This window comes from Symphalangus syndactylus, chromosome 21 (genome assembly GCF_028878055.3).
Source record: "Symphalangus syndactylus isolate Jambi chromosome 21, NHGRI_mSymSyn1-v2.1_pri, whole genome shotgun sequence".
Lineage (NCBI taxonomy): Eukaryota > Metazoa > Chordata > Mammalia > Primates > Hylobatidae > Symphalangus > Symphalangus syndactylus.
In genome coordinates, this window is record NC_072443.2 from 56,604,169 (window position 1) to 57,705,277 (window position 1,101,109).

General features: G+C 45.2%; 7 protein-coding genes and 1 pseudogene across 52 annotated transcripts in view; 3 read left to right on the forward strand and 5 right to left on the reverse strand.

Annotated features, from left to right (window-relative positions):
* The window catches only part of LOC134735441 (uncharacterized), an 8,191-nt gene extending 1,427 nt beyond the window's left edge, over positions 1 to 6,764 (reverse strand). The window contains exons 1-7 of the mRNA XM_063630491.1: positions 6,698 to 6,764; positions 5,403 to 5,636; positions 4,312 to 4,443; positions 4,007 to 4,201; positions 979 to 1,058; positions 769 to 842; positions 489 to 710 (exon numbers count right to left, since the gene is read on the reverse strand). Of these exons, the coding sequence (XP_063486561.1) occupies positions 489 to 710; positions 769 to 842; positions 979 to 1,058; positions 4,007 to 4,201; positions 4,312 to 4,443; positions 5,403 to 5,636; positions 6,698 to 6,764 (1,004 nt within the window). The remainder of the gene's footprint in view (positions 1 to 488; positions 711 to 768; positions 843 to 978; positions 1,059 to 4,006; positions 4,202 to 4,311; positions 4,444 to 5,402; positions 5,637 to 6,697) is intronic.
* Positions 6,765 to 29,088: 22,324 nt separating this feature from the next.
* TAMM41 (TAM41 mitochondrial translocator assembly and maintenance homolog) lies at positions 29,089 to 88,807 on the forward strand. Of its 4 annotated transcripts, XM_055259863.2 has the most exons (8): positions 29,089 to 29,496; positions 31,784 to 31,966; positions 36,978 to 37,070; positions 46,875 to 47,025; positions 59,163 to 59,308; positions 66,968 to 67,133; positions 68,753 to 68,815; positions 88,668 to 88,807. In XM_055259863.2, exons 1-8 carry the CDS (start codon positions 29,362 to 29,364, stop codon positions 88,742 to 88,744), a joined length of 1,014 nt encoding a protein of 337 aa, XP_055115838.1. In that variant the 5' UTR covers positions 29,089 to 29,361; the 3' UTR covers positions 88,745 to 88,807. The 4 variants fall into 4 exon arrangements, with proteins under 4 accessions (XP_055115838.1, XP_055115837.1, XP_055115839.1 ...); XM_055259862.2 differs by having other exon boundaries at positions 29,093 to 29,496; positions 68,753 to 88,807; XM_055259864.2 differs by lacking the exon at positions 68,753 to 68,815 and having other exon boundaries at positions 29,093 to 29,496.
* A 67,475-nt stretch (positions 88,808 to 156,282) lies between these two features.
* On the forward strand, positions 156,283 to 327,334 carry VGLL4 (vestigial like family member 4). 4 transcript variants are annotated; one of them, XM_055259870.2, is made up of 6 exons: positions 156,283 to 156,438; positions 174,010 to 174,086; positions 281,116 to 281,305; positions 318,449 to 318,671; positions 323,978 to 324,101; positions 324,578 to 327,334. In XM_055259870.2, exons 2-6 carry the CDS (start codon positions 174,023 to 174,025, stop codon positions 324,847 to 324,849), a joined length of 873 nt encoding a protein of 290 aa, XP_055115845.1. In that variant the 5' UTR covers positions 156,283 to 156,438; positions 174,010 to 174,022; the 3' UTR covers positions 324,850 to 327,334. The 4 variants fall into 4 exon arrangements, with proteins under 4 accessions (XP_055115845.1, XP_055115846.1, XP_055115847.1 ...); XM_055259871.2 differs by lacking the exon at positions 156,283 to 156,438 and adding an exon at positions 157,332 to 157,419; XM_055259872.2 differs by lacking the exons at positions 156,283 to 156,438; positions 174,010 to 174,086 and adding an exon at positions 204,395 to 206,019.
* A 988-nt stretch (positions 327,335 to 328,322) lies between these two features.
* ATG7 (autophagy related 7) lies at positions 328,323 to 608,216 on the reverse strand. Of its 34 annotated transcripts, none has more exons than XM_063630311.1 (21): positions 608,111 to 608,166; positions 598,200 to 598,444; positions 595,488 to 595,581; positions 581,304 to 581,476; positions 580,748 to 580,802; positions 573,108 to 573,225; positions 570,455 to 570,532; positions 567,178 to 567,294; positions 565,093 to 565,242; positions 548,889 to 548,977; positions 547,227 to 547,348; positions 540,045 to 540,135; positions 538,528 to 538,672; positions 532,447 to 532,605; positions 521,356 to 521,550; positions 519,181 to 519,384; positions 517,972 to 518,087; positions 516,167 to 516,242; positions 500,039 to 500,119; positions 448,448 to 448,570; positions 328,323 to 328,594 (listed from the first exon to the last, which is right to left on the reverse strand). In XM_063630311.1, exons 4-21 carry the CDS (start codon positions 581,461 to 581,463, stop codon positions 328,562 to 328,564), a joined length of 2,112 nt encoding a protein of 703 aa, XP_063486381.1. In that variant the 5' UTR covers positions 581,464 to 581,476; positions 595,488 to 595,581; positions 598,200 to 598,444; positions 608,111 to 608,166; the 3' UTR covers positions 328,323 to 328,561. The 34 variants fall into 34 exon arrangements, with proteins under 34 accessions (XP_063486381.1, XP_063486382.1, XP_063486376.1 ...); XM_063630312.1 differs by having other exon boundaries at positions 607,833 to 608,118; XM_063630306.1 differs by lacking the exon at positions 598,200 to 598,444 and having other exon boundaries at positions 581,304 to 581,473; positions 595,488 to 595,578; positions 608,111 to 608,198.
* Positions 608,217 to 614,390: 6,174 nt separating this feature from the next.
* On the reverse strand, positions 614,391 to 721,090 carry HRH1 (histamine receptor H1). Of its 3 annotated transcripts, none has more exons than XM_055259935.2 (2): positions 721,041 to 721,090; positions 614,391 to 618,211 (listed from the first exon to the last, which is right to left on the reverse strand). In XM_055259935.2, the coding sequence occupies exon 2, from the start codon at positions 618,174 to 618,176 to the stop codon at positions 616,713 to 616,715; it is 1,464 nt and encodes a 487-aa protein (XP_055115910.1). In that variant the 5' UTR covers positions 618,177 to 618,211; positions 721,041 to 721,090; the 3' UTR covers positions 614,391 to 616,712. The 3 variants fall into 3 exon arrangements, with proteins under 3 accessions (XP_055115910.1, XP_063486403.1, XP_063486402.1); XM_063630333.1 differs by lacking the exon at positions 721,041 to 721,090 and adding an exon at positions 720,463 to 720,624; XM_063630332.1 differs by lacking the exon at positions 721,041 to 721,090 and adding an exon at positions 719,705 to 719,994.
* Positions 643,018 to 644,107, forward strand: LOC129471409 (mitochondrial intermembrane space import and assembly protein 40-like; annotated as a pseudogene).
* A 113,113-nt stretch (positions 721,091 to 834,203) lies between the features above and the next one.
* Positions 834,204 to 881,085, reverse strand: SLC6A1 (solute carrier family 6 member 1). 4 transcript variants are annotated; one of them, XM_055259451.2, is made up of 16 exons: positions 880,692 to 881,085; positions 857,796 to 857,857; positions 856,081 to 856,410; positions 855,555 to 855,686; positions 854,831 to 854,931; positions 853,215 to 853,324; positions 851,078 to 851,210; positions 847,970 to 848,104; positions 847,677 to 847,780; positions 847,194 to 847,318; positions 844,690 to 844,802; positions 844,187 to 844,318; positions 842,225 to 842,327; positions 839,713 to 839,813; positions 838,755 to 838,922; positions 834,204 to 836,594 (listed from the first exon to the last, which is right to left on the reverse strand). In XM_055259451.2, the coding sequence occupies exons 3-16, from the start codon at positions 856,316 to 856,318 to the stop codon at positions 836,490 to 836,492; spliced, it is 1,800 nt and encodes a 599-aa protein (XP_055115426.1). In that variant the 5' UTR covers positions 856,319 to 856,410; positions 857,796 to 857,857; positions 880,692 to 881,085; the 3' UTR covers positions 834,204 to 836,489. The 4 variants fall into 4 exon arrangements, with proteins under 4 accessions (XP_055115426.1, XP_055115424.1, XP_055115427.1 ...); XM_055259449.2 differs by having other exon boundaries at positions 856,081 to 856,471; XM_055259452.2 differs by lacking the exon at positions 880,692 to 881,085 and adding an exon at positions 859,350 to 867,820 and having other exon boundaries at positions 836,034 to 836,594.
* A 52,185-nt stretch (positions 881,086 to 933,270) lies between these two features.
* Positions 933,271 to 1,056,285, reverse strand: SLC6A11 (solute carrier family 6 member 11). 2 transcript variants are annotated; one of them, XM_055259805.2, is made up of 14 exons: positions 1,055,976 to 1,056,285; positions 1,052,897 to 1,053,031; positions 1,052,644 to 1,052,784; positions 1,049,176 to 1,049,266; positions 1,028,015 to 1,028,147; positions 997,874 to 998,008; positions 962,165 to 962,268; positions 955,923 to 956,047; positions 947,894 to 948,006; positions 944,662 to 944,799; positions 940,750 to 940,852; positions 939,845 to 939,945; positions 938,812 to 938,982; positions 933,271 to 935,772 (listed from the first exon to the last, which is right to left on the reverse strand). In XM_055259805.2, exons 1-14 carry the CDS (start codon positions 1,056,229 to 1,056,231, stop codon positions 935,620 to 935,622), a joined length of 1,899 nt encoding a protein of 632 aa, XP_055115780.1. In that variant the 5' UTR covers positions 1,056,232 to 1,056,285; the 3' UTR covers positions 933,271 to 935,619. The 2 variants fall into 2 exon arrangements, with proteins under 2 accessions (XP_055115780.1, XP_055115781.1); XM_055259806.2 differs by lacking the exons at positions 1,052,644 to 1,052,784; positions 1,052,897 to 1,053,031.
* Positions 1,056,286 to 1,101,109: the final 44,824 nt, after the last annotated feature.

The following is a 1,101,109-nucleotide window of genomic DNA, read 5'->3' on the forward strand; positions in this document are numbered from 1 at the left end:
ATAAATAACTCATGATGGAGGTGTCAATCAGTTGATATAATTGTACGATATTGAAGTGGCAGAGAGACTTCAAAATACTTCTCTCTCTCTAGAAAGTGATGCTGGGAGAGCCAGCCTTGGGTATGATTTCAATGGCCACCTGGGTCCCAGTCAGCACGTGATGAGCCAGTTTGACCTCACTGAACGTGCCACAGCCGATGGTGTCCAGGATTTTACAATTCTGGAGCTCCTGGTCAGGTGGAGTGGAGGCTGATCCCTGCTCCCTGGTACCACCACTCTACACTGACAATAGAACTACTCTCAGTGTAGTGACTATGCTAACAATACTGACCCCACCTGCTTGATTTTTGTCTTCAGCCATGCAACCATGTTGTGGTAATCTAATTCCTCCTTTTCTGTGTGGACACAGGCAAAAACATTTTAAAAGAATGGAAATGCATGTCCTGGCAGCCCTGTGGCAGTGCCAGCCTCTTGTTGGCGAGGCTGACATCACAGCCTTAGGCTGCCCAGCTTGAATGACGCTGGCATCCTGGGGTGGTTGTTGCTGTATCAGGGACATTTCTGGGTCTCCGCCACTGCTACTGGTGCTCTTGGTGGAGAAGAAAGCCACAGGCTGATACTGGAAGGCTTGTTGAGCCAGGGACATTTCTGGGTCTCCGCCACTGCTGCTGTTGCTCTGGGTGGAGGAGGAGGCCACAGAAGTTTTCTGGCTCTCCACCACTGCTGCTGGTGCACTGGATAGAGAAGGAGGCCAGAGTGTCATACTACAAGGATTGGAGAGCCAGGGAGGTTTTTGATTCTGAACCACTGCTGCTGGTGCTCTGGGTGTTAGGCAATTCAACCTAGCAAACATTTACCCAATGCCAGCTGGGTCCAAAGTCCAGTGTCAGACACAGAAGGGTCCAAAAGAATTTACTGATCCTAGTTCTGTCCTCCTAGTGCTGACCTTGACAAGCCACAGTAGAAAATGCCCTGTACCCCAGGGTAGGGGCCACTGAAGAGCTGAGGGACATCGAAGGGAAGAACAAGTCCCAACTTGGGCAGCCAAGGAGGGCTCCCTGGAGGAGGGGACACCTGAGAGGCAATGCCAGAGGAAGCATGGCTTCTGAAAGCAGAGTTCAGGAGGGGAAGGTGCTCCAGGCAGAAGAGACGGGATAAGGAAAGATGAGGAAGGGGCATCTTTAGAGACCCTGAGCTAGTTCAGTTCTGCTGATGCAAGAGCCATGGGTGGGCTAGGAAATAGCTATGACAACACTGACTGGAGGCAGGCACTCTGCAGGTGGATTCTGTCCAAAAAGGCAGATCCCAGCCATGTGGGGAGGGCCCCCAATGCCCAGGAAAATGCAGCAGCAGGAGACAGGCAGTGCGTCCAGCGGGAAAGAGCTCAGGCGACAGAGTCAGACATCCTGGATCCCAGCTCCTGCTCAGCCACCCATGAGCTGTGTGACAATGGGCAAGTTACTGAAGCTTTCTGGGCTTCAGCTTCCTCATCTATACAGTGGGCATCAGACCATTTATAAGCACAATAAGACACTGTACTTACTAAGGGAATATCACATTTCCTGACACCCAGGGGCAGCCACCTACCACAGTTTGTTGAGCAATTATCTTTCTTGACACTTATCAGTCTAGATAAGGCACATCCTTTCTGGGACTGCCAGACTCTAAAAGCTTCCAAGGGTCAAGTTCATCTTCACAATGGAGACACTGACCAGAAAAGAGGTTGCAGGCTCAGAAAAAAAAGGCAAAAGGGATGATGAAAATACTCATCAAAGTATTTCGGGGCAAAGAGGACCAAGTAGAAAGCATGACACCCTCATAGTGGGCAAGGAAGGGAGTTAACCATTTCCTTGCTGCAAAGGTGGGGCCTTGAGATAGGCTGCTGGTAAATGACCCAGTCAGTGGAGACCAGATGACGTCCTACTCTGGAACTGGATGCAGGTGCCATCAACCCTTCAGGAGTGGGGGGAGTGTAAGAGAAAACCATCCAGGGTTGCTGGGACATCCTGGCATGATGGTGGCCAGGGAAGGCCCAGAGCAGGCACCTCCCCAGTCCCAACATCCCCACCACCTGCCTGGGGAGAACAGACCTGTTGGATAAATCAAAGACGCCATCTTAGGCATCGGTTCCAGGTTCTTCCCCCTCCACTTGGCACCCCCTAAACCCGCCAAGCACAGCCCGCCAAATAAGCACCCAATCAAAAGGAAACACCTCCTGCTAGCCCCGAGGTCCCGCCCTCCGACCAATCACCAATCACCACATCACTCTAAAGGACATAAATACTCAGCCCCAGCAGCTCTCTCTCTCTCTCCCCTTCTCTTCGTCTTCTCGAACGCTGAGCCTCAAATAAAGATCTCTTGGCTGCCACTGGTGTTGTCTCTGACTAGCCTGTCGCCCTTCAAGACCCACACTCAGGAAAGAAGTGACTTTAAAGGGACTTAACTAGAACCACAAGGATGAGCCATAGCAAGTGCTGGCCAGGACATGGAGATGGTGGCACCTTCACACACTGCCCCTGGAAATTTGAAAAGGGGCAGCCACTTGGGAAACCACCTGGCAGTTCCCAAACAGTTAAACACAGAGTTATCCTATGCCCCAGCAATTCCACTCCTCCATGTCTACCCAAGAGACTGGAAAACACACAACCACATGTGAATGCTCACAGCACCATTATTCATAACCACCAAAATGTGAAAACAACCCGAGTCCATCAAAGGATGAACAGAGAAGAAAAACGCAGTTGATCACTGCAATGGAAAGTTATTTAGCAACACAAAGGAACAAAGTGTGGACACACGCAACAACACAGATGAACTTTGAAAACGTGCTCAGTGAGAGAAACTAGTCACAAAACACTGTATGCATGGATGTATATGGCTGCATGCACTGTGCGATTCTATTCCCATGAAACGTCCAGAACAGGCAAATGCAAACAGACGGAAAGCAGATTCGTGGTTATCAGGGGCTAGAGAGAGGAGAGAAGAGGGAGTGACTGCAATGAGTATGGAGCTTCCTTTTGGGGCGATGAAAATGTTCTGAAATTGGATATTAGTGATGGTTGCACAGCTGTATGAATCTACCAAAAAATGCTGAATTGTATCCTTAAAATGGGTGAATTTCATGTGATATAAATGTTGATAAAAATAAACACCTATTTTTTAAAAAGTGACTTAAGGCAGGAAATAGAACAGAGTAGTCATGAACAGGGAGTGCAAACTACAGCCCCTGGGGCAAATCTAGCCCCCTATTTCTATAAATAAAGTTTTATTAGAACATAGCCATGCCCGTTCGTTTCCGCATCATCTAAGGCTGCTGTAGTGGGACAACGGCAGAGCTGAATGGTTGCCACAGACACCATATGGCCAGGAAAGCCCACAATATTTACATCCAGCCCTCCACAGAAGCTTGCCACCCCCTGCCCGGGAGGGTAAACTCTGGGGCCAGGCTTGGCTGCATATCAGCTCCACATCTGTTCTCTGTGTGTGCACACTTGGGTGAGCGTGTGGGTTCTCTGTGTGTGCACACTCGGGTGAGCATGTGGGTGTGTTCGTTCTCTGTGCATCATCCAGTTGCCATACGGGAAATGAGCTAGGGTGTGTGAAGTGCCCCTAGGAATGCCTGGCCACAAGGTGGACTCAAACTTTGCTCATTCTGCTCCCAAGAACATCTTATACTCCCCACAAACCCTGCAGACAGGATCCCATCACCTCCTGCACCCACTCTTTCCTCAGCTTCCCTCTGCTTTGAGAAAAAAGGTGAATCCCACGCTGATAGGCAGGACCCTGTACACCCTGCATCTCACCCCACTCCATGCTTCAGTCTCCTCCAGAATAAAAGGACCTTCCCCACCTGGCACACTGGCTCTAAGATCTGGACCAGGAAGCAAAACCCACCCCGAGAGTCGGAGCAGGAGGCATGGCCCCAGCCAACCTCTCCCAGCCTCCCATCATGGCTGAGAATGTTGGCTTCCCCAAGATGCGCTGCACCAAGGCCCAGCGCTGTGACCAGCAGGGTCTGGCTCCAGGGTCCACCACAGCTCTGAGCACACAGGCCCTGCTACAGGGGCCCCTGAGCACCGGCAGTGACCATGGCTCGATTCTACCGAGGGCTTGGGGCCCACCTCGCAGATGGGTTCTGCCTCTTCAGCACCTCCGCCAGCAGCAACTTCACCTCCCTGACTGAAGCTGCCCTCCAGGGGACCTGCAGGGTTGGATGCCAGAGGAGTGGGGAATACAGAGAGGCCAGGTTCATAGTAGAGGGACAATCCAGCATGAGCTGCAGAGGACAAACAGGCAGGGGGACGTCCTCACCCTCGGAGTCCAGGGCCTGGATCTTCAGCTCCAGGGGGGAGTCCTCCAGGTTGAGCTTGTGGGTGGTGGAGACGATCTGGATGTCATGGATGAGGTCCACGGTGGCGTCACAGTGCAGGACCTGGCCTGTGGCTGGAGGAACCCCAGGGAGGGGTCAGCACTGAAGACAGCACCTGCCTCTGGCTCCGCCTCCAAGCCTTGCAGGCTTACACTCTGGCAAAGACCCCAGCGACCACCAGCTTCACCCTCAGAAGCCAAGCAGCTGCCTCGCACATGGCCCTGCTGACAGTTAACAGGGACTACCAGAAAGGAAGCGCTGTGGGGGCCTGGTCACCACCCATTCTGGCTTTTCCAGCGGGGCAACAGCATGTAAAGCTGTGGGCAAAGGAAACTCCAGGAAAACTTCATTTTGTTCAGGGTGTAAGCATTCCGTGAAGTGATGAGGGCTACAATATGGATGAGTTCCCAACCCAAAGATGAGAGCCCTGTCCTTCCACTGAGATTAGGGATTACACTAGTGATTTTGTTTATTTTTGTTTCTTTTGAGACAGGGTCTCAATTTATTGCCCAGACTGGAGTGCAGTGGCTCCCGGGATCAAGTGATTCTCCTCCCTTGGCCTCCCTAGTATCTGGGACCACAGGCATGCATACACCACCATGCCTGGCTAATTTTTAAAAACTTTTTATAGAGTCAAGGTCTTACTTTGTTGCCTAGGCTGGTCTTCTACTCCTGGGCTCAAGTAATCCTCCTGCCTTGGCCTCCCAAAGTGCTAGGATTGCAGGTGTGAGCCATTGCACCCGGCCTATGATGGTGTATTTATATGATTATCAAGTATATTGTAGAAGGGGCACATGGACACTCATACAGATGTTTTTTACTTGCTCCATAAAAAAGGTACGTAAATGGCATTACCTGGGGAATTCTCAAATATATGGATAGCAGCAGGATACGGCATTTTTCTGACTCTTCTCCAGGTACTTGTGCATTGTTAACATTGTTTTGTTGGAAAGCAATACAGTCCCATGTATCAAAAGCCTTACAAATAGGCTGAGCGAGGTGGCTTATGCACGTAAGGGCACCCAGCCCTTACTGATGTCCTCTGCGAAGATGATGCTGGTGGGGGGGGCAGGCTGGGTCAGGCAGGCCTGCACCACTGCCTTCTGGGAGCACTGCTGCTCGTCCAGGCCCAGAGGCTCGATGCTGGCCACCTCCGGCCGGGTGGACAACCTGCAGTGGAAGAAGACAGCATTTACTCTCTGGAGGTGAGCTGCAAGGCACAGCAGGGTCCACACACCAGGCTGTAGCTCCTGTCTAGGGCGCAGTCCTGGACCCAAAGACAATAGAGGTGGGCCACCTAAAACCAGCTTCAAACCCAGAGGAGACGTGGGGCCCTGCCGAGGCCTCTCCAGTTAAGACCTCCACAAGCTGAGGGCTCCGGGCCTGTGCACACAGTCCCCGTGGAGTAAATCAAACAGGAGACCTCCCACCTGGAAATGACCTCAAGGTTCAACAGATGGCCACTGTCCAAGACTCCTGCAGAAGTGGGAGTCGTTAAGTACCAGCAGGAAAGCTGCTCAAGGGATCCCGTGAGGGGACATATGGCACAGGGAGGGGGCACAGGCATCGTGGCCGACCTCTAACCCAGGCCGAGCACACAGCAAGCTCCAGATGTCAGCTTCCAACCTCGACGGGTTCTACCAATCCTGGAAATCACTGCCTGTAATGATAATCATGATCACGAGCTCCCAGCACCTGTGGAGCAGACATTATAGCTGTGGTGGGGGCACAGGCAAATAAACACATCCACAAATGAGCCTGGACAGTCTGTGAGCCAATTTCCCTAGGGGGGATAACAGGAGGAAGCGAAGTGTGTGCATGTGTGTGTGTGTGTGTGGGGGGGTAGCTATCTGGTGTCAGTGCCTTGATTTCTTAGGCATGGGCTGGGATAACAGCCCCAGGCCCAGGTGAGAGGGGGACGAGTGGCAGAGGACAGCAGACTCCACACTGAGCTTGCCCAGCTAGCACGTGCTGTCTGCAGATGGGCACTCAGGCCTGGTGCACAGGTGGAGTATGCAGCCTCCCAGGGAATGCAGGGCCTGGGGTGAGGCAGGGCCATGGGAAGCGGCGGGCCGTGCTGCACTCAGAGAGCTTACAGTGTGACCAAGGCCCCAGGAGGGGCCACTGAGCAGTGCCTGGTGCTTGTCTCTTGGGCCACACCCAGCACAGCACCCAACCCAGAGCAGACACTCCAGGGTTTCCTCATCCTCCTCAACTTTGCCTAAATTCACTGGCACATCCAGCCTGGGGTATTCTGAAGGAGACTTTTCAGAAACTGCCTGGAGTCAAAAAGCAATGGTGTGGAACACATCCAGGCAGACGTTCCACCTTCTGGCTGGATGCCGAGTGAGGCCAGGCTGGCACAGGGGGCTGGCCCTCCAACACACCTGAGCATGCCGACCACTCCAACACTGCCTGGCCATGCGTGGCCTGCAGACGGACCTTATAGCCTGGACCACCTCTACTGGAAGTTCATGGAAAATGAGCCGCACCCATCAGTGAAGGAAAGCAATCTATGCCCCAAGAAGTGCGTCTGTGGCCCCTCGTGGATTTCTTCTGAGAAAATAGCATGGCACAGACTCCCAGAAGACAGCAAAGCAGGCACAAGCGCACACAGGAGACCGGAAGCAGGTGCCTGTGAACACGGCCCATACCCGCTGGAAACAGTGTGTCCAACTGTTGGCAGCACCAGAGCCTTATGGTGTTTTTTGAAGGGCATTAAACTTCCCACACACAAGCACACAAAACAGAATGTGGAAACGAGGACAAATTAGAAAAGTCACATAGGGCAGAGGAGACTAACAAGGCTCGACAAATCCATAAAATGCAGGGTCCTGGATTCCATCTGGGGACAGAAAGAGGACCTTCGTGGAAAAAACAGTGAAGCTGAAATTGTCTAGAGTTTAGTGCGTAGTCAGGTACCAATGGTAACCTCTCACTGTGACAAATATACCTGGTTACCTATGATGTCGGTATTAGGGGAGGCTGCCTGATGGTTCACAGGAACCCTTCCATATTAGCTCTGAAATTGTCCTATAAATCTTTTTTTTTTTTTTTTTTTTTTGAGACGGAGTCTCGCTCTGTTGCCCAGGCTGGAGTGCAGTGGCGCAATCTCGGCTCACTGTAAGCTCCGCCTCCCGGGTTCACACCATTCTCCTGCCTCAGCCTCTCCGAGTAGCTGAGACTACAGGCGCCCGCCACCACGCCCAGCTAATTTTTTGTATTTTTAGTAGAGACGGGGTTTCACCATGGTCTCGATCTCCTGACCTCGTGATCGGCCCGCCTCGGCCTCCCAAAGTGCTGGGATTACAAGCGTGAGCCACCGCGCCCGGCCAAATTGTCCTATAAATCTAAAATTATTCCAAAATTTACAATTAAAAAAAGAAAGACTGGGGGAGAGAGGGCTGAATAGGCAGAGCACAGAGGACTTTTAGGGCAGTGATGCTATTCTGTGTGATGCTGTAATGGTGGCTAAGGGTCGTTATGAATCTGTCTAAACCCACAGACTGTGCAACAGCAAGAGTGAGCCCGTGTGGAAACTGGGGACTCTGGGTGATACTGAGGTGTCCTGCAGGCTCCCAGAGTGTAACAGATGCACACTCTGGTGGGGCGGTTCATGATGTGGGGGGCGCAAATATGCATTTCTTTAATGCAAAAAATTACATTTTCATTATAACCACAACTTCCTCTAGCCAAAGTCTCTAAATATTCCCAAGACAGAGCACCGAATTTAAGATGGGGATACAATTCGGCTGTGAATCCATCTGGTCCTGGACTTTTTTTGGTTGGTAGGCTATTAATTATTGCCTCAATTTCAGAGCCTGTTATTGTTCTATTCAGGGATTCAACTTCTTCCTGGTTTAATCTTGGGAGGGTGTATGTGTCCAGGAATTTATCCATTTCTTCTAGATTTTCTGGTTTGTATAGAGGTGTTTATAGTATTCTCTGATAGTAGTTTGTATTTCTGTGGGATCGGTGGTGATATCCCCTTTATCATTTTTTATTGCATCTATTTGATTCTTCTCTCTTTTCTTCTTTATTAATCTTGCTAACGGTCTATCAATTTTGTTGATCTTTTCAAAAAACCAGCACCTGGATTCACTGATTTTTGAAGGGTTTTTTGTGTCTCTATCTCCTTCAGTTCCTCCCTGATCTTAGTTATTTCTTGCCTTCTGCTAGCTTTTGAATGTGTTTGCTCTTGCTTCTCTAGTTCTTTTAATTGTGATGTTAGGGTGTCAATTTTAGACCTTTCCTGCTTTCTCTTGTGGGCATTTAGTGCTATAAATGTCCCTCTACACACTGCTTTAAATGTGTCCCAGAGATTCTGGTACACTGTGTCTTTGTTCTCATTGGTTTCAAAGAACATCTTTATTTCTGCCTTCATTTCGTTATGTACTCAGTAGTCATTCAGGAGCAGGTTGTTCAGTTTCCATGTAGTTGTGTGGTTTTGAGTGAGTTTCTTAATCCTGAGTTCTAATTTGATTGCACTGTAGTCTGAGAGACAGTTTGTTATGATTTCTGTTCTTTTATATTTGCTGAGGAGGGCTTTACTTCCAATTTTGTGGTCAATTTTGGAATAAGTGTGATGTGGTGCTAAGAGGAATGTATATTCTGTTGATTTGGGGTGGAGAGTTCTGTAGATGTCTATTAGGTCCGCTTGGTGCAGAGCTGAATTCAAGTCCTGGATATCCTTGTTAACTTCCTGTCTCATTGATCTGTCTAATGTTGACAGTGGGGTGTTAAAATCTCTCATTATTATTGTATGGGAGTCTACATCTCTTTGTAGGTCTCTAAGGACTTGCTTTTATGAATCTGGGTGCTCCTGTATTGGGTGCATATATATTTAGGATAGTTAGCTCTTCTTGCTGAATTGATCCCTTTACCATTATGCAATGGCCTTCTGTGTCTCTTTTGATCTTTGTTGGTTTAAAGTCTATTTTATCAGAGACTAGGATTGCAACCCCTGCTTTTTTTTGTTTTCCATTTGCCCGGTAGATCTTCCTCCATCCCTTTATTTTGAGCCTATGTGTGTCTCTGCATGTGAGATGGGTTTCCTGAATACAGCACAGTGATGGGTCTTGACTCTTTATCCAATTTGCCAGTCTGTGTCTTTTAATTGGGGCATTTAGCCCATTTACAATTAAGGTTAATATGGTTATGTGTGAATTTGATCCTGTCATTATGATGTTAGCTGGTTATTTTGCCGATTAATTGATGCAGTTTCTTCATAGCATGGATGGTCTTTACAATTCGGCATGTTTTTGCGGTGGCTGATACCAATTGTTCCTTTCCATGTTTAGTGCTTCCTTCAGGAGCTCTTGTAAGGCAGGCCTGGTGGTGACAAAATCTCTCAGCATTTGCTTGTCTGTAAAGTATTTTATTTCTCTTTCACTTATGAAGCTTAGTTTGGCTGGATATGAAATTCTGGGTAGAAAATTATCTTCTTTAAGAATGTTAAAAAAAAAAAAAGAATGTTGAATATTGGCCTCCACTCTCTTCTGGTTTGTAGAGTTTCTGCTGAGAGATCCCACTCTCTTCTGGCTTGTAGAGTTTCTGCTGTTAGTCTGATGGGCTTCCCTTTGTGGGAACCTGACCTTTCTCTCTGGCTGCCCTTAACATTTTTTCCTTCATTTCAACCTTGGTGAATCTGACAATTATGTGTCTTGGGGTTGCTCTTCTCAAGGAATATCTTTGTGGTGTTCTCTGTATTTCCTGAATTTGAATGTTGGCCCGCCTTGCTAGGTTGGGGAAGTTCTCCTGGATAATATCCTGAAGAGTGTTTTCCAGCTTGGTTCCATTCTCCCTGTCACTTTCAGGTACACCAGTGAAATGTAGATTTAGTCTTTTCACATAGTCCCATATTTCTTGGAGGCTTTGTTTGTTTCTTTTTACTCTTTTTTCTCTAAACTTCTCTTCTTGCTTCATTTCATTCATTTGATCTTCAATCACTGATACCCTTTCTTCCACTTGATCAAATCAGCTACTGAAGCTTGTGCATGTGTCACGTAGTTCTCGTGACATGGTTTTCAGCTCCATCAGGTCATTTAAGGCCTTCTCTATGCTGTTTATCCTAGTTAGCCATTCTTCTAGTCTTTTTTCCAGGTTTTTAGCTTCCTTGCAATGGGTTCAAACATCCTCCTTTAGCTCGGAGAAGTTTGTTATTACCGACCTTCTGAAGCCTACTTCTGTCAACTCGTCGAAGTCATTCTCTGTCCAGCTTTGTTCTGTTGCTGGTGAGGAGCTGCGATCCTTTGGAGGAGAAGAGGCACTCTGGTTTTTAGAATTTTCAGCTTTTCTGTTCTGATTTCTCCCTATCTTTGTGGTTTTATCTACCTTTGGTCTTTGATGATGGTGACCTACAGATGGGGTTTTGGTGTAGATGTCCTTTTTGTTGATGTTGATGCTATTCTTTTCTGTTTTTTAGTTTTCCTTCTAACAGTCAGGACCCTCAGCTGCGGGTCTGTTGGAGTATGCTGGAGGTCCACTCCAGACCTTGTTTGCCTGGGTATCACCAGCGGAGGCTGCAGAACAGCAAATATTGCAGAACAGCAAATGTTGCTGCCTGATTCTTCCTCTGGAAGCTGCGTCTCTCAGGGGCACCCAGGTTTATGGGTGTCAGTTGGCCCCTACTGGGAGTCACAGCCGAATTCTACCAGAGGTACAAAGAAGAGCTGGTACAATTCCTTCTGAAACTATTCCAATAATAGAAAAAGAGGGAATCCTCCCTAACTCATTTTATGAGGCCAACATCATCCTGATACCAAAGCCTGGCAGAAACACAACAACAACAAAAAGAGAATTTTAGACCAATACCCCTGTTGAACATCAATGCAAAAATCTTCAATAAAATACTGGCAAACTGAATCCAGCAGCACATCAAAAAGCCTATCCACCACGATCAAGTTGGCTTCATCCTTGGGATGCAAGGCTGGTTCAACATACGCAAATCAATAAACGTAATCCATCATATAAACAGAACCAAAGACAAAAACCACATGATTATCTCAATAGATGCAGAAAAGGCCTTCGACAAAATTCAACAACCCTTCATGCTAAAAACTCTCAATAAACTAGGTATTGATGGGACATATCTCAAAATAATAAGAGCTATCTATGACAAACCCACAGCCAATACATACTGAATGGGCAAAAACCGGAAGCATTCCCTTTGAAAACTGGCACAAGACAGGGATGCCCTCTCTCACCACTCCTATTCAACATAGTATTGGAAGTTCTGGCCAGGGAAATCAGGCAGGAGAAAGAAATAAAGGGTATTCAATTAGGAATTCCTAATTCAATAGGAAAAGAGGAAGTCAAATTGCCCCCCTTTGCAGATGACATGATTGTATATTTAGAAAACCCCATCATCTCAGCCCAAAATCTCCTTAAGTTTATAAGCAACTTCTGCAAAGTCTCAGGATACGAAATCAATGTGCAAAAATCACAAGCATTCCTATAGACCAATAACAGGCAAACAGAGCCAAATCATGAGTGAACTCCCATTCACAATTGCTACAAAGAGAATAAAATACCTAGGAATCCAACTTACAAGGGATGTGAAGGACCTCTTCAAGGAGAACTACAAACCAGTGCTCAGTGAAATAAAAGATGACACAAACAAATGGAAGAATACTCCATGCTCATGGATAGGAAGAATCAATATCGTGAAAATGGCCATACTGCCCAAGGTAATTTTTTTTTTTTTTTTATACTTTAGGGTTTTAGGGTACATGTGCACAATGTGCAGGTTTGTTACATATGTATCCATGTGCCATGTTGATTTCCTGCACCCATTAACTCGTCATTTAGCATTAGGTGTATCTCCTAATGCTGTCCCTCCCCCCTCCCCCCACCCCACAACAGTCCCCGGAGCGTGATGTTCCCCTTCCTGTGTCCATGAGTTCTCATTGTTCAATTCCCACCTATGAGTGAGAACATGCGGTGTTTGGTTTTTTGTCCTTGCGATAGTTTACTGAGAATGATGTTTTCCAGTTTCATCCATGTCCCTACAAAGGACATGAACTCATCATTTTTTATGGCTGCATAGTATTCCATGGTGTATATGTGCCACATTTTCTTAATCCAGTCTATCGTTGTTGGACATTTGGGTTGGTTCCAAGTCTTTGCTATTGTGAATAGTGCCGCAATAAACATACATGTGCGTGTGTCTTTATAGCAGCATGATTTATAGTCCTTTGGGTATATACCCAGTAATGGGATGGCTGGGTCAAATGGTATTTCTAGTTCGAGATCCCTGAGGAATCGCCACACTGACTTCCACAATGGTTGAACTAGTTTACAGTCCCACCAACAGTGTAAAAGTGTTCCTATTTCTCCACATCCTCTCCAGCACCTGTTGTTTCCTGATTTTTTAATGATGGCCATTCTAACTGGTGTGAGATGGTATCTCACTGTGGTTTTGATTTGCATTTCTCTGATGGCCAGTGATGAGGAGCATTTCTTCATGTGTTTTTTGGCTGCATAAATGTCTTCTTTTGAGAAGTGTCTGTTCATGTCCTCTGCCCACTTTTTGATGGGGTTGTTTGTTTTTTTCTTGTAAATTTGTTTGAGTTCATTGTAGATTCTGGATATTAGCCCTTTGTCAGATGAGTAGGTTGCAAAAATTTTCTCCCATTTTGTAGGTTGCCTGTTCACTCTGATGATAGTTTCTTTTGCTGTGCAGAAGCTCTTTAGTTTAATGAGATCCCATTTGTCGATTTTGGCTTTTGTTGCCATTGCTTTTGGTGTTTTAGACATGAAGTCCTTGCCCACGCCTATGTCCTGAAAGGTATTGCCTAGGTTTTCTTGTATGATTTTAATGGTTTTAGGTCTAACATATAAGTCTTTAATCCATCTTGAATTAATTTTTGTATAAGGCGTAAGGAAGGGATCCAGTTGCAGCTTTCTACATACGGCTAGCCAGTTTTCCCAGCACCATTTATTAAATAGGGAATCCTTTCCCCATTTCTTGTTTTTGTCAGGTTTGTCAAAGATCAGATGGTTGTAGCTGTGCGGCATCATTTCTGAGGGCTCTGTTCTGTTCCATTGATCTATGTCTCTGTTGTGGTACCAGTACCATGCTGTTTTGGTTACTGTAGCCTTGTAGTATAGTTTGAAGTCAGGTAGCGTGATGCCTCCAGCTTTGTTCTTTTGGCTTAGGATTGACTTGGCGATGCGGGCTCTTTTTTGGTTCCATATGAACTTTAAAGTAGTTTTTTCCAATTCTGTGAAGAAAGTCACTGGTAGCTTGACGGGGATGGCATTGAATCTATAAATTACCGTCATTTATAGACTCAATGCCATCCCCATCAAGCTACCAGTGACTTTCTTCACAGAATTGGAAAAAACTACTTTAAAGTTCATATGGAACCAAAAAAGAGCCCGCATCGCCAAGACAATCCTAAGCCAAAAGAACAAAGCTGGAGGCATCACGCTACCTGACTTCAAACTATACTACAAGGCTACAGTAACCAAAACAGCATGGTACTGGTACCACAACAGAGACATAGACCAATGGAACTGAACAGAGACCTCAGAAATGATGCCGCACATCTACAACCATCTGATCTTTGACAAACCTGACAAAAACAAGAAATGGGGAAAGGATTCCCTATTTAATAAATGGTGCTGGGAAAACTGGCTAGCCGTATGTAGAAAGCTGAAACTGGATCCCTTCCTTACGCCTTATACAAAAATTAATTCAAGATGCATTAAAGACTTAAATGTCAGACCTAAAACCATAAAAACCCTAGAAGAAAACCTAGGCAACACCATTCAGGACATAGGCGTGGGCAAGGACTTCATGACTAAAATACCAAAAGCAATGACAACAAAAGCCAAAATAGACAAATGGGATCTAATTAAACCAAAGAGCTTCTGCACAGAAAAATAAACTACCATCAGAGTGAACAGGCAACCTACAGAATGGGAGAAAATTTTTGCAATCTACCCATCTGACAAAGGGCTAATATCCAGAATCTACAAAGAACTCAAACAAATTTACAAGAAAAACACAAACAACCCTATCAAAAAGTGGGCAAAGGATATGAACAGACAGTTCTCAAAAGAAGACATTTATGCAGCCAACAGACACATGAAAAAATGCTCATCATCACTGGCCATCAGAGAAATGCAAATCAAAACCACAATGAGATACCATCTCACACCAGTTAGAATGGCAATCATTAAAAAGTCAGGAAACAACAGATGCTGGAGAGGATGTGGAGAAATAGGAACACTTTTACACTGTTGGTGGGACTGTAAACTAGTTCAGCCATTGTGGAAGACAGTGTGGCGATTCCTTAAGGATCTAGAACTAGAAATACCATTTGACCCAGAGATCCCATTACTGGGTATATACCCAAAAGATTATAAATCATGCTACTATAAAGACAAATGCATGTGTATGTTTATTGCGAAACTATTCACAATAGCAAAGACTTGGAACCAACCCAAATGTCTATTAGTGATAGACTGGATTAAGAAAATGTGGCACATATACACCATGGAATACTATGCAGCCATAAAAAAGGATGAGTTAATGTCCTTTGTAGGGACATGGATGAAGCTGGAAACCATCATTCTCAGCAAACTATTGCAAGGGCAGAAAACCAAACACCGCATGTTCTCACTCATAGGTGGGAATTCAACAATGAGAACACTTGGACATAGGGTGGGGAACATCACACACCAGGGCCTGTCGTGGAGTGGGGAGAGGGGGGAGGGATAGCATTAGGAGAAATACCTAATGTAAATAACGAGTTAACAGGTGCAGCACACCAACATGTCACATGTGTACATATGTAACGAACCTGCACGTTGTGCACATGTACCCTAGAACTTAAAGTATATAAAAAAAAAGATGGGGATACAAGTCACACATCAAGACCCTTAGCTGGTTTCTATTTAGGGATGATCTATTAGACAAATCAAGGCATTAAGGTCTAGTATAGAAAACTATGAGCTTAGGGGCCAGAATGATCTGGCTTCAAACCCTAGCTCCAGCGTTTATTAACTGTGTGACTTTGGGCAAGTCCCTTGCCCTCCCTGGGTCTTAGTTTCCTCCTTTATTAAATGTGGTATTAATATGCAACTATACCTAATAAATATACAATAAATGGTGGCTGATCAACAGAAATAATTGGGATCTATGTGGTCCAGGCAATTTCGAACACATGAAACTCATTCTGCGAACAGTACAAATGTAAAGTAAAAGGGAACTACTGATAATCGAGTAGCTCAAGAGAGAATTCACTGTACTGCTGGGGTACAAAAAAGGGAGTAAAACAGTCAAGAAAATAATTAGAAAAAACAGTCAACAATGTGTGGCAGGAATAAGGACCTAAAGTCTAATCTGAACTTTGCTACTAAGGAGATTACTCCAAGGCCTAAGAGAGTTTTGGCTCGCTGTTTCCTAATTTTTTTTCTTTGTAAAATGCAGAGAATAAAGCTTGGTTTCTGTTAATCTCACTGGGATGTCACAAACCTTCATGGATACCCATCATTCCAGTACCTTGTTCATCTGGCCTCTAGGAGATGGCGTAGGGTCACATTCTGAATTTTTCTCTTCTGAAAGTGTGTCAGAGGAGGATGTCTTGCTGCCATCTGCTTTTTGTTTCCTTTCTTTTATATTAAAAAGAGAAAAGTGACTCAAGTAATTAATAATCATGTTTGCCAAATATCATTGCCCTCAGAAAACAACCTGTTGGAAAGTGCTTAGAGGTAGAAGAGGTAATTTTATAACCCTAAATTACAGTGTATTTATAAATCTAATAAAGAAAGGGTTCAGTTATACAATTGCTCCAATTACTGATGCCATGATACACATAACTTTTCGGTTAATTCAGTGCAGTTCATTTGGAGACAGAAGACAAGAGGAAAATAACATACTTGCTAGTTTTTCCTCTCTTTCTGATTTTTGCTGAAATAGCAGTAACAGTATGAGGTGTTATATCTAAAGTTTCCACGTCAAAGTTTCCAAGAGGAGGGACATAGTCTGGGGCGACTGAAACAAACAGCAGGCTGAAGCTCAATGTGTACCAATTACACACCACCATTAGACTTGAAATTCAGTCGCTCCGTTGGCTAAAAACTAGTTTCCAAAATTACCAAGCATGGCTGAATGCTTATAAGACATATTTGATTTGCCGGGCGCGGTGGCCCACGCCTGTAATCCCAGCACTTTGGGAGGCCGAGGCGGGTGGATCACGAGGTCAGGAGATCAAGACCATCCTGGCTAACACAGTGAAACCCCGTCTCTACTAAAAATACAAAAAAAAAAAGAGAGAGAGAGATTAGCTGGGCATGGTGGCAGGCGTCTGTAGTCCCAGCTACCCGAGAAGCTGAGGCAGGAGAATAGTGTGAACCCGGGAGGCAGAGCTTGCAGTGAGCCGAGATCGCACCACTGCACTCCAGCCTGGGCGACAGAGTGAGACTCCGTCTCAAAAGAGAGAGAGAGAGAGAGAGAAAAAGACATATTTGAGTCATCTGACATTGTTTTGCCATAGCAACATGGCCAGAGATAACATAGAAATATCATATTAAGTATGATCAATTATCATAAAACCACTCTAAATAATGATATATAACTAACACACAGATAAGGACTAAAACAAACATTTAAAATCTAAATTGTTTCTAGGTGGGTTGGCTCACACCTGTAATCCCAAGCACTTTGGGAGGTTGAAGCACGTGGATCACCTGAGGTCAGGAGTTCGAGACCAGCCTAGACAACATGGTGAAACCCTGTCTCTACCAGAAATACAAAAATTAGCCAGGTGCGGTGGCGGGCACCTGTAATGCCAGCTACTCGGTAGGCTGAGGCAGGAGAATTGCTTGAACCCGGGAGGCAGAGGTTGTAGTGAGCAGAGATTGCACCACCGCACTCCAGCATGGGCAACAAAGCAAGACCCTGTCTTGAAAAAAAAAAAAAAAAAGGAAAGGTGTATATATTTATGGAGTACATGAGATATTTTGATACAGGCACACAATGTATAATAATCACATCAGTAAAGGGATCCATCACCTCAAGCATTTACCCTTTGTTTGTGTTACAAACAATACAATTATGCTATTTTAGTTATTTTAAAATGTACAGTAAGTTATTGTTGACTGTAGTCACCCTGTTGTGCTATCAAAAACTAGGTCTTGGCTGGGCTCTCTGGCTCATGCCTGTAATCCCAGCACTTTGGGAGGTCGAGGCAGGTGGATCACTTGAGGTCAGGAGTTTGAGACCAGCCTGGCCAACATGGTGAAACCCCATCTCTACTAAAAAAAAAAAAAAAAAAAAAAAAGTACAAAAATTAGCAGGGTGTGGTGGCACACACCTGTAGTCCCAGGTACTCTACTTGGGAGGCTGAGGCAGGAGAATTGCTTGAATCCAGGAGGCAGAGGTTGCAGTGAGCCAAACTGCACTCCAGCCTGGGCAACAGGGCAAGAAAGACTCTATCTCAAAAAACAAAAAACAAAACAAACAAAATCCACGAATGTTTATAGCAACCCTATTCATAACCACCAAAAATTGGAAACAACCCAAATGTCCTTCAGCAAGTGAACAGATAGACAAACTGGTACAGCAATACAATGGAATACTATGCAGCAATGAAAAGGTATAAACTATTGATGCATGCAGCAACTTAAATGAATCTCAAAAGCATTATGTTGAACAACAAAAGCCAGACTCAAAAGGTTACATATTCTATGACATTCCACAAAGGACAAAACTATAGTGACAAGATCAATGGTTGCCTGGAGTTGGGGCATGGGAGGGAGGATAGGACTACAAAAGGATAACACAGGGAGGTTTTGGGGAAGGGGGGGGTGAAGGAATTGTTTTATACCCTTCCTTTTGCAGTGGTATTCACATGAATCTACATGTATTAAAATTCACAGAACTATATACATCAAGAGAAAGTCTATTTTGCTACAGAATTTAAAAGCAAAAATAATATTATAATAACAGTACTTCTCTCATAGGACTTTGGTGTTTCATAAATAGAAGCTACTAACAGAGAGGTGTCTAGGGTGTTTTCCAATGCCAACCAACAATTCTCCAATTCTCCAGACACCAGCTGAATATTCTACAATTTATTTCAGTTCTGATGCTTACTACTTGGAGTTAGCACAGACCCCTCAGGTTAAGGGCTCAGTCTCACAAAACTGCACCTCCCCAACTTCAGATGCCAATTGCAAACAGTGGGTCTCCAGGTTATCCACTCTTCTGTCTAATTTGGCTACAAATCAAGGGTTCCCATGACCCTCTCCTCCGGCTTAATATTTTGCAATAACAGCTCACAGAACTCAAGGAAACAACACTTACCAGCAAGATGAAGAGGTACACAGTGCAAAGTATGAGAAAGGAAGGTGAGGCTTACACGCCCTCTCCTGGCACACCACCCTTCCAGCACCTTGATGTGTTTGCCAACCTAGAAGCTCATCAAATCTGTTCAAGAGTTTTTATACAGCATAATTTCCAGCCCCACCTCCCTTGCAGCAGTGAATTCTAAATTCGGTCTTTTTGACTTCAAACTAACTTTTAGGATATTAGGCTCCCTGGAAGTCCAAGAGAGACATATTAAGCTTATTTGGTATGTTAAAATCATACAAAAAAAAATATCAAATAAGAAATGCTGGCCAGGCACAGTGGCTCATGCCTGTAATGCCAGCATTTTGGGAGGCCGAGGTGGATGGATCACTTGGGGTCAGGAGTTTGAGACCAGCCTGACGAACATGCCGAAACCCCATCTCTACTAAAAATACAAAAATTAGCCAGGCGTGGTAGTGCACGTCTGTAACCCAAACTACAGGGGAGGCTGAGGCAGGAGAATTGCTTGCACCTGGGAGGTGGAGGTTGCAGTGAGCCAAGATCACGCCACTGCACTCTAGCCTGGGTGACAGAGCAAGACTCTGCCTCAAAAAAAACAAAACAAAACAAAACAAAAAACTGCTGTTTAACTTTCTCTGGGTTATATTTACATATGTGTACTATTAATATATGTTCCAAAATTGTGTATGATTCCTAAAATTCTAATATGTCTTAGTATTTTTCATCAGGAATAATTCTGATTATTATGCTTCATTGCAGTATGCCACAAAAACAATCAAATTTCCTTGACAATTGTGTCTTTAACCATGAATGTCGTCTTTCCTATCCACAGACAATTACTGTTTTACTTTGGTTATTCTCAGAAAGTGGTTTATGATCAGCTACAGTCCAAAATCTGCTTCTTTTAAAAAAATCATAGAAAAGGCTCTGCCACGGACTTTTAAATACAGGTTTCTGATAACTTTAGCTATCATACCCTTAGACTAGGAAAGAACTTCCAGGACTCTAACTAAAAGGCTGATGTGTTTATAAAGGTAGCTAACTCAACATCAAGCAGAACAAGGTTAATTACATTGAACTAAACTAATAAAAGACTAAACTGATTTTTTCACAGCCTTTTTTAAAAAAAAACATTGCCAGTCCTTTTCATGTTTTGTTTTCAGAGTCAAAAAACTTTTTGTTTTAGCTATTCGTAGCTTATAACAAATTGGGTAAAGTATACTTTTGTCAGCAAAATTTAAAACAGGTATCTTTCTCTTTATCTGGTTTATTTGGAATTTAGAAACTATTTGTGAATATTCTTATTTTATGACAATATAGTTATGTATATAAGTTCAGTAAGAATCTGTTTTGTTTTGTAACATGACACAATTAGAGACACAGGTTATGGTACCAAGGCTTTGACTGGAATGACCTATTTTCAGATACGACCAGACTATGTTGAGGAATTGACATTGACTTTACAGTGCTAATAAAAAGCCCCTTGAAAAGACTGGCCTAGGCCAGGCATGGCGGCTCACACCTGTAATCCCAGCACTTTGAAAGGCCGCAGCGGTAGGATCACTTGAGACCAGGTGTTCAAGACCAGCCTGGGCAACATGGCAAGACCTTGTCTCTACAAAAAAAAAAAAAAGCCAGGAGTGGTGGCATACATGTTTAGTCCCACCTAACTGAGGGATTGAGGCAGAGGAATGCTTGAGCCTAGGAGTTCAAGGCTGCAGTGAGCTGTGATTACCACTGCACTCAGCCTGTGTAACAGAGGGAGGCCCTGTCTCAAAGCAAACAAACGAACAAAAGATTGGCCTGGTACCTTGTCTACATAGTTTCTTTACAAGGTTCCTGACCTGTGGTAAGTAAAGAATGTCACTTCCTAACAGGCCCAGGAAGCTCAAGATATTTTGGGACCCCAAAAAGAGAGGAATTCACCCAGGTAAAAGATGTCATGGGTAAGTGGCAACTATCTGAGCTGGTGGCGTGGGGGTAAGAAAACTTTACCAAGATAGTTGTAGGTAAAGAAAGGCAGATTTAGTAGAGAAAGTATGAAAGTACATTGCAAGGGAGCAACAGGCAGAATCAGCAAGAGAGAAGCTGACTGCAAGGAAACAAAGGCTTGCTGGAGATTTTATAGGACGGTTCTTTGCTGTGTACTGAAAAGAGCTTTGTGCAGTATTGATAACACCAAGGTTACAGCGAGCTAACTTGCAGGTGTCTGGTGGTAAGTTGGGCACAGGAGGGCTACATGTCCTGGACCACAAAGAAAGGCAGACTCATAGCTTATCTGCTTTCTCTCTTTGCTTTCCCATCCTCCCACGAGCCTGACTCCTTTTCTCTAATTAGGACTTCACAAAAGGGTTACATATTCAGACTCTGGAGGTTTGGAAAGTGTCATTCTAAATGCTTTGTAGGAAGTAAGTCTAGGAAGATTGTACCTAGAGTTTTGTCAGTGCTGGGTCTGAACAAAGACATCCTCAGAGTCCAAAGCATAGAAATTCTTGGCTTTTTACACCCACAAGTTATAACCGTAACTCTTGTGTTGAGAAATTTCTCAATCTCTCTCTTAGGCTATAGGATCCCCTGGTGCTTCAGGCAAAAGAGGTCTGTGAAAATTAGTCTTGATTGGTTTGGGACACTGAGATGATTCTGGGACAGCAAGGGAGTGCTTGGCACCAGCGCTTCCTAAATTTATGCCACAGAATATGAATCCCAGAAGACACTGAGAGAGAAGGTGGAGGGAGCAGGGGATGGAGGAAAACCTAGTCTGGGAGATTGGAAAATGCTACATGTTCTGCTTCTCTCTTGGAGATTCACAATGCATATTAATATATTAATGCTCTGAGTAATCCCACATCAAAGATCTCGATTTGCCTCTATTTAATCCAGAATTTCCCAAACTTAGCTGATAGAATTTTTTAATCAAATAACCCTCCTTGGGACAAGCTGCTTTACACCAAACCCAGATCGCAGGCATTCATGCCGGAGACAGACTTGGTATATGGTAACTAATCCTTTCTCTTCTAACTCGGTTCTTTGCCAATTCAGTTTCTCCCAAAATTCAGGACCAGTTCTACAGAGAGATAAAGTGGGCAGCTGCTGACCAGCTTGAATTTCAGGGATAGTAGAGAATCACAAGCACAAACACATACGTAGTACTCACTACATGTCAGGGATTGATCTAACCAGCTTAGTTGTCATGACAACTCTGGGAGGTAGATGCTATTATTATCCCCATTTTATACTTGTGGAAACTGAGACACAGAGCCAACTTGTGCCAGGTCACACAGATCATCAGTGGCTGAGAATTGAAACCAAGCAATCTGAATCCAGATTCCACATTCTGCCTCTCAGATGAGATACCTGCTCTATTCTTTGGAATTCCACCATTATTTATTCATTTCTTTGGTACTGTAAGAGTCCATGGTCTTCCTGAACTCCATTGGAAAACACAGTGTCCTCCTAGAATGAGGATTCTAAGACCCAGTATGGAGGCCATTCTTTCTCCTTAGAATTTTTTCACGGTGTACTCTCTGGTGAACTGCTGGTCATCTTCCAAGGTGTAACCCAAATGTCATCCCTCTAAGAAGCTTTCCCAGAAACCCTGAAGACAAAGTAACCCCTGCTGTCTTACCATAGTGGTGGTATAGATCTGGTTTATACTCTCCATAGTGTATTTTTTTTTTTTTTGCATGCTTGTGATATTTTTGCCACCAGACTATAATATTTGCAAATGCAGAAATTTTGTTTCAGGCACTGTACTAGGCACTAAAGGATAGAAAGATTAATAAGATATGGTTCCTGACCTCAAAGGGCCCCTAAGCATTTTATAACTGTACTTGATGGACATATCTGATATTTAAGACAAGAGCTAGAGAGCTAAAAGCAAAGGGTTAGGAAGGCACAGAGAACAGAACACTTTGATAGCTGAGCTGGGACTAAAGGACGAGGAAGGTTTCAACAGGAGAATGAATCAATGAATGAATGGGTCCCTTGGTGAAATTGTGTGCGGAATTGGTGGGTTCTTGGTCTCACTGACTTCAAGAATGAAGCCGCGGACCCTCACAGTGAGTGTTACAGTTCTTAAAAGCGGTGTGTCCGGAGTTTGTTCCTTCTGATGTTCAGATGTGTTCAGAGTTTCTCCCTTCTGGTGGGTTCGTGGTCTCGCTGGTTCAGGAGTGAAGCTGCAGACCTTCGCGGCGAGTGTTACAGCTCATAAATGCAGTGTGGACCCAAAGAGTGAGCAGTAGCAAGATTTATTGCAAAAAGCGAAAGAACAAAGCTTCCACAGTGTGGAAGGGGACCCGAGCGGGTTGCCACTGCTGGCTCGGGCAGCCTGCTTTTATTCTCTTATCTGGCCTCACCCATGTCCTGCTGATTGGTAGAGCCGAGTGGTCTGTTTTGACAGGGTACTGATTGGTGCGTTTACAATCCCTGAGCTAGACATAAAAGTTCTCCACGTCCCCATCAGATCAGTTAGATACAGAGTATGGACACAAAGGTTCTCCAAGGCCCCACCCCAGCAGCTAGATACAGAGTGTCAATTGGTGCATCCACAGACCCTGAGCTAGACACAGGGTGCCGACTGGTGTGTTTACAAACCTTGAGCTAGATACAGAGTGCCGATTGGTGTATTTATAATCCTTGAGCTAGACATAAAGGTTCTCCAAGGCCCCACCAGAGTAGCTAGATGCAGAGTGTCGATCGGTGCATTCACAGACCCTGAGCTAGACACAGTGTGCTGATTGGTGTATTTACAATCCCCGAGCTAGACATAAAGGTTCTCCACATCTCCACCAGACTCAGGAGCCCAGCTGGCTTCACCCAGTGGATCCTGCACCGGGGCTGCAGGTGGAGCTGCCTGCCAGTCCCATGCCGTGTGCTCGCACTCCTCAGCCCTTGGGTGGTCAATGGGACTGGGCGCTGTGGAGCAGGGAGTGGCGCTCGTCCGGGAGGCTCGGGCCGCACAGGAGCCCATGGAGGGGGTGGGAGGCTCGGGCATGGCGGGCTGCAGGTCCCGAGCCCTGCCCCGTGGGAAGGCAGCTAAGGCCCGGTGAGAAATCGAGTGCAGCGCCGTTGGGCTGGCACTGCTGGGGGACCCAGTACACCCTCCGCAGCCACTGGCCCGGGTGCCAAGCCCCTCATTGCCCGGGGCCAGCAGGGCCGACTGGCTGTTCCGAGTGCGGGGCCTGCCAAGCCCACGCCCACCCGGAACTCCAGCTGGCCCGCAAGGCAGCCCCGGTTCCCGCCGGCCTTCTCCCTCCACACCTCCCTGCAAGCTGAGGGAGCCAGCTCCCGCCTTGGCCAGCCCAGAAAGGGGCTCCCACAGTGCAGCGGTGGGCTGAAGGGCTCCTCAAGTGCCGCCAAAGTGAGAGCCCACGCAGAAGAGGCGCCGAGAGCAAGTGAGGGCTGTGAGGACTGCCAGCACGCTGTCACCTCTCAAAATGAACACCCCGTGTTATTTTTCTCGTGCAAGAAGAGAGGGATTGGACTTGGAGGCTATATTAGCAGCTGCCATTAGCCCTGTGACTTCAGGCACATCACTTCTTTTTTCTAAGCTTCAGTTTATCCATCTGTAAAACTGAAATAATAGCCACTAATTTCCCAGGATTTGTTTTAAGAGCTAAATAAAATCATGTCTGGAAAGTGCTTTGTGTAAAATGCTAAATGCTGTAAAGATGTAGGTATAATTATGCTTCTTAATTCCTTTTGTACATTGTCTCTTAAGAATTCAGGAAGATGTTCTCCATTTATTGAAAGCTTCCTCCAGGCACTATTCTATGTACTTTCTAGATACTGTTATATTTACTGTCACAACAACCCTGTGAGTGAGGTGTCATTACTCTCCCCAGGCTGCAGATGAGGAAAGGAAAGCACAGAGAGGCTAAGTCTTCTTGTCCAAGGTCACACAGCTATTAAATCCTGCGGCCTGGATTCCAACCCAGGTGGTACCTCAGAGCCCCTCATCAGACACTAAAGATTTATTAAGATGCTTTCAGGTGGCTGAGCATAATTCCAGCACTTTGGGAGGCCTAGGTGGGTGGATTGTTCGAGCTCAGGGGTTCAAGACCAGCCTGGGCAACATGGTGAAACCCCATTCTCTACAAAAATACAAAAATTAGCCAGGCGTGGTGGTACATGCCTGTAATCCCAGCTACTCAGAAGGCTGAGGTGTGAGGACCACATAAGCCTGGGAGGCAGAGGTTACAGTGAGCCGAGATCGTGCCACTGCACTCCAGCCTGGGTGACAAAGTGAAACCCTGTCTAAAAAAAGAAAGAAAGAAAGGAAGGAAGGAAGAAAGGAAGGAAGGAAAGAAAGAAGGAAGGAACGGAAAAGAAAAGAAAAAACGAAAAAATGCTCCCAGTCTGTTCCAGTTCTAATGATGAATCAGCTGAGAATGGACAAATGGGACAGGGTGACCCACCTCTGACAAGATGGAGATCAAGACCCCTCTCCTTCCCCTCCATCAGCAGACCAATTGAACATGTGGCTAATTGTAAGAACCACTGAGCCTGGATTTTTATTCTTCCCCAAACATTTTTCTCTCCTGTACTTAAACACTGATTAGACAAAAAAAAAAAAAAAAAAAAAAAAAAAGCATTAAAGCCATAGACATTTTTTTACAGGGCTTTTTAAAAAAATGGATTAGATGGATTAGATGAACCTTCTCCTAGTGAAAGTTAGCCTGACAAGGTCATTATTAAGGAATACAAAGACAACTGCTAGATAAATCAGAAGAACGAGGCCCAATATTCACTCGAGTCACCAGGCATTTATCTATATTTGTAAGTGGCTCTCTAACATGTTTATTTCATTGGTATAAGCTTTCCAACAGAACCCTAAAGCGATTATATAGAACACTGGGGCTTCCTAATAGCCTCTAATTTCGCAAGCCATGGTAATTTAAAAGAGAGTGGGTGGATGAAGGGCCAGGAGCAGGGAGATATCCGCTGAAGAATATAAATGTGTTCGTGGCTACATTGTTTCTGCCTCTTTCTGGGGAAAGGCAAAATGCACACAGGAATGTGATGGAACCTTCCAGCTGGTGGTTTTGCGTTGCAGGAAGAAAAGTGTTTGTGAACATGAAAATTGCTGATAATTGGGTGTGAACGCCTGTAAGGGAGACAAATGGAGAAACATTGCAGAATCTTTATTTCTATCAAGGGCTGAACTCTGCTGGTGGGTGTGTGAATTGGCACCATCTTTTGGAGGAGAATTTAGCAGTGTGCTGACACTCTGACCCAGCAATTCCCTTCTAGGAATCTATCTTATAGCAATACTTGTTCATATACAAAAAATGTACAAGGATGCTCACGATAGCATTGTTTGCAGGTGGGAAAACTAGAAATACCCTACATCCATCAACAATAAAATGTTTAAACAGGCCGGGAGCAGTGGCTCATGCCTGTAACCCCAGCACTTTGGGAGGCCGAGGCGGGCGGATCACTTGAGGTCAGGAGTTCGAGACCAGCCTGGCCAACATAGTGAAACCCCTGTCTTTACGAAAAATACAAAACTTAGCCGGTTGTGGTGGCAGGCACCTGTAATCCCAGCTACTCGGGAGGCTGAGGCAGGAGAATCACTGGAACCCAGATGGTGGAGGTTGCAGGGAGCCTACATTGTGCCACTGCTCTCCAGCCTGGGTGACAGAGCAAGACTCAGTCTCAAAAAAAAAGAAGGAAAGAAAAGAAAAGAAAGAAAGAAAATGTTTAAACACTTTATTTTAAACAAAAAATTTTAAACAAAATTATGGCATATCCATGTTTTAGAATAATTTGCTACTAATACATGAAATGAGGGAAATCTATATATTCTGACACAGAACATTGTCCCTGATATGCTAAATGCAAAAAAAGCAAATTGCAAAATAGTATCTATCCTAGGAATCCACTTAAAATTGTTTTTAATGTTAATATATTCGTAGAAAAATATCGGAAGGAATATGTGCCAAAGATTACCAGTGGCTATTTCTGGGGCATGATGTATGTATTTAATAGTGTTTACATTTTTACGATCATGGATTACTTTTGCAAACAGGAAAAATCCAATGAAGTTCAATTATTTCCCCAAGGGAAGGAAGGAAATCAAAAAGGCACCAGCTGGTAATGGGATTTATTCACTGTCTTTGGGTGAGGGGCTTCAGTGTAATTCCACAGTGAGTGCACTGTGATTCCGGCACCCTGGGCAAGGGCGATATGTAGTAAAAATGATCGGAAGTGACCATGCCCACACCAGGGGCCACAGACAAATGGCCTCTCTCCGCTCCCTTGCCCTGGTCTCCTGCTTGTTGCTGTGGCTACTGCTGCCGCTCCTGACCCTTGGCTGATGCCTGAGTGCCAGCTTTCTTCCCATTTCCTTCTCTCACCCTGCAAGCCCCTGCAGAGGACACTTAAACATGGCGGTAAAGACCTTGGCCTTTAGAGGTAGGTAGCCCTAGGTTCAAACCCCGACTTCGCCACTTTCCTGTGTGACTTTGGGACATTTACTGCTCCTTTTAGGACCTCTGTTTCCTCATATGAAAAATATCATCATCTTAGAGAATCTGCCTCATAGGATCTTTGGAGTGATGAAAAGAAACAAGTATAAAAAGCCTGGGCACGGTGGCTCACGCCTGTAATTCCAGCACTTTGGGAGGCTGAGGTGGGCAAATCACTAGATGTCAGGAGTTCGAGACCAGCCTGGCCAACATAGTGAAACCCCATCTCTAAAAATACAACAATTAGCCAGGCATGCTCACTTGAACTCAGGAGGCAGAGGTCACAGTGAGCTGAGATCGTGCCACTGCACTCCAGCCTGGGCAACAGAGCAAGACTCGGTCTCAAAAAGAACAAAAACAAACCCAAAGAAGTATAAAAAGTACCTGGGTATACTAAGTGCTTAATAATGACACGTATTATTAGTATTATTATTGTCACCGAGTCCTTTCAATTCTTTCTTGGTAGAATTTTCCCATTTATCTTCTGCCTGATAAACTCCTACCCAACTTCCAGGCCTGGCTCAAAAGGCCATCATTGTGAAACCTCTTCTGGTCCCTTTCCCAAACACCCAGAACTGATTGACGTTCCCATTACATTCCTGCACTGCGCTGGGTACATGGCTGCATTACCCAAATTCTATTCTGATTTGCAGGTCTGTCTCCTCTCCTCTATAGACCCCTAGCTCCTGCAGGGCCGCAGGCAGCTCAGATCTCTTCATCTCAGGCAGGCCCAGAGTGTGAGCGCAAGTAATCATTTTTCCAATTGATTTAATCCCATCCCTGCTTCTAAGACCTTGGCCTAGCCATTTCCAGTTCACGGGGGAACTATGATAACAACTGTCTAATTAGTCCCCCTAATTCAGGCTAACATGTGAATTACATAAATCCTTGCTCAAAACCCTTCAAGGACAGAGCAGAATTTTCGAAAAAATCCCAGAGGGTGGAGCCAGACCTGGGTTTAGCTCTAGTTTTGCCACAGGCTGATGTGATCCCAAGCACCTGGCTTTACCTCTCTAAGCCTTAGCTTGGCCATCGGTAAAACCAAGGCCCTCCTGCCACAGGGCACTAGAGGGGACTCAGTGAGAAGTGCATGTGAAAATGTATCAACATTACCTGAATGTTAGCTATTACTATTTCTGTTATTTTTGAGAGGTAGTGTATTTTGGGGAGGAAGGAGAGGGTAGCTGAAAAAGCTTCTGTCCTGGAAGTCAAACCACCTCCTGAATGGTAATCTTCAGCAAGTTTCTCTAGTTATACAAAAAAAAAAGAGGAGAGCGCTAAGATTTTTCTACTCCTAGGGTCCTGTTTCCTCCAGAAACTGCATTTGAAGCACCCTTTGTGAGACCAATCCCCAAGGCAAGGGGGCAAAAACTATTATCCACCCTTGAAATTAAATGCAAGTATCAGAGAACGTCTGTGCAGCCCTTCACCACGCACTCCCATATCCACCCTTGTATTTGAAAAGGGCTTTAAAGTGAAGAAGTCTCGGTCAAATCTTGACGGTGGTATTCGCTACATGGTGGGATTGGGCATCATTTTAATTTCGTGTTTTTCTAAATCTTCGAAATCTGCAATTTTGGAACTAGAGAGATGATGGGTGCACAATATTGTGAAGGTACTAAATACTACTACGCTGTCCATTTCAGAACGGCTAGTTTCATATTATGTGAGTGTCGCCTCATTTAGAAACCTTCAATATGCTCACGATTTTATAGTAATTCTTTAAACCGTTGTCTGAAGAGAGAAGTACATAAGATATCAAGGCTCAGGGTCCGCGGAGTCGGGTGACGCTCGGCTCCGCCGATTTGTCCTAGTCGCAACCGAGCCGCCAGCCTGTAGGGCGCTCCTCCGACCACGAGGGGACAATGCAAAGCCTCGCGTTCCCCACACTAAGGCGAGCACCGCCTCTTGCGTCTTGGAAGCGCCTGTGCGTGCGTGGGGCGTAGCAAGGGACGGAAGCTCTGCCGGCACGACCGCCGCCCACCCGAGCCTATCTGGGCTGCGTCTCGCCGCCGCTGCTCTTCGTGGCCCAACGCCCCAATCCTTGCCCGTCCTTGCAGTCCCACCCCACACTCAGCCTTGTGTCCCTCGATCTGGTCTCCGACTTCCATTTCCCACCCTAAACCGCCTACCCGTTGTCTGTTCCCCGCCCGGTCGTCCTAGCCCTGCTGCGCTGAGGGTCGCCTGTCAGCCTCGACCCCATGGCGCTGCAGACGCTGCAGAGCTCGTGGGTGACCTTCCGCAAGATCCTGTCTCACTTCCCCGAGGAGCTGAGTCTGGCTTTCGTCTACGGCTCCGGGGTGTACCGCCAGGCAGGGCCCAGTTCAGACCAGAAGGTGAGCCCGGGCAGCCCCACGACGGGGAACTGTCTGTTCTCACGAGTCCCGTTTTGCCCTGGATTCCTTCAGAGCCGGAGAGCTGCCTGTCCGCTCTGCACACTTCACGTGTCCACTAGCAGAGTGAACCATAGGCCTGGGTTCCTAGTATAACGACAGCGCGATAAGCGACGGTGTTGAAGGATACTTAGGAATCCACGTGAGTCTAGAGCAGGAGAAGCAGTTAGGCAGAAGGAAAAACTGCTGCAGGGGCAAGTGGAAGAAAGGAAAAGAAATCGTTATCAGGTTCTTTCAGTGTTTTCAGTCGGCTGGACATCGGAATTTTCTGGGGAACTTTTAAGAAAATCCTAATGCTCGGGTTCCACCGATGGAGATTCTGATTTAATTGGTTTGGGATGAGGCCTGGGCTTCAGGAATTTAAGAAACGTCCCAGGTGATTCTAATGCGCAGCCAAGTTTGTTGAGAGTCACCTCTATAAATGTAGGAGAAGATGCAAAATGATCTTCTGACTTCAGGAAGTTGGCGGACTGGTTGTAGGGCCAGGGCAGGTGCAGTCAAAGTAACATCAAAAGTTAGTGCCTGACCAGTATATTTACCCTCGTTCAGCACTTTTAACAAGGGTCTGTTTGAGACTAGGCATTGTTACTTTTCAGAGTTGGCTCAGCGCAGCCTCAGTAAGGGTACAGTTTTCCTTGTAATTTGCAGAATTCAGTGTTCAAGTTTTAATTGGGCCCCCTGCGTCTGGATACCTGGCTGTAGTCTGTCTTCTGATTAACATCCTGCCTGTTCACTTCCTGGTGAGGCCATCTATGCTGTTGCTTGGATTTCCTCTGTTTCCCACTTATACTACTATTTAATATTTTTCTTTAAATTGGCAGCGTATGAGAAATTATAGGTTATTATAGGCTAGTTATTTTTCCAGAATATACCTTAACATAATTGCACATTTTTAAAAAAACATGTGTATTCCATACCTGCCTCGCCACCAAATCTTAAGTGTCCCCAGTGGTCTGTAGAATCACACTGTGGGAAACAGAGCAGGCGTTACCCTCCTGATGGCCACCTCTTCATTCTTCCATGGAGGTTTTCCTTTGAGTAGACCTGGAATTCCCTGCAGGAAAAAGTCCTTCCTTCCCATTCCCTCACTTTTGATTCCTTACATTCAAGTGAACAAGTTGTAGATTCCAACACCTACATCTTTCTCACATCAGTCCCCATCCTTAGTGCCTTAGCTAATGTAATTTCATTTCTCACCTGGAATCTTGCCATGGCTTCAGATCTAATTCCCCCCACCCCCTTAGTCCCTCTTCTCTCCAGTCAGCTCTTCTGCAGGAAAATTTTCTAGCATGGCAAACAGCCTCCCTTTCTGATCTCATCTCCCACCGCATAAATATGTTCTATTTCAGTCATATCTGACGGCAGCTTCCAGAACATGCTGGCTCCCATATCCACAGAGCACTTTCCTCCAACATGGCTCCCTACCCTTCCCTGTGCTTCCCCCCAGTGCTTCCAGCAAATCTGTTTAACTCACGTGTCCTTCAAGACTCAGATTTGTCATCTCTAGGAGAATTTCTCCCTCCTGTGCCCCTGATCTGATCGCTATTCTGAGTGCAGTTAGTACATTTTGCATTCCTCTATCAAGTCAATATAGTGATAATTTGTTTATTCTCTCCAGTAGACTCTGAGCTCTATACTTCTACCTTAGGGCCTGTCAGAGCTCATTATAAGTACTCAATGAGTGGTTGGTGAATGGGTAAGAGATAAAATAACTGACTTCCCTTTATATAGTATTTCGTAGAGTTTATCCAAATGGTGCTAATTTGATCCGGAAGGAAAGTGGAGCACATTTAGCTACATTTGTGAAAGGCAGTGTAGTGCAGTGGTTCAGCACACACAATTTGGAGCCAGACCATTTAGGTCTGCCACTCACAAGCTCTGTGTCCTTGGTCAAAGAGCATCCCCTGTGCCTTGGTTTCTTATAAAATTGAGATAATAGCAGTAGCTACCTTGTAGAGTTGTGTTGAGGATAAATGGAGTGACTGCATATGTTACCCATAAAGTGTTTAAAGAATGCTGACACAACAATACATGTTAAAGAAGTGTTTGCTATTATTACATTGATGAAAACAGCTCACATTGGTCCTAGAGACTCGCTCACGTTTTCTGATGGCAGCACCAGGCCTTCTGACTTGATCATAATTGCGTAGTATGTTAGAGCTTTTCCGTCCTCTGTTGCTGCCTTTCTAGGAATTAATACTGAAATTATTCTCTTTTCTTCACTCCACAGAATGCTGTGCTGGACTTTGTGTTCACAGTAGATGACCCTGTCGCATGGCATTCAAAGAACCTGAAGAAAAATTGGAGCCACTATTCTTTCCTAAAAGTTTTAGGGCCCAAGACTATCACATCCATCCAGAATAACTATGGCGCTGGAGTTTACTACAATTCATTGATCATGTGTAATGGTAGGGTAAGTGACTGCTGGTCTTTGTCTTAACTTGGCTGGTTATTGACCTGGATTATTAGAGTGCCAGCTAAATATGTATGTTCTTGTAGTCAGGAAACATTCACACTCCTGCTGGACGTTGTTACAGTCAGGAAATATGTATGTTTTTATAGTATATATGTTCTTATAGTCAGGAAACATTCACACTCCTGCCAGGTGTCTTGACCTTGGGGACAGAGCAGGGACTGGAGTCCTTCCTCATCTCCCATTAACTGTCATTGCAGTGTGAGGAGGTGGTTGGGTGTGACTGACTTTTTAAATTTTTTTTATTTTTTTGAGACGGAGTTTTGCTCTTGTTGCCCAGGCTGGAGTGCAGTGGTGTGATCTCGGCTCACTGCAACCTCCGCCTCGCGGGTTCAAGTGATTCTCCTGCCTCAGCCTCCCAGTTAGCTGGGATTACAGGCGTGTGCCACCTTTTAGTAGAGACAGGGTTTCACCACGTTGGCCAGGCTGGTCTCGAACTCCTGACCTCAGGTGATCTGCCCGCCTCAGCCTCCCAAAGTGCTGAGATTACAGGTGTGAGCCACTGAGCCCGGCCAGACTGACTTTATTTTTTTGTCTTTGGCCAAGTGGTTCTCAAGTTTTAGTGTGCATTAGAATCCCCTAGGCTGTGTGTCTGTTGGACACACAGATTGCTGGGCCCCACCCCCAGAGTTCTGATCACTAGGTCTGGGGTAGGGATTGAAGATTTGCATGTCTTAACACACTTCCAAACAGTGCTGAAGCTGCTGGTATAGAACCATTGGTCTGGTCAGTGGGAGGAATAGGCAGGCCAATTTAGGGTCAGGTTGGAGATTGATTTATTTTATCTAGAAGGAGGGGCAGACACCCCCAGGAAGAAGTTGGAAGTGAAGAGGATATCACAGGTGATTGAGAGCATGTGTGTCAGGTGATAGGAATCTCTTGGTGCCAGGAGATGGGTGGAATTTGACAGTGGGATATTGGAGAACAGGTAAGTTGCATGGATTCCTGCTGGTGGGTCATCTGACAGCAGGAACTTTGCTGAACTGTCTTTCAGCTGAAGCATCCCAGTCTCCAAGAGACCTGTCAAGAGCTAGGCAGAACCCCAACCTGCAAGGACCAGTAGGGGTCTAAATCAGATGCTTCCTAGAGCTTCCCTGGGCCGGGGATGACATATGGGTTTCACTTGCTCTGCCAACTCTGTCACTCATTGCTCGAAGCAGTCAAACTTTGACAGGCATCGACCCACCTGGAGATCACATTTAAATGCAGATCGTGACTCAGTTGGTCTGAGATGGAACCTGAGATTCTGCTTTTTTTTTTTCTTTTTCTTTTTTTGAAACAGGGTCTGGCTCTGTCACCCAGGCTGGAATGCAGTGGCGCCATCTCAGCTCACTGCAACCTCTGCCTCCCGGGCTCAAGCCATCTACGCGCCTCAGCCTCCCAAGTAGCTGGGACTACAGGCACATACCACCATACCTGGCTAATTGTTGTATTTTTTGTAGAGATAGGGTTCTGCCGTGTTGCCCAGGCTGGTGTCAAACTCCTGACCCCAAACAATCCGACTGTCTTGGCCTCCCAAAGTATTGGGATTGCAGGTGTGAGCCACCATGCCCCGCCAAGATTCTGCTTTTTTTTTTTTTTTTTTTTTTTTTTTTTTTGAGATGGAGTTTTGCTCTTGTTGCCCAGGCTGGAATGCAATGGCGCAATCTCTGCTCACTGCAACCTCCGCCTCCTGGGTTCAAGCGATTCTCCTGCCTCAGCCTCCCGAGTAGCTGGGATTACAGAGCCCGCTACTGTAATCATGCCCGGCTAATTTTTTGTGTTTTTAGGATAGAGTGGGGTTTCACCATGTTGGCCAGGCTGGTCACGAACTCCTGACCTCAGGTGATCCACCCGTCTCGGCCTCCCAAAGTGCTAGGATTACAGGCGTGATTCTGCATTTGTTGTAAGCTCCCAAGTGATGCCGATGCCACTGGTCAAAGGCCCATGCTTTAAAGGGCAGGAGGTTGGAGTACTAACTTGAGAAGGATTTGAAGATCTGTCTGAACTTGGCTAAGGAGTGAGTGTTGTGATTGACCAGTGATGTCTGCATACCCCTTGGGCCATATATTTGCTTTTCCAGTTGAGATCCAACCCTGCTTCGCCTGTATTTTGCAGTTGAGGAAACTGAAGTTCAAAGAGAGGAAATGACTTACATAAGGTCGTGCAGCTAGTTTGCAACAGGTCCCCTGACTTCTAGGCCTGTGGTGTTTCCGTTACTTCCCGGTGGTTACTTGCCTGCAGCTAGAAGGGCTTTCTGCAGTGCTGCTGCTGGTGTTGGGGGAAAAAGGCTGACACTCAGCACAGCCTTCTAGATCCACTTGAGTCACGCAGAACACTTAGCTTTGTTCTTTCTCCACAGTTAATATTATGCCAAACCTATCTCTCATTAGTAATATTCAAGCAATATTATAAGTTCCAGTAACCAAATGTTTGGGCATAATTATATGCCAAAAGACTACTTTTTAATTGACAATTTTTAGCTACTTTTTATATATTTGCAGCCTGAGAAGGCTGTTTGGATACTGAAGTTCAGCAAAGTGGGTCTGAAGATACTTGTTTATGCAAATGGGACTTTGTAACCTGGGAAATCTACAGGATTTATACAAATTATTATTGAAATAGGCTTAACTGTCCAGGCATGGCAGCTCATGCCTGTAATCCCAGCACTTTGGGAGGCCAGGGTGGGTGGATTGCTTGAGCCCAGGAGTTCAAGACCAGCCTGGGCAACATGGTAAAACCCTGTCTCTATAAAAAATACAAAAATTAGTCAGGCATGATGGTGCATGCCTGTGGTTCCAGCTACTCTGGAGACTGAGGTGGGAGGATCACTGCAGTGAGCCAAAATCATGCCACTGCACTCCAGCATGGGCAACAGAATAAGACTCTTGTCTCAAAAAAAAAGAAAAAAAAAGAAATGGGCTGAACTATAATTTCTTTTTTTAGCATGAATAAAGAAGTTTTATTTTTGGATGTTGCTTTGTAATTACAAAAGTGTTTGAAATAGTCAATAGCAAAAGAGAAATTCACTATGTAAAGGATGTCAGTGAAAACTTTTAATTAAAGGAAAATTTCTTGTTCTTTGTAATGAAAAGAGCATTGGAGACCAGACTGAAATTCTGGGACCTAGTTTTGACCCTGCTACTACTGGTGCCACCTTGAGCATGTCATTTGTTCTCTCTGAGCTTTAGGTTTTTTATTTCTCAAATGAGAAACATGAACTAAATTATCACTTCTCAAACTGTCTTTGGGGAAGGACCAGTTTTTTTTACTCCCAATCCACTGAGGACCAATACTAGATAGCATCTAAGAGCCATTCCACCTTTAACATCACATGGACCTAAGTTGAAATAGTGGTCACCTTGTAATTACCTGATGGGTTCTTCCTACCTGTCGCATGGACAAAGTCGGTTCATTCTGACTGTGGTATTGCTGTAAAGAGTTTAATTAGGCTGGGTGCAGTGGCTCATGGCTGTAATCCCAACACTTTGGGAGGCCGAGGTGAGTGGATCACCTGAGGCAGGAGTTCAAGACCAGCCTGGCCAACATGATGAAATCCTGTCTCTACTAAAAATACAAAAAATTAGCCAGATGTAGGCCGGGCGTGGTAGCTCACGCTTATAATCCCAGCACTTTGGGAGGCCGAGGTGGGCGGATCACGAGGTCAGGAGATCGAGACCATGGTGAAATCCCGTCTCTACTAAAAATACAAAAAAGTAGCCGGGTGTGGTGGCGGGCGCCTGTAGTCCCAGTTACTTGGAGAGGCTGAGGCAGGAGAATAGCATGAACCCGGGAGGCAGAGCTTGCAGTGAGCCGAGATCGCGCCACTGCACTCCAGCCTGGGTGACAGAGCGAGACTCTGTCTCAAAAAAAAAAAAAAAATTAGTCAGATGTGGTACCGTGTGCCTGTAATCCCAGCTACTCAGGAGGCTGAGGTGCAAGAATGGCTTGAACCCGGGAGGCGGAGGTTGTGGTGAGCTGAGATTGCACCACTGCACTCCAGCCTGGGTGACAGAGTGAGACTCCGTCTCAAAAAAAAAAAAAGAGTTTAATTAACATTAATGTGAGGGTGGGCACACAGGAGAACTGGCGTTGTCACTCAAATCACTCTCCCTGAAAGCTCGGAAGTTAGGGTTTTTGAAGGATAGTTTGTTGAGCAGGGGACTAGGGAATGGGTGCTGCTGATTGGTTGGGAATGCAATCATACAGGTGTGGAAAACAACCTTCATTGACTGAGTGGGCCTTTTGGTGACGGAGGGGCAACAGGACCAATTCAGTGTTGAGTCATGGTTCTTCTGGGTGGGGTCAGTCAGTTGCCAGAATGCAAAAGTCTGAAAACATCTCAAAAGACCAATCTTAGGTTCTACAGTAGTGATGTTATCTATAGGATTAATTGGAGAACTCACAAGTCTTGTGACCTCTGGACACATGTCTCCTGAGCAGTTAGATATCATAGAAACTATGCCAACATTTTAGCAGAATTCAGGCCCTTCCCATAATCCTAATCTTGTGGACTTTCTTTAGTTTTACAAAGGTGATTTCAGCTCTGGACTGGAGAGGGGAACAGTTTTAGGGAGGGACTATTATCATCCTTGCTTCAAAATTAAACTATAAACTATATTCCTCCCCCTTGGTTGGCTTGACCTATGCCCAGGCATGAGCTTGGATAGCCAGCCTGTGAGGCTGGTAGCAAGATGGAGTCAGCCATGCTAGACTTCTCTCACCATTATAATCTTATGAAGACAGTTTGAACCTCGCCTCACATACCCTAGGGGTTAAATCAGTTTTGGACACTAAACCTCTCAAAGGTTTTGGTAGAGATGTGTGTTTTCACAGGGCAGGTGTTTTGAGTGGCTTTGGAATCAAGGTACTGCTCTGGTCAAGAATTTTATCTATTTCCTTATATTTTGTACTTGTATAAGCAATAACATGGTATTTTACTCCTTTTTGTGCCATTTCTTTTTTCCTTCAGCTTATCAAATATGGAGTTATTAGCACTAATATTCTGATTGAAGATCTCCTCAACTGGAATAACTTATACATTGCTGGACGACTCCAAAAACCGGTGAGTGTTTTATAGGCTGCACAGTTAGGGATGCCTTTCCTCTCTGAGCCTAACCTTACTTTGATCATTGTGATTGCAATGAGATGGAACTCTGGAAACAGAAATGAGTTTCTGACTAGAAATGAGTTTCTGACTCTTCCTATTCCCTATAAAATTTATTGCCAAATAATATCCACATATTCTCTTGTGATATTGTGATATAAGAAGAAATATGTATTTGGTTTTTCTCCTTGGGCTCCTGGTTCAGAGGTCCTAAAACCCTTGGAATATCTGAGTGATAGGGATGAGAGTCTTTTATTATTCATAACAAGTTCCTTTCAGTCGTACCTGAGTTTATACTAATAAAGTGACTCTTGATGGGCCCCTAGATAGATTCAGGATAGGGCTGGTTGCCAGGGAGCCAGCCGTGTGATGAGAGGCTGGACCTTTCAGGCCCCCAACTCCCACCTTCACAGAGGGGAAAAGGGCTGGAGTTTGGGCCGGTCACCATTGGCCAATGATTTAATCAGTTGTGCATAGGCAGTGGAACCTCCATAAAAAAACAAAAGCGTTCTGAGAACTTCTGGGCTGGTAAGCACATTAAGGTGCTGGGAGGGTGGCGTGCCCGGAGAAGTCGTGGAGCTCCACACCCTTCTGCTACCCCATATCTTGCCAAGCATTTCTTCCATTTGGCAGTTCCTGAGTTGTGTCCTTTATAATAACAGTACATGCAAGAAAAGTGCCTTCCTGGCTGGGTGCGGTGGCTCACACCTGTAATCCCAGGACTTTGGTAGGCCAAAGTGGATGGATCATTTGAGGTCAGGAGTTCAAGACCAGCCTAGTCCAAGTGGTGAAACTCCATCTCTACTAAAAATACAAAAAAGGTAGCTGGGCGTGGTGGCACATGCCTGCAATCCCAGCTACTTGGGGAGGCTGAGGCAGGAGAATCGCTTGAACCTGGGAGATGGAAATTGCAATGAGCCAAGATCACACCACTGCACCCCAGCCTGGGCAACAGTGAGACTCCGTCTTAAAAAAAAAAAAAAAAAAAAAAAAGTGCCTTCCTGAGCTCTGTGAGCCATTCTAGCAAATTATGAAACCAGAGGAAAGGGGAAGTAGCCCCCATCCCTTTCTAGTGAACGATCAGAGTACAGGCAGCCTGGACTTGTGATTGGTGTCTGAAGTGGGGGAGGCTTGTGGAACTGAGCCCGTAACCTGTGGGATCTGACTCTGACTCCAGGTAGCTAGGGTCAGAATCGAATTCAGTTGTAGGACACTCAGTTGGTGTCTGGAGGGCTGGAGAATTGGTTGATGTGACACCCACATTTGGTGTCAGAAGTGCTGGGAGTAGAAGCTGGGTAGTAGTCCACTCTCCCTCCTGCTGCCCTCCCCGTCAAGATTATCCAATGACTGGATCGGGCTCCAAGTTGACCCATTTGGGCTGGGGGAGGGTGGCAGAGGAGGTGCCTAGTGCCTCAGTGGAGCCTCCCTTAGCACCACCCAGTCACCTTGTCTCCTAGGACATGTACCACGGAGGCACTGTTTGTCCACTGATGCATCGCAAGGGCAGTGCCTGGGTCGTGGGATCCTTCAGTAACCGTTGAATAAATGAATGCACCAAGTAGTCATTCCAAGGGACAGGTGTTCCCATCCCTTTTATTCTCTTTCTCAGGCTAGTGGTGATGCTTTCTCTATTGTCTTAGCTCTTTTGGGACACAGCTAGAGGAGGCTGTGGGGAGTAGGCTTCTCCCTGGGCTTTAGTAGAAACAGGAAACAAACACAAAACAGGAAAAAAAAAAAAAGTAGGAGAGAATTTAAACTTTTAAAAAGTATTTGCAGTATCACTTTTCTTCTTTTTTTTTTTTTTTTTTTTTTTTTTTCAGATAATCAGTCGGTGTTCTGAGAAAGGGTCTTTCCATAGTTTGAGAACTGTGTTAAATAGTTACAGTTGCTAATCTCACACTTCCTACTGTAAGGAAGATTTTCATTGTGCGTGAGAGGGTCCCAGGCTCCACAAGAGGCCGATGGATTGTTCTCTAGTGTCTCCCCCGACAGTGATGTGCTGCTTCTATAGCTACCTACGGGAAAAATGACAGATTTCCATCGCCTTAGCTCACTGGTTTGTGTCATAAACATCTCTTTATTGATGTGCATGGGCTGTCTGGATTCTCCTGCTTTGCACCTGGGCTTACAATTTCATAGTGTAGCTCCTTAAAATGTCCAGAAACACTCGATCCGGGCAGGGGTTACACAGGTATACACATGGACAAATTTATCAAACTGTACCCTTAAGATGTGTGCACTTCACTGTAACTTTTACTTTAATTAAAAACATTTTTGAAGTCCAGAAATGATAGGCTTACTGAAATTTCATGTCTATACAGACACATTTCTCATTTCTAAGTTGGATGACTAGTAAAGCTCATAACTGAGCAATTGGAAATTTGTAAATATTTCCGGGTTTTTTTGTTTTGTTTGTTTGTTTTAAATATACAAAAGATGGGCCAGGCACGGTGGCTCATGCCTGTAATCTCGGCATTTTGGGAGGCTGAGGCGGGTGGATCACTTGAGGTCAGGAGTTTGAGACCAGCCTGGCCATCATAGTGAAACCCCATCTCTTCTGAAAATACAAAAATTAGCCAGGCATGGTGGCACACGCCAGTAATCCCAGCCATTCGGGAGGCTGAGGCAGGAGAACCACTTGAACCCGGAAAGTGGAGGTTGCAGTGAGCTGAGATTGCGCTACTGCACCCCAGCCTGGGTAACAAAGCGAGACTCTGTCTCAAAACAAACAAACAAAAACATAATATATAGCTTGATGGGAAGAATAATGGACATGAAATTAGAAGCCTTGAGTCATATTCAGTCCTGCCACCTATTAGCTGTTACATAAACTTGGGCATCTTGTTTTATCTTTCTGAACTTCAGTTATCTGTAGAATAAAGGTCCACAAAGGTATTGAAAATTGGAAGCAGGGCTGGGTGCAGTGACTCATGCCTGTAATCCCAGCACTTTGGGAGGCTGAGGCAGACAGATCACTTGAGGCCAGGAGTTCAAGAACAGCCTGGACAACATGGCAAAACCCCATCTCTACTAAAAATTCAATAATTAACTGGGCATTGCGGCATGCACCTGTAATCCCAACTACCTGGGAGGCTGAGGCAGGAGAATCGCTGGCACCTGGGAGGCAGAGGTGAGCCGAGATCGTGCCATTGCACTCTGCACTCCAGCCTAGGTGACACAGCGAGACCCAGTCTTGAAAAAAGAAAAAAAAAAAAAAAGGAAAAGGAATATTGGAAGCAGAGTAGTACTGCTGGGAAGAACGCAGTGTTTCAGAATCCAACAGATGTAGGGTTAGGATCCCAGCTCTGATGCTTCCTAATGTTGTGACCCTGCACCACTGACAGTCTCCCTAAGCCTTGGGGTGTTTTCATCTGTAGATGAGTCTGATGGCGCTGACCTCAGAGGATTCTGAAATGCCTGATACTTAGTAGACACTCAGAAAATGGTCTTTCCCTTCTCTCTCTGCCTTTGCTTATCTCAGTTATTTTGAGATAGAAATGAAATTGAATGTTAAATTGTTGTATTATTCTTTGTATTATACTTTATGCTTAGAATATTTCAAAATTTTAAAAAAGGCTTTAGAAACCTGAAATGCCATGAAATCTCAGAATGTAAGCACTGGAAATGACCTCAGGTTTTATCTAACTGTTATATCCTTATAAAACAAAAACAGCAATTCAAGACAAGTAGTAGCAGCCATGCTCATTTCATGCAAAACTCTGCATTTCTCAGCTGACGTGGAGAAGAAAATGTTACTGATAGCAATGATTATTTTCTAAGGCTTTTTATGCTTCTAGCACAAGAAAATTAGGGTATCATAAAATCATTTGAAAGTGTTGAACATGTTTTTTTAATTGAGAATGATAAATGGGCAAATTAACTCTCTCTTTACCTTGCTCCCAATTTTCAACATGTGGAAATCACTGTTAACCAGAATGATGATTTTTAAACAAACTATACCTCTAGGTGGCAGCAAATATTAATCAAACTTGAACAAATCTAATGATAGTATCTTGGACAAGAAAGTTGGGTAAATAAGAAAGAATTATGAGAATATGAGTATGAATTCTTTATTTTTTGTGTTTTAAAAGGAGTCACATTAAATTATGTTGTCTAAAGCCCCAGAATTGTCTTGCATCTTACAAATTGAAATAGAATTTCTCAATCACTAGTAATTTAAGTCTTTAAAAGGGATATAGGCCAAGTGCGGTGGCTCATGCCTATAATCCTAGCACTTTGGGAGGCCGAGGTAAGGGGATCACCTGAGGTCAGGAGTTCGAGACCAGCCTGGCCAACATGGTGAAACCCCATCTCTACTAAAAAATGCAAAAATTAGCCGGGCATGGTGGCGCACACCTGTAATCCCAGCTACTAGGGAGGCTGAGGCAGGAGAAACACTTGAACCCAGGAGGTGGAGGTTGCAGTGAGTCAAGATCATACCACTGCACTCCAACCTGGGTGACAGAGCAAGACCCTGTCTCATAGATATATATGAGTATCTTGCTTAAAAAGATGGACTTTCTGGGAAAAGTTGAATGTAAATTAAATTTTTATCACACTTTACCATTAACTTATCTCATAATTGATGGAATACCCTATTTTTATTTCCAGTACAACCTTAAGTTTCTGAGTTTACTAATATTTTCCCAAGTAAAAAACCGTGGAATTTAAAGTGTTTAATATAGCACTGTGACCAAACTTTTTTTAAGCCAAGAAACCTCTAAAGTAGTAATTAATAGTTATTTTCATGCGCGTCCGTGTAAAGAGACCATCAAACAGGCTTTGTGTGAGCAACATGGCTGTTGATTTCACCTGGGTGCAGGCGGGCTGAGTCCGAAAAGAGAGTCAGCGAAGGGAGATAAGGGTGGGGCCGTTTTATAGGATTTGGGTAGGTAAAGGAAAATTACAGTCAAAGGGGGTTTGTTCTCTGGCGGGCAGGAGGTGGGGGTCACAGGGTGCTCAGTGGGGGAGCTTTTTGAGCCAGGATGAGCCAGGAAAAGGACTTTCACAAGGTAGTGTCATCACTTAAGGCAAGGGCCGGCCATTTACACTTCTTTTGTGGTGGAATGTCATCAGTTAAGGCAGGGCAGGGCCTTTTCACTTCTTTTGTGATTCTTCAGTTACTTCAGGCCATCTGGGCGTATACGTGCAAGTCACAGGGGATGCGATGGCTTGGCTTGGGCTCAGAGGCTTGACCGTTATTTCCCTAGTTAACATAATTTTGGATTTTTGTATTTTACATTGTTTTTAGTGTATAGATAATTGTGCTTGAGTTTTTAAGGCATTTATATTGACATGCAGTGGTTTTTTTGCCACCTTGTTAAGAGGATTTTGATTTAATGTATTCATCGCAATATATTTTGCCTTTTAGTAATGTAGCTTTATTTTATTTTAATTTTATTTTTGAGACAGAGTGTTGCTTTGTCACCCAGGCTGAAGTGGAGTGGCATGAACACAATTTACTCCACCTCCCGGGCTCAACCAATCCTCCCATCTCAGCCTCCTGAGTAGCTGGAACTATAGGCACGTGCCACCATGCCCAGCTAATTTTTGTATTTTTTTGTGAAGATGGGGTTTTGCCATGTTGCCCAGACTGGTCTTGAACTCCTGGGCTGAAGGGATCCACCTGCCTCAACATCTCAAAGTGCTAGGATTACAGGAATGAGCCCCCATGTCTGGCCTATTTTTTAATAACAGCTTTATTGAGATAAAATTCACATACCACACAGCTCAACCGTTTAAAGAGTACAATTCAATGATTTTTACTATATTCACAGAGTTCAACTATCACCATATTGTAGCTTTGTTGATTAATTTTTTATTTGGATAGAAAAACCCCCAGTGGTATAAAAGATCTCTAAACTGGGAGTTGGAAAACCTGGCTTACTAGTTTTGGCTCTGCCCTACTATAAGCAAATGTTTGGGCCGCTAGCGTTTGAAATGCACAGATTGAGTCATTCATTTCTTTATTCAAAAGACAACTGTTTCTTCTCTGTGTATGCCAAAGGATTTTTTAAAATGATACCATGTTGCTTGTCCTCGAAGAGCCCAGAGTCCAGCAGGTAGATATTGAGTAAGGTTTCATCCAGCTGTAATGTTCAGCGTTTCTTCTTCATCCTTAAGCAGTGACTCTTTAGAAGAGTTAAACCTCCTGGTCGTTTGGAATGGAAAAGTTCTGGTGGGCGGTTGAGTATTTGAACAGTAGGTAGGGCTATGGTCTTTGTGATTAAAATTTCACTCTGCAATTCAAGTAGTCTGCTTGTGACAATTTTAGAGGAGCCCACATGTGACTTTCTCTTTTTTCCTGTCTTGAAAGGTACTCAGAAATCTCTCTTTTGAAAGTCCCTTTAAGCAATGCCCCTTTCTCTCCAGTAAAGATTTTCCTCCCTGGCAGTCGTGCTAATGTTATCTATGCAGTTCAGGTCGGGGCATTCCCAGTAAGATACAAGCAGCTATTCACAAATCTGAGCACTTTCTTTTTTTCCCAGGCCTCTCTGGCAGTGTCCCAAGAGTTCACTGGCTTTTCACTCTGAACAACAAATAACAGTGCTGCTGAGACAAGTTCCTAGTTCACCTTTCATTGAAGAACCAGATCAGCACAGTAGCAGAATCTTCCGAACTGACATTTTTCCTTTGAGTAAGGATGCTTTTATTTTCACCCTCTTAACCTTAAACAGCAAACAGACTGCTTTCTTACAGCCTATGTAGAATAACTTCCTTGGAGAACAACTGGTATTTTGTTAACTAGGAAAATTTCCCAAAACTTAGTCTTTTCTTTGCATCTTTGAATTGTTAGCATCTCAAAATAGCTTCTGATTTCACTGGGCTTCTATAAAAGCCATCAAAAACAGAGAGTTGAAGAATTATTGAGAAGGATGTGTGATGAATGGGGGTGAAGAACGGGAATGTGGAAGTAGAGAGATATCACAGAGTTGTGGAAAGAGCACTGGGTGAATCCTGGGACTGGAGCCCGGTCCAGTTTGCCACTACTTCTCTTGGAGAAATCTTTTAACCCCTCCGGGCCTACGTTTTCTGTCAGTAAGATGAAGCAGTTGCCCTCCTAGATTAATCATTCAGTATGGAATACTGTTATCCCTTGGTGTCCATTGGGATTGGTTTTAGGACCTGCACCCACCCTCAGAATTCACGTCTCTGATATAAAATGGCCTAGTATTAGCATATAACCTATGCACATCCTCCTGTATATTTTAGATCACCTCTAGATGACTGGTAATACCTAATACCGTGCTTACACATCACATCATTCGCCTGCCTTCAACGTAGTAATTGGCATGTGGCAGCAAATTCAACATTTGCTTTTTGGAACTTTGTGGATTTTTTTTTTTTTCTGAATGTTTCCCATCTGTGATTGGTTGAATCCCACGGGTGCAGAACCCACAGATACGAAGAGCCAACTCTATAAGGTTTAGGAAAGTTATTCAAGGAATAAGCATAGGTGTTTTTATAGGACTTTAAAATTTGTTTTAATCATCTTTCAAGATAAGTTAACCAGAATATAACTGTAAATGAATGCATGAGAATAATTCAGAATATTCAGAGCTGAATTTGCTAAGTAAAAGGATGTGATCCTGATTTTTGTTGTCAACTCATTATGCAACTGTAGGCAAGTCATGTTCCTGGCTGGTCATGGGTTACTCTCTGCAGATGATTCAGTAATACTAAACTCACCTTAGTGCAGAAAGGCTTAATTAAGGTCCATTAAGTCCTCAGAATTGTAAGGGAGGAGGGGGTGTTATTGAATCAAGTGGCTTACCTGCCATATATGATGTTTGTATGTTATAAATATTCCCTTAGAAAAAAGTAGGGAAAAAAGGTAAAAGAATTTGGATTCTAAAGCCTGATTTATAAAATAGTAGTTATGTGTTTTATAATACTGTTTTTTACAATCAGAAGAGAAGAAGCTATACCTTGTGATACTGCAGCATTCTCTTCTTTCCTTGCTTTCTAATATTTATTTTGGAGTTTCTCATAGTGTGTCTTTTATGTGCTATCTTAATGTTGTCAGAAATTATCTTTATTTGACAAATAAAAGGCAACTTATGCCCTGTTTTCTAGAATAGGTAGAAAATGTGTCGATAGTACCAAATGATTTAGAGATGGTAGATACATTTTAGACATATGGGAGTCCTTATTAGGGACTTCTAGACCCTTTCCTTTGTGTAGAAAGTCAATCAGAAACAGTACGATGTTTTTAAAAGATCATGGTAGGAGTGTAAATTGGTATAACCACTGCGAAGAGCAATTTGACAGTGCTAAGTATGTGCCTTAGAGCAGTAATTCTCAAAATGTGGTCCCTGGGCATTGCTTAAGAACTTGTTAGAAATGTACATTTTTCAGCCCTCATCCAGTCCTCCTGAAACAGAACTCTGGGAGTTGCATCCGATAATACACGTTTTAACGAGTTCTCCAGGTGATGCTAATGCTAGCTAAAGATGAGAACCCCTGGCCCAGAGAAGCTCTTGCCTTGTGCACTGAGAAGCACACACAAGGAAGCTCATTTCACTAAGGGTTTGTGTGCAGTAACTCACTTGGTCTTTCTAGCAGCCTTATGAGCTTGATTCTGTTATTTACTCCATTTTACTGTTAAGGAATTATGCCCATAGTCACAGAGCTAGTAAGAGATGGAGTTGGGATTTGAACACATCTCTTAACTACAGTGCAGTCTTTAAAAGTAAGAATCTCAGAAGAGACTGGAGCTCTTAGTATTTTTTTTTTTTTTTTTTTTTTGGGACAGGGTCTCACTGTGTCTTTCAGGCTGGAGTGTAGTGTCATGATCATGGCTCACTGCAACCCACTGCAGCCTCAACCACCTAGACTGAAGCTGTCTTCCTACCTCAACCTCCTGACTATCTGGGACCACACATGTGCATCACTATGCCTGGCTAGGTGTTTGTTTTTTTTGTTTTTGTTTTATAGAGATGGGGTCTCACTATGTTGCCCAGGCTGGTCTCATGATCCCCCTGCTTTGGACTCCCAAAGTGCTGAGATTACAGGTGTGAGCCACCACACCCAGTCACTCTTTGTATTTTAATGGATTTGCGGAAAGTCTCAGATGGAAGCTTCTACTCTGTATTGAGGAGAAAAATTCTTTCTGAGCGAAGCAGTTGCTAGTATTCTAGGCACTTTACATTTATTATTATAGTCAATCTTTGTGACGGTTCTTTGATGCAAATCATTTGCCCAAACTCACATAGCTAGTAAGTACCTGGACTTGAGCCCATACCTATCTCTAAAACCCATTGTTTTTCTACTGTAGCTAGTTTTCTTTCATTTTTCCTTAGCCAAGTTCAAAATTGATGTATCTAGAAATTGCGAAATACAGCATGAACTTCCTATGTTAGATATGGTCCAAGATTACAGACGAAGTCTAAATAAAGAGGTAAAATGCCTCTGTCGACTAAAAAATTAAGTGATGACAGTGAGATTATAAAATTTAAAAATATTAAAGTTTCCAAAGGACTTTTGCTCTTTTTCTAAACCTATGATGCACTTCCTCATTTAAGAAGAATATTTGTTTCCTTTGGCATTTTGATCCTTTCCTATGTCATGATTTCTTTGACCTTGGCATAAAACAAGGAGATTCTGGGATTACTTATTAGAGGAACAATTTTGTGTCACCTGAACCAATATTCCAAGATCTTCAGTGGGAAGAGTTTGAGATAGTTCCAGTGCATGTGTAACCCATGCTTGAGCAATACTCCACTTCTGGAATTTTTCTTCCCAATGTTCTGCTTCTTTTAGGTGAAAATTATCTCAATGAACGAGGATGTCACTCTTAGATCAGCCCTCGATAGAAATCTGAAGAGTGCTGTGACCGCTGCTTTCCTCATGCTTCCCGAAAGCTTTTCTGAAGAAGACCTCTTCATAGAGATTGCTGGTCTCTCCTATTCAGGTTAGTATGGTTGCTGCCCAGATGTTCTACAAGGAAGAGATTTATATTTGAAGACTTCAGATATCCTGTTACCACTCAGCACTGGCGCTGCTACAGTCTTAGTTGTAAATCACATTACCTCTTGAGTGGTTCCTGCACTAACCTCGTGATTTGCCTCCCTACCTCCCAGGTCCCCTCTCCACATCTCCATGCTTATTGTCCCAGGGTAATTTTGTTGTTGTTGTTAATTTTCATTTTGAAGTAATTTCAAACTTATAGAAAAGTTTCAAGAATAATACAGAAAACTCCCTATGCCCTTTTCCCAGATTCTCCAATTTTAACATTTCACCATTATCTGTTTTCTCCATATTTCTGTATCAGTGGTTTTCAAACTTTAGCCTGTGTCTGAACAACTAGGAAGTCTCAGGTTAAAACACAGACTCCTGGGCCTTACCCCAGACAGTTGATTTAATAGGTTTGAGGTAGGGCCCAATAATTTTTATTTTTAGAAACAAGTTCCCAAGTGATGCTGATGCCCCTCCAGGGGTCCCACTTTGAGAACCACTGTTCTCCATATGTGTAAACATACTATATATATATTTATTTTCTAAACTGTTTGAGAGTAGGTCGCACATATTATGTCCCAAACTGAGACAACTGAGAGGGTAGAGCCCCTGGCTCCTCACCCTCGCTGCAACCAGAGGAGCCCCCATCTATCTGTTTACTATAGTAAGGTTCCATTTAAGATTTCATTTACTAAACAAGTGCTCTGCCACTTTTTAAAAAGTTTGAAAACCACCATCTTAAAAAATATCAGCTTTCCCGATTTTTAAGTGTGAGTCAAAGAAGTTTATGCTCAGAACATTGGAAAAGCAGTTTACTTAGTCTCCGAATCCCAGTACAGACAGGTAAGATTTCATGGAAATTTAATGCTGTAAGAGACCTTAGAGGTTTTGTTCTTCCATCTTCCCAAAATTCATCTACGGTGACTACAGCTGTATTTGCAACACTATAGAGAAAGGCATTGAAGCAACCTTGGTCTCGGTGCTTCCAGCTTCACCTGGCAGCCTCCCTGCCTTCCAACAAAAGACATAGGGGCGAAGAGTGGCGTGGCCCTGTGCTGGAATGAGAAGGCCACATGCACACTGTGTGAGCAAAGGAAGTCACTTTATTAGAGTGATTACTTTCCCATACTCCCCTGTGAAAAATGATGGAACGGAAGCCTTTTATGAAAGCTGACTTGGTGGGAGAAGATGCAGGACTGTTCTCTACTCTGCCCCTACCACTACCAGTCCTCCATTTCTTCCCTTCTAGTCAACATCTTCGTAGCATTGGATGGATTCTGGGAGTTCCTTCTAAATTCTGAATATTACTAAGGAAATTTACCAAATGACATAGCCGCCTTCACCTCTTTGAAGACTTTAAGTTGGCCTTCAAGCTGCTACCAATTTTAGCTGATTTTTGCTGGAACTAGAAGAGAGTAATGAGGGTAGAAAATGACATAGGCTCTGTAGGTAGATCTCTTTCATAGGTGTGAGACCTACCCCAGGCAAAGTGTTGAAAGGCACATTTTCCTCCTGACTTTTGTAGGCTTCTGAGAACCCAGTGTCCTAGAATTGATTGGTTTCTATCCCTTGGCAAACCACCCAAATCTCCCAAGCCCTGAGAATATGCCAAAATTCATATTGTCTACTAATCTCATTTTTATTTATAACTTTGCATTGTCTATCTTTTTCCATTTGTGAGATTATATATGGTCCCTAATCTGTGAAGTTCAGTATTTTTCCTGGGAGTGGTCAGGAGAAGGAACAGAAAAACCATGTCTGTCCATGTTGTTGGACAAGTTCCTGGCAGTAATTACTTAGGCAGAGGCGAGATTGGTATTATTTGTAGCAAGAACAATCCTTTACATTTTATATAGTATTTTAGGACTACTTTGACTGCCCTGAGGTCAGTATTATCATAAATGATGGGCAAGAAGAGAGTAGGTGGAGGATGAGAGGCTGCAAACTGGGAAGGAGAAAGCTTTATCTTTTTTTATTTTTCATTTTTATTATTTTTCCTCCACCCCCTCCTTTTTTTTTTTTTTTTTTTTCTCTTTTCTGTTTTAAGACAGCTTTCTAACCCAGCCAGGTGTGGTGGCCCTGTAATCCCAGCAATTTGAGAGGCCAAGGCAGGCAGATCACTTGAGGTCAGGAGTTCAAGACCAGCCTGGCCAACATGGCGAAACTCCATCAATACTAAAAATACAAAAATTAGTCAGGCGTGGTGGTGCATGCCTGTAATCCCAGCTACTTGCGAGGTTGAGGCAGGAGAATCACTTGAACCGGCGAGGTGGAGGTTGCAGTGAGCCGAGATCATGCCAGTGCACTCCAGCCTGGGTGACACAGTGAGACTGTGTCTTGTGTCTCAAAAAAAAAAAAAAAAAAGAAAAGAAAAGAAAGAAAGCAAGCTTTCTAACCCTTTAGTTTTTCTTAGAAGTCAGCATTTAAATGAACAGGAAAGGAGCACCAAATGCATTTTAAAGAGTCACCTTGACCTTTGTTATGTCAGTACAACTATTAAAATGACTAATTTTAGGCAATGGTCCTTGGTTTTAATATTTATCAAGCAAATCAGCATTCTGCTCTAAGGAGCTTCACATTAATAACATGCAGTCACAGTGAGTCAGTGGTAGACTTGAAAAACAACACGTGTGAAAAAGGCAAGAAGAGTGTGAAAGAACATGATGTGTTTAGAAGGAAAGCAGTAGATTGATGTGACTGAAGTCTATGGCTTAATGGCAGGGAAAATAGCCTTTATTATTGGGTGCCAAGGACTACTCTCAGTACTTTAAATTTGATAGCTAGTTTAATCCTCACAATAACCTTTTGATTTGGGTGCTGTATCATTGCCCCATTTTACAGATGAGAAAACTGAGGCCCAGAGTGGTTCCCTATCTAAGGTCACTCATCTGGTGCACGATGGACTAGTTTGAATACCAGCTTTCTAAAGGTATTTGAACCTTTCTTTTTTTTGTTGTTTTATTTGTTTTTCATTATTTTATTTCCTGAAACACAAGCTTGAACCTTTCTGAGCCCCTCGTTTTCTTATTTGTAAAACAGAAATAACTATCTCACAAAGAAATTTTCAATGAGATAATACATATAATAGCTTCCAACATCTTCTTTTTTTTTTTTTTTTTTTGAGCGACAAGGTCTCACTCTGTCGCCCAAGCTAGAGTGCAGTGGTGAGATCATAGCTCACTGCAGCCTCGACCTCCCGGGCACAAGCAACCCTCCCACCTCAGACTCCCAAGTAGCTGGGACCACAGGTGCATGCCACCACGGCTGGCTAATTTCATTTGTGTAGCGACAGGGGCTCGCTGTGTGCCTCTGCTGGTCTCAAATTCCTGAGCTCAAATGATCCTTCTGCCTCAACCTCCCCGAGTGCTGGGATTATAGGTGTGGGCCACTGTGCCTGGCTGCCTCCAGCATCTTATCTCATTAATAGTCAGTGTTCAGAAAATGGTTGCTGTTATTATTATTTTTATGTATTATTGTTGGTCACATGGGTTTTCCTCAGGTTGAGAAACTGTTATTTGCTCAGTCATCCAGTGATTGATGGACACTTATGTTAGCTCCGTTTATCACTGTTTTATTAGCAACACTGCTGTGACATCACTTTGTACAGATTACTTTCGTTGGGAAAGGGGCAAAGGAGGCACTGACTTCCTTGGATGTGTTCTCCAAAGTGGAATTATGTTGTCAGCTATAAAAATTATAAAACTTGTTACACATTGATAAATAATGCCTGTCAAAATTTGCAGGGTGCTGTGGCTCACACCTGTAATTCCAACTTCCAGGCTGCAGTGAACTATGATCACACCACTGCACTCCAGCCTGGGCAACAGAGCCAGACCCTGTTTCTTAAATTAAAAAAAAAAAAAATTAGCTGAGTACTTAGATCAGATGGATTGAAACATGACAGCCCCATTTCATCTGACTGGTTAAGGTCCTCATGGAATGAAAAACACCTTCGGGCACTCTCCTATGAGAGAGAGAATGGGTTTCTTTAATTGCCAGATTGTCTGAACACAGCCTCAGCTACTTCTAGGAATAAGACGAAGCAGTGAGGAAGTTGCCAGTTGAGTGATTCTTGGGGAAAAAAATTAGCATTCAGTGCCAGCTCTCTAAAGTGTGGATTCTGGATTCTGGTAGAAGCCAGTAAAGAAACGTTTTCTCTGGAGTGGAAGCTAGTTAAGATTTATTCTGTGGTGGTGAAGCCATCTGAAACCTTACAAGCGGTGTGGTTGGATCGGCATACGGGAGCTGACTGCCTCAGGACTTTGGAAGCCTGCCTCTCTGTGCCTCAGCCGGAACTCAGGGTACTCAGTAGTCACTTGCTAATTTCTGAGAACACAGCACTCCTGAAGGGATAGAAAGCATGAATAATACCCAACGTTTTTAGACTAGTACTGTGTGTCAGGTATTGTAACATTCATTCAGTCCCTGAAATTTACAAACTAGTTATTGCTGCCCTTTTTCATTTGAGGATACTGATGCCCACATAAGTTAAGTGGCTTGCCCTGGGTCACATAGCTTGTAAATGCTCAGCTAGCATTTGAACCCAGGCAGTCTTCTTCCTGGAATGCTTGCTCTTAACACTTTACTGTTCTATGAAAGGTCTTTGGTGGTGGGCGCCACTCCTGGTTCACACTTGGGTCACTCCTTCCCCAGGACCTACTGGGTCACACCTCCCCTCCCCCCACCCACCCCAGTGGGCCTCAGTTCTGGCTTATCATGGAGGCCTTCCCTGACGGCTCCTGCAACTCCACCACTCCCTATGTCTTTCCGTTTTTGTTTTCCCCAATAGCACTTTCCACAGTTGGCTACACTGTATCTTATTGTTTGTTGGTTGGCTGGTTGATCTTTGGTCTTTGTTCCACCACTGAGGATGTGGAGGGAAGGAATTTTGTCTTGTTTTGCTCCTTCTGTTTGGATGCTTCCAATAGTATGTGACATGTACTAGGTGCTCAGTAAATATTTGATGAGTGGATTATACTGCTTCCTTCCTGAACCAATATAGTGAACCTGAGTCCTCCCTATTGCTCCCTACTTTTGTATTTTCTAATGTATAGAAAAGGAAGGCTGGGCATGGTGGCTTACGCCTGTAATCCCAGCACTTTGGGAAGTAGAGGCAGACGGATCACTCGAGGTCAGGAGTTCAAGACCAACCTGGCCAACATGATGAAACCCCATCTCTACTAAAAATACAGAAATTAGCTGGGCGGGGCGAAGGTTGCAGTGAGCCAAGATGGTGCCACTGCACTCCAGCCTGGCAACAGAGCAAGACTCTGTCTCAAAAAAGAAAAAAAAATTAGCCGGGCATGGTGGCACACACCTGTAGTCCCAGCTACTAGGGAGGCTGAGGCAGGAGAATTGCTTGAACCCAGGAAGCAGAGGTTGCAGTGAGCTGAGATCATGCCGCTGCACTCTAGCCTGGGTGACAGAGTGAGACTCTGTCTGAAAAAGAAAGTAAAAAGGCAGCTAACAAAATGGAAGAAAATACTTACAAATCATGTATCTGATAAGGGACTAGTATCCAGAATATATAAAGAATTTTTAAAATACAATGGAAAGTCCGGGCTCAGTGGCTCACACCTGTAATTCCAACACTTTGGGAGGCCGAGGCTGATGGATCACTTGAGGTCAGGAGTTCAAGACCAGTCTGGCCAACGTGGTGAAACCCTGTCTCTACTAAAAATACAAAAAATTAGTTGGGCGTGGTGGTGTGCACCTGTAATCCCAGTTACTTGGGAGGCTGAGGCAGGAGAATAGCTTGAACCCGGGAAACAGAGGTTGCAGTGAGCTGAGATCATGCCACTGCACTCTAACCTGGGTGACAGAGTGAGACTCTGTCTAAAAAAAAAAAAAAAAAGTAAAAAGGCAGCTAACAAAACGGAAGAAAATATTTACAAATCATGTATCTGATAAGGGACTGGTATCCAGAATATATAAAGAATTTTTAAAATACAATGGAAAGTCCGGGCGCAGTGGCTCACACCTATAATCCCAACACTTTGGGAGGCCAAGGCTGGTGGATCACTTGAGGTCAGGGGTTCAAGACCAGTCTGGCCAACATGGTGAAACCCTGTCTCTACTGAAAATACAAAAAATTAGTTGGGCGTGGTGGTGTGCACCTGTAATCCCAGTTACTTGGAAAGCTGAGGCAGGAGAATAGCTTGACCCCAGGAGGCGGAGGTTGCAGTGAGCCAAGATCATGCCACTGCACTCCAGCCTGGGCAACAGAGCAGGACTCTGTCTCAAAATAAAACAACAACAACAAAACAATGAAAAGACAACCCAGTTTAAAAACAAGAGAAGGATTTGAATAGTCATTTCTTCAGAAAAGATATTCAAATGGCCAGTAAGCACATGAAAAGTTGTTAAACATCATAGGTATTAGGGAAATGGAAATACCAGTACAAATCACAGAGATGCCATTCTATACCTGCTACAATGGCTGTGATAAAAAAAAGAAAGGCAAGAACAAGTGTTGAGAATGTGGAGAAATTGGGACCCTCATACATTGCTGATTAGATTGTAAAGTGGTACAGCTGCTTTGGAAAAAAGCTTGGCAGTTCCTCCAAATGTTAAACATAGCTACCACATGACCCAGCAGTTCTACTCCTATATATCTACCTATAAGAAATGAAACATATGTCCACACAAAAACTCATACGTAGCAGCATTATTCATAATGAATCACCCAAAAGTGGAAACAGCACAAATGTTCATCAACTGAGAAATGGATAAATAAAATTGGTGCATCTGTACTATGGAATATTATCTAACCATAAGCAGGAGTGAAGTACTGATAAATGCTACAGTGTGATGACCCTTGAAAACATTTTGCTAAGGTCGTAAAAATAACTCCAGATAGTGTATAATTCAATGTGTATAAAATGTCCAGAATAGGCAAATCTGTGGCAAGAAAGTAGGTTAGATCCAACCTGGATCTCCATTGTCTAGCACAGCTCCTGGTACTTTGTAGCCAGCCAAATATTCACTGAACCAAAATGACAGCCATGTTTCAATTCAGGCTGGGGATGGGGAGTGAAGGGAGATGGGGAGTGATCACTTAGGAGTATGGGGTTTCTTGTGGGGAGGCTGGAATATTCTAGTGTTAGATTGGAGAGATGATTGTACAACTCTGTAAACAGAATTAAAAATACTGAATTATTTACTTTAAATGGATGAATTACATGGTATGTGAATTATATCTGAAAAACAGTCATGAAAATGAATATTATTTTGCCATATCAATATCCAGTTTGGGCTGCAGTCCTTAAACACTACCGCATAAAAACCTGCACTGAAATGGTCTTTTTTTCATACTGTTTGCTGCCTGAGGTACAGCCTGTATCTGGACAGGCTGAGTATCCCTTATCTGAAATACTTGGTGCCAGAAGTGTTTTAGATTTTGGAATTTTTCAGATTTTGGAGTGTTTGCACATATATAATGAGATCTCTTGGGGACGGCCCAAGTCTAAACACGAAGTTCATTTATGTTTCATATACGCCTCATACACATCGCCTGAAAGTGATTTTATATGATATTTTTGGAATTTTCCACTTGTGGTGTCATGCCAGTGCTCAAAAGTTTTCAGGTTTGGAGGTATTTTGCATTTTTGGTGTTCAGATTAGGGTTGTCCAACCTGGATCTCCATTGCCTAGCACTGTAGCCACTCAGATATTCACTGAACTGAAATGACAGCAGTCTTGCAATTCGTTTAAAGGGAGAAAAGTTAGCCGGTAATTATTATCTCCAAGACCCAGCGCTTCCTCTACCCTCCATCCTTCGACTAGGCTATATACATATCATAAGTAGTGTCTGCTTTACTACTTACAGAGTATTTTCTAATACCTTAACTCTGGGTTCCCCAACCCTTGGGAACCCCGTTAGGAACCAGGACGCACAGCGGGAGGTGAGTGGTGGGCGAGCTTCATTTGTGTTGACAGCCAATCTCCATCACTTGCATTACTGCCTGAGCTCTGCCTCCTGTCAGATCAGCAGCTGTGCTGGATTCTTATAGGAGCGCAATACCTATTTGAACTGCATATGTGAGGAACCTCGGTTGCAGGCTTTTTATGAGAATCAAATGCCTGATCTGTCACTGTCTCCCATCACCCCCAGAGGGACTGTCTAGTTGCAGGAAAATAATCTCAGGGCTCCCACTGATTCTACATTATGGTGAGTTGTATAATTCTTTCATTACATATTACAATGTAATAATAACAAATAAAGTGCACAATAAATGTAATGTGCTTGAGTCATCCTGAAACCACTGTCCCCTGGACCCACATCCATGGAAAAATTGTCTTCCCCAAAACCTCTTCCTGGTACCAAAAAGTTTGGAGACTGCTGCCCTAACTCATTAAATCTGAAAGCAACTTCGTAAAGTTAGTGTGATTAAGCCATTTTACAGAGAAGGAAGCTGACTCAGAAAGTTTAAGTAAGTTGACCTCAGTCACCCTGGGACATTGCCAGACTTGAAAGCCAGGGCCTTGCTGCTGTACTATGCAGCCCTTCACATCTGCATACTTGTAATGAGGTCCCTGACTGCTGGCTGCATGCCTGAATCACAGGAAGGCCACCTACAGGTGGCTTACAGGCCTTGGAGTTTGTATCATTTCAAGGTCAAGGAGAAATTATCCTTTTGGATGCCTATTTTACTGGCAGTTCTAGAGGCATAAAATAAAGTCAGCAGTCAGTTTTAATCCATTGCTGTTGTTTTGTTGCAAACAAATCTCTGAAGGTAAGAAAAATTGATTGTTATGATCAGATGCTGGTTCATGCTGTGCCCATGATGTTATTCATTTTGTTCTGAAGAAATGAGTCATAAGCCCATTTGCTTCCTATCCCCTGTGGCTGAGCTAGTTCAGCTGCACAGCAGTGAGAGAAATTCAGTTCTGCACACATTTATTGATGTGTGTGTTCCCTGTGCCAGGCAGTGCACAAGGAGCTAAGGATGCAGACATAAATAAGCCCCAGTCCTTGTTCTCCGAGAGCCTGGAGTGTTTTCTAGGTCCTTTAATCATGGCATGCAATTGTTCTTTTAGGGGGAAGATTTAGATTGTAAAACATAATCCTTGATATTTTAAAATGGTAAATCCTTCTCTCAGAAAGTGACTCTCTAAAATTGCGGAACTTTTTGTTTGTGGAATGTACAGAAAGAAGGAATGACACAAATATTTAGAATTCAACAGTTTTAGAAACTGATCTTTCACTTCAGGGCCAGCCTTGTTAGAGTCAGAATTTGATGACATTTCATCTCTTCAAAGATTAATGGAATCCATTTTTATACATGTAAGGATTTACACAGTTGAAAGTTAACTCAGCCACCACTCCATTCACATTTGTCAAGTCATCATCTGTGTATCCCATAAATTTGTTTTAAAATGCTAGAAGGTAATATGCCAACATTATAGAAGTGAGGGAAATGGAGGGAAATTATAGAGTAAAATCATCACCTAAAATTTCACTACCCTAATACCGAGAGGCTGGACCTGGGGCGTGTTATCTTCGCACCTCCATCTCCTCATCTGTAAAATTAAGAATAATAGTACCTATTTTATGGAGCTTTGCCATGACCAAATGAGATCGCAAATTAAAGCACACATGCAAAAACCCACAATAAATGTATTTTATTAGAGCAAAAATAAGCATTTTTATATAGTCTCTTTGTCTTGTTTTTCTCATTTTCTATGAAGTTTGTTTTGGTATGCTTAAAAAAAGAAATTATATAGAGACAGAGTCTCGCTATGTTACCCAGGCTGGTCTCAAACTCCTGAGCTCAAACATTCCCCTGGCCTTGGCCTCACAAAGCGCTAGGACTATAGATGTGAGCCACTATGCCCAGCCTGTTAGACTTTTGTATCTTTGTTTCTTACTGCATATTAAATGATCACTTTCCATCTTGTGTGTGATTACTGTCTGTGATAGTAACAGTATGCCATCATAGTGCATCCTTTCCCCTGTCATTGGACGTTTGGGATGCTTTCAATATTATAAGTAGTGCTTCAGTGAGCAATTTTATATATGTAGTATATTTTTACTTCCTAGAAACCTTACGCAAGTTTCTTAATCACTGTCTTTGTTCCCTTGTGTATGAATGGGGATAGAATCCTATCTACCTGAGAGGAGAGCTGTGTGTATTAAATGAAGCAATACCACAACACACGTGGCACAGTGGCTGGTATTTACCAGATGCTCAGTAAACATTACCTCTTACTCTGTGTTTCTGGCTTATTTCTTTAAGCTTGCTCCAGAGATGGGGTTTCTTGCTTCAGTGCTTTCCAGAAGAATTTTATGCAGTTAACAGCAATATGTGAAAGGACTGATTTCTCAACCTCCTTATTAGCAGTGATCCCAGGTTTTAACTATCTAACTCTCTTCCCCTTCAAAATAATAGTGAAAAAAACAAGTTCATCCATACTTGAGCAGATTTTTAGGACTGGGACTTGCTTCTGCTCACTCACCTGAACAGTCAGACCCCCTGTACACCAAGGTCAGGTTCCAGAGGCTCTTTAGAAGTCTTTTTTTTTTTTTTTTTTTTTTGAGACGGAGTCTCGCTTTGTCACCCAGGCTGGAGTGCAGTGGCGCAATCTCGGCTCACTGCAAGCTCTGCCTCCTGGGTTCACGCCATTCTCCTGCCTCAGCCTCCCAAGTAGCTGGGACTACAGGCACCTGCCACCACGTCTGGCTAATTTTTTTGTATTTTTTAGTAGAGACGGGGTTTCACTGTGTTAGCCAGGATGGTTTGGATCTCCTGACCTTGTGATCTGCCTGCCTCTGCTTCCCAAAGTGCTGGAATTACAGGCATGAGCCACCGCGCCCAGCCTGGAAGTCTGTTTTTCAAAGCCTGCAGTCCCCAGTTGCATTCCACCAAATTGTAGTGTAAGTTGGTACTTTGGAGCTTAAAACCTAGCATATTTTATTCCTTACTCAATGAAGTACATATTGTTGGTCTTCCTTGTATTTTTACTTTTTCTAAAACAAGCCAACAGTTTGCACTAGGAAAATCCATTGTGGCAAATAATGACCTCTACGATCCCTTCCCCTCTCCAGAAAAAAGCAATTGGCAAGAGTAACCATAAGTCCTGGTTTGCTCAGTTTATACTTGTCCTAGTGTAATTATTTATAGCGATCCCTTCACCCTCAGAAGTGACCTAGTTTGGATGATAAATTATATCGTCATCCTAGCCCCAGGGGATTCCTCAGCAGCTGGGTTATCTGCCTACACTTGCCACCTCCCTACTCCCCCTGACAACTTGCTGTCTCTCCAACAAAGGATTCAGCCACATTGCTTTCACCACGCTTGACTCAGAAGGTTCTGCGTGTGTCCAGCCTCTTCTGATTTCACATTAGCCCAGTAGGCATGCACTTAAGTGTGTCCACTTTCCCATTCCTTTCTCCATCTTGCCGATGGTTGTCAGTGGCATTGGCAGGGCACTTTTCATTTGATTCAGAAATGCTTTTGTCTTTCAGAATTATGTGTTTTTCAGCTCAATTCATCCCATAGGCAAATGTAACATTCCTCATTTCTCATCACTTGCAATTTAAGAAGTTATATCTGTTTTCAATTTCATCTTAAATGCAAACCTCCTCTTACAGAACTTTTAAGCCTTATTTTGCCCTTGTAAAATATGATAAGATTATCTTCATAAAGTGCCTCAAAAGCCGTCATAAACAGACAGGTCAACGATGAGGAAGCAATGGCAAGGACAAGTCTACAGTGATACTGTACAGCTCCTGTCTCCCTCATTGGCCACAGGCAGAGTTTGTCCCATAAGACAAGACTTTGTAGGTACAGAAGCTTCCACATTGGAAAAGCTAAAACAAGTTAGCTACTCGCTTGTGATTACCTTGTGTACCTAGGTAACTATAATTTAACTGGCATAAAGGGCTTTGTGATTTGAGAGACCCTCTTTTCCTCCAAACAAGTGCTCACATTTCTTGGGGTAAAGTGTCCACGTTTTGAGGAGGAAAAGCAAGTGTTTTGATGAGGGATCCTGCCAGAGTGAACCCTTGCAGTGTTAGTGTGGGGAGTGTCGTTCATAGGTAAGAGTGTGGATTCTTAATGGAAGACAAGTTTATCTCTTTGTTTTAACTAGGTGACTTTCGGATGGTGGTTGGAGAAGATAAAACAAAAGTGTTGAATATTGTGAAGCCCAATATAGCCCACTTTCGAGAGCTCTATGGCAGCATACTACAGGAAAATCCTCAAGTGGTGTATAAAAGCCAACAAGGCTGGCTGGAGGTAAACTGGACGTGGAAAATAGCTTGTATTATTTCTAAGAGAAGGGCTATTTGCAGGAAGAAAGTCAGGGGTGGAACAGCATGACTGGTGTGAGAACATGTATAATTAAAAAAGTAAGTACTGTATGTAAACATAGGCTTCTGTGTATCTGGAATAATGCTAAAAGGTAACAGACTAGTAATAAGAGGCTGTCTTTGGAGAAGGGAACTAGGGGCAGAAGTGGGAGAGGGACTTGTTTTGACCATGTATATCTTTTTTGCCGTTGGAAATTCTTACCATGTCTATCAATTACCAATCAAAACAAGTGAAAAGAAACTTTTAGATCACTCTCATTCCATCCCCAGACCCATTGAGCTCCCCAGAGGTAACTGTACTGACAGTTTGATGTCCGGTTGTTGTTTTTTTTTTTTTTCCTTTTTTTGGGACAGAGTCTGACTCTGTTGCCCAGGCTGGAGTGCAGTGGCATGATCTCGGCTTATTGCAGCCTCAAACCCCCCAGCCTGGGATCAAGCCATCCTCCCACCTCAGCCTCCTGAGTAGCTGGGACTACAGGTGCATGCCACCATGCCTGGCCAATTTTTGTATTTTTTTTGTAGAGACAGGGTTTTGCCATGTTGCACAGGCTGGTCTCAAACTCCTGAGCTCAAGCAGTCTGCCTGCCCCAGCGTCCAAAAGTACTGGGATTATAGGGATGAGCCACGCACCCAGCCTGCTGTCTGTTCTTCCAGATCTTTTCACGTGTACTTTTGTATATGTTTGTGTGCATATATGAAGAGGTTTGGTTTTGTTATACATTAATGGGCTCATACATATTCAAAATTCTCTTCTTTCCCCACTTGTTATGTTTATTACGTCTGGGAATTTTTCTTTTTGATATATCAAATAAAACTTTCTTATCAAGGTGTTGTTTAAATTAATATTAAGTGTTTGTTTGAAAATAAAAACCAGGCAGGGCCACAGGTTTTTTTTTTTTCCTTTAATGTAAAGAACACTGTATTTTTCTTCATTTATGCTCTTCTCCATCCACATAATAGGGGCAACTAACATTGTAATGAGTAATAGATTAACGGAATTTCTAGAGCTAAAAAGGGAATTTAAAAAAATAAGAATTATTTTAAAATAAGAATAGAGAGTGACATATGAAATGCAAGAATACCCACCACTCAGTTTAACAGATTTTGCCACATTTGGTTCAGGTTGAGGTTTTTCATTTTATGCATGTACATGATTTAAAAGCCAAATGATACCTCAAGTTTATGACCAAAAGAGCAGTTCCGTGCTGCGTACCTTCCCACATTCTCAGCCCTGCTTACCAGAGGCAGCTGCTTTCGTCTCTACAGCTGATTCTTCTGATATTCACCTCCATGTTCTAAATAATATGCTTTGACTATTATTTCTTGATTTTTTTTCAATCTTACACTTTATTTTTGCCATCCTGGAAGAAGGGGATTTTTTTAACCGTCTTACACTACCCCATCAATTCATATACCAGTACACACACTCACACACACGCACTTAGCACACACATTCTCTTCCCCTTCTACCTCACACCCTCATGCTTCACGTAAAGTTACTTCATAATTTTCGGTTAGGTTAATATTCAATATTTATTTTATTGTGACAGCCTTTTCTTTATTGATGAGCTGTGGCATTATGAAGTTCCTTTTCCTATACAACTTTGTTTCTCCTGGAGTTAATAGTTGTCTTATTTTTTCAGTTGCTTAGGTCGGTCATCCTCAAACTCTTGACAGATCCGTGAAACTCTTCCCATTATAGACAGATTTATTGGGTATTTTCTGTTTCTTGTTTTTCATAGGCATGTTTTTCCTGGAGCCCCCTGCCCTGTTCCTTTCTCGACTGGTTGTTTTCTAGCTCACTGCACAGCCGCACTCCTCCACCTTCCCTTCATTATCACCCCGACAATTCCCTTTGCCTCCCTTGCGCTAGTTTTTGGTTTTGTGGGTCTTGCATTTTTCCTCTTCCATGGTTTACACTCTGATATTAGTGAAGTTTCTCTTTTATTACCTTCTTAAAGGGTGTGAGGGAGGTAAGTTTTTTGAGACTATATATCTCTGAAAATTCTACCCTCCCTTCGATAGATAGTATTGGCTAGATATCAAATTCTAGGGTGGAAATAATTTTCCCTCTTTATTTATATCTGTTTTGCATTCATTATTCAGTCACTTGGTGGACTCTTTCTTTGTTTCTTTTCTTTCTTTCTCTTGACAGGGCCTTGCTCAGTTGCCCTGGCTAGAGTGCAGTGGCATAATCCTGGCTCACTGCGGCCTCAAACTCCCAAGCTCAAGTGACTGTCCCACCTCAAACTCCTGAGTAACTGGGACTACAGGCACGCGCCACCACGCCCAACTGGTTTTTGCATTTTTAGCAGAAACGGTTTCACCGTATTGCCCAGGCTGGTCTCGAACTCCTGGGCTCAAGCCATCCTCCCACCTTGATCTTCCAAAGTATTGGGTTAACTGGTGTGAGCCACACGCCCAGCCTCAGTGAGCCTTTTCTATCTGGAATTTTATAAGCTTCAATTCTAAGGAATTTTTTTTATTATTTCTGTAATTATTTCTTCAAACCCATTTTCTTAGTTTGTTCTTCCTGGGATTCCTGTTAGGTGGTTGCTAGACCTCCTGGTTTAAGCTTTTTTCCTTTCTCTCTCTCTCTCTCTCTGTCTCTCGTCTCTTTGTTTATTAAATTTAGCTTTATGGGAGAATATTTCTGATTGGTTTTTTAACACTTCTACTGAATTTTTAATTTTCCCAAAACGTTCTTTCTTATAGCTTCCTATTCTTGTATTATGGATGCATTATTTTCTCCTAATCTCTTTAATGATCTTTATTATAACTTTTGAAGATTTTGTCTTGTTCTCTCACATTGTTTTTTTCTCTTAGTTCCTCTTGTCTGTTTTTACTCTAGTCTGTTATGTTAGAAGCTTTTTTCAAATGTCTGAGTTTCCTTCCTGGCCTGATTTTTTAAATTAATTAATGAATTAATCAATTTGAGAGGGGATTTCACTCTGTCATCTAGGCTACAGTGTAGTGGCATGATCATAGCTCACTGCAGCCTTGAACTCTTGCATTCAAGTGATCCTCTCACCTCAGCCCCTTGAGGAGCTGGGACTACAGGCCCATGCCACTATGCCCAGCTGATTTTTTTATATATGTGTGTGTGTATATACATACATACAGGTATATATATGTGTATATACACATATATATATATATATATATACCTGTATGTATATATATACACATACACACACATATATATTTGTACCCATATGATCTGAGACATTAAATTTTTTTTTGTCGAGACAGGGTCTCACTTTGTTGCCCTGGCTGGTCTTGAACTCCTAGGCTCATGCGATCCTCCCACCTTGTAAAGTACTGGGATTACAGGCAAGAGCCACCATGCCTGGCTCTGGCCTGTTTTTAAAGAATGAGGCACTAAAATACAGGCTGGAAATTCTTTGTGATATATCAGGCTTGTCAACTGGTGGGCTTGACTATAGGATTATGAGGCAAAGACCTAGCTATTTTGTTTTGTTTTGTTTTGTTTTGAGATGGAGTCTCTCTCTGTCACCCAGGCTGGAGTACAGTGGCACAATCTCGGCTCACTGCAACCTCTGCCTCCCAAGTTCAAGCAATTCGTGTGCCTCAGCCTCCCAAACAGCTGGAACTACAGGCATGCGCCATCACACCCAGCTAATTTTTGTATTTTTAGTAGAGACGGGGTTTCACCATGTTGGCCAAGCTAGTATTGAACTCCTGACCTCAAGTGATCTGCCCGCTTCGGCCTCCCAAAGTGCTGGGATTACTGGTGTCAGCCACTGCACCTGGCCAAGGACCTAGGTGTTTTATTGGAGGATCTCAAATATCAGTGTCTGTAGAATTTCTCCAGAGATCTTCTATTGTGTAGCTAGAGGACAGGGAAGTATAATGTATCTGTCTACCAACTTTCTAGAAACTGATCAAGGGAAAAGGACTAGGAATTTTCTCTAACTACGAAGATAAAGGTATCCAGAATCCTCCCTATGGCCTATAAAAGCCCGCATGGTCTAGTTTCGCATCGGTTTCTTTTCTCGGGAAACTTACAAGAATAAGATTGGGGGACTGAGCTTACAGCTCCCAGTGCTGTATCTGGCCTTGAGGCTGCAACTGAGACTCATCTTCTCCCACCTCTGCTACTCATCCAGATTCCCTTCACCCTCATCTATCACTTCTGCTTATCTAGACAGGGTGGCCCAGACCCTCATCTCGGAGGAGTCCAGAGGACCCTGGCCACCACACTTGTCCACTTACCATCAAAATTGGGCAAGGGGTACTCTAAGAGATGTGTATCAGCTCCTGATGACCAGGGCCGATTGCTCCTGCCAGTGTAGTGACTCGTTGCCTTGTCTGCTGGACTTACGGCATGGAATTCTAAATTGATTGGGTGGCAGTCGTAACTTAAAGTTAATGGGATGCTTACTATGTCCTCTGGTAGAAGCATCCCTTCTCTGGGAACTGGGACCTCTAGATCCATAGATCTAGAGCTGTGGTGATAGGAAGCAAAGTGTTGCCAAGTGGGTCCCTGGGAATGATGGTAAGCAAGGTCACTTCTCCTTCTACCCTTGTCCCCAGGCCCATGCCTTCTGCCAGTTGGGAATATAGTACTGTGTAATGGTGATTGATTCAGGATGTGTAGCACAGCTCATCCTCGCAGGACAGTGTCTTCAAGCTGTGCCACTGCTCTGAGTTGACACATAAAATTATCTGCTTACACTTGCAAGTTTTAGGTCTACAGGTGGTGCTCATCTCTGCCATTCCTCTTGGGATATGGTTTTATTTTTTTCTTTACTCTTTTGGCCAGGGGGAAAGAATGGCAGCTTCACGCCTTTAATCCCAGCACTTTGGGAGGCTGAGGTGGGTGGATCACTTGAGGCTAGGAGTTCAAAACTAGCCTGGCCAACGTGGTGAAACCCCATCTCTACTAAAAATACAAAAATTAGTCAGGCATGGTGGCGTGCGCCTGTAATCACAGCTTCTCGGGAGGCTGAGGCCTGAGAATCACTTGAGCCTAGGAGATGGAGGTTGCAGCAAGCTGAGATCGCGCCACTGCACTCCAGCCTGGGCAACAGAGCGAGACTCTGTCTCAAAAATAATAATAATAATAATAACAGAATATTAGCTTTATTGATGAATACCTCATACACCATAAAAGCTAGTGTTTATAGTATAGTCACAGAACTGCACAGCCATCACCACAATGTAATTTTAGAATATTTCTGTCACTCCATACCCATTAGCAGTTCCCAGCTCTCCCCTCCCCCAGGCAACCACTAATCCACTTCTGTCTCTGTAGATTTGTCTGTTCTGGACAGTTCATATGAATGGAATCATATAAAGTTTTTTCCGTATCTGCTTTTTTCTTAAGTTGACATATAATAATTGTATCCATGTCTGCTTTTAAAATGCAATTTGACTTTCACAATTTAGCTGAATGCTTTCACTTTTGTTATTTTAATAAGAGTTAGTGTAAGGAAAATGAGAATTTACCAAATTTTTAAATCATGTCACCTGGTATTTTATCTTTACACACATGCTTTCAAGTGAAAATTCCAGTATATTATTTTCCTCAAGAGAAAGCAGTGGCAAATACTACTTTCTAATTTTTTATATGTCATTCAAGCCATTGGAAGCTTCATAGGTAAAGCATAACTTAAATATAAGTTTATTCTAACTAATCCCAATATTGGCCTCAAAACATCAGTCCGTAAATGTCATTTCTAAGATTATTTTACATAAATACTCAAATTTGTTGTCATTTTTATAGCCAAAGCTAAGTAGAGGATGGGGCCTGTGAATTTAGAACCATCCTAGTGATAAATGTCAAATATTTAGATAAAAACCTAAATATTTACCCCTCTAACTTTACAGAGCCATTAAATAATAACATTTTTCTCCTTCTCTGCATAGATTTTATAGACAAAACTAGAAAATTCAGGTATTTGGTATATACTTTTTTTTTTTTTTTTTGAGACTGTCTTGGTCTTGTCACCCAGGCTGTAGTGCAGTGGCACAATCACCGCTCATCGTAGCCTCAACTTCCCAGGCTCAAATGATTCTCCCACCTCGGCCTCCCAAGTAGACAGAACTATAGGCTTGCATCACCATGTCTGGCTATTTTTATTTATTTTTTTTTCGTAGAACTGGATATCTCGCTCTTTTGCTAGGGCTGATGTTGAATTTTTGAGCTTAAACAATTCTCCTGCCTCAGCCTCCCAAACTGTTGGGATTACAGGTGTGAACCTGTGCGCCTGGCCCATTTGGTATATACTTAATAAATATTTATTCAATTTAAAAAATGGGGCTGGGCGCGGTGGCTTACGCTTGTAATCCCAGCACTTTGGGAGGCCGAGGCGGGAGGATCACGAGGTCAGGAGATCGAGACCACGGTGAAACCCCGTCTCTACTAAAAATACAAAAAAATTAGCCGGGCATAGTGGCGGGCGCCTGTAGTCCCAGCTACTCGGAGAGGCTGAGGCAGAAGAATGGCGTGAACCCGGGAGGCGGAGCTTGCAGTGAGCCGAGATTGCGCCACTGCACTCCAGCCTGGGCGACAAAGCAAGACTCCGTCTCAAAAAAAAAAAAAAAAAAAAAAAAAATGGTAGAATGAGTGGATTCTAATTATTAAGAAAGTTGGTCATATCTGTAAACTCTAAGCCTAAAATGTAATACATTCATCTGATTTTTTCTTACTGTTCTCTTAGTTGAAGTTAAAACCTAAATATTTGTTAAAAGGATACAAGACAGATTCTTCCTTGGGAAATAATGTGATGAGCTGTGTACACAGGGCAGTGTTACTGGTTCTGCACTTGGCAGGAAATCAATGTTTACAAGGTTTTTAAAAATTCACTCCATGAGGCACAGTGTATGAAACTGGGAGTTAGGAAAGCTAGGTCTGGCCTCAGCTCTGTGGCTAACTTTTGATTCAAGGGTTTCTGAGTAAAGTCTGACACACAGTTTTACATGTTTTATTTATACATTTATCTTCAGCATCTTAATATGTTTTATAATACTTTGGGAACTGAAGCCACTGGCATAGTAGCTTTAGGACAACTAAGTTGTATTGATTCAGTTACTCATTTCCTTATTGTTTTTTGAGTACCTACTGTGTGCTGGCGATTAAAAGTGAGTAAGATTAGTTTCTGTCATCAGTGTATTCCTACAGTTTGTGAAATACAGCATACTAAAAGGCCCTACGGGCAGGAGACACAATTCAGATCCCACTCACTCTCATTGATTTGAAATGGGAGGGGTCATCTCAGTGCCTGGATTTGACACAGCCTCCGTGAGTGTCAACTGCAGCACCACTTCCTTTGACTGCTGGATTTCAGACAAATATAAATTTTAAAACCAAAAGTCAGAAACTGATCCTTGAGAGTGGCTTCTTTTCTCAGGTAGAAATGGAATATTATAGGACAAGATTTAGACTCCTGAACACTTACCCATTCAGTTTCAGAAAAAGAGAGTCTCCTTAGCTTGCTGCCTCCCCAGGGGTGTGAGTGCATATATGTTTGTGTGATTTTTAAAGAGAAGCCCTGTGTCTTTGAGTATTTGTAGAATTTAAAGCACTTCCATAGACATCGTCTTTTTTTCCCCCCTTCAGATAGATAAAAGCCCAGAAGGACAGTTCACTCAGCTGATGACATTGCCCAAAAGCTTACAGCAACAGATAAATCATATTATGGACCCTCCTGGAAAAAACAGAGATGTGGAAGAAACTTTATTCCAAGTGGCTCATGATCCTGACTGTGGAGATGTGGTGCGACTAGGTACGTTTATGAATTTGATGTTGAGGAAACGCCAGCCATGAGGAAAAGCAGACTTTGTTTGTGATTGGAATGTAGTATTTCTTCCTTTTTGTTTAGTGAGATAGAGCGATTGCCTCTCAGAAGAAGAAAGCACGAAAAATGTGAGGGTTTTCTAAATCTGAATTTTTACTTGTTTGAAGTAAGATGGTGAAAATACTTCTATTTTTAAATTCCTGGATCCTAAATCACTGTCAAAGGGAGAAACAATGTTTCTTTTGGTTCCTAGAGCACAACTTCTAGAATTTATTTAAAAGATGTGTCTGTGTTCTTTGTGGTGGTCTGAGAAAAGAGATTGGTGGCATTTTTTTATGCTTTTATAACATGGAGAACACAGCTTTCCTCAATCAACTCCATTTGATGTGTCTCTTACAGTGTTCAGTACATTCCCTCAGACATGGCCCACGTTCCACAGCATGTTCCCCAGAACTGCCCTGATGTTTATCCAAAACTCTGAACCCAGGCCAGGTGCAGTGGCTCATGCCTGTAATCGCAACACTTTAGGAAGTCCAGGAGGGAGAATCACTTGAGGCCAGGAGTTTGAGACCAGCTTGGGCAACAGAGCAAGACCCTGTCTCTGCAAAAATTGAAAAAGTAGCTGGGCATGGTGGCACGTGCCTATAATCTCAGCTAACTTGGGAGTCTGAGGTGGGAGGATCGCTTGAGTAGTTGGAGGCCGCAGTGAGCTAGGATCGCACCACTACACTCCAGGCTGAGTGATAGAGCAGCCCGTATCTCTTAAAAAACAACAACAACAAAAAGCCTGAACCTTATCTTCAGAGACTAACTTCCCTTTAAGGTGCTAAAGGTAATTTATGAGATCAGTCAATCAAGAAATATTTATGAAATTGAGAATGAGTCCCTCTGTCAATTGAGTGCATTCTTCTGTTTTCTTTGAGTAAATATTTACTGAGCTCCTCCAGGTGCCAGATAGAATTTCCAGTAATGCTTTGCAAAGACCATCACACTGCAGTGGAACATGAGCTGCAGCAGGCGCTCCACTCCCACTCTCCTGCTGGGCCTGCACTAGGTTTGCAGAGTGTGTTTAGGTCACCAGCTCCCCTTCCTGAAGATAGCTCTGTACGAGGCACACCGTTGTTTGAGCATGATCGTGGCAACAGTGTGATCTGGGCTGTCTCTTTGAGGGGAGTGAAACTTGTTCCTCACTGTGGAATCCATATGTGTGTTTTCAGAATGAAAGTTTTTCTCATAGATGTAATCATTTGGTTTTTATCTTTTCATGTTATGGAATTGAAAACCGGAAATCTCAAGCAGATTTGAGTCATAAAATGCCCTTTGAGGGTCAGCTAACCCATCCCCTCGTTTTAAGGGGAAGAGGCACAGAGCTGTTCGGTCATCGGCTTGGATTCACACAGCCGGGTGGTGCCACTGCTGGCTGCTCTGGTCTCCTGGCCCTCAATCCCAATGCCCTTTTCATTGTCACTGTGACAGCAGGACAGAGATAGATTTGGTGGTTTGATTGGCTGACTAGAAAGAATAGTTAGTTTCAAGTTTTAAAACTGTTAAGATGACTAACAACTGTTTTGGGTTTTTTTGGTCTCCTTTTTGGTTTTTTCTCACAGGGCTTTCAGCAATCGTGAGACCGTCTAGTATAAGACAGAGCACAAAAGGCATTTTTACTGCTGGTAAGAGCTTTGGAAATCCATGTATAACATACCTGCTGACTGAGTGGCTTCCACACTCTTGGTTACAGTGTAAAGCTTTGTATCTTTTAAGTGCTTGTGAAATGCTGAGCTTTGATGCCCATAAACTGGGATATTGCAGTAAGGTACAAACAGGCATAACAGCAGCAGAATCTGGTGGTCTAACAATGTCAGACCATTGGCAGTGCTGTTGGAAGCTTTATTGCCCTTCTGAATTTTCTGAGAAACTTCCTGTGTGCAGGGTTTTACCCTCATGTTGTTTTATTTATCGAAGTTACAGATGCATAGGATTGCAAAAACAGCAGCACCTGTGCTCCCTCTCCTCTTCCCCTTCTCTGAGACAACTGCTTCCATCTGTCTTAGTGGATTATTTTTGTTTTTACTGCCAATTCTCTAAATGGTAAGTTTTCGTTGCTCCTTCTCTGCGTTTCAACTTTAGGTATCATCTATTGACTTCTCTCTATGGGAGGTTAGAATTCAACTCTGGCACCTACCCTCATCAAATGTACGCACCCTCCCATCCCTCTGTCCTCCCAATATAGTTGTCTTGTGGTTTTGGCTAATTAGTTTTCAGTTTGATGGTATGGTGAGCCACAGAGTACACCTTTCCTTCCCTGCATAATGTTCTTCTCTCATGGAGAGTGTCTCCACTGTCCCCTCTAGGGGGTCCCCCATTTCTTGTATCTCATGTCTTTCACTTGCTTGGTGCACACTCTCATTTTGGTGAAGCACATTTTCCAGTAATTTCCTGAGAAAGGGAACATGGAAGGCACATTTGGAGACCATGTATGTCTGAAAGTCTTTTTTGTCTGCCTTCACCAATAATTAATACTTAGGCTGGATATAGATTAGAAATCACTTTCCTTTAAAATTTTGAGATCATTGCTGCATTTGTCTTTTACTTCTAGGATTGTTGTCTATGTCTGAAGCCAATCTGATTCTTCATCCTTTGTGTATGTTATTTCTGGAAGCATGTTAGGTCTTTATTTTTCCCCAGTGCTCTGAATTCTCTCAGTGATGTGCTTTGATGTGAGTCTGTTTTTATCTGTTTTATCTGTTTTACCGGGAACTCATTGCCCTTTCTGTTCGGAGACTCAGAATATAAGCATATAAGAAAAATGTTTTAAATTTTTTCTTTAATTTTGTCCCATCTGTTTTCTCTGTTCTCTTTCTGGAACTCCTTTTATTCAGATATTGCACCTCCTAGATTAGTCTTTGGTTTTCTTTCTTTTGTCTTCTATTTTTTGTCTGTTTGTTCTTTTGCTCTGCTTTGGAAGATTTTCTCGAATTTCTCAACTTTAGCTTCCAACCCTTCTGTTGAGTGTTAATAATTTCCAGGAACTCTCTCTTTTCTTGCTGTTCTCTGAATGCTCCTGTTTTTTGCATGCTATTCTTGTTTTATGGCCTAAATATTTGAAATCTCTTTGGAGGACAAAGTGGCTGTATCAGTTCGTCGTCCCACAGGCAAAGTAGGAGAATACTCTTTTCTTCCCATTTTTTCCAACATTTGGCATCATTAAGTGATTGACTTTTCTAGTTCAGGCTTTCTTCATGTAAGCACCCATTGAGCATCTCTCATGTGCCAGCTGCTCGGGATACAAAAGTGAACACAACGCTGCATTAGTCTGTTCTCACGCTGCTAATAAAGACATACCTCAGACTGGGTAATTTATAAAGGAAAGAGGTTTAATTGATTAGCAGTTCCACATGGCTGGGGAGGTCTCAGAATCATGGCAGAAGGTGAATGAGGAGCAAAATCATGTCTTACATGGAGGCAGGCAAGAGAGCATGTGCAGGGGAGCTCCCTTTTATAGAACCATCAGATCTCGCAACACTTATTCACTGTTATGAAAACAGCACAGGAAAGACCTGCCTCCGTGATTCAATTACCTCCCACCAGGTCCCTCCCATGACGTGGGGATTATTACAATTCAGGGTGAGATTTGGGTGGAAACACAGAGCCAAACCATATTAAATGCTATACTGACTTCCAGAAGCTTATAATTTAGAAGGGAAAAGAGATGTGCTAACAGAAATTTGCAAGAGTGGGAGAAATAGCACAGAGGTACCCCTAAAAAGGGAGTGATCTTTCAACCTAATTCTAATCCCTGGGTTTGAGATTGCTGGGGAGCTGGTGTGGTCACACCTCTCAGTGTCTCATAGCCCAGCTGCTTGGATACTCCTCTGAGCATTTGGCCCTCAAGGACCGTGTTGCCCTCCTGAATCACTGGAAAGATTCAACAAGGCCAGGCGTGGTGGCTCACACTTATAATCCCAGCACTTTGGGAGGCCAGGGCGGGAGAATTGCTTGGGCTCAAGAGTTCAGGACCAGCCTGGGCAACACAGCAAGACCCTGTCTCTTTAAAAATAACAAAAATAGGCCAGATGCGATGGCTCACACCTATAATCCCAGCACTTTGGGAGGCCAAGGTAGGATCACTTGAGTCCTGGAGTTCGAGATCAGCCTGGGCAACATGGTGGAACCCCGTCTCTACAAAAAATACAAAAAATAGGCTGGGTACGGTGACTCATACCTGTAATCCTAGTACTTTGGGAGGCCGAGACAGGCAGATTGCCTGAGCTCAGGGGTTTGAGACCAGCCTGGGCAACATGGTGAAACCCCGTCTCTACTAAAATACAAAAAATTAGCTGGGCGTGGTGACGCATGCCTGTAGTCCCACCTTTGAGAGGCTGAGGCAGGAGAATTGCTTGAACCTGAGAGGCGGAAGTTGCAGTGAGCCAAGATTGTGCCACTGCACTCCGGCCCGGGCGACAGAGTGAGACTTTGTCTCAAAAGAAAAAAAAAAAAAAAAAAAAAAGTGCTGGGCGTGATGGTGCGCACCCATAGTCCTGAGCCCAGGAAGTTGAGGCGGCGTTGAGCTGAGAATGCACCGCTGCACTTCAGTCTGGGTGACAGAGTGAGACCCTGTCTCAAAAAAAAATTAATAAAAATATTGTATAAATTAAAATTTCAACAGACTTAGTAGCACTTGTGTCACATCTGCTGAACTAAAGATTTTCCTACCATTTGGGTGCATGGCTTTGCATTTCCAGTTAAGATATTCATTTAATCTATGTTCCTGCTAGTTTACTCTGGCAAGACTGAAGATGAGGTACTTTTGTTTGTTTGGGTGATTCATGCTGTCAATCTGAATTTTGCGTAATTGCCTTTCCCTTGCCGTGATCCTCCTTGGGTGAGGCTTAATGATTTGTTTTGTTGTTGGTGTCCCATGCTATAAGGAATTATTGGAATTACTAGAATTATTGTTAATTATTTTTCAGTTGTAACAATGGTGGTGTTAATGGAGCTTTTTAAAAAATTCCCTTTCTTTTAGAGATGCATACTAAAATAATTCCAGATGCAATGATATGTTGTCTGGGGTTTGCTTCAAAATAAAACATGGCAGAGGGCAGTGGGTAATGGGTAGATGACACAAGATTGGCCATGAGCTGATATATTGTCAAAGCTAGGTAAATATACATGGGGCTGTTTTATACTATTCTGTCTGTTATTTAAGTTTGAATTTTTCTCTAATAAAAGGCTGAAAAAGATCTTGACACCTTCAACCTGAAATGAGCCTTTGGTCCTCTTCCCACTCATTACTTCCACTCACCAGCAGAGGGCAGTTGATCACAGAACCCACAGCTCAGCTGTCCTTGTGGCCCTGGAGTGCTGATGCTGCTTCCCGAGTGCTTACTGCTTGCTTCCCCTTCACTTTTTTTTTTCTTTTTAATTTTTAAAATGTTTAAGGAATACAAGTGCGTTTTTCTTACATGGTGAAGTCTGGGCTTTTAATGTACCCATCATCACCCAAATAGTGAACATTGTACCTGGTAGGTAATTTTCCAACCCTCACCTCCTCCCACCCTCACACTTTTTATAGTCACCAGTGTCATTCTATTCTGTATGCTCATGCATACACATTGTTTAGCTCCCACTTAAAGTGAGAACGTGTGATACTTGAATTTCTGTTTCTGAGTTATTTCACTTAGAGACGTGGCCTCCGGTTCTGTCCATCTTGCTGCAAAAGACATGATTTCATTCTTTGTTATGGCTAAGTAGTATTCAAGGTGAGATATAGATGTAGATATACACACACTTTTGTTATCCAGTCCTCCATTGATGGACACTTTGCTTAATTCCATATGATTGCTATTGTGACTAGTGCTGCCATAAACATACAAGTGGTTTTTTTTGTTTTTGTTTTTGATATAATGATTTCTTTCCCTTTGGATGTATACACAGTAATGGGATTGCTAGATCAAAGGTTAATTCTATTTTTAGTTCTTTAAGAAATCTCCATACTGTTTCCCATAAAGGCTGTACTAATTTAGATTCCCTTCAACAGTGTATAAGCATTCCCTTTTCTCCACATCTGCACCAACATCTGTTTTTTGTTTTTTTTGCGAGACAGCAACAGCCTTGCTCTGTTGCTCAGGCTGGAGTACAGTGGTGCGATCTCACCTCACTGCAACCTCCACCTCCTGGGTTCAACTGATTCTCTGCCCTCAGCCTCCTGAGTAGCTGCGATTACAGGTGTGTGTCACCACACTTGGGTAATTTTTGTGTTTTTAGTAGAGATGGGGTTTCACCATATTGGCCAGGCTAGCCTCAAACTCCTGGCCTCAAGTGATCCACCCAGCTCAGCCTCCAAAGTACTGGGATTATAGACATGAGCCACAATGCCCAGCCTCAACATCTGTTTTTTGATTTTTTAGTAATAGCCATTCTGACTGGTATAAGATGGTATTTCATTGTGGTTTTAATTTGCATTTCTCTCGTGATAAGTGATGTTGAGCATTTTTTTCATGTTTGTTGGTAGTTTGCATGTCTTCTTTTGAAAAAATGTCTGTTCATGTCCTTTCCCCACTTTTTAATGAAGTTCTTTTTTTCCTTGTTGAGTTGTTTGAGTTCCTTATAGATTCTGGATATTAGCCTTTGTTGGATGCCTTCTTCTGCAAATATTTTTTTCCTCGTTTTGTAGGTTGTCTTTTGGTGCTCTGTTGATTGTTTCTTTTGCTATGCAAAAGCTTTTTAGTTTAAGTCCCATTTATCTATTTTGTTGTGTTCGCTTTTGAGGACTTGATCATAAATTCTGTGTCTCGGCCAGTGTCCAGAAGACATAGGTTTTCTTCTAGGATTTTTATAGTTTCAGGTCATACATTTGGGTCTTTAATCCATTTTAAGTTAATTTTTTTATATGGTGAGAAGTTTGTGTCCAGTTTCATTCTTCTGCATATGGCTATGCAGTTTCCCCAGCACCATTTATTGAATAGAGTATCTTTTCCCCATGTATATTTTTGTTGACTTTGTCAACGATCAGTTAGTTGTAGGTATGTGGCTTTATTTTTGGGTTGCCTGTTCTAATCTGTGTGTCTGTTTTTATTTATTTATGTTTAGTTTTTTGAGATGGAGTTCCACTCTTATTGCCCAGGCTGGAGTGTAGTGGCGCGATCTCAGCTCTCTGCAACCCCCACCTCCCGGGTTCAAGTGATTCTCCAGCCTCAGCCTCCCGAGTAGCTGGGATTACAGGCACCCACCACCAAGCCCGGCTAATTTTTGTATTTTTAGTAGAGACGGAGTTTCACCATGTTGGCCAGGCTGGTCTCAGAACTCCTGACCCCAGGTGATCTGCCTGCCTCGGCCTCCCAAAGTGCTGAGATTACAGATGTGAGCCACTGGACGCCCAGCCGTGTGTTTGTTTTTATATCAGTACTGTGCTATTTTGGTTACTACAGCCTTGTAGTATAATTTTAAGTCAGATAATGTGATGCCCTTGTTCTTTTTGCTTAGGATTGCTTTGGCTATTTGGACTTTTTTTTTGGTTCCCTATGAATTGTAGAATTATTTCTTTCTGATGCTATGCATAATGATATTGGTAATTTGATAGGGATTGTGTTGAATCTGTAGATTGCTTTGTACAGTATGGTCATTTTAACAATATTCTTCCAATCCATGAGTATGGGATATTTTTCCTTTTTTGTGTATCACCTACAGTTTCTTTTCTTTTTTTTTTTTTTTTTTTTGAGACAGAGTCTCGCTCTGTCGCCCAGGCTGGAGTGCAGTGGCGCAATCTCGGCTCACTGCAAGCTCCGCCTCCCGGGTTCGCGCCATTCTCCTGCCTCAGCCTCTCCGAGTAGCTGGGACTATAGGTGCCCGCCACCACGCCCGGCTAATTTTTTTTGTATTTTTAGTAGAGACGGGGTTTCACCATGGTCTCGATCTCCTGACCTCATGATCTGCCTGCCTCGGCCTCCCAAAGTGCTGGGATTACAAGCGTGAGCCACCGCGCCCGGCTACAATTTCTTTCATCAGCATTTCGCAGTTCTCCTTATAGAGATCTTTCACCTCCTTGTTTAACTATATTCCTGGGTTGTCTTTCTTCTTTATTTGTGGCTACTATAAATGGGATTGCCTTCTAGATTTGGTCTTCAGCTAGATTGTTATTGATGTATAGATTTCTGTACATTAATTTTATATTCTGAAACTCTACTGAATTCATTTATCAAATCTAAGAGTTTTCTGGTGGAGTCTTTAGGGTTTTCTAGATATAAGATAATATCATCAGTGATAGGAATAATTTGACTTCCTCTTTTCGCATATGGATACTCTTTTTTGTTTTTGGAGACGGAGTCTCGCTCTGTTGCCCAGGCTGGAGTGCAGGTGCAGTGGCGTGATCTTAACTCACCATAACCTCCATTTCCAGGGTTTAAGTGATTCTCCTCCCTCAGCCTCTCGACTAGCTGGGACTACAGGTGCATGCCACCATGCCTGGCTAATTTTTGTATTTTTAGTAGAGATGGAGTTTCACTGTGTTGGCCAGGCTGGTCTCGAACTCCTGACCTCGTGATCCACCCACCTCTGCCTCCCAAAGTGCTGGGATTACAAGCGTGAGCCACCGCATATGACTTCCATATGGATCCTTTTTACTTTTTCTCTTGCCCAATTGTTCTTGTGAGAACTTCCAGTATTACATTGTATAACAGTGGTAAAAGGGGGCACGTTTGTCTTGTTCCAGTTCTTAGAAGGCGTGCTTTCAACTTTTCCCTGTCAAGTATGATGTTAGGTGTGGATTTGTCATATATGACCTTTATTATGTTGAGGTATGTTCCTTCTGTGCCCAATTTGTTGAGGATTTTTATCAGGAAAGGATGCTGAACTTTATTGACTGCTTTTTTTTTTTTTTTTTTTTTTTTTGAGACAGAGTCTTGCTCTGTCACCCAGGCTAGAGTGCAGTGGTGCAATCTCAGCTCACAGCAACCTCTGCCTCCTGGTTGAAGCAATTCTACTGCCTCAGCCTCCCAAGTAGCTGGGACTATAGGCACGCATCACCACGCCTGGCTAATTTTTGTATTTTTAGTAAAATCGGAGTTTCACCATGTTGGCCAGGCTGGCCTTGAACTCCTGATCTCAAGTGATCTGCCCGCCTTGGCCTCTCAAAGTGCTGGGATTACAGGTATGAGTCACTGTGCCCAGCCTATTGAATGCTTTTTCTGCATCTATTTAGACGATCATGTGGTTTTTGTCCTTAATTCTGTTAATGTGATGTATCACATTTATTGATTTGTGTATATTGAACCATCCTTGCATTCCTGGGATAAATCCCACCTGATCATAATGTATTCTCTTTTTGATGTGCTGTTGGATTTAATTTGCTAGTATTTTGTTGAGGATTTTTATGCCTGTGTTCATCAGGGATATTGGTCTGTAATTTTCTTTTTTGGTGGTGTTGTGTCCTTGTCTGTTTGGTACCAAGGTGATAGCAGCCTCATAGAATGAGTTAGGGAGAATTCCCTCCTTTATCTTTTTAGAATAGTTTCAGAAGGATTGGTATTCATTCTTTCTGTGTTTAGTAGAGTTCAGCTGTGAATCCATCAGGTCCTGGGCTTCTTTTTGTTGTTGGGAGATTTTTATTAGTGATTCAATCTTGCTACTACATTACTGATCTTTTCAGATACTCTGTTTCTTCCTGGTTCAATCTTGAAGATTATGTTTCCATGAATGTATCAATTTCCACTGGGTTTTCTAGTTTGTGGGCATCTAGTTGTTTATAATAGTCTCTGATGATCTTCTGTATGTCTGTGGTATCAGTTGTAATGTCTCCTTTTTCATTTCTGATTGTGTTTATTTGTATCTCTTCTTGTCTTGTATCTTGTTTATTTGTATCTCTCCTGTCTTCTTACCCTTAGCTAGTGGTTTATCAATTTTGTGTCTCTTTCAAAGAACCAACTTTTCTTTTCTTTTTTTTTGAGTCAGGGTCTGGCTCTATCGCTCAGGCTACAGTGCAGTGGCACAATCATGGCTTACTAAAATATTTGCCTCCCAGGCTTAAGCAATCCTCCAACCTCAGTCTCTCGAGTAGGTGGGACTACAGTGCACACTACCATGCCTGGCTAACTTTTGTATTTTTTGTCAAGATGAGATTTTGCCACATTGCCCTGGCTGGTCTTGAACTCCTGGAATCTCGATCTGCCAGCCTCAGCCTCCCAAAGTGCAGGGATTACAGGCATGAGCCACTGCACCTGGTCCCAACTTTTCATTTTGTTGATACTTTGTATGGTTTTTTGGTCTCTATTTTATTTAGTTCTGCTCTGATCTTTGTTATTTCTTTTCTTCTGCTAAGTTTTTGAGTTTAGTTCTTTTTTTTCTTGTTCCTTGAGGTATGGCATTAGGTTGTTAATTTGTGATCTTCCTACTTTTTTATGTAGACATGTAATGCTGTAAACATTAGTAGTGCCCTCTTAGCACTGCTTTTGCTGCATCCCACAGGCTTTGGTATGTTGTGTTTTCATTTTTATTTGTTTCCAAAAATTTTTAAGGTCAGGCATGGTGGCTCATGCCTGTAATCCCAGCACTTTGGGAGTCTAAGGTGGGTGGATTGCTTGAGCCTAGGAGTTTGAAACCAGCCTGGGCAACATGGAAAAACCCCATTTCTACAAAAAGTTAGTTGTGCAGCTGTGCATGGTGGTATGTGCCTGTAGTCCCAGCTACTCAGGAGGCTGAGGCAGGAGGATCACTCGAGCCAAAGGAGTTTGAGGCTACAGTGAGCCATGATTGTACCACAGCCTGAGTGACACAGTAAGACCCAGTCTCAGGGGAAAAAAATCTTCATTGACCCAGTGATTAAGTGATTATTTAGGGGCATGCTGTTTAATTTCCATGTATTTGTATCATTTCTGAAGTTCCTCTTATGTTGATTTCTAGCGTTATTCTACTATTGTCTGAGAAGATACTTGGTTTTTAAAAATTTATTAAGACTTGTTTTGTAGCCTAATGTGTGATGTGTGATCTATCTTTAAGAATGTTTCTTCTCCCTTTTTTTTTCTTTGTTGAGACAGGGTCTTGCTCTGTTGCCCAGGGTGAAGTGCAGTGGTGTGATCATGGCTTACTGTAGCCTTGACCTCCTAGGGTTAAGCAGTCCTCCCACCTCAGCCTCCTGAGTAGCTGGGACCACAGGCACATACCACCATGCCTGGCTACATTTATTTTTAATCTTCTTTTTTGTAGAGACAAAGTCTCCCTATGTAGCCCATGCTTGAAGAATGTTTTATGTGCTGATGAAGAGAACATATATTCTGTAGATGTTGGGAAGAATGTTCTGTAAATGTCTGTTAAGTCTATTTGGTCTAAAGTCCAGTGTTTCTTTGTTAATTTTTTGCCTCGATGGTCTGTATAGTGCTGTGAGTGGAATGTTGAAGTCCCCCACTGTTATTGTATTGCTATCTATCTCTTTCTTTAGAGCTAGTAATATTTGTTTTGTGAATTTGGGTGGTCCTATGTTGGGTGCATATATATTTAGGATTTGCTATACCCTCTTGGTGAACTGATCCCTTTATCATTATATAATGACCTTCTTAGTCTTTTTTTTTTTTTTAACTGTTTTTGATTTAGAGTCTGTTTTATTTGACATATATATAGTTCTCCTTTTGATTTCCTTTTGGATGGAATATCTTTTTCCACCCCTTTACTTTCAGTCTATTTGTGTCTTCACAGGTAAGGTGAGTTTCTTGCAGGTAGCATATAGGTGGATTATGTTTTTTTAATCCGTTCTGCCAGTCTGTATCTTTTAAGTGAAGCATTTAATCCATTTACGTTTAAAGTTAATATTGATATGTGAGGTTTTGTTTCTGTCATATGGTTATTTTCAAGTTATTTTATAAATTCTTTGTTTTCTTTTTCTCTTTTTGTCCTTGTGTTTTGATGAAATTCTGTCATTTGATTTCTTTCTTTTCCTCTTTTGTGAGATTGTTTTATAAGAACTGTGAGTTTTATATTTCTGTGCATTTTTGTGATGGTGAATATCAACGTTTTATTTCCAGGTTTAAGACTCCTTTGAGCATTTCCTATAGGGCTGGTCTAGTGGTGACAGATTCCCTAGTATTTGTCTAGGAAAGACTAGTCTCTTTCATTTATGAAGCTTATTCTAGCTAGGATGTAAAATTCTTGGCTGACAGGGTTTTTTTCCTTCAGCACTTTGAAAATGCTGTCCCATTCTCTTCTGGCCTTTAAGGTTTCTGCTGAAAAGCCCACTGTTAGTCTGATGAGGTTTCCTTTATGGGTGACTAGATGCTTTTCTCTTGCTTATTTTAAAATTGTTTCTTTTACTTTCACTTTAGACCTTCTGATTATAATATGCTATGTTGAAGTCCTTTTTGTAGTGTATTCACCTGGGGGTCATTGGGTCTCTTGTATCTGGATATCTGACACACTTGCTAGACTTGGGAAGCTTTCATTGATTATTTCCTTAAATAAATTTTTCTAAACATTTTAACCTCTCTTCCTGCTCAGCTTTTTCTTCACTTGATGAAAAATGATGATCAAATGATGCCACATTGCATTGTGGAAGTCCAGAATGACAGAATGTATGTTACCTCACACTGAGGTGACATAAAGCATGGAAAGTGATGAGAACCCCTTCAGATTCTGTGGGTTAAATGGCCTTATGCTCTGGCTTCTCTGTTTATTATGGCCAAGGGCTGTGACAAAGGTTTCCTAGCATAGTGCTGAGGGCAGAGGTTTGTGAGCTGCAGAGACTAGACCTCAAATTACAACCTAACCAGTGTGACTTGGGCAAGTTACCTAATTTTTCTGAGTTTTAACTTCATAGGAATAATTATGCCTGCCTCACCAGGTTGTGAAGATTATGTTTGTTTTTTTGTTTGTTTTGGGTTTTGTTTTTTTGGAGACAGGTTCTAGCTCAGGCCAGAGTGCAATGGTGTATTTTATGGTTTTTTGTTTTTGTTTTTGTTTTGTTTTTTTGGAGACAGGTTCTAGCCCAGGCTAGAGTACAATGGTGTGATCCTCCCACTTTAGCCTCCCAAGTAGCTGGGTCTAAAGGATGCAGTACCACACCTGGCTGTTTTTTTGTTTTGCTTTTGTTTTTTGTAGAGATGGAGTCCCACTATGTTGCCCAGGCTTGTCTCAAACTCCTGGGCTCAAGTGATCCTCCCACCTCAGCCTCCCAAAGTGCTGGAATTATAGGGTTGAGCCACTGCACCTGGCTGGGAGATTATATTTTAAGATATATTAAGGCATCTAGCATTGTGTCTGGTTTTTCTTCTTTTGGTATCATTACCTAAAAGTTTCCTGACCTCTCTTTAAAACAAGCCTCTTTACAATGTCATATTCAAATAGTGTTAGCCCCTGGCCCAGGTCTCCAGCTGGGGTAAACTAACAGTGACAGGCACCGATTGGCTGGTTTGCCTGTTTCTCTTTCCTCATCCTCACAGTAAGTTTCAGAACCTCTATCCTTCTCCACCTTGTTCTTTTTTTTTAACTTTTATTTTAAGTTTGGGGTACATGTGCAAGTTTGTTATGTAGGTAAACTTGTGCCATAGAGGTTTGTTATACAGATTATTTTGTCACCTATTTATTAAGCCTAGTTAGAACCCATTAGTTATTTTTCCTGATCCTCTCACCCCTCCCATCCTCCACACATCAGTAGGCCCCAGTGTCTATTGTTCCCTTCTATGTGTCTATGTGTTCTCATCATTTAACTCCCACTTGTAACTGAGAATATGCAGCATTTAGTTTTCTGTTCCTGTGTTAGTTTGCTGAGGATAATGGCCTCCAGCTCCATCTATATCCCTGCAAAGGACATGATCTCTTTTTTAATTATGGCTGCATAGTATTCCGTGGTGTATATGTACCACGTTTTCTTTATGCAGTCTACGATTGATGGGCATTTAGGTTGATTCCATGTCTTTGCTATTGTGAATAATGCTGCAATGAGTATACACATGCATGTGTCTTTGTGATATAATGATTTATATTCCTTTGGGTATGTACTCCAGTAATGGACTTGCTGGGTCAAATGGCAGTTCTCTTTTTAGGTTTTTGAGGAATCGGCACATTGTCTTCCACAATGATTGAACTAATTTACACCCCTGCCAGCAGTGTATAAATGTTCCTTTTTCTCCACAACCTCACCAGCTTCTGTTGTTTCTTGTCTTAATAACAACCATTCTGACTGCTGTGAGATGGAATCTCATTGTGATTTTGATTTGCATTCCTCTAATTATCAGTCAGTCATGTTGAGCTTTTTTTCCTATGATTGTTGGCTGCATGTATGTCTTCCTTTGAAAAGTGTCTGTTCATGTCCTTTGCCCACTTTTTAATGGGGCTGTTTGTTTTTTTCTTGTAAATTTGTTTAGGTTCCTTATAGATGCTGGACATATGTCAGATGCATAGTTTGCAAAATTTTCTCCCATTTCGTAGGTTGTCTGTTCACTCTGTTCTTCACTGTCTTGTTCTTTTGCTGTGCAGAAGCTCTTTAGTTTAATTAGATCCCATTAAAAATTTTTGCTTTTGTTGTAATTGCTTTTGGCATCTTTGTCATGAAATCTTTGCCCATTCTTATGTCCAGAATGGTATTGTCTAAGTTGTCTTCCAGGGTTTTTATAGCTTTGCATTTAAGTCTTTATAATCCATCTTGATGTAATTTTTGTATATGGTATGAGGAAGGGTCCAGTTTCAATCTTCGGCATATGGCTAACCAGTTATCCCAGCACCATTTTTTGAATAGGGAGTTCTTTCCCCATTGCTTGTTTTTACCTGCTTTGTCAAAGATCAGATGGTTGTAGGTGTGCAGCCTTATTTCCGGGTTCTCTGTTCTGTTCCATTGGTCTGTCTGTTTTTGTACCAGTACCGTGCTGTTTTGGTTACTGTAGCCCTGTAGTTATAGTTTGAAGTCGGATAGCATGAGGCCTCCAGCTTTGTTCTTTTTGCTTAGTGTTGCCTTGGCTATTCGGGCTCTTTTGGTTCCATATGAATTTTAAAATAGTTATTTTCTAGTTCTGTGAAGAATGTCATTGGTAGTTTAATAGGAATAGCATTGAATATATAAATTGCTTTAGACAGTATGACCATTTTAACAGTATTGATTCTTTCTATCTATGAACATGGAATAGTTTTCCATTTGTTTGTGTCATCTCTGGTTTCTTTGAGCAGTGTTTTGTAGTTCTCCTTGTAGAGAGCTTTCACCCCCCTGGTTAGATGTATTCCTTTTTGTGGCAGTTGTGAGTGGGGTTGCGTTCTTAATTTGGCTCTTGGCTTGACTGTTGTTGGTGTATTGGAATGCTGGTGATTTTTGCACATTGATTTTTGTATCCTGAGACTTTACTGAAGTTGTTTATCAGCTGAAGGAGCTTTTGGGCTGAGATCCACCTTGCTCTTTATGAGTCCTTTTGTTGTCATCATAGCTGTTGTTGTTCTGCCTTGCTTTTTCTAGGTCCTTCTCCCCAAAATTTCTCAAGTTCTGCCTCTGTTCAGTTTTTCAGCCAGCTTGTATGTCATCTGTAGGATGAGAAAACCCTAGCATATTTGGTTTACTTTTTATTCTTTTGTAGCCATTACCTCTCCTCCCCTGTGCAACCTCCTACTCATAAATGGGATAAAAAGGAAGATTTGGTCTTCCCCTTAGCCAGCCAATACAAAGGTCAAATTCAGTTAAATTCCGGGAATCCGCTTAGTGAAGGAGCTAAGCTTGGGGTCAGAGGATAGGGTTTTGGGGTTCTGAATTATTCATTTCTTCACTCTATGACTATAGTATGTTATTGTCTCTTCTGTGAGGTGGTGGGAATACTAATACCCAACTCACGAGGTGTTCCAAGGCTTACATGAGAGCGTCCAGGGTGTTATCCAGAGGTGCTTTATAAATTTAGATGAATGTAGATCTAAATTTCACTCTAATCCTACAAAAGATGGAAGCCAGGCATCTATTACTAGCTCGGAGGACTGCCCTTCCTAGTAAACACTGTTGGATAACATGGCAGTATGTCCTCAATGCAGTCTCACTGATGCTTTGTCTTTATTAGTTCCCTTGAAATTCCCTGACCATCACATACACTCATGTTCAAATGTGACTAGAGAATTGCTTCCAAAACCAAACACTGTTTTCCTTTTCCTTTAGCCTGGGAGTTGATTATTTAGCAAATCATTTTAATTTCCCTTAGACTGTGCTGCTAGTAGAATAACATCATTCTCATCAGATCAGTAACTGAAGCCAGCTGGCTTAGGAGTACCAAAAGACTATTTAGCCTCCTAAAACTTGCCTGCTCCTCCTTTCACGGTAGCAGCAGATGACCTCACATCTCAAACTGGCAACAAAAGACCAGCTAAGCAAACTGCATATTCGAGCAGCAGCCTTTTATAAAGTTTCTAACCGCGAGTGGAGAGAAGGGGAACTGTCTGAGTACTCTGATGTGGGAACAGGTAGTTGAGAAATGGGGGAGTTTAGTGATCAGATGGAGAGATAAGCAGGGGCCAAACAAAGACTTTAAAAGCCATGTTAAGGAGTTCAAGGTTTCTTTTGAGGGCAGAAGGAAGTCACCATAGGACTGCAGAAAGACTACTTTAGTTAGAGTATAGAGATCAAATGGAAGGACAGTAAAACCATTGCGAAGGAGACCGAATAGATATGGCTACAGCCAGTCAGTTGAGGAGTTACAGCAGCCTGAACTCAGGTCATTGCAGTTCAGACAGGAAAGATTCACCGTGTTTAGAAGGGAACGACTGGGTCTTGGTGACTAAAGGGATATGGGACATGAAGGAGGAGTCAGAACTAACTCCCAGGTTTTTGGCCTGGGAATCAGTAGAGCCATTCATTCCCTGAGCAGAGGGGGAGGTTGGGCGAGGATGATGAGTTTAATTTTTAAATCTTATTTTTTTCCCACCTGACTTTGTGGTCAATCAGAATTAACTCTGGGGACAAATACCTGTTTACCTCTCTAGCTTCAAAAGATTCAACTAAACTAAATTAACAAGACAGGTTCAGTCTTGCTCCTAAAAGGCATGCCTCAGTTGATCCTTACCAGCCTTTTCCGGGAACACAGTAGAACGGATTAGTCATTATCCTCTGCTTCTGATTTCTTAAAACTGAAGCATTTCTTCCATTTGTCGGTACCTATATATTTAAATTAGAAGAACACTGGTGCTCTGATGCTGATTTGCTTATCACTTAAGCCTGTGAGTTCTTAAAATAAGTTGTACTTTTGCCTCAGAAGAGATTTTCTTTGTAGGTGTATCTGCTTATGGTTGGAAATGAACTGGAAGGATATTTGGGGGATACTAATTTTATCAAAGGTCTGAAATGTAAGATTATGGAAAGGTAGAGATCTTTCACAGCCTAGCCATATTTCTACCTCACATTGTTTCCTGGAGAGTTTCTCTGTCAGTAGACCCATCTGTTTTAAGATCACACGGGGAGTTCATAGTCTTACGTGTTTATTAACTTTGCTGTAGGTCATGTGAAACAAGCTGGAAATCAGAAGAGAAACCTTAGGAGCCATATAGTGACATAGCTTTCTGCATGCTTCTAAAACAAAATCCTGACTTTAGATTCTAACCAGAATTCATAATGACTAGCTTTAGGTAAATAAGGATCTCTCTACAGGGGATGCATCTAAAGAGATGTTGCATTTTTATCCATCGAGGAAGGAGTGAGCAGAATTCCTAAATCATCATCCTTTCCTGTAGAAAGAGTAAGCTTAATGTAATCTGGGCACAGTGGCTCACACCTGTAATCCTAGCACTTTGGGAGGCTAAGGTGGGAGGATGGCGTGAGGCCAAGGGTTCAAGACCAGCCTGGGCAACAAAGCAAGACCCCATCTCTACAAAAATAAAATAAAATTAGCCAGGCGTGGTGGCACGTACCTGTAGCCCCAGCTACTCAGGAAGATGAGGAGAGAGGATCTCTTGAGCCCAGAAGATGGAGGCTCCAGTGAGCTTTGATGATGCCACTGCACTCCAACCTGGGCGACAGAGTAAAAAAATAAAAAATAAAAAAAGTGAGCTTAATGTAGACCAAGTAGAAGTCTATGGATTGTGGACTCTGTGAGGGCAGAGACCATAGCTGTTGTCTATACCAGTATCCCTAGCAACTAGTTCAGTGTCTTGCTTTTACAGGTGCTCAATAAATATTTGTTCTATGTGTGACCAAATAAATGAAAGATTCTAAATTTTCTAGTAGTAGGAAATATCTCCATATAGATAGAAAAATGGAAAAATCATAAATCTGATGAATTTTCACAAAGGGAACACCTTATAGACCTAGTGCCCAGGTGAAGAAATACAGTCATGCCAGTTCCCAGTACCCCTCATGCCCGTCACAGGCATTGCTTCTCCGAGAGTAAGCACCAGCCTGACTCCCAGTGCCACGGTTCTGTTTTACCCATTTTTTAACCATGTATAAGCATGTCCTCTTTTGTGTCTTTCCCTGTTCATTTATAACATAGAGAGATTCATCGTGTTGGGAGTAGCAGTGGTTCATTTCTGCCCAGTGCAGTATTCTGCTGTGTGAATATACCGCAATTTATCCATTCTACTATTGATGGATACTTGGGTTGTTCCCGCTTGGGACTATTACAAGTTGTGCTGCTGTGAATATTTTTGTACCTGTCTTTTGGTGGGTGGGTGTATGCATTCCTGTCAGGTTATGTACTGAGGGGTAGAATTCCTGGATGATAAAGCATGTGACTGTTCAGCTTTAGTAGAAACTGCTAAACAGTTGTCCACATTCATACTTGCACTTAGCAGAGCTTCTGTTGCAGCACCTCCCTGAATACTTGTATAGGTCTTTTTCATTTTAGGCACTTTAGTGGGTGACTAGTGGTACCATATTGGGCTTTTAATTTACATTTTCCTCATGACTGAGGAAGTCGAGCAGTTTTCTTTTGTTTATTTGGATATCCTCTTTTGTGAAGCATCTATTCTAGTCTTTTGCTCATTTTCCTACTGAGTTGTCTGTTTTGCTTACTGAATTCTCTCTGCAGTCGGGGCACACCTCCATTGTTGGATACATGTGATGCCAAAATCCCCTACTCTGTGGCTTGTCATTTCACTCTCTTTTTTTTTTTTTTTTTGAGATGGAGCCTTGCTCTGTTGCCAGGCTGGAGTGCAGTGGCATGATCTCGGCTCACTGCAAACTCCACTTCCCGGGCTCAAGTGATTCCCCTGTCCCAGCCTCCCAAGTAGCTGGGACTACAGGCACATGCCACCGCGCCCGGCTAATTTTTTGTATTTTAGTAGAGACGGGGTTTCACCATGTTGGCCAGGTTGGTCTTGATCTCCTGACCTCGTGGTCCGCCTGCCTCGGCCTCCCTAAGTATTGGGATTATAGCTGTAAGCCATGTCATTTCACTCTCTTAATGGTGTCTTTTGGTGAAAAGAAGTTCATAATTTCACGTAGTCCAATTTATCCATTTCGTCTTCTATATGTTTAGCAGTTTTTTGTGTCCTGTTTAGAAAATTTTTGCCTATTCCAAAATCGTGAAATTTAAATTCTCCACCTCTGTTGAAATTATAATATTAAGGCAGAAAAGACTCTTCATTCTGACCTGTTGGTTCTTAGCCTTTTGCAAGTCCAGGATTCCGGTGAAAATCTGGCTAGAACTCTGGACGCCCTGTACAGAAGTGCACATACACACACACACAGTAGATTTTCCTGCACTGTTAGGGAGTTCACAAGACACTTAGACTTATCTGTGGACCCCTTGTTAGAGAACCCCTCATCTATTCCAACCTAGTCATTTTACAGATAAGGAAATTGAGGCCCAGGGAAAGGCCACTGTTAGTTTGTGGCCCACCTGGGACTGGAATCCAGGTCTCTTGACTCCGATTCTAGTGCTCTTTCTAACAGATTTCCCTGCTGCAGTCTTTCTAAAAATGTCTCACTGGCAAAGGGAGAATGTTTTAGTCAAGGGAGATTTCTGTCCACTAGCAGCAAAAAAAAAATGGCTACATGGTGACACTCTTCTACTTTATGTATTTACCTTAAATGTTTAAGCTCCAAGGAACTGCTTTTTGAAGTTGAGCTGGGAATTATCATGGCCCATGCATCCTCCTCTAGCTGTGACTCAGTGCCCTGGGGTTGCTATATGAACCTTTCCATGTACAACTACCTGTATTCAGCTTGGTCTTTTGGTTGGTTCTGGCTGGAATTTTAAAAAGCACCTTATGGAATAAGCTTCTAGTCTCAATGCTGAAGTGGGTGGGGTTTACCAGAGTGGTTGCTCCAGGGAGAAAATTAAAAGGGGTGGAGGCACGGAAAGGAACTCTGAGTTTCACAGTTGACTAGGTTATGTGGGTTTGCCAATAGTCAGCTGGTAGACAAACGAAGCCAGAGTGTCTAGAAGTATTCATGAATGATTTTACTGCTCCCCTGCCACTGTCTGCAGTGGTCTTTTCCAAGGCTGTAAGTGGACTAAGCAGTTTACAGGTAACAGGGCCAGATATTTTCAAGCCATCACTCAAACCCCAGTGCTAGGCATGTCCAGAGCGAAACCTGTTACCTTGTCAGCATGCTCACTAAAGTGCACTGCCGGCGTGTGCACTTCACACTCATAGCACAGATCACAGTTTGTGTCTCACAGTGAAAAAGACTGTTCATATCTTTGGGCCACACCCTCAAACACAAACTGAATGATCTCACCCTCAACACAAAGGAAGTTGAGTCCATAATAGCATCCACAAATAGGATACTCTTAGATCTGACAAATAACACCCGTTTATTTTATTCCATTTTTCTTCTTTCCCCTATGCCCCTGGAGAGCCTTTTTCCAGTTTCATCACACACTCGTGACTAAGTAGATGGGGGTGCTAGGGGAAAAGCTGTCCGAATGAGGCACAGTTGTCCTGTCATTTCAAAAGCTTTTACAGAGCACCTGCTGTGTTCTGGGTCCTGTACTAGGTGACGGGGCCACCTAGGTGAATAGGACAAGGTCCCTATCCTCAGGAAGCTCCCAGTCCAGGCAGAGGCATGGGTGAATCAGGCCACACGTACTGCGCAGTGTGTTGAGTGAGCACAGATGCTGTGGGGCCACCCTGTGGGTCCAGGGAAGCACTTCCTAGAGAAGAAATCTAAACAGAGATTCCAAGTCAACGAGGCAGAAAGTGATGGGAACAGCATTTGTCATAGGCAGACAGGTGGCTTTCACAGTGACATAGAGACAGTGAGGTGGGGTTGGAATTTAGGCCTGAGAGAGAGAACAGGGACCCAGTGGCATACAGAGTCTTATCCTTGTCCTACCTTTTTGAAAGAGCTAAATTCAGAGGCTGCCAATATGTTCATAACTCAAAAGGATCAGTTATCCCAATAACTTAGGAACCGTTGGCATCCATATCCCTAAATCGGAAAATGCCAAAATCAGAATCATTTCCCCCTACATTGATCACAGTGACCTGTAATCACCTTCAGCTCCCTGGTCTCCTAGAGCCACTGGTCAGCCCCTCGCTACCCTCCTCCAAAGACAAGTCTCTGCTCAGACTGTCACTGAAACTCTGAGCATCCACTCAACAAGCCTCCATTTTCTTACTTTCTCATCTCTTCTCTTTTAGGCCTGAAGAAGTCAGTGATTTATAGTTCACTAAAACTGCACAAAATGTGGAAAGGGTGGCTGAGGAAAACATCTTGATTTTGCTTGCTTTTATATATGTTATGTATAGATGAATAAAGTGTTTGATCCTTTTTGACAGAACAGTGTTTGTTACTTTGACCCATTGCTTAAATTCGAAGATACTCTGGTTTATATAATACTTGGTTTTTTAAATGTATGCATCAGACATTTACCCAGTTGGGATCCAAATATATTAGAGGGCTTAGCATCAGAAGAAAAGAACCCTCTCCATGTACAAAGCCATGTGGGTCCTGCAGAATAGCTTTGCCTGTGGCCTGCATTCTGTAGGTACGTGAGAGTCAGACATGACAAATTGCATGTATGCTGTGAACACACAGCCCAGGAAACTTACAGGGTGGGGAAGCTTGGCTTTCTCTGCCTGGCTTGTAATGTCTCTAGTCTCCATCCTGTTCACTTGTTTTTTTTTCCGACAGGAGCTCGCAAGTGTCGCATCAACATTTCCCTGGATCTAGGCTTTTTGTGTTTTTCTTTGTTCTCCACTAAAGTGTATGGCAGTGACTTTTGGGTTAGGAGCCTGGAACAGACACCTTGCAGAGCCTGCCTTATTGTAACAGTTAGGATGTGTTTGGGCAACAGGAAACCCGCTGCAGAGTACCTTGAACAGCAAAGGACAGAATCATGCACCCCAGTTTCTCTCCATCTCTCTGCCCTCTGCCCTCTGCCGTGTTAGCATCATGCTGAGGCTGGCTTTGCTCTGTCGTGAGACTGCTGGCAGCAGCTTCAAGGGCTGTGTGCTTCCAAATCACAACTGGGAGCCACAGAGAAGACTCCTTTCAGATGGCCTCTTAGAAAAGCAAGAAACCTTCCCAACAGCCCCTAGCAAGCCTCTGTTTGGTTTCACGATGCTGATTGGGTTACATGCCCATCCCAGAGCCAGTAAATGGACAAAGGATGGAACTAAGCTGATAGGCTCAGGCCTGAGCCACCAGCCCCAGCCCAAGAGGTAACTTCCCTCCCCTCTGAAGCTCACAGGCTCCGAAGCTCACAGCCCTCCCTCCCCTCTGAAGCTCACAGGCTTCAGAGAAGGAGTAGACACTTAAATGGGAGTTGAGGAGGAAGGGCTGTTGGGAAGCAACCACCTCCTCCCACCTCATCCACCTCACAAGCCATGCGAATCTATTTGATTGAACCTCAACTTGTCTTTTTTTCCTGCAAATCGTCTTTGTCCCACCTCACACTCTGTATTTCCGTTGCCAAGTATTGTAATGCAGACCCGTAGGCTCTCTTGTACATTTGAACGATCCCTTGTCTACTTATTTTTTGTTTACTATTGGGTTCAGCTCATTCTAACCCATAGCATAGTGAAGAGTGCAGACTTCAGATTCAGCCAAACTGAGTTACATCTCATCCCCACTACTAACCAGCTATGTGATTTTCGGCAAGTTATCAAGCCTCTGAATAGTTTCACCATCTGTGAGATGGAAATAACATTACAGACCCCTTGAGTTGTGCTGGTCTGTGCACTCACCCCTGTAGAACACCTAGGGTAGTGCCTTGTGCCTAGCATTGAGCAAATGGTTGTTGCTGCTGTGGTACCTTTGTATTATTGGTTTTGTTATTATTTTCTTTTTCTTTTTCTTCCTTTTTATTTCTTTTCTTTTTTTTTTTTTTTTTTCGAGATGGAGTTTTGCTCTTATTACCCAGGCTGGAGTGCAGTGGCATGATCTTGGCTCACTGTAACCTCCGCCTCCTGGGTTCAAGCAATTCTCCTGCTTCAGCCTCCCGAGTAGCTGGGATTACAGGTGCCTACCACCACGCCCAGCTAATTTTTTCTATTTTTAGTAGAAACAGGGTTTCATCATATTGGCCAGGCTGGTCTTGAACTCCTGACCTCAGGTGATCCACCCGCCTTGGCCTCCCAAAGTGCTGGGATTACAGGCGTGAGCCACCACGCTTGGCCTATTATTTTCTTCTATAAGCCTTTTTGTTTATTTGTGTAAGTTTTTTCCTTAAGAACCCAAAATAGACGGCATGGTGGCTCATGCTTGGAATCCCAGCACTTTGGAAGGCTAAGGCTGGAGAGTTGCTTGAGCCCAGGAATTCAAGAGCAGCCTGGGCAACATAGCGAGAGCACATCACTACAAAAAGTTTTTTTAAAATTAGCTAGATGTGGTGGCACATGCCTATGGTCCCAGCCACTTGGGAGGGAGGACCACTTGAGCCCAGAAGGTCAAGGCTGCAGTGATCTGTGATTGTGCCGCTGTATTCCAGCCTGGGTGACAAAATGGATTCTCCACTGCCTATGCGATACGAATTTTTCCTCATCCTATTCAAGACTCACTATAATCTGGCTTTATTTTAACTTCTGTCCTCTGTATCTGATAGAGCTTTTTATATTCCCAAAGTAGATACTTTACCAACTAGATACTCATTGGATCACAGAACACCAGGGTCACTCTCCAGCTATGGCATCTGAGGCCTCTGGAGAGGAAGTGACTGCCTGGGGTCATAACATATGTGAGTAACATTGCTGGGGCTTCAATCCTGGCCTCCAGACTCCGGTGTAGTGCCTTTTCTCACACAGCCTGCAGCTTTCACAAATGATGAATACTTGTGTCTTTGTGTTCCACTGCCCCTAGATGTATTCTTCCTTTTCCTCAATCTAAGGTGATTCGTCAAAAAGGCATATAAGGAGGAGAGGTAAGACTTTCTCTGAGGAAAGTGGAACTCTTCGGGAGTAAGTAGCTCTTCTCATTCCAGAAGGCTCAAGAAATAAATGTATTTTGGTGTCACACCTAGAGTTGGTTCTCAACTCTTTCTAGCTGCGTCCTTGGTCAAGTTGCTAAACCCTTCTGAACCTCAGTTTCTGTATCCATGATGTAGGTATTCTTATACCCATCTGTCAGGTTTGGTGTTAGAATTAAATGACATAACATGTAAATTACCTAACGTGGTTCTTGGCACATCATGATAGTATCTCTGCTATCCAGTTCAGATGGTGAGTTTAGATGGCATGGGATAGTCCCTCATATATTAGTCAGTCTAGTCAAGAAAATGGAAACAACCCTAAGTATATCAAATAGAAGGAATTTAATATAGGGAATTTGTTAGATGTTGGGAGGTGGGAAACAAAAAAGAAAGGGTACCCTGGAGGAGGAAGAAGGGATGACGTGCAGAGAATCTGCACATCAGGATGGTGCTAGCATCCCTGGACTGGAACTTACAAGCCCACACCTGCTGCTGTGTTGCTGGAGATGCTCCCTGTAGTGGTTTCAAAATATGTTCACAAATTCTTTGGCCCTCCTCCTAGCAGTAGCATTCATTTTCCCTCCTTGAATATCGGCGGGCCTTAGTGATTTGCTTCTAACACGTAGAATATAACAGATGAGATGCTCTATGACTTCCAAGGCTAGATCCTAAAAGGTAACACAACTTCCACCCGACTCTCTCTCAGGACACTTGGCTTGGAACCCAGCTGCCATGTTGTGAGGGCGCCAGGCCACTGAGAGAGGCCACATGTAGTTGTTTTGGCTGACGTCCAACATCAGTTGCCGGACAAGTGAGTGAGCAAGCCTGTAACTCCAGCCCCAGCCACTGTGACTATGACAGAACAAGAGATCCCAGGCAGGACCTGCCTAGCCAAGCCCAGTCAGCTTTTGGAAGTCTGAGGGAGAATAAGAAAATGATCATTGTCGTTTAAAGTCATTGAGTTGTCCAGGCGTGGTGGCTCACACGTGTAATCCCAGCACTTTGGGAGGCTGAGGAGTTCGAGACCAGCCCAGGCAACATAGTGAGACTTCCGCATCTCTACAAAAACTTTAAAATGAGGTAGCACACACCTGTAGCCCCAGCTACTCAGGAGGTTGAGGTGGGAGGATTGCTTGAGCCTAGAAGGTTGAGGCTGCAGTGAGCTGTGATTGTGCCACTGCACAATCTAGTCAAGAAAAATGGAAACAACCCTAAGTATAATACATAGAAGGGGCTGGCCGCAGTGGCTCACGCCTGTAATCCCAGCACTTTGGGAGGCTGAGGCGGGTGGATCACGAGGTCAGGAGTTCGAAACCAGCCTGGCCAACATGGTGAAACCCCGTCTCTACTAAAAATACAAAAATTAGCCAGGCATGGTGGCTTATCCCTGTAATACCAGCTACTCAGGAGGCTGAGGCAGGAGAATTGCTTGAATCTGGGAGGTGGAGGTTGCAATGAGCCAAGATCGTGCCACTGCACTCCGGCCTAAGTGACAGAGCAAGATTCCATCTCACAAAATAATAATAATAATAAAATTAAATAAATAAATAAATGGAACTTAATATAGGGATTTTGTTACAAAGATGTTGGGAGGGCTGGCAAACAGAAAAGAAGGGGTACCCTGGAGGAGGAAGAAGGGATGACATGCAGAGAAGCTGCACATCAGGAAGCTGCTAACAGCCCTGTACTGGAACCTACAAGCCCACACCAGCCTGGGCACCAGAGCGAGACTCTGTCTCTCAAAAAGATTAAAAAGTCATTAAGTTTTCAGAAGACTTGTACACAGTTCAGAAGACTTATACACAGCATTAGATACTGTGTACAAATCCTCTGAAAACTAATGCCCTTGCCACTGCTAGAGCTGCCAGAGTCACCACCACTGCCCAGATGCCACTTGGGCCAGGCACGGTGGCTCACGCCTGTAATCCCAGCACTTTGGGAGGCCAAGGTGGGTGGATTGCTTGAGCTCAGGAGTTTGAGGCCCGCCTGGGCAACATAGTGAGACCTCATCTCTACAAAAAGTAAACAAAAAATTAGCTGGGTGCAGTGGTGCGCACCCACGGTCCCAGCTACTTGGGAGGCAGAGATGGCAGAATCACCTGAACCCCGGGAGGTCAAGGCTGCAGTGAGCAGAGATCATACCACTGCACTCCAGCCTGGGCGAGAGAGCGAGACTCTGACTGAAAAAACAAAAACAGGCTGGGCACGGTGGCTCACGCCTGTAATCCCAGCATTTTGGGAGGCCGAGGTAGGTGGATGACGAGGTCAAGAGATCGAGACCATCCTGGCTAACACGGTGAAACCCCATCTCTACTAAAAATACAAAACTTAGCTGGGCATGGTAGGGGGTGCCTGTAGTCCCATCTACTCAGGAGGCTGAGGCAGGAGAATCACTTGAACCCGGGAGGTGCAGGTTGCAGTGAGCCAAGATTGCGCCACTGCACTCCAGCCTGGTAACAGAGCAAGACTCCATCTCAAAACAAAACAAAACAAAAACAAAAACCAGATGCCACTTGACAACCACCAGTAACTGCTGCTGCAGTTGGAGTCAAACCCAGGAACTTCTCTTCCTCCTATCTTCTGATCTGGCATCATGGTCTCCAATCAGCAAAACCTAATAGAAAGCCAGCTGGTAAGAAAGCCTGGGCAACATAGTTTGCAGGCTCCTACCCAAGCAGTAGAGAGTGGAGTACAGAGGAATGGCTGAGGTCAGCAGAGAAGCACCTGCCTGTGATGACTGAGCATCCGGATCCACCCTTCAATCATATCTAAATTTCCATACACCAGCAGCAGCTTCCTGTTTCCACCCGACGTGATGCAGCTATCCTTTGTACAAAAGAAAATGCTCCCAAATTAGCCAGGGGTGGTGGTGGGCACCTGTAGTCCCAGCTGCTTGGGAGGCTGAGGTGGGAGAATCACTTGAACCTGGGAGGCGGAAGTTGCAGTGAGCCATGATTGCGCCACTGCACTCCACCCTGGGGGACAGAGCGAGACTCCTTCTCAAAAAAAAAAAAAAAGAAAAGAAATGTTCTCACTTTTCTGGCAGGAAAGAGTAAACAAAGTCCCTACAGTTACTGTATTCATCTCTGGGTGATGTTAATGCCTCTTTAATTAGAATCCCAACTGGATATTGTATAATTTAGAAACTAGCCTATAACGTTAACCACTACCCACTCTCCTTACGTAAAATAGTTGAAGAGAAGGGGTTAAAAATACCCGTGTGCCTGTCTGTGGGTGTGTATATACACATTACCACTCAAGGAAGGAAATAGGCCTACCTTTTTTGGTTTGGGTTTGGTTTTGGTTTCTTTTGTTTTTTGAGGCAGAGTCTTGCACTGTTGCCCAGGCTGGAGTGCAGTGGCGCGATCTTTGCTCACTGCAACCTCCGCCTCCTAGGTTCAAGCGATTCTGCCACCTCAGCCTCCTGAGTAGCTGGGATTACAGGCTCACACCACTACACCTGGCTAATTTTTTGTATTGTTAGTAGAGACGGGGTTTCACCATGTCGACCAGGCTAGTCTCGAATTCCTGAACTCAAGTGATCTGCCCTCCTTGGCCTCCCAAAGTGCCAGAATTACAGGCGTGAGTCACCGCATCATTTTTTAAAAAGGTTATGATATCACAATAGATACGGCATCTTTCTCCCTTTACCCATTCTGTGTTCCTATTGCCCTCAGCCTGTACTTCATTTGGGCAGAGTTCCTTACCTGGTTGGGGCCCAAATCTCCACTACTGAAGAGCTGTCCCTCTGGGTCCTGTCTATATAGGGTTGTTGTAGTCTTTAACTTTTATTGAACATGGTTCCACGTTTTACATTTTGAGTCGTGAGAATTTAATAGTGCTTACTATTCAGAGCAATGTTTCTTGTATTAACTCACTCATCCTTACGCAACCCAATAAGGCAAGTACTATTATTCTAACCTTACAAATCAGGAAACAGGCTCAAAGAGGTTAAGGACCTTGCCTAAAGTCACACGGCTAGTTAAGTGGTAGGACCAGGATTCGAGCCCACGTCTGAATGGTCTGAATCTGGTCTCAGCGCCCTTAACCACTGCTCAGCCACCATGGGCAGGCGTTTTTCTATTCCGTACCACAGCTGAGCACACAATAGGTGCTCATTAAATGGTAGCTGTTATTGTTGATATTACTGCCATTTGATAACCGTCTCTTGGAGTTATGCATCTTATACCCACTTATAAAAACAACCGGTTATTTAAACAATGCCTGGCAAATGACATCGTCCTGATTTGTGGCTAGAAATCCTTAAAACACTGTTTCAGAATTTACAACTATCTCATGAAAAGTCTGATTCCTAAAAGAGAGCTTGTCTCCAGGTTGCTTGCTCTGGCTTCTAATCATAACATTTCCCTTTATTAGCCATGGGAAAAGCTTTGGATTTGGTGACCAAAGGCGTCTGGTCAAACCCCCCAGGTCAGCTCTGACACAGATCAGCCAGGTGATGTTTGGAGCTGATGGTTGAGTTTCCTCACTGTGCTCCAAGATCATCAGTCCCTGGGAGACTGGAGAAAAAGTGGTTTGGCAAAACCATAAATGCAAGAGAGCCCAGCACCGATGAGCTGCCTCTGCCCACAAGTGTAATAATATCAGCCCAAGTGACCCCTAAATGAGAGTCAAAATAGCCATGTGCTCAGTGAGATTCTTTTATACTCTGGCACATAAGCAGGACTTTAGAAAGGAGAAGCTCTTCTCCAGCACCCTGGGGGTTACTGAGGGTCTCCATGGCCAGAGGTCTCTTCTGCAGCTCCAGCTGAATCATGGATCCCTACTCCTTTGAGGCTCTCCATGGCAGTGAGTCTTCAAGCCCCAAGTACTACGTGAGCCCTCTCCCTCCAAACCACCCTCAGTGAGCTAGAGGACACACAGGACTGAATCTCATCAGACACACTGCATTAGACTAAGGGAAGATGCTCATCGACCCAGGCACTCTGTCCCACCAAAAAATCACTGAGCTGCTTGAACCCACAGAAAGGTCCATGCCCCAAACTCCAACCGTGTGGTGAGGAGTAAGGGAGTAAACTAAAGTTTCACAGGCACAGGCCAGCATCTGTGAAAGTACTTTGAACTAGTAGATGGTATAAAAATGGAGAAAACCTAAGATTTATGGAAGGCCTATGGTTTATGGAAGGTGTGATACATAAACAGCCTCACTTAATCCTTATCCTACTTCTACAACATAGATACAATCCCACTTGTGTGTGTGTGTGTGTGACAGGGTCTCATTCTGTCACCCAGGCAGGAGTGCAGTAGCACGATCTCAGCTTACTGCAGCCTTGACTTCCTGGGCTCAGACCGTCCTCCCACCTTAGCCTCCCAAGTAACTGAGACTATGGGCACGCACCACCACCCCTGGCTAGTTTTTTGTGTTTTTAGTAGAGATAGGGTTTTACCATGTTGCCTAGGCTGGTCTTGAACTGCTGGGCTCAAGTGATCCATCCATCTTGGCCTCTTAAAGTGCTGGGACTACAGGTGTGAGCCACCACACCCAGCCCAACTTTTTAAAAAAAATTTTTACAACCAAGAAAACAGGATTACAGAGGTTAATCTAGCCCCATAGCAGGATTTGAATTCAGTTCTGTATGACTCAAAAATCCATTCACTTTCCAGTATCACACCCCATCTTTGGGCCATGCCTGCAGGATGTGGGTTGTTCTCTCCATGTGTATCCGGGTGATCTGACCCATGATTATTTTCAGCCATCACTGGCCATGCAGCTAAAGACAGCTGGTGTCATTTCTTTTTTCTGTTTCTTCTGAGATGAAGTGGGACCATAGAAAATTCCTTCCTAGAATGAGCTACATCGGAAGAGATGATACATACATGATATGTCAGAATTAATAGGAAACTTTAAAACCGTCTAAACTCCTTCACCTTACCGGTGGGATGAGTGAACCCAGGCAGGCTGTGACTTCCAAGGTCACATCAATTTGTTGACGGCCGGGACAAAAACCTGGGTCTCTTATTTATTATTATTATTATTATTATTATTATTATTATTTTGAGATGGAGTCCCACTTTGTCACCCAGGCTGGAGTGCAGTGGCATGATCTTGGCTCACTGCAACCTCCACCTCCCAGGTTCAAGCAATTCTCCTGCCTCAGCCTCCTGAGTAGCTGGGATTCCAGATGTGCACCACCATGCCCGGCTAATTTTTGTATTTTTAGTAGAGATGGAGTTTTGCCATGTTGGCCAGGCTGGTCTCGAACTCCTGACCTCAGGTGATCCGCCAGCCTTGGCCTCCCAAAGTGCTGGGATTACAGGCATGAGCCACCGCGCCTGACCGGGTCTCTTACTTTTTACTTAATTACCCCTTCGCTTCAGCATGCTGTTCTACCCACCCCACATATGGGTAAATTATAACAGGGCTAAGAGCTTCAGTAGCATTTCTGAGATCAAGAAGAACAAAACGTCTGAGCCCATCATTCTTTCCAAACACTACAGGACATCTGCCTAGATTTAGCTCCCAACTAACTTGAATTTCATTGTCCCCAACTCCTTGTATAACTATCCTACGGTGACAACTGAGCTACAGATACGAGAAAGTCCTTAAAATTCCAGGTTGCAGTGGGTTACATAGAAGAGGATGACAGGATGTGGCAGATGAAAAGCAGAAGTCTAAAGGCTATTCCCAGACAGGAGGCTTTAGTTCAACTGGTATTAGTTGAATTACAGGAATAAAATGTTCCCAGACAGTGTTGGTTGGAGGAGATGGGATATGCCAAGATGATGGTGCTGTGGTGCTGCCTCAGTAACCTTACAGTAAATCAAATAGAGAAGATAAAATCCACCCTCATAACACAAGGTGAGAAGCGATCAATGCTGTGAACAGAAGTTCATTCATTCACTGATTTAGTCAAGTATTTAACAAAAATTTAATAAATGCCCTCTGCATACCAAGAGCTGGAGCCCTGGAGAGTTGTCCCAATTGTAAGGATCTTACAATACAGAAAAGTAAAGTAAATTGTGAATTAGATTTCTCTGATAAGTACTTAATCATAGGGGTAACTGTAGGGTGCTATAGAGATACCTCAAAGTGACAGGAAACTGGTTGAGCCATTACAGTGTGCCAGGCACTCTTCTAAGCACTTTCTATATATTTATTCATTTGATCCTCACCACAGCCTTATGTAACAGGGACTCTTATTATTCCCTATTACATGCATGAGGAAACGGAGGCACAGAAAACTAACAGGACAGCCTGGATCCCAAACCGGGCCATCAGGTTCCAAAGCCCTCCCTCTTGACCTCTTGACTAAATTGTCTTTCAGTCACTTGGTGTTCTCCCAATCTGGAGGGAAGCAGCAAGTGATGTCCAGCCTGTTACTTTAAGAACAAGTAGGGGTTAGCCAGAGGAGAAGGAAGAGTATTCCAGACATAGGACTATGGATATTCAAAAGCCCTAAATGAAGAGATCACAGTGTGTTGAGGGAACTAAAGTTAGTTCAAGATGAATAAAGTGCCAGACATATACGGTGCAGGAGTGAGGCTGGAGAAATGACTGAGGCCAGATCATGAAAGGTCTTAACGATTCTTGTTAGTCTGTTCATTGTTATCCCCAGAGCAATGGAGAGCCAGCCAGGGATTTTTGAGCTAGAGAGTGACAAAAGTGGATTTGCATTTCATAAACATCAGTGTGGCTGCACTATGGAGAATGGACTAGAAAGGGGAAGACTGTAGTCATCTAGTTGAGAGATGATGGTGGCCCAGGGCAGGGTCACTGAGAATGGACCAAAAGGGACAGATTGAAGTGATGTCTAGGAAGTGGACTCAGTACAACTTGATGACTGACTATGGAGAAGGGCTTGCCAAGGCTCCCGCTGGCACAAATGGGAGAATGGTGTGCCTGTTTCCTCAGCTGAGGATCCAGGAGGAGGGGCATATTTGGGGACAGCAGGAGGATGGTGATGAATTCAGGTCTGCACATGCTGGGTTTGGAATGTCTGTGGGAGATGTTGAGTAAACAGTTGGTTCCCCAGGTCTGGAGCTGGAAATGGAAATGTGAGAATTGGCAGCTAATAGATGGCGATTAAAGCCACCATGGGAGTGAATGAGGTTCTCTCAGGAAGTCTGTGGAGTACAAAGAGAAGAGAGCCAAGGGCACACCAGCAACAAGCACCAGCATGAAGGGAACAAACAAACCCGAGAGGTAATCAGGAAAACACAGAGAGCAGGGGTCAGGTCGCAGGAGATGGATGGTGACTGTGTAGTTCGGACATTTGTCCCCTCCAAATCTCATGTTGAACTTGGATCCTTGGTGTTGGAGGTAGGGCCTGGTGAGAGGTATGTTGGTCATGGGGCTGGCTCCCTCATGAAGAGCTTTACCATTCTCACTAGAGCGAGTGAGTTCTCACTCTTAGTTCCTGCATGACCTGGCAGTTAAAAGGAGCCTGGCACCTTCCTCCTCCTCTCTTTGCTCTCCCTTTAATTTGTAAAGAGTAAAGGTTTATTTGGCTCATGATTCTGATGGCTGGAAAGCTCAAGATTGAGCATCTGCACCTGGTGAGGGCCTCACGCTGCCCCCACTCATGGCAGACGGGGAAGGGGAACCAGTGTGCAGAGGTCACATGGCCCGAGAGAGAGCCGGCAAAGGCGGGTGCCAGGCTCTTTTTAACAACCTGCTCTCGCAGAAACTAACAGAGTGAGAACTCACCACTGAGGGAGGGCATTAATCTATTCATTAGGGATCTGCCCTCGTGACCCAAACACCTCCTATTAGGCCCCATTTCCGATGGTGGGCATCAAATTTCAATATTAGCTTTGGAGGGGACAGACATCCAAACCATAGCATAGCAGATGCCCTCAAAAAAGTGAAAGGCTAACCTAAAGAACGGGAAAAAATATTTGTAAATCATGTATCTGATAAGGTACTTATAACTAGGATATAAAGACAACCATAGTAAAAATAGGCAAAGGATCTGAACACACACTTCTCCAAAAAAGATATACGAATGGCCAATAAACACATGAGAAGGTGCTCAACATCACTCATCATCAGGGAATGCAAATCAAATCACAATGAGATACCACCTCACACCCACTAGGAAGGCTAAATAAAAAAGACACAGTCATTTTCTGATGTTTTTTCCAAAAAAGAGATTAAAGGAGAAGAAAAAAGGACAAAAAGCAAGTGTTATTTTACAAAGATGTGAAGACAGTGGAGCCCTCGTGTGCTGCTAATGGGAATGTGAAGTGGGGCAGTTGCTAAGGAAAACAGTTAGTTCCTCAAGTGGTTAAATACAGAGTTCCTGGGACACAGAGGCGGGCCATTGCTTGAGCCCAGGAGTTTGAGACTGGGCAACATAGCAAGACCCTGTGTCTACAAAAAATTTAAAAATTATCTGGATTTGGTGTGTGTGCCTGTAGCCCCAGCTACTTGAGAGGCTGAAGCGGGAGGATCACTTGACAAGCCTAGGAGTTGGAGGTTGCAGTGAGCTGTGATCGCACCACTGCACTCCAGCCTGGGTGACAGAACGAGACCCTGTCTCTAAAAAAGAAAAAAAAACCATAGAGTTCTCATATGACCCAGAAATTCTATTCCCAGGTATATATACCCAAGAGAAATGAAAATATCTGTCCACACAAAAACTGGACAATGGACTGTTAACCGACAATAAAAAAGAGTGAAATACTGATGCAGACTATGACACGGATGAGCCTTGAAAACATGATGCCAAGTGGAAGAAGCCTCACACAAGAGACCACATACTATACGATTTCACATACATGAAATGCCAGAATAGCCAGATATACAGAGACAGGATGTAGAACTGTGGCTGCTGAAGGGCTGGAAGTGGGTAATGGGGGCTTAGGAGTGAAGCTAAGAATTGGGAAGTTTTCTTTTTAGGTTAATGGGAATGTTCTAAAACTGTATGATGGCAGTACAACTCTATAAATAAAAACACTGAATTTACACTTTTTTTTGAGATGGAGTCTCGTTCCCTCACCCAGGCTGGAGTGCAGTGGCAGGATCTTGGCTCACTGCAGCCTCCACCTCCCGGGTTCAAGCAATTCTCCTGCCTCAGCCTCCCGAGTAGCTGGGATTATAGGTGCACACTGCCACACCCGGCTAATTTTTGTATTTTTAGTAGAGACAGAGTTTCACCATGTTGGCCAGGCTGGTCTCGAAGTCTGGATAGCAAGTGATCCACCTGCCTAGGCCTCCCAAAGTGTTGGGATTACAGGTGTGAGCCACCGCACCCGGCCTGCTGAACTGTACACTTTAAATGGCTGAATTCTATGGTATGTAAATTATATCTCAGTGAAGCTGTTAAAAAGTTTTTCAGTGCTGCTTCTTGGTTGGTTAAAACATTAATCCTGACATCATTTAGTAGTACCTCAACTCCTTTTTGGAAATGCCCAAAGCCTTTTTATGCTAGATTAGCTCTAATTGAAGAAGTAAAAGCTCAAATAGTTACCTTTTTTTCCTCTCCCAGCTTTAATGAAGTATAACTGACAAAAAAAATTATATGTATTTAAGGTATATGATCTCATGATTTGATGTATGTATACATTGTGAAGATCACCACAATCAAGTTAATTAGCATACCCATATCCTCACATAGTTAGCATTTTTGTCTGTGTGGTGAGAACACTTAGGAGCTACTCTCTTAGCAAATTTCAAGTAGACAATACATTATTTTTAAATGTAGTCACCATGCTGTACATTAGATCCCCAGAACTGAATGTTTGTACCTTTTCACCAAAATCTTCCCATTCCACCTACCGCTGGGAACTACGATTCTACTGTTTATGAGTTTGATACTTTCAGATTCCACACAGAAGTGAGATCACACAGTCTTTGTCTTTCCATATGTGGTTTATTTTACTAAGCATAATGTCTCCAATGTTTCATCCAGGTTGTCGCAAATGGCAAGATTTCTTTCTTTTTTATGGTGGAATAATGTTTGCAAGCTCCTTGACTTACAGTGGGGCTACGTCCCCATAAATTCATTGTAAAGTCGAAAGAGCATTAAGTCCTGGATGGTCTGTCTGTGCAGTCATGTGTCACTTAATGACAGGGATACCCTCTGAGAAATGCGTTGTCCGGCAATTTTCTTCTTATGTGAGCGTCACAGAGTGCACTTACAGAAACCCAGATGGCTGGCCGGGCGCGGTGGCTCACTCTTGTAATCCCAGCACTTTGGGAGGCTGAGGCGGGTGGATCACGAGGTCAGGAGTTCAAGACCAGCCTGGCCAAGATGGTGAAACCCCATCTCTACTAAAAATACAAAAATTAGCCGGGCGCGGTGGCAGGCGCCTGTAGTCCCAGCTACTTGGGAGGCTGAGGGCAGGAGAATCACTTGAACCTGGGTAGCGGAAATCGCAGTAAGCCGAGATCGCACCACTGCACTCCAACCTGGGTAACAAAGCAAGAATCTGTCTCAAAAAAAAAAAAAAAAAAAAAAAAAAAAATGCTTTCAATGTGATGGTATTAGGAGATGAGGATTTGGGAGTTTATTGGGTCATGAGGGCAGATTAGGACACTATCAACAAGACCCAGGGAGATCCTTTCTTCCTTCTTCTATGTGAAGTTGCAATGAGAAGTGGCCATCTATGAACCAGAAAGCCCTCACTAGACACTGAATCTGCCAATGCCTTGATCTCAGACTTCCCAGCCTCCAGGCAGAGAAATACATTTCTGTTGTTTATAAGGCACCCAGTCTATGGCATTTTGTTATAGCAACCCAACAGACCAAGACGAACCTCCCAGGGAGAGCAGTAGGGCCCTGGGCAGTCTCGGGAGCCAGAGGATTGCAGGCGGCAGCTGGGGCCTGTGACATGTGGCTGTTTCACGGAAAGTGCTCCCTCTTCTGTCCATCTTGGGCTAGCCTGGCCATCTAGATAACAGTCCCTCTGGCACTCAGTTACTGCTCTTGTTGGCAGGGTGGAGAGCCTGCCTGTCAGCTTGGTTTGATGGAGAACTTTCCAGGTGCACGTAGAAAGGGGCAGAGCACCTTTCTGATTCCCAAGGAAGCAAAGAAAGCAGCTTTCATTCTAACGTGGTGAGAGAGCTCTCCCTGGCTCTGTTTTGTCCAGGAAGTTTTCCTGTGCACAAAGTGTGCGTTCATAGAGTCAGAAAGCAAGAGTGCTCAAACCAGTTTTAGGTGGCAGAACACCTGGAAATTTTAGCTTCCTTTGCATAAGATGATGAAACACTGACTTTTCTTTTTTGTTGTTTGTTTTGGTTTGGTTTTTTTGAGATGGAGTCTTGCTCTGTCTCCCAGGCTGGAGTGCAGTGGCATGATCTTGGCTTACTGCAACCTCCGCTTCCCAGGTTCAAGTGATTCTCCTGCCTCAGCCTCCCAAGTAACTGGGATTACAGGCACCTGCCACCATGCCCTGCTAATTTTTGTATTTTTAGTAGAGACAAGGTTTTGCCATGTTGGCCAGGCTGGTCTCGAACTCCTGACCTCAGGTGATCCACCCACCTCAGCTTCCCAAAGTGCTGGGATTACAGGTGTGAGCCACTGCACCTGGCCCCCAACACTGACTTTTCTATTTCTCATTGTATGAACCACAATTTAGCTCGGAACACATTGATGGATTTAGCATCTAGGTTGGGCAATAAACGTTCTGCTTAATTAAATGTGCATACTGTTATAAATTAATGAAATCGGCTGGGCGCGGTGGCTCACGCTTGTAATCCCAGCACTTTGGGAGGCCGAGGCGGGCGGATCACGAGGTCAGGAGATCGAGACCACGGTGAAACCCCGTCTCTACTAAAAATACAAAAAAAATTAGCCGGGCGTGGTGGCGGGCGCCTGTAGTCCCAGCTACTCGGAGAGGCTGAGGCAGGAGAATGGTGTGAACCCGGGAGGCGGAGCTTGCATTGAGCCGAGATCGCGCCACTGCACTCCAGCCTGGGTGACGGAGCGATACTCCGTCTCAAAAAAAAAAAAAAAAGAAAATAAATAAATAAATTAATTAATTAATTAATGAAATCACAGCTAGAAGCCTACTGGCTCATGGAGAAAACAAGCTGTTGAGCTACTCAGGGTCAAGTTTCCAAGTGTCTCCATTACTGCTTGTTTGCCAACAGGTCTGGATGTTCTGCTAGTACTTGGTGGTAGTCATCAAAGAAAATGTTGGGGTGGGGCTGGGCACGGTGGCTCACGCCTGTAATCCTAGCACTTTTGGAAGCCAAGGCAGGAGGGCTGTTTGAGGCCAGGAGTTCAAGACCAACCTGGCCAAAATAGCGAGACCCCACCTCTAGTTTTTAAATTTTATAAAAAATTAAAAATGTTGGGAGAAAAATAGTTCACAACGTGCTAGTCATTAACTAGCTTTTTTTTTTTTTAAGCAAATCAAAAATAAAATAAATCATACTTGGAGACTTTGGAATCAGAAAGACCTGGGTTTGGCCAGGGGCGGTGGCTCACACCTGTAATCCCAGCACTTTGGGAGGCTGAGGCAGGTAGATCACTTGAGGTTAGGAGTTTGAGACCAGCCTGGCCCATATGGTGAAACCCCGACTCTACTAAAAATATAAAAATTAGCTGGACGTGGTGGTGTGTGCCTGTAATCCCAGCTACTCAGGAGGATGAGGCAGGAGAATTGCTTGAACCCAGGAGGCGGAGGTTGCAGTGAGCTGAGATCGCACCACTGCACTCCAACCTGGGCAACAGAGCTAGACTCCATCTCAAAAAAAAAAAAAAAGAGAGAGAAAGAAAGGCCTGAGTTTGAATCAAGAGTATATACTGTGTGACAGCAAGCAAGTTACTTAATCTCTTGGAACCTGCCTCCTGGTCTTTAAGACGGAGACGATAAAGACCCTACTTGGCAGAATGATTCTCAAGATTAGCATCAATGTATGTAAAGCCCCTGGCACGGTGCCTCGCCTTGAATAGGAGGCTTAATAAAGGGCAGGATAACTCTTTCAAAAACATTATGGGGATTCTCAAAGAACTAAAAATAGAACTACCATTAGACTCCAATCCCATTACTGGGTATCTACTGAAAGGGAAAAGACACGTGCACTCATGTGTTTATGACAGCACTGTTCACAATCACACAGATACACTGTCCATCAACCAAGGATCGGATAAAGAAAATGTAATACACACACACACCATGGATATACTCAGCCATTAAAAAAAAAGAATGAAATCACGTCTTTTGCAGCAACATGGAACTGGAGGTCATCATCCTAAGTGAAATAACTCAGAAACAGCCAGATACAGCTTGTTCTCACTTGTGACAGCCAAACAATGGGTACACATGAACATACAGAGTAGAAAAATAGACACTGGGCCGGGCCCAGTGGCTCACGCCTGTAATCCCAGCGCTTTGGGAGGCCAAGGAGGGCGGATCACGAGGTCAAGAGATCAAGACCATCCTGGCTAACACGGTGAAAGCCCGTCTCTACTAAAACTACCAAAAAAAAAAAATTAGCCAGTTGTGGTGGCGGGCACCTGTAGTCCCAGCTAGTCGGGAGGCTGAGGCAGGAGAATGGCGTGAACCCGGGAGGTGGAGCTTACAGTGAGCTGAGATTGCGCCACTGCACTCCAGCCTGGGTGACAGAGCGAGACTCCGTTTCCAAAAAAAAAAAAAAAAAAAAAGGAAAAAAAGAAAAAGAAAAACAGACACTGGAGACTAAAAAGTGGGAGGGGGTGAGGGTTGGAAAATCACCTGTTGGGTACAGTGTTCACTATTTGGGTGATGATGGGTGCACCACTGCGCAATATACACGTAAGAAAAATGCACCTGTACCCCCTAAATATATACACTTTTTTAAAATTAAAAATAAATAAACAGGCCAGGCGTGGTGGCTCCACGCCTGTAATCCCAGCACCTTGGGAGGCCAAGGTGGGTCGATCACCTGAGGGTCAGGAGTTTGATACCAGCCTGGCAAACATGGTGAAACCCCATCTGTACTAAAAGTACAAAAATTAGCCGGGCATGGTGGCGGGCGCCTGTAATCCCAGCTACTCGGGAGGCTGAGACAGGAGAATCGCTTGAACCTGGGAGGCAGAGGTTGCAGTGAGCGGAGATCGCACCATTACACTCCAGCCTGGGCAACAAGAGCGAAACTCCATCTCAAAAATAAATAAATAATCCATCTCAAAAATAAACAAATCGCGCCATTGCACTCCAGCCTGGGCAACAAAGAGCAAAACTCCATCTTAAAAATAAATAAATAATCCGTCTCAAAAATAAACAAACAAGCAAACAAACAAATGAGGCAACAGAGACTCTGAAAAGAGCCCAAAGTCATCCAGCAGGTTTGCCGTGAGCCAGGCATAGAATCCCAACCTCCAGCAGCCTCCCCACCATGCTGTGCTGTTCTCTTCTGCAAACCCAGGGACTTTCTAAAATGCCCAGCCCATCCCTGGAGGCCACAGGTTATTGCCTGTGTTCTCTTCTCTTTTGATAGCCAGCCAAGAAGAGGGAACCCAGGGTGACTCACCAGGTGAGCCAGTCCCCCATCCCTAGTGACTCTTCCTGTTCAACGAAGCACCTTTTGTGTTTCTTGTTATTTTTATTCCTCCCACTGTGGCTGTGCTCTGCTCAGATAATTCATAAAGGGGGTACCTGTTGCTGCCTGAGGCCGCAGCTTGAGATGCTGACATTGAGACCACCTAGAGCAGGGAAGGACCTGGGTCCTTAGCCTAGAGAGAGCTGCAGGGGAGAAGGGTGGACCAGCTGCCCGCCTCAGGGCTGTGGAGAGCAGGTCTGGGCAGAGAGGAGGGAACTGGGTGTGAAGGCGGTACATGTACCCACTTGTCTGCGAGCCTGGCCTGGCCCTCCAGCCCTCTGGGGAGAGACACCTGGGACTAGGGGGAGACAGGAGCTACACAAAAGAGGACCTTAGAGATGATGCATAGTTTTCACTATCTTGAAGACTGTTATTTAACACATGCCTCCCCTGCCCCCATGCTTGAGGATGTTAGTAGGCTGTCGCTGGTACTTCTGTTCCTGCTCTAAGGGTGCTCTGTTCACATCCAACACACCTTCCTGGTATGTGGCTTAGCCAGTCTCAGCTGCCAGCCAATCGTTCCTGACCTTCCTCTTATGTCACCAGCAGCCAATCAGAGCTTCGGATCAGCACGCGCTTAGCAGTGTTACTACCCCGAGCTGACAGAATCGTAGCTGAGAGCAAAGAAACCACAGCTTTCATCGGCAAGCAGAGCATTTTAAATGGCTTTTTGAAAGCCAAAAATGCTTGCAAGTCGACCTCATTACTACTTTGGGAGAAATCTCAGTTGAGAACCAGTGATCGAACCTGCCCCCTTTATTTTGCCCAGCGAGGGGAAGGAGCTTGGCCAGAGAGGTGCGGGAGCTGTTAGAGAGGCTGTACCAGACCCCCCCAGTCAGCTGCCCTCCAGTGTAGTGGTAGGGTGCGTGTTTTTATGGGGCCACTCATGTACTCCTGAACTTTCTCTGTGTCTCCACCCCACACTGACTGATGAGCAGTCCACACATGGATGCCAATTCTGCAGGAGAGATGGAGAAAGAGTCTGTGCAGCCCCAGAGAGGCCAGAAGAGGCACCTGCTTCTCGCTCTCCAGCTCCTAGAGTGCGGGACCAATCACACATCTCCCCTGTGGATTCTATGAGATTGAACCAATTCTTCTTTACTTCAATTAACTGGAATCAAGTTTTCTTATATCGCAGACCAAATGAGGCTTTTCCAAGACTTTCTACCTTGTTTTCTAGGCTTCTCCTTGCCTGGGCCTGTGAGTTCCTTGGCAGGCTTGTCACAGATAGAAGCTCCACACCTCCCAGGTGGCTGCAGTGGCCGTGAGTGATACCCTTTGCATTACTAGGTGCTCTGCCTGCTTTGTAGGAAATGCGAGCTGGGCCGTGAGGAGTGTAGTCACACTTTCCAGCACAGCCGAGGTAGAGGACCTGACTCCTCTTGAGGCTGAAAGATACCCTCTGCCTCGGTCACACTTCCCTCACCCCATTCTGATTTTCTTCAGTCATGAGAGAACTTCCACGTAGTCAGTGGTCTCCTTGCCTTCACTCCCACCTTAGTCTAATATAGGAGTTGGTAAATGATGGTCCTCAGGACAGATCCATACCTCCTGGCTTTGTAAATACATGTGCATTAGAACACAGCCAGGTTCTTTCTTAAATGAAATACTTAAATGTATTGTCTGATGGCTGCTTTCACATTACAGCAGCAGAGTTGAGAAGTTGTGACAAAGACTGTGTGGTCCACGAGGCCACAAATATTTACCCTTTGGCCTGCTGATCCCTTAATCCATCCACCTGGCTGCCTCTGAGTGACCTCTTAAACCTCAGATCGAACTACACCACTCTTCTGCTTACAAAAAAAAAAATCTCTTGGGAGGCCAAGGCAGACGGATCACTTGAGGTTAGGAGTTCAAGACAAGTCTGGCCAACATGGTGAAACCCCATCTTTATAAAAATACAAAAATTAGCTGTGCGTGGTGGCACACACCTGTAATCCCAACTACTCAGGAGGCTGAGGCAGGAGAATCGCTTGAACCCGGCAGGTAGAGGTTGCAGTGAGCCCAGAGCACGCCACAGCACTCCAGCCTGGGTGCAGAGTGAGACTGTCTGTAGATGGATGCTCCTTAGTGAGGCTCTTCATGACCTGGTCCACTCCTTTCCACTCCTCCCCTCCACCCTCTGTCTCTGCTCACCCTCAGCTCTCACATCCTCAGCCTTGCCCTTGACCAGGCTGTGCCTGATGGCTAGAATGTCCTCCTTTCACCATCTGTCAAATGTCTGAATATCTCAAGACCAAATTCAAATGTCACCTCCTCCTGCACCCCTCCTAGGTGCCTAGCAGAATTACCTGCTCCCTCCTCTGTGCTCCTAAGCTCTATGGGTAGATAACCATCTGTGACTGCAATGACATGTTTATGTGTTTCTCTCTGCCACTAGATAGTGAGCTACTGGAAATCAGGAACCTTGTCTCATTGCCTTTTCTGCCCTGCCAGGAATGGAGCTGAACCATTTGGATAAGTCAGAAGCAGACTGTCACAAAAGTGCCAGGAGGACTATAACATCTTGTCTATGCCATTTCTGATAATCAACTAACTGGTTTCTCCTTCTTCTCTAAATTTCCTGGTGTCTCGAATAGCATAGGTAGTTGGAAAATGAATGAGTGAGTATGTAATTGCATAAAACATATGTTTTTCTTCTATTCTAACATAAAATTGTGGGAAATACCTTGTCACATTCACTTTATCATCAAGTACATTCAAGACTTTAAAAAGGATTTGGCTGGGTGCAGTGGCTCACGCCTGTAATCCAAACACTTTGGGAGGCTAAGGCAGGAGGATTACTTGAACCCAGGAGTTCAAGACCAGCCTGGGCAATATAGGGAGACCCCATCTCTATAAATAATTTTTAAAATTAGCCTAGTATGCTGGCACATGCATGTAGTCCCAGCTACTCAGGAGACAGAGGTGAGAGGATTGCTTGAGCCCTGGAGGCAGAGGTTGCAGTGATCTGAGATCGTGCCACTACACTCCAGCCAGGCTACAGAATGAAACCCCATCTCAAAAACAAAAACAAAAAAGTTTTCCACCTCTATCCAAAGAAGATATGCAAATGGCCAATAAGCACATAAAAAGATGCTCAATATCATTAGCCATCAGGACAGTGCAAATAAAAGCCACAGTAAGATGCCACTTCACACCTATTCACTCCCACAGGTGTGAAGTGGTGTCTTACTGTGGCTTTGATTTGCACCCATTTTGCTCTATAATCAAAATCTATAATCAAAAGGACAGATGGCCAGGCATGGTGGCTCACGTCTGTAATCCCAGCACTTTGGGAGGCCGAGGCGGGCGGATCACAAGGTCAGGAGTTCGAGGCCAGCCTGACCAACATGCTGAAACCCCATCTCTACTAAAAGTTCAAAAATTAGCCAGGCGTGGTGGCACACGCCTGTAATCCCAGGCACTGAGGTGGCTGAGGCAGAAGAATTGCTTGAACCTGGGAGGCGGAGGTTGCAGTGAGCTTAGATTGCACCACTGCACTCCAGCCTGGGCAACAGAGCAAGACTCTGTCTCAAAAAAAAAAAAAAAAAAAAAAAAAAGGGCAGACAACATGTTGACAAGGATGGGGAGTAAGTGGAACCCTTGTACATTGCTGGTGGGAATGTAACATAGTAAAGCTATTACAGAAAACAGTTTGATAGTTCTGTGTAGTCATCATATGACCCAGCAATTCTGCCTCTAGGTATATACCCAAGAGAAATGAAAACATGCATCCACACAAAAACTCATGCAGCAATATCCATAGCAACATCACAACATCATTCATAATAGCAAGATAGTAGAAACAAGGTAAGTACCCTGGCTGGACATGGTGGCTCACGCCTGTAATCCCAGCACTTTGGGAGGCTGAGGCGGGCAGATCATTTGAAGTCAGGAGTTCGAGACCAGCCTGGCCAATATGGTGAAACCCTGTCTCTACTAAAAATACAAAAATTAGCTGGGCGTGGTGGCGCACGCCTGTAGTCCCAGCTACTCGGGTGGCTGAGGCATGAGAATTGCTTGAACCCGGGAGGCGGAGGTTGCAGTGAGCCGAGATCACGCCACTGCATTCCAGCCTGGGCGACAGAGTGAGACTCTGTCTGAAAAAAAAGATACTCTACATCAAATAAGAGCTAAAATCAGTGAATCTATCAATATCCTGGTTGGGAAATTGTATTAATATTACAGCTTTGCAAGATGTTACCAGCAGGGGGGAACTGGGCAAAGGTTACATGGGACCACTGTCTATCATTTATTACAACTGCATATGAATCTACAATGATCTCAAAATAAAAAACTTAATTTAAAAACATACTCTAGGTTGGATGCAGTGGCTCACACCTGTAATCCCACACTTTAGGAGGTTGAGGCAGAAAGGTCCCCTCAGGCCAGGAGTTTGAGACCAGCCTGGGCAACAAAGTGAGACCCTCATCTCTACAAAAAAGTAAAAAAGTTCGCCAGATGTGGTAGCGCACACACCTGGTCCCAGCTACAAGGGAGGCTGAGGCAGGAGAATTTCTTGAACCCAGGAGGTCAAGGCTGCAGTGAGCCATTTGTACCCACGGCACTCCAGCCTGAGTGACAGAGTGAAACTCTGTCTCAAAAAATAAAAATAAAAACATCTAGCCTGAAGAAAATAATAAAATAAAATAAATAAATAAAAAAAAACATACTCTACCTCTTTTCTGTACTTCTCCTTCCAAAATAACAATTTCCCAGCTAGGCATGGTGGCTCACACCTGTATTCCCAGCACTTTGGGAGGCCAAGATGGGCTGATTGATTGAATCAAGAAGTTCAAGACCAGCCTGGGCAATATAGCAAGACCCCCGTCTCTACAAAAAAACACAAAAAATTCACCAAGCGTGGTGATGCACGCCTGTAGCCCCAGCTACCTGGGAGTCTGAGGTGGGAGGATCACCTGAGCCTGGGAGGTTGAGGCTGTAGTGAGCTGTGGTCCTCACTCTGCACTCCAGCCTGGGTGACATAGTGAGACCCTGTCTCAAAAAAAACCAACAACAAATAAAGAATTTCCCAGGAGTAGCACATCTGTATTCTTTAAATGATGTTGCTGTTTGATGGCATTGTTTTATTTGTCAGGAATCCTAGGCCTACCCTGTGGACTCTATGAGTCTTTCAAGAGCTGACCAAAGTTTTGGATGGAGCAAAAATCTTTATTGACTCCAGGCCGGGTGTGGTTGCTCACGCCTGTAATCCCAGCACTTCAAAGGCTGAGGTGGGTGGATCACATGAGGCCAGGGGTTCGAGACCAGCCTGGCTAACATGGAGAAACCCAGTCTCTACTAAAAATAGAAAAATTAGCCGGGTGTGGCGGTACACATCTGTAATCCCACCTACTAGGGAGGCTGAAGCAGGAGAGTCACTTGAACCTGGGAGGCGGAGCTTGCAGTGAGCTGAGATCACACCACTGCACTCCAGCCTGGGCGACAGAATGAGACTCCATCTCAAAAAAAAAATTTGACTCCAGAAGGTGAAAAGATAACCATAATAACATCATTAACAAATGTTTAAATTTCTCTAAAATACGATCTTATATCAAATAGCTGCAACTCAATTCTCATATGTCTGTATGTGTGTGTTATATGTACAGACTGCATATTTAATATGGGGGTATCCTGAGGATTTGAAACTGGAAATGACCCGGTGTTGAATCCCGTCTTTACCACTTGTAGCTCTGTGGCTTTGGAGAAGTTTTCTTAACTTATTTGAGTCTCAATTTCATTATATATTAAAAGAACATTGTATTTACTCCATAGTGGTGTTGTGGCAGTTAAAATTACATGAATTCCTGATTCGTGTGAAAGCTCAGTAAGTACCTGCCTCATAGTAAGGGCTCAGCTAGTGGTGGCTATTGTGATGATGAAATACCGAGGATGGCGGTGACGGGTATTTGTGGTTGACTGTCAGGGTGGTGGTAGTAAGAGCCTGGAACCCAGCAAGTCCCTGGGTCCACTTGATCATGGGTTTGTACTTAACCAGAGCCAGAGAAAAGGCTTATATTGTCAGTTCTTCAGGAGGAAAAACAGGAGGAAGAGAACAAAGGCTTGGTTTCATTGGAGGCTCAACTGAATATTATTTTAAATGAAAGCTACAAAAACAGTGTGGGAAAACCACAGAAAAGGTGAGGCCAACTAAGGTTTGTATCGTGAGGTCAGCTGGTGGTTGACTGAGTCACAAAGCATTTTATACAAATCGTGATCTGACAATAACTGTTTTCCTGGCTAAAACTCAGGAAAACTGAGTTTCAAAAATAATTGTAAAAATATGTGTGACTTGTGGTATTTTATATATGAAAAGGTTTGTATATAACTTACATCAAATTTGGTTATACATTTACCTAGCTGTCTTCATTGAAAAAGAGTAAGATTATGTGACATTGGGAACTTGCTGGTTAGCCTGAGCCTTCAGGTTGTGTGGCCTTCGGGATAAAGGTCTGGGAGCTCTGCAAACATGTGTCAGGGTCTGGCTCTTCACAAGGCACTGGGAACGCAAAGCAGTCCCTGACCCCAGGCACACACAGCATTGCACCTATAAAATTGAATAGAACGGGGCTGGGCGCCATGGCTCACACTTGTAATCCCAGCACTTTGGGAGGCTGAAGCAGGAGGATCATTTGAGCCCAGGACTTCAAGACCAGCCTAGGCAACATAGTGAGACCCTGTCTCTACAAAAAATTAGCTGGACACGGTGGCGTGCACCTGTAGTCCAAGCTGCTTGGGAGGCTGAGGTGGGAGGATCGCTTGAGCCTGGAAGGTAGAGCCTTCAGTGAGCTGAGATCACGCCACTTCACCCCAGCCTGGGCGACAGAGTTAGACCCTGTCTCAACAACAACCAAAAAAGTAAGAAAACAAAAAGAAAGAGAGACACGTAATAAATAAAAGTCAGTGACCTGCGAATGCTTTATATATTATTCAAAGATAATATTGAAACAAAAATGACTATGAAGGTCATCTTCATGTTTCTGGCACTTGAAAATTAGTGTATAGCAGTGATGTATTAGGCAACAGAAGGCTTAGAAATGGAAAGAAAGATCTGGGTTTGGGTACGGGCTCTGCCCTTTATCCATTGTGTGACTTTCGCCAGGACACTTAACCTCTCTGCTTCGGTTTCATCATATGTTAAAACATGAACGATAACACCCACGTAATTGGTTTGGTATGAAATTGAGATGAGTGTTATTGAAATATAAAGTAATATTATGGGAAATTACCATGAATTTTCTTAGTTGGAGGCTGCTTATGGATAACCCAGGATCACAGAATTGCATTACGTCGAGATGTGTTTGTTTTTCACATTTTAGGCCAAAATTAAAGAGAGAAGTAAAATTCCAGATCACTCCTTCAGACCACTGCATGAGCTTAGTTTATCAATTTTCCCATCTTTTTTCTTTCAAAAGCTTTAAGGGACTGGGTATGGTGGCTCACACTTGTAATCCCAGCACTTTGGGAGGCCAAGGTGGGAGGATCACTTGAGCCCAGAAGTTCAAGACCAGCCTGGGCAAAATAGTAAGATCTCCTCTCTACAAATAAATTTTTAAAAATTAATCGGGCATGGTGGCACATGCCTGTAGTACCAGCCACACAGTAGGCTGAGGCAAGAGGATCACTGAGCCCAAGGGGTCAAGGCTGCAGTGAGCCATGATCAGGCCACTGCACCCCAGCATGGATGACAGGTAGACCCTGTCTCAAAAAAAAAAAAAAAAGGTGGAGGATGGCTTTAGGATTTCCAATTGGCAAAAGATAAATCTGTGTCTACACTGAGAGGGCAAATGATTATCAAAATCTATTTCTTTTATTTATTTATTTATTTTTTTTTTTGAGACGGAGTTTCGCTCTTGTTGCCCCGGCTAGAGTGCAGTGGTGCGATCTTGGCTTACTGCAACCTCTGCCTTCCGGGTTCAAGTGATTCCCCTGCATCCCCAGGCATCTGCCACTGCCCAGATAATTTTTTGTATTTTTAGTAGAGACGGGTTTTCACCATGTTGGCCAGGCTGGTCTCGAACTCCTGACCTCAGGTGATCCACCTGCCTTGGCCTCCCAAAGTGCTAGGATTACAGGAGTGAGCCAACGTACCCAGCCTCAAAATCGATTTCTTAAAAGGTTTTACAGAAAGGGTCAGACCCATGAGAGAGAGAGTTCTTTGGCCATGAAGTTTGTTATGGGCACAGGAAGGCCAGGATAGGGAGAGAGTCAGGAGTTCACTTACCTTGCATGTCTAAATAGAGGGATACTGTGCTAGATTTAGGGGGAATAAAAGGACAAGGGAATTATGATAAATCTAGAAGACAGTAGTGGGAGTCTAAGTTTAGCTTACTCAACAAATAATAACTGAGCACATATTTTGTGCCAGAGCTTGTGCAAGGCACTAGGGATGGGAAGATGTAAATGGTTGTATTCATCCATCGGTGTTCTAGGTAAGAGGACTTGGTGTCAGTAGACTGAGGTTCAAATCCTGGCTCTGCCACTTGACCCATGGCTTTGGAGAACTGGTGGTGTCAGCAACGTAGACAGTTATTACTCCATGTAATAAGTGCACTAGCAAAGGTCTGTGCAGGCAGTGTGGGAAGCTCAGATCAAGATAGTTTCTAAAGATTGTGCTTCGAGGGTTTCCCTTTTCCAAATATATGAAATGACAGATAAACGATAAAAAGAGACAGAAAAAACCCCACTGTACTGAAACATGTAATACATATCTCTGTTGAGTAGTAACAAAGATACATGAGTGACAAATGGGCCTGCAGGGCTCTGGGTGGAGAAGCAGGAATTGGGTTTTTACGCAGTGACAGTCATGGCAAGGGCACCAAGCAAAGTGCAAGAACAACTCAGACCTCCTGCTTCAAATTGGGCCTAGGGAAGGGTCTCTTTTTTCTTTTTCTTTTTCTTTTTTTTTTGAGACAGAGTCTTGCCCTGTTGCCCAGGCTGGAGTGCGATGGCATGATCTCGGCTCACTGCAACCTCCGCCTTCCGGGTTCAAGTGATTCCCCTGCCTCAGCCTCCCGAGCAACTGGGATTACAGGTGCTCGCCACCACGCCCGGGTAATTTTTGTATTTTTAGTAGAGACGGGGTTTCACCATGTTGGTCAGGCTGGTCTTGAACTCCTGACCTTGGGTGATCCACCCGCCTTGGCCTCCCAAAGTGCTGGGATTACAGGTGTAAGCCACTGCGCCTGGAAGGGGAATGGTCTCTTTATTCAAATACGCACATGCACATGCACAGATACCTTGCATCTGTGAAAGGAAGCTAAGCAATCTGCAGTTGGCAGCTATTTGGAACTATGGCTTATAAACTTATGTTTCTCAGGAGACAGAGAAACCAAGACTTGGGCCAGTCTTTGCAGTGACTTGGGGCCTGGAACTGCATTTCCCTTCTATGAGTGGAGAGCCCAGGCACCAACAGAGACTCAATTCTGGACTAGGAGCCAGAGGGGCTGGATAGAGGCAACTAGAAAGGCGGAGTGCAGCAGAGAGACTGGGGTGATCAAGAGGGGAAAGGTGCCCTCAAGAAGACTGAGCAAACCAAAATCCCGAAGTCTATTAGCAAAATCAATGATAATAAGATACAGAACCAAACAAAATCAACAATCAAGAAGAGATGAATTCATTTCAGATAAAATGAAAATAAAACAACAACCTGAAGATGATTTTTTTTTTTTTTTTTTTTTTTTTTGAGACAGAGTCTCGCTCTGTCGCCCAGGCTGGAGTGCAGTGGCCCGATCTCGGCTCACTGCAAGCTCTGCCTCCCAGGTTCACGCCATTCTCCTGCCTCGGCCTCCCGAGTAGCTGGGACTACAGGTGCCTGCCACCATGCCCGGGTAACTTTTTGTATTTTTTTAGTAGAGACGGGGTTTCACTGTGTTAGCCAGGATGGTCTCGATCTCCTGACCTAATGATCTGCCCACCTTGGCCTCCCAAAGTGCTAGGATTACAGGCGTGAGCCACCGCGCCTGGCCCTGAAGATGATTTTAAGATGACTTGGTCGAGCGTGGTGGTTCATACCTGTAATCCCAGCACTTTGGGAGGCCAAGGCGGGTGGATCACTTGAGGCCAGGAGTTCGAGACCAGCCTGGCCAACATGGTGAAACCCCATCCCTACTAAAAATTCAAAAATTAGCCGGGTGTGATGGCGGGCCCCTGTAGTCCCAGCTACTCAGGAGGCTGAGGCACGAGAATCGCTTAAGCCCAGGAGGTGGAGGTTGCAGTGAGCCAAGATTGCACCACTGCACTCCAGCCTGGGCAACAGAGCAAGACCCTATCTCAAAATAACAAAACAAAACAAAACAAAAAATTTTATTCTTTTAAGGGATAGAAGAAGGAATAGCATCATCATCCATTTCTTTTATAAAAGGTCAAGACATTAGAAAATTAAAACTGGAAGAAATTAGAAAAACAAGCAAATGCTAAAAATGAAAAATAAAATTATTAACAACTAAGTTTATGAAGAAGTGAAAACGAAGCAACTGATTCGGCTTGAAGAGAGCTCAAGAGGAAATGTTGAGTTAGCGCTTTAAGGATTCTAGGAGGCCTCCAGGGAGAGAGCACCTTGGCAAGTCCTGGAATATTAGTCTAACTGGCCATTGGGTCAGTGTCAGCAGTGGCGGTAGATTGGCCTCCAGGCTTTGGGAAGCCTAGGCAATTGCTTGCATTATAGGGAAGAAACAAGTTTGACAGGTAAGCTAATATATTTCCTTAGGGGAAAAAAGCTTCCTGAGAGGGCAGCTACTTGCCCATGCAGAATGATGACAATAGATGTGTTCTGGAAATATTATTATTAGGTCTGTCCACTTTGTGAGGGTTTTCTACTCAGGAATGTTTTCTTTTTTTTTTTTTTTTTTTTTTTTGAGATGGAGTTTAATTCTTGTCCCCCAGGCTGGAATGCAATGGCGCAATCTCGGCTCACTGCAACCTCTGCCTCCCCAGTTCAAGCGATTCTCCTGCCTCAGCCTCCCAAATAGCTGGGATTACAGGCATGAGCCACCACACCCAGCTAATTTTCATATTTTTAGTAGAGACAGAGTTTCACATGTTGGCCAGGCTAGTCTCGGACTCCTGACCTCAAGTGATCCGCCCACCTCAGCCTCCCAAAGTGCTAGAATTACAGGCGTGAGCCACCATGCCCAGCCAGGAATGTTTTCTTAAACCTGATTTATAGAATTTGGTTTTCATCTAGATGCTAAAACCTGGAAGGTGGAGGAACTGGGGTAGGGTGGGAGGAATTCGTATGTATTGAGCAATTGCTTTCTGTATGCATTCCCATTCATCCATACATGGGCTGTGGAAGCCAGGTGTCTATTCCAGTATTACACGTGAGGACATCAGGGTCCTAAAAGGTCAAAGGAGTTCTCTCAGGAGGTGCTTGGGTAGGAGCTTGAGCCCATGTCTGCCTGGCCCAATGCCCTTTCCACTGTACCAATTCCAAGCAGAGTTGGCATCTCATTTACAGGGCCTTGTGCAGTGCCTGGCACATGAGAGATGCTTACTATTAAGCATCTAGGTGTTTCCTGAAAGAATGGATGTGCCGTTGATCACCCCCTAAGCTCCTAGATGGCGATCACTCCTTCCATGTGAGCAGTACGGAGTGGGGCTGAGTAGTGCCGAGCACATGCAGGTGGGTCTCTGACAAATTTTTTTTTTAATGAGAAAGATGAAAAATAATTGATTTTTTACCATTATATTCTTTAATCTCCCCAAATCCCATTAATTGTTGCTCTTAAAAATTATTGCTCTTAAATAATTAATGGGATTTGGGGAGATTAAAGAATATAATGGTAAATTATATTTCTCAGGCTGGGCAAGGTGGCTCACGCCTATAATCCCAGCACTTTGGGAGGCTGAGGTGGGTGGATCACGAGGTCAGGAGTTCAAAACCAGTCTGGCCAACATGGTGAAACTCCGTCTCTACTAAAAATACAAAAATTAGCCGGGCGTGGTGGTGCATGGCTGTAATCCGAGTTACTCAGGAGGCTGAGGCAGGAGAATCACTTCAACCTGGGAGGCGGGGGTTGCAGTGAGCTGAGATAGTACCACTGCACTCCAACCTGGGCGACACAGCAAGATTCCATCTCAAAAACAAAAACAGAATTAAAAACTAAAAATACACAGATTTGACCGGGTGCGGTGGCTCACGCCTATAATCCCAGCACTTTGGGAGGCCGAGGTGGGTGGATCACCTGAGGTCAGGAATTTGAGACAGCCTGACCAACATGGTGAAACCCTGTCTCTACTAAAAATACAAAAATTAGCTGGGCATGGTGGCACGTGCCTGTAATCCCAGCTACTCAGGAGACTGAGGCAGGCGGAGGTTGCAGTGAGCCAAGATCGTGCCACTGCACTCCAACCTGGGCAACAGAGCGAGACTCTGTCTCAAAAATAAAACAAAAACCCCACGGATCCGATCATGTTGCTCCCAACTTAAAATCCTGGAATGTCTCCATTGCCCTTCAAAAGCAAAATGTCCCCGAACCCTTAACAGCTCAGCTTGGCCTCCAGCATTGTGTCCTAGCAGCTCCCGCTCACCTTGAGATGCAGGCTCTCTAACCTCCAGACAACTGGGATCGTCTCCATTCCTGGGGCTTTGCTGTCTGCTGCCACCACTTGTGCTGTTCTTTCCTTCTTTCACCCAACTGACTCCTACTTAACCTGCTGGCTCAGCTTAGACATCAGTTCCTCTGGGAACCATCCTCTGCCCTCCCAAGACTGAATGGGGGCCCCAGACTTACACATCCATGGCTCTCTGTAACTCTCCTTTATAAAAACTCCCAGTACAACGTGGTTTCTCCGGTGTCCCCCTACCCTGCTGGACTCAGTTCCTAAACAACGAGGACCCTGCTATTCTCATTCACCAACGCCTCCTGAGCAGCTGCTCGGGGAGCAGGATTAGAAAGAGGCTCTCAGCGACTACATGTTTTCTGTATGAATGATTGTCACCCTGCACTGCTATGGTGACATGGCCAGTGATTGAGGGGAAGTGACACAGAATTGCTTCTAAATCGCAGAATCAGAGCAAAGATTAAAGCACCAGGATAAGTTACAAAGTGTTGTCATTTTGCTGTCTGTGGCCGGCAGTTCATCAGGCCCACTGGGGCCTGATATCCACGCGAGGAATAAACAAGGTGACATCATGGTGACGCACTCCCAGGGGATTGTGCAAGAGTGCCAACTCTGTTTGCTGGTTGGAAGAGCTGTCTGTGGTCTCGTGGGCTGCTAATCATCTTTGTAAGGCTTATGGTTCTGCAGCTCTCCAGGGACAGGTGACAAATGTCATCTCTGAGTTCCTCTGACTGCTGCATGATTCTCGGAATCTACCCTGCTTTCCTGGGGGGACGGCTGCCCCTGGACTCTCAGAGTTCCAGGAGAACAGTGCTCTCGTTCCCTGGTTTTCAAACTCTGAGTCCACTCAGAATTTCCCCTCACTCAACTTTCAACATAACAGCGAACATCTCTGAAGCACTTTACAGTTTGTAAAATGTTTCCACTTATTCTCTCTCATGTGAACATGGATCTTACCATGCTCACTGAAAGAAGAAATAGAATGAAGACTGTAATTTCTATGCACACAGATTCAGCTCAGTGACCTGGGCAGGTTATTTAACCCCTTTGTGCCTCAGTTATCTGTACAATGGGATAATAATAGGAATGATGGCATGGGATGTTTGCAAAGGTTAATTAAATTAACACAGGTACTCAGCTAGAATAGTTCCCAGTCCATATGTAATCACTAAGTGTTAACTATTTTTATTACTGTTACTAGTATATAGTATCCTTTGTGACAGGAAATGGAGTCCATTTGAAAGAACCTGGGCTTTGGAATCTGGAAGACTGGATTTCTTTTTTCGTTTTTTTTTTTTTTTTGAGACGGAATTTCTCTCTTGTTGCCCAGGGTGGAGTGCAGTGGTGCAATCTCAGCTCACCACAACCTCTGTCTCCCGGGTTCAAGCAATTCTCCTGCCTCAGCCTCCCAAGTAACTGGGATTACAGGCATGCGCCACCACACCCAGCTAATTTCGTATGTTTAGTAGAGACGGGATTTCTCCATGTTGGTCAGGCTGGTCTCGAACTCCCTACCTCATGTGATCTGCCCGCCTCGGCCTCCCAAAGTGCTGGGATTACAGGCGTGAGCCACCACACCTGGCCCCGGAAGACCGGATTTCTATCTTGGCTCTGTCAGTCCTGGCTGTTTAATCTCAGCAAGGTTATTTAACTTCCCAGAGTCTCAATTTGCTCATATATAAGATAGTGATTAATACAACAAACCTCAAAGAGTCATTGTGAATGTTAACTGAGAGACTATCTGGAAAACACCTCGTGAAGGTCAGGCACAGAGTGGACCCCCAGTACATGACAGGTCCTGCCTATTCCTCTGCATGGCCAGCTCATCAGTTCCAATGCATGAGAAAAGAGAATCACGCTCAGGATAAGAGTGGTCATGGAAAAGGAGAAAAGACAGTGCCACCAGACACTTGGTAGCTTCCAACAAATGGTAGCTGTTCAGTGACTCTAGAATTGAAAACCATTAATCGAGTGCCTCAAGGGCAGAGAAGGGGCGCTAACATTTATTGAGCACCTACTATGTGCAGAGCACTTTATATAAGTCATGTGAGCCTCAAATAGTCCTGGAAGAAACTCCATTTCACTCATAGTAAGATGGACACAGTGATCGCTAAGGTCTTAAAGGGAGTGCAAAGGAAAGCTGGAATTCTAATCCAGGGAGTGCAGAGGAAAGCTGGAATTCTAATCCAAGACTGTGTGATGCCCAAACATGTTTTGCCCCCCATTATATAATACTCGTCCGTGCTAACATCAGTCAGGGGACGAACAGACAGCAGGCAGGAGAAAGCTCAGGGAGGAAGTGCTTCATCGGATGAAATTATTGCAGACAGTGAGAACAGCATGGCATGTGTGGACCCTAAGGAGTGTAAAAGCTGGTTCTGGGAGTGGTGAGAGGGTGAGGCTGGAGAGGTGTGTGGGAGGAGAGCAGAGCCTGACAGGGCCTTTGTGGCACTGTGAGCTTGCAGGGAGGGATACGTTGCCAGGCAGCCTTAGTGCTGGCCATCCGGTGCACGTGGGTCACGACCAAGGGCACGTGAAATGCGCTTCTTTTTAGGTTCAAGCTGGACATCCCCGCCTGACAGTACACAGAATGTTGAGGGTGTTCGGCAGCGGTTCTCCCCATGTGAATTCCTTTCCCCAGCTCCTTAACAGGAATGTGTTCTCTGACACCAGTGCTTGGAGCACCGTACCATCCTCCCGCAGTCCCTCAGAAACAAAGCCTCTGGTCTTGATCACCTCTTCTTTCTCTCCTGCAACAGGCCTTCCTCAATCCCTTTAGTCCTTCCACATTCCTTCCCCACAAGCCGACTCTTCTTAGTTTCTTCCTGGATCCCTTGTGAGAGGGTCCCATGCCAGTGCCTGCGGGGCTGGGAGAGACATCTACACGTCACAGACTTTTCTCAAAGCCCGATAGTGGCCTTGGATGCAGAAAGCCCGTGTGTGTTAGGCCGAGTCTCCTCTCTGCTTCTACCCTGAGTCCACCCTTTGTTATCCAGGCTTTGGTGTCTGCCAGAGTCAGGAAGAGAAGGATGGGAGAAGGAGGGGAGGCCTGTATTTGAGGGCAGGGGCTCTGATTAGGGGTTACTGCAGCTCCCTAGGGAAGAGCTGTGGTCATCAGTTCAGAATTCTAGAAGGAAGGACAGTGAGGAAAAGAGAGATCTGAGGCCAGGTGCAGTGGCTCACGCCTGTAATCCCAGCACTTTGGGAGGCTGAGGCGGGTGGATCACCTGAGGTCAGGAGTTCAAAACCAGCCTGGCCAACATGGTGAAACCCTGTCTCTACTAAAAATACAGAAAATTAGCCGGGCATGGTGGCTCATACCTGTGATCCCAGTTACTCGGCAGGCTGAGGCAGGAGAATCACTTGAGCCAGGGAGGCAGAAGATCATGCCACTGCGCTCCAGCCTGGGCGACAGAGCAAGACTCTGTCTCAAAAAAAAAAAAAAAAAAAGAGAGATCTGAGAAATGTTTCAGAGGTTAAAAAGAATTGGTGGTTGGATGCAGTGGCTCATGTTGTAATCCCAGCATTTTTGGGAGTTCAAGGCAAGAGGATCACTTAAGCCTAGGAGTTCAAAACCAACCTGGGCAACATAAAGAGACCCCTTCTCTACAAAAAATTTTTTTAAAAATCAGCCAGGCATGATGGCCTGCACCAGCTACTCAAGAAGCTGAGGTGGGATGATCACTTTAATCCAGGAGATCGAGGCTGCAGTAAGCCATGATTGCACCACTGCACTCCAGCCTGGGTTATAGAGCGAGACCCTGCCTAAAAAGATAATAAGAAGAAAAAAATTTAAAAAAGAATTGGTAATGCATTGGCAGTAATTGGTGAGGAGTGGGGGAAATCATAGTGACACTTGGGCTCTAGATTAGATGCCTGGGTAGTGGGTCATGTTGGTAGCTGAGCTGGAGACACAGGGAGTGGAGGAGATTGACAGATGATGCTGGGTGGCTTTGCACAAGTTTTGAGGAACCCACAGGATATACAGACAGAGGGTCCTGCCAGTGTTTGATACCTGAGTCCCTAGCCGAGGAGCAGGGGGTCTCGGATACCACGTGAAAGTAACCAAGATTCCTGCAGGTAGAATGAGAGGAGCTGGGAAAACAGCAGCACTTAGGAGCAGGTGGAGAAACAGCAGCTGGCAAAAAACAGAGATGGACAAGGATGTGAGGAGAACACGAGGCCACCCCTTGCACTGAGAATGAATCTGGTCTCCTTGCTGCATCCTGAAGCACTCAGTGGGATCTGGCCATGCCCCCTTTATCTCGTCATTGGCTTCCTCGCCCCTTGCCCTTCCTTCTTCACATCAGACATACAACCTCCTTCTTTATTGGGGTGCACCAAGCACACTCCTGTTTTAGGTCTGCTCCTCCTGGAGTTCATCACCTCCCAAGACAGCCAGTTTATTTTATTTTATTTATTTATTTTTTGAGACGGAGTCTTGCTCTGTTGCCCAGGCTGGAGTGCAGTGGCGCAATCTCAGCTCACTGCAAGCTCCGCCTCCTGCCTCCACGCCATTCTCCTGTCTCAGCCTCCCGAGTAGCTGGGACTACAGGCGCCCGCCACCACACCTACTTTTTTTTTTTTTTTTTGTATTTTCAGTAGAGATGGGTTTTCATGGTGTTAGCCAGGATGGTCTCAATCTCTTGACCTTGTGATCCACATGCCTCGGCCTCCCAAAGTGCTGGGATTACAGGCGTGAGCCACTGCGCCTAGCCTATATTTTTTGGATACAGTCTTGCTCTGTCACTCAGGCTGGGGTGCAGTAGTGCATTCTTGGCTCACTGCATCCTTTGCCTCCCAGGCTCAAATGATCTTCCCACCTCAGCCTCCCAAGTAGCTGGGACTACAAGGCCACACCACCATGCCCCACTATGTTTTTTTTTTTGTATTTTTAGTAGAGATGGGGGTCTCACCATGTTGCCCAGGCTGGTCTTGAACTCCTGGGCTCAAGTGATCCTCCCGCCTCAGCCTCCCAAAGTGCTGGGATTGCAGGTATGAGCCACTGTGCTGGCCAGGGCAGCCAGTGTTGAGCATCCTATCTAAGACAGCTCTCCATTCCCCCTATCACTTCATCCTGATTGACTTCCTCCATTCCTCCTATCAGCTTCATCCTGATAGTTGACAGCACTATCTGAAGCCCTTTGAACATGTACTTATTTAGTTGTCTCTCTCAACATCCCTCACTGTGATATAAGCTTCATAAGGGCCAGACGTGGTGGTGCACACCATAATTTCAGCAGTTTGGGAGGCTAAGGCAGGACGATCACTAGAGCCCAGGAGTTCAAGACCAGCCTGGGCAACACAGCAAGACCCTATCTCTACAAAAAATTAAAAAATAAAAATTAACCAGCCATGGTGGCATGCGCCTATAGCACCTGTAGTCCCAGTTACTCTGAAGGGTCAGGCAGGAGGATCACTCCAGCCCATCAATTGGAGGCTGCAGTGAGCTATGATTGTGCAGCTGCACCCAAGCCTGGGTGACAGAGAGCAAGACCCTGTCTCAAAAAAAAAAAAAAAAAAAAAAAAAAAAAAAGCTTTGTAAGAACAATTGAGAGGTGAAGCCAGCTGGACTTCCTGGGTCGAGTGGGGACTTGGAGAACTTTTCTGCCTAACAAGAGGATTGTAAAATGCCCCAATCAGCACTCTGTAGCTAGGATGGTAAAACGCACCAATCAGCACTCTGTGGCTAGCTAGAGGTTTGTAAAATGGACCAATCAGTGCTCTGTAAAATGGACCAATCAGCACTCTCTAAAATGGACCAACCAGCAGGATGTGGGCAGGGACAAATAAGGGAATAAAAGCTGGCCACCCCCCGCCAGCAGCGGAGCCCACTCGGGTACCCTTCCATGCTGTGGAAACTTTGTTCTTTCGCTCTTCACAATAAATCTTGCTGCTGCTCACTCTGGGTCCGTGTCACCTTTGGGAGCTGTAACACTCACTGCAAAGGTCCATGGCTTCATTCTTGAAGTCAGCAAGACCATGAACCCACTGGAAGGAAGAAACTCCGGACACACCACCTTTAAGAGCTGTAACACTCAACACAAAGGTCCGCAGCTTCATTCTTGAAGTCAGCAAGACCACAAACCCACCGGAAGGAACAAACTCCGGACACACAATAACCTTGTTTTGTTCATCTCTGATGCTCAGCACCCGCCTGAGTGTCCCTCACATACTCAGTAAATACCTGCACAGTGGACCAGGAGAGGGTGATGCCACAGAAGCCTAGTGGTTCCCAGTTGGAGCTATTGGCATCAAAGTTACCCAGGACTCTCTGTAAGCGAACAGACACCTGAACCCTACCCCAATCTCATACCCATCATATCTGAACCCCCTGGCTATCGATAAGTGCAAAATTCTCCACATTAACGTAGTCAGAAGACAGACAGGGTCAAGAACCATTAAAGCAGAGAATTTCAGGAAGGATCAGCAGTGGCAAATGCGGCAGGGAGTTTCACAATCTAAGGCCTGAACAATGTCCAGACTTGACACACTTCAGGGATAAGCCGGTCAGTTCAAGGTAAGGAGGATGCAGCTCTGGAGGAAATACGCTGGTGGCCCTCCAGGGTTGGCCCCATCTTCTGCCAACAATGCCCTGGTTGTCCTCAGAGAGATTCATTCTCTATCATTCTCAACCATGAGGTTCGGTAGGCTTGGCCCCAGCAGGGCAGGCTCTGACTGGCCACGAAAATGGGGTTACCTCCCAAGGCATTTTGCTCAGTGCTATTCGTGTGGCCAAATCAGAGCTCAGGATGTCCACGAAGATGCTGCTTGGGCTCATAAGGAAAAGTCTTGACTGGACATGGTGGCTCATGCCTGTAATCCCAGCTCTTTGGGAGGCCGAGGCGGGCAGATCACTTGAGGTCAGGAGTTTGAGACCAGTCTGGCCAACATGGTGAAACCCCGTCTCTACTGAAAATACAAAAATTAGCCAGGTGTGGTGGCACACACCTGTAATCCCAGCTACTCGGGAGGCTGAGGCAGGAGAATTGCTTGAACCTGGGAGGTGGAGGTTGCAGTGATCTGAGATCAGGCCACTGTGTTCCAGCCTGGGCAATAGAGTGAGACTCTGTCTCAAAAAAAAAAAAAAAAATCTTCTGTAAGCTCCTGGAAAGGACTCTTCCTCTTCCTCCGGGCGTTGTGGGATGAGAGTGTGCACTCTGGACCTGTAGTTGACATTGTGCTCCCTGGACGATGTCTTATTGTCCAGGCTAGACATTATCTAGCCTGGCACTGCCAGATAAACAAAGCCCTCCAGAAGGGAGAGAGAGGGAGAGAGGGACGGAGGCCTGGAGACAGGAGGGAGCCCCATCTAGAGCAAGTTCCCTCTGAACACGCCAGTTCCATACATCAATAAAGTCTATGAATGATAAAGAGTCCTGACCAATAAAACTGTTGCCAACCTGTGCACCTGGTGAGTTGAGGATGGACTGGACTTTAGTTTGTGGATACCCAGGCTCTCAAACAGATTTTATTGAGCTAGGATGTGAATCCAAGCCACAAGACTTCAGCCACCAGAATGACGTCAGTATTCTCCAGATCTGTCAGTAGCAGTCAGTATTTCAGAGGAAGCTGGGCGCAGTGGCTCACACCTGTAATCCCAGAGTTTGGGGAGGCTGAGGCAGGAGAATTGCTTAATCCCAGGAGTTTAAGACCATCCTAGGCAACATAGTGAGGCCCTATCTCCACAAAAAAATTTAAAAATTAGCCGCACATGGTGGTATGCGCCTGTAGTCCCTGCTACTCAAGAAGCTTAGGTAGGAGGATCCCTTGAGCCCAGGAGTTCGAGGCTACAGTCAGTAAGCCATGATCACACTATTGCACTTCAGCCTGGGCAACAGAGTAAGGCCCTGTCCCTCAATGGTTAGAACCTGAGGGTTACTGTAGAGGGTTAGTCCTGAGCCTAAAGTAGGCTCAATTCTGTAAAGTTAATCTTTCACAAGGGCCCCAGTCCAGAGAAACCTTCTTAGAAATAGACACTTCAGGCTGGGTGCGGTGGCTCATGCCTGTAATCCCAGCACTTTGGGAGGCAGAGGTGGGCGGATCACGAGGTCAGGAGATCGAGACCATCCTGGCTAACACAGTGAAACCCCGTCTCTACTAAAAAATACAAAAAATTAGCCGGGCGTGGTGGCAGGCGCCTGTAGTACCAGCTACTCGGGAGGCTGAGGCAGGAGAATAGCGTGACCCGGGAGGCAGAGCTTGCAGTGAGCGCAGATCGTGCCACTGCACTCCAGCCTGGGCAACAGAGCAAGACTCCATCAAAAAAAAAAAAAGAAAGAAATAGACACTCCATGAAGCCTTTGGTTCACATGAGTACACATGTATGCAGAGATGTTCCAGTATCCAAATGGCCACAGTGTGTCTCACTAACCAAAGCCAGCTCTGCCATCCCTAGAAGCCAACATGCGAACAAGCAGACCCAGCGGATCTCGAGTCACTGTGGGTGTGAATGAGCCCTCCCTTCCGCTTCATAGCTGGGTGTCCTGCATCTGTTTCCCATTGCCTGTTGCGTTTGTGTGTTTATGCTCTGATTCATAGTAACTTCATGGTATGGAATTGATTTGTGTTGAACACAACTAAATAAAAACAAATAATGAAAGAAAGAGAAAAAAAAGTCAGTCAACAGAGCCTGAGCAACTCTAGTACTAAACAATGGACTGGCTTCCCCATGTCTTACTCGTGTAGTTTGGCGTTGCACAGAATTCAGGGGCTCTCCTGGGGACCCTGATCACTGTAAAGCACAGAAACAGGCTTTGGTGGCCAGGACCCAAGGATTATGAATACAAGATTCCAGTGGCCAGTTTTGTAGCCAAATGATTATGGACTCTAGAGACACCTTCAGGTTCAAGTCCTGGTTCCACCACTTACTGGCTGTGTGACAAGGAAGTAATTTAACAAATCTGAGCCTCTTTGCTCAACTGTAAACATGAGTGCAATAAAAATCCATTTCTAGCAGGATGCAGTGGCTCACACCTGTAATCCCAGCACTTTGGGAGGCTGAGGAGGGGCAGATCACCTGAAGTCAGGAGTTTGAGAGACCAGCCTAGGCAACACGGTGAAACCCCCCTCTCTACTAAAAATAAAACAGTTAGCCAGCCGTGGTGGTGCACGCCTGTGGTCCCAGCTACTTGGGAGGGTGAGGTAGGAGGGATTACACCACTACACTGTACTAAAAATATAAAAACAAACAAACAAACAAACAAAAACAAAAAAGCCAGACGTGGTGGCAGCCGCCTGTAGTTCTAGCTACTCGGAGGCTGAAGCATGAGAATTGCTTGAGCCTGGGAGGCAGAGGTTGCAGTGAGCTGAGATCATGCCACTGCACTCCAGCCTGGGTGATAGAGCGAGACTCCATCTCAAAAAAAAATAGATAAATAAAAGAGTACAGAAAATATTAATAACATTAATATGAGACATGTGAATTACTTTGAGGCTGAAGAGGGAGATACTCGTGTTTGATTCATAAATACTGAATAGAGGCTGGGCGTGGTGGCTCCCGCCTGCAATCCCAACACTTAGGGAGGCCAAGGCAGGCGGATTGCTTGAGTCCAGGAGTTTGAGACCAGCCTGCACAACATGGAGAAACCTTACCTCTACAAAAAATACAAAAATTAGCCAGACATAGTGGTGTGCACCTGTAGTCCCAGCTACTCGGGAGGCTGAGGTGGGAGGATCTCTTGAGGCCAGGAGGCAGAGGTTGCAGTGAGCTGAGATTGAACCACTGCACCCCAGCCTGGGGCAAAGAGCAAGACCCTGTCTCAAAAAATAAATAAATAAATAGTAAATATTGAATAGACTTGAATAGACTCTTCTCATCTGCGTCCCCCTACTATTTTTTCAGCTTTATTGAAGTATAACTTATTTTTTATTTTTTAATTTTTTTGAGACAGGGTCTCATTCTGTCACCCAGGCTGGAGTACAGTGGCACAATAATAGCACACTGCAGCCTCAACCTCATGGGCTCAGGCAGTCCTCCCACAGCCTCCTGAGTAGCTGGGACTACAGGTGCACACCACCATACCCAGCTAGTTTTTTGGAATTTTATGTAGGTATGGAGTCTCGCTCTATTGCCCAGGGATCCTGAACTCCTGGGCTCAAGCGATCATCCCACCTCGGCCTCCCAAAGTTCTGGGATTACAGATGTGAGTCACCGTACCCAATCTTTGAAGTATAATTTAGATATATTTTAAATGTGCAGTTCAAAGACTTTTGACAATCACATATACCTATGTAACCACCCATCAATATATAAATTATTTCTACCACTCTAGAAAGTTCCATCACACTGGCCGGGCATGGTGGCTCTTGCCTGTAATCCTAGCACTTTGGGAGGCTGAGGCGGGTGGATCATCTGAGTTCAGGAGTTGGAGACCAGCTGGCCAACATGGCGAAACCCCGTCTCTACTAAAAATACAAAAATTAGCCAGGCATGGTGGCGTGCGCCTGTAGTCCCAGCTACTCGGGAGGCTGAGGCAGGAAAATTGCTGGGACCTGGGAGGCAGAGGCTACAGTGAGCCGAGATTACATCACTGCACTCCAGCCTGGGCGACAGAGCAAGGCTCTATCCCATAAATAAATAAAGTTCTACCACACGTCTTTGTAGTCCTATTCCAGGTAACCACTGATCTAATATCTATCACCACAGATTAGATTTGTCTTTTCTAGAATTTCTAGATATAGATGGAATCATACAGCATGGGCCTGGCACAGTGGCTCATGCCTGTAATCCCAGTGCATTGGGAGGTCGAGGCAGGAGGATCACTTGAGCCCAGGGGTTTGAGAACAGCCTAGGCAACATAGTGAGACCCTGTCTCTACAAAAAATACAAAAAATTAGCTGGGCATGGTGGTGTGCACCTGTAGTCCCAGCTACTTGGGAGGCTGAGGCGGGAGGATCATTTGAGGCTGCAGTGAGCTGTGATTGTACCACTGCACTCCAACATGGGCAACAGAGACTCTGCCTTAAAAATAAATAAATAAATAAATAGCAATCCTAGAATATATAGCCTCTGATATACGTTTTTTTTCCCCAGCATAGTGTTTCTGAGATTCACCCATATTGTGTGTATCAGTAGTTTTTTTATTGCTCAGTAGTATTTCATTGTAGGAATATTCCCCAGTTTGTTTATCTCTTTACCTGTTGATGGACGTTTAACTTATTTTCAGCTTTTGGCTCTTATTGGTAAAGCTGCTCTGACATTCGTGCACAAGTCTTCTAGTAACATTACATTTCTCTTGGGTAAATATCTACAGACTTGTGGCGTCATATGGTAAGTGCATGTTTAAATTTTTTTTTTTTTTTTTTTTTTTTTTTTTTTTTTTTTGAGGGAGTCTCACTCTGTCGCCCAGGCTGGAGTGCAGTGGTGCGATCTCGGCTCACTGCAAGCTCCTCCTCCTGGGTTCACGCCATTCTCCTGCCTCAGCCTCCGGAGTAGCTGGGACTACAGGCGCCCACCACCACGCCCGGCTAATTTTTTTGTATTTTTAGTAGAGACGGGGTTTCACTGTGTTAGCCAGGATGGTCTTAATCTCCTGACCTCGTGATTAGCCTGCCTCAGCCTCCCAAAGTGCTGGGATTACAGGCATGAGCCACCGCACCCGGCCTAAATTTTTAAATGTTTATAAAAAGTGCCAAACGGTATATGAGAGTTCCAATTTCTTCAGACCTTTGTCAACACTTGGTATGGTCAGGCTTTTTTACTTTTAGCCATTTCAGTGAATAGGAAGTGGTAATTAACTGTAATTTACCACTAATGTTTAAAAAATTCTGGTAAAATAGGTATAACTTCAAATTTAGTATCTTGATCATTTTTCAGTGTACAGTTCAGTGGCATTAAATACATTCACACAGCTATGCCCGCATCACCACCATGTATCCACAGATCTTTCTTCATCTTGCAAATCTAAAACTCTGTACCCATTAAATGATAACTTCCCATTTCCTCTTCCCACAGCTCCTGGCAACCACTATTCTACTTTCTGTCTCTATGAATGTGACTACTCTAGGTACCTCATAGATGTGGAAATATACAGTATTTGGTTTTTTTGTGACTAGTTTATTTCACTTAGCATAATGTCCTCAAGGTTCATCCATGTTGTAGCATGTGTCAGAATTCGCTTCCTTTTTAAGATAGAATAATATTCCGTGGAATGCATAGACCAATTTTTTTTTTATCCATTCATTTATCAATGGGCATTTGCTTTGCTTCCACCTTTTGGCTATTGTGAATAATGCTTCTATGAGCATGGATATAAGATACTAATATCTCTTTGAGTTCCCCTTTTATTTATTTATTTTTTGAGACAGGGTCTCACTCTGTTGTCCAAGTTGGAGTGCAGTGGCATGATCACGGCTTACTGCACCCTAGACCTCCTGTGCTCAAGTGATCCTCCAGCCTCAGCCTCCCGAGTAGCTGGGACTACAGGTGTGCACCACCACACCTGGCTAATTTTTAAAAATTATTTGTAGGCCGGGTGTGGTGGCTTACGCCTGTAATCCCAGCACTTTGGGTGGCCGAGGCGGGCAGATCACCTGAGTTCAGGAGTTGGAGACAAGCCTGGCCAACATGGTGCAACCCCATCTCTACTAAAAATATAAAATTAACCGAGCGTGGTGGTGGGCACCTGTAATCCCAGCTACTCAGGCAGCTGAGGCAGGAGAATCGCTTGAACCTGGGAGGTGGAGGTTGCAGTGAGTCGAGATCGCACCACTATACTCCAGCCTGGGCAACAGAGCAAGACTCCATCTCAAAAAAAAAAAATTACCTGTAGAGATGAGGTCTTGCAGTGTTGCTCAGTCTGGTCTTGAACTTCTGGGCTCAAGGACTCCTCTTGCCTTGGTCTCCTGAAGTGTTGGGATTACAGGCGTAAGCCACCATGCCCAACCTATTTTCTGTTTCCCTTTTATTTCTTTTTCTTTTCATTTCTTTTCTTTTCTTTTCATTTCTTTTCTTTTCTTTTTTTTTTCTGAGACAAAGTCTTGTTGCTCTGTCGCCTAGGCTGGAGTGCAGTGGCAGGATCTCAGCTCACTGCAACCTCCACCTCCTGGGTTTAAGTGGATCTCATACCTTAACCTCCTGAGTAGCTGGGGTTACAGGTGCGTGCCACCACACCTGGCTAATTTTTTTTTTTAGGAGAAATGGGGTTCCACCATGTTGGCCAGGCTGGTCTCAAACTCCTGACATCCTGTGATCCACCAGCCTTGGCCCCGCAAAGTGCAGGGATTACAGGTGTGAGCCACTGTGCCCAGCCACCGCTAACTTTTAAACCGTGCTTCTCTTAGAAGTGTTATTCTTGGCCGGGCATGGTGGCTCACACCTGTAATCCTAGCTCTTTGGGAGGCTGAGATGGGTGGATCACCTGAGGTCAAGAGTTTGAGACCAGCTTGGCCAACATGGGGAAATCCCATCTCTACTAAAAATACAAAAATTAGCTGGGAATGGTGGCGGGCACCTATAATCCCAGTTACTTGAGAGGCTGAAGCAGGAGAATCACTTGAACCCAGGAGGCAGAGGTTGCAGTGAGCCGAGATCGCAACATTGCACTCCAGCCTGGGCAACAGAGCAAAAACTCCATCTCAAAAAATAAAAAATAAAAAATTGTAAGTGTTATTCCATTTATAGATGAGGGGACTGTAGTGCAGAGTGAGAAGGCAACCATAATAGCACTGGCTATGGTTGTACTGGCTTGTTCTTATCTCATCAGTGATAAAGACGAGCAATTGGTTCATTTGGGCATGAATTGAGCGTATACTGAGGGCAATGGAAGGGTGACAGAGGCTGGGGATACTAGGTCTGCAGTTCCATGAGGGAGGCAGGTAAGTGAAGAGGCTCCAGTGTGCCACGGGAAGCACCTGATGCCCTAAGGTACCTCCGGGAAACTGAAAGCAGTGCTGTATAGTGGGAGCACTGGGTGTAAGAGTGGCCAGAAGTGAGGCGATGGAGGGAGGCTGGGTAGAGCTCTCAGTTGTGAACAACAGAATCCACTCCAGCTTATATAGGCAGAAAATAAATTTATAGAAGATTATTAGGGGCCAGGCAGGGTGGCTCACACCTGTAATCCCAGTACTTTGAGAGGTGGAGGCGGGTGGATCACTTGATGTCAGGAGTTCGAGACCAGCCTGGCTAACATGGTGAAACCCCATCTCTGCTAAAAATACAAAAATTGACCAGGCATGGTGGTGGGCACCTATAATCCCAGCTACTTGGGAGGCTGAGGCACGAGAATCATTTGAACCCTGGAGACAGAGGTTGTAGTGAGCCAAGATTGTGCAACTGTACTCCAGCCTGGGCAACAGAGCGAGACTGCCTCTACAAAAAAAAAAAAAAAGATTATTAGGTAGTTTACATCTCTGAAAGGGCCAGAGAATGGGGTTTGGAGGACCATGGGACAAGAAACAATGCCCAAACCACCCCACAGGACTTTCAGCAAAGACTCCACTGCCACCCCTCTGCTGGTATAGACCCCGAAGCTCACTGGCTTCAGCGACATGGACACGCAAGCCTCCATTATTGCTGATCCCCAAAATCTGGTGGCCTCTGCTCTCATCTTTGTCTTCAGATGGATTCTTTGGAGTGCCTGCTTCCTCACACTGCTCACTTCTGCGTAAAATCTTGCGTGGCTGTGTCTGGTTGGGGGGGGCCTACACTCCCCAGATGTAAGGGAAGTTGGGAAAATGAGTTTTTCTGGCTTTAGTCTTTAGTAGGCAGCATTTATAAGGGAGAGAGCTCCCCAGTCATAGGAAGGGGTTCAAAAAGCACTGGGTCGCTGGGCACAGTGGCTCATGCCTGCAATCCCAGCACTTTGGGAGGCAAAGGCAGGAAGAAAACTTGAGTCCTGGAGTTCGAGACCAGCCTGGACAACATGGCGAGACCCCTGTCTCTACCAAAAAAAAAATTGTTTTAATTAGCCAGGTGTGGTGGTGCACACTTGTAGTCCCCGCTACTCAGGAGGTTGAGGTAGGATGATTGCTTGAGTGCAGGAGTTAAAGGCTGCAGTGAACTATGATCATGCCACTGCACTCCAGTGCAACAGGGCAAGACCCTGTCTCAGGAAAAAAAAAAAAAAAAAAAAAGGCAAGCAATGGGCATGTTCACATAGAAACTTATACACAAATGTTCATAGCAGCTTGATTTGCAACAGCCAGCAAGTGGAAATGGTGCCGGTGTCTGTGAGCACGTGAGTGGTTAAACAAACTGTGGTCCTTCCATCCCATGGAGGATTCCTCCACGATAAAAGGCAAGGCCTACTGATGCATGTAACAACTGGGATGAATCTTCAAGGAATTAGGCCAAGCTAAAGAAGCCCGTCCTATAAGGTTGCATACTGTATGATTCCATTCATATAACATTTTGAAATGGCAACAATTTAGGAATGGAAAACAGATTGGTGGTCATCAGGGGTCTGGGATGAGGAGAGAGGGCACAGTGGGAGGGGAGGGGAGTGGGGTTACAAAGGAACACCCCAAGGGATTTTTGTGGTGATGGAAACATTCTGAGTCTTGACTGGAATTGGATATATGGGCCTACACACATGAACTAAATACACACATGCACTCTTATGGTCTAAATGTGTGTGTTCCTCTAAAATTCATACAGTAGACCCCCTTATTTACTTGCCAAGGTCAATATTAAATGGAAAATCCCATACGCTTTAAACTGATTGCTGTTCTGAGCAGCATGATGGAATTTTGTGCCGTTCTGCTCAGGACGTGAATAATCCCTTTGTCCAGCATATCCATGCTACAGACGCTCCCTGCCCATTAGTCATCTAGTAGCCATCTGGGTTATCAGATTGACTGTCAGGTATCTCAGTGCTTGTGTTCAAGTAACCCTTATTTTACTTAATAACGACCTTAAGCACCAGAGTGGCGATGCTGGCAATTCGAATATTCCAAAGAGAAGCCACTTAAGTGACAAGGTGAAAGTTCCCAACATAATAAAGAAAGAACAAAAAAATCTTATGCTGAAGTTGCCAAGATCTATGGTAAAAACAAATTTTCTCCCCATGAAATTGGGGACAAGGAAAAAGAAATTCGTGCTAGTTTTGCTGTTGCACCTCAAACCGCAGAAGTTATGGCCGCAGTGAATGATAAGTGCTTAGTTAGTGGGTGGAAGACATGAAGAGAAATGTGTTCTGTTTGCCATGGTTTCAGGCATCCTCTGGGGGTCTTGGGATGTATCCTCTGAGGATAAGGGGATAACTTAGTCCCCAAGGTGATGGTATTAAGAGGTGGGGAGTTTAGGAGGTGACTGAGTCATGAGGAGTCCACTTTCACAAATGGGATTCAGTGCACTTGCAGTAGTGCTTAAAGGAGTGAATTCAGCTCTCTTGTCCTTCCACCTTCTGCTGTGTGGGGATGCAGTGGGGCACCATCTTGGAAACAGTAGCCCACACCAGACACCAGTGCCAGAGCCCTGATTTTTTTTTTTTTTTTTTTTTTGAGACTGAGTCTTGTTCTGTCCCTGGCTGGAATGCAATGGTGTGATCTCGGCTCACTGCAACTTCTGCCTCCCAGGTTCAAGCTATTCTCTTGCCTCAGCCTCCCGAGTAGCTGAGATTACAGGCATGCGCCATCACGCCTGGCTAATTTTTGTATTTTTAGTAGAGACGGGGTTTCACCATGTTGGCCAGGCTGGTCTCGAACTCCTGACCTCATGATCCATCCACCTCGGCCTCCCAAGGTGCTAGGATTACAGGCGTGAGCCACCACGCCCGGCCTGGAGCCCTGATATTTGACTTCAGCCTCCAGAACTGTAAGAAATGAATTTCTGTTCCTTAGAAATTACCGGTCAGACCAGGCACAGTGGCTCATGCCTGTAATCCCAGCACTTTGGGAGGCCAAGGTGGGCGGATCACCTGAGGTCAGGAGTTCGAGACCAGCCTGGCCAACATGGTGCAACCCCGTCTCTACTAAAAATACAAAAATTAGCCGGGCGCGGTGGCGAGTGCCCCAATCCCAGCTACTCGGGAGGCTTGAACCCAGGAGGCAGAGGTTGCGGTGAGCCAAGATCACACCATTGCACTCTAGCCTGGGCAACAAGAGCAAAACTCCGTTTCAAAAAAAAAAGAAGAAGAAAAAGAAATTACCAGTCTAAGGTATTTTGTCATAGCAGCACAAAAAGACTAGGACACACACATGCACAAACATGCATATACACATACATGAATTCAAGTAAAACTGGGGAAAACCAAGATTGGTGGATTGTGACAATGGCAATATCCTGCTCGTGATGTTGTACCAGAGTTGTGCAAGATGTTTCCATTGGGGCAAATGATACAGAGGATACATGGGACCCCCCTGTGTCATCTGTTATAACCACCTATGAATCTGCAATTATATCCACTTAAAGAAAGAAAAAGCAGTGAGAAGCCAGAAAACACTAGGGATTTTGGACTGTGAGCAACTATTGAGGGATTTTCAGCAATAATGACACACGTCTTCATTTAACACCTATTTTCTGTCCAATGGTGGGATAATATTATTCTGGTCTAAGTTAAAACTATGACATTTTAATTTAAAATAAAATGTAAAAGATCTGGGTTTTTTGTTTTTTTTTTTGCCTTATGTGGTTTTCCAGAGTCTCCAAGAAAGCAATTTTAGGCCCGATACATGAGCTCTGATTCCTCTTGTAGCAGAAATAATAAGGAAGGATTCATTCTTTCATTCCTTCCAAAAACATGCGTGAAGCATCTGCTATGAGTCAGGCTCTGTGCCAGGCACTGGATTCTGCAGTGAATAAAACACAGTCTTGCCCCTGAGACTGCGTTGTTAGAAGCTGGGGGAAAAAAACAATGGCTCCAATAAGAAAGGAATTTATTTGAGTCTCTGGGAACCTGTAGTCTGGGGATAAAGGTCCAGAGTTGGTGCAGTGAGCATACAACATCCTGAATGTCCAGTATCCTCATCTTTTTGCTCCATCCTTAACATGTCTCTCTCTCTCTCTCTTTTTTTTTTTTTTTTTTTTTGAGATAGAGTCTTGCTCTGTTGCCCAGGCTGGAGTGCAGTGCTGTTATCTTGGCTCACTGCAACCTCCACCTCCCGGGTTCAAGCAATTCTCCCTCCTCGGCCCCCCGAGTAGCTGGGATTATAGGAGTGAGCCACCGCTCCCGGCCCTTAACACATCTTCTATCCTTAAGTTCACTGCATGGTTGCAAGATGGCCACGGCATGTCCACTCACTGTAAGAAGGCAGGAGGGAAGAGCCAGCCCCTGGGAGCTGGAGCCATCAGCTCCTACTCACATCTCATTGGCCAGAACTTAGTCACTTGACTACTCCTGTCTGCAAGGGAGCTGGGAAATCCAGATTCTCTGGTTAGGGCAAGGGGAGAGTGGATATGGATTGGTCACTAGCTGCTGCAAACACAAGGACCTTATCATCTAGAGGAGGAGGCAAGAATATAACTCTGGTGACAGTACAGCCTGGTAACTGTGGTAGTAATAGAAGGTGACAGAAAAGTTGCAGAGCCACAGATTCAGCCTTAAGCAATCAGGGAAGGGTTCAAAGAGGAGGAGACCTTTTGAAGAAATGCCCAGTAGAGGGAATTGCCCTACATACACCAAAGCATAGAGGCATAAAAGGGCTTGTCATGTTGGAGACATGAGAGAGTAGAGTCTAATGTCGCTGGAGCGGAAGGTGCTTTCAGGAGTGATGGGAGAAGGGGCCAAAAGGTGGGCTGGGCCCAGAATAGGCAGCATTGGATGCTGCGCTAAGAACTTGGACTTGGTCCTAGAATGCAGTAATTCTCAAACTTCAGCCTGCGTCAGGGTCAAGCGGGGGCTTGCCGAAACACAGGCTGCTGGGTGCCACCACCCACTGAGTATGTGTGGGATGAGGCCTGAGAATCTGCATTTGCATTTCTGCCATGTCTCCTGCTGGTCAGGAAACCCCATTGTGAGAACCACACGTATAAGGAATAGGGGATGGACAGAAGTTGTCAAGTAGGGGAAAAGTGGGATTCGTTTTTTGGGGAGGATCATCCACAGAATTACCCAGGAATGGAGTGATTCTCGACAGAGTGTAAACCCCTCAGATACAGCAATTCCCTCTAAGCACAGCCCTAAAAGGTCGGCGGGTACCCCTAAGGGCCAGGGCTTAGAGCTCTGGTTCCAGCGCTGTCTCTGTGGCCAGCTGGCTGTATGAACCAGGCAAAAACATTAGCCAATTTGAAAGTTGAATAGGACAGGAACAATAATGAGCACCATATACTGACCAGTTACACACATCATCTTGTTTAATACAACTTTCTTGAAAGATGGGTATTATTGTTCCATTTCACAGGTAAGAAAATTAAGGCTCAGAGATATTCAATAACTTGTTCAAGATTCTAAGATTAGCAAAGGGGTCGAGTTGGGATTCAAAACCAGGATTTTCTTTTTTTAGCCCCACATCTTATGCTCCTAATTGCTTTCTCATGATTTCTGAAACTGGAGTTTACAAATGTACTCTTAGGAATTTATGGTTTTCTATGAGATGTTTAAAAAAATTAATATTTTTGATGTTCTTTTAAAAATAGACATGTTGAAGTAGTGGCTCATCTGGACGACTGGTTCACCTAATTTCAGGCTCTGCTTTTGCCTTGGTGTTTACAATGGCATTGGGGCCACCTGGAACAATTTTAATTGTCCTAGCTAAATGACAGAAGAGCAGCAGCAGTTTTCATTTGTGAGTAACGTGCAGTGTGAATGAAGTGTGCACAGTGGTTTGAATGGAGAAGAAAAGTGGAAGAGTTATGTTGTCAAATGGCCCATGGTAATAAGAAAACCACAGGAGCCCAGCAATCAGTCAGTTCCATATCTCCATTTGGAACAGCTATTTAGTTTCACAAAACCACATCATCTGTCGTATCAAGTTAGTATTGTTAATTTCAACTTTGCTGACTTTGTGGTATTGCTTGTGTTTTGCCTGCAAATGTGTTTGTGTTTTATAGCTGCTTAAAAGCTACAAGCCTCTAGGGAGTTTATATTTAGTTTGATGATATACATATTTGAGTTACATGATAACAAAAATAATGTAAGCTGGCTAGGTGTGGTGGCTCATGCCTGTAATCCCAGCACTTTGGGAGGCCGAGGCGGGTGGATCACCTGAGGTCAGGAGTTCGAGACCAGCCTGACCAACATGGAGAAACCCCCATCTCTACTAAAAATACAAAATTAGCTGGGCTTGGTGGTGGGTGCCTGTAATCCCAGCTACTCTGGAGGCCGAGGCAGGAGAATCGCTTGAATCCGGGAGGTGGAGGTTTCCGTGAGCCAAGATCGTGCCATTGCACTCCAGCCTGGGCAACGAGAGTGAAACTCTGTCTCAAAATAATAATAATAATCATAATGTTAGCCAACAGGAATTTCTGTTCTTTAATGCGGGGGACAGGTGGGGGTGGGTGTCTGCAAATTACTTAAGATTAAGCCAGGGTTCTGGGTTATAGACAACAGGAGTGGTCTCTGGTTAAGGTAAGCAGAAACGGAGCCCACTGGCTGGGTGTTGGGTGGCTGAAGAACAGATGGGAAGGCTGGAGAACCAGTCTGAGAAAGTGGTCAGGAGCTAGAAAAGGTGGCCAGGGCTGCCCCGGGAGCCATCTGGTGGAGATGGACTCCTGAGTCTCCCTACACTGCAGCCTGGGCACTGCCATTCCCGGACTCTTGATGTTGCCACCACCAACCTTTCCAATCATCCGCCTCAAGAGTTCTGGTCCTGGGCAGGTGCATCCAGTTGGCTGAGCCTGTGTCTTAGCCCCAGGGAGGGATTATCCAGCTCCCTTTGGATACTGTAGACCATGTCTACAGAAGAATTTCCCCTAAATAGGAAGAGTGGCCAGACGCTTGGGAGCCAAACCCACACCAATATTCACTCTACACCCTCTTGTATAAAACAGAAAATGGGACCAGTTCCAGGGATGTCAGCATTAAATGAGATAAACTGGCGAGCAGCCACTCTGAAGTCCTGCCCACACGTTTGTGGTAATGCTGGAGCAGGGTGCTCCAAGGCTCCGCTGTGATCAAGAGCAGTGATAAAAGACCCAGACGCCATCCTTGGTATTTTTGTTTCATGACCCTCACTACAGTGGGCCTATCAGGAGGAACCGCCCAAGGTAACCTAACAGAAACCATGAGAAACTGTGTCTTTCTTGATTTAAACCTGCTGTTTCTGACATGGATCAAAACAAGCTAATAAAAGGCATCTTGCTCAGATTTTAGAGTTGAAATTCAGAAAACAGAGCATTTACCATTATAGCACCGCTACGTTCCCATCCTTCTGAGCTAATCACATGACTGGTTTTGCTCTGAGCATGAGGGATGGGAAGCGCCTGCCCAGGTCTCTGATAGTACTTGCTAAAAATGCTTCCCTGCCGTGCGCACATGTGGCTGCAATTAACTGTGAAGAAAACTGCTGCACGAGGAGAGATCATGTATTCTGTACTCCACATTATGAGACAGTTACCCTTTCTTATTTGGGCTGCAAATCCTCCACTTTAAGGTGTTTCATTTTGGAAACTACACAGGAAGTTCCTGATATTGTACATTGCTCTCTTTGGAGAGATTTCTGCATGAGGAAATAGGTTTTTCTCCCTTCATCTCCAGTGACATGAAGGTGTTGGAGAAAACCCCTTTGCTTTGGCTACTGCATGATCTATTCACCCCCTGCCTGTCTGACCTCAGCCCCTAACCCCATTTGAATCTCTCATTCCCACCCCACTGCAGCCACGCTGGGCCCCTGTGTGGTTCAGAAACATGCTGGGTACTCCCCTGCCTCTGGGCCTGTGCACCTGCTGTGCCCTCGCCTGGCACATCACATTCTTCCCTCATTATATACATGTGCTTTGCTCCCTTAACTTCCTTCACATTCCTGCTCAAATGCTGCCTTATTATAGAAGTCTTTCTGTTTCTGCTAATTCTACCCTTGACTTCCCAGGCACTTTCTCCATTATTCTCTAGGGCACCTGATTCACTACATATTTACTTTCTTTTTTGTTTCCTTCTTGAAATAAGGTATCACCTTGTCACCCAGGCTGGAGTGCAGTGACATGAACACAGCTCACTGCAGTCTCCACCTCCCAGGCTCAAGTGATCCTCCCACCTCAACAACCCCAAGTAGCTGGGACTATAGGTGCCCACCACCACACCTGGCTAATTTTTGTATTTTTTGTAGAGATGGGGTTTTGTCATGTTGCCCAGGCTGGTCTCAAACTCCTGAGCTCAAGTGATCTGCCTGCCTCAGCCCATATTTACTTTTTAAAAGAATTTTAAAAATTTTTTCAGAGACAAGCTCTCACTCTGTCACCCAGGCTGAAATGCAGTGGTGCAATCGTAACTCACTGCAGCCTCAAATTCCTGGGCTCAAGTGATCCTCCTGCTGCAGCCCCCAGAGTAGCTGGGACTACAGGCACACACCACCATGTCTGGCTGATTTTTTTATTTTTTATAGAGACAGGGTCTCACTTTGTTGCCCAGCTGGTCTTGAACTCCTGGCCTCAAGTGATCCTCCCTTCTCAGCCTCCCAAAGTGTTAGGATTACAGGTGTGAACCACCATGCCTGAGTCATATTTGCTTTCTTTTTTTTTTTTTTTTTTTTTGAGACAGAGTCTCACTCTGTCGCCCAGGCTGGAGTGCAGTGGCGTGATCTCGGCTCACTGCAAGCTCCGCCTCCCGGGTTCATGCCATTCTCCTGCCTCAGCCTTCGGAGTAGCTGAGACGACAGGCGCCTGCCACTACGCCCAGCTAATTTGTGTGTGTGTGTGTGTGTGTGTGTGTGTGTTTTAGTAGAGACGGGGTTTCACCATGTTAGCCAGGATGGTCTTGATCTCCTGACCTTGTGATCCGCCCACCTCGGACTCTCAAAGTGCTGGGATTACAGGCGTGAGCCACCGCGCCCGGCCCATATTTGCTTTTTAATTTGTTTATTATCTGTCTTTTCCTACTAGAATGCAGTCTTCATTAGGCAGAGACTAGATCTTCTTCCTGCTTATCATGAGTGCCCAGCACATAGTAGACACTCAATGAACTATGTGTTGAATGAGTGGCTGCATGTAATAGAGCTATACAAACATTCTTTCTAATAGAGGAGTGAATACACCAATGTAATTAGTGCACTCAGGGTCAAAGGCAGTGAAAGGCCCATATGACTGTAAGAGGAGCTGTCAGGATCAGAAGCCACTGGGTGAAGGGGAAAATGCACATTTAAGTCTTTAGTCTGGACCCCACCTCTGTACCCGTCTCATATATCCAGTTTCCCTCCCAATGTCTCCTTTCAGATGTCTCTCAGACAGCTCACACTACGTGCAAAATGGAACTGCCCCAAGGATAATTCTGCTCCTCCCCCAACTTCCCATTTTGGTTAAGGATCACCTTTCATCTCTCCTCAGGCCAAAAGCCAAGTTGTCATCCCAGGTGCCTCGCATTCCTTCCAGAAGGTTTGCTGACAGAGATGACCAGCTGGTCACCAAAGGCCCGTGTTATCTTTCCACAGAGCCAGTGATGGGAAGTGGCTGCCCACCCAGGGACTACATTTCCTAGCCCGCCTTCATTCAGTGAGGCCATGTGACTGGTTCTCACCCATGGAATATAAAGTGTTGTGTGCTCGCCCACATAATGAGGAAGGACGTGTGCCTTCTCCATGCTCTTTCTCCAGCTGTTTGCTGGCTAAAGAGGGTCTTGCAATGAATTCTGGGGCCCTAGAGGCTGGCAGAGGCACAAGATAGGATCTTGGGTCCCTGAGTCACTACTTGGAGAGCCACTTGCTCTTCCAGAATACCTGTTTGGACTTGTAAAGGAAAATTTTAAAATCTCAAGACCCCCCCGGCCAGGCGCGTTGGCTCACACCTGTAATCCTAGCACTTTGGGAGGCCGAGGCGGATGCATCACGAGGTCAAGAGATCGAGACCATCCTGTCTAACACGGTGAAACCCCGTCTCTACTAAAAATACAAAAAAAAAAAAATGAGCTGGGTGTGGTGGCGGGCACCTGTAGTCCCAGCTACTCGGGAGGCTGAGGCAGGAGAATGGCGTGAACCCTGGAGGCAGAGTTTGCAGTGAGCCGAGACGGTGCCACTGCACTCCAGCCTGGGTGACAGAGCGAGACTCCGTCTCAAAAAAAAAATCTCAGGACCCCCCCCCCAAACTCCTTGTAAGGCCTGGATGCTGAGTCATGCAACACCCCCTTCCAGATGAATAGCTGTTACTAGCATTATGCCTCAACCAGGTCCCTGCAGAAGGATAAAAGGCCTCAGGTATCTATCTGTGCCCCACCGACAGTCTATTCTCCACATAGCCATCAGAGAGCTCTTTTAAGAACTCACACAGGCTTGGTGCAGTGGCTCATGCCTGTAATCCCAGCACTTTGGGAGGCCAAGCTGGGTAGAACATTTGAGATCAGGGGTTCAAGACCAACCTGGCCAATATGGTGAAACTCCACCTATACCAAAAATACAAAAATTAGCCTGGCATGGTGGCGGGCGCCTGTAGTCCCAGCTACTCCGGAGGCTGAGGCAGGAGAAATGCCTGAACCCAGGAGGTGGAGGTTGCAGTGAGCCAAGATCGTACCAGTGCACTCCAGCCTGGACGACAGAGCAAGACTCCATCTCAAAACAAAAAAAAACAAAAAAAAAACTCAAATTATGTTACCCTAATTCCTAAACTCCCTCAAGTGGCTTCCCTTGGCATGTAGAATAAAGTCAGAGCTCCTTACCACAGCCGGACCACCTCCCAGATTTTTCTTGAATTTGTCCCCCCAACCCCTATTTCCTATGGTCCAGCTACCCAGGCCTTCCCTCCATCCTTCCATCATGGCGACTGTGTTCCTGTCCCAGAGTCTTTGTGCTTGCTATTCTTTCTGCCTGGAAATCTTTTTCCCCTAGATTGTGGCACTGCTGTCTCTTTGTCATCATTCAGGCCTCAGCTCAAATGTCACCTCCTCAGAGAGGCCCTCCCTGATCACCCTACTGGAGTGATGCTATTCTGCTGCCACAACCCATCACCCTGTATTTCATTGCTCTGTTTTATTTTCTTCATAGCACTTGTCATTATTTTAAATGGTCTTTTTTCACTATTTTGAATGATCTCTTTTATGCTAACTTACATAACTTAAATTATGTTTCCTGGCTAACGGTCTCTCTCCCCACCTCTTCCCCAACACCTCCCTGTTAGAGGAGAAGCTCCGTGAGAGTGAAACCTTGCTTGTCTTACTGACAGTTGTAACATCAACATGTAGAATGTAAATGGCAAACAGATGGTGCTCTAGACAGAAGGAAGGAAGGCAGGGAGGGAGAGAGGGAAAAAGGGAGGGAGGAAAGAAAGAAGAAAGGGAGGAAGGCAGGGAGAGAGGGAGGAAGGAAGGAAGGAAAAAGGGAAAGAAGAGAGCAAAAAATGGGATGAAGGAGGAAAGAGAGGAAGGAAGAAAGGGAGACATTGGGGAAGGAAGAAGAATTGCCCTAATGGGCCAAGTGTGGTGGCTCATGCCTGTAATTCCAGCACCTTGGGAGGCCAAGGCGGGTGGATCACCTGAGGTCAGGAGTTTGAGACCAGCCTGGGCAACATGGTGAAACCCCGTCTCCACTAAAAATACAAAAATTAGCCTGGCATGGTGATGCATGCCTGTAATACCAGCTACTTGGGAGGCTGAGGCATGAGAATTGCTTGAACCCAGGAGGCAGAAGTTGCAGTGAGCCGAGATCGTGCTTCAGCCTGGGCAACAGAGTGAGACTCCATCTCAAAAAAAAAAAAAAATGCCCTAATTAGATTGAGACCCCTCACAGTGCAACCCCAGGATTCACATAAAGTCCCTGGGGAGAGGAGGGGCAGGCAGGGGAGACACGTGGAAGCCGGACTGGGTGTCACTGTGGCTTTTGTAGCAGCCTCAAAGATCTAGAAATGACATTACCCACTGCCATGGGGCATCAGCTTGCTAGTCTTTGGAAAGCCTCTCTCCCACTCTGGAAATAAAAACAGACACATCCTTGCTCTCCTTTTCCCCCGTCTTTACTAAAATCTCATTTATTTGGGATCCAAACCCATTTCCCTTACTGCTCTAAGGAGGAGAGGGTTTCTTTTTGGTCTAAAGTAGCAGGGCACTTCACTTTTTTGAGTCTTTTATTATTATTATTAATTTTTTTAGAGACAGGGTCTCTGTCACCCAGGCTGGAATGCAGGGGCACCATTATGGCTCACTGCAGCCTCGACCTCCTGGGCTCAAATGATCCTCCTGTCTCAGCCTCCCAAGTAGCTGGGACTACAGGCACATGCCACTGTGCCCTGCGGAATTCAAGTTTGTAACGCCTCTGTGTCCTGGAAAGATGATGATGCCTCCTTATATATGTAATTTAGAAGGATATTAAACTGTAAAATAGTCTAAAGAAGATCTGATTTTACCCAAGATGACTAATCCGGTCATTTAGTTATATATATCAAATTATTTCAAAAATCATTTTGTACATTGCGGTGCCCTAAATACAGACATAGCCTGCTTGCTGGGTAATCCAGCAGCACTACATGCAATGGGGGCTCACATGACTTTGACCTGGGACCCACTTTTACTGATTATGTGGCTGTCCTAATGCATACACACACTTTTCTAAGTAGGAGTCATCCCAATCATATAGGTGAGGAAATAGAGGCTTGGGCAGGTAGGACCCAGGTTTGAACTCAGGTCTGTCCAATACCAACGTATCAGCAACTTTCCTGTGCCAGGGGTTTCCCATCCTTTGGTAAACATGGTGCTGACATTCGAACCCCAGCAAATTCCAGCTCCATGTGGTGGTGCAGAGAGGATGGGCCAGGAGGAAACGTTTCCCTTCAGAATGGAAGCAGTTTTGTAAGAAAGTAAATACAATTTTTTTTCTTTTTGTTTTTAATTTTTCTTTTTTTTTTTTTGTTTTTGAGATGGAGTCTCACACTGTCACCCAGGCTGGAGTGCAATGGCGTGATCTCGGCTCACTGCAACCTCCACCTCCCGGGTTCAAGTGATTCTCTTGCCTCAGCCTCCCAAGTAGCTGGGATTACAGGTGCCCACTACCATGCCCGGCTAATTTTTTGTATTTTTAGTACAGATGGGGTTTCACTATGCTGGCCAGGCTGATCTTGAACTCCTGACCTCGTGATCCACCCACCTTGGCCTCCCAAAATGTTGGGATTACAGGCGTGAGCCACTGCGCCCAGCCAGTTTTTTTTTTTGAGATGAAGTATCACTTTGTTGCCCAGGCTGGAGTGCAGTGGTGTGATCTTGGCTCACTGCATCCTGCCTCCCAGGTTCAAGCGATTCTCTGCCTCAGCCGCCAGAGCAGCTGGGACTACAGGTGTGCGCCACCACACCTGGCTAATTTTTGTATTTTTAGTAGAGATGGGGTTTTGCCATGTTGGCCAGGCTGGTCTTGAACTCCTGACCTCAGATGATCCATCCACATCGGCATCTCAAAGTGCTGGGATTACAAGCTTGAGCCATCATGCCTCAAAGTGCTGGGATTATAGGCTTGAGCCACTGCGCCCTGCCAAACGCAATTATTTATTTAGAGATTCTCCAAAGGTCTTTTTCTGGGTGAATTTAGTGGTATTATTGAAAGATTGTTCAATGAGAAGTTGGACCAGCTGGTTTGCATCCCAGTGTTGCACTGCTTATGCCAATGTCCTGCCCTCTCTGAGCCCGTTTTCTCATCTGTATAATGGGACAATCTTCTTCATAGGGTCACACTGCATTAAATGAGAATGTTCAACACTGCACACACTTGGCACCCAATAACCTTTTCCTTCCTTCTCTCCATCCCTCCCTCCCTCCCTCTTTCCTTCCTTCCTTCCTTCCTTGCAATCAGTAGTTCGAGACCAGTTTGGGCAACATGGTGAAACTCTGTCTCTACTAAAAATACAAAAATTAGCCAGGTGTGGTGGCATGCATCTGTAATCCCAGCTACTTTGGAGGCTGAGGCAGGAGAATCGCTTGAACCGGGAGGTGGAGGTTGCAGTGAGCCGAGATCGCACCACTGGACTCCAGCCTGGGCAACAGAGTGAGACTCTGTCTCATAAAAAAAAAAAAAAAGAAAGAAAGAAAGAAAGAAAGTAAAAAAAGAGAGAGAGAGAGAGACAGGGTAACAGGGCAATACCAGTTGGAAGAATTTCACTCTGGGGTGTTGTATTCCACCTACAGAAGAAAACACACGTTCATTCTCGGTAAGTTTCCTCATTCAAACCACTTTCTGTCTGAGAGCAGCTAGTGAGCTGTGGCCAAATTCTGACTGGACTTGAATCCAGCATCTGCGACAATTTTTTAGTGTGTTGAAAAAGTCTTTTATTTCCCATCCCAGCTCAGCGAAGTTTATTTATAGGAAAGACAGCAAGAATATATTGCATGTTGAATTGTTCTTATAGTATTTAAAGGAAAATTCCTTGTGTGAGAACAAAGTCAATCTTCAGAATAGTGTTAGATGCCACTCAGATATCTGGGTCTGAGCAATCCTTCTGGCCATAAATTTGGTCTTGCTTAAGGGAACTTTTTCAGAACCATGCTGTGAAAAGAACTGACATTCAGAGGAACACACACCACCGACTCCCTGGCAAGTTTTGTTTTGTTTTTTGAGATGGAGTCTAGCTTTTGTCTCCCAGGCTGGAGTGCAATGGCGTGATCTCGGCTCACTGCAGCCTTCACCTCCCAGGTTCAAGCGATTCTCCTGCCTCAGCCTCTCCAGTAGCTGGGATCACAGGCACCTGCCACCATACCCGGCTATTTTTGTATTTTTAGTGGTGACAGGGTTTCACCATGTTGGCCAGGCTGGTCTCGAACTCCTGACCTCAGGTGATCCGCCCACCTTGGCCTCCCAAAGCGCTGGGATTTCAGGCATGAGCTACCGTGCCTGGCCTCGCTGTCAGGTTTAAAAGGGTCCATCTCCAGACCTTGGGACATTGCCCTCAATCACAGCTCTTCGACTAATTGCCAAAGGGGCATGAAGCTCAGGTCACAACTACTCACAATGGGCCCATTGTGGACTCCATCCAGTTGGGTCATAGTGGAGATGAGCTTCCTTCCAGGCTCTGAGGCAATTGCAAGAAAGAAAGAGGATTAATTTTTATTGAGTGCTTACTGTGTATCTAGCACTGTTAATGATTTCATATACACTTGTATAGACATTTTGCAAATATTTGAACCTTGTGTAGCTTTATTATTTACTACTCTCTGAGTCCGTGACCATATTTCTGAGCAGTAGAGGACTTGGCACCCAGATGTGGGTTTGAACTCTGAGTACCCACACTAGAATGATAGCTCAACGAGGGCAAGATTTGTTCACTGCTGGAAATTCAGTGCTGAGAGCAGTGTCTTACACACAGCAGGTAGGGCCTCAATACGTAGGTTGAATTACCAAGTGGGCTGCTTATTTAGCCTCTTCAAAGCTTTGTTTCCTCAACAGCAAAAGTAGGAAAAACAAAACCTACATAATATTTTGATTTTTTTCTCTTGAAATAGTTGCAGATTCACATGTGATTGTAAGAAATAGGCCAGGGGCTGGGCACGGTGGCTCACTCCTGTAATCCCAGCGCTTTGGGATCCCAAGGCGGGCGGATCACCTGAGGTTGGGAGTTCGAGACCAGCCTGACCAACATGGAGAAACCTTGTCTCTACTAATAATAGAAAAATTAGCCAGGTGTGGAGGCGCGCACCTGTAATCTCAGCTACACAGGAGGCTGAGGCGGGAGAATCGCTTGAACCCGGGAGGCGGAGGTTGCTGTGAGCTGAGATCGTGCCATTGCACTCCAGCCTAGACAATAGAGCTAGACTCTGTCTCAAAAAAAAAAAAAAAAAAAAGAGAGACAAGCCAGTTACAGTGGCTTATGCCTGTAATCCAGCACTTTGGGAGGCCAAGGTGGGAGGATCCCTTGAGTCCAGGAGTTTGAGACCAGCCTGGGCAACATGGCAAAACTTTGTCTCTAGAAAAAAAATACAAAAATTAGCCTAGTGTGGTGGCACATGCTTGTAGTCTCACCTCCTCAGGAGGCTGAGATGTGAGGATCACTGAAGCCCTGGCGGTAGAGGCTGCAGTGAGCAGAGATTGCACCACTACACCACAGTCTGGGCAACAGAGCAAGACCCTGTCTGAAATAATAATAATAATAGTAACATCCATTAGCAAGCAGTTGCTTCTCAGTGCAGTGTGAATATAAGTCACTTGGGAAGCTTGCTGAAATGCACATCCAATTCAGCAGGTCTGGGCGGGTCCGGCAAGCCTTCATTTCTAGCAGGCTCTCAGGGGCTGCCGGATGCAATTAGTCTGCAGGCAATCCTGAGGAGTGAGGGGCATAAGCAGGTGGACTCCGGAATCGGACCACCAGGGTTTGATTCTAGTTGCACTCTTACTGTCTTTAAGACGTTGGACAAGTAATTTAATGTCTGCATGTTTCAGTTTCTTTGCGTGCATAAGGAGGATGCCCACAGTTCCTACCTTACAGTTGGATGGTCATGAGGCCAAAATTCGATACTTGTTGTAAAGCACTTAGAGTGGTGCCTGAAACACAGTGAGTGCTCCTCAAACATTAGTTATTATTATTATTTTAGATTATTTCTTATTCTTTCCTCTCTCCCTGAAATAAGATCATTTTGTTTTTCCACTGAGTACGTTGGTTCCCAGAAAAGTAGAAATGCACCTGTTCTCACACTATGAGAAAAGAAAGAAGTTGTTGCTAGATGGGATTTTTAGCGCTCCTCCACCAAAAATGGCAAACATCTGGTTCACCCGTTCTTTTCTTTTTTTCTTTTCTTTTTCTTTTTCTTTTCTTTTTTTTTTTTTTTTTTTTTTGAGACAGAGTCGCCCAGGCTGCCAAGCTGGAGTGCAGTGGCACGATCTCAACTCACTGCAAACTCCACCTCCCAGGTTCAAGCAATTCTCCTGTCTCAGCCTCCTAAGTAGCTGGGATTACAGGCACATTCCACCATGCCTGGCTAATTTTTGTACTTTTAGTAGAGATGGGGTTTCACCATGTTGGCCAGGCTGGTCTCAAACTCCTGACCTCAAGTGATCCACCCGCCTCAGCCTCCCAGAGTGCTGGGATTATAGGCATGAGCCACTGCACCCAGCCAGGTTCACTCATTCTTATTCCCTGCCCATAGCAGACATTAATAATCAATCTTGACACTTTGTCACTAAGCCTCAACTGTGCTGCCAGAGCCCTTCTCGAGAGAGGGCTCCAGGCAGAGCAGGTGCTCAAAAGGAAACCTGTTTGCCAAACCTGATCTGGTCTCAGCTCCCCACAGAGGGGGAGACTTGGAAGAGGCAGAGGTATAGAATGACTCACTTTGTCACCTAGGGAGGAGTCTGAACTAGAACCCACATCTTCTGATTCCTCAGTGCTTTATGTGGAACAAGTCAGAGTGAAGAGAAGAAAACAGGAGAGATTCATGAAAGTACATCATAAGCAAAGGGATATGGAGTAGAAAAACACATTTTCCACAGCCAGGTTAGTGCAATGAGGGGAACAGTAGAAGTCTATATGTACTATGAGCAGTTCAGATTGGCAGCTGTTGATATTCCCCTTATTTGCCCCTTAGAAGTATGACATGGGAGGACAAACTGGAATATAAAGTACTTATTGGCAATTGGTGTGGAAGGGAAAACTTTTTTTATAACACTCACCAATTGAAGAGCCTTAAGAAATCGTTAACTGATGAACTGAACTCCTTAGCCCCTTCCACATGTGGCACTGGTTGTGGCCATCTTAGAGCCATTCCACCCTACACCCACATGGACCATGTTTCTCATCACTGGACTGTGCTTGACTTCACTGACCTTCATGGTTGTGTGGCTTCCAGGGAATCAGCCGGCAATCATTTCTATGGATTAGTGGAAAGGGAAGAATCAGGCTGGGCATGGTGGCTTACGCCTGTAGTCCCAGCACTTTAAGAAGCTGAGGTGGGATGATCGCTTGAGCCCAGGAGTTCAAGACCAGCCTGGGCAACTCAGTGAAACCCCATCACTACTAAAAATACAAAAAATTAGCCGGGCATGGTGGTATATGCCTGTAGTCCCAGCTACTCAGGAGGCTGAGGTGGGAGAATCACCTGAGCCTGGGAGGTTGAGGCTGCAGTGAGCTGAGATTGCACCACTTCACTCCAGCCTGGGTGACAGAGTGAGAAGAAGAAGAAGAAGGAGAAGGAAGAGGAGGAGGAGAAGAAGAAAAAAAAGGAGGAGGAGGAGAAGAAGGCGAAGGAAGAGAAGAGGGAGGAAGAAAAGGAGAAGGAGGAGGGGCAGGAGAGGGAGGAGAAGGAGGAGGGAGAAAAAGAGGAGGGAAGAGAAGAAGGAGGGAGGAGAAGAGGAAGGAGGAGAGGAGAGAGGAGAAGAGGAGGGGGAGGAGGGGCAGGAGGAGGAAGTGTAAGAGGAAGAGGAAGAAGAAAAAGAGAAGGAGGAAGAGGAAGAAGAACAGGAAGAAGAAAGAGAAGAATCAGATTCTCTGAGCAATTTGAACTATGAAGATACGGAAGGAGTCAGTTACCTATGGGGGCAAAAGCTAAAAGGGGTAATAGAGATAGTAATAAGGGAGCCAAGGCTGTGAGGAAAGTCCTTGGCAGACAGATGAGAAAGAACTAGATTGGGGAGGACGCACAAAGAAACAGAGCGAAAGGGAAACTGAGAAGCTGTGTAGTCGATGGGTGAGAGCACAACACAGCCACAACGCGTCCTTCCGTACTCTGCACTTTTTTTTCGTTTTCCGTTTTACCATGTTTTACTATGAAACAGGGCTGGGTGCGGTGGCTCATGCCTGTAATCCCAGCACATTGGGAGGCAGAAGTGGAGAATCACCTGAGTCTGGGAGGTGATTGAGGATCACTTGAGGTCAGGAGTTCAAGACCAGCTTGGTCAACATGGCGAAACCCCGTCTCTACTAAAAACACAAAACTTAGCTGGGCGTGGTGGTGGGCACCTGCTATCTTAGCTACTCAAGAGGCTGAGGCAGGAGAATTGCTTGAACCCAGGAGGTGGAGGTTGCAGTGAGCCGAGATTATGCCACTGCACTCCAGCCTGGGTGACAGAGCGAGACTCCATCTCAAAATAAAAATAAAAATAAAAAATAGGCCAGGCGCGGTGGCTCACGCCTGTAATCCCAGCACTTTGGGAGCCCGAGGCGGGTTGATCACCTGAGGTCAGGAGTTTGAGACTAGCCTGGGTAACATGGTAAAACCCCATCTCTACTAAAAATACAAAATTAGCTGGGCATGGTGGCGCATGCCTGTGATCCCAGCTACTCAGGAGACTGAGGCAGGAGGATCACTTGAACCCGGGAGGTGGAGGTTGTAGTGAGCTGAGATCGTGCCACTGAACTCCAGCCTGGACAACAGAGTGAGACTCCATCTCAAACATAAATAAAAAATAAAAAATAAAAATATAAAAATAAAATGTTTTGCTATGAAACAATCCAAACATGTAAGAGCAGATAGAGTAGTGTAATCCCCCCATCCCCCACTGAGAGGCTACCTCAACACCCTCCTCTGCACCCATCACTCAGCTTCAAAAGCGATCAACTCTGGGCCAATCTTGTGTCACCCCCTTGATTATTTTGTTTACAAAATACACTTCTGGTGCATTTATAAAACCCTTGGGTTGAAATATATTCTCATCAGTGGTCTATGTACAGTCTACCTTTATTTATTAGCTACTTAAGTAGTATTGATTTCTTTTTGATTTGCCCAGTTATGTTCCTTATACATTTTTTAAACTTGTGGTAAAATATACATAACATAAAATGTATCACTTTAACCATTTTGAAGTGTTTAGTTCACTATGGCATTAAGTACATTCACACTACTGTACAACAATCACTTAAGTTTTTTTTTTTTTTTTGAGACAGGGTCTCACTCTGTCACCCACGCCGGAATGTAGTGGTATCAACACAGATCACTGTAGCCTCAACTTCCTGGACTCAGGTGATCCTACCATCTCAGCCTCCCAAGTAGCTGGGACTTAACAGGCATGTGCCACCATGCCCAGCTAATTTTTGGATTTTTTTGTAGAGATGGGGTTTCGCCGTGTTGCCCAGGCTGGTCTCAAACTCCTGAGCTAAAGCAATGCACCCGCCTTGGCCTCCCAAAGTGCTGGGAATACAGGCATAAGCCACTGCACCCGGCCTAAGTAGTTATTTTTAATAGAGAACCTGTGAACCTACCAAGCTAGGACCTAGACAACAATGTTTAACCAAATGGTTTTCTCATCCAATCCCATGCCTGCCCCCACCTCCACCCAGGTAATCTTGGCATCATCATCCCCTCAATTTTTATTTTATTTTATTTATTTATTTTTTTTTTGAGACTCAGCTCTGTCGCCTAGGCTGGAGTACAGTGGTGTCATCTCGACTCACTGCAACCTCTGCCTCCTGGGTTCAAGCGATTCTCCTGCTTCAGCCTCCTGAGTAGCTGAGACTACAGGTATGCGCCACCATCCCCAGCTAATTTTTTGTTTTTTGTTTTAAGATGGAGTCTCACTGTGTCGCCCAGGCTGGACTGCAATGGCATGATCTCGGCTCACTGCAGCCTCCTGGGTTCAAACAATTCTCCTGACTCAGCCTCCTGAGTAGCTGGGATTACAGCAGCGTGCCACCACATCTGGCTAATTTTTGTATTTTTAGTAGAGACGGGGTTTCACCATGTTGGCCAGCCTGGACTTGAACTCCTGACCTCGTGATTCGCCCACCTTGGCCTCCCAAAGTGCTGGGATTACAGGTGTGAGCCACCACGCCTGACCATTTTTTTTGTATTTTTAGTAGAGATGGGCTTTGCCATGTTGGCCAGGCTGGCCCTGACTTATTTTTTATATCATTTTATTGCAGATATATGTACCTCTAAAATTATTTTTAATTTTATTTTTAACATTACAAATAGAGTATTATGCTGCATGTAATCTTTTGGGACTTAATTTTTTCAGTTAACATTGTCAAGATGCATCTGTTTTGTTGCAGGTCACTGTAAGTCATTTTAATTTAGGTTACTGTACAATATTCTATGTGTCTACCACGTTCCACTTCCAGTCCCCCTAGACCTTTACGACAACCACCCTTTTTCTTACGGTGGTAACTTGAGTGTGTCTCTCCTTTGCACAACTAAAAGAGCCAGACTAAAACAACCAGCCTTAGATGTTGCCAGAGCTAAGTCACACTAATGCTGATGTAAGGCAAAGAGTGAGATTAATCCTTGCAAAGGTCGAAGACTGGTCACATCCATGAGAAAAGGTCTTCTGTCCCCATGATTTATCTGCAGAGTAAGGTTCGCTCCAAGCAGTGATGGAAATTAAAGAGGCAGCTTTAGGACCTCCGCACTGACCCAAAATGGAAATCATTTAGCAGCAAACAAATGGCAATGTTGTCATAAAGATCAAATGAGATAATAATATGTGGGAACACTTTGTAAACCTTGGGCCATTTTTATAAATATGCAGTTGCACTATTATTGTTATCATTCTTCATTTGCATTGTCTGGGCATTTCCTTTTCCTCTGGACTGGATTTAAGTCAGAAGAGAAGGAAGATGTGAATATTCATTAAACGTCTCTGCGAAGCCTGTCACCCCACACCGGCTCTTCGAAGTAAGAAGCATTATCTGTTTTACAGATGAGAAAACTGAGGTTTGATAACTTGCCCCAAATCCTATAACAAATAGAGGCGGAGTTTGGATTCAAATTCTGTCTGAATCTAAAACCCTTTTTCTGTCTTAGCATATTTCCTGGAATCTGCCCAGGCTGTCCTCATTCCTTCCTCATTCCCTGTCTGAGTTTGGCAGGATGAATCTCCTATTTACAGTCTTTCTCAGGATTTCTCTTTTCCTAGTCTGAGACTACTGATGGACTAAAACAGTCTATGTAAGAATACCTTTGGGAAGACTGGGAACCTTCCGAGCTTTAATCTGTGAATTTTAATCCAGGAATCAGGAAAGCCAGGAGGCGTCTATGCCTAGGTTGACTTGTCAGTTGGGTTGTCCCATCTCCAGGGGCCCTGTATGGACTGGAGAAGAGTACATTTCACAAGGGGCCCCAAGATTCGGGCAACACCTTCACCTGCTTTAGGTAAACCGTTTAATCTTACTGAAACATGGAACTACGCATACCTGTCTTTGCATATCCAACAGGGGCTTAGATCCACTGAGACACCGTGCTGTTCCTTGATATGATCAGATGAGGCAACAGATGGGAAAACAGTTTGAAAACTGCAAAGCATTTTTTTTTTTCCAGCACGAATGTAAGCTGGTATTTGTTTTCATTGTTATCATTCCCTTTCAGCAGAGTCCTCTCCCAGGGAAAGCCCTTACAGTAGGGGCTCCTAATAATGACTGAGGTTTGAGAACAGCCAGAAGGCAAGCAACATGAAGCCTTTTAAAGCAAACCAGAGGAAGTCCAGTCTCTATTTATTTTATGAAGTTAGCGGCTGGATATGTTAAGCAAATGTTTTCTTAATTGTGGCAGTACAAGAAAACAATAGGGCAAGGGTTGCTGGGGATGGCGGGGGGCGGGTATCAGGCCTCTATCCCCCGGCCCCCCACCACCAAATCCCAGAGAAAGACAGGAAAAAATTAAAGACAGGCCTTTTCTTTTCGTGGTCACATGTCTGCCCTGCTGCTGTAATATAAGAACCTGCGCCAGTTAGAAACGTTTTACCTCCTCCTCCCTGCCCCTCCCCGGGCACATTTCAGAGCAGGCCGGGTTGTGGACGCCAGTAGTTTGCCAAACACAGCAAACACTGGTGTGTGAGCGGCTGAAGGGGACTCTTTCCACTGCGATCTCCCTCCCTCCCAGCCTGTTTTGATTTACTAGGACTTCCTCCTCCGGGCGAGGCGGGGGAAGGACGCCGCCGAGCGCCTGGAGTTGTGCGCGTGTGCGTGTGCGAGTGTGAAGTGCAGCGCTGGAGTGCAACATGCTGTAATGGGTGGAAACCGAGCGGCGTCGGAGCGCCCTGGACCGCCGCGGCCGTTCTGAGCGCAGTGGCGCCGAGCAGCCCCTCCCGCAGCCGGTGTGACCTGTCCCTTCAGGTGTGTGGCCGTCTGCCCGTCGGGGAGCGTGGCTCGGGAATGCGGATGCCGAGAGGGGGCGACGGGGCCCAGGAGGCGGGGGACGGAAGGTGCGCCGCGTTCCGGGGGTGAGTGGGTGTGGACGGCGAACCGGCGCGGGCGGGTGGTGCGCCCTTCCCCGGCTTTTCGGCGAGCCGGGGGAAGCGGAGGGCGGCGTGGGTGCCGCAGGTTCGGCTGAACTCCGGGCACTTGGCGGGGTGTGTGTGGCGGGAAGGGCAGCAGGTCCGCGGGACGGGTCTGGTTGGACTGTGAACGTCGGCGTCCCGTGCGCAGTCTCCCGTGAGCGGGGACCTACTGTGCGCGCGTGGGGAGCGCGGCGGGCACCTGGGCGCGCACAAAATGTGCGTTTGTGTTTGTACATTTGCACGGAGCTGTGTCCCCTGGCGGGGCCTCGGGGGCCGGGGGCGTGCGAGATGCCGTTTCCACAGCAGTGTGCGCCATGTCCACGCGCCTTGCCCGCTGGCGCCTCTCGGGAGCGCCCGCCCCGGCAAACCTCACTGCCCCAGCGCGCCGGCATCGGCCCGGGAGGTGCGAGCTGGCACCGGGCGCGCAGCTGGCGGGGTAGGGAAAACGGCCGCTCCCTGCCGCGGGTGGCCCCGCCCCTGTTTCCCTCCCGGCTCACCTGGGCTCAGCCCCCACCTGCTCCGTGAGGGGCGTGACCGAGGGCGTGGCCTGGCTAGCCTGGCGGAGCCCGGCTCAGGGTGGGCGGTGCCTCATTCCAGGGATTCCTTGCGCTCCCGCGCTCGCGTCCGCCGGTCTGGGCCGCGCGTGCGTGTGCGTGTGCGTGTTTGGCGGGGGCCCGTGCGGGGGCTCGGGCGCGAGCGCGCCTGTGCGTCTGCGCGCCCTCGGGGTGTGCCCCGCGTGCCCAGGTCCCGTCCCCGCCCCTGGGTCCCCCGCAGGGCCAGGCCGGCCCGAGGCGGGCGCGCCCAGAGCCGCCCGGCGGTGAGTGCGGTTGACCCGGTCGGCGGGGCGGGACCCGGGCTGGGCGGGGGCCGGCCTCAGGGGAGCCTTGGGGGGGCTGTCGGAGCAGAACCGGGATGCCCTGAGGGAGGGAAGAGGTGGCGGGTCCTCGCCGGGCCGCTCGGGAGGCGCCAGTGGGAGCGGAAGCGCCTAGGCTCCCGGAGGACGTCCTGGGAGTCGGAGGCGCGGGGCGGGCAAGGAGGCCCGCGCCTGGCATCCCCGCGGTCCCCGCGGGCCTCAGGGAGGTCTGTGATGTGGACTGCGGGAAGGGGCACCGTCCTCTTCGTGTGCTTCGTGCCCCGTCCCCAAAACAGGACTGCACACTCTCCCTGCAGCCAGTGCAGGCCTCGCCGAAGAGCACAGGGCTGTTCGCTTTTTGTTTTGCTTGAAGTCTCCTTTGATTCATCACCCTGAGACATTTAACTGTCTTAGGTTACGAAGACAGTGCTTGCTGGGGCTATTAGTATTTATGTACGTTGCTGGCATGTGTTCGTCTGTTTAAGTTAGATGATTAAAAAATCGGTTTCGCTTTGATCGTCGGTGCTGTGTGTCTGCTAGTTGTAGTCCCTTCTCTGTGATTAATAAGAACCAGCAGCCTGGCGCGGGAGGGTAGGGGTGTGGGGGAAGTGGAGGCGGCTCTGCTGGGTTTTATCAACAGCTGGTTGCCCTCTCTTTGAAAGACACTGTCTCCCAGTTTGTGGAGTTTTAATATCTTGTTCTACACCCAAGCCTACCTCGACTCAGAAGGAGTCTGGCAGTTGTTTCCTCTAAATAGTCAAAGACAAAAAAAATTTAATTTGCCTATTAGGATTTGAAGGTCAGTTTTGCATACCATGTTAGCATACCAAACTTTAACTCTTTCTCTACTCGCTGAGTCCACGGACTTGTACTGTTCATTGTTTCCTGCTTGCATCTAATGAAGAGTCTGCGCATGACTGGGAGGGGAGTAGAGTGGGCAGTTTAAGGAGACCTTTGGGGTCGGAGCAGTAAAGCTGTCCCTGTGGTGTGATCTTGGGACAAGTTATTTATTATCTCTAAGTCCCAGTGCTCTCAATTTAAATAAAGGGTTTAGAAATACTTGATTCAGAAGTTTCTTGTCTTACACTCAAGACAGTTTTGAATTTTTTCTTGTATTTCCTGTTACATCTGGCCTGAAAAGTCATCTCCCCCACGATGGAAATGATGTAAACCCTTCAATTCGTTGTTTAACTTTGGCAAAATTTTAATCCCAGGCTAATTTCCCCTGCCACCATTTTTTCACACTTCTGGGCAGCCTGCCTTTGCTTTCCCATTTGGAAGGGAATGCAAACTAATTTTTATGTTGACCAAAACATAATACAATTAAGAAGATAATTCTGCTATAAATAACTATGGACTACATTCCAAAACTGTGAATGTTGTAGTAAAAACAGCTCTGGGTTATTATTTCTGGAGACTTGAGTTCTAGTCCTATCAGTGTCACCGACTAGCTTTATGACCAGAAATAAGTTAGTCGTACTCAAACTTTGTGTTTTATTTTCCTTTGTAAAAGGGCGGTCATATCAGTTCCAATACATCACAGAGTTTCAGGAATTACAGAGAATAATGTGCTTTGAAAGTATTTTGTGTTATTTATAAATTCTTTGAAGCTTTGAAAGAGCTACATAAACACAATTGTTACTGCTATCCCCCAACTGATTTAAAATTATGACTTTATCTGAAGATTTTAACACTTCTTACAGACATGATAATTATGTAAAAACTTTCACTTTTAAATGTCCTGGGCCGGGCGCAGTGTCTCACCTATGTAATCCCAGCACTTTGGGAGGCTGAGGTAAGAGGATCGCTTGAGGCCAGGAGTTCCAGACCAGCCTGGACAACAGAGAGACTCCCGGCTCCCAACTGTACCAAAAAAAAAAAAAAAATTCTGTAGTGGGAAATTCCTTTTAACCCCTTATGGAGGCAGCCCTGTTACCAGTCTCTGGTGGTTGCCAAAACAAATCCAAAGGGAGATTTTATTTCGTGTCTCTTCTAGGTATCTCTCTTGGAGAGCTTTGCTGTACAGCTTTTAATTTGCCGTAGTAAAATAATGAGTAGGTTAACAATAAAAGTTGTTTTGTAACTTTGAACATGACCTAACAAAAGTACTAAAAGTTGTAAGCTCAGGAGGGAAAAATAAAATACACGGGAAAATTTTGACGTCACTGAAATTGTGACAGTGTGGTGATGTTAACATACCAATGTGTCTGCTTATTGCCTGTGTGGGATGAGCTGTTGCAGCTATGAGAACCTGGTGAAAGAGAAAGTTTTTTTGTGTGTGCGTTAAGAAATTTCTTCGAGGTATGTTAACTGAGGCTCATTTGTGTTTCTTTCAGGGAGCTCATCTAAAGTTAATGAAGCTATGGGTGGTTGTTTAATAGAAGAGTAAAGTGAGTGCTGCTAATCTGTAGCATTTAGGATCTGTCCACATTAACCACCCCCCCGCCCCCCAAAAAAACCCAATACCATAAGAACTAGATTGCAAAATCTTGATGCAAGATTTGGCAGATACAAACTGCCAAGGTAGGAAAAGGAGTGTAGGAGGTGCTAAAACCAGAACAATTATACCTTCTTGAAATACAGAATAATAGCACTTTTGCAAAGAGAGAAAACTTTGTAGCATGTACTTTCTGTGTCTCATGCCTCAGGTCTGATAATCAGATATAGTCAATCCTCATTTTTCGTGGGTTCCATGTTTATAAATTTGTCTACTCACTAAAATTTATTTGTAAGCCCCAAATCAATGCCTCTGACACTTTCTTCGACATTTGTGGACATGTGCAGCATGGGGAAAAATTTGAGCCTCCCAATGCACATGATCTCAGTAGAGCTCAGACAAGGCAATATCCTGCCTTCTTGTTTGAGCTCTCATGCTGTAAACAAGTGTGCTTTTTGCAGTTTATTTAGTAACATGTTTTTATATATTTTTGTGCCTTTTTTTTTTTTTTTTTTTTGAGACGGAGTTTCACTCTTGTTGCCCAGGCTGGAGTGCAGTGGCACGATCTCGGCTCACTGCAACTTCCACCTTCTGGTTTCAAGTGATTCTCTTGCCTCAGTCTCCCGAGTAGCTGGGATTACAGGCACCTGCCACCACACCTGGCTAATTTTTGTATTTTTAGTAGATACGGGGTTTCACCATGTTGGCCAGGCTGGTCTTGAACTCCTGACTTTGTGATCCGCCTGCCTCGGCCTCCCAAAGTGCTGGGATTACAGGCCTGAGCCACCGCACCCTGCCCATTTTTGTGCTTTTTGTTGGGGATTTTGCTATTTACAGTGGCCCCCAAGTATGGTGCTAAAATGCTGTCTAATGTTCCTCAGCCAAGAAGGCTGTGATGAGCCTCATGGAGAAAATATACATGTTAGATGAGCTTTGTTCAGGCTTGAGTTACGCTGCTGTTGTCCTTGAGTTCAACATTAATGAATCAACAATAGGTATTAAATAAGGTGTCTTTAAACAGAAACATACGTAAAACAAGGTTGTGTATTGATCAGTTTGCAAAAATGTGACCAGAAGCCGGAAGGAATCTCACTCTCATTTCCCCTAGGAATAGTGGTTCAATATCCACTAATTCAGTGTTCACAGAGATTTTACAGAACACAACTACTATGAATAACAAGAACTAGGCCGGGCATGGTGGCTCACACCTATAATCCCAGCACTTTGGGAAGCCGAGGCAGGCGGATCACCTGAGGTCAGGAGTTTGAGACCAGCCTGGCCAACATGGTGAAACCCCGTCTCTACTAAAAATACAAAAATTAGCTGGGCATGGTGGCGGGCACGTGTGATCCCAATTACTAGGGAGGCTGAGTCAGGAGAATTGCTTGAACCCGGAAAGTGGAGGTTGCAGTGAGCTGAGATCGCACCATTGCACTCCAGCCTGGGCGACAGATCAAGGCTCTGTCTCAAAAAAAAAAAAAAAGAACCAATAATATTTACTGACAGTGATAACTACAGTGCTACCTAATGTTGCGCTGTGTCATGAATTAGATGACTTTATGTAGGCTTTAATAGGCTGAGAGCTGAGATTTGATTTTGGAACAATGGAGAGTTAGACATGGGCTCTTCTGGGAAGCTTGCTAACTTGGGCTGTGATACAAATTCATCTTTTTTTTTTTTTTTTGAGATGGAGTCTCGCTCTGTCACCCAGGCTGGAGTGCAGTGGCGCAATCTTGGCTCACTGCAAGCTCCGCTTCCCAGGTTCATGCCATTCTCCTGCCTCAGCCTCCCGAGTAGCTGGGACTACAGGTGCCTGCCACCGTGCCTGGCTAGTTTTTTGTATTTTTAGTAGAGATAGGGTTTCACTGTGTTAGCCAGGATGGTCTCGATCTCCTGATCCGCCCACCTCGGCCTCCCAAAGTCCTGGGATTACAGGCGTGAGCCACCGCACCCGGCCCAAATTCATCTTTTATGCTTGGGAGTAATAGATCCCTAAGAATATGTGTCGCTTTAGCACTTGTGAATAGGAAATAGTAACTATTCAAATGAGTATTCAAATTTTAAGTCTTCAAATAAATGCAAGAGCAAGCATATCCAGAGTAAACTAAAAATGCCAAAGAGTTTCTGTTATTTCGTGTGCCTTGCTGTATAAGGCTGAGGTCTTGAAAATGAAGAGAGAGAGATTCATAATATCCTAAAATGAGAAAGGAAAACATGGTTCATTTTTTTCTTTTTTTTTGTATTTTTATTTATTTATTTTATTTTATTTTTTGTATTTTTAGTAGAAATGGGATTTCACCATGTAGGCCAGGCTGGTCTTGAATCTCTGGCCTCAAGTGATCCACCTGCCTTGGCCTCCCAAAGTGCTGTGATTACAGGTGTGAGCCACCGTGCCTGGCCTCATTTTTATTTGGGCTGACAACAGTGTTGAAAAATGTTGGGAATTGGTAGTCTGTTCAGAAAGTTCAGACTTGATTTTTATTTGTCCCGCTTACATAACAGTGGTTTCAGTGTGGGCCCACCATATAGTCACTTTCCATAGGACACTTTAGGGAGATGGGTGGACCTCAGCCAGCAGTAAGAATTTTGCACCAGCATCAGGCAGCATTGCATAGGGCCATGAAATGTGTTGTAATGTAAGTTGGGTTTTGCAGCCCAGAGCCTGTATAGCTGTCCCTCACTGGGTACATGATCAGCTTTCATACAGTCTGTGCATTTGCATAGTTTACACTGATACCAAACTGTATTGCAATAACTGAGGATTTTTGTCACTGTGTGGTGGTACTATCTGCTAGCTCCTGTTGCCAGGGTAGTTGTGATGACTAAATATCGTACTCCTGCCCTCCTGCAGGGCTGAGAAGTCCCATAGACTCAAGCCCTGAGCCAGGTTAGCATCAGGAAACCTTGAGTGGTTGAGCAGAGCATTCATTCAGGGTTTCCATCCAGAGTGTTAGTCCATGGTATATTTGAAATTCTTCTAACAGACGTAGGCATGGAGTCACATTAATAGTAACCAAGGCAGGTAAGAATTGTTCTGAGTTAATGGGGGTCTCACTTTCTGTTGAGGTCGTGGGAGGTGGAGGCACCTAAGGTTACCTGTTCCTGCTGTACAGCCTCCAGCCTACATTGGAGGGTAAGAGATTGACGGCTGCCCAGCCTGTAGACCTCCCTCCTGCAGAGGTTTCACAGGAGGGATGCTAAGCCTTATGGAAAGGGTGTGATCTGGGGCTCACACTTGAGGTTGGCAGGTACCTGAAAAAATCCTAATTAGAGATTTTATGCAGATATATATATATATAAAATATACATACATATATATATATATATAAATATATATACACACAGTTCTCAGGAGGTAGACATAGAACATGTAGATATATTGTTCAAATATTAGAACGTTTGGGCCGGGCACGGTGGCTCATGCCTGTAATCCCAGCACTTTGGGAGGCCGAGGCTGGTGGATCACTAGGTCAGGAGATTGAGACCATCCTGGCTAACACAGTGAAACCCCGTCTCTACTAAAAATACAAAAAATTAGCCGGGCGTGGTGGCGGGTGCCTGTAGTCCCAGTACTCGGGAGGCTGAGGCAGGAGAATGGCATGAACCCTGGAGGCGGAGCTTGCAGTTAGCTGAAATTGTGCCACTGCACTCCAGCCTGGGCGACAGAGCGAGACTCCGTCTCAAAAAAAAAAAAAAAAATTAGAACGTTTGGCCTTGTAATGAATTTTCAGGAGTGATCATGTGTAGAAGTAAGGAATTTGATGCAAGCAGAAGCAGCTGAGTTCTTCTGGCATTGATGCTTCAAATTACAGCAGCGTGAGTCAGTTATACCTGCTTGGGACATGCCTCCATGAGGAAAGCTGGAATAGCAAATGATCCGTCTGTTCATGCTCTTTCTTTGATAATATGACTGTTGAGAGAATATTTTGAATAAGGGCTGGCTTCTATTTAGAAAGGTAATGTAGGATTTAAGGTTGTGAACAGTTCAAGCACCAAGGTGAAATTTTAAAAATGTTCTCACTGAACCTTAACAGTTGGCCATTGGAGCTTGACCACAGGTCTTCCTGAGCATGGTGAAGTCGACACCATCCTTCCTACTACTGTACCTGTTCGTTGATACCAAAGTCCTCAGGGTTTTTGCTTGACTCCTCTGTAGCTGTGGCCCCAGAAACCGCCATGTCTTGGTAGTTTGTTGCCAGTGTCGTTGTTGGCCACAGTCTCAGCATCAATTGACCTGGTGTGACAGTCTTCTTTTCTTACCTGCCTTGGTTACTATTAATGTGACTCCATGCCTACGTCTGTTAGAAGAATTTCAAATATACCATGGTTTGCGTGTTCCCGAGAGGTAAGGGCTTGCTTTCCCTTGCTCGCTGTTGAAACAGTCACATTATTGCCTGATAGGTATCTCAAGGTGTAGGGGAAAGAGCACAGGGCTAGAAGTCGTGGTTGCTAACGGAAGGTTTGCTTTGACCTAGGCTAAATAATTGTGCTTGTCACTAAAACCTCTCTAGCGTGATCAACTTAAGAGTAGTAAAAGTAGCACTGGAGGGAAAATCGAGAGACTTGAATTCTAGTCTTAGTTGCTTCAGGAAGTCACTTACATTCTTGGTGCCTCAATTTTTCTTTTTTTTAATCTGTAGAAGAAAAATAATAACATATTTGGCCATTTGGCCTAAGTAATAATTTGATTGTGAGAATCCAATGAGGTCATTTATGTGAATGTATTTTGAAAACATGTATGCTATACACCTGGAAAATGGTGGTGGTAGACTAATAAAATCTGTTTCTCTTTTTAGTTTGTAAGACATTCTCAGTTACATCGTTTAATCTATGTGCTAAGCTTGTGATCATATGAAGTTAGTTAGGCAATGTTTTTTACTGTTTTCTTTAAGGAGGACACTAGGGCCTGGAGAAGGTAAATGACTGGCCCATACAATTAAGTGTTGGACATCTAGGGCAAAGCCTAGAGCAAAATAGGCTTTTAGGGATTGTTGACTGAATGAGTGAAAGATTTAAAGTAGGGCTGAAACTTGGGCTTCCTGATGCTAAAGTCCTGGCTCTGTTGACTTAACAGATGGTGAAGTGCGAGAAGAAAAGAGGATTACTCAAATGAGAGATATTTTTAGCAAGAAGAGCAGAGAGGGATGGTCTGAGAATGGGATGTTAACAGGAAAAATATGTGCTGCACGAAGTTGGTGGGCCATCACCGGACACTGGGGAGGAGAAAGAGCTGAAGGATTTAAAACCATGAAACTGTGCTTGCATGTCGCCACCACAGTCTGGTGACATTTGGTTTGATTCTCATTTCAGTTTTCCTTCTCACTGAGCCTGACAGCCAGCGTATCACCCAGTGTCATCCATATTTGGTGTACAGTGCTCAAGGGCAGGGAGTTAACTTTTCTTTTTTTGTAACGTCTAAATACAGTGTTTTAATAGAGGAGATACCCAATAAATACCTCTAAATTCTTTTTTATTTTTATGTTTTGAGACGGTCTCCCTCTGTCACCCAGGCTGAAGTACAGTGGCGTGATCTCCGCTCATTGCAGCTTCAACTTCCTGGGCTCAAGCCATCCTTCTGCCTCAGCCTCCCAAGTAGCTGGGACTACAGGCGTACGCCACCATACCTGGCTAATTTTTTTTTTTTTTTTTTTTTTTGAGATGGAGCCCAGGCTGGAGTGCAGTGGCACGATCTCAGCTCACTGCAAGCTCTGCCTCCCGGGTTCACGCCATTCTCCTGCCTCCTCAGCCTCCCGAGTAGCTGGGACCACAGGTGCCCGCCACCATGCCTAGCTAATTCTTTGTACTTTTAGCCGAGATGGGGTTTCACCATGTTAGCCGGGTTGGTCTCGATCTCCTTACCTCATGATCTGCACGCCTCAGCCTCCCAAAGTGCTGGGATTACAGGGGTGAACCACTGTGTCCAGCCAATTTTTGTATTTTTTGTTGGGATGAGGTTTTGCCATGTTGCCCAGGCTGGTCTCAAATTCCTGGGCCCAGGTAGTCTGCCCACCTCGGCCTCCCAAAGTGCTGGAATTACAGGCATGAGCCATTGTGCCCGGCCACCTCTAAATTCTTTTTTTTTTTTTTTTTTGAGATGGAGTCTCACTCTGTTGCTCAGGCTGAGTACAATGGTGTGATCTCAGCTTACTGCAAACTCCACCTCCCGGGTTCAAGTGATTCTCCTGCCTCAGCCTCCTGAGTAGCTGGGATTACAGGTGCTCACCACCACGCCCAGCTAATTTTTGTATTTTTAGTAGAGACAGGGTTTCACCATGTTGGCCAGGCTGGTTTCGAACTCCTGACCTCAAGTAATCTGCCTGCCTCAGCCTCCCAAAGTGCTGGGATTATATGCGTGAGCCACGGTGCCTGGCCACATCTTTAAATTCTTGATGGCCAAGAAGTACACCCCATGCCATGGTGTGATAGTTCATACTTTTGGGTTTGTCCTACCATTGCATATTATTAGCTGAAACCAAATTGATTTTAGCTCAGGGAGTGGTCCTGGGGAGGCCAGAGTTTGGACTCATGATGGAACAGGGCCAACGGGTGTTAGGGTATTTTATTGTATGCATCTGGAAGTTGGAGAGGCCATCAGGTGTTTAAGGATAGTGATGTCTGTCTGTTTCTGACTTTTGGCCCCATTACTGTGTGTGGCAGGAACACCTGGCAGTTTGAATGTGATTCCTCCCATGCTCACCCCCCTGGCCTCCACATCTAGGCAAGGTAGTTGCTCCATGTTCTCATACTCTTACCTAAAGTATATCGTATCTAGTCACTGCCATGGGACAGACATGGAGTGAACATGCCTGGTGCTGTAGCTTTTATAGTGCAAATCTTCTTGGAAAACTTCCATAACATATTTTGGAGTTGTGTTCCCTTGCTTGAAAAACATTATAATCTAATATACCCCACAGTGCTGTTCCCAGGTGATTTGGTTTGAATGTTTGTCGCCTCCAAATGTTATGTGGAAATGTGATCCTCAATGTTGGAGGTGGGTCCTGGTGGGAGAGGTTGGATCATGGGAGCGATCCCTCATGAATGGTTTAGTGCCATCCCCTTGGTGATGGGTGAGTTCTCTGGTAGTTCCTGGGAGATCTGGTTGTTGAAAAGAATGTGGCACCTTCTTGCCTCTTTTGCTCCTGCCCTCGCCATGTGATGTGTTGGCTTCTGCTTTGCCTTCCATTATGATTGGAAGCTTCCTGAGGTCTCACCAGAAGCTGAGCAGACGCTGGCACCATGCTTATACAGTCTACTGTGAGCCAGTTAAACCTCTTTTCTTATAAATTACCCAGCCTCAGGTATAACTTTATAGTGACACAAAACAGACTAACACACCAAGATAGGTACTCGTGTCCCCTTGTTGACTAAAAAGGGACAGTTCTTTGTGGAAGGCCAAAAAATGGCTGTCAGATTTATAGCTGAGCTTGCCGTTAGCACTGAATGCCCCTAAGTTTTTGTAGCTTTAAAATTGATACCTCTTGTTTCCTAATTCTCAACCTTTAGTTATTTGGAAGAACATATTAATTGAGGCTAAGGGAGTGTGAGGAAAGGCATGTGGACTGGCAGAGAAAATATATGACCATTACCTGAAAAAAAAAATCCACAACAAAATATATGTCTATCATGATGAATTATGTTCACATTTGACAACCGTGAAAAAGGTGAATGGATAGACCAGAAACTGGTTTGCAGTGCAGTGGAGCACACAATGTACTTTGTATCTGGTTTTTTTTTTTTTTTTAGATAAAGTCTTGCACTGTTCCCCGGGCTGGAGTGCAATGGTGCAATCTCGGCTCACAGCAACCTCCGCCTCTCAGGTTCAAGTGATTCTCCTGCCTCAGCCTCCTGAGTAGCTGGGATTACAGGCGCCCACCACCATGCCTGGCTAATTTCTTGTATTTTTAGAAAAGACAGGGTTTCACTATGTTGGCCAGGCTCGTCTTGAACTCCTGACCTTGTGATCCGCCCACCTTGGCCTCCCAAAGTGCTGGGATTACAGGCATGAGCCACTGCACCTGGCCCTCTGTATCTTTTTCTAGAGCCACACTCCTCTCACTTAAATGTTGTTATGTTCCAGGTGTCAGCATTTCAATGGATTATTATTATTATTATTATTTTTGAGATGGAATCTTACTCTGTTGCCCAGGCTGGAGTGCACTTTCCCAATCTCATCTCACCGCAACCTCCATCTCCCGGGTTCAAGCAGTTCTCCTACCTCAGCCTCCTGAGTAGCTGGGATTACTGGCGCCATCGCCACCATGCCTGGCTAATTTTTGTATTTTTAGTAGAGGCTGTTTCACCATGTTGTCCAGGCTAGTCCCGAACCCCCAACCTCAAGGGATCCGCCTGCCTCGGCCTCCCAAAGTGCTGGGATTACAGGTGTGAGTCACCATGCCTGGTCCTCAGTGGATTATTTTTGGTTATCACTATATCCTAATGCAAAACTACCACAGAAATAAGACATTATTGGGATAGACCTATATTTGTTTTTCAGATGCAGCATAATTTTTTGTGCAAGGTAGAGGATAATTTGTGGCTCATAAAGGAAATAAAATAAACTTGTCACCCCCCTGCTTAAAGCTTTTCGGGCCATTCCAGGACTTTTCACGGTCTTAAAATATCAGCGTTGCAGGCCCTCCAGGCACATGTGACCTGGCCCTGTGCTGCCCACCTCAGGCCTCCCTTTTGCTGACTTCAGGGCAGCCACCCTGGCCGCCCCCCACATCACCTGCCCAGCTTTTGTGTGTTGGTCTCAGCATGTGCTGCTGTCTCCTACCTTCCCCCACCCTCTCTGCTCTTTCTGGGTCTAATTCTTCTCATTCTTCAGGTCTCAACTTCCGTTCATCTCTTCAGCGAACTCTTCCCAGACCACACTAGCTAAAGTAGTGGACAGTGCCCTGTCATTTTCAGTACATTTACTGTCATTTGTGATTTATTTAATATATTTGCATATGTTTTGGCAAATAATTATTTTAATACCTATAAGGCCCATTCACTTCTCAGAAAACCATATGAGGGAGGTAATATTAATATCTCCATTTTCCAGATGAGGAAATAGACACACAGAGGTTGTCATTTCCCAGGGTTACATAGATTGGAAGTGGTTTACCTGGATTCATATTAATTCTGATGCTAATTTGGTGCTGAAATAATCATGATGCTGATTTGCCTCTCAATGTGGTGTGATCCTCTATCTAATACTGTAGCCATGGTTTTTCTTCCCACATTATCAATATGTTTTATTGGGTTTATTCAGTGCTGTGGATAGGATGTATATAAGATATAAAATTCAGAAGACTTTTTGTTTGTTTTTTAGAGATGGGGTCTCACCCTGTCACTCAGGCTGGAGTGCAGTGGTGTGATCATAGCTCACTGCAGCATTGACCTCCTGGCTTCAAGGGAGCCTCCCACCTCAGCCTCCCGAGTAGCTGGGACTATAGGTATACGTCCCTATGCCTGGCTAATTTTTTAATCTTTTGTAGAAATGAGTAAATTTCTAAATTTGTGTTGCTCAGGCTGATCTGGAACTCCTGGACTGAAGCGATCCTCCTGCCCTGGCCTCTCAAAGCACTGGGATTACATGGCTGAGCCACCACACCCGCCTGGAAGACCATTTTTTTTTTTTTTATAACAGTTATCTTCCACCTTTGCTTTGTTCTTCCATGGCTAGATAATGCTTGGTCCCCGTCCCTGATTTCCCAGCTGTATTGTCCTTATCTCGCACCTGCTTCCTACAGAAGCCTCTTAACTCATCCACCTCCAGTAACTTCTGGAGTCACCCTCTCCAGTCAAACCATCCTACACAGAACTTCTTCTTCTTCTTCTTTTTTTTTTTTTTGAGGCAGGGTCTGGCTCTGTTGCCCAGGCTGGAGTGCAGTGGTGCAATTACGGCTCACTGCAGCCTCAACCCTCCATGGTCAAGTGATCCTCCCACCTCAGCTCCCTGAGTAGCTGGGACCGTAGGCCCATGCCACCACTTCCAGCTCATTTTTTATTTTTTAAATTTTTTTTGTAGAAATGGGGTCTCACTATGTTGCCCAGGCTGTTCTCCAACTGCTGAGCTCAAGTAATTATTCTGCTTCAGCCTCCTAAAGTGCTGGGACTATAGGCGTGAGCCACATGCCTAGACACATGGAACTTCTAAACTAAAATAGTGTGAACATTATGTCACGGGCCAGCTCAGGGACAGATGATGACAACTGCCTGTTGCCTATGACATTAAGTATAAACCTGAAGGCCAGCTGTCAGCTCTTTCCTAAGGCCACCCGCATCAGGCTCACCTGAATTTAGCTTCTGCTGCTTCCTAACGTGGATTTTCAGTTCTAGACAGGCAGGTCTGGCCACCTGTCCCAGGTGCTCATTCCTGCCCCTGTGCCTTTTCTCAGACTGTTGACTCAGGATGACTGCACTGGGGATAAGACAGGGTCCTTGCACCCAGGAAGTATACAGAAACAGCGCGATCCAGGAAGGCAAGGGAGGCCAGAGAGGAGAGTGACTGCCTGGGGCAGGGCAGCCGGGGAAGGAAATTTTCAAAGTGGCTTTTTGAAACACACACGCATCCACAAACCACCCCCAAACAAAAAATAGATGTGCACAAGGCAAACACATTAGCTGACATTGATCTCTTTTATCATACAATACCCATTTTAATTTTAAATAATATTTAGTCTTTGATTATCCTTTTTTTAATTTTGCCTGTCATTATTCTATCTTATAAACTTTAGTTTCCGGACAAGAGCATGACTCCTTGAAAGCAGAGATCTATCTTCTGTTTCTCCTTAACCTTTCCTGGGCACTTTGCTGAACTTAGAATAGTTGTGTAATAAACATTGGCTGATTTCATTAATAAGGTTGCAGCAGATGGCAGGTGCCTTGTGGATGAGCCTTTAATACCCATTGTCTTATCTACCTACTTTGAATGTAAGTTGCTTGGGGGTTTAGGATTTCATAGCATCTGTATAAACTTAAATGTCTAATCTTCCTCTATGCTAGAATTCTGGGTCTACCTTATGTCATTTGATGCTTTTATGCTTTGATATTTTGTTTCTGTGCATACTTTATATAACCTAAGGTGTGTATTAATCTATTTAGGTCTAGAATTTTGAAAGCATTGTCCTTTAACTTACTGGGGTAAGATTAATTTAGAGAATTATGAGTCTAAATGCTGTATTATTGCAGAGTAGGATGCTTAGCAGCAGTTACTACCCCAAATCACAAGACCTTTTTTTTTTTTTTTTTTGAGACGGAGTCTCGCTCTGTTGCCCAGGCTGGAGTTCAGTGGCGTGATCTCAGCTCACTGCAAGCTCCGTCTCGTGGGTTCATGCCATTCTCCTGCCTCAGCTTCCCCAGTACCTGGGACTATGGTGCCCACCACTGCGCCCGGCTAATTTTTTGTGTTTTTAGTAGAGACGGGGTTTCACCGTGTTAGCCAGGATGGTCTCAACCAAATCACAAGACTTTAAACCCAGATCTTTCCTGAATAGGAAACTGGCTTGGGTGAAGAGAGTATTACCTAGTTCTTGGGAGTTCAGCAGACTTTTTTCTATTAGTTCCAAGCTCTTGTTGGTTTTCTCCATTGTTGAACAAGTTCACAAATCCTCCCTCTTAGGAGATGGTCTTTTCTGTTTTACAAAGAAGATGAGGAATGTGAGCACTGTTAGGTTTTCCCTCTTAGACCGCTGCTTTTACCCATCCTCCCTTCTCTCTGAAAAAGAAGACGTGCGTGTGTTGGGAGGTCGTTGCCTCCCTGCCACTCTTAGTCTTCCATGGCCCTCCCCTCCCCTCTCTGCCTGCCAAGCTCAGTGAGCTCCGCCTCTGCGTTTTCCTGCATCCCCGCGGCTCCGGTGCCAGTGCCCCTCGCTGCCCTCTGCGTGCCTGCCCACGGCTCTGGCCTTCCCGTTGTCCACTCTGCGCTGAGCTTCCCAAGCTCTTCTCCGTTCCACGTGGTGCGGCCAGGATAACTTGCCCAGAACGTGTGGACGACTAAGCCGCTTTTCTGCTCAGATGGAGTTTTCAGTGGCTCCTTAATGCATGTCAAGCCGCTGTCCCATCAAAGCCCTCAGTCCTTTCACGATGTGGTCCCAGTCTAAATTTCCATCCTTGTCGCTTACTTTCTGTCCACATTTTACTCTTGTAGGCAATTTGGGCAGCGTGTTGTTAAACCGATTCTGCTTCTGTTCTTCCCTTCTGGGGGAGGAACTTTTATATTGGTTCTTCAAAGGCTCCGCTCAAGTTCTGTTTTCTTCACAAAGCCTTTCAGAATTCATCGTATTTCTGTAGGACTTTGTTTCTAGCACTGTTCTGACGCTTTGCACATTTTGTCCTAACCCGATATTTTCCCCAGGTGTTCCCTGAGATGCGTTTCAGGTTAAAAATGGCTCATGACGTCTAGGAGGTTTCGCGTGTACAGGGCTTTCTGCCCCCACAACGGGAGATTAAAGGCACGGGGAGGAAAATACGCTGCTTAGCTTGGTTTACTCCAGGCTTCCTCAAACTTATTTACCATAGAAGAACGTTTTTTTCTTACAAAATATGAACACCCAGTGCAGATGCTTTGGAAGAATGCTGCCTTAAACTAGATGTCTTGGTGGCCTGCCTCCCGTGCAGATTGAAAGCTCGTCGAAGGCAGCTACTGGGCTTTGTTTATTTTTCCCGCCTGGAGCTCCTCCTAGATATTTAACGTTTACTGAATGAAGTCATATTGCATGATCAGGGATCGATGTTTCTTTTTTTCTTTTCTTTTTTTTTTTTTTTTTTGAGACGGAGTTTCCTTTTTGTTGCCCAGGCTGGAGTGCAATGGCTCAATCTCGGCTCACTGCAACCTCTGTCTCCCGGGTACAAGCGATTTTCCTGCCTCTAGCCTCTTGAGTAGCTGGGATTACAAGCATGGGCCACCATGCCCGGCTAATTTTTTTGTATTTTTAGTAGAGACGGGGTTTCTCCATGTTGTTCAGGCTGGTCTCAAACTCCCGACCTCAGGTTACCTGCCCGCCTCAGCCTCCCAAAGTGCTGGGATTACAGGCGTGAGCCACCGCACCCAACCTAATTTTTTGTAATTTTAATAGAGATGGGGTTTCACCATGTTCGCCAGGCTAGTCTTGAACTCCTGACCTCAAGTGATCCGCCCGCCTTGGCCTCCCAAAGTGCTGGGATTACAGGCATGAGCTACCGTGCCTGGCGGATCAATGTTTCTTTGGAGGCCTGAGGTATGAATATTACAAAGAAAAGCTGGTCTGCCACATGTTGTGACCGGTGCATACGTAGTAGGTACTCCATAAATATTGAAGAATGCTGAATAAATTCCAAGTGTCTGTAAAGTGGTACAGTTAAGGAGTTGTTTTTCTCAGCTGGTGAGCTAGTAGGGTGTGTGTGTGCCAGTAACTGCGTGTGTGTGTTTAAATAACCCAGAAAAGGGAAACTGGGCAAAAAGCATTCTGGTTTTCCAGGGCTTTCCTCGAATTTTAAATCTTTTGCTGTTTTAGCTTTTATAGTATGCTGTAATTTAAGGAAACAACAATAAAAATCCAGTCTTATTAAAAAACATGATGCTACATAAATTGATGATAGGTGGTGATTATATAATATACTATTATACAAAACATGACGTTTTAACAGAAAGATTCTTATTGGACTTAAAATATCATTTAACCTACTAGTGGGTTTCTCACACAGCTTTCCATGAGTATGTGGCATGTGTTAAGCTGCACCTCTGTTAAGCTGCATCACCACCTCACTGGTAGTGATGCTGTGTTCATAGAGCAGCTGTTGTTCTGAAAACCTTTCTTTTATTGAGCATGTTTATACAGGCATGTTATGCATGCACATAAACATAAGCACCAAATAACATGGGCATGAATATTCACAATATCCCTTCTTTTAGTTCCTACATCAGCTGCTTCCTGGAGTTGGCAAAGTTTAGCTTAGTAGACTAAATGGAATTTAACCCTTTTTTCTCTCCCTGAACCAAGCCCATTCTGTTTCCTCATGTGGGAAGAATTTCATCCTTAGAAGAATGATTTGCATTTGGTTGAGGACTCATTCTGTTAATGACTAGGATTCTAAGAGTCTTTTGAATTCTGTTTAAATTATTTTTTTCCCCTTTTATTTTTTCCTCTTAGGCTCCAACCAGGAATGGAGACGCCATTGGATGTTTTGTCCAGGGCAGCATCTCTGGTGCATGCTGATGACGAAAAACGTAAGTGAGGAGTCTATTATAAAATAGCTTAAGTGCTTTATTGATCGCTTGTCTCCTGCTCCATAACAAAATTACATGCTTTTCTACATGGTTTTCTGGCTATTTGCTGTTAATTTTGGTGGTTTTCCTTAGCGATAACAGCTTCACATCCTCATTTGTATTGTCAAGAACATGTAAGTCTTTTAACTGGCATTTAACTATGGATACTGGTTTGTTATTGTTGTTGTTGTTTTTTTTTGGGATGGGATCATGCTGTTTGCCCAGGCTGGTGTCAAACTCCTGGACTCAAGCGTAGGTACTGGTATTTAACTGGTATTTTATTTTATTTATTTATTTGAGATGGAGTCTCACTCTGTCACCCAGACTGGATTGCAGTGGTGCATTCTCGGCTCACTGCAACCTCCACCTCCCAGATTCAAGTGATTCTCCTGCCTCAGCCTCCCAAGTAGCTGGAATTACAGGTGCCTGCCACAATGCCCAGCTAATTTTTTTTTTTGTATTTTTAGTAGAGACGGGGTTTTACCATGTTGGCCAGGCTGGTCTCAAACTCCTGACCTCAAATGATCCGTCTACCTCGGCCTCCCAAAGTGCTGGGATTACAGACGTGAGCTGCCACACCTGGCCTTAATCGGTATTTTAACTTTGTATGCCAGAGTTTGAACCGTTAATTGTAGGTCGCTCTTTCCTTCTCAGGTTACTATCAGTGATCTGGAATGAAGATACTCCTTATGTGTCTCAGATGTTGAGATAAATACGTGTTAGTTGATAGACTAATTGACCAGTAGAGAGCTAGAGATGGGAAAAAAAATCATCGAACGTCATTTATGTTGTTGGAAATGTACAGTATGTGTCATAATGGAAAACAGTCATGAAAATTATGTTTGCATTGCTGACAAAGAGCAAATACTGGGAGAAAGAAATGTTCATTAGTGTAGTCTGAGGGATGGGTGAAAGGAACGATATTGGAAGATTATTCTACAACATTTTAAAGTGATTTTCCTGCTCATCCAACAATATATTTATTTTTAAATGTTCTTGTTCAAAGTTAAGGTTACTTGCTAAACAGTATTGTAAGAATTACTGTTTCATGTTGGAACAGTTCTTTTTCTAAGCCCTAAAATACTAATAACAACAAAAAAATTTAGGTTGAGGTTTTATGCATTATAAGTTCTCGAAGATGAGCTCCTTCCAGTTTAGTCCTTCATGGATTGGCAGACAGCAAGTGCATGTTCTTAAAATCTGAGGTCTGCCTCTCTATTGGCTGTTAGACTTTTATTTTTCTAAGCCGCAGTTTTCTCATTGGTAACATGGAGCAACAATACCTACTTACAAAGTGTTCATGAGGATTAATGGGCTGTTGTGTGTACTGAGCTTACTAATTAGCTTTTGACTCCTGGTTGGGACTGCCTTGCCCTCTCTCCTAGCACATTGTTGGCTTCTGATAGGGCTTCTTCCAGTCTTCTGTATTTAACATGTGTGTTAGTCCATTTACATTGCTGTAGAGGAATACCTGAGACTGGGTGATTTATTAAGAAAAGAAGTTTAATTGGCTCACGGTGCTGTAGGCTGTACAAGCATGGCACGAGTGTCTGCTTGGCTTCTGTAGAGGCCTCAGAGAGCTTTCGCTCCTGGCAGAAGGTGACGGAGAGCAGGCATGTTACATGCAAGAGGAGGGGCAAGAAAGAGGAAGAGGTGCCAGGCTCTGTTAAACAACCAGCTCTTGAGTGAATTAATAGGGTGAGAACTCACTCATCACCGTGCCATTCATGAGGGAATCCACCCCCATGACCCAAACACCTCCCACTAGGCCTTGCTTTGAATGTTGGGGATCACATTCTTACATGAGATCTGTAGGAGACAAATATCCGAACGTTATCATCATGCGTCTGTGTCTTCCCACCCTCCTGCCACCACCCCTACAAGATCATCATTCTACCAGTGATTGGATGAGTTATCTAGTAAGGTTTTTTCAACCTCTTTTATAATTCACACTTACTTAGCTTTTGATTGGTGTGAGGATATAACCACCTGATGGTGAGGTATAATTATCCCTTACTAAGGAAATTGAAGTTCAAGGATGTTAAGTGGGAATCTGAGGAATTGGAGCTCGGGAGAGGCAGCTCAGGCCGAAGGCTTTTTATCTAAACAACAACAAAACTCCTTTATTCCTCTAAGATTGCAGTAAATGTGACCTTCTACAATTGGATAGCACCTATCTCCAGCGCTGTCAACCATCCTGTGTCGGGGATGTCTTCTAAGCTCATTGCTGTCTTCACCTACCCAGGCTTGACAGTGCCCCTCCTAAAATGTGGTACCTAAGCAATGATTTTTCTATGTGATCTGATAAAGATTAGGACGACATTGTGTCCACGCCTACAACCAGCTTGGATCTAGCTCAGGAGTTCTTGGGGGTGAAGAAAGAAAAAGGGGTAGGGCGGGCTGGTGCCAGGTCAGGGAGCAGCCACTGTAAGACTGTAGGGAGCAGTGAGGACCCTGGAGAAGTGGCTGACTTGAATAGCTATTTGCAAACTTTGTTGAACGCCAATATAGTTAGTTTAGAAGTTTTTATATAAGGTAGTAGTTTGAATTTCTCTCTTTTACAGTGCCCAACTTTAGTTAGGATCAATAAAACAAAATACTGTTTATACAATGAAAAATAGAAATAATGACCTCAGGGTAACCTTTTGTGTCTTTGAGTGGGGAGAGTAAAGACTTTCTTCTCTCCTCTTTTGATCATTCTGTTCCAGTTGGAGGCCTACCTAGTTTCCAATTTAGTGAGTAATGATTGAACCCTTATGTATAAGGGGCATATAAAGATAAAGAAGGGACAGTCTCTGCCTTCATAGGGGACACATGAATACGTTTGTGTGCAGACTCTTAACGGCTGTAAAATGTATAGAAAGGAGGACAAGCACAGCTGGTAATGTAGATGCAAGACTCCCTTTGGAACCTATGGTTTGGGAGAGCTGTTTTCGGAGAAACAAAATGATACTCCTTAGGGAAAGAGGAACTCTTACTTTCCTTCTGTGTTGAACACAGCCCACTGGTGTTTTTGAAGAATGAGGATAAATTCACTTGTAAGGCTCTAACAATCAGAGAATAGACTGTAGACTTTATCCTAGATCGTTCTCCTTTTTTTTTTTTTTTTTTGAGACAGAACTTGCTCTGTCACCTAGGCTGGAGTGCAATAGCGTGATCTCAGCTCATTGCAGCCTCTGCCTCCCAGGCTCAAGTAATCCTCCTGCTTCAACCTCCTGAGTAGCTGAGATTACAGGCGTGTGCCACCACACCTGGCTAATTTTTCTATTTCTTTTTTTTGTAGAGATGGGGTTTCATCATGTTGCCCAGGCTGGTCTCAAACTCCTGGCCTCCACCAGTCCACCTGCCTTGGCCTCCCAAACTGCTGTGATTACAGGTGTGAGCCACCATGACTAGCCTAACATTCTTTTGACTCTAATGACTCCAGTTGCTTTAGAGATGGGCTGGCATAATTCTAGAATCCCTGTGTCATGGTTTCAGCTTCTTAGGATCATTTTTTTACATTTGAATAAGAGGAAAAAAGTCCAAAGATGTCTTTAATTATTATTAACATTTTGGGGAGACCTTTCTTCCTATTGTGTTCTGTGTACCACTCTCAAGTATGCAGAGCTCGAAAACCAGGCATTGTATTTTCTGTTACCTAATTCATTCATTATGTGTTATTATGTAAGTGTGTGAAAAGTCATACAATTTATAGACAAAGTTGAACATTAGGTTTCAATGTCTTTCAGTTGATTTCTTAGACTTATTTGGGCTGGTTCAGCCTGACTCAGCTTTCTTTGCCCTACATCAATTCTATTTTAGCTTTTGTTGTAAATTGCTCTCAGACTTTAGGGGAGGTTAACATTCTCCTCAACACTTTAAAAAAGCCTTGTGAATGTAATCTGATTTGGGCCTCTTATTACAAACAGAAAAATGTTCTACTACTTGAGATCAGTTTCCCAACTCATCAGGGTGACCTAAATGATTCTCTTTTCCTTTGCTCCTGGAGAACTGAAAACTTGGGCATTTTTGAGGATGTTATTGTTTCAGCATTTTGAAGGGAACACTACCTATTATGACTTGAGTCTATAATACCTGATAGTATTAAGGCTTCAGTATGTCTACTAGTGGAGAATAAAAGAAATATCTCAATAGTACACTGTAGAGCTAAAATAAATAGTAAAATGGTGGTTTTGTAGTAACACAATAGTCACTTATTTGGATGGCCTAGAAGGGATAAATTTACTTAAAATAATCATTCCACTACTCATGAGACATTGATGTAATCAGTGTCTAGGGTAACCCTGGAAGGTACTGAATGGAGGTACAACTTGAGATTGCTGTTCTTCCTTGTGCTTGAGGAACCTCTCCTTTCAGTGATTGGTGATACTGGTGCTGGGAAGTCCCAGCTTTTTTCCAGCTGCTTTTTTCTAGAGACAGAGTCTCGCTCTGTCGCCCAGGCTGGAATGCAGTGGTGCGATCACGGCTCACTGCAATCTCTGCCTCCCGGGTTCAAACGATTCTTGTGCCTCAGCCTCTTGAGTAACTGGGACTATAGGCGTGTGTCACCATGCCCAGCTAATTTTTTGTATTTTAGTAGAGGTGGGGTTTCACCATGTTGCCCAAGCTGGTCTCGAACTCCTGAGCTCAGGCAATCTACCCGCCTTGGCCTCCCAAAGTGCTAGGATTACAGGTGTGAGCCACTCTGCCAGCCTCCAGCTGTTTCTTAATAGGGTAAATTGATGAAAATGGGAGGGCAAGGTGCTTGGTGCTAATGTATAAAACAACACCTTGGCATGTCTTTAACATGATACGCCATTTTATTGCGATGTTTGCAAAATGATTAAGTTTGGTAACCATATCTTCTAATTTTAAGATCTAATTGCATCCACTGACTTCCTCACTTAGATTAAAATAACTTTAAATTAAAACTTTGAGGGTTTTGGTGGAGGGGATAGTGCCTTTGAATGAATATGCAGATGATCAGCAAGGTTGGGTGGGGCTGGTGTGAGTGATGTGTCAAGGACAGAAGCTTTTGCAGGCGTTGCGTTTGCATCTGCCTCAAGAAATTCACTAACTCCTTGTTTGGAGATGATTATTGAAGGTTGACTAATTGATGAAGCATTGGTTACCATAATCCTTTCAGGTAAGCATTCCTAAGAACCCAAGCGTTTATTATTATGGGGACACATGACCCCGTTGTATGGAATATGTTTATATTTCTAGGTTGTCGTCTACTATTTGCCTTAAAAAAAGGAAAGCAAACCAGATCAGATTAATGATAACGTAATGTTTAGTTGCACTCATATACTGTTTTCTCTGATTGATTTCTTTCCTCAAGATCATGATGACTTCTGGTCGGCTTCTGCATCAGCCAAGTGAACCTCTTATGGGGTTTGTTCCTGTGACTAGTTCAGCTGGGCCCACTCCTGATCTTTCTGTCTCTTTCTCTCTCCTTTTCTCTCAGCATCTAATACTGTGGCTTTTGAATATTGTTGACTGTGGCACACAGTAAAAAAAGCATTTTAGGCTGGGCATGGTGGCTCATGCCTGTAATGCCAGCACTTTGGCAGGCTGAGGAGGGAGGATTGCTTGAGCCCAGGAGTTTGAGACTAGCCTGGGAAAAATAGGAAGACCTCATCTCTCCAAAAAAAAAAAAAAAAAAACAATTAGCTGGGCGTGGTGGTGTGTGCCTATAGTCCCATCTACTCCAGAGGCTGAGGCAGGAGGATGGCTTGATCCCAGGAGTTAAAGGCTGCAGAGAGCTATGATTGCACCACTGCCCTCAGGCCTGGGCCACAGAGCAAGACCCCATCTCAAAAAAGCCATTTCATATTGTGATCTTCATATACATATACTGAGATAACCAATCCAAAAGTTTTAAGAGACAGTACTGGCTCAGGTGGTGGCTTACACCTCTAATCCCAGCACTTTGGGAGACCAAGGTGGGATGGTCACTTGAGCCCAGGAGTTTGAGACCAGCGTAGGCAACAAAATGAGACCTCATCTCTACAAAAAATTTAAAAATTAGGTTGGCATGGGTGGCACATACCCGGCGGGGTCCCAGCTACTTGGGAGGCTGAGGTGGGAGGATCACCTGACCCTGGGAGTACTAGGCTGCAGTGAGCTATGATGGTGCCACTGCACTCCAGCCTGGGTGACAGAGTGAGACCCTGTGTCTAAAATATGTTTAAAAAAATAAAAAGAGGAGACAATGGTTACCCTTACTTTGCACAGTGCAGTTTGATGTGTCTTTTCTGGTCTTTGCTCTCCATTTAAATAGAAGTTGAGTCATGGCTCCTTACACTGATTTTAGGATCCACTAATGCACTGGAACCACAGTTTGAGAAAACATGATTTGCTTTACATCTCCTTCGTGGGATAAACTTACTCCTGTCTCCTCCGTTGTATGTACCGGGATGATCTGACTGCTACGTGGGCCATGCAAATAAAAGGAGCCACTAATATTCAGACATGCCGGAATAGATCAGCATCTACAAGGTGGACTCGATTGAGGCGTGGTACAGCAAAGGGGCAGGCATGCCTCAGAGCACAGGAGGGAGACAAATAGGTTTCACCAAAGGGAGTGACCATTTTCTGGAGTACTGACTCTAAAACCCAGGAATAATAAAGGCTTAGAATAGGGAGGAACTGCCTCTAATGGAGTAGCTGTGTTTGCTTGTGATTAGAGTGCCAAGTCCTCTGGTGCCCTGGAAAGAGAACAACGTAGTGATGTCATTCCTGCCCATTCCCCTTGGAGTCTTGGTGAGTCTGGTTTTCCCTTAGTGAGGGAAAGAGCACTGTACTCTTGCTTTCTAGCAACTCTGTATGCAACTGTGGGAGAATTTCATCAGGAAAGCCCAAACGGGAAATGCAGGTGTTGTTTTGTTGTCTATGTCTGTCTGTTTCTCTGTGTATTTCGAGGACTCCTGGTTTTGTAAAGTTGCACTTTAGAAAAGTTAAGTCTAAAAATAATGCTCAATATAACATGGCGTTTGGATCCTTTTTCTGCCAGCTCTTCTGTAGTGTTCATTAAGTACTTCCTTCTGTGATCATTTCGGATGATTTGGAGGCTTATCTGATCACTGCATCAGTGATTTTTACTTTCATATCCTAAAATACCAGAGGGGTGTGCCATGCATTTTCATCCGTAAGAGTGGCTCGCTGCTATCTGCGATCCTCAGAGAGGAGACGGGGTACTTGCTGGCATTCTGACAAAGCCTCTCCTGGTGCATCTGACATCAGGTCCCTTTCCCCACACGAGTCACTGGTCTAATAATGATCCTCCTAGGGAAACTCTGGATCTGAACCTTTAAGTTAAGTCCTTCTAGTTATGAGAAGCTATAGTTCTTTGGCTACCACATGTCCTTTAACCAGATTCACCAGTTGTTTTTATCTCCCCCTATTTCCTTCATCATGCACATATTCTCTCTGTCTTTTGGTACATGTTTTATATATATATGTGTGTGTGTGTGTGTGTGTGTGTATATATACACACACACATAGGTATATATATATATTTGCATATTATTTTTCTATATGAGAGTAAGTGGCCAGTATCATTCTTCCTTACTCCTAAATAATTCAGTGTGCATTTCTTAAGAATGAGAACATTCCCGGGCCAGGCACGGTGGCTCACACCTGTAATCCCAGCACTTTGGGAGGCTGAGGCGGGTGGATCATGAGGTCAGGAGTTTGAGACCAGCCTGGCCAAGATGGTGAAACCCCGTCTCTACTAAAAATACGAAAATTAGCCAGCTGTGGTGGCGGGTGCCTGTGATCCCAGCTACTTGGGAGGCTGAGGCAGAGAATTGCTTGAACCTGGGAGGCAGAGGTTGCAGTGAGCCGAGATTGCACCATTGCACTCCAGCCTGGGCAACAGAGAGAGACTCCATTTCAAAAAAAAAAAAAAAAAAAAGAATGAGAACATTCCCTTACTTAAGTACAATATGATTATCTTTATTATGTTACTTGAATATATAAAGCATAAAAATGGTCCTGGCCCTTATGCTTGTAGTTTTACAACTTCATAACTAGAATACACATTTATAAACTAAATATAGCCAATAAAAGCTAGCTGTGATACAATAGGTGAAGATCTGCTACAACCAAGCCTCTGTTCCACGACTGTGGCATCTGCTGCCAGCCTGCCGGAATTGATTCTGTAATGTTAGCCTACCTATCATGCCGCTTGCCCTTTAATGCAATTTCCCCTCCATTTTCATCTTGCAAACTCTTGTAAAATTTTTCACCATACAGATTGTGGTGACATAATTTGACTATTTCTTAGGTGCAAATGCCTCAGTTTCATAGTGGGTTTGTCTCTGTCCTTTTTTCTTTCTTTTTTTTGAGACAGTGTCTCACTCTTGCCCAGGCTGGAGTACAGTGTCACAATCTTGGCTTACTGCAACCTCTGCCTTACAGATTCAAGCAATTCTCCTGACTCAGCCTCCCCAGTAGCTGGGATTATAGGCACTGGCCACCATGCCCAGCTAATTTTTGTATTTTTTAGTAGAGACAGGGTTTCACCATGTTGGCCAGGGTGGTCTTGAACTCCTAACCTCAAGTGATCTACCCGCCTTGGCCTCCCAAAGTGCGGGGATTACAGGCGTGAGCCACCGTGCCTGACCCCTTTTTTCATTAGACCAGAAAAATACAAACATAGTCACTGAAATCATACAGCAATACTTGGTGACATAGCAGCTAGCCATCTTCTGATTCAGAGGATGCTTATGTCAATTTTTTTTTTTTTTTTTTTTTTTTGTCGCCCAGGCTGGAGTGCAGTGGCGCGATCTCGGCTCACTGCAGGCTCCGCCCCCCGGGGTTCACGCCATTCTCCTGCCTCAGCCTCCCGAGTAGCTGGGACTACAGGCGCCCGCCACCTCGCCCGGCTAATTTTTTGTATTTTTAGTAGAGACGGGGTTTCACTGTGTTAGCCAGGATGGTCTCGATCTCCTGACCTCGTGATCCGCCCGCCTCGGCCTCCCAAAGTGCTAGGATTACAGGCGTGAGCCACCGCGCCCGGCCGCTTATGTCAAATTTTAAAAAAGATTCTCCATGAAATAACGAAAGTAAAAATTTCTCATGAACTCCTGAGCATTTGTCTGGGGACCACAGTTTAAGGATTACAGTATCATCTCATTCAGTTCTCAGAACACCCCTGTTAAGTAGGTACCATAATTAGTCCCATTTTATAGATAAGGAAACTGAGGTTTATAGGGCTTCTGTAGTTTGCCCGGGTACACTTAGCTGGTTGTGGCAGTGCTGAGAATTGAACAGAAGCAGCCTGGCTATGAAACCTAAGCCCGTAATTCTCTGCTATCTGTCTGCCCAGAGGACGGGAAAGACTTTTCTGCTGATTAAAAAAAAAACGAAAAAACAAAATAAAACTCCTCTATACTACCTTCACTAATCTATCAGTAAAGAGATTTTCATTTGGAAAAGGCTTCCTAGCCAGTAAAATAGCATTTCCAAAATATTAACTAGCTGTAACCAGCCGCACGTTCAGGACATGTGGTAGCATGTGCTTGGGGACTGTCCTTCATCCCCCGTTCATGGCTCTGCCCTCTTGTGTGTGTGATGGCTCAGGTGCACGCTGCCACAGGAGTCCCCTTCATATGCAGGGAGTTTTCTTTCCCAGTAAGTACCTCAGCTAACTGAAGGAAAGGAAGCTGGTTCAGGGGAAAAGGGCTGCTTCACCAGGTAACGAGATCCCACTTTGCCAAAGTGTTTAATTAGAGACAAGATAACCCAGAGGCAACGTAGAAGGGAGTGTCATGGGGAGAGTGGCCAGACTTGAAGGATGGTGTGAGTCTATAGCAGATCCTTGCCTGTTGAGGGTGAGAATCCTGCTCCCTTCTGCTTTTGTATTCAAATCATCTACCATTTGGTGCATTCGGTGGGCATTTAGTAAACATTTATTAGTAATGAAGTAGCCCCTGCAGGGAGACTTATCTCTAAGGAATTAATTTATTAAACACTAGCAGAAATGACTCATTTTAATGATCACTGTTACTGCTAATAATGTACAAATTCCAAGGAATACTATTTCTATTTGATAATAGTTTGTAGTTTACAAAACATTTTCATTTACTTTTTTTTTTTTTTTTTTTGAGACAGAGTCTTGCTCTGTTGCCCAGGCTGGAGTGCAGTGGCACAATCTTGGCTCGCTGCAAGCCCCGTCCCCCAGGGCTCAAGTGATCCTCCCACCTCAGCCTCTCAAGTAGCTGGGACCACAGGTGCACACCACCACACCCAGCTAATTTTTTGTATTTTTGGTAGAGACAGGGTCTCGCCACATCACCCAGGTTGGTCTTGAACTCCTGTGCTCAAGCACCTCCGCTGCCTCAGCCTCCCAAAGTGCTGGGATTACAGGCGTGAGACCCTGTGCCTGGCCTATTTTCATTACTTCTTATAGCAAGAGCCTTTGCAGTAGACTGGGTGGGGGAGGTATCAGAGAAAAAAATTAAGAGAATAAAAATTAGGAGAAGTTGGATGTCTAATTCAAGATTAAAGTAAAATAAACATCCCCCCACCCCCGTCAAAAAAACCAACCCAAACAAACTTCTGTCTTCTTTCCTCTTTTGGTGCTGGGGCACTGAATTGTGCATTGCTGCTGGGAACATCAGAACAGTAGTTCCCAGGTGAGTGTCGGCAGCTGTGGACAGTGGAGTGCTTCAGGCACCACAGGGGAGCGCTCCTCCTCTGACTGGATCATGTTCCTATGCTCCCCTTAGTTTTAAAATAAGCACTGATGTTTCTGTCCTTTCTAAAGGTTGGCGCTTTCAGTTACTTCCCTTTTGTGAACAATGACATCAAAAAATACTATCTCCCAGTAGTCTATTCTAATTCAAAAAGCTTCATAAAACATCAGGTGAGTTAGGTGCTTATTTAAGCCGTTCTCTAGATGGGGGCATCCAGGGCTAGACATCTGGCCTTTAATCAGAAGGGCTGCCCTCCAGAGACAGCTACTACCAGTGTCTCTGCTATTTTTATAGTTTTATATCAGATCAAATTAGCATAATAAATGTTAGAAATTGGATATCCACTGGTGAAAATAACATGCCTTGTTAATTAGCATAATGGATGCTGAAAATAGATTCTTCCACTGAATAGCTGTTTAGACACTTGAGGAGGGTGACTGTTTCATTTAAACAAATGTTTCACAATCCTTAGAGATCCATATTTTCTTTAATACACATAAAAGTGTTATGGACAGTTAATGTCATTTGCAATTCAGTTTAACATATCAGAGTCAAGAATTTTTGGATGAAGTAGTTCTTTTTTTTTTTTTTTTTTTCATTTGGTGCACTTCTCCCTCCCCATCATCTCTTCTCTCTGCATCTTGAGAGTCACTGCCCCAGTCAGTATCTGGTGTGAACATCTCCAGCGCTGTCAACCATCCTGTGTTGGAGATGTCTTCTGAGCTCATTGCTGTCTTCACCTACTCAGGCTTGGCAGTGCCCCTCCTAAAATGTGGTACCTAAGCAATGATTTTTCCATGTGATCTGATGAGGATTAGGAGGACATTGTGCCCAGCACTACCACCAGCTTGGATCTGGCTCAGGAGTTCTTGGGGGTGAAGAGAGAGAAAGGGGTGGGGCAGGCTGGTGCCAGGGCAGGTAACAGCCATTGTAAGACTGTAGGTAGCAGTGAGGACAGAAGGCCTGTAACTCCTGTCCAAGGGGCAGCCACCACTCAGCTCCGGCCACTGTTGTCCATGAGCTGATTGTGCTTGTCATTTCCAGGCATCACGTTGGGAGCTTGAAATCAGCCATGATGGGAGTATTTACACCATGGCAAATGCTATACAGGTCAGGGGCTTTTGCTTTTGTTTTTCTTCCATAGAGAGCCAGTTGTTAACATTTACCAGCACACCAGCTGATGATTTCCCATAGGAATGTGGGGCTGGATTTGTCAGCTTTTCTGATTACTCAAGACAAACTGGAAACCTGGATTTTTATGTAAGTCTTCCAGATCTTTAAAATTCCATCTGAGTGAGTCAATAGTCCTCTTGCCAGGATTGGTCAGGTAAGTATCTATCTAGTATGTGCTTTTTGTTCTAGTCTCAATACTTCCATTAGTAAAACCTAAAATAACAGATAAAAACAACAACAACAACAACAACAACACCTGTTTCAGCTACTCTCCCTCCCTCACCATACTTGTGAATTACTGTAGCAATTCTGTAAGAGCTGAAAAGGTGGGATGTAACGTGACACCATCTTCTACATCTATTATTATCTCTGTGTGGAAGTTTAGATACATGTGTAGTTTTTTCCTATTCAGATTTTCTGTTTTTAAAAGACAAAGGCCACATCTTTTCTTTATACTCTTGCTTTCTTAAAGATTTACGTTATACATTTATGAAATACTTGTTGACTTGGCATCTGATGTGCATATAATGTGTAGAAGCAATATATTTGGGGTTTATACTTTTATAGAAATCAAATCAAGCTTGAAAAATCAAACTTACATCCTTAGTGGCTTTAGATTTATTGTAACTGCCTTTTTATTGGATCAAACTTTTGATTCCTCGTAAATGAATAAATCTTTACATTTGAAATCTGGTGAAGTACCATTTGTTCTTCTAGGACTGCCTGTCTTATCAAACCTTACATATATGTGTTTTTTTCTTATCTTTGGAAACTGTTGCTTAAATGTCTTTTCTTTTGTGGACCTTACATTGTTTAACTGGACTGCAGTTACTTTTAAAATGAATTCAAGAGGCCAAAAGTCTGTTCTGTTCACTAGCAAGCAGAGTTAAGAGGAATATTTTTCAGTTTCCTAGCAAAGTACTAGTTTAGGGTGCTTTGAATAAAGCATTTTAAATTAGAAAAAAATATTTAGGCATTCAGGAGGACAATCTGGATTTTTAGAGTAAAATGGCAGACTGAACACATGCATCCAGCTTCCCTCTTGCCAAAAATCTTTTTAAATAACAAAAGGTAAATATTTTAAAACATCTGTAACAGTATTGGAAAATTTGAAAGGATGCCTACCTCTATTAATCTAAAAGTTATAAAGAATTCCTGGAAGACTGAAAACAGATGGGATTATATTGACAAAAGGAAAACAAAAACAAAACAATTGTAACTCAAAACACAGGTGCAAAAGAAAAGGGGGGAATTAAAAGCTGAGTTTACAGTGACTAACAACCACCAACAGGAAGGGGCCCTAGAGTAATATTTAGGAAATCAAAGCATTACATTACAATGGTCTCTGGCTAAAAACTGAGAACTGTGTCTGGGGAGGGATCCTTGAGTGGCTGTTGGGGCCTGAGAGAGAAGCCGAGCAGAGCGTCAGATCCCTGTGGGCTCCTGCAATAACAAGGGTCCTGGGAAGGAAATGTAGGCCCTCTAGCAGGCAGTGTCTGTGAACGTCCTTCACCACTGGAGGAGAGACTGTTTTGGCAGATTTGGTGTTTGTCCCCCACTCTGCCTCCGTGCTTGTTTACTTGTATACCTTAAAGCAAAGCCCATCATTGGACACTTTCTTTCCTCTTACACAGAGCCTGCAGGTAGCTGGCCTTCCCCGGAGAGCGTTAATACGAGACTGGAAGCATGCAGTGGTTTCCGTTGTTCATTGGCCCAGTCTTTCATTCCAAAGTGTGAATGCACATCAAAGGATCACCAGACATTTGAGGAGAATAAATAGTATGAAAGAAAAAGCCCAGAGTAAGCAGACTTTGGGGAGCATAGCAGAAGCTAAAAACATGTTAGTATCTTCAAAGAGATTTGAGCTACTGTATAGTAAATCTAAGTAGCCTGTTGTGAAAAAAGATCATTTAGAACAACAAAGTTCATGGACATTAAAAATGTGGTGATTGAACTTAAAAGGTTAACTAGGTTGGCTTGAGGAGCAAATAGAATTAAAGACAAAATTAGCGATCTGGAAGATAGATAGCAAAACACTGCAGAACGATCAAAAAGTCAGAGGTGGGAAGCAGGACAAGGAAAGGAACAGGCATGGAGATCAACCCCAGAGTCTTAACATGCATCAGATGCATGTTCTGGTGGGCTGAGGCCAAGAAACATTGAGAAGAAGATGCATTTATTAGAAAAATGGGAAGTAAATGAGCCAAAGGAACACCCTCCACTACAACAAGACAAACTCAAAGCAGAAAGAAGAAAACTCTTTTCCTCTGTTTTCGGTTAAGAACATTTTTTCATTGTACATTTCAGTACAATGAAAATTGTGAATATCAAAAGTATTATTTTTAATTGATAAGCTGATTCTTAAGTTTACCTGAAAAATTTTGAAAGAAAAGAGGTGGGGAGGGAAGGGAGTTGCTTGCTTATTTTAATATCGGACATTAAAACACTTTATAAATTTTATTACTACAAAGTAGTTGGAATGGGATAATACTGACATAGGGATAATTATAGCAGTATTTCTTAAACTTTTTGAGCTACAAATCCACAGTAACAAATGTATTTTAAAACTCAGCCAACACTACCTATACATATGTATGTATATAAACAAATTTCATGGGTTAATACTTTACTATGTTAGAAGTATTCTATTTTCTATCCTATTCTACTTCATTAGACGATAACAACAGTAATGGTGGTTATAATCTATTCAACCTATTTTAGGAACCACCAATGGATTGTGCCTTATTGTTTGAAAAATGCTGAGATAGAATAAATGAAACAGAATGGAGCTCAGAAACACGTATACACATGAGATACAGGAATTTATGTCATGGGGACAAAATTTAAAATCCATGGAGGAAGAATGATTAAAAAATTGTTTTTTATTGTGATGAAATACACATAACATGAAATTTACCATCTTAACCATTTTAAGTGTACAGTTCAGTGGTATTAAATACATGTGATGTGCAACCATCACCACCACCCGTCCATAACTCTTTTCATTGTGTAAAACCGAAACTCTACATCCCTTGAACACGTAACTCCCCATTTCCCCATTTACCAGCCCCTGGCAACCACCGCTCCACTCTAGGAATTTGACTGTTCTGGGTACCTCATACATGTGGAATCATACGATATTTGACTTTTTGTGACTAACTTCATTTACCATAATATCCTCTAGGTTCATCCATATTGTAGCATGTATCAGGATTTCCTTCATGTTTAGGACGAAATAATATTCCATTGTATGTATAGGCCACTGTTCATTTATCTGTGGATGGACAGATCAACAGACCCAAGTGAATAACGCTGCTATGAACATGAGTGTGCAAATATTTTTTTTGAGAGCCTGCTTTCACTTCTTTTCGGTATATACCCAAAAGCAGAGCTGCTGGATCATATGGAAATTTTTTTTTTTTAATTTTTGAGGAACTGCCCTACTGTTTTCCATAGAGACTGGACCATTTTACATTCCCATACCCAAGGATTCCAATTTCTCCACATCCTCACCAACATTCGTTATTTTGTTTTTTAAATAGTAGCCGTCCTAGTAAGTGTGAGGTGGTATCTCATTGTTTTGATTTGTATTTGCCTAATGATTAGTGATGTTGAGCATCTTTTCATGTGCCTGTTGGCTATTTGTATATCTGATTTGGAAAAATGACTGTTAAAGTTCTTTGCCCATTTAAAAAAACTTTTTTTTTGAGATGGAGTCTCGCTCTGTCACCCAAGCTAGAGTGCAGCAGTGCGATCATAGCTCACCACAGCCTTGACCTCCTGCTTTGCCCATTTTTGAGTTGAGTTGTTTGTCTTTCTGTTGTTGAGTTGTAACAATTCTTTATCTATTCTGGCTACTAGACTCTCATCAGATGAATGATTTGCAAATATTTTCTCCCATTTTGTAGATTATCTTTTCACATTTCTGGGTATATACCCAAAGGAATATAAATCATTTTACCATAAAGACACATGTGAATGTTGATTGCAGCTCTATTCACAATAACAAAGACTTGGAATCAGCCTAACTGTGCATCAGTGACAGATTGCATAAAGAAAATGTGGCCGGGTGTGGTGGCTCACACCTGTAATCCCAGCATTTTAGGAGGCCGAGGCAGGCAGATCACAAGGTCAGGAGTTCGAGACCAGCCTGACCAACATGATGAAACCCTGTCTCTACTAAAAATACAAAAATTAACCAGCTGTGGGGGCGCACACCTATAATCCCAGCTACTCAGGAGGCTGAGGCACGAGAATCGCTTGAACCTGGGAGGTGGAGGTTGCAGTAAGCTGAGATCGCGCCACTGCACTCTAGCCTGGGCAACAGAGTGAGACTCTGTCTCAAAAAAAAAAAAAAAAAAACAAACAACCCACCATAGAATACTATGCAGCCACAAAAAAGCATGAGATCATGTCTTTTGCAGGAACATAGATGGAGCTGGAGGCTATCATCCTTAGTAAACTAATGCAGGAACAGAAAACCAAACACCTCACATTCTCACTTATAAGTGGGAGCTAAATGATGAGAACTCATGACACAAAGAGGCGAATAACAGATACTGGGGCCTACTTGAGGATGGAAGGTGGGTGGAGGGAGAGGATCAGAAAAAATAACTATTGAGTACTTGGCTTAGTACCTGAGTGACAAAATAATCTGTACTACAAACCCTGTGACACAAGCTTACCTATAGAACAAACCTGCACATTTATTCAAACTTAAAGTTAAAAAAATCACAAAAAAACTCAAAAAGCAAACAAATGGAAAAGAAAACCAAAAGAAATTGCAAATGAAAATAGAAATTTTACTTTTCTGTTTACACACACACACACACACACACAGAAAAAGGTTGAAACAGTTGCCCAGTTATTTGGAAGAAAGTTATGTTAGGGACCAGGCGTGGTGGCTCACACCTGTAATCCCAGCACTTTGAGAGGCCGAGGTGGTCCAATAGCTTGAGCTCAGGAGTTTGAGCCTAGCCTGGGCAATATAGCAAAACCCTGTCTCTACAAAAAATGCAAAAATTAGCTGGGCATGGTGGTGCATGCCTGTGGTCCCCGCTACTTGGGAGGCTGAGTTGGGGGGATTGCTTGAGCCTGGGAGTTCAAGGCTGCAGTGAGCCATGATCATGCCACTGCATTCCAGCCTGGGTGACAAAGTGAGACCCTGTCTTTTTTTTAAAGACAAAAAAGGGAAAGTTTTTTACCTCATGCTAAATTTGTTAGCATAAATTTCCATCCCAAAATCTCTCCAAAATAAGTTTCATATGGATTAAAGAACTTAACCATATATTTAAAAGTTTATATTCTTCATATATATTATAATAACAAACTTGTGGTAGGGAAGTCCTTCTTTTTTTTTTTTGTGACAAGGTCTCACTCTCACCCAGACTGGAGTGCAGTGGTATGATCTCACTTCACTGCAACCTCCACCTCCTAGGTTTAAGCAATTGTCCTATCTCAGCCTCCCGAGTAGCTGGGACTACAGGTACGTGCCATCAGGCCCGGCTAATTTTTGTATTTTTAGTAGAGACAGGGTTTTACCATGTTGGCCAGGCTGGCCTCGAACTCCTGACCTCAAGTGATCCGCCCGCCTTGTCCTCCCAAAGTTCTGGGATTACAGGTGTGATCCATCACACCTGGCTGGGAAGTCCTTAAGTAAGACTAATACCCAGAAGTTAAAAAGTAAAACCTTTAGAATATATAGAATTTAAAATTTTCTATTACAGGATACCATAATCAAAGGTAAGAGTTGAGTTATTTTTACAAGGTTTTTTTTTTTTTTTTTCCTCTGTCACCCAGGCTGGAGTGCAGTGGTGTGATCTCGGCTCACTGCAAACTCTGCCTCCTGGGTTGAAGCAATTCTCCTGTCTCAGCCTCCGGAGTAGCTGGGATTACAGGCATGCACTACCACGCCTGGCTAATTTTTGTACTTTTAGTTGACACACGGTTTCACCATGTTGGCCAGGCTGGTCTCGAACTTCTGACCTCAGGTTATCACATCACATTTTCTTTATCCACTCATCAATTGATGAGCACTGAAGTTTAGTATTTTTGCAATTGTGAATTGTGTTGCGATAAATGTACACATGCAGGTGTCTTTTTAATATAAGGACTTCTTTTCCTTTGGGTAGATACCCAGTAGTGGGATTGCTGGATTGAATGGTAGATCTACTTTTAGTTCTTTGAGAAATCTCTATACTGCTTTCCATAAAGGTTGTACTAATTTATTATCCCACCAGTAGTATTTAAGTGTTTCCTTTTCGCCATGTCTGCGCCAACATCTATTGTTTCCTGACTTTTTAATAAATGGCCATTCTGATTGGGGTAAGGTTGTATCTTATGTGGTTTGTTTTTATTTTTTTGAGACAGAGTCTCACTCTGTTGTGATCTTGGCTCACTGCAACCTCCGCTTCCCAGGTTCAAGCAGTTCTCCTGCCTCAGCCTCCCAAGTAGCTGGGATTACAGGTGCCACTGGTGTTTGTATTTTTAGTAGAGATGGGGTTTCACCATGTTGGCGAGTTGGTCTTGAACTCCTGACCTCAGGTGATCTGCCCACCTTGGTCTCCCAAAGTTCTGGGATTACAAGTGTGAGCCACCACACCCGGCCTCTCATATGGTTCAATTTGCCCCACTTGCAGGAAACCTCTGCTTCCCTTTGAAGACTTCCATGCAGAAGATGCTAATTTAGGCCTGTAGGAATGGATAGGACCTTGATTGTCCTCTTGTTCAATCTTCCTTTTTATGCAGGGGTTCCCTTTGCAAGATTCCTGACATTTCGCTTCTATCCTCTGCTTGGATGAAGAGATGGAGAGTTTATTACTTCACTAAACTGTCCATTGTTAAACAGTTTTAGGAGTTGGACAAGTTCAATTATGTGGAAATCTACACCCTTGTAACTACTCCTGGTACTCTTCCACTTTCCATCCCTACTGAAAGGAGGCATTTCAATAGCATCAGAGAAAGTTATATTCTTCATTGGAGAAAGTCTCACTCGGTCACACAAGCTGGAGTGCAATTGTGAGATCTTGGCTCATTGCAACCTCCACCTCCTGGGCTCGAGTGATTCTTGTGTCACAGCCTCGTGAGTAGCTGGGATTATAGGTGCCCGCCACCACACCTGGCTAATTTTTTTTTTTTTTTTTTTGAGACAGAGTCTTGTACTGTTGCCTGGGCTGGAGTGCAGTGGTGCGATCTCAGCTCACTGCAACCTCCACCTCCCGGGTTCAAGCTATTCTCCTGCCTCAGCCTCCCAAGTAGCTGGGATTACAGGTGCCTGCCACCACGCCCAGCTAATTTTTTGTATTTGTAGTAGAGATGGGGTTTCACCATGTTGGCCAGGCTGGTCTCAAACTCCTGACCTCAAGTGATCCACCTGCCTCAGCCTCCCAAAGTGCTAGGATTACAGGCGTGAGCCACTGCCCCCAGTCACACCTGGCTAATGTTTGTAATTTTAGTAGAGACAGGGTTTTGCCTTGTTGGCCAGACTGGTCTCGAACTCCTGACCTCAAGTGATCTACCCACTTGGCCTCCCAAAGTGCTGAGGTTACAGGTGTGAGCCACTGCACCCGGCCTAAATCCCGTATCATTTTTAACTGTGTCCCATTTTGTCTTTATCCCTTGGAGATGTGGCCATACCCAGTCTTTGTCATGTCGCCCGTTTCCCTCACGCTGTTATGGCCGTCGCCTTGTTTCAGGACCTGTGCAGCAGCTATGCTCTCTGCCTGAAACGCCCTTCTTGAATCTTATGTGCTGGCTCCATTGCATTCCATCCTTAGCATGTGTTTCCCTGGGCTGCATCCGACACTCATGAGCCTGAGGCATCTGTGCCTCTGTGGGCCCCTTCCTTCATTAAAAAGATATTATAAATTATATTTTACAACCATATTGGTATGCAGATGAAATATTAATACTATATAGTAAAACACTTTTTTATCCTAATAGTTCATGTTTTTTCTTCTGAGATTGTGGAAACAAACAATTTTCATGGGCCCCAAAAGTGCTGTGGGCCCGAGGCCCTGTGCCCATGGTGCCCGGTGGAAAGTCACCTCCTCCATGAGCTGCTGGGCTGTATCACAGCAGGCTCCCAATGCCCAGCCTACTTAATGTTGTGTTCGCAGTGTCTGGAGCACAGCCAGGCTCCTGAATGAATGAATGAATGAAGAAAGACACACTGGGCTCTGAGTGAAGCATTCTCTTCTGACCGAAGGACATGGGACAGTGTATTTTCTTATAGTGTTTCAACTTTCATTAAGCTTTTATTATACATATAACACCTGCTCATTGAAGAAAGCCTGATAAATTCAGAAACATGGGAAGAAAAAAACCTCATGAGCCCATCCTTCAGAATATCTCTATTACTGTTTGCCTTGCTTCTTCCCATCATCTTCCCTGCATCCTTTCGTGTTTCGTGTGCTCATTGTGAGATGCTGGGTACATTTTTTTTTGTTTGGCTTTTTTTTTTTTTTTTTTTTTGTTTTTGAGACAGAGTCTCGCTGTCGTCCAGGCTGGAGTGCAGTGGCGTGATCTCGGCTCACTGCAGGCTCCGCCCCCCCGGGGTTCACACCATTCTCCTGCCTCAGCCTCCCGAGTAGCTGGGAATACAGTCGCCCGCTGCCACGCCCGGCTAATTTTTTTGTATTTTTAGTAGAGACGGGGGTTTCACCGTGTTAGCCAGGATGGTCTCGATCTCCTGACCTCGTGATCTGCCCGCCTCGGCCTCCCAAAGTGCTGGGATTACAGGCGTGAGCCACCGTGCCTGGCCGATGCTGGGTACATTTTTAAATATTCTTTCCATTTAACAAAATGTAAGCATTCTGTAATGTTAGGATATCTTCCTAAATACCTTAATGGTTCTATGATGTATGTACCCAGTGCATCGGCCAAAACGGATGCTCTTTTAGGTTTGAGTTTTAGAATTCTTTATAATTTTTCTCTTTTATACCTAATACTGCCATGAACATCTTTTACTCAGAAAGCTGCTACATTCCTATCCCCCCTTTTGGGTTATTTCCTTATAGAGAGTTTCCAGAAGTGAATTACTAGGTCTGCGAATGTGTGCATGCTTGTATTACTACTTCCATCCTGGCTATCTTAAGCCTTTCTTTCTGTCTTTTGAACTATTCTCTAGTTCTTACATTTTTCACATTTAGTTGGATTTTCAGTTATATAATCTTTTGATGAATGGAATTTACGGCTTATCATTTTCTAGGTATTGTTTCCTATGTTGGTTAGTTTATTATGTCCAATGTTATACCCAAATGGGTATAACATTCTTGAGGGTAGAATCACACATTCTCAGTTTTTCCCTAGTGCCCAGCACAGTCTAGAGCTCACAGTAGGTATTGCGTTTTGGTTGGCTGGTTGAGAAAATGAGAATTTTAGAAGGGGAGCTAATTCTGGGAAAGATGGTAAACCTTTATCACTATCAGATCAGGTTGTCATTTCTAGAAATATGATTTGGAATGTATTTAGAAAGAACAATTATGAACCCCATGGGAATAGCACGTTTCTGAGGGAGGGAAGGCAGAGACCCATAGAAAGAGAAGGGAAGGGAGGTGTGGGGGCGGGGGAGTGGGAGGCTCCCATTGAAATAGTGTAGGCAGCTTCACAGCAGGGATTCCACCTCCCACCCACCCACTCACTCAACAGATACTCATCGCGTGCATGTGCCACACCAGGTGCCATGCTAAGTGCTGAGGTGGGAAGTGTCATCTCTGCTTTGCAGGGCTCGCAGCTTGCCTGTGGTCTCACCGCAAGTTGATGGCAGAGATGGGATGGGAAACCAGGCCTGGCTGACTTCCTAGCAGGTGTCCTTTCCACTATGCCACGTGAGTGTGGGTGGACACTAAGTGGACTGTCTGGAGTGAGTCGTGCACATTTTACTCGGAGTGTTAGTCAGGAACTTGGCATCAGTGTGTGGGTGAGAAAAGAGTGGCTGAATGGTGTGCACTGAGATGTTGTGCGATGTCCTCCCGCTGTCTTCCTGGGATTCGTCTTAGTGTTACTGGACCTTGTGTTTTGGCGCTACTGGTCTCCCGCACAGCCCTGTGATCATCTTGATTTCCTCAGGCCAAGGATGATGCAGCTTTTGACCTTCCAGAGTATCTTTGTGTAGTACTTATTTAAAATTTTAAATTGAATGTAATTATTTCTCTGAGTAGATGTAAATTTGGTGGTGTCTGGGGATAGTGATGACCATGCTGCTGTGGAAAATACTCGTGGTTATAATAACAAGGAGTACAGTCAGGCTTCGCATAGCAGGGATACTCCTGAGAATGCGTCCTTACGTGGTTGTAATAAAAGGGAGTACAGTCAGGCTTTGCATAGCAGGGATTCTCCTGAGAATGCGTCCTTAGGCAATTGTGTCATCTGCGAACATCGCAGAGCGTGCTTGACGAACCCAGGCTCACAGCCCACGGCGCTCAGCCCACTGCACACCTAGGCTGTGTGGGATCGCCTGTTGCATCTGGGCTACAAAACCCTGTGGCACGTGACTGCACGGGATACTGTGGGCAGTTTGAACACAGTGATGAGTATTTGTGCATCTAAACATAGAAAAGTTACAGTAAAAATACAGTATAAAAGATAAGCATTGAAATACCCGTATAGGGCACTTACCATGACTGGAAGTTGCACTGGGTGAGTAGTGAGTGGTGAGTGAATGGGAAGGCCAAGGACAGTAGTGTGCCCTACGACTCTGCAAACACTGTACACGAAGGCTACATTAACTTTATTTTAAAAATATATTTCTCTCTTCAACAGTAAATTACTAACCTTAGGTTACTGTGCCTTTAACTTGATAAAGTTTTTTTAAAAAAACTTTTTGACTCATACTTAGCTTAAAACCAAACGCATTGGCCGGGCGCGGTGGCTCAAGCCTGTAATCCCAGCACTTTGGGAGGCCGAGGCGGGCGGATCACGAGGTCAGGAGATCGAGACCATCCTGGTTAACATGGTGAAACCCCGTCTCTACTAAAAATACAAAAAATTAGCCGGGCGTGGTGGCGCACGCCTGTAGTCCCAGCTACTCGGAGAGGCTGAGGCAGGAGAATGGCGTGAACCTGGGAGGCGGAGCTTGCAGTGAGCCGAGATCGCGCCACTGCACTCCAGCCTGGGCAACAGAGCAAGACTCCGTCTCAAAAAAAAAAAAAAAACCAAACGCATTGTACAGCTGAACAAAAATATTTTCTTTATATTCTCATTCTATAAACATTTTTCTTCTTTTTTTTGAGACAGAGTCTCGCTCTGTCACCCAGGCTGAAGTGCAGTGGTGCAATCTGGGCTCACTGCAAGCTCCGCCTCCCAGGTTCAAGCAGTTCTCCTGCCTCAGCCTCCCGAGTAGCAGGGATTACAGGCACACGCTACCATGCCTGGCTAAGTTTTATATTTTTAGTAGAGACGGGGTTTCACCATGCTGGCCAGGCTCGTCTCGATCTCCTGACCTCATGATCCGCCTGCCTTGGCCTCCCAAAGTGCTGGGATTACAGGCGTGAGCTACCTGCGCCCAGCTCTGTAAACACTTTTCTAGTAATTTTTTTTTTAAATTTTTACTTTCAAAACTTTTTTGTTAAAAACTCAGGCACAAACACACACATTATCCTAGACAAGGGTCAGGATTCTTAATATCACTGTCTTGCACCTCCACATTTTGTCCCACTGGAAGGTCTTCAGGGGCAGTAACTGCATGAAGCTGTTACCTCCTGTGATAACAATGCCTTCCTTTGGACACCTCCTGAGGGACCTGCCTGGGGTTGTTTTACAGTTAACTTTAAAAAATACATGTAAGTAGAAGGAGTGTACCCTAAAGGAGTGATAAAATGTACAGTAAATACATAAACCAATAACAGGGTCATTGATTATCATTATTATTATATACTGCACGTAATTGTATCTGCCAGACTTTTATATGACTGGCAGCGCAGGTGTGTTTACGCCAGCATCACCTCAAACACGTAAGGCGTTGCACAACATTATGACGGCTATGATGTCGTAGGCAGTAGGAATTTTTTAGCTCTTTATAGCCTTATGGAACCACTGTGGCATATGCCGTCTGTCATTGACTGAAACGTCATTATGCAGGGCATGACTGTACTTACAAAATGAGATGGCATTTCTTGGGAACATTCCTTTGCTATGAGTTGTTTTTAAAATTAATGTACTTAAATTTTTTTATTATAAAAAATTTCCAACATAAACAAAGAGGGAGAACGTATGTATATTAAGGGTCTCACTCTGTTGCCCAGGCTGTAGTGCCATGGTGCAATCATGGCTCACTGCAGCCTCGACCTCTTGGACTCAAGTGATTGAGGGAGGATATTATAATGAATGACTTTATATTCCTCATCTGGATTAGGATGAAATGCTAAGGTCACAGCTAAGCAAAAGCCACTTTAAAGGAAAGGAATGTTGCTGACACAAGTGAGCGGCATTCCTGCAGAAAGGTCATTAGGTCAGAATTACTACTCTGTGTTCTGGAGGGAAAATACCATGACACTAAGAATCTAGCTGTGGGTCAGAGGCATTTTATGTGGTGTGAATCAAACTAGGGAGTCTTGGGCTGGGTGCGGAAGCTCACGCCTGTAATCCCAGCACTTTGGGAGGCTGAGGTGGATGCATCATTTTAGGTCAGGAGTTTGGGACCAGCCTGGCCAACATAGTGAAACCCCATCTCTACTAAAAATACAAAAAATTAGCCAGATGTGGTGGTGCACGCCTGTAGTCCCAGCTACTTGGGAGGCTGAGGCACCAGAATCACTTGAACCCGGGAGGTGGGAGGTTGCATTGAGCTGAGATGGCACTGCTGCACTCTAGCCTGGGCGACAGAGCGAGACTCTATTGCCTCAAAAGCAAAAAGCAAACTAGGGAGCCCCTATTCTTGAGGACTAAAATCTGAGAATGATGGCGTCCATTGAAGCTAGCCCAGGAGTTATTCATTTAGACTGTAAAGCAAGATGGCTACACATTAACTGATTTTTTTTCTTTTTCTTTTTTTTTTTTTAAGACAAAGTCTTGCTCTGTCACCAGGCTGGATGGAGTACAGTGGCGCAATCTCAGCTCACTGCAACCTCCACCTCCCGGGTTCAAGTGATTCCCCTGCCTCAGCCTCTCAAGTAGCTGGGACTACAGGTGTGTGCCACCATGCCTGGCTAATTTTTTGTATTTTAGTAGAGACTAGGTTTTACCATGATCCACCTGCCTCAGCTTCCCAAAGTGCTGGGATTACAGGCGTGAGCCACCATGCCTGGCCTAACTGAAATTTTAAAACATGGTTACTTGTATATTCTAGTTTTTGTTCATATGCGCTATAGCATTTCTAAAAATTTGCCATCTGGGCTGGGTGCGGTGGCTCATGTCTGTGGTCTCAGCACTTTGGGAGGCCAAGGTGGGTGGATTACTTGAGCCCAGGAGTTTGAGACCACCATGGGCAACATAGTGAGACCTCATGTGTTCCCAAAAAATACAAAAAAAATTAGCTGGGTGTGGTGGCACTTGCCTGTAGTTCCATCTACTCAGGAGGCTGAAGTGGGAGGATCACTTGCCTGGGAGGTTGAGACTGTGGCAAACCATGATCACACCACTGCTCTCCAGCCTGGACGACAGAGTGAGACTCTGTCAAAAAAAAAAAAAAATTGCAGTCTGCTCTTTTAAAAAATATTACAAATTATACCCACACTCACTTATGGGAGTACCAGTTGGCACACTGCTCATACCATTAACTCAGTAGTTCTCCTTTTAGGAGTGTATGCTAAGAAAATCATCTGAGATTTGCACAGTGATATTTATTGTAGTGTTGTAAAATACTGAAAACAACCAAAATATTTAACAATAAAACTACATATATAGTATGATAGTAACTCTGCCATAAATGCATGTGTTGCACAGTAAAAAAGTATAATAATTTTAGCTGTAGTTACCTCTTAGTGGTAGAATTATGCATGACTTTTATATTTAAAATTTTTTTCTATATTAAAAATTTTTAATGAATAGATTAAATACAAAGTTATCAAATGCTTTAAACCATTTTACAGTGCTATTGTGGCAGCATAATATTATGTGGAGTTGATGTAATATAATTTACTTATTAATCCATTACCCTTTTTATTAAGTAGGCTGCTTATAATAATTATTGTAGGGACTATTTTTTAGTATTATTTTTCTTCTTTTCAGTTATTTCCTAATTCTAGGAAGATTACTGAATAAAATAATAACACTTCTTAAATGTTTTTTGTATTTATATGCAAACCTTTTATATTTATATCCAAATATATTCAAACTATTCTAAATGGTTTGTAACAATTTATCATGCCACAAAATAGTTACAGTTGTATTAATTTCACCTGTATTGGATATTGGCCTTTCTTTTCAAGATTTGTGATTCGATAGATAAAATATTATACTTCAGCACCATATTCTTTTATTTCTTTAATTATTAACTCAGATCAATAGCCAATAGGTGTTGTAAAATTATTATTATTATTTTTTTTTTTTTTTTTGAGACGGAGTCTCACTCTGTCGCCGAGGCTGGAATGCTGGAATGCAGTGGCACAATCTCGGCTCACTGCAAGCTCCACCTCCCGAGTTCACGCCATTCTCCTGCCTCAGCCTCCCGAGTAGCTGGGACTACAGGCACCCGCTACCACGCCCGGCTAATTTTTTGTATTTTTAGTAGAGACGGGGTTTCACCGTGTTAGCCAGGATGGTCTCGATCTCCTGACCTTGTGATCCGCCCTCCTTGGCCTCCCAAAGTGCTGGGATTACAGGCATGAGCCACCGCGCCTGGCCAAAAATTATTTTTAATTATACAAATCCATGGGATTTCTGAATTGCTCATAGTCCTTGGCTCTCTGTGGTTTTTGGAGGTCACATATGGTGTGTAACTAAGATAAAGTGAGAGTAAAGAATAAAATATGATAAAGTAAATTAGGTTCTGTTGAAGGCAAAGTATATCTTTATGTAAGGGAAGCAGACATTTTTGTATGAGAGTAAAATGTAAGAAAAACATGCAAATCAAATCAGAACATCTGTTACTGAGCCCACCATTAATCTAGTTAACTGAACAGTTTGTTTTACTGAATTGGATATTTCACCTCTGTTGGGTATAGCTTATATAATGTATTTGCTTTAGTTGAAAATTATTAACTAAATGATGTTTATTGCCTAATCTCTTAAGAAAGGCATCTAAAAAGAATTAAGTTTGTTATCTCTGAGCAGTTTTGCAGATGTTAGGCAAATGAGTTTTCCATATCTAAGTAACAGCATTGTTAAGGTGAGCTTCTGTAAAGGTCTATGGAACGGATAACTTATATATTACACTTTTATATTTTTTCTTTCTCCCTGGGGTTTTACATTTGTGTAAAACATTTTATTTGTTTAAAAGCATCTGAGCAAACACATCTGAGTTGGCTTATGGGTAGAGGAGTCCATGGAGTTGGACAAGCCCCATACTGCCCTAGGACCCCTGAATGTAGTAAGCATAGTTCATGCCTGTTCTGGCCCGTGTTACATTTATTTTTATTTTTTATTTTTATTTTTTGAGACAGTGCCTTGCTCTGTCCCCCAGGCTGGAGTGCAGTGAGTGGTGCAGTCTCGGCTCACTGCGACCTCCGCCCCCAGGTTCAAGCGATTCTCATGCCTCAGCCTCCTGAGTAGCTGGGATTATAGGCGCCTGCCACTACGACTGGCTAATTTTTGTATTTTTAGTAGAGACGGGGTTTCGCCATGTTGGCCAGGCTGGTCTCGAACTCCTGACCTCAGGTGATCCACCCATCTCGGCCTCCCAAACTGCTGGGATTACAGGCGTGAGCCACTGTGCCCAGCCTATGTTGCATTTTGATTAAAACTGAAAAGATGGTTGGAAGGAATTTGGGAATCCCTTGTATTTGAACATTTAGTAATGGATGAGATGTATCACTTCACATCATTGAGGGAGAATATGCTATTTAAGACTACTCTTTCTGAATGCCAAAGAGTGTCATTCCAGTTGTATTCCTTAGTCTCATGTCTTTTTCCTATGTCTTTCCATTTCCCCCCTTATTACTTTCTTCTCCTCCTGTTCACTTATCTTTCTCCCCATCCTTTTTTCAATTTGGAAAAATCATTAAAATAGGAAATAAATACAGAACAGCATAACACCCATCGCTCATCTCTTCCTGGGTGCCCCGTTTCACGCGTCTGTCCTCTTTGCCTTTTTAATCTGTGTTTCCTTTCTTTCCTTCACATTTCCAGGTTTCTGTTTTATCTCACAGAATCCTGCAGTGGACACGTGTATAGGTGTAAAAGGGTGGCAGGCTTGGGTTTGAATTTTCATCTCTGCCATGTAAAGCTGTGTGACAGTGGGGATATTAACCTAGCTGACTCTTTCCCCATCTTTAAAATTCCCATAATAGCAGCTAATAATTGCTGATCTCCAGGGTTATTGTAGAATTTAAATGAGATGCTGTCTGTGCACTGCTTAGCACAGTGACTGCACAGAGTAACTCTCGGGGATTGTGCCTGGGCTCTCTAGCCGCAGTTCTGTGTCTGGGACACACACGGGTGCCATGCTGGGATCCCTCTTCACGTTCGTTCCGGGCATTCCTTCAGTTTTCTCCCATGTGCTGTGTCTCATGTGGTCCTCTTTCCGGAGTCACTCTTCCATGCTAGAAGAGCTTATCCTGACAAAGAATGTGTGGAAGATAAATTTTGAGATATTGCAGAAAACATCTTTATTCTCCATTCTCATTGGATTGATAGGTTGAGTGTAGAATTCCCAGTTGTAGATTTTTCTTCAGGGTTTTGGAGGCGAGCTCCATTGCTTTCTGGCTTTGTGTTACCATTGGGAAATGTGAAACCATTCTGATTTCTTCTTTTTTGAGACAAAGTCTCGCTCTGTCACCCAGGCTGGAGTGCAGTGGCGCGATCTCAGCTCACTGCAACCTCCACCTCCCGGGTTCAAGTGATTCTCCTGCCTCAGCCTCCTGAGTTGCTGGGATTATAGGCGCCACTACCACGCCCAGCTAATTTTGTATTTTTAGTAGAGACAGGGTTTTATCATGTTGCCCAGGCTGGTTTCGAACCCCTGACCTCAAGTGATCCACCTGCCTTGGCCTCCCAAAGTGCTAGGATTACATGTGTGAGCCACCACATCTGGCCATTCTGATTTCGTATCTGCTGGTGTGTGACCAGTTTTTTCTCTCTGGAAACTGTAGGGATCATCTGTTTGTCCCTAGTGTTCTGAAATTTCACAATGCCATGACTTGGGGGTTTAGAAGAAAAAGCAACTATTATATTGGGCACTCAGTAAACCCCTTCAATCTAGAAACTCATTCCTGGGGGATATTTCTTAGATTTCACTGATACATTTTCATATCTCGGCTTGCTTTCTTTTCTTCTTCTGGCAATTGTACTTTTCAGTTTTTGGACCTCCCGGACTAGTCTACTTCCCCCGCTTTCCCCTTTTCTTCCTTCCGGACTCGTTCTGCTTTTTGGAAGATTTTTCTCAACTGTATTTTCTAATCCTTCTATCAGTTACTTTCAAAACTTTTGCTATTGTGTTTTTTGTTTTCTAGAACTATTTAAAAAATCACACCCTGTTTTATGGATACTGTAATTCTGAGGTACTTGGTACATATATATATTTTTTAAATTTTCTTCTTGTATGGTCTCTGTGTCCTCTGATTTGCTTTTCTGGTTTAACTTGGTGTCTGTCTTCCACGTTAGTAGCTTTCCTCAGATATCTGGTTGTCTGCTTGTGATTAAGGGCAGGGAAGACATTCTTGAATTCAAAAAAGGGGGTGTGCAAAACTTATATTCTGAGCCCCAACGTTGGGTGATCTCTGAGGGCTGTTTGTGGAACCCCCAGTTCGGTGGCTGGGTCTTTTGTTGTGGGCTGGTCAGGTTTCTAGAGCTCCCTGAAGTCTGGAAGCTGGATTTGAATTGTGCGATGTCTGCCCCTTCTTTTTCAAATAAGATAGAGTTCAGCATTCTCGTTTTCCTTTTATAGAATTTTTTATTAGTAGCTTCTTAGGTACATGTTTATAAATAGAGAGCTTTTATTTCTCATAATTGGCTGTCTTTGCCTTCTGTAGATTATTAGAAAATGCACAAGTGAAGAAGTCAGGAGAATCTTTTCCATAGCATTATAGATTTGCATTGTAGCATTTTTATAGAAGTAAAGCAAGTTACTGGTTCTCTGTGTCCTCACCTGTACAATGAATGGGCTGGAGAAAGCTGTTTGAAAGTCCTTGCTATGCTAAACTATCACAAGGACAAAAAACCAAGCACCGCATGTTCTCACTCATAGGTGGGAATTGAACAATGAGAACACTTGGACACAGGAAGGGGAACATCACACACTGGGGCCTGTTGTGGGGTGAGGGGAGGGGGGAGGGATAGCATTAGGAGATATACCTAATGTAAATGATGAGTTAATGGGTGCAGCACACCAACATGGCACATGTATACATATGTAACAAACCTGCATGTTGTGCACATGTACCCTAGAACTTAAAGTGTAATAAAAATATATATATTAAAAAATAAAAAAACATGAATTGCAACCAAAAAAAAAAAAAAAAGAAAATCCTTGCTATGCTAAGAATTTTAGCGAAGTCTCTGCAAGGGGAGGTGACAGCTCAGGATGAGTATGTCATTACATTGCAGAAGTTTGACAGATGATGTTTGTACAAGTTTTGACTTGGAAAGCTGCATCTGTGCTGGAAGACTCATGGGGAATTATGAAGAATTTGCCAGGGATATTGCTCCAGGGATAGTAAATGAGAATTAAGATATTTTTAAACATAAGAAAATACTAGGATAGTAGAATTTGCAACAGGATTTAAAAAAAAAAAACACTAAATAGAAGCATATGCGTTCTTCTTGAGCTATTTTAACTCTACGAGTACAGTGTTCAACAGTCAAGTTACTTCTCAGGTGTCTGAAAGATTTTTGCATCCTGAATTCATTTGAAATTGACCTTCCATACTTAAGTTCCAGTTTTGTAGTTAACTAGCATTTTTGCTTTGCAAAGGGACTCATCCTTGTTATCTTTATAGGATGATGATTTGAAGTAACCACAAAATTTCAGGAAGTACAAAATTTCTAGTTGGTTTCCTAATTCCACAACTGTTCTGCAAGATACTGTGTGCCACTGGGAATCTGAGTGAATTCAGAAAAATTATTCCGCTTTGCAGGAGATAAACAAAAGGAGAAAGGAGCCGTATCTACCTGGCAAGCGGCAGAGCGTTGACAGCTTTGTGACTCAGCTTCATGACAGGCGAGGAGGAAGTGACAACTGAATAAGGAAGAAGTTAATCAAAAAATAATAATAGAGTGGTGAATATCAAGAATTTTGGCTAGAATTTTAGGCAAATATGCTATTCTTTTTTAAGAAAATTCAAGGCATTTTGAAAACTTATTTTTAAGAGATGTGTGGCTGGGATCCTGGGCTTTGAGCCCAGGGTCTGGCTTCGTGGAATTTTCCCAGTTGAAGTTATTAAAAAAAAAAAAAGTGAATTTTTAGATCATGTATCTTCAGAATGAGTCCCTTTAGGAAGCATATTGCTGCCTGGCATATACAGTTGACCCTTGAGCAACATGTTTGATCTGCGAGGGTCCACCTACCCATATGGGAATGTTTTTCAAAGCAGATCAAGAATAGAGTATTTGTGGGATGTGAAACCCTTGACTTTTCATACAGGTGGGCTCTGCGGGGCAGACTGCGAAACTTGAGTGTGCACGGATTTTTGTACACCTGGGGGTCCTGGGATAAATCCCTGGCGAATACTGAGGGACAACTGTGTTTTCTACCTCTTTGATACTTACTGCATGGATTTTGGTACACCTGGGGGTCCTAGGACCAATCCCCGGCAAACACTGAGGGACAACTGTGTTTTCTGCCTCTTTGCTACTTACATGTGGCCCACAGCGTCACCTGGAAACTTGTTAGAAATGCAGAATCGTAGTCCTCGCTGCGGAACTGATGACTGAGAATACGCATTTTGACAAAATCCCTGAGTCCTGTGCACTCAAAAATTGGAGACATCCAGGTCTGCACCATGGTAAAAATGTTCTTTTGATTTTCACATTTTCTTAATTGACCTGGCAAAATAGCATTGCAAAGAAAAGTGTGGTATGTGGCCGGGCGCGGTGGCTCACGCTTGTAATCCCAGCACTTTGGGAGGCCGAGGCGGGCGGATCACGAGGTCAGGAGATCGAGACCACGGTGAAACCCCGTCTCTACTAAAAATATGAAAAAAATTAGCCGGGCGTGGTGGCGGGCGCCTGTAGTCCCAGCTACTCGGAGAGGCTGAGGCAGGAGAATGGCGTGAACCCGGGAGGCGGAGCTTGCAGTGAGCTGAGATTGCGCCACTGCACTCCAACCTGGGCAACAGAGCGAGACTCTGTCTCAAAAAAAAAAAAAAAAAAAAAAAAAAAGTGTGGTATGTTTATCTAAAGCCTCATTACTTCATGAAAACACTGTTTATGCTTGAGGCCTGACTACGGTCTTAAGGACAGGGGCAGCTGCTGTCGATTCTCCTTAATCCACCACCTTCTCCTTTTTAAATTCATTTTTGAGACAGAGTCTCTGTCGCCCAGGCTGGAGTGCAATGGCACGATCTCAGCTCACTGCAACCTCTGCCTCCTGGGTTCAAGCAATTCTTCTGCCTCAGCCTCCTGAGTAGCTGCAATTACAGGCATGCGCCAGCACACCTGGCTAATTTTGTATTTTTAGTAGGGGTGGGGTTTCACCATGTTGGCCAGGCTGGTCTCAAACTCCTGACCTCAGGTAATCTGCCTGCCTCAGCCTCCCAAAGTGCTGGGATTGCAGGTGTGAGCCACCGTGCCTGGCTCACCACTCGCTCTTTTATGTGGCAGGTGCCCATTAATATCCAGGCAGGATACTGCTGTCTCAATCATGGGTTCCAAAGACAGTATGGGAAGTCAGTATAGACGTTTATTTATTTTTGTCTTAAAAAAAGAAAGCCTCACTAATGTTTACTGTAGCTATTGGTTATATTACTTACATATAATGCAAAAATGAAGGCATATTTAGGATAGGGATGTTGAAAATGTTTAATGGTAGGTGACTTGATTCAATCAAACCTTAAGTAGAGTTGCGTGCATACCTCCCAAAAGGGCTGCTGGTACGCAGGTGAGTTGGCATGTTCTCTCATCTCTAGAGATGAAGACATTCGAAAGTGGTAGCATTTTAAACTGGAAGGGACCTCAGCTTTCCTTTTAAGAAACTGAGGAGGTGGTGGAGCCAAGATGGCCGAATAGGAACAGCTCCGGTCTCCAGCTCCCAGCCCCAGCGACACAGAAGACGGGTGATTTCTGCATTTCTGCTTGAGGTACCGGTTTCATCTCACTAGGGAGTGCCTAACAGTGGGTGCAGGACAGTCGGTGAAGCGCACTGTGCGCGAGCCGAAGCAGGGCGAGGCATTGCCTCACTCGGGAAGCGCAAGGGGTCAGGGAGTTCCCTTTCCTAGTCAAAGAAAGGGGAAACAGACGGCACCTGGAATATCGGGTCAGTCCCGTCCTAATACTGCGCTTTTCCAACGGGCCTGGAAAACGGCACACTAGGAGATTGTGTTCCGCACCTGGCTCGGAGGGTCCTATGCCCACAGAGTCTTGCTGATTGCTAGCACAGCAGTCTGAGATCAAGCTGCAAGGCGGCAACGAGGCTGGGGGAGGGGCGCCCGCCATTGCCCAGGCTTGCTTAGGTAAACAAAGCAGCCAGGAAGCTCGAACTGGGTGGAGCCCATCACAGCTCAAGGAGGCCGGCCTGCCTCTGTAGGCTCCACCTCTGGGGGCAGGGCACAGACAAACAAAAACTCAGCAAGAACCTCCACAGCCTTAAATGTCCCTGTCTGACTGACAGCTTTGAAGAGAGTAGTGGTTCTCCCAGCACGCAGCTGGAGATCTGAGAACGGACAGACTGCCTCCTAAAGCGGGTCCCTCACCCCTGAGCAGCCTAACTGGGAGGCACCCCCCCAGTAGGGACAGACTGACACCTCATTCAACCGGGTACTCCTCTGAGACAAAACTTTCAGAGGAACTATCAGACAGCTGAATTTGTGGTCTCACGAAAATCCGCTGTTCTGCAGCCACCGGTGCTGACACCCAGCCAAACAGGGTCTGGAGTGGACCTCTAGTAAACTCCAACAGACCTGCAGCTGAGGGTCTTGTCTGGTAGAAGGAAAATTAACAAACAGAAAGGACATCCACACCAAAAACCCATCTGTACATCACCATCATCGAAGACAAAAAGTAGACAAAACCACAAAGATGGGGAAAAAACAGACCAAAAAAACTGGAAACTCTAAAAAACAGAGCACCTCTCCTCCTCCAAAGGAACGCAGTTCCTCACCAGCAACGGAACAAAGCTGGATGGAGGATGACTTTGATGAGTTGAGAGAAGAAGGCTTCAGACGATCAAACTACTCTGAGCTACGAGAGGAAATTCAAAACAATAGCAAAGAAGTTAAAAACTTTGAAAAAAAATTAGAAGAATGGATAACTAGAATAACCAATGGAGAGAAGGGCTTAAAGGAGATGATGGAGCTGAAAGCCAAGTTTCGAGAACTACGCGAAGAATGCAGAAGCCTCAGTAGCAGATGCGATCAACTGGAAGAAAGGGTATCGCTGATAGAAGATGAAATGAATGAAATGAAGAGAGAAGGGAAGTTTAGAGAAAAAAGAATAAAAAGAAATGAACAAAACCTCCAAGAAATTTGGGACTATGTGAAAAGACCAAACCTACGTCTGATTGGTGTACCTGAAAATGATGGGGAGAATGGAACCAAGTTGGAAAACACTCTGCAAGATATTATCCAGGAGAACTTCCCCAATCTAGCAAGGCAGGCCAGCATTCAGATTCAGGAAATACAGAGAACGCCGCAAAGATACTCCTCGAGAAGGGCAACTCCAAGACACATAATTGTCAGATTCACCAAAGTTGAAATGAAGGAAAAAATGTTAAGGGCAGCCAGAGAGAAAGGTCGGGTTACCCACAAAGGGAAGCCCATCAGACTAACAGCTGATCTCTCAGCAGAAACTCTACAAGCCAGAAGAGAGTGGGGGCCGATATTCAACATTCTTAAAGAAAAGAATTTTCAACCCAGAATTTCCTATCCCGCCAAACTAAGCTTCATAAGTGAAGGAGAAATAAAATACTTTACAGACAAGCAAACGCTGAGTGATTTTGTCACCACCAGGCCTGCCCTAAAAGAGCTCCTGAAGGAAGCACTAAACATGGAAAGGAACAACCGGTACCAGCCCCTGCAAAAACATGCCAAATTGTAAAGACCATCGAGGCTAGGAAGAAACTATAGCAACTAACGAGCAAAATAACCAACTAACATCATAATGACAGGATCAGATTCACACATAACAATATTCACGTTAAATGTAAATGGGCTAAATGCTCCAGTCAAAAGACACAGACTGGCAAACTGGATAAGGAGTCAAGACCCATCAGTGTGCTGTATTCAGGAAACCCATCTCACGTGCAGAGACACACATAGACTCAAAATAAAGGGATGGAGGAAGATCTATCAAGCAACTGGAAAACAAAAAAAGGCAGGGGTTGCAATCCTAGTCTCTGATGAAATAGACTTTAAACCAACAAAGATCAAAAGAGACAAAGAAGGCCATTACATAATGGTAAAGGGATCAATTCAACAAGAAGAGCTAACTATCCTAAATATATATGCACCCAACACAGGAGCACCCAGATTCATAAAGCAAGTCCTCAGTGACCTACAAAGGGACTTAAACTCCCACACAATAATAATGGGAGATTTTAACACCCCACTGTCAGCATTAGACAGATCAACGAGACAGAAAGTTAACAAGGATATCCAGGAATTGAACTCAGCTCTACATAAAGTGGACCTAATAGACATCTACAGAACTCTCCACCCCAAATCAACAGAATATACATTTTTTTCAGCACCACACCACACCTATTCCAAAATTGACCACATAGTTGGAAGTAAAGCTCTTCTCAGCAAATGTAAAAGAACAGAGATTATAACAAACTGTCTCTCAGACCACAGTGCAATCAAACTAGAACTCAGGATTAAGAAACTCAGTCAAAACCGCTCAACTACATGGAAACTGAACAACCTGCTCCTGAATGATTATTGGGTACATAATGAAATGAAGGCAGAAATAAAGATGTTCTTTGAAACCAACGAGAACAAAGACACGACATACCAGAATCTCTGGGACACGTTCAAAGCAATGTGTAGAGGGAAATTTATAGCACTAAATGCCCACAAGAGAAAGCAGGAAAGATCCAAAATTGACAGCCTAACATCACAATTAAAAGAACTAGAAAAGCAAGAGCAAACACATTCAAAAGCTAGCAGAAGGCTAGAAATAACTAAAATCAGAGCAGAACTGAAGGAAATAGAGACACAAAAAACCCTTCAAAAAATTAATGAATCCAGGAGCTGGTCTTTTGAAAAGATCAACAAAATTGATGGACCGCTAGCAAGACTAATAAAGAAGAAAAGAGAGAAGAATCAAATAGATGCAATAAAAAACGAAAAAGGGGATATCACCACCAATCCCACAGAAATACAATCTATCATCAGAGAATACTACAAACACCTCTATGCAAATAAACTAGAAAATCTAGAAGAAATGGATAAATTCCTCGACAAATACACCCTCCCAAGACTAAACCAGGAAGAAGTTGAATCTCTGAATAGACCAATAATAGGTTCTGAAATTGTGGCAATAATCAATAGCTTACCAACCAAAAAGAGTCCAGGACCTGATGGATTCACAGCTGAATTCTACCAGAGGTACAAGGAGGAACTGGTACCATTCCTTCTGAAACTATTCCAATTGATAGAAAAAGAGGGAATCCTCCCTAACACATTTTACGAAGCCAGCATCGTCCTGATACCAAAACCTGGCAGAGACATAACCAAAAAAGAGAATTTCAGACCAATATCCTTGATGAACATTGATGCAAAAATCCTCAATAAAATACTGGCAAACCGAATCCAGCAGCACATCAAAAAGCTTATCCACCATGATCAAGTGGGCTTCATCCCTGGGATGCAAGGCTGGTTCAACATACGCAAATCAATAAATGTAATCCAGCATATAAACAGAACCAAAGACAAAAACCACATGATTATCTCAATAGATGCAGAAAAGGCCTTTGACAAAATTCAACAACCCTTCATGCTAAAAACTCTCAATAAATTAGGTATTGATGGGACGTATCTCAAAATAATAAGAGCTATCTACAACAAACCCACAGCCAATATCATACTGAATGGGCAAAAACTGGAAGCATTCCCTCTGAAAACTGGCACAAGACAGGGATGCCCTCTCTCACCGCTCCTATTCAACATAGTGCTGGAAGTTCTGGCCAGAGCAATCAGGCAGGAGAAGGAAATAAAGGGTATTCAATTAGGAAAAGAGGAAGTCAAATTGTCCCTGTTTGCAGATGACATGATTGTATATCTAGAAAACCCCATTGTCTCAGCCCAAAATCTCCTTAAGCTGATTAGCAACTTCAGCAAAGTCTCAGGATACAAAATTAATGTACAAAAATCACAAGCATTCTTGTACACCAATAACAGACAAACAGAGAGCCAAATCATGAGTGAACTCCCATTCACAATTGCTTGAAAGAGAATAAAATACCTAGGAATCCAACTTACAAGGGATGTGAAGGACCTCTTCAAGGAGAACTACAAACCACTGCTCAATGAAATAAAAGAGGATACAAACAAATGGAAGAACATTCCATGCTCATGGGTTGGAAGAATCAATATCGTGAAAATGGCCATACTGCCCAAGGTAATTTATAGATTCAATGCCATCCCCATCAAGCTACTAATGACTTTCTTCACAGAATTGGAAAAAACTACTTTAAAGTTCATATGGAACCAAAAAAGAGCCCGCATCGCCAAGTCAATCCTAAGCCAAAAGAACAAAGCTGGAGGCATCACGCTACCTGACTTTAAACTATACTACAAGGCTACAGTAACCAAAACAGCATGGTACTGGTACCACAACAGAGACATAGATCAATGGAACAGAACAGAGCCCTCAGAAATGATGCCGCATAGCTACAACTATCTGATCTTTGACAAACCTGACAAAAACAAGAAATGGGGAAAGGATTCCCTATTTAATAAATGGTGCTGGGAAAACTGGCTAGCCATATGTAGAAAGCTGCAACTGGATTGCTTCCTTACACCTTATACAAAAATTAATTCAAGATGGATTAAAGACTTATATGTTAGACCTAAAACCATTAAAATCCTACAAGAAAACCTAGGCAATACCATTCAGGACATAGGCGTGGGCAAGGACTTCATGTCTAAAACACCAAAAGCAATGGCAACAAAAGCCAAAATCGACAAATGGGATCTCATTAAACTAAAGAGCTTCTGCACAGCAAAAGAAACTATCATCAGAGTGAACAGGCAACCTACACAATGGGAGAAAATTTTTGCAACCTACTCATCTGACAAAGGGCTAATATCCAGAATCTACAATGAACTCAAACAAATTTACAAGAAAAAAACAAACAACCCCATCAAAAAGTGGGCAGAGGACATGAACAGACACTTCTCAAAAGAAGACATTTATGCAGCCAAAAAACACATGAAGAAATGCTCCTCATCACTGGCCATCAGAGAAATGCAAATCAAAACCACAATGAGATACCATCTCACACCAGTTAGAATGGCCATCATTAAAAAATCAGGAAACAACAGGTGCTGGAGAGGATGTGGAGAAATAGGAACACTTTTACACTGTTGGTGGGACTGTAAACTAGTTCAACCATTGTGGAAGTCAGTGTGGCGATTCCTCAGGGATCTCGAACTAGAAATACCATTTGACCCAGCCATCCCATTACTGGGTATATACCCAAAGGACTATAAATCATGCTGCTATAAAGACACATGCACACGTATGTTTATTGCGGCACTATTCACAATAGCAAAGAGTTGGAACCAACCCAAATGTCCAACAACGATAGACTGGATTAAGAAAATGTGGCACGTATACACCATGGAATACTATGCAGCCATAAAAAATGATGAGTTCGTGTCCTTTGTAGGGACATGGATGAAACTGGAAAACATCATTCTCAGTAAACTATCGCAAGGACAAAAAACCAAACACCACATGTTCTCACTCATAGGTGGGAATTGAACAATGAGAACTCATGGACACAGGAAGGGGAACATCACGCTCCGGGGACTGTTGTGGGGTGGGGGGAGGGGGGAGGGATAGCATTAGGAGATACACCTAATGCTAAATGACGAGTTAGTGGGTGCAGGAAATCAACATGGCACATGGATACATATGTAACAAACCTGCACATTGTGCACATGTACCCTAAAACCCTAAAGTATAATTAAAAAAAAAAATAAATAAATAAATAAATAAATAAAATGGAAAAAAAAAAAAAAGAAACTGAGGTCCACACAGTAGAAGTACTTTCCCGAGGTCATAACATTTGGGATTAGGACAAAAGTTTTCCAACGTAGACTTCAGTTTTCCTTCCATTATTTGTTTTGCTTTTGAATGTCTTCCAGGGAACACTGGAGGTGCCTCAAGTGCCAAGTTGTGGGAAGGGGGTAGAAAAAGGGAGGATGATAGGGAAGACTTATGGTAGCCCATCCGCATCTGAATATTCTTGCTTTTTTTTGTTTTAGAAACAGACATGTTCCCTGCACCCTCCTCCTATACATAATGCATTCTTGAAAACATGTATGATTCTCTTAACAGAAGATTTACCTGCCGGAAGAGGGATTCTGTTTAGTCTTACCGAAGCATGGCAGAGTTGAAACATTGAAAAGAGTGTTACTCTAGCTAGGTGTGGTGGCTCAAGCCTGTAATCCTAGCACTTTGGGAGGCCAAGGCAAGAAGATCACTTGAGGCCAGGAGTCTTACCCTATCTCTATAAAAATTAAAAAATTAGCAGTACATGGTGGTGTATGCCCTGTAGTCCCAGCTATTCAGGAGGCTGAGATGGGAAGATTTCTTGGGACCAAGAGGTTGAGGCTATAACAAGCTGTGATCACACCACTGTTCTCCAGCCAGGGCTACAGAGCGAGACCCTATGTCTATAAAATGAAAAAAAAAAGTTATTCTAATTCCTTACTCTAGAATAAAAATATTAGTGAGGCTGTCACTGTGCAAGACATTTTTGGAGTTGCCTTCAGTCATAAAATGTACCAGAATAATCAGTTCTATTAATATTTAAAATTTGTTTTAGAATAGCAGTTGCATTGCCCATCTTCATCACCCTCTTACACCATTTATTAGACCATTGCCAAAATTCTAATTATACTGTCAAAGGATATTTTCCACTATTTAAATGAATGTCATTAAAAAACAAGGTCTTAGACTTCAGAGGAAAACTTTCTTCTTTTTTTAGAGGCAGGGTCTTACTCTGTCGCACAGGCTGGAGTGCAGTGGCTTCACAGCTTATCACAACCTTGAACTCCTGCGTTCAAGTGATCCTCCTGGCTTTCTCCTGAGCTGGGAGTACAGGCTCTCACCACCACACCGGCTTTAGAGGAAAATTGAAAGATTTCCAAAGGAAGCATTTTGAACAGAGACAGAATTCTATCTCTGAGTTGTATTTTTAAGAATATTTAATTAAACGCTATTTATTCTAAGCCATGTGGCTAGGTGCCACATATACAAGGACGAAGGATCTACGGTTCTGCCCCTGAGGTTCACACTGCCCAGCAGAGGAGAAAAAGACATTTAAATATGAATCACAGTCTAGGGATGCAGCCTTTGCTGTGTTAGAGGACAAGCAGAAGCCCAGAGTAAGGAGGATTATTTCAGCCTGGTTGGTATTGAGTTGGAAACAGCATGAACCCTGGCATGAAGTCTGTAAAATGTGTGGATATACTTGGAGAAGGGTGAAGACAGCAGTGTGAGTAGAACACAGGTAATGGGATGGTTGGTGGGAGATGAATTCTGAAGTCACTTTCCCTCTGAGAAGGTAAGTTCCATGAGAGCTGGGCTGCCAGCCAAGTTCACTGCTGTCTTCTCCAAACCTGCGAGAGAGCCTGGCGTGTGAGCAGGTGGTCAACACATGCTGATTGACTTAATGGGAAGATTGTGGTAATTAAATGATGAAGATCCTTCACTTTCTGCAAAGGCTTGGACTTTATACTGTGGCCTTTGAAGGTTTCTGATGACACGTTGAAATGGGTTTTCAAAAGGTAACTCTGGCCATGGGATAGGCCTGTCCTTCTCAAACGTTTACCTGGAGAGCTTGTTAAATTAAGATTCCTGGGCCCAAAGAGTCTGACTCAGTATGTCTGGGATAAGGCTCGTTAGTTTGCATTTGTGACAAGCTCCCAGCTGCCACTGATGCTGCTGGTAGGTGGCTGCACTTTTCGTAGCAAGGAGAAGAAGGAATTGGATCATTTGAATAAGCAAATTTCCACAAGCAATAGTAAGCATGATGCATTTAGAAACAATGGTTACCCTAGAGGGCATCTCAGAAGATGAGAGCAAAGTTGTTTTGATGTTTGAAATTCTGTCTCCCTCCAAAATACTACTCTTGGGGTTTGTTTGCTCTTTTTTTTTTTTTTTTTTTTTTTTTGATATGTATCTTGAAGAAATGAGTTGTTTCCTGTGGGCTTGAAGATAGGAATTTGAGGCTGGATTTGTGGCTCACATCTGTAATCCCAGCACTTTGGGAGGCCAAGGCAGGCAGATCACTTGAGGCCAGGAGTTCAAGACCAGCCTGGGCAACATGGTGAAACCTGGTCTCTACAAAAAAATACAAAAGTTAGCCAGGTGTGGTGGTGTGTGCCTGTAATCCCACCTACTTGGGAGGCTGAGGCAGGAGAAATGCTTGAACCTGGGAGGTGGAGGTTACAGTGAGCTGAGATTGCGCCACTGCACTCCAGCCTGGGCAATAGGGTGAGACCCCATCTCAAAAAAAAAAAAAAAAGAAGAAGAAGAGAAGAAGATAGGAATTTGAGACCCTCATGAAATGAGTCAGAAAAGTTCTCTATTTGTAAGGAATCTTTGTTAATTGTAGAACAAAGAAAATGTAACCCAAGGGGTAATGATACTGGGGGAGTTTTAAAGGAAGCACCTTTTGAAGAAATTTGTAATGAGATGGCTTTGATGTTTGGTCGCTTTCCATGGTCTTCTACACATGTGTTTTGTATCAAACAAATGTTTATTGAGGCCTTTCTATGGGCAGCACCTGTACACTGGTACCACACAGAAGTTACCTAAAGGTAAATCCAATAGGTCCTAAATGGTGATATAGCCTAATAGGTAAGATAAAACATGCAGATAAATGGTATATATGATAAATGATCATAGCATATGCTATATGTCAATATGTAAATAGTATATGTCACATCTTACCTAATATATAGAAAGTAACATGCTAAAGAGGTTAAACAGATAACGTGTGAACGTTCAGAAGGAAAGATAAGGACAGATCATTGCAAAACTCAGCAATCGTATTTTGCTCCATGTTAACCTACGGAATGAAGCCCACGCTCTGTAACATGTCACTCAGTCATAACCCCCTGGCTTTAGCCAAAGAGATGGGAAGATTGGAGTCTCAGTGTAGGGCTTTGTGAGTCTGAGATGCGGCAGGATATTAAGTAGTAGTGTCAAGGATGTAATTTGAATTCTCAACCTGTGGTGCAAAGAGGCTAGAGATAGAAATTTATGGGGTCTTTGAAGAGATTGTTGCTGGAAGTGATTGAGATTGCTGAGTGAAAGACTGTGGAGATAAAAGAAAAGGCAAATGAGGCTAGATCTTTGGAGAAGATTTGCATCAAGGTGTGTGGAATGAGGAAGTAGAGTCAGGAAGGAGGCTGGAGGTGGGGAACCTGAGAGCAGGCGCCGCAGATAGGACAGCGCATGCACACCGGAGTGGAGGGGAGCACAGAGGACGGTTGTAGCATTCATGTTTTGTAAGTAACAACTTATTACAGTGAATTTCTTTGTAAGGTTGGTGTTTTAAGGAGCCTTAGACGCCTGTAGGTTTTCAGGTCCTTAGAGATGCCCTTTTAGTATTTACAGAATGTCTTTGGTTCTGGATTTCCAAGCCTGTGTGCAATGTGAGTAGTAATTATGCCCAGATATGCATTTGTCTTTTATGGAGCCCACAAAGTTTACAGTCATCCTTGATTCTGTTTCTCTCACATCTCAAACTGTCTGCTAGCAAATTCTGTTTGGTCTACCTTCAGATATATCTCACGTCTGACCACTTTTTGCCATCACTGTGACTAGCACCCTAGTCCACACATAGCTGCTTTCCCGTTTCTAACTCCATCTCCTTTCTCTCTGTTCTCCACGCTGGTGCTGGATTGGGCCTTTAAAATGGGAACTCAGATTCTTGCCCTGCTGTGTTCGGAAGCCCTCCAGGAGCTTCCTGTCTCATGTAGAGATAAGAACTGTGGCTCTTCCATGACCTGTAAGTCACACTGGCCTCCTCCTGCCTCAGGGCCTTTGCATGTGCTTTCCTGCAGCACAGAATGAACTTTCTAATCCTCGGAGATTGTGTCCTCCCTTCCTGTCATCACTCAGAGGCACCTTCTCAGAGCAGCCTTCTTGTCTCTTGCCCCTACCTGTGCCTTGTTTGCACTTTCCTGCTTTATTTTGATTTCTCTCATTTGTCTTTCACATGCAATAGAACGTGCAGCTCACGAAAGGAGGGAGCTTTGTCTCATCTTGTTGACTGTGGAATCTCCAGTGCCTAGGACAGTGCCTGGCACCTGGGAGGTGATCAGTAAATATATGCTGAATGAATGAGTGCTGTCACAGCCTCTCCTGGCCATGGTGTTCTGTGGAGACTTTGTCAGGCGCCTTCAGGCATGGTCAGGACTTGGCTTCCTTTGCAGGGAGCAATGCTGTATGCCCTCTTCCCCCACAGCTGCTCAGCAGGCTCTTTCTGCCACTCCAGAGTCCACTCAGCCTCAGGCTGTGGCTGGCAGCACAGTGTGAAGTGGCTTTGGCGAAGCTGCAGGTGTATTTCAATATGGGGGACTTTTTAGAGTAGATTAAGATGTTCAAATTGCTTTCATTTTGGTGAGCAGCATTTGGAACTTTATTTTAGAATTAATCAAATTGATTTAGAAATTAACTAGAGACATTTAAGACAATCTGTAGTAGTTGCTGCTGCACTCCAGCCTGGGTGATAGAGCCAGACCTTGTCTCAAAAAAAAAAAATAGAAAAAAGAAAATCGGGATACCTGATCACTAGTTACTGGTATGAATTGGCTGAAGATCATGGCATTCTGGATGAATTTTTACTCTTTGTCATATGTATTGAGGCACTAATTACACAATTTTAAAAAAGATCTATAAAACATACTTTATAGTTACTATAGCTCTTATGTGTCCCCATATTCAGGGCAAATAGGGAATTTGGTAGTACCTGTTCCTAAGTGTAGGACTTCTGGAATATTCAGGAATGTAAATGGTGTTACTAGATGGATACACACTCCAGGTTTCATGGGTGACCCCTTACTGCACAGTCCCACGTTATTCAGCCCCGGTTCTCCAGCCCTGGTCCCCAGATTCTTCTCTCAGCTGCCGTCCCTGCCAGCTCCAAGGCTGAAGTAAACTATTCACAGTTTAGAATTGAAAAGGACCATAGCAAATTTTTGGTCCAACTCCCTTATTTTACAGACGAGCATGCTGAGCTTCAGAAAGCAGAAGTGACTGCCCAGAGCCCCATGGGAGCTAGGGGTAGACTTGAAACCAGAGTCCAGGTCTTTGGACTCCCCATAGAGTGCTCTCTTGATTACCTCCGTATCCAAAAGTAGTGCACTAGACTCTGGTTGCCCTCCTTCCAGGGACCAGTCTGTGTCCAGCTTCTGTTCTATTTGCAGCTGCATTTCTTTTTTTCTTTTTGAGATGGACTCTCGATCTGTCGCCCAGGCTGGAGTTCAGTGGCGCGATCTCGGCTCACTGCAACCTCCGCCTCCCGGGTTCAAGCTATTCTCCTGCCTCAGCCTCCTGAGTAGCTGGGATTATAGGTGTGTACCAGCATGCCCGGCTAATTTTTGTGTTTTTAGTAGAGATTTGGCCAGGCTGGTCTGGAACTCCTGACCTCAGGTGATCCGCCTGCCTCGGCCTCCCAAAATGCTGGGGTTACAGCTGTGAGCCATCGTGGCCAGCCTACATTTCTTTTTACATTACATTGTATTAGGTTGGTGCAAAAGTAATTGTGTTTTCTGCCATTACTTTTAATGAAATGTAAAAAGAAATGACAAATGTGTTTTCTTACAGCATAGAGAAATTAAATTCCGTTGTTTTGCTTACTTCAGAAACAAGGATATGTAAAGAAAGTATGTAATAACAGAACCGTCCAAACCCTTCAGTGTGTATAGCAATAGAATTGTTTATTTTATTTATTTATTTTGAGGTGGAGTCTTGCTCTGTCGCCCAGGCTGAGTGCAGTGGCATGATCTTGGCTTACTGCAACCACTGCCTTCCAGGTTCAAGGGATTCTCCCGCCTCAGCCTCCCAAGTAGCTGGGATTACAGGTGCCCACCACCATGCCCAGCTAATTTTTGTATTTTTAGTAGAGACGAGGTTTGCCATGTTGGCCAGGCTGGTCTCGAACTCCTGACGTCAGGTGATCTGCCCGCCTCGGCCTCCCTAAGTGCTGGGATTGCAGGTGTGAGCCACCGCACCTTGCCTAGAATTCTTACAGTTAAATGGTGCTGTTTTAATTTTGAAATCTTGAGAACTGAATTGGATGAATTTGTTCTGGTTCTCAGTTCTGTTTTATTTAGCTTTAAACGCCAACTTATTCTGTATCCTGGACTTCAAACTTTGTTTTTATTGTACCACTTCCCTGGCCCCACTAAAAAGGAACCTCTAGGGACTGTTCAGGAGTGCCCATCACTGTAGAGTCAGATCTGATTTCTGTCTGGCTTATCCTCATCCTCCAGCCCCCTTTATCTTTTCACTCATATATTCTACTGCTTTCTACTTTGAAAAACTCTGCTTCAGTAAACTGGCTCATGTTGTTTTCATAGCCTGATCACCTTTTACTCTGCTGCCTCACTTTCCCAACTTTACCCGTCCCCTCTCTGAAACCTCCTAACTACTCCGAGTAAACCCTACTAATCTTTCCTTTATATTTCCAGAATAATTTTATTTCCTAGTTTATGTTATAAAATGTGTTTTTAAAAAAAGAAGAGTCGGTATGTGAAGTAAGTCCCTCCCATCTCCAGTTCCTAGTTTTTCTGAGGTAATCACTGTTGTTTGTTTTGTAGCCTTCTCCTGCTTTTCATGTCACAGTCACAAAATGGCTGCCTTATCTCCAGGCATCACATTTGCATTCCAGGCAGTAAGACAAGGAGAGAGAAAATGAGATATCGTGAGCCATATCTGGCCTTTTTTAATTAAGAAAAGCAAAAACTTTCCCAGAAGCTCAAAGCAGACTTCTGTTCCTGTCTCATTGGCCAGATCCGTATTACATGGTACTCCCAGTTAGGAGAAATTCTGGAATAGAGAGCGTTCAGCTTTCTCAGTCCCTCTAGTGGAGGCAGTGGGAGAAGGGAATTGGGAGTATATTTTGAGTTGGCCATCGGATTGTGCCTACTGCACATAAAATGTTTTCATATTGGATTTTGATAAATCCATTTTATAATAAGCCACCTTACTATATTCTCCTGTTTTGAATAGTTTTTCAGTTGTTTGCCTTCCCAATGTATTGTTTTAGAATTATGAACATTTTGCTTTTTTCATTTCAGCTGTTCTTAAATGTATCAAGAAGCTTTCAGTTGCCAGTAATAGAAAACTTATTCTAATGAATTTTTTAAAATAAAAGGAATTTAGTGATTCACATAGCTGAAAAGTCTGAAGGTCTGGTGGGCTTCGGGTGCAGTTTGACTCAGAGGATCATGGTGTTCTCAGGTTCTGGCTTCATTTCTCTTGTGGTTTTCTTGTTATGTGGCCTTGTCTTTGGGCTGACTTCCACCGTGGTAGCAGATGGCGACATCATGTTAGCCAGGGAGAATGTCTCTTCTGATAGCTTTCTTGGGCTTTGTTCCAGAAAGTCTGCAGCTAACGTCTGTGAGTCATGTGCTCATTCTTGAGCCAATCACTGGGATTTTCTGGAATCTCTCCTCCGTATATTTGGCTGTGTTTCCATCAGTGTCTCTATTTCCTTTATTGCTGTTAGTGCAGCATGCGTTTCCGGGATTGCTTCACTCTTCTATTTCTTCCCTGAACTTTGCTATCTTTTAATCTCCCCTTGTTGTCCTGTTTCTTATTTGAGTTCCTGTTTCAGGGAGGCTATGCCTATTTTTTAAAGTCTCATAGAGAAATATTGGTTCAGGCTGGTTGCAGTGGCTCACACCTGTAATCTCAGCACTTTGGGAAGCCGAGACAGGTGGATCACCTGAGGTCAGGGGTTGGAGACCAGCATGGCCAACATGGCAAAACCCCATCTCTACTAAACACACAAAAATTAGCTGGGCGTGGTGGCGGACACCTGTAGTCCCAGCTACTCCAGGAGGCTGAGGCAGGAGAATCGCTTGAACCCAGGAGGCAAAGGTTGCAGTGAGCCAGGATCATGCCACTGCACTCCAGCATGGGCAATAGAATAATACTTCCTCTCAAAAATAAATAAATAAATAAATAAAAGGAGAAATGTTGGTTCATAACTTTCCAGTTCTTTCCAGCATAATCTCTCTGGCTCTCTGGTGTGTCTTCATTGACCTTTTCTTGGCAATGTTCCTTTCCTTCCTTTGTCCTGTACCTTATTTGCATCGTCTGTGATGGAGCCTTTCTCACGATGACTCAGTTTTCAATGTGGATGGTTCTTTCTGGGTTACCAGCCTGCTGAGTGGTTGTGACTGGGAGGAGCTGGGGTGGAGTGTGGGGGGCACTGGCAACCTGCATTGCAGTCAGCCGCCTCAGAGATCTTTCTTTCCAGCCCTCCATCCTGAGGGCATTTCTCCTCTCTAGGACAGAAGGAATTTTGACTGCTGCTCACACTTTGTGTTTGAATTGATCAACAAGCAGGGTAGTGTTCGGGTTTGTAAAGAATTTTGGCTATGATAATCCTACAATTCAGCCCCACGTCCACCCTGATGACACTGAAATGCGTCACGGGCTGCTTTTGTTGCTGTTTGGTATTCAGTCTTTTTCTCGATCTATTGGGAACAAGGCCAAAATGAAAGTTCAGTTAACATAAAGTTTAAGAGTATTTCCTTTGGATCCCAAAGTTATTTAATTTTTCAATTTTTAGAGCTAAATTTAAATGATTTTTCCACTCAGGTTCCACATGCTTCCAGTACTTGGAAGCATGAGAAGTGTATATGTTGAGTTTATGCCCAAGTTCCCAAATAGATAATCTTTGAAACCTATAACATTTACAATATTAAAAACCAAACCAAACAAAAACAACAACAACAAAAAACCCCACCATACTGGGATAGAGATATGCTGAAACTTACAAAGTAAAACTAAAATTTTGAAACTGGGTTACTTCATGATTTGAAGAACAGTGTACTTTATAGAACAAAGGAAAGGATTTTCATAGCCAGTGGGAATCCAACAGAAAGGGTAGAAGCTGGCATTGACAATGTGTCTGCTAGCACAGCTAGCACTGGGCTGCGTTTCAGAGTAAATAAGCAAAGGCCTTTGCCCTCAGGAGCTCTTGGTTTGGTCTACAGGGGAGATAAAGCCATGTGTAATTATAGTAGGCCATATTAAATGCCATGAGAAAAGTGGTATGATCAAAGGAGAATGGTCAGGCTGTATCATTATCCATATTTTTCAAAGATGCAGATCAGAGAGATTCTGTAACATGCCTAAACTCACACAGCCAGTCTGTGGCAGAACCAAGATCGGAACCTGCTTCTAGCTAACTGCTGGCTGGCAGGATAGGAAATTTTTTTTTTTTTTTTTTTTTTTTGAGATGGAGTCTCACTCTGTCGCCCAGGCTGGAGTGCAGTGGCGCGATCTCAGCTCACTGCAAGCTCCGCCTCCCAGGTTCACGCCATTATCCTGCCTCAGCCTCCCGAGTAGCTGGGACTACAGGTGCCCGCCACCACACCCGGCTAATTTTTTGTATTTTTTAGTAGAGACAGGGTTTCACCATGTTAGCCAGGATGCTCTCAATCTCCTGACCTCGTGATCCACTCGTCTCGGCCTCCCAAAGTGCTGGGATTATAGGCATGAGCCACCGCGCCTGGCCAAGATGGGAAATTTTAAATAGTTCTACAGTTTACGGAACTCTTGTTCTTAGTAATCAGTTAAAATTCACTTAATCTGCTCATACAATAATCAGTGGGTTATAGCAAATACTTTGTGTCTACTGAAGTATTGTGTTTAGAATGCCTCATTCCTCAACCCTGCTTTGAGATCTTGTTCTTTTAAGGGCCCATGCCAGTGCCACTTTCTTTATGAAATCCATACCTAAGTCCCTTCAAAATAGGATTTGAGGCTGGGCGTGGTGGCTCACCCCTGTAGTCCCAGCACTTTGGGAGGCCAAGCCGGGCGGATCACCCAAGGTCGGGAGTTCAAGACCCAGCCTGACCAACATGGAGAATTTTTGTCTCTACTAAAAATACAAAATTAGCTGGGCGTGGTGGCGCATGCCTGTAATCCCAGCTACTCGGGAGGCTGAGGCAGGAGAATCGCTTGAATCCGGGAGGTAGAGGTTGTGGTGAGCCGAGATTGCACCATTGCACTCCAGCCTGGGCAATAAGAGCAAAACTCTGTCTCAAAAAAAAAAAAAAAAAAGAAGAAGAAAAAAAAAAGAAAATAGAAAAAAAAAAGAAAATAGGATTTGTCCTCCCTCTGCCTTCCATTGTTTGTTTGTAGGTCTTATGTTCTGCCCTCTGTGATGTGCTCTTGAAGGACAGGGACTGTGTCTTACTCATCGTTAGATCCCAATCCCTTCTGGGCCAGTGGAGTGAGATCTTCGTTAATGTGGCACTCTGTTCATGTTGTTTGAATGCCTTGCCTGCCGTATGTCTAGGGTCCCAGACACAAGTAAATAGTTCTTAGAAGCATGGAAATTGTATATATATTGGGTGTAACTTCTAGGTGTTCACCTATATCATGACTCTGGGCAGGATAGTTGTGCCTGAGGCCTGGAGGTGTTGTATGTGTGTGGTGTTAGGTACCTATGTTGGATGTCTCTGCTTCTGGGCTCAGCAACATTCTTCTCTCAATAAAAACAATTCTAGATGCTGTACTTTGTCTAGTGTCTTCTATTAGCAGCTGATAGCACTTTTTGGCTCTTCAAAATATTTTTGCATTCATTGACTCAGTGCATTTTATAAGTGCATATCTGACAAATTATTTGGACTATTTTCTTTTTGTTCAATATTAACTAAATATGCATTTATGAATGAGAATTTAGGGCATGGATTTTCTCACTCGTGAAGAATAGTGTGCCACATGCCAGGTGGATAAAAGGAAAGATCCAGGAATAGTTCATGTATTCTGTTTCCTCTGTGTCCTTCCTAGTTTGTAAAATTGTCAGCTGGCTCTTTAATTAATCATGATATTAAAACAGCAAACATATTGCAGTGATCTGTCAGAAGATGGCTGGAAGGTGTCAGGCCCTGTGTTTGGTTAAATATTAGGAAGAAGGCTTCCGTTTTACAGGTCAGCTTTCCAAGGTACAGTATGTTAGTGTACCTTTCCTTTGTGGTTCCAGACCAAACTAGAAATGTTCTAGCTTGTACTTTGGAAGCAGTTGTGCCCTGAGAGCAGCTATAAATAAAATATGGTAGTTTGATTATTGCTTTGGGGAGTAGACAGTCCTGAATGTGCAGGTGCAATGCTGTATTTGCTCGTTTCTCTCCCTCTTAAAAACTTGTTCTAGCCAGGCGTGGTGGCTCACGTCTGTAATCCCAGCACTTTGGGAGGCCAAGGCAGGTGGGTCACTTGAGTCCAGGAGTTCCAGTCCAGCCTGGGCAACGTGGCCAGACACAATCTCTACAAAAAATACAAAAATCAGCCAGGTGTGGTGGTGCGCGTCTGTAGTCCCAGCTGCTCCAGAGACTGAGAGATTGGAGGATCGCACAGGTGCCGGAGGTTGAGGCTGCAGTGAGCCGGGTTCATACCACTGCACTACAGCCTGGGCAACAGAGCAAGACCCTGTCTCAAGAAGAAAAACAAACTAACAAAAAACTTGTTTTACGGAGAAAATGGAGAAGAGAGAGCTGGAAGAACCATTTATGTAGATACCATGTAAATTGGCATCATTGCATCTAGGATCATAATTTTCTTTATGGCAGCCTGTACCATAGGGCACAGGCATTCTCTAACCTTAATCCTTGAATAATCAGTTTCACAGAACACTGCTAGCCATTCCAAAGTAATAGGATTACACCTGAAACTTTTATGGGTGAAACGGTTAGTCTCCTTAACCCTCTAGTACCCAGACTCACCTAGAACTAGTGACAGCCAGGAGTTTTAGATCTCTTCATTCTGTGGAAGAGAAAGCCAGATTCCTCCTAGTTAGCAGCTGTCTTGCCTCAGTGTTCTCTCCAGAGACACAGAAAGCTTTGGGTTAGTTAAGTCCTCTCACCATTGTTCCCTGTAATTGTTATTGTTAATTCAGACCAGCAGGAAAATGAGCCAAACAGTATTCTTCATGCCCATTGTTATGATTAAAATGTCTCTTTTTTATTTTTTTGTCTTGGGAGGTGAAGCTCTCATTTGCTTGTCAGATTTGTAAGAAAAACAGCATAAACCCAGGAGCCAACCCTCCTAGAAATACCAGTTACCATCATGTATTCTATAAAACATGACATTCTGTCTTGAGATTGCAGTGAGTGGCCGCCTGTGGTTGGGTGGGGAGGAGTGGGGAGGGAAAAGAGGAATGATTGGAGCCCTTGGATTTTAGGGCTCAGGCAGACACCACAGAGGCTGCCGAGAAGGACATCCAAGCTTAGAGAGGTGGAATCTCTTGATGAAGATTGCATGGCTAGCGAAGGTTATGGCCTGGGAACTGGATTTTTCTGACTCTGTATCCAGTGCTCTTTTTGCTAGAAAGCAGTGTGAAGAGTACAGAGGGCTCGGCTTGGGAGGCCCGTCACTGCTGTCAGCTCCAGGCCGGCCTTCCTCTCCTCCCTGCTGCCTACTCCCAGCCTCCCTGCAGACGCTCTTAGGACAGTCCTCTCCTCCTCAGGTCAGTCCTTCCTTCCCAGACCCCCTCTTCTCTTTCCTGGTGTCTGATTCCCTGACCAGGGCCGTGCTTCGTTGTTGCTGGGGTCACAGTCGTCTTGCTTCTCTGAGAGCCTGGATGGTGGCTAGTCCTCAGAGCCTGGCTAGAAACCTAGTTCTTTCTCAAAGCCATCCCTGGTTCTTACATGGTATGGAGCTTTGAAGTGACTCCCAGTGCTTACCTGGCTTGCTATGCGAGTGGCCTGCTTTGCTGTGGTGAGAACTTGGGGTGTGCTCTCCCTCCCTTCGAGAATGCGACCCCACACCCTGTCAGACCCTATAGGAGTTACTGACCTCAGCTACTGCACCCCAGGGGACATCTCAGCTCTAGAGTTTGACAGATAGGTTGAGGGCTTAGCCATGGCAGGCTGGGCTCTGCCAGCCGCTTCTGCAAAGATCCCCAGCTCAGGTGCTCCTAGCCTGTTAGCCTTCCAGCCTAAAGGCCCTGCCAACACCAGCACCCCTGGGAATTCCCCTAGCCTCCGGGGGCCTTATAAGTCGCCGTGGATCCCTCCCTGTGTTGGACACCATCTCTGGAGAGAACCACTCATATAAAAGGCACACCTCAAACTTAATCAGATGTCACTTTCCGCAGAGGCCTGCTTCCATCCTAAGTGAGCAGCTGGACTTTAATATTTGGGAAGCACTCCCTGTGTGGTGAGTGGACCTCGTCTGTTGTGTGTGCTCCCTGCGAGGCCTGTTGTCATTATTCTCCCCTCCTTAGGGATCATGAGCCTTTGTATGGCAATAGACCGTGTGCTTCAGGAAATCATACTTTGATCATCTCTTTATTGTAACCACACAGAGCATCACAAAGCTGTGCACATGCGCTCCCTCCTGACTTCCTTCAGTCTTCAGTTCGCTCCTTCCCTTAGGCTTCTCGCTTTCCTCTGTTCCCAGCTTAGATTCTGGAGCTCTCCTTTCCCATTTGTTCTTTCAAGAAATGTTTAGTGGTCACCCATCAGTGCTAGGCTTAGTGTTAGGTGCTAGGGAAACAATGATAAGGCAAAACTGCATGGCTGTGAATGGGAGGGAGATGGCCGTTCATCAGAGGAGCACACAGGCCTGAAATGACACCTGCCTGCGTCCTCCGAGGGCAGGCTCCTATGCAGTGAGAGGAGTCACTAGAAACCCTCCACCACCAGCCGGAACCAGACACAAACTGGAAACCCCACTGTTTCCTCCGGCAAATGCTGTCTCTTCTTAGGACCCCTTAGTCCCCACACTCCCCACCCTATGTGGGGTAAACAGGAAATCCTGCCTTGTCCATTTCTGGGCTCACTGCAGTCAAGTGTTGGTAGATTTATCCATTTCAAGTCCTATTCCAGCTACTGGGTGTTGATCATTTAAGAAGATAGGCTGAGAATGGGAGTGGTGGGTTTCGTTTGCCCCTTCCGTGTAAAGCAGATGGGAATTGTTTAAATACAAATGACCAGGTGGTACCATCCCGGTGGGAAGGAAGCCAGGCTGTTTGTTAGGTGGGCTCGCGTTGCCCCCTAGTCCTGCCCACAAGCAACTAACTCACTGGTATGTTGAACTCTGGTGGGTATGAAAAGCAGCCAGGTGCCCTCCTCAGTTCAATTCAGAATCTCAAGGGTAGTGGTCCTGATCCCTAAGGGGAGGGGAGCTTGCAAAAATTACGTGGGTAGCTATTTTCAAACGATACTGCTAAGTGTAGTTATTTCCTGGGTGTAAATTCAAAATTCATCTACTGCAGATTTACCAAATTATCCTCCTGGACACCCATGGCTTTCAAAACCTCCTGGGTGATTATGATGCATGGCCACGGTTCAAAACTGCTCTAATAGTGGGTGGATTTCTGTTGGCCCTAATAATGCCAATGGCCTCACAAATAGAAGCCTCAAATAGAAGATCTAAAGGAGGATAAGGTAATGCTGGCAAACTCATCCTTGGAAAAACTGAATTATTTGCATTTCAAAAAGAATTTTGTGGTATTGGCCATTATTTGATTTAATTGAATGTTTTTCAACAAAAACCATTTATTCTAGTTTATGTTACTAAATATAGTTGTGTTGGTGATGAAATAAAATCTAAACCACCTGCTTGTTTTATGAAGCTTCTGTCTTCTCTCACTGGGGTTTCAGGCCAGTAATTAATCCAGGACATGTTAACTGTTGAATGCCTACTCTTACAGGCATTGGGCGTAGACAAAGAAAAATATGGTATGGGTTTTATTTCAAAGAGATCACAGTGTGATGAGGAAGGTGGATTTGTTGAAATATTTTAAGATACTTACAGGTGCAGGTTAATAATCTTAACATTGCAAATGATCTTTTTCTCATACCTCGTTTTATTTGCCTGCCTTTTGCAAAGCTAATAAGGTAAAATTCATGCCTTGCAAGTTAACAGTAATTGTGGACTCTAAAAACTCCCCTTATTTTTAGTTAAAAGTAAGACCCTGGGTGCAGTGGAAAATCACAGCTTCTGGTCCCAGCTCTGCTGCTCTTTGCGTGAGTTTAGAGGAGCCAAGGAGCCTGCTTGGTATGTTTCCTCATCTCCGCATTGTCGCGAGAATTGAGAAAGAAACAGGATCTGCAGAAGATATGCACTGTGCCATGGAGCGTGGCACTTAGTGTTCTTTGTTATCTTTCTATCCCCTCAACTCTAGGAAAAATAACATTTTAAGACAATAGGACATTGACCTCTTGAGTTGTATTAGAGAACGATGATTTGGCTAAGGAGAAAATGCCCAATAATGATTTGCTTGATTTGGGTTTCTTGATTTGTGGCATTATTGTCACTTTTGCCAAATAATGCTTTGTTGCGGTGGTAGTGGGGGTGGGGGGTGTCCTGTGCATTGTAGGATGTTTGGCAGCATCCCTGGCCCCTAACCACTAGATGTTAATAACACCCCTAAATTTGAAATAACCAGACATTGCCAGATGTCTCCTGAGGAGGGCAAAATCTCCTTGGCTGAGAGCCTCTGGCCAGGGCCCTTCCCCCTCTGTTGTCTCGGGTGAATTCTATCCCTCTGCCTGCTAACAAGTGTCACAGAGTTCTTACTGTCCATCAGAGAAGTGCGAAGTAAAGTCATAGTGTGGCTGCTCCAGACCTACCAGAATAACAGGAATGAAAGAGTTGGAAAACTGTTGGCAAGGATGTGGAGCAACTTGAAATCTCGTACCCTGCAGGTGGGAGTATAAATGGGTACAACTGCGGTGGAAAACTATTTGGCAATATTTACTTAAGCTGAACATACACTTTCTACGTATCTGCTCCTGAGTACATGTGCAACAGAAATGCATTCCGAGGCTGACAAGAGACACACACTAGAATATTCATAGCGGCACTATTTATAATAACCCCCACGTAGAAACTACCTAAATGCCCATCAGTGGTAGAATGAAGGATCTGTGATATATTGGAGTAATGGAGTACTAGACAGCAATGCAAATGAATGCTATGCAACTGCACAGGAAAATAATGTTACCACTCATAAAATATGTGGAGTGAAGGAATCCAGCCACCAGAGTAGCTAGCATCATACGATTCTCTTTCTATAAAGTGTTTTACAACTGATCTACGTTCTTAAAGGTTAGGATAGTAAGTTACCCTATGGGGGTAGTTACTGGAAGAGGGAATGGGTAGAGGTGGGGTACATTAAAATTCTCCCTATTAAAATAACAGCCATGATTTCTGTTTCCTGGACGGCACCCTAACTTGTTGGAAGGATGACTCTGGAGGTGCTTAGCGTGCTGCATAATGAATGAAGCACTGTGCAGTCAGACTGACCTGTGAAATGAAGTTGGGTCACACATTGGGGCTAGCAGCAAACTTAGCCCTTCAATTGTTGAATATTTGGGACATTTTCTCCAGCTCTTCTCTTTTTACCATGGAAGTCAGTTCTAGTCAATCTTGCAGGAATACATCTATGGGTAATTATGATTTAGTACAAAGTGAATATCAGAATAGCGTTTTAATTGTGAATGTTCTTTGAATGGGACTTACTGAACCTAAATTGGTTGTAGTAGTGAAAATCACTAAAATAATCATGTATGTTTGCAAGAAAATATTTGTATTGTCAAACATATAAGACAGTAGTTGTAAAACTGACAAGTTAAAGTGTTTTGCAAGAGATTTCTCTTTTCTTGGGGATGCTAATCTAATTAAATTCCCTTCCCTTGCACTGATTTATTCTGATTTCTTTAACACACCATTCCTTAGCCTGTAGTCCCAGCACTTTGGGAGGCTGAGGTGGGCAGATCACTTGAGGTCAGGAGTTCGAGACCAACCTGGCCAACATGGTGAAACCCCGTCTCTAATAAAAATTCAAAAATTACCTGGGTGTGGTGGCACGTGCCTGTTATCCCAACTACTTTGGAGGCTGAGGCAGGAGAATCGCTTGAACCTGGGGGGCAGAAGTTGCGGTGAGCAGACATCACACCACTGCACTCCAGCCTGGGCAACAGAGTTAGACTCCATGTCAAAAAAAACAAAAAAACAAAAAGCACCATTCCCAGTCTGCACTTTTTAGATTATTAATGTTAAATTTATCTTAAAGCACATTTCCTATTTAATCATTTCGAATCAATTTAATTGGTTTTGTATTTTGTTTTAACTTTTGCAGGGTTTAGTAAGAATTAAACTATTTGTTAAAAGATATTTTCTATGACTTTTAATATTAAATAAAATAAGGGTTTTTTAAAATTTGAAATATGCACATCAGGCAAGAATAGCACGAATTCTGCAGTTTGCTTTTTCAAAATGGTCTTCGTAATTTAAAGTTCACCCCTAGAGGGTGCTGTTGTATTGAAAATTTAAATATGATCTGAAGACCCATTTAAAGTTTTTGAAAAGTGCATGGATTTGTGTTAAAATCTTATATTACAGAGAATGATCAGTCGCTACTTAATAGAAGTTGAGTGTGTTTTAACTTACAAATGGTAGTATTTTATAAATAATAAAATCTAAGACATAGTTTAATATTTGCTTTTGTGAAAAATTCCACAAAATACTGTCCTTTTAAAAAATCGTCCTTGAGCAACCCCAAGTTGTATAAATAATCACTATTTTATGATATAGTTAGGAATTCTTAAAGTAACAACAAAGGGAGCCTATTAGATATTTGGTTTATGTCGCTGATTTTTTTTTTTTAAATCAGCTACTCCCTGGTACTGTACGTCATTGATATTTAAGGCATTTGAAGTTTGTTTTGTTTTGGTTTCTTCTTTAATTCAGCAGCTTAGTTGTTGACCTACTGTGTACAAAGCAGTCTTTATAATATGGTAGGGGACAGACACAGAAACTGTCTTATAGTCTGCTTTGTTTTAGAATGAAATATAGAATAAACCTAAAATAATGTAGGATGAAGAGATTAATCCTAGCTAATGGTTCTTGGTGGGGGGGAGGGTAATTCAGCTAGGCCTTTAAGGAATTTGCATTCTAAACAATGTTTAAAAGAAAAGAAAGTTTGGTTTCTTAAGTCTTCCTTTTTTATTACTCAATGCTAGTTTTTTTTTTTTTTTTTTGAGACGGAGTCTCGCTCTGTCCCCTAGGCTGGAGTGCAGTGGCACGATCTCGGCTCACTGCAACCTCCGCCTCCCGGGTTCACGCCATTCTCCTGCCTCAGCCTCTCCGAGTAGCTGGGACCACAGGCGCCCGCCACCACGCCCGGCTAATTTTTTGTATTTTTAGTAGAGACGGGGTTTCACCATGGTCTCGATCTCCTGACCTCGTGATCCGCCCACCTTGGCCCCCCAAAGTGCTGGGATTACAAGCGTGAGCCACTGCGCCCGGCCAATGCTAGTTTTTACCTTAAACTCTTTTTTCTTTTCTTTTCTTTTCTTTTTTTTTTTTTTTGAGTCTTGCTCTATCGCTCAGGCTGGAGTGCAGTGGTGCAATCTTGGCTCAATACAACCTCCGCCTCCTGGGTTCAAGCAGTTCTCCTGCCTCAGCCTCCCAAGTAGTTGGGATTATAGGCACCTGCCACCACACTTGGCTAATTTTTTTGTATTTAGTAGAGATGGGGTTTCAATATGTTAGTCAGGGTGGTCCCGAACTCCTGACCTCAGGTGATCCACCCGCCCTCCCAAAGTGCTGGGATTACAGGTGTAAGCCACCACGCCCGGTCCCTTAAACCCTTTTCTATGCTTTCCTTCTTACAACCTTATCTTAGTAATTAAGATAAGTAGATTACGAAGCAAAAATGTGTTGACCAATGTAGTGTTTTACAAACACCACCATCATCATCATCATTGGTACTGTTCTTAGTATACTGAGGAACGTGCCGGTAAATTGCAATGGACCTAGAGATCTCAAACATGACAGTTTTGCACCTCCAACTTATTGTTTAACTGATACTTTAGCTCAAGGAATAGTCAAACTTATTTTCTTGTTATTAGTAAGGTCTGTTTTGAATATTATTTACATCAGGTTAAAGTGTGTGTGTGTGTGTGTGTGTGTGTGTGTGTGTGTGTGTTTTCTATGTGTAGTAGGAAGAGAAAAAAAGCACTTTAAAATGAAAGCATTAACTAAATATCCAGCTTACTTGAAACCCTGGGAGGAAGAGCACAACGGAACCCAGTGGGGGAACCAAATAGTGCAGTAGGGTTACTCATATTTTCTAATGTGGTATTTGGAGATATTATGTTAGACTTAACATTAAAACTTTCCCCTCTCTTCAAGTGCTCAAATGAAAGCATTTTATTTTAAATAAATGTATGGGGAGTGATTTTGATCATTTGGCTTTTCTTTCCCCAGGCTGATATTAAATAGAAGATTATTTGGCTTTTATTATGCAGCTCACAGTTTTGGTGATCTAAAGTGGTAGTCAAACCTCTAGCAAATTAAACAGATCAGCCTAGTAATTAGCCTGGGCATAATTAACATTTATAAAGCACTTATTGGGCCAGGCGTGGTGGCTCACGCCAGTAATCCCAGCACTTTGGGAGGCCGAGGCGGGTGGATGGCTTGAGGCCAGGAGTTCAAGACAAGCCTGGGTAACATAGTGAGAACCTGTCTCTACAAAAAATGATAAAAAAAAAAAAAAAAAATTAGCCAGACACGGTGGCATGCATCTGTGGTCCCGCTGAGTTGGGAGGATCACTTGAGCCTGGGAAGTCAAGGCTGCAGTGAGCTGTGATTGAGCCACTGCACTCTAGCCTGGGCAACAGAGGGAGACCCTGTTTCAAAAAAAACCAAATCAAACCAAACCAAATAGAGCACTTATTGTATGCTGTGGGGGAGTTTTACTCTAAGGACTGAGGCTTAGCTTTCCTTCCCTCTAGAAGCTTATGGTCTAGTTTGGGGGAATCGGTACTGACATATAACATAATTAGTAAGCAGTAGGAAGATAAAAAGCATGTGCACACATCTATAAGCTCTGCAAGTGTAGAGCTGTCTCTGTCGACTTTGCTCTTTGAGACAGATACCCCATCTTAAACATCTTTGAATGTTCCAAAGTTCTAAAGAAATGTTTGGATTCTTATTATTTTTAAGTTGTTAAACCCAAATCAAAAGGAGATATCATTAGATATGTAAGCTATAATAAGATATACATATCCATTGCTTATGTCTCACCAGGGAATATTATTTCATTGTGTTGCTGCTTTTTAAAAATCAAGAACTTTCCTTATCTGCGTCTTCATTATAGGAAGAATAAACTATTTGTAGGCTAGTTAGAAATTCAGGAAAATGTAAAAAATGCCCACCATTCAAAGATGGGCACTGTTAACCTTTTGGTATACTTTCCAGTCTTTTTAATGTATACTTTTTTCTCTCTCTCTCTATATATATGTATGTTTTCATAAATACATTAGCACAGTTGGTGAATAATGTGTGTATTAGTTTTATATCCGATTTTTATTGTTTTCAGTTAACAAATGTAGTACTGTCACACAGTATATAGCATGGCATTTCCTCATGCCGTTATAGATTATTGAAGGTGTTGTAATGGCTGCATAATATTCTGTCATCGATAAGCCACAGTTTTAATGCATCCTCTTATTTGAACTTTAGGTTTTCATTTTACACATAGCTGTAATGATAAGCATCTTTATGAAGCTCTTCATATCTTATTTTCTTAAGACAGAAGTCTAGAAGTAGAGTCAAATGCAAGGACAAAGGCATGGACGTTTTTCATAAAACAGTCAAGTGTGTGCCAACCTGCTTTATACGCAGGCGTTATCTGTTTATACTGCATTAGCAGTGAGCAAAGATTCCAATGGCATCCTGTTTCACCAGCAAGAAATAAGATTGAAAAAGCCTTTTTGTTAAATTGGTAGCTGGAAAATCACTTAATTTCTTAAAATTTATATTTCTTTATTAGTAAGGTTGAATAGTTTTTCAAAAATGTGTTGGCCATTTGTTTCTCATGCTCTTTACTCAAAAAATATTATTCAGATCAAGTGGTTTTTCAATTTTTTCCTTTGCTCTTTCTATTTTTAAATGTGCTTTGTATACCAAGAACATTTATCCTTCACTGTAATATATGATACAAATATATTCTTCAGTTTTGTGTTTTGCCTCTACTTGGTTTTGGTGTTTTTAGAGGTATAAAAGCATAAAATCTGTATTCTCAATCAAATTCTACATTTTCCTTGGTGGCTTCTGTCTTTGATTAAAAATTTTATTTCTGGCCTAGCACATGTTTTCCTATTCCATATCAGATAGTCTGAACATATCCTTATAGTTTTGTAAGTTTTTGCAGCAAAAACCTTACTTTAAAAGCATCTAAATCATCTTTAAAACATTTGGGATTTATTTTGATGTACAGTATAAGGCAAAGTGCTATTTGGATTCTTTTCTCAATAATGCTTGTTTTGTAATCCACTTCTTCCCCACTGGCCTGGATTTCTGATTCCTATATACACAGTATCTGTCTGGTCCTACCTAGTCTGTACCCAGTAACACTCCAAAAAATGTTCTTTGCTTTATGTTTTAAATATTTGATAGATCAAACTTATTCATTCTTAAAAAGAGAACTAGCTTTTCCCATCTCATTTGTGTGTGTGGATAAAATTTAGACCCATCTTTCCAATTCCCTACAAAACTATCCTATTGGTACTTTAATTATGAATATATTATCCTATGAATGAATCTGAGAAGGATTGATATTTTCTAGTATTTGGGTTGTTTTTTTTTTTTTATGGATGAGCTCATTGTACCCTGAAGTATAATCAGAATCTACATGGTGTTTCTTAAAGGCAAGGACCCGTGGTCTCCAAGGGATGTTGACAGCCACCTAATGACATTGAGTAAGATAATCCAGTGTGTGCTGGAAGTAGGGATGGGGAAATGAAGAATCTGCCGTTCAGATGTTTATTGATTTTATTCAGCTGGTATTTATTGATGGCCTACCATGCGCCAGGCTTCTGCCAGACTAACCTTGAAAAGGTGAGGAAGTCATAGTCCTTGCTCCGAAGGTCTAGGCTAGGAAAGAAGCACATATAAGGTACGGGTTGAGCATCCTAATCCAAAAATCTGAAACGAAAAATGCTCCAAAATCCAAACAGTTTTGAGTGCTGACACAACATTCACGTGAAAACGCTCATATTGGAGCATTTCAGATTTCAGACTTTAAAATTAGAGATGCTCAACTGGTGAGTATAATGCAAATATTCCAAAATCCAAGAAGGTCCGAAATCCAAAACACTTCTGGTCCAAGTATTTTGGATAAGGACTACTTTGTAAAAGGATAGCTTGGAGTAGGGTGTGAGGAGATGGTAGGACGGGGTCGTAGGGAGATTTCACAGAACAAGAGGGGCTTTCTGACAAGTCTCAAGGAAGAGTGGATGTTTGCTGAGTAGACAGGCTGGGAAAGAAGAGACGTCCTGCACACTGAGAAGCGAACTGATGTGATTTGTGGAATAACTCACTGCAGGTCATCCAATGTGCTTGAAACTAAGGTGAAAGTTGTCAGGAGCTGGGATGGAAAGGCCTAGAGCCGGTCCAGGAGGCGCTCCCAGCCTGCAGAGGCTGGCTGTTGTAGCTGGCCCCTCTGGAGCACAAGCTTCTCTGTGAAACCAGGTTTGTTTCATTTTTCCCCAAGTCTTTGTTGCAGACTGTTTATAAAATGTAATGCAGTTCAATAACTAGAAATATGAAAACTATAGCCCTCAAATTTCTTTAATATTGAGATTTGAGAGACATAAAATTAGTCTGTCAAATTGCTAGAAAAGTTTTAAATGTTCATTCTCAGTTTCTGTATCTAGTTTTTGGGGACTAGGAACACCTGGTGCTCGAACCCCTCTGGATCACACTTGGGTAGCACCGTGCTAGCCTCCCGGATCAGCGGGAAAGATGTGGTGGCTGTGGCTGGGAATGTTACAATAGTCAAGGTAGACCTGTGAGACGGTGTCCACGAAAATGGTTGCCACCTGGAGGCTGAGAACTGCTGTTTTAAGTGATGCTGAGTCACTTAAGGGATGTTACCAAATATTTTATTCATTTTCTACAATGGTATTGTTGAATCATGTGCTTAAATTACTATTAAAAAAAACTCTTCATGTCAAAATAAGTGAATAAAATGAAATATCTTAAGGCAGGGTTTTTTTTTGTTTTTTTCCTCTCTAGATGAAAGCAATGGTTCTCAACCTTGACTGCATATTGGAATCACCTGGGACTTTAGAAGCTACTGCTGCTGGTTCCCACCTCAGATGAGTTTGGGATGCAACCTCAGCATCAAGATTTTTAAAAGCTCCCCCCTGGTTCTAATGTGCAGCCACCTCTCTCCCATGTGGGATATTCTAATGATGGATACAGTTTTCTGATTGAGAATTTATGTAAAAATATAGCACAGTAAGAGTACTCCAAAACTATCAGTTGAATTTAAATCTGATACCTGATATTGTTTCAGTGCAATGATCTCATGTATACTGGATGTTACGAGTTTTGAGTTTTCTTCAACCCTCCCCACCAAATACCATTAAGTATTTTAATTACAATTGATAGGATACATATCTTTCACTATGGCTTATTACATGTAATATAGCATCAATAAATATTCTTACAAATGAAAGCTTGTGAAATCTTGATTCCCCTATTACTTACTTCCCCTGATGTCACCCCAGCGATTACTGTTGGAGCAATGACAGCAACAGTATTTAGTATTTAGATGTCATATAGGTTTTTTTTTTTTTTTTTTGAGACGGAGTCTCGTTCTGTCACCCAGGCTGGAGTGCAGTGGCACAATCTTGGCTCACTGCAGCCTCCGCCTCCCATGTTCAAACAATTCTCCTGCCTCAGCCTCCCGAGTAGCTGGGATTACAGACACATACCACTATGCCCGGCTAATTTTTGTATTTTTAGTAGAGACAGGGTTTCACCGTGTTGGCCAAGCTGTTCTCAAACTCCTGACCTCAAGTGATGGGCCTGTCTCAGCCTCTCAAAGTGCTGGGATTACAGGCGTGAGCCACTGCATCCCGACTCCCAAGTAAGATTTCATTAGAACACCTTGCCATGAGTGTGCCTAATAAACCCAATGCAACTGTTGCTGGATTTTTAACATACAACTCCTTCAAATTATTTATTCAAATATTATTTTGGAATATTAAAAATATATTTTTAGAATATTCATTCAAATGCTTAGAGTTTTTTTTTTCTATTTTGTTAACACGTTCTTCATGTGCTGAAAACTGAACATTCAGTGGTTCACTCGTTCAGTAAACAGTTTTTGGGCACCTAAACTTGGTTGTGCTAGGCACTGGGTAATCAAAGTTTAAGCCCCAAGTTCTTCCAATAGCAAATAGTACAGCTGCATGCCACTAGCTTCTTACACACAGGTGGGTGTCATACATGCCAAATGAAAATAATTTTACCCTTTCCCTCTATAATTTCAAGTACACTTTCAATTTTTGATATTATAGCCTTATTTGCTTAAATACGCTTCCATCTCTTCTCCTCTCTTTGTCTCCTTTTTTCTTTTCTTTTCTTTTTTTTTTTTTTTTGAGACAAAGTCTCACTCTGTTGCCCAGGCTGGAGTGCAGTGTCAGGATCCTGGCTCACTGCATCCTCCTCCTCCCAGGTTCAAGCAATTCTCCCACCTCAGCCTCCTGAGTAGCTGGGACTACAGGTGTGCGCTACCACACCAGGCTAATTTCTGTATTTTTAGTAGAGACGGGGTTTCACCATGCTGGCCAGGCTGGTCTCCAACTTCTGACCTCAAGTGATCTGCCTGCTTCGACTGGGATTACAGATGTGAGCCACTATACCCGGCCCCCTCGTTTTTTTAAATAAAGTTATAACATTAGGTGGGAAAAAACACTTTAAAAGTAGTTCTGTCAACTATTTTGGGGGCTGTGGGCCAGTCATTTAGTCCATCTGAACCTCAGTTTCCTCTGCTGTGAAAGGGTGATACCCTCCCTGCCCTGTCTATCTCAGTTGTTATGGGGATTATGGAAGAAGTTATATGTAACATTAACATCAGAAATTTAAATATCCGGTTAAAGTGTAAATGGATATTATAAAACAATCTTTAAAAGAAAGACTATATATATATATATATATATATATATATATATATATATGGCTTATGCATCACTAGCACTTTGGGTTTCCGAAGCTCCAACATGAAGTTTCACGAAAGTTGCATTCCATGGAAGTTTGCTTCCATGATGGATTTTTTACTTTATACTCAGCTCCTGAAAAAGAAACTTCCTGGGTTTTCTTTTTTCCTCCTACGGTTTTGCAGCGGCCGGGCTGCTTCCTGTCAAGAGCCACTCTGCCAAGGCCCCGTCTCTAGAGTCTCTCCCCCTCCCCTTTCTCTTTCTTTCCAACACTTGCTACATTGAGAGGCTGATCCTGTGCAGGAGCCCTCCCTGCCTCGGCAGCGCGGCGCAGTGAGCATGCTCGGCCTCCTGCGGGAAGAGGAAGCGGCCGCATAGGAGTCATGCCAAGCATAGCCCGCATGTCAGCGCTGCCGGCTTGCAGCGGGCTGTGAGCGGGGCCGGCGCCGCTTTGTCCTAGGAAACGGGCTGCGCGTTTCTCTTTTTCACTCTTTTCCATTTCCAGGAAGGACTTGTAAGGACTTCTGAAACGCTGTTTTCATATTCGATTGGGGATACAGTACATACACCGTCTACCAGTAAGCCCTTGAAGGGTTGCGTGTGAGCTCGATTTTTTTGTGCCTGATTTTTTTTTTTTTAACTTTTGCATACTTTGTTTTGATAGTCTGAGGCTGGGCCTCTGCCTTTGTGAAGTTGAAGAGCCGGGAGCTACTCAGCAACAATTGATTTTTGAAACTTAACTCTTTTGGGGCAAAAGCAAAGAGCTGGTTTTCTTTGCTAGCCCAATAAATGCTATTTATGAAGATGGACCTGTTGAACTATCAGTACTTGGACAAGATGAACAACAATATCGGCATTCTGTGCTACGAAGGTAGATGTCCCGTTGTAGAATTACTGCCCGTTGCTCGTCCCGGCCACTCCTCAGTGTGCTGGGTGCCTGCCTTCTAAGCGCCTGCTGTCCTCCTCGGGGCTGTAGGGCACTTGAAAGGCCGGCGTTTCTTAGGTTCGGTTCGGCATCGAGTGTGTTCGGATCTCAGGCTGCGGGGGGGGCGGTGGAGGGGGCTGGACGGGGAGGCGGTGAAGTAGAAACCCTTCAAAGTTTGCTCGTTGCTTGCAACGTACTCGCGCCTTACATTTTTAACTCTTTAAAATGTATGTCTTTTTGATTTCCGTTAATATTGTCTTTAGGGGAAGGACTTGTAGGACGCCGGTAAAAGTTGAGCCTGTTTGGGGGAGGGCCTGGTAAGAATTGCACCGTCTACTGTACCCTGCTGTGGGCCACAGCGCCCTGCAGCTCACGGAGGGGGAGCCAAAGTTACAGCGAGTTTCTGTGCTCGCGAGTGAGTGTCCCAAACAGCGGAGAATGTCCCTCTCCCGCGTGGGGCTGGAAGGGCACCGTGTCAGCGAGCACAGGCCGGCTCTTTGTCTCGCTGGCGCTTCCTGTGCAGCCCAGGGAGCGCTGACATCGGGGGGTGTTCCTCGCGCTCTGCTCCCTGTGGGAGCGATTACACAACACCCCGACCCCCAGCCTGCCCTGAAAAAGAGAGAGCCGCGCTGAACTCTTATTTATTACCTCCTATTGCCCGTGAGGTGCTTCCCCCACTGTCTTGTATTTCAAGCTGTCTCTGGTAGCAGTAAGAGAAAAATCTATTTCTTAAGCTGTTGGAACATCCTCTACGTGCGATTTGAAAAAGTGGCAATGGCCTGGGTCTGCCGCCGAGGGGCATCTCCGGGGGAGTTCGGCCTGGCAGGAAGAGTATTTTTTGTTGTAACCACACACACATCCGGGACTCTTCTCTTTCTCATTCAGCAGGAGCAGTTTCCATTTTTTCTCCAATAATACATGGGACATTTCTCTTGAAAAAGAAAACAGTTACAAAAACTTGGGAAGGTGATTCACTTGTATTTTTTTAATCTAAAAACTTCAGGCCTGTTTCCTAATCAGTTGAAAACTTACCCTTTAAAGAGTATTTTTCCCCTTCAAGGAAAAAAACAACAACCCTCATTCACGTTGTTTTTTAAAGCTCTGGATGAGGATCTCATATTTAACGTTTTTTTAAAAAGGGCATTTGTTTTTCTTTACTCCTACTAGCTCTTGCTATGAGAATTTCGGTGAATTGCTTTCTTTGCATCTGATGTGTTGAGTAACATCTTGCGTCTGAACTCACTTTAAAAAGGCAGCCGACTTTAGAAAGCCATAAGCAGCCATTGCTAGGCTTGTTTCCCGTGACATTCACACATTGCAGTCAGGGTTTTGTTTTTGTTGTTTTTTTTTAACCATCTGCGCTTCCCCCAACAAGAAAGAAAAACTTTTGAGGCAATTTCTGTTGTATTGTCTTTGCCAACAAGTAATATGATATCTTCAAAACATAATGGCCTAAGAGAGAAATATAAGATTGTTAGGAAATTGATACCAGATACCAGATTAATTTTTCCTGTCTCCGATTGCTGATGACCAGCTAGCTTACGGACAGTGAGCCCAGGTCGAGTTGTTGTGTAGCATGCAACACACAGGAAACTAGAGTGCTCTTCTCTTCTCGTCTCGTCTCGTCTCGTCTCTTCTCTCTTGGTATTTGGGAGGAAGAAACTTTGATTTTGAAAGTTGAGTAGCTATATGAGATAATGGGCTAAAGTCTGTTTGGTTTAAACATCTGCTCCTATTTTCCTTATTATGAGAGTTAACATTATTTTAACACCAGAATAAATACAGAGGAAATGAAGGAAAGCACAGCAAAATTTGAGTGGTGTTTATAGTGAATTGTTGATGTCCTGGTGGTTTTCTCAGTGTAAACACTGCACACATCTGGTCTGAACTCCAGAGGGTGTTTTGAAGATGGGCATAAATCATACATGGGATTTTTTTGTAAGAAAAGTTGGAAAGGTTATGGTTCTTTTAAATCCAACACTTGGAGAATATTCGTTTTAAACATATCAGCTCCCCAGCATTCCAGGGAAGTTGTTTGGAAAATGGAATGTACTATTGGTAGGCAACATTTGGTTTCATTTAGGGCACAGTCAAGTTTCATGCCCCTTAAGAATAAGGGACAAATTAATTTTATGACATTTTAGTTTTAAAAATTAAGATGCGGATGGTTAATTATTCTTACCAGCTAAATTATACCATATTCCTTAGTTGTATGAGACATAGCTCTACTCTTAAAAAAAACCATGTGTCTGGTCTTTTTTTTTTTTTTTGGTGATGAAGTCTCGCTCTTGTCCCCCAGGCTGGAGTGCAATGGCGCCATCTTGACTCACTGCAACCTCTGCCTCCCCGGTTCAAGCCATTCTCCTGCCTCAGCCTCCTGAGTAGCTGGGATTACAGGTGCCTGCCACCACGCCCGGCCCATTTTTGTATTTTTAGTAGAGATGGGTTTCACCATGTTGGCCAGGCTGGTTTCAAACTCCTGACCTCAGGTGATCCGCCCACCTCGGCCTCGCAAAGTGCTGGGATTACAGGCATGAGCCACCGCACTCAGCCTGTATGTACCAAAACCTCTCTTGTGACTTAATACGCAAATCGATCTTTTTAGCTGTTTACCTTGTAGCATACAGGGTCTTCCTTCCTGACTGACTCCATATTGCTTAGATGTGGACTCCCTCCTTGGTAACTGCTTCCTGGCTCCTGCCCTCCACGGTAGTTGTCTGCAAGAATAATTAAAAAGAATAAAGGGAAAAAGTTAACCACAATTAGCAGATTTGGGGTGGGAGAAGGAGAAGTTAGGCAGAGGGCCGGAAGAATCGAAGTCTGGCAAACTTCTGGAAGCTAACTAATTACCTTCACTAATGATGAGCAGATTAGCAGAACTGTGCTTGTGCTAATGTGTTCAGAACCTCATGGCTTATTACTACCATACTCAGCAATTAACCACTGCGTCGATCATCACCCCACTGAATGCTCAAATGATACCCACTTGAAACCCAGTTTTGCCTCTGTCTCCATGCAAAGGTCATAGGCCAACCCCAGCCCTCATTTTTTCCCTCCTCTGAACACCTGAGAATACCTTACTAGACTGGTGAAAGCCTCGTGAAGGCAGAGCATTCTGTCTTGGTGACCGCTGCATCTCTGAATCCTAGCACAGGGTCTGAGTGGGCTTTCAGGAAGTGGTTTAGAATGAAGGCCGACTCAAAAAAAATCAGTGCAAGCTCTCAATGGCAGCTGTAGTTGCTACTGTATAATTTAATACTTGATTATATACTGCCTTGTATTCTCTAATTATCTAATTATTGCAGAGCTATCCAGGGCCTCAGACATCATCTAATACCTTTTACCTTGTTTTCACCAAGGAAAGTGAGGCTCAGAGAGGTAAACTCTGTTTTTCAGAGAGTTTATTTAGTTTATTTAGAAAGTTTGTGGCAGGATTGAATTGAGTTTTGACTCTTCTATGAATCTCCTATGCCGTGCTGTGTCTCCAGAATTATTTCATGTCTTTTTTTTTTTTTCTTTTTGAGACGGAGTCTTGCTCTGTCGCCCAGACTGGAGTGCAGAGTGGCGCCATCTCCACTCACTGCAACCTCTGCCTCCTGGGTTCAAGTGATTTTCCTGCCTCAGCCTCCCTAGTAGCTGGGATTACAGGTGCCCTGCACCATGACCAGCTAATTTTTGTGTTTTTGGTAGAGGTAGGGTTTCACCATGTTGGCCAGGCTGGTCTCAAACTCCTGATCTCAGGTAATCCGCCCACCTTGGCCTTCCAAAGTGCTGGGATTACAGGCGTGAGCCACCGCACCCGGCTTATTTCATGTCTTATCTCCTCATTAGCTCCGTGATGTTAGGGTCATGCCCTGTCCTGGGTGCCCTCAGGGCCTAGCACGGGGATAACACCCTGGATTACAGTGCACACAGTCGAGCCTCTCCCACTTCTTGCTCTGAAGCCAGTTGGTGGTCCAAATTCCTAGGCTGATGTGATGTTGGGGAAAGGGTAGGTGAGACGCCTGAGTGACCAGCCTCACTGGAGGGTGCTCTTCGTGCTGCTCTGGCACTGGGCTTGCTTTCCTTTTGTCTGCCTGTGCAGAGGAGGAGGCCTGCGTGGATGCCAGAGCCAGTCCCCAGGGAGCAGGGACGGGGACGGGGACAGGGACAGGTTAGACCACCGGCTTTCCTCAAGATGGCTGTCGCTGCACTGACATCATCCCTGGGGCTGAGACCTGGGCCTGCCAAACGTGCCCTGGCTGGCTGGGGCTTTACGCTGCTGGTAGCGATACTTTAATTATGGGTTAAGAGCCATTAGTGTGTAATTTGGTGGAAGAATTCTCTCCTTTTAATTTAATAGCATGATTTATATTGGGAGAAAGTAGGAATACATTGCATATTGTGATCTTCTCAAAGCTTAAGAGTGAATTACTCTGACTTCAAGTTTTAGAACGGTTCATTGTTTTAGACGCAGTTATCCCTTGTTTCATCACAGGCAACTTTTAAATTAATTTTCTGGAATGGAAGAGAAGACGCACACTGGAGAGTTGCTGAGTTCAGTGAGACCCTGTGATCTTTTGTTTTCCGCCAGTCTAACCACCAGCGGTTGAGTGGAGTCCTGGCTTCATTGTTCTTTGTCTAATGAGCTCAGAGGCATCAGGAAACTTAGGAGGCTTGGGTAGGTGAAAAGGCCACAGCGCAGGGCCATTTCGTACCCTCTCCTGTTCCCCAGCCCTGCATATCAAGTGACGAGCTCTTGATCTGGGATGTATTCCGAGGTAGAACATCTGTAACTGTTTTGCTGTGGAAAGTCATTTTACTTTAGCTTTTTACTTGCAGGAAAGGATAAGGAGTGGGGGTGGGTGGGGGTTAGGGAGGAAGGGGGAGACAGAGAGAGAGAGAAAGAAACTGGGAGGAGCTTGGTTAGTAAAACATGCCCAGGTGAGCCCAGGAGCTCTGCGAGAGAGCTGGCCTGGCTGGTGTCTTTCTCCTGATTACAGTTTGTGAAGGAAGGTGTGACTATACCCGCCTTCCTTCCAGCTCCCACCCTTGTTTCTCAACCCGCTTCTCGAAAGATTATTGTACTTGGCTGTTTATCTCTTGGAGCCTACACTTGGCTCCTTCTGGAGGCCAGGTTTGTCTTCCTCCTTTCTCCCTTCCCTATTGTCTGCGTGGCCTTGTATTCCTAGGGTGCTTGGATTTGTTGCTGTGAAGATTTTTTAAAACATGCGGTAAAGATAGAAAGCAATCCTCCTTGGCACGTGAGGAGATTCCAAACTTCTCAATATAGTTTAGCTCTCCTTGACTGTGAGGATGTTGCAGAAAACTGGATTTTTTCAGGAAGAAATTAGATCCGGATTTAGCACTTACGCGTGTACACAAATATATAAAAACAGTCAGACCAGGGAATGTTTCTGGCGATCTTTGTCATCTCAAAGTATCTGACTTTTATTCAGTGGCGGTTTCTATTTAGTGGTATTTATTATTGCACATTTAAGCTCACGGCAACTATTTTTTAAGACTTGCTCTGCAACACATTCGTGGTCCAAAACAGGTTTCTCTCCATCTTTTATTTTTTAATGAACTCGTGTGTCATTTCCCACCCCCCGACTCCACAACAAAATCCTAACCACGGCTGCTTATTTTTAAAAGCAGGGCCTGAGAATGATTTTGCTTTCTTCATTTGCTGTCTTTTCCTTTCTGAATGTTACATGTTCTGTAAGTTTGAAGGAATTATTTTTGTCACTTTGCTGTCTTGCCTTTTCTGCATTGTTGCTTTTTTAATTCTGTAGATTGCTTTAATTTCAAGGTATTATGTATAGAATGTTTTAATCCTCTCAATGTGAATCATGACTAGTTGAAAGAACGTTTATTTACTCTAAATAAAATAGAAAATCTATTCTTAAAAGTCCTCTTTAATATGTTGCTATGCATAGGCTCATTCCAAACCCTTAACATTTCACTCTTTTGTTTGCAAAGAAGTCTGTAAAAGTGACAAACTGAAATATATCTAGTAAGTGATCAGAGAAAACTTAGTACTAGTACCATTTTGTTATCCCAAATCCATTGTTATTAAACATTTATGAAACGCCTATACTCTACTAAGGAATGTATTAGGGATCGATCTCTCAACATGTTTTATAATGAAATATACATACAGAAAAGTGTATAAAAATGTGTATTTTATGGTTAGAGAAATGAACAACCCGGTGACTATGGCCAGGTCAAGAAATAGTAAATCGCCCCTTCCAGGTATTATCTTTTGATCAGATCCCTCCCAACCCCAAGAGATCACCACAATTGTAACTTGCTTTTCTTTATACCTTTACTACCATGTGTATAATTCTAAACAAATTCTAGCTTTTTTTTTTTTTTTTACCCTGTATAATGAGATTCCTGTATGCCTTCTTTTGTATCTTTTTTGTGAGATCTTTTAAAGTAGTGCACACATCCTGAGAGGTTGTTTTCTCCATGTGAAGCCAGCATCTCTTTGAGTGTGAGAACTCTTGGCTGTGGGATATACAGACATTATATACAGATAATGTATGTCCCAGCCTCCCTTCTCATTCATTTGCAGCTCCACTGTTTATTAAACAGAGTTGGTGATACTTTGCGAAGAACTCTTTTTCAGTTAGTATTTTGTTCACATTCTTCATCACCTGTTGAAGCCCTCCCACCATCCATGGTATAATGGAAAACTAGGAGAAAATTCTGCACAATTTTGGAGAATGCAACATGGGGGACACTTCTGGAGATACATAGCTTACTTAGCAACTTTCCTTCTGCATTAATAAGCAATTTGCTTAAAGGCTGAGATGTGTTACAAGTCAACTTTGTTGCTGTGCCAGGTTTCTTTGGATCTTAATCCAGGGACTTTTGGATACATAGAAAAAGCTTAAATTGCTCCAGTATCCAAACAATACCCTATATTGTACAGAGATGGCTGTTAGAGAGCAGCACGTTTCTAAAACAATACTCTGCATTATGCACCATCTAAAATTGTGAATGAAAAAGAATTACTCATGTATTGCTCTTGATTTTTATTTTATATCTGTTTTGCATGAAAATAGTTGCCTGTTAATTCTTCTTGGCTAATGATTTGATTTTAATAGAGTGAATTCCAGACTCTAATGGTTTGATGCAGATGTGCTCTGCCAAGCAATTTAGCAAAGTTGTTTACACTACCCATAATCCAGCTGGAAGACTCTATACTTCTTCCCTGATAGCAGTTAAGGGAGTGATGAGTGCAAGTTTCTGGACATTTTCCCCTCTGAAAATAAACGCATCTTCCATTATGTGGCAGTACTATTAACATGACAAGAGATTAATTTAAAATTTTATTTTAATGTCAGCTGTTTTTTTCTTTACCCATTTTCTTCCATTCATACTATGCAGTTCCTTTTAAACTATTGTTTTTCTGATGAGCCACTGATAAACTATTGGCTGACCCCAGAAAGAACCTTTGTTTTATTTTCCTGCTAAAGTTATGACCTCTTTGCTAATGCTTAAAATCACCCACAAGAATGATCTGGTTTGCTTTTTAAGGAATATGTAATAGCAGCTGTGCCAGGCTTTAAGTTCTACTGAGTATAGAGGGTAAAGAGAATGGAAAATAGCTGTCATTCTCAGTATAAACCTTATGTGCAGTTTTCTAGCACAGCTCTGCTGAATTCAAAATTCGGAGCAGTTACCACCAGTTTCTGGAGACCAGGCTGGGAGGCTTTTTTCTATTAGAGGCTTCATACCAATAAAAGAGGTCTGATATTGGTAGGGGACAAGGTAAAGTTCCAGAACTCACAGTGGACATCAAGCATTGCGCTCTTGGTGTTTGATACAGTACATACAGTATTTGGTTCTATATTTTGTCCAATAAAGAGAGAGTGGGAGAGGACCTTCTTGTAGAGCTGGAAGAATCTATTCTATATGTCCTTTAAGGAGAAAATAAAAGAACCACATGTTACTTCCCTGCCTGCAAGCTCTTCTGAATTCATCACCATTTGTGTTTCTTCCTTCAGGGGCAATGAAGGCAGATTGTTCTGTTGGTGCTCACAGATCTCTTTCTGTTCTGATACCCTCCTCTTCCTCTCCTGCTTCTTTCTCTTCATCATGTGCTCCTATACAAGTCTCTCCCAACTTTAAAACAACAACAAACCCTTCCCTAAATCTTATGTTTGTTCCAGCCATTAGACTGTATCGTCCTTGCCATCCACGTTATTGGAAGAAGGCCAGCTCACCTCTACTCCCTTTCTGCCCTTTCCCTCTTAATCTGCTGTCCTCTGATTTCTGCTCCTCCAACTCTGTGAATTTGTTCCAGACACGGTCACTAAATGATATCCTAGTGGCAATTTCAATCTTTTTTAGTCTTTACCTTAGTCTCTTTATGCCATGCAATACTGACTTTTTCCAAATTCTTAAAATTCTTGCCTCCCTTTGCTCAAATACTGAGTCCTGGCCAGGGGTGGTTGCTCACGCCTGTAATCCCAGCACTTTGGGAGACTGAGGCAGGCAGATAGCTTGAGCTCAGGAGTTTGAGACCCGCCTGGCCAATGTGGTGAAACCCCGCCTCTACTAAAAATATAAAAATTAGCCGGGCATGCTGGTGCGCAATCCCAGATAATTGGGAGGGTGAGGCAGGAGAATCACTTGAACCTGGGAGGCGGCGGTTGCAGTGAGCCCAGATCATCCCACTGCACTCTGGCCTGGGCAACAGAGTGAGACTCGGTCTCAAAAGCAAAAAAAAAAAAAAGAAAAACCTGAGTCCCCATTCCTTCAGGAATAAGGTGGTGGTGCACATATGGTGAGCAACACAAATGAACAGGTGCTTGATGGAGCTCCCTGGGGTGAGTAGGTGGGCATAAAAGGGTGACGCAGGCTGATGAGCACTAAAAACAAACTTTTGTCGCAGTTTGAGAATGGACTGGAAGGGAATAAGAGATGAAATAGTAATAGGAGAGGATGTGAACCTGTTGCCCTGGCTTAGGCAAGAGATAAGGGTAAAGCCAAATTCTGGCGGTGGCCACAGAGGAGAGCAGTGGATAGATGTATGAGATCCTTAGGGAGGAGCCTGGCAGGGCTTAGTGATCGATTGAACAGTGGATGAGGGGGAGGACGTAGGAGACACTAAGGGTGCCTCCCAAGTTTCCAGCTCCTACAAGCGGATGGGTGGTGCTGCCATCTGCGGAGACAGGAAACACAGGAAGAGGACTAGGTTCTGGGGTGAGATCATAGGCTTAGCTTCAGCTGCATTGAGTTTGAAGGCTCTTTGAGATTTCGAAGAAGAGATAAATAATAGAAAGTTGGGTATATGGTTCTAGAGCTCAGGAGAGGCTGCTGCTGGAGATATTTGGATAGAGAATACTTGAAGCTTTGAGTGAGCGTGGTCACCTAGGGGCAAAGGGTAGAATAGGTTGAAGAGGTCCTAGGAACTCCTCTCTTATCAGGTCTCCTTTAATTTTCCTCTTAATTGCTAAAATAATCTCTAAACTGCTCCCTGCCTCTAATCTCATCTCCTTCTAGGTTTACATCTGTAATATTACCAGAATATCATTCCAGCTTACCTCTTCAGCCTTACTTTCCATGTTCTCTCACACTCTGCAGTCCACATAACGTGAAACTGCTTCCTGTGAGTAAGCCCTTTTGCCCCTATCTGAAATCTCCCTGCTCCTTTCTCGTGGCTCCTATTAGTCCCTCAAGGGCAAGGGCTTCTTCTGGAAAGTGACCCTCCTCTCCTCTGCCTTCTTTTCTTCTTCTTCTTCTTCTTTTTTTTTTTTTTGAGATGATGTCTTGCTCTGTCACCAGGCTGGAGTGCAATGGTGCGATCTCGGCTCACTGCAACCTCCGCCTCCCAGGTTCAAGCAATTCTCCTGCCTCAGCCTCCTGAGTAGCTGGGACCACAGGTGCATGCCACCACACTCAGCTAATTTTTTGTATTTTTAGTAGAGACAGGGTTTCACTGTGTTGGCCAGGATGGTCTCGATCTCTTGACCTTGTAATCTGCCCGCCTTGGCCTCCCAAAGTGCTGGGATTACAGGTGTGAGCCACTGCTCCCAGCCCTCCTCTGCCTTCTTGGAGGGATTAGGTATTTGTATTTTCATGGCATGCTGTGCATACTTCTGCCATGGAATTTATCTCACTGTGTTACATCCCTCCTCTGTCTGGCTTACTCCAATTTCTGGGAGGGCTAGGATTTTGTCTTGCAGCTCCTCGTTCTTCACACCAGGCAAGTGTTGTTTCCTTATGAATGACACTACTCCAGTGTCTTTTGACTAAAGATAAACATTGAAATTGTGTGACTAGCCCAAGGATACTCAGCGAGTTGGTGATACAAGTGAGTTTCTTAATTCTTAGAATACTGTTCTTAGAGGCAGGAAAGATAGCTGGGAAAAGGAGGAATATTAATAAGAGGGGAAGAGAGAAAGAAAAACTCTTTAGGACTTAGCTTCTGTAGGAAAACGTTTGAAGTTGGCTGCTTGATTACAGATAGCTGCCCTTGTTCGTCTTGCTTTCTAGTTACTTGACTTTGGACAGTCAGCTAAACGAACTGTTCACTGATGAGAAAATATTTAATACCCATTATGTGCCAGGAACTGTTTTATGTGCTGGGGATATGGCTGCTAGCAAAACAGACAGCAAGATCCCTGACTTTATGGAGTGTATGTTCTAGCAGGGGAGACAGATGAGCAACAGGTAAATAAAGAAGATAATTACAGGTTATGAAGAGTCTTATGCCAGGTTGATGTCTGTTAGCTGATTTACTGTTCAGAGTGACTATATCCAAACATGAAAAGGAACTGCTTTTATTTTCAAACTTTAGAATATAAATTTGAGAGGATGATTTATTTTTCCCCATGGTCTTCTGAAGGATTTTAAAGTACATTAAGGAAACCTGCAGAAAATTTCTTTGGAATCTTAGGAGTGTGGGATTTTTTTCCTTGGTCTGTTAACTATGGCCAGAGTCAGACTTCCTCACTCCATTATATCTGTCACTATACTGGGAACTAGCATCTACTGAAGTGTTATTAGCCTGTTTTAAAAAGAAAGATGAAATGGTTCATCTTGGGTCTTAATAGGAATGAAATATATGTCGAACTTTTAAATTCAGTGAATTTTATTTTTATTTATTTTTTATTTTTGAGACAGAGTGTTGCTCTGTCACCCAGGCTGGAGTGCAGTGGCATGATCTCAGCTCATTGCAACCTCTCCCTCCTGGGTTCAAGCCATTCTCCTGCCTCAGTCTCCCAAGTAGCTGGGACTACAGGTGCGTGCCACCACACATGGCTAATTTTTGTATTTTTAGTAAGGCAGGGTTTTACTGTGTTGTCTGGGCTGGTCTTGAACTCCTGACCTCAGGCGATCTGCCTGCCCAAAGTGCTGGGATGGCAGGTGTGAGCCACTGTGCCTGGCCAAGTTCAATGAATTTTAAAAGGCTTAAGAAATTGATGGATTAGTTGTATGTTCTGAAAATACTGTGGTCAGACCTAACGCTGCCCTGAATAGGACAGACACTACAGCACTCCAAGGGGGATCTGATTATAAGCTCTGACCTCATGATAGTGGAGTACTTAGTGAGGGCTGGATAAAATGCAAACCTTGGGCTTAATTGGGATAATGGACTGGGATTTTCCACCTGTTCTGTTTTCTTTCTTCCTTTATTTTTATTGAGGCATAATTAATTATGATGAACTCCTAAGGGTATAGCTTCGTGAATTTTTTCCCCCCATGTTTTGTCAAACATAAAATTAGATCAAGTTAGAATTTTAAGTGTTTCTCATACATACAAGAGGAGAGTTCATGGACTGGGAGACCTCAAACCCAAAAATGTCACAGTCTCACTTTATAGCAGTTATGGTGCAGTTTAGAGCATAAAGGAGGAATGATCTGACCTTTTTCATGAATGACTGTCATGTATATATCCTTAAGGCAGACAGCTGTTTAAGCTGATTTGTTGTTAGCTGATGGGTTTGATCCTTATCAAACCTTATTTTTGTCCTTATCTGCTGATAAGGACAAAAAACAGAGATTTGTGTTTCTTTTATATTTAGGTTTAGCGTTTGGGGAAATCAGGATGACTTAAGTTTTGGTTATGAGTGGTTGGCCTTGGGCTGTCTAAACTGTGGCCTCCATTATTCTGTATTTATTGTTAACAGTCTTTTTGATTTGGGCTGACTACCCAGATCAAGAGGGAGAACATTCTCATCGCCCCTGAGCCTTCTAGAGCTTCCTTACCAGTCAGTACGCACATCCCCCGAAGAGAACCACTGTTTTGGCTTCTGTAGTTATAGATGAGGTTGGCCTGGTCTTGAATATCATATAAAGTAATTTGGATCCAGCTTCTTGTGCCTAACATAGTGTTTTTGAGATTCATGCATGCTTCTGGAGTAGTTTGTTCTTTGGCATTGTCGTCTTATGAGTATACCACAATTTGCTCATCTCTTCTAAACTTGATGGATGATGTTTTAAGTTTCCGGTTTTCAACTATAATGAATGAAGTTGCTCAGAATTGTTTATTGTGGTCAAGTATGTATATAACATAAAACGTATTATTTTAACTATTTTAAGATGTACACTTTGTTGTTCAATCTCCGAACATTTTTATGCAAGCTTTTTGTGGACATATGTTGTCATTTCTTTTGGGTAAATACTTAGTAGAATTGCTGGATTATTGGGTATGTTTAACTTTTTAAGCAACTGCACAACTGTTTTCCAAAGTGGTTATAACATCTTACTCTTCTATCAGCAGTATATAAGCATTTCAGGAACTCTACATCTTTATTTATTTATTTATTTTATTTTTGAGATGGAGTTTCACTCTTGTTGCCCAGGCTGGAGTATAGTGGCGTGATCTCGGCTCACTGCAACCTCCGCCTCCTGGGTTCAAGTGATTCTCCTCTCTCACTCTCTCCAATAGCTGGGATTACAGGCACCCGCCACCACGCCCGTCTAATTTTTTGTATTTTTAGTAGAGCGGGGATCACACCATGTTGGACAGGCTGGTTTCGAACTCCTGACCTCAGGTGATCCACCTGCCTCGGCCTCCCAAAGTGCTGGGGTTACAGGTGTGAGCCACTACGCCTGGCCAGGAACTCTACATCTTTACCAATAATTGATATTGCCAGCTTTTAAAATTTCAGTTCTGGTGGGGATTTATGGACAATATTAAGGTGTTGTTCATTGTTAACTTGTAATTCATTACTTATTGGAATGCCTATTATGGCACTGTTGATTGGTACTACGTGAAAAAAAGATATATTCCGTACTTTTGGCAAGTTTATTGTCTAAATTAGAGGCTGGAGTATCTATATTTCTTGCCTAATTTCATGGCAGAGGCAGTGATTTTGGTATTGTCAGGGGAGGGGTTGTTTTTCCAAATGGGTAAGTCTAAGCCATGGAAACCAGCAGGCAGCCAGATTGAAGGATGTGAAAAAACACCAACGTGGCACAGAAGACTCTTTTTTGAGAACACTTTCCTTTAGCTTAGCGTAGCTTCGCTTTATTTCTTATTTGGTAGTGATTCATCCAACCACTGGCCTGTTAAAATAAAGCTCAAGGATTGAGCTCCCGTAGCTCCAATTTGATTTATCTTCTGGTTTGCCAACCATTCCTTGTTTAGATTCTTTTAGTTTTTTCTCCCATTTGGAATGCCCTTCTACTCCTTTCCAGCTATGTGGATTCTTTTTTTTTTTTTTTTTTTGAGACTGGTCTCGCTCTGTAGCCCAGGCTGGAGTGCAGCGATCTAATCTCACTGCAACCTCCGCCTCTGCCTCCCGGGTTCAAGTGATTCTCCTACCTTAGCCTCCCGAGTAGGTGGGATTACAGGCGCTTGCCACCACACCCGGCTAATTTTATATATTTTTAGTTTCACTGTGTTGGCCAGGCTGGTCTTGAACTCTTGACCTCAGGTGATCCACTTGCCTCTGCCTCCCAAAGTGCTGGGATTACAGGCGTGAGCCCCCAGTTCCGGCCCCAGCTATGTGGATTCTACGTATCTTTCAAGGTGTGGCCCAACCTCCTTTTATGAAACTTTACCTGGAAGATTTTATAGGCAGGAATTGGACCTTAACCCTTTTTTTTTTCATCTATGTGTTTTGGGAAGAATATCTCTTCTTATTGTTTGCTTTTATTTTTGAATACCAAAGAAATATAGAGAATTGTAGAATCCTTTAAAAACACAGGCATGTATAAAGAATAGGAAAAGATTGGCCACACCCCAGAAACAACCATATTGCACTATTGATTTCAGTCTTTTCTCCTGAGTATATATAATTTAACACAATGAAAATAATAGTGTGTTTAAAATTTTATATTTTGAATTTTATTTCATTCAGTATTGTGAAAATTGGCTTTGGTTTTGAAATTCTACAAAAAAATCATTAATGTCTGCTTATTATTCCTATAGCTATGGCATCATTTATGCAAACACCTCTCTGTAGTTGGTCATTAAGGGTATTTCCTATATTTGAAAGGTCTTAATGGATTATGGAAGTGCCTATTTTACTGCATGCTAATCAGCATGCTTTCCCCAAAATCTTTGGCAATTGTTTGGTCCAAAGTAGTATCTCATATTTAAATTTAAAGTTATTAGCAGTGAGATTGATTTTTTTGTTTGTTTTTGTTTGAGACAGAGTCTCGCTCTGTCACCCAGGCTGGAGTGCAGTGGTGCGATCTTGGCTCACTGCAAGCTCTGCCTCCCGGGTTCACACCATTCTCCTGCCTCAACCTCCCGAATAGCTGGGATTACAGGCGGCCACCACCACGCCCGGCAAATTTTTTGTATTTTTAGTAGACATGGGGTTTCACCATGTTAGCCAGGCTGGTCTCTCTCTCCTGACCTCGTGATCCGCCCGCCTTGGCCTCCCAAAGTGCCGGGATTACAGGCGTGAGCCACCGAGCCCGGCCGAGATTGATTAATTTTTTAATGCTTATTAACTTTTCATATTTGGGAAAACATTTAAACTTTTTTTGATAAATTTATTTTTTACTCAACACATTGTATCTATTTCTAGGGTACAATTTGATGTTTCTTTTCTTTTTTTCTTTTCCTTTTCTTTTTTTTTTTTTTTGAGATGGAGTTTCACTCGTTACCCAGGCTGGCTTGCAATGGCATGCTCTCAGCTTACCGCAACCTCTGCCTCCTGGGTTCAAGCAATTCTCCTGCCTCAGCCTCCCAAGTAGCTGGGGTCATAGGCATGCCACCATGCCCGGCTAATTTTGTATTTTTAGTAGAGACAGGGTTTCTCCATGTTGGTCAGGTTGGTCTCGAATTCCCAACCTCAGGTGATCTCCCCGCCTTGGCCTCCCAAAGTGCTGGGATTACAGGTGTGAGCCACCGCGCTGGGCCAATTTGATGTTTTAATACATATTTATGTTGTATAATGATCCAATCAGGGTAGTTCTTGTATTCATTACCTTATCATTTATTTGTGGTGAGGGCCTTCAGAAGCCTCTCATGTAGCTATTTTAGAATATGCAATATTTTACTGTTAACCATAGTAATCCTCCTGTGCACTAGAGCAGCAGAATTTATTCCTCCTATCTGAAGTAACTTTTGTACTTTAACCTTTTAAAATGTCAGTGCCTAGCAAGATGCTTTGTCCTCCTTCAATGTGTGATATGTTTATATCATCCTCTTTTGAATTTCTGTTGAGTTTATAGTCTGTAATGTACATTTGGCAGTTATATCACCTTGTATTTCATTGTCTTTAATGTAAATGACTGCTGAAAAGCAAACAAATGTAACAACCTACACATCTAAATAAGTAATAGTTACCTTGGAAAATTACACATTTAACGTAATACTGTGATGATCTTATTCTCAGAACATTTTTTTTTTTTTTTTTTTTTTTTTTTTTTTTTGAGATGAAGTTTCACTCTTGTCACCCAGGCTGGAGTGCAGTGGCACGATCTCGGCTCACTGCAACCTCTGCCTCCTGGGTTCAAGCGATTCATCTCCCTCAGCCTCCTGGGTAGGTGGGATTACAGGCACCTGCCACCACGCCCGGCTAACCCGCGCCCAGTTAATTTTTGTTTTTTTTAGTAGAGACGGGGTTTCACTATGTTGGCCAGGCTGGTCTCAAACTCCTGACCTTAGATGATCCAACCGCCTCGGCCTCCCAAAGTGCTGGGATTACAGGTGTGAGCCACTGCGCCTGGGCACATTGATGGTTTTCTAAACAGTGGCCAGTAATTTAAAAACCGAGAGAGAGAGAGAGAGAGAGTGTGGAACAAACACAGTGCTTACTCCTTGCCACACTTCTACATAAGTATGCCTATAAAGTGAAGAGCTAGTTTTTTCTCTGTCATTCTGAAGCCCGTTCCATAAGTGGAGTTTGCAAATGTCTTTTAATCGGTGGCAATTTTATTTGGAATAGGGTCAAGTCATTCTAGTATGACTACCTTTAAGTGATAACACTCATTTGCATGTTTGCCAAAAAATAATCCAGTTTCACTGCCCCCCCACCCCCACCCCCAGCCACCCTATCTAAAGTACGAATTCCTTGAGGGCAAGACATCTACCATCTCTTGTGCATCCCCTCTACCATTAGCACTTCTCTGTATTGTGCACATGATTTGAGATCCTAGAGCCCTTACTTTAGAGGGTTGAGACACTTGGTTATCATGCTAGGAAGACTGGTTTTGCCTTCCTAGAGCTTGTCTTCCTTTGTTCAGCTTTGCAAACCCATTTATATCACATGGAGTAGCTGGCTGTTTGGGAAGTTTCAGCCAACTGTTCTTTACTTCATTTTATGGATGATGTGATACCCATTTTGTCTGTAAGTGGCTTTCTGTAGAATGAATGCCCCATCTCATTGAAGAGGTAGGATAACCATAGCTCTTAGCCACCACAATGTGTTTAGAGCACTGTTGAGGGAATATTCATGGTACCTTCAAATATTACTGCCTTTAAAGGTAATGAAATCTCCAGCTCTGCCAGATCTTTTGTTTCATGAGAAAAAACCAAAACAACTTAGTTCCTGCCCATCCAGGGCTTATCTTTGAAGTAACAAGAGGAGAATGAAAGACTTGAAGAAAAGAGTGGCACTTGGATACATTTCCACCCACACAGGTACTTGTTTTGTTTTGACTTTGTGTGGTCTGTTTGTGTGCGTGCAGTGTATTTTTTTGGAAAGGTTATGTCTTTGAGTTCAAAAGAATTTCTTTTCTGTATATGATTCAGCTTCCGTATTTGGTTACCACTGCAGTTGTGACAGTTGCTTGACTAATTTTTGCAATGCCCAGGGCTCATTGAGATTCTTGGAAAGGTGAAAAGCCACCATATTTACTCTCTCCAGTGTGGGTTCTCTTTCTGCTATAGCTTTTAAAAGATGATAGTTTCTTTAATATTTTTAACAGCTTTGCTGAGATATAATTCATATACCATGCCATTCATTCATTTAAATTATACAATTTAATGGTATTTAATATATTCACAGAGTTGTACAGTTATTACTGTGATCAAAGTTTAGAACATTTTCATCACTCCCAGAAGAAACCTTGACCAATTTCACTCTCCATTCCCCTGTCCTGGTCCCTGGCAGCCACAGATCTACTTTGTGTGTCTCTATATAGATCTGCTTATTCTGGGCATTTCATATAAATGGAATAATACAATATTTGGTCTTTTGTTACTTCATTCCTTTTTATTGCTGAGTAGTAGTTCCTTGTATGGCTGTACCACATTTTAATTTATGAAAAAAATGTTTCTAAAGAAGCAATACTAGCTCCTGGATAAAGGTTGGGTTGAGCAGTTACACAGACTACAGTGCCTTCTTCACTAATCTTAAGCTATGAAAAAGGAAGAGAAAAACATGCCATTTTGTTTGCTGATTTGCACTTGAACCCCAGCAAAATGTCATGGTCCTAACCCTCTGGTGTAACCTGTCTGGAGCAATAGCATGGTTTATTTTTAGAATCTGAGTGACATTTTCTGTTTGGTAATCTGTCTAATTTCAGATGGAGCCATAGATATGGATATAGATAAAATTTGGCATTTTCAAACTTGTACTTTCAAAGACTTTAGAACCAAATGTCATTCAGCTGAAACCATAATGTATTATAAATTAACGTCTTGTAGAGTTTTGTTGTCATAGAGTCAGATGAGATGCCAAATGCTAGCGATCCTATTTAGGAGGCCTACTATTAGGATTTAAAAGAAGTGGACTGCCAGAGATGAATTATGTGACACAAATGCTAACATCTAGTTATTATGAGTGATCCATTCTGTCATGACGTAGCACTTGAAAAACAATCTGGGACAAAAGAACAAGCCTCTGGCACTACTGAATTTTTGGAGAGAGAAACCTTTAGAAGTTAGCATGTGATTCTTTCTGCACATGTTCATTGCCTTAGTTCTTCTTTTGCAAATATTTTGTAAATATTCATGAAGTGAAATGAGATGTTTGAGAAGGCAGATCTGCAGATCCTCTAAAGATCATTGTCAGTTATGCTGGGCTGTTCCTACCCCATCCCTCTACTTACCTGCGGCGGCCTCTCAGAGCGTGATCGTGGTGGCTTTGTGGTGGTTTTAAATGTAATCGTGAGAAGCTAGCGGAGAGAATGCTAGCAGTATTCCTTGGATCAAGTTGAGACTAGCTGGTACAGTTAAGCCTAGGTTTCTTTTTGTTTCCTTCCTTGCCCCTCTCATTTTTCTCGACTTTGAGAAATTTACAGATTAGTAGTTAAGGACTATCTTTGCAGGCCTAATTCAAAGCTTTTGGGGAATGAGTTGTTCTGTTGTGCAAAAGACAAATAGGAAGTATATGACTGTATGCCTTATAGGAATACAAGGCAGCAGATAGTATAGCTATTTTCCATATGGGGAAACGGAGGCATGGGAGGGTCACTTAATGAAGTCGCTGATCTCTAAAGAGGCAAACATTAAAAAAAAAAATTAGAGAAATACGTCGTTGTTTGAAAATAGAGATGAGCGCTCCTAAAGCTGGTCTTGAGCTGTTTCACGTGTTAGTGTTGGCAGGAGGTTACCAGGACGGCCTAAATCTTGCTTTCTGAAACTCGTTCATCAGGCATTTCCTGAGTGGATGTGAGCACTGAGATACATCATCAGTTCTCCCTTGTGCCACGTCACTGCTGACACGTCCTTAGAAATGTCTGATGTGGTATTGGCTGATCTTGGTATTGATGAGTTGTGAAAGTGGAAGAGGCATGAGAAGAGACACCTCCTTGGGGCATGCTAAAATGACATATCTTGGGGGTCCCTGGACAACTTTTTATTGGGACTGGAGCCAGACCCAGGAATATGCGTTTTAAATAAATCTTTTAGGTGATTCTGACATAGGTCATCCAGGAACTCACTTTGGAAAGCATTGTACTAGACAGTGAAATAGGAGTGGCTGGATGAAAAACAATAAGGAAAATTTGCCCCGGTGCTGTGGCTCATGACTATAGTCCCAGCACTTTGGGAGACAGAGGTGGGAGGATCACTTGAGCCCAGGGGTTCGAGACCAGCCTGGGCAACATGGTAAAACCCCATCTCTACAAAAAATACAAAAAATTAACCAAGTGTGGTAGAGGGCGCTTGTAGTCCCAGCTACTCGGGAGGCTGAGGTGGGATGATCACTTGAGCCCGGGAGGTTGAGGCTGCAATGAATTATGATGGCACCACTGTACTCCAACCTAGGTGACAGAGATCCTGACTCAAAAAAAAAAAAAAAAAAAAGGAAAATTTTCACAGATTGGTGAAATTAAACTGAGAACCACTTTTGCTTTACATAGGAGCTCAGTAGAGCCTTTAAATCATGATCAGACTTAATTTACTATCTCATTTTCAGAAATACATTTGTCACATGCAGACAGTTACACCTAGATAGTTGTAGAAATTTTCAGCATTCCCAACTTACAGAAAACCCTGACAGAAAGAATACACAGCTGACCCTTGAACAATACCATCTGAGCTTCGAGGGTCCACTTCGACTCAGGATTTTTTCCAACCAGTTGCAGACAGAAAATACTGTAGGATGTGAAACCCACGTGTATAGAGGGTCAGCTTCTCCTATAAGTGGGCTCTGCAGAGTGGACTTTGAGACTTGGGTATGTTTGGATTTCGGCATCGGTGGGATTCCTGGAACCAATCCCCCGAGTATATATACCAAAGGATGACTAATTTCTCTTTAGTATACAACACCTAATTTTCACTCTGCTGAAAATAAAATCCTTTGCTGCTTCTATTCCATAGGCTCTTCCTTCTGTTCCTTCCAGCCAGTCGACAGAGCCTTGATGTGATCCCAGTGGATGACCTGTTAACTTAGTGAGGGGCCTTGATTCTGTGTGGGTTCCTGTGGATGCTAGGATTTGGATATGCATGAGGTGACATCACTTTCTCCTCTGTCACCACCATTGGAATCCATAACTAAAAGGTGGATGGTGAGTAGCCATTCACCTTTGGCAAGAAAGGTTGATACCTCAGCTATTTAAGATATTTGCTCAAATACCAAGTGTGTAAGTAAATGGATAATTCCAAGCTGGAACAGCCCAAGGAAGCGTAAGAAAGGAAATACAAGAGCCTTTCCTGGCTTCAGTTCTCAGTCCAACAGATGGAAGCCTCTCGGTTACATGAGCTCACATCTGTCTCTCTGATTTGACAGAGCTCGTGCCATCAAAACTGGAATTGCTAATTCTATAATCCCTCGAAAGCATAATTGAAGTGAGACTGACAAAGAGCTACACCCTAAAGGTTAATGGCACAGAGAGAATAAGGGGCCTGGAGAACTAATCATGAAATATAAATGTCAGTGGCTGCAAACCACTCATCCATTTAATTTGCTAGAAGTTAATATAGTCTTGTAGACCCCAAATTAAAATGTTTCAGTTTTGCTTTATTTCTTCATTACTCTAGTCCCCGTTGACCTTGTGTCAAGACTGAAACAATTGAGTGGCATTCTAGCATGGGAGCAGTTTTAACAATCATCGTCAGCGTGGCTTTAAAGAAAATAGGCTGGCCAAACACACATTAGGTTCTGCCATCTAGTAATCATATGATTTTCTTTTGTAAAAACCATTAAAATAAGGCATTGGGAAGACAGATTGAATTTCTGAAATGCCAGAATGTCAGTGGTAAATATTACTATTATTTATTATCCAGGAGTTTGCTACCCAGCTGTAGGTGGTAGGTATTTATCAATGGCTGGGGCTTCAACATGGGCTGGCCTGTCAAGAAACAGGATGGAAAGATACTGACATTTTGAAGAACATTTGTAATCAAATTCATATGCTTTGTAAAAGATGTAAGATGAAGGTTCAGTTTTTGTAAAGGTTTCTTGTTGGTACCTCTGAAGGCTATAGTTAACTATAATAGATTTGAAGGAAAAGACAACTCACAGAATGGGAAAATATCTTTATAAATCATGTGTCTGAGAAGGGACCTGTATTAAGAATATGTATAGAACTCTTACATCTCAACAATACAAACGCAGATAATCCTATTTAAAAATGGGCAAAGGATTTGAATAGACAATTCTCCAAAGAAGATAAATGGCCAACAATTGCAGAAAAATATGCTCAACATCATTAGGAAAATGAAAATCAAAACCAGAGTGAGGTCCGCCTACTATGGATGGTTGAAATAAAAAAGACAATAACAAGTGTTGGTGAGGATGTGGAGAAATTGGAATGCCTCATACATTGCTGGTGGGAATGTAAAATGGTGTAGCTGTTTGGGAAACAGTTTTGCAGTTGCTCGAAATGTTAAACATAGAGTTACCATTTGAGCGAGCAATTCTACTCCTAGGTACGTACTGGAGAATTGAAAACATCCCTGTAAAAATCTGTCCACAAATGTCCATAGAAGTATTATTTATAATAGCCAAAAAGCAGAAGCAATCCAAATACCCATCAGCTGATGAATGGATAAAATGTGGTCTCTCCATATGATGAAATATTATTTGGCAATATAAAAAAATATTGTACTGACATATGTTACAACATGGATGAACTTTTAAAACATTATGAGTGAAAGAACCAGACGCAAAAGCCACCAAATCATTATATGGTTGAGTTTATATGAGATGTGTGCAATCGGCAAGTCTATAGAGACAAAGTAGGTTAGGGGTTGCCAGGCATTGGAGAGAGGAGAATATGGGGAGTGACTGCTCATGGGTAGCTAGGCATTGGAGAGAGGAGAATATGGGGAGTGACTGCTAATGGGTAGCTAGGCATTGGAGAGAGGAGAATATGGGGAGTGACTGCTCATGGGTTGCCAGGCATTGGAGAGAGGAGAATATGGGGAGTGACTGCTCATGGGTATGGGTTTCTTTGGGGAGTGAAGAAATGTCCTAAAATTAGATCATGGTGATTGTTGCACAACCCCACAATTATAAACACATTGAGTCAGACACTTTAATGAATTATATGGCATGTGAATTGTATGTCAATAAAGCTATTATAAAAGTTGGAGACTCAATGTGGAGAATATTGTTGCTCCATTCATTCCATTCTTTGCAAAGTTCTTTGTGTGTGTGTGTGCCTTTGCTTACATTAAAATACTGTGCAAAGTATTAGCTCAATTATAAACCTTACTAATGGCACCTATCGGTCATTCAGAGAACACCTGAGTGCCAGGCTTTGTGTCTGGTGGTAAGGGGCATTCACTGCTGCTCTCTGGACACCCCACCCAGGGCCCTTCTTGAGGAGCTGACAATCTGGAATTGTTGTTTTCTTTATAATCAGTACTAGCTATCTTACAAGAAGGAAACTGACATCCTACGTGTACATTCAGATGATCTTTACAGAGAATGATATGTGAACACAGTGTGGGACAGTCGGGTCCTGCGGGGGAGAGGGAAGGAGGGGATGGAATTCCAGGTGGAGGCGGTCAGCAAGGGCCCAGGACAGAGATGGCCAAGGGGAGTTGTGAATTTGTTGCTGTCCAGCTTGAATGTTGTCATTGGCTCCCAAATAGTCCGCGAAATAAGTCCCAGCTCTTTATTTAGCGTGGCTCAGTAGAAAAGGTAGCTCTGGAATTTCCATAGAGAAGGAGAGTTTTGGTAGTGGCAGGTCTGATTGGAAGAGGTGCAAGCAAAGGTTTTACGTATGATCAATGTTTACTTTAGGGGCCCTGGGGTGCTAACGCCGTTGGATGACCAAGGCTCACCCTGCCCCCTGGCACCTCTTGCTGCTCTTTCACCCTTGCCCTCACCCTGCTGGCTCAGGGGTGCTGTGCTGTTGCCCCGTCAGGCTGTGCCGACCCTGCAGGATTTTGTTCAGGGGCCCACTCCTGCTGACCCTTCACCATCTGCTCTGTGAAACCTCTCCGAGTGGTATAGGAGTTGGAAACATAGTCCCTGGAGCCAGACCTTTGGGTGTAAATCCAGTCTTTCCTATTTCTAGTTGTGACCTTGGGCAAGTTGCTGAGCCACTTTTGGTGACCATTCCTCCTGAAAATGAAACTAATGATAGTGCCTACTTCACAGGTAAATAGGAGTATGAAATGAATTCACATATATAAAGCTGCTAGAGCATCTCTTCTCAGTACCCAACATCCTGATTACTAATTTGCGGGGGGTGGCACTCTCTCCTCTTCTTTTTCTGCTCTTTGCGGGTGCTGCCGTCACTAACAATAAACTATAGGGAGGAAAAACCAGTCAATTCCCTGAAAAGTCTCCAGTGTGACCAGAAGTATAGATAATATTGTTCCATGTGTTAAAGTCATTCTAGGGAGTCTTAGAAGATTAGATGCATGTTGGTTCCTACAGAGGAAAAAGAAAAGAAAGGAGATTCGAGTTAATGGCTTGAGGCCTCTTACAGTGTAACATCTTTGCTGCCTAGAGGGGCCTCTGTCTGCTGAGGTTCTGTGTATGGGTGGGAGGGCACTGTGCAGGGGTGAATGGGGTGGAATAAGGGGAATATTGTGTAATCATCAATCGGCGTGATTTTTCTGACCTTCCTTCCCCAGCCCTATGGTGGCTCTAGACCAGCTCTAACCCCAAAGTCTTAAGCAAGTTTGACTGCCCTTCCGTGTCAACACACCAAGTGTTCTGCAGTAGCCCACCAGGGAAGTGAGACTGCTGCATCCATAGTCTCTCAAAATTAAGCTTCATTGCATTACACACCCTAGGGCATAAGGAAAAACTGTTAAAATGTAATTCTGCACTGCTTAGAGATGCCAACTTCTTCAACAGTTCTTGGACCTCATTATTTTATATTCTGCAAGTGTAGATGTGATGTGTGTCACTTTATATTTTTGGGTTACCCACTCTTCTTTATATCCAGTAGGAAAGCATTTAAATGCATGTTTGTCATTATGTTTCTATTTTTCATGATTGGTATAAAAACAAATGGCTCTAGGAATGTCATCTAGTCCATTAAGCCAACGCCTGCCTCTCTGATCCCAGAATGCTTGCTGTCAGCTCACCCGAGCTCAGCTGTACCTTTGAAGTGCAGGGCAAGCCTTTCATCTTCCATCATTTTCACTTAATGACAGCCCGGCCTTTGATCAGCTCAGTTTTCCTCTTTCTTTGGCTTCATAATAAGTCACTTGGAGCTAAGGAGAGATCTGAAGTAGGCCCAGAAACGGCCACAACTTTTCTGAGCACAATGGTTGATTGGCCTTTATATCTTAAGTAAATATACCAAAGGGAGTCAGCCCTTCCTGGCTTCTCATTGATAAAATTTGCTCACTGGGTAATGTAAACGTAAAAAGAGAGAGAGGTGGGAGGATAGAAAGAAACAGAAATAAAAAGTAAGCAACATCCCCATCCCCCAATATTTTAGGTTGATTAATTTGGGGAAACCTCCTTCACCTTCACACTCGAGTAGAAAACTTGTTGGCATCATGGGGATGATTTTGTTTAGGAAACACATTAAATTTTACATGTTAATGGAATTATTTGTTTTCAGGTTAAAGTCTATGACTTTTTTACTTTATTATTTAATAGTCTCTTTTCTTGGCGCTTGGTAAGGAAACAAAAAGTCCTTGATTGTGTGTAATTTTTGCATAAGGATCTTACGATTTCCCATTAACATTAAAATCTGCGGAATAAGCCTGCAGTCGTGCCTTTAAAAAGCAGCTTACAGATTTACCTATTCTTTGGTTATGCTGAACACCATTGTTAAGCCATTTTTCTTTTTTTTTTTTTTTTTTTTTTTTTTTTTTTTTTCTGAGACGGAGTCTCGCTCTTTCACCCAGGCTGGAGTGCAGTGGCGCGATCTCGGCTCACTGCAAGCTCCCCGCCTCCCGGGTTCACGCCATTCTCCTGCCTCAGCCTCTCCGAGTAGCTGGGACTACAGGCGCCCGCCACCACGCCCGGCTAATTTTTTTTTTTTGTATTTTTAGTAGAGATGGGGTTTCACCGTGGTCTCGATCTCCTGACCTCGTGATCCGCCCGCCTCGGCCTCCCAAAGTGCTGGGATTACAAGCGTGAGCCACCGCGCCCGGCCGCCATTTTTCTTAAGAAATAAATACATTTTGGTATTTAATTACTTAGCCATGTATGAAATTAGCTGTTTGACTCTCCAGTAACTCTCCAATAAATATTTTAATACTTTCTCAAGCTACTTGAGAAAGTCACATACTTTTAGACTTCAGTTCTAATAGCCTCTTAGTTTTTTTTATTGGATAATACAGGCATCTTTTAATAATAGCTTACATAAACTATAATTATTGTGTAAAATTTATCTGTAAAAGCACTCCAGAATATACCGTATACTGTGAAAAACCCAACACATCTGTATATTAGCTTGACACCAATCTAATGAAGGATGATGATTTTTTAGAATTGGTTTATTTTAATATAGGTAGATTTCATTGGAGTCAGTTTTTAAAAATCAGCATTCAGATTTTTCCTTCTGTAGGTATGCATTATTATTTGATTTGTTTGATGTTCTTCACAACTCAGATTTTAGGAAATGTCTGTTGAATACATGTTGATTAATCATGGATAAATGGAAGCTCTTAGCACAACCCCTGCCATCAAATAGTAGACATCTAAATTGTTTAAAGAAAATGAGTATACTGACAGTTTTCTCCAAGAATAAAAATGGAATCTTATTAGGACATAAAAACGTCACCTGACAGTGATTAAAATGTAAATATGAGAGGTTAATTAGACTTTGTTAGATCAACCTGTGGAACTTAAAATATGGCGTTCTAGCACTAACTCACTCTTTCTTTTCCCTGTTACATATTGATAAGCTAGGGAACAAGTGTAGCTTCCTGTCTTGTTCATCTCATAGTTTCTCAATTTATACGAAGGAAGGATCAACACTGAGAGAGTTATTAGGAAGAAGCTGAGGGTGGCCTGTTACGGAAAGATCAGGTGAATGTATTAATACTAACTGGAATACTAGCTCTCTGATCTTTCATTCAACCTGCCTCTTCTCCATCCTCACTGATAGGAACATTGTTGAAGCTTCCTCACCTAACGCTTGTGTCCCTGCCGTTCCCTGGCTCAGGTGTGTGCACCCATCTGGCATGGTGTGTTAGAGCACCCCTCACGGAAGCTTCCCTGTAGCTGTGTCAATGGTTACAGTGGCTCCCTGTCAGTGGCCTGCCTCGTCAGGTCTCAGCCATTAACCTGTGTTCAGAGCCCTTTATTATCTGACCCACCTCTCTGCATCCAGCCGTAAGTCTAAGGAAACAAACCTGTTGTTCTAGTCCCATTGCTCTCACACAAAGATGGCATCATTCCTGCTCTCTGCCTTGCCTCATACTCTTGTACCTGCCTGGAATGCTCATACCCATCATTTCCAAGTGTCCAAATCCTGCCTGTTTTTCAGATCCCACTCCTATTAGAGTTAGAATTATTGTCTTCCTCATATAAAATGTGTGTGGCATCGCTCTTTTTTTTAAAATAAAAAGTGCATCTCATTTTTTATTTCAAATTAATATTTTAAAACTTTCCCCATTTTAATACCTACTATGATAAATGTTAGTAGATTAACCTACATAACCAGAAGCTCTTTGGGGGTCCTCAGTATTTGATTGGTAACAGCTTTATTGAGATATAACTAATATACCATGCAGTTCACCCATTTCAAGAGCATCTGATTTATTTTGGCATTTATAGTGTTCCATCCTTACAGTTCTTTATCTCCATAACTTATCACTCCCACTAGAACTAAAATTTTTGAGGCAAAGACCAGATCTCAAACATCTGTGTGTTTTCCTTAGTTCCTGGAGTAGTCCTACAAACATCCCAGGCACAGCAATGCCTTTGAATGAACCACATCTTCTGATTTTTTTTCTGCCAGTCCTAAATTGTATACATTCTTTAGACAGGACTGGATTCAACAATTAGCCTTTTAAATAAGGGTTCCATGTCCATGTGTCAGTTTTTGGGGTGACGTGGCAGGGACACAAGTCCCACTTCACTACCATTTTGGGATGAGGACTGTCTCAATAAGAGAGCATGGGTGGCAGCTTTTATGAAAGGACATAGCAAAGGACAAGGACAGGGCTTATCCCTGGAGCCTACTCTAGGAAAGGAAAGGAGGCCCTAGGAAATGAGCTGGGTCTAGGAAGTGGCCTGAAGGCTTCCTAGCCTTGTGAAAATGTTTGTAAATAGTACCACAGTTAGGCGAGAGGATTGAGAGCCATAACGCAGGATGCTTGTAAATGGTTTCAGACACTGAAGACCAAGGAACTTGTTGAGGAAGAGCTTGAAGAAGGTGAGGCTTGCACTGTAGACCACACCTGAAAGTGAGGGACTGTTCCAGGCAGGTGTGAGGGGAGGTGGGAGGCATCCCTTGCGTGTGCAGACCAGACCGCAGGAGCAGTGGAGTCTGAGGGGCGGGGGAGGGAAGAGAAAGAGAGATGGGTAAGGCTGGAGAGAGAGGGTGAGATGGGCTGGTCAGGCTGAGGCAGTTTAGCCTTTACTCCAGCAATCCAATCAATCAGGGACCCTGATTTCTCATGGTGGGAGGCAGGGTGGCCATGTTGGAAGACTTTCAGCCCCAGGGATGAGGTGATGTGAGAAGGAAGAATGGAAAGGATGCAGTTTGGCCTAATAGCTTTTGTTTGCCTGAACCATACAGGTCCCTTATTCAACAAATATTTGCTAAGCACCTGCTTTATTCCAGGCAGAGTATAAGCTACTCCTGATTGTATTGTCTGTTTTTCTTTCAGTGTCTTTTGTATGAAAATGTGTCCCCAGTTGGACTTGTGCTGAATTGTAACTGGGGACCCTGTCTTTAATCCAGCTTAGCTCTGCACTCTCAAACTGCAAATAAAAGGTGTGTAATAAAGAGTATGGGAAATAAAAATAATAGAAAAACAAAACCCAAACAAAAAAAGAGTATGTGATTGAGTGACAATGACAGGATTCACACCCCCAAACTATTACTACAAAAGGGAGGAGCTTACTTGTTTCTGACAGACCAAGGAGCAGTCTATGTGTACCACAGGCTCCGCTTCCCCAGCGACGGGATGGGCTGGCGCCAGGTCCTTCCGGTGTGGTGCAGTGCGGTGGGAGCACAGAGTATCACCTGGGTAGTATTCTTGCCAAAAAGATTTAACTCAGATCTTATCATAAGGAAATGATTAGGCCACCAAAATTTGTAAGGACAGCTCATTGGTCTGCATTATTTAAAAACATCAATGTCACGAAAGAGAAAAGAATTCCTTTAGATGAAAGGAGATTAAAGAAACATGACAACTTCACTGAGCAGCATATGATCCTTAATTAATCAAGTCCTCCTCCAACCCTCCCTGCCACCAAAAAAGAGACAGTTCAGTTGGGGAAGTTGGAATGTGAACTGGATATTAGATAATGACAATATGTCAACTTTAACTTTGTTGGGTGTGATAATGGTATTGTGGCTCTGAAGGAGAATGTCCCTAAGTATTTATGGGTGAAATAAGATGTCTCCCACTTATTAATACTTTCAAAAGTATTAATAGCAAGAAAACATGTATGCATGTAGCTAAAACGAACTGACAAAAATGCTTATGATAGATGAATCAAGGTAAAGAGAATGGGATGTTCTTGTTCTCATTCAACTTTTTGGGTAGCTTTAACATTTTTTGAAATTAAAAGTTGGAAAAATTAAAATGATTTACTTGGGCACTTAGCTGTTTCAGCAGTAAGGTTGACTGAAGCTGACTTTAAGTTACTCGCTTTACCCGTCTTCAGGGTTGTCAGGCCCTCGAGTGGTGTGCGTGCCCAAGTCCCTAATGCTGCTTCCACTGTGTCAGGACTGAGACATCTTTGAACTTCGTGTCCTATTTTAATCCTTGGAAAATTCACTCTGTAGCTTCTGAAACCAGCATATTTAGCAATAGTAAGGAATATAGTGAGTTGATGAATTTCATTGGGAAACCTGAATGGCTGGCTGAGATATCTGACTTGGGAATGTGTCTCGTCCCAGCTACCTGCCCACTGCAGCTCCGTGGGGGGCTTGGAAGTGATAATGAGATTTCACAATCAGAATCAGGGGGCCTGTACACAGCCTTCCTTCAGCACTCTGTATGCCAGTGAAAATTTGAACTGGTTTCCGGGACCACCATCTTACTCCTCAGGGTCGGGACTGGAACCTACTGCAGAGAGCAAGATCGTCTGTTTGGCAGTAGCACACACAATGGTGTCACTGAGAAATGAGTAGTTTTTGAGTTGGAGCCAGCAGCATGTCACATAGGACGCTGCCAGGCAGCTCAGCCCAGGTAGATGGCACCAAAAGGGGTGCTCTTGGGGCTGAGGCCGACAAGAGGCACTCCAGTCGGGTTTTGAAAGTGCAGATGAGTATGCATTGGCAGAGAGGGCTTCTGAACACATTCTAGGGAGGGAGAAAGGTGCATGGAAGAAAGCCTGTAAGTCCAGAGTGTGTGTGGGGAGGAGGCGGCACCGTGCCGAGTATTACTCTGAGCCTGTGTGTGGGTTCACGCTACCATTTTCACACATGTGGAAACAGTCATAGAATGTCAGGCAGCTGCTCCGAGATCACATAGCCGGCTCCTGGTGGAGCAGATTCGGAGCACCCACTGACCCAGGCTCTTGGGCACTGTGTCTCCTGACCCCTTCCATTGGCTGGTGCTGACTGTATTCAAGGCGGAGGCCTCTCATGAGTAGCGAGAAGGACAGTTAGAGGTTTCCTTTGTTCAGCCGTCTTATCCTTCAAATGAGAATTGCACCAACAGATGGAATCCAACAGTGTAATAAATAAATTGCCTGTTCTGGGCTGGGACCTTCCTATGAATTCTCATTGATTCGCATAGAAATCCCTCATGGTAGTTGGATAGAGGCTCAAGAGAGATGAAGAGACTGCTAAGATCATACATTTTTCTGACTCCACAGCCCACTTTCTACTATATTTCTCTGTCACTGGCAGAGTGGTCAGGAATACAGAAATGAATGAGCTGCTCCATGCCTCCCAGAACAGTACCCGGGACCACGTGCGAGGTATCACAGGGAAGAGCAGCACTTGGTGAATTCTTCCATTAGGCAGCCTGTGGGCAGGGCCATTCTAGAGGCTCGGAGTGTTATGGGAGATCAGAAGAGGGAAAGTTTAGTTTTCCGTTCTCTCTCTGCACTTCCAAGACTGTGTCTCTGTTTTCCTCCTCTAGTGGTCAGTGACTGATTCCAGGACTCAACCATCTCAGGGCCTATGGCAAAGTCGTACCCTCTGGAATTCCCTCCAATTAAAGAATGTTTTGAAAATGCAGATAGTAGCATATGACCTTCAGTGCTTAACCTGTCACATGGTACAGGGCTTGCAGACAGAAATTTTTTGAGTATTTTTACCAAAACACTTACATTTTGAAGAGGTTATACCATTACCAGCTTAATCCCTCTGTTTCGTGGCAACCAGGGTCCCTCCGGAGGCTTGGCTCAACTGCTGAAGAGGTTTGAACAAGCCTCTTTTTTTTTTTTTTTTGCTTACCCTCATCCAGCTACTCCTTCTAAACATTTATAAGCTCTACCAGGGAGGAAATTGAGCCCCTAGCAAAGTGCCTGATTCCAATACCATCTGCTAACAATTTATTTTCATAACTCTCCTCCTTCTCATTAACAGTAAAATGTTACAAAAGTAGATTTGCAAGTAAATATAGTGCAGAATTTCTGCCAGGCTTTAAGAGCCTTTTCCATTAAGGAGGACTGTGCACTTGTTGTTAAAGGTTCTGAGCTGACTTTGTCTCCTTGGGGTTCACCAGTGATGTGTCGGGGCCATGTCAGTGCAATACTCAGGCTGATGCCAGTCCTTAGCCTGCACGAGCACAGCCACAGGGGAGCTCGCACTCTAAGCGGGGACTGCACTTTCCTAGTTTACTCAGAGGCCTCTGAGGCTGCCTGAGAGCCACAGTCTAGGGAATGGAGGACCAAGAAGAGAAGGTAGGTGTCGCTACTAAATCTGCATCAGGAAACCAGGGAAGTGGATGAGTGTTCAATCTTTTGTGTTTGATCTTTTTGAATCTTATGATTTACAAAGCTAAAACCCAACCTCAAACCTAGATCTGCTGATCTTCAGGCTGTTTGTGTTGTGTTACACACCTGAGTTTTCTTCAAGCCAAAATGATATGTATAGTAAGACATTAGTTTGACCCCACTTACTCAGTGTTAATTCCACGGAGGTTGCAGTATTACATAGTCTATCAAGATACAGTTCAGATGTAAACTAAATCCAACAGGGTAAATGAGACAGCAGGGACTTTTATTAGCCCTGAAGACAATCAAATGATTTTAAGCAGTATAGAACTTCCTAATTAAATGAATAACAATGTGTGGATGTGATAACAAGTTTTAATTTAAAGTATTTTTAGTGCTTTTTGGTATTCAGAGTAACTTCATTAAAAAACACTTTAGTGTATATTCACAATGGATGTTGAGAATTATAGACATAATTTCTTTGGCATTCTTTTATCTTTTCCCCTTCAGCCCCTGTAAAATTACAGCTATTAATACTTAAAACCAGAGGCGCCAGCAGACACCATCCCTCCTGCACCAGCATCATCAGTACGACATGTCTGGGAGCAGGTCCGATCTCAGACCCACTGCCTCCTCATCCAAAGGAGGCCCCAGCCTGGTTTGTGAACACAAACCTAGTCCTCCTCTCTTACAGGCAAGCAGAAGAATTCCTGGGAGGTCGAGGTTCCTCTGGCTAGTGCAGGGCAGATGATCACTAAGTCAGAGGGGCAGGCCGCAGCTGTACATTTCCCCAGTGCCCAGCCAGGAAACCCATTCTCCTCCCTTGCCAGCCCATATGTTTGTTTCCTCCTGTGCTCAGGTGCTTCTGGTCTGGAAGCGGCATCTGTATGTTCAGTTGCTTTCATCTCAGTCCTACTATGTTAGGTCAGACAGATGGGACAGTTGCAGCCGTTCATCTTTGGTGTCAGAACCAGGTTTCAGTCCTGTCCTCTCTTCTTTCCTCTCTGGATTAGTTTCCTGGGGCTGCCAGAATAAAATTCTGCAGACTGGGTGGTTTAAACAACAGAAATGTATTAACTCATTGGTCCTGGAGGCTGGAAGTCTGAGATCAAAGAGTCAGTGGGCTTATTTCTCTGGCAGGCTCTCTCCTTGGCTTGCAGATGGCCGCCTTCTCTTCTCCCGTGTCCTCGCATGGTGGCCTTTCTGTAATGTGTCTTTGTCCTAATCTCTTGTTATAGGGACAACAGTCAGATTGGATTAATGACCTCATTTCACCTTAATTACCTCTTTAAAGTCTCTGTCTTCAAATACAGCCATGTTCTCTGCAGTACTGGGGTTCAGGACTTTAACGTGTTAATTCCAGGGGTGGGCATGGTTCAGCCAATGAACTCCCCTTCCTCCCGACCCCTCCCCCTCTCTTCTCCGCCTTCCTCCCTCCTCAGTTGTCTTCCTCCCATTTATTTTCCTCAACCAGTGAAGCATCTTGCACACCTAGAAAGATGATGGAAGTTGGGGAGTCTAAATCCCAGGTTTCTACTTGCAGTGCTTCCATCAATCAGCTTTGTGACCTTGAGAAATTCACTTAATTCTTGAAACACTAGTTTCCTCGGCTGCAAGGCGGGAGCTGTTCTTCCCCGCCTCCCTCACAGGGCTGCATTAAGAAAAGTCAGAACAATAGATCATGTTGTAATATGCTTATAAAATAAAATACACTCATAGAAGATACAGGAAGGCTTCTACAAAGTATAGTGTGTATGAAATGATTTAGATTCCTTGAAATTCTAGTGAAGATGGCATATGCTTCACTTCTACCAGTTTTATTGTGCTATTGTTATCCTTAACTATTAGTAGTCCAAGATAGAGGCTGTACTCTCTCAACACAATCTCATCTTTGCTCTTAAAAAAAAGAGTAGAGCTGCTCACACCAAGCCCAGTCCAGGGTGTGGACCCTGCACAGCCCTTCCCAGTCCAGCCGGCTCCCCCGAGGCGAGGTCGGGCTCTGCAGGATTAGAGCTGAGCCTGGGGCCGCCCAGAGCAGAGCATTATAGTATGAGAGGTGCTTTGTGTTGCCACCCAAGGGCTGGGGGAATTGCAGGCGATCCTTGCGCTTGGGCAGACAGCACGTCACGGCTTTTATCTGCCGGCTCGCATTGCAATGGGCGTCCCATAAAAAAAGAAAAAAGTGAGCCAGAATGGGGCTAGCCACAAGTTGAACAATTTGAAGGAGATTGACTTCACGGTGTCTTGTCCCCAGCTGCTCGACCGTGAGACAAAGAAGTATTATTTGAAAGAAAGTGAGTAAGCCCCTGGCTGCCGGGGGCTTCTCCCCTGCACAGTGATGAGAGGGTGAGATCTGAGAGGGGCGTGGAATGTGGGAGCAGGGTCCTCTTAGCAGGGTGCCCTCTCGCCAGGACATGATGTCAGTCGGTTGCCATGGGCTGTGGTCAGCCTGAAGGAGACACATCAGTGCAGCACGGCTGGCTTGGCCGACTGAGCTATGGTTTTGCTTCTTTGATTTAGGTTCAAACATGATAAAGGGGCTGGGAGGGGGGCTGAACATAAAGCCTTAGACACAGTGGAGATTTAAATTGTGGACTTAAACTCTGTTGGGCACAGCATAGAGATCTTTGTCAAAAATCTATCCTTAAAAGTTACAGCAAGATACATTTGACTATATTTTACCCTCTCCTTCTCCATAAAGACATTCTCATTTCACCCTGTGCTGTTGGTCTAATCTCCAGAAAATGCCCACAAATACCATTATTTTGATTAATTGCTCGGAGCCATGCCATCGCCTCCTATGCAGCCTACACCCTAATCTGGCAATGAGCCCGCACAGTTGGTGAGGGGCCATGTGGCTGAGACCCGGGTTCCCATGCTAACGCTGCCTTATCCCTGGGAGAGTCCATTAATCCCCCTGAAACCCAATCACTCGCCCCATCTCTGTGTTGAAGGTCATGGCCTTGATGTTCTGTTCTATGAAAATCGAATCTGCATTTGGTGGACCAGATTCTATTTGTCCAGGTTTCAGCTGGCTATAACTTTCTTTTAGTATTCGAATAAATGAATGTTGCTGGAACTTTGAGAACTAAAAGAGTCCTTGTTTTTTAATGAAATCTCCCTTAATCATGAGATGCTAATAATTAGCTAATTCTCAAAATATTTTGTTAGTTGATTACTTTGTTGAATCTGCTTTTTCTACCACTATGTAAAGTGTGCTGTAAAAGTTTGGAAAGTATTTCTTGATTAGCAGTAAAAGGAAACTTAACTTTAGAAGATACATCTATTATGTAAGATGTAGTCCATTAGAGCCAAAAGTAGGCTGTCAAGATGATCTAATCAAACCACTTAATTTTATGAGTAAAGAAACAGAGGTTAGGCCAGGCTCGGTGGTTCAGGCTTGTAATCCCAGCACTTTGGGAGGCCAAGGCGGGTAGATAACTTGAGATCAGGAGTTCTGGACTACCCTGGCCAACATGGTAAAACTCCATCTCTACTAAAAAATTTTTAAAAAAGTAGCCAGGCATGGTGGCGAGTGCCTGTAGTCCCAGCTACACTCGGGAGGCTGACGGAGGAGAATCACTTGAACCCAGGAGGCAGAGGTTGCAGTGAGCCAAGATCTCGCCACTGCACTCCAGTCTGGGCAACAGAGTGAGACACTGTCTCCAAAAAAAAAAAAAAAAAAAAGAAATGGAGGTTGAAGAGACCAGTGCTGTTTTGAAGCCTGTGGAGTTAGGTTCTGTGTGAATCATTATTTTATGTACCACTGAAAAAGAAGCAATCTTGGCTGTTAATATATGCCAATTATTTGTAAGATAAACTTCAGTCTTAGCAATATTAAAATGTAGGAAATAGTCTTAAGATCTTTGAGATATGGTAATAACAGGATTATATAATGGGGTTACATTTTCCACGGTTCCTCCCTGTCCTCCTCCCCTCTTTCCATTTTGACTTTGAAAGCAGAATTTTCTTGTGATATTTTATCAAAATCATATTATAGCACAGCATAAAGCAAGGTGATTCTCTTTTTTCATTTCTCTCTGTTAAACTTCTCTGCCATCGAAATAAACATGCTGATTCTTGTGAAATCTTAGGCCAAAATCTTTGCTTATCTTCTTTGGGGAAATTTGAAGGAATATTGTTTATCCATATATTAGAATTGCCACCATGCCAAAAAACCACAGGAGTTAATTTTGTGTATATTAGGCATTTTTCTTCATTTTATCTAGGCATTTTTCTAACAGGTGCATAGATAAAATTATCTCCATGTAAAAGGCCAAATACATTTAAAAAATAAAACTTCTTTAGTTGTCATTGGGAATTTGAAAGAAGTAAAACTGACAGTTTTAGTTAAGCCAACTTGTAAAGCTTAAAATACGGGGTTACTCAGCTCAGATCTTCCTTCTGTTTATTCTTGAAAAAGAAAGATAATCTTTTCTCCTTTTTCAATTGCCAGACCATTGTGAAATTTAGGATACATGTTAGGACAAGAGGAAAAAGCCTCTTGCACTCCCAAGATAAGTTCCTTTTGGTGTATGTACTTTTGCCTCCTACCCTTGCAGTCAGGGTCGGTATACATTTCATCATTTATTTTTGTGACTGTACTTTGCACAGCCTTCAACGTGTCACAGGCACTGGACACACTGATTAAAAGCTGAGCTGCAGCTTTATAGGATGTGATGAATCCAAGAGCCCAAGTCACCTCAAGTGGTTCACTGATTTGACTTTTTCTAGCTTAATAAATAATGTTTTAAAAATTATCTGACTTTAATATTGCAGGGAGATGTAACTATAATAACAAAAGGTTTGTTTTTATTTCTGGGGAAATTCATGAATGCCTGTTCTTAATTGTTTTAATAGTTTAGTGTGAAAAGCCTGAGAGAAAAAAGAATCTAATGATATTGGAGCCTTATACTGCTTATATTCTTATTTTGGAGGAGGAAGAGTTAACATTTCTACTGAGACATAATTCACATACTATACAATTCACCCATTTAAAGTCTACAATACACTTCAGTGGTTTTTAGCGTATTTAGAGTTATGCAACTTTTATCACAATCAATTTTAGAAGGTTTTTGTCATTCCCCAAAGAAATCTGCCACCCGTGAACTGTCACCTCTCATTCCCCCTTCTCCCAGCCCCCAGCACCGACTCACCTGCTTTCTGCCTGTGAGCCTCCCTCTTCTGACATTTCATAGAAATGGAATCAGACAGTAGGTGGCCTTTTATGTCTGCTTTCCTTCACTCAGCATACTGTTTTCTAGGTTCATCTGTGCCATGGCATGAATCAGTATCTTACTCCTTTTTATAGCTGCATAATATTTCATCATGGATATTTCATTTTTTACATCTATTAGTTCATGGACATTTTGGTTGTTTCCACTATTTAGCGATTTTAATAATGCTGCTATGAACATGCATGTACAAGCTTTTGTGTGGACATGTTTTCATTTCTCTTGGTTATGTACCCACAACAAGAATTGCTAGGTTATGTGGTAACTCTGTGTTTCATCAGTTGAGGAGCCGTCAGACTGTTTTCCACCGTGGCCATGCTGTGTCCGGAGTTGGTTCCTTCTGGTGGGTTCTTGGTCTCGCTGTCTTCAAGAATGAAGCTGGGGACCTTTGCAGTGAGTGTTACAGCTCTTAAAGGTGGCATGGACCCAAAGAGTGAGCAGCAGCAAGATTTATTGTGAAGAGCAAAGGAACAAAGCTTTCACAGCGTAGAAGAGTACCTGAGTGGGTTGCCGCTGCTGGCTGGGGTGGCCAGCTTTTATTCCCTTATTTGTCCCTGCCCATGTCCTGCTCATTGGTCCATTTTACAAAGTGCTGATTGGTCCATTTTACAAACCTCTAGCTAGCCACAGAGAGCTGATTGATGCGTTTTTACAGAGCACCGATTGGCGCATTTTACAAACTTCTAGCTAGCCACAGAACACTGATTGGTGCGTTTTACAATCCTAGCTACAGAGTGCTGATGGTGCATTTTACAGTCCTCTTGTAAGGCAGAAAAGTTCTGCAAGTCCCCACCCAACCCACAAGTCCAGCTGGCGTCACCTCTCAATGCCACTTTACAATTCTACCAGCAGCGTACACGTGTTCCAACTTCTCCACATCCGTGCTAACACTTTTGTATTGTCTTTTGATCATAGCCATCCTAACAGGTGTTAGTGGTAGCTCTTTGTGGTATTGATTTGCATTTCCTTGATGGCTGATGACATTGGACATCTGATATGGTTTGGCTGTGTTCCCACCCAATCTCATCTTGAATTATAGCTCCCATAATTCCCACGTGTTGTGGGAGGGACCCGGTGGGAGATAACTGAGTCATGGGGGTGGTTTCCACCATACTGTTCCCGTGGTAGTAAGTCTCACAAGATCTGATAGTTTTATAAGGGAACACCCCTTTCTCTCATTCTCATTCTCTCGTCTGCCACCATGTAAGACACGCCTTTCGGCTTCCTCCATGATTGTGAGGCCTCCCCAGGCATGTGGAACTGTGAATCCATTAGGCCTCTTTTTTTTTATAAATTACCCAGTCTTGGGTATGTCTTTATCAGCAACATGAGAACAGACTAATACAACATCTTTCCATGTGCTTATTGGCTATTTTCATATCTTCTCTTGGGAAATGCCTATTTAGATCTGTTTCTATTTTTTGTTATCTTTTTAATTGTTGTAAGAGTTCTTCATATATTTTTAAATAGATCTTTTAACACTCCTTATTCTATAGCATCTTTGATCTTTAACATATCCTCAAGCTCTGTAAACTGCCCGTCCTGTCACCTTGCCTCATTGATTCAGTAGGTCAGTTGTGCTGTGCACTCTCAGGTTTATTAAATGAATTAAATGCTACCTGCTTCCAGGAGCACAAAATAAAGTAGGGAGGGAAGCACCAGAGTGATAAGTTTCTATAGCTGTTCAGAGGAAGAGGAGATGACCTTCAGCTGGAGGAATCAAGGAGGACAGCCTGATGGAGGAGGCATTTTAAGTGGTTTTTGCAGGATGCATGAACTTAAATGAGAAGATTGAGGGAAGAACAAGTTCTCTGTGGAATGGTGATGAGTCTAGTTTAACTTTTTGGGCTGAAATTTTCAGGGCTCATAAAGAGGAATACTAGGAATGAAAATGAGAAAGGCAGTTGGGGTTTCGAATACAGAAGTCTGCAGTCACTGGATATCTGGGGTGAGGATGGGCCAACGTGCTGAGAGTGGCGCTTTGGAAGATGGAATTCACAGAGCTGTGTAGGATTGGGGGTGGGCGGGGGCGCGGGGGGATTGAAAGCAGCCCTGCTGGGTTTCCATCTCAGAGACTGAGGTGCACTAGAAGACAGAAAGGCCTGTAGTTAAACTCCTGTAAAAGTTGTTCAATCTCACGGTTTCCAAATTTATTTGACCCCAGGGTCACCCTTGTTTTTTTCGATGAATAACATCTGAGGTACATACCTTGAGTTTTGCTGTCATAGTTCACAATTAAACAAGTAACAATTTCTTAGTAAATGTTGGTTAGTTGGTTGACCACTTGTTGATCATAGAATTGCATCAGTAATTCTAAGAGCTGGAAAGAACATGACACATTAGTTAGTCCAGCTCCTTGTTGTATGGAGGGAGGCCCAGAGAGGGGAAGCACGTGCCCACATTCACCCCATCCTAAATAAAGGAAGAGTCAAGATTGCAACGCAAGTGTCCTGTCTCCCAGACCAAATGTTTGCTTCAGTTTTACTAAAATAATTTTAACCCCACCAGACATACAGCAGTTACCACTCTTGTCTAAAATACAAGTGTTGGGTTAGGGCCGTCTAGGGAGGGGCCCCAACGATGCATAAAGGCACATAAGTCAACGGACCTGTCCCTGACCTTATGTGCAGATTCTTTTCCTTTGCTCTAAGCCTTGTGTGAGGCTGCACAGTCTTATGATGAGGCGTTGTCTGATTGCAGAGGCCATGGGTTCTTGCCTCCAGCTAACCTGTTAACTGGAGGATCCTGGGTAAGTCACGCTATGTTTTGGGGCACAGCTTCGTCATCCATCAAATGAGGCAAACTGTGCTTCCTGGGCTCCTTCCAGCGCCGGCAAACTGAGATACTGAAGTACTACAGCATGCATTTACCACTGTCTCCAGGGGACCTGGTGGAGGCTTCTGTCACAGTCCCTGGTAAAGGACACCTGGAGTGCCTTCATGGGGCCTGTAGCCCCAGTCCCACCCCCATCTGTGGGTTAGAAATCTCCAGTGTTTTCTGAGGATTCTTGTGGAATTTTTTTCTATGTTAGACATCAGTGATTCAGTCTTAAAGATAAGCACTGCATCCGTTGGATGAACTTAAAAACGCAAACAAGCACGAGAATTTTTACTAGGATGGAAACTGGGGAGGGGAGTGGGAATGTTGTTCTTAACCCAAGGGTTTTGCTTTCCGCGTCACAGCGTATGCTGGTGGAATGAGTGATGGCTCCTTTTTTGGAGTGATTTCAGTCTGTTGCTGTAGTGGTTGTTTTCCATAGCAACTCTTGTTGCTACACAGCTGGCATCTGATGAAATGATGACCATAGTTCGGGGGTCCAAGCCCGAGGACTCCTCATCCCCTCGCATCCTGCCAGGGGTGTTGAGAAACCCTGGGTGGAGAGGAGGGTCAGCTGGTGCCATTTTGATAAGGTTTGATTTGCAGTTGCTGTGTTCCTGGGGGTATCATCAGGGCTTCCCAGAAAGTTAGCTGGGCTTGGGCTTCTGAACACTTTCCCTTGGAAACACCCTCTTCTCTCTTTGTGGAGGAGGAAGTATCACAAAGAAGGGAGATAATTAGAAAGGATATTTTTCTAATTTATGAAGGTATAAAGATGAGCGCTGCTTTTTTTTGTTTTTTAAAATGAAAAATTACTAAATAGGGAGTATAGGCCAACCAAGATCATACTGAATTTCTGAGTGTGGCAGGCCAGCGTGAGGACTGTGTTTTAGGTATCTCATTTAAAATGGAAAGTTCCAGTTTGCTTTGGGGCCAGAATCCTTAAAAGAAATCCTGGCTGGAGGTATATTATGGGTCACTGTATATTTGCTAGTTTATATCTTGCTGAGTAAATTGGCCAAGTTTTTATTTTTCCTGGTAAATATTCAGACGGTTTTTCCTCACTCCTTTCTCCAACAAAATCATATTTGTCATATGTGTATGAAGTAAATGACTGTTAACACTGTCCACACATCTGTGATGATATGAAAATTAGTGGTGGCAAACAAAGATTCCTTTTCTTAGGTACCACAAGGCCTCAGATGAAGTTGACTTTATCCTCGTATTACTCTCAAATTGTGACCAAATGGAAACAAAATTGGTCAGGTCCAAGAGACCAAAATGTACAGCACAACAAAAGGGTTATTATTTGTGAAAAATTTAGGTGCTCCCCCCATGTGACTTAGAAAGTTTGAAGTTTTCTCTTAATCATTCGTCTTTATAAAGTTTAGAAGGTACACAACCTTTATTACTATGAAGGGCTATGCTTATTTTAATTCACAGCGAGGCACAAAGTGATTGCCTAGTACAAAACCTTCTAAAATAGTAATGAAAAACACCAAGATGTCAAATCAAATGGAAATTTGGACCCTAATTTGATTGCCTGACTTCGAAACCTGTTTCAGAACTGCACCTACCTACATATTATGCTTGTGATAAGTTATATGCTGAAGCTTTGTGCTGATAATATTTTAAAGTGCAAGTTTTAGTGTACTATAAGAATTAAACATTTATTTCCCATTAAACAATGTATTTATATTTCTTTTAACTTTAGGGGCAAATGTGTGAACTATTAGCCCATAAACTTTCCTCATTCTTCTAAAAGAAATTAAATACCAAGACTACAATTAAAAAAAAAAAAACAAAAACAGAACAAGCAGGAAAAGTGAGTTGGGCATAGTGGTTTCATGAATGCAGTGAGGTCATTCTCCTGTCCACATCGAGTGGAATACCCACACGTGAAAAGACCTTTGGTGTTTTAAATTAACTTTTGAAATTGTTTACAGCACATGCTTTTTGCCTCCCCCCAGCTATTTTATTGCAACTGTTTATTTTAAACTCTACCCTAAAGAGTGATTGTGCTAGAAAACCACGTTGATGTAAAATGTCTCATGGTTGGCAGCTAACCACACTCAAACCATGTTCAGAGGATGGCAGGCGGCCCCGTCCCATTGCCAAAAACTTTCCACTGGGAGTAGTTTTGTAAGGGGCTGGCTGGGCGGGCGGGGAGCTTGGGGGACTGAGATGGGGGCCTTTCTCCTGCTTCGTGACCACATCATCTCTCTCTGCGTAGGTGAAGCTGCTCTCAGGGGAGAACCCAGAATGCAGACCCTGCCGGTGGCCTCTGCCCTCAGCAGTCACCGCACTGGCCCTCCCCCAATCAGCCCCAGCAAGAGGAAGTTCAGCATGGAGCCAGGTGACGAGGACCTAGACTGTGACAATGACCACGTCTCCAAGATGAGTCGCATCTTCAACCCCCATCTGTGAGTTCCTGTGTTCTTATTTTGGCTTAAGGGTGCTCCGTGCTGGGGCCCTATTTGTTTTGCAACTTTGTGCTAATTCTGATGTTACCATTTGCATACTTTATTTGAAAAGGATATTATTTACAAAAGAAAAATAGTGCTCATCTGCCAGAAAGAAGGTAGTAAACTCATTTTGATAACTCGTGGTGAGATGGAAGTCTGACTTCCCTCCAGCCTACTTGTAGGACTTTCCGCATGTTAAACTCCACAGAAGTTAATGTCCCCTTAGAACTTCTGCGAGTAGTCGAGTAGTCGTCTGCTAAGCTTCGCTTTTTTTTGCCTGTACATATTGATTGTTTTTAGGAGAGTCAACGTTTAGTGAATGTCATTATGCACCAGACAAATAGAAGGGAAGCTCAGCACCTTTTTGACCGAGCAGACGTCTGTAAAGTTCTTACTCAGGAGTCTAGGATTGTACACACGAAGAAGTAAGTGTTCATCCCACCTTATGTGCCCCTGGTACAAACTTGGGACCTTCCCATAAAAGGAAGCCAGCTTCCTATGCTCATGACAAGGTGCCACTCATCACATCCAGCCAGTCCTTGATCTGCCACTGACTGTCTACCTTCTTGACACGAATTGCTTCAACTCTTTGGGCCTCAGTTTTGTTATTTGTGAAACACAGGCTGAAACCACAGGTCTCTGAATCTGTGCAATGTCACCATGTTTCCATTGGAAAAGCCTCCTGCTTCCATGCACCCGGCTTCTCCCCTTTGCACTCTCCTCTCGGCACACACCCTCCTCGCAAAGGGAGAGGCTTCTCCCCAGTTTTCAGGACTTGGAGACGCCCCACCAGCTGCCCAGAGAGTCTACGGTACAGTGGTGAGGGCAGTTGGTGTTCTCGGAGTTATATTGCCAATCCTGGCAAGGTTGCACTGAGTATTGGAGGGAGTAGCTTTGCGTGTGCAGGTACAGAGGTCCTCCTTCCCCCTTCCCAAGCGCTCACTCCAGCATGAGTCATTGTTTCCTCATTAGTAAAGATGCTCCAATTCCTGAGGGCACTGCTGTTTCCCCACAGGAAGGTAGAGCAGGGAGGGCTCCTCCTTGGAGGCAGAGCTTCCGCAGAGAGGTGGCCCAGCTCCCGCCTCTGCTGCCTCAGCTCTAGCGTCCTAGCATTCCGCTCATTCCAGTCAGCTTGGACTGTTGTGTTCAGTCATAAGACACTGACAGAGGTATTTATCCTCAAATAAATCACTGCAGTGTTAGTCAGAGGCTGAGCCTGCAGTCTGGAGTCCTGGAATTTGCTACCATCAGGAATCCAGCAGGAAGGCCCTACAAACAATGCACTCCGCAGGCAGGGCTAGCTTAACTCCTGGGTGCTCAACTCTTGCAGTTCATTCTTTTATTCCTACGAATTTCTTATACTTTCCCATCTGCTTTTCCCAAACCCAAATAAGAGCATTTGGTATTTTTTTTTTTTTTCTTTTCATAAGTAAGAAAGGGGAAGGCAGCCTGCAGACAAACATGCCTTAATTTAAATCCTGATTCTGCCACACAACAGCTGTGAGGCTTTGGACAAGTCACTTAATTTAGCTGGGCCCAGTATCCTTGACAGTTATATCGTTGTCATTGGACAATGACAATGGTAATAGTTAATGTATAGAGCTATTATGAGGACTAGAGTTAAAATATGCAAAGAGCTTGGCACGGTATAGCACTTAGTTGATGGGAGCTGTTATTTTTATTCCATTGTTCAGATAGTGGTTATGATGATAGAGAATAAGAATATATACATATGTATATATGGTGGATTTAATGTTTGATAGTATGTGCCTTTTAATCAAAATGCCTGGGTTCAATTCCCACTTTATCTTTATCTTTCATCACAGATAATGTCAATTCCTTCCTCATAGGATTATTGTAAGGACTTAAGTATGGTGCCTGGCAGATAGTAAGTACTCAGCTTTAGTCAATGTTAATATTATTATTAGAATATTAAAATGTTCAGAAAATAATTTTTGGCTAGGCGCAGTGGCTCACACACCTGTAATCCTAGCACTTTGGGAGGCCAAGGTGGGTGGATCACCTGAGGCCAGGAGTTTGAGACCAGCCTAGGCAACATGGTGAAACCCCGTCTCTACTAAAAATACAAAAAACTAGCTGGGTGTGGTGGTGCATGCCTGTCATCCCAGCTACTTGGGAGGCTGAGGCATGAGAATCGCTTGAACCTTGGAGGCGGAGGTTGCAGTGAGCCAGCTGAGACTCTTGTCTTAAAAAAAAAAAAAAGGGCCGTGCGCGGTGGCTCACACTTGTAATCCCAGCACTTTGGGAGGCCGAGGTGGGCGGATCACGAGGTCAGGAGATCGAGACCACGGTGAAACCCCGACTCTACTAAAAATACAAAAAATTAGCCGGGCGTGGTGGCGGGCGCCTGTAGTCCCAGCTACTCGGAGAGGCTGAGGCAGGAGAATGGCGTGAACCCGGGAGGCGGAGCTTGCAGTGAGCTGAGATTGCGCCACTGCACTCCAGCCTGGGCGACAGAGCGAGACTCCGTCTCAAAAAAAAAAAAAAAAGAAGGCTGGGGGCGGTGGCTCACGCCTGTAATCCCAGCACTTTGGGAGGCTGAGGCAGGTGGATCACGAGGTCAAGAGATCCAGACCATCCTGGCTAACACGGTGAAACCCCGTTTCTGCTAAAAATACAAAAAATTAGCCGGGCATGGTGGCGGGCGCTTGTAGTCCCAGCTACTCGGGAAGCTGAGGCAGGAGAATGGCGTGAACCTGGGAGGCGGAACTTGGAGTGAGCCGAGATCGTGCCACTGCACTCCAGCCTGGGCGACAGAGCGAGACTCCATCTCAAAAAAAAAAAGAAAAAGAAAAAATAATTTTGTAGCTCTCTTGGTGGCTACAGATAAGACCTTGATGTATGGGTCTGTGATGACACTATAAATAATTTTAAGTGTAAATAATAGAATCCTCAAATTTTATGTGCAAATCACAATTGACATTATTATACAAAGTTTTAGGAAAATAGAAACAGGAGTAACCTCCTCTCTCAGACTCCCTTACACCAGCCAGGTGACTCCCCCCCTCATTTTCTTTTATTGTGGTAAAAAATATATATATTATAAACTGTATTTTCTTAACCGTTTTTAAGTGTACAGTGTAAGTGTTAGGTAACAGGGGTATCTTAATGGTGCCGGTTCCGGGTTCTTCTCCCCTCCTTGACCGGGCACTGTCTGAACCCGCCAAAGGAGGGCCAATCAGAAAGAAGCATCTCCCGCCTTCCCTTGTGCCCGCCCCACGTAGGCCCAAGGGATATAAAACCCAGCACACCAGCAGCTCTCTCCTCTCCTCTCCTCTCCTCTCCTCTCCTCTCCTCTCCTCTCCTCTCCTCTCCTCTCCCCTCCTCTCCCCTCCCCTCCCCTCCCCTCCCCTCCCCTCCCCTCCCCTCCCCTTCCCTCCCTTCTCTCTCTTCTCTCTCTTCTCTTCTTTTCTCTCTCTCCCCCGCGCGACCTGACCTCTACCTCTCCAATAAAGATCTCTTGGCTGCCACCGGTGTCGTCTCTGACTAGCCTGTTGCCTTTCAGTAAGGAGGAAAGGCGATCGGTGTGTGGTTAGGTCCTTCTGAGTGTTACTTGTTTACTGTGTGATAGTTATTAATTTTAGTAACATTACCATTGTTTGTACTGTGTTTTCTAAGAGCCTAATGACAGATTTCACAGGCAGATTGGAAAGATACTGCCTGTCTGTCTTCTTCGTGTTGTAGGGTATTTAGTGCTGCTGTTTGATGAAATGTTTCCTATTTGGGCTATAGCATGCTTCCTCCTTTATATTTAATGCCTAAGAAGTTATCTGCAATAAATTACAGATTCATAATTATTTGAAAAGGAATAGCCTAGTGTATCTGTCTCTTTAAGGAGATTACAAAATGGTTTTTGTGTTTTATCTTCTTAGAGTTTGTTAATGACATATAATGAAAATGTGATGTTTTTTATCACTAAAACAATCACAATAATTCTGGGGAAAGGAGTGTTATTGGAAAAGAGTTTTGGCTGGGTGTGCTAGCTCATGCCTGTAATCCCAGCACTTTAGGAGGCTGAGGCAGGCAGATTGCTTGAGCCTAGGAGTTTGAGACCAGCCTGTGCAATATAGCAAGACCCCCATCTCTACAAAAATTTTTTTAAATTAGCTTGGCCTGGTGGAGTGCTCCTTTGCTCCCAGCTACTTGGGAGGCTGAGGTGGGAGGATAGCTTTAGCCCAGGAGTTTAAGACTGCAGTGAGCTGTGATCACACCACTGCACTCCAGCCAGGGTACAAAAGGGAGACCTTGCCTCTAAAAAAGGAAGGAAGGGAGAGAGGGAGGAAGAAAGAAAAATAGTTTCGGTAGCTAGCTAACAAGGCCTGAAAGGTGCATGGTTTGGCTGCATTTTATTATAAGCATCATGTGGAGACATTTTCTAGTAGAAAGATGGAGAGATCAGGTGGCTCTGAGTCAGAGTAAGAAGCGACAGAGGCCGGGCAAGGTGGCGCGTGCCTGTAATCCTAGCACTTTGGGAGGCTGAGGTGGGCAGATCACATGAGGTCAGGAGTTTGAGACCAGACTGATGGATATGGTGAAACCCTGTCTCTACTAAAAATACAAAAAAAATTAGCTGGGCATGGTGGTGTGTGCCTGTAGTCCCAGCTACTCAGGAGGCTGAGACAGGAGAATTGCTTGAATCCAGGTGGCAGAGGTTGCAGTGAGTCGAGATCACGCCATTGCACTAGCCTGGGCAACAGAGTGAGATGATGTCTTAAAAAAAAGAAAAAAGGCAACAGAGAGTAAGACTGAGTTCTATCCAGTTTGATTTAGGGGAAGGGGAAAAAAAGAGAGGTTTCCTTAGTGATTTCTTCAGAATTTTGAAAATTAGAATTCCTGGGATTTTACTCCAGCCTCTTAGGACCTGGCGTATTTGAACTCATTATTAATTTTTTTGTTGATATTGTTACCGAACCACCAGGGGTTTGGTCTAGGTCCTGCTGCTCACCACACAGAAAGCCAATGACTGGGATGAGGAGTATTGCCAAGGAAGAGGGCTTTCATTGGGTGCCACAGTCCAGGAGATGGGGCAAATCCACCTCCCTGATGGACTAAAGCTAGGGGTTTATATAGCAGGGAAGAAATGAAACAAGATTTAACAAATAGGAACTTGGGAGGAGCAAGGACACAATCATGATGAAGGAGGGTCCCGCATCTCTTTGTCTGGATATAGTGACCTGGTGGGCTTCAGTTCTTTGACACTTTTTTTTTTTTTTTTTTTGAGAGGACTGAAGGTCTTTTCCTAAGGACCTCAGATAAAGCAAATGTAAGTTTTAAGTTTTAAGACTAGAAAGGTCAATTTCTGTGTTTATCCATTAACCTATCTATGGGACTGTTGGGTTGGTTCCAATACGGTGACCCTGAGAAATACATTATTTCTGTTTATTTCTTAAGAAAAGTCTTAAGAACGTGAACGTCTGTTTGGAAGTTGAAAAGTACTCTGTGTTTGGAAAGAGTGGATTAAAGGATGGGAAGAGGTAGAGTGGGATTCATTTTGTGGAAAAATCAATAAGTTTTTTTTTTTTAATGGCCCTTGATATTCAAGTGCAATCTGGTAAGAAAGAACTCTTCCCCTTTTTCCTGCCTGCCTGCCTATTTATCTACTTATTATCCATATGGCCTCCAGGGTTTCTGTCTTAATGAACTGTGGCTGTCCCAGAGTTGACAAACAAGAACCCTGTCCACTGGTCCTGTATCCTTGTCATAACCTCTATGATTTTGTTGTGGTTGTTGAGCACTTTCTTATTTTCTGGCCTTCAAGTTGTTCTAGGCTCATCTTGTAGCCTACCTGCTCCAGCCATGGAATTAGCCGTTTTTCCAGGGGACTTCAGATCCTTTTAGTGGGGAATAGGATTTAGAAGCCCAGATCCAGGTGCTAGGTGTGTTATCGTTACTATGGATTACATAGCTTTTCATGGTAACTTATTGTTACTGTGATGACATTGCTTTTAGACTTGATTTGTCTAATAGTACGGCAGACACCAGCTACAGGTGTTGATTTAAAATTAAAATTAAAAATCTGGTTCCTCAGCTGCAGGAGTCACATTTCAAGCTCAGTGGCCACATGTGGCCGGTCGCTACCGTATCGGACAGCACAGATACAGAACATTTCTATCATCACAGGAAGTTCTGTTGAACAGCATTGTTTCGAGATCCTTTCCATGGAAAGAGCTAGGAGATAACGAGTTACTGGCGATGCTCCAGGGCTAACCCAACTCTCCCAAGCTCCTCCTCGCCCTCCCCGTTCCATACTGTATCTCCCTGGTTCACCAGTAAGAACAACATCCACACATGTACTCGTGGTCCACTCCTGCAGTGCACGTCAGGTAGTTTCAGAAGCACGGTGCCAATACCACTTTGAAAAATAAAAAGAATTCAGGATTTGTTGATGGTTTTTCCTTCTCCCATGCTGAGAGTATAATAGTCACAGGATGAATTTGAAGAGTGACTTTCCCTTTTCTCCTCAGTATTGTCGTGTTATTTGAAATATATTGTTAGGTTCATTAATTTCTGTTTGCATTCAGTTTTAGACTTTTTCCATCCTTTCAAATTTTATTTTTTGAATACGTAAGATATGAACATCCTCCCCAAAGTTAAAACTGTACTAAAAAGTATGTTTTTAATGTTACTCCCTACCCTGTCTTGTTCACGCCTTTTACTCCCTTCCCTGGAATCAAAGCATCCTTCTTGTGTTTCTGTTTTGGTAAATCAAGCAAATACATGAATGTTTTATCATTTCCCCTTCTTTCTTACATGTGCGATAACCTACTGTGTATACTTACTTTAGCCTTGGTGTTTTCTTTGTTTCTTTGTTTGTTTGTGATGGAGTTTCACTCTTGTTGCCCAGGCTGGAGTGCAATGAGGCAGTCTCGGCTCACCATAACCTCCGCCTCCTGGGTTCCAGCGATTCTCCTGCCTCAGCCTCCTGAGTAGCTAGGATTATAGGAATGTGCCACCACGCCCGGCTAATTTTATATTTTTGGTAGAGATGGGGTTTCTCCATGTTGGTCAGGCTGGTCTTGAACTCCCGATCTCAAGTGATCTGCCCACCTCGGCCTCTCAAAGTGCTGAGATTACAGGCGTGAGCCACTGTGCCTGGCCGCCTTCATGTTTTTCAATGACACATCGTGGAAATCTTTTCCTACCAGCTCCTCACTCTGGATTTCAGCTGCGTGGCACTCCATTACCTACATGCATCAAAGCTCATCCAACCAGTCTCCTATTTTTGGACATTTTGGCAATTTCAGGTGCTTTACAATACTAACAACGCTGCAGTGGATGACCTTGTGCATTTTAATATCTTGTGTATTTGTAATAGAATTAAAACTCTTGAAGGCAAACAATGGGTGCAGTGTAACAGTATGGTAAATTCATATCGGTTGTGAGAGTCATTCTAGGCTGCTTGGCCGGTAGAACCTTGAGAGGGCTCTGTGCTGAAATGAAGAGGTTGCACCTGTGTGTGTGTAGACTTAGAGTGGGATGTGTCATCTGTGAGGAAGGGAACATTTATTGAGTGCTTACTTTGGACTGGCCCTGTGCTGGACACTTGAAATATATTATGTCATTTAACTCTCACAGTAATCGTGACCCTTTAAACTAGGTAGGCACATTTCTACATCTATCTGTCTATCTCTGTCTTTTTGTCTATATCAGATTGATTTTATAAAAGCAAAAATTGAGGTTGTGAGAGGATGATGTGTCTAAGTTGTTGGCAGCTGGGATTAACCCTGCTGTGTGTGACACCAACACCAGTGATCATTTGATGATGCCATAGCTACATCCCACCTGGGGAATCACATGCAGCTTTAGAGATGCACAGCATGTATTTAAGATGACACTTGACCAGTCCAATGTCTGGCATGTGTTAGGGGAAGCTAAATAATTTTATGTTGACTTGAATTGGACCCTGTCTCGAGGGGAAGTGCTGTTTGAGCCCACGTTCCCGTTGGAGCAGGCATCCTCTCTTTGATCAGCAGTATACATTTACAGCATATTTGCCCCCGGCCACAGAATAGGGCAGAGCCCCTAGGCTCACACTGGGATCAAAGCCATGGTCACTAGCCTTGTGCTCCATCCAGCTGTGTTTGCCACAGACCCACTGAGCAACCCATAATGAATGAGGAAGGGCCCAGTGAAAGAAAACGCAGCCTCCCCTTGCTGATGGGGGGCCTTTGAAACACCGTCCTGGTGTGAGATGGGCCCCTTGTTGTCTTTGCTTCTATGACGCTTCCTTTGAAGTGTTTGCTGGAGTCCGATGTCCCGATTCTGGTGTGCCCTTGAGTGTATATTCCAGGCTTGGGCTCTCCGGTTCCTGTTGCAGCTCCTCTTCCTCTTCTTCCCTCCCTCTTCCTTTGCTTGCATTGTCCTTTCATCCTTCATTGTTCATCTGGTGTTTTGTTTTGTTTTGTTTTTTCCTGGCCCTGTCACTTCACTTTTCTCACCATAGGGGTGAATAGAAAAAGAGGGAAAAACAAACTCAAAACCACGAATTCATTCAGCTTGACAAAAGGTTGGAGGAAATCTTTGAAATCAAGTGCTGGGCATATAATAGGAACTCAGTAAGAAGAAGAAATTGATGATTGGCTAAAATGGGATTGGGGGTTTTCCCTGGATTTTATTTTTTGCAGAAGAGTTGATTATATATATGAGACCTCAAATGTTCTGCAGTATCTAGTTTTTGGTATCTGGACGTAAAATCTTTGGCAACATGATCATACCCTCTTGGGTAGCTGTTGCTTCTATGTCTTTAGAGCCTTTAGTTTGGATGTATATGGACCAGTTACCAAGAGACTATTTCACAGATTCCATGAGAGTGAAGGAAGCAATTCCTCATTTCAGGTTAAAACTGAACCCAGAGGAAATTGAAAAGCTGAGGTTATTTTAGTCCCTTGACCCTGCTAGCAACTGGGACATTGTAAACAGTAATGTGTATTTATAGGCAAAACATGTTATTGTGTTCATGTCTACATAAGCCTTAGAGAGAGGTGAACTCTTCATCATGGAGAATGATGATAGGTCCTGATTCTCAGCATCCAGAGAATTGAGAGGGCTTTTGTTTCAGGGCTTGTTAATAGCAGCAACTCGTGAGCCCTTGTGTGCTGGCACTGTGCTGCGTACTTCGTGGGCACCATCGTTTTATCCTCACAGTTCTATGAGGTGGAGACTGTCGTTATCCCTCCTTTACAGATGGTAACACTGAGAGTTCTGTAACTTGTTCGGGGTCACACACTCTGGTAAGTACCAGAGTCAGGATTCAAAACTCAGGCTGTCTGATCCTAGAGCCAGTGCTCTCAGCCACCATGGGATATTTATGTTAATAGCACACATATCCAACTGCGATGAATCATTCGATACTGGACCCTAATGCCTGATAGTTTGGGACGATGCAGCTTAAGCACTCTCAAACCACACACTACTGAGGATCTTTGGGAGGTGGGGACTGTTCATTTTAGCACACACAAAGGAGGATGGAGGGAAGTAAAGGGGTGGAGGCCCCAGGACGTTAGTAGTTCGGCACACTCCAGGTCCCCACAGCCTCACCAGGGTTCCCTCAGGGACTGTGGAAGGGGGAGTGCTGTCCAGCTGCCCCCAAGAGGCCTGAAATGAGTCTCTGTACAGGTGAGAATCCCACAGGAACAAACAAGGGTTTTCTTTATGCTCGGGAAGCTGCTTTTTAGATTGTTTTAATTCTTGTTTAAAATCTGTGGCCCAATTTTAAGTTAGTGGCCCAAGCTAATAGTAACCTTAGCCTAAAAGATTCAAACTGGAGCATTTTATAATTTGCTTTTTTTTTTTTTTTTTTTTTTTTGAGACGGAGTCTCGCTCTGTCACCCAGGCTGGAGTGCAGTGGCGCGATCTCGGCTCACTGCAAACTCCGCCTCCCGGGTTCACGCTATTCTCCTGCCTCAGCCTCTCTGAGTAGCTGGGACTACAGGCGCCCGCCACCACGCCCGGCTAATTTTTTGTATTTTTAGTAGAGACGGGGTTTCACAGTGGTCTTGATCTCCTGACCTCGTGATCCGCCCGCCTCGGCCTCCCAAAGTGCTGGGATTACAAGCGTGAGCCACCGCGCCCGGCCGTATAATTTGCTTTAAGTATTTGAAGACATGTCTTTTTTTTCCCTCCAGATTTCATAAATCAAAGCCTATGGTATGGAATCCTTCAAACTGTCTGCTCTTTCTTTCTGCCACGCCTCCTTGGCATAGTCCAAACTTGGTAGGGTCAGTGCTGAAATTCTATATTCTTTACTTTCATACGCTATCTTACAAGTATTCCCAAAGGCATTCTGGGGATTTAAGAGGATATTTTATGGTCATAAATGTAGTTGTCCTAAATTACTAATGTAGAAACTGCAATATTGTTGTTACATCGGGATTTTTAATTTTTTTAACAGCCCCCTCTACTTCGCCCCATGTATATCAGTTGTGTGTGTTTCCATTCACATTAGGGAGTATCATCACCTCGGAACTGATTCTCTGTGAGGTTTGCTTTAGAGTTGTAACCGGCCTTGCCTGAGGTGAAAGCAGAGCTGCTCTTCTCTGAGGGCCACTCTTGCATCTGCAGATTCCCTGGAAGTGTTTTGCTAATGGAGTGTGGTACCTTTAAGTAAAGGTCACAGGCCTGACCTGTGTTGTGTGGGTTTCTTGTTTGTCAGGCTAGAGGCATTTTCTCATTTTCACAGTTGAGCTGAAAACAAAGGCCTCCTTATCCGAGCAGGGAGCTGTGCTCTTAAGAGCTGACATCAGCCTTCTCCCAGCAGGCCTCGCTTCTGCCTTAAGAGTCTTCGCAGAGAGCTGGGAAGGCAGTTCCCCATCTTGCTGCTGGCATTATTTTCTGGCCAAACGATGACACAGAATGAAGAAATGCCAAGGGGGGCAGGAGTCAGAGAAGCAGAACAAAGGCTGTTCCAGGCTGCACTGGGGACTTAGGCTTTAGCCTCTGTGGTTCTAATCTGTGCCATGAAGTTTATAAAAGTGGGATGAAAACCTTGAAAGGACTTTTTTCTCAAAGAGGGATGCCTATTAGAGGACGTTTGGGGTATGTGACAGAATGTGCATTGGTCTGTGCAGAGTCACCTTTTAACATGATGCGAGTGTATTCAAAATGTAAGGAAACAAAACAACCCAGGATTCTGCTGTTTTCCTGATCCTCTGAGTGTGCTTTTTGGAATGCTGTCTTCACGAACATGCTTCTGCTCTGGGCACATATGCAGCAGCTGTTTTTATCCGTAGCTAGAGGATTAACCTCGACATTGCCTATGACCTTCATAGAACTCTTACTATGACACAAAACCAGTTTGTCCTGAATGTATATGAAGTGCTGTCCCAAATCTACGTTAATAGATTTGATTGAAGACTGGGAAGAGAAATGCTAAGAAATTTGGCTAGGTGTGGCTATTGATGGTTCTTTTATTTTCCTCTGATTTCTTGCTGATGAAACAATTATTTGCCTGTGTCACATGCAGCTGGAACATAGCAAGGTGGTTTACAAGCTCCACATTCTGTATCTGGTGTAGTTTTTACTTAATAAATGGTAGGTCTTGCTCTCTATCCATTTTGCTGTTTCTGTGGGTTAAAAGACACACACACACACACACACACACACACACACACACATACACAGTCTTCATTTTGAAATTTCTTCACAGATTGTCTCCAAAACATAATTAGAAGGCTTAATGTTGCAGTAATGTTCTGGGTCTGGCAGTAGCTAGAAACTGTGCCAGACAAGGGATCTGCGTTCTGGATCCAAGCCTTCCAGCCCCAGCAGAGGCAACATGTACTGCAGAATAGAAGGAAGCAACTGTTGCTACTGCCCTCTCTTCCAACTTCTTATACTGCCTCTTGCCTTTCTTCTTGAAGAGACCTAAGAATAATGCAGCTAATGAATCTACATAGAAACAAACCCCAGAAACTGGGTCAAGGCCAAGTAGAAAGGACAAACCAACCCCTATTAGGTCAGGTCAAGGTAGAAGCACATCTGAGAGCTGAAATCTCGCTGCATCCCTAAATTTCCATGTCATTGGACCCAACCAGGGATGGTTATGAGTTTTCTAGCTCGTTAGGAGTCATTTCCTCAGCTGCATCTGACAACTGGGGTGACACCCCTCGCCACTGCTCAGATTGTCTCAAAACACTCTTCTCTCAAGATGCTCTAACAGAAACGAAAGTGTTCCCTGGTCAAAGTTTGGCAGGTCCCAAACTCAGTCTCCCGGGTCTGCTCCTGCATGTTAGCACCTTTCAGGCTTTGAGAAGTCTTTTCACAGAAACACTGTTTAGCCAAGTTTCTCAAATGGAATTGGCCGTTGAATCTGTTATGGACTGAGTGGTGTCCCCTCAAAATTCACGTGTTGAAGCCTCAGACCCCAATGTGATGCTCTTTAGAGATGAAGCCTTTGGGAGGTGATGAGGGTTTGATGAGGTCATAAGGGCAGGCTCTGGTCTGTTAGGATTAGTGCCCTTATAAGAAGAAATAGCGATCTCGCTCGCTGTCTCCCCACCACATAAGGACACAGCAAGAAGGCGGCTGTCTCTAAGCCGGGAAAAGCGCCCTCACCAGCCACCAACCATGCTGGCATCCGAATCTCAGGCTGCCAGCCTCCAGGACTGTGAGAAAACAAACGTCTGTTTAAGCCACGAAGTCCACAGTATTTTGTTATGGCAGCTCAAGCTAAGACAGAATCCTTCATCCCCTTTTCATAAGACCTATTTTTAATATTCCTTGGAGCATACTTGCCCCATAAATATTGCCTAACAAAAGGAGCATTTTATTTGGTTTCAAAATTCTCTTATCACAAGCTTTCAGACTTGCAAAGCTCTGGTGCTGTAAAGGTTAAGTATGAACATGAAATGGTGTTTAATTCCTTGACTTGGGGCTGCTGGGTGCCATCTTTAATGCTTGGGGCTTTCAGAGAAATTCACTGAGGCCGGAGAAATTGGGGAAACTTGAGGTTCTGTCCTCCTTTGACCCCGTGCCTGCTTATCTTCCATCCCTACCTCTCCCCGCCTCCCTAGCTATTTCTAGAGAGATCACCTTTTCTTTTATATCCACTCCCTAGTCCAGTGCTGTTATCCATACCAACAATTCTGTTGAATCCTCTGCCTGCATTCAGGAGTGACCTACTGGTTGCCAGGTTCAGGAAAGAATGCAGTCCCTTGTCTTATTTGATTTCCTCTTTCCTGAAGGGCTCTCCTCCCCTGCTTCCTGTGGCCCTTTTCTGGCTTTCTTTGGTCCCCTCCCACCTCTGTGGCCACTCCTCAGGATCTTCCAGAGACTCGTCGTTATTGGTATTCTCCAGGGCTCTGGCATTCTGCCTGCACAGACCCTTCTAACCAAGTCACACGTGAACCCGTGGCTGGACTTGCCATAATAGGTTGAGTCCCAAATCTTTACCTCTAGCCTAGATCAAGCCTTCACACCCCATAGATCTACCCTCTCACTGGGTGTTGTATGTGTGCCCTAAATCTGGCACCACCTCACTGGAATTGGCATCAGCTGCTCCATTGTTCTTCTAGCACTTCACCAAGTCTACTCCTTGTCTTATGTCCCCCTATTCATGACTGATACAAGTCTCTTTCCATTTGTCTGGGACGTTGCCTCCTCCTTCCTCCTGTCATTGCCTGTGGATCAGCCTGCTAACTTCCCAGTAGGCCCTGGCTGGGGCTGTAGTTTAGACCCCTGTTTGCATGGCAGTGCCCTCCTGACTGGTCTTACTGGTGCTCGAGTGTCAGAAGGTGGTTTCTGAAGTATTCATCTCTGCTTGGAATCCTTCCAGGGCTCCCAGTCCGCCACAGGGTGACACTGTGAAGGCCCATCTCCATGGGCGTCTGCCTGTAAGACCCCCTGGGCTGCAGCCCAACTGGGGGCCTTCACACTCACTTCATCCTCCAGTGTGGTTCTGAAAGCCACCTCCTCTGGCAAGTGGCACTTCCTCCTGCTTCAAGGTGAATATCACTTTGTGTAAAACGATGACACTTTGCTACAATTGGGTGTCCAGCTGTCTGTCCCCTTCCCTGGTCTACAAGTTTCACCAGACCAAGGGCTGAATTTGCTCAGGTCTGTAGCACTATATCCTCCCAGTGCCTGACACCAACTAGGTGCTGAGTAAATGTATGAATGAAAAAGGAGTCACGAGGAGAGCTCTGTGAAAACACTCTTCCCTTTGGGACAGATGTTAAGAATCACTTTTAAACCGATATAAACCCTGAGTGGCACCACTTAGTATACTTCCATTTTCTCCCTTGTAGCCTTGATATTTACTTCCACATGTGCCAGAACAGAGCCCTACCGCTCTCCTTTCCCTGCTAAGCTCTTGAAAACAGAAAAGCGAAAATGCACACATGCACGAAGTTCAGTCGGTAGCACCAGCCCTGCCCGTGATGCTTCTTTCACGACACGTGATCTCATCCCGGTGTTGACTCTCAGTAAGAAGCCCTTGGGTTTCTTGTGTGGATGAAATGATTTTTTTTCACTTTCTTGCTTATACATCTGGCTCCAGTCCAAGTGTGAACATAAAGTGAGGTATATGGAAGTGAGGAATTCAGTGCATTTGGGTTGAGTCTCACAGGGCAGAGAGATGACCAGACATTTCTTTTGGGTGGAAATTGACCCAAAGTGCAGATGTGCTCATACTCTGCTAGAAAAGCAAACACATCTCGGCCCAAGTATGTACTAGTTCTGGTATTTTTCAAATTTTTCCCAGAAGTCCTCAAAGCCAAAGTGTTTTTCGGCTGTTTTCTAGTAGAGTTGTTGTTGTGTTTATTTTATTTTTGTGTGACAGCTTTGTACTTGTATCACTAATAGCTGTCATCTCTGTGTGTTGGTTTTGAATGACACCACATCATTTTGTCTTAGGCTGTTGGCTTTTGAGCAAGTGACATCCAGTGATAGAAACACAGATACTCCATGTCACCTAGGAGCTGACTGTCCACCATCCTATGCTTGGTAGGGGACGCATTGCTGAAAGGCGCCTGAGCCATGCAGCTCTTCATTGGCAGGGATTTCTCTAGAACCTCACGGGAGGACTTTGCTGAGTTTATCAGTGGATTGTGGCTCTGGCTCCCTTTGGACTGTGAAATACAGTTTCTTTAGGATGACCGTCAAGGACTTTGATGATCTGCTCCCAAACTCCCTCTCCCAGTATTATTACTCAGAAGATGGCCTCCTTGGCCTTTCCTTGAAAGTCTCCTTGGCCATTAGCCATGGTTTAATTTCAAAATAATTTATTTAAATCTCTGCTATTAATTTCTCGACTTTCGGCAAGCTGCACAGAGTTGTCTGTGTGAGAAGCAGGTCTCATGCAATTCAGGGCAAGCAGTTTGGATTCTCCAACTTCCCTCGTGACTTTCATTTTGAGGCTAATATTTGAAACTAACATATTTGTTGCCAGTGGCATCTTTTCATGCATGTCAGGCCTCTCTCCATCACACAGGCTCCTCCTGGTATCCCCATGCCAACTTTTGCGGAAGACCATTTGAGGGCTCCCGACAAAGCGATTGTCATATACAGCCATCCCTGGATATCCTTGGGAGATTGGTTCCAAGACCCTCGAGGATACAGAAATCTAAGGATGCTCAAGTCCCTCATGTAAAATGGGATAATATTTGCAGATACCCTATGCAAATCCTCTCGTATACTTAAGTCAACTCTAGATTACTTATACCTAATACAATGTAAATGCAATGGAAATAGTTGTTATACTGTATTGTTTAGGGAACGATAGCAAGAAAAAAGTCTGTACCATCAGAGGCCTGACTACATTTTCCATCCATGATCGGTTGAATCTGTGGATGTAGAACTTGAGGATATGGAGGGCCGTGTATACCATACTACCTGTACTTTAAGTCACAACATTCTACATATTCCAGCCAAATTTGATGATAATCTCCTCTTTCTATCCTTCCTGCACCGTTTCCTCACCATAGATACTTTTTATTTTGGAAAAAGTTCAGACCTACAGAAACGCTGAAGGACTAGCACAGTGAACACTCACATACCCTTCCCTGCATTCATCAGTTGTTAACATTTGCCCATATTTGCTTTATCTTTCTTTCATATGTGTGCAGACAATGATATGATCTCACATCATCTTTTCATATTCAGCAATGCCCTTTATACTGTAAGATTTTTTAAAAAATTCTTTTACATTCTTTCTAATTCTTGATTCAGTAATGAATCACATTACATTTAGTCATTGTATTTTCTAGCAATCTTTAATCTAGGAGTTGTCCCACTTTGCAGGGGGCAGGGTTGGGGACTTTCATGGGAAGGGAAGAGGGGACCCCAGAGACTGCTCTGGAGTGTCAGCTCCTCGGGGCCTCTCTTTGAAACACCCAGGGACCAACAGCAGAGGATCTCCTGTCATTACTGGGAGGGGTGATGTTGTATATGATAAAGGAGGGATTTAGGATATGTGTGGTTCCTCTGTGGTGAGAAGTGTGCATTCAGAAAGAGGGGGACAAGGGAAGCAAGAGAGCTGTTGGAGGAGGCAGAAGATTTGGAATGCAAGATGGCAAGATACATGGAATAAATTAAACACCTCATGCCTGCTCTAAGATAAATCACCTTTTCATAAAATTTGATTCCTACCCCAAAAGGCTCATCTCTGTCTAGCCAACAATTCCAGCAGTTTCACTTTTTTAAAAAAATCCAGTATCTTATTCATGGCACAGGTGGAACATTCCCCTGTCCCTTTTTCTCCTTAAGCCTGCAAATCTGAAACAAGACTGTAATAGATTTCTCTCTTGGGAGATCCTTCAATTTTTTACTTATAAATAATTCATTCAAGGCTCCATTGAAGTCTGTCTCCCTCTCTCTGTCTCTCTTTTTTTTTTTTTTTTGAGATGGAATCTCGCTCTGCCAGCCAGGCTGGAGTGCAGTGGCGCAATCTCGGTGCACTGCAACCTCTGCCTCCTAGGTTCAAGCAGTTCTCCTGCCTCAGCCTCCTAAGTAACTGGAACTACAGGCATGCGCCAGCACGTGAGGCTAATTTTTGTATTTTTAATAGAGACTGGGTTTCACCTTGTTGGCCAGGGTGGTGTCGAACTCCTGACCTCAAGTGATCTGCCCGCCTCGGCCTCCCAAAGTGCTAGGATGACAGGCATGAGCCACTGTGTCCAGCCCAGTGAAGTCTCTTGACTGTGAAAACTGGTAGCATTTAAGTGTGTGTTGGGGCATGTTCTAGTTTTTAGCAGCATATTTGATTTATAATAAAAACTGTTCTTGGGATTTTGACTTGATGTTAATAACTCCTTAATGGAACTGTGATTGGAGGATGTTATGTATGTAGGACCTAAGAAGGTGACCAGGTTGTGACACTCGGAGCCAGTGGTGGTGGTGGATCCCTGGGTGCTGGGAGAGGGCAGAAGGCAGGCTCTGGTGAGAGGCTGCACGTGAACCCACCCATGGGTGCCTTCTGCCTCCTAAAGCCCAGATCCCTGGGGCCACCTCATTTTTTTTTTTTTTTCTCTTTTCAAGGATTGGTTGTTTAGCATTTTTTCATTTCCAAGAAATATCACAGTATCTTTCTAGTAAGTTGCCCTTTTTTCCTTAAACTAGATTTGTTTTATGTTGCTTGTAACCAAAAGAACTTTTTAACAAATACAGATATTTGGGTTGTTTACATTGTTCTACTGTCATTTGCAGAACTTCGAATATCTCCATCCTTCCTCCCATCTCATATATTCCCACTTTTATAGAAGTGGAATTTCTGGGTCAGAGGTCTTCCATGTCTGTTTTCGCTGGTGTGTTCTGCCAGCTTTGCTCTATATGGTTTACTGATCTGTTCCCACCAGCAACTGTATGCATTTGTCTCTCTCTCGGCATCGTCCCACAGGTGACTGCTACCATTTATTCATTTATATAATATTTGCAAGTTTCTTGGGGAGAAACATTGTTATTGTGTGTTTTTTTGTTTGTTTGTTTTTTCTGCTACTGGAGAACTTGAATGATCTTTTCATATCCTTATTGGCCATTTGCATTTCTTCTTCTGTGACTGTGATGTTGTTTATACCTTGTCTTTTTTGTAAATTAGAGTATTCGTCTTCTTTCTCTTGATATGTTACGACTCTTCATATTAAGGATGCTCTGTGAAATGTGTTGGGAAAATAAGTAATGTTATTTGCTTTTCAGCATTATTTACTGTGTTTTTGAAACATAGATTTTTAAAATTTGGATGTGGCCAAATCATTAAATCTTTTATTTAATGGAAAAGCCTTGTAAAATGTTCTGGAAGGGACTGAAATGTATTGCGTAACACCTGGCCAGGGTGTGTCTTGATGGTAGAATGATCGTATGTGTTTAATACAGACGTCTGCCGTGGAATGGAGGGAAGCTTATTGTTTGTGTGTCATCACTTCATCAGTCCATCCCCCCAAACCTCTCCTGAGGGCCTCCTGGGTTGGGTGCATTGGGGAGACATGAGTGTGCTTGGGGGAGTCAGCCCTGGGTAGAGAGGAACTTAACTAGGCCGGAGAAGGTTTCTGCCATGGTGATGGGCAGGAATGTGCCCATCCTTGGCGGAGCTGAGGGGGCTATGGCCACTGTCTCCCAGAGGCACGCCTGGAATGGGAGCATCGTCATCGTGACGAGAGTGGGATTGCAGCCCACTCCTTCCCGGGTTGTCTTCTTTTTTTGTCCTCTTTTTCTCACCTGGGCCCCTCCAGGATATTTTTCACTGTCACACTGAGCTTTTAGAGTATTTGATAGTCTCTTGTTGAGTACCATTAGTAAGCTCTGAAACCAGAAAAGTTTAAATTCTGGTTTTATTTAACCATTTTACCAGATGTTTCCTGTGGCTTGACAGATGTACCATTTACTAGAAAGTTACACTCCTGAGATTTGAAATGTTATGGACACTGTTGCTATAGACAGTGATTCTGTCAGGGCAGGATTTGGAAGACAATTTTCACATCATTTTGGGGTTGAAGATGTGTTTTTCACCAGAACAGAAATGCTATTTTCATAATCTGCTTTTATCTTGTCTTTTATAATTCGAACCTCTGGTTTATAAAATACTATATCTGGTTGATCAGAGTTTACGCTGATAAATACCATGGTGCTTCAATTGGTGTTACTTTCTGAAAGCAGCTGGGCTTGGGTATATCAGGGTCTTGTTTGCAAAACTGACCTGGGTGTAAAAGAACTCAGGTAGTGGGCAGGTGGAAATTTAAATTGGGCTGAAAATCTTATGCTTCACTTCTCTGGGCTACTTGATGCTGGCATATGGCTAAGACATCTGCAGACTTGGCAACTTCTTGCACCCACCTATAAGTTCACCAAGACAAACCTAGGATGGCTGCGGCACCTTTGCTTCTCCAGTGCCTGGAGTCACCATCTGTGGCAGCCTGAGTCCTAAGAGAAAAGCCTCTCACCTAGGATTCTGCTGGTGGAAGGGAGGCAGAAGGAAATTGCTTCCTACAGTGCACAAGTGAGACTGTAGTTGCGGCTGCAGCAGAGAATAGGGGATTTCTGGCATTCCTTCTCTGAGGGGCCGGCTGCAGCCCTGCTGTGGAGTTGCATGCATCTTGCCTTTGGAGCGCCTCCACTTCTGCAGCAACCTTCCTCTCCTGTGTTTTCTTCAGCCTTATTTTGAAGTTTTATAAAAGCCTTATGTTATGGAAGATAGAGAAACAAAGAAAGAGGAAATCGCATGCTGTAATTCTGACAGCAAATCTATTTTCTCACCAAACGGAACTGTAATGATGCGTGTAGCGTTTTGGCAAGGCACCCTCTGTAAATAAACCCTCCCAGGAGTTTCTGACCTACCCCAGGACCCATAGGAAACTTTTCTTGCAGTGCAGGGGGCAAGCAGGCCCCTTACCTCGCAACCCTCCTTTCAGGGAGGACTTTTATTCTGACAGGCGTCCGCCCATCCAGTTTTGTGCCTGAGACTGCTTGCCAAGTTTGTGAGGCCCAAGGCTTTCTTGTGGGAGGACGCTGGGCTGTCTTCATGCTCTTTGGCAATGATTAAAGTGAGGTTAGTACCAAGAACCCTTTCATTTTATTCCCTTATCCTTGCTTTTTCAAACCAGATGGCAACCCTGTATTTTCAGCTGTAATTAATTTAAACTGCGAGACAGCAAGTGCTGGGAAGAGGTAGAGTAGTCTTTGCTTAGAAGGGACAGCAGTGATTCTCCTTCTCGTCCCTCCCTTCTCCCCAAACGCCACCTCGTCCCAATCAGATTTGTGCCATGCACAGTTTCTCCTAAGCGGGGACTGGAAGGGGAGAGAGGGCTGCTGAGAGCAGCTGCAGCATGGCTGCCCGCAGGAGCTGGAAGGGTTAAGGCACACTAGTGATTGTTTCCTTCATGGATTGGAAGTAACCAAGTTTCAGGTGATGGCTGTCATGTGACCACCTCTAGACAATGGTGCATAGTTTGGCTGCTGATTCGGGGAGTACAAGGTGCTTTTTCTTCCCACTCAGTCCAGCTGCCAAGATCGCCTCCAAAACGGGGTATGTTTTAGGTTTAACATTTATTCTTAAAGAAAATTACAAGGGAAATAAAAGCACTTGGCCGCAGTTGGAGTCTGCAGGGTTTTACCTCAGCTATTTGACCACTTCCCTCCATGGAAATTGTACTTGAGTCCCTCCTAAGTTGCCTTAGAGTGCAGGACCAATTAGAGATTGAGAGATCTTTCACATTTAATACAAAATGAATGCTTTTGTTTTATCTCTCAGTAACTTGTACAGTCATTCCACAGAGCAGCCTCTCCTCCCACCCTTTTGTCCCCTCCTTGTTCCGAATGAAGCTGGGTTGAAAATGGAGAGTGGAGTAAGTGACTGCTTGAGGGCCGGGTGTCTAGGTGTGCTCACCTGCCTGCACAGTTGAGGACCCTCCAGGTTTTAGTTTCATCATTCGAGAAGTGCACTTTCTGGCCATTAAAGAGAAGTTGCATGGCTGGGCACGGTGGCTCACGTCTGTAATCTCAGAACTTCAGGAGGCCGAGGCAGGCAGATCACCTGAGGTCAGGAGTTTGAGGCCAGCCTGATCAACATGGTGAAACCCCATCTCTACTAAAAATATAAACATTAGATAGGCATGGTGGCGCATGCCTGTAATCCCAACTACTTGGGAGGCTGAGGCAGGAGAATCACTTGAACCCAGGAGGCAGAGGTTGCAGTGAGCTGAGATCGTGCCACTGCATGCCAGCCAGGGCGACAGAGCAAGAGTTTTGTTTTGTTTTTTTTAAAAAGGAGTTGGAGATTGAAGAGGATCTATTAACATAATGTATATGCAAAGCACTTTGTAACACTGTACACCAATGTTATACAAATGGTCAATATGTATTGCTGTTGTTAACATTAGCCATCCTCCGATGACTTGAAACAATTTTTAAAGATTCACAGTGAGAAATGAGAACCACAAATATGTAGCTTATAGGTCTCTGAAATGCTCACTGTTGATTACAACATCTTTGACTGCAGTGGGCTCCTTGTGTGCCCAAGTTTGCTGGATTTAGTGAGCTGGGTGGTGGATATGCTTTGTTGATTTAACTTTTATGTCCAGTGTTTACATTATTCATGAACATTCATTTCTCTCATGAACCACTTGGGCTGTTTTCACAAAGACTTACAGTTTCAGTTATTGTTGTGGACAAGATCCATCCTTTTGGAAACCTTTAATTTTTCTCTAGTAGAGAGGGCCAAACGTTAAATGGAAAATGCATCCTATATTTCCCACCTCCTTTACTACCAATGATGTTTTGAAAATTAAACAGAATTATCATATGATGCAGCAATTCCGCTTATAGGTATACACATGAAATAACTGAAAGCAGAGACTTGAACGAATACTTGCACACCCATGTTCATAGCAGCATTATTCACAATAGCCAAAAGTTGGAAAAAACCCAAGTGCTCATCACCAGACGAATGGAGAAACCAAATGTGGTCTGTACACACAATGGAATATTACTCAGCCTTAAAAAGGAAGGAGATTCGGACCCATGCTACCACACAGATGCACCTTGTGTAAGCCAGTCATGGAAAGACAAATGTTGTATGATTCCACTGACATGAGGTTTCTAAAGTAGTGAAAGTCCTAGAAGGTAGAATGGTGGTTCCAGGGGCTGCAAGAAGGAGGAAATGGGAGGTTGGTGTTTAATGAGCGCAGAGTTTGGGAAGAGGAAAAAGTTCTGGAGACGGATGGTGCGGTTAGCAGCACAACATACTAGTGTACTTATTGTCACTGAAAAGTGGTGAATTTTATGTATGTAGTACTTTACCATAGTAAAAACAATATGAAAAACTGTGAAGATCAACTTCAGGTCAACGGAATAAACATTAATGAGTCAATTGTGTGTGAATCCTTTATATTCCATACTCATCTGGGGTGACTGAGGCTGTGAAGGAGAGTCAGGCAGCTTGGAGGGCAGACCGAGCTCCAGGAATACAGTATTTGGTGCCTGATAATCGACAGATGTGATGCGTGATGACCACTGGGGGTGGTAATTTTAATTTAATTTAAAGAGTAGTTAAGAGTCACAATTACCATCTGGTTTGGAAGCCCTCGTACAAACGAAAGGTGCATGAAACTTGGGGTGCATGAAACTTGGGGGGAGGGTGCTTCTGAATTCTCTGGAGGCATTATTTGAATCATCAACTCAGGAGTTTGGGGGAAGAGATGCTACTTCACTGTTGAATGGAATGATTGAACTCCCCCCACGTTCTTTTCAGGCTTCCACATTGCACACTCCACAGATGAACACTTCTGGGCAAAATATGATTTTATAGCTAGGGGGTTACATCTAGATGTGAGTGATGTTACAGTGAAGCTCCGTAGACAGCTTAGTTCTGAAGTTTTTGCAGAATTTGAAAATGAGACTATTTTAAAAGAAATGCAGTTATATAACTCAGATCGATGAAATAGGCTCTCAGTACTGTTTTTTCCCTTGGGAACTCTGCTTTATTTGTCATTAGAGTATCCATTGTCAGTAAAGCAGTAGCCTTGCTAAGCACCTGGAGGTCCTCAAAATAAGTTTTTATTTAAGTAATTTAAATCTTATTTCTGTAATGCAGTCTTTTTTTTTTTTTAAGAAAATTAGCTTGGCCAACCCTTTCCCCCTAGTTTTAGAAAGACGGAGCGTAGCCCTGACTACCTGGATGCTCAGAGGCAGTTCATGTTGAGAATGAACACACTATATGACTGGCTCTCGGGAGGAAGGTCCTTACGGGTCTATTAGTACTTTAAAGAATATACAGTAGATGCCTCAAAATCTTTTACTAGATGAGCATTTAATCACTTCATGTGCTCAATACTCAAATTTTCAATGGGTGTATAATAATTTAACTCAATAGTTTTGGGGTTTATTTATTTTATTGTTATTATTATTATTCTTTGCAGAGTTTCTGAGTTCAGTCAGGGTAGATTGGTAACTCTAAGAGGAAAATCAGGTTTGATATTTTTATTTAGTGCTGAATAAATTTATTGAACCAGAGGTCTTCCTGTAGTACAGAAAAGCCCACAAAATAATTTCGAACTGGTTCCTACCAACCTTAGGGCTGGACCGTGGAAGGCGGCTGGCATACAGGCAGTTGTGACCATGCCCCGGTGTGTGGGGAGGAGGAGACTGCCACACACCACGTGACGCAGAAAGGAAGTCTGATTATTTGTCTCTGATATGCCTGCACGCACTCATTCATGTCTGGTCTTTAGCCAGTATGGGGTCACAAAGCTGAAATAATGGGAAGAAAAGGATTGGAGACTTTCATGCGACCACACTGTGCAACATGGGTGTGGAAGTGCCTACTGGCATCTTGGGTTGTTTTGATGAAAGGATAGTACTGGTGACTGCAGATCTTGGAATAATCCTAATGCTGAAGGTTAGTTTTTGTTAGACTGTCTACGCTGGTGTTTGGTTCAGAAACGTGCTACGATAAATGGAAGGGAGTGAGTCCTTGCCTGTGTGCCCTGTTTCCTTAGGCTGCTTCTGGAGTGTGACCCTCTTAAATATAAATGTTCACTTGTGGAGTGTGCCCCGTGGGTGACAGGTTGGATAAAGGGTCTTGTGTCAGAGTAATTTGAAGGAGAATTCTGGGCATGGCAAGGTTGACATAGAAGTCCTTTTCAGTAGTTGGAAGAGGAAATAAGATTCATTGAATTTTTCCAAAGGGCAGACCTGGGACCAAAGAATTGTATTTGAAGGCAGAGTTCATTCATTAGGAGGGAGAACCTTTAGGAAGGAGGTAGGCAGCTGTCTGGATAGTGTTTAAGAAGCAGCTGTGTGGCGTTCCTTGAGGGAGGCTGGGATTCCACATCTCTCTCCTGTTAAAACCATTTTAGTGTGAAGTGTTCTCCTGAGTTGGACAAAGCATCCATCTTTTCACTGTACGGTTTTTTTTGGGGGGTGGGGTCTTGCTCTGTTGTCCAGACTAGAGTGCAGTGGCATGATCTTGGCTCACTGCAGCCTCTGCCTCCCAGGTTCCAGCGATTCTCTTGCCTCAGCCTCCCGAGTAGCTGGGATTACAGGCGTGCGCCACCACACTTGGCTAATTTTTGTATTTTTTGTAGAGACGGGGTTTCACCATGCCAGGCTGGTCTTGAACTCCTGGCCCCAAGTGATCCACCTGTCTCAGCCTCCCAAAGTGTTGGGATTACAGGCGTGAGCCACCACACCTGACCACTAAACAGTTTTATAATAATATTTTCCAGCAATTTGCTGCATAATATGGAGTAAAAACTAAGAGTGAGCCTTCAAAAGAATTTGAAGTTATGAAAGATGACAGTGCCAGCCAGAAGAACGAGAGAGGGAACAGCGGAAGGTCTCCTCAGACCACTCGTTTCTAGGGGGTTGGCGCTGGCCGGGGCTGTCCTCCTTGGGTTTCCCCCGGAGCCCCCAGGGCCATGGATGGCCCAGCCCTGGGTCACCCAGCTTCATGAGCTCCTCTGTCTGACTCTAACCTGTTGCTGCTGGTTTCTCCTGAGAATTTGTTTAGTTTTTGGTTGGCTCATTCATAAAATAGTTGTGTGCCAGGCACTGTTCTAGACACTGACGTGCAGACACTGTTCCCATTTCCCTCCAGGCGTGTCTAGAGGGAATGTGTCTTCTCTCCTAGCCTTGAGTTGGCCGATGGGCTCTCTCTCCACCCTCCGCCTTCCTGAGGTGGGCATCGGAGGCAGTGGGTCCTGCCCTCCACTTTTCCAGCACAGGGAAGGTCTTTCCAGTGGAGCTCAGAGTCAGATTGAGGGTGTGGGGCAGAGTGAAGCAGCAGGGAGAACGGGATGTCTGGGTTGACTAGCACCAGGTGGTCTTAGTGGTCAAATGCCTTTTCTTCACCCCTCCCTCTAGTCCTCGCCCCAGCTGTCTCAGGTAGTCCCTGGAGGATGGCAAGGCAGGATGCCGACATGCTGATGCCTCTGCTGCTGTGCAGAGATCACCGTCTCTCCCAGGGTTTTGTCCACCTCAGACACTGCAGCTCAGTGAGGGAGGAAAGAGAGTGTTTTTCATCCCTTCTATGATACAAGGACTCTATTTAATGTCAAAAATATGATAGTGGATTTTTAACATATTCCTTGAGAGATTACATAATGACAAAACAACTACAAATTAGCAGCAGTAGGAATTTTAAATTATTTTCAATTTTATTAATCTCAGCAACCTCTCCATTCATTTGAAAACTCTAATGTGGGACACATCTGTTTTGCCTATAAACAGTGCTTAGCGTGCACATGGATTCCTGCCCCATCTGAATTAAGTTCTGGGGGTCCCGGCCGCAGGTGGGCATCTACTACTGGCTGTGCTCTCACAACTACTTCCCTGGCAACAGTTGCTAACGTGGGGCAGGTGAGATGCTTTACTGGTCACATTCTCAGCCATGACCTGTTTCTCAAACATGAGTTTTTCTTTAAAAACTAAAGCTAATAATGGAAAACACATGTAGACAGTTCTGGTTAAAGAAAACTGGTACCTTATTTACATACAGTTGAGCTATTCAGAAACGTGACCTGAGGATCTGGGCAACCTGGACGGGCTCCGTGCCGCTGGCCAGCATTTCTGTGAGTCCCACCTCTCTAGAGGCAACAGGTCTGGAAAGCTTGCACACATTCCCAAGCGAAGAGGGTCTCTGAATGCTGGAACTGGATATGCGAAAGTTGCAGGGGTTGGCCCCGGACTCACTCAGAACCTGTTTGCTCTGACTTTACGCCTCATTCTAGCCAAACCAGCCGCCTGGCTTTTTGGGCCACCATAGGGAGAATGGAAAGATGGAGACTACCAGCAGCAGCGTTTCCGACAGGTCTCTAACTAAAATCACTTAGAGTTTCTCTCCTAAGGCTGACATTTCGGGTGTCTGAGATCTTTCTTTAAGCGGCTGCTGCTGGGTAAGTGTACACTGTGGTTCCGGATCCGCCAGGTTTCCCAAGTGTCATCTGTCCCTCGCACAGATCTGAGGACCGATTGTGCCCAAGGAAAGGAGGGACCCACTTTGCTCTCAGAGCTCCTTCCAGTCTCAAGGAGAGAGACGGGCAGCCTCACACATGATGCAAATTCCAGCTGAGCTGCTGGAGGGAGTCAGAAGAATCTTGAAGGCTGGAGCATGTGGAGATGCTGCCTATGCTGATTTAATGACTGTCACTCTTGAGAGCACAGTGACTGGAAACCCTTGGCGCAGTTAGAGAGACAGAGTCCACACTAACAGGAGAGCAGCAGAAGTGGACGCCCGTTTGCTCTCACAACACTCAGTGCGGCTGCTTCCCCTCTAGCACCACAGATCTGAGCTGCTTTTGAAACCCTCCGGGCGGCCGGGCGCGGTGGCTCACGCTTGTAATCCCAGCACTTTGGGAGGCCGAGGCGGGCGGATCACGAGGTCAGGAGATCGAGACCACGGTGAAACCCCGTCTCTACTAAAAATACAAAAAAAATTAGCCGGGCGTGGTGGCGGGCGCCTGTAGTCCCAGCTACTCGGAGAGGCTGAGGCAGGAGAATGGCGTGAACCCAGGAGGTGGAGCTTGCAGTGAGCCGAGATTGTGCCACTGCACTCCAGCCTGGGCGACAGAGCGAGATTCTGTCTCAAAAAAAAAAAAAAAAAAAGAAACCCTCCGGGCATTGGCAGCAGGGGAGCAAGGACCTGAGTCCTGCTCCGCCACCTGCCAGCCACATGGCCCCAGGCAGATCCCTCCACCTCTCAATCCACTTTCCCTTGGTGTAAAGTGGGAATGGGGGGTTGGCACGAGCGTTGAAGAAGAGAGAGGAGGAGGTGCAGGAGTAATGAAAAGATCTGCGGCTTTATTCTTTCATCCTCCCCAAACCTTTGGTCGAGCCAAAAGGTTTTGGATGGTAACTCGGCCGACAAGCTTATTCCCTCTTGTATGTAGGCGCATAAGATGGGGCTCTTTTTCCTGGCTTCCCGAACCGTATTTGGGGGCAGCTAGCCCTCCAGCTTTTAAAATACACACACACACACACACACACACACGCACACGCACATATATATATATACACACATATATATGGTTGAATTGACAGTAATTGTACATATTCATGGGGTACATAGTGAAGTTTTGACATGTGTCATGTAGAGTGACGATCTCAGGGTGGTTAGCCTCCGTCATCAAACATTTATCGTTTTTTTTGTGCTGGGAACATCCAATATATAGATGTTGTTTGAAACTATGTAGTGTATTATTGTTAACTGCAGTAACCCTACAGTGAAACTATATAGTGTATTATTGTTAACTGCAGTCACCCTACAGTGGTCTAGGTGACCATAGTGCTGGAACTTACTCTTCCTACCTGGCTGTAATTTTGTATCCTTTAGCAAATCTCTCCAGCCCCTACCTTCTCCCTACCCTTCCCAGCCTCTGGAACCCTCAGCTTCTTACTGGCAGGTCTGGGCTGACCTGGCCTCCCCAGCTCTGGTCTCTGTTTGGACTGTCATTGTGTGGTGCTTTTGCAGTGCCTCAGGATGACAGGCATACAGGACAGGTGACCGAGGCCCAGTGGATCTCAGGACCTCTCTTTCAATGTCCAGAGGAAGCTTTAAAAACGTTTAGGTTGATCATAGATAAAGCAGAAGAAACAGGTGTGGCAAATATCTAAAGCCATGTAAAGCAAGGCAGCGGGTGGGTATGGCCTAGGGAATTGTATTAGTTTGCTAGGGCTGCCATAACACAGGGCCACAAACTGGGTGGCTTAGGGTAACAAAAACGTATTGTCTCACCATTCCTGGTGCCTGAGATCAAGGTGTCAGCAGGGCTGGCTCCTTCTGAGGGAGCGTCTGTGCAGGCCTTCCTCTCAGTTGCTGGTGGCCTCTGGCACTCCATGGCTTGTCGATGATGGTCTTCTCTCTGTCTTCACATCTTCTTCCCTCCGTATGTGTCTGTCACTGTATCCAGATTTCCAATATTTTCTAATAGGACACCAGTCATATTGGATTAGAGCACACCCTCGTAACCACAGCTTACTTGGTCTTCGGTAAAGACCCTATTTCAATAAGCTCACATTCAGAGAACCTAGGGGGTTAGGACTTCAACGTTTTTTCAGGGGGACACAGTTAAACCCATTACAGAAATTAAAGGCAATTCACAGAATAAAGTAGAATGGTCAGTAAGTGTATGAAAAGATGCTCAACTGCGCTGGTAACTGAAGAAATGCAAATTAAAACAACAAGAAGGAGTGATTTCATGCCAGGAGAATGGCAGAAATCCACAGGCTGCCAAGGCCAGATGTCACCGAGGATACACAGCAGCAGCAGCGGTCAGCACAGCCATCAGAGGGACAGCAAAGTGGATGGCCGCCTTGGGAAGGTTTCTGGCCACATGTGTTGAAGTCAAAGGTGGATGACCTGCAAATACTGACCTGAGAGAATGTCAGAAGCCCTGGTCCCCAGCACCAGGAGACATGTCTGAGGACTTCAGCACTGTGGAGCCATTTTCCTTCCTTCCTTCCTTCCTTCCTTCCTTCCTTCCTTCCTTCCTTCCTTCCTTCCTTCCTCCCTCCCTCCCTCCCTCCCTCCCTCCCTCCCTTCTTGATGGAGTCTTGCCCTGTCGCCCAGGTTGGAGTGCTATGGCTCAATCTTCGCTCACTGCAACCTCCGCCTCCCAGGTTCAGGCGATTCTCCTCCCTCAGCCTCTGGAGTAGCTGGGATTATAGGCGCCCACCACCAAGCCCAGCTAATTTTTGTATTTTTAGTAGAGAGGGATTCGCCATATTGGTCAGGCCAGTCTCAAACTCCTGACCTCAGGTGATCCACCTGTCTCTGCCTCCCAAAGTGCTGGGATTACAGGTGTTACTGCACCAGGCCTGCGGGGGCCATTTTCATAAGGAAAAACCAAAGAGTGCCCAGGCGCCGGTCCATAAAGGGATGGGTACATATGCAATGGTGTATTCGTATGGTGGAATACCACAGAGCAGGCAAGTAACATGGATAAGCCAGGTCTCTGTGCTGGAACATGCGTAAAGCTCCAAGACCACATGAGGGAAAGACACGGTTGTACAACAAGACAGACAGTGTGCTGGCATGCTGGAGTGTGAAGCATGCTGCGGATGTGTGCTTCCAGACATCCATGTGTGGCAAGATGACGACAGTCAGGTAGCAGGAGGCACCAAATACAAAGCAGAGGATGCCCCTGGGGATGAAGAGAGGGGAATGGGACTGAGGAGGGCCTGGAGCAGGGACCTCATGCGTCTGCATGTTCTGCTGCTTTCATCATGGCCAGAAAAAAGAAAAGGCCCGAAGCAAATATGAGAGCGCATTTTCATTTGCTAGTTCTGAGTGGTAGGTACGTGGGTCTTTGTATTTTCCTCCCTCCCAGAAAATGGAAAGGCTTTGGAGCCAGTCCAATATACATTGGAATCATTGTACTAGTTTTGTAAACTTAGAAAAGTTACTTAGCCTCTCTGAAGCTCAGTTTACTTATTTGTAAAATGGAGATGATGCTTATTTTGCAGTGGGGCAGTGAATTTACTAACATAAGATCTAGCATATGATTGGGCATGTCCTTCAATAAATGAGAGCTGATGATAATAAAGATAATCAACGTCAATCACTTACTCAGAGATTCCCCAACTTTTTTTTTTGAGACAGGGTCTCACTCTCACTCAGGCTGGAATATAGTGGTGCAGATCTCGGCTCACTGCAACCTCCACCTCCTGGGCTCAGGTGATCCTCCCACCTCAGTCTCCAGAGTAGCTGGGGGTGCAGGTACGTGACACCATGCCCAGATAATTTTTGTATTTTTAGTAGAGACAGGGTTTTGCCATGTTTCCCAGGCTGGTCTTGAATTCCTAGGCTAAAGCCATCTGCCAGCCTCGGCCTCCCAAAGTGGTGGGATTACAGGTGTGAGCCACTGTGCCCGGCCAATACACTTCTCACGCTGGGACCGCAAGCCACAGCTGTCTCGCGATAGATGGAGCAAATGAGTCCTGTGTTGCCTGGTCCATGGAGTTGACTTCTGAAATCTGAACCAGCAAAAAGAGGGACACTACTTTTGTGGAGAGTATTTTATTTTTATTTTCTGAGACAGAAAATAAAACTCACCCTGTTGCCCAGGCTGGAGTGCAGTGGCTCTGTCATGGCTCACTGTAGCCTTAACTTCCCGGGCTCCAGCCATCCTCCTGAGTAGCTAGGATTACAGGCGCTACCACCATGCCCAGCTAATTTTTATATTTTTTGTAGAGACGGGGTTTTGCCATGTTGCCCAGGCTGGTCTCGAGCTTCTGGGCCTAAGCAGTCCACCTACCTTGGCCTCCCAAAGTGCTGGGATTACAGGCGTGAGTCACTGTGCCTGGCACCTTTGTGGAGAGTTAATGGGGGAAACGTTACGTGGGTGGATGGTTGTGGCAGCGATGCTGGCTGTGGCGGCATTCACACTCGGATTTGATTCCCTTGACTTTTGGTGGCTTTTTCTCAATTATTAAGCAATGTTAAGCTATGGCAATAGTTGCTGACGCATAGAAGGCAGAGACAGTCTCTGCCCTGTGTCCCTGCCAGCGAGGATGGGCTCCGCTGTTGAAGTCAGGAGCCTCAGGGTCATCTCTGTCTTTGGGACAGTCCGAATGCTGGTAGTTTCCCAGCTTTTTCCTGCCTACGACACACTTCTTGCCATTTGTACCTAGGAGGGTGTCTCTGCTTCAGCCTCCACCACCTCTGCAAACATCGTCTTCACCCAGGCCTTCCTTTGCAACCACTTCCCTCACTTCCCATCTAAAATTGGCACAGAGGAGTGACGCAACTTGACCAGGATGTCTTGGGGACACACCCAGGCACCTTGTTGCTCACTGGGAAGCAGTGAATTCTCCCACTCACAAGGGGAAGAGAAGCCATGGTGATGAGTTCATTCCTGTGTGTGTGTTGTGGGGTGCTTTGGATGAGCTTGGGGACATTTAGAAGCAGGGAGGAGGTGAGAAGGACAACAAAAGTTGGAGGAAGGAACTAAAGGGAGAAGACATCTCACCACTGTTTACGCCCAACATTTAAATGTTCCTTAAATTCTGCTTTTTCAGAGAAAAGTCTTTTCCACCAGTCATTTTCTCCAAAATCTCCTTAACTCCCTTGTCATTTGCCACAAACACTGTTAACTGGACTCACACATAGTATGTGTACCTTAATGATTCATTTACTCTATGGACAGTTATTAGAACATCTGGTATGTGGTCACCCGTGCGGAGCCAAGGAGATTAGGGCGTGGGGGCTGCAGTGTCAGCCTTCCCAGGAGTGCACGGTCTAGCCAGGGACCGGGGTCCCCTGGGAGCTGTGCCTCAGGAGCTTACTGACTGAGAAAGCCAGCACGGCAGGACTGTCTGGGGACAGGCCTTGGTGGCCGGCATCTCCGCACTGCTCCTTTCCTGTGTCTCTGCAGTTGGGGTGGGAAGGTGGGTGGAAATGGTGGTGGTGGGTCGGAAAGGCCTCCTGGAAGCTTGGGATGGAGCTGGGAGGTGATGGAGAGTCTCTTGTGACAACCCTGAGCGGCTGATGCCACAGGGCCAGTGTCTGTGGTGGGCGGCATGTCCAGGCAAAGCCTTCGTCTTCTCCACCTTGGCCATCTCTTCTGTAAAACTGGGATGGTGCTGACCTGCCCTGTGCACATCAGAAACCCCAGGGGGCAGCAGGTAAAGGTTGGGAGGAAGTTCTTTCTATATTATTCGTGTAAAATTTTATTATTTAAAAAGTTGTAGTAAATTAGCAGAGCATACAGCTGACCACTTTAACCAGGTTTAAGGGCACCATTCAGTGGCATTAAGTCTGTTTTCTGAGGAAGCTTTTTAAGATTAAAGATGTGCTAGCAACCTTATTTATTTAAAGACAGGGTCTTGCTCTGTCGCCCAGGCTAAAGTGCAATGGCGTGACCATGGCTCACTGTAGCCTCCACCTCCTGGGCCCAAGTGATCCTCCCACCTCAGCCTCCATGTAGCTGGGACCACAGGTGCACGCCACCATGCCCAGCCAGCAACCTCATTATGATGTGTTAAGACTGTGTGAACGACTGGCTGTCCTGCCAGTTCTCAGAGGTCGGATTCTCCTGTAACTGCTGTGGTGGGAGAGAGAGGACGAAAAGAGCTGGAGATGGGGCTGTATCCCGGCCCACTCACTGGCCCTGTGCTGGCCCCTCCTCCTTTGAATCTCTGTCTCCACCTGGACTCTGGTGCTTGGGGGATGTCTCTGCACAGCCTTCAGTCTACTCCTGCCAGGCAACGCCTGGCATGGGGACGGGCTGCTTTGCCGCCTCAGGATGTTGTTTTGTGGGAGGCCAGGAACCAAGGCTGCCCTGGGCCTCATCTCTTTCACCGGGTGGGAGCACCTGCCGTGCCATGGTGCTCAGAGGCCTTTGGGGACCCCGGAATATATCCTCAAAATGTCTTGTACCCATACCCCCTCCTCAGGCAGAAGAACTCAGACTCAGATCAGTGTAGCTTGTGGCAGTCCGTGGTGAATGAAGCCCAGCGCAGGCTCAGAACATCAGGTGATGGGGCTGAGGGCTGAGCATCCCAGAGAGTGTTTGTTGGAGGGTGGGAAACTCATTTTAATGAGTATCAAACAGACGCAGTGCACTTCTTTCACGTGATGGATTCTTTCAGTGTCTCTGCTTGGAATCTGGTTTACTTTTCCCCAGACATTATAGACATTCTTGGTTTCTCAGCTTAGAGAGCGTGTAGCCTTCAGTCCTCAGAAAACTCTGTCCTGGATGATAGTGTCGTAGGCCTCTCTTTCCCTCCCTCCTCTTTCCATCTTTCTCTCCGCGGGCAGCTGGCAGTGGAAGTGCCCGCCTAGGATGGGGATGAGGGCCGGGGCAGGGCTGGGTGCCGTGCAGCCTCAGCGGCTCCGATGGGCCTGGCACGGAGCCACTCAGAGTCCTTTAGATGTTCGCGGGGATGCCGTGGGCTCTCTCGGGCCCAGTCCTGACCAGGAGCGGAGGCGACCTCCATCTCCCGGGCAGGATGCGTGCGGTTTTCTGCCGTCCCCAGGAGCACATGACGCCTGGGAAGCAGTGGCCGGGAGGTGATTCACCCGGGCGAGCCGGGCCTGGAAAACAATGTCTGTCTTGAAGCTCCGGGAACCAGGAAAATGAGCTGGAAATGTGAGTAATGTATAATTTTACTAAAATTAACCAGCCAGTTCTCCAGGCCTTTTCTCCAGACTGTATTTTCAGAGTCTTTGTCTGACCCGTAGTGCCCACTGCGCTGTGTTCCACGGACTGTCTTCCCAGTTAGTGCGCCTGGAAGTCCCTACTCCCCGCTGCCTTGCATAGGGTAGGCGCACAGTGGGGCTGTGGGAGCACAGATGGCAGATTTTGGTGCAGGGCTGCCCCGTCCTTACCTCTGCCCTGGCAACTGGCGGCCCTGGCACACCCTCCTCTGTGATGTGGTCTCATAGTCATGCTTGGATTTCCTGAGGCACAGCTGAGTCATCCGCGTGACTGTGCCATGCCCCTAGGACATAAGGTGCGAGGGGTGGGCAATGCCTTATGTATCACGACCTTGGCTTTGGACGTGGGCAGACGCCTGACCTTTAGGCTGCTCCTCCTTGCCACCCGGGGATGTCTTTATCCTTGGACTTCTGCAGCCCTGTGCCAGCTCCCATGGCGGTGGCGCCACCTTGCCTGGAGCCAGAGCCATCACTTGGGAGCTGCAGCCCCTCCCGGGCCTTTCTGTCCCTGCTAGATTGTAAGCCCATGAGAAGGCAGGGCTGTAACCCTGCAGTTCTGTAACCTCCACAGAACAGGGACTTAACTAGCACTGGTTGAGTAAACGGAAGTCTAAATTCGGAGGCAGACTGTGTCTGAGGCACTCCTGAATCTGGGACATGAGCCCCCAGGTCTATGCACTTCATGAAGTGGCCTGTGGAGGCATCAGCTGGGGTGGAGAGAAGCCATTCACTCATGTTGTTAATAATGAAATTGTATCTTTATCTGAATTTAGAAGGGAGCGGGACACTGAAGATGAGGATGTGTGGTGACACTGATGAATTGAGTATTCAGGAACCAAGTCCTGTTTAGGTAGGAGCCAGCAGATCTCAGGCCTGCTTGGCCTGATGTCCGTTCAGTGGAAGGTCTTCTGGTGACGTCGGCGTCTGGGATCGTAACCATGGAGGCATTCATTGCAGAAACCTGTGCTGTCTTCTGAATCGCCACAGACAGATGACATTATGGACAGGCTGGTTTCAGTATAAGGTTTTTAGTATTTTAACGTTTTGAAAATCGCCAGGATGTGTGTGGCGTGGATGGAACCTACTATCTAGACTCTGGCTAGAACATTCTCTTCTGTGGTTGTCTTAATGGGCTGAACATTTAATCCTTAATTGCTTTTAAGACATTCTGTATCATCAGCCAGAGAATAAAGGGGAAGAAAAAAACCCATAAACGAATACTGGGTCCTGCACAGCTAATCACCGTATAATCAATACACTCGGTTTAGGGCTGACAGGGTTCTCTTGGCGCTCACTGAGGGCTGCATTGCGCCACTGTGATTGTTTTGGTGTGCTGTTTGTCCCCCATTTAGAGTCCTCTGGGTGGATCTTACTATGACCACATGGTTACATGGGGACGCCGAGGCTCAGAATGCCTCGGGGCACTAAGCTGAGTGCCTGCTCCTGCTAGAGATGGCGCAGAATGACGTCACAACATCACAGCCGAGGCTGCACTCAGGCCCCCTCTGGTGCTTCTCCTGCTCAGCCCTTAACAGCTCACTGATTGGGCCGCAGAGTCCATCTGAAGGCTTGAACGCACCTCCAGTTGACTCCTCCGCCCTCCAGCTGTCCATGATTCTGCCCATCCACAGTTCCACTCCACGATACCTGCCTTTCTTACCTGGTCACCCATGCGCTGCTTCTCTTCATTCACTCGTTAACTCTCTGTGCACCCATGGTAGCAAGGGTAATGAGACAGGAGGGACTCGGCGCCCTCAGAGGCTCCCGTGTGTGAGGAGGCGTGGGTGCGTAGATGAAGAGATCATTGACGGTGGGTGATGGGTTCTATATTAAAGGTTTGCACGGGGCGCTTTGGGATTTTACACTGCAGCTGTGGTCGGCAGTGCAGGACGGGGAGGAGGGAGGCTAGAGCGGCACCGCATGTACACAGCCACAGAGGCATAGAGTGGCTGTGTCTTACTTGAGGAATGGCAAGTAGATGGTTGGAACTACGGAACACAACATTTGGAGGCGTGAAGCCAGAGATGAGGATAGGAAGGTGGTCAGGCCTAGAGGCTACCAAGGCCTGTGCTGAGCTGCTAAAAACATTCACTAAGGGCTGGATATGGTTGGATTTGCTTTATAAAGAGATTGCCCTGGAATGGATACAAGCAAAATAGGAACTCTGAATAAGGTTGGTAGTTGTCTCATTGTCGATATCCTGGTTGTGTAGTTTTACAAGATGTCACCATCGGGGGAGTCAGGGTAAAGGGTGCATGGGATGGCTCTGTGTTGTTTCTTACAACTGAAGTTAATCTACAGTTTTAGAAAGGTATGCCTATCACATGCATGTGTGTCTGTGGTGCATGCGTGTGTGTGTGTGTAACATTCATTGTGTGTGTAACATTCAGTGTGTGTGTGTAACATATTCAGCCAGTCCGGGACGGGGCCTGTGGCTGCTGCTTCACCAGGGCAGGCCCAGGCTTTTCTGCTAGTTAAGACAGGTGACTACTTGCAGACTCTGAAAATAATTTGTATTTCTTAAAATTCACTCAAATCATAATTCACCACATTTTTCTTTAAAAGATCAGCTCATTAGTTATGGAAAAAGGTTACTCTGTTAGCGGAGAACATGGTGGATTCAAGGGGCAAGACCCAAGGCAGATGGAACGGTGGGACCCCTGGAATAAAGCAGGGAGGGTGGACCAGGGCTGGCCGTGCCTTACCTGTGTGGGGTTGGTGTCTAATAGATGCAACATGTAACGCTGCCTTCAGACTAACACATCAGATGGAGGTGGTGCTGACTGTCTCACCTGGATTCAGCATGGCATCGCCTGGGTACTCAGCCCATGGCCAGGGCTAGTGATGGACCTTCTGGACGCAGCTCACTCTTGCTCATGTGTCCTGGACGAGAGAGCTGCGCGCTGGCTCCCTACCGCACCCCGGGAGCACCAGAGCACATGCCACGCCACCATGTGTCAGCCGGGAGCCTGAGCTGATTATTCCACCACTCTGAGTCTTGGGGTTCTCATCTGGAAAGGGGATGGTGGTGGCATTGCCTGCTTAGTGCTGTTAGGAAGATGGGCTGAGCAGTACCGTGGAGGCTTAAAATAGGGCCCTGCATGTAGGACGCAGCCAGTGACTGGATCGTTGTTGGCGTCCCCGTCCTGTCCAAATGGCAGGTCCTTATCAAACCAGCTTGGCCTCCAGCTCCCCAGGCTCCCAGGGAGTGGAGATTATTATAGAAGTGAACAGAGAGTCAGGCAGGGGACACCACTGAGTCGGGGGCTCCATCTTCTATGGAGCTGACTTTGGACTCCGCTGGCAGCAGCCTCTCCGGCACCCAGAGGCTTTGGTGTCCGGCTGACCCAGGCTGGCAACCGGCTCCTCATCGTGCTGCCCAGCCACACGACCTGAGCTTCAGGGTAAAAGATTAAATAAGCAGCACGGAGTGCCTGGCGCACAGTCACTGTCCCCTTTGCCTTTCAGAAAACGCCCCCTGAACGCTCATTCCTCTTTTTCAGGAACAAGACTGCCAACGGAGACTGCCGCAAAGACCCCCGGGAGCGGAGCCGCAGCCCCATCGAGCGCGCCGCGGCCCCCACCATGAGCCTGCACGGCAGCCACCTGTACACCTCTCTCCCCAGCCTTGGCCTGGAGCAGCCCCTCGCACTGACCAAGAACAGCCTGGACGCCAGCAGGCCAGCCGGCCTCTCGCCCACACTGACCCCGGGGGAGCGGCAGCAGGTGGGCCTCTGTCTGGGAGGGTGGCAGGGGGAGTCCAGGGGCTGGGGGATTGAGCTGGATGGAGAGCCCCGAGCAGAGGACCGCGAGGGCGGTGGTGAGGGAGGGAGGTGGCGAGGGATGCCACCCTTTGCCTCTGTTCTGCACTTGGGACAAGGGACAGCAGAACAGGAGTCCTCTTCTTCTGCTTTTACTTCCTGCCCAGACCTGCCCGGGTCTCGCTCTTAGCACTCATGGCCTTGGGCAAGGTGAATGTCACTGGGGCTTCATCTCTTTCCTCCCCCAGTACAGGGGTGGTGTACTGAGGTGTTTCCTCCAGCAGTCTTCTGTGGCAGGCCTGATTCTTTTAGGATCAATGTAGTCATCCTCGGGGGCGGGGGGGGTCCTATGTTTCGCCTTTAGACGGTCACGTGGATGAAGGGAAATGTCAGGTTGCTTTGCCTTGGGCTGGGGTCCTGCACAGTTGATGGTCACAGGGTTGTGAGCCCATGCTGGTCAGAAGCCTATGATTGGTACATAGGGATTTTTTTTCTATTAAAGGAAAATAGGAAATTAAATGATTGCTTAATAAACACAGTTTGCTTGGTAGAAACAAATCTTTTTAAAAATGGGGTTCTTGGGGAAATATATGGGAGAAGGCAGCAGCATTGAGGAGGCTCAGAATCACTGCTTGAGCTCTCCGAACCTCCAGGTACTGCGACCTAATAGGTCGTTAGTCAGTAGTCAGCATTTGCTAAGACTGACAGAGAGGATGGTGCCATGCCCCGAGGGGGTCCCTCCGGGCTCTGTGCATTCAGCTGTGAGAGCCTTTGTGTCCCTGTGGCCTCACCGGGGCTTCCCTCCAAGTGGCACTGCCTGGTGTCCGTCTCTGATGGGGTCTGTTGGAACTGCGGGTGGGGTAGGCCCTGGGAATTGGGAGAGGTGGTTCTGGTGCTTGAGAATCCCGGCGAAGCTGAGAACAGTTGCCCATCTTGCCTTGGAGCCTGACATTGTAATCCTGTTTGTTTGATTCATTCATTTAACAAAATGGCACAGACCCCTGCTGTATGCCAGAGGGTACTAGAAGCCAGTCAAGCAAGATGCAGTTTTTGTTCTCAGCACGCTCAATTTTAGTCTGGAGGAGAGATCACTGATATGTCTGATGGAACCCGGGGCCAAGTTATCACTGCTGTTCATATCAACGTTTTACTAGTGCTCACCATTTACCCAGCCCTCTGCAGAGCAGAGCTGTGGGCAGCCAGAGATGTGTGTGTTGACACTGTCACGGCCACAGGGAGCTCTCCCAGTCTAGTTGGGGAAACAGACGTGAGAAGAGAGGATTGTGCTCTTGGGCAGCAGCTGGGGCTGGAACAGAGGCGTGTGGGCAGTGCGACCCACAGGGACCCGCTCACTGCCCCCCCCCGGGGTGGGCAGTGGACCTTTCTGCTTTGTGAAGCTCAACAGGCATTGTAATGATGCCATGAGCCATGGCCTGAACCGTGCAGGCAGAACCTGGCTCTCTGGCCATTGCCACTGCTGTTGGGGAGTCCCTGAAGGACATGGGTATGGAGGGGAGGATTCAGCTGTAATCTCAGAGCACCCACATCCAGCCTCTGGCCCTTGATGACCTCGGGGATGTAACTGTGAGCCTCACAAGCTATCTCTGCCCACGGGGTCAGGGTGGGCCCTTGGCAGGCTTAGTGTTTTCTTGGATGATTTATTTCCTTGACTCTTCAAGGCTCTTGAGAATCTCGCAGTTGGTTTTTGGTCACAGTTGCTTTGCGAAAACTGAACTGCTGAACAGAGTGGCCTGACTCTCTTTACCCTGTCTCCCTCTCCCCAACCTGGAATGGGCCTGGCTGCCACGGCACACGTGACAAGGGCCCCTCCTCGTGCCTTGGGGCTTCCTGACCAGCTTTCCTAGGAGGAAGAACCTCGACTCCCCTTATGGGATCCTGTCCTGGACTGAGGACAAAGCCAGGGGCCATGGGGCACCCCAAGCTGCCCATTTTCCTGGGAAGGGCACGGTGGCCCTGACCGGAGCTGTCACTTTAGGCTGGGGTTGGTCAATCCTGCCCTCCTTGCCGTGGCTGCTGTCAGCACATGTCATTCATGTCGTAACCATTTGTGGGGCTCCTTCCTGTGGCAGGGTGGCGGGGCTGAGGCCACGCACTCCAATCCGAGCTGGGCTTGGGCGCCCTGCTGAGGACACCAAGCAGCCACGTTGTTGCCTGTGCTCCAGCAGCTCCAGGCCTCTTCCTGGAAGTCTGTTGGGTGTCATCCTGCAGCTCAGAGCCAGGGAAATGGCAGTGGGGAGGGGGCTTCCTGGGATGACAGCAAAGCTCTGTGTTCACAGGCAGGCAGGACGCATGCTGCAGCCCTGTGGGGTGGACACGGTGGAAGCCTTCCTCTGTGTGGCAGAAAATGTGACAGATCTCTGGGAACTGGGACAGGAAAAGTTCCCAGAGGGGCATGTATGGGGAGGCTACAGAAAGTGTCCCCCCATTTCATGTTTGTGATAGCAGCTCAGGATAGACAAACACCAAGAGGGTGGCATTGGGCAGCAGCCAGTGAGGAGAGGCAGGATGGGGTTAAGCTTCGCACATCGAGGGCTGGGCGCAGTGGCTCACACCTGTAATCCCAGCCCTTTGGGGGGTTGAGGCAGCGGATCATTTGAGGCCAGGATTTTGAGACCAGCCTGGCCAACATGGTGAAACCCTGTCTTTACTAAAAGGACAAAAATTAGCCAGGCCTGGTGGTGGGTGCCTGTAATCCCAGCTACTCGGGAGGCTGACAGGAGAATCGCTTGAACCTGGAAGGCAGAGCTTGCAATGAGCCAAGATCGCGTCACTGCACTCCAGCCTGGACGACAGAGTGAGACTGTCTTAAAAAAAAAAAAAAAAAGTTTGGCGCAGCCAGCCTTGGGGGTTGCTTTCAGATAGGAGAGGTGGTGGGAGCCCTCTCCCCTGGGGCAGCCTCTGTCTGAGGACAGTCACAGCTGGGTGGGGCAGTGAGTGAAGGGGTTAGTGACAGGGCTCATCTTGGCCCTGCCACAAATCCTCAGTGTAACTTCCAGCAGGGTGTTTCTGGCCTTCATTTTCCCCATCTGGAAAATAAGGGTGTGGGGGACGGGAGCCTCAGGATCCCATAAATGCTCACCATCTGGAGGCCTGGGGCCTGTTCTAGGTGGACGAGTCCCAGCCTGCACTCAACCACAGAAGCAGGGGCAAGATGCCTGACTCCAGCTGGGGAGGAGGGGTGGTGGAGCCAGTCCCAGGAGGGCTCATGGGCCACCCTGCAGCCTGGGTTGTGGGGAGGAGGAGAGGATGCCCAGACACTGAACATCTTCACATCTGCAGGTGACCGGTTAAGGCGATTCGCCCCAGCTCAGGTCAGGAGATGCCCTGAAGGTGGTCTGATAGCAGTCAGCCAGCCTGCCCTGCTTGTTCCTTGTTAGAGAGTCTCTTCTGAGGCCTTTCCTGCTTTGGATAGACTGACATAAAGGCTGGACAGTGAGCTCATTTCTTTATCTTCCTTGATTCCCCCTCCCTATGCTCGAAATGTCTCCCCAGTTCCCCACATTTGCGTGGGTCAGGACACGCTCGCTGCACAGAACAAGCCAGCTGAGCACAAAAGGGAGTTTTATTGGGAGGACCCTGGGGGGGGGGGGGGCGTCTCCTGGAGCCCAAGGTCATGGGTACAGCCAGGCTCGGGAAGGGCCTGGCCATCTCACTGAGAGCTGGACAGGGGCAGGGCCCTCCTTCCTCCTGGCTCTGTGCGTGTCCAGGTCTCGGTATCCTGCTCTCTTGCTGCTGCTTGACCCCTGTGGTGAGCCAGTGTGAGATCTGCTCCAGGCCTCATCTGTCGGTCCCTAACCCCCTTTCCGAACCTATCTGCTCAGCACTGTGAAGTCCCTCACCTGAGGCCCTGTCCACAGGCAGAATGTGGACATTCAGCCCAGCTCCACCTGCCCGGGTTCTCTCTGCGCCACCGCCTGTGCACACCATGGAGGCCATACAAACCCGGGCAGCTCTGTCCCACTGCTGAAGTGTCGTGCCACTAAGAAACCCTGAATTCTTGGTTTGTCTGCTGTTGCTAAGCCACATCTCCCCCTACCCTGGCGTGTGTCGTTTCTTGTTGGACCCAAGCACAGGCCCTTATGTTTAATCCCAGTTCATCCTTGTGGATCCACATTTTCATCCTAGAATCCATTTTCGCCATTCCCAATCACTGTCTATCATGAGAAGGTCTGGCATGCGAGCCTTTTGTGTCTCTATACCAGCTACTGCTCTGACCTTAATGGAAAGGGCTGGCTGGGGAGGATAAGGCCCAGCATCCCTCTGGCTGACACTGCTGTCACCATTGGTCCCTGTGGGGTGATTTGAACCAGCTCCTCGCTGGCTGTCCTGGAACTCAGCCCACATACTCCACCACCTTGTCCTCGGGGGTATTGGAAGATACTTTTCCTGGGGGAACCTGAGGAAGTTCTGTTTAGTTCACAAATATTTTCTGTCCCAGGTTCCGCACCAAAGCTGGGGGGCCAGACATACTGCCTGGTGTGTATGGTCTTACCGATGCACTTGCTGAATCTTGGTGGGTTAGGGGAGCAGGAGTGAAAAGCGGTGGGGTGGGGGGGCGGTGGCCAGTGAAAGGCTTCAGAGAGAGATCTGAACAGGGCTTGAAGGAACAAGGGGAGTTTGCCAGGCAGACAGCGTGGGGGTGGCGGGGAAGGACAGAGTGAGGCTGTCTGTGCGCAGGGCAGATCGGGCTGGGTGGGATGTGTGCCGTTCTACACTTAGGCATATTTCCTCCATTTCCTCTGTGTCCCGATTTGTAGGTCACCACTGAGGCCAACTCGAGCTGGCTTTGGCTCAAGCAAAATGCTTCCAGTTAATTGCCGTGTATTGAAGTGTCCTGGATGGCTCCAGGCACACCCGCGGCTCGGTGGACATGATGGGAAGGGCTCTGGGGACATTAATGGGAGAAGCGAGGTCCCTCCTGCAACCCTCTGCCCTCCACAGGATGCCCAGTGTTTGTCTTAACAGATTGGAGAGATGGGGACAGACCAACTCAACAGTTGAGCTTTTGTCCTTTGTACCCTCACTGATCCAAACAGCCACAACCAAGGGCCACTACACACACACTTGGAGCTACGCTCACTCTGTGGATTGGCTGTGTTTAGCAACAGGACTCCAGTGTTGAAGTGGGAGGTGGCAGACTGGGTCAGGAAGGGCACCAGGACAGAGCCGGAAGGGTGCTGGGGAGGGTCCTAGGGGTGGTGCCTGGTACTGAGGCGGGTCTCCACATACTGACACCCCTCCTCCCCGCAGAACCGGCCCTCCGTGATCACCTGTGCCTCAGCTGGCGCCCGCAACTGCAACCTCTCACACTGCCCCATCGCGCACAGCGGCTGTGCTGCACCCGGGCCTGCCAGCTACCGGAGGCCACCGAGTGGTGAGTGTCCCGGGCCTCACCTGTCACAGCTGTGCTAGTGGCAGCCCTTCTCTGTCATGCTGTTGGCCAAAACCTCTTGCCCATCTATTGCTGAGGTTGAAAAAGTATTGAGCACATCCAGTGTGCCTAGCATTGCGCATGACTTGGGTGGGAAGGGCATGAGAAACACACTGCCCCACTCAGTTCCAGGATCTCATACCCTAGTTGAAGGGAGGGCAGCAGCTACTGTTATTTAAATTTAATGCCACATTCTCTTTCTGAACTCGGACTCTGGCCCAGTGCAGTTGGTACATCACCATTTTACAGAAAAGGGACCTGCCCAAGTGCCTGACTTAGCTGGGGGAGGTTGGTTCTCTGTTTGTAGAGCCCACACTGACCGTGGCAGCCAGTCCAGCTCTGGGCTGCCGAAGGGAGGGTGCTGCACCCGTGCCTGTCTGCAGCTACCTGTGTCTGACTGCCTTCCTGCTTGCCTGCAGCTGCCACCACCTGTGACCCTGTGGTGGAGGAGCATTTCCGCAGGAGCCTGGGCAAGAATTACAAGGAGCCCGAGCCAGCACCCAACTCTGTGTCCATCACAGGCTCTGTGGACGACCACTTTGCCAAAGCTCTGGGTGACACATGGCTCCAGATCAAAGCGGCCAAGGACGGAGCATCCAGCAGCCCTGAGTCTGCCTCTCGCAGGGGCCAGCCTGCCAGCCCCTCTGCCCACATGGTCAGCCACAGTCACTCTCCCTCTGTGGTCTCCTGAAGGGAGCGCCTCCTCCGACACCACGTGGATCTGCATGGTTTGCCTGAGCTTTGAACAGTCAGTACTTAAAAAAAAAAAAAAAATCATGGGGGTGGGGTGGGGGGAAGGGAAGGGATGGTTTATTCGCAAAAACCATGTTGTTGGGATTTTTGGTCTGTTTTTGTACTTGCTTGGTATCCGTACAAGGGGGCCCTCAAACATGATAGCAGGAACTATGTGTGAACATCTGTCTAATGTAGCATCCTTATTTCCTGCCTCAGTTACCAAAGAAACCTCTGATGCAGGTCTGCTGCCCCGATGGGGCCAGGACTCCACAGCGCTTTCTCAGTCACAAGCCATGATGAATCGGTGACTCGGACGCTTTGTGCTTTTTCCTTTGCTTCTTGACACCGGGGTGTGTGTGGCTCAGCTTCCACGGCGTGTTTGGTTCGGTCCATGTGTGTGCGTGTGTATACTTGAAGAGAACTGTTGTGTCTGATTTGCACTATTGGAGGACTAAAGTTGCCTGACAACTTTGTGTGTGATGCCAGAACTCTGAGGGCAAACTGCTGAAAAACAAAGGGTTTAAGGATGAGATTTCTGACCATTTGTGTGTTTGTTGTTGTTACTGTTTTTTGTTTTTTTTTTTAATCTAGACAATACAGCTTTGGAAGGGGAAGTCTCATACAGGTTATAGGTCTTTCTCTCTCTAGATTTCAGGTGCTTGCAACTGGACTGCAGACTCTACCAATCACGGGCATTTTACCTTCTCTGAACACTGCAGTTTGTTAGACTAGAGCTGAGGTTGGAGGATTCCATAGTGCTTTAAACCTGATGCATGTTTTAATGGAGAAAAAATAGCTGGTTTCTATTAATTATATAGACAGTGAACAAAAACGTTAATACTTACTATCTTCTTTTCAGAATTAGTTTATTTTTGTCAGTTACAGTCCTAGATATACTTACTGCTGGTACAGTTGTACTCTAAGATTTGTATTTGATATTCACTTTACTCACAAGTAGTGCGGGAGGCCAGCTCCTGGCAGGCCCTCGCGATGAGCAGTGGGTCAGCTGCGGTGTGGGATGCTGGAGTTTGGCTGCAGGCTGACATCATTTATTTTTGCATCCCTGTCTGCTTTGTTACAAGCTCCCAGGGGAGGTGGGGTTTGCGTCTTCCAACTTCCCTACATGCAGAAACTGCTCCCTTTGAACTCTCTTGGCTGAACAGCAGATTACTGACAATCTGTGATATGGTGTTTTATACGCTTCCTCGTACGCTGGGGCCAAGGCAGTATACATTCCTCTGACTTTATACTGTTATTACTGCATTTATTATTTGCTATATTAATAGCTACTAACTAGAAATTAGATGAAGCAAGCATGTCAGACACAGCTGTGGAGGTCACAGCTGCTCCTTTTTGATCAATGAGCGTTTCTATCCCCTCCCCCGGGGTGTGCTGTGTCCCGCCTGGCCCAGCAGAGGCTCACGACGATGGCGCCTGACCAGGTGACGTGGGTGTGGTCACCTTACCTGCAAGGCTTCGTGGACTGTGCACACTGTGCGACCCCTGGTTTTACAGTTTAGCTGTTGAATTTTGGAAATTGGCACTGGGTGAAAAGGTCGGAGGACTGGCTCTTGTAGTCACAGAGTGGCTGCAGGCCTTTGAAAAGTGGAGGAAAGAAAAGCCCTTCTCCTTGCCCCGCACACATTTCACTCCCACTGTACTGGGCTTCCAAGCTTTGGCATTCAGGCCCCTATATTTTCTGTAGGAAAAATCGTGGAGAACACTTTTTTTATATAGGTAATTTTAAGACCATCATTACGCTGTGCGTAAAGAATGTACAGAGAAATTTGTAGGTATTTTTTGAAGAACATTAATTTGTTAATGATATGTAGCTATTTAATTTTTCCCTTTCCTATTGTAATCATTTTTTTGTTGTTTGGAAAAAAAAGTTGATCTTTTTTTGTCGTAGATTTGTCTGTAAAAGTGCAGGAACACAGTTATTCTATGAGAACACTGCATCTGCATTCATAGCCACTAGTTTGTTATTGCTACAGGCTACTGAGCGTCGTAACAGGAAAACAAACAACCCACTGCTGACCGGCTCGGTGGAGGACACTCCTGGGACAGGTCTCTTTGTCAGTGAACAAGGGCGTCACTCTGGGAGGGGTCAGCGGTGCTGGCGGCCGGGTCCCTGGTGCACTGACCTATCTGGGATAGGCAGTACCCTGGAGGGGGGCCTGGGGCAGAGGAGGCAGCAGAAAACCAAACATTTCACTGAGAAAGAGCCCCCTCCCTGCTCTAAGAAGGGGCTCCGTGAAGTTCTTCCCAGAGCCGCGCTGCCTGCAGTGCGCTCTGACCTTCTCTCCATGTGTGTAAATCTGTAATATACCATTCTCTGTGGCCTGTTTTTCCTGGAAGAAGAAAAAAAAAGGTTTGGCAGGCCATCTTTTTTTTGTACTTAAAAGTAGCCTTAAGAACAATAATAAAGTGCTCTTAAACCACATAGTGTACGTGTGGATCTTAAACCCCAGAGTTTCAGCGCCAGGCTGGGTGGGCGGACTCGGGCCCTGCACCTGTGCCGGCTGTGTCCCCATGAAGCTCCCATGAGCTGAATGACAGCCACTGCAACTTGGACTGGCTACTTTGGGAGAAGCCTCATTTGAAATCTACCCTACTAAATCCTACTGTTTAAGGGTCAGCTTGACTCAATTTTCACTTTGATTCTGGGCCTAAGACGAAAGCTGAAAGAAAATAGCAGGAAAGACGATGCCTTCTACACGGGGCAGGGTGGTCAGAGGTACCTAGGCCATGGCCTCTCTTGGGTTGGGGCCTCACAGCTGCACACACCCAGAATAAAGAGGAAAACCAGCTCTTGCCTGAGTTACCCATGGTAGAGCCGCCTGACCCCTCCCTCGGCTGGGGCAGGAAGGCAGCCCAGGCTTGGCCTTTCTGGGCCTGGCGTGCTCATAAGGGCAGGGAGGAGGCTCATCCAGGCAGCTGCCAGGATCTGCCCCTGGGCTCTTCCCCCAGCTCAAGACAGCAGCAGAAACTCCTCTCCCTCAAGCAGGCAGGCAGGCACAGATGCTATGCCCACAGTGGAGGACAGGCTGGGAGGCAGAAAGCCATGTCTGGGCAGCTCACTCTGTCCTCGGTGGAAATCTGGGGTCACTGGGTCGTGTGGACCCTTTAGTCTCGCACCCAGCTCGGCTCTCCTCCTCCTCCTGCTCCACCAGGGCCAGGGTGCAGTGCGCTCACAGGGTCCCACCTTTACCCATGCCCAGGATCCCCACGGGAGGAGCCTGCAGTGCAGTTGGCAGCACATTCCGGGGATGAGGGTGCCACCTCCCACAGTGGCTCTGGGCAGGAGCTGGTTGCTCATTTCCCCATTTGGTCTGTGTTGGGTCACCCCCTGAGGGCCAAGGGGAAAGGATCCTGGGGGATGGCTATCAGTCACTGTGACAAGAAATAAAAACTGCATAGAGGACCAAGTCCCAGGTCAGTAGCAAGGCCAAAGCCAAGGTTATTATTTAGCTCTGAACTGGTGGCATCTTGAATCCCGAGCAACGCCGAACACTGGCCGCTCCTGCAGCAGAGGGGGGGTCCCAGTCCTCAGGGTATGGAGAGGAGGGGCCCAGAATCACCAAGCCTGGGGTCAGCAGTCCTGCTCTGGCGATGGAGAGCTCCTCAGCAGGCAGCCGGGGAGAAGTCAGCCCCACAGCGGGGCCATGTCAGATGGTCTCGTCGTCGCTCATATCCCAGATCTGCGTGGAGAAGGGGAGAGGCTCAGCCGAGATGTCCCACTGCCCGGTGGGGGACACACAGATGCTTTAAAACCGCAGCGGTCATGGCAGCTCCCACCTGCAGAACCACTCCCTCGTCTCTGAGGGACTGTCACCCCATTTCTGTACAAGGAAACCATATCTCAGACTTGCCAAGGCATCACTGTGAACCACCTGGTGGAACCAACAGGGGAGGGCTGGGATTTGCACTGGGGAATGTGCCTCTGCTCACCTCCTGCATGTCCACCTTGGGGGACCGTCCCTGACCCAGCCAGCCTCTGCTCATCCTGGCTTCTGCAGCACTCACCCCCACCCCAAGCCAGCTTGTTCTCCTTGCGGTCCACCTGCCTGCTGGAAGGCAAGCTCCCTGAGGGCAGGGATTCTGGCATGGGCACATGCTGCCTTGGGAGGCTGCACCCTGGGCACCTGCTCCACGTTCCCTCTAACTGTAGTCCAGCTGCCCACACTCCCAACTCACACTAGAGAGCTGGCTCAAGAGCAAGCCCTCCCCACCAGCCAGGGTGGAGGTGGCCTGGAGCAGGACAGTGGAGACAGCCAGATCCTGCCACAGTCCCTCAACGCGTGTCCTCCGAGTCTGAGCCTCGCAGCAAACCTGGGGAGCGGGAGGCCCCAACATGGCTGTGAGGAGAACTGAGGGACCCAGCAAGAGCCACCCTGGCCGACAACCCCACGGGCCCAGGCCCATTCATTCCCTGCAGTCCTTGGCGTGAACCCCCAGGGAGAGAGCCCAAGGCCAGCACAGCAGGTCCCAGGGCCCCTGGCACTCAGGGCTCCCTGGAGGGCCAGTCCCTGAACCTACGTCGTCAGACTTTCAAAATTCCTAGAATTGGTTGCAAAAGGCGACCTCAGTGCTAGCAGAGCTGAGAGAAGGAACAGCGTGTTTACACGAGGCTGGCCCGGGGAGACGGGAGGCCTCGCCAAGGTAAATATCAACACCAGCTTGGCTTTCAAAGTCAAGGACGTCGAAAATAAATAGAAGGAAATTTCCTCTCTCCTGAGGACCCAGCTCCCAGGCTGAGGGGAGGCAGCCTTCTCACTGCCCCTGTCTCCCCTGAGGCCAAACTATCTGAGCTCCGGGAGGAGATTGCCAAGCGAGGTCTAGATGCCAGCCCAGCCAGGCTGTGGATGGGCTTGTCTGGGGTCCAGTGACCAGGTGTCTCTTTCTCTGGGTCAGGTCCCCACCGAGCTCATCCTCAGTGTGGCTGGAAACTCCCTTAGGGTGGGATTGAGCAGTGCAGGGCAGGGTGGCTGTGTTTCTAACAAAGGTTGCATTTAGGAGCTCCTGGATCTGATCTCCGCGTTCTGATGGTCTGAGTGGAGGAAACTGAGCCCCTGGAGGGTTTGCCAGCACAGCCCGTCCATTCTTCCACTCTCCCCTTCAATGAACACACATTCATGTAGCCTGCTCTGTGCCACGCGCTGTGTAGACCTGCTGCAGATACTCCCTCTTTCACTCCTCACATCTCCCTGTGAGGTGAAGATGGAAACAAGCCCAGAGAGGTAAGGCAATTGGCCTGAGATCACACAGCAAGCAAGCTTCAGTGCTGGGAACCAGGGGTGTGTGGAAAAGGGCGGGGCAGGCTGCCTGGAGGAAAGGGTCGAGGTGGAGGGTGATGGGGGCAAGATGGAGAATGAAAAGGGTGAGCCTTGTGGGCTGTGTCCTCCGGGACCTCCTGCTCAGCCTCCTTGGAGGGCTGCCAGCCTGGGCAGGGCAGGGTCAGTGCCAAACAGCAGTGCCCTCTGCAAATGGGTGGTCGGGGTTGTTCTGTTCATAAGAGGACTAGGGCCTGGGCTGGGGCTGGGCTTTATAGGAAAGTAGAAACTTTCAGGGAGGTGTTACCCATTTTATCATCCATTTTACTGGGTTTTTAGCTACAGGGAAGAGGCATAGGTGCTCAGCCACACTGGGACTGGGTGGCCTGGGACTGGCCCTGGAAGGTGCCTGGCTGACCCCTTGCTCCTGGACAGATGCAGCCACTTGAGGGGCTGCGGCTGCTGGCAGTGCCTGAGCTGTGCAGGGGATCCTGCGAGACACCCAGAAGGCTTATCGTGCGGGGATTATTATTTTGTAAAATGCATTTTACAAAACCACTCAGGGATTTTCCAGAGCGAATCTCTGGGGCAGGGACAGGCTCTCCGCTGGCCTTGTCTCATTGGCTGGCCTCAGAGGGCAGCAGCCGTCTTCATTTGAAACCTCAAGAAACAACCAGAACAGGGACTCCTGGGGATAGGGACGGAGACTGGAGTGGGACTGGGGGCTGGGATCTGCAGGCTCCCTACTGTGTCCTTGGCAGGGCAACTGGTGTGGAGAAGGGGCACAGTGAATGTCCTCTTAATGAAGATCAGAGTAAACTGGCAGATTTTAAAAAATATCAATACTCAGTGCCAACAAGGGTATGGCAAAACACTGCCACAAGAGGAGTATAAGTTGGTACCATATTTTTTAAAAGATTTGGCAATATGTAATACAAACCTTTAAAAACGTTCAACCCTAAGGAAAAGACAAATGATCTTTTTGTAGGTAATATCAAAGCACACCTGGAAACCCCAATAAAATAAATGCTAAGATATCCTTAGAATACAAATGAAAAAGTATTTGGTAAGAGCAAGATACAAAATTGACAACAACCAATTATAACCCACCACATGCAGTACAAACAATGTTTAGTTCAAAACAGAATGAAAGAGGCCAGGTGGGGTGGATCACTTGAGGTCAGGAGTTCGAGACCAGCCTGGCCAACATGGTGAAACCCCGTCTCTACTAAAAATATAAAAATTAGCCAGGCATGGTGGTGGGCACCTGTAATCCCAGCTACTTGGGAGGCTGAGGCAGGACAATGGCTTCAACTCAGGAGGTGGAAGTTGCAGTGAGCTGAGATCGTACCACTACACTCCAGCCTGGGCGACAGTGAGACTCTGTCTCGAGAAAAAAAAGAAAAGAACCCATTATATTGGCTGGGCACAGCGGCTCACGCCTGTAATCCCAGCACTTTGGGAGGCTGAGGCGAGTGGACTACTTGAGGCAGCCTGGACAATAGAGCAAGACCCTGTCTCTATAAAAATAAAAATTTTTTTTAAATTATAAAAGCAGTGAAAAAGATAAACACATGGGAATAAACCTAACATCAGATGTACAGAATCCATATGAAACCTCTAAAACAGCTGCGACAGTCCTAGAAGAATCTCAGCTGGAAAGATGTAAACTGGAATAGATAGAGCCACACCCCTTGTTTCTGCATAGGACGATTCAACATCCATAAAGATGTCAGCTTTCTCAAAGTGAATACATTAACAAAGTCTCAATTTTCAAAGTTAACAAATGTCTTCTGGAGCCAGGCGAGCTGGTTCTAGGCTATGTGGAAAAACAGGAAGCAGAGACACCCAGGAAACCCTCTGAACAGAATGGCGGTGAGAAGCCCCACCATGGGCCGAGGGAGACACCATGAAACCCCCAAGGAGGAGAGGGTGCGTCAGCATGGGAACACTCAGATGGCCCGCAGGACACGACGAGTACAGAAACGAGAGAAGACCATGTCCAAGAACATGTGGAAATCAAGGATTTTAATGATAATGGCCTGGGGAGTGCCATCTCAGCTCATTAGGAAAAGATAGACTTTTTAAATAAATGATATGAAGAGAAGTAGAGAGTCACTTGGAAAAAGAAAAAATTGATTCCATGCCTTACCCCGCATGTTAGCATCAACTCTAAATGGGATAAAGATCCAAACATTAGAGAAAATGAAACCATAAGAATACTAGATACAAACGCGGGTAAGCTCATTATAGCCTGGGAGTAGGGAAGGCCTATGATCCCAAATCCATAAGCAATAAAAAAATGGATACACTGGACTCTGCAAAAACACATGCATGCAATATGCACGGGAAAACAGTCAAAAAGGCAAACTGAGAGAAAACATAACATACCATAAAGGGTTCATCTCAGTAACAGACAAAGAGCTCTTAGAAACCAAGAAGAGAGACCAGGCATGCCTATAATCCCAGCACTTTGGGAGGCTGAGGTGGGAGGATCACTTGAGCCCAGGAGTTCAAGACCAGCCTGGGCAACATAAGGAGACCCTTTCTCTACAATAATTTTTTAAAAATTAGCCAGGCATAGTGGCATGTGTCTGTAGTCCCAGCAACTCAGGAGATAGGATGGTGTGAGCTTGGGAGGTATAGAGGCCACAGTGAGCTGTGATTGCACCACTGCACTCCAGCCTGGGCAACAGAGAGTGAGACCTTGTCTCAAAAAAATAAATAAAAATCAAGAGAAAGACCAATAGACCAAATTTTTAAAAAGTGGCCAAAAACATGGCCAGTTCTCAGAAAAAATAAGCAAATGGCCCTTAAACAGAAAAAAAGATGCACAGCCTTACTCATAATAAAGGAAATGCAAAGGTTTCTTAAGACACAAAAAGTACTAACCAGAAAAAAAAAATGGGTTTGCATTTCACAAGCATTAAAATTTCTGATCTTGGAAGGGGATACCACTGAGAAAATGAAAAGGCAAGATGCAGACTAGGAGAATATATCTTTATATTAAAAGAACTTGTATTTAGAAAATAAAGAGAACTCTTAAACTTAATAATAAAGAGACAAAAACTTGATTTTTGGGGAAAAGATTGGAAGAGAAACTTCACCAAAGAGGACATATAATGGCAAATAAGAAAAGATGCGCAGCTTGCAGTCCTCAGGGAAATGCAAATCAAAACCATAGACAGCGCACCCGACCTCCTCCGAGAGCTGAAGCTAAAGGCCAGCGACGCCCGATGTCTGTGAGGATGTGGGGCAGGAAGGGCCCACACACTGCTCCTAGTGGGGATGGAAAGTGGCAAAATCACTTTGGAGAAAGGTCTAGTGACTGTTTAAGTGTGCGCTCAGCATGTGATCCAGCCATTCCACTCCTGTTTACTCCAAAGAAACGAAAACACATGTCCACAGAAAAACTTGAGCCAGAATGTCCACAGCAGTCTTACTCAGAATAGGTACAAACTAGAAACCACACAAATGCTCATCTACGGGAAAGCAGAGAAATTGTGGTATATCCGTACAATGGATACTCCTAAGCCATTAAATTACTGATGCGTGCAACAACACATGAATCTTAGAGTCTTTATCCTGGGTCAAGGAAGCCCAACTGGAAGGGGTGGGGAATGGGGTCGAAGGGTACGAGGTGGCAGTTACGTAATATGAATAGTCTGGAGGTCTGATATATAGCACAGGACTACTGTTAATCATGCTGGGTTGTATACTGGAAATTTGCTAAGTGTAGATTTTAGGTGCTCTCACCACATGCTATGTGAGTTCATAGATGTGTTAATTTCCTTAACTGTAGTAACCATTTCGCTATGTGATATCAAGATATCTTATACACTTGGAATATATACAGTTTTTAAGACAACAACCCTAACACAGAAGACATCATACTTCATATTTCATTTATATGAAATCCTAGAAGGGCAAAAACCCATCTGTGGTGACAGGAAGTAGATAATTTGTCACAACTCAACAAACTGTGGACACTTAAAGTGGGTGTATTTCATTGTATGTAAATCACACAATACAGCTGATTGAAAAAAAAAAGCTGCACTGAGATAACGCTGGCAAGAATCTCACTGCTTCACAATATGTTCTGTTTGTGAGCCTGTGGGGGAACCACTCTCATACCTCCCTGGTGACACACAGAACAGTCCAACCCCTGCAGAGGACAAACTTTTGACCCAGCCATCTCACTTTTAGGAGTCTGTCCTGAAGACACACCTCCAATATACGAAAGGATATTATCCCCTGCTGCATGATCTCTTACAGGAAAAGACTGGGAACAGCCCAAGAGGCCCTCAACGGGGAACCAGCTGACTAAACCATTTGATGCACATCCACACCTGGACTATTGTGGCCCTGAAACACAGTGAGTTCAATCAGCTGATACGGGGGCCCAGTTCTGGGATTTCTTCAGTGAAGGAAAAGAAGAAAGAAATGCAGAGTATCTGTAGCATACTACCTTTAAGAAAAAAAGGTTTTTAATTTTGCAAATATAAACACAGGAATGATAAAAGGAGAAATTAATTTAAATGCCTCCCTACAGAGGGCAGGTGGGGATGAAGGCGAGATTGCTCTGAGCATGCCTTTTAATTTTGAATCATATATGTTACATATTTTAAAGACTAAAAAAGGAAATCAAAAGTACAAACAACAACAAAATAAGTAAACTGGAGTTAGTCAAAATTTAAAATTTTTGTGCTTCCAAGGACACTATTAAGAAAGAGAAAAGACAACCACAGAATGAGAGAAAATAATTGCACATCATGTATCTGATAAGAGACTTGTATCTAGAATATATAAAGACAGGAGTTTGAGACCAGCCTGGGCAACATAGTGAAATCCCATCTTTAATAAATTAAAGAAAAAATATAAAGGCCATTTACAACTCAATAATAAAAAGACAAATAACACAATTTAAAAATGTGGCAAAAGTCTGGGCGTGGTGGCTCATGCCTGTAATTTCAGCACTTTGGGAGGCCAAGGTGGGAAGGTCACTTGAGCCCAGGAGTTCAAGACCAGCCTGGAAAACAGGGAAATCATGTCTCTACCAAAAAATTTAAAAACTAGCTGGGTGTGGTGGTGCCCACCTATAATCCCAGCTACTCTGGAGGCTGAGGCGGGAGGATCCCTTGAGCCCAGGAGGTCAAGGCTACAGTGAGCCATGACCATGCTACTTACACTCCAGCAAGACCCTGTTTCAAAAACAAAACAAAAAAAATGGGCAAAGACATTGAATAGACATTTCTCCAGAAAAAGACAAATTGCTAAGAAGCACATGAAATGATACTCAAACATAATTAGTCATCAGGAAAATGTGAATCAAAACCATAAGCTACCACTTCACACCCACTAGGATGGCTACAATGAAAGCCAGATCATAGTAAGTGTTGACAAGGATGTGGACAAACTAGAACCTTCATACGTTGCTGCTGGAAATGTGAAATGGTTCAGCCACCTCATAAACAGCTGGCAGTTCACCCAAAAATTAAACACAGTTACCATATGGTACAACAATTCCAGTCCTAGGTAATTGCCCAAGAGAAATGAAAACGTGTCCACATAAAAACTTGCACACAAACACAGTAGTATTCATAGGAAAGTATTCATAAAAGTTAAACGTGGAATTCATAATAGGAAACGAGTGGGAACAATCCAGTTTCCACCAACTGATGAATAAATGAAACGTGGTCTGTCCAGACAGGGGAATGTCACTCAAACCCCTGCCTCCACTCTCTTCCCAGCAGCCCTGAGGACAATGGTGTCACATGTTTGCCCCCATTTTACAAAGTAGGGGACTGAAGCACAGAGAAAACGGCAGAACTTGTCAAGGAGACCAAGCTAGCAAGGGCAAAGGAAGAGGCCTTTTCCACTTTCTCTCACTACTTCCTGTTAAGCATAATTCCCTCTAAAGACGATTAAGGACGGTCTCTGATTCTGCCCCCTGGGCCCCAGACACTCTTCCATTCACTGCCTGTCACACGAATGCACAGTAGGTGCCCAAGAGCAACAGCACACACCCACCAGCACCACGAATAAACCTGGGCAGCCGAAAGGCCAGGCCAGCTCCTGACCTGGCTCCTGAGTCCCTGCAATGGAAGAGGGCAGGGCTGGGCCACCACTCTGCATTAGGGGAAGAGGGACCTTTCAACTGGGCCCATCACAAGGAACGAGGGAGAAGGCTCAGCCTGGACCGCACACACCCAAAGGGCCTTGAGGTTTAACTCTCTCCAAAGGAGACAGACGGGTTTGAAAGGAGCCCTCATCATCCAATTTCAAACATGGGTCCCATTTCTGGACCACACTGCCTGAAGCATGCCATGAACTAAGGTTCTTCTTTTTTTTATAAACACTGTAATTACCTTGTGAATGGCACAATTATATTTCTGTGTGTCCGTTAAAAACGTTCATTTGTTAAATGTAAACATTTAAAATAAGGCTGGGCGCAGTGGCTCACGCCTGTAATCCCAACACTTTGGGAAGCCGAGTCAGGCGGATCACCTGAGGTCGGGAGTTCGAGACCAGCTTGGCCAACATGGCAAAACCCCCTCTCTACTAAAAATACAAAAGTTAGCTGGGCATGGTGGCATGTGCCTATAATCCCAGCTACTCGGGAGGCTGAGGCAGGAAAATCGCTTGAACCCGAGAGGAAGAGGTTGCAGTGAACCGAGATTGCACCACTGCACTCCAGCCTGGGTGACAGAGCAGGACTCCATCTCAAAAAAAAAAAAAAAAAATTCAGTTTTGGCATTTCTTTACTTTTTGAGACAGGGCCTCACTGTGTCACCCAGGCTGGAGTGTGGTGCCATCATAGCCCACTGCAGCCTCGACCTCCCAGGCTCAAGCAATCCTCCTACCTCAGCCTCCTTAGTAGTTGGGACTACAGGCATATGCCACCACACCCAGCTAATTTTTTCTATTTTGTGGAGATGGGGTCTCCCTATGTTGCCCAGGCTGGTCTTAAACTCCTAGGCTTAAGCAATCCTCTGGCTTGGCCTCCCAAAATGCCTCCAGGAAACAATGGGGGTGCTAACCCCCACTTCTGCAGGAGGCTGCGTTTACTAGCCCTTACTGAGCACTGCCAGGGGGTGGCTGCAGGGACTAGGGGAGAAAAAGGAGAGGGGACATCCAGAAGATGATTCCAAGAAAGAACCGGCGGAGGGGGCCTGACAACAGAGAGATACATGCTCAGGAGAGCTGGGCCTGGCATGGCTGCTCGGGACACGGAACCCAAGCACAGCCCCGAGGTCCAGAGAGGGGACAGGGCTGGCAGGGCTCCCAAGGCCAGCAGGCTGTGGGCTAGGGCTTGGTTCGCAAAGTCCTAGTTCAGGTTGATGGACAAGAAAAGACAGGGAGGAGGTGGCCTGGCAGGGGCAGGAAAGAGCAGGGAGGAGGCAGTGGCTGCAGGCCGTGGAGACTCCCCAGCCAGGAGCCCAGGATGGGAGGCAGGGCTCGCTCCAGGGTCACTGCACAGGCTCTCTACGCCCACAAGAGAAGGATCTGTTGTCCCCACCGGTATCCGTCACCCTGGCTCTTCTGGGGTCTCCATAAGCCTCTGGCACTGTTCCCACCCACAAGGCATCAGACTGAGTTTCTCAAAAAAACAATCCATCGTGTCTTTCCCAAGTTTTACAGCCTTCAAAATCTTCCCCTTGCACAGAGGGAGAGTTAAGTCCAAACTCCTTTCAGGGCCCTAGGCCCCCAGCCCCGGCCCTGCGCACCCCTCCAAGCTCCCCACCCTGGCACCCTTTCTGGCCCACCAGATTCCAGCGGCTGCCGCCTTCTGGCTCTCCCCTTGCTCAGCCTTTTCACAGGCTTCTTTGGCTGAGAAGGCTCCTCTCCACAGCCCCTCCCACACAGCTGGCTCCGCTGGGTCTGCAGCGACTTCTCTGCTCGCCTACCTTATTCTTAGCCCTCTTGGTTCCTCCTGCGACCCCACCATAATTTGCTGTCACCTTGTAGTTTGTGCATCTTGTCTGACTTCCCCAGGGGGCTGCCTGCTGCGTGAGGGTAGGGCCTGGTCTGTCTGGTCACCACTGTGCCCCCAGCCCCGGCTCAGAGCCTGGCCTAGTAGAGAGGCTTTGCAGGAACAATGAATGATTCAGAACCATCTGTTCTGGATATGATTCCACAGGGCAGAAAAGAAAGGGGGATTTTTGGTGTGACCATAATACCTGAGACACACATAGTCAAAGGCAGGCCCCTCAGCCCAGCTGGCTTCTGAGGACTCCAGCACGTCAGGGCCCTTAGACTCTAGGGCCCAGAAGGATGGGGGTGGGCGGGGGCAAGCACTGTGGGCATCCCTAGGCGGGAGCAGGCAGGGCGACAGGCCAGCTTTCTGAGGGAAGTCTGGGTCCCAGGCCACTGACGCCCTCATTCTCCTTCCTGGCCTCACTGTGGGTTGGGTCTGGGCCAGAGGCCACAGGGACGCACAGCGGTGGGTACTTCTTGCTTCTGGACTCCAAGAGGCCCCAGGCAGGATCGGGGCTGGTCAGAAAAAGGGTGCCCTGCAAGGCAGTAGCTGTGGGGCTCTGCAGATGGGGGGCCTCACGGGTTAACCATTTCCCTTGCTGGACCCAGGTCTGCTTTTGCAGCCATACCCGGGCCCTGGAGAGGGCCACAGGGAAGTGCTGCCGGGTAAAGGCCCAGGGTCAGACTTCCTGGCTCCCAGATTCCTGCCCGGAGCCCCGTCACAGCATGGGGACCTGGGGCAACTCAGAATTAGCCCTGCCTACTCTCACAATGAATCCAGAGGCAAAAGCTCCCAGATCCCTTCACCCCTGGGCCAAGGACGGCCAGCGTGACTGCTTCAGCCTGCTGGTGCAGGCAGAAGAGCAGCCTGAAGGAGTGAACCAAGAGGGAAGGGAGCGGGCAGCCTGCACAAAGCAGGGAAGGCCAGAGCAGATGGTGAGGCCAGCCTGGGGCTGATGGTTCATGCCCTCCAGGGAATTGGGTGCCGTTGATGTCTCCTGCCAGCAGCCCCAGCCCTTGCCCTTGCCTACCCTCCATCCCCAGCCTGTCGCCATCCTTCAGCAGAGATGAAATGGGTCCTCCCCGTCCTGTTCCCAGAGGTGTGTGGTTCAAGCAATTCTCGTGCCTCAGCCTCCTGAGTAGCCGGGATAACAGGCGTGCGCTACCATGCCTAGCTAATTTTTTGGTATTTTTAGTAGAGATGGGCTTTCACCATGTTGGCCAGGCTGGTCTCCAACTCCTGACCTCAGGTGATCCACCCGCCTCAGTCTCCCAAAGTGCTGGGGTACAGGCGTGAGCCACTGCGGCCGGCCTCATGCTCCTCCTAACACACCACCCCCTGCCTCCCTTTGGAAAGACACCCACTTGCCTTCCCACTCTTGTACTCTAAGCACTTACTGCCTCCTTGAGCCTGGGCACCAGACTTGGCAGAGGAATTAAGACCAAACCCCTCTTCTCAGGGAACCCTTGCCCCAAACTCAGCTCTCCAGACAAAGGCAGCTGAGGGCTGAGGAATTAAGACCAAACCCCTCTTCTCAGGGAACCCTTGCCCCAAACTCAGCTCTCCAGACACAGGCAGCTGAGGGCTGAGGCAGGGGGAAAGATGGAAGGAAGAAGGAAACAGAACTGTGGGGGCTACTTCTAGAGTCTTCTGAGGGAGTTGTTCTCCCAGCCTTTCCAACCCCAGCCCCCTGCTGCCAGTCCAGAGAGCATGTGCACTGCCCCATGACACCCACTGCCCCGGGGTTCCAGGAACAAGGTTAAGGTTCTACTACAAAGAAAGTCATGGCCAAGGCAGCTGGTAAGATGTAAAGTGTGACTTACACAAGGAACATCAGGCAGCCAGGGATGAGGAGATTAAAAGGAGAAAACGACAGGCTTCATGTTGGCAGGGTGGGGCTGCTCCTGCACCGTGGGGTAGGTTGGAGGATGCCGCCATCTAACTGTGGCCTGTGCAGCTGATTAAAGGCACATCCAGGGAAGGGGGCAGCAGACCCAGCCTGTGCACACGTGTGGGCTGGCATGCCACCTCCAGAGGCATTCCATCCCCCAAATCCTCCCCACTCCCCCTACAAAGATGCTCAGGGCTGCAATTGACAAGGAGCGAGGAGTCTGAAGGAACAGTCTCATGCCTCAGAACCTAGACCCAGAGGAAGGTCAGCACCTCCGAGCTACACTCGAGGCACAGATTATGCTCAGCCATTCCAAACATCACCTTCACTCCCAAGAACAGAGCCCAGGCTGGAAACACAGAGACCTGACACCCTGGAGGGGGTGCCCGGGAGGATGCCCAGGGGACTGTCATCTTAAAGGAGGCACAAGAGGGAAGCAGAGGGTGGTTGAGAGCAGCTACTAGGCTGGGAAAGAGGAAAGTATGGAAGACCAGATGCGAAAAAAGGGTCAGTGTAGCAGTGGGGATACTGGTGTCTCCAGGGACCCAGGTGAGAGGTACACAGGCCACAGGAAGGGCCATGGCCCATAGCAAGATACATCTGCTGGTGTCTTTTGTTTTTCCCTCCCAGGAAGTGTTAAGAAGCAAATTGAAACCTGCCAAGAGGAAATGCTGACATCTTAGCCTTGCAATTCTTGGTGAGGTTTCCGGCAGAAGACTCTGGAATTCCCAGCCCACAGCGACAGGCTGCTCTAGGTCTCCCCCTCTTATTAGTCTGGAAAATGGACCTCAGGGTCCCGCTATATTTAGCACCCTCCCTCTGGGGATGTCGCTAAATAAGCACCAATAGCTACATGATCTCTCCTGGAGTGTTTACTGCCTAAGTGCAAGGGCTTGTCCAAGCACTGGTTAGAAGCAGACTGGCTTTGGGGCTCTCAGCTCCTAATTTACCAAGTGACATTCAGAGGAGGGAGGTTTCAAGAGCAGTGGCTCCCGCTGCTGACGCGAATGGCTAACAGGGTGTGCTGTTCAGTGCTTCGGCCTCTCCACTGCATCCCTGGCCCTAGGGGAGGAGGGCATGGGCCCCAGGCTTGTTTGCCTTCTCCCAGGCTTCAAAACACATTTTTTAAATTAGATGGTAAGAATACAGGGTGATTTTTGTGGCACCCACATGCTTTCTTTCAAGATATGATTTATATGTTTGGCCCACATTTTAAATGAAATGGTTATTGAGATAAATGGCCATGCTGAAGGTTATGAAATGGTTTCTGTTACTTAGTTCTTATTTCCAGTTCCTTAGAAAAGTTTTTGAAAAGTTTCCCTTTAAAAAGGCGGACACTTTTACATGTTTGTTCTCTACCTCAAAGGGCTTTTTGGGTCAACATCAGAGAGAGGGAGAAGAGAAGGAGGAAAACTGGAGAGCTCAGAGTCCCAGGGTGAAGTGGGGAGGACGCAGGATATAAACACACCAACTTCACTTGGTGAGAGAGAAGGGACATCTTGCAACTTCAAATAATGCAAACGCAGGTGACATGGCTTCTTAGGAGAGGGGCATGATCCAATCCTAGGGAGGCATGTGCTGGCAGGATGACATCCTCTGCCACTGGGCTGGACCATCGGAGACCAAGTAACAAGGCAGACGCTGACCCCCTGACTCTATAAAGCTTCAGGCAGCAGATAGTTTGGTACTGAGATGAGGATAACCAGGAATACAGAGGTAGACACAGACCCACAAACACGGGCAGGTAACTTTCAACAAAGGTGCCACGGTAATTTGACGAGAAAGGACAATCTTTTCAACAAACATTGATGGAACAATTAGATAGCCACATAGAGAAAAATAAACCTTCGCCCTTAACTCATACCCTACATGAAAATTAACTTGAAATCAATCACAAACATATATGTAAAAGCTAAAACCGGCCGGGCATGATGGCTCACGCCTGTAATCCCAGCACTTTGGGAGGCTGAGGCGGGCGGATCACAAGGTCAGGAGATCGAGACCATCCTGGCTAACATGGTGAAGCCCCGTCTCTACTAAAAATACAAAAAATTAGCCAGGTGTGGTGGCGGGCGCCTGTAGTCCCAGCTACTTGGGAGGCTGAGGCAGGAGAATGGCGTGAACCCGGGAGGCGGAGCTTGCAGTGAGCCGAGATCACACCACTGCACTCCAGCCTGGGTGACAGAGCAAGACTCCATCCCCCCCCCCACAAAAAAAAAAACGCTAAAACTATAAATTTTTTAGGAAAAAAAAGAAAAATCAATAAGACTTTGGATATAGAGAAAGATTTCTTAGGACACTAAAAAGAGGAACTGTAAGAGAAAAAAATTATCAACTAAACTTCAGAATTCAAAACTTTTTCTCTCTTAAAGACAACATCAAGAAAATGAACAGGCAAGCCAAAGACATTGAGAAAATATACGCAATACCAATATCTGACCAAAAAACTCATGTCTGGAAAATATAAGAACTTTTTTTTTTTTTTGAGATGGGGTCTCACTGTGTTGCCCTAGCTGGAGGACAGCGGTGAGATCACTGCTCACTGCAGCCTTCACCTCTTGGTCTCAAGGGATCTTCCCACCTCAGCCTCCTGAGCAGCTGGGACCACAGGTGCACACCACCATGCCCAGTGAATTTATTTTTATTTTTTATATTTTGTAGAGACAGGGTCTTGCCATGTTGCTCAGGGTGGAAGAACTCTTACAGTTCAATAAGATATAACAACCCAATGGAAACATGGGCAAAAGATTTGAAAGAAGGGTCACATAAGAAGATCTACAGGTGGCAAATAAATATATGAAAAGATGTTCCCCATCAGAGATGTGGGAAAGATGTTGTCATCAGAGTACAATAAAAGCCACAATGAGATGCCACTTGCATATCTACTCAAATGGCCAGAATGAAAAGGACTACCAGCTTCCAAGTGCTGACAAGCACATGGCACAACCAGAACTCTCACACTCTGCTGGTGGGAACAGCAAAAACGGCACAGTGAATTTGAAAAATAACAGTTTCTTAAAAGTTAAACATATACTTCCACCATAGGACCCAGCAATTCTAGTCCTAAGAAAATCTCCCAAGAGAAGTGAAAACACACTCACTCATCAGAGATTCATTTATAACAGCTCCAAACTAGAAACAACCCAAGAACAGCTCACCAGGTGAGTGAGTAAACAATTCTGATACACTGACACAGCAAGACGCTACTCAGCAACAGAAAGGCACCAAGTGCTGACACACGCAATGATGCAGGTGAACCTCCAGGCGGCTGTGCAGGGCGGAACAGGCCAGACAGACCTGCTTGATGCTGCCGAACTGTGCTGGTTCCACAAGTGAGTACGTTTCTCAAAGCTCAGAAATGTGCACTTTTACATATATTTGATTGTATGTGCATCAATAGATTTGATTTTTTAAATTCATAAGAGAAAACGAATATAGCTTAAGACGGGGGCAGTTTCACAATGTAAAAACATTTATAATAATTACCAAAAATGTCCTAAGAGAAATACTGTGTCTTTTTCAGAACAACCAAAGGTGGAAGGTGGGCGACCCCCTGCCAGCGGGCCCACTTCCCCTAAAGCACCAACACGGTCTCCCACTCATTTAGTTAGAGGTCTTATTTCCCAACCATTTTAAGGAGAACAGAATCCTTCCAGCCCAACCTTCCCTGGCCTCCCCGGCTCAGTGCCATGCGTTCTCTTACCCTGATCTGATTCTGCTATAGCCATTAATCACTATCAGGTGGAGTTAAGAGCTCCGTCTCTGAAGCCAGACTTCCAGGACTGGGTCCTGCTCTGCCACTGACGAGCTGTGTCACCTCGGGCTATTTATTTAATCTCTCCGTGCCTTTGTTTTCTCATCTGAGAAATGAAGACAAAAATGCTATCTCCCTCGTAGGGCTGTTGTGACCATGAAATGAGTTAGTGGGCATAAAGTGCTCAGAACTGCGCCTGATGCAGGGTACACATCATCTGTGTTGTCACTTGCTTACAATGATGGAGAATACAACTTTACAACCTGAAAAAAAAAAAATCTCAGTTGCTATCATTAACATTTTGTGGTAAGTTCTTGGAAGCTGTGGGTAATCAACCTTGTATTACAGCCAAATTAAAGCTTGTCACATTGAAAATAGCAAGAAGCTCAGAGCCCTTCTCCATGCTGTCTTCCAGGAGGACGTCTTAGGTGTCCATTCCTTCCTTCAGTCACTCATTCTCAAGAATTACTAAGGGCTTTTTTTTTTTTTTTTTGAGACGGGAGTCTCACTCTGTTGTCCAGTATGTGTGCAGTAGCACAATCATAGCTCACTGCAGCCTCGACCTTCCCAGGCTCAGGTGATCCTCCCATCTTAGCCTCCTGGGTAGCTGCAGCCAAAGGCCTGCACCACCACATCTGGCTTTTTTTTTTTTTGGCTAATTTTTGTATTTTTTTAAGAGACGGAGTTTCACCACATTGACCAGGGTGGTCTCGAACTCCTGGGCTTCAGCAACCTGCCTGCCTCGGGCTCCCAAAGTGCTGGGATTACAGGTGTGAGCCACTGAGGTTGGCACTAAGGGCCTATTCTGTATCATATTCAAATATGACTCTCTTTCATCTCTACCATACCATGGCATTTTTACAGATAAGGAACTCAGAGCTCAGAGAAGGCAGGTGACTGTCAGGGCCACATAGCTAGCAAATGGTAGAGCTGAGATCAACACGTAGGTCTGTCTCATCCCATGTCCTGGGTTCTCATCTCCACTGCAGCTTCTGGCAATTAGGTCTGGCAAAAGGTGTTTTGCCAAGAGAGCTATCCCCTGAAGGGCCATGGTGTGATAGGGTCTGTGCTGGCCTCAGAAAGGCCTTCCTGAACCAGCTGACAGGTCAGCGTTGAGAGGGCAGTGCCACCCAGCCTGCCCCGAGGCCCTTGGTTATTCCCAGTCCCCACAAAACCCCCATGCTATGACCACACGCCTCTAGAAATGCCACCAACCTTCTGTCAGGTTCCCGTGGCCCTCAAGAACATCTATCAGCCCTGGGGTCCACGTTATCTCCCAGCCAGCTGGACAATAGGGGTCATCTGGAATCCCACACTGGGACCTGCGTCCTCTTCCCTCCACCCTTCCCTGACCTCTTCTACATTCAGGGCCAGATCTCGGCCAGGTCCCACTTTGGCTCCGTGGCATTGGGTATAAAGGAAACAGCACTGGACTTTGGGCAAGACGCTCCCAATTTCAGATCTGGGCTCTACCAGCCACCAGCTCTCTGTGGGCTAGCTCGTTTCTCGGAGACTCAGTTTCCCCGCAGGAAAATACATCTCTCCATTTTACCACCAACCATACAGAGATTATCAAGGACACATAAAACAACTGGAAAGCACAGACCCGGAACCTGGCACCGAGCAGGGCTTCAGGAAATGTTAAGCCTGAGTTTTAATCTGAGGCCACAGGGCAGATGGTGAAGTGTGGAGTGAAAGCCCTCTCGGGATTGACTGAGGAGTTCATGTTGCATGTGTAGTTTGTTTTATAATCACTCTCATTGTGACCCCTGGATCTCAGAGAAAATGGGGCCTGAGACTAAGAAATCAGGAAGGAAAATGGGGCTCTAATGAAGGAAGTCTCCATCCATTCAACCAGCATTCTTTGAACACCTACGGTACCCCACATGCTATGATATGTTAGGCTCTCATTGATCAGCCATGACTGGGACAGGTGCGTCCCTGCCCTGGGAGGTCCCTGTCTAGTGGAGGTGACAAGAGACTAACACAAAACCAGATCCACCCAAGGAAGGAGCTACAAAATGTAGAAAAAAACATGGGGTGAGAGGTGGAATGATGGAGGAACAGTTCTTTTAGAAAGGGACTTGGGGGTAAGGCCTCTCAGTGGAGCCAACACTTGAAGCTGAGCTCTGAAAGATGGGAAGGAAGGAAGGAGCCAGCCCGTCAGGAGTGGAGGGAGGGCAGCTCTCTATGGAGAGAACAGCAGGTACAAAGATCCCAGGGGCTCCAGGGGGCTGACAGCAGAGCATGTGGCTGGGTGGGTGAGGCCCTGTGCAGAGGGATGGAGGTCTGCCATCAGAGGATCCACGGAGAGGGGCCTGGGTTTATTCTAAACTGCAGAACTCGGGCAAGAAGCAACAAGATCATGGAGTACCAGGAGACATGGAGGGGAGTGTACAGGTTCAGCTTATATTTTAGAGGTAGAATCAACAGGCTGATCGTAAATAAGCTCATAGTCCTAAAATTCCAGAGCTGGACATGATCTTGCACATTAAGTTCATCCTGCACAGCTGCTAAAGGGAAGATGGAGGCTCAGAGAGGGGTGTGGCCTAAGCAGGGTCACCAGCTGAGCTGGACCCAGAATCCTAGGTAACCAGACCAGGGTGGTCCTTTGCTGCTCGGCCCCGGTCGGAGCCGCAGGGTCGGGGCAGCAGGCTCGTTCTGCGCCTACGGGTGCAGTGGCAAGAGGGTCCGCTCTCGGGACTCCCCGCCGGAGTGCGCTCACACAAACGTTTACTCTGAAAACAGATGGGTGGCGACCTCCGTGGAACACAAACATCCTCCCTAGGTGTGTGGTGGCGTTTTGCATGGGAAACAGAAGTTTTGGCTTCTTCCCCAGCCTGGAAGGCACAAACTTAACCCAAAATCCAGGCTCTGTCCCAGGACAAAACAAAAGTAGTTAGGAAGGAGCTGGTCCTGCTGTGGGAACAGGGCGCTGGCCAGGTGGGGCCTGTAGCCCAAGGCTGTCTTCCTGTACTGGCAGGCACATTCCCTGAGCCCACATTGATAGCAAGGTTAAGTGGACCAAAGTTTAAGCGGACCAACCTCAGGGCCAATGAGGGGCTGTATTCAGTCACTGCAGTTCTTAAAGATGTTTCTTTGGCTACCTAGTTCACCCCTAATGAGCCTCTCTACTGAAAACCTCTCGGTTCTCCCTCCAATCCCATCCCCCTGGCCCAGGGGCAGTCCTTTCTAATTCCTCCCACCCACAGACCAGCCCTGAGAAATCAGCCTGGCTGGGCTGGGAGGGTGGTCTCCTTGCCCCAACTAGCCAGTTATGAGGCCCCTTTCCTTTAGAACCCATGGAGATGGAGGCCTCAGCAGTTGGGGGGGCTCCTGGGCCTGGGCCCACAGCTGCACTGGATGGCCTGATGGCTGGTTTGGCAGGCAACGCTGCATCATCCCACATGGAATCATCTTTTCTCTGCTAAGGAGCATAAGCTTTGGGGCTCTTGTTTTAGGGGATCTGCAGACAACTCTAAAAAGGACTGATACGCTTCACCATTCAAGCAAGGGTGCGAAGCTGACAGGTCCAGGGGAGTTCTGAAATGCCCCAGAGGGCTCTTGGGAAGGCTGGAATTGAGAATAGCTCTCCTAAGAGTGAGAACACAGGGTTCTCCCCGCAGCGCGTGCCCCCGCTTCCGTACCAAGGAGCCTGGTTGAAAAGAGAGAGGGCTGAGCCCTCCTCAGAGGGACCCTGTGTGCCTCATCTGTCAATCATCTGTCAAGTCCACTGCTGAAGAGCTGAGTCCTCCTGTAGGGCCTGTAGCTGTCCCCTCGGTTCACTGGCCTAGAGTCCCCAGGCAGGGCTCCTGTCCCATTGTCACCACCTCCCCCTAATCCATCAAAGGGAGCCTGCTCTGAGACCTGCCTGGCCCCTATGCTTGCCATACAAACCTGCTCAGGGAGGGCCGATGCAGAATACTTTGAGAAGCACAAAAGCCAGGGTTCCTCCACAGGGACTTGGGCACCATCCTGGGTGCCACTGGGAGACAGAGATGAGTAACATGAGATGGCCCTTCCCTCTGAGAGCCTTCAGTCCAGCCAGGCAGATAAAGGACACCTCAGATGACACCAGGCAGGGTGTCTGATAAAGGAGTGGCCTCAGCAGGGCATGGCCTGGGTCCAGGCCCCAAAAGATGAAACACTCCAGCAGAAATGTCAGCACAGCCTCAAGGGAGGCCCCCAAGCAACACATCTTAGGAAGAAATCCGCTGGGCCTTTACAGATTTCCTGAGGAGGTGACCCACAAGGGCAGGGATAGGACCATACAGCTGGGGCCATTCAGGGAGCAAAGACTTTGGGGTGAGAATGTGCAAGATGAGCACTGAATTGCAGCTGGAGTGGAGGCTCCTGCCAGGAAGTCACAAAGGGAAAGGCAGAGGGGCCTCCGCAGCAGGGCTGTGCTTATGTGGGCCTGAAGCGCCTTGGGCTGAGCCTGGGGAAGAAGAGCTGAGCTGAGCTACTCCTCCCTAGGGTAGAAGGGATGCTGTGCAGTCCCAAAGTGGCAAGGTGTGTCGAGGCACCACAGTGACTCCCCCAGGCGGTCAACAGGCCCACCAGGCTGCGCTGGGAGGGAGCAGCTTCCCACTGTGGGTTGAAGACATCTGCTTTTGACACCACTAGGGCCATTTGGGGCCCAACTCTATGTCCTGCTAACAGACGGCGTGTGGCAGCTCCCCTTAGCACAGCAACTACGAAACCACAGCGTGCAGTCCCTGCCTGGCGGCACGTAGCCACCCGGCATGAAGGACGCACATTCAGGAAGAACCCTGATGCTTTCCAGACCGCCTTGGCTCTGGGGAGCTGTCCTCTCCTCCATGAGCATGTCTAACCCACAGGGCAACACAGGACCTGCCTTTGAGCAGAAGATGTGAGGACAGATGCTGAGGGCCTCTGTTCCAAGACCAACAGCATTCTGAGGCGACGCCCATCATGCCCTTCTTTACCTTGGCAAGCTGGTGTCCCTACCTAAATATAGATGCCTTTGCAGAACGGGCATCTGCCTGCTGCCACAGAGTCGACGCAGTCCAGCTTACGGCAGAAGGGCACAGTGCTAAGACTCTGGGAGCTTTTCACTCCTAGACCTAGGGTGCTGCTGGAATCTCCAGTTCCTTTCTCATTCAGATTGAACATCCTCATCTGCGTGTGCAGGTGACAAGCCCTGGGCAAAGGGGCATGGCTGTGCCAACTGGATAGGCTGGCAGCTTTCCCCTGGGGGGGAGGAGGAGGAGGAGGAGGCTTTCTGCTAGCTAGTACTTTTCCAACTCTGACAGTGGCATGGCTCACAAATGCTGAAATTCTGGACTTTTCCTTTGTGGCTGCACATTTCTGATGGTGGGAAACCTGGGCCTCAAGATGCTCTCCAAGTTTTTTTAATCAGCCATCACTTGAAAGTGCTTAATTTTTAAGAGCAAAATAGGAAAGCATGGTTCATTCTCTTAAGTATTTTTAAAGCCCATTTTATAAACAATTCAGAGTTTTCTGCTTCTAGTTTCTTTTGTTTTTCTCTTTTCTCTTTCTCTGCTGATAAATATGAGGTGCTAAGTTCAGAAGGCTACATTTTGGCTAACAGAAAAGAAATAACAACTGTGGCTTCAAAAAATAACATCTTTAAAGAATCAGCTTCATGTGTTCCCTTGCATCTGTTCTGCCTTCTCAGGAAGCAGTTTTTAATGAGTTTTTCATCATTTCAGAGAAGAGTTTCTGCTTTCAAGTATTTGTGTAATGGCTTTTTTTTTTTTTTTTTTTTTTTTTTTTTTTTTTTAAACAGAATAAGGATTTTTCTCTGTGGTCCCAAACCACCCGGAGAAGACAAATCAAAGTTCATGTTGTGAACATCAAACCCTAACAGAATAACGGCAAGCAAGCTAACGTATGAGCCTGCTCTTTAAAATTACACTTAAAAAGCACTTTATCTTTCTTAAGAAATTATTGCAAGCTGGACTGGAAAAAAAATCACCCCAGAGGTTTACAATATAAATAACCACTAAGAGATCATTTTCTTTGTTTTTGTTGGCATGGGTCTTGCTGAGTTTAAATGAACACTCACGGTGATGATGAAAGGGAGCTGGAGAGGAGGGCTGGGGGTCAGCAGCTCAGCATGACCACCCTGAGAAAGTGCCCAGCCAAAGGGGCCTCCCAAGCCCCGGGCATTATTCAGACCCGGGGTGAAGAGCACTGCCCACTGAACCCTCCACTCTCTGCTCTGTGCACCAGCGCACCTCCAGGCTGCTCTGTCTCTGGCCTTTCCTCCAGTCATTCCTGCTCAGGCTGGGGCTTGCTTCTCCTCCCCACCCTGTCTGTGACACCTTACTAGCTGCATCCTGGGGCACAGTGTTCCTGTGAGGCAGTGCTGACTCTGGGGGCTGGGGTGGTGCAAAGATAACAAGACTCAGGTCCTCCTCCAAAGCACTTTTAACTCTCAACAAAATAATTCATTTTTACCAACTGCTGATTGCATTTCAGGCACCATGCTAAGCACATCTCATGCAGTATCTAGACCCATCCTTGCCACGAGGGGAAATGGTGTTATCGTTAACCTCATTTCTTGGGAGAGAAGCTGGTGTTCTTTGTTTCGTTTTTTACAACAGGGTCTCACTGTCACCCAGACTGGAGTGCAGCGGCACAGTCATGGCTCACTGTAGCCTTGGCCTTGGGGACTCAAGCAGTGTTCCTGCCTCAGCCTCTTGAGTAGCTGAAACCACAGGTGCGCACCACCACACCTGGCTAAGTTTTAAATTTTATGAACAGACAGGACCTTGCCAGGTTGCCCAGGCTGGTCTCTAACTCCTGGGCTCAAGCAATCCTCCTACCTTGGCCTCTCAAAGTGCTGGGATTACAGGCGTGAGGCACTGCACCCAGCCTGAGAAGGCTGTGTTCCTCACCACATCTCCCTCTCTGTGCCTCCACCTCCTCTTTCCAGACTCAGCTCTGTCCTCCTCCGTTTCCTCCTCTGTTTTGGGCCACAGCACACAACACTTCCGGTTTATTCCTTGCAGATGATGTGTGCCGGCTCCTTGAGATCAGCGAGTATGCATTAGTTTTGTGTCTGCAGCATCTCATGTGGTGCATTGCATCAATAAATGCTCAACAAGTCAGAAATAATAATACACGCTTGTTGAATGAGCAAATATTCTTCTTCTTTTGAATCTTAGGAATCTTGGGGGCAAGAACCCCAGCCCTGTAGCACCCATCGTCCCTTAAGGGGTGGTGGGCGGGGCAGGGGGGAGAGGAGGAAGAGTAGGAGGAGGAATAAAATCCAATATTTTAGTTTCTAAGTCAAAACAAGTAATCATTTTCTAAGACATGATTCTGGGAGAAATTTGAAAAAATGATGCCAACAAAGTGTTTAGTGCAGTGCTTGGCACACAGTAAGCACTCAATAAATGTTAGCTGCTCTGTTATTAGACTTTTTTTTTTTTTTTTTTGAGACAGGGTCTTTCTCTTGTCACCCAGGCTGAAGTGCAGTGGTGGGATCTGGGCTCGCTGCAGCCTCAACCTCCTGGGCTCAGGTGATCCTCCCACCACCTCAGCCTCCCGAGTAGCTGGGACTACGGACATGTGCCATCGTGCCTGGCTAATTTTTTGCAAAGACAGGGTTTTGCCATGTTGCCCAGGCTGGTCTGAAACTCCTGGGCTCAGGCAATCCACCTCCCTTGGCATCCCAAAGTGCTGGGATTATAGGCATGAGCCATTGCACCCGGCCTAGACCATTTTTATGGCATGTTGTCAGGGTAGAGTTTAGTGCAAACCAATATGCAGACCTGTGGACCATGTGATTGCCCCTTGGGCTTAAGGAAATCTACAGACAGGTGAGCACCCTAATGCCAGCCAGTAATGGACTGGCACACGGGGTGGTGGGACCTCAGGAAGGTGTTTTCCTTGCCAGGTGGGTTGCACCCCAGTGCGTTCATAAAGAGGCTCAGACCTAAGTGCCAAGCATTAAGTGACCTGTTCCTCTGTATCCCCCACCTCTCAGGCTAATGCACAGTGCTCCCTGTCCCACACTCACATTCATACTCTTCCTTGACTTCCTCTGGACTCTGCCTTGGCTGGGTACCCTGCATAGCCCCTTTCTTCTAGACTGCCAGACCTGGGGCAGGACAACGGGGTTTTAGTCTTGACTCTGTACCTACTGCTGACAGCACCAGGCAGAAGAACTTCTCTGTGCCTCAGCCCTTCCCTGCCAACCAGCCAGAGAGGCAAGAAGCCCGCTCTGCCGACTCCATAGTCCTGTGGTGAGCAGACACTTAGCCAGGACCATAGTGAGGAAGGCAGTCTTCATTTTATTATTATTATTTTCTGAGACAGTATCACTCTGTCACCCAGGCTGGAGTGCAGTGGCGTGACCTCGGCTCACTGCAACCTCTGCCTCCCGGGTTCAAGCAACACCGTTGCCTTAGCCTCCCAAGTAGCTGGGATTACTTGTGTGCACATCACGCCTAATTTTTGTATTTTTAGTAGAGACAAGGTTTCACCATGTTGACCAGGCTGGTCTTGAACTCCTGACCTCAACTGATCTGCCTGACTCAGCCTCCCAAAGTGCTGGGATTACAGGCTCAGTCTTCATTTTAAAGGTAGAACGTGGAAATTATTATTTGTTATTAAGAAGGATTGAAGAGAGAAAGATGCTGGCTCAATGGGGGTCACCGCTGGAGGTGGGGTAAGGAAGGCAACAGCGGTTGGTCTCAGAGGAGGGGATTCATTTCACCATCAAGTCTGGAATGGGCGCTGACTGGAAAGAATTTCTTGCATTTATCTTTGCGTTTCTTGCATTTCTTTAAAGCAAATCATAATTTCCCAATTCAGCATCCAAGTTTCTCAAAACTGATGAAAGACAGTCTGGAAGCTACACTCCTGTACCCAGCTCAGGTCATTCTGGCTGTTTAAATGCAGAAGGTGGCAATGCATAGAGTGCTTCTCGGAGTATGGCCAGGCAGCCTGCTAACAGCACAGGGACTGCACGCGTACTGCACACACACTGCCTTCCTCTGAGAGCATGCCACTGCTTGCAGGGCCTCGCTGTCTCTGGGAGCCGCTTGGACAAATGCTTTAATTGTTCAAAGCAGACAGAGTTTGTTTAGTCATGTCTGCTGAGGTGGGAAGGGTATTATAACACATCTGTGCTGGCTCTTTCTGCGTGGGTCATCCAGTTCTCAGGCCTGCCTGCAACCACCACCCTCCAGCCAAGAGCAAGAGGCATCCTCAAAAAAGCCAACGACACCCACCTCTGATCCAAGTAGAAGGTCCTCCTCTGTTCAAAACACATACATGCACTTTCAAACTGAAAAGGAGTGAGAGGGAAGTCTCTGGGCCCCTCCTGTCTCCTGGGGAGAAGACGGTGGTGCAGATGGGTCATGCCGGGGTGAGTAAGAAAAGGGCAAAGGAGCAAAAGGTGACAGAGCCAACACCCGAGAGACTGACGGCCACAGAGCCATCTCAGCATCCCTGGTACCTTCGTGCAGAGACATAAACTCTCTGGTCCTTTCTGCCCTGTCCCCTCCCACTGCTGCCACGATGATGTGTGGGGTGTCCCCTGCCATGCTAGCCACTGCAGAGACCCAGGACATTGCTAACCAGGTGAAGCCTCATATTATGAGAAAAAAAATTAAGAAGTTCCCTATTTTTAAGGCTGTGGTATTCAAGAGCCAGGTGGTCACAGGGACAAACTTCATGTTGCTGATAACATTGTATACTTCCAAGTATTTACAAGTCTCCCTCATGAAAACAAGCCCTTGACCTCATCTGACTACCAGCCCAAGGCCAACAGGACAAACTGCTGTATTTCTAATTCCTGATTTTGAAGAAGGCCCTCCATCCATATGACTAAGACTTAAAACAATTCTCTGTTGTTTGAAGCCACGTATCTGGGAACATAAAATCAATGTCATCTATAGGCTGTGCTGCTTGTGGTAGAAGGGGCATAGTAAGCAGCTTCTCTTGTGTTGCGGTTCCTAAATGTTATTGGATCTTTCCTCCCAATCAATGATCTTAATTACTTTCAAAGAGGGCTATATATTATCTTTAAATATTTATTTGTTAAGTCTTAAAAAACAAAGCAAACCCCCAACTCCTGACTCTGGCTGGCTTTGGAGGTGCCCCAGGATGTCAGCCTCAGCCTCTTCACTCCCAGGCCTTCCTTGCCCCATCCCCCTCCCACACCCTCCTGTCCCCCTACACGAGTAGTTTCCACTGTCACCTGAATGTACCGCTCCGTTTTCCACAGTGCCTTCCGTATGGTATTTCTTCTACCTGAAATGTTCTCCAGGCCCACCTTTGCAGTTCCCATCCATTCTGCAGAAAGCCTCTCCCCACCTCTCTCCCCCCAGCTGACAGTCTGACTGGATATGCAGTCATGAGTCCAACATCTTATTTGATTTATCTTCTGCTGTGTCCCTGAATTGTGATTTTATTCTCGTAATGTTGTTTTAACTTTTTTTTTTTTTGAGATGGAGTCTGGCTCTGTCGCCTATGCTGGAGTGCAATGGCACCATCTCGGCTCGCTGCAACCTCCGCCTCCCGGGTTCAAGTGATTCCCCCGCCTCAGCCTCCTGAGTAGCTGGGACTACAGGTGCCCGCCACCATACCCAGCTAATTTTTGTATTTTTAGTAGAGATGGGGTTTCACCATATTGGCCAGGCTAGTCTCTGAACTCCTGACCTTGTGGATCTTCCCACCTCAGCCTCCCAAAGTGCTGGGATTACAGGCATGAGCTACTGCCCTTGAACTGTTTTTTAACCTTCTATATGCATTTTGTATTGTGTCCTCTGGTAGGACATAGAGCCCTATGTCAGACTGTGATATCAGAGGTAAGCATTTTTCTCTGTAGGCTTCTCAAGGTCTCTGATGATGGACGACACACAGGAGGTACGTGACCATCTGACTTCCTGGATATTGGTGACTGTAAGTGACTGACTGCGATTCCTCTGAAGGTAGGATAGCTATCTTATGTTTTTTAAGGTATGTGCCATTATGACTTCCATTAACCTGGGCACATAAGCAGGGGCTGCTCCTTGCTGATTTAATAACAGCAGCTCAAGATGTCTTTGTTGAATGAAGTCAATATTGTTGCGGGCTATAAAGAAGATTCAGTACAGAAAACCTTGCCCTGTGAAATGGTTACCTTTCAAACCAGAAGAGTAAACAGAACTTTACTTCATTAAGGTGTTCGTTTACTTCTCATGTTGGTCCCCAACATGAGAAGGCGACAGAAGGCCCACAACTGAAGCAGAAGGGACACACATGGGTGATCTTCAAGTAACAGGCAAAGCAGGGAAGATTTAATGATTCAAGAGGACAGGCAGGACTACAGGATGCATCACAAATCAGCCCACTCCTGCATTTCTGCATGGACACGGGCGATAAATTACTGTGTGTGTAGTCACAAACAAGGAAATGAAAATACCTTCTTTGGAATAAAATCTTACCTATGTTGCCTGTTACAACATCTGAAATAGAAAAGACATCTGAAAGGCCTTATATAACTGTAACTTATGAGTTTTTTAAATTAAAACTAAGAGTATTACTCAGCCTCTTTAAACTATAACCCATTTGTTACAGGCAAATCTTAAAGCAGTTAAAATCCTTTCTAGGATAGAATTTTCTCAAACTTTGATATGTTTGCCTTCTATATGATTGTGGGGCATACATTGTAACTGTCATGCCTATGACCACAGATCTCTGTGTTCCTTCCCATGCAATCCTGATAACACTGATAATTGAGGTGTTTATGTAGCATGAAAAATAGTTCAGTGCCACTGATGATATCCCATGAGTTCCCAAGGAATGCAAATTCTTAACTATGGTATTAAATAGTTACCCAGGGACAGGTAGAAGAGAATGACATTATCTCAGGAAGACAAGGATGTTTCAATATAAGAAAAAAAGGCCAGGCGTGGTGGCTCATGCCTGTAATCCCAGCACTTTGGGAGGCCGAGGTGAGTGGATCACCTGAGGTCAGGAGTTCAACCTGGCCAACATGGCGAAACCCCGTCTCCACTAAAAATAACAAAAATTAGCTGGGTGTGGTGGCATATGCTTGCAATCCCAGCTACTCAGGAGGCTAAGGCAGGAGAACCGCTCAAACCTGGGAAGCAGAGGTTGCAGTGAGCCGAGAGCACGCCACTGTACTCCAGCCTGGACAACAGAGCGAGATTCCACCTCAAAAAAATGTGTATATGTATATATATATATATATATATATATATATATATATATATGGTAATTTAATATACCACATTATTAATTTTTATAAAAGGACAAAAAATTAAACATCTCAAAAGATGCAGAAAAGGTTTTTTACCTTCACTCACAATTTTAATAAAACAGAAAATCAGTAACAAAAGGGAACTTCCTTAATAAAATCTACAGCAAACATGATGGTAAATGGTAAAACTTTAGATTCATTCTTAACAAAGTCAGGAACAATTTAAGGAATCTTCCATAAGCAGTTCCTTTCAACATTATTTTGTAGCCTTAGTGAATGCAGTAAAACAAGAAAAAGAAATGAGGTACACAGACAACAAGAGTATAAACTATTGTTACTTGCAAAAGATATAACTGTCTACGTGGAAAATCTGAAAGAATTTTCAAACTGTTACAACTAACAAGATAGGTCAACAATGCTGGTAGATATATAATCAACATATAAAAATCAACAGTTTTGCTATACACCAATAATAACCACTTTGAAAAAATACAGTAGAATCAGGGACATTGCTAATAATCCTATTGCTTATAAGTTGGCATCTTAAAAAATCATCAAAATTCTATTATGGTAAGAGTTCTTGATGAAGACTATGTTTCTTATTGTCTGGGGTTTTTTTGTTGCTGTTTTTGAGACTTGAGTCTCACTCTGCCACCTAGGCTGGAGTGCAGTGGAGTGATCATGGCTCACTAAAGCCTGGGCCTCCCTGGGCTCAAGCGACTCTCTTGCCTCAGCCACCTGAGTAGCTGGGATTACAGGCATGTGCCACTACGCCCGGCTAATTTTTGTATTTTTTGTAGAGATGGGGTCTCGCCATGTTGCCCAGGCTAGTCTTCAACTCCTGAGCTCAAGCGATCTGACCACCTCAGCTTCCCAAAGTGCTGGGATTACAGGTATGAACCATGGTGCCTAGCCCTTGATGAAGATTATGATTCTAGATTACAGAATCTCATATTCTGCCTGTGAATTTGGGAAACAGAGCAGCAGTTATCACATTTATATCAGCACAGCATTGAACAGTTTACCAAGTCTAGTCAACTATCACAATAACATTTTAAATTCTCAAAATAATCCTGTGAGAGAGGTAGAGTCTCTACACATGAGGAATTAAAGGTGGCAGAACTTTTCAGCAGCTGCTAGTGGTCTTTTGATTTTAAAATGGCTATAACTGGTGAGGTGCAGTGGCTCACGCCTGTAATCCCAGCACTTTGGGAGGCCGAGGCAGGCAGATCACAAGGTCAGGAGATCGAGACCATTCTGGCTAACACAGTGAAATCCTGTCTCTACTAAAAATACAAAAAATTAGCCGGGTGTGGTGGCGGGCACCTGTAGTCCCAGCTACTCAGGAGGCTGAGACAGGAGAATGGCGTGAACTCGGGAGGTGGAGCTTGCAGTGAGCTGAGATCATGCCACCGCACTCCAACCTGGGCAACACAGCGAGACTCCGTTTCAAAAAAAAAAAAAAAAAAAAAGGCTATAACTAGATATTAATGTTGGCTGCATAAAAGGTGTTAATCAACAAACAAATCTGTCACACATAAGGGCAAAGGAGTAAAAAAAAATATAATATCACATGTCTTACTGTGAACCTCTCATGAGTAAAGTTAATCATTCAGGCTAAAGAGGGGACATTTTGTTTCTTCTTTTCAAGGAATAGTTAAATAAATAAATAATTTCTTCTTTCACTAGCTGGGTGCAATGGCTCATACCTATAATCCTAGCACTTTGGGAGGTCAAAGCGGGTAGATCACCTGAGGTCAGGAGTCGGAGACAACCCTGGCCAACATGGCAAAACCACATCTCTACTAAAAATACAAAAATTAGCTGAGTGTGGTAGTGCACGCCTGTAGTCCCAGCTGAGGCTGAGGCAGGAGAATCACTTGAGCCTAGAAGGTGGAGGTTGCAGTGGGCTGAGATCGCACCACTGCGCTCCAGCCTGGGTGACAGAGCCAGTCTCAAAAATAAATAAATAAATAAATAAATAAATACCCTTAAATTTCATAGCAAATTCTGAAGCAGCTAGAAAAAACATAGAATATATGAGGTTTGTTTCTGTGTTATTCTAAACATCTGCTGCTGATTTAGGGTCATGTTCTTAATCTGTAAGACATAGAACCTCACCTGGAGGATGACAGGACAATGGGGATCTGCTATCGACTCAGAATGCCTGTTTGTTTTTTCCAATTTTTTTAAAGTGACAGGGTTTTGCTCTGTTACCCAGGCTAGAGTGCAGTGGCATGATCATAATTCACTGCAGCCTCCAACTGGTGGGCTCAACTGGTCCTCCCACCTCAGCCTCCCGAGTTGCTGGGACTACAGATATGTACTACCATTCTCGACTAATGCACTACCATTCTCGACTAATTATTATTATTTTTATTTTTAGGAGAGATGGGGTTTCGCCATGATGTCCAGGCTGGTCTCGAACTCCCGGACTCAAGTGATCCTCCTGCCTAGGCCTCTCAAGGTGCTGGGATTATAGGTGTGAGTCACTGTGCTTGGTATTTATTAAAGCATAAAAAACAGACTATACATTCTTTATTAGAATTCTGCTTTTCTGAGAAATATGTAGCAGCTGTCACCATTTTGTATAGACTTGTGTATTTCTGTAATATTTCACAGTTGAAGGGAAACCCCAAATCCCACTTCTCAGAACTCTAACCCAGTTTCCCAGTGGGGACAAGAGTGGGAATGGGCTTCTCCTTTGTGGCTGGAAAGCAATGCCTTCCTTCGTCTGTGTTTCAACTTCAGCTTAACTAAGCCACAGCACAGCTAGCTAAGGGGAGCCTGCCAGGTAGACAATCAGAGGAAGGGGGCCCACAGAACAGTGGAGAGATTTGGGGTTCCTTTTGATGGAACAGAGAATATTTCAAGCTGCTTTTGAACTGAGACTTTAAAAAATTGTTTTGCCTGTTTTGGCCTGGAGCTGCATACTTGAAATGATAAAAGCAGTTCTTTCAACTCAACTTTAAATCACAGAGTTCCCACAGCTAGTGTCAACATGCAGAGCGCAATGGCTCTAGAAAAGAAGGGGTGGGGGCTGGGGGCTGGGGGCTGGGGCTGGGGACCATGAAGTGTTGCAGTTATTACCAGACAAGTGGAAACAGAAGATTCTGTGTCCATTCCAGGTCCGCTTTCCCCATCCCTTGCTATGCATTTGGCTGATTTCCCCTCACTTTTTCTAGTTTTTCCATGTTAGCTGGATTTAGCAACTGCTGTTTTGGCCGTAATCAGAGATCAAGTGTGGTATAATTATTCTAACATCACAAGGTACAGTTTTGTTTCCAGGGCCGACATTTTAAAACCTTTGTTGCTTGCTCAGTGCCAACATCACCAGAGCACTTCCTCCAGAGTGTGCAAAGGAAATCAGGCCCAGAGCAACACCGTAAATCAGGTTTTCGTGAAGCCCAGCCCTCCCAAAGGCAAATCAATGTTTAGGACTCCCTGAGGAATGGCAGCACAGACTTCTCCATCACTCTAAATCTAACACTTCAGTGCACATCACCTCTGCCTAAAGGAAGAATGGGTTGTCTGGGAACAAGTCATACATGTGGTAAAAGTTAACAATAATCCCGCCTGTTTCTTCCGTCTGGGTCTAGAGACAGGTCAGATAGATGTACCCCGTATGCGGTGGGTCACCAAGGTGGAGGGCAAGATAATCTTTGGCTAAGAATTTTACGAGGATTACTTAAAACACAATTGAACGTTCCCTACTTCCCTTCCCCTGCACTCCCCCGCTGCCCCGCCCAAGAAAGAGAAGAAATGGAAAGGTACTAATTTTAGTTAATAGGCCAAACATTTATATACAACAGTCGTCATGACTTCTGACTAATCCTTACAACCCGGGGATGTTCTCAGGAATGACTTGGGTTGGGCTATAATACAAGCACCCAAGGAAGCATTTCCTACAGGACGCAAAATTATGTCAGCAACATTTACAACATACTTTATAAAGTACAGGCTATTTCATCAGCACCTCTGAAAAGCCCTAAAAGGTATCACTGTGTCCATTTTACAGATGAGAACACAGGGCTGAGAGAGGAAAAGCAAGTGGCTTGAGGTCACGCGGCTGGTAGGTGGCGGGCTGGGACCTGACCTCAGATACGTTTGGTTCTAGATCCAGAGCTGTCTACTAATTTGTGAAGGGGAGCCTTCAGACACTAAATCAAAATAGCGTGCATGTTCACAGTCTGCACCACAAGCTCAAAGCAGTCTAGGCCTGGGGTGGGCATTTGACAGGCGATTCTGAAGGTTATGGTTTACTTGAATTTATTGTTCACAGTCATATGAAATTGCCCACTGAAAGCTTTGGGTAGACCATTTTGGTATAAATGATCTCTAGAATTTTAGTCTAAATTCTATGAATAATTATGTCTGCTGCCTTGGGGCACGACTCCTTCTGGTTCAAGCCCCTCCCAGCTCTGTCCAGCTTCTTACAGGAGTGTCTCAGTGGCCTTGCCTAAGTCCTGGTGACTAACTCAGCCGACCTGCAGAACTGTGAACAGTATGAGGCTCATTCGCTCATCTCATTAATAAATCATGAGCTTATTCCGGAATTCCCCAGTGTCCCTAGCAAGCCCAGAATTATCTCCAAATTACTGTAAACCCACCTATAGTTAGGAGAAAGAAGTGAAGGCACAAAAGGTGGGAAGTTCTAAAAATACATTACTCTCCCAGCTTCAGGGTGTCAGGGTTCCCTGATACGCCATCAACATGATCTGCCAGCCTCTGCGTGGTGACTTACCTCTTCCACAGGGCTGTTCCCAAGTAGGGCACAGCTAGCTGAAAGGAGGTGAATGCACTTGGAAGGCATATAATTCTCCTCCCAAGAATAACCTTGTAATGCTTGGGTTAAAGGCCTGAGTTCTGGGGACAGACAGATCTGAAACGGAACCCTGGCTTGGTCACTTATTAGCTGATGACCTAGGGGCAAGTCCCTTAACACTCTATGGCCCTTAGTGTCCCTTTCTGCAAAATGCAGATAACAACAGTAGCTACGTCAGGACTGCAGTGCGGACCAACGGCATAAAAAGTTGAGTGCAACACCAGTGGGCTTTCTCTACTTTGTTATTGTTGTCGGCAGCAGCGGCAGTCTAGAGTCATTCCATGTCCGGAAAATTCCCCACAAAACTTCCTGGGCTGGGGCCAGGAGTGGCGGCTCATGCCTGTAATCCCAGCACTTTGGGAGGCTGAGGCAGGAGGATCACAAGGTCGGGAGATCGAGACCATCCTGGCTAACATGGTGAAACCCCGTCTCTACTAAAAATACAAAAAATTAGCCGGGCGTGGTGGCGGGCGCCTGTAGTCCCAGCTACTTGGGAGGCTGAGGCAGGAGAATGGCGTGAACCTAGGAGGCGGAAATTGCAGTGAGCCGGTATCGCGCCACTACACTGCAGCCTAAAACAAAAAAAAACCCTACCTGGGCTGGCCGGGCCATGCTGCTCCCACGGCAGCCCTGGCAGCAGACCAGGGGGAGATCCCTTGCTTGGCTCGCTCCTTCCCCCTGCCCTGCCGTGCGATGCACCTTTTCCCCAACCTAGAACGTCACCTCTTTCTCTCCATCACCACATATCCCTCATCTTTGGGTTTATGAGTCCAGGTGAGGTCACCCTCTGTGACTCTTAGCCACCCTTTCCTGTGCCGGTCCCAGTCACACTCTGCTTTCCCCTGGTCTTTGTCGGCATCTAGCACATATGGCCAGCGTTCTTAGGCCCCTGTGCTCCCGTGGCACTGGCCTTCTCAACTCATGACTGCCTATGGCAACCAGTGTCTGCCTAGGGCTCTACTGATCTGAAATGCTACACACGTATTATCTCATGATCTGTCATCTGTTGGAACTATGTCTCAGCATTGCTACGAGACAGGCATTTTTACCATGATCCCCATGTCATGGAAGGGGAAACTGGGAACTCAACGGTCTACAGCTGTCCACTCTGCTATTCTCCCTCTCAAGCTCCTGCGTGGGGCCTGGAGCAACTGCTACTCCCCTGATGCTAACAGGCAGCCTTAAGTAAAAGGAAATGCTCACTTGTTTGCAGAATGTTGGCCCCATGGAGAAGACTCACAACCAATTGTGCCTACTTCTCAGGGAAGAATGCTAGCGGGTGAGGTGTGGGGTGGCTCCTACTAAATGCTGACTTTTTCTTTATTATTATTAAATGCTGACATAACGAAGGAAAAAATCACTTCCCAAACACATGGCCGGTTACTGACAAGCCAAGGCCCAGACCTACAGAATGAGGACTGTGAGACCAAGCTTGTGAGGTGGCCATAATGGCTGCTGTGAGGTACAGGGCGAGCTCAGAAGTGTAGAATGTGTGTGCTGAGGCCCTGCTTTCACCCACACTTGTTGTTTGCTGTGGGGCCATTTCCTCTGCTGCCTGTGTGTTCCTCCAGGGCCAGCACGGCATCTTCCTCATCCCCATGTCCCCAGCCCATCTGGTATGGTGCCTGGCATGGCAGCCACCATCAGTAGCCATAATAGCTACTGGTTAGCACACACTCACTGCTGAGCTATAAGCGGAATTATAGCTCTTTAATCCTCAAAATATCCCTCAAAATAGGAGGGAAGTAGATGTATCAGCTCCACTTGTTTACTGAGTGAATAAACTAATGGAAGAGAATGGCCTTTCAGACATTTGAGTTCTCTACTTGAACACTGCTGGAGAAGTTTTAATAAACCAGGGCTTGCCCACTCATGGTAGAGGAGCATATCGAGGTGTGGAGCATGAGTTGGGGTCTGCCTAAGTGGGTTCGAATCCTGGCTCTGCCATCTTTTAGCTGTGTGACTCTGGGTAGGTTTACTGACATTCTCTGAGCCTGTTTCCTTGTCTCACAAGACCTTGGTGAAAATTAAACAAATTCATGTGCAAAAGTCTCAAGCACACAGCTGCCATCTGGGGGATGGGACGGGATCTCTCCTTCCCTCACTCCTGCAACATCAGCACAGCCTTGAGCTGTATGAAGGCGGCCCCAAAGCTATTTCCATAAGATGCCAAAAAATCTGTCATTATCTGCAAGTGGGGAGGGGAAGGAGAAAGTGAAGATGATTTGGTTTGAAACAAAAGATGCTTAAGGTAGTATAAAAACTCCTCTCGGCCGGGCATGGTGGCTCACACCTGTAATCCCAGCACTTTGGGAGGCTGAGGCAGGCGGATCACAAGGTCAGGAGATTGAGACCATCCTGGCTAACACTGTGAAACCCCGTCTCTACTAAAAATGCAAAAAAAATTAGCTGGGCATGGTGGCGGGTGCCTGTGGTCCCAGCTACTTGGGAGGCTGAGGCAGGAGAAGTGAGCTGAGATCGTGCCACTGCACTCCAGCCTGGGCAACAGAGACTCCTTCTCAAAAAACAAAACAAACAAACAAAAAAAACCAAAAAAACAAAAAAACTCCTCTCACTGCCTGCCTTTCATGATGACAGCAAATAATATGACGAAAGCAAGACAGCTTGTTCCCAATTTACCCCTCTGCACTGAGAAAGAAAGAGTCAGCCACTGGTGCTTCTCAAGTCAATCCCAAGAATAGCATCAAAACAAAATCTGAGTAAGATTCACCATCCAGAAATACTGCGTCAAGGAAACAGAGTCTGAAATAATTACCTTTGCCTATTTATTTCCTCGTCATTAAAATGGGGATTATAATAGTACCCAAGTTCCTTACATGAAACAATATAATGGTTAGATTTTCTTAGTTTCAGGAAACTCATTGGTATGAACATGGAACTTTCTTTTGCTGGTTAAAAAAAACATTTTTTAAAGATAAAGTAAACTTTAGAGGCCACGATATTTTCAAATAATAACAGCTCACTGGTCAGGGGATTTGCATTCTGGGAAATTTGGCAAGTTGGTGTTTCAGATTTAAAATTTGGGGAAAAAAATGTTTGAAGATCAATGAAAAATAGCACTGGACTTTATATTCACTTATATAAGGTTTTTTAATCTTGATGAAAATTTTTATTACACTAGAATTGCAGAGCTGCAAGAGAATTCTGAGATCAACAGGTCTTTTTCCTTTATTTACCAGCTGAGAAACTTGGGGTCATAAGAGATTAAGATTGTTTATTTTACCAGTTGAATTCAATACTTTCAGAAATAATTGCTAAAATTCAGTGAAAGGTATTCTCTTAAAAGTACACTGCTTTTCAGCTCCTATCAAGTGTTTCCCTATGCTTCCACAATCCTGATTATCAATTTGGGTATGGGCCACTCTGGGAAAGGCTGTCAAACATTTATTCTAGAATCCAACAACTCCCAGATGTCCATCTCTATCTCAGGTTCTGGTCAAAGTCTGATGCAGCAAAGAAACAGAGTAACAAAGAGTGATCTGCACTAAGATTGTTTTGTCCCAGGTTTTTCTTTTTTTTTTTTTTTTTTGAGAGGGAGTCTCGCTCTGTCGACAGGCTGGAGTACAGTAGCACGATCTCAGGTCACTGCAACCTCCATCTCCCATGTTCAAGCGATTCTCCTGCCTCAGCCTCCCAAGTAGCTGGGACTATAGGCGCATGCCACCACGCCCAGCTAATTTTTGTATTTTTAGTAGAGACAGGGTTTCACCATTGTTGGCCAAGCTGGTCTCCATCTCTTGACCTTGTGATCCACCCGCCTTGGCCTCCCAAAGTCCTGGGATTATAGGCGTGAGCCACTGTGCCCAGTCTCGTCTCAGGTTTTTCAATACAGTCTTGACCTTGGCATTCAGTATCCTCACAGCATGGTTCTAATCAACCTTCTAGCTCTATTTCCCTTTTCCTGCTCCCTCTCTCTACAACTAGTCTTTCTCTGACTGCCCCGCCCTCAACCCATCTAAACTAGACCCAAGGGAAGCACCTTGGTCCCCTCCCTCTCTCCCACTCACCATCCAACCAATCACCAGAGCCTGTACATTCTATCTTTTCAACATCCATTCAATTGTCTACTTCTTTCTAGCCTGCCCTCTCTGACCGGGACTCCTTGAGCCAGCCTGATCACCCCTAATCCGTCCTTCACACTGTGCCCATCTTTCTGAAATAGGAATCTGATCACACCACCCTGCTAAAAACACTCTGGTTCTCCCCACGGCATGCAGTACCCTTGTATAGCTGGCAAAGCTTTGCATGGCCCAGCCCTGGCCTGTGCTTCAACTCAATTGCCCGACTCTCTCCAGCTCTGCTGAGCTACCTAAGTCACAGATGGTTTCTCCTCTCATCTCTGCTCTCTTCCACGTGTTATTTCTGTGGCTTAGAATGTTCTTCCCTCATTCTCTTTCTGGCCCTTTCCCGTCACACTTTAGACATGCATCTTCCTCTCGAAAACCTCTAGTGAAGCCTCCCAGGGCCAGGCAGTACCCTCCTCTGGCCTCTTCTGGGTACAGAGGAAGAATCTGGGTGTCGTTCTCCATCTCAGCAGGCCTCTGTGTGTCTGCTGACTCCAACTAGACCAGAGATCCGTAAGGACAGGGATCGAGTTTTCTTTTAATTCACTGCCTCAAAAATCCTCTGTGCATTACCTATTCATCCCCTTCTCTCCCTTAACCTCAACCAGTGATCTTAGTGTCTCCATCATTGTTTTTTTTTTTTTTTTTTTTTTTTTTTTAAGGTGGAGTCTGGCTCTGTCACCCAGGCTGGAGTGCAGTGGTGCAATCTCGAATCACTGCAACCTCCATCTCCTGGATTCAAGCATTTCTCCTGCCTCAGCCTCCCAAGTAGCTGGGACTATAGGCGCATGCCACCACGCCCAGCTAATTTTTGCCTCCATAATTTTGCCTTTTCTAGAATGTCATACAGTTGGAATTACTCAGTATGCTGCCTTTTTCAGATTGGCTTCTTTCACTTAGTAATATGTTTGTTTTTGAGACAGGGTCTTGCTCTGTCACCCAGGCTAGAGTATGGTTAGCTCACTGAAACCTCTACCTCCCAGGTTCAAGTGATTCTCCTGCCTCAGCCTCCCGAGTAGCTGGGACTACAGGCACGTGCCACCATACCCGGCTAATTTGTGGATTTTTAGTATAGACAGGGTTTCGCCATGTTGGCCAGGGTGGTGTCGAATTCCTGACCTCAAGTGATCCACCCGCCTCAGCCTCCCAAAGTGTTATGATTACAGGCGTGAGCCACTGTGCCCAGCCTCAGTTAGTAATATGCATTTAAACTTTTTCCATGTCTTTAATGGCTTGATAGCTTATTTATTTTTATTATGGAATATTTCATTGTCTGGATGGACCACAGTTTATTTCTCCATTCACCTACTGAAGGACATCTTGGTTGCTTCCAAGTTTTGGCAATTATGAATAAAGCTGCTATAGCCATCAAGTGCAGGTTTTTGTGTGGACCTATTATCAGCTAATTTGGGTAAATCTCAAGGAGTGCAATTGCTGGATCATATGGTAAAAGTGTGTTTAGTTTTAAGTGGCTGTGCCATTTTGCATTCCCACCAGCAATGAATGAGAGTTTCTGTTGCTCCACATTCTCACCACCATTTGGTGTTGTCAGTGTTTTGGATTTTGGCCATTCTAGTAGGTGTTTAGTGGTATCTAGTCATTTGAATGGGAATATGATGTGGAACATCTTTTCATGTGTTTATTTGCCATCTGTATATCTTCCCTGATGAGTTGGGGATGCATTCTTTCCATCTCAGTGTCCCCAGAAACTAACATAAAAATTGGTACAGAGTTGGTGCTCAACAAACATCAGCTTAGGAACTATGTCCTATGTTTAAAAAAAAAAAAAAAAGAACAAAAGGAATGTGAGCTGTTCCCAAAACGTATGTCCTCCCCCATGCCTCTACCTGGCCCTTCCACACACTTCCTGATCTTGAGCACACACTACCTAACCATCAAGGCTGAGACTTCCCGTGGTCAGCAGTATCTCATGCTGGCTTCAAGCCCCATGGCACTGCTTTTTTCAACTTCTCTTGTGGTTTAGACTGTCTTTAGCCCAGCAAGAGAATTCATGGTCTTATCCCCCATTAAACTGTACTTATACTCTTTGAGGAAAGGGGCCCATCTTACTTAAAGAAAATATTTTACAAATTCACATTTGATAAAACTGATGTGTATGTGTATCAGAGACAGAGAGAACAGTTCTATAAGGCTTAATGTATACATGTGGCCGTGCAGCCCACTGCCCCATGTCACCATTTTCAATTCTATCATTACCCCTGGGACAATGTCTCGTCAATATACACTTGAGGCTGGCAGCGGTGGTTCCTGCCTGTAATCCCACCTGTAATCAGGAGTTCAAGACCAGCCTGGACAACACGGCAAGACCCCGTCTCTACTAAAAATACAAAAATTTGCTGGGTGTGGTGGCACGGGCCTGTAATCCCAGCTACTCAGGTGGCTGAGGCAGGACAATCGCTTGAACGGGGGAGGTGGAGGTTGCAGTGAGGCAAGATCATGCCACTGCACTCCAGCCTGGGCAACAGAGCGAGACTCCGTCTCAAAAATATATACATACATACACACACACACACACGTGTGCGTGCGTGCAAGAGACACAGTGAGTAGAAACGCCTGCACCACCTCTCAGTTGAGACATGAACACACTGAAAAGTGGCAGGAGTTATAGTGTCCCTTTTCTTGAATTAAAACTAAAATTAAACTTCTATCAGATCTCAGGAACGAAGCATTTTAAAACCTAGGCCAGGCGCTGTGGCTCATACCTGTAATCCCAGCACTTTGGGAGGCTGAGGCGGGCAGATCATGAGGTCAGGAGTTCGAGACTAGCCTGACCAACATGGTGAAACCCTATCTCTACTAAAACCACAAAATCTAGCTGGGTGTGGTGGTGCGCACCTGTAGTCCCAGCTACTCAGGAAGCTGAGGCAGGAGAATCACTTGAACCTGGGAGGTGGAGGTTGCAGTGAGCTGAGATCGTGCCACTGCACTCCAGCCTGGGTGACAGAGCGAGACTCTGTCTCCAAAAACCAAAAAAAAACCTAGACCAGATGCACTTGGCAGTTTCTCCTGCGTGGAACATACTTCTCTTTCTTTTCTCCTTGTGGTTAGCACTGTGCTGTGCCAGGGGATTGATTAATTTGTACCTGCCAGAGGCTCTGAGAAGTGGAGCTATCTAAGTATGCTATGCACATCAGGCCACTGTCAACAACAGAAACAGAAATGCAGCAAGCACTTTCTGAGCTTTGGTCATCTCGACAGCGAGTGGCTTACCCGGCAGAATCACCATAGAGCTGGCTGGCACCATGCACTGACTATGTCTAACATAGTCAGTGCATGGGGTGACTGAGGGTGGGTAAAAAGACTGGGCGGTGTTTCCTGGAACAGGAAGCCACATCTCATGTCTCCCTCTCCCAGTGGGAAAATCACCAGAGTTCCTTCTGCAGAGGGGAATGAGGCCTAAGCACAGGAAACTGCCTGCTGATCTGAAAAGGGAAGGTCAGATGGGTATTCCAAGAAAATGAATTGCAAACGCCTATCTTAAAAGTCAATTATGCTTCTCTTGCAAATCCTGATTATGGGAAGGAAAACAGTTTGCTTAGTAGATGAGAACATGGGTCTAAAAGTCACACTGGCCAGATTCAAATCTTGACTCAACCACTTTACTTGGGTTTGTCATCCTGGGCCATTCACTTCATCTTTTTGAGCCTGACTTTCCTTACCTATAAAAGAGGGGTGTTAATATTTTCATGGGTACTTAATCAGGATTAGATGAGATAGTCATGTGTTGCTAAACACAGTGGCTGAGACCTTGTCTCTACTAAAAAACCAAAAAAAATTAGCTTGGCATGGTGGCACATGAGTAGCTGTAGTTCTTCTAGCTACTTGGGAGGCTGAGGTGGGAGGACTGCTTGAGCATAGGATATCAAGGCTGCACAGTGGTGACACAGCAAGATCCTGCCTCAAACAAAGATAAAATAAACCCAGTGCCTAGTATACAGTAGATCTTCGTAAGACAGCAGCTACGATTTTTATTCTTGCTGTCGTTATGCTCTCTACCTTTCATAAAGCACTCCAAGTGAGGGGTGACAGCGTGCTGGCAGCCCTCGCAGCCCCCGCTCACTCTCGGCGCCTCCTCTGCCTGGGCTCCCACTTTGGCGGCACTTGAGGAGCCCTTCAGCCCACCACTGCACTGTGGGAGCCCCTTTCTGGGCTGGCCAAGGTTGGAGCGGCTCCCTCAGCTTGCAGGGAGGTGTGGAGGGAGAGGTGCGAGCGGGAACTGGGGCTGCGCGGGGGCGCTTGCGGGCCAGCTGGAGTTCCGGGTGGGCGTGGGCTTGGTGGGCCCCGCACTCGGAGCTGCCGGCCAGCCCTGCCGGCCCTGGGCAATGAGGGGCTTAGCACCCGGGCCAGCGGCTGTGGAGGGTGTGCTGGCTCCCCCAGCAGTGCCGGCCTACCAGCGCTGCGCTCGATTTCTCGCCGGGCCTTAGCTGCCTCCCCGCGGGGCAAGGCTCGGGACCTGCAGCCCGCCATGCCTGAGCCTCCCCCTCCCATGGGCTCCTGTGCAGCCCAAGCCTCCCCAACGATCGCCGCCCCCTGCCCCATGGTGCCCAGTCCCATCAACCACCCAAGGGCTGAGGAGTGTGGGCGCACGGCACGGGAGTGGCAGGCAGCTCCACCTGCGGCCCTGGTGCGGGATCCACTGGGTGAAGCCAGCTGGGCTCCTGAGTCTGGTGGGGACTTGGAGAACCTTTATATCTAGCTAGGGGATTGTAAATACACCAATCGGCACTCTGTATCTAGCTCAAGGTTTGTAAACATGCCAATCAGCACCCTGTGTCTAGCTCAGGGTTTATGAATGTACCAATCGACACTCTGTATCTAGCTACTCTGGTGGGGATGTGGAGAACCTTTATGTCTAGCTAAAGGATTGTAAATACACCGATCGGCACTCTGTATCTAGCTCAAGGTTTGAAAACACACCCATCAGCACCCTGTGTGTAGCTCAGGGTTTGTAAATGCACCAATCGACACTCTATCTAGCTACTCTGGTGGGGACTTGGAGAACCTTTGTGTCCACACTCTGTGTCTAGCTAATCTAGTAGGGACTTGGAGAACTTTTGTGTCTAGCTCAGGGATTGTAAACGCACCAATCAGCATCTGTCAAAACGGACCAATCAGCTCTCTGTAAAATGGACCAATCAGCAGGATGTGGGTGGGGCCAGATAAGAGAATAAAAGCAGGCTGCCCGAGCCAGCAGGGGCAACCCACTCGGTCCCCCTCCACACTGTGGAAGCTTTGTTCTTTCGCTCTTTGCAATAAATCTTGCTACTGCTCACTCTTCGGGTCCACACTGCCTTTCTGTGCTGTAACACTCACTGCGAAGGTCTGCAGCTTCACTCCTGAAGCCAGCGAGACCACGAACCCACCAGGAGGAACGAACAACTCCAGGCGTGCCGCTTTAAGAACTAACACTCACCGCGAGGGTCCTCGGCTTCATTCTTGAAGTCAGTGAGACCAAGAACCCACCAATTCCAGACGCACAAGTACTAATACATTACCTCATTTGATTTCAGAGTTAATCTGAGATGGAACGTTAATCCTGTGCAATGTCAGAACGAAAGCTCAGAGTGGATGTACATCACTCCTGACCTGGTTTTCAGGTTCCCTTGGCCAAGCTGCAGCACCAGGCTCTGGAGCCCCTGACCCAGGGGTGGAACTCGGAGACTGACACCAGTTTCTTCTACTTCCAGTACTTGGTTCAGGAAGTGAGAAAGGGCCCGACCCTCAGGGCTGGCTGAAGGAGGGGAGACAGGCGTGGGGGACCTCTGGGAGGTAGGCTAGTTGGAAAGTTAAGGAAACTCAAGGCCACTGGGCGGGTGAAGCCACAGACTGTGGCAAATTATCCACCACCGAGGCGCCAAATGGCACATTGCTGACCAGTGTAAACATTTACCTTTTAAGCTATCGATTCTACCCCAAGCCTGGAAGTCTGACTGCCAAGAACAGTATGGCCAAAAACACTAGGTGAAAAAGAGAACAGAATCCATTTTTGTTTCATGTTGAGAATGTGCTGTTTTGCAGCATGAAGACCTGGGGAGAGGATGTAAAGAAAGGACAGTCCTCCAAGGCGAGCCTCTCCCAGCTGACAGCTTGCTTACTGTGCTGGATGTGGGCGGGGAGTTGCACAAAGAGCGAGGGGACAGCTTTGGAGATGGGGGGTTGAGGGGGTCAGGACATCCTCCCTGAAGGCCTGACCAGACAAGGCAGCATCTGTATCACTGGGATGGAGGAGGGGGTGGGGAGAAAGAAGACCTCAAATGAGGCCCTTTGGTTCAGTAGCAGTAACTCAAATTTTTTTTTTTTTGTAACTGGGGCAGGGACAAACTTACAAAAAGACAAATAAGAGGTAATAACATAAAATATACATTCAAGTATGAATGCAAGGAATTGTTCTGCTTGAGAGTTGGTAGAGATCTATTTCAGGACAGGCAGCCGACTCCTGAGTGCAGGTGGCCTGATGGGCGGGGAAGGTGCCATTCTTGGGCCGGATGAAAGAAAGATGATCCTGAAAGGGGGTAAAGATATACGATTTCAGGCAACTCTGTGTCAGGCACGTACCTTCCTTCTAATTTCTGCAGACACCAGCTGGCTGGGGGAGGGGCAGAAGATGGGCGGGCAGAATAAAGAAAGGATCTCCCCAGTCTTGGAGGAAAACAGGGGAAGCCAGAGGGAGGAAGTTGTTCTGGGTTCAAAGAAATCAACTTAGAAAGCTTCCCTTATAAAAATAGCCATTGGCAAATCCTAGTCTATTTATATCACCCGTCCAAGATCACTATCAGGATCCTGGGCTGAAACACAAGACCCAGTAAATAAGTATGGAGCACTGGCTGCCTAATTTATGGGAAGATATTTAAACGCCACTGGAGCAACTGAGTCAGGGAAAATTTGAGTGCTGGCACCAAACGGTACATTTACAAGTGGCTCTCACTTTACAGAAATAGACAGGTTCCTGAAAAGTTGACTCTAAAATGAATTCAATTAACAGAATCATATTTTCCTAGTGAATCACATTTTAAAATTAGAGATAGATTGGGGGAGGGGTGGCCAAAAAAAACCAACCACACCAAACAACTGTGCCTCTGAGACTAAATAAAAATCACCCTTCATTCAGCAAACTCTAAAACGTCACTTACTTAAAAGGCCATTATAAACGCTCATAAAATACAAACAATTTGTCAGCAAACATGTCTATGCCTGTGACATACAAGGAGTTGCACCAGGCTTTGTGGAGGCTTATAAAGACACAAGTGTCTGGCCATCAGGAGCTCACAATTTGGCACTTAAAAAAAAAAAAAAAAAAAAAAACACTGAAATTCATGTTGCATCAGAAAAAAAAACAACTCCCTGGATATAGACAAATGTGCATGCATGAGGGCCTGCCTGGCCCTTTAAGTGTTATCTGGGCCGGGAACAGCTCTGCTCCCTCCTGCCAGCAGCAGCCAACCAAGTTGGCCTCTAAGTACTGCTTTTCAAACTCTGTTTATAAGCTAAAAGCTGTTGGCCATGTGGCGCAGCGTCATAATTGCTTATTTATTTAACTAACTTGGAAAGAAAAAAAACCAACCCATGACCTGGGTGTTTTAATAAAATAAGAAGAGTTAAGGTACTTAAAGCTCTCTGAAAAGTTAAAGGCCTGCACAACTCAAGGGGGTTGTTATTTTAAACTTTAAAGGGCATTTGCTCAAGGGATCTGTTTGTTTGGAAAAAGTCTGTCTCCTTCTACTTACGCTCTCTTGCACATAGAATATTGGTCACTGGTAACAGGAGCAGAGACCTAATTTGTTATTAATTTGTTATTAGTTTTGTAAGTGCAGATCACGTTGTACCGAGTTTGCTTTAAGCAAGAGACACACTTCAGAAGCCAACACTTGTGAAGTGTTGGCTCTGTCAGCAACTACAGGCACAGAACTGAGGATTATTAGTTCAAAATAGGCTACATAGGGCCGTGCATGGCAGCTGACACCTGTATTCCCAGCGCTTTGGGAAAGCAAGATAGGAGGATCACTTGAGCCCAGGAGTTGGAGACCAGCTTGGGCAAGACGGTGAGACACTGTCTCTGTTACAAGAAAATAATATTAGTAGGCATGGTGGTGCACCAGCTACTTGGGAGGCTGAAGCAGGAGGATCACCTGAGCCCAGGAATTTGTAGTAGGCAGTGACCTATGATCAGGCCACTGCATTCCAGCCTGGGCCACAGAGCAAGACTCTGTCTCTTATTTAAAAAATAAAGCTATATCCCTTAGACCAAGCTTGTCTAACATGCATGTGGCCCAGGATGGCTTTGAATGCAGCCCAACACGAATTTGTAAACTTTCTTACAACAGTATGAGTTTTTCTTTTTCTTTTTTTTTTAAGCTCATCAGCTATCGTTAGTGTTAGTGTATTTTATGTGTGGCCCAAGGTAATTATTCTTCCAATGTGGCTCAGGGAAGCCAAAAGATTGGACACCCCCACCTTAGACACCATGTGCCTCACAAACTGGCACCACCATAGGGGCCTGTCCATAGCTAGTAAGAGTGAAATGCTTCCTGTTGACATCTGCTGTAGACCTGAAGGTATACAAAGTGTCAGAGAGTAAACAGCACATTTTTGAAAAAACACTTTTGTTTTAATTCCATAGAGATGAGCCAAGCTGTGGTAGAGGCTGTTGTTTATCCTAATAGCCATTCTTCCCTTCTTCCTTTCACTGATGGAACTCTCCCAGTTTTGTTTTGTTTTTTTTAATTACCAGCAAGGTTCAGGGTTGCCCAACTACAGACTGTGTTTCCCAGCATGCCTTACACCTCATGTGACTAATGTTGGCCAATGAGATGGGATGTGAGCAACTGCCAGGTCCAGTCCTTTAAGCAGGAAATGGTTGCGCCTTCCATTTCCTCTCTTCCTTCCCACATCTAGAGTGTGGACTTAAAATTGCTGGGCTAGCTTTGATAATTCCCAGCAGGGCTTCTTAACCCTGGGGTCCTCAGACCCTCAAGGAGTCCATGAATAGAATTCACTGGTCTTTAAATTTGGAAGGACAAAAAAAAAAACAACACACACCCATAACTTTAGCATTTCCTTCAGTTATAATGTTACAATGGAGGGAACAAACCACATTATTAGCAGTGTCCGTGACTCTGTCAATAACAGAAATTATAGGTATTTTCATATCACATTATACTTATGGATTGTCTTGAAATATCACAAATACTCATCACTACTTTGGAATTACAATAGCCTTTAGAATCGACACGAGATCATTATTTGATGTATTAATAAAGTACATATTACTATGTCATAAGTTTTGGGTTTTTTAAATACTTTGATAAATGTATTTTAACAATTAATTTCCTTTGTAACTCTGTTTTATTTTACACATTTAAACAAAATTTTTATTTACTTATTTTGAGATGGAGTCTCACTCTGTCTCCCAGGCTGGAGTGCAGTGGTGTGATCTTAGCTCACTGAAACCTCCACCTCCTGGGTTCAAGTGATTCTCCTGCCTCAGCCTCCTGAGTAGCTGGCACTACAGGTGTGTGCCACCTCACCTGGCTAATTTTTGTATTTTTAGTAGAGGTGAGGTTTCACTATTTTGGGCCTGGCTGTTCTCAAACTCCTGACCTCAAGTGATCTGCCTGCCTCAGCCTCCCAAAGTGCTGGGATTACAGGCATGAGCCACTGCGCCCAGCGTGATTTTGCACATTTAAAAGCATTAGTCTGTGAAGTGGTCCCTAGGCTTTGTCACTCTGTAAAGGGATCCACGGCACAAAAAATGCTGTGAATCCTTACCTAGGGAATGGCAGAGCAATAATATTTAGGAAACTCAGGCCTGTGGATGACCTTGTAGAGCAGAGCACCCATCAAGTTCTAGACCACTCCTCTAGACCAGGGCTGCCCAGCAGAACTTTCTGTGATGATGGAAGCATTTTTTTGTTTGTTTTTTTGTTTTCAGACAGAATCTCACTCTGCCACTCGGGCTGGAGTGCAGTGGCACAACCTCAGCTCACCACAACCTCTGCCTCCTGGGTTCAAGTGATTGTCCTGCCTCAGCCTCCGGAGTAGCTGGGATTACAGGCACCTGCCACCACGCCCAGCTAATTTTTGGGTGGTTTTTTTTTTTTTTTTTTTTTAGTAGAGATGGGGTTTCACCATGTTGACCAGGCTGGTCTCAAACTCCTGACCTCAAGTGATCTGCCCACCTTGGTCTCCTCTCCCAAAGTGCTGATAGGCATGAGCACATAGGATGACCACACCTACCAATGATGAAAATGTTTTATCTGTGCTGTCCAATACAGTAGCCTCTAGCCAAGAGGCTACTAAGCACTTGAAACGCGGCCAGTACAACTGAGGCACTTAACTTTTTATTTTGCTCGAATTACATTTAAATAGTCAAATGTGCTTAGTGGCCACTGCACTGGATGGTGCAGCTCTAGACTGTTACATGGAGAAACAAATTTCTATCATGTTTAAACTGTGATATTTTGGGGTCTATTATAGTACCTTAGCCTATACCTTAACTAATACACAAACCTACCTGGACTCAGTAATAATAAATGTACTAGGGAAAGAAGGCACATTTATAGAGAGACCAACTCAAAAAATACACAAACTCACTAACTGAAAGCAAGATTTATACAGAAATGTTCTATTTACAAAGCATTCCCATATATGAATACATGACTTTACGTGATACTCATAATGCCCCTGGGACTGTGACTGCCTCGATCTTGCTCTCAAAGGGGCTTGGTGACTTTACTAATCATGAAGATGGTGGAGCCAGGGTCAATTCCAGATGTTACCACTGCACTGTGTACCTTTCAGCTCTCTGAATGCCTCCAGACAGTCAGAAGTGACAAGACTGCAAAAGACCAATGGTGAGCACTGACTAGCACGTAAGCCACGGAGCCTACTGATACTTTCATCCATCTGCCTCCAGGACACACAAACATCTGCCAAATCCTTTTTTTTGGCCCTAGGGTTTAGGGACCTGCAGACACCCGAATTTCCCTAATTCTTGGCAAGGTTCCCATTTCCTGTGGTGTCACTGACTTGCAAGGACCCTTGACGGCTGAAAGTGGTCTTTAGAAGACTCTTTTGCGGTCTGAGGTAAGGACTTGTAAAGGACGCTACTTTTCAGCAAATTTTACTGTCAGGGTCATTTCAGTGACCTCTCATTTTCCTCTTTTTGAGATCAATTCAAAGAATAATGTTATGTTAAAACAATAACCAAAAATAGTAATAGGTTATAATTTTATCAGTAACAAAAGGTCCATGTCTTCAATTCTAAACACAGACACCGAAGGGAGAAAAGCCCATATACTTAAGTGTGACTATATCCTACATCCCAAGCTTCCTTAGAGCCAGGCTACACCTGGCTTACTGCTAGTCTTCTTTTCTCTACCTGCGCACACACTCCTCCATTCCCTAGGCCTACAGAACTCCTACTCATCCTTTAAAAACCCAGTCTGCCCATTCTCATAGCACCTTTGTTTGTTCTTTTTAAAACGTTTTCACTTGAGTAAAATTATGTATGAACATAGTTTAAAGAGCCAAATAATTCCAAGGCTTGTTATGAAAATTAACAGGCTCCCAGCTTCCATACTATACTCCGTAGAAACTTACCTGATACTTAAGTTACCTCTGTATGTTAAAATAACGTGCTTATATTGTTACCTCTTGACTTCTCAATCTTTTCAGGTTTAGGCATTACATATATTTCCCATTTTGCTCGGTAAATGAGGATTTGGCTCTTTCACTGCTGTGAGCCCCCTTACCCCTGTCATGGCAAACTCTTGCCTCCCTATCTTTCCACCATTTCAACATAATTATACTATAATTTTGGTTAGATCTACATCCAGTGTTGATATTATTTTGACTGTTTAATTGCTGTATCTAGGTAAGCCATGTAATATACTAGGATTACTTATTCTTTCTTGTACAACATTGTTTTCCCTGGAATTAACAACTGTCTTTTCTGTTGTTCTACTTTGTCTCTATGTACTTATCAATAATTTAATCACAAACTCTCTGACAACTGTCTAAACCTCCTAAATAAATGTTCAGACACATTAGGTATTCAAGCCATTTCATCTTAACACAATCTGTCCTCGAGCCCTCTGGCCTGATCCAGTCTGTTCTAGTCGTCCTCAGTGCTTCAGGCCCAGCTGCCACCCCAGGCTTCCCTTCGCTACTGTTTTGAGGATGCCTTTCAATCTCTCCTTTGTGGGATCTCCCATTCCCTGTATTCCACCTCTTTCCCTTTCTGGGTTCCTCTTACTTTTCTGGAGTTCATCCTCCAATGGTTTGCATAGGGTGACTAGGAGGCAAATGTTTTGTTTATCTGATCTTGTGTATCTGAAAGTATCTATTCTATGTTCATATTCAATGAATGGTTTGGCTTGATACAGACTTGTAGATTAGATATAATTTCCCTTTATTGTTTGAAAGTGTTGTTGCATTGATTTCCAGTTTCCAGTGTAGTTATTCAGAAGTCTAAAAACAACTCTGATTTTTTATTCTTTGTATATAACCTTTTTTTCCCCCTCCCCCCAGACTGTCTTTTGTTCCCATTGTTTTCAAATTCACCATGATGAACCTTAGTGTTGGTCTAGTCTCATCTACTATTCTGGGCAGTTGGTAGACTCTCCCAATGGAGACATTTGTTTCTCTCAATTATGGGTAACTGCCTTTAATTTCCTCCTTATTTTTTCCGGCCTGTTTTCTATGTTTTCCTTTCCACAAACTCTATTATTTGGATATTGCTTCTAGCCTGATCCATCTTTTCATCTTTTCTCCCTTATTTTCCATTTCTTTGTCTTTTTGCTTAGTTTCTGGAAGATATTCTAAATTTCACTGTCCAATCCTTCTACTGAATTTTAAACTTATATATTTAATTTCTAAGAGTACTTTTAATCATTTGAATTTTTTTTTTTTTTTTTTATTGAGACGGAGTCTCACTCTGTTGCCCAGGCTGGGGTGCAATGGCGGGATCTTGGCTCACTGCAACCTCCACCTCCTGGGTTCCAGCAATTCTCCTGCCTCAGCCTCCTGAGTAGCTGGGATTACAGGCACGCACCACCATGCCCAGCTGATTTTTGTATTTTTAGTAGAAATAGGGTTTCATCATGTTAGTCAGGCTGGTCTTGACCTCCTGACTTCATGATCTGCCCGCCTCAGCCTCCCAAAGTGCTGGGATTACAGGCGTGAGCCACTGCGCCTGGCCTGAATATCCTTTTTTTTTTAATAGCATTTTTTGTTTCATGAATGTAGTATCTCTTTTACTGAGGGATAAGATATATGTACATATTATATGTTCTTACTGAGAGCATAAATGATAGTGGAATTTTTTTGGGACATGTAACATTTTTATCTCCTTGCATTGTCTTTTTTTTCTTCAAATTTAGTCTAGTCTCTTTTGAGTTAGACATCTGGGAATACTTGGTTTCTGCTCCTACTTAAGGAGAAGGTACTCAAAAGCTGTCTGAAGTCCACTACAGCCTTCAGTATAGGGTCATCTGGCTGACTGTCATTCAAAGAGCCCCCGACAACTGCTCTTTTGAGCTGGTCAGAGTCTCTGGAGAAGGATTACCCACTCTCCTGCCTGGAAGGTGTTTGAGCCTTACCACCTGTGTTGTTGGATCCTAGTGTGGGAAGAAGCTCAGATACCCCTGTATCTGGTATGTAAACATTCATTTAATCCCGTATTTTCAGTGGTATACACACTACTTTCAACTCTGGCTGGTGTATCCTAATCCAAAAGCCTGTTTTACCCTTAACAGAAAGCAAACTTTCAGTTTCCAAAATGGAATAAGAGAGGGCAGTTGTCTGTCCTATTGCGCAAAAGCTAAGGTGGGGGCCTGGGGATCTAATTGCTTCTTAAGAAGTTCAACCAACTCTCCTATTTAAGCCCCATATTTCCCACTTTCAGATGCATCTATGGTCCCAAATCCAAGTCTTTAGGAGGCTCTATGGGAAATACTGGCTTTCTCTACTGGTCGGCTTAGAATTTAACGTTCTTGTCCATCTTTTCAGGCTCCACAAGTTTTGTTGCTCTTGTTTGTACTCTTATTCTCTCAATATCCTTCAGAGTTTTCCATATATCACATAAATGACGTATGTTAGTTATTTTACATGACAGCAAACATATATATAAACATATATGTGTGTGTGTATGTGTGTATATATGTTTACTACCATTTTAGGAAGCTTCAAGAGGGATCAAAAGTAAACCCAGGCTCATGCCTGTAATCCCAGCACTTTGGGAGGCCGAGGCAGGTGGATCAACTGAGGCCAGGAGTTCTAGACCAGCCTGGCCAACATGATGAAACCCTGTCTCTGCTAAAAATACAAAAATTACCCAGATGTGGTGGCACACACCTGTAATTCCAGCTACTCAGGAGGCTGAGGCAGGAGAATTGCTTGAACCCGGGAGGCGGAGGTTGCAGTGAGCCACAATCACACCACTGCACTCCAGCCTGGGCAACAGAGGGAGACTCTGTCTAAAAAATAAAAATAAAAAGTATATTGCAGACATCATGATACTTAACCTCAGAATACATCAGCATATATTCCCTGAGAATAAAGGGAATTTCTTATACAATCATAATACATAATTTCCTATGTAACCATTTTCCTATACAACCATAACATTATCATAACTGTGAAAAATAACATCAATGCAGTATCATCTATTAATAATATAGAGTCCGTATTTAAATTTCCTCAACTGTTTCAAAAATGAACTTTACTTTCTAAATGTAACACTGTAGATTTTTCTGTAACACTCAAAAATACCACTGAAATAGAAACTTCTCAATCCTTCTGACAAATAATAACAGCTAGTATCTACTAACTGCTTTTTATATATTAGGCACTTTTCTCAGGTTTTCTTTCTGGTATCCCTGGGTTAATTTTCTTGTTCCTCTTATAACTCCCTAAGCGTGATACAAAATTTCTATGATTTTCTTTTTTTTTCAGACGGGGTCTCACTCTGTTGCCCAGGCTGAGTGCAGTAGCACAATCATGGCTCACTGCAGCCTCAACCTCCCAGGATCAAGTGATCCTCCCACCTCAGCATCCCAGGTAGCTGGGACTACAGGTATGCACCACCATACCTGGCCAATTTTTATTTTTAGTAGAGATAGGGTTTTGCTATGTTGCCCAGGTTGGTCTTGAACTCCTGGCCTCAAGTGATCCTCCCACGGCCTCCCAAAGTGCTGAAATTACCAGGGTGAGCTACCATGCCCGGCCCTATTATTTTCATTCATTTCTGTTACTTATACAAAAACTTAAATTGGGCGGCACAGTGGCTTACGCCTGTACTCCCAGCACCTTGGGAGGCCAAGATGGGCAGATCACAAGGTCAGGAGATTGAGAACATCTTGGCCAACATGGTGAAACCCCGTCTCTGGTAAAAATACAAAAATTAGCTGGGTGTGGTGGCGCACGCCTGTAGTCTCAGCTACTCTGGAGGCTGAGGCAGGAGAATTGCTTGAACCTGGGAAGTGGAGGTTGCAGTGAGACGAGATTGCGCCACTGCACTCCAGCCTGGGCGACAAAAGCAAAACTCTGTCTCAAACAAACAAACAAAAAAACCTTAAGTTGAAGAGTTTTCCTAAACACTGTATCATCTATACTCAAAAATTTTACGTGTAGAACTTTCACATCATTTTCTACATGGCCTAGAATTTTGGTTTTGATTTCCTTGTTGACCTAAGGGGAGTTTTAAAATTTCCCAATGGTGGAATTTTATTTTCTAGTTTAGACTTTTAATTTGTATTTTTTAGTTGTATTGCATAGTGATCAGATATGTTATTGTTACTTCTACTTTTTTGGCATTTACTGTGGTTTTTTTGGTCCTACTCGATATGATCAATTTTTGTGGCAACTGGAAGAAGATTCATCAATTAATGCATTAATATCGTATTAATTAAACAGCAGTTTTATGCCTCCACCTCCTTACTCCAACCAAATTCTACATGTTAGAATTCAAATTTTTAATATTTTGGCATGGGGGGTTGAGACATTACATCCTCACCACTGCCATACAACTGTGTTCATATTGTTCCTTATGTTGCATGTTGTTGCTGCTGAATAAAAGAGCATTAGCCCTGGAAGGGAATTAAAAGGTCATCTAAGCCAACCTCCACTCAGTACAGATATTTCCTTTACAGCATCCCCAAAAGATGTTAAAATGGATTTTATTTGAATTATTGCTGGACCAGGGAACTCAGAACACTCCTGAACTTGTGGCGTTTGTGGCCCATCAGGAAATAAGGATTAAGATGCTCATAAAATATTTATTGGCCACCTACTATGAGGACTGCATTGCCCAATGCACCTTGGGGGATGCAGAAGACTGGTATGATACTACACCTGTGTAACAGAGCTAGCGCTGTGGCTCCCAAACTGTGTGTGGAGGTGCCCTGGGCACTGCAGTGAATCTGCACCACGGGATATTTTAGATTTTTTTTTTTTTTTTTTTTTTTTGAGACGGAGTTTTGCTCTTGTTGCCCAATCTGGAGTGTAATGGTGCGATCTTGGCTCACTGCAACCTCTGCCTTCCCGGTTCAAGCGATTCTCCTGCCTCAGCCTCCCGAGTAGCTGGGACTACAGGTGCGCACCACCACGCCCGGCTAATTTTTTGTATTTTTAGTAGAAACGGGGTTTCACCATGTTAGCCAGGCTGGTCTCGAACTCCTGACCTCAGGTGGTCCGCCCTCCTCGGCCTCCCAAAGTGCTGGGATTATAGGCATGAGCCACAGCGCCCAGACATATTTTAGATTTTCAAGGAAAGCAACATGATACTAACATCTGTCAGGCACTGCACAAACCACTAGATCAAGGTGGGTCACAGCTTCAACATTAGTTCAATCTGCATTTCTTCTGATGATCTCATATCTTTGGAAAACTGGGTTTTTGGCAGTCGTTTCATAAGAGCAAGTATTGTGTGAAAACCCATGTAGAACAGGAAAGGAATGTGGCAATGTCTCATCTGATTTCAAGGTTTGGGAAGCTGTGTAGTCCCCAAAAGGAGCACACAGCCCATTAGTAAATAACTGTGGTTATTTCAGAATAAAATGATTATATTTTCTTTCAATTTATGTGCAGTTTTTCAAATGGCTACTAAATTGTTAGGACATAATTACCTATGAAATTGTTTGGTCCTAACTACTTAATAAATGGAATTGCTATGGACTGTTTTTTCTTTTTAGGGCTCTGTGGAGTAATTCCTGAGACTCCAGGAGCATCAGGGACCAAGCAGGTTTGAGAACTTGTTCTGCAGGCGCACACAGCTGAACTCAGAGACCAGAAGTCATGGCAGTGATCAATGAGGATGTGAACAGTTAGGCTCATACACTCTCCTAGGATCAGCAGCCATTTCAGGAGTCCAGAGGAGGAGCACAGTTGGCCTGGAGCCCAGCCTAGGACAGAGTCAAACAAGTGGGATGGACCTGGCCCCTGTGTGGTATGAAGGACTGACCCACAGAAAGGAGAAAGAGCACTTAGAAGGGAAAAGAGGAAAAAGAGGATTGGAATTAACACAGCCTCTTCTGGAGTCCGTGAGGACACTGGTGAGGACACCTGGCCTCACCAGTCTAGCCAGCAGGTCTTGGAGGACCAGCTGAGGAGTTTGAAGCTTTAATTTGGTAGCAGTGAGAAGGGGTTTGGTCACAGGAGTGACACGGTAAAAACCAATGTTTTTGGAAGATTAATCCTAGCGGAGGTGCTGGATGGATTGGAGGAATGAGAAGGTAGAGGCAGGTGGCCCATATAGCAAGTGAAGGAAATTATAGCACCTGAAAAAAGCCATTCACCAACACAGCAAAAGCCTATGACAATACGGAGTAGCTGCCTGCCCCCTTCTTCAGCAGCAGTGCCATACAGGGGACTGCACTGCAAAGCTGCCAAAAATATCATCCCAGATAGCAGGAATTGTGTCCCTTGATTGTGCTGGGAAGATTGCTGTTTTGGAATTCTAATAGGGGCACACTGGAATCAAATTTTTGGAAATTCTGCTTGGAGACTACAGCCTCAATTCTAGAGAAAGAGGTGGGTTATGTACATATGTATGTATGTATATGTGTGTATATATACAGGGGTTTCATGGAATAGGAGGAAAAATACTGGATAGAGAGTCAGGAGAGATGGGGTTGAATTCTAATTTGACCACCAAAGAGGGTGCTGGCCCTCAACCTCACTCTTAAAATGACCACGGTGAAACCCCGTCTCTACTAAAAGTACAAAAAATTAGCCGGGCGTGGTGGCGGGCGCCTGTAGTCCCAGCTACTCGGAGAGGCTGAGGCAGGAGAATGGCGTGAACCCGGGAGGCGGAGCTTGCAGTGAGCCGAGATTGCGCCACTGCACTCCAGCCTGGGCGACAGAGCGAGACTCCGTCTCAAAAAAAAAAAAAAAAAAAAAAAAAAAAAAAAAAAAAATGAGGACTCAATGACTTGTGATGCAAAGAAATATTAAGTCTCCAAAGAAGGCTCACGTCTACCCGACGAGTCAGGTCCAGTCTTTTCCATGCAATGATAAGTAGAACCAAAATTGTGGCTTTAATATTTCATTTCAACTTTCGTGAACCATTTATGTCAACAAAGGGCTCTATATTATTAAAATATCATAATTTGGGCTCCTGTAAACTATTATTATTATAATAGCAGTGAATGTATACAGCAGATGGGAATATTGGCAAAGACATGGGAAACTAAAACCAGCCTCATGTACCAAAGTTGTGAGAAGTGACAACATGCTGGCAGTCCTCACAGCCCTCGCTCGCTCTCAGCGCCTCCTCTGCCCGGGCTCCCACTTTGGTGGCACTTGAGGAGCCCTTCAGCCCACCGCTGCACTGTGGGAGCCCCTTTCTGGGCTGGCCAAGGCAGGAGCTGGCTCCCTCAGCTTGCAGGGAGGTGTGGAGGGAGAGGCGCGAGCGGGAACCGGGGCTGTGCGCAGCGCTTGCGGGCCGGCTGGAGTTCGGGTGGGCGTCGGCTTAGCAGGCCCCTCACTCAGAGCAGCCAGCAGGCCCTGCCGGCCCCAGGCAATGAGGGGCTTAGCACCTGGGCCAGCAGCTGTGGAGGGTGTACTGAGTCCCCCAGCAGTGCCAGCCCACTGGTGCTGCACTCAATTTCTCACCGGGCCTTAGCTGCCTTCCCACGGGGCAGGGCTCGGGACCTGCAGCCCGCCATGCCTGAGCCTCCCACCCCCTCCATGGGCTCCTGTGCAGCCACAGCCTCCCCGAAGAGCGCCACCCCCTGCTCCACGGCGCCCAGTCCCATTGACCACCCAAGGGCTGAGGAGTGCGAGCACACGGCACAGGACTGGCAGGCAGCTCCACCTGCAGCCCTGGTGCAGGATCCACTGGGTGAAGCCAGCTGGGCTCCTGAGTCTGGTGGAGATGTGGAGAGCCTTTATGTCTAGCTCAGGGATTGTAAATACACCAATCAGCACCCTGTGTCTAGCTCAGGGTCTGTGAATGCACCAATCGACACTCTGTATCTAGCTGCTCTGGTGGGGCCTTGGAGAACCTTTGTGTCGATACTCTGTATCTAACTGATCTGATGGGGATGTGGAGAACTTCTATGTCTAGCTCAGGGATGGTAAACGCACCAATCAGCACCCTGTCAAAACTGACCACTGGGCTCTACCAATCAGCAGGACGTGGGTGGGGCCAGATAAGAGAATAAAAGCAGGCTGCCCGAGCCAGCAGTGGCAACCTGCTGGGGGTCCCCCTTCCACGCTGCGGAAGCTTTGTTCTTTCGCTCTTTGCAATAAATCTGGCTACTGCTCACTCTTTGGGTCCACACTGCTTTAATGAACTGTAACACTCACCGCGAAGGTCTGCAGCTTCACTCCTGAAGCCAGCGAGACCACCAGCCCACCAGGAGGAATGAATAACTCCAGACGCGCCACCTTAAGAACTGTAACACTCACCGCAAAGGTCTGCAGCTTCACTCCTGAGCCAGCGAGACCACGAACCCACCAGAAGGAAGAAACTCCGAACACATCCGAGCATCAGAAGGAACAAACTCCAGATGCGCCACCTTAAGAGCTGTAACACTCACCGCGAGGGTCCGGGGCTTCATACTTGAAGTCAGTGAGACCAAGAACCCACCAATTCCGGACACAGTTGCCCTTCGACAACGGCTCACAAACAACATTTAAAATGAAACTTAAGTAACTGATCTGCTTTGTATCTTGAGGGACTAGACAAGCACTGTATGAGTTGCATTAAGATAGAATAACATCCAGCCGGGCGCGGTGGCTCACGCTTGTAATCCCAGCACTTTGGGAGGCCGAGGCGGGCGGATCACGAGGTCAGGAGATCGAGACCACGGTGAAACCCCGTCTCTACTGAAAATACAAAAAAAATTAGCCGGGCGTGGTGGCGGGCGCCTGTAGTCCCAGCTACTCGGAGAGGCTGAGGCAGGAGAATGGCGTGAACCCGGGAGGCGGAGCTTGCAGTGAGCCGAGATCGCGCCACTGCACTCCAGCCTGGGCGACAGAGCGAGACTCCGTCTCAAAAAAAAAAAAAAAAAAAAAAAAAAAAAAAAAAAAGATAGAATAACATCCAAGTGAGATAGGGTAAAGACTATGGAAAATCAGGGGAAATAGAGGGACAATTTTTTTTTTTTTTTTTTTTTTTTTTTGGTGGAGTCTTGCTCTGTCACCCAGGCTGGAGTTCAGTGGTGTGATCTTGGCTCACTGCAACCTCCACGTCCCAGGTACAAGCAATTCTCCTGCCCTCCTGAGTAGCTGGTATTACAGGCACCCACCACCATGCCTGGCTAAATATATATATATATATATATATAGTATTTTTAGTACAGACGGGGTTTCACTATGTTGACCAGGCTGGTCTCAAACTCCTGACCTCAAGTGATACACCCACCTTGGCCTCCCAAAACACTGAGATTACAGGCATGAGCCACCATGCCTGGCCAGAATAACATATTTTGAACCTGAAATAATTACAAACATGAGAAATACACAATAAAGTTTTCATCAGAAATGACATTAGGGGCTGGGCGTGGTGGCTCACTCCTGTAATCCCAGCACTTTGGGAGGCCGAGGCAAGCGGATCACTTGAGTTGATGAGTTTGAGACCAGCCTGGCCAACATGGTGAAACCCCGTGTCTTCTAAAATACAAAAATTAGCGGGGTGTGGCGGTGCATGCCTATAATCCCAGCTCCTCGGGAGGCTGAGGCAGGAGAATCACTTGAAGCAGAGGTTGCAGTGAGCCAAGATCACACCACTGCACTCCAGCCTGGGTGACAGAGCGAGACTCCGCCTCAAAAAATAAAATAAAATAAAAAATAATAAAAAGAAATGACATAAGGAAAGGCCTACGGATTTTTGTTTATTTTAGATCCAAGTATTAACAGCTTTATTTTTCTTTTCCAGCTTCAGAAAGTATGATAATACATCCCACAGAATTAGCCCATAAAACATTCTCAATTCTTTACTCAAACAGGGTACAACAAGATCAAATGAGACAGTATTTGGGACCCCCTCCTGTGATGGGATTATTAAATGTCAGGGTTTCATGAAGAGTCATGCAGGCATTCTCTGGTTTCTTTAAACGGCCCTTGGCTATCGTAATCTCTTTGATAGTCCCTAATGCACTGGTCCAGCAAGGACACAAAGTCCCAGCCTCAGCAGCCCTCAGAGAAGAGCAACTTGGTATTACAGCTTGTGCTATGGTAGGTAGGATGGGGTTGTTTCAAGAGTAGGGGAGGACGGAGAGTAGAAAGGAAGGGAGGGAGGGAAAACATTCTCTTATCCTTGGGAAACTTGCAGGATCACTTCCCTCAATGAGTTTATGCAAGCAATCTCCACCTCCCACTGCTCCTTACAGGTCAGCGAACCCATTCAGGGATTAGGAAGTGACCCAAAAGCACTAGTGTGAGGAGAGGCTGTATAGCAGTGGAAACGCTTGGACAGAATGCTGCATCCTGTTTAACTTGGACTTGCCAATGCCAAACCCTTTCTCTGTGGATGTTTTTTTTTTTTAGTTAAAGAGCGATAACGTCCTCCTTTCAATGGCCTTTCCTCTCATGGAATGGGCTATTCTCTGTACTTGTGTACCCACTCTCACTGTGTCACTTAACCTCTCCTGCTTTAGCCTCCTTATCTGTGATGCAGGGAGCATGCCCAAATTTACTTACGTCATAGGGCTACTGTGTGGAAAGTGCCTGGAAATGCAAGCGTGACGCGCTTGTGAAAATGACACAATATAGTTGTGTAAGTCCTTACGGTGCACATGAACTGTGTTAACATCCTTTATATATACTTTGCATCTTGCTGTTGGCCATTCCATTAAGAGAAAATAAAGGGAGAATGTGGGAAGTTAAATAAAACTTGAAAATGTGTGCTAGTGGCTAGAACAAAGCTAGAGTTCTCTAGAACCACATTTATGAAACATGGCAAAATTGAAACTTGGTGATATCCGCGGCTGTTAGAATGATGGCCATCAGCCATGACTGACTTACAGCTTCAGATAGTTTTAAAGACAGCATTAGGAGAAACGTGAAACCTCAAATACGGCCATAGGTGGATCATTAAGCCTAATTCCTCATCTCCTAAACAGGTTGTCTTTTTCCAGTCGTTAGGAAACTGCCTGCACCCTTCTGGAGCACAACTAGCGAGTGGCTTGGTCTGGGCACCCTCTCTCTATCGACCAACAGCGCAGGGAGTTGCTGGCATTATCAAGACGTCTGGGGGTCTCTGCCAGCCTGTCTCCTTGTATGAGACCACTTGAGAGCAAGGGTGTCCATGGATTTCAGTGCCTCATCTCTCCTTAGGATGAGACACTTTATCCCTCACACGGTAAAGCTTTTGCAGTACACTACTACCTGTAGCAGGAAGCCCCAATCTCCATTTCCTACTTTCCAGCTTTTATTCATCATTCATCCTGTGATCCTTAATTCTGTCCATACTTCAAGGTCCATGACAATCCCTGCCTCCTTCCCTGGGGAGTCTAAGCCACGTACTCAACTGAGCCTGCCCTGTCTGCTTTAATTACATGAGCACATAAGCAGTCATAGACTGTCAGGTTTGGATAGGGCCTTAGAGAACATCTGTTCAAGCCTTTTTTTTTTTTTTTGAGACAGAGCCTTGCTCTTGCTCTGTCACCCAGGCTGGAGTGCAGTGGTGTAATCTCGGCTCACTGCAACCTCCACCTCCCGGGTTCAAGTGATTCTCCTGCCTCAGCCTCCAGAGTAGCTGGGATTACAGGTGTGCACCACCACGCCCAGCTAGTTTTTGTATTTTTAGTGGAGACGGGGTTTCACCATGTTGGTCAGGCTGGTCTCAAACTCCTGACCTCGTGATCCACTCGCCTTGGCCTCCTAAAGTGCTGGGATTACTGGCATGAGCCACCACGCCTGGCCTGTTCAAGCCTTTACAGAGTGCATGAGTCCCCTCCTCAACACCTCTGACAAAAGGCTGCCAAAGCCCTATGACTAGTATCTGACACAACCTCCATAAATGTGAGTCCTCCACATCTGTGTTCTGTCAAGAGATGATCTATTCTGCTCTGCTCAACAGCTTAAAGTGATGAAAAAGGACTTTGTCAAATGGAACCAAAGACTATTTCCTATAACTTCTTCCTAATCCTAGCTTTGCCTTCTAGGGCACCTGCCTCACATACAGAACAGCCCATTGAAACCGGCCCAACTGTCCCACAGAACCGATGTTTATGATTTCTTTTGAATTAACACAGAAATGGACTCTCCCAGTTTTCAAACTTAAAGTTACATTTGTCTTATCTGAGTTCCCTTCTCAGAAAACCAACCATCAGGCCTACCCAGATGGTATCAAGGAGCTGATAATTGCAGCTGGACAATGAGACACCAGACCCCTCACCCATCATGATTGCCTAAGTGACCACCTGCTTCCTGTTGTCCAACTCCTCTTCCTTACCCCTCCCTAATTCCTGTTTTCCTGCATGTAGTTTCATTTCTTCCCTGGTATATAAACCCGATTTTAGTCAGGGAGATGGATTTGAGACTGACCTCCCATCTTGTCTGCTGCAGCACCTGATTAAAGCCTTCTTCTCTGGCAACAGTCATTGTCTCAGTGATTGGCTTTCTGTGTGGCGAGCAGCAGGACCTAGACTGAATCCCTGGCATTTTGGTAACACCTTCTTGCATTTGAGGATGGGATATTGGTGTCTCTTTGGTTTTCTCTTTCACCTAACTACTCCTTCTTACATTTGAGAATGCTTCTTATAACATAGTTTCCAATCATGGTTCTCAACCCCTCAGCAGTTTTAAGTGTAGTAATCTGCAGTGAAGTCAGTCCTCTAGGCATGGGTTCTGTCCATTCAACTTCTAGAAATTTAACTTGGTACCGAATCTCTTCGTGATGCCCCAGATTGTGCTTGCAAGCATCAAAAACCTCTTCTTCACAGGACTACTTAGTCATGTTTCCCCCAGGCTATATCACAGAAACTTTTGTTTTTTTTGTATCTAAGTATTTACCTACCTTGTGCCTGCTGTGTTTTATCTGGTTAGGCTTAGCCTCTTATCTGTCCTGATCTCTCTGGATCCTGATTTTACTACTCTTCCCGGTTTAGCATCACCCACTGAGAGAGGCAGAAGGCACAGAAACTCTAGGCAGACAGGGGCAGGTCCCCAGTGGAAACCCCACCTTCAAGCCAGAAGTAGCCTGAAACCCTTGGCCCAGGGTGAGAACTTCTATTCTGTTTGCCTGCTCTCTCCTGAGTCATTCTTTCCGAATAACGTCATTTTACCAACTGAATGTTGCCTTTTGCAAAACTACCTATGGCCAGCCCTGTCCCCCCATCCTGTGCCTATAAAGACTCCAGGCTCAGCTGGTAGAGAGAAGAGGCAGCTGGATGTTGGGGAGGGGCGACCTGCCTTCAGAGATGATGGCTGGATGGCAAAGAGAGGGGCAACTTGACTTTGGAGAAGAGGGGCAGAGAAGCGACTTGACTTCAGGGGAGAGTGACCTGGCCTTCCCGTCCCCTTTCCAGCTCCCCTCTCCACTGAGAGCCACTCTCATCACTCAATAAAATTCTCTGCATTCACCATAACTTCAACTCGTCTATGTTACCTCATTCTTCTTTGGCACTGGACAACAAGTTGGGACCCACCAAGTGTGGGTACCCAAAAATGCTGTCACACTAGCCCTTTGCCCTTGCTGGTGGAGGGCATCTGCCCCATGTGACAAGGCAAAGGGCCCAACGGGCTGATAACACGCTGCTGTCCATGGACGGCGGAGCTAAGAGAGCATTGTAACATGCCCTCTGGGGCCTTGGAGCTTCGGGCATCCCCACCTGGACACTGCCATGGTGCCTGCACGAAGTTTGTTCCTTCCGGCACCAAAGTGGCCAGTCAGTTCCTGCACTCGCTGGCCTATATGCTCTCTCCTGCAAGGGGTGGAGCGCGATGGGCCTGAGGAAACAAGAGTTTGGTCCTGCCAGTGCCAAAGTGACTGGCTGGTTCCTGCACTTGCTCACCTATGCATTCCCTCCAGTGAAGGTGGAGTGAGTGGGCCCAAGTTAACGGAGTCTGCTCCTGCCAGCACCCGAAGCTGGTTCCTGAACTCATTCATTCACGTGCTCCCTCCCGCGAGGAACTGAGCACGACCGACTGAGTAAACAGGGAACCCCTGTTGCGAGTCCCTCAGCAAAGGGTGTCAAGAAAATATCCTGGATCACCGTGAATCTGCTAGATGTGCCAATTTTGTCCCTAAATTATGGATTAAAATGCTGAAAAAGACAGCTTTAAAGACTTAACCCTTTTGGGTTTGTTGTGTTTTTTTTGTTTTTCATTTTTTGAGACGGAGTCTCCTGTCATCCAGGCTAGACTACAGTGGCATGATCTTGGCTCACTGCAGCCTCTGCCTCCTGGGTTCAAGTGATTCTCCTGCCTCAGCCTCCTGAGGAGCTGGGATTACAGGTGCACGCCACCACACCTGGCTGATTTTTGTATTTTTGGTAGAGATGGGGTTCTACTGTATTGGCCAGGCTGGTCTCGAATTCCTGGCCTCAAGTGATTCGCCTGCCTCAGCTTCCCAAATTGCTGGTATTGCAGGTGTGAGCCACGGTGCTCAGCCTGAAGACTTAACCATTTTGGCATATCACCTTCCTCTTAGGCTGCAAACTATCCCTTGTGCAATACTACCCATATAATAAATGCCCATACATAATTGTCAAATTATACCAAATTCTACCCTATATCAAAGAGTGCTATAATTATATTTTTAGGGTAATGATGGAATTTATCCCAATACTTTCTTGCTAGGTTCATTTTCTCTCTCTCCATCTTTCTTGCCCTCAGAATGCTGGGAACACAATGTAGCCTACGAAGCCCAAGGAATAAACATTGTGCCAATAAGATGTTCTTTAAATTCTACCGTAGAGTCCATCCAGATTGGCTGCAGAGTCATTGTCTACAAAACCCACTGCATTAAAGCAGATAACATCTGTGAGTCCTCCGATTTCCTATTTGGCTCCAGTGTCAATATAATAATAGTGTCTTGCAGATATTTTTACTGTAGGATAAACAGATTAAGCTCCACTTCTATATACAAGGATTTGAATATGGCAGAAGAAGCCAAAATGGGGGCTTCTGTGTACCTCTTGTAAAATAACCTGCTCATCACATTCCTTGCCAGTGACAATTCAACACGCTTGACATTCGCACATCGGAAGGGGAGTGCAGTGGTTACTCTTCTTCAAATGTATTCCCTACCCCCAAGAAAACTCAAACATAATCAAGGGAAAGATAATCCTACTTTGACAGAAAAAGGAAAGCAAGATCTGTGTGTGCTGGGAGCTCAGTGGATATCTGACGATTCTAAGCATGTTGGGAGCTCAGTGGATATCTGACGATTCTAAGAACCACAGTCTGATTCTTCTTAGAAAGACTATATGGTGACTTTTGGGCAGCTGGAAAATACGATGAAGTGCCCTGGTGTCTGTTTCTCTTCTCGTCAAGCTTCTGTGATGCCAAGACTGAACAGAGAGGATGGGGATATCACTTTACCTCTCCATGACCTAGGTTAGGGGCAGGGGGACGGGGAGAATGCTTATTAAAATGTGAGGGGCAAGAAGAGCAGAAAAGGGATTTCGAAATTTACCACTACTTTGGTTTCTTTTTGCCACAATAGATGATAATTTTGCATTCTTACATATTAAATAGGAGAGGTAGGACTTAGAGGTGGGTATAGGTGGAAAAACGTTGAGAATCCCAAGTAACTAGGGTGATAGAGGTCAGAATAGTAGTTATCATTAGGGGTACTGACTGTAAGGGGCTCAAGGGGGGCTTCTCAAGTCCTGGAAATGTTCTATCTCCCAATCTGGGTGGTATTTACACAGGTACTATATAATAAAAATTCAGTGAGATGTATACTTAAGATATATGCACTTAATTGTATACAAATGATATAAACCTCAAAAAGAAAGGTACAAAAATGATAATAAAAGGGTTGAAAAGCACTGGATTAGCAGCCTGGCACTAGATATCCCCTATAAATCATAGTGCTAGTATGGAAGAGGTCAGCTCTCTTATCACTCAGATGTTTGTAAGATATACAAGGATACTATAAATTTGGGGAGGCTGATCAATTACACCACCTATCAAAGTACTATAGTCTTTCAACAAATGGAATTCTAGCTTTCAGTAAGGCCCAACTGTACCCTAGACCCAGAAGGAGCAGGGGGACCTACAAGGAAGAAGGGAAGGGTGACAGCCCCCAGATACAACTTTCCATTCTACTGAAGGAGTCAGCAGGCCGAAGTACCCACCAAAAAGATACGGAGTAATAAGCATCGTTCTTTGCTGCTGGCTACAGACTGAGGGACAAGAGGTCAGAAGAAGCCAAGGGAAGAGATTTCAACCTAAGGGAAAGGTGGTGGGTCTGAGGAGATGGTGAGGCCGTGGGGTGTTTCTTGAAAGAGCTCGGAGCCCAAACACCAGGAGATGCTAAGCACTGTTGTGTTTCCACAGCTGCTGTGGTGCTCAGCCAAGGGCTCAGGGAGGGCCATTCCCCTTCTCACACAACATCAATATACTTCTCTCATGAACTTTCCAGTTGGAAGGAAGCGAGACAGAGCCGAGCACAGAAAGCAGTGATGAGAGAAGGGACCAGGGCACCAGGAGAAAGAGGATTTTAGGACCGCTCATGAGCTCCCACACATGGAGAATTAAGGGCTCCTTGAAGCCCCATTTCATTACAGCCCTTTGTCACAGGAGGAGCCTCAAGGGCAAGGGACATGACACTGACTTACTACCTGCTAGGTCCCCAGCATAGCACTAAGTGCTCTCATAAACGTTCCTGTGTTTGGGCCTGACAACTCTTGTCAGGCTGAAGGCCTTTGGCCTTCACTCCCATGTTACAGATAAAGAAACTGCAGTCCACAAAGATTAAATGACTGGCACACAGTCACACCCCTGCTCAAAGGCAGAGGCAGGAACCAGAGCCTAAAGCTCAGGACTTTATCCACTTCACCAAGTCTCAAGATAGGAGCTGAAGCCCTATGCTCCAAGCTCAACAAAGCTCTCGTCATTCTTGGCACTGTGGTGGTGCTGACATTAAGTCCAAGGCCCAACTCAGGAAAGGTTATACAGTTCATTAGAGGAGATCTTGCTCTTATTTCTGATGCAAAGGATAATCATTTGTTAAATAAGATCTTAGGTAATATTCTCATAATAGGAGAAATCTGAGAAATAATGACCTCAGCACCTGCACATAAAATATAAGAAATGTGAAATTCTAGATCTTTGTGGTAAGTCACATACGCTTACATGTTGCTAGGGGAAATAAGTGAAACTTAAAACTTACAGCAAATACATAGTTCATCTTGACTTAAAGTGTAAGAACCCTAAATTTTTTTATCTTCGTAAAATATATCTAACAAAACCTACAATTATAACCATTTTTAACTGTACAGTTCAGTAGTGTTAAGTGCATTCACACTGTTGTGCAACCGTCACCACCATCCATCTCAGAACTTTTTAAAATCTGCCCCCAACTGAAACCTTGTACCGGTTAAACCCTAACTCCTATATTTGTTCTCAACAGTAGTTGCTTACACAGTGCTCCACACAAAGCACATGCTTGGGAAATGCTTGCCGAAGAAAACAAATTTATAGTCGTACAAGAGGATCAACTAATACATAAATAAGACATTAAAGGGAGTACATTTTTTCCACAACTGAAGACTAATAGTATCCCTTGCCGAGAAGAATTAAGAGTAATTTATGACTTGTTTACACTCCTGGCACCAACTCTGATCATCTGCTGTGACCAGGACCTCTTGCTCTCCTCAGATGTATTAGCAGGTGGTAGTGAAGTCTGATGCTGGACTGGGAAGAAGAGAGGCCCAGCCAACCAGGACTGGAGGCTACTTGTCGAGCTGTCACCCAGTGGATAGGCCCTCCTCGCTCTCCCAGGAAAGCCTTCCTTGACAGATTTGTGTGACTTGGCAGTGAACTATTATGAAAATTCACTGAGAAGCCTGGGTTTCAAGTCCTTGTGAGCAAAGCTTTCAAAGAGGTCTTCTGCATACATTCCCAGCCCAGAGGGGAGGCAAAAGCTTCCCAGATACCCTTTAGGTGAAGTCGAGGAAATCAGTGAGCACAGATTGTAAGGTTTTTTTGTCTGTTTCTTGAAACAGGGTCTCATACGTTGTTGCCCAGGCTGGAGTGCAGTCATGTGATCATGGCTCACTACAGCCTCAGCCCCTCGCCGCAAACCATCGCCCCGTCTCCCAACAATGCTCTCAAGCAATCCTCCCACCTCAGCCTCCCAAATAGCTGGGACTACAGGCATGCATAACCATGCCCAGCCAATCTTAAATGTTTTTGTAGAGACAGGGTCTTGCTATGTTGCCCAGCTGGTCTTGAACTCCTTCTGGCCTCAAGCGATCTTCCCACCTCAGCCTCCCAAAGTGCTGGCATTACAGGCATGAGCCACCCGCGCCCAGATAGGTTTTAAAAATTGATTCCAGGCCGGGTGCGGTGGCTCATGCCTGTAATCCCAGCACTTTGGGAGGCCGAGGCAGGCGGATCTTGAGGTCAGGAGATCGAGACCATCCTGGCTAACACAGTGAAACCCCGTCTCTACTAAAAATACAAAAAAAAAAAATTAGCTGGGCATGGTGGTGGGCACCTGTAGCCCCAGCTACTTGGGAGGCTGAGGCAGAAGAATGTCGTGAACCCAGGAGGCGGAGCTTGCAGTGAGCCGAGATTGTGCCACTGCACTCCAGCCTGGGCGACAGAGGGAGACTCCATCTCAAAAAAAAAAAAAAAAAAATTGATTCCAGGGCAGTGCAGAAGCCTGGAAAACCTGAACAAATGACCCCTTCAAATCACTATTTCATATTCTAGTAAGGGCACACAGCCCTAAGTGGAGAAGGAGAGATATAGGCAATTTGGTGGAGGGAGGTTAGCCGGGTTTATTAAAAACCAACCGAGGGACCATGCATACATGCAGCAGTGACCAATGGCCTGTCGCCCTTTTCTTTTGCTAAAGCTCCTCCACTGGGGATGATTTTATTTTATTTTATTTATTTTTTGACTCTTGACAATTGCTATCCAATAGCTTTTCTTTTCCTTTTTAGAAAACATGCCTTACTTTGGGCTTCCAACTTGAAATCTGAGGCTGGGAGGGTGATTCTGGGCTGGTGGACTTGGACTAGTTGGGAGATGCACTGCTCCAAGAGAGCGGATCGGTCAATATCTGGGCTTTAGAAGTAACTTTACGATGTTTGGATTTTGTACTGGCACCAGGCTCTGGGTTTTAAGCACTCTGCTGTCATATGGTCTGTGGCCTTTCCAAGAAAAACTATAAAATGAAAATACTTTATTGCCACGGCCTTTGACTTCTTGAGATTCACACAAATATGGTAATCTCTTGCAACATTTAATTTAAACTCAGTTAACCTAAAGAAAAAATTAGCTCTGAACCTGCCCAATTCACTTTTTGAAAAGTGCCAGTCTTCTCTGTGGAGTCACTGTTTTATTTGCTATGTGCCAAACTGTTATTTCACATATGTGAAAAGAAAATTGGCATCAAGTCCATATGAACTAAACTACTGGCAAAGGCAATGCTGGAGCCTGCCATTGAGAAGATTAGATTCCCAAGAAACTCTTCGAGTGGTGGCCAGTATCCACAAAGTAAAAAACTGTGTGTGTGTGTGTGTGTGTGTGTGTGTGTTGTAAATATACAGGCACATATTCAAAGCTTATTTCTCCCTGTGTGTTCAGGTGGTATTCTACAGCCACTTAAGCTACCCAGAGCTTAAATATCTCAATTATATACATAAATACTTATTAAATAATAAATGCATGTTAATAAGAGAAACAGGAAGTTGAGAATATATTTTAAGTCAAGTTTGAGCTTGCACATTCAATTGTCTTATTTGCTAAGTAGGATGATTCATAACTTCTGCATAAGGAAGACTGATTAGATCATGTTCGGGGGTGGGGGTGTTTTTCTTTTAAATTTTCAATGTTTTCCTTTCCTTTTGGGGCTTTTTTCTATTTAAGTCTGCTGTTTTGCTGACTGTTTTGCCTTTGCACTTGCAGATTCTAATATGGAACCAAACCAAGAGAGAAACAGAGAATTTTATTATCCAAAGCTGTTGTAAGTGATTTAATAGTCAGAGATAGTGGCTAAAAACATGCTCTCTAGAACCCCAGATTCCAAATCCCTCATGATAATGTAGCCACGACAGCCACATCATCATAGCAGGCATCTTTAATATGCGCCAGTCTCATCTCTTCAGGAGCTTGTCCTTACACCACACCATTAATGGGTGTTTGGTTCTCAATAATGATTACAGGTAAGATTAGGCAATCATTTGAAACTCAGATGAATACTTTCATACCTTGGTCTTACAAAATGGGATGTTTCTAAAAGAGAGATGGAGATTCATTCTGGGAAAACATTTAAATAATTTTTTTTTTAAGTTTGGATACTTTAGATTTTCATACTCACTTTTGAAAATAATCACCATGTTTTTCTCAGTCATTAGCTACCACCGACGGGGTCATACTAATGTCCCTAACAAGACTGTTGGTCACAGGACTCCAACTTCCTTGCACTACCCACAGGTATTACATGGGATCCAGGCAGGACAATCATACTGTGCCATTTACTCGGTAACAGGAATTAGTCCAGGAATGGGTATATGAGCCAAGTAGGGCCAATCAGAATCCTTTCCCGAGACTGATTTATGAACGGTAGAAGATAGAGACTGCTTTCCACTGGAATTAAGCTAGGAAGATGGGATTCTGGGGCTACTGATATCAGGCCTGTTTCCTAACACAGGGAGAAAGAAGCTGTGAGCCTATTCTCAGAATGAAGCCAAACACAGGCAAGCTCAGCAGAGACATGGACAGAGAATGCATCTAGGCCATACTGATTCCCAGTTCCTAGCCCTGAGTCCTGGTTCCTGCAGTTCTTCCTGTAATCCTATGAGTAGTTCCAATAACATTCCAACTACATAAGCAAAAAAATTCCCCCTTGTTCAGGCTGGTTAAAATTTGCAACTTACAACCGAAAGAGTTCTGAGTAACTCAGGAGGGCCATCTTAACTTTGGAATCACATTCCTACTAACTTCTATAGTGACTAAAAGCTTTCCAGCTGTGTGCTAACAAATGCCCTTATCTTTTGCGGCAACTTTTTGTTTGTGGCATCCTGTATCAATTTATATATCAAGAAATAAGTGCTGACATTTATAAATTAGAGGGAGAAAACATGCCGATGCTTGTGTTTAAAAGAAACAGAATGATATAAATACACTTCTATCCATTTAGCATTTCACAGCACATGGAGAAACTTACATTCATTACTGAATGTATTTATTGATTCAGGAGTTTGTAGCACAAAAATTCTTATTTACATTTTATTTTATCATCATTGTTCATCTACCTTATGGGAACAAAGAAGCCAAGAATCAGATTGGCGAGAAATAAAAGATTCCATTCACAGAAGTGCTTGATTCTTCCGTCCATTTGTTTATGTTCTGCCTCTCCTGCTTCATCTAGAGCTGAAGATCTCAAAGATGCTGGCAGGTACAAACATGCTCCCTTTTAATTACACCACCAAATTGCTGCAATAACTGATTGCCAGTTAAATAATTATAATCAAGTGCCCATTGTGCATAACAATCATTTAATGACTGCCATCCGAAAACACTGTAATAAAGAGGGCTTTAATAAGGAAAACTGGAAAGGTGCCAGGGTTTTATGGCAGTTTGCTTAAAGGGAAAGAGGGCCATAATCTGTATTTAAGATTAAAAGAAGCCTTTAATCCAGATGCTCAACATTAAACAAGGGAGTGGAGTCATGTTTTGATCAAAAGTTACTACATGCATAAAAGAAAGTTAACATAAATGTTCTTTCAGAAAAAAGCTCCAGTAAATTATATTAAGTAAGTGTTTGTAACCATTTGCTTTGGAAAAAAATGAAAAAGAAGAAAAACATCTGATTTTCATTTTGGACAAGAATACTCGGCTAAAATAAAATAAACGGGAATAGGGTTTTATTTGATTTGTATAACATCATTGAAAATAAAGTGAGTTACCATTCCATCTACCTTGTACCAGTAATCATTCTACTTCTATTTGTCCCTATTTATTTTTTGTCCTCACTTTTCAGGCCAGGACTCTATCTCTGGGAGGAGTAATTATATTCTGATACAAGGTTCTAATTGAAATGATTTTTTTTTTTTTTTTTTTTTGAGACAGAGTCTCGCTCTGTCACCTAGGCTGGAGTGCAGTGGCGTGATCTCGGCTCACTGCAAGCTCTGCCTTCCAGGTTCACGCCATTCTCCTGCCTCAGCCTCCCGAGTAGCTGGGACTACAGGCGCCCGCCACCACGCCTGGCTAATTTTTTTGTATTTTTTTAGTAGAGACAGGGTTTCACCGTGGTCTCGATCTCCTGACCTCGTGATCCGCCCGCCTCGGCCTCCCAAAGTGCTGGGATTACAAGCGTGAGCCACCGCGCCCGGCCTTGAAATGGTTTTATCTCAGCTCTAGCAAACAGTAGTTCTCATCTAAGGGAAAACCAAAAAAAGACAAACAAACAAACAAAAAAAAACACCACGTAAAGCTCAGGTCAACTGGCAGCTACCAGCCATTGTTGATGCATCCGAGGTATTGAGCTAACACATTAGGACAGCGATTCCTAGAATTGGGCCCATTTTCTACAACTGATATGTAGCCAGATTTTGCTAGAGTGAATGAATGCTGGGAGAAAACTAACAGCAACATAGTAAGCCCTCTCAAGGAAGAAGGAAGAGAAAAAGCCAGAACCAAAGCAAAAACTGTTCTTACAGGTGACATCAGTTTTCAGGTCCAGCTTTCTCTACACCTGAGGGGACAAAGGAGCAGGACCTGACCCTTTGCAGTGTGGTTTCTGTGCACACACAAACACCCTAGTCCTTGGGAAGCTGTGATGATGTCTTGCGGCTATGAAAAGACCCCTAGAGCCTGTGGGGAAACAAAATCACAGCAGGGGTTCATTTTTTCCCCAAGGTAAACATTTCAGACAGGACAACTGCCCTGGTACTCTTAGGAAACTCTAGAATGCTCGGACTCTGGGAGGGGTGTGTGTGTGTGTGTGTGTGTGTGTGTGTGTGTGTGTGTGTGTGTGTGTGTGTGTCAGAGACAGACAGATGGACACAGACGAACCAAAGTTAAGAAATAATACCAACTGCCTACTTAGGGTATAGGCTATCAATGGGTCAACAGGTTTTACAAGATCATTTTAGCTTAAAACTGACCTAGCAGGTATAGGAATTCAATTCTGACACTGGGACATTTTTCTGACATTCTAAGTTAAGAGTATCAACAAATTCTCCTTCAGGAGCTTGCCATGTTCTGCTTTGGGTGAGAGGTCTACCTGATCACCTGCTGATCTGCAGACTGCAGAGGGTAGCATCCGCGTCTGTTTTATCTAAGCCTCCCCCGCAGCCCTTTCCCCAGCAGTTTACATGCATGCCGCCCTGGGATGTGTGCTCCCAACAGGGGTCTTCTCTTTTGTACCTCAAAGTCCCTGCCAAACTCCAGGTCCTGCCATGTGCATCCTGACGCATCTCGCCAGCTTCCTGCCCATCATGCAGCTCTGGTTCCCTTTCCTCACTAAAGAATGCTCAGAACCTAGGCTCTGTCCACCTCAGATTCCTCCTTTATAAGAGGCGACATTAATAATAAGCCCAGTGGATAGGGGCTTTGTGGGTGTGTATAAGGACTTGAGGAGGGAATGCACATAAACACGCATGACTGGAACACAGTAGGTGTTCAAGAGATGAGAGCTATTATTGTTACACATCATTAGCTTTAGGAGCAAATCCAAACTCCCTGGTCTGGTCTATGATGTCAATAACAATAACAACATAATCTACCTTGCCCGGCATTCACCCCAAACCTTCTTATTTCTACTCCTCTATAACCGAATCCATTCCCCACACAGTGGCCAGGATTTAAAAAAAAAAAAAAAGTTAAGTCACTCCTGTTACTCTCCTCCTTAAAACACAACATAAGCTAGGTCTCACAGCCTGTAAGAGCCCGTGTCACTTGCTCCCTCTATTGCCAGCCTCACTTCCTACCACTCCCCACTAATTCACTGCACTGCTGCCATACTGGCTCCGCCCCCCAACCCCACCCCATCCTTAGACTGAGCATGCTTATTCCCTGCTTAGGCCTTCACGTGGGATGTTCCCTCTGCCTAGACGAGGGTCATCTCAGCTCCTCACATGTCTAGCTCCTTTCTTTGCATTCCGGGCTCAGCTCAGAAGCCACTTACTCTGAGGGACCTTTACTGACAACCTGCCAGTTTAATTAACTCCTGACATCTATTCTCGACTCCCACCCTCCACACCAATTCATCCAAACACTGTTTTCTTTCTTTCTTTGAGATGGGGAGATAAGGGCTTACTCTGTCACCCAGGATGGAGTACAGTGGTATGATCTTGGCTCACTGCAACCTCCAAGTCCTCTGCTCAGATGAGCCTTCTACTTCAGCCTCCAGAGTAGCTGGGACCACAGGCGCACACCACCATGTCCAGCTAATTTTTGTATTTTTTGTAGAGACAGAGTCTCACCATGTTGCCCAGGCTGGTCTCGAACTCCTGACTTCAAGTGATCCGCCTACCTCGGCCTCTCAAGGTGCTGGGATTACAGGTGTGAAACACCGCACCAGCCTCTGTTTTATTTTAATCACTGTGCTCATCACTAGCCAAAAGTGACTTTTTTCATTTATTTATAGAACTAGAAAAGTAGGCTCCATGAAAAGAGGCCCTGCCTTGTCTGTCTTGCCACTGTCCCCAGCGCTTAGAAGAGTGCTGAGCATTCAGAAGACACTGGATGAATGTGTCGTATCCCCCAGTGAGCCCTGCACATCACCTGCCAGGTGGTGGCACTTAGCTTACTACACACTTGGTAAGTCTGAACTGAACTCAACTAAGTGGCATATATCCTGGGGACAGATTAACATCTTCCCCTGGCCACTGTCTTGCCAAATCAGATGTACAATGAAGAGTTTGTAAATGTGACCTGTGCTTATCAGGGAGTTCACAGGATCTACAAAGCAGGGGACCTGAGGTTTGAACGTATGCAGATATTGAGGGCTCGCTGATGTTCTGGGGTTCAACAGAAGTCTGAGGAGACACAAATGTCTAAATTCACAGCACAGTAACCAAATAGAGAATTGGTATATTATGAGACTGGCACTAGGGTTACATTTAAAAATAAAGTCTTGATTTAATATTAATATATATTCCCAGTCAGGTTCAAAAATAAATAGAATTTGGAGGCAGAACTGTTTTCTGAATTTGAATAGCACTGTAAATTAGATGATATCATGCATAGCACTTAGAAATGACCCTATCTTAAATTCACTCGTTGTTTCAAATGTGTTAGTCTTGATCCTTGCCTTTAGGTCAGAAATGGGGTCTCATATGTTTCCAGTATCTTAAAGCTTCTAGCCTTATTCTTGGAGAATGACCTTTCAGGGTTAGTAGACTCAGAACTGAATCCCAGGTTTTTCCATCCATTCTAAAACATTTAGCAAATTATTTATCCTCCCTTTAGCCTTACTTTCCACATCTTTTTAAGTGGGGACAATGATATCCATCCCACAAAGGGATGCCATGAAAAATAAATGGGATGATTTGCAGGAAAGTCCTGTTGGTATACTTAACAGAAAACAGGTACTCAGTAAGTGACAATTCTCTTCCTGGGTAGGTGATAGCAGTCAGAAAATACTATGTGACTGCTGAACTGAGGGAAAAACATGCTGGGAAATAGCTATGCTGACAGTGGCAGGAAAAAAAGCTATCAACGGGAAGAAATAAAACAAAGCCCAAAGTGCTATAATGTTTTATTATTCCTCACTATATAAGAGGGAGCTGCAAATATTAGTATTTTATGGCTAGATCAGAGGGACAAGTGGCAGTCAGAGCTGAATATCAGAAAGTCACCTAATAGCAGAAGCAAGTAGTCACTGAATGTCAGAAATCATTGATTAGTCACAAAAAAAAAAGTGAAGGGAAAGTATGCTCCTGAAAAATGCATTTGCTTTAAATCTATGTAATATCAGAGAACTCACAATAGGATTCTAGCTCAAAACCACTGGAAATTTTAAGGATTCCATGATCTTATCAAGAAAAATAAGATTTCATGAAAAACGGTGTGCAAATCAGTGCATTTGGCATTCCAAGGCTCCAGCACAAACACTGGAGCTGTCAGACCAATCACAAAAGCTGGGGTAAAAAAGTCAAAGACAGCAGTTGAACCATTTTCAAAAGTCTTAGGAGGCAGGCATTTACAGAAAAAGGACAACACAAGCCACCTGCTTGGGGTCTATAATACCATTCTAGGAAATAACAGAAATATTAGCAACAAAAAAGAAAGGTAAGATAACCACAGTGGACATCTGTTGCTCTGCTTGCTCAGCCCTTTGATAATCTCACTGGTTTTCTAATTTTTCACCAGTTTCTCCCTGGCTCTCAGATCATGTGACTTAGGTGGGGCTATTCCACCCCTAACCCTAGAGATAAGAATATATCCCAGATCCGACCAAAAAGAGTTACAGTTCCCCCTTCCTCTACCACAGTGACTGGGTCACTGGTGGATGAGTCAAGCAGGACGTTAGCTAGTGCCATTGGGAACAGCGCTCTCTTTCCTCAGGAGTCATTAAGCTTGGGGACGTAAGCCTGGAGCTACCAGTTGCCATCTTGCTAGCAGGAGGCAGGAGCCTGCCTAAAAATGAAGCGATACAGGGAAAAGCCAGTCAAGAGGGGGAGATGGAAAGTTTGCTATTGACATTTTTAAACACTTGGATCTAGTGGAGGTTACATTAGGACTCTCCATGAATTTTTCAGGTTCAAGAACAAACACACTCTCATGTTTGCTTAAATCTGTGTGAGAGTCTAACCTTCAAACAAAAGAGACTAATACAATAATTTTGTAGAGTTTAATCTTGAAGAAATTATCTGAACAAGGCTGGGTGTAGTGGCTCATGCCTGTAATCCCAGCACTTTGGGAGGCCAAGTGGGCAGGTCACTTGAAGTCAGGAGTTCAAGACCAGCCTGGCCAGCATGGTGAAACCCCATCTTTACTAAAAATACAAAAACTAGCTGGGCATGGTGACACAGGCCTATAATCCCAGCTACTCAGGAGGCTGAGGCAGGAGAATCACTTGAACCTGAGGCAGAGGTTGCAGTGAGCTGAGACTGTACCACTGCACTCCAGCCTGGGCGACAGAGACTCCATTTCAAAAAAAAAAAAATAAATAAATCTAAAAAGCCAATCTATGAAGTACTTTTCTAAGTTCTTAAAAAAAGACAGAGAGTTGGAATATGTGAGACACCGAGACTAGGGAGCCACCTGCATTTCTTATACCATTTGACCATCACCTGGTTGAATATAAATGAGACAATGCACAGTGAAAGGAGACTTTCTAATTATTATGGCCTTGACCCCAAGAATCAAACATTTATTCATTTAAAGTTTCTTATTTTCATCTGAAAAATGGAGAGAGTAAAAATTTAAAAAATGTTTTTACTAAGTGCTGACTACGTGCCAGGTGTTATGCTAGGTACTGAGGGTACAAAGATGACCAAGTCATATTTTTTCTCAAGGAGCTCACACATAATGACAATTCAGGTGACAGGTGTGGGGCAGAATCCAAGGAGCCTCTAGGAAGAATGAAGGCTTGAAGACCAAGTAGGTGTTTGCCAGGCAGAAGTGTGAGGAGTCCAGAGTGCCAGGGCCAGCTTGAGAGGAAGTTGGGGCCAGCGGTAGGAGCTGTCTGCCGCTGCCATGCTGAAGAGCTGATCTCATTCTGAAGCAAAGGCTAGCCAGCCTTTGGAAGTCCCTGAGTAACATACTCATATGTGTGTTTCCAAAAGGGCAGCCTGGTTGCTATCGTGAAGGGTAGCCTGGAGGGACAGAGACTAAGGGCTGGGCTCGCTAGGGCCTGCTCTAGTCAATGAGAAATGGCTATGCGGAATTTGATGGAGAAAAGCCGGGCTAGGAGGGAAGTGTCTACAGTTCTAATTCAAAAAACACTGAAAACAAATCCATGCAGATGACTGGATAATTCTGGAGAAGGGGACTATCTGCACCTCAAAGGAGAAAGACTGAACAAGAGTAATACGGCAAGAAGGTATTTCTTGCCTTCCTCAGACTTGGGAGTCCCAGCATCTCCCAAGTGTTCTCTCCTCAGCCTAAATCCCATCTCCTCTCCTGGCTCAGCTCAGTTCCCAGGGTCCTTCAGGGAAGGCCTCTACTCCATGTCCTCTGGTGGCCCCTGTGGCCCTCACGTTATGTCAGCCCACACCTTTTCTTAGACCTGTTCACTGACACACCTCTGAGCCTCAACTTCCCCATCTGTAAAACAGGAATGCTGACATTCAGGATAAGGACAGGATGAAACATGATAGATTTTGTAAAGCACCCTGCACATAGCCTGGCATGTTATCAGCACTCAATAAGCAGTGACACGCCACATAATGACGTTTCGGTCAACAATGGACTGCACATATGATGGTGGCCCCATAAGATTACAAAATCCACATTTGTGTGGTACCTTTTCTATGTTTACATACTCAAATCCTTACTATTGTTTTCCAGTTGCCCACAGTGTTCAGTACACTCACATGCCATCCAGGTTTCCACCAAAGGAGCAATAGGCTGGACCATATAGCCTAGGTGTGTAGCAGGCTATGCCACCTAGGGGTGTGTAAGGACATTCTATGACATCTGATGAAATCGCCTAACAATGCATCCCCACTGTTAAGTGATGTGTGACTATAGAGGTGCCACACTCCTGCTGAAGATGAAGTAATCTGCACTGCTAGAAAACAAAGACATACTCACACCAGGCAGCAGCTTTTCACTTGCCAGGGATTTCCAGATCTTACAGTTAACCGAATTTCGTTGTAAGCATAAGGTAGAGGTGCTTTGTTGGGTAGCTGAAGCACGCACAGCCCAGTACACCATCTCTCTTTTTTTTTTTTTTTTTTCCTTTGAGGTGGAGTCTCGTTCCATCACCCAGGCTGGAGAGCAGTGGCACAATCTCACTCACTGCAACCTCCGCCTCCTAGGTTCAAGAGATTCTCCTGCCTCAGCCTTCCAAGTAGCTGGGATTACAGGTACGTGCCACCATGCCTGGCTACTTTTTTTTGGTATTTTTAGTGGAGATGGGATTTCACCATGTTGTTCAGGCTGTTCTCAAACTCCTGAACTCAAATGATCTACCCCGCCTCAGCCTTCCAAAGCGCTAGGATTACAGATGGAAGCCACCATGCCTGGCCCCAGTACACCATCTCTAATAGCCTGTAAGACATTAGCTGGCCTGCAGTGGACAGGGCTAACTGAGAAGAGGAACATCAATACTCCTGAGCAGGGACATGCAGCTCCCATCCTACACTTCCTCAGGTGAAAAGCCAAGTGTATCATCACTCCTTTAAGAGTATGGAGATGAACATTTTGTCACTGAGGAAAGAAAATCAGTGGCCTAATAGGTAGGTTTGTTGGTGGTGTGGTTTTATTTTACCTTTTTTTTTTTTTTTTTTTTTGAGATGGAGTTTCGCTCTTGTTGCCCAGGCTGGAGCGCAATGGCACAATCTTGGCTCACGACAACCTCCACCTCCCGAGTTCAAGCAATTATCCTGCCTCAGCTTCCCAAGTAGCTGGGATCACAGGCATGCGCCACTACACCTGGCTAATTTTGTATTTTTAGTAGAGATGGGGTTTCTCCATGTTGGTCAAGCTGGTCTCGAACTCCTGACCTCAGGTGATCCACCTGCCTCGGCCTCCCAAAGTGCTGGGATTACAGGCATGAGCCACTGCACCCAGCCTTATTTTACTCTTAAAGCCAGATCTATAGCTATATTTTGTTCACAGAATTGCCTGCTATCCTCTTCAACCATCCCCATCTTCTGTTGACAGGTCAGGACTTGATTCACAATGGGCCTAGCTTAATTGCGTTAATAAGCAAACTCAAGAAGAGATGAGAGAGCCATCATGCAACAACCCAACAAGATCGGGCAGCTGTGCACCGCTTCAGCTTTTCCATCCTCAATCTGCCCCTACATAGCCTGGAGGGCCAGAGGGGCAAATGTGCAGTCTACAAACATTACAAAAATACATTAGGTCCACTCAGGGTCATGGTTCCAAATCTATTTTAGACCAAAGATGGTATCTGTTGAGAGTCTGATGAAACCGAGCCTCCCTGGCTGCCCATAATACACACACATGCAACATTTTGCATACAGTCCCTGGGTGTTCAGTAAGCATCCCCATCCCAAGCCCATGCGTGGTCCCACAGGCATTCAGAGGAACAGGTCACAGGGCTTCAAAGAATGAAGTAGTGGGGGATCAAGAGTTCCTCTTTCTAGGGCTGCATTTTCTCCAGGACACAGTTCATAGCATGAATGTCCCCTCTCTGTGGGGATTGAGAGGGCTAATGAATGATGTGAAATCCAGAGCCCAAACACTGACCTGTCAGCTCGTCCTCAGTGGCCCAGTGCCTAAGTCCCAGCAGCTGTGGAAAACTTCAGAATCTTATGACTTCCAAGGTGCTAAGTAAATAAAAGTCAGAGGATGGACTGGGGGCATGGAGTGGGGAGGAGGATAGGGGAGGCATGATCCAGGCCTTGGAAAAAGCCATCAGTTCTTCCAGGGAAGTGGCAGGGTGGCCTGTGCTCTCCCACTGGGCTCCACTTACTCCTTCCATTCTCATTCTTCACTTATGCAGAGACTGCAGATTCCTTGGGTGATTTGTACCAAATCCAAATGGTAAAAATAATTTGCTAAATACCTTCCTAGATAAATTGAAATCCAAGACCTTTCTGAGCTGTGTCCAGCCATACCTCAAAGGGCGAGCAGGGATGAAAGTCACGCTCTTCCATAGCTGAATTTCTGAGTCAGACTTCTGCCTGTCAACCTTCTGATGTCACAAGTCAAACTATGCCATCAAAGGCTGAGTAAGCATCTTTTGGAAATAGAAACTCAACTGTAAGAACACCAGTATTTCCAAACGCAAAACAACTCTGCCCAGTTTCCGAGTCCACTACTGTATATAAATTTAGCCATGACGCTGGGGGAGGAATTCTAATTCTGTATTATTTTGGCAAAAAAAATTCAAAGGTAAAAAGATTAAGTAACAATAATGTACCAGTTACTATCTTAGGCAAGACATATAAAGCAGTAAGTAAGACATATAATGTCTTTGCCTTTATGGGGATTATATTTGAGTGGGGCTGGGGTGGGAGACAGAACACAAATAAATAATAATTCCAAATGGTGATAAGTGCCACATAGGAAATAGGACAAAGGAATAAAAAAACAGGGCTGGGCACACTGGCTCACGCCTGTAATCCCAGCACTCTGGGAGGCCAAGGCAGGTAGGTGGATTATCTGAGGTCAGGAGTTCAAGACCAGCCTGGCGAACATGGTGAAACCCCATCTCTACTAAAAATACAAAAATTAGTCATGCACGATGGTGGGTGCCTGTAATCCCAGCTACTCGGGAGGCTAGGGCAGAAGAATCACTTAAAGCTGGGGGGCGGAGGTTGCAGTAAGCCAAGATTGCGCCATTGCACTGCAGCCTGGGCAACACAGGGAGACTCCATCTCAAAACAAAACAAAACAAAACGAAATACAGTTGAGGTAATATTTTATGTCCATTTTACGGATTAGGAAAATGAGGACAACAGGTTAGGTGAGTTGTTCAAAGGCTTCCCAGCTAATAAGTAGTGAATTTAAACTCAGGTTTGTCTGACTCCAGAGTTGTTCCTAACCACTACCCCATGCTATCTCTTTGGCTTCCTGAGAAACCAAAGAATCTGCAGAAGTGATAGGGTTAAGAAGCCATCAGTTTGTTTTTGTTTTTTGAGATGGAGTTTCGCTCTTGTTGCCCAGGCTGAAGTGCAATGGCATGATCTCAGCCCACTGCAACCTCCGCCTCTCGCGTTCAAGTGATTCTCCTGCCTCAGCCTCCCAAGTAGCTGGGATTACAGGCGCCCGCCACCACACCTAATGTTTTGTATTTGTAGAGATGGGGTTTCACCATGTTAGTCAGGCTGGTCTCAAACTCCTGACCTCAGGTGATCTGTCCGCCTCGGCATCCCAAAGTGCTGGGATTACAGGTGTGTGCCACCATGCCCAGCCCCATCATTATTTTTAAAAGTCCCTCCATTTAGGACATAAAAATTCTGAGATCTGTGAACACAAATGAGTGTACTACAAGCTGTCATTCTGATGCTAATGCATCCAACATTTGAGTTTCTATAGATGATATTGAACATAAAGGTGCTATAATCCTTCATACAACCCTCTGAGAACTGCTTTTTCAGAAAAGAGCAGTAAGAGCACAAAGGCTTAGAGAGTTTAAGAAACCTGTTGGAAAAAATGGAGCTTACAAGCATGGATGCTGTAGTCTAGGCCTCGTGCCTGTGACTACAGTGCTTTTTCCATTACACCATGCTGCCTTCCAGAAGAGTCCCCAAGGAGTTACATTTTTCTCCCACTGGGAGACAAGGCAGTAACTAACTTGGCAGAACAGAAAGAAATGAGTGACTGTTTTGTGTCTCTGCCAAGCAAGTATTCATGCCCTTTGCAACATGACGTGGACACAAAACCAACTGATCTTTAGCAGCTAAGCATTCTAGAATTTGCTGAAGAATTTTCTCACCTTATCTGTATGGGGTCCAAAATTAAGAGGGGAAAAACATATTTATGTCTCATTCAGAATTCAAAAAGCAATAAATCCTTCAAGCCCCTGGCAAGTTTCTTTAATCCACTGTAATCATGTTTCCTTGTATAACAAGTCTTGTGATGTCTGCAGCAGCTTCTCGCTAGAGGAACAGCAGCCTCAATGCTGGAGTTCTTCTCATGCCTAGAGGATTATTCCATTTTCCACATTAGGAATAAGCCGCAGACTTTAGGTTCTAAAACGGAGCCAGAAAATGCTGACTAGAATCCAGATGCCCTAAATATAATTAGAGCTAAATTTTACTGCCCTCTGTGAAAGACACAAATGAAAAGAATGTACCAACTTTCAGAATATTGATCCAGAGAGCAAAGCTATGAATAGAGCCAGCATGGGTTCTGCTGCACTGAGAGGCCTTAAAGCTAACCAGAGGCTTTCCAATTCTCTCCCCTTCTTCCTATCCGTGGGTTTTTAATTTTTACAGAAGCCAAATATATTAGGGAAGGAAGAGGGGCTACAGGCTTTTTTATTTTTTTGAAGCAGGGTCTCGCTGTCGCCCAGGCTGGCGTGCAGTGGTGCAATCACTGCTCACTGCAGCCATGACCTCCTGGGTTCAAGCAATCCTTCCCCCTCAGTTTCCCAAGTAGCTAGGACTACAGGCGTGTGCCACCACGCTCAGCTAATTTTTATTTTTTATTTTTTTTACTAACTTTTTGTAGACATGGGGTTCCACTCATGCCCAGGCTGGTCTCACACTCCTAGCCTCAAGCAATCCTCCCACTTTGGCCTCCCAAAGTGTTGAGATTACAGGTGTGCACCCAGACTTACAGGTTTTTTTTTTTTTTTTTTTTTTTGAGACAGAGTCTCTCTCTGTCACCCAGGCTGGAGTGCAGTGGTGTGATCTTGGCTCACTGCAAGCTTTGCCTCCCGGATTCACGCCATTCTCCTGCCTCAGCCTCTTGAGTAGCTGGGACTACAGGCGCCTGTCACCTCGCCTGGCTAATTTTTAAATTTTTAGTAGAGATAGGGTTTCACCGTGTTAGCCAGGATGGTCTCGATCTCCTGACCTCGTGATCCACCCGCCTTGGCCTCCCAAAGTGCTGGGATTACAGGTGTGAGCCACCGTGCCTGGCCCAGGCTCATTTTAATAAACCAGGTTTTCACTCAGCTCTAGAACTCTCTGGAGGTGTCCTTACACACACACACATACACACACACACACACACACACACACACACACTCTTTAGGTTTTTAGAGATTGATTTGATAAGAAAAAAAAATTTTTCCTTTACGGCCAATGACTTCTCTCTACATCTTTAACAGGCTGTGATTGTTGATGACGATGATGTTAGATGTGGCATCTGTTGAGTGTTTACTATGTGCCCAAGAACTGTGCAAAGTGCTTCAAATACATTATATTACTTAATCCTAACAGTACCCTAACAAGGTTGCTATTTCCATTTTACAGTAAAGGGGCCAAGTCCTAGGATGACTCTGCAACTTGCCCAAGGTGTCACACAGCAAAGAAGCAGTGGAGCTAGAATTTGAAAATAGGGGGGTCAGACTCCAGAACCTATTCGGCAATAAAAGGTAAAAGCCCTCTCCCCTCTGCAAAAAGCCACTGCTTCTAGCTACTCGCAATGATTTTCACAGAAATAACTTTCTGTATTTGTCTTTCGTTTGGGGGATATTTAATTAAATTGTATAATTAAAACAGCAAGTCCATCTGGCATTCCCAGGTTTGGCAAGAAACAAGAACGACTCTTGGAAAGCCCAGGCCTCAGTTGGTGGGAGCAGGAGTGTGCTGGTGTCCTAGAAACCAGGCTGCCAGCTAAGAATGTTCAGCCTCCCCCCATGCTTTACCGACGGGGTGCAGAGTTAATCAACTGGGACATTCCATTAATGGAAAGTCAATTAGAAAAGATTTACTGAATACATTATTTTTTAATCTTTATTTTTGAGACAGGGTCTTGCTCTTTCACCCAGGCTGGAACGCAGTAGTGCAATCATGGCTCACTGCAGTCTCGACCTCTTGGGTTCAAGCAATCCTCCCACCTCAGACTCCCAAGTAGGTGGGACTTCAGGTGCATACCACCATGCCTGGCCAATTTTTGTATCTTTTATAGAGATGGGGTTTCACCATGTTGCCCAGGCTAGTCTCAAACTCCTGGGCTCAAGTGATCCGCCTGCCTTGGCCTCCCAAAGTGCTGGGATTATAGGCGTGAGCCACTATGCCTGGCCAATTTTTTTACAAAAGCATACTACACCTGTTGTTTTTCAACTTGCTCTTGTCACTTAAATGATTTAATCATTCCTTCTCCTGATATGCTCTCAGGTTTGTCACAAACACCTTTGGTTTTGCCACCATCCTGTCTTCCTGGGACCACCACTTTCTTATGGAAACTGCTTTTTCCCCCACACCAACCACGTTCCTTTACAGACTCTGCCTCTCTAGTCTAACTTGACTGGTCCCAAAATGAGCAAGAGAGCCAGCTGGGCCCAGACATGAGAGTTTGGGGTGTGAGAAGTCCAGGGCCAGTGCATGCCAGGTGACCGAAGCTATGGATTATGAGGCTCTAGAGCTGCCAGTAGTCACACTTCCTGTCTAGCGGAAGATGCCAGTCTGCAGGGAGAGAACCTGTTCCTATCAGAACTGTAGAAAAAAGCTAACTTTTCTTTCCATTATGTTCAATGCTCCAACACTCTCCTCCACCTATGATAATTCAAGGTGGGTTTATGTCACTTGAAACTAAGAGTCCTGAATCCTTTAAAAATGATGCCAGGAGTAGACAGTTGAAAGTAACCAAGTCTAAACGCAGAAAGGGCTGACATGAATTGGGATGGGAGGCCATAAGAAATGCCCCATCCAGGGTGGAGAAGTTCCCAAGTTCTGTTACAAAGTATTGAACCAATTGGTTCAACAAGACTGAAGGTTTAGCAGACCATTCTGAGGAAAGTATCTGATTACTGAGGATCACTGTCTACTTTCTGCAACATTCCATACATTTTGAAGGGAGGCCTCTTCTGCTTTTGGTCAGCAACCTGAGTCCTCTCGAGCTTACAAAGGCTGAATTTTCTGCTGCAAGCTGAAGTCAGTAGTAGTTAGGGAAATGGGAGTATGACAATGGATAGAAGTATCTGAGGGGCCGGGCATGGTGGCTCATGCCTGTAATCCCAGCACTTTGGGAGGCGGGTGGATCACCTGAGATCAGGAGTTTGAGACCAGCCTGATCAACATGGCAAAATCCCATCTCTACTAAAAATTCAAAATTAGCCAGGCATGGTAGCACATGCCTGTAATCCCAGGTCCTCGGGAGGCTGAGGTGGGAGAATCGCTTGAACCCAGGAGGCAGAGGTTGCAGTGAGCAGAGATCGCACCATTGCACTCCAGCCTTGGCAACAAGAGCAAAACTCTGTCTCAAAAATAAATAAATAAATATATAAATAAAAATAAAAATATCTAAGAGGAGCCAGGGCCCTTGTGTTACATATGTATGTATGTTACAATGTTTGGACATCTTTTACAAAACCTTTCTAGCTGGGGAGACTGCCCCTGGTGGGGTGGCGAGAAGACAGTTAATTCTTAGAGCCAGCAAAGGGCCCAGCCAGGAGTACACTTCTGACATGCGAACTAACCAATTCAGAGCCACACCTCCTCTATCTGGCCCAACACCCGAAAAGGCAAAATTCTTCTGCTTTCATCATCCTAGGGCCAGGTATGGTCAACTAGGGACCACTTCTATAGCTTAGGGCCCCCTGAGATTATTCAAACCAGCCAACCCTAAAGTGTTCACCCTGCCCTGCCTTGCCTTTCCCAAGGAAACCCCCATCATGGCTTTACCTTAATGCTTTCCCCTTGCTCCTGTCCTTCTGCCTCCTGACTGCCCTGGTGTCTTTCCCCTGTGGCCCTGCATGGTGTGCCACGCCTCCTGCCTCTAGGACTTGTGACCACGATAAACTTTGTCTTCCTGAGCCTCTCCTATGTCTCCTTCTTGTGGCTGCACCTAATGGACCATCTCATGAAAGAACATAAAACAGCCCTTAGCAATGGTGGGAGGGCCCTGAACCTTCCAAGGCTCCAGCAGAAGTCCTTAAACTGAGTTCTAGAAGGGTGGCAGAGGCTTTTAAACAGCCCTCGAAGGCAATGGCTTCCAGTCAGAAATGGAAACCTTGAGGGCCGAGTAGGTTTTAATGACCAGATATCCTCGAGTTATTTGGAGTTGTCCCTTAGATTCAGAGTCCACATCTTTCTTTCTTTTTTTTTTTTTGAGACAGAGTCTCACTCTGTTGCCCAGGCTGGAGTGCAGTGGCGTGATCTCGGCTCACTGCAAGCTCTGCCTCATAGGTTCATACCATTCTCCTGCCTCAGCCTCCTGAGTAGCTGGGACTACGGGCACCCACCACCACACCCAGCTCATTCTTTTTTTGTATTTTTAGTAAAGATACAGTTTCACCGTGTTAGCCAGGATGGTCTCAATCTCCTGACCCCATGATCTGCCCGCTTCGGCCTCCCAAAGTGCTGGGATTACAGGCGTGAGCCACCGTGCCTGTCCCAGAGTCCCCATCTTTAAAATGAGAACACTGGATAAGATGATCGCCAAAGTGTCTTGGTTTTGATGTTCTGTTTCTGGGGGTTAATTATAGTAGAAACATTACCATTTTCTTAAAACCATTGAGAATTCTCAAGACTCCAAAAAGATGACTTACTACTGGTGGCACTGTATATATTCTGAAAAGAAAGGTTGCAAAAACATATTGGGGATGTTGGTCATGCCAGGTGGCTCTCAAAACACACCCCCTGTGGGCTCCATACACATGGATAGAATCAGGGTTGGGGCCAACTGGCACCTTCTCCATGCAGCCTGACCTGTCTGCCCTTCCCAGGCGTAGACAGTGGCTCTTTTGTTTGTGTTCCCTCAGTACTTTATAAGAATAATCATTATCTCACTGTATAGATATTATTTGTCAAAATTTATATGTCCTTGACTGGGATGAAATTTGGTGGGGGGGCAGGGATTTTGACTTATTAATCTTCCCATTGTGTGTCTTGTACAGGGAGGGAATTCATTACTTTTTTTTTTTTTTTTTTTTTTTGAGACGGAGTCTCGCTCTGTCACCCAGGCTGGAGTGCAGTGGCGCAATCTCGGCTCACTGCAAGCTCCGCCTCCTGGGTTCATGCCATTCTCCTGCCTCAGCCTCTCCAAGTAGCTGGGACTACAGGCGCCTGCCACCACGCCCTGCTAATTTTTTTGTATTTTTTAGTAGAGACGGGGTTTCACCGTGGTCTTGATCTCCTGACCTCGTGATCCGCCCGCCTCGGCCTCCCAAAGTGCTGGGATTACAAGCGTGAGCCACCGCGCCCGACCTCATTACATTTTTATGGAATGAATTCTGTGAATTGCTACATTCTGTTCTCTTGAATGGGAAGTACTCTGAGGGAAAATAACCTCAGAAGCCATGCAGCATAGAGGCAAGCCCTCATCTTGAACTAGGCCATGGCTGGCAAAAGCAATGCTCTGGTGCTACCCTCTCCCTTGCCCACATCAGGCATTGTTACTCAGTCATGACCCTTTCTCTCACGACATCTGAGCCAGGCCTGAGAGCCCTTCTCAACAGTTTTCTAGGCAGCCACCCCTGCTGAGTGAGCTGGCACACAAGAGAAGCTGATTTGGCATATTTAGCAGCCCAAAGGTAGGTAAGATACCGAAGGACAAGAGGACACATGGCCTATGTATGCTCCTCATGTCACCAATGAAAGACGCAAAAGGAGGTTCAGATAGGGCCTAGATTGTTCCTTTAACATTCAAGAAGCCACCTTAAAACAACGCCAAAAGAATCAGTGGACTCAATCAGTAAACAGCTGATCCATCTGGTTGGTTGTGTAGCACTGAGGCTGCCTACATTTTAACTGGTTATTATTGCTTTAAATGAGATGTTCTTTCCTGAGACCACCCAGACCTGGGATGCTGAGCTGTGTGACTGCAGTAAGATAAATCTCTGTACGATTTCAGACATTTAAGAGGCAGTATGGTGCAGTGGATAAGAGCACAGACCCCAAAGCACTGTTCCTAACACACAGGGCTCTTCTAAGGATTTAATATGTTAATACGGTTAGAATAGCATCTGGCACATTAAGCATCATCTACTGTTACTATACGTGCCCTGGCTAAAGTCTACCAAACAAATAGTAAAATCCCTACAAACAAATAAGGCTTGGTCTATGTTGCCACTCTTGTTTGTAATTCAGTGGTTTCATTATAAACTAATGGCTATTGCCTCGACAAAAGGCTATCAGAACAGGCCTGAGGTAGAATTGTGACGGTATATTTCCATTTCCCCACAAAGCCCATTACTCTGGCTGTTATCAGACAAGAGCTAGGTAGCCCATTACTTCCCTGTTTGCTCTGGCTGCCAAGAACCATGAAGTTACAATTCACGTTGAATTTTGGAAGCTCTCAGAGTTTAAGTTTCCTAATCACTTAAAAAAAAAAACAATACTTGGCTCTTGTTTTTATTCTCATTCTAAAGACTTCCAGAATTAATTGTTTCTATGATGTTAAGTATAGCTATCTTAAATCTGTTTTTGAAATCAGGCAGAATGTATATAAATATAAAAACATTTGTCAGATTCTTGGTGCTGAACGTCAGCCAAGACATATGTCTGAGATGATACATTATATTTTTATGTATTACACATACCATAGCCATCTATGAATTAGGACAAATCTCATGTAGCATTCTGCAGAGATATTAAAAAAGACTTACTATGTTGACATTTCACCATAATGATTGATGTTTTTGCTGTTTTTTTTTTTTTAAAAAGTGACTCCCCCTCCTCACTTTAGGATTATTGTTCCTGTGTCAGAAAGTGAAGCTGAAATCAGAGAAGTGATCAGCTAGGCCAGCAGTCCGAAACCTTTCTGACACTAGGGACCGGTCTTGAGGAAGACAATTTTTCCATAGATCGGGGGGGTGATGAATGAAACTGTCCTACCTCAGATCATCAGGTGTTAGAATCTCATAAGCAGCAGGCAACCCAGATCCCTCGCATGAGCAGTTCACAATTGTGTTCCTGCCCCTATGAGAATCTAATGCTGCCGCTGATGTGACAAGAGGCAGAGCGCAGGCATTAATGCTCGCTTGCCCCGCTCACCTACAGCTGCGCGGCCGGGTTCCTAACAGGCCTCGGACCAGTACCGGTCCATGGCCTGGGGATTGGGGACCCCTGAGCTAGGCCAAAGACAGAGAATTACCTTATTGAAACAAGTTCTCTTTTTCTATCCTCTGCATTTATTTTCATAGAATTACAGAGCTCATTTGCTTCAGTTCTCCAATTTTTTAGAGGGAACTGAGTTCCAGCATGGAAAAGTAACTAGCTAAGGTCACACAATGTGTTAATAGCTGAGCCGGCTGTAAGTAAAACCCAAATCTAGGCCGGGCGCAGTGGGTCATGCCTGTAATCCCAGCACTTTGGGAGGCCAAGGCGGGCAGATCACGAGGTCAGGAGATTGAGACCAACCTGGCTAACACGGTGAAACCCAGTCTCTACCAAAAATACAAAAAATTAGCCAGGCGTGGTGGCAGGCGCCTGTAGTCCCAGCTACTCGGGAGGCTGAGGCAGGAGAATGGCATGAACCCAGGAGGTGGAGCTTGCAGTGAGCTGAGATTGTGCCACTGCACTCCATCTTGGGCAACAGAGCGAGACCCCATCAAAACAAAACAAAACAAAACAAAAAAACCCAAGTCTGACTTCTAAGGCTGTGTTTCACTTAAAACACCAAGATGCCCCTTCTAGACCACTGAGATAGGAAAAAAATGAGGAAATTTGGCTTTGAGCAGCCAATTTAAATTTGAAACTCTTGAAATTGTTTTGTTGTAGCAAAACAGAGGGCTGTTTTGAAGACAAGACACTAGTTCCATAAAAATCAATGTATTTTAGAAAATATTTCTGCTGCAAAATTTCATTTACTATTAAGGCATCTGAGGTGAGCTCATTCACTTAGAATCATGGGCCAATTCCAAAAACTAGGAAATCAAATCATTCATTCAACCAATATATACTTACTGGTTACTTCCTCCATACTAGGCAATGCACTAGGTCCTGAGGGTATGTTATCTAAGACACAGTCCTTGCCCTTCAAGGAGCTCAAGGTCTAGGGAAAATATTCAACACAAGCACTACCACTGCAGTCTCTTAGGTGTTCATGACAGACATAACCAATGTATTAATTTATTTATTAACTGGCCTCAGCAATCCTTCCCAATACAACCCTCCAAACACCCATAAGCGAGGGGCACACAAATTGAAATTGATCTGTCATCCCTTAACTAGTATAGTCACTTTGTGCCTACTGAATGCTATGCAATTTGAAGTTCTTGATGTATGTTCCGGAAATGTTTCCCCCGATCCGGAGGCAAAGAATGCAAATTCTTTCACACATTTAGTGTTTATTGAACTCCTGGGTACAGAACAATTTTTGTAGGTACTGTAAAAACCCTGGATAATGGCTCATGAAAGATCAATTATGCCCCACGAAGAGACTCCAGTTATCTTTCACTTGAAATTCCCATTTCATATAAGGAAGCACAGCCTCTATCTTATGTGCGTCATTACTCATGGTTGCCATCTGCTGCTGGGGAATCAAAAGCCACAGTTGCCACACCACTCAGTTCACAGCAGCTGCTTCTCCTCCCCAGTGATTTACCGGCTGAGAAAAGCACCATTTACCAGCAGTCCCACCTAGTACAGATCTTCCCGCCACAAGAGTTTGGGAAACAATACTTCTAACCTCATCCCAAGGTAGAACCAAAGACAGCTGCTCGATTCCATTTTATAAACCTGGCATCTTTCCACTCATTTGGGTAAGCTGTTTTCTTAAGAGTCTGATCAAGGGAGAAAAGGCAAGAAGACATAATTTCCTTTTAATGGCTTCTACTGTATCCTGCCCCATTTTCATCCTTGGTGATATGTGAGTAAAGACTCTGCAAAGCCTTGCAGAGGTGATTATTCCACAGCTGACTGTTCAGCAGGAGGACAGTATGTACTGCTGTCTGGAGGAGACATGCTGGAAGCTGATCTCCTCCCTTGGAATGGTCACAACTGAGAGGTGTCGTACACCAACTACTTACACATCAAGTCACCTCCAATACTGGGGCCTCAGAGAGGACAAGCACTTTCAGAAAAGAGTACACATACAGTGTGAACACGAAAAAATGTGACACAGTTTAGGGTTAAAGTAGGAAGAGAGGAAAAAAACTTCTCAAGTGTCTACTTCTTTCCGTTACATTTTTGAGTCCAAACAGTTATTGTGGCTTTTGTTAGACACAGTGGTCGGTAGTGGGGGGAGTAGAAAGAAATAAGGCTTCTTTTCAGCTCTCAAGGGTTTAGATTTCCTAGGGGAGGCAAGGTGTATTAGTGTTAAGTGAAACACCATGGGTTTAAGTATCAGAATATAGCATATTGCCAAAAGAATAGAACAAAAAAATTACGACACAATCCAGCAATTCCACTCCTAGGCATATACCCAAAACAACAAAAACATGTACTTCAAACAACAACTTGTACACGAATGTTCACAGCAGCATAATTCATAACAGCAAAAAAGTGGAAACAATTCAGATGCCTACCAACTGATGAATCCATAAACAAAATGTGGTGGATCCTACAATGCAATACGACTTGGCCCAAAAAGGAATGAAGTTCTGATAATGCTACAACATGCATAAACCGTGAAAACATGTTAAGTGGAAGATGCCAGTCACAAGAGCCCATATATTACAGGATTCCATTTATATGAGATGTCTAGAACACGCAAATCCGAAGAGACAGAAAGATTAGTCATTGCTCAGGGTTAGGGGGCCAGAGGGTGGTGTGAGGGGAACTGAGAGATGACTGCTCTTTAGCAGGGTTTCCTTTGGGGGTGATGAAATGTTCTAAACAGACAATGATGGTTACACAACTCTGAATATTAAAAAAAATTACTGAACTGTATATTTTTGAAGAGTGAGTTGTAGGGCATATGAATTACATCTAAATAAAGCTATTACAACAAAACAAGAATATAGACAATGCTATCTGGGTTCAAAGAAGGGATACAGAATTTCTGGCTTAGATGGTTTGAAAGAACGTAAGACAGGTTAGGTATTTGAGGTAAGTTTTGAGGAGAAGTAATTAACCACCTGTGGGGTTGATGAGTAGGGAAGGGTGTGAGCCCAAGGTCAGAGGTGCTCTGGGACAGTGAGTAAATCAGCTTGATTAAGGTGGGATCCGTAACTGTAGAACTAAAGATATTAGGCCGAAGATGCAGTTGTGGCCAGCTCGGGCTAACTGAGGGGTTAAGATGGCCCCAGTCTGGGCAGAATCCATTCAGCCTTACAAGTGCTCCTGGTTTTCAGGCCAACAAGGAACAATACATGGACAAGCTCATGATCAGTTCTTCTCACATCACTTTTGGGAAAAATGGATGTCACCAGAAGAAGGAATTGTCCACAGGGATGGCTTTTATACAAAATGAGTATGCTGGAGGCCAGAATAGGCTCAGATGCCCTACTCTGAAGGAGGTATGAGTGGACCACCAGATGTGGACCAGAAAAGAGCAGAACAGGTGCACTGGGATGTCCAGGAATCACTTGCAGAAACTGACTATCTAAACCACATTATTCTAGAATTGTTATCATTCTGGGTGGCAAGTGTGAGTCTTACTGGGTAAGAACATGGAATAGGTTCTGTGAGAAATTTTAGGACTTTACTACTGAAGTTAAGTTCTACTTAAAATCAGTAACTTGCTTCACGAAAAGGCTGCAAAAAATCAACACGGTATTCTACGTTGCTTTAGTTTCTAGGCCCAGTAAATTCTAGTTCCTCATATGTAAAAGAATATTTAGGCACACCTTACTTTGTATAATGCATGACTATCTGTGTAATAATTGTTGTTAAACTCATTAGAATTTATATGTAAATAACTGTACTCGAGAGAAATAAAGCTGAACTTTTATAAATCAGTAAGTCAGGTTATCTTTCCATATGTTATGCTATCTAGTTTTGATAATATTTTAAAAACCCTCAAAAATAGAGCTTCTGGGAGGCAGGGTTTGAGTTTGTCCTCTCTATAGCAGTGCTATCCTATAGACCTTTCTGTAGTGATGGAAATGTTCTATATCTGTACCATCCAATATAGTAGCCATTAGCCTCATTGGCGTTTGATGAACATCTGTTTAACTCAATGAGAATCTATTCAGTAAACACACACTGAGCTTCCTCTACCTGCCAGGCACTCTGCTAGATGTTAGGTAGATTGAAACGCTGCCCCTGAACAAGTCAGAACTTGTGGTTGCAAGGGACAGAAAACTCAACCCTTTACTCAAGCTAAAATGAAACGTGGCCTCATATGCCCAGAAAGACCGGGACAATGGTACCTTCAGGGAAGCCTGGTTCTGGGCTTAGAGAACAATACCATGACCATCCTCTTGCTCTCTCAGCCCAGCCAGGCTCAGCTCTCTTCCATGTGTGGTCTCCACACTCAAACTGGCTCTCCGCTCACAATCACTAGAAGGGTGCCCCAGCCCAGACTCATGTCGTCAAATTCCAAATTCTAATCGCAGCCTCTTAGCCAAAGTTTCATCATATCTCATTGGTTAAGATTGGGTCATGTGCCCATTTCTGACCCAAGCATTTTGGCCAGGGAAACATGATGTGCTGATTGCCTGGGGTCCCAACTACCTTGCCCCAACCATGGGCCAAGGGCAGAATCAACTCCACCAGAAAAACATGAGATGAGAGTGAGACTCTGGGCCTCTCTGGGTAAAAATCAAGTTACCCATTAGAAAGAGAGCACATTTTTCTAGGCAGAAAAACCAGCAGATACCCAGTCTAGTTTCTATCTTAAAGAGCTCAGTGTCTCTCTAGGGAAGCCTTAATTAAAATGCTGGTCAGATCTGCTAGCCAGATAGAAAAAAGGACTATCTAAAAAGAAAAGCTCAATTTAGCAAGATTGAGGTTTGAAGCGGCAGTCACATTTGTTTGCACGGAATTTCCTCTGATGTCTGCCTTTTCCTAGATAATTCTCATAAAACTCTTGTGAGGAAAGGTAACAACTATGATATCTAAAAACCTTTAAGATGGAGCAGTCAGCTGACCAGGGCACACTGTTGGTGGCTTTCCATGCCTGCTTCAGGCTCCAGATGTCCCCACCTTGCACTCCCCCATCACTGAAGGTTTGCTCAGGCCTTAGAAGTCCTACATGTGTGGATGCAGGCAGACACAGGATGGCCCACCCAGGGAAGGGACACACAATTGCCAATTCACACAATGCAATGTGAATTGTCTGTTTTCATAAGGGCTACTCCAAGAGAGATTATTTGTGGGAAGGATGACTCATAAGAGAGCTAAATGAAGTCGCCCCACATAGAAGACAAAGAGCTTGGAACATCACCGAAATGAGAAAAATTAGCCAAAACAGCTGTAGCACTTTAGGGTCTTTTAAATAGCTTCCTCCCGCCTACTTCTCCACCCTTTTCTAGCTGTTCTCTCTCACTCGTTACATCCTGACGAAGGGTGTGCTATTGTTGGCTTGCAGGGACAGCCACGGTGGGAAATAATCTTCTTAGCAAGCATATCCTTTTATCCCTCTGAGTTTTCTAGTATTATCTTTCATGAAGATGGCTCTGGATTACCCTGAGAATTACTCTGAAACTACTTGGCTTGCTTCTAGGTGGAAAAAAAGTTACTAAAGCTTGGGGCAGGCCTTTCCACACTTTCAGGACATTCAGTGCTCAGACCACATGGCAAGAAGGCCCATGCTCCCTGTCTGTTCTCCGCCTGGGGAACCCAAAGAACACTCAGCCCCCTCAACATTGAACTGGACATTCCCTCTTTTTACTGCACAGAGAATCTTCCAATTTGGGTGTGCCTCTCTAAAGGCATGGTGGACAGAGCTGTAGATCCTCTAGGCTTGGTAAGAAAGGAAGGACTGTCTGCTTCCAATACCCTTTCCAGGTTTTAACAGATTGCTCAGGTCAGCAGTAATTGGGCCCACTGGACTGCTGCTGTGCTCGCTACAGCCCACGGACTCCTGCACTTCCAGCAGATAGGAACTGGCACACAATAGGGGCTTAGTGAATGAACACTAGTGAAATGTGAAATATTGCTGGTAACATGGAGGTGCTACTTTGTGTTCAAAAAAATACTAAAGAATAAGTCTTAACACTAATATCTGCAATAATTGTCTCCTATCCAGAAAAGTGCCATCCCTTCTACTTCACTCTCTAACCCTCAGTCCCCCAATACTAACCAGTCTTCAACCCTATGGTGACTCAACTTTAAAAATGGCTTTTATTATGGATCTCAGGCCTGGGTGAATAAGCTATGTTAACTGGTTTTCCGTTCCTCCAGGGCTAAGAACTCCTTGGTCTTTTCCCTACCACACTGTTGGCTGAAGTGCCTAAGAGGACCTTTTTATGGGTTTTATTTTCTTGTTCATTTTTAAAGTAACAGCTTTATTGAGATATAATTCATGTAGCATAAATTCACCAATTTAATAATTCAGTGGCTTTTAGTGTATTCACAGCTGTGTAAACCATCAACCATCACTGCTATCTAATTGGAGAACATTTTTTTTTTTTTTTTTGAGACAGGATCTCGCTCTGTTGCCCAGGCTGGGGTGTAGTGGCGTGATCATGGCTCACTGCAACCTCCGCCTCCTGGGTTCAAGTGATTCTGCCTCAGCCTCCCAAGTAGCTGGGATTACGGGCATGTGCCACCATGCCCAGCTAATTTTTGTATTTTTAGTACAGACAGGGTTTCACCGTGTTGGCCAGGCTGGTCTTGAACGCCTGACCTCAGGGTAATCTGCCTGCCTCAGCCTCTCAAAGTACTGGGATTACAGATGTGAGGCACTACGCCTGGCTCCAGAACATTTTCATTATCCCAAAAAGAAACCCAGTACCCATTAGCAGTCTCTCCCTATTTCCCTCCCACGTGCCCCCCAACCCCCCAGGTCCCTGGTAACCATGAATCTGTTTTTATGTTTCTATGGATTTGTCTATTCTGAACACTTCATAAAAATAGAATCTCATTTAAGATATATATATATGTGTATGTATGTGTGTGTATACATATATATGTAAAGGCATATATATATAGAGAGAGAGATAGGACAGAGACAGGGAAGCCTGGGTTTTTTTTTTGAGACTATATATATATATATATGTAGTATTTTCCATGGATGCCAGTTCTTATGCTAGATGTTAGCATCACAAATTCGTATAAAATCTGTGTCCACCTTCATAGTCCAACAATAAACGTTTGCGGAGTGTAGAACTCCCAGGAGTTCTCTCGTGGACACAACAGCCACACTCACACTCACATTAGCTGGCAGAAGCGCTTTATACCAGTGATACGCTTGCGCCAAGGGCCCCTGGGTTGAACATCATTAGGTAGACACCATCTAGTGTCCTGTCTCATGTGCTGAACAGGGCTAGTAATGTCGACTCTCACTTTGGGAGGCCAAGTCGGGTGGATCACTTGAGGCCAGGAGGTCAGGACCAGCTGGCCAACACGGTGAAACCCTGTCTCTACTAAAAATACAAAAATTAGCTGGGCATGGTGGCATATGCCTATAGTGCCAGCTACTCAGGAGGCCGAGGCATGAGAATCACTTGTACCCAGAAGGCGGAGGTTTCAGTGAGCCAAGATCGTGCCACTACACTCCAGCCTGGGTAACAGAGTGATATAGACCTCAAAAAAAGAAAAAAGTGTCAACCTTTACTTCTATTTTATCAAGTTCTTGTACCAGCCTGTCCTTTTCAAAAGACACCCTCCTTGGTAAAGATTCCGAAGTTTTGGGTTGTCTTTAAATGTATGCATCCAATTTGTCTTTTTCATTTCATTAAGGTCAAATAAATATTTGTCCTGGGTTTCCAATAAGGTATTTGAGATTTTCCTGTGCCATAATGACTATATTTGGTACAGGCAAGGAGATATACTAAGGTCTCTCTGCAGATCTTGAAAATCAGATCAGCCTTGGAGGATGAAATTAGCAACAATACACCCTGGAGGACACCAGCCCTTTGGAAGGCATTCATGACTAGAAAAGCAGTTGAGGTTGGGAGTTTCTCATTTCAGGCAAAGTGACAAGGGAGTAGTCTCAGAAAATATGATCTTAACTAAGAAAGCTAGAACCTATACACTCTAGAAGACTGTTCACAAACAGTAGCAGGGCCCATGTGGAGCTTGGAAAGAGGAAGCTTAATGTGCAAAAATTTAATATCCCTGCAACTCTCCAGAAATTGGCAAGATGGTCCCTCAGAAGAGCAGATCTCTGTGGTGAGTGAGATATCACAGCTCCATGAGGTGAACACCAAACCTTCCAATCACCAATTGTCTCCCACGTACTTATGGAGAGTGGTAGACAAAACACACTGAACTGCTTCGTTTATACATTGATCTCTTGTGAGCTTGCTTTGTGGGAGTTAGTCCCAGAGAGTCTTGCATTGGCAAGATTTTCTGACCTGAAGAGGTAGGAACTGTGGAAAATGATGACCTACCGAAGTACAGATCTAGAGAGCTGAGCTTTGGAGAACATGAAAACCATGGTCAAACACATGAAGGCCTGCCACTGGGAAGAGGAATTCAACTAACAATACACAGGCCCAACTAATATGTAAGAAAGACACTATAAAGTAGTAAAGAACACAGGCTCTGGAGCCAAATGACTTGGCTCTAACACTTACTGGCTCCATGACCTTGAACAACTTAGGCTCCATGTGCCTTAATTTCTCCATCTGTTAAATAAAGTGATTGTGAAGATTTAACGAGATAATCCAAATAAATGCTTATTACAATGTATGGAACACAGCAAGTTCTCAAGAGACTAGCCATTACATCATTATTGTCCAAAGAAGAAACAGACCACCCTGTAAGATTTGGAAAGGAGCTCCCCCAGGACTCCTTCCACCCCCTGCCAGGAATACAGAGAGACTAGTTTATTGAGGGCCAAACACAAACTTGATGCTGTTGAATTTACTTCAACTCCAGGGCTTCCATGCCCCTTAAACCCTTATAGACAACTCAAAATGAAAACGTGTTCTCAGCAGTTAATGTGTTTTCCATCTACAACCGCTTTTTTTTGTCCTATCATTCAACTAATATATATTTTTCTGAGTACTATGGCAAAGTGCCCATTAGTGTTTGAGGGCACAAAGGGGGGAAAGGTGTGGCCCTTGCCCTCCAGAAGCTTTGCATCTAACTGAGACAACGGGATTAGAAAACCACACAGTTCTCTGGTGATCCAAATACATGCGTTAGATTTAGGCCAAGCGTTCATCTGATGCTTGATTTAGTGAGCCATAACCAAGGGAAGGGTCGGGAAAATCATTCTCTCTAGAATCACTCCATTGTATGGAACATGAGAAGCTTGTTTGTATACTAACTAAAACCAATCATACTCTCTCTCACCCTCTCAGTATCAATCTCAATCTCTGTCTCCTTTCCATTCCCTTAAAAGTACAGCCACCAAGGGTAGTGAAGACTGGGGCCTTAGAGGCCCCAAATCTCAGGTTTTTTTTGTTTTTGTTTTTTTTGAGATGGGGTCTTGTTCCATCACCCAGGCTGGAGTGCAGTGGCAATCATAGCTCACTGCAGCCTCAAACTTCTGGACTCAGGCAATCCTCCCATCCCAGCCTCCTGAATAGCTGGGACTACAGGCATGAGCCATCATGCCCAGCTAACAGGCTCATATTTTGGCCCACCTAGCTTACTTAATAGATGGTGAAGGCAGAGATGGTGGCCTCTGCATTACAAGCTCACGCTGCATTCCTTCACAGGATGTTTGAAGGCTTGTCTGTTATTCATTTGTAATTACTGCTTTAGCACTCATCTCCCTCCCATTTGTAAGTTCAATGAAGGGAAGGATGGTGTGCTTTGTTCATCATGTCTTACAGTTAACCCCCAATACAGACTTTGTGTGACATTTTTACCCTAATTCCAGGCTTCTTTTAGGTTCCAGAGAGTCTGGTTGCTACAATTTAAGTATATTACTCTGGTGTAAAATGTCAGGTAGGGGAGAGAAGCCCCCAGGGCCTGCCTTGGATTCTGTGGACAAACATCCAAGGACAAAAAACACTAGGAGGCCCCATTCATACTGGAACAGCGACCCCCAAACCCACCCCTCCACCCCATTTACTGATTCGTCTGTTGCCTCAAGAAATTCATAGCACCTTCGGGCAGGGGAACAACAGTGTGGTGTTTATTGAAATCTACATCTGGTAGCAATTTGTTCAACAACAACCAGCTTTTCCTCCCTCATTTTCTTCAGTCAAATAATCCACAGGGGCCCATAATACCCCACAACTGCTCATTTGTGCAAGGCCTGTATTGTGTCGGTTTTTGTTCCTAATTACAGATTGGGGTTTATCAACAAGTTTCAGCATGGCAAGTAAGTTTTTAGACTGTGGAGGAGACTAAAGGCACATATCCTGAAGCAGAGATACTGTCACTGAGCCTGGCCACCTGGGCTGAGAGATGAAGCCTCATGCTGACCTCGGGGGCTCCAGCTCCTGAGTCCACACTGGGTGAGCAGAAGCAGCCAGAGCACTCCCCTTCCCCGCCCCAAGAGGTGTGGCCTCAGGATAGTATGGAGGAGCCTGGAAAGAAGAAAAGCCTAGAATGAGGCTTCTGTGTAGCAAGGAGAAAGGAGGAGGCACTGTGCTCCAATCTCAGAGAAAGTTCTTTCTTTGGAGGTGGTGGTGAGGAAGACTGTACAGCTAGTTTGTTCAAAGCCTCAGTGAATAAAGACTTCTTTTCTGGAATCTGTGGTTAGGTGAGAAGATGGGGGTAAATCCAGAAAGATTGAGTCAAGCTTGGGGACAAATCTGGGAACTGGAATTTCATGACTTTCACTCAACTCCTTACTAATGAATTGCTGATAGAAAAGCAGCATTGTTTGGAAGGGACAGGAACAGATACAGGAATAGAACTAAGAAGAGACTGAACTTAATAATGGACTTCTATCATATATGCCCAACACCCATCCACCTGCATCAGTTTGTTGAGGAGGACCATCCCCCATCACTCCAACCATGTAGTTCTGAGGGAGGCTGCCAATCACTATGACCTGCCCCGGCCCAAGCTGGCCAATCACGGCAGCCCTTCCCTTTCTACTGCCAGCTGTCCAGAGATGGTATGTGACCCAGGCCTGGCCAATCACAGTCCTTATCTGGGATTTTCTTTTTGGAGCCACTAGGAAAGTTTCTTAATGGAAGAATGAGATTTTCGAACTGCCTGAGTCCATGTTTCTTGCTATATGGAGTAGAAAAGAACTTGTTGGTAGTGAGAGAGAATAAAGCCAACAAAGAACAGAGCTGATCAACACTAAGATGAGCTTGACACTAAATCCCTGCATCTAGAGACCTTGAAGCCCAGATTTCATGACCTGGTTTCATTAAGCAATAAATTATTTTTATTTTTATTTTTTTTTTTTTTGAGACGGAGTCTAGCACTGTTGCCCGGCTGGAGTACAATGGTGTGATCTCGGCTCACTGCAACCTCCACCTCCCAGGTTCAAGTGATTCTCCTGTCACAGCCTCCTGAGTAGTTGGGATTACAGGTGCCTGCCACCACCACACCAGGCTATTTTTTTCTATTTTTAGTAGAGATGGGGTTTCACCATGTTGGCCAGGCTGGTCTCGAACTCCTGACCTCATGATCCACCCGCCCCGGCCTCCCAAAGTGCTGGGATTAGAGGCGTGAGCCACTGTGTCGAGCCAATAAATTACTCTTTTAGGCTAAAAAGAGTTCAAGTTTTTGGTTTCTATCACTTGTAACCAGGGTATGGATGGCTGCAGAAGGTTTTTCACTGCAAATGACTGCTATGATGATCAACTGAGTAAATGCAAGTAAATGCCCTCTGAAAAAGACAAGGTGCCACCGAAGTGTCAGATACTGATCACATGTGATATGGTTACATGTGACAGATGGGCACTAAAAAACACCACTGACTTGATGTCAGGCAGTGAATTTCAGAAAACTTTTTATTACAGAGACCTTTGAAGATACACAGAGGTAGATGGACAACATGATGTCTCTCATACCTCCCCAGCCCCAATAACCATCACTCATGGCCCAGTCCAGGAGAGCAGTGGTTTCAACAACCTCCCCCTGGAGCATAGCTGGTTCACCTTGACCGTACCTTGGTTCCAGGCCCAAGTAGCCCCTTGACTGCATTTACAGGTTGGGTCCCTGGCAATGGGGTAGCATCTTACAGGAAGAAGTCAAAAGTCAGGAATTCATGAATTCAGTCTGGTCAGGCTTGCAGTCTGCTCAAGTACCATGACGTATCATGTGCCTCATATTCTTTTAAAGGCTCATTTATGACATTTTAACACTGTCATTGGATGTGTTTTGTCACAGTAGGTATCAATGTAAGAAAATCTTCTTAGGCCAGGCGCGGTGGCTCACACTTGTAATCCCAGCACTTTGGGAGGCCGAGGCAGGCGGATCACGAGGTCAGGAGATCGAGACCATGGTGAAACCCCGTCTCTACTAAAAAAAAATACAAAAAGAATTAGCCGGGCCTGGTGGCAGGAGCCTGTAGTCCCAGCTACTCGGAGAGGCTGAGGCAGAAGAATGGTGTGAACCCGGGAGGCGGAGCTTGCAGTGAGCCGAGATCACGCCACTGCACTCCACTCTGGGTGACAGAGCGAGACTCTGTCTCAAAAAAAAAAAAAAAAAAAAAGAAAGAAAATCTTCTTAGTGCTAAAAGTAAACCAGATACAAAAAAGTATTTTGAATGATGACGCCAAGTTTCCCCTATGGACTAAATTAAGGAGTCTCCTCCTTTTTATAACTCATTTACAAAAGTAGATTATAGTCTTACAAATAAAGAGTCTCTGGCATACTTAATTCAGGGTACAGACAAGGAAGATGATTGAAACCATGAAATCTAGGTGTTAAAGACTTACTCTATCGTTATAGAATGTTGAAAGGGATATAGTAACCTTTAATCCAATTTAATCAGGCTTTCATGGTGCAGGTGTGGTCTAAACATTTTTTTTTTAAAGCATCCTAGATAATTCTGATGGGCAGCCAAGGTTCAGAACCGCTGCTCTAACCCAGCCAATACTTTTATTTAGCAAATGAGGATGCTGAGGGCCAGAGGTGTGGGACTCTGACCAACTCAAACATCTGGGATTAGAACAAAGGTCGCTGGGCTCCATCATACTTTTCAAGTGGATAACTAGGTCATCCTACTGTGCTTTCTTTTCACAGGGGCTACACAAGTGTAACATATGAAAATTTTTGGAGTTAAAGTAGAGAAATAAACTGTCAGAAAAGAAGAATCCAAATAAGTAATATATATAAGATGTTTAACTTCATTGGTGACCAGGAAAATGCAAAGTAAAAGCCTAATGTGATACTGTTATACAGATTGGCAAAAATTTAAAAATATGACAGTACCAAGATTCGGCAAGGATATGGGACCACAGAAACTACCATATACTACTGGTATTCATGTAAGTCAGTGAACTGTTTTGGAAAACAGTCATGATTTAATAAAGTTGAAGATGCGTATTTCCTTTTTTTAAGATTTATAAGTTCAGGGGTATATGTGCAGGCTTATTATATAGGTAAACCCATGACATGGGGACTTGTCGTACAGATCATTTCATCACCCAGGTATTAGGCCTAGTGCCCATTAGTTATTTTTCCTGATCCTCTTCCTCCTCCTACCCTCCATCCTCCACCAGACCCTAGTGTGCGTTGTTCCCCTGTGTGTGTCCACGTGTTCTCATGATTCAGCTCCCACTTATAAGTGACAACATATGGTATTATGTTTTCTGTTCCTCAATGAGTTTATAAGGATAAAGGCCTCCAGCTCCATCTATGATCTCATTCTTTTTTACGGCTGCATAGTATTCCATGGTGTATATGTACTACGTTTTCTTTATGCAGTCTACCACTGATGGGCATTTAAAGTTGATTCTATGTCTTTGCTATTGTGAATGGTGCTGCAGTGAACATCTGTGTGCATGTGTCTTTATGGTAGAATGATTTATATTCCTTTGGGTATATACCCAGTAATGAGATTGCTGGGTCAAATAGTATTTCTGTTTTTAGGTCTTTGAAGAATCTCCACACTGCTTTCTACAATGATTTAACTAATTTACACTTCCACCAATAGTGTATAAGCGTTCCTTTTTCACCACAACCTCGCCAGCATCTATTGTTTGACTTTTTCATAATAGCCGTTCTGACTGGTGTGAGATGTATTTCACTGTGGTTTTGATTTGTATTTCTCTAATGACTAGTGATGATGAGCTTTTTAACATATGCTTTTTGGCCACATGTATGTCTTCTTTTAGAAGTGTGTGTTTATGTCCTTTGCCCACTTTTTAATGAGGTTTTTTCCTTGTAAATTTGTCTAAATTCCTTGTAGATGCTGGATATTAGACCTTTGTCAGACGCATAATTTGAGAAAATTTTCTCCCATTGTGTAGATTATCTATTTACTGATAGTTCCTTTTGCTGTGCAGAAGCTCTTTAGTTTAATTAGATCCCATTTGTCAATTTTTGCTTTTGTTGCAATTGCTTTTGGCATCATCATGAAATTTTTGCCTGTTCCTATGTCCAGAAATTAAGGGCTAGGATGTCTGGATGTCTTCCAGGGTTTTAATAGTTTTGGGTTTTACATTTAAGTCCATGATCCAGAAGAGGCATATTTTCTATGACCAAACAATTTTAGTATGAGGTAAATAACTTATAGTATGCCTTCACAAAGAGGGTGATATCACCCCCAAAGGAGCAAAAATTGGTCTTTGGCAGGCAAATGAAATCTTAGACATGACAGTGTTTAGTGGCTCTCCAAAGCTCAGCCCTATCTGACAAACCCTATTCTTTAGTATTAATTAAATTCTAAACTGTTGGTATTAAATTATCCCCCTAGAAGGAGTGATAATGAAAAGAAGGTTGAGAAACACCCAGAGAAATGCTACACATGAACCCCAGGAGATATATACCAGAATGCTCCAAACAGCACACTTTTTATAATCTGAGACTAGAAATGCTACAGTAGCGGAAAAATTTCAGTATATCCAATTATGAAACACTATATAGCAATGAAAATGAACTTCAGCTGCACACCAAATGGGTAACCTTTACAATATTGAGCAAAACAAGACACGAAAGAATCTACATATTATAGCATAATTCTGTTTGAAAAATTCAAAGTCAGGCAAATAGAATTATATTGTTTAAGGACCCATATACCAGACTAAAGTTGTACAGGAAAAGTTTACTCTTTCTAGTTACTAGTTACTTCTAGGCCTGTGGTCAGAAAGTAAAATATGAGATGGGTGAAGGGCAATAGAGTATTTTTTGACCTGGGTGTTTAAATCATACTTGTTCTCCATATAAAATGTTTTAAGCTTTTTTCTGCATACGTTATAGCTCATTTGGAAATATTAAAATATAAGAGAAAAAAGCAGGGGGGAAATTTTCTTGATCTTTGTCATTTTAACTTTTCTAAAGCTCAAGTTATTCCTCTATTCACAAGTAAGAATACAAACCTCCTCAGCCAGGTGCAGTGACTCAGACCTGTAATCCCACTCAGGCCTGTAATCCCAACACTTTGGGAGGCTGAGGCAGGTGGATCGTTTGAGCCCAGGAGTTCAAGACCAGCCTGGGCAACATGGCAAAACCCTGTCTCTACTAAAATACAAAAAATTAGCCGGACATAGTGACACATGCCTGCGGCCCTAGCTACTCAGGTGGATGAGGTTGGGAGGATCACTTGAGCTTGGAAGGTTGAGGCTGCAGTGAGCCAAGACTGTGCCACTGCACTCCAGCCTGGGTGACAAGGTGAGGCCCTGTCAAAAAACAACGAAGAAAAGGAAACCACCTCAAACGTGCATGGTGCTTTCATTTATATAATCTCCTTTGCCCCTCAGCCTTAGTAGTAAGGAGTGAGCCAGAACTCATTTTTCAAGGGAGATAATGGCTTAAGACTAGTAGGAGTGCCACGTGGATCCCATGGGGAAGTAGACAGGCATTGCCGAACAAAAGATCAGCTGAGCAGGCTGGAGGTGGGAGCACGCCCAACACAGAAGTGTGTACGGTGGCACAGACGGAGTGCATGGCGACACATGGAGAAGAGACCATGTTCAGCTGTCCTTTTGAGGAGTCAATTTCAAAACAGGGAAGAATGTCTTTTCTAAATGTTTTAATCAAGCATTTGCCATTGTTTCACACTATGAAGTTTTTACACAGAATTTTTGGGGATGATAATACATATTCTTATATCCTGACTAAAATCAAATAGTTGTTTTTCCTTTTGTTTTGTTTGTTGTACAGCCAAGGTCTTGCTCTGTGGCCCAGGCTGGAGTGAAGTGGCACAATCTTAGCTCAGTGCAGCCTCAAACTCCTGGGCTCTAGCAATCCTCCCATCTCAGCCTCCCAAGTAGCTGGGACTACAGGCATGTGCCACCAAACCCGGCTAATTTTTTTTTTTTTTTTTTTTTGTAGAGATAGAGTCTCACTGTGTTGCCCAGGCTGGTCTTCAACTTCTAGTCTCACACAATCCTCCCACCTCAGACTCCCGAAGTGCTGAGATTACAGACATGTAATCCCACGCACCTGGCCCTAAAATACTTTAAAATAGGTTATTCTACAATGAAACCACCTATTGCTAATCACTTTGACACTAATAATATCCATTTAATACACATTAAAATGTTAATGGCTAATGATTGTTTAAAGTTCAAGATATTTACGTTCAAAGGCCTATGATATATATCCAGAAACATTTTTATGAAAAAAATCTAGTTTTCCATTTGGTTCATTTGTACTTAGTTTCCAATAACGAATGTTTATATTAAATATTTCAAAGCACATCAACTTTGTGGAGCAGGCATTACAGATGAAACCCAGGCAAGATGAAGTGATGCAACTAGTGACGGGGCCAGGAGTGAATACCTTCTCTTCAAGACCCACATCCTATGCTCCCTTTCATAAGACCACCCTGTTTCTGGGCCCACACTGCCAAGGGCTGAAGAGAGCTTGGCTTACTATTACTTCAGCCTAGCGATCATGGTACTGGATGATAACATTGTATTTCCACAGGTTACTATTGAAAGAAAGAGAAGTGTCTGGGTGTGATGGCCCACACCTGTAATCTCAGAACTTTGTGAGGTTGAAGCAGGTGAATGGCTTGAGGCCAGGAGTTCAAGACCAGCCTGGGCAACATAGTGAAACCCCATCTCTATAAAAAATACAAAAATTGGGCCAGGCGCAGTGGCTCACGCCTGTAATCCCGGCACTTCGGGAGGCCGAGGTGGGTGGATCACCTGAGGTCAAGAGTTCAAGACCAGCCTGGCCAACATGGTGAAACCTGCATCTACTAAAAATATGAAAATTAACCAGGTGTGGCAGCAGGCGCCTGTAGTCCCAGCTTCTCGGGAGGCTGAGGCAGGAGAATCGCTTGAACCCAGGAGGCAGAGGTTGCAGTGAGCTGAGATCACGCCATTGTACTCCAGCCTGGGCAACAGAGCAAGACTGTCTCAAAAAAAAAAATAAATAAATAAATTAAAAGAAAAAAGGAGAAAGGGGAAGGAGGAAACAGAGTACAGATAAACCAATATTTGGGTACAGAAACTTTAACAGTTACCTCTAAAAGACTGGTTCCAAACTGGTGCTTTAAAACATAATGCAGGCTGGTTGCCGTGACTCATGCCTGTAATCCCAGCATTTTGGGAGGCCGACGCGGGTGGATCACGAGGTCACGAGTGCAAGACCAGCCTGGCCAAGATGCTGAAACCTTGTCTCTACTAAAAATACAAAAAAATTAGCTGGGTGTGGTGGCATGCACCTGTAATCCCAGCTATTCGGGAGGCTGAGGTAGAGAATTTCTTAGACCTGGAGGCAGAGGTTTCAGTGAGCCGAGATCATGTCACTGTGCTCCAGCCTGGGCAACACAGTGAGACTCTATCTCAATAAATAAATAAATAATTTAAAAATCCAACTTTCTTTCCTTTTAATAAAGCGTTGGGTAAAATTAAGTATGGCCTCTTTCAAAGAGGATTAAGGTAGGATAAACACAAATGCTTTAAAGTTAGCAGCAAATTAAAACAAAAAAATATCCCACCGCATTTTACATATTTGTTATTAGAACCTCAACAACTTTGTCCTGCAACAGTAAAATATAAATATTTCTAGTTTAACACTGAATTTTTTTCACCAGATAGCTGAATAAAAACAAATGAGGGCCAGGCACAGTGGCTCATGCCTATATCTCAGCACTTTGGGAGGCCGAGGGGCAGGTGGATCACCTGAGGTCAGGAGTTTGAGACCAGCCTAACCAGCATGGCGAAACCCCATCTCTACTAAAAATACAAAAACTAGCCAGGCATGGTGGCGGGTGCCTGTAATCCCAGCTACTTGGGAGGCTGAGGGAGGAGAATAGCTTAAACCCAGGAGGCAAAGGTTGCAGTGAGCCAAGATCGCACCATTGCACTCCAGCCTGGGCGACGAGAGTGAAACTCTGTCTGGAAAAAAAAGCAAATGGGGACCAACTCTTTCCTAAATTGTAAAGGGAAATTAATTAAGAGTAAAGGCCAAAAAGAAAGGACTTATCTGTTACCTGCTCTTTTCCCAATGGTAAGTTGGGATTGGAGTCACAAGTTCATCTACAAGTAAAATCTCATTCCCACAGATTTTATTAGAAGCCAGTTTAAGAGTAAGAAAGTACAGTAATGCTGGCTGACCAGGCCCCAGGATGGTACAGTGAAAGAAACCACGCTGAGAGGCAGTTGTAAGGACACAGACAAAAAACCGCTTTTGGAAATGGCTCAATATGAAAGTAGAGAAACGCTCTATAAAGCAGAATGCCTCTGCATCACCCTATGCACTTCTTCCTCTCTGCTTCCAGCCTTATGAAGTATACTGTAAACCTCAAGATGTAGATAAATCCTGAGCATAGCTAGAGTCTTGACAACTTCATCCATATAATAGCCACCTCATAAGATTGTTATGGGCATCAAAAGGGCAGGTACAAAAGCGCCCTGAAAGTCACAGATAACGCAATTAATATTAGTTGCTATACCTCTCTTGGTACTCCATCAGAGACTTGGATGTGGTCATGCCACAGGCCCTTCTGGAATGCCTTGTTCTCTCCTGCACTTGGAGCTCCAACCTTCAAGACCCAGCTCAAAACCTAACTCTTGCCTGGAGCTCTCAATTGCACCTGATGTTCCTGAAATCCTGCAGAACTTACTGAACTACATGCACACCCACTGCCCTGCAGTCCTAGTGACTTTCCTGTCCTATCTCTCCAACTATACTGCGTCAGCCTCCTAAAAGCCTGGCTTGTACCTCTTTGATTCCCACACCATGAACTCAGCAAAGGGTCAATAAATATCTGGTGACTGATAGAAGCCATGATAAAAGATCAACAATATTTAATTTTAAAAAACACACACCTTAGGATATTTCACATTCCCTTCCCTCCTTGCTCCCATACAGCTGAGAAGCAAGATGGATCAAGACTAAGAGCTCAGGCCCGGTGCGATGGCTCACGCCTGTAATCCCAGCACATTTGGAGGCTGAGACAGGCAGATCATTTGAGGTAAGGAGTTCGAGACCAGCCTGGCCAACATGGCAAAACCCCGTCCCTACTACAAATACAAAAAATAGCCGGGCGTGGTGGTGGGCGCCTATAGTCCCTGCTACTCGGGAGGCTGAGGCAGGAGAATCACTTAAATCTGGGAGGCGCAGGTTGCAGTGAGCCAAGATTGTGCCACTGCACTCCAGCCTGGGCAACAGGGTGAGACTGTCTCAAAAAAAAAAAAAAAAAAAAAACCAGAAAGAAAATAAGACTAAGAGCTCAGAACTAAAAATCAATTTAATTTTACAGTCTCAAAATATGGAAACTCCCCAAATTCAACACATAGCAGCTGTTATGTTTGCAAGTGAGAAGGGTCAGCTGTAAAAATACAGCCCCTAGAATAGTGGTCACAGGGCAAACTGCAAGAACACCTCCCAGGGAAGCCTCCACTGCTGATGTGAAGTCAGGAAGTTAGGCTCAGCAGCACCACAGGCCAGATTCTCCACTTCCTGATCTCCAAGAATTCCTTTAGTTTTCACTTTGTCTCACATATTAGATCTTGAAAAACCCCTCCTATCCAGCAAATGTATTAATTTACCTAATTTTTTAATAATTCAAAGGAATTCATAACTACCAATCAGAGCTTCTGGCCAGGTCAGATAACAGTATGCCATTCCATTCTGAGACAACAGAATTTAGTTTAAAAAGAAAAAAAAAAATCTTTATTTTTGTTCTGTTTTAGTTAAGACAAGGTCTCCCTCTGTCTCCCAGGCTGCAGTACAGTGGTACAATCTTGGCTCACTGCAACCTCCGCCTCCTGGGTTCAAGTGATCCTCCCACCTCAGCCTCCCAATTAGCTGGGACTACAGGTACAAGCCACCATGCCCGGCTAAAATCTTGATAGTTTAGTTGGTCAATGTAATCTTTGCAAGTCCTAAATGTTTTATTCCTGTTTGACTTATCAAAATATTGAAAATAGCCTTCATAGTCCCATTTCTAACTCCTTAAAAGCCTCCACCATTGGGGACTCTGGATGGAGGATGGGTGGGAACCACTGATCAGGGCTGGTTGGCTCTCAGGGCTGCTTCAATCAGACCAGGATGCCCTGGTGACACCCAGAGAAGATGCTCACCTAGAAGCGGCCTGCTGGAGCGGCAGGACCTCAAGGGCATGTTGCCTAATAGGGTAATTGTGTCTCCCCATTTAGAGAGGAGTGTGAGGGTGTCAAGGGAATTAAAAAGATATGCTCAAGTGGATATCAGTTGGTATGTATGACCAGTGCTTAAGTATTACTGGAAAAAACTCTATAACATTACCAACTTGAGGAAAAAGCAAATAGTTTAAAATCCTGTGCATTTCTGGGAAAATTCGGACATGTACTGGATTTTAGATGGTATTATGGAATTATTCTTTGTTGTTCTGTGATGATGGTACTCTGTTTACATCAGAGAATGTCTGTATTCTTAGCAGATTCATGCTAAAATTTAGGGGTGAGGTGTCGCTGTATATACAACTTGCTTTCAAATGGTTTAAAAGAGAAAACGAGCAAGTGTATATGCGAACTGTGATAAGATGTGGGGGAAGTGCATGCACGTATACAGAGAGATAAACCACATGTGGCAAAATGTTAATTGTTGGATCCAGGTAGGAGGTATGTGGGTATCCACTGTACTTTTCATTCAGCTTTCTGGTATATTTGGGAATTTTCAAGCTAAAAAATCTTGGGGGAAAAATCATGTGGTAAACAGGGAAATTTTAAAAATTCAGATCCAAGTTAGAATTTAGATCCTCTAAACATCTACTTAAACTTATACAAATGGGGCCGGGCGCGGTGGCTCACGCTTGTAATCCCAGCACTTTGGGAGGCCGAGGCGGGCGGATCACGAGGTCAGGAGATCAAGACCCACGGTGAAACCCCGTCTCTACTAAAAATACAAAAAAATTAGCCAGGCGTGGTGGCGGGCGCCTGTAGTCCCAGCTACTCGGAGAGGCTGAGGCAGGAGAATGGCGTGAACCCAGGAGGCGGAGCTTGCAGTGAGCCGAGATTGCGTCACTGCACTCCAGCCTGGGCGACAGAGCGAGACTCCGTCTCAAAAAAAAAAAAAAAAAAAAAAAAAAAAAAAAAAAAAAACTTATACAAATGGATAGCAAAGTGCTCTCTTCTTCCCCTAACCCCTTTATCTGCGATGTCTTCTATGGATGGAGCCAACTGTGGCTTTCTCTCTCCCCACAGCAAGCACAGAAGGGAGGCATTTGGTTGCTAGGCCCCTTCCATCTCTTCCCCCAGTGTTTACAGGCTATCCATAGCATAAGAAAAGGCTAAAGGAAGTGCACAGAGACTAAGGCTTTGAAAACTGAGGAACAATAAAAATGGAAGAGATCCTTGTCATAATCTACAGAAAATGCATTACTAAAAACAATGAGCTAACATCCTACGACAGCCTGTCACAGACAGAGAAAATCAACACTGCATGCAGAGAGAATCAGAGAAAGGAGAGAGGGAAGGAGAAACAGAATGCCCCAACTATGGGCATTTTTTGGCTTGCTTTTTAAACATCTGTATTGATAATTCACACACCATATGATTCATCCACTCAGAGTATAGAATTCAATGGTTTTAGTATATTCACCGTTGTGCAACCATCATCACTATCTAAGATTAGAACATTTCATCACCTCGAAAGGAAACACTTATCTTTAAGTAGCCACTGATTTTCCCCTAATCCCCCAGTCCCACCTGCTGACAACCATTAATCTACTTTCTGACTATATAGATTTTAAAACTCTGGACATTTCACATAAATGAGATCCTACAATATGTATCCTTTTGGGACTGGCTTCTTCACTTAGCATAACGTTTTCAACGTTCATCCATACTATAGCATGTATTAGTACTTCCTTATTGCTGAATACTCCATTATTCCAGTGTAATAGCTGACATTTTATTCATCCATTCATCAGCTAATGAACATCTGCACTGTTTCCACTTTTTGACAATTATGAATAAATAATAGTGTTATGAGCATTTGTGTACATTTTTTGTGTGCACATTTTCATTTCTCTGGGCTATATTTATACACACACACATACAATTTTTGGTACTGGTCCTTGTGGAACAGGGCTACCCTATAGGCAGGGTGTCCAGAGTAGCCTTGGCTATATATCTAGGGGTACAATTCCTGGGTCACATGGTAATTCTATATTTAATTTTTCAAGGAACTGCTAAACAGTTTTCCAAAGTGGCTGCAGAATTCGACACTCCCACTGGTAGGTAGGAGGCTTCTAATTTCCCTACATCTTCATAAACACTGGATGTTGTCATTTTGATTATAGCCATCTTACTGGGTATGAATGCCATCTCACAGCAGTTTCAATTTGCATTTTCCCAATGGCTATTGATATTGCGCATCTTATTTGATTATGATATCATGTGATTATCTGTATATCTTCTTTGGAGAAATGTTGTTTTAAATCTAATGCCCATTTTTAATTGAGTTCTATGTCTTTATATTAAGTTGTAAGAGTTCCCTATATATTCTGGGTTTTGTTGTTGTTTTTAGAGATGGACTGTCACTATGCTGCCCAGGCTGGTCTCAGCTCCTGGGCTCAAACAATGCACTCACCCCAGCCTCCCAAGCAGCTGGGACTATAGACACATGCCACCACACCCAGCTTAGAGTTCCCTCTATATTCTAGATACCAGACCCTTATCCGGCATGATTTGCAAAATGCTGTTCTTATACTGTGGCCTACTTTTTCATATTCTCGATTATGTCCTTTGAAGCACAAAGTTTAAAATTTTGATGGAGTCCAATTTATTTTTTCTTTTGTAATGTGCTTTCTTACTTAATATGGTAATTGTGAGGAGTAGGAATTATTAATCACATCCTACAAAATGATGGAAACGAAGGTCAATGAAGTAAATAACCCAAGGTCTCACATGACTGCTGCACACGGTCCTGCCTGACACAGCCCACACAGAAGAACATGGCAGTCTTGGCTATGTGTGGGAGCTGGGGTATGAACTCAGACCTTCCGATCAGGCCAGGATTCGGGTTACTCATGCACTTTATGAGTATTCTAATGTAATATGGCTGATTATTAAAGAAACTCCCCTATTATTACACATTCAGCATTCTAAGGATGCTGCTATTAAAGTAAGAGGGCTTTGGAACTCATCTTCGGAAGCTGTACTGAGGGGTAGTGAGTAGCATGTTTTGTGAACATACCCAGTTACGGTCAGGGTGGGTTTGAGTTTATAAAGAAGTCAAAAGTGGCACTGAGTCTGGTGAAGGAGGTAAGTTATTAGGCTGAATTATACCATTTTAGATTTATACGTACAGTGACACACATCAATACAAAGTATAAGCAATGTTCTATTAAGGCTCAAAGTAGATGTAAATCTCAAAATCTGCAAAAAGTTTCTGGCAATGGTAGCTAGATATAATAGATACCAAAGAATATTTATAAAATGTATAAAAAGTAAGTACTTTGATATATTTTTAAACACTTTTATGTAAAAATTGTCTATCTTTTTCCTTTTTGGTTATACATGGTATATTTGAATCAAAATCACTAAATTAGAGTTGAAAAGCACTTCATTTTTTCTAGAAAGGAGGCTTAAAAAAAAGAATTTCACATGATTCAATCCTCTCATTTTAAGTGGGGAAGCATGCACAGAACACTGAAGGATTCATCCAAGGTCACTCATGAGAACACTGGCGGAACCAGGAGTACAATGTAAGAAGGACTGGATTCCCATGTTCTATTTCCTAATACTAGCTGTCTTTGCTTTGCTTTTAGCATTTATGATTTCCCCCCTTCTTTCTCCCTTAGACTTCTCCAAGCGGATTATACTATCCGAGACTCTTCCGAAGGGTGGGGAACTCTGCCCAGACTTCATTGTCTATTCTCCAATTGCAACTTTTTCCCTAATACCAATTTATCCAAACATCTCAAATTCATGTAGATAACTCTGACAGCAAATAAAAGGTACACATTTTATACAGTAAGTTATAAGTGAGATACTGCCAAGCTTTATTTCAAAAACCAGGCTCTAGTTTCCAATCTAAGAAGTAAATGGCTTTCTGCCTGTTTCTGCCTTTCCTCCCTCACTCAGGAGAGAGGGCCAAGGCTGTGTCTTGAGGGATTGCTTCATAAGGAAAAATCAAGGCAGGGCACAATCCCAGGATGGCCAGCACGGGTTGGAAGTGAGCTAGCAGAAGGCTCTGGGAAAAGGGAACTGGATTCATGAGCAGGCTAGTTCAGTCCCCAGAGCGATTTCTCTCCATTGGAAACAGGTCTGAGTGCTGACACGGGGGTTTCCCACAGCTTCTACTGGCCTCCAAAGGCATATTTGTCATTAGGGGCTCTTGATGAAGCTGTACATAAATATCTGACTGTTGTTAAATGCAAAACAAAACAAAACAAAATATTCCACAGGAACCAAATCAAAACCAGCTGTGTGGAGGAGAGGCCAAAATCTCAGTGTAAGTGCAAAAGGCCCAGCAGAAACACTTGTTAATTGTGTTATTTACTTTGCTGAATAGTAAATTGCTGTGCCAATGAAGTCATATCACATGACCGTAATGTTTTTCATATGACTTTTTGGCTATGAGAGAAATGGGCATTTTCTGGAATTCTGAGTTCTATAGTGAATGAATCACAATCTACATTTTAATTCATAATCAATTAATCAGCTCAGCCCTGTTCATTTCTGCTGGTCTGTTTATGATTTTATAGCCTATGTTATGGTTGTTGCTAAACTTTCTTTTTAGATGATCATTCATTAATCCCCAAATCTGCAGAAAGGAAGTTCTGTTTAGCACAACCTTGACAAAATGCAAATTATATTAATGGTGCACTGTAATTGCAACCCTGAAATCATAACTGCATGGTACAACATCAAATACTGACAATATGGTCAAGGCAAGGAAGTAAAACAGCCTAAAATTAATCCTGGAATCACGGAACGTGCAAACTTGCATGAATAGGAATGAAGTATTTCAGGGAAATTGGGTAAAGGGACTTAAGAATTTGAATTTCTCAGGGATATACCAATATAGCTTGTTCTATTAACTCTCTTATAAATTAGTCTTATCTCTACTTAGATTCAGTTAGAAAATATTTTGGCATTTCTCATGATGTAGAACCCACAGTTCCAACAAATAAATACACGTGAACTGATACTTATTCAAAGGATGAGAAATAACTCTAAAAAGGTAAGTCACAGCAAGTTTTGGTGGAACATGGCTAAGGTGTTCATATGTTTGATTTAGACTGAGCATTTCTTCAACAAACACAGCTTTTTTTTTTTTTTAAATAAGAGACAGGGTCTTGCTCTGTCACCCAGGCTGGAGTACAGTGGCACAATCATAGCTCACTGTCTGCCGCAAACTCCTGGGCTCAAGTGATCCTCCTGCCTCAGCATTATAAGTAGCTGGTGTGCCACCATGCCTGGCTAATTTCTAATTTTCTTAAATAGAGACAGAGGCTCACCATCTTGCCCAGGCTGGCCTTAAACTCCCAGACCCAAGCAATCCTCCCAACTCAGCCTCCCAAAGTGCTGGGATTTCAGGTGTAAGCCACTGCACCCATCCCAAATGCAGCAATTTAAAAGATACTTGGTGAGAACCTCAATAGCTCCATGACTTGGACACCCTGTAGTTCATCAACTTTAAGGCCATTTCCCTGGGTTCCAAATAGGATAAATAAAGATCTAGGAGGGATAGGGAGTCAGGATCAATCTCCAAGTATCCAAACCCATTCTCAGTAAAGGCCTTGGAAGTAAAGGTCAGAGCTTTATGCGAAATTCCCTAATTCACAAGGCAACATTTTAAGAGGGGAGAAAGCTGAGTGGGGCCTTTCTTCCATTGAACCTCCTAATCCCCCATGAGCAGAATGTAACTATAATTTGGCAAAGAATATGGCTATCTGTCCAAGTCTCCTTTTTTTTTTATTTCAATAGTTTCTGGGGTACAGGTGATTTTTGGTTATATAGGTAAGTTCTTTAGTGGTGATTTCTGACATTTTAGTCCACTTGTCACCCAAGCAGTGTACACAGCACCCAATATGTCTTTTATCCTTTACCCCCCTCCCAAGCTTCTCCCTCAAGTCCCCAAAGTCCATTATATCATTCTTAAGCAAGGCTCCTTCTTCATAAAAATATAACATTAGCAAAGGCAAATGGCATTTATGTGGTATTTAAAATTTTTAATCTATAACTTGAGATAAAATTAATCTACCATACACATTTCTCATTAAAATTTTTTTTATTGCATCCTAGCTCTCTAGCCTCTCCTCACTGTGCTAAATGGAATAGGGTAAATCTCCTTTGTCTAGCTAAATCCATTTACTAGTGCTATTCTTTTTCTCCAAGCTCCATCTCCATCCCATCTCCAGTGCCAACCAGTCATTTTCACTCACTTATCCCATTACCTCAAAGTCATCACTACCTAAAACAATTCACCTTTGTCAGCCTGGTCCCCAGTCTCCACTATGCACCCTTGCATCTTGACCTCTCCTCCAATAAAAACTAACTTAGTAATTTGCCTGCTAATCTCAACAGCAGTATGACTATACCAGTAACCTAGTTTAAAATCATTGCAATCATTTTCAGGTATCTGATGGACAGGGGATGAGTGCAAAAAATTGGGTTGCATTAGTCAGTCTCACTAAATCTAGATGATTCTAGCTTGGATATGGCTTCCAATTCATTGCTATGTGTCCCTTTCTATATAAATATAGAATATAAAGGAATTTGTAGTCTCTAGTTGGATCAGCTTTGCATTCCTCCTTCATAAAGCGGCTATATTTAGGGAGACAGACCACAGGTGCAAAGAATATGGAAAATTCTAATAGCATTGAGACTTTTTCTTTAAATGAAAAACAATTACGTACCTTGCTACAACATGAATAAACCTTAAAAACACTGTGCTAAATAGAAGATGCCAGACACAAAGGATCATTTATGTGATGTGTCCAGAATAGAAAAATCCTTACAGACAGAAAGAAGATTAGTGGTTGCCAGGGGCTGGAAGGAGGAGGGAACAGGGAGTGATAGGTTCAGAGTTTGTTTTGGGTGGGGGGGATGAAAATTTTCTAGAGAGTGGTAATGGTTGCACAACTCTGTGAATATACTAAAAACCACTGAACTGCACACTTTAAAAAGGTGTGTGTGTGTGTGTGTGTGTGTTGTGTGTGTGTGGTTTTTTTTTTTCTTTTTTTTCTCCCTGCCCTTGCAGGCTGGAATGCAACAGCACGATCTCAGCTCACTGCAGCCCCTGCCTCCCGGGTTCAAGTGATTCTCCTGCCTCAGCCTCTCAAGTAGCTGGGATTACAGGCACATGCCACCACACCCAGCTAATTTTGTATTTTTAGTAGAGACAAGGTTTCGCCATGTTGGCTAGGCTGGTCTCAAACTCCTGACCTCAAGTGATCCACCCACCTTGGCCTCCCAAAGTGCTGTGATTACAGGCGTGAGCCACTGCACCCAGCCAAAATGGTGTGTTTTATGGTATGTGAATTATAACTCAATAAAGCTATTATTAAAAAACATTATGTTGACTTCAGGTAACTCCGGCTCCAAGTACATCACACTACTCATGATTTTGAGTAATATACTAAAGACTTGGCCTCAGAGACCTTTATTCAGTCTAGAACGCCCTAGGCTTCTTGCCCATCCCTTCTCTACTCTTTCTCTGCCAAAATCCAACTTTTATTTTTAAAAATAGTCCACTCATCCTTTAAAACTAAATGAAATATTTGTTCTCTTCCTGTGAAGCTTTTCTTGACATCCCTATTCCCCTAGGCAGAAGTAACTGCTCTCTCAGCACTTAATATACAAATGAATAAAACATTTTTTATTGCATTAGAGCTCACTATTTACATGTCAGCTTCTCACACTAGACTATGAGCCCTTGAGGGTCAGTGTCTCATTAACTTCTGTATTCAGTTACTAGCACAGTGCTTGGTATCAGATTTTCAAAAGATGCTCAGTATATTTTTTAAACACATATTTTATAAACAAAGTATATAATGGTAATGTCACATATAATTATCTAGTTGAATTGCTTGCAATTCCAATGTTGATAGATGGAAACAGTTAACCCAAAATGAGAATTAATTTAGCATCTTGATTGTGTTGCTAAAATAAATAAGTGGAGACCTTTCTACATAGAATGCAGAATTTTGTGTTTTTATTACTGACCACCTGTAAATGCACTGAGAATCAAGTATGTAAATCGAAACACTACTTTCACACAGATATGTGTAAAGGTATATATATATATATATATATATATATATATATATAAATATTTTAACATATATTTATATATTTTGCTTACACACACACACACATTTCTCAAAGTAATATAAAATGATATAGTTATAACAATAATTTTTGTTGCTATGAGGTCCTCTACTAAGTCCTGTATTTCAAACCTTATCTTAAAACACAGTCCTATTCAGAGTTAAGAAAAATAATGATCCTTTTTGAAGACAGGGGTTATAAGCTCAAATACCTATTAAGGGTCACCTACTAAAGGGCATCATGTAAATAAAGAATATAACCTAAAGAATATCTCTGGGCAGGAAAGTAACAACAGTGTTTGTCTCCAGGAAAGGAACTGAGGAGCTAAGGGACATGTATAGAAAGAAGATTCCCTTTTCACAGAATTTTTTTTTTTTTTTTTCCCTGAGACAGAGTCTCGCTCTGTCACCCAGGCTGGAATTCAGTGGCACCATTTCAGCTCACTGCAACCTCTGCCTCCCTGGTTCAAGCAATTCTCCTACCTCGTCCCTGAGTAGCTGGGACTGAAGGTGCACGCTGCCACGCCAGGCTAGTTTTTTGTATTTTTAGTAGAGATGGGGTTTCACTGTGTTGCCCAGGCTGGTCTCAATCTCCTGAGCTCAGGCACTCCGCCAGCCTTGGCCTCTCAAAGTGCTAGAATTAGAGGCATGAGCCACCATGCCCAGCCCAGAATATTTTGTAATACCTTTAAATTTTATATCAAGTGCATTATCTATAAACTTTGCTTCTTGGCTCTAGCTAACCATCACTATTAAGAGATGCACATCTGGAGTTCCTGGATCTGATTTTTCAAAGTTGGAAATGGGAAAATTCAGACCCTCTTGTGATTTATTTTTTATTTATTTATTTTTTTGAGATGGAGTCTTGCTCTGTCGCCCAGGCTGGAGTGCAGTGGCGCAATCTTGGTTCACTGCAATCTTTGCTTCCCGGGTTCAAGTCACTCTCCTGCCTCAGCCTCCCAAGTAACAGGGATTACAGGCATGCGCCACCATGCCTAATTTTTGCATTTTTAGTAGAGATGGGGTTTCACCATGTTGGCCAGGCTGGTCTCGAACTCCTGACCTCAGGTGATCTGCCCTCCTCAGCCTCCCAAAGTGCTAGGATTACAGCTGTGAGCCACCACGCCCAGCCTAAAACTTGTGATTTTTAAATGATGGCTTTATTCAGAATTTAACATACAGCGCAGGCCAAAAAATACATACCTGCAAGCCATATCTGGCTCATAGGCCAAACAGTTTACCATCTCTAATCTAAAATTTGATGTGATGTATGATTCCAAAACTAAAGATGTAATTTAGCAGAGGAAAATTCAAAAAGAAAACTCAGGCTCGTGGATGAAATCATGCTCCCTTCTGCTCCACCATCTAGTCACCATTGCTTTTAAACTTTCTCTAAGTCTGTGAAAAATCCATTAAGATTTGACCAACTAAAATGCAAGATAAACCAGGTTAAATCTAGAAACCTGCCCACTATTTGAGCATCTGCTCTGTTTTAAAGAGTGAAAAATTGGGTCAATTTCAAGTTGAAATTCTTCTAGCTAACTAAACAAATATGTAAATTACTTCTAGCTGGGTGGCAAAACTTCCTTAGCCATCAGATGACTGCATGTTTACAAACATCTATGTTGCCTCTTCCATACCATCAGGCAGTACAGCACTGCTTAAAAGATAACATGGCAGACAATAAACACAATGTTCTGAACCCTGCCTGGGAACCCAGTCACAATTCAGGGGAAAAATACCTTGAAGTCTCTCAAAGAGCAGCGGAGATGCCATTCATCTCCTGAAACTTGAAATAGACTCTTTGTGGCTCTAACTATTGGCCGTAAGTGGAAGACTGCATCTGTTTAATGCCCAGAGGACACCAGAACAATTTAAAGGACTGCCTTTAGCTGTAAGTCCAGCACTAAAGATATACTATCTTGCCTCCCTGGTGTACCGGAAAATCTCACAATCTGCTCAAAGCTCCAATGGGTCTGACTTTGATATTTCTACATGGTCTTCCCATACTCAGCACTAGCTCCACCTCTCCAAACAGCAGCCCTTTCACCACTGGCTGGTCCAGTACTGGGCCTGGCCATCTATCCATTGACAACTTGGGGTCTCCCTGAATGGCGAGGATGTGCAACCTATGGAGGAATTTATAGATCTTTGCACCCATGCAATCATTTGACAAGATGGCTGGGGGAGTTTTGCCACCTAGCTAGAAATAATTTACACATTTTTCTCTAGTTGGTGGGAAGAACTGCAACTTAAAAGGACTAATGGCAAGTGCACGGGTATACCCCTGCAAGACACAGGAAGTCAAGGTTTTCCTTACGTAGTTTGTGGAAACACAACATAAGCTACATTTCTCCTCATGGCTTCTTTATCCAGGTAACTAAGGGGAAAAGATATTAATTTAATCTCACTCATCAATTCTAAGGAATTGCACATTTTGCCAAGTGATCCAAATAGCTCTATCACCATACACGGCATTCCCTTTTCTAAGAACAGCGAGCATTTGGAAAAACAAAATAATTTCTTTTTTTTTTTTTTTTTTTTTTTTGAGGTGGAGTCTCACACTGTTGCCCGGACTGGAGTGCAGTGGCACAATCTCGGCTCATTGCAACCTCTGCCTCCGGGATTCAAGCAATTCTCCTGCCTCAGCCTCCCAAGTAGCTGGAATTACATGTGCCTGCCACCACGCCCACCTGATTTTTTTATTTCAGTGGAGACAGGGTTTCACTGTGTTGGCCAGGCTGGCCTCAAACTCCTGATCTTGTGACCCACCCACCTTGGCCTCTCAAAGTGCTTGGATTACAGGCGTGAGCCACCTTGCCCAGCCAATAATTTATTTCTTAAACTCAGTCTTAAAAAAAAAAAAAAAAAAAAAAAAAGATGCAATGACCCAGGAAATTAAGATCTGCAAAATATTCTAGCTGAGAAACAAAGCATAACTCTCTCAGGTTGTGTCTGGGGAAGCCATTTCATGGTGGGGTTCAGGGTCTAAGAAGACTGATCAAATCGTGAAAAAGCCAGGCATGTTCTTTCTGAAGAACATGGCCAGAGTCCAACACCTTCTTTCTAAAGAACACAGCTGGAGTCCAGTGTCTTTACCAACTTACATTTTGATATACGGACATTAAAGCCAACTCTCTCCGATGGTCATACACATGCAGATCTTCAGTAAGGACAAGAGGTGCCTGGAAATCTACAACCTATACTTCCTTTATCACAGTGATTTTGTGTATTAGGCACCTACTGGACAGCAACCTACACACATCAGTATCCAGCACTTGCTGAAGGTTATTCGTTCTCTGGTAACTAGCAGACTTATTTAGTGATATTTGTTCCAAGTTACAAAAATTAAAAATTGCTTTCTTCCTTTTCCATATGGTGAATATCAAATAGTTTTAAGCATGTCAGCCTTCAATACAGAAAGCGTGTTTTGTTCTTACCTCGGCAGCTTGGGTTTCTTGATGCAGCAATGTAAGACCAGTCAAGTCTTCTAAGAAGGAATGTGAAGAATTAAACACCTTGGCTAGGAAGTTAAATCCTTCTCGTTCATATTGATCAAGAACCTGTAAAACATTTACATTTTTAAAAAAAGAGGCTCCAGACTTAAAATGCAAATTAAAAGACTTTCACTTCTAACAAGCTCTTGTCAAAAATAAAATTAAAATGAGAATTAAATATGGGGATAATAATGCAATCTAGTGGCCAAAAAACTAGGACGGCTTAGTATTTATCGTCTTTTCTCTTCTTAGAATGACAATAACATTATCTTCCAGTTTGAGTACCAATGTTTTCTCAAATAAAGTAAGTTTCATGCAAATTCACTAAAAATTCTGGAAGAGTTAGGATTAGTTAGTGGCTGTAAAGTTCACTGGTTAGAAAAGAACAGGTGAGAGAAAAGCCAAGAAAATAAATTTAAAAGGAAAATGCGAAGGGAGGGGAAAAAGGATTTTGTCAAAAAAGTATGACATACGAGCTAGCCAAATATATTTTTAAAAATAATTTTAAAATGGAAAAATAAATTTCAATAGGTACTTCACAAAAGAGGATATCCAAAGAGCCAATAAACATGAAAATGGGCTCCATGGCGTGAGTAGTTGATATGAAAACTGAAACCACAATGAAACACTACGTTGCACCTATCAAAAAGACTAAAATGACAAAGAAAATACCAAGTGCTGGCAAGGATGTGGAACAACCAGGACTCTATGCCCTATGATGCAGCAATTCTACTCTATGTGTATATACACCCAACAAAAATGTGTACATATGTGCACACCAGAAGATACAAACAAAACTGTCCATAGCAGCACTATTCATAATAGCCCAAAACTAGAAACCACTGAGGTGAACATCTACAGTAGAATGAACAAATGGATTGTGGTATAGTCATGCAATGGAATACTATATATCAGTGAGAACAAACTGCCTTCAAACATAATGTTACACAAAAGAAAGGAGAAGTAGTATGTACTGTACAATTACATTTATATAAAATTAAAATGAAACAGGCAACATGAATCTGTGGTGTTAGAAGATAGTGGCCACCCATAGAGAGACTGTAAGGGGCACAAGGGACATTCCAAGGCGCTGGTAATTATTTATCTAAGCATTGGTTACATAAGGTGTACTTTTTGAGAATTCATTAAGTTGAACAGAAGATTTGTGTGTTTTTTTTTTGGATATATGTTATCCTTACATAGAAAGTTAAGAAATAAAAGGCCTATACACTAGAGAGGAGAATATGAGAAGAGTAAAGAGTTCTTAGAAACAATGAGTATCACATTTAGGAATTCAGTCATCACAGGGACTGTGAAACGTACAACGCTGAACCAGAATGCCTCAGAAATTCTCTGGGAACTCACAAAAAATAAAGAGATGAATGCTTTAAAAAGATGGCAGACATTGAAGACATATCTAAGAAATAAACAATGCATAAACAGACTGGAACAGTAATAATACAAGAAATAGAATTTTTTTCTTTTCAGAAGATGAAAATGCAGGCACCCTTTAATCCAGCAATTCCACTTTTAAGACTTCATACTGATAAAGCTGTACATGGGCACAAAGACGTATGTTGTAAGGATGCTTACTGAAACGCTGTTTGGGCCAGGCACGATGGCTCACGCCTGTAATCCTAGCACTTTGGGTGGCCAAGGCAGGAGGACTGCTTGAGCTTAGGAGTTCAGGACCAACCTGGGCAACATAGTGAGACCTCGTCTCCACAAAAAAATTTAAAAATTAGCCAGGCGTGGTAGAGTGCACCTGTAATTCCAGCTACTTGGGAAGCTAAAGTGAGAGAATCACCTGAACTCAGGAGGTTGAGGCTGCAATGAGTTATGATCACGCCACTGCACTCCAACTTGGGTTGACAGTCTTCAAAAACAAAAAAAAGGCATATTTTGTATCCATTAAAAGAATGAGGCAGGTCTACAGTACTGACACAAATTGTTTTCCAAAACATAGCAATATATTTAAAAAGCAATATCTAGACTGTGTATAGATAGTATTTGTATTCAAAAAGAGTGGAAGGAGGAGACAGGAAGAAGAAGAAATGCATGGATGTACATACTTGTTTATGCATGTATCATCTATGGAAGAATATCTCTGGCAGAATGCATATACACACAAACTGGCATCAAATAGCCTCTGTAGACTATTTTATACTACTTTAATTTTTAAATCCATGTGCATGTGTTACTTAATAATTATTCAATATTTATTAAAATAAGGTTTTTAAATATTTAATATTAAAAATATTTATTAAAATTAAAATTATTTAATTGCCACCGATAATAAACACACCATAATTTAATCAGCTCTTTGTTAAAGGGTAGGGCTTTCTAACTTTTGTTGCTGCAAACAGTGTTTTTTTTTTTCTTTTTTTCTTGGTGATAGTCTCGCCCTGTCACCGAGGCTGGAGTGCAGTGGCACAATTATAGCTTACTGCAGCCTCAACCTCCTGGGTTCAGGTGATCCTCCCACCTTTATTTAATGTTAATAAACAATATTTATTAACATTAAATATTTAATAATATTTCTTAAAACCAAATGTTATTTAATATTAAAATCAGACAATTTTAAATATTAATATAAAAATATTAAAATCTTTAGTTGGTTTGTGTTTTTGTTTAGTTCTGAGGCAGAACTCTAAAGCACTGATGAAGAGGTTGGCACTGGAAAGGAGGGGCAGCTCTCCCTCAGGGGCAGGAATGAGGAGGGAAGGATGAGCAAAGCTGCAGCAGTGAAAAGTGAAGGGACCAGGGGATGGGGGGCAGGGGAGCTCTAGGGTCTAGATAGCAGGCAGGAAGTCCTCTGTGACCCGAGAAGGGTTAGACTATGGGGCTTGAGAAGAGTGGTGACCCTGAGGCCCAGCTGAGAAGAGAGGCTGACTGGCACATTTAAACAGTGTGGAACAATCTGACACCTCTGGTCAGGACAGAAAAATACAAACTTGGGGAGAAAAGAAATTAAGAACCCATCTAAGCTAAGGGACTGGCAGAATAAGGATCAAAAGGTTAAGGTCAGAGAAACTGTGGGGCTGGTGAACACCACTGAAGGGACTGGGAAAGAGTCCTGGCTAGTAAGAAAAGACCTGCAGGCTGTTGGGATCAGAGAGACGGCAAGTCCTAGAGAGCTGTGGGAGTGGAGGACCATTACGTGCATAGAGTCAAGCCCAGGCTGATTAGCCATGGGAAATTGATTTGACAACCTAACCCCTGGAAAAAAAAAGACATTTAATAAATAACTCAATCCCTCAGTAATAACAAGATTCCTTATAAACCAGAATGTTACATCAGGAAAAAATGTGCACTGAAATTAAGTGATCTTTTTTGAAATGGTAAGTACTATGTGTTTAGTGATTACAAAAAAAAAAAAAATTGAAAGTTGTGGCAACCCGCATTGAGCAAAGGAATCAATACCATTTTTCCAACACCATGTGCTCACTTCGTGTCTCTTTGTCACATTTTGGTAATTCTCACAATATTTCAAACTTTTTCATTATTATTATATCTGTTGTGGTGATCTGTGTTCAGTGGTCTTTGATGTTACTTTTGTAACTGTTTTGGGGCACCGCAAACTGTACCTATATAAGATGGTGACCTTAATAGATAAATGTTGTATGTGTTCTGACCGATTCACCAACTGGCCATTCCTTCATCTCTCTCCCTCTATTTGGGCCTATTTCCTGAGACAAAACAATACTGAAAGTAGGCCAATTACAATGGCCTCAAAGTGTCCAAGTGAAAGGGAAGAGTCACACATTTCTCACTTTAGATCAAGAGCTAGAAATAGGCCAGGCAAGGTGGCTCATGCCTATTTGTAATCCCAGCACTTTGAGAGGCCAAGGTGGGTGGATCACTTGAGGTCAGAAATTCAAGACCAGCCTGGCCAACATGGTGAAATCCCGTCTCTAAAAATACAAAAATTAGCTGGGTGTGGTGGCACACGCCTGTAATCCCAGCTACTTGGGAGGCTGAGGCAAGAGAATCACTTAAACCCAGGAGGCGGAGGTTGCAGTGAGCTGAGATTGCGCCACTGCACTCCAGCCTGGGCAACGGAGTGAGACTGTCTCCAAAAAAAAAAAAAAAAAAAAAAAAAAAAAGTTAGAAATGATTAAGCATAGTGAGGAAGGCATGTCAAAAGCTGAGACATGCTAAAAAAGCTAAATCTCTTGCACCAAACAGCCAAGTTGTTAATGCCAAGGGAAAGTTCTAGAAGGAAATTAGAAGTGCTATTCCAATGAACACACAAAAATCAAGTAAAAGAGCTACAGAGAAAGTTTTAGTGATCTAGAAGATCAAACCAGCCACAATATCCCCTTAAGCCAAAGCCTAATCCAGAGCAAAGCTAAAAGTCCCTTTACTTCTATGAAGGCTGAGAGAGGTACAGAGGCTACAGAAGCACAGCTGGAAGCTAGCAGAGGTTGGCTAATGAGGTTTAAGGAAAGAAGCTGTCTCCATAACGTAAAAGGGAGAGGCGAAGCAGCAAGTACTGATGTAGAAGCTGCAACATGTTATTATGAGATCTAGCTCAGAAAATTGAGAAATGTGGCTGAACAACAGATTTTTAACATAGATGAAACCGCCTTCTAGTGGAAGAAGATGCCACCTAGGACTTTCGTAACTACAGAAGAGAAGTCAATGCCTGGCTTTAAAGCTTCAAAAAATAGGCTGACTCTCTTGGTCAAGGCCAAAGCAGCTGGTGACTTTTAAGTTGAAGCCAATGCTTACTGACCATTCTAAAAATCCTAGGTCCCTTAAAAATTATGCTAAATCTTCTCTGCCTGTGCTCTATAACTGAAACAACAAAACCTGGGTAACAGCACATCTGTTTACAGCATGTAAGTTTACTGAATATCTTAAGCCCACTGTTGAGACCTACTGCTCAGAAAAAAAGGTTCCTTTCAAAATATTACTGCTCACTGACAATGTACCTGGTTACCCAGGAGCTCTGATGGAGATGTACAAAGAGATAAATGTTGTTTTCATGCCTGCTAAGACAATATCCATTCTGCAGCCCTTGTGCCAAGGAGTAATTTTGACTTTCAAGTCTTATTATTTAAAAAATACATTTAATCAGGCCATAGCTGCCATACAGGGTGATTTCTCTGATGGATCTAATCAAAGTAAATTGAAAACCTTCTGGAAAGGATTCACCATTCTAGATACCAGTAAGAATATTCGTGATTCATGGAAAGAGGTCAAAATATCAACATCAAAAGGCGTTTGAAAGAAGTTGTTCCAACCCTCATGGATGACTTTGAGGGGTTCAAGAGGAAGTCACTGCAGATGTGGTGAAAAAAGCAAGGGAACTAGAAGTGGAGCCTGAAGATGTGACTGAACTGCTGCAATCTCAGGATCAAACTTGAACAGATGAGGAGTTGCTTCTTACAGGTAAGCAAAGAGAGTGGTTTCTAGATGGAATCTATTCCTGATGAAGATGCTGTGAACATTGTTGAAATGACAACTAAAGATTTAGAACATCATGTTGATAAAGTGGCAGCAGGGTTTGAGAGGACAACTCCAATTTTTAAAGAAGTTCTGCTGTGAGTAAAATGCTATCAAACAGCACTGCATGCTACAGAGAAATCTCTTCTGAAAGGAAAAGCCAACTGCTGCAACGAACTTGTCTTTTTCTAAGAAAATGCCACAGCCACCCCAACCTTTGGCAACTACCACCCTGATCAAGTGGCCACCATCAATATCAATGCAGGAATCTCCACTAGCAAAAAGATTACAATTTGCTGAAAGCTCAATATTGTTAGCATTTTTTAGCAAAAAATGTATTTTGTATTACTTAAGGTATGCATGTATTTTTAGACATAATGCTATTGCACACTTAATAGACTACAGTATAATAAAAATGTAACTTTTATATGCACTGAGAAACCAAATAAATTGTGAGACTTGATTTACCGTGAGGATTAGCTTTATTGTGGTGGTCTGCCCCATAATCTCTCTAAGATATGCCTGTAAATAGCCACCTTCTGCCAGGTTTCCAGTAAGACAAAAGAACAATTAAGTTTGAAAAACTGACAACATCTTTGAATAAAAATTGGAACAGCCCCAGACATGATACTTTGTTAGACTCCAGTTAAACATTCAGACTGTATGTTTCCACAGATAATTTTATAATGCTACATATCTGACCATGGAAAAACTAACAGCAAGGGCAGAATGAAGAAAAAAAAAAAAGGCCTCCTCCATAATGAGGATGTACAGAAAGTTTAATGTTGGAACATTATTAATAGCAATGGCTTAAAAATATGTGGAAAAACTTAATCCTCGAGGGGCATATTTAAGCATGCAAGGGTTCTCTGGTATTCTTTTTATGTGCTGTGAAGTTAATCTGTGTTATAAGTGGCTTACAAAAAGTACAAGGATTTTTTCCCCCCAAACATCCTAGCCTTCTTAAAAAGGAAAATGTATTTAAAACTACCCAAAAAAGAAAAGAAAATGAAAAGATGTTATCACAAAGAATTTGAACAAGAACCTGTCAGTCTATGTAAAACAGCACAATTCTTCAGTGAACTGCATTAGGCACAGTCCTGAGAAGGGTACACATTACATTTTGGAAGGCTGTAAATATTCTGAAGGTATTGAGAGAGTTTGCAAAATAGAGAAGTAATAACGACTCTTTTAGTAGAAAGATCCTTTCATAATCCATGATTTTCCTTGCTTGTTTTGGGAGGCTAGGTTTTCTCTATGAACACACACACCCCAGACACAGATGGTAGAATCTGTTCTTAAAACATGATTTTTAGAGTATTCCCTTGCTAAGACACTTTGGTGACTCCTTACTCTTTACTATATCAAACCTATCATCTCTGCCTAGGCATTTCAACCCCCGCCCCCCAACCCTTCTAATTTTCGGCAACTCTCTGGAAAATGCCTTTCACAGAGTCTAAGAGCTCCTGACAACACCAAATAATGATTTTCAATTCATGAAAAGCAAAATGGGTTTGTAGTGTCTTTGTTTTTTTGCTTGTTTTGAGACTCTGTTGCCCAGGCTGGAGTACAGTGGAGTGATCTTGGCTCACTGCAGCCTCTGCCTCCTGGGTTCAAGCACTTCTCCTGCCTCAGCCACCCCAGTAGCTGGGATTACAGGCGCACGCCACCATTCCTGGCTAATTTTTGTATTGTTAGTAGAGATGGGGTTTTGCCACAGTGCCCAGGCTGGTCTCAGAACTCCTGGCCTCAAGCGATCCACCCACCTCGGCCTCCCAAAGTGCTGGGATTACAGGTGTTAGCCACCATGCCCAGCTTGTTTGTCTATTATTCTTAAACAATGACTCCAGGAAATGTACACTCTATCTAAAAACAAATGCTAATGTATTTTCAAAGAGGGGAGGAAACATGCAGTTTCTATTAACTTCTTGTTTAGCATTATACTTACTTGCTCTTGATGATTTAAAAAATACACGTGCATGTATTTCTCAAAAACTTCAGTGAGGTCACAGGAGAAACCACTTGATATGCTTTGGCTCTGTGTCCCAACCTAAATCTCATCTAAAATTGTAATCCCGTTGTCAGGGGAGGGACCTGGTGGGCGGTGATTGGATGGGGGTGGGGGGGGGCAGTTTCCCATGCTGTTCTTGTGATAGCGAGTTCTCATGAGATCTGATGATTTGAAAGTGGCACTTCCCCATTTGCTCTCTCTCTCCTGCCACCATGTAAGAAGTGCCTTGCTTCCCCTTCCACCATAATTGTAAGTTTCCTGAGGCCTCCCCAGCAATGTGGAACTGTGAGTCAATTAAACCTCTTTTCTTTATAAATTACCCAGTTTCAGGTAGTTCTTGATAGTAGTGTGAAAATGGACTAATACACCACTGCTCCCAGAACTGGAGAGACAGTCAGGTGGATACAGAGAATCACAACAGGCTGGAGCAGAAACCTCCACAGAAACTGGGAGAGGGGCAGAAAAAACAAACTGTAGCTGACAAATTGCTACCTATGGACAAGTCTCAGTGATAAAAACTCCAGGGGGACCTAGTTATAGGGAAGCCCCCATGCTTTTGTGAGTATTACTTATAGGAGCTAAACCAGGTTCTCTCAGTAAATACTCGAGAAAAATCTCTTTGCTTCCAGCAAAGGGAGACAAAAGAAGCCATATTGAAATATGTTGGCTGGGGACAGTGGCTCACACCTGTAATCCCAGCACTTTGCGGGGCTGAAGTAGGAGGATCACTTGAGTCCAGGAGTTCAAGGCCAGCCTGGGCAACATATAGAGACCTGGTCTCTACAAAATATAAAAAAAAACAAACCCAGGTATGGTGACATATGCCTGTAGTCCCAGCTACTTGGGAGACTACAGTGGGAGGATGGCTTAAACCTGGGAGGTTGAGGCTGCAGTGAGCTGAGATCACACGATTGCACTCCAGCCTGGGCAACAGAGTGAGACCCTACCTTAAAAAATATACAGGCCAGGTGCTGTGGCTCATGCCTATAACCCCAGCACTTTGGGAGGCCGAGGCGGGTGGATAACGAGGTTAGGAGATCGAGACCATCCTGGCTAACACAGTGAAACCCCATCTCTACTAAAAAAATACGAAAAATCAGCCGAGCATGGTGGCAGGCACCTGTAGTCCCAGCTACTCGAGAGACTGAGGCAGAATGGCATGAACCCAGAAGGTGGAGCTTGCAGTGAGCCAAGATGCGCCACTGCACTCCAGCCTGGGTGATAGAGCAAGACTCCATCTCAAAAAAAAAAAAAAAAAATTATATATATACATACACACACAAAAATAAATTTTTAAAAAATGCTCAATTAAACCACAAAAGGCAAGAAAAAGGACTAGAAGACAAATATAGCAACAAAGAACAAAGGTGACAAATGGAAAATAGTTACAAATATGGTAGATATTAATCTAATTATATCAATAATCACACTGATCTGAATGTACCAATTAAAAGGCAGATTATTATAATGGAACAAGAAATAAAACCCAATTATATGATATATAAAGGAAAACCAATTTAAATAAAGACATTTATTCATTAAAAGTAGATGAAAAAAAATACGCCATGCGAACACTAAGCAAAAGTAAGTAGAAGTATCTGAATTAATTTCAGATAGAACAGACTTCAAAGCAAATAATGTTATTCGATAAAGAAGGGCATTACATAATAATAAAGGGCTCAATTCTCCAGTAAGACACAGTTCTTAATGTGTATGTACTTAACAACAATGCATCAAAATACACAAGGTAAAAACTAATAGTATGGCAAGAAGAAACAGACGAATCTACTTTTGTAGCTGCAGACTTCAATACTGCTCTATCAGAAGTAGAAAGATCCAGCAGACAGAAGGTTAAAAAGGACACACTTGAACTCAAAACACTATTTATTAATCAACTGGATAGAATTCACCTCTCTATTTCATCCAACAACCACAGAATACACATTCTTCTCACATTCACATGGAATATTCACCAAGGTAGAACATTCTGGGCCATAAAGCATACTTTAACAAATTTAAAAGAACAGAAATCATATAAAGTCTGCTCTCAGACCACAATAGAACCCAGAAATTCACAACAGAAAGATAATTGGAATATCTCAATATATGTAAGGTTAAACAATAACACATGAATAAAAAATCTCAAGAGAAATTTAAAATATTTGAACTAAATATAAATGAAAACACAATGTATCAAAATTCATGGGATGCAGGGAAAGCAGTGCTTAGAGAGAGAAATCTGTATCACTGAAATAATATATTAGAAAAGAAGAAAGACCTAAAATCAATAATCTGATCTTACCCCTTAGGTAACAAGAGCAGCAAATTAAATCCACAGTAAGCAGAAGAAAAGAGAATAAAAACTAGAGGAGAAATCAGTAACACTGAAAACAGAAAATCAATGGAGAAACAATCAATCAATAAGACCAAAAGCTAGTTCTTTGACAAAGTAAATTGATAAGCCTCCAATTAGACTAAGATAAAAAGAGAGAATCACTTTTTAGTGATAGTATTCCTTTATTATCCTTTTCATGTCTATGAGATCTGTATTGATGAAAAGGATAATAAAAGAATACTATCAACAACCCCGTATCTAGAAATTTGATAAAACTAAATGAATTGAACCAATTATTTAAAGACAGAATCCACCAAAACTCAAATAAAAAAAAAATGGAAATTCTAAACAGGCCTATTTCTATAAAATAAATTGAATCAATAATTAATAACCTTCCCAAATAGAAAGCACCAGGCCCAGATGGGCTCACTGGGGGAATTCTGCCAAACATTTAAGAAAGAGATTATACCAATCATCTACAATCTCTTTCAGAAGACAGAAGCAAAGGGAATACTTCCTAATTCATTCTATAAGGCCAGCATCACCCTAATACCAAAGCCAGATAAAGACATTACTAGAAAACTACAGACCAATATATCTTATGAACATAGATGCAAGAATCTTAAAATATTAGCAAATCAAATCCAATGATACAGTCATGCACCACACAACATTTCAGTCAAGGAGGAACTACATATAAAATGGTGGTCCCACAGATTATAATGGAGCCAAAAAATTCCTAAGCCCTAGTGAAGCCATAGCCATCACAATGTCATAGTGCAACACATTACTTCCATGTCTGTGGTGATGCTGGTGTAAATAAACTACTGTGCTGCCCATAGTATAAAATATACCACGTACAATTATATATAGTACATAATACTTGATAATCAACTATGTTATCAGTTTATGTATTTACTATACTATACATGTTAGCATTATTTTAGCAAAGTGTAATCCTTCTACTTAATAAAAAAAATTAACTGCATTCCAGAAGAAGGCATTGCTATCATAAGAGATGACAGCTCTATGCATGTTATTGCCCCTGAAGACCTTCCAGTGGGTCAAGATGTAGAGGTGGAAGGCAGTGATACTGATGATCCTGACCCTGTGTAGGTGTAGGCTAATGTGTATGTTGTGTCTTAGTTTTTAACAAAAAAGTTTAAATAATAAAATAAAAATTTTTAAAGGAAAAAGCATACAGGATAAGGATATAAAGAAAAAATGTTTTTGTATGGCTGTACAATTTGTTTGTGTTTTAAGCTAGGTGTTATTACAAAAGAGTAAAAAAAGTTTTTAATCAAAACATTTATAAAGTGAAAAAGGTTACAGTAAGCTAAAGGTAATTTATTACTGAAGACCAAAAAATATTTTTTAAGTTTAGTGTTGTTTATCAAGGCTACAGTGGTGTACAAATTGTCCTAGACCTTCACGGTCACTCACTACTGACTCACCCAGAGCAACTTCCAGCCCTACAAACTCCATTTATGGTAAGTATTCTGCACAGGTGTACCATTTTAAAAAAATCTTTTATACCATACTTTTACTGTACTTTTTCTATATCGAGATACATTTAGATACGCAAGTACTTACCGTTGTGTTATAGTCGTCTACAGTGTTCATTACAGTTACATACTGTACAGGCTTGCAGCCTAGGAGCAACAAGCTATACCATATAGCCTAGGTGTGCAGTAGGCTTATGCTGTCATGGTTTGTATAAGGACACTTTACGACGTTCATACAACAATGAAATCACCAAACACATTTCTTAGAATGTATCCCCATCATTAAGCAACACATGACTGTATATAAAAAGAATTATATGCCATGATCATGTAGGATTTATCCCAGGTGCACAAGCCTGGTTCAACATTTGAAAATCAATATAAACCATCACATCCATAGGCAAAAGAAGAAAATCACATTATATCAATAGGCGCAGAAAGAACATTTTACAAAATTGAACAGTCATTTATGACAAAAACTCTCAGTAAACTAGGAATAGAGGGAAACTTCAATTTGATAAAGAACATCCACAAAATCTCTACATCTAAGAATTTAACTAAAGGTGAAAAACCAGAAGTTTCTCCATGAAGGCAAGAAGGCAAGAAAACAGGAACAAGGCAAGAAAATCCCCTCACCGTTCCTTTTCAACATCATAATAGAAGGCCTAGCTAATGAAATAAGAAAAAGAAATAAAGACAGTTTTATTTCTTTTTTATTTCTTTTATTTCTTCCTGATTGGGAAGGAAGAAATAAAACTGTCTGTTCATAGATGACATGACTGCCCACGTAGAAAATCCAAATCAATAAAAACACTGTTGGAACTAACACGCAATCATAGCAACACTGCAGGATACATAGGGTGCAGGATACACAGTCAATATATAAGACTAGGCCGGGCACGGTGGCTCATGCCTGTAATCCCAGTACTTTGGGAGGCCGAGGTGGGTGGATGACCTGAAGTCAGGACTTTGAGACCAGCCTGGCCAACATGACAAAACCCCATCTCTACTAATAATTAAAAAATTAGCTGGGTGTGGTTGTATGCACCTGGAATCCCAGCTACTCAGGAAGCCAAAGCAGGAAAACCACTTGAACCTGGGAGGAGGTGGAGGTTACAGTGAGCCGAGATCGCGCTCCAGCCTGGGCAACAAGAGCAAGACTCCATGTCAAAAAAAAAAAAGAAAAAAAAAAAAAAAAAAAAACACTCAATTATTTTCCAGTATACTAGCAATGAACAAGTGGAATTTGAAATTACAAACATAATACCATAACCTAGATGAAAATAGACAAATTCCTAGAAACACAAAACCCATCAGAATGAAATCACAAAGAAACGGAAAATCTGAATAGATCTATAACCAATAAGGAGACTGAATCAGTAATCAAAAATCTCCCGACAAACAAAAGCCCTGCACCTGATGGTTCCGCTGGTGAGTTCTATCAAACATTTAAAGAACTAGTACCACTGCTTTTCAAATTTTTCTAAAGAATTAAAGATGGAACACTTCCTAAGTCATTCTATGAGGCCAGCAGTGGCCTGACACCAAAGCTAGACAAAGGCACTATGAGAAAACCATGGACTAATACCACTTATAAATTAATGCAAAAATCCTCAATGAAATAACAGTAAACTGTGTTGACTTTGCATTCTGCTACTTTGCTGAATTCATTTATTAAGTCAAAGTTTTTTTTGTGACATCTTTACAGTTTTCTACATATTAGATCATATCTTATATTAAAAGGATTATACAACATGACCAAGTGAGATTTATTCCTGGAATGGAAGGATGAAAAACCAATGTAACACCATATAAACTGAAGAAAGTGAGGAGGAAAAGCCACACAATCATCTCGATTGATGCAGAAAAAGCATTTGACAAAATTCAACCCCTTTCATGATAAAAACACTTAAACTAGGAATAGAAGGAAACTGCCTCAACATAATAAAAGCCATATGCAACAAAACCCACAGCAAATATCATACACAGTGATGAAAGAAGGAACGCTTTCTCTCTAAGATCAGTAAAAAGGCAAGGATGCCTAATTTCACCACTTCTATTCAACACAATACTAGAAGTTCTAGCCAGAGAAATTAGTCAAGGAAAATAAATAAAAGGCATCCAAATTGAAAAGGAAGAAGTAAAACGATTTCTGCTTGCAAATGATATGATTTTACATGTACAAAACCCTACAGTCTACGAAAACTGAATTCAGCAAAGCAGCAGGATACAAAGTTAACATGAAAACCAGTTACATTTCTATGCACTAATAATGAACAATCTAAAAAAGAAACTATAAGTTTATTTACAATAGCATCAAAAAGAATATAATGCTTAGGAATTAACTTGAGGTGAAAGACTTATACAATAAAAGTTATAAAACAATGCTGAAATTAAAGACATCATAAATAAATGGAAATACACCCCATCATAAATAAATGGGAACACAACCCATATTCATGAATTGGAAGAATTAGTATTGTTAAGATCCTACCCAAGGAAATCTACAGATTCATTGTGATCTCTATAGAAATCCAATGGTGTTTTTTGCAGAAATAAAAAGCCATCCTAAAATTCATATGTAATCTTAAGAGACACTTAATTGCCAAAACAATCTTGAAGAAGAGGAGCAAAGCTGGAGACTCACACTTCCTGATTTCCAAACTTACTACAAAGCTACAGTAATCAAATTTACTATAGTACAAAGCTACAAAGTTCAGTGTAGTACTGGCATAGAGACAAGACATATTCATAGACCAATGAAACAGAATAGAGCACGCAGAAACAATCCTCACAGATACAGTCTCAATTTCTGACAAGGGTGCCAAGATCATCCAATGAAAAAAAGTGAAACCAACCCAAGAGTCCCACAGACAGTTGCTTTTGGATAAACACGGAAGTTGACCCTTCTGCTGTTAAAGCTTGAAACTCCTATTTGTTTTATCTGAGTTCCTTCCCTCAGGAAAGGACCTTCAGGCCTATTGAAAAAAAAAGAAAAGAATCAAATAACTGGAACTCATCAGATCACGGCACCAGATGCCTCCTTACCCCTCTCTAGTTTTTATTTTCTTACATATTGTTACATTTCCTCCCTGCTATATAAAGCCCTAGTTTTAGTCAGTCAGGGAGATGGACTTCAGACTGAGCTCCTATCTCCTTGGCTGCAGCACCGGATTAAAGCCTTCTTTCTTGGCCGTACTTGTCTCAGTGATTGGCTTTCTGTGCACCAAGCAGCAGCAGGACCTAGACAGAAACCCTGGTGTTTCAGTAAAAAAAGGAGTCTTTTGAATGAATGATACCGGGAAAACTGGATATCCACAGGCAAAAGAAGGAAATTGGACTCTCACCTAACACCATATTAAAAAATTAACTCGAAATAGATCAAAGACCTAAATGGAAGACCTAAAACTATAAAACTTTTAGAAGAAAAAACAGGGCAAAAGCTGCACAACAATGGATTTAGCAATGATTTCTTAGATATGACATCAAAGGCACAGGAAACAAAAAAAATAGACTGAATTTCATAGACGGACAACATCAACAGAGTAAAAGGGCAACTTCTGGGATGGGACAAAATAATCTGCAAATCATATCTGATAAGAATTTTTTTTTTTTTCTGGAGACAGTCTCACTGTGTTGCCAGGCTGGAGTGCAGTGGCGTGATCTTGGCTCACTGCAACCTCCACCTCCTGGGTTCAAGTGATTCTCCTGCCTCAGGCTCCTGAGTAGCTGAGACTCAGGCACGTCTCACCATGCCTGGCTAATTTTTGTATTTTTAGTAGAGACAGGGTTTCACCATGTTGGCCAGGATGGTCTCCATCTCTTGACCTCATGATCCGCCCACCTTGGGCTCCCAAAGTGCTGGGATTACAGGCATGAGCCACTGTGCCCAGCCCTGATAAGAAATTAATATACAGAATACACAGGTAATACTAAAACTCAACAACAAACAACCCAGTTAAAAAATGGACGGGTGATGTGAACAGACATTTCTCTAAAGATATACAAATGGCCAATAAGCACATGAAGAGATGCTCAACATCACTAATAATTAGAGAACTGCAAGTAAAAGAGTGAGACCCCACCTTACATACATTAGAATGGCTACTATTTTAAAATAAAAAAGAAAAATAACAAGTGTTGACAAGCATGTGACGATAAAAAAAAAACCCTTTTACATTGCTGATTGGAATGTAAAATGCTGCAGCCATCATAAAAAATTGCATGGCAGTTACTTGAAAAAATTAAAAGAGAGCTGGGCACAGTGGCTCACGCTTGTAATCCCAGCACTTTGGGAGGCCGAGGCGGGCGATCACAAGGTCAGGAGATCGAGACCATGGTGAAACCCCGTCTCTACTAAAAATACAAAAAATTAGCCGGGCATGGTGGTGGGTGCCTGTAGTCCTCCCAGCCACTCGGAGAGGCTGAGGCAGGAGAATGGCGTGAACCCAGGAGGCGGAGCTTGCAGTGAGCCGAGATCGCGCCACTGCACTCCAGCCTGGGTGACAGAGCAAGACTCCGTCTCAAAAAAAAAATAAAAAATAAAAAATAAAAAAGAATTATAAGATCCAGCAATTCAATTCTGGATATATACCCAAAAGAATCCAGCAATTCAATTCTGGCTATACACCCAAAAGAATTAAAAGCAGGGAACTGAAGAAATAGTTGTACACTCATGTACATAACAGCATTATTCACAATAGCTAAAATGTGGATGCAATCCAAGTGTCCATCCATGGATGAATGGATAAACAAAATGTAGTATATGCTACATACAATGAAATATTATTCAACCTTTAAGAGTAAGGAAATTCTGACACATGCTACACCATGGAGGAACTTTGAGAACATTATACTAAGTGGAATGAGCCAATCACAAAAAGACAAATAATGTATGATTCTACTTATGAGGGACTTAGAAAAGTGGCTGGCAGGGCTGGAGAGATAAGAAAATGGGGAGTTATTGTTTGATGGTTATAGAGTTTCAGTTCTATAAGAGAAAAGAATTGTGAAGGTAAGTGGTGGTGATAACCACCAATATTATGAAGGAATTTAATACCACTGAGCTGTATGTTTAAAAACAGAATGGCAAATTTTATATGTATTTTATCACATAAAAAATTGAAAGAAAAATCTATGAATAAAGTACATTTGTCAACAAGACAAATTTCTGAATTGATGTTCAAATACTATCAAATTTTAATTTTAAAAAACCATATAATATCATTCACATTAGCAACACCCAAAATACCTAGGTACAAATAACAAAATATGTACAAGATGTACATATGGAGAACTACTGATGAGAGAAGTTGGAGACAATCTAAAAATAAAGTGGTATTTCTTGTTCATGGATAGGAGGACTTAATATGTCGAGATAATCAAGTTTTTCCCAATTTGACCTATAGAGTCAATGCAATCGCATCAAAATCACAGCAATGTATTGTGTAGATATAAAACAAGCTGATTGTAAAGTTTTTGTAGGGAGGCAAAAGACCCAGATTAGCCAACATAATATTAAAGAAGGACAAAGTTGGAGGATTGACACTACCTAACTTCTAGACCAACTGTACAGCTACAGTCAGCAAGACAGTGTGGTTGGTGAAAGAATAAAAAAATATATCACAGAACAGAGAGCCCAGAATTAGACCCACCTTAGTCAACTGATCTTTGACAATGGGGCCAAGGCAACACAATGCAGAAAAGATAATCTGTTCAACTGGACAACCACATGGAAAAAAAAAAAAAAAAAAAAAAAAAAAAAAAAAAAAAGAACCTAGACACACATCTTTCACACCTTATACCCATCACAAAAAATAACTCAAAATGTATCACAGACCTACCTACATATAAAACACAAAACTATAAACCTCCTAAAGGATAACATGGGAGAAAATCTAGATGACTCTGGGTTTGGCAATGTCTTTTTAGATACAACACCAAAGGCATGATCTATGAAAGAAAAACAGATGCTCCTCAACTTAGGATGGGGGTATACACCCACTATAAGTTGAAAACACCCTAAGTATAAAATGCATTTATTACACCTAACTACTGAACATCATAGCTGAGCCTAGCCTCCCTTAAACATGTTCAGAACATATATGTCAGCCTGCAGTTGGGCAAGATCATCTGGCAACACAGTGCAACACAGAGTACTAGTCGATAGTTGTTTACCCTCACGATCGTGTGGTTGAGTGGAGCTGCAGCTTGCTGCCACTGCCCGGCATCTCAAGAGAATATCATACCACATATCACTAGCCTGGGAAAATATCAAAATCCACAATTTGAAATATGTTTCTAATGAATGCCTATTACTCTCACACCATGGTAAACTGAAAAATTGTAAGTCAAAGTATTGTAAGTCAAGGGCCATCTGTAATTGGTAGGCTGGACTTTATTAAAATTAAACATTTCTGCTCTGAAAAAGAAACAAACCATCAGGAGGATGAAAAGACCAGCTGCAGGCCACGAGAAACTATTTACAAAGACACATTTAATAAAGGACTGTTATCCAAAATACATGAAGAACTCTTAGAACACAACAATAAAAATACAAACAACCCAATTAAAAAACGAGCCAAAGATCTTAACAGATACCTCACCAAAGAAGATATACAAGTAAGCATATGAAAGATGCTCTGGCCAGCAAGATGGCTCACACCTGTAATCCCAGCACTTTGGGAGACTAATATGGAGTTGCTCTGTGTCCCCACCCAAATCTCATATTGTAGCTCCCATAATTCCAACATGTTATGGGGGGGACCCAGTGGGAGACTATTGAATCATGGGGGTGGGTCTTTCCCATGCTGTTCTCATGATAGTTAATGGATCACACAAGATATGACGGTTATAAAGAGGCGTTCCCCTGCACAAGCTCTCTCTTTGCCTGCTGCCATCCATGTAAGATGTGACTTGCTCCTCCTTACCTTCTGCCAGGATTGTGAGGCCTCCCCAACCATGTGAACTGTAAGTCCAATAAACCTCTTGATTTTGTAAATTGCCCAGTCTCAGGTATGTCTTTATCAACAGCATAAAAATGGACTAATCCAGTAAACTGGTACCAGGAGTGGGGTGTTGCTGAAAAGATACCCAAAATGTGGAAGCAAATATGGAACTGGGTAACAGGTAGAGGTTGGAACAGTTTGGAAGGCTCAGAAGAAGACAGAAAAATGTGGCAAAGTTTGGAACTTCCTAGAGACTTGCTGAATGGCTTTGACAAAAATGGTGACAGTGATATAAACAATAAGGTCCAGGCTGAGGTGGTCTCAAATGGAGATGAGGAACTTGTTGGGAACTGGAACAAAGGTGGCTTTTGCTATGTTTTAGCAAAGAGATTGGTGTCATTTTGCCCTGCCCTAGAGATTTGTGGAACTTTGAACTTGAGAGATGATTTAGAGTATCTGGTAGAAGAAATTTCTAAGCAGCAAAGCATTCAAGAGGTAACTTGGGTGCTGTCAAAGGCATTCAGTTTCAAAAGGGAAACAGAGCAAAAAAGTTTGGAAAGTTTGCAGCCTGACAATGCAATAGAAAAGAAAATCCCATTTTCTGAGGAGAAATTCAAGCCAGCTGCAGAAGTTTGCTTAAATAACTAGGAGCCGAAATGTTAATCACCAAGACAATGAGGAAAATGCCTCCAGGGCATGTCAGAGAACTTTGTGGCAGCCCCTCCCATTACAGGCCCTGAAGCCTAGAAGGAAAAAGTGGTTTCAAGGGCCGAGCCCAGGGTCCCTGTGCCATGTACAGCCTAAGGACTTGGTGCCCTGCATCCCAGCCACTCCAGCTGTGGCTGAAAGGGGCCAACAGAGTTCATGCTGTGGCTTCAGAGGATGCAAGCCCCAAGATTTGACAGCTTCCACATGGTTTTGAGCCTGCAAGTGCACAGAAGTCAAGAATTGAGGTTTGGGAACCTATGCCTAGATTTCAGAAGATGTATGGAAATGCCTGGACGCCCAGGCTGAAGTTTGCTGTAGGGGTGGGGTCTTCATGGAGAACCTCTGCTAGGGCAGTGTGGAAGGAAAATGTGGGGTGAGAGCCCCCACACAGAGTTCCTACTGGGGCACTGCCTAGTGAAGGTGTGAGAAGAGGGCCACTGTCTCCAGACCTCAGAATGATAGATTCACTGACAACTTGCACTGTGTGCCTAGAAAAGCCAGATACTCAACACCAGTCTGTGAAAGCAGCCAAGAGGGAGGCTGCACCCCTGCAAAGCCACAGGGGCAGAGCTGCCCCAAGACCATGGGAACCAATCATGCCTTCCCACCTCTTGCATCAGCATGACCTGGATGTGAGACACGGAGTCAAAGGAGATCATTTTGGAGCTTTGGAGTCAAAGGAGATCATTTTGGAGCTTTAAGATTTGACTGCCCCCCTTCCTTCCTTCCTTCCTTCCTTCCTTTCTTCTTTTCCCTCTCGGGCCCAGGCTGCAATCTACTCGGCTTGCTGCTTCCCGCACCACAGACTGCCTGGGTCTGCCGGCGCGCGCCACCGCTGCCTGCCTTTTCTCCTTTCACTTCAGGCACGCGTTCGCCATCTTGGCCACGCTGGTCGCCAGCTCCTCACGCCAAGTGCTCTGCCCGCCTCAGCCTCCCGAGCTACCGGAACTACAGACGGAGTCTCGCTCACCCAGTGCTCGGTGTTGCCCGGGCTGGAGTGCGGTGGCGTGGTCTGGCCTCGCAGCAGCCTCCGCCCCCCAGCCGCCTGCCTTGGCCTACCAGGGTGCTGGGATTGCAGCCCCTGCCCGGCCGCCGCCCCATCTGGGAGGTGGGGAGCGCCTCTGCCCGGCCGCCCCGTCTGGGAAGTGAGGAGCGCCTCTGCCCGGCCACCCACCGTCTGGGAAGTGAGGAGCGCCTCTGCCCGGCCACCCACCGTCTGGGAAGTGAGGAGCGCCTCTGCCCGGCCACCCACCGTCTGGGAAGTGAGGAGCGCCTCTGCCCGGCCACCCACCGTCTGGGAAGTGAGGAGCGCCTCTGCCCGGCCACCCACCGTCTGGGAAGTGAGGAGCGCCTCTGCCCGGCCACCCACCGTCTGGGAAGTGAGGAGCGCCTCTGCCCGGCCACCCACCGTCTGGGAAGTGAGGAGCACCTCTGCCCGGCCGCCCCGTCTGGGAAGTGAAGAGCGCCTCTGCCCGGCCACCCATCGTCTGGGAAGTGAGGAGCGCCTCTGCCCGGCCACCCATCGTCTGGGAAGTGAGGAGCGCCTCTGCCCGGCCACCCCGTCTGGGAACTGAGGAGCGCCTCTGCCCAGCCGCCCCGTCTGGGAGGTGAGGAGCGCCTCTGCCCGGCCACCCATCGTCTGGGAAGTGAGGAGCGCCTCTGCCCGGCCTCCCATCGTCTGGGAGGTGAGGAGCGCCTCTGCCCGGCCGCCCCGTCCCAGAGGAAGTGAGGAGCGCCTCTGCCCGGCCGCCCCGTCCGGGAAGAAGTGAGGCGCGCCTCTGCCCGGCCGCCCCGTCCGGGAAGAAGTGAGGCGCGCCTCTGCCCGGCCGCCCCGTCCGGGAAGAAGTGAGGCGCGCCTCTGCCCGGCCGCCCCGTCCGGGAAGAAGTGAGGAGCGCCTCTGCCCGGCCGCCCCGTCTGGGAAGTGAGGAGCGTCTCTGCCCGGCCGCCCCATCCGGGAAGAAGTGAGGAGCGCCTCTGCCCGGCCGCCCCGTCCGGGAAGAAGTGAGGAGCGCCTCTGCCCGGCCGCCCCGTCCGGGAAGAAGTGAGGAGCGCCTCTGCCCGGCCGCCCCGTCCGGGAAGAAGTGAGGAGCGCCTCTGCCCGGCCGCCCCGTCCGGGAAGAAGTGAGGAGCGCCTCTGCCCGGCCGCCCCGTCCGGGAAGAAGTGAGGAGCGCCTCTGCCCGGCCACCCACCGTCTGGGAATTGAGGAGCGCCTCTGCCCGGCCACCCACCATCTGGGAAGTGAGGAGCGCCTCTGCCCGGCCACCCCGTCCGGGAAGAAGTGAGGAGCGCCTCTGCCCGGCCACCCATCGTCTGGGAGGTGAGGAGCGCCTCTGCCCGGCCACCCATCGTCTGGGAGGTGAGGAGCGCCTCTGCCCGGCCACCCATCGTCTGGGAAGTGAGGAGCGCCTCTGCCCGGCTGCCCCATCTGGGAAGTGAGGAGTGCCTCTGCCCGGCCACCCATCGTCTGGGAGGTGAGGAGCGCCTCTGCCCGGCCACCCATCGTCTGGGAAGTGAGGAGCGCCTCTGCCCGGCCACCCATCGTCTGGGAAGTGAGGAGCGCCTCTGCCCGGCCACCTATCGTCTGGGAAGAAGTGAGGAGCGTCTCTGCCTGGCCGCTCCGTCTGGGAAGTGAGGAGCTCCTCTGCCCGGCCGCCCTGTGTCTGGGTAGAAGTGAGGAGCTCCTCTGCCTGGCCGCTCCGTATGGGAGGTCTACCACGGAGGCCAGAAGCAATGTGGGGGCTGGACGTGGTGGCTCACGCCTGTGGTCCCGGCACTCTGGGGGGCGAGGCGGGTTGATCACTTCGGGCTAGGAGTTCGAGACCAGTCTGGCCAACTTGGTGAAACATGAAGAATACAACAGACAAACCAACCAACCAACTCAGTGACAACAAAACAGGTCTACCCTGGAGTCATACTCTAATTTTTTCTATTTTCTTCCCTTTCTGATCCTTTATCCCACTTTCTTTTTCTTCCTCTTCCTTCTCCCTCTTCTTTGTCAAATAGAGGATTGAGTTATTATCACTGATCCATATAAAGTCCCTCTCTCATTTATTTTAACTCCCACCCCCCATTTCTATTCCCCGACTTCCCATGTGCAACCTTCCTAATATGTTTGATACGCATCTTTTTGTTTGTATGTATTTTTAGAAAGTGTTTATTGTTTTTGTATGCAAAAATTAATAAAAAAAAAAAAAAAAAAAAAAAAAGATTTGACTGCCCCACTGGATTTCAGACTTGTTGGGGCCTGAGCTCCTTTGTTTTGGTCAATTTCTCCAATTTGGAATGGCTGTATTTACTCAATGCCTGTACCCCCATTATATCTAGGAAGTAACTAACTTGCTTTTGATTTATACAGGCTCATAGGCAGAAGGGACTTGCCTTGTCTCAGATGAGACTTTGGACTGTGGACTTTTGCATTAATGCTGAAATTAGTTGAGACTTTGGGGGACTGTTGGGAAGACATAATTGGTTTTGAAATGTGAAGATATGAAATTTGAGAGGGACCAGGGGCAGAATGATATGGTTTGGCTCTGTGTCCCCAATCAAATCTCATCTGTGGCTCCCATAATTCCCATGTGTTATGGGAGGGACCCAGTGGGAGATGATTGAATCATGGGGGTGGGTCTTTCCCATGTTGTTCTCCTGATAGTTAATGGGTCTTACAAGATCGGATGGTTTTAAGAATGGGAGTTTCTCTGCACAGCTCTGTTTGCCTGCTGCCATCCATGTAAGATGCAACTTGCTCCTCCTCACCTTCCGCCAGGATTGTGAGGCCTCCCCAGCCATGTGGAACTGTAAGTCTGATAAAACCTCCTTCTTTTGTAAACTGCCCAGTCTCGGGTATATCTTTATCAGCAGCATGAAAATGGACTAATACAGAGGCTGAGGCAAGAGGACTGCTTGGGCCAGGCACGATGGCTCACGCTTGTAATCTCAGCACTTTGGGAGGCCGAGGCAGGCGGATCACGAGGTCAGGAGATCGAGACCACGGTGAAACCCCGTCTCTACTAAAAATACAAAAAAATTAGCTGGGCGTGGTGGCGGGCACCTGTAGTCCCAGCTACCTGGAGAGGCCAAAGCAGGAGAATGGCATGAACCCGGGAGGCGGAGCTTGCAGTGAGCCGAGATTGCGCCACTGCACTCCAGCCTGGGCAACAGAGCAAGACTCCGTCTCAAAAAAAAAAAAAAAAAAAAAAAAAAAAAAAAAAAGAGGACTGCTTGAAGCCATGAGTTCAAGACCAGCCTGGGCCATATAGCAAGATGTCATCTCTACAGAAATTTTTTTTAAATTAACCGGGCACAGTAGCAGATGCTTGTAATCTCAGTAACTGGGTGGGCGGCTGAGGCAGGAGGATCACTTAAGCCAGGAATTTGAGGCTTCAGTGAGCCATGACTGCACCGCTGCCCTCCAGCCTGGGTGATGGGGCAAGAAACTGTCTCAAAAAAACATGGCAATAGAAATGCTACATATGGGCTGGGCACAGTGGCTCACGCCTGTGATCCCAGCACTTTGGGAGGCTGGGGCGGGCAGATCACTTGAGTCCAGGAGTTAGAGACCAGCCTTGGCAATATGATGAAACCCCATTTCTACCAAAAATACAAAAATTAGCCAGGCGTGGGGATGTGCAACTATAGTCCCAGCCACTTGGGAGACTGAGGCGAGAGGATCACTTGAGCCTGGGAGGCAGAGGTTGCAGTGAGCCGGGATCATGCCACTACACTCCAGCCTGGGTAACAGAGTGAGATTCCATCTCAAAAAAAAAAAAAAAAAAAAAAAAAAAAAAAACCCAAAAACAAAAAAAGCAAGGAAGGAAGGAAGAAAAGGAAAGGAGGGAAGGAAGGAAAGAGAAATGCTACACATGGCCAGGTGCAGTGGGATTACAGGCATCATGCCTATAATCCTAGCACTTTGGGAGGCCAAGGTGGTGGATGTCTTAAGCCCAGAAGTTTAGGATCAGCCTGGGAAACACAGTGAAACCCCATCTCTACAAAAAATTATCCAGGCGTGGTGGCATGCATTTGTAGTCCCAGCTACTTGGGAGGCTGAAGTGGGAGGATCACCTGAGCCTGGGAAGTTGAGGCTGCACTGGGCCACGATCACGACACTGCACTCCAGCCTGGATGACAGAGTGAGATCCTGTCTCAAAAATAAAAATAATAAAAAAAGAAATGCTACACACTTACTACTTGTAAAATATAATTATTACCAAATAGGGCTTGATAAACACAGAAAATACATGACAAGATGACACATAGTGATGTCAGCAAAAATAGTGGAGTAAGAACCTCTGAAAATCCTTTCTATAAGGGAAAAGAGAATGCTGACAAAATCTGGGGCTGTGTATTCAAGAAAAACTGAATCTTGGTAAAACAATAAGCTTTTTGGCATTTCAACTTCCCCTGTTCTCATCGCCTCACCCCCTCAAGCTCCACGGTAGCCTTGAACATCAGTAACACATAATCATAGTGAAAACCGGAAGCCCAATAGTCAGTGGGGACAAGGGGGTGGAGGTGGAGTTTGGGGTCAGAGCTTCTATAAATCTCCACTTTTAGAAAATGTCACCTGTATGGTGTCAGGAAGATGTCCTCATTTGACCTGATTCAGAATTCACCCAGCCTTTTTTCCAGGGCCAACTGTTGAAAACTATCAGAGGCAACTGTTTAACATCATGATCTCCTGACTTGGTATGTAACAGCTGAAGTGACAATAAGCCAACAAAAAGCTTTAAAAAAATCTGGAAAATACTAAAGGAGGCTTTAAAAAGCTGAAGCATATTCTTGAGAATCTAGAAAATACGTGATATGATTTGGCTGTGTCCCCACCCAAATCTCATCTTGAATTGTAGCTCCCACAATTCCCATGTGTTGTGGGAGGGACCCAATGGGAGGTAATTGAATCATGGGGGCGGGTCTTTCTCATGCCATTCTCATGATAGTTAAGTCTCATGAGATCTGATGGTTTTATAAAGGGAGTTCCCCTCCACAAGCCCTTGTCTGCTGCCACTTAAGATGTGCCTTTGCTTCCCCTTTTGCTTTCCACCATGATTGTGAGGCCTCCCCAGCCATGTGGAACTGTAAGTCCATTAAACCTCTTTCCCTTATAAATTACCCAGTCTCGAGTATGTCTTTATTAGCAGCATGAGAATAGACTAATACAACATGGCACAGGCACAAGGCTAGGTACATGCCCAAAACCACACACCTGCTCAGGGAAGATCTGAGAAGGCCCTAAACTCAGTCTAGCTGACCTTAAGAATGCAAGCAGGAGATAAAAGGCAAGGTAGAGGTATTAATGGCTTGGCTGAGCATTGAAGGCTGCTGAAAAAAATTTGAGCTGGAGCCGGCCATGGTGGCTCATGCTCATAATCCCAGCACTTTGGGAGGCCAAGGAGGGCAGATCACTTGAAGTCAGGAGTTCGTGACCAGCCTGGCCAATATGATGAAACGCCATCTCTACTAAAAATATAAAAATTAGCCAGGCGTGGTGGCGAGCACCTGTAATCTCAGCTACTTGGGAGGCTGAGGCAGGAGAATCACTTGAACCCAGGAGGTGGAGGTTGCAGTGAGCCGAGAAGATCACACCACTGCACTCTGGTCTGGGCGACAGAGCAAGACTCTATCGCCAAAAAAAAAAAAAAAATTGAGCTCGTTAATAAGCAGGACGTTATAAAAAATCAAAATGTTTAAATGGATGCTCTGACCAATTAATCCAATCTTTTGAGATTATACTACTGTAGGTCAAAAATTTGAGGGGAGATTTCTTTTAAATATTGATATGTCAACAAGGAAGTAAATTGGAAAAATGGAAACAAAAAGACATTCCAAGAGCAGTAACAGCCAAAACTAACTCAGTGCATTCATTCAAAGATTTAAGAGAACCTGCTCTAGTTTATACACTTATTTGGGAAATCCAGTGTGTTTCTGCATAAGGGGTGCCATCTTTTGTCAAGGAGTAACCAATATCCACTGAAATGCCCAATGTGTAGAACTATTTTTGCCCTTGTGATATTCATACTTCGACCTCAGGGTCATTAATATGTTGTTGGTTTTTACTTTCCTTGCCTTTTCATTAGCATTTGTATTAATTTCTAAAGCAATGTGAGGAAAAAGGAACCAGACTGCTTCACCTACTTAATAATTGATTACCAATAACATTTAAAGGAAGATTTTTCTCCCAATGAAATGCAAGTAACTCACCAGAAAAAAAAAAACCTTAAAAACTACATAAAAGTTTACATTTGCTACAGTTTCCATTTCTTAAATGATGTCTTTTCATACTTTATTATCTAAACAGAAGGAATCAGACAAGCTATCCCTCAATATTTTCTCTGAACACAAACAAGATGAAACAATTACCATTTTAGACATAATCCCTCTTAATCTCCTTCTCCTTACTACCTTCCCCCAATACCCTTAAGAGATTAAAAAAAAAAAAAGAAAAAGAAAACCCTTGAAACATCTATATTATTCTCCATTCTCTCTTTAACTTACTCCAATGAGGACTTCCTCTCCGCACTCCAAAAAAGATTCTTGTCAAGACTTCCTCAGATTGATAAGTGCACATCAGTTCACATTTCCTACAAATTATCAGACTCTATTCTTACGATGGGTGGATATTATGGTATGTAAATTATACCTCAATAAAGTTGTTGAATAAGAATCTTTAAGAAACACAAATTTAAATCCATAGCATCAACATATTTATAAATGGTATGTTAGTGTACTATTCAACCTTCTAATCACTACCGCAAAGTGTTTGTTTGATATGTCTTAATGTACTTTAAGCATTTAAGAGAATAGATTCCTGATTTTAATTAAGACTTTAAAAGCACTGAAATTTATATTCAATATTTTTTAAACAGGAGAAATCTAATTTGATTAACTGCTAAATTGATAAGTTAATCTGGTAAGTCTATGTAACCAGATAATTGTTGACGTCGATTGTTAAATAAACTGGGTGTGGTGACTATGAGACCCCGACTCCATTAAAAAAAATTGTTAAAAAATGTGTTGTATTAATATAAAAAGACCACTGAAGACCTGTATCTTGCCATTTATAATCCTCATCTTATTCAGTCTCTCAGCAGCATCTGACAGTTGATTTTCCTTTTATTTTGTGATTTTATATTTTTGGAGATGGGGTCTCACTATGTTGCCCAGGCTGGCCTTTACTTTCACAGGGCTGGTGCATGTGTGATATGTTAATGAATGCATAATGAGGTTCTAGGTGAAACCTAGGTCAAATCCACAGCCATGTTGGGTGCAGTCATTCTTAGCCAGCTTGGCTCACACCCTGGTTTCTCAGGGTCTTATCAGTCCCTAGCTTATCCAGTATTTCTTAACTTATTTTTTGAGACGGAGTCTCACTCTGTTGCCCAGGCTGGAGTGCAATGGCATAATCTTGGCTCACTGCAACCTCTGACTCCTGGATTCAAGCAATCCTCCCACCTCAGCCTTCTGAGTAGCTGGGATTACAGGCGCCTGCCACTACACCCCAGCTAATTTTTTGTATTTTTAGTAGAAACCAGGTTTCACCATGTTGGCCAGGCTGGTTTCGAATTTCTGACCTCAAGTGATCTGCCTGCCTCGGCCTCCCAAAGTGCTGAGATTACAGGCGTGAGCAACCACGCCCAGTCTATGCAGCTATTTCAACAGTTTCTTTTTGCTAGTCATGTGAAACTGCTGCCTGGAATTTTCTATTCTCTTGCGACCACCCTGTTATTGTCTCAGTTGCATGGGTATTTACATGTGAAAAAAAACCCACCCAGTTGTACACTTAACATCTGTGTACTTACTGTTTGTAAGTTATACCTCAACATAAAAATGTTTATTATTTAAGAAAAGGTTCAAGGCTTCCAATCCAATTAAAACATGTATTTCTTACTGTAACAAACTAATAAAAGGATCACCGTAGGTTAAACAGCTATTACTCCTGCTGAGAGTTGAGACCCTAGAGCAAAGAAAAAATATTTGCTGAGCATCCATTACTTAGAGCTTATAGTCTGTGGGCCTGGAGTACACAGGTTGTGGGACCCTCCTGGACTCTGCCAGTTAGTAGGAGGCAGAACCAGAGTCCAGTGTGAAGTCACTGTGGCCTTATGCACAGAATGGCTTATAAAACAGAAGGAGGGGTCAGAGAAGGATTCTATGGCATTCTGTGCATGATACATCCTATGCACACATAAAAAAAAAACCCTAAGTTAAAGGCTAAGCATAAAGTGGACTGACTTCCTTAGTGAGGCTGTGAGTGGGTATCACGAGTAGTGGATAAGAAAGGCAGAAAGAGGATAAAATTGTGTCTGCCGTTACATACGAATCTCACTTTAAAATGAATTTTTAGAAGATACAACTTTCTGTTCTCAGTCATCTTTTTAAACCAACACATACTTTACTGACATAAGACAAACCAAAGATATTTGAAGGATACTTGGAAGATGTCAACATTGAAGAAAATATTCACTTGAAACCTTAAAATAACAAAGTTTAACTTTCTAAAGTCATTCTACAAAAAAAGTCACAAAGCACAAAAGCTATAGCAGTGGTTTCTCAAAACTTGAGCATGCTTCAGAATCCCCAGGAGGGCTTGTTAAAACAAAAGTAGCTGGGCCCAACCCCACAGTTTCTGATTAATTAGGTCTGGGGCGGGGTCTGAGAATTTTTATTTCTAGCAAGTTCCCAGATGGCACTGATGCTGCTGGTGCTCGGACCACTTTGAAAATGCCTGCTACATCTAAACAGGAGCACAACGTCTTGGGATTCAACCCATTAAGCAGCACATTTTTAAAGTCCATGTTTAGCTATTTCTCAAACTGCTTTGCGTGATATCACTATTTAGCAGTTTTACTCAATCCCTTTAATACATTACTTATGGTAAAAAAAAAAAAAATCATTCCTCTGCAGAGAGAGCCAGGTTTCACTAAGAAAATTATTACCCTGAGTGACGTTTGTAATGTATGAATTTTGGCTGAGTTTCTTTTAATTCTGAAGTTGAGAATTATATAAGAACATGCTTGGCAAGCAAGTCCCATCAAGAAGGTTGTAGTACATTATTTTATACATTATTCTCTCTCTCCAATCTGCATGGCTGTTGAGGTTATTCTCATAAACTAACTGGACATATCCCAGGTACACGTTTGGTTTGACTCAAGCAGTATTTCGGGGTGTGGGGTGCGTGCGGTTTGAACCAACACTTAAAAATCAGGTACTTTCACATTAAAATTCAGATTTCCATCTACTCTACAAAGGAAAAAAAAAATCAGAAAATATGGCAACATTATTCCCAATAGTCTTCAAGTAACAATCATCCAGAGTTGGGTTGCAGCTGCTCCACAGAGAGAACTTGAGCTCTAGTTGGCCATAGTCCCTATTTATTTTCTGTTGTCTTCAAGCTAGTCCTCTCTGCTCATTTATTTATTGGCCTACCCCTAAAGGTTTGCATATCTGGGTACTCAGCATAAGAGTGAACAGTTTCAGTTTCAACAAGTTCATATACACTGGCTTAAATTAAGTATGGCGTGGGTGGGTAAATTATTGAAAACTTACATTGGACTCAGTCTCTTACAGCCTAAGGTTGATGAGTTGTATGATCTACCAGCAGGTTACCTCTACTAATTGGAAATTCTTGTGTTAAGAGCCTTCAAGCTGGGATGAGCATTCTCTGAAAGAGAGTATCAGGTTGTGACCCTTCCTGTCTGGCATAAAGAATAGTGTAAATGATGGGCATGCCAGCAGAAGCATACATGCAGAACACCTGTTTATTATCTTAACATTTTTCATTGTGAAATAAAAGTAAAATATAGTCTACAGGCTACATTGTAGTCTATACGTAGTGTAGAACGACCATCTGTGTAACTACAACCCAGTCAAGAACATCAACACATTACATCCGAAGTCCCTACAAAGTCGCTTCCAGGCCAGGCACTGTGGCTCACACCTGTAAATCCCAGCACTCTGGGAGGCTGAGGTGGGCAGATCACCTGAGGTCAGGAGTTCAAGACCAGCCTGACCAACATGGTGAAGCTCTGTCCCTACTAAAAATAAAAAATCAGCTGGGCATGGTGGCTTATGCCTATAATCCCGGCTACTTGGGAGGCTGAGGCAGGAGAATCGTCTGAGCCCAGGAGGTGGAGGTTGCAGTGAGCTGAGATTGTGTTACTACACTCTAGCCTGGGCGATAGAGTGAAACTCTGTCAAAAAAGGAAGGAAGGAAAGGAAGGGAAGGGAGGGAAGGAAGGAGGAAAGGAAGGAAGGAAAGGCAGGCCACTTCTAAATTACAACTCCTTACTTACCTCTTAAAACCAGTGACTTATATAATTTCTCTACTTTCCTTATAATTTTTCACCTAAATCTGCCTGCCTCCTTAACAATATCACTTCATTTTGTCTTTTAACGTTGAACTATAAATTTATTCTTTTGCATCCGATTTATATTTTTCCATTTTTTGAGACAGTATCTCACTCTATTGCCCAGGCTGGAGTAGAGTGGTGCCATCTCAGCTCACTGCAACCTCTGCCTCTGGGGCTCAAGCGATTCTCCTGCCTCAGCCTCCTGAGTAGCTGGGACTATAGGTACAGGCCACCATACCTGACTAATTTTTTTATTTTTAATAGAGATGGAGTTTCACCATGTTGGCCAGTCTGGTCTTGAAGGCCTGGCCTTAAGTGATCCGCCTATCTCAGCCTCCCCAAGTGCTGAGATTACAGGCGTGAGCCACTGTGCCCAGCCTGCATCTGATTTTTAAAAATTCAATGCTAAGATACATGTTAATTTTCCTTTTGCTCAGCCTCACCATAGGTTTAGCATTTTTACAGGTCTTTCTGCTCTTCTGTGTAATAATTTCTACCTTCTACTTGTTTGCATTTATTGTGTTGCTTTTACCAACTTCTTGATACAAATATTTGCTCATTAATTTGGGGCCTGTTTTAAGGCTTTTTTTTGACAAGGGCTCAAACTCACTCTGTCACCTACACTGGAGTGCAGTGGCACGATCAGAGCTCACTATAACCTCAAACTCCCCGGCTTAAGCAACCTTCCTGTCTCAGCCTCCAAGTAGCTAGGACTACAGGCATGTGCCATAACACCTGGCAAATTTTTTAATTTTTTGTAGAGATGGGGTCTTGCTAAGTTGCTCAGGCTGGTCTCAAACTTTTGGCTTCAAGCAATCTTCCTGCCTTGACCCCCCCGCCCCCCGCAAAGTGCTGTGATTACAGGCATGAGCCACATTTTCATTAAGTACTGCTTTCTCCATATCCTACAAATTTTGGTATAATTTTTTTTAATCATTCAGTTAAAATAGTTCTTAATTTCTATTATGTCATCCTTAATTAATGAGTTTTATAAGTATATATCTGAATTTCCAAACATATGGGGATGATTTTCTAGTTATCCTTTTATTACTGGTTTCTTGCATAACTACAGTGGAATCAGCCAGGCGCGGTGGCTCACGCTTGTAATCCCAGCACTTTGGGAGGCCGAGGCGGGCGGATCACGAGGTCAGGAGATCGAGACCACGGTGAAACCCCGTCTCTACTAAAAATACAAAAAATTAGCCGGGCGTGGTGGTGGGTGCCTGTAGTCCCAGCTACTCGGAGAGGCTGAGGCAGGAGAATGGGGTGAACCCAGGAGGCGGAGCTTGCAGTGAGCCGAGATCGCACCACTGCACTCCAGCCTGGGTGACAGAGCGAGACTCCGTCTCAAAAAAAAAAAAAAAAAAAAAAAAAAAAAATTACAGTGGAATCAGTATACATCTATATAATTTCACTCTGAAATTTGTTGAAACTTGTTTAATTATCCCATCTATTCCAGCAAATTCTTGTAAAATATTATGTGTGTGCTTAAAAAGAATATGTACTTCAGTTAGGTGCAGTATTCTATATGTACTCACTAGAATATGCTTATTAATCATGTTAATCAAATTCAATAACCCTTCCCGATTTCTTCTGATATCCTTTTTTCATCAATTACTGAGAATAATTCATTAAAATTTTCTTTTTTTTTTTTTTTTTTTGGAGACAGAGTCTTGCTCTGTCCCCCAGGTTGGAGTGCAGTGGTGTAACCCCGACTCATTTCAACCACTGTCTCCCAGGTTCCAGCAATTCTCCTGCCTTAGCCTCCCAAGTAGCTGGGACTACAGGCATGTGCCACCATGCCCAGCTAATTTTTGTATTTTTTAGTAGAGATGTGGTTTCACTATGTTGGCCAGGCTGATCTGGAACTCCTGACCTCAGGTGATCCGCCCACCTCAGGCTCCCAGAGTGCCGAGAGTACAGGCGTGAGCCACCGCGCCCAGCCGATTCATTAAAATCTTCTACTGTGATTATAAATCATTTATTTTTGGGCTGCGCACGGTGGCTCACGCCTGTAATCTCGGCACTCTGGGAGGCAGAGGTGGGCGGATCACCTGAGGTCAGGAGTTCGAGACCAGCCTGGGCAACACGGTGAAACCCCATGTCTACTAAAAATACAAAAATTAGCCAGGCAAGGTGGCACGTGCCTGTAGTCCCAGTTACTCAGAGGCTGAGGCAGGAGAATCGTTTGAACCTAGGAGATGGTGGTTGCAGTGACCCAAGATCGTACCACTACGCTCCAGCCTGGGTGACAGAGCGAGACTCCATCTTGGGGGAAAAAAATCATTTATTTCTGGTAGTTCTGTGAATTTTTAAATATATTTTAGAGACATGTTATTAAATACACACAAATTTAGAATTCTATCTACCTGGTGAATTAAAACCAATTATTATAAAGTAATTGTATTACAAAGTAATGCTTTTTGCCTTAAAATCTGTTTTGTCTGATATTAATATAGCTACAGCAGCTTTCTTGTGGTTAGTATTTAAGTTTATTTTCACCTGATTTTTGAAAATTCAATACTAAATACTATGTTCTTATATCTTATTTTCAGTCATTCTGTAAGTTTAAGATATATTGCTTGTATAATGCATATAAATTTAAAAATCTGTTTGATAATCTTTCTTTCTACCACCAGCATTTAACCAATTATGTTTAATGTAATTACTGATACATGTGGTACAGTTTACCACCACTTCTTGTGCTTTGTACCTTGTACTTTTGTTTTTTTCTTCCTTTAAATTTTCTTTTTCAATTTTTTCCTTTTTAACCAGAAGTTATACAATTTTTCTATTTGTTTACTGTTTAGTCTATCAATTACAACATATATCCTTGACTTATCTCAGTCAAGCATTAATTTGTATCTTTAACCTCTTCCAAGACAATGCAAGAACCTTAGAACAGACTAATTACCAATCACCTCCTCCAAATTTTTATACTTTTTTTTTTTGGAGACAGAGTCTTGCTCTGTAGCCCAGACTGGAGTGCAGTGGTGCCATCTCGGCTCACTGCAACTTCCACCTCTCAGGTTCAAGTGATTCTCCTACTTCAGCCTCCTGAGTAGCTGGAATTACAGGTGTCTGCCACCATGCCTGGCTAAATTTTTATTTGTATTTTTTGTAGAGGTGGGGTTTCACTATGTTGGCCAGGCTGGTCTCAAACTCCTGACTTCAAGTGATCTGCCCACCTCGGCCTTAAATTTCTATTTAAAAAAAATCCCACTCAACATTGTATTTTCTTATACAGTAAATGTTCAAATGTTCATTTAGAGTTACCCACATTTTTTTTTCTTTTGAGACAGAGTCTCGCTCTGTTGCTCAGGCTGGGGTACAGGGCACAATCATAGCTCACTACAGCCTCAAACTTCTGGGCTTAAGCAATCCTCCCACCTCAACCTCCTAAGTAGGTGGAACTACAGGCAGGCACCTGGCTAATTTTTGTATTTTTAGTAAAGATGGGGTTTCACTGTGTTGGCAAGCCTGGTCTCAAATTCTTGACCTCAAGTGATGTGCCTGCCTCAGCCTCCAAAAGTGCTGGGATTACACGCATGGGCCACTGTGCCTGGCCTAGAGTTACCCCCATCTTTAACCACCTTCTATATTTTTTTTCTATACTTCTGATTTAACATTTTGGATCACTTTCCTCTTACTTGCAGAAGACCCAATAAAAGTCCTTTTTGTGTAAACATGCTAGTGGTGGACTCTGTTCTTGTCATATAAAATACCTTTAATACCTTCACTTTTACTTTTTTTTTTTTTTTTTTTTTTGAGACAGAGTCTCGCTCTGTCGCCCAGGCTGGAATATAGTGGTGCGACCTCCACTCACAGCAAGCTCCGCCTCCTGGGTTCATGCCATTCTCCTGCCTCAGCCTCCTGAGTAGCTGGGAATACAGGTGCCCGCCACCACGCCCGGCTAATTTTTTGTATTTTTAGTAGAGAAGGGGTTCCACCGTGTTAGCCAGGATGGTCTTGATCTCCTGACCTCGTGATCTGCCCGCTTCGGTCACCCAAAGTGCTGGGATTACAGGCATAAGCCACTGCGCCCAGCCCCTTTCATTCTTGAACAGTATTTTCTGCTGGGTTTAAAATTCTAGGATGCATCACCGGCCATCAGAGAAATGCAAATCAAAACCACAGTGAGATACCATCTCACACCAGTTAGAATGGCCATCATTAAAAAGTCAGGAAACAACAGGTGCTGGAGACGATGTGGAGAAATAGGAACACTTTTACACTGTTGGTGGGACTGTAAACTAGTTCAACCATTGTGGAAGTCAGGTGACGATTCCTCAGGGATCTAGAACTAGAAATAACCATTTGACTCAGCCATCCCATTACTGGGTATATACCCAAAGGACTATAAATCGTGCTGCCATAAAGACACACGCACACGTATGTTTATTGCGGCATTATTCACAATAGCAAAGACTTGGAACCAACCCAAATGTCCAACAATGATAGACTGGATTAAGAAAATGTGGCACATATACACCATGGAATACTATGCAGCCATAAAAAATGATGAGTTCATGTCCTTTGTAGGGACATGGATGAAACTGGAAATCATCATTCTCAGTAAACTATCACAAGGACAAAAAACCAAACACCACATGTTCTCACTCATAGGTGGGAATTGAACAATGAGAACTCATGAACACAGGATGGGGAACATCACACTCCAGGGACTGTTGTGGGGTGGTGGGAGCGGGGAGGGACAGCATTAGGAGATACACCTAATGCTAAATGAGGAGTTAATGGGTGCAGCAAACCAACATGGCACATGGATACATATGTAACAAACCTGCACATTGTGCACATGTACCCTAAAACCTAAAGTATAATAATAAAAATAAATAAATAAAATTCTAGGATGCATTTCTTTCCTTCAGCACACTAAAGAAGTTATTTCCATTGTCATCTGGCTCACACTCTGCAAGTCAACCATAAGCCTGACCATCATTCTTCAGAAGTTAATGTCTTTTTCCCCATCCCCTACCACTTTTAAGATGTCTTTATATTCCATTTTCTGAAGTTTGATTATGATGGGTATTGGTGTGGATTTAGTTTTATTGGTACTGTTATAAATTTGTTGGGCCCTTGGATTTGAGGCTTTAGGTTTTTCATTTGTTTCAAAAAAAGTTTATCTGTAATCCCATTCAATATTGCTATAGAACCATTCTTTCTCTTCTTTTTTTCTAGGTTTCCAATTATGACTGTTAGACTTTCTCACTCTATCTTCTACCCTTTTTATATTTTCCATCTTTGTGTATACAGTGCTTCACTTTGAAGTTTTTTTTTTTTGTTTTTTTTTTTTTTTTCTTGAGACAGAGTCTCGCTCTGTCGCCCAGGCTGGAGTGCAGTGGCGCAATCTCGGCTCACTGCAAGCTCCGCCTCCCGGGTTCACGCCATTCTCCTGCCTCAGCCTCTCCGAGTAGCTGGGACTACAGGCGCCCGCCACCACGCCCGGCTAATTTTTTTGTATTTTTAGTAGAGACGGGGTTTCACCGTGGTTCTAACCTATTTTCCATTTCACTAATTTGCTCTTTAGCTGTATATAATTGCCTATACACCTATTCATTGTTTTTGAATTTTCAGTTCTAGATTTCAGTTTTTTAAATCTGAAAAGCCATATTTTAGAGTTTCCAGTCTCCAATACAACTAAAGTTTGGGCTTTTACTTCCTGTAATGCTGTAAGAATGGTATTTCATAGTGTATGTCTAATAAGTACAATATCTAGAATCTCTGTATGTCTGTATTTCTTTCGTCTTTGCTTCTGCCAACTCTCACTTATCATACCTTCTCTTCTTGTGTGCCTGGTTACCTCTGTGGCTGGATATTGTAACAGCAAAATTATCTATATAAATAATTTTAGGACTAGGATATTTCCCTCTAAGATTTCATTGCTTTTACCTGGCACCTATGGGCATTAGCTAAATAGAATTATCTTAATGCAAGTAAGCCTTAAGGTTTCCGGGCCACTTAAATAATGTGAAATTGTTACAGCCAACGTGAGGGATGGTTTACTTCCACTTCACCCTTACTCCTAGGTGTATCTCTTGATAGAGTTCCAACCCAAAGTGAAGAACGATTTATAAGGGTTCTCAGGCTTGAAAGGACCCAGACTACAAGTTTTATCTCCTTCACCTTGAAAGGACACTAAAGGTGTGGCTCACGCTCTCAACTTCCTTTTCCTGATCAGCAAATGGCCATAAAACAAAAAATGGCCCTAATGCTACAGCTTTGCTCCTCTGTGCTTACCTTCTCTCTCAAAGCTCAACTCAGTATCTCCTTGTAATAGTGATTTGATATTTAAGAAGATTTTTAGAAGCAACTGATCCAGTTTTTTTTTTTTGTTTTTTGAGACAGAGTCTCACTCTGTCGCCCAGGCTGGAGTGCAGTGGCGCAATCTCGGCTCACTGCAAGCTCCGCCTCCCGGGTTCACGCCATTCTCCTGCCTCAGCCTCTCCGAGTAGCTGGGACTACAGGCGCCCACCACCACGTCCGGCTAATTTTTTTTGTATTTTTAGTAGAGACGGGATTTCACCATGGTCTCGATCTCCTGACCTCATGATCCACCTGCCTCGGCCTCCCAAAGTGCTGGGATTACAGGCATGAGCCACTGCGCCCAGCCTGATCCAGTTTCTTAAGGTGACTTCAGTAAGAGAGCTGGTTTGAATCACCTGGCCTATCACTAGTTAAGACAGAAATCTCCCAGCATTCTGTTATATAATATATCCTTAGTACATGGTCTTACCTTGGCAATAACTGCCCCAAGGTGAAAAAGTTCTATGGTATTCTTTGAAGAATAGTAATAGCTCTTCTTGGTAGTAACTTGCCCTTATAGTACAGAGGAACTATAAAGGATGAGAGTTCGTTCAAGTTATAGTTCCTGTAATTGACTCATTCTATGACCCTAGACAACGATTTGTGTATAAAATTGAGTGGGGGATACAACATCTCCACACATACCAGAATATCAAATGAAAGAATGTAAAAAAGCTTGAAAAGGCCTACAAAGCTGGCTGGGCATGGTGGCTCATGCCTGTAATCCCAGCACTTTGGGAGGCCAAGGGAGGAGGACTGCTTGAGCTCAGGAGTCTGAGACCAGCCTAGGCAACATGGCGAATCCCTATCTCTACAAAATATACAAAAATTAGCCTGGTGTGGTGGCATGCACCAGTATTCCCAGCTACTTGCAAGGCTGAGGCACGAGAATCCCTTGAACCTGGGAGGTGGAGGTTGCAGTGAGCCGAGATCGCACCTCTGCACTCCAGCCTGGGCAACAGAACGAGACTGTCTCAAAAATCAGATAAAAGAAAAAAAAAAAACCCTACAAAACTAACAAAAATTATCATTCTCTTCTCTCTTCTCTGCCCCATGGTGAGCCATTCATCAATGGCTCTGACTAAAACATCATGGCAGGCCAAAGGTCAGTTGACATTTCAAGTCACTCTTGAATGGCTGGCAACATTATACAAGACATAATATTTCCAGGGTCAAATAAAGAGATACTATTATCTGTAATTTATTTTTAAATATTTCTGAATATACAGTGTGAATGCATGCAAGTATATGGGAAGACACACAAACCCTTCCTCCCTCCCTCCCTCTTATGGGTAGCTAGTTAGTATCTGAGGCACCCTAATCAGGGGGTGCGTACCCCAGGTGTAGCTATTAGAAAAGCATCAGCTACAGCTTTGAAATCTATACTAGAGGATTTCCTCACAAGTATAAAGGATGGTAGAAATATTTTTCTGATGAAAACAATAGAATTCAATATATGTATGTGTTGGCTGGAAATACTGTACAGGGATCTCTAACCTTGCATATATATGTGGGTTATAAGAATCTGGCAAACCAGGCAGCCTAACACTCTCTGCCGTGGCACTCTGGGCCTAGAACTCTGGTCCTGGGTCTGGACACTTAACAGAGGATTCCATCACCTGCGCTAATGAAAAGTTTAGATGTGTCCTGTATTGATAATTTTTCTGCATCTGTTTCTACCTAACCTTTGATGTGAGATACATATCCAAAGGACAGGTTGGGGCTTTTCCCAGTCCACAGGAACATGCTGAATGACTAACTTTTGTGTCTGCTTGCTAATGTTCTTATCTGTGGCAAAATTTAGTCTGAGACTTGACTTTATTGTTACAGATCACCTGGTAGCATAACTTCTAATATAGGACGTTACCAGTTTCTACCAAACAAACAAAAAACTTGCACCATTAGGAGCCACAAAATCAGTTCAGCTCAGTTTGCAACAATTGTAGTGCATCAAATTTCCTAAATGCAGCCTGTTGGGACAAAACCTCAAAGCAGGAATATTATGATTCTGATCAAGCTGATATACATATTTGCCATCCCAGGCCCTCCAAGAGAAAGGCTGTTTCTCTTCAGTGGGAAAACCACAGGAAGCTACAGAGACAGCCCTGGGGTGTGGGTTTTGCTGGGCCTGGGCGCCTGCCAAAAATACCATCTTTCTGTTTCTTGGCCCCTAGAACGCAATGATACCTAAGCTGTTTTTTTTTTGAATGATTTCCCCAAAATCACCTGGATTCTGGATTCTACTCAAAATGATGTCATTTAAAGAATATCTGTATTCAAGGGAATATATGGGAGGCAGCTACCCTACTTCAAGTAAATACAAACCAGAAATATTTGCTTTTCAAAACAGCACTGTCTTGGATTCTTAGCAGCTGCATTTCCCTACCCTCCAAATGTTTTTTTAAAATACTTAAGCTGAAAATTAACCAAAATGGGAGATGAACTATGTTTGTCATAAACAGTTTCTTGAGAAAAAGCTTTTAAACTCTCAACCCCCAGCCTGCATCTGTGCTAAAGGACACCTAGAAGTTGCTCTAGCCCACATGACTTTCAAGATGCTACAGTCTGAAACATGACTATAAGAAATACATTCCTCTGGGTATCAGGATTCCCTTTTCAAGGGACAAGATTTCCAAAGACAGCCTGCAGGAGCCTAACCAATCAGTCCTCAAAGATGATAAAAATTTAAAGTGAAATTATTCCCCCCCGCCCCCCGCAAATAAATACAATGGAATTCTATGCATATGAATTAATCCTACCACATCACTGAGAGATGATTAATATGGTAGAAAAGTGAATAAGAAGTTGGAAATCCTGGACTTTCATGTAATGTCTCTGAGCCTAATGCTCTCTCCATCTGATAGACTGGGAAGCGCTCTTGCTAGCCAATTCATAAGACACTGGAAAGGGATACTGGGAAAGCATCCATAAAATGATGCCAAAGGAACAGAGAAATGCTGTAGCACTTGAAAAGATTAAACCAAGTCCTCCCTGCCCATGCTGCACTGGCTTCCAACCCATTTATAGCTGCGGTAGAAAGAGCAAGATGATTGAGGCTGTAAAAAGGCTTCCAAGAAGCAATGTGGGACAGGGACAAGAACCGCTGTGCTGACAGGCAGCAGGCATGACCCTGAGCCCAGCACTGCCATGCTGGTTCTCTTCTGTCCCTGCCTCTAACAGCACAGAGAAATTCAGAGGGAACACAGACAAGAAACCTCTCCCAAGATTTATGCCAGCTCATCTAAAGTCGTAGGCTTAACATTGGCCACAGATACCTGCACAGATCTTCGGCCTCCAGGAAATGAGAATTCAGCCTTCCCCATCAGTGCATGCTCCAGGGAACATTAAACCTCAGCTTCATTTTGGTTAATAATTAAGCTCCTAGATTTACAGCTGACATGAAAAGGGAAAAGGAAAGAAAAAGACAAAAGAATCTAAAAACCTGCACATTAGTATTTGCTCATGTGTTGAGGCCAGGCCCTTTTTTGTTCCCCTCCCTTTTTGTCAACTTCTAAAGATGGAAAGTTTTTTATGGCTGTAAATGACAAAAATGAGTATATTCAGGAAAGGAAATGGGAATGGCACCTGATCTCTGTTCAGACAAAGGAGCAACGGAAAACACTGACAGTGCCAACTACATGACACCCATCACACGAGCTCTTAATTCCATCTTCATGGCTATGGTACTGCAACTACTTTACACTTGAGGAAACTGAAGCTCAAAGTTTGAGATACTTGCTCAAGGTCACATGGTTAGTGGGTAGCAGATAAAGCCAGTGCTCACTGCTGCTGCACTAGCCATATCAATATGTCCTGCCAGCTCGTAGCTCAAAATATAGGATGCTTTTGAATTCTCTTTTAACGTTCTCACTTGTTCACACCCATGTGCCATTTTAAGCCTTGCAGTACTTTAAACAGTTTTTAAAAATTTTCCTGCAAATTGCTCATTCTCTTTATTCACAACACACAGCTTCTAATTACTTTCTGAAAAAATAAAAAATAAAAAATCAACCCCACCCACAAAGGTCAAAAAGTTACCACTGCTGAGGCTATTATGAGGAAAATACTGTGAGAGTGAAAGCAATTTCCCAAGAAGAACGTATCAAACTAGCACAGCCCAACAGAAACATACAGTCTCCCCCAGGGAGCATTGTGAAAGGGTCCATTTGTTGGGACTGCAGTCCTTCTGCTGAGTGGGATAGGATGACATAGGTCTCATTTTCCAGGTATACTTTCAGCGCCTATTGGAATATTCTCAAAAATAGCAACTAGTGAGTGATTAGGCAAAGACAGCAGATATTGTTAAATGAAACTCTTGCTCCTCCAATAGAGCTGGAAGACACATGTTTTTGTTTTCTTACTCAGACATTAGTCTATTAGCAAGTCATTTTGCACTCATTTTTTTTAAATCTGTGTGCCTTATGATTAAAATCAATCTTCCTTATCAGTCAAGTCAAATTGAAATAATGAAAATATTGTACATAGGCCTATTAGCAATTTTATGGAAGGTTTTACTCAGGCAACAAAATAAATGGTCTTCTTTAAGAGCGATGTTGAGCTCACATCCCACATTTGGGATACGTAGGAGGTTTCAACACAACAATGAGTAATTAACACTTGCCTCAATCCCCACTTTCGTTACCCTCTTCTTTCAAGGTCCTTTGTGGAAGAGCTGACATATAAAGAAAGGAAAATGTAAAGTACAACTGAGAACTAAGAGAAATCCAAATTTTTCCCAGGCCTTCACACATAACACAAAAATATGCTTTTGCATGGATTTCTATCCCAAGTTGGAAGGCCAACTTGGGATATTTCTTTAAAATATCCAAATGCTTCAGTGAATCCAGAGTCAATTACAAAGACACCTTAGCTGCCTAGACTTATGAAAACAGGTGAGTTCAGATCACGATTCAACACATGCTCCACAGTAGTCCTCGTGGGAGGCTGAGCATATATTCCAATGATGATGCTGCCCTTACTCAAGACTCTGCTGAATGCACACTTGTGTCCTGTCAAGAAGGCTCCTCTAATTTGCAAAACTTGCTCATGTGTATTCTCTGACTGTTCACATTTGGCACACTTGCAGTAGCTTAAGGCCCATACAGGTGGTATTTTCCCATTTTAGTCTGATGGCTGTAAATTCAAGATGTCTAACTTTGGTATGTGATTTAACCAGTCATTAGATATTCTAGAGAAGAGAACCATGTAGCTTTTTCTGTGTTAAAAAAAGCACTAACAAAACTTTCATAATGAAAGAATTATATAAAACTAGAGAAGGTCAGACACTCTAGAAAACTATTAAGTTCATATCCATATCACTATCATAAATACAGTATAAGATGTTATATGAACAAGTCATAAGGGTAACTTCAGGAATAAGACATTCTCACAGTTCTTTCACATCTCTTTTTTTTTTTTTTTTTTTTTTTGAGAGACAGGATCTCTCTCCATTCCCCAGGCTGGAGCTCAGTGGCACCATCTCGACTCACTGCAACCTCCACCTCCTGGGTTCAAAGATTCTTCTGCCTCAGCCTCCCAAGTAGCTGGGATTACACATGTGGCTAATTTTTGTATTTTTAGAAGAGACAGGGTTTTGCCACGTTGGCCAGGCTGGTCTCGAACTCCTGACCTCAGGTGATCTGCCCCCCTCAGCCTCCCACATTGCTGGGACTACAGGCGTGAACCACCATGCCTGGCCTATATTTAGGTATTTAAAACAATCTATTTAAGTAGTGATATATATATTGTATAAAGCCTGTGTGTGTAAGAGCATATATGTCCATAAAAGCTTTCCCAGTTCCGGCTGATGGCTCCCTTGTTTCAGCAGCTGGGTAGCAGTTACAAGTCCATGTTCCTCCCTCCTTATCTTACAAAGTTACTGAGGGTATAGGCAACAGGATGAAGATGAATGTACTACATAAATAAAAAAAAGAAAAAGGGGGCCAGGCACGGTGGCTCACACCTGTAATCCCAGCACTTTGGGAGGGCAAGGCAGGCAGATCATGAGGTCAGGAGATCCAGACAATCCCAGCTAACACGGTGAAACCCTGTCTCTACCAAAAATACAAAGAATTCAGCCGGGCATGGTGGCAGGCACCTGCAGTCCCAGCTACTTGGGACGCTGAGGCAGGAGAATGGTGTGAACCCGGGAGGTGGAGCTTGCAGTGAGCCAAGATCACGCCACTGCACTCCAGCCTGAGCGACATAGTAAGACTCCTCCTTTAAAAAAAAAAAAAAGAAGGAACATGAACAGTGGCTAGTTGGGGACCCTTGCCCATCAGAAGTCAAGTCAATGCACCCTACTAGCAGAGGGAGAACTAACCCTTTGAACTCTAAGCAGAGTTAGTACCGTCCTCCATTACCCAGTTGGATACAGCTGGGCCTAAAGCTGATCAAGAGACTACACAATCTCAGAGACACAAAAACTAGTGGTAAATCAGCCCCTGCATCTCCCTTTACTACAGTTAAGGAAAAGGAGTCCCCAGAGATAGACGGTGAGTTCCCAAAGCCATAGGGGCAGCCATGGTGGGACTGGTTGCAACTCTCATATCCTAGTGTCTCATCTAGGAGAGCTTGGGAATGGTACCAAAGAAACACTCATAGAACAATGGTGCTTTAGTAGAATCCACAGGGACATTTCAGGGACTTCATGAAGCCTCTGAAATTGTCCGTAAAACTGTGTGGCTTTGCATTTTATTTTTTTGCTCTGTCGCTCAGGCTGGAGTGCAGTCGCGCGATCTCTGCTCACTGCAAGCTCTGCCTCCCATGTTCACCCCATTCTCCTGCTTCAGCCTCCTAAGTAGCTGGGACTACAGGCACCCGCCACCACGCCTGGCTAATTTTTTGCCTTTTTAGTAGAGACAGGGTTTCACTGTGTTAGCCAGGATGGTCTTGATCTCCTGACCTCGTGATCCACCTGCCTCAGCCTCCTAAAGTGCTGGGATTACAGGTGTGCACCACCATGCCCAGCCGGCTTTGCATTTTTAAGGGGAACAGTGGTGACTGCTTTCATCAGTCTGAACACAATCCATGACTCAAAAAAAATTTAAGAATAGGCTTGGGGATAAGACTAGAAGTGAATGAGATTAATTCCAAACTAAAAGGAACCCAATTTTTCAATACCCTGAAGACTATGCTTGGGCCAGGCTGCCAGTGGAACCATCTAAGGAGAACACAGCCCTCAACTTTCTGGTCTGAGTGGCAAAAGGGATCCTGTAAGAAAAAATTTGTCTGGGAAAACTAGATGTTTGTGACCACAGGTGACAGGGAAAGGAGTAATCATCTCAAGCTCTAACTACTAATTAGGTGGTCTTAAAAACCACAGGTCAAAAGTAACGAGCAAGGCCGTGTTCTCTGGAATCATGGAAAAGGAATGCAAGGTTTCTGCAGCCTTTCAAAGGCAGGGCAGCCTTGGCCTTCAAATCCCTGATTCAATCCCTCCCATTATACCTGTGTGTGGACAGTGAGCCCAGAAAAGACTGCATGTACCTCAGGAGACCTAATGCAATCACAGGGGTCTTTGTTTTCTTATTTCTGATGTCAACACCAGTCCCAGGAGTGGGCAAAGGCCTTGGTACTTGGCCACAGGGAACTGGATACACGTCAGCCACTGCAATTTCCCTGGGAAACAGACAATATTTTCCCTACTCTATGGATGAGGAAATAGAAGCAAAGGGAGAAATGTCCAAGGTTTTTCAAGGCGGTGAAGAGCCAAGAGTTCCGAGGTTAAGGCTTGTAGCTAAATACTCCTCACCAGCTCTGGCTGTATATTCCATCTCCTTTTGGGAACCAAGCAGTTCTGGAGATTGGAGAAAACACTAGTTGCTAAGGACAAGATGTGGGATACATTTTACACCACACAATCATACATATGGAATCCATCATACATTAAAATAAAAGATTGGAGGCCTTGCTGGGTAAATGAGATAGGAAAAGAGAACCTGGGGTTACTCATCATTTTCCAAATCAGAGATTTATATCCCTTTTGGAAAGGGGGAGGAAAATCTGGCTGCAGCCCAGTTTTGAGTAATATTTGCCACTGAGAAGCTGTATGCAAAGATTCCTGGCACAGGCTGCGGAGAGCTCTTCCGATTGGGCTCTGGCCAGTCCTTGTAAATGACTGAGATTTAAAACCCTATCAAATCTGAGAAGCAGGGAGTATCCTCAATACAGCACCATAAATCCCTTATAGTAGGAACGTTCAGAGAAAAATGATGTCTATGTATACCTATATACATATATATATATATATATATATATATATATATATATATATTTTAAGTCAAGAAGTGTCGACATCACCAATTAACAGTGATCTAAATGGCTGGATCGTGGTTATTTTCTTTCTTAAATATATTTTCTGATTTTTCTGCAATTAAAAATCCATTGCTTGTGAAATAAAGGAAATATAAAATATAAAAGTTAATAAAGTGTCAATAGAGAGCCAGAACTTATCTCATTCAATTGACTCATTGAAGAAAATAAATGGAGGCGGGCAGAGTGGGGGAGTACCTTGCTTGTGGTCACTTGGCAGTCCAGCAAGGGATGCAGAGCCAGGACCCTGGAAATCCCCTGACTTCCTGCCCTCCACACTACCCTGCTGCAGCTGTCGGATTCCTTAGGCTAGGAAACCCCCTAAAAAGCTCGGTGCTGCTAGGTAAGCAAGAGTTTTATACAGAATTGTAAAATTCAAAACAGCAGCTTTAAGCATTAGACAATATATACCAGATTCCAACTCCAAGGATGGCCAAAATTAAAACGGCACTCACAAAGACAAGAGGACAATTTGTAGAAAATTGGGTGTCCCAGGCCGGGCGCGGTGGCTTACGCTTGTAATCCCAGCACTTTGGGAGGCCGAGGCGGGTGGATCACGAGGTCAGGAGATCGAGACCACAGTGAAACCCCATCTCTACTAAAAATACAAAAAAATTAGCCGGGCGCGGTGGCGGGCGCCTGTAGTCCCAGCTACTCGGAGAGGCTGAGGCAGGAGAATGGCGTGAACCCGGGAGGCGGAGCTTGCAGTGAGCCGAGATTGCGCCACTGCACTCCAGCCTGGGCGACAGAGCGAGACTCCGTCTCAAAAAAAAAAAAAAAGAAAATTGGGTGTCCCAGGCTCAGCCACAACTGCTCTACTGAACAACTTCATAACTGTGCCATGTTTTGTTGTCTCTGGCTATTATACATGCAATTCTCCACTGCCTGGAATTCCTCGTGTTCTCTCCCCCAGGTGTTTCTAGAAACTCCTACTTGACCCTTTAACATCAACTCAGAAGTCATCCTCTGCAAGGCCTTCCCCGGTCATCCACATTTACAAAATTAATTGGTATTGGGATGCCATAACAAGAAGACAGACCTTGCTGCAGGGCATTTCACAACGGAACAGATCATTATTGGCTTATGAATCTGTCTCACCCTCTAGACAGTGTTCCTTGAGGACGGTGGCCATTTTAATCATCTTTGTATCTCTGGCACACAGCAAGGACTCAAACATCATTTGAATTAAATGAATGTCTGCTAATAGACACATGGTAACAGTTTAAACCTTCCTTTCAAATCTATGATTTGCCTTTCTAAGTGGTGCATTTGCAAAGCCCTTAGGTGACAAGTTGCTTTGGGACAGAGGTTTCTCTTAAACATTTAAGTAGCTGGCTGGGCGCAGTAGCTCACACCTGTAATCCCAGCACTTTGGGAGGTTGAGGTGGGCAGATCACAAGGTCAAGAGATTGAGACCATCCTGGCCAACATGGTGAAACCCCGTCCCTACTGAAAATACAAAAATTAGCTGGGTGTGATGGCGCACGCCTGTAGTCCCAGCTCCCTGGGAGGCTGAGACAGGAGAATCACTTGAACCCAGGAGGCGGAGGCTGCAGTGAGCTGAAATCACGCCACTGCACTCCAGCCTGGCAACAGAGGAAAACTCCGTCAAAACAAAACAAAACAAAACAAAAACTATTTAAGTAGCTAAGTTGACTTTTGGTATTTCATGCTTCTTTTTGGTGGGGGTTTGGGGGCACGGGCATAACAGGGTCTTGCTCTGTCGCCCAGGCTACAGTGCCGTGGCATGATCTCAACCTCCTGGGCTCAAGGATCCTCCCATGTCAACCCCTCAAGTAGCTGGGACTACAGGCATGTGCCATCACTCCTGGCCAATTTTTGTATTCTTTTGTAGAGGCAGGATTTCACCATGTTGCCCAGGCTGGTCTCGAACTCTTAGGCTCAGGTGATCTGCCCACCTCAGCCCCTGCAAAGTGCTGGGATTATAGGTGTGAGCCACCATGCCTAGCCTTTCATGCTTCATAAGTAACAAGAAAATATGATAGATGGTAGGTAGGATTATATATCAAAAAATAAATGGTCAGGCTGGCTATGACAAAGGCCAAAACAAAGTACGATTTACCAGCTGACATTTATTATTCCTACTCATCCCTTACCCTATCACTCTTCAAGACATATGCCCAGATACACACAGAAAGCTAATAGCAAGTCACTTTGAGGAGTTTAATCATAACCCATCAACAGAAGAACCTATTGCGTAGTCAACACCAGAATGAGTGTATTATTAGGGTTGCTAATCACTAAAATCTCAAGATCAGGTTTCTGGGCACATCTTGCTACATCTGCGCAGGTCCCAGATGGTATGCAAAGCAAGTCTGGAGCCTGATTCTTCCTAACAGCCTGTTCCTGCAATATCAAGAAGGTTGGAGTAATAAAATTGTGCAACAAGAGCAACAATACTCTGCACGCAGTCTCCTCCCGCACAGTCCTGCTCCTGACTCTGCAGGTCTGAAAAAAGGTTTTGCTCAACTTCTGGGTCCCAGAAACAAGGTTATTATTGCATAGAACACCTGAAGGTGCCTAGCTTTACACCTTATAGAGAAGGACTAGTCATAATATACAACATACTTCCCCTTCCCCCAGAACTGACTGGGAAAGGGTACCTGGGAACCTTCTGGAGTGATGGAAAAACTCTAATATCTTGATGGGAAGAGTGTGGGTTACATGGGTGTATACATTTGTTAAAACTTACAGAGTTGTTTTAAGATTCATACATTTCACCATATATAAATTTTACCTAGAAAAAAAGAACTATGCACAAATAGGAACTCTAGGTTCTAGGTTTATTTTCTGTAATAGTATGGGCTAGCAATTTTGAAACTACTTCCTGTATATTCTAGACTTCAGCAAGTGAGTAAATATATCCAGGATAGGGCTGGACATGGTGGCTCACGCCTGTAATCCCAGCACTTTGGGAGGCTGAGGCGGGCGGATCACGAGGTCAGCAGTTAGAGACCAGCCTGGCCAACAAAGTGAAACCCTATCTCTACTAAAAATACAAAAAATTAGCCAGGCATGGTAGCGAGTGCCTGTAATCCCAGCTATTTAGGGGGCTGAGGCAGGAGAATTGCTTGAACCTGGGAGGCAGGCGGAGGTTGCAGTGAGCCGAGATTGCAGGTTTCTCACTGTTGGAGAAGGTAGTCAGAAATATGGAAAAGGGAAAAGTAGCACACCAAAAGGAATATAATATATAACTCTTGACATGAGGAGACAGCATCACTTCTTTGGTATTTCCACCAAAAATTCATAACCTGAATCAAATCATAGGGAAACATCAGATAAATCCACATTGAGGGAAATTCTACGAAAATAACTGGCAAAATATCAAAACATCGAAATTAAGAAAGATAAAGAAAGATGAAGTAACTTTTCCAGATTGAAGGGTGCCAGAGACACGACAACTAAATGCAATCTTTGATCCTCAATTGGATCCTGGTCTGGAAGGAGAAAACCTATAATGAACATTAACTAGTATAAACAACAACATTGAATACACAGCCTGTGGATTAGAAAATAGTATTGTGCAAACATTAAACTGCCTGAATTTGATAAGGGTATTGTGTTTAGGTAAGAGAATGTCTTTGTTCTTTGGAATTTACATTGAAGCATTCAGTTGTAAAGGATCACAGTGTCTCCAAATTACTCTCAAAATTTCAAGAAAAAAATGGGGGAGGGGAAGGGAAGAAGGAGGGATTGGAGGATGACAGCACATATACATAGGGCAAAATGTTAACAATGGATGAATGTGGGTAAAGTGTATACCGGAGTTTCTTGTACTATCTTGCAATGTTTCTATTAAGCTTAAAATTATATCAAATAGAAAGTTACCCAAAAATACTCTACTGCCAAAAAATATTTAGGTGAAAGTCTAACAATAACAAAGTAATTTAATGCACTACAGGAAATTCAGGAATATTGATTTTAAAAATTATACTTTTCCCTCTGGTAGTAACGTCACAATACTCTAGTTAGCTTGGAATTTCTTTGTAGAAGTAAAGGGCAACTTATATAAACTTCAAATAAGGTCTTTTGAAATTTCATTGACAAATGCAATCTGTTTAGAAAGTTCTACAAGACAATAAGTAGAAACTGGAATGAAAGTACCTCTTCACCACCCACCTCTCCCCACCATTCTTCAATATTTTTCCCCTAAGATGGAACAATTCACCTCGTTATGTGCCAACCTAAGATCAAATAGGATAAGAAGTGATTTGTGGGTAAATGTTCCAACTTTCCTGCTTTAGAAGCAAAGCACTGTATTCTTCCCCACCTCAGGCTACATAAAAAGCTCTCGCTTGCGTGCATGCTCGCACTCTCTCTCTATATATATATATATGTATGCGTGTGTATATAATGTATCGCTTTGTTTTGTTTTTAATAAATAAGATAATGAACAAGTGCTTTACTATTCAGCAGAACTTATTCTACTTCCCCAATCTGTCTCTATTTGTGGTTAAATCAAGACACAAGCATGGCCTTGATCCTGGTGGGGAGGAGGAAACATACTGAAAACTACCAAAGGAAAAATTACTTCATGAATGCCAAAGGATAAATTTTTAAGTCATTTTTAGCCCGAAAGAATCTTTTGAAACAACAACAACTATGACATGACTCTGTATAACATGTATTATACTAAATATACATTAAGAAAAATTCACATACCCAGAGATGAAAATGTAATTGGATTTGTCATTTTAAAGTATTAATGTTGGGTTTGCAGATAATAGAGAATGACAATGTCCTAAGCGAATAAAGAAGGTAGCCAACTAAGTAAATGCTGCGTTTCTACTGTAAGGAAATATGTGCATAAATGAAGCAACCTTTCCAGCACAAAAGAAATTTAATACCCAGACCACATGAAAAGTGATCGCTATGGGAATAGCACAGCTGTTAAAATCCAAGTCAGTTTGTATTAAATCGTCCAACATGTTTATGTAAAGCAGGACTCTCAGAATGATCACCAAGAGGAAATAATTTTGCTAACAAAAAAGTGATACCTATGTTTAATTTAAAGCTTACAATAAGTGTGAAAGAAAAATGCTAAGCTATTCTCTTTTAAAGTATATACGGAACGCCCAGTTAGTTGGTATGCTTGTGATTCTTTTATAACAGTATCTCAAAGGCTAATTTTATTAGAAATAGAACAAGAATGAATGAGTGTTTGCATTTCACTTGGAGAACCCAATTATCTTTATTTCATTGACTAGCCAGACCAACACAAAGCCATAGAAAACCTGGCACCTGTGCCAAATGATTTCAGTATGAAAATTAATACTGCCAAGTTATTTTGAGACCAGTTAGCTCAACCATTCAAAGAAAAAAAAAAATCTGCTCCACTAAAGATGTAGTATACAATCCTAAAACTTGCATTTCTGAAAATGGGGGTACATGCAGACATCCTTGAGGCCCTGGCTTGAGCAGATATATCTTAAAGGAAACTACAGAAAGAATGGGCTCATGGGTAACTACTGACAAAGTCTAAACTTGAAATCTCAACATAGGCACTTGGGATGCATAATAAAACGGGCTTAGTTTACTTCGGAAGCAAAAAGAAAATAATTAGTCTAAACTTTTGAGCATCTAAATGTAACCAAATTTATCAACATTGCTTGTCAGTTCTACATTCAATTTTAGAGAAACTGGTCAGGATTGTGCTTCCCATAAAATATAGCCCAAGCACAGTTTTCAAAGGAAGCTTGTCAACTCAGAATAGAGAACAACATCCCTAGAATTCTCTTTCTTCCACGGTGGCAGACAGATGAAGGCTACACAGAAAAAGAGTCCCAAATTATAACTGAGAAGCCACAGTTAAGGATTTGTGGTCACCAACATTATTTTGTATAGCACTTCAACATGAAAATCTTTACTTATCAGCAATCATGAGCCTTAAAAGCCCAGGTCAAGTCACTGGGCAGTAGAAGGCTGAACAGGACACTTGAAAGGAAATCAGCTATTACATACAGTGTACATGTAAAAATCACTCAGACGGTATCTGAAAGCCTATTAAAACATGAGATGCCATCACTGTAGTTTTGAGATATATCAGCCGTTTCCCATTACGATGGCTAACATACCAGCTCTATTTTTAGAGCTTCTGGAAAGATCAAAGCTGAAGGGGCCCTTTTAGTGGCTCCCCATACAGGCCCCTAATCTCTGTTTACTTTTTCTTTGTAATTATGTGGATCTGCAGAAGATGCATAGCCAGGGCTGCCTCACCCTCAGAGCAACGCTTTAAAAAATTGCTCTGAGGGTCCCTGCTAAGAGGGAACCCTCTGGGGAGGAACAAAGAGCAGTAAAGTTCAAATTCAAGACAAAATTAGCATGATTCAAGTATTGATACAGAGTTGAAATATTCTAACTCAGTCTCCCTACACATTTTCTCAGGCTGGTTTTAAACCACTGTGAGAATGAATACAGATCCATGAAAACAAAGTCCTTTCTGAGGGTTTAGACCCCACCCTTCCCCCACAAAAAGCCCTTAGTTGGTTTCAATGGCTCCAGCTGGTGAAGCTGTGGTCAAATGCTGTTTGCTCACTTTTAGAAACAAGTCCCTCTAATACAAAATGACTTACTTTGGAAGAACAAGCTGTACATTTGTCAAATGCCAGGCTGACGGGAAGGACATTATCAAACCGTGACAGAAATCCCCGGATCTAAAAACAAACAAAACAATTCACATGAAACACACAATGACCACATCTATGAAATGCATGTCTGGTTTCTGACAAGAAGTAGGAAATGATTAATATGGCGGCCCGGATAGAGATTATGAGCAAAAATAAGTTCGAAATTGGTATTTTCCCTTGTAATGTAATCAGTTTGCAGAAGAACTATATTAGGTCCTTTATTCCATTAGGAGCCAGGGCTTACAAGCTTTTCAAATATTTCTGACCTAAAAACAAACTGACTCTAAAATACAAAAAGCAAGCTGTAGTATCCAAAGTATTTTTTAACAAATGTCTTCCAAAATGTAACAGGTCCACTCAACTCTTAGCTCCCACATGTGTTCTAGTGAATATGGGATAAATACACATTTCTACAACATGATTTTGGGTGGGGTCTCACAAGGAAAGATGGCTTGGGGACTGTGGAAGGCAGAAATGGCCCTAGACATATATCCAGTTATTTGCTTGATTTGCAACAGATAGAGATAAAATGTAAAACATCATCAGATTTATGGGGAAACAGCACCACCTTGAGCATAAACTTCTGGACTACAACTGAGTTACATTTCCAGAGTATCAGCTATAATCAGGTTTTACAAACTATAACTGAAGTAATTTATTCAGAACATTATACCTCTATATACAATACTTACACCAAAGGGGGAGTTTTAAGCTGTTCTCTATATCATAAAAATATGAATGGTAACATCTCTAAAGTCTCCATAGGACTCAACGTTTATAATAAACCAGACAACACAAATCTTATGAATTAATTTATTTGAACTTTCAAATTCCCCATTTTATGTTGAAAAACCTCAGGCTCAGGAAGAATGGCAACTTGGCTCAGGTAAACAGTAAGTAATGGAGTCAAGACTCAAAAATAGGCCTCCTGATGTGAACCTGCCCCAGGCCTGAGCTTCTCTGCTTCCCCCCTCCCCCACCCCAGAGTATCACAGCGTTTGTCTTCAGCACTAGGTCTCCTCACAACTTTAACACTCTCACTTGAATAGAACAAGACCCAATCCACTACCCTTTAGCCATCCTATTAACACCATGCCCTCTCCCTCAAACCCCCACCCCCCGAAAAACAAACACACAACTTGATAAACTCTTTAAAGAAAAAGGCTTCTTCTGAGTTTTGGATAACTCCATCCTGATGCTCACACTGTAACAGTCTTAATTGTTTGTGCATACTTATCTCTGGAAAAAAATAAATCAAACCAGGAAAAAAATGCCTACAGCAATTTTTTTTTTTTTTTTTTTTTTTTTTTTTTTTGAGATGGAGTCTCACTCTGTCACCCAGGCTGGAGTACAGTGGTGTGATCTCAGCTCACTGCAACCTCTGCCTCCCAGGATCAAGTGATTCTCCTGCCTCAGCCTCCCCAGGAGCTGGGATTACAGGTGTGCACCACCACACCCAGCTAATTATTTTGTATTTTTAGTAGAAGCGGGGGTTTTGCCATGTTGTCCAGGCTGGTCTCAAACTCCTGACCTCAGGTGATCCGCCCACCTCAGCCTCCCAAAGTGCTGGGAGTACAGATGTGAGCCACTGTGCCCCGCCCAATTTTTAAGATGTCTTTATCAATGTGCTATGTTTTTTTTTAATGCAATCCAAGATCAAGTGTTTGATAGAAATGATAAATTCGGGCCGGGCGGGGTGGCTCACGCCCATAACCCCAGCACTTTGGGAGGCCGAGGCAGGCAGGTCACCTGAGGCCAGGAGTTCAAGACCAGCCTGGACAACATGGCAAAACCCCATCTCTACTAAAAATACAAAAAAACTTAGCTGGGTGTGGTGGTGGGCGCCTGTAATTCCAGCTACTCGGGAGGCTGAGGCAGAATTGCTGGAACCCAGGAGGCGGAAGTTGCAGTAAGCTGAGATCACGCCATTGCACTCCAGCCTGAGTGACAGAGCGAGACTCCATCTCAAAAAAAAAAAAAAAAAAGATAAATTTGGTAACTGGTGTAAGTTAGATAACCTCATCATAAACATATGAAAATATGACAACCTTTTAGTTCCTAGTATCTCAGGAATGTGGTAACCACTTCGTAATCCATGACCTGAGGCATAATCAGGGTCATAAGTTTGCTATTCAGGACGTCAAAACAAGAGACATCAAAATAGCAGAAAAGAGTTTAATAGCAAGTCACAAATGGAATGCTGAAATCTTCACGAGCTCTGGAAGTTACAGGCTTGAGAATACTCACAGTGAGTCTCCTCTATATCCCAATTACTTTTATATTAAGTTAACTTAGAAAAGAACTTTATCAGTCGGGCACGGTGGCTCACGCCTGTAATCCCAGCACTTTGGGAGGCCGAGGCGGGCGGATCACGAGGTCAGGAGATCGAGACCATCCTGGTTAACGTGGTGAAACCCCGTCTCTACTAAAAATACAAAAAATTAGCCGGGCGCAGTGGCGGGCGCCTATAGTCCCAGCTACTCGGGGGGCTGAGGCAGGAGAATGGCGTGAACCCAGGAGGCGGAGCTTGCAGTGAGCCGAGATTGCGCCACTGCACTCCGGGCTGGGCGAAAGAGCGAGACCCCGTCTCAAAAAAAAAAAAAAAAAAGTAAAGAACTTTATCACATTTAGCATATTTTTCCATTAAAGTTTTTTAACATGGCCTACAAGTCATGTGTCCATCTATATTTCATGGAAAGGTTTCTGCATGCTGTTTTCTCTAATACGGTTTTTATCAAACTTACTTTATGTTGCACAAATAGTGGTAATTTTCTCTGATACTGTCTTACCATTGGAGGTGAGCAGGTAAAGCGGAGGGACAGGGAGAAAGTAGATCCAGTTAGGGTAGAAAGGGAGAGAGGAAACAGAGAGAAAAACAACAACAACGCTGGTGGCGAGGAATAGAAGAAAAAAAGAGATGCCGTGCACGGGATTGGTTGAGTGAGGGTCCACACGCCACTGTTCAGCAGCCTCAGACAGTTCTTTACTAGGAAACAGATTTTCCCAGAAAATGAAGTAGAATAATATGTGTGTGAGGACTTTCAAATTCACCAAGTTTGTATCAGAAGGCCCACAATTTAACCAAAATAATTCCAGTTTTAGATAATTTAAGACAGGAAACCCTTCTTCTCAACCCGACTGCAAGAGATTCCTAAGGGGGTACTTCCACAGGTGGGCTCCCTCCCTTCTAGCTAATGCAAAGGCTCAGCTGTCAATTTTCCTAATACACAACTCTGAGGCCTATCATTTTTTACCTACTCCCGATAGCTGACAAAATAAGGCAGAGAAGGCCGGGCACGGTGGCTCACACCTGTAATCCCAGCACTTTGGGAGGCTAAGGAGGGCGGATCATGAGGTCTGGAGATCGAGACCATCCTGGCTAACACGGTGAAACTCCATCTCTACTAAAAATACAAAAAATTAGCCGGGTGTGGTAGTGGCCACCTGTAGTCCCAGCTACTCGGGAGGCTGAGGCAGGAGAATGGTCTGAACCCGGGGGGCAGAGCTTGCAGTGAGCCGAGATAGCGCCATTGCACTCCAGCCTAGGCAACGGAGGAAGACTCTGTCTCAAAAAACAAAACAAAAATAAAAAATAAATAAGGCAGAGAATTCCTTGCACTCCAAGGTCCCTCTGCTCTGGGCCCAACCCACCTTTCCAATTAAATTTTGGATTGAATTTTTTACAGACTCTGTACAACTGCGAAGCTGAACTACAACTTTCCTCCCAAAGATATTCTTGATTTCCTGAGCTTGCCTCATGCTGAATTCTGTGACTCAAAACTCTTCCTTTTGGTGACAGCTACATATTTTAAGTGTTCACCTTCCTTAAAAACCACTCAGCTCAAACACACCTCGTTCACAAATTCTCAACCTACCACCCAACCCAGAAATAGTATCTCTACCCTCTGAAGTCCTTTTGATCTTTATGCCCAAAATACCTTGAGGAATAGTTTCGGATTTTAAAATTCATAACAGGTTTGAGATATAATTCACATACCATAAAATTCATCTTTTAAACTGTACAGCTCAGTGGTTTCTAGTATATGAACAGTTTTGGCAACCATCATCACTATCTAATTTCAGAACATTTTCATCACCCCCAAAAGAAACCCAGCAATTAGTCCTCATTCTCCCCTCTATCAGACACTGGCAACCACTAATCTACTTTCTGTTTCTATTGTTTTACCTATTCTGCTTATTTACTATAAATGAAATCACACAAGACTGGCTTCACTTAGCATATTTTCATCCACATTGTATCACATGTCAGCATGCCAAATAAATTCAATTGTGTCACTATAACACATTTACTTAGCAATTCATCAGTAGATGAGCATTTCTCTTGGAAATATACCTATGAGTAGAATTACTGGGTCATATGACTGTAACATTTTGAGGAACTGCCAACTTGTTTTCCAAAGTGACCACATCATATTAAAATTTTGGCCGGGCGCAGTGGCTCATGCCTGAATCCCAGCACTTTGGAAAGCTGAGGCGGCTGGATCACAAGGTCGGGAGTTCAAGACCAGCCTGGCAAACATGGTGAAACCCCATCTCTAGTAAAAATATAAAAATTAGCCAGGTGTTGGCCAGGCGCGGTGGTTCAAGCCTGTAATCCCAGCACTTTGGGAGGCCGAGGCGGGCAGATCACAAGGTCAGGAGATTGAGACCATCCTGGCTAACACAGTGAAACCCTGTCTCTAACTAAAAATACAAAAAATTAGCCGGGCATGGTGGCAGGCACCTGTAGTCCCAGCTACTCGGGAGGCTAAGGCAGGAGAATGGCGTGAACCCGGGAGGTGGAGCTTGCAGTGAGCCAACATCGCGCCACTGCACTCCAGCCTGGGGGACAGAGAAAGACTCAGTCTCAAAAAAAAAAAAAAAAAATTAGCCAGGTGTTGCGGTACACGCCTGTAATTCCAGCTACTCGGGAGGCTGAGGCAGGAGAATTGCTTGAAACCGGGAGGCAGAGGTTGCAGTGAGCCAAGATCGTGCCACTGCACTCCAGCCTGGATGACAGAGCAAGACTCCATCTTGGGGGCAGGGGGGGAAATAATCTCACTAGCAAAGTGTGAGGGCTCCAATTTCTTCACGTCCTTGTCAACACCTGTTATTGTCTCTTGTAGATTATAGCCATCCTAGTGAGTATGAAATGATATCTAACTATGGTTTTGACTTGCATTTCTCTAATGACTGGTAATGTCAAGCATCTTTCCATGTGTGCTTCTTGACCACTTGTCTATCTTCTTTGGAGAAATGTCTATTCAAATCATTTGCCAAGGTTTAAACATTTTTTAAATTGCTGAATTGTAAGTTTGTTACATATTCTGGATAAAGGTTTCTTATCAAATATATCATCTGCAAATATATTCTCCCATTCTGGTTTTTTTGTTCATTTGTTTTGATAGAGTGTCTTGCTCTGTTCTCCAAGCTGGAGTGCAGCAGTGTGATCTCGCCTCACTCTAGTCTTTAACTCCTGGGCTCAAGTGATCCTCAGCCTCTCCATTAGCTGGGACTACAGGAACACACCACCACACTCAGCTAATTCTTTTGATTTTTTTTTTAAGAGAGATGAGGTCTTGCTGTGTTGCCCATGCTGGTCTTGGACTCAGGGCTCAAGCGATCCTCCCACCTTGGCCTCCCAAGCATTAGGATTTCAGGCATGAGCCACTGTGCCCAGCCTTTTTTTTCTTTCTGAGACAGAGGCTTGCTCTGTTGCCCAGGCTGGAGTGTAGTGGCGCGATTTCAGCTCACTGCAAGCTCTGCCTCCTGGGTTCACACCCTTCTCCTGCCTCAGCCTCCCGAGTAGCTGGGACTACAGGCACCCGCCACCACGCCCGGCTAATTTTTTGTATTTTTTTTAGTAGAGACAGGGTTTCACCATGTTAACCAGGATGGTCTCCATCTCCTGACCTCGTGATCTGCCTACCTCGGGCTCCCAAAGTGCTGGGATTACAGGCGTGAGCCACCGCACATGGCCTTTTTGCGCTTTCTTGAAGCGCAACAGTTTATCTTAGTGCAATCCTACTTACCATTTTTTCTTACATTGCTTGGTCTTTTGGCATCTTGTGTAAGAAACCATTGTCTAATCCAAGTTCATAAAGATTTATATTTTCTTCTAGGAATTTTTACAGTTTTAGCTCTCACATTTAGGACTATGATCCATTTTGAGTTAATTTTTTAACATGATATGAAATAAAGGTCTAAATTCATTCTTTTGCATGTGGAATCCTGCTGTCTCCATACTATTTGTTGAAAACAGTATTCTTTCCCAATTGAACTGCATTGGTTGGCCATTAAGGATTTATTTTTGGATCCTCAATTCTTTCCATTGATCTATATTTCTATCTCTATGCAAGTACTTAACTATGTCGATTACAGTAGATTTGTATTAAGTTTGAAACTGGAAAGTATGAGTCCTCCAACTTTGTTCTTCACGTCCAGGATCGTTCTGGGTATTCTGGGTCACTTGCATTTCCATATGAATTTTAGGATCAGTCTGAATACTATAATTAAGAAATGTTTTTATCTTTCTTGCTTTCAGAGGACAAGACACAGGCTGAGCTACTTGTATTTACTTGTATTTACTCATAGCACAGTGATTTGCTCATAAGACAATAAAATTATGAAATGAATAAACAAGTAAACAAAAACAACCCAAAGCTTACAAAATTATTCAAATCTGGACTACACAGAGAAAACAGGTCCCACACAAACCATAAGAAAAACTCTGACTTGCCACCATTCATATGCTCTGCATTGCATTCCCTCAATCTTATAAGAACTGCATAAAATTTAAATAGCAGAGGTTGCACCTTACTTACATATGCATAGAAATCCCAGAGCAATCTAAAATCCAAGTACCTTATGCAAAGGTCCTAATAAATACATACATACCTATTGAGAGAGGCCAGGCCGCAACTCCCAAAGAAGTTAAAAAGATTTGTCCTTTGCTTGGGTGGAGAAAAATTCACCGCGACCTTCCTACTTAGAAGTGTGCAAAGTCTATAAAGCAAAGCGTTGCTCAGTGTTTTTCTAAACTTGCCTCATCAGAAGAAGCCCCTGGAACTTGATTCAAAAGGTCTGGGGAAAGGCCTGAGAATCTGCAGGTTTAACAAGAGCTCCAGGTGGTTCCCATCAGGCAAGCAAGGGAAACAGGACGCTTTGTTACTAACTTTAGTTACATCCTCCTGCGGTTTGTGCTGTACCACTCAGCATCACCTGTTATCTGTCAGAAAACGGATGGAAGCACTTCGCAAGCCTCTAATTCTTTGCGCATTTTCTAAAAATAGCACCAACACACCACCTAATTTAGCTCATGTTAAATTAACATTTAAATTAAAAGGCTTTATGAAGTGATATCAAAGGTATTTTTCCATCCACACAGGAAACTAAAGCCTCTTGCTCAAAGTAAATTTTCTACCTTTTGGACTTAGTCATAACGTAGAGTAAGTCTCACACAGCTTACTCTCAACTCTTGTTCTACTCCCATTTGTTGTCAGTTTCGCCTTATAGTAGGGTAAGCATTAAACAGCTTTTCAAAATAAAAAACTTTCTGTAATAAAAACGACAAACACATGACAAAACAAACAAGCAAACAAAACAATAACCCATACTCCCATGACATATTTACTTCTATTTTCCTATTTTTTTTTAAATTATCTAAACATTTAACTTTCTTTCAAACAGCCTCCCCTGAATATTGTTTTCTCATTCTCCCCTCTCCCCACAAGGGGAAAAGACGGCCAATTTCACACACACACACACACACACACACACACACACACACGCCCCTTACTTACTTTGTAGCTAGTAAGAGGGATTCCTCAGAGTGGCCAAACCTTGCCTCCCTCTGCACATTTTAAGATTTCCATTACTTTTCCCTTAGTACAGAAAAATATACAGAAAAAATAAAAATGGTCCATATAGAAATTGGGTTGGTGATTGCCTGGGGCTGAGGGTGGGAAGATGAACTGGGAGAAGGCACAAAGGAACTTTCTGGGGTGACAGAAAAATTCTGTATCTCATTTGTGGAAGTGGTAGTTATGTGAGTGTATACACTTGTCAAATCATATTAAAATGGGTTCATTTTACTATATATCAGTTATGTCTTGAAAAAGGTGATTTTGGGAGGCCGAGGCGGGCGGATCACGAGGTCAGGAGATCGAGACCACCGTGAAACCCCGTCTCTACTAAAAATACAAAAAATTAGCCGGGCGTGGTGGCAGGCGCCTGTAGTCCCAGCTACTCGGAGAGGCTGAGGCAGGAGAATGGCGTGAACCTGGGAGACGGAGCTTGCAGTGAGCCGAGATCGCGCCACTGCACTCCAGCCTGGGCGACAGAGCGAGACTCCATCTCAAAAAAAAAAAAGATGATTTTAAAAAATGGCTTATAATCTTAATTTTTCAAAACAGTGCAGAAAAGTACAAAATGAAAACCCTAAGTCCCTGTTACCTCCATTCCCTCTCCCTGCAAAATAATCGCCAAAATTACTGTTCCGTAGAAACGTCTAGGAAAAAAAAAAAATTGTATGCCTAAACTAGCTCTACAATATTTGTATCTTTGCTACTCCTTGAATATTAAAAAACCCACCTGGGAATCACAGAGCCTAGAAGAATCCCAATTACCTGTGGTTTCTTGGCTCCAGTCCCACTAATCACCCCCAGGCCCAAAAGGGCCAAGCGCTTTGAGTGGAAATCCCTGTTGTCAGATGTGGGGCACCAGGTTGTAGCTGAGCTTGGCTCACAGGGCCTTAGGAGACAGTACACACCGTCCTCACCGTGGGGGATGAAAACACAGCAGACAAGATGCAAAAAGCATCAGAATAGGGCCTTTATATGCTCGTTTGGCCTCGCTCCCGTGCTGTTCCCAGCTGGACAGCGTGTGGTCCAGCAGGAATTCATTAGACACACCTGTGCGTGTCTAATTAGCTTCCAAAGGCTCTCAGGCAGGAACACCTGTTGGGGCTGGAGATGTGCACTAGGGACAAGGTGTCAAGGGTCCTTTTAGAAACACTACTAGTGTTGGTGGAAGCACAAAATTCAAAAAGCAGGATTTGGTCTGCTACCTTAAGGAGTTAAGTACTTTGTCCCAGGTGATGCTATCAAGAAGCCATTTTTTCATGGACAGAAGCAGTGGTTCTCAAATGCCCAATGTCCCTGGAGGTTTTCGCTCAGTGGCTCTGGGATGGGGCTGGGAAATGCGTATTTTGAAATGGCTCCTTAGGTGATTCTGATGGAAAGCCAGGTATGGGAATCCCTGGATTAGGCTGTCTTCTGATTTAAGACCAAATGACTCAAATCCTATTCCCAGAGCCACTCGTATCACCTCCAGTCTATTCTCCATGCAGCAACCAAATCGAATCATATCACACCTCAGCGTTCAATGGCCTCCCAGTGCCCCTGGGTTGAAGGTCCAAGCATTTCCAATGGCCTCTGCATTCCTGCCTTCTCCGCTGTGCCCCTTCTACTCAGTCTCACAGGTAAACTGGCCTTTCCCTTCCTCAAACTCGCTGAGCACCTTTCCCAGCCATTGTTTCTGCCTGTTCTATGTCCCCCTGCTAAAGCACTTACTTCTCTCCCTTTCCCCTTTCAAATAAACAAATGTTCCCTCCTAACCCTAGAAGCCAGGCAGGAAGGCATGTCCTGGAATAATGTGGAAAATGATACCCCAGAGAATGGAGGGAAGAGAGCACTAAAATTTACTGAATTCTATGCCTGTGTTAAGGGCTCCTGGGTGTTTTCATACATTGCATCTCATTTTGGCCTCACTACCATCTTGTGGCTCAGATCTCCAAATAGGAACGTAGGCTCAGGGAAGTGACATGGCTCGCCCAAGCGTCCACAGCTACCAAGTGGCAAAGCCAGGAATCTGAATTTTGTTCTTTCTGGCTCTAAAGCCTGAGGAATAAAGCTGAAAAGCAAAGAGGTAGAAAGGAAGAAAGAGGCTAGAGGAATTAAAAAAAAAACTCCCAAACAAAAACTCAACACCTAGAGGGCTTAACACCTATCAGGTGGATTCAATTATCTTTAGTCAATTATGCCCAGTTGGCCACAAAATAAATAGATCAGGAATAGAAAGTGTCCTCTTTCTTTCTGGGCCACCCAACCCTGGCGGTGTTTTCACCTAAGCTGAGTAAAATTAGCTTCAGACCCAGGCCTCGATGGGAGGCTAAGATCCAATTCCCAGCAACAAACAGCCATTCTGAGAAAGCACAGTTGCAGCCACAACTGGAACCTGCTGCTTTAACTTCACACTAGCTTCCAGCAAGCCTGGCAATATTTCTAAAGCTTGGAGTTAGCATAAATAAAAACTAACTCCAAACTCCAGATCGATCTTGGATGCTGAAAAGAGTCTTAATCAAGTTCAATGCCAAAATGGAGAGTGTAGCAATTGCAAAACCCTAAGCACACCAGAATGGTCTTTGTTTCAGCTAAGAGCTTCAGCTCCCACCACTGACCCACCTCTCACTATTAAGCTAGAGTCACCAAGGGGGCAGAAAAACTAAGCTGGACATGAGCCAGTGTTATCCTTAGAAAAACACTGCAGAATGGGGCAAATCTTCCATTTGCTCCCTCTCTACTCATTGCTTTCAGAGCTTTATGAGAGTCTTTGTAAATTCCTTTTTAGGAGAGTGGGTAAGTTTCCGTTTTAATTAAAAGTGAAAGATGAAACCAATATTTACAAGTGTCTCTTATGTGCCCAGAACTGTGCTAATGCTTAGTACGTATGACTTCATCCATTAATTCCAGGAGCTTATTATATTATCCCCATTTTACAGATATAAAACATGAGGTTCAGAGAAGATACGTAACGTGCCCAAGGTCACACAGGGACAACTGCTAAGAGCTGCCTCAACTGGTTTTGTAAAATGAGATAGTGAATGTGAAATTAAGAGACATAGCTGGGGTTCTAACCAGATCTGTATGATCACAAAGCCTTCAGGCTGCCTTCCTAAACAGGCACCTCCTAAACAGGACAGCCTCATCCAGCAGGTAAAACTCATGGGGCAAAGTGACATCCTTCAACCTATAAAATTAGGCCCAACTCCTCCTGGGACAAGAGATGCAATCTGAGATGCTTCTAAACGCTGACATTATAATTTATCCTCCAGGGAAACAGCAACCTTGACTCTTCTTCTTGGACCTCACAGAGGAAGCCCAGACATTGTTAGACCTATACCCGGATCCTTCTTTGTATTCAGAGGCCTCCCCACTGGAACCAGACTCTACTACATCCAAATGGCTTGGGATACATCCATCACCTTAGATTACCCCAAACACAAATGGAACTCAACACTGGGTGATCTTGTGCCAGTTACTTAACTTCTCTGAACTTCATAGTGCTTGGCACTTGACAGAGTCAGATTACCTGTTGAGGGGATGTATGGAGGGAGGGAAATAAGAGGAATAGGTCACAAACCATAGCACTTGATACAGTGAAACATGAGGCCTGCCCATTTTTTCTGCTATATCCATCATCATCAACCAGACAGGTATAGAACCAGAGGGGTAAAGGAGGCTCCTTTCCTGGGCGGCATCTCAGGAAATACGCTCTTGTTGCCTATCTGCTAAGATTTCCCTCCTCAGCAGTCCATCTGTCCATGTCCCTAGGAGCACATTGAGATAAGTATTTCTGAACACAGTAAAAAGATTTTTTCAAAATCTAAAGGCCTGAGGATTTGGGGGACACAGCCTGTGCAAAAAGGCCAAATATCCCAAGATATGGCTAGAGATCCCAGCTCTACCTCAGCATGTGACTCAATTAGAGTTTTCCCAGGCCAGGTCCCTACCAGGGTCCTGCCCTAGTTTTGGCTTTGTATTACTTTTCTGAAGCTAAAAGAATTCATGAAGCTGAGAAAACCCTGCGGTTGGCAATTCCAAACTCAGAAGAATGGCATATACACATTCAGGGTCTTTTTTTTATCAGTACTTTAGAACCAAGAGTTCATTCACCTAAAGACAAAAGATGTGAACTGCTTGATCCACAAGTGGGATAAAGCAGGAATGCCCCATCAATTACCTTGGTGTTTGGACAACTGTTGTAGCGTCACCTTGATTCCTTTTTTTTTTTTTTTTTTTTTTGAGACAGGGACTCCCTCTGTTACCCAGGCTGGAATGCAGTAGTGTGATCCTAGCTCACTGCAGCCTTAAACTCCCACAGGTGCATGCCACCACATCTGGCTAATTTTTTGTAGAGACGGGGTCTCCCTATGTTACTCAGGCTGGTCTTGAACCCCTGGGCTCAAGCAATTCTCCCATCTCAGCCTCCCAAAGTGCTGGGATTAAAGGGGTGAGCCACTGTGCCTAGCCTCGTCACCTCGTTATAATCCTTTGAGGATGTACAGCCAAAGAATTAGCAGGCCAACAGGCTGTTAATTTCTGTCACATCCAGGATCTCTCGCCAGCCGGCAAACCAACTTCCTGGAGATATCAAGAGTGGCCTGTACATTTTATAAATCCTGAACTGTGCCTCCTACCAAAGAACCAGAAAAATGATCTGGCCTTGCAGAGCTCAGCCACCAGCCAGGAAAAATCAGTCTTTCTTTCTTCCTTCTTCTTCTTTTTTTTTTTTTTTAAAGTAAAAGAACACTGTTGATGGGAAGAAGGAATAACACTACTATGATAAGATTTATAATGAAAAAGTTCCCTCTACAAAAGACAACAGATTCCAAAGAGTATATACTATATGATTTCATTTACAGAAGTTCAAAATCAGACAAACATCTCCCATGGTGTTGATAATCAAGAAGTGCTTACCTCTCTATAGGAAGGATGCAATAATAATTCGAAGAGGCATGAGGGGGGCATTGAAGGTGCTTGATAGTTACTTTGTTCTGATCTGTGTGCTGGGTATAAGACTGTTCGTTTTGTGATCATTCATCACATTACCACTTAATGATGTGTGTGATAATCTACATCTATTCCACACACCAACAAAATGATTTTTTTTAAAATCATTCTTTTTATAGACAGAGATTAGCTTATACTTACTGCTGCCTGCTTGCAGAATCTCATCCACGTACACTGGGCTAGAGACTTAAAAAAAAAAAAAAACCCCAAAACAAACCCATAAGCTCACCTGAAATGGTTTATGGTTTTCAAATTCAGTAAGAGGTTTCTTCAGGCAGAATTTCACTGAATTTCAGGGCCTAATCAGGCCTTTTTTTTGGCACTTGGCCAGTCTTTGGATGGGCCAAATTCTGCCTGTGGACCCAAAGACAGAACTAAGTAATCCTCAGGCCTCCTAGGTTTGACACAGAGGAGAGCAGAGACCCAGAGAGTACAGGAAAAGTTAAGGAACTTTCTCCAAATTACACAATGAGTTGCTGGTGGGGGGCCTTGTGATTCTCAGTCCAAGGGCTATCACTTTTCTACTACATCTCTTCCACAGGGGCCAATTAATAAAACTTCTCCTCTGGGGAACTGAGAAAAATGAGCCCAGTAAACTTCACCGGTCATTCTTTGCATACAAAGTACACAAAGGAGTTTACCAAGTTCCTCTCCAACAGGAAATCATTTGTCTCTAAGAGCCAGGAAGAGGAGGAGGGAAGTGCTGAGTTTGCAACAGGGCATTGCAACACAGCCCAGTGTTTTTGTGGAAACGATGTTCCCCTAATCAAAACACGGTTGCATAAATGGACTCACTCCACTTAGGGAAAAAAAAAAGTTGTTTAAAGCCTATAAATGGGGACCACACAACCCTGATTAATTTTTAAAGTTCTTTCTCCACTTTCTTTTTTAGAAAGTAGCTAAAAATAAAGGCTTGAAGCTTGAAATAATGTAAGCAAGTAATCACACACACACGCGCACACACACACACACACACACACACACACACTGGGCTTTTCCCACATATGGCTGCGTTATTCTTCAGTCTTTGAAAAGGGCAAATGAAGAGATGGCCAACAACCAAAATAATCCTTCAGACATTTGAAAACGAGGAGAAAGAACTAGAAGAGTTGGTGAATGACAAACAATTGTGAGGCTCAATGGGGATAAATAACACCGAGAGGGATTAGTTGCCATAGTACTTTAAAAACATGGGCACATGCATTTTGACACTGGGCCCCTTCTCTGAAGAGACTGTTTTGCCCTCTGGCCTCAGCACTGAGAAAACTACAACTGCAGTAATTTAACATAAAGGACTTAAAGAAGGAAACCAGTGCAGGGGCATGACTGAAAATTTAATTAAGGCCCTTCTCAGTATAAAGTCTGTAAAGGAGATGAGGGCACATCTCAAGGTCAGAAGAAGGGGGGAGACTTGGGAAAGATTCAAATGAGATACGACAGCATAAATAGCAGAGGTTGGCTCTGGAGGTCAGCTTCCTTATGATAGATGGTTATTACCATGTCTTTTGGGTCCTAGGTGAAATGTCTCTGTAGAGAAGATTAACACATGCATGTCAAAAAAAAATGCCACCTTGTGTGTGGGGGACGGAGGGGGGCACATTTTCATAGTGTTTTGTGGTTTTCAAGGCCGTGTCAGATGTAATGCTGGACACAAAGTAAAGCACCTGCTTTTCTTGATGTGGAAACTGAGACTCTGGGAGGCTAGGCTAAGTGAACTCTACAAGTTCTATTTTTTTTTTTTTTTGAGATGGGGTCTCACTCTGTTGCCCAGGCCACAGTGCAATGGTGTGATCTTAGCTCACTGCAACCTCCACCTCCCAGGTTCAAGCAATTCTCCTGCCTCAGCCTCCTGAGTAGCTGGGATTACAGGCACACACTACCACGCTCAGCTAATTTTTGTATTTTTGGTAGAGACAGGGTTTCACCATGTTGGTCAGGCTGGTCTCAAACTCCTCTCCTCGTGATCCACCTGCCTCAGCCTCCCAAAGTGCTGGAATTACAGGCATGAGTCACCGCGCCTGGCCCACAAGTTCTATTATGGGTGGTTTTGTCTAAGGGGGCTGGGGTACCAACAGGAAGCAAAATCTCCCAACATGCAGGCCACGGATCTTTCAACTCACAAGACCTTTGAAAGAACATTTGTCAGACTGCCAAGTTTAGGTATGGATTGTGGCTCATCCACTAAGTCTCTGTGACCATGAAGAAGTCATTTCCCCTCTTCTGATTCTCATCCTAAACTGAATGACAGTGCTGTCCTAGCTGGCAGAAGGTGGGTGGCGAGGAGGAAGAGAGAGACAAGCATGAGCTGAGTCACTCTGCTCTCTGCACTTGTCTGAGTCTGTCCTTGCAAATCTCCAGATAGGACTGGTGGGCACCATCACCATTTCACTGATGGGGACAGCCATCACATTACAGGAGAGGATACATACATGGAATCTAAAAAAATGATTTCCAAATAAGACTGGAAAACCTCTTCAATCTCCTAAAAATATAGTAATGAAAATGACTGAAGAGGCAACATGAATTCTAAATGTTCATCCCACTGCCTTTTTCTTTTTACTCCCTATGGGATGGAACTTCCTCATGATGCTTTGGATTCTTTTTCTGAAAAGACACCCTGCGTTTTGGTGACCCTGCATGCTTCTAATGTTTTTCCCATGCCTGCCTATAAAGGTTTTCTATTTGGGTTCAGAGTCAATAATAATAACAAACAACAGCAAAGAAACAGCAGGCATTGTTTGTTGAGGGCCTATGATATACACTGTTGCTGAGCCCTTTCTAGCAACCATCCATAATCCATACAACTACCAGGTGATGTCAGTTTTACTTTCTCTCTGTTACAGATAAGAAAACTAAGCCTCAGAGAAGTTTAGTGACTTGGCCAAGGAAGGCCATCTTTATAACGGCAGGGCTGGGATTTAAACCATTGTATGGCTGATTCCAAAGCCTGTTTTTTCTGTTCCTATTGCATTATGAGGCCTCTAGTCAGTTTACAAAACGCAACAAAGACTCTGGGCAATGCTTCTCGTTCGTGATTTCCTCCCATCACTATCCCGCAGAATGGAATACTTTCCGGGTGGTCAGAAAGCTCTCCCATTGAAATCCCAGCTGCAGGGTAAGTGGGGTGGATATAAAGTGGGCTGGGCAGATGGAATGGCAAAGAGACCCCACATGCTTTCCCCCTGTACCAAAAGAATTGTGATTTCACTTCCAAATCACTAACCTGGTGAGGCACAAGCCCAAGAGAGGTCGGAGGCTCATTCATCCGATCATCACTGCTGCTGGCAATGGCATAGCCCCTGAGAACAGGAAACAATCAGAGCTGCTCATTTAATCCAAGTTTAACACATGGGAGGATGATCTAGCAGAAGTCTACATAAGATTCATAAGGAAAACTAAAATGCCCTTTCCTGGGCAGTGTAAGTTAGCAAAAAACTAATTTCCCTGGGACAAAGGGCAAGAAGAGTAATTTAAACATGCATGGTTTGGAGTCAGAAAGACCTGAGCTTGTGACCATAGGCAAGTTGCTTAACTTCTCTGTGCTTCAGATCCGTTATTTATAAAGTAGGAATGAGGGAGCTCTGATTAATAAATGAGGAATCTACTACATCAATTGCCGAGTGCAATGTTTGGCATATCAGAGGCCAATAAACATTAACTCACTTACTATGAGATAGTCTTGTCAACTTTCACAGCACATTTCTGTACTGAAAATTTGAAGTGGAAAATTTTCTAACCTTAACTTCTTGAGCTGATATAAGTGCTAATGAAATGGAAGAAATAAAAGTGAAGAATGAATTGGGCAGAACTAATACACTACTCTCTAAACAATGGAGTGATACTTGTGTCACCAAAGAGATGTGACACAGGACCTGGTGTTTAAACTATGACCAGGGCAAATGTGGCAGACAAAGGGTCAGTGTCAAGGAGGCATAAAGTCAGCTCTCAAAGATTTTATCCCAAATACTTCCTGTCAGAGGGTGGCAATAAACTTAAATGACAGATAGCTAAGGTGGATGACAAAGAGGAAGACAAAAAAGCCCTGCTTTTCATTTATCTCAGAGTACTCATACTAGTTACATATACAACCACAATTTTCAACTGCTGAGGAAAGTTTTGAGTCACACAAGAAATAGAATATTCATGTTAATTTGCACATTGACTTTCTGAGAACTGGAAAAATAAATCTTTCAAAAATTCGATTTTCTGCTGCCTGTATTGTAAACGGCATAACAAAGTCATTAAACATAGTTTGGAGCCACACTGGTTGAGCTAAACCCTGGCTTTTCTATTTACTATGTAAATTTGGCCACTTATCCTCACTATGCCTTGATTTCCCCATCAAAACTGTGACTAATAATAATAGTTCTTTCCTAATACGTTTGCTATGAAGATTAAAGGAGGCCGGGTGCAATGGCTCACGCCTGTAATCCCAACACTTTGGGAGGATAAGGTGGGTGAATCACGTCTGATCACTGAGGTCAGAGGTTCAAGACTAGCCTGACCAACATGGCAAAACCCCATCTCTACTAAAAATACAAAAATTAGCTGGGAATAGTGGTGTATGCCTGTAATCCCAGATACTTGGGAGGCTGAGGCAGGAGAATCACTTGAACCCAGAAGGCAGAGGTTGCAGTGAGCCAAAATCGTGCCATTGCACTCTAGCCTGGGCAAAAAGAGCAAAATTCTGTCTCATAAAAAAAAAAAAAAAAAAAGATTAAAGGAGGCGATATTTCTAAGGTGCTTAGAACAGTGCCTAGCACAAAGTCAGCCCTATATAAGTATTGGAAAAATAAAATAAAACATAATGACTTTGTCTGGAAAGATGCAGAAATGTGGCCACAAAGGAAACATGCCAAGTTATCTCAGCCCAAAGAACCAGACCTGCTTTTTCTAGTCTTGTTTTTTTGAGGGTAAAGTAGTGAAATTCTCTGTAAAGTCAGACTGAGAAAAGGCCATGGGAGACACTGATGAACAACTGCCTACAAAAGCTTTGTTTAAATACTCATCTCCTACTAGCAAACTCACCCTTCTGGATGCTGCAAAACAGATACCATCAATTCCACGGCCAGGGCTCCTGCAATCATGGCCAATCCTGGACGACTCACAGTGCACTGCTGGTCCAAGGTCCGGTCTCTGGTTGACTGCAAAGACACAATCATTGGTGTGTGCTAAACGTTCTACTCCATTCAACTCTAGCTGTCTCAAGTATGAAATCCTCTGTGACAAAGCTTTAAATTATAACCAGATGCTCATTGTTGGCAAAGAACATCCAGCCTCAAGTACATCATTTCTTGAGATTATCAAGATAAACAAAATATACAATTTAGGTAACTAAATGAGGTAATATGCTAAAAAGGATCAGTAGCTTAAACAGATTGGGGGATATCAACCAAAAATGAGGGCTTAGCTGCCTCATATAATGGAACTGCATCATGTGTTCCTTTAAGTGACTCAATTCAGTTCTACTGTGCTTGGTAGTTAAGTGACAGAGACACAGAAAGGAACAATGATTTGAAAAGTGCAAATGATTCTGCCCTGCCATTTTAACTGAGCTAACACCTCAAAGTGACTGTGAGATGAGCGCAACATTTTTTTTTTTTTTTTTTTTTTGAGACGGAGTCTCGCTCTGTCGCCCAGGCTAGAGTGCAGTGGCGCAATCTCGGCTCACTGCAAGCTCCGCCTCCCGGGTTCACGCCATTCTCCTGCCTTAGCCTCCCGAGTAGCTGGGACTACAGGTGCCTGCCACCATGCCCGGCTAATTTTTTGTATTTTTAGTTAGAGACAGGGTTTCACTGTGTTAGCCAGGATGGTCTCAATCTCCTGACCTTGTGATCCGCCCGCCTCGGCCTCCCAAAGTGCTGGGACTACAGGCGTGAGCCACCGCGCCCGGCCAGAATCTGGTCTTTAGACTACTAATTTGTAATGTTATCTTGACTAAGAGAAGCACCGGAGACAATACTGAGTGCTATCAGGGACTAGACTGCTGTGGTTTCCTCAGTAAGCTTTCCAAAAATATGGTTTGTAGCCGCGTTTATATTGGTGAACAAGGAACAGCTGTACAGTTGATGACGCCAGTCAAGGTTCATAATGAGATAATGCCATCCTCCCCAAATTGGAGAGTTCTTCTCTGTTAAAAGATATTTAAATAGTCATAAATGAAAGGGCCAAGTCTGTCTGCCTCAGTGCACAAGTTGGTGATGGGAAATATTTGGAACTATAGAGAAATCCACTTACATCTCCTGGGGCCACCACATCATTGCAGAAGTAACAGCCAAGCTTGTAACCAGGGATGTTGGCAAAAAGTGATGAGCCCAGGAGGTCAGCAGATGCCACAGGGTGGTTTGGACACAAGTCCCCAGCTCCTTGCTGCTTTGGTTTCTTCAGGCCATGTCTCATGACAACAAATGTGTCAAATCCCAAAGCAGCATTGATGACCAGCTGCAGGTTTCAAGGAATGAACGAGCAGAGTTAAAAGGCATATATATTTCAAGCTGTGGCTAATTCCATTTGCTCAACTTTTTAAAATTTATTTTTTGCATGTAAGTGTAATTAGATTATAAAAGCTAATGATGATAAAATCTACCCACTACTGAGGGCTTATTAAGTACAAAAGACTTGATAAGTGATGAACATAAATTATCTCATTTAATTTCATTTGAAACTCATAACAGACCAGGTATAGTGGCTCATAACCTCTAATCCCAGCACTTTGGGAGGCCGAGGCAGGCAGACTGTCTGAGGTCAGGAGTTCGAGACCAGCCTGGCAACATGATGAAACCCTGTCTCTACTAAAAATACAAAAAATTAGCCGAGCATGATGGCATGCGCCAGTAGTCCCAGCTACTCAGGAGGGAGAGGCACGAGAAACGCTTGAACCTGGGAGATGGAGGTTGCAGTGAGCCGAGATTCCGCCACTGCACTCCAGCCTGGGTGACAGAGCAAGATTCTATCTCCGAAAAAGAAAAAAGCAAACAAAAAAATTCATAACAAACATTTCTTATTTATAGATGAGGATACTGAAAGTCAGAGAAGTTAGTTCTATAACTTGCCCGAGGTCACTTATCTGGCAAGAGGTAGGTATATAAAACCAAGTCTACATAGTTCTCAAACACATTCTTTCCACCATTATGCTATACTGTCATGTCCACATAGATTTGTTTTTATAACAGCTTTATTGAGATATAACTCACATACCATGTAATTCACCCTTCACATAGAATTTTTTTGGTATCCCAGTAGCTGGAATTACAGGCAGATGCCACCACGCCTGGCTCCGGATAGTTGGTTTTTTTTGTTTTTTTGTTTCTTTGGGTTTTTTTTTTGAGACAAGATCTCACTCCGTTGCCCAGGCTGGAATGCAATGGCGTGATCTCGGTTCCACTGCAGCCTCAACCTCCCAGGCTCAAGTGATCTTCCTGCCTCACGCTCCCGAGTAGCTGGGAGCACTGGTGTGCATCACCACACCTAGCTAATTTTTTGTTTTTCTTCTGGAGAGAGAGTCTCACCATGTTGCCCAGGCTAATCTCAAACTCCTGGGTCAAGCAATCCTCCCAAAGTGCTAGGATACAGATGTGAGCCACCATGTCCAGCCCAACACATAAATTTTTAAGAAACCATTTTTTTCATTACACTATAACAACTTTTCATAGTTCTAATTTAACTTATTATCCCAAATTTCTGATTATATAGAAAGTTTGAAAAATAAGAATAAGCACACTACAAAAGAAAACAAAAATCACTCACAACCCACAGCTCAAAAAATTACCATTAATAGTTTGGGGTATTTTTTTCCTACTATTTTCTCCCTTTCTCTCCCATTCTCTCCCTCTCTTTCTCCCTTCTTCTTGTCCTCTTTCTCTCTCCTCTCTCAATAGACAGATAAGTAGATACATGAGAAAATATATATCAATGTTTATATATAAACAATTGGTATAAAATATATACAATATTGTATCTTCCTTATTTAATATAATGTGGCATTTTCTATCTTATTAAAGTCCTTTGAAAACATAACTGTGAATGGCTGCATACTATTCCATCATAGGTATGCACCATGATTTAGTTCACTATTCAACATTGTTGGCCCTTGAAGTTGTCATTGACCAAGTAGTGGTGAATAAGACCAAGTCTCTGTCCTCTTGGAGCTTATGTTTTAATGTAAGTACAGTATACCTTTCAGTGTAGAGTATCTCAAAAGATTATTATGAAAATTAAGCAGTAAATGGTACTTATTACATTGGGTGATGGTGTGCGAGGCAAAGGCAGAGTCTGAAGCAGAAGCCCTTTAGCACTATGCTACCAGGTCACACAAACCACATCTCTGCCCTGGGGAAGGGAAGGTTAGGGACACTCCTCCCTCTGGAGTGATGGTGCATTAAATCATAAATCATAATTAGAGACAGGGCCTACCTTTCTCTTGCTTGCAGCAATGACGGCAGGAAGCCACCGGCTCTCCCTGGTGTCCATCAACAGGAAGATGACATCATGGCTTTCGATGAGCTGCTCCAGTTGCTCCACATCTCTGCGGGCTTGCTCCAGAGTGACACTGGAGAAGTTCACTGGATGCCCAGGCATAGGTATGCTCATGTTGAATCCTCTGGCATTCTAGGGAAACACCAGGACGTAGTTATGTCTGGAGCAATGGTATAGGCAATATCTCAGAGCCCACACTTCCCACAGCTGCCTGCACTTACTTGTGTTCACTTACATGAGATCTCCCTGTGCACTATTATGCTGCACCCTTCCCATGCCCTCTCTCTTCTTCACCTCTGCATCCTAGAACACTTTGACCTATTACCCCAAGGCCCTGAGGCAGGGCAGGGCAGGGCAGCAAACAGAGACATACGGATCTCAGTTCCAAAGTGGAGGGGGCACATCCTACCTGAGGTAAGGACACTGGAGAAAACTGTGTATCTTTGGCTCTTCCCAGCCATCCAAGGCCAAGAAACTTTATCACAGCACCTTCTGCCTACCCAAGTACCTCTTTTTTCTTTTTTTTTTTTTTTTTTTTTTTTTTTTGAGACAAAGTCTTGCTCTGTCACCCAGGCTAGAGGGCACTGGCACAATCATAGCTCACGGAAACCATGACCTCTTGGACTCAAGGGATCTTCCCACCTCAGCTTCCCAAGTAGCTGGGACTACAGGCACACGTCACCACACCTGGGTGATTTTTTAATTTTTAGTAGAGATAGGTCTCACTATGTTGCCCAGGCTGCTCTCGAACTCCTCGGCTCAAGGAATCCTCCTGATTCGGCCTCCAAAGTGCTGGAATTACAGGCATGAGCCACCGTACCCTGCCTAAGTACCTCTTTCCAACTGGGCTATCTCTTCCTATTTGCTTCCAAATTGCCCTCCCTTCTGTCTCCTCAGTGTTAAACATCTCCATATGGAGTGTTCTAGCAAATATAATTTGATTTAATATATTCACATAAGGTTAGAATGACTGATGATCTTGTCTTAATCCTTTCAGGGGTATATGCATTTTTAAAAACCTCAAATATAAAAAACTCTACTTGCTAACTTAGAGCCAAAAAATCTACTTAGGAGTATGTAGATATTTTTGTCGGGGCAGAAGGAGTTACAGTGGGTGAGGTCAGAGTGTGGGACGAGTAAGGCTTCACTCTCTGTCCAAAAGTAGAAGCTGTCCATCAACCTGAGTTCCCCTGAATTGGGATTTTTTACACAGGCTTTAGAACAGCTTTATAATTTACCATCTGCCCCTTGATGACCACATAATATTTTGGCACATTAACAGTGAGTCACATATGGGTGCTAATGAAGCCAGGGACACTGACTTTCCACAAAAAATGTGTTCTAGAATCATAAACTGTACCTTTAACCCCTGTATACCACTGGCCATAGGGAAGTGTTTGAAAACATCAGCTTTTTCACTCATTTGCCAAAACCCCTCACCTACTGGAAAAATAGCTCAAGGGACAGGGCAAGCAGATCTTTTTACAAAGAAATATCAAATTTGTAGATTGTGGATTTTTTTTATTATCTTCAACTTTAAACCTAATCTCTGGAATTCAAGAAACGAAGAACAACAATTTCAAAAGGAATGTAAAAAAGAGTGGCAAGCAAAGCAGGAAAGGACCTGAGCCAGAAAGGATTTCAGGAAGAAGAAAGGTGCACAAACACGTCTATTGTAACAATGAGACTAGCACAGCTATCAGGATCTCATTAATTAATCCATTAAGTATTGTGCACCTACTATGTACCAAATGCTGTAATAAACAATAATAAAAGCAACAATTACAGTAATAATAACAATACATGCAATACCTTACTGATATACTACAATTGTCAAAGCATGTTAAATGGTGGTAGCTTGATCCAAATAACTATTAAGTATATATTTTCATGAAACCAAGATGGAAGCATAATCATGCAATACCAAGTCTGAACTTTTGAGTAACAAAATAACTTTGCTAACCTAAATAAATCTCTACTTGCTAAAATTTCAGCCAGTAAGCTAACGTAAGAGCCCATCAATTATGTCCACACCCCAGAGGCTGGAATTCAGCAACTTTCAACACAGTGGTTTTCTACTTGGCTGTATATCAGAACCACCTAGAGAGTTTAATGGCCAGGCTTTTCCCCAGACCATTTAAATGGAAATCTCTAAGAATGAGCCCAGCCGGGCGCGGTGGCTCACGCTTGTAATCCCAGCACTTTGGGAGGCCGAAGCGGGCGGATCACAAGGTCAGGAGATCAAGACCACGGTGAAACCCCGTCTCTACTAAAAATACAAAAAATTAGCCGGGCGTGGTGGCAGGCGCCTGTAGTCCCAGCTACTTGGAGAGGCTGAGCCAGAATGGCGTGAACCCGGGAGGCGGAGCTTGCAGTGAGCCGAGATCGCACCACTGCACTCCAGCCTGGGTGACAGAGCAAGACTCTGTCTCAAAAAAAAAAAAAAAAAAAAAAAGAATGACCCCAGGCACCAATATTTTCTAAAACTCCCCTTATGATTCAAAGGTGTAGGCAGGTTGAGGTATAATTTACATAAAGTGAAATACACAGATCTCACATGCACAGTTCAGTGTATTCAGACAAATGATAGATTAACCACTGCATACAGCTATCAAGATATAGAACATTTCCATGACACCAGAACATGGTCTTGTGCTCCCCCTCAGTCGGTCCTCACTTGCCCCCAGATGACAACTGATCTGACTTCATAAGCCATAGATTAGACTATTCTAGAACATATCACATAAATGATATGCTAGGGTATATACTTGTTTGTGTTTGGCTTCTTTTGCTCAGCATAATGCTTTTGAGGTTCATTCATATTGATAAGTATCAATAATACATTCCATTCGTGGTATAATTATTCTACAATTTATTTATCAATTCTCCTGTTGATGGTGATTTGGGCTGTTTTGAATAAAGTTGCTATGGACACTTTTGTATAAGTATTTTCATGTATATATGTTTTCATTTCTCTTAGGTAAAGATCTAAAAGTACAATTTCTGGGTCACAAGGTAGGCATATGTTAAATTTCATGAGAAACAGCCAGATTTCCAAAGTAGTTATTTTACCAGCAATGTATAAGTGTTTTGGTTGCTCTACACCCTGACAACATTTAGCATTGTCAGTCTTCTTAATCTTAGCCATTTTAGTAGGTGTATAGTGATATATCTCTCTGGTTTTAATTTGTATTTCCCGATGACTATTGACGTTGAGCATTTTCAGATGTTCAATGGCCATTCATAGATCTTCACCATAAATTAAGTACCTGTTCAAGCTTTTTTCCCCTTAAAAAAAAGTTGGTTTGTGTGTCTTGAGTGGTAGGAGTTGTTTATCTTGAGTATTCTGGATAAGAGGACTGCACATGTCTTCTCAGTTTGGCTAGTTTTTTCCTTCTTTGAAAGGCATCTTCTGAGAAGCAGAAGTTTTAAATTTTTATAAAGTCAACTAAGTTACCATTTTTTGTTTATAGTATTTACTAAGTCCTAAGAAATCTTTATCACAAGACCACTAAGATGTTTTCCCCTCGAAACTTTATAGGGGCCATTCTGGGTATCACTTAAGGGCTCAGAGTATTCAATGAGGTCTCTCCACTCTGTATACAGAACTCCAGTGTCTCCCAGCTCTTGTGAACTCTGGAATCTCCATTCTGCTCATAGCTCTCTGGTGGTGTGTTTCTGCCTGGTCTGACAGAGTCGTGCTGTTTGAGTACACACAGCTCACTATTCAGTCAAAGACTCAAGGTGCTACCGAGGCACTCCTGTGCGCAGCTCCCTCATTTCTGGTACTATGTCCTGCAAATTCCAGCCACCTCAGCTGCTCTGAACTCTGGCTGTTTCTTCAGCTCACCGAGACCAAGAGTATCTCCCTGGGCTCCGACGGGCTATGGCATGGGCCAGAAAGTGCCTTCATGTAGTAAGCTGGGACAAATCTTTCCTTCCCTCTGTCTGAGACCACAGTCTTTCACTACCTATGACCACAGTCTTTCACTACCTACTGTTCACTGTCTGAAAAGAGTCATTTTACGTATTTTGTCCCAGTGTGTAATTGTTTATGGTGGCAGAGCTAGTCCAGTATCCACTATTCATCAGGGTTGAAGCAGATATCCAAATTTGGGTTTTAAAACCTCAAGTGTGGCTCCATAATCCAACATCTTTTTTGTTTTTTGTTTTTTTTTTTTGGTGAGACGGAGTCTCGCTCTGTCGCCAGGCTGGAGTGCAGTGGCATGATCTCGGCTCACTGCAACCTCTGACTCCCTGGTTCAAGCGATTCTCCTGCCTCAGCCTCCGAAGTAGCTGAGACTACAGGTGTGCGCCACCACGCCCAGCTAATTTTTGTATTTTTAGTAGAGACGGGGTTTCACCATGTTGGCCAGGATGGGTCTCAATCTCTTGACTTTGTGATCCACCCGCCTCAGCCTCCCAAAGCACTGGGATTACAGGCGTGAGCAACTGCACCCGGCCTCATAATCCGACATCTTATTGCCTCAAATAGCTATTTGATTTATAAAAGATCAGTTGTTTTCTTATTCAATTTACTCTTCCCCAGGATCAGGTGTGGTATTTGTAGCAGAGCAGTTCTTTTCACGTAATTTTATCATAGCTTTTTTAAAGGCACCTGGAAAGGGTCAATGTGACACCTATGTCCTGAAGTAGAAGAGAAGGAATTAGTGAAAGAATATCATGCAGATAAAATGCAAGGGTTTCTTATGAGCTGACATTTGACATACTGGAAGGTCTGGGGCCAGAATACGGTTAGTCTGGGATAAATATATTTTAGAGCAAAAAACAAAAGTCAAACTCTCTAGTTCTGAGGGAGTGTTTAAGGTTTTTCAGGCCAGCTATCCAGTGAAACCACCCTGTCCTTGAGGTCTGTCACCCAGGAGAAGCAGGGTAAAGGGTACTCATGACCTCCTGGTACACTTATTTGTATTTCCTGTGTTAGTCCATTTCACACTGCTATAAAGGAATATTTGAGGCAATTAAATGAAAAGAGGTTTATTTGGCTTATGGTTCTCCAGGTTGTATGAGAAGTATAGTGCTGGCATCTGCTTCTGATGAGGGAAGCTTCCACTCATGGTGAAAGGCGAAGGGGGATCAGATGCATCACGTGGCAAGGGAGGGAACAAGAGAGATGCCAGGCTCTTTCAAACAACTAGCTCTCACTCACGTGAACTAAGAGGTCGAGAACTCACTCATTAATGTGGAGAGGGCACCAAGCCATTCATGAGGGATCCACCTCCATGACCCAAACACCTCCCACCAGGCCCCACCTCCAACGGTGAGGATCACAATTCAACATGAGATTTGGATAGGACAAACATCCAAATCAAATCACTTCCTATGAATTTACGATTTCAAAATTTAAACTTTTTCTTTTTTTTTTTTTTTGAGACAGAGTCTCGCTCTGTTGCCAGGCTGGAGTGCAGTGGTGCGATCTCGGCTTACTGCAACCTCCGCCTCCCAGTTCAAATGATTCTCCTGCCTCAGCCTCCTGAGTAGCTAGGACTACAGGTGCATGCCGCCACACCCAGCTAATTTTTGTATTTTTAGTAGAGACAGGGTTTCACCATGTTGGCCAGGATGGTCTCGATCTCTTGACCTCGTGATCCGCCCACCTCAGCCTCCCAAAGTGCTGGGATTACAGGCATCAGCCACTGCGCCCGGCCCAAAATTTAAACATTTTTAAAGGGTCTATCACCCATTATTTTTTTCTTTTCCAAGTCAAATGTCACTCGACTTCAAGCACTGAGATTAGAATCTTGAAATAACTTAACAAGTAAGGAATACCCCAAATTAGATAACAATGCATTAATAAAACCAATCTTTCTAACTTTTCCAGGTAACCAAATATCTAGGAAGTCTGCATTTAACACAGTTCTTACCTTCAAAAGGCCAATTTTCTTCCCTGGAATGCTCCTCCTGGCCCCTGGCCTTTCCCACCACTCTCTGGTCCTTGCCTCCCTCCCCAGGACCCCTTCTGATCAATTCCTTCAGAGCTCGGACCAAATGTTACTTCCTTAAGAAGGCTTTCCCTGGCACATGCCCCACACTTGTCCAGGTCCTGCTCTTCTATATTTCTTGAGCAATGTCTACTTATCCTTTTTAGCATTTCAATTATAATTCAATAAAATATAAGCTCTATGAGGGCAGAACCATGTCTTATTTACTTAGGTCAAGCCTTTTCTCCATGGCCTGGTAGAAGGAAGGTGATGAATAAGTATCTGTTGAATGAAGAAACTATACTAAATCCAATAAGATACCATCTCACACAAGTTAGAATGGTGATCATTAAAAAGTCAGGAAACAACAGGTGCTGGAGAGGATGTGGAGAAATAGGAACACTTTTACACTGTTGGTGGGACTGTAAACTAGTTCAACCATTGTGGAAGACAGTGTGGCGATTCCACAAGGATCTAGAACTAGAAATACTATTTGACCCAACCATTCCATTACTGGGTATATACCCACAGGATTATAAATCATGTTGCTATAAAGACACATGCACATGTATGTTTATTGCGGCACTATTCACAATAGCAAAGATTTGGAACCAACCCAAATGTCCACCAATGATAGACTGGATTAAGAAAATGTGGCACGTATACACCATGGAATACTATGCAGCCACAAAGAAGGATGAGTTCATGTCCTTTGTAGGAACATGGATGAAGCTGGAAACCATCATTCTGAGCAAACTATTGCAAGGACAGAAAACCAAACACGGCATGTTCTCACTCATAGGTGGGAATTAAACAATGAGAACACTTGGACACAGGATGGGGAACATCACACACCAGGGCCTGTCGTGGGGTGGAGGGAGAGGGGAGGGATAGCATTAGGATATATACCTAATGTAAATGACGAGTTAATGGGTGCAGCACACCAACATGGCACATGTATACATATGTAACAAACCTGCACGTTGTGCACATGTACCCTAGAACTTAAAGCATAATAAAAAAAAAAAAAAGAAACTATACTAAATCAGGCATATAAGGAAAGCCCCTTAAGGCTGGCTAACCAATAAGTTAAATAGTTTTGCAAGTATTTTTCATGAATGTGATGAATTACACTAGTACTTTGATGGGTTGTGTATATTATCTACTATCATTTATAAGGCATGAAGGATAAAAGTATAAAAGACTTGGACCATGGCCCAGGGGACTTAATAGTCCAACAGGCAAAACAGAGTAACACAATGTAAGTGTGAAGGAAGAGGCTCGATGCCAGGGGGCTCTTTCCAAGAACAGTTGGACTTGCTTTCTCAGGCCCAGCATGGCGGCCCTTGCTCCCACCTCAGCCTTCTCTTCCTCCTTATCTTCCTTGACCTCTATGTTGCAGCCACCCTGGTTTTCTTTCAGTTCCACAAAAGCACCATGCTCATCCTACTTCAGGCATTTGCACAGACAGCTCTGCTACCCTCAATCTAGCTAACTCTCACTCATCCTTCAGGGTTTGTTTCCTCAAGTCTTCCCAGTCCACCCCTCATCTAGGTCAGGCCTACCTGTTGTATATTCTCATGGCAACTGAGCTCCTGCTTCCTGCATGTATTACAATGATAAGTATTTGTGAAATTATTTGTTAATGACCATCCCCCACTAGATTTTAAGCTCCACATGTCTGTCTAGTTCCCCTGTCCCTGGAACACAGGAGGTCTTAAATACACTACCTGACATGCAAGTAAGTAATAGAGCAACTAAACAAATAAACAGTGGGAAGGGGGAATTGTATTGGGTCACTGACAATGACTAGGATTTGGGTAAACAAAAATTTCAGGCATCTAATAACTGACAGAGCTCAGGTTCAAAGCCAGGTCTGTCTGGGTCCTAAAGGGAGTTCATAATACTCTCCAATGATAGATTGGATTATTCCTTTTTTTTTTTTTCTGTGCTAGGGTCTCACTAGGTTGCCCAGGCTGGTCTCAAACTTCTGGCCTTAAGCGATCTCCTCCCACTTCAGCCTCCCAAAGCACTGGGTTTCCAAGCTTCAGCCACTGTGCGCAGCCTAGACTGGATTATTCTTCCCAACTAGGCACCTCCTCCCTCTAGTAATATTATATATTCTCTCTTTGCAACATGACCTTTGCAAGACCTCCTACCAGGAAGAGTACATTGACTAATGTCATTGACTTTGGGCTTGGTCCTGTGACTTGCTTTGGTAACAGAAATGGAAGACATCGCACTGTACCATTGTTGAGCTAAGACTTTAAGGCATAATAATCACCAACCCTTTTAAGCTTAAACCTTCTACCACAGGAAGAGGAGGACCCAAATGACTGTTCCTCCTTTAGCCCAGATTTTGAAAATAACACATACATACTATGGACTGGAACCTGACTCAAAGTTATGTGGCTTACTGAGTAAGTTCAGCCTAGTGACATAGCTGAACCACAGCCAACCTGCACACCCATGAACATGAAATAAATGTTTGCAATTGTAAGCCACTGAGATTTTGGGATTGCGTGATATGCAATATTGTCATGGCAGAAATCTAACTAATATGCCTCCCTCAATGACAGGGTTGCAACTTATTCTTATTTTTTTCAGCATTTAGCACATAGCTGGCTACATAGTGGGTGGTCAATTAATACTGTTAAACCCAGTAAATGATGTTCCTCAGGGACTCTAGTGAAATGGACGAAAACATTAATAATGCTTCTAAAGCAAAGATTTTTAAAATGGATGAATCTAATACAAAGTGACTAAAGAGAGAAACTTTGAGAAAGTGGGTTTCTTTGTTTGTTTGTTTGTTTTGTTAGGACTGAAAACCTCTTCTGGCACTTTAAGTATAAGCAAATGCTTTGGAGACACCTAATCTAACTCCTGTCAGATAAAATGATTAAGTTTTCAAGAGGCAGGATATCATTTGCTGGTTGACCTTAAAGAAAGAAAACTGTCAAAATTTTAAATGAAAGGAGCTGAATAACTTTTCTCTTGTTATCTGGTATTTCTAATAATTTAACTCAAAAACCAGAAGCAGCTAGAAAAAAAGCTAAACTTTCAGCCCAGTCTTTCTTCTGCATGAAGACTTGCATTCATAAACCTGTACTAAGTAACTACCAAGTATCCTGGTGATGGAGGAAAAATAACACCTTAGATCTGAGCCACTGTAAATCTCTTTGGAACCAGGCAGGATATAAAAATATATATACTCCTAAATTCCTCAACTTAAACTCATAATGCTTTGCAACTTACAAAACATTTATTCATACATTCCTCATTTCGTTTTCACAAGAATGTGTGAGACAGATTATTTATTATTATTATTATTTAGACAGGGTTTTGCTTTGTCACCGAGGCTTGAGTGCAATGACATGATCACAGCTCAAAATCTGCAGCCTTGACCTCCCAGGCTCAAGCAATCCTTTTGTTTCAGCCACTAGTGTAGCTGGGACTACAGATGCACACCACCACCACACCTGGCTAATTTTATTTTAAAGAGATAGGGTCTCACTATGTTGCCCAGGCTGGTCTCAAACTCCTCGGCTCAAGTAAGCCTCCTGCCTTAGCCTCCTAAAGTGCTAGTGAGAGGTGAAACCAGCTGGACTTCCTGGGTCGAGTGGGGACTTGGAGAACTTTTCTGTCTAGCTAGAGGATTGTAAATGCACCAATCAGCACTCTGTAAAAACGCACCAATCAGCGCTCTTTGTCTAGCCAAAGGATTGTAAACGCACCAATCAGCACTCTGTAAAAACACACCAATCAGCACTCTGTGTCTAGCTAGAGGATTGTAAACACACCAATCAGCACTCTGTAAAAACTCACCAGTCAGCGCTGTGTCTAGCTGGAGGATTGTAAACGCACCAATCAGCACTCTGTAAAAACATACCAAGCAGCGCTCTATGTCTAGCTAAAGGATTGTAAATGCACCCATCAGCACTCTGTAAAAAGGCACCAGTCAGCGCTCTGTGTCTACCTAAAGGTTTGTAAATGCACCAATCAGCACTCTGTAAAATGGACCAATCAGCACCCTGTAAAATGGACCAATCAGTAGGATGTGGGCGGGGACAAATAAGGGAATAAAAACTGGCCACCCCAGCCAGTAGTGGCAATCTGCTCGGGTCCCCTTCCACGCTGTGGAAGCTTTGTTCTTTCGCTCTTCACAATAAATCTTGCTGCTGCTCACTCTTTGGGTCCGCACCACCTTTAAGAGCTGTAACACACGAAGGTCTGTGGCTTCATTCTTGAAGTCAGTGAGACTACAAACCCACCAAACTCCACACACATCTGAAGGAACAAACTCCAGACACATCATCTTTAAGAGCTGTAACACTCACTGCGAAGGTCTGCAGCTTCATTCTTGAAGTCAGCAAGACCAAGAACCCACCGGAAGGAACCCCATGAACCCACTGGAAGGAAGAAACTCCAGACACATCTGAAGGAACAAACTCCGGACACACCATCTTTAAGAGCTGTAACACTCACCACGAAGGTCCGCGGCTTCATTCTTGAAGTCAGCAAGACCAAGAACCCACCGAAGGAACCAACTCCGGACACACTGGGATTGCAGGTATGAGCCACCATGCCTGGCCTGGTTATGTTTTTTTTTTGTTTTTGTTTTTGTTTTGAGACGGAGTCTCGCTCTGTCACCCTGGCTGGAGTGCAGTGGCGCGATCTCGGCTCACTGCAAGCTCCGCCTCCCGGGTTCACACCATTCTCCTGCCTCAGCCTCTCCGAGTAGCTGGGACTACAGGCACCTGCCACCACGCCCGGCTAATTTTTTGTATTTTTAGTAGAGGCGGGGTTTCACGGTGGTCTCGATCTCCTGACCTCGTGATCCGCCCGCCTCGGCCTCCCAAAGTGCTGGGATTACAAGCGTGAGCCACCGTGCCTGGCCCTGGTTATGTTTTTTTATCCCTCTCTGAGATGAGGAAACAAAGAGGCTCAGCCACTGTTTCACACAGCGAGTGGCTGGTAGAAAGTGACAGATATCTGACTATCTTTCTTCAATGCCACAGGGCCTCATTTCCCAAGACTTAAACATTTATAGATATAACAGAAAACCTCTGCAAAAGCATCAACATACCACACCAGGGAATATTTTCTGGAGCCGGTCTGCTGCAGCCAGAGCCTTGGGCTTACCACCTCCTAGGCAATCTTCAAACTCATAGAGAGGCTGCCTCACAGGATTGGAGTAGGAGATCTTGGCATTGTCCACAAATGTGATGTGTCTCACGCCCCAACCCTGTGTGGAAACAGGAGATCATGCTGTGTTTCTGATGAACATTTCACAGGGTGCTGTCTCTTGAAATCTCAAAAAGAATATTGGTTTGGAGAAGCTTGAGAACCTCAAAACACAAGAAACTTCAGAAACTGAATTGTGCAAATTCAGGTTACGATAAACAGAATGTTGACTTTCCTTAAAAAACAACATAATTATATACTCAGTGCCTGGTTTCCTGTAATGAGACTAAAAAATGTCAAGTGGGACAGACTAGTAATTCATTATTTTTGACAGTGTCACCAAAGATTTGGAGGTAAATCCCATAAGAATTGTCTGTTGTTTTAAAAAGATTAGCAATAGCCCCTAAATGTCCTTGATTTCCCTTAATGAATAATTAAGTATAAATAACAACTGCTCTTGAAGCTCATTTAAAGCCTGAATGAACTCCTCCAAAAAATGACTCACAAATTATTTCCCACTGTATGATATTTTAGAACATTTTGTACCATTTCTTCAAGAGGCAAAGCCTTATTAATAATCTGGAATTTAGGGAACAAGTCTATATTCTTAGAAATAGTTTTCACTGGGCCGGGCGCGGTGGCTCACGCTTGTAATCCCAGCACTTTGGGAGGCCGAGACGGGTGGATCACGAGGTCAGGAGATCGAGACCACGGTGAAACCCCGTCTCTACTAAAAATACAAAAAAATTAGCCGGGCGTGGTGGCGGGCGCCTGTAGTCCCAGCTACTCGGAGAGGCTGAGGCAGGAGAATGGCGTGAACCCGGGAGGCGGAGTTTGCAGTGAGCCGAGATCGCGCCACTGCACTCCAGCCTGGGTGACAGAGTGAGACTCCGTCTCAAAAAAAAAGAAATAGTTTTCACTGTTTTATAGGCTTCAATTATGTCTCCTATAACAGTTTTATAAAACCATACTATTTTAAAGGTAGATGGGATCTCTAAAATCCTTAGTCCAATTACTTTGTTTTATAGATATGGAAACTGATGCCCAGGAAAGATAAGTGATTTGCCTAAGGGATACATCTGGTTAATGGTAGGAATGAATGAGTTCTCCAGAAGTGCAACCAAATGAAGTTGCCTACTTCTTGGGGTAGGGTACGGTGGGTATATTTTAGTAGATCATAAATAAGCATACTGACCCATACTGACCTAAGAGATGTCCTGCCATGACTGGCTACAAGGCCAAGATTCTGCTCTCTCTTATTTCAGTATCTTTCCATTAGATACTGAGAGACTCAATTAGATTGAAGGTTTCAGAGATCCAGCCAACAAGGACCCAAGATTCGTTTTCCGTGTTGAGAACGACAGGCCAGAATCTGCCTTTCATAAGCATAGGTTAGACTGGCTGTTTTGAAGCCCACTGGTAACCTTCTGGTCTACCCACCCAGTTTTGTAAATTATTTTCATCATCTAAGCAACCTACCATGGAGGGAGAATAAAGTCACTTGTACTTGCTTTGGGAATGTTTATTTCTGAAGTATTTTTGCATTCCTTAAAGCAACTGATGAATGGATAGCAAGGAAGGCAGTCTGGGAACGTGCTGGGTAGTGGGAAGAAAGCCAGATACATTACAAACATGCCATAGGTTAGTCACATGCAGGTGTATTTGCACACACTTAACTTTTGGTTTCCTGGAATGCTACACAGTTTAAATGGCTAATCTGCAAAGATTAAAGAAAATCACAATACTCAATGCTGGTGAGGATGTTGTAGGGAGAAAATCATCCTACTGATTGAGAATGTTAAAGTGGTCTAATCTTTCTGGAAAGCAATTTGGCAGAGTGTTTCTAGAATCTTCAGAATACCCATTTCCTATGACCTATTTCCAGCAATTTATCCTAAGAAATAATCTGACATACTGACCAAAATGCAGTCACAAAGATGTTCTTTGCAGCCCAATTTACAAAAAGTTTTTTTTTGTAAAAAACTGGAAACAATGTAATGCTGAACATTAGGAGAAGGGTTCAGTAAGTTATGTTTCATCATATCAGAAGGCATATTCTACAGTCATAAAGCTTTAGCAGACATTGCAGTGAACTCATGCAGTCCCGACTACTCAGGAGGCCAAGGTGGGAAGATCACAAGATCCAGTCCAGCCTGGGCAACAAAGCCAGATCCTGTCTCAAAAAATAAAAAGAAGGCCTCATAGACAGGCATCATTTTTAATGACATGTTAATTGGTAACAGCAAAGGACATTATTACATATCTAATAAAATGTCAAAATACATATTAAACATGGAAATGTGACAAGTGAAAAAGTGGTAGGAAAATGAGTGTCTTCTTTCCTGCTTTATGACTTTTATATTTTCTATAATGGCTTTATGTTCACTTGCAATTTTGAAAAATGTTTGGAAAATCTAAGCATCTAAAAATTCTAGAACCTAGAAAAAGACAGTAAAATAAAATTCCACAGAAGGAGGAAAAAATTAATAAAGATAAAAGTAGATATTTACGAATCTGAAAGCAAAATGAGACAGAAAACAAAAATTATAGAATAAATAAAGTAATGCTCCAAAAAAACTGATAAATAGACAAGCCTCTCTAGCAAGGCTGAATATGAGAAAAAAAAGAGAAAACACAAATATACAACATTAGGAATATGAAAAGATTTTTTAAAAGATAAAAGGAAGATTTAAAAAATAAGAGAATACCGTATGTATTTTATATCAATTAATTTTTAAAGCTAGAAAAGCAGTACAAAATCTAAAAAGGTGAGTCAACACAGAAACATCTGTAAAAGTTTACAAAGATTCCCACCACCCCTACTGCCCCAACCAACAAAATTCTTTTTTTTTTTTTTTTTTTTTGAGACAGTCTTGCTCTGTCGCCCAGGCTGGAGTGCAGTGGCGCTATCTCTGCTCACTGCAAGCTCCACCTCCTGGGCTCACGCCATTCTCCTGCCTCAGCCTCCTGAGTAGCTGGGACCACAGGCGCCCGCCACCACGCCCAGCTAATTTTTTTGTATTTTTAGTAGAGACGGGGTTTCAACCGTGTTCTCCAGGATGGTCTCCATCTCCTGACTCGTGATCCGCCCTCCTCAGCCTCCCAAAGTGCTGAGATTACAGGCATGAGCCACCGTGCCCAGCCCAACAAAATTCTTAAATGCATCAGGCCCAGACAGATTTATAACTGAATTTTACCTAACCATCAAGAAACAGATAATTCATTTATTTAAACTGTTCTGGAGCTTAGAAAAAGGCAGAACGTCTTAGGTTTATTTTATAAAGCTAGCATAATGTAGCTATAAAATATACAAAGATAGAACAAGGAATAACATGACTATAAACCAATTTGACTTATGAAGTGAGATGTAAAATTTATTGATTAATTGATCAGTTGATTGAGACAGTGTCTTGCTTTGTCACCCAGGCTGGAGAGCAGTGGCACGATCTTGGCTCACTACAGCCTCAACCTCCTGGTCTGAGGCAATCCTCCCACCTCAGCTCCCGAGCAGCTGCAACTACAGGCACGCGCCACCACAGCCTGGCTAATTTTTGTATTTTTTTTTGTAGAGATGGGGTTTCGCCATGTTGTCCAGGCTGGTCTCGAACTCCTGAGCTCAAACGATCCGCCCACCTTGGCCTCCCAAACTGCTGGGATTGTAGGTGTGAGCCACCGTGCCCGGCCGAGATGTAACATTTAAACAAAACCTTACTAATTGAATTCAAGAGTATATGAGAAGAATAAGATACCACGTACAAATAGGGTTTATTCTAGGAATGCTCAACATTAGAATACTTTGTCTTGATAAATGTAGTTGATAAAGCTCGACATTTCTGATATAAACGTGCAGAAACAGAAATCAGCTTCTTTAAATTATAAAGAACACTTACCAGAAACCAACATCAAAATTAAAGGTAAAAACAAGAGGCACTCTCATTAAAGTCAGCAATAAAACAAAGATATCAACTCTCACTGCCATTCTTCTACATTACTGTGGAGTTCTAGCCAATCTTACAAGACAAGGAAAAAAAAGATATAAGTGTTGGTGAGGAATACTATTAAGCTACAAAAGAATCAAAAAACTCTTAGAACTAAGAGAGTTTAGAAAGATGGCTAAAGATAAATATGCAAAATTCACTATTTTTCCTACATCCCACTAATAGTCAACTGGAAAGTTTAATGGGAGAAAATATCTCTAAAGGAAAAAACATCATTAAATATGTAGAAATACCATATTTAAACTCAATTAGATACATGCAAGGCCTATATAAAGAAAATGCTACTGAAAGACAAAATGATCTAACTAAGAGATACACCATGCTCCCAGAACTAAGGATTAATGTCATAAAAATACATCAATCCCTTCTAATTTATCTATAAATTCATTGTAATTTCAACTAAAACAGTGAGTATGAATATAGGAATAAAAAATAGATCAATGAGTCAAAATAGAGAATCCATAAAGAGACTCAGGTATATAAGGGGGTTTAGCATTTGATAAAGACAGAAAAATGATGATTTAGATTACTGAATAAATGCCATTAAAACAACTAACAATCCATTTTGTGCAAAAGTAGCTAGATCTTTACCCCTTACCATGTAACCAAAAAACTTCCACATTCATAAAGCTCTAACATAAAAACAAGAGTTCCATAAGCCACAAAGGAAAAGACTGATACATATAATAACATAAAGCTGAAAAAAACTTTTATATGGCTAAAGACACCTTAGATAAACTGTGAAAAATATTTGCATCATATTATAGAAAAAAGGTTAATTGCCCCAATAAAAAGAACTCTAAATCAATAAAAGACACAACCCAAAGAACATGAATAAAAGAAATAAAACTCACAAAAGAAATAAAATTAAACTCACCCTTGCTAATTAAAGAAACGCAAATTCAAACAATAAATGTTACTTAACTGACTGAGATTTCAAAAGTTGATATATCCAATTTTGGCAAGAGCGTGGAAAAAAGTTCTGTGTCTTATATGTGTAACATTTTTGGAAGGCAATTTCGTTTGAAAAAAATTTTTGGCCAGGCATGGTGGCTCACACCTGTAAACCCAGCACTTTGGGAGGCCAAGGCAGGCAGATCACTTGAGGGCAAGAGTTCAAGACCAGCCTGGACAACATGGCAAAACCCCGTCTCTACTAAAAATACAAAAATTAGCCAAGTGTAATGGTGCACACCTGTAGTCCCAGCTACTCGGGAAGTTGAGGCAGGAGAATCACTGAACTCAGGAGGCGGAGGTTGCAGTGAGCTGAGATCATGCCACTGCACTCCAGCCTGGGTGACGGAGTGAGACTTTGTCTCAAAAAAAAAAAAAATTAATGACAAACAAATATATAAAATATTGACATTCAAATTCTATACTCTAACATAGCAATTCTATGTCTAGGGCTTTTTTTCCTAAAAAAATAATCCTATGGATATATAAACATACAAGTATAAGAATATTCTCTAATAGAGAACAGTATCTAATGGAAAAAAATAGAAAGTAATCTGAAATTGATTAAATAAAGAACACAGTCATACAACAAAATACCACATATACATACTATGGAAACACAGAAAGGTAGCCACAGTCATTTTTCTATCTAGTTAAAAATAAAAACCTGTTATAGATAGTATGCTATGATCTAATCTTTATAAATATAAATAAATATCGGCAAAGATAAAGATTTCTCTATATTTAGATATGTCTACAATAACATCTGGGAAAAAGACTGCATACTAATCTACAAAGTCTGCTTAATAGGAAATGGGACTTGCGATGGGTGTGGAGGACTTTCTGTTTCTATCTGATAATAAAAGCTTGTATTTCTTTTACACTTCAAAAGATAAGAAAAGGAAAAAAGGAAGGGAGGGAGAGATGGAGGGGATGGGGAGCTGGGAGATGGAAGGCAATCACGAAGAGTAAAACAAGAACAGAAGCTACAACTTCAAAGGTGCCATTTGCACCCCCCACCTCCGACTTACCATCAACGTCCTAGCTACATTGCAACCCAAGGTGCCGGCTCCAAGCAGCAGACATTTGACAGACACAACCCTGTCCAAGTCTAAAGTAGGAACCAATCTCCAACACATCAGTTTGAGATTTAGATCCACTGATGACTCAGCTAACCTAGAAAAGGAGAGATTTACTTATTCAGTCACTCCTTTGTGCAATAATCTTGTTCTGAAAGATTTCAAGTGGCTATGCGAGAAAATAAGAAATAATAAGGAAATTGGGATCAAAGGAAAAAGAAAATGAAGCTGGAGGGTAAGCAGGGAGGAGAAAGCTTCCCACCCAGCAGCATGCTGTTGGAGTCCTCTGCAACAAGGGGGCCACAAATTTGATACTGAGTTCCAGCAGCCAAGGTGAAAAGGAAAGAGCATGACCAGTTATAGAAATCATGGTGTCCATGAATAAAAACATACCATCTGATTAAAAGGGAAGTTTTTCCTAGTACTGAAAACAGAAATTTCTCCCATATCTCCTTAATAAAGAGTGTGCTCAGGCCAGGCACAGTGGCTCACACCTGTAATCCCAGCACTTTGGGAGGCCAAAGCAAGCAGATCACCTGAGGTCCGGAGTTCGAGACCAGCCTAGCCAACATGGTAAAACCCTGTCTCTACTAAAATTACAAAAATTAGCTGGGTGTGGTGGTAGGCGCCTGTAATCCCAGCTACTCAGGAGGCTGAGGCAGGAGATTCGCTTGAACCCGGGAGGCAGAGGTTGCAGTGAGCCGAGATCATGCCACTGCACTCCAGCCTGGGCAACAGGAGCGAAACTCTGTCTCAAAAAAAAAAAGGGTGCACTCAGATTCGCCCTTAAACACAATACTGGTTTCCATGAAATAATTCTTCTAATATCCTTCCAGGTGGGCCAATAAGCGCTGAGCGTGGTGGCTCATGCCTGTAATCCCAGCACTTTGGGAGGCCAAGGCAGGTGGATCACGAGGTCAGGAGTTCGAGACCAGCCCGGGCAACACAGTGAAACCCTGTCTCTATAAAATACAAAAAATTAGCAGGGCATGGTGGTGTGTGCCTGTAATCCCAGCTACTCGGGAGGCTGAGGCAGGAGAATCACTTGAACCCAGGAGGCAGAGGTTGCAGTGAGCAGAGATTGCGCCATTGTATTCCAGCCTGCACGGAGCAAGACTCCGTCTGGGGCGGAGCGGGGGTTGGGGGGGAGTGGACCAATAGGACCAAGCTAGAGGACAATGCATAAAGGACTGAAAGACAGTACAGGTACGCTGGAGGTCTGAGAGCATGAGCTTGAAACAAAAACAAAATTTAGAATGTCTAGAACAGATGAACAGTGTGCCCTTCAGGATATGCATTGTTAATATTAATTCTCACAACCAAACTTCAATTAAAGAGCAGAATAACACGTGGCAGCATGACTGGCACCCCCTGGGCTGAATTACACAATGTTGTGTTGGCCTGACAGAATTTGGTTTGTGTCTTGATTACAAAAAGCCCGACTGGAGAAAACAGCTTCCCAAATATACCTTTTAGGGTCCATACATTCACTGAGGTTCACCATCCTTGGTCCCATGCCTCCTTTCTGGTTCTTTTCCCATCCAACTGCTTTAGGACAATCTTAAGGCAAATAAAACACAAAGTTGAATGAAGGAGAGAAGAATAAAAACAAGCAGATCAAGCAGCGACCTTACATAAAAAAGATCGACATTCATAATGGCCCATGCATTGACAAGCTTTTGGTTTGCTTCTTTCTGAAAGAGACTTGAGGGCCTGAATTTCCATGGACTTGCCACAGTTGCCTCCCCATCTTTCTCAACTACTGGGAATCTTGTTTAGGGACCATCAAGCCCAAGCAATCTTCCTGTACAGGAGCTTCTGAAATAGCCCTCAACTCTGGCCCAAGGTGCCTCAACTTTCACTGTTATTGGAAGTTGCTGAAAAAAAAGACAATCTTATCTGGGGTAGGTATAACCCCGTTGAGGCTTCTCTATCTAAGCAAGCCAAGCCAATGTAACTGCAGCACCCCTTCACTGAGGTTCCTATTGGGATTTGAACCTTTAAATTAAGTATGTCCCTTCTGTTGCCCATCCTTACCGTGTCCCTCTGCTCAGCCTTTCTGTCACTGCACCTGTGAGCAGATCACAGTCCAAGGTGACTATCATTTGATTAAGCTGCCCTTTCCTTTAAGCTCATCTTTATCCATTCAGAACTTTCCCTTCCCTGACTTCTCCCTTCCCGGCTGCCCTCTTTTAATCCCTGCTATGGGAGCCTCTGTAACTCCAATTAACTCCAATTCTAGCAGTTCCCAAAGTGTGTCCTATTCAATAATCTCAGAGGATAAGGACCCTGTAGCTAAACAGACTTGAGAAATGCTTCTATACTTATATCTATCTTCTATATCCAGCCCCCACTACCACTCAAACCTGGCCATTCGCATTGCACATGAGGGAGATAAAAGCTCTGAGAAACCTGCAGTACAGAACCCACGTGATTTGATTTAGCTTTGTGTTTCCCAAACTTACATGGCTCTCCTTATCTCCCTTCATTTCCCTGTATACCAATTACAATCTCAAGGGACACATTCAGGGAAACATTGCTCTATTCTACTGTTGCAAAATTCTCTAAAACATCTCAATTGCTTTGCAGAACACACCTGCTACCTTCTCATGTTAATGAAAGCTTTGCTTGCCTTGGTGGAACCACAGCCTTGTAAATCTTACTAGTGGATCCCACTCTCTTGCGCTCCCTACATCTCAGGACCTCTGCTACTCCCCCTTTCTCACTGAATTCCCACTGCTCACAATAAAGCCTGAACGCCTAAGCAAGAAATTCACCCCACCACAGCCTACACTTCCAGCATCACCTCCACTGTCTGCCTTAAGCAACAGACTCTGCAGCAACAGAAACTCCTTGACTTGAAGTTAAGATGTACGGGACTGGGGGAATTTTAATTTTGTTTCTAATTATACGCTGGTTTTTTTTTTCCTTTTTTTTTTTTTGAGACAGAGTCTCGCTCTGTCGCCCAGGCTGGAGTGCAGTGGCGTGATTTTGGCTCACTGCAAGCTCCGCCTCCTGGGTTCATGCCATTCTCCTGCCTCAGCCTCCCAAGTAGCTGGGAGTACAGGCGCCCACCAGCATGCCCGGCTAATTTTTTGTATTTTTAGTAGAGATAGTGCTTTACCGTGTTAGCCAGGATGGTCTTGATCTCCTGACCTCGTGATCCACCCGCCTCGGCCTCCCAAAGTGGTGGGATTACAGGCATGAGTTACCACGCCCGGTCTGTACACTGGTTTTGTCCATTCTCCTACTTTTGAATTTCTATCAAGATCGCAATTTTCCTTTCCTTGGGAAACTTTTCAGCTTTTGACATTTAAAAAAATAGTATTGCCCAATATAATTATTGGACCTAGAAGGTATTGATTTCCTTTACACGATCTTTTGTTTCTGGGATAGGATAGCCAATGAGAAACTATAGGGCCAATTATCCTTGAAAGCTAGTTGGGCCCCAGTTTGGCTGAGGGTATCATTCACAGCAAGAAGCCAGAAAACAAACGTCCTTCCCCCTTTTAAGTCGGGCACTCTGATGTGGTATTTTTTAATGCCATGAAAAATTGAAACTGAAATAATAGAGTTTTCTTGTTTGAGACAGGGTCTTGCTAAGTTGCTGAAGCTGGTCTTGAACTCCTGGGCTCAAGTGATCCTCCAGCTTCAGCCTCTGGAGCAGCTAGGATTACAGGCATGAGCCACCATACCCAGTCAGATTTGAGTTTCATAAAGAGGTTAAGACTTCAGAATTGTTTTTCTGTGGGGAAAAAAAAGAGTTCCCACCTGCCATTAATCGATATTTTGTTTGATTTTATTACTACTCTTAGATTGAATTAAAAATGTGTCTCTTAACAGCAAAGACATGGAATCTGCTTAAATGCCCATCAATGACAGACTGGATAAAGAAAATGTGGTACACGTATACCATGAAATACTATGCAGCCATAAAAAAGAACGAGATCACGTCTTTTGCAGGAACATGGATGGAGCTGGAGGCCATTATCCTTAGCAAACTAGTGCAGGAACAGAAAACCAAATACTGCATGTTCTCAGTTATAAGTAGGAGCTAAATGATGAGAACTCACGGACACAAAGGGGACCAACAGACACTGGGGCCTGCTTGAGGGTGAAGCGTGGGAGGAGGGAGAGGATCAGAAAAAATACTAGGTACTAGGTATTAGTACCTGGGTGATCAAATAATCTGTACAACAAACCCCTGGGAAACAAGTTTACCTATATAACAAACCACATATACCCCTGAACTGAAAATAAAAGTTTTTTTCTTTTTTAATGTGTCTCTGATACATAGCACAGGAACTTGACAAGAACTACAGAATCACGGCCTAGTATTGTAATCCATAACTCCGGCCTAGGTTTTCTCTTGATACAGGTAAGAAATTATTAAACAAAAATAAGACATAATTTCAAATTAAAAGCTCTCTATACTCAAAAGGTTACAGATGCTGGGCTCATGTCTGTAGTCCCAGCTACTTGGGAGGCTAAGGCAGGAGGAAAGATTGCAGGAGGAAGGATTTAGCCCAGGAGTTCAAGGCCAGCCTGGGCAACATAAGAAGACCTCATCTCTCAAAAAATAATAATAATAATAAAGGCTATAGCCATTTCTAAGAAAATTAGATGCCCTTTAAACTTAATAATGAAAAAAATACCACATATGGCAATAGTATTTAATTTACCATACCTGCCTCCATATAATCTATACCTATATGACATACACCAAATTAAATGATAAATATATATATATATATATATATATATAGAGAGAGAGAGAGAGAGAGAGAGAGAGAGAGACGGAGTCTTGCTGTTTCCCCAGGCTGGAGTGCAGTGGCACTTATCTTGGCTCACTGCAACCTCCGCCTCCCGGGTTCAAGCAATTCTCCTGCCTCAGCCTCCTGAGTAGCTGCGACTACAGGTGTGCACCACCAGGCCCAGCTAATTTTTGTATTTTTAGTAGAGATGGGGTTTCACCATGTTGGCCAGGACGGTCTCAATCTCTTGACCTCATGATCCACCCGCCTTGGCCTCCCAAAATGCTGGGATTACAGGCGTGAGCAACCACACCTGGCCAAGAAAATATTTTTTAGGGAAAAATTAGGTGCTGTCTCCCATAGTGGGCAAGCAGGAGGAGCACAGGAAAAAACAGTTAAGATGATGGGATCTCTACCCGCAGCAGTGTCTGCCATCTTCCTCCACCAGGTGCCAGAGCTGTAACACACCATGAGGAAGCAAAAGAAGACATAGGATATTTAAAATAATACTCCTCGACTGTGCAAGGTAGCTCACACCTGTAGTCCCAGCACTTTGGGTGGCTGAGGCTAGAGGATTGCTTGAGCCCAGGAGTTCAAGACCAGCCTGGGCAACATAGTGAAACCCTGTCTCTGCAAAAAATACAAAAATTAGTCGGGTGTGGTGGCATACGCCTGTAGTCCCAGCTACTCGGGAAGCTAAGCTGGGGGTATGGTTTGAGCCTGGGAGGTAAAGGCTGCAGTGAGCTATGATTTTGCCACTGCACTCCAGCCTGGGTGACAGGTCGAGACCCTGTCTCAAAAAATAAAATAAAATAATTTAAAATAATACTCCTTATACCATTACCATGGCAACTATGGGATATCTTAGAAGTATTGAAAAGTACAACCATACTTATATTTTCAGTTTACATTATGATATAGAAAAATTCTTTATAAAGTTGTATTTACCATAAAGTTTTACTTACAACTACGAGGGAACATATTAATTTACATGAAAAACAGGAAATGCATTTGCCTTTCCTAAGCTAAATAATCTACATTTAATATCAGGCATAAAGAAGATGTGTTAAAGGCATTAGTCGACGACAGAAAACCTTTTTCAAATGGAAATGTATGGTGTGGTTCCTGGGTTTAAATGTCAGCATACCTGTAATGTGGCTCATACCTGTAATCCTAGCACCCTGGGAGGCTGAGGCAGGCAGATTGCCCGAGCTCAGGAGTTCAAGACCAGCCTGGGTACACGGTAAAACCCCATCTCTACTAAAATACAAAAAAGTAGCCGGGTGTAGCGGCGTGCACCTGTAGTCCCAGCTACTCAGGAGGCTGAGGCAGGAGAATTGCTTGAACCCAGGATTGCAGCAAGCTGAGATCCTGCCACTGCACTCCAGTCTGGGCAACAGAGCAAGACTCTGTCTCAAAAAAAAAAAAAAAAAAAAAAAAATGACCAGGCACAGTGGCTCATGCCAGTAATCCCAGCACTTTGGGAGGCCGAGGCGGGCGGATCTGTAATCCCAGCACTTCGGGAGGCCCAGGCGGGCGGATCATAACATCAGGAGTTCGAGACCAGCCTGGCCAACACGGTGAAACCCCGTCTCTACTAAAGATACAGAAACTTAGCCAGGCGTGGTGGCATGCGACTGTAATCCCAGCCACTCGGGAGGCTGAGTCTGGAGAATTGCTTGAACCCAGGAGGAGAGGTTGCAGTGAGCCGAGATCGTGCCATTGCACTCAAGCCTCAAGCGACAGGGCGAGAAACCATATCAAAAAAAGCAAAAAAAATGTCAGCATCATCAAGCATGAGCCTTATCATAGAGAGTAGGATGTAAGAATAACTCAGTGACTTTGTCATAAAAGTGCAAAGAAAACTGCCTCTCTGCAGAGTCGTTGGCAGAATTAAGTGATTACCTCATGGAAGGTGCCTGGCAGCTTGTCAGACACACAGACCAGACCCACATTACTTTTTAGCTAACTCTCCCCTCATTCCCTAAGACCACATTTGTCCAACCCACAGCCCAGGATGGCTTTGAATGTGGCCCAACACAAATTCATAAACTTTCTTAAAACATTATGAGATGTTTTTGCATTTTTTTTTAGCTCATCAGCTATCATTAGTGTATTTTATGTGTGGTCCAAGACAATTCTTCTTCCAGTGTGGCCCAAGGAAGCCAAAAGATTGGACACCCCTGTGACTATCTTTAAGTGTGGTTTAATAAAACAAAGGTGTAGCATGTAAGTTAACATTACACAGGAGCTATTTTAGAATTTGCCAGGAGAGGGTGCTACATCCAATGCAAATATCTAAAAACAGCAGAAAAGCAAAGGCTCTAAACTGAAAAGCAGCATCGTCCTTTGATCAAGCAGAAGTACTCTGTCAATCTTTCAGAGAAGTGTGTAAAGACATCTGTGTTAGAGCATAGAATCGCTGAAAAAATGTCATGTGGGCCAATCCTGAATCCTTCTGACTGTAGCACTCTAGAAAAGATATCTCAGAAGAGATTTTTTTTTTTTTGAGACAGAGTCTTGCTCTGTCACCCAGCCTGGAGTGCAGCAGCGCAGTTGCCTCACTACACCTCCACCTCCCAGGTTCAAGCGATTCTCCTGCCTCAGCCTCCTGAGAGCTGAGATTACAGATGCCCGTCACCACACCTAGCTCATTTTTGTATTTTTAGTAGAGACGGGGTTTTGCCACGTTGGCCAATCTCGAACTCCTGACCTCAGGTGATCCACCCGCCTCGGCCTCCCAAAGTGCTGGGATTACAGGCATGACCCACGGCGCCTGGCCTTGGAAGAGATTTTGACACCACCTCCCCCATCACACACACACATTTTAAGACATATCTATGGTATAAGGAAAGAAATGTGCCTTGGAACCATGAGGATGATGTAAGGAACAACAAGTTAAATAATGTATGTGAGGCCAGGCTCGGTGACTCATGCCTGTAATCCCAGCACTTTGGGAGGCCAAGGTGGGTGGATCACTTGAGGTCAAGACTTCAAGACTGGCCTGACCAACATGGTGAAACCTGTCTCTACTAAAAATACAAATATTAGCTGGGCGTGGTGGCGGGCTCCTGTAATCCCAGCTTCTTGGGAGGCCGAGGCGGAAGATCACTTGAACCTGGGAGGCGGAGCTTGCAGTGAGCTAAGATCGCGCCACTGCACTCCAGCCTGGGCGACAGAGCGAGACTCTGTCTCAAAAAAAAAAAAAAAAAAGAAATATTCCTGGAGCTGGGCATTATATCCTTATTTTACTCAAACTTGAATATGTATTCCATCTCTGTGACATATGTAAATATATATGTGTGTGTGTGTATATGTGTGTATATATATATATATATACACATATATACACACACACATACATATATCTCTCTCTATAGATAAAATGTCTCTCTGTCTAAGTTTCTCAATCTATAAAATGGGGGTAAAAGCTGATAACTGTCACATAAGGATCAAATGAAGATATTAAATGTGGAAGGAGAAATGGCATTTTTCCTGACTGCTTTACTATATGGAGAATAGGATCACATACAACTTTAAGTATATAACAAACAAATATTTAAGTGCATTAATACTTCATCCTTCCTTTAAGAATGGACAGGAATAAAGATTTTGTGTTAAAGAAAAGTAAAATTGAAAACGGGGGGAGCAGAGGGGAACAAATCCTGAAGACTGAAAAAACTGCCTAAAGAAAATCTCCTGGTCACAATCTTTGCCTTTGTTCCGGTCTGAATAGCAGAGCATGCCCTCTGTTCGAAGTAGGTATCTGCATTGGCAAAGAGGTACAAGTTGTACTTTTCCTTTCTTCTGCCATTGTGAAGAGATGAAAAGAAAGTAAACCTGGTTCCGTTTCTGATAAATGATAATTATATGCATTTTCAAAGACCGGCAAATTACCTGGGCTAAATGCCATTTCTGGAAGCTTCACTTCGAAGATGATGCTGTGGGCAACGTCTCTCGCCCCCTGCATGGTACGGTCACGGAAGCAAAGAACTTCAACAGACTGGAAACTGCTACTCCTGTTGTCATGCCCGGATTTTTATTTATTTATTATTTTTTTTTAAAGGAAGGAAAAGAAAAAGCTCACATAAGAGCTTCAGCAAACCAGTTGGAGAGAATTCAATGCATTGTAATTATGCCTCTCTGATACCCACAGGAGATGGCCTTAACTCTTTTGAACATATTCATATATGGTTCCTCTGTCCAAGTGTTTAGAGGCTGAACAATTAATTGGCTGTGATTTCTTTCTAGGTGAATTTCTTTCTACAATCATATTGCACATAAATAATTCTGACAAGTAAATCTTTTAAATGCAAGGAAAAAATGCTCACAAGACATTTAGAAAAAAACCTCTAGGACGTGGGTTCTTTTGGTTCCCTCTGCTCTCCCCATCTGAACTTCCATATTAAGCAGTAGTACCTCAGTCAGTAGTTAGGAAGCCCATTTGCACTGTGTAGACTTACCACCTGGATAATTGTGGATTGTCTCCCTCAGAGAATCTATAATTTATCTATCTTCATATTTTTAAATAAACATTTTAAGTAAAGCAGACACATTACACAAATCCCAAGTATAAAGAAGGCTGTCTTATGCCTTCTCTCAGTCATTAACCACTGCCTTCAAAAGTAACAACTACTCTAAGTCCATACATTGGTTTTGCCTATTTTAACTTTACATAAATGGAATCATGGAGTATATATTAATTTAGGTCAAACTTATTTCACTTAATATTATGTTTTTAAAATTCATCCATGTTGATTTCTGTATTAATAGTTCACTCAGATTCATTGTTATATGGCATTTCATCATAAGGGATATACTAAAATTTATTATACATTTCATTATTGAAGAATGTGTGAGCTATTCCCAGCTTTTGGTTATTGAGAATAATGCTTCTGTAAACATTCTTGTATATGTGTTTTGCTTCTATCTATGTAGGTATTTCAATGAGTAATATACTTGAGAGTAACACTGCTGAGCCCTAGACATTTTTAATTTTGGTAGATACTGCCCAACATTTTTCCAGCAGTATTTGCTCCACATCTTCGACAACACTTGGTACGGACATTTTTGTTAAATACTTTTGGTGGATAGGTAGTAGCATCTCATTATGGTTTTAATTTTTATTTCCTTAATGACATGATGTTGGGCATCTTTTCAAATGTATATTGGCTTTTAAGATATCCTCTGTTTTAATTATTTTAGGGTTAAGAAAAATGGAGAATGACAGCAGTAGGAAAATCCTATCTGAAAGAAACCCAGACAGCTAGAAGGGAGGGCTACAGAATTTGTGTCAGGACCTCTGGCTACCAACTCTACCATACACTAAAACATCTTTAGCATGGAATGATCAGAGTATGCAGGTCCCTAACAGACCTGCTTAAGGTTCACTAGTATGGAAATTGGGTTATGACTGATTTATTGATTACCTGGTTTCCATGCCCAAAATGAAAAAAAAAATGCATTTAGGAAAACAGAGATACAAATAGAAACAGACACATTGTAAAACACATACTGGCAAAGGCAGACAGACAGACAAACACACACTCTTGTAAATACCATCTGTGGGCTGCTAGGACCAAAAAATTCCTCAAAGGCCATCCAGGGTACTGGGCTAAGTTACAGGGATCATATACACCAATTGTTATCTGTGAACAAAAAAGACTTTCTGAGTAAGTCGAGTATCATGTCAGCTTCACAATACAGACATTGCTCATACTTCCTCTTTGCTTTTTTATGCTTTCTGCAAAGCCTTAAAAATTAGACATCTGGTAAAGGGCTAAGGGGAGGAGAAGAAAGCCACAGGATCTCATACTGTACTACAGAACTTCTTGATAGCAGGGGCTATCAAATTCTTGTCTGCACCCCCTGTGCCTTGCATTGTGCCTGGCAGAAAGTAGGAGCTAAATACATGTAGAAGGAAAAAAGACTGGAAGGAAGATGGGGAATGAAGGAGGACAGTCAAGAGAGCTTGTAGAGAAAATCCTCTTGTAAACAAAGAAATATAATCTGTGAAAATGGCTCATTTTTATGCAATGAGAAAATCAAAGAAGGGCCACTACCAATGTAAGTCTACAGTCAGAACAAGTTAAACAGCCAGTTACTCTTGATTTTGCTAACATATATGTCCTCCCTCCCCTTTCCCATCCCACTCCAATCCCGATCTTCATCTGGAAAACTCTACTCAATTTAAAATACCATTTCTTCAGTGAAGACTTCTGCTGGCAGAAGTAGTAGGCCTGTCCTTGCTGCTTTCATAGCTCTTTGAACCTTGTATATAACATTTTTCATTTTCTGTCTCCTTCCTTTCAAAGACAATGAGCACCCAGCACTCAGATACTGACTTCTAAATACCATTCTCCAAGAAAATAAATCGGGGCTCCTTGGACACATGGTTAATTCTAGGGCTCAGGCAGGGAAAATACAAGAGAAGTTTGGAGCATCTTATAATACCAAGAAATAAGGAGGTACTCAAAAAACAAATGAATTGGGGCATGCCAAGGGGATACAGGCACCAACTGTAAGAGTTCTCAATGGCCAGGGCTGGAACAATTTGTGCAACAATATAAATAATATTGGGTTGAATTATAACCCAAAGTATAAAATAAGCATCTATGAGTCCACATTAATATAAATAAAGAATGGAATAAATGTGAAGGGACAAGTGTTCCTTAAAGTAAATTTTCAAACAATATATGCAAATACTGCCCTCTTCAGAAGCAAAATTTAACCCTTCCCCTCCTTAAAGGTAGCTGGAATTAGTGATTTACTTCCAAAGAAAAAATAGTAACATTACAGTGGAGAAACCTGGCAAATATTACCTTAACCAAGCAATCAATTTAACATTACCAAGGATGTCATGTGGATATCAGGTGATAAGGGTACTTCACTCAGTGGTATTTCTTCCAAAAACCCATAACCCCAGTCTAATCATAAGAAAACATCAGACAAATGCAAATTAAGGGACATTCTATAAAAATAACTAACCAGTACTCCTCAAAAATGTCAAGGTCATCAAAAAAATCAAAGAAAGCCTGAGAAACAATTACAGATCAGAGGAAACTAAGGAGGAGACATGACAACGAATTGCAATGTAGTATCCTGAACTGGATCCTGAACAGAAAGAGAGTATTACAGGAAAAAACTGGTGAAATCGGAAATGTCTAGAGCTGAGTTAATAGTAATGTAAGAATTCTGGCTTCTTAGACAAATGAACCGTGGTGATATAATGTGACATTAGAAAAAACTGAAACTGGGTGAAGGTACATGGGAATTCTCTGTACTGCCTTTGCCACTATCTTCTGTAAATCTAAAATTATCCCAAAATGAAAAGTTTATTTTAATAAAAGGAAGACAAAGAGCATCTGGAGAGCAGAAAGTATATTTTTTATCTCTTCATGATCAGTTCATAAATACAGAGCAGACACTCGGTGAATGTTTTTTGTATGATAAAAAAGTAGATGGATGGGTAAATGGGTGGAAGAAAGAAAGGAAGGATGTAGAGTGAGTAGGGGTGAGGAAGAGAAATTGCTGGCAGAGAACCATAAATTGACCCATAGGTTTCCTTCATAAGCATAGCATGGGTTAAATGAAAACACGGCTGATAAATTTTTGTTAAATCTAGATCCAGTTAGTTCTGTAAGGATGGAATCACCCTAAACACTCCCTTTTGTTTCCCACAATGCTTGGTATAGTATCAGCCACAAAGTAGGAGCTTAACCAATACTCAGAAGAATACCCATAACCCCACCATCCTGAGAGAACTATTAACATCTTTGTGTATAACTGCCCATAAACTTATACTTTGCATAAATATATTTTAATTACTAGGACTTTGAAACAAACATGGGATCATGCTATAAATACTGTCTTTTGTTGCTGTTTTGAGACAGAGTCTCACGCTATTACCCAGGCTGGAGTGCAGTAGCACGATCTTGGTTCACTGCAACCTCCACCTCAAGGGATTCAAGCAATTCTAGTGCCCCAGCCTCTCCAGTTCCTGGGACTACAGACAGGTGTCCGCTACCATGCCCCGCTAATTTTTTTTTTTTTTTTTTCAGTAGAGATAAGGTTACGCCATGTTGGCCAGGTTGGTCTCGAACTCCTGGCCTCAAGCGATCCACTGGTCTTACCTTCCCAAAGTGCTGAGATTACAGGCATGAGCCATTGTGCCCAGCCTAAATATTGTTTTATATCTCTTATTGTACTGTGAACTGTCTTCCATGCCAGTAAATGTTCTACAACCATTGTGAGTAATGGCTGAATGGCATTCCATTGCATTGATGTACCAAACTTTTTTCTATTTCTTTTTCCTTTTGAAGGGACAATTAAGTAGTCTTCATCTGCTCAATCTTTGAAAATGAATTTTACTACGGTCTTATCAGATAATTACTGTATTATTTCAAAGACACTTTAAAATATTTGCTGCCTTTTCCGTTACATACAATTTTCTTATTCCTAAAATTGAAGCATTTTTTTGTCTAAATGCATGTTTGCTTATTAAATGCAAATACAGATTCATATTTAATTTAATACAAACAGGTTCATAGCTATGGTCATCCTTTCAGGAAATACTTTTGAGATTTCCTTTCCCACAGAGATAAGGTTTCAGCATCTAGGGCACTTTTAAAAATAGAGCTTACTACACTGAGTAGTCTCTTACTAAAAATGAGGCCTAGGGAAAAGTACTCAACCCTCTAAGCCACAGTTTAATCATGGAGGAAATAATATATCACTTATTTCCTAGAGCTTTAGTGAGGATTAAGTGAGCTGATAGTAAACATGAAAAGCCTAGCACATACATAGTGCTACTAATATCATTATTGGTGATAGACTCAGAATCTCCAGTGGTGAGCCCAGCAATCTTTATCTTTCTCTGTACCAGGCTCCTGAATAATTCTGATGCAGCTGATCCACTCCATGGACTTGAATTTGGGGCGTGTTAGAGAGGTGCTACAGACAAAAGAAAACATCTCTGAACTGTCATTATCTTGAAAACTCTAGATTGGCCCTACATCTTCCCACGCTCCTCAAAATGTGGTCCATGCCCCAGCAGCATGCATGGATGCATCAGCCTTCCCTGGGAGGCTTCAGAAATGCAGAATCCCAGGCCTCCTCCCCAGACCTGCTGAATCAGAGTTTGCATTTTAATAAGAACCCAGGTGATTCATACACCCATGGAAGTTTCAGAACCACTGCTTCTCCTCAACCTTCTAATAGCCGTGGATCTCAAACTTGAAGATGCTTGGGTATCACCTGGGGAGCTATCAAAAATACTGCTGCCTGGGTCCCACCTCCAGAGGTTCTGGTTTAATCGATCTGGAGTTTGGCTTGAGTACTGGTTATTTTAAAAGATCCTCAGGTGATTCTAATGTGCAGGTTACAAACTTCTTGATTGTCTGCAGCAGTTTCTCAAAGTATGGTCCGGCACAGACCACCTGCATCAGAATTGCCCAGAAGCTTGATGAACTTGCACAACACCCTACCCACACACATACATACACTCAATCTGATCCCAGATCTCTCTAGGTACCACCAATACCTGCATGTGCAGTGAATACTGCATGTGATTCTTATGTACACTATCATCTTAGCACTAGCTGTCTAGAGTCAAAAGAAGAAAATATTTGCTTAAAAGAGGGTTCACTGCATAAATATACACAATTGTAAGAAATTTCTGACTTTAGAAAAATTAAAATATGGAGAAACAAGCATTTTAGAATAAAGAAAACACAGGATGCATTTTATATTTGATGTCTTGCTGGATTAGAACTCTCTGTGAAGGCAGGAGCAGTGTATTCATCTTTCCATCTCTAGTTACCTAAGCACAGTGCCTGATAGTCAGCAAGTATCTACTGAATAGATAACAGACTAGTAAATTTCTCCAGGCTTGAATACATGGACTCCCCCTCTGCAAAGATCTTGAGCAGGGATCCTGGGAGGCAGCTAGACGGGGAAAAGTGATGCCTGACCAACACAGACCTGAAGCTTCCATACAAAACTGTGATGCAGCATCTCAGTTAAGTTCCTTCCTTTTTCTTCCTTCTTTCCTCTCTCAACATTACAGCGTCTCATGGCATTTTACAGGGTCTCATGGCATTTTAACCCTGGAATTCTCCTAGGTGAGAATGTGAAAGTAAGATTTAAAAAAAGAGGGCTTCCGATGAGAAGCAAGAGAACTCTGAGAACAAGATTTCCAGTCTAGGGCTTCCACTGAATTAAGAAGTTGTCTTCCAGAGCTCTTCTGGTCCATGTGGCCACTCCACCTGCTACTCAGTCTATCAGGGACATCTTTTTATTTTGTTCCCTTCTGCCAATCAGGACAGATAGCGTCTGCCAGACAAACTACATTTATTAAGCAATCGTCACTTCAACTTCAAATTGCTTTTATTCATAAAAAGCATTTACATCACGCCTGTAATCCCAGCACTTTGGGAGGCCGATGGGGGGCGGATCACAAGGTCAGGAGATCGAGACCATCCTGGCTAACACAGTGAAACCCTGTCTCTACTAAAAAAATACAAAAAAATTAGCTGGGCGTGGTGGTGCACGCCTGTAGTTCCAGCTACTCGGGAGGCTGAGGCAGGAGAATGGCATGAACGCGGGAGGCGGAGGTTGCAGTGAGCCGAGATCGCGCCACTGCACTCCAGCCTGGGCGACAGAGCGAGACTCTGCCTCAAAAAAAAAAAAAAAAAAAAAAAAAAAAAAAGCGTTTACAACTCCATCCAGTGTAAAAAGGGGGAGAAGAGAGAAACTAGCATTTCTACTTCCAAAACATTGAAACAGCTTAGAATTAGAAAATGGCCTGATGTAGTGAAAAATACACTTGCTGAACAGTCAGCAGGTATGTGTTTTAATTCTGCAGTTAACTGATTCTAGGACATTGGGGGAAGTTCCTTCCTCTCCTGCAAGATGAAGGGGTTGAACCTTTCATCTCAAAGGATTTCTTCGGGCTCCAGAATCATAGAACTTTAGAGAATGTTTAAGAAGAAAATACCCTATAGGTCACAAAACAACACAGACTATATCAAAGCTCAGCCTTTGAATAGTATCTAAAGTCTATTCAAACCAGCAACGGAAAAAAAACAACAAAAAACACATAAAGGCTATTAAATGGGTTACTTAGGAAGAACCTAGGCAGTATCAATCTAAAAAATGCCATTCCTACAGAGACACTGAGTTGCAATTTCCAAATGACTTCATAAACCTGGGCCCTTAATCAAACATTCTGGATCACTTGCTCTTGTGTAACCTTTAGCAATTTACTGAACTTCTCTATGCCTTAATTTTCTCATCCATAGGATTTTTTTTTTTTTTTTTTTGAGATGAAGTTTTGCTTCTTTGCCCAGGCTGGAATGCAATGGCGCCATCTCAGCTCACCGTAACCTCCGCCTCCCGGGTTCAAGCAATTCTCCTGCCTCAGCCTCCCAAGTAGCTGGGATTACAGGCATGTGCCACCACACCCAGCTAATTTTGTATTTTTAGTAGAGATGGGATTTCACCATGTTGGTCAGGCTGGTCATGAACTCCAGACCTCAGGTGATCTGCCCACCTCGGCCTCCCAAAGTGCTGTGATTATAGGCGTGAGCCACCACACCTGGCCTATGGGATAATTTTTAACTGCACTTAGCACAGAAACTGAGAATGAGGCCAGCACTCACAAATGGTAACTACAAAAACAACATAAATACATTCTCTTGCAGTAGCTTCATTAACCTCTTTGTTCAGTCCAATCCATCACCATGACAGTCATGCTTAACGACAGGGATGCACTCTGAGAAATGCATCGTTAGGCAATTTCACTGTCATACCAACATCACAGAGTGTTCTTACACAAACCTAGATTGTATAGCCTACTACATCACACCTGGGCTACCTGGTTAGCTTGTTGTTCCTAGGCTAGAAACCTGGAGAGCATGCGACCATACTAAATACTGTAGGTAACTGTAACACAATGGTATTTGTGTATCTGAACAAATCTAAACACATAGAAGGTAGAGTAAAAATACAGTATGTTATGGAACCACTGACATATATGTGGTCCATTGTTGACAAAACATCATGTGGCATGTGACTGTACATAGTTAGCTATCTTCAGTTTCAAGGTTATCTTTTCTTAACTGGCAAAGAAAAGAAAGGGATAAGTTCTAGTCTATCAAATATTCTTGGGGTCTAGGTTTTATCATGTGCAAATGCAGAGTTGGAACTAAATGATATCTACATTATATAAGTTAGAATATTATGTTAGATGCTACAAGTGGATGCCTAATTTCAAAGAATAAGCATATTTCTTACCCTAAGGACAAAGGCAATGGGGTAGAATAGTGAAAAAAATCTTTTTTTGAGCAGAAAAGACTAGGAATAAGTTTCTTAGAGCAACCTGACCTAACATGGGCTATAGAGAGCAGGAATGATCTGCTAAGGAGGAAAATCTACCACTTACCCATAAAAGCAGGTCAGCTTGAAAACGCTTTAAGGTAACTTTCCTACCCATATGAGGCATAAGTGCAGAAGGCAGGCATCGAATAGGAAAATGACAAAATCCATTTAACACTAAGCTGAACATCATTTAATCTTTCTTTGATGATTCAAAAGTGACCCCAAAATCTTTAAGTGCTTTAGGAATCAACTCAAAATCTATCTTAATCATTGGAGGAATGATTAGTTGGCACAATGCTAGGTAAGCCAGCTTATACTACGGTTAAACAGAATTTTTTAAAAAATGTTTTTCCTAAATAATCACTGACTAGGAGTTCTGGTTTTGGAACTGGCTTTGCCACAAATTAATTGAACGAACTTGGGCAAATCACTTCCTTTTGTAATACAAATCAGCAGAAAGAAGCACAACGTAACTGAAGAAAAACTTTGTTTAGAAGCTTTATGAAATAAATGTTCCTTTCTACTTGGCTGAGAGCATACAATTCATTGAAATGATTCAGTCATGATCAGTCTGCCAAGCAATTTGCTGAAAAAGTACACTGTGAGAAAGAAAAGAGGGCAAAATTGCCAACTTGCTTGTCTTCAGCAAGAACATTTTCCACAACGATCCCATAAAACATGCTAATCTAACAAATGGCTGTCTTTATAACTCAAACACTTGATATAACAGGAAATGCACAAAGGAGATTACACGTTTTTAAAGTATGGGGGAAAAAATTGAAATACCTAATGCACTTCAAAGTCACAGACAGCTGCCAAGATGCGGAGAGATCACTAAGTGAAGAAAGAGCTCAACTAATAGCATATAAATTGTTGCTCCTTGGCTATTGCTCTTGTCCATAGATTTTAAAGCCCCAGACTTAAAGGCTAATATTGTTGAAATTACACAACATTTCCCATTCAATCTTCAATAACTGCTCTGAATGAAGTAGAAGAGTCAAGTAACCTTCCCCAAAAGATTGATAATGGGACGTTATGAGCTATTTTTAACGTAATCACAAGAACTGGCCTGAAAGATGATGATCTGTTGTAGCAATGGAGTGCAACTGCGGAATACACATTTCATTGAGAGAAGAACTTAAGGCCCATTTTCAACCTAACACATGTGTACAATACTACAACATCTGATCCTGGTAAGGGTACACAGCTGGTAGGAGGGAAGCTGGCAGGGTCTTGGGGAAACATTTATGATAAGCAGTGGTGTGCTGCAGTTGGCCCATACAGGCTTCTGGGAGCCAACTGTTAATGTCTCTTTTCAATTCAGCATTCCAGGACTTCACACTGGTAGCCTGCAATTGGCCATGGTGGGAGTACTGGTACCACACAAGTAAGAAAACACTACCAAATCAGGACTATTCCCACCTCACAAGAGCTGGTTGTTAAACATTTACCAGCACACCGCTGATTATGAACCTTAAAATGTTCAAACTTTTTTTTTTTTTGACAGTTTCATTCTGTTGCCCAGGCTAGAGTACAGTGGCACGATCACAGTTCACTGTAGACTCAAATTCCTGGGCTCAAGGAATCCTCCTGCCTCAGCCTTCAGAGTATCTTGGACTACAAGTGTGTGCCACCACACCTAGCTAATTTTTAAATTTTTTGTAGAGACAGAGTCCTGCTATGTTGCCCATGCTGGTCTTGAACTCCTGGCCTCAAACAATCTTCTCACCTCGGTCTCCCAGAGTGCTGGGATTACAGGAGTGAGCCACCACGCCCAGCCTCAAACTCCATAATGCAGTAATTCCACATCTAGACAACTTTTCTATGGAAATAATTAAAAATATGGGGGATAAGGAGAGGAAAAAGATGGAGGAAAAATTTGATGCACAAAGCAGTCCTAATAGTGAAAATATTATGAGAAATATAAATGTCAAAACCTTGGTAAAAATACTATCATATATCCATTAAAAAGGATGTTGATGTAGAATATAATACTATTATGCTAAAATGCTACAATAAAACAAAATACTGTACAATCTTAGTTTTAAAAAATGCACAGGATTAGAAGGAAATATACAAAAAGTTTGTATATTAAAAAAATCTGAAAACGTAAAAGAATAGCTGAAAACCTTTGTGACATTTTAAAAACAGAGAGATACAGCTGGAAATAAAACTAATGAGTGGAACCTCACCTAGTACAGTTCATTTATTTGCCAGTATTTCCAAAATGGTCACAAAGCATTTTTCAAACTGCAGGTGGTGAGCTATTTGCGATTCTTAAATCATTTACTGGATCACAACTAGAATTTTTCAAAAAGATAAAACAGAATAAAGGAAAGCATTATTTTGCAAAAGTCTTGTTTGTTATATGTATGTGTGGGTGCACATTCAAAGACATATATTGGGTTATAACAGGTATTTTTAACTACAAATGACAAAGAACTCCAGCATTAAGCAATCACAGTAACAACCATACATCACCCAAGAAGTGAGATGAAACCAATCACAGGCTGGGCGCAGTGGCTCACGCTTGTAATCCCAGCACTTTGGGAGGCTGAGGCGGGCGGATCACGAGGTCAGGAGATCGAGACCACGGTGAAACCCCGTCTCTACTAAAAATACAAAAAATTAGCCAGGCGTGGTGGCGGGCGCCTGTAGTCCCAGCTACTCGGAGAGGCTGAGGCAGGAGAATGGCGTGAACCCGGGAGGCGGAGGTTGCAGTGAGCCGAAATCGCGCCACTGCACTCCCAGCCTGGGTGACAGAGCGAGACTCCGTCTCCAAAAAAAAAAAAAAAAAAAAAAAAAAGAAACCAATCACAGGCGCATTTGCTTTTGAGCTTTCATTTAAAGACCGTACCATCAGTGAACTGGTAAAACTTTCTTGGATGTCCCGGGGGCTGCTGAACTGGCAAGCCTGCCAATCTCAGGAGGGGCTTCTCTTGTGCCTTCCTTTGGTAAAGGCAGAGTTGGCTGTGTGACTCAGGACCTTAAAACTCCATTTTTATAGAATAGCTGGAAACTGGGGTTAATCCAAAGAAAATTTTCCTTTGAAAATGAAAACTGAAAAACATTCTAAGAAAATATAGTGGGAACAATTAGAACATGTGAGTGAAACTTAATGACTCTTAGTTCTCAGAGCCACCTACAAGGAAGGGGGTGTTGTTACTGTATGCTTATACACACTGAGGAAACTGAGGCTGCGAGGGTTCGGCCCATTAAGCTGTTGAGAACTGAAGTCTGGCCTTCCTACTCTACCCCAACACACTGTGAGCTGAGCAGAAAAAAATGGCTGCTTCTTTTTTCACTATAGGAAGCATTCTGACTGTAGGAGGTAAGATCATTCACATGTGAAGAGGCTTCCATTCCCTAGTCTCTTTTCCATTCACCTCATCTGTAAAATGCAGACAACACTACTCACTTTGCAGGGCGTGTAAGGATAAGTGATAACATGTATGAGTGACCAGCTGCATGCTGGGCACATGGTCAAAACTGAGACCATGGCAGTCCTAGCTGTTGGTGGCTGGCAGCGTGTCCTCCTCAGGGGCAGGTACCCACTCTCTCATAGTCAGCCAAGGCTTCACACACAAGTGAACAGTACCTCCACACGCAAAGCTCCCACTCTGACTTGGAACAAAGAGGACTCATTCACCTCCTGACCTTAACAATCCACAGGCTCCCCACTAGGCAGGCTAACTCCTGTCTTTTCCTTCATCTTCCTCCAAGCCAGGGCCTCCAAGCATGTCAGTGCTCTGTGCATCTCTAACATTAGATGCAGAACTGTGTGTAGATGTGTATTTTTCTAGGGTGAGGATCCACTGCTTCCAAAAAATTCTCGGACATTATGCATTTGCACCCTACTCCAAATTAAGAACCCCTGCTCTGAATCAGCCATGCAGATCATATACCTCCCCTGTATTCTGTCTCCTGTCACACCAGTAACCATGTGTGTAACTCATTAGACATAAATTGAGGTGTAGAGACAATTTGGGAAAGTCTTTGTAAAATAAATGGCCTTAACCAGACAACAGAATGCTCACATCAAAAAGAACATTTACAATGAACTAATAATAAGAGCTACCCTCTACTCACTGAAGGCCTACTGTGTGCCAGGCACTGACCCAGGTGCTTCCCATGAGCAATCTCCAGTCTTCACAACTCATTTATGCATGAATTCATCCTTGCATTGCATTTTACACACCAGGCATGATGCTATGGGATGCAGACACAATGGTGGGAAATCAAAGATAGGGTACCTGTCCTGGTAGAGCTTACATTTAAATGGGAGAAAAATATATTAATCAAAGATCAGTCAAGAAAATGTAAAATTATAGACCAGGTATGGTGGTTCACGCCTGTAATCCCAGCACTTTGGGAGGCTGCGGTGGGTGGATCACCTGAAGTCAGGAGTACGAGACTGGCCTGGCCAACATGGCGAAATCCCATCTCTACTAAAGATAAAAAAAAATTAGCCAGGTGTGGTGGTGTATGCCTGTAATCCCAGCTACTCAGGAGGCTGAGGCAGGAGAATCACTTGGACCCAGGAGGCGGAGGTTGCAGTGAGCCAAGATCATGCCATTGCACACCAGCCTGGGCAACAAAGAGTGAAACTCCGTCTCAAAAAAAAAAAAAGAAAAGAAAAGAAGGAAAAAAAAAAAAGAAGAAGGGATACACAGTGCTATGAGAGCTCGTAACAGAAGGAATAAACCTTTTTATAGAGGTCAGGGAAGGTTTCCTTGAAAGAGTGAGCACTTAACAGAGCAAAGGGGAGGTAGGGGGAGGGAGAAGCAGAAGTAAAGAAAGGAGAGAGAAGAGAGTTCCAGGCAAAAGGTGCATGCAAAAGCCCTGTGGCAGGGAACACAGAATGACTTGGGGCTGGATGCCCACAGGGGCCAGGCCACACAGACTTTTATAGGCCGTATTAAATAATTAAGCCCCTATTCTTAGAGCACAGGGAAGAAGACATTCAGGTGCTTCATTATGATAGGGACACGATCAGATCTGCTTTTCTAAAGAAAACTGTGGAGATGATGTGGGAATGAACTGGAGAGGCCCACAGTAGATACAAGGAGGCTTGTTAGGAAGCTGCTACAGTATAGCAGAGATTGAGGTGGTGGCAGAAGAAATGCAAGGTGGCAGGCTGAGAGACATTCAGGACATGAAATCCACAGGACACAGGGGTGGTAGGGGGAAGACAGCTGTCCGGGAGGATAACCAGATTTCTGGCTCGTGTGACTGGATAGAAGCAGCATCATTCTGAGCCAATGAAGCCAGAAAAGGACCAGCCTTGGGGCAAAGATTATAAGGTACGGAAGGAGGCAAGCAGGCGGCTGGATAATATGGCCCGGGGTCCAGAGGGAGGTTCAGGCCGGTGGAAGAAAATTGAATTACTTGGGAGGAAATGGTTTCTGGAGTTGTAGGCACAATGAGATAACCCAGAAGAGAAACAGGTTGAAGAGAGAAACTCACAGGGATTCCAACATTTCTCCATCCTACACATGAGGATACAGGGCTCAAAGGGCAGCAGTGACTTTTCAGGGAACAAAGTGCTGGGAGGAGGAGGAGGGGGCAGAATGGAGTAAAACATGAAGCCAGAACACAAGTGCAGGATTTCATACTGAAAAGAATGCCTGTTTTTGAAAACAGAGGGTGAAAACCTTCAAGGAAATGTTGTGGCTCAAAGGGAAACTGGAATTATGCTAAAGAGAGTGAACGAGGTTAATGCAATAAAAGCAAGAACCACTGAAAATTATGTCTAGAAATTATTTCTCTAGGGTTCGGCCCTGCTCCCGGCGAAAGCCTTCTTTAATTTTCATACCAGTCCACAATTCTCTCTCTTTCCTCTCAGCATTCTCACATCATGTGTCTCTTAAGTGTCCAGCATTGCACTAAATGTTGAGGATGCAGAGTGGGGACAAACAAGGCTCACAGGCTGGGGATATGGGGCAGGCAGAAAAGCGAATCAACAATTACTTTGGAGACCAGTCAGTGCTAGGAGGGAGGCTGCTACCAGAACACAGAAGAGAGAAATGAAATGGTGCAAGCAATCAGCCAGTGCTTCCTGGGGTAATGAATCAGAAAGGTAGATGAGGGCAGCAGCCAGGTGACAGAAGGGAGACAGAGAGATGTCTGATGGCAGAGAGATGGGGGAAAAGCATGAGGCATTTGGAGGGCACAGGGGTAGCCAGAGCACAGGATGTATCTTGGGAAATATCAAATGAGGCTAGTGGTGGACAGGAACCAGAACTGAAGAGACCTCAAATGCCAAGCTAAGTAGTTTCAACGTTATCCTGAAGTCAACAGGAACCTTAGAAGGGTTTTAAGTAGAAGAGTTACATGATCAAATTTACACGTTAGAAAATGCACTTGGACAGCAGTGTGGAGGAGAGACAGGAACATTCAGGGCCACAGGTAGGAAAGGCAGTATGAAGGCTATAAAACTCCTATGAGGCCGTCACACTCTAAGGCTTCTGGTGATCTTTCCTAGAATAAGATGAGGCATAGAAGACCAACCAAAGTATCACCCATATCAATTCTTTGAACTTATCTTCCATTACTTGAATTTCTAGTTAACTTTCCACAGGTCAATGTCTCATCTCCTCTAGAAGACCTTAGGTTGTGTGAGAACAAGTATAACTGTATCTCAAAATTTCTGGCCCATAAGGAGGTGTTCATCACATGTGCTGAGTAATTCCAGGCTTTCCTGAGATACCACCCTAACCAAGTGAAGGACAATGTGCCCAAATCCAACAAGCAGACAGGCAGTCTCAGGGACAGGGCACTGGTGAATCCCCCAGAGCACTTCAGAGGAGACCCCAGAGATTTGTTGTCTTTCAAAATATGCTGCTGTTGAAACATAAAGGAAGTGGATACATATTGAGTATCTACCATGTGCTCGGCATTTTATTCACATTATCATGTTTAATCCTCACAAAACCTTGTAAGGAGGTGGCATTACCACCATTTAACAGATAAACTAATACGAAGAAAAGTTATGCAGTTTCCCCAAGGTCAAGGGAATGGTAGAAAGGCCATAGGCTTGTGGCCGGGCACAGTGGCTCACGCCTGTAATCTCAGCACTTTGGGAGGCCGAGGCGGGTGGATCACGAGGTCAGGAGTTGGAGACTAGCCTGGCCAATATGGTGAAACCCCATCTCTACTAAAAATACAAAAATTAGCTGGGCATGATGGTGTGCACCTGTAATCCCAGCTGCTTGGGAGGCTGAGGCAGGAGAATCACCTGAAGCCGGGAGGAGGAGGTTACAGTGAGCCGAGATCGTGCCACTGCACTTCAGCCTGGGTGACAGAGCAAGACTCTGCCTCAAAAACAAAAACAAAAAAAAAGAAAGGGCATAGGCTTCAGAATCAGACAATGTGGTCGTCTGACTTTGAGTCTCAAACAGAAAATGCAGATACTAATTAACTAACCACAGTTAGTAAGTAACACTTGTTTCACAGATTTATCATAAAAAGATCAAGTACGTCAAAGTCCCTTTTAAATTAATTGTAAAGCACTGTTCAAATGTTATCATTTTGGCAGAGCTGCACTTTGGGGAGGACCACTTATTTACCACATACAGCCTGACCTACCGTCGCTTCCAAACACAGGCCATTTAATCCTGCCCGCTATGACAACAGGACTTCACACTAGATTGAACTTTACATTATTAACCGTCTTATTGCTATACTAATTTAGCTGTGGTTCTGTGAAATTACCTGGGGGAAAGAATTTTAATAAAAATTCAATCTTCAGTCCTCAATTTAAAAAGGGCTTCCTCTGGGCCAGGAGTGGTGGCTCACGCCTGTAATCCCAGCACTTTGGGAGGCCAAGGTGGGCAGATCACAAGGCCAGGAGATTGAGACCATCCTGGCTAACATGGTGAAACCCCGTCTCTAATAAAAATACAAAAAAAAAAGGGGAGGGGGCTTCCTCTGAAAAATAAAATGTAAATGTAGTTGATTTTAAAATGTGCTTTTAAAAAAAAAAGTCATCCTAAGTTCAGGCTAAAGAATAACCAGACCGTCAGTTAAAGGCTTCCTTTTTTCAGCTCTGATATATTCACATGGCTATGGAGATGATTCTATTGATTTATTTTTAATTCATAGTCTCCTGTATGGCTAAGACAACTTCCTATATATCTGATCACTTCTAAAAGACATTTACAGTACTCTTTCATTCATTCAAAAGAATTTTATTGAGGGCCTCAGACAAGTACTAGACACTATGTAGACACAAATTCATAAGACTTGGGCCCTGCCCTCTTGGAGCTTACAGTCTAATATGGCACAAAAAGAAACTTGTACAAGGTACTGGACCTGCAAATGAGGATCAGGGAATAAATGCAGTGACTTTAGATAGGGATAGATCATATATGGCCACACCATGAAAATGCTTCACAGTGGAGATAGAATTTCAATAAGACGGAGAGAATTTCTTAGGGTTTTCACAAGTAGAATATGTTTTAGGAAGATGATACAACATGAGGAAAAAAAAAGATACAAAAAAAGTTTTAGGTGTATCTGATGGGAAGGGGATGGAGATTCTGGAGAAAAATAGTTAAGATTAGCTGGAGCAATGCTTTATGAGGAAAATAGTGGAAGATAAGGCAGGAAAGGCAGCTTGGAGCCAGAAGGAAGACACCATTATGCTCTTGGTCAATGAATGATATACTAAATGTGGGTAGTTCAAGGGAGATTCTTCTATAGTAGTGTTGCACAAGATGGAATCAAGATTCTAAGTGTCCAGGAGTGTGATATGAGGGGCCTGAACTACAGGGTAGTTCTGGGAATAAAAATTAAAACATAGAGGTAAAATATATCAGGAGGGAAAACAGAAATAACCTTAGCACTAATAGAGAGTAAAGTATTGGCTGGGCACAGTGACTCACGCCTATAATCCCAGCACTTTGGGAGGCCGAGGCAGGTCACGCGTTCAAGACCAGCCTGGCCAACACAGTGAAACCCCATCTCTACTAAAAATACAAAAAATTAGCCGGGTATGGTGGCGGGCACCTATCATCCCAGCTACTCTGGAGGCTGACCAGGAGAATCGCTTGAACCTGGGAGGCAGAGGTTGCAGTGAGCCGAGATCGCACCACTGCGCTCCAGCCCAGGCAACAGTGCGAGACTCCGTCTCAAACAAACAAACAAACAAAAAAGAGTAAGGTATCAAAATTACTCTGAGCTGTAGTAGAGCTAGAAAAACCTAGAGGAGCTGATTTGATAACTGCAGGGGTGGGAGAGGGTAGAGATAAGGAAATGTTTTTAAACATCCTTTGAAGGCTAAGGAAATCTAAACAAATTTGAATTTTGCAGTGGTCTCTTGTAACATGAACTTCAGATTTTTAAAAAAACTATATAATAAAATGATGCTCAAAGTTTATCTGACCTTCGTCCTTTGACCTTGGAAGAAATCACTGTAGTGATTAAGCAAGGAAACCAGCACCGTGTTCTCATCATACTTGATTAAGAAGTAAGGAAGAGCTGTGACTCCTTCTGTTTGACAAAGATTATCATATGCACACTCTAGTGCTTCAATCTGAAAACAGAAAACACATCGTTATTCTCTAGAAAATTACATATCTAGTTCTGGGCTAAAAACTAACTCAAAAAAAAGGTACCTTAAAACCAGAAGACTAGAAATGACTGATCACACTCTTCTTACTCTATTACAGCAAGTGAACATAGAAGTGCCTCCAAATAATACCACTTAGCTTTTATATAACACTTTCCAGGGGCATGGTGGTATGTGTCTTAGGGGCACAAAGGGACATTTTATGGTACAACATGGTAGTTCCCTAAGCTGTCAATCCGAGTTTTATAGCAGTAACCAAATATTCTTTCTCTCCTATGATAACCCAACATGAATCTACCCCTGATGAATTTTACCCCAAACCTTTCCATAATCTTCAACAGCTTTACTGAGACATGACTAACATACCATACAATTCACCCATTTATTACTTTTTGAGACAGGGTCTTGCTCTGTCACCCAGGCAATCACAGCTCACTGCTGCCTCGACCTCCTGGGCTCAATCAATCCTCCTACCTCAGCCTCCTGAGTAGCTGGGACCACAGGCACACACCACCATGCTCAGCTAACTTTTTTGTATTTTTTATAGAGATGGGGTTTCACCATATTGCCCAGGCTGGTCTTGAACTCCTGAGCTCAAGTGATATGCTCACCTCTGCATTCCAAAGTGCTGGAATTACATTAGAGTTGTAAGCCACCGTGCCTGGCCCAATTCTTCCATTTAAAGTACATAATGCAATGTGGTGTTTGTTTTTTTTAGTATGGTCACAGGGTTATGCAACCACCACAGCAATAATAATTACAGAACATTTTTGTCCTCAATAAAAGAAACCCCATACCTGCCAGCAGTCAATCCTCATCCAAAATCCTTTTTCCCTACTTATATTTCTTCTTGGGAAATTAGTTTCATAAAACCACAACATTGGATTTGTATGAACAACAACAACAACAAAATTAATCAATAATGGCTGTTCCCTGAACAGCTCCAAGAAAGCTCCCTGAATGATGGCTTCAGTATTCAGCGCTTTAGTGACTGATGTGTTTCATGAATTCAAATCATCTTGACACATAATCTTTACCTTAACAACAATCAGAATTCTCTAGTTTAGGGTCTCCGTTCTACCAGCCTGATTATCTTAACTGCTCTTCTGGGAACCATCTCTAATGAACTTATTATCTATCCCAAATGTCACCGACTAACTCTGCATGCACCGCTCCAGGTAGAAAAGTTCTGCAACTTGGTATGAGGGTAGGAGAATGCCTTCTGTTTTGTTTCAAAGACTTTTTCCCAGAGTATACTGCCTTATGTTCCCCACACTGAAAATGAAGACCACATTTTGGTAAATTCTTTCGGTGTTTCAAAATATTCCTATAATTCCCCCTTACTGGCTTAGCATTTCGCCAAATACCACTGAAAACCTGGAAAATTACTGTTCACTACATCTTCAAAATGACTTTACAGACCAGGCAGGGTGGCTCATGTCTATAATCCCAGCACTTTGGGAGGTTGAAGTGGGCAGATTGCTTGAGCCCAGGAGTTGAAGACCAGCCTGGCCAACATGGCAAAACCTCTTATCTATTAAAAGACAAACATTAGCCAGGTGTGATGGGATGCCTATAGTCCCAGGTGCTCAGGAGGCTGAGAATGAGAGGATCACCTGAGCCTGAGAAGTTGAAGCTACAGTGAGCTGTGATCATGCCACTGCACTCCAGCCTGCGTAATGGGGGTGAGACCCAGTCTCAGAATATATATAAATATATATACAAAAAAATGACTTTACAAACATTTTCTAAATAAGCCTGCTCCTAGTACCACCTTTGGAGGATTTCAGTTACCACCTCTTCATCCAGAGAAGTACCTGTTTGTCTTTGGAAAGAACAAGATAACTACTCTTGCACATTCAACCCAATTTTATGTGCATTTTGGTTATTTGTTAATACCTGTTTTAGTGAAAACCTTTGGTCCAAACCCACTGGCCCCTGAATGAGAGGTAAACTCTCTGGAAGACATAGGGCAGGATAGCAAAACCAATAGTAGAAGTGGTACTTCTTTAGATCCTAGAATAAAAAATATAAATAGGTTATTAGAATAGCACCATTAAGTTAAGGTGAAATGCATCTATTAATGTAGCTTCTCAAGGCCAATTAAGATAGCAAAGCTGATGCAAACCAAGTCTGTCCAGCTTATCAAATATCCTCATCCCCAACAGAACTCAAGATCGAATAAAGGACTTTTGTATTCCCAAAACAGTCTCATATACCACCACTAATAATATGATGACAAACATAATATACTTTCTTGGCCACTTGCTAACAGAAAATGTGCAATATGTAATTGATATTATCGTCATCATCCTTTAACCTACAAAACCCCCCTGGGAGGTAATTGTTATTATCCCATTTTATAAACAGAAAACTGAATCTTACAAAGGGGTAAAAAACCTAAACAACAACAAAAAAGATGGCAAGGGGCCGAGAAGAGATCAGAACTCTGCTTCCAAAACTTAAGCTTTTTTCCACTGACCATACATACTTAATGTACTATCTACAGAAGCACAACTTCCAAACAGTTACCATTCCCTTCACAATCAAATAAATTACATGTTATTAAGGAAGCTGTGCTATTCACATACCTATGCATGCCTGAAATAATACGATATAGCTTTTGGAAATGGCTTAGTGGATTTAAGTCAACAACTATCAAGCCCTTGCTATGTACAAGGCAAAACATAAGACACTGACAATAAGATGAATAAACCCCAGTCCAAGACACCAGGCAGCTCACTTTGTGGACAGAGCAGAAATAAAGCGAGTGCATGATTAGAGCCACAGAAAGGCTCTAAGTAGTAAGCTGGATGGGTGAATAGAAGAGGTTACATCTTCACAGGTGTATCTGACTGATCCCCCACCAGGGTAGGTGACCCAGGGGAAAGGATTTGTGAGGCTGTCTTTGACACTGTTCCCACTCACGCTAATGGCTCTTGCTTTAGAATTCCTACAGTTTTGGGGCCTTAATTAAATTCATGGTAGCATTCCAGACATATGTGAGTATTTGGCAGCTTGCCTACAAGCCTGTGACCACTGAATATGAATGCAGTTTATGTAGCTAATTAATATTTCTTCTTGAATCTTGCTAAGAATTAAAATTGGATGGTTGTTACATGACTTTTTATTGAGATATAATTTACATCCCACAAAATTCACCATGTTAAAAAGTATACAATTTAGTGGTTTCTTTTTAGTATAGTGATATGGTTGTATCATCATCACTATTAATTCCAGAATATTTTTATCACTCCAAAAAGAAATCTCGTACATATTAGCAGAGACTCCCCATTCCCCCTCCTCTCATCCCCTGGCAACCACTAATCTATTTTCTGTCTCTATGGATTTTCCTAGTCTGGACTTTCCATATAAATGAAATCATACTAGATGACTTTTAAAATGTAAATGTATATGTAATCATGTGTACAGATGAGAAAGTCTAATAATTGTAATCTCTGCAGTCTCTAATTCTGCTATTCATTGATCAACTAAGAACAAATTCCCTCTTCACAATGGCAAAATGAACTGCAAAGCTGAAATTAATGAACTGCCTAGTTCTGTGAGTCCTAAAAATAGCAGAAGGAAAGCAAAAACACCTCCAGAGATTATTTTCTCTTCTTTGTACTTAAATGATTTGTCATACTGATCTTTAGTAAAAGGTTAAACAATTCAAGATGAAGAACCTCACAAATTCCTTTTTTTTTTTTTGGAGACGGAGTCTTGCTCTGTCACATAGGCTGGAGTGCAACGGCGCGATCTCGGCTCACTGCAACCTCCACCTCCCAGGTTTAAGCAATTCTCCTGCCTCAGCCTCCCGAGTAGCTGGGACTACAGGCTGCCATGCCCAGCTAATTTTTTTTAATTTTAGTAGACACGGGGTTTCACTATGTTGCCCAGGCTGGTCTTGAACTCCTGAGCTCAGGCAATCCGCCTACCTTGGCCTCCCAAAGTGCTAGGATTACAGGCATGAGCCACTGCACCCAGCCGGACCTCACAAATTCTAAGAAACTTTATCAGGTCATCTTCAAAAGCCAAAAGGCTTGCATTTCTTAGGATTCTTTTCAGGATACAAATGACCTCCATTAAATTAAACAAAGTCCTTAGTGTCTGAAGATTTTAAAAAATAGATACTTACAATTTTTTTCAAGCCAGGCTAAGAATGCTCAGTAAACAAGGCAGCAAGACCAACACACATACTGACTCTAGGCAAACCTTAAAACTTTAAGTAAGAGCTAATGTTATTTTTCTCATTAAATGCAAACCGTCAGCATGTTCCACTAATGAGAATTCTTGGTACAGAAAGTGTACTGATGTTCAAGTAACTAGAAATCTTTAACTAGCAATATTTACAATTTATCCCAGTAAAGAACCTACAGGCTGCATGCAGTGGCTCATGCCTGTAATCCCAGCACTTTGGGAGGCCAAGGCAGGCAGATCATGAGGTCAGGAGATCAAGACCATCCTGGCTAACACGGTGAAACCCCCTCTCTACTAAAAATACAAAAAATTAGCCAGGTGTGGTGGCACGCGCCTGTAGACCCGGCCACTCGAGGCTGAGGCAGGAGAATGGCGTGAACCTGGGAGGCAGAGCTTGCAGTGAGCCGAGATCGTACCACTGCACTCCAGCCAGGGTGACAGAGCGAGACTCTGTCTCAAAAAAAAAAAAAAATCTACGGAATTTTTTACGATTTCCTTTTCAAGGCTGCCCTTAATGTTCATTTTAATTAGATTTCGCTTAGAGAAAACATGTTTCTGTCTTTAAAAAAACAAAAAACAAAAAAAAATCAACAAGCAATTTTGTGGTCAAGCTATGCAGTGTGATCTCCTCTAATCCAGAAGCCCCTTTCCTTTATTTAGATGGTATTTAGGACTGTATTTAACAAAGGCGTTAGCAACAATGAAACCACATTCCCTGAACCTGACTTTATCATGCCCTGTATTATATAAACTATGCAATTACTGCCAGTATGATCCATAGGGGTGAATTAAGTTAGCATTGGTAATAGGTGCCAGCACTATCTGGCCACTAATCAAAGAGTGTTTCATTAACAGCTATTATTTAAATAACAGAAGGTAGTAGCTTCGGAGAGAAGAGCAGACTGTTCTACTGGTACACTGGGCTAAGCCAGGGGATTTCACCAACCTTGGTGCAACCGAGAGCCCATTTACTTACTGCAAATGTCAAGAGGAGGAACTTGTTGAGGAGTACAGGGTTTTCAAGAGCAGCGCCTGATTTTATGGATTCCCATATCTGCCAGAAGAAGAAAAGCGTCAAGGCAGGTAACCAGGCATCTCTGAGTTTCTCACTCTCAGGTGAAGTATGGAGCTGAAAAGCACCAGGCTCTTCTTTCCTACAGGCCCAGCACCACTTACCCCAAACAATGAAGTGGGTTGTTACCTCACTCTGCCCACTTCACACTGCCTCTCTCTCAGCCACACTCCCTTCAACATCTAAGCCAAGTGAGGGAGCCCAGGCGCCTCCTCTCAGCAGATCTTGGCACAGAGGGGGCAACCAGGCCATTTTCATGCCTTCACAATCTCCTTCAGCAAATTTTTACTTATTGTCTACTATATACCAGGCACATCAGGGTTACAGAAATAAAAGACACAGTCAGTCCCTACCCTCAAGACACTCGCAGTCTAGAGAGAGAGACCGGCGTAAATGTACAACTTCACCACCATGTAGGATTTGCTGTCACAGAAGTAGGTAGAATTTATGGGAGGAATTCTCTGCAGACTCTGCTGGGGAACTGGGAGGGTAAAGAGCCTGGGAGGGGCTCTTAAAGGAAATGCTGTGAAATACACATAGGGGTTTCTTTGTTGTACCCAGGCGAGTTAAGGAAACGCCACACTTTGAGACGAATTAAGAGTCCTTTATTAAGCTGGCGGCCAAAGAGACGGCTAATGCTCAAAATTCTCTCGGCCACGAGGAAGGGGCTCGATTAACTTTTATACCTAGGTTTAGGAAGGGGAGGGGGGCTCAAATGTAATAATTCTACAGAAATAAAAACATGCAAGAATCAAAAGAATCAAAATGGTTACAGAGTGATAAAACAACTTAAAAGACAAATGGTTACAAGAAGAGCAACGGTACCAGGTGCAAGGTTCTAAATCTTTCATTATAATTAGATATAGGGTCTATGCTGGACACGAACTCAAGGTTTTATGTTGTTATCTCTTTGAGAAAATTCCTGGGAACTTCATACATTGTTGGTGTTAGTACCTTATCAGTTAATTGGACTCCTTTGAAATGCTGAGGATCTGTTTACCCAGGCCAACTCCTTACGAAAAGGGGGTTGGATGAGGAGCCCTTAGTGTCTTGTAAATTAAGGGGTCAATTGGAGTTTGTCCGCCTTTCCTAGCTAGAGAGAGTCTTATTTACATGAGAAGCAAGGCTAGGTGATTAAAGAGACAAGCAGGACAAAATTCAAAGTAACAAGTTAAAGTAAAAACAAGGTTAGGCATTTCATCTTGAAGCCTTATTTGAGATTATCTTGCCCTGAGAGATGAGGAAAGAAGAACAAACTTCAAATTTATGTATACTCAGCAAGTACTGAGACTAGGAGCAAACGCTGGTGCTGGTCAGCAGCTGTGGATCACAAGATGTTTTTGTAGCTAAGATTCGTAGCTAAACTTGGTGTTACTAAGCAAGACAAAACAGTTGCACTAATAAGAATCATTCCCTAAGTATGGGTGGAAGAGGGAAATAAGCAGAAGTAAGTTCCTGCTACTGACATACTGGCCTTGGAGGAGCTGGACCACTGAAGAGAGGCCCCCAGTTTCTGGTAAGCCAAGGGGGCATGGGGCAGGAGCTGCCAGGAGAATTCTGGGCCCCAGTTGAGGGGTGGGATATTCCTGTGGCGGGGAACCTGCTTTTTTCCAAGATGATTAAGGCCTGACCCAACTCTTTGGAGACTCCCTTTTAAATGTGCAGCCAAAGCAGGAGGCCAGGAGTAGTCAAGCCACAGGTCAAGAAAAACGACCATCCTCTCCTGAGTCACAGCTGCTTCCATCCCGAGGGAAGTGAGGGAAGCCTGCCTCAGGACCTGACCACTGCACCCACACCAATAAGATTCATGTCGTGATAAAGACTGGTATAAAGACTCCTTGATTACAGCGGTTAGACAGGATTGGGATAAACTGCCCCACCTCCCATTTTAATTCCTCTCACTAACTCCAATGTAAAGAAGCAAAGGAAAGACATTCCAGGCAGAGAGGATATTGTATTCCCAAGGAGAGAGGACAGAACAGAAAGTAGGTGGAGGGAATCACATGTGATTTGCTATGACAGACTCAGAGAATGCAAGGGCAAGAGTGAGAGGTCAGAAAGGAAAAAAGGAAAACAGGGCCAGGCCACAGAGGCCTTGAAAATCAGATGCAGTAGTTTAGATAAGTGAAGACACTGGAGAGACTACATGATAATCTCCTCTACCACCATGGGGCACAGGATTGCCAAGCCTCTCCAAGGCACAATAAACAGAGTGCCCAGAGGCATTCAGCCACAGGAACACAACTCTCAGAGGTCTGGCTGCTTCAAAATGCTGGCTGGAGATGAGCAGCAAACTGATTACTTAACCTCTGCCCTGCCATGTTATTTCCAGCCTATCCCAGGTGAGAGCCTGGATGTCCTCTCCCTGACCTTCCTGCCAATACAGAAGGAGACAGCTGGGAGTATTCTCTCTGGAGAAATATACCAAAGCCCACAAGTGTCTTTAAGTTCCCTTCATATGCCAGTTTCTGCAGCAGACCCATGTGCCAGATCACAAACACTGCACCTGCCAGGACCACAGGAAATATGACACATACATCACGTTTTCCCAGCTAACCTCATTTGCTGCTTGTTCCAAAAGGAGCTTCTTATCTGCAGTCTTGAAAGACTCAAGTGTGTTGGTGTTATACAGTGTTCCAACAGCTGGGCAGCAACGGGCTGGGGTGGGAGCACTCCTAGATACAAGAGAAACATGGTTAGCCAGGAACAGCTGGGACTCAGCCAGGGAGAGACAAGTCAACCACCACCGTAGCGGGATAAAAAGGAAATTGCTCTGTAGGGCAAACAGAAGATTAACTGTATGTTTTCTTGGAAAAAGATGAATATCATCACTCAAGAACTAAAAAACAGGCACCATTCCCCCCCCAAAAGCCTATATATTCCCTATACTCTAACCTATCAGGATGCTGTTCTTCCACTGTCCCCCAAAGAGAAGTTCATTTCCTATTTTTTCTTCTTTCCCATCTTTAACCTGAGGGAAACATTGTTTGTTGAGCTGTGCACAGTTTGAATTCTCATAACAGCTCTTTTCCCCCATTTAAAGGTTTAAGCAACTTGCCTAAGGCCACATAATAATAGGCAGAGCTTGAATCTAAAACCAGAACTAGCTGAGTCCAAGGTACTGTGCTGTGCCTACGCCACCTCTCAGACCCTCCCAGGCTTCAAGGTTCTGCTCCAATCAATCTCTCCTCTTCCGGAAAGCTATCTCCACTTTCTCTGCTAAGAGTTGGCACATAAAACTCAGCATAATATTTTCAAGCATTTTGAAGAACTACAGTCATACCCACCCAGCTGGAGGACAGTAAGCTCCTTGAGGATAGAAAGTATGTGTTCTCCTGACTGCCCCACAACCTAGCCCGCCCCAAACGGGGCTCTGCACAAAACTGCTGCTGGGCAAGCCCCTGATGGTTGTCTGAGTCTCACAGACAAAATGTCTCACACCTGAGCTACCTGTCAATCTGTCGTGCCACCAGGTTTACACACCCTACACTGCCCCCAAAGGCCTCACAGTCCTCAGAGTAAGCAAAGTCAGGAGAAGAGACGAGGAGTTGATTCTGAATACGAATTCAGATGTGGACAAATCTGGTCTCTTCTCTGAAATGATTAACTTGCATTTCGGAGTTTACAGATGTTAAATGAAAATATTCATTTCATTAGTAGCCTACTAATGTCACGGCTAATGCAGACAGAATGCCTTTTTACTGATTGCACTGATGACAGCTGCATAGTTTAGAAGAACCTATGTCTTCTCATTTAAAGTCCATGTAAAATTGGGTTTATGGGGCTGAAGGGGTAGAAATCTAAACCTAGAACAGGTATGAAGGGGTGCAATGAATGGCATGGCTCTGTCAAATGCCATTTATCAGGCTCAAACGCCAAGTCCTCAGGGAAAGCTAGCTTTCAATGGCCAGAACCTTCTCTTGGGAGGTATGAGTCAGCAAATCACAAGTTGTTTGTCACCATGCTCCTCCAATAAAAGAATATTTTTCATCCAGGTGAGATGAGGACATCCAAGCTGGTCTTGAAGAAAGAGAAATCACAAAGGGAAAAGATTAAGCCCAGAGGGAAGGCAAAGAAAGCAGAGCAGTTGGTAAACTAGGCCTTCTACATTCAGACTTGGCTTCATGAAATTACTGCTGAAACAGGATGTGGAAACAGAAGGAAGGATGCTATGATCTAATTTGGACACAAGCACAGAGGAGGAAGGTACCCTTCTTCCCAAACTTCCCAGGTGTGTGAGAGCCATACCAAAGCCTCACTCTGTGAAAGGAGAAAACTGCATACCAAGAACTCAAGCAACTGCATGATGACTAGGCTCCTAGGAGCATCAGCACTTATGCAAGTTAATTAGCAGGACAATCGGAAGCTTCAAAGGAGAAGCATCTTTCATGACTAAAGTTCCACCATGGGAGATGGCAGGAAAATGAATTTAAAAAGTGATAATGAGAGGGAAGGAGCCTGAGACTTGGAGACAAGAGAATTTAGTTCAAATCTTGGTTCTTACACTTACTAGTTTAGTTTCCTATGGTTCCACTTACATGAAATATGCAGAATAGGTAAATCCTCAGAGACAGAAAGCAGAGTTATGGTTAGCTAGGGCTGGTGAGTATGGAGGAGGGGGATGGGGAGTAATTGCTAAGGGTGTCTTTTTTGGGAGATGGGAATGTTCTGGAATTAACAGTAATGGCTGCACAACTCTATGAATCTACTAAAAACCACTGAATTGTACCCCTTTAAACAAAGGGGTGAATTTTATGGTATGTGAATTATATCTCAACATAACGGCTACAAAGAATCCGAATTAGAAATTTTCTCCACATACTAAGGCCAACAGTGAACTTGCAATAATGCATATACTAACCTAGTAAAAATGGATCTCACAAAGGCCGGAAGACTGGACCTGCTTTGGGGACATTACAGCTAGACACTTGGCCTTCACTTCATTCAGTCTCACAGTGATGACTCAGGAAAGTGCTGGGGCTGTGTTGCACCAGTTATTTACACTTGGCCAACAGGCAGGCAAGTGGTCAGAATGGAATAAATCCTCTGGAAGAGCACCTGTGCTCTTCATACCTGGAGGAATCTACTTCGCACACAGCTTCACATGCCCACAGGGAACGTTGGGAACCCAGAAAGTCACAGTCCATTGGGGGTCATGCTTCTTTGTCATCTCCTGACTTCCCTAGCAATCACAGAGTTTCTGTTTGTAACATCCTCTAACACAGTCCACTGGTGTCTTTCCATCAACCACACCACATGTCATCTTGACAGCCATGCGCTTAGACCGCTTGTAATTCAATTAGGCAGTTATTCAGCAAATAGTACACATCAGATCTGTGTTGGGTGCTGGTGATAAAGCAGAGAATAAGAAAGACACAGCCTCTGCCCTACACATATGAGTGTGCGTAAGACTCCTACTTCCTTCACTACCTTTTCAGTTCTTTGAGGGCAAAAATTATGCCTTCTATTTCTCTAATTAGGTCCAACTTGAGGCATAGAAAAGAAAAATATTTTTTTCTTTTTGAGAAGGAGTCTCGCTCTGTCGCCCAGGCTGGAGTGCAGTCGTGCGATCTCGGCTCACTGAAAGCTCCGCCTCCCAGGTTCACGCCTTTCTCCTGCCTCAGCCTGCCAAGTAGCTAGGACTACAGGCGCCTGCCACCACGCCCGGCTAATTTTGTGTGTGTGTGTGTATTTTTAGTAGAGACAGGGTTTCACCATGTTAACCAGGATGGTCTCGATCCCTGACCTCATGATCTGCCCGCCTAGGCCTCCCAAAGTGCTGGGATTACAGGTGTGAGCCACCGTGCCCGGCCGAAAAGAAAACTTCTTATGAATAAAGACAAATATTCCTCAAGGGAAAGAAACCCACAGAAATGTTCTTCATTCAAATGTTGATCATTTGAGGCCCACAGAAAGGAAAATTCTTTTTTTTTTTTTTTTAGAGACGGAGTCTCGCTGTCGCCCAGGCCAGAGTGCAGTGGCGGGATCTCGGCTCACTGCAAGCTCCGCCTCCTGGGTTCACGCCATTCTCCTGCCTCAGCCTCTCGAGCAGCTGGGACTACAGGCGCCTGCCACCACGCCCGGCTAATTTTTTGTATTTTTAGTAGAGATGGGGTTTCACCATGTTAGCCAGGATGGTCTTGATCTCCCGACCTCGTGATCCGCCTGCCTCGGCCTCTCAAAGTGCTGGGATTACAGGTGTGAGAACCACCGCGCCGGGCGCAAAATTCTTTTTTTTTTTTTATCAGCTTCACATAGGTATAGAGATTGTCAATCAAAATCTATTTTCCTCCTTGTCAACAGAAACAGAAAGCATACATAATGTTTTAGCTGGGTTCCATGCTTCCCAGTTTTCTTTGCAAGACAAGTGAGGCCAGGAGTTCTCAGTAGAATCTGAGTGGAGTGATGCATGTCCCTTCCCGCCAGGGCCTTTAAGAGACTAGGTGTGTCTCTTCCACCTATTTGCACCTTGGCTGTCTTTCCTCATTAATCTGTTGTTACCTGAAAGTGACAACTGTCTTAATCAGCACACAAATGCAAAGTCCTCAGGGATAATGGAGCCACAACATGGAAGAAGACTGGACCAGCAGCCCTGGGCTATTTGATGAGCAAGAAATGAACTTCTTTGTGTTTGGGCCCTTACATTTTTGGGTCTGATTCAGCAGGATACCCTAACTCAAGACAGCATACTCCAGTTTAAGACAGTTGGTGCCTGATAAAATACTACTTGACTGACAATTCGTCTAATACAATTCAGAGAACAGGATCCTTGTGCTGCTGCCTGCAGAGATCCATAAGACTACCAGGGGCACAGAGTAGAAGAGACTTATCCAGTGCTATGCAAAGCTGAGATACTCTTGACATCTACAAGTGAGTACTGGGATTGTTAGCTATTCAACTGTATGTCATTCCTGTCTGTATGCCCAGCACCTAGCATATTCTATTATCAAGACACAGAGGAAGCAATCAATAAGTTTTCCTGAAATAATGATTACCTCTCCATGCTTATTACAGCACTGAGCACACTATAATGCAAATATTTGCCTTCTACTTCTCTCTCTCATACAGTAGAGGAGCTCTGGAGAACATATTTCATAAGTCTTTGTATTCCTAACACTCACACATCTGCACATTGTAGGTACTCCTTCTTTGATAAATAAATTCATAAAGACTTTCTCTACCAACCCATGCAGATATACAGCAATCAAAACAAAAATGGGGTAATAATAAAGGAAATAATTTGGAATAAAGAAATCAGGCCTTCTGAGAAGTCCCAAGCACTTTCATTAAACTTCCCAGCCATCCTAATAGGGACTCAGAAAGTGACAGACTTTTAAAACTGGAAAGAACATTAGAAAGCAAGAACCCATTTTAAAGATGAGGAAACAAAAGCTGAGAAAACTAAAAGGGCTTATTGAAGTAGCACAGTTAATTAGCCATAGATTCCAAATCTTCAAACTTCGAATCCAAGGCTATTTTCACACAATGGGGACCACATCTTATTTCTGCTCACCTCCCACTGTCTACCACAGTGCCTCACACACTGAGGGTATTCAATGGTTAAAGAAAAAATATGATGAGTGAAAATGAGCAATTTGTGTGAAAGTCATAACTTCAGGATCACAGATTTTCTTATCTCCTTCAACCAAAATTTTTAGATTAATTAAGTTTAGGATGATCACATTTTGTAGTAAGTTCAAACCTAACTTCTGTGAACTGTTTTTCTAATTAATTATTCTAAAGAATAAAATTATTAAAACCTTATAAAACAAACAGTCCAGTAGAAGGATAAGGATAGGAGTGAGGTTAGTCTGAGATAAATATGAGGCTCTCCAGATTACACAAAACAGACTGTTGATGCTCCCCCGTACCATCTTCAGACAATTTAATGCTTGTACATTTCCAGTATTTTCCTCGTTATATCTTACTGGCTCCAAAATAAGTTAGTTTGCCAAAACAAGAGAGAGATTATTAGGATTTTCTTTCTTTTGACAGGTAACCACAAGGAGTTTACGATGGAGCAAGAAAGCTCCGAAGGGAACAAGAAACACCAACACATACATTTTTAAAGATACAAATACTAACATCATTGTGGATGTACGTCGTGCTTTCAAATTTTGCAACTGGATTGAGATAAAGGGAAAAAAAGTATTGATTTTCTGAGATTAAAAAAAATTCTAGGGACACTTTATTTTAAATATCCTAGTAGTTGACCACTGCCACTTTCAAAAGCCAGAAAGACCTTATAAAGACTTCTTCACCTTCCTAAAATTCCCCATCTTGATACTGCTGAGGTACAATAAAGCAGAAAAAAACACTGTAGCCTTTTTCAATTCTCAGTAATCTTAAAGGCCCTCATCATGGTTTCAGCTCCACCCTCTTTCTCAAACTGAATTCTTAAGGACCACAATGACTTAATCAACAAACACAATGGCCCTCACATTGACCTCTGTGCTTCTGACAGTTTCTCTTTCCCTCCAGAAAGCATTGCCTTCTTTGGTTTCTGTAACACTTTTCTGGTTTTCCTCTGACAATCCCTGTGTCCTTCGCTAGTTCTGTATCATCTTTCACCTCCCTAATTAGAGCCATTCACTGTTCGCGCCTTTTGTTCTTATACTATACAGATGCTCCTCGACTTACCATGTCCTGATAAACTCACCATAAATTGAAAAAATATCATAAATCAAAACTCTATTTAATATGTCTAACCTGCCAGACATAGCTTAGTCTAGCCTTCCTTAAACGTGCCCAGAACACTTCCATTAGCCTAGAGTTGGGCAAAATCATCTTAACACAAAGCCTGTTCCATAAGAAAGTGTTGAATATCTCAGGTAATTTATTGAATACTGTACTGAAAGTGAAAAGCAGAATGGCTGTATGGGCCCACAAAGTATAATTTCCACTGAATGTGTATCGCTTTCTCACCATCATAAAGTCAAAAAGTCATTAAACTACCATAAGTTGGAGACTATCTTTATTCTCTTTCTCCTCTACCTGGATGTCTCCCAAATCTAGTCTGATCCTCTCTCCCCGACTCCAGTTCCTCCTGGACATTTCTAGTAGACACTGTCATCTCAAACTCAACATATTCTAAACCAAACTTGTCTCCTCCTAAATTTGTATCCCCCTCCTGGTTTCTCTATTTCTGTAGAAGATAGCAAAATCCCTGTAGCTACGCATGCTGGGTTTCAGAAATACATTTATAAATACATTTTTTTCTCTCGCCCCTGCTTTCTACATTTGGCTAGGTGTGACCCTGGGCAAGCCATTTTTACCTTTCGTCCCATGGTTTCCTCATCTGAAAAAAGAGAGAAAAATCACACCTGGTGAGTCTGAAAGAACAGATGTTTATGAAAATGCCTAATTAAGTGCTCAATAAATGTGTCTCTTGGCTGGGTGTGGTGGCTCGATCCTGTAATCCCAGCACTTTGGGAGGCCAAGGCAGGCAGATCACTTGAAGTTAGGAGTTCAAGATCTGCCTGGCAAATATGGTGAAACACTGTCTCTACCAAAAGAAATACAAAAATTAGCCAGGCATGATGGCGTGAACTTGTAGTCCCAGCTACTTGGGAGGCTAAGGCATGAGAATAGCTCAAACTCAGGAGGCGGAGGTTGCAGTGGGCTGAGATTGTACTACTGCACTCCAGCCTGGGTGACAGAATAAGACCCTGTCTCAAAAAAAAAAAAGTGTGTCTCTTCTCTCCAGCAACTCCCCACAGCTCCCAAGCAGATTAAAAAAAATTCTTCAAGGATATCTCTATCATATTCCATTGTATAGCACTATAATGCCTTGCACAGTGGCTTGTATACAGAAGTAGCCTAATAAACATTCATTGATCAATGCCCATGGACAATGCCCATGGACTAAAGGAGTGAATCGAGAGAAGTATCAAGAAAAGATCACAAAATATTAACTACAATCAAAATCAAGAGGGATATTATCTATGTCTCAATCAATCTAGATGGCACCTGGCACCTAATTGGCTCTGATAAATACGTGGTGAAAAATGAACCAGACAGACCTAAGTATCTAGCACTCATCTCTATGGAGCTATAAGAGAATCATGAGGGGCCTGACTCTGCTCACCGGGAACTTCCCTAGTCCTCCTGTGGTCCACCTATGAGGGAGGTAAGCATGCTTATTCCTTGCCAAAAGTAGTATTCTTTACTTCAGATTTTGAACAAATAAATACTCACATGTCAAAAGCACTGAACTCCAATGTTAAGCGAGCTGGCAGCCCAGCAGAGTCACCTGGACAGAAGCATTATCACATTTTCAATGACAAGTCAGAAATAGCAGCGTTCATAACAAAAATGCTTACGAATAGTTTTCTTCTTTGTTGAGCCCAAGGCACCCCATCCAATTTCTGATTATCTATGCTACATAGATAATATATGTATGGATAGATAATGGCAGAATGTGACAGAGCTCTTGTGAATATGAGACATTTGCCAAGAATACAAAAAAGCTTCAATGGAAAAAATATTTCCAATCTCTTCCCACAGCAATGCTAAGTAATGGGTATTATTTGGATTAATAATTTGAGTTTCACTACTCTCTTTCTTTTTCCCCACAACAAGAGAAAATAAATGAAAATGAACTGGGATCAAAAAGTCAGGAAGTAAAATAGAAACTAGTGAAGAGCGCTAATTATAAAAGACGAGGGCTGTCTCTTTCTAAAGGAAAGCTGACACTATACTAGACAGAGAGGATAACAGAAGATGATGGAAAATGAAATTTACAATCACCTACCATTGTAGTAATAACCCTTAATGTCCTTGGGAGCTTCATCCAGCCGATACTCGTTCAGCTTCTTCTGGGTCAACTCATGCCAGAACCCAACATCCAAGGCACTGCTAAAGGGGGCAAACTGCAGTTTAGAGAGTCCAGGATTCCCCGTAGCTGCCGCCATTATTTCTTGCCTACTAAAAAACAGAACAGAACACAGCAAAATAACATATCCATGCAAAACCTGGTGAGAAAGAACATTTGTAATAAAGCTTAATTCAAACAAACAAAAAGTAATGAGATGTTTACAGGCTATCTTAAGACACAACTTCTTTTTGGATTGTGGTAAGAAACATATAACATATACTTTACCATCTTGATTATTTTGAGGTTAGGTGGTATTAAGTATAATCACAATGTTGTGAAACAGATCTCCAGAACTTTTTCATCTTGCAAAACTGGAACTCTATACTCTTTAAACAATAACTCCCCATTTCCTTTCCCCCAGGACCTTGCACCCACCATTCTACTTTCTGTCTATACAGGTTTGACTACTTCATGTAAATGGCATCATACAGTATTTGTGTTTTTGCGACTGGCTTATTTCACTTAAGACACAACTTTGAAAACCATCCTAATTGGCCTGTGTTGTCAAGCTGATTCTCCTCATGACACAGTGATTTTTTTTTTTTTTTAATTGAGATGGAGTCTCACTCTGTTGCCCAGGCTGGAGTGCAGTGGCGCAATCTCGACTCACTACAGCCTCCGCCTCCCAGGTTCAAGCAATTATCCTGCCTCAGCCTCCAAAGTAGCTGGGACTACAGGCGCATGCCACCACGCCCAGCTAATTTTTTGTATTTTTGGTAGAGACAGGGTTTCACCGATGACACAGTGATTTTTCTAAGTAACCTTTGTGGCCTTAATGTTTATGCTCCTTCCTTCCTTGAGTCAGTCTGACTGATGCACTACTGTTATTCCTTCTTTGACACAGACACTGTCTCAGAAGTTTTTGCCATCTTGTGTGGTCCTGGAGAACTCTGCAAGTACAAAATCCTAAATCCAGCCACTCAGAAATGCAACAAACCAAACTGTCAGAATTCTGTCTGTCTGAGAGCAGTGCTTTAACACCTCTAGCTGAAGCAGATAATGAGGATACGTTTCTCCCCACCTCCCACAGAGCCTAAATTTCTTTGAAATCTCATATTTTATCTTTTCAATGCATGGAAATTTTGTATTTTGTGCCATGATATATATTTTATTATTTCATTTCCCCCCTCAAATCATCTAATAAATTTGACCTTCCTGGCAATCATGCATACGTATACTGTAACTTTCTATAATCCCTCCACACTCTCAGGGTAACATATCCCAGTTTGAGAAGGACAATACTAAAGAAATCTGGCAGCTCCAAAAAGCAAATTGAGGAGGTCCCTTCACTTTCCAACTGTCCAATTACCCCACAACCAGACATACAAGTATTTCTGCAGCAGAACATATGAACAGTCACTGTAAATGGGATACATTTACAGGGTCACGCTCTGCTGCCCAGGCTGCAGTACAGTGGCACAATCTCAGCTCACTGCAACCTCAGCCTCCCAAGCTCAAGCAATCCTCCTACCTCAGCCTCCCAAGTGGCTGAGACTACAGGCATGGGCTACCATGACTGGCTAATTTTTCTATATTTTCAGTAGAGAACAGGTCTTGTCGTGTCGCCCAGGCTGGTGTCGAGCTCTTGGATTTGTGATCCTTCCACCCTGGACTCCCAAAGTGCTGCGATTACAGGCATGAGCCACTGCACCTGGCTAAATGGGATATATTTTTTTAAAACAGCTCATATCTACTCAGGGAGGTTTTGCTTAAGTTTTGTGCCAAGACTATTAAAAAGCTTTCAGTTTTCCAAACTTGTTGGATTTAGAATTAGAGATAAGGAGCTTTGGGTTGATAGAAACTGTATAATGAAATACAAAGTTAGTGCTCCTGGTCGGGCGCTGTGGCTCACGCTTGTAATCCCAGCACTTTGGGAGGCCGAGACGGGTGGATCACGAGGTCAGGAGATGGAGACCACGCTGAAACCCTGTCCCTCCTAAAAATACAAAAAATTAGCTGGGCATGGTGGCGGGCGCCTGTAGTCCCAGCTACCAGAGAGGCTGAGGCAGGAGAATGGCGTGAACCCGGGAGGCGGAGCTTGCAGTGAGCCGAGATTGCGCCACTGCACTCCAGCCTGGGCGACAGAGCGAGACTCCGTCTCAAAAAAAAAAAAACAACAAAAAAAAAACAAAAGTTAGTGCTCCTACATAACAGGTATTCAAATCAAGAAGAATGGGATGAATGTGGGGCAGAGCCCTGGGAAAGACACCGTGAAGCAGATGGGCACTGAGTGATGTTGAAAAGGATGGGTAAGGGGTGGGGGAAGATGGGTGGAGGGCAGAAGGAACAAGAAGAGCAGAGGAATACTCATGGCAGAAATAGGGACACGTGAAACCAGCTGTCCTCATGTGGAGGGTTTGTGCTGTGCAGGAGCAGCACACATAGAGGTGAGCAGCTGACATGGGTGAACACCTATGGAGAAGCCTCAAATGCGAGGCTAACGAATTTTGGAGGGGGAAGCCAGTGGCAGTCCTGCATGGTGAATATGATTCTGCAGTGGGTAAAGGGCTTTGAAAGAGGCAGGCAGGGAAATCAGCTAAGAGCCCAAAAATTTATGAAGACCTGGATTAGAGCAGAGGAGTAAAACTGAAAAGGAGGGGACCCTTGTTGGGGCTGATTTAAAATAAAAGGTGACCTAACTTGGTATCTTGGTGGACTCGAGAAATGAAAAGAGAGAGCAAAGCTCTTGGGGTGTCAAGCCACAAATGGCTAGGAGAATGGCAGCTTGAGTGAAAGAGAAGACCCTTGAGAGGCAAAGCAAGATTCAGAAGAGTAATAATGAAAGAATTTTCAGTTGTGGACAACAGCAGGGCAAAGATAAGCCAAGGAAACTGGACATGGATACTGACAGAACAGCTAACACAGGTGACAATGATCAGTTTTTAGAAGTTACTCAGAGAAAGAAAAGCCCCACAAAGTCCCAGAGAATGTCCGCAGTTAGTGAGTAAAAAGAAATAGAACCAGTAGGCCAGGCACGGTGGCTCATGCCTGTAATCCCAGCAGTTTGGGAGGCCAAGGCGGGTGGATCACCTGAGGTCAGGAGTTTGAGACCAGCCTGACCAAAATGGTGAAACTCCATCTCTACTAAAAATACAAAATTAGCTGGGTGTGGTGGCACATGCCTATAATCCCAGCTACTTGGGAGGCTGAGGCAGGAGAACTGCTTGAACCCAGGAGACAGAGGTTGCAGTGAGCCGAGATTGTGCCATTGCGCTCCAGCCTGGGCAACAAGACCAAAACTCCATCTCAAAAAAAAAAAGAAAGAAAAAAGAAAAGAAAGAAATAGAACCAGTAAAACAAAGAAGGCTGTAGTTGGAACACCAGGACAGTACATATATCTACCAACTCTAAGCAGTAAAAAACTTTGAGAAGAGTAATGATGAATGGACACTAGAAATCAAAGAAAATGACTGGTCAATGCCATTGTATTTAATGTTTAAAAGGAGTGCGGTGGTGGCTTTCTAAAATGCAATTTCGTGGTAGATTGCTTAAAAGAGAACAGGCTATAAAGGCAGAATCACCACAGGGGAGTAACTGACTGTGTCCCTAGCAAGTTCCAGGGGGGCAGGTTAGTTTGCCATTGGATTCCTAATGGGTGGTTTGTTGTTGTTTTTCAACAGGCTGAATATGCTTTCCACATTTAAAAAGATGTTTTGGCAACAGAAATCCAATTTTGAATGAATGAAAGACTCACAACGAGGGCTTAAAAAAACTGAAAAGCAAACAGAAGGAATGAGGTGGGAATTATAATAAATATTTTTCTATATAATTGATAAGCTTCATTGATCACAAAAGACAACACATCACTATCCCTAAAATTCTCCACTGCCTCAGTATGGCTTGCAGCATCACGCCCCAGATAGTGCCTGACCAAGTGTTTTCAAACATTCACCATCTTGAGCACATATTTATTTATTTTCTATTTATTTTTTCTTTGAGACAGAGTCTTGCTCTGTTGCCCAGGCTGGAGTGCAGTGGCACGATCTCAGCTCACTGCAACCTCTACCTCCTGGGTTCAAGAGATTCTCCTACCTAAGCCTCCTGAGTAGCTGGGACTACAGGTGTGCACCACCATGCCCGGCTAATTTTTGTTTTTTAGTAGAGATGTGGTTTCACTATGTTGGCCAGGCTGGTCTCGAACTCCTGACCATGTGATCTGCCCATCCAGGCCTCCTAAAGTGCTGGGATTACAAGTGTCAGCCACTGCTCCCGGCCTTTGAGCACTTATTAAAAAATGAGGATGCCTGGGTCTCACTCCCACTTCCTGTGGAGGAAAGAAGATTTGATAAGAGAAGGGATAGTGATGGAGGCCAGGAGTCTGGAGTTTGCCTAGTGCCTCAGGTGATGCTGCTGTAGGTTTGGTGCTATCTTGATGCCTACAAGTCACTGGCACTTATTTTTGGAGGTCTCACCTCAAAATCACCTCAAATGTATTTGAATGCACCCTCAACTCCTATTAAATATTTTTTGGCTTTTAATTGTTTGAAAGAATTTTTATAATCTTGCCCAATGGAAAACAGGTGATTTGGCCAGGCTCAGTGGCTCACGCCTATAATCCTAGTACTTTGGGAGGCCAAGGCAGGGGATCGCCTGAGGTCAGGAGTTCAGGACCAGCCTAGCCAACATGGTGAAACCCCCATCTCTACTAAAAATAAAAAAAATTAGCCAGGTATAGTGGAGTGCACCTGTAATCTCAGCTACTTGGGAGGCTGAGGCACGAGAATCTCTTGAACCTGGGAGGCGGAGGTTGCAGTTGCACTCCAGCCTGGGCAACAAGAGCAAAACTCCATTTCAAAAAAAAAACAAAATAAAATAAGAAAACAGATGATTTGAGGATTTGAGGCACACATGTGTAGAAACACTCTCACAGCCTCCTGTTGTTTCCTGGGCCTCTAATCTCTCCCTTTTCCTCCACAATGCAGCTAGCGTTTTCTTTCTACTGTTGGTTTTTGAAGGATTCCATGCTCAGCCCTCTCCTCAGTCATTCATTTTCTTTTTTTTTTTTGAGACAGAGTCCTGCTCCGTTGCCCAGGCTGGAGTGCAATGGTGCGATTTCGGCTCACGGCAACCTTGCCCTCCCAGGTTCACGCAATTCTCCTGCCTCAGCCTCCCAAGTAGCTGGGACTACAGGTGTGTGTCACCATGCACAGCTAATTTTTTTTTTTTTTCTCGAGATGGAGTCTTGCTCTGTTACCCAGGCTGGAGTGCAATGGCATGATCTGGGCTCACTGCAACCTCTGCCTCCTGGGTTCACGTGATTCTCCTGCCTCAGACTCCCAAGTAGCTGAGATTACAGGCGCACGCCATCACGCCCGGCTAACTTTTTGTATCTTTAGTAGAGATGGGGTTTCACCATGTTGGCCAGGCTGGTCTCAAACTCCTGACCTTGTGATCTGCCCGTCTCGGCCTCCCAAAGTGCTGGGATTACAGGCGTGAGCCACCACGCCCGGCCCTAATGTTTTGTATTTTTTAGTAGAGACAGGTTTCACTACATTGGTCAGGCTGGTCTCAAACTCCGGACCTCAAGTGATCTGCCCGCCTTGATGTACCAAAGTGCTGGGATTACAGATGTGAGCCACCCTGCCCGGCCAGTCATTCACTTTCTTTTCTTTTCTTTTTTTTTTTTTTTTTGAGACAGAGTCTCATTCTGTCATCTAGGTTGGAGTGTAGTGGCACGATCTCAGCTCACTGCAACTTCCACCTCCTGGGTTCAAGTGATTCTCCTGCCTCAGCCTCTTGAGTGGCTGGGATTACAGGCGCGCACCACCGCACCCGGCTAATTTTTTATATTTTTGGTAGAGACAAGGTTTCACCACGTTGGCCAGGCTGGTCTCAAACTCCTGACCTCAAGCAATCTGCTCGCCTTGGTCTCCCAAAGTGCTGGGATTACAGGCGTGGGCCACTGCACCTGGCCAAATCATTCACTTTCTACAACAATTTCTGTCTATATGCCAATGAATCTCAGGACTATACTTCTAGCTCTAACCTCTAAACATATATTTAAGTGTCCTTTAAAGCCAGGACTTAGATTCCTCAGAATCTCAAATTCAACAAATCCCAAATTCAGCATATATTTTCCCTAAATTCTGCCCCTTTCTCTGTATTTCCTAGTTTGCTTAATAGTATCACCTTACATTCAAGCAACAAATCTCAAAGTCATCTTCAATTTTTCTCTCTCTCAATGCAATAAAGCACTAATTCCTAGAAGTTCAACCTTAAACAGTCCTCTGGAATGAGATGAAGATTAACAGTTACTGAACACAGACCAAAACTAGGCACAGCAGCAAGGGTGTTCAATTGAATTCAATTCTCTCAGAAGCCCTAAGAAGGAATAGCTCCAATTTTACAGAGCAAGAAACTGAGGTTCCGAGAGGTAAGAAATTCACACAAGGAGGCCAGGTGTGGTGGCTCACGCCTGTAATCCTAGCACTTTGGGAGGCCAAGGCGGGCGGATCACCTGAGGTCAGGAGTTCGAGACCAGCCTGACAAACATGGCAAAACCCCATCTCTACGAAAAATACAAAAATTACCCAGGCGTGGTGGTACATGCCTGTAATCTCAGCTATTTGGGAGGCTGACACAGAAGGATCGTTTGAACCCGGGAGGCGGAGGTTGCAGTGAGCCGAGATGGAGATCGTGCCACTGCACTCCAGCCTGGGCAACAGAGCAAGACTCTGTCTCCAAAAAAAAAAAGAAAGAAAGAAAAAAATAAATTCACACAAGGCTATACAGCTAGGAAAGTGGGGGAACCAGGATTCAGCTTCCAGATTCATGCCACTCTGAAGCCCACGCTCCTCATGCAACTTCATGCTTCCTGTCTAGGTCTGCCTGCCTTCTCTCCATTCCCGCTGCTACGTGCCAGGCTTCATCACCTCACACCTCGGCTCTTGCAGTGATATACTCACGGGTCACTGCCTTTGGCCCGTCTCCTCCAAACAAGATGACAAACTGCCACCAGGAATGATCTGCACAGGTGACTCCCTTGTTTAAACAAACAAACGAAAGCTTACTGGCCTTACTACACAGAGAATAAGGTGCTGCAGCCTTAGCCTGCTAGTTTCCTGATCTTCTGCATGGCTGATGTTCCTAGGAAACCTTTCCCCTCTCTACCAGGAAAAGTACTTCTCATCTCACAAAGTCTTTATGAAGCTGTCAGTAACAGTCAGTGGATATTAACAGTTCCCTTCTCAATGGTGACAGATGAACACTTCCATTAGGGCATTTACCACCATGAACTGTGCTTGCTGTTTTGATAATACTGTTAAAAACTATTTAAATAACAGCAGTAGTAATAGTCATATTAGTAACTGTTCTTAATAAATGCTCATTCTGTACCAAGCACTACACTAAATAGTTTACATGTTATTCCCTTGACAACCCCAGTGGTAAGATTATGCCTACTTTACCGAAGAGAAAACTGAGGCACTGGGAGCTTAAGTAACTTGCCCAGAGTCACACAGGAAGTGGTAGAGCTGAGATGATAACCCGGGTCTGCTAGCTTCAAAGCCCCTATTCTCGTCACTATATTACACTGCCTTGAATGAAGAAACTTCTTTTCAGGAACTTTCTACTGCCCATCAGCCTCACACATGCTAAAAAATAACCAATTGTTTCGAAAAACATTCACAAGCTAACCTCTCCAACAGTCAAAACAAAAAGGCCCTGGCCAGAGCCATCATCCAATGTGGAAGGAAATCAACACAGTTGCAGACAGTGGTACAAAAGGATTTCATCTAAAATCCTCCGTGTGACAGATCATCGAGTCCCTACATATGTCAGTCATCCACAACTTTCTCTTAAAGGACAAATGTAACTTGTTTTCATCATAATTTTGATGACCTGCTAAGGACATCAAGATGGAATTTTACCAGTGCCAGAGAATCACAAAGACAAAAAAGAAAACTCTATTCTACAAGACTTCGGTAGCTAGGTAAAAGTGACTAAGGATAACTACTTAGAAGATAACAGACATGGCCGGGTGAAGTGACTCACGCCTGTAATCCTAGCACTTTGGAGGCTGAGGTGGGTGGATCACTTGGTAAGGACTCCAAGACCAGCCTGACTAACATTGCGAAACCCCGTCTCTACTAAAAATACAAAAATTAGCCGGGCATGGTGGTGCATGCCTATAATCCCAGCTACTCGGGAGGCTGAGGCAGGAGAACTGCTTGAACCCGGGAGGCAGAGGTTGCAGTGAGCTGAGATCACGCCATTGTACTCCAGCCTGGGAGACAAGGGTGACACTCCATCTCAAAAAAAAAAAAAAGATAACAGACATTTTGTATATTAATTGCAGATAGTGGTTCCTGGTGTCTTCAAGGTTGTGCATCTGAAGCCTAAAGTAAAGTCTGCCTACCTGGGGGTGGCTGCTTCATGAGGTAGGCTGGAAGTACCGGGCAGTGACAGCTACCTGGAGGAGAAGAGGAAGCAGAAGGCCAAGATCCACTATCAGAAGTAAAAACAGCCCATGAGGCTGCAGAAACAGGAGGAAGAGAATGTGGAGAAGAAAACTGACAAATACAGAGTTCCTCAAGACCATGGGCTCCTGGTCTGAGCCCAGTAAAGGCTGCTTATTCCTCATGCTTGGCCTGGCCTGCCCCTCCTCCATCACCACGCTGGGATGTGGGGGACCCAGGCGGCACTCCAGGAGCTGAAGGCAGCCTGGGACTTAGAAAGATGGGAAAGAGGAAAGGGCCTTAGTCACTGCCTTTCTATAAAGTTATTTGAAACAATTCTAGGAGTTGTGCAGCCATAATTTGCCTATGACCTACTTGTCCATGAGAGAGTTTTTAAGAAGAATTAGTTACTTCTGTTTCAATATTAGCAAAAGTGAGCTGGAACATTAATTGGAGGGGAGCCCTACTCTGTGAATGAGGCATCTATTTCCCACCCGGTCTATACTATAGACTGCAGCTACTAGGATGTGAGAAAACACATGGGGACAATATAAGTTTGCTGTTGTACAAACGTTATTTATAGAAGCAGAGACTGGGAAGATGTGTGACCAAAGGGGTTCCAGGTATTGCCCTTATTCCTTCCCTGTACTTTGTAAACAGAACAAATAAACTATTTTTACAGAGAGAGAGAAAAAAAAGGCCCAGTGCAGTGGTCCATGCCTGTAATCCTAACTCTTTGGGAGGCTGAGGCAGGAGAATCACTTGAGCCCAGGAGTTTGAGACCAGCCTGGGCAACATGGTGAGACCCCATTTCTACAAAAAAATTTAAAAATTTGCTGGGCATTGCAGGGCACACCTGTAGTCCCAACGACTCGGGAAGCTGAGGTAAGAAGATAGCTTGAGCCCACCAGGAGGTTGAGGCTGCAGTGAGCCATGATTGCACAAAAGTAATTTGCATAAGAGGCACATCCTTCAAATATTTTCTGACTTATTTGACCTTAGAGAAATTCTGAACAGAACCCAAGGGCCTATTTAATAAGAGGATATAGTTGATATTCAGCTGCTGAAACTGTTCTATGACAGGCTGAAAACAGAAAAGTCTTAAGCAACATCAGCATGATGAGGAATCTTCTGGAAATACCTAAACAGGACAATCTATGGTAAAGGTATCACTTAGGAACATACATGTCTATGTCACATCACTATAGTGCTTAAGCTGGAAGGGAAGATTTAAGAAGTAATGGTCGGAGGGGAATTTGGGGGGAAGTGTCATAGGTAGAGTTATTCATGTGTCACTAATCTAAATCCAAACATAACCTACTTCTTGAAAAAGTAAGGCTTGCCTGTATAACCCTGGACAGTGCAAGTGAAACTTCGGCCTCTGCTTAGCTTAGAAAGATAAAGGATTGTTTTTATCACACTTCAACATTATATTCAGACACAGTCAAGGAAAGAAATTAACATAGGCATCAATGTAAGTGTGTTTCAATTTTATTTCAAACTATTTCAGGATGTGAAACATCCTGAGTTACACAAGATGGGATTGTGTCACTGCCAATTAAACAGGAAAGGTTTTGATAGGGATTCAACACTGTAATGAGCAAGAACCCTAGCTGTGTAAGAAAGCCTGCAGTAGCCAAGAAGTTCAGTCAAGATTAAACTGAAATAGCACCAAGTGTGGTTAACCAATACAACCCCCCTGGGGCTGTGTCTACCACTGAAACTTGGTGCAAATTTCAGACTTTAATGAAAATAAAACTCAGTCACACTCAGCATGAGTAGGAGCTCAGAAAATGTCACTGAATGAGTACTTATCAAAAGTTTCTGTCCAAATGGATCTAAATCTTTTGTTTTTTAAGATCAAATCCCCACAGGAAATGTGCAGTGGCGGTTGCCTCCCAAGAAAGCTGCTAGGGCAGGAGAGAGGAGTGTGGGGAGACTTATTTTCACTGCATGACCTTTTTTGCCTCTTAAAGTTTGTATTATGTATATAAAATAACAATACAGAAATAACTAAAATAATTAAAGAAAAAAGTCCTAACCCAATGGCAAGAAGACAAAGAGAGACATAAACGACTAGCAGTTCAACTGCTTTGGTTCCCAGAAATCATAGCTGGGAGATCCTTGAAACAAGAACCATGTCCTATTCATCTTTCTTTAGGACTGAGCACAGTGCCTGGATCATATTAAGAGCTCAGTAAAGGTTGAAATGAAATAATAGCTCTCTTTTCCCACAAAGGGCCAATGGATGGATGCTATACAGTAAGATAAATCTCAGCAGAGTTTAAAAATTACTAATAGCTTGAATTGTCCAAACAGGAAACAGATCAGAGAGATAATGAGTTCTCCATTAGTGGAAGTGTTCAAGCATATATTGGATGATTATTTGCCATGTAATACTGCACAAAGGATTGCTGTATCAGGCAGTCAGACAAGACCAGGTTCTGGCAAGCTTTTCCTGAAGAAGGCCAGATAGTAAATATTTTAAGGCACTGCAGGCCTCAAACAGTCTGCTGTGTATTTATTTTTGTACAACCCTTAAAAAAATGCAAAAACCATTCTTAGCTCCTGTACTGCACAAAAAAAGGCCTCGGGCAGGACTTGATCCACAGGCTATAGTTTGCTGACTCCTGGACTAAATGATCTTCCAAACCTGTTATCTTTTGACTCTTTGAAGGTGCCAATAATATATTTTGTTTTGAGGGAGACTGATGTTTTTGGCATAATCTTTTTAAAGGGCAGTAAAGATCAGTGAGGGCTGCTGAGGGCGAAGGCCAGATTCTAAGGCCACATCTGCTGGTCTGCAATAGGCACCTTTTTTTTTTTTTTTTTTTGAGACGGAGTCTCGCTCTGTCCCCCAGGCTGGAGTGCAGTGGCACAATCTCGGCTCACTGCAAGCTCCACCTCCCGGGTTCACGCCATTCTCCTGCCTCAGCCTCTCCGAGTAGCTGGGACTACAGGCGCCCGCCACCACGCCCGGCTAATTTTTTTTGTATTTTTTTAGTAGAGACGGGGTTTCGCCGTGGTCTCGATCTCCTGACCTCGTGATCCGCCCGCCTCGGCCTCCCAAAGTGCTGGGATTACAAGCGTGAGCCACCGTGCCCGGCCAATAGGCACCTTGTAATGCTGCAAATACTTCTTTATGAACTGGTAAATATAGTCTACTCAAAACATTCACACATCTCTCAGCATCATTAAGCCAAGACGAAGCTCATTTGATATTTATTAAGGCTCATAACGTTCCGGAAAGACTGCATCAGCAGCATTCTACATCCTAAGCAGGCATATGACTACACCTCTGATGGTTTCCTTATGCTTTCTCCCAGACCCCCGCTGCTGCCTTCCGACTTTTCTAGTTCTACCCCATGGCCCTGTCACTCCTCACCTCTGACTTGATGCTCCTTAACAGCGGCTCTCAGGCCCCCATGGCCTAGAACCCACAGCCCCTCTGTCTGAAAAGTGTTCCCTGTTCTCCCTCACCTTGCTTCTGTGACTGCCTGGCATTTTGAAAAGCCAGCTCAGAGGTGACCTGCTCGGGAAAGCCTTCTCAGAGGTGCCTCGCCTGTCTTCACTCCCCTCATACTCCTGGCAGCTATAATCACTCCTGGCTCTAAGCCACCTAGACATTTGGTATTGTTTTTCAACTCTTTGCTTACCTGTTTGCCTCCACCAAACTTGATTGTAAACTCTACAAATACAGATCCTGGCTCATATTCCTTTCAATGTCCCTAGTCCCTTGCGAGTGGCTCTCAAACATTACTAGGATGAATTTTAGAAACCTTTTATCAGCCAGGCACAGTGGCTCACATCTGCATCCCAGTACTTTGAGAGGCTCAGGCAGGAGGACTGCTTGGAGGCAGGAGTTCATGACCAGCCTGGGCAACACAGCAGGACACCATCTCTAGAAAAAATTAATTTAAAAATAAAATAATAAAAAAAAAAAAAGGTTGGGTGTGGTGGCTCACACCTGCAATCCCAGCACTTTGGGGGGTCTGAGGCGGGAGGATAGCTTGAGCTCAGGAGTTTGAGACCAGCCCAGGCAACATGGGCAACATTCCGTCTCTACCAAAAATATTTAAAAAGTTAGCTGGGCATGGCGGTGGCACGCACCTGTGTTCCCAGCTACTTGGGAGACTCAGGCAGAGGATCACTTAAGCCTGGGAGATTAAGGCTGCAGTAGCCAAGATGGCAAGATGGCACCACTGCACTCCAGCCTAGGTGACAGACCCAGACCCTGTCTCAAAAAAAAAAAAAAAGAAAGAAAGAAAAAACAAACAAACAAAAAACACAAAACAAAAACAAGTAACTTTCTATAGATATCCTCCCCAAAAGAAACAAAAGCAAGAAATAACACAAACTTCTATGACTATGAGAACAAACCCCAGAAGCCAATTACCACAGAATATGGAGTAAGGAATCATGAAGAACATACGACGATATGCCATATAACTTAGGTCTCTAAACCTATTATTGTTTTTTCAAGACTAAGACCTTAGCGGGCAGGAAACATGCATGCACAAATCAGTGCAAATAAAACCTTACTCAACTGCATATGAAAGTAGTCAAGAATAAATGTTTCTTTCTGAAAGCGTTCTGGTAGCTACTAGTGACAATATCTGGTCATTAATATAGCATTTTAATGAAGAGATTAAAGTTAACACCAGCAGCAACGTGACAAACAGACACTGTGTGCTATCTGATAGAATGCCATGGAAAGAACACAGCATCTGTGGTGTTTGGATGAAAATACACAACCTGGATCTCATGGGAGGAAACATCAGATAAACCCAAGTTGAAAAACATTCTACAAAATGACCAGGATTATAGTCTTCAGAAGTGCCAAGGTCTTAAAAGTCAAAGGGAGACAAGGAACTGTCCCAGATTGAAAGAGACCACAAAGACGTGACAGCTGGGGACCACGTGTGATCCTGGGATGATGCTCCACTATAAAAGGGCATTTTGGGACAAAAACTGAATGGGATTCTCTGGGAGATGGATAAATAGAAGGTCTCTGTCTTATTCTTATAGTATTTCTGTAAGTTTGAAACTGTTCCAAAATAAAATAGTAAGAATAATTTTATCACCCAGACACACACAGCTTTATACTTTGTTCAACAGGCAAAACCAATCAACCTGACAGAAGTTAGAACGGTGATTACAGGATGAGGTGGAGCTACTGACTGAGAAGGCCACGAGGAAAGCTCCTGGGGAGATGGAAATATTCTATATCTTGAGCTGGGTGGTGGTTACAAGGCATGTACCTATGTAAAAAGCCACAAGCTAAACATTTGCTATCAGTGCACTTTATGTATGTTATCCATGAATAAAGAAGTAAAATAGGGCCGGGTGCGGTGGCTCACACCTGTAATCCCCACAGTTTGGGAGGCTGAAGGAGGAGGACTGCTTGAGCCCAGGAGTTCAAGACCAGCCTGGGTAACATGATGGGCCCCCATCTCTACAAAAAATAAAAAAAATTGCCAGGCGCCTGTAGTCCTAGCTACTTGGGAGGCTGAGGTAGGAGGTGGGAGGATCGCTTGAACCCAGGAGGTCGAGTCTGCAGTGAGCCGTGATTGTGCCACTGAACTCCAGCCTGCGTGACAGGGTGAGAACCTGTCACAGGAAGGAATTAAAAAAAAAAAAAAAAGCCGGGTGTGGTAGCTCATACCTGTAATCCCAGCACTCTGGGAGGCTGAGGCGGGCAAATCACGAGGTCAGGAGATCGAGACCATCCTGGCTAACACGGTGAAACTCCGTCTCTACTGAAAATACAAAAAAAAAATTAGCTGGGCATGGTGGCGGGCGCCTATAGTCCCAGCTACTCGGGAGGCTGAGGCAGGAGAATGGTGTGAACCCGGGAGGCGGAGCTTGCAGTGAGCCAAGATTGTGCACCTGCACTCCGGCCTGGGCGATAGAGCAAGACTCCATCTCAAAAAAAAAAAAAAAAAGGCCAGGCACAGGCACAGTGGCTTACACTTGTAATCCTAGCACTTTGGGAGGCCAAAGCAGGATGATCACTTGAGCCCAGACGAGACCAGTCTAGGCAACATCGTAAGACCTCATCTCTACAAATAATTTTAAAAAATTATTATGGAGTGGTGGTGCAGGCCTGTGGTCCCAACTACTCAGGAGGCTGAGACAGGAGGATCGCCTGAGCTCAGGCAATCCAAGCTGCAGTGAGCCATGACTGCACCACTGTATTCCAGCCTGGACAACAGAGCAAGACCCTGTCTCAAAAAATAAGATAAAATAAAAAAGTAGAACAAAACCCCTATCTTTAAACTATACCAGTCCTACAAAGAGAACCTTCATTTATTCATCAGTAGGTCATTAAAGTAGGTCATCAGTTAACAGATGACCTACTTAAATTTAGCTTTGGTAAAAAGCAATTCATTACTCTAAATAAGGAGCCTAAATGAGAAATCATTTCCATAAAGTTTTCTGGCATTTTGTGATTAAAGAAGCTAAGGATGGAAGTATTTTGGCTTGGCTGCTGATAGAATTAATTGAAGCAGGAGTGCTTCCTGGAGTGAGACTGCCCAACCATTCTCCCTCTAGGACTGGACACAGCAAATAATCAAGCCAGTGTAGGATTTTTTAAAATGAAGAAGTGTAGGATATTTTTTAATGAAGAAATACAGGATGTTTTACATGAAGAAGTAATTCACTTTAAAGTGAAGAAGTAATTGTGGAAAATAAAAAACAGAGGGAGAGAAAAAAAAACAAAAAGAACCTGTCTTTAGGGGAAGCTAGACACACAGGCCTCTAGTTTCCATAAACCAGCCTGACAATGCTAAAAATTATCACATTCTAATTTTTCTGTGTTGTTTTAGTTTTTTGTCTGTTTGCTTTAGGAGAGCAGGGGAGTTTTTTTTATTTATTTTTCTTTGAGACAGAGTCTCGCTCTGTCGTCCAGGCTGGAGTGCAATGGCATGATCTCGGCTCACTGCAACCTCTGTCTACTGGGTTCAAGTGATTCTCCTACCTTGGCCTCCCACATAGCTGGGATTACAGGCATGCGCCACCACGCCCAGCTAATTTTTGTATTTTTAGTAGGGTTTCGCTTTGTTGGCCAGGCTGATCTCAAACTCCTGACCCCAGGTGATCCACCTGCCTTGGCCTCCCAAAGTGCTAGGATTACAGGCGTGAGCCACTGAGTCCGCCACAAGCAGGAGAGTTTTTAATGGTTCAGGGAAAGGATGCTAAAAGGAGAGGTAATGTAATGCAGTCAGGAATCGGGTCTTTAGTCAGATAAACCCGAGTGTGGATTCCACCTCCACCTCCTATTGGCTGAGAAGCCTAGGGCAGGTTAGGGCAGGTTCCTTCACCCCCCTGCACCTGGATTTACTCAGGTGTAAGATAAGGACAAGTATACCTACTCCAGAACTTGCTGGGAGGGCTAAATGTTTGTGATGTGCCTGCTACAGTGCCTGGCATACAACAAGCAGTCAATAAATGGTAGCTGCTGGTAGTTTTTCTTGTCACTGCCCCGTATTAGCCAACAATGCCTGACTAATGTGGTTCCCCTTCCCCATGCTCACTATGAAAATTTCCTCTGCCTAAAACATGGCTCATTTAAAGCCTACCTCCCTCAAAAGAGCTCTGCAATTACAACAGAGGCTTAATTAAAAGGAAATGGTCAGTCTCCCACTACAGGTCATCAAGAAGTCCAAAAGAACAAGTTCTAAAGGGCAGCAAGCACTCAGTGTCCGATTTCTCTGAGCCCATGTGGGGCCATTCACTTAGCAGAAGTGCAGAATAACTGCAATTTGGCCCTGAAGTGCCTTCTCTGGGCCAAAATGGAGCACACAGAGCAGGCTTCTATTCTCATTTTCCCAGCTGCAGGGCTGCAAGCTCTGGCAGTCGTTAAAATAAGCACCAAACCACATGACCAAGTCCCGCTGACAAACAGCATATGTTCTTAGCTGCTGATGTGTAAAAAGGAGGTAGAGATCGCCAGGAGTCGGGAGGAGGCTGCTTTGGCATACGGAGCCAATGCACATTTTATAGACAAATGATGCTTCTGCAACCTCATGAGTTTCGGAAACAATCTGCAAGGCTGTTAAAGAAGGAGGTTTAAAGCCTTCTCTTCCAAAAGAAGGAAAAAAGTTCTAAACTTAGAAGAAAGAGTAGGCTCTACCGGAAGATGAGAACTCAGGACTCCTACAGGGAAACCAGCTGGGTACAGAAACCTCACTTCCTTTTAAAAGTTGCATTAGAGTCAAGATGTCCCTGAGCAAAACTAACATCTCCACAAGACATCAAGTCATCAAGTCAGCCAAATTGGTTTGTGACTGTGCTTTCAGGTGATTTCTGTGGTAACAGCTGATCACACTGGCAGTGAGGAAAATTGCAATGATGGGTGAGTTGTCCTCCTCACCTCTAAGCCAACTCTGAATCAACGTGATTTCTTCTTCAGTGGGTCAACCAGGGAAGAAGCAGTCACATCCACAGTCTTCAAACTCTATCTATCCTTCTCATTGGTTACTTCCAGGAGCTGTTTTTCTTTCATTTTGGTTTCCTTCTGCTATAATATCCTTCACCTTCACATGCAATCTGGTGTCCATCAGCTTCAGTTTTTGAGAATGGATGCACTGGATACCAGCATTATGGGGTTTGAGAAGCCTACATGGGAGGGACAGTGATGGCTGAGAAAATGTGGGAAAGAGGAGAGAGGAAGCAATACTGCCAGAAAGATGGAGGGGAGTGTGCCTTCTTCTGAGTCCTTTTGTTACCTCCACTGATCAACACTGTTGCCCATTTCTCTGTTCATCTGAGAGACAGCCACCTGGATTTGTCTGAATCACTGTGGAGCCCTATGCCAACCAACAACTAAAATCTATGATGGTTTCCTAAAAGCTGGCTGAGTTATGAAGGCTTGCTTCTAAATAATAACATCTCTGTGGTTTTCATTTCTGGTGATCTTTAAAGAATCCTGAGAAATGGGAGAAGTACTGAAAAACCGGGCCAAACAAAGGCCTGATTTCAGATTTTCAAAATGTTTGATTTTTCTTTTTTCTTTTCTTTCTTTTTTGAGATGGAGTTTCGCTCTTGTTGCCCAGGTTAGAGTGCAATGGCGCGATCTCAGCTCACTGCAACCTCCGCCTCCCACGTTCAAGCGATTCTCCTGCCTCAGCCTCCCAAGTAGCTGGGATTACGGGCACCCGCCACTACGTCCAGGTGATTTTTTGTATTTTTAGTAGAGAGTGTTTCACTATATTGGCCAGGCTGGTTTCGAACTCCTGACCTCAGGTGATCCACCTGCCTCAGCCTCCCAAAGTACTGGGATTATAGGCGTGAGCCACCGCACCCGGCCTGATTTTTCAAAGATAAGAATAAAGATGGGTTCTAAAGACCACTGGACAGAAGTTTTGCTCCCAGGAAAGGCCCATATGGGCCACTCTAGTCCACTTAGCGCCTTTGTACAATCAGAAAATTACACCCCTGCTTCAAGATTTTACTTCCTTTAGTTAGAGAAATGTTGTAATATACTGATTAGGTTATCTCAAGACATAGTAGCCTTCTCTGCCACTGTCATTACAAAAATGCACCCACAATACCTATGATATAAATGGAACCCCCTTTGATGTGGCCTCTTGTGCAGTGCACAGACTGCATAACTGTATGAGGCAGCCCTAAGTAATCACAAGAGGCCAATATGGTTTCTCTAAGAAAAAGTCATAACAGAGTAACTGCATTCCTACTTTGATCAGGCAAGAATCATAGACACAGGATATACAGGTCTCAGAAATGTCTCACAAGGCTGCTCTAGAAATCCCGGTAGACAAGGTGAAGATACAGGAATTGGATCCTAACATAATTAGAGGGATTAAGAACTGGTAAAATAATCTTATTCAAAGGATCTTGGTTACTGAATTAATTAATGTTAATTAGAAAGGAGCTAATAGCAGTAGGTCTTTGGCTTAGTCTCTGGGTCTGTCCAATTTATTTTATTTATCCACATGAATGAATATTTATCAACATTTACTAAGTATTTCATGTGCACTGAACCCTGTGCTGGGGCTAAGAGCAGGGGGAATAGGCAAATAAATATATTCAATAAAGTATTCTTATTACCATATTTTACCAATAACTTGGATAATGATATAGATTTGCTTATCGATTTCATGACACAAGAAGAAACAGGCAATACAAGTGACTAAAATTCAGGATAAAAAAAGATTCCGACCATCTGGAATGGCAGGCCTATTTTAACAAGATTTGAAATTTCACAGAGGTAAATCTAGGGCCCTAAATCTAAGTTCAAGAAAACAACTGGACAAGGCAGATGGTCTGCTAGACTGGAAAGGGCACAGGTTCATGAGCCAGAGAAACATGAGTTCAAATCCTGTCTCTGCTACTTTCTAGCCACACCACCTTGGACAAGTCATTCAACTTCTCCGAGTCTGTTTCCTCTTCTGTTAGACGGGGATATCACCTACTGTGCAGAATTAGTGTGAAGATTCAACTAGAAAATGCATACATCTGGCCCATAGGAGACACTCAAAAAGCAGGACTAACATCATATTGTTTACCAATAACATGCCTGGCCAACGTGGCGAAACCTCGTCTCTACTAAAAATACAAAAAAAGGGCCGGGCATGGTGGCAGGCGCCTGCAATCCCAGCTACTCGGAAGGCTGAAGCTTGAGAATTGCTTGAACCCGGGAGGCGGAGGTTGCAGTGAGCTGAGATAGCACTACTGCACTCCAGCCTGGGTGACAGAGCAAGACTCTGTCTCAAAAAAAAAAAAAAAAAAGAAAAGAAAAGAAAATTGGGGTTTCCATTAGTTATTTCTTCAATAAACAGTTATGTTATATACTTGTCCCTGTGCTACATTTCAGGGTTCAATGGCAAAAAAAAATATGGTCCCCACCTTTAAAGAGCTAACAATTTTGAAGCCAAATCAGACAGCAAAACAGAAGAGGAATCGGAGAATAGCAATTTGGAGATAAAACAAATACAGTATGGCCTGGTGTTGGTATAGAATGTTATAGGAGGAGGGACATCTAAATTAGACTGATGAGGCAACAGTGTTCCCTATAGAAACCCTTAAGCCAAGGTGGGTTTTTTTTGTTTGTTTGCTTTTTATTTTTTGTTTTTTGAGACGGAGTCTTGAGACAGAGTCTTGCTCTGTCACCCAGACTGGAGGGAGGTGGCGCAATTTTGGCTCCACTGCAACCTCTGCCTCCTGGGTTCAAGCGATTCTCCTGCCTTAGCCTCCTGAGTAGCTGGGATTACAGGCACCCGCCACCCTGCCTGGCTAATTTTTGTATTTTTAGTAGAGACAGGGTTTCACTATGTTGGTCAGGCTGGTCTTGAACTCCTGACCTTGTGATCCGCCTGCCTCGGCCTCCCAAAGCAGTGGGATTACCGGCATGAGCCACCACACCCAGCCAAGCCAAAGTTTTAAGAATATCCTATAGAAACCCTTAAGCCAAGGTTTTAAGAACATCCGAGTAGATTCTCAACAGGGGCCCTACTGACATGCTGGATGGGACAATTCTTTTTTGTTTAGATCTATCCCTGCACACTGCAGAATGTTGAGCATCTCTGGCTATCTCTCAATAAATGCAGTAATGCCCTCTGGTCAGTGTCACAAAACAAAGCAAAATAAAACAGCTCCACAAACTTCTAGACCTGCCCCTGATGGTTGAGAAAGGGGGGGTTAGATGGCAGCACTAGCCCCATGCAAGGACCCCTGGATGAGTAGGATAGAGGTAGGGAGTGGGGACTCTCCAGGCAAAGGGAGGAAGCTGACTCAGCTCCACATCGTCAACTGCAGAAACACCCCATGGCCTCTGCATAAGCTTAGAATTTTCTTGGCCACCTCCACATACCCATCATCTAGTGAATTTCTTTGCTCACTTCAAATCACAGCTCAATCATCACTTCTGAAGGAAGACTTCCCTGACTCCCTCAGCTCCGAATTAGGTTGATCCTCCTGTATTCTAGTCCTCAAAGAGCACCAACTACCTTACCTTCATAGCACGTATGCAGTTATCCTCCTCAGTAGAATACAAATTCTATGAGAAAGGAACCATGTCAGCTTCTTATTTTCCCCCATTCATCATTATTTTTCTAGCACCTGACTTAGCACCTCATAGGTGCCCAATAAATACTTGTTGATGACTGAAACAATGAACGAATTAATAAAAATTCTATGAGAAAGGAACCATGCCAGCTTCTCATTTTCCCCTATTCATCATTGTTTTTCTAACACGTCTTAGCACCTCATAGGTGCCCAATAAATACTTGCTGATGACTGAAACATATGAACGAACGAACCAGGACAGTATGTTTGAGAAAATACAAATGAGTTCTGTCGCGGCAGAGAAACATAAATTGTGAAGATTTCATTTTAATATGGACATATATCAGTTCCCAAATAATACTTTTATAATTTCTTATGCCTGTCTTTACTTCAATCTCTGAACATAAATTGTGAAGATTTCATTTTAATATGGACATTTATCAGTTCCAAAAATTAATACTTTTATAATTTTTTAGGCCTGTCTTTAATCTCTTAATCCTGTTATCTTTGTAAGCTGAGAATGTAAGTCACCTCAGGACCACTATTGTGTTAACTGTACAAATTGATTGTAAAACATGTGTGTTTAAACAATATGAAATCAGTGCACCTTGAAAAAGAACAGAATAACAGCGATTTTCAGGGAACAAGGGAACCATAAGGTCTGACTGCCTACAGGGTCGGGCAGAATAGAGCCATATTTTTCTTCTTGCAGACAGCCTATAAATGGACATGCAAGTAGGGAAGATATCACTAAATTCTTTTCCTAGCAAGAAATATTAATAATTAAGACCCTGGGAAAGGAATGCATTCCGGGGCGGGGGCGGGGGGGCGTCTATAAAGGGCCACTCTGGGAGTGTCTGTCTTACGCAGTTGAGATAAGGACTGAAATATGCCCTGGTCTCCTGCAGTACCCTCAGGCTTACTAGGATTGGGAAGCCCTGCCCTGGTAAATTTGAGGTCAGACCAGTTCTCTGCTCTTGAACCCTGTTTTCTGTTGTTTAAGATGTTTATCAAGACAATACATACACGGCTGAACATAGACCCTTATCAGGAGTTTCTGATTTTGTCCTTGTCCTGTTTCCTCAGAAGCATGTGATCTTTGTGACCCACTCCCTGTTTGCACACCCCCTCCCCTTTTGAAGTCCTTAATAAAAACCTGCTGGTTTTGCAGCTCAGGTGGGCATCACAGTCCTACCAATATGTGATGTCATCCCCGGAGGTCCAGCTGTAAAATTCCTCTCTTTGTACTCTTTATTTCTCAGCCAGCTGACACTTATGGAAAATAGAAAGAACGTACATTGAAATATTGGGGGCAGGTTCCCCTGATAGAGTTCTGTATGGCAGCAAGGAGAGGCACATGGGGCAGAGTAGATGGACCATGCCGTAAAAGCAGGCAAAGGCCATATCATGAAGAGCCTTATGTGAAAAGCTATGCAACTGTATTTCTGCATAGATCTCTATTTTAGTAAAGGCAATCCACAGCAGTGAGGACCGGACTGCTGAGGCAGGGCAACCAGCAGGGAGGCTGTGCAGAAAGACAGGCAGGAAGGGAGGGGAGCCCGAACTGAGGGCACAAGGGAGGAAACGGAGGAGATAAGTGTCAGGAGATAGCAACAAAGTCAAATCTATAGAACTCTGACAACTACCTGGACTTGGAAGATGGAAAGGAGGGATAGTACCAGAGGAAGAGTCTGAGATGACTCCCAGGGTTCTGTTTTGGATGACTAAATGGAAGGAGGGGAATTGGCAAGATTCAAGAATGGAGAAAGAACGGCAGGTTCAAAGGGAAGATGAGGAGCTTAGTTTTAGACTTGTTTGAGTTTGAGGGTAGCACTCAGGAGAGATTCAGGCTCATGATACAGAACAGAGGTCATGAGCATATAAACAAGTTTGAAGCTGGGGTTGAAAAGAATATAGTAGAGGGCAGAGTCTTGGCAAAAATTGGCATGTGAGGGACAAAGGGGAAGAAAAGAGCCCACAATGGAAATTGAGGGGCAAATGGCCAGAGAGATAATACAAAGTAGAACTGGGTTTTCCTAAGTGAGGGGCAAGGTCAGCAATGTCAGATGTGCCAAGAAAGATAAGGAAGGAAAAGTGGTCAGGTATTCTGGCAATGTCAAGGTCTGATGCCTTTGGGGAGTGGTGGGACGAGAGCAGGATTTTAGTGATGACTTAGGGAAGTACAGGTAGCAACTCTAGAACTCTTCCAAGAAAGGTGGCTGGGTAAAAGAGGCGTGACAGGGTGCAGCATAGGTTAATGGGAGGGTTTTTGTTTTTTCCAAAATGAGAGTAAACAGAGAATATTTAAATGAGAAGGGTTGATGAAACAGGAAAGAAAATGAACAAATGATGGAACCCAGTCCTTGAGGCAAAGGAGGAGATGGGATCTCAAGCACAAATAGAGGACTTAGCCTTAAAACACCATTTCTTTCACAGAATTAGAATAAAAGGCAAAAGGATAGGGTCAGCTAAAGATCAGTTGGTAAAGGATAGAAGAGGAAGCTGAGGCGCCTTAATTGACAGCCGCAACTTAGTGGAGCAAAAGTCAAGGTAGTAAGTTGAGGAGAGGAATGAATTTGAGAAAGACATAAAGGGAAATGGACAAGAGAGCTGCCTGAGGATACGGGGACAGCTGAGCCATGCTGAGGGCCTATTTGGTGGCACACTAGTGTAATAGTGTCAAAAGCACAATGTGTCTATAATGGAGCTGGCAGGGCTTTAGGTTACCACAAGAAAAGTGCAGTCTTGCTCTGCATGGTTAGAGTCCTCAAGGAAAGAGGATTTCCTTCCTGTACAACACACTCAAAGAGAGGCTGACAAACCGGAGCAAGTTCAAGGATGGTAACTGGGATGAAGGTGTGAGGAAATCCCAAAAGTGATCATTCTGAAGCTGGTCTGAGATGGAGTGAATAGGCTGTTCCTCAGTCTGCCAAGATCATGGAAATACCTGTTGACTACCAATTAACAGAGCAGCACCTCCAGTATTTATTCTCCCTTGATTATACAATCAGGTCTTAATCGCACTGCAGAAGGGTGGGGAGATCAGGAGATAGAGGAGAGGAAGCAGTGGCTCACGCCTGTAATCTCAGCACTTTGGGAGGCCAAGGCAAGCAGATCACAAGGTCAGGAGATCGAGACCATCCTGGCTAGCACAGTGAAACCCCATCTCTACTAAAAAAAAAAAAAAATTAGCTGGGCATGGTGGTGGGCACCTGTAGTCCCACCTACTTGGGAGGCTGAGGCAGGAGAATGGCGTGAACCCAGGAGGCAGAGCTTGCAGTGAGCCGAGATTGCGCCACTGCACTCCAGCCTGGGTGACAGAGTGAAACTCCATCTCAAAAAAAAAAAAGAGGAGAGGAAGACATTAGTGAACGTCATTTCCATGGGTAGAAGTGGACGACAGAGGCAAACTGACTTCCAAATAAAATCAGAGGTCAGGGTTAATCAATTAGAGACACTAGTCAAAGAATTTTGTTACTGCTCAATTCCACACAGCAAATTCATTTCTGCCCTCCCGCCATCAAGATCCTGATCCTCTGTTTCATCCTATCAGTTACCAAGTCCAGCAAATTCCACCTCCTTAATCTCTCAACTCCTCCCACCCCCCTCCATCTCCACTGTCACTGCCTTCATCCAGAGCTTCATCCTGTCACCTGGATCACTGCAACTATACCCAACTGGTCCCCTGCTTGTCTTCTTCTGTCCAGTGTAATCACCACACTGCTGCCTGGGTAATTTAAAACAGATGAGAGGATGTCGCATCTGTTTTAAAATCTTCAGTGTCCTGCTCTCCACCCCCGCCCCTACATTTTAGAGTCCAAACTTCTGGGCCTGGCAATATTAATGACTACTATTTATTGAGTAGCATCTACCGGTGCCAAGTGAGTAAGATATCACCTCATTCAGTTTTTATTTCCCCTTCTTAGAGATGAGGAAACTGAAGCTTAGAAAGGAAGTGACTTGCCCAGGGTCACAAAACTAGTTCAGTGGCAATGCGAGTATCGGTACGCAGCTATCTTGGATCCCAAAGTCTATGTGTGCTTAACATGCTATTGTCCACAGGGCCCTTCACGATGTGGCTAGTGCTTACCTTTCCAGTGACCTCTCATCCTACACCTCCACACTGCCACTCCGGTGAACCACAAGCAGGCCATGCATTCTCACCTCTAGCCCTTTGCTCATCTCACTTTGAACCACTCTTCACCTGTCAAATCTCGTTCATCCTTCAGGTCTTGGCTAAAGCAGCACCTCCTCACTGAAACCTTCTCTGATGAGTCAGCCTGACTTATGCGTACCCTAAGTCCTCCTCTACCAAACCTCCGCAATAGCTTCATGACATACCATTGCTACCTCCTTGACTTAAAAAAAAAGTAAACTCTTTGAGGACAGGGATGTGTATCTTACTCATTTTTGTATTCCCAGCTTGCAGCGCAGTGACAGACACACAGCCGAAGCTCAATAAATGTTTATTCTCTATAATGAGATGCTGGCTGGGAACAAAAAAGGGAACCTGTGGTTGAGTAATGGAAAGTCCAGTACTCAGCTCTTAAAGGATTTCAAAATCATGTCACATGAGGGAAGGAAGGAGTTGGCCAAGATAAATGGAAGGGGAAGGGGAGATGTTCTAAGCAGCAGAAGCAAAGGGCTATAGGTGAGACACACCTGCAAGCAGCTTAACAAGACTGGAGCAGCGTTGGGGGATGGGAGAGCAGTTTTGCAACATGAGCCATTCCAAGACTGGCCTTTTCTTTATTCAAGTGTTAGGTCACTTCCTCAGGGAAGCCATCCCTTACTAGCTAGCTTTTATGCTTCCCCACAATTACTCTCCATCCCATGACCCTGTACGTTTCAGAATCGGAAACACCTACCAACCCTTACTGACAATGCCACCACCGCCGCCACCACCACTATTATTAGAAGGTGCCATGAAACAAGGTTCTTTTTCTTATTTTACTGATCACCAGTGCCCACAATAATGCCAGGCACATAACAGGCAAATATTTGTTTTACTCATTCATCCAACAAGTATTTATTGAGCATATATAATATGCTAGGCATTGCTCTGTATGCTGGGGATATAACAAAACATGACGAAATTTGCTGTCACTGTTAAGTTTACTACGAGCAAATACATTAAATATGCTTAGCCTAGAGAAGAAAAGGTGAGAAGAGGAAGACAAACTAGCAGCTTTCAATGATGTATAGGGCAATTAAATGCAGGGGTGATTCCAAGAGCCTGAAGAAGAAATAGTGAGCTAAGATTACCGAGTAGCTGCTTTCAGCTCAACCTAAGAGTCAGAACTGGGGGAGGACCAAACAGGAGTAACCAGAAGTAGAAAGCTTTCTGTCACTGAAGAAATCTGGCCAGTGGGCAGAGGTGTCAGAGAAAAAAAATCTACGTAGTCAATGAAAAAGGGAGTCTGGGATCCAGAGGTCCCAAACTGACAGCCACACATATGACTGGTTACAGTTGAACAGGGTTTTGTAAAAACTGAGTTGCCAATGTTTTTAAAAACCAGAATTACTTGCAAATTTTTTAAAAATGGCCATCAGTCGCCAGTGTTTAAAAATCAGGAAATTGCACGCACGTGCACACACACACGGTTTGGCTTGTACTTCTCCAACATCATGTACGTTAGTACTGTAGTTATAAAATTCATTTCGGTAAAATTAAAAGTTTGACTCTATTTCTGACAAATGTTCTAACACCTACATTTACCTTACCGGACTGATTCTTATTGTGCATTAGTTTCTAACCCTGTAACCAAGGAATTGAGAATTTTCTTTCTCAGAAAGTAAACTTATTTAACCTCCTCACTTAACAAATGGCGAATTACCATTCCCATTTTGCAGATGAGGGAAAAGCAGCTTAGATGGGGAAGGAACGTGCCAGAGACAGCAAATCCAGACACAGCCAGGATGGGAATCCAAACGTCCTATCTCCCGTGTTCCAACACTGAAGATTCTGAGCACTGCCTACCAAGAGGACAGGAGGGGCTGACTTAGGAAATCAGCACGAGCTTCCAAGTCAGAAGACCCCGGACTGAACCAGTCTGAGGGGACGCGGCTACAGACGAAGGGCGCCAGCCGGAATCAGTGAGTCCCTGGAGGAGGAAGACCACCCAGAAGCTGGCAGAGGAGGATCCTGAGACTTGCTGTGACCCTCGCCCTCCCCGGCGAGCTCGCCCCTTGACTCCAGGCCTCCAAAACCGGCCTAGCAAGACCCCACAACACCCTCGCCCGCCGCGGCTCACTTACCGCCGCTCAACTTCCGGCAACCACAGCTCTCTCTGAGGCGCGCGCCCCGATGACGCAACGCGGCCCTGCCCGCGCCTGCCACGGGGAAGCGGCGCGCGTGCGCAAAGGAGCAGAGGCAAGCCGGGGAAATGCGCCCCTAGCACCGAGCTAAGTGGGAGGAACTTGAGTCGTGGGGAGGGCGGGGCATTAGGGGGCGGCGACGCCCCCGGGGGAAGCGATGGAGAGCTTGCAGGTGTGTCTCACCTATCTTACCAGATGTCGGAATGTCTACATTCCCTTCAGGCTTTTAAGAAAGTGCCCCACGTTCTCTCTTTTGATTTCAGAGGATGACAGGAATGATCACCATGGCCATTCTCCAGGAGAGGCGGCATCAAACGCAGCACAGGGGTCATCAGGGTGGCAGGTGTGGAGAGCCAGGAGATGACAATTTTAGTAGGGAAAGGCCAGTGAACGTCGACAGTGACCAACCTGCCTTTTCTAAACCAGCCATCATTCTCATAGCTCCTCACTGTCAGTGAGATAAAGTTATTCCCTCTCAATACTTGTTGATTAGATACTATGCGCGTGCAAAGCACTGGACAGGTGTTGAAGATACAGCAGTGATTATGACAAGTTTCTCTGTCTGGCCTGTAAGGCCTTTCACAAATTAACTCTGATACACCACTCTAGACTCATAACAACAAGAGTGATGACTGCTTTTAATTGACTAGCCACCATGTTTTCAGGGTTTTACATCGCTAATCCTCACAAGAATCCTGAAACGTATCCCCAAGTTATATATGAAAGAACAGAATCTAAGAAAAGTTAGGTGGCTTGCTGAAAGTTAAAGGGCTTTTGGGCCAGGAACGTAATCTGAAGTTTGTTTGATTCTGGCAAATAAGAAAACAAATCCAGACTAATAAGGATACTTATTAGAAAGGATTACTGCAAGAAGTGAGAGAGGTGGGACAGAAGGAACTGTGCGATAGCAGAGGGAGACTATTGCAATAGTGAGATCACTCTGACCAAAAAATCCGCAGATGTTTCCATGGTTAGGGAAAAAGAGGGTTCCCCCACCCCCAACCCTCCCCAAAGGCAGGTAAACAAGGCTAGAAACAACTGAATATGGGAAGTGGGATGAAGGGGTGGCTTGATCAGATAGTAGATTAGAGAATGTTTTATCTTGAGGCCAACGTATTCTCAGTACGGGTTGTGTGTGTCAGGCTCCGAGCCCAAGCTAAGCCATCATATCCCCAGTGACCTGCACATATACATCCAGATGGCCTGAAGCAACTGAAGATCCACAGAAGTGAAAATAGCCTTAACTGATGACATTCTACCATTGATTTGTTTCTGCCCCACCCTAACTGATCACTGCACTTTATAATCTCCCCCACACTTAAGAAGGTTCTTAATTAGCCGGGCGTGGTGGCAGGCACCTGTAGTCCCAGCTACTCGGGAGGCTGAGGCAGGAGAATGGCGTGAACCCGGGAGGCGGAGCTTGCAGTGAGCCCAGATCGTGCCACTGCACTCCAGCCTGGGAGACACAGCGAGACTCCATCTCAAAAACAAAAAAGAAAAAAAAGAAGGTTCTTTATAATCTCCCCCACCCTTAAGAAGTTTCTTTGGGCCGGGCGCGGTGGCTCACGCTTGTAATCCCAGCACTTTGGGAGACGGAGGCAGGCGGATCACGAGGTCAGGAGATCGAGACCACCGTGAAACCCCGTCTCTACTAAAAATACAAAAAAAAAAAAAAAAAATTAGCCGGGCGTGGTGGCGGGCGCCTGTAGTCCCAGCTACTCGGAGAGGCTGAGGCAAGAGAATGGCGTGAACCCAGGAGGCGGAGCTTGCAGTGAGCCAAGATCGAGCCACTGCACTCCAGCCTGGGCGACAGAGCGAGACTCCGTCTCAAAAAAAAAAAAAAAAAAAAAAAATTGAGACAAGGTCTCTCTACATTGCCCAGGCTTTCTCAAACTCTTGGGCTTATGGGATCCTCCCACCTCTGCATCCCAAAGTACTGGGATTACATGCGTGGACCACCAGGCCCAGCCAAAAAGTCACTTTCATCACTCCTTGGTTTTGGCCAGCTTCTTTACTGCATCCTGTTTTATCACCAGGGTCTGTGTAACCTCTATCCTGTGCCGACCTCCTACCTCATCCTGTGACCAACGATGCCTGACCTCCTGGGAATGCAGCCCAGTAGGTCTCAGCCTTACTTTACTCAGCCACTACTTGACATGGAGTCGCTCTGGTTCAAATGCCTCTGACACAGTGATAGAAGTCAGATCAGTAGATCAGTCGTTCCTAGGAGCAGAGTGGGGCATGGTCTACAAACGGGCATGAGGAGTTTTCTGGGGTGATAGAAATGTTCTACAGCTTAAGTGAGGTAGGGCTGACACAGGTGTATACATTTATCAAAACTCATCAAACTCTGCCTTTTACATGGGTGCATTTTATTGTATGTATTGTGTGTAATAAACTTGATTTTATTTTATTATTTATTTATTTATTTATTTTGAGACAGAGTCTCACTCTGTCAGCTAGGCTGGAGTGCAGTGGCACGATCTCGGCTACTGCAACCTCTGACTCCCAGGCTGAAGCAATTTTCCTGCCTCAGCCTCCCAAGTAGCCGGGATTACAGGCGTGTGCCACCACACCCGGCTAATTTTTGTGTTTTTAGTAGAGATGGGGTTTCACCACGTTGGCCAGGCTGGTCTCAAACTCCTGACCTCAGGTAATCTGCCCCACCTCGGCCTCCCAAAGTGCTGGGATTACAGGCGTGAGCCATTGCACCCGGCTGATTTTAAAAACAAACAGTAGGATGTCACCTCCTATATGAAGGCATGCCTCATACCCACCACCTCTGGGCTTTACTCTATTGAGCATATATGAGCCTAAGTTAAAGTTAGTTCTTTATAAGTTTGACTCCACTGCTGGGTTTTGTGATTTTATAATGAACACTTTTTAAAGCTTCTGCCCAACTCACAGTAATCCTTGCTTCTCTGGGAACTGCTGATTCTCCAGCTATGTTTGTACCACCCGTGCCACCCCAGCCTCCAGCCCCTCCAGAGTTGACTGGAGTAAAGTGGACACAGGACGATTCTTTATCCTGAGTTTGGGACTTTTGAACTGATGTTCATAGAGTGGGAATAGGATTAGTTTATGTAGATCATTGGCAGTATCCTAGAGAGGGAGTTTCCTTGAATTTTTAGCTTGAGGTTCCTATGGCTGACTTGTCTGAAGCCCTCCTCAAGGCAAAGTCATCCAAAGTATCACTAGATTCCACAAAGCATGCCATGCTATGTGGCTTGAACATTTGTCCCCTCCAAAACTCATGTTAAAATTTAATTGTCATTGTGATCATATTGGGAGGTGGGATCTTTAAGAGGTGTTTAGGTCATGGGTTTCCACTCTCATGAATGCACTAATGCTGTTATCATGGGAGTGAGTTCTTTATTACAGGAGTGGGATTGCTCCCTTTTGCTCTCTCTTGCCCTCTCTTTGCTCTTTCATTATGTCATGATGCATCAGGAAGGTCCTCACCAGATGCCAGCACCTTGATATTAGACTTACCAGCCTCCAGAATTGTGAGCCAATAAATTTCTATTCATTATAAATTACCCAGTCTGTGATATTCTGTTATAGGAGCACAAAACAGACTAAGATACTCTAGTAACTATTCACAAAGTTGATTTCTGTCACTTGCAAACCTGAAGTAGCTCCACAGGGTCGAAATCATGTCTTTCTGTCTCAGGCCAGACATTGTCTCCTAACGGCCTAAGAAGTGCTGGAAAAATATTTGTTAATTAACAGATAAGGTCTGGGAATCCAAAATAGATATGGGGACCAGAGCTAATGATTGCTCAGACGACCAATGAGGCTTCCTTGTTAGCAGGAAGATAGGGTGAGGCTAAGGAAGAAGACATGCGTCTGCTGCCTGGAATGGGGTAGGCAGACCATTGGGGCTCCAAGACCATGGAGCATTAAGAAAGATGCAGACCCAGGAGACTTAAAAAGGCAGAGAATGTTCTCAGACACAGCAGGGTCATGAGGCCCCGTGACACTTATTCAAGGCTACAGTGATTCAGGTCAATCCACCTTCATCATTCATCTTGCATCTCAGTTGAGAAGAGTACATGCTCCACACAATGAGAACTATATGTCACGTCAAGCTAGGCTTTGAAAGCCTGACAAATTGTGGATCGATAAATATTGGCAGATAAGATCTTTATCAGCATGTTTCTATTTTATTTTATTATTTTATTTTATTTTGAGACAGAGTCTCTCTTTGTCACCCAGGCTGGAGTGCAGTGGCCCAATCTTGGCTCACTGCAGCCTCAACTTTCTGGGCTCAAGTGATCCTCCTGCCTCAGCCCCGCCCCAAGTAGTTGGGACTGCAGGTGTGCATCACAGTCCCTGGCTAATTTTTGTATTTTTAGTAGAGACAGGGTTTCACCATGGTGCCCAGGCTTGTCTCGAACTCCTGGACTCCAGCCATCTGCCCGTGTCAGCCTCCCAATGTGCTGGGATTACAGGCATGAGCTACCATGCCTGGCCAACAGCATGTCTCTATGGCACTTAGGGTGCATAAACAGCCAGGAGCATCCCAGCATCTTTTTCATGCTGAGTTAAGACTATTAAATCCACCTCCTGGAAGTCCATGCAGTGCCCATCTTCAAAAGAGGTCAGAGATTGTCCACAAGCCAAGTAGCCAAATGACCAATTTACTAAATGGACAATTTGCTAGTTCATAGATTTTCTGAATGAACACTTTGCTAACATTACCAATGTATATGGTTTATGGCAATTTCTATTGAATGGAAGGGCTTCACAAGCTTTTAAAGATTGATGTGATACTGTAATTGACTGGTTTTCATTTTGTTTTCAGAAGAGCATCTTAAGGAATTTTCTATTTATCAAAATATAAAGGTGGTTTATTCTGCCTCTAAATATATTTAACTTATGAATACATTAATGAAGAATATGTTCCTGAATGTGGATTTTTCTTGAGTATATTAATATTATGCCATTCAGTTTACTTTCTTTTCATTCCCTTTCTCCGCTTCTCTTCTGTCTCTCCATGTCTCAGTTTCTCCCTCTGCCTCCTCCTCATATCTTCATCTGTCCTTTTTTTTTTTCCTTAGAAACAGGGTCTCGCTCTGTTGCCCAGGCTGAAATGCAGTGGTGTGATCATAGCTCACTGCAGCCTCCAACTCCCGGGCTCAAGTGATCCTCCCACCTCAGCCTCCCAAAGGGTTGAGATTACCAACATAGGCCACCATGTCCAGCTCCTCTCTACCTTGGTCTCCTCCTACAGTCACTCCCCATCTCTGCCTTTCAGCATCCTCGTCTCCTGCACATCTCTTGCCCTCTCTCTCCTTTTCACTGTCCCCCACCTTTTCCCCTTAGTCCTTCCTCTCTGATGCCCTGTCTCCCGCCATTTCCTCCTATTTTTCCCCTCTGTCACCTACAGTCTCTTTACCTCTATTTCTCCTCTTCTGTCTCTCCCTGCAGTAGCAGCAAGCTGGAGGCAAAGAAAATTGAACATTTTTCAATGTGCTGCCATGAAAAAAAACCAAAATCACTGCAACTTTACAACCATTGTAGGAAAACGTGATTAGAAACCTCATCCAATATGAATTGTATTAAACTTTGTGAATAATTACAAAGAAGCCAATGTTTGGTAAATTGGTAAATTGGGCAATTGGTCATTTGAAGAACTGGCTTGAAGTTAATCAGCCTTAAGCCCATGAAAAGAATCCTGAAGGAGTTTCTGGGTCTGCAAGGTTCTTACTTAATGATCAAGGTCCCTATGACAGCCTTCTCTTAGGAGGTGCTTATTTTAGTATTTAGGGAAGAAGGCCTGACTTGATCTGGATTTTGTGCAAGCCATCAGCCACTGATGGGCTGGGGCTTTCTTAGTGGGCTGGGGCTGACATTTCTGTATCATAGTCTGTTGTCTTTTATACATTCAAAAATTAATTTCCATCGTTTAGACAGGAGTAGGAAGAGCAGATTGATAAAGTGGAAAGGAAGCACATTCCAGAATCAGACCTTGGAGCAGTTCCTCAATCTCTCTGGGCCTCAGTTTGCCTATTTGTAAAGATGGAAATCTCCCTCATGAGGTTGTTGTAAAGGCAACATCACATAACGGCAACAATACCATTAGATAACATTAGATAAAACACAAAGCCTGGCACATGATATGTGCTCAGCATGTTTTAAAAATGCATAGGAGTGCCCTCTGTGTACCAGACACTATGCAAACACTAGAGACACTGTATACAATAATGCATAGACCTTGTTCCTTACACTGTGGTAATTTATATTTATTGACCATTTCTTGTTCTTGTCAGACTCAAATCCAGGTCTCTTTGACCCAGAGGCAGAGCTCACAATCAGTTCTCTCCACTAGTTGCCTTGATTGTTCATGATAAATAATGGACACTTAGCTACTTGTCTGTGTGAAGTGCTCTTTTTAAGTGTTCTTTGGTCCTGAGGGACCCTGAGGAGCAACTCTCTCAAAGGGAAGTCTTCTGAACAATGGTTTCTGACCTGGAAACAGACCAGCTGCAGCTTCTGAAACCGGGATTAAAGTCTCCTAAACTCCCCCAGTTTTGAACAAGAAGTTTGGGGGATGCAAAGCAGAATGAGAATGAAGCTTTTTATAAAAAGTAAATCCTTTTGAAAAGACATTTACAAATGTGATGAGAAACCAAAGAGAAACCCCATATCAAACCTTGTTAACATTTGATGGTACATTTCAATACATCTTCTTAGTCCAAGAGACTCAGAAAGGTAGAAATAAATAAATAAATCACATACAGTATGCTTTTAAACATCATATTTTAGGTAGGTAAAAATATCTCATTTTAACAGATCATGCAAAGAGGAACACAAAATACAAAATATCAGCTTGTACAGGCACTCCATTTGCTATACATATTATGGTTTAGCATCAAGTTTTAAAATATAAATCACAACCAGATTGCAACATAAACACCAAGTAAAACTGTATGTTCCTATGTCTTTACTAGTTTTTGCTTAACAGGATGGCTATGAAAGATTACAATGAGTTTTTGACAAACACAACAGAACTCACAGATAAAAATGCACTTGGTTCCTTCAAAGCATCACCTTCTGTAGGTGCACAGGAACTCCATGTCAGCTGTTCATCTACTCAACATATTATTTTGAGTTGCCACCACTCTTGGGAATACTGTGTATGTGTATCTGTGCACACTTAAGAGGGCACATTGTTAAAATATTGTATTTATTTATGTTTTTTGAGATAGAGTCTTGCTCTGTTGCCCAGGCTGGAGTGCAGTGGCGTGATCTTGGCTCACTGCAACCTCCACCTCCCGGGTTCAAGCGATTCTCGTGCCTCGGCCTCCCAAGTAACTGGGACTACAGGCATGCCCCACCATGCCCAGATAATTTTTGTATTTTTAGTAGAGACAAGATTTCTCCATATTGGCCAGACTGGTCTTGAACTCCTGGCCTCAAATGATCTGCCCACCTCGGCCTCCCAACATGCTGGGATTATAGGCTTGAGCTACCACGCCTGGCCAAAAGGGCACATTTTTGTCTTTTGGAGAAAACATGCTACAATAAGCTGAAACCCCAGAGGATTTGTATTCTAACTTTCTCACGTAACTAGCCATGTGACCTTGGGTACCTCTCTCACCTTGCTGAACCTCAATCTGCTCCACTGCAAACTAGAATTAGAAAATTACCCTCCTGTGGGGTGTCGTGGGGCTTAAATGAGATAAACCTAGTACAGCCCTCAAAAATATGGCATTCTGCCCCCATTCCTTCTTTTAATTTTTAACGTGCAACCATTCAAAAATATTTCATTTCTCTTTCTTTTGAGGAAGGCTTTGCCACCACTTTTTTAATAGCCAAAGGAAGTTTGGGGTTAAAGACGATGGGTGTGCAAGCTGCATAATTTTCTATCCACTCTAAACATAAGTTTGAGTAAGAAATATAAGGCAGAATTTCCAGGGTGGTTCAGACACTGGTTCTGGAGAAAGCTGTAAAAGAGGCTCAGAAGAGAAGTTTTCTGAGAAGGGGTAGACCCTGTGGAACAGCTGTCATGCCTCTCAAGGTGACCCCTGGAAGGGGACAGCAACTATTCTCATGGATGAAGTCTCTGCACAGTTATACAGCTCCATTCCAGGAGGGCTCAAGAGTTCTTTTCAATTCTCCAGCGGAACCCTAGCCACGTGTCCCTTCAGTTGTCAATCATTTGACTCGGAAAGCTTGAATTACAATGAGTCTGAGGCTCCCATAGTTCCTGAGGAGCAGGAGAGTTCCACCCAGGTCTGATTCTCTCTGTCTTTTATTTTTATTATTTTTTTCTTTTTGAATCCAGTTACAAGAAACAGGTCTGATTTTCTTGCAAAGATTCTGCTTCCTCCTCAAAGTTCAATCTCTCTGCTGATCACCGCCATCTGCTGTTCTTCTATGGTGCCTAAGAACTTTCCAAACTACCGAGCCCCTAAGACTGTGGTTTGGATTCCAGAAAGCCCAGGTGCCTGCCTGGCAACACACAGGCCTTCGTCCTCTATTTCCTTGTTGGACATCATAAGGATCATTTTGTTGCATCCCCTCAGAGCCTCCCTTAGGAGCGAATATGCAGAATTCTCTTGAATGTCTTCTTGAAGTTCTCATTGCACAAGGGGTAGATGAGGGGGTTCAGCGTGGAGTTGATGTAGCCCAGCCAGATGGTGAACATGTGCAAATGTTCATTGCAACAGTTCTTGCAGAAGGCAATGACCATGAAGAAGATGAAATAAGGGATCCAGCAGAGGATGAAGGCTGCCATGATAAAACCCAACTGTTTGGCGGCCTTCCTTTCGCGGTTCATGTGCAACCCAGATACGTACTGTCTCGAATGCGAGCGGAGCCTCTTCCAAGTAAACTTGATGTAATCCAGGCCTGTGTTAGACCCACTCCTTAATTTGCCTTTGCCTGGTGCTGTCTCTGTGGTGGTATCTGAGTCTGTTCGAGAGAAGGATTGGCTATCACCTAACATCTGATCCTCTGATATCTCACTGGCCCCATGTGTGTTCAGGCCCTGCTCATCTGTCTTGAGCTGGCCACGGCTCTGATTGACGGCTACATAGTCCCTGCTACTCCCCTCTGCCGTAGTCTGCATCTGCACAATATCAAGTGGAAAGCGGTGGAGTTTGTCCACTTCTCCATCATCCTCTTGGCTGAAGACAACTGGGGATTTCATCTCCTTGGGGGTTTGGGATGGTGACTTCAAGACAGATCCACCACCAGCATCTTTTGGCTTCCTTTTCAGAACCTCCCAGGGAGACTCCTTCCCTGGTTTCTTGGCATCCCCCTTGGGGTTCTCTGGCCTCAGCTTAATTTCTGAGAAGGAAGGGAGGGACCCATTGATGAGCTCCCGGTGCTGGCAGTGTTGTTGTACAGCTTTGTAGATCTTGGCATAGAACCAAAGCATGAGCAAGGTGGGCAGGTAGAAGTTGATGATGGCAGTCATGACCTTGAACCAGGTGACATCATAGAAGTCTGTCTCACACTTGTCCTCTCGGCGCACTGAGGTCTGCTGCATGAAGTGATTCCAGCCTAGAATGGGAATAATCCACAGAAAAGAGAGAAACCAAGCCCCCAAAATGGTGGCCGAGGCTCGGGTCTTGGTACGATACTTAAGGTACCTAAGGGGCTGCTGGACAGAGCGGTAGCGATCAATGCACAGGATGAAGACACTGAAAATGGACGCTGTGCTGGCCACATAGTCCATGGAAAGCCAAAAGAGGCAGAGAGGACGGCCGAGTGACCACTTGGACATGAGCAGGTAGAGGATGTTCATAGGCATGACGACGGCACCCACGATCAGGTCTGCCACTGAGAGGCTGACGATGTACAGGTTCCCCACAGTGTGGAGCTTCCGCTCACTCCGTACAGCATACAGCACCAGCAGGTTGAGCCCTACTGTGACCAAGCAGATAGTGCTCAGGACCACCACCAGGGGCATCAGCTGGGGGCTGGCCATAGTGGTCTTGTTGCCCTCACACATCTTGTCTTCTAAGAGGCAGGAGGAATTGGGGAGGCTCATTGGCGCAAGAGCAGCCGCCAGTTATGGCTCACTCCCTGGGAGAAAAGAGAGAAAAAGTAAGGTCAGAGACTTGGGTGATGAGTGGCCACTTAGTAGCATGATGTTCATCAGACTGGAGGTGTATGCTGTTGGAGGTGATAGACACTGCTGGTTACCTACTCAACAGCTATGTCCCCTTTTCCTTATTCATGCATTCATTCGCTCACTCAACAACTATTTATTGAATTCCTGTCACTCTTCTAGGTGTTGAGGATATAGCTGTGAACAAAACAGACAAAAATGTTTGCCCTTATGGAATGTGCATTCTAGTGAGAGAGTTGGGCAGAAGCAAGACAAATAAGGAGTTTGTAGAAATCTAATTCTGCACATGTTCTGGGAAGGTGGGCTGCATCCTTATGTGTCTAAGTGGAATATGGCAATCTAGTTCCTCTTTACAGTGGCAGATAGAGGAGTGACCATGAGATACCACCATGGCCAAGGAATAGGATGAGGATGTCAAACAGCAGAGGTGGAGTTTTTAGGAACGTTCTTCCTCTCTGACAAATGAGCAAAACAAGAAAAATTGTTGTTGCTCACTTGCCTCTTTCTTCCTGACAGGATGTGAGGAAGTGATGTTTGAGGCCGTGAGAGTCATCTTGGGACCATCGGGAAGGCCAAGAAAATGCCAGCCTAGGGCCTTGCTGTCACTAAGCTGCTGAGCCAACTCTGGAATCTTCTTCTCCCAGACTTGTTATTATGGGAAATAATTAAATGGGCTTTGTTTTGTTTTGCTTTGCTTTTTTTTTGCTTACATCACTGTTGTGGGAGTTCTTACTTGCAGCTAAAACCATCCCTAACTGATATGGAGGAGGTTATAAGGGGACATACCAGAGGCACATAAAGCATGAAATAAATCTAGCATATCTTTTTGGAGGAAATTCTCGAGTGACAAGGGGATTATGTTATTTGGAAAAGCATATTTGTTATTTTACTTTTCTATTTGAAAAACAAACAATTTTTTTAAATTACATAAATCATGCCAAGTAATATGTAACAAGACCCTTCCTAGTAGGCTGGAAATGGTGGCTCACACCCATAATCACAGCATTTTGGGAGTCTGAGGTGGGAGGATTGCAAGAGTTAAAGGTGGAATGATCACTTGAGGCCAAGAGTTGCAGCCTGGGCAACACAGTGGAATCCTGTCTTTACAATGAAATTTTAAAAAAATTGTCCCAGTTTGATGGCACACACCTATAGTCCTAGCTACTCAGGAGGCTGCAGTCAGCTATGATCACATCACTGCACTCCAGCTTGGGTGACAGGGCCAGATCCTGTATCTGAAAAACAAAAACAAAAACCCTTTGCTACTAAGGCTCTACTGAAAACAGACTGTATCCTCTGTTATTGGTGATCCTCAAGTCGGGTGGTTGGGTGAAGGTAAGTATTAAATCTTCTGGAAGGAGTTTTTAAGATTTTTTTTTTTTTTTTTGAGATGGAGTCCCACTCTGTCACCCAGACTGGAGTGCAATGGCACCATCTCGGCTCACTACAATCTCCAGCTCCCAAATTCAAGCGATTCTTCTGCTTCAGCCTCCCTGGTTGCTGGGAGTACAGGAGTGTGCCACCACACCCGGCTATTTTTTTTGTATTTTTTTAGTAGAGACGGGGTTTCACCATGTTGGTCAGGCTGGACTTGAACTCCTGACCTCAGGTGATCCACCCACCTTGGCCTCCCAAAGTGCTGGGATTACAGGCGTGAGCCACTGCGCCCGGCCAAGTTTTTAGATTTTCATATTCATCAAAAAGTGGTGAGTTTAAAGAAAACTGATAAACACTAATAAATAGTAAATTTCTCTCAATAATTTAGCAAAAAGAAATTATTTTTACATTAACACAAAGCCAGATAAGTTCTTGAATAGAAGGCTAAATTTATTTATTTATTTATTTAGAGACGGAGTCTCGCTATGTTGCCACACTGGAGTGCAATGACGCGATCTCGGTTTACTGCAACCTCCGCCTGCCGGGTTCAAGCGATTCTCCTGCCTCAGCCTCCTGAGTAGCTGGGATTACACGCGCCTGCCACCATGCCAGCTAATTTTTGTATTTTTAGTAGACACGGGGTTTCACCATATCAGCCAGGATCGTCTCGATCTCCTGACCTCATGATCCACCCGCCTCAGCCTCCCAAAGTGCTGGGATTACAGGCGCGAGCCACCGTGCCTGGCCTGTAGAAGGCTAAATTTATATAATTTTTTAAGATAAAAATCAAAACCCCAAGGTGTTTGATCCTTGTGGAAGGAATCTTTTAAATGTCTTTGTTGGAAAAACACGATTTTGGGCAGCACTGATTTTGCCCAAGCCCTGCCATTTATTTTCTCGGTGATCTCTTGGCCCCCATCTTCTCATGTGTCAAATGGGTAGGGTGGGGTAGACAATCTCTAAAGACTTTTCCAGGTCTCTTTCTGACAGCGGTATTTTTTGATGTCCTCCAGCTCTGAGCTGCCAATCAGAGCAATCCTCTGATTGCTGATGGGGCCTCCTCTGACTTCTTCAATAGCATCACTGTCTCCTTGGGTGACCCAAAGTTCTGCCCTATGCTCCTGTCACTCTGTGCTGTCGGCCTCAGGGATCTCATCCTCTCACTTCCCTACCCCTCAGCCATCACCTCCTATGAGGACAACACTCAAACCCACAGCTCCAGCCTGTATTTTTCTCCATTCCCACATCTAATAACTTGCAGCTTCACCTTCTGCCCTGATCAAGTCCAAACCCTGTGGAATTGTCCACAGCCACCTCTGGAAGGAAGAAAGTAGGCTGTGAAAGGAAAATAACTTGGGGCCCCAAAATCACTAAGCTAAAGGGAAAAGTCAAGCTGGGAACTGCTTAGGGCAAACCTGCCTCCCATTCTATTCAAAGTCATCCTTCTGCTCACTGAGATAAGTGCATATCTGATTGCCTCTTTTTGAGATGCTAATCAGAAACACAAAAGAATGCAACCATCTGTCTCTTATCTACCTAAGACCTGGAAGCCTCCTCCCGGCTTCCAGTTGTCCTGCCTTTCCCAGACCTAAGGAATGTTCATCTTGCATATATTGATTCACGTCTCATGTCTCCCTAGAATGTATAAAACCAAACTGTGCTCTGACCACCTTGGGCACATCGTCAGGACCTCCTGTTGCTGTGTCACGGGTGTGCGTCCTCAACCTTGGCAAAATAAACTTTCTAAATTAACTGAGACCTGTCTCAGATTTTCGGGGTTCATAAGGCTAAGGAAGTATTGTCTCAGGGATTTTTATTTTTTACTGTTTTGCTTGGAAGGAAGCAGGAAGTAGTTCCCCTAAACACTTCTCCAGCTTGGCATTCTCAAGGCGGCTCTCAGCTCCCTGGCCTCCAGAGGTGTCTCCTTTTTCTCTTTTCCTCATTGTCTGGCACATAGAGGGGAGAGAAACCATTTTTTATTTTTACTTTTTTATTTTATTTTATTTTATTTTTGAGACGGAGTCTCACTGTCGCCCAGGCTGGAGTGCAGTGGCGCAATCTCGGCTCACTGCAAGCTCCGCCTCCCGGGTTCACGCCATTCTCCTGCTTCAGCCTCCTGAGTAGCTGGGACTACAGGCACCTGCCACCATGCCCGGCTAATTTTTTGTATTTTTAGTAGAGACGGGGTTTCACCGTGGTCTCAATCTCCTGACCTCGTGATCCACCCGCCTCGGCCTCCCAAAGTGCTGGGATTACAGGCATGAGCCACCGTGCCTGGCCACCATTTTTTAATTTTATGTTATTTTTTGTTTTTTAATTTTAATCTGAGACGGAGTTTTGCTCTGGTTGCCCAAGCTGGAGTGCAATGGCGTGATCTCAGCTCACAGCAACCTCCTGTCAGAGATGATAAATTCCTCTTCAAAAAGCTTTAGTTCCCTGTTCTTTGTTTCTTAAGACCAACTTCCTTGTACTTCCTTGTCTCCTAGCTACCTGTTCTGTAAACAGCCTTCCTGCCTTTGCTGTGCCCAGACAAGTCCAGATATGCTTTCCCACCTAGGAATGGATAGTCCCTCTTCCTTCCCACCTAATAGACCCTATTCAATTTTAAACCTTAGCCAATCGAGTTAGCTTAGATTGTGAGGTCCAACCCCAGCCAATGGGGAAAGGACATAGAAGTGCTAGGAACTGCATTAGGGATTAAAAACCCCTGCCCTACCCTGCTTGGTGTGCTCTTGCGATTGTGATTGGCACAAGCTGCACCCTTCTGCAGAAGGAAATTTGTCTTGCTGAGGAATTTTCTGCCTACATGCTGTTTTTCTTTGTGGCACCAGGCACTTGTTTCTAACAAATTTGGGTGTTCGTCTGGGATTCCCATTCTCCTCCAGGGAGGGTCTCAGATCATCTCTCGTGAGGAGATGCAGCCCGCTGCTTTGTTGTGGTGGCCTCAAGGGTAAGGGATCGAGACCCAACTGGTGTGATGAATAAACCTGGACTCTAGCAACGCAGGAAGAAAATGCAGACAGATACTGTGGCGACCAGGTAACTCTGTGCACAGACCAAGGTAAGAAAAACCTTGGGGGCGGTGAAGTATTTCCTTGGTGGTTGGGACATCCTGGAGGTTGAAAGTGTGTGAGTAAGACACACAATTGAGTGCAGAGCAAGTGCAGAGTCCGGATCTGGTTCTGTAGTCACCTCACATGGCTTAAGGCAGCTTGCCTGTTGTGGGGTTTGTACAAACCTGCCTATGCTAAGAGGGACTTGAAAATTCCCACAAGAGAAGCAGATGGAGAAGGATAAAGCAAAAGCTGAAGAGTGTGAAAAATCTCTAGTAGGAGAGGTTGAGCCCCACAGACTTGCTAGGGTGCAAGAAATCTCTAGTACGAGAGATTGAGCCCCATGGACTCAGGGAAAAACACTTTCTCCAGGATGGGAAATACAGCACGTAAGACAAAAGATAGGAAAGATCATAATCATGATAATATCCTCTCTGATAGTCCCCTAGGCCTAACGTTAGAATATTGGAAGGATAATGGAAGGACCAAACACAGGAAAAAGCAGCAAATGATCAAATACTGCTGTTTTGTTTGGACTGAAGAACCTTCCTCTCCCCCAAGCAGCTGCCACCCCAGACCCTTCCCCTAAACCTAAAAAGGAGCTTAAACCACTCTTAGATGACGCTTATGGATTAGCAGATCAAATCGATCAGTTTTAGGACCTCAGTTATATACTTTAGACGAGTTAATGTCTATCCTAGGCATCTTATTCTCAGGAGAAGAAAGGAGCATGATATGCAGGGCCGCTATGACCATTTGGGAACGTGAACACCTTCCCTGTCAGAATGTTCCAGCGGCTGAACATAATTCCCAGCCCAGGATCCTCAATGGGGTAACAACAATATAGCCCACTGAGGAAATACGAGAGACCTTGGGGAGATGGTAATAAAAGGAATTTGAGAATCAGTGCCCCACACCCAAAATCTTACCAAGGCCTTTAATATAAAACAGGGAAAAGATGAGGGACCGACAGAATTTTTAGAAAGGCTTAAAGAGCAAATGAGAAAAATACGCTGGCCTAGAATCAGAAGACCCCCTTGGACAAGGAATGTTAAAGCTCCACTTTGTCACCAATAGCTGGCCAGATATTACTAAGAAATCACAGAACAAATGTTTCAAATGTGGAAAAATAAGTCACTTTAAAAGACAATGTCCCAAATGGGAAAAAGAAGAAAAAGTCATCCCACTTACGGCTTTTGAAGAAGACTAGGGAAGTCAGGGGCTCTATCTTTTTATCTTGAGTCCCACCAAGAGCCTTTGGTAAATTTAGAAGTGGGACCTAAACGTGAGCTTATTACCTTTTTAATCGAGTCAGAAGCAGCTCACTCCTCAGTTTGTTATCTTCCATCTAGTGTAACTTGTTCACAAGAAAAACTTTTTATCTCTGGGGTAAAAGGAGAAGGATTTAGAGCAAAAATCTTAGAGGAGACAAAAGTGAAATATAAAAACTGATCAGCTAGCAGCAAATTTCTGTTAATTCCAGAAGCAGGGACAAATCTATTAGGAAGTGATTTAATACTAAAATTAGGCTTAGGCCTCCAAATCAATCATGGAAAATTCCTCCCCTCCTCTCCCTAATCTTGCTCACCACTGCAGATGAAGAACACATTTATCCCAAGGTATGGTCAAAAGATGGGATCAAGGAAAGTTACAGATTTCTCTGATTCATGTTAAATTTAAAACCCCTGGGGAAGTAGTAAAGAGAAAGCAATACCCTATTCCTTTAGAAGCCAGGGTAAATTTAAAACCTGTAATTGAAGGTCTTCTCCATGATGGGCTTCTTAAATCCTGTCTGTCTCCCTGTAACACTCCAATACTGCCTTTAAAGAAGCCAGCAGGTCATACTGGTTAGTGCAAGCCCTTAGAGCTATGAATCAGATAGTACAGTAATAGATTTAAATGATGCCTTCTGGGCTTGTCCATTAGCAGAGGGCAGCCAGGACCTATTTGCCTTTGAGTGGGAAGACCCTCACTCCGGTTGAAAACAGCAATACCGATGGACAGTCTTACCCCAGGGGTTTACGGAGTCTCCAAATTTATTTAGTCAAATATTAGAACAAGTCCTAGAGAAATTTTCCCTGCCCTCGTGCATATGCCCCCTCCAGTACATGGATGATCTTCTAATTTCAGGAGATGATAGAACAGAAGTAGCAGCCTTCTCAACCCATGTCTTAAATTTTCTGTGGGATGAAGGGTTAACGGTCTCGAAAAATAAACTCCAATTTGTAGAACCTGAAGTAAAATATTTGGGGCATTTAATTAGCAAAAGCAAATGGAAAATTGGGCTTGAACGGATTGAAGGAGGATTAGTCAGATACTTTTGTCTATGGATAGACTCTTACGCCCTAGAAACAAAACTCTCATACAAAAAGCTCACACAAGACGAGCCAGACCCCATCATTTGGCAATTACCAGAAATCCAACAGGTGGAAAGGTTAAAACATCTATTAGTAACTGCCCCTGTCCTAGCTTTACCCTCCTTAAGCAGCCATTCCATCTTTTTGTCAATGTAAACAAGGGAATAACCTTGGGAGTACTTACCCAAAAGCACGGAGGCCACTTGCAACCCGTAGGCTTCCTGTCAAAAATTCTTAACCCAGTAACCCACAGATGGCCCAAATGCGTTCAGTCTGTAGTGGCAACTACTTTGCTAACAGAAGAAAGTAGAAAAATAACTTTTGGAGGAAACCCCATTGTGAGCACACCTCACCAGGTCAGAACTATCGTAAATCAGAAGGCAGAAAAGTTGCTTACTGACTCAAGAATTTTAAAATACAAGCCTATCTTGTTAGAAAAAGATGATTTAATCCTAACTACTGATGATTCACTTAACCCTGCTGCCTTCTTAACAGGAAATTCAAACGCAGAAAAAAACCCATGCCCCAGACCAGAAGAACTTGGGCATAGATGTTTAGATAAACTCCCTTTCAAACCAGAAGACACCTTTTTGTAGATGGTTCTTCTCAAGTAATAAAAGGGAAAAGGCATAACAGGTACTCAGTAGTAGATGGAGACACCCTACCTAATGACTGGTCTGAGCAAACATGTGAGTTGTTTACACTAAATCAAGCCTTAAAATTTCTGCAAAACCAGGAAGGAACTATTTATACTGACTGCAAGTATGCCTTTGGAGTAGTCCACACCTTTGGGAAAATTTGAGCAGAGCAAGGCCTTATTAACAGTAAAGGCCAAAACTTAGTCCATAGAGACTTGATAATCCAAGTACTAGAGAACTTACAGCCACCAGAAGAGACAGCAGTTGTTCATGTTCCAGGTCACTAGAAGAATCTTTCCTTTGAGAGCCGAGGGAATAATCTAGCTGACCAAGTGGCCAAACAAGTTGCCTCTTCTCAAGCAGCACCCATTTTCCACCTAACCCCTTATCTTCCCCCTCCTGCTACAGGCCCTATTTTCTCCCCTAGAGAGGAAGAAAAGTCAAAAGAAATAGGAGCCAAAGAAAGCCACGAGGGAAAATGGGTACAACCAGACAAGAGGGAAATGCTGTCTAAGCCCTTCATGAGAGAGATATTGTCACGGCTACATCAAGGAACTCACTGGGGCCCCCAAGCTATGTGTGATGCAGTCCTCAGAGTTTATGGATGCATAGGAATTTATACCCTTGCTAGACAAGTTGCAGATGGTTTCACAGTGCGCAGAAAAACCAACAAACAATCTAAAGAAAATGGGAATACCACATGCCGTGCATCCACCCTCATCAGGGAGAGTAGAAAGGCCTAGTGCCCTGTTGAGAGTCCGAACTGCTCCCTGAAAAAACATAGGTCTACCCCCTTATGAGATGCTTTTTGGATTGCCTTATCTACATTCTACTACTGATCTTCCCACATTTGAAACAAAATATCAGTTTCTTAGAAACTATGTATTAGGTCTATCTTCTACCCTCTCCTCTCTCCTCCCTCAGGACTCAAGGCCTCCTAGCACAAACTCTACCCATTGAATTGCCAGTTCATCAACACCAGCCTGGAGATCACATCCTTTTCAGAAGTTGGAAAGAGGGAAAGCTCGAACCCACTTGGGAAGGACCTTACCTAGTGCTCCTCACAACTGATACAGCAGTCCCGACCGCTGAGAGAGGATGGACACATCATACCCGAGTACCCCTCTCCAAAGTACCTACCCCCGACAAAGTAACGTTAAAGAGAAAAGCGGCTGGGCGCGGTGGCTCACGCCTGTAATCCCAGCACTTTGGGAGGCCGAGGCGGATGGATCACGAGGTCAGGAGATCGTGACCATCCTGGCTAATACAGTGAAACGCTGTCTCCACTAAAAATACAAAAAAAAATTAGCTGGGCGTGGTGGCGGGCACCTGTAGTCCCAGCTACTCGGGAGGCTGAGGCAGGAGAATGGCGTGAACCCAGGAGGTGGAGCTTGCAGTGAGTGGACATCACGCCACTGCACTCCAGCCTGGGCGACAGAGCGAGACTCCATCTCAAAAAAAAAAAAAAAAAAAAAAAAAAAAAAAGAGAAGAGCTTAATCTGCCTCTTCCTCCTTTTCCTCTTTACCCCAGCTACCCCACATCTTATTATTAATGTTACTAAGTCTAACTCACCTCAAAGTATCACTTTCGATGCTTGTCTTGTTATACCCTGTGGAGATCTGTAGGGTCAAAGACAACTCTCTACTTCAGAAAAATATCTTTGTCCTTCCTGGCTCTCCTCAGACTGGAAATCCGTTAACCGGGATCAATTAGTCTGGGAAGATTTTAACAGAGATTCCGTTAATTGGGAATCTTGTCCTCCTAAAGCAGAGCCTCAGCATCTTTGCCATAGTTGGTCCAATGTTCTATTGACCACCAAAAACCAGGGATGGACTGCCACAACGAGTAGTTGTATATTCCTGAAACCATACATTTGTTTCACTAAAGGGAGTACTCCTCCCAGTTGCCAATATAACCAGTGTAATCCTGTCCAATTTTCCATTACTATCCCAACTTCCCGAGGTTCTTACCCTTCCTTGAGCTGTTGTTATGGTATAGGAGCAGAAGTCTCAGGGACAGACCCTATAGGATATTTCGAAATGCGCTTCATCGCTCCTCCACGTCCTTCACCCCCTTCTCCCTCTCCTCCTAAACCCTCTTCTTTTTTTTTTTTTGAGACAGAGTCTTGCTTTGTCATCCAGGCTGGAGTGCAGTGGCATGATCTTGGCTCACTGCAAGCTCCGCCTCCCAGGTTCACGCCATTCTCCTGCCTCAGCCTCCCGAGTAGCTGGGACTACAGGCGCCCGCCACCATGCCCAGCTAATTTGTTTTTGTATTTTTAGTAGAGATGGGGTTTCACTGTGTTATCCAGGATGGTCTTGATCTCCTGACCTCATGATCCACCCGCCTCGGCCTCCCAAAGTGCTGGGATTATAGGCGTGAGCCACCGCGCCTGGCCCTAAACCCTCTTCTAACCAAACCTTTTCTCACTTCATACCCAGTGATAAAACTAAAGTTGCCATTATAGAAATTAAAGATTTAAAGCAAACTCTAGCTATTGAAACAGGATATCAAGATCCAAATGCCTGGTTGGAAGGGATTAAATATTCCATCCGCAAGCTAAATAAAAGCGACTATTAGGCTTGTGCAACGGGTAGGCCAGAAACCCAAATTGTCCCCTTCCCACTTGGATGGTCATCTGACCAACGAGGCATGAGCTGTGTGATAGCTCTCTTCCAGAACCCCACAGCCTGGTGTAATGAGTCATGCAAGAGTCTTCCACTGCTGTTCCCTCAAGTCAAAAGCCCTGCGGGTCAGCCCCTGAGGGCCATCCAGCCTGCAGCCCCAGATGTTAACTTCACCTCTTGCCTTTCATGGCAGGGGGAGAAGTTAGCATTCCTTGGAGACCTAACAGGGTGCAGTGAAACCAAGCCTTTTCAAGAGCTTATCAATCAGTATGCCCTTGTTCATTCCGGAGCAGACGTGTGGTGATATTGTGGGGGACTATTGCTGGGTACTCTGCTAAGTACCTGGAGCCACACTTGTGCTGTAATTCAGTTGGCTATCCCTTTCACCTTGGCATTTCATCGACCAAGAAAGCTGAAGACAGAATATCGTAAAAAGAGAGATGTCCCTCATGGATCCTTTGATCCTCATGTTTATACAGATGCTATCGGAGTACCACGAGGGGTACCAGATGAATTCAAAATCAAAACAGCTGCAGGATTCAAATTTATATTGTTCTGGTGGTCAACCGTAAACAAGAATGTAGCTTGAATAAATTATATCTATTATAATCAACAACACTTTGTTAATTTTACTAGAGATGCAATTAAAGGAACAGTTGAACAATTAGGCCCTACCAGCCAAATGGCCTGGGAAAACAGAATAGCCCTTGAAGTGATGTTAGCTGAAAAAGGCGGGGTTTGTGTCATGATTGGAGTCCAATGTTGTATTTTTATTCCTAACAATACTGCCCCCGCTGGAACAATAACAAAAGCCTTACAAGGCCTTACCTCCTTATCAAATGAGTTAGCTAAAAATTCTAGAACAGATGACCCCTTTACAACCCTCATGGAGAAATGGTTCGGGAAATGGAAAGGAATTATGACCTCAATATTCACCTCCCTTATAATCGTTATAGGTGTGCTCATTCTTGTAGGATGCTGTACCATACCCTGTATTTGTGGTTTAGTGCAAAGACATAGAAACAGTGCTCACCAAAACCTCCCTTAGTCCCCCACCACCTTATTCAGATAAACTCTTCCTTCTTGAAACCCAAGAACAACAACAGAGCCTAGATATGCTAAGGCATTTTGAAGAGGAAAAACTATAAAATCAAGAGGGGGAAATTGTCAGAGATGATAAATTCCTCTTCAAAAAGTTTTAGTCCCTGTTCTTTGTTTCTTAGACCAACTTCCTTATACTTCCTTGTCTCCTAGCTACCTGTTCTGTAAACAACCTTCCTGCCTTTGCCACGCCCAGACAAATCCAGATATGCCTTCCCACCTAGTAACGGACAGTCCCCCTTCCTTCCCGCCTAATAGACCCTATTCAATTTTAAACCTCAGCCAATCGAATTAGCTTAGATTGGGAGGTCCAACCTCAAACAATGAGGAAAGGACACAGAAGTGCTAGGAACTGCATTAGGGATAAAAACCCCTGCCCTACCCTGCTCAGTGTGTTCTTGCCATCGTGACTGGTGCAAGCTGCACCCTCCTGCAGAAGGAAATTTGCCTTGCTGAGGGATTTTCTGCCCATGTGCTGTTTTTCTTTGCAGCACCAGGCACTTGTTTCTAACACTCTGCCTCCTGGGTTCAAGCAATTCTCCTGCCTCGACCTCCCAAGTAGCTGGGATTACAGGCGTGAACCACCACACCTGGCTAATTTTGTATTTTTAGTAGAGATGGTGTTTCACCATATTTGTTAGGCTGGTCTTGAACTCCTGACCTCAGTGATCCACTTGCCTCAGCCTCCCAAAGTACTAGGATTACAGGCGTGAGCCACTGTGCCCGTCCGAGAAAACATTTAAAAAAATTATGTATACACTATTTATCATCTAACAATTATATTTGACAGAAAATGATTCAAGCAATCCTCCCACCTCAGCCTCCTGAGTAGCTGGGAGGGACCACAGGCACGCACCACCATGCCTGGGTAATTTTTTGTATTTTCTGTAGAGAGAGGGTCTCACTGTATTGCCCAGGCTGGTCTCAAACTCCTGGGCTCAAGCCATCTGCCCTCCTAAGCCTCCCAAAGTGCTGGGATTACAGGTGTGTGAGTCACTGTGCCCAGCCATGATTTGTTTTTATTTAAAAAAATCTGTATTTTTCCTTTTTGTTTAAAGAAAGAAAAGTTATGATTTAATTGACATCACTGAACTAAAAATTACTGTAGCATTTTAAACATTTAGGGGTGAAATCTAACAATGTCTGCAACATACTGTGAAATGAATAAAAAAATAGCTTGAATGGATCGTTCTGGTCAGTGGGATGACTAATGTAAGGTGCTTTTCCCTCCCTCGGGGACCTGCATTTTGAAAAATCTGGTCCCTGAGGTTTTCCTTGCATAAATTCCAAAGAAAAGTCAGATACTATGGCCAAGAGTGTGGGAGATATTTGGGGACACGGATCCCATGTCACTACACGCCACTCAGGAGACCCCGCTGGGTCTGAGGTGCCCTCTCTGAGGATAAAGCCATGCCTATGGAAACAGTGCTGGACAGAGGGTGTGCTCTGGGCAGAGAGAATAAAAGCTAGAGGAGCCATGTGGGATGAGGGCTTGTCTGCAAAGAAGGCGGTCACCTGTAGGTCCTCCCTAGCTCTGTGTCCTCAGAGTAGCAGCCTAGGGAGAGCTCTAGAGGCAGGAGCTGAGTCCTCATGCTTGCTCCGCCGCTTGCTGGGCTGTATGAATGTGTGCGAATGTGTGAGTGAATGTGTATGTGCATGTGTGTTTTTGTGTGTGTGTGTGTGAATGTGTGTGATTGTGTGAGTCTGTGTGTATGTGTGAATGTGTGAGTATGAGTGTGAGTGTATGTGTGTGTGTGTGGTTTTTGAGTACATGAGTGTATGTGTATGAGTGTGTATGAGTGTGAGTGTGTGTGTACGTGTGAGTGTGTAAGAGTGTGTGTGAGCATGTGCACCTTGAGTAAACATCTTGGGGTGCCAGTTTACTCACCTTTAAAGTAGGGAGAATAGTAAGCCCTGCTGCCTGGGCCATTGGGAGGATCAATTGAGACAGTGAAGTGGGAAAGCTCTGTGATTACTTGGTAAAAAGCAGAAATGGACCCTTCTTCTCTAAGAGTGTACAAGCAAACCGTCATTTTTGAATTAAGGCAACGACTCCATTCTGAAACCATTAGGTGGGGAGGGGCTTCTACTAGAATGATTACAGTCTAATCCCATCAGGCCCATGTGCCAGCAAACAACCCAGTCAGCGCTCCTTGTACATCCTGCAACACCAACAGGGGCAGCTGAAACAGTAAGAAGCCAAGCTTCTCACACATCAGTTACTAAATGCCCGCAAGCCCAAGAGGCATATCTGGGCGGAGAGGAGGAAACGGTCAGCTCAAGCTCAGGAGGTGAAGCAGCTTACTCAAGGTCACACAGCTGGGAAGTGGTTGCTAAGTTAAGATTTGAACCTAGGTCTATCTAACTCAGGGTTTCTCTATTTTTTTTTTTTTTTTTTTGAGACAGAGTCTCACTCTGTCACCCAGGCTGGAGTGCAGTGGCGCGATCTCGGCTCACTGCAAGCTCTGCCTCCCGGGTTCACGCCATTCTCCTGCCTCAGCCTCTCCGAGTAGCTGGGACTACAGGCACCCGCCACCACCCCCGGCTAATTTTTTGTATTTTTTGGTAGAGACGGGGTTTCACCGTGGTCTCGATCTCCTGACCTCGTGATCCGCCCGCCTTGGCCTCCCAAAGTGCTGGGATTACAAGCGTGAGCCACCGCGCTCGGCCTATTTTTTTTTTAGACAAAGTCTCGTTCTGTCACCTAGGCTGGAGTGCAGTGGCATGATCTCGGCTCCCTGCAACCTCTGCCTCCCGGGTTCAAGTGATTCCCCTGCCTCGGCCTCCTGAGTGCCTGCGACTACAGTTGTGCAGCACTATATCCGCCTAATTTTTGTATTTTTAGTAGAGACGGGGTTTTGATATGTTGGCCAGGCTGGTCTCAAACTCCAGGCCTCAAGTGATCCGCCTGCCTCGGTCTCCCAAAGTGCTGGGATTACAGGCATGAGCCACCACACCTGGCCCTAACTCAGGGTTTCTTAACCTTGGTCCTACCATTGACATTTGGGCTGCATGACTCTTCATTGTGGGGAGCTGTCCTGTGCACTGGGTGACGGCATTCAGCATTATCCCTAGCCTCCACTCACTTGATGCCAGTAGCTGCGAGCCCCCAGTCATGACAACCCAAAATGTTACCAGACACTGCCAGGTATACCCTGGGGGATAGAACCACTGATCTAAATGAAGAACATGCACCCTGAACTACTACACTCCATTGCCAACCCAAGAGTGCACCTTTCAGCTCAAAGTAAGGCAGAACTTTCTAAAAAAGATGTTATCCAACAACCCAATAAGTTACCTTGAGAAAGACAGTGAGCTCCCCAACATGGGAAGCATGCAAGAAGAGGCAACCTGGATCTGATTCCAAATTAGAAATACTCCAAACTTTCTCAAGGGCAATGCAATTATTTACCTAAATAAAGCTCAGCAACGTTGATTTTAGATAAAGCACCTAGTACAGTGTCTGGCATACATGAGGTGCTCAATTAATAGCGGTGGTTGTGTTTTCTTCCATTTCTTGGTGAGCACCACCATCCTGTACCTGGCACATTCAGGATCAGAGGACTCATCCTTGACCTTTCCTTGTTTTTCACTGTGGTGGAAGCTGCTAATAGTCTCCTCTCATGTCTAAGACTAGAACTCTGCTTCTCAGCTAAGTATACAGCTGCCTGGAATAGAAACTACATTTCCCAGACTCCTTTGTAGCTGGGTGTGACCATGTGACTAAATTCCAATGGGATGTAAATACAAGTGTTGTTTGCAACTTCCAGAAAACAGCCTTAAAATAAAGGTGTGTACTTTTCTTTGACCTTTCATTCTTCTAGCTGGCTGAAATGTAGATATGATGAGTAGTGCTTAAGCAGCCATCTTGGGACCATAAGGAAAAGCCACACAATTAGGAAAGTGAAGCAGCCATCGGGACAGACTTCAGGTCCCTGATGATCATGGGGCTGCCATATCAGCTAGGACTGCCCACCTCTGGACCTCACGTCTATTGTTAGCTAGTGTTTTCTATCACACACAGCCAACTCGAATCCCAATTGATACACTGTCCCTGACTTCAAGGAGTTGATAAATTAGCAAGTAAAGAAATACGCAAGATAAACAGCATCAAAACAATTAAATTAAAAACCCTAGAATGCAGCTGGGTGAAACGTGGTGACTGGCATAAGATCAAGGCAGATAGCTGGACAGCAGAGGCAAGAACTGCCTCTCTCAAGGCAGAATGCGGATGTCAGAAAGGACATCAGAGAAGAAGTGATATGCAAGCTAGGCTTTGAAGGATGGGTGGAATTTCGCCAGCAGGAAGAAAGAGGTATTTAAGGCTCAGTAGAAGAAAGAATCAAAGTACACAGCTGAGTTTGAGGAATTGGGAGGAATCATTGGAAGTGCCTGGAGCACAGAACGATGAGTCTGGAAGCACATGTTGGGGCCAAGGTGTAACTAAGCTCCTTTACACGTTGATGCCGTTCCCCTGCCTGGAACATTCTTTTGCCTTGAAACTCTTACTTGTTCCTTTCTCTTGGTATCCTCAACTTCTAACATGCCCCTCTTATATCAACTTTCTTGTGGGATTACCATTCTTTAGCTGATTCTCCTCCAACTAAATGGGGAGCAGCTCCAGTGGAGGATGTCCACTATTTCTGTCTCTGAAGTGCAATACCATGGGGACTTCCCCTTCGCTGATAGCTAGGACCCTGCATTTTCGCTTGCCGTCATTTCTCCTGAGCCTGGCACCAGGCTGGCACATGATAGGTGCTCAACAGAGGTTTACTACATGAGCCCTGAAAAAACGAGACCCAGGGTCGGGCGCAGTGGCTCACACCTGTAATCCCAGCACTTTGGGAGGCCAAGGCAGATGGATTGCTTGAGGTCAGGAGTTTGAGACCAGCCTGGCCAACGCTGCGAAACCCCGTCTCCACTAAAAATACACAAATTAGACAGGTGTGGTGGCAGGCACTTGTAGTCCCAGCTACTGGGGAGGCTGAGGCAGGAGAATCACTTGAACCCAGGAGGCAGAGATTGCAGTGAGCCAAGGTCATGCCACTGCACTCCAGCCTGGTGACAGAGTGAGACTCCATCTAAAAAAAAAGAAAAGGAAAAAAAAAGAAAGAGAGACCCAAACCAATACAGAGCAGCAGAAGCCGGAGGAGATGTACTAAGTGCAGAAAGTGTTAACATAATTTTCAAAAGGAAGTTCAGACTTACAGAAGTTTGAGGTAGGATTTATCCCATTGACGAATATTGTACCATACATTTTGGTCCACTTTTCTACTTTTCCCTGAACACTTTATAGTTAAAAATTTATCTTATGGTAATCTAAAATGTAAATAAAGATTTACGCACAAAGATGCTCACTGCAATATTATTTATGATGGGAAATAAAGGGAAATGAGCTGGCATTTGGGAACTAAATGTATCTTGAGGTAGTGTGTGCGGAGTTGGTTCCTTCCGGCGGGTTCCTGGTCTTGCTGACTTCAAGAATGGAGACGCAGACCTTTGCGGTGAGTGTTACAGCTTTTTTTTTTTTTTTTTTGAGACGAGTCTTGCTTTGTCGCTCAGGCTGGAGTGCAGTGGTGCAATCTTAGCTAATGCAAGCTCTGCCTTCCAGGTTCACACCATTGTCCTGACTCAGCCTCCCCAAATATCTGGGACTACAGGCACCCGCCACCACGGCCGGCTAAATTTTTGTATTTTTAGTAGAGACGGGGCTTCACCATGCTAGCCACGATGGTCTTGATCTCCTGATCTCCTGATCCGCCTGCCTCGGCCTCCCAAAGTGCTGGGATTACAGGCATGAGCCACCGCACCCGGCCAAGTGTTAGATCTCTTAAAAATGGCAAGGACCTAGAGTGAGCAGCAGCAACATTTATCGTGAAGAGCAAAAGAAGAAAGGTTCCACAGCCTAGAAGGTGACCCAAGAAGATTGCCTGTGCTGGGTGGGGTGGCCAGCTTTTATTCCCTTATTTGTCCCCACCCATGTTCTGTTTTTGTCCTATCAGAGTGCCCTTTTTTCAGTCCTCCCCACTATTGGCTACTTTTAGACTCCTGCTGATTGGTGCGTTTTAGAGGGCGCTGACTGGTGCATTTTACAGAGCACTGATTGGTGCGTTTTACAGAGTGCTGATTGGTGCATTTTAGAGAGTACTGATTGGTGCATTTTACAATCCCCTTGCTAGCTACAGAGCGCTGATTGGTGCATTTTACACTCCTAGCTACAGAGTGCTGATTGGTGCATTTTACAATCCTCTTGTAAGAAAGAAAAGTTCTCCAAGTCCCCACTCGACCCAGGAAGTCCAGCTGGCTTCACCTCTCAGTAGCTACAGAATAGAATATCATGGGGTCCTTGATAATCATTACAGAGCACCAGCAATGAGATGGGAAAATGCTTACAATGAAATTACATTTATATAAGATGTGGTTTGTTTGTATGTACAGTACAATGTCAGTTCTGTTAACTAACAGGCTTCTATCCAGGGTGAATCTTTGTTATGTTACATCAACCATGGTTTTCTCTGGGTACTGGATGATATTTATCATATTTGGTATTTCTCAGGATTTCAATAATGAGATTGTCTTCATTTTATAATAGGGAAAATAAGAGCTAACTGCATTCATTTTAAAAAAAATATAGATTCTTTGAATAAAAAATAAAAATAAAGAAATGTTTTCCACATGCTTAGCACGTCTTTTATTTTCTCTAGTACAAAGTGAGAGTTTGGGATTCCCTTTCTTGATTCATTCTAAACTGCCTCACCTGCTACTCCCCAGTCCAAACTGCTCTATCCTCTTCCTCATTTGTAGGCTGGTTATTCTAGTCAAGTAAGTCAGACCATTAATTTCTTTGATCTAATTCTGAGAAAAAGGTGTCATGCATGAGGGTGCTCCAGTACTGCATAATCTCATTAAGTCTGGCCAGGTCATAATTTCCATGAAACGCCCAGGCTTATCAATGCCACTGGTTGTGATGAACAGAGCAGACTGCAAATAGCAAAATGCCGTTATGGGCCTAGTATTACAGGAACCTGACTTAGAATCTGGAGGAGTTCTGGCTTAAGAGTCAGCCTTTGGGTAAGATGCAAGAGGCAGATGACCTTGTGGGCAGGCAGTGGCCCCAGTGGGTTTTCCAGGGGTGGAGGTACACATGCAAAGAGTCTACAGAGTCAGAGAAGAAAAGCTACTAAGAACAGAGGACCGTGTGTGGAGCAAGAGGGAGTGGTAGGGATTGGGGCAACCTGGAGAGTCCGTTCTCTGCTTGAAGAGGGCAGCTGCCACTCACTTGCCACCAACGGCTGCAGACTCAGATCTGCCTGTTTTTAAAAGGAAACACAAAATCTGGAGTTTTTACATGAAATATTTTAGTTTTTAAATGCTGTCAATTATTCAATTGTTTCATTTGTCTTCTTGAACACTACACAGTAAACAAAACAAATTTTGTAAGCCCCCAGGTAGAAACCTCAAGCTGGTTCATAGGGGATGCAGAATGCTGAATATGAGATAATGACCCAGGAGTGGACACCTTTTGGGGTATCTGCCCAGCTCAAGTCAAGCCTCCTCTCTGAGAACCATCATCTCACCTAGGGTGGGCTCTGGCAGCCATAGTTGTACTATGTAACCGTGACCCCTGGGCACACGTGATTGAACCAGAAGTTGTCTCTGACCCAGAATAGACCGGTCAGCCCAGTTCTCTCTTCTGGAACACTGGAATTGGAGTTGTGCCATCAAGACAGTCTGTTGGTCTCACATATCTGATATATCATATATCTGATGTATCAAGAAGACAAATGAAACGATTGAATAATTGACAGCATTTAAAAACTAAAAGATTTCATGCAAAAACTCCAGATTTTATAAGTGGGGGTAAGTAGGGGTGGGGGGCTGCCACTGGGGGCAAGATGGGGAGTGTTGCTCCCCTCTGGGAATGCCAAAATAGAGGAGGGGATAGAAGAAGGCAGCAGACAAAATGTAATAATTCATATGCTGGAACAACCAAAATCTACCAGCAGAAGGATGAATTTAGACCTTTCCCTCATATCATACACAAAAATTAACTCATAATTGATGACAGTCCTAAATGTAAGAGCTAAATTTTTGTGACCCTGAGTTAGGCAAAGATTGCTGAGACAGCACCAAAGGCATAAGGAATTTTTAAAAACTGCTAAATTGGACTTCATCAAGATGAGAAACTTTTGGGTTTCAAGAGGTACCACTAAGAAAATGAAAAACTATGGAATGGAAGAAAATATTTATAGGTCATATATCTGATATGTCATATATCTGATGTATCCAAAATACATAAAGAACCCTTCCAACTCAATCATAAGAAGATAAATAACCCAACTTATAAATAGGCAAAGGATTTATATAGACATTTCACCAAACAAGACAGAGGAATGGCTCAAAAGCACATGAAAGGATGTTCAACATCATTAGTCATTAGGGAAGTGAAAATCAAAACCACAGTGAGATACCACTTCACATGTACTAGGATGACTATAATTTAAAAAGAAGGACAATTACAAGTGTTGGTGAAGATGTGGAGAAATAAGAACTCTGAAACACTGCTGGTGGAAACGTAAAATGGTGCAGCTACTGTGAAAAGCAATCTGACAGTTCTTCAAATGGTTAAACATAGTTACCGTATGACTCAGTGATTCCACACCTAGATATATACCCAAGAGAACTAATCGTGTGACCACAGAAAAACTTGTATGCAGATACTCATGGCATTATTCATAACCACCAAAAAGTGGAAAAAACCCAAATGTTCATCAACCGGTGAATGGATTTTGATTAAAATGTGGTCTATTTGTCAATAAAAAGAAACACAGTACTGTTCCAAGCTACAACATGGGTGAACTGGAAAAACATCATGCCAGGTGAATGAAGCCAGACACAAAAGGCAACACATTGAATGATTCAATTTATATGAAATGTCCAGAATTGGCAAATTTATAGAGACAGAGAATAGATTAGTGGTTGCCTGGTAGTGGAGGGGGGAACAGGAAGGGATCTTTTGGAAAAGACGGAAATGTTCTAACTTGGATTCTGATCATGATTATACAACTCTGTACATTTACTAACGATAACTGAATTGTATGATTCACTTAGAATGGGTGAATTTTATGATAGGTAAATTACACCTCAATCAAGTGGTTTTTAAAATTTTTCGGTGGATTAAGAAAGAGGCTGCTTTGGGTTCCAGATCTGTCTGTTTTTAAAATCTATTTCACTACACCAGTGCTGGGAAACAGGATCAGCTATAAGATTCCTCAGTGTCATTTAAATGAAAACAAACTAGTTGCTTAGCAGAAGAACTGCTTTAGCCAGAACCAAGATTTAGATAAAATAGATCTCATGGTTTTTTGTAAAAGGGGCAGTGAGATGTTATGTGTAACTTCTAAATTAGTCATCAGAAGTGGAAGGAGAGGAATGACTGAGCTACATCAAACCCTTTCCTCCCATACGTCTGTGATCTTCTCTCATTTTATAATTTGGTTTAAGAAATTGAACTTGTTTGATTGTCTGTCTACTCCCCACAACCCCCAGCCCTGGTGTGACAGGCTGGGATTTTTAAAGCTAAGTGCAGGAACGGGAAGCTGAAGGATATTATCACTAAATGGCAAAAAAAAAAAAAAAAAAAAAAAAAAAAAAAAAAAAAGGCAGCATTAAAAGCCCAGCTCAGTTATCTCTTACTTTCTGACCTGAAAAAGCAAGGGAGAGGCTGGGCGCAGTGGCTCACGCCTATAATCCCAGCACTTTGGGAGACTGAGGTGGGCAGATCACAAGGTCAGGAGTTTGAGACCACCCTGGCCAATATGGTGAAACTCCGTCTCTACTAAAAAATACAAAAAAATTAGCAGGGCGTGGTGGCCCATGGTTGTAATCCCAGCTACTTGGGAGGCTGAGGCAGGAGAATTGCTTGAACCTGGGAGGTGGAGGTTGCAGTGAGGTGAGATCGTGCCACTGCATTCCAGCCTGGGCAACAGAGTGAGACTCCATCTCAAAAAAAAAAAAAAAAAAAAAAAAAAAAAAAAGAAAGAAAAAGAAAAGAAATATTTTCAGGATTGCATCAGGCTGGGAGATTTTCCATACTGCATCATTTAATCCTCATCGTGCTGGTAACCTCACCAAAATAATTCTGTCCCCAGCCTCCCATTTTAATGATGTGGAAACAGAGGCTTCTGGAGTTTTTAGGGCTTGGTGCCTGCACTAAGAGATCCCAGAGTGACTGAAGAGCAAGTTTCACTTAAAGGCCCAAGTGGCACCCATCTGCTAAGACCTTCCAGTGAACTTCACATACTCCCCCCACCCCATCCTCTTTTTCATTGTGAAGAGAGGGAAATAAATAAACACTTTAAATAAAGATTCCAGGGAATTGAAAACATGGACATCCGTGCTAACATGAGAAAAGGATACAGTGAATACATCATCCTCTTTTTCACTGTGAAAAGGGGGAAATAAACACTTTAAATAAAGATTCCAAGGAATTCGAAAATATGGATATCCGTGCTAACATGAGACAAGGACACAGTGATTACACCACCAAACCCAGCACACACACAAGTATCATTTCAGGATATGATGAATAATGTTTTCATCTTGTTCCGAATCCTTGGAGATTAAACTCTGAGAAATATACTTTCAAAGACCTAAGTTATTCAGGCTGTTCTCTTCTTGAGGAAAAAAAAAGTGATTGATGATATTGAACTAAATAAAAGAGGTGGCAGGAGAAAAACAGAGGCAGATGCGGCATTTATAAGAGAGAGCTCCCAGGGTGGTTACGAGTTCCTGTAACTTTTGTCTCTTTCAGTCAAGTGACCTGATGGACACCTGTCTGCAGCTGCCACCTCATCCCACACCTGGGGCTCTTTAGCACCACCTGCTGGTCAAGCCTTCTTGCTGGTTCTGGGGCCAGGGTATTTATATATAGGGGTTATTTATATATTTATATATAGAAGTTATTTATATATAGGGGTGTAGATGAGTGTGACTCGATCTGGTTCCTAGTTCTATTCTGATATTCACAGATGATTCATTTATTCATTCATCTATCTATCCATTCATTCTCCCTTCCTTCCATCAAACCATCCACAAAACCTTCACTGATGAATATTCTTGCCAGGTACAGATATTATGATAGCCATGGGATGAACACAGTTCCTATTCTCGTGGAGGTGCCAGCCTATACCAGTAATTCTCAACTCTGCCTGCCTGAGAGCTTTGTTTTGTTCTGTTTTGTTTTGTTTTGAGACGGAGTCTCGCTCTGTCGCCGAGACTGGAGTGCAATGGCACGATCTCAGCTCACTGCAACCTCTGCCTCCCGGGTTCAAGTGATTCTCCTGCCTCAGCCTTCCAGGTTGCTGGGATTACAGGCGCCCGCCACCACATCTGGCTAATTTTTATGTTTTTAGTAGACAGGATTTCACCATGTTGGCCAGGCTGGTCTCAAACGATCCACTTGCCTCAGTATCCCAAAGTGCTGGGATTACAGGCGTGAGCCGCTGCGTCAAAAGCTTTTAAAACATACTGAGATGTCTTCTTTCAGGAAGATTGAGTAGAGGTACTTTCTCTATTCTGCTAAGTACAACTAAAACTCTGGATGTTATATTTAAAGCAAACACAAGAAGACTCTGACAGGTGGAGGCAAAGGCAAAGCAGTGGGGACACCGGGGCCCAATGAGTGACACTGTGATGAGTTCCCTGGGCTTTTGTTTGGCCACATACATCAGAGATTTTGAGCTGAAGAAGCTGGCGGCTCAGAAATGGCAATCGGCACAGGCAAAACAAAAGCCTACTGTGTCTGGCCAAAGGACTGGGAAAGGGGCTGCCTAGCAAAATAGAAAACTTTGAGACAACACCTGCCCTATTTCAGCCAAACACCATAGAAAAACACTGTGCCCCGCTCCTGTCCTAGCCAGATGAGGCGAAGTGGGGAGGTGAGCCAAGACTTCCACCCTTGTCAAGCTGTAATGAAGTGACTCAACTCCTCTTGCTGGGGTGGCGTCCCCGCCATTCCTAGCAGGGAGCCGGGACTTGCATCCTGTCAGGTGGTGACAAGCCCTGCACCCACCCCCACGGTGTCAGTAGGGGTGCATGGGGAGCAGTGAGGAGGCACTCTCATCCCTCCCAACTGGGGACTTATCTGCAGCGGCCTAGTAGGGAGATGCAGCTCCCACATCTGCTCAGCAATAATGAGGAACCCATGCCCTTCAAGTGTCAAGAGAAGCAAAGTGGGGAGCCAGGACATCTACCTCCACCTGGAAGTAATGAGGCAGCACACTCTCCCCTTGTGTCCTCCGGCTTCCCCTGGTACGGCAGTGTCAGTCAAAACCAGATAAATCAGGAGATTTAAATATGATCCTAGGTCTCATAATACCTAAAATTTCCATATTTCAATTGAAAATCATTTTTCACATCAAAAAATGAGAAGGGATTTCAAATAGATTTTTTTTTTTTTTTTTTTTTTTGAGATGGAGTCTCGCTCTGTCGCCCAGGCTGGAGTGCAGTGGCGTGATCTCGGTTCACTGCAACCTCTGCCTCCCGGGTTCAAGCAATTCTCCTGCCTCAGCCGCCCAAGCAACTGGGACTACAGGCGCATGCCACCAGGCCCAGCTAATTTTTTGCATTTTTAGTAGAGACGGGGTTTCACCATGTTAGCCAGGATGGTCTCGATCTCCTGACCTCATGATCCACCCACCTTGCCCTCCCAAAGTGCTGGGATTACAGGCATGAGCAACCACGTCCGGCCCAAATAGGATTTTTAAAAAGCAATCATACTGGCGTGGCTCACGCCTGTATCCCAGCACTTTGGGAGGCTGAGGCAGGCGGATCACAAGGTCAGCAGATCGAGACCATCCTGGCTAACACGGTGAAACTCCGTCTCTACTAAAAATACAAAAAATTAGCTGGGTGTGGTGGTGAGCGCCTGTAGTCCCAGCTACTCGGGAGGCTGAGGCAGGAGAATGGTGTGAACCCGGGAGGCAGAGCTTGCAGTGAGCTGAGATGGCGCCACTGCACTCCAGCCTGGGCGACAGAGCGAGACTCTGTCTCAAAAAAAAAAAAAAAAAAAAAAGCAATCATACTTTGGAAGGCTAAGGCAGAAGAATCACTTCAACCCAGGAATTTCAGACCAGCCTGAGCAACATAGCAAGACCCCATCTATACAAAAAATTTTAAAAAAATTAACCAGGCATGGTGGTGTGCACCTGTAGTCCCCGCTACTCGGAAGGCTGAGGCAGGAGGATTGCTTAAACCAGGAGTTTGAGGCTGCAGTGAGCTATGATCATGCCACTCTACTCCAGCCTGGGAAACAGAGCAAGTCCCTGTCTTTAAAAAATAAATAAATAAAATAAAAATAAAGATAAATTTAAAAATGAATAAAGCAATTAATAGATACCCTGATGACAGAAGTGTTAGAATTATCTGACAAAACATTTAAAGTAACCATCATGAAAATGCTTCAACATGCAAATGTGAACACACTTGAGACACATGAAAAAAATAAGTCTCAGCAAAGACACAGAAAATATAAAGAAGAAGCAATGGAAATTTAGAATGGAAATAATAATTGAAATAAGAACCCAGAGGTGCCCGCCCTGCCTGAGGAGACGGAGGTCATGGCGTGAAGCTGCAGCTGCTGCCGCTGCCACTTCTGCAAGGTCTCAGGGCAGGGCTGCAGCCATGTCCTACTGCCGGCAGGAAGGGAAGGATCGAATCATATTTGTAACCAAAGAAGACCATGAAACTCCAAGCAATGCAGAATCGGTGGCTGATGACCCCAATGATCCATACGAGGAGCATGGATTGATACTGCCAATGGAGACATTAACTGGAACTGCCCATGCCTTGGGGGAATGGCCAGCGGCCCGGCCCCTGTGGGGAACAGTTCAAGTCGACCTTTTCCTGCTTCCACTATAGCACGGAGGAGAGATCAAGGGGTCAGACTGTGTAGACCGGTTCTGGGCCCTGCAGGAATGCATGCAGAAATACCCAGACCTCTATCCCCAAGAGGATGAGGATGAGGAAGAGGAAAGAGAGAAGCAGCCAGCAGAACAAGCAGAGGAAACAGCTCCCACTGAGGCCACTGCAACCAAAGAAGAGGAGGGGTCAAGTTAATGAAGGCCACGAGGCACTGGGCTCCAGTCCTTTTGGAGTGGACCTTTTGCAAAAGGCCTTGTCGTCACCTTCCAAGAAAGTGTCTTCCCCTCTGTTGTCCTGTGCACTGTAATATACAAAATAACTTATTTTGATGATCACGGGTCTTGACCTCTTGACATATACACTGAAAAAAAATGGGGGTTGTATGTATGTGTGTCCTACCCAAACCTGTGGCCGCCACTTTTGAATTCTCTTCTCAGATTGCCCTGAATTTTGCCACTTTTAAATCATGTACTGAATAAGCTCAGCAACTAAAAACCATTACCCAGGAAGGTTTCTTGTGAGTGAGCTGATTTATTCTGATTCATTACATTGCTTTTAGTAGATTTTATACCCCTTGGGGAAATAATACAAGTAATAAAAACAAAGACATCTTCTCTTAAAAATGCTGGGGTAGGGCCTCTAATAGCAGAGGCCAGATGGTCAGATATGATTTCTGCAAACCCATCTTGACCTTGAGTATGTGAAGGGGTACTGTACTTCATTCCTGATACATTTTGGTTTCCATGTTGGTGTTGAGCTCCTGTTTGGACCATCAAGATTTGGACCCTCCCATTCACAGTCCCTTTCTAAGTGAAGGGAGAGGCTGGCTTGGCTGTTCCTTGTTACTCCGAAAGCCCTGGTTTGGGGCCCGTGTTCACACAGGCTCTCAGTCTGGTCAGGTGCAATGTTCTTGAGAGGTGGGGACCTAATTATTACTGGAGTAGCAGCAAGAGAGGGAACATTGTGAATTAAGTATTCAATTAAAAGGAAACATGATTTCTACCTGGAAAAATAAAAAAGAACCCTATTGATAGGCTCAAAAGCAAGAGGGCAGGAACAGAGGAAAGAATCAGTGAACTAGAAGATAAAACAATAGAAATTCCCAAATCTGAACATCAGAGGGAAAAGAGCCTAATAAACAAACAAACAAACAAACAGAACTCCAGGGTCCTGTGGGACTATAACAGAAGAGCTAACATTCATATAATCATAGTCCCAGAAGGAGATGAGAAAGAGGGTGGCAAAGATAATGTGCTTTGAGAAATAATGGCTGAAAATGTCCCAAATTTGGCAAGAGACCTAAATCTACAGAATCAAGAAGCTGTTAACCAAACAGGATAAGCCCCCCAAATATACACCAAAACACATAATAATTAAACTCCTGAAAATGAAAGACAAAAAAACTTGAAAGTGTCAGAGAAAAACACCTTACCATAATGAAAATGACAGCAGATTTCCCACAGAAAACATAGAGACACGAAGAAAATAGCATTATATTTTTCAGATGCTGAAAGAAAAGGACTGTCAGCCCAGATTCTTACACTCAATTAAAATATCTACAAGGAATAAAGGTAAATCAACACATTCTCAGATGAACTTGTACAGGACTGTGTGCTAAAAACTACAACATGCTGATGAAATACATCAAAGATGTAAATAAACGGAGAGTGTGTATGGATCGGAAGTCTCAACAGAGTAAATATGTCAATTCTTCCCAAATTAACATACAGATTTAATGCAATTCCTATAAAAATATCAGCAAGATGTCTTACAGATACAGACAAGACTCTTCTAAAATGTATAGGGAAAGGTGGAGAAACTAGAATAACTCAAATGATTTTGAGAAAAAGAGAATAAAATGGGAGAAATCGACCTACCCAATTTCAAAACTACTATATATTAATAGCTACAGTATTGGCAAAGGAATAGACACATAAACCAATAGAATAGAACAGAGAGTCAAGAAATAGAAATAGAACCACACAAATATTCTCAGGTGATTTTTGACAAAGGTGCAAAATTAATTTAATGGAGGACAGAAAGCATTTTCAACCAATGGTGCTGGCACAATTGGACGTCATAGGCAAAAACTGAACAACAACCTAAACCTTATGTCTTGTAAAAAAATTAACTCAGGCTGGGCACAGTGGCTCATGCCTGTAATCCCAGCACTTTGGGAGGCTGAGGCAGGCGGATCATGAGGTCAAGAGATCGAGACCATCCTGGCCAACATGGTGAAACCCTGTCTCTACTAAAAATACAAAAACAAGTGGGCATGGTGGCACGTGCCTGTAGTCCTAGCTACTTGGAAAGCTGAGGCAGAATCGTTTGAACCTGGGAGGTGGGGGTTGCAGTGAGCCAAGATTGCACCACTGCACTCCAGCCTGGTGACAGAGCAAGACTCCGTCTAAACAAAAAATAATAAATAAATAAATAAATAAATAATTAACTCAAAATGCTCCACAGACCATTAAATGTAAAATGTAAAACTGCAAAACTTGTAGAGAAACACATTAGAGGAAATCTTTAGGATCCACAGCTAAGCTAAAAGTTCTTAGACCTGTGACTAAAAACACGATCCGTAAAAAGAAAAAACAATGAATTGGACCCCATCAAAAGGAAAAATTTCATTCTGTGAAAGACCCTGTTAAGAGGATAAAAAGACAAGGAGAAAATATTTGCCAGTCACATATCTAACAAAGGACTAGTATTTAGAATATATAAAGAACTCTCAAAACTTAACAGTAAAAAGCAGACAATCCAATGAGAAAATGGGCAAATGATGAGGAAACATTTCATCAGATAGATGATACAAATGGCACATCCGCATGTGAAAAGATGTTCAATATTACTAGCCATCGGAGAAGTGCAAATCAAAACCACAATGAGGTATCACTGCACAGCCATCAGAAAGACTAAAATAAAAGACAGTGGCAACACCAAATGCTGATGAAGACTGCGGAGAAACTGTATCACTCATACATTTCTGGTGGGAATGTAAAATGATACAACCATTCTGGAAGAGTATGGCAGTTTCTTAAAATACTAAACATGTAACTACCATAAACTTGAGTAATTGCACTCCTGGACATTTATCCCAAAGAAACTAAGACTTATTTGCCCACAAAAACCCTGAACATGAATATTTATAGCAGCTTTATTCACAATAGCTCAACGCTGGAAACAACTAGATACCCTTTGATGGGTGAATGAGCAACCAGCTGTGGAATACTACACAATAGTAAAAAGGAATGCACTAGTACGATGCCCATCTGCTTGGATGAGTCTCCAGAGAATTATGTGAAGTGAAAGAAGTCAGTCCCAAAAGGTTACTAACTGTATGACATTTATATAACATTCCTGAAATGACACAATTACAGAAATGGAGAACAGATTAGTGGTTGCCAGGGGTTAGGGATGGGGGAGGTGAGAAGGAAAGGGGATGTGGCTATAGAAAGGCAACATTGGTGATGGAACTCTTCTGTACTTGATTGTCTTTATGTCCATATGTTGGTTGTGATATTTTACTACAGTTTTGCAATATGCTACCACTGGAGGAAATTGAGTACAGCGTATGCAGGATTGCTCTATACTATTTCCTACAACTGAGTGTTCCTAAAAGGCTTAATGTAAAAAAACTCATACTGATACCTTGGCCGCACTCCCAGACTCCCAGCCACTATGGTTTAAAGGTCCCTAGGTGATCCAGTGTGCAGCCAGGATTAAAAAAATCACTGGTCTAGGCCAGTGCTTCCTAAACCTTCATATGCAAAAAAATTTTCTGAGAGTCTCATTAAAATGGCTCAGGAGGTCTGAGGTAGGGCCAGAGATTCTGCATCTCTAACAAGCTCCCAGGTGATGCTCAGGCTGTTGGCCCACGAACCTCACTTTGCACAGCAAGGGCTTTTACACTGTGGTTACATCCAGGTTGGGTTCATAAGAATTATCAGAGCAACTGTGAAATATATCGTACACTGGGATCCAGCTTAGTCGATTCAGTAGGATCCAGTAGGTCTGGACTGGTGCCGATGACTCTGTGTTTTTTAATAGCTCCCCTGGTGAACGTGGTGCCCAGCCAGGTTTGGGATCCAGAAGCAAGCTGCCTCTTGCTCCTTGATTCCTCTGTGTATGAGCTCACCTTGGCACCCAAGGCCAATAATGGAATTTAAAGTTCTTGTCTTCATGCCCAGTACTTTCACCATCTTAGACCTGGGGTCAGGCCCTGGGACTTGGTCTCTCTCATCTGCCCCTGAACCTACCCAGTGGACTTCAGTCAGTGTCACCTCCCTAGAACATGCTCTGGTGTCTCCTGTCCGTCGCTGGCCTTCTAGAGGCCAGCCGCCTACTCCTTTTGTTCATCCTTTGGAGGCTGCCTTGGTCTAAGCTCGTTTGCTCTCACCTGGGATACTGCAACGCCCCCTATCTGGCCAGCCTGCTTCCAATCTCACTCCCTGTAGTCCCCACCCATGTCAACTGCAAGCAATCTTTCTAAATCCACATTTCTCTCCTTCAGTTACTAACTTATTCCTATTATAATTTTTGCTGATCTATGTCTTTCCTATACCACCATTTACTTTATATATATATTTAAATGGATCTACTTTTTGCTGAAGTTTATTTCACTACCACATATGAAAAACAAGTTACCATTTTTTTGTTATCTACAGAACTTTCCATAGGCATAAATAAGATGACAATAAAACAATGTGATTTAATTCTAGCCAGATATTGTGAGGAAGGCTTTGCTTTGTTAAAGAGAAACCTTAGCAAGAGTAAGATGGGTGTTAAAAACCTCCCAGCACCAAACTGAGACTCTCTTGGAGGTAATCAGGACTGAAATACACAAGTAAGACTTGAAAATCTGTGTGAGTCAATATTAATTAATGGTACATCTCTGTACCATTTACAGTCACTTCAGGTAACACCCAAGATGTGGTAAACACTGTCTTAAATCTTGCCATATATTGCTTTGCTCCTAAATGCCTTGAAGGAAAAGTTCAGACTCCTTAGGCTGTTGGTATGACATTTCCTCCATGTTTTGACCCACAGCACTCCAGCACAAATGAACTCGCTGTCCCCAAACACCCCAGGTTCTTTCAGGGTTTGGGGATTCTACACACAGTATTCTCTTCTCCAGGAAGAGGATGCGTCTTGCAGATTAGCATTTCATTTATATTTACTATTGTCTCCTTATGGGCCCATTTCAGAGCCACCTGGAACAAAGTAGGTGAGAAGAATGAAAAGGACAAAGGAGAGGTGGAAAGGTTGATAAAGAAGATGGGAAGAAAAAGGAAGGGAAGGAGGCAGAGGGAAGGAAAATATTGATGAACTTCTATTTATTCTACAAAGTCCATCTTAACTGTTCCTTCTTTTTTGAAGCTTTCCTGTATCCCTTAGCCATATCTAAGCATTTCTTCTTCTGGGTTCCCACAGTATTGTTTCCGTATCTCTATTAAGGCATTTAACGCTATATTCTTTTTTTTTTTTTTTTTTTTGACGTAGTCTCACTCTGTCGCCCAGGATGGAGTGCAATGACAAGATCTCGTCTCACTGTAACCTCCACCTCCCGGGCTCAAGCCATTCTCCTGCCTCAGCCTCCCAAGTAGCTGAGACAACAGGCGTGTGCCACCACGCCTGGCTAATTTTTGTATTTTTTTAATAGAGATGGGGTTTTGCCATGTTGGCCGGGCTGGTCTCAAACTCCTCAGGTGATCCACCCACCTCGGCCTCCCAAAGTACTGGAATTACAGGCATGAGCCACTGTGCCCGGCCCATTATATTCTACTGAATGAATTCAGGTGTTCTTCACGCAGACTTTGTTGCCTACAAGGGCAGGAGCACTGTGATATTCACTTACATTTCCAGCACCTAGTCCAGTGGCTTTCAAACTTGGCTGCACATTGGAATCATGAACAGAGCTTTAAAAAAATACTGATGCTGAGGACTCACCGCTCCTGGATTTGATTCTGATGTAATTGGTCTGGGGTGTGTCTGGGTTTCAGGATTAAAAAAAAAAATTTGTTAGAGACAAGTTCTCGTTCTGTTGCCCAGGCTGGAGTGCAGTGGCACGATCACAGCTCACTGTGACCTTGAACTCCTGCCCTCAAGCAACTCTCCTGCCTTGGCCTCCCAAAGCAGTAGGATTATAGGCACGAGCCACTGTGCCTGGCCTGGATTTTTAAAACTCTCCAGATGGTTCCAATGCAACCAATATTGTGAATCACTTTCCTAACTAAAGCTGAATTATGGTAGGAGGAGTTCAGTAAGTGATGAATGAATAAGTAGATGAATCCTGCCTTTAACGCACCACAGTTCTGACCCAACATGACCACATTCAGAGTTTCATGTTATGCTAATTCATTAATATATTCAGGAACTATTAATTAAACAATAATGTGGTACCAGGTATTATGCTAGGCCAAGCCACTAGAGATGGACATGTGAATAAGACTTCCAATTCTCCCCTTGTTTTTTATATGCCTTAGGGATGGCTGGGGCCTGTCCTAGTTCATCCAAGAACTTTCTGTCCTGCTGATTAATTGGCCAGCTCCAACAGCAATCATTTCCCTAGTAACTGATAGCAAATCTTACTTCTGGCTGCTTCCTTGGGCAAATGCTATCTAAGGACAGACTCTATTCACTCTCAGAGAGAGCAAGTTCCTAGGGGGTGTGGGCAAGTCAAGAAACCACAAAGAAAGTGGTCTTGTCTAGATCTCTCCAAGCACTCCAGAAGTGAAAGGGAGATGCTCAGGTGCAGACCAAAGTCCTGTGCAGCTCACACAGGCCTCCTTCTGGGTGTGTATTTACATAATGAAAATGTAAGGCCGGGCGTGGTGGCTCACGCCTGTAATCCCAGCACTTTGGCAGGCTGAGGTGGGCAGATCACCTAGGTCAGGAGTTCGAGACCAGCCTGGCCAACATGGGGAAACCTCGTCTCTACTAAAAATACAAAAATTAGCCAGGCATGGTGGCAGGCGCCTGTAATCCCAGCTACTTTGGAGGCTGAGGCAGGAGAATTGCTTGAACCAGGGAGACGGAGGCTGCAGTGAGCTGAGATCGCGTCACGGCACTCCAGCCTGGGCGACAGAGCGAGACTCCATCTCAGAAAAAAAAAAAAGATCTTAATCACCCCATAGGTAAATGGCATTTCCTTCCCAACCACTACGGTCCCATGCTCAGACCTACTTCAAAACTCTGCACTACAGGTAACTGAAGAGCAGAGATGATGTCCATGTGGGGTCACCCCTGTTCTGTTCTGCTGCAGACTTTGACAACATCTTCTCTCGACTGCTGTCACAGCTTCCTAACTGGTCTTTCTGCTCCTGGTTTTGGCCTCTTTCACACAGAAGCCAAATGATCTTTCTAAAACCACAAATCCAATTCCCCTCCTCAAAACTCTTTAATGGCTGGCCACTGTTGTCAGGATATACAGAAGCCCCCTGACCCCACATGTGTGATACAAGGGTAACAACCCAAATAAAACTGGACTGTTTTGCATCCAGTCTACCCATGGTATCTTTTTTTTTTTTGAGACTGAGTCCTGCTCTGTCACCCAGGTTGTAGTGCAATGGTGCTATCTTGGCTCACTACAACCTCTGCCTCCCAGGTTCAAGCAATTCTCGTGCCTCAGCCTCCTGAGTAGCTGGGATTACAGGCAACTACCATGATGCCTGGCTATTTTTTTGTATTTTTAGTAGAGACGGGGTTTCACCATGTTGGCCAGGCTGCTCTCCAACTCCTGACCTCAAGTGATCCACCCGTGTTGGCCTCCCTAAGTGCTGGGATTACAGGCATAAGTCACCACACCCAACCCCACGATCACATTAAAAAGAAATTCAAGTCCAACATCCAGAAAATAAAACGATATGGAAAAGTAACTTCAACCTTTACTGAAGACTCTCAAAGAGGCAAAACCATCACAAAGAACTTCTTTTCCCATCTGTCACCACATAGTGCCAGCTACAGCATCAGCTGCTCATCCTCAAATCTTCCTGCTCTCTCTCTCAAAAACTTCATGTTGTCTTGGTTCCCCTTTAATTCCCTTTTCCCTTCTTTCACCCACTCTTCAATCTTTCTGATTTATTGAAGGGTATCATGTAATTTCTAATATAAATGAACTTAGCTTTCCCAGTGCCCTCTTTTCTTTATTCATTACTCCAATCAGCCTGGCAAATGCCCACGAGATAAGCAAACAGGTCTACTCTGGAAATGGAGGGAGGGTGCCGGGCAGTGGCTAGTTATATGTCAATACCTTCAACCCATCACACAGAGCTTTTTCCACCTGGTCTCACCTTACCGTGCAGCCTCATCTCTGATTCTCCACTCTCCCCAAATAGGTCCTGCTCGTGTACACCCCATACCTTTACAAACGCTGCTCTCCTGCCGGGAATGCCTGTTCTCATCCTCTTACCCTGGCAAGACATTCGGTTAGTTCTTTACAACCCAGTTCTGACGTCACTTCCTTTTAGGCATTCCTCCATCCCACCGGGCTGGGTTAATTCACTTCCTTCTCCAGGGCTTTGCTGAACTCTGCACAGACCTCAATTACAACCCTTATAAAGCTGGGTTGTGGTCGGGTGTGGTGACTCATGCCTGTAATCCCAGCACTCGGGAGGCTGAGGCATGTGAATCGCCTGAACCCGGGAGGCAGAGGTTGAAGTGAGCCGAGATCGTGCCACTGCACTCCAGTCTGGGTGACAGAGCGAGACTCCATTTCAAAAGTAAATAAATAAATAAGTAAATAAATAAATAATAAAGCTAGGTTGTAATCCCTTAATTACTGATCAGACTTTTTTCACTAGACTGTGGGTGTCACATGTGGGTCTGAGTCATCTCTGTGACCTCAGAGCCAAGAACTGGGGAGGTGCTTAATCAAGTTACTGAATGCTCCAGAAATATGTTCCCGTCACTGAGTGCTTCAAAGAGGCATTCACCTGCCCCCTCTTCCCTGATCATCCCTCGGGGATACCTGGAGTGCCTGCCAGATCAGAGTTTGAGAGATCTGCCCTGGCAGTCACCTGACTAGACCTACATATCCTCCCGTGTCTGGCCAGCCTTCCAGAGAGCAGTCTGTCCCTCTCTCCGACTCCAGCCGGCCAGGCCTGGTTCTCACATCGTCAAAAATAAAAGGAGTTAAAAGAAGCCAAGCGATTAGGCAAGAAAAGGATATGAAGGCATCCAGACTTGAAGGAAAGAAGTAAAACTATTTGAAGACAACATGGTCTTGTTTGTAGAAAATCCTGGGGAATCTACAAGAAAACTTTTAGAACTCACAAATGAGTTCCAGGGACCCAAGTCCTCAGTTTGGCCTTGAAGGGGTCCCTCTGTCTCCTGGCCCTACTCCCCCTTTCCTGCGGCACTTCCCAGCACTCCTCCTGTGAGTGGCTCTTAGCAGCCGCAGGTGGAGCATCCCCTCTCTTCTCCCTGCCTGGGTAGAGCCTTTGAAGAGCTTCTGTCTCATCTTCACCTCATTCCTAAAGTCCTTAAATAAGGGGCATATTTATCGAGGATAAGAATTGGACCTGTGTTATCTCATTCAATCCTCACAGCAAGGCTTGGAAGTGGGAACTGTAATTATCACCCCCATTTTTCAGATGAGGCTCTGGGAACCTACGCCCCTGGTCCAGCCTCACACAGTTATGAGGCCCACTGGGTTTGAAAGCAAGGGCTGCCTGACTCCAACATCCAATTTCTTTTCTTTTTTGAGATGGAGTCTCTCGCTCAGTCGCCCAGGCTGGAGTGCAGTGGCGCATACTCGGCTCACTGCAAGCTCCGCCTCCTGGGTTCACGCCATTCTCCTGCCTCAGCCTCCCGAGTAGCTGGGACTACAGGCGCCCTCTGTACTGTAATCATTTATGTAGAGCTTTTCTCTCCCCTGTTTGGCTGGAAGATCCATGGGAGCAGAGGCCATGTCTTATTCAGCCTCACATGCTAGAACTGCTTGGCACATGGTAGGCACGCACATTGCACGGCTTCAGAAAGAGTGAAACGAGATGGTTGAGGCACAATACACTAAAGAGAACAAATGTGTGTTCCCTTTTGCATGCACAGGAGAGATGGCCTCAATCATATTTGGGGTGTCAGGATGATGTGGCTGGAACATGTCATGGGGGAAGGCCGTCTCCCTCCATGCTGACAGTGCCCTCTGTGTCCCCTCAAGGCTGCAGAATAGTCATCCTGGAGAGAAGGGCCCAGTCTTCAGGGCAAGGATTTGTGTGCTTATCTTTGTTTACTGTGCGTTTGGCACAGTAGAAAATATTTGTTGAATGAATTTGCTGTGTGACGCTGAACCCTTCTCTCAACTTCTCCAGGCCTTCTCTGTTAAACAAGCGGGTTGCTCAAGATCAGGGATTTTTCAAACATTCCCCCTTCCCCCTTTTCTTGGTAGCGCAACTACTGGTTTATGTACAATTTATATAAGACAGATAGAAGCAGCTTGCTGCTGTAGCTGGAGTGGAGTGGGGGAACCCAGAGCCCTGTCTACTTGACTCCCTCTCTTTGCCCCACACTCCCCAGAGGCCCCTCAGAGCAGCTTGAGAACAGTCAAACTGGAGGAACTCTAAAGGGCCTTGAAATTCAGAGAGCTCTGTAAGGAGCATCCATTTTTTTTTTTTTGAGACAGAGTCTCGCTCTGTTGCCCAGGCTGGAGTGCAGTGGCGCCATCTCCCGAACAACTACACCATCACTGGAATAAAGGATTACTGGACACTTTTAAAGAGAAACTGATATACTCATGTTCATAGCAGCATTATTCACAATAACCAGAAGGTGGAAGCAACCCACATGTCCATCAGCAGATGAATGGGGAAGGCCTGGCCTTTTTTTTTTTTTTTGAGACGAAGTCTCACTCTGTCGCCAGGCTGGAGTGTGATGGTGCGATCTCTGCCTCCCAGATTCAAGTGATTCTCCTGCCTCAGCCTCCTGAGTAGCTGCGACTACATGCACGCGCCACCATGCCCAGCTAATTTTTGTATTTTTAGTAGAGGCGGGGTTTCACCATGTTGGCCAGGATGGTCTTGATCTCTTGACCTCATGATCCGCCTGCCTTGGCCTCCCAAAGTGCTAGGATTACAGGCGTGAGCCACTGCACCCGGCTGGAGCATCGGCATTTTAAAAGAGTGGCTCTGAGAAGAAAAAATCCTTTACCACATATTTGGACAACTATTATTTAATGCGCTTGAATGGTGGAATGTAACGGCCTTGATTAGGAGTGGGAGGGTGTAGTGTTGCCTTAGGATGGAGAGTTTATGTTTCCCAGGGCCTCCAAACCCCCTCGGTCTAGGGGGCCACTAGTTCTGCCTTACTATTTGTGCAAGTGGGCCCTGACGCGCAGCTTGCCAGCAGATACTCGGCCGCTGTACTTTCCCGTCAGCCTGCCATCTTCTTCTTCTAAGTGGCTATCTGCTTCACTCCTACTTTTCTCCATTGATTTTTCCCTCCTCCTGTTTTCCAGAACTCACAAAAACCTCCACTGGTTCTAAGCATTTTACATAGTGCTGTGAACTTGCTGGAGGAAGTTGAATAAATGGATGCGTGATAGGCAAATCGCCCTAGATTTTGGTATTTTAGTTAAAATTCCACACAACACCTGGGATATATAATCACACAGAAACCACTTAGCTTCTTGTGAAAACAATCACAGAGTCTAGGAAATGGAAAAATAATCACAGTTTTCATAAATTGTCCCCATGAGGACCCGCTCAATGCTGGGAAGTTACAGCTGTGCACACTTCTAGCTGTGGCTGCACCCACCCTCACTCCCACCCCATCCTGTGCCTCCTGCCACCTTGCTATTTACCCAGTTCCTGACTGTGGGTATTCAAGAGAGCTATTAAGTGACTATTGGTATCTAGCCGAGATGCTCCCCTGTACAATCCGAACAACTACACCATCACTGGAATAAAGGATTACTGGACACTTTTAAAGAGAAACTGATATACTCATGTTCATAGCAGCATTATTCACAATAACCAGAAGGTGGAAGCAACCCACATGTCCATCAGCAGATGAATGGGGAAACAGAATGTGGTCCTCACATATCATGGAATATTTTTAAGCCTTAAAAAAGGAAGGGTATCTGGCACATGGTACCACCTGGATGAACCTTGAGGACATTCTGCTAAGTAAAATATGCCAATCAGAGAAAGAGAAACACTGCATGATTCCACTTATATAAAGTCCCTAGAGCCATCAAATTCATAGAGATAAAAAGTGGAATGGTGGCTGCTGGGGGCTGCGGGAAGGAGGAAAGGGGAGTTAGTGTTTAATGGGCACAGAATTTCAGTTTTGCATGGTGAAGAGTTCTGCAGGTGGATGGTGGTGATGGGTGGTGATGGGCGCATGATTGTGTGGTTGTGAATGTAGTTAGTGTCACTGAACCGTGCATATAAAATGGTTAAAGTAGAAAGTATTATGGAGATATATATATATATATATTTTGAGATGGAGTCTCGCTCCGTTGCCCAGGCTGGGGTGCAATGGCGTGATCTCGGCTCACTGCAACCTCCGCCTCCCGGGTTCAAGCGATTCTTCTGCCTCAGCCTCCCAAGTAGCTGGGATTACAGGTGCATGCTGCCACACCCGGCTAATTTTTTTTTTGTATTTTAGTAGAGACAGGGTTTCACCGTGTTGCCCAGGCTGGTCTTAAACTCCTGAGCCCAGGCAATCCACCCGCCTTGGCCTCCCAAAGTGCTAGGATTATAGGCGTGAGCCACCGCACCTGGCCCCGTGTTATGGATATTTTACCACAATTAAAAATAAATAAATAAATGAGAAACTAAACAGCTCCTTAAAGCCCTTTGACAAGGTCTAACATTAAAGGATTTGTCAACTTAAAGGCATCTTAAGAAGAAATCCTCCTGGGAATTCATGGTAGACTGAATGGAGGTGTCTTGTGGTAGAGAGCATTGATTGAGTTATTACACTTTAAACCAAATTTTCTTATAAACTCATATTCCCACGCCCAGATACTTCGGGGGTAGTGACTCCAGACACTCTATTTAACATTGAACTTGATTTCTCCTTCTCATCTCAGTTAAAGAATTGGGGATTGGTCTCTTTTATGCTCATGGGGAAGCAGGATTCTGAATAAAACTGATTGTCTCTGCGATTGGTTTTCTTTTCTTGTTATTGACATAGAACAATCATAAAACCATGAAATGCAGCAAAATAATGTGTACATTATTATTCTACTTATATAGTACAGAGAAATGCAGGGGGAAAAAGTGAATCTTTGAGAGGTAGGCCACCCTTCCCTGGGGTTGTTATAATGAACCTCAACTTGCCTGTCCTTTAAGTTCAGCACAGCCCGATAAAGGAGGGCAAACAAGGGTTACAAGAGGCAGCCCAACAAGAAGGGTAAAACCAGCATGATCTTCCCTGCACGGGATGACGGAAACCAATTTACCATCTCAGCTGTGTGTCTAAGGCGCCTTTTCACCTGCCGGTGTGCATGGGCAGCCCTGCAGCTCCACACCGCCTCTTGCTGGTTGCCTACTGGAGTGGCTGCAGGCTCTGCACTGGGTTGTAGGAAACCCAAGCACCGGCAGCCTCATTCCTAAGCCCCTTGCGTATCAATAAACAGGACCCTCCACCTCAGCAGTACTGTTCTCACAGAGGACAGGGATTCTCAGGACAGTGATGAGGTAACCGGCCTCAGAGACAGGCGGCTTTACCAAGACTACACAGCAAGCCAGGGTTGAAGCTGACAGTAGCACTTGGGGTTTCTTAGACCCAGGTCCAATTCTTTTTGGAACCAAACAATTAACATTTATAGCAGTTACCCCAGGCCAGGTGTGGTACTTGGGGATTGATAGGTATCGTTTTACTAAAGTCCCACCACAATGCTAGGAGGTAATTACTATTACAATTACTTTTCCAGATTACTTTTATAGAGTCTTAGAGAGCTTAATTAATTTGCCAAAAGTCACAGAGCTAACAAAAAGCAGAATCTGGATTTTAACCTTGGTCTGCGTGACTACTCTATCTGTTTGTAGCCAATACTTCCTCCCTTCCTTTGTCAGAAGATTTTTGGTAAAAAAAAAAACAAAAACATTAAGTTACCACAATTAAAATAAATAAGAAAGAAACTAAACAGCTCCTTAAAGCATCTTGACAAGGCCTAACATTAAGGGATTTGTCAATTCAAGGTCATCTTAGGAAGAAATCTTCCTGGGAATTCAGCGTAGACTGAATGCACGTGTCTTGCAGCAGATACCAGTGCATTGATTGAATTGTTTCACATTAAATTAAACTTTCTTTCCTTTTTTTTTTTTTTTTTTGAGACGAAGTCTCAACTCTTATTGCCCGAGCTGGAGTGCAGTGGCGTAAACTCGGTTCACTGCGACCTCCACCTCCCGCGTGCAAGCGATTCTCCTGCTTCAGCCTCCCAAGTAGCTAGGACTGCAGGTACGCACCACCATTCCCAGCTAATTTTTCTATTTTTAGTAGAGACAAGGGTTTCACTATGTTGGCCGGGCTGGTTTTGAACTCCTGACCTCATGATCCGCCCGCCTCGGCCTCCCAAAGTGCTGGGATTACAGGCATGAGCCACTGTGCCCAGCCTATTTATTTATTTTTAACTGTGGCAAAATACCTACAGTAAAACACTTACCACTTTAACCATTTTATATGCACAGTTCAGTGATACTAACTACATTCACAACCACGCAACCATGAACTCATCACCACCATCCATCTCCAGAATTCTTATAATAATCCATTAATTCATGTGCTAGGTTTGTATGGTTTTCTGGAGTCACTGCTCCCTGAGGTATTTAGACACAGCAATATGAGTTTATAAGAAAATTTAGGCCAGGCGTGGTGGCTCACTCCTGTAATCCCAGCACTTTAAGAGGCTGAGGTGGGCGGATCACGAGGTCAGGAGTTCGAGACCAGCCTGGCCAACATAGAGAAACCCCGTCTCTACTAAAAATACAAAAAATTAGCTGGGCATGGTGGCTTATGCCTGTAATCCCAGCTACTCAGAGGCTGAGGCAGGAGAATTGCTTGAACCTGGGAGGTGGAAGTTGCAGTGAGCCAAGATCATGTCACGGCACTCCAGCCTGGGCAACAGAGCAAGACTCTGTCTCCAAAAATAAATAAATAAATAAATAAATAAATAAATAAGGCTGGGCACGGTGGCTCACGCCTGTAATCCCAGCACTTTGGGAGGCCAACGCAGGCGGATCACCTGAGGTCAGGAGTTTGAGACCAGCCTGGGCAACATGGTGAAACCCCATCTCTATGAAAAATACAAAAAATTAGCTGGGCATGGTGGCCCACGCTATAATCCCAGCTACTCAGGAGACTGAGGCAGGAGAATCACTTGAACTTGGGAGGTGGATGCTGCAGTGAGCCGAGATCACGCCACTGAACTCCAGTCTGGGCAACAGAGCAAGACTCCATCTCAAGAATAAATAAATAAATGAGAAAGAGAACTTTGCTGTGTGCCCCTCATATGTGTCCCGTCCCACCCATGGCCCCCACAAGAAACCACTGTCCTGACTTTTAAGGAATCACTCTTGTGTCTTTTAAAATTTTTTTTTTTTTTTTTTTTTTCAGATGGAGTCTCACTCTGTTGCCTAGGTTGGAGTGCAGTAGCACGATCTCAGCTCACTGCAAGCTCCGCCTCCTGGGTTCAAGCTATTCTCCTGCCTCAGCCTCCTGAGTAGCTGGGACTACAGGCACCTGCCACCACGCCTGGCTAATTTTTTTTTTGTATTTTCAGCAGAGATGGGGTTTCACCATATTGGCCAGGCTGGTCTTGAACTCCTGACCTTGTGATCCACCCGCCTCGGGCTCCCAAAGTGCTGGGATTACAGGCGTGAGCCACCGCGCCCGGCCTTAAAATTGTTTTCTTACTCAAATGTACGTACCTAGATACTACATTCTTGAACATTTGAAAAATTTGCTGCCTTTTAATTCTTTTTAAATTTGTGGGTTCCTCATTCATCCTTTTATTTCCTTATACTTTTTCCTTGAAAGAATCTGGAAGTTTGACTGTTGCATCTCCCTTGGCCTAACATTGCTGACTGCACACTTGAGGTTCTGTTCAACACACTGCTGTGTCCTGCGATCGTCCTGCGAATTGCCGGCTGAATCCAGAGACTGACTCAGGCTCACGATTGATCCCTTTGGTCAGACTGCAGGTGGGGCTTGGCTTCTCTAGGTCATATATAATGTCTGGTTGTCTCATTTTCTAATAATCTTAGCAGCTGTTATACTTAATACCTATATCTATTCCTCTGTTCCCTTAAAAATTCTAATTGTGTAAAATATATATAATACAGAATTTACCATCTTAACCATTTTAGAGTGTACAGATCAGCAATGTTAAGCACATTCATATTGTTGTGCAACCAATCTCCAGAACTCTCTTTATCTTGTAAAACTGAAACTCTATATTTACTGAACAACTCCCCATTTTCCCCTCCCCTAACCCCTGGCACCCACCATTCCACTTTCTTTTCCTTTTTTTTTTGAGACCGAGTCTCGCTCTGTCACCCAAGTTGGAGTGCAGTGGCTCCATCTCGGCTCACTGCAACCTCTGCCTCCCAGGTTCAAGTGATTCTCCTGCCTCAGCCTCCTGAGTAGCTGAGCTTAGAGGCACCTGCCATCATGCCTCAATAATTTTTGTATTTTTGTAGAGACAGGGTTTCACTATGTTGGCCAGGCTGGTCTTGAACTCCTGACCTCAGGTGATCCGCCTGCCTCAGCCTCCCAGAGGGCTGGGATTACAGGTGTGAGCCACTGCGCCTGGCCCCACTTTGTTTTTCTTTCTTTTTTTTTTTTGGTTTTGTTTATTTGTGTTTGTTTTTGGAGATGGAGTCTCCCTCTGTTGCCCAGGCTGGGGTGCAGTGGTGCAATCTTGGCTCACTGTAACCTCCGCCTCTTGGGTTCAAGCAATTCTGCTGCCTCAGCCTCCTGAATAGCTGGGACAACAGGCACACCCCACCATGCCTGGCTAATTTTTTTGTATTTTTAGTAGAGATGGGGTTTCACCATGTTGCCCAGGCTGGTTTCGAACTCCTGAGCTCAGGCAATCCGCCTGCCTCGGCCTCCCAAAGTGCTAGGATTACAGGCATGAGCCATCACACCCGGCCTGTTTTTTTTTTTTTTTTTTTTGAGACAGAATCTAGCTTTGTCACCCAGGCTGGTGTGCAGTGGTACAACCTCAGCTCCCTGTAACCTCCGCCTCCTGGCTTCAAGTGATTCTCCTGCCTCAGCCTCCCAAGTAGCTGGGATCACAGGCACATGCCAGCATGCTCAGGTAAGTTTTTGCATTTTTAGTAGAGATGGGATTTCAGTATGTTACCCAGACTGGTCTTGAACTCTTGACCTCAAGACATCCACCTGCCTCGGCCTCCCAGAGTGCTTGGATTACAGGCGTGAGCCACTGCACCTGGTCTCCACTTTCTGTCTCTATGAGTTTGAGTACGCCAGGGACCTCATATAGGCAGATTCATATACTACTTGCCCTTTTGTGACTGGCTGATTTCTCTTAGCATAATGTCCTCAGGTTTCATCCACGCTGTAGCATATCACAGGATTTCCTTTCTTTTTGATGCTGAATATTTTACTGTGTGAATATGCCAAATTTTGTGTATCCATTCATCCTCTGATGGACACTGGCTGCTTCCACTCTTTGGCTGCTGTGAATAATGCTGCTGTGAACATGGGTGTATATAGACGTCTCTTCAAGACCCTGCTTTCAATTCTTTTGGGTATATACTCAGAAACAGAATTGTTGGGTGGCATGGTAATTCTATGTTTAATTTTTTGAGGAGCTGCCATACTGTTTTCCATAGTTGCTGCACCATTTTAGATTCTCATCCTTTATTCTCTTTTAATGTTCATTTCCACCACTCACCACTCAGGGAGTGTTCAGGGCCCTCAACTAACCATATTGGGATCCAAAAGGTAATGTTCCCTCTAATAGTCCCAAACTGGGAACTACATGCAAGTCCAGTAACAGGGGATCCATTAAATGGTAGATCCCTAACATGGAATCCCATGTAGCCATTTAAAATATTGTTGTGGAAGAGTATTTGATGACATGAAAAGATGTCTCTAATACTTGTTTAAGTTAAAAAAAAAAAAGGAGGCTACAAAACAGAATGTGTATGTGTAGGGTAAACCCATAGTTTTGGTAAAAAGACAACTATGTATTAGTAGGAAGAGCTGTCTTAACTGACCTTCACTTAACTGATTCACTGAATTTGTCAAAGTCCCTCACCCCTGCCACTTGTAAAACACAGTGACCCGGCCGGGCGCAGTGGCTCACGCCTGTAATCCCAGCACTCTGGGAGGCCGAGGCGGGCAGATCACGAGGTCAGGAGATCGAGACCATCCTGGCTAACACAGTGAAACCCCATCTCTACTAAAAAATACCAAAAATTAGCCAGGTGTAGTGGCGGGCGCCTGTGGCCCCAGCTACTCGGGAGGCTGAAGCAGGAGACTGGCATGAACCCGGGAGGCAGAGCTTGCAGTGAGCTGAGATTGTGCCACTGCACTCCAGCCTGGGCGACAGAGCGAGACTCCATCTCAAAAAAAACAAAAAACAAAAACACAGTGACCCAACAGCTTTCATTTTTACACCTTCTGCTCCCAACTATTCAGTTGTACAATGAGTAAGAGTCACCTTAGTCCCAAGTTAGTTGTTTCCAAACTTGTTTATTCTAGTTGTGTTATATATGGTATAAATGAATTACAGATGACACAAGAAGGTGAAATATGAGTGCAAAAAGTCTCCATGAGAACAAAGTCAAATATTTGGAGAAGATGCCTTAAACAAGTGTTAAATTAGGGGTGGATGAGACAAAGGTAAAAGCCTGGGACACCACCTCTTGGAGGGGAACTATCTTTCTGAGTTATCACCCTAGAGCGTCAATTCTTTTCACCTTTATTGTCCTGAATTTTCACAGCTCTCCATGGTAAGTGATCAGCCACATCATAGTCACCAAATATGTAGAGTCAAGAGACTATTTTTATTCTGTTGCAAACCTTCAGGTCAGCATATTATAGGTATCTATAGAATTCATTCCTGCAGTGGCAAATATGTGGCATTTGTCCTACCATTCTCCCATCCTAAACCCATGCCTGACATCACGAACCCATCACCAGATTTTATCCTGCTAAATCCACACTGTAGTATCAGAACTCTCTGGTTAGCCACAACAAATCAACTGGAGATGACATGTCATGTGACATGAAACCTATGCTGCCTCCCCAACCTCCTCAGGTTACAGAAGGCTTTAAAAAAATCAGGCAGAAAATCAAACATATACAAAGTGTCTAAAGTCCTGGCCCCTGGGCCCCTGGACTGAATATACTGTTTTGTACATGGTAAGCATTCAGTGTTCATTGAATGAATGAATGAATGGCAATGCATGGTCTCCTGCTTTCCAAAGCTCACCATTCAGTCTTTCTCCCTCACATCATCCTTCTTAGTTTCCCCTGACACCTGTGCTCTGAATTTCCTCCCAGTCTATAGGACAGCAGAAGGCCACAGTGCCCAGAAATCCCACCATTACCGACTGGTTTCTTTTGGATGTGATATCCCATTCAGGGTTATTTGCAAGTGATCTCAATACCAGAATCATAAACAACTAATAACTTCTGCCTCTCTTCAGGAAGGCTGTGACACGCCAACAAAATGATTCCCAGAAGACTGTGTTACTAACTGTGAAGCACTCTGCCCCAAGAAGGCGGCTGTAAATCAGACTTCTTGTTTTATTTCACTGCTGTACAGCTTTTGGAAAGCACCGACCAGCCTCTCTTCTTCCAGAAAGGAAAAAAATGCTTCCATCTCCTTATTCTGCTTTCCCCTCCCCCTCCTGTTTTGCGGCCTCTGGAGTTCAGGGAACATATCTGACCTGTCCCTGAACATTCTCCCTTCTGCCTCTTTGTTCGCGCTGTTCCATCTTCCCACGCCACCCTTCCACAAACCGCACGCTGACCCACTGAGACCCTGCCCGGCCCCAGGCCCAACTCAGATGCCACCCACCAAGGAGCCTTCCCTCATTCCAACCACTTGGGCAGAAAATCTGCCATCTCTTCACGTGATAGTCCTTTGTAAGCATCTTCTATTTTCTTTAGCACATTCTACCTTATTTTGCTGCCCTAAAGTAGTAACAGTCCAGGGCAGCCACCGTTTATCGAGAGCTTTGAGTGTGCCAGTCACCATGCAAAGGACTTACATGCCATTATGGTCTGAATGTTTGTGTCTCTCCAAAATTCATGTTGGAGCTTTGGGAGGTGATTTGGCTATGAGGGCTCCACCCTCGTGAATGGGATTAATGCCCTCATAAGGGAGGCTCCAGAGAGCTGCCTGGCTCTTCTGTCTTTTCTGTCATGTGAGAACACATTGTCCCTTCCATCTCTTCCATCACAGGAGGACACCTAGATGGCGCCATTTATGAGGAAGGAACCCTCCCTACACACTTAACCTGCTGGCACCTTGATCTTGGACTTTCTAGGCTTCAGAGGAAATAAATTTCTGTACTTTATAAATTATCCAGTCTCGGGTACTTTATTAAAGCATACAAACAGACTTGTATTATCTCCTTTATCTTGCAAACCTCTATACCCATGTCCATTTTATTGAGGCTCAGAGATGCCAAGGAGCCCAAGGTCACACAGCTAGTAAGGAACAGGTCCAGGCATTCATTCATTAATGAATTCATTAATTCATTCAATCAACCGATATTTACTTATTTATTAAAGGCCTATAATGTGCTAGTCAAAGTCTAGATGTTGGGAAAATAACAGTAATCAAGTCAAAGTGCTCGTCCACAAGGAGCTGCCATTCTAGCGGGAAGAAACATATCCTAAAGAAAAACACAAGTCAATAAATACTGTGTCAGGTGGTGATAAATGCTATGGGGAAGAAAGAGGGTTAGTGATGGCTGAAGTGAGTCTGCTGTTTATATAGGGTGGTCAAGGTGATCTGGCAACATTTGAGCAGAGATCTAAAGGAAATGAGTCATGCAGAAATCTGCAGGAAAAAACATCACAGGAGGTGGGAACAGCCTACGCAAAGGCCCTGGGGTGGGCACATCTATGATATGTTAGAGAAGCAGCAAGGAGTTTAGTGTGGCTGGAGCTGAGTGAGTGAGGGGAGATAAACTTAGGTGACAGGGGTTAGATCACAGAGGGCCTCGTGGTCATGGCAGAAACTTCGGTTTTGACTTTGATGAAACAGGGAGCCACTAAAGGACAACTCCCAGAACCCATGTCCTTAACTGCTACGCTATACTACTGATGGATTACATGAATGAATGCCGAAAGGTACTTGGGGGACTTTTTCTCATTAAAACCAGCAGGATGGTGGCCAGAGAGTCTAGAAACAACCCACGGAAGGTCAAGATGTGAGTTAACAAGGAGGGCTAATTAGGAAGGGGGGAAGTGCCTATCGCCTTGGTTGCCGGGAGTCTCTGTGGCTCCCACAGCACGGGACAGTGTGGGGCCCTGTGATGGCCCCAGTGGGTCCTCTACCTGGATTTGCAGAGTAGATTTTCCAGGCCTGCCCCAGATGGGTCTCAGCCCTTCCATGAAATACGTCCTTTGCTAACAAGAAGCAGTGAGAAAAAGCCAATATCTGCAATGACTCACCACAGAGAAATGAAAATTGTGCCCAGACTGGAAAAGAACCCATCTGAAAGTGACACATTTGCTTCCAACACATATATACACATATATAAAGCTTTTTCTTTTCTTTTCTTTTTCCTTCTCATTTGAAGGAAGACAGAGCCTTCTCACATACGCTGCCTCACAGCAGGAAAATCTACTCTGCAAACTTCTGAAATTCCTGTCCTTATTCCTGTCGCAATTCTCTCAGAGGCAAAAGGATATCATATCTGGGGAGGTGGCCATCTGATGACAGGACAGCAAGTGTGTTCCCTGGCATTCCCAGGACAATCCCAATAGCAAATATTCTTCTGATTGGCTGCCCGCCCTCCAAAAAAACCCCACTGCCAACTAACCAGCTATTCTCAGACTTGGGAGCACATAGGTTAAAATGCACATTCTGGGAACTCTGATTCGGGAAGTCTGGGAGGAAGCCCAGACACTGCATTTTAAATAGAGAACCTCCAATGATTCTGATACAGGCTGTCTAAGAAACACTTCTCCAAATCACAGGAATAGTCCCAGTAGCCCCAGCCTTCTGCATCTATGCTTAAAGGATGAAGTGACTCCAATCCTTTCTCAGACCACAGAGAGGCACGTTTTAGTTCCTGGCAGAAGTCAGAATGCACCTGGCCAAATCAGAGTGGTGGAGAATCTTGAAATCCCAGTCCTTGCCCCTGTCCATTCCAACTCTCTTCATTTACCTTCCCGACTTGAGCTTCCGGACTCTGCCCAGAATTTGCTCTCTGGGTCATAGCCAGGAAGGCCCCGGTGCTGGGGCATGGAGCTGCCCTGGGTCTTGGATACAAGCCGTAGCTGGAGAGGGGGCCAGACCTTGCCTAAGCCTCTGATCATGAAGTATAACAGAAATGCCTACTTGTGATTATGAAACACTGTTTCACGTCTTAATTTGTTGAAGTTACATGTTGACAGTAGGTACTGCCTTAGCAGGTGGAAACAAAAGGGTCCCGCATCTGTTATTACTATAATTTACTGGAATAAGGAGCCACCAGATGCAGCCCTGGCTCACACCCCTTCCTCATGAATTACAAAGCTGGTCTGAGGGCCCTGTCAGTTGCTAGCTTTGGGCACCAACATTGCTAATTAAAATCTTCCTGTGGTGCACTCCACTTCGTTGAGATCTCTGCTCAGATGTCATCTTCCTTACCCACTGGTCTAAATGACTCTCTTCCCCAGTGCCCCTCTCTTGTTATTTCTAACCTCCTAGCCTACTTTATTTTCCTTCAGAGGATCCACCACTACTTGAATTACAAATTGATTTATTTGCTTGCTACTTTATCATCTGCCTCAATCCATCTAGAAGCTAAGTTCTTTAAGAGCTATGATCTTGTCATGTTCAACACTGCATTTTGATGCCTTGCACATAACAGGCACTCAACTGATAGTTGCTGAATGAATCAATCAATGATAAATGAATGAATGTTACAATGCTCTGAGGGCCCTGGAGTCATCTCTAACTGCATGATGCTCTGCTTATTGGATCCAGTGGTCTTTGGGGACTAAGCAGAGTCCCCAAAAAATAACAACAGCTGCCTTTTTTTTTTCTTTTGAGACAAGATCTTGCTCTGTTGCATAGGCTGGAGTGCAGTGGCTCAATCTTGGCTCACTGCATCCTCTGCCTCCTGGGCTCAAGCAATCCTCCCACCTTGGCCTCCCCAGTAGCTGGGACTGTGAACGCGCACCACCACACCTGACTAATTTTTGTATTTTTTGGTAGAGATGGGGTTTCACTGCGTTGCCCAGGCTGGCCTCAAACACCTGGGCTCAAATGATCCACCCTCCTTGGGCTCCCAGAGTGCTGGGATTACAGGTGTGAGCCTCCGCACCTGGCCAATAGCTGCTTTTATTTAGTGCTTACTATGTACTGGGTGTACACACCATCTCGTTTTATCCTCAGAGTAATTTTGCAAGGTCAGGATTATTAACCCCATTTATTTATTTATTTTTTGAGACAGGGTCTCGTTTTGTCACCCAGGCTGGAGTACACTGACGCGTTCAATAGTTCACGGCAGCCTCGACCTCCTGGGCTCAAACAATTCTCCCATCTCAGCGGCCCGACTAGCTGGGACCACAGGCACTCACCACCATGCCCAGCTAGTATCTTTTTTGGTAGAGACAGGGTTTTACCATGTTGGCCAGGCTGCTCTGAACTCCTGGGCTCAAGTGATCTGCCTGCCTCAGCCTGCCAAAGTGCTAGGATTACAGGCATGAGCCACTGCATGTGGCCCTATTAACTCCACATAAGAGATATAAAAACCAATGACAAAGTCACCCAGCCAGTAAGGGAAGAGACGGAATTCAAACTTAAGTCATCCAATGCCAAGGTCTTCACTGTGTCTCATGACAACTTCCTTTGATGTGATCTAACTTGTGTTGACACTGGGATAGGATCCAGAGACAAGCAAGACAAGGCCCCTAATGCCAGAAGTTCAGGGTCTGTCTGGGCAGTGCAGCAGAATAAGGACGAGCAAGCAATTAGAATTCACCTCCACATCTGAGCCTCATCCTTTACTAGCTGAGCCTCAGCTCCCTCCTCTGTAAAATGGAGTGCTAATTCACCAAAATAATGGAGTAATAAGTCACCAGTCCTCTGCTATGTGAGGACACAGCAAGAAGGCAGCCACCTGCATGCCAGAAGAGGCCCCGCACCAGAGCCTGGCCATGGTGGCACCGTGATCTCAGACTTCCAACCACCAGACCTGTGAGAAATCAATGTTTGCTGTTAAGGCCGCCTAGTCCATGATATTTTGTTATATATAGCAGCCTGAACTAAAACAGTAGTGATTCTGGAAGTTAGGTCTACTAGCCAAACACTGTGAACCACTAATACATTTAATTCCATCAAACAGATCCAAAGTAGTTTTATTATCAAACTAAAGGTACAAAGAAAAGAGTCAAGAATCTCTAGGCAATTAGAAATTAGCATCACAATCTAGGTGCGGTGGATCATGCCCATAATCCCAGTATTTAGGGAGGCTGAGGCGGGAGGATCACTTGAGGCCAGGAGTTCAAGATCAGCCTGGGCAATAGAGCAAGAACCTACCTCTACAAAAAATATAAAAAGTAGTCAGGCATGGTGGCATAAGCCTGTAGTCCCTGCTACTTGGGAGGCTAAGGTGGGAGGATTGCTTGAGCCCAGGCATTTGAGGCTGCAGTGAGCTATAATCATACTACCGCACTCCAGCCTGGACAGCAAAGCAAGACTCTTAAAAAAATTACCATCATAAATCAATTATTTTCAAATCTCTCTGTTAATAAGTATTTCCTGATTGGGCTGTTTAGATTTTAGCATCTACGTGGGCAATACAAGGCAGGTGAGGGTGAAGGAAACTGGCATCTCACAGCTGGGGTGATGCAAATTATTACTCTCTGTGGGCAGTTTTGTAGCTTTTACTCAAAATCTTTAAAATGTACAAATTCTTTGGCTCTGCAATTCTACTTCTGAGAATCTTTCATCCCACAGGGTACGAAAAGATGTTTACCATAGTGTTGTTTTTATTACTGGAAAATGGGACACAATATAAACAGCAGTCATTATGGGACTGGTCCCATGTTAGCACACAAGAACACTGGGATGGTATACAGCGATTAATAATCATGTGGCTTTCTCTGCTGATATGGGAAGGTGTCCATAATAGTTTGTCAAATTAAGAAGATGACAAAACGGTACATAATCATATTTCTGTAACATCGTATGTATGGGTGTGTATGCTTGCAGAAAAGTCTACAAAAATATTCCCTGGATTGTTCACAGTGGCTTTATCTTGGTAGAAGGATTTCAAGTGATATTTTGCAAACTTTTGATTTAACAGATAGTATTGTGTTAGGAAGCTAAGCAAAAAAACCAAAAAAACAAAAAACTAGAGTGGCCGGGAGTGGTGGCTCATGCCTGTAATTCCAGCAATTTGAGAGGCCAAGGCGGGTAGATCGCTTGAGCTCAGGAGTTGGAGACCAGCCTGGCCAACGTGGTGAAACTGTCTCTACAAAATAATACAAAAATTAGCTGGGTGCGGTGATACATGTCTGGAATTTCAGCTACTTGGGAGGCTGAGGCACGAGAATCACTTGAACCTGGGAGGCAGAGGTCGCAGTGAGCTAAGATTGCACCACTGCACTACAGCCTGGGTGACAGAGCCAGATCCTGTCTCAAAAAAGAAAAAAGAAAAAAACTGGAGTCAATCTAAAATTGCTTTAAAGAAAGGTGTTGAGGAAATAATAGAACAGGCAGGAAAGAGATGTGACAAAATGGCAAAGGGGAGTGTGAAAGTTTGGCAAACACAGTTTTAAATTCTTCATCCTGCTCTTGTGTGGAAAGACTGTCTGCTCTTGCTTCTAAGTGAGAAACATCTTAGGGGGAAAACCTCTTCCTTTTGTTTATCCATTGACCCAGTTTTGGTGGTCCATAACACCCATCCTTCCTGACAGATGTCAGGGCATGGGCCAGACAGGCCTGCTGGGTACACCGGGATGCCCACTCCTCTCCCTTGATCCTGCAGTGTCTCCCTAGGGCCTCCAAGTAGGGGGAACAGTTTTGTTGATGGAGGGGTCACTATGTACAAAGACAGCTGAAATTTCTTGCACACCTTCTCAGAATCACCCTAGGAGGGAAGCTTTTTGATTGCCCCCATTTTATTGAAAAAGAAACGAAGGCTCACAGAGGTCAAGGGTCTTGTCCAAGTTCACACAGCAAGTAAGTGAAGGAGCTCACGCTCCAGTTCAGGCCGGCCTCCTTTTTTTTTTTTTTTGAGACAGAGTCTCGCTCTGTCGCCCAGGCTGGAGTGCAGTGGCATGATCTCGGCTCACTGCAAGCTCCGCCTCCCAGGTTCACGCCATTCTCCTGCCTCAGCCTCATGAGCAGCTAGGACTGCAGGTGCCTGCCACCACACCCAGCTAATTTTTTGTATTTTTTTTTTTTTAAAGTAGAGATGGGGTTTCACTGTGTTAGCCAGGATCGTCTGGATCTCCTGACCTCATGATCCACCTGCCTCGGCCTCTCAAAGTGCTGGGATTACAGGCGTGAGACACCGTGCCCAAGCCCAGGTCAGCCTCTTTCTAGGACCCATCACTCTGAACCTCTAGTAAGTTCTGCCTGAGCCTGGCCTTCAGGGCTCAGCATGACCTCGCTTCTGTCTACCTTTCCCGCCTTCCCCTCCCACTGCTGCCCCCTGCCCACCATCAACCCCCAGACCCCAAACTTCAATACACCCCAGTATCTCACACCTCCATGCCACTGCACCTGCTGTGCCCTCCCTGAAGCCCGTTCCACTGCAAACCTCCAGAGACTTCCATCCGTCCTTCAACTCTCAGGCCGAGTGTGCCCTTCTCTGTAATCCCTCCTTCCTTAACTCCACCCTGAGAAGACAAAAGCCCTCCTCAGACCTCCCCACACTCCTCCTCCAGCTTCCCCCTCCTCAGCTCTCCCACCCCGTTCTGTCATTGACTTTCCCTTGTCTGTCCCTTTCCACAGGTCCTTGTGCCCTTCGAGGGTGCAGACAGTGGTCTCTGCATCTCCTTTGCTCCATATGCCAGGCACAGGTACCTGGGAACTACAGAAGAGGTTGAATAGAAGGCTTAACAATGAGTTTGGAAGTCAGGCACAGAGGGTTTGACTTCCAGGGGCACCCCTTGCCAGCTGTATGACCCTGGCAAGTCACTCTTCCTCTCTGCGCCTTGGTCCCTGCATCTATAAATTGCTGTAAGGATGAAATTACATAATTATCGGTAAAGCACCTGGCACAGTGAACAGTCCACAAATCTTAGCTATAATAACAATAATGTCAGTTAAGTAACTTACTTAGAAACAAAACTGACCACTAAAGTGGAGGGGCAGTGAAGTGGAGTCAAGTGCTGGGAGGAAGTCCAGGCCAGCAGGCCAAGTTTGGTATACAAAGATGTGAAAACAGGCTTGGTGTGGTGGCTCATGTCTGTAATCCCAGCACTTCAGGAGGCCGAAGCAGGCAGATCACCTGAGGTCAGGAGTTCGAGACCAGCCTGGCCAACATGGTGAAACTCTGTCTCTACTAAAAATACAAAAATTAGCCAGGTGTGGTGGCGTGCACCTGTAATCCCAGCTACTCAGGAGGCTGAGGCAGGAGAAACACTTGAACCTGGGAGGCAGAAGTTGCAGTGGGCCGAGATTGCACCATTGCACTCCAGCCTGGTGACAAAGCAAGACCCTGTCTCAAAACAAAAAAACAACAAAAAAAAGATGTGAAAACAGCCAACCACCAGGTGGCAATCCGTGCAAGAGGCCAGCTGCTGGGGGTGCCCCAGCTTCAAGCCAGACAGACCTCAGGGACAGGGCATCCAGGGCCTGGGGAAGATCCAGCCCCAAATGGCAGCCATCTGGTAGCAGCAAAAGAAAACCTGTGGGTGGGGCGCGGTGGCTCATGCCTGTAATCCCAGCATTTCTGGAGGCTGAGGCAGGCAGATCACAAGGTCAGGAGTTCGAGACCAGCCTGGCCAATATGGTGAAACCCTGTCTCTACTAAAAATACAAAAATTAGCTGGGTGTGGTGGCAGGTGCCTGTAGTCCCAGCTACTCAAGAGACTGAGGCAGAAGAATCACTTGAATCTGGGAAGCGGAGGTTGCAGCGAGCTGAGATCGTGCCACTGCACTCCAGCCTGCGCGACAGAATGAGACTCTGTCTCAAAAAAAAAAAAAGGAAAACCTGTGAAGCTGGGGGCTGGGGGACAGAGCTCTTACCCATGCGAATCATGGGGTGCTGGGAGAGCCCATGAAAATGTCTATCATTCATGTGCCACGTGCTTGCTGAGTGCTTCCCATGCATAATTCCATTTCATCCTCATGGCGGCCTTTCTCAATTGATGTTGTTATCCCATTTCAGAGAGGAGTAAACTGAGGCCCAGAGAAGTTAAGAAACTTGCCCAAGGACATACAGCTAGTGAGTGATGGAGCTGGGATTTGAACCCAGGCAGTCTGGTTCCAGAGAACTGCTTCAGGCCCTCCTGCCCCTATCAAGGGGCCAGGGCAGGGCAGAGCCGCAGGGCAGAGCCTACAGGTGGGACTCCAGGTGTCCAGAGCTAGATGATCTCCACACGGGGGATCACGTGACGCAAGCAGTTTCCGTACAATGCGTTCTACTTAGGGTGGGCTGTCCTTCTCCAGAAGGAAGAATTTCTCCGTGGAGAGTGGCCAGATGCAGCCTGGTGGGTGGCAGTGCATACATTCCCATCTCCTCAGACCTACCTACCGAGAACAGCCGCGCTGATGAGAGTCCTGTGTCACTGGCGAAATTGCTTCCAAATTGCCTTCATTAACTGTGCAAATCTGCATCTTAATTAGGCTTAATGGAATACAATTACCAGACCCCACGTTTCTCTCTCTGATTTCAAGCGAGGATGCCAGAGAGACAGGCCAGAAGCCAAAAACGTGGGGCTGGAGGGAGCCTGGTTGGGCTCTCCCTGCAGGAAACCTCGCATCTGGGAAAGGAGGGGCCAGATGCTACCCAGCGGGGACTGCACCTGGTGCATCCAGGCTCCTGAACTGAGGAGACCATGGGATTTGATATCGAGCTTTGGGAAGCCTGCCTCTGCCTCTGACCAGTGGAGGACTGACCCTCTCTGAGCCTCTGTTTTCTCATTTGTAATATGGAGATGGTGATAACATTTACTATGGGGTAGCTGCAGGGATCAAAGGTGATCGCGTGTGTGTTAGCACCTGGTAAAGCACCTAACATGTAGTTTGTTCTCTTTCTCCATGCCCTCCCTTTTTTAGGCCCATAAAGTTGTGCAGAGCTGATCCTGGCCTTCCCCTTCGGTGATTCAGTGAGCATCACCTTATTTCATCCTCCCTTCCATGCTCTGGCAATACACACTTCTGAGTCCTGGGAAGGCTCTAAGCTCCTTCCTGTCTTGTGGGCTTTGCAAGTGCTATTCCCTCTGCTTGGAACACCTGGCCCCTGGTTAGTACCTACTCATCCTTCCAATTTCAGCTCAAATAGCACCTTTTCCAGTAGGCCTTCCATAGCCCCAGAACAAACTCTCCTAACACCATTTATCTATGGGATTATTTAATACGTGTCCCTCTCTCTCCCACAGATAGTAAGCTCCATGAGTGCAGGGAACACTTCTATTTGTTCTCTGTTGCATCTCCAGCTCCTGGTTCAGGGCTTATCACATAGTAGGTCTCATTCAATGGATCGATATGAACATCCCACTGAGCCTCAGCGAATGTCAAGTGGGAGCCATAATCTCATCCTTATGGTGCTGTGAAATCATTAAATAATTTTTGGCACACAGTAGGTGTTTGACGAATGAAATACCTATTCTCCCATTCCTTTCGATTAAGGAAAAGTTAGAAGCAGGCATATAGGTAGCTTACAGGACAGCATGTTCATGGATAGGAACCCCCAATATTGTCTAGATGTCAGTTTTTACCAACTTGATTTATAAATTTAATGCAACCCCAATCAAAATTCCAGCAAGTTATTTTGTGGATATAAGCAAACTGATTATAAAGTTTATATGGAGAGCAAAAGACACAGAATAACCAACGCAATATTGAGGGAGAAGAGCAAAGTTGGCAGACTGACACTACCCAACTTTAAGACTTACTACAAAGCTACAGTAATTAAAATGGTATGGTATTGGTGAAAGAATAAACAGAGTAATGGAACAGAATCCAGAATCCAGAGATAAATCTGCATAAATATAGTCAAGTTGTTTTTGACAAAGGGGCAAAGTCAATACAATGGAGAAAAATTCTTTTCAGCAAATGGTGCTGGAACAACTGGACATCCACATGCAAAAAAGTACATCTAGACACAGACCTTACACCCTTCAGACAAAGTAACTCAAAAGGGACCACAAGCCTAAGCATAAAACCAAAACTATAAAACTCCTAGAAGATAACACAGGAGAAAACCTAGATGACCTTGGGTTGGCAATGACTTTTTAGATACAATACCAAAGGCATGCTCCTTGAAAGAAATAATTAATTGAGAAGCCGGAATGCAAAATGGTACAGCCATTTTGGAAGACAGTTTGGCCGTTTCTCACAAAACTAAATATACTCTTACCATACCATCTAGCAACTGTACTCCTTGGTGTTTACCCAAGAGTTGAAAACTTGTGTCTACACAAAAATCTGCACACAGGTATTTAAAGCAGCTTTATTTATAATTGCCAAAGCTTGGAGGCAACTAAGATGTCCTTCGGTAAGTGAATGGGTAAATATGGTTCATCCAGATAATGGGATATTATTCAATGTTAAAAATAAATAAGCTATCAAGCCATGGCAAGAGATGGAGGAAACTGAAATGCATACTATTAAGTGAAACAAGCCAATCTGAAAATACTACATACTATATAGTTCCAACTGTATGACATCCTGGAAAAGGCAAAACTTTGGAAACAGTACAAAGATCAATGGTTAGCAGGGTTTGGGCAGGGGAAGGGATGAACAGGCAGATCACAGATGATTTTTAGGGGAGTAAAAAATGCACAGTATTAGAATGGTGGATACATATTATCCGTTTGTCCAAACCCACAGAAAGTGCAACATCAAGAGGGAGCCCTCATGGAAACTGTGACTCTGGGTGACAATGATGTGTCATGTAGGCTCATCCGTGGTAACAAATGCACCACTCTGTGGGGATGTTGACAGTGCAGGGGACTGTGCATATGTGAGGACAGAGGGTACATGTAAATCTCTATATCTTCAGCACAATTTTGCTGTGAACCTAAGACTGCTTGAAGAAAAATAAAGTCTTCGTTAAAACAAAATACCTTGGCTAGGGGATGGAGGAGGGTGGGGGCCAGGAGGTCAATGCCACATAGGGTCAGGATGCTCAAAGCTGAAAGAAGTCTTAGAAATCATCTAGTTAAAGTGGCTCCCAAACAAAGGTTCCTTTTATATTTATTTATTTATTTATTGAGACGGAGTCTTGCTCTGTCGCCCAGGCTGGAGTGCAGTGGCGTGATCTCGGTTCACTGCAACCTCTGCCTCTTGGGTTCAAGTGATTCTCCTGCCTCAGCCTCCCGAGTAGCTGGGATTACAAGGCGCTCACTGCCATGCCGGGCGAATTTTTGTATTTTTAGGAGAGACAGGGTTTCACCATGTTGGCCGGCTGGTCACGAAATCCTGATGATCTGCCCCCGTTGGCCTCCCAAAGTGTTGGGATTACAGGTGTGAGCTATAGCGGCCAGCCTCAAAGTTTCCTTTTAATCTTTCCTTTTATTAGAAATTAGAAATAATTTTATCTACCGCAAAACTCAACCGCATGTATTAAGGAAGAATCCATTTTCCCCACCTCTGAATTCCTCCAAGACCTCCAGCTCTTCAGTCCTGGTGCCTGTCCCTGGTGAGGGGGAGTATGCGGAGACAATTAGCCCAGGCAATTTGGCAAAACAAGAGACTCCCCAACACTGCCCCAGGCCTGGGCAGCAGAAAAATGATTTCCTTTAACTTCTCGGAAAAGTTAACAATAGCCTGGACTTCACAGAGATGGGCAAGGTCCCTGCTTTTATTTTTCCGAGCTGGACATGCTTCCTGTGAGCAACTCAGCAGGCACTTGCCAAGGCCCAGACAGGCGAGCTTTCTTCCTGGGCAGGTCGCTCTTTAGGGTGTGGCAACAGCCGTGGCGACACCTGGAATTTTCAGACAGCCCTTCTTCAACTAGTCTGAGGATATGCTGTTTTTTCAGCCTGTTTCTTGGAACCCCATGTTTAACCTCAGGTCCTTATGAACCTCTGCAGAGGTTTCCCTCACTCTGATCCCCACTGTTAGGCACACACCCCAAAGCATCCAAGACACAGTGACTTCCTCTTAACTCCTCTCCCTCATGCCTTTCTCTGCCCCTCCCACTGCCCTCTACCGTCCCCCAGGTCTAGTCTCTCTGCTTTGCTCTGGCTGCACAATTACTCACCATCCCATAATACCCCATGCCCTTTCACACTTTGGAGCTTGTGCACATGCTGTCCCCTTTGCCTATAAAAGGGCTTTCTCTGTCTGAGCACCTGGCAAACTTCCACACAAGCAGGGCAAGTCAAATCCTTCTCCTGCACATCAGGGCTTGCCTCTGTCAGCCCCTCTCTGGCTGTAGGGCAATTGGTTTATGTGCACTCTGCTTCCCCTTCTAGGCTGAGGGGATCCTCTGAGAAAGATGGCATGTTTCCTCTGTTTGAGCTCCAGCTTGGACAGGGCCAGTAAGCAGCAGCAGGCTTCTGGATAGCTTTCTCTGGCGAATTCACTGATAGATCCCTGAAAACTACACACAGCATTTTGAGGGCAGGAGCATCTTTCTGAGGAGAGGCCCTCAAAGGGAGCTATTCCCCCTTAAAAAACAAAGAATTCTACTCTAGACCCTCAGCATCTCAATGGAAGGGGATATGTCTAATCCTTTCCTCTATTTCACAGCCCTGCACATAGTAAGCCATTACTATAAAATGACATTAAGTCATGGAGTTTTTTTGAGCTGGTGATCTAGTCCAGCCTTCCCATTTCACAGATGAAGGGGCTGAGCCCCAGGGCAGGGAAATGCCTTAACCCATTTGTAAGCCAAACGGAATGATCGGGGAAGTGACTTTCTGCTTAGGGGTTAGGTAATGGTAATATATTAATATTAATTTCCTCACTCTTCCATGTATTCCCTAATCAGTTTTCAAGTGCCTACTCTGTGCGAGGTATAAGTGTGGGGATGCAGAAATGAACAGCACATAGTTCCTGCTCTTGGAGAACTCACAAGCTGCAGGAAGAGATGAATGCCTGGATCATGGAGAAGCCAGACAGAAGAGGGAGGAATGATTTCCTGGCCTGGCCTCTAGGAAGCTGTGTGGAGAAGTGGCATCTAAGCTGTGCACAAAGGATGTCCCAGGCTCTTCAATGGCAGAGCTGAGCCCATGTCCCTGCTCTATCCTCCAAACAGTCACAGACCATATGGTCTCTCTATGGCACAGAGTAGTCATTAGGATGATCTAGGCTAAGAGTAATAGAAAACCCCAACTCACTTGGCTGATGCAATAAGGAAATGTATACTCCCTCTAATGAGAAGTCCCAAGTTAGGGCAGCTCCACGGCTGGTTAGTTTCAGACCTTAAAGACATCATCAGGGACTCCTATCCTTTCCATCTTTGGTTCTGCCGTTCTCTGCATCTGTCAGTTGTGTCCTCAAACCAGATAGCCTCCTGGTTGCAAGATGGCTGCCACAGCCCTGGAGGTCACACCCAGACACAACAATATCCAAGGATCTTTCTCTCTGAGTCTCTTTCTTAAGATCAAGGAGAACTTTTCTGGAAGCACCTGGACCCCAGCCTCACCAACCTCCCACACGTCATGTCCACTACTGAACAAATCACCAGCAACAGGATTAGGTTTCCCATGATGGGCTGAGCTGAGAATGGGGTCACCTTCTCTGAAGGGTAGTTACCTGAACAAGACGAAGCTTCTATTAACCAGGAGGCAGGGGGATGGCTGCCAACTGTGACTATCATATGAACCAACCCAAATGACCATTTCTCAGGTTCCTCAGCTGGGGAGCACCTGAAATGGAGCCAGCAACGTGGTCAATTGTACATCTCTCCAGCCAAGCATGCTCTTAGATCCATCAACAGCAAGCGACAGATATGCCTGGGTCCCTAATGTGTGCCGGGCTCTGTGCCAGGTGCTGGGAGGACTAGGAGGGGCCAGACAGACACAGTCCTCTGCCTAGGAGGGGAACAGATAGGCAGGCAGGCAATTACAACATGCAGGACAGGTGCTGCAGCAGGGAAGTGGGGACTGTGAGAGCACTGGGGAGGCAGCTCACTGCTCCAGACAGGAAGGATGTGTGCTGGAAAGGCTTCCTGGAGGAGGCCTTATCAAAATCAGGGCCTGAGGGGAGAATGGGCATTAGCCAGGCAAAGAGATAGTGGGACACTGCAGGCAGAGGGAACAGCATGTGAAAAGACCCTGAGGTGAGGGCGAGTGAGGCAGCTCCTGGGACTGGCAGTGTGCTTCATAACTAAGCACTAGACCTCTAAGGAGAGTTGCTCAAATCCTGGGGTCACCACTAATGGAAAAACACAACCATAGGCAAGTTGCTTAACCTCTCTATCCCTGAACTGTTTCACCTGTAATATAGAGATTACAAGCTTGTAATCCCAGCACTTTGGGAGGCTGAGGCAGACGGATCACTGGAGTCCAGGAGTTCAAGACCAGCCTCCAGGAGTTCAAGACCAGCCTGGCCAACATGGTGAAACCCCTCTGCTAAAAATACAAAAATTAGCTGGATGTGGTGGAATGCACCTGTAATTCCAGCAACTTGGGAGGATGGGGTATGAGAATCACTTGAACCTGGGAGGCAGAGGCTGCAGTGAACTGAGATAGTGTCACTGCACTCCAGCCTGACGGAGTGAGAATGTGTCTCAAAAAAAAAAAAGAATATGTATGTGTTTGTGTGTGTGTAGAGAGAGAGAGAGTTTACAATACACGGTGGTGTGGGGTTCAAAAAAGTTCACGTCTATAAAGTTTTCACCACAGTGTACATTCTTAACTATTGTAATTATCTTCTTATGGTTATTATGAAGATTGTCAGCTCAATCAGCCCTTTTTTCTTTTTTTCAGATAGGGTCTCACTCTGTCACTCAGGCTGGAGTGCAGTGATGCCATCATAGCTCACTGTAACCTCGAACTCCTGGGCTCAAGCGATCCTCCTGTGTTGGTCTCCCAAAGCACTGGGATTACGGGAGTGAACTACCACGCCCAGTCTCCATCAGGCATTTTGACAGGAAGTCCTCACTCTCCTCTTTCCATCTCAGAGAATGGCACTACCATTTACCTGCACCTCTAATCCAGAAACCGGGCAAAAACAGACATTCAATGAACAGCAGCGATTATTATAATAATAAGAGCTGGGTCTCTCGGTCATTCACTTGCTACTGTCATCTTGTCCCTTCATTAAATAAAATCCTGGCAGCAGGAGAAATGGAAATGATACAGATCAGAGGGAGAGAATGTTAAGAGCACGGGGAATTGGAATGTGGGGGGATGGGTGATGGACGCTGGTTTGGGTGTGACTTTGTGGGGAAGGGCAGACACTCAGGGGAATGAGCAGGCACCATGGGCCTGAATTCCTCGGCAGGCAAGGTAGGGGATGTCCCAGGACAGGACATGTGAGGATGCAAACAGCAAACTGCAGCTGTTAGGACCTCACAGCTTTGCAGACGCGGAGCCTGAAGCTTCCACTTCCCCCATACTAAAGCTAGCGAAAGGAGGTAGATGACCGAGGGAACTGGGGAGTAATGAGGGCCCAGGGAGAACCGGGCAACTGAGGCTTCAGCTAAACAGTAGAATAAATGATGCCGAAAGACAAGCAGAGTTGAGTGCAGCCTCCGCATTTCCCAGGTAGGGAATGAGATTGGAGTTGAGAGACACACCTCCAATCACCAGCTAATAAAAGGCACAGCAGGAATTCCCAAACACAGACCTGCCAAATGTGGTTCTTCCTCAGTTCCCACGAGTTAATGCTGGAGGGTTACAAACAGTGTAGACAGCAGAGGAGCCAGCAATGAGCTGTTTTTTTCCTTCAATTAGTTTTGTGGATGTACGTCCTGACCCCAGAATGTAACCACGTACTGTAATACTTTTAAAAGATAGCCTTTAAAAGGCATGTTTACAGTGATGACCAGTGATTACAATTGTGAAGTCATACTTTCCAGAAATGATTACTAAATTGGATTGCATTTCTTTACCTATTTTTTATTGAATTCATTGAGTGACCGCTATAAACATCCAAATTGGCACTGAGGTCATTTTCAGATTAATGTGCCTTTCCCAGACAGTACCTTTTGTTCAAAACAAAGTGATTTATAGAGCATCCTATAATATAAAAGGCTCTGTATGGCCCCTTTTCTGGGGGATAACTTTAGGGGGAGAAATATCTTTGCCTATAGATGCCAGGCACTGTACCAGGCACTGAAGTGATAAAGTTGGGCAAAACATCCAGGGTGCCAGCCCTCAGGAAGCTCACAGCCTAGGAGGGAAGTCAAACATGAAGAAGCAATTATAAATTGAAAGAAATCAAGGGAAGTTATAGGAACATAAAAACGGGTATCCTAACCCAGTGCTGCTCAGATTTAACATGCTCATGAATCATCGGGGGATCTTGTTAAATTTCAGATTCCAGTTGAATAATGGCTGGGCCAGCCTGAGATTCTGCTTTTTTTTTTTTTTTTTTTTTTTTTTTTTTTTTTTTTTTGAGATGGAGTCTTGCTCTGTAGCCCAGGATGGAGTTCAGTGGCACGATCTCAGCTCACTGCAAGCTCCGCCTCCCGGGTTCACGCCATTCTCCTGCCTCAGCCTCCTGAGTAGCTGGGACTACAGGCACCTGCCACCATGCCCGGCTAAGTTTTTTTTTTTTTTTTTTTTTTTTGTATTTTTAGTAGAGACGGGGTTTCACCATGTTAGTCAGGATAGTCTCGATCTCCTGACCTCGTGATCTGACCACTTCGGCCTCCCAAAGTGCTGGGATTACAGGCGTGAGCTACCGTACCTGGCCGAGATTCTGCATTTTTAACAAGCTGCCAGGTGATCCTGATGCTGCTAGTCCATGGATCACACTTTAGCTGAACAGCTACATATGATTGGGGATATAATACCCTGTGACAGCATCATACACAGTTTCCAAAAGGGCAGCTTCTCAAATATTTTATATCGGCTGAAGGGCTCTGAGAGATGACTCAACAAAGGGCACAAGCATTAAGTTTCACCATCAGTATAGGGCAACTCCCATGTGCTAGGTGAGTAAACAGGCATGCCCCTATCGTAATGGAGTGAGCAGTTGAAGAGGGGTAGATTAGTAAAAATCAAGGAGAATCGCTTGAACCTGGGAGGCAGAGGTTGCAGTGAGCAGAGATCACATCACTACACTATAGCCTGGGCAACAGAGCGAGACTCTATCTCAAAAAAAAAAAAAAATGTGGGAGGCCGAGGTGGGTGGATCACCTGAGGTCAGGAGTTCAGACCAGCCTGACCAACAATGGTGAAACCCTGTCTCTACTAAAAGTACAAAAAAATTAGCCAGGGCTGGTGGCACGTGCCTGTAATCCTAGCTACTCGGGAGGCTGAGGCAGGAGAATTGCTTGAACCTGGGAGGCGGAGGTTGCAGTGAGCCAAGATCGTGCCACTGCCCTCCAGCCTGAGCTACAAGAGCGAAACTCTGTCTCAAAAAAAAAATAAAAATAAAAAATAAAAATAAAAATAAAAAAAACAAGGAATCACACAGACAAATGTAACAGTGCCTTTGTGACAAATGTGAGGAGTGTCTATAAGATGGGGATGTGACCTGCTTGGGGAGGCTGAAGGCGGAGGAAAGGGTGCTCCAGGATGAAGGAATGGCACAGGCAAAGCCCTGGCTGAGGAGCTGGGCAACTGCAGTGAGGCTGCTGCGCAGGGCCAGGGAGGGATGAGGCTGGAGAGTTAGGCAGAGGCTGGACCATGCAAGACCGTGTGGAGAGTTCTGCCTCCAGCCTAAGAACACCAGGGGCACCGTTTTAAGACGGAGGAGGGAATAGAGCCAGATTTACATTTTGAAGAGATCACTCTGGCTGCAGGAAAGAGAATGGACTTGGCGGGGCCAGAGTGCAGAGTCCCTTCCCTGGGAGGGTGGAGCTAGGCTTGAGACAGAAAGCATTTTAGTCTCTCCCTGGGGGGCATAAAACTCAACGCTGTTGCTGGCTGCTTTCTGTCACAGGATGCTAGAAACAGTGACAGACAGTCTGCTAAGAACAGAATGAATCAGACACACGGGAAGTAACTGGAAGAGAGACAGCGTGTTTGGGGTGGGGACAAGCATGGAATCGGGGGTGGTCTGCACATTTCAGCCCCTGGTTCCAGCCCTTCCTGAAGCTCATCTGCAGCTCTGCCTTGATTTCTTTGGGATGGCTTTGCATCCCTATGAGAAGCTCCTTGAGGTGGTTTATGTCCCTTGCAACCCAGAGAGTCTTGGATAATACACCTGAAGTGAGGCTTTCAAAAGGGCAAGAAGCAGGACACCAGGAAGAGATTATCCAGATAGCTCATTTCATCCAACACTGTCATGAGAGTCACTTGGTTCTGCTGAATACACGTAGACCCTTGAGCTTCAGCACAGCCACACCAGGTCATTCCCACTCTGTACGCTGAAGTGGAGGGGGATTGAGGAACCACACGGCAGATATGCCTCAATGTGGTCCCAGCTGGAAGCACAGTTGGCTTTCAAGGCCAGTGGCTGGGACTGTCCAGCCAGCCCCAGGCACAGCTGTTTATGGTTTCTCCTCACGTTGGCAGTTCGAGTTTGATTTACAAGGGACTAAGAGGAAACTGAATCTTTTCAAAAGGAAAACAACTTTGCAGAAGCTGCCTGTTTTCCAAGGAACCACTTTTGACGATGTTTTGCTCCTCTTGGTTACAGGTAATAAGAGGATTCAGAATCTGAGAGATTTTGCTTAAAAGGAAAATGTCCTGGAGGGATGTTAAATTGCCCTTTCCAGGGTTTCGGCTGGATGTGTGATGTTGATAGGGAAACCCATTTCAGTGTCTCTAAGAAGGGGGTAGTGCTCCTCTTTCCAGGATGTCTCCGGGGAATCTGGAGCACCCCAAAGTCTGGTATGCATAGAAATGTTGTTAAGCACAGTGATGATTTTTTCAGTATCTCACAAAGAAGCTGTTGTTTTAAGGATTATGCATCAATTTTAAGGCATATTAGAAAAAAAGCACATCAAACTGGCAATTTCACAGCTTTTATTGCTCAGGATGAGGCTTAAATTAAAAAGTGAGCTGACTTATTTATTTATTTATTTATTTATTTATTTATTTTTTTTTTTGAGACGGAGTCTCGCTCTGTCGCCCAGGCTGGAGTGCAGTGGCGCAATCTCGGCTCACTGCAAGCTCCGCCTCCCGGGTTCACACCATTCTCCTGCCTCAGCCTCTCCAAGTAGCTGGGACTACAGGCACCCGCCACCATGTCTGGCTAATTTTTTGTATTTTTAGTAGAGATGGGGTTTTGCCATGTTGGCCAGGCTGGTCTCGAACTCCTGACCCACCTCGGCCTCCCAAAGTTCTGGGATTACAGGCGTGAGCCAACACGCCCTGCTGTGAGCTGACTTTAAAAGTTATTAGGTAAATAATAGTACAGTTGGTATATGAAGGAGGCAAAAGTTGTGAAATTTATGTAACATTGAGATGAAGCACGGATAAGTCTCTGGCACAGAGTCTGAGACGGGGTGGGAGCCTGAGGTGACACCACTGTTTAATGAGTGCCTTTATCATCTCTAATCCTCACAACAGACAGGGTGGGAATTGTTATTCCTATTTCACTGTTGAAAAAGCTAGGCTTGCAGAAATGAAAAAACTTGCTCAAATGCATACAGTCAGAAGGTGCCCTAGGTCTGTTTGCTTTGAGTTCTCTGACTCTTTAACTACACTGTACTACCCTTAATAAGAAAGTATCCTCTCTCTCTTCTAGAAAAAACAGGTGTCCTTCATGCAAGCATCTCATAAAGGCCCCAGGTCTGGGGCACAGCCCATTTTATCCCTACGCATACGCTTATACTACACATACATTTGCATTTATGCTTGGAAACCAATTACCAAACCAACAAACTTCAAGACCAGCAACATCATTTTTATTTCCCCACAAACCTGATAAAGAACACTCCTCTGCAAAGCAGAAAACAACTCATCACTGTAGGAAATATGTAAGCCGATACTTTGTGAAGTTGCCCTAAATCTTTTCCCTTTTCTCCCTATCCAGCTACTTATGGTCTGAATATTTGTTTCTCATCAATTCATGTGTTGAAATTCTAACCCCTCCTGAATGGGATTAGTGCTCTTATACAAGAGGCCTGACAGAGACTCCTCACCCTTCCCACTATGTGAAGACACAGTGAGAAGGCTCAGTCTATGAACCAAAATGTTGACTGTCATCATTTACTCAGTCTGCTGTCTCCTTGAGCTTGGACTTCCTAGCCTCCAGAACTGTAAGAAATAAATTTCTGTTGCTTATAAGACAATCAGTTTATGATATTTCATTATAACAGCCTGAATGGACTAAGACACCCTTCCCACCATGTGAAGACACAGTGAGAAGGTTCGGTCTATGAACCAAAAATTGACCCTCACCAGTCATTGAATCTGCTGGTGCCTTGATCTTGGACTTCCCAGCCTCCAGAACTGTCAGAAATAAATTTCTGTCATTTATAAGCCACTTAGTTTATGATACTTTGTTATAGCAGCCTGAATGGACTGAGACATCCACCTTAAAAAGACAGTACCTCAAAACCATAAGGCAGAATAACTGCGAGCCTGATATTAATAGTTTGTAATTTACTGCTAGCTTGATTTTGCCAACTGAATCAGATATTTTTTAAAAGTTCTATTTGCAATTATTTTAACTTAGGAGAGGAGAAAAAGAGCAGGCATCAGCCTGCATATGGGATATTTCTGAAAGGATTTTGCTATGATTAGCTTGCCCTCAGGGAGAGTAAAATGTGAGTTATACAACCATGCTTATATTTAGATGTTGTTGATGTTCTGGCTTATAATATATGATGAGTTAGAAATAATTTTGTACTGATCAGCCCAACCAGAAAATAAACATGCTTTAACTTATATTTATTACTAAACTTGGTCTCCTAAAACATGATAAAGCAGTTGAGTCTATAATGATTGAACCATAGCTTCTCTGACTGACTCCAAGAGGGAAGGACGTTAATAAGAGATTAGCCTGTACCTCTAATAGCCCTGGGAGAGGTGAACCCAAGATGGCAAGGCCCAGCCCTGATGGATGAAGGGACAGAGAACTATAAGAAGACTGGGATCCATCTAGGATGGGTGGCCTGTTGAGTGCCCATCTTATCTGCTTAGATGATACTTGGAGACCTGACTCAATTGTTGTGAATGCTCTTTGTAAAATTTTATTTTAGAGACAGGGTCTCGCTATGTTGCCCAAGCTAGTCTTAAACTCCTGGGCTCAAGTGATCCTCCTGCCTCAACCTCCTGAGTAGCTGGGACTGCAAGTGATTACTCTTATTGAACAAACAAACAAAAACAAGTGTCTGTGACCTAATAGAGATGCATGCATATGTTCACCAAAAGACCTAGAATGTCCACAACAGCCCTATTTATCATCACCCCAAATGGGGCATCCCGCACCTACCTCAACAGTAGATGCATACATTTCTGTGTATTTATACTGTGGAATATGACACAGCAATGACAATGAATGAACTACAGCTATATACAACAACATGGATGACTATCACAAACATAAGGTAGAGCTAAAAGAGAAAAACACCAGCACAAAAGCAGGCAAAAGCCATCTATGTTGTTAAAAATCAGGATGGTCGCTGCCCTGGAAGGGGGCATGAGGAGGCTTCAGGGTGCTTGTCATGTTCTCTTTCTTCACTGGGACGCTGGTTACACAAGTGTGTTCAGTTGGTGGAAATTCACCCAGCTGTGCACACGACATGTGTATACTTTCATGTATATTACAGTTCAATAAAAAGTACTACTACTACCACTGCTACTAATAAAGGTCCATGGATAGGTGACTCATCATGCCCAGTGGACAATGTCTGGCCAGTGGGAGTTGGGACGAAACCCAAGGGGACAGGGGGCTCAAACCACGTCCATCTTTGTCCACTCCAATCTTTTAAACCCATGGGCCTCTTTTCCGCATAAGAAGAGTCTAGCACTGCATTCAATTCAACAAGGCCAGGGGCCATGCCAGCCCCATAGGGATGTCTGGAAATGCATGGGGTCATTTTTGTGGTCCTAGGGACCAGGGTTGCTATAGCATTTAATGGGCTGGGCCAGGAATGTGCAGGGGCTCCCACATTTCTTAGGTGAAGAATTATCTCCCGACACGCCAACTGTACTCTTGTGAGGAAACCCTGAGTTAAACCACAAGGGTTGGCTGGATTTACATATTTAATTCCTCTAGTTCATTAGCAATGATGTAGTAACTGAGTCCGGGGCTGTCTCCATGCTGGCCCCCGGGGTCTGGGGTCTTTGGCACCGACTATCTTTCCCGTAGAAAGAGCCCAGTCAGGTCGGGGGTGCATATGAAGGTCAGACAGATGCTTGGAATTACAGATTCACTACTTGGCTTCTACAGACACTCAGGCAAGTTAAGAGTTAGGGTTTGCCAAACCAATCCCATCTTCAGCCTTCCACTAACACCTGAAGCTCCTGGAATATGGTTCTTTGGTGCTATGGGAAGAGGGGGAGGTGGGTCTTTGACCTCTCCTTTTCCACCAGACATTTCCTTAGCTAAGACCCTTTCAGGTGTGTTGAGAAACTAACATGCTTGACATGGACAGTCAAAGGGTTGTTCACGGCTCCCCATCCCTTTCTGTTCACTGCAGGTTTTAGTAGCAGGATATGTCGACTGCAAGTATATACCCCGTTACAGATAAGGTCCTGGTCAGCATTGATAGTCAGACATGTCAACATTCTAATTCCTTAAGTATTCCTGAACTTTGATTCCCTAAGCAACACAAAGCGACTGAGGAGGGAGGAAGTATTACTAAGGATGCCAGATTCCAAGGCCAAGGAGGTTGCTGGCCACTGAGCCAGGAGTGGAGGCTGCGCGGTGCTGAACAAGGGATGAAAGGGGGCGCACTGTGAACTCTTCCTTCCATGTGATGGCTGGCCTGCTACCTTGTCCTCGGGAGACCTGACCAAGAAGCTCAGGTCCGTGTGGCCTCGGAGGCAGCATGTGTGGCAAGCACTGAGGCCCAAGTGCGGACCAGGAAGGAGGATCTTCCTGTCTCACTTAGAGACCAGGAGGGTTTCTGGAGCCACCATTTCAGTGACTGGCTGCTCAACGTGAGCAGGGTTCACTGCAGTCTCAACCTCACGGCTCAAGCGATCCTCCCACCTCAGCCTCCCGAGTAGCTGGGACCACAGGCCACACCCAGCTAATTAAAATTTTTTTTTTGGCCGGTTGCGGTGGCTTAGGCCTGTAATCCTAGCAGTTTGGGAGGCCGAGGTGGGCAGATTGCCTGAGCTCAGGAGTTTGAGACTGGCCTGAGCAACATGGTGAAACCCCGTCTCTACTAAAATACAAAAGAAATTAGCTGGGCGTGGCACCGTGTGCCTGTAGTCCCAGCTACTCGGGAGGCTGAGGCAACAGAATTGCCTGAACTCAGGAGGCAGAGGTTGCAGTGAGCCAAGATCGCGCCACTGCACTCCAGCACTCCAGCCTGGGTGACGGACTGAGACTCCATCTCTACAAAAAAAAAAAAAAAATTCTAGAGACAGAGTCTCACTATGTTGCTCAGGCTGGTCTTAAACTCTTGGGTTCAAACTATCCTCCTGCCTTGGCCTCCCAAAGTGCTGGGATTACAGGCGTGAGCCACCACGCCCGGACTAGTCAGTGTCCTTTGGGTACTTACGTTCCCTCTTTGGACTTTCTGGGCTGGGACAGCTGATCGAGGGCAGGACTAGGCATTCCTGGGTCCTTGGCTAAACATCATCGTGATGACAACCTTGTATAAACATCCATCAGGGTGTCCCAAAGGCACCCTAGAACACACCAGAAAGGCTAGGCTTCTCCCGATCACAGTCTTTCAGAGGCATAGCATTCCTCTCCTCCACATTTCCTGCATTTTTACCACTCTCACTCTTTTAGTGACCATTTTTCTTTTTTTGAAACAGAGTCTCACTCTGTCACCCAGGCTGGAGTGCAGTGGCATGATCTCAGCTTACTGCAACTTTCGTTTCCTGGGTTCAAGCAATTCTTGTGCCTCAGCCTCCTGAGTAGCTGGGATTACAGGTGTGTGCCATAATGCCTGGCTATTTATTTATTTTTATTTTTATTTTATTTATTTTTTTAGTAGAGATGGGGTTTCGCTATGTTGGCTAGGCTGGTCTTGAACTCCAGTGATCCGCCCGCTTTGGCCTCCCAAAGTGTTGGGATTACAGGCGTGAGCCACCACGCCCAGCCAGTGGCCACTTTTCACAAAGAAGTGTACATGTGTGTTTTCAAATTGTCATAATATCATTCCATGAGAGCAGTTAAATTTGTCTCAGCAAAACAACAAACCATTACCTGTCATGGACCAGAGGGGTCCCTAGAGAATTGCAAAACTTGTTACATCCACAGATGCCAAGGATCTCGTTATAATACTGACCACTACTGACTGAGGGCTAACGATGTCCCCTGCACTATTCTAAGAGCTTTCTATGTATTAGGTTATTTAATTCTTGAGGTAAGTACTATTATCTTCCCAATTTTACAGACAAGGAAACTGAGTCAGAGAAGGATTGAATACTTGGATTCAATCTAAGGTGATTATGAATCTGGAGCCGTTCTCCTACCCACTCAGCTGGTCTATGACATAAGTCTGAGCGTGACTCCCGGACTCGGAAGGGTGATACGTTAGTCTGAGAATACAGAGATCTGGGGTTGCATCTACACAGGAGACACGTGACCTTGCACAGACCACTCAACCTTACAGAGCCCATTCTGTAAAATGGGGGCAAAACCTTCCCTGCTCACTCAGAGGGTTTCTGGGAAGGTCAGAAGAGATAACTGATGCAAATATACTTAGTTTCTAAGTCCTGCACATGCTGCAGCAAAGTCAGGTATGCATTATTTCATATTTGGCAAACTTATGCATGAAGGAACAGGAATGAGGAAATTAAGTCTAATGATACTCCTGTCTTCAGGAAGCACTTCAGATCTTAAAGAAGAAGAAGGGCAAACCAGACACCCACTTTTTTCTGTGGACCTGATCGGTTAACATACATCCCTTCTAAAATAAGGATGATGCCGTGTTGGCTGTCTTGGTTTTACATCCTCAACTTTTCACTGAACACGACATTGTGAGCTTTTTTTCCATGTCATTACATATTTTTCAAGAACATGATTTTTAATAGCTACCTAAAATTCCTATCATACAGATTTGCCATAATTTACTTAACCATTAACTTATTGTTGAACATTCAAGAGTGTTTCTCATTTTTAAATATAAATAGAATTGTAATGCATGTCCTTATGTATAAATCTTTGGGTGTATATCTGATTCTTTCTTTTTTTTCTTTTTTTTTCTGAGACAGGGTTTTGCTCCGTCACCCAGGCTGGAGTGCAGTGGCGCAGTCTCAGCTCACTGCTGCCTCCACTTCCTGGGTTCAAGTAATTCTCGTGCCTCAGCCTTCTAAGGTGCCACCATGCCTGGCTAAATTTTGTATTTTTTGTAGAGGCGGGGTTGTGCCATGTTGGCCAGGCTGGTCTCGAATTCCTGGCTTCAAAGGATCCACCCACCTCGGCTTCCCACGGTATTGAGATTACAGGTGTCAGCCACCTCGCCTGGCCTGATTCTTTACAACTTCCTACAAGTGGAATTACAGAAAGGCATGGATATTCTTAAAGGTCTTTATATATAATCAATTTGCTCTTCTTAAAAGTCATGCTGCTTTATGCTTTGATTGCATTCTTACCATGCTAGATATTGTCAATTAAAAAAATTGAATGCCAATTTGATAAAGTTAAACAATGATAGTTCACGTGTATCCTAATTTTAATTTACTTATTAATGAAGGTGGCTATTTTTCCCCCAAACATTTTCTGTCCATTTGTATCTCTTTGCTGACTTGGCTTGAACAACATCCCCTTAAAGAATTATTTTCTATGTTATACACAGGAAAGCTTTGCATCACACATTTTAATAACAGGAAAAATGAGATGAAATTGAAATGTTTAGCAATTGGGAAATGTTAAGTCAATCGAGGCAAAAGCAATTGATGGAATCTTATGCAACCATTACAATTGGAGGCTACAGAGACTTCGGCAACATGGAAAAACACCTAGGACATATGTTAAAGAAAGAAGAGCAGGATAGAAAACAGAATGTATACCGCGTTTACATGTTTACAACAACACAAAAATACAAATCATAGCAGGAGTTGGGATTGAGGGTTGGGATTGAGGATTGATGCTTCCTGAAGACAGGAGTATCATTAGACTTAATTTCCTCATTCCTGTTCCTTCATGCATAAGTTTGCCAAATATGAAATAATGCATACCTGACTTTGCTACAGCGTGTGCAGGACTTAGAAACTAAGTATATTTGCATCAGTTATCTCTTCTGACCTTCCCAGAAACCCTCTGAGTGCGCAGGGAAGGTTTTGCCCCCATTTTACAGAATGGGCTCAGGTTGAGTGGTCTGTGCAAGGTCACGTGTTTTATTATTTTTATATATTATTATATTTTTTGATATTATTTTTCTCTTCTTCAAAATGTTTAGTAATTCTATTATATAACCTTTGTAGTTAAAAGAAAAAAAAATTAAGGACAGATTTTCAGCTGACTTTCCAAATGGCCCATCCCAGTTTCTTCGGAGTCTCCTATACCCTTTTAACGAATATCTGTTTGTGTCACAGGAGACTGAAACTCTTTGCTTAAGTATTAACAATTCCGTTCAGCAGAGAAAAAGATATCTTTGTCAGTAGTGGAAGGTAGGGCTTACACTTATGATCCTGAAGTTGGGTTATTCCAGGCCAAAGGATCCCCTCTGGCCCCAGCCTCCTCTGAGGCTTGGGAAAGGGAAGGTCTAGAATTGTATAACCCTGAGATTATTTTAAGAATGTCATATCTTCCAGTACTTGTATACTTTTATCTTTTTTAATTTAAATTTTTGATCCATCTGGAATTAATTCTGGAGAAAGGAGTGTGCTGCAATTCAACTTAATATTTTCCAGGTGGTTCTTCAATCGCTCCAAGCCCATTTATTGAATAATCTATCTTTTCTCCAGTGATTTGTAATGCCACCTTTCATACATACTAAATTCCTATCTGCATTTGAGTCTGCTTCTGAATTGTCTTCTGTGCTGCCTGTCTGCCTGATTACCTAGAGCGGATCCAGGCACTCTCAGACCTGAACGTGTTAGCCCAAAACAACCTGTGGCACAAAACAGACTAGAAATTAGGCCCCCCAGCCTGTGCTACTTGAACACCCATAACTATGTGATGATGGTCCCTTAGTCCTGTGAGAGGAATCAGAGTGGTCTCAGATCTTGACCTCCAAGGCAGGGAGAAGCTCCAGGCATTAAAGTCAGCTCTTCCTTCCTCTTCATTTACTCAGTGAGTAAATGAAACAGTGAGTGGCTCAAGGGTAGATTACTCTTGGGTTAGTTAGCTCACCTCTTGGGGCCTCAGTTTTCACATCTGCAAAATGGTTATAATAATAATGATATCTATGCCATGTTGCAAGGATCCACTCATCTGATACTGGGCAAAGGTGCAACGGTAAAAGCTGTGGTTATGATGAATAAGGGCGCTGGCATGATGGCAGAACAGCTCTCTCCTGTTCTGAAGCAAATAATGCCCATCACTTTGGCTGCAATTTAGCAGGAAGCAAGCGGCATAGCTTTCATGACAGCTGGTCAATACATCTAAAGGTCAGGCTGCCCACATCCCAAAGGTATAGAACTCCTACAGGCAGGTCCCTAGAAACAGGAAAGGATGGAGTTGTCCGGGTGCCAAGCCTGACTCAGAGCCCAGCACTGAAAGGGCTTAAAACAGGGCTCGATCTTGCTTGGGAGGGGCCCAGGAACCCACTGGAGGCTCTGCAAGGTGGGCAGGAGGAGCAAGGGAATTCTGGGCAGAGCAGGAAATCTGGAAGGGGGTTGGAGGGGGCTGGAGGTCGGGGCTTCCACAGAACACCTAACAAATCTGGTGATGCCATTCCTGGGAGGCATCACATACTCATACATGGAACTGCCATCTATCCCAGCAAGTGCCGGAGCCCAGGGAAGTCAGGCACAGAGCCCAGAAGTCACCGTAAACGTCTCAGAGTGTCAACATTCCAGGACAGGAGTAACAGGCCCCACCCCACCTCCTCCACACATGTGCACCAACATGACACCTCAGGGTTTACAAACACCATCACCACTGTTGGCCTGTGTCATCGGAGCTCCCCCAGGAGGGAGGGACTGTCATTATCCCCATTTTCCAGATAGGCAAATGAAGACTCAGACAGAGCTCACCTGAGAAAGTGGCAAAGTTACAACTCGGGTCTTCTTGGTCTAAAGGCCAGACCACAAGGCCCTCTTGACAGGGGCCAAAGTGGAGTGTCTGTTTAGTCCTCTAGTTGCTCAATAAGCATTCACGGAGCGCCAACTTCATCCTCAACACTGAGAGTGCTGGGTATACAGAGGCAGGTGAGACACAGTTCTTGCTCAAAAGGACCAAATAAATAATTACCCTGCAGTGCCACACTTAATGGGTATACAAAATGCTGTGAGAGGTCAGGAGAGTGACTTACTACTTTGAAAATTCAGGGAAGGGGCCAGGCGCGGTGACTCACGCCCGTAATCCCAGCATTTTGGGAAGCCGAGGTGGGCGGATCACGAGGTCAGGAGATCAAGACTATCCTGGCTAACACGGTGAAACCCCGTCTCTACTAAAAAAATATAAAAAATTAGCTGGGTGTGGTGGCGGGCGCCTGTGGCAGGAGAATGGCGTGAACCTGGGAGGCGGAGCTTGCAGTGAGCCGAGATTGCACCACTGCACTCCAGCCTGGGTGACAGCAAGACTCTGTCTCAAAAAAAAAAAAAAAAAGAAAATTCAGGGAAGACTTCCCAGAGGAGGTGACTTATGAGCCGGAACTCGAAGGATGTTTTCATCAGTGAGAAGCAGTTTAGTCCTCAACGAGTGAAAGCGCAGGTTCCTGACCCCCAGTGCTATGCTCCAGCCTCCTGCCTCTCTGGCTATCCTTTAGAATTTCCCGGGATGCCTTACCCCAGACCCTCTGAATCTTAATTTATAGCACTAGGGCCCAGGCATTTCAACTGTTTTTTCACAGTCCCCAGGTTTTTACCTGAGGATGTATATTTGGGGCCCGCGATACAATGGGAAGCTACTGGCAGGTTTTTTTTTTAAATTAGTACTGTTCATTTTAATAAAAACTTTAAACGCAATGGAAAAATAAAGCTGATGGCTAAACCCCTTGTCCACAGAGCCTATCAAAATTAGCCTGATTCTTTTTTTTTTTGAAATGGAGTCTGGCTCTGTTGCCCAGGCTGGAGTGCAGTGGCCTGATCTCCGCTCACTGCAACCTCTGCCTCCCAGGTTCAAGTGATTTCTCCTGCCTCAGCCTCCCGAATAGCTGGGACTACAGATGCCCACCACCACACCCAGCTAAGTTTTAGTATTTTTAGTAGAGACGGGGTTTCACCAAGTTGGCCAGGCTGGTCTGGAACTCCTGACCTCAGGTGATCCGCCCGCCTCGGCCTCCCAAACTACTGGATTACAGGTGTGAGTCATCGGGCCCGGCCAAAATTAGCCTGATTCTTTTCCTTGTGCTTGGAAATCATTATCTTGGCGTGTTACGAAAGCGCTGCTCCCACTCCTGATAATCCTGACACAACAGGGAAGGATTTAAGCTCTGAGAATTTATGTCTGTCTGGGAGGAAGCCGACCTCACACACAAGAGGGTAGGCTGTGCTCCACTGGCCGTTCTAAGAGAGGAAGCAAGACATTCAGTGGTGAAGAGCTTGGAGATGGACCACCTGCGTTCGGATTCTGCTTCTGCTGCTACTCCTGAGTGGTGTGATTTTAGGCAAATTACTTAACCTCTCTGTGTCTCTATTTTTTCATCTGTAAAATGGGGATAATAATAGCATCTGCCTCATAGGTTGTGTGACGATTAACTGTGTTAATATATGTAAAGGACTTAGAATCGTGCCTGTCAGATATAGTAAGTTTTATGTAACAATTTGCTCTCATTATGTTAAGATTTGAGTTGGAGGTGGAAGGTGGGGGCCGGCCGTGGCCAAGACTGGGGGACTTTTAATCCTGTTTTCACTTGGCACCCTCTGCCTGAGCACTGGCTCTGTTCATTTACTGTGCCGGGCACTGGAGATGGAGCAGTGAATGAGACACAGTGCCTGACCTTAGGAGGTCCCAGGCACGGAGAAATGGCAAAAACCATCACACCGCCTGCCTCTCTGAGCAGCAAGGACCTGTCACACCGCCTGCCTCTCTGAGCAGCAAGGACCTGCCATGGGAACAAGATGGCCAATGCTTTAAAAAAAAAAAAAAGCAAGCTTTCCCACTGTGGGTTTCATCACAAGCTTATTTGAAATTTCCAGCCTAGAACACGGAAAGGCAAACAGGGCACAAAAAGATGCCCTGGAAATCAAGGAAAGAAGGTCTTCCTTAGCTGTGGGATTCACCCTCATGCACATGCATGCCGCCGCCCCGGCGGGCCCCACAGGGAGGGCAGGACCAGTTCTGTAGCTGTGTTTGCCTGGAGCAGGATTTCTCAACCTCTGTACTACAGGCCCTATGGGGCAGGAAAATTCTGTGTTGGGGGCTGCCCTGTGCATTGTAGGAGGTTTAGGAGCATCCCTGCCCCCCACCTATTAGTTGCCAGTAGCCCCCTCCTTTGCGAGTTCTGACAGCCAAAAATGCCTCTAGACATTGCCAAGTGTCCCTAGGGTCAAGAACACCTCTGGCTAACAACAATTGCTTTAGAATCTGAGGTTTCCTGCCAGAGGACACCTCCACCTGAGCCTGCCGCCGTGAGGAAGCAGATCAGCCTGACGTACAGGACAGCCCCAAGGAATCCTTGTCCCCCAAACTCAGCACTGTCTAGGCTGAGGTTGGCCTTGGACATGGTTACATTCCAAGCCTCCTCAGGCTACCACTTTAAAAAGGTGGGACTGGGCTAAGCCTGGATTGCATTAGAAAGTTTCAGCTCTAGTGGGTCTAAGAGGTAATGAAAGCATCAGAGATGGCCGGGGGGTGGGGGGGTGGGGGGGCGGGAGTGTATCTTCCATTTTCCTGAGGTTGCTCTGTGGTTATTAGAACATTTCTGATATAATAACAATAAATATCAGAAAAGAAAAAAAGGGAAAAGTGCTTTATAGGCATCCCGGGAGAAGGAGTATCCTAGGAGGCAAGGTGTGGCAGCAAAAGAGAGGACAGGCACTGGGGCTGGAAAATCCTGGGTTTGATACTGATTCTGTCACTTCCTAAACATGAGCCCTTAGGTAAGAAACTTCACCTCTCTGAGTATCAGTTTCTACATCTCTGTGAAATAGGAACATCTCAGGGCAGTTGGGAGGACTGAACAGGATACGGGCAGGATGCTTTGGGGGCAGTGCTTACCACACTGGAGAAGCTCCATACAGGCTTGCTGCAGCACCCTCCCTCCCCTCCATTTCACAGATGCATACACTGAGATGACCTGCCCACAGGCACGCAGCTGGGCTCATTCCAGATGTGCTGAAAACCACTGCTGAAGGCCTGAGAAGGAAGTAACTTTCCCTCCCTGGCCTGAGTTGCTTCATCCATGAAATGGGTAGATAGGGGAGAGTCAGACTGGATGATATCTGGAGGCTTATATGGCCCTGAAGTTCCATGAATTAAAAGAATGTTCTATTAACGGTAACATCTAACAGCCACCTGATGTATGTCAGGCCCATTATGTACTTTGTATTTAATCTAGGAACACAGCAATTTACAGATGAGGGAACTGAGACCCTATATATCTGATAAGGGCAATATCCAGAAAATATAAGAATTTTTACGGGCCAGGCGCGGTGGCTCACACTTGTAATCCCAGCACTTTGAGAGGCTGAGGCGGGGTGGATCACAAGGTCAGGAGTTGGAGATCAGCCTGGCCAAGATGGTGAAACCCTGTCTCTACTAAAAATACAAAAATTAGTCGGGCGTGGTGGCGGGCACCTGTAATCCCAGCTACTAGGGAGGCTAAGGCAGGAGAATGGCTTGAACCAGGGAGGCGGAGGTTGCAGTGAGCCGAGATTGTGTCACTGCACTCTAGCCTGGGTGACAGTGCAAGACTCTGCCTCAAAAACATAAAAGAAAGAATTTTTATGCATGAACAATTGAAAGACAAATTAATTTAAAAATGAGCAAGGGGGCCAGGCGTGGTGGCTCACTCCTGTAATCCCAGCACTTTGGGAAGCCGAGGCGGGCAGATCACGAGGTCAGGAGATCGAGACCATCCTGGCTAACATGGTGAAACCCCGTCTCTACTAAAAATACAAAAAATTAGCCGGGTGTGGTCGTGGGCGCCTGTAGTCCCAGCTACTCGGGAGGCTGAGGCAGGAGAATGGCGTGAACCTGGGAGGCAGAGCTTGCAGTGAGCTGAGATCGTGCCACTGCGCTCCAGCCTGGGCGACAGAGCGAGACTCCGTCTCAAAAAAAAAAAAAAAAAAGAGCAAGGGATCTGAATAGATATTTCTTCAAAGAAGATATATAAATGGTCAATAAGCCCATGAACAGGCACTCAACATCATTAGCCATCAATGCAAATCAAAACCACAATGAGATAGTACTTCCTACACACTAGGGTCGTTAAAATAAAAAAGACAATAACAAATGTTGGCAAAGATGTGGAGAAATCAGAACCTTCACACCTTGCTGGTGGGATTGTAAAATGGTCCAGCCACTCTGGAAAACAGGAAATTCCTCAGTATGACTCAGAAATTCCACTCCTACATTATATATACATGAATGATATATTGTATGTGTATATATATTTTATTATTACTATTTTTTGGAGACAGGGTCTCGCTCTGTCACCCAGGCTGGAGTGCAGTGGCTCACAGCAGCTCACAGCAGCCTCAACCTCCCGGGATCAGGAGATCCTCCTGCCTCTCAGCCTCCTGAGTGGCTGGGACTACAGGCACATGCCACCATGCCTAGCTAATTTTTGTATTTTTTGTAGAGATGAGATTTTGCCATATTGCCCAAGTTGGTCTTGAACTCCTGGGCTCAAGCTATCCTCCTGCCTCTGCCTCCCAAAGTGCTGAGATTACAGGCATGAACTTCTGTGCCTGGCCGTGTGTGTGTGTGTGTGTGTGTGTGTGTGTGTGTATGCCTGAGAGAAGTGTATGTCCACACAGAAACTTGTTCATAGCAACATTACTTATAATAGCCAAAAAGTAGAAACAATCCAAATATCTGTCAACTGATGAATAAATAACCAAAATGATGTGGTTGATCCATACAATGGAATATTATTCAGCAATAAATAGGAGTAAAGTACCAATACATGCTATGGTGTAGATCAACCTTAAAAACATTATGCTAAGTGACAAAAACCAGTCACAGACATTCCATACTGTAGGATTCCATTTGTATGAAATGTCCACAACAGGCAAATCCATTGAGGCAGAAAGTAGAATAGAGGTTGCCAGGGGCTGGAGGTGAGAGTGGTATAGGACAGGGGTCCCCAACCCCTAGGCTGCGGACCGGTACTGGTCAGTGGCCTTGTAAGAACTGGGCCACACAGCAGAAGATGGGTGGTGGGCAAGCAAGCATTACCACCTGAGCTCTGCCTCCTGTCGGATCAGCGGTGGCATTAGATTCTCATAGGAGCTCGAACCTTATTGATAATTGTACATTGCGAGGGATCTAGGTTGCACGCTCCTTACGAGAGTCTAACTAATACCTGATGATCTGAGGTGGCACAGTTTCATCCCCAAACCATCCCCTTCAACCCCCCTCTGTGGAAAAATTGTCTTCCATGAAACTGGTCCCTGGTGCCAAAAAGGTTGGGGACTGCTGGTGTAGGAGGAAGTGGAGAGTGAGTGTAATGGCTGAAGGCTTTCTTTTTGAGGTGATGAAAAAGTCCTAAAATTAGATAGTGGTGATGGTTGCACATCTCCATGAATACTAAAAACCACCGAATTGTACAGTTTAGACAGGTGAATAATATGGTATGTGAATTACATCTTAATAAGGCCATTTAAAACACAAAAGAGGGCTGGCTGTGGTGGTGCATGCCTGTAATTCCAGCGCTTTGGGAGGCCAAGGCAGGAGGATTGCTTGAGCCCAGGAGTTTGAGACCAGCCTGGGCAACACAGTGAGATCCCATCTCTACAAAAAATTAGCCAGACATGGTGGCACATGCCTGTGGTCCCAACTACTGAGGAGGCTGAAGTGGGAGGACTGCTTGAGCCCAGGGGATGGAGGCTGCAGTGAATCATGATCGTGCCACTGCACTCCAGCCTAGGCGGCAGAGTGAGACCTTGTCTCTAAAAAAAAAAAAAAAAAAAAAAAAAAAGCCACACACACACATACAAAAGCAACAAACTGAGGTCTAGGGAGGCAAAGAGACATACTCAAATAAGTGAGTTCAGAACTGAAGTCAGGCCCCCTAGCTTCCAGGGCGATATCCTTCTGGCTGACTTTCTTTTCAAAATTTTTTTAATTTTAATTATTATTTTTTTAAGATGAAGTCTCGCTCTGTAGCCCAGGCTGGAGTGCAGTGGTGCAATCTTGGCTCACTGCAATCTCTGCCTCATGGGTTCCAGCAATTCGCCTGCCTCGGCCTCCCAAGTAGCTGGGATTATAGGTGTGCACCACCATGCCCAGCTAATTTTTGTATTTTTAGTAGAGACGGGGTTTTGCCATGTTGGCCAGGCTGGTCTCGAACTCCTGACCTCAGGTGATCTGTCTGCCTTGGCCTCCCAAAGTGCTGGGATTACACGTGTGAGTCACTGTGCCCCACCTGGCTGACTTTCTTCTGAAAAGAGGGATCATTAAAGGAACTGTGGACCTACTACATGCCAGGCACTATTTTACTTAATCCTGCCAACACCTCTAAAAAGTATGAGTTCCTAACTCACAGTTACAAGGGAGAAAGCTGAGACTCCGAGAGGTGAAGTGATTTACGCAAGTCACTGTCTTAGCTCAGGTTTCCCAGACGCCACCCCAGAGACAAGGGATGTATGAAGGAAGGGCTCTCGGAGAAAGCAGAAAGGGTCTGGGTGGTGGGTAAAATCCTGTGTCATCCCGCAGGAGGATCCTGAAGTATAACTCACAGCTTGGAGTTGGCCCAACCAAGGCAAGGGAGGTGGGATTTCATGTCCCTGGACTCAACAGTCGTCTGTCAAAGGCCGCAGGGGGTGGGGTGGAAGGTGGAAATTCTTGGGCATTTCTGGACTCTGCACTTGCAGACAAAATGGCTCCCAGCCTTACAGCACCCCACTGCAGAAAGATCACAGGTGCATGCCTTTGGAGGCAAAGGTACAGCCAGGTTGGAAGAGGGTTGCGCAGAAACTGTAAAGAGATCCAAGGGGATTTAGGCAGAACACTAACACTGTCACCTCCAGGCACCTAACGAGGAAATAAGGGACCTGGGATTTGAAACCACATTTGTCCCCAAAGCCCATCAAGTCCCCAGCCTCTTCAAGAAGGATCATCCATAGGCTAAGCTTGGCAGAAATTCCCAATGTGTGTGTCACAGAGGAAAGGATGATGAACTAGAACCAGAAGGAAAGGAGGGCTGAGTCCAGCAGTCAGAAGCTGGTGAGGGACTTGAACCTGGGCCCCTGAGGGGACAAGAGAGGAACAAAGTATGCAAGAGATAGAGTGATGGGAGCTGAAGGACGATCACGGGGTCAGGCAAGTAGCACTCTCCCTCCATGGCCTGGATCTAAATGTCATCACAGCACCTCTTCTCTGCTGCTGGAAGCTCTGGTTTGGGAGTGGATGGACCCAGATAATAGAGATGATGGCAGGCTGCATGCATGTTGGGAAGAAACCCCACCGACGGAACTCTTGGATAAATCTCTTCAAAGGGAGGCGGGGTGGCAGCGGGAACACTCTGACTCCTGCCTTTGTGCCAAGTGAGAATCTGCTGTTTGGAGAGAGGCCATCAACAGTTAGTGAATCCCAGGTGACTATGACCTGCTCCACTTAGTCACTCAGCACAAAGGGTCTGCTCCGTGAGCAACTTAGCAAGCAAAGTGAATTCATTCCATCAAACATTCATTCATTCTGCATTGATTAATGCCTGGGATGTACTAGGCCAGCACTGTGTTGGGCACTGGAGGGAAGGGGGCTGGGGGCCTTAAGATAAACTGGACAAAGTCTCTGCTCTCAAGGAGCTCAGCATCTAGCAGGGAAGATAGACACAGCAGGAATCACAGCTCAGGGGGACGAGTGCTGTTGCGAGAGTTATGAATGTGAGCGCAGAAGCCCAGAGGGGAGGACACTCCTTCCCCCTGGAGGAAATGGGGATAATTCACGGATGAGGTGATGTTTGAGTTGGGTCTTAAGGGATGCACAAGAGTTCATCAGCAAAAGAATGAGGGAAGTGCATTTCAAAGGTTACTTGGTTGATGGGCAGTAAGTCTGGGGTTGTACTTGAGTCCTGGTTACGCGTGCTGGGCACTGCATGATGCTATTTCTAGACTCCCACGCCATTAGTCCCTAAAATTACAAGCTTAACTTTATTTATTTATTTATTTATTTATTTATTGAGATAGGGTCTCACTCTGTCGCCCAGGCTGGTCTTGAACTCCTGGGCCTCAAGCAATCCTCCCACCTTACTGAGCCTCCCCAAATGCTGGGATTATAGGAGTGAGCCACTGCACCTGGCTACGACCTTAATTTTTTTTTTTTTTGAGACAGAGTTTCACTCCGTCATTCAGGCTGGAGTGCAGTGGCGCAATCTTGTCTCACTGCAATCTCTGCTTCCCAGGTTTAAGCGATTCTTGTGCCACAGCCTCCCCAGTAGTTGGGATTACAGGCGTGTGCCACCATGCCCAACTAATTTTTGTACTTTTCGTAGAGACGGAGTTTCGTCATGTTGGCCAGGCCGGTCTCAAACTCCTGAGCTCAAGTATCCACCCGCCTTGGCCTCCCAAAGTGCTGGGATTACCGGCGTGAGCCACCATGCTCAGCCTACTATCTTAATTTTTAAAAGTAAAGTATGAAGCATCTCATTTGGAGTTAGATAGTCCTGTTTGAATTCTATGATTTTATTATTAGCAGCATGACTTCGGGCCTGGCAGAGAGGAGATGTGAAATAGTCATTAATTTTTCCTCTCCCTTCCCTAATCCTGATTGGCTGTAGGCTTAGCTAGCTGATTTCCTGAGCCAACCAGAGACACTGGGCACCTTCAGGTCCGCTAGTAGGCCATACCTGGAGCAGTAGCCAGAGCCCTGGAGTTCACAGTGTGTGTTGGAGGGGTGGGTACCCTTGGTACCCAGCTGCTTCACAAATCCTCAGACCCCACCCCACCCCACGTTAGCCTAGGAGAATGGTGCACAATGGGGCGGGGTGTACCACCTTCCATGAGGCATCTGGAAATAGTGGGAGGGGGCGTTTTGGATTATCACAATGATATGGGGGGCACAAGTGGCATCTGGTGAAGAATTGTACTTTGTCCTGTCCACCTTTCAAATGTTCCCTGGACTATAGGTGGGTGGAAAAATCTTTTTATAATTATCTGAGACTAGAGTTCGTCATTCAATTTCCCTGTAAATGCAAAAACTCATTACACAGTTTTAATCTACTCTGAATTTCTTTTTTTTGAGACAGGTTCTTACTCTGTTATCCAGGCTGGAGTGCAGTGGTGTGATCTCACTGCAGTCTCAACTTCCCGGGGCCCAAGTGATCCTTCTACTTCAGCCTCCTGAGTAGCTGGGACTACAGGTGTATACCACCATGCCTGGCTAATTTTGTATTTATTTATTTATTTATTTATTTATTTAGGAGAGACAGGGTTTTGCCATGTTGCCCAGGCTAGTCTAGAACTCCTGGGCTCTGACAATCTGCCCGCCTTGGCCTCCCAAAGTGCTAGGATTACAGGCGTGAGCCCACGCGCCCGGCCTAGTCTGAATTTTCTAAGATTGCTCTGATCATGTAACTTGAAGGAAGATGTTACATGGGTTTGTTCAGGGCCTCACCATGGCTTGAGTCCCTTGTTGGTGTTGGAATTGTGGATTCGACATGTGTGTGTATCCATCTGCATTTTTGTTAACCTGATTCTAGATGTGGTTACAGGCATCTGACTGCTTCAGAAAATCTTCCAGTGTAGGCAGCCCAAATACTTACGTAGTGAAATATGTATTATTATTTTATTACAAATGGTTTTCCTTTTATTTCTCCTTTACTGTGTGGTTAGTATATTAGTATTATTACTACTGCTTTTGGTATTTGTAGGTGGATTATATAATCTATTAACTGCATTTCAGGGTGCTGAAGAGGGCTTTGCAAACTATTGTTATAAAAGGGACACAGAGTTTGAAGGATTCGGACCCACTAGCATAATCTATAGAACTGGGAACCCATCCCATTTACCCTGGGATATAGGCAGGATGGCCTAATGGTCAGGAGACAGAGTTTGGGAGCCAGAAAGATCTAAATTTGAAACCCAGCTCTGTTGCTTACCAGCTAAATGACCTGGGGGGATCTGAATAATCTTGCTGATCCTTAACTTCCTCATCTGCAAAATGGGGATGAATACCTACTTCAAAGGGTTTAATGGCACAAGTTAAGTGCTCAATAGCAGAAGCTGCTATTATCATGACTATTTTTGTTGTTATTTCTCTGAGGAATCCTCCCCAGCTGGGACCCTGAGACCTGACCAAGCCTTAGTGTCCCAACCCCAGCCCTGCCCTCCCACTTCCTGTCTACTGTATCCTGGCTCAGCATCCTGTATCACCAAACACTAATGGGGAGAGAGGTCCTAATCCACATGAACCATGAAACCAAGACACCCCAAGTGGGACCCTGTTGGATCTAGGCCTGAATCCGGGACCCATTCTTTCTTTACTGAATGTTGCCCTGGGCAGGAGTGGTGGAGGGGCAGTCTATTGCCCAACAGCTACCCAGACCCCGCACTGGCTTCCAGCTTCTTCTCACCAGCACTGCTGGGGCCCTGGCATGCCTGGAGCTGAATCCCGAGGCCGTGGGGGCCAGCTGGGAGCAGCCTCCCAGGTTCCAGCCCCTGTGCACGAGGGGCACCCCCAGCCTTCAGAGCACTGGAAACAATTATCTTCCTCCAAGATTAAACAGCCATGGACCTAACTCTAAACACGCCACCAGTTTTACAGTCACTGGCATGTGAACTTTGGAGTGGAGATTGGGAATTTGTTTTTTTTAAATCATCATTCCTTTGTGGTTCTCTCTGCCTTTTCACCACAGAAGCTGTGTTTTTCTCTTCTCTAAACAAGTCCATGTCAAAAGAAGTCCCAACAGGCATCATCTCCTGCCCCCTGGGCCCCTGCATTCAGAGACCCCAGAAAGAATTTGAGCCATGCCTTTGGCAATCAGAGGGAATCAGCTCTGACTCTTCCCTCAAGGCTCTGGGAGTCAGCAGAGTTGCTGGCACTGAGATGGCCTCTCCCACCTTCAGAAGACCCAGGGCTATCTCCTCATACCTCCTGCCCCAGCTGAGTTATTAGAAATCCCTAGAAGGTGAGCCGTGGAATCTGGTCTTGATCAAGTGCTAGCAGGTATTACTGAGATGACACACACGTGATGCTTCCCTAAAGAGCTTCACAGTCTAGCTGGGGAGACAGTCACTAACAGATAACTATAGTTCAGTGTGGTACATATTGATTGTGAGGTTTCTACTGGAGGTTGTGGGCCTTGGAGGTTGTAGGAATGGCCCACTAATTCTGCCTGGGCAAGATGTGAAGGCTTCTGAGAAGTTAAAATTGGAATGGGGTATTGAAGGATGAGTAGGAGTTTTCCCAGGGCTGAGCTAGATCTTCAAGCCCTACTCCTCATCTCTAGCCCTACTTATCCCATGCCTGAGTGGCAGTCTTGTGGGAAGAGGAAATGAAAAAAGAACTGAGACTGAAACACAACTCTGCCCGCGTGGTGGCGGGCACCTGTAGTCCCAGCTACTCGGGAGGCTGAGGCAGGAGAATGGCGTGAACCTGGGAGGCGGAGCTTGCAGTGAGCCCAGATCGTGCCACTGCACTTCAGCCTGGGTGACAGAGTGAGACTCCGTCTCAAAAAAAAAAAAAAAAAAAAAGAAAAGATTCGCCAAAAGCCACAAAAGTATTTTCAAGGCTTTGCTTCTCTTTCTTCCCCTTCTCAGCTGGGTCTGGGGGTCCTGAGTCCCTTAGCAGACCCCAGGGGCTGATGTAAGCATGAGGAGGGGTTCCCAGGAGAGGTCGAGATTCTAGCAAGCAGCTCCTAAATTGTTCAGATCTAAATAGATGACTTCATCGGTCATATATGACCCATAGAGCGTTCCAATTTCTATTCTCAGTTCTAAATTGTTGCTTTAAGCTTATCTGCTGCTTGAGTGTTCAGCAGACGAAATAGAAAATGAATTCAGAATTCCTGAAGCCACTGCCTGCTTAGTTGGAGAAAGCAGGGGCCCTCTGAGGGCTGGGGCAGTGTGACCCAACAGGGCTACTGCCCGGACCCAGGCCTCATCTTTCCCACTTGGGCCCCTGCACCTCCACCCTGAGATCTCCAGACTTTCATTGCCACTCCCTCACTGCTGGCAGAGTGGTGTCTCAATAAACAACATTGAACCTGACACTCCCTTCCTCAGAATTCTTCAATGGCTCTGTAGTGCTCCAGCAAAAATCCAAAACACTTGGACTGGTTTTCAAGGTCTTTGGAGATTGGGGAGACCGTGTCATCATTTTCCCTTTCTCAAGAAAACACAAATGAACAAACGTAGGCTGTGACACAAGTGATACAACACAAGGTCTAGGTGCCCTGTCCTTGAAGATAAATCTTCATGGAAGAAACCAAGTAGCACCTACAAAATCTCCTGCACAAATATATTTTCTCTGGAGACCATAACACGGAACAGAGAAAAAAGTTTTCCCCTTACTGAGTAAGCAAGCAAGTTGAGTTTAGATATCCTACTTCAGATGAGACAACAGAGATAGGAACACATGTCACCAAGGAACACAGGGAGGTAATAAAAGGGGTTCAGACATCTTTTGAGAGCAGTCCCAGAGTTGGGGGAGTCTCCTCTTAGTCCTCTAAGACCAATGACACATGGTTATTCAGGGGTCCTGGACTGTTTGAAGTGTGAGAAGTTCATCTTTGCCAGGATGCCAGAGGCAGATGTCTGAATGCTTCTTGGCACTGCATGGGCTAGCCCAGTGCATTTCAATCTGTAAGGCAGGGAGCTTGTTAAAATGTAGATTCTGATTCTGCAGGTCTGGGGTGGAGCCTGGGACTCTGCATTTCTTAAAAAAAGCTCCTGAGTCACATTGGTGCAGCGGGGGCCACTGCATGATGAGCAAGAGCCCAGAGAATGAATGGGCAGTCAAAACCCTGCAACCCTGGCCAGGCATAGTAGCTTACGCCTGTAATCCCAGCACTTTGGGAGGCTAAGGTAGGTGGATCACTTGAGGTCAGGAGTTTGAGACCAGCCTGGCCAACATGGTGAAACCTTGTCTCTACTAAAATACAACATTAGCCGGGTGTGGTGGTGCATGCCTGTAATTCCAGCTACTTGGGAGGCTGAGGCATGAGAATTGCTCGAACCCGGGTGTAGAAGGTTACACTGAGCAGAGATTGTGCCACTGCACTGCAGCCTGGGCAACAGAGTGAGACTGTCTCATAAAAAAAAAAAAAAAAGAAAAGAAAAGAAAAGAAAAAAAAACCCAAAAACCCTGCAACGCCAACTCCTCTTGGTCTCCTGGTGTCCCTTAAACAGACTCATTTTGATGAAGAGATTCTAGGTTAGAAAAAGACAGGGAGGGAGGCAATCCCTAATTATGAAAGGTCCCCCGACAATATGACCCTGCTTATCTCTCTAGTTTGTTCATCTCCCACAACCCTGCCCTTAACCTTGACTTCATGCTTGACTTTAACCTATCTCCTCACGGCCTCCTGCACACACCATGCTATTTCAGACCACTGTACTCGTCTCAGCTATACCTCCTGCCTGAAAGCCCTTCTCACCTTACTTAGCTGAATTAAATCCTATTCCTCTTTGAAATTTTCCTGGCATACCTCATCCTCCAGGGGGCTTTCCCAGGGTCTTCAGGCTGAGATAAGTGCTCCCTGCCAACTTCTGTGTGCTCGTAACCCTTGTGTTCATGTGACTATGATACCGATCTTGAATCCTGGCTCTGCCACCGACTGTGTGACTCTGAGCATGTCCCTTCCCGTCTCTGTGCCTCCGTCTCCTTATCTGTGGAATAGGATCATAGTGGGCTCCTCGCCCATGGGATACTGCCCATTCCGGGTCTGCCTTCCCCACTAGGCCGCAGGTTCAAAATCATGGAGCATGCCTTGTCCCCATTTATCTTCCCACTGCCCAGTGTGGGGTGTGGCACACAGTAGGTGCACAAATAAACATGTGGCGAGCTTATCCAAAGCTGGCGACATCTCCTCCAAGGCAAGAGTTCAGCAGCTTCTTTCCATCTCTAAGAGAAATGACTCAATTTTATAAACAAAGCAGGTTTGTGGTTTGCTTTTTGCTTCTTTCTTTGTTCCTGAGTTTTAAAAAGGCATGAAATGACAATCATGATAATATAGTTTGCAGGAGCTTGGCCTGGGCTAACTCATGGAAAGCAGCTCCAGCTTTCAACCCCTTGAACAGATCATAACACTGAGACTCAGCGGGGTCGTTCACCTGTCACACAGCTTGTTAGTGGTGGCAAAGCAGGGATTCCAACTCAGTTCTGGGTGGCTCCAAGGCACCCTTCTGTTGAGTTCTGGGGCCTGCAAAGCTGGAATCTGCATACCTAGTGAGGGAGGTGGGCCTAACAAGGGTTGCATACTGTGGGGAGGAGGAGACAGTAAGAGTTGTGGGAAGGGGTCCCAGAGGGCTAGGGCATGGAGAAGGGGTATGGGACCCTTTCCTAAGGATGAGGTGTCAAAAAGGGATCTAGTTATTAAAGGACACCTGGATGAGGGAGACTGGGTCCAAACCCCAAACAGAGCAGTTCTTGTGTGCAAGACAGTTAGCAACTCACGTGGATATTGAATCACAAAAGTAGCCGGAAGGCTCATCAGCTTCATCTTGATGGAGATGGGATGGGGAGCTTTATCGAAGGGAAATAGGATGTATCGCCTCTTGAAGAGTGCAGAGAGAAGGGCCAACGGATGAGGATTTCTAGAATGAGTCACATCCGGGTTCCAGCCTGCCCAAACCTCATAGGGGGTGCTCCCTACCCCACACTCTCTATAGGAACAAAGGCCCCAGCCAGCCTTTGTCCCCTCCATTACTTTGTCTCCCAGCCCCCACTCTGTGCTCTGAGCCCTCCGTGTTATAGTGAGCTGGATAAGGTGGGCCAGGGTGTGAGCAATGGAATGATGGCCCTTCCTCACTCCTCCGGACCTCTCCTACTTCCCCCATCTCTTCGTTTCCATGACAGCAGCTGGCAATGAAGCATCTACTTCAAACTGCTGGCAGGGATGCCATGCAGGAGCCTGAGACACAGGCCTGGGGGTGAGGGAAGGGAGCTTCTATCTGTTAAGCACCCACATATGGGTTCTGTCTGACGCTACATCCGTCACCTCCCTTACTCCTCACCCCCACCAGGCGAGGAGCCCAGTATGATCCTATTCCACAGAGGAGGAGACTGAGGCACACAGAGAAGGGACATGCTCAGAGTCGCATAGCCAGTCAGTGGCAGAGCCATGATTCAAACCCAGATTCCTGCAGACCTCAAGCCCAGGCCTTTAATAACTACACTACTCTGCCCTGTGGCCAGGGGTCAGTTGTTCAGGCGAGAGCTCAGCTCCTTGCTGCAGGCCTGTGTGTGAATCCCTTCATTCCCCCAGGCTCTGCAAAGGAACTGGAAGTCCCATTGCTCTGTGGGGCTGTGGGGATTTAAATAAGTTGGAGAAAACCCCAGGCTCCTGGTTGGAGCTTAGCAAAGGGGTCTCTTCCTTCATTTCCAACCACAGAGACCTCACTCCCGGGTTCCTGGATGGGGCATTGCTAGGGGGTGCCCCAAATCCATGGGGCAAACCCCATATTAGAAGAGTTCTTTACATACAGCCTGCACCTCCCAGCCCTGGAGTGCCTCACAGCAGGAGCACCTCTCATCATTGTGCATCTGCTTTGTGCCAGGAGTCCTGCTAGGGCCCTGCATGCTCACTGCTGCCCCGGGACGCAGACACAATGATTACACTCATGTTACAGATGAAGCAACCAACTGTGGCACCGTGTGGCGGCAGTGCCTGAGTCCACCGGGGTGACTGGGGGCAAGTGCATCAGAGAGATGTCCCTTACGCTCAGTCCTGCCTTTGAAACAGATCTGGAAGCTGTTTGCTTCTCACTGCCTCCACGTTGTACCCTGGCCTAGGCCCCTGCCACTCTGGCTTGGACAGCACTGGCCTCCGGTGGGGTCCCCCGCTTCCTCTGTGCGTTGTCCACACATCCCATTGTATCCTTGCAGGCTGAGAACCCTGCAGGCTCTCAGTGTCTTCTGAACAAGAGCCGAGTCCTCCTAGTGGCCGGCAATGCCCTCCACGTCTGGCCCTGTGACCTGTGACCCCATCTCCTACACTCACCCTCACTCACTGTGCCCAGCCACTCTAGCCTCCTCACTCTTTCTGAACATTCCAAACCCCTTCTAGCGGGCCTTGCTGTCCCCTTTGCCCAGAATGCTTTCCCCTGAGATACGGGCATGCATGCTTCAATCCTCTCTTGACTCGAACATTGCCCATCCCACCCTACGTAGAAGGACTCCTTCCATTCTTCCACATGCTCTTCGCTCATCTTCACCACTGCATTTCACCTTATACCTTGGTTCCTCTCCTGCATGTCCCTCTGCTGGAATGGAAGCCCTAGGAAGGCAGGTTCTCCCGCCTTGTTCATCCTTGTATCTCAGCACCCAGAACAATCCCTGACACCTATTGGGCAGACAAAATATTAACTGTTGATAAATATTTGTCAAGTGAATGGGAAAGGCCTGGCAGGCCCCAAGCCTCCCTCTCAGGAGAGCCGAGCACATGATGTCATGACTACCCATGAGCACTTGCCCAAACACAATCATTCACAGGCTATTTCCAGGGCGCCTACGGCAACATTTCCAGCCAAGTGGATACCGGCTGACTGAACTAAACAAATTCCCTCTTAGGAGGTTGAATGTGAAACATACAGGGAGGTACCAATTGATTTGGCTCAGGCACAGAAATCAAAAACCATGAGGCTGCACAAACCATGAACTACAGATGTCACAGGCCTGGAGAAGCCAGGGGACAGCAGATGTCACAGGCCTGGAGAATGCAGAGGACAGCAGATGTCACAGGCCTGGAGAATGCAGAGGATAGCAGATGTCACGGGCCTGGAGAATCCAGGGGACAGCAGATGTCATGGGCCTGGAGAATCCAGGGGACAGCAGATGTCACGGGCCTGGAGAAGCCAGGAGACAGTAGATGTCACGGGGCTAGAGAATGCAGGGGGCAGCAGATGTCATGGGCCTGGAGGATCCAGGGGACAGCAGATGTCACGGGCCTGGAGAAGCCGGAAAGTACAATGTAGGCCTCACCAGGGCAGGAATGCTTGTCTGCTCTGTTCTGCAGGAATCCCGTGTGCCTCGAGGAGCACGTCATACACCGGAAGTGCTCAATAGATGTTGTTGAATGAATGGTGGAGTGGAGAATAGAGGAGAGTTATTTGGTATGTGCATGGACCGGGGAACTTGGGAAGAGCATTTCTCCCCTTCTTGTCTTTCTTTTTCAGTGCTTCATGGGGTAATAATTCACGTATTTTAGCACTCACTCATGTTGTTATGTATATTTTATCACAATTAAAAAATACCCCAGAATTCACTTGTTTTAAGGCTACAACTCAATGGGGCCATGGGGTTTGTGTGGGCTGAGAAGGTGGGAGCATATGTGGGCAGTGATGAGGATGCACAAGATGTGTCTGGGGAAGGGCTGGTTGCCCAGTGTGGAGGGGCCAGGGTGCAGAGAGCCTATGGGTCCTGCTTAGGGCCAAGATGCAGATCACCATAGTCCTGATGTCACAGGGTTGTTTAGGGGAGCAAATGAAGCAACAAATACAAAGTTCTCAGCACAAAGCCCAATACACAGGAGACACTCAATATACACCATTATGCCCTTACTCCGTGTTAGGCAATGCCGAGAAAACTCAGGAGGGCAATATTACAAACTAACAAGCACGGAAGCTGAGATCAGCTCCAAATTGCAATGTTTTCAAAGTAACATTTAGTGCACAGATAGACACACAGCTCTGTGTCTGGGATCAAAGGAAGTAAAATGCATTCATCAGAAAAATGCTTGATTCCAGAGAGAGGTTTCTCCTAGTGACCAATGCAGAGAAAGCCCTCTGTATTCAGAACTGGCACAGTGAGATCACCGTAACGATTCTTGGCACTGATGGGGCAACCCTGCCCAATGTCAGTTCCAAACCTTGAATGTTCAAATCCCTGAAACTTCCTCAAAGTTTGTGCTTCAATCTACAGAGCTAATTGCTCATTTGCTTTTTCTTCCCTTCTTGCATGTGTGTGTGTGTTTTCCCTGTAACAGAGGAAAAAAAATCCCCTAAATCTCTAGGTACTGGGGAGCACTCAATATCAGAAACTCAAGGATTAGTTTTGGGACTTATTCCTGTTATCCAGCCTGGAACTCAGGAAAAAGGATATATGCCCAGTACCTAGAAATAGGCACTTTTGATATTTATAGGTGGAGGGAATTAATGGATGATTGCAATGTGAGATACCAAGCAAAGAATGAGAAGGATTACAGAGTGCTGGGCTATTGCCCCAAATGTTCCAGGCAGCTAGCATCATACCTTGAGGGGCTTTGCAGCACAGTGTAAAGGAGTCAAGGATCTCCATTTCAACCTTGCTACTTAGGAGCTGTGTGAGCTTATGCGAGTCACTTAGCCTCTGAGACTCTCTTAGCACTGTGCTTTCTCATATGAGAATGTCACATCCTGCTTTGTTGTTACTGGCCTAGCAGCTGTCTTCTTCACTCTGTCACCTGTAAGGGCAGCAGCCGTGTCTGTCCCAGCATCCCCACCGCACAGCAGGCACACGATCACCATGAACAGACTCCAACTCCTGTTTTACCTTCCTGCACCTTGCTGCTGGGACCCTTCCCTGCTGGGTGTGGCAAGCAGTTCAAGTTCATTCAGTTCAGCACCAAGAAATTCCGTGAGAACTTTTTCTTTGGCGGGTCACTGCTCAAAATGCCTGCGTCTGCATCTGACCCAGGAGTGAACTGCACTACTGTTTCTGTTTCCAGCTTGATCCAAGGACTCAATAAAGGAAGTAGGGTTGACAGAATGGGTTCCATTGAATTGGAGAAGTTATAAATTTTCTATTCCCACAAGAACTGGAGTAACTTCTATTAATAACCAGTTATCAGAATGCACAACACCATCTACATCTGTAGCCCTACGTGGCAGAGAAAAAGTAGGCATGGAGGAGGAAATAGCTTATCTTTGTGTGCAAGATTTTTAGAAAAACAAAACAAAACAAAACAAAACAAAAAAAACACCATCAATTTCCATCTCTCGAGGAGTTTCCAAGCTGGTGGTAGAAACAGGTAAACCAGGTATTTATTTTACATCCTGATGAGTGCATGGTGTCATGGAAGCATCTAAACCAGCCTGGGGGATAAGGATTTAAATGAAAGAAGCAACACTGTCCCTCAATCCATCCCTTCGTTCTTCACGCCCACCCCATCACATCTCCTTTCCCTTCTTTACGCAGAACATTCCTTTGGCCCCTACCCACCCTGAGCATCTTAATTACTTCCTTTTAACCTCTCTGTCACTCTCTAAGGCATGGCCAGCCCGGGCTGTGTGCTTTTTCTGGAGCATCCCTCTCTACCTCTATGCCTTGGCTCAGGCCATCCCCTATACCTGGCTGTTCTCCCTCCATGTCTTTACCCATTGATCCCTTATGTTTCAAAGTCCTGCTCACTCACTCATTCATTCATTCATTCATTCAACAAGTATCTCCAGAGAGTGCACTATGTTCCTTGCACGTCGATGGGTACCAGGGATATGGTGGGAAATCAGTTACAGCCTATGTCCCCAAGCTGCTCACAGCCACGGGGGGACTGATGGTGACAATAAGGACATGTATGGATGATGTGAGTCTGGGGGTGTTGTAAGGCCAGAGAAGGATCCTAATCCAGCCTTAGGGGTGGGGGGTGTTCAGGGAAGACTTCCTGGAAGAGAATACCTCTGAGTCCTGAAGAATGAGGTGAAAAGAGGGAGAGGTGTATATAAATACATGAGAACACATATAATCATAGGCATCGATATGACCTATGATTATATGTGTTCACATGTACTTATATGCTAATGTAATAACTAGTGTTTATTGGATGCTACTAGGGGCAGCACTGGACTAGCACACTTGACATATTAACCTTATAGGGGTGAGGCCTCACAACCTTATAGGTGAGAGGACTATTATCATTCCCATTTCACAGATGAGGAAGCTGAGGCACAGAGAAATTCAGAACTTGCTCCTGCTCATACAGTGACTAAGTGGTAGAGCTCGGGTTCAAACTCATTGCAGCCTCCAAGCCCATGTTTTGACCATTATGCTCTGCCTTCTGAGGCTGGCCAGGTCATTCTGCCACTTGCTCTTGTCCAATGCATTTATCAGGGACATCTTTCCAGATGGTACAATTCGGGTTTCCTTCTATTTAATGGCTGCAGAGGATGTCACTGGATTTTGAGCAGGAAAGTAAAATGGTCAGATCTGTCCCTGGGAAGGGGACCTCTGGGGATAGGAGGGGGCTGCCTGGAGATAGAGAAGCCTGTGTTGGGTGTGCAGAAGGAGGAGGAGGCCTACGTTGAGGCTGGGATGGGGAGATGCACAGTGGGGAGGAGCTCGGGAAACACGTGGTGCAGGGGATGCAGCAGTGACCACCTCTAAGGTGATCAGAAGGGCAAGAAGGCAGTGGGGGAGGCTGTCTCAGGATCTCCTTCCCAACTAGACCTCTTCCAGGTCTGCACATTTTAATTCCCCCTAAGCATGCTCCAGCTAGCACTTCCAATTAAGAGCAAGTGAGCAGCAGCTTCAGCTCCACTAAGATGTGCAGATGTGGTGGTGCCTGTGGAATTCTTAATTCTTTGAATAATCTTTGCCTAGGAGGGTCACATCTATTTTACAAAAAAAAAACAAAACAAAACCCAAGAATAACCACAAATTACCCAAGACACTGCTTTAACCCTGCCTCCTAGTAACAGCTCATTCAGCCTCACCACACACAGCCACCTGTCTAGTCCTAAGCATGGACTCCACACCAGTCTCAATCTGTCTGTTTCTCTCCTTGGCCACTGCCAGTCCAAGCGGCTGTCCTCTCCCATCTGGATGACAGCAATAGCCTCGTTACTGGTCTCCCCAGTTATACTCTAGCAGAAGTTACTCCATGTCTCTAGCCTCAGTTGTCTCACCTATAAAATAGGCATATGAATGTGCATCTCGTAGAGCTGTTGAGGACTGGGTGACATCACAAATGGAAAGCCCTGGACTGCTTTCTCAACAGATAGTAGTTCTTTTCATCAGTCATCAGGACAGGAAGGTCAGAAAGGTCAGGGACTCTATTTCTCCCATACCTTGCTAGTCCAGATAATAGCAGGTGCTAGGGACCTCTGGATCGCCCAACCCCCTTGCCTGCACTCCCTCACCAAGGAGAGGAAAATGCTTCTTGCCCATTCCTCATATATCCTGCCACTCGATGGGAGCATCATCACCTTATAACCCAGGTCTCTCCCCAGCTCCTCATTGGCTCTCCTGGTTCCCTGCATGGTGACCGTATCTATGAGTGAATCTGAGAGATGAAATAGGTAAGTATAACTCAGCCCCTTCTTTTGGGAGCCAGCAGGCCTGCAGGGAGCATGCCTCCTTTCCACTCTCTCCCAGGAAGGACAGGGAGGGGCCACCTCCTGCAGAGCCCAGCACTGCCTGTACCTGAGTGGGCAACTCAGCCCATCCTGGCCTTCAGCATTTGCGAGCCCACACGCTCCACTGTCACTCTGATTAGTAATAACCATGACATTTTGTTCTCCAGCTGCCTTGTCTTGCCTTTTGTCTTCATTCTCGATTGGTACAGAGCTCAGGCTGGGCAGAGGAGTGCTATTTATCGGCCCTTCCCACCGCCCCCTACAGGAGAGACCAGTGGGAGAAAACTCCATTTTGAGTTCCTGGCTTGTTAATGGAGGTTTTCAAGGCTTGGTGAAACCCGCTGCTGTGAGAATCAATCAATAAACAACTGAAAAATACTTATTGAGCTCCTGATACAACAGGGAAAATAACTTATCCTTGCCCAGTGTTTCTTACCACTTTCAAGATGCCTGGAAAGCCGTTCCGTTCAAAGGTTTGTGAGCGCCATGAAGTGCCAGGTGCTCTGTTATGAATGCAGACCCTACCAGAGGCCCATGTTAGGCTCATCAGGGTGGCCCCGCCACTCAAGCAGTCAGACGCCAAGGACAGAGGAAAGAAAACCAGGCTTCCCATATGAGCCTGGGATCAACAATCACATCCACAGACTCTCCAGACCACAGGTGTGGGCTGGCGGTGGAATTGTGCCTCACCTGGGCCAAGGGCAAGGGGCAGCAGGATGTACTTATTTAACGATGATTAGTGATTCTCTCCAGGAACAAAGAAAAGCTAGCAAGTAAATAAAAGGAACACTCTTGAAAGAGCAAACCAAGTGAAAATTGCCTGGAAAAGTTTGCAAGAAATGAAAAAAGAAGGGAAAGCAGATACCTTTGCTAGCTATTAAAATACAACCTATACAAACAATCATCAAACCAGCATGGCACAGATCTCCGGTCCTCCTCCTGTGCTCTGTGCCCCTGAAGCACATCAAAGGCTCTCTTGCTGTCCACCCACTTCTGACTGGGTTTGGCCACAGGCAGGGCAGGAGGAGAATGACATTGAGTGTTTATTCCCTTCTCTTGCTCCCCCAAACTTGGAGGCAGAAACAACCCTCCTCTTCCCGTTGATACTCTAGGGTACTGCACTATCCCATGTTAGTTCCCCAGACCAAAAAGTCTATACGAGGTAACAGGCTCTTTATCAAAACCTTTCTCAATCACCCAGTTGGGATGTACCTTCTGTTTTTTGCCATGGCCCTGTCTGATAGTCAGCTATTAGAATCAGCAGACGGTTCAACAGATCAGAACAGACAGTTCAGAAAGAGATCTACTGTCAATGACTGGGTTTCCAGGTTACATGCCCTGAGGCCCAAGATACAGAACTGTGCAAATGGTGTTCCCTGGAGTTGAGTGTGATTTGGTGGCTCTGCCTCCAAAAATATATTGTAATTTAGTGCTGCTGCAGGTGACGTAGGAAAGAAAGGTGGGGAAGAAAGGAAGAAAGATTTAATAAACAGGAAGGGGAACAGGATGAGGACCATTGGTTAAGTATATGAGAAGGAAAATTAATTTAGACTTTTATCTTTCTTCAAAACCCAAATAGGTTAGAGAGCGATAATTTAGTCTAAAATATGAAACCATTAAACTAACGACAATGAGAAACCTTGTTTTCCTATCTGAATAATTGGAATAATAGTAACTACCTCATAGCATTGTTATGGGAGTCAAGAGAGATGATTCAAGTTAGGACAGTGCCTGGAACTTTATTAAAAAGAGGACTAAGGCAAGATTCCAGCTGAGAAACTTGCTCAAATCTAGTTATCCTGGGGGTAGGGAAAAGGTGAATTGGCAGAAAGGGGCATGGTCCTTAGGTCATAATATAGAGATTCCACAAAAACTGATAACATGACAGAGAAGGAGAGCCTGGCCTAAAAACTGGCATAGGAATGGTCAATGGAATCTGATTGTCCCTCAATCTGTGGCCACCAGGGAATAACAATATACAGGTATACTGTCTGCAGCAGCTGCAATTTTAGAAGCAGATGGAGACTTCAGCACATATTAAGGTTTCACCCTAGGCTGAGTCCCCTTCATCTGGATGTCTGGTTAGAAGAACTCTCATCCAGAGTCCAAGGCTGGGCTCTCCCCATGGTACTCAGGACAGACAGGTTCACGGTCTCTGTTTACTTCCACCAGAGGCAGGCTGAGCCTCTGATTGGTAGCAAGTTCCTCCTTCAAAACTGGCTTTCCTCCCTACCCTCCATGTTAGCATGCATCCCACTGGGGGCCTCACTGGTGAGTTTCATTGAACACTCAAGGAAGAACAACGCCCATCTTGTGCAATCTCTTCCAGAGAACAGAAAAGTGGAACTCTTGCCCACATCATTTTGTGAGGCCAGCATAACCTTGATAACAAAGCCTGAAAAGTAAGCATGAGAAAGGAAATCACCAGTGAATAGCACTCATGAACTCATGATTTTAAAATCCTAAACAAAAGGGTTTGTAAATATAAGCTGGAAATAAAGATGCTACAGGATGACTCAAATTGGGTTTATTCCAGAAATGCAAAAGTCGATGTCATGCATCATGTTAATGGATTGAAAAAGAAAAATCATGTGACCATCTGGGCAGATGCAGAACAAGCATCTGTTAAAACTCTATTTCCATTTATAACTAAAAATAAAAGAAACACTCAGCAAACTGGGAATAGAAAGGAACTTCTTTAATCTGATAGAGAGTATCTACCAAAAACCTAGAGTAAACATGATACCTCATTATCAAATGTGGACAGCTCTTCCATAAGAGCTGCAAAAGGCAAGATGTCCACTGTCTTTTTGTTTTGTTTTTTTTTTTGAGGCAGAGTCTCACTCTGTCACTCAGGCTGGAGTGCAGTGGTGCAATCTCGGCTCACTGCAACCTCTGCCTCCCAGGTTCAAGCGATTCTCCTGCCTCAGCCTCCCAAGTAGCTGGGAGTACAGGCACGCACCACCATGCCTGGCGAATTTTTGTAGTTTTAGTGGAGATAAGGTTTTGCCATGTTGGCCAGGCTGGTCTCAAACTCCCGACCTCAGGTGATCCACCCACCTTGGCCTCCCAAAGTGCTGGGATTACAGGTGTGAGTCACCGTGCCCGGCCATTCTTCAATTCATTATTGTACTAAGGTCTTAGAAGGGTAGTAAGGCAAGAATAAAAAGGAAAGAATACAAGGATTAGAAAGGAAGAAACAAAACTGTTATTTGTTCCTCTTACAATTGTATATGGTGTTTTCAAAAGAATCTACAAATACATTTTTTTGAATTAGTAGGAGAGTTTAACAAGATTTCTGGATACAAAATCAATATGCAAAAGGCAAGCATATTTCTCCAACAAGTAACCAACAGAACATGAATTTATCTATCAAAAGTGTATACTAGCATACAAATTATCAAATAATAGAAATATATATAACAAAAGATATAAAAAAACACAAAAGGAAAATTAGGAAACCATGCCATGAGATGTTAAAGATGTTAAAAATATCCTAAATAAGTAGAGAGATTCCATGTTCATGGAAGACTAAATACTACATCTTCCACCCTCTAGAGGGCAATGGAAAGCTCAGTGTAACAGCTGCTATTTAGAAATCAGAGCAACTTGGATTTATATTCCAATTTCTGCTGCTTCTAAACTCTGTAACTTATTTCACCAACCCCTCTGAACCTGTTTCTTCTCTTATAAAACATGGATAATAATTTCTGCCTACTTCTTAGAAGTCAATGGATAAGAAAGCACTTTGCAGAGTGCTGTATAAATATAGGAGATTCTTACAACTAGTATTTTTGTCCCTTGTTGGTCCAAGGGTGGGAAAAAAGTTAAATGTCCCAGACTAAGCCAACTTCCTTGCCTATGCCCATCTATTTATCATCAAGGGCATTACTGAATGTTTATTCTGTTCATAACATTTCTTCATTCAGACCTCACAGCAACCTGTAAGGTGGGTGCTATATTAGCCCCATTTTACAGATGAGAAAGCTGAGGCCCAATTAAGCATTTTGTCATTCACAGATTCATCCATTCCGTAGACATTCACGAATATCTTCTACGTGCTAGGAGCTGTGAATGTCCTGGTGAATAAAACAAATGTGCTCCCTGCTCTATTAGAGCTGACATTACGGTTGGAAAGACAGCCAGAAATCACACCTCAACGAATACACTGGCAGAACTAAGATTCAAACTCAGGTCTGTTGGACATTGGAGTCTGTGCTTTTAAGTACTCCCTGGGGGCAGCTTCCTCAACCTTTTCTGCTCATTCCTCTGTTGGGATGCGATAGTTTCTAACATGGATTCTGCTGGCAACAGCAAGTTTCAATGGCCCTTGCCATCCAAGCTGTTGCACAAATCGCGAGCTGTCAGCTTCGATCCTGGCCCATGTGATCCCCCTGCATTATCACTGGAGAATTACAGCAGGGAGGATGAATGCATAAAAGAGGCAAGGCATCCTGGCCCCCCCTCGGACAGCATCAGCAGCATTGTTCCCGAAGAGTATGCATCTGAGTCCTCTACAACCATTAATGGCAGAAGTGAGTCACTTATAAATGAGATATGGGAGCTTTATTATAATTACATCCCGAGATTCAGAAATGCTCAGCGTCACTGTGAAAGGCAGGGCAGCAGGTGACTGGGGCTTGAATGATCCTCTGCCAGGTACATCTTTCAGATAAAACATCTTGGATCAGGAGCAATTATAGCTAATTCCCAGCCTGAATGCTAATGAGAATTACTTACAATTGCATGTAATTCTTTGCAATGTATACCATCTGCTTTTTTCCTTCTTTTCTCCACATTTCCATCCTGACATTAATCCTGAGAAACAGATACTGGCAAATAGAATGAATGGCCATTTTGCAGATAAGGAAGCCAATGCCCAAGGTCTCTCGGTTCTAAGGGCAAGAGCTGGGGTTCCAACCCTAAGCTTTCTGTCCCTCTAGAAAACATCTGATTGAAAACTGTCCCAAATCCATGCTCGTCAGAACAAAGCCAGAGCACAAAGTTCAAGCTGCACTGTGTAGCAGCAATATCATCCCACACTAGTGACACTCGTGGCAATGGCCAGCGTTTGCTGAGTGTCTAGCAGAGTATCAGAAGTTTATACAGGTCCACACTGAGACTTCAAGTTTCAGGCTACTTAAAGCTTGAGACTGCAGTAAGACTTTGGGGCACACACTATATCTAACCAGACCTACTCTCACTTTACAGATGAGAAAACAAGAGGCCTGCAGAGGCTGGGCAATTTGCAGGTGGCAGAGAAAGGATACAGAGCCGGGATTGTTTGACCTTAATAGCAACAACAATAACAATGGACTCTTAACACTTTTAGGTATTACATGGCACCACTGAAGTGCTTTATGCACATGAACACACCTAATTCTCTTACCAACCCAGTGAGGAAGGTGTCAGGAATACCCCCATTCTAAAAATGGGGAAACCAAGGGACGGAGACGTGTAGCAACTTGACCAAGGCCACAAAACTCATAAGCAACAGTGCTGAGATCTGAACCCACACAGGTGAGCTCCAGAATCCCACACTTTTGATGTCTTTGCTATGTGTTTTCTCTGCTAAGGAAAAGCCAGGCACTCCTTCGTTGTGAAGAGGAAAGTGCCAACACAGAATTCTGAGAGAGTCGAAGAGGAGGAGGCTCATGTATAAGTCCCTCCTCCCTTGGACACTCAGCTGAGGGTCAGGAAGGACCACTCCCAGCCCAGCATTGGCCAAACCACTCTGGGGTGCAGGGTCTCTTGGCAGGCTGCTCCGGCCTCCACCCAGCCCTGAAATCATGGACAGGCAGCACCTGTCCATCTCCTGCCTCCACGGGATTCTCTGTCACATTTGAAAACGAAAACAATGCCAGGCATCCCCTGCCCTTCTCCATAGATTCTCCCCACCCCAGGAGAAATGCCTGAATCACACTCGGGGATTTACATGGGGTTGTCCGGGATTCCTGTGAGCGCGGACCTGCTGCCTGGCTTTCCTCTATTCATCCTTTGCTGCTGCCAGACACAAGCACAGAAGGAGCTAAGGTCCCATCTGCCACCTCAGTTTCATTCATAATCTAGAGGGAGTCAGGCAACATGGGTGTTCAAACCCCAATTCTGCCATGGACCAGCTAGGCAATCTCAAGCAAATTACTTAACCTCTCTGAGCCTCAGTAGACTATCTGTTCAATAATAGTACTTACCTTCCAAGAATGCTGTGATGGGATAATGCATAATGATGCTCTCATGTGTCCACCCTCCCTCTCTCCCAGTCTCTACTGGTTTCTGGCTGCCTCCAAGACTCTTCCGATAAGACCCTCAATTCCCCTCTCCTTCATGCTCCAGGGACACACTCCATCTGTGCTCCTGTCACAGGTTTCTGGCCCCGCAATCATGAAATGAGTTATTCAGGCACCTTCCAGCCTGAAAACCTTGTTCACCAGGACTCCCAGCCTGCCTCGTCCTGTCTGCTCCAGGCTGAGGCGGGAGCCCTCTGCCGGAGGACAGCCACTCTGCCTGGAACATCTCTGCACTACCAGCTGCCAGGCAAGCGGACACCTCAGAGGGATCAGGGAATTAGGAAGGAAGAGGTGGGATCTTCGTGGAGGACTGGGGGCTGGGGGTGGGGTAACAGAGCGGGAGACGTGACTTCCTTGAGGAGCTGCTGTACTCCAGCTCCTGCTCCTGGCTTCCTGGGCTCCTTCGAGAAAAACTGAGAGCAACTTCTAGAATCTGATCTCTGAAAGAGCAGCCCCGATGCTTTTCTGTCACCAGAACCCACTCCCTGGCCATAAAATCCACTCATTTTCCCAAAGCATCCTCCTCTCTCGGCACAACGAGTAGGAGGTGATCCGCCTCTTGCTCCACACCCCCAGCTGCAGCCAAACTGCAGGGGAAGGGCGGGTGGTGGTCCGGACACTTCCCACCCCCGACTCCAGGTGACGCCGAGCCTGGGGCTTACCTCAGTGTATTCAAGTCATTTGGATCAGGATGACTCCGAGCAAAACCCTGACTCTCTCCCCTTAACCAGCTGGTGCTCCTGGGCACAACTTTCCCTTCCCGAGCCTCAGTTTCCTCCTCTGTAAAATGAGTATAACAATATTGCAACAGATAATGGATGCCCAAAGCCTGGCACAGAGAACGCACTCAACCAATGGGCTGGCCCTACGGTTAGCAGCAAACTCAGACCCTGGTGAGGCTCAAAGAAAACGAGGCTCCCCCTCTGAGCGCCCGAGCCCAAAGACAGACGCTCAGGGAGCGCACTCTGCCCAAGCCCGCTGCAGCTAAAGGTGTCTGCGCGTCGAGTGCTGGGGCCACAATGTGGAGAGAGGAGCGGTGCCACCGAGCGAGCCGCGCTCCGCCACCCGCCCCAGGCCACCCGCGTCGCGAGGGTACCCAAGCGCGCCCATCTCAAGCCGCCAGCTCCGGGGTTCCCGGCCGCCCTGCAGGGATGCGCGGAACCCAGCCTGGCCAGCGCGCAGCCTCGCCCCGCCGCGGCGGCCCCGCTCCCGCCCAAGCCGGCGCCCCGCTGCGACTCACCGGCGCCGGCTCCGGGGAAAGTTTGGTGGCGCGGTGTCCGCGGCGGCCAGGCTGCTGGGTGTGCCGCGGGGGCGGCGGCGGGGGCGGCGGCGGGGGCGCCGGGGAGCGCTCGGGGAGGCGGGGCGCCGGAGGAGGAGCCGCTACGAGGGGCCCACCCGCGAGCAGCGGGGAAGGCGGGGACCCGGGCCCTGCGGGCTGGCAGCGCCCCCGCACCGGGTTCCACGCGCTCAGGGCCGCCCCCGCGGAGAGAGGGGGCGCGAGGGGCGCGCCTCTCGCTCGGACACCCTCTCCCAGCTCGCGCCCCGGGTTTGGAGCTGCTCCCGCTGGGTACCCGAGCTCGGGCTCTGCGAGGCGGACTGCTCCTTGGGTTTGGAAAGAGGGGTGGCAGAAAGGTCAGAACCTTGGTGAGACAACTCCACCCCCACCCACGCACCTGCGGGCACACAAAACGACAGACAGAGATAAATCAAGACAAAGAGGCACAGATGGAAATAGAGATGAAACGATGTTTGGCAGAGTCAATCACAGATAGATTGAAAAAGACAAATAGTGATACCTGCGCCCCTCATTCCTGCTAGGGGCGCCAAAATCGAAAAAGGCAAAGTCAGACAGAGGTGGAACAAGACTGACAGATAGGGACCCTACCCCTAGAGGTTTCGGGGAACTAAAGAGACCCCAGGGTCTACAACCTCACACCTCTCTTCTGTTTCTCACTAGCCTGTCCTGATGAATGAGCCCACATTTCAAAATAGGATGTGTTTTAATTAGCATCCTGTGCCACCCCAAGCAGCAAGGGGAGGAGTAGGGTGGGGGTGAGGCCCCTCTGCAGGTCCCCGGGAACCTCTGTCCCTGGCTCTGGGAGCTTGACGATTCTTCCTGGCTGCCTTCATTTCCAGAGCTGGGAGAGAGAGGTCGAGTTTTTTCTCCCTTCTCAGTGCCGGGAAAACTCCATTTGAACCTTTGAACAGTTATGGTTTCAGATTTTACCCCAGCACTTTTGAAGGGACCACCCAAGCTCACAGGGAGAGGAGGGTGTTTGAGAAGGTGGGACATGGTGGGTTGGGGTGTGGGGATGGGGGTCAGCGGGGTATTTTAGCCTCCTTCCAGTAGGAGCAGTCCCACCAGCCCTGGTTGTGGACCACGCAGAGCTGGGTCTGAGGCTCAGCTTCACAAGCTGTATATGGTAGGTCCATGATCCTTTTTCCTGGCCTCAGGGCCCATGTCAGTAACACAGGGGTTCATAAAGACAGGGGCCATTGTGCCAGATGCTCTTCTAAGTGCTACAGGTGCTTACTCACTTAATCCTCACAACAATAATAGGTCCTAGTAGGTAGGAACTATTATTATCCTTATTTTACAGATGAGAAAATGAAGGCACAGAGAGATTGAGTAACTTGCACAAGGTCACATGTAGGAGAACTGAGCATCCACCCTACGCAGCCTGGCCCCAAGGTCCAAGGTCCTGTTATAACTTCATCTCCGTGGGGCTGTTGGAAAGTTTCATGATACCATTTCTATAAAGGGCTTAGTGCTCCATAAATGGTAGCTCAGAGATCACTGATCCCATCTGCAAGGTGGGGATTAAAGGACCTTGTGATGCCCAGTGATATGAGACTTTGGCCTTGGGATAATGGCAGGCCATGTCACTGTCCTGGACATTATGGATTCGAGAAGTCAGGGATGTCCCATTTGTTTTTCTGGCCAGCCCTCTGCACATTAGCACAACCCCACAGCCAAGACTCACCCCGGATCCACGAAAGGCCTCTCCCGCTCCCTGGTGATTCTCCAGGGCCTCCATATTTTACACTTTACCAGACTAATGCACCCTTTGGAACTGCGTTAGCACTCAGGATAGCAACTGTTATAAACTCTAAAGGAAATACATTTCCTCTCTCTACAGCTGTGGGGCTTAAGGGAGGTAAGGGGGGGGATGTAGGTGGGAGGGCGGATGGGGGCAGGGCGGGTGGGGGAAGCCTGGGAAATGACTGCATCCACTTTCATCCCTCCTGTCTCCATTCTGCATTTCAGCAAAGGCTTGGTTATTTGGAATTCCTCCCCAAAGTTTCACTTCCTGGGCTAGTTTTAGGCCTGCTAAACCCATGGTGATCAGCACTTTCAGAAAAATCAGCATCTTTGAAACAACATGTTAGACATGATTTGAAGTCCCTGGTAAGCAGGGTGTGGGTTGTTTTGCTGTGGCATTTGGAACTGACAGATCAGGAGGTACCCCAGGCTGTATGAGGGGTTGGGGAGCAGGAGGGCACAATCAACTTACTAACAACATACAGGCCGCAGCAGAAAAGTAACAGCCCCATGCTTACTGCGTACTGTGTGTCAGGCTTGATTTAAGAGCTTTACATAATTAAATAATGCATTGATTCCTCACAATCCCATGAGGTAGGTACTGTTGTCATCCCGTTTTGCAGATGCGAAAACAAAGAGATGAAGGAGCTTGTTCAGAGTATACAGCTAGTAAGTCTTCCCAAGATCAGACAGGTGGGAAGCAGCTGAGCCAGATCTGGAGCCTGGAGCAGTCTGGACCCACAGCCCCACTCCTACTTCTGTGCTTTGTGGAAGAAGCAGAAAAAAGGGACAACCTCAGTGCCTGAGTAGAGACTGAAGGCAATGAGAAGAAATAAGTAGATTAAAAATACCTGCTCTGCCACTTACTAGCTCTGTGTTTACTTTGTGTCTCTGAGCCTCAGTTTCCTCATCTGTATGTAAAATAAGAATAGTAATGCCTATGTCACACCCAGAATTTTAGTGATGGGCTGGGCATGGTGGCTCGCCCCTGTAATCCCCAGGTAGGATCGGGGAGGCCAAGGCGGGAGGATCACTTGAGTGCAGGAGTTTGAGACTAGCCTGGGAAACACAGGGAGAAGACCTCATCTCTACAAAAAATAAATAAATTAGCTGGGCATGGCGGTGCGAGCCTGTAGTCCCAGCTACTCAGGAGGCTCAGGAGGGAGGACTGCTTGAGCCCAGGAGATCAAGGCTGCAGTGAGCTGTGATTGAACACTTCATTTCAGCCTGGACCACAGACCAAGACCCTGTACCCGCCACCCCCGCCCTCCCAAAAAAAGAATTTTCATGATGTTTCTTTTGATTGCAGGTAACTTAAACCCAATTATAACCAGCTTTGGTTATAAAGCATTCTTGAATGAAAACGTTTAGGAGGTAGGCCTGGATTCAGATGCTTCAGAGGCTCAAAGGTAATTGTCATGAATCTGTCTCCCTATCTTGACTGTTTTCTTTTCTGTCAGCTCTATTTTATACATATGTGCTACTTTTATTAGCAGGCTGGCTGTCTCCGTAGGGAGGTGGAAATGGCTAAACAACCTCAAGGCAAAGAGATCACGTCTTTCCAAATATTTCCAGCAAAAATCCCAGGGTTGACTCCAATTGGCTTGGCCTGGATCACATGCCCAGTCCTGAAACTATTATAGTTGTTTTGGTTGGCTAAGCCTGAGTCACATGCCTGTATCTGAAGTCAAGGGGTAGAGTCAGCCCGCTGTTGGCCACTGGAACTAGCAGTGGGTGAGAGATGGTTCCTTAAAAGAAAATCGAGGTGCTATTAGCAGAATAACAGGGGTCCCGGACAGGCAAGAACACAGATGTCCTCTCCCTCACAGTGTTGTTGTCAGGATTAGAAAAGCTCATGCAGGGAAAGTGCTCAGCACGGTGCTTGGCTCTGGTAGATGCTCAGTAAGCAAATCCCCTTCCTTCTTCCCACCTCTAGGAAACAGTAATCGTGGCTACCCAAATCCAGCCCAACTGCTTCCTTGTTCACATGGGGAAATCGAGGAAGGCCCAGGGAGAGGAAGTTACCTGCCCAAGTTGCCCAGTTAATTAGCCACAGAACCCATGTCCCCTAACTCTGAAACAAGTTCCAGTTAAAGTCTTTGCTGATAACTTTAAATCCTCACTAACCAAGGGAGTCATCTTTGCATCTGCACAGAGGAGATGGGAAAATCACAAAGCCCTTAAGGTCCAGAGGAAATGAGTGTCACTACGTTGGGCTCCCAGGTTGTGCAACAAGCTGTGGACTGAGATGTCCGGGCAGGGAGCCCGGTCCAGCTCCCCACCCATTGCATCATGGAGTCAGCCGTCTCCTCTGGGGACTGCACCTTCTGGGTGCTGAGAAATCCAAATGGCTCTTTCTCATGCAGCCTCCCCAAGTGGGCAAGATGGCTCTTCTCTTGATTTATTTCCTGCTTACTTTCTGAGAGTCAAAGTGCATCCTTCAGGACCGAAGTGGCCAAGGGGCCAGCATGTTATTTAGAGTGATCAAAATGGACCATTTTCAACTTGGCCCTAATTCAGCTCTAGAGTTTTGGCTTCCACTAGCTTTTACTTATCTGTATTTTCTAACGTTTCTTTAGCAGATTTGTATTACTTTGGCAATTAGAAAAAATGACCAGTAATTTTTATAAAAGGATTTGTGTTTGATTTCCTTTCAGAAAGCCACTTTCATTTATTAAAAGATCACAATGAGAAGTGAAATTAAGTTGATCTTTCTCTCTGGCAAGGATGTGTGGGGAGGAATGGGAAGGTGAATGCTGGGAGCAGAAGCCACAGCTACAGAGCACTGCAGTGAATGAAGGCTGGACCAGGAGACTGGACCAGGAAGCTGGACCAATTGGCTCTGTGGTCCTAGGCAAGTCACTCAGTGTCTCTGGGTTTCTATTGCTAGATGTTTGGTTTCATTATAGCTGGAGTTCTTTCCAGGAATTCTCTGTATGGATACAGTCTTCGAGCTTTAGTGAATGTTCATATACGTTGTAGGAGAACATGTAATGGCTCAGAAATATGTTCAGCATAAATTCTGTTTGTCTTTCTGGTCCTGTGAGACTGCCGAAAGTTCTGCTCAGCTTCTCTGCTTCTTAGCATTTGGTTTCTTCTCAGCTTCTCAGTCTCTCCATTTAGCTGTTTATGAATTGGCAAATTCATGGACAAGAGCACATGGAATGTCAGGCCCCTGCTGCATGCATTTCTCTTCACCCTGAGATCTTGATCCCTCAAGTTCTGGCTTCCTGGATAGCTCTTTCGTGCCTTCTAACAGATTTTTATTTTCTTTGAACAATTCTACCCAGGTTTTCTAATTGTTTATGGAGAAGACTGATATTCACAAGCTAGTTTTTTCATAGGCAAAAGCAAAAGTCTCTTCCTGTGTTATTAAGTGAAAATGGCTGATTATAAAATGGTATGTACACTGGGCTTCTATTTATATGCAAAGCATGTATATGTGTTTATGCAGAAGAAATAGAGAAAGAGCAAAAGCTATACACAGTGGCTATCTCTGACTAGTTTTAAAAAATATATATCTATAGTTTGCAAATTTTATATAATAGATACTAAGAATACCCAAACTGGGTTGACCTTTGTGGCCATTTATACCTGTGTTACAAATGGGGAAACTGAGGTCAAGAACATTTAAATTTATTTCAGTTGAACAATTTTTGGAGGCCTGCTGTGGGCAGAGAACCGTGCTATTGACCACAGGGCATGCAGAGCAACATAACACCTAGTCACTCTATCTCAAGTGTCTACAACTTGTGCTAGCCTTTGGGATATGAGGATGAAGAGGACAAGGATCTTCCCTCAAGATATTCCAGTTGAGGAGAAAGATATTCAAATAAGCTATCTCAGCTATGATATGATATCAGTGCTAAAATAATGATGTGACAAGACTATGATCCCATTCTAGCTGGTGTAGCGAAAAAAAAAAAAAGACTGCGGTTTGTCTCTTAATAACTATTCTCTCAATATCCAACCAAAATATTATATTCCCCAGCCTCCCTTGTAGCAAGATGTAGCCACGTGACCAAATTCTGGCCAAGAAGATCTGAGGGGAAGTGTTGTGATGATTTCTGGGAAGTCTCTTTAAAGGGAACAAGGAAACTCTTCTTTGTTTTTTTCTGCTGCTTGGAATGTAGATGTAATGCCTGGAGCTTCGGTAGCCATTTTGAGTCACATTTGTGTCACATTGGAAAGGAACCATGTACTGGGATGATGGAGCAGCAAGATGAAATAACCTCAGTTGCTGACACCATGGAGCTGCTATATTAGCCCTGGGTTGTCTATTTCCATACTTTTTTTTTACATGATAAAGACACTTCTATCTTGCATATGTTACTGGTGTTTTGGATGTTCTCTTACATGCAGATAAACCCGATCCTAACTTATATGAATCCTAAAAATAAAGTGCTATGGGAACAGTGGTGAAGGTAGGGAGGAGTGAATATCTCCCACTCTTGGGCACTGAGGAAGTCAGAGGTGATGTGAAGGTTGTGAAGAGTTAATCAGTGAGATGGGCAGGATTGAGAAGGAAGAGTTTCTTTCTTTCTTTTTTTTTTTTTTTTTTTGACAGAGTCTCACTCTGTTGCTAGGCCGGAGTACAGTGGCACAATCTCAGCTCACTGCAACCTCCGCCTCCCGGGTTCAAGCGTTTCTCCTGCCTCAGCCTCTTAAGTAGCTGGGACTACAGGTGTGCACCACCATGCCCAGCTAATTTTTGTATTTTTAGTAGAGACAGAGTTTCACCATGTTGGACAGGATGGTCTTGATCACTTGACTTCGTGATCCACCCACCTCGGGCTCCCAAGGTGCTAGGATTACAGGCATGAGCCACCACACGCGGCCAGAAGAGAGTTTCAAACAGAGTGGATCAGGCAGGGAGCATGGAAACAGGGAATAAGGAATGGAATAAGGAATAGGAATAAAGAATAAGGAACATGGGCATTAGAATCAAACAGCCTGGGCTTAAAGTCCATCATGATATTTAGAAAGTCACTTCACCACTCTACACATCAGTTTCTCCATATGTAAAATGGGGATAATAATAGTATCAGCTTCATCTGGGTGTAGTGAGGATCTTATGAGTTAATACATGTAAAGTGCCTAGAACAATGATATTGAGAGAACGGTTATTAAGAGACAAACCATAGTCTTTTTTTTTCTACACCAACTGGAATGGGATCACAGTCTTGTCACGTCGTTGTTTTAGTATTGACCTCATATCATAGCTGAGGTAGCTTATTTGGATATCTTTCTCCTCAACTGGAATATCTTGAGGGCAGATCCTTGTCTTCTTCATGGCATATCGTGGGTGCTTAGTAAATGAGTAAATACTGGCTGTTATTTGCTTATCTATAAAGTGGGATATTCATAGTCCTATCTCACAGAGCAGCCAATGTGTATTAAAAGGCACAGGACTCTAGATGTAGTGGGTGCTCAACCATGTGGTTCTTTCTCTCCCTTTCTTTAAGGGGCTTGCAAACAATGTTTAACAAATCTTCATCAAGCCCCTACTCTGTGGCAGGCCCTGGGTCAGGAGGTTGCCGATTCCAGGAAGAATCAGACCTTATCCCTGCCCTTGAGTCTCAAGAAGAGAAAAGGAAAACAAATAAGCATAGTACAGTGTGAAAAGTGGGACTGTGGTCCAATTTCAGTCTGCAAACTCAGGTGAGTGAGAATGGTAACTTTCCTGGTAAGTGAACTCAGTCTCTGCTAAGATCTCCCATCACACGCGAGGAAACCTTAACCTTTGGCAAGTCAAGTTTTTCCTATTTATTTGGGGTTTATCATCACTTATCCACACTGTCATTTGTTGAGACATCTTCACTCCTATCTGAGGAGGGGCCACCCATCCACACAGGTCACTGTTGAGTTGTCCCTTATTCTTTGGTCTCATTTCCGCTCTCAGCTGCTTCCAGAGCCCCTTTCAAGTGTACAGGAACCTTTGCTCGGCTGCCATGGCTGCCAGGACACAGAGAATTCTGGTAGACATATGAGGTTCTTCTGCCCACCCCCAAACACCCATTCATTTCTCCTCTAGAGTGTCTGCCTAGGAAGTGCTCAGGTGCTTTCTACATTTAATTTTCTCAAACCCCTTGGGGAATTTTGGTGTCTGTCTCCAAGCTCAGGACCATGCCTAGAGAAGGAGCAGGTTCAAGTGCCTCCTACCTCAGGGACCTGCACCCTACCCCCATCCCTTGTGGCTGCTGCAGCTCTCTCCCTCATTCTTGTCTGGAAACACTTCTTTAGTTTCAGGGGGGCAGAGCCTTGCTCCTAAATCCCTTGCATTTCCCCATAGGGACCATCTCATCAATGCACAACATCCTTTTCTTGTTGCCTCTGACATGCTAGACTTTTGAAACTCAAAAGCCTGGAAAAGACTCTGGTTTTTCTTTTTCTACAAAGCCAGAAAAGGACAGTAGCCTCAAGACAATAGCCTAAAATAGGGGGAGGTAAGTCTCCTGGGTAACAGAAATCATCAAGAATGAAAATTAACCCTAATGAGCTCCTTCCATGTCTCCTCCAGAATGGATGAAATGTAAAAGACTGACAACATCAAGTGTAGGACAGGATGTGGAGCCACTGGAACTCCATATGTGACTGATGGGAATGCAAAATGATACCGATCCCTTGGAAAACTCCTTGGCAACTTTAATAAACATAACTCTACCCTATAATCCATATACCCACAAAAGACGGTACATAAATCAGAACAGCATTGTTGATAATAGCCCAAACTGGAAACAACCTAAATATTCACCAATAGAAGCCTGAATAAATTTATACTGTGGGATACTCTACAGCAGTGAGGTAGATGAACTATTACTGCCTACAACAACATGAAAGAAAGTAAAAATTGCTACTTTGATAATTATAAACACAAAAAAGTAAAGACATCATTCTATTCATATGAAGAGTTATCTAAATAGTAAAATTGATATATGATTTTAGAAGTGGTTACCTCTGGAGGAGAAGGAGGGGTACTGTTACTAACTGAGAAGGGAGTTCTGGAAAAATTCTATACTTTGATCTTTGGGATGGTTACACAGATGTATAGATAGGCAAAAATTCATTGAACTTTACATTTAATATTTGTACATTTTACCATACGCAAATTGTCCCTCAATTTAAAAAATCTAATTTTCCTTAAAAAAACACAGAGGCAAACATTTCAAAAACAATATCTCACCTTAGATGAGATATAGAGGCAAGCAGGCAGCCCTACTATGAGAGCCTGGAAAAGGCATTAGACACACTGTGTGTGGGGTGTGGTAGGGACAGAGAGACACTCAAGGAGGGCTTCCTGTCGGAGGTGATAGCTAAACATTGAAGGACCTGTATTGAAAGTTAAGCAAAGAGAAGGCTAAGGGCATTCCAGGCTCAAGGAACAGCATGCAAGGGCACTCATAGCATCCCAAGAGAAGTTGACTGAGAGAAGGAGGGTATGGGGAAAGGACAAACAATGAAGCCACAGATGTCAGTGGGAGTCAGATCTGACAGCCTCGCAAGCCAAAGGGAGGCCCAAGGGAGGCTCCGAAGAGTTGTGATTGGAGTTGGACTTTAAGGAGGCCACTCTGGAGGAAGGGAGGAAGGCGGTTTAGAGGTGGTTGCAGTAATCCACAGATGGGGTATGTGGCCTGAACTAGCGCAGCGCAGCGGCCATGGGGATTGGGGCTGGGAGAAGAGCTTCCAGAGATACTTAGGAGGAAGACTTTGCTAACCAGCAATATAGCGGGACAGGAGAGGAAATCGTTAAGGAAACTCATGGGTTCTTGCCTTTCATGGCAAGGTGGAGCTATTTACTGAGAAAAAGATAGGAAGAGCTACATTTATTTATTTATTTATTTATTTATTATATATTTTTTTAGATGGAGTCTCACTCTGTCACCCAGGCTGGAGTGCAGTGGCATGATCTCGGCTCACTGCAACCTCTGCCTCCCAGGTTCAAGCAATTCAGGAAGAGCTACATTTATAAGTGTTGTTGTGGTTGGCCAGATGTTGTTTTTCTCTGTTTGGCTCCTGCTTCTGCTTTTGCTTTAGTCAGAACTCTGTTTGTCCCAGGAAGACCTGCTCCTCCCTGTTCTCAGGCTATGTAGCTAAAGTGATGGTGACCCCATCTCTGGGCTGTAGGACATGTGATAATCGCCTCCAGTTCCAGCTTGAAGTTGCTGCTAAAGACACGATTTTATTCTTTGCCATGTCTGAGTAGTATTCCATGATGTGTATGTATGTGTGTGGCGTGTGTGTGTGTGTGTGTATATATACACACACACACACACACACATATACATATCGCATTTTTAGACCAATTTTCCATTGATGGACACTTAGTTTGATTCTATGATTTTGCTGTTGTGAATAGTGCTGCAATAAACATATGCGTGCAGGTGTCTTTTTGATACAACAATTTATTTTCCTCTGGGTAGATACTCAGTAGTGAGATTGCTGGATCAAAGGGTAGTTCTATTTTTAGTTCTTTGAGAAATCTCCATACTGGTTTCCATAGAGGTTGTACTGATTTACATTCCCACCAACACTGTGTAAGTGGTCCCCTTTTCCTGCATCCCTACCATCATCTGTTGGTTTTTGACTTTTTAGCAATAGCTATTCTGACTGGTGTAAGATGACATCTCATTATAGTTTCAATTTGCATTTCTCTGATGATTAGTGATGTTAAGCATTTTTTTCAATACGTTTTTTGGCCACTTGTATATCTTTTGAAAAATGTCTTTTCATGGAGGACATGCATTTTGGGATGAAGCTTGAAGATACCTAAAAAAGATCTGGCTTGAAGGGGGAGGATGTGTTTCAGGAGGAGAGAACAGCACAAGCAAACCCTTGGAGGCAGGAAAGAAAAGGGAACACTCAGGGGATGGTGGGTAGTCAGGTTGGCCTGACCACACTGGAGAATGTGGGGGAGATGAGTCTGCCAGCCAGACTCATCTGCAGGGGTCAGACCAGGGATCACCATTCATCTACTCCTCTACAAGGGAGACTGGAGGGGTTAGATCAGGCAGGCCTGGAATGCTAGGGTGAGTTTGGATTAACCCAACCAATGAACCTGCAGACTAGAATAGGCATCTGGAAGTTCCAGGGATGTTTGGGAAAACTTTGTGGGGAATTTAAGGAATTGCTTCTGGGGTCAGAGCTCCATGTTGTTTTTCCCATCAGCTTGCTCAGGAGTTGGAATAGATGGTGAGTTCAGGGACTGGTGAACTTTCTCAGTAATACAGGGTGGTAATGTCCCTCCCTTCTCCTGCCCCAAGTCATACAAGCCTTCTCAGGCTGGGACATCTGGAGGTCTTGACCAAAAAGAACCAAGACTCTTGCCTTCTGCAACCCACTCTCCACACAGCAGGTTGAGGGCCCTGTGGACGCACATCAGATTGCTCTTACTGAAAACCCTCCAGAGGCTTCTCACCCCACTTAGAAGCAACCTAGAAGCACCCCACTTAGAAACACCCCACTTAGAAGCAACTCCACACCTCCCTGTGGCCTGCAAGGCTTCACATCATCTGACCCCTGCGTCCCCTCTGTCCTCACCTCCTTTCACTCTTCCCTGGGCCCACTGTCCTCCAGCTCTTTGCAGCCCTGCAAACACAGCAAGCTTTTGTCCTGTCTTGGGGCCTTTGCACTCGCTGTTCTCTATGCCTGGGACACTCATCCCCCAGATCTTGCCACAGACACCTCATCATCATTCAATCTTTTTTTTTTTTTTTTTTCCCCAAGACAGAGTCTTGCTCTGTTGCCCAGGCTGGAGTGCAGTGGCGTGATCTTGGCATGCTGCAACCTCCACCTACCTAGTTCAAGCAGTTCTCCTGCCTCAGCCTCCCAGGTAGCTGGGATTACAGGCACCTGCCACCATGCCCAGCTAATTTTTTGTATTTTTGGTAGAGACAGGGTTTCACTGTGTTGGCCAAGCTGGTCTTGAACTCCTGACCTCGTGATCCACTCGTCTTGGCCTCCCAAAGTGCTGGAATTACAGGCGTGAGCCACCGTGCCTGGCTTCATCATTCAATCTTTGCTCAGTTGTGGCTCGTTGGAGACTTTCCTGGGTAAGGGTAGTGCTCCTGCCTATCACTTGGCCTTCTTAGTCCTCATTGCTATCTCTGATTGTCTTTTTTCTTTGTTTACTTGTTTATTGTGTCTAAGCCTCCATCTGAATGTGGGTGACTCAAACACAGGGTTTCTATCTTGTTCCTCACTGTACCCCCAGCACTTAGAGCAGTGACTGGCCCAGAGGAGGTCCTCAATAAATGGTAATTGAATGAACTATCTGCATAGGCAAGGTCCTTAGGCAATTCTGCAAATAAGGCAGCTGGGCCCAGAGAAGAGAAGGGACCTGTCAAAGGTGTCCTACAAATCAATGTCAGAGACAGACCTAGGCTACAGGACTCCTGCCTCTAAGGTCAGTTCATTTTCTGTAATTCTCTTCCACCCTTTTCTGCCAAAGGGGCTGCCAGTCTTTGGTGATTTTCCCTCTGGTGCATATGCCAGTGTAGAAAGAGCAGTGAACTAGAAGCCAGGGAACTTGGGACCTGGTCTAGCTCTGCCACCTACATACCTTGTAGACCAAGGGGTCCTTGAGGGCAGAGGGCATTACCCATATCTATTACAGTTGGTGCTCAGACAAGGCTTGTCGAAAGAGTAAGATTTTGCTTGCGTGAAGATAGTGGGTGCCAACACAGGGCAGTGGTTAACAGCTGGGAACAAGAGCTAGGCAGACATGAATTCAAATCTTGGCTATGTCACTTTCTAGTTGCCCTACACATGATCACCCATGAAGAATGTACATAGCATCATCTAGGATAGCTTGTGTCCAGGATGGCCCTGACACTTTCTGGTATTCATGGTCTTGGGTAACCCACACTGAATTAGGGCTGATTTCCATGACCAACAGAATACTGCAGAAGTGACAGTATGTGACTCCTGAATCTAGATCATGAAAGATAGTGTGGCTTGCACTTTGGTCTCTTATATCACCTACTTGGGGAAGCCAGCTGCCATGTCGTGAGGACACTCAAGAAGCACTGTGGAGAGGCTCTTTTGAAGGAGAAGCAATGCCTCTCACCAGCAGCCCGCATCAACTTGAGACATGTGAGTGAACCAACTGGAAGTGGATCCTCCAGCCAAGTCAAGCCTTCAGATGACTGAAGCCCCAGCCTCACGAGAGATAGCAGGCTAAAACTGCCCAGCTAAGCTGCTCCTGAAATCCTGACCCCCCAAATTATGAAAGATAATAAATTATTATTGTTGTTTTAAGCCACCACATGTTGGGGTGATTCATTATGCAGCAATAGATAATGAATACATCACCCTTGTATTCATTACTGATGTTTATTGGGAGCATAGTGTGTGAATTTTCATTTAACCCTTCCAGTAATGCTGTGAGATAGGTACGTTTATTATCCCCATTTTACAGACCGAGAAACTGAGGTTCAGAATGAGTGAAGTCTCTTCCCTGCAGAGTCCCTGACTTTAAGGATTTTATGGTCTGATCTGAGAGACAGAAGCTCAAAAACCTATGACTCTAGGCCAAATATGGCTCTGAGATCCCAGGGTGGGAGAGGAATTTTGGATTCTGGCTTCTACTTGGGCCTCATAGCTTGGGATGACAAAGGGTACACTCCAAAGGCAGCAAACACCTTCCCTGCTCTTGAGCACCTGCTTAATCAAGGGGAGAAAGTTCAGATGCTTATGCATAATGTGTGGTATTTCTCTGCACAGAAACACACACAGGCCTGTATGGTAATAATGAAAAGCAACAACCTATTTTAAGGGCTTGGCACTTTGTACTTACAAAGCCTTATACATCCCTAATTCCATGGAATCACACCTGGCAGGTAAGCGTGGCCCTGTACACTTTACAGATGGGGACACTGAGGCCAGGGAAGTTGTGTGATTCTTGCAGAGCCAAGCAGCCTAGAAGTGGCAGAGTTCAGGTAAAACCCAGTAACTGGGTGTTTTTTACAAGTGCTAAGGGTATGACAGGAGGTAGGCAGGGCTCCTCTGAGGGAGGTTCCAGGAAGCCATCACCCGGGAGCAGGATTCTGAGAATGGGGAAGTGGCTTCGGGGAAAGGATGGTGCCTGGGAGGGTTTGGGAGGAAACAGAGTGAGTTCCTAGGGGCTCCCAGGGTGTAGGAGGGCAAAGAGGGGAACATAGCTGGAGAGGAAAGAATGAGCAAGCCTGGGCGTGTGGAAGAGGCTTGGTGTGTTAGGTGGAATTGCAGCTGGAGGGTGTGTGCAGAATGAGAGGTCTTGGTATTGGGGCCAAAGTCAACTGCCATGCCTAAGGAGGGAAGAAGGCGCTTATTTTGCTTCTTGGGTGGAAATCATTCCTGTGATTTAGTTCTTCTTGGGGGAGGGGCAGGGTTTCATCCAGCCTTAGCAAATGCATTCAATCTTCACTACTTCTCTCTGTCAGATGGGGCGGATAGAGGTCCAGATGTGGGCAGAAGCTTTTATGTCCCGTTGCAGGGCAGCTAAGAACAGCTGCGCGGGTCGTTCACTGTACATAGGCACTAGGCCAAAAGGGACTGAAATCCGGACTGCCCTTTGTTTGCTAAGCCATGTGCCTGCAAGGCTGCACCTGCCCAGAGGGAATGCTTCCTTTTTCTTTTCTTTTAAAAAAAAATTATTTTTATGAGCTAAAATTCACATAACATAGAATCTGCCATTTAAACCACTTTAAGGTATAAAGTTCAGTGGTTTTAGTATAGTCACAATCAGTTTTCGAACATTTCCATCAACCCAAAAAACAACTCCCTAACTCCTAATTCCCCCCTTTCCCCATCTCTTGGCAACCATGAATCTGAACTTTTATATGAATGGAGTTCTATAATTTGCTGTCTTTTGTGACTGTCTTCTTTCATTTGGCATTAAAACTTTTCAAGTTTTACTCATGTTGTGATATGTGTCTGTACTTCATTCCTTTTAATGGCTGAATAATAATGCATTGTGTGAATATTCCACAATTTGTGTATCCCTTCATGAGTTGATGGACATATGGGTTATATCCATTGGCTATTAAGAACAGGCGGGGCACGGTGGCTCACGCCTGAAATCCCAGCACTTTGGGAGGCCAAGGCGGGCGGATCACCTGAGGTCAGGAGTTCTAGATCAGCTTTGCCAACATGGTGAAACCTTGTCTCTATTAAATATATAAAAATTAGCCGGGCGTGGTGGCAGGCGCCTGTAATCCCAGCTATTTGGGAAGCTGAGGCAGGAGAATTGCTTGAACCTGGGAGGCAGAGGTCGCAGTGAGCCGAGATTGCATCACTGCACTCCAGCCTAGGTAGCAGAGGGAGATTCCACCTCAAAAAAGAAAAAAGGCAGGCGGCTCGTGCCTGTAATCCCAGCACTCTGGGAAGCTGAGGCAGGTGGATCATCTGAAGTCAGGGGTTCGAAACCAGGCTGGCCAACATGGTGAAACCTCGTCTCTACTAAAAATACAAAATTAGCCGGGCATGGTGGCACATGCCTGTAATCCTAGCTACTTGGGAGGCTGAGGCAGGAGAATCACTTGAACCTGGGAGGCAGAGGCTGCAGTGAGCCGAGACCGCACCATTGCACTCTAGCCTGGGCAACAAGAGCAAAATTCTGTCTTAAAAAAAAAAAAAGAATAATGCAGCTATGGCCAGGCACAGTGGCTCACATCTGTAATCCCAGCACTTTGGGAGGCTGAGGTGGGAGGATTGTTTGAGCCCAGGAGTTTGACACCAGCTTGGGCAACATGGCAAAACCCTGTCTCTATAAAAAATGAAAAATTTAGGTGGACATGGTGGTGTATACTTGTAGTCCCAGCTACTTGGGAGGCTGAGGTGGGAGGATTGCTTGAGCCTGGGAGATGGAGGCTGCAGTGAGCTGTGATCGCGCCACTGCACTCAAAAAAAAAAAAAAAAATTCAGCTATGAACATTCTTGTACAAGTTTTTGTGTGAACAGATGTTTTCTATTTTTCTGGGTATATACCAGGGGATGGTCTTGTTGGATCATGTGGTAATCCCATGATTAACTTTTTGAGCAACTTGCCAAACTGTTTTCCAAAGTAACTGCACTGTGGTACATTCCATCTAGAAATGTTTGAGGGCTCCAATGTCTTCACATCCTTGCCAACATTTGTTATTGTCCATTTTCTTGTAGCCCTCCTAGTGAGTGTGAAGTGGTACCTCATTGTGGCTGGCCATCTGTATATCTTTGGAGAAATGTCTGTTCAAGTCCTTTACCCATTTTTTGGTTGGATTGTTTGTTTTTTTAGTGTTGAATTGTAAGAGTTCCTTGTGTAGGCTGGGTGCGGTGGCTCACGCCTGTAATCCCAGCACTTTGGGAGGCCAAGGTGGGCAGATCACAAGGTCAGGAGATAGAGACCATCCTGGCTAACACGGTGAAACCCCGTCTTTACTAAAAATACAAAAAAATTAGCCGAGCGTGGTGGCGGGCACCTGTAGTCCCAGCTACTTGGGAGACTGAGGCAGGAGAATGGCGTGAACCCGGGAGGCGGGGCTTGCAGTGAGCAGAGATCATGCCACTCCACTCCAGCCTGGACAACAGAGCGTGACTCCGTCTCAAAAAAAAAAAAAAAAAAAAGAGTTCCTTGTGTATTCTGGATAGTACACCTGTATCAGGTGTACTATATGAGTTGCAAATATTTTCTCCCATTCTCCGGGTACCGCCTTTTTCTAATTTACACCGGGGCTCCTTTTGGGCTGGTAGGGACCTTAGTTCCTCAGCCAGAGCACCAGATACTCTCCTGCCATAACAAAAGAAAGTGTATCAGTGGCCTCACTCAACAGGACAACTTAGTACCTCAGTACCTTTACAGATGGCCTGCTATGTGCCAGGCGTGGAGGATGTGAATCTGAAGATAACAGGGTCTGTTCCAGTCCCTGTTCCCCATCCTCAAGAAGGACTCAATCAATAACTCAGACGCTCAAGCCAGAACACTGGGGGCTGACTGGACTCCTCCCCCATCACTCCACCATCCAATCAGCTATCACAGCCCATGATGACTCCTCCCACCTTGTGCCACCATCCAATCAGTCACCACAGCCCATAGTAACTCCTCCCTATCACTCCAGCATCCAATCAGCCACCTCAGCCCATGGTGACTCGTCCCCCATCATTCCAGCATCTAATCAGTCCCCAGAGCCCGTCACCCCTCCATTCTCTTCCCCACGCCCCAGCCGACTCTAGGCGGTAATTGCCTCTCACCTGGGTGATTTCAGTAGCTTCCTGTCTCCAGACCTCAGGGCTTGCTTCTTGCAATTCATTTCTCCATCAGTGCACGAGCAGAGTGATTTTTCTTAAATGAAAAATCCCATTAGGGGGCTGCCTGGCTGACAACTTCTCTACGGCTACTGTGAAAAGAAAATGCACACGGAAGCCGACAGCTCCGTGTCATCTGGCACCCATTGCTGTCTCCACTCCCCTCCTTGAAGTGACTCAGTCTGACTGAACTGTTGGTCAGTTTCCCGGCTCATACCACTTCCAAGCCCTGCCGGCATGGTGTGCTCTGAAATGAGAGACAGTAAAGAAACGCGTCAGGGATTCCCAAAATAAGTCACAGGTTGGGCAGTAACTTGTCAGGCAGGAGCTGGGAGTTTGGTAGGGGCACGGTAAAGGTTCCGGTTAGGGGAGAGAGCCTCGCTTCTGCCTGTGCAGGCGCTTGGACACACAGGCCTGCCTTGGCGCTCATGTGTCACCCGAGAAGGTGTGCCTAGAAATGACTCTCCTGGGTGTGTGAGAGCCTGAGTCTACCCCAGGGGTTTGGAAGGCGGATTCAGCTGCCTTCCTTAGACCATCTTAGGATCTTCAAACCCCAGCGCCTAAAAAGACTAAGGACCATGTGGCCCACCCCTTCATCCCTTTGCCTCTATAAACCTCCATTCTTTCCATCTCAAAAATGGGAATAATGACATTTTTTAGATGGCCGTGAGGCTCAAAGAAGATTATCTAGACTCCTGTATGAGTTTTAATTTGGATGGGGAAACTGAGGCCCAAAGAAACGAATTGGTTGTTTCCAGCCTTGACATGGGTTGGAATCATCAGGGGAGTTTGTTAGAAATAAGGATCCCTGGATCCTACTGCTGGGTTGCGGTAGAGACCCAGTCATCTGTATTTTTTAACCTCCCGAGGTGCTGCTGCTGGGAACCAGGTCTAGCTCTCCTCCCAGAATCCCAAGGCAGCCTCTGGCCAGAGGGTCACTGAGGTGCAGGGTGTGTGTGGTCAGCCCGCCTTGCTTTTCCTGTCTGGAAGCCAAAAGCTGACTTTCCCACTGCCAAACTGCTGGGAATACAGAGGCCATTCTGGCGACTGTTGTCTAGATTTGGCTATCAAGGATGTTCTGGGAAAGAAAAGCCCTGGCACACAGCCTTGGTCTCTGAGGGGCTTGCAGGCACCTGGGGCAGGGGAGGCTCAGTGGTGTATGGGAGTTGTCGGGGAGGGGCAGGATGCTCCATCATAGGGTGAATGGAATTGAAACCAATGTTTAAAATGAGCTGGGTTTAGGGCTGGGCGCAGTGGCTCACGTCTATAATCCCAGCACTTTGGGAGGCCGAGGCAGGCAGATCGCTTGAGGTCAGGAGTTTGCAACCAGCCTGGCCAACATGGCAAAACCCCATCTCTAATAAAAATACAAAAAATTAGCCGGGTTTGGTGGCGGGCACCTGTAATCCCAGCTACTCAGGAGGCTGAGGCAGGAGAATTGCTTGAACCCAGGAGGTGGAGGTTGTAGTAAGCCGAGATCACGCCACTGCACTCCAGCCTGGGTGACAGAGCAGATGCTGTCTCAAAAAAAAAAAAAAAAAAAAAGCTGGGTTTGTTGTGGATGGGGTGGAGACAGGGGGAGGTGCTTCAGTTGTCACCTCCATGTCCGCTTCAGGCCCCTCTTTACCCTTGCTATGAAAACATTTTCTCTGTACAAGATCTAGAACTCATGCACACTGAGGCACAGTTACCTAATCATACCAGTGTAGGGCTGAGCATGGTGGCTCATGAGGCCTGTAATCCCAGCACTTTGGGAGGCCTTGATCACCTGAGGTCAGGAGTTCCAGACCAGCCTGGCCAACATGGTGAAACCCCACCTCTACTAAAAACACCAAAAATTAGCTGGGCCTGGTGGCGGGTGCCTGTAATCCTAGCCACTCAGGAGGCAGAGGCAGGAGAATTATTTGAACCCAGGAGGTGGAGGTTGCAGTGAGCAAAGATCGCACCATTGCACTCCAGCCTGGGCAACAAGAGCGAAACTCCATCTCTCTCTCTCAAAAACAAAACAAAACAAAACAAAACAAAAACCAATGTAAAACATGACCACATTTCCTTCTTTCTTTTCTTCTACTCTCTCCTCCTCTCCTTTCTCGCTCCCTCTGCTTTCTAATTTTGCCCCTGGTCTTGAGCTTTTAATCTGAATTACATTTTCTCAGGTTCTTTATTTCCTCATTTATTATTGATGTTTTCCAACTTGCTTGGCTAAGCCACCACTCTGGTCATAATGTATCCCATTTTCTGCCAACCCTGCCTTACCCCCATGCAGCAGAACATGCCTAGAGAAAAGCCATGTTTTTCACATGGTGTTTCACAACCATTTTGACTGTGTTCACTTGAGTCATGACCTTGAATGTTGAGAGCACTCTCAATGCTGCCTGGCAATTTATACCCTGTCTCCCTAGTCATTCTCTCTCCAGCTCTGCTAGGGACTGTTTGACTCCTCTCCTCCCCTAAACGCTTGATGCCTCCTCTCCTGTCCGCTTCCTATTCACTGAGAAAATGGAAGCAATCAGAATGTCCTGAGACCCCACCACACCACATCTCCCCGCCCACCAGCATCTCCACCCACATGCTTCACCAGAGATGAATTGATGGTGCACCTTATGTATCTGTACTTGTGCCCTAGACCCTGCCCCTTTCATTTGCTCAAGGACATCTCTCCAGCGATTGTCCCTCTTGCCACAGCATCATTTTTTACCTCCTCTGGATCATTCTCATCAAGCGCACACAATGCTATTATTTCTCCCATCTTTGAAATAACAACAACAATACCACCAACAAAAACCCTTGTTAAGTTTTAGGTCAGAACTGACCCAGTGTTGCTTCTGCCAGATTCTTTTGGTTAAAGCAAATCACAGGGACAGCCCAGATTCAAGGGGAGGAAACTGCACAAGGACTTGAATACCACGAGATGAGATTCCTTGTGGGCCACCGAGCCACAAACCACCACTCTCCCTTTTGCAGCAAAACTCTTCCAAAGAGCTGTCCGTCCTCAGTTTCTCCAGTTCCTCCCTCCCATTTTTCTTAAACATATTCCAATCAGGCATTCACTCCCACTGCTCTACTGGTGCCCTTCATCCAGGTCACCAATGGCCTCCACATGGCAAGATCCACGGTCAAGTCTCAGCCCTTATCCTACTGGGCTTGGCATAGTTGACTGCCCCTGCTTTGTTTGATTTCAGGCCTCATGCTCTCCTAGTTTTCCTACTACCTCACTGGTCTCACCCGCTGTCTTTTCTCTCCTCTCCCCAACCTCTTAATGTTGGGATGACCTGGGGCTCAGTTCTCCATCCTCTTCTCTTATCCATCTGTACTCACTCTCTTGGAAATTTCACCCAATCTCATCGCTTGCAATATCATTTACATGTGACTCTCATATTTACATCTCTAGCCTCGTCCTCTCACTTGAATTCTGACTAATAATACAACTGTTCTTATTTTTATTTTTATTTTTGAAACGGAGTCTCATTCTGTCGCCCAGGCTGGAGTGCAGTGGCACAATCGTGGCTCACTATGATTCTTCTGCCTCAGCCTCTCGAGTAAGTGGGATTACAGGTGCCCGCCGCCATGCCCGGCTAATTTTTGTAGTTTTAGTATAGATGGGGTTTCACCATGTTGGCCAGGCTGGCCTCAAACTCCTGACCTCAAGTGATCTGCCCACCTTGGCTGCCCAAAGTGCTGGGATTATAGGCGTGAGCCACTGTGCCTGGCTTCTGACTGTTTTTTGACATCTCCAGTGGGTAGCCAATGCCCACCTAAACCCCTTGTGTACAAAACTAAATTCCCAATTCCTCCCTGCCCCTTGACCTGACCCCAGATTTTCTCGTTTCAGTTGATGACAATTCCTTTCTTGCAGTTGCTCAGTCCAAAAACCCTGGCATTAAACTTGACTCCCTTCTTTCTCTCACACCCCATACCCAAGCCACCATGAAGACTGGATCTACTTCAGAATATATCCAGACTCTGACCACCTTCTCTCCTGGTCAGAGCCACCATCCCTTCTCAGCTGGACAAATTTCGTGTGGCTTTTTCTAATTCTGCCCTGACCTCCTATGATTTACTGATTTGCAACAGAGTGGCCAGATGGATCCTTTAAAAATATACCCCAGATCATAGCCTTCCTCTGCTCAACATCCTTCTATTGCTCCCATGTCACTTGGTATAGAGTCCTCACCATCACCTACAAGGCCTTATGGGACCTGGCCACCCCCTGACCTCTGACCCCCTCCTACTCCTCGCTTCACTCTCTGCTCCTCCAGCCACTCTGGCTCCTTTGCTATGGCCCCACAGACACAGCAGCACATGTCTACTCCAAGCCTTTCCTCCACCCGGGCAGTTCAAGCCCTGCTCTCTGCAGGTACCTCCCCCACCTCCTTCAATTCTTTGCTCAGCTTCTCAACGAGGCCTTCCCTGACCTCCCCATTTAGACTTGCGTCCCACCCCCACCTCCTCACCTTTCCCACTCTCACTTCCTTGCGCTTGTCTCTTGTTTCTTAGCCCTTAACCTTCTAACATGTTTCATGATCTACTTATTTATTATGGTTATTGTTCATTGTCTATCTCATGCAGCTAAAACGTAAGCTTTACAAGGGGAATAATCTTTATCTTTTGCTCACTCATTTATTCCAAAGGCCTAGAACAGAGCCAGGTACAGAGAGAGCACTAAAATTTTATTTTTAAATTGTACTATAAACATCTCAAATCCTTTGTGACACAAACCAGGGCACAGACAAATTCATTCTTTCATCCACTTGTCCAATTGATTGCCATGCCTTCCTCTATATCTATTCATCTATTCATCTGTTTATCATCCACCCAACCATCCATTCCTGCCTGTCTGACTGCCCATCTATCGCTCTGTCCCATTCAACATGTGCCCAAACAATCTTTAACAAACATTCTTGGAGCATCTACTGTGAGCCAAGCATTGTGCTGGGTTCTACAGTCAAATCCATGGCAGTAAGACCCAGATCTCTGGGACAGACATGACAACTAAGCAGTATCTTACAAAGTATTGTAGCAGTGCAAGCTGCAGACAAAACCTCTCAGACACCGAGTTGTAGAAGGAAGGTCTTTATTCAGCTGCGAGCATCGGCAAGCTACTGCCTTAAAATCCGAGCTCCCCGAATGCACAATTTCTGTCCCTTTTAAGGGCTCACGACACTAAAGATTTCACATGAAAGGGTCGTGATTGATTTCAGCAAGCAGGCAGTACATGGCAGGGGCTGCATGCACCAGTGGTCAGAGTGAAACAGAACAGGGCAGGCAGTTTCACAATGTTCTTCTATACAATGTCTGGAATCTATGAATAACATCGGTTTCTAAGTTATGAGTTGATTTTTAACTACTGGGTTTAGGCCAGGCAGGCCCAGGCCTGGTTTTGGGCCTGGGGCCAGGGTGCCTGTCTTTGGTTTTACTTTCTTGTTGTTTTTTCTTAAAACAAGTACTGAGTATAAAACAATATAAAACAATATGAGAGGGTCTCTCTCTCCCCTCAGTATAATTGGATAAATAACTGTTCCAGGATATTCGCATAAGAAAACCCAACCCAACCCAGGGACTGGCATCTTAAGGTGAAGAATAGCGCAGTAAGCAACAGCTGGAGAATTGGCTGGGTGGAGGGGACTGGGGAGGGAGAGGGGAAATGCTTTCCTTGGTGCTTTCTTCCTAGCTCCCAGGCTGCCTCTGGCTAGCACTGGGCACAGACTTGGGACATCTGAATTCTATTTCCTTCCAGGTCGCTAGGCACCAGTTTCCTCATGTTGAAAATGAGATCCTAGCACTCACCTGACAGAATTAGCTAAAGCATGTAGAAAGCTTCTTGCAACCGTGGTTCTTAACTTGGCCGCACACTCTCATACCCCAGGGAAGTTGATGTCTAGGCCCCACCTCTGAGCAATTAAATCTAAATCTCTTGGGGTGGGGCCCGGGCATTGCTGTTTTTTAGAAGTTTCCTGGGGATTCTAAAGTGCAGCCAGGCTTATGCACCACTAGAGCTAGAGCAGTTTAATCAATGCCCTTTTCTATTTAATTGATCTTGAATATTGCAGCTGGAGAAAGGCAAAATTAATTAGTAGAGGCCAGACATTTGTGAAGATGCAGATGACAATGTCTGGATACATTCAAGAGCTTCACATGTCGTGTAATTCTTGTTATATCTGTTTTCGATTTAGCTTATGCTATGGATGAAACTCATGTTTATAAGGCTGATTTTGGATGGGAGAGTTAAATGTGGGTGCGGGGGAGGATGTAAGAGTTGGCGAGAGCGCCTGTAGTCCCAGCTACTCGGAGAGGCTGAGGCAGGAGAATGGCGTGAACCTGGGAGGCGGAGTTTGCAGTGAGCCGAGATCGCGCCACTGCACTCCAGCGAGACTCCGTCTCAAAAAAAAAAAAGAGTTGGCGAGAAACTCTCAAAGGTTGAGACCCAGAGGGGTGGTGGGGGAGAGAGAGAGAGAGAATGATATTTTCCTGAGTTAACTGGTCAAGGTGGAGAAATGGAAAAGAAACATCTGTGAAGGTACAAGGGCACTAGCCAGAGACTGCATTTCTCCACTGCTGGCTGTGAGCACTGGAGGAGAGGGCTGGGCAAGTTCTCACCTCCTTACTGAGGGAAGCAGGGCACCTTGGCCAGCATGGGAGAAAGACTCGGGTTCCCACCTCACAGTGCTATTGCAATGGCTGGGGCGCCAGTTCAGATCCTTTAAGACACAGACACTGAGACAGCAGATGAGAAGGGGATTTATTGGGAGAACTCTTGTATGCTATAGTACATGTAGTGCTATACACAAAGCTCTGTGATAGGCCTTGCACATGTGACAGTGAAGAAGACAGGCATGTCCCTGCCCTCTAGGACCCAGGAAGACAGACATTACACCTTCTTACTTAGTCATTTATGAGCAGCTCTGTAAGTCTGTAATAGCTGGGGTGACCACACAATTTACTTACTAAGCCTGGACGCTTTGAGAGTGGAAGTGGGTGCCATTAATAATTATGCCTGGACACTGGCATAAACGGACTTTCCTGGAGAATTGGGATATATAGGGATCCTGAGATATAGAAACATGACCTAGTTCTGAAAATCACAGGTTTTCTTGAGAAAGGGGCACTGGAGCTAGGATCTGGAGGCTGTGTAGCAGTTAGCTGGTTGCTCAGGCTCCCTCTACGTGTTATCAAAGTGGAGGGACCTGTCTTGGGGGGCTGTCACCACGGTGTGGGCTGACTGACAATTGATTGCTCACTGTTGTAGGGACTCCCACATCAGGGATGTCGCCCTTGTCTGAGAGAGCGCTGTCTGGGATTCTTTATATGGCACTGAAATGGAAATGCAGGGCACCCAGAGAGTCTGTCAAAGGCTTTCCCTCTGCCTTTTATTGTGTCATTCAGGGCAGAAAACAAGGGGCCCTGGTGGCATCCAATTATAACCCACTTTTACTTTTTTTGAGAAACTGATGGACCTGTTTTCCTCTAATCATTTTTTAATGGTAAATATACGTCACATAAAATTTACCATCTTACCCATTCTTTTTTTTTCTTTGAGACAGTGTCTCGCTCTGTTGCCCAGGCCGGAGTGCAGTGGTGCAACCTTGGCCCACTGCAACCTCTGCCTCCCAGGTTCAATAGATTCTTATGCCTCAGCCTCCCAAGTAGCTGGGATTACAGGCGCCCATCACCACCACGCCTGGCTAATTTTTGTATTTTTAGTACAGATGGAGTTTCACCATGTTGGCCAGGTTGGGCTCAAACTCCTGACCTCAGATGATCTGCCCACCTTGGCCTCCCAAAGTGCTGGCATTATAGGTGTGAGCCACCGTACCCGGCCCATCTTAACCATTCTTAGATGTAAAGTTCTGTGGCATTAAGTACATTCACACTGTTATGCAAGCATCACCACCATCCATCTCCAGAACGTGTTCATCTTCAATTGAAACTCTGCACCCATTACCCTCCCACACCTCTCCTCCTCCAGCCCTAGGCACCCCCCATTCTACTTTCTGTCTCTATGAATATGACTATGCTGGGTACCTCCTATAAATGGAATCATATAGCACTTGTCTTTTTGTGACTGGGTTATTTCACTTAGCACGATGTCTTCAAGGTTCATTCATGTTGTAGCATGGGTCAGAATTTCCTTCCTTTTTAAGGCTGAGTAATATTGCATTGTATGGAGGGACCACATTTTGCTTATCAGTTTATCCATCGATAGAGCCTTGGTTGTTTCTGCCTTTTGGCTATTGTGAGTAATGCTGCTATGAACATGGGTGTACAAATATTTGAGTCCCTGCTTTCAGCTCTTTTGTGTATAAACCCAAAATGGGATTGCCAGATCATATGGTAATACCATGTTTAAGTTTCTGAGGATATGTCATCCTGTTTTTCACAGCCACTGCACCATTTACATTCCCACCGACAATTTACAAAAGTTCCAGTTTCTCCACATCCTTGCCAGTACTTTTTATTTTCTCCCCTATTATTTTGGGAATTTTTTAAAAAAATTTTAAGATAATTATAGATTTACATGTAGCTACTTGTCAGAACGACTACAGAGAGGTTCCATATCCTTTCCCACCATTTTTCCCCAGTGCTAACATCTGATGTCACTATAGTACAATATCACACCAAGGATATTGGCATTGATGGAATCCACTGACCTTATTCAGATTTCGCCAGTTTCACATGCACTCATTTGTGTGTGTGTGCATGTGTATAATTAATGTTTGTAATTTTATCACATATGTAGATTCATGTGACCACCACCACAGTCAAAATACAGAACAATTCCATCACATGGATCTCTAAAAAGGGTTAAAGAACCACCATTTTTTTTTTTTTGAGACGGAGTTTTGCTCTGTCACCCAGGCTGGAGTACAGTGGCACGATCTCAGCTCACTGCAACCTCCGCCTCCTGGGCTCAAGCAATTCTCATGCCTCAGCCTCCAGAGCAGGTGGGATTACAGGTGCCCATTACCACGCCTGGCTAATAGTTGTATTTTTAGTAGAGATGAGGTTTCACCATGTTGGCCAGGCTGGTCTCGAACTCCTGACCTCAGGTGATCCACCTGCCTTGGCCTCTCAAAGTGCTAGGATTACAGGCATGAGCCACTGAGCCTGGCCAGCCACCTCACCTGGCCCAAACTTTTATTTGGAAAAACTCAAACTACACAAAAGTAAAGAGTATAGTATAATACGCAACCATGTAGCATCACCCAACTTCAAAACTCTCCATGTCCAATTTTGTTTCCTCTATAGCCTCACCTACCCTCAAACTATTTTGCAGTATATATTGCAAAGATAGTTTTGCAGTGTATCTTTTCACCATTTCAGCTGCAAATATTTCAGAATGTAACTCTACGAGACAAGGGCATCCTCTTTTAAGCAGAACCGTAACACTAATATTATGCTCCTTCCCCTACCTGCAGTCAGCAGTCATCTCCAGAGACTTTACAGGGAGTTTGCACTTCTCCATCGGTGACAAGCAAGCCATGTCTGAAAAGGGGCACATACAGGCTGTGGATAAGTTGCTTAAGGATGCCAGCCGAGAGTCACAATTTCTTTTTCTTTCACACCTGTCTTAGTCTGTTTTCTATTGCTTACAGAAGAATAGCTGATATGGGGTAATTTATAAAGAATAGGAATTTATTTCTTACAGTTATGGAGGCTGAGAAGTCCAAGGTTGAGGGGTTGCATCTGGTGAGGGCCTTCTTGCTGGTGGGGACTCTGCAGAGTCCTGAGGCAGCTCAGGGCGTCACATGGTGAGGGGGCTGAGCTTGCCAGCTCCGGTCTATCTTCCTCTTCTTATAAAGCCACTAGTCCCACTCCTGTGATAACTCGTTAATTCATTAACCTATTAATTCACTAATGCATGAATGAATTAATCCATTCATGAGGTCAGAGCCCTCATGATCCAGTTACCTCTTAAAGGCCCCACCTGTCAATACTGCCACAATGGGTATGAAATTTCACCATGAGTTTTGTGGGGGACAAACATTCAAACCATAGCAACACCCTACAGCCCAATGCCGTTGCTCTACTTTTAAGTAGAATCACTATCCAACCATGTGTGATCATCTCTCTCCTCTCACTCCTGTTCCAGCACCTCCCCACCATCTCTCTTCTGGACCTCTGCAACAGCCTCCTTCCTGACTTCCCTGCCTCTACCTCTGCCCTGGTACCCTCTGTTCTCTGCACCGCAGCCAGAGGGAGCCCTTAAAACCTGTCAGACCATGCCCCTCCCCATCTCAGCATCCTTCCAGGGCTTCTCATCTCATTCAAAAGCTGAGACAATCAGCCCTGCCCAGCACCCGGCTCCCTTCTGATTTCCTCCACCCCTCTCTCACTCTACCATGGCCACAGAGGCCTGTACGCTATTGCTATTGTATAGATGCAGCAGGCACACTCCCACCTCAGGGCCTTCGCCCAGCCCATCCCCTCTGCCAGGGGTGCTCTCCTGCAGGCATCACTGACCCGCCCAGGCCATCCCCTCCACCTGGGGCACTCTTCTACAGGCGTCCACTGACCCGCCCATGCTGCCCCTCTGCCTGGAGTGCTCTCTTGCAGGCGTCACTAGCCTGCTCCCTGCCTCCTTCGGGGCTTTGCTCAGTGTCCTGTAGGAGTGTGTTTGGTCCATCCATCCAGATCCACTCAATACCGGTGTCCACTCTGCTGTGTCCCCAGGTGTTGACTAGGATGAAATCAACATGCTTCTTGGCCCTCTGGCTTCCAGTGGATTTGGCCCATGGGGGCACCGTGTAAAGATTGACTGAGGGAAGAGAGGGGTTAAGCCAGGACATTTATTCCCAGGCTTGCTCTCCAGGCGACTGTCAAGTGGGCTCTCCATACCGCCCTCTCTCTTTGTGGTCTGTCACGTGTCCTCCCCTTTCTGCCACAGAGAATAGCCCCACTCTCCCTCCATCCTGCCCACATCGCTGTAAATAGTCCCTTTGCTAACTCTCCTCCCACGATCCACTTTCTGTTGGGCCCTGACTGATGCGGTGATCTTCTCAGTGAGCTGTCCCTGGTCACCCTATCTAAAATAGTGCCCTTACCCATGCCCATATCCTCTCTGGAGTCCCTGCTTTGTGTTCTTCAACATTTATCACCACCTAACATGGTATCTTATGCTTATCTATGTTGTTTGTTACTTGCCTCTCCCAACTGGGACAGTTATGTCCTGCTGCACAGGCTGTGCACTGTACAGCCATAGAGGTCACCATTCACACGGACTTCAATGTAATGCAGCAATGGCAACTCCTGGAGTTGGACAACAGGGTGGCCCTGCCCTCCACTGGAATATAAGCTCTGCTTTTTCCCTTTTGTCACTTCTGTCTCTCAAGGGCTTACAACAGTGTTTGGCACACAGTAGGTTCTCACAAAGTTGTCTTTAATGACTGGTAATCCCTCTTGCTTCCCATAAAAAGGGACAACCTTGATAAATTGGTATTAGGAGGCCTTAGTGAGTTTTCTGAGGGTTTCTTTTGATACCGTGCGGCCCCTGGGAGTAGAAGCTGCATCTTGTCTTGTTTATCATCTGTGATGGGTGCTGTTGGTGCCCCTCCCATTTTGAGAATTGTCCTCAGCCAAATGGGAGCCCCCTAGATACGGTTTGGCTGTGTCCCCGCCCAAATCTCATCTTGAATTGTAGCTCTCACAATTCCCACGTGCTATGGCAGGGACCTGGTGGGAGGTAATTGAATCATGGGGGCGAGTCTTTCCCCTGCTGTTCTCATGATGGTGAATAAGTCTCAAGAGATCTGATGATTTTATAAAGGGGAGTTTCCCTGCACAAGCTCTCTTCTCTTGTCTGCCATCATGTAAGACGTGCATTGCACCTCCTGCCATGATTGTGAGGCTTCCCTAGTCACATGGAACCGTGAGTCCATTAAACCTCTTTTTCCTTATAAATTACCCAGTCTCAGGTAATGTCTTTACCAAAGCAGTGTGAAAATGGACTAATACACCCCTTGTTTGGGAGCTCCTACCTTTCATACCCAGGACAAACTGTGGCCAGTGACTGACATGGGATACCAATCCTGCCTCTTTGCCTCTCAGTGGGACCAATTCAGTCCCTGACTCACACCTGTGTGTCCTCAATGCCTGGCATAGGGTCCAGCACACAGCAGATGCCCAGGAAGTATTTCTTAGTGAATGAATAAGTCAGCATGAGTTGGGCTCTGCCACCCAGTAGCTGTATAACCTTGGCCAAGTCAGTTTTTATCTTGAGTCTCAGTTTCCCAAAAGGCCAGGTGGGGATATTCCTGTCTACTGAGGTGACCCTGCAGAACTGTGAGAGACCAAGACTGATTGTGAGCAGTTAGAATGCTCCAGACAGAGTGTTAAAGCTTTCACATCCCTTATTTCCCTGAATTTTTCCAACAACTTTGTGAGATGGGGGCAAGCAAACTCTTCACCCTGCTCTGCTTGACACGTGTGTGAATGTTAAATCCTGCCTGTTCAGTTCCCTCATTAGCTCCTGGTGGGGTGGCTTTCTGTTTCATGGCCTCTTTCTCCCAGGGGACAGCGCTCAGAGGCACTTTGTGGATGCTTTTTGCTTGATTGAAAGTGCTTTTGGAAGCAGGAGGAATTTCGGGAAGGAGAGCGATTTATGAACCATTAGGTATTCATGCCACTCGCCATCAGTGCAGTGCCAGACTGGCTTCTCTTGAGTCGGCCGAGCTGGGGTTAATTAGCTTTTGAATTTCTTAGCTGCAGGGTGTCTCTTTAATCATCTGCCACCTGGTCCCTGTGCAGCCCTGGTGGGAGAGAGGCCTCTAGAAGCACGAACAAATAGAAGGCCAGTCTTGCAGAGGGAGAGCCCCTCAGAGCTGCAACCATGCTTCAGCAACCAGACTGTCCACCTGCCTGCTCCATTTGAGGAAACCAAGGCCCACAGAAGTTGGGCCTGACCCAGGGTCCCTCAGTAAATGGCAGAGTCAAGACTAGAACTCAGGTTTCCCGTGTTAGGGTCTGGGGTTCTGTCTGCTTCAGAATCCCTCTATCCCTCCCACACATAGACCCCTGGCATCTCGGGCCAGGAGGCTAAAGCTTCAAGGATGACCAAGCCAGAGGAAGACCCTCCTTTTATGGGGCTTCCACTACAGTGGAGGATGCCATTGATCAACAGGCGAGCAAGCAAATACATTGATAATGGCCAATAGGAGAGAAGGCCATGAAGGAGACAAATAGTGCACTGAAAGGAACTACTGTGGATTCCCTTCAACAGGGACATCAGGGAAGACATTTCTGAGGAAGTGACTTAATTTCCCTAAGGTCACAAGAAGTTGTTCTTTACAGAAAAGTGCTAATAAAGATAAAATAGTAGAAGGAGAATATCACAATTTTGCGATCCTCATTGGATTAATGGATCCAGGCTTTGGGCACCAGTGACTGCAAACTTCACAGAAGGAGAGGCCAGGAGACACTCTGTGGCTCCTGGTGGAAGAACACAGCATCATCCTGAAGGGAGTCTTGCCAGAAAATGGAACTTAAATCTGATCAAGCCTCTAGCCCAGCACTATCCAATGAAACACATCAGTGGGAGTCACACATGTCATGTCTGTAATTTGGAATTCTCTAGAAATCACATTTGTAAAAGTACAAAGAAAGACGTGAAGTCGATTTTAATAATATATTTTATTTAACTCAATATATCAAAAATATTAGCATTCCAGGATATAATCAGTAGAAAAAGTGATCAATGAAATAGCTTCTGTTCTTTTCTCATATGAAGTCTTTAAACCTGGGCTGTATTTTACAATTCCAGCACATTGCAATTTGGATCAACTGCATTTCAAGTGCTCAGTAGCCACATATGGCTGGTGGCCATGGCACTGCACAGCACAGCTCTAGATCAGCTACCAGCACCCAGGAAATTCAGAGGACAGAGGAACATGTTAAACAGCACCACAGGGATGCAATCAGCAAAATCTAGATTGTGGGAAACTCTACAGGAAAATCAAGCCAGCTTTTTTTTTTTCCCCAGACAGGGTCTTGCTCTGTTGCCCATGCTGGAGTGCCATGATATCTCACCACAGCCTCAAACTCCTGGGCTCAAGCGATCCTCTTGCCTCAGCCTCCAAAGTAGGTAGGACTACAGGTGTGTGCCACCATGCCCAACTAATTAAGTTTTTGTAGAGTGGGATCTCACTGTGTTGCTCAGGCTGGTCTTGAACTCCCGGCTTCCAGCAATCCTCCTACTTCAGCCTCCCAAAGTATTGAAATTACAGGCAAGAACCACTGCAACTGACCTTTTTTTTTTTTTTTTTTTTTGAGGCATACTTTATAAGGTGAAGAAAGCATTGGAGAGATAACCTATGAATTAATAGAGTCTTCAGACACATATCAAGCAGTCACAGTGTGTGAACCTTGTTTGTTTTCTGGTTAAAACAATAATATAATGTTTATGAAATAATTGGAAATCTGAATGCTGACTGAATATTTGCTGATATTAAGGATTTATTTGTTTTAGGTGTGATAATGGTATTGTGTTTATTTTTTTAAAAGTCATGATTTAGAGAGACATACTGAAATATTTATGAAGGTATACTGAAATTATATTGTCTGGAATTTGCTTCGGAATTATATGGGAGGAGAAAAGTGGGTGGGGTAAAATGAAGTAAGATGGATAATGGGGGATGCTGAGTGGTGGATACATGAGTGTTTTTTATACGATTCTGTCTACTTTTGTATGTGTTTGAGGTTTTTCATAATAACGTTTTTAAGGAAATTGGGATGCTATTGGAAAGGGATATGGATGGTGGAGGGTAGAGAGGAGGGTAGAGATGCCTAGCTTATTTATCACCATTTCATAGCATCTACAGAGACATGATGCATGGTGGGTACTAAGTACCTTTCTCCTTTTTTGCAGTTATTTTTGTTCTTAAGGATTTCAGGGTATATCCTACCAAGGATGTATAATCAAATTGCTCTTTTTTTTTAAAAAAAAAAAAACGATTTGTGTGGTTGGTTTTTGTAGGTTTGTTTCATTTTACTTTTTACTTTTAGTGTTTTTTTTTTAAATTTTGGTTTTGTCTTACATTTGTATAAGATACTTGGATGGATACTTCCCAGCTGAAATCTATATCAGGGCACATCCAGATTAATTCCCTGACAATTTCCCTTTGAGGGCGTACCTCCACTCTTTGGCTACAGCTAATGGGAGTAAAGCCTAGGACCCTCCTTCTTCCCTGAAGGGGCTGACCCATGGCCCATCAGCCAGCCCTCAGACATTTCTTTGCATCCTGCCTTGGTTCCAGCCAGGTTCTTTAGTCTTCACTTGGTTATGAGCCCCTAGTATGACTCCAGTAAGTTCTCTTTGGCATATATTAATATTAGCCTGAATCCACTTCTGTTGCTTGCACCCTAAGACCCTTAACTGAAGCACAGACCTTTAGCCACAAACTGAATAATTAATTATTTAATGCCAAGTCTGATAAGATAAGCCCAGAGTTCTGGGAGAGCCAAGAACATCTTAGGGGAGAAGTGAGCTCTGAGAATGCTCTGAGTCAGGTAAGCTGGAGAGGTGGATGTGGCCTTGGAGAGGTAGCCAGGACACCTGTGTTGGAGGCTTAATTGGAGTGGTTTATGTTCCTGAGGCTCCATACCAGGTAGTTTCATCTTGAGGGCCCCAGAGCCTGTGTGTAGGCTGATGCTACCTGAACACTCTAGTCCAATTTCCCATCCCAGCTTACATACCACTATCCATGACATCCCCAGAATTGAGGGCTTGTGATTTCCACCATGGCTCAGCCTTGTTTGCCATTCTGAAGAAAAACCTTTGAGGTTCAGGTCCTTTTTTTGCCATAGTAAATCCTCTTGAACCTATTCCTGGACAGGCTGGCTAAAATGTCTGGAGGGATCAGACCAGGTGTAGGGCAATAGGGACTGGTGGTGAATGGGAAGAACTTGAGAGTTTCTGCTGTTAGGTTCTAGTGATTGTTGCTATGTAAGAATGAAAGCTCAGTGTGGCCGGATATCCTGGGTTTTCATGAAAACCTGAAAATTTAAATTTATGTAAATGATTTAAATTTGATTTTATGTAAATTTTTGTTAATGATTTAAATTTATGTAAAGTTTTCTTTATTTTCAATCAGTCTCAAGGCCAAACTGAAATACTTCTTTTTTTTTTTTTTTTTTTTGAGACGGAGTCTCACTCTGTCGCCCAGGCTGGAGTGCAGTGGCGCAATCTCGGCTCACTGCAAGCTCCGCCTCCCGGGTTCATGCCATTCTCCTGCCTCAGCCTCTCCGAGTAGCTGGGACTACAGGCATCCGCCACCACGCCCGGCTAATTTTTTGTATTTTTAGTAGAGACGGGGTTTCACCGTGGTCTCGATCTCCTGACCTCGTGATCCGCCCGCCTTGGCCTCCCAAAGTGCTGGGATTACAAGCGTGAGCCACCGCGCCCGGCCTGCCAAATTGAAATACTTCTGTGGTGAATCTATCCCATGGGCCATCAGTTTGAAACTCCCAGCCTATCATTGACATCGTGTGCTTCCTTCTCAGTGTGGTCAATGCCTATCTGCCTATTTGCTTTTGCCATAAGACTATGAGCTTTGAGAGGGCCGAGATCATGATTCTCTTGCTTACAGCCAAATCTTGCATGCCTAGCTTAGGTCCTGGCATATATTAGAGCTCAATATATGGATAGATGGGCAAATCAATAGATGGATGGATGGATGGGTGGACAGATGCATGGATTAAAGGATGCATGGAAGGTTGGATAGGAAGGTGGATGAATCAATGGCTGGCTGGCTGGCTGGATGAGGAACTCACAGTCATGGAGGAAGACAATGCATAGATATAAATCAGTACCATACATGATAGAGAGAGGGAGAGAGAGAAGGGAGGTGACTTGGTTTCTCAGCTTGGATGATTATGCTGTTAGCCATTGGCAGGCTCTTCTCTCAGAGTCCACGAGGGCCAGGCTGTTCCTTCGTGGAGCTGCCAGACCTTGGGCTTGGACAGTGCTTCTGGAGCCCTCATTACACCCAGGGCAAGGAATGTGCTTTCCTTGGCCCACAAAGCTTACTGCCTGTGGTTGCCCACGGCTGAGACCTGGGGGCTGTGGCCTGCCCTGTTCTCTCTCCTTGCCTGGCCTCTGAGCATCTCTCTCCCTCAGCCTCAGCGGGGAAGCACCTGCCTGGCCCCCTGCTGTTTCCAGCCCAGGGTATGGAAGTCGGGGCTCCCTGGCCAGGATAGGGCAGAGAGATGGGGCTTGTCTGGCTGGGAGGGGGTCTCCCATGTGTCTTAGCCCTGCTTAACTTCCTGCTGGCTTCCTTTGGGTGCTGGCAGGAGCTTCTTCCTTTCCTGCTCCACCACATTCTTGGCTATGAGGACATAAAAAGACTCACCAGTTGCTATAACAACACCCACCACCTTCTTCCGCACTTAGCTGTCTGTTCCCTCTTAGATAATGGATCTGCCTTCCGAGTGACTGGTCCCCTTAAGCTGGCAGGCCACCAGCCCAACCTCTGGCCTCAGAGTTTGGTTTCAGCTCTCATTGGCACTAGGGTAATAGTAGCTGTAGTGTTGTTTTAAGCTGTTATTTATTGAATGCTCACTGTGTACCATATCCCAAATAACCCTTTGCAAGCACTATCTCATTTAATCCTCACAGCGACACTATCAAATAGGGAATATTACCCTCAAATTGCAGCTAAGGAAAAAACTGGTATAATTTTATTTTAGAGCAGGAACCCAGGAGCCAGACTGCCTGTGTTTGAATCCTAGCTCTGCCAGATGCTAACCGCACAGGCAAGTTACTTAATTTCTCCATGCCTCAGTGTCCTCATCTGTAAAATGGAGATAATAACAAAGCATAGAGTAGCATCTGTCATAGAGCAAGTGCTTGTCTTGGTTACCCTAGAAGCAGTCCCTGAGGCAAGGATGCTAGTGTAAGTATTTCGTTTGGGGTGATTTGAGGTAAGGAAGGGAAGGTCACCAATATAGGGTGCTTTAGGAATTGAGTTGCTACTATGAACACCTGGAGAGGAAGTTTGCTAGGAGCCAGTATAGGCACACACCTCTAGTTATCCCCCCGAAAGCGTGATGGAGCTGGGGTATTTATCCACCAAATCCCGTCAGTCTTAGGTTGAGGGTTGCTGTTAGGTGGGGCTCTATTCCCTAGCACTTCTGTCTGACTCTATGGGTTTTGCAAAGTCAGAAAGTCTCCAGCCAGGTGATGTGGGTGTGGCAGTGGGGAACTGGGTGGGCACTGAAGGACACAGAGGGAGACATGTAGCAGGGCACCCACGATATCTGCTACAAAGCTAATGGATACTTGTTGAAAGAATGAGCAAAGGAGGCCAGGCGTGGTGGCTCACGCCTGTAATCCCAGCACTTTGGGAGGCTGAGGTGGGTGGTTGACAAGATCAGGAGATCGAGACCATCCTGGCTAACACAGTGAAACCCCATCTCTACTAAAAATACAAAAAATTAGCTGGGCAGGGTGATGGGCACCTGTAGTCCCAGCTACTCCAGAGGCTGAGGCAGGAGAATGGCGTGAACCTGGGAGTCGGAGCTTGCAGTGAGCTGAGATTGTGAGATTGTGCCACTGCACTCCAGCCTGGACGACAGAGCGAGACTCCGTCTCAAAAAAAAAAAAAAAAAAAAAGAAATAAAGAATGAGCAAAGGAAAAGATATTGTGATAGGCAGAATGGCCTCCTCAATGTATCAATGCCCTAATCCCAATGACTTGTGAGTATGTTGTGTTACAAGGCAAAGGGACTTTGCAGATATAATTAAACTTACATGTCTTAAAATAAGGGGATTAACAAAAATTATCCTGGTGGCCCCAGTCTAATTACATGAGCTGCTAAAGGCAGAGGTTTCTCCAACTGGAGTCAGAAAGATGCAGTAGAAGGAGAAGTTGGAGAGTTTGAAATCCTGAGAGACACTTGACCCATTGTGGTTGGACAGGGCACATGGAAAGCAGAAGAGGAATGTGGGCAGCCACAGAATCAAAGACTGGTCCCAGCTGACAGCTGGCAGCGAAAAGGACCTCAGCCCTACAGCCGAGTACCTGGCTGAGCGCCCTAGGCCTCTGACCTGCAGAACTGGGCGACAGCAAGCCTTGTTGTTTTAAGCCACCCAGTCTGTGGTGATTAATCACAGCAGCCCTGGGAGACTCGTACAGAAACTGAAGGTCAGAATGGGCATGCGGCTTGCCCAGGGCCACACACCTCTAAGTGACAGAGCTGGGGTGCAGAGGAGGCAGTACTGCCCTCTGTTCCTTGAGGGGCAGGAGGGGAGGAGGATCCTGAGAGTGGTGGTGGAGCGGCTGAGGGTAAGGAGAGTCACAGGGTGCACTTGCTGACTAATCAGTGTGGCACTGACTAAGAACATTGGGCAGATTTGGGCTCCAAGTCTCTGTGATGAATCAGCTGCATCACTTTCAGCAAAATCACATTACTTCTTGAGCCTTGGTTTCGTCATTTGTGAAATGGGGATGACAATAGAACCTTATCAAGGATAACACTGCACCTCCCTGATGAGGATACTGTGAGGATTAAAGGAGACCATGTTTGTACAGTGCTGTTTTGTGGTACCTGGCGCATGGCAGGGGCTCAGCCAACTTTGCCCATCCTTACTGTCATTTGCTCAGCATCTGTTTTGTGTCAGCTGCCACAGTGGCTCCCACATGCACACAGCCACTCTGAGGTGAGTATTATGATGCCCACTTTACAGATGAGGCAACGATGCTATGGAAACTCGTCCACGGTCGCATCGTAGTATCCCAGGGCATGTGTCCTAGTCAGATGTGATAAAAAGAAAAAAATGGTAAGGCAGGGAAGGAAGGCAGGAATGGTGAGGGAGGGGTGTTGAAATTTAGCTTTTTTCTAGGGGAGGCCTTGCTGGGAATGTCCATATCAATAGTCTTGAAGGAAGTGATGGAGGAGCTACGAGGATACCCGGGAAAGAGTTCCCCAAGCAAACACAACAGTGAATTGAAAGGCCCAAGAATGAAGAGTGTTTGGCTTGTTCCAGAAACAGTGAGGAGACTGGTGTGGCCGGAATGAAGTGAGTAAGGACGAGAGAGTGGGGCCCTGAGAGCCAGGAAGAACTTCAACCTTCATTCTGAGATTGAAAGAGGGAAGCCACTGGGGGATCTCTGAGCAGAGGAGTGACATTGAATGAGGTATCAGGATCCCTCCTGCTCTGGTAGGGATAGGCGGGGGACAGGAAGCCTGTTAGGATGCCACTGCAGTCATCCTGGTGGGAGATGGAGGTGGTGGTGGCTTGCGCCAGATGGTAGTGGTGAGAAGTGGGTGGCTGCTGGATACAGGAATGAGGCAGATCAATATGAACTGATGTGGAAGGATCTGAGTCATACTGTTAAACTGACAAATCAAGATGTAAAGGACAATGTGTTAGGCCACATTTTCCCAGAAGCAGACCTTGAGAGGAAAGGAATGAAAACAGTTTACCCAGGAAGCACTGGGAAGGGAGAGGGACGGAAGACAGGGAGAGAAGGACGCCAGCAAAGGTGTGTTATTGAGCAGGTTACTGCTTTTCAAAACTTGGGCTCAATCCCTTTGGGGAGTGCTGGGAGATAGTGTAGGATGTGTCTCTTAAGTTGTCCCAATAGGAGACGCAGGAGAACGGTGCAATTATACCAACTCCCACGAATCGCTGGTTGAGATTGGCTCTTAGAGGGTAGCACCGACTTCCTGGCACTTCAGACTGCCTCGGTGCAATGAATCTCAGACACTGGGGTTTGAAGCAGGGTTGCTGTTCATGGAAATGGTGACTGGGAGGGGGACCTTGCTGGTGTCTGTTATGCAGTGCTTATGGTGCACTGCCATTTCCATCTTCATCAAGGAATTGATCTTTATATGGATATAGAGAATAACTCTGAAGGGACAAATAACATTCTGGTGTTGCCTCTGGGGAGAAGAAGTAGAATATTTAGGGTCAAGATGGTTGAGACACTCTTCACTTTGTAACTTTCTGTATACTTTTATTTTTTTTACTGTGTGTTTTAATTTATGAAATTAAAAAATAATGATGGGAATTTTACTTTCATTCATGGAGAAGTGACCTTTGAAAGAAGAGAGGCACCTGAGGGCATGAGGGAAGCCCCAGGTCCCCGGATGTCTAGCCTGGAGACACTGTCCAGACCACAGTGTGGGGTAGTGGCAGAGATTGGAGTTTGAAGCTGCTGGAGCAGGTGACATCTGCAGGGCAGAAAACCAGGGAGGAGGGAGTTATGCAGGGGAGGGTGGCAGGAGGAGAAGAAGTCTGCAGGGTGGTTTCTAGTAGGATCTTAGTCAAGGGCTGGTGTGCACATGTACAGGGTGAGAATCCATGAAGCCCCGCAGACAGTGAATGCTGTCACCGAGAGCTGAGCGGAGATCCTGGTGGTCACATGATGCAACTTCATCCCAGCCAGAGTGAAGAGGCCTCACTGAATAGCTGGGACACTGAGCTGAGACTTCAGAAAGGCCACACATTAGGCAGAAGGATTAAGCATGAGGTCCACCTTCTAGTACAGAGGACAAAACCAAAAAACCCTAGCCATAATCAAGAATGAAACCAAACCTGACAGGGCCAAGAGGATGTGCTGGCAATTTAACTTCCTGTCAGAACAAAACTCAATACTCTCTAAAGGAAGAAAACCTCATCTAAAATTCCTACAATATTATCAATAATGTGAAGCATAAAATAAAATCACTAGACATGTAAGAAAGCAGGAAATTCTGATCAATATCAAAGTAAAAAGCGGTTAAGAGATACAGACATCCCCAAATGATCAGGATGTTGGAATTAGCAGATAAAGACCTTAAAATAGCTATTATCGATATGTCCATAAACTTAAAAGAAAAGATGAACTTTAGAGAGAACATATTAGAAATCCAGTAAAGAAATGGAAAATAGCTAGGAGAATTAAATGGAAATTCTAGAACTGGAAAATACAATATGATAAATAAGAAATTCACTGGGTGAATCTAACAATATATTGGAGACTACAGGAGAAAGGGTCAATGAGCTTGAAGACAAATCAATAGAAATTTTCCAATCTGAAGAACAGGAGAAAAAGAATATGTTAGTTAGCTTGATTGAATCTTTCTACAGGGTATACATAGATCGAAACATCATATTGTACCCTATAAATATACACAGTTAGTATTTGTCAATTAAAAATAAGTAAAAAAAATGTGAATAACAACAAGATAGCAAAAGAAAATGAATAGAGGCACAGTGACCAGTCTAATATGCATGTAATTGAAACTTTAGTAGGAAAAGACAGAATGTGTCAGGCAAAGGCTGGGCATAATGGCTCAGGCCTGTAATCCAGCACTTTAGGAGGCCGAGATGGGAGGATCGCTTCTAGGCCAGGAGTTTGAGACCAGCCTAGCCAACATGATGAAACCCTGTCTCTACTAAAAGTGCAAAAATTAACCAGGTGTGGTGGTGCGTACCTGTAGTCCCAGCTACTCGGGAGGTTGAGGTGGGAGAATCAGTTGAACTTGGGAGGTGGGGGTTGCAGTGAGCCAAGATCACTGGTGGATGTAGTACAACAACAGGGAGGGTGGGGACTGTGGCCAAAAGGAGTTTCAGCCAATTGTTGCCATGCAGAAGTGAGGACTCAGCATTGTCAGATCTCACTTTCCAGTAGAAACAAGGAATTCGGATTTGTATTTAAAATGTCCGTATAATTTAAGTTGATTGCTAATAAGAAGACAGAACCATATGCATTAACACTGTGCAGGCAAACACAAACCTTTGGGCAGCACTATGCAACCTCTTGTTTACAGACATCTTAAAATGTGTTACCTAAAACTGGATGTGACACTCAGAGGTGGTGGCTAACCTGTCCCATCAACCCTTCCTTGGGAAAGCCTATTTCCTCTCTCTCAATATCTACTATATCACGTCTTCATCTCCCGTACCAGGCACAGGCTCACAGTGTTCTGACCAATCAGCTCTTTCTTTTTTTCTTTTTTAAATTATACTTTAAGTTCTATGGTACATGTACACAACATGCAAGTTTGTTACATATGTATACATGCACCATGTTGGTGTGCTGCACGCATTAACTCGTCATTTACACTAGGTATATCTCCTAATGCTATCGCTCCCCACTACCCCCACCCCACAACAGGCCCCAGTGTGTAATGTTCCCCTTCCTGTGTCCAAGAGTTCTCATTGTTGAATTCCCACCTATGAGTGAGAACATGCGATGTTTGGTTTTTTGTCATTGCGATAGTTTGCTGAGAATGATGGTTTCCAGCTTCATCCATGTCCCTACAAAGGACATGAACTCATCATTTTTTATGGCTGCATAGTAATCCATGGTGTATATGTGCCACATTTTCTTAATCCAGTCTATCATTGTTGGACATTTGGGTTGGTTCCAAGTCTTTGCTATTGTGAATAGTGCCGCAATAAACATACGTGTGCATGTGTCTTTATAGCAGCATGATTTATAATCCTTTGGGTATATACCCAGTAATGGGATGGTTGGGTCAAATGGTATTTCTAGTTCTAGATCCTTGAGGAATCGCCACACTGTCTTCCACAATGGTTGAACTAGTTTACAGTCCCACCAACAGTGTAAAAGTGTTCCTATTTCTCCACATCCTCTCCAGCACCTGTTGTTTCCTGACTTTTTAATGATTGCCATTCTAACTGGTGTGAGATGGTATCTCATTGTGGTTTTGATTTGCATTTCTCTGATGGCCAGTGATGATGAGCATTTTTTCATGTGTCTGTTGGCTGCATAAGTGTTTTCTTTTGAGAAGTGTCTGTTCATATCCTTTGCCCACTTTTTGATGGGGTTGTTTGTCTTTTTCTTGTAAATTTGTTTGAGTTCTTTGTAGATTCTGGATATTAGCCCTTTGTCAGATGAGTAGATTGCAAAAATTTTCTCCCATTCTGTAGGTTGCCTGTTCACTCTGATGGTAGTTTCTTTTGCTATGCAGAAGCTCTTTAGTTTAATTAGATACCGTTTGTAATTTTGGCTTTTGTTGCCATTGCTGTTGGTGTTTTAGACATGAAGTCCTTGCCCACGCCTATGTATTTCTCCCTTTCCAGCCCCTCCTCACCACTACTGCCCAGCACACTCTATCACTCAAAACCCTGCCCTAGGACTTTAACAAAGGGGCGGCGGTAAATATAAAAGACAATTTTAAAAAATTCTCTTAGTTTCTTTAGAATACAACTGATAAATGCAAAAATATTAAGATTATATTATGGGATTATAATATATGTAGAAGTAAAATATAAAACACTAATCCTCCAAGGGATGGAATAGTGTGTGTATTTATATATATATATATGTATACACATACACATACTGTTGTAAGAAGACACACACTATTTAAAGGATCTTATATTTTACATGAAATGATACAACATTCTAAGTAGACTGTGATAAATTAAAGACTCATGTTGTAGTTCCACTAAAATCTAATACAAAAAGGTACAGCAGACAGTGGATAAACTACAATGGGATATAGAAAAATATATGATTAACCCAAAAGAAGGTATGAAAGGAGGAGCAGAAGAATAAAAATCAGAAAAGAAAAGTGTAAAATAATAGCAAATTGGTAGACTAAATCTCGGCTGTATCAATAATTACACTGTGTGTAAATGAACTAAACATTCCAGTTAAAAGATGAGATGGTCAAACTACATTAAAGAAAGGTAAGACCTAATTATATCCTGTTACAAGTAGTATTCTTAAAATATAAAACTACATTAAAGAAAGGTAAGACCTAATTATATCCTGTTACAAGTAGTATTCCAGATAGGCTGGAAGTCAAAGGATGAAAGAATATATACCACATAAACTGTAAGCCAAAGAAAGCTGATGTTACTTGGCTGGGCACGGTGGCTCACGCCTGTAATCCCATCGCTTTGGAAGGCCGAGGCGGGTGGATCACAAGGTCAGGAGTTTCAGACCAGTGTGACTAACATGGTGAAACCCCATCTCTACTAAAAATACAAAAATTAGCCTGGCGTGGTGGCGTGTGCCTATAATCGGGGGGCTGAGGCAGGAGAATTGCTTGAACCTGGGAGGTGGAGGTTGCAATGAGCTGAGATTGCACCACTGCACTCCAGCCTGGGTGACGGAGTGAGACTTCATCTCAAAAAACAAAACAAAACAAAAACAAAAACAAAAACAAAAAACAAAACAAAAGAAAGATAGTGTTACTCTGTAAACATCAGACAAAGCAGACATTAAGACAAAGAGTACTATCAGAGATAAAGAGAGACTTTTCATAAGAATAAAAGTCAGTTCAATCCCAAATGTATTATGCACCTAATAACATAATTTCTTGATAAATGAAGCAAAGCCCCGTGCTTAAGGGAAAAATAGATAAATTTACCATCATGTTTGGCAATGTAACAACTCTCTCGGTAACTGATGAAAAAGTAGACAAAAATCAGCAAAGACATAGAAACTTTGAACATTATCAATCACCTTGATCTAATTGACATTTATAGAACCTACACAAAATAACTGCAGAATATCTATTCTTTCCAGGTGCATAGAACATTTACCAAGATAGACCATAAAATGAGCCTTAAAATGCCTTGATAAATTTCAAAAGATTAACAATAAGTAAAACTAGAAAAATTTATAAATCTCAGAATTAAACAAGAATTATAAATAAGCCATGGTCAAAGAAGAAATCACAAGGAAACTAAGGAAATTTATTGAACTAAATGGTAATTTTTATAGGCAAAATTATCAAAATTTATATGCTGCAACTATAAATATTTAAATTTATAGCTTTAAGTATTTATATTAGGAAACAAAAAGGGTTAGAATAAATAATCTAAAATGGAGAGACACACTGTTTTCATGGATTAAAAGACTCGAATGTTAAGATTTCAATTTTCTGTAACTTTTTATATAGATTGAATGCAATTCCCATTAGAATACCGGCAAGATTTTTTTTGGTAGATGTTGACAAGTTGATTCTGGAATTTATATGGAAAGGTGAAGGAACTAGAATAGGCAATTTTGAAAAAGAACTAAACTGGAAGACTAACATTACCTCATTTCATGATTTATTATATAGCTACAGAAATCAACACCATGAGGCATTTGCAAAATGATAGATATATAGATGAATGAAAGAGAATAAAGAGTCCAGAAAGAGACCCACGGGCATGGTCAACTGATTTTTGGCAGAGGTGCAAATACAATTCAATGGAAAAGGATAGTCTTTTCTTTTTTTTTTAACAGATGATGTAGGAACAATTGGATATACATATGCAAAAAGGTGAATTTCAGTCTATACAACATAGCTTATATAAAAATTAACTCAGAATGGAAAAGAGACCTAAATGGAAAACATAAAACCCTAAAATTTGTAGAAAACATAGGAGGGAAAAAAACTCGAATCTGGAGAAGAAAGCACAGGAGAAAAAATTGCTGTGTCTTTGGTTTAGGCAAGGAGTTCTCAGCTATGGCACCAAAAACATGAGCAATGAAAATAAAAGATTGTCTAGGCTGCATTAAAATTAAAAACTTTTGCTCCATGAAAGCCATTAGTAAGATAATGAAAAGATAACGCCATAGACTGATAGAAAATATTTACAAATCACAAATCTCACAGAGGACTTGTGAGCAGAATATACAAAGAACTCTCAAAATTCAACAATAAAAAGAGGAAACAAACAACTGAATTTAAAAATGGAAAAAAAAATGAACAAGCTCTTCACCAAAGAAGACATGTAGATGATAAATAAGCATATGAAAAGATGCTCAACATCAGCAGTTTTTAGGGAAATGTAAGTTAAAACCACAATGAGATATCACTACATACCTATAGGAATGGCTAAGATAAAAATAATTGACAAGTGCCGCCAAGGATGCAGAGCAACTGAAATTGTCATACATTGCTGATGGGAATAAAAAAATGGTACAGCCACTTCGGGAAATAGTTCAGCAATGTCTTATACAATTAAACATACACTTTCTATATGACCCAGCCATCCTACTCTTAGGTATTTACTTAAGTGAAGTGGAAACCGATGTTCACACAAAAACCTACCCTGGATATTTACACTGGCTTTATTCATTATTGCCAAAATCTAGAAGCAATTAAATGATCCTCAAATGGGAAAGAGATAAACAATCTGTGGCACATATGCAGGGCATTACTACTTAGCAAGAAAAAAAACCAAAATATTAATAGAACATGAATGAATTTCAAAGGCATTATGGTAGGTTGAATAAGTCAGAATTGAAAGTTTACATACTGTATGATTCCATTTACATGACATTTTGGAAAAGGCAAAACTAAAGGGACAGAGAATAGATCAATGGTTGCTAGGAGTTAGAGAAAGGGGAGAAGTGTTAACTACAAAAGGGTAGCAAAAGGGAATTTTTTGTGCATATCTTAATTGTGATTGTGGTTTCACAACTTCAAAAAGAGTAAATTTTACTATGCAAACAAAAATTAAAATGTTTTCATTTTAAGAAGCTATCAAAAAAGAGAAAATTAAACCCAAAGAAAGTAGAAGAAAGGAAAAAATAAGCAGAAGCAAGTAGGAAAGAGAAAATAACAACGTAAGTGCAACATAAATTTAATGATTTAAAAAACAGATAAACCAAAGAGAAAATTAACAGAGTCAAAAGTTGGTTTGTTGCAAATATTAACAAAATTGATAAACTTCTAGAAAGATTGACCAAGAAAAAAGAGAAAATGAAAGTTGTTAATGTCAGGGATGAAGAAAGGGATAGTACTAGAGATCCTACTGATATCAAAGAGATAAGGTAGAAACATGAACTACTTTATTCCAATTCATTTGAGAACTTAGATAAAGTTGACAGACTGAGAAAAATACAACTTATAAAAATTTCTCAAGAAGCAACAGAAAATCCACATCTATAAAAGAAATTGCATCGATCCTCAAAAACCTTCGCACAACAAACTCAGGTCCAAATATTTTCAGAGGTAAATTTCATTAATAATTTAAAAGAAGAAATAATATCAACCTTATACAAATGATCTCAGAGATCAGAAGATGAAGGAATATTTTCTATCTTGTTTTATGAGGCCAATATCCATTACAAACAAGACACAGAAATCTTTGACAAAATATTAACAAACTGAATTTAGCAGTATAGAAAAAGGACAATATATTTGTTTGAAGATTTGAAATCTTCAACAAAATATTAAATTGAATCCAACAATATAGAAAAAGGATAATATATTTATTTGGTGTGCTGGGATTTGTCCCAGGGGATGCAAGATTTATTTAGCCTTTAAAAATCAATGTGTTTTTATACATTAACAAAATAAAAAAGACAAAAAATACGATCATTTCAACAGATGCAGAAAAAGCACTGACAAAATTCAATACACATTAATGTTTTAAAAACTCTCAGCAAACTAGAAATAGATGAGTGTTTCCTCAATTTGATAGGTACAGCTATGAGAAACCCACATCACAGTTAATGGTGAAATACTGAACACTATCCCTGGAGATTAAGCACAAGGCAAGGATGTCCACTCTTACCTTTTTTATTTAACATTGTATTGGAGGTTTTCTGGTCAGTGTAATAAGGCAAGAAGAGGCAATCAAAAGCATAAATATTAGAAAGAAAAAAGTCAGATCACTTCTGTTTGCAGAAAAAGTAATAGCTTGTAAAGAAATCCTAAGGACATTACTGAAAATCTATCAGAAATATTAAGTGAATATAACAAGTTTGAGGAGTATAGCATTCATATATACAAATCAATCATACTTCAATATATTAGCAGCAAAAATAGAAAAATAAAAATTAAAAGCAATATCATTTATAATATCATCAAAAAGATTAAAATATTTAGGAACAATTTGTTTTATTTTTAGAGATAGGGCTTCACACTGTCACTCAAGTTGGAGTGCAGTGATGTGCATAGCTTACTGTAGCCTTGAACTCTTGGGCTCAAGCAATCCTCCTGCCTCAGCCTACCGAGTAGCTGGGACTGAAGGCATACACCACCACTCCTGCCTATTTTTTTAAAATGTTATTTTTTGTAGAGATGGGGTTTTGCTTTGTTGCCCAGGCTGTCTCAAACCCCTGGCTTCAAGTGATCCTCCTGCCTCGGCCTCCAAAAGCTCTGAGATTGCAGGCATGAATCACCATACCTGGCCTTAGGAACAAATGTAATAAAGGATTTGTAAAACCTCTACCTTGAAAACCATAAAATATAAAAAACAGATATATTAGATTGGTGCAAAAGTAATTGTGCTTTTTGCCATTAAAATAATAGTTAATGGGTTAATGGTTAATGGTTAATTGCAGCAAAACCGCAATTACATTTGCACGAACCTAATACCATGCTCATGAACTAGGAAACAGTAGTGTTAAAATGTCAATTCTCCCAAAACTGATTCTTGCATTTTACGCAATACCAATCAAAAATTTCGGAAGGCTTTTAAAAAGTATATAAATTGACGAAGTGATTCCAAAATGTATATGAACATACAAAAGGTCTTGAATAAGCAAGACAATCTTGAAAGAGTGTAATTAGAGGATTCTTACTGCCTGATTTCAAGACTTTCTATAAAGTCTGTCATCAAGACAGTGTAGTATTGGCATAGTGATAGACTAACAAATTAATAACATAGACTAGATAGTCTAGACATAGGCTCACACGTATAAAGATAGTTGACTTTTGACACCAGATGATAAGGAATGTCAATGGAGAAGATACCTTAAAAATAGTGTTGGAACAACTGGATAATCCTATGGAAAAAGTGAATCTGAATCTCTCGCACCATACAGAAAAAGTAATTTGAGATGACTTACCAAGCTATATGTAAAGCTAAAACCACAAAGCTACTAGAAAGAAAGTAGACTTTAAAAATCTAGAGACAAAGAAGGACATTTTATAATGGTAAAAGGGTCAATGCATCAAGAAGACATAACAATTATAAACATATATACACCTAACAACAAAGACCCAAAATAGATGAAACAAAACCTGACAGAATTGGAGGAGAGAATAGACAATTCAACAATAAGTTAGAGACTTCGATACCACACTGCCAATAATGGATAGAACAACTAGAAAGGAAATGGAAGACTTGGACCATATTATGAACCAACTAGATCTAACACACATTTATAGAACACTTAACAACAGCAGGCTGCACATGTTCTCAAGTGTGCATAGAACATTCTCTTGAATAGAACATATTAAGGCTTAAAACAAATCTTGATAAATTTTAAAGGATTAAAATCACATAAAACATGCTTTCTGAACAGAATGGAATAAAATCAGAAACCATTAACAGAAGAAAATACAGAGAATTAACAAATACGGAAATTAAACAATACACTCCCCCCAAAATGGTCACGGTCAAAGCAGAATCACAAGGGAAATTAGAAGACATTTTGAAATAAATGGAAATGCATGCACATCACACCTAACTTACGGGACAACTGCAGCAAAGCAGTGCTCAGAGGGAAATTTACAGCTATAAATGCCCATGAAAGAGGAGAAAGATTGTAAATCCAAACCCTAACTCTATACCTTAAGAAACTACAAAAAGAAAAGCGAGTTGAAGTGAAAGCAAGCAGAAGCAAAGAAATAATAAAGATTACAGTAGAAATAAATGAAATAAAGTATAGAAAAACAATAGAGAAAATTAACAAAAATCAAAGTAGTTTCTTTGAAAAGATCAACAAAATTGACAAACCTTTGGTTAGATGACCAGAAAAAGAAGAGAGAATGTTCAAGTGACTAGAATCAGGAATGAAAGATGAACCATTACTACCAACTTTACAGAAATAAAAATTACCATAAAGGGCTGGTATTACTTTGACACCAAAACCCAGAAAAATGCATAATAAGAAAAGAAAACCACATCTTATGATAAAAACTCTCACTAATTAGGTATAGAAGGAATGTACTTCAATACAATAAAGGCCATATATGACAAACCCATAGCTAACATCATGCTCAATTGTGAAAAGTTGAAAGCTTTTCCTCTAAGTTCAGGTACAAAACAAGGATGCCCACTTTAGCCACTTGTATTGAACATAATACTGGGAGTCCTAGCCAGAACAATTAGGCAAGAGAAATTGGAAAGGAGCAATGAGGCATCCAAATTGGAAAGGAAGAAGTTAAAATGTCCTTTATATGTAGAAAGACCTAAAGACTCCACCCAAAAACTGTTAGAACAAATAAACAAATTCAGTAAGGTTGTAAGATATAAAATCAACATACCAAAATCAGTAGTCTTTCTATATACCAACAATGAACTATCTAAAGAAGAAATAAAAAAATTCATTTGCACAGCTACAAAAAATAGAAACAAATTTAACCAAGGAGGCGAAAGATCTTTACTTGAAAACTATAAAACATTGATATAGCTGGATGTGGTGGCATGCATCTGTAGTCCCAGCTACTCAGGACTTGATGCAGGAGAATCACTTGGGCCCAGGAGTTCAAGGCCACGTGGTGTGCTATGATCATGTCTGTGAATAGCCACTGCATTCCAGCCTGGGCAACATAGTGAGACCCTGCCTCTTACAAAACAAAACAAAATCGATAAAGAAATTAAAGATGATGCAAAAAATGAAAACATATCCCAGGTTTATGGATTACTACCTAAGGTGATCTACAGATTCAATGCAATCTCTATTAAAATTCCAATGATGTTTTTTACAGATATATAAAAATAATCCTAAAATTTATATGGAAACATAAAAAACCCCAAAGAGCCAAAGTAATCTTAAGCAAAAAGAACAAAGCTGAAAGCATCATACTACCTAACTTCAAAATATACTACAAAGCTATAATAATCAAAATAGCATGGTACTTGCATAATAACAAACATATAGCTCAGTGGAACACAATAGAGAACATAGAAATAAATCCACACATTTATGGTAAATCAATTTTCAACAAAGGTGCCAAGATCACACCATGGGAAAAGGTTAGTCTCTTCAATAAATGATGTTGGGACAACTGGATATCCACATGCAGAAGAATGAAATCAGACCCTTATACCATATACAACAATCAACCATAGAGGAAAATTTAGATCTGGGTAATAATCTTCTGGATATTGTATTAGTCATGGTTCTTTAGAGGGACAGAACTAATAGGATATATGTATATATCAAAGGGAGTTTATTAAGGAGAACTGGCTCACACAATCACAAGGTAAAGTGGTAAAGTCCCACGACAGGACGTCTGCAAGTTGAGGAGCAAGGATGCCAGTGGTAGCTCAGTTTGAGTCCCAAAACCTCAAAAGTAGGGAAGCCCACAGTTCAGCCTTCAGTCTGTGGTCAAAGGCCCAAGAGCCCCAGTCCGAGAGTCCAAAAACTGAAGAACTTGGAGTCTGATGTTCGAGGGCAGGAGGCATCCAGCACGGGAGAAAGACGGAGGCAACACCCTCACAGACACACCCAGGGACAATACTTCACATCCTTCAATTCAATCTAGTTGACACTCAATATTAACTATCCCAGATATGAACCCAAAAGCCTAGACAACAAAATAAAGATAGATAAATAAAGTTACGTCAAAGTAGAAATCTTCAGCACAGCCAAGGAAACAGTCAACAGAATAAAGAGACAATCTACAGAATGGGAGAAAATATTTGCAAACTACGTATCTGATAAGGGGTTGATATCCAAATATACAAGGAACCCAAACAATTCAATAGTAACAAAAAAAGTTTGATTAAAAAATGGGGGCCAGGCGTGGTGGCTCACGCTTGTAATCCCAGCACTTTGGGAGGCCAAGGTGGGCGGATCACGAGGTCAGGAGATCGAGACCATGATGAAACCCCGTCTCTACTAAAAATACAAAAAATTAGCCGGGCGTGGTGGCGGGCGCCTGTAGTCCCAGCTACTCGGAGAGGCTGAGGCAGGAGAATGGCGTGAACCCGGGAGGCGGAGCTTGCAGTGAGCCGAGATTGTGCCACTGCACTCCAGCCTGGGCGACAGAGTGAGACTCCGTCTCAAAAAAAAAAAAAAAATGGGCAAAAGGGCTAGGTGCGGTGGCTCATGCCTGTAATCCTAGCACTTTGGGAGGCTGAGGCAGTTGGATCACGAGGTCAAGAGATCAAGACCCTCCTGGCTAACACGGTGAAACCCCATCTCTACTAAAAACACAAAAAATTAGCTGGGCATGGTGGCAGGCACCTGCAGTCCCTCCCAGCTACTCGGGAGGCTGAGGCATGAGAATGGTGTGAACCCGGGAAGGGGAGCTTGCAGTGAGCCAAGATCACATCACTGTACTCCAGCCTGGACGAGAGAGCAAGACTCTGTCTCAAAAAAAAAAAAAAAAAAAAAAGGCAAAGGATCTGAATAGATATATCTTCCAAAAAGACATATAAACAATGAGCAGTTATATTTAAAAAATGCTGAAAATCACTAATTATCAGAGAAATGCAAATTTAAACTGCAATGAGATATCACCTCACACCTGTAAGAATGGTTGTTATCAAAAAGACCAAAGACAACAAGGGTTGGCAAGGTTGTAGAGAAAAGATAATTCTTGCACACTGTTGGTAGGAATGTAAATTAGTACAACCATTAGGGAAAATAAAATGGAGGTTCCTCAAGAAATTAAAAATTGAGGGGCCAGGCGTGGTGGCTCACACCTGTAATCTCAGCACTTTGGGAGACCAAGGGGGGCGGATCATGAGGTCCGGAGATCGAGAACATCCTGGCTAACATGGTGAAACTCCATCTCTACTAAAAATACAAAAAAATTAGCTGGGCATGGTGGTGGGAACCTGTAGTCCCAGCTACTCGGGAGGCTGAGGCAGGAGAACGGGGTGAATCCTGGAGGTGGAGCTTGCGGGGAGCTGAGATTGCACCACTGCACTCCAGCCTGGGTGACAGAGCGAGACTCCGTCTCAAAATAAATAAATAAATAAAATAAAATAAAAATTGAACTATCATATAATCCACCAATTCCACTACTGGGTATATACCCAAAGGAAATGAAATCAATATGTCCAAAATATATTTGCACTCCTATGTTAATTGTAATGTTATTCACTGTAGCCAAAATAGGGAATCAAACTAAGTGTCTATCAACAGATAAATGGGTAAAGAAAATGTGGTCTATATACATAGTGGAATATTATTCAGTCTTACAAAGGAAGGAAATCCTATTATTTGTGGTAACATAGATGAACCTGGAGGACATTACATTAAATGAAATAGACCAGGCACCAGAAGTCAAATACTGCATGTTCTCACTTATAGGTGGAATCTAAAAAAGTTGAACTCAGGCTGGGTGCAGGCAGATTCCCTGAGGTCAGGAGTTCGAGGCCAGCCTGGCCAACATGGTGAAACCCCATCTCTATTAAAAATACAAAAAATTAGCTGGGTATGGTGGTCCTGTAGTCCCAGCTACTTGGGAGGCTGAAGCAGGAGAATTGCTTGAACCCAGGAGGCTGAGGTTGCAGTGAGCTGAGACCATGCCACTGCACTCCAACCTGGGTGACAGAGTGAGACTCTATCTCAAAATAAAATAAAATCAATAAATAAAAATAAAAAAGTTGAACTCATAAAAGTAGAGAATGAATGGTGGTTACTAGGGGTTGGGGATTGGGAAAATGCTAGTCAAAGGGTAAAAAAAGAAAAGAAAGCTACAGACCAACAACCCTTGTGAATATTAATGCAAAATCTTCAACAAAATACAAGTAAGCAGAATCCAGCAACCTATAAAAAGGATTATACATTATAGCAAAGTGGTATTTATTCCAGGAATGCAAGGTTAGTTCAACATCTGACAATCAACTAATAGATTATCAACATAATAAAAACAATAAAAGTAGAATAGAATAAATATTAATAGAATAAAAAAATCACAGGATCATCTCAATAGATGCAGAAAAAATATCTGACAAAATCAAATACCCCTGCACGCTAAAAAAAAAAATACACTAGGAACAGAAATGAACATACCTTGATAAGGGCATTGATTTAAAAAAAAAACACAGCTAGCAGTATACTTATTGGTAAAGACTTAAAGCTTTCCCTCAAGTTCATGAACAAGACAAGGGTGTTTGCCCTCACCACTTCTATTCTACAGTGTGCTACAGGTTCTAACTAGGAAAATTAGGCAAGAAAAATAAATAAAAGGCACCCAGAAAGATGGATGGAAAAGAAAGGAAGGAAGGAAGGAAGGAAGGACACTATCTCTATTTGCAGAAGACATGATCTTGTATATAGAAAATTCTGTCATCAAGGAAGAAAAGAAAGAAAGAAAGGAAGGAAGGAAGAAATAAAGAAAGAAAAAGAAAAGAAGGAAGGAAGAAAGGGAGGAAGGAAGGAAGGAAGAAAGAAAGAAACTAGGGCTAATAAATGAATTCACACCACTGTGCTCCAGCCTAAGTGACAGAGGAAGACTCTGTCTCAATTAAAAAAACATTAAAAATGAAAACCTCTCAAACATTAAAAACTTTTGTGCTTCAAAGGACACTATGAAAGAAGTGAAAATAAAACATGCAGAATGGGAGAAATATTTGCAAATCATATATTCTAGTATCTAGAACATAAAGAACTTTTACAACTCAATCATAAAAAGACACGTAACACATTTTAAAAATAGACATGGCTTTGAATAGCCATTTCTCCAAAGAATATAAACAGCCAATAAACACATGAAAATATGCTTAACATTATTAATCATTGAGGAAACACAAATCAAAAACATGAGATACCATGTCACACCTACTATGATGTACTACAATACTATGATATGCTATGATGGCTACAATCAAAGAAACAAAACATCAATAATACATGCTCGCAAGGATGTGGAGAATGTGGAACTGTTATACATTGCTACTGGGAATGTAAGATGGTGCAGCAGCTGTAGAAGAGTTCTCCAAAAGTTACATGTAGAATTATCGTATGACCCAACAATTCTGCTCCCAGGTATATACCTAAGAGAATTGAAAGCATATGTTCACAAAAACACTTGTACACGAATGTTCATAGTGGCGTTATTTATAAGAGCTAAAGAGCAGAAATAACTCAGATGTCCACCAACTGATGAATGGGTACACAAAATGTAGCAATAGGCTGGGTGTGGTGGCTCACCCCTGTAATCCCAGCACTTTGGGAGGCTTAGGTGGGTGGATCACCTAAGGTCAGGAATTTGAGACCAGCCTGGCCAACATGGTGAAACACCGTCTCTACTAAAAATACAAAAATTAGCCAGGCGTGGTGGCAGGCACCTGTAATCTCAGCTGCTTGGGAGGCTGAGGCAGGAGAATCGTTTGAATCCAGGAGGCAGAGGTTGCAGTGAGCCGATATTGCAGCACTGCACTCCAGCCTGGGTGACAGAGTGAGACTCTGTCTCACACACACACACACACACAAAAAAGCAGCAATTAAAAAGAATGAAGTACTGATACATGCTCAACATGAATTAACCTTGAAAACATTATTCTAAGTGAAGGAAGCCAGGTGCAAAATGATGCATATGGTATGATTCCATTTATATGGAATGTCCAGAGTAGGCAAATCTGTAGAGTCAGAAAGTGGATTGCCAGGAGCTGTGGGAGAGGAGATTTAGGAGTGACTGCTACTGATTATGAGGTTTCCTTTTGGGTGATGAAAATGTTCTGGAATTAGGTAGTGGTGGAGGTTGCACAACCTTGTGAATGTATTAATACTAAAAAATTGAGGCCAGGCGTGGTGACTCATGCCTGTAATCCCAGCACTTTGGGAGGCTGAGGCGGGCGGATCATGAGGTCCGGAGATCGAGACCATCCTGGCTAACACAGTGAAATCCCGTCTCTACTAAAAATACAAAAAAAAATTAGCCGCGCACGGTGGCGGGCGCCTGTAGTCCCAGCTACTCAGGAGGCTGAGGCAGGAGAATGGCATGAACCCAGGAGGCGGAGCTTGCAGTGAGCTGAGATAGCGCCACTGCACTCTGGCCCGGGCGAAAGAGCGAGACTACGTCTCAAAAAAAAAAAAAAATTGAATTGTACACTTTACATGTATATACATACACATATATACATACATATACATACACATATATACATACATATATATGCTATAATATGCAATATACTTCATTTAAAATGTTAAATAGTTCACTAAAAGGATTAAAAGAATAACATGCATGCACAGCATTTGTATTAGGAGGTTATTAGCTGCAGATATTGGAAATACAACCTTCACTAGTTTAATCAATAAGAAAATTTATTGACTCATGAAACTTGGAGTCCAGAGGTAGAAGGAACCTTCAGGATTAGTTGATTCAGTAGCTGAATGTTGCTGTCAAAACCCTGATTTTAAAAAATCTCTCTGCTCTGTAGTCATCAGGGTCAGTTTCATCTTTGGACTGATAGTGAAATACATCAAATGATTCCAGACATCACATCTGGACAAAACAAAGTCCTTAGGAAGAAAAGAGTTATTTTCCTAAGCTGTTCTCTTAAGAAGGAGGAAAAATTTCCCCAAAGCCCTCAACAGATTGGGACTTACATCGCATGGCCAGAACTGGTTCATGTGCCCATCCTAAGATAATCACTGCAAACAGGAATGGGATTAATTTCAGACCGTTGAGGCCTAGCCTAGATCTTGGGGTGATGTCCACTATCACTGCAATGACTGGCTGGGTGAAGAAGGAGATGGAAACTGAACAAAGTAAGAAGTAGGAAGGATGGGGAGAAATAGATGCTGGATAGGAAGGCAATACCTTTATTATCTCAATAGCATATGATTAATTCAATTTTTATATATTTGACCTCATATCAATGTATTCAATGAGCTAGAAAGAAGTACATGGACAATGTTAAATCCAGTGTTCTCCAGGGAGATTTAAGATGAAACAGTACCAACCAAAGATGCACTATGACCGCCATCCTCCCTGCCAGAGATTCTCCAGGGAGGTTCCTTTCTCCAATCACTGGACATATAGCAAACATGTTAGCTCAGAACGAGGAGAATCCCATCTTGGAATTGCATTATGTGTAGCTCAGCAGCACAAATGAGTTAAGAAAAATTGACTTATAGAATATTTTACTCCTATTCATTGGTTTTTAAAAAAAGTTAACAAAAAGTACAAATAAACCACAAGACTGTTTTTAAACGGGCAAAAGACTTGAACAGATGCTTCATGGAATAATATACACCAATGGCCCCTGAGCATGTGAAGTGCTCAACTTCATAAGTCATCAGGGAAATAGCATTCCCGAAAGCAAAAGCATTGAAAAGCCAAATGTTTTGAGGATATAAAGCAGCTCAAATAATCAAATATTGTTGGTAGGAGTAGAAAATGATAGATTCATTTTGGAGGACAGTTTGTTAGTCTCTTATGAAGTTAAACAACACCTGCCTTATGATCCACCATTCCCCTCCTAGCTATTAATCTGTGAGAAACGAAAATATGCCCACAGAAAGACTTGCTCAAGAATGTTCATAGCAGCCTTATTCATAACAGCCAAAAGTAGAAACAACCCAACATCTACCTAGGAGAATGGATAAACAAATTGTGACATATTCATACAATGGAATATCACTCAGTAATAAAAAGGAAGAAGCTGGCTGGGCACAGTGGCTCATGCCTGTAATCCCAACACTTTGGGAGGCCGAGGCGGGCGGATCACAAGGTCAGCAGATCAAGACCAGCCTGGCCAACATAGTGAAACCCCATCTCTACTAAAAATACAAAAATTAGCTGGGTGTGGTGGCACGTGCTTGTAATCCCAGCTACTTGGGAGGCTGAGGCATGAGAATCGCTTAAACACAGGAGGTGGAGGTTGCAGTGAGCTGCGATCGTGCCATTGCACTCCAGCCTGGTGAAACAGCAAGACTCCGTCTCTAAATAAATAAATAAATATAAAAAAGGAAAAAGCTACCGCGACCAGCCCTACATGGATGAGTTTCATACACATGATGTTGAGTGAAAGAAGCTAGCCCCTGAAAGTACTTACTGTGTAGTTCCATTTATATGACGTTCCACAACAGGTATATCCAATTCACGGTGATAGAAATCAGGACAGCAATTGCCTAAGAGGGTTAACTGGAAAGAAACATGAGAAAACCCTCTGGAGTGAGAGCAATGTCCTATATCCTGAGAACTGTGTTGAGTACACAGGTGTAAACACTTATCAAAATACATCTATCTGTGACCCAAGATCTATGCATCTCAATATATGTAAATTTCACTTCAATTAAAAAATGTAAAAAGTGAGGTGCAGATGTGATGACTGAAGGGACAGTGTCTGGAGCCCAATGAGAAGAGCTAGGATTTTGGGGCTAAAGCGTTTGACTCTAGTGTTCTAGGGCCCTGGGGAGCCATGGGAGGTGTTGAAACAGGTTGCAGGAGGACCTGGCTCAGTATTGCCATGTGTTCCGGGCACACTGTGGCTCCGTCAGTTCAGCTCTGCTGCTTTGGTGGCTGAGTCAGCTTAGCCCCCAACGTCTGGGCTTTCTCATCTGCCTCCTCCTTCCTGCAACACCTTGGAAAGCTTGTCTCTGAGGAGAGGCTCAGCTGGAGGCAGGGCACCCTTGGCACCCCTCTTCCCCCAACCGTCCCCAGCCCCCAGGGGACCAGGAGTGAAGAGCTTCCTCCACAGCCACAGCCCCTGCTTTCCTAAGCAGAGCGCGACGGAGGCTTCTGTTAAATCTCATTTGGAGTGTTACCGCCAGCCCAGCGCTCGCTCAGGCTTTCTCCTCGTTCAGCGTGGGTGATGACTCACTGCGGGGGAGGAGGCGAGAGGCGCCTGCTCTGCCCAGGGAGGTCGGCTGCAGCTGTGGGAGGAAAAGCTGCCCATCCCTGCGGGGATGTGGGGTTTCCGCTCCCAAACTGTCTGCTTTCTATTCCATCCAGGCAGGATGAAGGAACAGAAAGGGCTTGAATTTTAGGGACAGACCAAGCTGGAGGACATCCTATGCAAGCCTCAGATTCCACATCTGTAAAATGGAGCGGAGGCACCTTAGGGCTTTGGGTCCACGTCAGTTATTGGAAGGCTGCTCTTTAGGGGAAGGTGTGAAGTGGTGGGAAAGCAGGAGATGGAAGGGGAGTTGGCTGAGCACTGAAGCAGCCTCAAGTAAGTTTGGCTTTGGTCTGACCCACTGAGGGCTATAGAATTGGTCATACCCTACAAAGTTGTTCCTGCCCCAGCCGAGATAGGCGCAACCTTTTGCCCCCCTATATCAGTCATTAATACGGGATGCTCTTGGAGGCTCCCAACCGTGTATGCTCCTGTTAACAGGAGAATGGGGACAGCTGCAAGCTGTTACACAGCTGGAGGGTAGGCACACTGGCTTGGTTCAGCAGCCCCAACGGCGACTCCTACAGGGGGTAAAATACCCACTGCCCAGAACTTACGTGCGTTCACAAAATAGGCAGTGAAGAAATAGTAACTCTACTTCAGCTGCCTGAGAAAGAAGACTTAGGAACATAAATGCATGTGTCCTGCCTACTGTAGATTGAACATCCTTGGACCCAGGGCAGGCTGAGAATCTAGTCTATGTGTCTAAGCAGGAGCAATATCAAACATATTTAGGAGCCAGAGGCTGGCAGAGCAGCTGAGGCCTGGAGGCTCCCTTTAATTCCTGGATCATAAGGAAGTTTGGGGTGACGAAGTTAGGTGGGTGGGGTAGTGGTGGGAGGCCTTCAGGGACTTGGGACAGTGGCTGCCTACTATCTGGTGTCACCAGCTTGCCCATCATTCTGCCTTACTTCCATGCACCTGGAAATGTTTGTGCACACCTATCCTGAGCCAGGCCATGTATCTCAAGGGAGATCGGTCACCTGCTTACACCCTTTCCCCGATGTCCAGCATGTGCAATTTGAGAATTGGCCACTGGGCATTACCTGGTCTATCCAACAGTCTGTTTTCGATGGGGCTTTCCAGAAACTGAGTTAGAAATGTCCCTGGGATGTCAATATTTCCTTCTAAAAGCCCACTGTACTCATGGAAGGAAAGAACACTTACTTTGGAGTCAGACAGACCTGGGTTTGAATCCAGCTCTGCCATTTGCGGGCTGTGCGATCTCGCTCGAGTTGCTCTTCCTTTCTGAGCCTCAGCCTCCTGCGCTGAGCACGTGGATAAACTATGATGCCTGCTCAGAATGGTTACTGGGAGTGTAACCGGAATTGGTGGATTCTTGGTCTCACTGACTTCAAGAATGAAGCCACAGAGCCTCACGGTGAGTGTTAACAGTTCTCAAAGGCGGCTGTCCTGAGTTTGTTCCTTCTGATATTCAGATGTGTTTGGAGTTTCTTCTTTCTGGTGGGTTCGTGGTTTCACAGGCTCAGGAGTGAAGCTGCAGACCTTCACAGTGAGTGTTACATCTCTTAAGGTGGCATGTCTGGAGTTATTCGTTCCTCCTTGTGGGTTCGTGGTCTCGCTGGCTTCAGGAGTGAAGCTGCAAACTTTCACGGTGAGTGTTACAGCTCATAAAAGCAGTGTGGACCCACAGAGTCAGCAATAACCAGATTTGTTGTAGAGAGCAAAAGAAGAAAGCTTCCACAGTGTGAAACGGTACCCCAGCAGGTTGCCACTGCTGGTTCAGGCAGCCTGCTTTTATTCTCTTATCTGGCCCCACCCACATCTTGCTGATTGGTCTATTTTACAGAGAGCCGATTGGTCTGTTTTATAGAGAGCTGATTGGTCCGTTTTGACAGGGTGCTGATTGGTGGTCCTGAGCTAGACACAAAAGTTCTCCACATGCCCACTAGACACAAAAGTTCTCCACGTCCCCACTAGATTAGCTAGATACAGAATGTGGATTGGTGTATTTACAAACCCTGAGCTAGACACAAAGATTCTCCAAGTCCCCACCAGATTAGCTAGATACAGAGTGCCGATTGGTGCATCCACAAACCCTGAGCTAGACACAGGGCGCTGATTGGTGTGTTTACAAACCTTGAGCTAGATACAGGGTGCTGATTGGTGTATTTACAATCCCCTAGCTAGACATAAAGGTTCTTGAAGCCCCCAGCAGACTCAGGAGCCTAGCTGGCTTCATCCAGTGGATCCCCACCGGGCGGCAGGTGGAGCTGCCTGCCATTCCTGCCCTGTGTGCCCACACTCCTCAGTCCTTGGGAGGTGATGGGACCTAGCGCCGTGGAGGAGGGGGCAGCGCTCGTAGGGAAGGCACAGGCATGGTGGGCTGCAGGTCCTGAACCCTGCTGTGCTAGGAGGCAGCTAAGGCCCGGCAAGAAATCGAGCTCAGCGCCCGTGGGTCAGCACTGCTGGGGGACCCGGCCACCCTCCACAGCTGCTGGCCCGGGTGCTAAGCTCCTCACTGCCTGGGGCCGGCGGGGCCGTCTGGCCACTCTGAGTGCGGGGACCACCAAGCCTTCGCCCACCTGGAACTCTAGCTGGCCCGCAAGCACTGCACGCAGCCCCGGTTCCCGCTCGTGCCTCTCTCTCCTCTCCCTCCACACCTCCCCGCAGGCTGAGGGAGTTGGCTCCGGCCTCGGCCATCCCAGGAAGGGGCTCCCACAGTGCAGCGGCAGGCTGAAGGGCTCCTCAAGCGCTGCCAGAATGGGCGCCGAGGCTGAGGAGGCATCGAGAGCGAGTGAGGGCTGTGAGGGCTGCAAGCACGCTGTCACCTCTCAGGAGGACTGAGAGCCTGTCATATATTGTGTTTAGCAGCAGATAGTAGGCCCTTGATAAATGTTAGCTTTCCCCTCCTTTTTCTTTTCTGGAGTGATTCCACTTTCACAGGTCCACCACTCACACTAGAGGGGCAGGCTTATCCTGCTTCTAGATCCTAATGGACCCTTTTAGTCTCTGGGGAGGAATCCCTTATCTTGTCAGTTTCAGGCTCCAGTTCCAGGAACTGCACCGCAGAGGCTTAATTACTTTCTAAGAAATAGACATAGCTATTGTTACGGGATTCTTAGGATGTCGCTTCGCCAGCTGGAAACCTTTGTTGCCGGTGTGGCGCCTTTGCCTGCATTTTGCTTTGGCCCACTGGGCTTGCTTTGCCCACTGAGCCTGGAGGGCTGCACTTGGCTCGCACTACTAGCCTGCATCCCAAGGGTGAGCCAGGTGTGGAATGGTGACGGGTGTGTGAGCGAGTGTGGGGTCTGGCCACTGTGCACAGCCAGGCATACCCACTGTGGTGGGGTAGGCAACTCCAGATGCCGGCATAGGTGCAGGGTCCCTGTGAGGCTGCAGCTGGACCAGGCATACCATAAGCAGCTTCCATGGCTGACACTGGGGAATGTGGTGGTGGTGGCTGGAAGCTTGGAGACACTAGGAACCTCAGAGCCCTAAAGAGGGGATCACAGCCCTGGCTCAGGGAGCTTCTAGGTCTAGCCTCCCCAAAGGATCACAGCTCTTCTCTCCTTCTGGTCACCCACAATGTGATGAGCAAGAGGCATATTTCAGCCCTGTTTGTGTTACAGCTCTTTTAGCCCTGCCATTTGGCGGGTCCCAAGTTCTTGTCTTGTGTCCAAGAAGAATGAGGTACGCAGACAAGTAGAGGAGCAAGATGAAAAGGAGTTTTACTGAGTGATGGAACAGCTCAGAGGAGACCCACTCAGAGGAGACCTGCAGTGGATAGCTCCTCCCTATAGCCAGGGTGTCCTGACGAGTGTTCAGCTCTTAGCAGAGATAGTAGCTGCTGTCTGCAGGCAGGTTGTCCAGACGAGTATTCAGCTCTCAGCAGAGAGGGTAGCTGTTCTTTGCAGGCAGGTCATCCCAACAAGTGTTCAGCTGTCAGCAGAGAGGGGATCCTGGGGTGACTAGCTCCTCTCTGCAGCTGGCTGTACTGTTGTCTCCTGGGTCTGGCTGAGTCCAAGGCTTTCTATGGGCCTCAGAGGGGAGGATGTGTGTGCAGATTGGTACATGGGAGGCCACAGGTGGGTCCAGAAAAGGCACCACAAGTTCCCACTCCAGTCCACAGGACTGGAAGCCTGGCCTTCAGCCATCAGGCCTACCAGCTTGAGGGTCAGGCTTCACCAGGGACCCACCCCCTTGACACTGGAGCCTGTCCACCTCCTGCTGCCATTCATAGTGCCCAGACTGTTTGTTCCAAGGCGAACAAGCCTGGATGGGCTGCAACAGTGCTCTAGCTCAGCTCCATACTTACTCTGAGATCAGAGTGGGCACTGGGAGTAGGCAGTGGGAGCAGACATCTCCAAGCCTGCAGGGGCAGGGGTGACAGAGAGCGCAGAGATGCCTGGGTTTGCAGCTGTTGCTGGGAGTCTGCAGCTGCGCCCAGGAGGGCAGTGCTCCTGCCTGCTCTCGGCTCCCTATGTCTCTGTGGAGTAGCAGCACTGCCCCAGGCCCAGCTCTGCCCTCTCTGTCCACCCCTCAGTGCCCAACCACACTGCTCCCCTGCCAGCAGGTCACTCAGACTAGCTCCATTGTGGCAGCTCCCAAGGTGGTGGGCTCTGGGAGGCTCCTGGGGGCAGGCTTTGGGGACTGCCTGCCTCTTCTCCACATTTTCCCACGGGTGGTGGTGGGCAAGGTGCAGGTGGCATGGTGGCCTTGGCCAACCCTGCACAAATGAAACCAATGCTTTTGGGGCCAGCTCCACGAGTCCCGGCTGCGCCTTCCACTGGGTGCTCGCAGGCTCCTGAGACACGGCAGGGAGTGAGGTTGAGGCGGTGGTGGAGGCTCCAGGCCTGGGAGCAGGTCCTGTCCAGCTGTGTGAGGGTGCGGGTGGCACAGTCGGCTGCCTTGGGGACACAGGGCGCACCACCGCTGCTCTAGCAGCTGCTCCTGCTGCCGCCACCCGTGCCTTCCTGCTGCAGCCAGCGTGATAGCAGTGGCTGCTCCGGATGGCCTGCCACTGCCATCACTATTAGATGAGCGCCCTCTTTGTGCCCCATTCAGCTGCTCCTTTCTTGGAAAGATGACCTGGCCATGGGGGGGTGGGCCTTTGCCAGTAAGCTCTGTCCTTTCTTTGGAATCCTGAAGGGTTGGTGAGGAGCTTTACTTGGAACCTGCTGTCAGAGATGCAGACTTCAAAGGGGCTAGTGGGACAAGAATGTAGTGGACACAGGGTGGGGCGTGGCCTGGGGGTGAAGGGCATATGCCTCAGGAGGCACTTGGAGGCTGGAGGCTGGTCAGGGCTTGAGGCCAGACATGCAGGCTCCCTGTCTGGGCTTTTGGCTGTGCTGAGATGGGCAGGGCTTGGTGGGAATGCTGCCATATCTGGAAAATAGCTCTGGCAGCCCGTGGGGGCAGCCAGCCACGTTCCAGCATGTGTCCACACCATATTGTGCTGTCATAGCTTCCCCAAGCTGTAAACAGACGTCCTCCTACCGGAAGCGTGCTTTTCTCCTGTCTCTTGGACAATGTGGCATTTTCCAAAGCTTGGTCACATCAAAACCAGTTCTTATCAGGAGGGACCAAATCATTTTTCTTCCTTTTAGAGCATGATCACACCCAGGGGATAGACTTCGTTAACTGTTTTGTGAAAACTTGGCATTTGGATACTTCCTAATGGTTTTTATTGCGCGTAGTTCTGGAAGCAACACACACACATACACGTACAAATGTATAAACATTTACATATCTATAAGTATTTATATATAATTATATATTCATAGTATCTTATTGAATTATGATTACAGTACAATGAAATGAGTAAATCTTAGGTGTATGGCTTGATGAATTTTTACCTCTGTTTATACTGCTGTAACCCCTGCCAAGATCAAGGAGTAGAACATTTCCGTCTCCCCAGAAAGTTCCCTGTGCAACTTCGTAGTAAGTAGCCATTACCCACCACCTACTACAAAGCAACTGCCATCTGGCTTTTATCACTGCAATTCAGTTTTGCCTGTTTTTGAACTTTGTGTGATGGGATCTTAGTCTAAAGTCTTTTGTGTCTAGTTTGTTTGTGTATGTATGTATGTATTTATTTATTTAGAGACAGGGTCTCACTCCGTTGCCCAGGCTGGAGCGCAGTGCCCTGATCATGGTTCACTGCAGCCTTGACCTCCCAGGCTCAGGCGATCCTCCTACCTCAGCCTCCCGAGTAGCCAGGACCATAGGCATGTGCCACCACACCTGGCTAATTTTTGCTTTTTATTTTTTTGTAGAGGCAAGGTTTCACCACATTGTCCAAGCTGGTTTCAAACTCCTGGGCTCAAGTGATTTGCCTGCCTCAGCCTCCCTAAGTGCTGGGACTACAGGTGTGAGCCACCATGCACAGCCTGTGTCTAGTTTCTTTCACTCATCAATAATGTTACTTGAAATTCATCCATGGTGTTGCATTTTTCAGTAACCATTCTTTTTATTGCTGAATAGTATTGGATTGTATGACTATACCACAATTTGTTTATACAGTTTCCCATTGATGGACAAGAGCCAATTTAGTTTAAGCATAATAGATGTAGGGAATATTGAATTTCAGTAAACACAATGTCAGAGATGAATGGAGGGAAACTTAGAGATCATCTGTCTAAACTTTCTTATTTTGCACATGAGGCCCAGAGAAGGAAAGTGACTAGTCCAAAGTCACACAGGTTTGTCAGGTCAGAACTAAGGCCAAATCAAGTCTTCTACTTCTCTGGCCAGTTGGGGCTGTTTATCTTCCCCTCTCCATATCTCACTGTATCTCTTAATCAGATGTGAAAAAGTTAATCCTTTACTTCCTGAAAGGATTTCTACAGTTTTTCTTTTCTTTTTTTCAGATGGGGTCCCACTCCTGTCGCCCAGGCTGGAGTGCAGTGGTGCAATCACGGCTTTCTGCAGCCTTGACTTCCTGGGCTCAGGTGATCCTCCCACTCTTAGCGTACTGAGGAGCTGAGACCACAGGTGTGCACCACCACGCCCGGCTAATTTTCTGTATTTTTAGTAGAGACGGGGTTTCACCATGTTGCCCAAACTTACAGTTTTTCTATGTATACAATCCCCCAAGAGTATATAATACAATTTACTTCCAAGGTGTCAAAAACTTGTCTATTATGAAGTGAGATGGATTTACAAATGTTCATAAAAGAGAAAAACATAATTCACAAGAAACAATCTGTTTGCACCAAGGTCTGATGTGCCAGAAAACACAATATAGGGTTAAGTATTTTTCAGGTAGCCTTGCAGAGATGCTAGAAGTCTACCAGCCCCCAGATATCATTCCAGGAGTGATTTCCTTTATTTCTATCTTTTTACTGCAATAGAAAAGCTGCAGAAATTCAGATGGATCTGGGTTCAAATCTTGGCTCAGACCTTTTGTAGCTGTGTCACCTTGGACAAGTGACCACTTCTCTGAGCCTCAGTTTCCCCCTCTGTAAATTGAAGATGATAATAGCATCTGTCTTACAATGGTGTTGGGGAACACATTTCCTGGCATGCAGTGGATACTTGATACATCATTCTTGGTTATAAATTTGGATTTACAGCCTAGAGTGGCTTGAAGACAGGGGCGGCTCTGGCAGAAGCAAAGGTAGGGAAGTGAGAGTCTGGATTGGGGTGTGTGGGAGGCCATTTTCTTCCTATGAAGTTTGAAATTTTCCTTGGCAAGAGCCTCATGCCTTTCAGGTCTCTGGCGCCTGGCCTTGTCTGTCTGCTTAGATTTCCCTGGGCTCCTATCTCAGAAACGGAGGCCAGGATAAGGGCAAGGCTTATGTGGTCCAGAGGTCACGGAGCCGTGCCTTGGTGGTCACATGGCCTTGGAGTGGAGCCCCAGCCTGGTGCTGAGTCTGTAGAGGGCTGAGCCACAAGAAAAAGAGAACAACCCTAAGTAGGTAACTGTCATGTTTTCATGGACTTTTCAAGGCCTTGGGAGACCCGCTAGAATGGGGCCTCAAGATTTGGGGTGTCTGGAGCAGAGGACGGAGTGGGCTCGCTGGGCAAGCCTGGGTTGAGAACGCTGCTTCCTCATCAACTAGCTGTGTGGCCTTGAGTGAGTCGTTTTCACCCACTGAGCCTCAGTTTCTTCCTCTGCAAAATGCAGAGTCATTTCTATTGGGAGATTTCAAGGATCCAATGGGACAACAATGGGAGGATGGTGAAGAGTCATTTCCCCTGGTCTGGCTGATGGCTGAGAAGTCGCCAGCCACAACTCATTGACCTGCTAAATTACTGAAGTCCCCCCAATCCCAGATCCTGGGCAAACCAGGCAGTTTCCATAGGCGTCCCCATAATTCACCTGTTGTCCAGCCCCAGGGCAAGGCGACAAGCTCAGCACATGTGATGGAAGAACATGGCTGTTGTTCTCCCATGCGAAATGACTTTGGAATTTCCTGGTGGCCTTTGTCTCTGGGACTTTCCTCGTGGCCAGATATTGTTTGCTGAGAGCCCTGAACCATGCCTTCCCCTCTCTGAGTTTCTGTCGCTTTAACTTTAAATGAGATAATAAAAGCACAAATATTAGAAGATTATCGTGAGGATTAAATGGAGTAATGATTGCAAAGCACTGAACAGAGCCTGGTTAAGTGCAGTAGTTAAGAGAATGGGCCCAGGATTCAGGCTGGGTTCAAATCCCGCCTCCACCGTTTCCTGGCTATGTTAACTTGGGAAACTGCTTAAGTTTTGGGCCTCCATTTCCTTATTTGTAAACTACAGATATGACTGGAATCCATTTTATAGAGTGGTTGGATAGCACTGAGATAACAGATGTGAAAAAATAAAATGACTGGAGGCTAACCAAAATTCTTAAGTGGTAGGATGCAGACATCATCTGGGTGGGTGACAACGGTTAAGAATTCTTCAATTTTGCTGTCTACCAATCAGAGCAGTATCACTGAGCTTTAATCAATTATAGCAATAGAATTGAATTTCAGTAATACTATAGCAGTCTTTTTTTTCTTTTTAAAATTATTCTCTTTCTGGAACACGGTAACTGAAAAGATTTTTTTTTTTTTTTTTTTTTGAGACAGTCTTGCTCTTTTGCCCAGGCTGGAGTACAGTGGAGTGATCTTGGCTCACTGCAGCCTCCGCCTCCTGGGTTCAAGCAATTCTCCTGCCTCAGCCTCCTGAGTAGCTGGGACTACAGGCGTGCGCCACTATGCCTGGCTAATTTTTGTATTTTTAGTAGAGACAGGGTTTCACCATGTTGGCCAGGATGGTCTTGATCTCCTGACCTCGTGATTCACCCCCCTCGGCCTCCCAAAGTGCTGGGATTACAGGTGTGAGCCACTGTGCCCAGCCACTGAAAAGATTTAAATTATTGCATCCCAATGCAGTCATAGACCGCCCATGTGAACCTGAGCAAGTCACTTCCTCTCTGTGGACCTCACTTTCCTCCTCTGTAAAATGGGGATAATTATGCCAACCTTGCGGGGTTCCTCTGAGAGTGAGATAAGACACTGGGGGCCCAACTCCCAGCCCACCCTGTGGCCCAGGATCCGCTTCCCACAACCTATGGTTTCCTGGCTTGCCATTGTGCTCTATAGTTGCCATGGCAGGAAAATTCTGGCTCCAGGGCATTATGACAACTCACTGCCATTAATGCAAAGTTCGTGTGTGCTTATTCTGCAGGCTGTCTGCACGTGGACCTAAGGACGAGGACTGGGAGCGGGGCTGGGTTTCAGGAAACTATCAGGATTCTTGGCTTCTCCAGCCATCAGGAAACCTGGCAAAGGAGGCCTGCTCCAGGGAAAGGCAAGGCATCTGGGCTTTGGTGTCAGACAGACCTGGGCTTGATCTCAGTCTTGTTCTTTTAAATATGTGTGCCATTGGGCAATCCCTTTGATCCTCAATAACAAGGTAACAACAGTGTTTACCTCTAAGGGTTACTAGGGCACTGTGTTTGTGCCCAGTAAGTGTTGTCTTCTATTATTGCTGTTAGAGATAAAGATGGGCCTGACATGGTTTATTGACCGAATAATGAATGCCCCGCAGAGTGAGTAGAGCCAAGACTTCCCTTTCATAGTTCTTCACCAGGCTCTGGGGAGTGGAGTAGGATGTGAGTTAACACACTGACATCTCATTGAAAGTGGCCGGGCGGAGACCAAACTACACCAGTCGCGATCAAGAGATCTTTATTGGAGGTATTGAGCGGAGAAGGAAGAGAAGAGAGAGAGGAGAAGGAAGAGAAGAGAGAGAGGAGAAGGGAGAGAGGAGAAGGAAGAGAAGAGAGAGAGGAGAAGGGAGAGAGGAGAAGGAAGAGAAGAGAGAGAGGGCTGCTGGTGTGCTGGGTTTTATATCCCTTGGGCCTAGGTGGATTGGGCTAGGGGCGGGCCCAAGGGAAGGCAGGAGACGCTTCTTTCTGATTGGCCCTCCTTTGGCGGGTTCAGACAGTGCCCGGTCAAGGAGGGGAGAAGAACCCGGAACTGGCCCCATCTTAAGGTATGGCGCCATTTTAAGGTACCCCATGTTACCTAACACTCATGATGTCAATCAAGTGCTTGGCAAGTAGTAGATGCTTGATAAATGCTAATTGCTGCTCCCCCAACCTCACACAGGCAGGTCTCAATCAAGTGCTTGGCAAGTAGTAGATGCTCGATAAATGCTAATTCCTGCTCCCCCAACCTCACACAGGCAGGTCTGAGAAGACCTCAGAACTTCTTTGGGCATGGCAGTCATCATTTTCTTCTGCTCAGTCCTTTAGGAAATTTAAGAGCTAATGGTCTCCTTCAACCTTCATTGTGGCCTAGGTCACCTTGTTCCAAACATACAGGGAAGGAAACTTACCAGGGAGACTTTCAGTGGCTTCGCCACTGTGGCAGAGCTGGAATGTGATAACAACTGTGTCCACTCTGTTTCCCATCCATCATTCATTCATTCAAGGAATATTCTTAAGCACTGTCAACTGAAGAATGATGAGGTTCACACATTTGGAAAGGAGATCTTTATCATAAACGGAGGCAGCCTGCAGGCCAGCCATCCCATAGGCTGGGTAGCATCGCCTCTGGCTCTGCAGAGAACAAGCAGTTTGAGGGAAGGGTAAAGGGAACAGGAACTTATGCTAAGTGAGACGGCTGAATATACACTTGTAACCAGAGACCAGAGGAGCCATGAATACTGATGAAAGGAGAAACGTGCACATGCATGGTCCAGCTTCATGCATCTTCATGGGTTGCATGTCCAAACAATAACAGCATTAGTATGATCCACGAGGGTGGAATTTTTGGTCCTCAGACATCAAAAGGTGAAGCAAAGGACGTGAAAATCCTCACTGCACATCCTCCACAGGTTGGCCAAAACTGGCCCAGAGGTGGTCACTGGCCGTTTCTTTTCTTTTTTTTTTTCTTTCTTTCTTTTTTTAAACCTGGAGGGTGGTCGGTTTTTAGGAAGGGATACCATTATGAAACTGGTGAGCTGTCATTTCAAAACTGCAAAGAGGAAGAGGGAGTCTGGTCATGGCCTCAGATGATTGGCTAAAGGTGATAGAGGAATGAGTCGTCTGTTTCTTGTTTTCCAAATCTGCTTACTCCTTAGGAAAGCATTCTGGTTAAAAGTCAATAAGGAAGGGGCATACTGAGATGTGTTTGGCCTCCTGTCCCATCATGGCCAGGAACTTGGTTTTTAAGGTTTCTCCTGGGTCCCCTTGGCCGAGTGGGTCTGTTCAGTCTGTTGTGGGGCTTAGGATTTGATTTTTAGTTCTCAGCACCTACTATGAACTCTGAACAAAAGTGGTTAACAGGACAGACTCTTCTCTGCCTGAGGAGTTTATAGCCTAGTCAGGAGAGAGATAGGAATAAATAACTACACCAAAAGTTTCTTAATCACAAGGCCATTAAGTGCTGAGAATGGGAAGTGCAGGGAGTGGCTAGAGCGTCCAACAGGGTGACCAAGTCTCCTCTAAGTGGTCAGGGAAGACCTTCCTGTGGAGGCTCATCTTGAGCTCCCCTGAGAGCAGAGCCTGGAGCAGAGACCTAGGTGCGGGGGTTTATCTGGGAGCGGACCCAGGGAGCAGCAGGGGAGGAGTGGGGAGGTGAGACCGGGCAGGAGGAAAGCCAGCATAAAGGTTGCAATCAGGGTCGTTCCTGTGGGCAGCTGGACTGGCTATGCCTGGGACCACCTGAGGAGGGGACAGAGGGCCTCCTGGTAGTGTCCATACAAAGGGACAAGGGACATCACCAAGGGAGACCCAGCCACCTCTCCCAGTGTCCTTCCAGTCAAAGGAACCTAAGGTCAGCCGTCCAGCCCATCCAGAGTTCAGGCCCAGGTGAGTCAGCTGCAGCAGGTGACATTTTTCATGCAGCTTGGAGGGCCTTAGGGGAGTATTCCAGGCAGAGGGACAGCTCCTGATTCACCTGTCTGTAAGAGGGACGGCTCATCTGCCACACCCTGGCCCGGGCAATTCTGCTGGCCCCGCATCTTGGAGTGGAATCGTTTCCTGGAACAGTACATCTTCTGGACCCCACCCCATGCTGCACGACTCAGAGTGTCAGCTGGAGCACTTTCTCCACCTAGTGCCTCCTCCGAAGATCTGACAAAGGCAGGCAGGGGTGTCAATGAGAAGGAGGTGTGTGGAAGTGCTCCTTTCTCCTCCGCCGTAGTCTTCCTGCCTCCCAGACAAGCTTCAGAAGGCAGGAAATCTCCAGACCACCTATGGAAGAAAGAAGGCTGCCTGGGCCTGGGGTTTGGGTCATGTGAGCCAGCTCTAGAAAGCCTTTTGGTGCCCACAGAAACCCCCAAAAAAGGAATGTATGGCATAACTCTAATGAAATTTAGGAAGCCCGAGGCATTCCCTACCCTTGTCTACTCTCCCTAAACTATCCTGTGCACCAGGCTGACAGCTTCTGGCCAGGGGCCAAGTCCAGGGGCTGGAGGGAAGATGCCTGCAGGGAGGTGGTAAGCTGCATTTTGTTCCCTCCCAAATGACATAGAGCAGTGGCCGGGAGTGAGGAGATCTGGTTCCAGGCCCAGTGACTCTTGAGCCATTATTGCAAAAAGACCTAAGCCAATCTGAAATGCACAACTCTAGGCTCTTCTTGGTGGCTAGCGGTGTTAGCCAACAATTAGCAGTGAATGAGGACCTGCCGCTTCCCCCAGTCTTGCTACCAGGTTCACATGAAAGCAAGTTGTGGACGGAATTCTGCCCCCACAAAGACATTTAGTAGGCAACTGTTATGAGCAAGCAGGTCCCAGACAGTTCATGCAACATGTATTTATTAAACTCAGCAGATTCAAGGCAGACATAAGAATATTCCAGAGTCACATTCTGTGACTGTTACAGACCACATCAGGCAACCAGAATCACTTTTTTGAGATGAGTCTCGCTCCGTTGCCCAGGCTGGAGTGCAGTGGCATAATCTTGGTTCATTGCAACCTCCACCTCTCGGGTTCAAGAGATTCTCCTGCTTCAGCCTCCCGAGTAGCTGGGATTACAGGTGCATGCTACCATGCTCTGCTAAATTTTGTATTATTATTATTATTTTTTTTTGAGATGGAGTCTCGCTTTGTCGCCCAGGCTGGAGTACAGTGGCGTAATCTCGGCACTGCAAGCTCCGCCTCCCGGGTTCACGCCATTCTCCTGCCTCAGCTTCTTAAGTAGCTGGGACTACAGGTGGCTGCCACCACACCTGGCTAATTTTTTGTATTTTTTAGTAGAGACGGAGTTTCGCCATGTTGGTTAGGCTGGTCTCAAACTCCTGACCTCAAGTGATCCTACTGCCTTGGCCTTCCAAAGTGTTGGGATTACAGGCATGAGCCACTGTGCCTGGGCCAGAACCACTCTTAACCGGTGGCTGGACCCAGGACCTACCAGGGAGCAGCCTGAAGTGCCATCCCTGGGGCTTGCTGGATTCTTACACCTAATTGTGCCAGGGGAGGAAGTGCCTCTAAAATATTTTAACCGAGCTGTATATTCTGAATCCCACTAACTTTATCAACAAGTGCCTGTTTCCAGCATCCATTAAGCTGGCTAACAAGCCACTGATTTCACCTCTGAAAACTCATTTATTTTTAACAGTCATTATGCTAATCAGCCGAGCTACTGGTGTTGATCAGCACTAAAGACAAACGAAACCCTTGTCCTCGTGGCTTCTGGAGCCAGTGAAGACCACACTGTGGTGAAAATGGCAGCTGGCCTGGCACCCCTGGACTGTGAATTCTAGGAGAGGCAACTGACTATGCTGGAGTTGTAGCAAAAAATCAAGAACACACGTTTATATCACATCATCTTCTCTGAAGCATTCTCAGCTTCACTTTGGACATCGTGGTGGTGAGATTCTGACAGTCAACTCTGCCACTGGCCCTCATGTCCCCATCTCTAATGTGCCTACTATCCCATGCCCTTGGAACAGCCTCCTGCTCTGGGGCAGAATCTGGGGTGAGGTTGTTCTGGGCTCCCTATGGACAACACTGGGGATGACTCTGGTCATTTTCTGATGCCTCCCTTTGTTGAGCGATCTCGGGGTGATTATCCTCAGAAAAAATCTGCCTGTTCGGGTGCGGTGGCTCATGCCTATAATCCCAGCACTTTGGGAGGCCAAGGCAGGAGGATCATGAGGTCAGGAGCTTGAGGCCAGCCTGGCCAACATGGTGAAACCCTGTCTCTACTAAAAATACAAAAGTTAGCTGGGCGTGGTGGTGTGTGCCTGTAATCCCAGCTACTTGGGAGGCTGAGGCAGGAGAATTGCTTGAACCCGGGAGGCGGAGGTTGCAGTGAGCCAAGATCGCACCACTGCACTGCAGTCTGGGTGACAGAGCAAGACTCTATCTTGGAAAAAAAAAAAAAAAGAAAGAAAAATGTGCCTGTTTGCTGCCAGCAGAACCAGTTTTTACCTCTAAACACTCTTTTGTCCAACTGATCATTCATTTATTTGTTAACAAGTTATTTTGGGGAAGGATTTCCATGTCTGTGCTAGGGCTAATTTTCTAGCACAGTGTTGGAGCTCAGTAAATATTGAATGAGTGCATGAAGGATGACAGGAAGGGAGAAAGCGACTGGGGGCTGTGTGCAAGGGAAGCAGCAGCATTGTGTGCCTGCAAGGCGGCTGTCCATCTTGCAGAGACACCAGCCCTGCCCTCCAAAGGTTCCCTCAGCCTCTCCATCTTCATGCTTCTCCCAGGTTGGTGTTAAGCCTTTTGAGAGAAGCTGAATTAAGTGCTAGGCTCCCTTCACTGCCTAAATGCCCTGTGAGAGATGTGCCAATCAGCAGATTGCTAGAGCATGAGGCTGTTTTCATTGTCTGACTCACTTGGGAGCAGGTGGTTCATTTCTGAAAAGCTGAGGCTTAGTGAGTTTTCATGGATGGAGGGGACAGAGGAAAAGGAAACAAGACAGACTGACAGACACAGAGAGCCACAGCCAGCTGATATGTGCTGAGCACTCAATCCATGCCAGGCATGCTGTTAGGCCCTAGGAATTCAGTGATGTAACAGACAGACTCAGGCCCTGCCCTCAGGGAGCTTAAAGTCTAGAACAGGGGTTGACAAAGTCCAGTCTGTGGGCTGATTCTGGCCTGCTTGGAACACGGCTGTGCTCATTTGTTTGAGTGTTGTCTAGGGTTGATTTCACTCATTTGTCTGAGTGTTGTCTAGGGTTGATTTCACTCATTTGTCTGAGTGTTATCTAGGGTTGATTTCAGTCATTTGAGTGTTGTCTAGGGTTGATTTCACTCATTTGAGTGTTGTCTAGGGTTGATTTCATTGATTTGTCTGAGTGTTGTCTAGAGTTGATTTCACTCATTTGTTTGAGTGTTGTCTAGGGTTGATTTCACTCTGAGTTGAGTAGTTGAGCAGAGTTGAGTAGTTGCAGCAGGGACTGTGTCACCTATAAAACCTAAAATACTTACAATCTGGCCCTTTCTAGAAAAAGTGTGCTGACCCCTGGTGTAGAGGCCAAGCAGATACAAGCAGCCAGAAGCAGAAAGAAGAGTGAAGTCAAAACGCACACAGAAAATGAGAGAGGAGCCCCCCAAAATATGTGAGGTGGGAAGGCTGCAGTTCCCACAAATATTTCTATTTGTCATCCTTCGCCATGACAAAACTCCACCATCAGTGGCTTATTCCTTAGGGATAAGCATTGCTTTCACAAATATTCCCCTGAGAAGAGTTTTTCATCCTCGATTTATACCCTGAGTATGGAGTAGCTGAAGAGATCATTCTGGAGGCAGACAGGGCTGCTGAAGATTTCCAAAAGCCAGGACGGAGGGAGAGGGAAGGGCTGGGCCTTATGGATGGGAGGTGTCTGGGTAGGGCAGAGCACCACAGCCTGCAAAAGCAATTGTGTTGTTTGTCCAAGATGAGCCGGTGGTAGGGTGTGTCTCTGAGCTGCTCTGCGGTTTCTCAAGGGTGGGATTCTATTTGTGACCAAAGGAGTCACTCACCGCCTAAGGGCAGAGTTGTGATTCCTCTTCCATCCCTGACATTGGGCAGCATCGGCTCTTGGGGGTGCATAGGTGTGTGTATGCATGCACTGGTCTGTGTATCAGGAGGGAGCCACATTTTGCAGTGAAGGGGGTGCAGTTTATATAATTTGGGGGACCCTCTTTAAGGAAAAGATTTCAAAATTATCAATCCTAATTTAGGTATGCATATGCATATTTAGAATTTAAAAAGAAATAATGTTACAAAATTTTAAAAAATTGACAAGGGTCAGAAACACTGCAAAATCTAGAAAAATGACATATGTATTAATTAACTTCCTGATGCCCTCTGAAATGCATTTCATGCTAGTTTTGCTATATACTTTTCATATGTTTATGATTTTTAATAATCTTTTCTAATAGAGAAAAGAGTGATATGTCAGCCTTTCCTCTGACACAGTCGACTGAAATTTGTTTTTTCACCAAGAGTTAGGATGCACAAGATGTAACTTCATATACATACTTGCTTCTTGCAGCACAGCCTTGGGTTTGGGTCCTATAGACTCAAGAATTCTGATAAATTCAATTTTGTATGTTTTCCATCACAAAAAGAAAAATGTATGGTATATTTATAATGCTATATGTTACCTTATTGGGGATATGCTGCATTATCAAGCATATGCCCAAATGGAAAAAAAACTTTTTTTGATTAGGGTCAGTGAGAACTGAATCCAATTATAATACTGTCTGTGATGATCTGAAGAATTTTCCATTTCCATTTTTGGCTCTGTCCATTTCCAAGCCTGTTTCTCTTCTTTGGCCCACACCTTTCTGGTACCGGGCACCAGACCACACACTGAGATATTTTGGTACAGCCATAGGCCTCACTCCTTCATGTCATGATGCAGGGCAAGTTGGCATGGGGGCAATAGGGCTATTCTGGAGGTCATTTTTATGCCAGTGTCTTAGTCTATTTTGTGTTGCTTATCATACAATACCTGAAAGAAAAATCACTTATTTATTACATTTATGGAGGCTGAGAAGTTCAAGGTTGAGGGCCTGCATTTGGTGAGGGCCTTCTTGCTGCTGGGGACTCTCTGCAGCGTCCCAAAGTGGCTCAGAGCATTACATGGCAAAAGGGCTGAGTGTGCCAGTTCAGGTCTTTCTTCCTTTTCTTAGAAAATCACCGGTGCCACCCCCATGATAATCCATTAATCCATGAATCCCTGAATGGATTAATCCATTCATGAGGACAGAGCCCTCATGACCCAATCACCTCTGACAGGTCCCACTTTTTAGTTACATGGCAAAAGGGCTGAGTGTGGCAGTTCAAGTCTTGCTTCCTCTTCTTAGAAAACCACGGGTCCCACCCCCATAATAACCCATCGCACAGCCTTCATGACCCAATCACCTCTTACATTCTTACAGGTTCTACTTTTTAATATTGCCACATTAGGGATTAAGTTTTACTACAAGTTTTGGAGGGAACAAATATTCAAACCATAGGAGCCCGAATACATAATAATAACCTATATATGGAACAGGTGGTGAACCACATCCATATATGCTCTGATCTCAAACTAAATGTATCACCAAGTCATCTCTCCCCAAATGCCACCTGTCATGAGGGGAAGTGTGAGTAGAATGAGCTAGGAGTCTTAACCAGTTGTGGATAGAATGTGTTGCTTGTCCTAAATGTTCATCATTTGATGCATGGACAAACAAAATGTGGCATATCCAAACTATGGATTATTCTTTGGCTACAAAAAAGTAATGAAGCACTGATACCTGCTACTACATTTATGAATCTTGAAAACATATGTGAAATGAAAGGAGACAGACACAAAAGGCCACAAACTGTATGATTCCATTCATATGAAATGCCCAGAACTGGCAAATGTATTGAGTCAGAAAGTAAGACTAGTGGTTGTCAGGGAGGAAGGAAATGGGGAGTTACTGCTAATGGTTGATTTTTAGGAATGATTAAAGTGTTCTGGACTTAGATAATGGTGATGGTTGTACAACTTTGTGAATATACTAAAAATCACTACATTGTACATGTCAAAAGGGTGAATCTTATAGTATGTGAATTATATTTCAATCAAGCTATTATTTTAAAGATTTTTACTTTTGTGAGTTTTACAAAACCATGTGACCAGGTAAACACATAGCTAGGGCCTTCTGCCATGATAAATTACCCTTTGGGAATGTATCAGTTTGGGGATGTGTATCAGTTATCTATCAGTAGAGTAGATACTGTGTAACAACCAACCACAGAACTTTAGTGGCACAAAACCTCAGTGGCACACTACAATAAATATTTATTTGGCTTACAGATCAGCTAGGCTCTGCTGGGCTGTTCTTCTGGTTTTAGCTAGCTAGTCTCCCACTTTTTTTTTTTTTTTTTGAGATGGAGTCTCACTCTGTCACCCAGGCTGGAGTGCAGTGGCACAATCTTGGCTCACTACAACCTCCGCTTCCCGGGTTCAAGCAATTCTCCTGCCTCAAGCCTCCTGAGTAGCTGGGACTACAGGCACACGCCACCACACCCAGCTAATTTTTGTATTTTTAGTAGAGACAGGGTTTCACCATGTTGGCCAGGATGGTCTTGATCTCTTGACCTTGTGATCCGCCCACGTTGGGCTCCCAAAATGCTGGGATTACAGGCATGAGCCACTGCGCCCAGCCTCATCTCCCACTTCCAGTGGTTGGCCATGGGCTGTCTGATCTAGGATGACCTCAGCTGGAGCAAATGAGGTGCTTTGCCTCTGCACCAGATGTCTCCTCCTTTACATCCCAAGTATGTTTTCACAGTGATGGCAAGGACCAAGAGACAGAAGCAGAACCACACAAGCACTTTTTCAAGGTTCTGCTTGCATCATACTTACTAATATTGCATTGGTTAGAGCAAGTTACACTGCCAAGCCTGGATTCAGTGGATGGGGAAATAGATCTTCCCTCTCAGAAGAGAGGAATTGCGAAGTCATATGTTAAAAGAAGTGGGTATGTGGAGAGGTGATGACTCAGGACCACGAAGACAATTAATTTTATGTCTGCTTCCATGTTTATACCAGTGTGTGCATGCGTATGTGTTTGCAGACATATGTGTCTATATTGGTGAATATGTTTTCAAGCATCCGTGTGTGCATGTGAGGCTGTTTGTGTGTACACTTCCTTTGGATGTGTCTACATGTCCAACATGCAGGCATGCATGAACAATTTTGGAAGCTTTTCTGCTTGTGTATCTGTGCAGGTGTGAGCCTTCCCAGATAGGTGCCAAGTGTAGTGGGCCATGGATTGTGTCAAGTAGAGTGGGCCAACACATGTACTCCCAAACCCTCACACCAGCAGGATTCTGGGGTCTCTGGGTCCTTGTCTGTCATTTACCCAAGACAGGCAACTATTAGAAAAGCGAGAGTGTCGACTTTGAAATCAGGAAGGCTGGATTCAAACACTAGCTCTGCCACTGACTGGCTTGAGAGGAGATTCCCACCCTAGTTTTCTGATCTGTAAAATGGGTATACCACTTCCTAGTTTTCTTGTGTGAAAGGGCTTTGTAACACGCACTGTGCCATGGCTTTGTTAGCTATGAAGACTCTGGGGGAGTGAATTTCCCTTCTGACTCTATGCCCCAAAGGCTTGACCCCTTTCCAGATGCTAAAACTGGAGGTGGCTCCGCATCTCTTAATGCGTTGCCATGGCAATCACTGCCTTCTGCTCTTCTGTCAGCAGTGCTGGATGGGGCTCTGGTGTCCTCTCACTGCTGGGCGCAGGGCGAGGTGGAGGAGGAGCAGGCTCACCCGAAGTCCCTTTCCTTCTGAAGTAGGTCAGGGAGGAAGGGAGGATGTGGGGGGCTGTTACCTGTCTTTGTTGTTTTTGCTCTGCTCCTTTTACCATGCCCCCTCCAACAGCAGCTTAGGTAGGTCCTGGGGCAGCATTCAGACATTAACACACCCCCAAATCACCTGAGCAGCTTCAAAAAATGAAGACTTCTGTGCCCTACTCAGAAAGTCTGATTCAGTAGGCATGAGGTGGGTACCAGGCACCAGTGTTTTCACTATGCTCTCCAGGACATTCTGATGGGGGAAGTCCAGGAACCACACTTAGAGAAACCGTGCACTAGGGGTACAGGGCCCGAGGGAACCCACTGACCTACACTGCCAGTCCCCACAACATAACCATTCTCTTCATTTATTCATTCACTCACTCATTCATTCACCTACTCACTTGTCATTGTATTTCCTTACATCAAACCACATTTAAATAATTGTTTAAATAATCCACTTACATTTAAATAATCACTCCCTCATTTATTTACTCATTTATTAGAACAAACATTTATTACTGTCCTAAGCTCTGGGAGATGGAGAGATAATTACAGATACAGTCCCTGCCACCCTACAGGAGGTTCCAGGGCAATGTTTTTCAAACTGTAGCAAAATGAATTTAATGGATGGACTAACATGTTTTTTAAAAAAGAAACATAATAGACTATAATAGAAGATATTAGTGTGTATAGCAAGCAGCAGGGGAAAATGATGTTTGGGAAACCTTTGTATCCACTGTGCATGTGAGTGTGGGAAAGGGATCTCAACGTGCAATGTATCTCTGGGCAGAGCGCTGGGGGCAGCGGGCACAGAAGCAGATGCCAATACTGCATGCCGGGTGCTACAGTGAAGATGTGCTGGGGGTGTTGGTGGAGCTCAGTCCCTCTGCCAGGCAACACCTGGGGGAGCTTCACACAGAAAGTGCATTTGAACTGGGGGATTGAAAATGTGCAGGAGTTTTCCCACTAAAGACAGTGGAAAGGGACCACAGGCAGAAGGAAGAGCATGTGCAAAGGCACAGAGGCGGGAAAACAGAGAGGAGCTAGGTGACTGGTGGGTCTGGAGCATGGGCGGGGAGGCTGGAGGGTGAGAGGCTGGATCCTAAAGGGCCTTGGGTGCCAGGGAAAGCACTGGGTTGTTTTATGACACTGTGTAGAGCCACTGGAGAGAAAGTAGAGGCACGACATGGCCAGAGTGGCATTTTAAAAGGACTGAGAGGTGAAGCCGGCTGGGCTTCCAGATCGGGTGGGGACTTGGAGAACTTTTCTGTCTAGCTAAAGGACTGTAAACACAGCAATCAGTGCTCTGTGTCTAGCTAAAGGTTTGTAAACACACCAATCAGCACTCTGTAAAAGCACACCAATCAGTGCTCTGTGCTTAGCTAAAGGTTTGTAAATGCACCAATCAATGCTGTGTCTAGCTAAAGGTTTGTAAATGCACCAATCAGCACTCTGTAAAAACATACCAATCAGCACTATGTAAAATGGACCAATCAGCAGGATGTGGGCGGGGCCAAATAAGGGAATAAAAGCTGGCCATCCAAGCTAGCAGTGGCAACCCGCTCGGGTCCCCTTCTGCTCTGTAGAAGCTTTGTTCTTTCACTCTTCACAATAAATCTTGCTGCTGCTCACTCTTTGGGTCCGCACTACCTTTATGAGCTGTAACACTCACTGTGAAGGTCTGCGGCTTCATTCTTGAAGTCAGTGAGACCATGAACCCACCAGGAGGAACAAACAACTCCCAAAGCGCCACTTTTAAGAGCTGTAACACTCACTGCAAAGGTCTGCGGCTTCACTCCTAAAGTCAAGCGAGACCATGAACCCACTGGAAGGAAGAAACTCCGGACACATCTGAACATCTGAAGGAACAAACTCTGGACACACCATCTTTAAGAACTGTAACACTCACCGCGAGTGTCCGTGGCTTCATTCTTGAAGTCAGACCAAGAACCCACTGGAAGGAACCAATTCCAGACACAAGACCACAGCGGCAATGTGGGTGGAGAGGCCAGTGGAAGGCTCAGCTGCTTTGCAGCAAGGGATGGCAGTCATGGGAGTTGGATAGTGGTTTGTGGTTGGGGTTGTGAGATATGGATACACTTGGGAAGTATTTTAAGAGGTAAAATAAACAGGAGCTAATGACTGTATATGGGGAGGGAGGATGTGGAAGCGTCCAACCTGGTGCCTGGGTCCCCAAGGTGGGAAGCTGAGTTGGAGGGGAGGCTGCTCACTGATATCAGGTCCCTCAGTTGGTTACCAAAACACCAAGGGTTTGGTGTAGGTCCTGTTGTTTGCCACACAGAAAGCCAATGACTGAGATGATGAGTACTGTCAAGGAAGAAGGCTTTAATTGGGTGCTGCAGTCCAGGAGACGGGAGCTCAACCTCAAATCCATCTCCCTGACCTACTAAAACTGGGGCTTTATATGGCAAGGAAGAAATGTAACTACGTGTAAGAAAACAGGAACTGGGCGGGGGCAAGGAAGCAATCATGAGAATGAGGGGTACTATCTGGTGCAGTGATCTGGTGAGTTTCAGTTCTTTGATACTTTTTTGAGAGGCCTGAAGTTCCTTTCCTAAGGAAGGAACTCGCATAAAACAGATGTAAATTTCAAGCTTTAAGCCCAGAGGGATCAATTTCTATAGTTATCGAAAAGAAGAGTCTACAGGGCAATTGGGCCGGTTTCAGTCTCCCCTTTCTATTGATCAGTCTCTCAATCATGAGGTATCTGGTCTCAGTATTTCTGGCTGTTTCATTCTGAGGATGGGTGTCCTAGGCAGTGGCCACCCAGGAATCAAAGGTTAATCTAATATAGAGTTTTCTTCTGACACCCAATCTTTCTCTCTCCAGTTCCCCACTTCTACCAAAGACAATCACAGCAGGACCAATCTACCTGCAAAATAAGCTTCAGTTCCATATACTTGGCCTGATAACCCACAAAGTGCAACAAGAATCATTGTCCATATAGACTCCCAAACTGGCTTTGCTGGAATGTCACAAGGCCATTTTAGTCAAAGCCTTGAGAAAATAACCAGTTACTCCAACTGTGTCCCATTACAAAAGAAAACATGTTATTAATTGTATGCAAACACATTACCATGAATTAAGAATATTCACAAAGAGTTTCCATATTCTGGATAAATTAAGCAGAGAAATATCTCTCAAATTCTGTTTATAAAAGCATACTCCATTCAATACCCTTGAAGTATATACACTTTAAGACTATAAATACACTTAAAGGCTATAAATAAATAGCTCAAAAGTAAAAGATTCTCCAGACTCTGAAAAACAAAACAAAAAGAATCAGCAATATTTCAAACAACAAAAGCCATAAAAAATTCTTTCTGGCCTGCATTAGTTCAGTCCATGCAATCACCTCCTGCTCTGCTTCATATTGGGTTGGGAATCTTTATGAGCACATCAGCCTTTCAATTAGTGCCCTGGAAATTTTCTCTCTTATCTAGTGGCACAATCTCCAAAGTTATCAGAAACCTGCATTCAAGCATCTTTTTCATGAACTCCTCCAAAGAAGGAAGCTTTGGACTATAGCTGATTGTAAGTCACCTTTTTTCTTTTGAGAAGGTTCACAGCGAAACATCAATTGTGGATGACAAAAGTCTGCAGACAGCCATAGTTAAAGACACAGTTGACAAGGAAACTTAATTATTTCTGTGGCATAAAACAATATAATTGTTTGTTGTCTTAATATAATAATAATTACTACTGACAACATATATTAAGACATATCAGAATTTTAGGACTCTCATACAATCCTGGAACACATACTAACAATACATCTATATAAATATAACCCAAGGGAAGTTAAATATCATCTCATATTTGGCAATGCTTCTTGCATAATCCTAACATAACAAATCAGCCTAATATGTCTCTCTCAGACTTAAGGGAACCTAATATCTAAGAAAGTTAGTGTAAGGTCAAGAGACTGAATTTAGAACTAGAAATTTTGCTCTTAGAAAGTCTCCCAAATATCCAGGAGAATGGTGTGAACCTGGGAGGTGGAGCTTGCAGTGAGCTGAGATGGTGACACTGCACTTCAGCCTGGGTGAAAGAGCGAGACTCTGTCTCAAAAGAAAAAAAAAAAGTCTGCCAAATATCAAAGTTTTAAGCACAAAATAATATCACAAGTCACTGTAAAAATAGTCATTCATTTAGAGGAGGTGATAAAATAAAAACGTTTACTTTTTGATCGATTTAGTTTCCCAAATAGTAAGACCTAATAAAGACAGCATGAGGCCGACTAAATCTCTCTCCCCATTCCATTTTTCTCCCTGCAGTGTACTCAGAAGGTCAACATCATCTTTTATCTCTCAGTATTACACAAACATTTTATTCAAAAGAGAAAACCATATTTTACCTTTGTATGGTATATTACTAATGTCAAAGCTAATTTTAATAAAACCTTATACAAATCTAATTGCAATCAGCTTGACCATAAGGTAAGGTTTCCATAAACTTTTAATAATTGTTTCCAATTATCTATTAAAGAAACAGATAAATGTACCAAGAAAACCCTGTTATTCCAACACATGGGCCCAGATGCTGGCCTTGCATCAGTGAGCTTTTTATATTAATGTTTAATTTATAGAAAAACTGAATTAATCTTATCCTTCAAAATCTGCCCTTATAAGTTCACATGCCTACCTCTTCTGTGATAGTCTCTGGGCCTAGAGGGATTGAATAGTTTTAATTTCTGGCCTGTGTCTCACAAAAACAGTTCATTTGTATTGTTACCTTCTTCCAAGTCTGAGGAAGAGGCTACAACTGGTGTCAATGCTCAGAATTTAGCAGGGGCTGGTGCCTTCTTCAGACCCAAGAGTCAAAGCCCTGTAACTTAACAGCACAAGCATTCATTAATACAATGTTTATATTACAGAAAGTTCTATCATTCTAATGAGAGGTGACAGCATGCTGGCAGCCCTCGCTTGCTCTCGGCACCTGCTCGGCCTCAGCGCCCACTCTGGCCATGCTTGAGGAGCCCTTCAGCCCACCCGCTGCACTGTGGGAGCCACTGTCTGGGCTGGCCAAGGCTGGAGCCGGCTCCCTCTGCTTGCGGGGAGGTGTGGAGGGAGAGGCGTGGGCAGGAACTGGGGCTGCGCATAGCGCTTGCGGGCCAGCACAAGTTCCGGGTGGGCGCAAGCTCGGCAGGCCTCGCACTTGGAGCTGCCGGCCGGCGCTGTCGGCCATGGGCAGTGAAGGGCTTAGCACCCAGGCCAGCAGCTGTGGAGGGTGCGCCAGGTCCCCCAGCACTGCTGGCCCACCCGCACCACGCTCAAATTCTCGCCAGTGGGGCAGGGCTTGGGACCTGCAGCCCACCATGCCCGAGCCTTCCCACCTCCCCACTGTGGGCTCCTGTGCAGCCCGAGCCTCCCAGACGGGTGCTGCCCCCTGCTCTGTGGCGCCCAGTCCCATTGACTGCCCAAGGGCTGAGGAGTGCGGGTGCATGGCGCAGGACTGGCAGGCAGCTCCGCCCGCGGCCCTGGCGTGGGATCCACTAGGCGAAGCCAGCTGGGCTCCTAAGTCAGGTGGGGACCGGGAGAACTTTTATGTCTAGCTAGAGGATTGTAAATGCACCGATCAGCACTCTGTGTCTAGCTTGGGGTTTGTGGATGCACCAATCAGCACTCTGTATCTAGCTAATCTGGTGGGGACTTGGAGAACTTTTATGTCTAGCTAGAGGATTATAAATGCACCAATCAGCACTCTGTGTCTAGCTAAAGGTTTGTAAATGCACCAATCAGTGCTCTGTGTCTAGCTAATCTGGTGGGGACTTGGAGAATTTTTATGTCTAGCTGGAGGATTGTAAATGCACCAATCGGCACTCTGTGTCTAGCTCAAGGTTTGTAAATGCACCAATCAGCACCCTGTCAAAATGGACCAATCAGCAGGATGTGGGTGGGGTCAGATAAGGGAATAAAAGCAGGCTGCCTGAGCCAGCAGTGGCAACCTGCTCGGGTCCCCTTCCACACCATGGAAGCTTTGCTTGTTCGCTCTTTGCAATAAATCTTGCTGCTGCTCACTCTTTGGGTCCGCACTGCCTTTATGAGCTGTAACACTCACTGCGAAGGTCTGCAGCTTCACTCCTGAGGCCAGTGAGACCACGAACCCACCGAGAGGAATGAACAACTCCAGATGGGAGGAACGAACAACTCCAGACGCGCTGCCTTAAGAGCTGTAACACTCACCACGGAGGTCTGCAGCTTCACTCCCGAAGCCAGTGAGACCACGAACCCACCAGAAGGAAGAAACTCCGAACACGTCTGAACATCAGAAGGAAAAAACTCCAGACATACCATCTTTAAGAACGGTAACACTCATCATGAGGGTCTGTGGCTTCATTCTTGAGGTCAGTGAGACCAAGAACCCACCAATTCTGGACACACTAACATGTTACAAATTAAAACACTGAAATTTGGCATTTAGGAGTTACTGCCTGCAGCACTTCAAGCCACTGTATTAAGTAGTTAGGTTACTCACTGCACATATCTAATTGCTAGTATTCTAGTGACAAAACTGTGACCAAAAGCATCAAAAAGTGATAGGTCCTATGGCAAAATAAGACAGCTGGCTTTTCTCTCCATCATTAAAAAAATGATAAATGCAAATGTCAGTTTTGTCAATTCCATAAGAAGATAAATAATGTCCTTTCACTTAAATATCACACAACAACACGAGGACAAAGTAAGGACAAGTACACAATAATTTCTTTTCAGTTATTTAAAAGAGCAGCATCCCACATTTCCAAGACTGGTTTCTAGAGACAGTAGTGACAGCTGATTAGGTAACTTTCACCACCAAAATCTTCAGACCAGTGCAATGCCTGCACGTATTTTGTTTTCAAGTATACACATGAAGGTCCATCAGTGATAAATGGCCTGGGATCAGAGATCACTAGAAAGTCTCAGAATTTTTTATTAGTACTTAATCCAAATGAATGTTCCTTAATTTTAATAATGATCAACACAACTCAATTAGTTTGAGAGAAATCCTAACCAATATAATTTCCCTAAGGACAAAGCCAGTCTTTCTCGAGCATTAAAACTGTACCCATATCACAGTTTTTCCTCATTAAAGGAAAAGATCTGAAACCAACTCAAATCATTGATTTAATTGAATTACCTTGGAAAAAACATCACTTAAACATTTCTACTACTTTAAAACATACCTACCTTATTACATTTAAACATACCTACTTTTCCAAATAACGAAATATGTAACATACTATTTCTGCTCAGAACTTGTAAAAACAAGTCTTTTATTTTTGCCAGGATCCTTAAAGCTCTCATAGATTTCAACATCATCAGAGGTAAGCAAAACGAACCAAATTCCAAATGGCTGGTGTGCTCCATCAATTCCTGCGGGCCCAACAAAGGTAGCCTAGGAATTCCAGATAAATAGAATAAATGATAACTTTTAGAAATTCATATGAAACAAAATAACTATTCACAGAACCAAATAAAAGCCTTCCACTAGATGCTAAAAAATATCTATGGTATATATGCATGCACAAACAAAATCCAAAGAAGAATGAACAACAAATAAAAGAGGCAAAAACAGACCAGGTGCCATGGCTCAAGCCTGTAATCCCAGCACTTTGGGAGGCAAAGGTGGATGGATCACTTGAGGTCAGGAATTCAAGACCAGCCTGGCCAACATAGTGAAACCCCATCTCTACTAAAAATACAAAAATTAGCCAGGTGTGGTGGCACGTGCCTGTAATCCCAGCTTGGGAGGCTAAGGCAGCAGAATTGCTTGAACCTGGGAGGTGGAGGTTACAGTGAGCTGAGATTGCACCACTGCACTTCCAGCCTGCAGGACAGAGTAAGACTCCTTCTAAAAGAAAAAAAAAAAAAAAAAGAAGAAACAAAAACAAACAAGAAACCTACCTCTAACCTTTCCCCCACTCACTCTACCCCAGAGGCTACAGTGTTATCCAGAGCCCCAAAACCCCACATAATGAATATTTTATTCCTGATACACAATTCAGTATCCTTAAGTCCACCAGTATTAATATACATCCTGTGCAATCCAGAAATTCACTCTAGACACATGACTAGTAATTGCTATTAAGTATTCTAGTGCAAAAGAGTTGTCAAATTGCCTATGCGTTTCTTTATAATATTTCTTATTTTACCTTCATCAATGAAATGAGATAGTTCCCTTGACCCCTTTGTGGGATTCATGAAGGAGTGGCTTGCTTACTCAGCCCACAGCTCTCAACCCCTCATGGGAGGGGGAGCACACAGCTGAGTGGGTACAGAGGTCAGGAGGAGTGCTTCTGGGCAACTGGCAGGAGCAGAACTCTGTGCAGGCCTGCAGCGGTGTCTAGGGGTTGCCCATGACCCCAGAGCCCCGTGCATTACAGTGCACTCTTTTAATTTTGCCATTCATGGACAGCTTAAGTGTTAGCTCAGTGGAGGGTCAGTTTGACAACGTCTTGCATACATACCAGGGTCCTTGTCCAGCATCCAGGAGGAATCAGGTTGCATGAATGAATTGAAAATGGTAAATGCTGAGGATTTTATTGCTGGTGAAAGTGGCTCTCAGTGGGAGGGGAAGCTGGAAAGGGGATGGAATGGGAAGGTGGTCTTCCCCTGGAGTTTGGCCAGGGACTCTGAGGCACCACTGTCAAGCCATCCCTCTGAAGTCAAGCTGCTTCTCATTGATGTCACGCTGCTTCTTCTCTTCTCTCCTCTGCTGTGCCACTCTGCCAGTGGAGACTGGGGTTTTTATGGATATAGAATGTGGGGCGAAGTGGGCCACAGTGGTTTTGAAAAAGGCAACATTTGGGAGGGAAAACAAGAATGGATGTTCTCACTTTGTGCCCTGGGTCCAGGCTTGAGGGTAAAGCCCTTGCCAGGGACCCTGCCCTTTTTTACTTAATATTTCCCTGCCTTCTGTCCCTATCATCAAGACTAAGAGCTTTAACTATGAAAATGTCAATTCGCCAAATTTCTCCAATTGTCTATCAGGTTTTAAAGAATATTTTATTATCTAAACTTGTTCAACTTTCTGTTTTCTCTGTATGTGCATGAAGATAAACACACAGAGAAACATAAAAAACTACATCTGACTTATACAGACCATCCGTGACACGACCGGGCTTTCTGCTTTCTGTCCCAGATTTTCTTTTTCTTCTTTTCTTAAAAAACAGTCATTTTACTCCAGGAGGAAAATTAACTATATAAGATCCTCTCTCATACAAAATTATTATCTTTTCTTTATAATCATTTTTACCAAAAGTACATCTTCATATTCAACTTTCTTCACACCTCTCTCTCTTACTTACTGATTTCTTACTACCTTGTTTCATAAATAACCATTTTCAAGTCCATAATTTGAAGTAATTTTAGATAACTTCTGAATTAGACAAAATTATGCTTTTTCTCACTAATAATATCTTTTTGGGCACATTTTATATAGAATTATATGTCAACTAGAATTCTTACTCTAAAATTGTAGTGAAACCCTAGGAAGGAAGAAATCCTGAAGAATCAGATATTAGCATTTTATAGATAACAATTACACAATCTTTGGAAACATATTTCCCCATATCATAACCCTTTCTTAATTGAAGATGACCCAGATATCCAATGAGCAACAAAAATAATTTTAAGATTTTTAATTACACAAAAAATTTATCTAAAACCTTTATTCCATTTACATTTACTCAATTCTTTTGTTTTTAACAGTTTATCTAGATTACTTCTGAAAACTGAGATATTAGGCACCACCATTTAAGGTTAGTTATTTCCTTATTAACCATTTTATAATCTGTGAATATCAGGTGTTCACCAAAATAAGAATCTTAAAGTTAACTACATGGGCATTTTCACCAGTAATTCAGAAGATTCAGCTGTTTTCATTAAACCAATAACATAATTAGTTTTAGTTATCAAAAATTTGCACAAAGATCATTTTGTTTTGGCTGGGTTTATACTTTTATAAGCTTCTATGCCAAACCCTGACACCTCAAAATATCTATCAGAGACAAATATAAAATCCAGACAAAAATGTATGCTAACAATTCAATTTTACCAATAACTTTTTTTTTAGACAGTCTTGCTCTGTTGCCCAGGCTGGAGTGCAGTGGCACCATCTTGGCTCACTGCAACCTCCAACTCCCAGGTTCAAGCAATTCTCCTGCCTCAACCTCCTGAATAGATGGGACTACAGGCATGCGCCACCTCTCCCAGCTAATTTTTGTATTTTTAATAGAGACGGGTTTTCACCATGTTGGCAATGCTGATCTCGAACTGCCGACCTCAGGTGATCCGCCCACCTTGGCCTCACAAAGTGCTGGGATTACAGGCATGGCCCACCATGCCAGGCCTCATTTTACCAATAATTTTAAAGCCAGCTTGTTTAGCAAACATTTACTTAAGTCATGTGAACTTGAGTGGATTTATTTTCTTAATTTTTTAGCACTGTTTTATTTATAAGCCAATTTGGTAGATACAATATGTGACTTACATACACATAAACACATATAGACATGAATACACACACACAATGATTTAACAGCTTTTATAATACCTTGGAACTCTAACCACGAGATAGCAACACAAACTCACCGGTTTTACGTGGTTATACTTTTTTTGTCCCAGTAGGTAATCCAGTGAAGGCTGTGAACCAAGTTTTGGGTAAAGCAGTTTCCATGGCAGTTTGCTTTTCAAAGGCCAAACCTCCCCAGACTCCAAAGAACACTGGGGTCAAACAGCACCAAGGGAGAGCATCACATACTAACCAAGCCCAGCCCTACTGAGAACAGCAGCACAAAAGCCTGGATACATGGACTCCATCTCACCCTCCCATTCAACAGCAAACTCCAAATTCCAAACAATATTGGGGCCGAAAGTACTGCAAAAGAATATCAAGTTTACTGAAGTCTAATTTCCCATGACACACACACACACACACACACACACACACACACACACACATACACACACAATCACCAGAACACAATCCAACTGCTACAGCAACAAAAGCCCCCAAAGTGTCCACAACAAAACAGTCAGGGTGCTTCCCTTTCCCAGTTGGGCTCCTTCAAACTGCAAATGGAAATTCTTTAAAAAATTTCCCAGCCAGGCACAGTGGCTCATGCCTGTAATCCCAGCACTTTGGGAGGCTGAGCGGGGCAGATCACCTGAGGTCAGGAGTTCTAGACCAGCCTGGCCAATATGGTGAAACCCCGTCTCTACTAAAAATACAAAAATTAGCCAGGCATGGTGGCACACGCCTGTAATCCCAGCTACTCAGGAGGCTGAGGCAGGAAAATTGCTTGAACTAGGGAGGCGGAGGTTGCAGTGAGCAGAGATCGTGCCACTGCACTCTAGGGTGAACAGAGTGAGATGCTGTCTCAAAAAAAGTTTAAAAAAATATTTCCAAACTGAGAGGGGCAGATCCTGCTCTCTGGGCCCACAAAGGACACTCACCCACGTAGATGCAGATGTCAAATTTGAAAAACAGTTCTTCCAAGGCAATCAGGAACATGATTGGGACTGGCTGTGGCAAAGCTGGAGAGAGACTGAAACTCACCTCCAGCCAAAATTGGGGTGGGCAGCTGCTTAGGAGGGGTTGTGAGACTCCCAGCCCGCTGCAGCCAAGCCATGAGCTCACCACACAGAAAGCCAATCACTGAGATGGTGAATACTGCCAAGGAAGAAGGCTTTAATCGGGCGCTGCAGCCCAGGAGACGGGAGCTCAGCCTCAAATCCATCTGCCTGACTAAAACTGGGGCTTTATATAGCAGGGAGGAAATGTAACAATGTGTAAGAAAATAGGAACTAGGGAAGGCCAAATAAGCCACCATGACAAATGAGGGGTCTGCTATCTGGTGCAGTGATCTGGTGAGTTTCAGGTCTTGGATGCTTTTTTGAGAGGCCTGAAGGTCCTTTCCTGAAGAAGGAATTCAGACAAAACAAATACAAGTTTCAAGCTTTAAGCCCAGAAGGGTCAATTTCTATGTTTATCAAAAAGAACAGTATATGGGACTATTGGGCCAGTTTCAGATTCAGTTCTTCCTCAGGGTCCTCACCTGATTTCAGCTCAGCCTCTCTCCTTGGGAAGCAGAGGTCGTTTCCCAGCCCTCCAAATAAGGAGGAGAAGGTTTTATGACTATATATATATATATATATATACATATATATATATATATACATATATATATATATATTTAAACTAGCTGGACATGATGGCACACACCTGTAGTCCTAGCCACTGGGGAGGCTGAGGTGGGAGGGTCCCCTGAGCCCAGGAATTTGAGGCAGATATTGAGAGGTGAAGCCAGCTGGACTTGCTGGGTCCAGTGGGGACTTGGAGAACTTTTTTGTCTTACAAGAGGATTGTAAAATGCACCAATCAGCACGCTGTAAAACGCACCAGTTGGTGCTCTGTAAAATGCACCAATGAGCGCTCTGTAAAACACACCGATCAGCAGGATCCTAAAAGTAGCCAATCGCAGGGAGGATTGAAAAAAGGGCATTCTGATAGGACAAAAATGGAACATGGGAGGGGACAAATGAGGGAGTAAAAGCTGGCCACCCCAGCCAGCAGTGGCAACCTGCTGGCGTCCTTTTCCACTCTGTGGAAGCTTTGTTCTTTTGCTCTTCATAATAAACCTTGCTGCTGCTGACTCTTTGGGTCTCTGCCATCTTTAAGGACTGTAACACTCACTGTGAAGGTCTACAGCTTAAACCAACTCCAGACACAATATGAGCTATGATTACACCACTGCACTCGAGCCTGGGTGATAAAGTGAGACCTCCTCTCTAAGAAAAAAATAAATTAGCCGGGTGTGGTGGCTCATGCCTGTAATCCCAGCACTTTGGGAGGCCGAGATGGGTGGATCATGAGGTTAGGAGATCGAGACCATCCTGGCTCACATGGTGAAATGCCGTCTCTACTACAGAAATACAAAAAATTAGCCAGGCATAGTGGCGGCCGCCTGTAGTCCCAGCAACTCAGGAGGCTGAGGCAGGAGAATGGCGTGAAGAGGTGGAGTTTGCAGTGAGCAGAGGTCACGCCACGGCACTCCAGCCTGGGTGACAGACCGAGACTCTATCTCAAAAAAAAAAAAAAAAAGGTAAAATTGAGCCGGGAATGGAGGCTTATCATGGAAATCATAGCACTAGCAGGGTGCTGTCCGTCACTAATCTGATGTCCTCTATACTGAGCACCTGGAGGCTTATGCGTCCCCTCTCCCTTGACATGGGGCATGGCCTGTCTCAAACTGGCCCATGAAATATGAAAGGCAGTGATGAATGTCACTTCCATTCAGAAGCATTTACTTGCTGCTGCTCCACTTTTCACCACTCTCACCCCCTAGCTGAGACGCTGATGCCTTGCAAGAAAATAGCAGCCTAATAAAATCATTTGGGTCTCTAAGTGAAGGGCCCCGGCCCACCCGGGCCAATCCCTCTTGATAATGTGAGCAAGAAATAAACTTGTGTTGCTTTAGCCACTGAGATGTGGGGTTATCATGCCACTAGCTTCCTGTCCCCTTCAGAGTCCAAGTCCAATTCCTCCCACCATGACCTCCACAGCCCTGCACCACCTGCCCCTGCTGTGACCTCCCTCCCTCCACACTCGTCTGGCTCAGAGTGCTCCAGGCCCACTGACCCCCTTGGCTTCCTTCTGCCTGGGTGCCTTTTCCTGTGCACCCGTGCGGCTCCCCCTTCACCTCCCTTGCTCCAGGGTCGCTTTTCAGCAGGTCTTCCTTGGTGCCTGACCCTCTACACGTCTAACCCGTAACACACTTCCCATTTGCCTTCTCCGTCTCATTACTTGCTCCATGTCCCCTTCCCTAGCGTAATGCGCACTTGGTTCCTCTACCTTACTGTCTGTCTCCCGCCTGTAATGCAGCCTCCCCCAAGGGAGGGCAGCGGGGTTTGTGGGCTTTATTTCCTGCAGAGTCCCCGGGTCCTGGCACCCAGGAAGTTCCCAAGGAAACACCGCTGAAGGTGTGTCCAGAATTGGTGGGTTCTTGGTCTCACCGACTTCAAGAACGCAGCTGCAGACCCTCGCAGTGTTACAGTTCTTAAAGGCGGCGTGTCCAGAGTTTGTTCCTTCTGATGTTCAGATGTGTTCAGGGTTTCTTCCTTCGGATGGGTTTGTAGTCTCGCTAGCCTCAGGAGCGAAGCTGTAGACCTTCGCAGTGAGTGTTACAGCTCATAAAGGCAGCGTAGAACCAAAGAATGAGCAGCAGCAAAATTTATTGCAAAAAGCAAAACAACTAAGCTTCCACAACCGAGTGAGTTACCACTGCTAGCTGAGGCAGCCTGCTTTTATTCTTATCTGGCCCCACCCACATCCTGCTGATTGGTCCATTTTATAGAGAGCCAATTGGTCTGTTTTACAGAGAGCTGATTGGTCCATTTTGACAGGGTGCTGATTGGTGTGTTTACAATCCTTGAGCTAGACACAAAAGTTCTCCAAGTCCCCACTAGATTAGCTAGATACAGAGTGCTCATTGGTGTATTCACAATCCCTTAGCTAGACATAAAGGTTCTCCAAGCCCCCACCAGATCAGCTAGACACAGAGCGCTGATTGATGCATTTACAAACCTTGAGCTAGACACAGGGTGCTGATTGGTGCATTTACAAACCCTGAGCTAGACACAGAGTGCTGATTGGTGTATTTACAATCCCTTAGCTAGACATAAAGGTTCTCCAAGTCCCCACTAGACTCAGGAGCCCAGCTGGCTTCACCCAGTGGATCCCGCACCAGGGCTGCAGGTGGAGCTGCCTGCCAGTCCTGCACCTTGTGCCTGCACTCCTCAGCCCTTGGGTGGTCAGTGGGACTGGGTGCTGTGGAGCAGGGGGCAGTGCTCGTCGGGGAGGATCAGGCAGCACAGGAGCCCACGGCGTGGGGGGAGGCTCAGGCATTGCGAAGTGGGGAGGGCAGGCTCAGGCATGGCCGGCTGCAGGCCCCCAGCCCTGCCCCGCGGGGAGGTAGCTAAGGCCCGGCGAGAAATCGAGCGCAGCGCCGGTCGGCCGGCACTGCTGGGGGACCTGGCGCACCCTTCACAGCTGCTGGCCCGGGTGCTAAGCCTCTCACTGCCCGGGGCCAGTGGGGCCAGCGGGCCGGCCTTCCGCTCGGAGCGTGGGGCCCGCTGAGGCCGCGCCCACTGGGAACTCACGCTGACCCGCAACCGCTGCGCGCAGCCCTGGTTCTCGCTTGCGCCTCTCCCTCCACACCTCCCTGCAAGCTAAGGGAGCCGGCTCCAGCCTCCACCAGCCCAGAAAGGGGCTCCCACAGTGCAGCAGCGGGCTGAAGGGCTCCTCAACCGCGGCCAGAGTGGGCGCCGAGGCCGAGGAGGCACCGAGAGCGAGCGAGGGCTGCCAGCATGCTGTCACCTCTCAAAGGGATGAAGACGTGGGCTCATGCCGTCTTGCCACAGCCTGGAGGAAGGGGTGGACAGCCCGGTTCCATTCAGAGGGGGAAGCTCACAGTGGGCAGAAGTCCCATAACTGGAAGTGACCTGCAGGGCTGAGCCTCTAAAGCTGGCCTGCCCGATTGACAGCAGCACATCTCTGCTCGAAGCCTCTGGCCGAGCCTCGCTTCACATGGTACCTACTGCCCGCACCCTGCTCTCCAGCCTGGCACAGACTCAACTGGCAGGCTGGTTCTGCTGGGGCGCCCGAGTCGGGCCGCGGCGCCACCTGCTGGACGCACGATCCATCTGCGCCTCCAGAAGCAGGCGGGCTATGGGAGAGGAAGACCCCGCTCATACCCTGGGACTCAGCTTTGAGGCCCTCAGAGGGTTGAAGTGCGTGCCTCAGGGTGTGAGCCAAGAGACAACACCGTTCCCTCGCGTGGTCACAGCGTGGTTAGGAGCTCCAGGTCTGGGCCCTGACAGACCTGGGTTCAGTTCCTGCCTGGACCACTTCCTAGCAGTGTGACCCTGGGTGAGCCCCTGAGCCTCCCATGCCTCATCTGTGAAACTGAAATGACACCCGTCAGAAGGAGCTCTCCCACCTTCCTCCAAGCCATTCTCCATCCTTTCGCTTTGCCTTTTTTTTCTTTTATAGCACGTACCACCATCTGATGTTTTAATATTCCTTGTTTACTATCTCGCCCACAAAATGTCAGCTCTAGCGTGGTAGCAGCTTAGCTCACTGCTGTATCCCAAAAGCCGCAAGCAGGGCCTGCCAGGGTTGGGGCTTCATAAAAACACTTCTCAGTTGAAACACACTTTGCACAATGACTGGCACATACTAAGTATTCCATAAATGGTATTATTATCGTCATTATGCATTCATCAATTCACTTATGCATTTATTCATTTCTTCTTAGCTGAATCACTCACATATAGTTATTTAAAAAATTGAGATAAAATATATGTAACATACGATTTAGCATTTAGCCATTTTTAGGTGCACAGCTCAATGGCACTGAGTCCACTCACATTGCTGTGCAGAGTCACCACCATCCATCTCTAGAACTCTTTCCATCTTTCCCAGCTGAAACTGCACCCATGAAACCCTCACTCCTTGTCCCCCCCACCCAGCCCCTGGAAACCAGCATTCTACTTTCTGTCTCTATGGATTAGACTGCTCTAGGGGTCTCATGTAAATAGAATCATAGAGTATTTGTCCTTTTATCACAAGTATTTTGGAGCCCCTACTACATACAGTAAGAAGTAGTTCTTGCAGCACTAATGTGAGGATTAACTGAGATCAATGCAGGTAAAGCACCTAGCACAGGGCAAGTCACAGATGGAGAGCTCAGATTAAATTAGGGCCCCATCCCCTGCACCCACCTCCCTGAGCTGTGAGGTGACGTCGTGCTCTTGCCCTAGCAGGGAATTCTCACCCTTGATTTCCCTCTGTGGCTGCTATACTCTGTGTAGACACCAGATGGCCTACTTGTATCATGGAGATGCCTTTGGCTGCTGCCTGCAGAGAGGAGCAGAGAGAGATGCCGGGGAAAGCGGGAGCCTGTCTGGGGCTCGGAGGCAGCAGGAAATGATTAAGAAAAAGGGTGCTGCGGGAGAGACACAGGGGCCTAAATCCCCCAGGGTTTGAATCATGTGTCGATAGCAGGGACCCTACAGAGAGGAGGAAGAGGAGAGAAGGGACAGGATGTTGTAGCAGAAAGAGCACAGGGGCTGTTGCTGTGTACTTGGAGAACACACTCAACCCAGCTTGGCCACCTTTCTGCTAATGGGTCTTCTGATAGCCGCTCTGCAGAGTTGTTCGGGACACTAAGTGAAGAGGCTTGCTGAGGCTCCTGGCACACGGCAAGGCTCTGTAGGGACTGATGCACGGGAAAGAGAGGCTCCCTCTGGGACCATGACACAGCCAGGAGGTGGAGGAATCTTTATCCCTCCTCACGCCACTCAGTGAAGGCCACTCCAGCTCCTACTTACTAAGTTTCCACTGAGTGCCAGACCCTAAGCCAGGTGCTAGGCAACCAGGGACCTCAGCATGTCTCCAGTCCCTGTCCAGCCTGCTAGTGGGTGGCACAGGAGAGCCTGCGTCCCTGGGGTCCTCCCCCACCTGCTTGTCAGCCCCTGCTGCTTCCAGGAGCGCTTTGGTCTCCTAAGCAGGAGTGGCCAGGCAGGAGGTGTCATATGCCCACTTTACAGATTCCTCTCCACCCTCAGAAACTAGTTTTTATTGCCCACAAAAAGTCTTATTTAAGAAACGAGACACAAAATGTCACAAATTGCATGACTGCGTTCTTTAAAATGTCCAGAAAAGGCAAATTCAGAGACAGACGGTAGATTAGTGGTTTCCAGGGGCTGAGGGAGGGGACTATGGGAAGAACTGCTTAATGGGGTTATCGTCTGTAGATGATGGAAATGTTTTGGAACTAGATAGAGGTGGTGATTATACAACATTGTGAATGTACTGGATTGTTCACTTTAAAATGTTAACTTTACGTTATGTGAATTTTCTTTTCTTTTCTTTTTTTTTTTGACACAGATTCTCACTCTGTAGCCCAGGCTGGAGTGCAGTGGTGCGATCTCAGCTCACTGCAACCTCCATCTTCTGGGTTCACGTGATTCTCCTGCCTCAGCCTCCCCTAGGATTAAAGGTGCATGCTGCCACACCCGGCTAATTTTTGTATTTTTAGTAGAGACAGGGTTTCACCATGTTGGCGAGGCTGGTCTTGAACTCCCGACTTCAAGTGATCTGCCCATATTGGCCTCCCAAAGTGCTGGGATTACAGGCGTGAACCACTGCGCCTGGCCACGTTATGTAAATTTGACCTTAATTTTTAAAAACGCGATTTAAAAATATGTCACTGCCATTGTGACCATTAAAGTTAAGGGCTGGGAGAGGTATAATGACCTTCCAAACCTTGAAATCCAAAGACCAGAGCTTTTCCCTCTCTAACGATGGAGGAAGGACTGTATCCGTCCATCTGTCTGTCTGTCTGTACATCCATCCAGCCTTCTAATCATTCATCTATCCATCCATTCACCTACTCACACATCCATTCTTCCACCATTTATTTTATTATCTGTTTTCTTATTATTCATCCACCAATGTATCATTCCCTCTCTCTACTCACTTACTTATCCATCCATCCATGCACCCACCCACCTAGCTGCCTATACTCTCATTCTTCCAACCACCCATCCATCCATCCACCCACCCACCCACTCACCTACCTGCCATGCTCCCATTCATCCATCCATTTGTCCATCTACCGATCCATCCATCCACCTATCCACCCATCCATTCATCCATCCACCCATCCATTCACCAACCCACCCACCCACCTACCTGCCGTGCTTCCGTCTTTCCATCCATTCATCCACCCACCTATCCATTCACCAAACACTCACCCACCTACTTGCCATGTTTCCATCCTTCCATTCATCCGCACACCCGCCCATCCATTCACCAACTCACCCAACCACCTACCTACCACGCCTCCATCCATCCATCCATCCACCCACTCACTCACCCATTTATCCACCTACCCATCCATTCATCCATCCATCCACGAACCCACCCACCTACCTGCCATGGTCTCATCCATCCATCCATCCATCCATCCATCCATCCATCCGTCCATCCATCCATCCACCCAGCAGACCCTTTAGCCCATTCTCTGTCTCAAGCATCATAATTTCAATAATAAGCACCTCAAAATCAGTCCTTATCCTCAAGGGGTTCCCTATGTCCAGTGGAAGAGGCACACTCTTAAATAATTACAATAGACTATGGTAAATGCTACCTTAGGAAAGCTTGGGAGATTGTGGGAACACGAAGCAGGGCAGCTGACCCAGCTGGGTCAGGGGAGTACGGAAAGGGCTTCCTCAGGGAAGCAACATGTTAAGTGCAGCCTTGAAGAATAAACAGGAGAAAGCCCAGAATATGTGTTTTGGTTGGGGGTGGTGGTGGCCAAAAGGGGAGAAAGGTGCTTCTTGCAGAGGGATCTATAATATCAAATGACCCAGTGCGGTGCAAGAATATGGCACAAAGAAATGTCCAATGTGGTAGGAGTTTCGCATTTGAGAGGGGAGAGTGCAGTGGCCAAAGGCTGGAAGAGGGACTCGCAGGCAACCTTAGAACAGGTGGATGGGGCTTCATAGGTCAAGTCAAAGAGCTTGGGTAGTGGGGAGCCAGGGGAGGGTTTTAGACCAGAAAACAACCTGATAAGATCTACATTTTAGACTAATCCCTCCGCTGCAGTGTAAAGGCTGGACTGGAAGGGAAGACAGGGAGGAGCCAGGTGAAGAAAAAGAGGCATTGGGTACAGGTGTGTTCCTGGGAGTATCGTCAGACAGGACCCAGATGGTCCAGTGACAGGTGTCCTCACTGGACCCTTCCCATTCCAGCAGCCCTTAGCAGTGCTCCTTCCAGCTGCCAGTGGTGCCCTTGCTGGGATCTGAAGCCAGGGTTCATCACTTTGAGTGATATGCTGGTTGGGGCTTTGGGGCTCTGCCTCTGGCTGCACCTTGGGCTCTGGGCTGCTGCAGGGGCAGGCAGCAGAGGAGGAAAGGCAGTCTGTTCAGGGGCAGGGGTCTGGAACCCACAGGAGACAGGCCCTTCCCCTGTGCTCCTCCTCCCTCTCCCCTTCCATAACCCCTCCTGCAGACCATTGCTTACCTCCTCTTACTCCATTGCCTCCCTCAGAAGGGACCCCATTATGAGTCTCATTTCACAGATGAGGAAGGAGGGAAAAGTGTCTTGCTCCAAGGCACACACCCAGAAAGCAGCAGAACTGAGGCTTGAGCTCAAGCTGGCCTGATCCTAGAGCCCCTGCCCATTCAACTCTGCCAACCACTCCCTTAATATTCGCCATCTTGTAAAAATTTGCTACGGAATACCATCCATGCCTACGTGTCTACATCTATACGTCCACAATGAGGAGCAGAATATTAAATAAAATGATAGCCAAGCACGTGGGCTATGGAGCCACAGGGCCTGGGTTGGAATCCTGGCTCTTCTCCTTAGTAAATGTGTATAACTTTGGGCAAATTTCTTAGCCTCTCTGTGCCTATTTTTGCATATACCAAGAGGAGTAATGAAAGTGACTACCACGTGGGGTATTGGGATGAATTAATGAGTTAATCTGAATAAATGTAAAATGTCTTAGTAACAGCTGACATTAATTGAGGGCAGGTGAACCAGACACTGGTCTTACATTTTACACGTGTTCACTAATTTAATCCTCACAACACAGCTCTGTGAGGCAGGCATCACTGTCAGCTCCATTTTACAGATGAGGAAGATGAGCCCAGAGAGGGGAATTAAGTTGCCCTCAGTGATATGGCTAGGGAGTAGCAGAGTAGGGATTCAAACCCACGAAGGCCAAGCTGCCAAATCCGCCGTTTTATTGATGCCCCCCCCGGGGCAGTAGTTATGTTCCACAGACATTGGCTGTATGACTGCAACCACCACCACGACCACCATACACCATCTTGCGGGAAGCTCCAGCCCTGCTGCAGGGTGTGATGTGAATGAGACACAAGGGCAAGGGCCTTCTTTCCTCTAGGCTGGGGCTGGATACATCCTTCCTCTGAGGGCCTCTGAGAAATGGGCTCAAGAGAATTGAGCACAGTCCTTCCTTCCCTCCCTTATATTCAAACAGAAAACCAGAGAAGTCAGGCTGACCCTGGGAGCAGGAGGAGCAAGGAAGCCTGGAGCTCTGCTCGGGCCAAGCCCAGAGCCTCGTTTCCAGACTTGATCTGCACATGCTCTCCCCTCCCGAACACCCCTAACGGTTAGTGTTAGCAACCATCCTGTGGCAGCCCTCTCGGGGGTCTTGGGTTCTAATTATCAGGGCCCTCTGACATCAGCCGCCCTTCCTCAGTGCAGCTAGAAGGCCCTGGCCCTGCAGAAGCCTAATGAGGGATGCAGGGATGGGAGGCTGGCTCCCTCACCACACCTTTGCCGCCCTGCCCTACCCAGCCCTGCTCTCAAGGACACCTCCCTGGCCACCTTCACGTTTCATCAGAAAAGGGTTTTAGAGCCGCCGTGATCCTCACTTTAATTAAAAGGAAGCGTCCTCCTGGAGCTGTTGGGCTGGATTTTCTTTTCCTCCTTGGAACATTTGCTCAGCCTCTGAGCCGGAGCCTGGTGCCTGGTTAATTGAAAGTTACAGATGAACAAGGACATGGCCCTCTTGGGAGGGGATGAGGAGAGGCACAAGCTGGTGTTGGTGCCATGCTTTTCTGGTGGGGATGGGGGTGGCCATGGCCTAGGCTTGTGGGGAGAAGGTGGGCAGGGGTCTAGAGGTACCTCCACCGGATCAGAGCAGGCCCCACTCCAGACACCGCAGACCCTGACAGAAGTCCCGGGCACCAAACACCCAAATTCTAAATAACTCATATGCTCACTTTCTGCAGAAAAATGACAAAATAGAGCAAAATGAAGAGCCCACAGTGCTCCAGGTCTCCTGCCAGCTGGAGATAATTGTTGCTAACACCTGGGCATGTACAGCCTTCCGGAACTTTTTGGACACTTTGCACAAACAAATGATTTTTATTGCCTCCTGTCTTTGATTATAAAAGTGATAGGTGTTCATTGGAAATAGCTTGGAAAATAGCTTCTTAAAAGTATACAAAAACTTTTAACCATCCACCCATAATGTCATACCCAGAGGCTGGTGTGGGCCTGAATGTGTACTCTGGAGTCAGACAATCCTGGCCTTGGTGAGAACCTTACTTTCCTATGCCTCGGTGATCCCATCTGCAGAATGGGAATGATACTGTAGCGGCTGTCTCATGGGGTTGTTATGAGCAGGAAGGCATCATCGCATGTCCTCCTAGCCTTGCTCAACAGATTCAACCAGTATTGCTGCACACATCCATAACCCTGGGGAGGGTTCCTTCGGGTGTATAATATCATGCAATACAGTGCAAATAATACCGTGTGCATATAGTTTTGTATTCTGTTTTTACTTATCCTTGAATTTTAGACACTTTAGAAAAATGATATTTACTTTTCTCTTACAATATTACTTTTAATGACTGAGTCATGTTTCATGGGCTGGGAGTGTCATCATTTATCCTACCAACCCTATTGCTGAACTTCTGGGTGGATTCCTTTCTTTTGTTGCCGTTGTTCAACATGATACTGCAATGCATTTTTTCGAGTACAAATTTGAGTCAAGGTCTCTGAGTATTTCCCTAAGAAATAGATTCCTAGAAGTAGAATTGGTGAGTCAAAAGGAATACACAGGCCAGGCGTGGTGGCTCACGCCTCTAATCCCAGCACTTTGGAAGGCTGAGGCGGGTGGATCACCTGAGGTCAGGAGTTCGAGACCAGCCTGGCCAACATGGTGAAACCCCATCTCTACTAAAAATACAAAATTAGCCGGGCATGGTGGTGGGCACTATAATCCCAGCTACTCCGGAGGTGGAGGCAGGAGAATCACTTAGAACCTGGGAGGCGGAAGTTGCTGTGAGCTGAGATCCAGCCTGGGTGACAGAGCTAGACTCTGTCTCAAAAAAAAAAAAAAAAAAAAAGAGGAATTCTTACTAAATACTGTTATCAAATTATGATCAAAAAGTTTAAAAAAATCAATCTATGCATCTGTAGTATGTCTCTGATGTGTTTATTTCTCTGCATTCTGATGCTGCCAATTATGATTTTTGAAAGATCTGCAGACTTGATGGACGAGGAAGATCTTTCTGATTGCTTTCAGTATTTGGTGACTAGTGAGTGTTTTGGTATTTGATGATGAGTATTTGGTAGTTGAGAGAGCAAGTTTCTCATCTGTTTGCACCTCTGGTTTCTTCCTTGTAAATTTGGGACAATAATAATATTTATTTCATGGGGATGTTGTGAAGATTAAATGAGTTAATACAGATGAAATTTTTAGAGCCCTTCCTGGCAAATACCAGATAAACCTTAGTGGGTATCATTATCGTTGCTGCTGTGGTTGCCAAATTCTACAGGCATAATTCAGGGCCTGTCTCCTGATGGAAAGAGTGCTGTGTGATTTCATGGAAGTCTCTTGTCCTCTCTGGTCCTCAGTTTCTTAACCTGCCAGTTGCGGCTGAGAACACCAGTGTTGCCTGCCTTGGAAGGTTGTTGGAAGGACTGAACAAGGACTTGCCTCTCCAGAGGTGGGCGAATGTGGGGGATTACTGTCTCTCTTCTGGCTTCATGGGCTTCAGGTTCCTAAGAGAGAGTCCAAGATGTCTTCCTGGAGGAAGAGCACCAAAGCCAAGACTGAGAGAGAAGTTGGAGTTAGGCTGCTGGAGAGAAGGAGACGAGTGCTCCAGGCAGAGCGAAAAGGCTGTGCAAAGGCCTACAGGGGAAGAGCAGTAGAGTTTGGGGGAACTCCGTGTGGCTGAGCAGAGACTGGGTTGTGGGTGGCTGGGAGAAGGGAGTGGTGAATAGTGAGAGAAGCAGCAGGAACTGGAAAACAAGATCTTAGCTGGAAACCTCCCCAGACACCGCAGCCCACAGTGGTCTCCACCGCCACTGAACTGTCCAGCTCCTCTTTTGGTGGGACATTCCTTGTATTGTTATTCTGAATGCTCACCTCTAACCCAGGAACAACTAGAATGTCCACTTCAAGGTGGGGTGGGGACTTTCTAAGCTTTTTCTCTAAACCTCGGTGTCCTGGGGGATTAGACGGGAACAATGATAGTCCCCACCTCTTACAGTTGTGCCAGTGTCAAGGTTGACAACAATGTCACCTAGGCTCAGCTTCCATCTCTCTGTTTTGCCATCTGGGGGGGCTGGCTCATTTCCTTGGCATCATAGATGCCAGCAGAAACTCCAGCATCTTCACTTCACCTAGCTATGTGGAGAATCAGAGAAGGGGGAGGCTTCCCTTCAAGCATATGCATCTTGAACTCTTAATCGAAGCATAACATACATAAAGAAAGGTGCCAAAAAAAAAAAAAAAAAAAAAAAGCATGCAGCTCAGTTGCTTCCCTGTAACTAGCAGCAGCTCCGCCAGCAGAATATCACCAGCCCTGCAGGAGCTCCCATTGCCCTACCTTCCAGTTGCTACCTTCCAATAAGGGCCACCGATCTCCAAAATCTAACAGCACAGTTCACTTCAGCCTGCTATGAGCTCTATAGAAATGTAATAATGCATTCTGTACTTATAGTGTCTTTGCCCTGCATTATATTAGTGTGATTTACCGGGTTGTTGTGTGTAGTTGCCATTGGTTAATTCTCAGTGCTGTGTAGTATTCTATTGCATGAATACATCACAATTTATTTATTCTTCTGTTGACAAACATTCGACTGTTTTCAGGTTTTTGCTATTATAAATAGTGCTGCTATGAACATTCTTGCACATATCTTTTGGTGAACGTTAAGAATGCATTTCTGGCTGGACACGGTGGCTCACGCCTGTAATCCTAGCACTTTGGGAGGCTGAGGCAGGAGGACTGCTTGAGCCCAGGAGCTCGAGACCAGCCTGAGCAACATAGCAAGACCCTATCTCTACAAAAAATAAAATAATTAGCTGAGCATAGTGGCATGCCTGTAGTCCCAGCTACTTGGGAGGCTAAAGTGGGAGGATCACCTGAGCCCAGGAGATGGAAGCTGTGGTGAGCTATGATTGTGCCATTGCACTCCAGCCTGGGTGACAGCGCAAGACGCTGTCTCAAGAAAAACCAAAAAAAAAAAAAAAAGAAAAAAAGAGAAAAAGAATGTGTTTCTGTTATTCTGTTAGGCATATACCTAGGAGTGGAATTGCATATATTCAACTTTAGTAGACACTCAGGCATCATGCTTTTAAAACACATCACTATGAAAAGTTTTAAACATACAGAAAATTTGAGTAAATAATAGAGTGAGCACCTGTGTACTTAACCATCTAGATTATACCATTAGCACTCTGCATTTTACTATAATTACTTTATCTTATCTTCATAGTTTGTCCATCCATCTATCCATCTATTCATCCATCTCTCTCTCTTTCTTTTTTGGTCCAGTATCTACTTATAAAAGCAAAAATCTTTCCAGTTTCACTTCCCCATGTCTCATCCTCACACCTCATTGGCCATAATTGCTCCCATGCCCATGACTCCACCAATCACTTCCAGGGAAATGGAGTGGCATGATTGACATGGATCAGTCATGCCCTGGAACAAGGGCAGAGCCCTGCCCCCCACCCCTCTGTAGCACAAGGCCACCAGATACCTGAGCAAGATCAGAGTCTGGTATTGAGGAGGAAGAGGGAAATGGCTGTTGCTTCACCATTCAACTGAGTTTTTCACACCATCTCCAGAGACCACCTCAACAGGCAAGAAAATGGGCTGTGTGGGACCTAAGCATCCCCCAGGGAGAGGAGGCGTCTCCTGCACAGCTGCAAGTGGGAGCCGACAGTTGGCTTCCTTGCCTCATTTGCTCCTCCTGACGTTCCCCTTGGGCTTTGGCAGTTTCAGGGAGCTCAGGGAGCAGGGGGAAGATCAGCTTCTCCCATCAGGGCATGAGCGAAGCAAGATGCCCGTCACCCAGCCCTGCTTTCTTTGGCAGGCCAGGTGAGTTGGAGCTGAGCCCCCACCCGTCCCTAGGGTTCTGACCTTGGGGTGCTGATGTCAAGTTGGAAGAGGTGGGGCAGAGCTAAGAGGCTGGTCCTTGAACGCTTAGCATGTAGCATATGTGCCCCTGGCATGTCACAAGTGCTCAGGAAATATTCTGCTAAGTCAGCGTTTCCAAGATTGATCCTGGGCTTTGGGCAAGTTTCTGCTCCTCCCAAGGTCTCAGGTTCCTAATCTACAAAAATGGGAAAGTAAAGAAGAAGAACAATTGTTAGAGCAATCTCTGTCCCACCCTTTTAGGACTTCTCGTCCCTGGACCAGGAAGCAGTATCTGTCACCTCCTCCAACCCTTCTTTCACTAAAGGACTAGAGAGAAAGATCTCTGGACCTGTGGGTCTCAAAGTGCGACCCCCCAACCAGCAGCCTCAGCAGCATCTGAAAACTTTTTTAGAGACACACATAGTCAGGGCCCCCCCTCACCCCAGGCCTCCCAATTCCAGTGATTTCTATGCAGCTTGAGAAACTCTGAGGTCCCCAGGTGACGCTCACACTGCTGCTCCGGGACTGCACTTTGGGAACCACTCAGCCGTGACTGCATGCTAGAATTACCGGGAACTTAAAAAAAGGTGAAGCTCAGCCCCACCTCTAAAGATTCCGAGTTGATTGATCTGAGATGGAGGCCTAGGTGGTTCCAACCTGGAGCCAGGGTTGAGAACCATTGCTTTCAAAGCTTGGGGGAATGCTCTGTCACTTAATTATCTACCTACATTGGTGTATGCATCAGTTCATTCATTCTTTGGTGTGTATACTTGTTTGTTTGTTTCTTTGGGAAAGCATGTTTAATGTGCCTTTAGGTATTCTCACTGGTTCTTCCAGCCAGTCATTGAAATCCACATAGTCGTTGAATCTTTACAATGCAACAAGCATGTGCTCAGTGCTGGGGAAGCAATGTCAGGAAAAACAGTCCCTGTCCTCATGACTGACCAGTCTAGCTGGGGAATGAAAATGGGAAGAGATTAATGGGATACACTTGCACCCAGATGGGCAAGTCCAGAGGCCCCCAGAACACAGTGAGGAGGGCCTGGTGCAGGGAAATGTTCTGGGGGAGAGGATGCTCCAGAGGGTGGCAGCGGGGCAGACATCACCTCCAAGCTCCTTTAGCTCTTACGCAGGATAGAAGCCAAACTGACAGCAGGCAGATTAACAAGAGGAAAGTGTACACATTGTATTAGTTTTACATGTACCCAGGGATCTTCACAAGAAAGTGAAGTCAGAAGTGGCCAAAGCAAGATGCTTTTATACTTTTTAGACAACTATAAATTTGAGAAGAAATGACAGGACAAAGAAAATCTTGATAGGAGCAGCAACTTTTCTAGGGGAGCCACTAGGAGATATATCGGGTACTGATACGTGGAACTAGTGGATGTTGAGGGTTACTATGTTATGTATATTCATTGGCTCCCATTGGACCAACTCAGAAACCCCTGCTGCCAGGAGAATCATAAAGTCAGCCCCTCCCGGGCATCCAGCCACCATCCTCTTACCCCTGTTAAGGTGGGGCCCTCTGCTTGCACACCTCCAAGGACAGGGTGCTCACTCACTACCAAGGCAGCTGGTTCTATTGTTGGACAGTCTTGACCATGAGAATGTCCAGTTCCTTAGGTACTGGAGCTTGTCTCCTGAGGTTCCCCTCTTACCCCCAATACACACACCTTTGGCTCCTCTAGGGTTACAGAGTACTCTGCACCTTTTTCCTTCATGCACGCATGCATGCATTCATTCAATGTTTTTTTAAAGCAAGTCACTTCATTTCTCCAAGCATCATTAAGTGGGAGTAATTAGACCTGCCCTATGGGTTTTCATAGGTATTAATGACACAGAGGTTAGGCAGCACTTAGCTAGTGTGTATTGCAAAATGCTGGCTCTCAGGAATAAGAAACTGTTAATAAAAGTGGATCTCTTTTAATCATTGGCATGTGGCAAATTTTGTGCCAGGCCTGAGGACACAAATAAGATTGAGACCCAGTCTCCCCCAACAACCTTCAGCCTCCAAGAGGCTCATAGGCCAGGGTGGGAGGACCACAGTGCCAAGGAGCCTTGGAGCACAGGAGGGTGCCGGGCACATCCTGGGCAGGCTCCTGGGAGGTGACTTCTCAGCTGGGACCTGAGGAGAAGTTTACCAGAAGAGGGGCAATGACAGGGATGGGAGTGTGTGAGTGGGGACGGGTCCTGGTGAAAGCTAGAGCCTGCTCCACCATCCCCCTCCCCACCTTAGGAACCTGTTCCAAACCCTGTACCTTTCTCATCAAACAAAGGTGACACCCAGCTTCTTCCTAGATTGTTTGTGTGTTTAAAATAATTCCAGACTTAGAAGTTGTGAAACTCAGCCGGGCACGGTGGCTCATGCCTGTAATCATAGCACTTTGGGAGGCTGAGGTCGGTGGATCACTTGAGGTCAGGAGTTTGAGACCAGCCTGGACAACATGGCAAAACCCCATCTCTACTAAAAATACAAAATTAGCCAAGTGTGGTGGTGCACGTCTGTAGTTCCAGCTACTCAGGAGGCTGAGGCAGGAGAGTTGCTTGAACCTGGGAGATGGAGGTTGCAATGAGCTGAGATTGTGCTACTGCACTCCAGCCTGGGCAAAAGAACAAGACCCCATCTCTAAATAAATAAATAAATAAATAGAAGTTACAAAACTCATATAAAGAGTTTCTGTGTACTCTTCACCCAGATTCCCCAAATGTTATTTTCCACATTTGCTGGCTTTATCATTCTCTCTTATGCTCTCTCTCCACACACATATTACATATGTATATACTGTATTATTATTATTATTATTTTTCAGACAGAGTCTCACTCTGTTGCCCAGGCTGGAGTGCAGTGGCACAATCTCAGCTCCCTGCAACCTCTGCCTCCCAGGTTTAAGCAATATTCCTGCCTCAGCCTCCTGAGAAGCTGGGATTACAGGTACCCACACCATACCCGGCTAATTTTTGTTTTTTTAGCAGAGATGGAGTTTCACCATGTTGGCCAGGCTGGTCTTGAACTCCTGACCTCAGGTGATCCACCTACCTCGGTCTCCTAAAGTGCTGGGATTACAGGCGTGAGCCACTGTGCCCAGCCTATATTTTTTTTTCTGAGTCATTTAAGAATAAGTTGTAGACAAGTTTCCCCTTTAGCCTGAATACTTCAGCATGCATTTCCTAAATAAAGGACATTCTCTTACATAACCACAGTGTATTGATCAAAATCATGTAATTATCATCCATACAATAGTATTATCTCATCTACATATCTTATTCAAATTTCATCTATTGTTTCACTAATGTCCTTTACAGCAAGAGAAAAAATATTGTTTCTGGTCCAGGATCCATTTCCGGATAACATTGCATTCAGTTGTCTTGTCTTTAATCTGAACAATTCTTTGGTCTTTGTCTCTTATGACCTTGACATTTTTCAAGAGTGTAGGCCAGTTGCTTTGTATACTGTTCCTCAATTTTGGTTCCAGGATTGCTTTTAACAGTATTTCTTGATGTGATGTGTGGCTGACTTTCTCCACTAGAAAGGCTTGAGGTGCTTATTAGAATGTAATTTCTGGGCACCATCCTAGACTTCCTGCATCAGAGTGTCTGGGATGGGGTCTGCGGATCAGCTTTCTGCCCAGCACTCTCTCTGATTCTTATGTGCACTGCTGGGTTAAAGCTTTCTTCTTCTGAAGATGCAGCTGAGGGTTGGTGCACTGGGCTTCTGGGCCGGTGCTTCCTGGCATGGTCCTTGTAAAGTCAGTCTGTGTATTTTACTCTGAAGCCCCCTGCAGGCCCACGAGGTCAGTGCAGGCCCTTGCCTCCAGAGGGGTTGGCAGAAGATGTGGGGCTAATTTCTGAAGCTAAAACCACCTTTGCAAAAATTGTAGTAGTAAGGGAAATCGAACATACCTGACTTCATCTTGCTTCTACCAGGCTAGTTTGCTTTTGCTCATTCTTGTGGGAGGCCATAGTAGCCCCTTCCTGGAGCTGTTCCCTTCTTTGTTTGGAAATTGCAATCGTATTTGTAAAGACTAACAAAAGATAACAAGGTTAGAATGATGTTAGAGGCCTACAACTTTGCTAAAGAATAGGCTGAACTATAACCATCCATTGCTCGTTTAGTTTGCTTTTCTATAAGTTGCTTACTGCCCCAGAGTCACATCACTGGAGGTCGCTATATTTGTAACTTCCCCAGCTGCTCCTATAGATAACTTCACTATTGTGAAAACTAAAAGACTGGTCTTTGAGATATTTTTCAGATTTAGCATTTCAGGAGATCAAGAGATGCCACATGATCCTGAAATCCCCTCCCAGGAACTGACTCAGTTGTTCAAAGACAGTTTAGAGACCCCTGTGATTTTGTCCCCAGCCAATCAATTGTTTCAGTTTCCCAGCCCTCTGCCTGCCCAAGTGCACTTAAAAACCCTAGCTTCTGAATTCCTGGGGAGGCAGACTTGAAAAATGTCTCCCATCCTTTTGTTTAGTTACCTTGTGATAATTAAACCCTTTCTCTACAGCAACACTGCTGTCTCAATGTTCTGGCTTTATCTTGCAGTGGGCAAAAAGAACCCCTTTGGGCTGTAACAAGACTCCAGCAGGAAAGGGGCAGAAGCCGCCCATATTGATGCCATGGGCTTTTCCTGATCCCCCTCTTGCCTTAACTCTGCCTGGTCTTAGATCTTTGCCTTATACTCTTTGCCATGTTTGTGACCATGGAGGCCACTGTGCTATAGTGGAAGGATCTGGGCTCAGGGGTCCAGTCCCGTGACTTTCAACTCTGTGGCTTTGTGAGAAAGTTGCTTTCCCTCTCTGAGCCTGAGGATATTCATCTATAAATGTGGGTTAGTCCTTTTTGTGCTGCTATCAAGGAATATTCGAGACTGGGTAATTTATAAAGAAAAGAGGTTTATTTGGCTCACAGTTCTGCAGGCTGTACAAGAAGCATAGAGCCAGCATCTTCTCAGCTTCTGATGAGGCCTCAGGAAGCTTTTACTCATGGTGGAAGGGAAAGGGAGTCAGTGTGTCATATAAGAGAGGGAGTGAGAGAGATGCCAACCAGCTCTTCTGCAAACTCATTACCATGGGGAGGGCACCAAGCCATTCATGAGACATCTGCCCCCATGACCCAAACACCTCCCACTAGGCCCCACCTCCAACATTTGGGATCACATTTCAACATGAGATTTGGAGGAGATGAACATGCACACCATATCAAAATGCCGGTAATTACCTGCAATGTTCTGTAGGTTTGTGATGAGGAGTAAACAGTATTCCATGAGAAAGTGCCGGGCACACAGAAGGCATTCAGGAAATAAGGATATCTTTTCCTTGCCTCCACATTCCTGTAATTTGGAGAACTGCTATGGGGAGTACAGTAGGCTGGTGGCCCCCAGTTGCAGTGCCTTTGGGATGCCCCACAGTGTTGAGCCAAGTTTACACTCTCCCTGGCAGCACTGAGTGCATAGTGGAGTTAATGGGGCCTGGACATTTCTTCAATGTGAAACTCTTCAAAGGACAGCCTTTGCAATGGGTCTCCCTGGCAGGCTGGCTGAGACTGTCCCAGTGGTGCACTGCGGTCTATGGCTCTTCCCACCCATGCCTGCTTCCTTCTCCTGCTGTCCAGCCATCAATGTGGCTGGGCGTCTTCCTGCCTGGCCCTGCCCTTTCTCCGCTGTGTCATTTAAGGATGTTTACCCCAATAGCTAGAAGAAAAGATCTGAAATGTTCCCAACACAAAGAAATGATAAACATTTGAGGCAATGGACATCTTAAATGCCCTGATTTGATCATTATACATTGTATGCATGTATCAGAATATCACATGTACCCTATAAATATGTGCAATTATTATACATCAATAAAAAATTTCAAGGTGTTTACCCACAGGTCCATTTTGCTGCTACATTTGTCTTGGCATCTGCTTCCTGGTGGACCTGAACTGACATCAACCTCAAGTAAAACGCCAGGACATTCTCTTTGACAGTGTCAGGTGAAACATCAGTAAACACATCACTGGAACCCTTGATTTCTCCTTCGCTCATGTTAGGATATTGTTAGAGTTGTCTGTCATGGTTGGTCTCCTCACCCATGTCCCATTAGCATCTTTTGGTAAAAGAAAATTTTCCTCCAAAAGCAAAATATACACAGTCCCTAACTGTATGTGCTTTATAATGAGAAGCCTTGTCAGTAAATTGTCCTTCTCCACATTGACAAGCCCATGTGACTTTGTTTTTTTTTGTTTTGTTTTGTTTTGATTTTTTAGAGATAGGGTCTCCTTCTGTTGTCCAGGCTGGCATGCAATGGTGCAATCACAGGTCACTGCAACCTTGAACTCCTGGGTTCAAGCCATCCTCCTGCCTCAGCTTCCTGAATAGTTAGTACTGCAGGCATGTACCATCATGCCTGGCTAACTTTTTAAATTTTTTCTGTGCAGATGGGTCCTTGCTATGTTGCTTAGGCTGGTCTTGAACTCTTGGTCTTAACAACCCTCCTGCTTTGGCCTCCCAAAGTGCTGTGATTACAGGCATGGGCCAATGTGCCTAGCCATGACTTTGTGTATTTAAAAATATAGTTTATTATGTATTTCCTATTATAAAAATAATGCTTGTGTCTGACACAGACAGAAGTGCTGGATGTCAGAGTGCAGGCATGGCAGGAGCCAGTGTGCACAAAAATGAAGATGGAAAAGGGACTTCAGTGCTATGGCTGGAGCACTGACATGAGGGTCACCCACACCCCATGGGGTGGACCCAAGGGAGAAGTGAGAAAAATCTTGTGGGGTGGTTGGTACAGAGCCTCAAACTTAGTAGGGCCTGAATGAATAGTTGTTATCATTATCACTGCTGTCATGAACTGCCACTACTTCAACACCAGCCTTCTCTGAGCAGCCCTGACAGTGGCTCAGTGAGCCTGAAGGGTGTCCCAGGGAAGGTTCCACGAGGATCATAAAAGGGCTGGTTTGTGAGGACAGAGAGAAGAGTAAGCAGCTGGCGCTATTGTGTGGTCACAGAAAGTCATCAGAAGGCCCAGTATGAGTGTTTCCTATGTACCAGGCCCTGTTCTAAACACTTGACACTTACTAAGCCATGAATCCTCAGCCCTGAGTGGAAGATGCAATTGTTCTCACATTTCCACCCAAGAGAGGGGCTACACTAGCACAGGGTTGGAAAAGGGGATGGCCAAAAATGTTTTCCTAGCCTTTGGCTCAAACTGTAAAAGGTTTGGAAGTAGAGAAGCCAGGAACTAGAAAACAGAAAGACTTCCTTGGGGGAAGAGATTATCTATCTATCTATCTATCTATCTATCTATCTATCTATCATCTATCTATCTATCATCTATCTGTCTGTCTATCTATATCTATCTACACACATACATGTGCATATGCATATATCTATACATACAGATATACATACACATGTACATAAGCATATACATATACATGTACATATACATACACATATACCTATCCATATACATCCTGTGATTTATTTTCAACACACATAAGATAGTGTTAATATCCTCAATGTATTAAAAATAACTCTTCCAAACAAATAAGACAAATACAAAAACAGGATGCTGGCTGGGCACAGTTGCCCACGCCTATAATCGCAGCACTTTGGGAGGCAAAGACAGGAGGATTGCTTGAGGCCAGGATTTGAAACCAGCATGGTCAACACAGCAAGACTCTGTCTCTACAAAAGAAAAATTAAAAAATTAGCTTGACATGGTGTCTCATGCCTGTAGTCCCAACTACTGGGGAGGCCAAGGCAGGAGGATGGCTTGAGCCCAGGAGTTCGAGGCTGTAGTGAGCTGTGATTGCACCACTGCACTCCGGCCTGGGAGACAGAGCGAGAGCCCATCTCTAAAGAACAACAAGATGCTCATGAGCCATAAATTCACGAAATAAATACAAAAGGCCAGAAAGGACATGAAAAAATGTCCAGCATCAGTAAAATTCAAAGAAATGTAAGCTCAACTATTAACTTCAGCTGTGAAATTGAAAAAGATTCTAAAAAATAATAAGACCTAATTTTGGAAAAAGTGTGGGGAAATTGTCACTACCATATACTTCTGAGGGGAATAAAAATGGTCACCACTTTCCCTGAGGACAGTTTGGCACTAGGCATGAACGGCCTTAAAAATGCACAGGCCACTTGACTCAGCAATTTCACTGCTGGGAGTTTATTAGAAAGAAATAGAGATGTGCACAAAACTTGAGCTTCAAAACTGTGAGCCATTTTCATGATCTGTATTAGCTGGATCAAAGGTCGTGGTCACCTAGCCTGGAAAATGTTTACTCCTCAAAGCAACCTTTGGTTTTAAAGAAAGAGAAATGCAAAGTCCGCAGCCAAACATTTTGTGAGACATAGACCCCACCTGAGGTCCTGAACCTGTGAGGGTCCCTGGAAAAGTCAGTGGGACATCCAGAACGTTTTTTTTTTTCCATATTATAGAGCCCAGAGGAAACCACATAATTACAAACCATCTGCGTAAGCTGAAGACCCCAAATGCCACATTTCTTTGCTTTTGCCTGGAATGATATCAGCTTAGTGCTGTCACCCTGGTTACCTCATGCTAATCAGGAGCTCTAATTAACAGCCACATCTGATTAATAAAAAGGGGGGAACAGCTTAATTATTAAGTGACAGTTTGGTAGACAAAATCCTTCAAAACATGGGGCTCTGGGTTGGGGATGGACCCCTATTAAAGAGGTTCTTCTAAGGGAACCATTTCAGGAACGATTGCTGTAATAAAACCACTATTTTTTTTAAGTGCTCAGTTTGGGCTAGGCACCATGCTATGTGCTTTCCTTGTTTTAACTCATTTCACTGTAACAACAATTTTGTGAGGAAACTGGGGCACAAAGAGATTTAAGCAACGTGTTCAGAGTTGCTGAGAGAGTGAGCAGCAGAGCCGGAACTCACATGGTGAGCTGTCTGACCCCAAAGCCAGTGCCCGCGATGGCTGTTCCATCACCATTCCTTGCCCATCCATCCATCCTGCCATCCATCCGTCCATCTATTCATTCATTCATTCATTCATTCATTCATTCATGTATTTATTGAGCTTCTACTCTATGTCGGGCACTGTTCTGGGCATCTAGGACACAGTAGTGAATTAGCAAAAGTCCCCATCTTCCCAGAGCTTCCTTTATTTTTATTTTAGTCATTTATTTTTTTGAGACAGTCTTTCTCTGTCGCCTAGGCTGGAGTGCAGTGGCACGATCTCAGCTCACTGCAACCTCCACCTTCTGGGTTTACTCGATTCTCCTACCTCAGCCCTCAAGTAGCTGGGATTACAGGCACCCACCACCATGCCCAGCTAGTTTTTGTATATTTAGTAGAGATGGGGTTTCGCCATGTTGGCCAGGCTGGTCTCGAACTCCTGACCTCAAGTGATCTACCCACCTCGGCCTCCCACAGTGTTGGGATTACAGGCGTGAGCCACTGTGCCCGTCCCCAGAGCTTCCTTTATAGTGGGGAGAGATAGAGATTAAATTAGTAAGCCTGCGAATGCTGAGAATAAGAAAAAAAAAAGCAGGGTGAGGGAGCAGAGCGAGATGAAGGAGCATGTTATTTTAGCTAAGGTGGTCAGGAAAGGCCTCTGTGAAGAGGTGACAACTGAGCAGAGACCTGAATGAAAGGAAGGAACCAGTGGTGAGGACAGCCGGGGAAGAGCAGACCAGGTAGAGAAACCGCAGACTCTTACTTTCCAACTGCCCTACAGTGGTCTAAGGTCCGTTCCTGTGATAAAGCCCTGATTCCATCATATCCAGTGGCTCCACTTGCCAGGCTGAACCTTGACTGACAGAGAGTTAGTGAAGATAAAAGTGGCGACGTGTTAACAACTGGCAAATCTGGGCGAAGCGCAGATGTGTCCACAGAAGTATTCTTACAACTTCTCTGTACAATTCACATTTTTCTAAATATGATTTAAAAAGATAAAAATGTTGAGGAAGGAATCAGTGAGTGAATGAACGAGTGCCGTTGTTCGCTAAATGTGCTCCTGGTCTCCTGCGGTTTTAGATTTTCATTTAGCTGACCCCACGCACAGTGACAGTACCTCCGTCGTGGAGCACACAATCATTTTCTATGACTTTAAGACTCTGGGGAAGTCCAGCTCTGTTTTGTTGGGTTTTGAGCCCCAATCTCTCTCTGCTGGGGAAAAATAGTTCTGTGTGTATGTGTTGTTGTTCTGCTGAAAGAGGATATTGTGCCCCCAGCCCAAAGAATTGAAGGTCTGATGTTGTATATCATAGAACCTTTATTATTTATCCTCTAAATTCTTAGAAACTTACATAACGCCCGTGCTCTAGTTATGACACCATTTATAGACATTTAAAATGCATCTTCATTTATAAATATTTTACATTTGGTCCATAGAACAGATAATTGTACTAAATAATACTGTATTTTTTAAAACAGGCTCTGTATATACTTTGAATATGTATATATTACATATATTTTTTATATAGAGATAGATTTACTTGGTGTTCTGAGAATAAATCCTTATTGCAAAAAAAGCATATATGATAATACAATATCTTTTTCCCCCCGGGCAAATACTAAAAAAAAGTTACACATATTCACAGTTCTCACAGTAATTGTACGACACTTAATATTGTGCTCTATAAGGTAGGTTTGGATGGAAATCAGTTAGGGGATTTCTTGCCAAACTTCTCACTTTGAATTGCTTACAAACATTAAATACACTGCATTTGTCTTAGAGAGACTTGGTCTCAGCTTCACATTGAAGAACAAAGAGAAAGTTGGAAGTCTTCCTGCCCTTAGTCTAAAGGAATTCACACACAGATGGGGAAGTGGGACCATGAGACACAGCGATGGGTTCCTGTCATTCTAAACCTTATCATTTAACAATACGTATGCATTTTGATCATGGATTCACCAGCCGGCACTGGGGATGCCTTGGCAATGAGACTATTTTACAGATGACCTCAGGAAAAGGCTTCAGATTTCCTACACAATATCAAATGAGACCTTACGTGCCACACGTGAGGATGAATGTGCATGTTTGTGCGTTCATATGTGTACACATATTTTTTTTCTCTACAATAATGTGCTTAATATTCTGAGGGTAATATCTTATTGCAAGAACTGGTATGCTGGTCACTTTCGGATGAGAATGACAAGAGATTAAAAACCCCACAGTCACAGTTATGTACCATAGTTATTAAGGATTAGTCATAAAACACGGCTTGTGAGCTAACTAGCTAAGGAGCTACAGGGCACAATGTACGATTTGCTACGTGGGAACCCATCTGGCTGGCAAATGAGACACGCGGAGCTACTGGAGCTTGCAAGAAACTGTCTTTGCTTGAAGTGCCGCCGCCACCATGGAGCCCAGTTCCAGAAAGGAACAAATCATACTTCCCAGTGAAGCAGTCTGAATCTCAGAAGCGCATTGCGGGGGGTTCTCTGGATTAACACTAGCTCCTCAGTTAGTGGGCTGGGTAGGTTTTAGTGGCAGTGAGGAGACTCCCGCTGAGGAATTTCAAGGAAGGTGAGGCGGCAGCAGCTTGGGGTGGGTGGCAGTGAGGGTGGTAGTTTAAGAAGGAGACCGAAAGATAACTGTGGATCCGTCTTGACTGTCGGACAGATCCTTCACCTTGATTTCCCCTTCAACTATTTTGTACTCTGTGAAATTGGGCAGCTTAAGAGAAATTGGAGCTCTGGTATAGGAAGTTTCCCCAGTAGGACCTGAGGCCCCTGGAATGGCGATAAAAAGAGATCAATTGTGCTTGTGGCAGTTTTCCAGCAAGCAGGGCTTGTCTGGACGGATTGCACTGGGCCAGGTCCAATCAGAATGGCCCGGCGGGGAGGGGACAGGGACATCGGGCTGCAGAATGCTCATTCATTCCGGCGGCGGGGACAAGGACATTCCACAGACTGCAGGAGAAGCGGCCCTGGGAATATTGACTGAGGCCCCTGGGTTTTTTTGTTTTGTTTTGTTTTGTTTTTTTTAATCCAGCTGCCTTGGGAAGGAGAAAACCAAAAACACAAAAGCCAGAGCTCCGCCGGCTTCTGGTACTTAAGAGCAAGCGTTTCCGGGAAGTTCCCATTGTACAAAATGCCCTTTTCCTGTGCATGGAGCAGCGTTCGGAGGGAAAGGAACTCCTGCAAAGTCCGAGATAACAGTCATGGGTTTCGGCGTAAGAGAACAGTCAGGAACAGGTTTAAAAGCCAGGAGCACGTGTGGCCTCGCTGCATCACACTCCCTGGCGGGATAAAAATGATCTACCGCGGCGATTACCAAGGCCGATCGTGGGATGCTGATGGGGCCTGGATTAAAAAGGTCACCAGCCCGCCAGGTGCCAGAAGCCACCAGGTATCCTTGCCCATGGTAGGGCCCACCCAGGGGTCTGTCCTCCCACCTCCCCTCTCTGCATGGTGATGGTGTCTGGACTCGCCACTCGAGGTAGGTTGAGATGGAAGGTATCCTCAGACATCAAGTGGTGGTCGCACTCAGCCAGGTCAGGGGGTGAGAGTGTCGGGTTGGTGAGTGGCCCCCACCCTAGATGTAGGCCTCCTTGCTGGTGGAGCTGCCGGCCTGGGGCTGCTCAGGACCATTCTCTGGGCGAACGATGTCTTCGCTGGGCTGGACCATGACTTGGATGCGCTGTGGGTACCGGGGAGGAAGGTATGAGGCTCTCTGGGGAAAATCCCAGCCTGGGATGGTGGGGAACTGGCCACTTCCCTCTACTGCCCTCTATTCAAGTGCATCCTGTCTGCTCTGCCTCCAAACTACACCCAGACTCCAGCCACATCCCCACCTCCTGCACCCCTGCCACTGCCCCACATGGGCCACGCCACAGCCCCTCTCACTTAGGTTATTGCAAGGACTCACAATCAGCCCTCAGCTTCCACTCCCACTTTCATTCTGTCCTCTCACCCCTTCATTCTGTCCTCTCACCCCTTCATTCTGTCGTCAACAGAGCAGCAGGAGAGTTCTGTGAAAACCAGACTCAGATCATGCCCCTGTACTCTTCAGGACCCAATGAAGTCTCCCATTTCACCAAGAGGCAGAGCCAAAGTCCTCCAAGGCCCTACATGACCTGGCCCCTGCCACCTCGCAGTCCTCAGTGTCCTCCCCTCTTCCTCGCGCATCCACCTCATCTGCATGTGACTCCTCGATATCCCGCAAACACAGCAGGCACGCTTCCGCCCCAGGGCGTTTGCACAGGCGGTCTGGTCCTCGGTCTGGCACAGCCTTCCTCTCAGATAGTGACAGCTTGCTTTCTACTTCCCTAGGGCTTGGCTCAAATGTTTCGCCTTCTCAGTGAGGCCTCATGTCGCACTCCCTAAACTCCTTACCTACTTGATTTTTCTCTATAGTGCTCCTCCCCACCTCACGTGCTTTTATTTTGTTAGTTGCTTATCTTCCTCTCCCAGAATGAGCGCTCCAGGAGGGTGCAATTTCTGCTTATCTTGTTCATGGCTGTGTCCCCAGCACTGACAGTAGTGTCTGGCACATCATCAGGGTTCCATCCATGTGTGCTGAATGGATGGATCCCCCACTGCCTTCGCCATCCTGCCCCTTCAGCTCACACCCTGGCCTCAGGTATGTCTTGGCCCTTCCTACTGCTGGGCCTTTGCACAAGCTGTGCTCTTTTCTGCAAGGGCACCCCCTTAACCTCTTGCCACACTAAGACCCAGCTGCTGTTTGAGGCTCTCCAGTGGATCATGGAAAATGAAAGCTTTGGACTTGCATTGGGAAGAAAGGGCTGCAAGCCCTGGCTCTGCTCACAGCTTTCCGAGCTGGGAACCTGCTTACTCAACCCCTGTGGTTCCCCAGTTTCTTTGTCTGAGGTTGGAGGAAGATGGGCCAGTAACTCCACGGTGGCACATAACCTGCAGCCAGGCTTCCCTGTATCTCAGACCTGAGAGTGCTTCCCCTGGGTCTGGGAAAGGGAACTATAATGGACAGCAACTCATCCAGGGCCTTCCGGGGTGGCCTTCACGCTCTGACTCTTCACTTCTCCCAGTGGCATCTTTTCAGCCTGCACACACCTCATCAATGAGGCACCTGCCTGGCACCTCCAGCACTTCTTTGCTTCCCTCAAGAATTTGGTGCAATTTAACAAAGTGCGGGCATGGACAGAGAACCCTATGTGATGGTGAGGCCCCTGCTGCAGGCAGCAGGTCTTTTGTGCTTTGTCTTTCCTTGTGGGTAAGACCACATTTTCTCCATATCAACCAAATGAGATCTAGAGAGAGCCCTGGGCAAATGTGATCCCACCCTCCGTCTGTTCCAAGCCCTTCATGACGCCCCATTGCCGCCAGGATAAAGTCCAAAGTTCTTGTCCTGGTTTTCAAAGCCCTTCATGATCTGGCTGGACCTCCTTACATCCCAACCCCATCTCTTGTCACGCTCCCTTCTCACACCCCTTTCCACTTCACCCTCCAGCCACACTGATCTCCCTTCAGTTCGCCCAATGCAGTTTATACCCCTGGACCTTTGCACATGCTTTCCAACCTCTTCTAGGAACATTCTTTCTGCTTCTACTTTTAAGTTTGGTTTATCCCCAGGCCTCTCCTTTGTTATCCCCTCTTCTGGGAAGCCTTCTTTAATCCTCCTTAACCCAAGTAGGGCTAAGGCAGGGCTGTTTGCTCCCACCCCCTTGGCTTTCCCTAATCTCAGTGTCTCTAATACTCTACTGTCATTAGCTATTGACTTGTCTGTCTCCCCAGCTAGACTGTGAGCTCCACAAGGGGTGAGGCTGTGCCTGGCACAGTGGGAGAAGGGCACTGGCAATTTGAAGGGTGGGGAAGGGCTTACCTGCTTCAGGGAGCCCTTTAAGGTGAGGAACATGTAGGCCATGTACCCGGGGATGAGGACCATGGAAGACAGAGCCATCAGCCAGCCCACACCCTGGCCCCACTTGGGGAAAACATAGTTTCCCATGGTGAGTGGCGTCATCTGCACAGCACTGAAAATGAACACGCCCTGGAGAGGGGGGAGGGGAGGGGAGGGAGACGGAGGAGTCAGTCACCCAGGATGAACCACCCTGAAGCCAACAGGCTGACTGCCCTCCACCCTCACCCTGAGGCTGACCCTGACAGAGGCCCAAGGTCTTGGGAGTCCTGCACTCAGCGCCACTGCTAGCACATAAGGTGCCTTTGTGCATAATAGAAAAAGATACCCTCTCAGGGAGATCAGTAGGAAAAGGCAACCCCTCTAGGGAGACTAATTAGAAAAGGGAATCCCTTCCTCCAAGTTCCCTAGCTTCAAAAGCAGAGCAAGAGTGAGGCATCGGCTCCCAGTGTGCCATTGGCAGGGTCCCCTTATGTGGACACAACATATGCAGTGGCTCCATCCCCACCTCAAGAACCTCAGGTGGCCCCTCCCAGGCCCGCCCCTGCTTCAGCTCCTGCTTGTGGGGATGAGGGACACTGAGAAGGAGAGTCTCCAAGTGCCAAGAGCCTAGGCTTGGTTTGAATCCCAGTGCTGACTAGCTGGGTGATGCTGGCTAGGTGAGCCCCAGATCCTGCAGGGGTAAAGTGGGACAATAATGCCTCCTTTCTGAGGTTTATGGAGGATGATATAATGTGTCTTGTACCATGCAGGGTGTAGAATAGATGCCCAACAAATGGTAGAGAGAAGTATTATTAAGGAACAGGGTTTCTGGGGGCCTCTTCCACCTGCCTCTGCCTCTAGAGGTTTCTCCCTGGACCTGAGTCCCCCCAGGGCTTGGTCTAGCCTCATCCTAACAGGGCTAGTCAGGCCTTGTTCTTACCGCCACAATGATTGGTGTAAAGAAAGACCAGCAGAGTTTCCACCAGATGCAGGGCCTGGATCCAACCATCTCTTGAATATTGTCATAGAATCGGTTGACACCTGTGACATTGGGAGCAGGAGGGATGGATGAGCTGTGGATGCTTCAGGGTCAAAGCCTGGTTCTACCACTTTCTCACAGTGTGACCATGGGCAAGTCACCTAACCTCTCGGAGTCTCAGTTTCCTTGTCTGTACCATGGGGGTTATGCTCTGGGGGTCCTTGTTACCAAGTATTTTTCAATAGCCCAATTCTTACAGCAAGTGGGTTGTGTAGGTGAGCAAGTCACTTTAATGTGAAGATATCTACCAACAAAAGGAGACTGACAAGATGATCCCCCCAACCCCTGCCACTCTCAATGTCCCTCCCACTCAACATCTATCCCAGCCATTCCTTCAAAGGCTTTCCTGGGCAGGGGCTGTTTTTCCCTGATGGTCAGATGCTATAAGAAACTGGCAATCTGCCGGACACGGTGGCTCATGCTTGTAATCCCAGCACTTTGGGAGGCTGAGGCAGGAAGATCACTTGAGGTCAGGAGTTCGAGACCAGCCTGGCCAACATGGTGAAACTCTGTCTTTACTAAAAATATAAAAATTAGCCAGGTGTGGTGGCGGGTGCCTGTAATCCTAGCTACTCGGGAGGCTGAGGCAGGAGAATTGCTTGAACCTGGGAGGTGGAAGTTGCAGTGAGCCGAGATCGTGCCATTGTACTCCAGCCTGGGGGACAAGAGCGAGACTTCGTCTCAAAAAATAAATAAATAAATAAATAAAAATAAATAAAAGAAAAAGGAATTGACAGTCAATTGCAAAGAACTGCAAATCTCATGAAAAAGAAAAACCCCAAACCCCAAACTGGTGTCTTGAAGTTCACCAGAGTGGCTTCGGGCACTACTCAAATTATAAGCAGAGTCACTGAGCAGTGAGGATCTGACCACGTTAGAACAGTTAGAGGGAGAAGGTGCTATTGGGAGTGTAAATTAGTGCAACCTCTATGGAAATCAGTACAGAGATTTCTCAAAGAATCAGAAATAGAACCACCATTTGATCCAGCAATCCCACTACTGGCTATCCACCCAAAGGAAAAGAAATTATTATATCAAAAAGATATCTGCACTCATGTGTTTATTCACAATAGCAAAGACAGGGAATCAACCTAAGTGTCCATCAGTGGATAGCTGGATAAAGGAAATATGGTATACATACACAATGGAATACTATTCGGCCATAAAATAGAATGAAGTCATGCCTATTGCAGCAACGTGGATGGAACTGGAGGCCATCATCTTAAGCAAAACAACTCAGAAACAGAAAGTCAAATACTGCATGTTCTCACTTAAAGGTGGGAGCTAAACACTGGACACAGGTGGAATAAGACACTGGAGACTCAGAAGGGTGGGAGAATGGGAGCTGGGGTGGATGACGAGAAATTACTTAGTGGGTAGAATGTACAGCTGGGCATGGTGGCTTATGCCTGTAATCCCAGCACTTTGGGAGGCCGAGGTGGGCAGATCATGAGGTCAGAGGGTCGAGACCATCTTGGCCAACATGGTGAAACCCTGTCTGTACTAAAATACAAAAAATTAGCTGGGCGTGGTGGCACATGCCTGTAATCCCAGCTACTTGGGAGGCTGAGGCAGGGGAATTGCTTGAACCAGGCAGGCAGAGGTTGCAGTGAGCTGAGTTTGCGCCACTGCACTCCAGCCTGGTGACAGAGCAAGACTCCATCAAAAAATTAAATAAAATCAAATAAATAAAAATAAAAATAAAAAGGAATGTACATTATGTGGTGATGGGTACATTAAAAGCCCAGACTTCACCACTACACAAGATATCCAGGTAACAAAATTGCACTCATATCCCTTAAATTTATACATATAAAACAAACAAAAAAGAAGGGGCAATGACAGGGGGGATGAGGTGGCAGATATTGCAAAGGGGGACACAAAATATCATGCTTCTTTAAAAACATTTGCTCTGATGGGACAATCAAAGGTTCAGGAAAGGATGTCGTCATTTTTTACTATCATGCAGTTGGCTGAAGAAACTTAGGCCACAAAATAAACAAAATCAATGTTTCTTTTGTTATTTGTTTTAAGATAGTGCACACTTTGAATTACGGCCTAGCTTTTGTTAAATATATAACTTTAAAACTTTGTTAAATATATAACTATAAAACTTTAAAAAGTAGTTTTGGTTTCCCTTTTCTGGATAAAATCTCCAAAAACCCTCTTTATTCCAAAATTTATAAAGAAATGTTGGCACCTATTTTAAATGAATTCATTTAACTGCTCTTATATCTTCTAAACATGGGGGCCTCCTGGACTAACCTCATTGAATTGTAATGTGAAGAGTAAATAAATACATAAATATAGGGAGAAGACCTGGGGTTCAAATTGCACTTGTTGAATGATGACTCAAGAAAGGAATGAATGGATGAATGAGTGAATGAATAAGGGAGGAGGGGCTGATACTTACCGTAAAACCAGGAAATAGAGACACATTCAAAGAACACGAGGAACAGCAGGCTCATGCCACTGGCAGAGTAGTAGTCAAAGAGTTTGAAGACATAAATACCCCCCTGCAAGACGAAAAGAGGTGAGAACAGGTGCATTGTCCCCAGCGCCCACTGCATCCAGTTCACAGACGACATGCACTCTGGAGGCTGATGGGGCTGGGATTAGGCTTCAGGGTAGATTAGATGAAGCACTGAGGGCTTTGTGACCACGAGAGGATATGGACATTGACAGTCCGGAGATTGGGAAGGAAATGTCCGGTGGTAGAGGAAAATGCCAATTTCTGGTAAGGTTGGAGGGCAGAAAGAGGAGTTGGTCACCAGGGCCATCTTTTTACAGTGTAAATCAGTCAGGTTCTCCCCTGCTTAAAACCTTTCAGGACTTAAATGAGACAATAATATAACACACAAATAAGCAGAGAGAGATCTAATCCAATCCCATGCCATCCCATCCCATCCCATGCCATCCCATCCCATCCCATGCCATCCCATGCCATCCCATCCCATCCCATCCCATCCCATCCCATCCCATCCCATCCCATCCCATCCAAATGTCTTGGCCTGCAAGGTCCGCATGGGCTGGTTCTTCGTCTCCCACCCACTGCCTCATTCCCTCTGCCTCCGCCACACTGGTTTCCCCCATCCCTCAATTGCCTCAGGGCTTTTGCACCTACTCTGCTGTCTTTCCCCAGATCTTTCTCTGGCTGGCTCTGTCTCATCATTTAAGTCTCAGCTCAACTGTCGCTTTCTTGGAGAGAGAGACCTCCCTTGACTACCTTGTCTGAGGGAGCGCCCCTCCTGTCCCACTGGCCATTCTCTGTGCTGCTGTCCTCTTTTCTCCAAAATCATCTAATTTGTTTGTCAATCTTGTCCACCAAAATGTAAGCTCCAAGACAGCAGACACGGTAGTATCTGTCACATTAATTGCCGAATTTCCAGGGTCATGCCAGGCCCATAGTAGGTGTTCGACAACTATGAATGAAGGGATGAATGAATACTAACTCTGGAGCAGAACTACATTTGGATCTGGGGTGGGGGGTGATTGGTGGATTATAAAATTCAGACCCGCAGTGCTGAACTCATGTTGCTAGAGTCGTTTATATTTTTTGCACAATTCACCAGCTATGTGAGCATTTCTCATTCATGTCAATACAAAAAAAAAAAATGGGAATGAAAGAAAGCTTTGGGCAGTGTCAACTTCAAAGGCTCAATTCCAGTTTGACTTTCTGGCTAATTTCTGTGGGCCTTTCTTTTCTTTTTCTTTCTTTCTTTTTTTTTTTTTTTTTGACAGAGTTTTTCACTCTTTTTGCCTAGGCTGGAGTGCAATGGTGCGATCTCAGCTCACTGCAACCTCCGCCTCCCGGGTTCAAGCAATTCTCCTACCTCAGCCTCCCGAGTAGCTGAGATTACAGGCACCTGCCCCAACGCCCGACTAATTTTTGTATTATTTATTTATTTATTTATTTATTTATTTATTTATTTATTTTTTTAGTAGAGACAGGGTTTCACCACATTGGCCAAGCTGGTCTCAAACTCCTGACTTCAGGTGATCCACTGGCCTCTGCCTCCCAAAGTGCTGGGATTATAGACATGAGCCACCAAGCCAGGCCTTCCGTGGGCCTTTCAAAGCTCAATTCCTACATCCCCTCCTCCAGGAAGCAGTCCCTGGTGCCCTGAGTCCAGTTAGGTGCTGCATTCTCTAGCTCTGTCCTATATGTTCTAGCTCAATGTTTGTGTCTCCACCAGCCTGGGAGCCTCTGGAGGGCAGGGACCCCAGGTGACTCACAGTTATGTGCCCAGAGCTTGGCACAGAGATGATGCTCAATGAAAGCAGGAAAGGTGGGATACAACAGAGGAGGGGAAAGGAGGCCCTGGGCGTGGCCCTGGGCACTGCTGGGGGAGTGCCAGGTGCTTACTGAGCTTACCTGAGTGATGTTAGAGAGGCCGATCAGGTAGGAGATGATGCAGACAGCAGCAATGAAGAGCTCTCTGCGGTTGCGGAGGAGTCTGGGGTACTCATCCACCAGGGCTGTGATGAAGCCCTCCACAGTGCAGAACTTCAGGTGGGAACAGAGGTCAGCCACCTGCAGCAGCCGCAGCCCCAACCCACCCAAAGCCTGGCCCTCTAAGAAAGGACGGGAGGCCCAGCAGCACCGAGCCGGGAGAGCCCAGGGTCCAGCCTGATTCTGCCTGTGACTCACTTTGGGACCTCAGGAGAGTCCCTCCCCTCTGGGCATCAGTTTCCCCTTCTGGAAAACGGAGAAGGTGGCTGAACAGTTTCCTGAAATTTCATGCAGTGGAACATTCTAGGGACCCGGAATTTTTGGTCATCTTCTTGGCAGCCTAAGAGTTGCCTCCTCTCCCTGTTTACTTGGGGACTGAGGAGTCTGGGGATGGAGAACTCCTGGGGTGCGGGGGGCGCCCTCACCTGGCTGTCAATGCCCAGCATCAGCAGCATGGAGAAGAAGAGGATGGCCCAGAGTGGGGAGATAGGCAGCTGGGTCACCGCCTCTGGGTATGCCAGGAACGCCAGCCCTGGGCCTGAACAGAGAAGGGCAAAAAAGAAGAAAAATAAAAGGTACTCAGCACCTACAGCCTTTCCATTACACTGCCCATTTTCTAAGCCTTATTTCATTTCATCTTCAGAGTAACCTTTCAAGTGAGTGTTTTCAGCCCCTTTTTCCAGATGCAGAAAGAGGGTGGGGGATGAGGGGCCATAGTAATTGTGCCCAGAGGCAAGAGGACCAGTGAGGAGCTGTGGCCATCATCTTGATGGGGGACAGCATGGCTTGGCCAGTGGTGAGGATAGTACAGGTGCAGAGAGGCAACCAGATAGAGAGATATGTGGTGGGTGGAGGGGCAGGTCCTGGTATTGGCTGGCTTGCAGGATGAGGGTGAGGGAAGAGTCCAGGACAATGCTGAGGTCTCCACCCTGGGCACTGGATTATGGGACCCTTCTGTGATGGGGAGCATAGTGGAGGAAAAGGCTTTGGAACCTTGTTTGGCATGTGTTGTGTTTGAGTATTTGGTGGGGGTGTCTAAGAGATCAGGAAATCTTGGAATGAGAAGGAAAGAGATTGTAACCTCCCTGCATCTGGCTCTGGACGGGGGTGGGCGAATGGTTGGGGAGTTGCAGAGAAATGAGATGGTGGCTGCCCTTGAAGGGGAGATTAGAACCAGAGCAGAGAACGCTCCTTTCATGGAACCAGCCCACTTCTTCAAGGGACCAGTCATGTGGCCTCCATGAGCCTCAGGGGCCTCTGCCCTGCACACAGCAGGTTCTACCCATTGGCTGCTTGCCTGGCCATGCAGCGAAGGGCTGTCTGGGGTTTTCCTTGGGCTCTGTGGCATTGATGACTGTGTGGTGAGCAGAGTGGGCATGGCCCACTTGGTGAGAACATTTTTGGAGCTGAGACAAAAGCATGGATTTAGGGGTCTTTGTAGTATGGTGATGAACATGTCTGAATTGAGCCAAAGTGTTGCAGGAAGTCAGGGACCCCAAATGGAGGGACCGGCTGAAGCCATGGCAGAAGAACCTAGATTGTGAAGATTTCATTGACATTTATTAGTTCCCCAAATTAATACTTTTATAATTTCTTACACCTGTCTTTACTGCAATCTCTGAACATAAATTGAGAGCATTTCGTGGGCATTTATCACTTTCCCAATCAATACTCTTGTGATTTCCTATGCCTGTCTTTACTTTAATCTCTTAATCCCGTCATCTTTGTAAGCTGAGGATGAATGTTGCCTGAGGACCCTGTGATTCCGTTAACTGCACAAATTGTTTAAATAATATGAAATCTGGGCACCTTGAAAAAAAAACAGGGTAACAGCGATGTTCAGGGAACAAGGGAGATAACCTTGAAGTCTGGCTGCCTGTGGGCCAGGCGGAACAGAGCCATATTTCTCTTCTTTCAAAAGCAAATAGGAGAAATGTTGCTGAATTCTTTTTCTCAGCAAGGAACATCCCTGAGAAAGAGAATGTGTCCCTAAGGGGAGGCCTCTGAAATGGCTGCTTTGGGGACATCTGTCTTTTACAGTTGTAGATAAGGGATGAAATAAGCCCCGGTCTCCCGTAGCACTCCCAGGCTTATTAGGATGAGGAAATTCCCGCCTAATAAATTTTGGTCAGACCGGTTGTCTGCTCTCAAACCCTGTCTCCTGATAAGATGTTATCAATGACAATGCGTGCCCGAAACTTCATTAGCAATTTTAATTTTGCCCCGGTCCTGTGATCTCGCCCTGCCTCCATTTGCCTTGTGATATTTTATTACCTTGTGAGCATGTGATCTCTGTGACCCACACCCTATTCATACACTCCCTCCTGTTTTGAAAATCACTAATAAAAACTTGCTGGTTTTGTGGCTTGGGGGGCATCACGGAACCTGCTGACATGTGATGTCTCCCCCAGACACCCAGCTTTAAAATTTCTCTCTTTTGTACTCTTTCCCTTTATTTCTCAGACCAGCTGACACTTAGGGAAAATAGAAAAGAACCTACGTGAAATATCGGGGGTGAATTTCCCCTGATACCAAAGTTTATACTCCCAAGGCAAGAGTGGATCTTCTCCCCAAAATGTCCAGGATTGTGCTGGACATGCCAGTATAGCCAACAGACTAAGAGCCCAGGCTTGGGAGTCAGCCAGACCTGGGCTCCAACTCCAGATCTGCCATCTTTCTAGCTCCATACCCTTAGGAGGTGAGTCTCAGTTTTCTCATCTATGAAATGGGCTAACAATAGCATGTATTGCAAAGTGTTGAGAAGAATCATAGGTACAGTCCATGTAAAATGCTCAGTGCATTGCCTGGCACATAGGGAGTGCTCAAGGCCAGTGAGCCACAGTGGTGGTGGTAATGGTGATGATGGCAAAGGCCAGCATGGTTAGTGCCCCTGTGCCAGGAGCCCGGCCCCATACAGTGTTGCACTGACCTGAGGCTGCCACATCAGCAATGGACCTCTTGGTGACGTGGGCCATGAAGCCCACGATGGAGAAGATGACGAATCCTGCAAACATGCTGGTGCACGAATTGATGCAGCAGACGATGATGGAGTCCCTGGAGAGAGGGAGGGGTGGGGTGAGGAGGGTGGGGCTGGCAGACAGTGTAGCTGCTGGCTGTGGTTATGGAGGGGTTGTCCGGAGGAGGGGGCTGGTAACGGGGCTACACAGTGGGCCCCAGAAGAACAGGCCCTAAGAGAAAGCTAGAGGAGGGCAGAGCCAGAGGATCAGGGTCAGGAAAGGGGGACAGCAGGAATGTCTGTGTCTCCAGAAGGAGTGACACAAAGGACTGGCTCAGGGAGAGGTTAAGCTGAGAGTGCAAAGTGGCCAAAGAGGGCCCTAACACATGAGTGTGGGGTGTGGACTCGAGGGGCTCGGCCAGGAAGGAAGGGGCTCCTGCAGCTGTCCTCTCGAACCTGTAGACGTTGTTGTGGAAAGAGTTGTAGCTCCCGAGAGCGATCAGGGACCCCAGGCCCAGCCCGTATGAGAAGAAGATCTGGGTCGCTGCATCCAGCCACACCTGTAGGCAGAATTATCAAAGACTGTCAAAAGTAATCACCATAGCCACAGCTACCCAGGGCCTTTTCCATGTGCCCACCAGCTCTCCCTGGCAACAAACCCGGTCTACAGTGAGAGTCAGAAAGATGCAAAAGCTTGTCTCAAAGCTGCTAAGTGGTGGCTCAGAATCCGGGCTGGGAGGGGCACTCACCTCAGAGTCGGACAGCTTTCGGAAGTTGGGTGTGATGTAGAAGAGGATGCCCTCCTTGGCCCCGGGCAGCGTCACTCCACGGAAGAACAGGATGATCAGCATGATGTAGGGGTATGTGGCTGAGAAATAGACCACCTGGGAGGAAAGTGGGTGACTAGTAACCCCTCCTCCTGTACACCCTTGCTTCCTCCTCCCCCATTTCCCCTACATCTGTATCTGTTGTGGCTCTGGGCTTGATTCCAGTTCTTCGGCCTCCAGGAAGACCTCCCAGATCCTTGCTCTCCTTGGCCACTTATCTGAAGCTCCTCGTTGGAGTCTGAGCCAACCAGCTCACATTTGGTTTTTCCCTTCCCCTGTCCCCTCCTATTTTTTGACTTCTAAATTATCCAAGTAATGCATGTGGTGACAGGAAAACTTTTAAATTACATATGCACACACACACATAAAATGAAAGTTCCCTTCACCAGCACCTATGTGGGGGGCAGGGCTTGTGTTGTTCACATCCCCATGTCTAGAACAGTCCACCATATATAGTAGACACTCAAGAATTGTCTGACGAACACATAAATGCAGGGATGTTCCTACTTTAATGCTCCTCTGAAACTCTCCTTTGCAGATGTAATCACATTTTCTTACAAAATGAGGTTCAAATTAGGTACTTGCCTTTCCATGTAACATGTTCAGAGTTAAAAAAAAAACAGTACATACAGGTTTGTTTCCCATTTTGTTCACTAAACATTGTTTTATTGCCTTATGAACAATTTGACGTTTTAATTACACAAAACAGTCCCTCAGAAGGTCCTACCATTCTCTTTTAAGTTTCTCCACTGTTATGCATTTAGATTACCTCCAATTTTATGTGACTCTAAATAACACCACATTAAACACCCCGGTATATAAATCTTCAGCTACAAAATTATTATACCACTCTTGGGAAAAATTTCTAGAGGTGGAATTACTGAGTTAAAAGGAATAAATTCATCACAGGCTTTTGATTCATATTACCTTGCTGCTTTCGAGAAATGGAACTTCACCTGGCATTACAGAGAGTGTCTTCCTGTCACAAGGCCAGCACTGGGTATCATCATTTAAACAATTATTTTTTGCCAAATTGATCATCATTGTCTAAAATTGCATGTCTTTGCTCACTAGTGTGGAATAGCAATGTTCAAGTTTGATGACCTTTGTATCTCAGAGTCTAATGTGAGCCTGTTTCCCGGTCAGCACGGACACTTCACCGGCTTAGCTTCACCTCCCTGACTTGACCCTGAGATTCTGCAGGATTAAGGAATGCAGCCACAATCCAAGAGAAAATCCATTGTACTTGGAGCTAGGAAAAGGGAATTCAAACTCATCTGTGTCACCCACAAGCTGTGTAACTTAGAGTCAATGTCGTGTTTTCTCTTAGCTTCACTTTCTCTTGTCTGGAATCAGGTGCAGTCACACCTACTGCTCAGAAAGGTCAGTCACATCAGGACATACCGCAGGCTTATTATATGTCGCCTTGGTCTCATACTTCCCCGTGCCTTCTGTGTTCAGCATGAAGCCAGGCACATAGTAGGCATTCAATAAATGCTTGTGTGTGGATTGGTTGACATCCTCAATATATGCAGTGAGGGGGCCCTACTCTCTGTCCCCAAAAAGTGGCCAGTCTCCTAATGTAGCAGGAACTCTAATTACCAATCCAAAATGATTATAATTAATACTACATATGGAGTGCTTACTATGTGTAAGGCATATGCTAAGCATTCTACTCATCTCCTCAGTCTTCGTGACAACCCTGTAAGGTACTGTTATTGTGACCATTGAACAGATGAGGAGACTGAGGCTCAGAGAGGTGAAATGGCTTGCTCAAGTGCACATAGCTAGAAGCTCAGGGACTGAGATTCAAACCCTTCCAAAGCCCATAAGCCCTATACTTTTCTGCTCCCAAAAGTTAGACTGGGAGACACTTGTGCCCTCCTCTGGCGTCTCTAGTCCTAGGAATGGATCAGAGATACTTTTACACCAGCCTTGAATTTGAGAACCCAGTGGGTCCAGAAGTTCCCACTAGATGGAACTAGGGCAGCTTTTCATCAGCTCTGCCCTTGCCCAAGTGTGGAATTTGTTAAGGTTCTGCTTGGTTCGTTTCTACTACTGCTTCTAGAACCTTGCATCCACTTCTTGGGTAGTTCTGACCTTCCTGCCTCCCAGCTTATTCAGTACAAATCCCTTCTCTGCCCTTGACTTGCCATAAGATCTGAGACAACACACTTGTCCTCTGGGTTCCCTTCAGGTCAGGGCCAGTGAGAGACTGCCATCTTCTGCCCCCAAGCTCCTGGGGTAGGGCTTGAAAGGGAGAAGAGGTGGAGTAAGGCCAGTTTTCCACCTCCCGGGTGTCCCTGGGCTGGACATCCCAGCTTGGCATTTGCTCTGCAATTGCTGATAATAAAAACAAGAGCAATAGCAACCCCCGTTGCTAGGTGCTGAGTGCTTGACAAAATCACCACCTCATCTGATTAACATAATAAACCAACAGATAAGTCTAATTATTAGCTCCATTTTACAGAGAAAGAAACTGAGTTCCAGGGAGGCAAAGTGACTTGCCTGAGCTCACAACTAGCAAATGGTGAGGTTGAGATCTGAACTCATGGACTGCTTAATACAGAGCCTGAGTCTTTAACCATTAAGCTATTCATCTCTGTTGTTTCTCAAGGGTCAGGATGTGAAGCTGTCATCTCTGGAGTTTCTGCACCTAGCACAAGGCTTGATGCAGAGCAGATGCTCCGAGAAAGTTTGTTCAACAGTCCAGGAGCAACATTTGCCCTCTGTTTTGAGATGACTCTGTTGGGCCCAGTGGAATCCCATGGGACTCCCTGTGGGCTTCACACTGTGCTGCATACCTGACTTGCACTATTTATTTCCTTTCATCCTCACAAGTGCCCTAGAAGGTAAAGGTAATGTTATTATTCCCATTTCACAGTAAAAAACTGACACACCGAGTGACGAAGGGACCTGCTTAACTCAAGGTTGGATGGGACTCCTGGGATTTGTGGGCAGAGCTTCCTTGGTAGACCTGTTCCTCTATCCAGTGCCCTCCTGTCCCCACTGTGAACATATATCCCTTACCTTTCCAGTCCAGCCGACACCCTTCCAGATACAGAAATACACAAGGATCCAGGCGATGGCCAGCGTGATGGCCAGTGGCCAGCGGATCTGACCTGGCTTATCCAGCCCGTCCGTCATCTGATGCATGTTGCGCCTGGTCAAACAGTGGAGGGAGGAGAAAGTCACACAGAGGTGGTGGGAGCTGGAGTGACCCAGGGGTGCCCAGGGCATGGCCACAGATGATATCCCTGCCCTGGAACTGTGCTGACACCGTCATCACCGTGATTCAAGAGGTAGCTGGGGACTGCGAGGCCCATTATACTAATCAGTAGAAAGTGCTGTTTGGTCAAGAGATCAAAGAGAACAGGACCTGCCAGGGCCTTAGTCAGCCACCACTACTGCTCATCTGGATGGCCCAGTGGCCTCCTAGTGGGACCCTGCCTTCAGTTTTGCTCTGTCCCCTCTCCGGCCCCAGAGAGCCTTCTAAATTGCAAGTCTGATCATGTCACTTCTCTGCTTACTGCAATGAATAGCACCCGCTTGTTCTCAGAATGAAGCCCAAACTCGCTGGCCAGCCTTTCAAGGCCCTTGCATCTCTCTCTCCTCTCAGCACTCACTGCAGCTGCTTGCTGGGGCCTGGCCTGACCTCATCTGCCTCCCAGCCTTCACACTGTTCCTCTCCAGCACCTGCCTACCCTGCAGTTTTCTCCTCTAGATGCCACTCCCGACCTGGGCTGGTCCAGGGGACTCCCCGAGGTCCCTGCAGCCCAGCCGCCTGGGCTTCCCTCCTCTCCGCACTGGCCGCCTGGTGGTGCCATTGCCTGTCTGCATGTCCATGCCTCTCATCAGTTGGCACATAGTAGGAGCTCAAGAAGTGTTTACTGAATAAATGGTTGAATGAAAAGTCCAAACGTGCCTGAGAGCGGCATGTGGGAGATGCCGGAAAGCAGAACCCACGGAAGCAGAATTTGATTTTTATTTGTAAAGAAACAGTGTAACCACAGACATTGGCCATGAAGAGATCAGGCAACACTGATTCTGACACTGCCTGAGAACAGCTCCTCCTGGGAGCTTATCCAAGGTGCTTTGGGACTTTCTAGACTGCTCCCGGGTCTTCTGAGCTGTCCAGCATGGATGCTTCCTTCACGCCAGAGAGATTTGGGCCCCAGCACCTCACTGTGTCACATCAGTGTCCCCCAACACACATCTCTACAAGGTACTCCCATGAAGATACAATCAGCACGGCCTTCGCTATGGCCAGAGTGTGTGTGCATGTTTATTCCGAGTGACTCTAGGTTCGTAAGCAGATCGTGCTGGTTTTCAGGATGAATCAGGAGGTGGTCGACCTCTCCAGGTGATTCTAATTGGCTATGCTGGTTATTCTCCTCCGTTTGACTCTGATCCACTCTCCCCCTTGACCACTCTGTGCCAGGCCCAGGATGCTGACGACTATGGCTACCTTATCTGGTCCCCTGCCCTCTGGCTTCTAGCTGGGTTTGACCATTGGGAGGCACTGGCAGGAGATTAGAGGCAGAGATGTTGGGGAATGTATTCTCCCTGCTGGACCGTGGCTTTGTAGGTAGCTGGGTTTCGCTATCAGAGTTTGTGTGTCTCATGGCTCTATCTATGGTCCCACTCTTTCTGGGGAGAAAAGGCCTTCAGCATCCCTCGTGGCTGCCTTAGCCCTGCCACAACTCTGCAAGTATAGTCATGTGTCACTTAACAACGGGGATATGTTCTGAGAAATGTGTTGTTAGGCAATCTTGTTGTGTGCATATCATAGCGTGTACTCACACAAACATAGATGGTGTAGCCTGCTACACTCCTACGCCATACTATTGTATGTGGCTTATTGCTCCTAGGCTACAAACCTGTACAGCACATGACTGTACTGAATATTGTAGGCAACTGTAACACCATGCATTTCGGTACTAGACATGTCTAGAGGTAGAAAAGGTAAAGTAAAAATATGGTATTAGAATCTTATGGGACCATCATTGCATATGTGATCCACTGATGACCAAAATGTCACGATGTGACACATGACCATAGCCCCTTTAACCACCTCCTCTGTTACCCCTCCGAGGGGCCTCTGTCTCCTGCCGGGCTCTGGCTGACATGCCCCGTCCCTGCCATCCCCTGACGGCCCCATACTCACTCCCAGAACTCCACCACAGCGCTGGTCATGTTGGTGGTGTTGACCATGCTGTAGTTGGAGAAGCAGCGGTCTGTGTTCCATGGGTTGTCACACTGTTTCCACGGCAGTGTCTGCAAGGACACAGTCATAAGGACACATCCCACTGGGCTCCCAGGGGCTGGCATGAGTGGTGCCAGTGCACCCTGCCCACCCTCATGGTCCCCAAGCCTCCTCCCACCTCCCCTTCCCAGCAGCTCTGGGAGGCAAGTAGCATTATGATCTCCATTTGACAGATCAGAGAGGGACAGTGACTTGCTTGAGAGTGCACAGCTACTAAGCGCCAGAGCTGAGATTTGAACCTCAACCTGTTCACTATGAGAACAGCCTTCCAAGCTGCAGCCGGGGCTACTTCCCCACCATGTGACCTTGGGCAAGAGACCTTGCCCATCTAACTCTCACTGCAACGACACCAGCAAACACTTATAGGGCTTGTCCTCTGCCAGGCACAGTTCTAAGTTCCTTACACATATCTGCTCCTTAATCCTCACAAGAACCCTATGAGGTGCATTTCACTTTTTTCTTTCATTTTTTAATTTTGATAAAATACACACAACATTTACCATCTTAACTATTGGTGACTGTACAGTTTAGAAGCATTAAGTATACCCATAATGTAGCTCCCTGAACCCTGCCACACCTCTGCAAATACAGTCATGTGTCACTTAACAATGGGAATACATTGTGAGAAATGTATTGCCTAACATTCTCAGCATCCAGCTCCAGAACTTTTTTCATTTTGCAAAACTGCAACTCCACCCACTAAACAACAACTCCTCATCCCCCTACCCACAACCCCTGGCAACCATCATTCTACTTTCTGTCTCTATAAATTTGATTACTCTAGGGAACTCATATAAGCAAGATCAAACACTATTTGTATGACTGGCTTATTTCAGTTGACATAATATCCTCAAGGTCCATCCATGTTGAAGCATGCGTCAGAATTTCCTTCCTTTTAAAGGCTGAATTACATTCCATTGTATGTGTAGACCACATTTTGCTTACCAATTCATTTATCAGTGAACACTTGGCTTGCTTCCACCTTTTGTCTACTGTGAATAGTGCTGCTGCGAAGAGGAGTGTACAAATATCTCTTTGAGAGCCTGCTTTTACTTCTTCAGGTATCTACTCAGAAGCAGAATTGCTGGATCATATGGTAATTCTATGTTTAATTTTTTGAAGAACTGGGGCAGGTTCTAATTTTATTTCCATTTTATAAATGAGGGCACTGAGACTCAGAGAGGTTAAGTCTCTTTTCTGAAGTTGCACAGCTGGTATACAATAGAGTCAGGATTTGAACCCAGGCTGTCTGTGTCCATATAAAATGTGCTAACAATACCCACTTTAGAGGGGTGTCATGAGGATTGGATGTGAGCCTACAAGGAGTGCCTGGCTCACAGGAGATGCTAAATTTGTGAGGCTATGGCTGGTGTGGGGAGACCAAGGCCCACAAGAGACAAACCAAGTTCCCCACTCCTGGAGGAACGGCCTTGTCAGCAGAGTGGTAGCCGCAGTGGGCCGAGGGTGGGCTCTGGGTGTGGCTCCTGCTGGAGGGGGTGGTCAAAGGGACCACTCACCGTGGTGAAGGAATTGTACAGGTAGTAAATGGCCCAGGAGATGATGACGATGTAGTAGATGTTCAGCCAGAATGATAGCACAGCAGCCGCAAGGCCCACGCCTGGGAGCGGAACACAGACAGGCATCCATTTAATACGGAATTAACATGAACTGTCGTGGCATGTTCCACGACTTCTACAATCCTATTGATCTTGGAGACAGGCATTACTGAGGACACTGAGGCTAAGAGAGAGGCAGTGACTTGCTGAAGGTCATGTACATCTGGCAAGCCAGGGGGCCAGGACTCAGGTCTGGAGCCCAGTGCAGAGTGGTGGCAGGCAGGGCTGGGGTCTCAGTTTGCCGGATGAGGAGGGGCCCAGGCCCTCAGTCAGTGAGTATGACTCACCATGTAACTACCTGGGTGCCTGTCAGGCACCGAGCCCGAGGCAAAGAAAGTCACACCCAGCCCTTGCAGGGGAAATAAATGGGCTAACAGGACAGAGCAGGCTGATGTGCGGGGGACTCTGAATTGGGCCTCTCCACCTCCACCTCCCTAGTTTCTGACCAGCACTGTCATCTGCCACCTGGCCCCTTGCAACAGCCCTCACTATGCTCAGATATGCACCTGGTGGATGGATATGTGATATCAGCCCTGGTCTGGGAAGACAGCTCGCTCTCTCCAGAGGGGAAGAGGTGTGTGTGGGCAGGGGCACCACCACCCAGGGCCCTGCTCTGCAGACTTACCCTTGAACATAGGAGCCAGCTTCCATACCCCTAGCCCCCCGATGGAGGTGTACTGGCCCAGGGAGCACTCCAGAAGGAAGAGTGGGACCCCCGCAAAGATGAGTGTCAGGAAGTAGGGGATCAGGAAGGCTCCTGCAGGGTAAAGAAGACAGAGCTCATGGCCCCAAGACTTTCAAGACCTGCCCTGGTAGAGGGAGTGCCGTGGGTCTGGGTCCCCATCCAGGATTTCTTTATACCTGCCTCAAAAGCAGGACCCACAGCCAACCGCAGGCCCAAGGACAGCTTTACGTGAAATACATCCCATTTTTTGCAGATGAATAGATGAACTTCATGGTATCATTAACAGAGGACAATTGTCCTTCAGGAATCTTTTGATAAAGGGACAAGAAACAAGAAATGGGGCCTGGTGCTCCCTCTGGAGTCTTTAGGGGGGCTTTTCTCCTACAGTTGCCCCAGAAAAATGCCTAAGCAGGATCCTTTTTGCAGGGTCCAGACCTAGCCAGGAGGTCCCCAGGCCAGCACCTACCCCCACCATTTTTCCCGCAGAGATAGGGGAACCTCCAGACGTTGCCCAGGCCGATGGCATAGCCCACACAGGACATGAGGAAGTCGAAGCGGCCCTTCCACGTGTCCCGGTCGGGGAGGTCTGCCGCCTTCTTCTGCACCTTGACCACCAACGTTTTGGGCTTGTCATTGGCCACAGGGGCCTCGCTGACCTCGGTGGAGATCTGCCCATCGGCCACCTTGCTGCCGTTGGTCGCCATGTCTCGGAATTTGGACGCAGGGGTCCTGGCAGATGGACGTGCGATGTCAGCCCCAGTCCACGTGGACAGCAGTTTTGCGGCTCAAGGGCACCCTAGGAGGACGGGGTGGGTGACAGGCACAGAAAGAGAGTAGGACCTTGGAGTTGCCTCACCCTAAAATGACAAAAACAAAATAACCCATAAACAAGCTAGGGGCTTGAAAAGGCTCTCTATAAGCCCTCTTCCTCTCACCCGCCCTTGTTCCTGGAGGAAGGAAGGTGACTTTTGTTTCCAAAGACACAGCGATGTTTCCTGGCCTAGCTTCAACTCTGGCCATCTGTGTCCAACCCTCTGTTGTATGTCCTGCTCAGAGAAGAAATCTGAGGCCACCAAACTTCCAACAGGAAATATTAAGTATTTAATCATAAAATCTTTAACTTTGCCTCCAAGGATGCAATTGGGGGCCTTGTCACACTCTGCGGCCATACTAGCCATCGCCAGGTGAGCAAGAAAGAAGCTCAACCTGTGGCTGAATGGAGAGAAAGGTGTCCCCACTACGGGGGGTCTGGGTGAAGACGACAGAGCCTAGGAGTTACGAACTCTGATCACCGTCCACTTTGCCACATTTTTTTTTTTTTTTTTGAGACGGAGTCTGGCTCTGTCGCCCAGGCTGCTGGAGTGGAGTACAGCAGCGCGATCTCGGCTCACTGCAAGCTCCGCCTCCCAGGTGCACGCCATTCTCCTGCCTCAGCCTCCTGAGTAGCTGGGACTACAGGTGCCCACCACCAGGCCCGGCTAATTTTTTTTTGTATTTTTAGTAGAGATGGGGTTTCACCATGGTCTCGATCTCCTGACCTCGTGATTCACCCGCCTTGGCCTCCCAAAGTGCTGGGATTACAGGTGTGAGCCACCGCGCCCTGCCCCTACTTTACCACTTTTGAGCTGTGTGACTTTAAGTACACTCAGCCTCTGTGTGCCCCTATCTTTTAAAATGAGGATGACACTGGTACATCTCTCACTGGGTTGTAGGAAGCCCTGAGTCTATACTTTTAACAAGCTCTGCCAAAGGAAATTCTTATACTGGCAGCCCAGCCCTGGCCCTCAGCTAAGGGCCACTGGTTTAGATGACCTCTTTCAGCCTTCAGTCACCCCCAGATGTTCTACTGACACTCTGCAGCCTTCTTACCTTTTTAGTTCCAGGGGCAGTGTGGGGTACAATACGGTGGAGGAAATTGGGCTGAGACTAGTCCTGAGTTCAAATCTCCAGTCTGCCTTCTACCAGCTGAGTACTACTGCTCAGTACTACTACTCAATACTACTACTAAGTACTGCTCTTGTTTGTGCTTAGTTTCCCCATATATAAAATGGGGGCAATCCCCTCTGGCTTGTAGAGTTGCATCAAAACTCAGCTGTAATCGCTGCAAGAGTGCTTTTCGCCAACCTGGTTAAGAGAGAGAACTCCACTCATGGATGTTGTTACCAGAGCTGTTGACGTTACCTGATGGTCGTCAGGGGTGGGTCAGCTCCAGAAGGGCTCCTTCTGCCACCCTGGGTGAGATCCTGCAAAGCAGAGAAGGGGAGGAGAGGAGGGATGGTGAAGCAGTGGTGGGGCAGGCAGGCAGCTCCTACAGAGGGCAGCAGGGGTGCAGGAAGCCTGCCAGGGCGTCCGGGCTGTGCGCGTGTCCCGCAGAGCGTCCCCAGCCAGGGTGGCCGCAGCGAGTCCATGCAGCATGGCACTGGCCCTTGGGGGTGCTGGGAACATGCAGGAGTGGGGTCCGCTGCCCTCGGGACAGCTGTGGGGGTGGGATGAGGGCAGCGTGGAGAAGACATTCCATAATTTTATCAGAGGAAAAGAGAAACCAACAGAGGGGCTGCTGAGACTTTTCTCTGTCCTCCATCCAAACTTGTGGAAATGTTACAAAAAGACCACGTAAGAACACGAGGAAGAGCACCTTGTTTTGGGGTGAGAAAGGCAGGTTTCCAGACAGTTTATTTCGAATTATCCCATTTTGCCCCCTCCCCCCACATCTATTTTAAGAAAGGATATACCCAAAGCTGGTTACAATGCTTAGTTTTTGAGTGACATTTGTTTTCTTCTTTGTGCTTTTAAAATTTCTATAATGTTCTACAAAACTGATTTAAATTAATAATATAACACAAAATAAACTTATGGAACCCTCAGAACAAACCAGAACATGTGAAGCACCAGTCTGCGGACCCTCAGAGGTGGGAGCTGAGCCAAAGCAAGGTGCGGCGTGGCCCTGGCCCTCCCCACGCGGCCTCCTCCACGCAGCTTTGCCCGGCGGGGGCCCAGTCTGCTGTGCACTCGCCCTCCAGCCCCTCACATGCAGTCCCCATTACCAAACGCCATCATCTCCTCCCAGAGTTCACGGAGAACCAGGCCATCTTCAGATAATCCAAACTTTCCTAACACCCCTCCTCCTTGTTCTCAGGGATGGCCTGCTCACTTTGAACTCCTTCACGGCACACAGGCTGGTCTTGGATGCCCATCTAGATCCTGGCCTGGGCATGGCAATGTTAGAGAGAGCTCTGGACTCAGTAGGGTGCCTGCCTCCCCTTCTGGAGAATGGCAGGATAGTAGGAGGCGGCCGATTCTGTGGTCTACCAGGGAGTATTGGGATACGCAGGAGAGAGCAGCCTCGGCCATTAACTCTAGTAATAATGATGCCCTTAACTGTCCCGTGATCTACCCTTGTGGGCTCCAGCTGCCATATTTCTTCAAAATGATCCAATCACCTTGGATCAGGACTGACCACCTGACCCAGGCTAGCCAATCAAATTCCTTCCCTGGAAATTTGGCATGGGACCTAGGAAGAAGGGCAGTTTTGCCAGTGACTTGGGGACTCTGGGGCAGCCATCCTCTGCCCATCTTGTACTCAGAGTGAGATTTGGTCTGCTGAGGAAGGAGAAAACTAGACATCAAAAGATAGAGTGTCTCAAAGCTCCTAGTTTGCAGTTCCAGGCTTTCTTCAGGCTGGTGCTTGGATTTTACAAAACATTCCCATAGTCATGAAATAGATGTTTTGCTTACATTGATTTGGGGGTTCCTGTTGCAATCTTAAATCTCTGCACCATCCCTCTGGTTCACCAGGAAGTTCAGTCCATGAGTTCTTCTCCATGACTATATTGAGCACCTCCTCATGCCAAGCCCTGAACGATCAGAGATGGTGGCTGCTCTGAAGACCTCACCATAAAGAAGACATACATGTGATTTCCAATTTCTGGAATACGGGGATATGTATTCAGATTCAGCCAAATGCCTATAATTCCCTAGGAGGAGCCACATGACTATATTTGGAGTTTCCCTTTTAGAAGATGTGGCACATATGAAGATAAACAAAGTAAAGCCATGAATTGATATAACTCATACTTCTTTGAGGATTTAGAACTGAGAAGGCTCTTTGACTTACACAGCAGCAAAGCCACCCTGGTGCTGAGTCAGACAGACCTTGGCTTCCTCCAACACCTACTAATGCTGGGTGAGTTACTTCACCTCTCTGACCCTCATCTATAAAATGGGAAGATAATAATACCTCCTTCCGAGTGTTATGGTGATGATTAAATGAGATCCTGCGTGTGAAGCATGTACAACTATGCCTGGCACATAGTTAGGGCTTAGGAAATCTCAGCCATTCTTATCACTGCAATCGCCACCATCTGGGTATGGGTCCATTGTTCTTAATCTGGCATTCGCAACTTCCCAGAAGGCTACAACAACAACAATAATAATACCGAATAACGTTTATTAAGGGCTTACTATTCAGGTCTTTCAGTGTCTTCAGCATTTTAAAAACTCCAATGGAAATCATCCTTTTAGTCCCCCTGGGGAATACCAGCTAACAGAAATGTCAAGTCTCTTGGCTTTGGGCTCTCTTTGTACCAAAGCAAAGAGGTCTAGCTCAGCACCTTGGGCCAGTCAGAAGCTGGGAGTGGTACATTTGTTTGTTTAGTTAATACAAAAGTAATTATTCTATAATAAAGTCTGGTAGCAAAAAAAATCTCAATCATCTGGTCCATGGGAGGAAATTGATAAAGAGCCTCCTCCTAGTGAACAGGCCTGGGACCCAATGCTTAAATGGAGTGGTCCCAGGAAGCGTGCCTCACCCACACACCTGGGGAATAGTGCTTCGGCAATTTTAATTCCTGGCACTTCCCTCTCCTATGAAAAATAACATGCAGAAAGCACAGGTGTGTGTGAGTTCACGGCAGGGTAACTTGGCTGTCTTTCTAGAACATTTCTCTGAAGGAGAACCAACCTTTTTGCAAGTTGTTACTTTTCCCTTCCCAAGACACACCCCTGTGTTTTGTGGCTCTCTTGGATCATGTTGGAGGACAGCTCTGTGGGTCTGTAGTGGCAAGACCACGCGTTTCTTCCACCTCGCCCTGAGTGCCAGCCTGTGATCAGCCTCCTTTACCTGCTGGTGGAGCAGGCAGAAGAAACACCTCTCACCTTCTCATGATCTGGGCATTTTTCCAAAGCCTTCTTCCAGCGTCTTCCAGTTCTTCTTCATCAGGTGACAACATTCTGCAGACCTAGAATCCGGCTCCACATTCCTTCAGGTGCATACTATACCATGATTAACTTAATTCCACTAAAGCCACGTTCAAAGGGCACTATTAATGTGAGACCACCAGTGATGACAGGTCAGGTCCTCTGTACTCACTCACTAACACATTCATTCTGCAAGTATTTACTGAGCACATGCTATGTGCTGAAACGACAATGGAGCCATCTCTTCAAGCATTTTGTATTCTGAACTACACCCTGGTCACCAGAATCCGAATCAGTGAACTAACAGGTTCCAGCAGAAAGATTCATTTCTGTAAATACTTACTGAGGCCTCCTATGTGCATGGAGCTGGGGTGGACACTCAGGGTGTGAGAATTTAATAAGACAAGACCCTTGCCCTTGTCAAGGTCATGGCCTAGAAGGAGAAATAGTTCTGCCTATAGCTGATCATAATACCCTGTGATAAGTGCTGCAACAGGTGTAAGAATAAGACACAGTAGGCCTAGAAGAAATGCATTAATACAGCCAGAGAAAGTATCCTAGGTGAGGGGTCATTTGAGCAAGGCTTTGAAGGTTGAATAGGTGTTCATCAGGTTTAAAAAGAGAGAAAAGGTGTTCCAAGTGGAGGGAAACACATGTACTAAAGTATACAGTGTGAAGCTAGGAAGGTCAGTATATGAAGGGTCTTGGACACTGGGCTAAGGAACTTGGGGACTAGCTGCAGGGATGGGGCAGGGCTGATAATGGGATCAGATTCGTAAACCAGAAGATGACTCGCTCATGGGGCCTCTGGGAAGGACGGACTTAGTGAAAGACACTCCAGGCAGGAAGATGGTAAAACGTTCCCAGGATATCCCATCCTTCCTCAGTGTATGCTCTGTGACCAAGTGTTAAAGCCATTGATAAAAATGGGGCCAAACCAAGCACAAAGAATTCCTCTGCCAATCTCTGAATGACAAGATGCTTTGTAAGGGAAAGAAAACATGTACAGTTTGGAAGCCTTACATCAGAAGTGGCAAAATGGGTCAAAACTGGCCCTTGGGCTTGTTTTATTTGGCCTGAGCAAAAAAAAAAAAAAAATTTCAGTCTGAATTAGGAGCCAGAAATGGGACTCTCTGGGATACAGTATTTCAAACAGAGGGAGCAGCAAGTGCAAAGGCCCTGAGGCAGGAATGAGCCTGGCACTTTTGAAAGACACCAAGGTGGCCAAGGTGTTCGGAGTCCAGTGTGAGAGGAAATGGATTCAGGCAGAGGTGGTGGGCAGGGGCCAGGTCACACAGGTCTCAGAGGTCACAGCAAGGATTCAGGTTTCATTCTAAGTGGGATGGGAGGAAGTGGGGGTTGAAGTGGTGGGGGAGATCTGACTTATGGTTAGTTTAAGAGTCTCCCTCTGGCTGCCCAGAAAAGGCTGCATAGGGGCAAGGGGGAAGCAGGGAGACATGATCAGAGGCTGCCAGTCCAGAGAGATGATGGCGGCTTGCATGGGGGTGGCTGGATGGGCAGAAGTGGGGGGAAGTGTCACCGACACCCAGGATCTATTCTGGAGGTGGGGCCCGTGGGCCATGGGCCTTGCTGGATGATTGGCTGTGAGCAGCCCAGGCCTGGACCAGATGGCAGGCAAGGGGGAGGGAAGTGTGTGGAAGCCGCCTTGGACAATCTCCCTCTGTCCCACTGCATCAGAGGGACAGGCGGCTGCGTGGGGTGGGGACCTAGGCAGAGACCCAGAGGCCAGGGCTGGAGTCTCAGGGCTGCCATTGTCCCAGGCCATGGCCCTGCCATGGAGTGAGTGGGGAGCCCTGAAAAGCCAGGGAAGCGAGGAGGGGGAGCAGTGGGTCTGGGAGTAGGGCGTGCTCTTCCCCTCCCCCCACCCCCACCCCACTCCCTCCATGAGGCTGTGCTCACGCCTGCTTTGCTTTGCTCTCGTTCTGTAATTACAGAAATTACAGAGGCTCGCTTCAGACTGCAATCACTCTAGTTTGCCTTTATTTCTTTTTGAAACTCCGTGGTTCAAGAAAGAAATTAATATTGAGTTTGGCTTCATTCCAAGGGGAAACATAATACAGTTCATTCTCTGCCTTCGGGAAAAATGCTAGGCTCAATCCATTGGACAAGGCTTTATTGAGCATCTGTTGTGTACCCAGACTCATGCCAGCTCCTATCGAAGGAGAAGAGCTAGCATTTATTGAGCGCCTATTGTGTGCCAGGCATTTTGCGGCACTATATCATCCGGGAGTCATTCCATCTATGTAAGCCAGGGCTACTTCACCCATCTGACAGATAAGGAAACAGCCTTGCCAGCCTGGGGTCTCAAATTGCCCAGTGATTCAGGGCCTTGCTTCTCAACGTGCGGTTCTTCAAGAGACAGCATCGGCATCACCTGGGGGCCTGTCAGAAATGCAGAATCTTGGGCCCCACTCAAGACCAGTGGAATGAGAAGCTGATTTTTAACCAGGTCCCGTGATTTAGGCACATATGAAAGCTTCAGAAGCTGTTGTTAGGGATGACCCAGATTATTTCATGGGCCTTCGTTCAAATCTCTGTGTAATAGGGCTACATATCTGGCTTGCTTGAGTCCCATTTTTCTCATCTGTAAATGTGGATTTCACAGAATTGCTCTGAGAATTGCATGATAATGCACGGAAAGAGGCCAGCCAAGGGCCTGGCACACAGGAAGTGTCAATAAATAGCAGCTTAGGCTGCCACTCAAAGAGATGAATGGCCGCAAAAGTGCTTTGTAATTGAAAAATGTTATACAAATGTGAAGACCAATTAATAGTGGATGATCAGGTACAGAAGGTTAGAGGAAGGTTGGAATTGTGTGGGACAGCCGGTGCTGTGGGCAGCACTTGCCACGCACTGTCCTGGAGGTCAGGGAAAGCTCCCTGGAGAAGGTGCCCTAATGGAAAGGGAGCTGCCAGAGAGGGTCTCCAAGGCCCAGCATTTTAACAAGACCTCAGAGGCCAGCCAGGCCTGTGGTGGGATGCAGGCTACAGGAGAAATGAGCTGGTTTGGACAGCTTGGGGTTTAAATGGGAGGCCTCCATTCTTGGATCCTCAGCCCCATGCACAGTGGTGCTTAGGGCCAAGACCCAGCTGGCTTCCTTCATGGTCCAGACTTGCTCCATGTCAAACTGGTGCACCTGGTCTACCATGGCATTCTATAGATGAAGAAAAAAACCCAGCAAGGACTGGTGGCTGGCCCAAGGTCACACAGCATGAAAGTGGCCTGAAACTTATGGACTCCCAACTCCCAGCCAGCCGCATACTTTTGCTCAAGAGATGAAGGAAAGCAGTTTCATGCCTTGGTATAAATCCCTCAGCTGCCTCAACATACCTGAGAGGGAATTTGCAGAAGCAGGTGTCTTTGTCAGTAGTATTTATTGCATGCCTACTCTACACAACATCCCACTGTGACTTTAAAGTAAGCTACTTATTTCCTCAAAGTTTTTGTTTTGGCTGGGCGCGGTGGCTCACACCTGTAATCCCAGCACTTTGGGAGGCTGAGGTGGGCAGATCACAAGGTCAGGATATTGAGAACATCCTGGCTAACATGGTGAAACCCTGTCTCTACTAAAAAATACAAAAAATTAGCCGGGCATGGTGGTGGGTGTTTGTAGTCTCAGCTACTCAGGAGGCTGAGGCAGGAGAATAGCGTGAATCCGGGAGGCAGAGCTTGCGGTGAGCTGAGATCGTGCCACTGCACTCCAGCCTGGGCGACAAAGCGAGACTCCGTCTCAAAAAAAAAAAAAGTTTTTATTTCTTCGTCAATAAAAGAGGTCAATAGTAAGCACTTCCTACTCGTGATGACTGGATTTGAATTTTCTAGCACCGTGCCCAGTTCAGCAAGTGCTAAATACATTGACGCTAAAATGATCACCGGTTCCATTTTGCAGATGATGGCACTAAGGCCCAGAGAGGTCAAATGACCTGCCCAAGGTCACACAGGACTTGACCCAGGCCCTCTGAGTTATAGTCTGGTGCTATTTGCTTGTCCAGGAAGTGCCTCCCAGGCACTGGCCTGTGTGAAATTCTCTGAAGCCATTAGACCTATCGGGCCTCATGACCTGACCTGCCCAAGCATGACTGCTGGATGCCAGAGGGAGAGAAATGTGACTGCGTGGAGATGAGTTTGCCTAGCCTCACTGTCCTAGGACAGATGAATAAATGGAAGCTCTAGCCCTTCCCCTCTGCTCTCAGCCTCTGAGAGCCTAGAAGTCAGGTTTTCTAGGACACCTCTGAAACCACAATGTGGAAGAAGGCCAGAGGGCACCCCCACCCCGACAACCCAGGTGAGAACAAATTCAACTTTGCAACTTCTGGAATATGACAGACCCATCCAACGGTGAAACAGATTCTAGAAGGATGGTTCTCCTTCTTCTGCAGCCGCCTACAGAAAAGAAAAATTCCCCAACTTTTCATTAGCAACGGGTGAAAGAAAAAGAAGAGCTCAGTACAGGGAGGAAGTGAGCTGGACACACTTACTAATGTGCCGGGGCCACTCTAAATGCTTTTTGTCTGTTAAATTGCTTTTAGCCCCCATTTTATTGATGGGTAAACTGAGGCACAGAGAGGTTAAAGTGACGTGCCAAAGGTGTCCCAGTTAGGAGCTAGGGGCGCCAAGCCTTGACCCAGGCAGCTGGGCTCCTGTGTCCAAACTCTTAACCACTCTGCTGTCTCTAATGGGGTACCCGTGGAACACCCCAAGCCCTCCTCCATTTGTGGTGTACAAGTATGGCCCGTCCCCAGCAGCCACCTCCCTCCAGGACAAACCTCCACAAGGACAAGGTCTGCTGTTCTTTTTAAGAAACCCAAGAGAGGCTGCTAGCATGAAAGCCTCTGAGTTCTGGCTCCAAAATGGCTCCTATGGTTGTGCTGGACAAATCCTACAGGTATACAGGGAGCCCCTGGGAGGTCACGTGGGATTCTGGCTGCGCTGTGGGGCTGGGGGCTCTAATCAGAGTCCCCAGGAGGCAGCCAGCCTCTAGGGGCAGCACTCCCCTCTTGGAAACCCCAGCTCTCCTCCAACTGCAGACGTGGCTTGTGCCTTGCAGCTGCCGCGAGGAGCTGACCTGAGGAGGAAGGGCAGTTAGCTTGACGCCCTGAAGTCCAGTAGACACAGGTCTGAAATCTCACTCTAAACTTACTAGCTGTGTGACTCTTATGCCAGTCCCTTCCCCTCTCTGTGCCTCGGCTTTCTTCTGTGTGCAAGCAGGAGAGTCAGACTCCAATTTCCAGCTCCACCTCACTCTGATCCAATCCTGCTTGTCTCGCTCACACGCTCAGTGGTTTACTAACGTCTGTTCTGGCCCCTAATTATCCATAGTGCCCGACTGAGAACTTCATTTTGTCAAGGCAATTTTCAATCTGATCTGCATCGACTGTGCACCTCTGGGGAGCCGGGCCTCATGCTGGGTGCTGAGGGACAAAGATGCAAGTTGGAGTCTGAGTCCTGCTGCCACTGAGCTCTTGGGACAGCTGGGAGGTGGGCCATGGACAATCCACATCCACGGGGTAAGTTCTTTCGCAGCACGCAGAGAAGGAGAGGTGGCACCCTGCCCCGGGGTCTGGGTTCAGGCAGGCAACTGGGAGGGGTAGCATTGCGGTTGGTGGAAAAGGGAGCAGAAGTGGGGATATTTTTAAAATAATCACAGCTAGAGGAGCAGGACCAGACTCCTTGCTCTTAACTGCAACCCTAACTGCTCCTGGTCCATTCCAGGCAGAGAGAACAAAGCCAAAATACAGAACATATTTGGAGACAGTGAGGAGGCTTGTTGGGGGCTAGAACCTGGGGTGATTTAGGGAAACGTGAACAGGAAGCCGCCAGTAGTAGTAAAGAGCTCTGATGCAGGAAAAGAGGGCACATCTTACCCTGTAATGAGAATGATAATCACACCGAAGGCTGAGGAAGTGCTTAATATATTGACGGCATTTCTGTACTGCACACTGTACAGATGAGGAAGCCGAAGTTCAGACAGTAAAACAACTTCCCAGCTCCCAGACACTGCAGTTTGATTCCAAAGCCCATGTTCTTAACTATCCCTCTCTACTGTGGGCATGGGGTGGTCACCAGGGCTGCCACCTGAACCACGGAAGATGGGGAGATTTGATGTGATGGTGACTTGGCAAGACTGCCCAGCAGCTGTGTGGGGAGGAGGAGAGGAGAGGGAGAATGGGTGGAGGTTGCTGTAGCAGGGCTGGTGCAAGGATGAGGGACAGTGCCTGAGCCAGGACCATGGTGGGGGCGAGGAGGAAGGCCTGGTCGCGCTATACAACGTGGCTTCTCTCCTGACTAATTACGGATTCTTCTGTCTTAGCTTCCCAGCTGCACTGTCAACTATGCAAGAACGGGGCCCAGGTCTTCTACCTGCTCTGCTTCCCCGACAGCAGGCAGCTTGAACAGTGCTAGATATGCATGTGCTCTTCTGGGTTCTGCCCTCTATGGCAGAGGACATTGTTCTTACAACGCCTCAGCACAGAAACGTTTGCTTCGGAGAAGGTGGCAGGTCTACAGAGCAATGGTGTGCTGGTAAATTTTAACAATAGGCTCTCAGGAAACAAAACAGAAGACTCAATTTGCAGCATCTGCTGATTTCTGTGGTGTAAACACTCCCACCGTGGCCCATGCAAGGTACTAATACGAGGTCATAGGATTGGGTATGTGCCATCTGTGAGCAGGCTCCGGCACACCACTGAGCCTTAGGCCTGTTTCTTCTTGTGGGGCCAGTGAGGCATGCTCTTGGGCAGAAACTGGCCTTGCTTCCTGAGTGGTTTAATGCTGGAAACCCTCTTGATTGCTTCCTGTAAGGAAAGCCCTGGATGTCAACCCCTGGGCTGGCCCTGGAGCGCATGCTGGGGCTGGTGGGTGCCCGCAGAAACGTCTGCTGCAGGATGAGGAACATTGAACCCTGGGATCAGACACAGGAACTCAGAGGCATCCCCCTGGGTGGATTTGAAAGAGTGGAGAGGGATGGAGAGAGAGGACGGTGGGAAGGAAGGGGAAAGGAGAGAAAAGGGTATGGAAGGAAAGGAGGAGAGAAACAGACAAGGAGGAGGCTGGGGTAAAGGAGCAGAGTGATGAGGAGGAAAACAGGAGGAAGAAAGGAGGAGCACAGGAAGGGATCAGAAAGGGGAAAGGAAAAACAAGGGCAGAAGGAAGGGAGGACAGAAGGGAAAACAGATGTGCCATTCACTGCTTGTAAGCTGTGCAAGGCTCCACTGTGTCAGCTCACTGAACCCAAGGAGGGAGGGAAGGAGCCTACCTTTCAGCCAAGAGAAGCCTGAGGTTGGCGGAGGCCAAGGTCAAAAGTGGCTGAGGAGCTGGGATTTTTGAACCCAGGCTGCAGGGCCTCTTCCACTGACTTCCTTTAGTTGGTTCTGACTGTATTTGCTGGGGGCCAGCCCATTAGTCTCAATCTTCCGCTCAGGGCAGCTGCCTCCCATTGCCAGCTTGAGCACCCAACCCTGTGCGGGCATGAGGGCGAGCCCCTGTGGAACAGGTCCGGGTGCCCACCCTCTGCACCCTCACCACCTGTTCCAGGCTCCTTTCTTCCTCCTGCCTCTGAGGGGTGTGGGGCTTTCTGGAGGACTTCAGTTCCAGGGGATGCCTCTGTAAAAGCCCTATGCTCAACCGGCCAGAAACGATTGACTCAGACCAGGAAATAAGAGCGGCACGATGACCTTTTGCCATTCTTTTACATCGCTCTTTGCCTTTTAAAACACACTTGTAAGAAGCCCGTGGGGTTAAAATAGCTGTTCATTCCTGTTCAAGATGTGCTTGGAAGGATCCGACGGGCATTAAGATAAAGGCCCTTTAAGAACTCAGATTTGGGGAAAAGAAAAAATAACACTGCAAGGGCTGGCTGAACTAAACGATGAACCAAATAAGTCACGTGCAGGAGCACAGCCCAAACGGAGAGCTGGCTTAGCGTCACAGAAGGCACATCCATGACAGTGGCTGCAGACAGCCCCACGGCTCTTTATCAAGTGTCCACACCTGGGACTCCATTTCTCCCTCTCAACAGCTCTGCAGGCTCTATCAGCCCCTTCTAGAGACAATCAGACTGAGCCCCAAAGAGAAACTGTCTGGATCAAGATCACACAAGGTCACAACAAGAAGCACCAGGGATCTCAATGTGGTGGTTTTGAGCCGAATGGGTCCCACAAATATGTTTGGTTGAGTGGTATCAGATTTGAATTTTAGAACTTGAACTTGCATGCTTTGGAGAAGGGAAGTGGTGATGTGTTTTCTAGTTTACTACAAATCTCACCATTACTGTCATCCTATCCCTGACCTCTTCACTCATTTCTGTGACCCGTCTGGCCCTCGATGGCCCCTGAATTTGCAATTCTTGTATACACGGTGCAATCTTAGTCACTCAGTAGAACTCTTTCTCTAAGCAGTGGAAGATGGATGAGGGTTAATATTGCCCCTTCCCTAGGGGATATGTCAAACTCTTGAGAGTGGTGAAGTTTGAAAAAGCATGTTTGGTGTTATAGTTTTATATTTGGGAAACAACAAATCCTATTGTTTTCTTAATAAAAGCTCAGTTGGATTTAAAAAACTGCAGAGAGACTCTGCTTTAGAATATGCTGCAAGAATGAGGGAGGCGTGTATTTTCAGAGTCAATTAAGGGTCAGATTCCAGGGTCTAAAATATTTTCCCACAATATAAAGGCTAATTTTATTTTTAAAAGACTTGATCGCTCACGTTCACCAGTGCATGTGTTCTTGACTCACTCACTTAGCTGTGGAAAGGAATTTGATGGTATAGAGCCCCTTGTTTTTGTAAAGTGGAAACTCCTTTGTAGCAAGAACAGTCTACCCATTTAGTAAAATCAGGTTCTTTTTTTTTTTTTTTTTTTTTCTGAGACAGGGTCTCACTCTGTCACCTAGGCTGGAGTGCAGTGGCATGATCTCGGCTCATTGTAACCTCTGCCTCTCAGGTTCAAGCAATCCTCCCACCTCAGCCCCCCACGTAGCTGGGACTACAGGCATGTGCCACCATGTCTGGCTAAAAATCAGATTTTTATTGAAAAAATTTTCTTTAAGTCCCACGGACAATGACCAATGCTCTCTTCTGCCTGCCCCTATCATGGCTCCTGACAAACAAACTTCTGATCACCCTATGATATCCCAAGCAGGAGCTCTTCATAAGTATGCTCATTGTTCGTGGGACTTAAAGAAAATTTGTCCTTCCCTAGGGGCAAGGACACCTAGTTTTTAGTTTCAGCTCCGGTTCAATGCTGTGTGACTGTAGGTTAGTCACCTATCCTATCTGTCTAAAACAGAAGTGATAACACTTACTTCTAGGGCTGGTATGAGGATTAAAAGGGGAAATATGTAGCTAGTACAGCATCTAGGACATAGTAAATGCTTGATACCTGGCAGATATTATAATAAGCCACCTGATCAGGGCTTTCATTCATATTTTTAGTTAGTGATGGGAAAAAGTCCTGGGTGGAAGGCAGGCCAGTGCTTTCTTTTTTTTTTTTTTTTTTTTTTTTTTTTTGAGGCAGAGTCTTGCTCTGTCACCCAGGCTGGAGTGCAGCGGCGCAATCTCGGCTCACTGCAAGCTCCACCTCCCAGGTTCACGCCATTCTCCTGCCTCAGCCTCCCAAGTAGCTGGGACTACAGGCGCCCGCCACCATGCCCGGCTAATTTTTTTGTATTTTTAGTAGAGACGGGGTTTCACCGTGTTAGCCAGGATGGTCTTGATCTCCTGACCTCGTGATCTGCCCACCTCAGCCTCCCAAAATGCTAGGATTACAGGCGTGAGCCACTGCATCCGGCCCAGTGTTATCTTAACCTATAGGCAATCAATATAAAGGAATGGTGGGAGTCACTGGGAGATGCTGATCAAATCAAATTCTTAGGGCAAATTGTTTATTAAACACGATTCCCAAAGTGGACATGTGTATGTATCCTGCAATTTGGCACACCCGTTAAAATCCTGGTTAAATGTCAACTGTCTTTATTTGTTCACTGAATCAGTCTCCCTGACCCCTCTTCTGCCTGCATGGAATAGGGGTATCAGGATCCAAGGTCTTCAGCTCATTGCTTCATAGCTTGGCATCCAGCCCCAGAAACAGCAGGGAACAAATGACCCTCTCTCTCAGGGGACCCAGAAACAGGTTGCTATCTCTGGGGGTGGATTTGCTCAAACAGGTTTGCGGAAACAAACAAAATGGTTGCTTGCATCTAAATCATCAGGATCACAGCTCTCACCAGCGCTTTTGAAACAGCCAAATGCCTGAGTCCAGCACCCTCTTTCCGCTTCCAAAATGGAATGGGGTTGTCTGCCAGCCTGCATCTTTGCCAGCATGCAAATGATGCACTTTGGGGTTTCACAGGGTATTAACCCCATGTTCTCCAATCCCTGATTAGGGAGGTAAGTACACTGCACCAGCTGTGCTTCTAGAAGAGAAACTAGGTGTGTGGGTGAGAGTGTTTATTTTCCAAAAGTGTTTGCAGCATGGGGTCATTTAGACAGCTGCATAGAGAAAACACAAATTCCCCCAGTGAGGTGTGCATCGAGGTTTTTAAGGACAGTACATTTGCAGTGAGGTATGCCATTCACACTCTTCAAATGCAAAATATTTATGTATATTTTTGGTGATGGAGCTGTTCATTTGTTCTAGTGATATTTACCAGCCTGGAATGAAGAGCCCTGTTATGTATCATGCTTGTACTGTGTTAGCCAGTTTCACTCTTCCAACACCACAAATTACAAGCCGATACATAGTTGGGAGTGGACCCTTTTCCTATACTTTCCCCTTTGGTTCATAATAACAACTGCTGGTGATTGAGCTATGGCCAGGATTGGGGCTTGATGCTTTATCTGCCTCATGATATGCAGTCTCACCACAATCCTATGAGGTAGGTGCTGGTATTATCCCCATTTTGCAGATGAGGACACTGAGGCTCAGAGAGAAAGTGACTCATCCAGGATTACACAGTTTAGGAAGTCTCAGGGAGAGATGTGACTTTGGCTCCGAAGCTGATGCTTTTAGCTACCCTGACATTCTGTTTTCTCTTCCTCTTGGGCTGGAATTGTCATTCCTGGACCATCAGGACCTCCACAACCACTTAAGACTTTAGAGAGGTCTCCATCAACCATCCCCTGCCCCTCCAGATGAGCCTCCTTCCAGGCCCTCCCTATAGCCTAAGCCCCCGTGTTGGTTGGATGTATAATCCCAGCTCTGGCTCTTTCCTGATTGTGTGACCTGGGGTAAGTCACTTCACCTCTCCTCACCTGACTCTGCACCTCCACGAAGTGCAGGGAAGTATCCCATTCTGACAAGGCTGTAGAAAGGATGGAAGTAGAGGAGGCAATCTGCCCCACCCCTACCAGTCCCGCACCTCCTTCTTGGGGAAGCTCGAGTTCTAGACATGGTCCCCTCCACTCTCCTCTTGTACTCACTCTCACTCTAGCAGCTCCTGAATCAGCATTCAACACACATCACTCTGCCTTGTGCAATGCCATTATCTCCCGAGGACACAGGCTCCGTTGTCACGGCAACCAGAGTCCTTCCACCAACTCTATTTAATAATTTCTTAACAGAGGAGCTGGGCTGGCTTGGTGGAAGGGAAAGAGCACTGGGTTAGGGGTTAGAAGCTCTGGGTCCTAGCCTCTGTAAGACCTAGGACTCTTCCTCTCTAGGCCTCAGTTTACCCATCTATAACACAGGTGTGTCTGAAATGGGTGGGTTTTGTGATGTTCTCTAGCCTAGAAAGACCTGAGAAATAGCTTTCCAGGTCCAGGAAGCTGGGAACAAGTGACCTGAGCTGCTGGAGATGAGTTGGGGGTTGGAGTGAGATTTGAGTGAGACCCAGAGGAAGAACCAGATGCTGCCTTTGATGACTACACTCTCTCTCTCTGCTGAATTGCCTCCAGAATGTCATTGTTCAAACATTTATGAGGTGTCTGTGATCCTCCAGATTCAGGGCCAGGATTGGTTAGGAGACAGTTGTTTTGCCTGCAGCCATCATAGCCCTTATCCTCCCCATTTTGCTGATGTGCAAACTGAGGCTCAGAGAGGGCAAAGGAGTCGCCTGTGGTGCCTCAGCAAGTGGAAAACTCAGCTCTTCATTCACGTCATGGCTCGTTTCAGAATCTGGGTCTAAGCTGTCCAGGAAGGTCACATTGCTTGTACCTGGAGAAGACAGCCTGACCCTGGCCCAGTCCCTCTGCCCACCGATCTTGCTCTGGCCACAATCTGTGTGGCCTCTGGCTCTCATTCAAGGAACCAGCAGATAATCAAAGTAATACAGAGGTACCCACTCTGTGTTCTTGACTATGGGACCAGAGACTCCAAACAACACAGCATTCCTGCTCTTAAGGAATCTACGGTTTTCACTGCAAGTGGATCTTCAAAGGGCAGTAACAGCATCCAGTTTCTTTCTACAATCCAAAATAGGACCTGGCACACAGTAGGTGCTCAGAGTTTTATTCGGTCCAATTGTTTGTCCACATCTGCCCCTGAGGATAACTTGTCTAGGCCCCCCGGGGGCCTTTAAGAAAATCTCCCAAAGCAGCCACTGATCCATGTCTCCAAGGAGCTGCTTCAGACCCTGAGCTGAAGAGGGGTCTATAACCAATGAGGGGACCCTTACTTTGTGACTCCTGTCTAGCTCCAAGTTTGGGGAGGGGGCTGCTCTGCCCTGGCCCGGGCTGATGGCACCACTTTTAAGTACTGACTTTGCCAGATCAGTGGCGCTATTTAACTCCTCCAGGGCTGGCGTTTTCATTTAATACCCGTGGAATAATTAACAGTGCTGCATCTGCTGTGTCATTAGTGGCATTCACTGCCATTTGGAGAAAGGGCTCTTATCTTCCTCAGTCATTAGTCCCGGGGAGGCTATTATGGGGGAAATGGAGGAGGAGAGGAGGAAGTGGGGCATGCAACTTCCCTCCCCTTGCCTGGAGAACTGGCGCCTGGCGCGGGGAGCAGCCGATCGTCCTATCCAATTGGTCCAAACCTCTTGGCTGTATGAACTGAGCATGCAAAGCCAAGAGGGGAAGGGCTGTATGAACTGAGCACGCAAAGCCACGGTCCCCCACAGGCTTGAGGCCCAGCAGGAGGCGGCTCTCCCACTTCTTTCTCAGGTCTGCAAGCCCAGGCCTCGGAGCCCTGCAGCTTTGGATCTGATTCCCAGCTCTGCCCCGTGTCAGTGGTATGACCTTGGGCAACTTCTTGAGCTCCCTGAGCCTCAGTTTTCTTATTGAGGATCCTGGGACAATGCTTGTGAAGTACTGGCTCAGTGCCTAGGTCACAGGCAGAGCCCAAGACTGAGAGATGCACATATCAGATCATTCTGTGTCATTATGCTGAACCAACCTGCTAAAAATGCATATGTAATACATGCATGCATTTAAATTCCATCTTTAAAAAATACTCTTCAGTAAGATGACTTCTTCCCTCTCCCCAGGCCTACTTTTTATTATTATTTTTTAATCATAGGTGGATCCTTGATCTTAAGCTCTGGAAACATCTGACTTGGGCGGAAAGGGGCATAGTCAGCTCAGGTGGCAGTGAAGCCTGGATTGCAGGCTGGCAGCTCAGACAGTGCCCAGGAAGCTAGTGGCTTTTGCTTTTGGCCACTTTTATTTTGTATTGTTTTCACTTTTTCTCAGCCCTTGCATGGCACAGCCAGAAATGGCGAATACAGAGAAAAAGTCCCTAGCTCCCCCACAGTTATCTTGTCTCAGGTGCTTTTCAGAAGCAGTGTGACGATGGCATCACCAAGACCTGGGTCCAAACTTGGTCTGTGCATCCTGTGGCGAGTGACTCCACCACCCTTGCGCTCAGGGTCCCCTCTGGCAGAAGGAGAGAGTAGCACCTATCGTCCAGCATCAGCCTTGGCTCAGGGACCAGTGCCCAGCAGGCTCTCTGAACTCATTGTCAGGGCCCAGCTGGACAAGTTCTCTCCCCACCATCCAGCCAGGGAACTGTCAAACCCTCAGGTATCTTGCCTCCCCCTGCACCCCAGAGGGAAGCTCCTAGAACTCGTGATATTTCACAATCTCCAGCATGGCAACAGTCCAAAGGCAGAGGCGAGTGGGTCATGGCCAGGGTCAAGTGGTTTCCATCCCATATCCCCACCCCATCCCTGCCCTCGTGCCTGGGCATGGCTCAGAAGCACATAGCCTGCTCCTCCAGTGGGTCTGAGCTGAGGCTCACATACAAATACTCCCCACAACCTTCCTGGCTACAAAGACCTTTAGATCCTTCTGTGAAATCTCATGGGGGCCCCTGGTGTTCATTTCTCCCTCAATTCACCGAGGAAGGCATTCTTGTGTGCACATAGGTGTGTGAGAGCAACCATCCCTTCCTCTCCCTCCAGGCCTCGTTACTGCTGGGACTCCCCGGCCAAATGATCACACTCTGGACCCCAAACTCTGGGCATAACCGAGGAGATGTTAATCTCCGGCCAGAGCTCAGGTAAGGTTACAACAGGATGCCACGGCCCTTTTCTCCCAAGCCTCACAGCCGTGCCTTCCCATGCTCTCTTGTAGGTCTCCATCTTTGAGTGCTCTGTGCTCTGCCTCCTACCAGATCTGGCCTCATCTGGGCTCCTTCTCAAGGGGCTACCTGGTGAACTTGGATTTCAGCCTAGAAAAGGTGATTTCCATCAGCTGGGAAACTAGGGGACAGAGATGAGGAGTCAGGGCTCACTGAGCCTCAGTTTCATCTTTTGGATGGGGATAATAATGGTACCAATAATAACAATAAAATTACCTTCACTTGAAGCTCCCAGGGCTGTCACAAGCTTCGACTGAGAAAACACTTTGAAAACTGAAATTCTACGTAAGTGTTAACGTGTGCGTGTATGCACATGTGTGCAAAGGAGCCTCATTTGGGTCAAGGTCATTCTGATTTGGGCTTTACGAGAAAACTAGCTTAAAAAAATCACTCCTTACTGGAGAGAGGATTCTTCTCCAGGATCTCAAAGACCATATTTTCTTCCCCTGGAATACTTCATACATGATCAAAAGAAAGAGCAGCTGCAAGAGCATTTTTAGCGAAGTATAAAGTGCGGTTCTGATGACCGGGAGTATCGTGATCAGCGCTAAGTTGCAGCAAACCGCAACGCTGATACCAAATGTCTTTGCTCACTTCCCTGTGGCTGCTGCCCTCTCCCTGCACAGAATCTCCTTATCAAACAACACATCCATGAAAGCAACCTGCTGTCGATGTTTCAGGGCATCTTTGACCTTGAATGTCCCTCTGGCCAGGGCTCAGTTATCTCAGGAGCTGGCGTGAGACACAGATCTTGCAGACACCAGGCAGCCGACAGGTGGGCAGAGCTGCGGGTCACCATCCAAGGCAGTCACTAACTCCTGCATCCCCAAGCCTGGCCTGTGTGCCAGGATCCCATCCAGCCCCAGCAGCTAGGGGGGCCCTTTCACAGCCAACAGGGCCCCTGGCATCCTAAAGTGGCCCGTTCCACCTAGTTGTATATCCCCTGCTTTCAGAGCACCACAGCCAATCTCTCTGCAAGACCTGGCCTCCTTGTAATTTCCAATTTGTGAGAAATGTAAAAATAGAAGGCCATTCGCTGCAGGCAGCGTGCATAGAATCGGATGCCACTTTTGTGTCATGTCAGATCACAGTAAACGCAGCTGATGGCTTTGTCAGGGCACTCTCAATAGCTTCCTGAGCAGTAAGATGGTGGAGACAAAATTGGGAGATACCCGAGAGTTAGGGAAAGGTGGCTGAGTGCACGACATCAGCACTAGCTGCAAATGAATTTAAAATCTAGTCCCAAATATGTTGTAACAGGCTGGACATCTCAATTTGAACCCCAGTTCTGCAACCTAGCAGCTGAGGGACCTTGGGCACAAATTCATCTCTCTGCAAGTCAGCTTCCCCAGTTATCACACAGAAGCTATCATGCCACCCAGAGCTGTGGCAAAGCTCCACAGATGGAATGGATGAAGAAGTGCTTTGTAAACTGTGCAGCTCCTCAACTGGGGTGGAGGCAGCGGGGGGTGCTCATGGTCATTGCCAAGTAAGCAGTGTCAGGGGCTTTTCAGTGGCAGGGATTTAAGCATGCCGTGACTGAGTTTGGGCTTTAAGGCTATTTACTAGCCCAGTGATCCTGCAGCAAGTGCTTTAGCCCCTCTCCTCCTCAGTTTCCTCACCCTTACAGGGATCATTATGCTACGTATCTCACAGGGTTTTGTGAAAATTAACTGCAACTATGTAAGTAAGGCATACAGCACAGTCCCTGGCATATTGCCAACATGCAGTAACTGACAGTTATTACTGTTTTTGATACAATTGCATTGAAAGAATATTTAGTGTTTTCTTCCTTTTCTGTTTATGACTGAATTCCAGGTCTCTGTTGAAATATCACAGTTTGCATTCACACCTACTGCCTATGCCAGGCAACTCTCCTCTCTGCTCCTGGCCCACTTCCCACCGACTCCATAGCCGCTTCCCCTGACCCCAGAGGTCTTAGGTGAGCATGGAGTAGATGAAGATGCCGGATGTTAATACGCTCACTGAGACCCATTTCCTGGGAAGTCCTATTTTGGGGTGCACATCTGGCCTCCCAACCTTTTCTTTTTCAAGCACCACCCTCTTCCCCTCCATCTCCCAGTGCCCTTCAGAGAACGGGGTAATGTTGGCAAGAAGAGCCACCCGAGCAGGGCCTGTCTGAGAAGCCAGCATCGAGGCGTGCCAAGCCACAGAACAGTGGACACATGATGATCTTTTCACCTGGCGGGGGCAGTGCCCAATGCTCTTGGCAACTGAAGTCAACTTGAGGTTGCTGTCATCCAGCGGGACTCTACCCTGCCCACCATTCTCCAGGCACAGAGAAGCTCAGGCGATGTTGCATGGGTGAATTGAAGGGGTAGTCCCAATACAGGCATAGACAGGCCTGCTGACGCTCGCATTTTAGTTTCCATTTGGGCAGAGAGGCGATGAAGTGGCTCTAACTGGGTTTGGCATTGGGGCTGTGGCTGAGGAGAGGGGCTGCTGGGACGTGGGGTGGTGGTCAATGGGAAGGTGGGCACATTTTGGGCTATACAACAGGGATGGGCTCCCAAGGACAAAGGAGATGGACTTCAGGATGCAGGTGGCTAAAGGTGGTGGCAAGGCTGAATCAACAGTCATTAACACTCTGCCTGTGACCCATAGAGAAGCAAGAGGGTGGAAAAGACATCTCCAAATTCCAAGTAGTGTGGAACTCTATCTCAGCTGCTGAGCTCATAGCCAAGCCAAGGAACGGCGTCTTTGTGTGATGGCAAGAAGTGGCCTGATATTGGTGCTTTATTTATTTCATGGTGCTCTCAGCATGTCATATGCCACCAAGGTAGAGGACCAGCCACTGCTCCAATGGCAGGCCCACGGGAACTACCACCCTATCTCTTCACTTTACAGATGGAAAAACCGAGGCCCAGAGACCCACGATAGGACAAAGTTGGCCTGGAAATTAGAACAGTAGGGTTCAGATCCCTGCCTTTCCTCCTCCTGGCTATGTGACCTTGGGCAAGTCACTTTCCCTCTCGGCATCCAGTTTCATCGCCTCTGAAGTAGGGATTAGAATAGTGCCTGCTCCACACGGTTCTTGTAGGAATAACCCCTGGCACAGCGGAAGCTTTGGGTACTCCATTCCTTCCTTCCAACAGGAACAAGAACGTACCCAAGGTCACCTGGCCAGAAATGGCAATGCCCCAGCTGAAAGCAAACCCTCATCTGGGGCTTGTTCATTCCCGGCTATGGACTAAGGGGCCATATTTTATAGCCTTCCTGGCTCAGTGAGACAGGTACAGGTTGCAGGTAGGACCATGCCAGTGATAGCATCACCTTCCATCCATGCAGGCTTTATTCTAAGAGATTTATTGAGGTCCTGCTGTGTGCTGGGCCACATGTAAAAAAAATTTATAGCCTTTGCTGCTCTGGGGTCACCAGGCATGTAAAATCCATGGCAGGCAGGAGAGACGTGGCCACTGTGCATCTTTCGGCTTCGATGGACTTGATTTTGCCTCATCTTTACCTTCTAAGCTACCTACTCCTTGGTCTCTAGACATCCTTCCCAGCCCCATCTAAGTTCCTGGAGACCCACTTCTCATCAAGCCTCCAGACCTGAAATAAAGTGTCCCACATCAGGACAGAGGGTCCCCGATTTTACTTCCAGAGTGGCTGCCTCTCTCCTGTGTGTTCCTAGGGGAACCCCACTTTCCAGATGCTCTGCCAGACAGGCCGGGTTGCGTCTCTCTGCCTGGGACTCACTGTTTGTCCTCCAAGGACTGGCCACTGAGCCAGCGCTTGGCTGGAGACAGAGCTCTTTCTTTGTTTGCTGCCTGCCTGACGATTTATTTCTGAGGCTCGAGGGAGGCTCAGCCATTTTGCCAGGGCTGCTCTGGGAAAAGGTCCATCCCACTCCCCCAGGGACTCCCACTTCTAAGGGCAAGTTCCTTTTCCCCTTCTCTGCCTTGGAGAGGGTCTGTGCCTGCTCCAACCAGACCCTGATCTGGAGCTGGGTCAGTCTTTCCCAATGCGCTCCAAAGATAAAGAGATAACATGCAAAATGCGAGTAGCTTTCACTGACCTCCTTTGTTTTGGAATTTGGGGGACTGAGGTAACAGCCTTTTTAGGCTCCCTCAGGAGGACACTTCCCCCAAAGTTCCCAAAGACACAGAATCTAGGCACTATCCAGCACGCAACATCCCTCCTCTCTTGCCAAACACCCACCTTGTGTGTCACAGAAAAACAAAGGTAGACCACCAATGCCACTCAGTCTGATACCGTCTCTGATTTTTGGGGTGTCACAAAAGCTCAGGAGCCATTTTATTCCCTCCCTCCCTGCCCCCCCCCCCAGCTCTTCATGGGGATAAGGCTGAGTTTCCTGGGAAAGGGAATGAGCGCTCCAGCCCCACATCGGGAAGGAAGGTGGTGTTATCATTTGGCTTTTAAAAAATTCTCCTTGAGGTTCATGTCTATTTTGGGAGGATATTAGCTCAGATCCTCAACAGGGGACTGCCCGGTCTGAGTTTCTGGTCTGAAGACCGAGCCAAGCCCAGAACAGGACATCTGTGGGTGCCACCCGTGGGGACGTGTGCTCAGAACCCAATGGGCACTGTCCGAGGCTACCGTGGTGAGCAGTGTCGCGCCCTGGAATAAACGCAGAGACCAAAAGCAAGAAGGGGAGCGCAGTTCCGGAAGCAGCAAGGAGGCACAGTCCTCCAGCCCTCTAAGGGACCGCCCGCACCCCACATCTCTTGGAGAAAGTCGGGGCTGGGGGAGCGCGGCGCGAGCTCTGATGCACTAGGCTTAGCTCCGGTGCACTCTGCCCAAGCCGCGGTGTGCTTTTAAGCCAACGTTTCTGAGAGCTTGGGCTGTCCCAGAGACGTCCCATCCTCAAGTCGCACCCGACCCCGCCGTAGCCCGCAGAGAACAAATGAGGGGCATAGCTCTAATTCGGCTCAGCTGACCCCGGCATTGGGAAAGTGGCGGACGGCCCCCCAACGCTGCTCGTGTCATTCACTCCGCGTCCCCTCCATCCCCTGGGGAATGAATAGGGAGCTTCGACGGCTCCAGCAGAATCCAGTGCCAACTTGCGGGGCCAGTGGGGCACCGCGGGAGGGAAGGGGCATGCAATTCTCGCCTCTGTTCCAGCCCTCCTGCCTCCCGCGTGTCCCTGGGGACGGATGGCCTGGGCGCACGTCGGGGTCCGAGCGGCGCCCCTGCTCCTGCATGTGGCTCCAGGGAAGGTGCGGCGCGGGGGCTTGAATCTCCAGGTGTCCGCCCCCCACCCGGCCCGGCTCGCGGCGGCGGCTCCGGGCTCTGGCCGGTCCTGCGCCGTTATCCCAGGCTCTGCGCCCCGCGCCCCGACGCCGGACGCCGGTTCCTACCTGCAGCCGGGGCTGCGCTGCCCGGGACGGGCGCTGCGCGGGGCGGCTCGGCCGCTCCGGTGCGCTCGGGACGCGGGGCCGCTCGGGCTCGGGCTGCGCTGCGCTCCCGACTCCTCGGCTCCTGGGCTCAGCGCAGCTCACCGGCAACCTCTCCGCTGTCTCGGTCTTCCGAGGGCGGGCGGAGGGACGCGGGGATGGGAGAGGAGGGGGGAGCGAGACCGGAGGGATGGAGGGGGAGGGCGGGGCCCGCGGCGGCAGGAGCCCGCCCAGCTCGGGGAGGGCCCTGCCCGCACCGCCCGCCCCCGCCCAGCGCTCCTCCGGCCCGCGCCGCGCGCTCCCTCCGCAGCTGCCTCTTGCAGCTTCACCGCCAGCAGCCTCTCTCCTTTTCCCTTCACCTCCTCTCCCCTTCTACGCCTCCCCTCTCCCTTTTTTCCTCTCTCATTCTCGCGCTCTCTTCTCCCTCCTTCTCCCCTCTCTCTTCCTCCCTCCCTCTCCCCACCCCCTCCTTCCCTCGCCTGCCCCGCCGTCCCGCTCCAGTCTCTCTCCTTCCTTCTCCTTCCTTTGATGGCTCTTCCCGGCTTCATCCTGGGTCACCAGCCTGTCCGCCTGTCCGCCTTGGTCTCTGTCTCCCTGTCTTTCACAGCAAGCACTCCCCTCCTGGCTTTTCTCCTTCCAGCCTTGCAGCACTGCTTCCGTTGGCCTGTCTTTTCTGTTTCTCTCTGCCATCGTCCTCTTCTCGCCCTCTGTGGATCGCTGTGGGTGGGGGTGGGCCCGTGCCCCCTCCCTGCTCTAGTCCTAGGGCAGCATCTCCTGCCCGTTACACCTGGAAACACAGGCCTGGCCTGGGGTGACCAGGCTCTGGGTGCCAGCTGGGAGTGTGTGTAAGAGTGGGGGTGGGAAGGACACCCTTCTACTGCCAGCAGTTGGTCATGGAGACACAAGTGGCTGTGTGTATGGATGGACAGATGGGGAAACAGATTACTCAAAAGGGAAACAGGGATGGTGGTAGGAGCCCCAGACACCCTTCTCCCAGTTCTTGAAGTTTGAGGGATTCTCCCAGAGAAGTCCCCTTTCCAGCCAATCCCAGTCCAGCACGTAGGGACTCCTTCCCTTGTCCTTGCCAAGGCCTGACCGCCTCACCCTCTTTTATAAAGGCTTCTGGGAATGGGGCCACATCTGCCCTTCCCTCTGGGCTCCCCAGGAACTCAGAGAAAAGATTCCTTCTCTCCAGCCCTGACCTACTCTTCCCCTCCTCTCTTTGTCCCCAGGGATGGCCTTTGCTGATGGACCTCTGGTCCTCCACACCACCTCATCTGGCCTCCTCTCCGCTTTCATCCATCTTCGAGTCCCCCAAGGCAGTGCTCACCAAGGTCACCCTGACTTCTCCTGTTTCCCCACACTCTCACTCATGAGCAGGGAATCTTGGTGTCTTTCTTGACCCATTCACCTCCCACCACTGATCACCAGGTCATATGTCCTGTGGACCTCCGTTGGTATTTCAAATAAATATTTACTGAGCTCCTCCTGTGTGCCAGGCACTGTCCTAGACTCCAGGGACAGAGCGATGGGCAAGACAGGCCACAGCTTTCAAGGTGATCCCAGTCCAGTATGGGAGACAGGCTTTCATCAAATAACCGCACAAGCCCAAAATGACAAGCTCTGCCAGGAGCACACATGCAGGGGATTCCAGTCCAGTGTGGGATGGTTTGGGAAGGTTTCCTTAAGGAAGTGTCATTTGAAGTGAGGTCTGAAGGATGAGTAAGAGCTGTCTGGATGGAGATGTGGGGCATAGCCTTGAGTGGAGATACAAGGGTAGCAAAAATGAAGGCTACTTTTTATTATTATTATTATTATACTTTAAGTTTTAGGGTACGTGTGCACAACGTGCAGGTTTGTTACATGTGCATCCATGTGCCATGTTGGTTTGCTGCACCCATTAACTCGTCATTTAGCATTAGGTATATCTCTTAATGCTGTCCCTCCCCCCTCCCCCCACCCCACAACAGTCCCCGGAGTGTGATGTTCCTCTTCCTGTATCCATGTGTTCTCACTGTTCAATTCCCACCTATGAGTGAGAACATGCGGTGTTTGGTTTTTTGTCCTTGCAATAGTTTGCTGAGGATGATGGTTTCCAGATTCATCCATGTCCTTATAAAGGCTGCATAGTATTCCATGATGTATATGTGCCACATTTTCTTAACCCAGTCTATCATTGTTGGACATTTAGGCTGGTTCCAAGTCTTTGCTATTGTGAATAGTGCTGCTATAAACATACTTTTTCATGTGTCTTTATAGCAGCATGATTTATAATTCTTTGGGTGTATATCCAGTAATGGGATGGCTGGGTCAAATGGTATTTCTAGTTCTAGATCCCTGAGGAATCGCCACACTGTCTTCCACAATGGTTGAACTAGTTTACAGTCCCACCAACAGTGTAAAAGTGTTCCTATTTCTCCACATCCTCTCCAGCACCTGTTGTTTCTACTTTTGCTTGCCTGACATTCATTTCAACTTATTTGGGTGACAGAACCTCAATTTTCATTTGGGAAACTTCCCCTCCTTCACTCATATTCATATGATTGGGTGGGGCTCCCTCCTCCTGGAGACAGACATGTGACCCAGGGCACAGATAATCAGAGCACATCACTCTGACCTCAATGAGGGGACATGTGACATATGCTGCGCCAGTGAGAACTCTGTCTGGGACTTTTGCTAAAACTATTGTCAAACAGAAACTCAATCTCCACCAAAGCTCCTAAGCATAGAGCTGTTGGCAGCCATCTTTGTAGAAGTTGAGCAGACCCTACTTAAAATGAAGCCAACATAAAGGAAAGCAGAACTGAGAGACAGGGAGTGGAGTGAGTCTTGATGTATATCAAGTCCCTGGATCCAACCATACCTGAAGGCAGTGTCAGCTATTTATAGCATTAAGTTGTTTTTCCTATGCTACACAAGTTTGAATTCAGTTTATGTTGCTTAAAACCAAAATAGTCTTCATGAATCCAGTGTTGGACTGAGAATTATGAAGCATTATAAAAAGGAATAATAATAGCCATTCCCATCCCCCTTTTGTCCTTCATGTTTTGTGGGTAACCCCATTCACAATTGTCTCTCTGTTTTTTCTACATTGCTGACCAGAAATGAATTCCCCTATCTTTTCATCCTTCTAGATTTGTTTTGCTTACATATGAAAGCAAACTCTAGCTATCGGGTCAATTTCATAGGCTGACCATCTGATGCTTGAATTATCTCCATGACATTCCCTGCCTCCGCCAACATTCCCTGCCCTGTCCTACACCCATGACTGTCCAGCGTATGTCTGCATCTCTGCAAGGATGGGGAGCTCATTATTCCACCAGGAAGATGGTTTCCAACAAACTCTTATCACAGTCGAGCTCTGAGAGCTGTCTCTGGTGCAGTGAGACTTCAGATAGGGACACTAAATTGTGAAGGTGAGGTAGTTGCCTGCAGGGCCTCCGATACTCTTTCAAAAAGCCTGAGTTGAAGTCTTTCAGAGAACTCATATGCATACCTCCTGAGCTGGAGCTGTAGGCTCTGCAGAACAAGGTTTCCAAAATGTAGGCTGCCAACTTCTGATGGTAGGTAGGATAATTTTCAGTGGAGTGGAAGAACTTGAAGTGAAACAGCTCTTCCTATTCATCCCTTTGTTACATCCTTGTGATTTCTGTCAATGGGCAAGTCTCAGGTTGCTGCTAGTTTAGTCTTTAACACCTCTGCAAAGCACTGACTAATCCCATTTTAACTGAGAGGCCGCCAGCTTTGGTAGACAACAGTATCTAGTTAGAATTGAATGCTTTGCTCATTTGTCCTTGTATTTATTTTAATGGAGACCTATTTCTGGCAAGTAATATTGGCCTTCTAGTTATAGCATGATGTAAAGTTTCCTTTTGAGATACATTTATTTAATCTAAAAAAGGAAAATATTTAAGTAAATAAAAATAGACATGGTGTGCAGATTTTTGCAAAACTCTTGTGGCTGCTTTGCAAAGGACTAAAGTTTGAGTAGCCTAATTTAGAGAAACATTTTATCCATGTGTTCATTCACTCAACAAATATTTATTGAGCAACTACTGAGTACGAGGAATGGGGAGGACTAGACAAAGAGACAACACAGTCTGTCGGAGAGTCCATGAGAAAGGGAAGGGCTTGAGCATGGAAAGCTCGCTTGCCACATTAAGGAGTTGGGTCTTGACCTTGAGGTGCACTGGGGAGCCACTGAGTGTTCTGGAGCAAAGGAGCAGGCAGGGTTTAAGAAAGCTGAAACTGGCCAGGTATGCAGGATGGATTAAAAGGGAGAAGATCAGAAGTGAGAAGATTGTCAGGAGGCTGCACTGTAGGTGTGAGGTGAGGAGGACCTGGTGCCCAGCAGGGTTCCCAGTGTATAGTAGGCACCCAATAGATGCTGGGAATGATGATTGTGAATGTCATTATCATAGTCCTCTCTCTTTCTCAGCTTGGGAGAGTTCATTGAGTCATAGACTCACAGGCCATTAGGCTAGAAATGGTCCTTAGATACTAGGTAGTTGAATGCTTTTGCAGGTAAACTGAGGCCCAGAGAGAGGCACTGACTTGCCTGAGGGTACTTGGCTATCTGCTGGCAAAGCCACGAAAACCATGCCGACTAGCTACATTTTTGAGCACTTGCTGCATGGTAATGATTGACACATGGGGAAACAGAGGTGTAGAGAGGACGAACCACTGGCCCAGAGACACACAGTAAGAGAGGAGCAGAGACTGGATCTCAGTTCAGGCCTGGCCTCCTCCAAAGCCAGGGCTCTGGGCCTGTAAGCTCATGAATCCTGCCAAGGAGTTTTTCTGCTGCCCCAGAGAGCCTCTCATTAGGCTATAGGTGACTCTTTGGGAAGAGACCCAATCTGGGAGTCAGGACCCCCAGACTTGTCACCAACCTGCTTTGCTCTCCTGCCCGTTGTCCAGGCCCCCTGTCCAGGACCCCATCTGCTGCTCATAGCAGACTCTGTCTCCATGACAACAAAGAATCCCATCTTCCAGGCTTTCCAAAATTGTAGTAACACTGAGAAGCCCCCCTTCAACCTAAGAAAATATCCCCTGTAGGGAAGTGGGCCTTTGTTTTTTTGTTTTCAGAAGAAATGTTATTACCTTAACCACACCCCCCTCCGTGCCAGAAATTCCCCCATTAGCGAAAGGAGTCCCTGCATTAATGTGCGTAATCACTTGAGAAACCACAATAAGCCTCGCAGGAGATAATAAGACCTAAGTTCATTTTGTTATTCTGTCCCCAGTCACGCTGGGACAGATCTTGGGCAGGGAGGCCTCACTGCTGAATGTTTAAATATTTGTGCCTGTCATACCGTGCTGAGATCAATACTTAAACACTCAACAGGCGGATGCCTCCAAATGGGCAACCCGTGAAAAGATGGGCCAGGAGCAGCCATGGAGATGAGCCTGCCCCCAGGAGATGGCTTCATAAACATTTCTCCACGGCACATTGTGCTATAGGTATTATCCTGCCTTTGAGCTAGACAGACCTTGGACATGTGACCTCCCCTTTCTGGGCCTCAGTTTTCTCTCTATAAAGTGTGAATGATAGTAGTCTCTACCTCAGAAGGTTGCTTGGAGAAAGCCAGCTAACGCCCTGGTATGTGGTAAATGCTCAGTGTATGTTAATTATTCTGCTGTGAATTGCAAGGAATCTCCATGCCCTACCTCCCCAGTTGACAAGATTCTAGCTGAGGTTCAAGGTCAATCTCAAATGCTACCACCTCCAAGAATCTTGACTGATTTTTTCCCAACTACATATGATTTCTTCTCCACTGAAACTCCCACACAGACCTTACTACTGCCTTCCTTCAGCTTCTTACCATTCTCCCATTGGTGGGGGCAGGGACTGTTTTCCCTTGGATTACTACACACGACAGGGCTCAATACTTGTTGACTGTGACCCTTACATCCTCTTGCAGGGTGTCTGGGACTCTTGAATTCCCTTCCACACTCATTGCCTGCATCCAGCCAAATGAGGCTACTTTCAGTGCCCCTCAAAAGGCTTCCACCTCTGGGCCTTCATATATGCTGTTCCCTCTGCTGGAAACACTGTTCCCTCATCCTCTCTCTTCTCCTGGTAAACTCTTTCTTACTCTGCAGGTTTCAGCTTGGGTGCCACTGGGACACCTCTGGCCCATACAATAAATATCCTTTTTTTTTTTTTTTTGAGACAGAGTCTCAAACTGTCACCCAGGTTGGAGTACAGTGGCATGATCTCGGCTCACGGCAAACTTCGCCTCCTGGGTTCAAGGAATTCTCTTGTCTCAGCCTCCTGAGTAGCTGGGATTTCAGGCTCACACCACCATGCCCAGCTAATTTTTGTATTTTTAGTAGAGACGGGGTTTTGCCATGTTGGCCGAGCTGGTCTTGAACTCCTGACTTCAGGTGATCCGACTGCCTCAGCCACCCAAAGTGCTGGGATTACAGGTGTGAGCCACCACCCCTGGCTGGAAACATGCAATAAATATCTATTGAATAGATGAAGGCACTAAGGAAAACCATGCATTTGTGTCTCACTCCAGTATAAATTTTTGAGGGCCTGGGCATCTGCCTCTCAATGGACAGGAGGTGAGGAGCAGGGCTCAGAGTTCAAAAACCCTTATTTTTTCTTCCCCGGGCAGTGCCAGCCTCCTGGGAATAAGAGCCCTGTCCAGTTGGCAAGAATTGGAATGTCACCGGTCACCTGTGGGTGCCTGACAACTAACCCAGACTGGATCCTGTGTGCTGCACACCGAGGACACTGTTGCATGTCTATCTGGAAACCCAAGGCTTATCTGGAGGGCAGAGAGGTGGTTGGGCTGGAGGAAAGACAGGCCTGGAAGGAAGGCACAAAGAGGCAGTCCATGCTGTGGAAAGAATGTGGGCAATGGGGAGGGAAGACTGGATTCACATCCCGGAGAGTTATCCAGGAGGTATGCGACCATGGGCAAGTCATATCTTTAAAATACCAAGTAACTATGTAAATATTTATGGAGGTTCTCTTAGTGCTGGAGCCATTCACATGAACCACTGCAATCCTTCTCCAAAAGACCCCATAAAATGGGTGGTGTTATTCCCCTTTTATAGATTAAGACTCCATGACAGGCTAATGGGTGCAGCAAACCAACATGGCACATGTATACATATGTAACAAACCTGCAAGTTGTGTACATGTACCCTAGAACTTAAAGTATAAAAAAAAAGACTCAAAGGGTGAAACAACTTGTCCAAGGTCACACAGCCAGTAAGACCTGGTTTAAACCCTGGTGAGCTGCCTACTCTCTTGGGGCCGCTGTTTGGGAAAGGCACTCATTTCTTCAAACTTCTTTTTCATGGTCTGTGAAATGGGAGTGAGATAGAGACTCCCAGTATGGCCCTGAAATCTGAATGAGGTCAGCTGCAGTAGTGGAGAGGGCTCGGTAAATGCTGACTTGTATTGACTAACACGCGAATAGCTAACATAACTGAGAGCCTACTGTGCCAGAGAATATTCAAGTGGCTTTACAGCAATCCTTAGACAAGCCTGTGAGATAGGTACTATCAATAGCCCCATTTTACAGGTGAGGAAACAGGCACAGAGAGGTTAAATCACTGGCCCGAAAGCACACCTAGAAGTGCTAGAGCTGAGATTTGAAACCAAGTAGTTTAGCTTGGGCTTCTAACCATTTTCTTACTATGTAGAAAGTGCCTTTATATGTATAAAGTGTCACACCTCTATAAGGATTTTTTCTTGGTCTTATCTATAGAGCACTGATGTGTGCTGCAGATGCAAGTATGACCATTAGAGTAATTAAGAAAGGGTGTCTGGGCACAGTGGTTCACACCTGTAATCTCACCACTTTGAGAGGCCGAGGTAGGAGGATCACTTGAGGCAAGGAGTTCGAGACTAGCCTGGCCAACATAGTGAGAGCCCATATCTACCAAGATAAAGAAAGAAAGAATAGGAAAAGAAAAGAAAAGAGGAAGGAAGGAAGGAAAGAAAGAACGAAAAAGAAAGAAAGAAAGAAAGAAAGAAAGAAGAAAGAAAGAAAGAAGAAAGAAAGAAAGAAAGAAAGAAAGAAAAAGAAAGAAAGAAAGAGTTAAAAATCACAGCATGTCCTCACAGCTATGTGGCCTATGGCAAGTTCCTCAACATCCCTGCTTCTGTCTCTGCTTCTAGGGCTGGTTGCCTGGGTTCAACAGAGCGATGCATACCAAGTGCCCTGTGCCCAGCCAAATGTGGCAGTTTATACAAAGGCAGTCCTAGGAGAGGGCTTTTGGTGGCTTTTAAAAATGATATCACCTTGGAAGCAGCTCTTGAGATAAGCATCTGTGAGGGATGTGCTTCTAAGAAGAAGGTGGGAGAATAACTTCCCTGCTGCCAGGCCCTTGGGTGCCTCCCTAACCCCACTGGGCCCATAATTGGTGGTGACAAAAGCCACCAGCCACTTGATCTCATCAACTTGCTTTCTTGCCTCTCCATGGGAGCACAACTTGCTCCTCTTGCCTCTCCACAGCAGCCAACGCACCTTATCAGCTGGGCTGGCCAGCAGCCTATGAAAAATTTTTTCAAATTGGGGTATAACATACAATAAAGTGCAGAAAGAGCTCTAATTCTGAGTGTATAATTCAGTCACATTTTACATGTACACACATCCGTGTACCTACTGCTGGAGCAAGCTGTAGAACATTTTTACTTTCCCAGAGATTCCCAGTCAATATATCACCCCAAGAGGTAGCCACTATAATGACTTCCATTACCATAAGTTAGTTTTGCCTGTTCTTGAACTTCACACAAATAGAGTCATACTCTCATGTGCCTGGCTTCTTTCATCCACATCATGTCGGTGAGATTTATCCATGCTGTTGGATGTAGCAATCATTTGTTATTTTCAGGGCTGTATAGTATTCCCTTGTATGGATATGCTGCAATGTATTTATCCATTCTCCAGCTGATGGACATTGGATTGTTTTCTGCTCCAGGGTACTCTAAATAGTGCTGCTGACAACATTTTTATACATGCCCTCAGGTGCACATGTGAATGCACTTCTGTTCAGTGGTTCTTCTTTCACACTTACTGATTTCATGATTAAAAGCCATGCATTTTTAGGCCAAGACTCACTTGCAGAATTGTCTTTCTAATACCTAGGAGCGGGATTGCAGGTCTTGGGGAGGTGTGTGTTGAACTTTGGTAGATATGCCAGGAGCCCATTTAAGAGCTCTGAGTCTCCATTACTAAGAAGCCAAACCTGCCTCTTTCAACAAGAAGGGGCTCTGAGGCTGAAGGTAACATGCTCAGGGCTCTGGCTCCACATCCACTGTGCTAAGGGAGGGTCTGCAACCCTTTGACTCAGAGAATTCAAAGGCAATTTAATTCCTTATCTGACAGCCCTGATCCTTAACCTGTTAAAATATTTACCCATTGCTACTCTTGTTGATACTGCATTCTTTACAGGCACCTTTACTTACATTGAAAAAAAAAATTTTTTTTGTGCCTGCCTTTGCTGAGGAGTGGGTGGCCAAGATGACAGTTGGACATGTTGCCAGGCCCCTTTCCCTATGGCCTTGGCAGTCAGTGACCTGTGAAGGCCTAAGGGTCTGCTGTCTAGACCAGGGGGTCAGCAAACTTCCTTGGAAGAAGACCAGGTAGTAAATATTTTAGGGTTTGCAGGCCATAAGATCTCTGTTGCAACTATTCAACTCTGCTGTGTAATCCACAAGATAATATAGAAGCAAGTGAGCATGGCAGTGTTCTAAGAAGACTTTAGTCACAAAAACAGGTTGTGGGGCTGCAGACTTGGCTGATAATTCATAGTTTGCTGACCCCTGGTCTAGACTGTCCTCAAAGTGCAATCCATGGACCATCAGCTGCATTGGCCTCACCTGGAAACTTACTATTATGCAGAATCTCGGCCCTTCATCTCCAATCTGTTTAATTAGAATCTGCATTTAATAAAACCCCAGGAAACTCAATTGCACATTAAAGTTGCAGCAGCACTGGCCTATGGCAGAATTTTCCCTAGTGTCAGATTCTACCACTAGAGGGCCAGGAGAGGATTCCGGGTGAGACCTGGACCTGGCACTAGATGACACAGACTCGCAAATGTGGAAAGTGACCTCCTCTTCAATTCACACCTAATCCTTCTGTTCACATGAAAAAAAAAGTCTCACCGTAGTGCTGCCATGAATTTAACACCTCTCCAATCCTTGCTAATCTCCTTTTTCAATAAAGACAGAGCTGGCCTCAGCTCCCTTCCTGAAACGGAGTCTGGCTAGAATTTAATAACATTGCTCTTTGTTTGTTATTTTTGTTGTATTTATTTTAACAATTTCTATTTTGGCAAGGGATACTGGCTTTCCATTTGTAGTGGCAGTGGTGGAATGTTTCCTTTTAAATAAGTTTATTGTAGTTTAAAAGTAGGGATTTATTTAAAGAAAGATATTAAGTCAATGACAATCTGAGTACGTGCAGTCCTGGCAAAATTCCTAAAGAGCGGCATGAATGTTTCAATAAAAACCTTTTTGATGTGGCATGTGAGTCATGGAAACTTAAAAAATACGGTCAGGGGAGGTGCAGAGAGTGGAGTCAGGGGCTCACCTGGATTCCAGCTGTCACTCTAATATGTGATTTTGCACAAGTCACTTTCCCTCTTGGACTTTCTGTTTGTTCAGCTGGATTGTTACAGGGTTGGTACACGACAATGGTCCCAGTCCTGTGACCCCAGTGATCCCCGGATCTTCCTGTGGAGGTGCCCCTGGGAGGCAGTTACATGTGAGTGATCTTTCCTTGTGTGGATAGAGTTTCCCCCAAGCAATTAAACTCCTATTGCCCACCGTGGTAGCTGGCTCAATCATGCACCTTACATTGAGTGACATGATTTGAGGGGCTCAAGGGTCTCTATCTTGAATTCAATCAGTACAGTTGCACTTTTATAAGCTGGACTTCTACTGATTATTTTGATACAATTTTTATTTGGCTAAAGATAAAACCTAGAAGTCACTGGCCTTAGGATGTCAAAGGGCCATCTGACTCATTCAATTCAGATCTAGAGTGTGACTCCATCCTAAATTCCTTTGCTTGCAGGAGATGGAATCCGAGCTCAAACCACCTGAAACACCAAATGAAATTTATCGACTTGCACAGCTAAAATGCCAGGAGTATATCTTGTCAGAATGGCTGGATCCATCCCCGCCCCCCCGCCTCCATTTTCTCAGCTCTGCTTCCCTGAGAGTTGGCTTCATTCTCCCCACGTGTTGACAGCATGGCTGTCAGCAGTTCTAGACAAACACCCTTATCCTCTCAAGAGGAAAGACTCTTTCATTCCCAGCCTTTCCGGCAAATTCCTAGGGCTGGTTCTCATGGGGCTAACTTGGTCCACAGACTCATTCCTGAGCCAGTCATTGTGGTCAGAGGTATTTGTCTTTTTCTGGCTAAGCTTGATTCGCATCCACCCCATTTCCACGGAACCTGGGGTGGAATTAACCCACCTGAACCACATGCCGGGTACTGCCAGCTATTATACTCAACCCTTTGTGTGTATGAACTCATTTAATCCACACGAGACCCCATGTGGGTGGTCCCATCCTTGTTGCCTATCATATAAAGACTAGAGGCTCAGTGAAGTGAAGTACTTGCCCTAGGTTGCCCAGGCAGGATTCAGATCCACACACTCTTAACTGTAGTCTCGACCATGATACTATCCTGTGTCCTGTTAGGACTGAATTTGGAGAAGTAATTTCCTACCCCCATGCCCAATTGAGGGTTGTAACTAGGTCAGGGAAAATGGTTGCTGAACAGGCAAAACCCTTATATATGTCCAGATACCACTTGAAAGAGTTTGAACTTGGTGTAGGAGTCCTGGAGAAGGATGTGATTGGATCTGAGTCTTAGAAAGTTCCTTCTAGAAGACATATTGTTGGTGACCAAAGCTTCTGTTAGAGTGTGTCTGGATCTCAGCTTCTGAAGGAGGTTATTGTTTGGTCTTTCCCAGAAGCATACCCTGAGATGAGGACTTGAGTGCAGGCAGTTTATTTGGGAGATGCAGGGAACCTGGGTAGGGAAGTGAGATTGGGAAGGGAAGACAGCCAACATAGGGTGTGTGATTGAGCCAGCTACCAGGGTGGGCAACCAGAGTTTAATTGCCTGGAGGAAAGTCTAGGAAATAGCGTAGCACATGCACCTCAGCATTATCCTACTCAAAGAGAGAGGGAGCTGGGGTATTTGTACACCAACTCCTGCCAGCCATCAGTTGAGGGCTGCTTCTCAGGGTATTAGTTTCTCAGTCTTCTGGACTAGCGAGCACTTGGGCACAATAGCCTTCTGGGGTTGTAGAAAAGCCCCCAGGCACAGAGGTGCAGGCAGTGGTGGTGGAAGGTCGGCCAGACCAGCTGGGAAAGGTAAAGTCTAGAGATATGAGTGGCACACTGCATTTCCTTCAGTGGGAAAGGGGTGGGCACTGCAAAGGTAGCTTATGCCTGATGGGGCTGTGCCAGTGAGCATTACCCTGAGACCTTATTCATTTCCTGCGATTTTCACCCTCCAAGAGTAGTCGGTAGTGGAATCCAGAGGCAAGAATCCTGGCCTTGGAGTCAGAAGGCCCCAGTTCCTGTAGGACTTCCTAGCTGGGCCTCAGTCTCTTCCTTTCTTGCATGGGCACAGCCGTGAATACTCAAGAGAGGTGTTGAGAGGCAGAAGGAGTTTGTGCACTCAAGACCTAGTATGGAGTGGCTGTCCCATTAAGGCTCGTGGCATCCACACATCTCTATCTTAGGAAATCCAGAAGCAGCAAACGCTCACTCTGCTCTCATTACTTGCCATGAGAGTGGCAGCTAATCACAATATCATTATTTAGGAGAAAAAAATGGATTCAGCATTTTTATCCCAAACGGAAGCTATTGACATTCCTAGAATAGTTCTGGGAGAGGGAAAGCCCACCGTTAAATGCTCCTTCAGAAACAATTGGCAATCAGTGGGCCAGGCACAGGGCCAACGCTGAGGTCCTTTCTGGTCCTCTCTGATAAGGGGAATGAAGCGCTCCACAGGAGGCCACGGCTGGGGGCAGGTGGGCACCAGGACAGGAATTGAAATCTTAATGGGAGAGAAACCTGCAGAGCCCTTGGATTTCTGCTTGTCTGCCCCAGGCTGATGGGGACTGGGGAGAGATTGGCAGGTGGGAGAAGAGAGGACCACAAGGTGTTTCTGCACCTGTTTCCTTCCCACCCCTTTCGTCCCTTCCCCCTCCCCTCCTCTCTCTACTTCCAGTTTTAACTTTCATTCGCTCTTCCCCCCACCCTCTCTCCTTTATTTTCTTATTTTGTTCTCTTTCATTTTCCCTCTTTAAAAATATTAATTATAGGAGAGACATGGTGGCTCATGCCTGTAATCCAAGCAAGGTGGGGGCATTGGTTGAGTTTAGGAGTTTGAGACCAACCTGGGCAAAGTAGCAAGACCCCACCCCATCTCTGCAAAATGTTTTATAAGAATTAGCTGGGTGTGGTGGTGCACACATGTAGTCCTAGCTACTCAGGAGGCTGTGGGGAGAGGATCATTTGAGTCCAGGAGTTTGAGGCTGTGGTGAGCTGGGATTATGCCACTGCACTCCAGCCTGGGCAACAGAGCAAGACTCTGTCTCTAAAACAAACAAAAAAACAAAAAAACAAAGTTAGACTGGGTGTGGTGGCTCATGCCTGTAATCCTTGTACTTTGGGAGACTGAGGCAGGTGGATCCCTTGAGGCCAGGAGTTTGAGACCAGCCTGGTCAACATGGCAAAACCCTGTCTCTACTAATTAGCCAGGCGTGGTGGTGCATGCCTGTAATTTCAGCTACTCAGGTGGCTGAGGCATGAGAACCGCTTGAATCCAGGAGGTGGAAGTTGCAGTGAGCTGAGATCACACCACTGCACTCTAGCCTGGGTGACAGAGTGAGACTCTGTCTCAAAAAATAATAATAATAATAAAAATTATGCAAGCATTTCAGGGGTTTACTCCTTGTAAACTATTACAACATTTAAGACAGTTCTTTTTGATCATCACACGTAATCATCGCTCACTCCTCCTCCCTCCTCCGATAGAACCACCGTGAACTGTTTACACCATGTCCTTCCAGGCTTGGTTCTTTCCACTCGATTTCATCTATATGTACCTAGAAAACATATGCTGGTGGGTTTTTTGTGTTTGTGTGTGTTGACATTATAAAAATGGCATCACACTATGCTATCATTGGGCCACTTGTTTTTCTCACTCAATTGTTTCGGTGATCTTTGCACTTTGCCATGCAATAAACAGATCTTCATTTTTTTTCTTTGAACTGCTGTGAGTATTCCAAAGTGCAGCCTAGAGGGGCTGTATGCACTTCCCCATTGATGGTTATTCAGGCATTTTCAATTCTTTGCCATTGCAGACTGGGTTGCAGGGGACTCTTGTTTATAGAACTTCTCTCCTTCCCTTTCCCTTTATCCTTTCTTCCCCAGGCCCCACCAGTTTTCACTGTGTTCTTTTCACAAAACAAGATCCCTTGGAGATACACCTTTTTTTTTTTTTTTTTTTTTTTTTTTTTGAGATGGAATTTTGCTGTTGTTGCCCAGGCTGGAGTTCAATGGCACAATCTCGGCTCACTGCAACCTCTGCCTCCCGGGTTCAAGTGATTCTTCTGTCTCAGCCTCCCGAGTAGCTGGGATTACAGGTGTGCACTACCAGGCCCAGCTAGTTTTTTGTATATTTTAAGTAGAGACATGTTGACCAGGCTGGTCTCGAACTCCTGACTTCAGGTGATCCATCTACCTCGGCCTCCCAGAGTGCTGGGATTACAGGCATGAGACACCATGCCAGGCCGATACACCTCTTTTAATACAATCTCAGCTGCTCATGCGGACCGAGATGGGTAACATGTCTCCATGAGATTGCATACTCCGTCTCACAGAGAGGCAGTTATGCTTGCAACCAGATCTGCCTGGACACGGTTGCCCTGTTTCTCTGGCAGGTTTGGGGCCTGCTTTCCTTGCGGTAGATTCCTTCCATCTCAGACAAAGTGAGGAAGCCCGCAATCTTCAGAACACATAACTGAGCTCTTCCTCTTCAGAGAACAGAAGAGAAATAAATGCCTCTCATTCTTTTGGGGTGAGCCTGCCAGTCATCATGATTTCTGGGTCAGACTCAGTTCCCAGGGGGCCGCATGCACAAGTCCCTTTCTTCAGCAGTGGGGAGAAGGTCAGTGCTTTGAGGGAGGGAGTGTGGTATAGCCCACAGCCCTGTTTACAGAACCATGCTCTGTCTCCAGGCACGGGAATGTGATGCCTGTGATGCCGGAGCCCTGGTGAACAGAGAGAGGAAGAGGGTGCAGACTGAGGGGAGGTGGGGGAGGGGCTGTTTATCACTGGCACAGTAGCTACCTGCTTTTCACTTTAAAAAGCACTAGGATCCGGAGGGCGTGTGGTGGGGGCTGGCACAGGAGACAGGAGAGAGCCAGGCATGAACTTGGCTTCTGCTAGCAGCTGCAGCTCTGACAGGTTTAGGGCTGTTTGATGAAGTGTGCATCCCTTATTTGCATGCATTTGGAAGAGGAGGAGGAAGAAGAAAAGAGGAGAAGGCAAAGGAGAGCCTGGGATGGTAAGAATCCTGACATCTAACGACATTGTTTGTGCCATGGGCCATTTTAGCATGCTGGTATATAGCTCTTTCTCAGAAAAATTCTTTTAAATGCATAAAATACAATATACTGGATAACAAAGGAACATGGTTATCAAAATACTTTAAAAATCAAAATTGTTACACATACAAATACATATGATTCCATCAATGCATTAAACAAGATCTAACACTGGATCAAGTCACTACTGTGATTTCAAAGTCATGATGAATGTAAACGATATTGAAAAGATTGCTGTAACAACTGCAAGGTGATAGGAAAACACGTGATACTGGCTGCAGAGTCATAGGTACAGCTAACACCATTAGCCCCTCCCCCACCTCCCCTCAGACACCACTGTGGCTTGCTATCTTTATTCCTCCTGTAAGGAAATGGATGAGAATAAAGCTGTAATGTTTTCCCCATGCAAGTTCAGGGACCTCCTGAGTTCTCTTTGCACCATAGCAGGCCAGAAACTCCTGGGCTGGGCTGTTAGAGGAAGAGGCTATGGTGGAAGCTGAAGAGGTCTCTTCCACAGGGGTCTGCATGAGGCTCTGGGCCCAGGGGGCTCTGCCCAGCCCCACGGGTGTGAAAGAGAGGAGCCCTTTCTTGTTCCCAGGTATGCTTGGCTACAGCATCAGTCCAGCATCTTGAGAGACACCTTGAGCCCAGGCATCAGCAGGGACAGCAAATGTGGATGCTGGAGAGATAGAGGGTGGCAGCTCCTACAGGCAACTGGTGCTACCAGGTTGGTCGGTGAGCACCTAGGAGATGTCTCTTGGGGCTTCCCAGACATATTTGGGTGAAATTTTCAGGTCAATCTAGGGCCTACACTCTAGTGAAATGTGAATTATGACTGTTATGAGGACTTCTGTTACGAGGGGAGGAGACATAATAGTAACACTTGGTGTTCGTATAATATTTTATAGTGTAAAAATGACTAATGTTTCTCAAGATACAGCAATGATAATCCTCAAATTCACAGATGAGGAGGTTGAGGGCCTAAAGAAGGACAGGGATTTGTTCAAGGTCACATGGTTAATGAATGATGGAGCCAACTCAAGTCTTGAACCCTTAGTCCAGCCAGCATAAAAAGTGGAAGAGATGAACCTGAGAAGAGAAACTAAGGAGGGACCACTGGATACCTTGAGCATGAGACTGAGGTATGAGGACCTTGCTGTGGTGCCCATGGGAAGCTAAGTAGGTTTTTTGAGCAGGGGATTGACTTGGAAGCTTTGGGAAAATTAATCTGGTGATGGTGTGTGTATGGGTTGGATGGGAAGAGTGACCGGGGACTAAGAGGCATCCAGGAGGTGGCTACTATTATTCAGAGAGAAACAAAGACATCGTGACAAAAAACTTTGAGAACAAACTCCATGCAATGAACCCCTGACTGTCCACCTGGGAGGGCCACATGGACATCTGGTGGCATCTACTCCTAGGGCCGTCCCATACACCATGAGTGCATGACATTCCCCACACAGGTGTCTGACCCGGGGGTGGGGGGAATGTGGGCTGAAATCCAGTCTGTGCTCCACTGGCCAAGCCAAAGTGTGGGACTATGTCCACCCAGAGGGGTGCTGTTCTAATTTACATGAAGGTTCACTATATGCAAGTGCAGCCCCGTACATTGCCCTTTCTTTCAGCAAGAGCACCCCAAATTTCCTCAGGAGTACCACCCCTTTACCCTGTCCAGGTCATGTAGTTTACGTGGGGCTCGACTCACCTCCAGCGCTAGAGATGGGCACATGACCCAAGCCTGGCCAATCAGGAGAACGTCATCTCCTCCACCACAGTGATTGGTTCAGGGAGGAGCACATGACCCAAGCTGGTCCAATCAGAATAAATCCTGGAACTCTTGATGCTGACAGCCATGTTTCCCCCATAAAAGAGTGTTTAGTGAGTCCTAATAATATCATTTGAGTCCCTGGATCCAGCCATGCCTGATGTCTCCCTGGGACTTTTATGTGACCCAGTAAGTCCTTCTGACCTAGGTAATGTTTAGCTTACAGCAGTTGGCATTGGGATTTTGTCGCTTGCAACCTATCAGAAGGGTCACCTAGGTCACAGGAAACCAATCTATAGCCCACAGGCCAAATTCTGCCTACCACCTGTTTGTAGTAAGGTTTTACTGGAACACAGCCGTGCCCATTTGCTCACATACTGTCTATGGCTGTAGAGCAGAATTAAGTAGTTGTGACAGAGACCATAAGGCCCCCAAAGCCTAAATATGTACTGTATGGCATCTTACCAAAAAAACTCATTGATCCCTGACCTAGATTAATGTCTTTCTTTATTAAGGTGGAAATTGGGGCCCAGAGAAGGGCTTCCCTAAAGTTGGGGCAGAGCCAGAACTAGAAACCTGGTTTTCTGACTCCCAGCCTAGAGCCCTTTGTGCAGTCTCTTTTTATCTCTCAGACATTACCCCTAAATGTCCATGGGTCCCCTAGGAGTATTTGATTCACGTGGCAGTTGGATCCCTCTGCTAGTCTGAGGCAAAATTCTTTTCTGCAGCCTCCTTGTGATACACCCAGGAGATGCAGAAGTGGGGACGTTGAAATCCATAAATAACCAAGCCTCACATTCCAGCCAGTCCAGCCTGCCTCCCCGAAGGACCTGCTAACTGGAGCTGGAGCTGACACAGAGGACAACTGTCCCATTTGGGACCCTATCCAAACCCCACAGATGCTCCTGGCCATGGAGCCTGGGACCAGAGGAAGGCCCTGTTGTAAAATGCTTTTTCCATCCTCTGAGACTCCTCCATCTTAAGGGGGCCAAGAGGTATTTGGGAACCTACCTCAGGGGTCGGGGCTGGGAGAGCTCAGAGACATGAAGGGTGGGCAATCAGAGAAGGCTCCCTGGAGGAGGTGGCCTGGAGTATTCAAAGATGGAATAAAAACGTTCTTGAAACCCTTGGCTGCCTTGCTGAAGCCCTGTCCTCCCTCAGCTGCCTAAAATCCAGCCACATGAGTGTGCCCTGAATATGCCAAGCCCATTCCTCCGTCTGCCAGCCATGCCCTCCTCTCAGAGCTTTGCACGGATGGGATGGCTCCCTTCATCGTTCGGGTCTCTGCACGCTTGTCACTGCCAGCCTTCCCTGACCATTCCCTGACCACCTTTCTGACAGCTGCTGCCCAGTCTGAGTTACTCTCCATCCTGCTTTCCATTTTCTTTTTCTTATAACGCTGGCCTCTAGAATAGTAATACCTGGCCTGGGGTGGGGGAGATCAAGGATCTTTGTTAAGTGATTAGCCAGGGATGCGGCAGTTAACGGGGAACTTGGAATTCAGCAGTGGAGATGCGGTTGCGTTGTGGAGTGAGGGGTGCTATTCCACTGTTGGGTGGGATAGGGAACTACAGGGTCCCTGTTGTGGGAAGACTTTGCTGAGTTGGTCAGGAGTTGGACAGGGAAAGCAGGAAGGGGAAGGAAAGGGCTCCTGGTAGGGGACCAGGGAATAAGGAGCGCAGCGGGTGTGAGGTGTGAGGAAGGAAGAGAGGAGGGAGCATGGAGTGCCAAGGCTGGAGAGGTGCGCAGGCCTCATAGAGCATGTGTGAGGCTGAGTCTCGTCCCAAGGGGGATGGGGCACCAGGGCAGGCGGTGGTTGAGATGGGACTTGATAAAATCACCCACAGCTCAGAAGGCTGGTTTTAAGGATGTGTTAGAGGCTGGAGTCAGGGCCAAAGGGAGCTCTGTCTGAGGGAGGATCTCTCCCTGGGTGAGGAGTGAGTGTTGCCAGAGAAGAAGACACAGTGACCTGGACTGCCTGCTCTCCCTCCCTCAGCATCCACATCTAGGGCTCCTGTCCTGCCACAGCCCCTCCAGGCCGTTGGTCTGGCCGGCTTCCTGGAGGAGGTGACCTGAGCAGCCTGGACCCATTGAAAAAGGCTGAACAGGGAGGCCTTGGTAGAAGTCCCCGTTTAGCTGTAGGTGGGCTGTGTGAGGTTGGGCACCTCTCTGAGTCTCAGTTTCTTTATCTGTCAAATGGGAACAACAGACGTCCCTGTCTGCTGGGTTTTGTGACAGGTCAATGAGACGTGTCAAGTGCTGGCACAAGGACCAGCACCCAAGGAGTGGCGATTCAGTGATTATTAGGGGCTGGCTTTTTCCTACCAGAGGCCCATTTAAGGAAGGTGGGGACAGACTAGGAGGAGAGAAAAGTTGCTGGAGATTTGGGGGAGTCTAAGGCATTAAGAGATGTATCTTTTGGGGAGGCTTAAGGCTGACCTGTCTCCTATGGGGCTTCTAACCCTCAGGGCAGCTCTTAGAAGGACAGTCCTGAAACTGGGAGGGGGATCCCATCTTCAGAGTTGGTAGCTAAGGACAGAAGCTGTGCATTTTGGTCCTGCTGCCATTCCTTTGCAACCACAGTGTGTAGGCCAGGTGGAGACAGCCACCTTGTGGAAGGTGACAGATGGCCACAAATGAGGGGTGAATGAACCTGCTAAATCATCAGTTGGGAAATTGAGCATCTCACCTCCCATCTGCGAGAGCCTCTTCCTTGTGGAAGGGAGCGTATGCTCGGGTGTGAATGTGGGGGGCGTTCGGTGTATATACAGATGGGTTCAGACAGCGCTGCGATGAGGGTGAGGATACACACACGCACTCCCTTCCCGCATTCTTCCCATCACACGTGCTCTGGCCCCTGTCCATTGGTCCACGGGCTTCTGCACACAGTGATCACACATTTTTGTAATCCAGAAACACCAGCCTATATGTGTTCGCACCCAGAAGCAAGACACCCCAAAGGGCAGATTTGCACACTGGCTCTTTTTCACTTGGACCCACATGCAAGGGAGAAGTCAAGGAAGCCGTGTGCTTTTCCTCATGGAATCACAGGGCTGTAGCCTGTGTCCTTGTTCCTGGCCTTCCCCAAGAGAGGATTTTACTTCCCATCCTGTTGCAGTCAGGCTCGGCTATGTGTCCACTATGGCCATAGGATAGGGTGGAAGAGCGAGGTGTCACTTCTGGGCAGGAGCCTTAAAAACAAGTTCATCGCTCCTTCATGCTCTTTTCCCTCTGCTGCAGTGACCCGCAGTGTTCCAGTTAGAGGCTGCCCATTTACTCTAGGTCCTGGGATGCAGCTGACAGAGAGCAGAGCCATAGGTGACCTGCAAATTAACCGGTAGATGCTGAGAAGTAAATCTGTGCTGCTGTGAGCCATTGAGACTGGGGGCCATTTGTAACTGCAGCGTCACCAGCCTTAGCTGACTGAAACAACACCCCCCCACTCCTGCTGGGTTCACACGCACCACCCACAGACTCACATCGGTCTCACACCCTTTACACACACACACACACTCATGTACACTCATACTGGGCATGTGCACACACACATATGCTTCCCGTGGGCTCACACACACACTCCTGCTGGACTCACACACACACACAGGCTCACACTAGGTACACACAACCACATTCGTCTGAGCTCATACACACCCTCACACTCTCATACACACACGGCACACACACACACTCCCCTGGGCTCATGCACATTCCCTAGCACACTCCAGGTGAGTCTGACGTGCAGTGCCTCCAGCCTCTGATCGGGACCAGGGAGGGGTGGGAACAGCATGAGGTGGGAAGCAGATGTTGGCTCCCTGGTGGAAATGCAGTTGAATCATTTCATCAGAAGGGGCTTTTATGTTGTCAAAGGACACAGACCTCAACCTTGGCTGAGTGGGCAGTTTTCTGAGAACAAGGAACCTTTCCTGGGGAGTCAGGAGTGGGAAAACTTGGCTTTGAGCCTCCCATGGCTGTGTGACCCATGGCTGTCCTTGGTCTGCTCCTCTCTGGAGACAAGAATGACTCTGAATCCAGGAAGGGAGGCTGGTCAAATGCGAATAACAATGAACAGCCCAAATGCAACCTTTGCTCCTCCTGGAGGGCACTCACTGCATGTCCGGTGCTCAGTTTGTGAGTCTGGTTCATGGAATCCTCCCAGCAGCCCTCTGCGGAGGTGTTTGGATTAAAGTCCCCTCAACAGATGTTGGTGGGTGACTCCCAGGCTGCAAAACCTGTGCTGGATGTGGACGTGGTGATCCCATCCTGATCTCCTCCACAGACATACCTGACTAGACCTTATGACCGGAGGGGGCAGGCATGATCTTGGGATGGAGGGACGTAGGCATCCCGCCACATCCTGGGGGTGTTTGGGAAGACTCACTTCTGGCAGGGGCTTCTTTAGCTGAACTTCCGAACACTGGTGAGGGATGGGCTTTGATGCCAGGAAGACCTGGATCCAAGTCCCAACTCCTTTACTTTCTGGCTGTGGGACCTTGGGGAAAGGACTTAACTTGACTGGACCTCAGTTTCCTCATCTGTAAAATGGATATAATCATTGCTATAATCATGGTTGCGTTGTTGTGAGGATGAAATGAGAAGATACTCAGAGCAGGCTCAGGTAGGGCCAGTCAGTGCCTCTTTACTTGAAGGCTCACTTTGATGCTTCTTCTTCCAGGAAGTGTTCCTTTATCTCTTCTTCTTCCAAACTCACAGAGCACTTTGTATCTGATTAAAGCACCTGTTCACATTCTGGCATAAATTATAGTCCACTCATGCATAAATTCGTTCAGCATTTTGTTAAGCACCTTCTCTGTACCAGGTTCTAGGCTGGGGGCTGGGGTGTGGAGTTGAACAAGGTGAGATTGAAACCCTCCCAGAAATGACCTCCTGTTGACCTGTAATCAACCCGAGGGCTGTGGCTACACTGTGTTCACCTTCCTGTCCTTCCTTCAGCCTGCACAGTGTCAAGAGGAACAGAATAGGAAGGGCTCAGGCCTCAGTTGAGCCCAGGCTTGGTTGCATTCTTGGTAAGTGGCCTTGAGAAAGCCCCTGCTCCTCCCTGAGCCTCAGTTTCTCCATCTGCAAAATGGCAGGCATTGGAACAGATCCTCTCCAAATGCCACTGGGCCCTGTCACTCAAGAGCTACCAAGAATGAGTCTGTCCTCACTTGAGGCCTAGAGCCCACCCACTATGCTCCAGGCTCTGAGGGTGCCCTGCCAAGGGGAGTGAGGGAAAGGTTCATGCTGGAGCTCTCAGGAGGCCGCCCTTTATTCGGAGTGGCTTCAATTAGCATCTGCGGGCTCATCAGAGTCTGAGTATTAATGAGCCATTGAGTCACAGCCAGTTTTCCAGTGTGCTGTGTTTTTGATGAATTAATCACTTCTGACAGCTCCAAACACCACCCCAAGCTGTGGCATTGGGGTGAGCTTGCTTGTGCTCACCCCAAGCAAGGCGGGGGTGCCATTGGCTGTGCCATCCAGGGCCTAGGTTGGCCAAGCTGCCCACAGCACCCCCTACCCCATCAGCATGTCTAGCAGCCCAGCCTGGGCCCTTGGCCTCCTCCTTCTGGATCCAGCCTCTCTCTCCATCCCACCCATCACTTTTCCTTGCTCCCCAATCCACTCCCATAGCACTGCCAAGTCACTCCGCCTCCTCGCTGGATTGGCAGCTTCTCTCCTTACTCCTGCCCTCCAATGGAAGGAAATAACCTCTCCAATCTTTTGAGTAACAATGTGAGGAAAATCATATGCTCTCAGCAGCGGACCTCCCCCAAGGGAGAGACCTGTTTTATTTGGATGAATGCCTGTGTACTTTTTGGGGGAGACTAGGGGTAAGATCTCCAGTGGGAATGCTGGACTAATTACCACTTGAGGGATGCACATTGAGGGCAGAGTGGAATTGCTCCAGCAATAGAGGGGATTTTTAGAGACTGCATAGTAAGAAAAAAGAAGAGACATGGGCACACTACGCCTCCTTCCGTCGTGGCCTCCTGGAAATTCCAGGGCTGCACCATGTCCTTTCAGACCCCTGGGCCTTTGCCCAAGCTCTTCCCTCCACCTGGAATGCCCAGGCCTGTCTTCTTGGTTTGAGAAAACTCCTAATTATGCTTCAAAAACCCAGCTCCAATGTCTACTCTACCTTCTACAGTGAGCTCTTTCTGAGTTTCCACTCAACTCTGAAAAGATTGCCTCTGAGGCACTTATAATCTTGTTCAGGATCTGTTGGTGTACACATCTGCCTCCCCTGGTAGCCTGGCTGAGAGCTCCAGAGGGCAGGTACCTTGTCTTGTGCACCAGGTACATATTGTGGCCCCAGGGTCAGGCACACAGCATGTCATGGAGGGGTGTGCAGGGAATGGTGGGGAATAAATGGAATTAGTCAAATCCCTGTGGAAGATCGAAGGGACGTCCTTTGGGAATAGTTGAAAATGTTCACCCTGGATTTCAGTTGCGTGTGCCTCCTGGCCTAGTAGCCCCATGTGGGCAGGGCTGAGGTTTGAGTCCTCTTGCGTTCCACAACATGGCTCAGCTCATGGGTGGTGGGTGAGTGGAGAAACCAGGGCACGTGGAGCTGAGTGATGCCAAGTGGCTGAACCAGAGGGGAGCTCAGGGTGCTAAAAAGAGGAAGAGCCCTGGCTCCTTCACCTGGTATCTTTCCCTCTCCAGGCTCCATCACTCCCCCAGGCGCAGAGCCTGGGATGCAGCTATCTCAGGGTGTCCAGTCTTGACCCTGCCAAGAAATGGGGCACAGAACATGCCCCCAATCAGACTGTTGCATAAGTCTGATCAGCATTAGAACACACAACCCCAGCTTCATCACTTCTCCACTCTGTGTCTTTGGGCAGGTGACTTAACCTCTCTGAGCCTCATTTTCCACATCTGCAAAATAGGCCTCTTGATAGGAATTACTTCATAGGGCTGTTGAATGGACTAAATGAACTAATGAATAGGATAGAAAGTATTCAGTAATGTGTCCTGCCCATAGTTGATGTTCATACAAGGGTCTTCCATTTCTTTTATTCTTTCCCTTCCCTTCCTTCATTTTTCTCTCCCTTCACCTCCTGTCTTCCTTCCTTTCTAACTTTGCAATTGGCAACACAAAGGCAGAGAGACGGAGGAGGAGGAGGAGAGAGAAAAACAATGCTTGATTCAAAATGCTCTGATGGGGGGTAGATTTCAGCATCTGTCAGCCACATTTTTGACCAGTACCCCTAAGGTGTCTTCATAGGCAGCTGTGAGTCTCCCCCACTTCAGAGCAGGGGAGCCTTCATCTCTGTGTTATTATTTCAGAAACTGTGTGCTGTTTTTGAGTAAGAGTGTCATGGCCTGGGCTCTGCAGCCCAGGGGCTGGAGAAGGATGAGAAGGACTCCCTGGGATGGGCCGAGGCCTCTTGAAAGCAGCACTCTGAGGGACAACTGTTGTCACAAGGCTTCTGATCATCTTCTGCACGGGGCTTGCTTTCATGTCTGTGATCACAGCTGCTCCCTGGGGCTGTCCTGGCAGGGCGGAAACACAGGGGTGGAGGGGCAGCTGCAGACACAGCCAAGACCAGCATCTCCCACCAGGCCCAGCTGCTGTCTGCTGGGCTTGAATTCCACCCTTTGCAGTGTGGGCTTCACCAGCTCCCCTTTAAACTCTTGCCCCTTGCCTCTCCATTAAAGTAAGTGGCTCAGACTCATCTGTAAGAAGGTACAAGGACACTCATTGATTCTTTCATTCACTCGCTCATTCATTAACTCACACATTACTTTATTTTCCTCTCAACCTGGCAGCCAAAGTGACTCTGTTCAATGCAAGTCAGACCATGTTGCTTCTGTGCTCTGAATCCACCTCACTCAGAGTAGAAATGAGTGTCCCTGTAGTGACCTGTAAGACCCGGCCCCCATCCCCTGAGATGACCAGCTCCTGATCTAAGCCACACAGTCCTCCTGGCTATTCCTGTTCTGAACACCCTGGGGGCAGACTTTTTTTTTTTTTTTTTGAGACAGAGTCTCGCTCTGTTGCCCAGGATGGAGTGCAGTGGTACGATCTCAGCTCACTGAAACCTCCATCTCCTGGGTTCAAGCAATTCTTGTGCCTCAGCCTCCTCAGTTGCTGGGATCACAGGCATCCACTACCACTCCTGGCTAATTTTGCTATTTTTAGTAGAGATGCGATTTCACCATGTTGGGCAGGCTGGTCTCAAGCAATCTGCCAGCTTTGGCCTCCCAAAGTGCTAGGATTACAGGCGTGGGCCACCATGCCCAGCCCTGGGCAGACTCTTGCTTCAGCATTTTGTACTTGCTGTTCCCTCTACCTGGGACTTGGTGCCCTCACGTAGCCACATGGATCCCTTCTCTTCTCACCTCCTTCGAGTCTTGGCTTCAATGCTGTCATCTCTGGGAACCCTTTTTTGAATTCTCTACCTCTATTGAATTCTATTGAATTCTCTACCTCCCCCCCACTCCAGTATTCCCTGTCCCCTGCCCCCTTCTCCACAGCATTTATTGCATTTTAAAATCCCACACATTTTCTTTATTGTTTGTCTTCTTCCCCTAGAATTTAAGCTATATTAGTGCAGGAATTTTTATTTCTTGCCTATTAGTGATGAGATCTTGGGAAAGTTAAGTCACCTCTATGGCTCCGTTTCCTCATCTGTAAAATGCAGACAGCAGTTCTCACAATCTCACAGCTCTGTTGCCGGGGCTATAAAGGGCAGACCTGCAGACACAGCCTAAGCACACATGCATCATGGGAGGCTCCAGCCTGCTGATGGGTGATTAATTGATTAATGGTGCATATCAGGTGATGGTGGTGTGGATAGCTCCCCCTGCAATGCCCTTCACCCCTCCACCCAAGGGCTTTCTCTTGGCTGTGCAGGGGAGGCTGGACATGCGGGAGCTTCTCAGCCCTGGTGGCAGCTCTTGACCAGTGAGGGAGAGGGACAGAAGTGGGAGGATGAGTACCCAGCTTGCTGCCCTTCTGTGGGATGGCCCCAAGGTGGGGTCTGCGCAGGAGGGAGTGAGACCCCATTGCCACTGGTGGTAGCCTGCTCTGAAATAGACTATTTACTTCCTTTCCTTCTCCTCCTCCCTGCCCCACTAGTGCTTCCTCCTAAATTAACTGCTCGCCTTGTCTCAAGGTCTGTTTCTGGGGGAATCCAACCCCAAAGACAGGTGGACTCTTGGGTGAGCACTTCATGGGGAGCACGCACCATCCCTTCGCCACCAGCTTGGCCAATCTTCTCCGGCCAACAGCACTCTCTGTGGTTTTCTTAAAAGTGCCCTTGCGGTTTTCCTGCGAAATTCTACCTGGACCACATGGGAGAGGAGGAATTAATGAAAATAGTGGAGCATTTTCTTCTTTCCAACTGGAACTGTCATAGGTCTGGCGAGTGTTTATTTGGATGAATCAAATGACTACTAAAAGGAAAGTGTCTTGTGTGTGGTGATAGCAGGGGGATTCTTCCAGAGAATCCTCAGGCCATATGTGGTGCGGGGAGGGACTTTGAAATACATTGGGCCTGAAATACAGGAAGAGCTCCACTGGCTCCTGAACTAGCTTATGGACTCAAGTGTTCGTTCATTTATTCATCATACTTTTATGAGCCTCCACCCCATCTGCCAGGGTCCAAGGTTGCATTGGGGAGTAGGACAGATATGGCCCTGGGACAACACGGCCACCCCAAGGGCTGTGCTAGCTCCAGGCCTCAGGAGTCTAGGAGTCTATTGGACTGGGGCCCTGGGGAAGGGAACTGAGCCCACCCTCCTAGGGTCCCTAGCACTCCTCTGGGCCATGGCAGCATCAATCACTGTTTGCACCCCTGGTTGGTGGTGTTGGTACCATCTTGGCCACATCATGGAGGTCCTTTTGTACCTCCTGGTCTTGCAAAGTTCCCTAATTACTCACTTGAAAGGGCAATGGAGCTGTGATGTGATTTGCTCATCCAAGTAGGGAGAAAAACTAAATCCTGGCTTCTGCCTTTGTTATGTAGAGCCTGTGTTCCCAGAAGAGAATCAGGGGTGCAGAGAACCAAGCCTGAGAGAGAAATTTCCAATGAGAGACAGAGAGTGGCCCAGAGCCCATGGGGTGGAAACAAGAGGTCTTCAGGGACAATTTGGGTTCCAAGCTTCACTCCCTAGATACAGGTCTTTGGTTGTTTGCACTCCACTAAACCACCTGTTAGTCGTAGAGTGGGGCGCATGTGTGTTCACGTGTGCATGCACGTGTGTGTTGGGAGGGGTGTGGCAGTGTAGGGTAATGGTTCAGAGCTTTGGACCTTTGGAGCTAGGTAACCAATAGTAACAGTGAACCTCTGCCCAGTACTGACCATGTACCAGGGACTGTGCTGAGTATGCTACATGTGGGATTTTATTTAATCTTCCCATCAACTCCACAAGAGACTGCATTAGGCAGGGTCCTGGTGGGAAATAGAAGACACACACACAGGGAGAAATTGAGGAGCATTTAATAAGAGGATGATGAGGTGTCTGAGGTCAGCAACCATGGATTTAAGTGGACCAAGGGAAGGAGATGTTTGGAGCATTACAAGAGTGGTCGTGGCTCTAGGAGAGGGCTGCCTGACACAGCTGTGGCTTCCACACAGACTTCCATGCAGGGATGGAGCTGTTGCTTCCATGCAGGGACAGAGATGTGGCCAAGTTTCTGTGACCCAGCAGGGAAGGAGCGGGGGAAAGACATTCCCCTGGGGAGTGGGTAGCATGTCCTTGGATCCAAGCACCCACTCTGCCTGCTCTCCTGTCCCCTGCCAGGGCCTCCCATCAGCTGAACCCAACTATACACATCAGAAGACAAAGGAGCCTGTCGGTGTAGCCCTTATAAGCCTGCTTCACGCACCATACAGTGGGTGGAGAAGAGTGGAGAGCAGGCCGAAAAGGGGAAACAGCGTCTCCGGGTGAGGGAGGTGTATTTTTCTTCTCTTGCAGGACTGGTTATGTGATTTGAGGGGCCCAGTGCAAAATGAAAATGCTGGCCCCCTTGTTTAAAAATTACCAAGAATTTCAAGACAGTGACTGAAGAGCATAGTGTGCAAAAACTAAGTCACATACTCATGGAGCCTGCCTTGTTTCCATGTTACAGATGAGGAAACTGAGGAATAGAGAGGTAAGGCACTTCTCAAAGACAGTTATGAGTCCTGGCTCTGCCCCTTTCTAGCTGTGGAGCCTCAGACAAATCACTTTACTAATATGCAGGAGGGCCTCAAGACATCTAAGTACTGTGGAGTCCTTGCTAAGAAGGAGGGGAGCAACCAGGGCCAGGACCACGCCTTTGGAAGCTGTCCAAGTTGCTGATACCACGTTGCTCCCAGGGCCCTACACATCTCATGGATGCAGAAGTTGGCGGGAACTTTTGACACAACCTGCTCCCATTCCCAGTCTGTTTCTGGGCTCATATGAACATCAGAGCAATGAGTCCTGCAGTGTTATTATCTGGAGCTTGAGAAGTGATGTGCTGAGCTGGAGAGAACACAGGAATGAGAATCAGGAAGTAGGGATTTACCAAGAGCGGTGTTGACATCATCTCATTTCATCCCAACCAGCCATCAGAATGACCATCGTAGCCACATCACCACACCACCAGCAGCTTTATTGAACACTTACTGTGTGCCAGGCATAACCACTGCACAAGTACTCTATCATGAAAGTGTTGATGCCATCCTCACTTACAGACCAGGAAACTTGGGGCCAGAGAGAGGAAGTCACAGCTGAAAATGCTGGTGTTAGGGCCCGTAGAGGCAACCTTCAACCAAAGATGAAAGAGGATTGGATGGGAAAATGCCCCCAGCATCCTCACCTGTTTGTTGGAGATAACTCTGAGGCATGTTCTACACTTTCTGTCAGTGTTCCCCTGTGGGATTAGCCTCTCAGTGCCCACAGTGGGACCTGGCTTGATGTCACGTCCACTATTGACCTCTGTGGCTTCCCCCATCTTACTTTCTGTGAACTCCACCTGGTATCCACATCCTTGCAGCCCCTCCCACACTGTATTAGTGTTGGTCTGTGAAGCCAGTAGAATATGACAAAAGTGATGGTATGTCACTTCTGAGATTAGGCTATAAAAGACATTATAGCTTCCATCTTGATTTCTCTCTCTGTCTCTCTCTGATTTCTCTCTCAGGTCACTCACTCCAGAGAAAATCCTGCTTCCAAGTCATGGGAAACCAGATGGAGAGGCCCATGTAGTGAGGAACTGAAGCCTCGGGCCCCCAGCCAGTGAGGCATTCAGGCCTGCCAATAATGACCTGAGAGAGTTTGGGAGTGGATCCTCTAGCCTCAGTTAAGCCTTCAGATGACTGGAGCCCTGGCTAACTCCTTGACTGAAACCCCGTGAGGGTCCCTGAGCCAGAACCACCCAGCTAAGCCACTCGCAGATTCCTGACCCTCAGAAACAATTAGATAATAAGTCTTGGTTGTTTTAAGCTGCTAAATTTTGGGATAATTTGTTATACAATAGATAATATTAATAAATTTTCTCACTTCGTTATCAATATGTCCTGGGTTTACCTCCCAAATGAACTGCTTAGGCTTGAATCCTTGTTTCAGGGGCAGCTTCCAGGGGAACCCAAATTTAGTCCCTTGCCTAAGGGCACTTAGCTGGTAAGTGGAGAACCAGAATTCAAACCCAGAGCACATGAAGTGACCGCCCAAGGGCCCTGCACTGTAGATGTGTCGGCTACTCCTGGCTTCTGCCGCAAGTGCCTTGGCACTTGCCCTTGAGGGTCCTCAGCTCAGTGCCTTCCATGTGCTAGGTGCTCAGTATGTGATGCTTCCCTTCTACTTCCTGCCCTCTCTTATGGAGGCGTGGCTTTGTCAAGCTTAACTCTCCTGTATTAGACTGAGACTTAAGAGCATGATCTCTGGATTTAGGCTTCCTGCATTCAAATCCTGGCTCTGGGACTTACTATCGGGTTGATGTTGAATAAGTCATTTAGCCATTTTTCTGCCTCTGTTTCTTCCTCTATAAAATGGGGATAATAATGGTACCCACCTAACAGTCTCATGAGGAGGACTAAACAAATGTATGTATAGTCGTGGTAAACTCCCAGCACACAGTGAGTCTAGAGAAGGGTTGCTTTACTCTGATTAGTTCATGCCTCTCCCCAGTCCTCTGAACACACCCATCAGAAGGGTACAAATATCAGGCAGTCAATGCCTGCCATGATTTGAGAGATGACTTTGAGAGATTGTTTTTCAATTCCCAGGGCCCCCTAGGTGTCCTTACCAGTCATGTATGACTTCGAATGAGCTCTCGTCTTACCTTGACAACCCAGAGAACAGATCCTTTTTTTGGGGTGGGAAGGTGGATAAGCAGCTTAGAGGATGGGAGTACGTTTTGTGAACTTCTTTTTTTTTTCTTTTCTTTTCTTTTTTTTTGCCAAGAACAAATCCTGGCTGCCTTCCCAGCAGGTGCTCAGTAAGTACACATCAAAGGGATGGATTGGAGGAATGCCAAGATGAACATCACTGCCTTGAAGACAGGCATGCATTTTACATAAAATAACGTCTCCAGAAACACTCATACAATAATACCTCCGAATACACAGGCATTTCGTACCCTCTTCTCCTCTCCCTTCTGTGCTGGTGGCCCCCAACTTCCTGGCTGGTGTTGCTCTCTCCACTGGAAACCCTGAAGGCCCCATAGTTCATATTCATCTCCCACATTGGGTTAGGAATATTGGCCCATTTATTCCCTGATTATGCTAATCAACTAGTTTTTTTCTTTCTTTTTTTTTTTAAGGAGACAATTATTACCTTCAGTTTGACAGTTTCTAGCTCCATTAGCAGTCACAGCTGCCAGCATCATGGTGCTGATTAGTTACCTTGAATTGCTCGGAGAAAGGCAATTATTGTCAGACTGCATCCCCAGCCTTTCTTGCAGTGGAAGTGATGGGTCACTGGGCTCTGTAGTTTCCACAGTGAGCTGGAGTCTAGGGAGGTGAGGCCACAGCTGGCAAAGTCACCAGCTCTGACTGTGGTCTAGGCAAAGGCAATTAAGTTGGAGCAGGATGGGTGAAGATCCAGACAGCTGAGGCTGCTGCTCTCAGATTCAATGAGCCATGGGGACAGGAAGCAAGCGATGTCAGGGGCAATTCTCACTTGCTCCATGTAGACCCAGTGCCTAGGTGAAGCTGATGGGCCCCTCTTCCTGCATGGGCATCACTTTCCATGGCTTTGAAACATTCTGTGCCCAGGGCCCATGGTTTCTCCTAACTCTTGGCTCCTGGGTTCTGCAAACTCATGGCAAACTATTCCCACAGCCCACAGCATTTCTTTTTTTCCTTTTGGTTTTAATTTTTTTTAAATATCTCTTTTTTATTTAAGAGAGAAGGTCTTACTCTGTCACCCAGGCTGGAGGGTAGTGGCGTGATCACAGCCACTGCACTGCAACCTCAAATTCCTGGGCTTGAGTGATCCTCCTACCCCAGCCTCCTGAGTAGCTGGGACTATAGGTGCACACCACCATGCCTAATTTTTCAAAAATTATTTTTTGTAGAGACAGGGCCTGATTATGTTGCCCAGGCTGGTCTCGAACTCCAGGCAATCCTCCCACCTCAGCCTCCCAAAGTGTTGGGATTACAGGTATGAGCCACTTTGTCCACCCTATTTTTTTAAATTTTTTTTTTATACTGTCATTGAATAGGTAGGCTCGTGACTTATTAATAATTCACGGGAATGACTTCATTTACCTTTGACAGTTCCATGATGCTTGTGACAGTTATACACTTTATTTTTGTCTCTGAGGGTGGGAGGGGCTCAGGCACCCACCCAGAGCTGCCTTCCCCGATGTTCTGCTTATGAGCGGTGGGTGCACCTGTGGCAGGGCGAAGGGGAGGCCCCCAGGAGCTCACCTTCCATCTTGCATCAAGGACAAGGGGCTGACCAGCACCACCAAAGGGACGGTAATGGGGGAAGGTGGGAGTCTGGGTCCATAGTCTCTGGCTCCCATTTCATGTCATCTTAGCTATAATCATAGTCCTCCTTTAGAGCCACTTTCTCTGTGCCAGATGCTGGGCTTTATAAAAGCATTTTGTGCTCATTTTTCCCCCTGACACCCAGTAGAATCCTGAGGAGGAGAAATCAATGGCCCATTTTACAGACTAGGATGCTGAAACTTAGAGATATCAAGGCCCTTTCCCAAAGCCTGTGAGTAATGGATCCAGGATTTGAACTTTAAGTCTACATAAACCCCCCTCCCCTGCCACACTCCACTACCCCATCTATAGAGTGGGGTCTTAATCCCTACCTCCTGGTTGTGGGGACAAGAGGAGATGACATCTGTGAACACTTAGTACCAGTAACTGAGGTTCTTTCTTCTCTCTCTTCTACTTAGTCCATCCCCTTGAGAGCATCTCTGTTTCCTCATGCCCCTACCTGCTCTCCCTGGGACTGACTGGCCAGGCCTGCAGTGCAGAAAGGTGATCTGTGGACCTCTCACTCAGACAGAGGGCACCTTGGATCCCCTCTGCCTAATGGTAGTTGTGGCGGGATTGTCTGAGCACCCATAGGCCATGTGGGGCTACAGTCTGGAGGTTGAGCAAAACGCATGCACATGCACACGTGGGCCCACACATTCAGACACATGCTCTTGCACGTGCACGGGGCATGAGCATGCATGTGTGAAACTGTGTGTGGACAGACCCTGGCCCCTGGCCTCTGCATCATCACACACTGCTCTGGGGCAGACAGAAGGCAAGTGGTGGGAGGAACCTGGAGGATGAGGAAGGGATTTGGACTGAAGTTGGGGGAAGAAGAGGCCCTGAGGCTGGCAGGGAGGGTGAGGCCACCTAGGGAGCATCCAGACTTCCCCTAATACCCGTGTCATCCATGCCACAGGTCACGGTCACAAAGATCCAACCCACTCATGGGGCCGACAAAAGAACCAAGACCCAAAGGATGGCATTGGCCTGTGCAGGGCCACACTGTGTGTGCATGGCAGAGCCAGTGCTAGGACCCAGGCTTCTTCACCAGACACAGGTTCCCCTGACATTAGAATCTCAGGCAAGGACTGGCTCGAGGTAGCTCGTGTGAGAGGTGTGAGAGGTGACACCTGAGAATAGGAGTGAGGGAGCCAGAAGAGTGAGGCAGGGAGAGAGAAGCCAATACAAGGCCATGCAGTCCAGGCTGCCATGGTAGCAACAGGGATGTGAATCTGCCAGGATCTTTGCGGGGCATACAGAAGCCCTTCCACAATTGCCCATCAGCTCCAGTCCCCCATTTCTCAAGGGGTGCAAGGAATGGGGTGCTAACTTCTCTGGACTTCTGAGTTGTATGTGCATGGGGCCCCAGTGAGCTCTGTGGGTGCCCCCCGCTCTGCCACCGCATATAGGCAAAGGCTCTGGCATGTCCTTGAGCATAACTTGTGAGTGCAAAGGAAGAGCCTGCATAGACAGCTGTGGTGAGATCAGAGGGGTCAAGAGCAGAGGTGTCAAATGCATTCCAGCAGCAAAACACACCTGTATTTCCATCTGCTTTCATTAGGTAACTGCCTGATAATTCAGCTCACCTGAGCTCCCTGCCCCGGCAGGATTGTTCACTCTGCATAGTAACACAGTAGTCCCCCCCTTATTTGTGGGAGATACTTTCCAAGACCCCCAGTGGATGCCTGAAGCCAAAGATAGTACCAAACTCTATACGTGTTATGATTTTTCCTATTCATACAGACATATGATGAAGCTTAATTTATCAGTTAGGTACAGTAAGAGATTAACAGTAACAATAAAACAGGACAATTGTAACAATATGCTGTAGTCAAAGTTATGAGAATGTCTTTCTCTCAAAATTTCTTATCGTATATAATATTTTCACACTGCAGTTGACTGAAGGTAACGGAAACTGCAGAACGTGAAAGTGTAGATAAGGTGGGAACTACAATAGCAGCTAATAGTAAGTCCCTGATATGTGCCAAGCCCTGCTGTAGTCACTTTATTTGTATGAACTCATTTAAACCTTCCTACAGCCCTGCGAGGTCAGTACTGTTATTATTGTTTCAATTTTACAGATGAGGAAACTGAGACCCAGCGAGTAAGTGGCAATGGTTGGATACAAACCTGGCTCCAGAGCCTGAGGCTCTACTTCCTCTCTTATGAGATCCCAAATTCTAAGCTGCCTACCCCCAGGAGGAGTCCTGGGACATTTCTACCTCAGTAGCACATGGCCAGCCGCTGGCTCAGGTCACTTCCCGGGGAGGGTTATTGGGAAGACCACGTCCCTGGCACTTATGGGAGAATAGGCTCCCTGGCCCTCAGGACCTGTAGGTGTCCCTTCTAACCCCTCAGGCCTGCCCTGGGGCCATTCTCTGCAGGCGCCTCCTGGCTTTCTCCCTCTGCCTCTGGCCACCCGTCCGTGGCTCATGGGAATAGGTGCTCATGTCCTGGAGATGTGGGCACAGGAACTCTTGAGCAATAGCTGCCTAGATCAAGTGGCCTCCATGGCTCAATTTCCAGCAGCTGTGGAAGGAGAGCTGCTGGGTCACAAATAGCTGGGAAGCTCGCCAAGCCACAAGTGCCACTGATTGCTTCTGAATGCCCCACTCCCTAGAGCTCAAGGCCAGCTCCCCTCAGCCCACTTGGGCAGTGGCCAAGGCTTATCAAGTGGGTAGATGCTGTGGGTGAGGCAGTGTGGTATGCTGGGGCCCCCGGCCTCCCTCCCTGGCTGGTTGACTTGGGGTCCAGCACCCTCCCTGAGACCCCTCTGGTGAGCAAAGAGCTTAGACTAGGCCAGATGTCCTCCATGCGTGGTCCTGGATCATGGAGCGGGGTGAGAACCTGTACTGGGATCGTCAGTCCCCTTGTCGGTGAGCCTGGAGCTCGTGCGTCTGCCTCCCTGCTGGATTGAGGGCCCCACACGCAGAGAGATGCTCAATAAACATGTGGTAAGTAAGTTCACACATCGTTCTCGGTTATCACCGTGAACGGCTTGCACTGGTGACAGCTTGTTCTGCCGAGGCTCTGTTTCAAACATCGATGCACGTATCCTCACATAAGCCTAGGAGGTGTGCGTCTCCATTTCACAGATGAAGAAAGTGCTGGAGATAAGGCAGAGTCCTGTCCCAAATCACACAGCCAGGAGGGCAGAGCCAGGATTCCTGCCCAGGTCTGGCCTCATCCCAAGCCTAGCTTGTGGCCTCTGTTACATTAGAATAATAGGCATCGCTGCTACTTGCGTTCCTCTCCGCAAGCCCCAAGTTAGGATTTGTGTAGGCACCATCTCACTGAACCATTTTGTGGGTCAGGAAACAGAGGCTTGGAAGAAACGGAGCCAACTGCACAAGACCATGAAGCCTGGAACTGGGGAAGCTGGGTTTGGAACTGCATCTGGTGGTCCTAAAGCCTGTACTGTTTTGAACACCATGTTGCTTCCCTATCCCCACATCAGCCCCACTGCAAATAAAGTCAGGACGGTGGGTGGGAAATTCTCCTAGAACATCCAACGCAAACCAGAAGGCCCTCCCTGCAGCCCCCATGGTCTGTACTTGGGTGTTCAAGCCTCCTTCTCCCTAGACTGGCAAGAGGTAGAAAACAGGGTCAAAGGCCCGAGCAGGATGGGAGAGAATGCAAGATGACAGTCCTATGGCCAGCGGGCCTGTGGGCAGGAGGGACTGGAAGTGGGTTAGTGTCCAGGGCAGTGCTGACCCACTTTGGGGCTTGTTTCCTCTCTGTAAGCCTTTTTCAGGTCCCTCCTCCCCTTCCTGTCAGACTGGGGGAGTCAGCTTGTCCCCCACCCACATGGGAGTCAGGGACACTGGGAGGATCTTTCCCTCCTGCTTCTGCATCTGCTGGGCAGAGCATGTGCCTGACACCCTCAGTCGCGGCCAAAGTGACCTGCCTGAGAGATTCCAGCATGCTCATCTGAGCAGGGACAAGGAGCGGCTCGCCAGCCCTGGAAATTATCCGGGGAGCCATTATGAGCCCGTGTTTTCTGTCTACACATCCATAAGACTGGTGTACCTCAAAGACAACTGTGAAAATGCCTGCCATTGATTAAGCACTCACTAAGTGCTGGGAACTTGGCATACCTTGTAAAGATTCCTTGCAGTGGATGGAGGGATCAGCGTTATATTCAACCTCCCCTGAAACATGAGGAGAGGGAGGCCCAGAGAGGTTAAGCAAGTTGCCTAGGATCACACAGTGAGTCTACTAGGATTTAAGCCTGGGGCTTTCTACTTCCAGAGCCCCAGGTTTTTCTTCTGTCCTCTGCTGAGGCTTGCTGTGGTTCCTGGTCACAAGGAAGCTTGTTAAAAATACAGAATTCCCTGGGAGGTTTGGAACTGGCAAGTAAGGGATGGGCGTGGGAGTCTGGATTTTTTGGAAGTTTCTGGTGGGATAAGCTGTGATGCCTATTCTAGTGTAACAGAGGCCACAAAGCCAGGCTTGGGGGTGGCCAGGCCTGGGCAGGAGTCCTGGCAGCAGCCCCATTTTAAGGAGGAACCAATGTGAATGTAGAAGGTAAATTCAGGGTGTGGGGTCCTAGTAACTGGGACCAGGTGTCCTTCTGTCCTCACCTGGGTTAAATTCCCAGGATTAGGGAACACAAAGGCAGAAATGCATGGAACATGAGGGAATTTGTTCTGTGGGCGCCAGACCTCCTTTAAGCTGTCCACATTCAATCTCAGCAGGTTTGAACCTCCATTGAGGGTCTGCCGGGGGCTGCATGCTGGGAGAGGCTGTGGGTCAGGCTAAGGCCGCAAGGAGATGTTTTTGCAGCTGCTGTTTTGAACGCTGGCTGAGGCCCCATCTGGCCAGAGGACTCAGTCCTGGGCTGGGCTATGGTTATAGGTTGTTTGGAATGCCCTCCCTGGGAACAGGAGACGCATGGCCAGGTGTCTGGCTGTGGCACATAGTAGGCCCTCTCCAAAGTGCAGGAATGGCCTGTAGTGCCCAAGGCAGAAACTGACTCCCTGTGGTTCTGTTCTCCTCCATGCCCCTGCGCCTTGACCCATCACTGGCCCTGCCCAACTGTCTGAGCTCTGTCGTGCCTCTTCCCGACTCAAGACTATGCTGTCACCCCGGTCTCCTTTCTGCACTTCAGCCCCCTGTTGCTGTGTCCTGCCGAGGAATTTCCACTCACAGTTTCCTCTCTCCCAGATGTTGCTCTCTGCATGCCGCCCAGCTGGCTCCTTCTTCCCACAGTGTCTCTCTCAGGGTGGCCTCTGCTCATCAACCCATCAGGAACAGCTGTGTCCAGCCTTAGGATTCCCAGGTCCAGGGACCCTTCTGAGCACACATCATTGTCATCATTTATTTACTGTTGGGTATATTTCCTCTGTTGCTCCATGAGGCAAGAAACAAGTGTCCAGCATGGTGGCTGGCTCAGATAGAACACTGTTCAATAAGATTTTGTTTAGTGAATTAATGAATGATTAGTGAATGATCTCAAACCTGAGCTGCTAACTGGGGATCTTTGCTCCTGCCCCTGGCTCACTGCCGCTTCTGGATCCTTTGAGAATGGAAGAGAAAAAGGAACAGACACATCAGAGTGAAAAGATGACTTTGACAAAATATAGAGAGATCTGGCAAACAACAGTTCTGGCGAGAGTCCTCAAACCCATCAAAACAGACACACAAAGGCTGTGATGAAGTCCTTCGTCCAAAGAGGAACAATGAAAACCAGCGCAGCCAGAGTGGCTGGGCAGAGAAGGCTGCCTAAGGCCTGGAGTCAGGGGACGTTTGCTCCCCTAGTAAGGCCTTTGGGCGCCTCCTTGCAGTTTGGATAAGCGTGCCAAGACCTGGGCCATGTGGAGCTGACCACTGGTGGGCAGTAGGTGTCTACCCCCCTGCCTTCAGCTGCCAGGGCCCCTCCACTGTCACCCGCCTCTCCCAGAGCCCTGGTGATTACCGCTCAACATTGAAACTGTCTGTGCTCCTTGGCTGGGTCTGGAATGATCATATTTGAGATGAAAAGATCAAGCAGACAGTGGAAACATGTCAGGGGGAGAAAAACTAAACAGCTCCACAGGGAAAATCAGCGAGTGTGTGTGCAGTGTGGTCCGTGCATGTGGGTGCATGTGTGTGTATGTGTGCATGTGTGTGGTGTGTCTATATGTCTGCATGCATGCAGCATGTGTATGTGCATGCCATCATGTGTGTAGTGTGTGCATGTATGTGTATGTGTGCATGTATGTAGCACGTGCACGGGTATGCATGCACATTCTTGTGTGGTGTGTGCATGCATGTTTACATGTGTGCATGCATGTAGTGTGTGCATGGTATGTCCGTACATGTGTGCACACTTCCCCTGGAGCTTCTCATTTCAAATCTCACCTCCTCGTTTAGAGGATCTTTATAGGAAGCTCCCCCAACACCATTCTCTGCACAGCCCCCTCAACACTCACCCCCCAGGCCATTGGACAGTAAACACCACAATGTCCTTCCTGATCCAGGCAGAGGGCCTGTCCCTAGCAAAGGATGTCCCCAGTGTAGACTCACTGGGGAGGGAAGACTTCCTCTCTCCTCTCAGCCACGTCAACTGCTCCTAAACCAGCTGCATCCATGGTGAGGTGGGAAGACCGTGGGGAATAAAAGCCAAATCCATAGACACTCCTAATGGCAGAATCCGAGTGTTTATGCTAACCTTCTTACTTGACAGATGAGGAAACCAAGGCCTGGGGAGGGGAGGAACTGCTCAAGCTTGGACAGTCAGTTAGGGGCTGACCTAGGGGCAGAATCCTGTCTCCTGACTCTCAATTTAAAGCTTGAACTACTACACTCCCTGCAGGGGAACAACACAGGTTACAATCCATGGCCCAGAGCAGTGTTCATCCATTCATTCATTTTCATTCATTCACTGATGCATTCACACAGCAATGCTCCCTGAGTGCCAGCTACGCACACTTGCTAAAAGCATCTACTGTGTGTCAGGGTGAACGGAGACACCTAAGCGGAGACCCTGTCTGGATGTGGAGGCTGGGTGAGCCCTGAGTGGGGGGGCTCAGACCTTCCGTGCTGTGCTGAGAGCAGCTGGGGAAGGGGAGCTTTGCAGGGCCTGGGCCAGTGCCTGGCGTGTCCTGCACAGGGTTACAGAAGCCGAGACCAGGAGATCTTGTGAGATCCCATGGTAAGTGCCTGGCTTGGGGGCCAGTGACTGTCCCCATGTCGTGGGGGTGAATGAGTTCACTTAAGAGTGTGTGTTGGGGGAGTCTTGCTGAGTTCTCCCCTAGCAGCCATGATAGAAGCCGAGCTGGCTGTGGGGGCTGAGCCAGGGGAATGGGAGAGAAAGAGAAGAGAGGGAGAGAGGACTGCTGACTCCAAACCTCCGCACAGCCAGCAAGACACTCGTATACACCGTGGTGGTTTCCAGGCAACCATCCCCCTCCAGCAGATACCTGTTTCAGCCCCATGGGTGACCACCTTTTCTGTCCTCCTCCCACTACACTCAGAGCCCATGAGCTCCAAATCTGACCCCTTCCCTCACCCCCCGACAGTTAAAACCATTTGTGGGGCAAACATCTGCCCAGGAATGGAGCAGCTGGAGAAGTTGGAACTGAGGGAGGTGTGTTGGGGGCGGAGAAGGCCTGCATGTTTGCCTGCCTGCTGCCAGGCCCTGGATGAGAGACAAGAAAGGAGTGAAGGGTGGAAAGACGCCCGAGTGCCACTCTGTGCCTCGCACCCAGGGAGTGCTTGCACCCACTCCCCAATTTAATTTTAACATGGAGGGCTTGCTCTCCTCAGACCCATTCTGTACAAGTAAAGTCTGAGGTTCAGAGAGGTAGAGGGGCTTGCCCACAGTCACACAGCAAGACAGCACGGAGCTAAGATCTGGAGGTGATCTGACCCCCAGGCCCCATGTGCACTTCATTCTACTGCATCTTCTCTCTGGGCCTCAGTTTCTTCATCTGTAAAATAACAGGGTTGGGGTAGATAAGAAATGATAAATAGGTCTGTCTTGCATGCCAGCGCTGATCCATTGCTGCAGCAGCTGCTTGACTGCTGTGCTGAGAATTCTGAGGCTAGGGCTGGGCTGGGTGGGAAGGAGAATGGTAGGTGCTTAGTGACGTCTGCCCCGGGCTCAGAACTCAAGGGTAATACATGTGCCCCGTGTTAGCCAGCTTTCTACAGGTCCTGCCAGCTCTGGCATTTGGCAGTAAGATGTGTTAGCCCACATCTCTAGTGACCTTGGGCAAGTCCCTGCTCATCTTGGAGGTTCTGATCCTCACTGCACCTAACTTGGGAGCAGCGTCCACAGGACTCTTTGTGAAGGACAGAGCCAGCTGCCTCCACCTCCCTCTGCTCCACCTCTGCAGGTACCCTCAGCAATGAGCAGCTGTTGCCTAGCAACAGGGGGTAGGGGGCGGGGGTCTGCAGAATCCTGGAGTCTGGGCAAACATCCTGTCTGTCTCCCACATCCCACACATGGGCCCTGAAGAGCCCATCTGTGCCAACCTCAGGAGGATCCCCAGAGCTGGGACCCAATTCCAGGTGATGGAGGGAGACAGGTTTGGAGAAGCCACGCCACTGAGTTCAAGTGCTGGCCTTGCTAAGCGTGCTGTGAGATTTGGAGCCAGTGGCCTCACCTTTCTGGGCACTGGAAGAATATGGCAGCAAGTTACCCCAGTCCTCACTGGGATGGCAGGTGTGGAGGTGCCTTGGGAGTCTTAACCTTGGAGCCCCCTCCTTCCTCTGAGGGTTCATTTAGAAATGCATGGCTCAGATGCCCAGCCCACTCCCCAGATGTGAAGTCAGGGGCCAAGGCCAGTCCCTGACTCCCTATTCGTGATACTGATCGCCCCCTGTATGTTCAGCCTGGTGTCAAGCACTTTGCATGAGTTCCCTGGATTTTCACAACAACCCCAGGACGCAGGAGCTTCATCCTCATTTTACAGTTGGGGGAATTGAGGCCCAGAGAGTTCAAGTGACTTACCCTGAGTCACACAACCAGGAAGTGGCAGAGCCAGGATTTGAACCCAGGCTTGTGTGACTCTGGAGCCTGTGCTCTTGAACCTGCACCTGATGAGGCCTCCCCTAGGTCCCTGTTTTGTTCTGAGCCTCCTCTCACCACAGCCCAGGCCTCCTCCCCACTCCCCAGGTGCTCTGCTCTGCTCCAGGACAGCAGGGAGGGACTTCTGAAAGCCACGTCTCCCTCCTCCTCCTCCTCTTCTTCCTCAGGATGGAACGTTGGAGCCACATCCCCAAGGGCTGCAGGGCGCTTGCAGGCCTCCTCAGTATGGTGCACAGAGTGGGGTGTGGGAGAGAGAGAGAGTTTGAGCTGGGGAGATAAGCAGAATGGAGGTAGCAGACAGGGAGGGGCGCCTAAAGAGGGGAGGAGGAAGTTGAGGCAGCAGGAGTGTGGAGAGGAAAGGAAGGAGCCTGGGGGAGTAGGGATGGGGAGGAGGGAGAGGAGGGGAGAGGGAGAGGTGGGAGAGGAGCAGAGGTGTTGAAGAGAAAAAGAGGCAGTGAGACAGAGGAAGGGAGTGGGAAAGGGGTGGGAGATGCCTCCTGGGAGAAGGGCTCTCCCAGCAGTAGACAGCGGAGGGGAGGGAACTGATGCGCGCACCTCAGAATCCCCTGAGGCTGCAAGGACCTACCAACCAGGAGTCAGAGGTCTTCAGATTATGCCACTTCCTAGCGCTGCCCAGGACCTGGGGGCCAAGTGGAAAATCCAATGAGAACTCCAGTCCCTGAGCCAGAGCTCTGGAGCTCCTGCTGTTGCCAACAGGCCTTGGCTTAGGCTGTCTGGGATTCCAAGGACCCAGGCCAGGTCTCCACCGCCCCCCGACTCCCCCCATCCCAGGAGGGCATGGCTCCCTAGTCCCAGAGAACCACAGGCTCTCCTAAGGAGGGAGAAGGATCCAGGGCTCAGATCCAAAGCAGACATCCTCTCCATGACCTCCTATCAGGCAGATATGCAGAATTTGATTGCGTTTTCCCTACGCGGGGAGCTCAGTACCCCCGGGACAGCAGAGTTCGTCTCAGGATAGTTCCAGGCAGTGAGGGCTGAGCTCAGTCTAATGAATGGGCCAGAGTTAACTAAAAGAAGGAAGACAAGATGCTCTATCCAGGAAGAAAACACAGCAAGGCGGAGGCCCTCTGGTGGACAGGCGCAGAGTGGATTAAAATCTGAAGTCTGAGAGAAGACCAGGGAGTTAGTGGTGTAAAATGAGGCTGGAGAGGGACAGGGGCCAGTCTCTGCAGAGCCTTGTAGGCCACTATGTAGGGTTTAATCTTGATATTTGCAGCAATAGGGAGCCATTGATGGTTTAAGCTGGGAATGGTCAGGGCTGGTGTTCGGATTTCATTTCAAGAAGGTCATTCTATCTGCTGTGTAGAAAATGGACCGAAGTGGAGGGTGGGGGTGGGCACTGTGGCCACAGGGAGTCCCGGAAGGAGGCCCCTGAAATGGTCCAGGTGTGGGAGTGATGGAGCTTGGGCTGGGTCGGTGAGGGGGCTTAACTCGCCATCTTGCCAGGGAGGAGGCTTAACTCGCCAGGGAGGAGACTTTCCCCAAACCACTGTCCCTCTGGTGCCCACTGTTACCTGGAGAGTGTCTTAAAATACTGATTCCTGGGCCCGTGCCAGGCCTACTGATTCCAGACCTCTAAGGACATAGTTGAGAATCTGCATTTTTGAAATGCGCTTCCAGGAAAGTCCAAGAATCAGTCCATGACCAGGGGCACCCTATTTTACAGAGGAAGAAACAGGCCCCACCAGGAGAAGAGACTTTTCCAGGATCACACAGGATGAATACAGTAAAAATAACCAGCATAAGATGTCTTATAAGCTGTTTCCACTCATAGTTTCCATGCAAACGGGCGCAAACCCCAAGCAGGCTATGGGGTGGTGGGAACATTGGCTTCTGCCCCACATGGAGCTTGGGTCAAATCCTGACATCACCATTCCCTCCTTGAGAGATGCGAGGCAAGTCACATTACCTCCGTTAACCTTGGGGTCCTCATCTGCAAAATGGGCACAAAATATGTCCTGAAAAGATGGTTGTGGCGTTTGAATGGATAATGTGCCCAAGGCAAGCGTCAGATGCCCAGTGCAGCGAAGTCTAATTATTAAAGCTCCATCCCGCCCCTACCAAGGGTGGCCTCAAGTGCAGCCAGAGGCATGAATGGCATCTGTGAGTTTGTGTGTGTGTCTGCATGTGTGTGCACATGTGTGTCCATGTGTGTGTGTGATGGGGTGTTTTGAAGAGCCACTTCCCCTGGCCACTGACCCACCACAGTGTCTAAATGCCCACTGTGAAAGCCACATTCCTCCACATACTATTTTATTCCATACCCTTCTGAGCCCAGAAGGATTTTGCAGAGGACGAAGTAGAGATCTGAGAGAGGGAAGGTCATCTGCCCAAAGAAAGAATGAGGACCCTAGCTCATGTGTGCTGCACCACTCTCCCGATCTCCTGGTCTGGTGGCCCCTGGGTGTCAGCAGGAGCCGTGGTGGGGGAGCAGGAGCGTGTACGCCGCACACGGGGAGGGGGCTGGGCAAGGCGCCCGCCACAATCAAGGCGCAATCAGCGCTAATCAGCGTGTTCTTGAAATAGACCCAACTGGATGGGGGAAGCGAGCAGCCGCCTGGGTTTGTATAGCGGCAATCAGAGGGAGGCAATTTTAGATTCGAGGGAACAACAGCTCTTTGTCCATGCGCCCAGGGACTCTGCCGAGCTCTGCGGAGCCCACTGCGGCTTGGAGATAAAAACACCCCATCAGGCCTGCAGCTGCCCTGGCCCAGGAAGTGGGGCGTGGGAGCAATGGGTCCAGCTGCCTCCAGGGTGAAGTCCAAACTCTCTAGCATGGAGGCTGAGTACCTACTGTGTGCTGGGTGCATGTACACCTGCTTCTTTTGTGAGACGGGGGCTCTGTTTTGCAGGGGAGGAGATGGAGGCTCAGAGAGGAAGAGGTTTGCCCAAGGTCACTCAGCTGAGCTGGGATGGGAATCCAGTCTGTCTGGCTCCAAAGTTGTGTCCATTCCTTTCATGGGGTCCCATCGGGCCCTGGGAGGCATTGTTTTAGGTTAACGTAAGCCAACACCCTAATGGAACTCCCGGGTCTTGCAAAAATCTTGAGGCTCAGAGATTATTGGTTCCAATTTGCAGATGAGCAAAGGGAGGCTCAGAGGTGAAGAGACTTGCTCAAGGTCACCCAGATGTTGTAAGAGATAGAGCCATGATTCAGATCCACACCTTTGAGATGCCAGAGACCACGCGGAGCTATGAACTTCTTCAAAGGCCCAGCCTTTGCCGACCCTGGGGCCTCCTTCCTCTCTCTGCTGAACGATGCCTGGTTGTCATGCAGCTGGCCCTGGTGGTGGACATGGTGGGTTTTTGGTGAGCCAGCATCATCCCCCATCTGTTGGCCCCCTGATTTGCTTTTGGGGTGGTAACTCTCAGGCAGAAGGGAAGTTCCCTGACAGTGGTGGGCTCTGGCTCAGGTCTGCCACGAGTGCTAACAGGCAGGAACTGCCCCATCACAGGGGTTGAGGGGAAGGCGCCTTGGAGGAGAAGGCAGGGCAAGCGGGCCAGGAGGAGGTAACTGCAGTCCAGGGGATGGTGGGAGGTCAAAGCAGTGGCTGGGGTGGAGGCAGTGAGTGGACTTGAGAGGTTTAAAGGAAGAAGAGCCAGTGAGACTCACCGGCGGATTGAATGCGGGGAATGAGGAGGTTTTCTCGCTTGACAAGCTGGCCCCAAACCTCAGTCATCCTCAACTCCTCTCTCTGTCAATCCACCAGGAAACCCTGTTGGTTTACCTTCAAAATATACCCAGAATCAGATCCCGAATCCCCTTTTCTCTGGTGCGGCCACCATCATCTCTTTCCTGGAGGACAACAGCCTCCTCCCTGGTCTCCATGCTTCCTCCCAAGCCCCTGCCAGCAGCCCGAGGGGCTTATTAAAACAGGAATCAGAGTAGGTCCCTTTCCTGCTGAGAACCCTCACTCATCCTCATTGCACATCTGCACTGGCCTTGGGGCCCTCCGTGATCTGCCCACCACCTCTCTGGCCTCCCCTTCCACCAGTGCCCCTTTGCTCACTTTGCATCAGCAACCCTGGCCTCCTAGCTGCTCTGGGAACACTGCAGATGAGCGCCCACCCAAGGGCCTTTGCACACACTGATCCCTCTGCCTGGACGCTCCTCTTGGGACAGCCACCGCCCCCTTCCTTCACCTTCCCCATGAGGCCTTCCCTGACCAGCCTGTTTAAAATTCCAGCCTCCCCACTCTGACCCTTCCTATACCTCTTCCCTACTTTATTTTTAGCCAGATAATTTATCATCTTCTGCCGCACTGCATAATTTTACTTTCCAAAATGTCCGTGGTCTTGTCTCCTCTGGCGAGAGTGCAAGCTCCTCGAGGGCAGGGCCATAGTGGACGCTCCATCAATATTTGCCAAAAAAAGGAAGTGGTTGGACAGCAGTGTCACTTATTGAGATAGGAAGGAATAGGCTGGGCAGGGGTAAGGGTTGGAGGAGGTGAATTCAGTTGGGAAAATTGGGTTTGATATGCTGAATGGATGTTCAAGAGGAGAGATCCAGAAGGCAGTCAGGTATGTAAGTTCATATCTCAGTTTTCTCATCTGTAAACTGGGCTGATAATCCCAGCTCCCTCAACAGGTGAGTGTGGGGAGAGAGGTCTGATGAGTTAATAGAGGCGGCAGCACTTAGAACATAGTCAGCCCTCAACCAAGCATGGCTTCCCGGCTTGTTTGCTCTCTTCTTCCTTCAACAACCATGACGAGCTCCCAGAGACAAGCGGCAAGCTCAAGGCCCCTGGAATGCTGGCCCATAAATGTTACGGGGAGCTCTGTGGCCCGGAGGAGGGGTCCTGCTGCATCTGCCTCTTCCTTGGCTTCCCAGGGGAGGCTGGAGACAGGACTGAAGGCAGCTTACGCGGTGACGCCTCCTCTCCCCTCCCATCTCCCTCTGGCCACATCTTCCAGCCACAGGAGAATCATCGTTTCTTTCTCTGGAGCCTTCATTTGTAACCAACCTCTTGATGGCAAGGAAAGGATTTTTAAAAATAGCTTTATTGATTCTGGTTTTTGGAATATAAAAGCAATACATGTTCTTTGTTAAAAAAATTAGATGGTACAGAAAAAATAAAAGAAAAAGGAGAAAATAAAAATCAGCCCAAACCTTATCATTCAGAGATAATCACAATCGGCATTTCCGTGTTCTGCCTCTCATCTTTCTTCCGTGCAGGCACTCATACATTTTTGTGTTTAAATGGGTTGGGGCAAGACTCCAGGATAGACGGAGCAAGATAGGGGCTTGGGGCATGGCCAGGAAGATGCCAAGTAGGGTGTGGCACAAGGGGCCTGTGTCATTGCTAGGTACACAGTCAGAGCAAAACCCGCAGCCTGTCCCATGTGCCCGGTCACCTCTCCACCTCACCACCATTTACACATTCACCCAACCCCACCCCCTGAAAGCTGCTGCAGAAATACTTTCAATAATCACCTTTCCTGATCGGGCGGGGCTTTATAAAACAAATGCCATATAGCCATGTTCTCATTTCATCCTCAGAATAACCAAAAAGAAAGTTCCTGTGATTAGTGCCACTTTACAGATGAGGAAACCGAGACTTGGAGAGGCAGCGTGTCTTTTTCGAAGGCACACAGCGAATTCAGAGCTAGGGTGCAGGTCTCCTGACACTGGCTGGGGCCCTTCTGACCATGGCCCTGAGGAAGGAGGCTCACTGGGAGAGCCACGTTCTCCCTGTGTGCCGTACGCTTGGCACACACCATCATCTCATCTCATCCTCTAGGCACCCCTGAGTGGCTTGTTCTGTCCACTTGTACAGAAGAGGACGTTGAAGTCAGAGAGGCAAAGTCACTCGCCCAAGGTCACACAGCAAAGGAGTGAGAGAGTTAAGAACTCTCACTTCCGGCTGTTGGAGTAGTGCCGCAAACGTGAGCTAGGGATGGGGCAGGGTGAAAAGGATGAATTGTGCGCGTTTGACAAGGGCAACCTTTCTGTCCCCCATCTGGGCCCCCAGAGTGAGACCTCTGGATCCTCTAGTCTCAACTGTGGGGTCCCAGCTCCAGTCCTGACCTCACTGGCCTGAGCCTGGACCACAGGGAGGGGGGCTTGGGTTTAGCAGCAGCGCCACCTGGTGGCTGACTTGCTGCTAACAGAGCCTGGATCTGCCAGCCACAGGCCCCTCTGAGCCCAGGACTGGGATGGTGGGATAGGGGTGGGGGAGAGTGGATAAGGGCAGGAAGGCTCAGGGCTCATTCTTCCCTGCTAGAGACCTGGGCCAAGCCAACAGTTGCCTGGTATAGAGGAAAAAAGCCATAATTCTGGGTTCGATCCACCTGGCTTTGAATTCCGGCACAGCCTGTGTGATGTTGGGCAAGTTCCTCCATTTAGCTCTCCGAGCCCGTGTGCACATCTGTAAAATGAGAATAAGTCACAGTTCCAGTGGTTGGTTTGAGGATTATGGAAAACACCCACCTCATCCTAGGTGCATCGTAGGTACTCAATAAATAACACTCGCCTTCACTCTACACTGTCCTCTGCCCCTCTCTCCATCATCTGACCAGGGGCTCCCAGAGCTCAGGCCTAGATTCCTCTGTTAGGTTTCCCCTAAATCCTTTGCCTCTGGTGGGGGGCTGAGCTCCTGGCTCAGCCTGGGCTACAAGAGCCTCCTCACTTCAGGAATGGTTGGCTTTGAAAAGAACGGCAGAGAAAATTCCCAGGAGAATAAGAAAAGCCAAGTGTTGGCTAGACCCAGATGGGGGATCTGGCACACCCAGGTTGGGAATCTCAAAAAAACTCAGGCATGTACAAGCCTAGGAAGATCAAGGTCAAAAAGTCCTTGTCCCGTCATGTACCTGCCGGCAGCCTCTCGTGGTCTGCAGAGTTCTGGCCTGGCTTTCCCATCTCTGCCAGTTGGGCATCCGGCCCCTTTATTCATGTTGGCTCCAGCTCCCCCGTCTCTGTGCCCCCCTGTAAGAGCATTTCCGAGCTACCCTCCTCCCCTTTCCTCAAGGCTACATCCTGCATATTGCTCCTCCAGGCAGGGCCCCCCAAGGTGACCCCAAGTACTCCCTAGGACTCTGGATGACTAAAATACCCCCAAGTAATGACCAAGGACCCTGATAGTTTTTATAACTCTTGATGGCTCTCAGCACCTCTTAATGCTCCCCAATGAGCCTCTTTTTTTTTTTTTTTTTTTTCAGTAGCCGTTACGACTCTCATATACTCCTGTCACTCCCAGTCTCTCATAACTCCCAAATGGCTCCACATAATTCTATTGGGTCTCCAGGCCCTCTCCCTTTGCAACATCTCCTTCAGGTCTCTGGGGGTTCCCAGGTACTTCCAATGCCTCTCACTGGCTTTAACATCCCCTTGTCTTTATCAATGAACTCTCATGGCCTTCTATCGTTTCTGGGAAACTGTGAATGTTTCCAGAGGTCCCTAATGTCACCAAAAGCATTCCAAGGCCCCTGAAGACCCTCAGACCTTCCACATATGGCCTCCACCACCATCCGTAGCTTCTCCATGGCCTTGATTAACCTCTCAATGCTGATGGCTGTGGTGACACTCAGTGGCTCCCAACGGTGCTGTGATGGTCAATTTCATGTGTCACCTTGACTGAGCTAAGCAATGTCCAGATAGCTGGTACACATTGTTCCTGGTGTGCCGTGAGGGTGTTTCCAGAAGAAATTAGCAGTTGAATCAGTAGACCTAGTAAACAAGACCTGCCCTCACCAAGGCAGACAGGCGTCATCCAATCCTTTGAGGACCCAAGTACAACAAAAAGGTGAAGGGAAAATTTTTCTCTGCTTGAACTGGGACATCCATCTTCTCCTGCCATTGCACGTCAGCGCTCTTGGCTCTCAAACTTTTGGGTTTGGACTGGAACTACATTGTTGACTTTCCCGGGTCTCCATGTTGCTGAGAGCAGATCATGGGACTTCTCAGCCTCCATAATTGCATGAGCCAATCCTTTATAATAAGTCTCTTTCTATATATTTATACCCAATTTTTAGAGAAGTTTCTCTAGAGAAGCCTGACTACTATAGGTGGTCAGTGGAAAGTGCACGGGCCTTGGCGCCAGACACACCTGGGCTATTACCCCAACTCTACCACTTTCCAGCTCTGTGACCTTGGGTAACTAAATCTACCTCTCTGAGCCTGTTTCCTCATTTCTGGTAGAATGTGAACACCATGCCAACTTACAAGGCGGTTGAGGGCAAGGTAATGCATAGGAAATTGTCTGGTATGGTCTCCAGCACTGAGTAGGTCTTCAATGCCTATGTATTCCTTTTCCCATGGCTCCCCACTCTGGGGCAAGCTGGGCATTTGTTCATCCAAGCTCCTGTCCTGTGGAGGGACCTGCATCAGATGCCATTCCATGATAAGCATGGTGTTACCTAATCTTGCTCTGCCAGAGAGATTGGTGAAGATACATGAGGGGTTATAGAAAGTAGACTGGGGTGAAACCCTGTCTCTACAAAAAAAAAATTAACTGGGCATGGTGGCACACACCTGTTGTCCCAGCTACTCAGGAGGCTGAGGTGGGAGGATCACCTGAGCCCAGAAAGTGGAGGCTGCAGTGAATGGGGGGTACCCTGGTTCCCTGCTCTCCCAAAGCCTCTGTCATCACTCGGGATGTTCTCTCATCTCAAATGTCCTTCTCTGCCTAAATCTTCCCATCCCCCAAGGTGCAACTGAAGTTCCACATCCTTGGTTAAGTGGCTGGATACATGGGCCTTATTTAGATCCAGCAAACCTGGATCCAAGCCCAGCTCCTCCACTTGCCAGGAGGTGTAATTTGTATCTCTTAGAGCAAATTATTTACAGTTCTGAACTCTAGTTTCCTCCTATGAAAAATGGGATTAAGGACACTTACCTCTGAGATTTGTGGTGAGGCTCTGATGAGGTAATGCAGGCACGACACTGGAACACAGCAGGTGCTCCATAACCAGTTCTTATTCCTGCCTGCCGTGTACTTCCCCAGCACTCAGTCCATGGCACATCCTGCCATATGGTTTCCTGTGAAGTGGCTCCGACACTTGAGCCATGCTGGGCGCTCAGAGAGTGCTGCATGTGTTACTCTTTCCAGTGTCCCTCACAAAGTGGGCATTATTTAAAAATGAGAGCGAAATGGCCAGAGTTGGCAACAACGGCTGACTTTTCTCCCTAATGGGTAATGAGGGGCCCACGCTCATTTGCTTTTTAACAGCTTGAGATGGTGCAGGGGACTGATTATGAGATGGGAATACAGAGTTCTAGGGGAATCTTGGGCAAATCGCATTCCCTCTCTGGGTCTCATTTCTTTGCCATTCTACCAGTGGCTAACCGGGGCCCAAGGAGTGGGCAGACTTGCTCAGTGCCACACTGAAGAACTCTAACTGGCTGGAAGATGGCTAGGAACAGGAGGTCAGAATCAGAACAGCATCTCCCTGTGAACTTACTCCTGTCCAGAAGCGTATGGACACCTCTCCTCCTAAGAGTAGGAACACTCAAGGGAAGGGGCTGTTAGTCCTAAGTCCACACAAAGAATATGGTGGCTGCTCAGTAAAGGGCTGCTGAATGCATGAAAGGACTCAATTTTCCAAAGTTGGCCACTTTCAGCAGAATATGCCTGCTGTTTGGTGCCTGATCCCCTCCCCCATGGGAAATGCTGTTAGGCTTGAGGTAGCCTTGACTTCACTTCCAAAGCTCCTTTCCGCTTCTCTGGTTATTGGCAGTCTAGTAGAGGCAGCCTGCAGTGTCCCACTTGGCCAGCAGGGGTCACTGGCACACACTGCAGCCTGGAGGGGGCTAGTGCGTCAATTAATTCCTCATGCTATTAATTCTATAGGCTCAAGAGTCTGCAAATGAAGTTTCCTGGGAATGAGTGAAACTCATATTTCTGTGACCCAGCCTCCTCTTGCATATGGCAGCTGCTTAATGCAAGACACTTTCAGACATGAGAAGGGAAGATGGCAGGGAACAGGTGACTGCAGCAATCCCTGTGGCTCAGTGAGGGTAGGAATTACTCAGGGACCCTGGCTGTGGATCACAGAGACTTTCTGAATTCCAGAAGTCTGTGGGATGCTTTCCTATGAGCAGATATTACCACCTCAAAGAGGATCAAAGGCCAAGACAGGGTCAGGTAGACTTGAGATCAGGGATTTCAAGCAAAAAGGTTGACCAGACAGGAATGAGTAAACACTGCATAAGATGATCTTACTGTCATGAGCTGGCAGGACAAAACATGCCTGTGGTCTCGAGTGGCCATTTGGAAATCTCAGACACAAATTTAGAGGCTTTAGTCTAAGTTCTAGGCAATACTACAAACGCTTTTTGAGCTTAGGCATTATTTATTCAGGATAATGACTAGTGTGAATTCAGAACCTTACCATTCACACACAGAGTGCACGGGATCTTCATGATCCTGTGATGCCTGCATTACCTCATCAGAGGTAGACCCTGTATTTGAAACAGGAGCTATTATCCCCATTTTAGAGATGAGAAAACTGAGGCTGGCAAGGGCAGATCCTGGAGCCTAACCCAGCGCTGCATACTGCAAATCCTCATCTCTCCGTGCTCTGCCTGGCCTGCTTCAAACATGAGTGTCTGCCTACTAGGACACAAGCATAAGTTTTGTGGCAGCTATTTTCACCACTGTGAGGGGTGAAAATAGGCCTCACAGCATGAGAAGCAATAAGGCACTGTGGTCAGGAGACAGGGCTTTTGGGTCAGACACACCCGAGTTCTCTTTCTGGTCCGGATGTTCACTAGCTGTGTGACTGTGGGCAAATTGCTTGACTTTTCTGTGCCTCAAAATCCCCTATCAGTAAGGAGGAGGGATAAGAGGTGGCTGGGGACAGAGAAGGGCCTTAGAAGAAAACCAGGCCCCACTGTGGCTCCTTCTCATGGGAGGCTGGAGGAAGGTCTTAAAACATAGATCCTGGCTGGGGTGGCTGCAAGAATAGATGGCTATCTGTAAAATAGGGGAAGTAATAAAGAAATAAAGCAATACATAAATAAAGTGGAGAAGTACCTACTTTACAGAGTTGTTGTAAGGATTAAAAAGACAACTTCTGTAAAGCATCTAGCACATACTAGGCAAATGGTAAATACATGAACATAAAGAAGTCTGGGCTCCTAAAACACCACTGCTTTGGTTTCTAATTTGTAGTGCGGAGTTGAGACTGCAGCTTCCACACAGGGACCCAAGATGGTTTTGCAGGCATATCATGGAGGGAATAAAAACAGGACAAAAAATCCAACGAATACCACCTTGCTAGGAACAGCCACACTGATTGTTCATTTCTTTAATTTTTAAAAATGAGTAAGCAGACAATCTTGTACCCTTTGAATGCCCAATAAAAATGTTCATTATGCAAAACAGTACAACCTTTTTCATTTTTAACAATACTGTAAATATCTCAGAAAGGATGTATTGTTTCTAATGAATATCAAAAAAGTCATCACAATGACATGTTCCCCTGCCCCCACATCGTCCTCCCCACCCCCAAAGTTACCCAAATACTAGTAGGAAATTACAAAAAAACAAAAGACAACAATCCACCCTCCGCCCTGCCCCATGAGTAGTGTTAAGTGAGTCAAGTGTTAACAGCCACATGTACGATGTGTGTGTGTGTCGGCGATGGTGGACCACAGGGATCTGTGCATCCATGAGAGTTGGTGTGGAGAACCGGTAGCAGCAGCAGTGGGAAGCCTCCTTGCCTGGGGCCTGCTGGGAAGACAGCAGCCGAGGATAAACACAAGCAGGGCCCCAGCCTGGCCCTTCCTGGGTCCGCAGAACCAGATAGCTTAGGGAGACAAGAGTGGGATGGTGGCTTGCCCATAAGAAGCTGGGCAGGCCTGAACTGTGTGCACAGAGGGGGCCCAGGCTAGGCTTCCCATCCTGCCCAGTGGGGCACTGGGCATCCCTCTTAGCAGACACAGGCTTCAGATCGGGGCTGGCCAGAGCAGAGACGCTGGGGGTTTGCAGACTTTTGGGTGAATCAAACACAGAGGACCCTTACAGGAAACTAAAGCCTTGGTTTAGAGAAAGCCCACATTTCCACCAAATAATATTGGGAACCTAAGGAAAAAGGAAAAAAGAGTGTACCTTCCCCACCCTCATATAGCTCAGAAACCAAGGCAGAGGCTTGACATGAAGTCCAATTAAGGAAGAAGAGAGGTATTAGCCAGAGAGGTCTGCAGCCAGGCTGGCTGGGGAACAGCACCAGACTCCAGGCCCCACCGAGAGAGGAGCCAGCGGGATGCCCAGGTCTTCCCTCTAGTGAGAGCTGAGACTTCTCTCTGCCAAAGAAGGGAGGGAAGGTGGCAGGGAACAGGTGACTGCACCTGTAGCCTTGCGCTTGGTCACAGAGGCAGGTAGAATGGCTCCTGAACCAGGGGCAAGGATGGGAGAGAACTGAGAGGTAGGATGGTGGTAGGTGGAGGTTAGGGGACAGGAGGTGGGAGAAGAGGTGGCCTGGGACAGAGAAGGGCCTTAGGAGGAAACCAGGCCCCATTGTGGCTGCTTCTCATGGAAGGCCAGAGGAAGGTCCTAAGACATAGATCCTCGCTGGGGTGGCTGCAAGAATAGTTGGCTGCTTCCCCACCCAGAAAACCAGTCCCCACAGCAACTCCAGCCAGCCCTGCCAAGGGTGGAGAGGCAGAGCCGGGGCTAAGAGCAGCTGACCAGGAAAAAAAGGCAGGCCAGACAGAGGAGCCCCTGCCATGGGGGCTGAGGACCCACTGGTGTCCAGAGAGCGGGCTACCCACAGATGAGATGAAATTAGAGTTTTAGGGAAAACACACATCAACATCACACCATTTCTACGATAAACCTGATTTTAAATAAGCAGGTGGGGAGGAGGTACAACTGGGAGGGCGGAGATTATTGCCTGCAAGTCCTCAGAGGAAGCCAAGGTCCACAGCAGGTCTGGAAGCCAGCAAGGCACACAAAGAGAATCCCTAAGAAATAACCCAATCCGGCTCCTCCTCCCATGTGGGAGATGGGGAAACTGAGGCCCAGGGAGGGAAAGGGAGTGCCCAAGATCACTTCATGGGATCAGGGCAGAGCGGGGTCTGCAGCTCAGGAGTCCTGAGTCTGCTGGACTTTTTCTTCTCTGCCATATAGCCTTGCTGTCTGCAAACCCAGTGTCCCTTGGAAAGGGAAGGTTTGAAGGAAAAATTATCCCTGGGGTATGGAGGAGGGGCGGCTGTGGATGGTCAGAGACAAACATGGGACACAGAACGGTCATTAAAAGGCTGACAGAGGAGGACAGCCATCACTCCCCACCCCACCTGGCCCACAAACCCAGTAAAAAAAGTTTTACAATATTATACACTTCTTCCTAATCCCTAGAAAACATTGATTAAAACTGCCCTAGGACAGAAGATCTGGCAGTCCTTGTACAGTGTTATCTCTTTGTAGTGGTTACTTCCATGACGACTGGGGGAGGGGAGGGGATATGACTTTCGAGCAGTGTACAGTGGCCACCTTAAAATTAACTTGTTAATAAATCCTGTGCAAAACAAGCAATCCCCTACCATTAGGTGAAGTATGGGGTTCAGGAATTCATTTACACACAGGGGGAAGAAAGGAAGAAGAGCCCTAGGTGGCTGGCGGCAGCTCAGAAGTGCGTCTCCTTCTCTGTGATGGCTGCGATGGTCCCGTCACTCTTGAGTTTGGCATCACAGTCATTAACTGTCACCATCCGTGGGCTCACCCCAAGCTTGCCCCGCATTTTCAGATCTGTGCTGGGGGTCGTCAACTTCTGGAGTTTCTGGATGGTTGGAGAGGAGGGGAAGATCTGAGTGATTAGCTGCCAGGGTCCAGGGTCTGCTTTGGCCTCTCCCAAGCACACGGGGGACACCTGGGTGCTGGAGAATTCTCAGACCAAGGTCCGGGCCCCAGTTTGGCCTCTTACAGCTCTGTCCTGGATGATGAACAACCTCCCTGGGTCTGAGTTTCCTCCTATGAAAAATGGGGACCATAGAGGTCCCTACTCCTGGCATTAGGTCAAGAGTAAGGAGAGGCTATGGAAAGTGCTTAGCCTCGCACTTGGCTAGGAAAGGTGGCTGGGACTCAGAGCTGTCATCAGGGTCCACTGCCTGGTGCCTGCTCTCGGGGGACACTGAGAAGCTGGGGTGTGAATTGCTGGGTGGTAATGCATCTCCAGGGCTGTTTACAGGACAATTGCTGGATACCTGGGTGCACTCACCATGGAAGGGGTGCCATCATGTGGGGGAAGGTGTAGTGTGTGTTGGGTGTTCCTCCAGCTGTGCCCAAAAGTAGAGGCATTATCACAAAGCCCAAGGCTCACAGCCTCAGGCTGCCTTGCAAAGCAGCCAACACCAGCTGGCTGGCTCTGACGGATGCAGACTTCTGCCCCACAGCCCTGCCCCTCAGGCCAGATGTGGCCCTGCCTCAGGCCCCTATCCCTCGGCTTCATCCGCACTCCCCAGGTTTCCTGGGAGAAGACTCCAGGCTAGGATTTGGGGGGCCCTTTCTGGGCATAAACCATTTCCCAAAGAAGGTTGCAAAGTCTTTTGGGTGGCTGGTTTCTCAGGATCGAGGTTCTATGTTCTCTTTCAGATCCTGCTGTGCCTGCTGTGGCACACTGTCCAGGTAGGATTAACAGGCAGACTCACCTGTGCAATTAATAGGTGCCTCCTGTGTGCCAGGCACTGTGCCAGGCTCTGGCACAGATCTGGGGCTAGAGCATGGGTTCCAAAGCCAGGTGCCTGGGTTTGTGTTCAGGCTCTACCATTTAACAAGGGCAAGAAGCTTAACCCCCTGTGCTTCAGTTTCCTCATCTGTAAAGGGGGATAATAATGGTACCTGCCTTCCGGGGTTAGTATAAGGATCAGATTAGTTGAGCGGCCACCATGTTACCTTCTATCAGTAGGATGCATCCTCAGAGCACGTCTCTGAGTCACCTCTGTTCTCATTTTTCCCTCTAGATCCTTCCCATCCCCCAGCAGCATCTTTGTGGGAACTGAGGCTCGGGTGGTGGACTACCTGGCACAAGGACTCTCGGTAAGGAAGGCCTGGAAACTGGGTCTGACACCTCCAAAGAATTCCCTCTTTAATAAATCCTGCTGTCCATGTTGGCAGGTGTGTGAGCTCAGGGAGATGGAGGGGACTTAGGAAAGAAGGCTCCCTCCCCTGCTTTCCCCCCCCACACCAGGCCTGAGATGATCTCTGGAGGATTTAGCAGGCAACACCAGGCATTTCTGAACTCCAAAAGGCCATCTGGAAGTTTGGGCAGGGGTCTTCCAGTGGTCAAGGTTTTAAGGCCCCGGGTCAGCTTCCCTCTGGATGTGTTTGGCTTGAGATCAGAATTAACCAACTGCCCTTGACCTACATTCCCTGCAGGTGCCAAGGAGCCTGACTTGCTCTGGGGCATGAGCAGGCTTGAGAAAGAGACCTTCCTTAGTGGCTGGCTCCTTCTGGCTGGATGCATGACTATTTCTGGAGACCAGGCCACTCGATGGGCAGGCAGGTGGGCTGGGTGCAGCTGACTCTGAGCTGGAGCTTGCATTCTGGCTCTGCATACCCTCACTCCCCATCACCTCCTGGGTGGCCAAGTTCAACTCCTGCAGTCTCTGGGGTGTGGCCCTGGGGCAGAGACAGGGCCGCACGGTGGAGTGCAACCGGTCCAGCGGAGGAAGGTGAGGCAGTGAAACTCAGGGGACAGGACCACACATGCCGGAATCTCTGCTGTATCCTTCAGAAGCTGTGTGCCCTTGGGCAAGTTGCTACACTTCTCGGTACTTCAGTTTCCTCATCCACGGAGACAAAATGAATCTCCACCCCCCAGGATTGCTATGCGGATTAAATGACTTAGTATTTGTAAACTGCTTAGAACAGCGTCTGGCACACAACAAACACCCTGTGATGTTTACTAAATAAGCAGAAACCCATTCAAACCATCGGGCTGCCAGCGGTAGGGAAGGAGAGTGAATAGGGGGTGCCGCTCTGGAGTAAGATGGGCTCGGTAACGATTCAGTTGCTGACAAAGGACCACACACTGTAGGACTCCAGTGAGAGGAAACATCCAGGGTAGGCAAATCCACAGAGACAGAGTAGATCTGTGGTTGTCTGGGGCTGGAACAGGGGTTAACAGTGAATGGGCATGAGGACTCTTATTAGGATGATGAAAGTATTCTAAAATGGATTCATGACAATGACTGCACAATGTGGAACATTACTAAAAATTGTGTAATTGTATAGCTGAAATGGGTTAATTTTAGGATAGCTAAAATCTACTTTGATGAAATTGTCTTTAACAATGTGATCTGCTGTTGGCTGTGTGACCTCAGGCAAGTGACCTGATTTCTCTGAACCTGTTTCCTCTACCTGCTAACTGCAGAAAATGATGCCTATCGCCCCAGTTTGCTCTGAGGATGGCAGGAGATACAGCAGGTAGACAGCCTGGCACAGTGACACGTCAGAATGATTGGGATTCACAAAATAGCGCTAACACTTGTTACCCTCTGGTCCAGGTCTGGGTCCCAGGGCTTTTCCTGTATGAACTCACTGCGTTCTCACAGCCTCTGTAAGTTAGGTAATGCGGTTATCCCATTTTACAGACAGGAAGACAGAGGCTGGGCTACTAGAAACTGGCTCAGCCAAAAGACCTCACAGAGACACCTTGGGCACAACCATGATGATGAGCATTGGCCATAGAGGAGTTTGCCACAGTGTCCCCTTGAGGCAGGTGGGCACAGGCTGTCATCGCGCACCGTGCAGATGAGGAAACTGGGACCCAAGGCGCGAACCCTGCCCACACGCACCAGCCCTCCTGGGGTGGTCTCACCTCGGGCAGCGTCCCATCCGTCTTCCACACTGTGATGCAGATCCAGAGCGGGATGCAGAGCATGGAGGACAGGGCCATGAGCCAGCCAATGCCATAGCCCCAGGCTGGGTAGGTGTAGATGTTGTTGTACTTAAGCGGCTTGTACTTGATCAAGAAGAAGATGAAGATCCCCTGCAGAGAGATGGGGGCAGGTGCCTGGGGGATGGGCCCTCAGCCCTGCTAGGCCATGAGGGGTCTGAGGCCCAGGCACAGACTAGCCGGAGGCTGGCAGGGAAGGAGGCTGGCCCTGTTTCACAGCTGTGAAAAGTGAGGCCCTGCCAAGACCACAGTGAGCTTGAGGCACAGCAGGCTGGAGCCCCATTCCACAGGCAACAGATGCTCAGGGAATGTGGCCCTGGGTCCTGGGACCTTGCTGGGCTGTGAGGACCTCTCCCCACCCCCAGGAGCCTCTTCCCTGGCCTCTGCCCAGTTAGGAATTTTTATTTTTTCTAGTTACTCCTCGGGACTGGTTTCAAAGTTGCTTCTCAGAACTACCACAGTCTGTGAAGATGCTGAGTTACTTCCAGTGCCAAGAAATGGATAAGGAGTGATTGGGTGCTTTTTAACTAAATGTCTGCTCACAAAGGCCCCACTGTGGTCCGGTCTCAGGCAGAGCATGAGCCCCAGTGTCACCCTCGGCTCTGCTGCCTTCGTGGTTAACAACAAGATGGGGACAGGTCTTTGTTCCCCACATAGTCCTCGGCCCTCTGAGGCGGATCCAGTGCCTCATTTGCGTATGCAGAACCTGAGGTCCTGAGAAGGGAAGCGCTGTGCTCCTGGTCACACAGCAACACTGGGATCCCAATGAGGCCACTGCTTGGCTAAGCCCAGAGCCTGTGCCCATGGGTACAGCTTTGCAAGGTGGCCTGAACCAGGGGACATCAGCCTCCTCAGGTCCAGCCTCGGCCAGGCTGGGGGCTACGGAGTGGAAACGTGGGTTGGGGGGTAGATGGGTGGGTAGACGGCTGGAGGTGGCTCCTGGTGAGGCCCTTACCGCACAGATCCCAGGGGTCATGATCTTCCAGCACCACTTAATGAGCGACGGTGGCCGGTAGCCAATCATGTCTTCAATGTTATCATAGAACCGGTTGCTTCCTGTCCGGAATAAATCAGAGGGGAACATACACACCCCAGAGAAGTTTTGTACATGAGTCAGAGGAATGGCTAGGAGTGTTTGCTTTCTCCAGCCTGAGACAGAAAAACTGCTGCAGGAACCTTTGTACTGCTTAAATAACGACCGAGATGTTACATGTGTGAGGTTTCAGAATAAAGAGCAGCAGGAGGGATGCTGGCCCACTACTGGAGAGAGCTCTCCTGGCCTCAGGCCCAGGAAATGATGAATTTCTGGGAGAAAGGCAGAAGGTGATCCCTTTGGAGGCAAGGCAATCAGGGGTGGGGATGAGGATTTCGAAGGCAGGAGCCTGGCAGGGCTGCTACAGAGCAGGGGCCTGCAGAGGCATCCATTCCCAAGCCACACTCATGGCAGGAGTGACCATCACTGAGCCCAGCAACCCTCACCCACTTTTTGGGCTTGGGGAGCAGGAGGACCTGAGGTGGTTGCCTATGGAAGGCCAGGCACCATGCAGGCTGCTGCTCGACTACACTTTCTCCCACTTGGAGACATGACTACTGTTATTTTACAAAGGGGAAAACAGCCTCAGGGGAAGAACTGGCCCAAGATCATAGTGCCTGAGCCCTGAACCCCTTCCTGTGCTGCAGGATGTGAAAGCAGAAGGTCTAGCAACAGTGGGAAAAGGCCAAGGGATCCCTGAAGAGAAAGAAGAGGCCAGTATAGACCAAGATAAGCCACAGAGAACCAGAGCCAACCAGAGTCCAAGCACCAGGATCCTGGGCACCTGGTGGGCAGCTGGGGTGTGGACGGGCTTGGCTGCTACTCACCATACACCCAGCCGATGCAGATGCACTCAAAGATGGCCACGAAGAGAAGGCACATCCCACTGGCAGCATAGGAGTCAAAGAGCTGGAAGATGTACATGCCACCCTGCAGGTCGGGGAACAGACACACAGACGGATGGGAGGTGAACGGACACACGGGAGAGCAGGGTCAGCCATCTGGCCTCAGGAAGGTCCCTCTCTCTGCTCTGTGGCTACCACTGCCAGGAATCTGTTTCTCCCTAGTCTTCCCAGTTTGAAAATTGCACCCTCCCATCTGGGTGCCCCCTAATTCCCTGTCCTTTGGGGGCTGCTGGGACCGCAGATGGTTTGTCTTGTCTCAGCCCCTCACTTTCCAGCTCCCCAAGGGCCAGAGACTACACAGAAAATCGAGATGGGGGAGGCTCAGCACCCCTCCCTGGATGGCTATAACAGCCTCCTGACTGGCCTCCCTGCCTCCAGCCTCACCCTCTCCAATCCGTCTGCATGCCAGCTTTCAGAGGAACCTTTCTCTGAAACGTGCAAATCCAACCAAACGTGGTAGTTTAAAGTGACCCTTTGGCTCCTTTCAGCCCGCCAGTCACGGCTGCTGCCCTCCTCATTGGCCTCATCTCCCTTCCCACAGCCCCTCCTGGACAGACCAAGGGACAGCTTCACCTCTGTGCCTCTACACATGCTATTCCCTTTCACCCGGTAAGTTCCTTCAAAGCTCAGATCAAATGCCACCTCCTTCAGGAAGCCCTTTCTGATGGCCTCATTCTTTCTTTGGGCCTTCATAGCATGTTTTGTGGACTCACAATTAAAACAAGAGGGGAGTGGGGCTGGCGCACAGTAGGGGGTGATACATGTAAGTTAAATCCTGTGGAGTGTGATCTCCATGGGGGAGGGAGTCCAACTGGCTTTGTCCAGTGCTGGGTCCCAGTTTCTGGCCCAGGGCTTGGCACGCAGGAGGTATGTGGTCCATCTTCATGGGATGAAGAAATGACCACAGGCCAGCTCTGTAGCATACAAATCCGTGATGACTGAGTTTAGTGACGTCCTAGAATGTGTGAGCTCAGCTGACCAAGGTAATCTGGGAAGGTTTTCTAGGAGGGAGGGGAGGGGAGAGGACACCAGCCACAGATGTAGGGAGAGCGGGGGTCTCTAAATAAAATCTTTACAATACAATGAGGGTCCTTAGAGGATGCAATCAAACACAGGGGAAATAAAAGTGTCAAAGAGGTAGGAAGGATCAGGTGGGGTGGGGTAGTCTGAATACCAGGACAGTGCATTAGGGGGCTGGAATGAAACCTGGAGAGCCTCCTGTGCTTCTGCCATGGGGACTTCCTTGGAGTTCTGCTTCCCCTCTGTGCTCCCAGGGTGCCCTGGGCCTCCTCCTGTCACTCACAGACCACACACCATGAGACTCCTTCATGTCTTCATCTAGACAGGGAGAAACATCTCAATGCCCACAAGGCCAGACAGATGATACGAGAAAAGGGGGGTGGGTTTGGTACCAGGGAGTGGTGGGGACCATGGCTAACCGGAGAGTATGGGCCCCATCTAGCTACACACCGCTGGAGGGCAGTTGCTGGGGAATGCAGCTGTGAGGCCAGATCTGCAGATTTTACGGAAGACACCAGAAATGCAGATTTGTATGGGAAATTTTTCTGTTTTAATTGTTGGCAACTTCGTCTTTTTAAAAAACACAGTGAGGACGAAACGAAATGGATCTCTCAGCGGGCCATGCCTGTCCTGGGTTCTCCCATCTGTGACAACTACAGTGAATATTCAGGTCTGTGGGGGTCAGGAGCAGGTCTGAGGCACCTCTCTGTGGAGTACAGGGCTTGGCTTTCTGAGTTAATACCTGAGACCCGCCCCCACCTCCAGTTGCTCTCCTCCCATGAACATCATACTTTACAAAGGAACAAAGAAACCTTAATGCAGCATTCAGCAAGTAGCAGGCTGTGTTAAACTGCTTCCTGTGTCTTAATCCAGTTGGTCCTTCGTGGTGCAATTACAAGGCAGGCACTAGTGTTATCTCCACTGTTCACATGGGGAAACTGAGGCAAGGAGCAGCGACAACACCTGCTGCAGGTCATCCAGCCAGCTAGTCAAGGGCTGAGGATTGAACCCAGGTCATCTGTCTGCAAAGCCCATACTCTCAACCACTCATCATACTGCCTTGGTGGAAGAAAAGAAGTTTGTGGCCTATTTTTCTTAGAGCTGAGCTTTAAATGTGTATAAGTGAGGGAAAGTTCCTTCCAGCAATTACCATGAAGGCCAAGGTGGCATGGCCCATTTGGCAATTTGAACTTCTCCACTGCAACTGATCACAGATATTCCTCCGAGAAGGCGGAGGGTTGGCATGTGAAGCCCAAGTGCCTGCTGATTAACAGTCTTGGGTGACTGTGGTGCTGGCTCCCTGATGGCCTCTGGGGGCCATGAAACACCCCTTGGGCAGATGTGAGGCCTCAGTCACAGGTTGTGTATCAAAGACTCGGTGAGCTGGGGGCACCTGGGGCAGGCAGTTCAAGAAGCACCCTCCACTATCTGCCTTCTCCAAGCAGCTGATGCCCGTGCCAACATCTGCTCCTCTTGGAATTCTGTCCGTTAGCCTCTTTAACGCATCAGGCTAACCCCCCAATTTGTATGTGACAAGACTGTGACGAGAGACTCTAATTAATCAATGCTTAATGAGGCCCTGCTTACTGCAGCGCCAGTTTCTCCGAGTGGGGAGAGGTGAGGTGGAAACTGGGAAGCGTCGTACCATTTATTTGCTCCAACACTGATTATCACTCTCATTAATGTGACAATGACTGGGCGAGGTAATGATGCCAGCCACTGTGCACTGAGCACCCACCCCATGCCAGGTGCTGAATTGGCTCTGAGGGCATGAAGCCAAATGAGGGCTGGCTCCTGTTCTCACAGCCCCTGAGGTCTGGTGGGGGAGACAGGTGAACAGGTGGACCGTAGATCATGTTAATGGGGAAGAAGAGACTGAACTGAGCTGCAAACAAAGTGCTAGGGGCTGGGGGCATGAATGAGGGAAGGCAAGCTAAGAAGGCTTCCAGGAGGAGGCAGCATATGAGTTGGAAAGTGGGGGGGATAAGTAGACGCAACAAGGTGGCATGAACCCAAATGCTTTCTAGCCTGACCTCAATATTACATCAGCTGCTTTTACTGATTCTGAGTTCCCTCATTTCTTTCCATGTTTCTTACAAAACCTCTTCTTGTTTCTAGGCAACAGTTCTTTTTTTTCTTTTTAAATTAATTAATTTTGTGCATATGGGGAGAAAAATACCTAATGTTACCTTCCCATATCGTAAGACGGTATTTATTTGACAGGATGGCTATGGGAGGTGGGGTAGAAAAATATGGTTTTATCAGATGGTCTTAATTTGGAGGTCATGGAGAACCTCTCCTAACCTGCAGGCCCAGCAGGGACAATGAGAAGAGGGGCACACATAGAAGTCCCAGGCTGGCGCACACGGTGCCCGAAGGTGCCAATATCATCATGGGAGCCTATTCTCAGAGATGCCCAGAAAAGCCTGCTTTGAACATGAAACCACTCATAGGTAACTGCTGTAGGGGCCAGTAGCTGACGTTGTTGCTTCACCCAGAAGTTATTCTTAGGGATGGCCCAGGCATCCATGTGCTCACCATGACAGATCAACCCAGCGTTCCCCTGGTGAGTGTGACTCCCCTCTGTGAATAACAGCAGCGGCCTTTAGCTGAGCACTTGCACATGAAGACACTGTGCTGAGGGCTTGATGAGAACTTCCATTAGATCCTCACCATGACCCGCTAGGAGGAAGCATAAACCGAGTGGCAGAGGGCACTAGACCTGACCCGGGTCACATAGCTGGTCACTTATAGAGCTGGGAGTTGACGTCACACACCCACTTCACCCCGTGCAGCCCAAACCGTGCCACTCACCTCTGTTAACATCACGAGGCCCAGAAAATAGGAGATAACAGACAAGGCTAGGATGAGCAGCTCCCGCCGGTAACCCCTCCGGAAGACCTTGGGGTACATGTCCACTACGGCGGTCACCAGGCTTTCCACACACACAAACTGGATGGGGAGATACGATGGTGTGAAACTCAAGGACAAGGCCGCTCCTGGTGGCCCAGGCTCTGGGCAAGCGCAGCAGGCCTGAACCCTGGGCTTCCTTCATTCCCACACCCATTGATGCAGACGAGGGGCCTGAGGATAACAGTAATCCCAGCACTAGTGGAGCTCCAGTCATGCCCATTTAACAGATGAGGATGCTGAGGCTCAGAGGTGGGGAGTGACCTGCCCAAGATTATTCAGCAAAGACATGGCAGTCAGGACTTCAGCTGGGGTCTTCAGACTCCAAATCTAGTACTCCTCCTTCTCCCGCATGCTGCCTGTCACATGCCTACATGCTGGGCTCTGTGCTGGGGTGGACAACTTAAATGAGACCAGCCCCTGCCCTTGAGGCAAGGCTGGGATTTCTGTGCCTGTAGTGGGAGTTACGCGCTCTGCTGATAGCAGGCTCTGGTCTGTCTCTGTGGTGTCCGGGGTTGAGATACTTCCCTGCCCTTTGTTTCTGGCAGATGAGGCCCCTCTGCTGGGTGGAGGGCAATCAGAGGTGAGCCAACTTCCAGCTCTTTGTCTCTGCTGGGTGTCTTTGGGCCCCAGCCAAACAATGCAGGCATCAATGGCCGAGTTTGAGCCACTAAGCATCTGTATCCTGCGTGCTAAGCACAAGGCCAGGTACAAGGTATCTGCCCAGTTCCTACCCACCCATTAACAGCCAGCCTGAATATCCTAAGATACCAACCGCCCCCTCACCTGGTTCTCATGGCACTGGGGGCAGATCTGCATGAACCTTTTCCTGATCACTCTCGTCCCCCACTCAGGACAGCCCATCCCTCTCCTCTGCCCTGGGCACACCCCTCACCCTGGGGGCCCTTGCCTGCTTATATCTGTCTCCTTACAAGCAGGTGGGATCCTGGAGGGAAGGGGCCACATTATTGTCATCTGTCTATTTCCTGTGTCTAGCTCAGGGCCCCTGGCACAGAGGAGGGAGAGGCTCAAGAAATGTTTGCTAAATTAATAATAATAACAGGAATAATAACAACCACATCACACCTGCGATGTGCCAGGCTCTGTTTTAGGCAGTTAGCGTACATTAATTTATGTAGTCTCTACATGGTCTGTACTACTATTATTCTCATTTTGTAAATGAAGACACAGAAGCACAGAGGAGGGAGTACACAATTTACCCAAGATCACACAGGTGATAAGTGGCAAAGTCTGGATTTGAACGAGGTGATCTTGCTCCAGAGCTGGACTTTACCCACCCCACTGCCCTGCCTTGAGGGAGGGAGGGAGGAGTCAAGGGTTCTTTTGCCAGCCACCTTGTTGGGAAGCGCCCCTTCCCTGGAGCCATTTGTTGGCTTCAAATCCTTTCTGATTCACCTCTGCCTCCTCAGAAAAGGTGTTTCAATACTCCTTGTGCAGACAAAGGGAATGAGGCACAGAGAGGCGAGGTGACTAGCCCAAGGTACACAGCTGGCAAGTCATGGGGCTGGGACTCAAGCCCAGGCTGTGGCCTCGCAGCTGCTCTGCCTCAGCAGCAAGGGCTGGCTCTATTCTTTCTCCAGGTCCTAGGGAAGAGGATGGGATGCAAGGGAGGTTGTTTATCCAGGATTGAAACTGACGGGACACCTGCAGTGTGTAGGCCAAGAAGCAGATGGGCTCGGGTGCACGACCAAGCAAGTCACTCAGTATCTCTGAACCTCAGTTTCTTCTTCTATAAAATGGAGGTAATGAAAGGAGCCACCAGCCTGTGTGGTTATTGTGACAATGAACTGAGAATGTATCCAAGGCACACAGCAAGGGCAGCACGCATGGGGGTAGGCAGAGTGGCCACCACTTTTTGTACCAGACCTCGGGCCCCCAGGCCCAAGTGCTGGCTTAGCTCAGCCCAGGGACTTGCCAAGCTGAGGCCCCAGGCCCTGCCTCCCTCTGCCAGACAGGCCTGGCCTGTCACGCATAAGCTGCCAATCCCTCCAAGGCCTCTGCCTGCAACAGCAACAATAAGGGAAGATTATCAGCAGAAACACCCGGTGATTTGGCTTAGCAGCTTCTGGGAAACCCATCAGGGGAAGAAATTGGACTCGGCTGGCTTGACAGACATACTGGCCGTGGGGCTTGGGTGCCAAGGGACTCAACTGGCACAAGGTCATGGGTGAGGGTGGCACTCCCACAGGCTGGGCTGGGTGTGTCTCCCCACTTCACCTGGGGGCCCAGGGGGTCTGACTGCTTTGCCTGCAGAGCCCTCTGCACAGCACAGCCCTGGTTGGCCAAGAGACCCCAATCTCCGAGATGGGGAGGCTGTGGCTGGGGTAAGTCCTCCAGAGCTCCTAGGGAAAACAGCTGTGAGGAGCAGCAGGCAAAGGGTGGGTTTCAGGGACTGATGGGGGAATGGTCTGGGAAAGAGGCCGGGACCTGGGATGGGAGTCTGGAGTGTGCTCAATGCAGGAAGTGAGCGCCTGCACGCTGTGTGGCAACAAAGGGAAACTGAGTGCACGGGTGAGTTACTAGCTCCAGGTCTACCCTCCTCGCCAGGAAAGGAGGCTACCAAGCAGAGGGAGGTCGGCAAGGGGCCTCTAGGGAGGGCCGAGCACAGAGGCAGGCAGGCGGTGGTGGGGCAGAGCTGGTGGTGGCATCCAGGACAGAGATGGAGGAAGAAGAGGTGCTTTTCTATGTGTCCACGTCCTCAGTGATTGGGTTGGGACAGGGATATGCATACTGTGGGACTCACTCTCTGAGACTGTCTTCTGCTGTGCCAGGCAGTGCTGTTGGCAGGAGTGGTTGAGCAGAAGGGAAGTATTTAGCAAATTTTTCTAAACGTGAATTGAGAGTTGGGAATTCCAGTAAGGAAAACAGTGTTTGGGAAGGCTTAGAGGGGCCGGAACAGACATTTGTGGGTAAGTGTGGAGCCCACCTGGTGAATGGGGGGTGCAAGGGTTGCTGGGAGGGAAGTGGAGGGTGGAATGGGGGATGGTGGGCAGGGCCCTGATGCCAGGGCCAGGTGGGAGTGGCTGCACCTGGGGAGCCACTCCTAAGGGTGGTGACTGGCCTCCTGGCCCAGGCTCCCCTCCCTCCTGGGATCCCCCTCCCCATGGCCCCTTACCTGGCTGTCCAGGCCCAGGAAGATGAGCATCATGAAGAACAAGGTGGCCCACAGTGGGGAGAGAGGCATCATGGTGACCGCCTTGGGGTATGCAATAAAGGCCAGGCCGGGGCCTGAAGCAAGGGAGAGAGAGAAAGCCACTGGGTGGAGTCCCATCCCTCATACCATTGCTATTTTAATCCAGCATTTACTGAGTGCCTCTGGCACTCTGCACCAGGCACTGTGCCTGCCTCTCACTCAAATCACTTCTGTTTCCCAGCCACCCCATGCGGTTGGTGCTATTCTGATGCCCATTTTGCAGATGAGCAAGTTGAGGCAGAAAGAGGTAAACAAGGGCCTTGGAAGGGTCAGGATTCAAGCTTAGGTTGGACTGATCCATGGACCTTCCTCTGGACATGTCTCTACTGTTCTCAAGGGGCAAGGTACAGTTTCTTGTTAAAATTCAGATTCTCAGGCCCACTCAGCGATTCTGACTCTGTCTGCCCAGGGGGAGGCAAGTACCAGGCACCCAGTGGTTGTGGTGTAGGTAGGTCGGGTCTAGGCTGGAGAAACGCTATTCCACCCTGGCAGCCTCTTCCTTTGGTTTCCAGTCTCGTTTCCAGGTCCCTCCCTTGTTTTATTTGCTGCACATAGAGGGCTGGGTTAACGTGTCCTTGGGATGAACTTTATCAATGTCAGCAGACAGATACCTGAGAGTCTAGCCCTGTGGCACAGTGGTCAAGAGGACAGGCTCTGTAGCCAGGCGGCCTGGGCTCAAATCTGTTTTCTTAGCTGAAATATGGGGATAATAAAGTCCTACCTAAAAAAAGTGGTTTTGAGAATTCAGTGAGATGCCACAATAAATGGAAAGCACTGAAGCAGGTAAATGCTTAATAGACATGAAATCTGATTTTTTACGTTAAAGAGCAGCTTCATTAAGGTATAATTGACACACAATAGTTTAATGAACTTTTAAAAAGTGTATACACCCAGATAACCAACATGACAATCAAGCCATTGCAATCAAGCTATAGAACACTGCCACTGGCCCCTTGGGCCTCTCTGCTGTCTCTTCACCTCCGTTCCTCATCTTCACTTTGGGCAACCATCAGTTCAATTTTTTTTTTGTCCTCGGATTAGTTTTGCCTATTCTACCTAGAAGTGGAATTGCTGGGTCATATGGCAATCATATGTTTAACATTTTAAGAAATTCCAAACTGATTTTCAAAGTAGCTATGCCATTTTATAGTCCTACCAGCAATGTTTCCAATTTCCAGTGGGTCCACATCCTTGCCAACACTTGATATTGTCAGTCTTTTAAGATGTGTGATTACAGTGGGAGTGAGATGTTATATCATAGTTTTCATTTGCATTTCCCTGATAGCTAATGACATCGAGTATCTTCACGTTTATTGTCTGTTCATATGTCTTCTTTTGTGAAGTGATGGCTTGATTTTTTGGTCAATTTTTTTTCATTAGGTTGTTTCCTTTTTATTTGATTGTGAGAGTTCTTTATATGTTTAGGATGTAAATCCTTTATCAGAGGAGTTATTACAAATATTTTCTCCTAGTCTGTGGCTTGCCTTTTCATTTTCTTAATGGTGTCTTGTGAAGAGCAGAAGTTAAAAACTTTCCAATTGTTTCCCGCTAGCATGTAAAGAAGTACAATATATTTTATTTATTTTGTCCTTTGACGTCACTAATTCACTTGTTACATTTTCTGTAGGTTCCTTAGGATTTTTGACTCAGTCAGTATGTTTATCAAGAAAATTTTTATTCTTCCCTTTAATTATTTTTCTTGTTCTTGCCTTATTGCACTCTCTAGGAACTTCATTGCCATATGGTATAGAGGCAGAGACAGCATACATCCTTGCTTTGTTTCTGATTTTAGGGGAACACTTTCAACATTTAATAACTGGTAAATTATTATTGGTATAATACCATTAATTAAGCCACAGATCTTATTCATATTCTGCCAGTTTTTCTCCTTTTGCCCCCTTTTTTCTGTTCCAACATTTAATTCAGAACTCCACGTTGCATTTAGTGGTTAGTGGTTGTATTTCTTTAGTCTTCTACAGTCTGTGGCAGTCCCTTAGTCTTTTTTTGGTCTTTCCTAAATTCAACATTTTTGATGAGTTCTGGTTGTTGTTTTGCAGAATGTCTCTTGATGTGGGTTGGTGTGATGTTTCCTCATGACTTATGCTGAGGTTGTGCATCTTTTGGCTAGAAAACCACAGCAGTGATGTTATATTCTTTCTGGTGTATTATATCAGGGGGTACATGTCAATCAATATTATTACTGGTGATGTTTACCTTGATCACTTAAGGTTAAGGTTAAACTGTTGTCTGCTAGGTTTCTCCACTATAACATTACTCTTTTTCTCTTTGTAATTGTTAACGCTCCTGCAGGAGGAAATATTTTGAGATTATGAAAATAGCCTGTTTCTACTCCAACTTTTACCTACTGATTTTAGTATCCATTGGTGGGTCTTGCCTGCAACCATGATCACAACGGTGTTTGCCTAATGGTGATTTGATATTTCCCTCATTCCTTTTCTTTCTTTCTTTCTTTCTTTCTTTCTTTCTTTCTTTCTTTCTTTCTTTCTTTCTTTCTTTCTTTCTTTCTTTTTTATTTTTTGAGATGGAGTCTTGCTCTGTCGCCCAGGCTGGAGTGCAGTGGCGCGATCTCGGCTCACTGCAAGCTCTGCCTCCCGGGTTCACGCCATTCTCCTGCCTCAGCCTCTCCAAGTAGCTGGGACTACAGGCGCCCACCACCACGCCTGGCTAATTTTTTGTATTTTTAGTAGAGACGGGGTTTCACCGTGGTCTCAATCTCCTGACCTCATGATCCGCCTGCCTCGGCCTCCCAAAGTGCTGGGATTACAAGCGTGAGCCACTGCGCCCAGCCATTCCTTCTGTATTTATTAATTACAATTCTTCCCCAAGGAATAGCTGTCCTTTCACACCATTTATTTATTCAATTATTTATATATGTGAGTATGGACTCCTGGGTAGTTTATTCTATGGGTTACAATCCAATACTATCATTATATATTTTGCTGTTCAAGTTATTTCCGTTTTAACCATTGGGAGTTCCTTCAGGTTGATTTCTATGGCTTTTTGACATGCCTCCAACCTTTTCTTCTGAGCACTTCCTTATTTTTTGGCATCACAAAAATGTTCTAGCTTCACCTTGTGTTGCCCTAGCCTTGAAATCAACTGCTTTGCCAAGGAGCCCTGTTTTTTTTTTTTTTTTTTAAATTGAAGAATAGTGTTTAGAAACCAAGATCTGAGCCCTAGGTGTGCTCACAACTGTGGAGTATTATTGCTTTCAGGCCCTCTCAGCACACAAAGATAGGAAATATATGTATATTTATCCATGCATATACACATGAATATATCTATATCTATCTGTACATAGATGAAAACCATGAATTTTAATATACTGATACTTCGAATTCCAATAAAAGACATTCTAGCATCTCTCCTTTCCTTATTTATAACTTCTTTCTCAGTGAAAAATCTGACTATCTATAAAATATTTACCTGTTTGTTCAATCCTAATATACACACTTACAACAGCTGTGGAATTGCTACCCCTGTACTAACTGGAGCACAGTACAGTTATTTTTGTCTTTAGCCTTAAAATATCCAGTCAAGATGCTGTTTCTCAAAGTTACATAGGTTAGTTTTTCCTTCCCCATTCCCTTCAGCATGGTGACATTTTTCATTTGTAGTACAGTTAGGTTCATTTGTTACTGTTTGTATTCCATTTAGAGTTCCACCACAAAAAAAACATTGTTTATTTTGAGTGGTATGTGAAATATTACCAAGACTCAGAGCTAATAAAAAAAAATGATCTATTCAGAGAAGCACTGCTTCCTTCTCATCCTTCCTCCCTCATTCCCATTCCTCTCTTCTTTCCACCCCTTCTCCAACCACCCCTGAAGGTAACCATTCTTGTTTGTTTCTAGTTAATCCTTTCTGTATTTCTTTTGCACAAATGAGTAGACATATTTTCTCATCTCCCCTTCTTTTTTCACATAATGGGTAGATACTATAGATATCTGCTTTTTAAAAACTTTTACAAACACACATCATTTCAAAAAGTACTCCTCAATTTCTATTTTCTTGATTATTTTATATTGTAAATGGGTATCAAATCTTGTCAAAGGCTTTTTAAGCATTGATGAAGCTAATCTTATGTTTTTTTGTTAGATCTATTAACATGGTGCATTATATTAATGGATTTCAATTTCTTGAAATACACTGATGCTTGTTTTATGGCATAGTATATGGTCTATCTTGGTGAATGTTCCATGTCCACTGGAAAAGAATTGTGCTCTGCAGGTACTGAGTGTACTGTTTAATAAATATCAATGAAGTCATTGTGGTTGATAGTATGGTTCAGATCTCTATGTCTTTATTGACATTTCATATAATTGTTCTATCATTAGTTAGAGAGAGGTGTTAAAATCTCCAACTATGCTTGTGGATTTGTCTATTTTCCCCTCTAGTTCTATCAGTTTTAGCTCCATATATAACAAATCTCTGCTTTCAGGTACAAACTCATTAGGACTGTTATGTCTTCACAATGAATTGCCCCTTTTATCAATATGAGGTGTTCCTCTTTATCTCTGAAATAATTTTTGATTTGAAGTTTACTTTGTCCAACACTTATATAGTCAAGCCAGTTTTCTTATGTTTATTGTTTGAATGGCATATCTTTTCCCATTCTTTTATACTTTATCTGTGTCTTTAAAGTGTGTCTCTTTTAGACATTTTATAGTTGGGTCTTTTTCTTAAAAAAAATCTGGTCTGATAATCTCTGCCTTTTAATTAGTGTATCTGGTCCATTTAAATTTAATATAAGTATTAATACAGTTGGATTTAAGTCTACTATTTTGTATTTGTTTTCTTTTTGGTTTTCCGTTTTTGTTTGCTTATTTTGTTTAGTTTTACTCTGTGGCACTTTCCTGCATTCTTTTGGGTTAATAAATATTTTTAATTTTCAATTTTGTTTCATCTGCTAGCTTTTTAGCTCTACCTCTTATTATTTTTCTCTAAGCAATTGGACCAAGACTATACATAACTTATTCAAGTTAATAACATATCACTTTGCACTTCCACCACACAACTGATACTTCCCACTTCTGATTATTATTCTGACATTTTCTGCCCTAAAACAGACCTCAGGACCTAACCACATCAATCAGTACAAAATACAAATGGACCACATACTCCAGTTAAGAGATTATGAGGCTGGATAAAGAAGTAAGACCCAACTATAAGCTGTGTAAAATCATTCCCCTAGGAGAGAGCATCCTGAGTGTAACAGCATCAGAGAGACAGATGCAGGGCATGCAGGGAATGTCAGCAAATCTCAGGCACTAGGCTTAGAACAGAAGAAAATCTGAACCCTGCAAGAAGTACATTCTGTCTCCCTGGCTCAGTCTCCAAGGTATTCTGGGACATCCCACTGAGTGTTCTGGCATCTAATTAAGTGTTTTCCAAAAATCATGCCTCAGTAAGTGAGCCCAGGTCCTTCTGAGAAAGATGAGGTGACTACATATTCAGCTGTAACTTGCGTTTTCTCCATTTGGCAGACTCCTAAAAAGGGTCTTGGTTTGATCCACACCCCCAACCAGGGTCAAAGAGCAGGCTTTCCTGCTTGATGCCAACCGCAACATAAAAAAGCAAGGCAGAAGAGACCAGATCCAGGCTGCACTGCTTATGGACTATATGCTCTTGGATGAACCACTTCATCTTTCTCAGCTACAAGGTCCTCGTCTGTAATAGGCACTGTAAAAGCAAGGACTGCTGTGTGAATAGCGCCTGCTGGAGTTGTTCAGGGCATAGTCTGCACAGCCCCGAGTGGAGGCCCTGGTAAAACCTATGTTGCAGAGGTGCCAGGAGCATTTCATGAGGTAGTATATGAAAAAACAACCATCTTACGGCCTGACAAGTGGGACAGAGAAAGTCAATTCCAGTGTATCAATTCAATGGAATATCACACAACTCAATGATAGCAATCTATTTTTACGAGGGGTAAGCTCCTCATGCTTTATTATAAACGGAAGAACTCAGCCTACATAATGCCAAGGATAATATGATCCAGTTTTGATCACCAGGCTTGTAGCTACATACGTATGAAAAATCCTAGCGGGATAACCCCAAGGTGTTGCGTTGGATTTGAATTGTTTTTCTTCTGTTAATATTTCTCTGTTTTTCCGCAATGAGGATTCTTTCAACTGAATAAGAAATGTCCAAAATTTAATTTTAGTTGCCTTTTTTTCTTCCTATTACTCCTCTCTGGGACTCCTCTCCAAAACAGAAGCAACGATAAAATGAGCAACGACAGTGCTGTGGATACTCTGTCTCATGCAACACTGCAAGGGAGTTTCAGGGTGTGCACTGTACAGAGGAGGACATGGATTCTCACAGAAAGCAATGCTACTGTTGAGAAGGCAATGATCCCTCCTCGCAGGGCTTCCTGTGGTTGAACGTGAGGAAGATGCAAAGGTGTTTTGTGAAGGGATAGGTGCCCCGGCCACAGTGGGATGGAGTGGGAAGTACATGAGTTTGATAGCCAGATGGCCTGGATTAAGTTCCAGCTGTCTTGCTTCCAGCCTGTGTGTCCTTAGTTAAGTGACTTCACGTCCCTGAGCCTCAGTTTTCCCATCTGTAAAATGGGGGGTAGCAAAAATGCCACTTCTGAGGGCTGAGCTGAGCATCATATGAGATGATGTGTGTAACAGTTCCTGTCTAATGAGTAGGTGCCCAGCGATTGAGAGTTTTGATCATACTCATATCCTCTGGTCTAGCTGGTACCCCTGATTTCAGCAGGGGCCCCTGCATCTCTGATAAACATGACCAAGAGCAAGGTGGACTCTGAGCAGTCATGGAGCAGAGCTTGCTGATCAGCTGCCTCCTTTGACATCCACACCCCTTGGCCTGACGATCTTGGTGGGTCAGAGGGGTGCTTCCCTGACTGCACATGCCAAATCTAAATAGCCACACCCTGAACCTGGGCTAGAGAGGGAGGTGGGTCAGTTGTCACAATGAGTGGGGGCAGGACTGGCCTTGAGTAGATGGAGGCCAGGGAGGCCAGATGTCCTGTGCTGCTCTTAAAGAAAATGTCCCACTGGACATGCTTGTAGGTGAAAAACCTATTTATATTTATCCGAGGTTAGACTCCATTTGTCATGTAAACACAAGCTATGTACTTTTTCATATGTACTTAATTTTCTGGAAATTCAAATACCATGTAAATCAAGGAAAGAGTTTTTCACCATTTTGTACACTCACTCAATGATAACCCTGCTCGTGGTGGGTTTGCTACAAACACATGTCAATCTATACTTAAGGCTGTCACATTCATGGTGATTCTATGTCTAGAGGAAACAGAGGGAGGGAGAGGTGCTCTCCAAGCAAAGGGGAAACATGTGCAAAGGCCCTGAGGGAGGAGGGGAGAGTTAACTTGCAGAGGTGAAGTAGACTGCTGTGGTGGGGCAGAGTGAGCGTGGGGGAATGGTGGGTGGTGAGGCTGGTGGGGCCGCAGGAGCTGGGCAACACAGGGCCTTGTGGCCATGCTGAGTCTAGCACTATGAGAAGCCAAGAAGGGCTTTTCATCAGAGAAGACATGTTCAGATTTGCATTTTGAAAAAAAAATCCCTCTGCAGGGTAGAGCATGGAGTGGAAGTGACAATAGCACAGGCAGAGAGTCCAGTGAAAGGTTTCTGAGCCATCCAGGTGAGCAGTGATGGTGGCCTGGGCTAGTGGGGAGACAGTGAAGCTTGGGAGAAATGAATGAAGTGGGCGACAGCATCTACAAAACTTGGGGATGCCTTGGATTTGGGAGGGAGGAGGTGTGGAGGCTTTCCTCCTAGGTAATTCCCAGGATCCTGGATTGTGGATGGATGGTGGGGCCCCTTTCTGAGGCCTGAATCCAGGAGATGTGTGAGCCGAGGAGGAAGATCGCATTTCCATGATGACCATCACTCCCGGCCTCCCTCGCCGCCTTTTCCATCCCCACCTTTGGCGAACTTACCTGACTCTGCCACCTCAGCAATGGGTACCCCCTGCTCGTACGCCATAAAACCCAGGACTGAGAAGATGGCAAACCCAGCAACGAAGCTGGTGCCGCTGTTCAGGCAACAGAGCATGATGCAGTCCCTGTGGGGAAGCAGCGAGAGGCACTAGGGTCAGAGTGGGCAGAACCGGTGCACGGCTCAAACGTTCTCCACCCGAGCACCATGGCTGTCCTGTGGGGCAGGCAGGGAAGTGTGGGCACAGGCAGCTCTGTTTTTCTGATGGAGCACTCATGGTTCTGAGAGGTTGGGTGGCTGGCCCATGGTCACACAGCTTCTCCTGAATTTCTAGAAGATAAGGTAGGTCACGAATCAGAAGCGTGGAGCCAGCATGGAAAGGGAGGCTGGCACATGGGAAAATGCAGAACTAATGAGAAAATACTCCGAAACACACCGACACTCCTCCAAGTCCCTGGTAGGAGAGAAAGCCTGGGAAGTATTCCTGGGAGCTCAAAGCAAGGAGGGCAGGAGAAGCCTCCATGGGAGAAATGGGGGCTTCCCAGCCAGGGGAGCAACCATGGGCCTTGCACCTGAAGCTCCAGCAGCCTCTGGGGGAGAGGCTTTATGGTAACATTCATCCTGGCCAAGCTGTTTACTGGAGCAGCATCTGCCAGACCTCAGTCTGTCTCTGCTCTGCTGCTGCGAGGGAGCAGCCCCTTCCAAGTTGAACCCTTGCATGGAGAGGTTTATCAGAGCAGTGACTGTCCCCTGCTTTTGGGAGGGGGGGAATCACCAGCTAAGAAGTACCAGCATAAAGCCATGGCCCAGGAGAAATCAGACTAGAAACAATGGAACTTTGTCAAGATGAAGACGGTACCCTCGAGTCCCAGCCTGTCCTGCCTCAGGCCCAGCATCCTAAAATCACCAAGTCAGGAAGTTAGCCTCTTAGAATCTTAGTCTTAGCCACTGCAGTGCCTGGACTGAGACTTAGGCATACAATCCATGTTAATACCCCATTTTATAGGGGAGGAGCTGCCAGGTGACCTTGTTCAACCTCCTGCCAGAGGCATGACTAGCCTCCATGGCATCGCTGCGGGTGGCCAGCTGACCTCTGCTTGCACACCCAGGCATGAGGAGCCGGCCATTTTTTCCAGTGGTACTTTCCCCTTGTTGGACAGCTCTTACTGCTTAGAGTGCTAAGAACTTTCTCATATTGTATTCACCCATGCTTGTTCTCTCTGATAGTTAGCTTTACCCTCCAAAACAGCCTGGAGTTCCTTCAGGCTTGGGAGATCTGAAGATAATGGCCCTATAGCCCCTTGAGTTTTCTGTTCTCCGTTACACATTCCAGTTCCCTTACCAATTCCTTATTTTGCTTGAAATCTGTAATACACTACAGCTTATCCAGTCCCTCCTCAATTGTCACATCCAGAACTATTCTCAACAACACAGCAGGACTCTCACCTCCTCTTCTTCTGGTATCATACTTTTTATAAAGCAACCAAAGGTTACATTAATGTTGTTGGTGGTTGTAACACCCTGTTGCCTTGCAATGACCCTAGGAATCAAGGGTAGAGAGAGCATTGAACTGGTGCGACAGCCTTGGGTTCCAATTCTCCCTGCAATATTTTTTCTTTGAACCTGATCTCACTGGCTATACAAGGTGCTTGGATAACAGAATTTCTTGGCCTTGTGCTAGATCAAATTATTTTTCAGCAAGGAGTCACTCTCACAACCTTCTTCCTTGGAGTGAAATATATTTCCCTGCCCTCACTGACTTTGGGCTTAGCCACACGACTTGCTTTGGACAACAGGATGTTAGCAGATGTGACATAAACAGAGGCTTGAGATGGGCTTGCATGATTGGATTTGTCCTATATCATTTCTGTGATTTTCGATGAGAACTTCCCCAGGGGAGCTGCTATCCTTTCGGCCTAGACCCCAGAATGTACACACGTGGAGCTGACTTGAGCCTGGCTTGGACCTTGGAGCCAAACCCAGGGTCTTTCAATCTACAGCCTGCAGGAGAGTCTCCCCAGCTGACCAGCAGACTTGTGAGCAATACAAGCAATCACTTGATGCGGTCGGCCCCCGTGTGCTGGGGTTGTTTGTTACACAGCAGTATTGTGGCCATGGATGACTGATACGGGTCCCTTCAAATAACTCTTCTGGCACTGTGAATGCTGGCTGGGCTGGTATAAGCGGGGACTTTATCTGCAAGTCTGATTTACCTCTGCTCAAAAAGAAATTCAACTGTGCCCAGGTAAGGGCAGAGTTATTCCGAAGGTTGGGATATATCTGCTCCTTGTGCCTGTTTCCTGAAGTCTGAGGCAAAATGGCCCTGACTAATCAAACAGTGGACATTGGATGATACCAGGGAGGAAAGCCTTTGTCTACAGCCTCTCCATTCTGGAATTCTCCCACGTGATGCTTTCAGCACCTGCAGTATGCCAGCCCTGGGCTAGGTTTCACTGAATCCTGAGGCTGAGGGAGATGAGTCAGATAGATCAAAGCCCGTGCTTTTGCTAGGAGCTAAACAAAAATGATGCACCCTAAAAATTAAGATGAACAAATCCTGACTTTAAAAAATTGTCTCTGGGCATCCACACAGGTGTTGAAAAACAAATGTTCCTTGTTAAAAAATTCCCATCTTCCTGCACAGGTCTGTTGAGTGACTTCCTCACATTATGGAGAGACAGAAGGAGAGACAGAGAAGCTCTTTAGGGACCTAAGGTCTCTTCCAGCCCCATGCATGACCTGTCCCTCCTCCCCTCCAGTCCTCAGAACACCCACCCCTTCAAGCAGACAGAGCTTAGTGGTGTCTTCGGAAGTGAGGATTTTCCCTGCCTGGCTCGCTCCATTTCCATCCCTCTAATTCCTTCCCCAGCTCCCACGTCTAGGTAAAACGCTTATGTAACAGTGCTTTGAAGTCAGCAGGCGCTGAGCTGGGCTTTTAAGACCTCCAGAAGCTATTATGCTGTCAGGAGAGAGGGTACTAATTTACTCCACTGGAGTTGAGAAGACCCACTTGCAGAACAATTTGAAAAAGGAAATAAAATGAATCTTCTAATTTTTGCATTGCCACCCAGGGGATTTGCTTTCTTCTGCTGATGGGAGAGATGGAATAAAACCTGCCTGCTGGAGAGGAAAGCAGAAGGGACCCATGGCTGACAGCATACCTCCTCCACACACTCAGTGGGGAATGAAGCTGCCACTGCCCCAAGACACAGGCTGGAGACAAGGCAGTTTTGGCCAAATCCTCTTCAACTCCAGTAGCTGGGAAAGAGCTGGCCACCCCTGGTAGTGAGGAATAGGGGTGCAAGAGCCAGGAAGACTCAGGTGAAAAGCCACGCTCCATCCCTAGCAATGTGAACAGGAGTAAGGGACTCGAGCTCCATGGGCTGCCGTCTCCTTGCTTGTGTAATGGGGTGGTTTTGTTCTGACTTCCCTGCATGGAAGTCAGCACTAAACTAAGTACAAGGGATGCAGCAGACAACAAGAACATCCGGCCCACATCCTTATGGTGGTGACAGCCTAGCTGCAGGGGACAGTGACCAAATGATCTCTGAAGGGCCCAGCACATGGGTCCCCATGCTGACCGCAAGCCACCGATGGGGTGATACTGTACACAGTGTACATTTGAAAGAACTCCCAAGGGGGTCAGACTTGGTCCAGCCTGGAAGCCTGTACGTGCTATTCTTCCTATCTGGGTGCCTCTCTCTTCCTGTCCATGGTTAACATTTTCATTATGGCTGACAAAGATCTTTACTTCTCATCCCCCATGCCCACATCCTCCACAAAACTAGATGCCTTCTTCTGGACAGCCTGCTCTGACTGTCTTTAGCATCTCATTGTCATCCAGTCACCCAAATACCTCTCACCCAAAGAACCCTAGAAGCAGAACTCATGGTGGCCTGATGGCACACTGGATTCTACAATAGCTTCTCTTTTCAGCATGTTGGACCTGCCCACATTAACTTCCCCATTGTCTTGATTTCCCCAAGTTACAAACTCTATAGGCTGCACCACTGCTGTCTGCAGCTCCCATGGTACCGATTCTAGGGCCTCGCACTTAGTAGACACACAGTAAACACTGCTGACTTAACAAGTGAGTTCATAATGTGACCACTAAGCTAGCTCTCAGAAAGGATGTAGTGGGGAGGCCAGGATGGACACTGAGAGACCCCAGTCAGAGTCCAGGCCCTGCCACGTCTAGCAAGGTACCGCCTCCACCAGCTTCACTTTCCCTGTCTCAAAGATGGGGTAATGTGGGAGGGACGCTATCACTGGTAAAAGTTCTTTCAAATGCACGGTGCCACTCGAGCCACACGATGACCCAGTGATGTGGTGGTTAATTCCAAGTTCCTGTCCCACCAGGTATGGCATGACCTGCTCACCTACCCTCACGTATGCTTAACAGGACTTGGGAAAAACACTCTCAATATTTTAAGAGTGTGTTGGCTGGGCACTGTGGCTCACACCTGTAATCTCAGCACTTTGGGAGGCTGAGGCAGGCGGATCACAAGGTCAGGAGATCAAGACCATCCTGGCTAACATGGTGAAACCCCGTCTCTACTAAAAATGCAAAAAATTAGCCGGGTGTGGTGGCGGGCACCTGTAGTCCCAGCTACTCGGGAGGCTGAAGCAGGAGAATGGCGTGAACCTGGGAGGCAGAGCTTGCAGTGAGCCGAGATCGCACCACTGCAGTCCAGCCTGGGTGACTGAGTGTGACTCCGTCTCAAAGAAAAAAAAAAAGAGTGTGTTGCTTGTTTTTTTACTGGTGTTTTAGTGTTTTTCCCATAGACTTGTTTGTATTCTTTATATATTGTGGATATAAACCCCTTGAGTATCGTATGTTGTTGGGATGCTCATTATAGAAAACTCTCATATTTGGAAATAAAATAATGTAGATGATGTTTGTATTAACAATTTTTTAAAAATTATAAAAGCAATACGTACTCAAAGTTAAACAAAAGAAACTAAACAAAACACACGCATTTAAGCTGTATAGAAGGTAGAAGTGGGAAAAGCCCGCCTCCCCACCTCTGACTTCCCAGTCTCACTTTACGGAGGTGGCTACTTTGAATAGTTTCTGTGTTTCTTTCCAGAAATTTAGATGTTCTCCATATTTATGTGGACTAATCTGCCACTTAGTTCTTTTGTGATTCTTTTAATTATTTTTGATGTTTTCTACATCTTTTCCCATTCTGAAATCAGTATTTCATTCCTACTTATAGGATGGTTTTCTTTTAAAAAATATTTAACTCTGTAATCAATCTGACACTTATTACGGTGGAAAGATGGGATGATATATGATAATCTAATTTGATGATTTCCCCAAAATACTTATCCTATCTCAGAACCATTTGTTAAAAAAAACAAAAACAAAAACAAAACAAAACAAAAAAAACAACTTCCTTTCTCCACTACTCTGTGATAAGGGATTGTAGCACTGTCATTATTCCATGGTCTTATCCCTGCTTAAGGAGCTCTTAGACTCTAAGGAAGAGGTGCACTGTCCATCTACCATGAAATATTAACCTATTGTGTACCAGGCACTGAGTTCAGGGGTGCAGAGACCCCAATAGACCGAAACCTCAACAGACTGACCATCATCCTAGATCAGCACTTCCACCACACACTGCAGGGTGACCTTGGGCAGGTCCCCTGCCCTCCACAGGTCTCAGCCTTGCTGTAGAACTCAAGCTGCAGGCGTGAGAGGCCAGGCAGCCAAGGGTCAGACACTGGGGCTCACCTCCTCACCTGAACCCCCTCCCAGCCCTGGTGCAGCCAGCTACAGGAGGCCAGAGAGACGTGTTAGGCTGAGGGGCAAAGTGGGGCACTGGCCCCAGGTGGGGCAGAAGAGGACCCCACAGTCAAGTACGAAGGGCAGGAAGCAGGTTTCTAAATAGTAGGCGGGAGAACAAGGCCCTTGGTGTATGTACTAGCCTGTGTCTCAGGCAAGTCACTTATCCACCCTGGGATACGTCTTTACCATACGAGGTGGCACTGAGACCTGATTGAGATTTCGGTAGTGGTGGGGGATTGGCTTTGCAGCCTGAGAGAGACTCTGACTGCATTTGTTATTCTCCTAGCTCCTTGGTGGCCCACTCTGACCCTTCGGTAGTGGGAGGCCAACAAACAGCCTATCTGTCTCCTCCTGGGGCCCTGCAAGGTGGGCAGACAAACATAAACTAGCCTGGCAGGTTAGAGGGCTCTCAGGGTTTGGTGGAGAGCTGGCAGGGCCCAGGGAAATGCTCACCTGTAGCAGTTGTTGTTATAATTGTTATAACTTCCCAGAGCAGTCAGACAGCCCAGGCAAATGGCATAGGAGAAAAAGATCTGCGTTCCAGCATCTACCCAGACCTGTAGGAAGGCACAAAGATGTTGGCATAAACAGAAGTCAGATGTGTGGTGAGAGGGTGGCCCTGGTCTCTGAAATCCCCCACCCACACTCTACGCTTCAGAAAAACTCCATGAGGGATAATTAAACTTCCTAACCTACCCAGGACCCCCTTTAAAAGAGTTCTATTCTTGGGGACCACATGATCAAGTGTAAATGTCCTCAATTAATTCTGGAATTTGCCAGAGTTTATGAATAATAGCTCAGTGAATAGCAAGAATTTGAATGCTTAGGACCCCGGCCTCAGCTGTGTGACCCTGGACAAGTTACTTAACCTCTCTGAGGCTGTTTCCTTATCAGCAAAGTAGGGAAGAAACTTCCCTATCAGGACTGTTGCAAGGATTCATGCAACAAGGACCGTGAGCCCCTGGGATCTAGCGCCTACTTGCAAGGTAAGTCATGTTTAAGGTAAAATGAATTCTTCCTTTTCCTCGTGATTAAGGCCACCATGAGAAAAGTGTCATAAGATTCTGTCCAGGGGGACACATTTGCAGAGCTGACCTCAGCATAAAAGGTGGCAGGGAGGGGAGGAGTGAGGGAGGCCCACCATGTCCTTCTCCCTTTCAGAACAGATTCCCCCCCTCTAGGCTTCCTATGTGGTACACAAGATAACTACTTTCCTAGTCCCCAAGCTCCCTTTTGATAAAAACTGCTGTGGACAGCATGATATGCACAACAGAAATGACAGTCGCTTCTCGAACACTTTCCCTGGGCTCCCTTTGAGCCCAGCCCCTAGAAGTTGCCAAGGAAAATCCAGAGCTCAAATTGAAATGCAGCTACTGAGACTCATGCTTAGGTATCAAATGCCATCTAGAGAACAGGGCTGGCACTAAATATAAAAAACAGGAAACACTTACTGACCTCTCAATGTACGGGCACCACGCATTACTGCCCTTCATGCATTACTGAATATTCACAGCAACCCGGCCAGGCACGGTGGGTGGCTCATGCCTGTAATCCCAGCACTTTGGAAGGCTGAGGCGGGTGGATCACCTGAGGTCAGGAGTTTGAGAGCAGCCTGGCCAACATGGCGAAACCCTGTCTCTACAAAAAATACAAAAATTAGCCAGGTGTGGTGGCGGGGGCCTGTAATCCCAGCTATGTGGGAAGCTGAGGCATGAGAATTGCTTGAACTGGGAGGCAAAGGTTACAGTGAGCCCAGATCACACCACTGCACTCCAGCCTTTGTGACGGAGCAAGACTCTGCCTCAAAAAAAAAAAAAAATTCACAGCAACCCTGTGTGGTAGGTGCTATTATTGGCCCCCTTTTACAGCTGAGGAGACTGAGGAACAGAGAGGTTGAGTAATGTGCCCAAACCACACAGCTGGGAAGTGGCAGATGCAAGTCCATGGCGGTCTGCCTCTAGAGATGTATGCTCATTCAGTCCCAGAATTTCCGATGTGGAATCAGCCTCAGAAGGCCTGTGGTGTAACCTCTCACTCAACACAGGACTCTCTTCTGAGTACTTCTGACAGAATAGTCTCTGCTTGCTTACCACCAGTGACCAGGAGCTCACTATCTCCTGACCCAGACCCTTTCTTCTTCAGAACGCTGTGACTATTAGAACATTTTTTAGGATGAGATGAACTCTCTCTTCCTGTTTTCCTTGTTCTGGGGGCATCCAGACCACATCCCTCTCCTCCATGTGGTAGCACTTTAAAGATTCAAAGAAAATACTCATGCCCACTGGACCCCAGAACTCTTTCCTTTTCAGGCAAAGTATCTGTATCTCCTCCCTCTTCAGAACTGGACTACACGGTACAAGTCATTCTATCATGGGTCTGCTCAACTGTGTTAAGTCATTTAACAAATTGCCTATTAAAATGGAAGATCATAATGCGGCCTCTGAACCTGAGAAATAAGTGTATTTTTTTCTCCTCTAACAATAGTATCACTGGGTTTAGGGTCTTGGAGCTCTGTGAGGAACTTAGGGAGAGCTCTTTCATGAAGTGCAGGGGCAGGGAGAGGCAGGTAGTGCCAGCAGACCAGAGTGCACTGAGATGGGGTAGGAGAAACTGGAAAGAGGAAATACAAGAACAAACTCCAGACATTTTGATATGAGTGGGGGTATGGGGATATGAGATAGGCTGGTAGTAAAAGGGTAAATACAATTTGGGGAAGGTTTTTGGAAATGGTAGAAGCTTAAGGATGCTTAAATGTTGGTAGGAAGGGTCCAGTGGAGAAAAAAGTGTTAAAGACTTGAGAAGAAGTGGTTGTATTTTTAATTCCTCCTGCTTTGTCTCAGTTTCCCCATTTGCTACCTCAGTGGATTGCCTGTTCTGCTTAGTAAGGCCAGTGAGCCACATGAAGAAGCAAAAAGCAGTGCAGCTGCTGACCCAGGAAATGGGAGGCCAAATCTCAGTGGCAACTCACAGAGCTACTCAGTGCCTGATCAGACACTGGGCCTCCAGTCACACTTGTTAATGCGGCCACAAACCAGGTGTCCCTCCTTCACTGTCCTGAGCCAGAGTGTGCAGGCCAGAGTGAGCAAAGCCCTCATACTTGTGGGAGAGCTGGCTCCCCAATCCTGACTGAATCCCACCACTCATTGGAGTGGGCCCTCCCCTAACATGGTAAATAAATGCTCTGTGAGTTAGAAAACACCAAAGAAAGCTTTCGAACCACAAGCCCCAAAGATATGTCACCCAAACCAATGATTTTCACTTGCAGGTATTTTTCTTTTTTCAGTTTGCTCTTTGGGCACATCAATGCTGAAATGGACATCTGCTGTTTTTGCCTACTTAGCATCCATCTTTCCTTTTTGGGTAACAGCACTTCAATTTTACTTTGGAAAGCTACCTCTTCTCCACTCAGAGGTAGATTCAGGACCGGCCACATGACCCAGGCCTGGCCAATCCAAGGATTTCTCTTGGCTACAGTGACTGGTTCATGGATGAGCATATGATGCAAGGCAAGTCAATGAGACACTTTTGTTTTTTTTTTTTTTTTGCTGGGGATGTAAAGCTTGTAACTGCTGGGGGCATCACTGGCCATGAAGGAAGAGTCTACCTGAGAATTAAGGCCAATACACACGAAAGCAGAGTCTAGAGCAAAGGCAGACCAATATTAGCACATGACTCCCTGGATCAGACCTGAAATCAGACCTATCCTAGAACATTCATTTCAGAGGCCTATAAATTCCTCTTTTATTTAAGTCAAGTTGGATTGAATTGTTCTCACTTCAAACTCAAGCTAATAGCAACATTTAGCTCTTAGAAAAACCCAGAGGGTATGAGCCCAAATCCTTTAATCAATCCAAAATTACTGATGGGCCAGCATTCACTAAGTGCATTCACCTGTATACTGTGCAGAACCCTGTGTCACACTCTGAAAGAGGTACCACTCAATTTTACATAGCACTCCATCTCTGTCCTCAGGTGAGATAAAACATTCACAAAACAAGGTGCCCAGTAGCTAGGAGAGACAGATGGGGGGAAAGAGAAACTTGTGCTAAGGCAATCAGAGAAGGCTGCCTGGAGGAGGCACACCTTTCAAAATTGGAGAAGAGATGAAAGAGGGCATGTTGGGCTTAAAAATTCACGTGAAAGGTGAGTATGTTCTCAAATGATTTTTCCATCTTGCTCTCCTACCTCTTTGGGGAAAAGCCTGTCATTTTTATTCTGATATTCACCATTAAACCAGCATCTTTACACAATACCCTTAATCTTCCCCTTTTTTGACAGTCTGTTGGTTCTCTGCTGTGAGGAATACAGAAATTAGCTACAGCCTCCATTTGTCTTCCCTCCCTACCCGCTAGCATCCAATTTGAAGAAATATCCATTTGCTTCCAGTTAATACTTACAAGTCAATCTGTAAACTTTTTCTACTTTTCATATATATGCTATTATCTTCAAATTTTTAATACACTGTATAGATTATCAGAACATAAAACCATCACATAATAGCCTTTACTGATTGATTGATTGAGATGGGATCTTGCTATGTTGCCAAGGCTGGAGTGCAATGGCATGATCATGGCTCACTGCAGCCTTGAACTCTTGGGTTCAAATGATCCTTCTGCCTCAGCCTCCTGAGTAGCTGTGACTACAGGTGTGCACCACCATGCCAGGCTCCTTATAGTCATTATTTAATGTGAATTCAATAGGTAACTATGAATTTAATGATCACCCCCAGCCCTTATGTTAATACCTTTCCAGTCAGTTTTGTTATCTGTAGCTTGTTTTCTAGTAAATTCCTCTGGAAAGTCTCATAGGAAAGAATATTTGCTGAGTTCTCACATGTTTAGAATAGTTGATCTGTGACTTTCATACTTGAAAGGCAATTTGGCTGTATATAAAACCCTTGGCTCTCTTTTTCTTTTCCTGAGTATCTGGAATATATTGCTTAGTTATTTTCTGGCACAAAGTGCTGTGGTAGAAAAGTCTGGTGCCAATATAACTTGCTTCCCCTTATAAAGCACTTATTCTTTTGGTCTGGATGTCCAACAGGTTTTATTCTACACTTTATTAAAGTCCAACAGTGATGAATCTGTGTTGATTTTCTCAGGCTCATGGTATATTTTTTCAGGATACAAGTTCAAGTCTTCTCTTTCAGGAGAAAAAAGATCCCGAAATTATTGTTGTATTTATTCTCTTCCATTGCTTTAGGTCTCTTCTTTGGGGACTCGTATGTATGTTGGACCTTCTTTGCTCACCTTCTATACCTATCACTTTTTCTTTCATTCTTTAAAAAGTCTTTGTTCATTTCTGACTTTATTTTTATATTTTTCCTCCTTTCCATCTTCTGTTTGTCATATTATCCATGGTCTGTATTCACTATTATTCCTTCATTTTAGTTATTTTTTCTGAAATAGTTTTTCTTTTGTAAGTTGCCCTTCCTGTCAGCTCTCTTTTTAAATAGTCTTTTTGTCTAACAATTTCATTTATGCTATTTGCCTCATAGTGTCTATTGGTTTATTACTTTCCTTTAGCTTGTTTTGAAATATTAAGTTTCAGTGTTACGCTGTTTTGTGGTTCTGTCTTTGTGCAATGCCTAGGAACAATATTCTCCCCATAATTATTTTCCTTATCATAGCTGTGCAGAAGTTTTGATCACAATCCTCTTCTGTTGCTCACGTTTAGGTAAGATAGATTTTCCTGTACTCTTAGGAGAGGACTTTCTTGCGTAGAGGAATGAGAGTGGTCCAGGATAGATTTGTCCAGACTCACAGTCTGAACTTTCCTTCTTCTTTTATTGCCAAAAGCTCTTTAAAACTATGGCCATACAGATAGCACTTTCTGAAATTATTGTTCTCTATTCTTTTCTCCCACTGCTATCCAAAGTTTCTCCTTTCATTTCCTCTAGTGTCTCTGATCTGCTCAATTTGGATTCTGCTTCCCATAATTTATCCTTAATGACAATGGAGCTTCAACTGGTTAGTGCATAGTGTTCACAGGGCCCAGACCTCTGCCCAAATTTGCTGCAGTCCTCCCCCACTTACCTAGGAGTTAGATACCTAGGAGTTAGAGACTGCATAGACCCCCTCCTCATTTGAGGTGATGTTCTCAGATAGGTCCACCAAGATTCTACCCCCAAAGACAGTCCTCTCCCATTACATGTTAGAGCTTTCTAGGTTTCCTGGTGCTAGATCTTCAGAATTCCCTTTGCCTTTATGTTCATCTTCATCTTATCCTACAGACTGATATCATGCAGATGTCATTGCTATTGGCATCTGACCCCATCTATTCACATTTTGTGGTTCATGATGTCACCTAATTGTGCTGAAGGTGCTGTCCATAGGGTTTTTGTTTTACTACTCTTGTTTCTCTGTTTGGGTGAGAAGATTCCAGGAAGTTAAAATAACTTTTTTTTTTCTGTTGCCACCTTATCTTCTTGATTCTCAAGAAATCTTTAGAGGGCAGGTTATACAAGATTGATCTTGGCTGGAGGTGAGAGACGAATACCCAGATCTGAGCAATATGGTGGGTGGGGGTGCAACACTAGATGATTCAGGTTTTTTTAAGGGTGGTTGAAGGTATGAAGTGGGGAAATGGGTATTAATTTGGAGAAGGGAAGTTTGAGATGTCAAGTGAGATGTTCAAGAGATACATGGAAAGTCTATGGCTACACATCGATGTCTGGGCTAGAGACATAGATTTGATCATCATCAGGATTTTAGCAGTAACTTAACATCTCCCTGACTCCAGATCTAAAATTTTCTTCCCTGGCCTCTTCTATTTTTCACATTTGAAAAACCAATGTTGAGATCAGCTTTTCTGCTGAGACACATGCTCATTTGGGCATAGCAGACCCTGAGAATGTACGGGATTAGATTTCTTGAAAACATCCCATGAAGAACCATGGGATGTCTTCACATGGAGTCTGCATCATTAGGCTATTTACAGAAAGCATAACTGATATATGTTTGTATTCTTACACAGATGCCTGTGGTTGTGAAAATGCAACATGGCTCCAATTCTCATCCTTGCCTCTTAGTCTAGAAAGGAACTAATTAACTCACCAGTGAGGTTGGTGTATTTGTTAAGATAATTACTGCTAGGTTATGCTGTATTAAACAATAAACCCACAAATTTCAGTAGTTTAGCACAATAAAAGTTTATTTCTCACCCACACAAAGATTAAAGCACAGCCCCTGTGAAGGGGCTCTCTTGCACCCAGTGATTTGTGATATTAAGTGTTCTTCCTTTATGACACCACCGTCTCTCAACACAAGCTTCCAGCACAGCCTCTGAGGCAGAGAAACTTGAGGTTTGCTTGGGAAGGTTTTAAGGGTTAGGCCTGAGGGTTGCCTTCACTCCCAAATACATATCATTGGCCACACCCAAGTGACTTGGTTGCAAACTAAAGACAAGGAACTCTGGGGAATGTAGTCTTCCCATTTACTCAGGAAGAGAAAAAATAAATGACTGGTGAACACAGCATTATCTCTGCCAAAGCATTATCCCAAGTCTGTTTCACCTACAGCTACTTTCTTCAACTAAAAATTCCACAAGCACAGACAAACAAAATCATGGTGGGCATTAGAATGATTTGACAAAAGGGGAAAGAAAGTCTAGTAAAATAAGCTAACAGAACATTCATGAACCAGCCCTTCCATAGGTTTGGTAATGCCTTAAGAAGTGAAAAACTTGAGTTAATGTTTGCTGAAACCTACTGCATACTGCAGGCTCTCATGTACACAATCTCATAATTTGCATAATGATCTTACTAGGTAAGTATTATCGTCTCCATTTTTTCAGAAGTGGAAATAGGCTCCTGAAAAGTCAAACAGCTTATAAGGGAGAGAGTTGGGTTTGAACCCAGAGCATTCTGGCTCTACACTTTACAGAGAAAAGCTAGGACCTCCTGGTCTGCTGAGTAGGTATGGAGTCTCAGCTGGGATTTAAACGCTCTGCAGCTGTCAAGTCAAACAGAACAAAGGCAACCCCACCTCAATGAAAGGAAGACCAGGCAACTGAGCCCTACTGACCAGCATCTCCCAGGACGCTACAATGGGAGCAGCTCAGCGGAGAAAGGGCTTCCTATTTCTCAACACAATTTGAAGGGAAAACAGTCTCAACAAAACAAACCCTAAGGAAGCTGGGTCAGTAGCTGAGAAAGGGATCACTCCCCATGTTCTGCAGCAATGAATGGGGGGCGTTCTGGCAGTGCAGCTGTGGGCGGTCCACATTCAGAGGTTTGGAGGACAGATTTGCATGGGAACAGGGGAGTGGGGCCCCTTTAGAAGAGAGGTGGTCCCGCCTCCAGCTCTGGGGCAACCTCACCTCTTTCAAGGCAACTGGTTCCAATGAGCCCTGGTGCACAGTAGGTACAGAGAGCAATGAATAAGGATGTAGCCCACCTTCCCAGCTAGGGCCACAGGGCTGCACAGAGTAGCTCCTTGATGACATATGCTGGGAGAAGCAAGAAAGTATGGATGGACAAGGACAAATTTCCCCCACCCACACTTTAGCTACAGTCATCATGATGGATACTCAGCATACACTGTCCCAGTCCACATGGACAGCACTTTACAGTTTACAATACTGTATGTCCTATGACCTGTGTGTCCCACACGCTGCCCTGAGGTGAGCATCATCATCCCCAGGTTAGACACAGGTGGGTTGCTAGAAACACGCTCACCTTTTCTCCACATTCCCACCTTGATCATGCAAGTAGAATGTCTAATTTCTTAGGTGTTTTGGGGAGAAAGCTTTACTTCTTTTTCCTACCTCTTAGAGTGACTTATCCAATTGAGGAGACTGGGGAGATGGTCATCATGCACATGTGGGCAACATATCTCTCTCACACACAGATGAAATAACATTTGTGAAACAAACCTTCAGCACCATCCTGGCTCTTGGAGAGCATTGAGAAATACTCTGGAGAGTATGCAGAAACCCAGCCAGGAGCCCTCATGAGCAGCAGGTACTTAGTCATATTCCAGTACTCAAAAACCTGGAGGAAACAAAAAAGCCTATTCCCTCTTCCCCCCACCATAAGCATGCATTTAGTGTCTACCATGTGCCAGGCACAAGTCCCAGGAATGGAGGCTGAAGCCATCACTAAATGTTATACAGCTCCTACCCTTAAGGAGCTTACACTTTAGCGGGAGAGACAGACAGCAAGCAAAGGCAGATAAGCTCTCATACATCTGGCAGAGAGGAGCAACTTGTGGGGAGGGGTATGGGAGATGAGTTCAGTGTGGTAGTGAGTTCAGTGGCAGTAGGGGCCAGGGTCCCGCCTACCCATGAAGGTATAGATGCTGCTCTGGGATTTTATACAGCACCTATGGCAGCACAGCTTACAGAAAAAAGCTACCCTAGAAATGTGCTTTCAAATCTGCAAAGAGAGCCGCCAATCAGAGCAGAAGGGCATGCCTCTGCTTGTCACCAAAGCCAGCATCAGCTGACCGACCAACTAAATCCATCTCTATGTCCTGGAATTGGCTGGTGTTTGCTGTGGTAATGCCTTAGGTCTTTGACAAATGCAGCATTAACCCATCCTGCCACGAAAGCACCAGTAAGAGGCTGTATGATGATAGTCATGCTGATGATCACAATGACACCAACTAACTTTTATTAGCACCTATGACATACCAGATGGAAAGTACTTTACAGGTATTAAACTCACCTCGTCCATACTGTTAAGGTGGGTGCTATTGTTATTTATTATCTCCCTTTTATAGATGAATAAACTAACACCCAGGGAGAGGAAGTCACTTGTCCATTTACTTTAGAGAAATGTACACACTGGCCAGTGTGAGGAGTCACTTTGGGCTTACGAACAAATGAATCTTCTAATTGCCCCAGGAACCTGGCCCACCTTGGAAGAAGGCACTGAAACACCAAGCAAAAGGGGCCTAGGTTAAACAAGGTAGCTCTAGCCAGGCTCCATGCTTTGAGCCTTGCAGGAGCTTAATGAAAAGGGCAAAAACTCTGGGGTCAGCACACCCAGCTTGGAGCTCTGCTCTTCCGCTTACTGCTACGCAACCCTGGGCAAATTACTTCACCTCTTTGAACCTCAACTTCCTTGCCTGTGAAAGAAAGACATAATGAATGTAAAGTGTGTAGTGGAGTACCTGGTACCATCCCTTTAATCTGGTTTCTTTTGGTGGCTGATGATTCTCAACTATACTATGCAAACAAGCGCCCACGTCCTTTCCAACATCCCAGCTTCCCTTCCCATCAGGTGAACTAATCAGATTTCTGAGAAGCACCAAATGCTGAACTGCCCATCACTAAGGCAGATACACATGCCTCTTAGGGCTACCAGCTTGGGTCCAACAGGGATGGATGGGAAGAATCAACACTTCATCCCTCCTAGGCTCCTTGCTGTTCCAGCACCTGGCCAAGAAGATGTGTGAAAACCATCAGACCCAACAGCACATGGGGTATGGGCTTTTGGATCCAAGAAGCCAGAACAGAGCTTGGGGCCCTCCTGGGGCTTCCAACCCACAGCCTTTTCTTTCTTCAACATTTTCTTTCAAACAGACAGCTACCACACACACACACACACACAGACCCACACACACACAGACACACGCACACACAACTTTTGTAAGCAGAGCCTTGGTTTGAGGCAAAAATATAACTTATATGGCCTGGCAGAAAATGGCTGAATTAAGCTCTTTCTTTTTGCCTTTTATATTGGTAAGGATTCTCAAAAGATTAAAAGTAGGTTAGGAGAATAATAAAACAGCTGTGTTTCCAGTGTGTACCTGACAACGGCTTTTGTAGAAGTGAATGATTACATGAAAATCACTTCCTTCCCACCTCTTTCTCAGCCTCCTCTGGGTTGCTAGGCGCCCTTGCTCCTTCTTTCGGCTAATGCCACATACAGAAGCTGATGAATACAGTATGGCCATTATGAGGAAAGGGGGAGTCTGGGAGAGGGATTCAAATGCTCCCTCCCTGGTGGATTCCATGGGGGGAGAGGGCTTTGGTGGAGACGACTTTGGAGATATTTAAATGCTAATGTGCTGGGCAGGCGGGAACAGTGGTGGGAAGGGGCTGAGGCTTTTGGCCTGTAAGCCCAACTGGAAATATGTTCTGCAGCCTCTCGCTCTGGTGCCAAGCCCTTCCCTGGGCAGCTGGCCCTGGGGCCAACCAGGGCCCTGCCAGTAAAGTGTCACTGGGCTAAAGGGTTGCGCTGCGGGCGGTGAGGAGCCGTTCAACCCTGTGCAGGGGGAGTTTGGGTGTGTAGGCTGACCCCGGTGGCCCCTTTGTGTGGAGCAGGGAACGAGGGTCACTGTGGCTGGGCTTTTGCCCAGGAGGCTGGACAGCCATGTCCAGGCATGGAGAGTGCATAGGGCAGATGGGCAATTGGCCTCCCCTTAATTCATCACATCAGTTGCTTGAGCGCCATTTTACCAAAGTGCTAAATGCGGGAGGCTGAGAGAAGGATAAGCCTGAGCAAGGCCTGAAGACGGCAATTCCTAGCCCCAAGCTCTTTCCAGGATGTCCACGCAGACTCAGGGAAAGACAGTTTAAGCCAAGCTCTCCCCTGAGGAGTGTTCCTTAACAGGGAGGCTCTTGACATTTTGAATAAGATAATTCATTGTGCAGGACTGTCCTGCTCCCTGTAGGATGTCTACCCACCAGCCCCCCCCCCCCAAATGCTAGAAGTCTCCCATTATTCTAGCAGCCAAAACTATGCCCCCACTTGTTTCTAAATGACCCTGGGCCAGCAGTCCTACCTAGTCCTGGCTAGGGGCCACTGAGGCAGGGGGAGTCAGAGCAGGCAATGATGGTGGGGCTGCAGAACCCACATCCCATGGGCAGCACTGGGCTAGGGGCTCCTGGACCAAGCCAGACTTCAGCTTCCAATCCCAGCCTGATCAGGCAAGTTCTTTTGTGTTAGCCGAGCAAGCAGTTAGGATGAAGCCTCATCATCTCCCCCTAGAACTATATTTCTTTGCTAATAAACATGGAACTTGTTCAAAGCCAGGAAATGAAACGGCAAGCCAGGGTGCTCCATACCCTGGAGGAGCCGAATGGGAGCTAAACTTCAAGCAATAGAAAAGACGTCCTTGGGAGGAGAAAGGAAAAGAAAACAGCCCCAATGGTGAAGGTAGCCATTTCTGTGTCTGGCTGCAGATAGAGAAATAAATATCTGAGATCATATCGTGGCATTCATTGTTTATTGTCTGTCTCCCCCAACTAGAATGGAAGCTTCCTGAGAGCTGGATGCTCTGCTTTCTCACTTTTGAATCCCCAACCCTTTGCTCATTGCTGACACATAAGCACTCAAGAAATGTCTGTAGGGTGCCCACAGCTGCTTAGGGTCTCCAGCACACAGGAAAGGAGTGTTCAAAGCTCACACTGAGTCCTAACTAGCAGGCCAAGTGGAGAACATACTGGACTGAGAGGGACAGGACACCTGGCTCTGAAGGCAGCTTGCCCTTAAAGTTCCTGTGTGTTCTCCCTAAAGTTCATTATTTTCTCCTAGCCCCAGTTTTCCAACTTGTAAAATAAGAGAACTACATTGCAATGGAGATGGCAAATATGTGACATGCACATCCAACCCCCATTTCTGCCCAGGGCAGACATTACTAATCAATCACAGTACTCTTCTGCCTTCAGTGTAGCTATGGGGAAAGACATCCACAACCTGTCAGAGATAGTGAGTGAGCAGAAACCTGCAAGAGAGAATCATCCAGCCCAGCCATCCCGGCTTTATAACAGGGTTATGGTTTCGGGTCAGCTGAGCCCATTTTCCATGGGGCATTTCAACCTTTCAGTTTTAAAAGCCCAGGAAGACACTGGAACACCTGTGTTTAAGCTCCTGCTCCATACTAGGGACAAACTTCACATCAAACACAAGAGACACAGAAAGAAAGGAGGAAAATGACACCATACTGATGGAGATATGTGTTTTTAGTGGATTTTTCGCACTTATGCTGGTCTGGAAGGCTGGCAGAAAGTGGCAGGCTATTCCAGTGGAACAAATGCTACAAGCAAAGGCCTAGAGGGCAGGCAAGGAGAAATCTATCAGAAACTACCCAGCAGAAATGCTTCTAAGCAAAAGGCTGAGAGGGGAAATGGAATAGGTCTTCCAGAATCTCATGGAATTCAGAGCTGGTGTTTCATTCATCACTATATCTTTGGGCAGAAACCACTTAAAGTTCCCAAGTAGGAAAATGCTTATGGCAGCCATACCAAGGATGCAGGAAGATACTACTCAATTCTATATGAAACAGAATTCTGACAGTGAATGGGAACACACTCAAATTTATGCCCCAAGGAGCCTCCCAGGGGATATCTGTGGTGGCTGGGGAGTGGGAACAGGCACAGTCAACAGTGGAAGAGTCTCCTCCCTGGCTGAGAGCTCCAGTCCTGGGATGAGCTCATGTGGCTAGAAGAAACCAAGCACAGTCGGAGATGCAGAGAGGAAATTTCTGCATTGATATGGTTAGGCTCTCTGTCCCCACCCAAATCTCATCTTGAATTGTACTTCCATAATTCCCACATGTTGTGGGAGGGACCAGTGGGAGATAATTGAATCATGGGGGTGGTTTCCCCCATACTGTTCTCATGGTAGTGAATAAGTCTCATGAGATCTGATGGTTTGATAAGGGGAAACCTGTTTTGCTTGGCTCTCATTCTCTCTCTTGCCGCCACCATGTGAGACATGCCTTTCATTTTCTGCCATGATTGTGAGGCTTCCCCAGCTACATGGAACTGTAAGTCCAATAAACCTCTTTCTTTTGTAAATTGCCCAGTCTCAGGTATGTCTTTATCAGCAATGTGAAAATGGACTAATACAGTAAATTGGTATTGGGAGTGGGGTGCTGCTGAAAAGATACCCAAAAATGTGGAAGTGACTTTGTAAATAGGTAACAGGCAGAGGCTGGAATAGTTTAGAGGGCTCAGAAGAAGATAGAAAAATGTGGGAAAGTGTGGAAGTCCCTCGAGATTTGTTGAATGGCTTTGACAAAAATGCTGATAATGACATGGACAATGAAATTCAGGCCAAGGTGGTCTCAGATGGAGATGAGGAACTTGTTGGAAACTGGAGCAAACGTGACTCTTGTTGTGTTTTAGCAAAGAGACTGATGGCATTTTGCCACTGTCCTAGATATTTGTGGAACTTTGAACTTAAGAGAGACGATTTAGGGTATCTGGTGGAAGAAATTTCTAAGCAGCAAAGCATTCAAGAGGTGACTTGGGTGCTGTTAAAGGCATTCAGTTTTATAAGGGAAGCAGAACATAAGTTTGGAAAATCTGTAGCCTGTGATATGTGATAAATTTGTAGCAATGTGATAGAAAAGAAAAAACCCATTTTCTGAGAAGAAATTCAAGCCGACTGCAGAAATTTGCATAAGTAACCAGGAGCAGAATGTTAATCCCCAAGACAATAGGGAAAATGTCTCGAGGGCATGTCAGAAGTCTTCAGAGCAGCCCCTCCCATCACAGGCCCAGAGGCCTAGGAGAAAATGGTGTCCTGGGCTGGTCCCAGAATTCCTGTTCCATGCTGTCTGCAGCCTAGGGACATGGTGCCCTGCGTCCCAGCCACTCCAGTCTTGGCTAAAGGGGCCAATGTAGAGCTCCGGAAATGGCTTCAGAGGGTGCAAGCCCCAAACCTTGGCAGTTTCCACGTGGTGTTGAGCCTGGGAGTGCACATAAATCAAGAATTGGGGTTTGGGAACCTCTGCCTAGATTTCAGAAGATGTATGGAAATGCCCGGATGTCCAGACAGAAGTTTGCTACAGGGGCAGGGTGCTCATGAAGAACCTCTGCTAAGGCAGTGCAGACGGGAAATGTGGGGTCAGAACCCCTACACAGAGTCCCTATTGGGACACGGCCTAGTGGAGCTGTGAGAAGAGGGCCACTGTCCTCCCGACCCCATAATGGTAGATACACTGACAGTTTGCACCATGTGCCTGGAAAAGTCGCTGACACTCAACACCAGCCCATGAAAGCAGCCAGGATGGAGGCTGTACCCTGCAAAGTCACAGGGGTGGAACTACCCACGACCATGGGAATTCACCTCTTGGATCAGCGTGACCTGGATATGAGACACAGATTCAAAGGAGATCATTTTGGAGCTTTAAGATTTGACTGCTCTGCTGGATTTCAGACTTGCATGGGGCCTGTAGACCCTTTGTTTTGGCCAATTTCTTTCATTTGGAATGGTCGTATTTACCCAATGCCTGTACCTCCATTGTATCTAGGAAGTAACTAACTTGCTTTTGATTTTACAGACCCATAGACAGAAGGGACTTGCCTTGTTTCAGATGAGACTTTGAACTGTGGACTTTTGAGTTAATGCTGAAATAAGACTTTGGGGGACTGTTGGGAAGGCATGATTGGTTTTGAAATGTGAAGACATGAGGTTTGGGAGGGGCCACGGGCAGAATGATATGGTTTGGCTCTGTGTCCCCACTCAAATCTCATCTTGAATTGTATTCCCATAATTCCTATGTGTTATAGGAGGGATCTAGTGGGAGATAATTGAATCATGGGGGCAGTTCCCCCATACTGTTCTCATGGTAGTGAATACGTCTCATGAGATCTTATGGTTTGATAAGGGGAAACCCCTTTCACTTGGCTCTCATTCTCTCTCTTGCCACCACCATGTGAGATGTGCCTTTCACCTTCTGCTATGATTGTGAGGCCTCCCCAGCCATGTGGAACTGTAAGACCAATAAACCTCTTTCTTTTGTAAATTGTCCTGTCTTGGGTATGTGTTTATCAGCAATGTGAATATGGACTAATATATGTATTGCATTGGAAGTTAGGGCAAAATGTGTTTGGGGCTTTCTGCTGCTAAGAAGCTTAATGTTAGTGGGTCTATGCCCCTCAACATTTCCTGAGCACCCTGTATAGCACATGGAGACTATAGAAAGAATGAAGCTCCCCTTCTCGTGCTCAGGGCCTTGCAATCTAGAAAGCATATGAGGAAAAAGAAAGTCGAGCAAGCCCCTGATATCATCCATCTGTGACTGACAGATTCATCTGAGCAGTTCTTAAATCTCATTTTCAGCCGTTTCCCTTCTAGGTAAGGCAGAAGTTTTCCACGGGTCAAGAGAGAAAGGGGAGCAAGTATAAAATCTCACAAAATCAGACAGATCTGGTTGAGTTCCAGCTCTGCTGGGTCACCTTGAGGCGGTCACTTCTTTGAGCCTCAGTTTCTTTGTGGGTACAATGGGGAAAATCATCATTCCAAGCTGCCAGAGTTGTTCTGAAGACAAAACGAGACTAAGTTTGTAGAGTGTGCACAGAGTACCTGGCTCACAGTAAATGCTAAGTGGCTAGAGAAGGGTCATTCCTTTGGGCCTGAAAAAGCATCTTTGAAGGGTGTGTGGGGCTGACTAGGCAGGTCCCACTTGGGGTAACAGAAGAAAAGCCAGCTTTTCTAGCCCTAGGAGGAGCTGGCCTCAGAGGCCCTGGCTGTCTCCTCCCCACCCTGGTGTGGATGTTCTACAAAGGGCAAGAGGCCAGGCCCACTTGTTCTGTCCCAGAAATGCTACAACAGCTGGCCCTGCCCAGCCTTCACTGCAGGGTCAATGCCTCCTCTGCCAGGCCCAGTGGACAGACCTCAAGGAACCGGGCCTTGGGGCCTTTCAGTCTCTCTGCAGGCATTCACCTTGGGCAGCATTAGGAGAAAGGAGGAGACATCCTCTCATCATGGGCCTTTGAGAAGCCATGCAAGCTGCCCATATGAGCATCACCTGCACATGCAAAAAGGACCCTTGCTCTTAAAAAAGTTTACATCGATAAATGTGTGCCATGGCAGTTTGCTGCACCTACTAACCCATCACCTAGGTAGTAAGCCCCACATGCATTAGCTATTTATCCTGATGCTCTCTCGACCTTTGAGAAGCCACGCAAGCTACCCATATGAGCATTACCTGCACATGCAAAGACGACCCTTGCTCCTAAAAAAGTTTACATAGATAAACGTATGCCATGGCGGTTTGCTGCACCTACCAACCCATCACCTAGGTAGTAAGCCCCACATGCATTAGCTATTTATACTGATGCTCTCCCTCCTGCTATCCCCCACAACAGGCCCCGGTGTGTATTGTTTTCCTCCCTGTGTCCATGTGTTCTCATTGTTCAGCTCCCACTTATAAGCAAGAACATGCGGTGTTTGGTTTTCTGTCCCTGTATTAGTTTGCTGAGGATAATGGCTTCCAGCTCCATCCATGTCCCTGCAAAGGACATGATTTCAGTCCTTCTTATGGCTGCATAGTATTCCATGGTGCATATGTCCTGCATATATATCCTGGAACTTAAATAAAATAAGATTAGAAAAAAAAAGTACCAAGTTCCCAAGAGTCATTAGTCCAAACTTCATGTTGTCTTCATATTTCTACAAAAAGTAGTATTACCAACTCTCTTTTTTAATTAATAAAATGCACTCTCTCAAATTAAAAAAATTAAGTTTTAAAAAAGGTGAGTGGATTCTCTTGCATTATCTCAGCAGCAGAAAACCAGCCCTTGGAATCCTCACGGGCCTCCCTCTCTTCACTGGGCACTTCCAGGCTGTTTATTTCCCTGAGTTCTCACAACAACACCATAGGCTGGTACTATTATCATCTCCACCTCACAGAGGAAGAAGACGAGGCCCTGGGAGATCACTCAGCTGATACCTGGAAGACTAAATCCCAGATCTGTCTGATCCCAAAGCCCTCTCTTTTTAAAAAATATGCTCCAAATTATTTTATTTTTTAACTTTTAATTGACAAAAGTTCTATATATTTGTGGTTTAGACATGTTTTGAAATCCATAAACACTATGGAATGGCTAAATCAGGCTAAATAACATGCATTGCCTTGCTTACTTTTTTTGTGGCGAGAACACTTAAAATCATTCTCTTAGCGATTTTCAAGTACACATGATTGCATTGCATGTTATTGCCTATGTCACCACACCGTGCAATAGATCTCCTGAACTCATTCCACCTGTGGCATTGACATCTTATATCCTTTGACCCAATCTCTCCAACACTGCCCACCCAAGCCCTGGGAACCACCATTCTACTCTCTGCTTCTGTGAGTTTGACTTTTCAAGATTCTACATACAGGATAAGTGAGATCACGTGGTATTTGTCTTTCTGTGCAGTGCCTGGCTGCTGCTCACTTTCGTCTTCCCAGTAGACTGCCATCATCTTCACCAAGAGGAGAGGTGGTGTAAATGAGCCTGGAGCCAAACACTCTTATCTTACCTGTCTCTCTGCTCTCCACAGGCCCAATGTCCAAACGGATTTCACTGCTTGACACTCACTGACCTGCCTGCCCTGCTTACATACCATTCTCCTTCCACCTCTCAGGTCCTGCCAGACTTCAGGGTCACATTGCCATCTGCTCACATGGCCTCTACTATGTTCATCTGAATGGAAGCAGTGACAGCTTTAAATGGCACTAGTTCCTTGGGAATCTGACTAACGGAGCATCCTGGTTCACATAGGCCAGTGGGAGCAGCAGGACCCAGGGTCCTGGGGGAATGGGTAAACATGCAGGGCTGTGTCAGGCAGGAAACCAGGAGGGGCGGCTGACCTCGGTGGACTAACAGGAGATGGCAGGCCACCACAGCACGCCTTCCTGGATAATGTGTGGGACACAGTGGCCTTGGCTTTGGGGCAAAGCCACTGTGAGGGAGGGGCTGTCTTCATTCCTCATGCTTCCCTCAGCGATTTTTCAGGGCTTTGAGTTGAGCTGTAAAACTAAGAATGATCAGGCAAAAATAAAGTAAGTTACAGACATCAGTGCCAACGTGCTTAAGGCTGAAGTGTACTGATGTCTACAACTTACTTTGAAGTGTATCAAAAAATTAAATAGAATGCATGGATGGGGGCTAGAAAGGTTTGTAGTGAAGGTGACATAGTGAAACACCTATAGTAGATAGAGTCCAGGGGGTGGGCATGTGGGGGTTCCCTGTGCAGGCAGAACCAACCCACAAGACAGCAGAAGGAATACTCTCATCCCACAGTGGCAACTGGAGGCCTCACTGGAAGAGATGTGTTCACGACACTTCTCAGGAATCCTTTGGTGAGAAGACTATGCTTTGTGCCCAGTACCTCATGCTTGCATCAGTGTGGGGAAACTGAGGAAACTCCTACCCTGCCAGGTGATGTCAGAAACCAAAACCAACGTTTAGTCTCAGATCAGGAAAACTGAGTTTTCTGGGATCAGTTGTCTCCTCCTTGATGTCCCCTTGAAGACTAAAAACACCTCTGAACTCCTGATATTATCCATCTGTGATTCACAGATTCATCTGAGCAGTTGTTAAGCTTCATTTTCAGCTGTTTCCCTTCTGGGCCAGGTAGAAGTCTTCCACGAGTCAAGAGAGAAAGGGGAACAAGTATGAGAAGACAGAAGTTTGCATTCCTCCAACCTCACCTTGCACAAACCTATGGATTAATTTTATATTCTGTCTCTGAGGTATTTACTAAAGAGGTCTCTATCTGTTATTTATTTTCCTCATCTGTCTTTCTTAGGGAATATTTTCTTTAAAGCTCCAAACAGGTGACAGGGCTGGAGAAGAAGGACAATTATCACAGTACTCACCATCCCAGGCAGGAGCTTAACTCTGAGATGACAACCACATGCTACAATATGCACTTAATGAGCACCTACTCTGTGTTACGCAGTTTGCAAGCCATCATAGGAGAGGTAGAGCTGAATAAAATGTTCACGTTCTGGAAAGATTGGTCAAGTGTAGCTTGGATTAACCCCCAGGAATGTTAACCATATGCTTGCTTAGAATGACATTCACCCAACCCTTTTCCCCCATGCACTTCCACAGCCTTGGGATATCCTAATGCACTGTCATCTATAACCTTGGAGATGTGCAGTTTCTCCCTTCCAGGTGATTTATGATATAAAAATCTTCTCATGACCACAGGTAAATCATCTCTTATCTCTGGGCTTTGTCTCCTCCACAGGACATTTTAAAGACTAATTCCTGGGCTTTGCCAGCTTTTATTAATCAGACACATACAACTGCTAATAGGAACTTCCTGTCAGCACAACATGGCCCATGTTGGTGGGTCATAAGGGGGAAAATAAAAGGGATTATTGATAGCAAAAAAAAAAAAAAAAAAAAAAAAAAGGAAGACAGTGATTTTACTAGACACTCTCATTTTACGGCTGATGGAACTCTGGCACAAGGAGGTACAGTGACAGTTCAAGGTCGGTGGTGGAGCTGGGTTTCCTGATTCTTAGCCTGGGAGTTTCAAACCATGCAACAATGCCTCCTGGGATGAGCAGTGGGACATGAAGGACCGAGATGGGTACAGCATAGGAGGCTGAGCAGCATCCACTTGCCTCTACTGTTTGGAACGTCACTGAGACCCTAAGCAAGGAGGCAGAGCTATGTTTGGCCTCTGTGTGAACATTATGCAGGACTCAGCACTCGCCCTGTAGGGCTTTCCAGTGCTTGGCTTGCATATGAGAAGTGAGAGAAATGGAACATGAGATTCACACACCAATGAGTTTTCAGAGAAGGACATCAAGCGTCACAATCCCAGCCAACTAAGAGGTATCAAAGACCCGTTATCTTGCTGCTCACAGAAGAAATTCCTGCTCTCTTACAAAGTTGTGCTAGATCAGAAATCATCAGAACACACTGCATCTGCAAAGCACACTTCTTCCCAACTACGCAGGAGTTGCAGGAACCAGTCATAGCAACTTAATAACAAGAGCTGCTCTGTAGCCCTTTTGTTGCTCAGAGCTCTTTCACACACATCTGCCTATCTGATGCTTTCTGAAGCCATTTGAGGTGGACAGAGTAGGGTTTATTAACATGGAAGCCCAGAGAGGTTATGTGACCTGCCCAAGGACACAAAATTAGTGAGACAGGACCTGATTCCATGTCTGGTCTAACCTCTTCATTTCATAGATAAGCAAATAGACGCAAAGGGGTGGAAAAGTGGCAAATGTTTCAACTGGAGGTTCTCGGTCCTGGTCCAGTTCTCCACCAGCTGTGGCCTTGGGTGAGCCATATCCTCTCTCTGGCACTCAGGTACTCATCAACAAAAGAAGAAGTTGGACCTACATACTGGCTCTTAAACTTATTAAAATAGCAAATAAATGAGCTTTATGGAGTTCTTTGCCAAATATCATCATGAGTATAATTTTACTCTATGTGTAAGAAACAAATTTAGTGTCAGAATACAAAACCATGGAAATTATGAAATATGAAATCACCACCACTGACACATGACTTTACGAATAAAATTGAGCTGATGAATTAAGCATGAATAAGGGTATCTCCCTTAATATTAATTGGCTACTTGAACATTCTATATATCATGTTCAAGACTAGCAGATAAAGTAAATGCTGAGGGTTAATATTTTTATGACAGTTACAGAAAACAGATAATTATGAAATATTTTAAATCACAGCCTTTTAAATCTGTAACATTTTAAATCCATTTTAAGGAAGATAGAAAATTCTCCCAGATGCTAGAAATGAGAAGTCAAAACTGAAGTTGAGGAGGAGGAGGAATAGACCTAGCAACCCATAGGGACATCTCAGCAAATAGAAGTCTGAGAGGCTGAGGTTTCATTCCTTCCCAATGGTAGAGTTAAGATTGCATGCTGTGGGTATGAACAAAAGCTAATTAGGCTTACTGAAAAGAGCTGGGAGCTAGAAAGGATTGTCCCATAGTGAGCCAGAAGTTAGAAACTCTACCCCTCAGCTTGCCATGAAAGCGCCAGATATGGGTATGATTACACACTGCTCTTGCAATATGGGCATCCAAGTTCAAAATGTAACTTAAAAATTACCATCCTACAATTCCATACCCAGCTAAACTACCACTCAAGTGAAATAAATGTCTTTCCAAAAATACACAGACTAAGAGAGCTTAGTTACTCCAGGCCCTTGCTCAAAGAACTGCTAAAGGATTAACTCCAAAAAGAAGAAAATGTAATCCTGCAGAAAGGAATGAAAACAATGAGGAGCAAAGAAATCAGTGAAGCATGTTGTGAAATACAAGTATCAACTCTTAAGAAGTAATAAGGCAGAATCAAAAAGTAAATATCACAGGGATGATGAGAGCATGGGATTTGGAGCGGAATTTGTGTGCTAGAGTATTTTTTCTTATTCAGAAAGAGGACAAATATAGTTAACAGCCACACTGACTGAGTTGGCACCACATCTCCTATCTCTGCACTGCACTCAGGGATAGACCCTTTCTTCCCAACCCAGTGATGCTGCATGTACAGCTATCACAGCCTCCCACAGCACTTCACAGATGGACTTTAGTTGCAGTCCTTTCTTCCAAAGACAACTGTAGCCATGGTTCTGGTCCTGACTCTTCAGTGGGCATTCTTAGAACTCTGCTGTTTCATTCTTAGGAAGGAAACCCACAAGGGCTGTCAGCGTGCCTTCAGGGCACCAGGAGTGAATGCTCCATTTCCAGCACCCGGCACAATTGGAGCTCCAGTTTCTACACACCCTCCTGCATCTTGGGCCTTTTTTCCTATAAAGCACTACTATCCAATAGAACGTTCTATGATGATAGACATGTTCTATATATGTGCTCTCTGATATGGTGGCCACTAGCCACAGATGGGCATTGAGCATGGGAAATTTGACTAGTGAAACAGAGGAACTGAGTTGTAAATTTTATTTAATTTCAATTTAAATAGACAGATGTGGTTTATGGCTATTGTATGGCACAATGTAGTTCTACAAAGTGGAAATCGCTGAAGGGATCCATTCCATTCCCTTTGCAGGAAGCTCTGAGGTGATCCTCTCTCTCTCTCTCCCCCCTGGAGTGGGAGTGAGGGCAGGTGGGTGGCCCCAACACCCAGGAATTTCTTCTTGCCTGGACTACTTGGCTTCCTCTGACCACAAGCCCTCACTGGTTTGTCTGACAGGCCTCAGCCTGCCTTCAGTGCGCTCTTAGACCAGTGCTCCTCAAATTTTCATGTGTATAAAAACCACCAGTGGTGTTGCTAAAATGCAGGTTCTGATTGCAGGCTTGGGATGGGGCCTGAGGGAGTCAGCACGTCTGACAAGTGCCCAAATAAGGCTGGTGCTAGGCCTGGAGACACTTTGAGTAGTAATAAGGTTTTAGAGACAGAAGCTCCTCTGAAAAGGCTACATACTGTATGATTCCAACTATGTGATATTCTGGAAAAGGCAACACTATGGAGGTAGGGAAAAGATCAGTTAAGGGGAAGGGAGGGCTGAACAGGCAGAGCACAGGGGATTTCTAGGGCAGGAAAACTACCCCGTGTGATACTGCAATAGTGGGTGCGTGTCATTACACATTCACTGGAGCTACAACATTGCACATTTGGAGGTACCTCCAAACCCATAGGAGGTACAACACCAAGAGAGAACTCCAATGTCAACTATGGACTTTAATTAATAATAATATATCAATATTGGCCCCTTGATTGTAGCAAATGTACCACCCAAATGCAAGATGTTCCTAATACGGGAAATGGGCATTGGGAGGAGGTGTGGGGTGTATATGGGAGCTTTCTGTACTTTCTGCTCCATTTTTCTGTAAACTTAAAACAGCTAAAATCAATAAAAATCTATTAATCTAAAAAGCTATACTTAATCTGCAAAATTTAATGTGCAATTTTGGGGAGGGGGGTTAAAGATCCTCCCCCACTTAAAAACTCCTGTCTGAGAAAACAGGAAATGTGTCTTCCTCATCCTCCCCACCTAACCTCCACCCCACTCCCACAGTGCCCAGGGAATATCTAGCAAGAATGGATACTTGGTAAATTTCTCCTGATTAATTTAAAAAGCAAAGCCTGGCATCATGTCTGGCATAGAGTAGGTACTCAACAAATACTTGGTGGATGAATAAACATGAGGTGGGAATTCCAACAAAACAGCCTGAGAATACCTGAAGACAGGCACTCAGTTGTTCCTCTTTTGTGCTGGCACAGCTCAGCTCATGACTCTCCAAGGTTCTCACCAGCCCCTGCCATGGCAACATCTCTCCTCTATGAGACAGCAAAATTCTCAAGGGTTAAAACACCACCATTTCATCCCTGTACTCTCACTGCTTGGCTGGGCCTTGCACACAGTACGTGCACCTTGAATGTTTGCTGACATCTCTTTGAAGTGACTCCACTGTCTCCTTCCTGTGTTGATCCTCTTGAACTTCTGGAGGTAGCCAGACAAACTCACACAATGGCACTAGCTCCAGCCACAACTGCCCATAGGCTGTAACATCACAGCTGCCAGACCCCCATGACATTGCAAAGCCTTCTCCATCCTCAGTCAGGTTCTTCCTTGCCATACTCCTCAAAACTCAAGGTCATTTGATAGCAGCCTCCTTTTCCTCAAAACTGGTTGTATTCTCCAAATTCATTCTATTCGCTTGCCCTTTCTAAACAGCTAATATGTGCTTTTTTACCTAACCTTACCAAATCTGCATGGAGGAAGGAGATGAGTAAAGGATAAGGCTCTCTCCTCTAGAAGCTTACGAGAGATAAAACTGAGGCTCAGAGAGGGTGAGCCTCCTGCCTAATGTCACATAGTGGAGAATGAAGAGCAGGCATTCACATGCTGCTCTGAAAACTCATACTCTTCATTGATGAGCTTTGCTGAGCCTCTCTCTTATCTGAGTAATCTTCTGAAATTACAGCTCTCTTCATGCCATTCATCTCTTGCTCAAAAACATTCAACAGCTCTCTCCAGACCAATGAATGAAATCTGAACTCTTTGGCTTGGCAGTCAAGGTTCTTAATGAAGGGGCTTCAGTCTACTGACTTCATCTTATTTCTTATGATTCCCTATCACAAAGTCTATCCTGTGGCTACACTGAACTACAGACCATTTCCTGCATATGCAGACTTTCCACCTCTGATCTTTGCTTCTTTCTGAGAAGACTTTTCTTCCTAATCCTGCAGAGATCAAATCAAAGACTGTCTGTTTCAGCAGGGCAGGGTAGCTCACACCTGTAATCCCAGCACTTTGGGAGGCTGAGACGGGCAGATCACTTGAGGTCAGGAGTTTGAGACAAGCCTGGCCAACATGGTGAAACCCTGTCTGTACTAAAAATACAAAAATTAGCCAGATGTGGTGGCGCATAGCTGTAATCCCAGTTGCTCAGGAGGCTGAGGCAGGAGAATCACTTGAACCCGGGAGACAGAGGTTGCAGTGAGCCGAGATCACGCCACTGTACTCCAGCCTGGGTGACAGAGTGAGACTCCATCTCAAAAAAGAAAAAAAAATAAAAGACTGTGTGTTTCATAAAGTCTTTTCCAGGACATGTGACTGAAAATAATGTTGTTCTTCTCTGATTGTCTATGTTCCTTTATCTGAATCACTATATGGCATCCACCATCCATCCATCCATCCATCCATCCATCTATCCATCCATCCATCCATCCATCCATCCATCCATCCATCCATCCATCATCCATTTATCATCCATCATCCATTCATTAACCATCCATCCATTCATCATCCATCCATGCATCTATCTATCCATCTGCCCATTCATTATCCATTTATCATCCATCTATCATCTGTGCATCCTTCCTTCCTTCCATCCATCCATCCGTCCATCCATCCATCCATCCGTCTGTCTGCCCATCCATCCGTCCAACTGTCCATACATTCATCCAGTGCTGACTGGGAGCCTCTCATACACCAGGCTCTGTGTCAGGTGCTGAGAAGTTCACAGTGGATAAAATAGACAAATTCTTTGCTCACATGGAGGTCACTTTATTAATGGGGATACTAACAATGAACACATCAACAAATAAGCATGAGATTACTTCAGACAGCCATCAGCCCTGTGAATAAAATAAAACAAGGGCTTTGTTAGGTCATAAGGTCTAGGGAGGGATTTTTTTTTTTTTTTTTTGAGATGGAGTCTTGCTCTTGTTGCCCAGGCTGGAATGCAGTGGCATGATCTTGGCCTCCCTGGTTTAAGCAATTCTCCGCTTTCATCCTCCCCAGTAGCTAGGACTACAGGCACACGCCATCACGCCCGGCTAATTTTTGTATTTTTAGTAGAGATAGGGCTTCACCATATTGGTCAGGCTGGTCCTGAATTCCTGACCTCAGTGATCCACCTGCCTTGACCTCCCAAAGTGCTGGAATTACAGGCATGAGCCACCACACCCAGCCTAGTGAGGGACGTTTGAGCTCATCTGTTCAGAGGTGACCTGACTTTGGAGCTGAGATCTGCAGGATGACAGGGAGCCAGCCACAGGAATATCTGAGGGGAGAGTGATCCAGACAGAAGTCAGAGCCCTGCAATAGAATTGATCCTGGAATGCCCAAGGCTGTATGGGACAGGGACCAGGCCACGGAGGGCTCCTTGACCATGGCCATGGGGAGCAGTCTTGATTTGAATCCTGAAGCAAGAGGATGCAGCCATGGGGTGGTGAGCAAGGGAGTCAATCTCTACTTCTGGTCACACCAGAGTAACAGGGATCAGCCCAGCCCTCCTGCCATAGCAACTATTAAAGCAGACAAAATATAGGAAACCACCATTTTCAGGTAGTAGACAACATGCAGGACTAGACTGCAATCCTGAGAGATCGGAACCCCTGAGAGGGTTTGCCCAGCCTGCTGCCTGGTCACAACTTCCTGACCACCATGCAGAGAGATGAGTCTGAGCATAGCATGCAGTCTCCCTGGGCAGAGGAGGCAGTGCCAGAGTGAGGACAGTGGGAACAGCTGGAATCCACAGTGGGAGTGCTGGAAAGGGAGCTGTGCACAGAGAGGACCCAGAAGTCCGTGTGGAGGCTCTCCATGAGGCTGGGCTGAGGGCTGGCTAGGTGGGACCGCTCAAGGCTCACCAGAGAGCATTGCTACAGAGGTGAGTGGAATAGAGACCCTGGAGTCTAGATGCTGATGGCAGGGGGAGGGAGGCAAGGGGATGGAGGCTCCCACCCTGCTACAGTGGAGAGATCTGGTCAACCCCAAGTTTTCATGCTTGGCACCCAGTTGAGACACAGAAAGACCTCACCATAGGAGCAAGAACCATGTCCTAGGGCAGGGTATCTCAACCTCGGCACTACAGACATCTGGGACCTGATTTTTTTTTTTGTCATGGGGGCTGCCCTGTGCATTGTAAGATGTTTAGCAGCACCCCAGGCTCTACCCGCTACATGCTGGTAACATCCCCCAATTGTAACCATCAAAAAATGTTCCTAGACATTACAAATGTCTCCTGGGAGGTAAAGCTTCTTCAGTTGAGACCCATGCTCTAGAGTCAGAACGACTTTACACCCATCCTAATTAAGTCTAAAGCCAAGCCCTGATGAGATTTATAGAGGAGGCAGAGCTTGGAATCCTATCAAGTCCTATTGAGTTAGAGGGGCTTGGGAACAGTCCAGATTTCTACAGACCTGCACTAAGAAAACAAAGTTGAGCCTACACAAGGTTAAGGTGGTCATCTAGTAATTAAACTATGTAGTATAAAAGATTTTAAAGAAGCTACTATAAATATATAATATAAATGCATTCAAATAATTAAAGGAAAATACATTCAAAGAACAATGCCAGAAGGTTGTATGATCCAGGATCCCTTTTAACAAGCTCCCTTGGTCTGCCATGTGAGAAAGGGAGCAGCGGTGATCAAGAGGAGATAGAAGCCCACCTTGGAGGTGATTTGATTCTATTCTATTCACTCGGAGGAGGCCAACTTGTGCCTCAGTTGTTCAGGCTGCACTTAACTTAGTATGCTCAACCTTGGTAGATACTCTCAAAGTGGGAGACTGACAAACTAAAGCAGATACGTGAAGAAAGAAGAATCAAATTATAGAATGAATGAATGTCTCAACATTGGGAACCAGGTGAGTGGAATGTTGTCCCAAAGTAGAGGTGACAGGCCTCCCTCTCAGAGGGGCCAACTGGAGGCTGACCAGGTTACCACAGAGAAGATTCCTGTGCTGAATGGAGATTAAAGCTGCCCAAGGCTAAGATTCTAGGATTCTTGCAAAGTTGTCACATAGGTTTGGGATGCTCAGAGACTCCAGAGCTGGATTGCCAGCCCAGGACTGGGCAGGGATAGAGAGAGGTCAGGAAAATCAGACACGACACAGTTTCAGCACTGTATCCCTCACACAGCCAAGTCAGACTCACCTGGGTTCAGCTGCTGGCTGTGCAAGCTTTAGCCCCTCAGAGCCTCAGTCCCCTTATTGGTAAAACCTTTAAGACATAGGCTTTAAAATTCTCATGAATTTTAAAATTCAATACATCCAGATGATGTATAAAGACCTCAGGTACTATCTTACAGGTCAAGAGAATTTTACCTATATATAGCATTTAGCTCCTATGTCTAAAGTATAATAATTTTCAACTATTTGCTGATTGGATAAATTAAAAGACAAGTTTCTAAAGCACAGTACCTGGCATAGAGTCAGCAATCAATCAATGATAACTAGCATCAGTAGTTTTATGAGTACCCAAGCAGCGTTTCAACCTCCAGGACTGTGGATCATAAGACACTGCTGAAACAGCCAGGAATGAAACAAGAAAAGAATAAACATACACTACCTTTAAGCGTGCATGATGTTAGATCAGTGATGAGTCTCTAATTACTGAGGAATTTACCCTCTGACTGGAAGTAGTACACCTCTCAGGTCAGTTCCAACCCCAGCACCGCCCGGCACCACTGTTGTCATTGGCTTAATCATGTGTCTGTATCAAGAGACTGTCATTTCCTTGAAGATAAGAGCCATGTGTGACCATCTGATTTTACATTCTAGTGCTTGGTATTAGGAACAATGAACCTAACTCAGAAACAAATACATTGAAAGGAAACCTTCAGGGATTTTCAGTCTCAAGTAGTGGCCCCCACCTCAATGAGGCTTGCAATATTTTCAAAACCGTATATAATGTCTCTACGTTGATGTCAATATGGACATTTTGGTTTGAAAGTCCAACAGCCAGAAGGCCCAGTTTTCTTTGGGTCCTTGCTTAGAATCAGAGTACACTGCCACCAGGTGGCAGCAATTCCATGGTAATATCTGTGAGGTTCAGCAGGTAGGGTCTTGAACTGGGGTCTTGTTTTCCCTGATTCATCCTTTTGCGGGGTGGGGAGACAGGGAAGATTTAGTGTTCTGAGGTGCTCTCACAGTGTGGGCATCTTTTATCCCAACTCCAGAGTTTGGACGCCTTAGCCTCAGGCTCCAGTTCCCTGCACAGAAGAGGTGGATCTGGGGAACTGGTGCACCAGTGCCCTGGGAAAGCAGACTCCGCCATTTGGATCTGTGACAGGCCTTTCTGTTCTTGCCCTGAAAACACACACTTGAAACACAATGAAGGGTGAGAGGAGCAGGAATCTGGGGCAAGAACAATGTGATTTCTCGCAACATCCCCTCAGCTCCCCAAAGACTGAAAAGACAGAAAGTAAAATTTTGAGGGGAAAAAAATGGAGTGGAAGCACTTCACACTTCAGAGAGAACACGGGGCTGACAGTGAAGACAAACAAATGTTTAGAAAGTTATAACAGACCACGGAATGCAAATTGCTGGGGGACAAAAGCGGCAAGCTGCTGTGTCGCTTCAAGTTCTTGACGAGAAAATTTATTGGATCCACAATAAAGGTCCTCGGTTCCAAGTTCAAAGCACCCCCCGCTCCTGCCCCTTGGGCTGTGGGGCCCTGACTCGTCCTGCCCAGAGCTGGCAAGGTGGAGGCAAAAATGAGGACCGCCGCCAGTGTTCCAGAGCTCTTCTGGCTCCCAGGCCCTGGGCTGGGTGCCAGAAGGGAGAAGTGGAGGTGCTCTGGGCCTCATGTGCACACTTGCCCCACTGCCTCCCTGTGTGGCTGATATTCTTACCCACAATGCACAGGTGAGAACCTGGAGCCCAGAGAGGTCAAGGGGCAGGCTGTTGGTCACCATCTGGCCAGTGGCAGCAGAGTGACTCCCATTTCCTCGCCTCCACACCAGATCCCACTACACCAAGAATACCTCTTTCTGAAGAGCACACCCACAAATGCAACCATAACGCAAAATAACACAGGCTGTACTAGAAATTGTTCTTCCTTCTGTCTTTCCTTCCTTCCTTTGTTCACTTGTTTGGTCCTTCCTTCGACTCATTCAAAAAATATCTCCTGAGCCCTTCCTGTGCTGCAGGGACTGTTCCAGGTCTGGAGATTGAACAGGGCAGGTAACAGATAAATTCTCCACCTGCATGGGGCATACATCCTAGTGGGTGGAGAACGGTGATGCAAAATGAATGGTGTCTGCGATGGTGATGAGTGCAAGCTGGGAGGACAGATGAGATGCGCCAGGAGCACAGCGGGTGGTGGTGCGATTTTAAATAAGGTAGGTGGGACCTTCATTGTGACTGCACTGATTGGGTACACACCCTGTTTGACTTTCAAACAATTTTCACAGTTCTCTCTCTTGATCAGTGGAGAAGGTATTCTCCCCACTTTTGCATAAAGAGCAGGAAAGTAAAATGGCTCCCAAGGCTCCAAAGAAGGAGTAGAAATGACTTGCTGTGCCGTCTCAGCCCTCAGGTTTCCCGACTGAGCTCTTTTCACCCTTTCTGGCTTTACTGGCCGGGAGGGAGGACGAATGGGGCCACCATGAAGGCAGCCACAGCCACCCAGCTCAACACTTTATCAGCCTTCATGCAGAATCCCTGCTGCCCACATGTGGAGGGGCAGGAGCACCCTCCCAGGGAACGTCCTTGTATAAGGCTGGAAGCTGGAGTCCAGAGCTTTGTACCAGTCAGACGCCCTGTGTCCCCTTAAGAAATGTAAATGACACAGCAAACAGGCGTGTCTGAGCCCCTTGTAATCCTGAGGGAAGGGGAGCTGGGAATCAGTCTGGAATTAATGGAGATCCTGGATCATGGAGGGGCCACAGGGCTAAACTGGGGCTCCTCATCGCTCTGGTGGGGATGTGGGCAGAAGAGTATCCTCTGGGGTGGGAAGGTGCCAGGGGACTCTCCTCTTCCTGCTGACCTGCACATGCCCACCTGTCCTGGCCCAGGCCCAGGCTTCATGAACCCCATACATGTTTGCAGAGAAGTAAACTCTGCTGATAACATGCCATCCCCACGGTTATTACTGGAGCACGATGGCAGCCTGGCCCTTCACGGAGCCACAAGAGACAAGGCAATTTTGGGGTTCTAACGCAAGGTGCACCAGCTAACAGCCCTCCTGACTTTCCTAGTGGACCTTCCCAGGAAGTTCCTAGAAAGGCAAGAGAGGGAAAGTGATGGTATAAATGCAGCCACTCTATTTTATTTACTTATTTATTTATTTTTGAGACGGAGTCTCGCTCTGTCCCTCAGGCTGGAGCGTAGCGGCGTTATCTTGGCTCCCTGCAACCTCCACCTCCCAGGTTCAAGCAATTCTCCTGCCTCAGCCTCCAGAGTAGCTGGGATTACAGGTGTGTGCCACCACACCTGGCTAATTTTTATATTTTTAGTAGAGACAGAGTTTCACCATGTTGGCCAGGCTGGTCTCAAACTCCTGACTTCAAGTGATCCACCTGCCTCAGCCTCCCAAAGTGCTGAGATTACAGGGGTGAGCCACTGTGTCCAGCCTAAATGCAGTCACTTTAAGCCCACTCTAATGTATAAAAGGCACAAGTTGTTCACAGGCTCTGGTACTCAGATGATTACCAACAACAATTTGCTACTCCTTCTCAACAGATTGTAAGAATGGAGGAGAACTTCTGGTCTCATCCAACCCCACTTCCCTCTTCTTCTAGGGAGGGAACCCCAGAAGAGGTGAGACTCCACCCTTTCCCATCAGACTGTATGCTCCCTGGGGACAAGGAGGCTCTTACTCATTCTACATGCTGAGTAGCTGGCACAGGCAGGGCTGCAATAACTACCAGTGGAACAAATTAAGGAATGGTTGCTGGGCTCTGGTGATAGATGAATGGGACACATGATTGTTGTAATCCCTGCCATCCTGGAGCCCATTGACTAGGAAGGACTCCCCACCAAGTGCTCATTTCACCCCCTCCTGGCCCTCAGTCCACCTGAGCTCACCCTCATCCTCCAAGGGACTAGATGGAGCAGCCCTGGGGACCAACGGGGCTCAGAGGCTGGAGACCTGAATGTGTCCTGGAGCTCAGCCTGAGGCCCAGCCTTCTGACTCCCCACAGGCTTCTCTTCCTCCCCTAATCATCTCTCCTTCCTATTTCCTATTTCTCCACTTGTGGGAGAGATTTTACTGGCTATAGAGTCACCCCTTTAATTTCTCATAGCTGCAAGAGGCCTGAATACTGCAACTGCTGGATTATCCCAAAGAAACAAAGGTGCCCATGCTCCCAGACTAGCCCATCAGCCAGGCCTAGGGACACTATCTGAGAACTTTTCTTCGTGGTGCAATTTGAAGTGCAGGATCATTTCTAGAAGTACGGGAAAACTAAGGATCATTTTCAGAAAACAAACAAATAATCTGGACTTGCTAAGAGGACAACACTACAAAGAGACACAAGATGGAAACTTTCACTGACTTCCTGACAAAATACTTACAGTTGACCCCTCTTCCTAATCTACTCTCCCTAACTTTGGGAGCTGTGCCTCAGTTGTCTGTAGGGTGACCATGTGGCTATGGAAGTCCTAAGACTAGCTTAGGATGTTTCTCTACTCCCACAGCACTGTGCCTCAGATGTTGGCCAGCCACCTTCTACCTGCGCTACATTTGTCATGTCCATGTTTGTTTTAATATTTTTTTAACATTTGCCTTTAAATTAGCCTCACTTTTAATCATATATATGACATATATGTGTATGTATGTATGTAAAGGTTGAATATGTCTAATCTGAAAATCTGAAATGCTCCAATGAGCTCCAATGCTCATTGAAGCATTTCCTTTGAGAGCCATGTCGGCACACAGAAAGTTTCAAACTTTGGAGCGTTTAGGGACACTCAACCTGTGTATATATGTATGTATGTATATATGTGTGTGTATGAGATTATACATATCATATATATAGTCTCATTCTAGCAATAATAGCAATAAAGCCATGATTTTGATATGGTTTATGTCCCAGTTTTATTCTTAATGCCTATTAACATACATACATAATTCAAAAAAAATATTCCTCCATGACTGGGCCAACAAACTTGACCTTCAAGGCCATCGGCTGGGGCAGCCAGGTGCAACCTATGATTGAGGGAGGAGGGGACATGGCCCCATAGAGGCTAGGGGCCTTACTCAAGGTCATATCACCACTGGCAGAGAGCAGGAATGGAAACCAGTGCTTCTTGTTTCTTCATGGGCTAGGTATTCACAAATGGGGACAGTTGGAATCAGGCCACATTGGGCTTCTTCCTGCAGCATACCCCAGCTGCCAAAACACACCAACATACATGGGGTTTTGTTTTCCTTTCCCTCTTGGGGTTGCTATCCTTATTTATGCCACAGAAAATCAGCAGTTGCTTTTTGGGGACATAGTTGCTTTTGGGACACACACCAACACACATACATGTGTCCTAGCCATCACTGACAGAGAATCAAAAAACATTACAGCTCACGGATTTGGTGACCTGGAGGTTATTAGACTTTTTGTTAAAGAGAACCTTCTCGTGAAAAATGAAAATAGCCCTTACTCCTATCATTCAACAAACATTTAAGGAACACCTACTGTGTACCAGGCATTGAGCTCATCAGGGACTGAGGATACAATGGTAGGAAGGGCAGATACAGACCTTGCTTCCAAGCTGCCTTCTCAGCCAGTGGCCACCCTGTGGAAAATTGTCAATGCCTACAATAATCTCTGACACAGAGTAGGCACTCAGAAAATACCTGTTCAACAAGTAAATGGACATTGAACAAATAAAGATCACACACAACTATATACACACATAAATATCTTACAGTAAATATATATGTAGGTGCTTTGGAAAAGAAGTATGGGGTGCTGGGGGTGGTGCATGGTGGGCAGTCAGAAAAGACTTGCCTGAGGAAGTGATGTTTAAACTGAGTCCTAAAGGATGAGTGGGCTGGGCACGGTGGATCACGCCTGTAATCCTAGCACTTTGGGAGGCCAAGGTGGGTGGATCACGAGGTCAGGAGTTCGAGACCAGCCTGGCCAACATGGCAAAACCCCATCTCTACTAAAAAAAAAAAAAAAAAAAATACAAAAATTAGCCAGGTGTGGTGGCGTACTCGTGTAATCCCAGCTACTCGGGAGGCTGAGGTAGGAGAATTGCTTGAACCTGGGAGGCGGAGGTTGCAGTGAGCCGAGATCACACCACTGCACTCCAGCCTAGATGACAGAACAAGACCCCATCTCAAAAAAAAAAAAAAAGGATGAGTGGATGGTTGGTCAGTCAAGGTGGGGAAGGAGGGTCTGGGGAAGAAAGAAGGAGTGTTTCCAGCAGAGAAACAGCATGTGTGAAGGCCCTGGGGTAGAAAGGCCATGTCTATTGGATGTCCAGAGAGGAGGTCAATACCTGGAATGAGCTGAAAGAGAGGGAGAGTGGTAGAGGATGCAGCCAGGAGGCAGCGCACAGAGGACAGTGGGGACCCCACCATTTGGATCTTACTCCAAAGACCACAGGGAATCCCAGGAAGATTTAAGCAAAAGAGGCGCCCATCGGATTTACATTTCAAAAAGATCCCTCTGTTGCTGGGTGGGGAGTGGCCTAGATGGTCAAGGAGCCATTTCTGGATGACTAGTTAGGGGGCTACTACAGTTTTCAAGTGGGAGATGGTGGTAGCCTGGACTAGGCTGGTGGCAGCAGGGGTGGAGAGCAACAAGGACGGACTCGGGGATCAGGTGGAGTGGGGCCCATCAGCCCCTGTTCACACGCCCCTGAGGGTACTCCAGTGCACTGTCAGCAAACTTTCTAGAAAGAGCCAAGTGGTAAACACTTGAGATTTTGCAGGCCTGTAGGAAAGAGTCAACAAGGCAGAATGCGTGGACCTCATAAAAACACACCGACCAGTGGTTTGTAGAATATGTTCTCCAAAACTGCTCCTTCAACTGAGCCTTTGCCATCAGAGATCAGGAACTGGCAAAGCCAACAGTTGAAGCTAATTTCCTTCTTCCCAGGGATTCTGCCTACAATTCAGAATGCCATGCAGGTGCCTAGTGGTATCCTCAGCCTCAAGGCCCTGCAAGGCATAGCAAACTGAGACAAAAATGAGCTAACTTCCCATTCTGCCCACCGTGATGAGGGGCCTCTGAGCTGCGCTAACCATCCCCCAACAAACGCTTCCCCCGCAAGCTCCCCTAACAGGAGGTGGCTGGAAGCCACAGATCGCAGACTTGAAACTTCTTGCAAGCCTCATTTCCTATTTGGAAACCGTACTGATTCCATGTGTTCTGTGTTTTAATAGAAAAAAGAGTGCCTGCTCGCTTGCTCAAATGTCTTTAAGTTACTTCACACACTAGAATGACCTAGAGGCCTTTAAAAGATACTGACACATGCGACCCACATCTGGAGAGTTCATTTTAATTGGTCTGGGTTGTGCTCTGGGAATTAGGGTTTTCAAAAGCTCCCCAAGAACTTCTGACATGTAGTTGAGGTTGAGAACCACCAGGCTTGTGAGATGTTCTGTTTTTATCTGTTTAATGTAGTCCGGGGCACACCACCATGTACCCACTTAGAGAACCTTAGGCACAATTACTACTCACCATTCAGAACAACCAATGCCTTACCAAAGACAACTGATAGCATAGCCAGTTTCTCCAACTCTTTTTTTTTACTATGAGCTACTCCCACAAAGAAAATCAATCACGAACAAAGACCCAGTTTCTCTCACCGAGATGCACTACTGCAGAGATCTGTGATTTGGGGTAGAATTTTTTTTTTAATTTTTAATTAACTTCTAACTGAAATTTAGTATTTGTTTCAATTTTAGATGCAGGCAACGAACTGCAGTCCTGTTAGCAATAGAAGATATTTTCATATCATGGTATAGCTATCTTGAAATGTCACTTATGCTCATTACTGCTTTCAAATCACAGTAGTCATCAGACTTGCTACTGGATCTGGCTATGTAATGTCCTTGTTTTAAAATGTGCATCTATTACCATGTCAGAAATTTGCCTTTTTAAAATGTTTGGGTAACATATTTTAAAATATTTGTTTTCCTACATATTTAATTTATGCATTTAAAATTATTCTGGGAAAGAGTCCACAGGCTTTCCACTGTTCAACCAGCTGTTGAATCTCAGTGGCCGGTGGCAGGGGCTCTGCAGAAGGCTTCCCAGTGGTGGTGGGTGATGCTGCACATTAAGCAAGCGACTCTTACCTGTGGGTCGGAGAGCCGGGAGAGGTCAGGGTACAAGTAGAACTTGATGCCCTCTGAGGCCCCGGGCAACGTGACCCCTCGTATCAGGAGGATCAGCAGCATGATGTAGGGGAATGTCGCGGTCACATATACAACCTGTGTACAAGAGGAGAGGAGATAATCAAGAAAGGGATGAGAGCAATGGGATTACTTCACTCAGCACAACATCCTCTGGGTGCATCTGTGTTGTCGCATGTTGCACCAGGACCCTCTCTCCCAAGGCTGAGTAGCATTCCCCCACGTGCATAGACCACATTTGCTTGATCCATTCATCTATACAAGCCAGTCACAGAAGGACAAATACTGCATGACTCCACTCATGTGAGGTACCTAAAAGAGTCAAATTCATAGAATCAAAGAGTGGGATGGCAGTTGTGGGGAACTGGGAGGGGGGAAATGGGGCATCACTAATCAAGAGGTATAAAGTTTCAGTAGTGAGATGCATCAGCTCTAGACACCTGCTGGACAGCATTGCACCTACAGTCAACAACAATGCATTTGATACTTACAAATATGTTAAGAGGGCAGATCTCATGTTAAGTGTTCTTACCACAATAAATAAAATTAAAAAGGAAAAGGAAGCAGGGGTGACAGGAGTGGGCCACAGAGGGGGTAAAGGAAAGAAGGGCTTCCTGGTGCATCGAGAAGTAACCCCTAACATGGCCTGTCCTCCTGCCTCATACCTCACCAAAGGCTAGGTCTTTCAGTGCTATCTACTGAGTGCCTGTGATGTGCTTGAGAGTGGTGCTTGTTGAATTTTTTTGACCACAACACAGAAAGAAATATATATCACAATCCAGCAAACATAGAGCTGAAAAGGAAGTTTCACAAAATAACATGTGTGATACATGCTAATATTTTCTATTATATTCTTTTTTTAAATAAGCTGGTCATGATCTTCTAAATCTACTTTAGAATTCACTGTTGGGTCAATACCCACATTTTTAAAGCCACAGCTATTACTGAAAGTTAAGTATTCATAGTTAAAGAGAGACTAGTATAGCACAGGATAGTATAGGCTAGACTAACGTAGGATAGGATAGGATGGTATAGCATAGCATAGCATAGCATAGCATAGCATAGCATAGCACAGGATAGGATAGGATAGGATAGCACAGGATAACATAGCATAGGACAGGACAGGACAGGACAGGACATGACAGGATAGGATAGGATAAAATAATGAAGGTGAGAAGAGGGGAGGGAAAGGAAGAAAAGGGCAGAAAACTTTGGGGGCAGAAAAAACTCAGTGCCCGCCTGGAAACATTTGGGCTTGGTCCATTTGGAGGCAGGCAATTGGACCCAATGAACCCGACAGACCCTTTTAGCTAGTGGATTCTGGATAAGCATCAAGACAGTGAAAGACACAAACCTCCTTTGAGCTTCCTTGCACAAGAGTGGCCTAGAAGGAGGCATCAAGGCCCGCAGGGACTGTAGGAGTTCCCGTCCCAGGGGCTGCTTGTGGCGCCGGCCACACCCCTTAACTGAGGTCCCTGCAGGACTCAGTGTCCTGCCAGTTCTGACTTTTCTCTTTTGTCACATTCACTCCTCCAATCACTTGGTTCTGTCCTCTCAGCGGGGCCTGCCTTCTCCATCTGTTCAGGTCAGCAACTTGTCAATATTTGGAGTCTGGGGACACTTCTGAGAATCTGAGGACCTTCCCTCCAAATGTGCTCAGATGCAGATATGCATGCAAGATTTGGTTCAGAGACTCCAATTTCCCAGATAAAGAATCTATGCCCTGAGACTTCCAGCTTTCTAAGTTAGCCTCTCCCTCCTATTCAACCCAGGGTTTCTTTGACCAGTGCTTCAGTCCTCCACCCATTTGTTCATTCATGTATTCCTTTATTGACTCAGTTCATCCACCTACTCACTCACTCACTCACTCTCATGCACCAAGAACTGAACTAGGTCCTGGAAGGTAAAAATAAGGCTGAATCACAGGAGGGGAATTTCTGCTTCAAGCGACTTCCAGTTGGTAGTAAAGAAAGACTTACAGACAGGAGGTCATGCCTCATGTCATCAGGGGAGCAAAAAGAATGGAAGAGCACAGAGAGAGTGAGTCCCTCACTGCAAGAGCAGTCCAGAAGGGCTTCTCCAAAGAAGTGTCAGCCCATAAAGGATGATAAGGAATTCATTATTTGGAAAATGTGGATGGAAGGAGGAAGGGAACAAGACATCCTCACTCCATGCCCAGCCCTTTACACATGATAATAACAATGGCTGCATTTACTTAGCACTTCCACACACGAAGCATTCAACAAGAATGAGTAGGCATGATTACCTTCTTTTTACACATGACAAAGGTCAGAGAAGTTACTCATAACTTGCCCAGGATTGCCCAGTGAATGAACGACAACCAGATATGGGGGTCATGGCAAGTCCTGCCTGACTCCAAGGTCACACATTCAACCACCAGGCTACCTATGTACGCAATCTGCAACCCTCATGACAGCCATGCAAACCCTGTGTTATTTTCCCATTTTAGAGATGAGATTTTCAGAAAAGTCAAGTCATTCCATTTGTAAATGACAAAGCAGAGATTTTAAACCCAGTCCTCAAAAATAGGAAATTAGAACCAGCAAAGGTTGGTGATAGTGGGTCCTGTGGACACACCCTGAAAGGCTGGATTATTTTATTCAGACAATGTCTCTATTCTGCAATGATGGCAACCTCCCCAGCCCACTCATGGCCCCTGCACCACCAATTTCTGCATCCCTGTTTCCAAATCATCCATCAGCTCAATTGACATGTCACATAATCAACACAATCTCTTGCTATCATATGCAATGTAATCCAGAAAAGGTGCAGATCAAATATATTATAAAAGAGCAGAAATCAATATTAATATTAATAAAAATAAGACGCCAGTAATCAATAAGGCTTGATGGTTTCTGCAGAGAGCTAAAAGTGCTATAAAATCTCCAGTTTCACTTAGCTTTGTACGCAGCTTCTACGATGGATCTTCGGCATTTCATATACATTCTTGATTCATTTCCTTCAAAATTACCGCCCCCCCCCACGCCAAAGCCAATCAGCTTAAGTCTATAAAACATCAGGTTGAGGCTAATAACCCATTGCTTTCATTTAGTAATTTCCACTTTTGTCTCTGTTGTGTGGCAGAAGATTAATTATCCAGAATGTCCAGGAGCTGACCTGTTCCAGATACATAATATTTGGAACTCAGCTATCTTAATTCCCAATGCTCGCAAAATTTAAGGAAAAGAACATTACCATGTAAAACATAAGAACAACTCAAAAATCATAAAAATTTGTCCTTCACCTGTGGGACCACTTTGATGTGACTATGCTTGCTGGTTATGCTATGTCCAGTCTATACTGGGTAGACTGAGCCAGTGGGGTGTCATTAAGAGGGTCACTTATAACCTGGCCAAACGTACCCTCACTGTTCCCAGGCACCATGTACAGAAGACTGCTCCTCAATTACTACAGTGACATGGTTTATTAAGTGGCTGATGACAATTTTGAAGCAATTCCATTGTTTAGAGTTCTGATTGGATGCTCTGCTTCTACATTATATTTAGGAGAACTACATTCCCTCCACTGGTATTCGCACCTTCATTTTTACACTTCTTTTATAAAACCATAAACCAAGGGAAATGAAACCAAGGGAAATAAAATATTCAGATGAATTGCCCAAAGACCACAGTGCAGACAAAGAGTTAGGCTGCCAAAATGAAACCACTGGCTGGCAGGCATTAGCCCAGAAAAAATCATTTGTAAGCTGAGGTTTGAGAGCCTTGAGTCAGGGTACAAAAGGTGGCTTAGAGGCATCATTATGTAAGGCACACAAGCGGAGAGTGGTATGAAGGTTGAAATTCAATGCTGAGGATAGCCTGTGTCTATAGCTCTTTTAAAGCCACTTTAAAAAGTGGCTCTGTAAAAGCTACTTCTAATCTGTTTCTACCCTTGGCCACGCCAGACACTTGGACATCATCTTTCACTTTTCCTGAGAACAGCTGTGAATTGTCAAAACCATACAGATTCTTGTCATCAAGAGACTGCACATAAGTGACACACATACTGCCACTCTTCCCTCTTGTGCCTTGTCAGACATCACTAATAGATCACAGCATTCTTTGCAGCTAAGCTTGGATGCAGCCTCAGAACCCTCCACACAGCACTCCAGGCAGCCTGCCATGATCAGCTGGGATGAAACCCATCTATCTGCTACCCTTGGTCTAGTCCAAGTTTCATTTATGCTTTCTCAGACTCTCCTGCAGGTCAACAGAATGGTAAGACCCAGGTCTAGTCCTTGGGGAAGGAATTTATGCACATGAGCATCTAGGAATGAAACTCCTGGGATCATGACACCACATAATGAGGGTCACACAAGAAAAGGAGGCTATGGAGACAAGTTGGGAAGGTGCTTCCAGGGTCTCTGGGAAGGGACCCAGCCTTCTCCTGTCTGTGAACATGGGCTGGAGCTGCGTCCCCAAAGATAAGCAGGAATGGGAGAGGTTGGGTCAGGCAGGGAAGATGTGGAACTAGCCAAGGACGTAGAAATAGGCAGAGGGTATTGCCTGCCCCCTCGTATATCCAGGAATCTCCAGGTTGTCACTCAGGTGTGCTCAGAGTTAGGTCCACCTCTCTTCTCAGCTTCCCCCACATTCAATCAGTGATCAGGTCTTGACAACTAGATCTCCAACTACCTTCTGAAGTTACCACCCCTTTTCACCCCCATTGCTGGTGCCATTCATCACCTTTCTTCTTGGTCACTGACAGCCTATACTGTCCATACTGCAGCTGGAGTTACAAAAATAATAATCCTGCATGTCTCTTTCCTGTTCCTGAGTCTAACCTCCTTAGCCTTGCATTCAAAGGTTGTGGGATATGATGAAAGGGTTGGGCTTAGAGTCGGATAACACTGGTTCAGTCCTGGCTTTGCCCGGGCTTGCCGTGTGACTTGGCCAGTCTCCACCCTTCCCCAGACTACCAGGTTCCCTGCTGTTGGGGAACGTGCCAGGCCTCTTAGGCCTCCTTGCCTTTTCTCAGTCTCTCTTTGTCCACAGAGTCCATCCCCAGCTCCTCGGCCACCCAAGACGTTCGTCCTGTGTGTGTCTGAGTCCCCACAGGCGGAGGGTTCCTCCAAGTCAGGGCCCTGCCCTTCAGTTGAGAACTCATTGTCCTTTCTATCTTAAAGGTCTGGAAGCTGAGGCTCAGAGTGGTCCATTTAAAATGTCTGTCTTGCTACAGAAGCCACCCTCTTAGCCTCATAAACCACACTATCTGCCCAGATGTTGCTGAGAGGATGAATTGCCCTGTCCGCCCTGAGCCCCATCCCACATTCATCACCCCTGTCATTCCCGCATCCTCCCAGCACCTAAAGCTGCTCTCCATCAGCAATTTTCTTGCCTTGTAAGTTTAAGATTTTTACAATATAAAGGTTTGGTCTTTTATTTTCCCTGCTGTATCCACAGCACCCAGAACAGTGTATATAGCACATAAGGTGTGCTCAATACGTATCTGTTGGACAGAGGAACAAAGAAGCAGGCTGAGATCTGGAACTCTGACGTTACAGTGCAGTTCATCAGGAACACTGCTTTGTGCTGCATCCATATGTGATGCTGGGTTCACATAAAATGGGATTCAGAAAATTGAATCGGATTTTCAGAGGCATATTTATAAACAAGGACATCACAAAGGATTTGGCTTTAAAAGACAGACCAGGTCATATACAGAGGGCAGGGCAGCTCAGGTGCAAGGTGCTTCCTGGCAAAGTGTCCCTTTCAAGATGTCTGAGGCCCTAGAATTTGTCTGGAAGAGGCAAGAGGCCACAGCAGGGTTCAGGCATTATGCTGAATTATGCAGCATTTGGTGATGGGCTTAATAAGGTCTCTGACAAGGTACCATCAAGCCTGGCTGTTCCTGGCCACTGCCAGTAGTGCCCCAGACCCAGAAGGGTGGGCGTGGAGAAAGAAGGGTCTAATCTGTCAGAACCCTCAGTCCGTGAAAGGAGGCATCAATGCCCAAAACACACCCCTTGGTTAAGAAAGAGTTTTCACTATTGTTTAATTCCCTTTTCACAGGTCAAGGCTTTCTGAATATAAAGGTTAGCACAATTGGTGGTAATTATACTGTATCCTGTTTTAATTGATGCTAATTGCTCATTTACATCCCAATACTGGGAGTGTGGGGTGGTTTTCCCCCTACTTCCAGGACACGGCCATTTATTTCAGAGCAAGGAGATTGTCTGATTATTTGGAATGCCACGAACATTGTAGAAGGGCCACCCCACCCTAAGTTTTCCAGGATAATGGAGTCAATTGGAAAGCCAAGTCTTGTTCAAAAGGCATCCAAAAAAGCAGGGCAGTGTGGGGCAAGAACCTAGGACCACAAAATCAGAAGATCCAATGTGCTGGGCAGCTGGGGCCAGTTCCATACCCTCTCTGGGCTGGCATTTACCATCTACAAAGAGGCAAGGATAGACTAATCCAAACTTCAATCATTCACAGCATCTTCCCAGTATTTTTTTGCCATATGCACATATCACCTTTGTATTATTTACTTAATATTTTCTATATATTAGTGCACTCTTTTGTATTAAACAAATATACATAATGAGAAAACTGTGAATTACCACCATAAACAGAAAACTATGATCTCTTACTGCAAATGGAAAGTAACTACAAAAATAAATGTGACGAAAATAAAACGTGATTAAATTCTAGCCAAAGGCTCTGAGTCTGAGCTGTGTTCTGTCTTTGTTCAAAAGCAGGAGAAGCAAGTTCTAGAGAGGTGCTAAAGATAAACCAGCACCTCAGCATACCTTTCACCTTAAGGGACATGAAAAGGGAGGAGCTGTCTCACTTTGTAATTGGATGCTCTGCAGTTTGGGTTCATGGATTATCACTGAAATCATCCCGTGGACCACCAGTGGAAAGAACTCTTTCTGGATTTGTGGGAAAGGACCAGATGGGTGGTTTCTGAGATCCTTCCCTGCTCTCTCAGTCAGCCACAAAGGACCAGGACTCCTTGGAGCTATCCAGGGTCCTGACACGGATTTGGGTTGAACTTTTTGTGAACTTGCTACCCAGAGCCTTGGAAAATGCTGCTATTAACTGAACACCTACTGGGTGCCAGAAATATCTCATACAGTTTCTCTAACTAATTTTCACACCACTTGAGTAGGTTCTTTCCCCACTTTGCACACAAAAATTCCTCCGAGCCTAGGCAGAGAAAAATCTCTCTGAGCCTAGGGAATTCCAGGTCACAGGGCTGGAAGTGCTCAGAAGTCTGCTCTCTCCAGCACACATGCTGCACTCTGCCACACATGTGGCCAGGTGCTGCCATCTTGTCGTCTCCTCTGGCTGTTTTTAACCTCAAGTGTTCAGCTTACCTGACATTTGGCAGCAACTCATAATCCATCGCCCACTCTCCCAGCCAGGGGGACACTGTGCAGTCCCGCCTCTCCCCTGCATCCCCTTCCAGCCAGTCTCGCCTCTATCTCTCAGGTGCATCTGCCCATCCCACATGGCCAGAAAGCATGGCACTGAACGTCCAATCCCTAGACAATCACTCTTTTAAATATTAACTGATTTTTCTCCCCTTTGGTTTTTTAGAGACCACTACCTGCATTCCCAGGAAAGAGCACTAGAGCAGTCAACTAACAGTCTGGCATAACTCCCACAAAGATACTATTTATCTTTGGGAATAAAATGCTAACAGAATGCATATCTAAAGAAGGAAGGCCACCCTGGACACATCTGGCCTCCTCACAATTTTTACCACTGTTGGAGGTGTTGTTCTAGAACATTCTAACAGAAATAGTAAATGTAGGGGAAAACTTTCTGTTTTAAGCAACCAAATTCTAAATAGGTAGAGTCATGTTTTCACAAGAAAACAGTGGCATTTATTCAAGGGGGTAATGGTATTTTAACAATGCAGTGGTATTTCCATGAAGAGCTAAAGTTATAATTTTTGTACAAGTGCAAGTGGTGTATCATTAGCTGTGAAAATTAGCCCGTGCGTGGGGCCTAAAATAATCTAACTAAACACTGACCCATGTGGGATCTACATTTCAGGGCACTACCCCTGGGCTGGGTTGAGGAGGAAGAGAAGAAAGGTGTTGACGGGCAGGACTGGAGCAGGGAATAGCAAAGCAGGTGGTCCCCATCTCACCACAGCACAGAGACCATGACTCTATTCTCCCTCTTCTGCAGTAACAAAACCCCTCATTTTCTAAAGGACCCATGGCTGCCCTGAATAAAGACATTTCCCAGCTTCCTTTGTAGGTGGGCATGGCCATCTATGTTCTGGCCAACAAGATAGAAATGAAGGTGCCATGTACAGCTTCCAGGTCATGTCCTTAAAGGGAAGGGCTGTATCTCATCCTTCCTTTCTTGCCCTTCCCATGGGCTGAAATGAAAACAAAGTCTTGGGCCATCTTAGGCCATGTAAATGAGGGCAACACCCTAAGGAAAGCAAAGCAACAGAACAGAAGGAGTCTAGGTCCCTGAAACCAGGCAGCTCACACCCATGCTGTTATGGGAGAGAGAAATAAACTATCCTGTTTATGCTCCTGTTCTCTGAAGTCTCCATTATAAGGAGTCAAAGATGGAAGCTAAATATCTAATAACCAATTGCCTCTGTGATCTTGCGTGGGCCCTGTTCCTGCCCTGAGTTTGTTGTTTTTCACCAAATGGAGGCACTAATCCCAAATGATCCACACTGTTTCCTTCTAGTCAGACATGAAGAGAAGATTCTGAGAACAACTCAGGAGCTGAAGGTGGACCCTTAAGAGTGACCATTCTTCTACTCCTAGAGTTAACCAGGAAAAGCAATAAATGGAATCAGGAAGTCTTCAGAAAGTTTTGTCTGTGTAAAGAGCAGTTAGAACAGCTTAGTCAAAGATATCACCATGTCTTGGGAAGCCACAGTTTTTTGTTTGTTTGTTTTTTTGAGATAGAGTCTCACTCTGTCACCAGGCTGGAGTGCAGTGGTGCCATCTTGGCTCACTGCAGCCTCCACCTCCTGGATTCAAGCGATTCTCCTGCCTCAGCCTCCCAAGTAGCTGGGACTACAGGTGCATGCTACCATGCCCAGCTAATTTTTTGTATTTTTAGTAGAGACAGGGTTTCACCATGTTAGCCGGGATGGTCTTGATCTCCTGACCTTGTGATCCACCCACCTCGACCTCCCAAAGTGCCGGGATTACAGGTGTGAGCCACCGTGCCTGGCCACCACAGTTTTAGCCTTCTCTGCCGGTTTAAAATGGGCCTGACGGGATGGCCAAATTTGGCATGGGCCCCATCACCAAGCACAAGGTGCATACATGGGTTTGGCGGTCCATGAGACCTTCCTAAGCTTCCATCTTCTGTGTGAAATGAGGATAATGCCTATTTCAAATGATGTCGTGAGGATTGGTTAGAGATCACTCTGCAAAGCATGTGACATGAAGACTGCTCGATAATTAGAAAGATTGACTGCCTTTACTCACCATCGCTGTGCAATAAGCAATGCCTCTCCAACCCAGTGAGCGAGTGGCCTTGGCTGGCAGAGAACAACACATCTGGGGGTTCAAGACTACAGACAAAGAGGCAGGAATCAGCTCTGTCTCAGCTGTGAGGGGCACTGGGAAATGGCTCTTGACAATCCTTATGGATCTTCTCCCTGATAGATGGGGGCAGCAGTGGAAGGCTGGTATTAAGAGGTGATAATCCATTGGCTGGGAAAATCTAAGTGAATAAAACCCAGAGATAAGAAAGACCTCAGGACACAGGAGAAGCATACACAGCTGTTTGGAGGAGCCGCAGCAGCCAGACTCAAATGAAGGACAGAGGGAATCAGCCAGAGTGGCCACTATGGATAAGAATCCTCTCTGAATTCCTAACTGTGGTGGCTGGTGGGCCAGGGTGCAGACAGTGCCTAGAAGGAAGGGAAAAAAATTATATCTGGATGAAACCAAATAAGATCATACTCCAATTTAAAAGGATAGAAGGAAATCAAAGCTGAATTGAAGGGAAGCAGGGGACCCAACTGCACCATCACAGACACACGCAACAGGGAGGAAGCCTGCCCTGTAAAGAGGGGTGCCAGGCTTTCAGGAGTAGCCAAGGTCAACGGATATCTCCAACCTTTGGGATGTGCCAGGAACCTGGTGAGGAAGGAGCTTGGGGGCTCTCCATTGAGGGGTACATGTTTGCTAGGGGCTCACGTGCAGTTATTGGGGGAAAGTTGCTGAGACTTCTCAGATACTGACAGGAAAATGCCCCTCCCAACCCTGAGAGGTCACAAGGGAGGGGTGTTTTCCTGTCAGGCATCATCGGGGCTGGGGTAAGAAATCAAACATCTAAGAGCTTAGGGAATAGTGTCACTCTTTCTTCTAAATGATGGCTGGGAACATAAAGATCACCTACATCCATGGCTCATTCCAGCCCTCAGAGTCCAAGACTCTATTATTTGGTAATGAGAGACATCCTAGTTGGACACAGAGGGCTCAAGAGGGAAAAATGCTTCACTTGGGAGAAATGGAAGATCAGAAGATAGTTAATAATAATAGGACTGACATTTATCATTTCCTTGATGTGCCTTATTCTTACATTATCCGATTCTAGAAGACAGAAAATATTATTCCCATTTCACAGAGATAGACACTGAAGCATCCAGAAGTTGCTCATTTGACCTATGATTCCAAAGCTAGATAAAGGCAAGATTCAAGCTCAGAGCCATTCAACTCCGAAGCCCCGAACGGACCCCTTGGGAGTTCAAGTTCCCCTATAAGCCAACTACATTCATCTCACATCATGTCCTCCTGTGTTCCCTGAACAAACCCTGCACTTCCCTGACTGCAAACCTTTGCTTTCATGTCACCCTTCACCTGAGTGGGACAGTGGAGGTGAGCAAAGGAAGGTCCTTTCCTCTTCTCTACCTATGAAAATCTTGCTGACCTTCAAGACCAGTTCAATGACCATGTCTTCTAGGACTCAGTAAGAGGCCATCCAGGCAGAACAAAACACTCCTGTCACAGCCTGCAACACACTGAGCAATGTGGCATACAGATACGGGGAGCCACCTTGGCTTCAGAAAATCAAAGTTCACATCCAGCCTCTGGCACTCTGTATGCATGTGGCTGACTTTTGGCAAGCTATTATCTTTCTAGGTCTTGATATTCTCTTCTGTAAAATGGGGATAGCAATGCAGCAGATGAGCTCAGTCCCTTTAAGCCTCAGGCTCTTAATCTGTGAATCGTAGACCATAGTTCCCACTTCTCTTGGTAGATGTAAGGATTAAATGAGCCCATGTCTACACAGCACCAGGTACAGTGACCTGACACATCAGCCCGCAGGAGACAGTAGCTTCCCTTCCTCCTTCTACTTAGCCCTTATTTCATTCTGCCTTGTAATACGGTCAGCTGTTCACAGACCTGGCTTTCTCTTTACTTGGTATCTACTCAAAGGCAAGGGCTTTATTCATCTCTACAGGCTCTGAAACATTTCCTGGGAAGACCTACATAGACTGCAAATAGTTGATGAATGAATAAATTCAGACCTCAATAACACAGTAAGAACAAACAGAACATAACAGGACATAACCCCATATGTCTGCAATAGGCTCTGGTGTGAACAGTCCATGTTCTCATTTTAGCCTCTCCATCTGAGAGTAAAACAATCGCAGTTGAATTCCATTCATATCCATCCACTGAGCCCACAGTGTGCCAGGCCCCGTGCTGGATTCTGAGAGCATGCTGATGAATGACCTGGGTCCCTGCCCTCAAGGGTGTGTGAGCTAACCCTAGAACAGATGTATATGACTGACAGTTCATAGGATGGCAGCAGAGGGCCTCAGGCACATGCACAGTGGTGTCAGCAGCTTGGCTGGCAGTGGTGTGCCAGAGAGCTCCTCCTGGAGCTGAACTTTGAAGGAGGCACAGCATGTTCCCATTGCCCCAGAGTCCTGATCTAGAATGTGCTACGTGAAGAAAGTCCTTAAAGCAAGAAGAACCTAGGACACAAAGCAGGCAGAGTTCTCCAGGCTGAGAAAAATCACCTCCAAGGAAAGATACAAGCACTGTATGCAACGGTGACAAGATACTTAAATAGCAACCATGCTCATTAAGAAGGCTGAGCCCAATTTAAATCCCTGTCCACAGGATATCTAAAATTCACTGGATGAGGGAGTCTAGTGTTTAAGCCTATTTCATGGTGAATTAAGGTTAGCTAGGGAGTCAATGCTACTGATTTTTACATAGCTCTACCATAAAGACCATGAAAAGAAAACAAACCCAAAATGAAAACAAGCCCAAGCAACATAAACATTCCACACAGTGCCCAGCCAAGCTTACACTGGTATTAGGAGTTATTATTTACTGCCTGGAAAACATACTCGGAACCTTGGCTAATAATGATTTAAACCCCATCCATCTCTCTTAGACTAGAAGGCTGGTGTCACCATGGTGACCAAGGGCACCATTAAACCACACGTTCCCCAGGCAAGGATGTGCCAGTGGGGGGACACTGCCAGATGAGAAGCACCACCCCATGTCCTCTTACTCCCTTAAACACGCTTGGGATGGAGTTGTGGAGAGGAGGGATCCGATACTCAGGGGCCGCATTTGGAGCCAGAAAGAGCAAGGTGCTGCCTTGTTCCTGCAAGCATCCCCTGTTCTGAAAGGCAGACTCTCCTCCCATCCGTCCAATTGGCCAAGGACTCTGGGCTCTCCTGGGCCCTTCCTCAGGGATCCTGAGCAACATGGATCCCTCCCAGCTCACCCATGATGGTTGCAACATGCTCCTTTAAAAACTGCTTCATTTCTTGGAAGAAGAATCAATGCTCACCTCTTGTTCTCACCTCACTTGAAAGCTGTCCTATCCTCTTTCTTTCATTTCTCTACTTGGCAGCCATCCCACAAGACACCAGGGTCCCCCAGGGACTATTAAAATAGTCCAACCTAATGGCTTCTTCATGCTTGCTCATCTCTTATCTTTGCAGCTTTAAAACTTTCCTTCATTAGACTTCTCTAGTTTTCTCCTTCCTTCCTCCATGATTTTTTTAAGTCTCTTTCACAGATTCGTTACTTCCTGCTTTTTGTTTGTTTGTTTGTTTTTGTTTTTGAGACAGGGTCTCACTCTATTGCCCAGGCTAGAGTGCAGTGGTGCAATCACTGCTTGCTGCAGTCTTGACTTCCTGGGCTCAAGTGATTCTCCCACCTCAGCCTCCAAAGTAGCTGGACTACAGGTGTTCACCACCATCCCCAGCTAATTTTTTAAATTATTTGTAGACAGGTGGTCTCGCTATGTTGAACAGACTGGTCTTGAACTCTTGCGCTCAAGCAAGCCTCCCACCTTGGCCTCCCAAAATGTTGAGATTACAGGCTTAAGCCACCGTGCCCAGCCTCTTCATGTATTCTTTCAATCAATTAATCAAATAACCAATCAATCAATCAACTTCAATTAGCATCTGTTATCTGCCAGCTACTGTGTTAGGCATAGGAACAAGTCCTGCCTCACAGGTAGCTCACAAAGGAAGCTGCTCTTTACAGATTTCCAAACTGCTTCCCAGAAGTGGGGCCTCACCCAGATCCTATTCTCTAAACACTCTCCTGGGTTTTCTTTCCTATTCCTATGGGTTTAGGAGCTACCAATGTACTGATGCTCTTTAATCCTCCTCACGCAGTGGTATCTCTTGAATTTAAGACCCATATTTTCAACTGTCTTATGTATATGTCTACCTGGATTTCCTATGAAGACCTACAATTCTACATACTCAACACCAAAATTATTACTGTCTCCTCCAAATCTGTTCCTCCTTCTGTGTCCCCCTTTTAGATAATGGTGTCATCCAAGCTACAACCTCCATGTGTCTTATTTGATGTCAGCCTCCCTGCTTCCCCCTCTTCAAGGATAAAACCTTTTGACAGGGAGGAATGCATAATCTGGCTCCACTTCCCATAAGTTCCAGCACTCCATAGAAGCTGCTGTTACCCAGTATGGCCAGTTCCAATGGACGTGCTCAGCCCAGCACACGTTACAACCCTCGCCCTCCTTCTCCCACCTTGAAGCCTCAATAGCCTGGATTTTCCCTTCTTCTCAGGGAACCCTTCAGCTTCCTCTTTCTCTCAGCCCCTTACATGTTGGTGCTCCCCAAGTCCCATCTTCACTCTTGTGCTCTTCTCTTTTGAATTCTCTTCCTGGCTGTCCCTCTTGTTCCCAGAGCTTCAATTCCATCAATTCTAAGATACACGTTTTAAAAATGGTTCACCTTATTATCTCTGAAATCAGGATGGCTCCCACATGGCAGCTGCAATGTAGTTTCCACTGCGAGAATGGAAGGGACCAAGGACATAGCTGTTCCTATTTCATCACTATAGCTGAGCTAAGGGTTTTGTTGGATAAACTACTTTAAATTAATTTAGTCAATTGCTGTGTGAGATTTAGAATGTCTTTTAAAAAGATTACACTATGTCTCTGCAGAAAGGCACAGAAATAGGGATAAATTTTGATACTGTAAAGAAAATAGAAATCATTGGTGAGATGATCACGCTTCCATATTTTCTTGCAAAGAAACAGCCAATTACTTTATGGATCCAAGAAAAGAAGATATCCCCAAGTAAATGAAGCTATGTTACATTCTGTTACCACAATACACACAAACTGATTGCCAAAAAAATACCCCAGAAAACACACCTGAGGTCAGAAGAATCTGCCAATTCCTTTGGAAGAAACTTCAAAGCAACAATAGAGTCTAGTGTGACTATTCCATGTGTCATACAGGAATAATGTTAAAGCAGTGGATAGTAGATTAATTGGAAGTGTTTTTACTTCTGGTAAATGTTCTTAATTGAAAGCATTATGTAACTTCTTGTACATAAAATAATGATGTAACTTAGATTAGACAAAATATGGCATATTAGAGGTCCCTCATTTTGGGAAGACACAGGTCCTTTAAAAATAAGATAATATCTACAGACTCTCACCCTAGAAAAAAAGTACATATCACACAATCTCAGAATTTTTATACAATTCCAAGGGGTTCATGGATACCTTGAAACATCCACAGGCTCCAGGTAAAGAAATTCTAACATACATGCTAACAATTCCACTCCACACATCTCTCACCTGAGCTCAGACATACCTGTCTGCTACCCAAACATCTCTACTTGCAGAGTCACAGACATTGCAGACTTAATGGGTCCCCAAAGAATGGTCTCCCTCAACTCCAGCCAAAACACTGCCTCCTACCATATTTCTCCATTTCGCCTACCAGCACCACTGAGCACTGAACACTCAAGCCAGAAAGCTGGGCTTCATCTTGGGCTGCTGTGTCTCCTTTACCCTCTACATTGGGTCACAGAGGGCTGACTCATATTCTTGCTTATTTCACAAATTCTTCCTCTCTCTCTACCTCAAAGTTGTCACCATCTCCTACCCAAACTACTTAATGGCATGTGTTCTGGTCTCAGCCCCCTCCTATTCATTCCACATGCCACATTTTATGGTGGCCTTTTTATAAAGCTTGGTCATAGAATCCCCTGGCTTTAAGCCTTTTGGTACCTCTCCATTGCTCTCAATTTCTTACTAGGCTTGTTTACAAGCCCTTCATAAGCTGATCTCTACCTACCAATCCAGCCTGTTTCTCTTCATACACCCTCAAAGGCTGCCCATTCTGGGCATAAAGAACTTGTTCTATTCCTTTCCAGAGCCATATTCTCTCTCTCTCTCTGGACAATCCCACATGCTGCACAGGACCAAGTCTTAGATATTTGCCTTTATGTCTCCTTGACTTACCAGAATGTCTAAAACCCAGTAGGTGTTTAATAAGTGCATGTTGAATTAATTTGAAGGCACATAGCTCTGTAAAACAATAACTCAGTATTAAATGCCATAGTAAGACAGAAAAACAGAGGGGCTTCCAGTCCCAGCTCTGTGACCTTGAGCAGGTTACTGTACCTCGCTAAGCCTCAGTGTGCCCACCTATAAAGTGGAAACAAAAATACCTACTTCAAAGAATTATTGTGAAGATTAAATGACATAAGTTAGTGATTGCAACAAGAGCAGTACATCCTCTAAGGGGCAACCTGGAGACATGTAGAGGCATTTCAAGTCATCATAAAGATGGAGGTGATGCATTTGATGGCCAATAACTAGAGATGCTGGGAATCCTACAGTGTGTGGGACCATCCTCACGCAGCAAAAAACTCTCCTGCTTCTCAAGATTTCCGCATGTTCCACTTCCTGTGGGGTGGGGAGGAGCTGTTTATAATTATTCGAGTGAGAAGCTAACTCTGTTTTACATATACCCTCAAAGATTTTTTTAACTTCATTTTAATATAGACTGAATTTTCCAGAAATGCAATTACCATGTAAATTGAGGAAAGGCTGTCTCTTTAATTCAGTACTTTACCAAGCATTGTTCATCATTTCAGAAAATCATGTCACTAATGGCTCTACTGTCAGTGGAATGTGAGTGATTGACACAACCACCCTTGTATTAGTCACTATTCCAGCTATTGCATTCGTGGTGATTCTATAATAACATATGTGGCTAGTTCTTATTTAAAGACGTAAAACGTGGAGAAAAAGTATGGACAATATTCAGTGGTGCATCGGCTCTCTTGTCTCACATCCATATGTATTTCTTACAAGCTGGTGCCAGCACCTGACTACTTCATTATGTTTTCTTGTGTGCTCGAGCATTTACATATTGAAATACATGCTGTTTTATTTATAATTTGCTCTCTTTTTGCTTTTCCTTTATAATATAGCTACAGCATCGTATCAATTTTCTTGAACTTATCTGTGCAGGCAGATTATTTATGAGTTGCATTTCAGGGTGACAAAAGCCATGTTACAAAATCCTTGTCACAAACAAGGGGTGCAGGGTCTGTGAGTGGTTTGTAAAAGCCCTGGCACCAAGGCTGGCATAGAGTAAGCATTTGTTTCCTGGGTGTTGGTACTATTATTATCAATATACTGAGCCAATCACAATTATGACACAACTTAATTGTGATTCAGGATAAGGCTCTTCTCTGGCTTCAGCCGAGTGAATTATTGTCTGCTCCAATGTTCTCACTGGGGGTTCTAGTTCATTACACATCAGGGGTTGCCAAACAGGAAAGAAGACAGCTGTTACCCAGCATAGAGCACAATGTGAGGCCTGTTGGTGCCACCTCCACTTTCCCAAAATACACCCCTTACTCAGGAACATCAATGGCTCCCACTGCCCATGGGACCTTCCTCTGATAATTGTGCTTCCCCTACTCTGAAGTCTGGCCCAGCCTATGGCTTCCCAACCCCTATAGCCATCCTTGGCTCTCCCTTTCCACACCCCTCCTCCAATGTGAGGTCCAGTTCTAGCCCCTCCCCTTGCTCAAAGTGATGCTGAAATCACACCTCTTCCAGGAGGCCTTTCCAGACCACCCCAGGCACTATAACCTCCTTATCCAAACTTGGTACCAACAGAGACTGTGCCAGGATTTGACAACACTTACTCCAGAATCATGTTGATTATCTTCAGGTAAGTGAATCCAAACTTACTTCCCCACTAAATAGAGAGCACTTTGAAGTTGGAGCATGGATTTGTAAAAACTACAAGCAATAATGATGAGACTAACATTGGGGTGTTCCCTGCATGCAAGCATGGGGGAATATTTCCACACATCGCCTCACTTGAGCCTTATAACAACCCGTGAGGTGGGGGTTTCTCAGTGCCCCCAGGTAAAGCTGAGGAAACAGCTCAGAGGAAAAGAAGGCCTGTGCCCAAGTTCACCGTGGAGACAGAGCAACCATTCAGACCGGGGCCTGCCTGGTTCCAGAGGTGGTGGAGCCCATGGGCTCTGCTCTCTTCCACCCATCCATTTTCAAATTACTCAGCCCGCCACGGGTACCCGGCACATCATAAGCGCTTGGTCTGGTCAGTGGGTGAATGTTTGTCAAGGCAAGGAGGGAGGGCCAATGCTTGTTGAGGACTCTGTGGGTACCAGGGGGAAAAGCACCAGTTTTGGGTTCCACCTTGGTAGACCTAGGTTTAAATCTTGACTCCTCCACCAGCTGTGTGACCCTGTACACATCACTTACCTCTTTGGGCCTCAATATCTTCATTTGTAAAGTGGATTTGCCAATACTCGCCTGACAGTCTGTTGTGAAGGTTAAGTTAAATCATGAAAGTGGAGGGCCCAGGCCAAAGTCCAGCATGTGGCAGGTGCTCCGCAAACGATGTGCCTCAGCTCAGCAGGAAGGACCTGGGTCTGTCTGACTCCACTGCTTCTGGGACTCGCTCTTCCCATCATTTCCCTGCTTCCCTCTTAACCTGCAGTCTCCCTCCATTTGCTCCTGGTTATCAGACAAGGGTCTCGCACCTAGAGCTGCACACTCAGAATCACACACAATTTCTATCAATCCTTTCTCGATTGTCACTCCTCTTCCCCAAGATAAGTTTTCCCTCTGCTCTTCCCTTAGCCACCGAGAGGGGTAAGGGAGAAGAGCAACTGGTTGAATGACTGCCAGGAAATGCTAGCATTTTTCACCCCAATCAACCAAACAGGTCCTAGCACATGACAGGCATCACAGACTTGCTGGCTGATGGAATCAATCAACAAGTGACCACTCATAGCACATCCCATGCGGCTCACACTAGGAATAAAAAAATACATGCTCTAAGAGTCCCTGGCATGCAATGGGTTCCCAATTAACATAGGCAAAGAGGAAGGAAACCCGAAGAGAGGAAAGAGGGAAAAGGGAAGGAGGTTAGTTTTCTGGTCATTGTATACACGGTTTCTTTTCCCTGGAATCCCCTATTTCTCCTGCTTCTGGGAAATTAACAACTACCCACATTTCACCCTTCAGCTTAATGCCACTGGCTCCCGAGGGTCATGTTTATCTTTACCACAGGGAGATTTTGTAACTGTCTGTTAACTAGTCTGACTCGCACTCCAGCCTGTAATCTTGTTTAGAGTTGATATCTGCAGTGCCTGGCACAGGACACGGTACACAGGACAGGTTTAATATTTGTCTCATGAAGTAAGAAATCTCCCTGGACCCACAAGCTTGACAGAGACACAAGAGGCAAACAGGGATGCTCAGCTGGATGCTGCTGCTGCTAAAAGCTATGGCAGGAGTGAGGAGATGGCCAAGAAGGATGAGGGTGGGAGAAGTCAGGGAAGGCTTCCTGCAGGAGTAGAAGACAGCAGGGTGTGGCAGAAACAAAAGGGATGAAGAAGTAAGGGATGGAGAATCTAGGCCTGCACAGTATTCTAGAGGCAGAAAGTTGCTCTGGATTCATTATCATAGTTCTGCCACTAAAAATTGACCTCAAGCCCATTACTTAAACCTTTAGAGCCTCAGTTTTTCACATCTGCAAAATGGGGTGATTAGTATCCACTCCACAGGGTGCTTGTATCAACAGGAGATATTTTACTTAGCTAATTGTCACCTGTGTGTTCTCAAGCATATCACAGCCTCATTAGTAAAGTTAGAGGACTGAATTTGCTGATTAGCCCTCTGTCTATCCATCCACATAGCTATTCACTGCCCCCCCATCCATCTCCCCATTCCTTACCTATCTACCTACCCGCCTACTCACCCACCCATCCACCCATCCATCTACTCACCCACCCATCCATCTACTTACCCACCCATTCACCCATCCATCTACGCACCCATCCACACATCTACTCACGCACCAATCCATCTATTCACCTATTCACCATTTTTTATTTAGGCACCTGGTTCAGCACCAGGCACTCTGTCCTTCAGGAGCTTATTTTACAACGGGACAAACGTGTATAAACATACAGTAAAGTTATAAATATACTAAGTCTACACTACAGGAGGTAGGAAGACTGGACTGAAACAGAGAAGGACCTTGAATGCTGGGCCCAGGAGTGATACTAAGGAAAGGACTCTAGAACCAGACAGATCTGCATCCGCATCTTGGCTCTATTACTTACTGTCTCTGAGACCTCGAATGGCTTCCTTAGTCTCTCTCTGCCTTATAAAAGGTGGGAGGGGGATAACAGCATGAGACCCTGGAAGACTGCTGGGAAAATTAACAGAGAGGATGCTGCATGGTGCTTAGCACAATGCCTGCCTGTGCCCAAGCCTCCAGCAGTGTTAGCTCTGATTACACACGTTAAGGATTAGAGGGCAACACATAAACAACGAGAGAATGTATGGTGATGGGATTGGAGGAGACTATTCTGCCTTTTGTTTGTTTGTTTGTTTTTGAGATGGAGTTTCACTCTTGTTGCCCAGGCTGGAGTGCAGTTGCATGATCTCGGTTCACTGCAACCTCCGCCTCCTAGGTTCAAGTGGTTCTCCTGCCTCAGCCTCCCAAGTAGCTGGGATTACAGGCATGCACCACCATGCCTGGCTAATTTTTTGTATTTTTAGTAGAGATGGGGTTTCGCCATGTTGGCCAGGCTGGTCTTGAACTCCTAAACTCAGGTGATCCACCTGCCTCAGCCTCCCAAAGTGTTGGGATTACAGACATGAGTGAGATTATTCTTTTGCTTAGAAATAGCTTATTAAAAATATTGTTTGGACAATTTTTAAAAATCAGTGTCAGTGCCACAGGTGATGGGGAGTTACTGTCAGGTTCTGAGGGGAGAGCTACACAATGAAAGCCGTACAGAAGGAACACAAGAAAGCCAGGGCCCCGGCAGGGTGCACAGTAGGGTGGCCCACTGGTGCTACCATCCAGGTGTGAGGCAGGGCATGACTGCCTGAAGGTGCTGTGCTGGCTCTGTCACGTGCAAGGTGGCTAAGGCTACGGTCCCCAGTCATCCATCAAACATGAATCAAGGTGTTGCCATGAAGGTATTTCATAGATATGATTCACAACCATGGTCAGGTGATTTTATGTCCAGGAGATTATGCAGGATAACCGGGGTAGGCCTCAGTCACTGAGATGAAAGGCCTACAGAGCACAGCTGAGACTTCCCCAATAAGGAAGAAGTTCTGCCTGTGAATAGCAGCTTCAGCTGTGTAGAGAGTCCCAGCCTGCCCCTTCCGATGGCCTGCCCCCACAGTCACCAATTCCTCCACTCGAGCTCTTCCTCTATATCTCCTACTGGTTTTGCTTCTCTGGTTGGATGCCAACTGACATGGGTGGCAACAGGGATGGAGGGTAGGGGTGGCCTTGGCAGGTTCTCTGGAGGGGGACTCAGCTCCACATCAATACCGACTGCACTGGGGTGAGTGGGCCATTGCCTGCAGGCGACAGCAAGCGGGGGTGTCCCTGCAGCATGCCAGCTGTGGCTTAGCCATCCAGTCCCAGGCTCATGTCATCTCTCTCTGCTACCTCAAATGCCCCTTTGAGCTTTTGCTCATCACTGTTCCTGCCACATCTGTCCAAGGCAGCTCACAGGTCTCCCTGCCTGGAGCTGCCCAGACATGCTGGCCCCGGGGCACCTTTCTCCACTACAGCCCACCCTGGCTGCCAGGCTCACCCGACTCAATCATCCCAGCCTGGGCTCGTGCTTTCACAAGTAACAACATTCCACTGTCACTGCATGCGTCATGCTTTAACCCTGACAGAAGGGGAAACTGAGGCCCAGAGAGGTGAAGCAGCCCTGGATGGCCCATGCTAACTCACACAGTTGGCAAGTGGTGGGACAGGGCTCCTGACTCCCAGTTCCTGCTCATTCCACTCCCCTTGGCCACCATCCGTGCCTCATCTTATCTTATTTCCCCAATTCTTGAGAACTAATCATTCTTTTACCATTCCCCATAGCACCTAGCACAGAGCTAATATTCAGTAGATACAAAATAAATTCCCCACTCGTTTCTGGCTTAGTTTTCCAAAGCACTGTGCCTCATCCTGCACTGAGAGCAAAGCCACTTTGATTATTTGGTGCCTGCCAAACAGGAGGGTGGCTTCCCTTTTCCCAGGGAGACCCATGTGCACGGGGACAGTGCTGCACAGGCGCAAATTGCCGGGAGGGGTTCGGTAAGGGTTAACTGCAGCACCACTGCCAGTCCCTGCCACTGGGACTCCCGGCCTTCTCCAGGCCACCAGCCACAGAATCCCCTCCCACCCAGCAATCACTGGGACTTTGGGGGGCCTTTGTGCTTTAATAAAGACGGTATTACCAAGTCGCAAAACTTCCCTCCTTTCCAAGCTTCCTTGCTGCCAGGGTTCCCGCTAAAGGTGAAGCCCTGTCATTCAAGGCCAGAGAAAGGGCTGAATCAAGATGCTGAACTCTTTTGACTTAAAGTCACAATCTACTGCTCTCCCCAAACCACAGTGGTGTGAGAAGTGCTCCCAACAGCATGGCGGCTTCGGTGTCCTCGGGTTCAGGGCTCTGGGGCAGGGGCTCTCCTGTTTGGCTGCCCAGGCATTCTGCATGCATCTCATGAACGTTCTAGTTTCCTTTCTGAATGCAGACATCGGCCCCGGCCGCTGGGAGAGTCCTACCACCAAGGCAGCTCTCCTCTCGCTTGAGACTGCAACAAAGGCCACTTGAGGGCCCAGAGACAGCGCTGCCCAGTTCCTTTCCTGGGCCTGTCCTCTGCTCTTTCACACATCCCTTCCTTTTATTTCCCCAGCCTCCCTCTACTCCTGTTTTATGCCTCATTGAGCCATTAGACACTTTATAGGGTGCTCCTGTAGAATAAATTTTCTGTGTACGGCTCCTGATGGCTCTCCCCGCTGGTGCTCCAGCCCACCTTGGTGGCAGTGGGGGAGGGGAGGAGCCTCCTGCAGCCCCTCTGAGAAATGCCTCAATCTGCAGATCCAAGACCTGTGGGCTTACCCCATGGTAAGCAGCAGGTGCCCTCACCTGCAAAAACTGACCCCTGCCCAGTGGCCAAGGGCCCCTCCCATGTTTTCTCATCTGTGAAATGGGGACGATCTTCGCACCTTCTGCATAGGTTGTTGTGAGCACTGAATGAGTTAAGGCCTTGGAGCAGGGCCTGGAAGGAAGAAGGTGCCACTCAGGCCTTGGCCTTGCAATGACCATCCTCTAGACAACACGATCTGCTTAAGAGTCCTGTGCCACCTCCAATTCCTCTACTTGTGGGTGAATGAAGGAAGGGAAAGAAAAAAATCAATTCAAGGCTCTTTGCAGCTGTTTCTGTGTGAGTGTGTCTGTCTGTCTGTGTGTGTGGTTTTTTTTTTTCCTTGCCTCGGTGTCCTAGAGCTTTGAAAAGAATAAAAACAGAGCCCCAAAGCAGTGAAAAGGCATGATTCTTCTTAAAATCCCAGCTAATCCTGCAGCTTCCTTTAAAGTGGCAATAGGAGGAGGCGGGGAAGGGACCAGAATTGTTTCTGCAGCACCCTCCCCTCCCAGCCACTGCTCTTGGAGACCAGGAAATGAGGGGGAAAAATCCATAAATCATCCACCAAGAGAAGGACAGAAGAAGGAACCAGGCAGTAGGGAGAGCAAGGAACAGGAGCCAGCTGGGGAGGGTGTAGGGACAGCGTGGGGGGACACTCTGACTGTCCACTGGGCAGGGGTGGCTGTCTGCAGAGGGCAGTGTCCGGGCCAAAGGCCGGGTCGACTACCCCTGTTCAAAAGGCAAAGGACAGCAAGGTCTCAAAATCTTATATGGAACCAGGCCCTGCAGAACAAGGATGAAACCCCGAGAGGTGTCTCTGGTCTGACCACCTCTGTCCATTCTCCTGCCACCTCCTCCCTGGTCCTATGCTAATAGGGCTCCCTGCCACAGCCCCACCACTCCCCACCAGTCCATTCACAACAAGCAGCCACAGCCAGCTTGCAGGGATGAAAATAGACCGTGCTATCCCTGCTGGAAAACCTGTAGTAGTTCTCCAACACACTTAGAAAAAATTCGATGACGCCTGACCCCTGCCGCTTCCCTTCTGATCTCATGCCACCATCTTTCTCAATCACTGCCTTTACTTTGCCTCACAAGTTCACCAAGTCCTTCCCACTTGAGACTTCACATGTGCCACTCGCTGGACCCATCCCATCCTTCCCATCACAGACAGAGGCCAACCCTGACCTCTCTGAGGAGGTCACCTGCCCTATGCTTCCCTCTCCCAGCCCTGTGCTCCCTCTCACTATACTTATGTTGCTTATTTTCCATCTTTCTACCCCATGGTAAGCCCCATGGTCTGGTTCACTTGCCATTGAAAAGAATCCCCAGCCTGGTGCCTGGCATAGCAGGTACACAGTAAACACTTGCTGAGTGAGTGAATGAATGAGCGAGTGAATGAGCAACTTCTCTAGCAAGTGAACATGTGGACATGGGAAATATCCCATTTGGGGCTGGAAGGCTGGAGTGAAATTTTTAAGGATACTTTAGAAAAGCTCTCTACTGAAAACCATCATGTTGCTTTTTAATATTTGAAATAGCTCATACTTTGGGTGACAGCAATTTACATATTAGCTTCTTGTTAAGTGGGAATTTGTTTGCATAAATTATTTTAATAAATTAAACCATCAATCCACAGATTTTTTCTATAAAGGGCCAGGTCACGGATATATTAGGTTTTATGGGTCACATAGTCTCTACTGCAATTACTGCACATTGCTTCCGTAGAAGGACAAAAACATCCAGGGATAATATATGGGTGAATGGATGTGGCTGTGTTCCATTAAAACTTTATTTACAAAAGCAGGCAGCAGACTGGATTTGGCCCTAAAACCACAGTTGGCCAATCCCTGGACTGGATTAAGGCTTACCAAAACCACAAGAGAAGGACACACGGTAATGAAAAGAGTTTGTTTTTTTTTTTTGGCTTCAACAAATATGCACAGAGATACTAGAAAAACATCACAAAACCCTAATATTGTTGTACATGCTTTGGCCTAAGATAGAATTTACAATTTTGAATTTATGTGAAATTGTTGTTTCATTGAATATAAAGCATTTCAGTTCTATCATTCTGCATGTCTGCAATGTTTGTACAAATGGGAAATTCTAAGGGCAATTTTCATTCTGGAGGTACTAGGGAGCTACTGAAGGTTCAATGTTTCTTGAATATGTGCATGGGAAACAAAAATGGAGAGGACAGGATGTTTTTGGTGTTTTTCTTTTTAAACAAAAATAGACTTGGTCAATAATTGGATGAGAGGTATCCAACATGGCTGAGTGGTTTCAGGCCCAGGAGACCAGGAGAAGATGCTGGTGGCAGGGATGGGCAAGATGGATTCAGTTGATGAAAAAACACAAAGACATAGGAAAATCACAAAGACACCTCTACTTTCTGGTCACTTAATTTCAATTATCCCCATTCTAATTATCCAAAGTGAAACTTTGTATCATCCAGAAGATACTGTCTGGAAGTCTCCTCCTGAAGAAAGCAAGCACCTTAGAATCCTATGTTTTCTCAGGACTTAATATACAATTGAGAAAGGCTTTTTTTTCCATAGGAGATTTCTGAAATTTCCAATAGTGTCTAGAGTGAGGGAAAATATCTATGAAGAACTAAAACTGCAGCTATTTTACTGGAACGGGGACATAAACTGCTTAATGAGCACCTACTGTGAGCTCAGAACTATGATCAATGCATTTGTATTCAATCTGCACAGTAACTCCAAGCTGGAGATACACAACAGATGAAGACTGGACTTAAGGAAGGCAGCCTGGGTCTGAATTCCAGCTTGGCTCCTTCCAAGTGGGTAGCCTTGGACAAATCTTGCAACCTCTCTGGGCCTTATTTGTAAAATAAATTTGGTCTTCAAAACCAAGATGCCTCCCAACTCTGACAGGCTACATTCTAATATTCTGGAGCCAATTCTCAGCCATGAGAATCCCCAAGTTGTATTGTTTAATGCTAGAGCTAATACTCAGAGTTAAACTGCTTACTTGTCTGAACCTCACCTTAGCAGGTTGCATGCTTTGCGGGGACAAGGCTGTCCAGTGTCTCTCTGGTGTATCCCCGGCACCTCCCAAGAAGCCCAAAGCACAGGGGGAATTCACTGATTCCACAAATGTCTATTAAGCAACAGTTAGTGGCAGGCATCTTGCTACCTACTGAAGCTGGGGTGTAGGGAATCTCCCTCCAGCTCAGAATAGCTGCTTCTGAGCATACAGATTGCTCATCAGACCCCAGGGTTGGGGAAAATCCCACATGCCTAACATCAAAAGATTGTGAGGCATACTGGGAGGTGCCCAAGGGGGTTCGTGGAGAAGAACATGTATGGATGTTGTCCCAGCAGGGAGATGCTAATGCCAGTGCTTCTGGGACTTCACCTCTGGTGTTGTTATAGCCCCATTTGGGATCAACTTATTCATGACCTGATCCAAATCCTCACTTAGAAAATCGCCATAGTCCCCACATCGCAGATGACAGGCCAGGTCTATTGCTGAAAGGCCAGGTCTACAGTGTCTGCCTCCCTGAACAGGTGAAATGCTCACTAAATTGACTTAAAGTTGGGGATATTGTTTTAATATTCCTTGGAGACAGGAGGGGTCTGGGGACTTTTTCTTGAATTAACGAATATTTATTATAAGTGGAAATTTGTGCTGAGGCTTGAGTATGGGCAGCAAGCTGGAACTTCAGGGAAGAGATGAAGAGGGAACACAAAGCCAGTTGCAGCTGGACAATAGCTGGGAGATGGGTTTCTTCGTAGTCGAACAGCCTTGTGAAAAAGGATCTGGCTAGGGTCCCACAGGCCTGGGGCAGGGGTGACCTCTGCCCACGTGGGAAGTTTCAAATGACCCGATGTTTTATTTTTTGCTGTTTTTATACAGAACCCCAAGAAACCTTCGTATTCTGGGCTCGTCTCCAAAGCGAAGCAAGTCATAAACAGGAACAAAAGTGCCAGATCCTCCCCTGAAAAGCTTACCTATCAATCCACGGACTTGGGGTTTCTCTAAACTGCCAGATGTGCCCCCACAGAACCTCATCATTCATAACGAGCTGGGAAACTGGGGACCAGGCTGTCACTCCTGGCCTGACATTTATTCACTATGCGACCTCGGGCAAGTCCCTTCCACTCTCTGAGCCTCAGTTTCTTCATCCATAAAATAAGGGCAGAGGTAGACCAAACCATTTCTAAGGATTCTTACAGCTCCAGCAAACCGCATCTCACCCAAGATACTAATGCTGGCCTTGGGCACAGGACACATGGAGGAGAAACCCAGTCTTCAGGAAAATACGTAATTGGCTCATCTGGTTTCTGCATTTCCCTTAAAAGTACCATTTAGAAAGAGCTGCAACCAATAATCATTGAGCACCTACTATGTGCTATCTCATTAAATACCTCTTCATAACCAGTCCATAAGAAAGTCGCCACAGTCCCCACATCGCAGATGACAGGTATGACAGTAGCCTATCCAGGACATGGATTGCATGGTCCCCAATGCTGGAAGTTAATCCCAGTCTTCTGCTTCCCACCGGAGGGTCCTTGAGCAAATTATTGAATCCCTCCATGCCTCAGTTTCCTCATCTCTAAAATGGAGATAATGATAGCCCCCATCTCATGGGGCTGTTCAAAGCCTAAATGGAGCAGGCACGTGAAGCACAAAGGAAGCACTCATAAATATTAACCATTACTACTGATAAATATCATACTGCCATCACTACCACTTCTACCAGAGATGAGAAAAAGGAGGTTCAGGGAAGATGTGTGAAAGGACACCACTCAAAACAACACAATGTTCTACATCTTAGTCGAGAGTCCAGGGAGAGGCAAGGAGGGAGTAGCCTGGGGTCAATGTTGAGGCAGGGTCACTATGCAACTATGGCCAGGCTGCCCGCCCTCCCTTAGCCCCAGGTTCTCCACTGGTAAGATAGACGCAGCAGCTCCCCAGACTGTGAGGATCTGCAGCACTTGCAAGGTGCCAGGGAGTGGAAGGCAATGGATAAGTGTTCACTCCCTTGCCTTCCCCATAAGCCTCTTGTGAAATCTCCAAGATCACAGCTGTCTGCCCTTCCTCGGACTCAGTTCCTGAATTAGAATTCTCCAACGCTCAGACTTAACCGCCCAGTCAGCAGCGAAGGGCCTCACTACGGGACTGAGTCTTCTCCTTATGGCTAAAGCGAAACTGCACTGCTGTAGCCCACAGCCTGGGGCCTGCAGCTCAAGGCCATATGAGGTCCTGGAACAGCCCAAGCATGTCCATACACAAACCTTGTGCAGGCAACCTTTCCTGCACCCACGCACAGCCACCACCCTGCCAAGCCCCACAGGCCTCTGTGTCAACTCCCATGAGGCGGTAACCACAGCAAAAGTAGTAATAATATCAACCATGATACCTCCTCCCTTCTCTTCATGGTTCACGAAGCACTTTCATATATTGTCTGGATAGGGAAGGGGCTGTGTTTTACTCATCTTTAGAAACCCGTTGAATAACGCTAAGTATATAGTAAATACTCAGAAACAATGACTTGAATTATCCTTATAACGAGATTTTTAAAAATTGCCACTTATTCAGCATTCACTATTAGTTACTCACTCTGTTGAGCACAGACCATACTCAACTCTCCTTGCATTTCAGCCTCACAACCACCCCAGGTGGTGGTAAGCTCACTTATCAATCCTGTCTTACAGAAGAGGAAAGTGAGGCTCAGAAAAGTTGAGCAACATGCCCAACGTCATGACTAGAGAGTGACAGACCTGGGGTTTGAATCCTTGCTCTTATTACCTCCAGCTTTTTTCCTGGAAGAGGCAGCAAGCAGGAGGATGGGAGACTGTGTGTGGAGTCTGAAGAAGTAGATCAATAATGACACAATTTTATAGTTGGAAAAAGAAAAATCCTATAGTCTTCATGATACAAACTACGAAAAGCAAATATAAGCAAAATCACCTTGGCTGCAGGGACATGAGAGTCTCTGCTCTACTTTCTGCGGTCCCTCTGCATCTGTGTGGCTGTTTTAAGTGCACCCTCAGCTTCCAGATAGCCTGTAGCATGGAGCACCTTGGCTTCCTTCCTGCAGATCCACCCACCTCAAACTTTCTAGCAGTTTCTTCTTCATCCTACCCACCATTGTGGGAGCGGAGGGGAACATCTTTTGGAAAAGGGCCCAGAGTTGTTAAGTTCCTGTTTCCTTGGAGGTTTTATCTCTAGCAGCTGCCCCAGCCAAGAACTTAGAGTTTATGAGCAACTGCCTATGGGAAGGAGGCCGGCAAGGAGGGATGTGGTCAGCGCAACCCAGGCATAAGAGACGCTTCATTTCCCTCTTTTTCGTAAGAAAAAGATGAATAGCAAAATGAGGAAACCACTGGCATTGACACTCAGCCACAGGATTGGGGGCGATATGGAATGGTGGGGACTGTGGCCAACCAGAGCCCCCTGGAAGGAGATGGCAGCTGCTCAGTTCAAACACATGCCACTGTGTAGGCAGGCAACTCCAGGATTGCCAAATCTTACTTTCCAAGGGATGCCAGAATCAGATTTCTTTTTTCTACACGAAATCTCCTGATTTCTAAATGTTGTCAACGAATTCTTCCCCTACCCGCCTTTTTAAAGTAAACACAGAAGTGAGTTGGACTTGGCCACAAGCCTCATGTTTCTAACCTCTGTACTGATCCTTGCAGTGCACAGCATGCTCACTCCCCAGATGTCCCCATGGTCCCCTCTACTTCCCAGCCGCTGTGCAGTAGGTGACACCGTGTCTCAGGTTCTGTCCAACGGCCTGTGAGTGGAAGAGCCACGTGTAACTCCCAGGCCATGGCAGTTAAAAGCTAGCCTCCTCCAGTTTCTCTTCCCTGGTGAGGCAGCAACCCTGGAGGCTGCATGGTACAGGTGGCACAGCAAGGCTGCAAGATGAAGCAGCTGCTCTTCCCTCCAGACTCCAAGTGAGGGAGAAATACACCCCTGAGATCTTGGGGTCTGTCAGTGGAGGCAGCCAGCATCACCTGCCCTCACACACACCTAGAACCCTGTCTTCATTATCAAAGAACCCTTGTAGTAGTTCAGCATTTCCCAGTTTTCAAAGCACTTTAACCCCCTTACCTTGTATAACTCTTGACTCAATAAGACAGACAGGGCAAGGCTTTATTATCTCATAGTCGTGTACACTGAGGCTCAGAAGATAAAATTGAACTGTCCTAAGGAGGGCGGCCAATAAGTGGTGAGGGTGGGTAGAGCTCACTCTGGTCCAGTGTTCCTCCCCCCTCCCAACTTAAGTGCTGGCCTCTGCAACATGAACTCCCTGTTACTCTCTGGGTCATCTGTGAGCTCGTGCCTTCCCCTGCCACGGTTAGCTGCTTGAAGATCGACCTCTTACCTTTCCTGTAGACTTGGTCCCCTTCCAGATACAGAAGTAACAGATGGTCCAGGCTGCCAAGAGACACAAGGCCAGCTCCCAGCGAAGGTTCCCGATGTGCTCGATCCCATCGGAGATGGCCAGGACCCGGTGCCTGTAGAAGGGAGGGTGGAGAGTCACTGGGGCTGGGGCTGGGGCTGGGGCTGGCCCATCTTCAGCAAAGCTAGTACTGCAGAGGAGCAGGGATGGGCCCACGTGCTGATTCACCCACGTCCACCATGGGCCCAATGTCTCCTCTGGGGAGGACTTGGGGCCTCCAAGAGGAACAAGACCCAGCCCTCTGGACCTTGGATCATGAATTCACACTCTGGGGGAAAAGATAGGCAAGTCTGCAGATGTAGTACAAGAACAGCGTGGAAAGGGCTCCAAAGGAGGATGCACCCAGCCTATCTTGGGGTTCCCAGGAGATCATATTACCAGCCATAAACATCCCATGTTCCTCCCTGAAGGAAGCCCATAGATCCTGCCCTGCCAAACTTGAGGGGGGCCATAGGACTTGCTTTGACCATTGTTTGGCCAACAATAAAACATGTGTCATTTCAGATAGAAGCTTCCAGAGACTGGTGGCATGGTTCTCCATCGTCTCTTCTCCCTAACTCTGCTGTCATTACGGAAGCATGTGTCAAGACAGAGCCTTGAAAAGCCTGAGTTCCTGAGTGACCACCTGCCATTGTGTCAGAGACATAGTCTGAGCAGGAAATAAACTTTGTTGCTTGAAGCTGCTGAGCTCTTTGGGGACATTTGTTACTGCAGCATAACCCAACCTATCCTGATTGCTACAGGGGGTCAGGGAGACCTTCCTGGAAGAAGTGATATGTGAACCAAATTGTGAAAGATAAGTGGAATTTGGTCAGAAGAAGGAAGTGGAGATGGTTTTAGGTGGAAGGAATGGCATGGCCAGAAGTGAGGATGGTGTGCTTTGGGAACAGCACTCTGGGGTGCAGGGATAAGAAGGAAAAGGCAGGAAAGGCAAGCAGAGGTGGTACCACGGGGAGCCTTGACTATCATGCCAAAGTGTAGAGGGTTCCCAGAGGGCCCAGGCCACAGGACAGGGAGGACTCCGGGTGAGCTAAGCTAATGCCACCAGGCTCACTTCCCTCAGAACCCATCAATTCTTCAGAGCTGACGCAGGCCTGGCTCTCAGAGCCCACGCCTGGGGTTTGTGTTCCTTTAAAGTCAAACTCGCCACGCTCCATATTGTGCAGAACTATGGCACCAACACAAACCCCCTCTCTGAGCTTGCTCCACGAACCCCATTCCGGCTGCCAAACCAACCCCCATCAGACCATGCCAGTCGCTTAGGCACTCTGGGAACGTCCTTTGAGAAAGGAGCTCCCATCCCACCAAGCATGAAAGCCACCCTCAGTGTCTGTCTCCCTGGGAATCCGCTTGGGGCCTGATTCTGCATTAATTACTCAATGACACCAATTAGCACTGGTCTACAGGCTCCCTCCAGCCCCAGTCCCGCCAGAGAAATCAGGCAGGCCCCCAAACAAAATCAGACTGTGTGCAGCCATAGATTTACTCAAAAGGAAATCAGCTCTCATGCCCATAGCCAGGAGAAGTGAGAACATCCACTTAAATACAATACACATTTACTGAGCACCTACTAGGTGCCAGGCACTATGTTAGACCCTAGGATAAAAAAGGTAAGCATCATATGGCCCTTGTTCTCTACTAGGATAAGGTGGACCAAAAAAAGGTCCAAGTTATTTATGAAAGAAAGGAGGCAGCCATTTAATTATAATAACAACTGTTATTTTATTTGCTTCTTATGTCTTAGCAGTCTTTGGCTTTAATTCATTTTAAAACTACAGGCCTTAGTAAATGAGGCCTTTAAGAGAATCTATGAGTGTAACAGAATAGCATGCCCCAGAGCATGATCCTTGGGCACCTGCCAGAAATACAAACCTTTCTGCACCCCCACCTGACCCACTGCGTCCCAACCTTTGCAAAGTGGCTCCCAGGGAGCTGCATTTTTGTGATTTCCCCAAGGAGTTCTCATACACAGTAAGGCTTGAGCACCACAGAAGTAGAGTTTCTTGGTAATGAAGGAGTGATCTACAAATGCCACCAGAATCATTTTTAAACTTGTTTTTTGGAGGGAGGGAGGAGAAGAGTTTGAGGGAGGAAGTCATGGATCCCTTGAGAAGTTACCAAAGGGATGGACTTTCTCCCCAGAGAAACACACTGGCTCCCAAAATGCTGCAGGAATTTCAGGGTACCTACTGGCTCTCCTTTGCCCAGATTAAGAGCCCTGTGGGCTTTCCCTGCCTTACACACGGCCACCCAAAGCATCCCCAGTGCCCATCAGCTGGTGAACTATAAGGGACAACCCAGAGCTGGAAGGAATCGGGGCTGCTGCTGACGGAAACAGCCCAGGTGTACTCTGCACCAGCCCACTCCAGATGCTGAGCTTGTCACTGGAGGAACACACGAGGTCCCTACTGAGCTGGGGTGTATGCACGCATATGCACATGCACACATGCACATACACACACACACACACACACGCACAGACATGTGCCTTCTTGTTGAAGTAGTTGTTTTCTGAACCTGGGACCTGAAAACTGGAACCCGCATGGGGACAGACGGAGAAAGCGGGACAGGCCCACCAGGCACAAACTGGCTCAGATCCCCTCTCTTCTACAATGTGGATGCTGCAAACTTTTGAGTCATGCAGCCTGCTCCCGCACCCTCTCGCTTAATTGAACAATCTAATTCCCAGAATGGGAAGCAGATTACTAAAAGCTACGGAGGATGAATTGCTCTTTTGTTCCACCAGACACTATTTGAAAACATCTTCAAACTATTTTCCTTAGGTTTTACCAACGCTGACTTTAACTAGGAACAGACCTTGGTTTCCAAAGGAAAGGGGGCTCAGGGGCCAGATTCTCAGCTTGCAGGGCAGTGGGGTTGTTTTGAAACCCACAAGGGCAGCCTTTGAGAAGATGGGGGCTGGGGCACTCAACTCCGGAGACTTGGAGAAGGCACAGCTCTTCCTGGGAAAAAGCTTTCTTAATGAGCCTCCCCCACGAAACGCTGGGACAGAAGAAAGGTCTGAATAAGGAAGAGTTTGCTGCCAACACCGTGGCCAAAAAGGACCCAGAGACAGACCTCCCCCGACACTGTTCAGGGAGCGGGAAATGCTGAAGCCTAGATGGGGCTCTGCAGAAGGATCCATTTACGTAAGTAATATTTAGTGTGTACCTACTATGTGCCAGGCCCTAAAGCAGATTCTTCATGAACCACCCTTTTCAGGCCATAGTAGAGTATTTCTGGAGCTTTCCACCGAGAAGCTGCTCAAATCCCAGCCCTGCTCCTTACCAGCTGCTCCACCTCGGGGAAGCGGCATCACCTCTCTGAGTCTCAGCTTCCTCATCTGTAAAATGGGAATAATGATACCTACCTTCAATGGCTTTTCAAGCATGAATGCATCTAACCCTCCCCACAGTCCTTGAGATGAGCACAATTATCATCACCATTTCAACGACAATGAACCTGAGGTGCAGAGAGGCGAAGTAACTTGCCCAAACTCACATCCTCAGCAAGAAACAGAGCTTGGATTTGAGCCCAGGGATCCTGGCTCCAGAGTCCACACTTTCAGCCTTGATTCCTCCATAACCCTAACATCACCTGCCACTTTCCCTTCTTAACAAATTAAAGCTACGGTAAATGCATACCCCAAAGCTGTCTTACATGCCTTTGTGTACTAGGAGAGAGGATTGTACGGAACATGGCACTCATACATTTAGTAATTTATTTAAACAATACTTACAAAAGCGTCATCAGTTTGCCAGACACAGAGCTAAGCCTTGGGGTCTTTAAAGAGCCCGTGGTCTAGTGGAGAAGGCAGATAAGGAAACAGCAGCATGTGGAGAGGGTGGGCACAGAGAAAGGTGGGGGAAGCTCCCAGGCATAGCAGGAGACCCCTGTGGGGATCAGTATCAGAGTGTGGGGTTGGGGGTCCTGAAGGGTAGGAGGAAAGCTAGCAAAGAATGGGGGGCATATGCAGGAGAAAGGCCCCCAAGGACAAAAGCTAGGAGGCTGGGAAGAACACCACAAGGCCAAAGAAGGGCACGGTGGGCTAGGTGAGTGCAGCAAGGGCTGGGTGAGAAGTAGGGTGAGGAGGCAGCCACATGGGGAGCAGGGGCTAGACTGTGAGCCTTGCTGAGGGGGCGTGGCTGCTTCCTGTGGGTGATAGAAGCCTAGGGAAGTGGTCAACAGTGGTGAGCCCCCATCAGATATGTGTTTTAGAGCACTCTGGCTGCCATGGGAAGAATGAATGGGAAGAATGAACGGTCAGGGTGGGGCAGAGGAGTCTGCCTCCATTTGAGCAAGCAATAGGGAAGGGAATAGTCCTGGAGAGGAATGGGTGACTGGAGAGCAGCAGAGGCACAAGGTGACTGCCTGGGGCAGCCAGCAGCAGGAAGAGTCAGGGCTAGGCTGACACCAGGCTCACGGCATGGATCCTTGGATGGGTAGGGTGGGTCTTTAGCTGAGCAGGAGTGAAGTGGTGCTTGGAATAGAGGAAGAGATCATGGCCAATCATTCTTTTAGATATGATGATTTGGAGGTGTTGGCAAGACACTCAGGTTGCTGCAATGCCCAGAGGCTACTGGGTCTCTGAATGCCACCCAGAAAAGACATGCAGACAGGGGATTCACACTTGAGCCCTCAGCCTTCGGGGTATCCTGGGAGACCTGAAGAAGGGGGAAAGATGGCACCTGTAACCAAGCTCCCACAACCCCAACATCTCAAAGCAGCAAAAGGAAGGGAGTAGCCCTTGGAGAAGCAGGGAAGGAGTAGGCAGAAAGTCAGGGGAGCAACCCAAGGAGGGGTATCCTCAAGGCAGAGGGAGGGGCATCTCCAGCAGGCAAGTAGCCGACCTGCAAATGCTGCAGGCCAGCCTGGTGAGACAGAGCAATGTCTGCAGGACTTGGGACCAGGAGTGGGGAGGTCAGGAGCCACTGTTTGGTCTTGGAGTAGACTGGGTCGGGGGCAGATGAGAGGTGAGACCCTGAGCCACGTGGCTCCTTCAGGAAGTTTGGCTCCGATGAGTCACGGAGAGGTGGTGGCAGCTAAAGGGGCCACAGGGTACAAGGGTTGTTTGATCCACATTTGTTTTGTTTTCAGGTTGGTGTAACTGGGCTAGTTCACCAGAAAGAGATGGAAGGAGGGAGAAATTTCAAAAACAGGAGGGAATGGGGGATAAGAGAGGAAGAAAAGAAGTGAAGGCCCTTACGATGGTGGCAGAGACAGAGTCCACAAGTGGAGGTGTTAGGCCATCCAGGCATGGAGACGCCCTTTCTACTCGACAGGAGGGAAGGAGTGGGGGAAACCAAGAGGGTAGCTCAAAAGCAAACTACATCCTTCCTTATTAAGAGACTTGGAGGAAGGAGCGGAACTGGGAGGAGATGGCAGTGGTGAGAACTGTGCTCAGCACCACCTGACACCCTCCCCCATCTTGCTTCATTCAGTCCTCATGGCAACACCACTGCCAGGGCATGATTATAACCATTTCATGGATGAGGAAGCTCAGGGAGGTGAAGCAACTTGCCCAAATTGAGATATATATATATACATATATATATATATATATACATATATACATATATATATATATATATATATATATACATATATATATTTTTTTTTTTTTTTTTTTTTTTTTTTTTTTTTTTTTTTGAGATAGAGTCTCACTCTATAACCCAGGCTGGAATGCAGTGGTGCAATCTCGGCTCGCTGCAACCTCCACCTCCCGGGTTCAAGTGATTCTCCTGCCTCAGCTTCCTGAGTAGCTAGGACTACAGGTGCCTGCCACCAAGCCTGGCTAATTTTTGTATTTTTAATAAAGACAGGGTTTTACCATATTGGCCAGGCTGGTCTTGAGCTCCTGACCTCAAGTGATCCTCCTATCCTGGCTTCCCAAAGTGCTGAGATTACAAGTGTGAGCCAACCATGCCCTGCCGCCAAATTGAGAGTTGAAACCAAGTTCTGATGCCAACACTCCCCACTGCTACACCAGAAAGGGAGCCCAAGGTTGGGAGGGTGTCTCTCACTTAGGCCTTCTCCTGTGCCTGATGGTTGAAGGATAGTGGCTGGAATCTCACATATGTTCCCTCTGGGCAGCTCACTTACAGCTGCTGAGTCTGGAGAGAAGGAAACAGTCTCCCACCTGAAGCTTCCAGGTCCCAGCACAAGGGCTGGTTTGCCCAGAGGGCAGAGCTGGAGCAGAACTCCCTCCAGCCTGGCACCCAGGAGGGCCATGTGGGAACAGCTCCCAGCCCAGCCTGGGGTGGCCTCATCTTCATGTTGTGCACGGAGCCGGCAAACAGATCACCTTTCTTTAACCTGCCACTGAGGAAAGTGCTGCCAGGGCCCTGGAGACCGCCCTAAAAGCTGGCGCTGAGGGGCTGAGCTATAAATAGCCCTGCTGGTCTCCCAAAGCAACAAGCACACAAACCAAAAAAGGCCCATCACCAAAACAAATGTGCTTTCCTGGCCCCCGCCAGGGGAGCTGGCCGCTGCCCTGGGGAGTCTGCTCTCACTTCTCCAGGAAGAAAGCAGTACAGTCCCCTGCACTTTCCACATTTATGGGGGACTCCGACAGAGTCCATGGCAGGGGCCCCTAAACCAAGCCAGGGACTCAGCCAGGCCTCCTCTGCAGGAATTTCAGGCCTCTACATCACACACTCATTCAGTCCACACTACAGTGATGAATAAGCAGACTGTTCCACCCTCAGGAAACTTACGGTCTAGGGGTATAAAGGTATCAACAAGGACAGTTATAGCTTGCATTTCTCACCTGCTCACCATGCCACATGTAAAATCTGATCTGACCTTCTCTGCATCTTCTCAGGTGAGGACAGCTATTATTCCCACTCTACAGATAAGGAAACTGTGGCTCAGGCGGGTGACATGCCCAGAAAATGGGGACAGATCTTGAAGCTATACCTGTTCAATGTCAGAGGCAGAGCTCAGAACCACTGCCCTGTCTTGGGAAAGACAGGGAATTGTGTGATTACGAGTGTCAGTGGAGCCAGTACCCTGGGGAGCCAGGGAGTGCAATCAGGGACCGACATAGGCCTAAGGGGTCTGGAGCTACCTCTCCAATTCCCTCTGTCCCTGCAAAATCCTACTCTTTGGCCACACACTAGTCTCCATCAGTTCCCAAACATCCTGCACTTCCTCACATTGCAGAATTCACTCCTGTGATTCCCTTGGCTGGGAACATCCTTCCCAATTCTCCCCAGTTATCTACATTCTAACCATCCTTCAAGCACCAGCTCAAATAACACTAAGCCTCACAAGTGCTTCCTTGGTCCCCACCTCAACCCCAGGGCCAGCCCCTCCTGCCATCCAGGCTAAGCAAGTGAGCACCTCACTGTGTACCAGGGACTCCCAGGCCAGAGCTCAGCAAGCTTTTTCTGTAAAGGGCAAGGGAGTAAATTCCTTCAGTCTCACAAGGCATACAGTCTCTGTCCCAACTATTCTCTATTCCTGCAGGGTAAAAGCAACCACAGGTCATTTATAAATGAATGGGTGTGGCTTTCTTCCAATAAAACTTTATTTACAAAAAACAGGCAGCAGCTGGGATTTGGCCAGTAGTTTGCTGACCCCTGTCCTAGGCTAATGCTTCCCAAAGAACACTAATCCTCCAATGTCCTGAGTTCCCAGGTCACACTGGGCTCTCATTTGAGAAAATACTGCACACTAGACTTCCTTAGAGATGTTCAATGCTTAGTAGAACATGAAAGGCTCTGAGAAGTCCTGAAACAAACACATTTGTACGGCTTTATCTAACTCAATGTTTCTCAAATTTATTGAGAAGTGTTCCTCATTGAAATGGAAATTAAAACCACAAGAAATACCACTTCACACCTGCTAGGATAGCTATAATCAAAAAGTCAGACAATAACAAATGTTGATGAAGATGTGGAGAAATGGAACCCTCATATATTACTGGTGGGAATGCAAAATAGTTCAGCCACTTTAGAAAGAAGTTTGGCACTTTCTTAAAAAGTTAAACACAAAACCCAGCAATTTCACTCCTGAATATAAGCCCAAGAGAATAAACATATGTTCAAACAAAAATATGTGCACAAATGTTCATGGCAGCATTATTCGTAATAGCCCAAGGTAGGAACAACCCAAATGTCCATCAACTGATGAATGGATACACAAAATGTGGTCTACCCATGCAACAATATTTTATACAGCTACAAAAAGCAATGAAGTATTGATTCATGCTACAACATAGATAAACCTTGAAAATGTTATGCTACATGAAAGAAGCCAATCACGAAAGACCGTAAGTTGTATGGTTCCATTTATATGCAATATCTAAACAAGGCAAATTCACAGAGATAAAAAAAAATAGTTGAGTGTTGCTTGGAGGTGGGAATGGGGATTAATGGTGGATGGGCAGAGAGCTCTTATTCGGAGCATAGAAACGTCCTAAACTTGTATTGTGGTGATGGCTTCACACTTAGTAAATGTACTCAAAACTGTACACTTAAGAGGAGTGCATTTTATGGCATGTAAACTACAATAAGCTTTCTAAAAACTTAAAAAGGAAGGGCTCCCCGCTCCCAACCCTGTATCTGCTTTTCCAAAGCAATACTTCCTAACATCCTGCAGAACAGACACTTCGGAAGACGTGTCATGCGCTTTTGTGTATGCTATCTTGTACACCCATTGTTCAGAGGAAACTCAGGCTCCACAGAAATAGCTACCTTGTCCAAGATCACAAAACCGGTAGGTAGCAGAGCCTGGTCTTGAACCTGTCTCTTGATCCCAAGTTTAATGCCTGCGCTGCCCCTCTGTGGCTGGAGGGTAAGACTGAGGGCAGCGGGGGGGAGTGTGGGGAGAGTGAATCTAAAAGTGGGGACTTTCCAGAGGAGCAGGAACCCAGGGAAATGCCTCAAAACTTAGACCTCACAGGGAGAAGTGAACAGAGGTCCTGCAGGTCAGGAGGCAAAGTGCATAAGCGGAAGATGAGAGACGAAGGAACTGCCGCAGCTGTGAGGAATCCACCAAGGGTTCATAACGCAGCCATTCTCACTCGCAGAAAGTGGATCCCATGTGGTGGGAAGGGCCTCCCCCACCCCACGGCTGGGGTCCAGGCCCTCAGATTCCTGTCCCTTACTCCTCCTCCCAGGACTCAAGCAGCTTAAAAATGCTGCCCGGGTCATGGCTGCCCTACAGTTTCCCCACATGTGCCCGAGGGGAAGCAAATCTGAATTAAGGAGCAGCCGGAAGCTCAGGCAAAGCTGGCCCACCTGTGCCCCGGGCCCCTCCGAGGTGGTCTGCGTTAAGAATTGCAAGAAGCCACTGTGTGTCGCAGACAGATGGTGGCCAGGATAGGCATGAGAGCATCAGGAGCAGCCCTGCACAAGGATGTCGGAGTGGGGGGTCTGGTCCCAGCTTGGGTGCATCCCACTGGGAGACCGCAGGTGGTCACCTGTTTTTGGAATGCCACTTCATCCACCTCAGCTCTAAAATGAAAGTGAGGATGACAGGTCTGTGGAAGGGGAATGGATTGTGAGGAGCTACCACTGACCAGCAATGTCACGCTGTCCACAGCTCACTTCATGCCAACTGCACCCTTAAGTGCTGTCTATTTACACCCCTTCTACAGAGGGGGAAACTTGAGCTTCGGCATTACCTGCTCAGGGTCCCAATTCCTAAGTGAAAAGGTCAGGTTGCCCCAGCTCTGGCGCTTCTCCCCCATCCTGCATGTCTTCTGTCTGCCCCTTAGTGAGAACAGTACAAAGAACAAGCAAGGGATGTGTGTGTTTGGGTGTGCATGTGCGATCCTGGAGAGTTTTATATACTTCCTCATTGTTTTATTAAAAAACAATCTGGTCGAGTTATTCTGCTCCTGACAGGTCCTGACTCTAAAGCCACTTCCTAAAGAAATCTTCTGAAACCCAGGAAGGACCCAACCCACGGGGCTTACGTTGTTGTTGCTGGATGCTGAAGGCTTCTGTGAAGCCATTTCTCATGAGTTTCTTCCTTCATCCCTTCCTCCCTTTTCCTATCAAATATATTCCCCATCTGCTGAAAAAAAAAAAAAAAAAAAAAAAGAACTTACTTCCAGAGCCTGAGTCCACGGGGCTGCAGAGAGGCGGCACACAGCAGTCCGACTCTGCACCTGGGATAAAGCAGGCAGCTGACCATATTTCACACACAGGAAGAAGCCTGGAATGGCAGAGAGATGCAGATGGCTGGGTTTCAGACCAGCTTGGGCTCTGGCCCACCATGAGAGACACTTTGGTCAGGTCCCTTAATCTCTCACGCCCTCAGAATCCCCCGTGTGAGATGAGAACTCATATACTGATACCACATCATTTATCCCCTGGGTGGATGGGTTAAATGAGGTCACGTGCTGAGAGGGCCCTGTGCAGGGCCAGGGTACACAGTAGGTGCTTAGTAACCAAATGTGACTTCCTTTTCTCCACTGCACCCATCTGGATGTAGAAAGAACCTCAGACAAAACTCTTGCAGTTCAGTAAGTTGCTGCTTCCTGTTCTATACTGTAAGACAACCAATGTGAAAAATACAAATACCTGTCTGGCTAATTTTATACACAAATATGTTTACTGTAATGATCAAGAACTCATAATAACAGGACACCACAGCTATTCAGTATTTATTAAGCCCAATTACTACTAGTAGTGCTATAACAACAATTATTCCCATTTTGCAGACAAAGACAGTGAATTGCAGAGAGATTTAAGCAACAAGCCCAAGACTAACAAGTGGAAGCAGCAGGATTCAAATTCTTACTGTCTGACCCCAAAGCCCAGGTCTCTAGGTCGCCGCACTAAACCATGGCACGGCACTTTTAAATAGCATTTCAACAACAGTGCATACAAGCAGAACCTTGATCCTTGGCTGAAGGGCTTTCAGTATAGTATTCGGATGGCGTCATCACCAGAAGCATTAACTGGTCCTTCTGGGAAGGTGTTCTGGGCAAGGGGCCATCCTTGGCATTGATGGCTTAGGGCAAATAGACCTTGGGTTCTCCCTCGGGCCTCCACCCCTTACACTTAATTAGCAGTGGGCCAGGCATGGTGGCTCACGCCTGTAATCCCAGCACTTTGGGAGGCCAAGGCGGGTGGATTACCTGAGGTCAGGAGTTTGAGACCAGCCTGGCCAACATGGTGAAACCCCATCTCTACTAAAAATACAAAAATTAGCTGAGTGTGGTGGCGAGCACCTGTAATCCTAGCTACGTGGGAGGTTGAGGTGGGAGAATTGGTTGAACCCAGGAGGTGGAGGTTGCAGTGAGCTGAGGTCATACCTTTGCACTCCAGCCTGGGCGACAAGAGCGAAACTCTGTCTCAAAAAAAAAAAATAATAATAATAATAATTGGCAGTGGAGAAGTGCTTCTTGGTGCCTGGCAAATGCGGGTCCTGGTCTGCTTCAGGGATGGCCACCAGGGTGGGTCTGGCTTAGGACAAGGGAGTGGAACTGCAGACTTTGGCATGCCCCTCCCCTACTTCAGCAGCTTGGAAACCCAAATCCTATTGTGTGCTGTATTTTCTTCTTTTACTTAAACCTACTTCCTACATTTTCTACAAAAAAAGGACACGGATCACTTTTGCACTAAAGAAATCAAGTGTTCACTGGAAAACCCGCTTCTATGAAAGGGAACTGATGGAAGAGGAGAATTAAATTTCTGAACCTGGGAACTTCTATGCTTTGACAGACAGGACAAAAAGGAGAGTAAGAGGAGTGGTACTAAGAGTACCGGGAAATACTGGCAGGAGGAGAACAGGGTTCTCTCTTAGAGAGCAGGGCTAAGGGAGACATATTTATAGGTTATATTTAATCTGACATACAAACATATCCCATTTATATGTCTATTGTGTCTTCATTGCTTATAACAATAATCACCATTATTAACATCAGTTAAATATTCAACAATTAGAATAATAAGGTCACAACACCCTATTAGAGCAACAAAGTGTTGATCTGGGTTTGCTTTGGTGAATTGGCAAATCTCATGAGAGTGCTGCATGTGGTCCAAGCCCCCACTCAGCACAAGTCTGGTATGTTCCTCAATGGGACCTCCTCCTATTCCCCCGAACCCTAATCAAGGATCCCCAGCGCCTCCCTGGTGGGGAGGAGTAACAACGGCCCTCTCCTTGAGAGAAGAGATCCTCTGTGGGGCAGCTGGTGGGTGGGTTTGGGGGGCACCAGGGCTGCTCGGGGCCACTAGGAGCCAAGAGGCTGGCTTTGGGTTCTGGGAAATCCCTCAGCGTTTCCAAAATTATGTTTAGTTAATGGTAAAATTGAACTTTTTTCTTCTGCCTGCATTACAGGCATTAGTTCATTTAAAAAATTAAATGAACTAATATCAAGACAAATGACTTGATGACTAAATACATAAAGATTAACAAGGTGGAAGCTTCCACTAGCTTCTTCTCAACGTCTGCCTGCAAACTCTCCTTTGTGTTAAAATCTTCCATTCACTGGAAGGAAACAGTAAATTATGAACCATTCAGAAAGCAAGCTTCATTTCACTTTTCAGGGCTAGATATCTCTACGGGCCTATAGGCGCATATAGGAGAAAGAAAGAACTACTAGTTTCTTCACAATGTCTGCCTAAAGACTACTGTAAATGGGATTTGTTACACAAACAGGAGGGTTCATTATGATACATAACAGCTTATTCACTAACCCTGTGGCTCCTATTTTTTAAATTATGAAATAATTATGTTCCTAGTTTTAATTGTTTCTAATTTAAATAATACAAAAAACTACAAAGCAAAAACTAAGCCTCTCTCTCTATAACTTCACTTACCCCCGAGTCCCACTCCTGGGTAATCTGTTAATAGTTTCTTGTGTATATTTCCAGACATGGTTTATGGTTATAAAGGCATATACAACACATATATTACATACAATATCATATACAACATTCTACACCTCACCTTTTTCACTTACTGTTAGCTTTTCTGTGTCAACAGATTTTCTGCCTCATTCTTTTTTAGCAGTTGTATAATTTATCTAATCTGTATCATATTTAAGAACATTTTACATGTCCTTTTTAACTATCACATACAGTGCTGCTGAGGACATGCTCAGGTTCTGTGTAACTAGCGAGGTCATATCACAGAATAAACTTTCAGAAGTAGGATTTGGGGACAAAACTTATGTGCAGCCCCAGTACTGCAGGTTATTGCTAAATTGGCTTCTGTTGCTGTTGTTTAGAAAAAAAAAATGGGGACTTGAGAGTTCAGGCAGATTAAGAGCTGCCCATCTGCCTGCGTCACAACAAGTTCACTGAGGACATACGAGGTTAGAAGACCTCACAGCAAGTGGGAGGCTGTGGAGGAATTAATACATCAGAGAGACCATTCTCTTACTCCCTTCAGTGTATTCTATGGCCAAGCATGGCAAGAGTGCTTCCACCCTGTCTTTCCCAACAGTGCAGGGCAGTACTACCCAGCTTCCACCTCTGGAGGAAGGAGCCTTAGGTTGCTGCACCTGGACCACATCCAGGGCCTCCACCCGCAGCCTGGGGAGGCTGCCTTATCCCCAGACCTGATCGCACAACTCTAGGGATAGAACATTTGCAGGCATCCCAAAGAATAACTGCAAACCCTTTAGAAACGTACAGAGGCCCTTCATGCTCTTCTCCAGGCTCTTTGACCGCCTTGCCATTCCCCAGCCTCTCACTATGCGGTCACCACCCCTGCTGCTCCCTCGGCCCTGTAGCTCCTGCGACCTCACATGGCTTGCTCCCTCACTTCTCTCAGTTCCCTGGCTGACATGCCACCTCCTCAGAGAGGCCCTCCCTGACCCTTGGACACTTTCTGCCCCCTAACCCTGCTGACTTTTTCTTCAGGAAACTGATCTCAACTTAATCCAATATTTTCTGCTTATTTGGTTGTTGGTGCTCTCAACTCCATAAGGATGAGTCTTTGTTTTGTTCATGTTGCATTCCAGAACCTACAATGAGACCTGCCATATAGTAGGTGCTCAATAAAGACCTGTAAGTACAGAGATGCTCTGGCCCCTGCCTGCTCTTCAGTAAAGTCTCCCCTTAGCCCCTAGGATCTAAATGCAGTAGCATTGTGGGTAAAATCTATAAGCTGCAACACACAACTTCAGGTCTCTGTGCTCTTGCTTTTTTTATTCTCTCCACCTGGTATGTCATTTACTCACTCCATGGCCAACTGCATGAACTTCTATTCATCCTTCAAAACCCAGCTAAAGTATCACCAACTCCATGTAGCCTTCCCCAAAGTCCAGGCATCCAGGGTTCCCCAGCCTTACTCTGCAAGCATCCTACAGATATATCTGTTACCTCATAATTCAAACTCTTTTTTGTTTTTCTACTTCGCAGCTTCCCCTGCTGGGCTGTGTGCTTCTTCAGGGAGAGCCAGTGTCCTCCTCATCTTTCTGGCTACTTATAAGATGCCCAGCCCCAGTATTTACTAAGAAAAATGTCAAAAAAAAAAAACAATTAAGTGAAGAAAAAATGCACTAAGAAAAAGCTCACCATGCCTACTGTGAGGGGAAAACAAGGCCTTGCTTGATGAGCTTTCTCTAAAGAATCTTATAAAGAATCCACACAGACCTGCAGAGATCTGGATAAAGTCTCCTGTATAAAAACAGCTACTATTTATTAGCACTTATCACATGCTAGGAGCTTTGTAAGCATTATCTCATTCCATGCTCTTGACAAGCCTAAGGGGTGGGTATGTTTACCATATATCATCCCATTTTCAGAGGAGCAGACAGAGGCTCTACAGGTTTCCCAGGGTCACACACTTGACAGGAGGAAGGGGCAGCTGCTTAAACTGGGCTCTAGAACTTGCCGCTAAAATCTACACTTTAGCCATGGGGCGATGTGTTGGGGGTATGGTGGGGCCAGGTAATCCAAACTAGCAGAACTAGATGTTGCTAAACAGCATGCAGTGCTGACCTAGGAAAGGGTCCGAAGGGCACTTCCGATGCTGAATCAGGAGGCATGAAGGCTACTGTAGGCAAACAGACCAACTGTGCACAGGCCTTGGCAGCTTGGGCCCAACCATGACTCTGTACCTGTAGAGATGAGGCTGGAAGGGACCCTGTGCCTCCAGTAGCCAGAACTAACACAGGCACCCCACTTATGACCCATCAAAGTTCTCAGAATGCGTTATCTCATTTAATCCTCACAGCAGCCCGGAGAGGTTGGTAAGGCAAGGAACAGGGTTAACCCCATTTCACATATGGGAGAACCAATTGCAAAAAATCTTCGTACACATTAAAACCTTTCCAAAGAGCTTAAGATGGGCTGGGCTTCCTACAGGAGAAGTCTTATTCAATTCTCATCTCAGCCTTGCAGGTGGATGTCCAGGTGGGTGTTATCATTTCCAATTTACAGATGTGGACACTGAGCTCCAAGGGGATAAGAAATATTCATTCATTCATTCACTCTTCCATTCATTCATTTCAACAGATATTTATTGAGCACCTAGAATGTGCTGGCAAGACAATAATGAACAAAACAGACATCGTCCTTGCCAGCATGGAACTTAAATTCTGATGGAGAAAGAGAAAATAATCAAATAAATATACAAGGATTTCAGATAAGAACTATTAAGAAAGAGTGATGGGGCATTAAGAAAGAGTGATGGGGTTGAGAGGGACTGGGGTGTGGATTCCATGGGCATGGTCAAGGAGGGCTCCCCATATGACATTGACATTTGAATTAAGACTCAACGATAAGAAGGAGCCAGACACACAGGATCTGGTGAGAAATCTTCTAGCAAAAGGAAAAGCAAAAGCCAAGAGGCTGACCCTGGGACAAGGCTCATACATCTGAAGGACAGAAAGAAGGCCAGTGTGGAGGAGGGTAATGTGCAGAGGGGAAGATAGGCCTGGGAAAGAGGCAGGGAGTCACCCCAGTCCCACAGAAAGAACCAACCTTCACTCTAGTTCCTCTGATCACAAATCTCATGTCCAAAGAAAATCAATTAAAACGTTCACGTGACTCAAAAATAAACACTAAAAACAAACTCCTCCAGTGAAGATAAAGCAGAAAAATAAGGCCTCATCCTTCTGAATAAATAGAACTGAATACCCTTAGAGCTTAATTTGGGCCCAGCACACAATATGTGCTCAACATGTGCTTGTTGAATGGATGCCGTGCAAAAACAATTTTGATTGTATACACAGCAAGAATGGAGTTGCTCCCCAAACCCTGGACTAATGGGACTTGTGGGCTTGAGAAAGGGAAGTGAAGATGAATCAATGTCCATCTGATGCCACAATACTGGTTATGCACTTAACAGCATTCAATCCCACCAGAGGGTACAGGCTCAAAATTTAGAACTGCAGACACATTTAGATAAATGCACGGATGCCAGATGCATAATGGGTTACTAAGGGAAACGAGGATGGCCTAATTTTGAAGTCTGACATTAGGAAGACAAGCAGCCCTGGCCCTGTAGGACCCCCATAAGAAGAGTCAGAATCCAGGACTGATGTAGGGCCTGAACTTCTCTTGTGGGCTAAGCCCGCAATTTTAATTACATCTGAAAAGGGACTTGACACTTCAAGATGGGGAGTGGGCAGGCCAGGTGCCCATGACCAAGGCAAAGCCATGGCCAGATGCAGGCAGAGAAATAGTGCCTTGTAGATGATTTTAAGGTAATCTGTGGGCTTGTCTCACCTCTGCTTCTAGAGACTGGAACCTCATCTTCCATCTTTGCTTCCCCTAAATAAGACACCGTGTTTTTCTTATGTGTACCAGGAGCTCAGATGTTTGTCAAATGAATTAACTATAATAGCAGACAGCCTAGGCAGTCTACTTTGACCGAGCAATGTGGCCCTGACTGAAGTCCCTGGAGTTGGAGGCCTTGTGAAAAGGACAACAGGAGCCCACCAAACCAGCCACACAAGGAAACAACAAAGATAGGTAAAGAAATGTTTTTGAGGAAGCTTGATCCAATACTTGAAGAGTGCTGTCACACAGAAAAGGAATTAGGTATGCTCTATCAAAGCCCCAGAAATCAACTTTTGGCTGAATTTAAGGAAGAACTTATTCCTAGCAAAATGTTTCCCAGACTGCATTTAGTGGAATGCTAGCATTCAGGGGCAGGGGCAGAGAGAGGGAAGGGATTCTAATTTATTCCGTAGGAAAATAAGTTTGGAAATTTGGGTTCAGCAAAGGTAAATGGATATTCTCACTGAAGGACACAGCTTTCATCCCTTCTCAAACTTATGTGGCTCAAAAGCTTTTCATAGGATGATATGAACATCTCACACAATCTCTATATTCCAATCTCAGCTCAGGGGCAAAGAGGAATCAGAGGTGTCTGACAAAAGCATAATTGTATGAAGGAGTGTGTGTCCCACTAGTATTTGAGTACTTTTAGGATACAAGATTCAACACCACATGGATGATACAGACAGAGATGCAATCTGAATAGAAAACTAGAACCATGGGTTCATTTGCCCATGAACTTTCATCTTGAGTAAACAAGTAGCTGGCAGGATGGTCTATACCGATGAGGATGCACACAAACTACCCATGCCTGCCCTTGGTGTCCAAATGAATGGATAATATGGATATTGCAAAGGGATCCTGGAATTAATCAATGCTGTTGGGTGAGAGGCTTAATGACAGCAGGTGTTCTTGCCAGAGCCCACTTTGACTCTTCTCATACAGTATTTTCTAGGATATATTGCCTGCCTGTCTGCCTTCTTCATCCATCCATCTAGTTTATAAATATTAACTGAGGGCCTTCCATAGCCTGGCAATGATGAGTAAAACCAGACAAGGTTCTGCTTCATGACTGCCTATTGGGGAATACAGACAATGAACAAATACATTATACAAATAATGATTTAATTAAGGTTTTCCATATATGTTACAAAGGAAATGAATGGTACAAAAACAACAGTAACTAACACAGAGACCTTGTCCAGTCTGGAGTTTCAGAGTGAATTCTCTAAAGGAGCTCAGAAACTGTTCTGCAGACCCCCAAATGTGCAGGTCCGATACAAGTCTCTGACATTCTTCCAGGAAACCTCAGCCCAATGGGATTGGGAAAGACCACACAGGCCCACCCAGCACAGAAGTCTCCTTTCAAGCACATATCTAACAGATGCTCTATTTGAGACTATGATTCAGTAGGCCTGGGGTAGGTAACCAGGTGATTAAAACGCTGCTACTCTGTAGACCACATTTAAGTAGCACTACTCTATAAGGCACTTTAAAAGACATAAACAAATGGAGAACTAGCTATACCATGTCCATAGACAGAGAGGTTCAATCATAAAGATGTCAAATTTTCTCAAACTAACCTATGAGTTCAATAGACTTTTAATCAAAATTCCCACAGAGTTATTTTGTTGTTTTATCGCTATTCTTGTTTAATTCAACAAACTGATTCTGAAATTCATCTAGAAGACTAAAACAATTTTGGAAAAGAACAAAGTGAGAGACTTGCCTTACAGGCTCAAGGCTTACAATGAAACTATAGGTGTGGTATGGGCACAGAGATAGACAAAAAGAGACCAATGGAACAGAACAGACAGCCCAAACACAGACTTGTGCTTAAAGGAAATTATGTATAGAAGATGGCATTACAAATCAGAAAAGAATGAATGATCAGTAAGTCCTGCTGGGAAAATAGGTTATTTATATATTAAAACCTGGATTTCTACCTAATACAACATTAAAAACATAAAATTCCAGATGGATTATATTCCTAAATGTGAAAACCTGTAAAACTCTTAGAAGAAAATATGGAAAATTTTTTCAACTTTGGAGTAGGGAAATATATCTTAAATAAGACACCAACTGTGCAAACCCAAAAGAAAAATCGACAAATTTGACTTCAATAAAATGGAAACTTCTGTACACTGTAAATAAGAAAAGCCACACACTGGGAAAAGATAATATCTAGAATGTATCAACAATTTCTAAGAAAAGACAAACAATCCAAATAGAAAAGAATGTAAACCTGAAGTTCACAGGTACAGAAATCAAATAGCAAAAAAACAGACAAAACAAAACATGAAAAGGTGCTTAACCTCACAAGTAATTAGAGAAATGTGAATTTAAAATAGTAAGATATAATTTAATGCCCATTACACTGGCAAAACAAAAACTGAACAGACCAAGTGCTGTCCAAAATGTGAAGCTGCAGAAATTCTCACAAACTCTTGTTTGGAGTGTAAATTAGATTTTTTTTTTTTTTTTTTTTTTTTTTTTGAGACAGTCTCGCTCTGTCGCCCAGGCTGGAGTGCAGTGGCGCGATCTCGGCTCACTGCAACTTTCGCCTTCCAGGTTCGAGCGATTCTCCTGCTTCAGCCTCCTGAGTAGATGAGATTACAGGCATGAACCACCACCCAGCTAATTTTTGTATTTTTAGTAAAGACAGGGTTTAACCATGTTGGCCAGGCTGGTCTCAAACTCCTGACCTCAGGTGATCCGCCCACCTTGGCCTCCCAAAGTGTTGGGATTACAGGTGTGAGCCACCATGCCTGGCCTAGATTAATTTCTTTCTAAAGCAATTTTACATTATATGATAAAACTGACAACACATGTATGCTACAACCCAGCAATTCCACTCAAGGAAGCACATACTAGACATTTACTCAGTGTGCTTAATAATAGTGAGAAATGGGCAACAGTCTAAATGCCCATCAAGAGGACCTGGATAAATACAACATAGGCCATTCATACAATGAAATACTCTGGTAGAAAAACGAAAGAACCAAAGCTACATGTACCAATATGGATACATCTAAGAAACAATATTGAGCAAAGAAATAAAGTTGTTATAAAAAATGTAAGTAATGGATGCTAGTAGCATAAAATTTGAAAAATATGCAAGAAAGACCTAGGTGCTATTTGGGGCATATATGTATATATATATATATGAGATTTATATGAGAGTGGTAAATCTAAATTCAGCATATATATATATATGAGATTTATATATATAAATATATATGAGATTTATATGAGATATATATGATATATACATATGAGATTTATATGAGAGTAGTAAATCTAAATTTAGCATAATGACCTCTAGAGAAGGCAGGAGACAAAAGGTATCTGGGAAAAGAATAAAAATCACTCACAAACCACTGCCCCACCACACACACACACATATACTACTATTAATCATCATCAGAGTAAGGGAGGCTTCTTCAATGAAGCCAGGCCTTTTTAGATTGCAAAGCTTCAGAAAGCATTTAGTCCAGCCTTTGACCCATACAGGAAACTTCTATCCAATATCTGGGGCAACGGATCCTTCTACCTTTATAACAAACTTGCAAGTCAGGGCCACTGTGTGTGGTTATACAGGTCATGCACCACACAATTCTGGAATGTATATTTCATAATGTAAATTATGGCCCCTTGGGTTTTTCAGTGTGCAATGTACACAACCACAGTTAGCAGCCCTATAAGGGTCACAGATCCTTTGGAACGCTGATAAAACTATGCCAATTTCTGGGAAAATGCCCATCCACACAAGTACTACTTACAACTTCAGTGGATTCAGACATACCCCCAACGATGATTGGCAACCCTATACGGTCAACTTCCAGAGATGGGTGCTCACAACCTTCTGAAGTACTTCCAGACAATGCTATGCTGTGAGACCAAGTTCTTCCCTATGCACATTTGAAACCTGCCTCTTTATAATCTCTATCAATTAAAGTTGATCTCCTTCTTTTCCATATGACACTTCAGCTACTGAAAGAAAGCTAACCCATCCCCCCTAGAGACTTATGCTTTCCAGGCTAAACACACTCTTGACTTAGCTTATTGAAAACAGGCTGCATCTCCTCTTTTGCTCAAAATGAATTTTTAAACTGTCTATCCTTTCACCAAGCACTTCCTGTCCTAATAACTCACTATGCATGCTGACATATTATCAAAGAACAAGAAAACATTTCTCTCAGCTGCCCCTTTGGGAAACCTCTGAAGATTTGCACTCTTGCTTCCAAAGCTGTCGAATGCTCACAGAAGCCAGGAAGTGCCAGGCTGGAAGAAGGATCAGGCTTTTTCCAGGACTAGGGGCAAGACCAACTGAGCAGAACCAGGACAGAGCCCCCACAGGCCAAGGGAGACAAGTTCTTCTCCACTTACTCCCAAAACTCCATGACGGGGGAGGTGGCATTCTGCAGAGACACATGGCTGTAGTTGCTCACATTCAGTTTCTGGAACTCCACACAGTTCTCTACAGTGGAAACAAGACAAGAAATAGAAGAAAATTAACCTCCATGAAAGCTGAATCCTGAAAAACATTCAGAGCTGATGTGCAACTAGGCATTTTCATCTAGCCTCTCCAAGTAAACATGCGTCAAAGGGTATTGGGGAAAATCAATACTTTACAAACAGTTAAGAGGCTTGGACTGATTAGAACAGGAGGAAAGGTTTATGGGGCAGGGGGCCTTCTCTCTCCCATTCCCAACCAACACTCCCTATCAAACTGTCTCCTCTACCCTTGTTCCCAAATCTTCTTTTATTTTTTCTGCTTCCCTGCCTAAGGCCTATCAGTAGCATTTATCTGTCTGGCTGAAGGGCTGTAGTGGAATAGAGAGATTAAAGGAATGGATCGTCCATGGTGACCTTGGGGCAGTAATGCAGCTGAGACTCAGTTTTACTTTATGTGAAAAGGGGCTAATGCCACAGCTGTCTCATCAAGAAGTGATGATTGGAGGAAATGGTGTGAGCCAACGTATGTCAAGAATCCCTGGTTTCTTCATCATTCCCTCACTCGATCCAGTCAATCAGAAAGGACTTACTGAATGCCTCTTCTCATTTCACGAAATTTGATGTCCCAGGGAGATTTAATCTCAAGTAAAAGCAACCTAGTGTTCATCCTTCAAGGCCCAGTGCCCCTGGGCCTTAACCCCATCTCCAGGAGGCCCTCTCCAACCTCCCTCCCCTGAAATCTAAGAAAGCAAGAACTCAAAGGCCCTCCAAGCAATCACCTTCTCCAACTCCCTTTATTTTGAGGAAGAAGAATCTAAGGTTCAGAAATAGTCAAGGGACCCCCACCTATACCCTCTTCCTCCTCTATAAAGTCACTGGCCAGTGTGGATAGAACTGTAATAAACTCCAGCCAGAGCTCCATCTACTTTGCCATGGGTATTGCCCAGAAAAGTCCACCACCATGGGACCCATGTCCCTCTGTTTAGAGACACCTGGGGCACCAGACCGTGAGCTCCTCGAAGGCAAGGCCTCCTGTATCCATTCACCTCAGAGGCCCCTGCACCCCGCACCATGGCCAGCACGGAGCAGGAGCCCAGCTGGCTTCACTCTTGTATGTCTTCCATCTCATATACGTATGAACGCTCCAAACCACATCTGTAATCTCTGCAGGCAGGAATCACCTCCTATATGTGATGATTCACACATTGCAAGTGTTCACACACCTTTAGAGAAAGGGGATTGCAAACCAGTTGAAGAAAGAGGTTTACAGTCCACTGAGGAAAATCCAGATTATCTGCCTGCTTCTTGCTCCTCTTGGCAAGTGCTAACTATGTTCTGAAAGGAGGTGGTCTGGGGTCCTCAGTCAGGCTAGAGAGGAGCCTGGAAACCTGAAATTGTAAGCAAGATTTCTGAATATGTCCTGTGCCTTTTTCTGGAGAGAGGAGACCTTGACTTTTATCGGATTCCCTAAAATAGGATTTCTCAATTATTTTTTCTTCCTAGAGCTAAAAAAAAATTTCTTGGACACCCAAGTTGACCAGTTATTTTTATTAAAACATTTAACCATGTACAAATAAACAATGAGTTATAAAGTCTTTGTGATTATAGTATTCATACAATTATAAAAGTCAAATTAAATTTATAAATTAAATACCGACTATACTACAGAACCAACACAATTTAAAGTGATAACAGAAAATGGAAGCATAGGATAATGTTATTTGGCAAAATTATATTGCTTTCCCAACAGAAAAATGAAACTGACATGTAAGAAGCAGAATCTGTTGAGTTCAGGTGGTTTATTCCTCCGTGCACTATTTGAGATTTGATTACACCATTTTCCTCTGGTTACACTTCTCCAAAACCTTCATTCCTATGGTGTGTTGCATTCTCAACTGGACTTCACTTAGTACTAATGCTCTATTTATGAATTAAATCTTTCTGGTCTTTTTCCCTTGGCCATCATCATTCTATTTGCCATGAATGCATCTTAAATTATAAACATGCATAAAGTCAGCCACTGGAATCTCCTGACTGTCCTCAGTTATATGGTGTTTTCTCAGACCATCCAGATACATATTTTGAGTATCCTCAAAATAAGTACACACAATTAAATTATCCTAGAGGACTCACAGGCCTCCAAGAAAATGTCCTTGAATTTTAGTTTGATAAACACTTCTATGAGTTCCGTGGCCAAAGGGAGGTTAAAAACAAGGGCCCTAAAGAGAGAAACAGCAAAAGCTCCACAAAATGCAACAACCAGGGGTTGGCGGAGTGGGGGAGTAGGGCAGAGTCAGGCATCACATAGGGCTAGAAGCCAGATTGCAACATCTCAGCCCTCACGATGGCAGGCCACTGCCAGACACAATCTAACCACAGGTTATCATATAGATGGTGAATAGGTCAAAGTGTGTGTGCCAATTCCAGTCAAAAGGCAGCAGCTCTCTGGAGCACTACTGGAGAAGGGTTCTAAGGCCAAGACTAGACTGAGAAGGAAAGAGTGCTACAATTGATTAGCAATGTCTTCTGTGAGCATGGCCAGCTTAGACAGGGATTGGGCAGGGATATGCCTTCCTTGGATTATAAAACTCAATGCTAATAGGAGGATATATGGAAAAACAAATAATATATCAGAATCAAAAATAATCTAAAAGATTATCCATTCCAGCAGGAGTGGGGTTGGGGGCTAAATTCAAATGTCAGCTGGGTTGGATTGATAAAGTAAATGAATAAAGTGAGTTGGGTGGGGTTTGTGCTAACTCAAGGACAGATGTGTCATTGAAGGCAATAGCCACCTCTTGGCTACAGCAACTGCTGTCAAGCAGGAAGGTGGGTCTGGTGTCACCAGATCGTTTAAGTTTTTAAGATAGGCTGGAAACCTGAATTTTTCACGTGAGGTCTTCCAATTTTTTAATTTTGGCAACCAAATCTATTTTTTAAGTCTGCCATTCACTGATCTAAAGCCTGGTTGTCCTGTAGGTTCTCTGTCTGCAGCCCTTGATCTGGTCTAACCTCAGTTTTACAGGGGAAAACTTGACACTAGAGGCAAGACTAGTAATTGGAGCCCTAGTCCCCTGAGTCTAAGTCTAGTGCTCTTCCTCACACCCCCATCCTGCCCCCAAAGGGCTCAGTCTCTACATTTGACAAACAGAGGACAGAACATCTCCATTCTCCTAACCAGGCCAGTCTCTGGGCCAATGCTCAGCTCAGGCTTTAGGGCTGCAACTCACAGAACGTACCAGAACAGGTGCAGAGCTCACCCCAGTTTCAGCAAGACTACCCTAGAAAGCTGGACTCATGATGAGAGGCCAGGGACCAGGACTGGCCTGAAGGACATGAACAAACCCCAATCCCAGGTCACCCAGCAGGACCAGCAGAGAGACCTCTGTGGGGCCATACCTGTGTTCCACTCATGCCCACAGGTAGCCCAGGGTAGCTCAGTAGTGAAGCAGTTGCCCAGGTAAAAAATGGCCCATGCCAGGATGATGATGTAGTACACATTCAGATGGGCCTCAATCACCTGTGTTGCATAGCCAATGCCTGAAAGGACAAAAGAAAGGAAGGAATTTGAGTCTATCTTTTCAAAACAATCTGCCTTTGCAGTTGACATTCCCTGGGCAAAATTTTATTTTCTCATTAACTCAACACATACCTTCAAATAAAGGGCAAACTTTCCTCCAACACGTAATGCCACCTTCACTTGTGAACTGCCCCAGAGCTGTCTCCAGGAAAAAAACAGGAATTCCACAGCAAATAAAAAACACCACGTAGGGAATCAGGAATGCCCCTGTAAGGATGCAAAGGAATGAAATGAAAACTGTCCCTGCCGTTTCATACTTGGCGCAAGAACTCTTTAATAAACACCTACCACAGGCCAGACACGATGTTCTTTGAACTTGAGTTCAAGTTCCCATTATGAAGACCAGAGTCAGAAAACAGGGCTAGGTTTGTGTAAGCCTACCTCACATCTCCAAGCCTCAACTTCTCCATCTGTAAAATGGAGCCTTAGTTTTTAATATCTGCACTGTTCCTTCATAGAAATGTAATGTAGCTAAGATGATAATGTAAAAGAAATTGTTTCATTGGCTCATTTAAAAAAAAAATTTTACATTTCATCCTCCAGCATGGGTCAAATTCATTCCTTCCCTGAATGTTGCACCCTTTTTCGTTTTAAAGTGACCTCAACAGACCAGGCGAGGGGCACCCCTTCCTCTTACTTTGGAAGTGACTTGCAAACAATCTTTGTCATAAAGAAGAGCATTCTCAGGGAATTATACAATGAACAATATCAAGCCTCAAAGAATTAAGTACCCCTACACATGAGGCCCAGGTGTGGTGTCAACTTGCAAGGAGTTTGCAACAAGAATCTATCTAGCAAAGCCTGGCTTTGAATTGGTCCAGGAAAAGACCACCCTAAGCATTAGTGTTCCTATCTTGAAACACAATACCCATTGCCTGGGTCTTTCTGTGAAAAAAATTAAATAACTGAGGTGAGCATGAACTATTACACCCAGAATGGGGATTTTTCCAAATCCCTCATTCTGTCCCTCCTGTCTAATAACAAAGCATGAAAACACATGCTATTTGCCACCATCTGATCTCACAAATGAAGGCTTTAACTGAAAGTGCTTTTTGCTAAATGAAGTCTCCTTAACCGCAAGGATTAATAGCAACAATTTTGATCAATCCTGATAGCAGGACCACATCTATCAGGGTTTGAAAGGGTCTTAGCTTTTCTAGGCAAGCAGCTAATTTAAAGTTTCACATTGGGAAAGAAATACTTTAAACTATTGTTGGGATCTATAAGGAGGGCAGTAAGGATGTTTTTTAAAAGGTAAACAGTTGAGAAGCAGATATCCCAACTACATTAGAAAGCAAAAAGTGTGGAAAAGGAGATAAGAGGATCTGTTTACTGAATCCAAATCTAAGTGATTAAAATCAGCTGCAGCAGGTCCCCTAACATGCTGTTATTTACACGTGAAACCTCTAGAATCTAACATATAGACACTTTCAGAAAGCCTTTTGACCTGTGTATTCACAAAGCTACTAATCCTTAGGATAATAAACTCAATCAAACCAGGAGATCTATGCATCTCAAGGAAGCTCTTGGCAAGTCAGGAAAAAAAAAAAAAAAAGACTCATTTTAAAAGCTTTACTCACTACAACCTTTTTTAAAAAAAAAAAATCTGAGACAGAATTTGTAATTAACCCACTTTACCGTGTTTTCTGCTTTTAGGAATGCTTTTTGTTTTGGCACAATTTCCTGTATGGAAAAAAAAGATGTTAAAACAATTTGTGCCTGGGGACTACCCTACGTGTGCACAGGTTTCCAAGTGGACGCAGCTTACAAACGCTGTATCTGCAAAGAGAGGCGGGATTCACAGCCGAGAGCACAGGGCACGTTGGGGGTCTCCAAGTCCACTCCCTCTCTCTCCCTTGCCAAGCCACCAACACCGGCGGCCACTTCATTACCAGTGCAGAGCAGGCTTGGAGCAGCCTGTGCCTTCAGGATGAATGTCCCCAAAGAAAGGGCCTGGGCCAAGCAGTACCCTTCTCCCTCTCCCGGCAGCTGCTCGCACAGGAAGTCCTGCTCTGCACAGATTCACAGCGCGGTCCCTGCCAGCCAACTTCTGAGCCACTTTCACTGGGGTTTGGGAATTTGCTGGAGGGGCAGGGGCATAGCAAAGAGAAGAGGGAATATACAGATACAGGCTCTTCCTTCGAGAAATTGTGCCACCGAAGGAGGTTTTATAAGATCCCTTGCCATGGACCTGCCCAGCTGTCCTGCTGATATGACAAGCGGGGGTCCTGAAGGCTGGAGCCCCTTCCCTGAGCTGGGAAAGTTACAGATTCGCTGCTGCATCTTTTGCCAAACTGACTTTGAGAGGCTGTCACTAGAAAGGACTCTCTCATCACTGTCCTTTCCCTCTCCCCTTCTACATCTCTATGCAGAGCATCAACATTAAACCAGTGTTGCTGTTTGTCGTGGGTGACTCTCAGACCCGTAAAATAAACTGTTCGTTGTCAATTCTTCCACCAGAGGGGCCCCAAATATTAGCCCTAGAAATGGGCTTAAAAGCAGACGAAAGACTAGGCAGGAAACCATAGAGCAATGCCTCGCCTAAAAGTTCTCCCTGTTGTGAGTCCAGTCCCAGTTTAAAACAAGGCCTTTGACATCAGAATCTCATCTTTATTTTCGGTCGAGTGAGACTTCTCTGACCTTCAGTGTCCTCACCTGCAAAATGGGTAGACCCCTGCCTACAAAAGTGACTGAGAGGATGAAATGAGATGAGATGGTCAAAGGTACTCGGCACTTCAGTAAGCGCGCAAAAACTGAGACCACTTTGATCACCAGGAGTCCCTTCCCCATAGGCCGTTTTCCCAGTCAGGAAAGCTGAGGCTCCAAGGGGCCAAGTGCCTGAAACACCAGGGCGCCTACCCAAAGCAAGGGCTCCCTGGCCTCGGTCTGCATCTCATGCTGGGGACAGAACGCGGGCAAGTCCCCGCGCTGGCAGGTGGAACCCTCAGGCGCGAATTGGCACGTGCGCGTGCGCACTGGCACAGGTGGGCCGTGCTCCGGGGCGAGCTCACACGCCAGGTGCCTGGAGTCGAGGTTCTCCGCTCGAGTTCCGCTCCACGCAGGCGCGGGAGGGGGTCTCGTGCTCGCCCCTGGCTCCCCGCCCCCACCGGGCGGGTGGCGCCCCCTCCCCTTCTCCTCACTATCACCTCACCTCCTCCGTTCTTGTAGCACAGGTAGGGGAAGCGCCACACGTTGCCCAACCCAATGATCTCCCCGGCCACGCTCAGCACGAACTCCACCTTGTTGTTCCAGTGGCCGCGCTCGTGGACCGCCTTGTCGCGCTTGTCGCGCGGGCCGCGCGCGGGCGCCGCGCCCCCGCTGCTGCCGCCGCCACCCGGCGCCTCGGACTCCCGCGCCTCCTCGGCAGCCTTCCCATTGCCCAGGGGCAGCGCCTTCTCCGCCGTCATGGCCGCGCTGGCTGCCTCGTGCGCCGGCCCGGCTCTGCGCCGCCGCCCCGGGCGGGCTGGCTTTTCAGGAGGCGCGAGCGGGCGGGAGGGGGAGGCAGGGGGTGGAGCTGAGGGACCGGGCCAGGCCAGCGCGGAGACGGGGACTGGGACGCGGCGCGGAGGCCCGGCCCGCAAGGCGCCCACGCCACCCCAGCCCGGCTGGGCCCCGGAGCCCGCGAGCACCTTGCGCGCGCCGAGCCCCTGCAGCGCCCATCCTTCCCTCAGCCCTACCCACTGGCCTGCTGGGACAAGAGTGGAAGCGCCCCTTGAGGCCTGGGCTGGCGACACTCACCAAACCCCAAAGTTCTACCACCGTCCATAACCTTCAAACGCTTGGGCCTCAGTTTCCTGTCTCTAATAAGAGGAATGGGCTCTAGACCAGACTTCTCCAACTTGAACTTAGACACCAGACACCTGCGGGTCTTGTTTAAACTACACATCACCGTCTAGTAGGTCGCAGTAGGCTGAAGAGCCTGCGTGTCTGACTAGCTCCCCAGTGACGCTGATATGTCTGGTCCAGGGAACACACCTTGAGGAAAAGGGAGTAAATGAACTCGTGGCTTCTTCCCAGCCCTAGACACCCTGCAGTTCTTGTTCATACTGGTGTCCGCAGCTCTCAACATAGTCAGGACCGTGTGCAGTTAAGTGCTTGCGTCTGGAAACAGGTGAATCTAAGTTGTGTGATTTTGGCCAGTCATCTGATCCCTCTGTGCCTCAGTTTCCTGTTCTGCAAAAGGTAATATCAGTAGTATCTTGTAGGTTTTAATGTAGGGGATGGATTTTTAGGTAAAAGGTTATTAAGAAATGCTTATAAAGGTCTCAATACCTTGTAAGTGCCCAACGAACATTACCCATTGTTAGTATTATACAATGTGTAGACATACACACATTTGTCCATCTTCTTGTATAATATTTGTCTCCTCACTTAGTTGTAAGGATGATATACACTGTCCTGTTCATTATAATAGCCACAGAACCTAGCACAAGTCTTGGTACATAGTATGTGCTCAATAAATATTTGTGGCTACAGAGGAAGGGAGGAAGGAAGGAAGAGGAAAAGGGGAAGAAGGAAAGACCATTAAGCTGCTGGGGGCCACAGAGATGAACACTTCCACCTCTTCCATTGCACAGGCCTAGAGAAGTCCAGCCACATGAGTCCCCACCAACCCTACTCTCCATCTGTCCCTCGGAGCTCCCTCTGGAGCTCTCTTAGGGACAGGCTCCTTGCCTTGTAGCCTTCAAACTCCTGCCTTCCGCTTCTTTCATTCTGGCTCCAACTGCTCAAGTCTCTCCCAACCTCTATCTCCCCAGAAAGCCCTCCTTTCCACCATCTTCCCCTTTCCCCTCCCCCCACTATCATATTTCTTGAAAGAGTAAGTTGACAGGCTGCCAGCCCTGTCTTCACGCCCCACGCGTTCCTCGGCCCACGGCAATCTGGCACCCACCCCCAGCACTCCTCTGAAAATGCTGTGAAGTCCCGGACGCCCTCTCAATTTGGCAAATTCTACGGTTCCTTTTCCATCCCTATCCTGCCTGGCCTCTAGGTAACTTTCTGCACCGTTGCTCCCTCGTTTGCTTCTTAAAATTCCCACTGGTGTGGTTTTCTTGGCATTGCCTGACGCATCTACCATTTCTCTCCCTGCTTCTCTGGTTCTCCTTTCTCTCTCCTTAAATTCAGCCTTTCTCATTTCTTGAACCACTGAACTAAATGTGGGTGCCTCCCAAACCTCTGTCCCCATGTGGTGCCCAGGTTGTGTTTAAAAGCAAGGATCCTGCAGTGTTCAGGGTGAGAGTATACTGAATTCAGATGGATGTGGCTTCGCATCCAAGCTCTGCCCCTTAGGTGCTCTGTTACCTCTTTGCCTCATGCGTCTCACCTGTTAAGTGGGCTTCACATGAGTTCTGACCTCATAGGGTGGGTGTGTGGGTTAAAAGCCTCAGTAGGAGCTCTGTGAACAGTAGCTATTATTGTTGTTTATTATTTTTTAAAAGATGGAGTCTCACTCTGTCACCCAGGCTGGAGTGCAATGGCACAATCTTGGCTCACTGCAACCTCCACCTCCCAGGTTCAAGCGATTCTCCAGCCTCAGCCTCCTGAGTAGCTGGGATTACAGGTGCCCACCACCATACCCAGCTAATTTTTGTATTTTTAGTAGAGATGGGGTTTCACCATGTTGGCCAGGCTGGTCTTGAACTCCTGATCTCAGGTGATCTGCCCGCCTCAGCCTCCCAAAGTGCTAGAATTACAGGCGTGAGCCACCACACCTGGCCAGTAGCTATTGTTTTTATTGTGAGGAAGAGGAGGATGGTTAGTTCATTCCCTTGCTTAAAAGCCCTAATGGGAGGCCAACATAGCAAGACTCTATCTTTAAAATTAAAAAAAATAAAATACTTAGCCAGACGTGGTAGTGCACACCTACAGTCCCAACTACTCAGGAGACTGAGGCAGGAGGATAGTATAAGCTTGAACTCCCCCAGGATTTCTAAGCTGCAGTGAGCCATGATCATGTCACTGCATTCCAATCTGGACTACAGCACAAGACCCTGACCGCAAAAACAAACAAAAAAACCTTCATTTGACTTCCTTTTCCTACAGGATAAAACCAAATTCCTGGCCCTAATATTCAAAATTCCCCCTCAATCAAATTGTCCCAGCCTTTCCTTCTACCATTTTTGAATGCCATTTTTCTCCTACACTAAGACATCATTATTTTTATTTTCTTTTTGATGATCCTCAATGCTATATATAGAATGGGCAATAAAGGAAGGAATTTTATCTTCAACCTCAATGATCTTACACAGAGTACGCACATAGTAGCTAGGAGTCAATTTGTTAAACGAACAAGTACATCAAAAGTAAGACATATTCCTGGACGGGCGTGGTGGCTCACGCCTGTAATCCCAGCACTTTGGGAGGCTGAGGCGGGCAGATCACGAGGTCAGGAGATCGAGACCATCCTGGCTAACACGGTGAAACCCCGTCTCTACTAAAAATACAAAAAATTAGCCGGGCGTGGTGGCGGGTGCCTGTAGTCCCAGCTACTCGGGAGGCTGAGGCAGGAGAATGGCGTGAACCCAGGAGGCGGAGCTTGCAGTGAGCCGAGATCATGCGACTGCACTCCAGCCTGGGCTACAGAGCAAGACTCCGTCTCAAAAAAAAAAAAAAAAAGTTAGACATCTTCCTGAACCTTACTATTGCAATATTAGGCTGTCACTCCAGAATCTGTGCAAAACTCCTTTGAAACTAATTACATTTTCGCTTTGTGCTTGCGCTTAGCATAATTAGCTCCAGGAATTGACTTCCTCTGAGCAGCTGTGATTCTACCAGACCTGCTTGGGAAGTAACACTGAACCAGCCTGAGAGGGCTGAAGCTGGCCATCATCTGGTCTGGGACCCAGGCCCAGTTCTGCTGATGGATGGTTCTGTGGCGTTGGGTACATCACCCAATTTCTCTGAGCTCTGGTGTCCTCTTTTCATTCAAATGAGCACAATTATTCCCATGTCCCAGGGTGGTCATCAAGGCAAAATGAGATCACATGCAGGGAAGAACATTGTACAAATACTGATGTTGCAAACTCACCTCTCAGGTTTGAATAGTTCCCTTTGTAAAAGTTAGCCAGGTCAATTTCCTATTTGAATTTAGTAAGTAAATATTTAAAGTCCATCTCCTTGGTTATTTTATGGCCCTTGAAAAGCTTTGGTCTTTTTACTCTGTCCTTATCCAGAAGAGCCCACATCTGCTTCATCATTGTGGGACCTCATCTCTAGACCTTTGCCACTTCATCATTTCTTTGTTGAGGGACAGTGGGCTGAAGAGCACGCACTGTCTGTGGGGTCGATATACAGGGATTGGGACACAAATGGGACACACATCTTATACCCAGGGCTGGCCCTGATGCAACAGAGCGTAGTGGGTAAGAATGTTGGTTCTGCAGTCACACTGCCTGGTTTCAAAGCCAACTCCAAATGACCTTGGAAAATGACTTCATGTCTCTGAGTTTCCATTTCCTTATCCGTAAAATCAGGGTAGTAATAGTATCTACCTTTTAGTTGTCATGAGAATTAAGTGGGTTAGTATTTGTAAAGCACTTGGATTTGTGCCTGATATAGACATGTTTGTTAGAAGCAGTCTTCAGAGGACAGAAATGTCATGACTCCCTTTTTCCTTTCTTGGGGCAAGCACTCAATGTCTTCCATCTTCTGGAAACAGCAGTTGCTGTCCTGAGGCTCATTTAAGCTTCAGCATTGCTCATTCATTCATTCATTCACCAAATGCTTTGGTTCTTTTTTTTTTTTTTTTGTATTTTCAGTAGAGATGGGGTTTTACCATGTTGGCCAGGCTGGTCTCAAACTCCTGACCTCAAGTGATCTGCCTGCCTCGGCCTCCCAAAGTGCTGGAATTACAGGCATGATCCACCATGCCTGGCCTTGCTTTGACTCTTTAATTATTTTCCAGATACAATATTGGTCACTAGGGAGCAATACCAGATATAAGGCCCACCTCAATGGTATGCTAGAGCTGGCTCGCACTAGCTCATGACAGCCGATTATTGCATTTTCAGGGATTTTGCAAGGCGCCATTGTTGGTGTCTTAAAATCTTCCATGGTGGTTGTATTTACATCGTGGGAATTTGCAAGTGCCACAGATCAGCCCTATCCTTCCCAGCCAGTGTGCAAGCCCCATTACAGGATGGCGGTGGAGGTAGATGTTAACCAAGCCATCACAGAAATGAAAGTTAGAGGTGCTGGGCGATGTACAAGGGAAAGGGCTGCATTGCTAGAGAGCTTGTAACCCAGCAATCTGGCCTTGGCAAGGAGATAAAAGAGAGCTCCCTGAAAAAGTGACAGATAAGCGGGAGCCTGAAGGGAGAAGAACAGTGAACTGGACAAGGAGGGTCTGGGGTTCTGGAGGATGCTCGCCAGGGTCGAGGCTGGAGAGCATGGTGTGGAACAAGATGTGCTTGAAGGTGAAGCATTTTTAGCAGTGGGTGCCGTGAGAGCACATTCACATTGTAAAAAGATGACTTCTGCTGCAGTGTGAAAAGTAGATTATAGGGTGGGGTGGTGGTCTGGGGGCAGTGAAGAAGCTACTGCACTGGTCCAAGCAAGAGGTGATGGCAGCTTAGACTGGAGAAAGGAGAGTGATATTGAAGGCTAAACTCACAGGACTTGACTAGGTCTGGATATGAGGGTGAGGGGAGGGAAGATGTCAAGAACATCTCCTGTGTTAGTAGAGCTACAGCAGCCCATCAAGAGGGTAAAAGTCCCCCTCCACTTTGTGCCAATGCACCCACAGTTGTCTCACTTAGGGTGTGATAAACCAGAACCACTGGGTCAGTGGACCGTCTTCAGATGTGTAGATGGCTGCCAAACCAAAAGCCTACATGGCGAACCAGAATTGGAGAGGAAGCAGGAAGGAGTTAGATGCCAGGAAGAACTTCCTACAAGTCATTCAGTGACAGAATAATCTGCCCCAGGCATGGTAAGCCACACGGGAGAGGTAGACTTAGAAGCTGGGCTGTCATAGCCTAAGGCAGGGATACCATGAGGGGACTTCCCAGTCACTGGGGTCTGAGATGGGATTTCTGAATCATGAGAGTCTGCAATTGTAAAACCCTTATCTTGTTACTACCACCAGACTTTTTCTAGTAGGTTTGCACGTATGATCCAAATTCTTCACCCTTCTCTGTATGCATGCCATCTGCCATGTAACTTTGCAGCGCCCCCTGCAAAACACAAGTTCAGCCATATGACTTGCTTTGGCAACTAGAATGAGGCAGAATTGATACACTGATATGTGTCAATCCCAAGCCTTGCGTTCTTCAACTTCTGCCATGACTGCAGAAGGATGTCCCCAGGTCAGTCTGCGGGTCCAAGAGGAAAACTAGATACACACAGAGTAGAATGGCCCCAGCTGAGATGCCCCCAGGAAATCCCAGACTAATGCAGAGGCCTCCCCAGACTCAAAGACGTATGAGCAAACCCAACCCACATCAGCCAACGTCCAGCCTCATGACTTACAAGCTACAATAATAAATGTCTGCTGCTTTGAGCCACTGAGTATTGGCTTCTGCTCATGCCCTTCCCCTTTCTGAAAGCTTCCCTCTGCTTATCAGATATAACCCATCCTCTTAAGCCCAGGTTAATGCTTACCTTCTGGATGATTTCTCTACCCTCTCAACTCTCAGGGCTCCTTGATGACAGTAACGCCCAAGATGAAACATCATTTTGCAACCTTTACATACCAGATTTAGGAGCTACTCTGGCTGGGTACTGTAGAAACATTTCTTCCTTTGATGCCCTCAGTGCTGGTTCGGGGCATGATCTTTTTACTGTTAGGGCCAGAATCAAGATAGAAGGATGGGGTGACCTCTCCTGGTAACATGTCCTTCCCCTTACCCATCTGCAATCTCCTAAATTTTTATACCACATACTCATCTTCTGCCACAATGCCTAAGACGTTTCTTTGAAAGAAGAAAATACTATAAGAACTACACATTTTGTTCCACTGAAATATTTGGATGAGTGAACATGAACAGATGATAATTCTATTTGTATACTATTTCTATTTGTAGTAGTGAATTATTGGTCCCAACTTCTCACTCCCTCATAATCATATTCTACATCCTCACTCCTGCTGTGGCCCATGGTTGACAGACTTTGCTTCTCCAGACCTTGACTTTGGGCTCAGCCATATGATTCACTTTGGCCAAGCAGAGGTTTGAAATGTGCTTGCATAGTTGGGCTTGCCCCCTTATCTGCCCACATTACTGTGGAAAGAACACACTTCACTTAGCTGCTGCCTCTCCAGACTGGGCCCCAAAAGGAGATAATGGAGCAGAGGTAACTTAGCCAAAACTTCAGATCCATAGCCTGAAGTAGAGCTGCCCCAGCCAACCTACAATCACAGGAATGAGAGATAAATGCTCATTGTTATTTGCCACTGAGATTTCAAGATTGTTACGCAGCACAGCTGACTGATACACTCTGCACAGCCTGTGCTTAGGCCCTCATGTACCCTGTCTCTATTATGCTGCACAGCATTATGGGGTAGGGATGGAAATATCTTTACAGATAAAGAAACTGAAGCTCAGGTTGAGCAACTTGTCCAAAATCACACAGTGGAGCCAGAATTCAAACCCAGTTCTCTGACTTATGCTGTACATCGTAGAGGGTCTCACCAGTCCTCTTCTAGCCAGAAGAGGTTTCACCCACATGAAGTTTGTCTTCTTTAATTGATTTAAGTAGAAAATAAATTGGACAAAGGAGGAAGTTCATGCCTTTTTTTTCATCTGAGGGGAAAAGCCCAAGAATGTTAGCTTAAAACTTAATCATTGGGCTGGGCGGGGTGGTGGCTCATGCCTGTAATTCCAGCACTTTGGGAGGCTAAGGTGGGAGGATTCTTGAGCCCAGGAGTTAGAGACAAGCCTGGGCTATATTGTGAGACTCAATTTTATTTTGTTTTTAAGAATAATCATTGTGTCCTGGATGCTAACCTGGGAAGAAAAGCCCCTATGTGGGCCCTGTTTCTATGAGAGAAGGCTTTCCAAGTTCCAAAATACTGAGTTTATACTTGGCCTTTGTGCTACAGTTCTTCTGGATGTGGGCAGCATCTGTGTGTGTGAACGCACACAGCTCCTTCTGTTCTGAGTTTCCCTCTGTTTAATCTCCTTGATATCCTGGCTCAGATGTCTAAAGTCAGTGGTCTGCCATAGATGTTCACCTATAGATAGGCTTTCAGGATGATTGCATCCAGCCACACAGGCTATGCATGCTCAGCTCCAGGGACACCATTCACATGGTCACTCTGCAGTGCCCCCTGGAGTTGTGCAACAGGGGGACCCTAAGCCCCATATTATAGGTCAAAACTGCCCTTAGGTCACTCAGCTGGTCAACTGCCCTGCCACCCTTGTGAAATTAATCATGTATTTCTTGATGATTACAAGCCCATCAGCTTCAGATGTACAGTGCCTTGTAGCTGTATATCAAGGCCCAAACATTTCTTAGAGAGGATCATAAACTAAGAACCGAACAACTATTAAAGCTGCATACAGCCCCATACTCCTTGGTTCAGAGTCTCTCTGGAAACAATAATACCCTAAGCAATATTTTCTACCACTTTCTTTATTGTGACCCATCACACACACACACACACACACACACACACACACACACACACACAATAATGGGAGAACTTTAAAAGAAATTTTCCTGGTAATCTAATACCTTCATCTCACAGCAAGCCCCCAATTGCCCCTAAAACCAGCGATGACAATGTCATTGCCAAGCAATGTGCTATGTGCTGGTGGCTCAGAAATGGTTTTGGCCTTTCAGTGACATTAAAAAGATAATAAGCTAGTATGGCAGGCACTCAAACAGAGATGGGTACGGGGTCCTGTGAGGACACAGGGAAAAAGGGAAACCCTCCTTCTGGGGGATTGCATAAGGCTTTGGGGGCAAAGTAACATGTAATGCTAAGCCCTTGAAGTATGAGTGGGGAAAGGAGAGAAGGCTATTCCAGGCAGAGGGAACAGTGTAGGCAAAGTCCCAGATATGGGAAAGTGCCTGGTGGGCTTGAGGGCATCAAGTATCTAGAACATGTGGTTACTAGGTGGTTTAAATGTGGCTGGTCCTAATGGAGCTGTATAAAACGCAGTCTAGATTTTGAAGACTTGGTATTTTTAAAAGAATGTAAAATATTTCGTTAATATTTTAATAATGATTACGTGTTGAAATGATATTTTGGATATATTGGGTTAAATAAGTAAATTAATCTCATTGTTTTCTTCATATTTTTTAAAGTGTGGCTCCTAGAATACTTTAAATTACTACTAGGGACTGAATTGCATTCCTCTAAAATTCGTATGTTGAAGCCCTAACTCCTAGTACCTGAGAGTGTGACTGTGTTTGGAGATAGGACCTTTAAAGAGGCAATTAGGGTTAATGGAGGACTCCATCCAATAGGACTAGTGTCCTTATGAGAAGAGGAAGAGACAGCGATGTGCGTGCCCAAGGGAAAGGTCACGTGGGGACACAGGGGAAGGTGGCCACCCACAAGCCACGGAGAGAGGCATCTGAAGAAGCCAACCCTGCTGACACCTTGATCTTGGACATCCAGCCTCCAGAACTGTGGGAAAATAAACTTCTGTTGTTTAAGTCATCTAGTCTGTAGCATTTTTGTTATAGTAACCCTAGCAAGCTAAGAAGACTACTTATGTGACTCATGTTATATTTCAATTAATGGGGATTAATCTGGAAAAGCTGGGGCACTAGAAGGCAATAAATTCAGATTTGAGCCTTTCGTCCAGCTATGGGATGAAATGAGCCTGTGGACCTGCCTGATGTGCCATACGACTCACAAAACCCACCACTTGCTGCTATGTGAGCCCTGGCATCTTCACACTCTTACATTCCCTGTGCAGTCTCTGAAGCATCTGTGGCTTTGACCCTGACACCTATGTGGTTGTGATACTCCCTCGAGTGGCAGCCAGAGCAGTGAGCATGCCTGCTTTTCTAAGTCAGCACTGTCCAGTTGAGATATAAAGAGAGGAGGACTTGACTCTCATTCCTGGGCTACCTGGGAAAAAAAATTGGCCCATGCTGCAAACCCAATTTAAGCACCCAGAAGCCAACCAAGTAAGTTCTTGGCTGGGCTATTTTAGGTCTCAAATTGGAGATATCGCCAAATCCAAGTCAGATGGCTTCCTGCCTGAGTCTGGGTATTCAGCCGTGACTTAGAGATTAGGCACCCCCAGTGGGCCATTTGCTTCACATCAAGCTGTGAGTTATGATGTGCTGTGCCCAAGTCTAACTGCCCATCTGTTCTCCTCTTTGGAGAATGGCAAGGGTACAGGTGTCTGTCACTGCCCCAAGCAGATCTTTCTCAGCTGTCTCTTTTGCAGATTCCCTCATTCAGTCCACACAATAGTGTGGTTTGTATTCTCATTATCTCCAATTTACATTTGAGCAAATCAAGACTGGAAGAGTTTGAATAACCCACATAGTTTTTAAGTGGGGTCAAAGGGACTTGCATGTGGGTCTCCCAACTCTAGAACCATCTTTTCATTGCCCAACCTGGCCTCAGTCTTATAGTGTCATCTGGCTTCCCAAGCTTCAATCATAAGACTGTATTAGTTAAGACAATGCTGATGGCTATACCAGATAAACTCTAAAATCTCAGTACTTTGACACCTTTGAGGTTTATTCTTACTTATGCAAAGTCCTATGCAGATGTTTGGCAGACAGCCTTCCACGCAGTGATGCAGGGATCCAGATTCTACCCATGCTGGGGCTCTATCATATTCAACATGGGGCTCCCAAGATCTCTGTGGGGGACTGCCCATTGGATGTGAGGGACAGACAGTACGGCAAGTGGTAGTTGCATTCCACTTCTAGTACAGAGACCCAAAATGATGGTTTCTTGAAGGCAGAAAACATGCCTCTTCTTCCCTTCTTTCTTCTCTTTGCTGCTTAAAGTGGATTTGGTAGTAAACTGTCTTGAGCCACATAGGTGAGAGAAACATCCTAGGGATGGCAGAGTACAAGAGAGGAGCCTGGTTCCCTGAATAACCTCATGGAACGGAGTCAGCAGCCAGCCTGACACTGCCACCTCCAGACTGTATGCATGAGAAATGAATTTCTGTCTGGCTTAAGCCACTACCAGACTGTATGCAGGAGAAATGAATTTCTGTCTGGCTTAAGCCACTATTGCTTTGGATACCTGTCACATGCTGCTGAACCTAGATCCCAAATACAGGGATCCTGCCCTTTTCGTTCACAGCAGGACACTGCCCAGCAAATAGTGGCTAGAAAAAGATGTTACTTAACCCACAAGCCCCAGCTCTCGCAGAAATTTAGTTGAGTGTGTAGGAGACGGCAGAAGAAATAACTCCTGTTGGGCACACAATGCCTTTTTTATTGTGGTAAAATATACATAACATAGAATCTGGCATTTTAACTATGTTTGAGTGTACAGTTCAGTAGCATTAAGTACATTCACATTGTCATGCAACCATCACCACTATTCATCATCAGAATGTTTTCATCATCTCAAGCTGAAACTTCATACCAATCAAACACTAACTCTGTATTCCCTCTCCCTGAGCCCCTGGCAACTACCATCCTAATTTATGTCTATGACTTTGGCTATTCTAAGTACTTCACATAAGTGGAATCATATAGTATTTGTCCTTTTGCGACTGGGTTATTTCACTTGGCATAATGTCTTCAATGTTCTGCCTGTACATAGCATGTGTCAGAACTTCTCTCCTTCTTAAGGCTGAATAATATTCCATTGTATGTGTAGACCACACTTTGTTTTTCCATTCATCCATTGATGGACACTTGGGTTGCTTCCACCTCTTGGCTACTATGAATAATGCTGCTATGAACCTCGGTGTATAGAGATCTGTTAAAAAAAAATCTCTCTGGGAGGGGGAAGAAACTGTATCTTAACCATATGTGCTTGGCAGTGGCACATAACCTGTCAGGTCACATTCATTTGGCAAGAATTAGTCATAGCGTATACTAGTTATCTCTTGCAACATGACAAATCATCCCAAAACTTAGTGGTTAAAGCCATAAGTATTATTACCTTATGGTTTCTGTGGGTCAAGAGTTAAGGAGAAGCTTAGCTGAGTAGTTTTGGCTCAAGGCTTCTCATGAGGTTGCAGTGCTCAGAAGGCTTGACTGGAGCCAGATGACCTGCTTCCCAGGTGGCTCACTCACATGACTGCTGGCAAAAGGTCTCAATTCTTTGTCATATAGACTACTCCATAGGGCTGCATGGGTGTCATCAGAACGTGGCAGCTGGTTTTCCCCAAAGTAAGTGATCCAGGAGAGCAAGGTAGAAGCTGCAATATCTTTTATGATTTACCCTCGGAAATTATATACCATCATTTCTGTAGTAATATCTATTCGTTACACAGGCCAGTCATATTCACTGTGGGAGGAGGCCACACAGGGGCAGGGTTCACTGAGGACCATCTTGAAGACTGGCTACCACTGAGGTCACATGTAGTTGTAAGGGCATCTGGAAAATGAAATCCTTGGCTGAGCAGGCATTTCCCAGTGATAGCCCTTCCTTTGGAAGGGACGATATTTGGTGAACAACTGGCCATCTTGGCCATAGAGCTCTCCCAAGGAGTCCTGGTGATGTCTCTATCTATATGACCTAGTCCTCAGTTTCCCCCTCTGTACAATGAGTTTGTTCTTTCCCACTGCCTGGAACTACCACTAGTATTTTCTGTGTCACCTTACAGCCTATGTCAAGCAGTAGGTGATGCTCACTGGTATAGGTCAGATCCAAGTCAGAGAGATTGGCAAGGGGCATCATTATACAAAGTTTGACTAGGGCTGAACTTGGGGGTTGGGGACCCTGGAAGCAGTGTAGCATGTCAGGTAGGAGCACTGGTTCTGGAGTCAGCTGTCTGGGTTCAAAACTCGCTTGAGGTCTATATCCTTGGATGAGTAATCTAACTCTTGGGAGCCAGTTTCCTATATAACAGGAAAAGAAAGTAGCATTTATCTCAAAGGGTTATTGGAATGACTGCTGATCTATATCTAGTGTTTCCTAAACTTTACCATAACTATCTCTTCAATTTTTTTTTTTTTTTTTGAGATGGAGTCTCGTTCTGTTGCCCAGGCTGGAGTGCAGTGGTGTGATCTTGGCTGACTGCAACCTCCGCCTCCCGTGTTCAAGCGATTCTCCTGCCTCAGCCTCCCGAATAGCTGGGACTACAGGTGCTCACCACTATGCCCAGCTATTTTTTTTTTTTTTTTCAGTAGAGACATGGTTTCACTGTGTTAGCCAGGATGGTCTCGATCTCCTGACCTTGTGATCCGCCCGCAGTGCTGGGATTACAGGTGTGAGCACTGCGCCCAGCCTCTCCAATTTTTTTTTTAATATTCATGTGCCATCTGTAGGGATTTGGATCATAATCCTGAAAACACAGTCTCAGAAACTATAATCCCGTATGTTGAAATCCCTAAATATCAAACTTCCTAAAGTCTAAATCCGTAAAGTCTAAAATCCCTATCATCTAAAATTCTGAAAATCTCAATCACAGAATAGTTGCATCACGTCAAGAAGAATTATTACCTTGTTATTTCCTTTATGGAGAAGGAAACAAATTTAAATCTCCAAACATAGTATCAGATATGGAATTAGGTGTGATTAAGGTCTCTAGAAGTGCATTTCAAGTGTTACCAATAAAGTTTGTTTTTTCCATTCAGCCCAATGCATTTGGCAGAAAATTCAGATGAGTAGCTTGGCCGGCCATGCCATACGAGGGAAACTTTGGGTTAAAAATGTGTTATTTTCCTGCATTGGCATTCCTTTCCAGCTGATGACATTCCAGGAGCTTTTAATGAATTAAAGCTGCATTTGTCTGAAGAAATTAAGCGGTTACTGACTGGTTCAAAAATAATTATGTAAATGGTAGGATAAGAAGACACTTATGCAGTGGTGCTGCTGTTTGATCACCAATATTCTTTCCACCAAGTTTGTGGTCTGTATAAGTACTCATGAAATGGATTTCTGGGTACCCAAAACAGGATTAGAATCATGGCACAGAAGAGGGGAAAACTTAATAGGGAATGCTCACGTCCATGTATATCGAATCATAGAAGAATTTTAAAAAGAGAAGTGCCAGGTAGAAATTGAATATGAATATATTCTCCAAGGAAAGCGATGTCCTAAAAGAAAAAAAAAAAGCAGCTATTCATTGTGATACATGGCTTCAAAATAGAGTTAATGATCGTGAAAGCTGGCCAGCTCTTATGGACTAACTCTGCACGATTGCTCATAATCTACCCACCCCTGTAATATACATTTTCATATGTCAAATTTTCTTTTTCTTTTTTGTTTTTTTCCTTAGTTTTTTTTTACGTTTTAAATTGCAGCATTGTTTTTTACAATCACTATGCTATGTATTTCTTCCCATCATCTCCAATCCTGAAGGTGTAAATTATGTAAAGGCTTTTAGAGAGTCCTAATTCTCTCCATGCATTTTTTGCAAATGTGACTCCATGAAAGTGCATTGTCACAACATTGATTTCATATGTAAGCATTGTGCATGTACATAAAAACATTAAAACTCCCTCAATAAATGAAAGGATGTCCTTTATATACGTCTACATTCGTGAAAGTTAAAATTTGTCAAGATCTTGACTATTGGGCGATTGGTGCTATGATAATGCAGTGCAGACCCATCCACGTTTTTGACCAATCTTGTCAAAAGGCGTAAGTTGTCCATCACCGTATTTCAGATAACTGCAATTAGAGAGCTGAGTGCACACAATTACCAATCATAGTGATATGCATTTATACATTTTGTTTTTTGACCTATTTTTTATGAATAAGATTCATTTGTTCTTAACTGTTATACCCATTTTTGCAAAAATATATATCTATTATTGCCTCTTTTATTATATAAAGTGTCCTATGAGGAGTTCTGTTGTGGTTTTATGTGTTTTTCGACTAAACCCCTTTTTTTTTTTTTTTGAGATGGAGTCTTGCTCTGTTTTCCATGCTGGAGTGCAGTGGCGTGATCTTGGCTCACTGCAACCTCCGCCTCCCGAGTTCATGCCATTCTCCTGCCTCAGCCTCCCGAGTAGCTGGGACTACAGGTGTGCGCCATCACACTCGGCTAATTTTTTTGTATTTTTAGTAGAGACGGGGTTTCACCATGTTAGCCAGGATGGTCTCAATCTCCTGACCTCGTGATCCGCCCGCATCGGACTCCCAAAGTGCTGGGATTACAGGCGTGAGCCATCGTGCCCAGCCCCAAACCTCCTTCAAAGTACTTAGTAAAATTCTTTTTCCAGAATTATATTTTCGGGATGTGATCTTTCTGGATTTCAACACTTGGGATTATGGCACTGGAGATTGTGTCTTTTGAGACTGTGTTCAGCTTTCTGACTATAGTATTATCTAATACATTCTTTACCTATTTTATAATGGTTTTATTGATACATACTTCACATGTCATAAAATTTACCCATTGAAAGTATGCAACTCAGTGGTTTTAGTATATTCACAGAGTTGTGTAAACCGTCACCACAAGAAATTTTCAAACACCCCAATTTTTGTTAATCCCCCCAAAAGAAACCCTGCACCCTTTAGCAGTCACTCCTTATTCTCCCCACCTAAAACTCCTCCTGTCAGCTCTAGACAACCACTAATCTACTTTCTGTCTCCATGGATTTGCCTATTCAGGACACTTCATATGCATAGAATTATAAAATATGTGACCTTTTGTGGCTGGTTTCTTTTACTTAGCAAAATATTTTCAAGATTCGTTCATGTTGCAGCATTGATGAGTACTGCATTCCTTTCAATGCTGAATAATGTTCCATAGTGTTTTATTAATCCATTCATCAGTTAATGGACATTTGGGTTGTTCTCAGTTTGGGGCCATTATGAATAATTCTAGGAAGATCCCTGTATAAATTTTTACATGGGCATATGTTTTCTTTGTGGGTATATAGTTAGAAGTGGGATTGCTGGATTGCATAGTAATTTTCTATTTAACCTTTTGAGAAACTGCCGGTCTGTTTTCCAAAGTAGCTGAACCATTTTATATTCCCACCAGCTGTGGATGAGAATTCCAACCTCTCCACATCCTTGCCAACATTTGTTAGTATCTGGGTTTTTCTTTGTTTGTTTATATGTTTTCTTGCAGCCATCCTAGTTGGCATGAAGTGGTATCTCATTATGGTTTTGATTTGCTTTTCTCTTATGTTGACTCATTTTATTTATATTTATTTTAAACTAGACTTTACAGTGCTACCCTAAGTGGAAAGACAGTACTAGTTGCCATAAATACAAGGTGACTTATAAATAATATAATGATCAAAACAACATGTGTCTGTATCACATGCTATAATCGATGTTTACCACATTTTGGGAAACCCTAATATAATCTAGGTAAGGATCTTATCAGTGGAACTGGCATAGAGTTAATACTTAATAAGTGTTGAGCTATGATTTTATTATTGTTTGTGAGGCATTGACAAAGGTATAAAAGGGGCTTTGATTTTGTTTTCTTCAGGAAGAGGGTGGGGTGGGAGTCAGAGATCAGAAGGTCCTTAGTAAAGAGGCGGTCCATCTGGTTAGAAAGAGCCGGCTTAGAAAAAATGACAACTACCAGAATATGATGGCAGAGAATTTATGAAGTAGGGCTAAATATAAAATCTGAGATCAGCATGCTGGGTGGCAGCTGCAAGAGTTCAGGCATTCTTTTCTGCAGGGTATGTTGGTTGATCTTAACTTTTCCTCACATCCTTGCAAAACATATTAATGTATGTGATCTCAGAGCTTATCCGGGGCAGTGATGAGTCTGGTTCAGCCTTAAATGCCGCCCTTTCAGCCCCAGCCTTCACTACAGCAGCTCAGACACTGGTGAGGAGGGCAGGGCAGGGCAGGGCAGGGAATCCTGACCTGGCAGCTGGGATTGTTGTTCAGAGGAGTGTGGAAATTTGCCCAAGTTCCCCAGCTCCTAGGCGGGAGATCTGGAACTAGAATCCAGGTCTCCTATCACTATCCTATCCAGTGACCCTCCTATCACTTTTTTTCCTACAGCCCCTTCTTGGACCTCTATTTCACCTCTTTGCATAATGGGACGCCCACAGATTCCTTGTCAGAAGACTGAGATGTGCTGCTCAAAGGGTGGTCCATACCAGTAGCATTGGCATCACCTGGGAGCTTGTCAGAAATGCAGGATCTCTGGTCCCACCTCAGACCTACTGAGTCAGAGTCTGCATTTTAACAAGATGTTCAGGTGATTCAAATACACAGTAACATTTCAGAAACCCAGACTAAGTTATTACAGCTGGCCTTATTCATCCAGAACACGCTGATTTCAGCACTTACTATGTGCCAGGCTCTGATAAGTGCTAAACATACAGAGAAGAATAATTTCCCCATTTCTATCATCAAGAAGGTCCCTGTCTAGTCCAGGAGATAGATGAGAAGCCAAAGATCCCAGACGTCCACTGATGTTCTTTTCTTTGTGATTGAAAAAAATTATTGTTTGATCGATTTTCCTAAAAAAAATGAATTGCCAAGAACTCCATAGTAAGCTGCTGTGGGCAGTAGTATATGCCTACTCAGAAGCTTTGTTTCTTTATCTTTTATCTTCCTCCAGATCCTTTGGAAAATTTTACCCCACTCATTTTTTTAAAACTATTTTATTGAGGTATCACTGACATACAAAAAGCTGTGCATATTTAATGTATACACCTTGATGAGTTTGGAGAGAAGTATATACTTGTGAAACCATCACCACAATCTATGCCATAAGCCCACCCACCACTTCCTAAAGTGTCCTCCTGCCCTTCTTTTTCTTCCAACTTTTATTTTAGGTTCAGGGGTACATGTGCAGTTTTGTTACATGGGTAAATTGCATTTCACTGGGGTGTGGTGTACAAATAATTTCATCACCCAGGTAGTGAGCATAGCACTTGTTAGGTAGTTTTTTTATCCTGTCCCTCCTCCCACCCTCCACCCTCAGGTGGGCCCCAGTGTCTATTGTTCCTTTCTTTGTGTCCATGTGTGCTCCGTGTTTAGCTCCTCCTTATAAGTGAGAACATGTGGTATGTGGTTTTCTGTTCCTGCATTGATTCACTTAGGATAGTGACCTCTAGCTGCATCCTTCATGCTGCAAAGGACATTATTTTGTTCTTTTTTATAGCTGTGGAGTATTCCCTGCTGTATTTGTACTGCATTTCCCTCATCCGGTCCACTGTTGATGGGCGTCTAGGTTGATTCTATGTCTTTGCTAGTATGAATAGTGCTATGGTGGATAAATGAGTGCATGTGTCTTTTTGGTAGAACAATTTATGTTACTTTGGCTGTATACCCAGTAATGGGATAGCTGGGTTGAAATGGTAGTTCTGCTTTAAGTTACTTGCAAAATCTTCACACTGCTTTCCACAGTGACTGAACTAATTTATATTCCCATCTGCAGTGTATAAGTGTTCCCTTTTCTCCACAACCTCACCAGCGTCTGTTATTTTTTGACTTTTTAATAATAGCCATTCTGACTGGTGTGAGATGGTATCTCATATTGGTTTTTATTTGCATTTCTCTAATGATTAGTGATGTTGAGCATTTTTTCATATGCTTTTTAGCCATGTATATGTCTCCTTTTGAGAAGTGTCTGTTCATGTCCTTTGGCTATTTTTAAGGGGGTGCTTTGTTTTTTGCTTGTTAATTTGCTTAAGTTCTTTATAGATTATGGATATTAGACCTTTGTCAGGTGCATAGTTTGCAAATGTTTTCTTACATTCTGTAGGTTGTCTGTTCACTGTGTTGACAGTTTTTTTTTTTGTTTGTTTTTTTGTTTTTTTTTTTGCCGTGCAGAAGCTCTTTAAGTAGGTCCTGCTTGTCAATTTGTTTTTGTTGCAATTGCTTTTGGAGACTTCATCACAAAATCTTTGCCAGGGCCTATGTCGCAAATGGTATTTCCTAGATTTTCTTCTACTGGGGCCCTCTTTATGATTGTTGTTATTGTGATGATGATTATAAGAACACTTAGGATACGATCTACTCTCTTAGCAAATTTCAAATATAGATTACAATATTGTTAACTATAGGTGCTATGCTCTACAAATCTCTAGAACTTATTCATGTTGTATAATTAAAACATTGTACCCTTTGACTGATATCTCCTTGTTTCCCCTTCCCCCCAGCCTCAGGGAACCACCATTCTACTCTGGGTTTCTATGAGACTATTTTAGATTTCTCCTATAAGTGGTATTGTGTAATATTTGTGCTTAGTGTCTGGCTTATTCCACTTAGTATAATGTCCTTCAGGTTCATCAATGTTTTCTTGAATGACAAGATTTTCTTCTCTAAAAAAAAGTTGAAAAACATTCTGTTGTATGTATATATCACATTTCTCTATCCATTCATCTATCAATGGACATTGAGGGAGGTTGCTTCCATTTCTTGGCTATCATGAATAATGCTGCAATCAACACATAATCCAGATATCTCTCTAGGTCCTGATTTCAGCAATCCAAAAGTGGGATTGCTGGATCATATAGTAGTACTATTTTTAATTTTTTGAAGAATCCCCACACTCTTTTCCATAGAGGCTACACCAATTTACATTCTCACCAACAGTGTATAAAGGTTCCCTTTTCTCCACATCTTTGACAACACTTGTTATCTTCTGCTATTTTTAAAACAATAGCCATCTTAATAGATGTGAGGTGATACCTCATTGTGATTTTGATTCGCATTTCCTTGATGATTAGTGATATTGAGCACTTTTTCATATATCTGTAGGCAATTTGTATGTCTTCTTTGGAGAAATGTCTATTCAGTTTCATTGACCATTGTAAAATCAGATTATTTGAGAGGTTTCTACAGCTACATTGTAGGAGTTCCCTATATATTTTGGATAGTAATCCTGTGTCAGATATACGGCTTATAAATATTCTCTCCCATTTCATACATTGCCTTTTTATTTAGTTGATAGTTTCCCTTTCTGTGCAGAAGATTTTTAGTTTGATATAGTCCTACTTGTTATTTTTACTTTTGTTTTCTGTGATTTTGGTGGCTATCCAAGAAATCATTGCCAAGACCAATGTCAACATGGTTTTTCTCTATGTTCTCTTTTCAGAATTTAGTGTTTCAAGTCTTATGTTTAAGTCTTTAATTCATTTTAATTTTTGTGTATGGTGTAAGAATCCAATTTCATTCTTCTACACATGGATGTTCAATTTTCCCAGCACCATTTGTTGAAAAGACTATCCTTTCTCTGTGGTGTCTTCTTGGCACCTACTCATTTCTTTATTCAAAAATATTTATCAAGCAACTTTACAAGCCAAGTCCTGTTCTAGACACCAGGAACACAGTAATCAAGAAATCAGACAGGGCCCCTCTTTTCAAGGAGTTTATTTATATCCTAGCAAGGAAAGAGAAATAAAGAAGACAATAGCAGAGTAGTGAGTTTTATCGAGAACATTAAACAGGCAAACAGGGTCAGGCGTCGGGTCTACTTTTGGTAAAGTAGTTGCGGGCAGCCTCCTGAGGAGGTAACATTCATGCCCATGCCCTGAACAGCATCCAGTACTGTGGCATCTCAAGGAGGAATGGTTGGTTTTGATGGAGCTGTCACTCAGGGTGTCTGCTCTGCCCTCCTTTTCATTGCTATAGCTGCCCTCTGGCCACAATGATTGGTGCAAGAATGAGCAAGTGACCCACAAGAACCAATCAAAGTCTTTTCTTGGGTTTGCTACATAGCCACAAAGAGTGATCTGTTGTTAGTGATTTCTCTGTGACTGTGAATAAATCAAGACATCACAGCACTGGCTTTTTTGGGGGTCTGTCCTCCCTCTCTCCTTCTCAGATACACTTCAAATAACAATTTTATGTGCCACATTTTCTTAATCCAGTCTATCATCGTTGGACATTTAGGTTGGTTCCAAGTCTCTGCTGTTGTGAATAGTGCTGCTATAAACATACGTGTGCATGTGTCTTCATAGCAGCAAAATTTATAATCCTTTGGGTATATACCCAGTAATGGGATGGCTGGGTCAAATGGTATTTCTAGTTCTAGATCCCTGAGGAATCACCACACTGACTTCCACAATGGTTGAACTAGTTTACAGTCCCACCAACAGTGTAAAAGTGTTCCTATTTCTCCACGTCCTCTCCAGCACCTGTTGTTTCCTGACTTTTTAATGATTGCCATTCTAACTGGTGTGAGATAGTATCTCATTGTGGTTTTGATTTGCATTTCTCTGATGGCCAATGATGATGAGCATTTTTTCATGTGTTTTTTGGCTGCATAAATGTCTTCTTTTGAGAAGTGTCTGTTCATATCTTTCGCCCACTTTTTGATGGGGTTGTTTGTTTTTTTCTTGTAAATTTGTTTTAGTTCATTGTAGATTCTGGATATCAGCCCTTTGTCAGATGAGTAGGTTGCAAAAATTTTCTCCCATTCTGTAGGTTGCCTGTTCACTCTGATGGTAGTTTCTTTTGCTGTGCAGAAGCTCTTTAGTTTAATTAGATCCCATTTGTCAGTTTTGGCTTTTGTTGCCATTGCTTTTGGTGTTTTAGACATGAAGTCCTTGCCCATGCCTATGTCCTGAATGGTATTGCCTAGGTTTTCTTCCTGGAATATTATGCAGCCATAAAAAATGATGAGTTCATATCATTTGTAGGGACATGGATGAAACCGGAAACCATCAATCTCAGCAAACTATCGCAAGGACAAAAAACGAAACACCGCATGTTCTCACTCATAAGTGGGAATTGAACAATGAGAACACATGGACACAGGAAGCAGAACATCACACACCGGGGACTGTTGTGGGGTGGGGGGAGTGGGGAGGGATAGCATTAAGAGATATACCTAATGCTAATGACGAGTTAATGGGTGCAGCACACCAACATGGCACATGTACATGTATGTAACAAACCTGCACATTGTGCACATGTACCCTAAAACTTAAAGTATAATAATAATAAAATTTAAGAAAAAACATTTGACTCTAAAAAAAAACAATTTTAATAACTGAAGCTGACTCCTACTTGAAAATTTTGAATGGCTAGCCTCTGCCTAACAGAGAGGTCTATCTATTGCCCCCATATTTGTTTCACAGCTAGAATATGAGAAGAAGAACGTGGGCTCAAATCCTAGTTCTGCCTCTTACCAGTTGGGTGGCCCAGAGAAAAAAAGCGTAACTTCTCCAAGTCTCAGTTTCTTTATTTGAAATGTGAGTATAATTATAGTCTCCAACTTATAGGGTCCTTCTGAGAAGTAAGTGCACTGTCACATGTACCTCTCATTCCAGAGATTGTGGTTTGTGGATAAATGTCCACTCTCCCCACTGGACTGTAAGCATCATGTGGGCATGAACTGGAACTGATTTTATATGCAATACTGTAGCCATTTTATTATTGTTGTCATTATTAAGAACAAAGTTATTACTGATTTTTGTCTTTTTAAATAGCTATACCAAGATTGTAGAAAGGCTTGGGCTAGGATACAACTTCTTAGGAGTCTCTTGTGAAAGTGTTGGCTTAGAATAAGTGGAAACAGCAGAAGGAGATGAGAACAGGCATCTATTGAGCACCTCTTGTGTACCAGTCAGTACGTAAGGAGCTTTCCCACGCGATGCCCATTGATCCCTCACCATGATCCCACAAAGTGAGTACAACTGTACCTATTGTGCAGATGAGACATTGGAAGCTCAGAGAGGTTAAGAAACTTGTCCAGGGTGACACAGCTAAGAAATGACTCAGATGAAACTCAAACCTGCTTGGCTCCAAGGGCCAACTCCTTCTCACTTCTTCACTATGTGGTTCTTGGGAAGTGACAGGAAGAATCCATCCTTGGTCAGGGAGATAGTATTCTCTGGCAATTGAGGAGGGATGAAGAGATGCCACATATGAACTGATACTTCTGTGCTGAGAGGATGATCTTGGGCTGAAAACAAGAGGCATCAAGCAGAGTGGCCAAAGAGCTGGAGTCCCATAGAGACCAGAGCTCAACTGCCATTTGTTGAGGTTCCTGCAGGCTGTGCTATGTGTTTAGATTTATCAACATTCCCTCACAACAGCCCAGGAGATAGGGATGTTCTAAGTCAGACCTGACAGATGAAGAAAGTGAGGCTCCGAGAAGTGAAGCCATTTGGTGGATGCCATACATGTAGTAAGAAGCAGAATCCAGATTTGAATGCTGGTCTGCCTGATTCCAGAGCCCATGCTGTTTACCAACATCATGTATATATATGCAAAACAAAACGAAGTGAAGTAAATGCTTCCTTGTGTAATTCTGGACCTCTAAGGGAGAAATGAAACAACAAAAACAGTGGAGAGAAAAGAATCCCAAGATCATTTGGCTTTCATCCCTACACCTCTCCTTATACCTGGACACCGCTCCAGCACTCCGTTCCCAGGCCCTGTCATTACCATAGGCAAGTAGGTCTCATCCTGTGTGCCCAGGGTCCTGCAGGCCTGTGAAGGCAATGGAGACTGCTTGGGGTACTTTAAATATTTCAAAGAGTTTAAGATTATGCAGATCCCCACTTCAGGACACAAGGGAAAAAACACAGTAATTGCTTTTGTTGGAGGTAGACTTTCATTCCACCCAGGAAAGGAGGAAGTTGTGTCCAGTCATTAAACAGACCTATTTCTTGCTTTCAACAGATTGCTCAACCTCTCCTAAGCCTCCATTTCCCATCTGTAAAATGGGATAATAGCAGCACCTACCTCAGGGGCTGCTGTGGGGATTATCCACATTGACTGCTCAGTGCAGCACCTGACACCTGGTGAGCATGCAATTCAGCATGTCCCTATGTCTCTGCAAAAGTGACTCTGACCAGCTCACACGGGCCAGAAGATCTGATGGCCCATTATTTGTCTTTGGTTGATAAAGTGTTATGATACACAATAATTCCTTTATAAGAGATGGTGGGCTAGGGCGGAAAAAAATAGTAGATTAATTAAAATGCCAGGCAACCTATATCTGAATACTAGCCCTGCACTCCCCAGCTGTGTGACCCTGGGCAGTTCAGTTCCCCTTGGGGAAACTCAGTCTCCATATCTATAGAGTGGAGCATCAATGGGGTTCCCTCACGAGGTCACCTCTTTAGGGCAGCGGGCACACAGTAGCCTGCCGACAGACAGAAGTTCTTTCCCTTTTCATCAGTGTGGTTAGTTTTTCAGAAGTAGTGCTTTGGGAAGTGGGAAGAAATGATAAAAGGCTGCCACAGTGGGGAAAAAGTGGGGACATCAGGGACGCCATGGTGCGGATTATGGCAGACCTTGGTGCATGCTGCCCAGACCCTCCTTTAGGGACACATTGCTGCCAATGACAGAGTGCTATCTGCAAGCAGCCTCTAGCACTGGCTCCTTCGGGTTCACCTTCAGTTGTGGAGAACCCTCACTGAGGTCGTGCCCTTCCCAGTTGGGTGTATAGATCTCCAGCCATTTCAGCTGGTGCAGGATACCCCGGTAGTCAGGACTGGACCAGAGCTCCCCTTTCCCCCAAAAAAATCACACCCTCAAGACTTTTCCCTCTTCCTCCCACAGGTATTAACCCGCTAATAAGCATCTTGCACTCAAAATCTTCCTCAGCCTCTACTTTTCGGGAAACCAAACTTCAACAGTTGGCACCAGGACTGGTCTGAGAGAGCAGGTGAGGAGGTGGGCTCTGGGAAATAGATCCCTCACCTCTGGCTGGGGAGAAGATCCCCATCACTGGTGGCTGTTGAGCAGGGACAGCCCAAAAGTTAAACATTTAACCAGCAGGGGATTGGTAGGGTGTACCTGTGGAAGGGAATGCACTAGCACCATACTGCACTGGGTGTTTGACGTGGGTGCAGAAAATACCGGCCACAAGGGTGCATGGGATTGGATGACTATTGCCAAGCTACAGGGGTCAGCAAACCGTTTCCTTAAAGGGCCAGTAGCAAATATTTTAGGCTTTGCCATCCGTAAGATTTCTGTGGCAGCAACTCAGCTCCGCTGTTGTGATGCAAAAGAAACCATAGACAATATGAAAAACAAATAAAACTCTTTACAAAAGCAGGCCGTGGACCAAATTTGACACAAGGGCCACAGTTTGCTGACTCTTATTTTACACAAAAGAAAAAGAATTAACAGCTAAGGGTAAGTAACAGACAGGCTGAAGCCAGAGGTTCTCTTTGGTTGCATCCAAAGAAACTTTTTTTTTTTGTCTAGCAGGAGAGAGAAGAAAGCCAAGGATGTAACAGAGTGAATTTTAAAGACAGTTAAATGACCAGTCATCACAGGTCTGCCAAGCTATGGTCATTGCTGTACAGCTGGCGGTTTTCTGAGAAAAAAAAATCCAGATTGATAGAATTTGCTGATTTCCCACATCATTTGCATATTCCAAGCCACCATAGTGACCTCACTGAACATAGTTGGGTCCAGATGCTCAGAACTGGCTCTCATTGATGGCACAAGCCAGCTTCCTGCACATCACTGCTTCACTCACATCCCAGCCTTCCTGGCTTTGTCCATCTGTTCCCCCTTGCCTTGGAAGCTCTTCCCCGCTGCTTTTCTCATAGCAGGCTCCTCCTCACTCTCCAGCTCTCAGCCAAACATCCTTTCCTCCAAGGAGCCCTCCCTGACTGACTACCCCAGCCAGATTCTCTCTCCAGCACCCTGTTGTTTTCCATCACACCACTTTCCACAGTAAGCCTAGCCAATCTTTTTGTTTTTTTAAGTGTGACATACATATATAAGAAAAGTGTAGAGATCACAGTGGTACAGCTGGGTGAATTTTCACAGGGTGAACACACTTTCATAACCAGAACCCAGATTAAGTCATGGAGCAGGGCCAGCACCTGGAGCCCCCTTCACATATCCTCTCAGTCACTACCGCTCCTTAGAGTGGCTACTACCTTGAGTTCCAACATTGTAGATTACTCTTCCCTGGGTGTGAGCTTTATGTAAATGGAATCCTACCATATGTACTCTTTGGTATCTGGCTCTTTTTCTCAACATTATAACCACATGGTTGAGCTTCCTCCATGTAGTTATGGTTTTGTTTGTTTCCATGATGTGAAGATACTGTCATTTATTTATTCTATAGTTTGATGGCCATTTGAATCGTTTCTGGTTTTGGCTGACAGTGCAAGTGCTACTGTGAATATTTCTGTGTGTCTTTCAGTGAACGCATGCACACATTTCTGTTGGGTATATACCCAAGAAGTACAAATGTTAAATCATGGAGTATATGTATGCTCAGTTTAGTCAATTCTGCTAGAGTTTTCACAATGGTTATATAGTCAACACCTAACAGTAATGTAGGAGAGTTCCATTTGCTCCTTGTTCTTGTCAACACTTGGTATTGTCTGCCTTTTCCATTGTAGTCATTCTCCTGGGTGTGTAACAGTATTGTTTTGGGTTTTTAATTTACCTTTTTATATTTATCTGAGGGTAATGACATTTAGCACATTTCATATGTCTATTGACCATTTAGATATTACCCTTTGTAGAATGCTTGTTCAGGTTGCCTGTCCATTTTTACACTGGGCTGTTTGCCTTTTTTTTTTTTTTTTCTTTTTTTGAGACGGAGTCTCGCTCTGTCCCCCAGGCTGGAGTGCAGTGGCATGATCTCGGCTCACTGCAAGCTCCGCCTCCCAGGTTCACGCCATTCTCCTGCCTCAGCCTCCCGAGCAGCTGGGACTACAGGTGCCTGCCACGACACCCAGCTAATTTTTTGCATTTTTAGTAGAGACGGGGTTTCACCGTGTTAGCCAGGATGGTCCGATGTTTGCCTTTTAAATTTACTTTTTGGCTGGGCACGGTGGCTCACGCCTGTAATCCCAGCACTTTGGGAGGCCGAGGCAGGCGGATCACAAGGTCAGGAGATCAAGACCATCCTGGCTAACACAGAGAAACCCCGTCTCTACTAAAAATACAAAAAATTAGCCAGGCATGGTGGCGGGTGCCTGTAGCCCCAGCTACTTGGGAGGCTGAGGCAGAAGAATGGCATGAACCCAGGAGGTGGAGCTTGCAGTGAGCCGAGATCGCACCACTGCACTCCAGCCTGGGCGACAGAGCGAGAATCTGTCTCAAAAAAAATAATAATATTAAAAATAAATAAATAAATTTACTTTTTATAGGAATCCTTATTAAATTCTGAGTATGAGTCTCATCGGATATATGTAACACAAATATCTTCTCCCACTGTGTGGCTTTCCTTTCCAATATTTTAATTACTTATAATGAAATGCAATTCATCATTTTTTTCAAGTTTTGTGCTTTTTTTCAGTTTAAGAAATCTTTGAATACTCAAGGGTGTATATATTTTCTCTTATGTCTTCCTCTAAAAGTTACATTGTTTTGCCTTTCATATTTAGATTATGAACCATCTGGAATTGACTTTTGTGTATGTTATGAGCTAGGAGGCAAGATTATTTTTTTCTATGTGGATATCTAATTATACTAGCAGCCTTTATTGAAAAAACATCCTTTCTTGACTTAATTGCAGTGACACTTGTGTAACCATATACATGTGGATCTCTTCAAGACCCTCTGTTCCATCAGTCTATTTGTTCATTCTTGTGCCAATACCACACTGTCTTAACTACTGTAGTTTTTTTACTAGGTCTTAAAATCTAGTAACATAAGTCCACCAAACTTTGTCTTATTCTTTAACATTATCCTAACTATCCTAGATATTTTGCATTTCCATATACGTTTTAAAAATAATTTCTCAATTTCCACCCCTCCAACCCATTGGGGGTTTTGATTGCAATTGTGCTGAATCTATAGATCACTCAGAGGATAATTGACATCTTGAAAATATTGAGTCTTCCTATCATTAACACGGAATATCTTTCCATTTTTGTATGTTCTCTTTAATTTCTCTCAGTCATGTTTTCTAACTTTCAATGCAGAGGGATTGCACATCTTTTATTAGATTCATTTTCAGGTATTTGACATTTTTGGTGCTCTTATAAATGGTATTTTTAAAATTTCATCTTCCCAGTGCTTGTTGCTTTAATATATAAAAATATAGTTGAATACAATTAACTTTTACAGCTTAAGGTATAATTAAGCTGTAAAATAGAATACAATTAATTTTTACAGCTTAATTAATGTATAATTAAGGTACAAAAGAATTGTACATGACTGAAGTATACAGCTGGGGAATTTCAAAGAACATAACACACTATGAAACATCACACAATCAAGATAATGCAGACGTGCGTCATCCCCAGAGGGGGGATCATGTATCAATAGTTGCTTCATGTATCAATAGTTGTTGCTGAGTGTTCAGATATAACACAGTTCACTTACCCATTCATGTGCTGATGAATATTTTAACTATTTCCACACTGGGGCTGTTAAAAATAAAGCAGCTATGAACATTTATGCATAAGACTTCTAGTGGATATTTACTTTCATTTCTCTTGTCTTGGGTAAAAATACCTAGGAATGAGATGACTAGGGTCATAGAGATATGTTTAACAGTTTGAGAAACTGCAATCTGTTTTCCAGAGTGGCTATGTTGTTTTGCACTCTCACTAGCAGAGTGAAATTTCCAGTTGCCTCATATCCTTGCTAACATTTGGAGTGGTCAGTCTTAATTTTAGTCATTCTATTGGCTGCATAGTGATATCTATCTCATGGTGGTGTGAAATTCCATTTCCCCAATGAGTAACGATGTTGAGCACCTTTTCATACACTTATTTGCCACCAGAATATCTTTGGTGAAGAGTCACTTCAAACCTCTTGGCTATCTCTAATTGGGTTGTAGATGCAAGTCCTTTGTTGGATGTGTATTTTGCTAATATTTTCTCCCAGTCTGTAGCATGTCTTTTCATTTTTCTAACAGTATCCATTGAGGAGCAACGGTTTTAAATTTTGGAAGAGTCCAATTAGCCTATTTTTTCCCCTTTATAGTGTGTGCCTTCTATGTCCTTTTAAATAAATCTTTGCCAAATCCAAGGTCACTAAGGTTTTCTTTCACTGTTTCTTCTAGAGATTTATAGTTTTAGCCTTTACATATAAGTCTATTATCCATTTTGAGTTAATGCCTATACGTAGAGTAATATGGTAAGAACCTGGGTTCAATTTTTGCTTTTGAATATTCAATTGTTCAAGGACTATATGTTGAAAAGATATCCTTTCCCCCATTGAACTTCCTTAGCACCTTCATTGAAAATCAATTGGCCATATATCTGAGGGTCTATTTTTGGATTTTTCTCTTCCGTTCCATTGAAGTTGTATCTTTTGCCAATACCACACTGCCTCGGTTACAGTGTGAGTCATAATAAGTCTTGAAATCAGATAGGCTAAGTCATCCAACTTGATTCTTTTTCAAAATGACTTTGGGTATTCTAGGTCCTTTGATTTCCATAAGACTTTTATAATAAATTTGTCAAATTTCTCCAAAAAAATCCTTCTTGGATTTTGACTGGGATTGATTACATCTTTAGAACAATTTGGGAAGAATTGGCATCTTAACAATATTTCGTTTTCCAATTCATGAATATCATGTATTTCTCCATCTACTTAATTTGTCTCAGCAGTGTTTTGTAGTTTTTGATGTATAAGACTTGTGTTATCAGTTTTTTCAAATCTATCACAAAGTATTTCATATTTTTTGATGTTATTGTTAAGTTTTTAAAAAAAATTTTCAATTCCAAATTGTGTCTTGCTGGTATATAAAAGTATAATTAATTGTTGTATGTTAGCTTTGTATCCTGTAATCTTTTTAAACTCATTTATTAGTTCTAGTATTTTTTTGTGTAGTCCTAAGGATTTTCTACAAAGATAGAATGTTGGCATGCAAATAAGTAGAGTTGTACTTCTTCCTTTTCAAACTGTACGTTTCTTTTTAGTGCCTTTTTGTACTGGCTAGAACTTCCAGTATAATGTGGAATAGAAATAGAGGGACTGCACATCCTTGCCCCTGTTCTGATCTTAGTGGGGAAATTAGTCTTTCACCACTAAGTATGATGATGTTAGCTAGGTTTTTATAGATCATCTTTATCAAGTTGAAGAAGTTTCTTTCTATTCATAGTTTCTGTCATAAATTGTTGTTGAATTATGTCAATTTTTTAATTTCTTATTTTTTGTATCTATTGAGATGATTATATAGTTGCACTCTTTTTTGGTCTCTTTTAGTCTTTAAGTATGGTGAATTAATTTATTTTTAGTTGTAAAACCAACCTTACATTCTTGGAATAAACTTTACTTGGTCATAATCTTTTTATATATTATAGTTATGATTTATTAAAATTTTATACTTTTATAAGGATGTTTATGAAAGATACTAATCTGTAGTTTTTCTCCTCTTCCTCCTCCTTCATTTTCTTCTTGTAATGTCTTCAATTTTGCTATTGAGTTAATGCTGACCTCATGTAATTTTTTGGGAAGTGATCCTTTCTATTCAATTTTCTGGAAGAGTTTGTGTAGAATTGGTATTATCTTTCTTAAATGCCTCATAGAATTTACCAGTAAAGCCATCTGGGTCTGGAGTTTTCTTTGTGAGAAGAATTTTAACTACAAATTCAGGTTATTTAATAGGCATAGGGCTATTTAGGATATAAATTTATTCTTCAGTAAGCTTTGGTAATTTGTGTCTTTCAAGAAATTTTCCACTTGATCTAAGTTGTTAAATATATTGGTATATGGTTGTATATAATATTCCTCTAGTAACTTTACCATCAATAGGATCTGTAGTGATGTCCCCTCTCTCATTTCTGTATTAATTTATCTCTTCTCTTCTTTAATTTTTTTGATTAATTTGGCTTGAGGTTCATCACTTTTGTTGATCTTGAAAAGGGATTTTGATTGCCTTTATTATTTATTAATTTTCTGTTTTCTATTTCATTGATCTTTTTAACTTTATCTTTTTTCTGTTTATTTTTTATTTACATTTATGTTCTTATTCTAGGTTATTAAGCTAGAAGCTAGGTCATAGAACCTGCCTTCTTTTTTAAGTATAAATGTTATTATAAAATTAGCACATTAGTATAAATTTATTACTATAAAATTTTATTTAAGCACTGTTTTAGCTGCAACTCACACATTTTGATATGTTGTGTTTTTATTTTCATTCTGTTCAAAATATTTTCTAATTTTCCTTGTAATTTCTCCTTTGACCCATAGCTTAATTAGAACTTTGTTGCTTAGTATTTTAATATTTTGGAATTTTCCAAATTCTTTCCATATTGACTTATAATTTAATTCCATTGTGATTTAAGAACATGATTTACATAAATTATTTTACATTTATTAATTTTTTGTATTGATTTTGTATCTAGTAACCTTGAAAATTTCACTTATTTATTCTAATTATTTGCTTTGGCCCTGAGGTTGGGAGCAAGGTTATGAACATCTTTACATTATTCCCAACCACAGGGGAAAGAGTGCAATATTTCATTATTAAATGCAACATTTCATCATGTTAGGCGTGGATATCTTGTACATACGCATTATCTGTTTAAAGAAGTTCCTTTCTATTCCTAATGCTGAGAGATTTTTATCATGAATAGGTGTTAATTTTCTCAAAGGCTTTTTTTTCTAAATCTCTTGAGATTTTTTCTGTTAGTATGGTAAAATATATTGATATTTGAATGTTAAATCACTCTTGGATTTTTAAATTAAACCTCACTCAGTTATGCTATGTTATCCTTTTATATATATCACTGTATATAAATTTGCTAATATTTAGTTTCTGATTTTGCATCTGTATTCAAGATAAATATTAGCCTATAATGGTATTTGCTGGTAACATCTTTGTCAGTTTTGGGTATCAGGTGTAGGCTTGTCTCAAAATAAAAAGGCAGGAAATGTTCCCTCTTTGTTTTCTGGAAAAGACAATGTAAGATTGGCATTTTTTAAAGTGTAGGAAGAGTTGTCTTTTAAAAAATATATATATATAAGACTGCTCAAATTCACTATTTTTTTCTCTTTTTGTTTCAGCAAGTTGTGTTTTTCAAGGGATGATGGCATAACATTCCCCTTTCAGCATGATAGCATGAGCATCAGCTCCCTGTTAAGTTTCCTGAACCAGAGAGCTTGCTCTAGCTTATCAACACATGACTGTGGCCAGTGGGCAAGTCCAGAAAAGTCATCTCAACATTTTGGGGGAAAATATTACAGGAGTGTGTGACAACATGTCACTTGTTGTTAAGCATATGCTTAAAGGTTGTTGGTTTCCAGCAGGGTGGAGGTATATTTTAGAGTGCCTGAGGCATTCTTTTGCTAAGCCTATCTTCTGTGCTAAGATAGAATGGAAAATATAGGTTGCTAGGAGTCTCTCAACTTCCAAGGAAAACTGTTGTACATGTTCACACTACCAGGAGTGATCAGGAGAGTTGACCTTCTTTTGGTTGGTAAAGAACCAGTCTAGAAATCACTTCCTCCAATCACCCCAAATACTCAGGCCAAGAATTTCCTGGGTGCTGTTAAAATAGTGCATGTCAGAAAATAATTCTCTAGGATCTGAGGGTGATGCTAGCAAGGTCAGGTTCAGAAACAAGTGCAGGCCAAGCCATGAGTCCCTCAGCTAAACTCACCTCCTAACAGAGGGCACTCTGCCCAGCAGCCTGCGCAACCCTCTCATTTAGGAAGCAGGGACTGTCCTAAGTTCTCAGGGTCACCGAGTGAGCCATCTTTGGCAGGAACAGGGCAAATGTCAGGGCAGCAATTTTACCCACTCATTGGTCCTGGGTCACTACTGAGGTATTAGGGCCTGTAGGTGACTTCTCGTCTGGTGGCCACAATCCTCCCTTTCTCTGCTGTGGTTTCTCCTTGTTTTCCTTTCTGTCTCCATGTTTTCTCTCCCTCCCCCATCATCCCTTCCTTCTCTCCCTTCCTCTCTCCTTTCCTCCTTCTCCCCACCCTCTCCACTTTCCCCTCCCTCACATCCACTCTTCTTTCCTCAATGTTTCCTCCAATGTTTCTAGAAATCAAAATCACTTCCTCCAATCACCCCAAATACTCAGGCTAAGGATTTCCTGGAAGCTGTTAAAATAGTGCATGAGTCAGAAAACTGAGTTCCCCAACACTGGAGGAAGTGATTAAGAAACATTTCTGCCACCCTCCATCCTACTGTATTTCCTGTCAGAGAGTAGAACCCTGGAGGTGGTTGCCAGGACACCATACTGAAATAGGGACAGAAATGCGCTCTGAGAGATTTGTGAGCAGGAGTAAGAATTAAACCAATATTCACATCAATAGATGTCAAGCCACAGAACTTTTGGGTTCAACCAGCCTTTCCTGTCTGGGAAGGAAGGACCAATAGCTCTTTGGCCCTTTAAGGGGACTTATGCTTGGGGCAGAGAAGGGCTACATAGCTGTACTTCTCGTGCTATGCACCAAGAAATCAAGAAAGAAGAAAGAAATTGCAAATTAAATTTAAATCTAGATAAAGAAAGAGGCAAATGTCTTTCCAGAACCAGAGGCTCCACTTCAAAATGGAAGCTTCCAGGCATGTGATAAGGAATCACAGTTTGAACCTTCGGAGCCCCTGGTACTCATGCCTCTGTGTCAGTGGTGCCCTGGAACAAAGAAGAATTCAGGGATCTTTGTAAAATCAAATTCACTGAGAGTAAATTTCCCTGGGGGCCTTTGCCAGTGGGCAAACGACACAAGCCTGCAATTATGTAAATGACCACTAGGGGAGGCAGTGATTCGTGAAGATCTGGGGCAAGAGACCCAGTGTGGGTAACTAAGATCAAATGGTATGTGTGTGCATGTGTGTGTGTCTGTTTTTTCTTAGAAAGGTCCAACTCTTTATCAGAACAATGGCAAATATTATTCAACTACTCTAAAACTATAAAGTCTTGATATCAGATTTAGAATAAAATAGGGAAATTACAAATCCAATTTGGATAGCCTCTTGTATTAAACTTCAACTGGTTTCTAATGTTGCATATGTAGATTTGGTCCTTGGTGTGACATTAGGAAGAAACAGTGGCTTTCTGGGCCTCCTGGGTCCCCCGCTCAACTTCTTATTTCTTTCTGTTGAGTATTTCAAGTTATTTCTTTAAAAAGCCTTTAACTATTCATTTGCTCTTTTCAGGTAGAAGGAGGTAATTACCCTTTTCAAACTATTTCAACTTGAGAATTTTCTATGCTAACTATCTCTCTTGCCTCATTTCTGCCCACCGTGCCCCCACCTCCACCCCATACTATTCAACTATAAGAATTTTTTTCTACCTGAAGGGCAAAGCTGAATTCTTGTATGCCATACTCCAAGACTTTTTTTTTGAGACAGGGTCTCACTCTGTCACCCAGGCTGGAGTATAGTGGCGTGATCATAGCTGGCGTGATCATAGCTCACTATAACCCCCTACTCCTGGGCTTAAGTGATCCTCTTGCTACAGGTGTGAACCACCACGCCTGGCTAAATTTTTTGTGTTTTAATTTATTGTAGAGATGTGGTCTCACCATGTTGACCAGGCTGGTCTTGAACTTCTGGGCTCAACAATTCTCCTACCTTGGCCTCCCAAAGCGTTGAGCTTACAGGCATGAGCCACCATGCCTGGCTCCTAAAAAGATTTCTTAAAATATTCTTAAAACATACCCAATTTCCTCATACTAGTTTTGGATGACTCTTTTCCTTTTTAATCAGGAGAGTGACCCCAGACAACTAAATTCTTACTTCCCCTCTTACTACTGCTTTTAAATTGCAGGCTATCAGTGTTATTCACTGCAAACAATGCAAAAACAAACTACCTGTTAAAACTCTACTAGCACAGTGCTTCCCCTCAGGCCTAAACGTTGGCAACTATTTTCCCCTCTAGATATTTAAAATTTCATTTTAAAAACACTTAAATAAATGAGTTTTTAACCAGTGTTGCAACAATGGGTCTTCTTCCATGATCGCAGATTCTTGGGAACAGAATTGCTCAGAAGCCAATGGGCAGTGCAAAGTGGCTTGTCTTCTGAGCCAGCTCATTTATTTTCTTGGGACAGTGAATGCTCTAATCACAACATATTTGGCTTCCTTTGTAATACTGGAATTCCTTAAGTGTCCTTGGACACTTTCCAATCCCCAAATATTAGTCATGCCATTTGACACTCAAACAAATCCTGAAGTCGACACTCTTAAACACATCCTTTCCTATTTGCATGGAAACTAGATTTTAAAAACAGCAAAATGAAAACAGGCTTCATAGCCTGTGTCCACAAAATGCCTCTCCATCGGTAAGTGGACTGTAAACTCTGCTTCCAAATAGTGGCTTTCAATTCCATTAGTTTATGATGCTTGAGAGGCTAAGCAGGAATTGCAAGCTGGCACACCTCAGGATCAGTGAGGGAGCTTTCCCTCTGTGCCAGCTTCATTGGTTTTGGCTTTGTTTGGGTCTGAATGGAAGCACCTTTTGATCTTTTACTTTGGGCCTTTTATTATACATTAAAAAAATTAAATCAACTTTCTGTCTCAAATCTGTAAGATATCACAATCATTTTTTTTAAATCATAAGGTGAAAAAAAAACCCTGAAGCATCTTTGACAATGCACAGAAAAAGTCACTGCCTCCATTGTAGGCATTAGGAATGATCATATCTCAATTATATCCTGACATTTTTAATTAACTTACTAATGTTTTATTAAGCACCTACTCTGTGCCAGATGCTGGGGACAGAGAGATAAATATGATGGTGCTCATCATGGCTGGGAAAGAGAGACCTGTGAAGAGATCTGAATAGAAAGCAATACATATTATTGGAAGGGTTAGGTCTGTAGGACCAGAATGGCTGACTTTTCAGGAAAGTGAGGGAGGGCTTCCCAGAAGAGATGCCACTTGAGCTGTGACTTAGAGAAGGAGCAGTACCTACCTAGCAGGAAGTTGGGTGTAGGACATATGAAAGGGTAAGATTCATGAAGGACTTTAAATGCCAGGCCAAGAAGTCTGGCGTCATCCTCACGTGCATTTGGAAACCTTTATTGATTCATTGCTTGGTTGGTCCCTGAGTGCCAGAGAGATAGTGGTGAGCTGGGTGGGATCTTCCACTGGTTCCTCAGGTCCTCTGGGCACCCTCCTCTGACCTGGGAGGCTGACCATATCAGCAGGCCCCCTGCCCTCTGGCTGCTGGTTAGAGGTGGCAAATTAGATGCACTAGCAAGAGACCAGAGGGCGAAGGGGAGAGTGATGGGCTATTTATCACCCCATTCCCCTCCCCTGTGGGCCAGCAGTGACTGAATCCCCTGGCCACTGCTGCAGGCAGACAACTCTCTCTGGGTCAAGGAAACCGCTGCCTCTCGCGACCCTTCAGGCTAGGTTGGCAATGGATCCCCACCGTTACTCATCCTGGGTGTCCCACCATCTTTGCTGCTCTCTTTAAACTCTGTCCACATCCTTGTAAGTAGTCCCTTTACCAAACTTTCCTCAGTTCCTCACCTTGGTGTGTGTGCCATTGTCTCTCCCCAGGACCATGACTCACAAAATTAATAAATGAGGTCCCAGCTCTCATGAAGCGCAGCTTGCACTCGCATAAGCAGGAGAATGACCAGAGCAGATATTTATGTTCTGGAAGAATCACTGGATGACAGTGAAGTGGAAGACTGTGATGTGATAAGGGAAAGGGCTGTTGCTTTCATCCTCAAGACAGATGAGGGTGGCCTACATCAGGGAGGGACCTCGGAGGACGAGGAGGGCTGGATGACAGAACAACTCGGCAAGCCAGGTAGGTTTGGCCAGACACAGTGAGTGAAGGAAGAGCTTCATGAGGTGCTCAAGCCCTGGCCTCGTTGACTGGATACAAGCTGCATTCCTGAGCTGTGGAGCCCAGGAGAAAGAGCTGACTGGCCATCAGAGGAAACGATGACTTTGACGTTGAACACATGAAGTGGTATTGCCCAGGGGGCATCCAGGTGGATGTGTCCAGGCAACTCTTGGCTGTGTGGGTTGGAGTGTATGGGAGAGGCCAGAGAAAGAAATATATCTGGGTGTCACTGGGGCCTGGGTGCATAGTGAGGCCGAGGAAGTGGGTGAGATGACCAACAGGGACCATGTTGAGTGAGCACCGAAGAGTGCTTTCAAGTGAGAGAGAAAGGAGGATGGGGAGAGAGAGCGAGGGTGACCTCACTCGCTGGGTCATACAGAGCACTCACCAATGACTCAAGGGCCTCAGGCTCCCCACATCCAGGGTGTCCCCTTTTTCCAGTCACAGGGCAGCAGTCAGGGCCTTAGGCCACCCACGTGTCCAGGGTATATCACTGAATCTGTCTTTGATGACAAGGTTTGCCAGGTATCCCAGGCATTTCATTGTGCTGGCTGTGAAGATGGGTAAGAAACAGGGAGGACATTGAATGTGAGTCTGAATTAGCCCCAGTATTCTGAAAACGGGATTTTTTAAAAAAATAGCGTGCCTGGTATGTTTGCTGGTGTGGCTGAGACCACCTAGCTGCAGCGTGATGGTACTGGGGTGGAAATGGAGGTCAGTTCCCAAAGCCCTGCCCCCCACCATACTAGGGGAGCAGAGAACAGGGCAGGGCTGGCAGGGGCCGGCCAGGTGGAAAAAGGACCATGGGCATCCAGGGAGAGGTGACTGCTTGAGCAAACAGCAGAGAGGGACATGCGGATGGCTTGCTTGCTGGGGTGTGGCAGCAGATGTGCCTGCAAGAAGGTGGGCCCCAGGATGCAGAGCCTCACGTGTCACCTCAGGTGGGTCCTTGGGCCACAGTCACTGAAGGCTTCATGGGGGAGTGTCACCACCTCCTTTGTGCTTTAGAAAGACTCTCTTGTATCGAGCACCTCCCTGGCATGAGGCACCAGAGGTTGAGCTCGGACTCCAGTTCAGGGGCCCCTGGAGGAGGAGTTTGGGATCCATGAGCCATACCCCACCCTAGCTATGGGGAGTGGGAGGGAGAGGCTGAGATTTGCCTCCTTCCACTCCCAGGAGCAGGACCTTGGACTGGGGGATGCAGGGGTTCGAGAGCGGAGGAGAGTTCCACGCCAGGCAATTTCCTGATGCCTGCCTCCCATGTTGCTGAGAAGGTGGCTGCAGTTCCTGGGAGGCCCTCTGGGTTGGGGAGTGAGTGGCCCAGGAGACCCCCAGGAGAGAGAACAGAGCCTGCATAAGTGAGCTGTACATGAGGTAGGCCTGCTGCCAGCCCGGGTCAGCAGGGCCTGGAAAAGGTGATCCCTGCGGCTGGAGCTCAGGGGTGCTGGGACTCTCGAGGAACTGAGCTCACAGGAGGGCACGAAGCCCGGTGCAGTGGCGTAGTTAGCAAGAGGGGAAGGTGCTGTGGGCTGAATTGCATCCCCTGCAAATTCCATGTTGAAGCCCTAAACACCAGTACCTCAGAATAGGACTGGATTTGGAGAGAGGGTCTTCAAAGAGGTGATTATGTTAAAAGGAGGCCATTAGAGTGGGTCCTAATCCAATCGGACTGGTGTCCCTCTGGAACAGAAGGAGATACCAGGGGTGCCCATATTGGGGAATGGCCATGTATAGAAGGAGCCCAGGACAGAAGCTTCAGAGGAAACCAGCCCTGCCAGCACCTTGAACTTGGACCTCTAGCCTCCAGAACTCTGAGAAAATGAATGTCTATTGCTTAAGCCCACGCCCGATTGATGGTGTTTTGTTATGGCAGCTCCAGCCAACTAACACAGAAGGCAAGATGATCATGGGAATTAAGAAGTCATGGCATCTCTCATTCACCACACTTGCTGCAGCCATTCAACTCCTGCTTCCTGAATCTCCTTTTCACCCCAAAATAGCAGAAGGGGCTTGAAGGATGAGAACATTTCCTATGCTTTAGTGCCCTGACATTTGCAAATAAATAAATCATTCATCCAAGAAAAGCAATCAGTAGACATATACTGATTGATAAAGAAGAATGGACAATGGACAGTTACTGTGTGTATCCAGGGACCCTGTGATTTCTATATAATCTCATTCAATCCTCAAAACAGCCCTTTCCAGTGCACCTTATTCATCCCTGAGCTGAATAATGCAGATAGGTTTGGTGAATTGCCCCAAGTCACAGCCATAAGCAGCAGACCTGTTATCCAAACCCAGGCCAGCCAGAGTTACATCACTGCTACTTCCACTATCCTCTGTGCTGAGTACCTGGGGCCTTAAAAAGAAGACAGAGATCCTGTATCCCCTCACCAAGTCTTACAGTCTCACTCGGAAGATGAGGTGTCCACAAATGCAACAGTGATGAGCAATGCAGGGTGATACACCTACTTGCCATGTGAATGGTGTTATTGGGAATGGGGTGTGCTCTCAAAAACACCCGGGGAAGTTGCCTGGTGACACTGGCCTGTATAGAGAGATGCACAGTGAGGACTTTGGCCCTGGAGACTTTGCTTTCAGACCTTACTGCAAGATGTAGTTTTCTTGGTTCTCAATGCCCAGCCCAGCTTTGCCTTAGCAACTGATTACCTGTTGCTGTCACCCTGCAACCTCAGCTAACATTCCTGGTTCTTTGACCTTGGCCTATAACCTCCCCATCTGTCCTGGCTGCAACCTGCCTTTCACACCCCTTGTGGCTCTGGGGCCTCCCACTATGCCCAAGCTCACTCACCAGCTCCTGGATCTGATTCCAGGTGGTAGGAAGAGACAGAAATCATTCTGGGCAGGTAATGAACAAGAATAAGGGGAAAGGAGCACCTGTGGGGAACAGAAAGCCAGAGGTGTTGAAAAGGGTTTCAGACACTGGAAACAATCTCAGTAATGGCTTCAGCATTGTGATCTACGCAATTCCTTTATCCTTTCCTAAAATCCATGCACATGCTCAGTCTGACTCATGATCAGTCTCTAAGAAGGCATCAACCGGCTGGGCGCGGTGTCTCACACCTGTAATCCCAGCACTTTGGGAGGCCGAGGCAGGCGGATCACGAGGTCAGGAGATCGAGACCATCCTGGCTAACACGGTGATACCCCGTCTCTACTAAAAATACAAAAAATTAGCTGGCACGGTGGCGGGCGCCTGTAGTCCCAGCTACTCGGGAGGTTGAGGCAGGAGAATGGCATGAACCCGGGAGGCGGAGCTTGCAGTGAGCCGAGACAGCACCACTGCACTCCAGCAGGGCGAAAGAGCGAGACTCCGTCTCAAAAAAAAAAAAAAAGGGGGGGGCATTAACATACATGTCATCAGTCAAAATGCATATGAAATAGGGTGAAGAAGAATTTTAAGTCACAATTTACAACTCCGAGCTGAGAAAGCTCAGATGAGTGACAGCAAAGAAATACAAGAGGCACACATGGAAATGAGCGGTGAGCAGGAGAAACTGGCAGGGGAGGGTAGTGTCCTGGATGGAGCAGAACATGAAATAGAAGGAATGCCAGTCCTCGCAGGACAGAAGTTTCTAGTAATTCCTGTGCTGTGCTAAAGGTGGCATGGACGAGGTGGCACCTGCTGTGGGGTTAATTGAGTGATGGAGTCAGGGAAAACATAAAATGAACAATTCACACTTGGAAGAAGCTGGAGAACAGGAGAGACTCTGAGAAATGCCACAATATGCCTGATGGAGCTAGGTTCCTGTCAGACTTGTGGAGGTTTCCAATCTTGGTTCTGCACCCTCAACTTTTCTCAGGGGGAGTTCCTGGGGGCAAGACCCAAGTGTGGGCTCCTTGCCACAAATATCTTCTCTGGAGACATTCTTAGCTGGCTGGGTTTTAGGAAAGTGGAGGTCACTGGAGAGCCTACACGTGCCCTGCGTTTTCCAGGTGGGGAACTGGCTGAGCCAGGGTCTGTCAGTGGCCTCTGCCAGCCCCAGCCTTTGCTCAGCTGCCGTCCTGGAGCTCTTGAACTTGGAGACTCAGCTCCCGATCCTTTCCTGAGTCAATCCTGTCCCACAGGGTTGTGTATGTTATGGAGAGAGGAGGAAGTTGTTTTAAGGCTGGGGTCCAAGAGCAGCACCCCAATATCAGGTGAAGGGCTCTGTTTCTCACACCAACCCTCTTTTCTGTGGGTTCATCTGTAAGCACAAAGGCGGCAAGTTGATATAACCTCACTTGACAACTGTCATTGAGAAGGACAGAGAGATTCCCAGGGGGAACATTCTGCAATGGGTTTGTTATGTCAGCCAGAGACATAGGCTGCAGAGTGGTGGCAGACAGGCCACAGACTTGGCATCCCAATTAGGTCACATCCGCTGCTTGCTAGACTTCAAGTGTCATTGCAAACTGCATTCTCCTGCCACACCCAGAACATCAGGCGCCCTCTCTATGGATGCCTGCCGCAGCCAACCCCAGGAGCAGTGTTCCCACTGTCCCCGGCTGCTCCATCCACAGGACCCTGCCTATTGCCAGCTTAGTCTGTGCAGTCTCCACTTCTGTCTGATCCCAGCTTCTTGCTTAAGTAAATGAGCAAATGCCTGTAGCACATTCAGGAGTGTCTGCACATAGTAGGCACCTCGTGAGTTTCTATCCATTTTATTACACCACAACTGTCCGTCTTCCTTAATCAACGACACTCAAGTACCTGCTATGCATCAGGTGCTTTCTATGCCTTCTCCCATTTAATCCCCCTCCACCCTAGAAGGTAGATTCAAAAACCATAGTTCCTATTTTACAGATAAGGAAGTTGCTGCTCAAGAAATGAGGTTCCTTGGTCAAGGTCAGGGAACGTGTGAGTAATGAGCCAGGGATTCAAACCCAATCGTGTCTGGTGCAAAGCTCAGGCTCTCTCCAACTTGAACATTGAAGCTTCAACCCCAGTCGGGGCGTTCTTCCCCACTCAGCCCTCTACAGCCAGGCCGAGGGGCTTCAGTACTGACTGCTGGTGTAAGCCCGCATCTCCTGTCGACGGAACACTTACCCTACACTCACCAGGTACTTCTGAGTGTCCTTGTGCTGTTCTAGTAGGACAAAGTCACCGACCCATGCCTAGCATCCTTCCTTATCCCTCCAAACTCTCCATCTCTCTCTGGACACAAATCTGGGAGCCCAAGAATTGGCTGAAAGGTGCTACTGTTCCTACCAGCCACCTGCCACCTTTGTATTTCTGGCAGGGAAATTATATTTCATTACCTTAAAATGTATTTAATGGGGCATTCATTCCTGAATCTTCTACAGAAACTCTTGAAACAGGAGAGTAAATATCTCAAAGGTATGAGTTAAAGGGCCTTCTCTATGGAGCCAGGCTGGCCACATGGGGGGCCCTGCTTACTTCAGAAGGAGCCCCCAGCCACCCGGCTTCCCTGCTCGCATGGGTACCTCCTCGACCGCCCTGATGTGCAGCATGGAGAATTGCTGTGTGCTCTCAAGTGAGGCAGCCTGGATGTAGACTTAGTAAGTACGGAGGGGGGAGAGAGAGAATGGACACGTTCTGCTGGTGGGGAGTCCCTGGAAGCATGGCTGTGGCTCCTGGGTCATCCTCCCCCTGCCTTCATTCCTGCCTCAGGAGGATACACTTACTTCCCTTCTTTCCCATTCATGGGTCATACCTGGCCATTCACTGCCTGAACATGCACCCCAATCTCTAAGCCAACCCACGACATATGCCAGCAGCCTTGGCATCAATATCCAGCCCGCCTGGCAATTCTGAGCCCCAGGAAAATAACACCCAGTGGGCAGGTGCTGCTGAATCCCCACTTTCCCTCTACATGCTGGCGGGTTTACTATGGAGAACTGGTGGGTAAAGCCCCTGCTCGGACGACTTTGAGGGATGTTCTACAGTGTCTTTCAGAGGTCCACAACAAGACTAAGCTCCACCTACCCACAGGGTCATGTGCTCCATAACAGCTTTCTTGCCCCTGCCTCCTTCTCCCCAGCCTCAGTCAACTGGTATTTCCTAGGGTCGCCTGCCAAATAAACTGTTCATGCTTGACGGCTTGTCTCAAGTGTATTTCAGAGAGCACCAAACCAGGACAGCTGCACACGTCATTCCCAGAATCTCCCGGCTGCCCCCAGCTCAGGGACAAGCTCCCCCAAGGACTCTCCCTTGCTGATCAGCCACATGGTTCAGCCCAGGAGCTGGGCCTCCCTTTCTCCCTGCACTTCCTTTCCAACTTGCAGCTCAGGCCACCTTCAGGACTGAAGCCTGACTCCCAGCTGGAGTCTTGCCCACTGAGGTCTTAAATACGGCCCGTCATCTGGGTCCCACTCTTCTCTCCATCTGTCCCAGTGGCAGCCATTCCCAGCATCAACTAAGGCCCTTGAATCTGTTCGGGCCATGAGACTGGTACAGCTGCAACCTGAGAATCAGGTCCTCACTCTTCCCCTCCCATCAGTTGAAGAACCTGACCTCAGACAGACAGAAAGAGATGAAATGCCCTGGGCTGAGACAGTTGTGTTTGGTGGAAAGATATCAAGAGTAGGAGGCAGACGGCTATGTGCTCCTATCTCAGCACTGCCATTTGCAAGCTGCTCTGCCTTGGGGGAGTTAATTTCTCTGAAATTCAGCATCTCAACACTTAAATGATATGTGGCGGAGATGGCTAACTGTCCCCCATGGTTTGTCCCCCCTCTTCCATAGCACAAAATGAGATGGGGGCTGCCTGGGCAGGGACTACATTTCTGGGCATTCCTTACACTGAACCGACTGCTATTTATCATTTAGTTATCACCAACAAAATGAGTAGAAGGGAGGCCTATCACTTCCAGACCAGTGTGGTTGAGATGCCAACTTATCTTCTTCACCATCTCTCCCAGCTTTCTCCCAGATGCAGGGGACTCCAGAGTTCTAAGCCTGGGTCCCTGAATCACCACATGGAGGAGAGCTGCCTGTTAACCAGAAGCACCAGCATTGTATTATTTGAGCAAAAAATATTCATTAAGCTACTGAATTGTGGAGGTTTATTTATTATAGCAGCTGGCATTAGCCTAGCCAATATATAATCATATCTCCATGTTGTGAAGAGCTAAAGGGATCATACAGATAGCAGCTACATGTAATGAGCACTTACTGTGTGCCAGACTCTGTTCTTCACATGCATGGTCTGTCTCACTTAATCCTCAAAGCAATGACATTATCCATATTTTATAGCTGGGGAAACTCAAGCACAGAGAGGTGAAATTATATACCCAAGATCACACAGCTAGGAAGTACTAGATCTGACAATAAATCTGTGTTCTTAACAATTAAGTTGAACTGTTTCCCAAATGCAATGTTAAATAGCATTTAATACAGTGTCCGGCACAGAGTGAGTGTTCCACAAATGGGCACAGTCACTGTTAATTAGACTGAGCAAATGCACACCCCAGGAGCGTCTCCTCCTCAAGGCGCTGACATGGGTGTCCTTGCAGCTTATCCTGTTGCCTGATGCTCCACTGCCCCACCTGCTGGTGCCTAACATCAGCTCCCCTCCATCTCTATCCCAGTGCCCTTACTGGTCTGCAGACCCCTGCTCAGCCACCGTGCACAGGTGTATCCCTTTCCTCGATGTTCCCCTGGGCCAGGCAAAGTGGGGAAATCTGTTCAGGGTCTCCTAAACTGTTGGAGTCTTTGTCTAAATGGGGCTGAGGCTCTCACTCTGGGCAGATGAATGACACAAGGGCACCCCTGGTGGGTGCAACCCTGGGGTTCCATCCTCACCTGAGTGCCCTCAGTTCAGGACACAGCCCTCCCACCTGAACCCTGACCAGTCACGGCTTCCAGATGCCCTGAGTCACTCCTCAACAAGAATCCCTCCTATCGAGGAGCCTGAAATGAAACCCAAGATTTCCTGAGGCTAAAACATCCCTCACAGCCCTTCCCTGCAGCCGACAGCCCCATGGGGGAGCCAGTGAGCTGTCCCCTGCTCCCCTGGCAGAGGCCTCTGTGAGGTCCCCTGGACAGCTTCTGGCCTTGGCTTCAGCCCAGCCTCCCCCGGGGCTATTTCTGGCCAGGCGGGTAATAGATTTCTGTCTCGTTTTTGAGGGCCTTTTGTGTGCCCTCAAACCTGGGGCCAAATGCTCCCCCTCCAAAAGAAAAAAAATATTAACAGCCGTGCTTCCAGCCCCTGCACTAGGAGACTTGTGGGCCAGACGACCCTGGAGTGAGCTGGCTGAGGTTTCATTTCTGGTAACTGCCCACCCCTCTTGCCTGAGCCTGGCTTCACAAAGCTCGCTTGTGGGACACCAGTGAAGCATCTAATGTGTGGGATATATGGAGGCAGGGACGCCTGCCCTGTATTTCCTGGCCTGTGATTTACGAGGTGGGGCTGGGCTTGCTTCCCTCTCTCCCCAGCCCAACCCAGCCCAGTCCAGGAGATGCAGAGGCTGGAATTCTCCCCGGTGGGGGTCCAGGAAAGGAGACCCTGCCACACTGCTCCGGGAATCTGCTGTGTCTCCTGCCTGCCTGTTAGAGGCTAAAGGAAGCCATGATTTCCACATATACAGAAGGAAACTGAGGCACAGTTAGGCAGCTAGACTTGGGTCCCAATTGGGGCAGCTTGGGCCAGCAGAAATTGCCTTCTCTGGAGGCCAGCATTTTTCATACCT

What these genes read in the sequence shown, in the direction of transcription:
- TAMM41 (XM_055259862.2), top strand. Translation starts at nt 29,362, where the DNA reads ATGGCGCTGCAGACGCTGCAGAGCTCGTGGGTGACCTTCCGCAAGATC. An exon ending in TGATCATGTGTAATGGTAGG is followed by an intron (nt 31,967 to 36,977) that starts GTAAGTGACTGC and finishes TTTTTCCTTCAG; the next exon opens with CTTATCAAATATGGAGTTAT. An exon ending in CTGGACGACTCCAAAAACCG is followed by an intron (nt 37,071 to 46,874) that starts GTGAGTGTTTTA and finishes TGCTTCTTTTAG; the next exon opens with GTGAAAATTATCTCAATGAA.
- VGLL4 (XM_055259869.2), top strand. Translation starts at nt 239,410, where the DNA reads ATGCTATTTATGAAGATGGACCTGTTGAACTATCAGTACTTGGACAAG. An exon ending in CCCCGGGGGAGCGGCAGCAG is followed by an intron (nt 318,672 to 323,977) that starts GTGGGCCTCTGT and finishes TCCTCCCCGCAG; the next exon opens with AACCGGCCCTCCGTGATCAC. An exon ending in CTACCGGAGGCCACCGAGTG is followed by an intron (nt 324,102 to 324,577) that starts GTGAGTGTCCCG and finishes GCTTGCCTGCAG; the next exon opens with CTGCCACCACCTGTGACCCT.
- ATG7 (XM_055259854.2), bottom strand. Translation starts at nt 581,463, where the DNA reads ATGGCGGCAGCTACGGGGAATCCTGGACTCTCTAAACTGCAGTTTGCC. An exon ending in TCCTCCTCTTGACATTTGCA is followed by an intron (nt 567,295 to 570,454) that starts GTAAGTAAATGG and finishes TTTTTATTCTAG; the next exon opens with GATCTAAAGAAGTACCACTT. An exon ending in GAATGTATGGACCCTAAAAG is followed by an intron (nt 538,673 to 540,044) that starts GTATATTTGGGA and finishes CTCCTTTTCTAG; the next exon opens with GTTAGCTGAGTCATCAGTGG.
- HRH1 (XM_055259935.2), bottom strand. Translation starts at nt 618,176, where the DNA reads ATGAGCCTCCCCAATTCCTCCTGCCTCTTAGAAGACAAGATGTGTGAG.
- SLC6A1 (XM_055259451.2), bottom strand. Translation starts at nt 856,318, where the DNA reads ATGGCGACCAACGGCAGCAAGGTGGCCGATGGGCAGATCTCCACCGAG. An exon ending in TTCCACAACAACGTCTACAG is followed by an intron (nt 847,319 to 847,676) that starts GTTCGAGAGGAC and finishes CCCTCTCTCCAG; the next exon opens with GGACTCCATCATCGTCTGCT. An exon ending in TAAAGGGCTCCCTGAAGCAG is followed by an intron (nt 836,595 to 838,754) that starts GTAAGCCCTTCC and finishes CGGTACCCACAG; the next exon opens with CGCATCCAAGTCATGGTCCA.
- SLC6A11 (XM_055259805.2), bottom strand. Translation starts at nt 1,056,231, where the DNA reads ATGACGGCGGAGAAGGCGCTGCCCCTGGGCAATGGGAAGGCTGCCGAG. An exon ending in CCCGTCATGGAGTTTTGGGA is followed by an intron (nt 1,028,148 to 1,049,175) that starts GTAAGTGGAGAA and finishes TCCCTTCTACAG; the next exon opens with GCACCGGGTCCTGGCCATCT. An exon ending in TGACCCCTGGGATCTGTGCG is followed by an intron (nt 938,983 to 939,844) that starts GTAAGGGCCTCA and finishes ATCTCTCTGCAG; the next exon opens with GGGATCTTCATCTTCTTCTT.